At 47.9% G+C, this 1,153,433-nt stretch overlaps 2 protein-coding genes and 1 non-coding gene across 5 annotated transcripts; 1 reads left to right on the plus strand and 2 right to left on the minus strand.

Moving 5' to 3' along the window:
* Window positions 1-73,073: 73,073 nt before the first annotated feature.
* CNOT11 (CCR4-NOT transcription complex subunit 11) lies at window positions 73,074-608,402 on the plus strand. 2 transcript variants are annotated; one of them, XM_069636715.1, is made up of 7 exons: window positions 73,074-73,705; window positions 184,073-184,237; window positions 270,773-270,925; window positions 361,730-361,932; window positions 472,495-472,697; window positions 553,908-554,004; window positions 607,793-608,402. In XM_069636715.1, exons 1-7 carry the CDS (start codon window positions 73,156-73,158, stop codon window positions 607,988-607,990), a joined length of 1,569 nt encoding a protein of 522 aa, XP_069492816.1. In that variant the 5' UTR covers window positions 73,074-73,155; the 3' UTR covers window positions 607,991-608,402. The 2 variants fall into 2 exon arrangements, with proteins under 2 accessions (XP_069492816.1, XP_069492817.1); XM_069636716.1 differs by lacking the exon at window positions 270,773-270,925 and having other exon boundaries at window positions 73,141-73,705.
* A 168,354-nt stretch (window positions 608,403-776,756) lies between these two features.
* LOC138526640 (small nucleolar RNA U3) lies at window positions 776,757-776,972 on the minus strand. The gene has a single exon (XR_011283676.1). It is a non-coding gene; the product is annotated as a small nucleolar RNA U3 (small nucleolar RNA).
* A 144,463-nt stretch (window positions 776,973-921,435) lies between these two features.
* RNF149 (ring finger protein 149) lies at window positions 921,436-1,097,380 on the minus strand. Of its 2 annotated transcripts, XM_069636719.1 has the most exons (8): window positions 1,096,532-1,097,244; window positions 1,033,725-1,033,751; window positions 1,013,690-1,013,940; window positions 1,008,416-1,008,484; window positions 984,832-984,914; window positions 959,045-959,141; window positions 932,778-932,970; window positions 921,436-922,205 (listed from the first exon to the last, which is right to left on the minus strand). In XM_069636719.1, the coding sequence occupies exons 1-8, from the start codon at window positions 1,097,055-1,097,057 to the stop codon at window positions 922,138-922,140; spliced, it is 1,314 nt and encodes a 437-aa protein (XP_069492820.1). In that variant the 5' UTR covers window positions 1,097,058-1,097,244; the 3' UTR covers window positions 921,436-922,137. The 2 variants fall into 2 exon arrangements, with proteins under 2 accessions (XP_069492820.1, XP_069492818.1); XM_069636717.1 differs by lacking the exon at window positions 1,033,725-1,033,751 and having other exon boundaries at window positions 1,096,532-1,097,380.
* Window positions 1,097,381-1,153,433: the final 56,053 nt, after the last annotated feature.

A 1,153,433-nucleotide genomic window follows, 5' to 3' on the forward strand; every position in this document is an offset into this window, starting at 1 on the left:
GGTACAAACGCCTCAGTTTTGGCATGTCCTCAGCTGGCGAAATTTTCTAGGGCGAGATACATAACGTCATAAAACACATCCCTAACTGCCTGAACTACAGTGATGATATCCTAATTTTTGGGCAGGACCAAGAAGAACATGACAACACGCGCATATGCATGGCATTGGAAGAAGCCCATCTCACGCTGAAAAAAGAAAAATGTGACTTCAGAAAGCACACTATCTGATTTTTTTGTACATTTGTTCCCACCGCGCAGGGCATGACCTTAGATCCCAAGAAAGTCACTGCTCTCACTGAGACAAAACCACCCACAAACATCTCGGACCTATGATCCTTCCTAGGGCTTGCCAGATATTTCATCCGATATATTCAAGACTTTGCATCCGTAAACGAACCACTCAGAGCACTCACTAAGCAACAAGCAATCTTTTAGTGGACAGGAGAGTGCCAACAAGCATTTGAGAAAATAAAACAGAGGATAGCAGATGCAAAAACATGGCCTACTTCAACAAGGCACGAGAAACAGAACTGATCGTCGACAAAAGCCCCATAGGTTTGGGCATCATCCTAATACAGATTGACTCAAAAAACAACACTACGCGTCACATTGTTTCCTATTCCAGCAGGAGTTTATCGAAGACAGAATAAGCCTACTTGCAAACAGAAAAAGAGGGCCTCGCAGTGGTGTGGGCTTGTGAGCATTTTCATTTAGCTGTTGACGTCAATGATCATCAATTTTCTACAATCAAAAGGAGACATGTCTGTGTGTGTCATGGGGTTCTTTCATCAATACCACATCATCACTTTCAAATTGAGGGTTTAAAGCTGGTCGATGCATCTCGGCATACAATTTCATGTTGTTTTTATAAGGTGCATCTGTCTACCTGAGAACTTGCGTTTTGTTGAACATGCTGGAATCACATTAGATATGTTGTATGTGCATTTTCACACTTCTCCCAAGCATCTGTTCAGGAAGGAGGGCATCTCTGTGAGGGGTATTGTGATAGTCTCTCAACAAGTGACAAACAGCCTGTGCTATCACTTTTCTTGTGATATGACCATTTTGAAGGATTCTCTTCAACTTACTCATGAATCATTCTATGGATCCATTCGCAAAAGGCCACGATGGAGTCACTTGATGCTGTTGAAAGTCCAGATATTCCAAAAACATTTGGAAGTCTTGCTCACTAAATGGCAGTCCAGCATGACATAGACACCTATATGAAAGGATACAAAAAAAATCAAAGCTTCCTCTTCCCATATATCTGCAGGAGGCAGAGTCATGTGCATATCTAAGGTGATAGTCTGGCATATGTTACGCTTTATACGGTTGTCTCTCTCAGCACGTTCATTTTGGAGGACCACACTTTTTGTCGCAGTAGCCATTTGTGTGAACACCAAACCCTGGTGTCCTTCGAGAGCCAGTGCCACAATCTTCTGGTGCAAAGACATCTTATTTACAATACCCTTACTTTTAAAAAGTAGGGCTGTTTGGGCCACAGACGGTGTCAAAATGAAAACAAATCCTACCTTTGGCCTAGCCCCACATCGGCGACCCCTTGCTAGTCTCCAAATCTACCTCAGTGGGTGTGGACCACTATGCCCCCCTGCTCATATATCTCAGGGCGATTGTGCACTGTGTTACTCCTAAGTTACTATTCTATGGACACACAAACATACCCTATTACCATAACCCTAAGAATAGACACAAAACGAAATAACATGCATGACAAACCAAACACTAAGAAATGACACGAGAAATACGATAACAATGGACACAAATGAAAACACACAAGTCAGTCAATTATAACAATAGAATACATTGGGGGTCGTGGCTACATGGCCGCGTGAGTGGATGTGTTCTCAGAGAGCTCCTGCGGATCCGACATTGATCCTCCAAAATGGAAGTGCTTTACCCTAGCCACGCATGCCTGCAGCACACCTACTGAAGCATAAATATCAGGGGCACAAACTGAGTGTTGTGACAGCTCGATCCGCAGAGGGATGGGAGAGTTGCAGCTGACGGAAGAAGTGAGGTGCCCAGGTCTCAGAGGGGCACAAGATGGCAGACGGCAGACAAAGGGCCATAAACTGACCGCTGCGTCGTGGTAGAGGTGGCAGGCCGGGGCAACGGAGACCGAGCCCTTCGTGTCTGTGTGGGACAGAAAGAGTCCAGCATGTGAGCCGCTACTGGAGGGGGGTCCTGCTGGAGCAGGAGGCTGGGACTGTGGTCCGTAACATGCAGAAGTGCAGCATGGGATCACGATGGCACTGGCTGCGGGACGTTGCGCAAGGTTGGTGAGGATCGTTACCTGACTCGCTGCAGCAGCGGAGCATTGCGCAGCGGTGTAGCTGCCACCCTGTGTTCGGCGCTCTGCTATCAAACTTCGGGGCTCCCAGTGGAACGGAGGCCCCCGCGGCGCCTGGACTTGGAGGGGGTTGGACGTGGCAGGAGGCATCGGCCTCTGGAGGGATCCGGACTGCCGTATGAGGGGTGGCGGCGTCTGCCCTGCATCGGCACAACGGCAACGGATGTGTCGGGCCCAGTAAGTGCTGGAACCGGCCGTGATGGGGCCTGTGGCGCTTGGGACCAACATTGGAGGAGTGTATAAATGCCCGGCGTAAGGGATCTCATCTGGCATGGGGGGGCCCGAACAGAAAGTACCCATGCCCAGAATGTAGTATGTAGCTGGTCTCCTGTCTGGGGTCCAGTGAGCGCGTATGTACGCACGCCTGCAGCTGTGGGCTACACGAGGACACAGGCCCAAAGTACCGCAGCACCCGCAGCAACAGAGCGGCACCCAGCAGTAAGCATTTGCTGAGGGGAAGAGGCCTGAGAGCCAGGACCCATGGACACGAATGGGCTGCACTGGGGCCAGTGACACTGTGCACCAGACGCCAGGACGAAGCCGCGTGCTCAGCCTCCTGTGGGAGGTGATGTGAATGTTCACTACACAGTGCCGGGGCCCCTACACATTAAGTCACGAAAGGCGGGCATGTCAGCAAGCCACTAAAATAGGGCCCCAGTCTTCAGTGGACTAAATAGCCCAAATAACAGGGCGGAACAACACAGCCCATTCCAGGGCCTGCACTGGATGCTTGGGGGCATGCTCGATGTGGCCTGCTCATGAACTGTGCCCAGTGGAAAGCACTATGGATACCACCGCCAGGTGAGAAGCTACGGTGTCTTGTCGGGGCTCAGGGCTGACGCATGTGGGGCCAGCAAATACGCCTGAGGACCCGAACCTGATGGAGCTGTGACTCGAAGCTCATGTGGGCTGAATAAGCCTGCTTCATCACGTGGGAGGACACAGCCCATTCCAGGAGCAGAATAGGCAGACTGCAGATACCCCTGACAAGGTCTGGCTGGGCCCAGATACTAGGAACCATCTTACTTTACTTAGGCCGGTGAGCTATAAGTGGTCGGGCTCGCCCACACTTTATTGGTACAGCACGATGGCCAACAAACCCTTAAGAACAAAGGACAAGCAGCCCACACTGAATGACTACGCCAGAACATCGCTGGGGGCAGAAGGGGCCAGGAGCAAAGACAAAACTCCCGTTGGTGGCACAGACACCATGGGCACGAACCAGGAGATCCTCACCGCAATTACGGACCTGAAAGTGGCCTGGGAGACCAAACTGGGACTAGCCATGAACGAATTGAAGGCGGCACTGGAGCTCAAAGTCGGGGCGGTACAGGAAGAGGTGAACCTTCTTCGGCAGGATGTCAGGACACTGGCGGAGCGCACGGGGGACCTAGAAAAAGAGATGGCCCCGAATACAGCAGACTATGCAGCCCATAAACCGGAACTTCACGCCCTAGTGCAGCGCGTGGACAACCTTGAAAGCAGGGCGGAGGAGGCAGAGGGACGCGCCCGAAGAAATAATATTTGCATCGTGGGATTGCCGGAAGAACTGAGGGGTCTAACTCTACGGAGTATATTGAATCTATGCTGTTGTAGGAGATAACCGGAGGAGTGTTGACCCAGGGGTTTGCGGTGGAAAGATCCTGAATTATCGGGATCAAGAAAAAATTCTTGAATTCTTTTGGAAGGGCGGAACAATAGAAAGTGGGGCGGCAAAGATAACCGCATACTCCGACTACACCTTGCAGGTGCAGCGCAGATGAATGAAGTTTGGGACTGTGAAAAGAAGATTGCGGGAAACAGGCCACAAGTATATGTTGATCTACCTGGCCAGGTTGAAGGTGTACCACAAGAACAGAACTCTGTTTTTTGAAACCCCAGAGGACGCCATGGGGTGGCTGGACATGCAGAGCTGCCCACAAGAATCGGGAATCCAGACAGGAAAAGGAGAAGATAAGTAACATGTGGCTGCGGCACCCAGGGTGACATAGCCTGAGGCACTGGGACTTGAATATAGCATTAGACATGGTTTATGGGAAGGTGCTGCTAGGGCTATATATGCATGTATGATCCGATAGTACCGAGAAACCTTGATAATAGTGCGGGAGCCCTACAGAGCCAACCCTCGTACCCCCACAACGTTAAGTTTAGTTAGGTCATCGGTAGTCCGGTGACACCCTGCCGGGTTCCTGACCTAGGCACTCCGAGGCAGGACCAAACGCGGGGGGGACTGAGATCCAGGGATGGAGCTGGGCACTTGTTGGGGTTGGGCGGGGAGGGGGGAGGGAAGGGGTTGTGTGCAGTGGTTTGAAGTTGGGGAAAGGGGGTAGGGGGAATTTGTTGGGAGGGGAGCGAACCAAACTTTGTGTCATCAGGGGCGGAAATGGGAAACTGGGAGAGGAGGCGAGATATCAAATAAATGGCGTTGGGTAGCCTCAGAGTGGTGACCTGGAATGTGAGGGGCCTCAATAGTTACCTAAAGTGTAATAAAGTAATGATGTATCTAAGAAGGATGAGGATCGATATAGCATTATTACAAGAAACCCACCTCACTAGGGAGAAACTGGAGGTGGTCAAGAAGAAATGGAAGGGGAGCATCACGGGAGCTACATATTCAGCTTATGCAAGGGGAGTCATCATATGGGTGGCACCGCATGTACCGTTTCAGTTGATTCGGTCGACGGTGGACCCGGAACGTAGAATGGTTGTAGCGCAGGGTATGCTGGAAAACCGGGAAGTGAGCATTATAAATGTATACACCCCCAATCAAGATACAGCGCCTTACTTTAGGACTCTATATGGCAAAATTAGCCCCCTGTTGGGTGACGCGATCCTATGGGGAGGTGACTTCAACTGCACTCTGAATCCCAAAATGGACAGATCAGACGGTAAGATAGACAAACCCACCCCGGCTGCTAAGGCGTTACAGGCCCTGCTGACAGACTTTAAACTTGAAGATGTCTGGAGGCGGCTGCACCCAGCAGACAGGCAGTACTCACACTATGCGGCGCCACATGACTTGCACACGAGGCTGGATTATGCGTTTGCCGCTGCTGAGATAGTAGGAGACATGATGGGCGCGGAATATAAAGCCAGGATGCTTTCGGACCATTCCCCCTTGGTCCTGGAGTGGCGACACCAACCCCCTAGGGCGCAGATCCTGACGCGGAGGCTCAGAGCTGAGGCCCTGCAGGATTTGGGATTCCGGGAGGACCTGAGGGAGGCGATCACTGAGTACTTCGACATTAACACCGGCAGCGTGCAATCTGTGGGAACAGTATGGGAGCCATTCAAGTTGGTAGTGCGGGGTGTAGCCATATCGAAATCCAGAGGGCTCCAAGCACGGCAATAGCAGGAAACGGAAAGGGAGTTGGAGGACATGATGCATTAGGGCGGTGCCTCTCGGGAGGATGGGGTAAGGATGAGGTTGCTGCAGCAAGCCAGCAGTGAGCTCTGGGATAGATTATGTAAAATGAACTATAAGAAATATTTGGAAAGGCAGCATGCGGGTGGTGACAAGCCGGGCAGATTGCTGGCCTGGTTATATAAAAATGAGACACCACAACCTGTGATTAGAGAAGTTAGGGGTGAGGAGGGCCAGATCTGGCATACCCAAGAGGGAGTAAATGAAGAGTTCCTCAGATACTATAAATGTCTGCATGAGGACGTGGGGGAAAATATGGATCAAGGGATCCAAGAAACACTAGAAGACATAGGCCTGCCCTCTTTAGACGACTTGGAACGGGCAGACCTGGATGCCCCAATCACCTCAGATGAACTAGAGACAGTGATCCAGCACCTGCCCACATGCAAAGCTCCGGGGACGGACGGACTCCCCAGTGAATTCTATAAAACGTATAAACAAGAATTGCTCCCGCCGCTGCTGGCCATGCTTAATGAGGCTTATGAACCTGGGGGGCTGCCAGAGTCCCTACGGGAGGCGGTGATCATCCCGCTCTTGAAACCAGGCAAGCCAAGCACAGACTGTGGGTCATATAGGCCCCTATCGATGCTCAATCAGAAAAAGTAAAATCCTTACAGCTGTGCTGGCTAATAGCCTTAAGCGAGTCATCGGAAAACTGATATACCCTGACCAAACGGGTTACGTCCCTGGCAGAAACATAACTGACAATCATAGGAGACTTCACCAGATTATTGACCAAGAGAGAGACTACGGCGAGCTGGCTATTGTCTCGCTGGATGCGGTCAAGGCCTTCGATTCAGTGAGGTGGCCATGGTTGATGGCGACCTTGAAAGAATATGGGATGGGGCCGGGGTATCTGAGATGGGTCAAGATGCTATACAGCTCCCTAATTGCAAGGGTTAAAACGGGCTCTATAATTTTAGATAAATGGCAACTTAGCAGGGGAACTAGACAGGGATGCCTATGTTATATATCCTAGCGTTAGAGCCACTGGCAGTCTGCCTTAGGCAACAATATGGGGAGATAGGGATCCGCACAGCAGGAGGTACGCATCTTATATCACTGTAGGCCGATGACATGCTTTTGTATCTGCGCTTCCCGGAGGAGAACCTACAATATGTCCTGGAGGTGATGGAACGTTACGCTACCCTCTCGGGCATAGCAGTGAACCCCAGGAAGTCCAATGTGTTCCCCCTGGGGAGGTATAAAAGCACCCCACTGAGAAACCTGCCCGTTTTGCCAATACCTTGGCGAACCGAGACGTTTCGATACCTAGGTATCGATATATACCACACGACAGTGGCAGAACACAAACACAATACGGAGAAGGCAGTTGAAGGTATTAAAAATAGCATGGGATTTTGGTCCAGATTACCCCTGGTCATGATGGGAAGAGCGGCCTTGCTTTAGATGGTAGTCCTGCCCAGATTGCTACACTTTTTTGTAAACATCCCGTATGTGATCCCCAAATGCTTTTTTGCCAAACTCCATAGCCTGTGCAGGGGTTTCATATGGCACGATTCCAGGAACAGGGTAGCCCTCTGGAAATTACAAAACTCGTGTGATGGGGGGGTATAAACCTGCCGAACTTTGAGTTATATTACTTGGCAGGACAGTTGCAATATGTGGTTAGGTGGTTGTCTGAAGAGGAAACGGCTGAAGCCAGGCTGTTGCGCAGGGATCCTGCTCCCTACTTCCTCAGAGAGACAGTGTGGTTGCCCAAATCAAAGGTACTAGAAATGGTGAGATTGTTGGTGCTTGGCTGGGAGGTGTGGCGTAGAGCATGGCAAACTGTGGGTGACCCAGTCCCGTTCTCCCTGCAGGTGCCATTAGTGGCGTTATGTGGGGGAGACTCCCAACTGATAAAAGGGGTCTGCAGATACTGGGAACCGGTGGGCCTGGCCACCCTTGGAGATATATGGCAAGAGGGGGATGCATTGGACTTTCAGAGATTAATGGGGGACACCGGGGTGCATAAAGGCCAACACATTACTTATTCTAGAATCATTAAACGGGCGAGAGAAAGGTGGCCTGAGGCAGTGCTTGCGGAACAACCTGATGCTACCATAGAGACGAAGTATGATGTCTCGGAGGGTGGGCATGAAATATCTCGTATATATGAGTTACTGGGAACTAGGGCGGGGAAGGAGCTGCTCCAACTGAGGCAAGACTGGGAGGAGGAGGTGGGTGAACCCATGACGGATGGACAATGGGATAGAGCCCAAAGGTATCATAAGAAGGTGTCCCGAAAAGCGAAACTTCAGCAGATCCAATTATGTCACTCATAGAGCATATTTGACCCCTGGCAAAATAGGCAGGTTTGGTGGCCCGGCGATACAGAAATGCCCTAGGTGCGGGGAGGAGGAGGCTGGCTTGCTGTACATGTTCTGGGCTTGTCCGGAGGCGAGTAGGTTTTGGACAGAACTGAAAACACGATTAGCAGACAGAGGGGTTACGCTGGATGTGGAGTCGGCTTGGGCATGCATGCTTGGGGGTTTTACCAGACCACGTAACCTGAGGCACATTAGTAAGATGAAGGACCTGGCTTACATCTTGGCCAAACGGAGAATTGCAATGTGCTGGAAAGCGGCCCATCGGCCTAGAATTCAGATGTGGTGGGCAGACCTTTTGAAATGGGCAGAGGCAGAAACAGCTGCCTGGTATGAAGCAGTCACCGGGGGGGGGAGAAGAGGCGGGTCCCCTAATAGCATGGAGGCAATTGGTGGCCTCAATGGTGGGTCCGTCCCAGGCCGACCACAGTGATGATGACACGTAAGAGATGATAGCAGTAGATACGCCCGAAGATGTAAAGCTGGATGACATGGATACAGTGGCTCAAGTTAGAGGGGGGGGGGGGACCGAAGAGTGCATCCTGCGATGTAATGTTTGAAGCTTAATCATGACCGTTCTAATTGTTTGTAATGTTTGAAGTACTGTTTATAAAATAATTAAAATTATTTTTAATAAAAAACACAAAAAAAAATAGAATACATTTTTTCATACACGACAAGGCATGATGCAAACACTACTATAATGCAAAACCCGAATTTGCACTATTTTCCTCTGGGTGCAAATCTACAATGCAATGCAATAAATGTAAGCCTCACAGGCTTCTAATGCAAGCAATCTAATATCAATTTATCCTGCTGGATCTATAATGCTAATGCAGCCTAATAACAACAAATGCAGCGTAATAACAATTTGCAAGCGTCAGCATTCAGCATTCCTCTCCAATCCACACCACACATCATTCTCTCTCTCTAAGACAATCCCTGTCTGATTTCCCCTTCTATCAAACCAAAAGCTCTGTGTGAGTGTCTGTTGGAATTCCCCATTGGCGCGTGTCTTATTCTCAATCAATCAGCAATACTCCCCTCTGCATGTTCAAGCTTCCCATTCTCGAATGTGTCCCATCTCTCTCCTCTCCAGCTCCCTTGCCAATCTGGTCACTCGAACTGCCTCAAGCCTCTGCAAAGCTCATCTGATCTCCTGCCAACTCTCTGCCAGATAGATCTCATCAGCTCTCATCAGAATGCTTCCACAAGCTTCCAAACTCCCAAAGCCATCCAAATCTGCTGCACCCAAAACGCTTCTCAAAGTACATCTATACCACACCAAACACCTCCAATGCCTTCCCAAACACCTCTCCCAATAATGTCAATTTCAGGCTTCCAGATATACTGTCAAATGACATACTCTTTCTCCATGGTTACATTAAGCAGTCACTCATTTCTGTCAAACAAGCATTTCTCTAGCCAAGTGCCTGAAAATCTGTGTACGCATCTCTTGTACTCAGTTACTGTGTGTTCTGTCATCGTGACATTGTATATCATATCTTGTCTGTGTTACTGACCTTCCTGTCATCCTCCCATTTCTCTTGTTCACTGAAATCCCTCTATCCGTGTCTCTCTGTGCAAAGCTCCTCACTCCCTGCATGCCCCCACCCTCTCGTCTGTCTGCAAACAAGCCAGGGCCTGATAAAAAAGCCAGCTCTTCCATTCTCTACTAAGGCAAAAATCACCTAATATCTGTCTGCCAAGAAAATGTTTACACATTCCTCGTACCAGTGTAACTCAAAACATTCTTCGCTGTGGCGCTGCTCTTCTGTGTGTCTTCAGAATGGCTTAGGAGCCAGCTACATGCTCTCTAGCATTTACTCAACCGCTCGTAACCCAAGCTCTATACCATGGCTCAATGCATACTCCTAAGTGCACACTCATGCGTGTCATCAACGTGTGTCCATCAAAGCATAGCCCAAAACAGAAGTGGTGTTCCAGCTGCAAACGGAACCCAAGTGTGTCCTCGCAAACTGACAATTTTGAGTGACAGATTTCAGAGCCTCACTGCTGCAAGCTCTCTCACAACAGGTGTCAGATGTTTCTTCAGAGCAAACATGCTCACTGCTGCAAGCTTCCATTGGTGCCTCAACTCTCCCCATCTCCAAAGCTATCCCTATCTATCCTCTTGATACCGATGTATCATTCGCGATGGCACTCATTCAGAGTGTTGTAGCAAAACAATGCAGATGGAAACTCTCCAGTGGCAATACAATGGCCCTTCACATAGTGCTCTGAATCTGAATTTTGGCCTATCAGGCTCTCTCCTTCCATGTCATGCCAGGTCATACCATGCCAGTCCCTGATCTTCACATGAGGGACCAGTCAACGTTGGATGCAAGTGCAGATTTCAAAGCACTATGGTGTCAGATCAATGCTCTCTCGTTCACTCCCACAAGAGACAAAGAACTTCACTGCTCTTCAAACGTGGTTTAGCACCGGGAATTCAAATGCTTTCAAGCGTGTCTTCCTGCTCATTTGCATTTCTCTCTTTTTCCCTTGTCCCAAGTTTGTGACTTCTTCTGGTTCACAATGTAAGGCCTTCCAAATGTATTGTCTTCTCGCTGCAGATTACAAAACAGCCCACAAACGGTTTCTCTCCTTTGCTGAACATCTTTCACTTTTTGCACAGAATGCTGCAAGGTGTCAACTTTCAAAACAGTCAGTCAAGATTTTCACTTCCCATGGCACTTCAGTTTTCATGCCAGGAAATCAGGCAGCAAGCAGTCTTCTGAGTACCTTCTCAGAGCACAGCCATTGACAAAGCTACACCCTAAGGCCTCAAATCGGACACATTCCCCAGAAGTGTTGCTGCAAAGCGTAGGAGTCAAATGTGTCACATCGCAAGGTGACATAAGCCAGTGTCTTTCAGTGCTGCCTCAAAACAGCCATGATCCAAATGTCAAAAGGTGTCAGCCATCATGGATCTCGAACAGTCATCAAGGTCTGGTCAGTCTGGTCTGGTATATCTTGCAGTCGTCATGCGCTGCCAGTTCAATCATGGTCTGGTCAATTTGTGCAATGCGATCTGTTCAGTCATCAAGGTCTGGGCATCTCTGCAAGTCTCGGTCTGTTCAAGGTGTCTCTCCAGATATCATGCAAGGAAAACAAAAGTGCAAGTATCAGGTTAAATCAGATTCAGATGTATTCAGCCAAAAACAAAACAGCATTTCTCACTGTGCTTCAGTGCACATAGCTAGTTCTAAACTCCTCATGTCTCTCAAAAGACATCAATGCTAGTTTCTCAGTGTCTGCCCAATATCAGTGTACATGCATCAGTTCCAGTGCATCAGTGCGTCCCTATCTCTGTCTACCCATGCCTGTCTCTCCATGCTGCATGACGCATTACTCCATCCATCTCTGTCTTTCTCAAAGCAAAACAGGACAGCCCATTTCACATAGTTCAGAAAATGCAAATTCGAAAATTTGATCAGCTTGATTTTTATTTCAGAGCATCCTAGTCAAAATCTGTGGATGAGTGGGTGGCCAGTCATCCACAGGTATTGAGCAGTATTTGGTGAAAACATTCATAGTGGTCAGAGAAGAATTAACTTTAGTCTAAATTAGCATACTTCTTGAAAGCAACAGAATGATTGCTTTGCATGCTGCCATTTAATTGACTGGAGTCATTGGATAACCAGTGCTAGTGTAGGATATTGATGTGTCCTGTCCCTTATTTCTGTCAATTGCAGTGATCCTAGTTGTGAATTGTGTACTCAGAAACCCCCTTCAAAGTATTTCAAGATAAACTCCCTTCTTACTCCCAAAAGTATACTGGAAAGGAATCTAAAAGTATTGCCTTAAATAGACTGTATTCCTCTCCAACTACAAATTCTAATGATTTCTCTTTAAATAACTTTAAGGGGATAAAATCTGCCCTTAATAAGCATGGTAGAGGTGCGATCTCGCCTACCTTGGATCTGTTTAGACCACAGGCTACATCTGCTGCTCTTTATAGAGCGGAAATATGGGGGTTTGCAGACCTAAACTCCCTGAGTGATGTGGAGAACAAATTCCATAAGAGTATTTATGGTTACTCAGGGGCATGCCTAATGCTCTTTTACATCTTGAGCTAGTTGTAAGCCCATTCAATCTGTTGGGAGCTTCACAGCCTCTAAGGCAGTGGTCTTCAAACATTTTAGGCCTGGCTCCCCCCGAGCAAAATGTGGACAGGCCGCGCCCCCCAAAAAATGACAAATGGACAGTAAGTCCAAATGGCTATGAACTATCACGTGCCGTCACCGCACCCTACTCCCAGTATAGCCCCTGGGCTCTGCCACGTGCTCCCATCAGTCTCTAGGCTCCTTCATCCTATTCCTACCCAGTCCCTGGGCTCTCCCCACCCCACCACAGACCCTGGGCTCTCCCCACCCTGGTCCCACCACTATCCCATGGCTCCCGCCCCTCCTGCTCCCACCACAGTCCCTGGGCTCCCCCGTCCTCCTCCCAGCACAGTCCCAGAGCCAGTGGCAGCCAGTGAATTCTTTAAGTGGAAGGGCATAAATATTTCCTGTAGATATGCGAAAGCGACTGAGCATAGTGAGGGAGCCCAAAACCATCAAGGAGGGTTCAGGGGGTTCCCGCGGGAATTTATTTTAAATAATGGGTTAAAATTGAGCATTTTAAAGCATACTTAAAAAAACAAATTGGGTAAAAAGCCAAGCAGTTTTCAATTGGCGCTGGGGGGGAAAGGGGGTGGCATGAAATGTTTTACTCGACATCTATGATAGATGGCCAGCAAAAAGATACCACCCCTGTCCCCTGGGCCCCACAGTGCCTGGCACAATTAACATGATTATGTGTGTATGCAAAGTGCTGGGAGGCCCAGGAGGAAAGCATGATATTTTTAATTGGACATCTATGATAGATGTCCAGTAGAATAATTACCATCCCTGTCCCCTGGGCTCCATAGCGCCTCAGGAGCGCTGATTTCGGCAGGTGGGTAGGGGGATTGTGGAACAAAGTTATTTTAAAAATGCCTTTGTTGTACAACGCTCCTACCACCCCCATCCCCACTCGCCAAAATCAGTTCAACTGACCAAAACAAATACACACATTCACACAGCAATCCCTCTATCATTCACACGAGCACCCATCACCATACACTCACTCATAACACAAGCATACACGCATCCATACACATATTTAAATAAAAAATAAATTAACATAAACTTACTTTCTGCCCAGTCCTGAAGTTTTCTCCCCAGCGCTCCAGCTCCGGAATCATGAACTGGATTTGGGAAGCAAGAGCTTCCTGGTTCCTGCACATGCGTACAGGGGCCTGCGCATGGGTGTTGAAATGTCCTACTCAAGGCTGCTCTATCCGTATGTGTGAGGAGACACAGGAGCTCCTCCTCGCAAATACAGACATGCAGTTCCCCGGCCAGCATTTCAGATGAGCTATGCAATGCTGGCGAAGCAAAACACCCCCAGCCTTGCATGGCTCAGTGAGCATGTGCAGTTCAGCTAGATCGGGAACACTCCCTCAGCTGGAAAAAGCAGCTGAGGGAGTGCTCAGTATTTCACTCGGCTGGCTCCTCGCCTCCTCCATAATGGGTGAAGGGGGCACTGGTTAGACGCCCCCTCGCCCATTATGGATGAGCCGCCAGGCAGGCTGGCCTATAGCACTATGCAGCTATTAGTTTTGGCCATTGTTGCTGAATAAATATTCTTTAAATATCACAATTTGCTTACATGTTAACAAAAAACACCCCCTTGTGTAGTATTCAAACAGTCTGTCACTAAAGGAATGAATTGCCATTTGAAACTGTGGGGCACTTGGTGCCCAAGACAGTATTATGTTACAGTCCGCCCCTGTGAGCCGCCCCTGCCCATTTCCTCAATTTTTTAAATATATTTTCGAAAATTTCAGGCTGGGGTCTTGCGCGCCCCACTGCTTGAAGACCTCTGCTCTATGATATTGGCTTCGATTATGGCAGACCCTGGATTTGGGTGCCTTTAGGGAGGACCTGGCTTACCTATTAAAACTTGAGGGGGCCTCGAATTTGCCTTGGCCCATGTTAGAAAAGGGTTTTACGAACCGAAGGACCAGGATGCTTGGCTAAACCCCTCGTTGATCAACAAAGTAAATTCTAATAGCATCAAGAGGAAACTACAAGAAGAGTACTACAAAGAGAACATGGTGACTGCTTGTACAACGCTAAAGTTGGCTCTGAAATATTAATATTTGGACTTAATTGATCCTCCGATTGCTCAAACCTTGTTTATGAACTTTAGGGTTGGCACATTGATGGTGGCAAGGTTCACTATGTCATGGGCTCAGGGGAATGTGGGTAAATGTCCATTATGTAATAACTTTGAGAAATCTGTGACCCATTTTGTGTTCTTTTGCCCCGCAACCCGAGACCTTAGAACTTTATATCTGAAGCCCCTATTGCGATCTTCAGGTGTTCAAACTGGCAGAGAGGAGTTGGAGCTGTGTAAAAGAACTCAAGATCTGGGAAGAGTATATAGAGTAGTAAAGTACATTTCTTGTGCCTGCTCCATAGATTAATGAAAAAACCATTATGCTAAACTGTCTTAGCTTATTTTACTACACCTGCTCCACTTGTCTTAATGAAATACAATGTGTCCTTTGGTGATCAAATTTGTTCTTAATTTTTTAAAATGATATTTATGTATCCTGTGCATTGTTTTAAAATGTATTATGATCTCCTTTTATGGCTTTGTGCTGAATAAAGGTTATTATTGAAAAAAAGCAGAAGTTATTTAAAATAACTATCTTTGTTGTTGGGGGCTATGAGTCCCACAATCCCACAAGTACTGGGATGAGGAAGAGGGCAGAAGAGGCATGTAGTTGCAGTAGTCAGGCAATTAAGCCCAACAGCCCACACCTGAAGGAACCAGTGGGGCATAAAAGGCCCCCTCAGGTGCAGGCAATCAGAAGGCGCTGGAACTGTGACTGGAGTGTGTGTTGTAGCAGTAGAAGCAGAAAGAAGAAGGCAAAAAGCTGACAAACCAAGCAGGATTGGGAGAACCAGAGGGACACTGGAACGTGGATGCAGCAGATTTCATCTGCTTGTTCTGAGAGGGTTGTAAGGACGACAAGCTATCAAGAATAGACAGAAACAAGTGATCACAGTTCAAGGGTGTTTATTAGACTGCATAGATAGGATGGAAAATGTCTAATCTAAACCTAAATCTAAGATGGGAGCAAGCTACGACCATCAAATGAAAAATAAGGCAGTCCTAGTGGCGTCTTGTCAAATAAAAAGGGCCAATACTAAGAAAAACCTATTGCCAATCCTTGCAACTAATACAAAAGGCTATGGGATAAGATTTACAATAAAGAAAGAAGTGTTCACAAATGATAAGTCAGGATGTGGTAGCCAGGGGTCTCCCTTCCCACGTTTTTGAGCACGGGACAAGGCGGGACTCCTGAGCAAAGCACACGCTCGTGCTTTCCAAGCATGAGACAACAGTTCCAGCTTCAGTTATAAGGACATTTGGTGGTTAAGTGTCTTTTCTACAAAAGTCTATTGCCTCGGAGGACTTGATGTGCTCCAAAAATAACAAACAAAAGTTCCTTTCAAAGGTATGTTGGGTCATGGCTTTTCACTCTTGGTTCCCCTCTTCTGGGCTTGGATCCACAAACAATTCCTTTCTATATCAGGACCTCCAGTGGTTGACTTTCTTGTTTCCGAGGGCCTGATAGGTTCAAATATAACAAACAAAAGTTCCTTTCGGATTACACTACGTGAGGATTCTTCCCCCGTGGGTTCCCCTCTTCCCGGCGCAGACCCCTCTCGAATATCAGCCTCCCTTCTGTCGGGTTCACTCCAGCTTATATTCACAATGATTTCTCGATTGCATTCATATGTCATTGGGGTGATGGCTTCTCACCCCTGGATCCCCCTCTTCCGGGCTCGGACCCCTTCAAACATTTGCCTCCCTCTGTCGGTTTCCCTACAACCTTTAGTAAAGATATTCTCACCTTGGCATTCACAAATCTTAATGTCCTTTTACACAGTTCACTGTGGACATCCCTCCATCGGGTTCACTTTTGTCAACACACTGTTCGTTGGGACTTTAGACTTCGCTCCTCTTTATTGCCATCCCTCTGTTGGGTTCACTCTTGCCATTTCACAATTCCTTTTGCTTTCACTTGATATTGGATTCACTTCCCTTGCATTTCTCAATGGTTTTTCCGTCAAAGACTTTCCACTGTATGGGGATTTTGCTAGACCCCTGTATGACGACTTTGAATTTTCCTGGTGGCTCTCCTACGGCCTTCTGGGATCAGTAGTTTCCTTCAAACATGGGATCGACAAGAGTCTCTCGAGTGAGCACCCACTTGGTGCCAGACCTCTATGCAGCTGGTCTTCCCTAAACAATTTACAGTTCTTTGAACTTTCCTCAATGTGGCACTTTGAGACTTTCATTCAACACAGTTCGGTTTGTTTATCGGTTCTCCCCCCGACTCACCGGCTGTGATGAACCGCTTGGCTTTCTTCTTATCCGGAGTCAATGCCGGTACCACGGTAGCAATTGTCACCCTCTGTCCTGCTTATCAGCATAGGCATGCTCTGTGTACCATTGACATCTGCAGCAAAACACTTGGGCTATTGTTCGCAGTCTTAAGATTCCTTCCACAGAGGTCTCGTGGGTCTGGGTCGGAAAGGGCAAGGTGGCTTCTCTCCTTGTCAGCCTTTCGGTTGTCACCGCCTTTCTCCTCCTCTTGAACTGCCGGGTTTGGATAGCTCTCGTCGTGTGGTCTGCCTTGCTCGTCTTGTGCTCTCGTGCTCCCCCTTTTATCCCTGTGGGGAAAGGAAAGGGCCGTCAGGTGTGTGCGGTTCTGGTTAATTGCCTGGCTTTTGGGTTGGGACATGTCAGGTAAACGGCTTTAGTGTTAGTCAATTTTTTGTGTCGGGAGAAAGTTTTCATGTCGGTAGGATGGGGAAGAGGTGTTATATGGAATTATAGCCTTCGTCCTAGGGGGGTGAGTGATTTTGGAAGGGTAAGTTGGGTAGGGTTTGTGAAATGAATGGGGGGATGGTGTTTTATCAAAGCAGATTGTGACTTTGGAAAATAATAATTAGAGGAACGTGGAAAAGAATAATCAGGAGTATATGGCTATGTAACAGATAGACAGGGATCCTGGGAGATGTAGCTTCCCAAAGCACTAGTTTAGGTTCTTAAAGGGTTTACCATAGGGGGATGTTTGTTGGCTTTGGATAAGGGAGATTTATTGGGAGGAAGAGGGGTAGATCTGGAGCAGCCTACAAAAGCTTCATGGACTTCACCCTCCTCACCTTCTTCCATGGTATATTACTGCGTCTCCCCTGGGTTATTTCCCCAAGCACAACCCCGGGCTCCCCTACCCAGGGGATCTTTCCCCGCTCGTCTGCCTGTAGGGTTGGGATAAGAGAGGGCCAGTTCTTTTCTGACCACCTGAATAAGGGATTCCCAGGATCTACTCAGGTTTCTCACAGGGTCCTGTTCCTCCAAACTCTGAAGTGCAGAGGCTGTGCAGTGGAAGACATGCAGGGAGGCTGTCTTTCCCATCTGAACCTGATTGGTGTGGTTGCTGTGCAGAGAACTGATTGTAGACCAAGGCAAGGAGCTGTTGTCAAGCCGTTCATCTCAGGAACGAGAGGGGCTCCTCTAATGAGTGGCTGGACAGGAGACACCTTCTGAAAGGAAGGGTATGGGTCCCTGTGAAGCCAGAGGCAATAGAAGTTGTGGCAGTAGTCATGGAAGCAGCAGTGGTCGAAGTGGGCGGGAGCGGTGCTCCTCTACTTCTTTTAAACAAGTTTTACCGTTTCTATACTTTTATTTTAAAAAGAAACCATTCTGGAACAGTTTCGGTTTAAAATAAAGGTGTAGGAACACGTTGAAACTTGCACTTTCAGTGCACTGCACTGGATTTTCCCTTAAACATCAGGCAAATGTGTTTTGGGGTTTGTATTCTGCATGGGTGGGGGTGCAGGGAGTTGTGCAGGCCAGTAGGGAACATAGTTCCACTACTTATTTTCATACACTTCGACCACTGGGAAGCAGTGATGGCAGCAGCACAAGGTTCACAGAAGCCAGGGAGTGAAACCTTGTGTTTGGATTTCCTGCACGAGCACTGCCGGCAACAGTATCCAGTTTCCTATTCACTCGCGTATAGTCAGAAGAGAGCTTAAGTCATTCGTTGAAGATTTAATAAGGAAACAATGGAAAAGTAGCATTCACATTTATTTGGTAATTCCTTTTACTCACGTGAAGAGCAAACGCTGCAAAGGACCATTGTTAAACCCTTAACACTGTGAACTTTATGAAGTGGTCGCGTGTCTCTTGTTAAGAAGAGCAAACGTTGCGAAGGCCATTGCTGAATATCTAACGCTGACAAGACTATTGTTAAAACCTTTAACCTTTGAAAACTACCTAAAGAAGTGGTCGCATGTGTCTGATTATGCTTTTGGAAGGAAGACTGGACTCTATCCTTTACTTTCACGCGGGTATACATTTCCTATACAAGAAGTTACGCATTTAAGCACTGCATTCATAATTGAAGAGAAGTGCAATGGGCAAAGCAAGCCGGGAGGATAGCTCAGGGGCAACACGCTCGCCTTGGAACCAAGACGACGCAGAGCAACAAAGGTTCGATCCCCGGGTAACAAATTACAATTACAATTGCCCAAGCCAAGAGTCTCCCCATACTAATATTGAAAGCAGCCTTTCTCAGAGCCAAAAAGTTAACCCAAAACAGTTCAGCATTGCCTAAGATAACAGTGTGCAAACATTATCTATAGCCAAGAGAGTGGCACCAAGGGTTCTGGGTAATTACTGAGCTAACAGTTTGCAAAGAGATGAAGGCAATGTCAGGGAAGGGAAACTTGCTGTTGAAGAACATTATTTGAAGTTGTTGTGGCAGACAGACAAGAGAGGCAAAGAAGCTGCCCCTTTTGAAGAGAGCTATTCAGAGGAAGAGTGCCTTGCCTACTTGAAAGTGTTGAAATACTTTAGAGTGAATCTTGTCAAAACTGCCTTGAAATCCAAAGTACTGAAGCTGTGGTAGTAGTCACTGGATTAAACAAAGTGAAGTACTATGAGGCAAAGGAGATTGTTCTCTTGTTAAACTTGAGTAGAAGTAAAGTTGTTAAAGTAGAAGCAGCAATACTGTGATGTCATCCTGATGAACATGCCTACTGTGAATCCTAATCTTGTAACAAATGATATTCTAATTGTTAACCAAGAACTGTGTTTCACTGATAGTCATGGAAGTTGTATTTCTTTTGAACTTGGCAAAATCTTCTTGGATTGCTGTAAGTGGTGGCAAAGCTTCATGGCTGGGAATACCATTTGTGCTGTTCTGAGGAAGCTGAAAGTCTACATTGCATCAAGGAGAAAAGATTGGCTGTTGTTGGAACTTTGGTTAACAAAACCTGATTTTGTCATTGAAACATCAAGAACTGATTTGAGACTATCTTACATACAATGTGTTCCTTATTTGAACAACATTGGAGAAGAGTTCACTTTGAATCCTAGGGAAGGGAATTTACCCAGGCTATTCAAAGGTTAATAGGAAATTGTGAATATGGTTGATAATGTGTGAAGGCATCATGGAGCAAGACACCGACAACCGATTCAAAGTTCAAACAAAAATGTTTTATTAACTTAAATGCTAGGATGTTTGAACGCCTTACTTGCCCTACTCTAAGTTGGGATTTCCCTAACTAAAGAAACTAAGGAAAGTCTGAGTAAGGAATTTCAACTTTAAAGTATGTCTGTGTCTAAAACCTATGCTTGCCCTCACAATTAAAACTAAACAATGTTTAAAGATGTCAATAACGAAAGAAATAGTGCTCCAAATAAAGTTCTGAGCTTCTTCAGCTCTTGGCCTACTTTCCATCTCCCTTTCCCCAAGTTCAAGATAGTTCCACAAAGTCTTAGGGGTTCCCTTCCCTGAGAAGACAACAAAGTTCCAAAAAGACCTGGAGGCTCCCTTCCTCAAGACAGCAACAGAGTTCATAAGGTCTCATGGTTCCCTTCCCCAAGACTTTTTCATTTTAAACCTCTTTTTTATTATTTCCAACAGCAAAGAAACAAAAGAAAAAACACAAAGAAAGGCTGTACAGTGGTATATCTTGCGGCATGGCATGAATTCAAAAAATGACATCATTTCCCATCCATGTCCCTTAACCTATCTTCTGGTAAATGTCCACTATTGTAATATTTGCAACAGGTGCGTGCTTCGGAGCATGCCATCTGCATTTAGTCAAAATCCGGTCCAAGGACCACAACAAAATGAACAATTTTCCAAACTCCTTGCATGCTTAGTCCAGGTTTCCCCTCAACCCCATACCCCCCTGATGCCGCTGATGCCCATCCCAACCTGACACCGTGATCCAGTTGTACCATCGCTCCATCCTACTGACTGTCATGGGGCCCATCTGCCGAGGGTGTAAACATTGTCTGTGTCAGCAGATTCCATGCAGCCACATCATTGCTTACCTCCTCTGCCCTCTGTACACCACGCAGTGCCATATCAACACATCTGCCTCCACTCACTGCTTCAGGTCACCCACCATGCTTCAATCCTGGGTCTTCCAGCTGTCTTCCATGAAATTGCTGTCCTATGCTTTGCCAAAACACATGTAAGGTCTTTCATCCTGGTAAGGTGAGCCTCCTCCCACTTACGTGGAAACATGCCCAATAAGCAATCCTCAGGTGTCCAGTCATGTATGTCTATCCCCCTAACAACAGCTTGTCCGCGAACTTTCCTCTTGCCAGAAAGTCCTGATCACTGGACATGACCAAAATATATGCAGCATACCCACTCGTTCACTCGGACACCTGGGGCATCTCTGCTCCACTGCTCTCGGAAATCGTGAGATTGCTTGTGAGGTCAGCTACACCCTGTGAGTGACATATAATTGCATCATTTTCAGCCCAGCATTACTAGACACCATCCGTGCATATAGCAGCACCCTAGCCCACTCTCCCTCCATGAATGCTCGGCCTACATTTTTTTTTCTTACTGGGACCGTACCCTGAGCTCTGATGTCATGACACTCAGATACCATTTTGAACCACTCGCGACATGCAAGAGGATTCAAACAGGACCGCCGACCTGATTGGGTAAGTTGAGTGCAGAGGTTTGTGAGAAACCTAAGGGTGTTCTCCAGAGTAGAGCCCAGGAATCCCTTCTCCAGGTGGCCAGGACACGACCATCACGGTTAGATCCAGTTCCTGGGGTGGACCAATGGGGGAGGATCACCTGAGATGGGGAGCCCGGGGTTATGCTCAGGGGAATGCCCCAAGTGAAGCACGGTACTCTACCACGGAAGAAGAAGAGAAGGAGGAAATCCAGGTTATCTTCTTTGGTTATTCCACCGCTACCGCCCTTCCTCCCAAAGGAGCTCCCTTAACAAAATCCTGCCACCCAGACAATTCTGATAGACCAATTAGGAACTCTGTTACCCTTGAGAACCACATCTCCCAGAATCCCAATCATTCTTCTTCTCATCCCTCTGATTATAATTTTTTTCCACACTCCCAACATGCTCAGACAATACAGTTCCCACAATCCCCTTGTGTATTTTGCGGTGTCAACTATTCCCGTTTACCCCACAAAACCTATCATTCCCCTCTCTCTGGTTGTCACGTTCTTAACTCCCAGTCGAAAGCGACCAACACATACAGTTCCCAGCATCCCCTATGTTCTGTTTGCAATCTTGGTCATTCTCGTCCATTTCACCAACAATCCCCATCATATCCTGTAGGATATTTAAATTCTTTTACTTCCCCCCTTTCCGACACGAACACCTTTGCACAACGGACTTGTAATAAAGCTGTTTACCTGACATGTCCGAACACAAGGATCAGGCAAAGTCATGCAATTGTCTTAAATCACACACACCCGACGGCCCTTCCTTTTTCCCACAGGGATAAATGGTGGAGCAAGAGAGCACAGTATGGGCAAGGCAAGCACTGCAGACAGCGTGGCAAGCACAGCAGACAGCACGATGAGACGGCTAATCAAGCATGGCAGTTCAGGAGAAGGAGATAGGTGGCAGGAATCGAGAGTGTGGCGAGGAAAGAAGTAACCTTGCTCTTTTCGTCCCAGGCCGGAGAACCTTCGTGCAAGAGAGACTAAGACCGCGAACAATAGCACAAGTGTCTTGCAGCAGATGTCAATGGTACACGGGGCAAGCTTACGCCAATAAGCAGGAGCGAGGGAAGCTCCCACGCCCGTGGTACCGGCCATGACTCTGATGAACAAGAAAAGCCAAGCGGTTCATCACAGCCGGTGAGTTGAAGGGAAAACGATAAGAACCGGGCTATGTTGAGTGAGAATCGCAAAGTGGAAAGTTTTGAAACAAAGTTTGATGAATTATGAAAGAACCGAAGAGGGAAACCGGCACTATGTGGGTGCTAAACTCAAGAGACTCTATTCAATCCCCATCTGAGTGAAACTACAATTATCAGAAGGCTGTAGGAGGGCCAGCGAAATAGGTCAAAGTGGTCATACAGAGGGTCAAGCAAAATACCTGTACAATCGAAAGACTTTGATCTACAAGCACGGTTAAAGAAAGGGAGGTGAATCCCCCAAACATTGAACTGAGTAAAAGAGAACATTGAAAGTAAAGAGGGGTCAGCGCCCAGAAGAGGGGGACCAGGGGTGAGCCACTATCACCCTGATCGAAAGCCACAGTAAACCCAGTAAAGGGAGGCTAAGAATAGAGAGGGGTCAGAGCCCGGCAGGGGGGATCCATGGCTGAAAAAAGTTGTCACCCCAAGATTGAGAAAAGTGAAAGCAAAAGTTAGGAGACGGCAAGAGTGTACCTGAAGGAGGGTTGCCAGAGAAGAAGGGTCTGAGCCCAGCAGAAGGAGATCCAGAGATGAAGCTTTCACCCAAGTACTAGCATTCAAGAGAGGTCCGAGCCCGGCAGAGGGAGATCCAAAGGTGAAGCAATCACCCGAGTACTGACAGTCAAGAGGGGTCTGAGCCTGACCGAGGGAGATCCAAGGGTGAAGGTATCATCCATATTTCAAGTATGAAAATAACTGACATAGAAATTGAGGAATACAAGATGTGAAGGGTCAGCGCTCAGAAGAGGGGGATCCAGGGGTGAAACCACCACCTTATCTGAACCGAGGATTACAATTGAGAACGGTCAGCGCCCTAACAAACTTTTATTTGGTTAAAGGGACTTTTGGTTTTGTTATTGAACACACTCAGGCCCCGAAGGCAAGAGACTCTTAAAGAAAGCGAGACTTGGCCATCAACGGTCCTGAGAACAGTCATTGGAACTGTAACTGTAGTCTTCTGCTGGAGAAGCCCGAGACTCTACGGTGTTCCAAGCTCCCATCTTACCCCGTATTGAAAATGTGGGGAAGGGAGACCCAAGCTACCGCATCCTGACATATAATTTGAGAACACTTCTGTCTTTTCTTGAGAACTATCCCACACCTCTTTTTGTAATAGTTGTAAGGTTTGGCAATACGTTTCTTACTACAGACCGTTTTATTTTGACACAACACCACTAGGACTACCTTATTTTTCATTTGAGGGTTGATGCTTGCTCCCATCTTAGATTTAGGTTTAGATTAGGCATTTTTCCAACCGGCATACAGCATTCACTGTTCAATAAACACCCTTGAACTGTGATCACTTGTGTCTGTCTTACTTGTTGTCACCATGAGTATCTCACAGGTTGCACCAGAATTTTGTGTATTATACTTCCTTTGGGGTTCTAGTACACCCACTACAAGGAATGTTGGATTTAGACACTTTATGTTTTACTGCGTGATACTGATTAACATATTTGACTTTTTGCAGCTGGATTTTCCTCACCTGCCTTTAAGCTTTCAAACTCCATCCTATTGGTGAGTGAACATTCCACTTTTTGCCATAAGTCGTAAGAATAGAGAGTTACACACCTAATCAGAGCCCTTCTTATTTTTATTCGTTTGATATGCAGGGATCACTGATGTGGAATACCCCTCACATTACTTGTATGCAGTAGTTAAAGAGATGCACTCCTTTTCAGATATGCACCACGGTAGTCTAACAGACATTGACAACAATTATGGTGACACAAGAGAGGAAGTAGTAGTCTCTCTTTTGACTCATTTCTTTACTGTTCTATTACTGGAACCAGAGACAGATCGATTTTTTGGATTGTATGATACACAAACCTGTTATAAAAGGTATCTAGAATTCCTGAAATGTGATTGTAATCAAATTATGCCACGCTGGGTTACCTCATAGTAACTCTGTGAATATTTGTGATAGGCATATATTGGATCTCTGAATGAGTCCTGTGAGGTTAATGGACCAGAACACATATACTTGGACCATGCTCTGTCTCCAATCCACCATGACCATTGATGTATTTGTATTTGTATTTATTGATTTATAAAGTGCCTTACGCCAAAGCGCTGATGTCAACCAGGTGATTAGATTTGTAATCCTCTGAGTATGTGCCTTAGAAAACATTTAAATGTAAAACATTTTGAATATATAACAAAGATTGACAGATTGTTCATTCTGTACTTATTCTTTAGATATCGCACACTTATTGAAGAAATAGATTTCGCAAGATGAAATTGCTCCTGAGGAAGGGCCTTGCCCGAAATGAGTCAAGCTCATAATTCTATTTCATTTTATCTTGTGTTGATTAAATCATTTTTCAGTGAAACACTGTTGAAAGAGTATTCTCTATAATCGTATGTCAACGAAAAGTAATGATTGGAGAACTATTGTAAATGACATATAATGCAACAAACATTTGACTGATTCCAGTTAAGAAGGTATGCAGGGGACGGGAATGTCCACCACTTTAGGACACTATTCTTTTGCATGTTATTGGATGTCAGGAAACCTAGTGACTCACACACCCTTCCGTCACATTCCTCCCGGAGTTGGTCTAATAATGCTTCCAAAGTATTCAGACGCCCCCAAGTAAGGCCTTTTGCAAAATGATTTACTGTATTAAAGAATTGTGCGCGGTTTACAGCCCGATGGTGGTTGCCATGGAAACTAGGTTATAAACAATGAAGTATACGTCATCACGCGCACATTCTGTCATGTGACTTCCTGAGTATTTAAACTTCCCATTGACTTTGAATCAGTGCTTCTGATTTTCGCTGAAATATGATACATATCTTGAGAATATCTACGTTTGGTCTATTGGTTTGCTGATCTCTTGCTTTTTTCTTGGACTTCGTTTCTGAATCTTCCTGAATCTGCTCTCCGTGATTCCTACCATTCTTACCTTGTTTTCTTCAGAGTCCTTTTGTTTTCTGCTTTGATCTGCTGTCTTCCACGTTGCCGACCCGGACTGCTCAAAGGACTTCTGTCTCCTCTCGATTTTGGTTTGCTACTGTATTCCACGTTGCCGTCCCGGACTGCTCGAAGGATTTCTGTCTCCGCTCGATTTTTGGATTTGTTCTTGACTCCACATTGTTGACCCGGATTAACGGACTTCTCATTCTTACCTGCACATCCTTGCCGACCCGGAATTTCATCAACTTGCACTTGGATTGGATCCTTACTTGTGATCACTACCTGGTACCCCGGAAGCTCTCACTCCCTTTCACCCCGGTACGGACTAGAGACTTCCTGGTACTTGGAGGGTGTTTTGGGAGCGTCCGCGTTCCATCGGGTCCTTCAAGTGACTTCCTGGCCTCTAGGCATTCCGTTTTCTGCGGGAATAGTTCTGTCCCCTCAGGTTGCTTCCGGATCTACCTAAATAGTGATCACTATTCTACTCTGCACGTCAAGGGCTGATTATCAACAGGAACACGTTAAGGGCACATCTAATACCTATTGCTTTCCTGGTTCCTCTCCTTTTTCAGTTATACCAAATCTCTCTTTGTATCTTTATTTCTTGTCTCGCTCCAGAATTGCATACCTCATTGCTAACCGGTTGATTCCACCCAAGTCGACCATCCAGTGTTGTGTTAGTCTTTCCTAGTAAAAGCTTAATTAAGGTTAGTCCAGTTTGGATACACTGTGTTCTTGCTGATAAGAGAAAAAGGCTATTGTTAACGTGCCTTTTCCTTTCCGGCTCTAGGTCTGCTGTTTGTGTTTGGGTCCATTCTTCCAAATAATGGATCCCTTGGTATGGTGTATGGTGTTTTAAATCCATACACAGGGTTACATTGTTGGGTAGAATTCTTCCGATACACTTCGTGGGCAAGTAATCAGGCTACCCTGACATAGGAAAGGCTTTTAGTGCCAGAGCCGTGTTTTTCTCCCCACACCCATATAACAATTGAACTATTGCACCTTAGCTCTATTTGCAGTTTTAAACACAGAACAAGTGTGCAGGCCACAGCCATCTTTGGATTTTGCTAATTCCCATTCATTTGGAGTGGCACCATCTCTAACCATCACCCACAATATCTAACCCTGCATACTGTCATGAACTACAGAACACGTCCCTTTTGGACTTCCTGGTCCTTGTCACAATGGGGCTTGCACTCCATAATACTCCCAACATGGTCGTCCAGCGTGAAACCCCTTTCTCGCTCCACGCGCTGGATGTAACGTATTCTATTAATAGACCACGACTTCTGCGGCTCTGCGCGTCTCAATGCTATTGCAAAGTAGCGATCCGACGTGTGTCCCGTAGCTCGCTGTATTGTTTCCTTGTACCTGTCTATCTACCCATTCCTTGCCCCTTCCTTTCCTCCTATTTCCTGGACTCGTGTGCTAGTTGCACCTTTCCTAGTTTCCCGGATTCCTGGACCCGCGTCCCGGAAACTGAACGCACTCTGGAGTCGGAAGAGACTCGGGCAGCCTTGTTCAGAACCAGGTCCGTCAGCAAGAAGGCAGTGACCAAGGACTCCAGCAAAGAACGGACCCAGGTGAGAAGGGGGGGAACTCCTTGACACATACGTAGAAGTATGCAATTTTCCAAAATGAATCTGTTAACTAGTAAATATGCAACCACCTTAGCTTTCAGTGAGGAAGAATCTTCTCGGATACTATCACTTGTGAAAGAAACAGAAAGAACCACTCCAGCCACAGAAAACTCAGAGAGATTAGTCAATGATTTGGAAAGACTATTGCAAAAAGAACTCTTGCACAATATTTTAAGGCACATCGCATAACAAGAGGATTGCCCATTTATCTGCAACGTATGGTCTGTAAAGAAAACAATGATTTCGTTACAGGATGGGAATACATTTTAAACCCATGTTCTTTAGATCTCATCTTATTAACAATTGAGGAATTGGCCAAATCATTGTCAAAAATAGACTGTGAACTTACTGAATTGAAAGATCAACTAAGTGCACTGCTGACACAAGAAAAATGACACAAAATACTAGAAGACACCGAAAGCAAGTTAGATTTGTATCAAAAAGATATCGAACAGAAAATTTGAAAATACGGCAGCTTCTTGCAGCCGTATGTGAACAGTTGCACCTTCTTGTCCTGAAGTGCCGGTCTGGGGTTTAGTTTGTTGAATGCGTGAGTGGGCATCACATTGACAGTTGCTCCTGTGTCAATTACCACTTTCATGGGGTTTCCATTGGATATGATTGTGCAGGAGGGCCGCTTCCTCTGTCTTCTGGGTTTTCTTTGCTTTGATGCTCGTGGTTTTATTGCGGATATCATGTGCACCTAATGTTCTTTATTGCTTGACTTTCTCCTCCTTTCCTTGCTGCGTCTTTCTGGTGAGACGCTTGCTTTGCTTTCTTCACTCTCGCTGCTGCTGGGTGATCTTTGTGAGCTGTCGAGCGCTCCTGCCCTTCCTCTTCACCTTGGTTGGCGGGAAGATTCTTGCCGGGTGAAACTCCTCCGGTGTTCGCGCTGTTGCTGGTCCACTTCCTTTGGGTTAGGGGGGATGTAGGAACACTGTCGCCAAGTGGTTTAAGAGCTTGCACTTTTGGCACGTAACGCCCCATGCACTTGCATGTATCATTCAGCCCTTGTGTGTGGGGAGGTCTCGAAAAGTTTGGGTGTTTCTCTTCTCGTTCGCGGTTGGTTCGCCGCCTTTGTATGGCTGCAACTTCCTCGCTCTTGTGGGGGCTACCCAGGGGTAGGCATTGGATTGCCGCTTCTATCACTGCTACTTGGTCGTCCGTTTGTTCTCCGAGCCGTCCCATTTTAAGAAAACCAGGCAGTGAGAGGTTCTCCTCGGACAATATGGCTCTGCGCAGCTTCTCCGACAATCCATTTATGACTTGGAGGCGGATTGCGAATTCCTCGTCGGGGGAATTCACATCCTACGCCCAATTCCCTTAGCCTTGCATGGAAGTTATCCATGGTTTCATTTTCACCTTGCCTGGCCATGCAGAAGTGGAACCTCTCGTAGTCTGGGTTGAGGTCTGGTTTGAATTATCTGGTAAGTGCTAGCTTGGCTGCCTTGTAGTCATCAGCAGTGCCATTGTTTGGGAGCGTGTTAAATAGGAGCAGTGCTGCTGCTCTGATGTTGAGTAGAAGGAAGGTGTGCTTTTTCCTGTCTTCGGTGATACCTCTTGCCTCCAGATGCAATTCAAATTGCTATAGCCATATGCCCCAGCGCAGCGCTGCTCCTGTGGTGAAGGGGTCGAAAGGCCCTATCAGCGTGGTCTGTGTGGCATCATGTGCGTCAGGTCTTTCAGTGTTGTGTTCCCCCCTCTGTATGGGCTGATGTTGGTGCTCCACATGTCTGGCTGCAGGTCTGAACTCGCTGTGGGTGATACGCAAGTCTCTTTTGCTAGTGAAAGCTTTCAGATGCACGTGCGTGCACGTGCTTATTGGGAGCAGTTTGGTAGTTGGGCCTCACCAGGGACTTGCTATCTTTACTGAGGCGCATAAACACTGTGTCTTTGCTTGTTTTAGGGTATGCCTGGTGATCAAAATGCATGCAGATGTCTTTAGTTGCAGTTCATTTAGCCTCCATGTATCCGCAAGTGCTTTCCGTGAACTTACAGTGGGTCTTTGATGTTACGCGAGCCGGAAAGCTTACTGGAACGTTGGGGGGAGTCAGATGGAACGTTCTTGTGTTTCCGACTGAAGTGCGACGTTCGAATCTTTCCCACGGCAGAGTCTTGATGTGGCGGTAACTGGAATGCTTATCGGAATGTTGAGCGGGTCTGATTGAACGTCACACTCCAGTCAGAAGCGCAGGAAAGTTCTATCAGCAACGTTCGTTCCCTCCGTATGGAGCGAGCAGCATGCGTGGCATCCGTGAGGGATATGGTGACTGCTGTGGCTGCGACAGCATTTCTGACTGTGCGGGCAGGCACGCGTGGTCAGGTCCTCGTCACCAGTGTTCTATCTGAGATATTCCAGCCTTGGTGCTTCTGAGGGGTCGGAGTTGTCAGTATGGGGCCCGCACAGGCCTCGGTATGTAGCGCGCAACAGACAACACAACAAGCTTGCTGGATGCATAAACGTGGACTGAACGCCAGTTACGGTGATTTCTTTATTAATAATCCCCGCCCCTGTCATGTGACCCCAGTGTCACAAGTCTCTCCCATTCTCACCTGTTTCTGTTGTGTACTTGCGACCTTCTGGGATTTCTTCTTCTTTACGGTCCGGGATTTGTATAAACCCGAACGCCGCTCTTTGGCATCCAGCGTGAGAGTAGCGGTTCAGTTTCCAGGAGCGTTCACAAAGTCCAGGGTAATTCCAGGAAGTAATTAAGGTATGCTCGGAGGCACGGAGGACCGTGACTCGAGCGTGGAAGGTTTCCCAGGAGATTGGAGAGGGAAGGGAACAGGAGGGGATTCAAGGAACTGGGAACAAGGAATCAAGCGAGAGCCCCGATCGAACTCCAGCTAAACACGTCCGACTACAGGTAGCGGTAGCGTTGAGCCGCACAGAGCCGCGGGGGCATGTCTCTTTTGTAGGATGAGCAGCGTGGAACGCATAGACTGATCCGGAGCATTCCGTTCCAGGCGGCCATGTTGGAAGGATAACTGCATGCAAACCCCTGCGAGTCAGGGACCAGGAGGTCCAGAAAGGACGTAGACGATGGTTCATGACAGTATGCCTCCTCTGGAAACCAGCTCCTCCCGGTTTGCCCGGATGGATCAGATGAAATCGTCGAACCAATCTGGGAGCATTCATGTTTGACACGGGTTCCCAGGTACGCTCACTGGAAGGGTACCCTTTCCACTCAACCAAATATTGTAGTTGACCACATCGATATCTTGAGTCACAAATCCTGGAAACCTCGTATTCCAGTTGATCGTTTACAATAACAGGGGTAGATCTACGAGCTTTTCGGGATGACTGAATGTATGGTTTTAACAGAGAATTGTGAAAGACTGGATGGATTATTTTCCAAGATTCAAGTAACCGAAGTCGAAAGGCCACTGGGTTGATGATTTCTTGTATGGAAAAGGGACTGTAGTATCTGGGAGCCAGTTTATTGGGGCGCAGGTGTCGAGGAAGGAGCTTCGAGGATAACCAAACTTTATCTCCTACTGAATAGGAAGGTCCAGGTCTTCTTTTAGAGTCAGCATAATGTTTGACATCTTCTCGGGCCCGTTCTAGATGTTCCTTAACCTCCTTATGTACTGTGATGAGGTTTTCGATCCAGGAGTCTACTGCAGGTACTGGAGTAGGATGTGGGAGTACGGAGGGCAGGACAGATGGATGGAATCCTTTACTACAGAAGAAGGGACTGGTCTTGATAGCTGAATGACCTGAATTGTTATAGGCGAATTCAGCCATAGGTATTAGGAGTGACCAATCGTCCTGAACTTTGGTGGCGAAACATCGTAGATATTGTTCGAGAGTCTGGTTCACACGGTCCGTGGCTCCATTGGTTTGTGGATGGTAGCCAGAGGATAAGGCACGTTGGATTCCCAGAATTCGACATACTTGTTTCCAAAACTGAGATATGTACTGAGGTCCTCGGTCTGAAATGATCTTGGAAGGCAACCCATGAAGTCGGAATAAGTGTTCCAGGAAAATTCCGGCAAGGTCTGATGAGGAAGGTAGTTTGGATAAGGGTGTAAAATGAGCCATATGAGTAAATAAATCAATAGTGACCATGATTGTTGTGTAGCCTCTAGAGGGTGGTAATTCCACGATAAAATCAGTGGCAACGAATTCCCAGGGTCTTGTTGGTATTGGTGGTTGGAGTAGGAGTCCGGCTGGCTTCTTATTATCGTGTTTGTTCTGATTGCAAACTGCGCATGTTTGGACATGGATCCTAATATCATCCTTCATCTTGGGCCACCAAAACTGTCTTTGTACTAGACGGAGGGTGTTGGTTATCCCACGATGTCCCGAATCTAAGGTATCATGACATAGACTTGTGATCCTTTGTCTCAGTCCAGGAGTGGGAATGACTAAGCGATTATCTTTGAATAGATACCGTCCTTAGCTGTGAGATTCCATCTGTTATTTCTCTTGTGCTCCTTCCAGAGGTCCGAAAGTCGAGTTTGACTTTTGATATTCTCCAGGAGGGTGAGTGCTTGGGCAACAAAGATTGTGTGAGGAAACATCTTTGGAAAGGTCCGATCCTCAGAGTTTTCATAGTCAGGACGTCTGGAAAGGGCATCAGCAATTATGTTTTGTGATCCAGGGACATGATGGATGTGATACTGGGCAAAGAAGAAGGCCCAACGGGCCTGACGACTGTTCCTACACTCCAAAGATTGTAGAACCTGAAGATTCCGATGGTCCGTACGGACCTGGACTGGATGCATAGCTCCCACAAGTAGATGTCGCTATTCTGTGAAGGCTTGGCGGATGGCTAGCAGTTCCTTTTCCAAGACGGAATAATGAGTCTCACTGGGCGTCAGGGTTCGTGAAAAGTAGCAATGGGGTGTTCCAATTTGTCCTCAAATTCCTGTTTTAGTACTGCTCCTATGGCGTAATTGGATGCATCCGTCTCCACTAGGAATGGCCGGTTAATATCGGGTTGGGCCAATATCGGGTTGAGTCTGTCTTTAATCGTTGGAATGCCTTGTCTTGATCTGTAAACCAGAGAAATGGAGCATCTTTCTCCAAGAGAGCAATGATCGGTTGAACAATTTCAGAGAAGGACGGTATGAACTTTCAGTAAACATTGGCAAGTCCCAGGAAAGATTGAATCTGTTTCATGGATGTGGGAGCCGGCCAAGAAAGTATGGCCTTTACCTTTGAAGGATCCATTCCAATTCCTTCTGGGCTAAGGACAAATCCTAGGTAATGAACAGACGTGACGTGAAACAGGCATTTCTCGGGTTTAGCTAGGAGTTTGTGTTCACGTAATCGTTGTAAAACTGCCTTAACATGCTCTTCATGCCTTAGAAGGTCCTTGGAGTAGATCAAGATGTCATCCAGGTAGACGATAACGAAGAGGAACAGCATGTCTGAGAACACCCTATCCATGAAACGTTGAAAAACTGCTGGGGCATCAGCAAGTCCAAAGGGCATGACCAGATATTCAAAATGGCCAAAGGGAGTTCTAAAGGCTGTTTTCCATTCGTCACCTTCCGTTATACGAACGAGATGGTAAGCTCCCCCTAGGTCTAATTTTGTGAAGATTACTGCACCTCTGACTGCTTCCAGGATATCCGAGATGAGGGGTAGAGGATAACGATCCTTGAGAGTGCACCGATTTAGACCACGGTAGTCCAGACATGGTCTGAGTTCTTTGGTATCTTTCTTTGGAACGAAGAACAATGAAGCACTCGCTGGAGATTTGGACGGGCGTATGGTGCCATTTACCAGGTTAGTATCCAGGTATTCTCGGAGAGCCTTCTTTTCAGGTTCAGATAATATAAACATTCTGCCGAAAAGGAATCACAGCTGTGGGTTTGGTATCGATGGCACAATCCTCTGGCCTGTGAGGAGGGAGAGCTTGAAGTATCGCGGTCGAAAAAACATCAGAAAAGGCTTGGTAGGCCCTGGGAATCTGGATGATGTTAGAAACGGTGAGTGGACTTGGTTCTCTTGAAAGTCTCTAGAAGGCTTTGGTAAGGTATCCAGGGATAGGCAGTGAGCCATACAATATTCAGATCCAAGAAACAGTGAGCCGGCTGCCCAGTTGATGTAAGGATTGTGCCTCTGCAGCCAGGGCATTCCAAGAACCATCGGATAATGGGCTGATTTAATGAGGTCAAATTTGATTCTCTCTTGATGGTGATTGATAGAAAGTAGAATCTCTTTAGTCTGAAGGGTAATGGGTCCTGAGGAAAGAGGCCTTACATCAATTGCCTCTACTGGTTGCATTGTAACTCGGCTTTCATGTGGAATGTTATGAGCAGTGACCCAATCTTGATCTAGAAATACGCCCATAGCTCCGCAGTCAACCAATGCCAGGATGGGGTAGGATTCTGTCTTGGAAGGCGATAGTAGGGCCTGAAGAACCATAAGGTTATTTTGTCCAGGAGAGTTCAAGGATGGAATTGATGTGGAGCAAACATTTCTCTCCTGACACTGTGCTCCATCTAGGATCAGGAGCTGGCGTTTCCCGAACGTCGTGGAGGAGCAATGGGACATTCTCTCACAAGATGTTTATCGGAGGCGCAATACATGCACAGACCAGTATGGATTTGTCGCATCCTTTCTTGAGGGGTAATGGGCCCACAAACGGCTCCTAGTTGCATAGGTTCTGGGTCCGGGGTAGAAGGAACAGTAGACTCTGCTCTAGGGGCATGATCCGTGATGTTCTTTTGGAAACTTGCCTTAGACTTCCTCTTCTCTGCTCTTCTTTCCTGGATTCGGAAATCTATCTGTAAGGATAGATCCATAAGAGCCTGGAAGGAGCTTGGGTGGGCCACCCTAGCGAGCTCATCTTTTATTTCTTCGTTCAGCCCCCTTCGGAAGAGTGTAAAACTAGCTTCTGGAGACCAGTTTGCTTCTTTCACAAGTTGTTTGAAATGAGTAACATAGGTGAGCATATCCTGGGACCCTTGATGAAACTCGAGTAGTCTCTCTTGAGTACTATACACCTGCTCTGGGCGATCAAACATTTCCTTAAGGGCTATCACAAAGCCATCATAGTCATCCAGGAGTGCGTCGCTTGTATTAACTAGGGGGGTTGCCCAAGTCAACGCATTTCCAGTGAGGTGTGAGATCATAAAACCCACCTTTGCTCTGGGAGTGGAGAAGTAGTAGGGCTTGAAAGTGAAGTGAACTAAACACGAATCAAGGAAGGTGCGGAGAGTCTTGGAAGAACCGTCATACTTGTCCACTATTCCTCCCAATATTACATTTTCTTTGGTTGCGGATCACGTAATAGAACTAGCTGTTTTAATGCGGAGTTCTCTGCCTTGAGGTTCTGTACCTCCGTTGTTAATTCCTGCATGCCTCGCATGAGGTCTCGAACGGCGGCTTCCATCTCTGAATCTGTATCATTTTTAAGGCGTCTCATCTGTCACAAGTCTCTCCCCTTCTCACCTGTTTCTGTTGTGTACTTGCGAACTTCTGGGATTTCTTCTTCTTTACGGTCTGGAATTTGTATAGACCTGAACGCTGCTCTTCGGCTACCAGTGTGAGAGTAGCAATTCAGTTTCCAGGAGCGTTCACAAAGTCCAGGATAATTCCAGGAAGTAATTAAGGTACTGTCACGCTCACCTGATTCCCACGGAGGCGCAGGTCTGGCTTCGAGTGCAGGACTCTGATGATGGACAGGAAGGGCCCCTCTACTCTGGCTTTTCTGGCTCGCAGGAATATTCCCCTGTGCGTGAAAAGGGAGTATTACCTACTGACGGAATAATGCTCAAGCCTCCCACTCCCTTCCAACCCTCCTCGATACCCTTCCACGATTCCCCGTGAAGTCTCACCTTAGGGTCTGGAAGGATGAGTTCTCCATCCTGCTTCTGATGCAGGGGCGCGTTGAAACCCAGTTACTTCACTGGAATGAGGTTTGATGGGAGTTCAAAATAAGCTTGACTATTCAGGTGAGGCGCTGTAAGAGTTCTGTTGCAAGTTCAAAAGTTCAAGCTTAATAATAATGTTCATTGTCTTATTGCAGCAAGCGCTAATGCTTATGTCTTTTTCCCCTTAGGGGCCGGGGTTCGGAATGCCGGAGATATGGCGCCGACCCGAAGTGTAAGTTCCGGATGAGCGTTCAGGTAATGTCTTTGCATTCGCCCATTCAATGTCTTTGTCTTTTTTCCCCATTGGGGCCGGGGTCCGGAATGCCAGGAAGCGGCAGGACCCGAAATGAAATGGGAATGACCCAACAGGTAAGTCTTAGAAGGAAACTGAGCTTTTCCTATTCCCTTCCTTCTCTCACCTTGTTTTCTTGTCTTTTCTCTCTAGGCTCTGGGAAGTGGGTGCGGATCCGGATGATCGCTGCTGAAGATGGAGGCGCCCAGGAAGGGTGAGTGAAATGCAGCGCTGCAGCGATCGAAGCGAAATGCTTTTAAAATGATGTCTTCCCTTTCAGGATCGTCGGTGTGATGTCTCCGTGATGCAGCTTTAGCAGGTAAGGTCTTCTTTCTCCTTCCAATTCTCTCTTATCTCCCTTTGCAGGCGACCCAGGATGCTGACAGGCGTGGCTGAAGTCCAGATGCAGGAGCTGACACGGTGAGCGTCCAGCTGCGAGGAGCAGAACAACGCGAAGCGCGAGTTGCTGATCGGGCGTGGTTTAAATAGCTTTGGAAGAAGTTCCAGGCATGTATCCTTCCACCGATCAGGTATGTATCCTTCCCCGACCGCACCCAGGTGGAAAGTAGTCCCACAGGTAAAGTAGTTCCATTCAGGCCTCAAGAGGGCCTGGATGTAGCAGCATGGTCTGCATCAGGTAAGTGCACATTAAAACACTTGAACACATGTCTAGCTTTATGAGCCTGGCGCCTAAGGCGCCAGGACAGGGGTCCAACATGAGCCTGGCGCCTAGGGCGCCAGGACTGTGTCCAAAGGGCCCCAGCTTGGGCCTGCTGGCACTTCCCTGGGGGGAATGATGCCTGCCTCTGGGGTTGCTGGGTCAGACCTGGCTCCTTGGAGGTAGGCATCATGACAGTACCCCCCCTCAAGGCCCCTCCCAAGGTTGTTCCCTCCGGGGGTTTTGGCTTGTTCGGAAATCTCCGGTGGAACCTTTGTATTAATCGAGGTGCGTGAACATGGTTACTAGGCTCCCACGATCTCTCCTGAGGTCCATATCCCTTCCAGTCAACAAGATAGAAGAGTTTTGACTTTAACACCTTGGAGTCTAAAATGTCTTTAACTTCGAATTCTAATTCCCTTTCAATTTGGACTGGGTCTGGAGGCTTGGACAGTCGGGTCCCTGGTTGTACTGGCTTCAAAAGTGATGCATGAAAAACTGGATGAATACGCATGTTAGACGGTAAATCCAGTTTAAAGGCCACAGGATTGATTATAGCCTTGATGGGATAAGGTCCTATGAATCTGGGATTGAAGGTTCGCGGGCCCTTGAGGGGTAAATGTTTCGTTGCTAGCCATACCTGGTCTCCTACTTGGTAAGGAGGAGTTTTACTTCGGTGCAAATCAGCATTTTCTTTATACTTTTTCTTGGCTTGCTGTAAATGAGTTGCAGCTTCTTTGAAGGCTCGGGTTATTGTGGAATGCAGATGATTTACTGCGGGCATTTCCAGGGTCAGAGGTGGATCTAGGTCAGAGGTCTGAGGATGGTGACCATACAAAGTATAAAAAGGAGTTTGTCCGGTTCCAGAATGCACTGAATTGTTGTATGCATATTCTGCGATCCAAAGGATGTCTTTCCAATTTAACTCGGATTGGTGTAACATGCACCGAAGATATTGCTCGAGAGTCTGATTGGTTCTCTCGGTTTGTCCGTCGGTCTGGGGGTGGTGGCTGGTGGATAACCGCACATCTATTTGTGCTAGTTGGCAACATTTCTTCCAAAAATGGGAGATAAATTGACTTCCACGATCCGAGACGAATATGGAAAGAAAACCATGTATGCGAACTATATTCTCCAGAAATTCCTTGGCCAAGGTGGAAGCTGAAGGCAAACCTTTTAAAGGGATAAAGTGGGCCATTTTTGAGAATAGATCCACAATTACAAGGATAGTGTTGTAACCAGCACAAGGAGGCAGGTCAGTTATAAAGTCCATTGACAAGGTGTGCCATGGTGCCGGTGGAATATCCAAGGGTTGAAGTAGGCCGGCTGGCCTTTTCTTTTGACCCTTGTTTTGGGCGCAAATTCTGCAAGACAATACGAAAGACTTTATGTCTTTTCTCCAAGAAGGCCACCAGAAGTGGCGTTTGATTTTTTCCTCCGTTTTAGGGATACCAGGGTGTCCTTCCATTAATGATTCATGATGATGGGCAATAACAAGTTCTTGCAATTCTTTACTTGGCAGAAACAACCACTCCTGGAAGTAGGGTAAATCAACCTTAACGGTGTAATGAGGACCCTTTTGACTCCATTCCAGTAAGGCTAAAGAGTCTAGAAGTTGTTTTACTTGCGTTTGGATGTCCTCAATAGTTTGCAATGAAGTTAGGCCTAAGATTCTTTGTTCAGGTATGATTGGCACAGGTTCTAAACTCGAATTGGGTTCTTCCATGCCAATCCGGGATAAGGCGTCCGCTTTACCATTCTTGCAGCCAGGGCGATAGGTAATTACGAAATCAAATTCCGCAAAGAATAGAGCCCATCGGAGTTGTCGTGAAGATTGAGCTTTGGCCGTCTTTAAATATTGTAAATTTCTGTGGTCCGTAATTACGGTGATGGTGTGTCTTGCCCCGAGAAGGTAGTGACGCCAAGCCTTGAAAGCAGATTTAATAGCCAGTAACTCCTTGTCGGTAATTGCGTAGTTGATTTCAGGAGGAGAAAATTTCCTGGACCAAAAGGCCACAGGGTGTAGTTGGTTAGTTTCTGGGTCTCTTTGCGACAGGACAGCTCCCATGGCCGAACTGGATGCGTCGGTTTCCACAATGTAAGGGAGATCTGGGTGCGGGTGCTTCAATACAGGTGCAGAGGTGAATTTGGTTTTCAGGTCCTGAAAGGCTTGTTCGGCCTCAAGAGTCCATTCAAAGCGTTTGTTTTTCTTTAGGAGAGCTGTGATGGGTTGGACTGTTAGGGAAAATTCCGGAATGAATCTTCGATAGAAATTGGCGAAGCCGAGCATGCTCTGAACTCTCTTCACCGAGCTAGGAGATGGCCATTTGAGGATGGCGTCCACCTTTCGCGAGTCCATTCGGACTCCTTGAAGTGTCAGGATGAATCCGAGAAACTCAACTTCTGTGGTATGAAAAATGCATTTTTCGAGCTTTGCAAATAGTCTGTGCTGGCGCAATTTCTCAAGAACTGCCCTAACATGTTTTCTGTGATCGGATTCTGAAGAAGAGTACACCAGGATGTCGTCAATATAAACAATGACACAGACATCGATAAGTTCGCGAAGAACATCATTCATAAAGTACTGAAAGGCGGCAGGTGCATTGCACAAACCGAAGGGCATCACCTGATATTCGAAGAGCCCAAATTTGGTGCGGAATGCAGTCTTCCATTCGTCGCCTTCTTTTATAAGCACCAGGTGATAAGCTCCTCGGAGATCTAACTTGGTGTACACACAAGCGTCTTTCACCTGGTCGATAAGCACAGGGATCAGGGGCAGAGGATAACGATTCTTAATCGTTATTTGATTTAGGGCACGATAGTCTATACATGTTCTAAGGTTGCCCTCTTTTTTCGGCACGAAGAACAGAGCTGAGGAGACAGGAGACTTGGACGGGCGAATAAAACCATTGGCTAGGTACTGATCTAAATACTGACGCAAATGCAGGTTCTCAGGTTCCGTAAGAGCATAAATCCTACTACAAGGTAGTTGAGCATTGGGTACCAGATCGATTTGGCAATCATAAGACCGATGGGGAGGTAACGTGTTAGCACAAAACTATATATTGGATCAGTAGAACGGGTTGACTCTGGCACAATTTAGAACATATCACATTTTATTTCAAATACTTCATTACAAAAAATATATATATTTGATTTCTTAAGTACTCTTAAAAATTCAACAATTCATCTCCTCATTCATATCCCAAAAACACTCCCCAATCTATCTAAAAAAGCACACCATGTTATACCCCACACTCAATTTTTTGCAGAGCATCCACTCTATTATTGTTTTTCATTAGCATATTCAACAATGACCCAGTCCATAATATCAGGTGTCATTATGTGGCTGATATGGTGTTTAACCAGATGTCTTGTTTGTAGAAAAAACGTCGACACGTGTTTCGGTCAGAGACCTTCTTCAGGACGTCGGGCAAGAAGACAGTGCTCCGCCCTATTTTAAGCTTGTATGGGCCAGAATTCAATCTAAAAACAATGAAAAGCCAGAATGTCAACCCTATTTCTTTTAGAAGGTGACACATTATTGTCACATTTATGTCAAAATTAAATAAAGACAACCGTCTTACTCACCCCCAAGATGCAATTCTTAGGATCGTGAAAAGAACCGAAGGGATTAATCCTCCACTGGCCTCGGTAATGAAAAACAATAATAGAGTGGATGCTCTGCAAAAAATTGAGTGTGGGGTATAACATGGTGTGCTTTTTTAGATAGATTGGGGAGTGTTTTTGGGATATGAATGAGGAGATGAATTGTTGAATTTTTAAGAGTACTTAAGAAATCAAATATATATATTTTTTGTAATGTAGTATTTGAAATAAAATGTGATATGTTCTAAATTGTGCCAGAGTCAACCCGTTCTACTGATCCAATATATAGTTTTGTGCTGCATAATACCTGAAGGATCAGGGATTACAACGCAGGTCTACCCCTTTATTTTTCTTTCGGTGAAGTACAGCCCGTGGCTGCAGGGGCACACACTTAGGCAGTGTGAGGAAGTTTTTTGCTTCCTACAATGGATAATGTAAACATCTTCTCGTTTACAGACGACCACTATAAAAAAATGTTAGAGGCACCTTGTCAGGATTAGTCAGGCGAGTACAAAGGCAGCGAATATGGCAAGGGAAATGTGCACCCAGGAACTACGACTCAGGTATGCTAGAACCCAGGAGTGCAAATAGAGTGTGACATCAAAACCAATATACGAAAAGGGATGTGGGGTAAGCACCTGACCGCGAGGAAAGTCGGCAAGCGCCTTACCCCCAATTGCTGTTACAGGTACTGACAGCGCTAAACCCACGTGGAGGGCAAGCAATGACAGGATCTGTGTACTAACACTCTTGATGGTATTACATAAGGGAACTTAAGAACTGTACTCACGAGGACGAGATAAACCTCTTGAATGTCAGCTGGTCCACGAATCCTGTTGAAGAAACTGGGACCCCGAAAGGCTAGAACAGCAATGGAAGGAAAACTAAATACCTGAGTGGGAATAGTGTTTACAAAATAGTGAGGAAAACATAAGCATTCACACAGGAGCTAGCTACTACAGCACACCACACCTAATTCAAAGGGAAAATAAATGCAGAAGTGCAGTGGAAAACATGGAATGGATCCTCTAGAAAGTAAGGATCAGGAGCAGGGAAAAACGAAATAACCTATGCAAACTTCTCCCTACCCCTCCAAGGAAAAGACAGGAAACTAAACTAAGAGGAAGGCTAAGGCAAACGGGTAACAGCAGCAAAGGACAGAGTCAAAGAAATATAGAACACAGACAAACTGGGCTGCATCTAAAAGGGGAAAGCACTGAGAAATGCTGCCTGCAAACAGAGGAAGACAAAAAGGGAAATCAAGGGAGCAGAAATCAATTAGCGCATGAATCTGAAATTCAGGGCGGAGGAAACAAGAAAACAGGAACAAGGAAGTAGGTACAAAGGCAAGGAACCAGGAACCAGGGACTAGTCAAAAACAGGAACACTACAATCGATGACCAGCGCTGGACTGAAGTAAGACTGAGGCTTTTAAAGCTGCTTAACGAGCACACGCCTCGGGTGTGCTGATTGCTGCACCTGCCGCCACAGCTGTTACCTATCCTCCACCCAACCTTGTGTTGCAAGGGTGGAGGTGGAGCAGTGGGCCAGGCATTCTGGGAAGCATAGTCATTTGGTTAAAGAAGCATGCTGGCTGCCAAAAACCTGGAATGGATCCGGAAGGGAAGTAGCTGGGAAAATAGGGATTTAGCGCTCCCAAATCATCACAGCACTGGAGCATAAAGTTCGGAGGAAAAGTCCAGTAGGGAATAAACCCCAAATCATGCCCCCAAATGGTGGGAACGGGAGCGAAGGGAGCGAGTCGTGACACACCTATTGCCCCATTTGGAGAAGGTCTAATAAGAGATAAAGTGGTTGCTACAAATGAAATCGAAATAATTCTACAAAAAATTAAAAAACTAACTCGGACCGATTTACACGGTCAGTTTATGATGCAATACCTAAAGGCCGGGATCATTCCAGAGGGTCTGCAGGTTAGAAATATCCCCAGGATCTTTATCGATAACCCGAAATTCCCAAAAAATTTTAGTGGGGTGGGGAACAAGTGCTCTAGGGATTGGATTATGTTGATTATTGAAACAGCCCAGGAAGAAACAAAGAAACAAGGGGAAGAACTGGAAATTTTGGAAAAGGCTTTCTTAGAAAGCACAACGGTAAATGATGCCAAAAAACAACTGGAAGGGCTAGAAGTAGAAATTAAAAAATTTAAAGATCTGAACCTGGAAAGAAAAATTAATAAATTAAGAAAAGATGTTTCAAATTATAATGAGGAGAAAACTTACCCTTATCTAAGAAAAGGTTTCCTCACTGATCCCCCAGTAGGTGGTTATAACTATCGAAGAAATAATCGGTATTCCAACTTCTCCAACACTTCAGGATCTTCTAGTGGGTCGGACCCATCTCCCAATGGGCAACCTAATATACCTACAGGTACTGACACCGGAGGAAGGGGCCAGAACCAACAGCGGGTTTTTTTCAGAGGGGGGCAGCGAGGAAGGCCCAGACAGCAACAACCCCAATACGGGCAGGGGCAAGGCATGAGAACCAGACAGTGGTTTTCCAACCAGTAGCACAAGGAACCACTGACCAGATGCCCATCTTTAATTTATCGCAATATACCTTAGAGAAATCAGATTTTGACCTATTATCCAAGGGGCTTTCCTACGTTCCAACTATGAGAGCAGATGTCTTTAATATGGAACTAGAGCTACACAGATTCTTCAGAAATGTACGATTGAAACACTTCTTTGAGGTTTATTTGCCTGCTCATCCATACGAAAAGGGATCGCTATCAGATATGGTACCTAACATCAGTGGGCTCAAAATAAGATCTAGCTTCATTCCACCCCCTCACACTGTGCCTCCTGAGATTGTAGCTTTTGAGAATATGGTGACGCGTGAAGTACTAGATGCTATAAGAGTCAAGAACCATAAACCAGATAACTTAACAAAAGACGAAAGACAAAGCCTAAATAGACTATGCAGTGATGAATCGATCACTATAAAACCCGCCGATAAGGGAGGTGGGATTGTTATACTTGACACAGACTTGTATGAAGCAGAGTGTATACGATTACTAGAAGACACAAATTCCTATAAAAAATTAGAGAGGGATCCTACGGCGAGACTACAAGAAGAAATAAAAAGTCTAACCAATCATGCAATAAACGAACGGTGGATTAGTGTGGAAGAAGGACGGTTTCTTAATAAAACTGGATCTAAGAAGGCAGCATTCTACACACTACCTAAAATTCACAAAAATTCTACTAAACCTCCCGGAAGACCTATCGTGTCAGCTATTGACTCCTTATTGAAGCCACTCTCAGTATATGCGGAGGTGTTTCTAAAGCCATTTGTGCAGGCAATGCCGTCATATGTAAAAGACTCTAGTCATATGATCAATATCATTAAAGATATCCAAATTGAAGAGGGAGATATCCTGGTGACCACGGACGTTGAGTCGCTATATACGGCAATTCCTCAGCAAGATTGCCTACATGTCCTTGGTCAGTTTTTGAACAAAAGAATGAGACCGCATTTGCCCCCTACCGAGTTTGTACAGGAATGCATTAGGTTGGCCATGACCGAAAATTTCTTCCTGTTTAAAAAACAACTTTATAAACAAGAGAGAGGGGTGAGTATGGGGGCTACCTTTGCTCCCGATGTCGCCAATCTGTATATGGCTGACTATGAAGAGAAGTTTATTTTGGGGCAACACAATCTACTTACTAGTCACCCTACTTTGAGTGGCTACTTAAACATATGGCATCGATAAATCGATGATGTGTTTTTAATATGGAAAGGGACAGTTACATCTCTAAATGAATTTCATATATGGTTGAATCAATGTGATATACACATAAAATTCACCATCGAATATAGTTATCTACAGGTTAGTTTCCTGGATCTTGTGATCAAAAAAACTGGGAATCACCTTACGACTACCTTGTTCAGAAAACCCACGGACAAGAATACCCTTCTGCATTTCAACAGTTTCCATCCAGCTAGTTTACGACAGAACTTACCTTATGGTCAGTTCTTACGTATTAAAAGAAACTGCTCTGAAAAGGATGAATTCAAGATCCATGCAGAACAACTAAAAGAAAGGTTGCAGAAGAGGGGGTATCCTAGAAGGTTGGTAAAAGACCAACTTAAAAGAGCGGAAAATACAAATCGAGAAATTTGTCTGACCCCGAGAGAAAGACAGAAGAATGAACGCTTAGTGTGTGTTACCACCTTTAACCCAGTGAGTGTTGATGTAAAGAGAATTATTAACAAACACTGGAACCTTGTAAAGCACCCAGGGTCATTATCACAGAAACCGATGTATGCATTTAAACGTAACCAGAACTTAAGACAGAGACTAGTGCACACGTACAGAGAACCAAAGAGGGCCATTACCATCAATAGACAATGGGGGTTGCCTCCCATAATTGGCCACTATAAGTGTGGCAAATGTGTAGCATGCCCTTTAACAGTAACCAAAAAGGAATTCCAATTTGGCCAAAGAGTGTGGAAGATGAATTGCCACACTAATTGCTTGACCAAAAACGTGATCTATATTATCAGCTGCCCCTGTCAACTCCTTTATGTTGGTAAGACCACACGCGAAGTACGACAGCGGATATCAGAACATAGGAGCTGTATTAGGAATGGAGTGGCGGATAAACCGCTTGTTGACCATTTTTTGAAAATGAAACACAAAGACACAGACATGAGATGGTTCGTACTCCAACATATTAAGAGTAATATGAGAGGGGGGGACATCAGTACAATATTACATCACACAGAACAAAAATGGATTCACACTGTGAATACTGTTCAGGAAGGATTGAATGTTTCAGTTGAGTGGAACACTCTTGTTACAAGAAACTAATATTTTTTCCAACTTATATATATATTGCTTACAATGAATAATGTATGTTTTTGACAGGCAATATATGACCAGGTACCATATGAATAATATTGAGTCTAATTTTTGGCCGCACAGATAACTCCTCTGTATAGCTGATGCTTAATAATGGTTCTGGATGGTGGAAAGCATAGATGGAAAGAAACAAACTAAACTGGTGTCTGTTGGCATACACCGAAAGAGGATAGAGAAGCAATGACTTTGTGGCTCTAGTGTATGCTTCTAGTTGGTTTTTCCATTGTGGTCTCCTGAATTTGTTTTTCTAACTCGTTTTTCTAAACCGTTTGCATGATGCCTAAAATATATAGCCCACAGAACGTTATATACACTTTACTAGACATAAAAAGATGGGCTCTGAAGAAATATGTACATCTATGTCAATGGCATGGGTATATTTCGAATGGTGGAGAGGTCCGCTGTAGGACCTGGATATAGATATATTCATGTAACAGGTGTGAGTTGGTAGATGTATGAAGTCATGACCTCAGCAAAGCACCCGGTTCCTAAAATCAGGCTAAGTTGTACAAGGGAAAGAGGCATAGTACGCCAGACCCCCTAGGTAGTGCTTCAAGATTTTTTACGAAGATTTTTTACGTGTATTCACGTTATTTACAATTATTTTTTTTGTTTGTTTAGTTCTGTTTAAACATTGTTGTGGAACCGTGAACAGTATTTGACATGGGGAACCATAGAATGATTCTCTACTTACATCAGTGGATGCACGCGTTCCAATGACCCATTAGAAAGATACATATCTGTTTGCGCAAACACACATTTAATCGTGTCCGTCTTTTCACTTATGAAGGGGTTAGATAGCGCTTTGGTGGATCCAGTCCCTTGTTTGTGTTTCCTAATGAGGATATTAGATTGTCCTCTGTCTATGTCCATCGCTTTCGATATAGTCGGTGGTTACGCGCGAGTTGAACGCCGTCCGGAGTAGTGGATTGCTTGGTCGTGGTTTTTGATCGATTGGACCAAGGTAAGAGATGAATGCATATTAGGAACTATAATAGGTACGATCGCGGTGACGGTAGCACGGTTAGGGCATACGCATTGTTAAGAACACGGAACTCATGTCGTGTCTGCACGTGTGGTATTGAAGAACATTACGAGCAGGCTATGATGTTTATGGTGACGGCACTTGCAGCATAGTGTTGGTAACAGATGGGGTTAGCACTATGGTGATTTTTATGAGAGAACGGAGTGACAACTTGTGATTTATGGGTGATAATTCGGATTTATGTGGTTTTATCTTGTTACAGTTGTCGGGGGTCCATGGAGGATCTAGTGACTCCAGTACATTAGTGTACGTCCTGCTTTTACAAACGTGCAGGTCCCGCATAAATTGCTCTTTTTTTACCATCGGATATATGTAAGTTTTTGTATCACTTCTATTGTTGATATATATATAGTTATAAGCCTTGTCTTGGCCAATGTATTAAGTATTAAGTGTTTCGTTTTGCGGTGTGTTGGTTCCACAGGCTCGATATTAATACTGAGGCCAGTGGAGGATTAATCCCTTCGGTTCTTTTCACGATCCTAAGAATTGCATCTTGGGGGTGAGTAAGACGGTTGTCTTTATTTAATTTTGACATAAATGTGACAATAATGTGTCACCTTCTAAAAGAAATAGGGTTGACATTCTGGCTTTTCATTGTTTTTAGATTGAATTCTGGCCCATACAAGCTTAAAATAGGGCGGAGCACTGTCTTCTTGCCCGACGTCCTGAAGAAGGTCTCTGACCGAAACACGTGTCGACGTTTTTTCTACAAACAAGACATCTGGTTAAACACCATATCAGCCACATAATGACACCTGATATTATGGACTGGGTCATTGTTGAATATGCTAATGAAAAACAATAATAGAGTGGATGCTCTGCAAAAAATTGAGTGTGGGGTATAACATGGTGTGCTTTTTTAGATAGATTGGGGAGTGTTTTTGGGATATGAATGAGGAGATGAATTGTTGAATTTTTAAGAGTACTTAAGAAATCAAATATATATATTTTTTGTAATGAAGTATTTGAAATAAAATGTGATATGTTCTAAATTGTGCCAGAGTCAACCCGTTCTACTGATCCAATATATAGTTTTGTGCTGCATAATACCTGAAGGATCAGGGATTACAACGCAGGTCTACCCCTTTATTTTTCTTTGAGGTAACGTGTTAGCCTGTTCCTTCTGAAAAACGTCTTGGAATTCTTGGTATTCTGACGGTAGCTGTACAGGGGTGGAAGTTGCTGAGGCTAGACCCATAACTGGATTTCTTGGATAACAAGTTGGTTCACAATCAGGAAAACTTACCTTCTTTGCTCGCCAGTCGATTCTGGGATTATGTGTTTCTAACCAAGGAATTCCAAGAATTACTTGAAATTGTGGGGCCTTGATCACATCAAACACGATTGCTTCCCGATGTCCATCCTGACCCACCAGTGTCATTTCAACAGTGGAATGCGTTACAGGCCCTGAGGCTATTTCGGTTCCATCTACTGTAGTAATGACATCTTGGGTTACTTTCTGGCGGAGAGGGAGCTTAATCCTGGAAGCCAATTCACGGTCTATGTAGTTTCCAATAGCTCCACTGTCGATGTATGCTTTTACAGCATGCAACTGCTGAGGCTGTTTTGGGTCCACGAGTACCATTGGCATGACAAAATGCGAGGTCAAAGAGTTTGTTTTCAAGCTCGGCAAGCGGACCCCTACGCTTGTCGGGCTAGGTCGTTTCCCGAATCAGGTGTCAATAAATCGTTATCAGTGGCTCCAACCACCTTCTTAGGTGGTTTAACCGGACAATTTCGAAGAAAGTGACCGGAAGTCCCGCAATACAGACAATGTTGCATTTGCCGCCTTCTCTCTCGTTCCTTCTGCGTTAATGGTCCTTTAACACCGCCGATTTGCATAGGTTCGGATACGTTGGTACTCTTGGAGTTAGCGTGGGTTTTGATCGGTACTCGATTTTCGTACTTGAACCGATCTGCTTTTCTATTTTGAAGTCTGTGATCAAGTTGAACCACCAAGTCTATGTAGTCTGCGCAGACCTGGGGTGGATCCACTATCTGAGCTAGAACATCCTTAAGCTCTCCGCGCAGGCCTCGATGAAACAATGTGATCCTTTTGTTTTCTGGCCATCCAGTTTCCACAACCAGTCTATTAAAGGTGGCAACGTAGGACAGGAGATCCTGATTACCTTGTCGTAAGGATAGCAGTTCGTTATCAAGGGCCTGTCCTTGAGAGTGTCGAGCAAACAATCTTTCCATGCTGGCCTGAAAGCCCTGAAAATCCTGGAGAATGGGATCATCCTGATTTACCAATGGAATAGACCAATCGGCAGCACTGCCACTGAGGTAAGATAGTATAAAGGCTACCTTGGTCTGGTCGTTAGGGAAGGCCCCGGGTCTGCATAGAAAGTGTAAACGACATTGGTTCATAAAGACGGCATATTTCTTGGGATCCCCCGCTAAACGTTCAGGCGGGGCCAAAGGCATGTGTCCAGGTACATTGATTTGTACCGAGTTATTCAAACCCATTGATGTGGAAGTACCTCCGGAATTAGGTAAAGGAGTGTGCCCTGCCTGGGCCTGCAATAACCTTTTGGCCAGGTCATCAGTTCTTTCCTTGGATAGGATCAGTTCTCTTTTGAGAGCGTTAGTCTCCTGGTGGGCTGAGTGCACTTCTGCCCGTAATTCCCCCAAAAGCTGGGCCAGCTGATCTGTCTCGGAAGTCTCCATAGCGCCCGGGTGGGAAATTGTGGGTAGGCTTCGCGTTCTGTCACGCTCACCTGATTCCCACGGAGGCGCAGGTCTGGCTTCGAGTGCTGATGCTTCTTCAATGGTGAAGCGCAGGACTCTGATGATGGACAGGAAGGGCCCCCCTACTCTGGCTTTTCTGGCTCGCAGGAGTATTCCCCTGTGCGTGAAAAGGGAGTCTTACCTACTGACGGAATAATGCTCAAGCCTCCCACTCCCTTCCAACCCTCCTCGATACCCTTCCACGATTCCCCGTGAAGTCTCACCTTAGGGTCTGGAAGGATGAGTTCTCCATCCTGCTTCTGATGCAGGGGCGCGTTGAAACCCAGTTACTTCACTGGATTGAGGTTTGATGGGAGTTCAAAATAAGCTTAACTATTCAGGTGAGGCGCTGTAAGAGTTCTGTTGCAAGTTCAAAAGTTCAAGCTTAATAATAATGTTCATTGTCTTATTGCAGCAAGCGCTAATGCTTATGTCTTTTTCCCCTTAGGGGACGGGGTTCGGAATGCCGGAGATATGGCGCCGACCCGAAGTGTAAGTTCCGGATGAGCGTTCAGGTAATGTCTTTGCATTCGCTCATTCAATGTCTTTGTCTTTTTTCCCCATTGGGGCCAGGGTCCGGAATGCCAGGAAGCGGCAGGACCCGAAATGAAATGCGAATGACCCAACAGGTAAGTCTTAGAAAACTGAGCTTTTCCTATTTCCCTTCCTTCTCTCACCTTGTTTTCTTGTCTTTTCTCTCTAGGCTCTGGGAAGTGGGTGCGGATCCGGATGATCGCTGCTGAAGATGGAGGCGCCCAGGAAAGGTGAATGAAATGCAGCGCTGCAGCGATCGAAGCGAAATGCTTTTAAAATGATGTCTTCCCTTTCAGGATCGTCGGTGTGATGTCTCCGTGATGCAGCTTTAGCAGGTAAGGTCTTCTTTCTCTATCCACTTCTCTCTTATCTCCCTTTGCAGGCGACCCAGGATGCTGACAGGCGTGGCTGAAGTCCAGATGCAGGAGCTGACATGGTGAGCATCCAGCTGCGAGGAGCAGAACAACGCGAAGCGCAAGTTGCTGATCGGGCGTGGTTTAAATAGCTTTGGTCGAAGTTCCAGGCATGTATCCTTCCACCGATCAGGTATGTATCCTTCCCCGACCACACCCAGGTGGAAAGTAGTCCCACAGGTAAAGTAGTTCCATTCAGGCCTCAAGAGGGCCTGGATGTAGCAGCATGGTCTGCATCAGGTAAGTGCACATTAAAACACTTGAACACATGTCTAGCTTTATGAGCCTGGCGCCTAAGGCGCCAGGACAGGGGTCCAACATGAGCCTGGCGCCTAGGGCGCCAGGACTGTGTCCAAAGGGCCCCAGCTTGGGCCCGCTGGCACTTCCCTGGGGGGAATGATGCCTGCCTCTGGGGTTGCTGGGTGCCACCTGGCTCCTTGGAGGTAGGCATCATAACAGGTACGCTCGGAGGCACGGAGGTCCGTGACTCGAGCGCGGAAGGTTTCCCAGGAGATTGGAGAAGGAAGGGAACAGGAGGGGATTCAAGGAACTGGGAACAAGGAATGAAGCGAGAGCCCCGATCGAGCTCCGGCTAAGCACGTCCGACTACAGGTAGCGGTAGCGTTGAGACGCCCAGAGCCGCGGGGGCGTGTCTCTTTTGTAAGATGAGCAGCGTGGAACGCATAGACTGATCCGGAGCATTCGGTTCCGGGTGGCCATGTTGGAAGGATAACTGCATGCAAACCCCTGCGAGTCAGGGACCAGGATGTCCAGAAAGGACGTAGATGACGGTTCATGACACCCAGTCTCCCGTTGTGCATGTGACATCAAATTTACGTAGTGCTCCGGCATCACAATCTAACAGTGAACTCACCAGGTCTGGCGCGTGCGTCCGTTTGCCTCGCTGCCTCCAGGTCTTCTGCTTCTGTTTTCCTGCACAGCCCGGCAACCTCTCCTTCGCTGCTTCCAGCGGCTCGTAGTGTCAATAGAAGAGCTCTCTTGGTTCCCACAGCTCTCTGGTGCTCGCCTGCCACCTGCGCTCATCTGACAATGGGAAAAACTTTCAAATGGTGCACTTTCAGCTGCACAACCTCTGCAGCTGCAATCCTGAGGGGGAAAGCCTCAATCCCAACGCGTCTCTCTGCGCAACCTCTGCAGTAAAGGTCTTGAACATAAGATGCCCTCTCATGACCGGCATCTGTCTTACACACAACGGCAATCCCAGCGCCTCTGATATCATCTAAATTCTGCTGCCACGTGGAGGTGTCATGACTACTCCACACTCTGCTACTGCTCTTCTCTATTGCCTGCACCTGAGGGAGCCTTTTATGCCTCCCAGTCTCCCTCAGGTATGTGTCATTACCATTAATATGCTGCAACTTGCAGTTTCATGCCTCTACAGCCCTCTTCTTCGTCCCTTTACTCTGGGGAAATTATAGGACTTTGAGTTCCCCATGTAAAACTCAATTTTCTTAATGGAATTATCATCACCAAGTTCGTTTAGCTCCTTATATACATTCCTTATAGGAGTATTTTAAGGATTTAATGACTTTTTTGGCTTTACAACAGAATGGGGTTTTTCAGGGTCTAAATTGGTGATATTTAGACTCCTCTTTATTATTTCCCTGGGATTCATGAGAGCTTTCATCTCTATGAATGTTAGTGACTTTACAAGGGGTTTTCTTACTCTCAATGTATTACTGGTTATGATTGTTTTCACCCACATCCCGATAGTTAGCTTGGGAAAATAAAAGCTCTCCCTGACAGCACCCCATTACATATTCCGGTATTAATGATATTCCCTTCCTTGAGGAAGACAAATACTGCGTCTCATCCAACAAAGTCCTCCTGTTCCCCTGGGGGCCCTTTGGCTCAGTGGTGATCCTCCTGGTTTAAACCACCCCCAGGGTCAGGATCAGCAAGCACCTGTCTTTCCCTGGTCACCTGGGAGGAGACTTTAGGAAGGGTCTTTGTGAGGACTCGGCAGGATTTGTCATAATACCCCTCATTAATATCCATGAGATACATTTGCATACAATTATTCTGTTACTCACCACTCCGAAATAGGCCGAAGATGCAGAGAAGTGACCTTGGAGATGATGGTGGTACAAGAATCGATATTCAGCCTTCCATCCCAGCTTCCCTGAGTACAAGACTCAGGCTTCCTCAAAGAGGGGCTCTTTTCCACAATGTACCCCTCTGCTGTTTCAGTTGGGACAGACAGAGGTGTCAATTGAATAAAAGAGCGGGGCGAACACACAGCGCCAATACCAATGCTGCAAAGGAATACAAAGATATTAGACGGAGTTGAGGTAAATGCAAGTGTTTAGAACAGTTGAATTAAATGGGCAACTACTTAGATAGATATTGGAGTGGAATTTCCCCGGGGTGGATCTACAAGGAATAACACAAAAATGAGTGGAAATGGTCTAATTCAATATCGGTCCCAACTATATATATAGAATCGATAACAACTAACCTGAATAAGGATATAATGAGGAAAGGGATCCTGGAACAGAAGACAACGACAGGAGAAAATAACAAACAGGGATGTTAGTATAGGGAAGTAGCCCCGGACGGCACGAGGGTCGCATTAGTGCCGGGTTGGTGCAGTTTTCAGGAGAGCGTTTATATGCACTTGAGGGCAATATCACATGAAAGTCACTCAATGTCCCAGAATCCAACAGAAGACTAATATCCAGACGAATTGTGGAGATAAACAGTTGTGGAAATGGGGATAGCCAATTAAGTCTGTACCTGAGCACACATGTATCCCGAGTAGATGTAGATGAGATCCGGATAGAGTGTAGAGGCGGCAACCAGGAATGAAGTGCCGCAGAAGGGAGCCGGATCCAGTAACGTTCCGAGTCAAAACAACCAGACGAGCACGACAGGAATAAGGGAGGAGACGAGGCAATCCAGTAGTCAGGCAAAAAGTCAACACCAGGTGTACAGATGAGGAATCGTGTGTATGAAGACACGAAGAGGAAATGGACGAAACCGCGAGTAGCTGATAACGCTAATTAGCAGCAACGAGCCCCTTGGAAGACGGTGGTATTATAGTCGTAGGAGGGGCGTGTCTTGCCGTACGCCTTCCACGTACAAGAGTCAGCTGACCCGGAGTCCGTCGAAGTTTGTACAGACGCCATGGTAGCCTGTATCTGGTCCATAGAGGAGCTTGTAAGCAGGAGCAGGTAAAGAAGTCGTACCCTGCAAGGAGGCCCGCGAGGAAGCCTGAAGTGTAACAGATTCTAAATGTATGCATTTTTTCTCATGAATATTAATAAGGGATATCCTGAAAACACATCAGGATTCTGGCACTCGAGGCCTGGAGTTGGTCAACTCTGCTCTAGGGCTATAACCTCTAAAGTTTCTGGTGGGGATTTCTTCCCCAACCATTGGCTAAGGGTGTTTTAGATTAGTCCTGCCAACACTAAGGGGTTTTCGGTCGGGAGCAGTTGGGTATTTTGAAATTTCAACCGAAAAATGTTTTAGTTTGCCCCACCTTTCCTAAAAGGGAAGTTTGTATTGGTTGAAATGAGGTGGCCCCCAGGGATTGACATTCTAGTAAGATAATTGCAATTCTCCTGTCATTAGACGGTCCAAATAGCAAACTTTAAGGGTTTCGTCCCTTTGGAATTGGGCAGCTAACCTTTCAAAATTAGCAAAGAATGTGCTTTGGTCTTCTCCCAGATGGCATGGTTGTAGAACCCCATTTGGGAGGACCCAGTGGTTTTGGCCCACCACTATTTGGTCGAGGCTCTCCTGGTGCCGTTGATCGACCCACGCTGGATTTTTTTCTAGGAGGGCCTCGAACAAGGCCATTTGGATTTTCGTCACTTGGTCCGGGATTTCAGTGTGTCTTGTGGATCTTCTCCTCGTGTCCTCGGGTGAGCGCCTTCATCGAGAGTCCTCCTTTCTATCTCTCTGTTGCCGGGATCTGTGTGGAGATTCTCTCCTTCTACTTGGTAACCTTTGACTTTCTGCTAATGGGGGATCTTGGCTGCCTGGCACGGGAGCTTCTCGCTTCCTACTTTGTACGTTATAGTTTGTGGTCTTTTGAAAATATCTGACATTCTTGAAAACCACAGAAAATATTTCTCACCCCCACATTTGTCACAGGTATGACCGACTGCTGGGCATGGGACAACATGAGGGAAATTGTAGCTGCACCTGTAGCACTTCTTCTGATCTTTATTATTCTCCCGGTCTGACGATCGGACCTGACATATGGGCACCGTGGATGATGTCTGCGTAATTTTGATGTTTCTCAGGGATTGAATCTGCATTGAGAGTGCCATGTCTGCGCTGGCTAGTTGTAATATTTCTTCTAGGGATCTAGTTCTCTGCAATAATTTCATGCGGAACTCAGCTGACTCAGACCGAGCAATTGTTTGCGATTTGAGTGCCTCTTCAGTTGAGTAGTGTTCAAAATAACAATATTTCACTCTTTTACAAAGTCTCATGACAAAATTGTCTAGTGTTTCTCCCCTCTCTTGCGTGGACATGTGAAAGCTGTGGCGTTCATATTCTACATTTCGTAGTGGCGCAAAGTAGTTGTTCAGGGAGTCGATGATGCCTTGAAAAGTGGTGGTGGTGTTATCTAGCATTTCAAAGACAATGTTGCGCACCACTGGACCTAGCGAGTGCATTAGCATTCCTCTGAGGTTGCATCAATGTATATTTGAAGTTCTTGGAGCCATTGGTTCCACCATGGTGCTAAGCTGCTGGTGTTTGTGATATCAAAAGGTGGGACTGCCTATAATTGCAGGGATTCATTGCTCTGTTCTGCCCTGTCAAGTGATGCAGGGACTGGGGGGTGGGGATGCCTGTGTGGATGATCTGCTGACAGCTTCATCCTCCGATATGGTGATGGCACACTGGATGTAAATCTGGGCTTACAAATGAAACTCTTGTCCTCCAGCTGCACTGTCTATGCATTAGTGTGGTGTGGACTGTTAATGTGATGCAGAGAGTGCATGGGGCACAACACGTGTAGTAGAGCACCTGTTATTTCAAAATATGGTGGGCTGGACACAATGTTCCTGGTTTTGGCAGGCCAGGGCTAGGACTGTACTTGTAGAATAGTCCTTACTTGCAGTCACGATGTTGTGGCTGGGAAACACGTGTCTGCCACAAGATGTCGTGTGCGGGTCATTCTAGGCTCTCACTTCAGGCGTGCTGATTGCGGTCCGAGACGCCAGGGAGGGCTGCACAGCAAGGTGTCGGGAAACTTCCACTTGAGGCAGCGTGCTCTGTAATATATTCGCTGCGGCACACGTGGCTTCTAAACCTTTGTCGCCATTGTTATGGTCAGGCAATATAATGAGACAATGTATGCTGCGTAAATAATGCATGGAGACAGGCAGCTTAGATCTATCTTCCTTTAATCTCGTAATACAACGGCTATCACATTTGGCGTTAACCCCGCCTACATATGCGAACGTCGGCGCTCGCCATAGAGACAGGACACGGTTCTTCCCGTACAGTGATTAAATATAAACATGGGACACTACAAGGCCGCTTATAGGAAAAGCCCCTTTCTTCAGAGATGCCAGAATAGATGAGATGCCAGAATAGATTGATAACCACATAGAACATACAATTGTATATGGGTGACTATGACAACCAAGGCCCAGGATAAGTATTCCACCACAGGGTTGAGACGAGAGTGAAGCTCAACATATCTATCAGATGTGACTGCGAACCTCTCGGTAGAATATTTTCATGTAGTTGATAGCCAACTATGTACATTTTAATTTTTTTTGAAGTACGTTTAGATTTCAGCAGTTCTGGCGAGTCCATACACGTAATCATATTATATACCTCCAAATATTCCCATATGTGTATAATATGCTGATCTGCCTTCTGACACCTCCATTTAAGAGAACTGTGTGATTGGGTCCTATGTCCTAGCCCCTACCTATCCTATGTCCTAGCGCCTACTTCCATGTGCTCCCAACAAAACACTCACTGTCATTGCTCTCGTCATGTCCAGAGCAGATTACGCCAACAGCCTATATCTGGGCATGCCAGGACGACTTATAGAAAACTCCAATGCATACAAAATGCGGCAGCCAGACAGCTCCACAAACTCCCTCGAAGAGAACACATCACAAAAGCGCTCAAAACACTACACTGGCTACCAATAAAACAGCAAATCAAGTTCAAATCAATGTGCATAACACACAGGATAATCCACAGCCAAGGCGTGTGTGATGCTGGAAATGCATCGGAGGGACAGGGCCTCCGTATCCTTGTCCTTTACTGTTTTTATTGTGTGTTATGTCGTGTTTTCCGTGCAGGAGTTCAGGTGGGACTCCTGGCGGTGCAGCTCTCTCTCTTTTGGTTTGGTGAACAGACCCGTGGGATACCCTTATGGCACCCATGGGTAGGGGTACAACCCTGTGCCCCTAGTGTATGTTTTTGGGCACCTGTGTGTGACCCACAGAGCAGGGTATGGGCTGGTGGCAGCTCTGTGCTGAAATGAATGGTGCCCCGAGCGTCCTGCATTTTGAGATGCCCAGGCCCTGTCATTGGAATCGGTAGATTCCTGATGGAGACAAAATGGCCCCCATGGCCTCTTGCCTTCCATCACCTGTTACCTTGATCTTCCCGAAGTCCCGGGAAGCCCTGCCTCTGTCCCTTCCCCCTAACTGGCTGTTGGGTGGAAGTTCCGTATATGGTAGTGTGGGGAAGTCCCGACCAGACTGGTTGGAGCCTTCTCAACGACCGCATGTTGTGGGTACGCCTGTGGGTGGGACCTGGGTGAATGGAGTGTGTGACGAATATGCATTCTATGTTGTGGCCGTCCAGTATCTGGTGTTTGACACAATGGTTGAGACAGCCCCGCCCGACACGGGTATGAATGCAGCTTGAGTGTTGAATGGCTCAGTACTTGTCCCAATACACATAACTTGTTGTGAGTGTGTGGGGATGCGCCTCGGCACCCGCAGGGGGTGATGGGCGCACCTGGGATTGGGGGCACCAGGAGCCAAGGCAGCGGACCGGCCCCTCATCTCGCGGCGGTCACCAACGCCGGTAGTGGAGGAGCCCGAGCCGATGCTCGGGGACGTGGCGCGTCACCGCCGCACTCACCTGCCGGAAGGCGGCCCGTTGCTCAGGGACGCGGCACGTCGCTGCCACACTCGCCTGATGGGAGACCCGGACCCAAGGACAGGAGGGGAGCGCAGACCCTCCATGACAAGGAGGGGGGGCGACCAGCCCTTCAGCGTGCCACGGCTCGCGGCTGGAAGACGCCCGTAGCCAGGGCCCGCCCATACCCGACACGACCACGTTTTTGGTCACGTGATCGCCTCAGCAGTTCCCCGCGGCATGGATGGGATCACGCAGACACGGCAGCCTTTATGGGAGGCGGTTCAACACGGCAGCAGCCAATAGGATGTCGGCTGGTCAGGGCTGATGGCGATTGGTGGGGGAATGATTCTGAGGTAGTCCATAAAAGCCCGCCAAAAGAAACTGACAAGGTTCTCTCATTTTACAGGGAAGAGAAGAGGAGGAGGAACGAAGATCAGAGTGGTGGGCCTATCCAGACACCACGATATAGAATAAGCTTGAGGACTGCCTCACCGTATTCTGAAGGGGTCAAACACTGGTGAAGTAAACCAGAGGACAATATACTTTGTTTTGTTAAGGACCCTTATCCATTTGGAATAAATATAATTTCAGCATCTGCCTGTCTCCTGAAGGTTATTTCCCACACTGGCGACGAAGGTGGGATCGACAACGACATGGAGGCACTGATCAAGACCCTATCGGAGGGGCAGCAGCAACTGCAGCAATTGGTACAACTGCAAACCCAACAAGCGGCCGCGGACAGGCAAGCTTTTCAGCAAGCCATCCAGTTACAGGGCTCCCTACAAACCACAGCCCAGGACAAACAACACAAGACCATCACCCGCCTCACGGATGTGGTGGCCAATGCAAGAAACCAACCACTGGTGCCATCTGCTCTGCTCCAGAAATACAAGGAGGGGGGGAAGACCCTGCCTTCTTTTTCACCAGTTTCGAGAGGATCGCCAGGAATGTGCAATGGCCTCCCGACCGTTGGGGACAGTACGTCGCCTCCCTACTTTCTGGGGTGATGCAGGGTGCCTACCAGGCGGTGAACCCCAACGGCAGTATACCTTATGGGGAAATTAAGGCCGCGGTCCTGGATCGTCTAGGCTTAGACGAAGAAGCATACCAAATACAGCTGAGAGAGACCAGACTCAGGGTGGGGGAAAGCCAGCGCCAGTTATATTACCGGATAAAGGACTTGGTCGAGAAATGGCTACTTCCTCCGACCCTAGCGAATCAACCCGTTCTCGACAAAATAATCCTGGAGCAGTTCATCGAAGCCCTACCAGGACAGATGCAGAGGTGGGTCAGACAGCACTACCGACCCACCTTGACTGAGGCGGTGGATATTGCCTCGGCATACCAGAAGGCGGGTCACCATAAGATGCAGCCAACTGCGGTAACAGCCCGGATAGCGATCCCGATGTCCTATCCCCTTGCGTTTAGGGGCGGCAGAACCCTGACCACGAGATGGAGACATCCCCAGAAAGCCTGAAGACAAGAAGACAGGAGTCGAGGAGAAACATCCATTGGCAGCGCCAGGTTATAAGCAACCACAATGCTACGAGTGTAACGAATGGGGGCATATTGCCAGGTTTTGCCCCAGAAGGAGAACAGCCGAACCGATGGACATCGGATACCTGAATCCTGGATCGGAGGAGAGCATCCCGGGGCCCTACATGGTGGACATTAGGGTGGATGGCAGACCATTGCGCGCTCTACTTGACAGCGGCAGCCGACAGACCGCCATTGCACCAACCGTAACACACCATACTTGTCTAATATAACAGTGCCTATTAGATGTATTCACAGGGATGTAAAGTGTTATCCAATGAAGGATGTGGTGGTAGAACTAAACGACACAACCACTCCCTTGAGGGCTGCCATCCTGCCATGTCTGCCTGCCCCGGTGGTGATAGGAACTGACCTACCCGGGTTTGAACAGGCCTTGAAAGCCCTGGAGGATAGGAAGAACCCTCTGCCCGAGCCCAATACCCCAGGGACGGAATCCGCTTCCCGGGGCCCCTTGCAGGGACGGAAAAGGCGAACCCGGATGGAATGGTGTCAGGCTAGCTACATGACCAGACCCATCAACTGGAGTTTGGAGGAGAATGAAGACACCATTAGCGGGGAAACCCTAACCGACCCGACTCTACGGGTGGCACGAGAAAGGGCAACGCAAGAAGGGGAACCAGATCTAGCCAGGGGACCGGGGTTCCTACTACGCCGGGGTCTGCTGTATCGCAGATATAAGGGCGAAGACGGAGTCGTCAAGGAGCAGTTGGTGCTGCCGCAAAAACATTGTGCCATAGTGGTACAACTGGCTCACAACCATCCCTGTGGCGGCCATATGGCTTCCCTCAAGACCCAGCAAAACCTATTGAAGCAGTTCTACTGGCCGGGCATTTACGGGGAAGTGGCCCAGTTCTGTAAAACCTGCCCTACATGCCAGTTGACCAGCGGTGTCCTACCAACGAAGGCGCCGCTGCAGAAAATGCCTCTCATAGCGGTTCCTTTCCAGGGGATCGGCATGGATATCGTCGGTCCTTTGGAACCCGCTAGCAGGGGGTACAAATATCTGTTAGTGATCGTCGACTATGCCACCCGATACCCGGAAGCATTTCCGTTAAAAGGGACATCTGCCAGGGTTCTGTGCGACCAACTTATCCCATTTTTTGCACGGGTGGGGCTGCCTTCGGAAGTAGTCACGGACCAAGGCCCGAATTTCATGTCTGCCCTCTTAAAACAGGTATGCGAACGACTCCAGATCAAACAACTGAGGACCTCCGTATACCATCCCAAGACAGATGGGCTGGTCGAGCGGTATAACCAGACCATCAAGAAAATGCTGAGGAGAGTGACGGGACCGGACGCAAAGAATTGGGATCGGGTGTTGCCTCTGGTGTTGATGGTGTTAAGGGACACACCCCAATGGTCCACTGGTTTCTCCCCCTTCGAACTTCTATTTGGAAGACACCCCAGGACAATACTGGATCTGGTGAAGGAGGAATGGGAAGCCAGCGAGGAGATGTTACTCACTGAGTACACCGAGGAGCTAAAAACCCATCTGACGGCTCTGCGCGCCTTGGCCGAAGCCAACCTCGACCAGGCTCAATCGTCCCAAGAGAAGAACTACAATAAGGGAAGCCGGATGAGCACTTTCAAGCCCGGGGACAGAGTACTGGTACTCTTGCCTACCTCTGCACACAAGTTATTGGCCAGATGGCGAGGTCCATACGAGATCATCGACGTACTCAGCCCAGTGACATATCGGGTGCATCAACCCGATAGGACCACCACCGACAAGGTATACCACATCAACTTGTTGAAGGAGTGGAACGAACCGAGTATGAGTGCGTTCGCAGAACCCAAGGAACCAGGTTCAGAAGAAACCGTGAACACCGTTCCTGATACCCTCTGAGCCATCAATTGGGGCAACGTCATCTCTCCGGACATGAAATCAGACGTCATGGACAAGTTATCTCCCTACGCCGATGCCTTTTCTACGCTACCCAGTCGCACCAGTATGTTAGAACACGGGATCAACACAGTGCCCGGACAGACTATAAGGCTTAGGCCCTATCGGATCCCCGAAGCCAGACGACGGATCATCACTGCCGAAGTAGACAAAATGCTGCGGATGGACATCATAGAGCCATCCAACAGCGTATGGTCATCCCCCATAGCGCTGGTTCCCAAGCCGGACGGATCTGTACGCTTCTATATGGACTACAGACAACTCAACTCTATTTCTCAGTACGAAGCGATTCCGATGTCGCGCATGGACGAGCTCTTGGAAGGCCTCGGAGCGGCCCTCTTTCTAAGCACTTTAGATCTAACCAAGGGATATTGGCAGATTCCCTTGCGTTCCCAGGACAAGGAGAAAACCGCCTTTTCCACGCCGAGGGGACTGTATCATTACAAAGTCCTACCCTTTGGACTACACGGCGCCCCCGCCACGTTCCAAAGGCTAATAGATATCGTCCTACGACCACACGACAGATATGCGGCCGCTTATTTGGACGACATTGTGGTTTACAGCAAATCCTGGGAAGCCCATCTGAGTCATCTGGAAGCAGTAGTGACCGATCTGCACAAGGCGGGTTTACATATAAACCCCAAAAAGAGCACGATCGGAACGCGCAAAACCAAGTATTTGGGACATATAGTAGGTGGGGGTGTCCTGAAACTGCAACTATCCAAGACTCAGGCAATACATGACATTCCGACTACCACCAACAGGAAGCAGATCCGGGCGTTCTTGGGGCTCGTTGGGTATTACAGAAGGTTCATACCTGACTTTTCTTCTGTGGCCGCCCCCTTGACCGATGCTTTGAGGCTCAAGGGTGCTCCAAACCTGACCAACAACAAGGACGCCCTGGCTGCCATCGAACACCTGAAACTTAGGATTTCATCAAACCCTGTTCTTTGTTGCCCAGACTTCCAACAACACTTCTATCTGCAAACGGATGCCTCGAACCAGGTTTTGGGGGCTGTGCTCTCACAAGACCGGGGGGGTGATCTGCGTCCTGTATGCTTCATCAGTCGGAAAACTGCTGCCACATGAGGCTGCATATTCCACCATAGAGAAGGAATGTTTGGCCATTAAGTGGGCCGTCGACTCCCTCAGATACTACCAGTTGGGTCACCGGTTCACCTTGTACACGGACCATGCTCCCTTGCAATGGCTTGCGCGGCATAAGGACACTAATCAGAGAGTGCTCCGCTGGTTTCTGTCTCTCCAACCTTTTGACTTCCTCACGCTTCACAAACCGGCCCGGTTCCAGCTGGTGGCCGATTACCTGTCTAGGTGCGCTTCCCGGCCCGATCGGCCTGGGACTGGGGTGGGTATGTGTGGGGATGCGCCTCGGCACCCGCAGGGGGTAATGGGCGCTCCTGGGATTGGAGGCACCAGGAGCCGAGGCAGCGGACCGGCCCCTCCTCTCGCGGCGGTCACCAAAGCCGGTTGTGGAGGAGCCCGAGCCGATGCTCGGGGACGTGGCGTGTCACTGCCACACTCGCCTGATGGAAGACCCGGACCCAAGGACAGGAGGGGAGCACAGACCCTCCATGACAAGGAGGGGGGCGACCAGCCCTTCAGCGTGCCGCGGATTGCGGCTGGAAGACGCCCAGAGCCAGGGCCCGCCCATTCCCGACGCGACCACGTTTTTGGTCACGTGATTGCCTCAGCAGTTCCCCGCGGCATGGATGGGATCACGCAGGCACGGCAGCCTTTATGGGAGGCGGGTCAACACGGCAGCAGCCAATAGGATGTCGGCTGGTCAGGGCTGATGGCGATTGGTGGGGGCTTGATTCTGAGGTAGTCCATAAAAGCCCGCCAAAAGAAACTGACAAGGTTCTCTCATTTTACAGGGAAGAGAAGAGGAGGAGGAACGAAGACCAGAGTGGTGGGCCTATCCAGATACCACGGTATAGAATAAGCTTGAGGACTGCCTCACCGTATTCTGAAGGGGTCAATCACTGGTGAAGTAAACCAGAGGACAATATACTTTGTTTTGTTAAGGACCCTTATCCATTTGGAATAAATATAATTTCAGCATCTGCCTGTCTCCTGAAGGTTATTTCCCACAGAGTGTCTGGAGAGAAGTGAATGGCCAGAATATCTTGTGTGCCTGATTGGCTGCCTGCCTGCATGAATGCCCGTAGTCGTGATTGGATGCTTGAGTATGACCCAGCGGAACGAATGGGAGATCAACAGTATATCTGGGAACCTCTCACTGCTAGGAATCGTGTTCGGAAGCTGAAGTCCACTACGACGAGTAACTGGAGTAACTGAAGCATAACCTTGAGCCCTGCTGGACAAGAAGAATTGCTGTTGCTCTCCTTCACAATCTGAAAATTGCGGTGCCTCAAGAACTGACCCAGAGAGGACCTGGTAAGGCGCCCTCTACCCGAGCTACGAGGGACCATCGTGTACAGTTGATCTTTGCCTACGCTCCCTGGTAGACAGACCTTTGACAGGCTGCCGACCCAATACGGGGATTGCTGAGGAACTCCAAGGAGAAGCGCCCGGACTGTTGTCCACCACTGTCACCGACCGCCGTCGCCGACTGGAGCCGCCATGCTCCCCTTGCCTAAGAACTTCATTGATCCAAGGACGCTCTCGTCCGCATCGTCGCCGCTGTATCCTGCTGGAGAAGGCCTGACCGTTGACGCGCCGAGGAGCATCCACCGGTGGGTTTCCCGCCACCCAAAGACCACAGAGACGCCGACGACTCAACGCCCTTGCTGGGCCACAGTTCTTCAACTCTTTGCGGTCCAGAACTATCGACACCGAGGAGCCCCGCACGCCTCTTCCTTGCAGGACGTTTACGCTTCCCCGTCAACAAGCACCGCTAGGAACAATGCGGCCACTTCACCGTCGTAGCTTGACCTGTTATCCGTCGGACGTTCGACCCGTGACTCCTGCCTTAAAGGGAGGGCACTCAAGAAGGGTTGTCGATTTCCCCGACGAGGAACGCTACAACGCCAAGGTACTTTGGGGTTTACAGAACTATTGGAAAGGCTAGTCTGAACAATATATGGGCTGGGCTTTTATCTTTCTTCTGCAGGTTGCCCAGGTGGGGGGGGATCTCCACCAAGAACTGAATTTAACGTTAGTTACCAGTATTCTGCCAATTGCTCAACCATCTTGCTTTTCTTCCTCTCTCTACTGCTGGTTTACTCTTTATTTTGATCTGTGTGTCATTCTGACCGTATGCACTTTAATGAGATCTAATAACGTTAGTGGTACCACTTTAGAATTGTACATATTTACCATTGTTGATTTTCGGAGTACAAAGTGAGTTATCGTGATCGTGTATATGACTTTGAATATTAATTATATAAAGACTGTGTTTTAACCGATACAGTGTGTGGACATTCCTTTGTGGGTGCTCGGGGACTACAAGCTAGGCCTTGATTGCTCGTCCATTGCTACCGTAATAGAGAATTTTGGCAGGGGTCTCTGTGTCTCTCCTATACCAAATAGAGAGCGGAAGTACAGACCCCGCCCTCCGGTCTTTACAGCGTGGAGTTCCTAAGAGATAAAATAAGCATACTCCGCCCAATAAGGCCACTCAACTCCATCAGCTACATCCGTTTGGAACCAACACCATACAACATAAGAAAATTTGGAGGATCCTTTCTCTCACCATGCCCCCAAAACCTGGAACGAACTACCAAAGAACATACGCAACACAAGAGATCACCTCCTATTCAGAAAACTCCTCAAATCTTGGCTCTTCACCCCGTAATTAGAAAGAATGCCCATGGGGGCACATACACAGATGAAACATTGCTGAGAGAGGAAACCGATCCTCCCTATCTCCCTAAGCTACCGCCCATCATCTGAAGTAAGGGAAGAACAATCTACGGCTTATCAACTTACCATCTGAAAGATAGAGATGCTAGAATCATACCAAAGAACGATCACACAGAGATCGGGATGGAAGGGTAAGGATGATATGTCAATAATACCTTGCCCTACAAAGTAAACACACGAAAATAAACACACGCAGCCATGGATCACCGACAAGAAATAAATAGGAAGGGAGCAGATGATTGTCAAAATATAGCACGAATACCAGAGTGGGAGACAATGCACGCCTCAACCTGGTGCTCAAAGGTCAAAATAACACAGCTGGGAACTTGCCACACCATCACTCCTAACATTCAGACGGACAGGAAAGAAAAAGAATATGCCTACTCCATAAGACAACCAGATACATAGAATATGAATTATAAGCAATAAGAGACATATAACCCACTAACCCAAAAACTCAATTTCTGCATACTTAAGTCACACTAAAATCCACACAACCACCTTCTCGCACAGCAAACCGCACGCACTTCACCACACCGCAACAACACATAAGTTGCACCAACAGCACAGGAGGACTCTCATCCATCTGATATTCACACCCAAGCTCAGTGCACAGTGAAAACCAAACTGAAGCTGCCAACAGGACATCACCTTTCTTTCTTTTTAGTTTCCTTATTTGTGTTTGGTAAACATGTACCTTTACAAAAGTGATACAATTAAACAACAAAAAACGAATTAAAACGCATCCAACATGTACGTAAATCGCATACCAATACAAATGTTCAGAGAGAATCACAATAAAACAAAACATGATTAAAATAACCAAATTACATAACCAAGTTTCAAATTCTAATACATCATAATCCTCACACAGAAAGTGCACACAATTGATTTTACCATTAGGATATATTGTCCTGATCCGAGTCCACCTCCCCTTTCTCCTCACCTGACTCCTCCGATGTACGTACACAAAGATCGGGTTCAAACTTGCCTGGCTTATCCTTAGTCCTTGGAACCCTGCTTTTCTGTGTTCTGACCTTCTTTTCGTGAAGATAAGGTCTGGCCCCTCCGGAGGCCACCGTGACAGAAGAGTGGACCTATCACCGGGGAACCCCAGGGGGCCAGCCTCAGTTCTAGAGAAAAAGCCCGAAGGCGGAAAAAACCCTAGTCCATAGATGGGTTCGGAAGGTAGGTCCTTTAGATGGTTCAAAACTATAATTTGCAGTTCCAAAATGTCAGGGGTTATGACGTAGAGAGTGAGTTTGAAGGCAGGAATCAAAGATGCAAAAAGCAAGGTACGGAGTAAAGGGGTAGCTGACCCTGAGATAAGGGTATACAGGGAAAGTACAGAAAAGGGAAAAGGGAAACAGTAATTAGAAAGGGTTACTGTACCAAAGTCTCAAGTAGTCTGAAGCAGCGCTAACCCCCTGCGGCGAAGCGGAAAGGAACAACTCGCCAGAGGGTATTACGCCGATAAGGTAGACAAAGGTAGACAAAGGTAGAAAAGTAACAAAGGCTTGAGAAACGCCGCGGCGACCAACACAGCGCTTCCGTGTTTGTAAAAGAAAGAAATACCAGTCAGAAGGGTTGAAGGAACAGCCGATAGCAAGTCCAGTAAGAAAGCTCCTGTTTCCGGACGCGGAAACACAGTGCGAGAAGCACCCTCGCGGCCGGAGTCCCAGGTTGAAGTAAGGTAGGTGGAAGTTTAGAGCAAAGAAAGAAATAGCGAAGCGGAAGGGTACCGCAACGGATGTAACGGCTGCACTCTGTAGCGAATACGGAGATAATAGAAAGGTAAGGAATAGGGTTAAAGTGAAGGAACCAGGGGAAACGAGAACTAGGAGGAATACCCAGGAAGGCGATAATCCAAAGTCGGAGCGTTGAGAGAGAGTGAATAACAGATACAACGTGCCGAAAAGTGGGCGGAGCCGGATTATATACGCTCAGCGTATTGATGGGCGCCATGTTGGGTGAGGACTAGACCGATCACCGGTGGAACCGCCAGCGATACCAATGTTTCCAATCTTGGGTCCTGACAGTATACCCCTTTCCTCTCGGGGTACCCCCCGGCTTGCCCGGGTGAAGGCGATGAAACTTTCTCAAGAGCCTAGGGGCATGAACATGGCTTACTGGTTCCCAAGACCTCTCTTCCAGAGGATAGCCTTTCCAGTGAACCAGGTATTGGAGCCGACCTCTGTGGTATCTGGAGTCCACTAGGTATGCCACTTTGTATTCTTCTGGAATGGAACGTACTTGGGCTCGACTTTTGCGGATGGGTCTAAGGAACGGGTCTACCTTGTACTCCTTGAGCAAAGAGACGTGAAACACCGGGTGAACCCTTTTGAGATAGTCAGGAAGTTTGAGTCGGAAGGCAACCGGGTTGACCTGTTGGAGAATGGAAAATGGACCAAGATAACGGGGAGAGAATTTTCCGGAATGAACCCATCTAGGAAGAAATCTAGTAGATAACCAGACTAGGCGTCCTGGTCCCCATGTAGGATTGGAAGCTCTGCTCCTATCTGCCCATCTCTTCTGTGATTGTTGACTGAGTTGGTGTGCTTTCTTGGCGAGACTATGAACTTCCTGAAGTTCCTGTATCACGCAGTCCAGAGATGGGATCTTAGTGGTTAAAGAGCCAAACCCTGGTAGATGTTTGGGATGGAATCCATAAGTGCACAAAAAAGGACTCATTTGGATAGAAAGGAAACGATGCCATCTCTCTTGTTGTGTGCTGCAGAAACACCTTAAGTACTGTTCCAGGTTTGCGTTTAACCTTTCGGTCTGTCCGTTACTCTGGGGTGGTATCCCGAAGAAAGAGCTCTGTTGATGCCCAGGGCCTGACAAAGCGAAGCCCAGAATTTGGACGTAAACTGAGGTCCCCGGTCAGATACAATGGTCTGTGGTAAACCGTGTAGACGGACTATATCTCGAAGGAAGGTATCAGCTGTCTCCGAAGCAGAAGGGATTTGTTTAAAAGCTGAAAAATGGGCCAGTTTGCTGAATGAATCTATTGTGACCATAATCACTGTCATACCCTCAGAAGGGGGAAGATCGACGATGAAATCTGTGGAGATATGTTCCCAGGGTCGTGACGGTAAGGTATGTTGTTGTAGGAGTCCGAGCGGTTTACCGGTTCGGTATTTGTTAGAGGCACAGATTGAGCAGGAGGTAACATACTGATATACATCAGTCTTTAATTTTGGCCACCAAAAGCCTCTTTGCAAGAGTTCATAGGTCTTTCTGATGCCCGGGTGACCCGACAAGGGGGTATCATGGCACCATGAAAGGACGAGCTTCTGGAGATCCTTGGTGGGAATGAAAAGGGCGTGATCATGATAGTACAGTCCATCCTTGCCTTGAATGACTGTGGCAGGTAAACTTGCACCGGACTGATAATGAGGTATCAGATCTCGGAAAAAAGAGACTGTGGAAGCTATGACCTTGAGATTTGGGAAAATGTGGTCATGTTCACTGTAAGTTCCTGAACTGTCCCCGATACTTCTTGATAAGGCATCTGCCCTCTTGTTTTCTGTGCCCGGAATATAGGTTATTATGAAGTCGAACTGTAGGAAGAAATATGCCCACCGGGCATGTCGGGCATTGGTGCACTCCATTTGTTGTAGAACTCGGAGATTGCTATGGTCAGTTCTGATTACAAAGGGATGGGTTGCGCCTTGTAAGAGTTGTCGCCATTCTTGGCAGGCTAACTTGATGGCTAAGAGTTCTCTCTCTAAGACGGAGTAGTTCCGTTCACTACTGGTGAGGGTCTTCAAGATATACGCCACTGGGTGTTCATAGTCATCAGCTGCCTTCTGTAATAGGATGGCACCTACTGCTCCTATCGAAGCATCCGTCTTCAGGATGTATGGTATGGTCTGATCCGGCTGTATCAAAATGGGAGCGGAGGAGAAACGTTCCTTCAGAGTCTGAATAGCTCTTCTTTGTTCATCTCCCAAAGCAAACTTGACTCCTTTCTTGAGCAGGGATGTGAGAGGAAGCACTAGGTTGGAGAAGGTTGGTATAAATCTTCTATAAAAGTTGGCTAACCCTAAGAAGCTTTGTAGCTCTTTGATAGTGCTGGTTTCTCTCCACTCCATGATAGCCTTAACCTTTGCTGGGTCCATCTCTATGCCTTCACCTGACAAAACGAATCCTAGGTAGGATACGGAAGTGGTCTCGAACTTGCATTTTTCCGGTTTAACCAAAAGCTGATGTTCAAGAAGGCGTTGGAGTACCTTTCTCACCAGTGACCTGTGTTCGTTAGCGACCGAGAGTATACCAGGATATCGTCCAGATATACCACCACCGAGACAAACAACATGTCTGCGAACACCTTATCCATATACCTCTGAAAGACAGCGGGGGCGTTGACCAGGCCGAATGGCATCACCCGGTATTCGAATAATCCGAAAGGAGTGCGAAACGCGATCTTCCACTCGTCGCCTCTTCTTATCCTTAGGAGATGGTAGGCGCCTCTTAGATCCAGTTTGGTAAAATATACGGCTCCTTGCACCGCCTCCAAGATGTCTCGGATTAATGGCATAGGATACCGGTCTCTGATCGTCACCTTGTTAAGCCCTCTATAGTCAATACATGGACGTAGTTCGGAGCTGTCCTTCTTTGGTATAAAGAATAAGGAGGCTCCACAGGCTGATCTCGACTCTTGAATGAGTCCATTCTGGAGATTAGAGTCCAGATATTCTCGTAGGATCTTCCTTTCTGGGAGTGACAAAGGGTACATCCGCCCGAAAGGAATCACTGCTTCAGGTACTAGGTCAATGCCGCAATCTTCTGGTCTGTGAGGGGGAAGATCACGAGGTTGGATGTCTATGAATACCTCAGAGAATTCGTGATATTGAGTTGGAGGAAACCATGTTGCCCATACAATTTGATTTACAAAAGAGTGAGTCGAAGCTCACCTTATTAGCCTTCCAGTCAATGTGGGGATTGTGTTTCCTTAGCCATGGAATACCGATGACCAGAGGGAAATGGGCTGCTCTGATCTGATCAAAGACCAGATATTCCGAGTGATGGCTCATCTCCATTCTCAGTGGTATTGTTTCTGTGGTGATAGGACCGGATGACAGGGTTCGACCGTCTACACCCTCTACCGGAATGGGAGTTATCTTACGTTTGGTAGCTATGTGATGTTCAATAGCCCAGTTAGCATCCATGAAGTTACCTGCAGCTCCACAGTCCAGCATAGCAAGTACCTCAATGGAACTCGAAAGAGACAACCATAACGTGACTTGGAAAACCATCAGGCTGTTTTCCTCAGGGTCATTCATAGTTCTTGAGTGATTGCAAGGGTACTTGGCACTTCCCCCGAGACTTCCCTTGCTGTAGATCGGGGGTTGAAGTTTTCCTTCCTCTGGGGTGGCACTTCAGGACAGTTTCTCAATAAGTGTTTGGCGGAACCACAATACATACATAACCCGGTCTCTCTTCTTCGTTTACGCTCTCCCGGTGTAAGGGGTCCCCTGGTAGTTCCGACTTGCATGGGTTCTTCAGAAGGGGCGTTGGTCCGGGTTGCTGGAGAAGGGTTCGGTAGACTGAGAGACTGAGGATTGTTCCTGAATCGTCTTCTTTCTTGTCGTCTTTCTGTTAATCGGAATTCAATCTGTAATGCTAAGGTCATCAGTTCCTGACAAGATACTGGTCGGGCTACACGAGCTAACTCGTCCTTGAGCTTGTCATGGAGTCCTCTCCGAAATATAGTTTGTTGAGCTGAATCGGGCCAGTCTGCCTTAGCCGCTAGTCTCTGAAAACGGGCGATGTAAGCCTGGACGTCTGTGTTCCCTTGTTCGACATCCAGGATAGCTTCTAAGGAGGAGTATAATACCTCTGGTCTGTCGAATCGTTCCTTGAAGCCCTCTATAAAACGATCATAATCAATCAAAGAAGGGTCGTTTCTGGCAACAAGAGGAGTGGCCCAAGCCAGAGCATTTCCTGGGAGGTTGGCAATGATGAATCCAACCCTAGATCTTGCCGATTCATAGGCATGGGTCCGGAAGGCAAAATACACACCACAGGCATCAAGGAATTCCTTCATTCCTCCCGGGTAACCGTTGTACTTGCCAAAGGAAAGGGGCATCGCAGGTAGATCTCCACGGTCGTCTCTATGTAGGACTACCTGCTGTCGGAGTGCTACGTTTTCTGTCCTCAGAGCCTGGACTTCAACTGTGAGGTTCTGCATTGCCGCCACCAGCTCTTGATATTGTTCCAAGGAAGCCATGTTAGGGTTCGGGCGTTGTATTCTGTCCTGATCCGAGTCCACCTCCCCTTTCTCCTCACCTGACTCCTCCGATGTACGTACACAAAGATCGGGTTCAAACTTGCCTGGCTTCTCCTTAGTCCTTGGAACCCTGCTTTTCTGTGTTCTGACCTTCTTTTCGTGAAGATAAGGTCTGGCCCCTCCGGAGGCCACCGTGACAGAAGAGTGGACCTATCACCGGGGAACCCCAGGGGGCCAGCCTCAGTTCTAGGGAAAAAGCCCGAAGGCGGAAAAAACCCTAGTCCATAGATGGGTTCGGAAGGTAGGTCCTTTAGATGGTTCAAAACTATAATTAGCAGTTCCAAAATGTCAGGGGTTATGACGTAGAGAGTGAGTTTGAAGGCAGGAATCAAAGATGCAAAAAGCAAGGTACGGAGTAAAGGGGTAGCTGACCCTGAGATAAGGGTATACAGGGAAAGTACAGAAAAGGGAAAAGGGAAACAGTAATTAGAAAGGGTTACTGTACCAAAGTCTCAAGTAGTCTGAAGCAGCGCTAACCCCCTGCGGCGAAGCGGAAAGGAACAACTCGCCAGAGGGTATTACGCCGATAAGGTAGACAAAGGTAGACAAAGGTAGAAAAGTAACAAAGGCTTGAGAAACGCCGCGGCGACCAACACAGCGCTTCCGTGTTTGTAAAAGAAAGAAGTACCAGTCAGAAGGGTTGAAGGAACAGCCGATAGCAAGTCCAGTAAGAAAGCTCCTGTTTCCGGACGCGGAAACACAGTGCGAGAAGCACCCTCGCGGCCGGAGTCCCAGGTTGAAGTAAGGTAGGTGGAAGTTTAGAGCAAAGAAAGAAATAGCGAAGAGGAAGGGTACCGCAACGGATGTAACGGCTGCACTCTGTAGCGAATACAGAGATAATAGAAAGGTAAGGAATAGAGTTAAAGTGAAGGAACCAGGGGAAATGAGGACTAGGAGGAATACCCAGGAAGGCGATAATCCAAAGTCGGAGCGTTGAGAGAGAGTGAATAACAGATACAACGCGCCGAAAAGTGGGCGGAGCCGGATTATATACGCTCAGCGTATTGATGGGCGCCATGTTGGGTGAGGACTAGACCGATCACCGGTGGAACCGCCAGCGATACCAATGTTTCCAATCTTGGGTCCTGACATATATTTGATCCATTAGAAGTATGAAGCGGGCTATATATTCATATTAAAATCATACAACCACGAAGTTTCAGAATTGACCATTTGTATAGTACCACCATTGTGCGACTTATCACTTGACCCCAGAGCTGTTTTTTTAGCCTTGCATTTGCTTCACACAACAAGACACAAACTAAAAGAACATTTGCAAGTAACTTCACAATCTTGTGCATTCAGAAACCCCTCAATATGCCGAAGCATGTGCACCATCGCAAATATAATGTTAATACTGCACCCCCCCATACACCGCATCCACAAGTTATCGGAAAAATCAGTGGGTGTGGCATGAATGTGGGGACCAAATAATTACCTTCTCTGTGGTTCAAAGTGTGGACAAACAATCATAAGGTGCTTAAGAGTTTCCTGAACATCCTGTATGCCACAGAAACGACACAACCCATCTGAGATCAGAGAGTTACGGTTCCAGTTTTTCGTACGATGAGGTAGGGCTGACATGGTACTAACGCGTGTCTGAAGTTGGCATATTCTTGAAAAGAGGGATACTGTGCTATTTGGTCTGATGTGGCGGCCCAAGCATTCAAGAAATACCTTCTTTTCATTGCAGATGGACGGTCTCTTAAGTCTTGTGTCGGCATGTTTAAGGACACCAGGATGTGCTCCATGCGTTCATGGAAAAGGGAGCCCTCCAGCCTCCGGTCTTGGAGCACAGCCCCTGTGTTTTTGTCCACTTTTCTGGCAGTGCCTGGGTGCACTACCCGCCTTCTCCTGCCGATTATAGGTGCTCTCCCTGCCCTTTGTAGTGCTATGGTTCCCAGGCCCCTTCACAGTGCAGGGCAGGGATCTGGCGTACTTAGGTACCACAGTATCTCAGCATCCCACCGGGACACAGCACCCAGCTATTCTTCATTAATGCTGTATGCCCATTAAAGCGTTAAGTTCCCCTGCACACCAAGGGCGTTCGTTATGTCGTTTCCATGTGAGTAAGCAGCATTTTTTACTGCAGCCTGACTCGCTTTCCACTCCTGATCTCTGCTCTTTAATCACGTGGGCACGGTATTGCCTCCCAAGCTTCAAATGCGGGGATGTGTCAATGTTTCTTCATCATCTGCTCTAGCCCGGCAGTGTCTTGTGGCTGGGAGCAGTGCGGTCGCATTAATGCTACACAAAATCAATCCCTTTCCCATTCCGACTCCACGTCACCGGCTGCTGTGTGCTCGCTGCAGAGGCGCTCCCAGCGTTCCATGCCGGGCACTTTAAAGCCTCACAGAGCCCTGGACGGCTCTCTCGCTGCTACAATGTAGCCACCGGGGACACCTCGATCCTGCAGCCGCCGCTCACAACCCACTCCGCACGCGAACCCCACGTGCATATGCTTATGTCCTAAAGGCGTGAGGCTCTGCAGTGCGAACGTGTTTCATCCTGCAGCCGGTCGCACTCTTGGCGATCCCTGCCTCCAGTCTTCACCCGCCAACACTCGGGTCTGTGGGCTCGAATCCTTTGTTCGCCGCCATCTTGTGCCGCAGTGTTCTGGTGCGGCCGCCTGCGAGTAAAGTGTCTTTTATGGCAATGAAGCCTCTGTTTCTGTTATAATGTGCAGGTATTATGGAGCACACGTTCTGACGTCCCCGCTTTTATTCTTAGGCGCCGTACATGGTTTTAAGCATGTATATTGTGGGATCGATGCCGGATCCTTAGGAGCAGCACTGCGGGACACGTCCTACTGCATGGCTAGCTGACCACGCCCCCCATGCCATTGCTTTTACTTGATAACAATTTGGCACAATGTCATGGAACACCCATAGATCACGATTGACCAAAGCTATCAGTTGCCTACACACAACAGGGGACCAGTGAACTGAATGAGCAAATCTGTCAATATGGACTAAAGAGAGATTCTGAGAAGTATGAAAATCACTTAGGTTGTAAGGACATCACCTTTCTCCCTCTCCCACTTAACCCTACTAACCTCCCCCTCACCCCATGCCTTCTTGTTTGTAGATCCGCCTGAGCGCCGTAACATTTTTCCGGTCCCTCGACTGATTTCTCTTCCACACTAACATAACTGCTTCTCCACATCCCACCATTCATCCTGCCCTTTACAGTTCGCCCGAATAGCTATTAAGGGCTGCAAAAGAACCGAAAGGCAAAAAGGTACATATGAAAATTAGCCCAAGCACTACTGACGCGTTTTACTTCTGACGTTTCCTGATTTGGAGATGGATGCAGCGGCAGGTCTTAATAGACTCACATGGTTGACTGATTTGTATACTCCGCACCATCAGCTGTGCAGGACGTCTTTCTTTCACGTTTCCTTGTTTGGTACGCGCGCGCGCCCCCCTGCCGTCTCTCCCCCATGTCCACGCGCGACAGCTTCGAGGGCGCGCCTCGCTTTACGGCAGGCAGCGGTCGCGGATGGTACTACGGCTCGGTTTCGGCGGCGCGCCCGGTGGAAAAGAGGGGAAGGGCACGGCGGCTTCGAGCAGAGGCCCCGGACACGGCTTCACCCGGTGGCAGCGCTCCCCGCCCGCTCCCTCCGCTGGAGGCGCGCGGCGGTGCGGAGCCGGTGGTAGACGGCGCCGCAATGAGCCTAGCTCCCAAGGAGCTGTCCAGCCTGCTCGGGCTGCTCTCGGAGGAGGCATGCGCCAGCAGCTTCGAAGCGCTGTCTACCGCTTTCCATCACTGCTTCTTAAAGGCAGAACACTTCCGTGCCGGCTCGGTGTTGGTGATGTTGCTACAGCAGCCCGATCTGCTGCCCAGCTCTGCACAACGGCTTATCGCGCTTTACCTGCTCTGGGAGATGTACCGCACCGAGCCGCTCGCCGCCAATCCGTTTGCCGCCATCTTCGCTCACCTGCTTAATCCGCCTCCTCCCGGGCCAGAGGAGCACGAACGGCCTCTCTCAGGTAAGGCAGGTGGAGGCACACGTTATGGACGTATGGGGGATCAGGACATGCGTAACGCAACCTGGTGGTACACGGCATCGTTGACAACTGGGCCCGTGGCACTCGCCCCATCATACAGTGTTACCCTTTTAGACTTCACCACATTGCTCGCTGAGACTTTTTTGATATGTTCTTTATAACTACTTGACTTAGCTTCCAGCATCCCTTTGGCTTAAGATTCCTGAGCAGGATAGCAGGGGTCGATGATAGGCCCGTTGAACACAAGTTGCACAACACTTTGTGAGTGAACCATAACCTCGTCAAACTGCAGTTGCTGGTGAAATAAACGTTTGCGACGCATTAGCTAAAAGCAGCTGCTGGCTGTGAAGCATCATCACACTGTAAGGAAGAGCTGTCCCATGTGCTAAAATTTGACTTTGAGATGCGACCCAAACTACACCTCTCTTTCTCTTTTCATCTTTGCAACAATCGCTTTTCAATAGATAGTGAGTAATGGGTTATTTCAAATGAAACACATTTTTCCTCAGCGGGGGCATTGGTAAACCATCTAGTCCCGCATCGCAGGTTTCACATTTGCATGCATTGCAATAGTTGAATTTTGAATAAATAGATGATAAACATTCTGGTACACACGCATGCCTACAGCAATAGAGTACCACACGTGCAAGACTGCGCAGCACCCCATATTATGCATAAGTATGTACCTGCAGACAAGCGACCCGTGTGCCACTTTTGCCCAGGTGAAACCTAGGGCAATGCAGTGTTGGAAGTGGAAAAAAGGAACTAGTGGTACTTTGGCTGCATCCAAAAAGGAGTGAGTGGGATGGCCATAGCGGTCGGGAGAGTGGTAAGGAAACGGCAGGGGGAGGGACATGACTGGGACAGGTAGTTTTGACTTTTGGTTTTCAAGCTACAAATGGCACTTGATGTGTCCCTGACAAATATCAAATCATTGCCCCAAATGAGCATGCACATTAAGATACTATAATCTCTTTAGACATTTCTAATCTGTTGATCATCATTTACACTAAAATACACAATTACAAAAATAGCTTAAACGTACTTTGCCATTAAATGTGAGTTGCATAGGGCTGTAACCAGTGTCGGTAGGTAAGTGGCATTTTCCGATATAAATAGTACAGAAAGTTAATGCAGCTTTGACAAGCGACGTTTTATTAATTTTAAAATATTACTATATTCTGTTCTCTTTATAAACACTTGAATGCATACACATTGGTAAGTGAGTAAAACAGAAATTGGATACTTTAGGCAATCCCCTAATTTCAAGGCAATGCACTTTGTAGTTGCCAGCAAGTCTGCAGTCTCTTCACACCAATGCAATCTTTGGCAAAGATAACAGTTTTGGCTTTTGTGTAGGCACGGAGAAGGGGTAGGAGCAGAGCGCACAATGACATTTGCCACAGCATGCGCACATTCTGTTGCATAGCAGATCTGACCAACCTTGCACAAGCTACTAATCTTTTCATTTTTATTTATTTTTAAACAAGATACTTTCGATTTCCAGTAATAAAAAGAAATAAAAATAGGTCGAATTTGGGATAATCTGAACGTGCACTTTTCGATAGCGCTACACAGGCCGGCATTTGGACTGCTTCTCACACTTGTTCAAGCGGGATGCAGTGATTTGCGCAGAATCACACACTTGTTAAAAGGGGAGTCCAGATTCATGCACCTGACTTTACTTTTTCAATGGGATTGCGCTAAATCGGACCCCATGTCTTCTGGTGCAACAGTCAACAATGTGGAGAACCAGTTGCATCTGTGCTTGCGTGAAAATGTAGAGTGGGTTCAACTTTTGATGGCGTGTGATGGGTATACGTGTAACAATGAAATCGGGGAGTCCAGTGCTGTTGTATATCTCGTTCTTCGTGGCTGTGGGAAGAGTGCACGTGAGACTAGAGATTATGGTGAGGGCATGGGACCTAGCAATTGCTTCTGATTTGAAGGTGGGGCACCTTTTCTTGGCTAACAAATGCATCGATACTGGGGGTTAGCCTGCCCTTAAGCCCTACCAGTTTGGATGGCTAGACCTCTGGATAGAGATAAAGAGATGTGCCCACAATCAGTGCTGGTCATTGGGCCGGCTCTAAGCGGATTGTAAGAGGATTCAATTCAACACTACAGCTAAATCAATGCCTAGTCTGGGATACTGAATGGAAACCCTTATTGATATATCTTTATGTCCAGTTCATGCGTTCTGGATGACTACCCCTATATAACACCCCTCTCTTTGAATCCCCCTGACCCCACTGAGCCAAGAAGTAGTTCTGTTTTGCAAGTTAAAAGGTTTATTTTATAATTTAAACAATAGATATATATATCACACTTTATAATAATTTAATAATTGAATATCACACTGAATCTGAGCAGTAATCAATAATGGATAGTCTGGCACTAGCCCACTTGTGAATAGGAACAGAAGAATAAGGTGGTAGAGAATACTTTATATAAGTTCAGATGGATGTAATGTTGAATGAAAAATGCAATACAGAAAATACTCAATATGATTTCAACATAACAATGTAATCACTTTTCTCTGGCAATCCCCTCCCCCCCCCCCTTTATGCAATGCAAGGAAATGGAAGGAAAGCACACAGTTCTCAGAAATGCAATCACATGTAATTCAGTTCACCCCAGCAAGCTTAGATTACAGATCGGAGTTTTAAACACAGGCCCAACATGCTTTTATATGTGCTGGCAATGAAGTGAAAAATATACTAAAAGGCTTTTAATTCCCTCTAGGAGGTTCAGGGTGAGTGGTATCTAGTTAATATTAGTCCAGGCTCACTTTAGCAAGGATCTAGGAGTAACTAGCAGGTTAAACGAATTTTTGGCAAATGAAAGCAAGAAAACTGCTGTTTTCACACGTTAAGAAATTTGCAAATCGCGGCAAAATTCGCGAGTGCGTTTTTCGCGATTGCGGCAAAACTATAGGGGGTAGGAAAGCGGTTCTAGGTTCGTAGAAAAGCCACGATTCCCAGCTTTCAGAGGAAAGTTACTGCAAGTCTCTAGGACAAACGGTCACGCAGATATGAGCGATTAAATAAAGGTCGTTTTTCAGATTTGAAATTTTAAAGTTCAAAAAGACAAGTGACAGCTAGCAACTAGAAAAGGACAAGTGACAGTTAGGAGGCAGTTCTACTTAGATTGAATTATATTATTTTAACTAAGAGATTGGTTCTGCACAGTTCTACTAGGTACTCACACTATATTCTTGAATTAAATGGGCCTCGCCATGGATCTGGTCAGGTTTTAGACTGGACTCTGGTCTGGTCTCTGCACTTCACGGTGATCTGGGTCAGCTCTCTCTGGTTCTGCTAACAGCGATCTGGTCTGGGTCTGCTCTCTCTCTGGATTCTGGAGATTGATGGATTTAAAGTCTGGATCTTTCTGCACAGCTTTCTCTAGAGATTGATGGAGGTAAAGTATGGATTTTCCCGGCAGAGCGTCCCGCAGCAAATGGATTTGAAAGCCTCTATCTGTCCTGACTGTCTGCTTTTATGTGTTTTGAAAATGGGTGGGTGTGCAGCATCACTAGCCAGCCCCTCTCTCAACTGCCCATTGGCCCAATTCTCCCCTCTCCCATGATTGGGGAAGGAACTGTGAGTCAGAGTGATGCTGTAGGTTTTATGGGTCAGAGGATCCTCCCCTGTCAAATTGCACACAATCTATATTTGATAAAAAAAAAACATATTTGCACAGGTACACATTTGTTTAAAATTACACGCACCCATCACATATCACAGGAGGTATACCCTGTCCAAATCTGCTCTTCCTGGGGGCTTGCATTCAGAAATGGCAACATTTGCACTTTTTAACTGATTTTGCAATTTCGGACATTAACCCAAATTTACACACATGTGCGCAAGGAGTATGGACATTACTTGATGAAATGTCAGATTTTTAACATGCATACATTTTAAGTAATACCCTCTTAACTGCTAGCTTGCCCCCAGATCATGCCACCGGTTCTAAAAACCTCTTAAAATGTGGGCAGAAAAATCACAAGAATTATGGTGTCATTTAAATAATTTTCACAAGTCCGTACTATGAGTTATTCATCTTTTTAGAGTTATGTTCTGGCCCCAAAGGGGTGTGGTTTTTTCAGGTCACATGGTACAGAAACCAGTCTTTCCAGTTTCTGCCAAGCTCAGAGACCCTGCCCCTCCCAGCTTCTGCCAAGAGGAAGCTGTTTTACGACATCTGCAATAAACCATCTGCCTGGGTGAAGGGGGTTGCATTGTTCAGAGCTCCTGTATTCTGTGGGGGCTCCCCTTAATTCAATTATCAGAGAGATGGCATATCCTTAGTGTGGCCAGCAGGAAACAGCCAGGCCTGGGAAGTTACTTGTGAATCAAGTTTCACTCCTGATGGGGGTAGTTGCCAGGCAAAATTGGAATCTCTTTAAGCCAGTTTTTAGCCACATGTCATTTCTGTTCCCCAGTTTTCTGCATTCAAATAACTAACAATTTTTTACATGTGCAGCTAGAATGCTGATTCTAAGTTTAAAACTATGACATTTAAACAATTGCAGCCTATGTGACACTCAAAAGTAGGTCACTCATTTCTTTTAAACATTTAGATTTTTAGTGTCTTTCAGTCCAAATTTACTTAAACTGCTGAAATCCACAGCTCAGCCAGTCTTGTTATAAACCTTCAAGTCACTTCAGAATATAACTTTTCATCCTCTTTCCAGATTTTGTATGCCCACAAGACTTTATTCTGCCAGATGTCCGCTGGTGCTCAGTGAGATTTTTGGATGTGTTGCAAATAGGCATTTTGAGCTGGCATTCAGAGAAAAACAAAAGGTGATTTTAAGTGCGGTTTTTCCTTTGGCACACATTTCACTCATGGCACCCCGGCCTATCCTGCTCGCACTGGTGGGTGGCAAGTTAGGCAACCATTTTAGTGTGCACAACTGCGCAGTTTTCATAGATTCTGGCGCACATGTGGGCTTTTTCGGTATTCTTGGATTTCCTAAGCCCACAGCACCAAATGTTGTAGCCTAATAGTCCAAACGTGGGTCAGGACACCCAACAGGATCTGAGATCCAGCACCAGATATGGAGCCGGATCTCGGGATCCGGCCAGTTAGCCGCCCATGCCCACGAACCGTGCTGGAATACTTAAAAAACAAAAAAAGAAAAAAAAGCGCCCGCAACGGCAGCATTGCCTTTTACCGCGGCTTTGGCACTGGTGTGTAATGCACAATGCTTGCTACATGTACAACTGAAAGGAATTGGTCCCACCCGCACACTCCTCCACCACCCCAGCCCTTGTGTTGTGGGATCCCCCCCACCACATTTTTTCCATTTCCACCACTGCCCACAATCTGGCACTGTAGTGGAGCTCGGGGAGTCGAGATTAGATATCAAATCGCCTCGTTCTCCAGTCATAAATGTAGTTTCACCTGCTGGCACGCCCCTCCTCCTTTTTTTGGTCCCTCCCCAGCCACTCTAATTGGCAGGATTGGAACACTTCCTGGTGGTGCTGTGAGGCAGCAGCAAATTCAATAAAGGTAAGTGAGCCCCTTTGTTTCTCTTCCCAGTACCCCTTGTCCTCTTTTGTTGCCCCAACCCCTTTAGCTGCTCCAGACCTATTTAGCCCCTGTTCTAACCCCTTTTAGTCAATTACTTTTCCCCCATTAGTTTATCCCCCTTTAGCCACTTTTTTCACCCAGTCCTTTTATTGCCCCAATCCCTTTCCTTCCCCCGAAACCCCTTTTTTTGACCATGACATGACCCCAAACCCCTCGTTTTGCGCAGCCATTTCCTGGGCCCAGCTTGTGTTTGGCCCTAAGAGCCAGGCCAGATCCCAATGGCCGGCCCTACCCACGAATTCCCTGACTCTCCCGGTCTAAACACATTCACATACAAAACGGGCTCCTCCGTTTTGCTTGTATTATCTAGGTGCATGGTCAAGTACAACCTTGCAGAAACCACACATTTTTTTTTTTAATTTTTTACTTTTAAAGAAGATGCTTTTCATTTACAGAACTTTTATTTTATTTAAAAAAACACTAAGGGATTTGAACTATGTACCTCTGTGCTTCATAGCCGGCTGCACTGCCACTGTACTATCTAACGCATCAGGAATTTTGGAAACATTTTGTTTATACCGTCTTCTAAAAGTATGTAGGTTAGTGGTCCTTTTTTATGTCCATGCATGCCAAGATTTGACATGGGATTAGACCCACATTTGATAAAATATCACCTTGATTTCATCCTTCTCTTTGATTCTAATAATGCTCAACACATGTCCCTGTATCTTCTTTCTTAGTAAATAAGTTGCAATAATTCACTGGTTTAAAGCACATGACACATTCACAACGCGCTCCTCTGTATTGCTTTGTTGTCATGTACAACCTTGCACAAACTACACATCTTTTCATTTAATTTTTAAACCTGATGCTTTTGATTTTCAGATATTTAAATAAGTCTTTTTGGTTTAAACACTGTATCTTGTGCTTCATACCCCGCTGCACTTCCAGGTACATAACAAAGTGGGAGACGGCACTGGATACAACCTTCGCGGTTGAGACAAGGGAAGTTAGATGGCAGGGTCAATGCGAATGAGGGAGAGAGCCTATAAAGTCATGATAGGTTTGTACCTGACCCCCACACGGCTTAAGTTGATATGCCCAGAAGTGTCCGACAGATGTTGGAGGTGCAGGCGGATAGGTGACATGCTCTACATGTGATGGCCATGGCCCAGGCTACAGTTTTACTGGAAAGGGATTCTGAGCTCAGTAAACGCCATTATGGGGAGTACAACACGACTGTGTCTTAAGTGGCTTCTAGTAGGCCAGACGGGGAGACCATATGAGTGCCAGGGCTTGCAAAATATACTATACCCTAATGAATGCTGCAGGCAGCGATGTTAAGGAAGAAAATCCATCCCCCAACATACCTGCACTGGATCCAGAACCTCATGGCCATGGAACAAGTGACATTAATGCTAAGCGCAGACCACTCTGCCTTAATCAAATGATGGTCTCCTATTATTACATTTTTGATGTCAGACCTTCAATGCTCTCAAAGACGTTGTGGGTTGAACCTATTAATCTACCCAAGGACTGGAACTAAGACACCTAGGTTTAAGGATTTGAGTTAAAACAAAAATGACCCTACTGGAACATAGAACTGCTCTGATCTAAATGTGCTTCGCGATTGAGGGGGGAAGTTGGACTAACTGTTCTATACTGATTATTCGTTATGATGTCTTATTGATAAATTGAATACAAATATATTTTTTAAACGAGCTTGGAGCATACCATCATTTATACAAAAAGAATATATGGTCCACCTTAATGGAGCAACATGCACCAAGTTATTACGAAACATTCCTTTTTACCCTTTTCCATCACCACATCTTTCTGTGCCATTTCACCTTTATTCCTGTCCTTTTATCCTCTTTCTACACCTTTTCCTCTGCCGACCAAGGTTTGGGTACCCCATGTGGGGGCATAATATGCCAATTTCCAGTCGGACCAGGCGCACAGAAACCACTACACTGGTGAGTTGCCACAGCATAAAATCCCTGTAACCTAATCTGTTTCAAAGACAAACTTGAATGTGTTTTTTACAGGGCCATGCTGGCATACATTGTGGACCCAGATACGATGAATGTTCTTTACAGTAGCATGTTGGCACATATTTTGGGCACAATCGGGAAGTGTTTTACTGTGGCAATAAAGGAACATATTTGGGTACTGTGAGAATCCTGAGGCTATTCTCACTTTTGAACCCCTTGGATCCTCTGCACAGCTGGCCAGGTAAAGACCCTTGCTATTGGATCCTGATGGGGGGCAGAGAAGCAAGAGAGGATCACCTGGGTTGCATATCCTTGGGAACGAGGTTTGGGGTACCCTTGAGTGAGACATTGTATCCCCCTTTCCCTAGTGACACCCAACCCCTCACCAACCTTTATTGGCTATTATAAACCAGCTCCCCTCATTTTTCCACCATTGACATTTGCCAGTACTGGGACGAAGAATAGGCCACTAAGAGCAAGGAAGACTATGCTCTTTTATCACTCTAGTACTGGGAAGAGGAAGATGCCTACTAGTAGAAGTGAATGTCCCTTTTAATGGGAGTCCTGTAGGATCGAATCATTATTTACACCTGCAGCCTGTCAAGGGGTTGCAGGTGTATAAATGGAGCTCAACCCAGTGGTAGAGGGAATCAATGCAAGAAGGACCAGGATGCTGGTGCATGTAGCAGAGGACTGTTTAGAATGGCGTGGGAGTGAGGACTCTGTGGAGCGGACCAAGAAAGGTGAAGTTATATTTGTCTACCATCAAAGAAAAGGGAATATCTTGCATCGGAATGATCGTGTCTGATGAGAAACGCGCTTTCAAAGTTTTCTGCACATTGAAATATAAATTTAGTTTAAATGAACATTTCTTGTACTCTACATAAAGGGAAAACAAACCCAGACCAGAGTTTAATTATTGAACACCAAATTGAATTAAGACTTAAACAGAAATAAAGTTTTGAAACCAAAAGGTGACCAGAACAGGCAGACAAGGGACACTGCAGCCTGATACAGAGACCATTTCAACCAGTGGGAAAACCACAAAATAATTTAGACAATTTCAACCTGTGGGAAAACTACACACTCGTTTGAACTGTTTCCTTTGGAAATTGTGTTTTGGGACTTGGGTAAGGGTACACTGAGTACTGATTAGAAGCCGTCATTTTGAGTTATTTTGAACTTGGGCAAGGGGATCCCAAGTCCTACCTTGAAGAGACTTCTTTGCATTCTAATTCTAAATAAGGGGATTTTGATAGTTTACTTTGTTGAACTGTTTTATACTTGAGGAAGGGAGCTGAAAGGAAGCTGCGAGCTGGAAGAAGCTCAGGACTTTGTGTTGAACACTGTTTTTGTTGATTGCTGATATCCCCACACATATAGTTCTAGTTGAGGGCAAGCATCAGTTTTGTACACAGACAGATTCCTAAATTGAACTTGGACTCTCCTGAGTTATTTAGGTAGGGAAAGCCCACCTTGGCATAGGGCAAGGTAGGCCTTTTTCTATCCTGGCATTTCATATTTTTGTTTGAATTTGGAATCTGCCTTCTTCATGATGCCTTCACAGTGCATGCAGCAACAAAGAGATTTACAGGACCCTGGTCATATATACATTGAGCACACAGGGATGATAAACCAGTGCTTTACAATGGTAGTGCTTGTATATATTGTGGGTGCAGGCAGCATGGACAGGTTTTTTTCAGGGCAATGCTGGCAAATATGTTCACCAGCATTGCTCACAAGTGTTTTTACAGTGGCAGTGATTGCATATTGTGGGTACCATCATACAAATGTTTCACAGTGGCAATATATAGTGCTTCCAGGCATAATGTCAGGCATTAAGAAAAGATGTGAACACTTCCTGTGTTGTTTTGCTGACCAGATATCTGTCTATTGGGTTTGTTCATTTGTTAACCTATAGCACCGGTTGTAAATTGTATGACTTTGTATCTATTAAATTGATAACGGTTGTAAATTGCACCATTTCAGCACACTGGGGCTCATTGTAACCTTGCTGGTATCGTGGCGGTAAATACGCCAGAATACCAGCAAATGGGATCACTGTTGAAAGCACTTGGTCCAGCAGTGTTACCGCAGGATTATGAGTGCCGGTATGCAGTGTTAGTCCCCATTCCATGGCTTTGCTGGTATTTCAGGTGCCTGTAATACCAATTTTTGACGTTGGGGTGGCACAATTACCTCCACCCCACCGGCAAACTTGTAGTTTTGGACAATTATTTCTTCCAACTAAAGCTGGGAAGATATGTGTTCAAGGGCTTGAGTTGCAGATTCTTCTTAAATGGCAAAACTGGGATTTGATCAAAGATTTAGCTTCTGGGCACGATATTCTTTACCTCACTGTGCCATATCTGCCAAAATTAGAAGTCCCTAGAAGTGATACATGTCGTACTGTCCAGGGCTGGGGAAAAACATAATCATAATATTGATCAATATATAATAATTGTGTACATCTATACATTGATCATCACAAAGCTGGTCTCTTGGCTTACTCCTGGCTACTTATTTTAAAGTAACTGAACACGATACCCTTGAGTATCGACTTATTCAGTGATATCGTTTCTTGTGAAGTCCCTAAAGAAGCGAATTTGGAGACCTCGCACATCTTTTGAAATGCAGGGGCCTGGAAATATCAAACCTTGCCACTGCACTCCCCCGCACCCCCCCACCCCTCCCTTGATCCAGGAACATGCTTCCAATACCCCTGAGGCACCAACACAAACTACACCCACCCCTATCCTCTTTTTGGGTCTAAAGCACACCCCTCTTTTCCCCCATCTTCTGCCCCCTCCCCTTATGTGAACCCCCATGTGACTCCCTTGTACTTTGTGTTCCAAGTGTGCATGCCACTAGAACACCTTTGGCTCTAACTGTACCACTTCATGCCACCCCTGTAACAGGGAAATGATTACAGTGCCCCAGAAGTGCCAAAAACAAGCTTCCCCTTATTGAGGCTAAATTGTTTGCCTCGTTCCCATCACTCATTTGCCCCCTAATCCTCATACCTACAGCAAGTCTTTTAAAAAATACCATAATGCGCGCTGCAACCAGCCGCTGTTAGTGGTTCATCCTGCAATGCCTGGGGATGATGATGCTTTACATTTGATGTGTTGGGAGGGGCGTGGCTATGTTCTGAAGATGTACGGAGGGACCATGACTTAGGTGCACACTCCGAGTGGGCGTGAGTACTCCGAGATAAATGGTTAGAACTCGTGGATGGTGTCGGCACCCTTAAGCCTTCTTTTTCCAATTTTTACTTTGAAAGATGCCTGGAGTTGGGCGGGGGCGGGGGGGGGGTTGGCTATCAACACCCCGTATGCTGGAAAGCAAATGTACTTCTTTAAGTACATGAAACGTTACAGGTTGCCTTTGCTGTCTCCCTCCGGGCTTGCAGTATCCAGCAGCGTTAACACCTTGTTGCCTTTGTACTATTGTTTCGGCACTACTTTAGCATCGACACCCTACTGACTGAGAGCTTACTTGCCTTTTGTAAGTAGACCTGTAGGGGCAGAGTGAAAAATGAATACACAAAATACAGATTTTCCATACTAACTTTTAGAAAGGTCATGATTTTATGAAAGGCAATGAGGCGAAGTATTCTAATCTGCTGGAAACAAGGGAGGTATTACAATTATGTATAAAAATAACCACACTAGAAAGGAATTATGACCACTGTGAAAGTCTGACTGTCCAAAACTTGAAGCATTTGCTGATAGAATGTGCAGCAACAAAACCACAATGAATAAAACACCTAGCAAGATTTGTGGGGAAAGAGGAATGGTTAGAAACAGATGAATAATTCTGGTGGAGAATATCTGCAGGACATTAAACTTTTTGAGCCTAAGTATATTGATGATGCTGAAGCAGCTGGGCTTGATTCAGCTGTGATGCCATTGAGACTGACACAAAAATTAGGTTGGGTTAACCATACTGAGATGTTGACTATTCCTGCCTTTTATCGGATTTGTATGTAATTTTGACTATGTAAATATGTTTTTCATTTTGTATATTTTGAATATTGTGAAGAGGCACATATTGTCTAAAACACAAAAAATATTCTGTTATTATGCTTTACTCTACTCATACACATGTTTAACTAAATCAACAATAACGCCTACAAAACTGTGCGAAAAGAACAGCCTTGTACTTCTAAAACTCAAATGCTCTGACATCCGCCGTAAGTACTCTTCTCCACAATTATTTTCAATGAGCTACATAACTGGCTATCCTACTTTCCTTTGCTGCTGCATGATACACTGAACATTTTATAACTTGCTCTTGACCGTCTCTGTAACCGAAAGCCCTTGTCTGCTTCCTTGCTAATATGACCACCACCTGCAGTGGCAAATAACAGAGAAACCTTTGTGAATCTCAGGCAGATAATCCATGTCTTCACCACAATGTTTCCTCAACTCAGCCTGCTGTTGTTTGTCCATGGCTTTGCTTAAAGTTCTTGCTTTGCTTGTCACTTGGCCTTCAGCGATTTGCGCTGGTGGGACAATATGTCAACCCTGTGTCTTTAATAGAATCATGACTTTCCTTACAGAGTAGTTTGGAAAATCTGTACTTTCGTTCTCATTACCGGAAGCTCGTATTATATTTATTCAAAGACTACGCACCAGTAACAAGGCTACTGGGTCGATCACCATAAAGTAAACATTCTTTAACACCCAATTTGTGAGCCCAGTCTCTGGCTTTCAGGCTATCTTCTTGTGGACGAACACTGAGCCCAAAAACTTTAGAAGCCATTGCTCCCCTCACTGAGTGGGCTCCAAAACAGGTTATATCCTTTCCTGCTTGCTGCACACACTTCACTTGGTGAGCGCCATGATGGTTTAGGGTAAATGTGCGCTATATAAGTTCTGCTAACCTAACATAACTCGCTCATCGAGCTGAGGAGATGGCTCTCAAATGTTTCCATAGGGCATTATGCAGTTTAGTTTCTCTAAGTGACAAAAGCTGCTCCGTTGCTGCCCCATAGGCCTCGAGATTTCGATGGTCTTAATATTAGTCTTAGTTCTCTTGCCGATGTGAAACGTTAATCCATCAGGGGCATAGCTCTTGTGATTGGCTTCAAGAGAGTTCTGACATCGGATAAAAGACGGAAGAGTGTCGTTAGATTGGCCGTCAAGTCTTTGTTATCCGACCATCTCTGGAACAACTGTAGCACTATCTTATAGTTGTGTATACTTGGATGTTGGTGGTCTCAAATATTTTTTTTTAACAACTTTTGAGTTTTGCACAAAAGTTTTTTATCGGAGGTTACAGCAAATTCTTCCACATGAAAACACAAGCGCTAGTATTGCCAGCCTGAGGATTTCGTTCCCTTGCCACACGCACAATTTTCAACTTACCCCTTTGCCATTTACCCCAGATTTTCATATTTCTGTGGACATCCCCTCTGTATACCACTTGGTCCCATTGTTTAATGACATCCATCCCTGTTCTCCACGTACCAATGGTTGGAGTGTCCGGACTAATCAATTTTTCTGCTGTCCCTCATTTGGCCACTATACATGCTGTTTATAAAGCCCGTTTCATTTCTGTCCATTCCTTCTTGAGGTCTCAAATATTAACTCCTTTTAGGCTACCTGCATAACATTTGTTTGCCTATTGCTGATTTACTCACACTCTCGTAGCTGGCCGAGATCGCAGACTGATATATTTACGGTTATGTAGGCTTTGCCTTGTGTGGCTAGTGCTGCCAGGAAATTCACAAAATGGATCACATCCACACTCGTGGGGATGGATGTCCCTTTCCATACACCAGCTGCTCTGTAAGATTTGGTTGTTGCAGGGACACAAGATTCTTTGATAGTGCTCGGCTTCTCCTGGAAAGACCTGGTACCCCTGATATTGAACATTCTATCAACTTCATTGAGTGTTGAATCCACAGTAGGCGTGGGAGTCCCCTGGATCTACTTGCATCTGGGAGGAGAAAGGACATCGCCACAGACATCTCTAGGAGGTGTGGAAACCATGCTTGGCCCTACCAGACTTGTGTGACTACCACTAGCCTTGCATGTGGCTGCCTGGCTTGTGCTAGCGTCTTCGCGATCATCGCAAGCTGTGGAAAGGCAAACTCCATTTAATGACCCCAATTCTGCAGAAAGTCATCTGTCGCTCTTGATCTTGTCTCCAGCTTTAAAACTGGTGAAGCTCTCTGTTCGCGCTCGAGTCAAAAATATCTTTGTGGCATGGGCCTCCGTTACATCTAAAAGAGTGCCCTATCCGCTGCTGGAGATACGGAGAACTATTGAGTTCAGGAGTGCTATTTGATTGGAGAGAAATCGCAGGTACACTACAGTAGCGGTTTTGTCCTTCTCCAGTTATAATTGCTCCTACCCTGCCTTTGCCGATTTGCTGGTTATAGCCAGCGCTGGAATGGTACCAGGTAGGGTCAGGTAACCTGTGTCCCATGGCTGACCGGTCAGGGAGAGGGCACGGGCATCCTGAGCACAGGAGCACCACACAGGGCTGCCCCCCCCCCCTCTCTCCATGTCACTCTTTCATGTCCCCCGCCATACCAACGCCAGCCCAAACAGGAAGAATGAAGGGCAAGGTGGAAGCAACACCTTGCCCTTCCTCCCAAAGAGGTGCTAAGCACCTGAGGCAGGAAACGGGCAGGGACCAACAGAGCTAAGCCCTCCAGGGTGCGGATGCCGTTGGCACCAGCCGGCTGCGGGGCTGGCAACACAGCCCCCTACACAGGCACAACAAAAACCCAGGGCCAGCCCATGGGTCTAATATAAGGAGCTGCTTTTGCAGCAGACATGCCGAATTCAGCTTTGGACTCTGCACGGGGCCCCAAGCAAAAGAGTACTTTGCGCATGCAGAGTGTCTCTGCTCTTTTTCCCAGAACCCTCCAACCCTAGAAAAAGGGAGAGCAGAAAGAGAAAGAAGACAGGACACCGTACAGTGGCCACACTGTCGTGGGACAAGGAGGCCGGCACGGGCCAGAGGGGGCAACCTCAGGACCTGGTGCCCAAAAGTACAGCATATTATGGTTACTGTAATTATCTGTCTGCTTATGGCTCCACTGGTTATTGTTGGATTCAGGCACGCGCAGGGGAGCAGGAGCTCCATGTGGTATTCTAAAGGTCAAGTGCCGCTTCTCTTGTTAGGTGCCGCTTGCAGGTTGGGAGAATTGTTCATCACACTGGGCGTGAGCCGCTCATTTTAGCATGTTGCAGACTTGCTGCCAGCAGCGCGACATGCCATCAACACGCCTGGGGAGACCTCAGTAGGCTCCTTGGGCATGAGCTTAGTACCATATGTGTTCATATTTGTTTTATTGCCCTACAAGTTAAGCAACGTTGGAGCCGCTGACATAGAGACAACTTGGTTATGTACATGCAATATGTCTGAGGGACACCACATATCTTTGTGAAGAACAGGGAAAACTTTCCGACAGACGCCTCGCTCCTGCGGCAAGAGCTACATGTTCTTTGAGTCATCCTGGGAGCTAAGTGGAACCCTGCGTCTGTTGTTTATCTGCCTCTTACATGTTATGTGCATTGCAAGCATTGTGTGTTCAGCACAAGTGTGTGCTACGCTTCCTGTTAATATGTCCTTACCTTCGCTACCATCCACGTTTCATGTCGGTTATGTGTAACTTGTTCTACTTGTTGTTTGTGTGACCTCCATGTTAGGAGGGCTCAGAGTAAAGGGTCATGCAGTGAAACATTTCACCACAGAGCTGCAGACCATACCGTTGAAGTGGGTGTATGGCACATTTCATCTTGGCCTTTTGAGTACTTGTAGCATGTTTTTCCCTAACCTCCCCCAGCACCCCTCTTCCCCCTACCTATCCAGCCACGTTCCCTAATCCTCTTCTGGGTTTTCCTAAACTCCGTTGACACTAGCCACAACCTCTCCCTAACACCCACTCCCACCTTATTATCTGCTTCGTGGTGATTTATTGCATACAATCAGGAACCCGTGCCAATCAAGTTGAGATGGTCGTACTCCATTCGGCTTTGTGGTTAAGGAGTTGTGCAGTTCCTCTGGGCATGCCAGCAGCAGGGCAGGGGTGAACTGGGAACCCAAAGAGGTCCTGGAAATAATTTCTCAATTGGCCCCATATTACACATTTTCGGCAAGCCCAACCCTTTTCCTTTGAGAAAATGTGGAAATATATAGGTTACCAAACCAGGCCCAGGGTTCAGAGGCCTACCGGAACATATTCTATAGGCCAGTCCACCGCTGCTCCTGGGTAAATCATTTCACCGCAAAGTACCCCGCTAGCAGCTCCACAAAATGGATGTGCAGCTTGAGGTCGCCCTTCGACCATCTCCCTCTTAGGATTTCTCTGCGCTGAGCTCCTTAACCTCTTAGACTGGCATTAGACTGGTTAGTAGGACTGCAGAGGAACTGAAAACCACTCTTCCGTTGCACGCTCCCATATGCTGCAACCACCAAGATGATTCCACTCTCACTTCCTGAGATGGCGGTATTCTCTGCTCCTTAGTCAACCCCCCCACCCCATTTCTTTTTTTTTTTATTTTAAGCATATTTGTATTGTACTACTTATGCACGGAAACCACAAGTAGTAAAACAGGTTGCCCCGTTACACCATGAATAGAACAAAAGCATAACATTGGTCAAAACCTGGATATATCCTAGGTAGAGCTTAAAACAATCCCCTTGTTGATGGGGCTCGCGTGTGGGCTCCTTTTGATAGTCCCATTCTTGATGTCGAGGTATTTATAAATTGTCAGGATTGCCTAATAACCTAGCTATTTCTTAGCCAATAGCGTGCCTTAGTATCATAAATTCCCGAATTGGTGATACAGATGGAAGGAGGGAGTGGGGAGGAAAGAGGGAGGGGAGAAAAGAGAATGGAACTAGTGTGGTGTATAGCAAAGTATCGGTAATGGGATAACCAACATGGGTCTTGGCATGCTGCAATAGGGTTGGAATTAATAAGAGTCTAATGAGGCAGTCAGTCAGGTCATTAAAGTCTTCACTGCAGCCTCCGGGGGGCAGGTCCAGGACCAGGATTGTGAGTTGCCATGCGTGCCAGAGGTGGTTCACTCTCCTGGATCCTCTGAGCGACTGTGGCCCAAACCCCTGGGTCTGTTCAAGAATTCCTCTTACAATCTCCATGGTCCTCGGTCGAGCATGCCCTTCTTAGTGAGGCATGCTTCTATACGGTGGACATTGGCTACCTGATTCCGTCAGGCTCCTGTTGAGAGCTTGAATAGGTCCTTCCAGTTCCCCATTATCACTCTATAGGTAATTGCCACCAAGTATCAAATAACTTCTTCTGGTCTCTGCCTCCAGAGAAGTCCGGACCAACGCTGCCACTGATGATGTACAGGACTGAGAAGCTAAAGGGGATCTTGTATATTTGCATAATCCCAAGACCATTTGGTGCTTCAGAATTGGGATGCATATCGGCAAGCAAACCTCATGTGCTTCATTGGCCCTTTTTCCAGCAGTGTGCTTTGGCTGGATGTTGGCCCACTTTCATTAGTTTAGGAGGGCGTGGGGAGGGTGAGAATATGCCCTATTGTACACCATGAATAGGGACTGGGTTATGGATACAGCCCTAGAGGCATGTCTTATTTTTTCCACCATATTTCTGTCCAAAGTGCGCCGAGTTGTGGTCCACACTCTTTTTCCCTAGTGGTTTTCTGTGTTCAGGTTGGTGTGGCTCTGCACCACTGTGTTCAGAATCTTGTATATCTTGGTCTATTTCACAGTGGTGGGGTGATTAGAGTAGAGTAGGCTCCCAAAATATTCTCCTCTTTGAAAGCAATTTGCCAATTAGATGAATCTCGAACTCTCTCACTGGGAGGTTAAATGTTTGTTGTAGTGTTGACCGGAAGGTAGTTCCATATTTTGGGGGCCATAATCGGAAAACTATGTCCCCCTGCCCTGGGGAGTTGGTAGTGAGGGGCAGAGTTGGGAGTTGTTACTGGATCTGAGATCTGTAGTGGTCTTCTTGTGGGCAATGGCATTGTTCAAATATATGGGAGCTGTTTTGTTGAGGCACTGAGTAATACAGAGAGTTTTGAAGATCATTCTGGCTTTGATGGGGAGCCAATGCACTTCCTTTCAGATCATTGAAATGTGGTCAGACGAGATATTACATAGACAGAAGTATCTGGTGAGGTCGGAACTTGGGAGCGCAGTGGCTCAGAGAGTAGCAGTGTTCTAGGGACCAGGGACTCCAGGGTCCGCGACCGCCGACAGATCCTCTCTGCAGCGTTCCGCTTTCTTTCATCCCAAACCATCCATGCTTGCGGTTTACATTGCCTGTTTTTTACGCCGGCCTGTTCCACGTAGTAATCTCCGGCTACAGGTCCCTATGAGGAACGGCCACACCTAGGACCTTGAAATCCTCCAGTGTACTCCTGACACTGCTACTCCCTGAGCCACTGAGCTCCCAAGTTCCGACCTCGCAAGATACTTCTGTCTGGAATATCTCGTCCTGATGAAGGCCACACCATCGGAGCTCATCCCAGCTCACCTTCTGGCCGACACTGTTGTGTTGACTTGTTTTATTGTGTGTGTTGTTGTTGTTCATCCCTACATTGGTTTTATGCATATGTGCTGTTCAAACATGCTATCAACTCACTAAATCCACTGGTCTCCTTCCCAAGGATGTCCTTTCCCCCGGAAATCAACAGAACAGCAATCGGAAGACGCCTGTATGCTGATGATATGATCATTTTGGATCAGACAATGATAGGCCTACAAAGATCCTTAAACTTACTTGAAAAATATGTAGCTGAAAATAAATGCAACAAAATCTGAAATATTAGTCTTCGGTGACAGAAGAGGGAAAAGCAAAAAAAAACTAAAATGGTTTCTAAATGGCAACTATATAGAACCAAGCAGTGAAATAAGATATTTAGGAGTCCAATTGAGTACTGCAAAAAACAAAGACCCATGGAAGAATATGCTGAAAAACAAAGTAAAAAGATTAACAGCACAAGGAAAAACTATAAATAAAAGATACGGGAAGTTTTCTTTACAACCATTGATTATATTTTATAGGCAAAAAGTCATACCTTCACTGACCTATGGTGGAATTCCTGCATATATTTTGGATTTGAGTAGAGATATTTGGTTTGATTTCTTTTTACCTTTTGATAACATTAGATGCACGTTCCTGTTTTCGAAAAAAGGACCTGTACATTTTTTAGGTTTCCCATTTGAGTTACTGTGAACAGTCTACACCCCCATCATTTGTCATCACATTAAGAGAGGATCTACCTCAGTTTGCAATTTTAAATATACCTCACCATCATAAACATTAATTAACAAGACAGAATGTGATTTTCATAGCCAGCTATATTATTTCAGTCTCTGATATAAATTTTACTGCAGTGTATTAGAAACTCTTATTTTGTTATGTGTAAGATAATTTAGCATAGATTCACAACACTTATCAATGTGTTTGTCCCTAAATTACTCCAGTTCAACAATACAATTGATGGCATATTGTGAAGGCATCATGAGTCCGATGCGGCCAACTTTTCACAAGTTTTATTTAATTTAAAAGGTAGGGTGGATGAAAGCCTACGGATAGTCTACATCATCAAGTCCAAAGTAAAACATCTGTCTGTGTCCAAAACCTATAATTGCCCTCACAACTAACTGCATATAATGTGTAGGTATGTTGGCATCAAAAAGGAATAGTGTTCAAAGTAAAGTTCAGAGCTCCTTCTAGCTCTTTGGCTTGTAACCAGCTCCCCTTACCCAAGTTCAAAGTAGTTAATCAAATACAGGGGTAACCTTCCCCAAGAGTTCAAATCTTCCAACTGTCAAAACAACACTTGATTTAAATATCACAACAAGGTCTTTGCGCAACACAAGCTTCTTCGTAGGTGGTTTCAGCGGCTTTTCCATTTTGGGGCACCCGGTCTAGGCGCAGTTGACGGACCACATGGTCCACACATTACACATCACGCAACCGATAGCCTTCTTTGACTGCTTTTCCTTTGACAGCAGTCCACTGATTCTCCTCAGCAGTGAGGTTTGCCTTAGTCACATATGTCACACTCTTGGCACTGTACTGTGGCTTGTTTAACCACTTTGCGCTTGTTACACCTTCTTAGGTTTCCTTAGCTCTTGCCAATGCTTGTTTCCTTATAATATATAGTTCTTAGCACTTTATTGTCTGTGTCCAATGTTGAATTCCTTAGATCCTGCATTCACCTTTGTGCTCACTTGGCTTTGCTTGCATTTGTTTCAGTAAATGCAGTTCATCTTAATGCACTTCAAAATGTTCCTTTCAATAAAGTTCACAATCTCTCTTTCACTCCTTTCAAGATACCAGAGTGTTTCCAACTTACTTTAATTTCATTCAAAATATTTGGCATATGCTTTAACTTGTGTTCGGTGTTGAAAATGCCTTGCTTTCCTTTCCATCACCACCTGCCAGCCCAGTGTTCCCACTCTTTCTGGTTTCACTCACCGGTCGGTCTTCGGCTGTGTCACGGGTTCCTGTTTCTCTATGCGGTCTCTCGCGTCTCCTCCCAGCGGTGGTCGTGTGACTCGCGCACACCCAGCAATGCTTCCACAGCGAAGAGGGATACATGCAACCTCTTTCCCTCGCCCCTGTCGGCCTCCCTCTCCCGGCTTGCCACTGGCCTCCAGCTTCTTGTGCCATCTCTTCACAGATCTCCAGCGCTGTTCCTGCCACACACCGCCACCTCGAAGCGGTCTTCCTGCAAACAGTTGAATGACTCCATTTGTTTGGGGCTTCCAGCATTTAAAGCTCTGGCCTCCATTTTCATTATGAAAAGGGACTAGACCACTCGCAAGCAAAGCCGTAGTTCTGCTTTGCTCTTGTTGTCCTCCTCCACGCCCCAGTACTTGGTTGGGGCTGATAATTGTTTGCTTTCACAAAATGAGGATGTGTTCCTCTAGTTGTCCTCTTCTTCATCCCAATACCATATTGATGCAATTTGGGGAATACTTTAGAGGAATCACAGGGACGGGGCCTACAAAAGCCTATGAGGGTGTGCGGTGCAGTGGTCTACAATGTCGGAGGTGGACTCTGGGATCGGATGCCAAATCGTGCCGGATCTCCTTTTTCCTACACGGGATCTTCTGTCAGCATGCCATACGGAGGGTCAATGAATGCTCACCTTGTTACGGGACTCGCTACTCGTTCCACCCAAGCATCCTGGCTTGCGGCGCGAAACAGAACGCATCCTTACCTGGTGTACATGGGTAAATTGCAGCGGCCCATCGAATGTCGTTTCAGTGTTGGCGGAGGCCAGTCCATGTGTTCCTCAACCAGGGTCGTCATTACTGCTGGGATACGAATGGCGGCTCTGCCAGGGGCTGGGTCCAACGAACCAACCCAATCGGAGAACATCCCAACAAGGAGACTGATTGGCAATCCCATAACCAAGTCGGGATAAGTGGAAACGAAGACGCTGATGGGGGGGGGTAGGGGGGTTCTCTTTTCGCATACAGATCTGCAGAACGCAAGAAGGCAAGGAAGAAGACTGGTGGTCCTATCCGGGCTCGGACGAGTAGGAGAAGATGGCCTGTTGCAACCTCTAGCCACTAAAACTTAAGAAAACCCCTGTGAGTGAAGCAACTTCCAGGGGAACCTGTTCTGTTCTTGTCTAAATCCATTATCAATAAATAACCTCTGAAAAAGCCATGGCAGTAGTCCTTCATTCTTACAGAGGGATGGAGGGTTTGCACTGAAAGGGAAATGGGGTGAGGGGAGGATAGCATGTCTCACCTAAGGACGTCCTCTTCCCCACTCCCCAAGGCTCCTTCACCCAGGTGATTCTCCCTTGCATATCCACCCCGAGGGTTGGGATCCAAAAGCAATGGCCTTTACGTGGCCACCTGAGAAGATACCGGGGGTGGGGAGGAGGTGTGGAAAGAAGTGGCGACGCCCTCGGGTTCCTAACCATGTTCAATTATGTGGAAGGTATTTCATTGCACAAATTTATAATGTAAAAAAGTATTAAAACATTTGCTTTTCTAGCTGTGTTCTTTTTTTTACAAAGTATGTATGTTTTTTCTACATTGCTTTTTAATACAGTTTGCGTTTGTTGAATCAATGTCCATGACCAAAAATGGCTGGAAGGTTTTGAATAAACCTGACTGGCACTGCTCTGGGCAACCTTCCACACGACCGTTCAATTTAATTCAAGAAAGTCTGTATAATGCAGGGTGATAGATATCCAATTACTAACTTTGCAAATTTGTACTGTGGTTGACCTCTCCAAATAGGAAAATAAGGAGGCTGTGTTAATGTGGAATCGTGTTTTTATGCCAGGTTTTACACCATTTGCACAGGTTGGAAGCATGCCATCAACCCTTTCCATTTTACTAATGGCAAATAATTCAATTAACAGTTTTAACTGTTTAAAAAAGTTCATTTGGAATGCAAAGTGTGTTTAACGTGTCTAAACTTGTACAAAAGCAACAAACCACCATATCCTGTTATGCGAGTTTTCTAAAGTGCAGCGAATTACCCAACGGTGTCATGGTGCTATTGAAAAGGCTGTTGCTGCTAGGGTTTGTTCATTACAACGATCAGTTGATGACTCAATTGAGTAAGTATGTTTTAAGGCTTCTCCTGAAGTAGGAGAGAGTGATAGTATTGCGAAGTGGAACTCGCAAGTTTTAAGTTCTAGATACCTGGACCGAGAAAGTGTAGCTCCCATGCCTTTCTTTCTGATAATTATTTATTATTTGTTGCGTTTGTTATACGCCCAAACCCTGGGGTGTCACGGCGTAGGTTACGGTATTACGGATTACTTGCATAAATATCTGGTTACAAAGGAATAACAGTGTTAGACTTACTTACTGGGCTTTCTGGTTACAAGAGAATACATGGTTAGAAGATTTACACAATTACTTACAAAGCTTTCTGTTAAAATAAATGCTGGGGTATCCGAGACACATGATGGCTATTAACGATGCTTTGTTTCTGGGCCAATGGTTATGGGCCAGCAATAGTTGAGCTCATAATACAGATTAGTATTTGTTAAACAACCAAGTTTTTTGAAGTGCATGAAGGAGGGTTCATTGCTTGTTAGGTGGAAGTGAGTTCCAAATTCTGGGAGCTGCAACAGTAAAATTGGAATTGCCTGTTCTAGATTTTCTTGAAGCGGGATATGAGCAGGTTGATGATTTGCGCGTGAGGCATTGGTTGAGGTAGACTGGGGTGTGTGTGTCTGTGTGTGTGTGTGTGTGTGTGTGTGTATATATATATATATATATATATATATATATATATATATATATATATATATATATTCTGGCTTGTATGGGCAGCCAGTGAGCCTCTCTCTTGGACTGTGAGATAAGATCTCTCTTGCTAATTCCGAGGGCTGCTCTCAGTGCTTTGTTTTGCAGTAGTTGCATTTTGATTAGATTTTTCTTAGAGGTACCAAGCAGGAGTGTGTTGCAGTAGTCTAACTTAGACAACCTGAGGGTTCTAGCTAATGTGATGCAATTTTGGGGAGTGAGAAGAGATCGACTAAGGGCAATGAGCTTCGCTGTGTGTGTAGGTAGTGGAGGAAGCAAGTGAATTGATATGTTTACACATGGTGAGACTAGAGTCCAAGTATACTCCCAGGGGGTTTGCATTGTTTTAAGATGGGAATGGGAGTACCATCTATGACAATAGTTAAGTAGTCTTTTCAGATGGGAAGGAGCACCTACGATGAGGATTTCAGTTTTTTCTCCATTGAGACAAAGGCATTTGTTGCCATCCAGTTTTGGATTATGGAGTAGATATTGTGATGATAGTGTCGTGTTCTAGATTGCCTGTGATCGGGATAAGTATCTGCCTATTGTCCGCAAAGTTGGTGTATATTACGCCCATGGTGTCAAGTGCAATGAACAAGAGTTTGGTGTAGGCGCTTTAGAGGGTGGGAGAGAGGCAGGAGCCTTGCGGTACACCTAGCGGGACTGAAATGGGGTCAGCTGCTCCTTCGCCGTTAGCTACTCTGGAGGTATGCTGAGACAAAAATGATTTGATCCAGGTAGTTGTTTCATTCGACAGGTGGACATTTTTGGAGAGTGTGCATCATAATTTGTCATGGTCCACTCAATCAAATACAGCGGACTGATATAGTAGCAGAAGAATGCAGAGGTTCCCTGAGTCTCTAATGGCATGCATCTGATTTTTTTATTGTATTTTTTTAGGTCCAGTAGAGCGGTCTCTGGGGTGTGTTTGGGACAGAATCCGGATTGTCTGTCGTCTAACAAGTGATTGCTCTCTAGGTGGGTTGGAATTTGGGTGTAAGCGATTTTGTCTTTAACTTTGAGGAGGAAGGGGACTGTGGTGATGGGTCTGTGATTGGTCAGGATGGTAGGATCTAGAGAGTTTTTTGAGGGGCATGACCCAAGCTTCTTTGATTTTCGTGGGGATGGAGTTGAATGTGAAGGATGTATTAACAAATTTGGTCTTGAGGTGTTAAGTGTCGGGGAGCTAGTTAGTTTAGCAGGAAAGCTATCTCCTTTTACAATTGGATGGTGTAAGAGCCGCTATAGTCGTGAGAATTTGGTCAAGGGTGACTGGGGTGAAATGGAATTGAGGTACTGTCTCCGAGGTGTCAGTATTTTGGAATAATACGTTTCCTGTACAGTGCTGATCTGAGGGGGACATCTGGGTGTTGAGCAGAGGGTTGTTCATGGTTTTTCAATTACCTGCAAAAATGCTGTTTACTGTTATTAATCTTTAAGGAGTTGGAGTCCTCCACTCTTTAATAGAGACTATGCAGTATTTCTGGATGTGATCTCTTCACTCACTTTTTAAGTCGACCACAATCTGGTTATTGTCTGCATAATTAAAAAGGACACTTTCACTTGCTTCATTACATGATTCTCTTACGTCCGAGTAAAGTGTCTTGGTTGTTTAGTGCTGTATCAATTGTGCTCCCATATAAATGTTGCTTTGTTTTCAATGTTTCAATTTTATTTACCAATTGGTGGTGAGAATGTTCAAGGTTTCTTTGGTGTTAGTGATCCCATTTCATCTCTATATTTCTTACCTTAGATCCAAGCAAATTTATTTCTGCTGTGCACCGTTTCTCAGGTAGAGCACCAGAACCACATCACATCAGCAGCCATGAGAACCATTTATTGGCCCTACACTTTGCAGAGGTCTATGTTCAAAGTCCTGTGCATCAGCAATTGTTCATACCATGGCATAGATACTTTTATCCTTGACAAATTGAAATGCCCAACAGAATCCATATATCCGGTATTGAAGTATTACTAAAACATACATCACAAGAAGAGATTTTTGCTTTCTCAGGTCTAGGTTTCGTGTATATTAAAATAACTTACCGTGTTTTGTCCGCAAATGGTTTAAGTGGAATGAACAGGTTATTATGATTAAGCAAAGTGGACGTGCCAATGGTTTCGATTTGTTGTCTGTGGTTGTAGTTGTGCGCAATTGCAAGGAATTATTTGTCAGTCTGTAGAATTTAAAATAATGCATGTTTCATTGCAAAAACAGAGAACCAGCAAGACCTAGTAGAATCAAGTTGATGAAAATCCATGATTGCTTTTAAATGATGTGAATTGAAAAAAAGAATAAGTATAATGGTTTCAGTACTTGTTGATACTTATCTGTGTCGCATTCCTTTTGTAATTCTCGAAAAACTGGAAGTTTTTTTTTTTTTGATGCACACTACTGGATGTGCTTGTGCATGATAAATAAAGTGTTACCTTTTCAGGATACTTAAGTGTGAAATAATGTTTAAGGGGAGGGATTATTTGTGTGTGAGCCGTGTGAAATCTACCAATAGAATGCAAAACAAAGACTGTGCCCTGTGACGACAAAGATGTATACCTGTAAAAAGTTACCTACTGAAAAGTGTTCATAGTGAGCGTTATCGTTGTACATTTGCAATGTTCAATTACAAATTTAATTTTAAGTAATGTTTACCTATGATTTCTATCATTCCTAGTCCACTTTAACCTGGTGACAGTTTTAAGTGGTGATTGCTACGTTAGTGAATATAACCTTGTATCATCTAAATCACACCCTGCCTTTTTGCCAGGGCTATTCTACGTAATGAGGCGCACACTATGTCAATCGTACTATAGTTATTAAAACACAAAAGCCTGTTCTGTTTAGTGTATATTGAATAGTGGGGATAGAGATGTAGGAATAACAGGAGGATGAAATTAACTTGGTGTGAAGTAGATTTATAAAGTAAATGCTTTTATTACACATGGTTGCGTACGTCTTATCTCCTTCATAAAGGAAGATCCTGCTTCTCCCATCACCAGTGTATAATGCTTCATAAATGTCAACCATTTGAACTGTGTGGTAGGATTGAAAGGTCCTGTAGGAATAAACCCCCTTAAACAATGAAGACTGCAGCCATCGTCCGATTCACGTCTTGCCTATGTTTGATCAGGAATGTTGTGGGGCTACAAGTGGGACTGGTGGCTAATCATTTGTATACAGTGGCTCAGGATTAATACCAAATAGTGTATTAACTGAATCCAAGCAGACTAAGACAGCTCAAAATTCATATATACACAGATAAAATAACATTAACCTGATAAAACCTTTGCTTTCTTAAGGATGTACCAGACCAGCGGTGAAAAAGTGTCAAAATCATGTAAAGCGTAGTGGCAAACTATTCAACTAAATTAGACATTGGGGGCATGATCAACTTGTATGAACTTCAATTATAGAAGTAGACTACACCTTTCTGAAGTATGGCCCCCTGATAAAATGTCAAAGAAAGCCACCTTATTTGCATGGAAATATAGGACATTGGCAGTGCACCGATTATATAAATCAGGATACATTACAGAGTCAAGTGTACTAAAAAGCAGCCGATGGATGTCATGACTGCAGGTAATCCTAAGGCCCCGAAGTAAAGAACATGTGTTGAAGAACTAAAACCCCCTGTCTCTAGGTTGTGAAGTGAAGACAGTAAAATGACACAGATTGAACAAGTTGCATTGGAGGGGGGGGGGGGTGGGGTAATCCCGCGGTGGCGGTTTTAGGCCCGTGCTACTGAGTCCTGCACCCTGCTTAGAGCCCGATATGTGCTGTCCCAGTGTTCGTAGTGCCTCGGGATAACCAGGGGGTGTGCCGGCTCACCTGGAGTGTCGCTGCTTATTCTGCGTCCTACCGCCGTAGTCCAGGCTCCTCGGCGCCAAAGTGCGTTCGGAGGCTGCTGTTCCGGATTGCTGTCTGTGTGCCCCGGGTCTTGCTGCCTGGTGTGCGGCGATGCAGGTACGTTGGTGGGGGTGGGGGTGGGTCCGCCACAGTGTGAGTACCCGCTCTTCTCCACGGGCTGATGCAGGGGTTAATGGCGGCCGGATTCGCCCCTCTGGACCCGCACTCCGCGTGCGGCCCCTTTGGAAGCCGCGCGGCCGTTATGGGCACTCGCAGGAGTGTTGCAGGCCCCCGCGACCGAGATCCCCGGTGCTGTCGGCCACGTCTGGGCAGCACAGGGATAACTTCTCTCGGCCCCGCACCAGTCGGGCAGCATCGGGCATCTCTTTACGCCAGTGAGGGATGGCAGGCCGATATAACTCGCCCGGGGGCGAGCTGCCATCTTGGCCGTGCTCTAGCTCCCTCTTCTGTCACAACGTTGTTCAACTTCAGTTACTGAAGTAAATTCAGGTCAGATCAATGACCCATTTTTGAAACCAGTGTCTCTAGGGACTATGTATTCATGCTTCTAATAATGAACAGCATATGTTCATTTCCTCAGACCAATCATCATGTGTATGTTGTCAACTATATTGAGGTATGGAGAACTATTTCTTCAGAATTTCACAAAGTTTATTCACTACAAACATGTAAAGAAAACATTTCACTTTTTTGTTGGCTTTTATGTGAAGCTGAATAATTGTAAATAGTTAAAGCCAAGAGTAAGAGAAATAATAATGCACGTTTATATAGTGCTTCGTCTTCCCACTTCTAACTGCTGTAATAACCGATGGTAACCCACTTTAATGTACTGGCCTTTTCCAACTTGGAAGTACAATTGACTTGCTCTTGAAGAAGGATTTGCTTGCTAAATGCAATCTCGTCTTGTGGTTAAGGCGGACTTGCATCTCGTGAGCTACCCACCATCGAAGGATAGGATTGTAGGCTGTTTTACATATATGGCTTAAAATGTTTTTAACCATATCACAACACCTGGCAACGGTAGATGACACGGCAAGCTTCATCTTAGAGTAAAAGATTAACTGCAAAGATGAAAGGCAAACGACATCCCAGTATTTCACTTTAGAGACAAAATATCACCAGTATCACCCAGGTGCCCAAATGATCAGAAAATAACCTGCTGTAAAAATACAGGAAATGGTTCTGCTTCATGAAACAAATGTGTGGTCGCACATGACTTCTTTTTACCCAGCTATCGCCTCATGTAAAAATGTTAAGGACGTACTCAAGCTCGTACGGTACCTGTCTGACTTCACATCTCAGTTCTGTACCAGTGGCTTGCAGGACATTTTCTGCAGCTTTCCGTAGGACGCCCTCTCCAGGTGCTCTGCAGGCAGGGCATGTGCGGTTCCCCGGTGCACTGTCCAGGCCAGCAGGCGTGAGCCAGTCAGGTCAGCCCAGCTGCCCAGGCCCTGCCCATCCCTGCTGGGAAGAAACGAAATGCGCAGCCAGTGTGCCTCGGTTGGTGTTGGCAGCGGGCAGGCAGCCAATTCAATGCAGTACACCCATGCAGATTCAAGTGACGCACGTGATCATGGCTAATTTTGTTTCCTTCCACCAAAGGGGCCCTTGCCCAGAGGCCTACCGGGGGATGTCCCAGTGGGGCAGTCCAGCCCTGCTCTTGCATCTTATCCTTGTTAAATCCTCCTCCTTCCAGACTCTTGACCACGAACATCATCCTCCTATCTTTCATCATCTCTTCACACCACTCTTGTTTAGATATTGCTGAATCATATATTTCACAAATCATTTCCTGCTCATCATCCTTGGTGTCCACATTGTTTGTCATTCTTGATAAACAATCTGCTGCATAGTTTCTCACACCTGGGATGTATGTCACTGAAAAATCAAATTCTTGTTGACTGGTACCCATCTCCTTATCCTGCCCAATACCTTGTCTAGACCCTTTGTTGAAAAAACTTCCACCAGCGGTTTGTGACCCATATTTAACTCAAATGTAACTCCCCAGACAAAGTTTCTGAACATGTCTGCAGCCCATCTGATGGCCAGTGCTTCCTGAGAGTCATCCGTACATTGTGGACATTCTTGAACACCTTCTCTAGCCTTCTGTTATGTTCTTCTTCATTCTCAGCATACACCATGATGGAAAGAAGATGACTCCCGCTTCGCCATCCAGAATACGGTACATATTCTTCTGAAACACCAAAGCCGCTGATATTAGTCCAAACGGCATATTGCGATTTTGGAAAAGACTTTCTGGAGTGATGAATGCAGTCGGGTGCCTTGATTCTTTATGTAACTTTACTTGATGATAAACAGCCGTAAGATCAAGTGTAGAGTACTTTTGCCGAACCCATTGTCGAAATCAACTCTTGTATATTTGGTAGCGGCTGTCTTTTTGGAATTATGCACTTATTTAGTTTTCTTAAATCAATGCACACTCTGACCTTCCCTGAACTGTTCCTTACCACAATCGGGGGAAACCCACTCGGATGCATCGATCGCTTTCAATAATCCCTTGTTCATCCAACTTTTTAATTTCCATTTTTACTTCATCTCTCATTGCTAATGGGTCATTACAGTTTCTGCGCCACTGGTTTGGCACCTTGTTTAATGTAATATGCGATGTGTGAACCCTTTCACATAGCCAATGTCATCTTTGAATATTTCAGTTTCTATTTTCTTCATCTCTGGATCTTCGATCAGAAAAACTGCTTCAGCTGCATTTGGATCCAGTCAGACCTTTAACGATCTTTGATGTGTCCAGCTAAGAAGGGGAGATGCCCCTTTCTTTGAGATATATGTGCGTCCTTCAGTCTGTCTATCCTTGAAAACCAAAGTTGCTATAAACTATCCAATCAGTTCAATTCTTGCGCTGCCATAAACCCTTGGTTTGATATCGACTTCATTTAAATATTTTGGTCCAGATTTCTTCCATATTACCTCAGGAATGAGTGTGTATTTGGCTCCTGAATCTACCATGTTAACTTTCGGCTACCATTGACCATGATAGTGATTTTCGGACTATCCACATCTACATCTGCTCCCACTACTGCCGGCACACATTCTTTGCCTTTGTCGCTGTCTTCATTTCCAATTCATGGTAGCATTTCTACTCCAGCATCTAGCCAGGTGTATTCTTCCACTGCAGTTCCTGCAAATGATCCTAAGAGCATGGTAATTCGGACTGTTAGCCCAATGGGAAGCGCTATCACACATGTAGCACGTTCTCGATGTGGCCTGTCCTCTTCCTTGTTGTCCACCTCGACCACGGGGTCGAAATTCAGTGTTAAGACTTCTGTTCATCCCTTTTCTAGCATCTCTGTTCTCACTGTTAAACCTGCCTCCATTATTGAACCTGGAATCTCTATTATCGCTGATTACTCTCCTCCTATTTTGATTACTCACAGTCCCTTCTTCACCGGTGGCTGCACAGTATTCACTGCCGTTGCCCTGACTGCAATTTCCTTCACTCTACTTTCCAATCTTTTCACACACTTCTGTGTGTTCAACCTCCTTCGCCCTCCTTTGCCATCCTGCGTACTCTGTCTAAGGGTGGATCATCTTCTGTTCACAGCTCGTACTTTACTGCTGTTCCATTATAACATTTATTGATCGCTCAATCTTTCTTCCAGTTGTTGGTTGAATTTACACGTTTTGGACAATTTCCTAAGAGGTGCGATGTATTCAACACTCTTCCCCTTCTGCGTGTATTCGTTTCCCCAACTAATATCATTCTAAAATCGTACGTATTTTCTTCTCGGAATGTTTATTCATTTTCTGTATGGACTTTTCATATTCATTCATATCCCCCACACTCATCAGCAACCAGTTCAGGTATATCTTCCAATTTCTCTTGCCTAGCTGGGCCTAAACAATGTAAATATTTTCCTTTCCACACTGTAAGTTGTGCCACATACTATGTTGGCATGGTGTTCGAATGTTTTAAGCCATCTTTTCCATGGCAGTGTAGGCTCCCCAACCTCGGCTAAAGACACTGGAACACTGTGTATTGCTGTGTCTCCTGCACCCCTAAGGGTAGCCGTTCTGATGTGTTCACTGGCGTGGTGGCACACCTGAAGTGTTCGAATTGAATGTGGTTTTCCTTACTTGAGTGGTTTATTATTGATTATTGTATGTTGCCAAATTTCCAGAGGGTTTAATGTACTTGTGAGTTTTATTTTTTCTTTTGTTTTCAAAAGAAATTTGGTTTGCTGCAAATGTTTTTTTTGCTTTCTCTCTCAAAAAGCAAAAAATAAATGATGCAAATGCAATACCGGGACAAGGAAGAGGCTCTGTTGCAGCCTGTTCTGTTGCCCGACTCCTTAAGGTGGCCGTTCGCTGCGTGAGGTGACTAGGGTCATTACTGCTAACTTCCTACTTGACGTTGCTGTGGTCTCTGTGTGTGTGTGTGTGTGTGTATATCTATCTATATCTCAGCCTTGCTGCGTTACTTTCCCTCCTTTTCATGTTTATTTTTTTTGCCGTGGTAGTGGTTGCAATAGCGCTCACCTTGTGGATCCACTGCAGCCTCCGCACCTCTGCTGGTCGCACTGCTGGAGTACCTTGTCGCCACTTGAAGAGTAGACGGGCGCACAGTGTTTTAATAATAAAAAGTTACTAGGTAAAATTGGGATATGAACGTCAGCTCTCTGCAACCTCCAGCTTCTGCCAACTGACTTGCTCATGCCCTTTTCTCCATTCCATTCTGGAATCTCTTCCAGCATTCTCAATTCTCGACAAAACTACACCATGCTAACATGGTAAAATGAGGTGATGGCTAAAAGGGGCAGTGCAGCTCGACCTGCTGGGTCACATCCCTTCTACATGAGACCACAGACATTTTCCGGCGTCAACAGTGAGCAGTGGCTTTGGTCTCTAGGCCCATCAGGCACGGGACCCACTGCTGGGCATATCCATCCCACATGGCACCATGCTGATGGTAAAGATTTTTGAAAACCTGAAGAACCATGGAAAGACCTAAATATTTAGATTGTCTGGTACATTTGTACGTCCCTTTTTTAACCATTACGTGAGTAACCCTGCTACATTACAGAGACCGTGATTTGGGGGTTGCATACACTAATGGTACATGTAAGGGGGAATATAGAAGAGACAGAGGGTGTGGGGCAGTTGGCACACACTGGCTCCAGGTATGAACAGTCGCACAGGCTCATGTCCAGTAATGTGGCATTACACACTGAGGAGTGAAAGCACCACCTGGACTCCCCAATTGCTGACACCTCCCCCAGCCCCTTTGTGAAAGCGATGCTTGGGTGTGTAGTGCAAAGAAGGGTGGGCCCATCCGTAATCACGAGTGTCAGTGTAAGGCAGTGCTAGTTCCATCCTGGGGATGGAGGCGGCAGCCAGTGCAGAGAGCATGGAGTTTGGTGTAGTGTAGAAGCATGATCGCCTTGGCATGGAGAAAAAAAACTGCAAGTCCTTTGAGGGGAGAACCAGAGGTTTGTCTGAGGGCAATGGAGCCACAATATGGGCCAGTACATAGCCTAAAGTGATTATGGCTGTCTGCAGCAGTCTTTACAGATTTATTTAAACTGTGGTTTTAGTAAAGATCTAGTTATATAGCACTTATATGGTTTTCTGTATTCCTGTTGAGGTTGCTCACAAGGTCCTTTAATGACTTGTATTTGGCCTACTGCGTTCACTGGGTTAATACGTGGGCTGTTCAAGTTCACCCTCTTTTAACTTGAGGTGGGCATGGTCTGGGTTCTGAACTGCTCTGGCTTCTTGGCCTAGGGATCCTCTAGTCTGAACAAGGACTGACAAAAACTACGGCAATACAAATTGATTTTTGGGCTATCGTAGACCACTTGTGGTATAAGAATGCTTTCATACCTTGTTAACAGATTCATCATATTATATGTTTGACAAATTGGGGAAAGATACTTCCTTTTCGGCAGTGCAAGATCTACTATCTGCATCATGAGCTTTATAATCTTAGTCCTTTACAGCTGTGACGGATGTGTGGAACATCAACATGGAACTCAGTTTGCACATAAACTAGGGGTGTAACAGTGTTGATAATTTGACGGTTTCATAGCATTCCAATGAATTACTGTATACCGTGGTTATCGCAGTATAGCATACACATGCTTAACCATTGTCTTAAGTCTTCAATATTTTTTGGCTAGGAAAAAGTCACCAAAGCTCACACTACTGACACGGAAGCATCAACAAGTTGTCTGTGAGGGACGCATGGTATCACAAGTAGACACTGATGTGTTGGCGAGTTGGTTAAAGTGTTGGCCACCTGCACAGAAAATGAGCAGTGTGCGGTTTATGGGAGAGCGATACATACCTTCTCAATTTTTAAGTTAGCACACAATTGCAATGAGAAGTTTACGAAACTCGAAAGGCCCCTCCTGTATCACTCATTGATAATTCGCTGATAATTGGCTGAGCTGCAGGCGGAAAGTTTCATTTAAATGGCAACAGCCGATTTTTCAACTGTTCAGCAGTGCCTTTCCGTTGATTAAAGAAAACCTTGTGTACCCTTTGGTCATGCATCTTGTGCTCAAGAAGGTGAGGGGGGATATGTCCTCCTGTAGCCCCCCTACTTATGAAAGTGGCAGATAAATCGTGCACCCACCTCACCCTCTGGTTCCTTTGCCCCAGCCTCAGTGTTATTTGGGCATTTGAGAATGTCAGGAAGGTAATGTATGAACTGAAAATCTTGGTACAGATGAGATTTATGCTGTAGTCTTCATCACATTCTCAACAGTGTTGCACTGTACTGGCTAATCTATTCACAAACACCATTTAGCTGAAAGGAGTCCTTTAAGTCCTAGTTGGGCAGTAATACTGTGCTGAAATTCCCCATTGTTTCTTCAAATGTAAGCTTAGACCAAGCCAATTCATGATGCCATACCTATTTGGGTTTGCCAATGATTGTAGTCGGTCCTCTCATAAAGGCTGCTCTCACATACTCTGTATAGGCTTGAAGCCTATTACTTTTTTTTTCTTCTCAAATTGAAATTGATTGCCCTTTTTTCAACAAGGGAATACAAACCGTATTATACATTATCAATAATTAATGTGAATGAACAACCTTGTAACTAGACCCCGATCACCCTACTCCCCAGCTTATTTCCTTGCACTATAGGCACATTGTATTGTGGGAAACCACTCAACCCACATGGAGAGCTAGCTCAGGGCAATTTATCGGCCATATTTCTGAAAGATGGGTAGCCACAAGCCTTCAATGTTAGACCTTGACTCCTCGAGGAGGTATGAGACAAACTCCATGTCGTACATGACATAAACTTTATGGAGGGGAGCACCTGCTACCTTTTTTGAAATATTTGCAAGGAACTTGGGGTTGGTCACCCTGAGTTACCTGGGGGAACCAGACGTGGACTCCCTGCTCACTGTGCTCAGAGAGGCACAGCTCCACTTCACTGATGAGGCCCAACGAGGCTGAAACACGTGTATGGGGTTGCTGTTGGTACTCTTGTCCAGAACGGAATTGCCATAGCATTTCGGTGCTGGACTGCCCATGTGTGCGGGACAAAGACTGATATGCAAATGGGTATTTCCCATCTGTGAAAAAGAAAAATGTGTTTCCCATTACAGTGAGCAAAAAGCTATGGCAGCAAACTCTCATCTCAAAGTGGGGGGAAAAAAACCACAGAACAGGTTATCATGCCATGTTCTTTCTGGAGAGGAGCGCCTGCTACCTTTTAAAAAAAAAAAAAAAAATATTCAGCCACCCAGTCCCTTTCCATGGGAAAACCTTTGCTCCTTCAAAATTGAGCAATGCAACTTCTGGCTGCCACCAACAAGACATGCACCAAATGCCCCACCTCCCCATCTTCCTCCTCAGCCCTAGCCCCGAACAGGAGCATCCCTGGCGAAACATCTCTGGGGACACCGTCCATCCCTTTGATCAGGGAAAGAACATCCTTCCAGTATTGCTGTACTTAAGGCACCCCCACCACATGTTGCAGTAGTTGCCCTTCACCCGTTGACATTTCCAACACCAGATGGCGTAATCCCTTGTACGTCCTTGGACATTGTGGCCGGCGGGTACTGCCACCTATGGAGCAATTTTATGGCCTGCATCCTGTACTGCAGCAGAATCGTGCTTTGAGAAACAGCCTGCACATCTGTGCCCAAAAGTACCTAGTCTATTTCCCTTCCCAGGTCGTTCCCTCACTGCATTCTGGCTGACAGTGGGTCTCTAGTGTCTGCTAACAGGGTGGCCTGTACAGTTGTGCTACATGTCGTCTGCTAGGCCGCCTGGTGAGTTAGCCTTGGACAGTTGTCTCTTGCCCCCCCACCTCCATCCTTCTGCTCTCTCCTTTCCATGGTGGTCTCCTCTCTCCCATCTATTCCAACTGCTACTCTATCATCTATCCTACCTCTCTCTCGAAGCCTAGAAGGAAACATTTCAAAAGATCTCCTGATCTTCAATCCACACCTGCCCATTTTCAACACCTTTGTCAATGTTTCCTGCAGACAGACTGTCACCAGCATCCTTTGTCGCTCCTTCCCCTGACCTATGGACTAACCATATGGTGTCTGTCTTCTCGCCCATCTCTTTGTCGGCCATTAATGGTGGCACCATACGGGAAGTACTCTTGGCAGGCTTCTCCTCCTCTAGGTGCATCATTAATGTTTGTTAGAATGCCACTGTCATGAACAGGATTCTCAGCCCAACCTTCTTCTTGATGGGCGACTTACTGCTCTCAACTTCCTCCCTTCTCCCTCCACTCCTCCTTCTGCCTCCCCTTTTGCACCTTCTCCACCACGGACGGACATAACCACTTCCCTGTACCCCTCCTCAGAAGACCTTCAAAGGTGGCAACCAGCTGCACTTGGTTACCCTTAACTCTCGCTCTGCTGTTTAACACTCTTTTGATATCTGTCTCCTTCTTGAAGACTTTGACCTTGATGTTCTCGCTCTCACTGAGATGTGGTTCTCTGCCGGCTCTGTCACTGCTTTTGACACTGTCCTGCCTGAGGGCTACTGGAAGCAGAATTGCCTTGACCTTCCCTGATTGGATCCCTGCTACTATCATACCTGCTTTCTGCGAATGCATCGTCTGTACGCTTGGTGTCTCGCCTACCCTCTTGCTGACTCTTGCCACCATCTACAGGACCCCTGGTCCGATCTTCCTCTGAGTAGTCGGACCTCACCTCTTCTTGCCTCCACTTCCACGCGTCTCCTCCTCCTGAGACTTCAATATCCACCTTGATTCACATGAGTTGGCCACTGGACTCTTCCGCAATCTCTGTGACACTCTGTTCCTCACCATTAATCCCTCCGGGCCAACGCATTCTGCCGGACATAACTTGGATGCTCTTATCTCTTTAAGCATAGCCCCATCTCCAACCCTCTCACTAGACCTCTCTTGGTGTGACCATGCTCTCCTGTCTTCTCATCTGGCCCTTAGGCCCACGGCTAAGCCTCTGCCTGCACTGCATATTGCCTCCTGTCATTCGACCAATAAAGTGAGCGTCACTTGCTGCCTTTGCTGCCACCTTCATTCTCCCTCCCACACTGACTCGGCCCTTGCAATCTTCACCTCTCTATCACCAACACCCTTCGCACCCATGTCCCTTCATGAGGAGCCGATTGAAGCCTGCCTCCAAGCGCAACACCTGGTATGACTATATGACTATGACTCTGACTTGGCCTCCCTGAAACGCAAGTGCAGAGTGGCTTAGCAGAAGAGGCGTGCTTCAGGCACATGCTCTGACAGACTGGCCTGCCACCTGCTCCAAAGGCAACACATACACTCCATCTGATTGAAGATCAGGGTCCATATCCAAGCCTGCATCTCGGGGCCATTAACAACACTGGCGAACTGTTGAAAATCTGCAAGGAACTCGCCAATCCTACTGCAGTTTCCACTTCTCCCCTATCATCCCTGACCATCTTTACTTCACTGGCCGCTCACCTCTTAACCAAAACTCAGGACATTCTGTCCTCAGTCTCCTCTACTCCCCTTCCCACCCCAATCCCTCAGGCCTTCCATGGCCTCCCTCTCCCCTTCCCTTCTACTGTTTCTCACCTCTAGTACCGCATGAGGTCTCTAGACCAGTCTGCTCAATGAAAGTCTCCTCCAATGCGCTGCCCTGCTCCTTTTGAACTATCAAGGACAACATTGCCTCCCTTGTTCCATCCCTGGCTGATTTTGTGTAATCGCTCCTTTGCCACTGGCGCCTTCCCGCTACCCCTCAATCACTCCCTTGTGCATCTTCTCCTCTAAAAGCCCTCTTCTGACCCCTTTTGCCTTTATAACTACCGCCCGCTCTCCATCTTCCAATTGATCCAACACACTATCCGTTGGTTGTCTCCATGACCACCAGTCTGGCTTCAGAGCAGCCAGAGGCACAAACTGCTCCACTGAACACCTGTGATGACTTGCTCTCATCTTGATTCCAACTCCCCTTCCGTTCTTATCCTTCTGGATCTCTCCTCTGCCTTAGACACGGTCAATCATGCCACCCTGACCAATCGGCTCCGTGACACCCTTGGCATCATGGAACTTGCACTGTACTGGTTGACCTTCCTCTCCGACTGTCCTTCCCAGGTTCAACAGGGCCCTTTTCTTTCCCGGTCACTTTCTCCACCTGCAGTGTCCCTCCAAGCTCTATTCTTTCGCTGTGGCTTTTCAACATCTACCTTGACCCTTTGGCCCACCTGACCTCCCTCTTCTCTCCCCACTTCGTGTTATGCAGACGACACGCAGCTCTCATTCAAGCTTCCCTCTTCTGCCTCCTCTCTCATCCTTGACCGATTGCTATTCAGTCTGGGTCTGCTTTCAATGATCTCTCTGCCTTAATGCCAGTAGGACTGAGATCTTTCTCATCTGGACCCCGGCTCCCTCCTTGCCTCACACCCTCTGACGGCCTCTTTGGGCTCCACCCCCTCGCCCTCCTGGGCGACCAAAAACCTTATCATCTTTGGGTCTACTATCTTCTCATCTTGCCAAGAAGGCCCACTACCAACAGCACCTCCTCGGAGGCATTCGCCCTTTCCTCACCTTCCCTCAGAAACTCGATGCGCTCTGGTCCTATCTATGCTTGCCTACTGCAGCAGCCACTTCCTCAATCTTCCTTTATTCTCCCTTAGCCCCCTTCAACTAATCCAGAATAGGACTGCGAGTCTCATCCTTGGCCTAAAGCCAAGGGACTACATCTCTCCAGCCCGTATGTCTCTCTGCTGGCTCCCAGGATCAAATTCAAGATCCTTTGGCTTTCTGGGGCCTGTGACCTTGCTACATCCAGCTCCCTCTCCCGAAATACCTCCATGCTAGAGCCCTTAAATCTGCTAACTCCAACACTCCTCTAGGCAGAGAGTAGGGGGGTGGGTAGATTGCTCTCCTCTGCAGCAGCTTCCCTCTGGAACGGTCTCCCTGCCCCCCTCAGGCTTGAGCCGGATCTCCCTAAGTTCCGGAAGCTCCTCTTGATCCTCCTTTTCGCCTCTTCCTTCCGTCTCCCCTGCTAACTCCTCCCTCTGCCTCAGTGACTGGCTGCATGGTTCCCCCTGAGTTCTACAGGGCTCCAGGCCCCCCAGCCCAGTGTAAAGACTGGAGGGGGGGTGTGGGTTTCTGCCCTCTATATGGCAGAGTAGAGGCACAGGGCACCCCAGCCAAGTTTCTCTATATGGTAGCTATGGATGAGCAACCAAGGCTTAAGCTCTCATGAGGTGATGTAGTCTGGTTCCTAAGTACAGTGAGTCCCCAAGCCGTCACAAAGGAATGTCCACACACTAGGTTATGTGCCCACACAGTTCTTTATTTAAAGATGAGGTTCAGCAATCTATACATAATTCATCAATAACTCACTTTGTACTCTGGTAATTCTATAATGGCAAATCTATACAATGCTATGTGGTACCACACTTAACTGTAGATTCCTTTAAAATGCATCAACTGCTGGCAGTTATGACGGAGCATACCAATCTTTCAGTAAGGAATATCAACATAGACAACAAGGAAGGAAGGGAGGTTAAAGTTCAGCAATGGCAGAATGCTTTCTTTGGATATAAATACACAATTCTGAATACCAGACGAACCAAAGAAACTCTTCCTCTTCAGATACATTAGGGTGGTTGAACTTTTTAACCAAGAAGCAGGGCTTATTAACCATTATGGACTGTGCTTGTTAATGCCTTTATTACAGGATACCCCCCGCCGCCCAAACCTGGGCAACCTGTAATAAAGGCATTAACAAGCACAGTCCATAATGGTTAATAAGCCCTGCTTCTTGGTTAAAAAGTTCAACCACCCTAATGTATCTGAAGAGGAAGAGTTTCTTTGGTTCGTCGACCGGATCCTTTTCAGGGATACTCTTTCAAGCAGGAGCCCCTGGGCATTGAACGTCAAGGAAAAGTGAAACACTTTAGGTGATGCTGCAGCTTCGACCTTCGCTATGCTCTTCGACGTTCGATTGTGGAAGTACTGGGAAGATGAGGCGTGCAGTAAACCTCCATGCAAGGTGTTCAGTGGTGCAAATAAGATTCTGTGACTGATGCAGGCCCGGCAGCAGTTGTTGGGAGTTGCTTCAGCGGTCCTCTGGTCTGTCGGTGCTGCAGTCGCAGCACGTAACTTGGGATGGCTCTGGCGATTGGGACTAGACCACGGGCTGGACCTTTGATCTTCTCTGTGTCCTCGGGACGTGTCTGTCAGCTTCTGGTGGCGGGAATCCCACTGGCAGACTTTCCTCGGTAGCCGGTGACCTCAACTTTCTCCGGCAGGACAAAGTGGTCGACTGTGATGTTCTTGGGCGAGTGAAGCTTTCTCGGCTCTGGGCATCAAGCAGCACATCGTCAAGTTGTCCCTGCTTCTGGGCAACATGATTCGACTTGGCTTCCAGCGGTCAGAATTCTTCCGGAACCTGGTTAATGCTAATGGACTTCGAAGGCCTCGCTGTCCAGGTGCTCACGTCAGGATTCTCAGCGGACCCCTTCTCCAGACGTCAGACTCGCAGAACTGACTTCCAGGGTGCCTTAATGAGGAACAGCAGATTTTGCAAGATGGTCCCTCATAGCTCGGGGAGAGGTCTCCTAGCCAGATTCCCTATTAGATCAGTCCTTCAGACTTAACAGCTTTTAGATTACTTTGAAGGAAATGCAGCAGCAAACTTCTTCTTCCAGCTGGGCTTCAAAGGGTTGCCAGACATTTCGTCGAAAAAAATTGGTCGACCAGACAAATGGTCGAACCAATTTGGTCGAAATTTTTTTTTTTTTATTTTAACCCTTTTTTTTTTTTTTTGGGGGGGGTCCCCCCAACCCCCTTTTTTTTCTCTAAAAACCCCTTTTTTAACTAAACGAAAACCCGAAAAATAAATATATAAATAAAAAAAAATTTGACCATTTGGTTTTCGACCAAATTGCAGTCGACCAGTTTTTTTTCGACGAGTTGACTGGACACCCTTCAAAGATGAGCTTCTTCAAGTTTCGACTTCAGCTTCTGAACAAATTGGTTAGTGAGAGGTCCCGAGATATACACACATGTCCCTCCTTCACTCGGGGAGAACCAGGCTCAGTCAGCCAATCGCATAGGGCATTCATTCATTCATGCAGGCAGGCAGCCAATCGGGCTTGCATGCATTCAGGCCATTCACTTGCACCCAGACACCCATAACGAGGAATGTGGATTGGGGCAAGCACCTAGCCTTTCAGCACACCACACTGCATTCATATCCGTTTAAGGTAGGGCTGTCTCATTCATTGTGTCACACACACAGAAACCAATGCATATTGGTCACACACTGTGTACACAAAGGTCCCACCCCAAGGGTGTACCCACAACATAGTCACTGGGAAGGCTCCAGCCAGTCTGGGCCAGACTTCCCCACAATACCATATATGGTTCTTCCACCCAACAGCCAGGCAGGGGAAGGGACAGAGTCAGGGCTTCCCAGGACTTTGGGAAAATGGGAAAATAAGTTAACGGGCAATGGAAACCAAGAAGCCATCTTGCCTTCTATCTGGAATCCACTGATTCCTATCGCAGGGCCTGGGTATCCCAAAATGGAGGATATTCTGAGCTCCTGTCATATCAGCATGAAGCTGCCACCAGCCTATACTCTGCTCTGTGGGTAACGCACAGGTGCCCAAAACATACACTAGTGGTACAGGGTTGCATCCCCACCCATGGGTCCCATTAGGGTATCCCAAGGGTCTCTGTTCACCACAACCAAAAAGAGGAAGAGCTCCACTGTCAGAGTCCCAGCCGTACTCCTGTGCCGAAAACACAGAACACACACAAGGGAGTACTGGAAAAGGGCGTGGAGGCCCTGTCCCTCCAATGCATTTCCAGCATCACACCCAGTCCACCCCACTCCCTTGCACTTAGCATGTGGACTGGCACTTGCCTTCCTGGCCTCCCCTGAGCACTTACTCCTGCTACTCTTTACCCTGCTTTCTCTTACCACCCTAGCACTTTGCTTATTGTGCAGACCCCCTGACCCCCCTCGCACTTGTTCTGCACCTGCACCTGCACAATCCGAATTTCACAAGGTTTAGTGGGAACGTTTTTGTATTTTTCTCCCTTGTTCCCCCTCCCCCTTTTTGTCTTGGGGCGCCTTGAAAGACCATTTGTTGTATAGGTGCCTTACAAATATCCAATAAAATAAGTCCTCTAGATCCTACCTTGTCGAGCAACAGCTGTTCAAAGTCTGTGACCTCTAAGCAGGTTGTCGTCCCCCATTTGCCGTCTGTCCACATCCTTAGATACCAGAAATCAGACATCTTACCAATGTGTAGGTGCTCCTAACATACAAAACGTCACTCTATTAACATGTGACCCTCCCTACTCAGGCCCACCTCACACCCGGGTTGAAACTGTGGTGGCTCTGCCATTTCATCTCTGAGGAGTGCCCATATACATCTTGGGGGTGACTGCCATGTGGAGAGCCACAGAGTATCATTACCTTGCCTCCAGAGAGACTGCAGATCTGCCATGACCGGGTGCTGAATCACTCTCCTTGTAATTCGGGACCGGGGAACCCATAACCACTCCCCAAACAAGACTCTGCCCAATATTGCAACAACCATGAAAACCCACTGCTTTCTGGACTGAGTGTCCAGGTGATCAACCAGTGTATGGAGTTGGGTGCGCTGTAGTAGGTTATCAAGTCTGGTAACCCAGAGAAATTTCAAGAGGGCGCCTTTCACCTTCTCCAGGAAGGCTGATGGGGCCACCACTGGGAGCATTTGAAAAAGAAACAAAAATGTGGGCAAGACTTCCATCTTAATGCAGTTCAGGCATGCCATCCTGGAAAGTGTTCGGGGCCCATCTGCGCAGGTCAGCCTGCACCGCCAACAAAAGCAGTATGTAATTGTCAACAAAGAGCTCACCAGAATTACTTGAGACCTCGATCACCCGATGTCTAAATCCCTCCTCCTGGAATGGCAATATCCCTATATAATTCTTGTCTGTGCTTGAAACTCCTCCTGCCATAAAGGTGGCCGATTTATCTAGGCTAATGTTAAAACCAGACCGTATGCTGTAAAAAGCTTGGCTCTCCAGCAGATGCAAACTGACCGTTTAGGGTTGGTGAGATAGTAGGGCATCGGCAGCGAATGGACTCAATTTATATTCTGTCCCCCCTAGTGCGACTCCTGAGATTCCCGGATCTATTCTCACCTCTATGGCCCAGGGTTCCATGACCAGCAGGTAGAGGAGGGGCGAAAGCCCTGCTGCGTTCCTTTTTCTAGTGGGAACCCCTGGGACTCGCTCCCATCAACCACTACCTTGGCCTTTAGCTTAAAATATAGTCAGAATCCACCCTATCAACTTCAGGTCCATCCCAATAGTCAAGAGAACCCTCTCCCTCTGCCCCCCAGAAAAGCCCATCTAACCCAATCAAAAGTTTAGGGCTAGGAGTCCCTACTCATTGGGTTAGATGGCCCTTCTCTTTTCGCCACCTGCACATTAAGAATATTTAACGTCTTGCACAAGTTGTGGGATCCTTGTCTCTGCAAAATAAAGCCATTCTAGTGCGGATGAATCAGCCTGGGAGAGATGACGCTCGATCTGGGATGCGAGTATTCTAGCAAAGATTTTAGCATCTACATTTAACGGAGAGGTGGGCCTGTATGAGGGACAGTATGCATGGTCCTCTGGTTTTGGGATGACCGCTTTTAGGACGGTCTATGGTATTGTTCCCTCACCACAATTGGAGATCTTGGCTAGGGGTTTCACCAACAAATCCTGGTATTGCTTAGAAAAGTCTGCAGTGTACCCATCCTCCCCAAGAGCCTTACCCATCGTTAGCTACGTTATTGCTGCTGCTGCCTCCAAAAAGGCACCCTCTGTCTCATTAAGTCGCGGGATCAGGAAATCCCTTAGGTACTAGTGTATCTTGTTTCCCGAAGCCTCAGCCGGTTGACTGTACAACTGTCTGTAATAGATTGTGAATTGTGCCGAGATCTCACCTTCCCTGCTACCCACAAGTCCCATCGGCCCCACATATCTAGTCTACCCTCCACCACATCACCCGATTCGCCAGTAGAGTTGCCACAGCGTTTACCATTTCTTAGCACTTCTGCTTGGTGTAGCTTTTTTTTAAACCTCCACCTTGCCTATTAAAACAGAGTGTAGTTCTTGTCTTTTCTCATCTATACTAGGACCTCCTCCCTGTTGTAGTGTCTCTTCGTAAACTGGGATCTCGGGGCCCTTCAAGTATTCCTGTAGCCTGCCCTCTACCAAACTCCTTTCCCTCTTTTTCCTCGCCCTCTCGCCTATAAGTATCCGCCTAAACCTGGCCTTGGCCGCTTCCCACACTGTGGCTACTTCCTTGTCATTTACATCAAAGTACGCCGCTATCTCCATACCCAGGTAGTCCCTGAAGACCTGGTCCCTCAGCAGGGCATCATTACATCTCCATCTAGACACTCGCCTGTGGGGGTCTGGCCACCTTCCATTCCTCTTTAACGAGCTTGCGGTCGGATCATGTAATCCCATCCCCTACCTCAGCTGCTTGTTCCTATGGGACCAGCTGGAGGTCAATCGTTCTAGAAGTCTGGTGTTTGGCAACAAGAACGTGTAGCCCCACTCTCCCCCCGCTTGCTTGAAATTATACCACCAAACATCAACTCAAAAGTGATGCATTAAAAGTTTCACAAAATCACTTTTGTCAGACTGGACCCTTTAGCAGACCCCCAGTTGAGGACTGGGTCGGTGATGTTAAAATCGCCCCCCTGAAGAGTAGTACCTTCAACCCAATTAGCTAACAGTGTAAAGATATGATGCAGGAAGCGTATATGGCCTGCATTGGGTGCATACAATGTGTCCAACATGATCTTGGCCTCTCATGGAGCCCCTTAACCACAAAGAAACATCCCCCAAATCCCCTCTTGACCGGAGTCTGTCATCTGGAAGGATTTCCCCAACAGAATACCCACCTCTTCCTTCTTATGATCCCGGTGCGAAGCCCAAAAGACATTTCCAATGTGTCTGCCTTTTTTATCATAGATTCCAGACCCTCCTTGTGCTTGGTTTCCTGCAAGAAAATGACTGCAAAGCGTTGCTTTCGAAACGTGCTGCTTATCAGAGATCTCTTGTTGTCCTCGCAAATCTACCCATGTGTAGGGGGTCCCCTGGGAGTCTGGATGAAGCACATGATGTTGAGACATGGTGTTCCCCTTTTTCCTTAACCCATCTAACCTCTATCCCTGCTTATTTTATGGGAAACTACAACACCCATAATTGTCTTCACTTCACATTGGCAACACTATTGATCTGAGTAACATTAGGAATGCGCCCAGGAGGATTACCTCTACTGACTTGCAATGGCTCTGTCCCTCTAATGAGATCGGGCAGAGTCAGGCACGTAATATGTATTATGTACACTTGTCACTTGTTAACACTCCCTGTCGGGATAAAAGGTGGCGCGCACAGGCACACTGAGCAAGGCTGGGTGCAATAAGGAACAGCTCTTCCAGGATCGATGCAAACCAGACTATGGAAGTTGGAAGGCCAAGGGGTTGATCGACTGCTGCGGAGAATGAGAGAGAGCCAGGTGAGAATTCCATATTTTTGAGTAGCGTGCCATGACCGAAAAGGAGTGGGCGCAATCAGAGTGCTTCCAGGCGGCCCGCTATCCTCCCGGGTGACCGACTTGAGTTGGCGAGGTGCAGAGGAGGTGCTGGTAACGGACTTGACTGCTATGGGAAAAGCATTGAAGATAGAAGCTGAATTAATACGACTGGTGAGTTATTGAAGACCAACAAAAGCCTGGTTTGTGTTAAGAGTGAAAGGGGCCTATAACACGACTTAAAGGTTGCGCATGTGCCGATAAAACACAAGATGAAGAGAACGAGTGAATGCTGAGAAAAATATACAACGTAACAGAGTGGTCCTGCAAAGTGGAATCGCGCACTCAAGTCTCTGTGAAATGTTCCGAGTAATGGAAAGCAGGAAATTAAGGCAAGAAAGTAACCACAATCCCGACCGAGAGTTGATTGAATGAAAAGTAATCTGTATGAACTGCCACAAGGGCAAAAGCAAAGAGGACACAAATTTTGAAAGATGCCAAGAGGACAAAAGTTACCAAGACGTATTGGTGTTGCATGTGAACTTTGAAAGCTGTTAAGAGGGAACATGGAAAGCGAATAAGGAAACTCCAAATACCAAGTAGCATTGGTGTTGTGAGGATTGTTGATTGTCAAATTGTTGAGGTTGAAGTGGTCATGCAGAAGTCTATGCAAAATCCTTGCAGTTTCGATTTTCCGACAGTGAAAGAGAGACTGACTCGAGCCCGGCAGAGGGAAGCGTGTGTTGAATAGTGGCAAAGTGAAAGCCAAGAGCAGAATTGTACATTTATGGTAAGGTGCACAACATCTAAAGAATTGAGCAGACTGTCAAAGGCTTGAAGCCCAAGCCTGAACTGTTGAATTGTACCAGCAAGCCAGAGTGTGCAAGACCGTTAGAACTGTGCCATCCACCTACCCTTTTTGAGAAACTCTCGAGACCCTGTGCTTCTGAACGTGGGGAAGGGAGTCCTTGCCTAAGCCATTCTGACATTTCTTATAAGGCACTATTTTTCCTTTGTGTATTCCCTTTGTATTGGTCATTTAAGAATGAGGGCAAGGTTAGGTTTTCTTAGTATAGGCCTTTTATTTTGACTAGACTAACTTGGACGTTTGTTTATTTTATGGTCGAGATTACTTCCATTTTAGAGTTGGGGGCAGTTAGGAATTAACCCAACCCCAGTAAACTACAAAATAAAGTTTTTTTGAAACTTGAATCTATTGTCTGTATCTACTGTTGATACCATGCGTCCTTACAATGGGGTATATAGCTGCATTCCAAAGACTGTTTATGTGATCATGGAGGTGGTGTATAAGTATGTGTGCAGCTAGGCCGAATTAATTGAGCGGTATAGCTGCGTTCTATTGTTTGTTGGTGCAGATGATTGAGTTGGCATATTGGTGTGTTTGAGTCGTGTAGATTGGAGGGAGACCCTGTTCCCGATCACCTTGCAGTGCCTTTCGAGGGGATAGCATCTCCTTTAGGGGTTCAGGGATAATTAGGCTGAGGTCATCACTGTGTGTTGTTGGGTCTGCAATTGCTTATCGGCGTACCGCTGAATCAAGTTCTGGTCTATCGGTCCTAGTACTACATCTTAGAAAATGATGGTTGTTTGCAAGCCGGGTCCAGCACCGTCCATGGCCATCCCTTTGTCTTGCTGAGTCTGAAATTGCTTGTTGGTGGGGCCTTCTCACTGTGCAGTTGCATTGTATTGTAAATATTTATATAGCCCCCTTTCCCCATTTGTATGGCCTCAGTGTGCTTTTGTGGTTGCAACGCCCTCAGGGAACAAAGTCCATGTATGGGAGATTCTAAGAGAACTTTTAAGATTCATGTGTGGATTGTGCCAGTTAAGGATTTAGAAGGGCTGGCTAGGCTCCAGTAAGCATCCCCACAGTCAGGCACGTGGGTGGGTGCTGTAGGTGGATTAGGATGGGAGTGCTAGTGCAGGAGAATCGATGTGTGCCCAGCTATACCGACAGTTTTCATAGGTTGTCACTGCATACTTAGGGCAGGGGTGTTGAGGCTTGTCAGGGGTGCAGTGTGGACGGCTATGCGAGCTGCTAGATCGGATTTGCATAGCCATAGTTGCATTCTATAGTGCAGTGATGGGGAGCTGTTCCTGCGGCATGTGTCCAGACGTCGTGCGAGTTACACATACCTTAAACTTGGATGACGTTCAAATTCAAGGTCGTTTTCCTAGGTCCAAATCGATTGTGTGGAGTCCCTTCACTTGAGAGCTTGAGCATTGGAGTGGGGAAGACGCCCAAGACTGGGCCACAGCAAAAGGAAAACCACCCAGATCCGAGACACTGAAGCAGCAGGGCAACACCTACATTTGAGAGTCAACAGTACATGCAGAAATGCCTACATTTTGGACTCGACTGTAAAGGTCTGAAATACCCTCATTTGAGATACATGATGAGAAGCTGATTATTAGTTGACTAACAAGGGTGTGCTATGTTAGGTAGGGTAATAATGGTGGTAGGGCTTTGCTGGAATGCAGTAATTTCTGTACTCCAGACCCAAACCACACTTTGCCGCAGTCAACCAGCAGCAACTGAGAAGCTAACATAGTCAAACAACCATAGGCGTCAGCCAGCTCTCACCTCTCCTCACCAACCTGGACAGCCCTCCTTGGTGCCCTTGTTCTTCCTCCCCAAAGTCCCACCCCTCCTGTTTCAATGCACAATCTTTACCCCTGAAAACCTTTCAAGAAACTATGTGAACCAACTATCCTACCCTCCAACCTCCACGCCCCCATCTTTCGTTTACCTCCCTCCACATCAACAACACGTGTGGAAGTCCGAAAAGTGGACCTAAAAGGGAACTAAGAAAACCAAGGGACCAAGACCACCTCACGTGTCTTTCTCCTTCAGCGAGGGGGTGTTAAGCTGCTTAAATCTCTTCACTTTTGTGTCTGCCAGAGTTGCCCTTCATGTCTTGGGAGTCTCTGTACGGTCTGCTACCCCCTCAGTCTGCTGGCCATTGCATCAGACCTCCCATCAGATCATCCATGGTGCACATGATTTCCCTCTCCGACACCAATTGAAAGTGCCTCCCTCCCATTCAAACACAAGTACAAAAGGGTAACCCCTTAGATATTTCACTCCCTTCTCCTGCAGCTATCCAGTGAGCTGGCAAATGTCTTTTCCCGCAAGTGTGTGGGTTGACGGGTCCTGGAAAATCGCAACCTTCGAGTCCTCATAGTCCATGTTATTCAATCACTTTGCTTTCTCCAGGATCTTCCCTTTGTCCTGGTGCGTCTACACTACTATAGTGACAAAGGGTAGCTCTTTACTCCCCTCTACCTCCCACCCCCCAGCTAGATGCACTCAATCCAGGACCACCCCATACCTTACGTGGTGGTCCGGGCTTTGCTTCTGATCTTCTGAATCCTATGTTCCAGGCCCTCGGGTGACTCCCCCCCCCCGCCCCCCCACCCCCTCTTTTTCCTTGAATCCAAAAAGTGGTTGTTGCACCACTCACTATTTGGAGTGTTGTCGACCTTTGGGTGGAATTCTTCCTCCTGCCTTTTATTGGGGGAAATGTGGTCATTTTGCACCCCCTCACCATTCCTACAGTGAATAGACCATGTGTAAAGCTAAGGATGGGAGACGCCCCGCCCCCATGCCGATCAGCCTAATGAACAAATATCAGCAATCGAATACATAAGTGTTCGCCTATGCCAATCGACTCCATTTTGTAACACACCAGACGCCATCTTCTAATAGGCCTGAGAAATTATCTCTAATCACGGCTCACCCATCCTCAGCGCCTCGCACAAACAGCCCCAGCCACCTCTGCCTCCCGCCAGCTCCACACGAGCCTTGTTCTCACGGAAGTCCAGCCATTCATTGTTGCAATGTTTAGTATCCCTTCGCGCCAGATGGGCTCATTACACTGTGTTCGACTGGAGCATGCTCCAGCTCAAGTGCCCATCCATATCTACTAACCTGCCCATGTTCTCTCGACCCCCACATAGCCAGGCCATGATCTACCCGTCCTTCGCCCCCAGACGCTTAGATGTAGATACACATCTGACCCTGTTGCAGTGACCATTCCAGGACACCCACCATATCCCTAATCCTATGTGCCAATATATCCTCCAAGACTTACACATGTTCATCTGTGTCATGAGGTATCAGGTAGATCAAAACACATAAGAAAGACACCTGGATCTGGGTTACCATGTTTTATGAACCCCCAAGTACAAGGGTTGGAATGCCAATACATCTGTCACTGGGTTCTCCAAGCACCCCCATTTCTGCAATGTTTTTTCATGTGTGCCATTTGTCGCACGCAAACAGTTCCTTTTTTTAGCTTAGATAGTATTGTAGCGCCTCTCTGCCCCGACCTTCACTCCGAGGAGATGAGCCCAGCAGACCCACGTGTGCAGGAGCTACTGGGAGCTACGACCAATTAGCATCCGGCCTCCCATATAGTATCGGTTATGCCACAGGCCTCCCCCAATCAAATGCTAAGATTTGTACTATATATCAAACGTCCCTATTGACGCTGTGTGTCCTTTTAATGTGCTGCCTGTGTATTGTTTGGCAGAGTGCTGTCGGCCAGTAGAGTTCTTTGCTTGCATTTATCTTATATAAATTTGTTTTACTTGCAATTCATCTCATGATCTCATTCCCTGGCGGTGTGTGTCCATTATTTGGTCCATCGGGTATTGCGTATTTCACAAGGAGTATACCTTCACTTTCCACTTCTAGGAGCTGCACATCCATCTGCAACTCTATTACCTCCAGAGGTGTGGTTTTCCTCCAGACCCTCCATCCTTTCCTCCATGGATTCTACCTTTGACGTGAGGTCAGCCACATTCGACCCTATGCTTTTACTCATCCCCCTTATTTCCTCCCAAATTACTTGGATGTTGCTCTTAATTGGGTTTATAGTGATTGCATCGAATGCCAAAGCATCGAATGCCTTAGCATCTAAAAGAAAGCAACGGAAAAAAAGCATTGAATGCATTTTTTTCTCCATTTTTTTTGTTTTTAATGGGGTGTCCCCAAACCCTGTTTTTGTACCCCTTAAACCTATTATAATTAAAATAAAACCTTTACCTTTGAAAGAAATACATTCGATGCAATGACTGGATACCCTTAATTGCACCTATTTCCGTGTTGTACGGGTGGGGGCCCAAGTCTCCTTTTGCCATGTCTCCACTGGAGCGCCTCCTAATTCATCACCAATGTTCTGACCGGCAGCTGGTATTCAATCTGCTTTTCCTTTAAGCTGTGGTCCCTTTATCACTAATTGACCAGGTGGAGTTGTGACCCTGGTAGTCCTGTCCCCTGGTTACTGAGGTATATTCCTGGTGGTCTCCCTATTGCCTACTCCCTTTCACCAGTCGCATGCTCTGGGGTTCTCCTGCCAAGCAACAGTTCACCACCCCCAGCTCACGACCTCGTCCCTGTATTGCTGCTGCCACACACCACCTCCCTTTCTTCGCTACCACCGGTTGGGCCGGCGCTGTCTGGATTCCCTGCGTCCTCATCTGCTCTTTTTCATAGTAAATTCAAAAGCAAGATGCTTTACCCCCAGGACATCTGTTGGGTACGCTAAGGGGAGCAATGGTGCCATTGGCAAACATAAGCATTTGTAAAGGAGGCGGCTTCTTTGCTGAAGACTTAAAACTGGGGCTTTGCAAAATATGTTGGGCCTCCAAGTCGCAGGCCGTGTGCAATCAAGAAGTTACTCAGCCTCCACGCGTTACTCTCCATGCGGCCGCCTTCCTGACACCGTTCATTGAGAGACCTTCACCGCCATCGCGGTAATGCTGCTCCTCTCCTCTCCTGCGTCTCCCCTAGTCTCCCTTGAAGATCAGGTCTAGCCTGCACTGCAGCTGACGCTGCGAGTCCCCTGTTCTCCTGGTACTGTGTCGTACCTCGGTTCTATGGCTGCCACCGAGCCAAATCTCAGGGCACCCAGAACCTATTGTTTGCAGCTGCAGGAATTGCAGCAATTTACGCCCTCCCAAGGGCCTAACCCCACAGTTTTGCCTTGACGCTGGCTCAAGCAGGGCTCTCGTGCACCCTGTGATGGGACGCACTGCACTTTCTCTGCGGGGCACCTTCCAGAGACCCAGTTGTTGAGGGTCCTGAGCGAACAACTCCTCAATGTCACCCTGTACGCATGGCAGGCAGCCATTATGCCTGCGCCCCCTGGTGGCTTCCTTGTTACTTTTGTACATTTTGCGATACTGTGGTATAAAGTTTCAAAATAATAATTTGCGTGAGTGACCTCACAGGAAAATAAAAAACATACATTGTTGACACCATTGAAGCATTCTAAAATGCACAACATGGAAAGATATTCAGATGTTGAAAATGTATAATTCTGAATGGCAAGTTACCAAATTAAATTACCCAATTACATATGTATTCCTGCAGTGCAAGTTGAACACTGAATGACATGGAGACCGATGCCCCCCCCGTTCCTCAGTCTGATAGGTAGATGTTGTGTGATGGTGTTACGCTCTGCCACTTAACTTCACTGGTGACTCACCTAAGAGTGCAGGGCAGAGTCACATAGATGTCGGGTCAGTGGATTTGGTCTGAGCCAAATCAAAGTAATCCCCTACCAGCCCACTGCACAGACAGACTAATGTGTTGCATGCTTTGTCCTCCAGCTCGCCTTAGAGTTACATAAATTACCTGCCACTGTAAAAAGCAGTAGGATCTGTTGCCCAGATCTGTAGGTGGTAGGACTGCTTAAAAAGCAGTAGCCTACTGCCTAAATCAGTAGGGTTGGCAAATATGCGCCTGCCCTAAATTGACACATTCAGAACATTTGCACACCCTAACATTTTCTCAAGTGTCAATGACGCACTTGTATCAGGATTCTGTCAGCCTTCATAAATGGCCAGAAGGACACGACCACATTGATATATGATATGGCATTTATAACGCGCCTATGCACAAGTGTTTCAAGACGCAACGAGGCAAGGGCGGGGAAACAGGGGATGTAAAAGCATATGTATTTAGCAAAGTTGGCCTAAGCACGTACACATTGAATCACGGCCTCCAACGCCATCTTGGCTGTTTCGCTCTCATTTAGTTTTCATTCTGAACGCAGTGAGAACTTGCAAAGTCACTGCTTCGGAAGCTTCTGTAAAACATGCCCCTGCACAGGAATGTTGAAACTGCTGAGCACATTGTTTCTCTGTAACGGAGAGCCTTGAAGCACTGGCATGAACATAGCTAATCTTTAATTTAGGTGCCATCCTATCTTCCTTGACTATCTTGTCTTATTGCAGCTAATTGTGAATGTGCATCCAGACTAAGTGTAGCACAATTTACAGCATATGTTGTTCTGAAGGATCAAGCTACTGAGTAGAACAACACTGACCATTTAGTCTAGCAATAATATGAAGTATCGTGAGAAATGTGGGGGCGTGGCTAACTGGCCATGGAATAGGACGTGCTGCGTGAGGAGCTCCTGATGATCCAACTCTATTTTTGCCAAATTTACCTGCTGAAACTGCAACGAGCGCCTAGAACTTTGAGGGTCAGGTGTCGGAAGCCGCACGCTAAGTGAAGTTCGCTGGAGAAGCTCATAGTCCCCGAGAATCGTGAGATATACATGGTTTTGTCAGTGCGATTGTGTGGCTGCTTCGACACCAAGATGGCGGCTAACAAAGGAAAGTCCTCCGAGGAGAAACAAAACTGATCCCCCGGACTTGCGGGAAGCGGCTGCGGTAAATTGCCTGGAGAAGTAACACAATTGGGTGATATGGCAGAGTGGTTGAATCCATGAGAGCGCTCGGCCTGACACACGCGAATGGAGCCTCGGCGATCTGACCGCAGGAGGAGATGACATTGGATGCTTGGGTGACGAGGCCTACGGAAGTTGCATGGGGAGTGTGAGGCCATAGCCCATCCGCAAGATAATTCGAAGTGCCATCTCGAATGTGCGTTAGGTGACCTGGAAGCCGGACCATTGTCGGACCGAGGACGGTGCGACAGCAGCACTAAAGCGGAGGCGTACAGGAGCAGCGGGAAGCGCCATGTCGCCGAAAGGGTTGAGAGTCAACACCAAGCAACCCACAATGGAGACTTTCACGAGAACGCAACGGACCCCCTCAACATCAGTACAGAGCGCGATCGAGACCCCTGCGGAGGATGCCCCTGAAGGGGATAAGCACCAGATCCTAGAAGCTATAACGGGGCTAAGCGCTAAATGGGACTTGGCAATGGCGGATCTACGCACAGCTCTGGAGAATAAGATCGATGCTGTGGGTACAGAACTCACCCTGCTACGTCAAGATGTTAGGGCACTTGCAGAAAGGACCAGCGGTTTGGAAAGTGGGGTGAAGATTAATACCGATGTTAGCACGATCAATGCGAAGGAGATTTATGTCTTAAAACAACAGGTCGCTGACTTGGAAAATCGTGTGGAAGAGGCGGAAGGAAGGGCGAGGAGAAACATTCGCGTGGTTGGCCTTCCGGAGGGAGAAGAAGGCCAAGATCCCACAAACTATGTTGAAAACATGATCCTGCAAGGGATCGGAGCTGGTAATCTTTCGCAGGGATTTACGGTGGAGAGGGCGCACCGCGCCCTGATGAGGAAACCCCGGCCGGGGGCCCCGCCGAGACCGATCATCGCGAGGATCCTGAATTACAGAGATAGAGAAAAGATCCTCGAATACTTTCGTAAGGGCGGCACGATAGAGAGAGCATCCACCAACATCACAGCATATCCGGACTACACGATGCTCGTACAGAGGCAGAGGTACAGCTACGTAGCCGTCAAAAGGAGGCTGAGGGCAGCAAGAATCAGATATATGCTTCTGTACCCGGCACGATTGAAAGTGCTACATAAGAACAAAGCGCTATTTTTCGATACCCCTGAGGATGTTGTCGCATGGCTGGACCTGCAGGGCTGCCCGGAAAAAGAAGCGGATCGGCAGGATCATACCAAATGAAGATTCAGTAAGGAGAAGGACCCCGATTGTATGGAGAAGCTGTGACTAACTGCACTTTGTACACAATCTGAGCCTGGTGCTCGATTCGGACTGGAATATAGTGAGTGTAACTGTAATCGGTAACGGTTTGGCAATTGATTGTGTAATGTTTTTTTAAAGGAGCAACAGAACGCGGACGACCTACCCCAATAGACTATTAGTTTCAGCGGCCATTAGGGCGGCTTTATCCTAGTGAGCCCTGAGTAGAAGCTTGCGCTCGGCAGGGCTAGATGTGGGGGTGCCTGTGATCCAGGAATGGAACTGGGCAACAGTTGGGGAGGGTATTGTTGGGGGAGGGGTGGGTGGGCAGAAAGCTGGGGGATGGGGAGTTGAGTGTGTGTGTGGTTATGGGGAGTTTAAGTTTTGTTTCGAGGGGAGAATCAGTTTGTGGTACTTGCGGTGCATGAAGGGACGTAATCGATGGAGGATCGGGTGGGTGCTTATTAATGACCTATGGGGGACCTCAGGATAATAACGTGGAACGTCAGGGGCCTTAACAGCTACCTGAAAAGAAACAAGATCATGATGTATCTGAAAAGGCAGAAAATAGACATTGCATTACTACAAGAAACGCACTTGACGCGGGAGAAGTTGGACCTAGTTCAGAGAAAGTGGAAAGGGACTGTAGTGGGCTCGCCATACTCTGCATATGCCCGGGGGGTGCTAATCTGGGTGGCACTGCATGTCCCGTTCAAATTGACACGAGGTGGTTGAAATGGATGGAAGGATGGCTATACTGCGGGGGCTGGTGGAGAGCAGGGAGGTATGCATAGTAAACACGTATGCCCCCAACCAAAACACAGCAGCATATTTCAGAGCCCTGTGTACCAATCTTAGTGTGTTTATGGGGAGCGCGGTGATCTGGGGCGGGGACTTCAATTGTGTGTTGGATCCGGTGGTGGACAGGTCAGATGACAGAGTGGGTAAGCCTAGCCCAGCGGCGAGAGCGTTGCGGACGCTGCTAACTGATTTTGGGTTTTACAGATGCGTGGAGGATGAAACATCCCACTGAGAGGCAATACTCGCACTATTCAGCCCCGCACCAACTGCACAGTAGGCTCGATTACGTCTTTGTCATAGCAGATGTGATGTCTGAGATTACTCAAACCGAATACAAGGCCAGGGTCCTCTCGGATCATTCGCCCCTGATCCTCGGATGGCAATATTGCCCCCCGAGGGCGATAATCCCTACATGGCGCCTCTGAGCGGAGGCGCTCAAAGATCCAATCTTTAGAGAAGATGTAAGAGACGAGATTACTAACTTTCTTGTGGAAAATACTGGAAGTGTTGACTCTGCAGGCACACTATGAGAAGCTTTTAAGGTGGTGATGCGGGGGGCGGCCATTGCTAAGTCAAGAGGGTTACAGCGTGGGGTCTTGGCTGACCTACACAGGGCGGAAACTGAGCTAGAAACAACGTTAAAGAGCGAAGATGTAGACACGGAGCTGGTACTCCAACTACAGCAAAAATGTGCAGGGCACTGGGAAAGACTCTGCAACCTTAATTATAAGAAATATGTTGAGAGGCAGCACGCGGGGGGAGACGAGAAAGGCCGCCTTTTGGCCTGGCTATACAAAAGCGAGACGCCCAAGCCTCCGATTAGGACTATTATTAGGGAGGATGGAGAAGAGGTGGCCACGCAAGAGGGGGTTAACAAAGAATTTGTGGAATATTAGAGTGCTGTATGGAGATGATGAGATGGGCGACCAGCGCACGATAACCAAAACGTTAGAAGACATAGGGCTGCCCAAGATAAGCGACGAAGAGAGGGAGGAGTTAGATGAGCCAATCACGTTGAAGGAATTAGAAGAGGTAGTAAAGCAGCTGCCCACTTGTAAGGCCCCAGGGGCAGATGGGTTCCCCAGCGAATTTTATAAAGTATACAAGGAGGAAATCCTCCGCCCAATGCTGGACATGTTGAATGAAGCGTTTGAGATATGACGGTTGCCTGAGTCACTTAGAGAGGCGATTATAATACCGCTGCCCAAGCCCAATAAACCGGAGCACAGATGTGGTTCCTACAGGCCCCTGTCGATGCTCAATCAAGACAGCAAGATTCTCACAGCTGTCCTTGCAAATCGATTGCGGAAAGTGATTGGCAGAGTCATACATCCTGATCAGACGGGTTATGTCCCGAGCAGGAACATTACACACAACCATAGGCGACTTCATCGGGTGGTCGAATGGGGTAATAAGAACGAGGGTGAGATGGCAATAGTGTCTCTAGATGCAGTCAAGGCTTTTGATTTGGTCAAGTGGTCATGGCTATTGGCTGCTTTGGAAGGATATGGTATGGGGCCGTGCCATATCAGGTGGGCCAAGATGTTGTATAGTGAGCTGCTTGCCAGGGTCCGAACTGGAGCGGTGATATCCGAAAGATGGCAACTTGGCAGAGGCACCAGACAAGGGTGCCCCTGGTCCCCGATGCTTTACATCTTGGCCCTGGAGCCTTTGGCAATATGCCTTAGGGCACAGTATGAGACGATTGGCGTTGAGGTGGGAGGGGAACGACACTTGATATCCTTGTACGCGGACGATCTGTTGCTGTACTTGCAATACCCAGAAGAAAATCTCTTATACATACTTGAAGTGATGGAAAGGTATGCAGAGTTGTCGGGCATCTCGGTGAACCCCCAAAAGTCTGTCATATTCCCATTAGGTAGCTATAAGGGGATCCCTGCAGAAGGACTACCGGTGCTACAGGTACCGTGGGCAACGAGCTCTTTTCGCTGTTTGGGCATAGATATATATCACACGGCGCAAGATGAACACAGACACAATACGGAAGTAGCCGTCGAGAAAATCAGAAACAGCATGCAGTTCTGGGCAAGATTGCCCTTGGCGATGATGGGGTGGGGGGCTATGCTCAAGATGGTAGTTCTTACTTTAGTAATATCCCATACATAATACCCAAGAAGTTTTTTAGTAAATTGAACAGCATGTGTAGGGATTTCTTGTGGCACGGTACCCGAAATAGGGTGGCGTTGTGGAAACTGCAGAACTTTTATGAAAAAGGAGGTATTAGAATGCCCCATTTTGAGGTTTATTATTTGGTGGGACAGTTGCAATATGTGGCTAAGTGGCTTTCCGATGAAGTGACCCCTGAGCACAGGGTGCTTGGGCAGGACTGTGCCCCGTTTTATTTGAAAGAAATGATCTGGCTGTCCGAAACTGAAATGAGGGGGCGCCCTGCGATGTTGAAGCTTGGGCGGAAAATTTGGCATAGGGCTTGTCGCCTAATGGAGGTCCCATACCCGTGCCTCCCGCAGATACCGTTGGTTGCTTTGACAGGAGGGGATGATCAGCTAAGGGCGATTGTTAGGACCTACTGGGAATCGGTGGGGCTGGCAACGCTAGGCGATGTTTGGCAGGAGGGATCCATTAAGGCGTTTACAGAACTCAACGAAGAGGCGGGGCTACACACGGGGCAATATGTCACATACATTAGATTGGTGCGAATGATTAAGAGCACCTGGCCAGAAACAGTTTTGATAGAAGAACCAGATGCAGTTTTGGAAGCAATGTATATGTCTGAAGGGGGTCATGAGATCTCGAGACTGTATGAGATGGTGATGGCTAAGGTGGGTAAAGATTTGACGCATATGAAACTGGACTGGGAGATGGAAGTGGGGGCCCCGATGGAGGACGGGATGTGGGAGCGTGCCCTGGGTTACCACAAAAAAGTATCTAGAAATGCCAGATTAAAACAAATTCAGCTGTATGTAACGCATAGGGCATACATGACCCCCTTGAAGATATCTAAGTTCCGAAACGCTGGCATACAAGTGTGTCCTAAATGTAACCTGGAAAACGCTGACATGACACATATGTTTTGGTCGTGCCCGATTATTAGGTGCTACTGGAGTGATGTAGCGCAGAAACTGGCTGATAAAGGGGTTACTCTTGTCATAGACACGGCTTGGGCCTGCTTACTGGGCGGGTTCCCTAGGCCACGGAAACTCAAACATATTGAAAAACTAAGAAATCTGGCGTATGTGCTTGCGAAACGTAGGATCGCCATGGGGTGGAAGAAATGCCACAAACCTAAGGTGGATGTATGGTGGAAGGACTTACAGAAATGGGCGGAGGCTGAAACGGTGGCATGGCAAGATGCGAGCAGCCGGGCTGATGAGGGGGAGGTGGGCACCCTATTGGCCTGGAAAACCGCTAATAACAGAATTGTTTGGAGTAATATCAAACCCAAAAGACTCCGAAGAGGACGAAACTCGGCCGCATGTGCCAAACACTGAAAGAGATGGACAAATAGGCTCACGGGGGGAGGGAGGGATAATGGGAGCAGTGACTACGGTAACTTGATGTGTAATTGAACCATTATGATTATGCTGCTTGTTTGGTTTTCATTGTTTTGTTTGTATAAAATCAAAAGAAATTTTTAAAAAAGTATCGTGAGAAATGTTACCTTGTGTTCGGAACACGATATACTCCTACACCCCACTCCGCTTCCCAGACAGTAAATTGTCTGAAAGGTGACATTGAGTGTTCTAGCACATGTTGCCATGGTAAAATGCCCACGTCTGTAGGCCACAAGCCATTATCACATGATGAGCTAGCCCAAATTCATCATGGTATTCAAATGTGTATAAAATACATCTACTCCCCCATGTCTTAGCTCACTTTTTCTATGTCGGTATACATTGCAAAACCTGAAACCGCTCAAGTGCGAATAAACTATTCTTTGTATATGTTTTACACCGTGAATGGTGGATCTTCATTTCTTTGCATTAGCCTCATATTTTTGAACTTGAACTAACATAAGGTTTATAGTGATTGCATCGAATGCCAAAGCATCAAATGCCTTAGCATCAAATGCCTTAGCATCTAAAAAAAAGCAATGGGAAAAAAAAGCATCAAATGCATTTTTTTTCCATTTTTTTTTTATGGGGCCCCCCCAACCCCTGTTTTTTACCCCTTAAAAATGCATTTGATGCTTTTTTTTCTCAAAGCTTTGTCATTCAATGCTTTACATTCGATGCAATTGCTGGATACCATAACAGAATGGCGCCAGAATAGGCACGCAGAACGTGTGCTTTTCCAATCAGGTCCCATCGCTTTGCGAGGACGGATTGGCCGGACTGAGATCAGTGAGTATCAGGGGCCCCTGCAACTTGAGACGTGATTCCTTAGCAGACTGCTGCTTACGATCTCCGAATGCCAAGCTTCGCTCAGAGGTCATGCCGGCAAGATACCTGGACTAGAGGCTTTTGGAAAGCCGGCCAGCCACGACGATTAGGCTACTTTTATGAGGGGGGGGGGGAAATCCCTCTGACTGGAATCGGGTGAGTCTGTTTCAAACCGACAGTGCTGTCTGATGTTGTTTTGATTGTAAAATATTTATAGGCGTACACATTTTGGCCTGCTAGAACTGTTTGTTTAGATATGCCAGGTTTTAGTAAGTTGTCATCCTGTTGGGCAACACTTTGTTGTAGGGGAAGACAACTGAATGATTTGCAACATAGTCAACCGGCACCACCCGCAGGGTCGCCGGCGTATGACATGTTCATAGAATATGATATAGGAGCTATAGTATTTGACATCGTCAAACCAGACATGAACCTGAACTTCAGTGGCCGAAGTTGGGGCATTTTGAGATGGCGAGAATTGGGCATTTGGAAACCGTATTGTTGCTAAAGAAACATTTGACGTTGCTGAAGCCACCCAATGTGTCAGAAGCAGAGAGAAAACACATTACCCAGGCTGGTAAAGCCTTAGCACATGACCAGCAAAAAGAAGAGACTATTAGACAGATGGATAGGGGGTTCCAGTCAAAAGACTTGCATGCATCTGATGAATTAATAAATTGTTGAATGAGAGGAGAACTTCTCCTATCGCACCACCTCCATATGTCGCCACAGCCACAAGCACAACCACCATTACTTGCACCAGCTACACATTGATAGTTTTCCTTTGCCTCCTAGTGCACATGACTTACCCCTACTTTCATTACCGACTACTTCTAGCACTCCACTCTTGACAGATGATGCTGATAGCAGTCTGAGAATTGTAACACGTAGCACAATACCTCCTGCACGAAAGAGGGAATTACGAGACTGGGCAGAAAAATAGATAGGAGGGGATGGAGGGGATGAGACGAGGCAGCGACTTCGCATTCTCGATCAGACCATGGGGGTATTCCTGAACAAAAGATACTGATGGAACAAATGGGTTTATATTTATCTGAGATCTGGGGCGATTTGACCTATTCAACGATACCACAGGAATTGCAAGATTTGAATTTCTTGTCTCATACTAGAGCTACCGCACTGAAAGTGCATGACGGTTTATCGAGATTATTTTCCTTCAAGCATGAATTAGATTGTTTGCACCAAATGGCACTAGACGAAGGTGCACGATTACCATTGTATGTGGAGAAAAGATGTTTGCCTCCACTGACATTTAGCGAAGTAATGCGCATATCTTAGATGCCTCCATTTCACCTATTGAAGTTCATGACACGTTTAGCCAATATTCTCTGCCCATGCAGATAAAGGTATTACAAGTTATTGTAGAATATTTGCAGGGTGAATGTTCGAAAAAATGTGTTCACCTGCTGACATTGTAGTTTGCAAACGCGTGTTCTCGGACACCGCCCTAACTTCATTGTCGCTCGATTTGGCTTTACTCCTTAATAAACTTTCAGAATTTCCCAATATACGGTTGTCTATGAGAGAGGTTCCTCCAACTCTTGTTCCGAAGGTAGAGATACCTGCTGTAGGTGGGAGCACCTGCCACAACTATTCCAGCCCATTATATTTCAGTTTGTTCATGTTCTGTTTTCACAACAGGAAGTAAGTACTCTTAAACAGTCTATTCCAGATATTAGAAAGAATCCTACAGGATTCTACAAAGAAATATCCAGTTCTGAATTCGTCGGTTTTAGTGACATCGACTTATTCCCTATAATTTTACTGACCGATTTATGAAAGCAAATTGGGACTATAGACGATCAAGCTGCAATGGGAGATACTTGGGTTGCCCTGGAATTAGCTGATGGATCTAGGAATGCTGGAGAAAATCCGCCACAGAGCATATTAATGTTACCGAACCACATAGTAACTAAACTTAAAACTTTAGTGCCTGAAAAGAGAATTATTTGAGATAAATTAACCATGTGGATGCAAGGAAAAAACAGAGGGAGCAACCACATTTTTCAATAGGTTTGAACAAGTGTTTGCTTGACTTCAGTGGTCAAGACTTACGGAACCTGGGAAAAAATTGTTTGACAAGTTTGTGCAAGGATTATTGCCAGACATTCAGTCGCAGATCACTGCTTCTGAAAGTGCATGGCAGGCAAAATCGTAATCAGAAGTTTTACATATGGCTCAGTACTACGAAAATAGAGTTAATAATGAGAGAAAATAGAGAAGAAAAAGAGATTTAAAGACTAGGGTACTTTTGCAGCAGATTGAAAGAGGATCACAAGGTGGGAATACACAACTGAGAGGCCAGTTCGTACCACAAACGTGGCCTGTTCATATGAATCAATGTGCCTATGGTCGGCAAGAGGGTCACTAGAGGGCACAGTGTCCGCAACTCCAGCAGAGAGCAGCAAATGGAAGGATTGGGAGAAGACCGAGAGCACACCATGGCATGCCCGGTCTCAGTAGGAATCAGTTTGCTCAGAATCAACAAAACAAGCAACAGGACAATAATGCAGGTAATCGCAGAGGTTAGCAACAACATACTAGTAACACAAACACTTTTGACACAAATTTGCACTCCTATTTTTCAGAAGATTTCACATCTGATGACTTATTGATAGTCCGAAGCAGAATCTGGAACCTAGTCCTATTCCGGTAGATCAGAAAGGGCCCTAGGTAGAAATGAAAGTTGGGAATAGAGAGCATGTTTTTCTAGTGGATACTGGAGTACAGAAGTGCTTCATTGACCATCTGCGGGTTCCAGATATCCCACTGTCGGTGCAAAATAATGTTTCCTTAGGTTTCTCTGGTACTCCAGCAGGGAGTCCGGTTTCTCGACTGGTACCATAGCTTTGGGACCATTAACTGACTCATGTCCGTTTTTATTGTCTACGAATTGTGGTGAGAATCTGCTGGGATTAAATTTGTTGAAGAAATTGAATGCAGTGATTTACTGCTCGCAAGACGAGTGTATTTGACCATTTCACCCCAGATGAATTCCCTTCACAATTTATAAATTTGCCTTTACTGAGTGAATTGCAACAAGTGCCTATGCATTTATGAGCAGTAAATAACAATTATGTAGGGATTCTGAATGTTGAACCTATACGCATAGTATTAAAATCCGGTATTGCGTTGCCACGCATTCCACAGTATAAAATATCTGTTGAGTGAACAAGCACTTATTAATTCTGATTTAATGCATCAAGGGGTTATTGAAGAGATTTCTGGTAGTACATGTAATAGTCCAGTTTTGCCCGTTTACAAGAAAGGTGATAATGCATGATCATGCTTTACCCTACTGTTTTGTTATTGATCTCTGCGCGATTAACAAGGTAGTTGCACCACAGTTTCCCTTTGTTCCTGACATTACTACCATTCGGACTATGATTCCTGCTACGGCTACACATTTTTCTGTAATCGATTTGAAGAATGCATTTTTTAGCATACCTATACATCTGGACAGTAGATATTTCTTTGCATTTTCCCTTGGTGGACGCTCTCACTTTCACACGCATAACGCAGGGGTACACCGAAAGTCCTAGCATTTACAGCAGAGCCCTTAAGGAACAGCTTGATATGTTTGAATTGCCTTCCTCTTGCACATTGATACAGTACATTGATGACCTACTTATGGCTGCAGATTGCGATAATGCTTGCAAGGAGGGCACGGTTTTATTATTGAAGCATCTAGCTAAACATGGCCCTAAAGCATCTTTGAAGAAATTCCAATATTGTCAACATGAGGTCGTCTATTTAGGCTATCACCTGTTGAAGGAAGGTAGACGGATTGCACCTGAACGTATACAAAGCCTATCTGGCTTGACTTCCAAATATGCAGAAGGAAGTTATGGCGTTTATCGGTATGGATTACGAATTTTTCACTTTTGATCAAGCCAATGTTGGCATTAACTAGGAAGGATGTAGCTTTACAGTTACCTTGGGATACGGATTGTCAAGAAGCTTTTGATATGCTTAAAACCGTGTTATGTTCGGCACCGGTTCTGGGCACACCAAATTACAGAAAGGAGTTCATTTTATTTGTACATGAGCGAGATCGATGTGCCTTGGCTGTTTTGACACAGGAACATGGGGGGGAAGAAGCAGACAGTGTGTTTATTTTTCCTCCACGTTCGACCCTGTTGCATGCGCTTTGCCAAAATGTCTCGGGGCTGCAGCTGGAGCTGCTGCTGCCTCCCCAGGAAAACAGTGAGGGTATGGTTCTGGGTCACTCAACCGTAATGGTACCTCACTCAGTGGATGTTCCGTTAAATAGAACACAGATTCCGCATATCACATCTGCTAGACTCACGAGGTATGAATTGATTCCATTTGCACCTCACATCAAAATTAACATATGCTGTTCTTTGAATCCGGCTGAACTATTGCCTCCTTTGAATGAGGATTGCACTAATAATGCATCTCATGACTGCCTGTACTTTACTGAACAGGATACAAAAGGCAGGATCGATTTAAGCGATACACCATTGACATCACCAGACGGAGAGCTATTCTGTGATGGCTCTTATTTTAAACTACCTGATGGTACTTCTACTGCTGCCTATGCAATCACCACGTTAGACAACATTACTGAAAGCAAGAGAATCCCACACAACTCTGCCCAGGCTGCAAAAATAGTTTCCTTGACTAGAACTTGTGAGATATCCCATGGGCTTAGCGTTAACGTTTATACTGATAGTCTGCCTTTGGAGTCGATCATAACTTTGGATGGTTATGGGCTGAATAGGGATTTTTAACATCTCATGGTACACAAATTCAGCATGGTTTCCTGATAGTGCAACTGTTATCTGCATGAGTTCTTTACAAACAATTAGCTACACTGAAATGCGCAGCACACCAGAGGGTGACTGACGATATTGGAAGGAAATGCCTTTGCAGGTAAAATAGCTAAACAATCTGCCACTGACCCACACTCACGAATGTATGTTAGATTCTGCTAAATGGGTTGCTGAAACTGGGATGATGGAGGATAGCGTTAGTAGTGTGAAAGATTCAGGCTGAGGCCACAAAGGAAGAGATTGAATCTTGGGCTTCTGGACTTGCAGTGTTGGATAAGGAGGGATGTTGGGTTGATCGGGAAGAACAGAGATGGATGCTGCCCGAAGCATATGTAACACCGATAGTCCCTATGGCACATGGGCCAGCACACATTAGTGCGAAAATCATTTGTAAACACTTAGATGCAGTTTGGTACAACAATAACTTCCCAAAGCTGCAGAACGATGAGTTCAGAACTGTATGATTTGCCCACAACATAACATTGGTAAGGGTACACCAGCATCCAGAGGTAGTTTTGGATGTCTTGCTATGCCATTTGAAGTGATACACTTTGACTTCATCTAGATGTAGCAAAACCAAAACTACAAGTATGTGTTAGTAGTGATATGTGCCTATAGTAAATGGGTTGAAGCTTTCCCTCTGAAGAATAACGCTGCCATGTCAACTGCAAAAGAAATGCCAAGAGTATTTCCCTAGATCTGGATTACCCACAGTAATTTGGTCTGATATGGACCACATTTCATAGCGGCTATCATACTACAGGTTTGCGAGGCGCTACTAATAGATGAGAGATTTCATTCAGAGAGGCATCCAGAGTTCCGGTTTAGTGGAACGTCATAACGGTATCCTTAAGAATAAACTAGCAAGGTGTGTGCACATAGCAAACGGAAATGGCCTGACGCCTTACCATTAGCCTTATTGTCGATGAAGACAGGGGCTCAGTCTAGAACGGGACTTTCTCCGTTCGAGACTGTCACGGCGAGACCTGCTATTATATGGAATACACCCAGACCTAAGAAATTAGGTGAGATAGTACCCGCTATTAACCGATTACTGTGACCAATTGACTCAAAACCTGCATTTGATTCACAAACGGGTTTGAGCTGCTTTGCCTGAGAAATACGAAGGACCCAGTAATCGCATTCGACCTAGGGACTTCGTTTTGGTGAAGGACTTCGAGAGGAAGTCCTGCCTTGCAGCTCGTTGGAAAGGACCATATTGGGTGCTACTGGCTACTCAGACGGCTGTTCAAGTTGAAGGAAAACCCCACTGGATTCATGCAGCGCACCTGAAACGAGTGCCCTTGCCTTTACCCTCCGACAAATGGGTTAAGGAGGAGGTTGATGACCCCGATTGCAAAAATGAGCCTTTGAACACGGGCACCCATTCTGATCTGGCCCAAAATGTTGGGCCCAAACAACTTGAGAATTCTAGACTTTCTTCAGACCCTGTTACATTGTTCACCGACCACACTGTACCTGAAGTTACAAGGTACAACCTTCGACCACGGAAATAGTTGAGGAATGACATTTTGATAATTAGGAAAGTGTAGTTTGTATGCTGCACCCACATGAAACCACAGCCTTCTCTCCAATCCCCCTAAAGACTGTTCGAGGAGCTCCAGAGCGGGGGGGGGCAAGGCAAGAAGACTACAAGCAAGATCGGCCATGTGGTCAAGTGCCACCTACGGATGAATTTATAAAGCCCGTTTCAGTGAGGCTTCTTAACGGACACTGAAAACTATGCCCATCTTTGGGGCACGTAGAAATGAGGACATGGAAAGTATTGCCACCGGGAATCTCAAATTTAGAGGGCTATGGTCCACAAAAGGGAAGTTTATCATAATCACACTTGCAGCTTGTGTTGTTATCATGTTAATACCTGTATTATGGTACTTGGAGAGTTCACATCTGCTTAGTATACTACTGCCAGCACCTCTTTGTATCCACTCTATGTACACTCTCACACTCTTCGTCCACTTGCTCTGAAACCCTGAGATGGTTATCATAATACGCTCATACAGATAATGAATGCAGCACATGCGATCCTGAACAAAACTAACTGCTGGGTATGTTCTCACCTACCACAACACAGTGAGAAAGGTTTGGGATGGTATATCGCCACTTCCACTATAGACGTCTTGCTATGCATCCTTTAGATCCCTATTTCTTTGGTAAGTGCAACTGATAACTTCGATGGGCCACACATCAATTAATTAGATTGACTAGTTTTGCTACCATTAGGATGTTCTGTCTTTGTGAATATGAGTACGACAAATATTGCCTCCACTAGAAATACTGATAAACATGCTAGACCCTACCAATCCATGATCTCATTTAGAATGGCACCAGTAGGATACTGGGAAGCAATTCCTCCATCTTACACAATTAATCATGACCCGGATAAAGTACCATTTTGTTTGAGAAAAGGAGGATCCCAGTATATGGGCACATAAGATAAATGTATAAACATTGCTGTGCTGGTAAACTAGAATAGGCCTTTATACATTGGGGGACCCATTTACTTTGTGGAAGGGAAGCCTATCCATGGTTGCCTAAAGATTGGAAGGGGACTTGTTATCTGGGCCATTGCTGCCAGGAGTTTGTCACATCCACTGCAGACATACTGAAACATCGCCCTAGGATGGGAATAGGTGATGATACCCCCCTCCAGGTATTGGGTGATGTAGTGAAAGCCACGGTTCCTTTTTGGGGCCAAATCATAAACTCACGGGATATTAGGAGACTGGCTAGAATGTTATAGAACACCATCAATGAAACTACTGACATATTGTTTAACATGCCATTGGAACAAAGAGCAATTAGACTAGTGGCTCTTCAGAAAAGAATGGTTTTAGATGTCATGTTAGCTGAACGTGGTGGTATATGCAAAGTGGTCGGGTCCGTGTATTGCGCGTACCTGACTCCTCCCCATGGTGTTCCAGGTGAGTAAACGATTAGTACTGAAGTTCACGTTCCCGAAGGGGATTGGGACAAAGAAACATGGGCCTGCCTGTAATTTGCTCAGAACCTGGGGTTGGAAAATCTTCTCAGCGCTTGCTGTTATCATTGGGGTAATACTATTTTTCTTCTGCTTCATGCAATGTCTGCCCATTCTAGGTTCTGCACTAGGGGACTGTTATTCTAGATCCCTAATTAAACTAAGACCTGGTCCTCCTCTTCCTGTAAATGTAACTAATGCATTGATGATGAAGAAGCCACTATCAAACAGTTTGTCTATCAATATAGATGATAGTGATGACTCTGGTTGTTCTGATGATGACGATGAAACATGGTCACATAATTCTAGCAATGTATTGGCTTAGGCCAAAAGGAGGGTTTGTAAAGGCATATGTATTTAGCATTATAATGTTGGCCTAAGCACGTACACATTGAATCGTGGCCTCCAACGCCATCTTGGCTGTTTCGCTCTCATTTCTTAGTTTTCATTCTGAATGTGGCGAGAACTCGCAAAGTCACCGCTTCAGAAGCTTCTCTAAAACATGCCCCTGCACAGGACTGTTGAAACCGCTGGGCACATTGTTTCTCTGTAACGGAGAGCCTTGAAGCACTGGCACGAACATAGCTAATCTGTAAATTAGGTGCCATTTTGTCTTCCTTGACTCTTGTCTTACTACAGCGAATTGGGAATGTGCATCCAGACAATGAAAGTGAAGCACAATTCACAGCATATGTTCTGAAGGATCGAGCTACTGAGTAGAAATACAGACTGACCTTTTATCCTAGCAATAATATAGATAAAGTAGGGCAAGGAATGTTACCTTGTGTTCAGAGCATGATATACTCCTACACCCCACTCCGCTCTGCTTCCCAGACAGTAAATTGTCTGCGAGGTGACGTCGAGTGTTCTAGCACATGTTGCCATGGTAAAATGCCCACGTCTGGTTCGATAGGTCACAAGCCATTATCATGTGATGAGCTAGCCCAAATTAATCATGGTATTCCAATTGTGTATAAAATTAATCTACTCCCCCATGTCTTAGCTCACTTTTTCAATGCAAGTATACATTGCAAAACACTTGAGTGGGAATAAACTATTGTTTATATATTTGTTCCTGGTGACTGGTGTGTCTTCATTTCTTTGCAGTAGCCTCATATTTTTGGACTTACTGGAAGACGGAAAGCGATTCTACTAGGAAAGGTGACATTAAGATTGCACAAGTGCAGGGGAGGGGAGTGGAAAAGTCCAGGGGGAAGGGGAGGGGCAGTGCAATACATAAGATAACAGTAAAACAAAGATGATAAATAGATAAGTGCAGACACCAGGTGCCAGGTGCTAGTAGGGGCTGTAGGGATACAGAAACAGTCCCCGGGTGACAGGGGGGCAGTGCAGGTGTGCAACTGGCGGTGATGGGAACTGAGCCCAAGATCAGAGGGTAGCCAGGTAAGCAGTGCAGTTTCAGGTTCAACCAGGAGATCAGCAGGGGAGAGGAGGAGAGAACGCCAAAGTAAAGAGGAAGGTCTTTAGGTGCTTCCAGAACCAGAACTGGTTCTCCTCAAGTTTCAGTGAAGCAGGGAGGCTGTTCCATAGGGAGGCCCCAGCAGAAGAAAGAGATCTGCCACCAACTCGCTGCTTGCTGAAGCGACTAACCCTGAGAGAGTTGGAGGCGGATGAGCGAAGAGCTCGAGAAGGAAGATATTTAGGAACAGCAAGTTGATGGTATTGAGGCCCGAGGCCCCAGAAGGCCTTGTGGACAATGCAGAGGGTGATGAACGTAACCCTCGCGCCACTGGGAGCCAGTGCATCAATTTCAGCCCTGGAGAGATACAATCCCTGGGCTTGAGGCCAAGGACTAGTCTCGCAGTCCTGTTTTGGATGAGTTGCAGAGGGTGGAGAGTGGAGGCGGACAGATTTAGAAAGAGGCTGTTGCAGTAGTCCAATCTAGAGGGGAACCAGAGCTCTGGAGACAGTGAGCTTCTGGGGGAAGTAGAGGAAAGGAAGAATACCACTGAGGAGGTGCAGCTGGTAGTGTGACTATTTAGAGACGTTAGATATGAGGATAGAAGGAAAGGGTGGAGTCGAAGATGACCCCTGAGGTTTTTAGCCTCATAGGTGGGAGCAGGAGGAGGGCCAAGAGGCCGGCTAGAGAGTGACAGGAAAGGAGGGAGCAGATGTGCCGATGAGGAGAATCTCGGTCTTACTGGCATTAAGGCAGAGATCATTGGCGGAACACCACTCATGGATGGCGGACAGACCGAGATGAGAAAAGAGATGGCAGAAGAGAGCCTGAAAATGAGTTGTCATCCCCATAGCACTGAAAGTTGGGGCACAAAGTGGCAATGCGGTGGGCAAGAAGAGCCAGGTATTGGGCGAACATCCAGAGAGAGGTTAGACCCATGGGGAACACCACAGGTAGAGATATAGGAGAGGAAGGACCCAAGTTGGAACTGGGAGGGTCGATCGGAGAGGAAGGTCTGCCAAGCCACGGCCTGATCGGTGATACCCAGGTTATCACGGAGACTGTTGAGCAGGATGGCGTTGTTGACTGTGTCAGAGGCAGAAGAGAGATCAAGTAAGCTGAGGACACAGGGAATGTTGGAATAAAGGTTGGATAGCAGGTCTTCCCGATTGTTCAGGAGAGCAGTTTCCGTGCTGCTGGCAGCTCTGAAGACAGACTGATGGTCATGGAGACAACCAACAGATTCAGTGTGAAGATTAAGCTGGGAGATGGCCAGCTTTTCCAGGAGTTTGCCTAGGAAAGGAGTGATGGAGATTGGACGATAGTTAGCCAGGCAGGAAAGGTCGGCAGAGGGTTTCTTAGGAAGAGGGTGCACATGGGAGTGCTTCATGGGGGAGGGGGAAGACTCCAGTGGCGAAGGAGTGGTAGAAATCGGCCAGAGTAGGAGCCAGGGTGTCGTTGTGGTCACCTTGATGGTTTTGGAGGAACAGGGGTGAACCTGTTTTGACGAGACTTTCATAGTTCGGACTTGTTTAGAAACCTTGTTGGAGGAGCACAGGAGAGGTGGCTGAAGAGGGGCCAGAGGAAGATCAGGGAGGAGGGGGAGAGAGAGGGTTTTTAGAGATGAAATTGGAAGCCAAGGCCGTGCAGAGGTCCTCGGAGGGGACAGGAGAGGTAGACTGCTGCAGTATTGGCCAGCTCCTTGCAGATTTTAGAGTTCGGCCGAGTTGTTAGATGCCGCAGAGACGTGGGCTTGGATGTGGGCTCTCTTCTTGGTGTGGACAGAGAGCTGGTATTGCCTTTGGAGCAGGTGACAGGCTAGTTTGTCAGAAGATGAGCAGGAAGTCCTCAATTTCCTCTCAGCCGCCCTACACTTACGTTAAGTGTAGCTAGGTCAGAGTCATACCAAGAGTTGCACTTGGCTTTGGGCTTCAAGCCGATCCTCATGACAGGGGCAAGAACATCAAGAGTATCAGTGATAGCACAGTGGAGCATGGAAAGGGCTGTGTCAGGGTGTGAGTCAGCCAAGGGGGGAGAAAGTGCGGCCAAAGCCTCCACTGACACACGCTTCATGGTTCGCATAACCGAGAAGGTAGGTGGCATTCCTGGGGTTGGCTTGGCATGAGGGGCAGAGAGGGCGAGCTGGGAGGAAAGGAGAAAGTGATCACTCCAGGAGTGAGGAGTGGTTAGATGGATTCAACCAGTCAATAAATATCCCTTGCAGACAACAACAAAATCACTCACTAGCACACACAATTCAACTGTTTTACCAGCTGCACACACGCCTGCAGCTGGGTGGACAAAGATCACAACCAACAATGAAATAAAGCACTGCAGATACACACTCAAATATTTTGGGTCACAACTGGCTGGTCACCAGTACAAAAGGCTAGGATGCATCCATCTGTAAGGTGCAGAGTCCTGCATGCCAACCTAGACAGCTTTGTGAAGCACTCATGAGTGGTGTTCCAGTGCGGCTTAGGGCATGTTGTTGTAGCCAGCTTTCCATTACCCAGCAAGGGATCCAAAGCATTGCTACCACAGCACCAGTGGTTAACACCTGTACACCTGGCAATGATGCCTCCCTCATTTCTTTCTAAGCTCCTTACTGCACCTTCAGATCACAATCCCAGTTTCTTCTGGCTGCCTTTACTCCTTGTGTCATCTCTGTCATCTCATTTCTGCTCTTACTCAATTCTAGCACTTTGGCACATGCTACCTCTAAATATTCTCTCAATTTTCTCACTGCATCTCGTTCATACTCTAAAGATAATTTTCTGTATACCTTTTCAAACTAATTTTGGTTTTCCTTCTCTTTCTTGACTCTTTTCATTGTTTACTGTGTGTTATTTGTACTGCTATGATTAAATGAATACAGCGCTTTGGCGAAAGCGCTTAAGAAGTTAATACAACTGCTCCTGACCCATTTGGGCCAAGTGGACCATGTTCCAACACTATACTCTGCACAAACTGACCCAAGGAATGAGGGAACACTTAATACAACCATACACACTGTCACTGGACACCTCTAGCAGCCATGTCATCTGTGCGCCTAACCTTCACACAACCAGACACCCTTATACCGTGCAGGTACATGGATGGCATGCACCAAACCACTCGTACGTTAGTGAGACGCCAACGGGTGTGCACTACATTACCTAAAAATCTCTAAAAGAAGAGAATCCTCTTAACCTAGTAATGGCTATTTTGAAATACTTGCTATACATTTACTTCGAATGGATTGTGTCCTCCCACGTATTCCTTATCTTTGATAAATCAATTCCAGCTTGCTGGCCTCAGAATTATTTTTCAGTATAGGGCGCTGCACGTTGACATCCCTCGAGTCAGTGTCCTTTCGAAGGAATCCGTATCGGCGCTGACGTCACCATAGGTATAAATAGTCTTGCGCAGCGTCCGTTGCTCAGTTCTGTTTTTCCGCGCTTCGTAAGCTTTGGCAGCGTAACGCTCGGTTCCTCAGAGAATCTAAAAACTTAGAATTTCTGTGAAGAAAATCTTCAATCTACGATGGCATCTTCGTCAGCTTCATCGACGCTCTGATCCAGTTTTTAAAAAATGCTGGGTTAGTGGAAAAAAGATGTCTTTGACCGATCCTCACAGGGTCTGCCTATGGTGCCTGGGCCCAGAGCACCCGTGCTCGGAGTGTGAGGAATGTATGTCTATGACGGCAAAAGCCTTGAGGGAGGGTAGGGAGAAGCTGGAAAAAGTTAAGACCGTTAAATCTTCTACCCCTTCGAAATTGTCCTCGGGTGAGTCGAGACATTCATCTCCTCGTCGGAGGAGAAAACATTCCCGCTCGATCTCGTAGTGGTTCTCACCACTCCTCTAAATTGAGACCCAGCAGGAAGAGACGCCATAGATCGCCCTCTTCTTCATCCTCCAATTCGCCAGAAAGAGTCACCTGCCCCATGAAATGCTGCTCTCCGGTTAAGTGGGAAGAATTTTGCTTGAAAATGTTAAGGGTCTTTGAGAACGCAGCCTTCTCCCCCCCTCCGAGTGCCTAGAGGTGATACCCCGGGTGAAAAATCCAACAAAAATAAGCACCGTGAGTCATCTACCTTGGCAAGGCAAAATCCTCAAGTGTCACAAACCCTCAAGTAGAGACAAGGCCTCTTCAATGCATAAGACATCGACTACACCTTCGAAATCCAAGACTGCGTCATCGAAGTCGACTTCGATAAAAGAAAAGTTATGGAAACCTCACGCCCCGTCTGCGCCACCCGCACCCGAGGCATTGAAGGGCCCTTGGAAGATGGCATCAACGACATTGAGAAAAATACCAATTCCCTCGACAACATCAAGACCATCCTCGAGTACCATTTCGACACCCTTTGCGATTATGTCGAGACCCATGACGTCTACATCGACAACCCTGACTTTCTCAAGCAGTGATGACCAGTATGGCTCCTTCATCACTTGAAATGGGTTTCACACCTCTCCCACGCTCTGATTATTTCAGAGCTTTATCTTCTATTAATGAAGAAGGGGAATACTCTGATTCAAAAAAGACCTTTAGCCTTACAACCCACAAGACCTGCTCTACCAGAAGAGTTGATATCAGAAGAGGTCAGATTGAGAGAGCTGCAAGAGTCTTTACAGGAGGTCAGTGGCATAGATGTCTCTCCAGGGGTAGATTTGAGCAAACCACAGCCTGGTGACCATGCAGAGGTATCTTATAGATCACATATGAGTAGAATAATGGAGTTCATGGGGCGGTAACACCTACACCCACTTTTCAATAGGATGACTTAACAGACATCTTACATAAGGGACCTCAGGAAGACCATGTAGTTGGAACAAGTTACTTACCTGTAACTGTTGTTCTCCAGCATGGGTCTGGCATGGATTCACATGCTCATGAATATTCCCCGTCGTCAGGCTGGGAATCCTCGGTAAAGAAAAAACCAGTATCAGTTTCGTTTCTGATCTGTCTTTCGTAGTAATAACCAATCACTGGTCTCTGCGTCATACTGACCACAGCCAATGACTGCCCTCTACCTAAGCACCGCCTCTGGCAGCCATCTTCAGATTTGGAAGCACGTGAAGTGGCAGTATGACCAAGTGAAGAGCCGCAGAGGGGTAGGCGGGAGGGTTCGCATGTGAATCCATGCCAGACCCATGCTGGAGAACAACAGTTACAGGTAAGTAACTTGTTCCTTCTCCAGCATGGGGTCTGGCATGGATTCACATGCTCATGAATAAAGAATACATAGCAGTACGCACATGCACAACCACGGGAGGTGGCAAAGGCTCAACATTAAGCATCACATAAACTCAACATTAAGCATCTTACCTGCTCACCAGGCTCACCTCAGGCGAACAGGTTGCGCAGCACTGCTTGGCCGACCCTGGACTCCTCCCTGGAATCCCGGTCGACGCAGTAGAATTTCGTGAAGGTGTGCGTCGACCTCCACGTAGCAGCCCTGCATATGTCCAGCAGGGGCACACCAGATAGGAACGCCGTGGTAGCTGCGATCGCTCTGGTGGAATGGGCTCTCGGACGGCCAGGCAGCGGTCGGTTTGCCAACCGATGACAGTACATGATACAGCCGGAGAGCCATCTGGAAATGGAAGCTTTCGAGAGAGCCTTCCCCTGATTGACAGGTCCAAAGTTCACAAAGAGTTGTGACGTCTTCCGAAAACACTTCGTGCGGTCTACGTAGAACTTCAGCGCTCTAGCCACATCCAGCGAGTGCAAAGTCCTCTCAGCCGGCGACGAAGGCGACGGGAAGAACACAGGCAACACCAAGGGTTCGTTGAGATGGAAGTCCGACGGCACCTTGGGCATGAAGGAGGGGTGCGTCCTGAGCACTACCCTTGTGTCGTGGAAAGTCAAGTACGGGGCCTTGCAGGAAAGGGCCTGGATCTCTCCCACTCGTCGTGCGGAGGTGATGGCCACAAGAAAAGCTGTTTTCCACGATAGAAACTTCAACGGGGCCGAGTGCAGAGGCTCGAACGGAGGTCCCATGAGCTTGGTCAGCACCACGTTGAGCTCCCACGCCGGGGCCGGAGCCTTCACCGGCGGGAACGATCTGAACAGTCCCTTCATGAACTCTTTCACCAGACGATGAGACCACAAGGACGTCCGCCCCGTGGTTCTGGTGTATCGGGAGATCGCAGCAAGATGAATCTTGATGGACGCGTGTGCCAGACCAGCTTTGGCCAGCGTCAGCAGGTACGGCAGTACTTGGGGAGCCGTAATCCGTAGAGGGTTAATCTTCTGTGCGTGGCACCAGACAGAGAACCTCTTCCATTTGTGTCCGTAGCATTTAAGAGTCGAGGACGCCCTGGCCTTTGCAAGAACCTCTCTGCAATCGGCCGGTATGTCGGATCCTCCAAACTCTAGCGCTGCAGGAGCCAGGCCTGCAAGTTCAGCGACTTCGGGTCGTGGTGGAGGATGGCGCCTCCTTCCCTGGAGAGTAGATCCGCGTCCGCCGGCAGCTTGATCGGCGGGGACGCTGACAAGTCCAGAAGGTCCGGGAACCATATCTGCCTCGGCCACGCAGGTGCGACGAGGATCATCCTGCACCGTGACCTCTTGAGCTGGTTGACGAGCCGGATTAGCAGAGGCAAGGGAGGGAACGCGTAGAGGAACAGGCCCTCCCAGGGGAACGAGAAAGCATCGCCCATGCTCCTCGTCTGGGGAAACCTGCTGGCGAACCTCCGGCACTTGGTGTTCGTCGCCGTCGCGAACAGGTCGATCTGGGGTGTGCCCCACCGTCGGAAGAGGCGATCCACCAGATCCTGCCGTAGTTCCCACTCGTGGCACGAGCGCAGCTCCCTGCTGAGTGAGTCGGCGATGGTGTTTTTTATCCCTGCCAGATGAAACGGCACCAGAAAAATCCCTTGGGCGACGGCCCAATGCCACAGGTCCTGCGCCTCCTTGGACAGCGCTGGGGACCTGGTTCCGCCCTGTTTCCTGATGTAAAACATGGTGGTGGTGTTGTCGGTGAAGATCCTCACCACCTTGCCCTTGAGGGACGGAAGGAAGGACCTGAGGGCCCAAAACACTGCACGGAGCTCCAGGACGTTGATATGCAGGGACTTCTCCGTCGGGAGCCAGAGTCCCCTTGCGTGCAGATTTTCGGTGTGCGCTCCCCACCCTTCCAGGGAGGCATCCGTGGTCACAGTCTCCTGGTGGGCTGGGGTCTGGAAGTCCATGCCCGCCGTCAGATGCGCGCGGGTGCCCCACCACCGTATCGCTCGTCGGAAACTCTCGTCGAGCTTGATCCTTTCCTCGAAGCTGCCCGTCGTCTGGATCCAGCGCGCATCCAGGAATTCTTGCAACGGGCGCATCCGGAGCCTGCACATGGGAATGAGGTAGATGCAGGAAGACATCATCCCGAGGAGGGACTTGATGGACCTCACCTTGGCCGCGTCGGCCACCAACATCCGTTGCACCTTGCCCAAGATGGTCCTGGTCCTCTCCTCCGACGGGGAGGCCAGAAGGGACACTGTGTCGAGCCTCGCTCCCAGAAACAGTGCGACTTGCGCAGGCACCAGGTGGGATTTGGCGTAGTTCACGGAGAATCCCAGGTCCGTGAGGAGTTGGACGGTCCTTGCCGTGTGGACCACGGCGAGCTCCCTCGTCTTGGCGCGGATGAGCCAGTCGTCCAGGTAGGGGTAGACGTGAATCCCCTCGCGGCGCAGCTGCGCCGCCACCGGTGCGAGGCACTTGGTGAATACCCTGGGTGCCGACCGTAGTCCGAAGGGAAGGGCTTTGAACTGGTAATGACGCCCCTGGACCACGAATCTGAGGAATTTTCGGTGCCCCTTTAGGATGGGAATGTGGAAGTAGGCATCCTCCAAATCCAACGACGATAGGAAGTCTCCTTCCTCCAGCTGACCCAGGACGTGCTGGAGGGTGACCATCCGGAACTTCTGCGCCTTGATGAACTTGTTCAGACGTCGCAGGTCTAGGATGGGGCGCCATCCTCCCGTCTTCTTCTTCACGAGGAAGTATCGCGAGTAGACTCCGGAGCCCCGAAGCCTCTTTGGGACGAGTTCGATGGCGCCCTTTCTGAGCATCGCCTTTACCTCCAGGAGAAGTTGAGGGACGTGAAGTTCTTTCCTGGCCACGGGGGGGACGCGCGGGCACCTTCTTTGAAACTCGAGCGCGTGGCCCCGGGCCAGGGCGTCCAGCACCCAACGGTCGGTGGAGATGGACTCCCACACGCTGACGAAGCCCGCCAGCCGGCCTCCCACCGGGGTGCTTCGGTGGGGGCCCGACCCCACGGCCGGTTCAATCCTGCTTGGACGCGGCCTTACCGCCTTGACCTCCTTGGCGACGACGGCGGGGTCCGCTAGACTTGCCTCGTCCTCTGTAGGCCTCTTGCGACGACGAGCGGGCCGCTTGACGGTAGGAAGCGAAACCGCCGCCGGAACCTTTGGAGGCGCCCTTGCCTCCGCCGCTCCGAAAGGGCGTTCGTCGTTGCTGCAGGACTCCAAGGGCCCTGGCCGTCTCAGTATCCGCCTTGATGGCCTGAAGGGAATCGTCCACTGTCTTCCCAAACAGGTTGTTCCCGTCAAAGGGCATGTCCAGGACTCTGGTCTGGACGTCCTGCCGAAAGTCTGTAGCTTTGAGCCATCCACGACGTCGAAGGCAAACGCCGTTGCCCAGCTGGCGGAACCCAGTGTCGGCGATGTCCGTCGCCACGGTGATGGCGTGGTCCGACGCCACCTCACCTTCCTGCAGGATCTCAAGGGCCTCCGCCCTCTTGTCGTCCGGCAGAAAATCCAGCAGGGGAGCTATCTTGTACCAGAGCTCCCTGTCGTAGCGGGCCACGATAGCCAAGGCGTTGGCCGCTTTAATCGTCGTCGCTGCCGACGAGATGACTCTACGTCCCATAGCATCCAATTTCTTTCCCTCGCCGTCCGGCGGGGAAGTTGATGTGGAGGCCGCACCCCCCCGCTTTCTTCCTGGCTGCCGCGGAGACGACGGAGTCCGGGGTAGGCTGCGCCTGGAGGCATAGGGGGGCCGTGTCCGGGACCCGGTACTTTTTCTCGTACCGGTCTCTTCTAGCTGGCGTCGTGGAAGGGTTCTTGAGGAGGGAAAGGCCCTCATCCCAAATGTCGTCCAACAGAGGCACTGCGAGGACCGTCTTCCTCTTGGCCTCGCGCCGCTGATAAAGGAAGCCTTCCTTTTTCTTCTCCTCAGGGCAGAGTTGGAAAAGCTCGGAAGCCCTGGAGATCATGGAGTGGAAAGATCCGATCTCGTCGGGCGAAGAAGCCCTGGTGGGAGGCAACGACGGAAAATCCTCGTCGTATGCCTCGTCGTCCGTACCCGTCGCTGCCGTGTCAGTCCCCGTATCATCCCCTCGGGTGGACGGGGAGGAGGGCTGGACGGGGCGCGACGGTTGAAAAGGAGGTGGTGGATGGATCCTTCTTTTCTTGGTGGGGGGAACACCAGAAGGTCCCGGTTCTGGATCCCCCGACGGGAGAGGTTCCTCCGTCGGTAACGGTAGCCTCGTCCTTATCTCGGAGCATAAGGACTGTATGGCCAACAAAATGGCCGCCGAGTTGTCTTGCGGCGCTGGCAGAGGGGAATCCGACGGGCGAGCAGGGGCCCCGTCGGTATCCTCGACGATGTCGTCGTCGTCACCTGCGTCGGGGTCCATTCCGACGGGCTGGCCTTCTTCCACGCCTAGGCCGTGGCTTAAGACCTCGATCAGCTCCTCTTCTGAGGTTGAGGCCGAATCTACGACGACGCCCTGCCCCCCCTTCTTCTTCCCCACGGAGGGTTTCACGGGGGTCCTATCGATGGGCACAAAGGAAGACTCCCTCCGCGGAGGCAGGGCGATTCTGGGCCCTGAGGTCGCCACCACTGGTGTAGCCACCACAGGCTGAGCCAGGGCCGCCGCGACCGTTTCGATAGAGGGCTTGGTCGGATGGATCAAGGCCTTCACCACCTTAGGTGCGCTCACCGCCTTATCCTTGAGGGAGGGGGCACTGCCACGCTCCTCCTCTGCCTTAGAGCTCGACCGGGGCCTCTCCAGGAGCTTCGCCGGGTGCTCGGCCTTCCTCTTACCCGACCCAGAGCGTTGGCTCGTGGTTGATGGTGCCGGGGAGGGTGCGCCCTGCCTGGCGCCCGTAGAGCCCGACCGTTCGGCGCTCCCGGTGCCAGCGGACTCGCGGTGCTTGGCCTTATGTTGGGCCCCCGTCGCCGGGGCGCCCTCAAAGGTCTTAGAAGACCGCTCGGATTTTTTCTTCTTCTCGCCAGACGGGCTCTTACCCTCCAGCCAGTTGGCGAGACGTTGATGGCGGTCCTTCATGGTCCGTTCCGACATGTTGCCGCAAAAAGCACAGTCCTTCTCCACGTGCGTCTTGTCCTCATGAAGGCAGTAAAGGCAGAAAGAGTGTTCGTCCTCCTTGAAGACGTTCTGCAGCTGGCATCCAGGGCAGACCCTGAACAGCTTTCCGGGCGTCGAGCTTCCCTTCTCCTGGGCCATCTCCGAGACCGGGCCTGAGAAGCTTCTGGAGTCCTCCGAAGTGTAGCTCGACGAAATCTTCACCCTTGAGGGGCACAGATGAATCCGACACGGGTCCCCGTTGATCGGATGTAGGATCGGTGGAGCTTGAGGCTCTTTTGACCGAAAGAATCGAAGTTTTTTGTGAAAAAGCGCGAAAAATAGCACTAACGCTCGAGAGCAATAGCACGAGGATCCCAACACATGAACGTGCGGTAAAAATCTGAAGATGGCTGCCAGAGGCGGTGCTTAGGTAGAGGGCAGTCATTGGCTGTGGTCAGTATGACGCAGAGACCAGTGATTGGTTATTACTACGAAAGACAGATCAGAAACGAAACTGATACTGGTTTTTTCTTTACCGAGGATTCCCAGCCTGACGACGGGGAATATTCATGAGCATGTGAATCCATGCCAGACCCCATGCTGGAGAACCTTTACATGCAGCATTACAGAAAAAAGTGACTACAAACTGGGAGACTCCGGAGGTAATTCCTGCAGTTAATAAAAAAAACTCTCTGCGAAATACAGAAGGTCGGTTTCAGACCCTCCATATTTATCAAAGCATCAGACTCCAGAGAGTTTAGTAGTCCAGGCTGTGACTTCATCAGGCAGACAATCGGTATACCCCACAATACCGCAGGATCGAGACGTCAAGAAATTTGATGCCATGGCCAAAAAGGTCTTCTCGGCATGCAGCATGGATCTTAAGTCAGTTAACGCCACTTGCACGCTTGCGAGATTCAGCCACACCCTTTGGGAGTGCGCTTCAACAGCAGCTGACCGTCTCCTATAAGGGGAGGAATGAGGCTCATTCTTGAATATCGGGGACAGGAAGGATGCGGTGTGAGTCCCTCCAAACAGGTCTCTACTCTGCTGACAGCATCCGCAGAGCCATGGCGGCCAGTACCACAATCCACAGGTTTGTGTGGTTGCGGATATCTGGTTTTGCCCCCGATGTGCAAGCTACTCTTCTAAATATGCCCTTTTGTCGGCACCTCTCTATTTGGCGAAAAAGCTGCTTACAGTTGATGACAGCTTGGAGAAATTGGAAACCTCCAAAGCGACAGCCAAATCCCTTGGAGCTGCAATTCAGCAAACTCCAAACCGCCCCACAGGTGCGCCCTGGAGGGTAAATCCCTTTCGTTTTTATTCTGCATTCCGAAAAGTCAGAGGGCAGCCAGCTCAAAGGGGCCACAGACGATTCACCCGTAGTGGATGGGGGGAAAAGGTACCAAGTCTGCATCGGCAGGTGCTGCCTTGCCTTCAGCATCTGCGTCAGCTGCTCCAAAAGCCCTCTGAGTTCTTATTACATAAGACACGAGTAGGAGGCAGGTTAACTCCACATCTCACAGAATGGCAGGCTATTACATCAGATGCTTCGTTATTGGAGACAATTGCCCAAGGTCACTGCCTGCCTTTCCTACACACTCCAGAGTCATCCACCGGGGAACAACTCTTTGACGTTTCCAGATCCGCTCCTTATGCAGGAGATTTCAGACCTGCTAGAGAAAGGTGCTATAGAACCGGTACCTGTAGCGGAGAGGAACCAGGATGGTAACCCTTTCTCAGGTCCTTCAGGCCCTCTAACTTCAGGATTGGTTGGTATTTCTGGACCTTCAGGATGCTTAGTTTCATGTGCCAATCCATCTCGAGCACACAGTACCTGAGGTTCACCATTGGCAGCGCTCACTATCAATTTCGGGTTTGCCATTTGGGATAAACCTCCGCCTGATGGTTTTAACCAAGCTAATGGCGGTTGTGGCAACAAGTGTCGAGAGGAGAGGGAGTCATTGCTACCCCTACCTGGACGACTGGTTAATCAGAGCGGTATCCCCGGAACAAGCTTGAGATCATCTGGACTGTTTGCCACCTCCTACACAAGCTGGGCTTCTCCCTCAACTTCAAGAAGTCCCACATGATACATCATAGAAACTCCAATGTATTGGAGCAGTCCTGAACACATCCCTGGGAAAAGCCTCACCACCAGAGGTGAGGGCTCAAGATATTCTACAGATGGTGACAAGATTGCAAAATGCCCAGCATTTGCCAGCCTTCGACTTTTTGAGGTTGCTCGGCCTCATGGCATCCTGCATTTTTCTATTGCCGGAGGCCTGACTGAGAATGATGTCTCTCCAGTGGGCTCTAAGGACCCAATGGTCACAATTCTCAGGAAAGATGTCAGATCTCCTACAAATCCCAAACTGAGTCGCAGGGGACCTTCAGTGGTGGGCCTGTCGGGAGAATATCTTCAAAGGAGAACCATTTTGGCAACCATGGCCGGTGATAACAGTAGTGACTGACACCTCACTCACGGGGTGGGGAGCCCATGCCAACGATTTGACCATCCGTGGTTGTTGGTCTCCATCAGAGTCCAAACTACACATCAACCTATTGAAGCTGAGAGCAATCGGGCTAGCCCTGGAAGCTTTCCTGCCATCAGTACAGGGAAAACATTTTCTGATAATGACGGACAGCACAGTGGCCATGCACTACCTCAACAAAAAAGGAGGCGTATGGTTGCTGCCACTGTGCAGAGAGGCAATGCAGCTCTGGTTCTGGGCAATTCGAGAAGGAATCTGTCGGCAGTTCACCTAGTCAGAGAGAAGAACCCCGCGGCGGACTCTCTGAGCAGGCAGACCAGTCTCCCACGAGTGGGAGATAGCTCAGGAAGTACTTCAAGAGATCTTCGCCCTTTGGGGAACCCCTCAGGTGGATCTGTTTGCAACAGGTCTCAACAAGAAATGCGAACAGTACTGTTCCAGGGAATTTCCCCGAGAGGAGCTCTGGCAGATGCATTTGTGGTGGACTGGGCGTATCCGCTTCTTTATACATTTCCTCCAGTCCCCGTCATTCCTTACGTAATAAGGAGGCTGAGAAGATTCCGGAAAACCATGATCCTAATTGCCCCGGACTGGGCCAGGAGGACATGGTACCGGACCTTATAGACATGTCTATCTGTCCTCCTATTCGTCTTCCACAAAGTGAGGATCTTCTATTGCAAGAGGAGGGTCAGGTTATCCGGATATCAGAACTCTCAACCTTCACGAATGGCTTCTGAAAGGCTGAGATACAAAGATTGCGACCTCCCGGATGACGTAATGGAAGGGTTGCTTTCGGCCAGCAACCAAATCCTTTTCTACAGCATGGGGTCTGGCATGGATTCACATGTTCATGAATATTCCCCGTCATCAGGCCGGGAATCCTCGGTATAGAAAAAATCACTATCAGTCTCGTTTCTGATCTGTCTTTCTTAGTAGTAACCAATCACTGGTCTCTGGGTCATACTGCCCCCAGCCAATGACTGCCCTCTCCCTAAGCCGCACCTCTGGCAGCCATCCTCAGATTTTTACCGCACGTTCAAGTGTTGGGAGTCCTCGTACTGTAGCTCTCAAACTTTTGCTGCGTTTTCGCTCTTTTTCAGGAGATTTTTCTCATTTTTTGGTTAAATTGAGCCTCAAGCTCCACCGTTTCTACATCCGATCAACGGGGACCCGTTTCGGAGTTTTCTACGCCCCTCAAGGGTGAAGATTTCGTCGAGTTGCGCTTTTGGAGGATTCCAGAAGTTCTGAGGCCTAACTGGACATGGCCCAGGAGAAAGGAAGCTCGACGCCCGGGAAGCTGTTCAGGACCTGCCCTGGATGCCAGCTTCAGAATGTGTTCAAGGAGGACGAGCATTCGTTATGCCTCTACTGTCTCCATGAGGACAAGACGCACGTGGAGAAGGACTATGCGTTTTGTGGGAACATGTCGGAGTGGACCTGTCTCGCCAACTGGCTGGAAGGGAAGAGCCCGTCAGGCGAGAAGAAAAAGAAGTCCGAGCGGTCTTCTATGTCCTTTGAGGGCGCCCTGGCGACAGAGGCCCAACAAAAGGCCAAGCACCGCGAGTCCGCGGGCACCGGGAGCACCGAACGGTCGGGCTCCTTGGCTGCCAGGCAGGGCGCATCCTCCCCGGCGCCATCAACCACGAGCCAACGCTCTGGCTCAGGTAAGAGGAAGTCCGAGAACCCGGCAAAGCTTCTGGAGAGGCCCCGGTCGATCTCGAAGATTCCGGCAGAGGGGGAGCGAGGCTCGGACCCTCCCCCCAAGGTGAAGGCCCCAGGCGTACAGAGGGTGACGATGGCCTTAATTCACCCTGCTAAGACCTCGATCGAGGATTTCGCAGCGGCCCTGACTCGGCCTGTGGAGGCTACGTCAGTGGAGGCGACCTCAGGATCCAGAGTCTCCCTGCCACCGCGGAGGGAGTCGTCTTTCAGGCCCATCGAGAAGACCCCCACGAAGTCCCCGTTGGAAAAGGAGGGGGAGGGGAGGGGGCCATCGTGGATACGGACACGACCTCTGAAGAAGAGCTCATCAAAGTCGTGGAGGAGACCCAGCCCATCGGGAGGGATCCCGATGAGGGCGACGACGAGAGCGACGGTGCCGCCGACGCGGTTCCTCCAAGAGCCCTCGCGCCTGTCGTTTCCGGTGCCGCACAACACTTTGGTGGCCATTTTGTCAGCGATTCAGTCCTTATGCTCGGAGATAAGGACAAGGTTGCCCCTCCCCCCCGACGGAGGTACCTGAGCCAGACCAGACGGGGAACCAGAGCCGGGACCTTCGGAAAGTCCACCGCATATGAAGAGGACGACGCATCCTCAGTCACCTCTCCCACCTCTGCGGCCTGCTCTGCCTTAGATGACGGAGGTACAGATGACGACTGAGGCGACAACGGGATGTGTCCCCCGGTCGCCCCCTGCTCGGGCGTCCCCGCCAGACGAGATTGGATCCTTCCATGCCATGATTTCCCAGGTATCCGAGCTCTTCCAGTTCTGCCCCAAAGAGAAGGAAGGGTTCCTTTACCAACGGCGCGAGGCTAAAAGGAAGACGGTCCTCGCCGTACCACTTCTTGATGACATCTGGGATGAGGGGCTCGCCCTCCTCAAGAACCCTGCCACGGCGCCTGCAAAGAGGGACCGGTACGAGAAGTACTGGGTCCCTGACGCTGCCCCCTTGTGCCTTCGGGCGCAACCTACCCCGGATTCGGTCGTCTCGGCGGCGGCAAAGAAGAAAGCTGGGGGGGGGGGCATCAGCCTCGACATCAACTTCCCCGCAGGACGGCGAGGGCAGGAAGGTGGACACGATGGGACGACGGGTCATCTCATCCGCAGCGACGAATATCAAGGCGGCCAACGCCCTGGCTATCGTAGCCCGCTACGACAGGGAGTTGTGGTTCAAAATCGCCCCTCTATTGGACTTCCTTCCGGACGCCAAAAGGGCTGAGGCCCTTGAAATCTTACAGGAAGGAGAGATTGCTTCGGACCACGCCATCACAGTGGCAACGGACATGGCCGACACCAGTTTCCGTCAGTTGGGCAAAGACGACGAGGATGGCTCAAGGGGACGAATTTCCGCCAGGACGTACAAACCAAAGTTTTGGACATGCCCTTCGACGGGAACAACCTGTTTGGGAAGGCGGTTGATGAGTCCCTTCAGGCTATCAAGACAGACACGGAGACTGCCCGGGCACTGGCAGTGCTCCAACGACGGCCGTCCTTTCGGAGCTCCGGAGGCAGACAAGGTGCCTCCAAGGGATCCGGCAGTGGCTCCTCGACGTACCGCCAAGCGGCAAGATCTTCGTCTCAGGAAGCCTACAGGGAATGCGGCAAGTCGGGTGGTGCCCATCGTCGACAGGGAGGTCAAGGAGGCAAGGCGGCCTCCAAACAAGATTGAACTGACCGTGGGGTCGGGTCCCCGCCGAAGCACCCCAGTGGGAGGCCGGCTGACGAGGTTTGTCAGCGTGTGGGAGTCCATCTCCACTGACCGTTGGGTGCTGGACGCCCTGGCCCAGGGGCACGCTCTTGAGTTCCAGAAGAAGTGCCCACGCGTTCCACCCGTGGCCAGGAAGGAAAATCACATCCCTCAACTACTGTTGGAAGTAAGGGCGATGCTCAAGAAAGGTGCCATCGAGCTCGTCCCAAAGAGGCTTCGGGGCTCCAGAGTTTACTCAAGGTACTTCCTCGTAAAGAAGACGGGAGGATGGCGTCCCATCCTGGACCTGCGACGACTGAACAAGTACATCAAGGTACAGAAGTTCCGGATGGTCACCCTCCAGCACGTGCTGGGACAGCTGGAGGAGGGCGATTTCCTGTTGTCGTTGGACTTGGAGGATGCGTACTTCCCCACCCCCATTCTAAAAAGACAACGAAAGTTCCTCAGGTTCGTGGTCCAAGGGCGGCACTACCAGTTCAAGGCCCTCCCGTTCGGATTGAAGTCGGCACCCAGGGTGTTCACCAAGTGCCTCGCACCGGTGGCGGCGCGGCTGCGCCTGCAGGGGATCCAGGTCTACCCCTACCTGGACGACTGGCTCATCCGGGCAAGGACAAGGGAGCTCGCCGTGGAGCACACTGCGAAGACCGTCCAGCTGCTCACGGACCTGGGGTTCTCCATCAACTTTCCAAAATCCCACCAGGTCCCGTCGCAAGTCGCCCTGTTACTGGGAGCCAAGCTCGACACGGTGGCGCGGCTGGCCTCGCCGTCGGAGGAAAGGACCAGGACCATCCTGGGCAAGGTGCAGCGTCTGCTGGCCACGGACATGGCCAGGGTAAGATCTATCAAGTCCCTCCTCGGGATGATGTCGTCCTGCATTTATCTGGTGCGCCTTTGCAGGCTTCGGATGCGCCCCTTATAAGAGTTCCTTGACGCCCGCTGGGTCCAGTCGACGGGCAGCTTCGAGGACAGGATCCCACTCAACAAGACGTTCCGTCAGGCGATCCGGTGGTGGGGTACCTGCTCTGCTCTGTCGGCGTGCATGGACTTTCAGACCCCAGCTCACCAGGTGACGGTGACGACGGATGCCTCCCTGGAAGGTTGGGGAGCGCACTCCGGAGATCTTCACGCGAGAGGCCTTTGGCTCCCGGAGGAGAAGTCACTCCACATCAACATCTTGGAGCTCTGCGCAGTGTTCTGGGCCCTCAGGTCTCCTTCTGTGTCCCTCAAGGGCATGGTGAGTATCTTCACCGACAACACCACCACAATGTTCTACATCCGGAAGCAGGGCGGAACCAGATCCCCTGCCCTATCCAAGGAAGCCCAGGATCTGTGGCATTGGGCCGCCGACGCTCTCAGCAGAGAGCTGCGCTCGTGCCACGAGTGGGAACTACGCCAGGATCAAGTGGATCGACTCTTTCGACGATGGGGCGAACCCCAGATCGATCTCTTCGCGACGGCGACGAACTCCAAGTGGCGGAGGTTCGCCAGCAGGTTCCCCCAGCCGAGGAGCATGTGCGATGCTTTCTCGTTTGTTTGTTTGTTTATTTATTTGGTAATGCGCTCTGAGCCCGTGGGCATCTAGGCGCAGCAGTACAAGAGGACTCGAGACTTAGTTACAGAGCCTGACACAGGCTAACACAGCAAAACAGTGGTCACATACAGTGGGTGGTACAATGCATATAAAATAACAAGGGTTAAGCATATGAGTAACATTTTAGCAGGTTGTGTCGTTTCCGCTAGGGTGAGGGTCGTTGCATGTCATTGTTGTGCAACCATTTGAGAGCGTAGGATCTGAATCTTGTGTAGGGTAAGGGGCATCTAAGGTCAGAAGGGAGTATGTTCCATGCTTGTGCAGCTCTAACTGGGAAGCTAGCACCGCCCGCTGTGGTAAGTTTGAATCTGGGGACTTCCAGTAGGAAGGTGTTGGCAGATCTCGTCAGTCGGTCAGAGGGTCTCCAGTTGATTCTTTCCGCTAGGTAGGAGGGTGCTTGATTGTTGAGGCATTTAGAAGTGAGGGAAATAGTTTTAAGTAAGATTCTGTCCTTTATTTTTAGCCAATGGACTTCTGTCCGGTGTTTGGAGATATGTTCCCTGCATGGGATGTTCAGTGCTGCTCTAAGAGCGTTATTTTGTAATCTCTGGAGTTTGTCAGTGACCGACTTGTTGGCACCTGAGTATAAGGCGTTGCAATAGTCCAGTCTGGACATGACAAGGGCATTGGCCAAGGTGAGGCAGTTGGTACTGGACAGGAAGGGTCTAGCGGCCCGGATGAGTTTACACGTGTAGGTGGTTGAGGAGGCGAGGGAGTTCACTTGCTTTTTGAGGGTGACAGCTGAGTCGAGGTAAAAACCCAGGGTTTTGACCTCACGCATAACCTTGATAGTGTTGTTATCAATGTTAAATGAGGTATAGTCCGGGGTGAGTTTGGATAATTTGTGGTCTGAACCAAGGAGCAGGATTTCAGTTTTATCGTCGTTCAGGCAGAGGCCATGTGTGGCCATCCATGCTTGAATGAGGATGTAAATTTTATTCACCAGAGCCAAGTCCACTTCATAGTTGCCCGAAAGGGGTATGAGGATCTGGGTGTCATCTGCGTAATTAGTGTAGGTGATGCCCAGTCTGTCCAACTTGTCGAACAATGGCTTGGTGAAGATATTGTACATAGTGGGTAAGACACAGGAGCCCTGTGGGACTCCACATGTGATTTGGATAGGGTCAGCCCACGTGGAAGATGAGAACACTCTCATAGTCGTTCCCCTGGGACGGCCTATTTCTTTATGCGTTCCCTCCGTTGCCGTTGCTGCTCCGGCTCATCAACCAGCTGAAGAGGTCCTGGTGCAGAATGATCCTCGTCGCACCAGCGTGGCCGAGACAGATCTGGTTCCCGGACCTTCTGGACTTGTCAGCGTCCACACCAGTCAAGCTGCCGACGGATGCGGATCTTCTCTCCAGAGAAGGCGGCACCATTCTTCATCACAACCCAGAGTTGCTGAACTTGCAGGCCTGTCTCCTGCAGCACTAGGGTTTGGAGAGTATGACATCCCAGCCAACTGCAGAGAGGTTCTTGCAAAGGCCAGGGCGTCCTCAACTCTCAAGTCCTACGGACATAAATGGAAGAGGTTCTCTGTCTGGTGCTGTGCACAGAAGATTAAACCTCTGCGTATTACGGCCCCTCAAGTATTGCCGTACCTACTGTCATTGGCCAAGGCTGGACTAGCTCACGCTTCCATCAAGATGCATCTGGCTGCCATCTCACGATACACCAGGACGACGGGGACGGGCGTCCTTGTGGTCTCATCGGCTGGTGAAGGAATTTATGAAAGGATTGTTCCTATCATTCCCGCCGGTGAAGGCCCCTCCCCTGGCGTGGGAGCTCAACGTGGTGCTGACCGGGCTCATGGGGGCCCCATTTGAGCCTATGCATTTGGCACCGTTGAAGTTTCTGTCTTGGAAGAAAGCTTTTCTCGTGGCCATCACCTCCGCACGACGAGTGGGAGAGATCCAGGCCCTATCTTGCAAGCCACCATACTTGACTTTTCACGACACGAGGGTGGTGCTGAGGACGCACCCCTCCTTCATGCCAAAGGTGCTGTCGGACTTCCACCTCAACAAACCCTTGGTGTTGCCAGTTTTCTTCCCGTCGCCTTCGTCATCGGCTGAGAGGACTCTGCACTCGCTGGACGTAGCTAGAGCGCTGAAGTTCTACGTGGACCGCTCAAAGAGTTTTCGGAAGACATCACAGCTGTTTGTAAACTTTGGACCTGTGAATCAAGGGAAGGCTCTCTAAGGCTTCCATTTCCAGATGGCTCTCTGGCTGCATCATGCACTGTCACCGATTGGAAAATCGACTGCTGCCCGGCCGTCCGAGAGCCCACTCGACCAGAGCGATCACCGTTACCACGGCGTTCCTTTCTGGTGTGTCCCTGCTGGACATCTGCAGGGCTGCGACGTGGAGGTCGACACACCTTCATGAGATTCTACTGCGTCGATCGGGACTCCAGGGAGGAGTCCAGGGTCGGCCAAGCAGTGCTGCGCAACCTCTTCGCTTAAGGTGAGCCCGGTGAGGAGGTAAGAGATGCTTAATGTTGAGTGTTTTGGCATTGCTTAATGTTGAGCCTGTTGCCACCTCCTGTGGTTGTGCATGTGTATACTGCTATGTATTCTTATATTCATGAGCATGTGAATCCATGCCAGACCCCATGCTGGAGAAGTTACTTACCTGTAACTGTTGTTCTCCAGCATGGGTCTGGCATGGATTCACATGCGAACCCTCCCGCCTACCCCTCTGCGGCTCTTCACTTGGTCATACTGCCACTTTACGTGCTACCAAATCTGAGGATGGCTGCCAGAGGCGGGGCTTAGGGAGAGGGCAGTGATTGGCTGGGGCCAGTATGACCCAGAGACCAGTGATTGGTTACAGAAACTGATACTGATTTTTTTCTATACCGAGGATTCCTGGCCTGACGACGGGGAATATTCATGAGCATGTGAATCCATGCCAGACCCATGCTGAAGAACAACAGTTACAGGTAAGTAACTTGTTCCTTACCGTTGCTGTTGGAATAAGTTCTGCAGCTGCTGTAGAGATAAGAATGCTGACCTTTTTTCATGCAATACACCGATGGTGTTATCCTTTCTGTTGCACCTAGCAAATCTGGGACTCCAGATTGGCACGATCAAAGGTTACCTAGCTGATCAGTACTTTAGACAATAGTTTTCAGGAAATATAAGGACATATTGCTTACTACAATTTTGGCACACTCCCTACACATCCTTACAATTAAACATTGCCAGTCGCACTTCACATATTATTCCGTCTTATAAAACGGAAGGATCACTTTCATTGTAACATAGTGGCCACTAACGTGAGTTGGCACACTCAAAAATGTCCACCACGTTTCGCGAACAAGCAATCTTGGTCTTACGAGCCAACTATGCCCGCGCCCCTCCTTCCTGTGACGTACGCGATATCACTCTTGTGCAGCCCGCGTCCGCCGGGCGGACTGGGCTTCCACCCATCGGATCGAGCATACAGCGGCTCACGAGGAGCACCGTGGAATATGTCAAATTGGTAAGCGATCACAAATATACTAGCGCACTTCGCATACCCATACGAATACTTCACAAAATGTAACAACTAACCTTTTCCATAAAAATCTGCTGGTCCGTTTCTTTTTTGCTGAAGAACGGACTGCAGATTGAGCAGATTGTGAAGTTGCCCTTTCTGGCACCACGTCGTCATCCGGGCCCATACTGAGCGCCATTGCGAAACAGGTGGGAGCATTTCACAGTTATAACAGCAAGTGAATAGATTTACATTACAATTTACCTCCTTTTTAAATGCAGCAGATGAACCATCATGCATAGACTGGGCTCACCACCCCCCCTTCCCCTCACCCTCTCACTCACCCTTCCTTGGTTACTAGTGTAAAGGCACCACCACAAAATTATGTGTCTAAGCATATATATGCTAGACGTGATATAAATGTATTCTTTTAGTTTTCTAACAATGTGAGCCAAAAGCTGTTAAAACCAGTTTATACTAAACTATGGGTTCACTAATACCCAGGTTTCTATATTTGTTTGGTCTCCCTCCAGGGGACGGAGCTGCTAGCCCACATTGTCTCACACTGAGGCACGTTGGAAGTTGAAACGCTACAGATAACAATAATGGTCCTGAAGAAGATGGCTTAATCGTACATGCCATTGAAACCGGTTGATCTTCTTGATCATGAGGGGTCTCATGATCACTCTGATATCCCTGACAATTAAGAGGGATACAAAAAGCAGAGGACATCTAAAACTCGCATATCATGAGCCTTTAAAGGTTTCCCATGTATATGGGATTATTTTTATATATTTATTTATTAAACGCAACCAATTGCATGTGGTATACTTGATGCCGAAGGGTGAATAAAGTATCAATAGAAATCCCATGGCAAATAATGGTAATGCCAGCCAATCAGTTGTTTCAACAAGATCCAATAACCAGTCTTGTTGTCTGAAATAGCCAACTGGTTGTGATTTTTTTGGTTGCTCTTTTATGATCCAATATCTTAATGAAATCTGCTACACCCATAAAATTGGTAGTGATGAGGGACAGCTTCCTCTCGATCTATCCCTGTTAGATAGGCGGTGCATCATTTGCCACGTAGGGCCAGGCACTCAGTCTAGGGTCAAGGTGTTCTTCCTCTAGGGATAGCTAGCACATTGGTTCCCCAATTGTTCTTTTATCAACATGCAACAGTTGAGTTTTCATTCACCTTTCTAATCCATGCAATTCAGCGCTGTGAACAGGTCAAAAAGGGTAATCCCAAAAATCGTGGTGCCCCCTGGCATATTCTTTCACAGTGCAATGAAAGAATTTAGGATTGCTCTACTGTGCTCATCTTTCTGTGACGGCAGTATTGTGCTGTTGTCAAAATGTGGGCCGTTTAGCCAATTACAATCGGAATTTGCCTGTTCTCTTCATATTCTGAGCCAAATGGGCCTTTAACAACCGGGTTGAGCCTTTGATCCTTTTTAAAGATGGGATACTATGCATTTGGACCAAGATGATAGTGGCAACCTATTCATGGTTACTTTTTGATCAACGGGGCTCCGATTTTGAAATTCTTTGTAAAAGTCCATAGGAATCCTGTATGGACTAGGTGCTTGCCAGATATCGGAGAGCTTAAAATACTACTTATGCTGTTTTTCCGGGTATTTGTCAATGAGTGACCATTTTTAAGCTGCCAGTTCCCTGATTGGCCCTTGCAGCCCATGATATCTGTTTTGTTCCAGGATTTCCCTGAGAAGCAGTGAGCTTATCTGAGTATCCCAGAAACCTGCAATCTCCACCACTATCTATCTCCCTGATGGAATATGAGCTCAGCTGACCATCCTTGCACTTGGACCACCATTTTGGCTTGCCTTGCACTTGGACCACCATTTTGGCTTGCCTTGCACTTGGACCACCATTTTGGCTTGCCTTTGTTCTTGAGTCGTCATTTTGGAAGCAGAGAACTCCATCATTGGCCCTCCCAGCTCATGTGCATCTACGAAATCCCTGTCCAGAGGTGACCCCCCCACCTCCCAGCTTGTCTACAGCCAATGGCTTCACAAAAAAGGGCAGGTTTTGTTTTCAACTATTAGGACCTGGGTGGTACTAGAGTCCCTTTTTTTCTGCCCATATTACCCTGTCCATCCTTTTTTACCATCAGTCCTGAACTACCACGAGTCCCATTTCCTAAATCTGCGGAATACCCTATGAACTTCGACCAAAACGCGTACCCAACTGCTTCTGGTACACTGCATTTCTTGGTCGTCTAGAGCCAACTGGCCTCCCCATCGCTTTTTGCCTACTGTTCTCCTGCCAACCTTGCTCCGCCTCCTGTTCTCCCTACCCCAGGTGATTCCCGGTTTTGATTTCTCCTCTCAAGCTGTTTCCGTCTCTCCCATCCCACCCACTCCAACCTTCTGTACTCCAGCAACAACTGTTGTCCCCCCAGTTTAAACTCACCCTGAGTGTATGGGATGCCTAATCTCCAATCAGAAAAACTGCCTCCTTTTCTCACAAATCATTTAAAATCCCATTATCCCAAACTCTTCCCAACTGCTATCACGAAACATGGATTCCCTACATCACTGTACCAAACGAGCAGTTCTCTGACTTCTCCCTCTCCTAGTTTCCCCAGAAAAGATGGTGGAGGTGTTCTCCTTATTAGCCAGAACGCAAATCTGCACCTCTTGGCCTCCCTCTTCATTTGAGCAGATCTCGTTCCATCATCTCCCGCTATCTACTAGGCGCTCAACCTCTGTTCTGATTTTTGACCTCTTACTCAACACACTCCCAGCGGATGTACCAGTCATAATAGGTGACTGCAATCACTCAAATATGACCAGCCTCACGCTGAAAACTCACTAGACAAACTACATGATCTTCCAACCCACACCCAAGGCATCTCTCTCAATGTCCTTTCCTATTGTCCACTCTGGATGACTCATCCCACAATTTACCCTTCTGACCATACATTCACTTCACCCTCTCCATCCCCCCTACTGCCCGATTGCCTCCCACCCTTATCTAACAGAAACATACATTCAAGCCTGACTCCATAGTCCTCTGCCTCGACCAATTCCACATTGTTCCAAGCTCTATCTCCTCTCCACTTGTTCTTTCCATTGAACTCGCCTTTATCAAATTTCGTTTTGCAAAATAATGCTCCTATTGAACGGATGTTGTTTCCTCTCTGCTCACACCCCGGCAAACTAAAAATGGCCCACAGACCATTCCCCCCAAAAGATTGTCTCCATTTCCTACCCGGCTGATGACTTTGCCTTCTCCACTAAAATCACAAAATAAAACTCCTTGTGGGCAAATATCCCCCACCTCCATCTTTCTCCCCACCTCCCATCTTCTCCGCACACTCCTTTCTCAATTCTCCCCCACTAACCTTCAAAATAAGGAAGGCATGGCATCAATAGTAAGTCATACACAAATTACCACAGTTCAAGGGTGCTTATTGAACTTTAACAAGGGTGTGATGTACGCCTAGCTAATCCTAAATATACAGATGGGAGCAAGCTATGACCACCAAATAATAATGCACTATTAGTGGATTCTTGTCAAAATAAAAGGGCCTATATTTAAAAAAACTATTGCCAATCCTTACCGCTAAATACAAATTTGGTAATGTTCATGAAAAGAAAGTGTTCACAAAATTATGTCACGATGTTCAGGCCGTTGGCCTCCCCCACGGTTTCAGCAATGCACTAGGCGGTTCACTCAAGCAAGGCACGCTCCTTGGTCTTCTTCGGCATGAGTACATAGTTCCATTACCATTATCAAGGCCGCTTGTGCCCAAGATTTTTAAGTTATCAAAGTCTCTTGATGTAGAGGACCTGATGTACCAAAACAAAGTTCCTTTCCTCTTACAAGCACTCCAGTTTAGGTGATTCTCTCTATACCATGGATCCCTCTCAGCCAGGCTCAGATCCCTTTTTTTATATCACAATCGTTATTTTGGATCCCCTTCTCCAATGTTCAGAGAATATCCTTGCTTGGGTGAATCATGGTTCACCCTATATCCCCCTCAGCCGGGCTCAGAACCTTCCTCTTACACAACCAGTCTCCCTCAGCCGGCCTCTGAGCAATTGTAGTTCGTTTCACCTATCGAAGACTTTCGAATGTGCACAGGATTTAGCTTGACTTGTTGCAGAACCACTTAGATTTCACATTTGCCACCTCCCAGTTGGATACCTAACGGGGACCTTCGAGTGAGCACCCACGTGGTGCTGGACAACTCTGTATATGGTATCTGTCTTGGCTTCAAAAGTTCATACACTCCTTGGATGTTCAATTATATTTGCGTCGCTCATCAAATATGCTTCACGCACTGTTTCTTCAGATTGCTTCATACAAAGTTGCTGCTTGCAACCTTGGTTCTAACACAGACTGGGGTGCTATGAGTCTCCCCGACTCAGTCTGTGCTGACTTACTGGTGCTGCTTTGTTGTAGGAGCCAAGGACCATACCACAGCGACAATCACTCCTCCCCGCTTTGGCTATCGACGTGGGAGAGCTCCGGGTACCTCCGACACACAATGCACCTTTCTTCAGCTTTAAATCCGGGTCTTGTGTTTCTTCTTCTTGAGGGCTCGTGAAAGTAGCATTGTTCATCCGAAAATGTCAAGGGCACTTCCCTCCTTGCAAAAAATTTGAGTCCCTGTGCCACGTACTAGTAGATTGTGAGGGTACCCTGTGTTAAGACGTAAGTATTTTGATAGTATTGTCCATAGCACAAACTAGTTGAGCACAGATGAATTCTGGTGCAGAATGTCACAGGGACAAGAAGTATTGTTAACCTCTGTAGTTTCGAGGGCGCAAAAAGATTTGGGTTACTTTAATCCACTTGATGGGGGCAGGGGAATGGCAGTGTTGAGAATTAGAATACATTGTATGGATAAAAAGATGAAATGTCCATTATTGTTTTGGTTTTTAAGTATAGCATCAATATGATTTTTTCTGTATCAACTGAGATGACTGTTTTATTGCATTTGATATATGTAAATGGTTATTTTTGTTTGTGAAAAGTTGATTTTATTTTGACTAACACATAAGAAAAAACACCAATTTATGAATCCAATATCCACTTCATTCTAAAGACCCATCTCCTTCAATACCACTCTAAAATCCTTCAGAGGGTTTTCTTCAGCCTCCTTATCCACGGCGTCAAGGTAAACCACTTAATAACCCCCTCACATCAGGATACTGGTCCAAACACTCTTTATCCACATTGCCATTTCTTTTACTACTCCCCACTTCTCTCGCCCATCCTCCTACATTCTCATTCTTCTAGACCTTTCAGCTGCCTTTGATGCTTTAGATCCTCCCTCTCTCGTTTAAACTCGTTCACTCCTTAGCTTCAAGGACACTGCCCAACCTTGCAAAATAGCTCTTTACATTCCTGCTACTCTTATGTAATCCAACCATGCTCCCACTACCTCACTGAATGCATCTCTCTGTACTCCCTCTTATCAAATTGTTCATAAGTTATCAGTCTCCCAACTCCCTGGTACCTCCTCCAGCTCATTTTTTTGTAATGCTCACCTGGAATCCACGGGGACGTCACTCGGCCTGTTCTGACCTCTTACGACCTCGGACCCTTCCCTGGAGTCTACTTGACTGGAGACTGGGCCTGAAACACAGGATTGGTAGAGTTTAACTCCCTATTGTCTGTGTGCTTGAACTCCTTCTTCCCCGGGGTCCAACCCTTCCCTTGATCCGCAGCTCACCTTGTTTTCTTGGAAAGTGTGCTCTCCGTCTGTCCTGCTTTCAGCACAGTGGCGCGTTGATTGATGCTACAAAGGTCTCTTGCAGAGCAGCTTCCTGACTCCTATTAATTTATTGCGTTCAGACTGTACCACCATGGAGAAGTCCAGGTAGATGTGTCCCTGCTTGAGCCATACTGTAGTGTGACCACCTCTCTGGCCAGATGTAGAATTCGATCCCTGTCTTTGTAACTTAGCAGCTTTGCTATGATGGCTCTAAGTGCAGCGCCAGTCCTAGGTCTAGGGGGCCCAGTGCATGGTGAGCCCACCGCTCTGCGGAGACTGGGTCGGGTTGTCTGGTATCTTTCAGTAGGCTATTGATAAAGTCCTCCATTTGCACCTTGCTTGCAATCTGTGATTCCCACGATATGCATGTTATTGCACCTAGAGCGTCACTCTAGGTCTTCATGTTTTGGGACAATCTGCGTCACCTGTTTTACAAGTGTTTTAGTTGGAGACTTGACACCAACCATGTCATCTTCCGTGCTGATGATCCTTGACTCTGCCTCTGTTATCATGGCACTTTCTTTGGCCAGTTTAGTGAGTGGTGAGTTTATGCTGGCTGTGATCTCGTCGAGTTTACCATTCACTGAGGCAAACGCGCATTACATGCTGTTGAGGAGTTGCTGCATGCCCTCGGTATCAGTAGTTTGTGGGGATATGATATGGCATTTATAACGCGCCTATACACAAGCGTTTCAAGGCATGACGAGGCAAGGGCGTGGTAAACAGTGGAAGACGGACAGGAATCCTAGTAGGCCAGGGAAAAAGGGAAAGTGCAGTACATGGGATGGAAGAATAATACGCTAAACAAAGACGGCCTGATGGTGGCAAGTGCAAGGTAAGAGCAGACATAAGTGCTGGTAGGGGGGACTGTAGGGATACAGAACCAGTCCCTAAGTACAGGGGGTTTCCAGGGAGGCAGGGCAGGTGTGCAAAAGGCGGGACCTGGCCCCAAGATCAGAAAGGGTGGCCAGGTACCAGTGCAGATTTGGCAGGGAATTTCAGCAGGGGAGAGAGGCAGAGAAAGCAGAAGCAAAGAGGAAGGTTTTGAGGTGTTTCTGTAGATGGTTCTCAAGTTTCAGGGAGGCAGGAAGGCTGTTCCAGAGGGAGGTCCCTGCCGAAGAGGGAGATCGACAACCAACTCGTTGCTTGGAGAAACGGCTAACCCTGAGGGAGTTGGAGGCAGATGAGTGAAGAGCCAGAGAAGGAAGGTATTTAGGAAGAGAGAGTTGAAAGTAATGCTGCCCCAGGCCCCACAAGGCCTTTTGGATAATGCATAGGGTTTTGAACTTAATCCTTGCAGCCACTGGGAGCCAGTGCAGAGATTGCAGTCCTGGAGAGATAAGATCCTTGGGCTTTAGGCCAAGGACAAGTCTCGCAGTCCTGTTTTGGATAGTTGCAGAGGGCGGAGAGTAGAGGCAGGCAGATTTAGATAGAGGCTGTTGCAATAGTCCAGCTAAGAGAGAACCAGGGCTCTGGAGACGATGAGCTTCTGGGGGAAGGAGAGTAAGAATACCTCTGAGGTGCAACTGGTAGTGTGACCTCGTAAAGACGTCGAAATGTGTGGAGGGAAGGAGAGTGTGGAGTCGAAGATGACACTGAGGTTTTTAGCCTTGCAGGTGGGAGCAGGAAGAGGGCCAAGAGGCCGGCCAGAGAGCTGAAGGGAAGGGAAGGAGGGAGATGGTGTGCCGATTAGTAGAATCTCGGTCTTACTGGCATTAAGGCAGAGGTCATTGGCGGCACACCACACCTGGATAGCAGACAGTCAGAGATGAGGCTGCCAAGGGTAGCCTGAAGATGAGCTGGGTATCATCCGCATAGCACTGAAAATTGGGACAGAGAGCAGCAATGGGTGGGCAAGGAGTGCCAGGTATTGGTTTGAACAGCCAAGGAGAAAGGTTAGAACCCTGGGGGACGCCACAGGTAGAGAAAAAGATATCGGAGAGGAAGGACCCAAGTTGGACCTGGGAGGGTCGGTCGGAGAGGAAAGCAGTCAGCCATGCCAGAGCCTGTCCAGTGATACCCAGATTATCACGGAGACGGTTGAGCAGGATGGCGTGGTTGACGGTGTCAAAGGCAGAAGAGAGATCAAGCAAGATAAGGACACACTGGGGGTGTTGGAGTCAAGGTTGGAGAGAAGGTCTTTACGGATTTTCAGGAGAGCAGTTTAGGAGATGACTCTGTGCTTTGGCAGTGGTGTCCCCTCTAGGTTTCGCACCTTGCTTGTCATATGTGCCCATGCTGTCCTGTTTTTTGGTGCTGCCTCCACCTTTAGTCATGGCTATACGGTGTATTGTGTGCCAGAAGGAGACTGTATTGCCAGTACTGTGGTGTCTTCGCTTAGGGTGTTCTGATAGCACTTCTTCTCCCCTAAGTGGTCACGGTGTGGTTTTTTGAGCCACGGAGTGGCGGGCCTGAACACTGCACTTTTCTGCCCCTGTCACTTCTGGCCAGCCGCACCCCACAGCCACCTACGGGAGTCTTGCCAGTAGTTGCACGTCCAATATTATCCTCGACTTTGCCAGAGGTGAGTGTGGGACTGCAAGGAGGCTTGCTAGGATGGCAATTTGGCCCAGTGGTCTCTGTGGTTAAGTTAACGGCGTGCGGTCCCTGGGAGGCACCAAGGAGTAAGTGTATGCACACAGGCGGCAGACCCTTCTTATTTATTGGCTGGCTTCAGCTGGCAGCCTGCCCTTCAAACACTCCGCTCTATGCTCCATGGTCGGCCTGCACTACTTTCAGGCACGATCCGCATCTAGCGCCTCCACCGTCGGGCACAACACAATAACGATGCGCTCCAAGCCACATTGTTGCAGTGGAGACTGGTGGGGTCACCTCCAGCTCTTCCGTAGGAGCCCCACTGTCTGTTGCCGACCAATGCCTCTCAGCACGCCACGGGATACACCCAGGCTCCAATAGGCCCATGGCTGAACCAAAAATGCAAAATTGCTAGTGTGGGCCATTTTTTATTTTTTTTGTTGGTCAAAGTGGTCCACGTTTTGGCCAATGTTGGCCAGTTTGAGCTACTTCACTATGCGGTTAGTAGTTTCGACCATTGCACAATTTACATCACATTTTATTTTAAACTCCCCCTTTGGTACTATTCAAACAGTGTCACAAAAGGAATTAATAAAAACGAAACTGTGAAAGCAGAATGAGGATTAATCTAATGGTTTCGCTAAATAATTCTTTATTCAATTATTCATTATTACTTTAAGAACCACCATAGCTGGCTATATGAAATGTTGGACATACATACATACATACATACATATAACAGGACAATGTCATCAGTTTAAAATTCATCATAAAGTTCATACATCTAGACAATCAAAGTGCAATGTGAAAATGTGCAATCAATCTAATCATGCATTTCCCCACAATCCGACCCTGCGTGTATGTGTGAAATGCACTCCGTGCAATCTTAATACATGCAATTGTTCAAAGATACATTATACAGACTACCTTACACCTAAGTTCTAAAGGTATGACAGTTTTTCAATTGATGTGGAAACAACCATTGTCACAAAAGGAATGAATAGCCATTTGCAACTGTGGGCAACTTTTATATAGGTGGCCCAGTCCGACCCTGGATACACAGTTGTGCTCTCCCTCGTGTACTGCACACGCTGTTGCCTCTGCCCGACATGGTGCCATGGACTCCCCACCGTTTATCTCACCACCCATCACCTCTTTGCAAATGAGGTTGCGCCTTCTTCTTCTGCACCTCCACCACAACCCTGTGATGACCGGCCAGTCAGCTACACACACACAGTTAACATCTGATCTCAGGTTTTATCAGAGCCATCTCACCAGAGCACCATAGTGCGCACCCATCTTGGTCGCTGTCCAACAGCTTCAAGCCCGCCAAACACCTCCCCACAACCCCTATGCCCTCTGCCATGTTCGGGATTGGTCGGTTTCTAAACATTTCTACAGTTCCTTTTTCCCCTATTCTTGCCAGATTACCCAAGATTGTGTTTTGGAATAGTCCCTTTACAACCCTTTTATGTTTGCAGGGGGATCCTACAATCACATTTCTGTGATAATATATTGTGACCTGGTGCCATGATGGCTTGATCTACAATAAGGGGCTAATGGACGCTTTGTACACTTCTCCAGCATTGGATCTTTCATGGATTCACATGCCTTGAATATTCCCCGTCGTTAGGCTGGGAACCTTGGTCACTTTAACCTAGCGTTTTCCTATGGAAAACTTCGACACTTTCGTGTCCCATCAACGTCCTTTTTCGGTGCTTTAGTCCCCACCAATGGGATGTAGGCTATAAATAGTCTTGCCCCCCGCGTCTTCCCTTCAGATTTCAACCGTCTCCAAACTTTTCGGGATCACCTCGTGTTCGTTGTGTTTTTTGCACGTGTGTGTGCTCTTTGCGTATGGAGATGGCTTCTGGTGCTCCGAGGAAGTCTGTTCCAGACCTGTGTGACTTGTGGATTGAAGAAAGTGTATGAGGGTGACAGGCATATGGATTGCCTCTACTGCCTTTACCCCCATCACTCGCAGACTCTTGCGAGATTTGTAGAGGGTTTTCGCAAAAGACTCTTAAGGACCGCAATCAGCGGTTGGTGTGTTGGAATAATAAGGGCACATACCCGCAGCCCCCACGGAACGGGCGAAAAAGGTGGGGTCGGTCCGGAGCTTGTCCTCTGTGCGGCCTGTTCAGTCGGCGGATCATCGCCGGGCGGCGTCGGCCGAGCCTCCGGAAAAGTCGCCCAGAGGTGCATTATACGGTTATCGACATGCCCTGTGAAGGGGAGCATTTGTTTGGTGAGAAGATTGATGAGGCCCACAAAGGGATGAAGGAAGACTCTGAGACTGCCAAATCATTAGTGGCTTTACAGAGTGGGTGCTCTTTTCGCTTGTTCCGTGGGGGCTGCGGGTAATGCCCGGTTTGCTTCCACCAGAGACCCGGGTTACGGTCGGTCAGGTTATTCCTCCCAGGGGTTTCAGAGATCGGCGCAGAAGAGTCAAGACTTTCAGGCCCAGCGGAAAAGTGGTACGCAGCCCTCCTGCTCCTTTAAGGGGAGGAAGGCTAAACCACAGCAATGACTGCATTCAGGACAATGTACTGGGAGGCAGGGTGGCGATGCACGTGGACGAGTGGTGCAAGATTACGTTGGATCGTTGGGTGTTGGACACGGTACGTCTGGGTCACTCTCTGGAGTTCAAGTGTTCCCCGGTTTCCATCCCGCCGGTGTATGCCTTACAACCACACCTTCAGGTCCTGCGGCAGGAGGTCGTTCTTATGCTACAGAAAGGGGCTATAGAATTGGTTCCGGTAGCCGAGAGAGGACAAGGGGTTTATTCCCGCTACTTTGTAGTGAAGAGACCCAACGGCAAGTGGCGACCCATACTTGATCTTCGGGCGTTGAACAAGACTCTGCAATGCCTGAAGTTCAAGATGCTCACTCTTCAGGAAGTCATCCGGTCGGTACAGCCTAACGAGTTTCTGGCGTCTTTGGATTTACAGGACGCATACTTCCACACTCCCATGCGTTGACGGCACCGCAAGTTTCTGCGGTTTGTTGTAGGAGAAGATCATTACCAGTTTCGCGTACTCCCGTTTGGTTTAAAGTCGTGCCCCAGGACGTTTACAAAATGTTTGGCGCCAGTGGCAGCGTGGCTCCGACTGGAGGGTCATCACGTATACCCGTACCTGGACGACTGGCTGGTGCGAGGTTAGTCGCCAGGGGAGGCGCAGGAAAGTCTCGGGGCTACAATGCAGCTGTTGCAATGACTAGGCTTTGCCATAAAGTTCGAGACATCCTTTCTTTTGCCTTCCAAGGACTTGGTGTTTCTGGGGGCAGAGTTTCGGACTCAACTGGGACTTGTGAAGCCTTCGGGTGAGAGGATCCTGAAGCTCCTGCAAAGGGCAGCAGCGTGAAAGAGCGGCGTAAGGGTGTCGGTCTGGACCTACATGTCGCTGCTGAGGGCCATTGCATCATGGATTCCGCTGTTGCCGAACTGTCGTCTCTTCATGAGGCCGGTGCAAGAGTTCCTCGCGGACCGGTGGGCTCGAGTCACGGCTCCTGGTCAGACAGGTTGGTGATCAACGGCGCTCTGGTAGAAGCTCTTCGCTGGTGGCAGTGCTCGGTCAATCTGGTTGGAGGCATGCCTTTGCTGGCGTTCCAATTTATGGTTGTGGCGGATGCCTCTCAGACGGGATGGGGGGGGCGCATCTCGACGACTCACAAGTTCACAGCCTGTGGTCTCGGTTCCACATAAATGTGCTCGAGTTGAGAGCGGTTCATTGGGCCCTCAAATCGTTTCTGCCGCACATACGTGGTTTCGGTGGTGAGGGTGTTGACAGACAATACCACAACAATGTTTTATCTCAGGAAACAGGGAGGCATGCATTCCAGGGTGCTGTCGAAGGAAGCACAGGAACTTTGACATTGGGCTCTGTTGCACGACATTGCCACTGTGGATTTTCATCTGCCGTGAGTGTTGAATGTGCAGGCAGATGCGCTCAACAGGGATGTGGGTCAGTTGCACGAATGGCAGCTAAAGGAGCAACAGATGTCCATGATCTTCAGGAAGTGGGGTCATCCTCCGTTGGATCTCTTTGCCACGATGGAGAACAAACAGTGCAGGGAGTTCGCCAGCAGGTGGGCTCACCCCAAGTCTCTAGGGGATGCATTCCCGTGGACAGGCCAGTTCGCGTATGCATTTCCTCAGTTTCCGCTCATCCGACAGACCCTCCAGTGGATTCAGAGATACCCATGCCGTGTGATTCTGGTGGCTCTGTTCTGGGCCAGGCAGCCGTGGTTCTCTTTTCTTCTTCACCTGTCGGTGGTGGAGCCGATTCGGTTGGAAGCGACGCCGGACCTTCTGTCTCAGGACAAGGGTGCTGTATGGCACCACAATCTGGGATCTCTCAGCCTGACGGCTTGGCTCCTGACTACTCAGAGATTGGCCTGCTGAGGCTTTCCAGTAACTGTCGCCGAATTTTGGAGGCGGCCAGAGCACTGTCCACGAATGTCTCCTATGCATGTAAATGGAAAAGGTTTTGTGTGTTGTAAGGGCCAGTCGGGGGTGGACCTTTTGAACATGTCTCCTGAACAAATTCTCCCCTACCTGTTGCAGTTGGCAGAAAGGGGCCTGGCGTTCTCCTCCATAAAGGTACACTTGGCAGCAATTGCTAGTTTTATTCGGAGGCGATATGCGGCTCCTCTGTTTAGTGATCGCCTAATCAAGCATTTCGAGGGGATTGGTTCCTCCGACGTATTCCTTATCTGACAGGTAATCACCACAGCTGTGCTGCTTTGGAAAATGGTCTGCGTCGATGACGTCGATACGCTGTCCTCGAGGGCCTTCGTCGAGCCGACATCACTGGATGTTATAAGTAGGACACACAACGCCCGTAGCCTCGGTTCTGTTTTTTCCGTGAACGTGTTCGCTTTGGAGATCTCGGCGCGCCTCGATTCTTCTGAGTTATATTCTTTCGGTTCTTCAAACCTGTTCATTTGTGGAGATATCATGTCTTTGTCTTCTACCCCGCGGCCGGGTTTCAAGAAGTGCCGGGACTGCGGTTCCAAGATGTCGCTGATGGACCCGCACAACGCCTGCCTCTGGTGCCTCGGTGAGGACCACGCCACAGATGATTGTGACGATTGCCAGTCGTTAACATCGAAGGCCTTGCGGAAGTGGAAGAAGTTTTTTGTCGGTAGGGTTTCCAAGCCCCGAAAGTCAAAAGCCGCTGGACCTTCGACCGACAGTTCGAGGGGCGACTCTGCGCGTTGTCGGCGTAAATCCAGGGGATCTCGGTCCCAGAGTGGTTCCCGCCATTCCTCTGCCTCTTCGAGGCATTCACGGAAGCGCAGTCACCGGTCGCCTTCCCCGTCCTCATCCGAGGACTCCGCCTTCGGACAAGGTAGATCGCTCTAGTCATGCCCGCTAACCGGTCCCGGTGCTCGACGCCCTTGAGACCGTCGGAGCCTGTGAAGTCTTCGAAGAAGACGTCGATGCCATCGGCGCCATGTCAGTCGAGGGACCCTCTCGAGGCTCCGCCTCTGAGGAAGTCATCAAAGCCATTGGCGCCGAGGCCGTCTAAGGACACGCTCGGGGCTCCGCCTTCGAGGCCTGTGTCGAAGCCATTGGTGCCACCCTCGACGCCTTTCCAGGATGCTTTATTGGAGGTACCCCGTGCTTCGGTGGAAACCCCAAGGAAGGCCCTGAAGAAGTCTGTGAGACCCATCTTTGAGCCTTTTTCTGTGCCCTCCTCCAGGGATTTATTCCAGCCTCGGGATTATATTTCTCAGGTGGAGGAAGGGTCTGAGGAAGGTTTGGTTCCGGATGAGGTTCCTGGCAAGATATTGTCTGGTCATAGCCAGATTGAAGACTTGTGTCAGTCTTTGCACGACGTCAGTGGTCTTGATACCTCCCCGGAGGTTGAGTTTGGCAGGTCTGAGCCTGGTACGCATGCTGACTCTTCGTACAGGCGGCTGATGTCGTGGGTGACGGAGTACTTGGGGTGGTCTGCGCCACCAGTAGATTTTCTGCAGGATGACCTGACATATATCTTGGACCAAGGTCCACCAACTGACCCGGTACTGCCATTCCAGATGGCCTTGCAAAGAAGGGTGGTGGCGCCTTGGACTGCTCCGGAGAGTCTCCCGGCAGTGGGTAAGTCGTTGCCGAAAAAGTACCGCCCAGGCAGTGGCAACCCCAGCTACTTGCATGCACCCTACTCCTAGAGTTTGGTGGTGCAGACGGCTACGGCCCCAGCAAAACGGGCGTCGTACCCTACCATCCCTCCGGATAGGGACGACAAATGTTTTGACTGTTGGGCAAAGAAAGTCTTTCTTCAGGGGGTATGGCTTTGAAGGGACACAACTCCGTGTGTGCCTTAGCACGTTTCGCTCATACTCTGTGGAATTGTTTCATTGGCGGCTGAACATATTCCCGAGGGGGAGGAACGGGATGGCTTTCTTGCTCTGGTACAGGATGGCAAGGATGCCATGTGTGAATCCGTTCAGTCGTGTCTGGACGTGGCAGACTGTCAGCCGGTCCATGGCGGCGAGCACCGTGATGCGCAGATTTGCATGGTTGCGGAAGTCGGGGTTTGCTCCGGATGTACAAGCCCGGCTTCTCAACATGCCCTTGATGGGGACCATTTTTTTTGCAGACCTCCAAAGCTGCAGCGAAGTCGTTGAGCGCTGCAGTTCGCCAACCTCTGCCTTTTTGTCCTAGGGGACAGCAATGGAGGGGAGGTTCCTTTCGATACTAGTCTTCCTTTGGTAGATCGAGGGGAGCTGCAAGTCAAAGGGGCCAACGTAGGAGTACCAGAGGTGGAAGACAAGGTACTCGAGGTTCCAAGGCCGCTCGGGCAGTTGCCTTTTTGCCCTCAGGCACTACCGCAGCCGCTTCAGCTCAGTCATGAGGCCATGTCCCATGGTTCGCCGGTTGGGGGAAGACTGGCGCAGCATCTTGTAGAATGGCGTGCCATTACTTCAGATGTGTGGGTTCTGGAGATCATAGTCCACGGCTACTGTCTTCCTTTCCGGCAGAGGCCTCGCAACAATCCACCAGGGAATCTCTTTGAAGAATCCGGATCCGCTCCTTGCGCAGGAAATCAAATCCCTGCTGGAGAAAGGTGCCATAGAACTGGTGCCTGTAGCGGAGAGGAACAAGGGATGGTATTCCCCTTTTTGATTTCGAAAAAAGACTGGGGATTGAGACCCATCATGGACTTGCGTGGTTTGAACAAGCTCCTCAGGAAGGACAAGTTCAAGATGGTTACTCTCTCTCAAGTCCTCCAGGCCTTTCAACTTCAGGACTGGTTGGTGTCTCTCGACCTCAAGGACGCTTACTTTCACGTGCTGATTCATCCCAAGCACAAGAAGTTACTGAGGTTCGTGGTTGGCGACTCACACTCTGTTTCGGGTCCTGCCATTCTAATTGACATCCGCCCTGAGGGTTTTCACCAAGCTCATGGTGGTGGTGGCAGCGTATCTCAGGAAAGGGGGGGATTCACGTCTACCCCTACCTGGACGATTGGTAAGGCACGCTCTCCTGAGCAAGACCTGGATCATCTGTCGGTCACATGCCACTCCCTTTACAGGCTGGGCTTCTCCTTCAACTTAAAGGAGTCCCATTTGACGCCAGACAAGTGGCTCCAGTACATCGGAGCAGTGCTCGACACATCTCTGGGGCAGTGTTTCCCTCCCCAGGTGAGGGCTCATCACATTCTGTAGGTGGTGCACAAGTTTCAACATGCCCAGAGTCTCCCGGCGTTCGAGTTCTTGAGGTTGCTAGGCCTAATGGCATCCTGCATTCTTCTGGTGCCAGAGGCCAGGCTGCGGATGAGATCTCTGCAGTGGGCTCTCAAGATGCAGTGGTCATAATCCTCTGGCAGGATGTTGGATCCCGTTCAGGTGCTGCCCTCGGTTGCCCAGGATCTTCTGGGGTGGGGCGTCGAAGGCAATCTGATAAAGGGGGCTCCATTTTGGCTACCATGGCGGGTGGTGACAGTCAGCGGTCGTTGGTCTCCGTCGGAGTCCAGACTCCATGTCAATCTGTTGGAGCTGAGGGCCATCAGGCTTGCCCTGAAGGCTTTTCTGCCGACTGTGCGAGGGAAGAATGTCCTGATTCTGATGGACGACACAGTGGCCATGCACTACCTCAGCAAAAAGGGGGGCCAGGGTCACTTCCTCTGTGCAGGGAGGCGATGCAGCTCTGGTTCTGGGCCATCCAGCAGGAAATTTCGATCTCTGCAGTTCATCTGGCCGGAGACGAAAATGAGATGGCAGACGCTCTGAGCAGGGAGAGCGCGAGCTGGCTCAGAGTCTGCTGAAGATATTCGCCCTTTGGGGGACCCCACAAGTGGATCTCTTCGCCTCCAGTGTCAACCGGAAGTGCGAAAGGTTCTGCTCGCAGGAATTTCCTCCAAGAGGAGCCTTAGGGGACGCGTTTGTGGTGGAGTGGTCCTTCCCACTGCTGTACGCGTTTCCTCCAGTCCCCGTCATTCTGCAAGTGCTGCGGAGGTTAGAGGTTCGGTTCCCGGATGATCCTCATTGCTCCGGCTTGGGCCAGGAGAACGTGGTACCCGGACCTTCTCGACTTGTCCATCTGCCCTCCACGCCGTCTTCCCTACCGAGACAATCGGTTCTCACGGGAGGGATGACCGGTTCTCCATCCACAGGTCCGATCCCTCAACCTTCACGCTTGGCTTCTGAAAGGCTGAGATATAAGGATTGGGACGTCCCTGAAGACATGATGGAGGTGGTGCTTTCGGCCAGATGGCCTGCAACAAAGTCCCTGTTCCGTTGCCGTTGGAGGAAGTTCTGCGACTGGTGCAGGGTTCAGAATGTGGATCCTTTTTCATGTGAAATTGCTGTGGTGCTGTCCTTTTTACTTTCCTTAGCCCACAAGGGCCTGCAAGCGGGTACCATTAAAGGTTACCTGGTGGCGCTGTCCATATTTAAGCGCTCGTCTGAGGAGTGTTCTTATTCTAAGATTCCTTTTAATTTCTCAGTTTCTGAAAGGGCTCACTAATGTGTTTGCACCGTCACCTTTCCAGGTGCCCGGTTGGGTTTTTGAACCTGGTTCTAAAATTCCTCATGGGTGCTCCATTTGAGCCTTTACATTCTTGTCTTTTAAGACTTAACCCTTAAACCTGTATTTTTAGTTGCGGTTACTACTGCTCGCAGAGTGAGTCAGTTGCAGGCACTTTCTGTTAAGCCACCCTTCACAGTGTTTTGCATAAGGACAGGGTTGTCCTTAGGGTTCGTCCTTCCTTTCTTCCGAAAGTTGTGTCGGAATTTCATTTAAGCCAGAAGGTCATTCTTCCGGCGTTCTATCCTCTGCATCCTGATAAGGAAGAGGAGAGGCTCCATAGGTTGGATCCTAGGAGAGCTTTGTTTCTACATTTCACGCATGTCCCGGGTCAGAGTGGACGATCAGCTCTTAATAGGATACGCTGGAAGGCGTTTGGGACAAGCTGTTACTAAGCAGACTTTGTCTAGATGGATTATCTTGGCAATTTCTGAATGTTACCGCTTGGCGGGTAAGGACCCTCCTGTAGGCTTACAGGCTCATTCTACTTGCAGTGTGGCTGCCTCTACTGCTCTGCAGAGGGGTGTTCCCATTCATAACATTTGTGAAGCAGCCACATGGGAGTCTGTCATAGATATGGAATACGTCGGAGGAACCAATCCCCTTGAACAAGTTACTTTCTTACCTGGTAACGTTCTTTCGATGGGATGTTCGGACGACGTATTCCATATCGTTCCCTCCCAGCCTGCTCCGCTACAGAATTTCTTATGCGATTGCAGCTTACGTTTCCGCAAGGCTTTCTGTGGTCATACTGGCCTGTAGATTGGTGCCACACGTTCTGGGGGAAAAACTACAACTGAGGCTACGGGCGTCGTGTGTCCTACTTATAACATCAGGTGACGTTGGCTCGACGGAGGCCCTCGAGGGCAGCGTATCGACGCAGACGCCGAAAATTTTCCGAAGCAGCACAGCTGTGGTGATTACATCCCATCGAAAGAACGTTACCAGGTAAGAAAGTAACTTTTTCTTCTTGAAGGGTTTTTTTCGTACTTTTCCTCCGGTCAAGAGGTTTGCGTCGGTGTGGAGCCTTAATGTGTTACTTTCGGGTCTGATGAGACCTCCTTTTGAGCCGCTGTCGACACTCACTCCATTGCAGTTTTTGTTGGGGAAGGTGGCTTTTCTGCTGGCCATTACTTCGGTCAGAAGGATATCAGAGTTGCAAGCATTGGTTGTGGACCCCCCATATTTGAGGTTCTTGAAGGACAAGGTTGTGTTGGCTACCAATCTGCATTTTATCCCTAAAGTGCCAACGACATTTCACACTCTTCTATTGTTGTGCTCTCGTTTTTTGCTGCAGCATCCACTCCTGCAGAACAGGCTCTGCATTTGCTGGACGTAAAGAGGGCCTTGAAGTTTTATTTGAATCGTACTCGTGATTTCAGAAAATCTAAACGGCTATTTGTGGCTTATGGGCCGTCCATCAAGGGACGGGCAATCTATAAGCAAGGACTTTCTCGCTGGGTGTCATCTGCTAGTTCATTCTGCCACGCTAAAACTGGAAAGCCTTTGGGACGGACTCGGAAGGCGAACTCGGCGAGGTCTACAGCTTCGTCGGCGGCATTATGGTCGAGGATTCCGCTGGTGGACATTTGCCAGGTAGCTTTCTAGGCGGTGCTGCATACCTTTACCCGGCATTACGGTCAGGGGCAGCAGCATGGTGATGATGTGCAGGTGGGACAGGTGGTGCCTATTTCAATAAGTTAAGCCCTGCAGCTTCGGGGTGTTTATTTTTGAACTTGATCACTGTATGGGTTTATTTGTCTCATGCATGTGTTTCTGTTTCTGTATTGGTTTGCCTTTACACTCCTCCATGCATGATTGGTACTGCTAGGTAATCTATTCACAGTATGTGAATTCATGGAAGATCCAATGCTGGAGAAGGGAGTAGTTTCTTACCTGTAACTCCATTTCTCCAGCGTTTGTATCTTTCATGGATTCACATGCGCCCTCCGGCCGCCCCTGCAGGCAAACCTGGTTCGGGTTCCCTCTACTTTGGAGGTTAAAATCTGAAAGGAAGCTGCGGGGGCTGGACTATTTATAACGTAAGTCCTATTGGTGCGGACTAAAGCACCCAAAAAGGACGTTGATAGGACACTAAAGTGTCAAAGTTTTCCATAGGAAAACGCTAGGTTAAAGTGACCGAGGTTCTCAGCCTGACGACGGGGAATATTCCCAGCATGTGAATCCATGAAAGATACCAACGCTGGAGAAATGGAGTTGCAGGTAAGAAACTACTCCCTTTCTGCGGATTACAATATCTAGTGAGTCTGTTTCAAAAAATGATCTATTTTGGAACCTTTTCCCTTCAGATCTAGGTGAAATTTGCTGTATTGTGTGTCATTGGTCTATTATTCTTTGACTACTTGGCTCTAAATCGTGTAACTGTTACTTTTTTAAATCTAATTTTCGTGTGGGGAAATTCCTCAGTGTAGTACTTTGTGTTACATCTTCACTCTCATTGTAATCCAAATGTAGCATTTGGGGCATGCCATCTGCACTCGGATTGTAGTGTTGAAATTGTCACCAATAAGAAACACTGGTGCATTTAAGGACCAACACGTTTCAAACAATAGACAGATGATTACTGAAGTTGGGGGGAATACGTTCTGTTATAAAACATACCTTTATGAGAGCACCCAGCGCCAAAACTGTTTTTCTGGTGATCCTGGGTCAGTGCATGTAATCACATAAGATCTCTGGACGGACGGAATTTATTTAAAAATGTGTGTATCTCCTTAACTGCCGTGTTAGCAAGATGGGGAATTGCTGGGAAATAATAACGTTTGTAGGCACCTTAAAATGATTGTCCCTCGTTTTTTAAAAACATTTTTTTTAATCGGTGACCACCCTGCCTGTTCTGTATATTTTTAAAGACATTTAGTGTAGCTCTTGATGGTGCTGCCTACAGTGGTGTGATAGATTGGGTCTAGAGACTTGAGTAGGCCATGATGCAAGCAAATGTGGCTGCTGGGGAAACATTACTTTGTTCTTCAGGTATGTACAACATAGGATCATTTTTCGAATGGTTGCTCTCTGACCAACAAACATGTTTACATATACATTGAAAGGTTCGGATACATGGTGTACATGCCGGGATTTTTTATTTTTTTATTAGGACGTGTTGTCTTTGATTGCCTGCTTTACAATTTGGGTGGAATTCTTACCAAATTATTAGTCTCCTTCTGCAAAATACCCAAGGACTCAGTGTTGTTGCGGCTTGTTTTTTCCCATTAGTTCTAAAACTCCTAAAATCTACAGGATGTTGGTGCTACAGAGCGCACATCTTCGGCAAAAATCGCATACTTAAATATGGGCCATCCACCATCACAAAACAATTTAACTCTTACATCGCGTCCTCCAATAGTAATGTTATCAGCTAAAGAAAGTATTGTTACAAACTGCATATACCAGAAAACTAGGTTGGAAGTATGGTCCATACTGAACGAGCTCTATAGTTTCTTAATTTTAATCTGTGTGCGTCCCAAATAATTTTACTGTGAGAAGTAACATCCTTGAGTTTTGGTTTTATTCTTTAAGTGCTATTATTCTAATACAAGGTCGTGATATGCATTTTCTGGTTTTAAACACTTTTGTTTGGAATTAGTGTGCCAGCCAATAAAATAAAGTTAAACCACTGCAATTGTACACACACACACTAAGTGGCATTGAAACCTAAATTTCATTCTTAATCTTTGCTCAGGATTTTTGCCTCCGATAACACCACCTGAAAGGTTTTTCCTGTCTCAGCTGATGTTGGCACCACCAAGGGAACTATTTAAAAAGACCCCTCGTCAGATTGCTGTAATGGAAGTCCCAAACATGCCCCAATCCGTGGACATTAGTGGACTTCAACTCGCCCTTGCAGGTAAGGAAGTTCTTGTCAACTTTGCTTTATCTAGCTGTAGCTCTTCCCTTGCATTCAACGGAAGTCTGGATTTTTAAGTACATGCTTTGAAGTATGCAGTCAGTGAGAATTAGTTGAGGAATTTGCAGATGTGGAGGTTTAATTGTGTGATTTCACTTTGTAATGCAGAGTTGCAAAGGGTTTACTTTTTTCCCCTTTTTATTTTGTTGCTCCTTGTTTGTCTAGCAGCATGGATTTTCCTTCGTTCTTTCCCTTTTCTTCTTATCCTCCTAAATGTTTCACGATTTCACTTTTCTACACGTCCTAATTTTATTTTCCATTTATTCCTGCATCCTTTGTTCCCATCTAACTTAATCTCCGTTTTGTTTATTTTTCCTCGTTTGGTCCATCTTCCAGTAACCATTCTTTGCTTGTCCACCTTTTTACCTTTGCAGACCTTGTTCTGACAGTTGTAGTTGCTTAGTTGGTTTGGCGGGAAGGATAGGAAACAGTTGATGGCTATGAAAGTTGGACCAAGCCACAGTAGAGTGGAAGTTACGTCTTCCCCATCACCTATTTAGCGGGCAAGAGAAAGTGCTAAGTGGGGGTACTTGCGATATGGTGCACTTGGCTTACACCATGCATTCCATGGTGAAAATGCATGGTTCCTTAGTGTTGGGACAGAATTAAATTTTGGGGATTTTCTAAACCCACAAAGTGGGTCCCCCTGAACATTTTCTTGCTTCCCTTGCTTCTTGACTTTATTTTTGTGCAGAGGGATTCTGCAATCCTCCTGCCACTAGAAACCTTTTTATGATGGTCTGCCCTTGCTCCGCGTATTGCTACCCAGGCAAAGGTGCATTTGAAGCACTGCAATTTTGCACCGCTGGTGCATCTACCACCCTACCAGGTTGTTTGGTAGTAGGTTGGTGGCAGTTGTGCATTAGTTACGACTTCACCAGGTGTGCAGTAATTTTCTTTTTTTGAGAGCACATTAGTAACCCAATGCACCAGTATGGTAAACATTAGGGCACTAAAGTAATATATTTATAGTCTACTCCCCACCACATGCCATTTGATTTGGGCCATCACTTTGTCTATATGAACCACAAGGTATACCTAAAGTGGCTGTCTTGCTGATGTCGACCCAGTCCGGGGCCAAACCCGACAGCCTTTAAAATTGTTTAAACTGGGTTAGCTTGGTATGTCTGCCTTTTGTCTGATTGGTGGGCTGGCTCATGCCAGCCCCTGAGTGTTTATCTACGGAAGACCCAGTATGTCCTTCAGATCAGTAGATTCTTGCCTGAATTGCTGTAGCATTGCCATGAAGATGGGCTGCTGCATTTTAGGAAACCAGCGTTTCCCGGCATAACATATGCCGTTCTAGCGTATCTTAAAGGTCCATATCGGTCAGAAATTTACACGATCACTTCAGTCCCCCTTCTGCCGGTTAGAAGCTCAGCGGGTTGAGCGCTCGCTGCTGCGATCTGAGCGCGATCTGCAGGTCGCAGGTTCGAATCCTGGCAAGGCCAACTCGGCCTTTCATCCTTCCGAGGTCGATAAATGAGTACCAATTTCGGTTGGGTAATATTGTATGTAAATATGTGCTCTGTAAAACGCTTTGGATTAAGGCGCTATATAAATCACACATCATTATCATTAAATATCGGAATCACCACTGATCGTTTCCCGAATGGGGGCGTAGGTTCCTGTGATGTGACTTATTAATGGTCATTGAAAAGGCATAACTTAGATGGAATGAGAGGTATGCGCGGTATGAGAACATATCGAAGTTCAATCGATCACACAGGCCTCTATGATGTCTTTGTAGATGCGTAATTGTCAGTCTTGTTCCATTGCAAAGTCCCTGTGATGGCATAAGATTGCATAATAGCATAATTACAGCACCTACTTTCAGTTTTAGCTTGTGAAGAGGCATTCGTCCTACAGCATTTCGCTCTTTAGAGACTGAAACGTTGAGCCGGTAATTAACGGTAACGGTTCATTGACAATGGAACCGCTGTGCCCTTTGTGAAGAGAAGTGGGGGTGGAAAGAAGTAACTTCTGAATGTTTGCGATAGTGGGAGGTGAAGGACTATCGATAACCTCTCCGACAGTGGTGAAGAAAACGACTGTTGAATAAGACTCCAGTCGACGGAGCCTTTTCGGCCTTGGAGGGCTGCTTCGGCACACAGAGTAGGGAGAGAGGGGGGGAGGGCATTTGAGAATGTATTTACCCCTTTTCACACACTATCTTCGCCTAGCTGCCATTTCATTTAATTAGGGATCGAACCTGGGGGCGAGGGGGCGCTAGAGAGCATAACACCAAGATGGCCGGTTTCGTGTGAGCTCCTGTGGAACTCTGACTGGAGGGGAGGATTAATCTGCTCCCATCGTGCCAGTTACCAGTTTCGGCACCAGCATTGACCGGCGGGCAGGAGGAAGAACCAGAAGCCTGAGTTCTGGGGCACTAGAGCCTCACAGACAGACCTGCACCGGCGAGGAGTGCAACCTGGTCCGCGCCTCATGGAGGGGCCCGGTGCCGACTGGAGGCGGAGACACGTGGTGCGGGTGACCTTGCCGGGTGCCTGGGTGAGCGGGAGTGTAGAGAGGAGTCCCGATCCAGGCCCCGTGGGGGTGAGGGCTGCGAGACAGCGGCATCGGCAGCTGAAGCAAGCAGCCGGCACCAACGGACTCGGGGAGTGGGGACAGAATTCGGCAGACGGCACACTGCTGGTGGACCCCGGTGAGCCACGCAAGTAAGTGGTGAGAATGCAGGGAGTGGAAATGGTCCGGGCTTACCCGGCTCCGACACAAGAGCACCCGGGGCCATTCGGCATCCTAGGCATCCTAGGCGTCGGTGGCGAGGTGGAGCACCGTGCAGCTCTTGCCGCGGTGGGGGAGCCCGGCGGCTGACAGCTGAGGGAGGTCCCGCTCCACAAGTGATTGATCACCCCCCCCCCCCCCCCCCCGGTGGAGCTTATGATAGCAGCCCCCGGCAGTTCATTATGTAAAAAGGGGACTTGCTGGGAAGACTGGGCGGGAGGCCCCTGTGAGATGGGCAAACACAGCAGCCCAGCTAGACAACACATCAAGGGCACCGGAGCGCCATGAGAGAGCAGCAGGAGATAGCTGCGTGGGAGGCGGTCAGTGCCCCAACGGCTCTCCTGTGACCAGGGCGAGCACAGGGAGCCCTGGGCTTGAGGAGGAGGTCTCTGTGCCGCAAAGGGGAAATGGCAGAGGCGGCAGCGAGGGGGTGTGATCCTACAGCGCAGGGGGCTGGAAGTAGAGTCCTGTGATTCCCATGGGGCACATAGCGCCCCTGGAGAGAGGTGAGAGTGGCCCCCCGGGACCCACACACATAGTGGGGGCCACTCTGTGTTTCAGCCAACAGAGGGCCTATTCTCCCCCTCTCCCCCGACTCTTGGCTACTACCAAGGACTGTGGCAGTATGTGAACGGGGGTGCACAGACGATGCAGCTCTAATACAGACCGTACATGTCAATGGGCAACAAGAGGCAGACCCGCCTCCCATTTACACAGCGATACCCAGTCGGCACCCTTTCAGCCCCAAACCATCGCCAGGGGAGGCAGCAGCAGGCCCGAGCAGGGATGCCGTCAGGGAAGCACCAACACCAAGTTAGATGGCCTGACCCATAAAGTGGACAAGATGCAGGAGAGAATTGACAAGGAGAGCAGCAGAATCTCGGAGGTGGAGACCAGGCTCAGCTCCTTTGAAGACACCAGCCAGGAAACTCTGCAGGCGGTCCAAGATTTACGGAGAGAGGTAAAGGCAATAACGGATAAGAATGAGGACTTGGAGGCGAGGTTGCGCAGAAATAACATTAGGGTGGTGGGTATCCCAGAGTCCCGCAGCAGAACATGGAGTTTTTTATGGAAACGTTTATCAAGGAGATGCTGCAGGGCCCAACCATTTCAGCCCAGTTTTTAGTAGAGGGTACACAGGATCTTGCAGGTGGTCCCGAGGCCAGAACCCCAGACCGGTGATTGCGAAGTTACTCAATTATTGGGACCACGCCATCCTGAGGAGGGCGAGGGAGCTTGGGGACCTTACCTTTTGAATACGGCAGGGTGTCCTTCTACCGGGACTTCACTCCCGCCGTCCAGAAGGCCCGAATGTCCTTTGCTGCAGCAAAAAGGGCACTTTGAGACCGGTCACGCCAATATTCGATGCAATATCCTTCCAAGCTAAGAGTGCAGCACAATGGAAGAGCACACTTCTTTACGACCCCCGGCAGCTGTACACGAGTTCATAGAATCGCTCCCGAAATGACCTACTGCACAGCCGTCCTGATGCTGACCGGGATCTCATCACTGGAGGCCAGTTGTGAAGAGGCGCCGGTCCGATTGCTAGGAACAGTTGCAGACTGACCTATCGGATGCACTGGCTCAAAGGGAATAGACAACACCAGCGTTGGACATATAACGAGTCGCGGCAGACGAATAAGAGGAAAGATCAGCTACCCCCCCCTTCTCCAGTCAGTGGAGGACAGAGGGGTCATTTGGATGGCAGCAACCGGCACCTCCGGGCGGTTGCTCATGCTGCTGCCAATGTTGTGGTGTTATCAGGGAAGGGAGGGTGACACTGCAATTTGGGGGAGGGCAGTGTGGGTTGGGGGGTGTTCAGGGGATTTACAGGGGAGGGGGGGTAGTTGGGAGTACACGTAGCCACTATGGCAGAGTTGGGTTAATGCAAAATGGTTCACATCGTCTTAGCCGGATCATGAGCTCATCAGCAGAGGTCAGGGACAAACTGAGAAACCTAGCCTCTTTATGACATCCGAACCCCAGAAATGGCATACAAGGCAATCGGATGGAATGTGAGGGGGCTGAATGACCCAAGAAAGGCTAAAAAAAGTAATGCAATATTGTAAGAGGCATGGGGCAAAGACTGTTATGCTTCAAGAGACCCACCTTAAGGGTAATGGGAATGTGGGAGTGGCCAGAAATTGGGGGAACAGTAAGTTCTACATGACTTATTCAGCATTCTCTGCAGGTGTGATGACATTGATTCACAGGTCATTGGGTTCCGAGTCAGCTATACTGTGGTAGATGCGGGAGGTGAGGGGGAGGTATGTTATAATGTCTGGTTCAATTGGAAACACTTTATTAACCCTGGTCTACTTATATGGACCAAATATAGATGACCCTGAGTTTTTCAACCAGCTGCTTGGGCTCAGCCTTAACTACATGCATACCAACTTACTGTGGGCGGCAGACCTGAACATGGCACTGGACCCTTGCATTGATAGAACGGGTGGGGAGAGAAGAAAGTCTAAGGCAGCAGAGGTAGTGCTGAATACTATGGATATTCTTGAACTGCATGACATCTGGAGACTGATGCATCCGTGGGTTGAGGGCTATACACATCATACTACGGCTCATAACACTTCGTCAAGGCCAGACTATATTTTGGCATGTCTGCGCCTGCTATAATGCACCGGTGACTGCACAGTACTCCCTAGGACACTCGGCTCATGCACCAGTTCTGTGGTCCCTGCACCTGGCAGAGGCGCTGCCTCGCCTCCGCTGGAGGTTTAAACCAGCAGCGCTGCTAGATGTAGCTTTCAAGAGCGATATACACAGTTTAATCCAAAACTACTTTAAGGAGAACCAGGGCACGGTGGCGGGGAAGGCAATGCTGTGAAAAGCCTTCAAGGTGGTGCTACGGGGAGAGTGTCTGTCAACGGAACTGGGGGTACTCAAGCTGATCCGCAGGAAATTAACCGAGGCAGAGCTAGAGATAAAATGTTGGGTTGAGGAGGCTGAGAACGGTGAGAGCGCTTGCTAAATTAAAGGGGGACTAGATCGATTCATGAACTAGCCGAACAGGAGGTGAAGTACTTTGCTCATCCAGTGATGGCGCAGAGGTACGGGGAGAAGGGAAGACCGGGCAGACACTTGGGGACCCTGGTGAGACAAGACCAAAGTCAGGGGGGGGAAATCAAAGCGGTGAGGGCAACAGGGTTGGGGAGTGGGGTGCAGCCCCGCGAGATTGATGAGGTCTTCCGTGGGTTCTACGAAGCCCTGTACTCCTCGCGTGGCACCCTATCAAAAGCATGGCTTACCGAATATATTGAGGAGGTTGCCTCTCCCCAGACTCAGCGCAGATACTGCAGTGGCGGCCCCCCTCACGGTGGAGGACATATTGAGGGCAGAGCAGGATCTCGCGTTGTCCAAGGTCCCGGGCACCAATGGCATAACGGACGAATTTTAGTCAAGATTGGGGCCCGGAGGTGGCATGTCATATGTTGGAAGCTTGGAACAAGGGCTTGGCGGTGGGGCAGCTCCCACCCACCATGAGGGAAGCAGTCGTGACCTTAATACTTAAGCCAGGCAAGGACCCACTAGACTGCGGGTCCTATTGCCCGATATCTCTGCTCAATCTAGATATGAAAATCTTCTCCAAAATCTTAGCAGACCGCCTACTTCTGTATGTCGCGCAGATTGTGCACAGAGACCAATCGGGGTTTATTCCGGGGAGGTCGACCGCTCTGAACTTGAGAAGGCTCTTTGGGTTTCTTGCCTAGATAGACCCATCGAGACATTCCCACCAACACCTCGCCTGCCCTTAGTTACCGCATTGATGCACTTGCCACAGGAGTATTAAAGGAGAATAAGGGGAGCACTGAGAGAGCATGTTAGAGTTGGGGGCCTGAAGAGTAAGGAACCTTATATGCCAGTCAAACCCAGATCTGGACAGAGCTGCATTAGGGGAGACCTCGCAAACCGAGCGCCTCAACTCGGGATAGAAACGCAAACTAACCAACCCTACTAACAATTTCCGTTTCTGCATACACCTCTCAAACTCCAAACCAAACGCAACCTAACCTACAGCACAACAAACCGCACAAACCTCACTACACTGCAACAACAAAACAAAAACACACATAGTCGTGCACAACAGTACACAACGTCTACCGGCCGCAAACACCCCAGGCCCAGCCAACGGACCCACCGGGCTGAGGCTGCCAACAGCACATCATGCTCTCTTGCACTTTTCCTGCTTCGTCCCACTAACTCATCCTCCCCTCCTTTTCAGAACCGCCAGAGCGCCAGGGGACCACTCCGGTGGGGATAGTGCGCGGTACAAATGTCCTTTAACATTAACATTGAAAAAGCATTTGATTCAGTGGAATGGTACTACTTGTTGGAAGTTCTGTCTCTGGTGGGGGCTCCGGTGCCTTTCCTCAGGGCGGTGAGGCTCTTGTATGCAAACTCGTACGCCTCAATCTGCATAGAGAGCGTGCATTCAGACCCATTCAAACTAGGGAGGGGAACCAGACAGGGGTGTCCCCATCTCCTCTCTAACCTTTCCCATTGCAATTGAGGTCTTGGCAGCAGGCTGCGGAAATTCCATGTACATAGAGGCATACCGCTGGTGGGGTCGATCAAACTTATCTCTTTATATGCTGATACCATTTTGTATCTTAAAAACACTGAGGTTAATCTGGCCCCCTTGACGCAGATAATAGCGGAATTTGGAGTGGCCTCCGGACTCAGATTGAATCACGATAAATCCGCGTTATTCCCCCTCAATGCAGCTACTACATGCCGGCCCAATATCGAAAGGTTCGGGTGGGAAGCCGGTCGTCACCTATCCTCGAATCGGGGTCAGCAGGGACGCCTCCTCCCTACTCGGGGATAATCACATGGAATACTCGCAGGCGCTATTCAAAAACGTAGACAAATGGTGCAGGTTCCCGCTTACTCTCATGAGCAGAATAGCCCTGGCCAAAATGGTAGTTGTACCAAAGCTTCTCTATATGTTTAAAACATACCGGTGTGGCCGGGGGTGGGATTCTTCCACAAGGTCCGCACACAACTGATCAAACTGGCGTGGCACCCTAAAACCCCACGCATAGGCTGGGAGAGGTTGGCCCAATCCTGGCAGGAGGGGGGCATCTGTGCGCCAGACATCGAGGCATATTTTTAGCGGCTCAGCTATCTTTTACCCAATACAGGATGCCGAGTGTGAGGTGTGTGCTGCATGTGCGGATAGAGCGGAGATTGGTGAGACCGCACTCCCTACAGGGGGTGCTAATCTCAGGTGAGGTGGCAGATAGGTGTCGGATTGACCCAGTGGCCTGCATGGTAGGTGCATGGAGAAGGGCCTTGAAAAGACTTGGGGTGGGGCACCCGCTTGACCCAGGGATCTACTTGTGGCATATAGAAGCTCTGAAGCCAACATGTGACACGTCCCTAGTTCGGGGGCAGAGAGGGGCTGGGATAGAGCGGATGGAGGACCTGTACCCAGCTGGAGTATTTGTGACACAAGACACTTTTATTGACAAGATGGGGAGGGATCTCCAGCGCAGACTCCAGTATTGGGGATGAAAGCAGCGTTCAAGGATTGGTCCCCTGATTTCCCCAGCATGCCGCACACCACGCCACTGCTTCATTACATTAAAAACTCTCAGGGTTGCAGAGGGGTGCTGTCCTCCATATATAAAATCATTCAGGTGGATACGCACTGCGAGGCCCCCAAATAGAAGAGTGGGTGGGAGGAGGACCTTGGGGATCCTTTCAGCGACAAACAATGGAGGATGCTGTGTGGAGTCGCCCACGCTGGGGCACTTGGCTCCGGGCTGCAATTAATACAACTTAAAACGCTCCACAGGGCATACATGACCCCTGCGCGGTTACATAAATTCGATGCCTCCAAACTGACCTGGTGCCCCAGATGTCACGTGAAGCCCGTGAAGTTGAAACACATGTTGTGGGATTGTGTGAAGTTAAGGCCCTTCTGGGGAAATGCAATGCAGATAATGTCTGAAATGCTTGGTCACAAAGTCCAGTGTACGCTGGCGTGTGGGATGTTTGGGTGGTCCCTGGGGGTGCAGAAGCGCAATTGTAAACTCCTGGAGCCTTGCATGATTGTAACTATACGGTGTATATTAATTAAATGGACGAAGGCCTCCCTGCCAGGAGTGTCCATGTGGCTAAAGAACCTAATCTGCATGAGCAACACGGACAGAGACTATGCCGTCCTATGTGGGCCCCAGAACCAACCAAAGAACATTTGGGAGCCCCTCTCGGCTTACCTAGATTGAGGGGAGTAGTCTGTGAGGGCTTGGGGGGGGGGGAACCAAGGCGGGTGCAGCCCTCACGGCTCCCCAGTGTAGAAATACGCACTCCCAGGTGGGCCGACAATGGTCACCCGAATGCTCTTGTGCAGAATGCTAACCTGATGTGTTGTTGAAGAGGTCTCCTTTTATTTCAAATATGTTGATCCTATGCTTTGATGTGAACTAATCAAGGCCTGTTAAAAAAAAAATAATAATAATAATTATGGATAGCACCCCCTTCAGGTTCTGCCCAAGTTGCAACAAAAAAATCCCCATGTCGACAAGCCCCTGGTGTGCAATCTTTGCCTCGCACGAGATAATGTTGAGGGGAACTGTCGAGCCTGCGGGCTCTTTAAACCTAAGACGTTAAAGGACCATAAAACTAAGCGCTGGGCCCACCACGCCATGCATGTCGAGGCTGCCATGGACATGGAGGCTACATACAGCGATGGCAGCAACGCTGCATTTTCTGAAGGTGACGGGGAGACGCTGGTTTACCAAGCGCAAGCCCCCGACCCCAACAGACAAGCCGGCGGTTCTGTTACGAGGCGACCCCCGGTGGCGTCAGCGCTTACAATGCCCGACCACTAAACGCACAGCCAAGGACCGTGACTTGACGCGTTTGTCGACCAAGAGGCCACACACGTCTAGGGAGAGGTCCACAGAATCCCTGTCCTCTAGGCACTCCAGATCCCGATCGCTGCATGACGGACCCCGACTGTCGAAAGACCGCAAAGACGTTGTGCCTAAATCCGCTCCCAAACGTCGCACGTCGGCAGACGAGACGTCAAGTCACTCCGCACCGAAGTTCGACATGCCTTGTCGAAGACGGCAAAAAGCCCGAAACAAGTCTAGAATAACCCGTCCCTTAGAGCCTACTGAAGGGGAAGGAGTCCAAGGAGCACTCTTCTAAGACCCCTCATAAGGAAAGGTCCCCTACATTACCCAGGGAGAGGGATTCCCATCCACACAGGGAAAAGGATTCACATCCCCAGGAAGAGGTATCCTTATCAGCAGCACTACAAAACAAGGGAAAGCCCTCACCTCGGGTGCCAGTCACACCACAATGTCAGGCTTTTCCACTAGGCCCCATGGCTACCCGTTGCGGGATTTTCCTACGCCCCTCAAGGGTGAAGATTTCGTTGAATCAACTTCTTGGAGGATTCCAGAAGATTCGCGGCCTACTTCGAGATGGCCCAGGATGAGAGTTCGTCACCCGGTCCCAAGCTGTTTCGCAGCGGCCCTGGATGCGGGCTGCAGAATGTGTTTAAGGAAGACGAACATTCGCGATGCCTCTACTGTCTTCATGGGGACAAGACTCATGTAGAGAAGGACTGCCAGTTCTGCAAGAACTTGTCGGAGCGGACCATGAGGGACCGTCGATCCCGTCTCGCAAGCTGGTTGGAGAAGGGCTTGACGGGTGAGAAGAAGAAGAAAGGTTCAGAGCGGGCTTCTAAGTCCTGTGCGGGCGCCCCGGCGACGGGGGCCCAACACCAGGCCAAGCGCCGCGAGTCCGCTGGCTCCGGGAGCGCCGAAAGGTCAGGCTCTTCGGTCGCCAGGCAGGGCGCACCTTCCCCGGCACCGTCAACCACGAGCCAACGCTCCGGTTCGGGGAAGAGGAAGTCCGAGACCCCGGGACAGCTTCGGCAGAGGCCCGTCCGATCTCGGAAGAGGGGGAGCGAGGCGTCACCCCTCCCCCGAAGGAGAGGGCCCGGGACGCACCTAAGGTGGTCAAGGCCCCTACCCAGCAGGCAAAGGCCTCTATCGAGGCTATCGCGGCGACTCTGGCCAAGCCGGCAGAGACACCGCCAGCGGAGACTGCCTCCGGGACTAGAGTTTCCCTGCCGCCAAGGAGGGAATCCTCTTTTCAGCCCATCGTCGTGGCCGCCATGATGGAAGAAGTGAGGGGGGGCACGGTGCCCTCCTCAAGCTCAGAGTCAGCCTCGGAGGAGGAACTGACCGAGGCCGTGAGGAACCTCGAAGTCCAATTCGAGAAGGTTATATCCCGTCAGGAAGATCCTCGGGAGATAACCGAGGAAGACGACGATGGTGAGGAAGAGTGGCCTTCTCTTCCGGCGCAGCCGGATCCTAGGCCTCAGGATGGCTTGGCGGCCATTTTGTCTGCCATCCAGTCCTTGTGCTCTGAGATGGACAAGATTCCCACGGCCCAGGCCGGAGGACCCGCAACCTGGCCCGTCGGGAAGGCCTCAGAACAAACGACTGAGGACCCAACCCTCTCCTCCGCTCGCACCCGTAAGGCCTACAGTTCCCTCCTCATCCTCCCACGAGTCGGGAGATGACTGTGCGTTGGGCTCGACAACGGGTTCTGAGGGCGACGACGACAGAATGGGTCTCCCGTCTCCCGTTGCACGGGCCTCGCTGCCCGACGAGATTGGCTCATTCCACGCCATGATCGCCAGGGCGTCCGAATTGTTCCAGCTCTGCCCGGAGGAGCAGAAAAAGGAAGGTTTCCTCTATCAGCGCCGGGAGGCCAAGAGGAAGACGGTCATCGAGGTGCCCCTAATCGATGACATCTGGGAGGAGGGGCCTGTTGGTTCTCAAGAACCCCTCCACGGCACCAGCCAAACGGGACCGGTACGAGAAGAAGTATTGGGTCCCCGAAACCGCTCCCCTGTGCCTCAGGGCCCAGCCAACGCCAGACTCAGTCGTCTCGGCGGCGGCGAAGAAGAAAGCGGCGGGGTCAGGAGCCTCGACGTCGAATTCCCCGCCGGACGGCGAGGGAAAGAAGTTGGACGCCATGGGGCGGCGGGTCATTTCGTCGGCGGCGACGACGATCAAAGCGGCCAACGCCTTGGCGATCGTGGCCCGTTACGACAGGGAGCTCTGGTTTAAGCTGGCCCCCATATTGGACTTCCTGCCGGACGACAAGAGGTCCGAGGCTCTGGAAATACTGCAAGAGGGCGAGGTGGCGTCGGACCACGCCATAACAGTGGCAACCGATATTGCCGATACCGGGTTCCGCCAGCTGGGCAACGGTGTTTGCCTACGACAACGGGGTTGGCTCCGGGCGACTGACTTCCGTCAGGACGTCCAGACCAGGGTGTTGGACATGCCGTTCGACGGCAGCAACTTGTTCGGGAAGGCGGTGGACGAATCCCTCCAAGCCATAAAAACGGACACGGAGACGGCCCGTGCCCTAGGAGCCCTTCAGCAACGACGGCCCTTTCGGAGCGCCGGAGGCAGACAGGGTGCCTCCAAGGGATCCAGCGGTGGCTCGTCGTCCTACCGCCAGGCGGCACACTCCTCGTCTCAGGAGGCCTACAGGGGTCGCGGCAAGCAGGGAGTGCCTCGCCGCCGTCGGCAAGGTGGCCAGGGCGGCAAGGCCACCACCTCCAAGCAGGACTGAACCGGCTGTGGTCTCGGGCCCCCACCGAAGCACCCCGGTGGGAGGGCCGGCTGACGAATTTCGTCGGCGTGTGGAAGTCCATCTCCACCGACCGTTGGGTGCTGGATACCCTGGCAAGAGGACACTCTATCGAATTCCTGAAGAAGTGCCCTCACGTTCCACCTGTGGCCAGGAAGGAAAAGCACGTCCCGCAACTGCTGTTGGAAGTACGAGCGATGCTCAGGAAAGGCGCCATCGAGCTTGTCCCGAAGAGGCTCCGGGGTGTACTCAAGGTACTTCCTCGTCAGGAAGAAGACGGGCGGCTGGCGCCCCATCCTGGACCTTCGTCGTTTGAACAAATACATCAGATCACAAAAGTTGAGGATGGTCACCCTCCAGCACGTACTGGGACAGCTGGAGGAAGGCGACTTTCTATCGTCGTTGGACCTGGAGGATGCATACTTCCACGTTCCCATCCTCAAAAGTCACTGAAAGTTCCTCAGGTTCGTTGTCCAGGGACGCCACTACCAATTCAAAGCACTGCCGTTCGGATTGAAGTCGGCCCCCAGGGTCTTTACCAAGTGCCTAGCACCAGTGGCGGCGCGGCTGCGCCTACAGGGGATTCACGTCTACCCCTACCTGGACGACTGGCTCATCCGCTCAAGGACGAGACAACTCGCCGTCGAACACACTGCGAGGACCGTCCAGCTACTCACAAACCTGGGATTCGCCATAAACTACCCGAAGTCCCACCTGGTGCCGTCGCAGGTGGCCCTGTTTCTGGGAGCGAAGCTCGATACAGTGAGGCGCCTGGCGGCCCCGTCGGAAGAACGGACGAAGACCATTCTAGGCAAAGTGCAGCGCCTGCTAGCCACGGACGTGGCCAGGGTGAGGTCCATCAAGTCCCTCCTGGGGATGATGTCCTCTTACATCTACCTGGTGCGCCTCGGCAGGCTACAGATGCGCCCTCTTCAAGAATTTCTAGACACCCGTTGGATACAGGCGACGGGCACCTTCAAAGACAGGGTCCCCCTCAACGAGGTGTTCCGGCGGGTGATTCAGTGATGGGGCGTTCGAGCACACCTCACGGCGGGCAAGGATTTTCAGACGCCGGCGTACCAGGAGACGGTGACAACGGACGCCTCCCTGGAAGGTTGGGGCGCTCACACCGGAGGTCTCCACGCAAGAGGCCTCTGGCTCCCGGAGGAGAGGCTCCTGCACATCAACGTCCTGGAACTCCGAGCCGTGTTCTGGGCTCTCAAATCGTTCCTCCCGTCGCTCAAGGGCAAGGTGGTGCGGATCTTCACGGACAGCACCACGACAATGTTTTACATACGGAAGCAGGGAGGCACCAGATCCCCAGCCCTATCCAAGGAGGCACAGGATCTGTGGCACTGGGCGGTCGCCCAGGGGATGTTCCTGGTTCCCTTCCACCTGGCAGGAGAAAGCAACACCATCGCCGACTCGCTGAGCAGGGAGCTGCGCGCGTGTCACGAGTGGGAACTGCGCCAGGATCAGGTGGATCTACTCTTCCGACGATGGGGCAAACCTCAAATCGACCTGTTCGCAACAGCGACGAACTCGAAGTGCAAGAGGTTCGCCAGCAGGTTTCCCCAGCCGAGAAGCATGGGCGATGCGTTCTCGTTCCCCTGGGACGGCCTATACCTGTATACGTTCCTGCCGTTGCTGCTTCGACTCATCAGCCAGCTCAAGAGGTCCCGGTGCAGGATGATCCTCGTCGCACCGGCGTGGCCGAGGCAGATCTGGTTCCCGGACCTTCTGGACTTGTCAACGTCCCCTCCCATCAAGCTGTCGGCGGACGCGGACCTTCTCTCCAGAGAAGGAGGCGCCATCTTCCACCACGACCCGGCGTCGCTGAACCTGCAGGCCTGACTCCTGCAGCGCTAGAGTTTGGAGGCTACGATATACCGGCCGATTGCAGAGAGGTTCTTGCAAAGGCCAGGGCGTCCTCGACTCTCAAATGCTAAGGTCATAAGTGGAAGAGGTTCTCTATCTGGTGCCGAGCACAGAAGATCAACCCCCTACGGATTACGGCCCCTCAAGTGCTGCCGTACCTGCTATCGCTGGCAAAGGCTGGGCTAGCCCATGGCTCCATTAAGATCCATCTGGCGGCGATCTCCAGATATACCAGAACCACAGGACGGACGTCCCTGTGGTCCCATCGACTGGTAAGAGTTTATGAAAGGACTGTTCCGGTCGTTCCTGCCGGTGAAGGCCCCGGCCCCGGCGTGGGAACTTAACGTGGTGCTGACCAGGCTCATGGGGGCCCCCATTCGAGCCGATGCACTCCGCACCTATGAAGTTTGTGTCGTGGAAGACTGCGTTCCTGGTGGCCATTACCTCTGCACGACGAGTGGGAGAGATCCAGGCCCTATCCTGCAAAGCACCGTACTTGACTTTCCTTGCCTCGAGGGTGGTGCTTAGGACGCACCCCTCCTTTATGCCCAAGGTGCCGTCGGACTTCCATCTTAACGAGCCCTTGGTGTTACCTGTTTTCTTCCCGTCTCCTTCGTCGCCGGCCGAGAGGACTTTGCACTACCTGGATGTGGCTAGAGCGCTGAAGTTCTACGTGGACCGCACAAAGAGTTTCTGGAGGACATCACAGCTGTTCGTGAACTTTGGACCTGTGAATCAAGGGAAGGCTCTCTCGAAGTCTTCTATTTCCAGATGGCTCTCCGGCTGCATCATGCACTGTCACCGGTTGGCTAACCGACCGCTGCCAGGCCGTCCGAGAGCCCAATCGACCAGAGCGATTGCTGCTACTACGGCGTTCTTATCTGGTGTGCCCCTGCTGGACATCTGCAGGGCTGCTACGTGGAGGTCGACGCACACCTTCACGAGATTCTACTGCGTCGATCGGGATTCCAGGGAGGGGTCCAGGGTCGGCCAAGCAGTGCTGCGCAACCTGTTTGCTTAAGGTGAGCCTGGTGAGGAGGTTAGGGATGCTTAATGTTGAGTTTTTGGTATTGCTTAATGTTGAGCCTTTTGCCACCTCCCGTGGTTGTGCATGTGTGTACTGCTATTTATTCTTATATTCATGAGCATGTGAATCCATGCCAGACTCCATGCTGGAGAAGGAACAAGTTACGTATCTGTAACTGTTGTTCTCCAGCATGGGTCTGGCATGGATTCACATGCGAACCCTCCCGCCTACCCCTCTGCGGCTCTTTACTTGGTCATAATGCCTCTTCACGTGCTACCAAATCTGAAGATGGCTGCCAGAGGTGGGACTTAGGTAGAGGGCAGTCATTGGCTGTGGTCAGTATGACGCAGAGATCAGTGATTGGTTACTACTAGAAAAGACAGATCAGAAACGAAACTGATACTGATTTTTTCTTTACCGAGGATTCCCAGCCTGACGACGGGGAATATTCATGAGCATGTGAATCCATGCCAGACCCATGCTGGAGAACAACCGTTACAGGTAAGTAACTTGTTCCTTCCAAAGCTTTCAAACCACCCCTCTCACTGCAGCTGCCTCTAGTTCTCAAACCCCTGCAGATGCCCCTACTTCTAAACCCCCTCCTAAGAGGTCTTGTCTTGATACCCTGGCTATTCCATCCCAGCAGGACCCACCCTTCATTGATCTTTATGACCCAGATACCGACACTCAAGACGCTTATACAGCTCAGGAGGGCGGAGAGCAGGACTATGGCGAGGACGATGAAGATATGTATAACATCGCCTCTCCCGTCATCCTAGACCCCCCAATGGCATATTCGCCAATAGACAACCAGCCACTACAAAACGACATGCTCATCAAGGCAGTTGAGCACTTTCAGATAAAAACGTAGGAAACTCAAGACAAAGTCTTTGTTATATTTTAGGGGATAAGAAAGCCGTCACACAGTTCATTATCATCCTGGAATCTATCCAGCGGAGGATCCAGCCTTCTTTGGAGACCCCTAACCAGACGTGGGCAGTTAGAGCAGGTACACCCTTAGTCTCTTCGGAGGCACCACCGGACTAAGAAAGTAAGAAACTATACATTATGGGGCGGAAAGTAGCCTCTTCAGCTGCCTTTCAGGCGAGAATCGCTTACAAGACCACACTTCTGGTGAATTATAACTGCCATAAGTGGGATGAGGTGTCTGCATTATTGTCCTCAGCTCCTGAACCCCTTAAACAATTGGCCCTGGTTGTGCAGCAGAAGGCAGAGCAGTTTCTAGCTGCATCCTGAAGAGTAATCTAGACGCCGCTGACAATGCATACAGAATTATTGCAGAAGGAACAATTGAGCACCATGCGTGGCTACGCCAATCCGGCTTCAAGCAAGAGACTCAAGCTATGCTTCTTAATATGCCTATTGAGCCCAATGTCCTCTTCGGAAAGACCTTTGAAGAAGCCTTAAAATTCCACCAAGGATGAATTCGACACCTTTAGAGTCCTTGGGCCAGCTTACTAATCAACCCACAGGCCAAAGAGGTAATAATACATTTTGTCGCTTTGGTGGACAAAATTCACAGAGGGGTTCAGGCTACAGTCAGAATCAGGAATCGTCCTGGGCTAACTATCGAGGCCAGGCCTCACAAGGTTACCAAAGGGGATAGGGCCAATCTCGGGGCCGGGGTAGGTCCTCCACTTCCAGAGGTGGAGCCACACCTCCAAAACAGTAACTACCTGCTTCAGGTGCCCTCCCATGCCTCTCCAGTAAGAGGGCGTATTTCAAACTTCAGCCAAGCATGGAAGGGAATCACCTCAGACAAATGGGTGCTAGCCACCGTGGCGGGAGGTTATTGTGTGGAACTAATTCAGCGACCCCAGAACCATCCGCTGCATCCAAAGACACACTCTAAGGAAGAACGCATCCTTCTCGAGGAAATCGCAACACTGCTTCAAAAGGACGCCATAGAAGTCGTCCCATCGAGCCAGGTAAACCAGGGTATTTATTCAACCTGCTTCCTTGTGCCAAAAAAATCTAACAATTTGCCCAGTATTAGACCTATGTCAAGCCACAAAAGTTCTGCATGACTATGCTACAAGAAGTATTCACCCTGCTGAAGTGGGGGGACTACATGGCAACATTGGATATGAAAGATCCTTATTTTCATATTCAATGTTACCACCGCACCAAAGATTCTTGCTGTTCAAGATAGAAAACCAGTACTTCCAATTCAAGGTGTAACCCTTCGGAATAGCTTCCGCACAAAGGGTATTCACAAAGGTACTGGCTATGGTGGCAGTGCATCTGCGCAGGGAGACAATCCCAGTGTGCCCTTACCTGGACGACTGGCTGATTACAGGGGGACTCCCAGGACCCCCTTGTTAATTTGCATATTTAAGTAACTTTGGGTCTCACTCTGTTACTAGGGGAATCCAGACGTGGACCCCTTGCTCACTATTCTTAGAGAGGCACAGATCCACCCTACTGATGAGGTCCAACCAGACCTGTTGGTACTCTTGTTCAGAGGAGAATTGCCTAGCATTTCGGTGCTGGACTGCCCCAGGGCAGGACAAAGACTGATATGTTTGGGATATTTCTTCTTTGTGAAAGATAGTGAGCTAAAGACTCTGGGGAAGTCTCTCGTAACCAGGACTAATCTCTGGCAGAGGGACTCCCAGGACCCCCCTTGTTAATTTGATTACAAGGGAGACTCTCCAAATTTGCAGGCAAAACATTCAATTGGGCTTCTCAACAAATGAGAAACAAATCATGCCTAGTGCCAAGCATAACCAAACAGTTCCTAGGAGCTATAATAGACACAAAGGAAGGGCTAGTCTTCCCCGTCAGAGGAAAGAGTCCAAAATATGTTACTGCAAATACCTCATTATCAGGCCAGCCGCTAGATAAGCGTACAGCAAAGCTATGCGTTTGCTAGGCATGATGGCATCTTGCATTTACTTGGTACCGCACACAAGCCTGTGCCCCATGCAGGAATGGTTGGCTAAACAGTGGTCTGAGGCAAGCGGTCAGTGGGACGATCTAGTGGTCGTTTCACCAACACTGGTACAAAACCTTTGTTGGTGGACAAGGGAAAATCTGTTGAAGGGGAAACCCTTCCACGATCCAGAAGTACAGGCGATAGTTACGACAGACGCGCGTCACTTGCCAGGGGGCTCCTCACCTTCATCACAAAGCACAAGGTCTGTGGACTCGTGCCAAAGCGCAGAACCACATCAATCTGCTGGAACTACTGGCGGTATTCAAGGCCCTTCAGGCATTCGAGATATACCTAGCAAACCAGTCTGTACAAGTCCTCACCAACAGCACTACAGCAATGGTTTAGATCAACAAACGGGGGGGGGGGGAGTGGTCCACACATTCTCTGTCCAAACTAGCTCAACAAATTTGGAAATGGGCACTGAAACGGAAGATATTCCTACCTATCCTTGCAACATGTTCGGGGGAACGCAACTCACTAGCCGACTCACTGAGCAGAGATCCCCCTACCAGAGGCAACTAGACATGGGTCGTAGACTACCTCTTCTCTTCCCCACCCCCCATTCCCCCCGACTCCTCTTATGAACAAGGTGGTAAACAAGATTCACAAGGAAGAAGTGACAATTCTCCTAGTTGCTCCTACGTGGGCAAGACAGCCATGGTATCCACATCTGCGCTAACTGCCAATGTGCAATCCCATCAAACTCCCGTACCAGGCCAATGTACTCGCTCAACAAGGGGGATTAACAGTGCACCCTCAACCTCACTCTATGAACTTGGCAGCGTGGCTCCTGAAGTCATAGTTCGGACACCTTAACTTACCACAGAGGTGTATGGATAGCCTCAAGGAGGCACAAAAGCCAAACACTAGACACTGTTATTTCGACAAGTGGTGGATATTTGTAATTGGGTGCCAGTCTAAATAAACCCCATAGAATGTACCCCATCCCACATTCTAAATTATATGCTCCACTTGCTAGACTCTGGGTTAGTATTCAACTCGACAAAGGTCCACCTGGTGGCCTTATCGGCTTAACCCACCACCCACAATAAAGTATTGTGGTGGAAGGTGCCGGTCATCAACGCTTTCATGAAGGGAGTATAGAGACCCCACCCTCCAATTTCAAACCCACCACCAGGATGAGTTCTCAATGTAGTACTCGCAAAGCTCATGGGGCCCCCATTCAAGCCGATGCACAAGTCAAGTCTTAAACTGTCACCTGAATCAGTTATAGCCTCGTCGGAAAAAGTGGACTCCGAATTTCCTCCCTCCCCTAGCTCCTCACCTTCGTCCTCCTTCCTGGAACCCTTTCTCCCCTTTCTTCTGGTACTCTCCTTTTTTTTTTTTGTGGAGATGAGGACGCTCACGGAAGGAAGCCACTGTGCCACTAGATGAGGTGACCAAAGGCCCCCCCCCCTCTCCCGGGAGCACTGAGGGGGGAAAAAGCCCAAAGGCACAAAAAACCCCTGAGAGACCTTGGTGTCAGCTGGAGAGATGCGCAGGCGGAACACACTTGTGACGAATGCAGGGCAAGGAGAAACCAATCCAAGGAGAGATGGCGGTTAAAATCCTGGAGGGGTGAAGTCAGAGAGGCAACTTTGACCCAGTACACGGGGTAGCAGGCAACCAGCAAGTAGAACTTGCAGAATAAAACAATCCAATAGGCAGGTCGGGATCTGGTAGACGTGTGAGCAGTAACAGAGAAAAGAAAACCCACGAGAAGTAGAAAGAAAAATCTAAAGTGGGCGAAGGCAGAAAAAAGGAGGACAGGGAGAAAAGACAGGAAGAGAGGTAAGGCAAGAAGAAAGGAAAGGAAGAGAGGTCAATAAAGGAAAGCAAGTGAAGATGAACCGAAACAAAGCAGGAACAAGAGAAAATGCACTGAAAACCAAGTCGGCGGGCTGGACGGGAAACACAGGGAGCGATGGCAACAAGCCGAGTAACCGGAAGAGGTGGAATAAATACTCTGGGCTGCGCCTACGTGCAACAACTAGACCGGTGATAGAAGATTGTGACGGGTAGGCAGTCATGGCGCGACAGGAAGAAGATCATCTCCCGCTCCGCCAGCGGCTCCACAAGCACCAACCGCCTTGTGGCATGACATAAACGCCTGACTTACAAGACTGCCCTCTTAGTGGCTATTACTTCGATAAGAAGAGTTAGTGAGTTGCAAGCATTGTCAGTGCAGGAGCCTTTCTTTGTCATACACAAAGACAAACTGGTTTTACGTACACATCCTAGGTCCTCTCCTAAGTTCATCTCAAAATTTCATGTGAACCAGTCCTTTGAGCTACTGGCTTTTTTCCAGAGACCCAAGAGCTCAGCTGAGGTAAACCTCCACACACTTACTTTATCTCCCCCTTGTTAATCTCACTCCACTCCCCGCCCACCCCACTCTCCTTCCCCTTTTCTCCTTCCCACCTACCCCTCTCTCTCTCCCAGTCCCACTGCGCTACTCTCCCTATTCCCTTCAGATTAATTGCTCTTCTTACTGTTTTGTTGATTGATTCATTACTGTAATTTGCTTCTACTGTTACATTGTTTTATGTTTTTCATGTATCAAGTTGTTCAATTGCGCAGCGCTTTGGTGTAAAGCGCTATATAAACCAATAAATACAAATACAAGAAGGGCGGTCCTTTACTATGTAAACAAGACCAGACCGCTAAGTAAAACATGTCTCCGTAGCCCCAGGCAGAGAAGGAGACCGCATTTCCAAGAATGGAATCCCCAGATGGATAGTCGGATGTATACAACTGTGCTATTCTCTGTCAAACAAAACACTGCCTTTCACGCCATGAGCTCACTCCATAAGGAGCACAGGAGCTACTCTGGCTTTGATTGCAAATATCCCCTTAAACAGCATTTGCAAAGCAGCTACATGGAGCTCAATGTACACTTTCACTCAGCACTACTGCATTGACACCCATTCCAAAGCAGATACAAGGTGGGACAAGTGGTTCTAAAACATGTTTGCCAATGAACCTTCTCGCAACCCACCACCTTCTCCTAACTCTGCTCACTAATCTATGCACAGCAAGTGATCTAAGCAGATTCGCCAAGCCCCCGAAGGGCTACATTACTCACCGTAATTGTATTTCTGATGCTTGTATCTGCTTAGATTCACTTGTGCCCACCCTTCCTCCCCTTGGAGAGAAGGTGCATGGATGCTTTATGAGCTTGCCTGATACATATCTGCTTGGAAACACCTGTACTCATGCTACACTTCATGCTACCTCATGTCAGAAACAAAACAATCTGAGGGACCTCAACGTGTGAAGGTCCATGGGTACCGTGGAAATCACACTAGGGATAGTATTACTGGCACGTCTTGTCGACATCCCTTTTAGCGAATTTCGAAAAACTGTAATACTCTGCAGCTTCCACTAGATGTCTGCCTATGCACAGCATGTGAATCTAAGCAGATACAAGCATCAGAAATATGATTACGGTGAGTAATGCATCTGTGTGTATGAAAATATATATTCTGAGGCTTGTGGAATATGCTTAGATCACATGCTATGCATAGGCCGACATCTAGTGGAAGCTGCAGAGTATCCGTTGTTTTCGAAACTCAAAAAGGGACGTTGATAGGGTGTGCCAGTCCCTATGGCGACGTCTACTGTACCCATGGTGCTTCACACGTCGAGGTCCCTCAGATTGTTTTTTTTCCATCATCATTGTCTGTCGTTTATAGCCGAGTTCCTTCTGGCTATCGACTTTACGTACAAAAATTAAATCTGGTATATTCTTTCGATCCTTTGTTAGCCGTTCTCCCGCAAGATCTTCGGCAATGGCAGCAAGGACGAACTACTTCATCGATGACTACAAAAACTCGTCTCAACAAACCTTTCATATGGCCTCGGAAGGCCTCAACGGGCCTTGCCCCTCTCGGTAGGGAGAGTGGGGGGGGTGGAGGCAGGTTTCATTCTTTAGTCTCTAAGAGACTGCATATTCCCTTCTCTACCCACTTATTTCACCAGGCTGTATTCCCCATACGCAATGCTGAATACACCTTTTAGTTTTGCCCATCCTGTAACCTTAAATTCCCTTGGAAAGACTTGCACCGGGTGTGCAATTTTTGTCTCCCAAGAGATCATAACGAAGGACGGTGCAAATCGTGCAAGCTGTTCAAACCCAAAACACTTAAGGACCGCAAAACAGAGCGCTGGGCCCAACATGCCATGCAGGCTGAGGCTGCCGTGGACATTGAGGGAGCCTCCAGTGACACTGAGGGCGAACACGATCCGTCGGATGGCCGCGTGCAAGCCTCCGACCCCAACAGGCAGGCCGGCGGTTCTGCAACAGGGACGACACCCGACGGCACCAGTACGACCAAAACGCAACTCCCATGGCCGAAAGTCGACCTATATGCCGACCAGAAAGCCACGCACGGCATCAAGGGGGAGGTCCAACAGTTCCCTGTCCTCTGAGCCCTCACGGTCACCTCACAACAGGCCCCTGAAACAGACTGACAAGTCCGTTTCTGACGCTGTCAAAAATCATGAAGTCCTCACACGCCGACGTCCAAACGTCGAAAGACACATCGACTGCTCCGACGCATGCTGAAAAAACGACCATCGAAGGACACGTTGACCGCCACGGCAAAAAAGTACACAGAGCTTGAAAATGAGTGAGCTAATTAAGTCCCAGACACGCTTTTGAAGAGCGTCAGACGTTGAAGAACCAGAAGTCTTCAAAACACATGAAAAGGGCTCTAGTTTAGGGAGTATAATCCAGGGTGAAGGCACCATTTCAGGGGCTATGCGACATAAAAAAGAAACTGCACCAGCGACCACCCCACCTGCCCCCCCCCCCCTCCCCCCAGTAATCCCAAGTTCATCTCAATGGGCAACAGAAATAATTGATAGTCATGAGACGGATGTCTTACCCAGCATATTTGTTCTGATGACCACCTTGAGGTCTTGGTAAACCTTCAGGGTGCCCCTCACAGCGGGCCAGTTACTACTCAGAGCTGGTCTGCAGTTACCCAGCTCCCACTAAGAGAGCCTGCACAGAACTTACGCAATCCCCCACCTCGCAGCAGGACTCTGGACAGCTTGCTTATTGTGACACCATGCAAGACTTCAGGACATTGAAATTTGCACTGATGCAGAAGACCAAGGGAACATGGGTGATGTCGACCATTTTAAGTCATAGTCGCCAGATCACTCAGACACACCGGTGGCAGACAATGTCCTGCTCCTAAAAGCGGCAGAACATTTTAAAATCGATACACAAGAGACAGAGGTGGACAAGGAATTTGTTGAGGACATACTGGGTGATAGTCTGCTACCCAATTCATCCCCCTACTTCAATCAGTACAAAGACGCATCCAGCTTTCTCTAGTTACTCCAAATTTAAGACAGGCTGTTAACCTGCACATTGCGAGTCTTCCGGCCAGCTCCCTCAGACCCACTTTACATTGGGGCACAGTTAAAACAAGACTCGTTAGTGGTTACTACTACTAGGAAAGAGCAGGAACACCTCTATCCTCCTCCGAAGCCCCTTCCAAATAAGAAGAGTAAAAATATGTATACTTTTGGAAGGAAGGTAGCCTCTTTGACAGCTTACCAGGCTAGAATCGCTAAAACCACCACATTGCAGAAGGTAAACAAATTGCAAACTGCATCCTCAAGAACAACTTAGATGCAGCAGACGATGCAGGGAGAATAGCAGAGGGCACATTTATCAAACTCCACGCGTGGCTACTCCGGTCTGGCTTGAAGCTCGAGACTTGGGTTACCCTTCTTAATATGCCCATAGAGCAAAACATATTGTTCGTCAAAGTGGTGGAAGACGATCTAAAGATCGCAAAAGAATAATACGATACCATAAAATCATTAGGGCATCTCGCCAATAAACCCTGACGGAGGGGGCTACAATTTTCGCTGTTTTCGAGGGCAAAACTCTCAACGTGCATATGTGTACAATCCAGGTCAAAGCTCTTCTTGGGGCTCTTCACAGGGCCAGTTCTTGCAACAAAGGTTTCAGAGGCCAAAGAAGGTCTCGCAGCAGGGGTAGATACTCCTCCTCAGACAGCTCAACAGCCCCCTCCCATGCCACTCCATAAGGAGGCAGCATTTCATACTTTACCTACGCACGGGAGGGAATCACCTCGGACAAATGGGTCATTTTCATCCATGGTGTGTGGTTATTGTTTAGAACTGCTACAGCAACCCACCAACCATCCACCAAGCCAAAGGAACCCCTCCAAGGAAGAACAGCGTATCCTGCTGGAAGAGGTGACAGCGCTACTCTTAAAGGACGCTGTAAAAATGGTCCCAGCGAACCAGGTAAACCAGGTTATTTATTCAGTGTACTTCCTTGTGCCAAAACAGGACCTCACGATGAGCCTGATCTTAGATCTGCGCCCTGCAAACACCTATGTCAAGCCAGAGAAATTCTGCGCTACAGGAAGTAATCCTACTGCTGAAGCGGGGGGTTGGGGTGGAATACATGGAGAACATTAGATATGAAAGATGCATACTTTCATATTTCAATGTTCCCAGCACACAGGAGAGTCTTGCGTTTCAAAATAGCCAACCGACACTACTTATTCAAGGTGCTACCCTTTGGCACAGCATCCTCTCCAAGGGTGTTAACCAAGGTACCGGCAGTGGTGACGGCGCATCTATGCAGGGAATCAATCCCGGTGTACCCTTACCTGGACCACTGGCTGATCACAGGGCAAAATTCACAAGCAAGCAAAATGGCCAAAGAACGATCAATCTACTTTTTCAGTTGGGTTTCTCAATCAATGAGAAAGAAGAGCCTTGTACCAAACAAGACCAAACAGTTCTTAGGAGATGTCATAAAAACAGAAGAGGGTCTAGTCCTGCCATCAAACGAAAGAGTAAAAAACATACTGCTGCAAATACCACATCTAGCGGGTTGCCAGATAACTGTACGCAAAGCAATGCGCCTGCTCGGATGATGCCATTATGCATTTACCTGGTCCCACAAGCACGATTGCGCATGCGCCCAATGCAAGTGTCGTTAGTGAAACAGTGGTCTCAGGCAAACGGTTAGTGGGATGATCTAGTGGGCGTTTCGCCAACCCTTATACAAAATCTACGCTGGTGGACAAATGAAAACCTGTTGAAGGGAAAACCCTGACCCGGCGGTGCAAGCGGTTCTCACAAGACGCATGACTCACCGGGTGGGGGGCCCATTACCTTCATCTCAGAGCGCATGGCCTGTGGATGTGGACTCCAATCACAGCCCAGAATCACATCAACCTTTTGGAACTTCTAGCAGTGCTCAAGGCATTACAAGCCTTCCAAGCACACCCGACAAATTAAACAGTACAAATACTCAGACTGCACCATTCAATGTTTTACATAAACAAGCGGGGGTGGGGAGGCGGGCACACATTCTCCAAGTCTGTCCAAGCTAGCGTAAAAAATATGGACGTGGGCACTCAAGTGGGGCATGTTCCTAACATCGCTACATGTTCCAGCGGAACTCAATTCTCCAGCGGACTCACTAAGCAGAGATCCTCTACCAGAAGAGCAGGAGTGGCAACTCGACAACAATATCTTGGACTACATTTTCACACAATGGGGCTACCCCCGTTAGACTTGTTCGCTTCCCAGACTTGGCATCCAGGTTACCCCAATACGACTCCAGGGGAACGACCTGTGGATGAACTGGTCAGGGAAATGTGACCAAGTTGCCCCCCCCCGTCCCCAAACTCCTCTAATGAGCAAAGTTGTTAACAAGTAACGAGACAAACCTGGCATCCACATCTTTGCAAACTGGCGATGTGTGACGCAATCACACTCCCGTCCCCCAAACTCCCATGCCCATTCAACATTCTCACACAGCAAAGGGGGACGACATAACATCCTCCACCTCAGTCTATGAACTTGGCAGCTTGGTTCCTGAAGTCAGAGTTTGGCCATTTAAATCTTCCTCAAAGGTGTATTGAAATCCTTAAAGAGGCATGTAAACCAAACACTAGACGTTATTTTAACAAGTGGCAGAGATTTGTAATTTGCTGTCAGTCAAAACAAATAAACCCAATAGAATGTACTCCATCACACATTCTTCATTATGTGCTCCACTTATTAGACTCAGGGCTAGTATTTAACTCGATCACAGTTCACCTAGCGGCTCTATCCGCCTACACCACTTCTCAAAGTAAGGTGTCCTGGTGGAAAGTCCCGATCATTAAGGCATTCGTGTAGGGAGTAAAAAGACTCCACCCTCCTACTTCAAACCTGCCACCAGGGTGGGACCTAAATGTAGTTGTTGCAAAGCTTATAGCCCCCCCCCCTTTGAGCCTATGCATAAGTCCAGCCTTTAACACCTCACATAGAAGACAGCTTTTCTGGTGGCTATCACCTCCAGTCGGTGAACGGCAAGCTTTCAGTGCAAAACCCTTTATTTGTTATCCACAAGGACAAATTAGTATTAAGAACGCACCCTGGTTTTTCACCTAAGTTCATTTCAAAGTTCCATGTCAATCAGGCCATCGAACTAACGGCTTTCTTCCAAAATCCATCAAGCTCAGCTGAGAAAACTCCATACACTAGATGCAAGGAGGGCGGTCCTTAACTATGTAAACAAGACCAGACCGCTACGGAGAACAGACCAACTGTTTGTCTCCATAGCGCCAGGCAGGGAAGCGGACTGCGTTTCCAAAAACACCATCTCCAGATGGATAGTCGGATGAAGACAACTCTGCTACTCTCTATCAAATAGAGCACTGCCTTTTACACCAAGAGCTCACTCCACCAGGGGTACAGGAGCTACCTTGGCTTTTATCGCAAACGTCCCGCTGGATGCCATTCGCAAAGCAGCTGCATGGAGCTCTATCCACACTTTTACTCAGCACTACTGCATTGACACTCACTCCTAAAGCAGATTCTCAGGTGGGACAAGCGGTGCTAAAAACTCTATTTGCCGCTGTACCCTCTCACAACCCACCACCTTCTCCAAACACTGCTTGCTAATCTATGCATAGCAAGAGGCCATCTTCCAAGCGAAAAAAGATGCCTACAATAAGCATTTCTTGCTAGCCGAATCTAACACTAGAGAGATACTCAAAATTCTGAAAGTGCTTGAATCCCCAGTAACGCCTCCTGATACATGCACCAAAGACAACACTTGGTGCGCAAATAATCAAAAAAGTGCTACTTGGCAAAATCGCGACACTCCAAGCTAAAATAAGTTCCCTTCAGACACACCACTTGAGCAAGCACCCCGTAAATACAGACACCTTCACCTCCCACACTCGCAAACCTTTGACCTTCTCACCCCTAACCATTACAGAAGTTGAGAACATCAATAAACTCAAACGCTCTTAATTGCCAATGTGACACTTGTCCAGCCCCGATTATTAAGACGGCTGTACACGAACTAACCCCCGTTATTACTGCCTTCATAAACTCATTCAGTTCAGGCAAAGTCCCGGACAACCTTAAGGACGCGTGGGTCATCCCCCTCCTTAAAAAATCCACCCTTGACCAGGCAAACCCACCAATTACCGTCCCATCACAACAGTAAAATTTCTGCTTAAAATAGTGGACCGTGCCGCTTATTTATAGATTCTGGAGTATTTTGAATCTAATAAACTCCATGGCCTTAGGCAATCTGGCTTCCGCCCTAGGCACGGCACTGAAACCGCCCTTATTGACTTGAAAACCCAAATTGAAGACCTGAAAGATAAGGGGAAACTAACAGTCCTACTATTATTAGACTTATCATCAGCCTTCGATTAGTTAACCACCAAATTCTCTGCCAGCATCTTAAATCAGCTAGTCACTTTTCGGACTCTGCCACATCCTGGATCAGATCCTTCCTTGACAATAGATCAATGCAGGTCTTCTCCCCTTCAGCTTCTGCTGAACCTGCAGCACCCATTCTTTGTAGTGTCCCCCAAGGATCCTGTGTCTCGCTGACACTATACAATGTGTTTACAAAACCCCTTTTCGATATCCTTGACTATCTGGGTGTCACCTACACTAATTACGCCAATGACACCCAGGTACTCATTCCCATCACCGGAAACCACAGAGCAGACACTGAATCCCTGAATGATGCTTATCTGGCCATTCGGGCTTGGATGGCACAACATGAGTTGTGCCTCAGTGACGATAAGACCAAGCTTCTCATTCTGGGCGCCCATTATTGTCTCAATAAACTTGATCCCGCATTCAAGTCATTCACCATCGATGGCAACACCAAGGTCGGGAATGACACTAAAACTCATCTACCATGATTCGACCCTATCACTTTTCAGACAAAACCAACGTTGTTAGCTCAGCCTCCGCCTACATGTGCAAACTTATTATTGCCTGCCATCCCTTCCTCACTACTGCCAATTGTACCATCCTAGCTAGAACACTCATTATGTCTAAGATTGACTACTCTAATGCCCTCTATCTAGGGACGAGTCAACGAAACCTAAATGAACTCCAAGTCACTCAGAACAACGCCATCAGGGCTGCCTTTAAATATTCCTAGGAATCGGCACATATCCGAAACCAGACATAATCTTCGCTGTCTCTCTGTAGCTCAAAGAATCTCCTTGAAAACACTCGCTCTTACCCACAAATGTCTGTCCAAGCAGGCTCCCATCTACTTGGCCAGCTGCTTCACACCACTTGCCCCTACACGACCTCTAAGATCTGCACAAGCCCACTGCCTCTCCCTCCCCAGGTTTAAACTCCAGAAAGCTGGTGGGACTAGCTTCCCGGTCCTAGCTACCAAACCGTGGAACACCCTGCCCAATCCGCTTAGGTCTGAACTTTCCTTCCTATCTTTCAAAACTAAAACTAAACTGTTGCTATTTGCCTCAGACAACCCTCCAACTGCATGATTCTCCAGCGCTTTGCTGCCACTGCCATGCTCACACCTGGCTACATTGTATATACAACTTGTATTTTATTGAATTATCACTGTATATTTACTCTGCACCATCTCACTGTATATTTTTGTATACCTTTTAATGTACTTATATTCTGTCCTATGTACCTGATCTGATTTTTGCTGTAATCTGTATTATATGCCATTGTAACCTTATGATAAGCGCCCAGATGCCTTTGGGCCAGGCGCGCTATACAAATAAAGAAATACAAATTTGATCTAAGCAGATTCCACAAGCCTCAGAAGGCATTCTTTACTCACCATAATGGTATTTCTGATGCTTGTATCTGCTTGGATTCACATGTGCCCACCCTTCCTCCCATTGGATAGAGGATGCATAGATGTTTTCTGGGATTATATGATACATAATCTGTTTTACTACACCTGTACTCGTGCTACACTTTATGCAACCTCATATTGGATACAAAACGATCTGAGGGACCTCGACGTGTGAAGCTCAATGGGTACAGTAGACGTCACACTAGGGATAGTATTACTGGGGGAGTTTGTGCACAGAGTTTAGTCTGCAGCAGTCGCTACTGGTGAGAGGAGCTGCAGCTACAGTGTGGTGGGCTTGGTTTTGTGCCTTTGATTGCTGTGCCTTTAAGCAATTCAAGCCCATCTTCCCTTAAAAACCTCAGGAAGCGTGTAGCACGTGCGCAGAGTTCAGTCTGCAGCAGTCAGCAGTTGACAATAGGTAAGAACTAATCCATGGCGGAAAATGGGCCGTTGACGCGTTTGAAATTAAGCCCTGAAAAGTCAGGACTGCCATGTATATGAAAATACTCTGACAACGGACACTGAAGCGTCTGCCTCATTATGTGACCTGAGGGGGTATGACTGGTCGAGTGACCGGCATGAGGTCTCTCTGACTGCCTCCATACCAGTTTCAGTTAACCCCACATGTCCGTCCCTGAAGCAATTGGCATCGGATAGAATTCCAGCATGGCAGCGTCTATCGCGGCAAAAATGTTCTGTAGTCTGGGATGTGACTGTAAATGCTTCGGCCGTGTGCAAATCCATTACTGATAGTCAACTTACACGGCATGATGCTGTTAAAGATGGAGATGTAAGTCACGCCGAAGTATGCATTAGGTCCGTATGCATGCCTGCATTTCCCAATGAAGAGTGGGGTGTGATTGAAGTAAATGCTGGTGCATTTCAATTCCCCTTTGACGTGACTTACTCTGAGTTGCTTGAACTCGAAGTGCCAAGCAGGTGTCTTGACACGAATCTCCTTAAATTTACGTTTCCTCAAGTGCCTGATGGTGGCACAAATCCGCACTCTGACATGTATATAAAGGGAAACACGGTGCGGGAAAATAACGTTGCTGGTACACCTCCAATACAAACACCATCGCATTGTAAAGCAACGGAAATAAATGCAAAAAGTGAGACATTACTCGCCATTAGGACCAGTGATCCCTGCAGTGAAAATATCAGTTTGCAGTCACCGTCGATTTCAGCAGTCACTCCGAACGTGGGATTTGACTTAGCAGGACGAGAGGCCAGACAGACTGAGACTAAAAGCGGACTTTGAATTGATGAAAGGAAAGCTGTCGGAGAACTTCCTTAAACTGAAGGATGGCAAAAATAAACGCCTGAGTGCTATGAAACATACAGCTCTTCAACAAACACTTGATACAGACCCATATTTACATACCCTCAATGTGGGCCCTTCCTCAAAGAGATCCACAGATGGCTGTCTGAGCGCGGCGGTCTCTGGTGCAGTCATGACACATTTGCATGGAGTCGATGCGGGCTCACAAACTGTGGCACCTCGGCAAAGGGGAAAGAGGCTGTCAAGTTGCTCTATGCCCATGACGCCGAGTTTGCAAGGCGTATCCGCTCAGGGGCCAAGCAGTTCCCCAGTCTGTGGAGTCCATGACATAAGAAACACAAGTAATGTCAGCCCTTGCAGCTCCACTGTGAAAGAAGCAGACATAAAATCAAATCTGTCCATAGCTGCGGCCATTCAGATACATAATAACGTGCTGGCTGCATCCTCGCTGGCTCTAATTCCATTTATAAAACTGTACGAAAATCTAAATGAGGCAACATAAAACAATGTAGCAGTTTTGGGCCACATTAATGAAAAAATAATCAAACTGGAAAGTTTATGTATGGCTCTTTATTCACAACTAGAGTTGGAAACCGGACGTCAAGAAGCCATATTAAACAGACTGTTTAATTCAATAGTGAAAGAAAACAAGGAAAAAACCGGCTCATTGGAGTCTGTTTCTGGTCTTTTGAAACAAATGTTTGTGATCAATGTGACACTACCAATGGCATAATCGAGTATGGTGCCGCTTGGAACTCCTGTCGGCACACAATGTGGCGGTGACGCAGATGTGATGAAAACGAGGGTTGCCAACAGTTTGACTGTTCCCGCCAACACTGCTGGCAGAAAATTTGCGGCTGCAAAGTGCACCAGACTCCATGAGTAAAGATGTCACTGTGAATAAAACGTCAACTGGATCGGTGTTGGTTGTGCCTGCCAGGATACCGTTGGATACAGAAAGAAGCCCTCAAGTGGTACCTGGACCTTCAAACAAGGAGCACGTGACCATAATTTCTGTGGAAAAATCATCTGATTTACAACAGTGCTCCCCCGCTAAAGTGTTTTAGGGATATTTCGTGGTCCTGCAAAGAACTTAATCCCCAAAGAAACTATTATGAAAACACAAGCTGTGGCGGCTGCTCAAGAAAAAAAGAAAAACATAGATAAACCTATGAAACAGACCAGCAGATTAAGAAAATTTCATAAGGAACTTGACGACACCTTCCAAACCAAAGCTATTTTCGAGAGAGAGAATCGACTTAACTAAGAATGGCAAATATATGGAAAGCTCTTCAAAAACCTGTTGATGCTTCTATAAAACCAAGCGCAGGAAATCCAAGAAAGAATGCGAATTGATTCGGATACAAACTCCACTCTTTCAGTGGCTTCATCTGTGGACTTGTGCAATTTGTCTACTTATTCTGATTACTTTGCCCAGGACTGCAGTCCGGTGTCTCAAGCGGCGCTCTACAATGAGTAAGTCGGTCCCTTGGAGATCGCAAGACGGATTTCAGACGGGGACCAGCAGTTGCCCAAACTGCTACGGAAGAAAAATGTGAAAGATGTTCTACTTATAAGAAATGTAGTACCGTCTGAGGCTCGACAAGAAATCTCATCCAGGCAAACAAAAAATGACCTTGACGGGAACCGTAAGCCTCCTGTGTCTTTGAATCCGAAACACACAGCAGCTTACCAAATGAAAAAATCACACCCAGCTGATATTTTCCAAGGCGGCTCCACTCCCTTTATACGGAAAATCCGGATTGAAAACGTGATCATTGATGATAATGTTAATTTAAACAGAGGCAATGTCATTGGGCTATTGCACTCTGTGCCGGCTTTAACCCTTTAAGTGCCATGGGTATTTCTCCCCAGTGCCAGGGCCTTTTTTGGTGATTTCGGTATGTGGCCATTCAATGACTTGTAACTTTTTTGTTGCATGAGATATCTCGGCCAAATTTGGCTCCTTTTTTTCCCACATGTAGGCGGTCGTAACGCCACCCAGGAATCCTAGGTTGCTGTAGGGGGGTGAGAGAAAATAACCAAAAAGGGGGAACATTTTGGGTTTTTTCACAAAATGCCAATAAAATGATGTACAAAGAAGCCTGTGTTTTTTTCCTTGTAAGAGCTAGGAACGAATGGTTTGCTGTGCTGAATTCCCCAATTTCCTGGCTTTCAAGAACCGGTTGAGTGGAATCGAAAATAAATTATTTTGATGTGGTTATCAACCGTTTTGTGAGAGGTAGGCGATTTTGGCAATTTTTGCCAATTGGACATGCATGGACGGAATGGAAGAAAAGGGTAGGAAAGCCGAATTGGAGGACAGAAAGGCATATATTTCTGAAAAGTAGACAAAATTCTAAGTTTAGGAAGGGGTGATTTGCGTAGGTCAGGCAACAACTAGGTAGGGGAAACTGCCATAGATGGGGGGGGGGGGGAAGCGGGAAAATGACCGAAAAAAAAGGTATGTGTTGGACATGGTTGGCTTGGTACGGCAACGGCTTCTATGAATTCTGAGAAAAGTAGTGCTCCGCTACATTCCCCCGACTCTTGCAGTTAGGAGAGCACACATTTTTTGTAGTGTTTTACAAAACAAGCAATACCACAAGCCAAACACTGAGCCATGGTACACAGGAGTTTTACGGTCACGGCCTGAACAGAAGCACTTAGCATGTGTAAATCGGGAAAACCAATGTTGTGAGTAACGGCAAGCATACATTTTTTGAAAGAGCACAGGCAGACCTTTTCAAGGGTAGGTGACTTGTGCAGGTTACAAAAGTGTATGGTGCCAAAAGCAGCGACTAAATGTAGGTCAATGTAGGTCACATTTGGGAAATGAAAGGGTTGTGTGACAAAGGGCACCAGCAAATGGGTCAAAACGTTATGAAAACCACACAAACACAACACATGGCCTACCGTCCCGCATTCCCACAGGTGTCTCGATGAAAACAGTACCTTGCATGTGTGGGTGCACCTACCTGGCCGTCAAGGGGAAAGCCTACTAGTAAACCCAAGTCTGTTTTCAGACCAGAATTTCAGATTCTCTGCTGACCGGCACACCATACAGATATGGGCCTCGGGTGTCCAAGCCACCAAGGAAAACGGGGAACCCCATGCATTTCCGAAAAGAGGACACCCGTGGAAATCCAGAGGTTTTATTTGCGCAAATCGGCTCAGAATTTATTACCCAGACACCCCCGCTCGGCTCACCCATCGAAACACGCCCCCAACACCACATGGCCTACCGTCCCACGTTCCCACAGGTGTCCCGATGAACCGTACCTCACGTGTGGGTGCACCTACCTGGGCGCGAAGGAATAAGGCTAAACCACTGCCATCCCCCCAAAGGGTTTGGGGAGCCAACCTACAGATTTAGGCCTGGGGTGTTGCAGCCACCAAGAAAAACGGGGACCCCCATGCATTTCTGAAAAGACATCCATGGGAATCCACAGAGGTATGACTTGTGCCAATCGGGCCAGAATTTATTACCCACAATCCCCGGCTAAATCTGAAATTTAGCAAAAAAAACATTTTCAGACATTTCCCTTTGGTCACCCACTGAAACACGTCGCCAGCACCACATGGCCTACTGTCCCGCGTACCCACAGGTGTCCCAATGAAAGGCAGACCTAGTATGCGTGGGTGTTGTACCTGAGTGAGAATGGGTACATCATTTGCACAGCAAGTGGTCTTTAGTGCTCCCAGTACAGAGGAAAGTGCTGTCAGTAAGCCCCTTCACATGCACCTTTGCTCACACTTCATACATTCACGTCACAATGCAGTCGGACAAGCAAGGTGGGATTTAGCACATGGACGAGCCTCTGTGCTTAGCACAAGGAGGACCGTCCTTGTGAGTAGTGATGCCACGGCAAGGCACCCACCGTATCACTGGCCATTCATACAACTTTCGTTTCTGCAGTCAGTGGGCATCCATGTCAGCAGTCGAGCCTCTACCAAATCACTTGCGCCAGAGCAAGCATATCTGCACACTTGTACCATGTGTCCGTGTGCACACAATGCAACTGTGTCTCCAGGCAACATCTTCCACATCATTTTCCAGCAATTGCTCATCAACTGTCTGCGTTCAAATGGCATGTGCCAACAATCGTATCTGCACACTGATAGCAAGTGCACATTGGCTCCCTTGGCTACCTGGCCTACAGGCGCTGTTTCTCACACCAACTTCAAGTATGTCCATAGCAAGATTTTTACAGCACTCATATGTGCAACCTTACCCACACTAAGCTAACGCCCTCTAACATGCTACTCATTTCTGCAGTGCTGCAAAAGTTCATTCACAGAAATGACATCTGCATGTTCCATGTTGCTATACCTCACTCACACACCAATCGTATCCAAGTCATTCCTACAGAAGACATTTCAGCTACACCACACATACCACAAGTTACGGTAAAACAATAAAGAGGGCAGGGTGATACGAGGTACGCAAGACACTGCCGCAATGTAGGTGTCCAAGTACCACTTTCATGACACTTCGACCTCAAGGGAGGGAGCCAAAGTGGCGTGTACTATTTCTAAAATACACCCCTTGAGTGGAGGGAACTGGAATGGTGTTCCCATCTTCACCAACGCACCCCTCGAGTGGAGGGAGTGGGATTAGAGTTTGTTTGCATGGCAAGCCTTAGGTGGAAGGTGCAGAAAAAGCCTTCCATTCCACTGTACGCCTGAAGCGGAGGGAGCTTCACTGATGTTTTTTCCTAAGGCAGGCCTCAAGTGGAGCGAGCTGCACTAGCATGCCTTGCAAAGACACCCCAAAGGGGACAGAACCATAGTGGTTTTCTCTACTTCCCCAAACAACGCCTCAAGTGGAGGGAGCTGAAGTGGCATGCCTTTCCAAGATACGCCTCCAGTGAAAGGAGCTTGAATTGCATTCCTTTGCAAGTCACAGCTCGCGCAGAGGGCGCTAGACTGAGCCTTTCCATCTACAGCAGGCCTCAAGTGGAAGGTATCGGAGTGGTGTGCCTTCCCCAAGGCAGCCCTTATGTGGAGGGAGCAGGGCTAGCATTGCGTGCCAAAGCACACCAAAGGGGAGTTAACCACAATGGGGTTCCATTCTTGTGCATGGCACGCCTCGAGTGCAGGGATCCATACTGAATTGTCTATCGCAGGCACGCCTCTAATTGAACAGAGCCTGAATCGCATTCCTTTGCAAGTCATGCCTTGAGCTGAGGGAGCTGGACTGTTTATTTCTAAGGCAGGCCTCAAGGGAAAGGTATGGGAGTGGTGTGCCTTTTCAAGGCAGGCCTCCAGTGGAGGGAGCAGCACTAGCAATGCTTGTGAAGGCACGCTGAATGAAGTGACGTGAGGTGAAATGCTGTTGCATTTTCATTGATGGTACACCTCCAGTGCAGGGAGCAGGAGTGCCATTCCTTTGTAAGAGGTGCACAAAATCAGAGTCCAAGGGTTCCTTTCAAGGGATGATGGCCATTTCCGGAAATCAGTCCATCTCCCAATACTTTTCCTTTGTATGATACAAAAGTAAACAAGGCGGTAGGCAGAGGCCTGGATTGGAAGGGCATTGGGGACAGTACACCCGAGTATCCTTCCTCACTCCTTGTTTACTACGCACCTTACATCTTCTGTAAGGGTGTGTCTTCATTGCTGTGGCAGGAACAAAATCAGCAAAGTGTCGATCTTGCAATCTGGCCACATCTTCTACCTCTGGAACGGAAGGAATTTCTACATGGACCATAGTCAGCGATTGAACAATTTCTGTTTCAAAGTTCAATAAGGACAGTTTGTTTTGTGGAGTAGCTGCACGGTACACCACATTAGCATTGTACGTTGCTATATGCATAATGCGCGTGGCCAACTTTTTGTACCAGAAGCGCAACTTGCGTTCAGCCTTGTATGACTTTAGCACTTGGTCGGCTTTATCTACTCCACCCATGTACTTGTTGTAGTCCAGAATGCATTTGGGCATCCACACTTGCTGAGTCTGCCCGGGCTCAATGACTGTTGAAGTACTTTCATCATGAATAGTACTCAGCATGTACACATCCCTTTTGTGGCAGAATTTTACTGCCAGCAGTTCATGCTGCAGCAATGCCATACAACGCATTGTACCGCATGCCAGTGTGTCCACATTGAACAATTCCCTGAACAGTGGAATTCATGTGTAGAAATTGTCCACATACAAATGGTGACCCTTGTGGAGCCATGGTGTGAGAAGATCCCAAACAATCTTCCCAGTTGTCCCTAAATGGGCTGGGCATCCCTGAGGGTTTAGGGTAGAGTCTTTCGGAGTGTAGACTCTCATGTTGCAGACATACCCAGTGGTACTTTCACACAACATGTAAAACCTGATCCCATATCATGCTCTCTTGCTAGGAATGATTTGCTTGAACACTAGCCGGCCTTTGTACAATATCAATGACTCATCAATGGATATGTTCTGGCTAGGAACATAAACCTCCGCAAATCGCTGAGTCAAGTGCTTCAGAAATGGCTGAAGTTTGAACAGCCTATCAAAGTTTGGGTCGGTTGTGGGTAATGCTGCCGAGTTGTCAGTGAAATGCAACATACGTAGCAGTGCTTGAAAGCAATTCCTCCTCATTGTAGCTGGAAAAAACGGGGTTGAATGAACTGCTACAGTAGACCAGTACATTGAGACAGACTGCTTCGGCAATATTCCCATGAGCAGAATGAGACCCCAAAATGTTCTCATCTCAAGATCGGTTGTTGGAACCCAAGCTTGTGCTCTGGAATGGGGTGTCAGAGTGGGACCCCTTGACCTCAACTGTGCAGCGTACAAATTGGTTTGCTGAACCATATCTGCAATTAACCCATCAACAAAAAGGTTGAAAAAGTCAATAGGCTGAAACCCATCTGTATTTACTGTGCACCCTGATATTCCAGTGAAAGGGGGCACAACAGGCTGAGCCATTACTGGAGGCACCCACTGCGACTCATCATCCATGACAGAAACTGGCACATGCCTTGCACGTCCTGCTTGTCCCCTCCCCCTTACAGGTCTCCTGCGTGTGGGAAGGGTGGGAATAGGTGCATGTACTCTTTCCACCTCTTCGTCATCACATGATGAGCAGGAAGAACTACCATCCACGGAGAAATCACTTCCCCAATCACTTTCATGCTGACCCTCAGAAGCAGTATCTGATTCAGATTCCATATCCACCTCTGTGCCATGCTCTGAGCCAGATTCCATCAGGGCAGCTAACGCCTGTGCACCAGACGGTGATCGTCGGCGAGAAGCCATGACTACTGTCGCTATGGAACCCTTCACTGCCCAAAGAAGAGAGAAAGACTTAAACAATAACTGTCTGCTTCTCAAAGTATGGAACCTGTAGAGTAAGAGCTATGCAATGCCACAAACCTACACCACACAGTGCTGCCAAAATGTCCAAACTCTACTCACAAAGTGTAGCAGCCCTCTGCAATACGACTTTCTCTGAGCACGCTACAAAAAGTGGAGTACAATTTTGCAAACACTCACGTGAAATGCTAAGGACCAGCTCACTGCTTACTTACAAGTGGGAAGACAGCTACAACACACCTGCACTTAAAACGAAGACAAGAAAAAAATCTAAGGAAGATGTCCTCTTCCACTGTACATTACAGAAATACAAGTGTGGAGACAAAGATTGCACCCACAGTACCAATTCAGAGACCGCCAACGTGCGTTGCACCCTCCCCTCCTCCATGAAATGCTGATGCATGGGAAATGGCGTTGAGAAGCAACCATGTAACGTATTAGTGATTGGGTGAGTTGAAAAGGCAGAGGCGATCAAGACTCAGACAGGGAACAAAAGGAAAGTACATGCCAGACCCTTCAGACAATTGCTGGCACACTTTTCACAAAAGACCCTGCTCATTCACGTAGGGTTCAGTGTTGGAAGGGGAAAGATCACAAGGACGGAACTACTGCAAGGGTAAGCAAGTGCAATTATGCTGTTGAAAGTGGTGATGGTTAGCAAACAAATGAGCAACACCGACATACTGAATACATTCACATGCCATGAACACAAAGCAATTGCTAGGAAGTTGGAGTCTCACTGTCAACAAATGTACTTACATGTTTATTACACTTACACAGTTGAGTAAGTCCATCCGTTATTGGCCTCCCCCCGCAACATATCGTCTGGGCAAAGGTGAGGATGTCCGCAATAAACGGCTCCATGCCTCTTTTAGAAAGGTGCACCCTGTCTCGGTGAAGCATCACTTCATCTTTTATGAATTCATGATTGATTGTTTTAATTCTGTCATTCCCCTTTGTCAGTCTTGCCAGCTCCCCATTCAGTTTCCTCACCGAGGAGTTGATGGCCCTTGCATTCCCTGGAGTTCTCCAATCCCTCCTGGGAATCATCTGGGACCAGGCCACCACAGTGTTTGGAAAACACTGCAATTCATTCGAGTTCCGCCATGAGCAACTCCCGTACCCCTTTCCGTCCCACAGACGCCAATTCATTTCCTCCCAGGTGCACCACTATAAGGTCGGGGGGGGGGGTGGTGGGCATCTCCTTTTGCCTGGGCATCGCTGATGGCTCCTCTGAGTTGGTGAAGGCGCATCTCTCCAACCCCAAACCAATGGACATCGAGGCCATCCCTTCCTCCAGCCCCAGATGCGGTTGGCCCTCGGAAAAGTCGGGCAGCCCTTTTGATGAAAGAGTGGCCGATAATCCACACAACCCTCATCCTCACTAGGAAATGGAAACGGGAAAACCCCCATAAATATGGCCATACATACAGTTCACCAATAAGCACAACTATTGCTTGAACACATGGCTCTTGCAACAATCCCAGACACACACTTCCCCCAATCTGACATGCACTTCTCATGTGAGATTACAGTAGGTGCTTACAGAATTGGCACATTCTTCTTTGGGAAAGAGGTGAAGAACACTCTGTCACTGTGTGCCAATGACACAGTTCTGCTGTCACAATGGCAATCAGTGAAAGTTCCTGTGGGCCACCGATTGGACTGCATGGTGGTAAGGTGACTTGCACATGCTGCAACGTTTACTTTGCCAGGGTGACTATTCTGACAGAGGAAATGAACTCCACAGCTTGTGTGCTTTGTATGCACTCTAAATATAGGCACCCTGACAGAATGTGCGCCATTCATCACAAATGGATGCCATTTTGGACAGTTTCATTGTGAGAGCTTCGGCCACAGCTCCAGCACCACTGGTGAACTTGGGGGCAGTCGGCCAATAAGGCAGAGGCGCGCCCAGAGTCACACACATCAACCACAACCATCCTACATCTCTGCTTGGCCAATGCTAGAGCTTTCCCCTCCAGGAAGGGATGGGGGACCCTGCCGGGGCTCCCTGCAACCACTGCTGAACTTGGAGGACAAAAGACCCACATGGGAGACGTGCACCCAAGGCCAGTGACATCACCCGCTGACTGTCCTGCCCCTCTGGCTACCCTGCGCTACAGCTTTGCCCCCTGTGAAAGGATGGGGACTCTGGCGGGGCACACTTGGACCACTCCTGGACTTGGACGACAGAAGTGGTGACCATTGCAATAAAAGGAATGAGCTCCGTACCACGTGGGCATTGCACGGTCTGAAGAAATGACCATCTGCATTACTACTGCAAACATTTTTGTGAAACTGCTGCTAGTTATCGTTACCACATTTGTATTTCTGCAAAGCAACCACCTTCCTCTATGCAAGACATAACCATCACTGCCCCCAGGACCTCCCCACTACCACCCATACCACTGACACTTCAGCCCCAGTTCCTCCCTCCACAGTAACCATCCACCTCCACATTACAATGGATATCTACAAAAGTAATATATGCAGTACTTACATCAGTCAGTGAAAGCTTTCCAGGAGCTACAACTGCAAAGGAAACAAAAAATAATTACATTCATACTTAGCCTACCAATAACACATCTAAACTGTCTTGGGGGTTTCTGCTAACTTTTCGATTTCTACCACCCGATACATGGTACATCCCAGTCATCTGCCACCACGGAAGGCTACATTGCACACTGATAGGAAATGGAATTAAGACCAATAGGCGTATGGCTACCCCCAGCACACAAAAAAAAACTTGTACAGATAGCTACGTGGCAAACTGCCCTCCCAATGGAACAGCACTGTTCAGCTGCTCTGGGGGGAAATTTGTGACCTACCACGGCAACTGTCCCTGGCCACCCCAATACCTTCCCAGAGCACCCAATCCTGTTCACACCACCAACAATACAGGCCCAGTTCCCATCCACCCGAGTAGCAATCCGCTCCCCGAGTAATATATACAATGTTCCTATAACCAAAAGTCAATACTTGCATAACAAGGGAGAAGCTTGAACTGCACAAGACCTGTAAAGGGAACAAAGGAACACATAAATTATCTGTATCAGCCCAGCCAAACGCCAAACCACCCAGACAGGCCCCCCATTGCATGGGGCAGTAGTGTTTACCCACCTTGGGGGAGGATGGGCACACTAATTTGCCCATCTGCGCCAAGCGAAGTTGGGTAAACAAAGAAAATAATAGAAAATCATAGGCTGCATTTTAGGGGGGAGGGGATGAGGGCCACCCTAAATTGGCAGCGAATGTTGTACTGCAACAGGGGGTGGCACTCACCCACCCCCACCCCAAATGGAGGGCCCCACCTCATGCAACCCTCCCTGGGGGCAGATATCTGCTCTTACAAAGGGGCTTCTGACCCCAGGGAGGGATGCATGAAGTCGGGGGCGCCCTTATCTGACGCCAGGGAGGAATGCATGAGCTGGGGACCACCATTTGGGGTGGGGGTGTGAGGGCCACCCCCCGTTCCAGTAGAACATTACGCCAAAAGTCAATGGTAACCATCTTTGCTGTACAACGTATGCCGATGACCTGGTCCTGGTTGACCGAACACAGATAGGGCTACAGTGACTCCTTCATGAATTACAAAACTACATGGATGGAAATGACTTGTAGATAAATGTGAAAAAACTAAAATCATGAAGTTTGGTCCCTCAAAAGGAATTAAAAATAAGAATCCTTAACAAATTTATTAACGGAATGTCCATCACTCAATGACCTGAGTTCACTAAATCTGAATAAATTTGCACCCAAAACTGAGAACATGGAAGACTTATGGATCTGCATTTTGAGTGGGAGCTCGGTGCATCTAACTTGCTCAGTAGTAAACGTTTTAGTTAGAATTATGGATTGATGTGAGAATAGTTGAGTGAATAATTGAAGATTTTTTACTGGTGTGTTGTAATAAGTTTGTAATAAACTATATGTTAAAATAAAAAAAATTACTGGCACGCCCTGTCAACCTCCCTTTCGAGTTTCGAAAACAAAACTGTAATACTCTGCAGCTTCCACTAAATGTCGGCCTATGCATAGCATGTGAATCTAAGCAGATACAAGCATCAGAAATAAGATTACGGTGAGTATTGTATTATATATATATATATATATATATATGTGTTTTTTGCTAGATCCTGGTTTCTTCTTAAGGTTGCTAGAAGTACTTCCTGGGCTTTCATCTCGGCACTCCTCTGGGTCTGCTTTGCTGGCTGGACTGGATGTTCCAAGCTGGGACTGTCTGGGTTCTTGTCGTACTTCTTCCCAGACCATGCACCTCGAAGTATAGCGTCTGTGGCCTCGAAGAATGGTAGGTTGCCACATACATTCAGTCTTCAGCTAGCCTGGAGTGTGTCCATCCGTTAGCCCATTGCGTGACTCTTCTTTGTTCGCTGGCTGCATGCACTATCTTGCTGCTTGAGCTCCCCCATTTCCCTTGGTCATGTTCCTCCAACTTCCTGGTGCATCTCACTGCTTCTGGCTTGTGCATTACTCGCCTCTCCTTGGACCACAGATTATTATTCTAATCATCTGTCTGGGTAATGACTGTTCTGTTCAAGTCTGTGAGTACTGGATCCTTGTCCCCTCTTTGTAAAAGAAGCCATGCCCTTAATAGGTTCTCGTGCATTTTCCGATCCAAATTCTCTGTGACTGGTGCCGTAAGGACTTGGCTGCAGGTCCTGAGGTCCTGATGTGGTCCTTGGAATCTTCAGGAATCCTCCATGGATTGCGATTAGTGGGTTTTTCCACTCCACTGCCAACCCGCCTCACCCCCCCCCCCCCTCCGTTCACTCTTGGCAGATCGACATTGGTTCCAATCTTGCTGTGCAACCATCCCTCTGTGGCCGGCCTGGTTGTGAACCTAGAGCTGCAGTCCCATATTGTTAGTGTTCATGGGGTTGGTTGTGTATATGGCTGCAACTCTGGGCAGAACTAATACTTATTTAGCTTTAACTCCTAAGTGCAGCTTTCACATGGGATTTTGGTCAGGGAGGTTTTCCTTAATTTATGTGGTCTGTGTCTTTGGGTTTGTCTTTACTCCTAAGGTACCAAGGTATAAAACCTGGTGCAACTTAACAGGACCCTAATCACAAAAGAATCCCATCAAGTTGCACCAGGCTTTCTAAGTGGTAGAATGGCCGAGAAACACTGGCATAACTCTTAAGAGGTGAGGAGTGTTTGACGGTTACAGTACTCAATTTAAAAAAATGTCCATGTGCTCTATTCTTACAAAAATATATAATTTTATGTAGAAAATACAACATATTAAACACAACACTAATAGATGGTAAACTTTACAAAACAAATGTCAACACTTGATCGGGTAAGTAGCTAGTTTTCATGAGTTCAGCGCAAGATCCTTGAGAAAGCAGTAGTCCCTCAACTCCAACTCATTGATGCCAACAACTTCTTCAGTGCTACCATCAAGGTGATCAATTATTCCCTAACATCCTCACGTGTGGCCCTCCCTCCCTGCCTCCTCTTTCTCCTTGACCGATCAGCCGCGTTTTACATGGTATACCACCACAGACTGTCGCTGACATTCTACATCGCCATGAGGAGGGGAACAGAGAGCTGTCCTCGGCTGGTTCAAATCTTAATGATCTAACTGCCATCAATGTGTCAAATGGATTCCTCTAGATCGCCAGCTAATCATCTGTAAAGTTGGGCAAGGAAATAAAGACAAAACAAATGATCGAGACCTAAAAGGTGGACATAACTAATAGATGTTACTGACCTGAGTTATTCATAAAGATATGGAGTTGGGGCTGCACAGTTTTATGTGTTGTGTATGAAGACACTTTGTTTAATTTTGATATTACCACGGTTTCTCATGAATTGAGTATTGAAATAAATGTTTATCTTTTTGATTAACTCTGGCCAGTTGCATCTATTAGTTCTGTCCACCTTTTAGGTCTCGGTCATTTGTTTTATCTTTATTTACCAATCACCTGGGGGATCGAGACTGTACCATGTACCCTTAGTATAGTATATAGGTACCCTAGTATAGTATATAGAGTTGGGCAAGGATCCAGCCTCTTCTCCTGATCTTCAACTTTTACATGGAATCACTCAGGTCTCTGCTCCTTACATCTTCATACACCCATATGCAGATGAGACACAGATCTACCTCAATCGCTTCATTGAAGACATCCACAGGCTGAAGGCCTGCTTCACATTGATCCAGAACCTGGATGGGCAGTGCTTGCCTAAAGCTCAGCACCCCCAAGAGTGAATTCCTACTGTGGACGATCGCCACCAAACACCCCGACATACAGACCTGGCTCTCTGATATGAACTGTGAGGCTTTGCACCCCAGCTGACCACCTGCGCCAAGTCTCTGTTTTTTCTCAACTGACACCTCTCATTCAAGGAGCACATGGCAAGGAAGCCTAAAACTGCTTTGTCCCAACTTTCCGTCCTGTGCGAAATCAAGCCCTTAATATTGGCAAACCAGTTCTGCTGTTCAAGCCTTGGTCCTCCCCACCTGGATAGTGGCAATGCCTCCAGGAAGGCCTTCCTGCGACAACCAAGGCATACCTTGGATGTGTCCTACATACTTCAGCAAGACTACTCAAATAATTCCACATCACCCAGAATGTTCTCAAACTGCAAGCAGAGATCACCTTTAAAATCATGCTGCATCATCTACAAGACTGTTGTCCTCAAGTTCCCAAGCTGTGTTGCTGAGAAGCTCAACATTTCTGGAGGCCTTCGGTCCATCAGAAACCAGGACACGTGCTGCCAAAACCCTTCAGTGCAGGAATGAAAAAACAAATTACAGTCGTCCTCTCTACGCCCCCAGACTTGGAACCTTCTCTTCTTCAACCACAGATTCGCCCCCTCGCTTTCACATATTGTAAGAGAGCTCAAGACCTGTCATGACCCTTGCCCCTGGCCATCACTGGCAAGTCAGCCTTCCAGTTCGGGCCAGGTCAAAGGCCTTAAAACCTCATCCTGGACTCTCTTTGGCGCCAGGCTCATAACTATCATGAAGACCAACATTAGAATGGGACTATTTACTTGGGACTATTTAACTTGGGGGTGGGTGGGCGGGGTTCAGCCAACATGAAGGCTGTCATGATGCCTACCCCCAAGGAGCCAGGTCCGACCCAGCAACCCCAGAGGCAGGCATCATTTCCCCCAGGGGAGTGCCAGCGGGCCCAAGCTGGGGCCCTTTGGACGCAGTCCTGGCGCCTTAGGTGCCAGGCTCATGTTGGACCCCTGTCCTGGCGCCTTAGGCGCCAGGCTCATAAAGCTAGACATGTGTTCAAGTGTTTTAATGTGCACTTACCTGATGCAGACCATGCTGCTACATCCAGGCCCTCTTGAGGCCTGAATGGAACTACTTTACCTGTGGGACTACTTTCCACCCGGGTGTGGTCGTGGAAGGATACACACTGGGAACTTCTTCCAAAGCTATTTAAACCACACCCGATCAGCAACTCACGCTTCGCGTTGTTCTGCTCCTCGCAGCTGGACGCTCACCGTGTCAGCTCCTGCATCTGGACCTCAGCCACGCCTGTCAGTATCCTGGGTCACCTGCAAAGGGAGACAAAAGACCTTACCTGCTAAATCAGCACCACGGAGACATCACACCGACGATCCTGAAAAGGAAGACATCATTTTAAAAGCATTTCGCTACGATCGCTGCAGCGCTGCATTTCACTCACCTATCCTGGACTCCTCCATCTTCAGCAGCGATCATCCGGATCCACAGCCACTTCCCAGAGCCTAGAGAGAAAAAGACCAGAACAAGGTGAGAGAAGGAAAGGAATAGGAAAAGCTCAGTTTCCTTCTCAGACTTACCTGTTGGGTCATTCCCATTTCATTTCGGGTCTTGGCGCTTTCAGGCATTTTCCGGACCCCGGCCCCTATGGGGGAAAAAAGACAAAGACATTGAATGAGCGAATGCAAAGACATTACCCGAGCGCTCATCCGGAACTTACCGGTCATTTACTGGAACTGCACGTTTCACTTCGGGTCGGCGCCATATCTCCGGCATTCTGCAACAAGACAATGAACATTATTTTTAAGCTTGGACTTAAGAACTTGCAGCAGAACTTTTACAGCGCCTTACCTGAATAGTCAAGCTTACCTGAACTCCCATCAATCTTCAATCCAGTGAAGTAACTGGGTTTCAACGCGCCCCTGCATCAGAAGCAGGATGGAGAGCTCATCCTTCTTGACCCTAAGGTGGGACTTCACAGGGAATCGTGGAAGGGTATCGTGGAGGGCTGGAGGAGAGTGGGAGGCTTGAGCATAACTCAGTCAGTAGGTAATACTCCCTTTTCACGCACAGGGGAATATTCCTGCAAGCCAGAGTAGAGGGGCCCTTCCTGTCCATCTTCAGGGTCCTGCGCTTCACCATTGAAGAAGCACCAGCACTCGAAGCCAGACCTGCGCCTCCGTGGGAATCAGGTGAGCGTTACAAAGGCACACACATAGCTCAGTTACAAGGAACTGAGCTATGCGGTCTAGTCTTTTGGGTGTGGCAGGCCTGGGACTACTTTACCTGGACTACTTTGGGTGTGGCAGGCCTGGGACTATTTTACCTGGACTACTTTACCTGAGACTATTTAAACCGCACCCAAACAGCAGAACATGCTTTGCGTTATTCTGCTGTGGGCAACGTAACGCTCACCGTGTCCAGTTCTTTGATGCCAGCTTACCTGAAACCAAGGACCTGCAGAGAGAGAAAGAACACTACGAAACTTACCTGGAACAGTATCCTGTCTTCAATCCATCGCTGACTTCATTTCCACTCACCTGAAGGTACCAACTCCATCATCCGGCACCGCATGCATCCTGGAATACAATGACCCGGAAAGATGAGAAGGAAAGACAGCATTATGAGAAAGAAAGACAGCATTAGTAAGCGTTTACTCACGTTTCCTCCCAAATGAAGAAAGCCACACAATTCTTACCTGGGTAGTCATCTTCTGGTCAGTATCATTGCTGGAACATTACGGCACTCGGCGAGGAACATTGCAACCTGCAAGGAGAGAATAGACACAGGTTAGCAATATAAAAGACGAAACAGTGCAGCACATCGCGCATTACTCACCGGACCGCATCGCGCACACCGCCCTTTCGCCTACCGGCCCATGCTCATCTTCACACTGCTTGACAACACCAAAATAACTTTCCATTCCTAAAAGGAAAGAAGTAAGACCATATTATTCGAACTAAGAGGAACATAAGAACTGCATATAAAGACTGTAAAGCAGCAAATCTACAGAGTCGCAGCAGGCCTGGAGTCCCACAGGGGGGCTTGCACCAGTGAAGTAACTTGGTCGCTGCTCGCCCCCCCCACCCCCATCTACGCGCCCCTGCCACAAGGAGCAGGACAGAGAATCCACCTTTTACAATATTAAGGTGAGGAGAGGGCCCAAGAGGGAGGAAGGAGTTGAGGCCAAGGGAGGTGGGAAAACAAAGACAATCTGGTATTGAATCCAGCTCTCCTATATTGCAGACCCATCTTAAACCAGAGGCCTTACCAAGGGACCGGGAGAGGGTTCGAGAGTGCAAATCATCCAACCAGGGCTGGGTGGTGTCCCCGTGGATACCAGGTGAGCGTGACAAGGCCCTCCTTTTCAAGGAATAGCTCCTCCCTAAAACCTACGCCCACACACACACTTACCAACTAACCTGAGACAGGATGACCTACACAACTGCAGCTGCCCTCTCCAGCCCCCCCAGTTTCCTTGCATGGTTGCTTGTAGCTGGTAAATTGCCCATGCTCCCCCGTTGTTAGCTCCCAGTTCCCTTGTATTGATCCATTTGGACTTTTTTCACTCGCCATTAACTTTTCCCTATGGCTTCGAAGCTCTTTGGCTGCCTGATGCTAGGTCCATCTATGCTATTCTATGGACCCCCAAACCTTTTTGCTTTTGATCCTGTCCTGACTACTTCCCTGGCCTTGTACTTATTTTGTCATGGAGAAATTGATCAGTCCTTCAGACTATCCGTACTATCTTTTTGCCTTTTACGCAACCATTTATTATTATTGTATTTAATGAGTGCAGTCCAAGCTTCGAGAAGCAACAGAGCGCTTTACAGAATCATACAACAGTACAATTGCATAACTGAGTGCTTTTCTGTGGTGAGCGCAGAACAGAAATACAGTGAGGGGGGGGGGGTGGTAAGATACTGAGGGGCATAGAGGGAAGGGTATAGCTGTACCTGGTGGCAGTGAGGGGCGATCAGTGTCTAGCGAGTTTGGTGGTGCGGGGGGGGGGGTTGACGTGATGGACTAGGTGTTGAGGAGGAGAGACTCCTTGAAGAGGTGGGTCTTGAGTTATATGCTTCCTTTTTTGTTGGCCCTCCCTACCTCCACGCTCCAATTGGGTGGCGGGCCCTTTAAATCGGCCACCTAAGGCACCCCATACCGTGGCAGCCTCCTCGGCCAAGGACGGGAGGCTAAGGACCGCTCCAGTGGTATCTGCCGGTTTCTGCTGTGGTAGCGCCTAGCCCGCAGCCGTCGACCTGCTCCGACTGATTGTGTAAGTTGAATATGTGTGTGTTGTATTGTGCTGTGCTCAAATACTTAGCCCACAACTTGGCGTGCACAACTTGACCGCGTGGGCTCCCTTGCTTGTCTAGCCGCGTGCGCTCCCTGGCTTCTCTAGATGCGTGCACTCCCTCACATCATAGGTCCCCGCATCCTGTTGCGTCCCAGCACCCCATCTCCTGTATTTCCCTTCCTTCCCCTCGTATCTCAGTCCTTCCCTCTTCGATCTATTGTGTACTTTCTGACATTGTCTTGTGCTCCATTGTTTTTCTGGCATTCCTTTGCATTGCCTGCATTCTTCTTCTAGGTTCCTGTTGTGTTCTGTGTCTTGTTGACTGTATTGACTGAGTTAGCTCTCTACGTTTCTTGATATTGTGTTGCTATCCACGGTTTGTGGCAGCACATTGCAATTGCCTGCATTCTTCACTTCTAGGTTCCCTGCTGACATCTGTGTTTTTGCTTTTGGCCCTGTATTGCATCTGCATTCTCTACTTCTGGGTTCCCTGTTGTGCTCTTTTCTTTCAGATGGTTCTGTACTGCATCTGATTTGTAGGTCTGTTCTTGTTCTTTGTTGTGCCCCCCTCCCTTGTATGTCCCCCTGTGCCTCCCTTCTGTCTGCCCCCCCTGCAAGCCCCCACCCCCTGCTTGACCCCCTCTACGCCCCCCTGCCTGGGCTCCCCTCTCCCTAATGCCCCTTTCCTCCCTGCACCCCTATGGTGGTCTCTGTCTCACCTATCTTCACTAACTGCTTTTCTATCGACTATCCTAATCCTCTCACTAAGTCTGGCAGGAAGAAGCTCAAACGGGACATCCTGGTCTCCATCCCAGGCCTCCCTATTGCTGATGCCTATCCAGACAAACCCTTACCGACATACTCTTCGTCGTTCCCTATCCAGGCCTATCGACCCCCATATGGTCTCTGTTCTCGCTTCTTTTTCCTCCTCTCCCATTAATGGTGGCACCCGGTGGGAGGCCCTCCTGGCCCCATTTCACTCCGTCATCAATGTCTACTTAAATGGCACCGTCTTGGTTCAGGGCCTGCTCTCCTCCCCTTTGATAGACACTTCCTGCGCCTTAACTTCCTTTCCTCTTCTGCTATCCCTTCTCAACCCTCTCTGGCTCCTCTGCCGCCTCTTCGGCACCCCAAGCTGCTTCTCTGGCCACCCTGTTGCTTGCCTCCTCTACCACCCCTCTGGCACTCTCTTCTCCCTCACTGACTACCCTGCCTTCTCTTACTTCCTCCTCTGCCCATCCTTGGGCACCCCCAACACTTCCGCAGGGTGTACCTCTGGCCTGTACCCCTCCCCGGAAGTCCTTCAAATGTGGCAACCTGCTCCACATCACTACTCAACTCTTGTTCAGCTGTCACACTCCTCTGACATCTGCCGTCTCCTGGAAGAGCTTGATTTGGATGTACTCTGTCTCACCGAGACTTTGCTCATGGCCAGCTCTGTCACGTGTTTTGACACTATCCTTCCCGATGGCTACAAGATCCTCTCCGCACCCAGAATCAACTGCACCGTTGGGGGTGTAGCCTTGATTTTCCCAGAGTGGATCTTTGCTTCTATCATTACAATGCAGCACTACTCCTTTGAATGCCTGGTCTGCAGGCTCTATATCGCTCCTGGCCTCTGCATCACTGTGGCCACTATCTACACTATCCACCTGGCCAGGTCGCCCTCTTCCTCTGAGTAGGTTGACCTCACCTCCTTGCTCCGTTATTCTACCTCTCAACTTCTCCTCCTCAGAGACTTGAACATCCACCTGGATGCTACCAGCTGTTCTTCAGGATTCGCTCTTCTTCCCTCTGGCCCGACTCACTCTGCAGGGCCCACCCTGGATGTTCTGATCTCCTCAGACCTCACCTTCTCTAACCCTCTCACCACTCCTCTCTTGGAGTGATCACTTTCTCCTTTCTTCCCACCTCTCTTCCCCGCAGGTCAAGCCATCTCCAGCACTGCCACCTACCTTCTCGGTCATCCGACTCATGAAGTGTGTCTCAGTTGAGGTTTTCGCTGCTACTTCATCTCGTCCTCCTGCATATTTGGCTGACTCACACCCTGACACAACCCTCTCTAACCTTTATCTCTCTATCTTGAACACTCTGGATGTCCTTGCCTCTGTCATGAGAATCCGCTTGAAGCCCAAATCTAAGTGCAACTCTTGGTATGATTCCTCCCTCGCCGTCCTTAAATGCAAGTGTAGGGTGGCGGAGAGGAACTGGAGGGCATTGGGCGCACTGCACCCACTGACAAACCTACCTGCTCCAAAGGTAGTACAGACTATGCGCTCTCTAAGAAGAGAGCCTACATCCAAGCCTGCATCTCTGCAGCATCTAACAACACGGCCAAACCTTTCAAAATCTGCAAGGAACGGGCAAATCCTTCTGCGGTCTCAACCTCTCCTGTTCCCTCCCAGGCCTTCTGTACAGCCTTGGCCTCTCATTTCACTACTAAAACTCGGGACATCCTGTCCACCCTCTCTTCCTCTACCTCCTCTACCACTCCTGGCCCATCCCTCTTCCTTTCTCCTCCTTTTCCCTGTTCACCCCTGACAATGTTTCTCGACAAGTCCGATCTATGAAAGTCTCATCAAAGCAGGGTCTCCTCTGCTCATCCAGAACCATCAAGGACCACATCGACACTCTTGCTCCAGCCTTGATAGATTTCTGCAATCACTCCTTTGCCACTGGAACTTCCCCTGCCCCCTTCAGCACTCTCTTGTGTACCCCCTTCTAAAGAAGCCCTCGGCCGATCCTTCCTCTCAGCTAACCATCGCTCGATCTCCGTCACTCCTTTCCTGGGCAAATTCCTGGAAAAACTGGCCATCTCCCAGCTTAATCTAATATTGAATCTGTTGGTTGCCTCCATGACCACCAGTCTGGTTTCAGAGTTGCCAGAAGCACGGAAACTGCTCTTCTGAACACCTCTGAAGACTTGTTCTCCAATCTTGACTTTATTCTCCCTTCTGTCCTCATTTTCCTCAATCTATTCTCTGCTTTTGACAGTAAACCATGCCGTGCTGCCCAATCGCCTCCGCGACAACCTTGGTATTACTGATCCGGGCCATGGACTGGTTGAACTCCTTTCTCACTGACCCTCTCGGGTCCAACTGGGGTCTTTCCTCTATCTCTCCCTCTACTTGTGGTGTTCCCCAGGGGTCTAACCTCTCTCCCTGTCTCTTCAACCACTACCTGGCACCTCTTGCCCACCACATTGCTACTTTTGAATGGTATGTGTCCTCCCACATACCATACTCATCTTTAAAATTCTATATCCACCTTCAGCAAAAGAATTCAGCAGAGGGTGATGTGCGTCGATGGCGTCGACTGGATGTCCCTCCAAGGACTCCGTCTCGAGGATGTCATCGAAGGCATATATAGCATGCGCAGCGCCCGTTGGCTTCAGTTCTGTTTTTCCGCGAATACCATTGCTTCGAGAAATACGGCACGCTTCTTCACTTAGTGACGACTTCATTACTTTGAGAAAGACCGGGTTCAAAAGTGTTGTGATTTTGGGTCAAAAATGTCATTGGCCGATACTCATTGTATATATTTGTGGTGCCTCGGGGTAGACAATAACACCTCGGACTGCTCCAAGTGTCAGTCGATGACAGGCAAGGCCTTGAAGGAAAGAAAGGGGAAATTGACTGTCGGTCGAAACCCCAAATCTCCTACACCGACCTATAAACCTTCAACCGACGAGAGAATGTTAAGCGGTCGAGTTATAGGAGTGGCTCCCACCACTCAACTTCGTTGTTGAAGTCTTTAGACGAGGCACCATAGGTCTCCTTTTTCGACATCGTCTGACGCGTCCCCTGAGAGGCTATCCTGCCCAACTAAAAAACCCACTCTGGCCGAGTGGGAGGCCTTCAGAGCAGAGATGTTCAAGAAATTTGAAAAACAAAAGCCTCTAAGCCATGCTCCTGCAGAGCCTTCGAAAGAAGCCGAGAAGGATAGGGCTCGACCTAAATCCTGTGCGCCATCCTGCCCGGGACACAGGATTGATCCGATGACGAAACATCGGAGGATCCGTCGAGTCAAAAGCCTAAGTCGAGGTCGTTGACACCTTAGACGCCAGCCAAACTCAACGCCAGCTGCGCCATCGACGCTGAGCGCCCCACCAAAGCCTATGGTGCCAATAAAAAAAGTTTTGATGGCTCCTCCAGCGTCAAATCCATTGTTAATAAAACCCCTTATACCTGAGAAGACTTCAAGAAAAGAATATTTTAAGTCCCTTACTTCGATATAAGAGGAGAATGAGCCCTTGGATAACGAGGCTCCATTTGCCTCCAATTTGGTTATTAGAAGGTGACTGTGCACAGTACTTTGGACGCTATCCTGTGGTGCACCAACCCAGTATCTAGCGTGAGCCTCGTGCCAGAAAGTTTTTTTATCTCGGAGGGGTCAAGTTTGAGAGACCTTTATGACTACTTGCAGACTGCCAGTGGGGTTAGACACCTCACCTGAGTTGGAGTTTGGGAGACCAGAGGCTGGGGAGCATGCTGATGCGTCTTACAGACAACTCATGTCCAAAGTAGTGGACTACATGGGGTGGAGTAGGCCTCCATTGCCATTCGAACAGTATGATCTGACGGACATCCTGGATAAGGGTCCTCAGTCAGATCCTATATTACCTTTTTCCCATTGCTCTGTAAAAAAGAATGGTGACAAATTGGGAAACGCCGGAAACCAATCGGATTGTAAATAAAAACTTGACCAAGAAGTGCTGCCCTTTCAGTAGTGACCCGGCCTACCTGTCAAAACACCCCACTCCAGAGAGCCTGGTGGTACAGGCAGCTACTGCAACTTCTAAGCAAGCGGCTTACGTTACCATCCCCCCATATAGGTGCGACAAAAGAGTAGATGGATGGGCAAGGAAGGTATTTTCTGCAGGGAATATGGCCCTCAAACCGGCCAGCTCCACATGTGCCCTTGCAAAATGTACGTTCACTCTATGGGACTGCATTTCCATGGCGGCAGAGGTCATTCTGGAAGGGGATGGAAGAGACTGGTTCTTAGCCATAGTTAGAGATGGCAAAGAAGCCATGTTTGAGTCTCTTCAGTCCAGTCTGGTTTCTGCTGGCAGCAGAAACATGGCTACTAGCACCATTATGCGCAGATTTGTGTGGTTGAGGAAGTCTGGTTTTTCACCGGATGTGCAATCCAGACTTCTCAACATGCCCTTTGACAGGACTCACCTTTTTGGCAACAAGGCTGACGAAAGTCTTGCGAAGTTGCATACCTCGAAGGCGGCAGCCAAGTCTTTAGGTCTGCTATTAGGCAACCTCAGCTGTTTCGCCTTGTGGACAACATTGGAGCGGGTAGATATTTTCGCTATTACTCCTCAGTTGTAAGGGCGAGAGGAATGGCTGGTCAAAGGGGCCAAAGAAAATTCTCTCGTGGTGGACGAGTTAGGGGTGTGAAGCCATCTTAGACAGGGGCATCTTTACCGTCTGCCACTGCATCAGCCACCTCAAAACCTCTGAGGTCTTGAGTCACAGTTGACCAGTGGGGGGGGCCAGACTGTCTCAGCATCTGTGAGAATGGCAAAACTTTACTTTTTTTATATATTTGGTTTACTGAGCATTTAAACCTTTACAAAAATGTTTTTTCTTCATTAACTTCCTATATATTAAAATTAAGAATATATAAATAAAATACGTTTCCAGATAACAACAATAAAATTCAATCCATCATTGCTGCCCAGTACACTAGTTTAGGAGGCTGAGAGCCCTCATTACTTCCACCACTGCCATGGTGAGAAGGGTTTCATGTCCCACTATCAGTCTATTTCACAAATGCTCTTATGTTATTCTTTCCTTGTTCATGACAAATCTCCCTAATTTTCTCTTGCCTCAGAGTCGAGGTCTCTTCGCACTCCATTAATAGATGAGAGGGTCTGATTTCGTGGGCTGGCGCAGATTTTACAAAATGAGACATTGTCATTCTGGCGTCGAGCTTCCGAAAGTTCCCCTGTTGGCAATATGTTCAGTCTGATCCTTAGGAAGCTATGCCTAACCTTATAGTCTGGGTACTTCTCCAGGTATCTTGGTAAGAAACCTCATTTCTTGTCCACTGCTAGAAAGGTGTTTTTTTGGGGTTGAGTCCCGAACTTTTGAAATTGTCTCAATCCATACAATTCCAAGTCGCTTTATTTTTAGTGGGTTGGAAGCAAGGGTCTCTAGATCTAATGCCATTCTTGCCAGGATAGTTTTTACTTTTGTTTCTAATCTACCCATAAGTCTGGATTTGGAGTTGGTTACCATTTTTTTTGATGTCTTCATATAGAGATTTTGATCTGGGAGTTATAATTTCTCTGTATAGCGATACCTACTTACACTCAGCCCAGCCTTCTAGCGATTTGAGGCCCAGTTCAAAACGCAGATTCCACCCGGGAGTACTTGATGGTAAATGCAGAGCCTCTTTCCATAACCTGCCTTCAATTTTGGACCAATTTTGGTTCCATAGGTGTGGTTTGGCTTTCCCGGCCATAGAGCAGGATAGGGACCACTTTCATTGTGTAATACTCAGCAAAACCGAGAATTTACAGTATTTGCTCTTGATTTTTTTCTTATGTGGGACCAATTTTTGCATCTTGTTTAGAGTATCCAACTCCAGTTTGGATTCCGTGGGATATGCAAAGATCTTCTACCCCAGGTATATTAATTCCTCCACTCTGGGGATACTCTGACAATTCAATACTCAATTTTATTATTTGTTTTCTTCATTGGGTGCTTAAAGACCAAGATCTTTGATTACCCGGGGTTAAATTATCAGCCCATTCAGGGTAGTGTATTCTCCTAGTTTTGTAAAGAGTCTTTGCAGCCCTATTGCCATCTTGTCCAGAAGACATTACTTCGGATGCTTGGGCCTTGGAAACAATAGCCCACACTTACTGCCTACGTTTTAAACTGAGAACTTGGAGCAATCCACTGGGGAACCACTCTGAGAATTCCAAATCCGCTCCTTGTGCAGGACATTTGAACCCAGCTAGAGAAAGGCGGTATAGAACCGGTGCTTGTAGCGGAGAGGAACAAGGGTTAGTATCCCCCTTTATTTCCTAATGCCCAAAAACGAAGGAGGACCGAGACTCATCTTGGACTTGAGATAGTTGAACAAGTTCCTCAGGAAGGACAAGTTCAGGATGGGCACACTTTCTCAGATCCTGCAAGCTCCCCAACTCCAAGATTGGACAGTGTATTTGGACCTGCAGGATGCTTATTTTCATGTGCCAATCCATCTCGAGCACAGAAAATACCTGAGGTTCGCAGTTAGCAGTTCTCAATATCAATTTCGAGTTCTGCCATACGGGCTGACCTCCGCCCGAGGGTTTTCACCAAAGTGATGGCGGTAGTGGCAGAGAGTCTCAAGAGAGGGGGATTCACATCTAACCTTACCTGGACGATTGGTTGATCAGGGCGCGTTCTCGTGAACAAGTCCTGGATCATCTTAATGTCACCTGCCACGCCCTTCACAGACTGGGCGTCTCCCTGAATTACAAGAAGTCGCATATGACACCTTCTCAGAAACTCCAGTTCACCAGAGCTGTTCTAGATACATCCATAGGAAACAGCTTGCCACCCAAGGTGAGGGCTGAAGCCATTCCACAGATGGTAACAACATTTTTAACTGGTCAGTGTCTCCCAGCCTTAGATTTCTTTTTCTCCTTTTTTAAAATTTTTTTTCTTTTTGTTGGGTTGCTCAGCCTCATGGCATCCTGCATTTTTCTGGTGCCAGAAGCTCGACTAAGAATGCGGTCCCGTCAATTAACTCTCAGAACTCGATGGTCCCAGTTGTCAGGGAAGATGTCAGCTACTTCGGGTTGCAAGCAAGGTAGCATAGGATCTTCTGTGGTGGGCCTGCGAGGAAAACCTTCTGAACGGAGAACCCTTTTGGCAACCAAGGCCGGAGATAACAGTTCTGACGGACTCCTCAATCACGGGATGGTGAGCCCACACAAACGATCAGCCAGTCAACGATCAGAGGTTGTTGGTCTCCATCAGAGTCGAAACTGCATATCAATCTTTTGGAGTTTAGAGCGATCGGACTAGCGCTGAAGGCCTTTCTGCCCTCTGTACGGGGGAAACGATGTCCTGATAATGATGGACAACACAGTGGCCATGTACTACCTAAACAAGAGAGGGGTACGGTCACTACTGCTGTGCGGAGAGGCAATGCAGCTCTGGTACTGGGCAATTCAAGAAGGAATCTCTCTATCGGCCGGTCGCCTAGCCTGAGAGGAGAACATGAGTAGTCAGAGCACAGTCTCCCATGAGTGGGAACTATCTCAGGAAGTCCTTCAAGAGATCTTCACTCTTTGGGGGTACCCCTCAAGTGGATCTGTTCGCGACTGGTGTCAACCGGAGGTGTGAACTGTACTGCTGCAGGGAATTTCCCCCCAAGAGGAACTCTAGCAGATGTGTTTGTGATGGACTTGGAATTTCCATTCCTGTATGAGTTTCCTCCAGTCTCCGTCATTCCTCAAGTGATCAGGAGGTTGAGAAAGTTTGGGAAACACATGATCCTAATTGCCCTGGATTGGGCCAGGAGGACGTGGTACCTCGACCTTCTAGACACGTCCCACAAAGAGAGGACCTCTCGCTAGAGGAGGTTTGGGTTCTTCACCCAAAGGTCAAAACACTCAACCTTCACGCTCAGTTTCTGAAAGGCTGAGATACAAGGATTTGGACCTCCCGGATGACGTAACGGAGATTTTGCTTTCGGTCAGAAGGCCAGCAAAAAAGTCTTTGTACCGCTGCCGTTGGAATCAATTCTGCGACTGGTGCAGAGAAAGGAATGTAGATGTTTTATCCTCTCCACTGTCTTTAGCTAATCTGTGGCTCCAGATTCGTACTATTAAAGGCTCTTTGGCGGTGCTGTCCATCTTTAAGCGCTCGTCAGAGGAATGTTCATAATTCAAAATTCATAATTCAAAATTCCACTTGTGACACCATTTCTAAAGGGGATCGTCCATGTGTCCCCATACCCCCGCCCCCCTGACTATATTGTTTCTAGGTTCCAGTTTGGGACCTTAATCTGGTTCTAAAATTCCTAATGTATGCACTTTTTGAACCTTTACAATCGTGTCCTTTAAGGTTGCTAACCTTTAAAACCATTCTATTGGTAGCTCTAACATCAGCCTGTAGAGTGAGCGAGTTGCAGGCACTTTCGTCCAAGCCACACTTTACTATATTTCATAAGGATAGGTTTGTTCTGAGGGTTAAACTTTCATTATTACCCAAAATCATTTTTTTTTATGTAGGGCAGAACATTTTTACCTTCTTTCTATCCTCCACCTCATCCTAGCAAGGAGGAGGAGAGGTTACATAGGTTGGACTCTCGCAGAGCTTTATGCTTTTATATATCTAGACTGTCGAAACTCTGTATTGATGATCAACTTTTCATTGGCTATACAGGCCACAAACTGGGTCAGGCTGTTACTAAACAGACCTTGTCCGGATGGATAATTACGGCTATCTCAGAATGTTACAGGCTGGCAGGGAACGATCCTCCTGAAGGTTTAAGGGCCCTTTCCACCAGGGGTATTGCTACCTCTACAGCCCTGCAAAGGGGTGTACCGATGAAATGTATTTGAAGCAGCAACTTGGTCTACTATTCACATGTTCACAAATCATTACTGCCTGGAATCTTCCCTCAGTCAGGATGAGAGCTTTGGCAAAGCAGTCCTACACTCGGTTCTTGAAAACAATTAAAATCAAAATTTGACTCCTTCCACCAGGGGTGTTGCTAGGTCTGGAAAAGATCTGGGGCTACACTAATGTCAGGACTGTCGAGACTCAGGGCTTGCTAGTCTTTTGGTTGTAGCTCCTGAGCTTCTATCCGGGGCTACAACCAAAAGACCTGTGGCTATAGACCCCTGAGCTCCCCCCTAGCAACGCCTCTACCCTCCACCAAATCAAACCCTGCTTTGGGAGTCTATAAATGAGGAATACATGGGAGGGCATAATCCATTTGAAGAACAAGTTTTTTACCCCTGGTAACGTTCTTTCGTCTGGATGTTCCTTCCACGTATTCCTCATTTCCCTCCCAACCTACCCCACAGTAGAATTTCCCATGCTTTTACAGCTTTCGTCCCTTCAAGGCAGAGTAAGGTCATTCCCGTGGTTGTGGGTATTTCTACAGTAAGAATAAACAGACCTGAAGCCAACGGGCGCTGCGCCTGCTATATATGCCTTCGATGACTTCATCCTCGGGCTGGAGGCCTTTGAGGGACATCGATGCACAGTGCCCTCTGCCAATATTTGTTTTCTGAAGCTGGATATCGAATATCGAACATAAGGAATACGTGAGAGGAACATCCAGTCGAAAGAACGTTATCAGGGGTAAGTAACTTGTTCTTCTGATCCAATTTTCAATGTTATGCGGATGACACTCAGCTCTTTCAGTCTCCCCTCAGCCACCTCTGCTTCTTCTCTCATACCAGACTGTCTGGTCCCAATTCAGGAATGGTGTGCCACCAATGATCTCTACCTTAATGCCACTAAGACTGAGATCCTCCTCATTGGGACACCCGCTCCCCCCTTTCCTCTCTGGCCGCCCTCTCTGGGCACTCTTCCTTCTCCTACCTGTGAGTCTAAGAACCTTGGTGTCATGTTTGACTCCACCCTCTCCTTCTCTCCTCATCTCTGACTTCTCCTAAGAAGTCAAACTATCCGCTGCACCTCCTCGGAAGTATTCTTCCTTTTTTCACTTTCCGCCAGAAACTCACCGTCTCCAGAGCTCTGCTCCTCTCTTGGCTGGACTTTCTAAATCTTCCTGCCTCTACTCTTTGACCTTTACAACTTATCCAGAACAGGACTGCGAGACTTGTCCTTGGCCTCAAGCCCAGGGATTGTATCTCTCCAGCTCTGAAATCTCTTCACTGGATCTCCGTGCCTGCAAGGATCAAGTTCAAGACCCTCTGCATCGTCCACAAGACTTTCTGGGGCCTTGGACCGCTCTACCTCCAACTTTCTCTTCCAAAACCTCTTCCTTCTCGAGCTCTCCGCTCATCCAGATCCAACTCTGAGGGTCAGAAGCTTCTCCAAGCAGAGAGTTGAGGGGGCGGGGGGCACATCTATCTCCTCAGCTGGGACCTCCCTCTGGAACAGCCTCGCTGCCTCTCTCAAACTTGAACAGAACCACCTCTGGTTCCGGAAGCAACTCAGACCTTCCTTTTTGCTTCCACTTCCTCTCTTCCTCTCCCCTACTGATGCACCTGACTGATCCGTGCACTGGGCACCTGGTCAACCTCTGAACTCTGGCCCTAGACCCCTGCATGCCCAGTTGCCCTTGCACTGCCTCCTGGCTCGCCAGCACATAAGGGTTTGTATCTGCAACCCTTCAGTTCCTTATGTCTGCACTTATGAGCCACCCGTTGACTGCACTTGAGTTAACTGCACTTTCCCCTTCCCCTCCCCCTGGCACTTCTTCCCTTCCCTCTTCCCCGCACATGCTTAATCTGAATGACACAAGGCCTATAAGATTGTTATTTTGTCCTCCCTTTGTTTCCCCCTCCTTGTCTTGTCGCGCCTAGAATCACTTGTGTGCAGGCGCATTATGAATGCCACATCATATTTATCGTGTGTCCTGGCCTCTGGTGGTGTCAGATACTGAGTTTCTCTGCGAGTTAGCTGGGTGACTTAAGGACTGCCGCCGTCTGAATGATGCAGCAAGAATTGAAGGTGACTTTTGCATGAAGTGGTAGCCAGTGAGGATCGATGAGGGCTGGGGTGATGTGGTCGTATCTGTGGAGACCCTTGATGAGGCTTGCAGCCATGTGTAGAATACTTCTCAGGGGCATAAGGGAGGACTGGAGGCCTTCAAGGAGGGCATTGCCCCTATCTTGGTGGGATTGGACCAGTGATTCAATGGTGGATCTCAAGCTGTCCACTGTCATGCATGGAAGGCAACTTGCCTCGGGACCTGGAACACTGTCTTCACACAGAACTGGTTATGCCCATAGAACTGCCAAGTCTTTCTATTCTAAATGGAGGTTGTTTGATATCTGGCCTGGAAAACGACGTTTGCATTATTCACGTTGTTGAATTCACGTGATTAGGGATTGTCACGTGTGTTACTGCATTACGGTCATAAGCATCGTGGGGACGTCGCTCACTGCTTCTGATTGAACCAACATGGCGTCTTGTAGCTGAAACTTTTATCTGCATCCTCGCATCTCTTCAGCAACTTCTTTGGCTTTCCTCGTGCGTGTTGCTTCCACACGCAAACTCCTGTAGCTGCTTTCAAGAAGTTATGGCAGCTTCCCTTGTTCGTGTGTATCTTTCTACACGCTACCGTCAGCAGCCGTCTACAAGAAGACCAACGGACGGCTTTTCCTGCACACGCAAGTTCTGGCAGTTCCGTCTGCGTGTACTCTGGTCGCGTGTAAAACCCCACGCGGTTTCCTGAACTCTTCAAGCGCGGCTTTCCTGGCTGCGTGTACTTTTGTCGTGTGTAAAAACACATGCGGGTTCCTGAATTTCTAACATGCTGTTCCTGGCTGTGTATCATTGTACGTGTAATTCCACACGCAAGTGCTGCTACGCTTTAGATTTAAACCCTGGCACCTGTGATGAGATAACAGGTGGATTTCTACTCCTTATTTCTGTTCTAAGTGGGAAAGGAAGTACTGCCGACAACTGTTATTAGAAGGTGACTGTGCACAGTACTTTGGACGCTATCCTGTGGTGCACCAACCCAGTATCTAGCGTGAGCCTCGTGCCGTTCGGGATAAGTTTTCCCTTGCTAACATTCCCTCCTTTTATCGTTGTTTCCTTATTTGGATTACTTCAGACACTTGTTGGCAGAGCCCCAGTTATCAGAATCTACAGGTTAGTGTTGTACTAGTTGCTATTGCTGTGCTATTAGTGAGCGATTATGTTGGGACACTTACTCCTACTTTATTGTATCCTATGTTGACTTCCAATGATTCTCCCACGCCTTTTCCAGTGATCCCTCTCTGCCTGTTTTATTAGTCAGAGAGTTGTATCATTTGGAAGGTCTATTTTGACTTCACTACTTTCAAGCCGTTTGCCTCATCAAGGATCCGGAAGAGCCCTACCAAGTGTATCCTTTATGGTTATACCTGTAGCCTTTTACATAAGATACTTGGGTGATTTATGACATCCACAGGGAGGAAGGGCTTGATGTTCCGCTGAACGGAGAGCTGATGCCAAGATGTCTGAATTTTCTTAGCTGTGTCTGTTGTGGTGAAGGCATTGTATCAATAGTAGACACAGACACAATGGATACACGTTTCGAAAACCTTTATTTATACCTTTGATTGGGAAGGTAGAATTCCTAACTGGCCCTAATTCTTGAAAGGGTGTAATCCCAACCATTAAAAAATAACAAATATGTCCAAGTGAGTCTGGTCAAAATGCCAAGAGTCTGGCCTATACTAAGAAAACCTAATCTTGCTCTCCTTCTTAGGATAACAAACGTGTTGAGGGAATACAAAATGATAATAGTGTCTCAAAAGGAAATGTCAGAATGGCTTCAGCACAAACTCGCTTTCCCAGGCTCAACCTCAAGGGGTCTAGAGTTTCTCAAAAAACAAAGGATGGGTGGATGGCACAATTCTGTCAGTCTTGCACACTTTGGCTTACTGGTACAATTGAACAGTTCAATCTGAGGCTTTCAACTTCTGGTAACGTTATCACTTATTTAGGCTTCGCCCACCTTGCCATCAAAATTCAGTTAATTTATTCTCAAATTTCTCACAGTTCTGCACAGGCATCCCTCTGCTGGGCTCGAGCCTGTCTCTCCTTCGTAGGGGGATCCTTCCCCACATTTTTATCTCGTATATCTTTTCCACTGTCAAACTTTCGAGATTGCAAGGAATTTGCATAGACATCTGCATGACCACTTAGACTTCCATTTCAACAATCCTTCAATCTGCAATCAAGCACATCTTATGGCACCAATACTTCTTGGTCCTCATGATTCTCACTCTTTAGTCTGCCAACTTGGCCTTCTTAAATGTTCTTGTGTAATATCAAGGCCTCATTTCTTTAGTTCTTACTCTTTGGCCTTTCTTTTCTTTTTTTTTCAATTTAATCTATTGTGCATTAGCCATCATTTTTGACTTTTTACACATATTCTATAAAAAGAAAACACACTATTAAAATTCATACATTTACATCAAATTCCACAAAACGGAAAGCGCAAAAAGAGAATCGGGAATGGAAAAGAGAAATACAATTACATCTATCGGCCAAGTTCTTTTCTCAGTGACCATCTAATTTTAGATCTCGTAACAATCTTACAGTTTCTGCAGTTAGGAAAATTTCATGTCCGGATGAAGCTCTGGACCAAAATTCCTCTGTATCTAACCAGTTAATATCATGGACAAATATTAACCTGGCGAGACTCCAAGTCCCTTGTGCCTGTACATTTAGAAATCAGATGTTTCAGTGTTTGTGTTTCATTGATCTCGCAATTCAAATATCTATCAAGTGAAACTATACCTCTGGCTGATTGAATTTCCCTAGTCGGGAGTAAATTAAGCCTGAACCTTAAAAATAGGTCCCTCGAGCTTGGATCTGGGTATTTTCTTAGATATGTGGGCAAAATCGTTTTTTTTCTCCCCAAAATAGAGAAAGATTGTGACAATTTTGTCATCTTCATTTTATCTCCTGTGTTCGCCCAATCCCACATTTTTAGCCGCTCCTTCACTTTCATCAGATTTTGGAACAACATGTCCAATGTACAATCTGCATTATCCAACAGTTACACACATTTTTGTGTAAATGTTCCCAAAAACCTGTTTGACTTGCATAAGAGTAGAGCAGACACATCCTTGTACAGGGAACCTGTAACAGGAACTAGAAGGGACCTGTACAAGGAGATCCATTTCCACTCAAGCCAGGGTCTTAAGGACGAGAGATCCAACTCCCATCTTTAAGCAACAATGGGTACACAATTTGGAAGGGACAACATTTTTTTTTCCAGAGTTTTGATTCCATCGCATCCCAGTTAACCTCCATTGCAAGGGGATTTGTGTCCATACTGAAAAGAATTGTTGGAACCACCTTTCCTAGATAGAATTTTACCATTGGTAATGTAGAGAATTTACAATGTTTCATTTTTATCCTCTTCATCTGGGCCCCCCAATTTAATAGTTTTTAAATGGAGAGTTTCTAATAGGTGGATTTTTGTTGGAAATTATTTAATAATCGATCCTAAATAAGTGAGCTCGGACACAATTTCTATACTTCGATAGTCCATTTCCCATGAACAGTTACTCACTATTTTTTTTTGATCTTTGAAAATAATCCTCGATCTGGATTAATCTTGAAATTGTTTTTTTGGGCATACTTTTCCAAAGTACTCAGCAGTCTCTGCAGGCCCACCTGGGAATGATCCAGAATCACCACATCATCGGCGTAAGCCAACCAGTTGTATTTAGTTAGGCCGAGGCGCGGTGTAGCTAAACCAGTGTCCTTCAAGTCTATTGCCAGGTCGGCCATGAGGAGTATGAACAGAAGCATTGCCATCATGCAACCCTGATGTACCCCTCTGCTCACCTCTATTGGCTGTTAAAAAGCCTGCTTTAGAGTCTAACTCTCATCTTGGTATTTTGGTGTAATTCAATCAGGATTGAGAGTAGATTTGAAGGCACTCCCCATGTATATAGTTTTTTTTTTCATAGAAGACCCCTATTGACATATCAAAAGCTTGTGTGAGATCAATCCAGTCCCCAAAAAGGGGTGACCATTTTTCTTTACCTGATCTCACGCCAAGCAGCTCAAGACCAGACTATTTAGGGACATAGATAGTCCCTTTCTGAAACCCGTTTGTTTTGGGATTATATTCATTAAACTCGCCCAGTCTTCCAACTCTTAAAATCAAGCCAACAAAGATTTTACTGTCAGCATCTAATAGTGAGATTGGTCTGTAGTTCACTGCTAGGAGTCTATCTCCTTTCTTGAAGATCGGTATAGTAATCGAGATTTTCCAAGATTCTGGGAGGCATTTAAATGTGATTATTTGATCAAACAATAACTTAAGTATATAGGCCCATTGTTGGATTTGTTTTTAGGGTCCAATTACTCAAGCCATTCGGGCCCGCCGCTCTGGAGCTAGATGATCGTTTGATTAGTGACTCAATGTCCGCCTCAGTATATGTGAGGGACCATTGAGAGGTATCCCAGTCTTCCAGAGCCGATGGACCCACTGGACCATAAACCTGGGAGAAATGATCCATCCAAGTTTGTTCTTGAATAAGGACATTGTCCATTTGTGGTTCTTGTTTGCCTCCCAAAATTGCCCAGAAATTTCTCGAATTTCTCTGGCCTAGAGAGTTTAACATACGTTCCCCATCCTGTTGATACAAAGATGACTTAATCAATCTCTTCCAATTTCTTTGACGATTATTAATGAGGGCAAGCCCTGTCTTATATGAATCACTATCCAAATTAGCTCTTCTTAAATCTGATTTCTGCAATCTAAACTTCCTCTTCTGTTCCATAAAATGTTGATTGTAAGAGTGCCTATGTGACAATTTACATATTTGGGTATTCTGTTTTTGACGATCCAAATCCAGCAATAGCAGATGAAAATTAGATGGATAACAAGATTCATATATTTGGTCTTCAGGGACGCTAGCCACCCAATTTTGCAATTTCATAGTTAAGCCTTCCCCTCCCCTATTAATTTTTTTAATGCGGTTACCCGCAATATTCACAGAGTTAACATGTATACGAGGAAACAGATGAGGCCAGTTTGACATTAATTATTAATTTAGGCATTGCATGGTCATCCACATTCCCTTCTTCTATAGTCAACATCCTGCAGTTTTTCACGATTTCCCCAGAGGCAAAGAAATAGTCAATCGTGGATGATGACACTCCCCCATGCCATGTTGGATTACTCGGGATATCTCCCCTGATATTTCCATTCAGCATCCACAAATCCCATCCCTTCTTGAAATGTGTCCATTTTAGAACATTTTGTGTTAACTGGCGTAATATCCCTGTTACTTGATCTTTGGACACCACACATTGGGAAATTATATCTCCTGCTATTAACACTGCGTCCGTAGGATAGAGGGAAAGTAAATCCACCAGCAAATCTGACAATTTTGATAGAAATTTCAAGAGTCCCCCCCTCCCTCCTGAGAATTCCAATACAGATTGATCAAGATCCAGCTATGACCAATGTTAGGTGCTTTAAACTGCAATCTCACTATCAGGATACCTTGAGTCTCATTCGATAGTAGTCTGGAATCATACATGGGACTATTTTTACACACAGTCAACAGTCCCCCTGAGGGTCTACCTCCTTCCGACCCCACTGCCAGTAGCTGGACCATGGTGAATTCATTTATTCCAATCAGGGATGTTAACCATGTTTCCTGTAATAGGATCAAATAAAATGTTCCAAAGATGTAAGATTTTCTTGGCTCTAAGCAGAAGGAATTATAGCCCCTTGAATTCCATGACAATGGTGAGTTGATTTTTTACTAGAGGTTCTGCTGTTGTATACCCATCCTAAGGAGTACTTGTGTGACTATTTCTGGCACCATCTCCCAGGCGGGCTTTGAGACAGGGCCCACACTATGTGCCTCGGTTTGGGGCAAATTATGATGTTGATTTCCTGAGGCCTGAGATTGTGTATTTGTTTGCAATGGGCATGTTGTAGATAACTTAAAGCCCCACTCTTCCCAGTCTTCAGTTTCCCCCAGAACCAGATCTAGACCCAGATTTGATTTTAGTAAAAGTTCCACAGTATTTGTATCTGGGAAAAAAAGGGAATTTTATCATGTCAATATCCTCTGAGGAAAAATATTTTAAACCCGGGATTGATTTAATTTCTTGTAAGATCTTTGATCGATTCAGTGGTTCTCCAACTTGCTGCCTTGCTGACGATCTTGACACACAAACTCTTAAATCTGTATTCCGTTTTAAGTTCTTCTGACTTTTATTGCCCAGATCTAGCTTAATCTCCGTCTTTGACTGTATCAGAGTATTTTTTTTAAGTCAAGAACCTCACCCACCAGACCTGTGATTTTGACTGAGTCTTTCGTACAGCCTGATTGTAGGATGTTAACAGGCAGCATCTGAGAGCCTCCCTCGACTCCTGACGGCCGGCTTTTACCGGCCATGTCTGAGCCCCTGTCTCCGAGTCCCACGTCTTGAGACTGCTTTTTTAACAAGAAGATTGGGGCAATCTTAATTGTCGGGTTCATCACCTTTGCTTTTTTCCAAAGAATAAAAAAAAATTGGCGCAATTGTTTTTGGTGGTTCGATTACATCTGTTTGAATGCCCACAGTTATTTTCTTTAAATCATCCTCGGGCATCTCCTTTGATTTTTCTTTTCTTTTTCTTTGATCTGTTTTTTCTGGTTTTTTCCCTTTCCACTCTCCGATACAGACTTTCTTCTCTTAATGCCTGTCCTGCTTTCGCCTTGAGACTCTTCACAAAGCAATTTGTTTCTGCGGTCAGATGTTTCTTCTTTGCTTTACATTTTCCTTTTGCCTCCCCTTGTACTTTTGCCACCTCCTCAAAGCCATTTTTTTGCTTTTTCTTTCTTGCTTTCCCGGACAATTTCTTTTTTTCCCCTTTTTCCAAATCTTCAGCATTGGTAGATGCATTAGCCGGAGCCTCCAATATAATATCTTTAGATGTTACATCTAAATCAATGGCCTGTGCCATACGCAAGAATTCCTCCATCACTGACGCTGACAAGGGAGTCATCTAACGTTATCTCCGGTATTATAGTGGGTTGCTCTGGACTAGATGTTTTCTCCATTACCTTCTCAGGAGGTTTAGAGTTTTCCACCAGTTTGTCTATATCCTTTTTTAACATACCACACTGGATCGATATTTGGTCAAATTTCAATAATTGATCTTTTGATATTTCCTGGAATTGTCTTTGAAGTTGTCCCATTCCTTCATTGACAGCTTTTTTCATTGCAGTCATCACGATATCATTTAATTCCAATTCCTTTGACATTTTCAATAGTATGCCCGTGTTTTGTTGGACCTCTAGCTTGATTGCTTCAAACACCTTCACGAGTGAACTTAACACAATTTAGTGCGGTGATTGTTGGAGGAATTAGGGTGGAATTTGTCTCCCTCCACCCCTCGCGGGTGGTTATTTGCGTCGCCTTCAACTAGCCTCCTAGGTGAAGAGAATGAAGCCTCATTGCTCAAGTCACTGTGTTGTATTTCCGGTATTTTATTTAAGTCATACGATACATTCCCCGGTATTTGTCTTTCCAACTCCAACAGTTCTTCATCGCCTAAAACGGACCCGGTTATCTGACCTTGAGCGGTTACATTGCTTTGGTCTTGCAATGATGGCCCTGTTGGGCACGTAGTTGTTAACTTTGCAACCTGAATAAAGTGAGTGGAAATTGCATTTTTCATTGTTGTAGTCCTCCAGGTATAGTCTAGGTTAGCAGTGAAAAAGTCCCGTATTATCTGAATCACCGGCGTTAATATACCCTGTTCCTGACCTTGGAGGGATCCGAGGTCCACAGATGAATTTAGGAAACCCGAGGTTGAGGGTAGTTGATTGTCTAAAAGGAAAACGCTGGGGGATGACGAAAAACCCCACCACCTGCCTTTTACCGTTTTAAGAAAGATTTACCTTGAGTACCTCGTGTCCCTTCATTTTGGACTTTACCCATGGGCCCCTTAGCAGATTTCTTAGCAACAATTTCCTCAGGGTTGTCTGAGCTCCGTAAGTTATACATTCCCACTTATCTCTCACTTCTTCGTATAACCGGCCCAACACCCCTCTCTTGGGTCAAAGGCTCTATGGCCCGCAGTCCCCAAGGAATTAGTCCGGGAGGAGAAAACACAGTATGCAAGGTGCAGCCCTGAGGTCAAAGATTCAACACCCACAGTCCCTGAGAAGAACCTAGCAAATACTGAGTGGCAGATTAGGCAGCTATAAGTTCACAATATCTCCTCGCAGGGCTTTGTGTGGGCCGGCCCCTAGACAACAATAGTCAATTCACCAGTACCTTATAGCTTCTTCACGAGTGTGGCGCTTTATTGCACCCGTTCTCGTCCAATCCGTAACTTCTCCCTCAGTCCGCGTCCCGCGCACAGCAAACAGCCAGAAGAAAGTCCACGCCCTTTACTCTGCGGGCTTGACGCCACAAGGGCGACGGATTGGCAATTAAATTCACTTCCTGGTCGAGTCTAGGTGGGCGGGGCTTGGGTTCCCAGTTGGATTTTAAAGGAGCCATCACAGTTGGAGCTCAAGTAAAGCTCATTGGCAAAAAAGAAAAAATACAAAAGTCAACACAATTCACTCCGGCATGGCATGGCTCCAAGCGAAGGACAAATGAGAAAAAAATAAAAATAAAACCAGATTCGAGCACTGCAATGTCCGCAGTAGGAGAGCGTCCCAGTGTCTCAATAAACGCACAACAGCCAGAAGAATGTCCGCGCCCTTTACACTCTTTGGCCTTTCTCCACAGTTCTTGTAGTTTACTGTTACCCACTTGACATATTTCACAGTTCACAAAACTTTACTCTTATTCAACCTTCTTTCCTTATTGCTGTTTCCTTTGACCTCTGCTTGCAATATCTTTCAAATTCCAAACATTTCAGAGACTTTCGAATGTGTGATTTTTCTCTCGCAGGGCCACTCTGCTACTTTGTATCCTTGTCTTTTAACAATGGTTCTCTTCATGCAACTTTTAAATTACAGTCACTTTCCCTTTAACATAAACTAGACTTTTGTTTCCCTCGATAACTCACTGGCTATGTTATGGATTGATTTCATCTCTTTTCTGCAGCTCAAGGCCGTTAGCAATGCCTCTTCTGCCCCTCCCCAACTCTGCCATTCATCCGGGTGGTTCATGAGCCCCCTTTTGGCAACTTGCAGATTTCTTTCCTCTGCTCGCACAGATTTGCTTTGCGAATGCTTACGGCCTCCCAAAAGCATGGAAATCTTGCCTGGTCTTCTCTTAAGCCACTCCACTGTCGATCAGCCCGTTGGCTGGTCACAGCCTGGTTTGCAACAGGCTCGTACCCAGCCTCGCTCTTAGTGTGCTTGTGTGCGCACCACCATTTATCTTCACAGGGAGTGCAAATAAGTGTCAGGTGTTTATTGTTGGAGTTAAATGCTTGACTCTGCCTGGCCTCATAACAGGAACCGGGCCCATGCAAATCAGGGGAGGTAATCCTTCTAACCTCAGTCCTAGTTTCGAAGGGATTGTGTCCTCCGACGTATTCCACATGTAATGTCCACAGCTGTGCACTTCGGAAACTTTTCAGCAGAGGGTGTCTTGCATCGATGGCGTCAATCCAATGTCCCTCGAGGGCATCTGTCGAGGGTCGACGTCACCGGATGTTATATATAGGAGGCACAGCGCCTGTTGCCTCAGTTCCGTTTTTTCCAACAGCAAACGTGTATAGCTTTATGAAACTCGGCGTGCCTCGTGTGTATCATCGACCTTTATGATGTCTATTTCTTCGACCCCTCCGACTCCAAGGTCCGGGTTCAAGACTTGCTGGGACGGCAAGTCCAAGAGGTCGTTGACCGACCCGCACCGTATTTGTTTATGGTGTCTGGGTGAGTTGCACGACACCGATGACTGCTCGAAATGCCAGTCTCTAACTGCCAAGGCCTTGCGTGAAAGGAAGGGGAAGCTCAAGGTAGGTAGGGGGCCCTCGAAGTCCCATAAGCGGATCGAAGTCTAGGATTTCCACCGACGACTCAATGGGCGACTCTCTGCGTCAGGAGGAGGCTCGAGGTTCTCGGTCCCGGAGTGGTTCCCACCATTCCTCGCGGCACTCTAGGAAGCGCCGGCACCAGTCGCCTTCCCCGTCCTCCTCGGAGGATGGCGCAGTGCGTAAGGTAAGGTAACCTGTCCCACGAAGTCCTCGACTCTGGAGGAGTGGGCGGCTTTTAAAGAGCAAATGATGGCGATTTTCCAGTCGCATGGCACGGTTCTGTCGCGCCTGCTCACGAAGCCGGTAGAGAACGCCCTCGAACCGTGGCTCGTGCGCCTTCGGGCTTGGGCTCGTGCCGTGACTCTCGCAGGGAGCTCTCGAGGTCCCATGTAGACAAGAGCAGTCGCAAGAGACGTGCTTCCAGGTCTCGGTCCTCGTCCCCAGCGAGAACTTTCCTGCCTGTGGAGGTAGCGACGCTGGCGTCGACTCGTTCCGTGCCGGGCCAGTTGGACTCAAACAATGCTGTACCGTCTTATCAGCCCACGCCAGTAGCAGCGTCGATGCCGAAGGTCTCTGCGTTGACACCCATGGCGCAGTATCCGGCGTAGAAGCCCTCAGCGGTCTCGACATCGATGTTCTTGATGCCGAGGCCCTCCGCGCCCTCAGCATTTTTTGGGTGTAATGTGTCTGAGGAGTTTCCTGAGGATGTGGTTATGCCTAAAAAGGCTTCCTCTAAGTAGGGGAGATTGGTATTGGGAACCAGGCCCTCGTCTGTCACTTTGGCTGGGTTTTCCAGACCTTTGGATGACATTTTTGAAGAGGAGGAAAGGTTGGAGATTGAAGACCCTGCTTCTCAGGATGAGGCTCCGGGATTGTTGGGTGACAGTCCCTTGGAGTTGAGGCAGAACCTCCATGATGCCAGTGGCCTGGACACTTCTCTGTAAGTTTTGGTAAGCATGAGCCGTAGGCTCATGCAGACTCTTCCCTGGCGGCTCATGTCTAGGGTCTCTGAATACCTGGGGTGGTCCAGTCCTCCTGAGGCTTTTATTCAGGATGACCTTACTGACATCTTGGACCAAGGTCCCCCTCTGACCCAGTATTGCCCTTTCATCTTACATTGGCTTGGCAGGCTCTGGAATCGCTTCCGGCGGTCAATGAGAATTTGTCGAAAAAGTACCGTCCATCTGTTAGCGACCCCAGCTATTTGTCTACTCAACCCACTCCTGAGAGTTTGGTGGTTCTGACGGCTACGGCCACCTCAAGGCAGCAGGCGTTCCCTACAATCCCTCCGGATAGGCGCTTTGACGGATGGGCTCGGAAGGAGAGCGTGGTATCCGGGCCTTCTCAACATGTCCGTCTGCCCTCCATGCCGTCTTCCCTACCGAGACGGTCTGCTCCCACAGGAGGGGGTAGGTCCGGTTCTCCATCCAGAGGTCAGGTCTCTCAACCTTCATGCTTGGTATCTGAAAGGTTGAGATACAAGGATTGGGACCATCCGGATGATGTGATGGAGGTGTTGCTTTCGGCCAGGTGGCCCGCAACAAAATCCCTGTACCGTTGCCAGAAGTTCTGTGACTGGTGCAGGGGACAGAATATGGATACTTTCCAATGTTCCATTCCTATGCTGTTGTCTTTTCTGCTTTCTTTAGCTCACGATGATCTTCAAGTCCGTACCGATAAGGGTTACCTGGCGGCACTGTCCATATTTAAGCGCTCGTCTGAAGAGTGTTCTTACTTAAAGATTCCTTTGATTTCACAGTTTCTGAAAGGACTGTCTAATGTGTGTCCACCATCCCTGGATTCCCTGGATTCCATCCATGGGCAGGATTTGGCCTTTGGTAAGACGCTCCTCTATTCGGCCATTTGATTGGGTAATCGAAATTCACTTTCTAAATTCTTTCCCTCCATAGTCTGGTACTGCTTTGGAAGTCTGTCATAGATGTCGAATATGTCGAAGGATACAATCCCTTCGAAGAACAAGTTACCAAACTGGTAACGTTCTTTCGATGGGATGTTCCTCCGACGTATTCCACATCGCTCTCCCAGCCTGCCCCTTTGGAGAATTTCCTCTCTGATTGCAACTTTCATTTTCGCAAGGCTGTAAGCAGTTATACTGGCAGGAGACTGGTGCCACATGTTCTGGGGGGGAAAAAACTAAACTGAGGCAACGGGCACCGTGCGTCCTATATATAACATCTTGTGATGTCGACCCTCGACGGAGGACCTCGAGGGACATCGGATCGACGCAAGACGCCCTCTGCTGAAAAGTTTCCGAAGTGCACAGCTGTGGACATTACATGTCATAGATATGGAATACATCGGAGGAACATCCCATCGAAAGAACGTTACCAGTTTGGTAAGTAACTTGTTCTTCGCATGAAATAAGCGGGTTTATGGTTTAGATGGGTTGTGGAAAAAGGGGTATACCAATCCAAAAGTGATGACCTTCCCTGTGCCACCTGAGTAGGGGATCCCTGGGTACTAAGGTGTGAAACACCCTCTGGATTTTCAGTGTTTTGAAGGAGAGGTGTTTGTCGATGTGGAACCCCTGGGACACAGGAGGTGAGCTCGGGTGTGAAACCCTCAGGGTTGATAGCCAGGTCTGTATGTCTGCATTTGCAGTGGTGTTGATGAGGAGTAGGAATTTAGTCTTGGAGGGGTTGAGCTTCAAGTATGCACTGTACAGTCAAGACTGGATCAGCGAGAGGCAGGTTTTGAGCCTGTGGATGTCCTTGATGGCGTTTATCTTGAGGTATAGCTTTGTGTCTGCGTATTGATGGATGTGAATGTTTTGTGTGGCTAGGAGTGCTCCCAACGGCTCTATGTATAGATTGAAGATCACTGGGTAGAGGATGGAACCCTGTGGGACTCAACAGGCGAAGGGTAGCATTGGCGATCTAGAGGAGTCTATCTGAACACACTGCTGGCAGTTGGCGAGATAGGACTTGAACCAGCATAGGACAAGGTTGCTGATCGATCCCCATTCGCCGAAGTATGGTGTCAGTGTGTGCCTGGTGGTCTACTGTGTTGAAAGAAGTTGATTTGAACCAGCAGGCTGGGGTGACCGTCCTCAAGGATGTTGAGGGAGTTGTTGACCACCTGTATGGTTTGCCGTCTCTGTGCTGCATCTGGGTTTGTACCCGGATTGGTAGGTTTGGAGGAGATTGTTGGTGTTGATGTGTTGCTGCAGTTACATGGCTACCGCTTTCTCGATCTTAACTAGGATGGGAAGATGGGTGATGGGGCGAGAGTTACCTAGGTTTTCGGGATACAGAGTTAGCTTCTGTAGTACAGGGAGGATTTGTCCTGTCTTTAGGGTCGATGGGAGGGTGCTTTGAGTTAGGGAGTTGTTGATGATCTCCAGGTAGGGAAGGAGAGCTTCTGGAGGGAGGCTATTGAGTGTGGATGCTGGGACGATGTTGCCTGAAACGATATGGCTTTGAGGGCAGCCAGAGTTTCTACCAGGTCCTCTGCAGAGTGTCTTGAAAGTTGTCCAGGGTGTGGCGATTTCATGAGGAGCGAACTGAGGTGGGCCTGTGGATGCAGAGCTAGTGTCAATGTGCTGGCGAATCTTGCAGATTTTGTCTATACAGGTGTTGATGGTGGTGGATTTTTTGATTGAGTGTGGTATGGCAGGGTCGGGTAGTGAGTTGACTTGGTGCCTGACTGCTTTGAAGAGGGTTCTGCTTTTGTCTGTTTCTGCTATGGTGTTCTGATGGTAGGGGGTCTTGGCTGTGTTGACTAGTTGTCGGCGGGTTGCTCGGAGCTGACTGTTTCGGTTTGTAGGTGGATTGTTCAGAAGCAAGTTTCGGTTGATCGAGGCTGAGAGGGTGGCGTTGAGTGCTTCCCGTAGTCAGTTTGGTTGGGGGTGTACCGTCCATGTGAGGTGGCGTTTGGCAAAGTCTTCCGTGAGGGATCCCACCAGGAAGTTTGTCTGGTTTTCTGCTGGGAGTGCTTGATTGGGGTGGTGTGCAGGATGTGTAAAGGCACGGCTCGGTGGTTGGACCAGACAAGCGGGAGAGGAGAGCTGTAGTGAAGGGAATGCAGTGCAGTGATGATTCGCTAGACTATGGTATCTTTCTTGTGCGTTGTGGCTTTTGTGCACTGTGTGAGGCCGAGGTGTCAAAGGCAGAGGCAAGCTTCCGTCATCAGTTTTTTGGTCTTGTTCCCTGGTAGGTTGAAGTGCCCAAGAAGCTGTTGACGTGCGTGAGGTACATGGTGGTGACCAGGTCCGTGAATTCTCTGATGAAAGCTGTGTTGGGTTTTGGTGGAAGGTGACCATTCCGTCTGCGAGAGCAGGAAGTGGCAGGAGAGAACTTTGAAGGAGCCTATGTTGACAACCTAGTCTGGTGCAGGGCCACAAGGTTTTGTGGATCATTGAGGCCTCTGCCGGTCTTGGTTCAGCTGTCTGTGTTGTATGCTGTATCCGTCTGGGACAAGGATGTTTAGGATGTGGGTGAAGGTGGGTGTCTGCTAGGTTTTGGTGATGAAGATGGCATCAAGGTTGTGTGTAGTAATGAGGTTGGCAATGTGTGCTGCATGGGTAATAAATGAGCGGAATTTGGCGAGCAGTAACATCCGTGTTGTGGGCAGTGAAGGGGTGCTGATGGGCTTGAGGCTGATGTGGGTGAAGTTGCTGCATTGCAGAGTCCATGCCTTAGAGGAGGGGTGATGTTTACGTTGTTGTTGCCTGAGGATGGTGGAGAAGGCCTGTTCGGACGGAGGGAGAAAACACAGGTTGGCGCATGCTTAACCTGTTGTCTGAGCAGGGGTTCAGGCACTGTGTCCTTGTCCAAACAGGAATTACTCTTTTCTTGGTCTACCCTTCACTTTGGACACTCGGGCGATGGACGCCCTTCACCTAAGAATTAAGGGGAGAAAGAGGCAGGGCTAAGAAGGTAGGTGGGGCTTGGGCCACATGACCTAGACCCACTTGAACCTGCTCAACTGCAAAGGAAAAGAGGCTGAAGTGCTGAATTTTGACAACACATACATCATCTTACAAAAGTATCCCCTTTGCACTGCATTGCATCTCCCGAGTCTCTTACACTTTGGATTGTTGGTTATTTCTGTGTGTGCCTAAAGACCAGCTGGTGGCAGCAGATACCTTTTTGTACCATGTTTGCATTATCTGGCTACTAAACTTGGCTAGTGCCCTAAAATGGCCCTGCCACAAGATTTTTTTCGCTTGTTCTTTGGCCATCTTATTTGACTTTCTTCCTGCCTTCTCAGGTTAGGAAATCCCTTATATGGTTATGCACCCGCTTGGGAAAATTGCTTTTGCGGGCTACTGCTGGCCTAGTGTATGTGGAACCAGGATGTGGGTAGGGGATTGTCTGGTTCCACTCCACATTTGGGGGACCTGATTGGACCACTGTTGGCTGTTTGAATGGTGCCATTGATGTGCTTGCTTCCAGCGAGGATTTAGCATAAGAGGATTCCTGCAGGCTGCAATGATGATCTGAAGAAATGCCAAGTATCCTGTGTAGACAAGCAGGCGACTGAAGATCTGTGGATGATTCTGAAGAGACCCAGCATCCTTTCCTGTCATTGGCCCGATGAAGACCTGCTGGACTACCTGATCTGCCCTGATTGGTGCTTCATCTCTTGGACTGGTGGGACCAACCAGTCTCAAGGCATTCTGGAGGATCTAGCCATGTTGAGCCTTCGGAAGTGTCCCTGTACCACCCGTTGGTCTAACCAGCTCTTCAGTGGGGTACGTCTGTAGAATTGTCACATTTCTGTGTTCGTCCATCGTCGATACTTCAGTGTTTGCCAGCTCATGCCTCAAGTTGCCTTCCTGCCAAGTCTCTGCTTCTCAGCGTCAAGGGTTCCTTCTCTGGTAGTACTTCTTCTTTGACCGCAACTGGAGAGACACCTGTCCTCGTTGCTGTGCGGTGACAGTCCGTGAGAGTCGCTTCCCTTTTGTCCTGTGAGCTGTCCAGAAGAGGCCTGCATTAATGAATCCTGCTCGACTTCTTTGCCAGGTGTTTATCCTGCACCAGCAGCCGACCAGAGAAATCCTCAGACCTGCAACCCATAGACATCCTGCACCGGAACAAATGGTGGGAAAACCTAGCTCAAGCATCCCCTCACCCCTGGATAAACTTTGGTTATTCGACTGCATTGCATTTTGATTATCTGACCTAAAAAGCTTGTATCTAAAAGATAGGAATATCATTTTACTGACCTCTAACATTGTTGATAATCTTCTGGAACATTTCACCACCACAATAACTCTTCCTACATCAGTCCCCTCTCCTAAGAAGCAGCTTTGTGACTTTTGGGCACAATACCCCATACATCATAGGATTGTACTTCTGAAGTTAGGGCATCATTCTTGTTAACTGGTTTCATTCGGCTGCATTACATCTGACCTTCTTTTAGCCAAGACCACCTTGGTATCTAGTTTGGATCTTCAGAAGGAAGCAACAGTTGCTTGCACAGCTTGCCAAACAGCAGGATCCAATTCATAGAAGGGAACATGCTTAACCATCTATTATAGTTGGTGTTTCCTCTGGCTCCTCCGTCCCCAAGGGAGGAACTGGGATTTCTGATACCACCTTCCATTGTACTAAAGTTAATGATTGGAAACTCGCCCACTTGAATACACGGTCCTTAATCATGCATGCTATGGTAGTCGCTGACGTGATTAGCACAATAGACCTGGACATTATTTGTCTGAGACCTTTCTACATGACACCACCAACCATGCGGCTATGTTAGCTATTCCAACTGGTTTAAGGATCTTTATAGTAAATCCTATTTGGACTGGTGGGGGATAAGGGGGTGGGGGGGTTGTTGCCATTCTTGCTAGAGACTCTGAGTATGCATGTACTTGGCACTACTATGTTGGATAGTTGTGAGCATATCTTAGTGAAGCTGAGTATTACTCCTAAAACAACGATCACATTTGTGGTACTATATAGGCCTCCACTAGTAACCCCCCCTCCTTTGAGGAGCAGTTGCTTTCTCTATTAGGCGACTCACTAAAATCAACTACTCATGTTGATTTTGGGTGATTTCAATCTTTGGGCACATAGTGAATCTAATCAGGAAGCCATCACATTGTCAGCTTTTAATGTTATGGGGCTTACCCTGCATGTTGCCTGTCCTACCCATCGGGAGGGCAACATTCTTGACTTGGTATTATCCCATAACGTCTTATTGTCATCTCCTATCATTGCTACCTGCCCCTGGACTGATCCCCATTTAATATCCTTTGATCTCTACCTCCCTGCTATTCACTGCTGGGTGAATACTAACCCAAGATTGGAGCAGAGGGTTATAAACCTGAGGAAGGCCACTCATGAGGCCTTCTCTGATCTTGCTACACCCTTGCTTGTTTTATTTCAAAATTAGTTTATTGAAATATCTGTTATGATCACAGACCTACAAAGGCTTCATACTATATACTATGGCGTCCAAGACATTCAATGAACAACTCAAGGTGCACTGGGAGCCTATCTGTAGTACCACCAGAGATTATAGAACAATAACCAAACAAACACAACAGAGGCATCAATCAATGCTATACATACTGTTCTGAGAGCAGGGGCATTGGGGCTACCAAACACAAGTCCCAATATATAGCATTCTCCACAAATATACCAACACAAAGGGCACAACCTCCCCTTCGACCGGGGGGGGGGGGGAGCATAGTGTACTTGATATTTTTGAGAAATACCCTTGTGCAAAGAAATATAGTTGTCCATAGGTGACATACTTAGAATCACTGGGGCTTATCATCTGAAGGCCTAAACATCACCTCCAAAAGGGCACACTATGCCCAGATGTTCTCTACAGGTTCTAAGGCATTCGCTTTAAGGGCCCTATGTCAAGCCGTAGTTTCTGCCGTGCTCCATTTTACGAAGTCGCTGTACTATGTTGCATATTTTGGTCACCTGTTGTCCTTCCAGGACATCGCTATATGCTTCTTGGCCAATAAGCAAAACAGGTCAATAAATTTGGTGGCATGTCTATATTTTTGGGTCTGGGATATACTCCCTGCAGGCAGTCCAGTGCAGCCCAATTTAAGTGCTGTCACCTTGATGCAAGCTACCTGGATCTGGTGCCAAAAGGATTGCACTTGTGGGCAGGTCCAAAACATATGCATGGCTCCTGCCCCTACCCCACCCCCCCTCCCCGCCCCCTCGGCAATCTGAGGTCCAAGTCGGATCAAATATGCAGCTATTTGGAGTGGGGTCATGTACGTTCTATAAAAAAGATTAATTTGCAATAGATTGAACTGCGCATTGCGGCAAACCTTTTTGATTAAAAGCCGGGCATTGTTCCACGGGTTGTCATTCACCCCCACAATCTTTTTCCCACTTCACTTTCAGGCCTGCATTACGTGTACTCATCAATGTCTGCATGCAATCATAAATCCAAGATAAAGGGTTTCACCCATCTTGCAGCTCATACAACAGTGGGCACAATGCTGGTTCCCCAGGCCAGGTCGAGCATTTATTATTCCCCACTGCTGTCAGCCTACAGTACCCCAAGAACTGGCCCCTGGGTAGTCCCTCAGTGTAAAGCAAGTCTGTGAGCTTTCATAACCTCCCTTCTTGTACATATCTCCCCATGTGCTTAGCCAGAAGTCCTCCCATTTCCTGCCACAGCCAGATCTTCAACTCCCTTACATACCTGGGGCGCTGTGGCGGTCTGTGGGGATTATGGGTTGCGCATCTTTAACGATATAATCGGTCTCTTCCAGACCTTTCGTCCCACCACATCCAGGAGTATCTTGCCACTCATCAACCACCCACTCGTCCATAGGGCTTCCTTCAATAAGACTGGCCTAATCTGTGCCTGCAGTAATTCCAACTCAGTTGCAACGTCGTCAGACAGCCATTACGTCTCGCATTGTAATTGCGCGGCAAGGAAGTATGCTTCAGAACGCGGCAACTGCACGCCACCATCCCTGTACCACATACAAAGCGACTTCAGAGCGATCTTCTCAAATGTGCTAATTTTGGTCTCAGCGGCCCAAGAAAAGCAGGTGCCAAGTGATTGGGGCTGTACGTATTCACATACATACTTCCTGGCTGCCTATGTGCCCATATACAATCGCATACCTTCCCTCGCTATACATTTTGGTGCTTATAAGCTTAAATGGGACCTGCCCATCCAACCATATCAACACCCCTCTAGCGAACCTGAAGTAAGTGGAGCCATAGCCTTTGCTGCCCCATCTAGCCAGCAGTGTGTCCTGGTTTTCCTTGAGGTGTCTCATGTAGCAATGCTTTCGTGATCTTTTTACTGTCCAGGAAGGACTTCACCAGATTCCTGCGCATATATGTCCTTAACCCGCTGACATTCCATGTTGGAATCCTAATCGAAGCCATCTGTGCGTAGTATCTTTGCTCCCTCCATACATCCTTAGCACCAGTGATTAGGCTCCCATTCCTCTCCTAATACTCTCCAATTGCCCAGAGCAACTTTAACAAAGCGTCTCTAAACAGGGGATAACAACATTGTCCAACAGCCTCCTGCCGCTCGGCCATTTCATACTGTCGCAACCACAAGACCACTTCGGCATTGGCAAGTGTACAAACAAAATGGTACCAGGAGAATCTTCCACTTGGGGGTGCCTGTTGATCCCTGTTACTGCACCCCTGCCATTTAGCAGCTGTCTCTGGCTGTTAAAGTTCCATCACGTGTGACTAGGATGAACAATGTTCATTCTATATTATGCGTCTATCCCAGTGGTCTTCAAACTTGTTTGGCCTGGGCCCCCCTGAGCAAAATTTGGGCAGGCCGGGCTCCCGCAAAAGTGCCAGATGGACAGTATGTAGAAATGGCTATGAACTTGTGCGTGCTGTCACTGCATTCTACTCCCAGTACAGACCCTGGGCTCTTCCCACCCTGCTCCCACCATTATCCCAGTGCTCCCGCCCATCCTGCTCCCACCACAGTCCCATAACACAAGCATACATGCATCCATACACATATTTAAATAAAAAATAAATCACCATAAACGTACCTTCTGCAGGGGCCTGCGCATGGTTGCTAAAATGCCCCACTACAGGTTGCTCTGCCAATTTGTGCGAGGAGGCGCAGGAGCACCCCCTCGTACGTACATACATGCAGTGCCCCAGTCAGCATTTCCAATGAGCTATGCAAGGCTGGTGAAGCAAAACGCCCCCAGCGTTGCATGGCTCAGTGATCATGTGCAGCTGGGGAACTGAACTATCAAAGGCAAACATTGTTTCCCTTTGACAGTTCAGCCAGCCCAGGAGCACTACCCAGCTGGAAAAAGCAGCTGAGGCAGTGCTCCGTGTTTCACTGGGCTGGCTCCTCAGCAATGGGTGAGGGGGCCAGTGAGTGGACTCGCCCATTATGGATGAGCCGCCAGGCTTGGACTGGCCTATAGGGCAATAGGGCAATGACCGTACCAAAAATGCAAAATGCTAGGGTAGGCCAGTCAAAATGAGCCACTTTTTTGGCCAATGGGGGCCAGTTTGAGGAGCTACTTCACTATGCAGCTAGTAGTTTTGGGCATTGTTGCTGAATAAATATTCTTTAAATATCACAATTTGTTTACATTTAAACAAAAAACACCCCCTTGGGTACTAAAACAGTCTGCGACTAAAAGACTGAATATCCATTTGCAACTGCTGGCCACTTTTTCATTGGTGCCTAAGACCGTTTTATGGCCCAGTCTGACCATGTTAGCTGCCCGTGCCCATTTCCTCCAATCTAAAAAAAAAAAGTTTTTTTTCTTTACATTTCATGCTGGGCTTTCGCGCCCCCCCTGGGATGCGGCTGCGCCCCCCTGGGGGGGGGAGCGCACCACAGTTTGAAGACCTCTGGTCTATCCCTTAACATCCACCAAGGTCTCCACACGCTTGTCTTGCAGTCCTTTGTGGTCCATCCACATGTTAACGGCTTCCGGCGTTTCACACGTGCGCCTTCCTGTATCACCTTCAGTCTCACCAGATAAATGAGTATATATTTCAAGCCTAGCCGAAAAAGCTGTTCTTTTTTGGGAACAATCGTGTTGCGTTTCCTTTGAACCAGTAGTGTGCACAATCTTGCTGCATCCCCTCTGCATCAATCCTCCTTCCCTCCAACATTTCAGAGACTTGGAATTAATATTCCAATAAAGTACTCTTGCTATAATTGGTCTATGATTAGATTGTGACAAATTATTACTTTTGTAGCGATCGATGTGCCCTTTCAATTGTGAATCCCTGGGACCGCTTTCCAGGGCCCACCTCTTGCAATATTAGATTTTCAACGTATGATATGTGGTCACTACCTTCACTCCCCTCCGTTATGCTGAGCACTCTGATGTTGTTCCAGCATGATCACCCCTCATCATCCTCTACACAGTCTTCCAATATGGCATTTTAGCTTGCAAAGCTTTCATTCTTTGCATCAGATCTGCTGTGGAAGACATGGTTTCTTGCAGTAGCGACTCTGCCATGGTGACATGTTCCGCGAGAGCCCAGACATCTTGTCGCAGAAGGTGTACATCAACCTTAACTTCGACTAACTTACATTCTGGGGTGGACTGCAGGGCAGCAATGGGCTCCAGTATCCTGTTGGTCTGAGACTCCGACTGGGCCGTTTGTGAGTGATGCTGGCATGATTCATCGCTCTTACCTTATTATTCCTTGGTCCTCCCGCGTGCTCTCCAGTGAATGAACACAGCATCCATCCACTGACTTATCACGGTTTATGGTCTTTCCATCGAATATTTACCATCAAAGGTAAGTACTATCAAATTTTAACCAACAAAAAATGTTTCATCGAATTCCCATACATAAAGTGCAAAGTGTTTATGCATTGAAACCCTTTCATCGAATAGGGTTTCGTTATATAAACACTTAACATTTTTTTGCATGGTAATTCGATGAAACATAACGTTACAGGGAGCTGTCCAATTGCTGAAATCTATAATTTTAACACTGGACAGCTCTGTGTAACTTGGTGCATTCATTGGAGGAAAGAACCTCAAACCGCAGGGGTCCTCTCCTCCCAACCCCCCCCCAAAACCCCACTTTAAAAATGTAACCCTTGTCCAGTGCTGAAATCATTAATATTTCAGCACTGGACAGCTCCCTATAACTTCTGATATTTATTTTTTGAGTGGCCCCAACCCCCATGGGGCCTCCCCCATATACCCCTCAAACCCCATTTTCAAACATTACAAATTATCCCTTTCCTTAACCCATCATCGGAATTCATTCAATGAATATGCATTTCGATGGCAATGCATTTCAATGGATAATTTTCATTGGATTGGAATTTGATGAAACATTTTTCGATGGCAAGACTGTATACCACTTAATCGCACACCATGCAACCTTCAAAGAGCAAGGTGGTCAGCTACTTCCGTTTTGTGACTGGAGAAGTTGGTCGAAATGGAACCCAGCCAAGTAAAATGTCTTGCATGAAGGCAATAGCTGCCACCACCCCAGCATGCGACTAGACGAGGGCAGGGTTTTGACACTTTGGTGCACCCCTGCCTTAGAAGTTTTAAGGACTCTTCAAACACAGCACTAAAAACAGAGCCAGTCGATTAGACTTTGGTTTATGACTCCCATTTTTTCTCTTAGACAGTCTTAATCCAAATACTCTTCCATAAAGATGAGGGGAACCATCAAGCCAGAGTTGCAGTTTTGGGGAACTTTTGCTTAACAAATTGACACTGTTTGATATGGATCTACGTTATAAAACCAAATCCCAAAAGCTTGAATTAAAACAATTCCAAAGCCCACTTGATGGCATTTTGTAATTTAAGATTTTGGTTTTGTTCCCTGCTGGGCATTTAATGTATGCGGGGGCACCCCTGCAGCCCATAATACTGAACTAGGGCAGCAGGGGACACCCCCGCCACCCTTCGGTATTATGGACTTCAGTCTTTTTGTACCAGGCTGAATGTGTACTGAATGTGCATTCAGCCTTTTTCCAGTTTTTTGAGTTAAACCCTTTCATATAGACACAATTTTTATAAACCTTGGAACTCTTGCGAACTATTGAAAATGGTGGCTTACTTGGACTTGTTTCTTTTTGGCTCTCCTTGGGACTTGAGAAGGTAACCATTATTTAGTAGGGATTCTGATAAAATAAACCACAGCAGTTCACTTTTACCTGTAGGATGTAATTGGACACATATAAAAATAATAAAAGAAAAAATGAAATTGTCTAGGGCTGAACGTCGACCTGGATAGTGCCAGCAGTTGTTATCTGATTTGGACTGCATTGTTTGTAGCGGTTTCATTGCTTGGTGTTTATTTGTTAGTAGGTGATAACTAATGTGTAGTTTACCACCAGGTACAGGTTTTACGTTAGTTTAAGAGTGGGAAGAGTCTATCCTAAGACCCTTTTACACGTTTTTTGTATTTTTTTTTGTTTACACAGTTTGATTAATCCAAAACAGTTACTTGAACAGATATGTTCGTTATGTGTAATTCAGTTAGTGTGTATGTTTTTCAGTATATCTGTTGTGTGTATTCTCTTGGGTTATGTATCAGGACTAACTACTATGAGGGGTCAGAAATGAGAGACAGACACAACGTGGTAGTGTTTTCAACATCAGACATCTTTATTAAAAGAAAAGGGTTGAACAAAGGGATCTCTGTTCCCATCCTAATGAGTTTCCCTGCCTAGGAAACTAAAACTAAAGACCAGTCTGTGTCTTGTCGTAAAAATTATATAAACTGTCCTTGTGTCCAAAACATATCTGCCCTTCACACTAAAATGAACTAAAACGTCTAAGGAAAAAGTTTTTCTGACTTATGTTTAACCAAAATTTTCAAAAGTGAAACAAATAAATCCAACTAAAATGGTTTCTCTGAAAGAGAAGTCCTTGTAACCAGAGGGTAGATCCCTTACCTGGATTATTTGAGGAAGGATAGCAAAAATGTCTTTACGCAAATAATGTTTTCTTAAGGACGACAAGAATGTCTCTTCCAATTAGTTTTTCAAAGCTAGGAAAGGTGTTTATTTTATACAACTGCTTCACTGATAGCAGTGTCTTCTTTACACGACTGTTCCAGGGATGGCAGTGTCTTTTACCCAGTTGCTTCAAAGGTCGCAAAGGGTCTCTTTTACACAACTGCTTTATAGATGATTTCCTGGCATACTCCCTTACCAGGAATTCTTAAATAGTTTCCTCGGATCCCCTGTTATGCTCTCCTACTAGGTATCCCATTCTAGGATCTATCGATCACCTGGTGTACTCTCCGGTTGGGTGTCTTTCCCCCAAACGGCTCACTGTCTGATTATATCCCATTTATCAGGTCTTCTTTCAATGTTTACTTTATTTCCTAGTATAGCACAATTGTATCCCTGTACTCTCTATACTTCACTGATTCTGGATTTAACTTGTCCCAAGCTTTCCCAGGTTGACCTCCCACTTAAGAAGACTGTTTCTGTTTCTTTACTTATCCATTTGCTTATTGCAATGCTTGCTCCAACTTTCCCCATATGAACTTCTCATATATGGAGACTTGCGCAAATCTTGTCTTTCAGCTTCTTCATTAACATTCATCTGCTTATAATATCATTTGCTCTAGCTTTCCCATGTTGACATTTCAGGCATGAGGCATTGTGCAAATTCAGTCTTTTTAATTTACGTGTTAAGTATTCAAAATACTCTTTCAATTGTCTATGTACATGTCGGTATGTCCCGCGGTTCCCACCATATCTGGGCCAACTCACCAGTGTTTCATGGCGTTCCGACCTCCTGCACGCCGCTGCAGTGAAGTCACAATGCAGGAATGGTGTCCCGCACTTGACGGACCCGCTTTCAGCTCTTCCCTCGGTCTTGTTTTCACTCGCCGGTAAAGTGGCTACTTTTTGGTTCAACCGCTTCCTGTACAGCTTCTCTTCTGCTGTAGGTCCCCTTACAGCTTTTCCTTGGAGCCCGTCGCACTCCTATGGGTCTCAAGCAACTCTGGTGTGAATTGCTGACACCTGCCTGCTTCAGCCCGGTCTGTTCTCGAGCGTTTGCCTTCACCAGCGTTTCTGCCTCTCGCTTTGCCCAAGCTTTGTCTCCTCTCTCCAACTTCTGATTACCAGTGAAAACCATCTTCAATGTCCCACGCAGCTGATTCACCTTGCAACTAGTCTGCACATTTTGCTTAAGGTTTCTTTCAATCCACATTAACTCCTTCTCCCTCGTCTCAGTACCTAAGGCACTATGGGAGTTTGAGTCCATAGGATTAACAGGACTTCTAGGAGATTTTCTTTGGGAATTTACCTAGTGCAACTTCATTAGAGATGGATGTGTTTTGTGTGTTATGTACATATGAGGTAGGAATGGCATTCAATCTCGAATGGTTGTTGGGGAAGGTTTGAGTTTTATAGCTGGAGGTATTTGTATAGTGACAGCATGCCATCAGGATTTTAGTAATTATAGGGTCCTCATTTAAAAGGGGAGAATACTGCACTTCTCCCGGTGGAGTCGCCACATCTCTCCGACAGCCATCTCATTCCATGTGATGCTGCCTCATACCACCCCCAGCATCAGGTAGCGGCTGCCGTCCCATGGCCACATGCGAAGAGATCGTAGCCTGGGCATCAGTGATGACTCCACAGAATTCAACCCACTAATAACACAGCAGCCTTCTCCCCACCATTGAGTGAAGCCAAGACTGCTCTGGCGTTTCTTACCCATATTGATTTTGCTCTATATTTTGAGTGTTACTCTTTGGATAGAGAGATTTGCGGCCTTTTGATGGCTATGGGAAAATCTTCTAAATCCACAGCTAGAATAATGATTTGCCATTGGATGCAAGTGGGTCATTATCTTCAGTCTGCGTTTCGTACAATTGGAACCACTGCATGCTTGGTTTATAGGGCTCATGTTTTTGAAGTGGTCCAGTTCAAAACCTTGTTTGTGCACACAACCACTTACTATCTGTAACCGAAAATATATTTTGTTGGAGGGTCGGGCAATGTTCAGCATATTCAATTACTATAGCTATTTGACTGAGGTAAATCTTAATCCAGCCCATAGTTTCTCTGAATATCCTCTCCTGCATTTGTCTGTGTCTCCCAAGTATACAGCTGAACTGCTCATGGTAACTTGTTATACTTTAGTTCATGGTCAGTCTACTTCATCACTTATAAAGTCAAGTGCCCTCAATGCTCCTAGTATGAGTTGTTCGGTGCCTACAACTGGCCAACAGTTAGGAGTGCAAACGCCTAATGATTTCCTTCGGCTAAGAATGTTCTTGATCTCTGACCAAGTGTTGAAGTCTTTAATTCTATGTCCCTGCAATAGGAGCTTCCAGCTTGTAAATTGTGTGAGGAAGAAAGTTTACATTTTTTGTGTAATGTTTTGATAGTAATGCAGTTGTTAATCTTGTTTTCAGAACGCCAGTCTGAGCTTCCAACGCAGAGTAAGGCAAGCTTTCCCAGCATTCTCAGTGACCCCGATCCTGACTCCTCAAATTCTGGATTTGATAGCTCGGTTGCCTCTCAGATTACAGAATCGTTAGTCAGTGGACCAAAGCCACCAATAGAAAGTATGTACAGTCATTTGAATTTCTCTGCGTTTGTGATTTGTACTGTTATCAATGTTTGATTAAATTGGGTGTTTGGGGCAGGATTGTTTAAATAGCCTCTTTATGTCCTTTGGTATGTTGGAAATAGCTGTGGCAATGCATAGAAGCTTATTTGCCATAGTTTAACAATTTCTAGCATTTGCATTATACAGTAACCGCATGTTCTTTAATGTTATCCCCACCCCCCTCTATAGTACTCATCCCTCGGTCTCATGCATTAACAGAGCGCACTTTTCACAAAACATGCTCCTAGCAACAATATTTTCTTCAGCTCATCTGTTCTGCAGAAGGAGAGTCTTTTTATGACAAAAGAAAAACTGAGCTCCATGGCAATTGAAACTCCTGGCTAGTCGGATGTAGCCCATCTCGTCACAGCAGCAGTTTACCTGTGGTTTATTTATTTTGTATTTAGTTGGCAGCATTATGTTATTGTATGCACCCCATGCTTCCTCATTACCATAAAAATCATTTTTAGCTATACACAACCCACCCACTGTAAAAAAGAAATGCGCTGAAACGGCTGCGTCGAGGTGAGCGGGTCTGTGGCAGTCAACCGTCGGTTACATCCAATTTCTTGGAAAAATGTCTGATAGATTTGGCAGTGGCTTGTTGCGGTCTTCAGCGACTTACCTACCAAATGTGTTTAAATCTAACTTCTTGACCGTCTATCAAATCCCTATGCTCTTCATGTTTAGAATCTTGTACTCTCTGCCCCCAATTGTGCTTTTCCACATGCCTTTTTTGTCTTCCCCCTCAACCCCACATTTCATTTAAATGAATGCAGAGGCCAAGGCTTTTCAACTAGAAGCTAGTATAGTAAGTCTGTGCAGGCAAAGGTGGGTGTTGACCCTCGCTGCCTGTCTGTATTGGGGAGATGTCTGCACACCACAGCCCTCACCAGTGGGTTGTGCAAATAAGACTTCCCATGTGACTACTAATGCTGTAACTGCTGTCTTTAAGCCAGTTGATTTGAACTCTGTTTACTGTTGCTTATGTGCTTTACCTATTGAAAGAGATTTGAGTTTTAATAATCCTATATTTTGTTATATTCCTCTCCCATGTGGGGTTAATAGGTGAACCTAGTTCATACCTGGTTGGATCCCATTGGTTTGCTCTGGCTGTTTTGGATCTTGACTGTGTCTGAACTGCCTGCTTTGAGTCGCATGTGCTGCCCATTCTATGGTTTCCTTCGAGCTGGCGAGTTTGTAGCTATGGTGCTAATCTAACTTTTGCTTCTATAGACCATATCATACTGTGCCTTTTGGCCTTTACACAACCTCCTAAATCTTGTCTGGAAATCCCTTGCTTTAAATATCACATTAAATTATAGTAACTGAAGGGAAATCCAAAAGTGTATATTGTACTTAAATCAGTGGTAAAAAAAGTGAAACCAGGTTCACTGCCATTAGCTTGTCCTAGGCATATCACCAAGACATAAATCTGCATTGGCGAAGTCTAAAGTATGGACTTTTGTTTAGGCATTTGCTGGGAACTGTCGTAATACTACCTGGCCATCAGATGTAACCGGTGATTACTTGTGCATGTGGTAGCAGTGACTGGCTACTGTGGGCACGCAGGCCACAACTGTTGCCATTACTTTTTAATGGGACTTGAATACAAAAACAGCTATAAATCAAATGGCCAAAGGCACACTTGATTAAGACATTTATTAAACTTGTAGCACGTTTACAGCTGAAATTAAGCCATTAACTCTCAGTAGACTGCTTAATAAATAACATTGGCAGGCTTAACTTTAATGCTTTTGCTTGATCGAGCTAGCCCAAAGAGATCTCAGAAGGATGTCTTGGGGTGGGGTGGGGAGGATAGTGGGCAGGAATGGACTTGGGGATTAGTAGGACCATGCACAGTCAATAAGGGGAGGGGTAATTAACAAAACAGCCTTCAAGCTGTGTCCTTCCTCACATGTCCGCTCTATCCTGGATTTACTCCAGTTGTTTCGGCTTAGAGGTGGCACTTAAGTGCCATCTAGTAGCCAAAACGCAAATGTTGCAAAACAAAAGGTATAAAATGCTCCTCCAACATTTAATCTATGGTGGTGGTAGTTGGAGAAGCACAGGAAACAAGTCTTGCTGCCCTAGCAGTCTTGGAGGGTGGGCGGCTGACCAGTGCCCCAAAATACATCCGTGTAGCAGGTAAGTCAAGTGAAAACGAGGTTTATTTACCTAGGGTCAGGCAGGATTCCAGCATAAACGCTAGTTGTCCCTTGGAACCGATGGTGGCAAGTTGTAAAAAGAATGTTCTTAACTTGCCTCATTTTTACTCTCCCCCGCCCCACCTCCCGGCCCCTCAAAGTCTACCTCTTGCTTCCTACCAATAACCTCTAGGGTGTGCACTATTGCTTGCCATTTTGGTTTGTGGTTTGTAAATGGTGGTGTGAAATGTAACCCCACAATTTTGGGAGGGTAATTGCTCACCAAAGACATTCTGAAGGATGTGAGAAATTCTTCACAAGTTACGCTGCAATATCACTGGATGTGTAATTTGATGGGGCAGTTGCCAGCTCTCTCCTCCCCAGCCCCCCCCCCCACACCACCTTTGACTTTTAGACTAGTGCAGACAGTTGCCATTCTGTTTTCAAGCTTTAAGATATTGGTACTCTGCCTGTAGCTTGCACAATCAATCATTTGGATCTTTCCCGGGTTTCACTATCCAAGTTGTCGTAGAGGGACCCATATCGCTCAGGATCATCCGAGTTTCCCTCATCTTACTGAATAGTTTTGTTAAGGGTTGAATTCGTGTATTTCGGAATGTTATAATAAGCGTTCCCAAAGACCGTCTGGGCCCGCTGTCTTATTACCCAGGAGGGATCCGATGGCTAAACCCACCTCCTCCACAGTGATTGGCGTTTCCTAAAGCTGCCAGTCTTTCTGCGATATTCGAGGCAGTTAGTCTCCTCAGGACATCTCGTTGGGTGTTAGTCTCGGACTTCCTCTTTTAAAAGTTGGGTATGAAAGAAAAGACGGAATATCTCCAGTCTTTCCATTTCTTAAGTCTCTTGCTGGGTGTCCAAGTCATGTTATAATGTTTCTGGCCCTCTGCTGCCTTAATTATGCCACCAAAAAATGATTCGCTTTACCGCTTCTCAGATAGGGTTTGGTCTGCATGAGTAGCTGTGCCGATTTATCTGTTAGGTGCGCTTCTAACTTCGATCTAGCCTTCATCAGTGGCCGCAATGTTTTTAGGGACCCGGAGGATTTATGTATTCCCTCAGCCTCTCTCTTACAGGTTGTTCCAGGGCGACACATTGGTGTTCTCTTTCCCTTGAGAAGGCTGCAGCCTGGGTAATAAATTCCCTTAACATTACGGCCTTACTAGCGTCACAAACCATTCTCCAGTCAACATCCTCTGTATCGTTTTCTTGGAAATAATTGTGCATTGCTGTTTCCATGTGCGCCCTCAGTGCTACATCTTGGAGTAACAGCTCATTCAGCCTCCAACGCTTGCATGCACTCGACAGAGCTTCATTTGGTTCCGCCCGAAGGATGACAGGTGTTGGGAAGGAGCCCTAGTTCTTTTCTTAATTCCCAAGTGCTTTAGAATTAGGCAAGACTTCTGTTAACTGATTTCTAAGCACTACAATAGTCCAGGCGGGAGGAGGGTCACTAAATAAAGATTGTTATGATTGAAATATAAGGTGCAAATAACTATTTAGATGAATATATTTATAAAACTGTTAGAATTGTAGTTAGCTTTGCTCAAAGCACACAGTAAATGCAGATTGTGCTAAAAGTAGACTACAGGCATTGCGTCACCGAGACTAGCTCTTGCAGAGCACACAGTGGCTGAGCAGCTGTTTCTGTCCATCAAAAGTCCATGCAGACCAAGAATAGGAGAATGTACTTGCTCATGCACACAGCGCAACAATATGTAAAAACAAGGGTTTTTATCAGAATTACTGGAACCGATAAAATATAAATGTATTGAGTGTTGCATGGCAGGAAGATGTGTTTATGTATGAATGTTTATAACATAGCAAATGATGCTAAACAAGAGCTACAATATATGCCTGCAGAGGCAGCAGTATGTTGAGCAGGATTCGTCTAAATGTAAACCTTGCCATGCAACACTGGTGACTGCAGCATCCCTTGTATGACCAGAAGAGTTTTGGATGAGCTCTACCAGTATCCAGTAACCAAGTCAAGAGTATTTAAGTTCCATGCCCAGCACCAGTCTTCATGACCTGGGAGCGTTTGAGGGACATAATATACCGCTCTGGAGCAGTCCTTTGCCCATCCTCACTTCTGTAAAGATTAAATGTATCTTTTGCAAGATAGACTGTTGGCCTTAATTCCCTAGAGGGGTGTAGTGATTCTGGTGTGAGCATAATTAAAGGGACTCCCTTTTACGGGTGCGTGGTCTGTAAGGTATTGATACCCTATTTCTATGTCTGGAGCTGTACCTAGGCCTCCACGGCTTCTCCCATTAGGGTGCGAGGGGCCCAACCTCCATCTCTCCATTTTAGGCAACGGAGGGGTTTCAGTGGAGCGCAATCCCTATGGTCTTCCATCAAGTCTGCTGCTTCTTCCACTTTGGAGATATTATAGGACTGGCCATGCCATTCAAAGCCTAGACTGCATTGAAATGTCCAACGATGGTGGATTTCTTTTGTCTTTAAACAGCTGGTGACCATTCGCAGCCTTTTCTGTTTGCCCAGTGTTGCCTGGGCCAGGTTTTTTTACTTGGAAAAAGGTGGACCTAGCAAGGACATCCGGAATCAGGTTCCGGCTCATTTTGGGGGAGGAATAGACGCAATGTGTTCTGTCCAACACAACCTCTTCATTATTTGGGAATCGTAGGTGACGGAATAGTGCTGCTACGTATCCTGGTAGGTGTGCATCAGACACAGATGTGGGGATCCCTCGGATACGAATATTGTTTCGCCGTGATTTTGTTTTCAGCGTCTTCCGGTTTATTGAGGACCACTTCATCTGTTATTTGATAGTGCCTATTCTTTTTGACAGTTCCTCTAGCCCCTGCTCACATAAAGCAGACTACTTAATCCACCCTTTTTTCCACTGCTAAAAGTTAATTATAGAGGTCCGGAATCTTTTTATTCAGGCCAGCTGCGCTGTCCTTTTTTTAGGCTCGGCCAACATAGCCAACAAATCTGCCCTCCTCATTCGGCTGGCCATAGGTTTCCATCTGAGGCGGAGGGGGCAACTGCACTTGGGCAGCTGTTAATTGTTTGGTGCGCTTCGTGGTGCGTGGGCACTGAATCTTTGCCTTTATGTCCCCGGAGAGGGCTCCCTTCTTTGCCGTTTGTTTGGACATTGTGTTGCAGATTGCCACTGCTGGCTATAGACCTTGTTAGGTACAATGCTTTTTCTTTGCCGCAGTCACTCAAGCTCACCACACAGGTATTTCTGTGTTACAGGATCTACAAACCCTCCAGTATCCCCACTTTTCTTAAAAGCTGTGAAAAGTACCATTCTTTAGAAGTCGGCCTCTTATGTCTCCACTGACCCTTGTTGCTTAATAAGGCAATGAGCTCCCAGCTCTTAACCCTTCTGGTGTCATGTTTCCAAGCTGGGCTCTGTCGCTATAACTTCCCAATGGTCTGAGATGGTCCCCCACGTTCCATATGGGTTCTTTCCAGTGCCTACTCTTTGAATCTGCAGCACTGTTGCTTCATGTACAGCATAGACCGCTATGCTCTGTCCCTTCTCGCCCTGTATGGGGGTTGGCCGCCACCCACCATGGGGACCGGCGCTTAGGTCTTTCTTCTCCAAGTACACAGTTAGTATTATGCGGGGCAGCTCCGCACCCAAGCAGGTCCTCCGTCGCACAGCGTACAAGACTCTCGCCACCTGCCGGCAGGCCGCCTGCTTGGATACGCCAGGGGTCAAAATCGCCAGCACCACCGCCAGTTCACAACAGTGCTGTGTCGTGATTGAGTACACCGCCAGTAGCCGCCATGATGGATTTGTGTGGTGGAGGGGGTAGAAGAGTCGCCTTCATATGGTGATTTCTCACCACCTTGTGCTCAGATCCCTGCCACTTTGGGACCCTCACTACAGGTTCTGACGCTTCCTGTGGGTTTTTGGGATGGACTCCGTCATTTTGTGGTGGTTAGGGGCCTATGGAACAGATGTGGCCTCTGGAGCTCTCCCCAGAGGCATCTGTCAGTGTCCTCTGCTAGCCACGCCCCCCGAAGGGCTACTTTTTGGTGTTGTGAAGAAGTTGGTTGATTTGGGGGGATTGTAGTATTCAGACCAAATGTTGGTGGTTGTAGTTTTTAAGCTTGGAATTGATGGGGTACAAGGGTACTTTTCTAACCTTATACAATTTTTAATAGACACTCTGTACTCTTTCAAATAGTGGTCAGTTTTGAACAAATTGCTTTGTTCACATTGGAAGATGTTCGAATATGTTTGTTCTGTAAAATAAACGCAGGGACTTGTCTTCTGAGATTGTATATTTTTTACCCATTAATTTCTTACTTCACATGATAGTGAGGGTCGCCCTCCGGTTTTCTGTTTCTTTAAGCCCTTCCTCGTATATAGCTGGAGCATCATCGGCTTTGCTTTCAGTTCCTGGAACATTACCACTCCTGGCCTTCGCGCACCTCGTATTGCTCACTTGCCGCTAAACTTCAGGCTTTGTTGGCACAGTGAAAAGAGCTGTTTAGGCATTCTACAGTGTCAGTGTAAGTTTTTTGCCACACAGAAAACAGTAAGCATATCGTGCCCCATGTTTGCCTATGCACCTCAGACTTGTGGCACATTTCCACGCACCTGTACCAGGGAGGGACTCTAGTAGTCTTAGGATGCTCTCACTTGACTGCCATATTGGGGTCATACAGACATGTAGGACAGTTTCAACACCAAGGCACGTACTAGGAGTCCTGTTGGAGGCACCCAACTGCTGTTCACATAGAGATGCCCACATGACCTTAATCTGCTGGCTGCCAATATCCATGGTGCTTGCACGAAGGTGCTGAAAAAAAGCCAAAGGACAGTGAAACCCTAGATCTACTTGTGCTTGCGCTGGTGTTCTCAAGATGTTGTCCTGAAAGGACACTGATAAGAGTTAGAAAAAGTGCTGATGTGGTGTCGGGTGACCCTAAGCACTACTGAGAGGACTGTTTTTCACTCCTGCAAGTGTAATCTTGTGGGCTGGCTTGACCAAAACTTTCTACACAGGTCCCCAAGTTTCGCCCATTGCATCACAATACCTGGCTACTAGCAGGGGCATAAGGTATTTCCTTCTGTGCTATAGGTCCTTTGATTTCCGCCTTCGCTAAGTGTTTTGTGGCCAGTGAGAGCAGGCATAGCCCTCCACGCTGTAGCCCACTCTGGTTTGAACAAAGGTTTTCCTAGTACACCATTGTATTTTTTTATGAGCAAGTCTGCAGGCAAACCTCCTTGGTCTGGACCAGCATTTAGTCTACAACACCTTGGCACCAATCTGCTCCACAAATCTAAAAAGGGCATTTCCAGGGGATTGGGTCCTCCGACATATTCCATATCTATGACATGTAATCACCACAGCTGTGCTGCTTCGGAAACTTTTTCCTGCGCCGTCGTCGAGGACCACGTCCGACGTCATCCGATGTGATAAGTAGGACGCACGACACCCGTAGCCTCAGTTCCGTTTTTTCTGCGAACGTGTTGCTTCGTGAATCTCGGTTAACGCCTCGACTCTGTTCTTCTTGGTTCTTCGAACTTGTTCGTTTTTGTGAGAAAATCCTTCGTGTGAAGATGTCTTCTACTTCGTCTTCGACCCCGCATCCGGGCTTCAAGAAGTGCGGGGAGTGTGGGTCCAAGATGTCGGTGACGGACTCGCACGACGCCTGCCTCTGGTGCCTCGGGGAGGCCCACGACACGGATGACTATCGACTGCCAGTCGCTCACGTCCAAAGCCTTACGTGAACGTAAGAAGTTGTTGTGGGTAGGTCGGGTGTCCAAGCCCTGGAAATCCAAGTCTGCGGGGCTTTCGACGGATGAGGGAGAGGAGACTCTACGTGTCATCGTCGGAAGTCTTGTGGGTCTCCTTCTAGGAGTCGGTCTCGCCACTCCTCGGCCTCTTCGAGGCATTCTTGGAAGCACCGACGGCGGTCGTCTTCCAGGTCCTCTTCGGAGGACTCTGCCCGGCACGTCGCTTACCCCACCAGCTGTGCGACGCCGGAGGAATGGGCTTCCTTCGGAAGAAAATGCTGGCGATGCTCGAGTCGCAGGGTACTAAGCCTTCTGCGCCCCCGAGTGGGGTCGGTCGTGAGAGGTCGAGAGACACCGCTCGCAAGAGTGGTCGGCACGAGTCACGGGAGAGGTCCCGTTCGGACAAGGGGACTCGTTCTCGACGTAACCGTTCCAGGTCCCGGTCCTCGACGCGTTCGAGACCGTGTGCACCTGTGATGTCTTCGAGGAAGACATCGACGTCTGAGGCGTCGACAGGCTTTCTCGAGGCTCCGGCTCCGAGGAAGTCGTCGAAGCCGTCGACGCTCACGTCGTCGAAGGACACGTTCGGAGCTCCGGCTTCGAGGACTGTTGACACCGCCGATGCTGGCGGCGCTGCATCTGACGTTGACGCCGATTTACTCTACGTCGACCCTCTCGGCGCCGATGCCTGTTCCCTCGATGCCGGCGCCGATTCACTCGACGCCCTCGACGCCTTTCGAGGCCGGGGTGTCGGAGGTATCCCGTGGCACAGGGGAACCCCCTAGGAAGGCTCTGGTTAAGAGCAAGCACTCTCGGGTGCCTTCTTTCCGCCACCTGGAATATATTTCGGAGGTGGATGAGGATTCTGATGGCCTGGTTCCTAGTCAGTTCCAGATGAAATTATCTCGGGCCATAGTCAGTTTGACGATTTGAGGCAGTCACTGCATGATGCCAGTGGACTGGACACCTCTCCGGAGGTGGAGTTTTGTAGGCCTGAGCCTGGCTCTCATGCCGATTCCTCGTACCGACGCCTTATGGCTAGGGTTTCCGAGTACTTGGGATGGTCTGCTCCCCCAGGGGAGTTTGTGTAGGATGATATCACGGACATCCTTGATGTTGGTCCCCCAACTGACCCGGTACTGCCGTTCCATATGGCTTTATAGAGAAGGGTGGCAGCAGCTTGGACTGCTCCGGAGAGTCTCCCGGCGGTGGGCAGGTCCTTGTCGCGAAAATACCGTCCAGCCAGTAGCGACCCCTGCTACTTGACCAGGCACCCCACTCTGGAGAGTTTGGTGGTGCAGGCGGCCACGGCCCCGGCAAAGCAGGCGTTGTACCCTACCATCCCTCCTGATAGGGACGACAAACGTTTTGATGGCTGGGCGAAGAAAGTGTTTTCTTCTGGTGGTATGGCGCTTCAGACGGCCAACTCCATTTGTGCCTTGTCTCGTTTCACACACACACTCTGTGGAACTGTGTTGCGTTAGCGGCTGAACATATTCCCGAAGGGGACGAACGGGATGGTTTCCTTGCTATGGTCCAAGATGGTAAGGATGCCATGTGCGAGTTAGTTCAGTCGGGTTTGCACTTGGCTGAAAGCGTCAGCAGGTCCATGGCGGCGAGCACCGTGATACGCAGGTTTGCGTGGTTGCGGAAGTCGGGGTTTGCTCCTGATATGCAGTCCCGGCTCCTCAACATGCCCTTTGACGGTGAACACCTTTTTGGCAGCAAGGCTGACGAGATCCTTGAGAGGTTGCAGACCTCAAAAGCAGCAGCAAAGTCGTTGGGCGCTGCAGTTCGCCAACCTCCGCCTTTTCGTCCTAGGGGACAGCAGTGGAGGGGTGGTTCCTTTCGCTATTACTCGTCCTTCAGTAAAGCGAGAGGAGCTGGCAGTCAGAGGCCAACGCAGGGGTACCAGAGGTAAACGACAGGGTACCCGTGGTGCCAAGGCCGCTCGGGCAGTTGCCTCTTTGCCCTCAGGTAACGCTGCAGCCACTAACACTGTCATGAGGCCATGTCCCATGGTTCGCCGGTTGGGGGAAGGCTGGCGCAGCATCTTGTAGAGTGGCGTGCCATTACTTCAGATGTGTGGGTTCTGGAGATCATAACCCACGGCTACTGTCTTCCCTTTCGGCACAGCCCTCGCGACAATCCACCGGGGAACCTCTCTTTGCAGAGTCCGGATCCGCTCCTTGCGCAGGAAATTCAAGCCCTGCTTGGCGCCATAGAACTGGTGCCTGTAGCGGAGAGGAACAAGGGATGGTATTCCCCTTATTTTTTGATTTCGAAGAAAGACGGGGGATTGAGACCCATCATGGACTTGCACGGTTTGAAAAAACTCCTAAGGAAGGACAAGTTCAAGATGGATACTCTTAAGTCCTCCAGGCCCTTCAGTTTCAGGACTGGTTGGTGTCTCTAGACCTCAAGGATGCTTACTTCCATGTGCGGATCGATCCCAAGCACAAGAAGTACCTGAGGTTCGCGGTTGGCGACTCGCACTTTCAGTTTCGGGTCCTGCCGTTCAGATTGACCTCCGCCCCGAGGGTTTTCACCAAGCTCATGGTGGTGGTGGCAGCGCATCTCAGGCAAGGGGGGATTCACGTCTACCCCTACCTGGACGATTGGTTGATCAGGGGGAGCTCTCCCGAGCAAGTCCTGGATCATCTGTCCGTCACCTGCCACTCCCTTCACAGGCTGGGCTTCTCCCTCAATTGAAAGAAGTCCCATTTGACGCCAACACAGCGGCTCCAGTACATCGGAGCAGTGCTCGACACTTCCCTGGGGCAGTGTTTTCCTCCCCAGGTGAGGGCTCTTCACATTCAGCAGATGGTGCACAAGTTTCAGCATGCCCAGACTCTCCCAGCGTTCGAGTTCTTGAGGTTGCTCGGCCTCATGGCATCCTGCATTCTTCTGGTGCCAGAGGCTCGCCTGCGGATGAGATCTTTGCAGTGGGCACTCAAGATGCAATGGTCGCAGTCCTCCGGCAGGATGTCGGACCCGGTTCAGGTGCCGCCCGGGACCTTCTGTGGTGGGCCGTCGAAGGCAACTTGATGAAGGGGGCTCCATTTTGGCTTCCCTGGCCGGAGGTGACGATTGTGACGGATGCATCCCTCACGGGATGGGGGGAGCTCATGCCAACGGGCTGACAGTCAGCGGTCGTTGGTCTCAGTCGGAGTCCAGACTCCATATCAATCTGTTGGAGCTGAGGGCCGTCTGGTTAGCCCTGAAGGCTTTTCTGCCGACTGTGCGAGGAAAGTATGTCCTGATCCTGACGGACAACACAGTGGCCATGCACTACCTCAACAAAAAGGGGGGAGGGTCACTTCCTCTGTCCAGGGAGGCGATGCAGCTCGAGTTCTGGGCCATCCAGCAGGAAGTTTCGATCTCGGCAGTTCATCTGGCCGGAGACGAAAACGTGACGGCGGACGCTCTGAACAGGTAGAGCATGATCTCTCACGAGTGGGAGTTGGCTCAGGAGATTCTCCTGGAGATCTTCGCCCTTTGGGGGACCCCTCAAGTGGATCTCTTCGCCTCCAGTGTCAACCGGAAGTGCGAGAGGTTCTGCTCGCGGGAATTTCCTCCAAAAGGAGCCTTAGGAGACGCGTTCGTGGTGGAGTGGTCATTCCCGCTGCTGTACGTGTTTCCTCCAGTACCCGTCATCCCGCAAGTGCTGCGGAGGTTACGGAAGTTCGGTTCCCGGATGATCCTCATTGCTCCGGCGTGGGCTCGGAGGACGTGGTACCTGGACCTTCTCGACTTGTCCATCTGCCCTCCACGTCGTCTTCCCTACCGAGACGATCTGCTCTCACGGGAGGGGGGTCAGGTTCTCCATCCAGAGGTCAGATCCCTCAACCTTCCTATAGGTGTTCCTATTCGCAACATCTGTGATGCAGCCACCTGGGCTTCAGTACATACATTTGTACGTCACTATTCCTTTGATTCCATCCGAGGACAGGATCTGGCCTTTGGCAAGGCGGTCCTTTGCTCTGATATTTGATTGGCAATTCTAAATTTTGATTCTAAATTCTTTCCCTCCTCCTTGCTCTGGTACTGCTTTGGGAGTCTGTCATAGATATGGAATACGTCAGAGGACCCAATCCACTCGAAGAACAAGTTACTTTCTTACCTGGTAACGTTCTTTCCATGGGATGGTCCGACGACGTATTCCATATCGCTCCCTCCCTGCCTTCCCCGCTGCAGAATTTCTTTTGCGATTGCAGCTTACGTTCCGCAAGGCTTGGTGTCTGACTGGCAGTTGACTAATGTCACACGTTCTGGGGGGAAAAAACTACAACTGAGGCTACGGGTGTCGTGCGTCCTACTTATCACATCGGATGACGTCGGAGGAGGTCCTCGACGACGGCGCATCGACGCAGGACGCAGACACCGAAAAAAGTTTCCGAATCAGCACAGCTGTGGTGATTACATGTCATAGATATGGAATATGTCGTCGGACCATCCCATTGAAAGAACATTACCAGGTAAGAAAGTAACTTGTTCTTTTGGCAGCTTTAGGCAGCTATTGGCTATATTCCCCCTGGCCGTGTCTATTTTTTAATCTGTTCATACCTGGCTACTTTCAACTGGTCAACTGGCCTCTGCCCGTGGCAGCCTCACGGCTAAGGGCCCTAAGGCAAAGGGCAGCTCCTAATAGTGCCTGCATGCATCAGCAGGGGAAGCAGGCAGACACTAATCCACATTCATCAGCCCCATATCTCAAATTCAAGGCTTACCCACTACCCGTGGGTTGATGCCTCTCCTTGTCACTTTAAGCTCAAGCTATAGGGGAGTGGTGTTTTTGTAACTAGTGCCCTCACCAGGTGAGGCAAGCTCATTCGTACCCCTTCCAAGCCACAGCCCCCTGCGCTTCCCCCATTACCCGTCCTGGTGGTTGCCAAGGCGTAATCCCACCCCCAGCCATGACTGGCCCAGAGCCCCTACAAGACTCATTGTGCTAGGACATCCCTCTGTCCGTTGCGGCCCGTTCGGTGGAAGACGCCATGCAGGCGACTGCTCCGGTAGCGGCTGCTCCAAAATGGTGTATGCAGATGTCGGAAGAGGAAGCAGGCAGATATCAACCAGCATCAACTAAGAAGGTAGGCACAATACCAACAGCGAAGACATCCTCCATCCCATCTTATTACACCAACCTCCCACAGCGAAGACGCAAGACATCCTTCTGGAAAGTGACTCTACATCCAATCTCATTTCACCAACTACTGTACTGTGAAACCTAGGCCTTTTTCCTCACTCTCCAGGAAACTCAAATCTAGGTGTTTTTAATGGACTGCCATGTTGTGAAACCTAGCCCTTTTTTCCCACTAAACCGGAAACTTCCAGTAACCCAGTGAAAACAACTGACTGATCACTAACTGGGTAGCTCTCCCTGCAGAGGCTGGAATCTGACACCACCCTGCTTAGGCCCACCGTCCACAGGAAAGGAAAACGTCAAGTTTCAAACCCACAACTTGGTCAGCCCCCTTACACCCTCAGCAAATTACCCACACACTCATAATCGTATCAAGCTGGCCCCCCAAGTCCCCCTACCAGCTCGAATTCACTCCTAATACAGAATATTGACACCCAAGTTAATCCCCCAACAGCAGCCTCTTCACTCAGCCCCCCCCCTGCCTCGATCATCACCTCCTCCCGATTATAACCCAGGTACAAAAGTCAGAAGGCCACTGAGAGCACTTCGTTAAACCTATAATCGCAACACAAGAAGACAAGAACCACCACAATTCCAACCCTGTGAGGACCTACAGGAGGGCTACTGCCCCTGTGACCCCCCCCCCAACTGAAAACCTCCAAACCAACTTGCTACTAAGAACCACAACATGCCACGACACAGAAAAGGACGATGCCAAAGAATAACGAAACAAGGAACAATCCAAATGGAACCACACCCTCTCCCAGTAGAAACCGCCACAAATACAGAGCACACACCTACAAACACTGCAGCCAACAGAACAAACATCCTGAAAAGAGAAATGTCATTATATGTAACACTGTACCTCGCAACCGACCAAGAACATCGCTAGACGTGACAAGCACATACTGGAACCATGCAGAAAGACTATTTCAACGACGAGGCAAACCCCTCGGAGCACCCTTATCCTGACAGCAACATGGAAGTAGAACAGAACAATCAATATTTCAAATTAAAAAAAAACACACTGAAAGGATCCACTACAACCTAAGGCAAGAGCAATTTCTAAACATGCCACAGAGATTTACGCCCTACTTTGCTACGGAGGAATCAACATCCTATTCGGTACAGAAACCTGGCAAGCTGACCACTACAAAGTCACACTACACAACTGCCTCCCTGACAACTTTAAGTGCTCACCTACAAATAGGAAACGCAATTGGAGGAGGACTTGCAATATCATACAAGGAACAAACCTCAAAACATCAAAAACTGCAAATCCCTAATCCGCCCCCTGACTGAACCCAAAAACGGACCTTAAATTTGTTCTGGTTTACAGAACACCGACATATGATGCAACTTTCGTGGACACCCTCACAGAAGCCATCACCAATTTAGCGATCAAGCAGGAACACCCGATCATCCTCTGGGACGGTTTGGAGAAGAAACCTCTGACTCACAAAAATTACTAGCCAGACAACTGAAGACAATGGAACTACATCAGTTGGTCAAAGGAGCAACACACACGGCGGGACACACTCTACACAATCTTTGCTAACAAAAACATCACAGCACCACCAATACAGATCCTCTGGAGGGACCACCTGGGAATGCTGAAACGCCTACTAAAGAAACAACAACATATCCCAAACGTAGCAGCCCAAATCCTGCTCAGACTAACACGAAGGTAACTCATCACCCCTGTGCTAAAAATGCTACATTGGCTGCCCATCAAACAATGAATAAGGTTCAAAACAATGTGCATACTGCACAGAGCAATCCACGGCCAAGAAAATAAGCATCTACCTTCCAGCAAGCCCTCTTGGATTAAGCAACTGCATTCGCCCAAAACCATACAATAAGAGCAGATTCAGGGATGGTTGTCTTTCTCCCACCTGGCAGGAAAAACTGGGAACTGCCTTCCAAAAAACAATCGCAATACAAAGGATCACCTAAAATTCAGAAAACCTTTTTTTTTTTTTTTTTTGACTTTTTATTATTTGAAGAAAAGGAAAAACTCATACATACACCACACTACATACATGCACTTTCGAAGGGATTGTATCCTCAGACGTATTCCTTATCTTTGATATACGTTTCCAGCTTGTTGGCCTTGGACATTTTTTCTGTAGAGGGCGCTGCGCGTCGACGTCCGCCGAGTCGATGTCCTCGACGGCCACGGTATCGGCGCCAACGTCACCATGCCCATAAATAGACACGCGTTGCGTCCGTTGCTCAGTTCCGTTTTTCCGCGCTTCGTTGGGCCTCGGAACGTCGTTGCTCAGTTCAGTCAGGTTTATCTAAATCTATTTCGACGAATATTCCTTATCGTTCTCGATGGCTTCTTCATCAGAACCGACGCCACCGCGATCCGGCTTCAAGAAATGTCGAGACTGCGGTAAAAAAAATGTCAACGGATCCACACAGGGCCTGTTTAAGGTGCTTGGGGTCCGAGCACCATTGTTCAGAGTGTGAGGACTGCATGTCCATGACGACGAAAGCCCTGAAGGAGCAAAAGGGGAAGCTCGAGAGAGGTAAATCGGCCAAATCCTCCTCAAAGGTTTCGTCGGCCGGGTCGAAGCATTAGTCTCCTCGCCGTCGAAAACACTCCCATTCCAGATCTCAAAGCAGCTCCCACCATTCGTCGAGATCTAGACACTCAAAAAAGAGACGTCGAAGGTCCCACTCCTCGACTTCGGTGTCCCCAGAAAGAGTTTCCTGTCCCACCAAACACAGTTCTCAAGCTGAGTGGGAGGAATTCAGAAAGAAAATGTTAAGCGTCTTCGAGAACGCGGCCTCGACCCCCTTGAAGACAGCTGAGGGTGATGCCCCGGGTGAAAAACCCAAAAAATCAAAAACGCCGTGAGCCGCAGCACCCGGCGAAACATTCAACCCGAGAGCGCCATGAGCCATCGGGTAAGACGGCACCGTCTTCGACGCCATTGTCGAAGATTCCTTCGACGCACGGGTCGGCACCATCGACGCCGTTGTCGAAGGGTTCCTCGACGCATCGGTCGATCGACTCGACGCCATCGTCGACTCCGATGAGAGGACCAAGGCTCCACAGCCAACGGTGTTTTCAAGGGCCTTCGGCACGACGCCGAGATCGGCGTCGATGCCCTCGAGTAGGATCCCGATCCTCTCAAATTCTTCGAGGCCCCTTCCAGTTTTTTCGACGCCATTTTCGGCGCCTTCGAGGCCGGTTACATCGGCGTCGACGACTTCGACATTTTCTCGTCCAGTAACGACCAGTTTGGCTCCTTCAGCCCTAGAAATGGGCTTTACTCCATTTCAGAGATCAGAATACCCGGGTCTTTCTTCAATTTATGAAGAAAGAGAAGACTCTGACCAAGAAACATTTGGTTTACAGAGATCCTCATTGCCTGCTGCAGAGGATTTCACCTCTGAAGAAAGGAGGCTGAAGGAGCTACAGGACTCACTTCATGAGGCCAGTGGACTTGACCCTTCCCCAGAAGTGGAATTTGTAAAGCCAGACCCAGGGGAACATGCCGAAACACCATATAGAACCCTGATTGAAAACAGGTGAAGGCGCAGACCAGCCCATAAACTCAATTATTCTTGCCAACAGGATGACCTAACGGATATATTGGACAAAGGCCCACCGGAGGACCCGGTGGTCCCCTTCCATGTAGCCCTACAAAGAAAAATTGCATCCAATTGGGAGACTCCTGAAGTCATCCCAGCAGTCAATAAAAGACTGTCGACAAAGTATAGGGTAGCGGCTGCTGACCCCGAATACCTGTCAAAACATCCGACCCCAGAGAGCCTGGTGGTTCAAGCGGCAACTTCATCCAGCAGTAGGACTGCTTACCCTACTGTCCCACAGGACAGGGATGACAAGTGGTACGACTCTATGGCAAAGAAAGTCTTCTCTGCCTGTAGTATGGCGTTGAAGTCCATCAACGCCACCTGTACGCTCGCCAGGTTCAGTCACACATTATGGGAGTGTGCTTCATCAGCGGCTGACTGCATACCCGATGGAGAGGAGAAGGAAGCCTTCCTTAACATCATTCAAGATGGCAAAGATGCCATGTGCGAGTCTCTTCAAACTGGCATTGATTCCGCTGACAGTATCAGCAGGGCCATGGCTGCTAGTACAACAATCCGCAGGCATGCGTGGTTGCGAAAGTCTGGCTTTGCTCCAGATGTACAGGCCAGACTTTTGAATATGCCCTTTGACGGCTCTTCGTTATTCGGAAAAAAGGCTGATGACAGTCTGGAAAAGTTACAGACTTCCAAGGCAGCAGCAAAATCTTTAGGAGCTGCTATCCGCCAGACTCCTTTTCGCCCCTCAGGAACTTCTGGGAGAGGAAAGTCCTTTCGCTATTATTCCGCATTCGGAAAAGGCAGAGGACAGCCGGCTCAAGGAGGCCAAAGAAGATCCACCCGAGGTGGACGGGTCAAAGGTACTAAGACCGCAGCAGGTGCCTCTTTACCCTCTGCATCAGCCGCCCCCAAACCACTCTGAGGCCTTCGCACACAAGACACCTGTGGGGGGCAGGTTAACTCACCATCTGACGGAATGGCAGGCTATAACGTCAGATGCTTGGGCGTTGGAGACAGTTACCCAAGGTTACTGCCTACCTTTTCTACGCATCCCTCAGTCATCCACCGGGGAACAGCTCCCGAAAAGTTCCCGATCCGCTCCTCTTGCAGGAAATTATGGACCTGCTAGAGAAAGGTGCCATAGAACCTGTACCTGTAGCGGACTGGAACAAGGGCTGGTACTTCCGACCCCCCCCCCCCCCGTCCTCCCTACTTTCTCATACCAAAGAAGGACGGAGGACTGAGACCCATCCCGGACGTACGAGAATTGAACAAGTTCCTCAGGAAGAACAAGTTCAAGATGGTATCTCTCTCTCTCTCTCTCTCTCTCTCTCTCTCTCTCTCTCTCTCTCTCTCAGATCCTTCAGGCTCTCCGGCTCCAGGACTGGCTGGTATCTCGGGACCTTCAGGATGCTTATTTCCATGTGCCAATCCATCTCAAGCACAGGAAATACCTGAGGTTCGCAATTGGCAACTCTCGTTATCAATTTCGAGTTCTGCCATTTGGGCTGACCTCCGCCCCGAGGGTCTTCACCAAGCTGATGTCGGTAGTGGCGGCGAGTCGAAGGAGGGAAGGGATCCACGTCTCTCCCTACCTGGACGATTGGCTGATCAGGGCCGTATCTTCGGAACAGGCCCGGACCCAGCTAGATTATGTCTGCCTCTTCCTTCACAGACTGGGCTTCTCCCTCAATTTAAAGAAGTCACAGATGATACCATCTCAGAGACTCCAGTTCATTGGAGCGGTCCTGGACACTTCCCTGGGAAAATCCTCGCCACCAGAGTTGAGGGCTCAAGATATTCTACAGATGGTCACCAAGTTTCAAAATGCCCAACGTCTCCCAGCCTTCGACTTTTTGAGGTTGCTAGGCCTCATGGCATCCTGCATCTTTCTTGTGCCAGAGGCTCGCCTGAGAATGAGATCTCTTCAATGGGCACTGAGAAGTCAGTGGTCACAATACTCAGGGAGCATGTCAAACCTCCTCCGGATTCCGGACAAGGTAGCCCACGACATTCAATGGTCGGCCTATCCAGAGAACATCTTGAAAGGAGAACTGTTTTGGCAACCATGGCCGGAGATAACAGTAGTCACAGACTCCTCGCTCACAGGGTGCGGAGCCCATGCCAACGACTTGACCATCAGCGGTCGTTGGTCTCCATCGGAGTCCAGACTACATATCAACCTATTAGAGCTGAGAGCGATCAGACTAGCGCTGAAAGCTTTCCTGCCATCAGTACAGGGGAGAAATGTCCTGATAATGACGGACAACACGGTGGCCATGCACTACCTCAACAAAGAGGAGGCGTAGGATCACTGCCACTGTGCAGAGAGGCAATGCAGCTCTGGTTTTGGGCAATTCAGGAAGGAATCTCTTTACCGGCAGTCCATCTAGCCGGAGAGAAGAATTTGACAGCGGACGCTCTGAGCAGGCAGAGCACAGTCTCCCACGAATGGGAGCTAGCTCAGGAAGTCCTTCAAGAGATCTTCGCCCTTTGGGGAACCCCTCAGGTGGATCTGTTCGCCACAAGCACCAACAGGAAGTGCGATCTGTTATGTTCAAGGGAATTTCCCCCGAGAAGAGCTCTGGGAGACGCGTTCGTAGTGGACTGGGAGTTTCCGCTCCTCTACGCGTTTCCACCAGTCCCTGTTATTCCTTAAATGATCAGGAGGTTGAGAAGATTCAGGAAAACCATGATCCTAATTGCCCCGGACTGGGCCAGGAGGACGTGGTACCCAGACCTTCTAGATATGTCCATCTGTCCTCCAATCCGTCTCCCACTCAAAGAGAATCTTCTCTCGCAGAAGGGAGGTCAGGTTCTCCATCCAGACATCAGAACCCTCAACCTTGGCTTCTGAAAGGTTGAGGTACAAGGATTGGGATCTCCCTGATGACGTCATAGAGGTGTTGCTTTCCGCAGAACAGCAACAAAGTCTTTATACCTCTGCCGTTGGAACAAGGTTTGCAGCTGGTGTAGGGAAGAGAATATCGACTCTTTTTCATGTGATACACCAACGGTGCTATCGTTTCTACTCTACTTGGCAAACTCAGGCCTTCAAATTGGCACTGTAAAAGGCTATCTCGCAGCGCTTTCTATCTTCAAGCGCACTGCGGAGGAACCATCGTATTTCAAAATTCCTCTAGTGGTACAATTTCTCAAGGGTCTGACTAATGTTTACCCTCCAAAACCATTCCAGGTTCCATTATGGGACTTAAATTTAGTCTTAAACTTCCTAATGGGCACTCCATTCGAGCCACTTCACTCTTGCGCATTAAGATTTCTCACACTTAACTGTCCTACTTGTAGCACTAACATCGGATAGGAGGGTGAGTGAGCTACAAGCTCTCTCCTGTAAACCCCCGCATACAATCTTCCACAAGGACAAGGTTGTCCTCCAGGTGAAGCCTAATTTTCTCCCAAAGGTGGTTTTTGAATTCCATATTACTCAGAAAATTACCTTGCCTTCATTCTACCCTCCTCCCCATCCGGGGAAAGAGGAGGAAAGGCTACACAGGCTGGACCCTAGGCGAGCTCTCAGCTTTTACATCAGCAGAATGGCTAGAATCAGTCAAGCAGACCAGCTGTTTGTAGGATACTCGGGTCACAAGTTGGGACTACCCATAACAAAACAAACCATCTCCAGGTGGATTATCTTGGCCATCCTGGAATGTTATAGACTAGCAGGGAAAGAGCCACCACAAAACCTCAGGGCTCATTCAACCAGGGGTATCGCAGCTTCTTCGGCTCTCCAGAGAGGGGTACCGGTCTGGGACATATGTGCGGCTGCCACATGGTCGTCCGCACATACATTCACAAAATTTTACAATCTGGATTCCTCCACTGCTCAAGAGACCAGATTTGGCAAAGCCGTATTACACTCGGTCCATCCCTAAAGGGAAACATAACACTATCACTCCCTCCTCCAATTACATACCACTGCTATGGGAGTCTATCAAAGATAAGGAATAAGTCAGATGACACAATCCCTTCGAAGAACAAGTTACTTTCTTACCTGGTAACGTTCTTCCGACGGGATGTTCGTTCCTCCGGCGTATTCCTTATCGCACCTCCCATCCATCCCCGCAGTGATAACTTCCCTTGTGGTTGCAGCTTTCGCTCCTTCAAGGTTACTAACCAATTCAGGCATGTCTTTCTTATAATACAAAATGGAACTGAGCAACGGACGCAGCGCGTGTATATTTATGGGCATGGTGACGTCGGCGCCGATACGGTGGCCGTCGAGGGACATCGACTCGGCGGACGTCGACGCGCAGTGCCCTCTACAGAAAAAATTTCCGAGGCCAGCAAGCTGGAAACGTATATCAAAGATAAGGAATACGACGGAGGAACATCCCGTCGAAAGAACGTTACCAGGTAAGAAAGTAACCTGTTCTTCTTACAGTTAACAACCGTGTCCACGAGTTCAAATTCAATGATGCATTGCAACAGCTAGATATTGTCAATTCAGTCCGGGCGGTGGGCTCTCCTCACCAATAATCCTGTCAGTTACCTTCCTCCCATTTTCCCCACACATTTGCGGCTTTTTGTGGGCAGCCACGTGCTGTATATATGCAGTGTTCCACTGTAGCACACGTGTCCATATCTGCAATCCACTGGGCCAGTACTGGTTTCTCCGGTGAGCCCCACAGGTGGGCAATGTTCCACTTAATCAGTCCTGCTGCCATGAACACAAACAGCTTTTCCCATTTGTTAGTGGCCTGTACATCAGGAATGCCCAGCAGTAATAGCTTAGGGTCCAATGGAACCTCCCTCCCTAGTGTCTCAAAGTTTGGTGCGGCATTGTCGCCAGTACCCTTGAATTCGGGGACATTCCCACAGGATATGTATGAAGGTTGATTCCCCTGCGCGGCACCTTAAACAGTTCGGATTGGAAGCCCGGTCCCATCTGTACAGTGCCACCCTAGGATAGTACACTCTATGCAGTATCTTCAATTGGCCAGGCAGATTCTGGAAGTGATCGCGATTTCCCTTGGGTGCATCAATGCTAATGTCCAGTGCTCCGGATCGATAGGGCCCACATCCACTTCCCATTTCTGTTTCAGGGAGACCAGTTCGGGAGTGGCGAAAGCCGCTATGGCATTATATAGGGTGCACATGACCTTGGCAGGCAAACATTCTATTCTATTAGGAGATTGCACTCTATGGGGGTACATTCTGGCGAATTTGTGAGTGAGGGAATGTTCCTACGCAGAGCGTGGGAGACTTGTGTGTAGTGATAATTTTCTGTTTGTGGTCGACTGTATTTCAGCCGAAGCGACTCGAAAGAGATGAGGTCGCCCCCGGCGAGGACATCGCCGACCCTTGTTATCTGGGCCACGGCCCATCAAGGCCACATCGGTAACTTGTCCATCTCCGCCAGGTTACTGTTGTTCCACAAGGGGTGCATCTGGGACACATTCTGCCCCAACTGATGTGTTTGTGTGCTCTGTCCCTTATGCTAGCAATGTGTTGCAGTTGTCTGCGGGGGGTGGGAGGGATTTTGCGAGGGGTTAGTAAAGCAGCGCTCTGGGCGAGATGTCTAGTTGCCCGATTACCATGGAGCATTTCATTCATTAGACATTTGGCTTGCCCAGTAATACGTTAGAAGGTGCGCCAGACCTATGCCACCCTAACAGACTGATATTTGGAGCGTCCTAAGGGCGATACGTGGGTGATCCCCACCCCATAAAAGTTTCCTGAGAAGGCAGTCAATCTGATGGAACTTCGGATCTGGAATTCAGAGTGGAGCGTTCTGGAGAGCGTATATAAATTGTGGGAGTGTTAGCATCTTGAATAAGGCCACCCTGCCCAATAGTGACAGGGGGAGGTGCATCCAGTGCCAGACATCATCTGCAAATCGCTCAACAACTGGGTGAAGGTTACGAGGGACATGCTGTTTGTGATCCCCTAGGATCTGAATGCCCAGGTAGCTAAAGCATTCACGTTCAATCAGATATGGGCAGTCAGGCGGTATAGCATGGCCTCCGCTAAATGTACCATAGCTTGCCAGCATTTGTGTAACCACTGGACAGGACTACGCCGGGTCGCTCAGATATATCAAAAGATCGTCTGCATGTAGAGAGTTTGTCCTGCACCCCTTCAGGCCAGCAAGAGCACTTCATGTCTGTAAAGACTGGAGGGGGGTGTTTGTACTTCTGCTCTCTATATGGTAGAGGACAGGCACAGAGGACCCCAGCCAAATTTCTCTATTATTGGTACGTGGTCGAGCAATCAAGGCCTAGCTTCTCAGGAGGTGATGCAGGCAGGTTCTTAAGTACAGTGTAGTCCCCAAGCCCCCACAAAGGAATGTCCACACACTGTATTGGTTGTAACACAGTCTTTATATAATTAATATTGAAGGTTATGTACACTATCACAATAACTCACTTTGTGCTCAGAAAATCAACAATGGTAAATATATACAGTTCTAAGTAGTATCACAATTATTAGCAGATCTCATTAAAGTTCATCAACTGTACTCAGGTTAAATGTCACACGGATCAAATTAATAAGGAAACCAACAATAGAAAATAGGAGGAAACCAGTTGGTTGGAACAATTGGCAGAAGACTGACCCCGATACCTAGACACAGTTCTGTGTGGAGATCCTCCCCCCCCCACTTGGGCAACCTGTAGTCCATATATTGTTCAATGAGTCTTATTTCCCTCTACAATAGTTCTACAGCCCCAATGTACCTGGAATTGTAGCGTTCAACAACGGGAAACCGACGGCTCTTCTTGAGTGCTCTCCCTTTAAGGCGTGAGTCGCAGTCGTCGAATGTCCGACAGAGAACAGGGTGAACTACGGCGGTGAAATGGCAGCTTCGTTCCTAGCGGTGCTCGTCGGCAGCAGAGCGTTGGCATCCTGCAAGGAAGAGGCGTGCGGGGCACCTCGGTGGCGATAGTTCTGGACCGCAAAGAGATTATTAAGAACCATGGCCCAGCAAGGGCGTCGAGTCGTTGGTGTCTCTGTGGTCTTTAGGTGGCGGGAAACCCACCTGTGGATGCTCCTCGGCGCGTCGACGGTCAGGCCTTCTCCAGCGGGATATAGCGGGCGGCGATGCAGATGAGTCTGTGGATCAAATGAAGTTCTTAGGCAAACTGGAGCACGGCGGCTCCAGTTGGCGGCGGCGGTCATCGACGGGGGTGGACAACAATCCGGGCGCTTCTCTTTGGGATTCCGCGGCAGTCCCCATCTCCGGTCGGCAGCCTGTCGTAGGTCTGTCTACCAGGGAGCTTTGCCAATGATCAGCCGGTGCACGATGGTCTCTCGTAGCTTGGGAAGAGGGTGCATTACCAGGTCCTGTCTGGGTCAGTTCTTGGAGACACAGCGGCTTTCAGATTGTGAAGGAGAGCAACAGCAATTCTTAGTTTCCAGCAGGGCTTCAAGGTCAAGCTTCAGTTACTCCAGTTACTTGTCGTAGTGGACTTCCGCTTCTGAACACGAATTCTAGCAGTGAGAGGCCCCCAGATATACTAGTTGAGCTCCCATTCATTCTGCTGGGTCACACTCAGGCAACCAATCGGTCAGAAGGGCATTCATGCAGGCAGGCAGCCAATCGCTGCATAGTGCATTCAGGCCATTCACTTATCTCCAGACACTCGTCCCAATACACATGACTTGTTGCAAGTACCCAGCCATTCAAAACTCCACACTGCATTTATGCAGGTTTCGGGCAGGGCTGTCTGTCATTGTGTCAACCACCAGATACTAGACACCCACAACACAGAATGCATATCCGTCACACTCCATTCACCCAGCTCCACCCACAGGGTGTACCCACAACATACAGTCACTCGGAAGGCTCCAGCCAGTCTGGCCTGGACTTCACAACAACGCTATAAATGGAACTTCCACCCAACAGCCGGACAGGGGGGAAGGGACAGCGTCAGGGCTTCCCAGGACTTTGGGAAAACAAGTTAACGGGCAATAGAAAGCAAGAGGCCACGGAGGCCATCTTGTTTCTTATCAGGAATCGACTAATAACAATGGCAGGGCCTGGATTTCCCAAAATGGAGGATACTCAGAGCACCTGTAAAATTCAGCAAACACAAAAAACATACACTAGGGGCACAGGGTTATACCCACACCCATGAGTGCCATGAGGGTATCCCATGGGTCTGTACACCAAACCAAAAGAGCTGCACCGCCAGGAGTCCCACATGAACTCCTGCGTGGAAAACGCAACCGAACACACAGTAAAAAGCAGTAAAGGATAAGGATACGGAGGCCCTGTCCCTCCGATGCATTTCCAGCATCACAATGTTGTAGTTTGCCGAAGCCATAAGGCTAAAGGTTCAATCGCCAACACGAATAATAAAGGGGACAGGGGACATCCCTGCCGAGTACCCCTCACCAGCGGAAAGGGTTTTAATGACCAGCCGTTGACCCTGACCTCTGCTTGCGGCGATTCATACAACAGCCTCACCCAACCCAAGAATGTTTCACCAAATCCCATCCGACGCTGAATCTCCTAAAGACTCTCCCAAACAACTGCGTTGAACGCCTACTCAAAATCGATGGCCAACAAGGCGAGGGGAGTGTTAAGGACTGGGGATCTCTTGAGGAGCAGATGAAGGCGCCTCAGGTTCATACGCTTTGATTTGTTTGGCATGAAGCCACACTGGTCTGGGTGGATCAATGAGAGGATAACCATCTGCAGCCGTGTCGAAAGCACCTTAGCCAGAATTTTGGCCTCCCCATTAATAAGTGAGCTCGGCCTATACGAACTACAGAGCTGCGCAAGCTTTCCTGGTTTGGGGATGACCACAACACTTGCACTACACAGGTCTGGAGGGAGACTACCTTGATCCCTACAGTGAAGAAAGAGCCTGTGTAGGTGGGTCGCCATTGCCGTCCTGCCCAGTCTCTTCCACGTTGTTAGGCAAAGTTTGAATGCAGTACCCTCTGGGAACACTACAAGCAACTATGACTACAGGTATAGGCAACCCAACATTTTGTATAAGCTTGTACTACAGTTTTGGTAGCGTGTTGAGCAGCCAGGCTTATCTCAAGTGGGGAAATGTGAGCAGTAGTGGCGTTTGTTAGGGAGAATTCTCTGTTTAGGCTGCATTTCCTAACCTAGTGAGTCCCCCAACAGCTTTGCTGGATTTTTGGGGTTTATTTTCTTCTCCTGCCAAGAGTGAGACTCTTTTACCCTCACGCTTGGGCATGATTTGAGTGTGTTTCTTTGACTCTAGATGTGTTTAATGGGCTATGGGGTCTTTTACTCCATAGGGCTTCATGTGTTTTTGTGATGTGTGTTACACAGCACCCTCAGTGCAGTAACACAGGGGTGTCATAGTGACCCCCCAGTATAGACTCCATACCCTGGGACTGACTACTGTCTCCCAGGGCATGTAAAGTCACCATTGACTTTACTAGTCTTGAATTCTGAACAGAACCAGTACAAAACATCATATTGTGGATGTACTGGCTGGGGCAATTCGATTGCCCCGGGGTCTGTTAGTCGAGGGGGCACGTCTCCGTCCCCCCTGATCGAGTTTTGGCTGGTGGCAGTGGATACTACTTTTTATATTCAACCGCAAATATTTCCCTATGGGATTTTCCCATTGTTCGAGGCTAATATCTTTATTTATTTAATTACGATAGCCTCGACCATACCGCCGGTTTATTTATTTAATATTAATTCTCCGGTTGGTATTTTTTTCCAAAACTCGGTTCTAAAATGGCGTTTGTGTTCTCTTCTGTGACTCCAACCCAAGTCGAGCTCTTTGTTCCACTTTTTGGCGGGCTTCTCCACAGAAGCCCTCCAAAGTGGTGTCACTCTGTCTGGGGTACTTAGGAGAGGTGGAGGGGGATTTAGGCACCCTGGACTGAGTTGCCTAGGCAACTCAATTCGTACTCCGTCCTGATTGGCCCAAGTGGTGAGCCGGCCGGCTCACCACTTAGCATGTTTGAGTGACAGCTAGGCTGAGTGAATGGGGGTTTTCTGCATGAAAGCAGGGCTTTGGGGACTGGAACTTCAGAAGTCGCCACAGGACCTAAGAATCCGACGAGGGAGAAGATGAGCCGACCTGCCACGACGACACCACCGGTGGAGCCCTGCTGGACCGTCTCACCACTTTTCCCAACGACAGAGGAGATCTCCTGCCGGAGAGTCTTCTTCCTTTGACTGGTGGGGATAACCAGTTTCAACGTCTTTTCACCTTCCCGACGTATCTTGTGGCCGCCTTGCCTGTGCCAAGCACCCCGGGAACCGGGATACCACATTTTACCACGACCGCGAATTAAAGGGTAATACCTTTAACCGGAAAACTCAGCGGCTGGTTTGTTCCCTGGCAGTGCAACAACCTTCATCTTTCCTCCAAGTCGAGATCTTCTCTTCCCCTGGACGACGAGACTTGCACCCACTGCCAGGAACAACTGCCACCCCTGGAGGATCCTTCTCACTTAAGGTACCGTGTCCCGCCCGGCTTCCCTTGCCACTGACTGTACGTGGTAGATTTAGCCCCCGGCTTTTGAACCTGGGTTAGCATGGGACACCCTGGCTAAACTTTTCTGAGCCTCTCTAAACTCTTTTCGAAACCCTCTGCAAGAATTTCTAAGCCTAGTGTAACTGTGTGATCTTGGGTGCATTTGTGCTCTGCTCTCTGTAAGAGTGGGCCCAGCCTATGGATTTTGGCTCACAAGTGACTCTTGCTCTTCTGCCTTGCTAAAAGTGTTCCTAAATCTTAGAGTGGTGTATCTTCACATATTCTGTCTTTTTCCCTCCCTTCTTCATGAACTTTATTGGAGTGCCATCTATAGTTAAGCGCTCACCTCTGTATGAAAATAAGTGGTGTTAACTAAGACTTACCGAATAAGGAATAAGGGTTGTATATATTATAATAGTAACTGTGTTTAGAGTGTTTTACAATAAGAGTGCTGGAGTGTTTCAAACAGTGTTTTTAAATAAATAATTATATACTTTGATACCAAAGCTCTGGTCAGTGTTTGCTTGTATTGTTGTATCTGAGTGCCTATTGTGTTTACTTTGCATGCTGCCTAACTCTTCTTGAGGGAAGTCTGACTGCTCAGCCACAGCTACCTGGTAAATCTGGGTGGTACAGACTGCTACCAAGTGGGTTTACTGCCAACACCTGTAGTCCTAAATCTTTTGCAGTGTTCCCAAAGGGAACTGCACAGGTTTCTGCCTAACAGCGTTGCACAAATATTCAGTTACAGGTATTCAAATAAACTTACACTCAAGGTTTCTTGCATAAACAATTATTAATGTATCTGTCAGTTATAAAGCCTTCTTTAGAAGGGAGCACTATACTAGTAACACACAAATACACTTCAATACTTTACACTCTGAGTTTCTGAATCAGACAAGACCCTTTTGGGATGGGCCACAGACACAACCTACATCCACAGGTGACTTCAGTAAAAAGTGTGCTGGGGACATTAATATCTTACTGTTGGCATTCAGAACACTCTTAAAAAGTTGGTATAAGGCAAAGATTATTAGAACACAAGAGATCCTCAATTTCCTAAGCAGGGCAAATACTTTCAGATGCAATGGAAGAGTCATTCAATTCAATGGGCTAAGCCAAAGTCAATAGGCAAGTAAATGGAAAAGTCTTTGCACAAGTTTTTAGGAGTCTTTGATAAAAAGGAGAATCAAATGTAGGGCCACAAGCTGATTAGACTTGTAAGTTGCAGAAGTTACAAGCACTTCCACAGTAAGAGGTAAGTTCTCTTAGACTTGTTTTACAGTACCTTGGTATAGAAGAAAAGGTGCAGCTGATGACTACAATTCCTGTGCAGCTCTGCGGATTTCACTGTTCCTGGGCCTCAGTCTTGTGGACAAGAGGGGGAACTTCGGGGAACTTCTGCACCGTCAAAACTGGCAAACTTTACTTTCAGTGGCTGTTTCGCGTTTCAGCTCCTTGCGGTACAGCAAATGTCAATAAGTTTGGTTCCTGGCTGACAAGATGGAGTGTCCTTCCTTCTGGGGTGCCGCACTATGCAGAGGGGGCTCAGGCTTGGTGTGTCCTACATCGTGGGAGTCTGGGGGACTTTGCCAGCTTAAAAGTAACGCACACAATTTGGTGTCCCTCTCCCTGGATATACAGATCCTGCAGCAACTCTGAGGAAATTCAACCAGCTCAGAGATGTGTGTCCAGGTGGCTTACTTTGGAGTTGATTGGTCCCACCATCTCAAAGGGAGAAGTCGTCCTTGCAGGGGCTTCTCTGTCGATGTGAACTTTGCGATTCGGACCTGCAGCAGGGCTTCACCGGGAAAACCAATGGTTCCGGAGTTGCAGCAACCGTCCTCTTCAAGCTAATCTTCAGTTCCTTCATCCAGTTGTCGACTCTGCCTTCCAAGCCAACAGACTCTCCTTTTATTCAGTTCTCTCCCATTCATTCCAGCCTAGCTGTCACTCACCCAGCAGGGTGGCTGTCCTTGCCGGACAGTCAGCCAGCCAATCTCCACAAAGTGCATTCAGGTCTCCTAGGAGACTAAGCACAGGGGGTTTTGGGCACCTCCCTCACTTCCTGCCTTCCCCAGACACTCTGGAGCCAGAGGCGGGTTTCACTCCTGAAACCCGCCAAAGGCGAATGAACAAAGAGAGCAAACCTCGTTTGGCGCGCAGAGAAACTCTCTAGAAGGACCTTCCCACAAAGACCTGGCGAAAAAAGACTGGGCACCATTTTTGCAAAGATGGCTCCCGCGGTTACCCTACAGGAGCCGCGAACAGTGCGACACAACTCTAAAACATGTTGCCTCTGGAGTTGGTTAGACTCCATAACCAAAAGAAACAGAGGTAAAATTCACATTTGAATACATGAGTGTGGGAAAAAGGGTCACACTCTCTCCAAGTTAAAAAATCAAGTCCTCAAAATCCAGCAAAGTTGCTTGGGGTCTCTATGGTGGTGGGAATTAGCACATTTTTGAGAATTCTCCCTAACGCGTGTCCACCGGGAATCCATTAGGACCCGGTGCTTTCCCAGAGCGCAATTGGGTAATGGCCTCTGCTATTTCGGGTTCCGTAAGATCTGTTTCTAGCTGCGCACATTGGGAGTGAGTCAGTTGGGGAAGTTCCTGGTGCACCCGCTCGTTTCGGCTATTTATAATTTCCCTGACATGTTGGTGTCCTTCTTCCCTCTTCTTCAACCAGGCCAGCAGTTTGCCTGCTTTGTCCCCATATTCATAGACCCGCGTTGTCTTGACCAAGTGCGCCTGCTTTGCATTATCAAGTGCAATATTCCGGAGGCACTCTTTGGCCATCAGAAGGGAACGGTGTACCTGGGGGATACTATTTTGTATATTTGGCTTCCCACTCTTCGGCCTCCCTCTCAGCCCCTGCCACCCTGCTAGTGTGCTCCTTCCTCTTTGCTGACGTCCAGGAGATCACCTCACCACGGAGCACTGTTTTATAGGCCTCCTAGACCATTATTGGCTTATCGACCGAGGAGGAATTCAACTCAAAGTATTCCACGGGTTTCTCATGGATATGATCCACGAAGTCGGGATATCCGAGGTAGTAGATGTTCAGTCGCCACCTTTTTGGGGGGGACGGGGCATTGACTTTCATGTCTCATCAGAGGAGAGTGATCCGAAATGCCTCTTGGGATATGTGATGCCGCAGTGACCCTATAAGCATCCGGGATCGGAAGGAAAAAATAGTCTAACCTGGACAGTGAAGCGTGTGCCCCCTGAATGGAATGAGAATCCGCTCTCCAGCGGGTGAAGTTCCCTCCATACGTCACACAGACCCAGCGCAGCTCCAAATGTACTAAGGCTAGTTGGGTTGTCGGGATTCCGGCCTCTAAGATGGGTGCAATCATGATTGTTATTCATAACATCATTCAAATCACCACTAGGACCCATGTGTCCGGATGGTACTTCGCCATTGTATTCCCTTTGTCTATCAAAAGCTCTTTTGCGAGTTTGGGTGGGGCATAGGCAGCCAGGATACCAACGGTCTCATTCCACAACATGCCTTGTATCATAACAAATCTGCCCCTGGGGTCCTGCACAGAAACCAGTGTAAGTGGGAGAAATGTATGCATCGGGACAAGAACACCGCGGGAGTCCATGGTGAAACCTGCGTGTAGAGCAGTGTGATAGTTTTTCCTCCGGAAGAGATTGCATGTTGTGCCTGCCAAATGAGATTCAGTAATAAGGGCAATGTCGGGAGAATGCCTGTTGAGGAACTGGGCGACCAAACTTCTTTTGATCCCAGATCCCAGACCCTAGTCCATTGACGTTCCAGGTAAGGAGCCGAAGGGACCTATCCGGTTTTATGCTCCTTAGCGTGTTTCGGGGGGGAGGGGGCTGCCATAAGGAGTCACAGATGTGTCGCCGCATGTGGGCAGTGTTCTGCATATGTCTATGATGAATCACGTAAGTGCAAGCAGTGTGGTGGTCATACAATCGTCTAACAAACATTAAACAATGACGAACCCCTCCCTATACTCCACCCCAACCTGAAGTATCTGTCGCCCGAACATTAGCCAGGAAGCAACTAGAACCCACTCCCGACCACAACCAGTGAACTTCCTATTCCTGCTGGAAGCTCTGAGTTCTGGGTGGTGGCCATAGTGGCCGCCGCCGCTTTAGTAGCAACTGATGAAAAGGAACTATGAGCCAGCGTGCGTCTCAGTCAATGTCCGACTCCCATTTAAGCTCTCATCTCTTCTCTTCCTTTGCCATACGGAGGATATTAACTTCATGGGTCCGCTGCACGTCCCGGATCATTCTGCTCCAAACGGAGAGGTTGCCGAGCAGGTGGGCCCGGAGTGACCAGGCCCAGGGTCGTCCCCTGGGGTTCAGGTCGCCCTCTCACCAATTTCCAAAATGGCCACAGGCTCTGGACCGTTGTGTCAAGCGCGGCTTCTGTAACACAGAAGAGTTCCTTTTCTGGAGATAGGCCCCGGAGATCGTGGGCGCTGCCCACATCCTATCTGAACACCTCTGTTTTCTTGGACCAGGCCAAACCACAGCTATCAACACCTTGAGCCGCCCGGACTGCTTCAGCTTGGGTTAGTACCCCCACCTCTGTCTCCGTTCTCGAGTCCGCCACTTCATGGGTTGCTGTATGCGTGGAATCGTATGGCTCATGTATCCGCACAGTAGGTCTGTGTGCTCTGCAAAGAATTCTTTTACCGTACCAAGACCCACAGGTTGGGCAAAGGTGCAGCCCATAGAAAATAAATTTAACCAAACCCTATGGAAAAAGGATTAGTTTAGTTATACCTATCCATATAGGGAATTAAGGGAATCTAACTAGTAAAGAACTCCCTACATACTCGGGGGTAACTACTGCATTTGAGTTTCCCCAAAGCTTGTTTGTTGTATGTTTTTCTTTCCTCTGTAATTTGCGTTGGATTGCACTTAGTAGTACACCTGTTGCAATTTTAACTCATGTTTGTTAAGTTGTCTTTATGCTTCAAAACAATTTACATATGTTTTCTTTTATATCTTCACACAATGATCCATGTTGTGTATTCATGTACTATACTTTGAAGAAATCAATATAAAGTTTTCTAAAAAATGCACAAATGTTTTAGAGGAAATAATTTTTCCGAATGAGTATTTCTTCTGATTTTGAATTGCTCAATGACTATAGGTCAACATATGACTGTTGTTCTTTTCCCTCCAACCAGCTCAACTTCACTAAAACAAGGACAAAGGCCAGTATTGGTGAATTGAGACAATTTATAGCAATCTCGAAAAGAAATTGCTGTTTGTTTGCTCTCCTAGAACTCACTTCTAATTAGACTGCACTAAGAGGGTAGACCTATGTTTTATGGATTTCTGCATAGAGTTGGGACCATCAGACCATGAAAATAAGTTGAGTAGGCGACTCGCTCACCTCTGATTTTATCTCCTGTCTGGCTGCCACAGTCGTTACCACCTGAATTATCCCTGGTGTGGGGCACTGCACCCTGTCCACAGGGTTGCACCGCTGTATCAGAATGTGGGCAGCGCCTGGTGCTCTTGCATTGTTCCCTTCCTTGACTGGCTGAAGGTGCATCAAGGCAGCCCCCAGCACCACCACTGTGTCCCGCGGATCAGCCGCATGCGTATCTCGCCTCAGGGCCGTGGGGGCCAGGTCAGGGGCCCCTCACCTTGATGGCGATATTGTCCACAATGTCCCCCATGCTCTTTATGTGGGGATACAGCCGCAACCTCTGAGAATATGTAGATGTGCTCTTGGATTGCTACTGCAATGTCCGCTCATATAAGTGTGGAACTGAATTGGGGCCAGGGCGGGGGTGGGGGCGGGGGGGTAGTCCATTCCCCAAGTTAAGTGCCGGTGCTGGCTATCTAACGAGTACCACCATTGCCGCTGTTCAGCCTTCACTGTGTCCGCTGCCTCAGTACTTATTTGCGCTGTGCGCTGATCCAAGAAAGTAATGATCCACACACCTTTGCCGCCCACCTCAGCCACACCAAGGGTGGGGGGTGGGGGAGGAGGGGATTGGTGGGTCCCGGCTAAATAATTGCCAAGCAGTCTCGGACGGTGCTATGCGCTGAAATTGGAAGCAGGGTGGCGCAGATCAGATTCAGAGCCGAGCTATTCACCCAGTGTGGTTGTGCCCAGAGGTCGCCCGCGCAGCTCCCAGCACGGCAGCCGTATTGCCCCTATTCTTGATGGCCGTGCCTTCTCACCTCCAAGTCTGTGACGCGGAAAGCAATGATGTCCTTGAAACGGGCGGGGGGCTCCAGCAGATCACGCCGGCCTAACCCCCAGCCAGCAGCCCTCGGGCTCTGCTCCTCCTGGACTTGTCAGCATTGGCACGGGCACCCAGCTCATCCCGCCGTGCTCAGAGTGGGGCCGATGTGCACCCGGTACGCTCCGCCACATCAGGATTGCTCCGTGCCCACAGCCAGCTTCACACGGTCCGAACTGCCTTCTCTTCGGGTTGGGCGCAGCTGTGCTGGGAGGTAGAAATCAGGCTCCACCAGACCAGCAATCGTCCCGTTCAGACACACGGGTTCACCTCTGTACCTCACCCGCTGCCGATCTCGCAGTCTGTGTTGCCGTCTGCTCCTCTCAGGCCGCCATTTTGTAGGATTGCATTGTCAGGCGGGGACTTAACACGGCCAGATCGCCTTCTGCAAATAAGTTCTCACCGTTTCGGCACCGCTATCCTCTTCACTACTCGTTGCCCTTTCGGTTCATTCGCTCCTTTCCGTTCTTGATGCCACAAAGTCAGGATAATGGTCAGGATATAGTTGGCAGTCACGGGAACTCAGACTTCACGTCCGCATTGCCCGCGCCACCCAGAAAACTTCTTAAGACTTGGTTCTTTACATCAGAATCATAAGGGAACAACTATGAAAAAAAAGACTCAGCTGTAAACAGAGATCACCACAAAATGTGGATGGAAAAAACAAGCCAGGGAGAAAGCCGAAGAAAGAACTATGCCCTACAACACCCCACTCTAATCAATACCCTGGAAACAGGACACCCAGACACGGATGGGGGGAGCATCAGCCAATACTGCCAACCCCCGTTGGGTAGGGATCCCGCACAAGCTACACTCAGAGGCACCCAAAAACCCTTAACTTAACCATCTCTAGCCAAGGGGTGGGAGGAGACAATCACAACCTCTAATGCACACCAATCGCAAGAAACCTATAGAAGAAAGCCACAACCGGTGCCTGTCAAACTGCCAGATAATTGCCAACATGTACGATGGACAGAGATAAGCACAGTAGTCCAAAGCAACGAGGTAAGGAAAATTCCCAAAAACCGAACTCCAAAAACCTAATTTTCCGCATACATTTCACGAACGCAAACGCACACAACCACATCTGCACAGCAGTCTGCGCGCACTTCACCACAACTTCAAACAAACGCATAGTCCTGCACAACAGCACATGGGAATTGTACCGACCTGAAAATCTCAAAAAGCTGTGCAAACTGAGGCTGTCAAAAGGACATCACAACCCTCCCTCTACCTATTCCTGCTATACCCTAACTGTTCTTTCCACACACCCCCCGCCCCCACACTCTCCTTTCAGATCCGCCAGGCAACCAGTCCAATGGTGATGGTGTGCGGTACAATCGAGAGTTGAGCTTCTGGAAAAAGCACCTTCTTAGGGATCCGGAGGGGGGAGATACTTGGACCTTAAGGGTTGGATCACGGGGCAGATATATACAATCATAGCATTATACGTCCGCAATGAGAAACAAAACACATACATAAGTGGTATTCTGCGGAAATTGGGAGGGTGGTGCGAAGGACAGGTAGTAATAGGCAGGGACTTTAACTGCGTAATGGACCCATCGCTCGATAAAACGCTGCCACCAACAGTAGCGGATGGGGAAAAATAGACAAGCGCTGGGAAAACCTTTTCGGTACTTGGTGGGGGGGTGGGGGGACTATGGGTTATAGAGACATTGAGGTTCTTTGAAGATGAACGCAGGGAATAAACTCACTACTCGGCAGTACATGGAGGCTATTCTAGAATTGACATGATCCTGGTGTCAGCGACCCTAATCCCACAAGTGACAAAAGTCGAAATAGGGGTACAATACCTCATGGACCATGCACCAGTGATAATGACCATCGACGTGGGATGGACCACGAGGGGAGGGCAGCCTCGGTGGAGGCAAAATTAGTTGATACTTAAGGATATTGCAATTAGAGCACACATGGAAGAGGTGATTGACAACTATTTTAAAGAGATTGATAACTGGGAGACCGACTATAGAATAGTGTGGGATGCTGGGAAAGCGGTGGTGCATGTGGAGTTTATCTCTCAGGCGGTGACATACAAAAGAGAGAGGGCCCTAGTCGCACAAAAGCTGGAGAAGGAACTAAAAGAAGCTAAACATCAGAACAAAACCAGACAGACGTAGAAAACACTTACGGTACTCTGGAAAATTAGAGCCCAATTGGAAGCCCACACGGCTGACCGTGTAGCACAAACATTCCTACACACAACAATCATCATGTACATGGAGGGAAGGCGAGCAAATTCCTTGTGGCAAAATTAAAGAAACAAAAGTCCTGCAATTACATTACTCCGCTTAAGAATACTCTGGGTATGGGGAAGTCTACAACACTACTAGTCCTGAAACTGGGGAAAGATCCATCCGAGTGTGCTAATTACCGCCCCATTGCGCTCCTAGACTCGGATGCCAGGATACTTGCAGCTAGGCTGGGGTAGATCAAACTGGGTTAATTGCTGGGAGACACACTCAGGATAACGTGCGAAGAGCGTTAAAACCTCATCAACCTAGGAACTAGAACGGGCCAGCGATTCTCGGTGGCGGCACTAGATGCCAAACAAGCTTTCGATAGCCTGGACTGGGAATATTTGAAATGGGTATTCGAGGGTTTCGGATGTGGGCAGGATTTTACCAAAATGGTGTTAGCGAATTTCCAGATCCCCTCCACGTGCTTCCTGATTAACGGACAAAGCTCGGGCCAAATTGATATAAGGCGAGGCACACGTCCGGCTGTCCCCTATCCCCACTGATTTTTGCTATGGCTATGGAGTCATTTGCAGTACAAATCAGACAAGATCCGGGCAATAAAGGGGTTAACAGTAGGGAATGCGTACATAAAATTGCATTGAACGCATATGATGTAATGCTATTTAGGAGCGACTCCCGAAACACTTTGCCCCGGCAATGCTAAAACTACAAGAGTTCGCCATAGTCTCAGGAGTCACAATAAATTACGCTAAGTCAAAAGCCTTAAACATAGAGTAAGAAAAAGAAATTATTATTGAACTGGGGGTGGGGAGGGGAAGACATATCGATTAGTGTGGTAAAAAGAGTACTTGGACTATTTGGGAGTCCGACTTACTAAGGATTCGGGAAAACTGTACGAGGCGAACATCAAACCTCTCTGGAAACAGCTCCAGGATCATCTGCTTAGATGGGATAATCAGGAACTGTCCTGGTTCTCCAGAATGGCTGCGATAAAGATGACCCTCCTCCCCCGCCTACCATACGTAGTCAGTTCGATTCCAGTAGAGATACCAACCTGCATGTCCAAAATCCTGCACACGGCAATATTCACCTTTTATATGGCAAGGGAAAGGCATTGTTTTCAAAAGAAACTCATGATGCGCCCTCCCCTCCTCGGTGGCCTGAGCGTCCCTGATATAGAAAGATCTATCCTAGCAGCACACAACACCCATGCTGCAATGGACTGCAGGTCAGAGCAAGAAGGCAGGATGGTGTCCGCTAGAGCAAGAGGTCACTCCTACACCCTTGAAAGCACTACGCACTCTCAACTCTGAGTCGTGAAAGGGGGGAGGTCAACTTTTGGGAACCACTAAGTTGGCCCTTGGTAGCTGGGACAAAGCACTGGGGGGGGGACAAATCTGGCAGGGGCTGTGCCCTCAATCCCCAATAGCATACAATCCTGAATTCACCCCAAGGCTACAAAAGAGATTCTGGGAGGGATGGACAGATGCAGAACATTTGACCCTAGCAGACATGTACCACGGGGTGGAACCACTAACATTTGAGGAATGTAAACAGAAATTTGGCATTGGGGAGAAAGAGAGGTACAGATGCACACAAATCAGACATTGGATTTCTCATCCTACGGTAAAAAGGGCGTATACTAGAACCTTCATAGGCCTTGAACTCACTTTGCAGGAAGGGTGCACTGTGAGAGGGGTTTCGAGAATCTACAAGCTACTGGACAAGGCCCAGATGGGAGATAAACTCCTGTATAAAACAAACTGGGAAAAGGATGAAGGAGAAACAATCACTGTAGAGGAATGGGGGCAGATATAGGCGAGGGCACACAAATCCTCGAAATGCACCGCGGTCAAGGAAGCAGCATACAAACTGTTACCGGTGGTAAATGCCTCCCTACCGCCTACACAAGATAAACCCCAAATACCCTCTGGACTGCTGGAGGAAATGCGTGGTAAAGACGGACCTTTTATCATATTTGGTGGTCTTGTCCAAAAGCGGTGTTATTCTGGAAAGAGGTCCTGGGACATATAAAGGAAATGACAGGAGTGACCCTGCCATATGAACCAAAAGTAATCTTGATTGGAACGGTGGTCAAGAACATATACGCAGCATCGTGGAATACTGCTGCGCTTATCACACATTTATTGTCCGCAGCAAGAATAACACTGGCGCAAGGATGGAAAACTGAACTGGGCCCGATAATAGCTTAGTGGTGGGTAAAAATTTGGGGGATTATGGCAATGGAAAAAATATGCGCCCTTCAATCTGGCAAATACTTAAGATTCCTGGCTATATGGGACCCTTTTAGAGAACTTGTGTAGGACAGAGTAGCTTACTTCCACAGGCCCAAGATACTTAGAGATGCCCATGTCTGCTGAAACTCTGAAGATAGTCAAAACCAAACGACAGGATACAGCTGCAAGTTCCGCTCAAAGGACGGATTCGGACAGTGTGCAAGTTGGGGGATCGGTAGAGGGAGGGGGGTTATTGGGGACAGGAGTTTTGGGTTAAGGAACTTTTTAAAAAACCGCAGAACCTGCAGAGTCACCTGGATATGTAATCAGACGAAGAAAGACTACTATGTAATGCATGTAACTTTGTGAATAAGAGTTCTAACTGTTGTAAACTCTGTATACTTCTGTGGAATAAATAAACCTTGTAAAAAAAAGCTTCTTATTGGGGTTGCCTTCCCTCAGGCTTTAACTCCTTTAGTATCACAAACCAATAAGTATTCAACTTTGTCAGGCCTCTTATGGTTCCCTTCTCCAAGCTGAGGCCCTTTCCAGTTCCAAACACCAGTTCAATCTGTCGTGATGTACCTTTTTCTTTTATGTACAGTTCTTTCATACAGAATTCACTTGTGGGGTACAATCAGACTTTCAAAACCCTTAGGTTCTTTGCTCATCCTATGTGTGACCACTCTGATCAGTAACCCCTCTTGCTCTGGCTTTCCTTTTCCCTTTATCTTCAGGTGCTTCCTCCACCCCTTTATGATCTCTTACTTTACTGTGCACACTTGCAATGTCTCTTGCTTTCTTTACACCTTTACATGCTCCTGGCACCTTCCTTTTACTTCCCTTGCCTCGTTCACGCTTGTCTTGACCTTTTGGTGCTCACTCGCACCCTCATTTTACTCTACGGGTCACTAGCACCCTTTTTGTACACCTTTCTGTCCTTCTGGTGTTCATTCTCACCTTTCCATTTCTTTTGGGTCTCTTGCAACCTTCTAATTCACTTTTCATTCGCTCCCGCTCTTAGCGCTTCTCTTTGGCTTTCCACTCTTCCTCCTATTTTCTTACTTGCTTTCTGTTTAATGCCTCTTTACAATCTGTCACTTGCTTTTTTCTCAGTGCTGCTTTACCGTCTGTCTTTCTCCTGCTCCGCTGCAGTCACACGCACACTCCTGAGTTTCTCTTTCATTGACTTACATGAAACTCACCGGGCAGCGTCGCGTTGACAGGTGGTCCCTTCAGGAAACACAGGTTAAAGGTCAGGATCTCAACAACTGCCCCTCAGACGCCCTTGGAGCCAGCACAGGTCCTAAGGGAACAAGCACTCCACTGAACGCCACCTGCAGGATGCAGGCAGCCTCACTCCGGCTCCTTGGAGGCACAGCTCCCTCACCACGCTGTAGCCCCTCAGACATGGGGCCAGTGTATCAGCACACCATTCTCCTCCAACCATCAGCTCCTGCTACGCTCTGCTCCTTGGCTTCTCTGGTCCGGACAGCATCCCCAGCTCGCTCAATCTTTGGAGAAAGACCACACCTTTTATAGTTGTGAAAATAGTCAAGCGGTGTCGGGTGTGAAGGATAGTCGGGCATTTACTAATTATCAGTGGGACAGTTTGAGTTCTTTCTATAGCTATTTTCCCTTACATTTCCCATGTTTTCCTATGGGAAATCTTCACTACTCCTGATTGCTTATTCCTCGTCCCAGTATTAGCTGTAAATGGGGAGGGAGAGATGGCATGGGTTTGGAAATACCCTATGAAAGCTGAGGGAGAGGGTTTTGAGGTGAAATGGGAACAGGGAGAATAGCATGTCTCGCCCTTGGGTGTTCTCCTCCCAGTCCCCTGTGACCATCCACTCGGGTGATCCTCCCTTGCTTGTCCACCCCCAAGGTTGTGATACAAAAGCGATGGCTCTTCCTTGGCCACCTGAATAGAGGATCCCAGGGGAGTAGGTGGGAGAACACCATTGGGTTTCTCACAGAGCCCAATGTTGGTGTATCATTTCTTGAATGGTTTTCTCCTTCATATATAGGGCTTTTTCCATCTCTCTAAAGTTTGTTCACCTTTTCTGTTTTCTTTCTGTCCCTTAAGATGCCTGTTCAACGACCTGTTTGTGAAATAGCTTATGGGTTGTTTAACTTCACATACTTCGCTCACTTGTGGTATAGCTTTTATATTAGTTTTTCCACATGTTTTACTTGGTTTACTGATTGCTTCTTTGAAGTAGCCCACACTTTCAGGTAACCGTCTCTGCTTCCCTGGGCTTACCAGCTGCTCAGAGTCTCTCTCGCGCCTCTCTGCTTCTGTTCTCGTCTGATTGTGGGCTCGGAGTGTGACCTGTGACCTGTCACCTGCTGGGCTGGTTTTCAGTTTCTGCTTCCTTTCCCTCTCGGGCAGGGCATACTCTGCACTGCGGTTCCTTCTTCTGCTGTGCGGATTAGCTTTGGCAGTGTTTGCCGCAGCGGCTCCTCCCCCAACTTTCCAGCCGGTGCTAGTGCAGGTAACCGTGCATTTCAGCGTTTCTAGCTCTTGCTCGTTGTTGCTGGCTTTGTAGGTTTTTAATCTCCCGGTCTCAGTGAGTTTCCAAACACTGGACCACAACGTAGGCTTCTTGGCCTTGGTGATAATCTTTACTGTTCTTTCTCTTCTTCGTCTCATTATTTAATGGGTGATTGTGTTGAGGAAGCTGGTATGGGTTTCTTTCACGAGTAATCATTACTACTCCCTGCTTTTTCCTCGTCTCAGTAATTCATGTCTTGCGCTGGTTATCGTTTTGGGGAATATTAATTCAAATGGATTGTGTCCTCCAACGTATTCCACTTCTTTGACATGTAATGTCCACAGCTGTGCACTTCGGGTTTTTTTTCGGCAGAGGGCCTCCTGCGTCGAGGATGTCGCCACCGGATGTTATAAATGGGACGCACGACGGCCATAGCCTCAGTTCTGTTTTTTCTGCAAACGTTTTGCTTCGTGTTAAATAATAATAAATAATAATAATTTGGCATTTATGTAGCGCTACGAACCCTCAGGTATCTGAGCGCTGCTTATTATTACCCACGGTGTGTGGTGCTCATTTATCGACCTCGGAAGGATGAAAGGCTGAGTTTGGCCCCGCCGGGATACGAACCTGCGTTAGCAGGCTCTGCACGGATGTCCAAGTGAGCGCTCTACTCGCTGTGCCACTTCACCGGCTCAGCACGCCTCGTGTTCATCATTACAATGTCTTTCTCTTCGACCCATCCGACTCCGCGGTCTGGCTTCAAGACCTGCCGGGACTGCAAGTCCAAGTTGTCACTCGCCGACCCGCACTGCATTTGTTTGTGGTGCCTGGGTGAGTCGCATGACACAGACGACTGCTCGAAATGTCAGTCGCTGGCTGCCAAGGCTTTGTGAAAGGAGAAACTTCAGGAAGGTAGGGGCTCTAAGCCTATTAGGTCCCGAAAATCAAAGTCCAAGGGGGTTTCCACTGACGACTTGTGTGGCGACTCTCCGCTTTGGAAGGAGTCCCGGGGATCTCGTCCCAGAGTGGTTGCTGCCATTCTTCTTCCTTGTCCCGGGACTCTAGGAAGCGCTGTGACTGGTCGCCTTCCCCGTCCTCCTCGGAGGATGGTGCCTCGAGGAAGGTAGCATGCCCTACTAAGTCCTCAACTCCAGAGGAATGGGCAGCGTTTAAAGAAAAAATTTTAGCGAATTTTCAATCGCGGGGCATGGGTCTGGTCGCGCCTTCTAACGAAGCTGGCCAAGATCGGTCTCGTACCGTCGCTCGCACGCCTTCGGCTCGGGTCTGCGACATGACTTGCATCGGGCGCCTTCGAGGTCCCGTACGGACAAGGATTTGAAAAGTCACAAGAGACATGTCTCTAGGTCTCGGTCCTCGTCCCCTGCGAGACCGCAGTTACCTATGGGAGGGCTAGATGCCGGCGTCGACTCAGTTGGCGCTGTGTCCGTCCAACTCGGATATCGGCGCTTTACCATCATACCAGCACATGGCGCCGTCGGCAACTACGTCACCGCCGAAGCCTTCGGTGCTCACAATGTTGAGGTTGTCGACGCTCTTGGCGTCGAAGCCTTCGGCACCATCAGCGCCTTCAGGGATTTTTTGTCGAAATTTGCCTTTGGAGTAACCGGATCTCATGGATCCTCCAAGGAAGGCAACTGGGAAGTCTGTGCGTCCTGTTTTGGATGACATTTGTGAAGAGGAATAAAGGTCTAGTTTGAGGACCCAGGTGAACTTGATGAAGCTCCACTTTTTTCTGGAGACAGTCAGTTGGAGAAGTTGAGGCAGACCCTCCATGATGCCAGTGGGTTGGACACTTCCCCGGAAGTGGAATTTGGTAAGCCTGAGCCTGGGGCTCATGCAGAGTCGTCTTACAGGAGGCTCATGGCGAGGGTCTCGGAGTATCTGGGCTGGTCCAGTCGTCCTGAAGACTTTGTGCAGGATGATCTTATGGACATCTTGTATCAAGGTCCGTCCTCTGAACCGGTTTTACCATTTCATCTTGCTTTGCAGAAAAGGGTGGCCGCTGCTTGGCAGTCCCCGGAATCTCTTCCGGCTGTTAATAAATCTTTGACAAAGAAATACTGCCCTTCCGCTAGCAACCCCAGCTATTTATCTACTCGCCCCATTTCCGAGATTTTGGTGGTTCTGGCGGCTAAAGCCACCCCGAGGCAGGTGGCGTACCCTACTATCCCTCCGGATAGGGACGACAAGTGCTTTTACGGTTGGGCCCTGGAGGTATTTTATGCTGGGAGCATGGCATTGAAATCGGCCAACTCCACTTGTGCCTTGGCAAGGTTCTTGCACACTCTGTGGAACTGTTACGTTAGCGGCTGAGCATATTCCCGAGGGGAAATAAAGGAATGGGTGTAACGCTCACCTGATTCCCACGGAGGCGCTGGTCTAGGCAGGAAGGTGTCTGTGACTCGAAAGGTGATGTGCAGGACTCGGTTGGCTTCTGGGGCTGAGCCTCTTCGCACTGTGTCGAACTCGAAGGGTGAGATTTCTGCAGGTGAGAGAATATGGGGGTTAATGATCTGGGCAGCTGAGTGTCTCTCTCTCTTTCTTTCTCTCTCTCTCTCTCTCTCTCTCTCTCTCTCTCTCTCTCTCTCTCTCTCTCTCTCTCTCTCTCTCTCCCTCTCTCTCTTCCTCTCTCTCTTCCTCTCTCTCTTCCTCTCTCTCTTCCTCTCTCTCTTCCTCTCTCTCTTCCTCTCTCTCTTCCTCTCTCTCTTCCTCTCTCTCTTCCTCTCTCTCTTCCTCTCTCTTCCTCTCTCTTCCTCTCTCTTCCTCTCTCTCTCTCTCTCTCTCTCTCTCTCTCTCTCTTCCCGACTTCCCTGTATAATCCCCCAGGTCAACGTGCTCACCTTAGATAGGTGAATGCTGGGCTCTCCATCTGCGTCAGGTGCAGGGTGCCGTTGCCAGTTCCTTCACTGGGTAAAACGTAGGCCTCTTAAAATCAGAGGATCGCTACCGCCGCTAACTGCACGAGCGGTGAGTTTCCGGACACCTTTTGTCCTTAAAGTCTTTAGGTGCAAGGGCACTTTTATGTAGATCAGGGTTTGGTATAATGCTTTCTCCTATTTGTTTTGCAGGGCTCTGGAGATAGAAGAAGGTGTGCAGGGAGCCGAAGCTGGAGCCAGAGCCTTGGAATGGGAATGAAGCGCTTGGAAATGCGTGAGTAAATGCAAGCGCTCTGTTTCTTTTCTCTTACAGCTGCGGGTTCGTGCTGAAGAGATGCTGGAAAACGTCAGAGTATTTGCAGGCGTCCTACTATGGCGAGCGCGATGGGCGTAAGTAAATACCTGTCTAATGTCTCTCCTTTTGTCTTTCAGGTGCAGGATTGCAGCGTGGGAGACCCAGAATGCCGGTAAGAAATAACTATGCCTTTGTTTTCACAGGCGGAGATGCAGCGTGATGAAATGGACGCTGCCGATGGATCAGGTGAGTAATGCGCTTCGTATGAAGGTTGCCGTGCTAACCTGTAGTTTCTTATTTTGCAGGTGCTGCTGAAGACTGGATGCAGGAATGATGAGTATTGTTCTTGCGGGTTCGGGCCCGGATAGAAGAAAAGCTGGAACAGACTCTGTGAGCGTTCTGCTGCAGATGCAGAATAACGCGAAGCACGTTTCATCAATCGGGTGTGGTTTAAATAGCCTTGGAGTGCTGAGGCGTCTTCCTCCACGGCCCCGCCTAGGTAAGAAAAGAGTTCCTGTTCCAGAAGAGTTCCAGTGTTGTATCCAGGGAGTGGAGCTTGCCCCACCCAGGTAAGAAAGTAGTTCCGGCTTACTGAGGATTCCTATGCAGCTGGTAAGTAAGCAGCATGGTCTGCTGCAGGTAAGTCCACCCAAGCATCTTCATATAGATTATGAGCCTGGCGCCACCGGTGCCAGGACAAGGTCCAAAAGGTCCCAGTGGGGACCGGCTGGTGCCTAGGATTAAGGTTAGGGGCCTGCTTCCAAGGACGTTGGGCTGGTCCTGGCTCCTTGGAAGCAGTGATCATGACAATGGGTTCCTTGCTCTCGTGCAGGACAGCCAGGATGCCATGTGCGAATCCCTTCAGTCGGGTTTGGATGCGGCCGGCAGTGTTAGCCGATCCATGGCTGCGAGCACCGTTATACGCAGATTTGCGTGGTTGCGGAAGTCTGGTTTTGCTCCGAATGTGCAGGCCAGTCTTCTCAATATGCCCTTTGATGGCGCACATTTGTTTGGCAGCAAGGCTGACGAGAGCCTTGAGAGGTTGCAGACTTCGAAAGCTGCGGCTAAATCTTTGAGCGTAGCTGTGCGTCAACCTCTGCCTTTTCATCCTAGGGGAATGCAATGGAGGAGTGTGTTATGTTGATGTCTTTTCTATTATATGTTAATGTGTTATCTGATTCCCATTCCTTGTTTTACTGATGGAATCCTAGCTATTGAAGACATCAGAGCAATCCTGAGCTTTTTGTTAGAATGTTATTTTTTGAGGAGTCAGTCTACTTGTGCAGATGGTTGGGGTCTCTACTACCCAGCTTATCCCTACAAGCAATCAACCATTTGTTCAACTTGTTGTGCCCAGTCTATTGCTTTACATTGGCAACGAGGATGGGATGTGCTGCAAGAGGAAAGCAGCAGCTGGAGTGGGAGTAGTTATCCGGAGCTGAGGAGCTGGAGCCGGACTATAACCTCCAACCACCAGGCCTACGGGTGAGGAGCTGCCCCCCCTCCCCCCTGACCTGGCCTACGACGTTGGACTGAAGGGAAAGTGCGCTGAACTTTCTCTGAGCTTACCTTCTGGAGACCTGCAAGCAATATTGCGCATGTTTGGTTTTGATATCACATGGTGGAATTGTTAAGAGGAGAGCAGTGTTTTTACAGGAGGTGAGCGCTTATATTTTGAAACATTGGCTGCAGGTGGCAAGTGAGTGACATTCTGTTTTTCGCTTTTGGTGGATTGCTAGCTGATTTCGGAGAGCACTACAGACTTGGATTGGCACCATGGCTTTATCCGGAATCCCAGGTCCTCAGATGTTTTAACCCACCCCGGGCCCCCCCGAGAATTAAATGGGGGCCCTGGAAAAAAGGTTTTCTCCATTATGTGAAAGCCACATGTGGCAATGGCATGTCAGTAGAAAGAAAGTTGGCTATGCTTATGCATCTTCGGGGGTATGAGGGGCAACGCATTTTTGAAACTTTACCTGAGCTAACTGGATGTTGAGGAAGGTATGAATGACTTTGATGCAGCATTGGCAAAACTGGATAAACATTTTGAACTAAAGATAAGTACTGTGTTGGAAAGCTATCACTTTGGTATGAGATCTCAGCATGAGGGTGAAACTGTAGAGGAATACATCACTGCGCTTAGGCATTTATCGCTGAACTGCAAATTTGGTGTAAGTCTGGATGAACATATTAGAGATCAGTTCATGTTACATTGTGCCAATGACAGGATCGGAGAGGAAGTGTGGCTAAAAGATGACCCTTGCTTAGATGAAGTAATTGGGATTGCAAAAAGAATTGAGCATACTTTGAAATGTGTGGCAAAACTTGCTGTGAAAGAATCCAAAGCTGTCCAACAGGTTGAGATCTTGAAAGTAGGTGACAAGAGGAAAGAAACCGCAAAAGACCAAAAGAAAAAGAATGGCAAACGGCCAAATCGACTGACATGTATCAAAGCAAGGGTGGTAATGGTAACCAAATAGCAAATAAATCTGTGCAAAAAGAAAATGTACAAGTGGGAAAAAGGAGACAGGAGCGCCTGTGTTTTAAGTGTGGGAGTGCCCGCCACCTATCTAATTCTCCGATCTGCCCTGGAAGAAGAGCTATATGTAATATCTGTAAAAGATGGGGACATTTTGCAAATTGTTGTGCCAATTACAGTGTCGGTGCTGGGAGGAGCGTTATGTTGGTTGAGGAGCCAGATGTGCCATCCTCAGATGAATATGAAGGTTCAGAAAATGAAATTGTTACTGTGAATATGGTTCAATGTTCCGGAATGGATGAATGCAAGCATCCTTCAGCTTGGGTGGAAGTGAATGGTTGCCAAGTTAAAATGCTAGCGGAATCATGTTCCAAAATCACGTTGATGTCAAAGGCGGTGTATGAAAATGTGCTGGGAGGTAGGATGGACGATTTAAGCCCGTCAGACAAGACACCTGGGGGCTATAGTGGCAGTAGGATCAATGTGGTAGGATGTTGTCCTGCAACTTTTAAATTTAAAGACAGGGTTACGCGCGGAAAAATATATATCACCAAGAAGGATGAGACGCTGTTGGGACGGAGAGAACAAAGGGGACTATGTATTAAATTAGATCCCAATAGTACAGAACAAGTGTTAAATGTAGAAAAACTATCCATGGACTGTAGTTTGGATGATAGTTCTAAAAGTTTCATTGCCAAGTATCCAGATGTGTTTAATAATAGTGTTGGGTATTTGAAAGGGATGATTCACAAAATTGTGCTGAAGGAGGGTTCCAGGCCTGTGGCGGCAAAACTTAGACCGTTACCAATGTCATTGCGCGATGCTGTGAGAGTGGAGTTGGAGAAACTGGAGAAAGCTGGCATTATTGAACCAGCGAAGGCGGTTGAATGGATTTCCCCCGTGGTTGTTGTGAAAAAGTCCAGTGGGGATTTGAGAGTATGCATAGATCTAAGAGAATTGAATCGATGTGTGGTTGCTGACCGCCATCCCCTTCCAAATATGGGAGAACTTCTGTCTAGGATGGGAAATGCCAAATAATTTGCCAAATTGGATATGGCGAGCGCCTATCATCAGATTAACCTTGATGCCGAGTCACGAAAACTGACGGCTTTTATCACATACGAAGGCATTTACCAGTTTCGGCGCATGCCTTTCGGATTAATATGAGCTTCATCAGTTTTCCAAAAAGTCATGGATGGATTATTCAAAGGTATTAACAATGTTTGGTGCTTCCAGGATGATGTGTTGGTTTGTGGCAGTACTGAAGAATATTTAAAAAGGAAACTCAAAAAGGTTTTAGAAATTTTCAGAACACAAGGTATTACCTTACGAAGTGAGAAATGTCTTTTCTACCCAAGTATTAGAGTGTTTAGGACACGAAATATCGGAGGAAGGTTTAAGGCTTAAAAAAGTGTTGGTAGATGGAATTAAAAGAATGGAGTCTCCAAAGAATAAGGCAGTTACATTCATTTTTGGGGACAATAGAGTTTTACCATTGTTTCATTGAAAAATATGCGGATAAGGTTACCTTGCTCAGAGCATTGTTGAGAAAAGGAGTGGAATTTGTTTGGAATGCAGAGTGTGAAAAGGAATTTGTTGAGATTAATTCTGAGATTGATATGGCAAAACCCTTAGCCATATATGATACTAAAAAAAGGACAATCTTGTCTGTTGATGCGAGTGAAACTGGTATTGGAGTAGTTATGTCGCAAGTGGGAATGGATGGTGCAGAATCCGTGGTGTTACATGCCTCGTGCATGTTGAGAGGTCCTGAATTGAACTACTCAGTTTTGGAAAAAGAGGCTTTGGCATGCCATTGGGGTATAGAAAAACTGAAAAACTTTGTGTGGAGTCAGGAATTTGTGTTAAGAACAGACCACAAGCCACTGAAGGCTATATTTGAAAGCAAAGGGTTGGACAAAGTTTCAAGGAGAGTTGCCTGTTGGGTGACAAGATTGCAATGTCACAAGTTTAACATTGAAGTGGTAGCCGGTAAGGACAATGTGCAGGCCGATCATGCATCTGGAGTAAGGATTAGTGATGAGGAAGATGAGAAGGAGTCTGTTGAAGTTGAAAGTATGGTATTTGCTACGGTGGAAGGTGTACTTCACAAAGAAGAAGGGGTTGAAGCATTGTTGTCTGATGAAATGTGGAGGCGGATAACCAATTTTATCAAGGATGGTTGGCCAGAGAAAAGATTATCTGGAGAAGAGCGGGCTTTGTGGGAGGTGAGAGGAATTATCTGTGAAGAATGGTCTAATGTATCGATGGGATAAGCGTGTTGCTCCAGTGTGTTTTAGAAAAAAAGTCATTGCTATTGCGCATCAAGGCCATATTGGTACGTATAAAACCAAGGGAGTAATTAAGGCCGATTATTGGTGGCCGGGTATGGACCACGAGATTGAGAAAACAGTGGGAGGATGTGTAGACTGCATAAAGTCAGGGAAGAGCATAGCTGCTGTAGTGCAACCTGTGAAATTAGTTGAAGGTCCGAAGGGTGTGTGGCAAGACCTTGCCATGGATATCTTAGGCCCAGTGGGTATGGGCAGAGGTCGTGGTAGGTTTGTGTTGGCCATAGTAGATATGTTTTGAAGGTGGACGGAGTTCAAAATATTGAGAGAAGTCACGGGTCAATCTATTGTAGCATTTCTGGAAGAGATATTTGAGAGAGAGGGCTTGCCAAGAAGTGTGTTGACGGACAACGGTCCACAGTTTACTGGAGGTTTCTTTCAAGAGTACATGTACAGATGTGGAATCGAGCATAAAAAGACTGCATTGTATTACCCTCAAGCCAATGGTATGATCGAGAGGGTCAACCGCTGTATAATGGAAGGTATTAGGAATGCCAATGCGTGTGGGTTGGACAGGAAAGTTGCGGTAAAGGAACGAATGTATGTGTTGCGGATGGCTCCTAATGCCGAAACAAGAGTGAGTCCATTTGAATTAATGAGAGGATGAAGGAGTAACACGATGTTATCCCCAGCTTGGTTAGGCCGGGCCAGAGAAACGGATGAGGTGGTGGATGAAGTGAAAAGGAATATGGATGAACGAAAGAGTAAGTGTGCTGAGAAAGTTAATGAGAAATTTCCAAGAAAGAAGACTATAGTTGAAGTGGGCGATCTAGTTAGAATAAGGAACGCTGTTATAAAGAAAAAAGGTGATCCATTGTATTCGGATCCGGTTAAGGTTGCACAAGTTTTTGACCGTCTGTGAAATTGCAGATTGGACAGGTCTGGAGCCTGTCAAGGGTTGCGAAGGTGAGGAGGTAAAATTGCTGAGCAAACAGACGCCTTTTTCTCTATACAATGTCATCCTTCGAATTACATGCATTATAAATTGTTTTGTGTAACTAGAAATTTGGTGTTCAGATAAGGGAGGGGGGGTGTTATGTTGATGTCTTTTCTATTATATGTTAATGTGTTATCTGATTCCCATTCCTTGTTCTACTAATGGAATCCTAGCTATTGTTGACATCAGAGCAATCCTGAGCTTTGTTAGAATGTTATTCTTTGAGGAGTCAGTCTACTTGTGCAGATGGTTGGGGGTCTCTACTACCCAGCTTATCCCTACAAGCAATAAACCATTTGTTCAACTTGTTGTGCCCAGTCTATTGCTTTACAGAGAGGTTCTTTTCGTTACTACTCCCCCTTTGCTAGAACGAGAGGGGCCGCCAGTCAAAGGGGTCAGCGAAAAAAAAGGACCTTTGGTGGTCGGGGGAAATCGTGCTGCCAAATCCGCTCGGGCAGCTGCCTCTTTGCCTTCAGGCACTGCCGCAGCCGCTTCCAAACAGTCATGAGGCCATGTCCCATGGTTCGCCGGTTGGAGGCAGACTGTCTCAGCATCTCAAGAGTGACGAGCCATTACTTCAGATGCGTGAGTTCTGGATACGATGGCCCACGACTACTGCCTTCCCTTCCTTCAGCTGCCTCACTACAGTTCACTGGGGAAACTCTTTGAAGCTTCCGCATCCGCTCCTTGTGCAGGAAATCTTGTCCCTGCTGGTGAAAGGCGCTATAGAACTGGTGCCTGTAGCGGAGAGGAACAAGGGTTGGTATTCCCCTTATTTTTTGATCCCAAAGAAAGATTGGGGATGTAGACCCATCATGGACTTGCGTTGGTTGAACAAACTTCTCCGGAAGGACAAGTTCAAGATGGTCGCTCTTTCTCAAGTCCTCCAGGCCCTTCAACTTAAGGATTGGTTGTTGTCTCTGGACCTCAAGGATGCTTACTTTCATGTGCTGATTCATCCCAAGCACAGGAAGTACCTGAGGTTTGCGGCTGGCGACTCGCCCTTTCAGTTTTGGGTTCTGCCGTTCGGATTGACCTCCGCCCAAGGGTCTTCACCAAGCTAATGGTGGTGGTGGCAGCGTACCTCAGTCAGGGGTCTGGGGGGGAAGCAAGTCTACCCCTACTGGACAACTGGCTGATCCGGGGGGCGCTCTCCCATTGGAGTCCAAACTCCACATCAATCTGTTAGAGCTGAGGGCCATCAGGCTAGCCCTGAAGGCTTTTCTTCCTTCTGTACAGGGAAACAGTGTCCTGATCATGACGGACAGCTCAGTGACCATGCATTACCTCAGCAAAAAAGGGTGGGTAGGGTTACTCCCGTTGTGCAGAGGCAATGCAGCTGTTTCTGGGCCACCCAGCAGGAAATTTCGATCTCTGCAGTTTTCTGGCCAGACACGAAAATGCTGCGGCAGACGCTCTGAGCAAGCGGAGCATGATCTCTCACGAGTGGGAGTTGGCTCAGGAAGTCCTTCAGGAGATCTTTGCCTTTTGGGGAACCCCGCAAGTGGATCTCTTTGCCACCAGTGTCAACCGGAAGTGCGAGAGATTCTGCTCAAGGGAATTTCCTCCAAGAGGAGCTTTAGGAGACACGTTTGTGGTGGATTGGTCATTCCCACTGTTGTACGCATTTCCTCCAGTCTCCGTCATTCCTCAAGTGTTGCAGAGGTTACGGCGGTTCAGTTCCCACATGATCCTCATTGCTCCAGATTGGGCCAGGAGAGCGCGGTACCCGGACCTTCTAGAAATGTCCATCTGCCCTCCACGCCATCTTCCCTACCAAGAGGAACTGCTCTCGCGAGGGGGAGGGGCAGATGTGGGGGCTTGGGGTCAGGGGGGGTCAGGTTCTCCATCCAGAGGTCAAGACTCTCAACCTTCATGCTTGATATCTGAAAGGTTGAGGTATAAGGATTGGGACCTCCCAGATGACGTGATGGAGGTGTTGCTTTCGGCCAGGTGGCCTGCAACAAAATCCCTGTACTTTGACGCAAGTTCTGCGACTGGTGCAGAGATCACAATGTTGATCCTTTTCAGTGCTCCATTCCTATGGTTTTGTCTTTCTTACTTTCTGTGGCCCACAGGGGCTTTCAAGTGGGTACCTATTAAAGGTTACCTGGCAGCGCTGTCTATCTTTAAGCTCTCGTCCGAAGAATGTTCTTACTTTAAGATTCCTTTGATTTCTCAGTTTCTTAAAAGACTGACTAATGTATTCCCGCCGTCACCTTTCCCGGTGCCAGTCTGTGATTTGAATTTGGTTTTGAAATTTCTCATGGGTGCTCCGTTTGAACCTTTGCACTCTTGTCCTTTGAGATTACTGTCCTTCAAGACTGTGTTCTAGGTTGCGGTTACTTCCGCTTGTAAAGTGAGTGAATTGCAGGCACTTTCATCTAAGCCACCCTTTACTGTGTTTCACAAGGGCAGGGTTGTACTGCGAGTACGTCCTTCTTTTCTACCTAAGGTAGTATCTGAATATCATTCGAGTCAAAAGGTAGTTCTTCCATCTTTCTATCCTCCTCCTCTTCCTGGTAAGGCAGAATAGCGACTCCATTGGTTGGATCGTAGGAGAGCTCTGAGCTTTTACATTTGTAGGATATCCAAGGTCAGAGTGGACGATCAACTCTTTGTGGGATATGCTGGACACCATTTGGGCTAGGCTGTTAACAAACCGACCTTGTCCAGGTGGATTATCCTCACCATTACGGAGTGTTACCGATTGGCGGGTAAGGACCCTCCTGAAGGGTTGCAAGCTCATTCCACTAGGGACCTGGCTACTTCTACCGCCCTCCGGCGGGGTAGTCCTATTAGGAATATTTGTGATGCCGCTACATGGGCTTCAATCCACGCCTTTGATAAACATTATTCCCTGGATACAATCCATGGTCTGTCGGTGGCCTTTGGGAAGGCGGTTCTTTATTCTGCAATCTAATTGGGTACTCTAAATTCTTTTCCCTCCTCCATTTACTGGTACTGCTTTGGGAGTCTGTCAAAGATGTGGAATACTTTGGAGGACACAATCCATTTGAAGAACAAGTTACTTACCAACTGGTAACGTTCTTTCAACTGGATGTTCCTCCAATTTATTGCACATCGCCCTCCCAGCCTGCCCCTCAGGAGAATTTCTATGTGATTGCAGGTTCCGTTTCGGCAAAGCTAAGTGCAGTCAAGCAGGCGTGAGACTGGTGCCACACGTTCTGAGGGAAACAACTTAAACTGAGACTACAGGCGCCGTGCATCCTATTTATAACATCCATTGATGTCGCCCTTGACTGAGGCCTTTGAGGGACATCGACCTGATGCCATCGTTGCAGGATGCCCTCTGCCGAAAGTTTCCGAGGTGCACAGCTGTGGCCATTACATGTCAAAGATGTGGAATACGTTGGAGGAACATCCAGTCGAAAGAACATTACCAGTTGGTAAGTAACTTGTTCTACTGGATTCAGTACATGGATAAAGATACGTGGTGCAATAAGCCGTTAAGGCCTGAGGAATGGGAGGGGCCCAGGGGACACCCCCAAGAGGGAACGGGGCAGGGGGGGCTATGTGATGGATCAGTTAGTGGCTGCCGTCCCCTGGCCACATAGGGAGAGACTACCTCAGGGAAACGAGCGAGGACTTAATTAGATTCATCACACTTCCTTCACTGGATAGGGAGCTCGCATGATTAATCTGATGAGTGGTGTTAGGAAAGATCTCCTTTAGGCATCTTTCCCTCCATATTCTATGGACCCCCAAACGTGTTGCTTTTGTTTTTTAACCAGCCCTGTCATTTTACAGTGAAGTGAAGCCTTGAGCTTCACTTCCTTGGCCTTTTGTTCATTTGTCATGGGGAAACTGATCAGTCCTTCAGACTGTCAGTACTGGGGAAACTGTTTCCCTTTTGCCTTTGTACTTGTTTGGGTAACTTTTTAACCATGCACACAGCATCTTTCAATGCAGCACAGTCGGGATACTTTTCCATCACCCTAGACATTCATACCCTGGGGATTTTTGGTTACTTTTATATGTGCCTAAAGACAAGCTGGTGGCAGCAGATATCTTTTGTACCTTTTTTGTATTATTGTTAGTGTGCACATTTGCTTTAACGCTTCTGGCTACTAAAATGTGCCCTAAAATGGCCCTGCCACAAGAATTTGTTTGTTCTTTGGTTTGTTCTTTGGCCATATTGTTTGGCCTTCTTCCTGCCTTCTCAGGACAAGAAATCCCTTACATGGTCATGCCCTCGCCCGGGAAAGCTGCTGTTTTCGCATGCTATTTTTGTGGACCCAGGATGTGGGTGAGAATAGCTAGTCCTACTCAACATGCCTGATTCTGGGGGGTGGGAGTGGTTTGCATTAGTGAAACCCTTAATGGTGTCTGAATTGACCACTGCTGGCTGTTTGAACAGTGCAGATCCTTCCCATTGGTGGGCTTCGACTTGCTCCTAGCTAGGACTTGGAGGTTTTCTGTAGCCATTTCTTCAGAGCAACATTGGAGCCAAGTATCCTGTTTAGAAGAGCAGACTGAAGATGTGTGGACGACTCCCGAAGAGACCTGGTAACCCTTTCTGCATTTGCCCTGGTGAAGCCCTGCTGGACTGCCTGATCTGAGTAGGCCCTCTGCAGTGCTTCGACCCTTGGACTGGTGGGACCAGCCAGTCTTGACGCCTTCTCGAGGTCTAGCTGTCCTGAGCCCTTGGCATCGTCCCTGGATCACCTGCTGGACTGACCAGCTCCTCAGTGGTGTCGCCGTTACACATTTTTGCTCTGAACTTTGGTAGTCGATAGCTCACGCAGAAAGTCTCCTCCCTGCCAAGTTTCAGCTTCCCAGCATCGATGGATCCTGTCCTGAAAGGTCTTCTTCGATCGCGACTCGAGAGCTGCCTGCTGTCGCCCATGTGGGACTACTGTCATTGGAACCAGCTTTCCTCTGGCTCGTAATGTCCTGAAGAGGCCTCATCCGTGCCTGCTGCTTTTCTTCGCCGGAAAGGGTTGCACTCCGCTCCTGGACTTCACTGGAATTTTCTCTGAACCCGCAGCTCCTGGGCACCTTCTACTAGATCCAACAGCGGGAAAACCTACCTCCAGCGACTCCCAATCTACCTGCCTAGTCACTTGGGAAAATCGGAGTCGAGAGGGTGAGTACTCACAATACAATCAGCCACCCCAATCTCCTCTATAATAAACCTTAGAATAAACTTTGGTTTATTCCATTACATCACCTTTCAAACGTTTGCTCTAAAAGGATCCGAAAATAATCTTACCTGTAAAATAGTTGACAAGGTTTCTGGAACATTTTTCACCACCACAAGAACTCTTCCTATCTGTACCCTCTCCTAGAACAAGCTTTGTGACTCTTGGGCACAAGGCACCATTCAGCATAGGGAGTGAACTGGTTTTTCCTTACTGCATCATTACTTACCTTTGTTTTGTTCTATAAGTGAATTATTTGTATTTCTACAAACCAAAGGTCTCTGCATATATGCTTGATAACGTGAGTGTTGTGGGTTTCAAGCCAAAACTATTGTCGGCAAAATAGGAGCTTCAAATATGGGCTTTGAATGCGGTTCTGTAATGCTTTCCATTGGAGATGACATTTGAGGAGGGATACAGTTTTTCGGTTATTGAGTCCCTCCCTGTCCCTTGACGTGCTAAACCCACGTACTCCTGCCCATGTCAGAATTCTTTGAGCTCTGAGCTCTTCAATGGAGGCAGCGATCTTGGGTGAATGTCTCTAAGGAAGCTATCTGGAAACCAGCCAAAACTGTCTGCTGTCTTTGAATGGTAACGATAGCATGCATCCTCCAATGGGAACCAAATTCCTTTCGCAATGTCAGTTAAGCTCGGTTAGAGATTCATAATTTTTCAAACGCATGCTGTAAAATGTTGTAATTTCTAAATATTTTTAATAAATGGATAAAAAAGTTTGTTTTCCGTTATGGCCTTTGTAATTTTTACTCCCCTATACAAAAATGCTTTGCTTTCAGTAAAATGATGTAAAGAAAAAGCAAAACTGGGTTAACTGTCCAATCTGACAAGAGTCCATCTGAAAACTGCTAATCTGGAAGCAAAGGTTGGCACCCTAGTCCCTCCCACCCCCGGTCCTCCCACAGTTCCTGGGTCCCCACCACGAGATCCCATGGCTACTAATGCACGCATTATAATATCAGGCATGGTAAGGTAAAGGAGTGGGTACAAGTACTATATCTAAATGGGAAGGCCTGTGTGTTTACAACATGTAGCCGCCACATGCACATTTCAGAGCTGCACGGATGGTGGCAATGGCGCTGTGACTTGCACTGATGAGGTGTGGAAGCAAATGTCAAAACTAGAAAAATCTTCAACGATGCCAGTACAAGAGTTGGGAAACATCTTGCACGGATAAAGGTGATGAGCAGCACTCACATTACAGGCCGTGAGATATTGGCATGCATGTACATAATGGTATGCTAGCAGCTCTAACAATCTCATTGGCTCCATGTCTTAAAATGTACGAACATTTGCATGCAAGTATGAAAGTCCAGGAGTCGCTCATAGCAACATTACAATCAAAGATCTGTTCAATGGAACCACTGATGGACAACATTCAAATAAGATGACAACAATGTGTGATTTGGCTGTAACTGAGAACACAAATAAAATAATTATGATGGATACCCTCCTGGAAAACATAAAATGAGGTCACAAGTTGAAAAGGATGAAACAATCATTGGTGCCGTGGTAAATAATACTCAGACATTGAAACAGAAAATGATCTAACAAGAGGAGGAATGGATGTGAATATTGTGAAGGATTTGCACAATAATAAAGCAGTACTACAAGTAACAGAAGGAGTAAAACCTAAATGTAATAAAACGATGCAAACCAGAAGGCAAAATGAGTACAAGTACACAAACGGCTAGAAAGGTGACAACAAGTGAGCCAAAAAAAAGTATTGCTACACACGAAGTGGCAACAACTAAAACATTTGGAAAAAACTCTGCCGAGCGGCACAACATGGAGTGCCAGGCAACCGAGCAGGAGATTCAATAGCTAGTCTTAATGTAAATAATAACTTCAATGAGATGATAATAAATAGAAACATGGCGGATGATGTGTAAATTAAAGGGGTGATGGGGGGCGGGGGGTGTAACAATCTATGAAATATTTAAAAATACAAAATGACCCCAGAGGGTGGACAAGCAGCTAGTATCCGATAACATTGTAACCAAGGTAGAACAATACAAATGTAGAGGAAAGAAAGCAGTGAAGCAAACACGACCCAAAACAAACGGTTCAAGAGCCTTCCTTCGAAATCTTCATTTGTCGGAACCAGAACAAAGTCAAAATAAGCAGGTTAATGCAAACAAGCAGGCAAAAGCAAAGTCGGAAGAGGAACGTCTAGTTAAACTATCTATAAGATTACAAACGAAGGCCAAAAACAAGATGTGTTAATTTGGCCCAAGTTTTGATTTTGAGGGCCCAGAGAATGACAAGTATTGAGACTGAGTAGGATCCCTTGGACAATCTTTCTGAATTATTAGAAGATAATTAATCTAGTTCATAGTAGTTCATTGCTCGAAGTACTAGATAGAGCAAAGTACTTCATCGGGGGCTGATAAACAGCACCTGGTGATTAAGAAAGTCCATAGAAGGGAGAAGCTTAGTCAGGAGGTCAAGTCACCATATGTGACCTCATCAGCAAAGAGTAATCTGCTACAAACTCACTGTAGACCGGAAACATTTGTTCCAGATTTGAATGGTGAGCAATTACTTGCAGTAAAATTGAATCCAAATAAACCACAATCAGCAATAGCTGGAAGAAAACCAGCATTGAGACAACAGAATTATCTCGACTGTACCGAGCCGAAATGAATAGAGAAGGTGATTATCGAGAACATATTGAAAAAAATGAGATAAACTTGAACAGAAGGAATGTGATGCAGTTGTTTATCTGTGTCCCCCGACTAAAATCGGAAGGGGTGATGAGATAGCTATTATTGAATACATGAGTGAATTGAGGCTAGATTGGGTATGCATCCATTTTAAAATCTAAGACTTAAAACAACGCTATTACAAGCAAGAGAGGCATTTCTTCCACTTGGCTTTGAGGTGATGCATTTAACGATCCCCAGGATTCAGTACAAGAGGAAAATCAATGGAATGATAGCTCAAACACCTTGCATGGAACTAAAGAATGAACGTCAATTTTCAATCGCCATTAAAACTAATCCATCTAGTATAATAATAACACAAGGAGCACCTCAAATGAGAAATAAAGGGCAAGAAGATGAAAATTGGAGTTGGTTGCCCTGTGCACTAACGGTGGAAAGACAAAACTAACCTAAGGAAATAGGAGATGTATCAAGAGGATCCCTAATCTCTTGGAATACCAGAGTATTCCAGCATTTGTATAAACTGAGTATGTTAGACTTTTATAATATTACTGTGATTTGCCTATAAGAGGCATGGCTTTGTGAGGTGCCAGAGAGGAAAGGTTATGTGACCTTCATAAATCCTGTATTGAAAGGCTTAAGAGGAAAACCCTCTGCTGGACTATTAACAAGCATCACAATCAGTTCTGGGTTTAAAATGGAGGAATCGTTTAATTTGAACCCATATATCCAGGTCCCGATACTCCTTCAAAAACAAATGACAATGGAATTACCGGAAATCGCAGTGAGTATAAACATCTACTGTAATTCCAAAATGATGACGACAAGAGTGTTTATAGCACAAATCAACAAGGTGGTTCATAAATTGCAATATTGAAAATCGCAATCCCCACATAATCATGTATGTGGACTTGAATATACACTGTTTGGATTTAGAAGGTGTTCCATTTGATTTTATTCCAAGTCAGAAAAACATTGAAGGAGCAACACAACTCTGTTTGGTCATGTACCATAAATGATTTAAACTGCTGTATGTTAAATGGACAGACAGCTGGTGATATCCCTGGGAAAACAACATGGGCAAGTCAAAATAAAAGTTCTACAACTGATTATATATGGTGTTCACGTAACTATCTACATCCGATAGAACGTCTTGACATTTTAGATAAAACGGAGAGTGACCATAACGTGTTAAGAATGACATGGAAATATGTGAAACTCCAAATCAAATTCACCTACTTGGTCAGATGACTGTAAATCAAGGAAAGAATCGACTTAAAATAGATAAAATGAATGTAGAAAATGTAACTGTACATTTTCAACAGCTGATACAAGAGAGTGAGGCGAATGTGAACTACACACCATTGTTGTCAATTTACTAAAATTTAATCTGGTGGAGTCTACCTCAATAGACAACACAAATATCATACACGGGGCAAAGAAATAACTGAAAATAGATCTTAAAAGAATTGGAAAAAGGCAATCCAAAGAAAAAGAAATTAAGCAGAGGAAACAACGCTATAGAAATTAGCAGAAAAGCCAATGGATAATAAGAGCGCAAGAACAAGGCGAGCAGATGTTAAAAGCTAGCCTAGGGAAAACTACTACTGAAATATGGGAGTTAATATATAAAACAATATTCAACCAAGACGCATGTTTAAGTAGTCGAGTGTCGGAAGAAACCTGGATAGCCCATTATACTACTGTCTTTAGTTGCAATAGGACACACAAATCCAACAGAAGGAGGCCCGGACAACTTAATGGGAAATGGACTGCAATCAAAATGATATACTGGAAGCAGTCATTAAACTAAAAACCTCAAATGCTGCTGGCCCAGATGGGTTAACAAACCATATACTTTAAAAAATCCTGAATCCTGGAGTAAGTTTATTGAGGTATTATTCACACAAATAAGTAAAATCAAAAAGATCCCTGAGTCATGGTCTAAAGCGATCATAGTTCCGATTTTTAAACAAGGAGCAAAAGATGATCCAAAAAAGTATAGACCAATAGCACTGTCGGACGTAATAGGGAAGTTGTTTGCATCTCAGCTGTAAAAAGGTTTGGTAAAATGGGCAGAAATAGCAAAGATATTTGATCAAAGGTGTAGACTGGCCTCACCAAAGCTGTAGGGACAGAATTAGACCGGTTTATATTAAACATCTTGAAAATGCAAAGGCAGAAAACAAAAGGAAATCTATAGGAATTTCTCTCGATTTACAGGTAGCATTCGATACTATAGACAGAGAAACCCTTTGGGATAAATTAACGAAATGGAGCTGTCCGAATAATCTATTAGAGCCAATATAAGCCTTGTTTTCAACTACATCAATTCAAGTTAGACTGGACAATCATGGGACCTTATCCACTAAGATAAAGATGGAAAGGGGTGTGAAACAAGGGTGCCCCTTGGCTGCAACATTATTTAACTTGTACGTCGCAGATATACCATTTGCAATGAAAGCGTTGAAAGACTTTCCACCAAAAATAACCAGCAAGTAGCATGGCTCATCTATGCAGATGACTTAGTCTTATTAGACCAGCCTCAAATTGGTCTTCAATGGAAATTAGACAAGTTACAAAAATACATGCTCAAAAATAGTTTAAGAATCAACATTAGAAAGTCTAAACCTAATGCAAAGGAAAGAAAGATAAAAAAAAACAACTTTAAGTGGACCATTGGTAATGAAAAACTTGACAAAGTGGAGACAGATACCTAGGTATACAATTCTCTAACTCAATTATGAAATGCCGTGGATAAACAAACTGAAAGCACAAATAAAGATCTTGGCATCACAAGGCTCGATAATACATGCCCGCTATGTTAATGTTAAAGGATATTTGTACTGCGCACTGTCACCACCGGAGTGGTACCCTTGCGCTCTGGCGGCTCTGAAAGAGGGAGGGGGCGGGGTGGGTTAGTGGGAATGAGCTGGAAATGTGCAAGATAGCAGTGATGTGCTGTTGGCAGCCTCAGCCCGGTGGGTCCACTGGCTGGGCTTGGGGTGTTTTGCGGTCGGTAGTCATTGTGTGCTGTTGTGCAAGTCTGTGTGGTTTGTTTTGTTGTTGCATTGTAGTGAAGTTTGTGCGGATTGCTGCATTTTAGGCTTGTGGTTGTGCTTGGTTAGAGTTTGAGAGGTGTATGCAGAGGGAAGAAACTGTTAGTGGATTGGTTGGTTGTCCTGGCTGTCCTTGCAATTATGTCCAGGTGTGATGCTTGCTGCCATTCACTATTCCATTGGAGTGTGCTGGTTGCTAATTGTAATTTTCTGTCTAGATGTGAGGCAGGCCAGTGATCACGATTCCATTCAAGTGCTGCACTTGTCATCATTCAGTTTCATTTAAGTGTTATTGCATTCGGATTTCTATCTAGATGCGACGCAAGCGAAGGACAAGAATTCCATCCCAGTGTGGCACATGCTAACATTCACATTTCTGTCTAGAAGTGACGCAAGCTAAGGTCAAGAATTCCATCTAAGTGTGGCACTATGGAAAATTTACTTTTATCGCAATAGTAACCTTCTACAGACAGAAGATAATACCAGCTGTGGCTTATGGCAGTGAAACAGGCCTGATGATTAAAAGTAGTATCTGGAAATCACTTGAGGGTATGTTCTGGAAGAAAGTACTCCATTTACCAAAAGGAGTGCTCAAAGCAGCAGTAAGATGCAAATTAGGACTTCATTACATTCGGTGCTATTGTGGAAAATCCTAGCACTGTTTAGGAAAACCTTAATATATGAAGCTGCAAAACCATATAAGATATTACATTACAAAGGATCAGGAATTCAAACAAAACCTCTGGAAGAGTGGGCAGGGGCCATGCTGGTATACACTTATAGAGCTGGACACTTCTCCTGAGTTGTTGATAACTCACCCAATTGCTGTAAAAACGAAAGTAAAAGAGAACTACTGGATTGACATACAAACATCAGGAATCGTTAGAAGTCGTTGGATCTTTTACCATGGTCACCAAGAGCCTTAAATAAACTGCAAACTATGTTGTGAAATGCCCGAGCACTTACATTGAGACCAATTCCTATGTTTGAAATTAAACCTCTATCAAACGAAAGAATGCAAACCAGATTGAGTTAGTAAAACATCAAATGACCACTTGTAAAGTTTTAATAAGGGTAAGGACGAACTACTTGGCAAAATATGTAAACAATGCTCCATTAGTATCGGCAGATGAATTGTGGTCTTTGTATTTACAAGGGAGAAACCCGGCATATCTATGTGCAGGAATAGATTTTTTGGATAAAGTGCGCTGGAATACCCTTGATGTATTGTGAACCTTGAAGGAAACGTGACATTCATTTAAAGAGGGCGATTTGACTAGTTTTGATCGCATGAGAGAAGCAGTAGATACTGGAAGTAACACGGTCAATATTAAATGAAGTCGCTTAAGGTCAATAAATGATATCTGATGTATGAATTTTAAGAAGTGAAGTTGTAAAAAAGTTTTTCTTTTAAAAATATAATACAATAAAAAGAAAAAAAAATAGAAAGTCATCAGAAAATATATTTCGAAGGAATTGTGTCCTCCGACGTATTCCTTATCTTAATAGATCATCTCCAGCTTGCTGGCCTCGGAAGTTTTTTGTCAGTAGAGGGCGCTGCCCCTCGACAGCCTCCGTATCGGCGCCAACGTCATCATGCATATAAATAGACTCGCGCAGCGTCTGTTGCTCAGTTCCGTTTTTCCGCGCTTCGTGGGCCTCGGAATCGCGTTGCTCAGTTTGTTAGTCAGAAAATATATTCTTCATTATTCCTCGAATACCAACTCTTACTCGATGGTTTCCTCATCCGAACCGACGACTCCACGGTCCGGCTTCAAAAAATGTCAAGACTGTGGAAAGAAATGTCGTTGACAGATCCTCACAGGATCTGTTTGTGGTGCCTGGGATCGGAGAACCAATGTTCGGAGTGCAAGGACTACATGTCCATGACGGCGAAAGCCTTGAAGGAGCGTAAGGGGAAGCTTGAGAGAGGTAAAACAGTGTTAACTCCTTCAAAGGTTTCCTCGGCAGAGTCGAGACATTCGTCTCCTAGCCGACACAGGAAACATTCTCGTTCTAGGTCTCGAAGCAGTTCCCACCACTCTTCGAGATCCAAGCATTCAAGTAAGGGACGTCGAAGATCCCCTTCCTCGTCGTCTTCTATTTCTCCGGAAAGAGTCACCTGCCCCATAAAACATAGCTCTCAGGCTGAGTGGGAGGAATTCCGTAAAAGGATGCTAGCGTCTTCGAGAAAGCGGCCTCGACTCCCTCGAAGACAGCTGAGGGTGATACCCTGGGTGAAAGACCCGAAAAATCGAAACGCCGCGAGTCGTTGCACCCGGCGAAAGAAACTACTCGAGAGCGTCACAAACCCTCGAGCAAAGGCACTGTGCCATCGACGCCATTGTCGAAAGTCCCTTCGACGCATAAATCTGCGTCATAGACGCCATTATCGAAGGGCTCATTGACGCATAGGTTGGTCGAAAAAGAACAAACCCACGGCCGTCACTACCTCACAGCCAGTGGTCCTACACAGGGCCTCTAACACGACTTCGAGAATGTCATCGACAACCTCGAGTAGGATTCCGATCCTCTCGAGTTCTTCGAGGCCTCTTCCAATCTTCTCAACACCTTTTTCGGGGTTTTTGAAGCCTTTAACGTCCGTGTCTGTTTTCTCAACCAATTATGACAAATTTAGCCCCTTCTGCTCTGGAAATGGGATTTAAGCCATTTCCAAGGTCTGATCATTTCAGACCTTTGTCTTCAATTTATGAGGAAGGGGAGGATTCGGATCAAGAAAGACCCTTTGGGTTGCAGAGATCTGCAACACCTGAACCAGAGGAATTTACCTCTGAGGAAAATAGGTTAAAGGATCTTCGAGAATCCGTACATGAGGCAAGTGGGTTAGATACTTCCCCAGAAATAGAATTTGCCAAACCAGACGCAGGGGAACATGCCGAGACCCCTTACAGAATTTTAATGGCAAGAATTATAGAATTCATGGGTTGGTCTACACCTTCACCTGCATTCCAACAGGATGACCTTAGACATTTTAGTTGAAGGCCCACAGGAGGATCCTGTGGTTCTGTTTCACGCTGCATTACAAAGAAAAATATTGGCCAACTGGGAAACTCCTGAGGTTATCCCGGCGGTTAACAAAAAGTTATCAGCCAAATATAGGGTATCTACTACTGACCCTGAATTTTTGTCTAAACATCCAACTCCAGAGAGTCTGGTTGTTCAAGCAGCAACTGCATCAGGCAGTAGATCGGCATACCCTACTGTTCCACAGGACAGGGATAACAAAAGATATGACTCTATGGCTAAGAAAGTTTTTTTTTCTGCATGTAGCATGGCGTTGAAATCTATTAACGCTACTTGTCTGCTCGCAAGGTTCAGCCATACACTTTGGGAGTGTGCTTCATCAGCGGCTGACTGCCTCCCAGAGGGAGAAGAAAGGGAAGCGTTTCTAAACATTAAGGATGGTAAAGACGCTATGTGCGAATCCCTTCAAACTGGCATTGATTCTGCTGACAGCATCAGTAGGGCCATGGCGGCAAGTACTACAACCCACAGATTTGCGTGGTTGCGAAAGTCTGGGTTTGCTTCAGATTTACAAGCCAGACTTTTAAATATGCCCTTTGACGGCTCTTATTTGTTTGGTAACAAGGCGGATGACAGCCTAGAAAAGTTAGACATCCAAAGCAGCAGCAAATCCGTCAAATGCCATATCGCCCCTCAGGAACCTCTTGGAGAGGTAAGTCCTTTCGCTATTATTCCGCATTCGGAAAAGGCAGAAGACAGTCGGTTCAAAGAGGTAAAAAAAGTTCACCCGAGGTGGATGGGGTAAAAATACAAAAGTCGCAGCAGCAGGTGCCTCTTTACCCTCAGCTCCTGCATCAGCTGCCTCTAAATCACTCTGAGGACTCTCCTCACAAGACACCAGTAGGGGGCAGGCTAACTCAACATCTGACGGAATGGCAGGCTATTACGTCAGATGCTTGGGCATTGGAGACAGTTGCCCAAGGTTACTGCCTGCCTTTTCTACGCATTCCTCAGTCATCCACCGGGGAACAGCTCTCGGAAAGTTCCAGATCCGCTCCTCTTGCAGGAAATTGTAGACCTGCTGGAGAAAGGTGTCATAGAACCGGTACCTGTAGCGGAGAGGAACAAGGGCTGGTACTCCCCCTACTTCCTAATACCGAAGAAAGTCAGAGGACTGAGACCTATCTTGGACATAGGAGAATTGAGCAAGTTCCTCTGGATGGACAAGTTCAAGAGGGTAGCTCTCTCTCAGATCCTTCAGGCCCTCCAGCTCCAGGACTGGCTGGTATCTCTGAACCTTCAGGATGCTTATTTCCATGTGCCAATCCATCTCAAACACAGGAAATACCTGAGGTTCGCAATTGGCGGCTCTCATTATCAATTTTGAGTTCTGCCATTTGGGCTGACCTCCGCCCCGAGGGTCTTCACCAAGCTAAGGGTCTTCACCAAGCTAATGTCGGTAGTGGCTGCAAGTCTGAGGGAAGGGATTCACGTCTGCCCCTACCTGGACGATTGGCTGATCAGAGCTGTATCTCCGGAACAAGCTCGGATCCAGCTAGATTATGTCTGCCACTTCCTTCACAAACTGGGCTTCTCCCTCAATTTAAAGAAGCCACAGATGATACCATCACAGAGACTCCAGTTCATTGGAGCGGTCCTGGACACTTCCCTGGGAAAAGCCTTGCCACCAGAGGTGTGAGGGCTTAAGATATTCTGCAGATGGTCACCAAGTTTCAAAATGCCCAACGTCTCCCAGCCTTCGACTTTTTGAAGTTGCTAGGCCTCGTGGCATCCTGCATCTTCTTTGTGCCAGAGGCTCGCCTGAGAATGAGATCTCTTCAGTGGGCACTAAGAACTCAGTGGTCGCAATTCTCAGGGAGAATGACAGATCTCATTCAGGGTCCGGACAAGGTGGCTCGAGACCTTCAGTGGTGGGCCTGCCAGGAGAACATCTTGAAAGGAGAACTGTTTTGGCAGCCATGGCCGGAGATGACAGTAGTCGCAGATGTCTCACTCACAGGGTGGGGAGCCCATGCCAACGACTAGAGCATCAGCGGTCGTTGGTCTCCATCGGAGTCCAGACTACATATCAACCTGTTAGAGCTGAGAGCAATCAGACTAACGCTGAAGGCTTTTCTGCCATCTGTACAGGGGAAAAATGTCCCGATAATGACCGACAACACAGTGGCCATGCACTACCTCAACAAAAGAGGAGGCGTAGGATCCCTGCCTCTGTGCAGAGAGGCGATTCAGCTCTAGTTTTGCGCAATCCAAAAAGGAATCTCTCTATCGGCAGTTCACTTAGCCGGAGAGAAAAACTTGACGGCGGACGCTCTGAGCAGGCAGAGCAGTCTCCCACGAGTGGGAACTAGCTCAGGAAGTCCTTCAACAGATCTTCACCCTTTGGGGAACCGCTCAAGTGGATCTGTTCGCCACCAACATCAACAGCAAGTGCGATCATTTTTGTTCAAGGGAATTTCCCGCGAGAGGAGCTCTAGGGGATGCGTTCGTAGTGGACTGGGAGTTTCCACTTCTGTACGCGTTTCCTCCAGTCCCTGTCATTCCTCAAGTTATCAGGAGGTTGAGAAGGTTCCGGAAAGCCATGATCCTAATTGCCCCGGACTGGGCCAGGAGAACGTGGTACCCGGACCTTGGGCACATGTCCATCTGCCCTCCAATTCGTCTTCCACTCAAGGAGAATCTTCTCTCGCAGAAGGGAGGTCAGGTTCTCCATCCAGACATCAGAACCCTCAACCTTCACGCTTGGTATCTGAAAGGTTGAGATACAAGGATTGGGACCTCCCAGATGACGTCATGGAGGTGTTGCTTTCGGCAAGAAGGCCAGCAACAAAGACTTTATACCGCTGCCGTTGGAACAAATTTTGCAGCTGGTGTAGAGAAAAGAATATCGACCCCTTTTCATGTGGTACACCAACAGTGTTATCTTTTCTACTCTATTTGGCAAATTCGGGTCTTCAGGTTGGCACTATCGAGGGCTATCTCGGAGCGCTCTAGATCTTCAAGCGCACTGCAGAGGAACCATCGTATTTCAAGTTACCCTTAGTAATACAATTTCTGAAGGGATTAACCAATGTCTATCCTCAAGACCATTCCAAGTTCCCTTATGGGACTTAAATTTAGTCTTAAATTTCCTGATGGGTACTCCTTTTGAACCACTCCACTCTTGTTCGCTAATGTTTCTCACCCTTAAAACTGTCTTATTAGTGGCATTGACATCTGCTAGGAGGGTGAGCGAATTACAAGCTCTATCTTGTAAACCCCCCTCATACAATTTTTCATAAAGACAAAGTTGTCCTACAAGTGAAGCCTAATTTCCTCCCAAAGGTGGTTTCTGAATTCCACATCACTCAGAAGATTACCTTACCTTCATTTTATCCCCCTCCCCATCCGGGGAAAGAGGAAGAAAAGCTACATAGGCTGGACCCAAGGCGGGCTTTGAGCTTTTACATCAGCACACTTGCTAGGATTAGGCAAGCAGACCAACTGTTCATAGGTTACTCAGGGCACAAATTGGGATTACTGATAACAAAACGGACCATTTCCAGATGGATTATTTTGGCCATTCTGGAATGTTACAAACTGGCAGGGAAAGAGCCTCCTCAAAATCTTAGGGCTCATTCAACCAGGGGTATCACATCCTCTTCGGCCCTCCAAAGAGAGGTACCGATTTGAGAAATATGTGCGGCTGCCACATTGTCGTCTGCACATGCCTTCACAAGATTTTACAACCTGGATTCCTCCTCTAGCCAAGAGACTAGATTTGGCAAAGCTGTGTTGCACTCTGTTCATTCTTGAAGGGAAACGTGGCAATTTTACTCCCACCTCCAGTTACACACCACTGCTATGGGAGTCTATCAAGATAAGGAATTACGTTGGAGGACACAATCCCTTCGGAGAACAAGTTACTTCTTACCTGGTAACGTTCTTTCAATGGGATGTTCCTCCGACGTATTCCTTATCGCCTTTCCCACCCATCCCCTCAGTAAAACTTCCCTTGTGGTTACAGCTTACGCTCCTTCTGGGTCAAAAACAAATTCATGTAAAACAACTGTTAACGTCAAAACGGAACTGAGCAACGGACGCTGCGTGAGCCTATTTATACGCATGATGACTTCGGCGCCGATACGGAGGCTGTCGAGGGACATCGGCTCGAGGGACGTCGACGCGCAGCGCCCTCTACTGAACAAAATGTTCCGAGGCCAGCAAGCTGGAGATGATCTATCAAGATAAGGAATACGTCGGAGGAACATCCCATCGAAAGAACGTTACCAGGTAAGCAGTAACTTGTTCTACTGTAATATGCAAAGGCTTTATAGCCATCACAATGATGTTACCCCAGAGGACATGTTAAAGGATCAATTTATTCTCGAAAAGCTGTCGTGTTTGGCAAGTGTTTTACCATTGTTTTCCCAGGGGCGTGGGCGGTACTTTATATGGACAGCAATGTGTTATGTTATTCAATGTTTATACTGTGCCCATCGATCACCGTACTGGTTTTAATACACCTAACATTGTCAGAGAAAGTGGCGTATTGTAGCCCTGCCAGGGTTTCGTCCGACATTGATCTATGGATTTGGGAGAGAGGAGATGATCGGAACATGAGATTAGGCTGTGGACAAGCAAATTAGTGGATGGACAAAAAAGGTGGTGATTAGGGATAAAGGTTGCGTGAGACTAAATCGCCAAGACCCCCTGTGTTGTGCACAATATATGAATAGAAACATCTGATGGCAAGGTTCAAAGGACAGTCAACTGCTCGATGAGCTGCTATATGCCTGATCATCCTGAAACCAGAACACACAATGACAGTACAATAAGCTAAATCTTGCTTTCTATGAATGTTATGCAAAACTGAACAGTGCCAGGTGGAAGATTTTCAATGCATCTGAACCAATGTAATTGCTCGGGGCCACCCTCAAAACTCTAGTTTTCACCCATCATTTCTTTAGAAAGTGGAATACCACATGAAAATCAGGCTTGTTTCCACTGCAAAAGGGGGGAGTGCAGTCTGAATGATGGATCACAATCCTTCTGCGAGTGACCATACGCAATCCAAGGCAATGGTTTCCATCACAAAGCCAATAGTTAATAATTATAAACTCTCGGTTTAACGGGGGAGACAAACATTTGCCTGTATTGAATGCTGTGACCAAGCATACTGAGGGAGCATGAACAAATCAGCAGGTTGGGGGCACTAGAACATTTTTAGTTTGGGCTATTACGTGGCGCTTGTGACACTTATAAGCTGATACCATTAGAGTACAGATGGAGAGGAATGGCATATGAGGGACACACAGCCTGTATGCGTTGTTTGCTTATGTTCCCACCCCTTGACTGCCCATGGCCATGCTAATCCATATGGCCATTCCCACCCAGTTCTTGCCCCTCCCGACCCAAAACACCTCCTCATGGGAACTCTTTGAGCTCACTTTAATCAAACTTTACCATCAAACTTTGAACTCCAGTGCATGCCAGGTTTTTTCAAAGCATTCTTGAGTTAATTACTTAATTGGAGTTGGAAACCCGCTACTGGTTACGTTTGCCCTCAGCCACTGGATTTATTAGCACTCTGTGTTCCTTTCACTATAGACCTGTTAACAAAAAGCATTGGCAAATCCAACAGTTTTGTCAAAGGCCCAAACTTTTGGCATTGCCAATGCTTGTTTTAGTGTGTTTTTTGATGATCCTTTTGTGCTTACCTGTCTAACTAGAATCATTGTGTATTTTACTGTGGACTCATTGTGGACCCCTGCCCACACTCACTGACTCCTGATTTTAAGCCTTGACCACTCTCCACACTTACCTTGATTGGGTTTGGCTAAACTCTGAGTTCCTGTGTTCACTAGAACTAGGGTGGCATCCTGAAATCTGTCCGTTAGGACAGATTTTAGAAATCAGTCTTAACTAGCAGACTTTGGTCCCCGTCGTAATCAAGACTACTGTAAGGGTGCAGAAGGTATTGACACAGAGTGGTCCTTGTGGTTGGCATAAACTTGTTTTCCAATGATAAAAAGTAAACAAAACCCTATCTTGCCCTAACTGTAAGGGGGATTTCCCTTCCTCGACCAAAATTGCTAATGTCAGTCAGGATGTGAAAACAAGAGATCCCTCTCACTCTCTTAAACTAAATTGAAAGGATGCCTTTAAGGGATCAAGGGTAAAAAACAGTGGCATGTGTGTTTTGTACTATAGACTTTTATTTCTCAAAACAATAAGAGGGTTGGGGGAAATACTATCTATCGCTAACCTAAGAGGGGTTTCCCTGCCTCAACAAAGCTAAGCAACGTCTGCGTCAGGATGTTAAACAAGAGCGTCCTCCGTTGTGTGTCCAAAAAAAATACCTAATCTGATCCTTACACTCGCACCTGCACAATGGGATTTCTATAGACTATGCATTTGTAGCTTTCTTTCAGTGTTCCAAAAAAATTAAGTTTAAGGCGCAGAAAAAGTAAAGTTCCACTAGGACGATCCAGGCTTTGGCAAAAAATGCTTTCTCTGGGTATCCCTCGTAAGTTGGTTCAGCTGATTGCTCTACTGCACTCTAAAACTTCTATTTGTGTTTGCTTGTCTGAGGATGGTGTTCTCTCTTCAGAGATGCTTAGCTTTACAGGTGTGAAACCGGGGTGTACCCTGACACCTACACTCTTCAGCCTTTACAAGTGCAATGCTGAGGGACTGTGGCAGGGTCCCTCCATTGCACCGGCAAGGTTGGGGAGTGTTAGGTTGGAGTGGATGGCCTATGCGGACGATTTCATACTGTTAAACGAGAGGTCATAGAGCTAAGATGCAGCTTTTCTTTGAATATGCCCACGAAAATAATCTGTTGCCCAATTCATCAAAGTCTACTGTCCTGGTTCTTTCTCGTAGAACCAAGGACATACAATATGCTTGGACTATGGGACCTGAGAGTGTGGAGCAGGTCAAGACATTAATCTATTTGGGATACCATTTGGCTAACGGGGTCAGTATTGAATACTGGAAATCCATCTTGAATGATAAAGCAAAGAAACCTACTGCTCAAATGAAGTTCTTAAAGCAGCGAGTGTACATTTTCTATGCTTCCCCTGAGATGCTACTACCTAGCCAAATTTGAAGCGATCATCCTGTATGGTCTTGACCTTTGCTCCCACAACCTGGGTGACATTTTGAATATTATTCAGGGAAGACTGTGGAAGGACGTTCTTGGCCTTTCTATGGCTATTCCGAATGCAATTATTAGACACAAGTTGTGTCTCGTGTCATTAAAGGTCAGGTACGTCTGGAGACCGCTTTCCTTCTTCAGAGGATTAATTGCTCCTCCTAAGAATTCCCTTTGAGAGTCTCAAGGCAGCTATGCTTGCCGGCTCTGTTCCGTTCCTGAGAGAATTCACTGATCGGATGTGTTCTGTGCCGGTGTGCATTAGTGCCTCTGAAGACGATCTGGTTCTAAGACCAGGGCACATTAAAACGATTCTGTTTAGGCTAGAGTGGGCTAAGACAGTGGATTGGATCTACTCGTATACCAGCTTTGTGGAATACTCAGTTTGTACATGCAAGGGAATGTCTTCCACTATACCTTCAGAAATTCCCATGCCCTGTAATATGTATGAGCTATATGCGTTTCAGGTTCAATCAACTACCTGTTTATGAGAAAATTAGGCATTGGAACAGCTGGAATACCTTGGCTGATTTAAATGCACTCGAGAGGGAATGTAGGTTCTGTGGTGTAAACCACTCTAGTGAAACCTTGACACACTTGGTTTGTTCCATATCAAAAAACGTACACACAAAAACCAAGTTCTTCAAGGATAAGATAATTGGTAGCTCAGAGTTGTCCAGGAACCTGTTATGGTGTCATATATGGGGCACTGCTTTTTCTTTGGTCTTAGTCTTGAATCTGTTTCTTATATTTCTTGGTTCTGAATTGGATAAAATGTAGTACTGGAAAGAAAATGTACATCTGCGGCTCCTGTCTGTTTCGTCGTGGAACTCGTAGTTGCACTACACGGTCCTGCAGTGCCACACTGCTTGTGCTCTCTTCAGCCAGCCTTTTTGTTCTCTGGCCGTGCCCCTCGGACACTGTGCTTCTCGCTGTTCCTCATCCTGGTCTTCCCCGGCTGCTCTCCGTGGTGAGCATTCGCCGTTTGTTCAGTTCCTCCAGGAAGGATATGAAAGGCAGGTAAGTCTCAGTTTTTATGTCAGTATTCAGGACAGTATGTAGTTGAACACTAGACCGTTCAGGTAGTTTCCTTTGTGTGATCCTTGCAGGTCCACACTTTTTCGCCAGTCCCTTGGCCTGGATCTTCATGGCAACTACCTCCACTCTTTTCGTCTGTCCTTTCTACTTCCTGAGTTCTACAGAAGTATGCTGGATAGGATGGTATGGGGGGAGGGAGAAGAGGGGGAGAAGAAAAAAACACAGAAGCCACTGGGCCCATAGGGGGCTTCCCCTCATGAGATCCACCAGCTTGGTACCATCCCCAGGGGGACTATCTGGTAGCAGCCTAACCTCCTTGGCCTCATGGGAAAGGGGCTCCTCCAGTGATGACATCCTGGGATTACACTACACAAAAACCTGTTAGAGCCGAGGGCCTTTTTGGAGTCAATACAGGGGGAAAAACATCCTGGTAATGACTGACAACACAGTGGCCATGCATTACCGAAACAAAACTGGTGGTGTAGGGTCAGTACCACTGTGCAGGGAGGCAATGCAATTCTGGTTTCGGCCTCCCCTGTCCCTGTCATTCCTCATGTCATCAGGAAGTTGATGAAGTTCAGGAAATCCATGATCCTAATTGGGTCAGGAGGATGCGCTACCCGAACTGTGTACACATGTGCATCTGCCCTAAGTTCCGTCTTTGCCAGAGAGTGGATCTACCCTTGCAAGAGGGAGGCTGTCTTCATCCAGGAATCAGAACACAGAACCTTAACATCTGGTTTCTAAGAGGCTACGATGCAAAGATTGGTAGCTCCTGGAAGACATTATGGAGGTGTTGCTTTCGGCTAGAAGACCAGCAACAAAAGCACTATGCTGCTGCCGTTGGAACGAGTTTTAGATATATACCCTTTCTCTTGCAACAGGTTAGGCCAAGCCATGACCAAACGAACTCTCACCGTGGATCATGCTATGCATTTCAGAGTGCTACTCCATTGCTGGAAAAGATGTCCCTGAAAATCTAAGAGCCAGGGAAGTGGCAACCACTTTGCCTCTCCAAAGAGGTGTGTATCAGTGCAGGACATTTGCAATGCCGTAGGTTGGTCCTCGCTCCATACTTTCTCAAAGCATCATTGCTTAGGCGCACTGTCTGGACAGGACGCTTGCTTTGGAAGAGCGGTTCTGCACAGTATTACAGGCTAATCAAAATTGTACAAAAATCCAATTGTCCCAATTTCACCTCATCTACAAAACTGCTGTGGGAGTCTATCTAAGATTAGGAATCCCGGGGAGGACGCAATCCATTAGAAGAACAAATTACTTACTCCTGGTAATGTTCTTTCTCACGGATGTTCCTCCCACGGAATCCTCATTACCAGCTGTGCACCCATTCAGCAGCCCACCGTACAACAGGTCCACATCCAACTGCCTAAACTAGCCCAAACGAGTAATCAGGAACGCACTAGGCACAACCAACCCTCGGCGCCCAAACCCGTTGGGTAAGTCACCGTCTAGGCCTGGAGAGGAGGTGAGATTGGCTGACACACAACAACTGAGAATGTTGGTAGTTGCCATCAAGCGGCAACCAAAGACTCCTACCAGTGGCATCGTCAAACTAACTGATTTACTAACCTAATTTTCCCCTTCCTGCTTCTCCAACACAAACTACGCCACTATACATGGCTAGGGGCTAGCTTCACTATATACACAGACACACAGACACACACCTAATGTAATGCTCGCACCCTACCAACTCAGACTCTGGAAACCTCATTAGAGGGAACACCACTGCACATAGTCCATAAATCCATCAACGCTACACAAACACACACCCCAACACAATACTTTTCAAACACCTAACAGTCACCCGCGACTCTGGACCCTTCTGGATACAATTGACTTGTTTGCACGACTGCAAGCCCCAACCTAATATCACCCGACACATGCACCCAACACAAACACTAGCACACATCAGAGGCGCTGAGTCTTACCCATTCGGTTCCAATGCACTGGTCCTCCCGACCAACTCCCACACGCAAGACACCGCTCACAGATGCCAGTTGCTCCTGGTTCTGAACCTATCCTATCATCCTATCCTATTAACACTCCCAACCCTCTTCTCTTGCAGATCTACGTGACCACATGGATACTGCCCTTAGGGGCGGGTAGCGGTGCGTGGTTTAAATCAACAAAACACTTGCTAGGTCATGCTCTACCTTAGACCACCCCCCCATTTACTCATATCCCTTCTGTTGTCTACTTATGCTCTACTAACTCCTTAATCTTCTTCTACTTTCCTGCCTTCTCACTTCACCTCTTGTGTTCCTTCTGTTCTCTGCCTTCTCTTTCATGCTTTGCAGCACTTTCCCTCTATCTGCTGCGCTCTGTCGCTCTCTACCTACCTCTAGCCTTTCCTTCTCCACTCACTCTTCGTTCCCTGCCACTCTCACCCACTCTTCACTTTCTACACTCTCACACTACCCCTCTACCATACTCTTATCCTCTCCCCCTCCTACCTTGCCATTCATTCACCCACACACAGCAGCACTCTTTCGAAGGGATTGTGTCGTCCGACGTATTCCTTATCCTTGATGTTACCCATTTCAGCTTGCTGGCCTCGGACATTTTTTCAGTAGATGGCGCTGCACGTCGACATCTCTCGACAGCCTCTGTATCAGCGCCGACATCACCATGCGTATAAATAGACTCGCGCAGCGTCCGTTGCTCGGTTCCGTTTTTCTGCGCTTCGTGGGCCTCGGAAACGTGACGCTCAGTCCCTTTCTTCAGGAAAAATCTTTTTATTCTTCAAAGATTGTCTTAATACGATGGCTTCTTTATCCGAACCATCAACTCCACGGTCCGGTTTCAAAAAATGGTGTGACTGTGGGAAGAAAATGATGTTAACGGATCCTCACAGAATCTGTGGTGCCTGGGGTGGGAGCATCCCTGTTGGGAATGCAAGGACTGTGTCCATGACGGCGAAAGCCTTGAAGGAGCGTAAGGGGAAGTTAGATAGAGATAAGAGTTTTAAATCTTCTACTTCCTCGAAAGTTTCTTCGGCTGAGTCGAGACATTCGTCTCCTCGTCGACAAAAGAAACATTCCCGTTCAAGATCTCGAAGCGGTTCTCATCAGTCTTCGAGATCAAAACACTCTTAAGAAGAGGCGTCGTAGTTCTTCTCCTTCTCGTCCTTCTCCTTCTCCTTCAACACAGCTCTCCAGCTAAGTGGGAGGAATTCCGTAAAAGAATGCTTAGCGTCTTCGAGAAAGCAGCCTCGACCCCCTCAGAGGCATCTAAAGGTGATATCCTGGGTGAAAGACCCGAAATATCATAACACCACGAGTCGTTGAACCTGGCGAAAGAAACTACTCGAGAGCGTCATGAACCCTCGAGTAAAAAGAGTAAGACTGCGTCATTGATGTCATCGAAGGTTGCTTCGACGCCACTGTCGATGCCGATGAAAGACAAGCCTACAACTCTCACTACGACACAGACAGTAGAGGTGTCGAGAGCTTCGACCATGACGTCGAGGATGCCATCGACATTCTCGACGACGCCGAGTAGGATTCCGATCCTCTCGAGTACATCGAGGTCCGTTCAAACTGTCTCGACGCCTTTTTCATGATTGTCGAAGCCATTTACTTCCACGTCAACAACCTCAACGTTATCTCAACCTGTGGCAACCAATTTGGCTCCCTCTGCTCTAGAAATGGGTTTTAAACTATGTCCTAGATCTGACTACATTAGACCCTTGTCCTCTATATATGAGGAAGGGGAGGATTCTGACCATGAGAGACCCTTTGGTTTACAAAGGACTACAATACCCATGCCAGAGGAATGAATCTCTAGAGAACCGGTTAAAGGACCTTCAGGATTCTCTGCATGAGGCAAGTGGTTAAGATACTTCCCCAGAAGTAGAGTTTGCTAAACCAGACCAGAGAGCATGCTGAGACCCCTTATAGGATTCTGATGGCCAAATTAATTGAATTCATTGTGTGATCTACACCTACACCTGCTTTTCAGCAGGGTGACCTTACTGATCTTTTAGATAAAGGTCCACAGGAGGATCCTGTTCCCTTTCATACTGCTCTACAAAGAAACATTTCTGCAGATTGGGAAACTCCTGAGGTTATCCCAGCAGTAAATAAAAAACGTTCTGCTACATACAGGGTATCGGCTTCAGATCCTGAATATCTGAGCAAGCATGCAACTCCAGACAGTTTAGTTGTACAGCCAGCAACTTCATCTAACAGTAAGTCAGCATACCCTACTATTCCACAGGATAGGGATGATAAATGATTTGATGCCATGTCAAAAAAAAGTATTTTTGGCATATAGCATGGCGCTTAAGTCGATTAACACCACTTGCATGCTAGCAAGATTCAGCCACACACTTGGGGAGTGTGCTTCATCGGCGGCTGATTGTCTTCCAGAAGGAGAAGAAAGGGATGCATTCTTAAACATCATCAGGGATGGAAAGGATGCAATGTGCGAGTCCCTCCAAACAGGCATTGATTCTGCTGACAGCATCAGCAGGGGCCATGGCAGCGAGTACCACAATACGTAGATTTGTGTGGTTGCGGAAGGCTGGTTTTGCTCCAGACATACAGGCCAGACTTCTGAACATGCCCTTAGATGGCACTTCTTTATTTTCTTTATTTGGGAAGAAGGCTGATGACAGCCTGGAGAGATTAGACATCCAAGGCAGCTGCGAAATCCCTTGGGCCTGCAATCCGGCAGACTCCAAATCGTCCTGCAGGAGCTTCCTGGAGGCGTAGGTCCTTTTGCTTTTACTCCGCATTCAGAAAAGGCAGAGGACAGCCAGCTCAAAGGGGCCAGGGACGATTCACCCGTGGTGGACAGGGGAAAGGTACAAAAACCGCAGCAGCAGTAGGCGCTACTTTACCCTCGGCATCTGCGTCAGCCGCTTCTAAACCCCTCTGAGGTCTCTCCTCACAAGACACCAGTAGGGGGCAGGTTAACTCAACATCTGGCAGAATGGAGGGCTATTACGTCAGATGCTTGGGCATTGGAGAAAGTTGCCCAAGGTTACTGCCTGCCTTTTCTACGCATTCCTCAGTCATCCACCGGGGAACAGCTCTCGGAAAGTTCCAGATCCGCTCCTCTTGCAGGAAATTGTAGACCTGCTGGAGAAAGGTGTCATAGAACTGGTACCTGTAGCGGAGAGGAACAAGGGCTGGTACTCCCCCCTACTTCCTAATACCGAAGAAGGACGGAGGACTGAGACCTATCTTGGACTTACGAGAATTGAGCAAGTTCCTCAGGAAGGACAAGTTCAAGATGGTAACTCTCTCTCAGATCCTTCAGGCGCTCCAGGACTGGCTGGTATCTCTGGACCTTCAGGATGCTTATTTCCATGTGCCAATCCATCTCAAACACAGGAAATACCTGAGGGTCGCAATTGGCGGCTCTCATTATCAATTTTGAGTTCTGCCATTTGGGCTGACCTCCGCCCCGAGGGTCTTCACCAAGCTAATGTCTGTAGTGGCTGCACGTCTAAGGAGGGAAGGGATTCATGTCTACCCCTACCTGGACGACAGGTTGATCAGAGCAGTATCTTCGGAACAAGCTCAGATCCAGCTAGATTATGTCTGCCACTTCCTTCACAAGCTGGGCTTCTCCCTCAATTTAAAGAAGTCACAGATGATACCATCACAGAGACTCCAGTTCATTGGAGAAGTCCTGGACACTTGCCTGGGAAAAGCCTCCCCACCAGAGGTGAGGGCTCAAGATATTCTACAGATGGTCACCAAGTTTCCAAATGCCCAATGTCTACCAGCCTTCGACTTTTTGAGGTTGCTAGGCCTCATGGCATCCTGCATCTTCCTAGTGCCAGAGGCACGCCTGAGAATGAGATCCCTCCAGTGGGCACTAAGAACCCAATGGTTGCAGTTCTCAGGAAGAATGTCAGATCTCCTTCAAGGCCCGGACAGAGTAGCCCGAGACCTTCAATGGTGGGCTTGTCGGGAAAAAATCTTGAAAGGAGAACAGTTTTAGCAACTATGGCCAGCGATGACAGTCACGGATGCTTCACTCACGGGGTGGGGAGCCCATGCAAACGACTTGACCATCAGCGTTCGTTGGTCTCCATCGGAGTTCAGACTACACATCAACCTGTTAGAGCTGAGAGCAATCAGACTAGCGCTGAAAGCTTTTCTGCCATCAGTGCAGGGAAAGAATGTCTTGATAATGACTGACAACACAGTGGCCATGCACTACCTCAACAAAAGAGGCGTAGGGTCACTGCCACTGTGCAAAGAGGCAATGCAACTCTGGTTTTGGCCAGTTCAAGAGGGAATCTCCATCGGCTGTTCATCTAGCCGGAGAGAAGAACTTGACGGCGGACGCTCTGAGCAGGCAGAGTACAGTTTCCCACGAGTGGGAGCTACCTCAGGAAGTCCTTCAAGAGATCTTCGCCCTTTGGGGAACTCATCAAGTGGATCTGTTCGCCACCAGCATCAACAGGAAGTGCGATCAGGTTTGTTCAAGGGAATTTCCCCCGAGAGGAGCTCTAGTGGATGCGTTCGTAGTGGACTGGAAGTTTCCACTTCTGTACATGTTTCCTCCATTCCCTGTCATTCCTCAAATGATCAGGAGGTTGAGAAGGTTCCGGAAAGCAATGATCCCAATTGCCCCGGATTGGGCCAGGAGAACGTGGTACCCGGACCTTCTGGACATGTCCATCTGCCCTCCAATTCGTCTTCCGCAAAGAGAGGACCTTCTCTCACAGAAGGGATGTCAGGTTCTCCATCCAGACATCAGAACCCTCAATCTTCATGCTTGGTTTCTGAAAGGTTGAGATACAAGGATTGGGATCTCCCGGATGACGTCATGGAGGTGTTGCTTTCGGCCAGAAGGCCAGCAACAAAAACTTTATACCGCTGCCGTTGGAACCCATTTTGCACCTGGTGTAGAGAAAAGAATATTGAACCCTTGTCATGCAATACACGAATGGTGTTATCGTTCTTGCTTTACTTAGCAAATTCAGGTCTTCAAATTGGTACAATCAAGGGCTATCTCGCAGCGCTGTCGATCTTTAAGCATACTGCTGAGGAGCCTTCATATTTCAAATGACCCTTGATAATCCAATTTCTGAAGGGGTTAACTAATGTTTATCCCCCAAAGCCTTTTCAAGTTCCATTGTGGGACCTAAATCTAGTCTTAAAATGTCTGATGGGTACTCCTTTTGAACCACTCCATTCCTGTTCATTAAGATTTCTCACTCTTAAAACAGTCTTTCTAGTGGCTCTAACATCTGCCAGAAGAGTGAGCGAATTACAAGCTCTATCTTGCAAACCTCCTCATACAATCTTTCATAAATACAAGGATGTTTTACAAGTGAAGCCTAATTTTCTCCCAAAGGTTGTCTCTGAATTCCACATTACTCAGAAAATGACCTTACCTTCGTTCTATCCTTCTCCCCATCCAGGGAAAGAGGAAGAGAGGTTAAACAGGCTGGATCCAAGGCATGCCTTGAGTTTTTATATTAGCAGTCTTACTAGGATAAGGCAAGCAGACCAATTGTTTGTAGGATACACAGGGCACAAAATAGGATTGCCAATCACAAAACTGACCATTTCAAGGTGGATCATTTTAACCATTTTAGAATGCTACAAATTAGCAGGAAAAGAGCCCCCTCAACATTTTAGGGCTCATTCAACCAGGGGTATTGCAGCATCTTCGGCTCTCCAAAGAGGGGTTCCAATTAGAGACATATGTGCGGCTGCCACATGGTCGTCCGCACATACCTTTACTAAATTTTACAGCCTGGATTCCTCAGCTAGTCAGGAAACAAGATTTGGGAAAGCTGTGTTGCATTCTGTGCATTCTTAAAGGGAAATATTTCATGTTTTTACTCCCACCTCCTTCAAAGATAAGGAATACGTTGGAGGACACAGTCCCTTCGAAGAACAAGTTACTTTCTTACCTTGTAACGTTCTTTCGATGGGATGTTCCTCCGACGTATTCCTTACCGCCCCTCCCATCCATTCCTGCAGTAAAACTTTCCTTGTAGTTGCAGCTTACGCGCCTTCACGGTTAATAACCAATTCTTGCAAAGCAATTTTACGCTTCAAAATGGAACTGATCAACGGACGCTGCATGAGTCTATTTATGCGCATGGTGACGTCGGCGCCGATACGGAGGCTGTTGAGGGACACAGACTCGAAGTACGTCGACGCGCAGCGCCCTCTACTGAAAACATTTTCTGAGGCCAGCAAGCTGGAATGGGTAACATCAAAGATGAGGAATACGTCGGAGGAACATCCCATCGAAAGAACTTTACAAGGTAAGAAAGTAACTTGTTCTACTAGGTATCACGCGCATGTAATGCCTCATCCGCACTCCTATCCAGCTGCTCCAGACTCCTCAGCAATCTGCTTCACCTTCCTTCGTCATTCTGGTCTCGGGTTCACCTACACACCTGACCTCATCCAAAAAACCCAGACACTGCTATTGCACCAGGCATTTAATACCTGTTGTGTCCACACCGCCCACCCCCCACCGCCACTTACGTCCCATTGCCTACGCGCTCCAGCAGGTCTTGCTGATTCTGAGGCTCAATCTGTGGCTCTTTTCTTCTGCTGTGGATGAGTTGCTTTCTTACAGAGGCACCAAGTCTTCATGGGGCCCCCTCAGCCCCTTTTTTGCTGCAAAGTAGATTTAACCGTCTCAACGAAGGTGTCCGCACTTTGCTGGTTCCAGGCATGGTGTAAAGGGTCTTTCTCTTGTCTGGTGCCTTGTTGCCGTCAGCCTGGAAGCGGTTAGTATTGCTCTGTGCCCACTGAGCTCATTTGTAAAAGTAGTGATTTCTGGTCTTCGTAGTTTTGAAAAGAAACCAAAAAATGCCGGAATGGATGTGCATGGTACCATTTTAAGCGCATTCAAGGCATTTCAGGGAATGAAACTCCCCCTCTGCCAACTTCCTCAGCCCTCCTCTGTGGTAGGACAAGTTCTGGCATTCACCCTGCTATGGCTCCTACCCCAGGCTTGCAGGGGTTCCCAGTTACTCCCAGTTAGGGTCAAGCCCCTTACCCTATCACACTGCCTTTTCAAATGTCATGCTTGTGATGGCATTGGCAACTATACAAATAACAGGATTTACAAAAGGGTTGGGAGCCCCTCTATTGAGAGTGAGCATGGTTCAAATAACCTGTTCCATGGGATACATCCCACAAAGAAGGGTCAACACCATGTTGTGTAGCTCACTGGTCTCTTCGCGGAGAACTATCCATTTTGCAGATTGGTCTGGTCCAACCCACAAGGGCATCCAACACTGAAATGCTAGACAATTCTACTCTGAACAAGAGTACCATCAGCAATGCCAGACACTTGTTTCGGCCTTGTTGAGTTAATCAGTGGGGTGAAGCTAAGCCACTCTAAAGCACAGTGAACAAGAGTTCCAGGCCTGGATTACCCTTGGTGAGTGAGGGAAACACTCCACCCCCTTCAGGTTTTACCAAATTGAAGCTCCGTTTTACTTCACTGATGAGGCCCAACCAGGCTGAAACATGGGTCTCGGGTTGTAGGCATCTGTTGTAAGGATGCCTCCAGTGGCTTGCCAGTGATCGGTCTTATTTTTGAATACAGTGTCTTAAATGAGGGAAGTGGTTTAAAAACCGATGTATCAGCAGTGGCTTCTGCTGCGGAATGTGAGGAAAAGGATTCCTCCTCCCAGACTCTTTCATGGTTCTTTTTCTAAGCACTGGTTCAAATAAGGTCTCAAGACTCTGATCTTTAGAATCTATTTACACGTAGGTACGGAGAGCTAGTATTCTGGACTGCATTAACTGCTTGTATGTTATTTTTCTAGCCCATCCTTTTATCTAGTGCTGACTATCCTAATTTGCTTTGGTGGAGTTCTAGATGGTGTCTTTACGATCAGTGCCAACCTGTTATGCACATATCACTAGAATTAAAAGCAGGATCCTAGGAGTTAGAAAATGACCATAGAAGAGAACATCTCCCACCTAAAGGGGATACGGCAGGATCTGAAGGAAGAGATCTGCAGCATGGCTGCTGCAATCTTTCCTCATTTCTGGCCATAACTGTGTAAGCCACTGCGATTACATGGAAAAGGGTGCACAGATTGGGCCCCCCTGCACTCTTCTCCGTGCAGAGACTCTGCAGTGGGCCCAAGAGATTAACTGTTTTGATGTGCACAAAGTGGTCTCTGCTGGACATGTGTGGCTGCAAATACCTTTGATTTGCCTTAAACAGGAGATGTATATATCGTTTCTTATCAAGCTGTTCCCTGGCTGTCAATTCCAGAGGGGGGCCCAGTGGTACACTTGTTGGGGATGCCTTGTAAAGAAATATTTCAGATGGCTCTCTGTTCCATTGATCTAATGACTTCCTCATGGCTGCATGTCTTTCGATAGTCCTTCACCAGAGAAGCAACAAAATACCTGATGAATTGGGAGGGTATAAAAGAATTATGGTCGAAGTTATATTTTCTACAAAAGAGGTTTTTGATGTCATTTTTGCTGTTTGGGGGACTTATTTGGACCATCTATATAGTCATAGCAGGCTTCATCTGACTCCCCCGACTAAGGGTTATGGGCCTTATGAATACCTTTGAACATACACAATTGAGCCAACAGTAATCAACATCCGCCAAAGTGAAGAATTGTAATATAACAATATAGTCTTGGTGATATAGGTAGGGATGGACATGCTTTTTTAAAATAAGAACTACTCTTGCTCAATGGGGGAGAAGGGGTGATTTGCCCACCATAGAGAGGTGGGGTCTCTTTGTTATGGTTACAATATGAAAATTCAATACAATTTGCAAACAAATCTTTCATACACTGGGGAGTGTACCTTCTTTTCCCCCTGTGGCTATCCTTTGCATATCTTGCAAGGAAGGCTTTCTTCTGCTGCATGTAACTCTCCACCAAAGGTGGGGAAAGAAGTGCACACACAAGAGCATGGCTCTGTATTCTGTAGGGACCTCCAAGCACAGGATCTGGGTCTGCTGCAGGGATATGAACTAATCTCTGGCACTGGTTCCCTTGGATTGCGCATGCCTCATTCATGGTTCCTGTTAGGACTGGATTTCTAAACTCTCACCTGGTGAACAGATGTATAGGAGGCCAACCTAGTTTAGTGACGGACAACTCTGGGAGCTCTAGCCAAGCCAGTTCAAGGTAGGTAGGCAAGTGTTCAATGCAAAGTTCCAGGAAGGCTGAACCTGGTAAGGGGGTCCTGAATGAGTACACACAGCGAAAAGTCAAGGAGCACACTTGGACAGTTATGAAAATATTTATTTATGGTCGTATAACACTAAGAAAAATGACTACTAGCTTGTAGTGTTATCACACAATCTAAATAAATGTTACATACATACAATCACTGGAGTACGGCAAAATGCATTAGAAACCAAGCACTACAGGTCCACAGAGATTCAACACTAATTTTAAAAGTCCATCCCTAAAATGTATGGGGCCTTGTGCCCAAATTTTCACCAAAGTTTCTCAGTTTTGTGAGACAGGGAAAAGTAAGTGGCCGGCTTCTGGGGTCCAATGAAGAGTTCCAAGGGGTAGAGGACAAGTTGTTCTAGTAAATAACTTTTGGATTGCTTGCGCGAGCAAGCAATGGCAAAGCCAAACTGTACTTTTCTAAAAGTTAACAAACTTTTAAAGGGGAGATATGGGGTTCAGGTAAGTACTGTTACAACTCACCCTCCCGCCCCCATATTCCGATTCTTCATAGGTCTTGGCCAGTCTTCAGAAGAGGGTCCAAGGTCGCTTTTCCCGCCATCAGCTACGGCCATTGATGCCCAGGGGTTGCAGTTTCGAAGACTTCTCCGGTAGGCGACAAATGCTGGTGCAAGGTCTTCAAGTTGGAGAATGATGCAACAACTCGATGCACGGCCACTCTTAGCACAGGACTGGATGCAGGAAAGCTGTTTTGGACGACCACCAATGCACGGCGACGCAGAGAAACACAACTGTTGTGGTCTGACTTTGCATCCCATCTTGAGTCCCCTTGAGGCTGGAACCACAAAATTCTTCAGGGACGAATACAGTGGCTCAATCTGCAGATCCCCAAAGTTCTGGGCCTCAACACGGAACAGCATTGGCTGCAGCACGGTAGCCCAACTCTGAGCTGGCAAGCCCCAGATTGGCTCAGGGACTCTTCCGAAGGCTCTTCTTCACAGGGTACTGGGCAGACGTTGGAAATTAATGGTCCCTCCACTCAAAGGGTCGAAGATCCCTCCCAAGTCTTCTTGAGATCACCTGCAAGCGGGCTCTTCCAGGACAGCAGCAGAAGTTGGTTGCCAGGCCTTGGTTTCCTTACATGTCTTGCAGTTGACCAGGACACTTGGCTCCTTTAGGTTTCTTCCAGGATCTTTCTGGAACGGGTGCAGGGGTCCTCTTCTTATCCAAAAGCCAGGTAAGATCTGATACTCCTACTAGCCAATCTAAGATCTCGCACACTCTCTCACTCTCTCACCATTAGTCCCACTCCACAAACTGTTTTCAGTGTGTCTTAGACCCACTTCCTGGCAGCAAACCTACATGGCCCTGCAGCAGGCCATGAAAATACTCTGCTTCCAGGGCACTGGAAGTCCATATAAGGATTTTCCTTTCCTATTCGGTCTGGAAGAAGGGGTAGTGGCAAGATGGCCAAGGGACGAAAGACTTGTGGCTAAATAAAAATACACTGAAAAATAGCAAAAAATAACTGCTGCCACCAGTTTGTCCCTTAGGCACACCTAAAGTAACCAAACATCTGAGTGTTAGTCTAGGGCAAAACAAAGTGTACCCCATTGTACTTCATTTTACAATGATGAAGTTACAAAGGTGGCAACTAAGTAACAAAGACTAAGGGAAACAATGTTTCTGAGTACTGCCTGAAGGGCATGTCACTTTCCCCATGATAAATGAGCAAAGGTCAGTGCAGTGAAGCTAAAGGCTTCACTGCACTGTAAAAAGTTCATATCATATTCAAAAATAAAAAGCAAAAAACTTGGAGGTCCATGGAGGGAAAGGTGCTGTAAAGAGAAATATTTCCCAACATCCCCCAATTATTGGACTTTGAAGGTGACCTGTGCAGTGTTGACAGATGATGGGGATTAATGTAGACGTTAATCTTCCCTCCCCAACCTGCATCAGAATGTTTAAGTGAACGGGCAAATATCTTTCTCCAGTATGGGGTCTAGCATGGATTCACATGCTCATAAATATTCCACGTCCGGCTGGGAATCCTCCGTAAAAGGAAAAATCTCTAAACCAATCACTGTCCTTTGGGTCATACTGCCCCCATCCAATGACGGTCCTCTCCCTTAGCTCCACCCCTGGTGGCCATTTTCAGATTGTTATCACAAGTTTGAATGTTGGGTGTCCTCTTCTTGCTTTCTGAGCTATTTTTGTGTTTTTGATAGAATTTTGCCTTTTTTGTCTGATTTTTGCTTAATCGTTCGACCCAAACTTCTATTACTGGCAGCGGGGAGCCGCTGGCAGCGAAGATAACCTACATCAGATCTTTGATCAAAGTTTCAAAAAGGCCTCGGCTTGGGCCTATTTCACGCCTTTACAACATGGCTGAGGAGAAGAGATGCCTCTTCAAATTCTGCGAAAATTTGTTTGAAGAATGTGACCATAAATGCCTATATTACTTGTATCCGGACCATGATGAAGACGAGTGCTGTTTTTTTAAGTTTCTTTTTTTTTTTTAAAAAAGACCAAGAAGGATTGCTACAGCAGGCTGGACGCCATGGCTAAAATTGTGTAAGGCCTCTGACTCCTGCTTCTTCATGGACCGGCCAGTCTTAAGAGCGAACTCCCTCAGAGACCAGGTCCTTTGAGGATGCCCCTACCGCTGGGGTGCAAAAGAAGGCAAAGCCACTTGCATCAGATCTACTGGGTTTGCAGTTGCTGCCGATCCCGACGTGGGTAGGTCAAGGTTGCCATCACCAGCCACATCCATGGCTAGCCCACCAATTGGGGGCACTCCCTCGAAGAGAGTCTTCGACCCTTTCTATGCTCTGCTTGCTGTTGACGGATAAAATGACGGACAGATCCAAGGTCAGCCTTTTACTGCCTCCCTCGGCGACGGCATCAGCGTCTCAATCTGCAAAGAAGGCACCTTCAACATCTTCATTGAGGGCCATGTCTGAATTGACTATTGTTACCACCCTGTTAACAACCCCGTCAATGGCCCCTATTTCGGCGTGAGAGCAGACCATGAATACGGTGCCCAAAGTACCAACGTCTGCTCTGGGGGTGGCACTTGCCAGTGCGGCCTGAGGTGACTGTCGCGATTCGGCAAAGGCCCCTGGAACTGGACAGCAGCTGTTCCCCCTCCAGAAGTCGCAGGATAGGGAAAGTAGTGAGTTTTCTACTACCCCTGCAGGGGTGCAGAACAAGGGGCTGAGCCAAGTGTATCGGTGCTTGAATATGCTAGCTCTGAGGAGTACGAGGACCTACCTGAGGGCTACTATTCGGGCCATGAAGGAGGTCAGGGACACTTGTCTGAAGGTGCTTCACTGTGAGGTGAACTTTATACTCTGTCTCTCCAGAGGAGGCATACCGGCCCGTAACCTCCCGCTCTCACCCCTCGAATGCCCTAGCCTGATGACGTGTTGGACATGCCGGTCAGACCGCCGACACATAATGTGTGTTTCTCCAGACAACAATGCTAATAACCAACCCTACTAAAAAAAATCACCTTCCTCTCACATCTCTCAAGCCCTTAGTAAACACAACCAAACCTCTTAAACCACATCAACCCGGATGTAATTCACCACACTGCAACAACAAATGCAACACACAGAGCCTTGTACAACAGCACACAACGGACTCCAACCAGATACCACACCAAAAGCTCAGCAAATGGTGTTAACCAAACTGAAGCTGCCAGCAGCACATCACAGCTCCCTTGCTCTTTCTCAAAACTTTGTCCTACTCACACTACGGTGGTGATAGTGCGCGTTATAAATATCCTTTAACATTAACATTTTGACCATGCTTCACATGCTGGTATCAGAAATCCAGCAGAGACTGCTACCTACACAGGCCCCTGCTCCGACCAGTAGCCCTCCAAGACCGCTTCCCGGAAACCCTTCTAGGCGCAGATGCAAGTCAAAGGACCCTGCAGGTCCAAGGCACCAGGCAACACCGCCATCCCCACCACAGGAACTAACTCCAACGGGGGAATCCTGCCACGCACACAGACACAGCTACGCGACTGACACCAGTGAGGTTGGTTCCTTCCATTCCGATATCCCGGGACTGTGATCTTTTTTCAACTGATGCCTGAGGAGATGAAAAATAATTTTTCCTTTTATCAACGTCGCAAGTTTAGGAAGAAGACCATCATGTCCGTACCCTTGTTGGACAATATCTCTGATAAAGACCTAGTGCTGCTGAAGAATCTGAGCACCACCCCACCAAAGCAGGACAGGCTTGAGAAGAAAATAAGTCCCAAACTCCGCCCCATGTGCCTTAGGTCCCAGCCATCACCAGAACGGTGGTCTCTGCCACTGCCAGGAAACACGCGGCTACCCCATAGTCTGTGGTCATTGTGCCCCTGGACCAAGAGGGAAAGAAGCTTGAAACTATGGGGGAAAGGATTATATATACGGCTGCCGGCACCATTAAAGCTGCAAATGCCCTGGCCATTTTAGCCTGCTACCAGCAGGAACTGTGGTACAAGCTGGGCCCTATACTGGACTTCCTGACGACAAGAAGCTCTTGAGCTGTTCCAGGTGGGAGAGGTGACCTGCGACCACGCTATCACAGTGATGTTGTCGACACCGGATTCCGTCAGATGGGAAAATGAGTGCTTCTTTGTCGACTGGGATGCTCAAAGCCACCAACTACAGACCGGACTTTCAGTCGAAGGTGTTGGACATGCCATTAGACGGGGAAAACCTGTTTGGAAAGACAGTCAGAGTCTCTCCAGATCATCAAGACTGACTGAGATGGCATGTTTGCTCTGTACCCTGTAGCAATGTCGGTCGTTCTCCTTTCGTTCCTCAAGGGGAAAGCCTGGCAGATTCTCCAAGGGCTACAACACCTCTTATCGGCAGCCCTCACACTACACAATGCAAGACGCATACAGAGGTCGCACACAGGCATCCGGCAGCAGAGGACAAAGTTAGGGCTGCCCGCAGGTCAGAGCCCCGACACCGAAAAACGTCCTGAACCAGCTGTGGACTCGTCCCCAACTTGTGCACCCCAGTGGGAGGCTGACTGATGAGGTTTGTCATTGTGTTGAAGACCATCACCACCGACAAATGGGTGCTGGACGTTCTCTGACAGGGGCTCACCTTGGAGTTCCAACACAGGTGTCCTCGTATCCCCATTGTGGCTCGTCAAGAACAGCACATTGCACAGCTGCTGCAGGTGGTCAATGCCATTTTGAAAAAAGGGGTGATGTCCCCAGCACCTCCGGAGCGTACTACAGATACTTTCTGGTCCGAAAGAAAACAGGAGGGTGGAGACCAATCCTGGAGCCAAGTACTTGAAGTCTCAGAAGTTCAGGATAATCGTGTTGCAGCACGTGCTGGGCCAACTGAAGGAGGAAGGTGACTTCCTGGCATCTAGGGACCTGGAGGACGCCTACCTCCACATCCCCATCTATCGGAAGCACCGCAAGTTCCTGTGGTTCGTGGTCCTGAGACAACCCGATCTGTTAAAGGCACTCCCCTTCGGCCTGAAAATCAGCCCTGACTGTCTTCACGAAGTGTTTGGCTCTGGTGGCGGCGCATCTTAGTCTGGAAGGCATCCACGTCTACCCTTACCTGGATGATTGGCTAGTTCGATCCCGCTGCCATGCTCTGGTAAGTCAGCACACAGCGAGGACCATCGTCTGCTAACGGATCTAGGATTCTCCATAAATTACCCAAAATCCTGCTTGGAGCCATCGCAGGACGATCCGGTTCTGGCAGCCCGACTCAACAGTGACTTGCCTGGCATCTCCCTCGGAAGAGAGGCTGGTAGCCATCCTGGGGGAAGGTGCAGCGCTTATCTTCGGGTCGGTTGGCTACTGTACGAGCTGTCAAGTTGCTGTTGGGCATGATGTTCTCCTGCATCAACCTCGTCCTCCTTTGCAGACTACAGATGAGGCTTCTCCAGGAGTTTCTGGATGTGAGGTGGCTGCAAGTCTCTGGATACTGGACGGACAAGATCACCCTCAACGAGGAGTTCCGACGAGCAATACAGTGGTTGGGTGTGCACTCATCTCACGCAAGGGGCCCCATTCAAATTCCCTACTTACCAGGAGACAGTCACCACAGACACTTCTCTGGAAGGTTGGGGAGCTCACACCTGACAGTTGCACACCAAAGGCCTCTGGTTGCCAGAAGAAAAGGCACTTCACATTAATGTCCCCGAGCTCCTAGCCGTCTTCTGGGCCCTCAAGTCTTTCCTGCCATCGTTGGGAGGCAAGGTGGTGAGGATCTTAACAGACAACACAATGTTCTACATCCAGAAGCAGGGCGGGAAGAACTCTCCAATGCTCTTTAGGAGGCCCAGGATCAGTGGCACTGGGCCATTCGTCGAGACATGTCTCTCCCTTTTAACCTGGCGGGACCAAGAACACCTTTGCAGAGTTGCTCAGCAGGGAACTAGGACCAGGTGAAGCTTCTATTCATGAATGGGGTCAACCCCATATCGACCTCTTTGTTCGCCAGCAGGTTCCTGCAGCTGAGCAGCATGGGGGATGCTTTCTCGTTCCTGCGGAAGGGACCTTTCCTGTATTTTTTTCCCTCCCCTCCCACTTCTACTAAGATAGCTCAATACACTCAAACTATGTCACTGCAAGATGATACTCATCGCTCCGGCATCGCCGCAACAAATCTGATACCCAGACCTTCTACATCTGTCAGCGGCCCCACCCTCCAGTCTGCCACTACTTCACAATCCTATCGCCAGAGAGGGAGGGGCCATGCTGCATCATGATCCAGCGTTGCTGAACCTCCGGGCCTGTCTCTTGCAGCCCTCTAATTTGAACATTACTCTTTACCTGCGGAATGTAAGGACCTCAAGGCCAAGGCCAGAGCCTCTTCAACATTGACTTGCATATCTGACTTGCATAGATACAGCCATATCTGGAAGCGTTTATCTGTGTGGTGCCGGGCTCAGAACATTAATCCTATGTGTGTAACAGCCCCGCAGTTCCTACCATACCTGCTTTCCTTGACCAAGACTGGTCTGGCTCACGCATCCATCAAGGGTCACTTGGCCGCTATTTCTAGTTACAGCAGGACTCCTGGTAGGCCTTCCCTGTGGTTACGCAGGCTTATCAAGGAGTTCCTCAAGGGCCTCTTCAGGACCTTTCCTCTGGTGAAGGCTCCTGCTTTGGCTTGGGAACTTAATGTGGTCTTGGGGGCTTTCATTGTATCGGGTCCTGCTCAAGTTTCTCTCATGGAAGACTGCGTTCCTCGTGGCAATCACTTCGGCCAGGCAGGTCGGAGAGATCGAGGCACTATCCTGCAAACAGCCATACTTGTCCTTCCACGCTAGTAGAGTAGTACTGCGTACACACCCCACCTTCAAGCCTAAGGTACCATCAGAGTTCCACTTCAACAAGCCTTTGGTGTTGCCCGTCTGCTTCCCGAAGCTGTCATCACCAGCGGAAAGGACCTTGCATTCGCTGGACGTTGCTCGTGCCTTGAAGGTTTACGTGGCATGCACAAAGAGTTTTTGTGAGACTTCTCAGTTGTTAACTTTGGACCTGTGAATCACGCTCCCGGTGGCTCTCTGGCTGCATCATGCACTGTCATCGTCTGGCTAACAGACCTCTTCCTGGTTGGCCGAGAGCCCACTCTACCATAGCCATCGCTGCAACAACAGTGTTCCAATCTGCTGTGCCCCGGCTCGACATCTGCTGGGCTGCTACGTGGAGGTCCACGCACACCATCACAAGGTTTTACTGCGTCGACAGGCCTTCAATTGAGGAGTCCTCGGACATCCAAGCGTTGCTAAGCAACCTGTTCACTGGAGTTGTCTGTTCCAGGGGTAAGTGTTGCTGCTTCTGTTGAGCCTTGCAACCTCTTGTGGTTGTGTAATTGTACTGCTGTTTAATCTTTCTTCATGAGCATGTGAATCCATGCCAGACCCATGCTTGAGAACAATAGTTACAGGTAAGTAACTTACAGGTAAGTAACTTAAACCCTCCTTGGCTTTTTTTGCTAGAATTTTCCTTGTTTACCTGCAGAAGCTTTTGTACGCAGATCTGATGAATGCAGAATGGAGACCATAGTCTTACGAAGTGCACTTATATCATAATAATCTTTCCTAGGTCAACAACTAGATAATTCACTATTTTAAATTGCTCATAGTGAAATGCTGTGGGAATATTGCATTACAACGGAAAATTGATGATTTCTCAACATTGTCATTTTGATTTAACATGGTTTCTTTGCTATTTGACTGGTCTAATTTTTAAACATGTTTTGGATTCACATGAGAAGGCTGTACTCAGTAGCACCTATTGCCACTCTGTAGTTTTAATGATTTTTCTTGCTCTTTCCCAGGCCACTTTCGACCAGAGTTCATCCGGCCTCCTCCTCCACTTCACATTTGTGAGGACGAACTGGCTTGGCTAAACCCCATCGAGCCAGATCATGCCATCCAGTGGGACAAGTCAATGTGTGTGAAGAATAGTACCGGTGTGGAGATCAAACGAATCATGGCAAAGGCCTTCAAAAGTCCTTTATCTTCCTTACAACAATCACAGGTAAATATTGCCTTCTGCTTAGCTTAATGAAACCGAAGTTTCTGATGTGTGTTAATCTGCTTAGAATCACATGCTCTGCATATAGTCCGACATCCAGTGGTAACCGCAGAGTATTGCATCTTGTCTTTCGGGGAACGAAAGGGGACGTCGGCATAGGCGTGTCTGTAACGCTATCCCTATCGTGAAGTGTGTAGTACCCAAACTCCCCTCATGTGCCGAGGTCCCTCCGATTGTATTTTTCCGCCCAGATAACTGGTCGCCCTATAGCGGAGCTCTTACTAGAGACATTGTTTATCTTTACCGAATTGTCGTTTTTTTCCCCGTTAAGTCACTTCGCCTAACAAGAACATCTTCAACGAAGACTACGGGGAATCGTCTACAGCTGTAGATTTCGGCACCTAAGATCCGGCGACCGTATTTTCCACGTGGTCGGTCCCCTGGCCAACCTATACAGTAGGAAAAGTGGGGTCGGGGTGGCCATATTGTTTAGGATGTCTTTCCTCCTTTCCCCTATTTTCCCCTGTTGGTCTTTTGCTATGGAAAGGACTCCTTTTATATTCTGCCTTAAGTGTAGGGTCAGATATCCTTGGAAGGACGAACACAGGACGTGTAACGCCTGTATCCCCCTAGAGCACGACGAGATGCGGCGTGCAACTCCTTCGGCCCAAGACCCTTAAGGAGCGCTGTGTAAAGCGGTGGGCCGCGTACGGTATGTCACGCGTGGAGCCCACCGCCACGCCAGCTGAAAGTGATGGGGGTACTTCGAAAGACCAAACGTCCAATGCAGATGTTATAGACCTTGAGGCGGACGCTTCTAGGTCCGCCACGCCCGTTCCAGACCCTTCCAGGCTCGACTCTGGTCTTGCTACAGGGACTACACCTGGCGACAGGGGCGTACAAGCGCATCGCACTAAGCACACAACCCCTCTGCCAATTTTGACGCCTTTGTCGAAAAAGGCGAAAGCGCCAATGGGGCTGCCAAAAACTTCGCCGGTTCCCTTGGATCGTTCAGATCCAAAGCCTTCCCCACATCCGCAGCAGCGTCTTGCGACTGGGCAATCGAAACAAACTAAGGGCGCTACTCCGAAATCTACAAGCGTCGAAGTGCAGGAGCACGACGCTTTGACGATTTCCAAGGCCTCAGTAGGCCCGAAAACTACAGCTAGGCCTCTACCCGGAGGTTCCCGATTCTGATTCGGCTTACGAAGATAGTCGAGAGCCTCTTTCGGACACCGAGATGTTCCTTTCGATGCTGCAGTGCGGAGAACGTAGTTTCTCCTCGCACAGGCCCGTTTGGGTCCTCTAAATGGACTACAGAAAAATTTAAGGGTTGTATGGATCGGCTGGAGCAGATGATCAGTTCTTCTGATCATCCTCGCCCGAAAAGGGCTTGGGTAGACCCTAACCTCCACATTCAGGAAGATCAGTCTCACGTCTTCCAACAGGAAGACGTGGTCCAGATGGACACATATAGAGACATCTATAATGAAGAAGAGGCTTCTTTTCTCAAACTAGGAGGAAGATCAATAGGATACTACGGACAACTGGGAAGAAACCCAGCAGGAAGGTCAAGACCCTTGGACACACCAAGATCAGGACTCTGATGTTTTGTGCCTAGACTCTCCTTCGTCCATCCCCCCCCGCCAGGTCTCCCCTGTGGATGACCAAATGGCATTCAACTCCATGTTGAAGAAAGCAGCTGAATACTTCAAAATTGCCACTCAAGAGGCGGTATCTGAGCAGGATTCCGTGGAGGATATTAAGGAAAAACCTCTGGTGAGTCAATCCATGCCCCTCCTTAACTTTTAAGAGACTGGTAGCTCCCTCATTGGTCTCACCTGCTCAGACACGGGCAGTGAACCCAAGAGTGGAAAAATTATTTCGACCTGCTCCTTCCAACCCACTATATCTCGGGGCACGCCATCCCAGACTCACTAGTAGTGACTACCACTCAAAAGAGGGCAGGGGTAGCTCTTGGCAAGGAAGAATCACCACCGGACAAGGAGTCTAAGCGGCTGTATGCCCTGGGCAAACGTGTCACGTCAGGCGCATACACCATTCGGTTTGCTAATAATACTACTCTATTAACAAGCTATGCTGATGCCCAATGACATTTTCTCCAGGAAAGCCTCCAAGAGGTTCCTGAACCCGCCAGATCAAAGCTTCTCGCCATTGTTTCGAAGGGAAGACTGGTTAACCAGAATGTGGTGAGGGACACGCTGAACACTGCGGAAACTGCAGGCAGGTCTCTTGCGCAAGGGACTCTACTAAAAAGACACGCATGATCGGCCACCAGGGGGCGCACGGACGATGTCAGCCTCCGTGTGAGCTCCCAAACCACGGGCCCCCAAAAGTGAATTGAGCCCCCACTTTGGCCCCCCCGAACCCAACAACGACAGACTGACCCACAAGAAACGCCCCCCCACCCCCTGAGCGAAAACCCGATCGAAATCGGACCCCTGGTCCCCGAGAAAACCACGAGAGGAATCGACCTCCCCCCGCCGGTGGAGACGCGGACACGGGAGAAGGCCGCGGCCAGCGGCGCTGGACTCCGCCCCCGGTCACCATCGAGGAATACCAGCGCGAGACCCGGGCTCCGGGGAGGGAGGCAGCGGTCCGCTCCGGATCGCGTGGGGGTCGGCCCCCCCCCCCCCCCGCGCTGCCGAAGAGCGGACCCTTCAAGCAACCGGCCCCACGCCACAAGGAATCGAAATCGCGGAGGTAGGTGCCCAGCTGGGAGTGGGGGCCTCGGTCTGCGCCACCCCAGCGGGGGCTCGCTCCGCCCCCCCGGCCTGGAATAACCGAGTCACCAGGACTCCCCCCGCACCAGCAGGGGACCCGAATCTCCTGCAAACAAAGGAGACCTCCCAGGAGCCTGCCCCCCACGGCGCCCCCCCCTGACTGGAGCACAAAATCACCCGGAGGCCCTGGGTTGGTGGGGGTGCCGCAACCCCGGCGCCGCTCCCGCCGGCCGCACCAGCAGGCGAGAAAGGAAACTCCTGACACGCTGGGTGACCCATAACCGCAATCTACGGTCTCCCCCCACGCAGCGAATTTACTAAGCACCCGAAAGGGGAGGCGGAAGGTTGGGCCCCCACTCCTGGGGCGTGTGCCCTCTTCTGAAAAGGCCACAAGCAGAACGGAGACAGAACAAGAGGCCCCACAATTTGAGGACAGTGCAGTACACAGTGACCCGCGGCCCCCCTCCAAGCATCTGCGTCTTAAACCCTCGTCCTGAGACCTGCGCCCACACACCTCCAGCAGGGCCTGGCTACAGGACGCTATCGACACCTAATACCCCCCGAAAAGGCGTTGAATCCGACGAAGGACATAAGTGCGGAGGGTAGAGCCCCTGGAGACAGGGCGTGTGCCTCCTCCCACTCCCGCCAAAAGAACCCCCGCCACGAGGACAACCCCCCACGGACTCTTCAACACACTGGTTCCGAGGGTAAGGCCCCCGATCCAGGGGCGTGTGCCTCCTCGTTGGATACCCATCCATGAACATACCGAACAAGCTTGCCAAATACGCCTACAAACCAGCAGCTCTAGCTCCTGACCCTGGATCAACAATGTCGATAGAAACCACCGAAACGGGTGCAACTGCCACCAAGGGAGATATCGCCGCCCTTTTAGCCGAAATCCGAAATATGGGCGCCAATCTCGGTGGCAAAATGGATAAGATGACCCAAAGGATTGACAACATCGAGGAGAGACTGGAAGGGGTTGAGACTAACCAAGCCTCCATCGACACTCTAGAGGCCCAAATGGAGCTCAGAATACGAAACATAGAAAAGAAGGAGGATGAGATTCGCCTGAAGATAGACGATTTGGAAAATAGAGAGAGAAGAAATAACCTACGGTTTTTTGGAATACCGGAGAAAGAAGGGGAGACAGAGGAAGACCTCAAGCAGACTATACGCGACATCGTCAAAATCCTAACTGCGGACGAGGACATCGATGAGCTCAGGACCGAGAGAATTCATAGAGCCGGTGGCCCCCCAGGAGGCCCGAGATCGGTCCTTGCCAGATTCCATAGGTATCAGGACAGAACAAAGATACTCGCCAAGGCCAGGTCTGGAGGCACTCTTACCCTCGGGGGAGCCCAGATTACTATTTACCAGGACCTCTCATCACTAACACTGGCATTGCGTCGCTTATGCGGCCCCCTCACGAGATGGCTAAAAGAGCAGGGCACGAGATACAGGTGGGGATACCCCTTCTCCCTCGCGTTTGAACATGGAACCAGAAAGTTCCTACTACGATCTGAAGAGGAAATTCGAGAATGTATTGCCGACCTCCTCGGACAGACCCCGGAGGGGGGCACTCAGGGAACACTAACGCAGGACAGATCACGCTGGGAACTTCAGGGCCAGAGAAGAAAACGGGTGAAAGGCTCCAGAAAGTACAGGCGGCCCAACGACACACCTGAACACAACTAATGACATAGTCGCTTCAATCTCTATATTCTGTCGACTCAGGATTTCATGATCCTGGCAGGGAACCCACTTACACAATGGATCATGGCACCCCCTAGTCCGCGGTTCCACCACACGAGATGGGAACTGCCAGTCCACCAAAAGGAGATACCGAGGAAGGATCATTCCCGAAACCGCATGTATCATAAAATATGTTACCTTGAAGTGGGAATCCTTGTTGTTTGACACACTGTTGTTTGATAAGTGATTTAACGAGCAGGGGGGCGGGGGCTCAAAAATGTTACCTTGATACTATTAGTTTACGGGGTCGTACGGTTACGACCCTCACTGGTGGTCCGACAGAAGACTGGTTGCTCACATCCGGTCCAACTCGGACGCCACCACGGACAATCACAAACCCTCATCACAGAATTAAAGATCGACGCGATAGTCTAGAGGGTGATGGGTATGTAGTCTAATACCCTATGGGGATGGGAGGGGGGAGGGAAACGGGGAATGACACAGTCTCAGATCAAGCCTCTGTCAGTTAGAGGCACACACAATGCTACTTCCAATATGGCAATTTCGTATAATGGGCTCCACGACGTTGCGAAGAAACCCCACGGACGCACTGATGTCACACAGACATGACAAACCAAATGACACGCAGGGTAACCTCAAAATTGGCACGCTCAATGTTAAGGGCCTTAATTCCCCCACCAAAAGGTCACTCGTGCTGAGAGAATTCAAGAGGGCTGAACTAGACATTCTTTTCTTACAAGAAACTCGATATAGCAGAGGGGAGGAGAGGAAGATTCTCTACGCTAAGCTAGGATCGGAACATTGGGGCTCTGGACCGCTGAAGAAGGCAGGAGTTGGCGTGCTAATCAACAGAAAAATCCAATTTGAACTCTTAAAGTCGTGGATGGACGTCAGTGGTAGAGCAATAGCCCTGGTGGGCAGCATACAGGGCACGGTTGTTACCCTTGTGGCAATATACGCCCCCAATACAGGCCAAGATAGATTCCTCCAGAGGATAATACCCAAAATCATGTGCGAAGCAGAAGGCGAAGTAATTATTGGAGGTGATCTAAACATGTGGATGGACCCGGAACAAGATAGACAATCAGGCCGCCTCACTACATCTCCACTCCCTGGTCCCAGACGCCCACTAGCTGCAGACATGATGACTGCCTACAACCTCACCGATGCATGGAGACATGCCAACCCCAACCGTACTGGCTTTACCTTTTTCTCAGCACCACATGCAACCTTCTCCAGAATAGACTATGTGTACCTGACCACAGACCTCATCACGGCGATGACTGAAGCTGTCATAAACCCGGTCTCCTGGTCGGACCATGATATGGTCACGGTCACTCTCGACCAAATGGCCCTGCCCCGAAGATGCTCCAAATGGCGCTGTAATGAAACCCTCTTTAAGGATCCCACCTTTCGTGAGGAACTGGAACAGGACATTACCCGATACTTTGAGATCAACAATACAGGGGAAACTTCTATGAACACAGTTTGGGAGGCAGGCAAGGCAACCTGGAGCGGACTACTTATCCGAGAAGGAGCAGCCAAAAAAAGAGAGAGACAACTAATTGAGAACAAGATCCGGAATGAAATCACACAACTGGACCACATGGCACAAACGGCAGATCAGGATAGACCACAAAAGATTAGAGAGGCCAACGATAAGAGAGAGGAATTAAGACAACTAGAGGCGGGAAGCGTAGCGCGTAAACTACAGCACCTGAAGCAGAAGCATTATGAACATGGGGACAAAGCGGGCGCCCTCCTCGCCGCAAGACTACGAGGCCAACGCCAAGAGAGGTGGGTCCCCACGATTCAAACAGAAAAGAACTCTGACGAGCCAACTTCTCCCAATGTCCCGGAAGCTTTTGCCGAATTTTACGAAAAATTATATTCAGCGCGCCCCCCCTTGCACACGGAAGCCATAAATGAATACCTAGAGCGAGCACCCTTGCCCACCCTCCCAACGGATAGCGCACTCACACTGGAAGCCCCCATAACAGGAGAGGAAATTGAAGAAGCTATCAAAAGGCTCCCAACAGGGAAAGCCCCCGGAAACGATGGATACACGGCAGGGTTCTATAAAACTTTTAAAGATGCCCTTCTCCCATTCATGGTTCTCCTATTCAACAACATCCTAAACTCCGGAGAGGCACCCGACTCCTTCTCCGAGGCGCTGATAACAGTCATCCCCAAGGAGGGTAAGGACCCGAAACTGTGCGCCTCCTACCTCCCTATATCCCTATTAAACATTGACGCCAAAATCTACACGAGAATCCTGGCTGCAAGACTGGAATCATACATGCCGGCAATAATCCACAATGACCAGGTAGGCTTCATTTTAGGCAGACAAGGAGCAGACTCCACCCGGAAAACCCTACACTTAATCCATGAGGCCCAAACGTCACAGAACAATCCAACGCTGCTCTCAATTGATGCCGAGAAGGCATTCGATAGAGTAGACTGGCACTTCCTCGAGGCCACATTGCAAAAGATAGGCATAGGCCCCACACTCCGACGAGGAATTAAGGCAATCTATAAGTCTTCAAGAGCATCGGTCTCGGCGAACGCCCAATTTTCCCGATGGTTCCCCCTCAACAGGGGTACAAGACAAGGTTGCCCCCTATCGGCGATACTGTTCGCACTGTCCTTGGAACCTCTCGCCGTGATGCTACGAGCTGACCCCACAGTGGAGGGAATCCGGGTGAATGGTAAAGAATATAAACTAGCCTTATATGCGGACGACATTCTGCTCCACCTGTTGAACCCAACGTCTTCCGTTCCGAGAGCGATCCAGCTAATAGAGGAGTACGGCGCGCTCTCAGGATTTAAAATCAACAAATCCAAATCTACTCTTTTTCCACTCCATGAACCATCGGCGGAACACCGGAACACCCTGGCGCAACTCGGGCTGATCGTCGGAGGCCCGACATTAAGATACTTGGGAATCAACTTGACACGACACCTCGACGGCCTCTACGAAGCCAACTTTCCTCACCTCCTCGAGGCTCTCAAGGCCGATCTTAAGAAATGGAAATCGCTAACGATATCCTGGATGGGACGCCTGAATGCGATCAAAATGGTGTCCCTCCCACGGTTTCTCTACCCCTTTCAGGTCCTGCCTATCACAATTCCGGATCACTTTTTCAAGCAAGTCAGAAAAGCCATCCTACACTTCTTGTGGAACGGAAAGAAACCCAGAATCTCCTATGAGGTCCTAATACTACCAAAAGAGCTAGGCGGGGTTGGCTTACCGGACATAGAACGCTATTATCAGGCCACACAGCTCAGGATCTTAATCCCACATCTCAGAGAAAGGAAAGACCTCCAATGGGTCCACCTAGACAACAACGTTCTATACAACGTGACTCTGGCAGAGTGGTTGTGGGTCCCCAGATCGAAGCTATCGAGGAAACTGCGCAACCACCCAATACTGAGCACGTTGTGGAACATATGGAGGAAGGGAAGAGCAATGTCAGGAGTTACCACGTGGCCTTCACCACTAAGCCATCTTTGGTCCCCTGGAATCAGAGAGGAAATCCCGGAACATGCCAGATACCAATCTTGGTTTGATGCCGGCCTTGAGAGGGTCGGACAGCTGTGGAGAAAGGGGAAATTCATTTCGATAACGGAACTCGAGGAGGCCCTCCAAATCCGCCCGATACCAGTTTTCCTGTATCTACGTCTGAAAGGCGTCATATCCAGAAAAGAATGGAAGGAAACCACGCAGAGAGAACTAACACCCTTTGAGGCGATCCTAGACACAACTACTACCTCCAAATGCCTCATAGCGAGGATGTACAGAGCCCTAATTACCAAAGACAATGCACCCAACCATCGGCTAAAAGCAAAATGGGAACGAGACTTTGCTAGAGAGTTCGACCAGCAAGCCTGGAATAAAATATGTGAAACACCATCCAAAATATCAATTGCGGCCCAATATAAACTGCACGCCATAAAATTACTACATAGATGGCAATACGACCCACAAAGACTGTCCAAAATGTTCCAGACCTCCAGCCCGCGATGCTGGCGACAATGTGGGATGAACGCCGATTATTGGCACATGTGGTGGGCCTGCCCCAAGGTCCGCATCTACTGGCAGGAGGTCCTGGGATGGATCAAACAGCTGGAAGGCATAGAGAGAGAACTGTCGCCCCTCCTGATCCTGTTTAGCCTCGAAGAAGAAGACGAAATGACAAGAGTGAAAGGTCTGATATCCCCCCTCTTGCTTGCGGCAAGAGCTGCCCTTGTGATAAAATGGAAAGCTCCCCGCCTACCCAATAAGAGGGACTGGATACAGATCGCTAAAAACATTTACACTATGGAGAAAATAACAGCAATATTACATAACAGGGCTGTGCGACAGGAAGAACTCTGGTTCGATTTCATAACTAAATACATCTCGAGCCCGACCATGGAAAACTCAACTCAGCAGGGAAACTCCTCCCGATCCATGCTACCAACCACTGAAAGACCCCATGCTGACAACCCTTGCGTGTCATAAACCACACAGGAGAACAATGATCGTTGGATGCTCCAAGAAGCGCGTCACGTAGCCCACTACGACTTAGAATGCCAATGCCCTGAAGGAAGCGGACATGAGACATGGGGATAGAGAGAGGGGTGGGAAGGGGGGAGGGGAGGGGGGTTTTTCTTTTCTCTTCTTTATTCTCTTTTTCTTTCTTTTTTCTGCCTTCTCCTGGAATATGGAACGTTAATGTTGATAACTGTTGTTAAGATGGACATGGAGTTTCTACTGAAGTAGTTTGCTATGCACAATGTATATCCACCTGTATGTTCATATTCATTGTTAAAAACAATAAAAGCCAAATTTAAAAAAAAAAAAAAAAAAAAGACACGCATGGCTGCGGACATCAGAATTTAGACCCGAGACTTGGGCATCCCTCATTAATAAACCCTTTAAGGAGACTAACCTCTTAGGGAAAGCAGTGGATGAAGCGTTGGAGACAGCCAAGAAGGAGCATGAGACTATAAGGTCTCTGCACCAAATTACACAGAAGCCCTCCTCTCAGAGGGGTAATGACTCTCAGCGGTCCTTTCGAGGGAAAGCCTGTGCTGGTCAAAACAACTATCGCTCGGGTAACTTCAACACAAATCAAACATCTGGAAGCCTCACTTACTACCCCTCAAGGGGTCAGAAACGCGGCAAAGGTAGGGGCAGAGGCCCCAATCCCAGAGGAGCCACAGCCTCTGGTCAGAAATGGCCACCAAGTCCAGGTCCCCTCCCATGTCACCCCGGTCGGGGGGCGATTAACATCTTTCCTCAAAGCATGGGAGGGGATAACTTCTGACCAGTGGATCTTAAAGACGGTCACCCCCAGTTATTGCGTGGAATTCACCCGACCTCCACAGTTCAGACCGCCGCGCTCACGGCGCCTTTCACCGGAACATCTGAAGATCGTGATTCAAGAGGTGGAAGCACTGTTGGGAAAGAACGCCATATACGCCGTCCCTATTCTTCAGGTAAACAAGGTTATTTATTCAGTGTACTTCCTTGTACCCAAAAATGATCTCGCATGCGTCCTGTTCTAGATCTGCGCCCAGCGCACAAGTTTATAAAACCCCAGAAGTTTTGCATTGTTACACTGCAGGAGGTGATCCATTTCTGAAAAAAGGGGACTTCATGGCAACGTTCGACATGAAAGATGCATACTTTTTATATTTCAATGTTGCCAGCGCACAGGAAATACCTAAGGTTCACGATCCAGGACAGGCACTACCAATTCAAGGTACTCCCCTTCGGCATCGCCTCAGCACCAAGGGTGTTTACCAAAGTCCTGGCAGTGGCAGCAGCACACCTGCGCAGACTGTCAGTCCCAGTTTACCCTTACCTCGACGACTGGCTCATTACGGGGGACTCGTTCAACGCTTGTTTTTCGAACACCCAAAAAACAGTACATCTCCTCTTCAGCCTGGGTTTTTCAATCAACGAAAAGAAATCCAGCTCAGTCCCCAGCCAAGTAAAACATTTTCTGGGAGCGCTACTTTGGACGGAAGACGGTCTTGTCTTCCCCTCCAGCGAAAGGGTTCAGAACATGCTCTCTCAAATTCCTCAGTATGTAGCCAGTCGGGAGGTGACATTACGCAAGGCCATGCGTTTGCTAGGGATGATGGTGTCATTTATATACTTGGTTCACCACGTGCGGCTGCGCATGCGTCCCATGCAAGAGTGGCTCAAGAGTGGAAAGAACTAAAACACTAAGGAAAACTAAACCATTCTTCGTTTCAGTGGCAGCTGGTAGAGAAGGGGGTCCTGTCTCTAAATCGGCTATCTCAAGGTGGATTGTCAAATGCATCACGCTGTTACACTCTTGCGAAGAGAGAACTGCCCTTCAAGCCTAGAGCACACTTGTCATGATGCCTACCCCCGGGAACCCAGACCAGGTCCAGCAACCCCGGAAGCAGACATCAAGTTATTTTAGGCTAGCCCAAAAACACCCCTGCTAGGGGCTGTTTGGGTGCGGTCTTGGCGCCTATGGCGCCAGGCTCATATGGAGTCAGTCCTGGCCGCCATAGGCGCCAGGCTCATAGAGTAGAATTTACCTCATGCAGACCATGCTGCAAGAGCTCCAAGCCAAATGAGGCTTGGAAGGGACTATTTTACCTAGGGACTATTTTTTTACTCGGGCAGGGCTGGGGAGGAATATTTACCTGGGACTACTTTGGAGGCTATTTAAACCACGCCCGAAGAGCAGCACACGCTTTGTGTTATTTTGCATCCTGCAGCGTAACGCTCACCATGCCTGCAAGTCTGCATCCAGTCTTCTGCCACGCCCGCCTCGAGTTTGGAGCTCCGAGAAAAAGGGAGAAAGAAGGAGAAAAGGTTCGAACAAGAGCAATACCTTTGATCCTTACCTGAATTCCCGATCCATCGCGCCTTCGAGCTGGAAGAAAGAAGTTATTTTATGCGCGTCGCCTCGCCTGCTGCAGCGCCGCGCTGAACTCACCTGCCTTCGCTGCATCTTCACATTCCACCGCATCCTCCTGCATGTTCCTGCCGCATTCCGGCACCTAAGGAGTAGACGAGAACAGAAAGGTGAGCCAAGGGAATACACAGAGGAATATTAGCAACCCTCCCTCCCCCATAGACTTACCTGATTTTACCATCGGTGGTACTATTCCTCTTCACGGGTCGGCGCAGCTTCCACTGCATCTTTGCCAAACCCCGGCCCCCAAGGGGAAAGAAAAGGACAGCAAGGTGAAACAAAGGGACTATCAAGGGGAACCCTCCTCACCACAATAGACTTACCTGATTTTACCGCCGGAGGTATTATTCCCCGAGACTTCATACTTTCTCTCAGTGCCTGAATAAGGGAGAAAGCAACAGGTTACATATTGACATTTATTTATCGAACTGTTGGAAATACAAATCCTTACCCGAATATTACTGGTTGGCACGAGGAACTCTTCACTAGGGTCAAGCTGCAATCTGCAAGTAATCTGACAAGAGTGAAAGTCAGGCATTTGAACTCTGACGAACTACATACTTTTCGGAGTCAATATTGTTCTGGAACTCACCAATTCCTTCGAGCCAGTGAAGCAACTGGTTATCAACGCGCCCCTGCGCTCAATGCAGGATGGAGAGCTCATCTTTTCAAACCATCAGGTGAGACTATAAAAGGGGACATCAAAGGTGATCCGTGGGGAGAACAGTGGGGGTGGGGGAATTTACACTCAACTCCACGGGTGGGTAATTCCCTTTCCATTTGCAAAAGAATATTCCTACGGGCCAAGCAAACAAAGCTAGGTGAGCCAGTCCAGTCCGTCATCTCGGCCCTACGCGTCACATTGGTGGAGACCGCAGCTGTTCAGTTCAGATCGACGCCTCTGTGGGAGCCAGGTGAGCGTAACAACTCTACTCGAGGCACTGGGGCATCCACAGCATTCATTGCAAATGTTCCTCTTGAGTCCATTTGCAAAGCGGCAACCTGGAGTTCTGTACACACCTTTACCAAACGCTATTCCCTAGACACTCATTTTAGGTCTAATTTTCAGGTGGGACAAGCAGTACTAAGACATCTTTTCTCTAATGTTCCTTCTCACAACCCACACCCAACTACGGGTACTGCTCGCTAGTCTATGCACAGCATGTGATTCTAAGCAGATTAACAAACATCAGAAGACATGTATTACTTACCGTAATAGCATTTCTGATGATTGTATCTGCTTAGATTCACATGCGCCCTCCCTACCTCCCCGCACGGGGTGGAAGGAACATAATGTCTTACTACTTTCTCTCTTTATGTACTCACTCACTATAGCCTTGGGCTCCCTCATGGCAGAAAAAATACAATCGGAGTGACCTCGGCGCGTTAGGGATTTTGAGTACTACACACGTCACGATAGGGATAGTGTTAAAGACACGCCTATGCCGATGTCCCCTTTCGGTCCCCAAAAGACAAGATGCAATACTCTGCGGTTACCACTGGATGTCTGACCCTATGCACAGCATGTGAATCTAAGCAGATACAATCATCAGAAATGCTATTACGGTAAGTAATGCATGTCATATAGTGGGGCAAACGCGTTGGATCATAAAAAGCTTCTGGTGGTGTCAGGAAGTGATTTTCACTTGTCTGTTATACAGCTTTGTAGCAGTCTTTAATATATTTATTTAAATTACTGGCTTCAATACCTGTCTCATAAGTCCCCAACGAAAATAGTTTTTGCGTGTTTTCTTTTGACTTTTGTTGTGAAATATGAATCTCCTATAACTATAGGGAATTTAAGGACTGTGCTAAATCAGAATCGGTAGATGGTCAACTCATTTTTGTTAGACTTTTATTTTGGTGCAAATGCCTGCTCTAAATCTATTTCTCTAGTCCCTATACTAAAGGAAAGTCCAAAGAGTGCGTATCAGGACGTCATACAGAAAGTAAAGCTGCCCTCTATCTAGAAACCCATATAGCCAGATCATAATCCTATCTCTACAAAGTAACAGAACTATAAATAAAATGGTTCATGCCTTCCTGCCCGGTTGGCTGGCATCGGACCAGCACTGGATTGTCCAAATGTATTTTCAGGTAGTGCTTCGGAGGCTATAGCCCTGAAGTCCAACATAGATGGGTTCCCAAGGTTTCTGCCCATGGAAAAATCAAAAACCAAGATCTCCAAAGTATTTGGGCCTGTATTTCAGTTCTGTCTCAAGCAGTCTTTCGGTGATCAGGTCTCTCCCGGTTTGGTGTGGAACCCCTTTGGTTCCCTCTCTCTAGGGTCTCAAATTTTGTCACCTTCTGGGGTCATTGTTAGCCAAGATTGTATGCAATTCCCTGTGGAAGACTACACCAGCCTTATCTTGCCAATAGTTAAAGGAATGGTTCGCCCAAAAATTTTTATTGCAAAAAAAGATGGCCAATATTAAAAAAAATCGATTGCCACTTTTTTTTTTTAAGTCCCTATGTAAAATTTGGAGAAAATGAAGCTCAAAATTTTAAAAAGGAAGCACATGGGGGCATCTATTTTGTGAAATGGATGCCCGCCTGTGCTTGCTTTTGCGGCACTAATGAAGGAAAAGCCAGCCAGCTGTAGTAAACAAAAGCTACCACTGGGTGGCTTTTCTTTCATTGGTGCCGGGACTCAGAGGACGCAGACCGGAGACTACAGGCAGAAAAGCTGCAGCTGCATCTCGGTAAGTGCTATTTATTTTTTAAAAAATAATTATTAGCTGCGTTTTTTTTCCTAAGTTTTCCGGGCTGGAGGAGCCCGGAAAACTTAGAAATAAAACCGCAGCTTTAAAAACGTATTCATGCTTGTGGTAGCTTTTGAAGCTACGGCACACATAAATACAACGTTATTGTGTTTGAAAACGCTGCGGTTTTTCTTTCCAAGTTTATCCGGCTCCTCCGGCTCGGAGGAGCCTGAGAAACTTGGAAAAAAAAAACGCAGCATTTTCAAACACAACCGCGTTGTGTTTCTGCCTAAAGCTGCTTTCCCATTTGGGGCTTTCGGGCTCCCCTGGTGGAGCACCGGAGACCCAAAGTGATAGCCACGGCAGCAGAAACAGAACGCGGTTGTGTTTCAAAAATGCTGCGGTTTTTCTTTCCAAGTTTCTCAGGCTCCTCCCGACCCGGAGGAGCCTGAGAAACTTGGAAAGAAAAACCACAGCATTTTCAAACACAGTAACGTTGTATTTGTGTGCGGTAGCTTGAAAAGCTACCGCAAACATAAATACGTTTTTAAAGTTGGGGTTTTATTTGCAAGTTTTCCGGGATCCTCCAGCTCGGAAAACTTAGGAAAAAAAAATGCAGCTAGTGTTTATTTTTATTAAAAAAAATAGCACTTACCGAGTGTAACGCTCACCTGATTCCCACAGAGGCGCAGGTCTGGCTTCGAGTGCTGATGCTTCTTCAATGGTGAAGCGCAGGACTCTGAAGATGGACAGGAAGGGCCCAATACTCAGGCTTCTCCGGCTCGCAGGAATATTCCCCTGTGCGTGAAAAGGGAGTATTACCTACTGACTGAGTTATGCTCAAGCCTCCCACTCTCTTCCAACCCTCCACGATACCCTTCCACGATTCCCCGTGAAGTCTCACCTTAAGGTCAGGAAGGATGAGCTTTCCATCCTGCTTCAGGTGTGCATTGAAACCCAGTTACTTCACTGGATTGATGGGAGTTCAGGTAAGCTTGACTATTCAGGTAAGGCTCTGTAAAAGTTCTGTTGCAAGTTCAAAAGTCCAAGCTTAATAATAATGTTCATTGTCTTTTTGCAGCAAGCGCTAATGCTTGTCTTTTTTCCCTATAGGGGCCGGGGTCCGGAAAATGCCTGGAAGCGGCAAGACCCGAAATGAAATGGGAATGACCCAACAGGTAAGTCTTATTCCCTTCCTTCTCTCACCTCTTATTCTTGTCTTTTTCTCTAGGCTCTGGGAAGTGGCTGTGTATCCGGATGATCGCTGCTGAAGATGGAGGAACCCAGGAAAGGTGAGTGAAATGCAGCGCTGCAGCGATCGTAACGAAATGCTTTTAAAAATAATGTCTTCCCTTTCAGGATCGTCGGTGATGTCTCCGTGGTGCAGATTTAGCTGGTAAGGTCTCTTGTCTCCCTTTGCAGGTGACCCAGGATGCTGACAGGCGTGGCTGAAGTCCAGATGCAGGAGCTGACACGGTGAGCGTCCAGCTGCGAGGAGCAGAACAACGCGAAGCGTGAGTTGCTGATCGGGCGTGGTTTAAATAGCTTTGGAAGAAGTCCCAAGTGTGTATCCTTCCTCCGATCAGGTATGTATCCTTCCCCGACCACACCTGGGAGGAAAGTAGTCCCACAGGTAAAGTAGTTCCATTCAGGCCTTAAGAGGGCCTGGATGAGGCAGCATGGTCTGCATCAGGTAAGTGCACATTAAAACACTTGAACACATGTCTAGCTTTATGAGCCTGGCGCCTAAGGCGCCAGGACAGAGGTCCAACATGAGCCTGGCGCCTAAGGCGCCAGGACTGCGTCCAAAGGGCCCCAGCTTGGGCCCGCTGGCAAACCCCTGGGGGAAATGATGCCTGCCTCTGGGGTTGCTGGGTCGGACCTGGCTCCTTGGAGGTAGGCATCATGACACCGAGATGCAGCTGCAGCTTTTCTGCCTGTAGTCTCCGTCCTCCGAGTCCCGGCACCAATGAAGGAAAAGCCACCCAGTGGTAGCTTTTGTTTACTACAGCTGGCTGACTTTTCCTTCATTAGTGCCGCAAAAGCCAAAGCAAGCACAGCGGCGGGCATCCATTTCACAAAATGGATACCCCCATGTGCTTCCCTTTGAGCTTCGATGGGCAATAATTTAAAAAAAGGTGTCAATCTTTTTTTTGCAATGAAATGTTTTGCCCGAACCATTCCTTTAACCCAACATTTGGTATGAGCATGTACCACACAAGTTGGTAGAGTTACTGAGCGGCCAGGCTTATCTCAAGAGGGGTCAATGTGAGCTGTAGGGTTGTGACACAGTTTCACAGTGACGCATATCCAAATAAACTCTTTACACTCAAGGGTTCTTGATAAACCATTATTTATTTAACAGTCAGTTTGAATAAGCCTTCTTTAGAAGGGAGCAATATATGTAACACAAAATATACTTCAAAAATGCACACTCTCAGTTTCAATTAATCAATAGATACCCATTTGGGATGTCACACACACTTCCTACACCCTGTGGTGACTTAAATAACTAGGACACTGAGGACATTGATATCACTGGTTTATTTAGAGCAATACTGAGTTTGGTGTCAAAAGGAAAAGGTTCGAGGTAGAAACAATGGTTAACAAGCTTCTCAAACAGGTAAGCACTTTTGAACCCCCAATGCAATGTAAATTAACCCTTTCCCAGCTGTAAAAGTATGTATGAATGATTTTTGGAGGGACAGGTCGAAACACAAAGTCAGAGGTTAGAAGAGTAGGACATCCAATGTCAATTGACCGAATTCTAGGAGAGCTGAAGTTCTTCTTGAAGGTAAGTAAAAAGTCTTGCACAGTGTTGGAGAGTTTTTGTTGAAAAAGAAATCACTGTTGGGGCACAAGCTGGAAGGCTTGTGATGGGCAAAGCTGCAAGCAAATCTGCAAAAGATAACAAAAGCAAGTCTCAACTGAGAGCTAGCAAGTTACACAGCAAGAGGTAAGTACCCCTTAGTTTATAGTACCTTAGGTCTGAAGAAATTGGTTCCAGCTGGCTTCTGTTCCTGTTGTAGTATGGCAGATCCTGTTGTTTCTGGGCCTCCGTCATGAGGACAAGAGGGAGGACGTCTGGGGACTCCTGCATTATGATTTGAAAGACGGCAGCAGCAATGGGCCAACTTCAGATCAGCAGCACTTTGCGGTTTCAGCCTCTTGCAAATAGCACCAGCGCGGTTCTCTGACACTTGGTAGACTTTCCTTGCTTCTGGGGTCCAGCACTCTGTTGCGGGGGCTCAGGCTTGGTTAGTCCTGCTTCATGGGAGTCCAGAGGATCTTCCTGGAGCTTGGGTCCGACTTTAATGGCATTAACCAACAGTTCAAAGAAATTAGCTGGTCTTTTGCCTCTCTATAGTGGTAGAGAGTTCCACACAACTACTTGTTGGCAACAAAAAGTTTGTTATGTTGGGGAAATTAATACAGCGCAGCATACACCAGAAAGGGCACCAAGGCACTAAGCAGAGGAAGTTGGAAGCAGCAGCAGGCAAGACCACAGACTGATCAAGAGGCAACAAGCAGAGTCTTTAGTCTGCGACGGAAGGTGAGATGATCCTTTACCAAGAGTAAAGGAAGAGGAAGGACGTTCAATAGTCGAGCAGCACACATGCTTCCACAGTGCATCAAAGTTTACAAAAATATGTCTGTCAGTATGATTCTGCAACAATTCGTAATGCACTCATCAACAGCGTTGATTAGTCAAGATAATTCCATAATGATCAATCGTGAGCTTTGATAGTCTAACCACTTCTTGAACACTTTTAATAATACCACAGTTCTTCAATCATTTTCACCTGATCTACTCTCTTGCCAGGACAATATGAAACTACTACTACCACAAGTGCCTCTGTGATACAATTCTGCATCGGGTACAACCTATAAAGTCTTTGACTTTCCACAACCTCCGTGTTGAATTCTTCTTTTGGGGCGAACATGAGACACATTGATGCTGTTTGTTTCGCACTTTTGATTGCATGTGGCAATGCAGGTTGTGCTTCTCTCCCCCTGAACACATGTCTGATGGGCAGCCTTCCCACCACTCTTGTTCTCCCACTCTGGTTTTAGCCAAGTGCTGATACTGGGTTTCTCCCACTCCTGCTCTTGTTTGTCTTAGGTAATTCGTATTCAGGTAATTTTTTTTTATTGCCTCTTCTTCTTTTTACGATAGGGTCCATGTACAGCTGGTTGATTAACTGCCCCCTTTTGACTTTGGCGATATTGGTTCTCTACAATTATATTCGCTATTGCCCTCTTTTGGCTTTGAAAATAGTTGTTTTCTTCAGTTTTTAGTAATAGTGCCAGTGCCCCAGAGTGGTGTTGGCAGTTATTCTGACCTTAAATACACAATGTCTCTGCAACATTGTCCCCTTTGTATCAGCGTGACATTCAAAATAGTTATCTGTCCGCTTTACACCAGTTTGATGCACATAGTATTTACTTTTCTACCACTTTGCTTCTTTCTCATAAATTCAGCATTCAAAATACCTGCGTTCGGCTAAAGGGTAGTCACGGAGCGCTCTAGGGGTCACAATATTTAAGTGAAATCACCGGCTTTGGCTTGCACGTCCACTAGCTCTGCTGCCGTCGGGTTCACTGCTTCTGCTGCGGGCGGACTGGAAAACTGCTTCACTCGGTTTTCTTAGTTCAGTGCTTTTCAGAAGTGGAGCGTTTCTTGCTCCACATGCTTTCAGGTGCTTGCCTGCCATCCAGGCCTTTTTCTTGCCTTTGGGGAAAGCGTTCCCACTTCACGCTTCCTGCTGCACGATCCCTGCGAACATGATCTGCGGTGGAGTGGGGGGGGGGCGGACAAGAAGCGCTTTTACATAAAAAGCTTCCCGCTGTGCGACCTCTTCAGTAAGAGTACCTGAAGAGAGAGACCCTCGCAAAACTGGCATCCATATGCCAAAACGTTGGCTGTTCCGGCGTCTGCTTTCCTTCAGCTGCAATCTTGATGTGGAGACTTTGTTTCTACCCGTAAGCCCCTTTTGGTGCTTTTTGGTAGTGTAAGCCACCAAATATAGCCAAAATATTGCAATAAAAAAAATGGGCCACAAGAAGCAGTCTGGTCGTGTCAACTGGAAATGGTGTGACATACAATGCCCAAAGCGTTTCTTTCTCTTGTATTACGCGGATGTAATCCAATAGTGGCTTGTTTAATGTATTTTCTCCCAATAAGGAGTACTGTCACGTGTCTGTGACTTTTGCTGGACCTGCTGAGTGATCAGATTTGGACACGACTGAGGCCTTGAATACTTGTGTACGATTGGCTGCTTTCCATTTGAAGTGCCTGGTTACAAGTGAAATGTACTGTGTGGCCATTGTTTTGCCTTTCCACTGGTAGCAGTGAAGTCAGAGCATCGGTTTGCCCGTCTCTAAGGGATGTATTTTTATTTTCCAGGATCCCGCGAGTATACATAGGGAAGTTTAACTACCGGGTACGTGAAAAGGACATCCAGCGCTGCTTCGGCAGTTACTAGGCCACCACGGTGATCGAAAGCAGCATGCGTTTGGGTTGTTTCACCCCCCAATAAATCCCTAGCATCGGAAACAAATTACCTGTAAGACCATGGGATGGATTTCAGGGTTTAAATGAAGTGCACTAAGTTTATATGCTTTAATCCCAGCAGGCAGTGTTCTTTTTTTGGGTCAAGTTTGTTCTTCTTTTTTTCAATTTGTTTTATTTGATTGAATTGTAGAAAACAATTTTTACAAAAAGAAAAATGACAAAGGGACCCCAAGAAGGAGCCCCTCCCTGGACCTGAAGTCTTTCAACCAACTCCGAATATTAGTTTCATCAAAAGTCCCCTTTATCGTCTATATTTCCAGACCAGAGTCTGTCTCTATGAATCTCTACATTGCTGTGTGAGGTCCTTCTCATTTGGGCCATCAAAGCCAATTTGTCTGAAGAAGCCCACTATTGCTATTACCCATTGAATTATTTCGCCGCTAATTAAGCAAGCCCACCATTATTATTCACAATAAGCATGAAGATCCTTGACGAGGTGTCCTAGCCAGGTACTTCGCTCTTCAGATACTGCTGAGCAGAATAGGAGGAGGTGTTTTATGGTCTCCACCTGATTTGAGTTCTTGCAGAAGCGACAGTTGTTCGAAGTCGCTAAGCCTCTCATTGCCCGAATTTCATTTGTGCTAATCAGGTTTAGCCGAATCCTAAGAAAGCTGTGACGAATTCGTTGGTCGGGAAATTTGGCTAAATATGATGGAACCTTGTTCAGTTTTTTGTCTTGCTGGGAGGTCTTTACTGAGAGCATAACTGGCGGCTTCCTCCTGTGTTTCAATCCAGTCAAATTCAAGTAGCTTTTGCTGACTTTTAAAGGATTTTGTATCGGCTCTTCCACTGAGCTTCCTATTCTATCCAGGAGCAGTCTATTTTTACTCCTCCAAGCTGTTGGCATTACATTTTGCTCTCCCTCCATTTAATTTCTATTGATTTCAAAGAGAAGCTTTGGTGAGGGTAGAATATTTTTTTCTGTAAAGCATTAGACCATTTCGCTCCACTGTTGCTTTGACAGAAGTCACACAAAGTTCACGACGAATTAGAGCAATCGGAGTTGACTGTGGCAAGACAAGGACTCGCCTCCAAAAACGACCTTCCAGTTTCTTCCACACTGAAGTTGGTATTGCAGGAATGGCCTCGGCTCCATAGGTTAGGGTGGGTGCGACTTTGGCTTTAAAGAAGTCCAATATGAGTTGTAAGGAAAAGCGGACAAACCTTCTGTTGACCGCCTTTGTTTGAGCTACCAATGATTTTTTTTTAAAAAACTTTCTTTATTGGTTTTTAACAAACCATAATCATTATCATATGCAGCATGTATAACACACATCAACAGTTCTTCCCCTTCCCACCCTCCTCCCTCCTATCCCCCAAGACCACAGTCAACTCGACTTTCCTTATCAAACCGGTTTGTGGGCTAGGGCTGTTCAAGCCATCTGAGGTATCGTCTGACGCTCTAGGGTGAAGCAATGGCACGGTCAGCGCCAGCCAGCGGTGTAGTTCCTCACTGGAGTCCAACTGTTCATGGATTGCAGTTTCCCATGCTCCAGTCTCAGCAGCTATCCACTTCGTAAGGTCTCCCCACCACTGCGCTTCGATCGGGCTTCTGGGGCTCTTCCATCCCATGGCTATGCGTCTTTTCGCAGTTATATAAATTAAGTCTTTGAGTCTGTTTAGAGGCTTGTTTTTATAGTTGCGCTTGTATCTTCCCAGAATACCGGCTGCTGGGTTGTGCACTTCCACTTCATTGTCTGCATTTGCCACCCTTCCCTGTGTCCAAAAACTGCGTATCACTGGACAGCCCCAGAACATGCGAGTCATTCCCGCCCTCGGTTCGTTGCATTTGGGGCACACCTGGATTTCGGCACCCTTGAATTTTGATATAGCTTCAGGTGTTAGGTATGCCCGGTTGGTGATGTACAGTTGGATGAGTTGTAAGCGGGCGTTTCTGGAGATTTTTTTGTGATAGTGGGTTATCTCCTCCCATTCTCTATCCTCGAAGTCTAGGCCTAGTTTGTTTTCCCACTTTCCTCTGCTTCTGAGCTCGTTCCTGGTTGTACCTTGCATTAAGGCTTCATAGAGTTGCGAGGTTTCATGGCCTCCTTCGACAGTGTTTAACATTGTTTCTATGACCTTGTTTTCCGTTACTAGGATGGCAGCCACATGCCATCTGTCCTTCATAGCCTGTATTACTGCTCTGTGGAGTAAAAATTGTCCTGCTGCTAGCTCCGTGGTCTTGTTGAGGTTGGAGAATGTTAGGATCTCTTGGTCCTGAACCAGGTCTCCTAGTGTAGCCACCCCACAGGGTTCCCACTGGGCACGCGTTTCCAGTTGGCCCCATGGGTGATTGGCCATGATTGCCACTATGGGGATTTGTGGGGAATATGGATCTACTGACCCCACTGTTTTGCAAGCCCTTTTCCAAAGCTGGGTTCCAAGCTTGGCCAGTTATGGGTAGCGCCTTAGGGCTCCCTCCTCAACCCAGAGTAGGTCCCCGAGTAAAAGTCTGGGTAGAGCTGGTTGGAGGAGTCTGGTCTCTGTAGTGATCTTGTCTGCCATCCATCGCATCACGTGTCTTAGCTGGTTTGCAAGGTAGTACAGTTCGAAGTTGGGAACTTTCATTCCTCCCCTCTCAAAGGGTCTTTGGAGTGTCTCCAGTGCCACCCTGTGCCTGCCGCCCTGCCAGAGGAACCATCTGCATAGTTTATTAATATCTCTAAAGAAAGAGGGGGGGGGTTGAAGGGGACGTTCGTGAAATTGTGTAATAGGCGGGGGAGTGCTACCATCTTGAGGAGACCCGCCCTCCCGGCCATCCTAAGCGAAAGCTTTCCCCAGAAATCCATGGATTTTTCCAGGGTGTCTTTAGCTCTAACCGTATTGAGGATGTGTTCTGTATATGGGTTTCGATGTATAGTGATTCCCAGGTATTTAAAGGAGGTCACCTGCCATTGTAGATCTAAGGGGGGCAGGGATCTGAGGTCTTCTCTATATAGTGCAGCTAGTGGGTAGAGGCAGGACTTGTCCTTTTTGATCTGGATTCCCGCGTGTTTATAGAATCCTTCTAGGGTCTCTAGGATGTAGGGCAGGAGATGTTCGGGGTTGTGGAAGTACAATAGGTTATCGTCGGCGTACATGGAGACAAGGTGGGGGTGCCCCCATTTCCGTATTCCTGTCTAAGGTAAGCGGCCACGGGTTTGGTGGCGATGATATATAACATAGGGGACAGTGGGCATCCCTGAAGGGTGCCTCTATGGAGGGACCACTTATCAGAGTGTCTTGTTTGTTCGCACCCTGGCGGTTGGGTTGGTGTAAATCAATTGGGTCCATTTTAAAAAAAACTGGTCCTATCCCCATTTTTACCATGGTGGCATATAGCCACTCATCGCACTGAGTCGAAGGCTTTATTGGCGTTCAGTGATGCGACCGCATATTTCTGAGGCCTCTGTTCCGTACTGTATATGACGTGGTGCAACCTGCACAGGTTCTTGGTTATGGAGCGCCCGGGTACATAGCCCGTTTGGTCCTGGTGGATCAGCTGGGGGATTACTTTACGCAGTCTGTTCGCTAGCAGGGAGGTTAGGATCTTACTATCAATGTTTAGCATGGAGAGAGGCCTATAGGAGCCGCAGTCTGTTCCGTCCTTTGCAGGCTTAAGGAGGGGGATGATTATGGCTTCCCTCATGGAGTCAGGGAGGTTACCGCGCTCATAAGCTTCATTAAACACCTGTGCCAGCAGTGGGGCTAGGGTCTCCTCGTAAGACTTATAAAACTCCCCGGGGAGGCCATCAGTACCTGGGGATTTTTCCGGATGGAAGGGATCTAATGATTACCTTTATTTCATCGGGAGTGATGGGCTCGTCTAGGGTTTCTGCCATCTGTGAGTCCAATTTGGGCAGCTCAATTATGTCCAGGACATCCTCAATCCCGGTATCGGCTACGGGCAGGGTCTCGGAGTACAGGTTGTAATAAAAATCTGAAAAAAATAAGTTGATTCCTTTTTGGGTATGTGCGGTGGTGCCGTATGGCTTGAGTATTTGGCAAATGGGTGTCTGGGGGGGGGGCTATGGGGAGAAGATCTCCCTTTTATACAGCCAGGCTAGGAGTTTCCCAGGTTTGTCTCCCAGGGCGTGGGTTCTTTCAGTGTGTTTAGAGTAACTCAATTTCCCCAGGGATTCCCAGTGTGTTAAACAGGTTTGCTTTAGTTCGGTTATTTTTTGTAGGAGTTCTGGGGTTGAGTCTGCCCTGCTCTCCAATTCTCCCAGCTCCTTCTCAGAGCGTTCTAGAGAGGATGTGATGGATCTGTGGGTACCGCCTATGGCCGCGATCATCTCAACCCGCATGACCACCTTGTATGCCTCCAACGCAGTGCCTATATATTTAACGCTATTCAGATTTCTTTCCCAGTAATCCTCAGTACTATCTTGTATGTGTTCCTGGAAAGCCGTATCGTGAAGGGTCTCGGCTCTAAGCGTCCAGGTGGGGTCCGAGGGGGGGGTCTAGGCGGGGATACTTCCCAGGTGACCAGCAGTGGGGAGTGGTCGGACAGGACTCGGGGCAGGTAATGAGCGTCGCTAAACATGGCTTGTTGCTCTTGACTTACAAAAAAAGAATTCACGTTGCTCTGGGTGTTGCTCTCTCCACAAGTCTCAGAGTAGTAGCTGATGTGTCAGTTTGGATAATATTTTGGCTGGAGGGGATGGGCGGGTATGTTTGTTATCTGATCTATCCTTTACGGGGGTCTAAGGTGCAGTTGTGGTCGAGCCCCAAATCTTAACGCTATCTCTGTAAGGGCTGAGTCGTGAGTATAGGGAGTGGGAAAAAAAACTGTTGCGTCGTGGTTAGGTGCATAGGTGCTGATTAGGCATATCTCTCTGCCTTTAATGGCGCTGCACACCAGTGCCATCCTACCCTCCTCATCCGTTTTTGTGCTTATTAGTCTGAAGGGGATGGTCGGGTCAACCCAAATCAAGACTCCCCGGGGTAAGAGGAGTAGGAGGATCCTATCGGGGTCCCCCGCCAAGTCTTGGCCAATGCCTTCAGTTTGTCCGCAGTTGGGTGCGTTTCTTGGAGCATGGCTATCCCGGCTTTGCATCTTTTCAAGTAAGCATGGATGCAGCGTTGCTTTACGAAGCTATTCATGCCTCTGACATTCCACGTCATGATTTTTATTGTGTCAACCATGGGTATCAGGAGGTCTACCGTCCGTTTCTGGCCTGTCTTGAGGTCTTGTTAGTGACGAGTGAGGAGTTTTTCCGTGGTCTTGGTGTTTTTTTGGTTGAAGTTCCCAACTTTAATGCCACCGCCCCATGTCCCTCCTCACAATAACTGTAAACTCCCCAAGCGTACGGGCAGTGTTTTTTCCATGCTCTATATAGCGGTTGTTGGTTGTCTTGGTGTTTCCCCCTTCCGGCACCTAACGTGCCAACTCCCATTTCTCCCCGCCCCTCCCCCGCCTCCCCCAATAACTTTGAACACCCCAAACTTAAAACAGGTCGAGCAAGGTCTCCCTCGTTGTGACTATCCCATTTCCGCTCCGTTAGACCGTACATCGGTCGCCTGGTGCCCTACGGGCGGGTATGTATATACCCCAAAAAACTTCCGGGGGTGGAAGAATGTTCGTCTCTGGTGTCTCGCTGTAAAGAATCATTCCAGCTGTGTTGTGCTTGGCCATTACGTGAAAGGGCCCCTGTAGGTCATTGGACCTGAATGTTTCCTTTATGGGGTGTGGTTCAGCGTGGCTGTCGTCCCTTTTCTTCAATGTCGGGGATCTGTTCCCTGTCCATCCAGTCCCGGGCTTCTGTCGGTGTGTCGAATAGGTTTGCTTTGTTACGTATTACCTTCAATCTGGAGGGAAAAAGGAGCATGTAACGCAGCCCGGCAGTTTTCAATCTGGCTTTGGTATGTATGAATTGTGCCCTCTTCATTTGGACCTGGAAGGTCTAGTCCGGGTAGATGGATATTTTGGCAGAGTCTCTATGGATCTGGCTGCTTGACCGTGAGTAGGCCAGGATGGTCTCCCGGTCCCTGTAATTAAGTACCTTCGCTATCATTGGTCTGGGCGGGGTGCCAGGGGGAGGTTTTTTTGGGCCCTTTCAATCGTGAAACCTTGGGAGAGTTTCTCAGCGCCCATCTCCTGTAGTAAGAGGTTCTCCACTTAGTTCTTGGGGTCAGATCCCTCTATGCCCTCCAGCAGGCCCAGGAGGCGGATGTTGTTCCGGTGTGCCTGCCCTTCTGCCTCCTCCGCCCTGTCCTCCAAGTTCTTCACTCTTTGCTGTAGCGCGTCAACATCTTTGAGGAGCAAAGTTTTGGCTTCAAAGTTTTTGCGAACCTGGGCTTCCAGTGTGTTAGTCATGTTGGCCAAGGAGCGGACGTCTTGGCGTAGGAGGCCCAGGTCTATGGCCACTGCGTCAATTTTGTGCTCCATAGTTGTCTGGAACAGTTTAATGGCTTTGAGGATCTGGGTGTTGCTAGGTTCAGTTGCTGCCACGGGGGGGGGGGTCTGGCTACACTTCTGTGATTGTCCCATTCATGGTTTCGGAAACTGTGGCCCCCTGCCGTGAAGGTGTCAATGGTGGTTTGGCGCTGCTTGGACCTTGCCCCTTTTGAGGACATATCGGCCAGTCTGCCGGCGCTCTGCCGTCTTGGCGTGGACTTGGGGTGGCGAGGCTAAGTAGCCGTATGGTCTCTTATGTGACCGTTATTGGTTGGGCTTCTTTGTGCAGCGTGTCCAGTACGCGTGATCGTGTTGGGGGCTTTGGGTGAGGTCCGTGGTATGAGCCCGTGGTACGCCCTGTGGGCCCTCCGTGCCTCGTGGTTGGCCGCTCCACTAGTATCCGGTCTGATGACGGACCCGCAGGATGGGCCGCTTATATGCAGGGGCCAGGCCGTGTCACAAGGGGCTGCTCCTCGGGGTACCAGGTATACAGTTTATTAGGTGGATTTTGCACGTGTTGCGCCTTTCAGCTCTGTCCCTTTGGGGCTCCCAGTCCTGGAGGTCCCAGTGATTATGCTAGGCGTGGGGGCGTCTGGCGCAGCACCTGTGATAACCACCGGTGCACCAGCTGTTATGGGCTTCCCCCCCCCCCTGCTCACCTTGTGGGTATTGCGGCGCCTGGGCTCTCCGCTCTTCGTCTCGGCAGCAGCTCCTCCGTCGGGGCCCCCGTCCCTCTGAGGGCTCCACTAGCAGCAGGCTGGGCGCTGCGTCTCGGCTGCTCCTCCTCTCGTCTGCGCACCCAGCCGCGTGAGTCCTCCGCTGGCCCCCCGTTCAGGTCGGATTGGACCGCAGGTACTGTTGGGCCACCGTGTATGAGCGTGGGTGTCTGATCTGCTCAGCCGGCTCGGCACTGCGGCCCGGGTGCAGCTCTAGTGCTCGGGCTGCCGCGCAGGATGGTGTGGGGGAGCCGCCATTTTGGCTCAGGTCCGTAGTATCTTGCTGTGCAGTCTTTCAGTCAAAGCAGGTCACTCTAGGACGCGGGAAGCAGCCTGGAAGTGCTGGATGGGATCCGCGTTCGAGGTTCACGGGCTTCAGGGGTTCGTAAATTATATAGAAAAGCAGCTTTTGTTGGTCGCATCGATCAGAGCGCACCAAGAGTATGTCTTCTTCACATGGCGGTTAGCCACGCCCCCTGAACTACCAATGATGTGATCTTGTCGTCTAGATGTTTTTGCATAGGGTGCTCAATTTTACTGTTTAAGATAATTCCAAGATATTTAAAAATCTTCACCCTCTCCAGCTGGCTCCCATCAGCAAAGAGTTTTAAAGTTTTCTTAGTATTCCCGTTCTTGCCACAACCTTTGTTTCTGCTTTGTTCAGCTGCAAGTTGTTTACTTTCAAATAGGCAATCCAATTATTCAGCTGCCTTTGGAGGCCCACCGGTGTCTGGTCAATTATGTCGCCTGCATATAGTAGTCTAGGAAGTTTTGAGTTTCCTAGCATAGGAGGGAAATCTCTAATCTTCGCCTGCAAGTCCATAAAGTCTGCTATATAAGAATTCTACAGCGCCAGTGCCAATGGGCACCCCTGCTTAACTCCTCGTGCCATTGATATCTCCTTAGAGGCACGCTTTATTCGGTCTCACTCTCATTGTTGTAGAAGAATATAATGCCTTGATGGGAGCCAGGATGGAATCTCGACAATATTTCTGGGTTAGTTTCTTCCAAAGTAATCCCCTATTGACGTGGTCAAATGCTTGGACCAGGTCAACGAACACTAAATAAACAAGTGGTCTTCCCTTCAGTACTTTAGCTTTCAGGGAATTGAGCAGTAGAATGTTAGCCGTGGTGCTCATGCGGTCCTGGTAATCGGATTTAATTAGCCATGCCTGTAGATTATTGGCAAACTTTTTGGGTCTTTTGCTTTAGATGGAGTCCAATAGTGCGATGGACCGCTAATGGCGGAGGTTGTCCTTGGCACCTTTTCTAAAGATGGGGACTACATGGGCTTTCCTCCATGATGGCGGAATTTCTCTAATATTGATACAATTTCGAAAGACTGTTAACGAAAGCTGCCCAGGCTTCCGGATGTTTTTTCAGATCAAAATTGGTAATCCCGCCTGGGCCTGTGGTTTAACTTCCTGATTTTTTTAAAAATAATTTGCTCTGTCTTAGTGGAAATTTCCCAGCCCAACTCGGTGCATGGCAAAGTGGGTGGCGGTTCATTTGCAGGTTTCTTGTATAATTCAGTAAAATGGGATATCCAAGTATGTTCGGCCACGTTATTTTGCAAGGCCGTATTTGTCTCCATAGGGCTTGATCCAATCAAAGTCCAGAAGTCCCTAGATCTCTTCCCACTCAGAGTACGTAGCATCGCTTCCGAATCAGACTGGTAAAGTTTATATCGTCTATGTCGCAACCATGTTTTATACATTTTTTCCATGGCCTTCGCTTTGTCAGTTAGTTTTGGTTTGCTTGATTGCTTGGCCATCCTCCAAGCTTGCCTCACCTTCCGTCTCTTCTCTACCAGGGTTTTATTATAAACGTGAAGATTGAACCTTGTCAGGTTTGAATGCTGAATCTTCTTCGTTTTATAGACCAAAAGTAATGGATTATAGTCTATTTCATTCCACCTATCCGTATTAACGTAGCTGGATATCGTCTGGTATTTCTCTGTGAGAAACTTCACAGCTTTTTCATTTAGTCTGAGGCGGCCAATCCCGTTGCAGCTTTAAACGTCTGCCGTCATAAACGATGATGTAGAGGCGATACATTTCCAAGCTGTAACCTAAATATTGTGGTCACCATTTATGGTTCTGACCAACTTAAAGTTCTCAATTTGGGCCAGAAGCTCGCGTGAAACAAAAGTATGGTCCAATGTCAGGCCTGTTCAATTTTGCTCCGATGTGGGGCATAAGGGCCCTGCTCCATCTCTCATTTTATGTAGGTTATGGAGATCATTAGCGTCCATCAAAAGATTCCAATTGTTCCCTCTTATTTGTGATGGTTGACTGATGTCATAGAGACTTAATTTTGGACCGTCTTCAATGCACACAACATTTAAGTCAACGGTGATAATTATGTGGTCGACTTTGTCGGCGTCTTGAGCTTCTTCTCTGCTTTATATAACTTGCAGTGGAAATTGCAGCTGGATTCCAATATATATTTATCAAAAGTATCGACTCTTCTTGTAACAGTTCGTTTGGCTTCTTTGGAATCTCCCTGGTGATTAGGGTTGCTTGAGTTAACTCTGATGTTACTATAATGCTCTTTAGATGAAGACCGCTACCATATCGTATGGCTGTAAGCAGACCCGTGGAAGGGCAGCCTTTTGGACCTTTCGTGGCAGGGGAAAAGGCCAGTCCATAGCCATCTAGGCTTGGTTCAAATAGCAACCAAGTCTCTTGTAGACATAAAAACCGCCCTTTTCCGGCAGTTACTTGGTGGCTGATTCGTTTTTTTAATCAAATGAACTCTCGAAGTCCATCAATTTTTTATTTGTTCCTTATCGATGGATTTTGCTTGGTGTTCCGAAGTCCTGTTACTCTGAGTCACATTTTTGCCTTCAAGTATATCCTGTTTAAAAGTTATTTCGAAGTGAGGAAGGGGGCCTTTTGGATATCTGGCAAATTCACTATTGCTAATATCAAGAGCTTCATCCTCCGTTGAATAGTGTCACCGTCTTGTCCTCACGGACGAGTGTTGCTCTCTGGATAGAGGCCCATTCTTCTGGCTGGTTTTTGAGAAAAGCACTTTTCGATGCTCTTGCTCGTGGACTCTAGAATCTAACCCATTTGGACCCCTTAAAAGTTTTACAGGCTGGCTTCTTTGCTTTACGGGGTGAGATCTGAGTACCTCCTTTCAGAGTCATTATTGACTCTACTTTTCGAGTGATTAGTAGAGTCCTCTAGAGATATTTCTTTGAGGTCGTAACCCAATGATCTGAAATTCTCTGTGGCTTTTTTCAATAAGAATTTTACTTTTGATGAAGCAATATGGAGGAAAGAAGCATCTTTGCGATCTTCATACACTGGCTCTACTATTTTTATGTCGTCCGAATGTAGACATCTTCAACATGGAATATGAGCACAGTGTCAGCAGGGGGCAGCGATTTAGGATTAAATTGTCCTTCTTATTCGAAAGTTCTTTCAAGCTTGAATGTTCTAGTCTCTTGTATTTTCCTCACACAGCCTTTTTGCTCACTAGCACATTGTGTCTTGCGTCCACCTTCTGATCTACACTTGAAGTTTGATTAGAGCTGTATCTATGGCACTTACTCCCTTCCCCAGCCTCCGTATTGTTGGGAAAGATTTAATAATTGTATGTAATTTTTCCTCTGTGTGTCAACCCCCAAACTTTTTGCTGCTGTTTTACACTCTGATCTAGACTTTGCCAGAGAAGCACAGCCCTCAGCTGCACTTCTCTGGGCTTTCATTCACTTTTATGGGGAAACTGACATGCCCTTAAGACAGTCAGTACTGGGAGACTTTGTTTCCCTTAGTCCTTTCCTCATGTTGCAGCTTTTGTGCAACATGTAACAAGAGTGCAATGTAACTTACTTTACAGCACCCTTGGGTCTCTAGTCTTTCCTAAGGCCCTAGAAACTCTCGCTGGACTTTTTATGAACTGTGCAGATGTGTCATAGGCAGGACTGGTGGCAGCTATCGTTTTCATGTATTTTTAACCCTTTCTTGCCATGTTAACTGTGCTTACCGCGATTGGCACAAATAGGTGGCCTGGCTCCAAAATGGCCATGCCACGAAGTTCTTTGTCCTGTCCTGTGACCATCTTGCCCCTTCACCTTCCCCAGGTCTAGCCGACTCGGGTAAGTCCTTATTTGGTCATGCACTTTCCCGCAAAACCCAAAGCTTTTGTGGGCTTCTGCATGCCTTGTGTGTGTGCCTCCAGGATGTGGGCTGGGATGTCTGGTCCCAATACACATCCTGGGTGCCAGAGAGTCTGGAGTGTCCCGAGTGCCTGGGACCACCGTGGTCCGTGATTGGTCCACGTATGGTGTGCGTCTTTGTGAGCAGATCTCCCATTGGGTCCTCTGTTTTGGCGCGAAGGGAACTTTGGATAAGAAGAGGCTGGAAACACCACTACCATGTCGATCTCCTGAGTTGACACGAACAAAGGATAAGGAGCCAAGTATCCTGCAACAAGAAGCCGAGTCGAGGAACCGCTGGTGACCCGCTGGAAGGTTTGGCACCCTGAGCCCGCTGTCGTCCCGTGGGACCCCTCTGCATCTGATCATCCATGAAGGTCTGTGAAGACGCTTCAACCCATTGGAATAGTGGGATCAACTATTCTCGGCACCTTAAACAAACCCTGCAAGTAAGCCTCTTCGGAAGTGTCCCTGGGCCAACCAGTGGGCTGACAGGACATTTGCTCTGATGCCGCCGCTGTTTCGAGGAGGCCCTCGAAACTTGGTATATTTTGTTTTTCGTAGTCGAAAAGGGGACGTCGACAAGGCGTGTCTGAAACACTATCCCTATAGTGACGTGCGTTGTACCCACAATCCCTCACGCGTCGAGGTCCCTCAGATTGTTTTTTTCCGCCCAGCTTCTGGTCGCCTTCACGCGGAGCTCCTCGAGAGACATTGCAACTCCTCGACCTTTGGTCGTTTTTTCTCTAATATTAATCCCTCCCTCGACGCAGTTGTAAGCTGTTCTCCGCCGAAAAGAATCTTCGACGGAGGGTCGAGCGGAAGAAATCCTTCGGCGCTGCCGAACACGTGGCCTGGCCTCGCAGGCCATATACAGTAGGGAGAGTGGGGTCGTGGGACATCTCTGGGTCTTTTCTGAGAATGCCTTTCCCTTTCCCCTTCCTTTCCCTTGGGGTGTTTATCGCGATTTATTGCCTCGGCTATGGAGAGGACACCGTTTAGGTTTTGCCCACTTTGTAAAGGCAAATTCACTTGGAAGGACAAGCACTCACGGTGCAACCGCTGCTTGCCCCTCGATCACAAGGAGGAAAGGTGCGCGGCTTGTCGGCTTCTTAAGCCTAAAACTCTAAAAGACCGAAGGGTTAAAAGGTGGGCGGCCTACGCGATGTCGAAGGCCGAAGGTTCACCCGCCGCTGCTACCACCGACAGTGACGAGGAACGCGATAACACGACCTCCGCTACGGAAGTCGAAACCCCCTCTAAGGAGCGCTTACGCGCTTCGTCGTCTGTCCCCGGCCCCGACGGGCTCGGCTCACGCCCTGCTTATGGGGATGAACACCCCGGCGACACAGACGCACACAAAGATCCACATAAACACACAACCCACGGCTCTTCTTCGACAAAGTCGAAAAGACCTTCGGCGCCCAAGGAGACGCAGGTTCCACCGGCGGCCTCCTCGGACCGTTCGGGTTCGAAGCCCCTCTCGCAACCGCAGCCGCGACCTGCGACTGGGCTTTCGGCAAACAAGGGCGCTGCCACCAAACCATCGGCCGGTGCGCATCAACAGAAAGCGCAGACCGCCGTAGAGCGTTCGATACCCATAGCGTCGAAAACTCAAGCTTCCGCCGACAAACGAGTCGCCGACAAGCGAGTCGCCGATAGCTTAGCAAGGATCGCTGTAGCCGACGACCAAAAGCGTACGCCGAATATTACGTCGAGCGTTACGCATAAGTTAAAGGATACGCCGAAAAAGCCCGAAGGGAAGCAGGGACTACCCCCTTCAGTCAGGGAGTCTCCCGACACACCTGAAGGTTTTTCGGAGGGCGACGGGACACTTTCCCGCCATGAAACAATGGAAAGACTCCACCTCTGTATGGAGAGGATGGAAAGGTTCATGAGCACCCAGGCCTCTCAAACTCACAAGAGGACCAGAGAAGGGCCTTAGGAGGACCCCAGGGCCAAAAATCCGAGGCTAGTCGATCCCCAGCAGGACACAGCCTCAGACTTCCAAGATGTATATGACCTCACTGGGGAGGAACAAGACTTCGAGGAAGAAGATGATTTCATGGACAATGAAGAACAGAACCAGGAGGAATGTCTAGAAGACAGAACAGACATTATAGAAGAAGGCTTCGGGGTTAACCCAGAAGAGGGACCTTCACACCCCTGGCAATCACCATCAGTGTATTCCGACACTGATGTCCTAAACCTAACTCCTCCGGACAATTCTCCAGTTAGGAACACGTCTCCAATTGACGATCAGCCCACGTTCAATGCACTGTTGCGCAGAGCAGCAGCGCATTTCGAACTCGACACCGGGGAACTCTCTCCAGAATTGGACTTTGTAGAAAGAGTGATTAAAGAAAAACCCCCGGTCAGCCAGACCATTCCACTCCTCGCTTCAGTGAAGAGAAGGATCATACCTTCGCTGTCCACTCCCGCAATGATCAGAGGGGTCAATCCACGGATTGAAAAACTTTTCACTCCTTCACCCTCAGACCCCCTCTACATTAGGGGACATTCCATTCCGGATTCCCTAGTGGTATCTAATACTAGAAAGAGGGCAGGGGTACCACTTTCCACCAGTGAGGCACCCCCTGACAAGGAGGGCAAGAGGCTTTATGCCCTTGCAAAAAGAGTTACTTCCTCGGCTGCCTTCTCTGCAAGAATTGCCAACAACAATTCCTTGCTTGCAAGCTACGCAGACGCGCAGTGGGCCAAACTGCGAAAAGACGCCGAGGAAGCACCGGAGCCTTTACGTACGCGCCTACTGTCAACTATTGGCGAAGGAACCCAAGTGAACCAGAGCATTGTTAAAAACTCTCTGGACGCGGCAGAAACAGCAGGACGTTCCTTGGTACAAGGAATACTCCTAAAGCGCCATGTATGGCTGCGCAACTCAGGCTTTAAACCAGAGACACAGGCGTCTTTGATAAATAAACCTGTCGAGGACGCTAACCTCTTCGGAAAAGCGGTAGATGAAGCCCTAGCTAAAAAAGAGTTCGACACTATCAAGACTCTTGACCAAATCTCTAAGCCCACTACCAGGCGCGGCTATGGCAACAAACGCCTTTTTCGTGGCCAACGCCAACACCAACAACAAAATCAACATCAGCAATACCCTGCCACCAATTACCAAACCAATAGTGGGCAGTACAGCCAAAGAGGCCAACGCCGGGGCAAAGGGAGGGGTCGGGGATCCACCCCCAGAGGCTCCCAAGCCCCCAACAACTCCAAATGACGCGAATATTCGCGTCCCCTCCCATGCAACACCGGTCGGGGGCCGGATAACATCCTTTCTTCCTGCATGGGAGGAGATAACGTCAGACCGTTGGGTACTGTCCACCGTAGCCCACGGATACTGTATCGAATTCAACAGTTCCCCATCCTACAGACCCCCGAGGGGACGTCGCATGACACCGGAACATCTTGCCATCCTTCTCCAAGAAGTACAACAACTGCTGGAAAAAGGAGCCATAGAGGTCGTGCCTCTATCTCAGGTAACGGAAGGTATTTATTCAGTGTACTTCCTTGTACCCAAAAAGGATCTAACCATGCGCCCTGTATTAGATCTGCGCCCAGCGAACAAATTTATCAAACCCCAAAAGTTTCGTATGGTAACCTTACAGGAAGTAATCCCACTGCTTTCTCAGGGAGATTACATGACAACATTGGACATGAAAGATGCATACTTTCATATTTTAATGTTGCCAGCGCACAGAAAATACCTCAGGTTCATGATAGAGGGCAAACACTACCAGTTCAAAGTGCTACCCTTCGGCATAGCATCAGCACCAAGGGTATTCACGAAGGTGCTGGCAGTGGCAGCGGCCCACCTGCGCAGGTTGTCCATCCCAGTTTACCCTTACCTCGACGACTGGCTCATAACAGGGGATTCTTACGAAACATGCTTCTCCAATACCCAAAAGACAGTAGACCTTTTGTTCCAGTTGGGCTTCTCCATCAACGAAAAGAAGTCCAGTTTAGACCCCAGTCAAATCAAGCAATTCCTAGGGGCTCTAATTCAAACAAAGGACGGCCTCGTCTTCCCCTCCAAAGAGAGGGTCCAAAACATGCTGTTTCAAATCCCTCAATATGTAACCGGTCGAGAGGTGACGGTACGCAAAGCAATGCGCTTGCTAGGAATGATGGCGTCATGTATTTATTTGGTACCTCACGCGCGCCTGCGCATGCGCCCAATGCAAGAGTGGCTCAACAGCCAGTGGTGTCAGGCCAGCGGACTATGGGAGGATCTAGTTGTGGTCTCGCAGGCCTTAGTTCTCTCGCTACGGTGGTGGACAAAGGAAAACATGGAAAAAGGGAAACCCTTTGCCACACCCGCGGCGGAAGCCACTCTAACCACAGACGCATCCCTCACAGGATGGGGGGCGCACCTATCCCATCAGACTGCTCACGGAGTGTGGACTCCGAACGTAGCATCCAAACACATAAATCTACTGGAGCTACTAGCTGTGTTCAAGGCGCTAAGAGCCTTCCAGGAACACCTACAAGGCAAAACAGTAATGGTCCTTACAGACAGCACCACAGCCATGTACTACATCAACAAGCAAGGGGGCACCCACTCTCCAGGCCTGTCCAAGCTGGCACAGAATATATGGAAGTGGGCTCTCAAACAGGACATGTTCCTACTATCACTACATGTACCCGGGGAACTCAATCTGCTAGCAGACAGTCTCAGCAGAGATTTCCCCCTGCCCAAAGAGTACGAATGGCGCCTGCACGAAGACATCGTCTTCGACGTCTTCACACAATGGGGATTCCCAGAAATAGACCTGTTCGCAACCCTGGAAAACTCACAATGCCTAAGTTACGCCTCCAGGTACCCCCAGAACCAATCCAAGGGGAACGGTCTGTCGATGCAATGGTCAGGGAAATTTGTTTACGCTTTTCCCCCGACTCCCCTTCTCAACAAAGTGGTGCACAAGATGCACCAGGAACAAGTGACCATGATACTAGTGGCCCCAATGTGGGCACGACAACCATGGTTCGCTCACTTGATGGAGATGTCTCTATCCCCCCCAGTAAAACTCCCCTGCCCGTACAACATGCTGTCTCAGGACAAAGGCAGGACTCTGCATCCATGCCCCCAGAACATGAACTTAGCAGCTTGGCTCCTGAGATCATAGAGTTCGGACATCTACAACTCCCGCAAAGATGCATGGACATCCTCAAGGAAGCCCGGAAACCGAACACTCGCCACTGCTATTCTAGCAAGTGGAAAAGATTTGTCATCTGGTGCAGGAGCAAAAGCATCAACCCTATTGACTGCTCTCCCACACATGTGGTCCTATACCTGACCCACCTATTGGATTCAGGTCTAGTGTTTAACTCCATTAAAGTCCACCTAGCTGCACTTTCTGCATACACCACTTCCCAACTCAAAGTGTCGTGGTGGAGGATCCCTGTTATAAAAGCCTTCATGGAGGGAGTAAAGAGAATACACCCCCCGATAGCTGACCCATCTCCCGGATGGGACCTTAATGTGGTACTTACCAGACTCATGGGCTCTCCATTCGAACCCATGCACAAAGCATCTCTTAAACACCTCACGCTTAAGACTGCTTTTTTAATAGCTATCACCTCCATCAGGAGAGTAAGTGAACTTCAGGCTCTTTCTATTCTAGACCCCTTCGTTACAGTTCACAAAGATAAAGTGGTTCTACGCACTCACCCTAGGTTTGCTCCGAAATTTATTTCTAAATTCCACGTAAACCAATCTATAGAACTACCAACGTTCTTTCAAAATCCTTCCAATTTGGGAGAAAGGACTCTGCACACACTAGATGTACGCAGAGCGGTCATGTTCTACATGGAAAGAACCAGACCACTGAGGAAGACTAATCAGTTCTTCGTCTCGGTGGCAGCAGGAAGAGAAGGAGATGCAGTTTCAAAATCCACTATTTCTAGATGGATTGTTCAATGCATCACTCTCTGCTATACTCTTGCTAAGAGAGAACTGCCCTTTAGGCCAAGAGCACACTCTACTCGAGGCACGGGGGCATCCATAGCATTCATTGCAAATGTTCCCCTTGAGTCCATCTGCAAAGCGGCTACCTGGAGTTCTGTGCACACCTTTACAAAACACTACTGTCTAGATACACACTCTAGATCTGACTCCCAGGTGGGACAGGCAGTATTACGACACCTTTTCTCTACTGTTCCTTCTCATAACCCACCGCCAACTCCGGGTACTGCTCGCTAGTCTATGCACAGCATGTGATTCTAAGCAGATTAACAAACATCAGAAGAGAATGCATTACTTACCGTAAAAGCATTTCTGATGATTGTATCTGCTTAGATTCACATGCGCCCGCCCTTCCTCCCCGCTCGGATGGAAGGAACATAGACTTCCTTTATATATCTCTCTCTTTTCTGTACTCACTCACGTCTAGAAGGCTCCCTCAGGGCAGAAAAATACAAACAGAGGGACCTCGACGCGTGAGGGATTGTGGGTACAACGCACGTCACTATAGGGATAGTGTTTCAGACACGCCTTGTCGACGTCCCCTTTTCGACTACGAAAAACAAAATGCAATACTCTGCAGTGACCACTGGATGTCGGACCTATGCACAGCATGTGAATCTAAGCAGATACAATCATCAGAAATGCTTTTACGGTAAGTAATGCATTCTCATACTGCTGGCTCTGTGTCCACGGCACCCTCACACTGAATTTCGTACACTTGGCATTCCCAGGTCTGAGGTGAGACGAGTGCGCCCGGACCGGAGTAACCACGGTTACCGTGTTGCCCTGCTGTGGCAACGACCTGTGCAAGTTCGCTGCATTTGTGATCCCCTTCTCCCTTGAAGCCTGCTGCAGTGAAACTGGTCAGATTCCTCCTCCCAGAGCGGAGAAATCGCCACTGTCCCGTTTGGGAATCATCGCTGTATCCGAGTCTAAACGGTGTCGAGACGTCCTGATTGTCGCATTCGAACCTGCCAGCGAAGTGGACTGTACTGGCAAAGTTTGGGTCTGCCTGCGTCGGGGACCGGGGAGTAATCCTTACCCCAACCGGTGGCCCCTAGCGCAGGAGCCCATTTTTACACACGAAGTGCCCCCTAGGGCCCCTTTCCTTTCCACAGCTATTGTGAAATAGCAACTCCATCCCGCACTCTTAAGACCTCCACTTGAGGGCAGAGGCAGTTTATTTGAATAGTGGGAACTTGTTCTTCATCGCCTCATCCACCTTCCTGAGCTGCTAGCGACCCTTGAAGAGACCCTATTTTGTCAATTGGCACAAGCGCGTGCATGTACTATTGAGCATAAGGCTCCTCTCTTCGTAGGGCTTGGACTGCCTCTTAGGTGTATTTCTGATGTCGAACTGGGTGTAAAGATTACCTGCACTGCCTGTTTTCCTCCTCAGCTAGGTGGTTTACATATTCTGTGCTTATAATCCCTTACACCCCTATGGTCTTTTATATATATTGTGTTGGTTGTGATGTATTGGTTTACTTTATTACTGTGATTCTTTGCTATGGTTCTATGTTACAAAGGCCTTGTAATAAATGTGTATATATTTTTAATATAACACCTGTCTGGAGTAATTTGTAAGTGTCCTTGCTTTGTGTGCTCATTGAGGTCTTTCCGTCACCCTCACCCCTCTTGACTTAGTTTTGACCGCCTGCCATAGCTACCCTGATTGGTCTGGCTTGTCCAGAGGTTACCCTGTTCCAAGAAACTAGGTTGGCCTTCTGAACCTCTGCCCCTGCTGGTCAGAGTTCAGAAATCCTTCTTAACACGTATCTCTCCACTTCGATCGATTATCAGGGCAGTCATTTAAGGATTTTTTCTCGCTCACGTGAGACTTTCTGGCCCTGGGACTGTGGGCCTCTCCATTCCAACCACGTCGCTGGTCCCAGCTATAGTCAACCTTGGGCGGGTGTCGACGTTCAACAATCCTCGGTCTATGTTTTGCTGAGCAAGCAAGGTGTGATCCCCATGTACCAAATAACATTTTTCGGCCACAGCCAAGAAAGGAGGAGAATGAGGGGCCCGGACAGCAATTTTCTTTGAGTGTGCTTCGCAGACCTCAGCGATCATCTGAGACTCTGCTTTTCTTTTCTTTTGGGGCTGTGCCATCAACTCTGATTCAGAGTTCTCTATCATGTATAGACACATGTTCATGAGGTCAACTGATTCTTTGTCGTCATCCGACGTCACAGCTATTTTTTCTTTCTTTCCCTTAGACCTCGAGTCTAAAGCTGTTTTTGACTTATTTGTACTTCCCTTCTAGACACGTTTAGCACCACAGAAGGATCACTATTTTTTTTAATTTTTTTTTTTTAATTATTTTCATTTAGTTTATACAAACTTTAGAAAATCTTTTTATATCAAAACTTATACATTATACAATATACAATGTCCAATTGCCTCCTCAGCTCTATCCGAGGCTCAAATTTTTCACTTAAAATTTCTCTATTTATAATGCTTCGTCCTCATTTCTCAATGTCTCGTTTATCAAACATTTGATCGACGCCGCAGTCTCTTGGAGAATCCATACTCAGTGGTTCTTTTGTATACGAATTATGTCTGTGTTTGTTCCTCCATTTTTCCCCACATGATTTCTATTTGTTTCAAGAACAGTGTGAGTGCCACCGCCAGTTTTTTGTTGTTACTGCAGTGTAGCCTTCCCCACCATTCTTCCTCACTATACGTGGAGACTAATTTTCTTTCCGTTGCCAGGTATTTTGTTCTTAATTCCTTGAGTTCGCTGCAATAAAGTATCAAATGTTTTAGTGATTCTGACTCTATTCGACAGAAACGGCATGTTGTCTCTTCGTTTGGCCATTTCCTGTTATAGATTTGGGCTTCTTTAGTTTCATATAGATTCAATCTGAATCGCAGATATGCCCTCCTTAGGACTTTACATGGAAACAATTCAAGGTATTGTGTTAGCTGCATTCTCCCTTTTGCTTCTCCAGGATGGTTCTTCATACATTTGTGTGAATTTCTTTTTTCTATTGTTTTAATCCAGTCAAGATCCATTAGTTTTTTTTTCACTATTTTTTAGGATCACTATTAAGTCCCTATGCTATGTTACCTTTTTTATGGTCCATCTTAGAATTATTGACTGTTTCTTTCCTTGTCGAGTCACCTTGGGTGCCACAAAATCTCTTTGAGAAGATTCCATATGAGGAGGTGGAGTCACCCACTTTAACCTCTCCACGCAAATCTCAGAGGTTCTAGGGGGGAAAGTCGAGTTATATCACAATGGCTGGATGAAGCGTACACTACTGTGCCATTGGTCTTGGCTTTCTTCGCCAGAGAGGTTCCAGAAGAATGGCGTTCAGGATCTTTCTCTTTGTACATCTTGGCTTTGCAGCTTCATGTTGTCTGTCGTATCTTTCGCTAAGTGGATGAGCTGAACTTTGCTTGGTCGGTATTGTTGGGGCCACTTCCGCCAGGGCCGGACCTGACACCCTCAATTCATCCGTTTGAGTAGCCACTGTTACCTTAGGCACTAGGGAGGCAATTGGAGCCTCATACTCAGTTTGAACGTCCTTTCTTAAGAGAGGTATTATGTCTCTAAACTGATTTTATTTTCACCCTTTTTTGTCAACACACAGCCTTCAAGATGAGAATTTTGTGTGCATTAAAGCCGTGAGTGAAGTATGATCTTTCAATGTATCATTCTGCGAGTCATGCAGCTTACAGAAGGGTGCCAAGGCTATCGTAACCGTTGACATTATTGACATAAGATCTGGCTTTTTAGAGGGTGTTTCTCTCGTTATAGGTTTAGCTATCTCGCTTAGACGTCTATTGAGAGGGGTGCTCAGATTTGGTGTCTCTCTAGGCAGGGTAAAGTCCAAACCTTTCCTCTTAAGAAGCTCTCTTGCTTGTTGATCCATATTCTCCTTCCTCGATCTATTTGGTAAGCAGGGGCTAACCCCCAGTGGGGTAGACTTACAATAAGTATGTGTTGGTCTTCATGTGTTGTCAAACTCAATTTCAATAGGAGAATTGTCCCCCTCGCTAGGGCAAGGAGCTTTTTTGAGTCTTGGTTCACCATTAGGTGGTTGTTCACTTGCGCCTTTGTCGTCGGGCGTTAGTATAGCTCTCGCCGGTACCGATTCTGTAGGGGCTCCTGCTCCGATAAAGGAAGTGTTTTAGATGCTGCCTCTTTCTTCCTCTGGTCTTTAGTACAGGGTTTACCAAAGTGCCATCTCTGCACTTGGAGTTTTTTCCAGAGGGCCCATCTCACTCCCCATCTCATCGTGTTTAGCCCGTGGTTATCTACAGTAAGCTCTACTTTTTGTTAATTTCAAAAGCATCACAATTTAAGGGCAATACGTTGGACGATATAGATGCGTTCGTGATTTCCTTCAATCAGTTACTCATCAGTAATTTCGTTGTTCTGTGCATCAACTGCCGTCAGCTTTTTTTAAAATAAGTTTTGCAGTGTATTTGATATCGCTTGCTTCTGCTACTCTGAGCAGAGATTCAATATATTCAAGTGACTCTTTGCTCGTTTGGGAGCATTTCTCATTTTTTTCCAAGCTTTTTCCCTTTTCGTTGCTGAGCAGTGTACTATTTGTGACCTTCCCCATCGATCTTCACTTTCTTTTGATGCGGACCGTCGTGCTCACTTATAGGGGAGGGTCGTTCGAACTCCTCGAGGGGTTTCTTTGCCAAACGCGTCTTATGTTCAACAGGGTTCCCCTTTCCCTGTAAGTTGTTTTTCAGAGGCGTCTTCCTCACCATCTACGTCCACCCGGGAGCAGTCACTTCGTGGGGATAGCAGGTCCTAGATTTCCAGACTCGGATGCGCTTCGATGTTTGTCTGACTTGCTAAAGGAACGGGTGCTTATGCAAAGTTTAGGGGAAGTTGCTGTAAAGCATTAGCGGGTTGTTCAAGTCCAGGTCTAGGTCAACCGCTGCAGAAGTCCAGGGGCTGATTAAGGTTTGATGGATGTACACACAACGGCTGATCGTCAGCTGTGCTCTTTTCGCCAGCCCCGGACTTTAAACCCATGCTCTTACCTGGGTTCGGCGTGCTGGGCTCTACAGGCGCGTTCTTCCACAGCTGTTTAGTCAATAGCAGGTGTTCATCACTTTTAACACCGTGTGTGCGGCCGCTCCTGAGCAGCCGCGTTTCGTCCTCCATACCGGACAGCCACAGACTGCCGCTCCGCGGTGAAAGTCAGTATTAGTAGAAAAGTGGGCCCGCCCACTCACACGATGAATACTGCAGACAGACTCACACTCTAACAGCGACACATAGTCACTGCCAAAGACTGCAGACCACTCAGCAGTCCACTCTGTTCGTGTTTTACCAATTTTAACGAAAAATATATTGGCACTACGGGTCGCATTCATTTAGGCTATCGGTTGCTGCGCACAATATTTCACCTTCCATTTAAGCACCGTGTCGCTACGAAAGACAAGTTTCCCGTGGATCCAGTGCATATCACTTGACGACTTAATTTAGTGGCCAAGCAGGGATGGCTCTTTGTTGGTCAATTTGGATGGTATTTTCAGCAGTAATACACTGAAATGTAAGAGCACAGCAATTTTGAGCGTGTTATAGCAGGATTAAGCATACATGTAAACGCGCTGGAAATTTTGCTCATGTTGTAGTAGTACTAACTGGAAATATAGAAGCACTGCAGATAGCATTCATTAAGCGATTGGTTGCATCGCACAATACTTTGCCCAACATTTAATGTGGTCTCTAGGAAACCTGTGTTTCCCGCAGATTGAGCCCAGCAGAGAGTGTTCTTTATGGGGCAAGTTCGATTGTTTTATGCATAACTAACGAGAAATAAAATGTACAAGCGCAGCAATTATTTTTTTTTACTTTTATTGATAGTCCACACACATCATCATTGACAAGATGCAATGGAAAAATGCATTTATAAAGACACAGTACAATCAGGTCATACACAATCAAGGCATTGGCACAGAAAAGGTTTAATCATCGGATACCATGTCGCATAAGTATATTCTAAAAGGGGCTCAAATGTCTTTAGGACGACTTGTTCTGGGTAGTGTCATCACATACTGTTCCTCGCATTCGTTAACATACGTCAGTTCTCTGAGAAAGTGCTCCACATGTGGCTTTTCCAGTTTTGGAGTATACATTTTTTCGCTATCATGCAAGACACATTAAACGGTCTTTTTGTGTTCTCTGCTACTTTGCTGATGTTCCCAAACAGATATTTCTGGGTGGTGAGACACGCCGGAATCTGCGTCATCTCCTCAATGATCTCGGTCACCTCCCTCCAGAACTCAGTAATCAGTGGGCAGGCCCAGTACATATGGGATGAATCAGTATTTTGGTCCCCACTTTTCTGACAGTCACCACTACAGTTTTCGCAGAACTTGGCCATCTTGGCCAGTTTGTAATGTAATTTATTTAGAATCTTAACTTAAACTGGGTCAGGCGGAGGCCAGCGTTTTTATGATACGGCCTTGGTCACTTGACAGTATTTGAGCCACTTCGCCACCGCGATCGTCACCCCCATGTCTGCCTCCCAGGTTGCTTTAACAATATTTGAGGAAGGGGAGTGTGTTTGTATCATAGCATACAGTGTGGATATGCCAGGTCCAGTCCCAGAGGTCATGGCCCGAATGCATTCATGGGGGCGGTTAGTCTGGGAACAGCGGCCATCTAGTGCTGAACGCTGCATTCATGCAATGGTATTCTGAGTTGACCCCCACCGTCTGTGTTAACGAAGTCATCAAGGGTCACATATTTCCCATTCCATACAAACGAGGTGGCTATGGGCTGGAGTCTAGCAAAGAATGCCCTTCCCGGCCAGATTGGGATATTTCCAAGGAGATTTAGGCATTTGGGAAGAACCACCATCTTCAGAACTGCGATCCGGCCGTATAAGGAGATGGGAAGCCTAGCCCATATCTGCAGTTTAACAGCAAGTGATTGCAAGAGTTGGTCATGGTTGTCTGTGTATGACATTCTATACCTGGATACAATTATACCCAGATACCGTATATGTGCAGGAGACCATTTCAGTCCATGGGTGTTGGCTGGACACACTGTGGCAGGTGTAAGTGGGAATATTCTGGACTGTTAATACTATAGCCCGAGTATTCAGCCAACTTGTGTATGTCAGTCATGATGGGGCCCAGGTTTTTTTCAGGGTCTCGAATATAAAGGAGTTTCATCCTTGTATATACTGGGTTGGGCCTGTCGTTCTAATTCCCCTATGCCCGTGATTCTCCAGCATGGGGCCTGGCATGGATTCACATGCTCATGAATATTCCCCGTCGTCAGGCCGGGAATCCTCGGTATAGAAAAAATCAGTATCAGTTTCATTTCTGATCTGTCTTTCTCAGTAGTAACCAATCACTGGTCTCTGGGTCATACTTCCCCCAGCCAGTGACTGCCCTCTCCCTAGGCCCCGCCCCTGGCAGCCATCCTCAGATTTTTACCGCACGTTCAAGTGTTGGGAGTCCTCGTGCTGTAGCTCTCGAGCTTTTGCTGTGTTTTCGCGCTTTTTTCAGGAGATTTTCTTATTTTTTCGGTTAAATAGAGCCTCAAGCTCCACCGTTTCTACATCCGATCAACGGGGATCCGTTTTGGAGTTTCTACGCCCCTCAAGGGTGAAGATTTCATCGAGTTATGCTTTTGGAGGTTTCCAGAAGTTCCAAGGCCTACCCGCACATGGCCCAGGAGAAAGGGAGCTCGACGCCCGGGAAGCTGTTCAGGACCTGCCCTGGATGCCAGCTTCAGAACATTTTCAAGGAGGACGAGCATTCGTTATGTCTTACTGTCTCCATGAGGACAAGACGCACAAGGAAAAGGACTGCACGTTTTGTGGGAACATGTCGGAGCGGACCATGAAGGATCGCCACCTCCGTCTCGCCAACTGGCTGGAAGGTAAGAGCCCGCCAGGCGAGAAGAAGAAAAAAGTACGAGCGGTCTTCTAAGTCCTGTGAGGGTGCCCCGGCGATGGGGGCCCACAAAAGGCTAAGCACTGCGAGTCCGCGGGCACCGGGAGCGCCGAACGGTCGGGCTCCTTGGCTGCCAGGCAGGGCGCATCCTCCCCGGCGCCATCAACCACGAGCCAACGCTCTGGCTCGGGTAAGATGAAGTCCGAGAACCCGGCGAAGCTTCTGGAGTGGCCCCGGTCGATCTCAAAGATTCCGGCAGAGGGGGAGCGAGGCTCGGACCCTCCCCCCAAGGTGAAGGCCCCAGGCGTACAGAAGGTGACGTTGGCCTTAATTCACCCTGCTAAGACCTCGATTGAGGATGTCGCCACGGCCCTGGCTCAGCCTGTGGAGGCTACACCAGAGGAGGCGCCCTCAGGTACCAGAGTCTCCCTGCCACCGCGGAGGGAGTCGTCTTTCAGGCCCATCGAGAAGACCCCCACGAAGTCCTCGTTGGAAAGGATGGGGGAGGGACTGGTGGCCCTCGTAGATACGGACACGACCTCTGAAGAGGAGCTCATCCAAGTCGTGGAGGAGGCCCAGCCCATCGGGAGGGACCCCGACGAGGGCGAAGACGAGGGCGACTGTCGCAGACGAGGCTCCTCAAGAGCCCTCGCCCCCGTCGTTTCCAGCGCTGCAGGACACCTTGGCAGCCATTTTGTCAGCCATCCAGTCCCCCAACAGAGGTACCTGAGCCAGGCCCGACGGGGGAACCGGAGTCAGGACCTTCGGAGAGCCCACCACATAAGAGGAGGAGGACGCATCCTAGGCCTCCTCTCCCACCTCTGCGGCCTTCTCTGCCTTCCCCCCGGTCCACTACCCAGGGGGATGATACAGGCATGGACACGACTACGATGGGTACGGATGACGACGGGGGCGACGATGGGACGTGTCCCCTGTCGCCCCCGCCCGACGAGATTGGATCCTTCCACGCTATGATTTCCAGGGCATCCGAGCTCTTCCAGCTCTGCCCCGAAGAAAAGGAGGAGGAAGGGTTCCTTTACCAACGGCGCAAGGCTAAAAGGAAGACGGTCCTCGCCGTACCGCTTCTTGATGACATCTGGGATGAGGGGCTCGCCCTCCTCAAGAACCCTGCCACGGCTCCTGCGAAGAGGGACCAGTACGAGAAGAAGTACCGGGTCCCCGATGCTGCCCCCTTGTGCCTTAGGGCGCAACCTTCCCCGGATTTGGTCGTTTCGGCCGCGGCCAAGAAGAAAGCGGGGGGGGGGCATCGGCCTCGACTTCAACCTCCCCGCCGGACGGCGAGGGTAGGAAGCTGGATGCGATGGGACGACCATCAAGGCGGCCAACGCCCTGGCCATCGTAGCCCGCTACGACAGGGAGTTGTGGTTCAAGATCGCCCCTCTGTTGGACTTCCTTCCGGACGCCAAGAGGGCTGAGGCCCTGGAAATCTTACAGGAAGGTGAGATTGCCTCAGACCACGCCATTACGGTGGCTACGGACATCGCCAACACCACTTTCCGTCAGTTGGGCAACGGCGTCTACCTGAGACAACGAGGATGGCTCAAGGCGACGGATTTCCGCCAGGACGTACAGACCAAGGTTTTGGACATGCCCTTCGATGGGAACAACCTTTTTGGCAAGGCAGTTGATGAGTCCCTTCAGGCGATCAAGACGGAGACGGCCCGTGCACTGGGTGTGCTCCAACAGCGACGGCCGTCCTTTCGGAGCTCCGGAGGCAGACAGGGTGCCTCCAAGGGAGCCGGCAGCAGCTCCTCTACGTACCGTCAAGCAGTAAGATCTTCGTCGCAGGAGGCCTACAGGGGACTCGGCAAGTCAGGTGGATCCCGCCGTCATCGCCAAGGTGGTCAAGGAGGCAAAGCGGCCTCCAAGCAAGATTGAACCGACTGTCGGGTCGGGCCCCCGCCGAAGCACCCCAGTGGGAGGCCGGCTGACAAAGTTCGTCGGCGTGTGGGAGTCCATCTCCACCGACCGTTGGGTGCTGGACGCCCTGGGGCACGCCCTCGAGTTCCAGAAGAGGTGCCCCCGCATTCCTCCCGTGGCCAGGAAGGAAAATCACGTCCCTCAACTGCTGTTGGAAGTAAGGGCGATGCTCAGGAAAGGTGCCATCGAGCTCGTCCCAAAGAGGCTTCGGGGCTCCGGAGTTTACTCAAGATACTTCCTCGTAAAGAAGAAGACAGGAGGATGGCGTCCCATCCTGGACCTGCGACGACTGAACAAGTACATCAAGGCACAGAAGTTCTGGATGGTCACCCTCCAGCACGTGCTAGGAAAGCTGGAGGAGGGCGATTTCCTGTCGTCGTTGGACTTGGAGGATGCATACTTCCACATCCCTATTCTAAAGAGACACCGTAAGTTCCTCAGGTTCGTGGTCAAAGGGCGGCACTACCAGTTCAAGGCCCTCCCGTTCGGATTAAAATCTGCGCCCAGGGTGTTCACCAAGTGCCTAGCACCGGTGGCGGAGCGGCTGCGCCTGCAGGGGATCCACGTCTACCCCTACTTGGACGACCGGCTCATACGGGCAAGGACAAGGGAGCTCGCCGTGGAACACACTGCGAAGACCGTCCAGCTGCTCACGGACCTGGGGTTCTCCATCAACTTTCCAAAATCCCACCTGGTCCCGTCGCAAGTCGCCCTGTTTCTGGGAGCACAGCTCGACACAGTGGCGCGGCGGGCCTCACCGTTGGAGGAAAGGATAAGGACCATCCTAGGAAAGGTGCAACGTCTGCTGGCCACGGACGTGGCCAGAGTGAGGTCTATCTGGTCCCTCCTCGGAATGATGTCCTCCTGCATTTATCTGGTGCGCCACTGCAGACTACGGATGCGGCCCTTGCAAGAATTCCTCGACGCCCACTGGATCCAGATGACTGGCAGCTTCGAGGACAGGATCCCGCTCGACGAAGCGTTCCATCAGGAGATACGATGGTGGGGTGTCCCCTCTCATCTGACGGCGGGAACAGGTTTCCTAGCCCCGGCCCACCAGGTGACGGTGACGACGGATGCCTCCCTGGAAGGTTGGGGGAGCGCACACCGGGGGTCTCCACGCGAGAGGCCTTTTGCTCCCGGAGGAGAAGACTCTCCACATCAACATCTTGGAGCTCCGTGCAGTGTTCTGGGCCCTCAGGTCCTTCCTTCCGTCCCTCAAGGGCAAGGTGGTGGTGATCTTCACCGACAACACCACCACGATGTTTTACATTCGGAAGCAGGGCGGAACCAGATCCCCTGCCTTATCCAAGGAAGCCCAGGATCTGTGGCATTGAGCCGTCGCCCAAGGGATGTTTCTGGTACCCTTTCATCTGGCAGGGATAAAAAAAACACCATCGCCGAAGCTCTCAGCAGAGAGCTGCGCTTGTGCCACGAGTGGGAAATGCGCCAGGATCAAGTGGACCGACTCTTCCGACGATGGGGCGAACCCCAGATCGATCTCTTCGCGACGGCGGCGAACTCCAAGTGCCGGAGGTTCGCCAGCAGGTTTCCCCAACCGAGGAGCATGGGCGATGCTTTCTCGTTCCCCTGGGACGGCCTATTCCTTTATGCATTCCCGCCGTTGCTACTCCGGCTTGTCAACCAGCTCAAGAGGTCCCAGTGCAGGATGATCCTCGTCGCACCGGCGTGGCCGAGGCAGATCTGGTTCCCAGACCTTCTGGACTTGTCAGCGTCCACACCAGTCAAGCTGCCGACGGACGCGGATCTTCTCTCCAGAGAAGGAGGCGCCATTCTCCAGCATTGGATCTCTCATGGATTCACATGCTTAGAATATTCCCCGTCGTCAGACTGGGACCCTTGGTACACATATATAGCCCTTTCCTATAGGAAAACTTCCGACACTTTTGTGTCCTATCTACGTCCTTTTAGGACCCGCCTACGCACGCTCCGTAGGCCGTCCCAGTATAAGAGGCCCGCCCCCGCTGCTCCCCTTCAGATTTCAACCGTCTCCAAAGTAGTGGGATCTCCTCGCGTCGTCTTACTATTTTGTACAAGGGTGTGTACCTGGAGTTGGAGTTCGAGGAAATTTTTCCTCCATGTCAGGAAAAGCGCTGTTCCGTCCATGCACGACGTGCGGCTTGAAAAAAGTTTACGAGGGGGACGGACATATGGATTGTATATACTGCCTCCACCCTCATCATTCGACTGATAACTGCGACATATGCAAAGGGTTTTCACAAAGACCGAAATCAACGGCTGGTGGCATGGCTGAATGATGGAGCGGGGGCATACCCCCCTTCGGAGGTAGGCTCCAGACGAGGAAAGGCCGAAATCCTCCTCGGGCGATCACCATAGATCGACTTCGAGTCGAGTAAAGGTAGGCCAAGTGTGGAAAAGGCGGGACCGCCTAAACCACCTGCTAAGTCACCGTCGTCGACGGCGGTCCAGTCATCGGCCTCCACCCTGCCACTGACGCATGTGGTATCCACCATCCCACCGACAATGACTGCGACAGTGGCCTCGTCAACGGGGGTTCTACAGGAAGCCTGGAGGCCTGAAGTTTTTGATCCGATCCCCCCCGGATACTTTACTGCAAGAACAGGCTGTGTCGCTGTCCTCCGGGGAGGACGAGAGCGGGAGAATAGCTGGCCCGGCAGACCTAGGGCTACGAGTGGTTGACAAGTCGTCGACGAGGGGATCCGGTATACTGGTATCTGCCCCTCTTCTCAATCCTCAATCTGTTTTGTCGTTGGAAATTCTGTCCACACTTCAGTCTTTGGTACAGTCGTTGGACCAGAGACTACCTCAGGCAAACCTGCCACAGTCACCCGTCAACGAGCCGGGCCCGTCCCGTCCACTGACGCACTTACGCACGCCAATCTCAGCACTGGCACCCCAAGAGGAAGGTGAGCTGCCAGATTCGGAGTCTGACAGAGGAGCCATGTCGGATATCTCATCATCCCCCTCCAGGGATCCAACCTGGGAGTCAGAGGTGGAGTTAGAAACCCCAAGAAGCCCAGCTCACCCGTCCCCTCCGGACGACATTGCATCATTCCATTCTATGATGAAGAAGGCGTGTAAGGAATTTGGTTTGTCCCAGGAAGAACAGAAAAAGGACTGTTTTTTGTTCGACCACATGGGTAAGAGAAGGAGGTCTGTGTTCTCAATACCAATACTAGACCACGTGTGGAAGAAGGGGTTGCAGACAATGCGTCACCCCTTTTCGGAGCCGGCAGTGAAAGGACGCCTCGAGAAAAAGTTTAAGGCTCCAGAGTCTACCACCAAGTGTTTATCCTCCCAACCAACGCCAGAATCGGTGGTGTCAGCGGCAGCGGCGAGGAAGGCGAAGGCCCAGCACAAGTGCACGACTCCGCCTGAAAACGAAGCAAGACGCCAGGATGCCTTTGGCAAAAAAGTGCTATCCGTGGGAGCAACCACAGTAAAGGCCGCAAACTCTCTGGCTATTGTAGCCAGATACGACAGAGATGTGGCACAGGCTAGCGCTGTTGCTGGATCATCTTCCGGAGGAGCATAGGAAGGCAGCGATGTTACTTGTCCGAGAGGGTGAGGAAGCCTCCAATCACGCAATAAACATTGCGGTGGACCTCGCTGAGTCAGGCTTCAAGCAAGTCAATAATGGGGTCGTATTACGACGACAGTCATGGCTTAAGTGTACCTACTTCAGACCAGAGGTACAATACAAGGTATTAGATATGCCTTTTGAGGGAGACCTTCTATTCGGAGAGAAGGTAGACGAGGCCCTAAAGGGAATGAAAGAGGACTCGGACACGGCACGTTCATTGGGTGCCCTCCAGAGTGGCCGAAGCTACAAGTCTTTTCGTCCCTTTAGAGGGGCTTCAGGTAATTCCAGATTCTCTGGTCTGGAGACAGATCCTTTGGCAGGTCGGCTTACCCCTCCCAGGGATACAGGCGTGCTTCCCAAACGGCAAACCGACGCCGGAACTTCCAGACGTCCAGGAAGAGACCATCCTATCCGTCGTCGAGAGCCGAGCAAAATAAAGATCAGCAGTGACAGACAACACACCGTTCTGGGGGGAAGAGTGTCAGCATATGTCGACGAATGGGAACGAATAACGACGGATCAATGGGTCCTGGACACTATAAGGAACGGGCACTCTCTACAATTCAAGCACAACCCTCCGCACATTCCACCTGCGTTCACTGCTCATTCCCATCTGAGGATACTGCAACAAGAGGTAACACTCATGTTAGCAAAGGGCGTGATAGAATTAGTTCCAACATCACAGAGAGGTCAAGGAGTCTACTCAAGATACTTCGTCGTAAAAAAGCCGAACGGCAAATGGCGTCCCATTTTAGACTTACGCGATCCCAACAAGTCTTTAAAGAGCCTAAAATTCAAAATGCTCAGGAAGTGATCCGCGCCGTTCAAGAAGGGGATTTTCTAGCGTCCCTGGATTTACAGGACGCGTACTTCCATATTCCTATGTGTCGGAAACACAGGAAATTCCTGAGATTTGTAATAGGGCGGACTCACTACCAGTTCACGGTTCTTCCCTTTGGGCTCAAGACCTCCCCCAGAACGTTCACAAAATGCCTGGCCCCAGTAGCGGCCTGGCTAAGGAAGCAAGGCCACCAGGTATACCCATACCTCGACGACTGGCTGGTTAGGGGATCCTCCCCAGCGTCGACCAACACAAGTTTGCAAGCCACCATGCAGCTTCTACAACAGCTGGGATTTGCCATAAACTTCGAAAAGTCCTCTCTGCGGCCATCGAAAACGTTGGTGTTCCTGGGGGCACAGTTCGAGACCCAGTTAGGGCTAGTGAAGCCTTCTCTCGACAGAACGTCAAAACTCAATCAGCTGGCGAGCCGACTACGACAAACCTCCAGGCTCTCAGTGAGGAAATAAGTTTCGGTCCTAGGGGCCATGGCATCCTGCATCCATCTGGTGGCAAACTGTTGCCTATTCATGAGGCCAGTCCAGGAATTCCTCGCGGACCGATGGACGCAGGCCCAAGGATCGTGGTCAGACAAGATAACCGTCGACAACGACAAGCTGCTTCGACCCTTCAGTGGTGGCAGAGTTTCCACAATCTGAACAGCAGTGTACCCCTACAGGAACTGGAGTTTCAGCGAACCATAGTCACGGATGCATCCCTAACCGGATTGGGAGCTCACATGGGTACTCTTCAAACGCAAGGTCGCTGGTCTCCAACGGAGTCACTCCTACACATAAACGTGTTAGAGCTCAGAGCAGTACGATGGGCCTTAAAGGCATTCCTACCACACATCAAGGGATCGCGAGTACGAGTACTGACCGACAATACGACGGCCATGTTTTATTTGAGAAAACAAGGAGGGACGCGATCAAGAACTCTTTCCATAGAGGCCCAGAAAACATGGCATTGGGCATTCAAGCACGAGATTTCCATCGTGGCTCACCATCTCCCTGGAGTGAGGAATTCGCAAGCAGATTCCCTCAGCAGAAGCATGGCCCAGATACACGAATGGGAACTGGACACAGTTCAGCTGATGAAAGTGTTCGAGAAATGGGGTCACCCCCCTCTGGACGCTTTCGCAACCAAGGACAACAAGAAATGCGACCAATTTGCAAGCAGATTGCCTCAGGAGGGTTCCATGGGGGAGGCATTCTCCTTCCTATGGACGGACATGTTCCTTTATGCTTTTCCTCCGTTCCCCCTCATACGGAGGACAGTACAGTGGATACGCAGATACAGTTGGCGGGTAATTCTAGTGGCACCGTACTGGCCGCGGCAACCCTGGTTCTCCGACCTGCTTCACCTGTCGCTGGAACATCCAATAGCGTTTCCGAGAGTCCCGAACCTACTATCCCGGGACAAAGGCAACCGTGTGGCATCACAACCCGGACAGTCTCAACCTTGCAGCCTGGCTCCTGACTTTTCGGAGTTCGGTGCTTTAGACGGTTCGGAGGATTGTCAAAAAATTCTGCAGGCGGCTCGAGCCCCTTCTACCAACAAATCTTACACCTATAAGTGGCGGAGGTTCTGTGAATGGTGTCGAGGACAGCAAGGCCTACAACCGTTGACGGTGACGCTGGAACAAGTTCTACCTTACCTGCTTCTCTTGGCGGAGAGGGGCTTATCCTTCACATCGATAAAGGTGCACCTGGCGGCCATCTCGAGGTTCACGAGGAAGAGACAGTCGTCTCCTCTATTCAGCGACAGACTTGTGAAACGCTTCATGAGGGGTTTATTTCGAACTTTTCCCCCGGTAAAACGTTTCCCTCCAACTTGGAGTCTCAACACAGTGTTGGCAGGCTTAATGAAACCGCCCTTTGAGCCTATGGCCACGTTGGACATGAAATTCGTATCGTGGAAGTTGGCATTCTTAATTGCTATCACATCAGCTAGGAGAATCTCGGAACTGCAAGCGCTGGTCGTAGACCCGCCATACTTAAGATTCTTTAAGGACAAGGTGGTCCTGGCAACTAATCCTACGTTCGTACCAAAAGTACGACAGTGTATCACAAACACTCGTCCATTGTTCTCCCTACTTTCTTCGCGACCCCATCATCGGCAGCAGAAAAAGCTCTTCATACCTTGGACGTTAAGAGGGCTCTGAAATTTTACCTACATCGTACACAGGAACTCGGGTCTACTCGACAACTGTTCATCGCATATAGTCCATCGACGAGGGGAAAAGCAATCTCTAAACGAGGATTGGCTCGATGGGTCTCATCGACGATTGCCTTTTGCCACTCCAAGGCCGGAAGGCCGCTGCAAGGGCATCCTAGAGCCCATTCTACAAGATCAACATCCTCCTCAGCAGCATAATGGGCAGGAATTCCGCTAACAGACATATGCCAGGCTGCGGCATGGTCAGTGCCCCACACGTTTACCCGCCACTACTGCCTTGCCAGGCAGCATGCGGACGAGGTGCAGATGGGAAGAGCTGTCCTGCGCCATCTGTTTCAGTAAGGTAAGCTCCACGCTGTGGAGAGTCTGTTTTCTACCTTTTGATGACAGTATACTTTGTGGGTAAGGTTATATGAGTAAACTTATTCCTGCTGTACATATGCATTGTGTATTATGGTGAGGGTATATTACATTACATTCTCACCGCCGTTTCAGGTGTTACTGCTATACAATCTATTCTAAGCATGTGAATCCATGAAAGATCCAATGCTGGAGAAGGGAATAGTTTCTTACCTGTAACTCCATTTCTCCAGCATTGGTATCTTTCATGGATTCACATGCGCCCGCCAGCCTCCCCGGAATGCAATGTATTTGCTTGATAGGTTTAACCCTTCCTACTTTGGAGGGGCCGAAATCTGAAGGGGAGCCGCGGGGGGCGGGCCTCTTATACTGGGACGGCCTATGGAGCGTGCGTAGGCGGGTCCTAAAAGGACGTAGATAGGACACAAAAGTGTCGGACGTTTTCCTATAGGAAAAGGCTATATATGTGTACCGAGGGTCCCAGTCTGACGGGGAATATTCTAAGCATGTGAATCCATGAAAGATACCAATGCTGGAGAAATGGAGTTACAGGTAACAAACTATTCCCTTCTTCATCACGAACCAGAGTGGCTGAACTTGCAGGCCTGGCTCCTGCAGCACTAGAGTTTGGAGGATACGACATCCCGGCCGACTGCAGAGAGGTTCTCGCGAAGGCCAGGGCATCCTCAACTCTCAAGTGCTACGGACACAAATGGAAGAGGTTCTCTGTCTGGTGCTGTGCACAGAAGATTAACCCTCTGCGGATTACGGCCCCTCAAGTATTGCCGTACCTATTGTCCTTGGCCAAGGCTGGCCTATCTCACGCTTCCATCAAGGTACATCTGGCTGCCGTCTGAAGTTACACCAGAACTTCAGGACTGGCGTCCTTGTGGTCTCATCGACTGGTGAAGGAATTTATGAAAGGACTGTTCCGATCATTCCCGGCGGTGAAGGCCCCTGCCCTGGCGTGGGAGCTCAACGTGGTGCTGATTAGGCTCATGGGGGCCCCATTCGAGCCTATGCATTCAGTGGTGTTGAAGTTTCTGTCGTGGAAGACAGCATTCCTCGTGGCCATCACCTCTGCACGACGAGTGGGAGAGATCCAGGCCCTGTCTTGCAAGCCTCCATACTTGACTTTTCACGACACAAGGGTGGTGCTGAGGACGCACCCCTCCTTCATGCCCAAGGTGCCGTCGGACTTCCACCTCAACGAGCCCTTGGTGTTGCCAGTTTTCTTCCCGTCGCCTTCGTCGCCGGCTGAGAGGACTCTGCACTCGCTGGATGTAGCTAGAGCGCTGAAGTTCTACGTGGACCGCACAAAGAGTTTTTGGAAGACATCACAGCTGTTTGTGAACTTTGGACCTGTGAATCAAGGGAAGGCTCTCTCGAAGACTTCCATTTCAAGATGGCTCTCTGGCTGCATCATGCACTGTCACCGGTTGGCAAACCGACCGTTGCCGGGCCGTCCGAGGGCCCATTCGACCAGAGCGATCTCTGCTACTACGGCGTTCCTGTCTGGTGTGCCCCTGCTCGACATCTGCAGGGCTGCTACGTGGAGGTCGACGCACACCTTCACGAGATTGTACTGCGTCGACCGGGATTCCAGGGACGAGTCCAGAGTCGGCCAGGCAGTGCTGCGCAACCTGTTCGCCTAAGGTGATCCTGATGATGAATTAAGAGTTGCTTAATGTTGAGTTGTATTGCTTGATATTGAGCCTTTTGCCACCTCCCGTGGTTGTGCATGTGTATACTGCTATGTATACTTATATTCATGACAATGTGAATCCATGCTAGACCCCATGCTGGAGAAGGAACAAGTTACTTACCTATAACTGTTGTTCTCCAGCATGGGAGCTGGCATGGATTCACATGCGAACCCTCCCGCCTACCCCTCTGCGGCTCTTCACTTGGTCATACTGCCACTTCACGTGCTACCAAATCTGAGGATGGCTGACAGGAACGGGGCTTAGGGAGAGGGCAGTCATTGGCTGGGGGCAGTATGACCCAGAGACCAGTGATTGGTTACTACTGAGAAAGACCGATCAGAAACTAAACTGATACTGATTTTTTTCTATACAAAGGATTCCCGGCCTGACGACGGGGAATATTCATGAGCATGTGAATCCATGCCAGACCCATGCTGGAGAACAGTTACAGGTAAGTAACTTGTTCCTTCTGCCGCACAAATGCTGCCATTGGTTAGATTGTCAAGGCAAATGGTATGGGGGAGAACGGACAGCCCTGTCTGGTACCCCTGCCTAGTAAGAAAATTTTGAAGAGGGTGCAATTAGTAAGGACATTAGCTCCGGGTTCAGTATATAACAGCCGGACACATTTAAGAAAATAGCCCATCCTGAAGTTATTAAGCACTGCGAACAAATATTCCCAAGATACGGAATCAAAAGCCTTTTCGGCATCTAAGGAAATTACAGCTGCCCACACCCCAGGATCGATCTGTGCCATAACCCCAAATAATCTTCGGAGATTCAGAGCAGTGGACCGTGTCGGAATGAAGCCACATTGGTCCGGGTACACCAGTCAAGGCATGTTAGGAAAAAGCTTAGTGGCTAGGTCCTTAGCGAATATTTTCACGTCCAAATTGATTAATGAAAGAGGTCTATACGACGACATGTCATAGGTGGACGCCTAGGCTTCAACAGCACTGTAATTACGGCTTCCCTCATAGACTCAGGTAGGATGCCCCGGTCCATTGCCTCTTCCCATACCTTTAACAGAGCAGAGGCGAGTTCAGCATGTTATTCCTTATATAGCTCCATGCCTAAGCTGTCTGATCCTGACGCTTTCCCGGGTGTTAGGGATTTGTATTGCTTCTATTATTTCTTCACAGGTGATCAGCTGTTCTAGGGCTAGTTTGTCTTCAAGCAGGAGTTTAGGAAGCTGTAATGCATTTAAATAGTCATTTGTTTCCACACTAGATCTTAGATCTAGATTTAAATAAAGTTCTGTATAGAAACAAGTGAATTCTTGGTTGATACTCAAACCCCCCCCCCCCCTCCCTCATCTGTGATTACCATGCCACATATTGTGTGTATACTGGCAATGGGGCTGTGATGTCGTTCAGCCTTCAGTAGATTAGCTAGCGAGCGTCCTGCCTTATTACCTTCCCCGTATCTACGTGCTTTTATAGGGGCGATCATGCATTGCATTTCCCTGGCCGCCAGTTTGTGGAAATCCTGCAACAATCTATTAATGTCAGCAAGTGTTTTTTTTTTTCATAGGTATCACTGTATTTGAGTTCCAGGTCACGTAAACGTGCCTCCACATCTGCCAATTCCGACCTAGTGGATTTCAGTAGCCCAGTGGTTTTGGACATGAGGACCCCCCCTCACCAAGACCTTAAAAGTCTGAGTTGCATAGCGGTCAACGGACCCCTCATTTACAGTGAAGAATTACCCAATTTTCGCATGTAGGGCTTCCGCTACGTTGGGGTCCTTCAGGATATCCGATGGCATCCTTCATTGCCTGGCTGGTGGCCTAATCTCATGTAGTACTATTTTAGGGACACCGGGGAGTGATCTGATAATGTACAGGGATGTATATTGCAGCTTATCAACGTGTTCGAGAGGCATGAGGAGAGGAGCCAGTAATCAATATGGGATTCCGAATCGAGTACTGAGAAATAGTATGAGTATTGCCTGTCGAATGGATGAAGTGTTCTTCATGCATCAATCAGGGGGATCTGTAGTAATATGTGGTTTAAGGCAGTGGCTTCCTTGGTGAGTACCCGGTGTGTACCTTAAGACCTGTCGAGAGAATTGTCTAGGATCGTGTTGAAGTCGTCCCCTCATATTACCCAAGCATCATCTGATGGGGCAAGCATATCCAAAAATGTTATATAAAAGTCAGGATTATCTATATTGGGTCCATAAGTGTTAACTAGCACAGTTGATTTCTCAGCTATGCTGCCCCAGACCAATACATATCACTCCTGGGGGTTGATATTGCTACCTGTGAATTGGAACCCTATAGACAAGTGTATTAATGTGAGCACCCCCCTAGCCTGAGTGGAGTTCTCCATGTAATACCTTTGTGGGCCCCAGTGTGCAAGGAGGTCGATGTTCACTTTTTTAAGTGCATGTGTTTCTTGCAACATTAATATATGTGGATGGTGCCTGGCAATATGTCCCAATTTTTCTGGATTTAATTGGGTTATTGAGCCCACAAACATTCCAGGACAGCAGTTTAATTTTTAGCCCCGTCCCCATGGGATTCTTGTGCGCCATTTGTGTCTGTCACAATTATCCTTAATTGTGTCTGTCGCTTCTAAAGAAGTACTACATGTAGCGGCATGACCCTATATTTTAGTACATTTAACTACCACAACAAGGCCTAGACTCTGCACTTTAATCCACTCCTCCACAGGTGCCTTAGAGAATGATCAACTCTCTCGCACCCCCTCCCGCCCCAATCTCATACCTGCATCATCACCCCAACCCGATGATGTATCCCTTCAAACTTGTGGATCTTTCCTGAGGCGAGCTCATTGCAGCTACATGGCTGCCGTCCTCATGCACCCTCGATCTAGGTTCAACAAGCAATTATCGGAGCCACCCTTTATCGTAAGTTTTTAACCATTACAAAGGATATCAACACATTTAGCCTTCAGTCTGCAGGATCCTGTCTCTCGCCTGGTCTAGGTCTTACGTTGCGATCAGCTCCATGTTCTCTGGTGGGGTCGAGAGATGTGGGTCTCAACATACGCCATGGCTGCAGCAGGAGTTTCGAAGAAGTGTGCCCTGCCTCCATGCTGGATCCTCATTTTAGCCGGGAAGATCCGTTCATAATGGACTTGGCGCAGGCAGAGTTGTTGCTTCAGACTCGTACAACTTCATTTGTGCTTGTACACTTGCTGCAAAGTCCGGGTAGATTGTTCTCCTCATAGTGTAGCATACCTTTTTCTCTGGCAAGTTTAAGGATCATGTCTCGATCTCTGTAATTGAGGAGACGTGCGATTATTGTGCGGGGAGGCGCTCCATATTTGGGCACCGGAGCAAGGATGCGGTGAGCTCTTTCCACCAGAAAGTGCTCTGAAAAGGATTCTGTGCCAAATAGGGATTTCAAGAGGGTTTCCACATGTCCTTCCATTGGAACCTTGCAGAAGGATTCGAGACTCCAATAATGCGCATGTTGTTTCTCCTAGATCTGGATTAGAGATCCTCGCACTTGCCCTGCATCTTGGCTAAATTCTCTTTAAGCTGTGTTATGTCTCGGCCATTTTGGTTGATCGTGTCCTCATTTGTGCGGATCCTGCCCTCTGCTTGGGTGATACGGGCACTTTCCTTGTCCACCCTCGCTTTGAAAGAGCCAATGGTTGCAACTATATGGTCTAATTTGACGTTTACAGCAAGGAACCCATTCTGCACGATGGTTGTCAGGCGGTCTTCCCTTGGGTCGTCGGGCATCTCCGTCTGGGTATCGACAGCAATTCACTTACTCGCTGTAGACCATTGGGACTGTGAATTTGTGAAGGATTCCATTGGGCCTGTCTTTTTAGCGCTCAAAACATTCTTCTTGTGTCGGCCCATATATTGTGATCAGTACCAAGGAGTAGACTTCGTGTTCCCACGGCGTATAACAAGGACTCTGTTGTACCCAGGCTGCCCTGCGGAGTCCTAGGGCCTCAACACTCTAGTATTTCAGTTACATGGTATTGCCGGTTATATGGGCTATATTGTCGCCCTTTCGCAGTGATATGTCGTTCAGTAAAGCGCTCTGGGCCTCAGATGGGCGTTGGCGATAACAGCGTTGTGGGTTATAATTCCATATGTATGGACTTCACCCACATTGGTCCCTCTTGCAGGGCCATTCTCCCACAGACTACGGATGGCAGGCCAGAGCACAGACCATGAACCAGTTTGTGTTCCCAGCATTTTCTTCCCACCGCAATATTCAAGTTACTTCCTTGCGGGTCTTCCTTAAATGTTGCTGTAGAATATAATCTAAAGTAAGGGTTTGTACTGGGGAATTACACCTCACTGCAGGTATGGCTGGTATGCACTCCGAGCCTCTTCCCCTCTGGTGTTTGTAATGGATAGTAATGCAAGGTGCACAAGTGTAGCCCGTGCTTTGCGGATCGTGGTAGAGAGTGGACTGTGTTCTTCCATGTCTTGGGCTAGGTAATTTGTTCCTGTGGTTCCCAGTGAAGCCCTAGGGTCTTGACAACACATTTCTGCAGTTACATAGTATTGTTTACCTTAGCGGATGTATCGCCGCCACTTGTTGGCTGTGTGGTTTATTGTGCAAGTATTTGGACTCTCTGGCGCTTGTATGTTGCGTCGGTGCCTTGGGTAGACTTTCGTGTTAACAGGACTGGTCTTCCACAATATCTTATGTGGGGCCTTAACCTTCAAATGCAGGCATTTCTTCAAGGTGCTGAGTGTGCACTGATGTTAGTTTCTCCCCGTTCCCACCTCCCCTAAATTTTCATGGTATTGTGTGTCGGATGATCTTTGCTGTGCAGCAGGTCGATATGCAGAGTGCATTCCAGGTTTGTGCCGTGCCAATGGATGGTGGGTCTCCTGGCCTAATCTGGCCGCAGTCGTAACGCGCCACTCGGGCTCTAGCCCCGGATTGTCCCCAGATGGCACTGGTTCCGTTCAATTAGGCTCACTTGCGATCTAGGAGCACTGAGTCCGAGGCGTTCTACATGTACATATGTCACCATTAGGTGCATATTGTCCTCCAGGTTGTCTCAGCAATGGAGGCTACTTCCATGTATTTATTCCTCCTCGATCCCGCCAGAGTAGCACTCTTGTCTGTGTCCGCAGGATTGAGTTGCAGGGTTTCATACAGGCAATATCGGATGTCGGAGGCCCAGCTCAGTGCGGTCTAGTTGAGGGCCGATACCAACGCCGGGTTAGTGTGGGGTCAGGGCACCCACGCCAGCGGCCGGGCTGGCTCTAGCCCTCAAACAGTTCTATCTCCTCACGTCGTCAGGGGCCCGTGGTGGCTCTGCCCGGTTCACTCCAGCCCCTCAGAAGGATCTGCAGCTTTTTTATGTTTGTTTGTTTAACATTTGTATAGCGCACCAGGTACCCGAAAGCTTAAGGCGCTTCAAAACGAAACAGTCACAAAAAAACAAACACACAAAAGACGGACAGGAGAGACGAACCAAGTTAGACGCAAGAGGGTTCATAAGCGGGGCCAGTAATCATGAGGCGAATCTAACCTATGAGAAAAGCGCAGTTTTAAGCCCTTTTTTTAAAAATGTCTACCGAAGTGGTGTTCCTCATTGTAACAGACAGTGAATTCCAGTTGAGGGGAGCTGCTGAGAAGAACGCTGAATCTCTGGATTTTTTAGTTTTTACCCGTGGGATGGCCAACATGTTTGTTTCATCAGAGCGAAGGCTACGGGTGTTATTTTTTACTGAAACTAGTTCTTTTAGATATAATGGCATAACTCCATGTATGCATTTCTTGGTAATAAGAAGCAATCTAAACAGAATTCTAGCCTTAACCGGCTGCCAATGGAGGCTGCGCCGGGCCTCCGATACATGGTCTCTTCTTGCTAGGCCTTTCACTACCCTAACTGCTCCATTCTGAATGACTTGCAACCGGTGGATGTCAGATACCGGTAGCCCTATGAGAAGGCTGCAGCAGTAGTCGATCTTAGAGCTGATTATGGCCCTTGCCAATGTTTCTGCGCTGGCTTCTGATATAAAAGGTCTCAAACATCGAAACAATTTGAGAAAATAGGAAGCGGAAGAGACCAAGTTATTCACTTGGGCGTGCATGCTAAGGTTTTTGTCCAAGTAAATTCCTAAGGTTTTTACCTTGCTCATGACCTCAATGCGGCAGTCATCAATGATGAGCGATTTATAGTTAGACCCTAGTTTGTCTAATTTGGCCTCTGAGCCAATGATTAGAAGCTCGGTCTTAGCGCTATTCAAAGCTAGGCCATTGAGTACCATCCAGTCCTGAATTTTCTTACAAATATTGTTAATTCTTGCCTCATCTTCATCAAGGGAACCAGATATGGGGATGACGCATTGAGTGTCATCTGCATAATTTGCAAATACAATCCCCTCGTTCTGGAGCATCTGGAAAAAGGGAATCATAAATATATTATAGAAGCAAGGCGACACGCAAGCCCCTTGAGGGACCCCATACATAAGTATGTTTGGTTCTGCTTCTGCAATGTCGCTGGCCACTCTTTTTTAGCCTATTCTTCAAAAAAGATATGACCCAATTAACTGCTTCATCCGAGAAATTGGCATTCTGTCTTAGCCTGGTGGACAGAATGTCATGGTCCACCAGGTCAAAGGCAGCCGACCAATCTAATATCATGAGAAGGGAAATATGACCACCATCCATTCTCTGTGAGAGATGAGACTTGAGTGCCAATAGAGCTGTTTCTGTTCCGTGATTCAAACGGAACCCTGATTGAGATTTATGATACATTTCTTTTTGTTCCAGATAGCTAGCAATTTGGTTATAGGCCCCCCTATCCAAGATTTTTAACAGGAACGGAGTGTTCGTAATAGGCCTGTAGTTGGAGGCGGTGAGAGGGCAAAGGTTGTTTTTTTTTTTTTAGCAATGGAGTAATCTAAGCTTTTTTTTATGTTATCCGGGACTTTATTAGCTGCTAAGGATGCATTGACGAACTTGGTTAGGGCTGGAATGAGGACCGGAGAACATTTTTATTATGATTGAGGAGCAGGGATCCCCTTTACAGCTTGTGGAGTTTAGATTGGAAATTATCTTGGACAAGTCTTGCTCTGAAATAGGTTGGAAGCAAAACGCAGCTTGCTCCACTGGTTTACTAATAGGGACCTGGGGGCTGTTCTCTGATAACTGAGTCGAAAGACTGAGTTTCTTAACCTCAATACCGTCTCTAATTTTGATCAATTTATTGGGTGGGCGGATTGTATCTCTGTACACCATGCCTCATCTTTACTGAAGGTGGCTTGAGTAGGGCTAGGTGCATGAGCCTGTTCTTTTAGGATTTTAAACAGTTCACGGCTATAAGATTTAGCCTTTGCAATCCTGGTGTCAAAGCATTCCTTCTTGGCAGAGTAGATTGCTGTTTTGTATGCCTTGGCAGCTTTTTTATAAGCGACCAGGTCTATGCCGTTTTTTATTTTTTCGCCAGATATGAAGGAGTTTAATTTTCTTTAATTTAAGTAACTGAAGCTCCTTGCTAAACCATGCATTACGTACCTCTGCGGGTACCAATTTGGTTTTCAGTGGTGCTAAGGTCTCTGTTATAGAACCCAGCGCTTCAGAGAAGGTGAGAGACATTTCGTCTAGATTATCCGTGCTGCTAATCTGCTCATTAAGAGAGACAGCCCATTCTGCCATGTGTGTGAGGTTAAGCTTCCTATGGTTGCGAGACAAGATGGGAATTTTGAGAGGGGGAGCTCTCTTTTCATAATAGTTCATCTGAATTGAAAAATAAATGCAAGAATGATCTGACCAGGGGCATGCAAGCGCCTCTTGATCAATAAGACTGAGATTCAGAGTCGAAACACAATACAGGGTGTGTCCCTTGATATGAGTTGGAACTCGAATATGTTGAGACATTTCTAGAGATTCGAGGATCGTTGACATATTCTTGGCTGACACATCTGTAGCGCATCCTAACCACAAATTAAAGTCACCCACTAGAAGTAATTTCGTTTTTGGTTTAAGAAAAGCCAATCGAGAGCTATTAAGAGATGCAGCAAAATTGGAATCGGTCGAGGGAGCTCTATATAATAACACAACATTCATGGTTGTTTCGGCATTGATGGACACTTTAACCCTTAGGAGTTCAGCACCCTGTACAGGGTCAATCTTACATTCCCATGTTTTAAAGTGCGATTTAATAATAAGTGCAACCCCTCCCCCCCCTGCTCGAAGTCCTGTCCAATCTAACGATATGGTACCCTGCAGGGGTAGCCAATTCCAATATGGGATCTGCTGCGGCATGCCCCCAGGTCTCAGTGAGGGCGCAGATGTCCAGATCTGAGTCTTGGATCAAGGCCGCTACCTGAGTCGCATGTTTTACGAGGGATCTCGTATTAAGCAGCATGCATTTAAGAGAACAAATGCTTGTATTGCGGAGATTCACACATGGTTGGTCCTTTTTTTTTAATGGTAGGGTTAGCCAAGTTAGACGCGGTTACATGAGTGGCTGTCTCCAGTACTGAAGAATCTTGGGGGGTTATGGTGTGCAAAGGGATGGGGTAGGTATTAATGGTAGGATTGGCCAAGTTAGACGAGGTTACATGAGTTACTGTCTCCAGTACTGGAGAATCTTGGGAGGTTATGGTGCGCAAAGGGATGGGGGGGTTCTGGATGTGGGGGCTGTGGTCTGAACTAAAACTATTCAATCCCATCTTTAAGGGTATGGGAGGTGACTGACAAAAACGTGGGATGTAAACCCTGTTATTAGATGTCTGGCACAAGGGGCTGGTTTTAATCCTGGACGCCCACTCCGCGCTCAGAGCGTCCATACGATCTCTGGCTTGTTGTATGGCCTCCAGAGCTTCTTTTACCCCCATATCGCAAGAAATAAGAAGTGACAGCTATAGAACACTTACTTCAAGAACTCGGTGAGTAGGCTAGTTCCTAGTTTCTGTGGTGAACCGGGGTAAACCGGCTTAGACGCGCTGACGCGCCCGACGTGTCTATAAGAGCGTGCACTGGACTACAAGGATGATGGGAATTGTATTCCAGAGCAACGCTACGCGCCCAAGATGAAAACAAAGCCCTTAAGATACCCTCGTTCAGGCTGGGACAACGGACCGATCGGGTCCCTGGGCAGCCAGCATTGGTAGCATCTTCAGGAATCTGCAGCGTTATGAAGTTTTCCGCTGTCAGATTAGTTGATTGGAAGTAGGCGCGCGGCAGGTCGCAGGGTCGAGGAGGGCCGTCTTGAGTCCCGACATCACCCCGCCAGTTGTCTTCGTTTTCTGCTGCCCACGGCCCTAAAGTACCAAGTATGTGTACTCTCGATGCAGGGTCACCTAAATGCAAGCCAAGTGAGAACAGGAGCCCTGCAGTGCGAGGGAAACGGGCGTAACACCGCAGGCCACAGCTCCTCCCTCTGCACGGGACGCAGCTGAGTTTCACTCCTCGGTCTCTGGTGGGTGATGTCTGGCGGCCTGCGTCACGCGGTGTTCCCGGGGAAGACTACAGCTCAGATATCTTAGCCGTGTTTGAGCGATTTTTGGCCAGATTTTCAGATCTTGTTCTCCAAGTTGGCATCTACCAGCGCACGTATATATTCTGTACATGGGTGTCTCCAACACGGATTAATTCTGTTCAGGATTTGGCACGGGTTGGAGCTCCTGGTACAGGCAGTCATCTTTCACGTGCGTAACAGCGCCGCAGCAATTTTTATAAAGGGGTCTGCAACCTTTGACGCTCCTGGTGTTTTGAACTACATTTCTGTGAGGAAGGTGTGATGGAGCACAAGGGACTGGAAGTTGCGACCTCCCCAAATGTTAACGGGAGCCAGGAGCATAATCTGCACCAAGCTGGCAAGGCCAGGGTTAAGCCCGAGGAAGGTGTGCGAGACTGGTGTGGTCTGTGAGAAAGAGCCTGATTAACCAGGTGTGAAATTGGGTGCAGTGCTAGCCGGGGGGATTTAATGAGCGTGTTTATTTTCTCTGGTGGTGTCGGTTGCAGGAGGACGTTGTCTTGGAGCAAGGAGCAGGGCTGTCTGAAGCTGAGGGCGCATACATAGCGTTTGTGTGGGCCTAGTAACCAGAGAATACTTCAGGCTTGGTGAGAGGGAGAGAGCTACAAAACGCGGAACGGCGCCACTGTGGGATGTGAGCTGGTGAGAGAGTTGACTTTGTGGGACACTTGTTAATGTGGAACTCCGCCACCGTGGGAGAAGAACTGGGGCACATGGTTGTTTTGGGTAACAGTTTGGGTCAACATGAACAGACCGGAAGGTCTCAGGTCAGTTGGGAAGGGGCCCGCCTTTGACACTGCAGAACACCGCCCACACGGGAGTCAACAGAGGTGAAGGAACCCCTGCGAGAAAACTAGGCCAGAGCTTGCTAAAATATCTACTGTTGTGAATAAAGCTTGCGTTCGAACCCACCTTTGTGTCTGTAAAGTTTGTCCACAACAGCAAGTGGTGATGTGGCAGTGGTGGGATAGAGGGAACATCATTGAGGCCATACTAAAAGTGCTGATGGAGGAACAACAGCAAATGTAATAGGCAATCCAAAACCAACAGGCCCAGGTGGATTAGCAAACCTTCCAGCAAGCCTGGCAGGTTCAACAGGCCCAAATATTGCACATCGCTAACATGAGGACACAGACACAGGCCACGGTTTTGCAGATGTATGTACCAGGAGAGGATCCGGCACACTTTTTTGTGCACTTTGAACAAGTAGCCAGGAATGCCCAGTGGCCACCGGAACGAAGGAGCCCCTATGTGTCCCCCTTAATGACAGGGGGAAATGCAGAGCGCATACCAGGCGGCCAACCCCAGTCGGCACACGACCTACGGGATATAAAAAAGGTCATTTTGGAAAGACTCAGCCATGACGAAGAAACCTATCGGATAAAATTCAGAGACACAAAGTTGTTGCCTCAGGAGATGCCACAGCATCTGAAAGAATTGGCGGATAAATGGCTACAGCCCATAACCACCCCTACCCAAGAAATGTCTGACCAATCTGGGCCTAGCAGGGATGTCCACACCGTCTCGTCGCCCGGAACTAGGGAGGGGAATGGAATGCCCTTTCCCTGGAAAATTAAGCCGCGGGAGGAAACCTGGATCCGGCCAATGCCCTAAACCCCAGAAGCCCACAGTGCTACAAATGCGGGGAATGGGGCCCATTTGCCCGGCTTTGCCCCAAAGGGAACAATACAGAACCTATGGACATTGGAATATTCGACGCAACCCGGGTGCAGATTTACCCGGAGGAGCAGCAACTCGCGGAAAGACTGCGGTATACCTTTGTCTGTGAAGTGGAAGTAGAGTGGGTTTCTACAAGAGCCCTACTGGACTCAAGAAGTATACAAATTGCATTCAGTGCACAAATTGGTAGGTGGCATGAAAGCAGGGGGAGAACCTATTTCGATCCAGGGTGTGCATGCTGATGTGAAGGCATATCCTTCTCGGGATATCAGTGTTAATTTGGCTGGGGAACAGTTGAAAGTAAGAGCAGCCGTGTTACCTGTGCTCCCTGAACCTCTGATGGTAGGGTCCCATGTGGCAATAATGCCCAAAATTCTAACGTCTCGGGGAACATTAGTTGGCCACCTCTCCCTTTCAAAGTGAAGACCTAGACGGTCCACCCGGTCAGTCTGGCAGTAGTCTGGCCGGGAAAAGAGCAATGGAGAAGCAGTGGCATGAGAATGCCATGATGCCGGTGCCCATGGATTGGAAGATAGATGAGAAGAGCTTACTGATTAGCACAAGAATTAGATTACAAATTACGTAATGCCTGGGTGGCTACCCACGAGGATAGCAAAGGCCAAGGGCCTCACTTTACTCAAGAAAAAGGACTGTACTACCGAGTGGCTCCTCAACCCGCGTAAGAGCCCCTCAAACAGCTGCTGGTGCCTGCCAATTTTAGCTTACGGTGCTCGAGGTAGTTCACGTTCAAGTAGTGGAAGGCCATTTGGGGACTGCCTGTTTTCTTCTGGCCAGCGGTTACGGACAGACTTACTGATTCTGCCAACAGTGGGACGAATCTCAGAGACAAAACAGAGCCAACTTCCCGAAAGTTCTGATGCAGACGATGTCCCTAATTCTGGAACCATTCCATTGGATAGGGATAGACATTGTGGGGCCTGTCGATCCCACCAGTAGATGCCATAAATATTTGTTAGTGATTGTGGACTGTGCCACCTGGTACCCTGAAGCGTTTCCTCTACGGAGCATCACGACGCAACAAGTATGTGATGCCCTCATGCCTCTTATTGCCAGAGTGGGATCCCCAAAGAGATAATTACCGATCGAGGTACTAACTTTGTCAGTCATTCTGAAGCAGGTATGTCATACCCTGCACATAGAGCACCTGAAAAACTGTCTACCACCCTCAAACCGATGGTGTGGAAGAGAGGTATAACCAGACCATCAAACAGATCCTGAAGAAGACCGTGGCGGTTGGCAATAAGGACTGAGATTGGCTGGTACCGTGGATCCTTATGACTCTTCGAAATACGCTGCAGTCCTCCATGGGGTTCGCACCCTTTTGAACTCTTATTTGGCTGACAGGTGAGGACCCTATTGTCAATACTGAAGGAGGAATGGGAGGAGCAACCAAAGCAATACGTATCTTTGACCGAATATGCCACTAAATTGACAAAGGATCGAGAAGCTGCACAATATTGCTCACACCCATCTACAGCAAGCACAACGGATACAGGAAACTCAGTCCAACAAAGGGCCAAGACTTGGAGCTTCCAGATGGGAGACCCGTTACTGGTATTAGTCCCAACATCGGAGAACAAAATGTTGGCGTCCTGACAGCCCCATATCCGATAGAGTGAATCCTAGATCCTGTTACCTACAAAGTCCGGCAGAACGATAAAGAGGTTCCCGACACAAACCAATCATGTCAACCTTCCGAAGAAGTGGGTAGAGCCAACCCCCACGATAGCCCTAATCCGTACGGAGACCACAACCTTCTCCGAGATGCATTTTGGCTGGCACCGTCTTGGGATGGAAGCTTTATGGGTCAGCCCGGACCTAGGGAAACCGGAAAGAGGACAACTGGACAAGCTGCTTCAAGAGTTCCGATCGATCTTCTCGTCCCTAGCAAGACGAACTACGAAAGCCTATTGTGAGATAAACACCACCCTAGGAACCACAAGTCAATCAGGAAATACGGGCCATGTTGGAAATGGGAGTGATAATTTCCCTCACACAGCCAATGGTGCTCCCCCATAGTATTGATGCTGAAATCATATGGAAGCATCAGATGCTGAAACCAGATGGAAGCATCAGATTCTATATGGATTTTCGGAAATTGAATTTTCCAAATTTGATGTCTATCCGATGCCTCGCATTGAAGACCTTCTGGATAAGCTAGGGGAAAGGCTTGTACCTCACGACCATCGATCTGGCCAAGGGTTATTGCCAAATTCCCCTCCAGTCGGCCAACCGGGAAAAGACCGCTTTTGCCACCCCATCCTGCTTCTACCAGTTCACGGTGCTGCCATTTGGCCTGCATGTGGCTCTGGCGACTTTCCAACGGCTCATGAACTCTATTCGGGGGGGGACAAAAAACATGCAGGGGCATACCTCATTATTACCTTGATGACCTCATTATCTACAGCACTACCTGGAGTGTGCATCTGCAACATCTCTAGGCCGTATTTGAGACACTAAGAAGTGCTGGGCTTAACGTTAATCCCAAAAAGACTTCCATGGCATTTACCCTTACCAAATACCTCGGCTACTATGTCGGACAGGGCACCATCCAGCTTCAACAAGACAACCCAAAGGCTATGAATCGGCTTCCCTTCCCTGCTAATGCCAGGCAAATCAGCCTTTTTAAGTTTCGTGGGCTACTACGAAGATTTATCTTGCACTTCTCGACACTAGCAGCACCGTTGACAGATCGGCTGCAGACAGCTAGGTCCCAGAGGACGGTGGAGGATCAGAGGGTGGCGGAGCAGGCGTTACAGGATCTGAAGAAGGCTTTGGCAGACAACGCCGTTTGACATTGTCCGGATTATTCAGCACCCTTCTTACATATGGATGCCTCGGGAGTGGGGATCGGGGCACTGTTACAGAACAAGATGAGGAGGAACGCCCCATCTTGTTTATCAGCCGTGAACTATTGCCACATGAACAAGCGTATGCGACCATTGGAAAGAAGTGTATGGTGGTCAAGTGGGCCATTGAGCCACTACGGTATTATCTTCTGGGGCGAAATTCCACCCTGGTGCCTGATCATGCGATGTTGGTTTGGATGGCGTGGAATAAGTAGTCTAACCCTCGGATTCTATGCTGGTTTCTGGCATTACAGCCTTTTCCCTTTGGAACGGTCCATCGGCTAGGTAAATTGATGACGCAGGCAGATTTTCTTCCCAGGGCTCATGCCCTGCCCGAACGTCAGGGCTTGGTGAGAGGGTAATGTGGGGAAGGTGAGATGGAGCACAAGGACTCGTAGGCTGCGACCTCCCCAAAAGTAACCGAGCGATGGAGCATAGTCTGCTGCAAGCTGGGAAGGCAAGTGTTAAGCATGAGGAGGGTGTGCGAGACTGGTGAGCTCCGTGAGAAAGAGAGCCATTACCCAGTGTGGAATCGGGTGCTGCGCAAGGCAGGGGGATTTAATGTGCGTGTTTTTTCTCCCTGCGGCTGTCAGTTACAGGAGAACGATGTCACGGAGCGGGGCCATCTGAAGCTGAAGCTGCAGGTGCAGATGAGTTGTTTGTGTGGGCCTGCTAACCAGAGAAGTGAGAATACTTTGAGCGACCTGCTTGGTGAAAGGGAGAGCGCTACAGAACGCAGAACACTGCCACTGTGGGATAAGAGCTGGTGAGAGGGTTGATTTTGTGGGACACGTGTTAATGCAGAACGCTGCCACCGTGGAATAAGGACTGGGGGACAGGGTTCTTTTGGGGAGCACAGTTTGGGTCACCGTGAACAGACCGGAAGGTCTCTGGTCAGATGGGGAGGGGCCTGCCCTTTACACTGCGGAATGCCGCCCATGCGTGAGCCGACAGAGTTGAAGTAACCCCTGTGAGGAAACGAGTACCGAGCTTGCTAAAACATCTACTGTTAAGAAAAAAGCTTGTGTTCAAACCCACCTTTATGTGCCTGTAAAGTGTGTCCACAACACCAAGGTGTGACTATCTCGCACCAGCCTTAGCCAGCAAAGTCGATGGTAAGGGATCATGGGAGTTGTAGCCCCAACCACCTGGAGAGCCACAGGTTGCAGACCACACGGATAGCAGAAGTAACCAGAAAGGTAAAAGCGCTGTAATTGAATTGTGTGTTAACAGTATTAACCAGTAAATTTAAAAGCGCAGCTATTTTGTTAGTTTTTAACATTAGTAACCAGAATGCTAAAACGTTGCAGGTCGCATTCATTTAAGTGAGCGTCTGCACTATACAAAATTCAACCAGCAATTAACGAGGGGCTATAAACTGCATGTTTCCTGCATTCTCAGCTCCCACCATTTCATTCGGGCGTTCAAAAGAACTGAGTGGCGCCACAGTACAGTAATTCCCCCTGCATTTAACAGCACTAGGAGCTTGACGCGGATAATGCTATTTGTTTTTAAGAGATTGGGCAGCATGGCACAGCCAGACCCCAATCAACTCTTACCCAACTGTTGAGTCGTCCCATCAGGCGAACCTGCCCCCCCCCTTTTTATTAAACCTTCCACTTGCAGACAGCAAAAGGAGTGGTGGAGTCGCCAGTTCTGGAGTAACGGGAAGGTGGGGAAGTGGGCCTTTCTGCATGTCCACGACACCATCTGAATTAAGGATTTTCCAGAGATTGGAGATGAGAATTGTGTAGAGCGCCCAATGTTGGCAAAGTGCATCGGTCCAATATTGAACACATGCTGCTCATCAGTGGCACCTTCTATCAATGGCTTCCTCCCTTGCTCTGTTTCCCTTGTCATTCTGCACCTCTTATTGTATCCTCCTTTGAAACTTTGCACTCTCATCCTTGCACCCAGGTGCCTATAAATGCAACATGCAGATATCATTAAGCGCCCAAACTATTGGCATTGCCATTGCTTGTTAAAAGCAGTATTGGAAGGTTTTACTGAATGGTTTTGCGCTCTCTGGAAATTATGACTTCCAGAATCTAATATGGTAATATTCAAAGATTCATCTTTCATATTCCCCTGTTTGACATGGGAGCTTTCACCTCTACAATCATCCTTCACCTTGGGCAGATGATACAGGATTGTTCAATACAGTTTTTACCAACAACCGGTTAATGCTTTTGGAAAAAAAAGCTGCTTCTGGCCACAAGCCATTATTGACTCACCCTCCTCAGAGGAACAAAAATACTGTGTTGCTCCCAACAGACGCCTCCTGCCACCTTGTGGACCTTCTCCCAGGTGATCCACCCCCCCCCCCTTGTTAACACCACCCGCAGGGTCGGGATCAGGTAGCGGCTGCCTTCCCCTGGCAAACTGGGAGGAAACTTTATGTAGGGTTTTTGTGAGGATTTAGCAGGATTAATCACACTACCTTTTTTGCATTGGTCTTTTCCTCGGGCAACTTTTATCCTACTTTTTGTGATTAGGTGACACTGAGTTTCTGCATTGCATATTTATGGAATGCAAACATATTAAAGTCTTATTTTTCTTATTTCCATATGCCTGTCCTTTTTTGTAACTTTCAGTTTGCTTGTTTTGTCAGAATGATAGGGAGCATGTAACAGGAGCGTGGCTGACGTCCCAGATAGCTGTACAAGAAGTAATCGGCCAGAGAGATTACTTCGGACTTCTTCTAGCAAGCTTTGTACCCCAACACCTTCCCCCTGCCTGTCTTCACAAGTATCCGTGCAATCAATTTACAATTGCAGCCTTCCTTGGACAGTGACAAAAAGGGGTTTGCCTGCAACATCCTGTGTCATTGTTGGTTAAGAATTTGTAGAGTCCAACTGGTGTGAGACTACAAGACTTCTCTATTGGTATTGGGTAACCCTGCTTTTAATATAGACCTGTACTATACAAGTTGGTAGTGATTGAGCAGCCAGGCTTATATTAAGAGGGGTAATGTAAGCTGTAGAGCTGCACAATGAAATTAGTAAATACAGGTAGCCAAGTAAACACTTAGACACTTAAAGTTATTATATATTTATTTTTCTGGAGCTTGTGGATCTGCTTAGATCACATGCTCTGCATAGTCTGAAATCTGGTTGAAGTCGCAGAGTATTACAAGATTTGTTTTTGAAACTCAAATGGATGTCGACAGGGCGTGTTTAGTAATACTATCCCTAGTGTGACGTGTACTGTACCCTTCGCAAGTTGATGTCACTCTGATTGTTTTTTTCCACCATCGCAAATGCAGAGTTCTCTTCTAGGCTGATGCTTAACTAAGAATTGGCGGATGAAACGATGGGCCGTTAAGCCATGCAGGTCGAGGCCTCTATAGACGTGACAGAAGACTCCAGCAAGGGCAGTATCGGGGTCATGAGTAACACTGAAGGTGAACCGGGTCTGTCGGAACCCAAGTGCAAGCCCCTGACTCCAAGAGCATGCTGGCAGTCCTGTGATGGAGAAGAGCCCCGGCGGCCAGGGCACACGCAAACACACTAAGGACATACCCCACTGCCGACTGACTGTCTGCGAGACTGTCTAGGCCCATGCAGTGACCGGGGATAAAGCCTCAGGTTCCTCATTGTCCTCTGGGCCATCGTGCAGTGCCCAAAAACCTAAAGCGAAGGTCTGTTCAGACACTGCATATAGAAAGGCCTTCCTTTCGCTTGCCAAAGAACAGGCGGCGAAAGGCATTTGGGCGTCCTTGTTAGGCAGAAACCTGTGCAGTTCCCTCTGGGACCACTGCAAAAGATTTAGGACTACAGGTGTTTGGCAGTAAACCCACTTGGTAGCAGTCTGTACCACACAGATTCACTTGGTAGCTGTGGCTGAGCAGTCAGACTTCCCTCAAGAAGAGTTGGGCAGTATACAGAGTATTCACAATAGGTCAAGAGAACACAATAGAACAAGTAAACACTGACCAGGGCTTGGTGTAAAAGAGATATCATTATTTATTTAAAACCACATCTAGAAAAACACACAGGCACTAATAGTAAGCAATTCACAAACACGGTCACTAAAAGATATACACTCCCTTAAAAGAATATTAGACAAGTCTTAAGTAAAGCCCCACTTATTTTCAGACAGCATTGAGCGCTTAACGTAGATGGCACTCTAATAATTCGTTTTTAAAAAGGGAGAGAAAAGCAGAGAATAAATTGAAACAGATCCCAAAACGTTTTCACGAACACAACAAGAGAGGAAGGCAAAGTAACATCGTGAATTCGGAGTCAGTAGTCCGGATCCGCTTTAAGAGGATCAAAACGAAATGTGTCCAAGGTCACACGGTTGCCGTGCACAAAAGTCTTGTAACGGTTCAAAAAGGAGTTGGACCAAAGAAGGGGACCAGTTAGAGGGTCAAGGCGGCCAGCTCAGTCCAGAAGGTTAAGGGGTTATTACCTTGTAGCAATCTTTAGAAAGGGAGGCCTGGCGGACACGGTACCTTAAAGTGGTGAGAGCACTCCAGCGGGGGCAGTTGTTCCTGGCAGCAGATGCAAGTCGGTGCTTCGTCCGAGGGAAGTGAGGATCTCGTCGGGGAGGAAGACAGGAGTCCGTTGCACTGCCAGGGAAGAAACCAGCCGCGGAGTTTCTCTGGTACAAGGAGCGGTCCGTTGATTAGCGGTTCAGTGGTAAGTGGCTATCCGGCCGCCGGGGTGCTTGGCACGGGCAGTTTGACCACAAACCGGTCTGGGATGCGAAGAAAAGAAGATAAACTGATTGTGCCCACCAGTCAGGGGGAAGAAGCCTCTCCAGCCGGGAGATCTTCTCTGTCGTCGGGAAGTGGTGAGTCGGTTCCGCAGGGCTCCACTGGTGGTGTCGTCGTAGCAGGTCGGCTCAGCTTCTCCCTCGTCGGATTCTCAGGTCCTGTGGCGACTTCTGAATTTCCAGTCCCCAAAGCCCTGCTTTTATGCAGAAAACCCCCATTCACTCAGCCTAGCTGTCAATCAAACATGCTAAGTGGTGAGCCGGTCGGCCAATCACACAAGAGTGCGACTTGAGTTACCAAGGTAACTCAGTCCAGGGTGCCTAAACCCCCTCCCACACCCCCTGTGGTACCCAGACAGAGCGGCACCACTTTTGGAGGCTTCTGTGGAGAAGCCCGCCAAAAAGTGGAACAAAGGGCTCGACTTGGGTTGGGGTCACAGAAGAGAACACAAACGCCATTTTAGAATCGAGTCCTGGAAAAAAATACCAACCGGAGAATTAATATTAATTAAATAAACCGGCGGTATGTTTGAGGCTATGAGAATTAAATAATTAAAGTTGGTAGCCTCGAACAATGGGAAAATCCCATAGGGAAATATTTGCGGTCAAATATAAAAAGTAGTATCCACTGCCACCAGCCAAAACTCGATCAGGGGGGACGGAGACGTGCCCCCTCGACTAACAGACCCCGGGTCAATCGAATTGCCCCGACCAGTACGTCTACAATATGATTTGTACTGGTTTCTGTTCATAATTTGGGACTAGTAAAGCCAATGGTGACTTTACATGCCCTGGGAGACAGTAGTCAGTCCTAGGGTATGGAGTCTATGGTGGGGTGTCACTATGACACCCCTGTGTTACTGCACGGAGGGTGCTGTGTAACACGCATAGGAAAAACACGAGACCCTATGGAGTAAAGGACCCCATAGCCCAGAAAACACATTAACAGTCAAAGGAACACCATAAATCATGTCCAAGAGTGGGAGAAAAAGAGTCTCGCTCTTGGCAGGAGAAAAAAACAAACTCCAGAAATCCAGCAAAGCTGCTGGGGGGACTCACTAGGTTAGGAAATTCAGCCTAAAGAGAGAATTCTCCCTAACAGTCCTCAAAGAAAACACCGAAAATACAAGCATTAATTAAGAAGCACATCCGTGCTTCACTACTTTAGGCGAGGTTGCTGATAAAACACAGAATTTTTACACCTTTAACCCCAAAAGACACCCAGACAGAATCTACCTACATAGACTCTCTGGGGTTATGCGCCATAAAGATAGCACTCTCTCCCGGGCCCCTGTCATTTCAGGCTTCCCACCCTCATGCCATTTTACTCCAGAACAATTTATTGTGGACTTTATGGATAGACACCCCGACCAACTGACTGCTCTAAGAGATGCCTCACAGCCAGGGGCATCCTCGGAGCCACCCCCTGCCAAGAAGTCTCGCCTTGAGCCACAGCCAAGCACTTTAGCTCTAGGCACTCCGGCCTTGGCATCCCAAGACAACTATCCATAGCAAGACCTGTCTCGGGACTCATATTATGATGACCAAGCAGAGTCCCATGGGGACCTCTATGGCCAAGACCAGTTTTACGACGATGATGACCTTTACATACTTCAGTCGCTAGACCATCGGGACCGGCCGGTAGCAGATTCACTGGTTGACCACCAACTCAAGTATAACAAACTGCTACTAAATGCAGCACAACATTTCAATATCGACACTCAGGAGACAAAGGTCGACAAGGACTTTGTGGAAGATATCCTGGAGGACAAGAAGTCTGCCACTCAGTTTAAACCTCTCCTGCAGTCAGTCCAGAGACGTAACCAACCATCCCTACTAACGCCTAATCTTATGAGGGCGGTCAACCCAAGGATAGAAAAGCTATTCAGACCTCTGCCCACTGATCCCTTGTATATTAGGGGCCAGCTTAGACCAGATTCTCTAGTGGTCACTACCACTAGAAAGAGGTCAGGCACTCTCCTTGTGTGGGCAGAAGCCCCGCCAGACGAGGAGAGCAAGAAGATATATACGTTTGGAAGAAAGGTCGCCTCCTGTGCAGCATACCAGACAAAGATTGCTACCAATACTACACTGTTCGCTAGATACGTCTGCCACAAATGGGATGAGCTGGAACAACAAATAGAAAACGTCCCAGAACCTCTAAAAGCTCAACTGCTTAAGACTGTCTCAGAGGGCAAACAAATCTCAAACTGCATCTTAAAGCACAATCTTGATGCGGTGGATAACACAGGGTGCATCATAGCGAAGGGAACGCTCATTAAGCGGCATGCCTGGCTTAGGCAGTCGGGGTTTAAGCTAGAGACTCAAGCAACCATCCTAAACATGCCAATAGAGCCATATGTATTATTGGGGAAGGCCCTAGATGACGCCCTCAAGAGTGCCAAGGACGCGTACGACACTCCTAAATCCCTTGGGCAGTTAACTAACAGACCTTATTCCCAACGGGGTCCCCAAACTCTTAAAGGCAGGGTCTAGTAAAAAATGTTATTTAAAAAATAGATGGGCAACATAAAAAAATAATACTAGCATTCTCTTTTTTAAAACTTCCTATGTAAAAGTTTGAGCTATTCAAGCTCAAAATTCGCAAAAGCAAGCACATGGGCGCATCCATTTTGTGAAATGGAGCCCCTCCTGTGCTGGCTTTTGCTTTTGCGTCACTAATGAAGGAAAAGCCAGCCAGCTGTAGTAAACAAAAGCTACCGCTGGGTGGCTTTCCCTTCATTAGTGCTGTACGCGGAGGACGGGGACCGGAGACCAGAGCAGGAAAGCTGCAGCTGAATCTCGGTAAGTGCTGTTTATTATTTTTAAAAAATAAGCACTAGCTGGGGTTTTTTTCTAAGTTTTCCGGGCTGGAGGAGCCCGGAAAACTTAGAAATAAAACTGCAGCTTTAAAAACGTTGTATTTATGTTTGCGGTCGCTTTTGAAGCAACCGCAAACATAAATACAACGTTATTGTGTTGGAAAACGCTGCGGTTTTTCTTTCCAAGTTTCTCATGCTCCTCCGGATCGGAGGAGCCTGAGAAACTCGGAAAGAAAACCCCCAGCGTTTTCCAACACAACCGTGTTGTGTTTCTGCCTTCTGTGGCTATCACTTTGGATCTCCGGTGCTCCCAGTGGAGCACCGGAGACCCAAAGTGAAAGCCACAGCAGGTAGAAACACAACACGGTTATGTTTACATGCCGCATAGTGTTTCTACCTACAGCTGATATCCCATTTGGGGCTCTCGGGCTCCCTGTGGGGAGCCCGAGAGACCCAAATGGGAAATGCTAAATGCTGCGTTGTTTCTGCCTGAATCTGCTTTCCCATTTGGGGCTCTCGGGCTCCTGGGGAGCCCGAGAGCCCCAAATGGGAAAGCAGATTCAGGCAGAAACAATGCGGTTGTTTTCCGCAATGCCGCGTTGTTTCTGCCTGAATCTGCTTTCCCATTTGGGGCTCTCGGGCTCCCCGTAGGTAGCCCGAGAGCCCCAAATGGGAAAGCAGATTCAGGCAGAAACAACGCGGTTGTGTTGGAAAACGCTGCGGTTTTTCTTTCCAAGTTTCTCATGCTCCTCCGGATCGGAGGAGCCTGAGAAACTCGGAAAGAAAACCCCCAGCGTTTTCCAACACAACCGTGTTGTGTTTCTGCCTTCTGTGACTATCACTTTGGATCTCGGAGACCCAAAGTGAAAGCCACAGCAGGCAGAAACACAACGCGGTTATGTTTACATGCCGCATAGTGTTTCTACCTACAGCTGATATCCCATTTGGGGCTCTCGGGCTCCCTGTGGGGAGCCCGAGAGACCCAAATGGGAAATGCTAAATGCTGCGTTGTTTCTGCCTGAATCTGCTTTCCCATTTGGGGCACTCGGGCTCCCGGGGAGCCCGAGAGCCCCAAATGGGAAAGCAGATTCAGGCAGAAACAACGCGGTTGTGTTGGAAAACGCTGCGGTTTTTCTTTCCGAGTGTCTCAGGCTCCAGCCTGAGAAACTTGGAAAGAAAAACTGCAGCGTTTTCCAACACAATAATGCTGTATTTATGTTTGCGGTCGCTTCAAAAGCGACCGCAAACATAAATACAACGTTTTTAAAGCTGCGGTTTTATTTCTAAGTTTTCCGGGCTCCTCCAGCCCGGAAAACTTAGAAAAAAAACCCACAGCTAGTGCTTATTTAAAAAAAAAAAAATAAACAGCACTTACCGAGATTCAGCTGCAGCTTTCCTGCTCTGGTCTCTGGTCCCCATCCTCCACGTACAGCACTAATGAAGGGAAAGCCACCCAGCGGTATCTTTTGTTTACTACAGCTGGCTGGCTTTTCCTTCATTAGTGCCGCAAAAGCCAGCACAGGAGGGCCTCCATTTCACAAAATGGATGCGCCCATGTGCTTGCTTTTGCGAATTTTGAGCTTGAATAGCTAAAAATTTTACATAGGAAGTTTTTAAAAAAGAGAATGCTAGTATTTCTTTTTTTTTATGTTGCCTATCTATTTTTTTAAATATTTTTTACTAGACCATGCCTTTAAGAGATTTTGGTGTCAGTATGTGCAACTCTCCTAAGGCTACTCTCCGGGGGGACAGACCTGATCCTGGGGCCAGTTACCAGGCCAAGGTCCCTAGTCTAACTTTCAAAGAGGGAATAAAAGAAGCAGAGGTAGAGGCAGAACCTCACTGGGTAGATGCTCAGCTCATCCCAAACAATGACACCCTGTTTCAGGTCCCCTCCTATGCCACTCCAGTAGGAGGCCGAATCACTCAATTCACCCATGCATGGCAAAGGATAACATCGGACAAGTGGGTGTTGTCTACTGTGGCAGGCGGCTATTTTATCGAGCTGGTACAAAGACCACCCTACCGCCCGCCAAGACAGAAGATGACTGCAGAAGAACACACCATACTGCTGGAGGAAATAAAGGCGCTACTCGACAAGGAAGCCATAGAGATCATCCCTTCAAACTAGGCAAACCAGGGTATTTATTCAACGTACTTCCTTGTGCCAAAGAAAGACCTTACCATGTGCCCAGTAGTAGATCTGCTCGCTGCAAACAAATACGGCAAACCACAAACATTTCGCTTGACCACGCTCCAGGAGGCGATTCCACTCCTGAAACAGGGAGACTACATGGCGACATTGGACATGGAAGATGCATACTTTCATATTTCAATGCACCCTGTGCAGAGAAAATACCTTTGTTCAGCATTGTGGGAGTACACTACCAGTTCAAGGTACTCTCATTCGGCATCACCTCGGCACCAAGAGTATTCACCAAGGTGCTTGCAGTAGCAGCGGCACACCTGTGCAGAATGTCCATCCCAGTATACCCTTATCTGGACAACTGGCTAATCACCAGTGAATCTCCTCAAATGTGCAAGTTAAATACACAAAAGACAAACCTTCACTTGAATCTGGGTTTTCCATCAATGAGAAAAAATACAAGGGAGGAGCTTGCATTCCCCTCAAACGAGAGAGTACAAAATATGCTGTTGCAGGTACCTCAATACAAGGTTGATCGCCAGATAACTGTATGCAAAGCAATGCGTTTTCTCGGGATGATGGCCTCTTGCATTCGTTTAGTTTCTCAGGCGCTCCTGCGCATGCGTCCAATGCAGGAATGGTTAGCGAAACAGTGGTCTCAGGCAAGTAGACAGTGGGACGATCTAGTGGTTGTTTCGCTAACCCTTGTTCAGGCTCTTCGCTGGTGGTCCAAGGGCAACCTGTTAAAAGGAAAACCTTTTCGCACTCCACCAGCACAAGGGATCCTAACTATAGACGCCTCACTTGCCGGATGGGGTACACACTTCCTCCACCACACAGCCCACAGACAGTGGACACATGCTTCTCTCCAAAGACCGATCAACTTCCTGGAACTCTTGGCGGTCCTCAAGGCTCTTCGAGCCTTTTGACATCTCAAGAGTCAAACAGTGCATGTCCTCACAGACTGCAACATAGCCATGTTCTATCTGGACAAGCAGGGAGGCACACACTCTCTAAGTCTGTCCAAGCTATCCCCAGAATTATGGAAGTGGGCACTCAAGCGGAACAGGTTCCCAACTTCTCAACATGTTCCAGGGGAACTCCATTCTCTGGCAGACACTCTAAGCAGACACCATCTATCAGAAGATCAGGAGTGGCAGGCAATTCAACAGAAATCCTAGACAAAATATTCTCACTATGGGGGTCACCCCCCGCTAGATTTGTTCGCCACAAGGCTAAACGCACAATGCCCAGACTTATAGTCCAGGTTTACCCAGCCAGGGTCAAAGGGGAACGCCCTGTGGATGAACTGGTCAGGGAAATATGCTTATGCGTCTCCCCCGCCCCCCGACACCACTCTTGAGCAGGATAGTGCACAAGATGCACCAGGAACAAGTAACCCTAATCCTGGTTGCTCCTATGTGGGCGAGACTTGGTTTCTACATCTGCTCAAGCTGGCGATGTGCGACCCCCATCAAGCTCCCGTGCCCATACAACATGTTGACACAACACAAAGGGGCATCCCCCCACCCACAATCAATGAACTTGGCAGCTTGTCTCCTGAAGTCAGAGTTTGGCCACTTGAACCTTTAACAAATTTGTATGGACATCTTCAAAGAGGCACGAAAACCCAATACCAGAGACTGCTACTCTAATAAGTGGAAAAGATTTGCGACATGATGCACATCACAATCAATGAGCCCTTGTGCTAATATTCTACACTACATGCTTTACTTACTAAACTCCAGCCTAGTATTTAATTCCCTAAAGGTGCGTCTGGCGGCCCTATCTGCTTAACCACGTCACAGAACAAGATGTCCTGGTGAAAATTCCCTGTCATTAAGGTATTCATAGAAGGGGTAAAGATATATCCCCCTATTTCCAACCCTCCCCTGGTTGGGATCTCAGTGTTGTGCTCTCCAAGCTCATAGGGCCAACCTTTGAGCCTATGCACAAGGCCAGCCTAAAGAATCTTACCTATAAAACTGCCTTCCTGGTAGCTTTCGTCTCCTTAAGGAGTCTGTGAGCTACAGGATTTATCTGTACAATACCCTCTTTTCATTATACACAAGGACATGGTTGTCCTAACACATCCTAGGTTCTCAACTAAGGTCATTTCAAAGTTCCATGTAAACCAATCCATAGAACTTCCTACCTTCTTTCAAAATCCTTCAAACTCAGTAGAAAGAAGCCTCCATACACTTGATGTACGGAGGGCGGTATGGTACTATGAACAAAATCAAACCCCTGAGGTAAACGGACCAACTCTGTTTCCATAGCGCCAGGTAGAGAAGGCGATCAAAGGGCCATCTCCAGGTGGATAATAATTATTATTATTATTAATAATAATTTAGCATTTATATAGCTCTACAAACCCTCAGGTAGCTGAGCGCTGCTTATTATTACCCACAGGGTGTGGTGCTCGTTTATCGACCTCGGAAGGATGAAAGGTTGAGTTTGGCCCTGCTGGGATTCAAACCTGGGTCAGCATGCTCTGCGCAGATGTCAAAGTGAGCGCTCTACTCGCTGTGCTATCGGACAGTCAAATGCATACAACTCTGCTATTCCCTATCCAAGAAAGTTCTACCTTTCACACCTAGAGCACACACTACCAGAGGTACAGGTGGGTGCTACCTTGGCTTTCATTGCAAACGTCCCTCTGGATGCCATCTGCAAAGCTGCAACATGGAGCTCCGCCCATACATTCACACAGCATTATTGCATTGATGCACTCTAAAGCAGATTCACAGGTGGGACAAACGGTCCTAAAACATCTTTGCCTCTGCACCTTCTAACTTCCCACCTCCTACTCCAGATACTGCTCGCTAATCTATGCAGGGCATGTGATGTAAGCAGATCCACAAACTCCAGAAGGGATACATTACTCACCGTAATTGTATTTCTGGTGCTTGTATCTGCTTACATTCACATGCGCCCACCCTTTTTCCCTTACTGGAGTAGAAGGCGATAGATGTATTCTGGGTTATCACTGTTTCTGCTTTATCACATCTGTACACACACTATGCTTCATGCAACCTCATGTCAGAAACAAACTGAGGGACCACGCCGCGTGAAGGTCCATGGGTACAGTACACTTAGACTACCTTTATTTGCTTTCCTCAGCAGTTTGAATCGTAGCGCCACCATCACGCTTTAAGCCTCGTATTTCATAAAGCAGACCGATTCAAAATGGCTGGCGCGATTCACTGCCCAAACTGAGGCTGTGTATCAGCAACTGGCTTCATTTTTGCCCAATCCGATTCCCTCAACGAAGGCCTGAGAAAAAGGCCCTGTCTGCCCTTTGTCCGCGTAATGGCCGTGTAGCAGTGTTCCCCTTCCTCGAAATGGTCTGATGTGACTGACACCATACCTGCTTGTTAAAGGTAAGCCGTACATAACTATACGCCTCACCCACACTCCTCATTGCTATCCGACCTGGCTGTACATCTTGCAGTACTACTTTATAAACACTACCAGTCCCGAGACTACGGAACAATAATCAAGTATGAGACTTTTTCTCTTTGTTGTACCACCCACGACCTTCATTAATTCAGCTTACTTCGCAGCGACACCCTAGGCCCGTAGGCCAGTCTTTTGAACGAAGTTACGTACTCTGCCAAATTTTGCATATCGCACCTGATCGAGCGACGGATATAACTGTATAGCCTCTCCTATTTTCTTGTCCAACCTTCCTTTATGCTTATAAAGTCACTCAATGATTATAATTGTCTTAAGTACAGCTATATGCATCGGCGCATAACCTCCGTTATGTTTTCCATTTTGATACAAGTTGAATGTACCTCCACCCCTCACTCTGCATCTCTGCCAAAACCATGCAACTATTATTTACTAGATTGACATGAAGTTACAAGGATTTTCCTTTGCAGTAGTCTAGCTGTTTGTTCCACAAACAACCTACCTTGTAGCATCTAGTGCTATGCTCACGTGTCATGTCAAATCTCAGAAGCCTAATTGTATGCTTTTATAGTAGCCTATTTAGACTCCTGCACCGTATTGCCATGCAAATTCACCAAATTAAAAGTTTCTACTCTGTAGCAACGGTTAGCGTCCATGTTTTAACTTTTGTTTTTTTTTTTTTAACAAGTCACACGAATAACATGTACTACTTAACACGTGCCACTTACCCTAGCAATGTGCTTGTTGCATTTACTCCTGCTGCTAGTTTGCTGTTTTTGCAATTGTTTGCCTTCGGCCGTACCTCAAATTACCTAATCTGCCTTGGCCAGAGATTGCCGCTTGCCTGAACTAGCTGTTGTCTAGTCGATTCGGCCTACCTTAGTGTCATGATGCCCGCTCCCGGGGAGCCGGTTCAAGCCCAGCGTCCCCGAAAGCAGACATCCAGTCCCCAAGGAAGGACCCAGCAACACCATATCGGGGCCCTTTGGACAGTGTCCTGGCGCCTATGGCGCCAGGCTCATAAAAGACATCAGTCCTGGCGCCATAGGCGCCAGGCTCATTATGGGAATGCTTGGGTGCACTTACCTGATGCAGACCATGCTGCAGGATCCCGGCCTCCTTGAGGCCTGAAAGGAACTAATTTACCTGTGGGACTAATTTACCATCCGGGCGTGGTCGGGGAAGGATACATACCTGATTGAAGGAAGGATACATACCTGGAACTTCTTCCAAGGCTATTTAAACCCCACCCGAACAGCCACACGTGCTTAGCGTTGTTCTGTATCTAGCAGCTGGACGCTCACCGTGTCTGCTCCTGCATCCTGACTTCTGCCATGCCTGCCAGCATCCTGGATCACCTGCAAAGGAAGAGAAGAAGAGAACAGAAGAAGGAAAAGTCCTTACCTGCTAAATCCGCATCCCGGAGACATCTCGCCGACAATCCTGAAAAGGAAGATTTTAATTTAAAAGCTCATCGCGTCGATCGCTGCAGCGCCGCATTCCACTCACCTTTACAGGGCGTCTCCATGTTCAGCAGCGATCATCCGGATTCGCAGTCACGCCCCAGCGCTTAGGGAGAAAAAGACCAGAACAAAAGGTGTGAGAGAGAAGGGAATAAGGAAAGCTAAATCTCCATGTTAAGACTTACCTGTTGATTCATTCCCTCTTCATTTCGGGTCCGCGCTGCATCCTGGCATTTCCGGACCCCGGCCCCTAAGGGGAAAAAGAGACATCAGCGTTAATGAGCGAATGAAAAGACATTACCAAAAAACACTCATTAAAGACTTACCTGATTTCTACAAGGATTTCATCTCTCATCTCGGGGCCTGTTCCCCAGCATTCCGTACCCCGGCCCCTATGGGGAAAAAGACACTAGCATAAGTACATTAATACATGGACACAAGGGGAACCTCTTATAAAAAAAAAACTTACCTGGAAGCCAAGCAAGTTTGGTTCTCACCAATCCGAAAATCCAGTGAAGTAACTGGATACCGACGCCCCCCTGCATCAGAAGCAGGATGGAGAGCTCGTCCTTCCAGACCCTAATGTGAGACGCTACGGGAAATCACAGAAGGGTTTCGAGGAGGGTGAGAGGGGAAAGTGGGAGGCCGATTGCATTACCCTGCAGACAGTTAATCCCCTATTTTTCGCCTACAGAAGGATACTTCTGCGAGCCAGACAAGCCAGATTTGGGGGCCCGGTCCAGTCCATCTTCCAAACCCTGCGCATCACCTTAGAAGAGGTCACAGCAGCGTGAACCAGGCCAGCGCCTCCGTGGGAGTCAGGTGAGCGTAACACTTAGCACGCCTTATTGGCACATAGTCTTCCCTCGCAGGTCAGAGTCCACATCAGCATCTGGACATCTAAAACTACACCACAACTATATGCCAGCTCCCTGCGCTGGGCACGTGAACATCTTTCCACATTGTTTTTGTCATATTAAGAATGTGTTCTAACTACTAGTTTGTCTGCGCCGTAACATCTTTGCATTTGTTACACTAGTCCTTTGTGCATGCCATTTAATGCTCTGATCTATACCGCATTCCTGTAGACTTTATTCACCCCTACACTCCCTGACTGTCCTACGTCCAACACCAGTTGACCCCTTTCTCCCTAACATGAGTGCCACCACCTGCCTGATCGCTAGACTTCTGATTTCTCTCCTGCATGTCAGCTCCTCTGCCACAGCTGTAGATAACATGCGTGCAGTGAGCCTGATCTTAACCGTGACCACTCCTACCACACTACCCCTATGGATAAAGCCAACTAAATTCTTGCCACCTCTTAAGCAAATGCCTCAGCCTATAACCACCAGACCTACTAAATTCCTTCCGCAGTTAAATCTTGGAGCTAATCACCCCAAAACAGGTGTTGCCCCTTCGGTTGGAGCGCACTGTACCTTAACTCCTAACCATTGGATTAAGCGCTTTGCTACTAGACCGGTACCGAACATACCATGCTCCACCTTGGTAAGAAACAACAGGCTTGGTTTGAGATTTAACAAAACCTACTCTCTATATACTAGCCTCCCCCTCAAACCTAGTCTAATCCCTCCACAGAAGAATTCGACATCAAAGATCAACAATACCAAAAAAAAAGTCGGTCAGAGGAATGCTCCCCCTAACCCCACTAGTATTACACCACCGTTAATCAAAAGTGGCATGATCAATGCAAGATCCTTGGTAGAACACGCTACGGACATAGCTGATCTGATCACTTCCAATCAATTAGACCTCTTGGTAATAACTGAGATGTGGCTCCGCGCAGCCGCTGGTCCTTCCCTCTTACTTTCTATACCTGATAACTACATTATCTTGAGATTAGATGGAGAAACGCCAGAGGCGGCTTCATTGCCAAGTCTAATCCGGGATTCAGAGTAGCCATACAATCTCATGTCACGTAATGCGAACTGCTCACATTGAAACTACCCCTCACAAACTCGCTTACCCTTAACCTTGCACCTGATATATAGACCTCCTTGTCCAATTGGCTCCTTCGAGGAAGACATTACAATTATACTATCTGCAAATACTAAACCCACCTCGCAAATTCTAGGGCTAGGAGATTTCAACCTTGGTCTCAACGACCCTAATTATCAGCCTGCCCTGGCACTGACCAACACCCTCGTAGAAGTAGGCCTTACGCAAAGGGTCAATCAGCCCACTCGCGTAAAAGGCAGAACCTTAGACTGGGTGGCGGATCTCAATTGCGAACAATAATTGTCTATTTAACCTCAAACTTTGACAGACCATCTACTGACCTTCACCATCCAAGCTAGCCTATTACCTATCAAAACTAACCTGCTAGCTCCTCCACTCCTCACCACGAAGTAACGGAACATCACAGTAGACAAGCTAATGCCTCATCTATGTCATCTTAAACCCTCTGCCTGCCATCTCAGACCCAGCAATGCTAGTAGACTTGTACACCTCTATCACACAAGCTATAGACAATATTGCACCGCTCAAACTGTGCAAAGCCAAACCTAGAGCCCACCTGAATTCTTGGTTTACACCTCAACTCCAAGCCCTTCGAGCAGTTGAAAGGAAAGTTGAAGCTTTGTGGAAAACTTCCCTACAGTGGATAACAAAGATACCTTACTGAAAATGACAGCTAGATACAAAGCTGAAATACTACAAACCAAACGCGATACATACAATGACTGGATCAACAAAGCTAGCTCTAGCACTAGAGAACTCTTTGTCATTGTTAGGCAGAGCTTGTATACAGTACCCTTTGGAACCACTACACACAACTGACTACAGGTGTATGCAAAACCAACCTTTGGTATAAGTCTACTACACAGTTTTTGGTAGCAGAGCTGAGCAGCCAGGCTTATCTCATGAGGGAATGTGAGCTGTAAGGATGTTACACAGAGGTCTACAATCACATGTATTCAACTAAACTCTTACTCTCAAGGTTTCTTGGTTAAAGTTATTAATTTATTCAACAGTCGGTTATAAAACATTCACTACAAGGAGGCAATCTATATCACAGAAAAATATACTTCAGTACGTTACACGGTACAGGTCTGAGACATTTAAACTACTTTGAAGTCGGAGCAAAAAGTCTTAAGTTAATAAAGCGAATATTACAGTTACTCTTAGACATTCCTCTTGTCCGCCTCCTTCTCTCCCACTACCATGCTAACCTTACTCTCCGCTCTACCATTCTCGCCCTCCTTTTCCACACAGCTTTGCTGACTAGTTGCCGGGTGTACCTCAGTCTCACAGGTCCCTGGCATCCTCACCAATCATCTCGCACTGCCTCCAGCCTGCACTTGCCTCATTGCTACTGCACTTGGTCAATGACCCATGAGAGGGACATCTCCCAGCACTTAACCCAGTTTCTGACTGACTGGGCAAACTTTGACACCCCCCCCCCCGTACTGGTCCCCCCGCATCCCCTCTCCTGCACCGTCTGTGCACTTGCACGATGTGAGCGTACCTTGCCTCCAAGATCACACATCTGTCTTTCCCTGTCTCCCCTCCTTCCATGGTTGGGCCTCAATGCACTTGGAAAAACTGTAGAATCGTCGACGGACCTATTTTCTGTTATCTACACTCTACATTGTATTTTATACACTTACTCTGCCTGTGCTGACTTGTATCGTTCAGGAATTCTAGGGCTATGAATTAATGTTTTGTTTCCCCTTGTTCCCTTCCTCCTTGAGCGCTTTGAAACACTTTCCTTGTGTATAGGCGCTTTACAAATAAACATTCCCATACCAAAAGTAGATGTACCCTAAGCCCCACAGTACTTGTGAATTGAAGAATTGGTTGCAGCTGAATGCCTTCCTGTTGCTGTGTAGCAGACCCTTGTTCCTTGGTTGTGGTGATGTAAGGGAGGACGTCTGGCAGGCTTCTGCAGCATCACTCGAGAGAGGGACTTTGCAGCAATGGATTCTCCTTGATTCAGCTGCCTTTTGTGGTTTTGGTTCCTTTTTCTAAGTGCCATGAAGAATAAACAGCTCCTGGTTGGAAGTTACTTGATCCCTTGGTGCTGGACTCTGGTGAGGGGATTCTGGGTCAAGATTTCCTGCTTCTGTAGGGTCCTCTGAATGCCCACAAAGTTTTGGCCGGATTCGCCCTTCCGTAGACAACGCATTCGGTGATGGTCAGCGGTCCCCGGCCATTGACATTCTGCAGCCTTGGAAAGTTACAGCAAGTCGGGGTTGCACCAAAACGAAGCTTGTTTCAAGGCTAGTTTTGTCCTACCAGCCAAAGTGAGAAAATCATCCCTGGCGTGTCTACCCAGTCGAATCGAAAACTGGATTAGCACAGCTGCAAGGCTTCACTGAGCATTTTGCGGTCCAGGATTGTGCTGCTGGCGTCTCTTCACGTCTTCTTCATCAGATGTTGTCCTCCAGTTGTCGACTATGCCTCTAGTCCCAAAAACCTTGCCTTTCAAGCACGTTCCCATTCATTCACAGCGCTAGGCTGTCAATCACCCAAATGGGTGGCTGAAGCCCGGACAGCCAGCTGGCCAATCGGAACTGGTTTCATTCTGGCACACCAGGGTGCAGCGAGTAATTGCAGTTAAGGTGATCATCTGGGTAGGTGTCAGGGAGTGGGCTTAGAGGGGCATGTAGGGAGAGAGTTTGGATAGTGTGTGGGTGGGCTTGGGTGTATTGGGCAGCCATGGTCTTCGTGCTCTGGGGGCAGTGCCCCACATTCCAGTGCACAGAAAGAAAGGGAGTGGTGGGCGGGAATGCTATGCGAGGACTGGGGGGGTAACTCTCCCCTACCTACCTCCCATTAGTGAGGAGAGTGTGATAAGTCAAGTTAGGAGACGGAAAAGGTGGCATCTTGATAATAGGTTTCTTTTACTGAAAGAATGATCGTTAGGATGCCTTGAAACTTAACTCAAGCCTGCTGGCCAAATGCCTATTTTGGCTTGACTTTTGTCCCGACCACTTCATACAAATAAGAGAAGCGCATCAAAGATACAATGCCCACACAAAGGATTGTTGGCTGGTTTCTGAACCTACCAAAATGTCTCTTGTTCAAAAGACCAGGGTTTCATTGTTCTGGTCATAACACCAGGTTTCTCCAATGTTTGTCCCCTTTGGGGCTTCATTCTCGGGCCTGTCTTTCCTTTGGAATATCCAAACGCTCTGTCACAGTCTCTGGCTTGTTTTGGCATTCGGGTGTGTCCATGCCGGGTACTTTCTCTGGACTTTCTGCTCAAAAGCCTTGATACTCACTCCTCCTAGTCCTTTCCTGCTTGTTACCTCTCCCTGGGGTCTCTGGCTCTGCACCCTGTCTTGTGGACTCTTTCATGCCACCTGGGGGTCTGTTTACTTTTGCTCTGCCTTGAGGCTGGCTTTTCACACCTGCTTAGGGGTCTCTCACCCCGCCCCAGGGTTGGTTTGCTTTCACACACTCTTGAGGTCAGTCTGCCCACCAGCCGGTTCCCTGGTTCCTTTGGCTTCTTTGCGCTGCTCCTCAAGGCAGGCGTGTGACATGGCTTTGGATCCCGGCTTTCTCTTCGGGTTACACGTTGCTTGGCCCCTTCGCTCCCTTTTCTGCTACCGTTTGGTCGGGCGCCTGCGTCTCTTCCTCGACAAAACAGCTTGTCCCAGTTTGGGTGTCGTCCTGCCCTCGAGGCTTTCTGAGACTGTCCCTTTCTGGTCTCTTTCCCAGCACGGCTGTCCTTTATTCCGTAAGCTTCTCCATGCCCTCCTTTAGCTTGCTGGGTGTGCGCTTCCTGTCTCTTGCTATGCCTCCCAGGAGGAGTCCCCCCTCTCCCCGCCGCCCCGGCCTGTGCCTGTTCAGCGAGCAGATATTTTACTCTTCGTTACAGCCGATTGGATCTTTATTTTCCCTGCAGCAAGGGGAGGGGCAATTCCCTGGTCCGTCTCAAGTGTGTATGGTGCCTGAGAGGGTCCAGAAACCACACCAGTCATTCCTGTATACATTTGCTGTTTCATGGAGGTTACCTCGCATATAACCAACAAATCTGTTGGTTCCTGTGGGCAAGGGAGGATAACCTTACATCCCTGTCTTGGGATTGGCTGTCCTAAAAGGGGTGGGGGTGGTCACCCCAGTGGAATCCCACTTGCCATATCCCTTAGGGGTTGTTAAGCTTAGAGAGTCATCGCTCTAGTCCCAAAGGGGTTGGCTCCCCCTTCGGAAGAAGGGACAGAATCCCTGGATTCGTCCCAAGAGCCCGGGAATTGGCACCGGAGGGGTCAACCAAAAGGGATTTGGTGGGTGGTACCACTGGAGAGAGATTAGCTGGGTGCGGGTTTTGGGGAGTGAGCACATAGAACCCATATTAAACGTATTCCACCACAACGTGTGATTGCTCTGACATTTGTGATAGAAGGGCTTGCACTTTGCTGGTACACACCTAAAGGGGTAGGCGTCCTATGTTATAACATGTACATTTGAAAACATATCCTACGATTTAGCCATAGATATCTATGGTAGCAATGTATATTAATCTTAATACACTATTCCCACTTATTGTAAAGTTCACTTGCATATCAAACAATTGGATGAATGTTTGTTCTAATTTTCTACAAATTATAAAAGACTAGATTTTCCATTAATTTGTTTTTTTTAGTGTCAATATGTCTCATAGCAAAAGTCTCATATCTGACACGTGTTTCGAACTATAAGTTCTTCAGGGCTGTTTCGTACTGATTACAATTTTAGTAAATAATAGATGCATCGCCATAATTAGTCAATAGTATTAATCATATTAAAACCAAACGTAAACAAATTCAAGCAATGAGGAAAATAAAGACCAGAGCAAATAAAAAAATAAATAAGTAAAAAATGTTAGTTTCGCCAATCCGCCCACCTATGTGGTATGCAAACACTTCTGGCACTGGTTTATCCACCTGCACATGTAACACTTAAACAATTTACATTATTTAAGATTGCCTAGTTATTTCTGATTATCATTTTCAGCTGGTTCCTTAATTATGATCTACAGTACCATACAAGGCTCTGAGAGTATCTGAAGTTTGTTATAGCAAACATATTACATAATTAATTCCAATGAAGGACCATTAGTTCTGATTTAATAAATGCTCCTGTTGCCTACATTATAGCCAATGTCCTGATCATCCCCAAGATTTACCTGTACTAATTCAATTGTGTGATAATCTAGATCCCCTGCATTTACGATTTATGCTTAAACGTCATTTGTAGTGAAGTGTACCACAATACTGTAACTAGTGTGTTAGCATCAATAAGATTTCCTATGTTCTTAGTAAACCTATATAGATACTTGGTCAGTTGTCTGTTTTATCTGGAAAGACCTGCGTTTCGTATCTTTTATGTTTTAAGATTAAAGCTAAGTGCACTGGTTTTCAAAATTGCATAATATAAGGCACTGTTCTCCATTGGCAGTAGATATAAATATGTTCTTACTCATATTGGTTACCTGTTCATGAGATGGTTTTTCCTCATAATGTACTATTAGTTTCCAGTGTACGGTAATACTCTCGGGTTTCCCGTTAATGGAACAAGTAAAGTGTACCTTAATTGGTTCGGGGGTCACCACAAATGCGTGTGTGAGTGAAATGAAGGAGGCAAATCCTCTACTCTAACAAACTTGTTAATTTCACCAGTTTACTTCTGTCTTTTAAGAATCGTTGGATCCATTTCTTCAATGCACCGTGCCATTTGTGAAGTTGCGCTTGGGTGCCTTCTTCGATCTAATACTTGTCTTTAGAGACAGAAAAAGGACGATTACTAATGCCACACGTAATCTGGCTTTCATGCGCCATCTTGTGTGATACACTTATTTGTGGAAACGGAAAATGCATGAATTTTGTGGAACTGCTGGCTCTGGATGCCATCTTTCGATAAGACCTGATCCTGTTCCAGAATCTGGACTTGCTCTGTTCACAATGAACGCCATCTTTGAAGTGTTATGCATAATGATGACATTTGAATATATCTAATATAATGTGTTTTTTTTTTTTTTTTTTTTTTTTTTTTTTTTTTGGTCACTGTAAGGACACTTTAAAATGGATACTGCTGTTCCTCGAAGTAGTATTTTTTTCTGTTTTTCTTGTAAAGCAGTTTTGAAGTTCATTGAAAACTCAGGACATGCGCGTTTCTCTTTACCGCTAGTTGAATGCTCACTTGGATCGCTGTCTGTGGTCACAGAATCACTACAAGTTGCCATTCCAGTCTTTTACAATCTATGAAATCTCGTATTAATATATGGTTATAAGTTGATATCATGCCAATTTAGACATTGAATTGTTACATGCTTTATTATTGCATTTACCACTGTTTCTCCATGATTTGTCCGACTGTGTGCCAATTAAAACATTAATTTCATTATCTCTGTTCAGACCATTATTTTCTCAAAAAAGTTTGAAGATTAATCTAGCTTATCTCATTTCACTTCTGTCCCCTACTCTTATAATTCTGTCTTCTTAAATCCAAATAAACAAATCCCATCAATGTCACCACCACTTCGTTCATCTATTCAACGTTGTGAAAGTGGGTGCTGTTGTTTGTGCAGATTACATATAGGTGCTCTTCTTCGTCTCAATTCTCTGTTGGTGCTTGCCACAAGACTTTTTGCAGAAGCAGATTGTTTAATATATCACATAGGTAGCCTTGCAATCGATCCATTTCTAACAATTTTTGATTTGTTGCGGTGGTACATTTGCCACATTTGAAGATAACTGTTGCATTGGTTATTAACCATCTATTTTCACTGTTGGTATTATGTAACTGATATTTTGCTTAATGATGCGCCCCTCTCCTGAATACTATCTTGGGGTCTGTCTCTTATAACATTTCATGTATCACTGCCAGGAGTAAAATGTCCAAATGTTTGGTCAGGATTTTATGCATTATTAGGCTGAGTGCTTCGTTATGAACCAAACTAGTTGATTATAGACTCAGCAGTTCTGTTCTCTTACATCTCCTTGCATTCTCTGATGCTATCATTATGTCTTTGATAGTCAAACCTCTTCCCAATAGTAATGACCTCTTTTTCCCTACCATTCCTCCTGGCTCTTAGCTCCCCTTTTGTTATGTTTCTAATTGTACTCCTTCTGTGTCCACTGGTGGCATGAAGGACAGAATTAACCCTGGTCTATTTTTGCTACAGTTTTGTCAGTATTCTATTACGTATAAGGATCTAATTTCTTGCTTGATGCGTTTTGCACCAGAGTATCTTCAGGTATATGTATTGTAACAATATAAATATTCAATAATCTATTTACAAGTGAAATATTACAGAAGAGTAGATGTCGCAATGTTCCCTTGATGGAATCTTGCACTCATACAGAGGGCGCAAATGAATAGGCTGGTAAGGTATACCTCCTGGTTCTCCAAGGATACAAGGGGAAATACAAATGTTACTTTTGGTGGAGGGAACGTAAACTCCCCCACCCCCAATCCTAATGTGCCCAAGATAATCCTATCTGTATGTTGTGTGCAGATGGGCACACCCCACCTGTGAAATGCTCTGAAAAAAAGAAGCTTCGCAGTGTTCAGAAGGAACACAACCCAAACACTTCTACAGGTCTGGAGAAGTGTTGGTGCCTGTGGACACCAAGCCTGTGGCCAGGCAAAAATGGAGTCAGGAGTAAATGTTCCAACACGTGCATACAAACCAGGACAATCCATTTAATCTTTTCCAGAAAACGCAATCCAAGGTAGTTGCAAGAGCCCATCAAAACCAATCCAAAAGGGAGATTAAAAGGTTGTTCCAGAGACTGGTCCAAGATCAGTCTTTAAGTCAACCAAAATTGTACAATCCAGACTGGGGCAAACCAAGACAATTGAGCACTGTCAAAACTAGTTAATCCAAATCCTGTCGTAGCACTTCCCACAAAAGTGTTCACTTCCCTGCATCCTTTGTACCAGGATTTGCGGGCTTCAGCAATGACTGACATCAGCACGTTCTGCCGTGCTTGGCTGATGACGTCATTGCGCCAGATGTTATGGGCACACAGCCGCCTGTGGATGATGGTGCAGAGACAATTGTTTTCCAAGTCTCCATGGCAACCACCATCCGTCGGCAGCGGTATTCCACTGCTTAACAGGGCGCCTGCCATTGCCAGGCTAGGTCCTGATGGACTACTCCCAGGGCAGATTTGCCTTGTTGTCTTCATGAACTGGAAGATGTTGTAGCAGCTGCATTCCAACACTGGCTAAAGTGGAAATTCTATGTGGTCGAAAGGAATTTACTTTTGTGGGTTTTCACATTATCTTTTTGTTCAGTGAGTTTTCCGAACCTGCTTTGCTCGGGATTTCTGAGAAGCCAACCTAAAGGTGCAACCGGTTTCACGCTAAAGTCTTTGACCAAACTCTCAAGGATGGAGCAGCCAAACGCTTGGGCTTGGGCACAGGAGCAGGTGGGCTTGGTTTGATGTTTAGTCAACAAGAGCAGAGTCTGCTAAGGAACCAAGGTCCCAGTGCTGCAGAGAGGATTTTGAGGTGGGAATATTTTATTTGCTAATTTATGAATTTGAGAGTAGATTCAAATTAAAGAGTAAAAAGGAGTTTTCTCCCTTGCAAGGGAGTAAGCAGTATCAGAGATCCATTCAATGTATTGTGAAGACATCATAAAGGAGGACACAGACCACAGATTCCAGATTCAAAACAATACATTTTATTAACTTAAATGTCAGGATAAAAAAAGGCCTAATTTTCCCTATGCTAAGGTGGGATTTACCAACCTAAATAAAACTAAGGAAGGTTTGAGTCAAAGAGTTCAATTTAGGAATCTGTCTGTGTCCAAACCCTATACTTGCCCTCACAACTATACATGTAAAATGTGGAGGGATGTCAAAAACCAAATTAACAAGGGGTGGGGCTGGGGGTGAGGGAGGGCATACTGGGAGTCCATCTGCCAGACATTAGTCCTGGTTACGAGCGCCTTGCCCAGATTCTTTAGCTCACTATCTTTCACAGAGAAGAAATATCCAAAACATATGTCTTTGACCTGCCCTTGGGCAGTCCAGCACCAAAATGCTAGGCAATTCTCCTCTGAACAAGAGTACCAACAGCAACCCCAGACACGTGTTTCGGTCTGGTTGGACCTCATCAATAGGGTGGAGCTGTGCCTCTCTAAGAATAGTGATCAAGGGATCCACGTCCGGATTACCCTAGTACCTTAGGGTGAGACCCAAAGTTACTTAAAATAGAACCCACCCTTGTTTTTTGCATATTTAAGTAACTTTGGGTCTCCTTCAGTTACTAGGGCAATCCAGACGTGGGCCCCTTGTTCACTATTCTTAGAGAGGCACGGCTCCACCCTACTGATGAGGTCCAACCAAACAAACAAGTGTTTGGGGTTGCTCTTGGTACTCTTGTTCAGAGGGGAATTGCCTAGCATTTCGGTGCTGGACTGCCCTACGGCAGGACAAAGACCGATATGTGTTGGATAGGTCTCCTCTGTGAAAGATAGTGAGCTCAAGACTCGGGGTAAGTCTCTCGTAATGGGGACTAATGCCCAGGCAGGGGGACTCCGCGAAACCCCCCTTGTTTTTGGCAACCAATATAAAAACCGTGTTTAAGTTCTGAGCTTCTACCAGCTCCCAGCTTCTTTTCGGCTCCCTTCCCCAAGTTTGAAACAGTTCCCCAAAGAAAAGTCTCAGTTTCCTTTCTTAGATTTATGATGCAATCGTATGATTCAGGTCTTGGGGTTCCCTTCCACAAGATTCAAGTGATACAGTTCAAATCGAATACAAAGTATCCTGGTCTCCACAGTTCAATAAATGTTGGTTTTGATTGTAGCCTACATACAGATTGACAATTCCACTTTTCTCCAGCATGGGGTCTGGCATGGATTCACATGCTCATGAATATTCCCCGTCGTCAGGCTGGGAATCCTCGGTAAAGAAAAAATCAGTTTCACTTCTGAACTGTCTTTCTCTTAACAACCATTCACTGGTCTCTGGGTCATACTGCCTCCAGCTAATGACTGCCCTCTACCTAAGCCCCTCCTCTGGCAGCCATCTTCAGATGTTTACTGCACGTTCACGTGTTGGGAGTCCTCGTGCTATAGCTCTCGAGCTTTTACTGCGTTTTGCGATTTTTCTAAGAGTTTACTGTATATTTTCGGTCAATTGAGCCTCAAGCTCCATAGATTAACCTTTTCGATCAATGGGGACCCGTTTTTGGATTCTTCAGCGCCCCCTCAAGGGTGGATTTTCGTACAGTTTCTTCTTGGACGATTCCAGAAGCTTCTCCATGGCCTACACCGCGTGGATATGACAGAGGAGAAGGACTCAGCGCCTCTCGTCAAGGTTTGCCCCGGCTGTAATCTACGTAATGTCTTTTCGGACGATGGACAGTCCCTGTGCCTCTACTGCCTGCATTCGGACCAGATGCATGTGGCCGACGACTGCATGGCCTGTCGGGAAATGGTGCCGCGCACGCAGGCCGATGAACGCAAGTGCCTTAACGAGTGGCTGCAGGCCAAGGCCCCTGCTCTGGGTGAGTCCCGGCGTCATGCCTCCCCTGCCCAGAAGAAGAAAGCGGGGCAGTCTTTTAAGACCTTTGAGGGCACCCCTGCCGCGGGGCTCAACATAAGGCGGAGCACCGCAAGTCCACTGCCTCTGGGAGCAGCGTTGCAACAGGCTCCTCAGCGGCAGGGCGAGTTCAGCGTCTCCAGCCCCTTCGACCACGAGCCAACGCTCAGGTTCTTTAAAGGGGAAGTCGGACTATCCGGGCAAATTTTTGGAGAAGACCCAAGCCGGACCGATGGAGAAGGCAAAGGGGGAGCAGGGTCACGACCCTCCCCTTAAGGTGAAGGCCGCAGATGCGGTCAAGACCACGAAGGTCCAGGTGCACCAGGCTAAGACCCACACTTCCATTGAAGTAGTAGCAGCGTCCCTCGCGAAGGCTGCTGGGGGCGGATTTGCAGGGCACAGCACCTAAGGTGAGGGTATCCCTGCCTGCCAGGAGGGAGTTCTCTTTCCAGCACATTGAGGATTCCGGAGAAGGTGATGCCCATCATTTCACCGAAACAGTCTCCCCTGGTTGCAGAGAAGGTGTGGGGGGGCACAGTAGTCCTCCAGGGCATGGGAATTTCCTCAGAGGAAGAGCTCACCAGCCTCCCGGTCCTCAAGGAGGGGAGATACGTCGAGAGCAGGCGCTACGGGGTGATCCCAACGAGGGTGATGACGAAGGTGGTGATGACGAAGGTGGTGATGACGAAGGTGGTGATGACGAAGGTGGTGATGACGAGGAGGAGACGGACTAGGAGCAACAGGGCGGGGACGACAGAGCAGATGCTAAGCCGCCAACGCCCCGGTCCCCGTCGCTTCCACCCCAGCAGCCACCTGGGGATATCTCTGTGGACATTCTGACGGCTCTGCATAACCTGTGCTCGGAAATCCAGACAAGGATGCCTCTGGCACCGACGGCCCTGCCTGTGGCCATCGGAGGAACCACCACCCGAAAGGAGGAGAGTTCACCCCCTCTGCCTTTTCACCCCTTGCCTCCCTCTCATACACAGAGGGATGACACGGAACCGGACATGACGACGACTGACACTGGTACGGACAACAACGGCAGCCTGGGGGAATCTCCTGTCTCCGCCGGCCAGATCTTAACTGCCCGACAAGATTGGCTCTTTCCACGCCATGATCTCCAGGGCCTCTGAGCTGTTCCCACTCGTCCCGGAGGAGAAGAGGGCTTCCTTTAACAGCGCCGGGAGGTGAAGAGGAAGACCGTACTTTCAATCCCGTTATTGGATGACATTTGGGACGAGGGTTTGTCCCTCATGAAGAACCCTTCAATCAGCTCTGGCAAAGAGGGATCACTACGAGAAGAAATACAGGGTGCCGGACTCTGCGCCCAAGTGCTTACTGTCCCAGCCGTCTCCAGACTCTGTGGTTTTGTTGGCGGCCAAGAAGTCATCTTTGGGCTGATCCTCGTCAGTGGCCTCTTCACAACACATCCCCGCACGCCTCCCCGACAGTGAGGGGAAGAAGTTGGATGCCATGGGATGAAGAGTGATCTCGTCGGCAGCAACGACCATCAAGGCCACTACCGCCCTCGCAGCCCGCTACAACAGGGTACTTTGGTTCAACATGGTCCCCCTCCTGGACTTCCTGACGACAAGCAGCTGAGGCGTTTGAGATTCTACAGGAAGGCTAAGTGGCTTCGGACCATGCCATTACAGTGACCACCGACATTGCCAACATGAGATTCTGCCAAATGGGCAATAGCGTTTGCCTTTGTTGGCGAGGCTGGCTGAGGGCCACAAATTTCAGCCAGGATGTTCAGTCAAAGGTGTTGGACATGCCCTTCGACAGGGACAATTGGTTTAGAAAGACTGTGGGTGAGTCTCTCAATGCCATCAAATCAGACAGTGAGACGGCTCGTGCCCAGGGCACGCTTCACCTGCAGTGGCCGTCCTTTTGCAATTCTGGAGGGAAATCCCAAGGTTCCTCTAAAGGATTCCGATTTCATGATCCCAGCACAGAAATACAGATCCCATTCAGAAACACTTGAGAGGCAGGGAACTTAATTTCTATCAGTGGGTCAACAGTGACTTCAAGCTTGACTCACGAGGCATGTGCCTAAAACTTAGCATTGTACCCATAGGCTCATTACACTTACATTATCTTCCCTATCTTCATCCATCATGGTCGCCGCTAATCCCATAAGGTAACTCGCAGTGCATGCTACACCTGTAGCAGAGGGAGCTACTTAAGCCTCGCCTCTGCCGAAGCTCTCGCTTTGCGTCTTCTCCGCTGACAGCGGATAACGCTTCCAGCGATCTCCTGACAGAACCTGTCAACAGAAGAAAACGAATCAAACATATTCGTTCCATAGCAAAATCAACAGAATAGCAGAAAAACTGTAAAGACTTACTGAACCGAAGTTTTCCAAGAATTTTCCTCGGTCCGCAGTGATATATTGAAGTCTCTGCATCTCCTGTCAGAAGCTCCGTCGCAGCCGCAGTATTTTTTCTCTCGGCAGCCTTCGTCCGCGGCCGCAGCGTTTTCTTCTGAAAGTTTCCACAGCAATTCCCTGCATCGTCCGAAGGCATTTTCTTCCACAGTTTCTCCAAAGACCTTCAAAACAAAGGTATTTAATGAATTAACTTGTTAAAAGTAAATGAAGTATCATATGTGCTTACCTGAAGTCTCAGCAAGGCTTTTCTTCGCTTATTTTTACTGCGCTTGTTTCTGAAGGCAGCTACTACTCAGTTTTTTCAACAAACTGACGTCATTTAATGTTTCTTTAAAAAAACGAGTATAGCTGCAGCTTTTCCACATCTGAAGCGCTTGTTAGGGAACCACGAACCTGCAAAGGATAAAAGGAAATTCTAGCAAGAGAGATCTCTCCAACGTAGGGACCATTTCTAATTTGATTAACTATAAACAATTATTATTCTTACCAAGAGACTTGCCCTTGATACTTTAAAAGAAGTTTTGGACGCTATTCAGATGAGTCTTTCAACGCCATTACCCCCTCATAATAAGTCACCTACCCAACGACCCCCTGTAGAATACAGGATGGAGAGATCCACAAAACAAAAGCGCAGGTGAGAAGGGAGGGTCATTTTCAAGGTACACTGTATCACCGTTATCAGTTTGTGAATGGAGATTACAATAGTGGTTTTGTTATAATTGGTGTTTCCACAGAACTAGTGCCCATAACACAGGTCCTCAGCTGAAAAGGCATTACGCTCTCACGGAGACTTAAGGTAAGCGTTACATCGCAGGAGGTGTCTCTTTCTACCGTCAGCCCACCCCCCCCCCCCCCGCTCATCGGACCAGGAGACCTACAGGGGCAGTGCTGAGTCTGGAGGTGGACATTGTAGTTGCCAAGGCCCCCAAGCCAGCGCTTCTTCGCCGAAGCAAGATTGAACCGGCCGTGGAGTCGGGCCCCCACCCATGCACCCCGGTGGTAGGCCGGCTGGCGAACTTCGTCAGCATGTGGAAGACCATCTCCACCGGCCGTTGGGTGCTGGACGCTCTCGCCCACGGAGACACCCTAGAGTTCCAACGGAAGTGTCCACGGATGCCACCAGTGGCCCGTCAGGAAAGCCTGCTGCTGGAGGTACGGGCCATGATCAGAAAAGGGGCGATTGAGCTTGTCCCGAAGAGGCTTTGGGGCATACTCTCATTATTTCCTCATCAGAAAGAAGACCGGCGGTTGGAGGCCCATTCTGGACCTCTGCCGTCTGAAGGAGTACATAAATTCCCAAGAGTTTCGGGTGGTGACTCTTCAGCACGTGCTAGGACAGCTGGAAGAGGGGGATTTTCTATCGTCGCTGGACTTGGAAGATGCCCATTTTCACATCCCCTTACACAAGGGACACCACAAGTACCTACGTTTTGTGGTTCAAGGACAACACTACCAGTTCCAGGCCTTTCCCTTCGGGTTGAAGTCAGCACCACAAGTGCTCACCAAGTGCCTGGCCCCGGGGGCGGCTCAGCTACGTCTACAAGGGATCCACGTGTACCTGTACCTGTAAAACTGGCTCATCCACTTGAACTCAAAGGACATCACTGTTGACCACAAGACGAAGACAGTCCAACTCCTGACGGACCTGTGGTTCTCGATAAACTTTGCAAAGTCCTGCTTGACTCCATCGCAGGACGTGCGGTTTCTGGGAGCCTGACTCAACAGTATCGTGCCTGGCGTCTCCATCTCCAGAGGACAGGATTGTGGCCATCTTGGGCAAGGTACAATGGCTGTTGGCCCTGAAGGTCGCAAAGGTGAGGTCTATCAAGTCCCTACTCGGCATGATGTAGTCATGCATATACCTCATTCCGCTGTGCAGGTTGCGGATGCGTCTGCTGCAGGAGTTCCTCGAGGCCTGTTTGATTCAAGTGGCGGGGAGCTTCGAGGACAAGATCACACTCGACAGCGTTTCCGTCGAGCGATACGGTGGTGGAGAGTGCATGCACATCTGTTTTGCAGGCATGGATTTCCAGACCCCACCTCATCAGGAGATGGTCACGACGGACACCTCCGTAGAAGGATGGGGAGCACACTCTTGAAGTTTTCATGAAAGAGGCATGTGGCTACCAGAGAAGTAGTTGCACATCAACGTGTTGGAGCTGCGGGCAGTGTTTTGGGCCCTCAAGGGCAAAGTGGTAAGGGTCTTCACAGACACAACACCACCACAATGTTCTACATTTGGAAGCAGGGGGTAACCAGATCCTCGGCGCTCTCCAAAGAGGCGCAGGACCTTTGGCACTGGGCCGTAGCCCAGGGGATTTTCCTCATCCTGTTTCATCTAGCAGGAATGAAGAACACCATCGCCGACTCTCTCAGTAGGGAGCTGCGCTCTTGTCACGAGTGGTCACCTGTTCCACAGATGGGGCATTCCCTAGATCGATCTGTTTGCGACGGTGACAAACACCAAGTGCCAGAGGTTCGCCAGCAGGTTTCCCCAGCTGGTGAGCATGGGCGACGCATTCTCTTTCCCCTGTGACTGCCTGTTTCTGTATGCGTTCCCTCCGTTGCTGTTGCTTCTTCGACTAGTCAATGAACTCAGACTGTCCTGGTGCAGGATGATCCTTGTTGCACCGGCGTGGCCGAGACAGATATGGTACCCAGACCTTCTGGACATGACAGCGTCCCCTCCAGTCAAGCTTCCAGCGGAGGCTGATATTATTGCCAGAGAAGGAGATGTGATTCTGCACCACGACCCAGGATCGCTGAACCTGAAGGCCTGGCTCCTGAACCACTAGAGTTTGGGGGCTACTATCTCCCAGCGGATTGTAAGTAGTTGCTCGCCAAGGCCAGAGCTTCATCTACTCTCAAATGCTACGGGCACAAGTGGAAGAGGTTTGCAGTTTGGTGCTGTACTCAGAAGATCAACCCTTTACGAGTCACTGCTCCGCAGGTGCTCCCGTATTTGTTGTTGTTGGCCAAGGCAGGACTAGCCCATGCTTCCATCAAAGTTCATGTGGCGGCTATTTCCCGCTACATCAGTTCTCCTGGACGATCATCCTTGGTCGCATCGTTTGGTCAAGGAGTTCATCAAATTACCATTTCGCATGTTCCTGCCGGTGAAGGCTCTGGCCCCGGCGTGGGGGCTCAATGTGGTGCTTACTAGGCTCATGGGTCCCCCATTCGAGCCTATGCATTCGGCGCCATTGAAGTTTGTCGTGGAAAACAGATTTTCTTGTGGCCAACACCTCCGCACGACGAGAGGGATAGATCCAGGCTCTCTTGTAAAACCACCTTATTTGACATTCCACGAGAGGAGGGTGGTGCAACGGATGCATCACTCCTTCATGCCCAAGGTGCTGTCGGACTTTCATCTAAAGAAGCCCTTGGTGTTACCTGTATTCTTTCCAACGCCTTCATTGCTGGCTGAGAGGACTTTGCACTCGCTGGATGTGGCTATAGCGCTGAAGTTCTATGTGGACCGCACAAACAGTTTCCAGAAGCCGTTGCAACTTTTTGTGAACGTTGGCCCTGTGAACCATGGGAAGGCCCTCTCCAAAGCTTCAATTTTTTAAGGTGGCTCTCCGGCTGCATCACCCATTGTCACTGGTTGGCAAACGGACTGTTACCTGGCTGTCCGAGAGCCCATTCGACGAGAGCGATTGCTGCAACTACGGCATTCCTTTCTGGTGTGCCCCTGCTTGACATCTGCAGGGCTGCTACGTGGAGGTCGATGCACACCTTCACCAAGTTCTACTGCATCGACAGGGATTCCAGGGAGGAGTCCAGAGTCGGCTAAGTAGTGCTACGCAACCTTTTCGCTTGAATGTGAGCCTGGTGAAGGAAGTAATAGATGCTTAATGTTGAGATGCTTAAAGTTGAGCCTTGCCGTCTCCCGTGTATTCTTTATTCATGAGCATGTGAATCCATGCCAGACCCAATGCTGGAGAAGGAACAAGTTACTTATCTGTAACTGTTCTTCAGCATGGGTCTGGCATGGATTCACATGCGAACCCTCCCTCCTACCCCTCTGCAGCTCTTCTCTTGGTTCTATTGCCACTTTACGTGCTACCAAATCTGAAGATGGCTGCCGGAGGAGGGGCTTAGGTAGAGGGCAGTCATTGGCTGGGGGCAGTATGACCCAGAGACCAGTAATTGGTTGCTAGGAGAGAGTTCAGAAGTGAAACAAACTGATTTCTTTTCTTTACCGAGGATTCCCAGCCTGACCGGGAATATTCATGAGCATGTGAATCCATGCCAGACCCATGCTGGAGAACAACAGTTACAAGTAAGTAACTTGTTCCTTCTCGCATGGGCAGTTTTATGTGTCCTGTTCCAGAGTGAGCTCACTTAACTCTCTAGTGGTTCTCCCTTCAGGTGCTAGGATTACTAATGTAGTTTACAAAGAGGTACTCCTAGTTTTTTTTTTTTTTTTTTATAGTTTGCAGATGCCAAAGAAGTCTTTTATTTTTTTAGCTCTCTGTTTGTAATTACAACACACTTTTCTGGACGCACATCAATGGAACAACTATCCAATATGCCCCAACTAACGTCTGCAATAAACATTGCTTATTACGTTAAGACATTAACCTTTAAATTATATTTCGTACAGTTTGAACAAAAAACTTCTTTTAAAAACAATTGTACCAAATCCTTATGTGCAACGAATATAGATATATAGATATATAGATATAGATATTGGGGGTTGGCTCTAGCCCCATAACAGTTGGTGGGCTGACATTGTTGCCCAAGGTCAGCATACCAGTCTGGGGTGTGCTGGCGATAGTGAAATTTTACCAACCCCACCAATTCGCCCCGCAAAGGGTGAGGTGCGTGCCTGTGCTATCAGTATGGGTGATTTTGTGAGATTGCCGATTTTGCGATTTTTCAAAAATAGGAAGTTGGGACACGTTACATACACAGGGCTATAGCATACCCCCGCATGCAGGTCAGCTACAGACCTGGGCAACGCTGGGTGGGTACTGTTAGTACACACTATTCGAGGGGATTGGGTCCTCCGACGTATTCCATATCTATGACAGTAATCACCACAGCTGTGCTGCTTCGGAAAATCATTCGGCGTCTGCGTCCTGCGTCGATACGCTGTCCTCGAGGGCCTCCGTCGAGCCAACGTCACCAGATGTTATAAGTAGGACGCCCGAAGCCTCAGTTCCGTTTTTTCCGCGAATGTGTTCGCTTCGGAGATCTCGGCGCACCTCGATTCTACTGAATCCTGTTTTTTTGGTTCTTCAAACCTGTTTCTTGGTTGCTACTTGTGAGCATGTCGTCTTCGGCTTCTTCCATCCCACGGTCCGGGCTTAAGAAGTGTCGGGTGTGCGGGTCCAAGATGTCGCTAACAGATGCGCACGACGCTTGCCTCTGGTGCCTCGGGGAGGACCAAGATACGGACGACTGTGTCGACTGCCAATCGCTCACATCGAAGGCCTTGCAGGAGCGTAAGAAGAAGCTGTCGTTCGGTAAGGTGGCCAAGCCCTGGAAGTCGCGTTCCACTGGTCTTTCGACGGGCGATTCGAGGGGTGACTCTGCGCATCGTCGTCGTGAGTCCGGGGGTTCTCGGTCTGGGAGTCGGTCCCGCCATTCCTCTGCCTCGTCGAGGCACTCCAGGAAGCGCCGTCACAGGTCGCCTTCCCCGTCCTCTTCGGAAGACTCTACCCGTCGGCAGGTTGCTTGTCCCAACAAGCCTTCCACTCCTGAGGAATGGGATTCCTTCCGAAAGGAGATGTTGGCGATTTTTCAATCGCAGGGCTTCGGTGCATCCGCGCCGTCTGAGGACGCCGGTCGTGGCCGTGCTAGAGACACCGCTCATCCGCCTTCGGGCTCGAGCAGTCGTTGCAACCACCGGGCGCCTTCGAGGTCCCAGTCGGACAAGGATGGTCGCTCTAGGCATGCCTGTTCCAGGTCCCGGCCCTCGAGACCGCGAGAACCTGTGCAGTCTTCGAGGAAGACGTTGACGCCGGCGGCACCAAGGTCGTCAGCGGACTCTCTCGAGGTCCCGCCTCCATGGAAGTCGTCGACGCCATCGGCGCCCAGGCTGTCGAGAGACACGCTCGGGGCTCTGCCCTCGCTGCCTGTGTCGAAGCTGTCGGCGCCACGCTAGACGCCGATTCCATCGACGCCCTCGACTCCTTTCGAGGCAGCTTTGTCGGGGATGCCTCGTGGTACGGGGGAACCCCCAGAAAGGCTCTGGCTAAGGCAAAACATGTCTTTGTTCCTTTTTCAGTTCCCTCTTTCCAGCCTCTAGATTATATTTCTGAGGTGGATGAGGGGTCTGAGGAAGGTGAGGTTCCTGCAGAGGTTCCTGATGGCCTCCTTTCTGGTCATAGCCAGCTTGAGGACCTGCGCCAGTCATTGCATGACGCCAGTGGGCTCGACACCTCTCTGGAGGTGGAATTTGGTAGGCCTCAGCGTGGCACGCATGCCGACTCCTCTTTTCGGTGCCTGATGTCGAGGGTCAAGGATTACCTGGGGTGGTCTGCCCCCTCTGGGGATTTTCAGCAGGATGACTTGACTTATATCCTCAACCAAGGTCCCCCAACTGACCCGGTACTGCCTTTCCATATGGCCTTGCAGAGAAGGGTGGCTGCGGCTTGGACTTCTCTGGAGAGTGTCCCGGGAGTGAGCAAGTCCTTGCCGAAGAAATATCGCCCAGCAAGTGGCGACCCCTGCTGCTTGACAGGGCACCCTACTCCAGAGAGTTTGGTGGTGCAGACGGCTATGGCCCCAGCAAAGCAGGCGTCCTACCCTACCATCCCTCTTGATAGGGACGACAAACGTTTTGACGGCTGGGCGAAGAAGGTGTTTTCGTCTGGGGGTATGGCGCTTTAGGCTGCCAACTCCGTTTGTGCCTTGTCCCGTTTCACGCACACTCTGTGGAACTGTATTTCCCTAGTGGCTGATCATATTCCCAAAGGGGAGGAACGGGGTGTTTTCCTTGCTATTGTGCAGGATGGCAAGGATGCCATGTGTGAGTCTCTTCAGTCGGATCTGGACATGGTTGATTGCGTCAGCCGGTCCATGGCGGCGAGCACCACGATACGCAGGTTTGCGCGGTTGCGGAAGTCGGGGTTTGCTCCTGATGTGCAACATTCCCTTTGATGGTGACCATCTTTTTGGCAGCAAGGCTGACTAGAGCCTTGAGAGGTTGCAGACCTCCAAAGCTGCAGCAAAGTCGTTGGGCGCTGCAGTTCGCCAACCTCCGCCTTTTTGTCCTAGGGGACAGCAATGGAGGGAAGGTTCCTTTTGATATTACTCGTCCTTTAGTAAATGGAGAGGGGCTGCAAGTCAAAGGGGCAACCGTAGGTGTGCCAGAGGTGGAAAACAAGGTACTCTAGCTGCCAAGGCCGCGCAAGCAGTTGCCTCTTTGCCCTCAGGCACTGCCGCAGCCGCTTCAGCTCATTCATGAGGCCCATGCTTCTCCGGTGGGGGAAGGCTGGCACAGCATCTTGTGGAATGGCGTGCCATTACTTCAGATATGTGGGTTCTGGAGATCATAGCCCACGGCTACTGTCTTCCTTTCCGGAAGGGGCCTCACAACAGTCCACCAGGGAATCTCTCTTTGAAGAGTCCGGATCCGCTCCTTGCGCAGGAAATTCAATCCCTGCTGGAGAAAGGCACCATAGAACTGGTGCCTGTAGCGGAGAGGAACAAGGGATGGTATTCCCCTTATTTTTTATTTCTAAGAAAGACGGTGGATTGAGACCCATCATGGACTTGCGCGGTTTGAAAAAGCTCCTCAGGAAGGACAACTTCTAGATGGTTACTCTCTCAAGTCCTCCAGGCCCTTCAACTTCAGGACTGGTTGGTGTCTCTCGACCTCCAGGACACTTATTTTCATGTGCCGATCCATCCAAAGCACAAGAAGTACCTGAGGTTCGCGGTTGGCGACTCGCACTTTCAGTTTCGGGTCCTGCCGTTCGGATTGACCTCCGCCCCGAGGGTCTTCACCAAGCTCATGGTGGTGGTGGTGGCAGCGCATCTCAGGAAAGGGGGGGATTCACGTCTACCCCTACCTGGACGATTGGTTGATCAGGGCGCGCTCTCCCGAGCAAGTCCTGGTTCATCTGTCCGTCACCTGCCACGCCCTCCACAAGCTGGGCGTCTCCCTCAACTTAAAGAAGTCCCACTTAACGCCAACACAGCGGCTCCAGTACATCGGAGCGGTGCTCGACACATCCCTGGGGCAGTGTTTCCCTCCCCAGGTAAGGGCTCTTCACGTTCAGCAGATGGTGCACAAGTTTCAACTTGCCCAGACACTACCGGCGTTAGAGTTCTTGAGGTTGCTCGGCCTCATGGCATCCTGCCTTCTTCTGGTGCCAGAGGCCAGGTTGCAGAGGAGATCTCTGCAATGGGCCCTCAAGCTTCAGTGGTCAGTCCTCCGGCAGGTTGTCGACCCCGTTCAGGTGCCGCCCTCGGTCGCCCAGGACCTTCTGTGGTCGGCCGTCAAAGGCAATCTGATGAGGGGGGGGGCTCCATTTTGGCTGCCCTGGCCGGAGGTGACGATCGTGACGGATGCATCCCTCACGGGATGGGGAGCACATGCCAACGAGCTGACAGCGGTCGTTGGTCTCCGTCGGAGTCCAGACTCCATATCAATCTGTTGGAGCTGAGGGCCGCCAGGCTTGCCCTGAAGGCTTTTCTGCCGACTGCGAGGGAAGAATGTCCTGATTCTGACGGACAACACAGTGGCCATGCACTACCTCAACAAAAGGGGGGGGCAGGGTCACTTCCTCCGTGCAGGGAGGAGATGCAGCTCTGGTTCTGGGCCATCTAGCAGGAAATTTCGATCTCGGCAGTTAATCTGGCCGGAGATGAAAAAGAGACGGCCTACGCTCTGAGCAGGCAGAGCACGATCTCTCACGAGTGGGAGTTGGATCAGGAGATTCTCCTGGAGATTTTCGCCCTTTGGGGGGACCCCTCAAGTGGATCGCATCGCCTCCAGAGTCAACCGGAAGTGTGAAAGATTCTGCTCGCGGGAATTTCCTCCAAGAGGAGCCTTAGGAGACACGTTTGTTGTGGATTGGTCCTTCCCACTGCTCTACTTCCAGTCCCCGTCATCCGGCAAGTGCTGCGGAGGCTATGGAGGTTCGGTTCCCGGATGATCCTCATTGCTCCGGCATGGGCCCGGTGGACGTGCTACCCGGACCTTCTCGACTTGTCCATCTGCCCTCCACGCGTCTTCCCTACCGAGACGATCTGCTCTCACGGGAGGGGGGGGGTCAGGTTCTCCATCCAGAGGTCAGATCCCTCAACCTTCACGCTTGGCTTCTGAAAGGTTGAGGTACAAGGATTGGGACCTCCCTGAAGACGTGATGGAGGTGTTGCTTTCGGCCAGACGGCTAGCAACAAAGTCCCTGTACCGTTGCCGTTGGAGAAAGTTCTGCGACTGGTGCAGGGTTAAGAATGTGGATCCTTTTTCATGTGACATTCCTGTGGTTCTGTCTTTTTTGCTTTCTTTAGCCCACAGGGGCTTGAAAGCGGGTACCGTTAAGGGTTACCTGGCGGCGCTGTCCATATTTAAGCGCTCGTCTGAGGAGTGTTCTTATTTTAAAATTCCTTTGATTTCTCACTTTCTGAAAGGGCTCACTAATGTGTTCCCTCAGTCACCTTTCCAGGTGCCCGGTTGGGATTTGAACCTTGTTCTGAAATTCTTTATGGGTGCTCCGTTTGAGCCTTTGCATTCTTGTCCTTTGAGGCTGTTGACCCTGAAAACTGTTTTTTAGGTTGCGGTTACTTCCGCTCGCAGAGTGAGTAAGTTACAGGCACTTTCAGTTAAGCCACCCTTCACTGTGTTTCATAAGGACAGGGTTGTCCTTCGAGTTAATCATCCTTCTTTTCTTCCGAAGGTGGTGTCGGAATTTCATTAAAGCCAGAAGGTTATTCTTCCGGCATTTTATCCTACTCCGCATCCTGATAAGGAAGAGGAGAGGCTCCATAGGCTGGATCCTAGGAGAGCTTTGAGTTTCTACATTTCACGCATGTTTCGGGTCAGAGTGGACGATCAGCTCTTTATTGGTTACACTGGAAGGCGTTTGGGACAAGCTGTGACTAAGCAGACTGTCTAGATGGATTATCTTGCTAATTTCTGAATGCTACTGTCTGGCGGGTAAGGACCCTCCGGTAGGCTTACGGGCCCATTCTACTAGGGGTATGGCTGCCTCTACCACCCTGCAGAGGGGTGTTCCTATTCGTACCATCTGTGATGCAGCCACATGGGCTTCGGTCCATACTTTTGTACGTCACTACTCCCTAGATTCGATCCATGGGCAGGATCTGGCGTTTGGCAAGGCGGTCCTTTACTCTGCAATTTGATTGGGCATTCTAAATTTGTATATTCTAAATTCTTTTCCCTCCTCCTGACGTTGGTACTGCTTTGGGAGTCTGTCATAGATCTACAATACGTCAGAGGACCCAATCCCCTCGAAGAACAAGTTACTCTCTCTTACCTGGTAACGTTCTTTTGATGGGATGGACTGACAACGTATTCCATAGCTCTCCCTCCCTGAATACCCCGCTACAGAATTTCTTATGCGACTGCAGCTTACGTTTCCGCAAGGCTTTCTGTGATCATACTGGCAGAAGATTGGTGCCACACGTTCTGGGGAAAAAACTACAACTGAGGCTACGGGCATCGTGCGTCCTACTTATAACATCCGGTGATGTTGGCTCGACGGAGGCCCTCGAGGACAGCGTATCGACGTCATCGACGCAGGACGCAGATGCCGAAAGATTTTCCGAAGCAGCACAGCTGTGATAGATATGTCATAGATATGTCATAGATATGGAATACGTCGTCGGACCATCCCATCGAAAGAACGTTACCAGGTAAGAGAGTAACTTGTTCTATCGGAGCACCTTGTCGTGTAGCCGTCCAAGACCAATTATTATTGTATTTGGGAGATGCAACAATAAAATGTATATTGGCAGTAAATTTGTCTATTTGCTCTGTTCATGTTGTAATAGGTGCAGCTTTCCTGGTTATTGAATCAATGCAAAATATGCCAAATGACTGATCCGGGTAAAAATATGTAGGTGCCAGTATATGATGTCTCAAATGCAGTGACTACCTTTCACCATGTAGCTTTAGCAGACATAGATGCAGTAAGAGTGAACATATTCATGATTGAGAGCTCTCTTGGCAATCTGAGGGCATTCTGCATCAAATTTCACAAGTACACAAGTAAAAATGCCTTTTTAGTGAAGGAACAGTGTCTCTCATGGAGGTAGGAACCAAACACAGACTTGGTAAACAATGTATGGGTTGTCATTGCTCCCTGTAATGTAGCTTCATTCCTTCCAAGGTACGAGGTACATAAATTAAATGTCATGCAAGCTCTGTTGTATTGGGGTTTCATGAATCAAAACCAACTGTTACTTTCCACTTTATTGCGCAGATTTGGAATACAAGTATTTTTTTTTCGAGATGTCATTTTCCAACCCAGTTGTAACTGTCCACCTATAGAAGTGTTCTTATTGTTAGCAACAGACCTCTATTTTTCAGAAGTTGAGATTTCTATTGTTTCAGCAAATAATTTTGTTTCTCACTCCTAAACTTCTGTACTCCTTTTCACTGACTGGAGCAAGCAAAGCGAAACTTGCCGACCGAATGGTACATTTTATGTTTGTACATGCACCCGATTTAATTTTTCTGCCTTTCCTCTCTCTAGCTGCTTGGAGAATTGGAAAAAGACCCCAAATTGGTGTACCACATTGGCCTCACTCCTGCAAAGCTGCCTGATCTAGTGGAGAATAATCCATTAGTGGCTATTGAAATGTTGCTGAAATTGATGCAGTCTAGTCAAATCACAGAGTACTTTTCTGTCTTGGTCAATATGGACATGTCCTTGCATTCAATGGAAGTTGTCAATCGGTAAGTACATATTAATGGCAGTGTTTTTTGTTGAATCATAGTCTTCCTTTCTTCAATATGCGATGTAGTTAGCAATCTGTGGCTAGACTTAGCTAAACTGGCACAAGGTCTTGTTGCCTGTTGTGTTCAACTCTGTCTAATAAGCAGCAATTATTTATATTCTGGGGATATTAATGCAGGCCAGTTTGATAGCTAGTGTGTTGAATGTGAAATTACTGTTAATCTTGCTTCTCATTTTTAAACACAGCAGTCAGATGACGCACACACCAGCTATTTTGTATAGTTTGGTATGAAACCTATGTTGGCCCATAATTTGTCTTTGGAGACGAGAGACCACATTATAAGTTGTTTTGCAAATAAGAAGTCTCCAACTGCAAAACAAATTGCATTGTTTAAAGTTAATTTGCTGAAAAATCTAGTTCTCATACTAATTGAAACAATTGGGTGACCATCTTCCTCCTCAGACTATTGCTTTCATATTAACCTTCCGCACAGGATTTACTAAAGCGCTGCTTTTCAGTTTTAGAGAAATGTGTTTAAACATATTTATTGCATTAGAAAGGTCACAGATTGTGAACAAGCTCCCTTTAGAAAGATGACGTCTGTAGATTGTAGAGCAAGCATTCTGGCTACCTTGTCAAAACCTGCCGTTTTCCCTCTGCCCACTCCAAAACCGATTCTTCTAAAATAAATGTCAATGGTTCTGCTAAAGGTAGCAGTTAAGCTTGTTCCTGCACTGGAAGTTGAGAAATGCTGTCATTCCCTTTTATTCCTAATTCTAAAGGATTGAAGGCTCAGACCTATCCTACTTGTGAAACTCTTCAATCGCCTCTGAATTGGCTGCTTCAGGATGGCTGCTTTAGCGCAGTTTCTCCAGAGTTTGGGGCTGCACAAATGGCTCATATCTTGATATGGCCGGATGCATATTTTTGTTTTTTCTATTTAATTTCATAACTGCATGCCGTTAAGACAGCATACTATTAGCAAACGCATGCATGATTCCAATCTACATGCGAAGTTACATTTATCATATGGGCATGATGGAAAAATAACTAATATATAAGGAAAAGGAAAGCAATACGGGCCAGAAAGCACAATCACACCACCAGTCATTTATTTGTTCCCTTGTAGATCTCCGTACACTCTTCTAAACCAGCATCATCAAGCTTGCAGGTAAAGCACAAAGGCATATCTGATAACTTTAATGAATTTGGGTGGGGCAGTTGCCTAAAAAGGCCTGCAGGTGCTTAGCTAGGCTAATTTCTTAAACAAGGTGGTCTTCGAAGAAGAGATGAGGGGTGCATTCAGTTCAAGGCAATTTGTTTTTGCGCTCCTAAGAAACCTAAGTTAACCAAACTACCCTTAAGAGGAATCCCCAAGAGCCAGGGAAGTGGGTCAAGCGGAACATTTCAATCTATGATCACAAGCCATCTATTCTTAGCCTTGAACAAGAAACTGTTCACTTAAGGGCATGACCAAGCAAGATGCAAATAATCTATGTCCTCTTGCATCTTGGATAAGCCCCATGGGCAGTTGGAGCAAGTTCATGAATTTTCGAAAGGTGTGTACACCAGTCTGTACTTATGGTTCCTTGAAACACGCTTTGCCTTAATGAATGCCACCATTCATTCTGTCCTCCAGCGGCACCATGAGTGCAAACTCCCAACATCGTCTGGATGCAATAGAACTCCTGCCCCCTAACTGTAGACGAGGGCACTATCTTGTACATCATTCATATTTTATGTGGATGAGGCGGGGGGGGGGGGCAAGAATTCAAGTTACAGGGTACTAGCCAGCCACAAATGTCCTTGCCACATCAATTCTATACATGCACACAGCACACCATTTCTCACTCGCCAAGAGTCCAATGTCACTAGGCAGTGGCTAGTGCAAATTTTGAACCCGGAATGAGGACCAAGTTTTGTAGTCTAGGCCAAAATAGGGTTTACCACAAGTGATCTGGTAAACATAGGAAATGTAGCCATAATTTCTCCTTTTATTTTATGATATATGACGCAAACTAACCAACCCTACTAACAATTTCCCTTTCTGCATACACCTCTCAAACTCCAAACCAAACGCAACCAAAACCTACAGCACAACAAACCGCACAAACTTCAGTACATTGCAACAACAAAACAAAAAAACATACTCTTGCACAACAGTACACAACGACTACCGGCCGCAAACACCCCAGGCCCAGCCAACGGACCCACCGGGCTGAGACCGCCAACAGCACATCACTGCTCTCTTGCACTTTTCCTGCTTCCTCCCACTAACTCAACCTCCCCTCCTCTTTCAGAGCCGCCAGGGGACCACTCCGGTGGTGATAGTACGCGGTACAAATGCCCTTTAACATTAACATAACATTAACGAATAATAATGAGTAATTAGATGAAGAAGCTCTGTGTTCATGGAATTTTCACAGCAATAGGAAAGTATCGTTGATGTATAGCTATTTATACATGCAACAAAACTTAATTGCAGTCAATTAGTCTTAACATTCCATACTTTTTATATTCATAGTTTACTAAACATTAAGATTAAAAATCTAATTTAGTTTACTTCAGCTACATTTAGTAAACATTTTGTATACATTCCTTATTCGATATCTTTTGCCAAAAGCACACTATTGCTAAGATTAGACTTATTTGTAAGCAATTCATGCAGTGCTTCCATAATTATTTGTAGATGCTGGAATTGTTTACACTTTTTCCAAAGAGATTTACTCTGACATTTTAAAAGTGAACATTCTATTTACAAATTCTCTAAGGTTTCCATTATATTCTTTAACTTTTAAAAGCCGCAACATCTTGACTGTTCGAATGAGGAAAATCCCAGAACAAAAGCCTGAAGAGTTTCCAAGTGATTAATCCTATATTTCATAACTGCATCTAGCATCTCTATCTAGGAATATCTTTAGATTTGTATTCTCATATATTTAGGGAAAATCTGCAGTACTATTCAAATAGCTTTAACTATGTTAGCTGGTTTTAATTTTGCCTCCAGTGCCAAAACTTTACTTTTAAAATGAGCAATCCTCACCATCCGTGGATCAGTCATATTCCAGCGGAAGTCAGCAGCTTTAAAGAAAAGAAATCTCATTAATCTCACAGAAATCCCTCAAGATGTTCTTTTCATGGTCCAATGCTTATCTTAAAGATTTGCAGAGTCTCACCCTCTGTCTTATTTTTAGTTAAGACTCCTCTGTGTATATCAGTGTTAGATTAGAATTCCTTCATACGTGAAATTCTCTCAACCTGCGAGTCCCCCAGCACTTTATTTCTGGACTCTTGGTTTTTTATGTGATTCTGCTGAGTGAGTGGGACCTTATTCCACATTCTCTCAGGCTTTCACTCTATATCTAGGAACCTTTTGGATACTCATTATGGCAACTGTAATTTCTTTCTGTGCAGTGTTGCTGGGAAGCTCCTTCAGCTTCCCTTTTTATAACATTCTGTTATTAGTATATGGGGATCCTTTCCATCTACCCTGACCTCTATTTTGTGGAATCGGCACACCCACCTCATGTGGAGTGCTGAAGGGACACAATGTATCCCATTTTTCATTTATCCTGTAACTTTTTGGTTACAGTGGCAAGTTATATGAGTGGGTGGTGGCAGTTGATATTTTTCTACCAACTTTTGTGAACTTGTGTTGCAGGCTGTTTGTGTGGTCTTAAGTCAAATAATTTTCTAAAAGACAGATTTAGAAAGACTGTTCTGTCACCGCACAGAGTGGTCTTTCTAAATTGTACTGTTACGCCCCTGCCACACACAAGTGCGCGCAAGGGCTGACGGGCAAGCCAGGACCCGTCGGGGGAGAACAGGTAAGTGTTTGTGGGTTTGCCTCTTTGTGGGTTTGCCTCTTTGTGGGTTTGCCTCTTTGTGGGTTTGCCTCTTTGTGGGTTTGCCTCTGTGGGTTTGCCTCTGTGGGTTTGCCTCTGTGGGTTTGCCTCTGTGGGTTTGCCTCTTTGTGCTTTTGCGTCTTTGTGCTTTTGCGTCTTTGTGCTTTTGCGTCTTTGTGCTTTTGCGTCTTTGTGCTTTTGCGTCTTTGTGCTTTTGCGTCTTTGTGCTTTTGCGTCTTTGTGCTTTTGCGTCTTTGTGCTTTTGCGTCTTTGTGCTTTTGCGTCTTTGTGCTTTTGCGTCTTTGATTATTGGGGAGACTTGGGCAGGGAGGAAGGAAATGGGGTCTGAAGGAGGGGGTGGCACGGGGCTAACCATTATTTTTTTCAATTTTTGTAGGCTGCCGGAAATTGGCCGAAAATAAATATATTTTTGTTAGGCGACCTATAAAAATTGAAAAAAAGTGACAACAGTTTAAGCAGCTGCAACAGAACACAGGGTCCACCATTACCTTAAAATGGTGGCTGTACTTTTTTCTCGCCATCTCTTGATGATTTGTCCTTTGTAGGCCTTCTAGCTAGCTGGGTGGGGGTGGTCTCAATGAGTGTCTTGTCTTTTCCCTTGGAAAGCCCGCCATGGCTCTGTGTGCCTGAAAGGTGCCTGAAAGAACAGGAAGTGGGGAAGGAGTCAGAAACTTCCCTGTTCTTTGTTCTAGTGTGCCTGCTTGAAACCAGTTCCAACTTGGGGGGAGACAGGAGGGCAGGATGCCTGTCCTCTCTCTCATTATGAGAAGCTTGTGGTACGATTGTTGGGCTTAGCCAGTTCACCATAAAAGGCGAGGGTCTTGGAACTAAATCCAATGAGAGAAAGAAGATTCTACCTAGGAATCCTCCCGTCCCCTGCACACTTTCAATTGTTTCGACTCAAAGTCCACTACTGCAATTAGTCTGAAAGGTCTGGTACAGTGTTATACACATTAAATCTATTAGAATGAAAAAGAACTACTTAACAAAAGGTAGTTTTTATAAAACAGTATATTGTTGAATATCAAATTCAAGAGCAACAATTTTAGTTTTGCAAAGAAAACTATACAGCATCATAGTGTACATAAAGAAAATAATACAGTAAGTAAAAAGGAGTGAGGTCCGTAATAGTCGGCGACGCGTTTCGAGGGGACTTTCCTCTTCATTTGGCCAATATGGATTCTTTAAAGGAAGGAAAAAATAGTATAAAGGTTTTGCATTAAAAAAATTCCACTGTTTTATACGATTTAACATGTCTATTCTAATAGAAATTCATTAAGTACTCTAGATGCTACCCATAAATGAACGGTCAAAGTTCAAATGAAGTTCCGGGATTATCACAGAATCCCAATGTTTCAAATAAAAGATTTGTTTTGGTGTAGGTACTAAAGAGAAATTCTGTTCTTGATATAATGTAGTAAAGTAAAACATAGAGAGAGAAAGGGCTAGACTCTCAGCAGTTCAGTAGGTACTCTAGTTGATCTAGGGTTAGGAATATAAAAACTCCTCAAGTAGGGATACCGAGAATATTAACCAATAGAGGTCCGTGCTGGAAGGCATGGTCTGAATTAAAAATAGAATGCCAGTCTTGATTAGAGAAACTATCTCAGTCATGGATATCATACTGGAGAGATATAAATTCGCCACGAGGGAACAGAATAGTGGTGAAAGCATTGAAGGTTTTGTTACGGCTCTGAGGGGTTTGGCGGTGAAATGCAAGTTTACTCACTGTCAGGATGAGCACCTAAGAGATCAATTAATGATCAAGTGTTCCAATGACAGTATCAGGAAAGAGCTATGGAAAAAGAAGAACCCCACTTTGGATCGAGCAATTGAGATAGCGAAAATGGTGGAACACACTGATAAATGCATTAAAGTGCTTCAGACAGATACTGGTAACAATGGGTGGCCCAAGTTGGAAGAGAGCGAAGGGGCAATACAAAAAGTGTCAAAAGTTGTTCAGAGACAGAATACAGGGAACCCAAGGCGTCCCATGCAGTCTGGGAAGAGAATTGAGGAAAATAAGCCGGCAACTGGCAGAGGGTAGAATCGACAATGGGTTCCCACAAAGGACAGCAGAGGAATGACCAGAGAATTGAGTTCTTATAAGACTGCTAAGGATTCTGGAACTCCAAGGGGTTTTCCAGGGAGATGGTGTTTTAGATGTGTTAGTTTATCACATATATCGTCTGATAAGGAATGTTTTGCTATACATATTATATGCAATGAATGTGGTGTAAGAGGACACATTGCTCAGTGTTGTAGAAACTTCAATTCTGGGACAAACGATGTGCATGAAATAAGTGCAAGTTATGAAGATTAATCATATTGTGAGGATGATAGAGAAGTGGTATTCACAGTGAATGCCATCGACGGCAGGGTGAAGAAGCAGAAGCCCTATGCTGATGTTCTAATTCGGGGTGTACCCATACGATTGCTCATGGATAGTGGGGCTGATTACACATTAATAAGTGTGCAGGTGTGGAAAGATAAGTTCAATTCTTGTACCTTGTGGGAGAATACTGTCAGAGCAAATGCATATGGTGATGTTCCCATAGACATTATAGGATGTTTTGATGCTGAATTACAATTTAAGGATAGAAAGTCCACAGGGTATGTATGTTACAAAAAAAGGGGGAGAGTTGCTATCATGGAGTGATCAGGCCGATTTGAAGATAAGGATTGAGGCAGGGCACCCTGAGCAGGTACTGTCTGTGGTGGATGGAGACGCCACAGAGGTGCAAGCAAATTCATCTGGGAAATTGGGGTGTTTGAAAGGGTTTGTTCATGTGATTCGTCTAAAGAGGGGTGCGGTACCAAAAATTGCAAAACTGCGAACCATTCCTCTTCCCCTTAGACAGGATGTAGATGAAGAACTCAAAAGAATGGAAAGTGATGGAGTTATTGAAAGGATAGATGTATCAGAGTGGGTTAGCCCCATAGTGGTGGTCAGCAAGGGTAATGGATCTCTGAGACTTTGCATTGACCTTAGGCATTTGAATAGTATGGTTGTGGCAGATAGGTTCCCTCTGCCCAGAATAGATGATTTGATGGTGGGGGTTTCCGGCTCTAAGATATTTTCTATGTTAGATTTGAAGTCGGCCTACCATCAGGTTCTGTTACATCCCAATTCCAGAGACCTTACTGCCTTCATCACTCCACTTGGTTTGTTCAGGTGTGTGCGTATGACGTTTGGGCTAGTCTCAGCGGCAAGTGTGTTTCAAAGCATAATGCACAGATCACTTGGGGGAGAGAAAGGGGTGATGTGTTATCAGGATGATTCCCCTTGTGTGTGGGAGTGATGAGAAGGAACATGACCATCGGTTGAAGAGAGTGTTAGATATATTGAAAGAAGCAGGACTTACTGTGGCCATGGAAAAATGTACTTTCAAAGCTAACAAAGTAGTTTATTTAGGCCACGAGATCACAGGCGAGCCCAAAGAGGAGGCCATTGAGGCCATAAAAAGAATGGAGGAGCCCAAGTCTAAGGGGGACATACTGTTATTTTTGGGACTAGTTGAGTTCTATGGCAAATTTGTCGGAGGATTATCAGAAATGTCAAGGAACATGAGATTGCTTACTCGCAAGGGTGTGACCTTTAAGTGGGATGACCATTGTAGGAAATAATTTAAAATGATAAAAGAAGCCATTGTCAATGCAGCCATATTGAAGATATTTGAAGAAGGTAGGCCTACTTTGCTTTTTGTTGATGCCAGTGATTATGGTGTTGGGGCGGTTCTGATGCAAGAGGATCAAGCGGGTTTGCATACCGTGGCATTTGCATCCAGGTCTTTAAAGGGACCAGAATCTAGATATTCCGTGGTTGAGAAGGAGGCCCTGGCGTGTGTTTGGGGAGTTGAAAAGTTTAAAAGGTTTTTGTGGGGAAGGAAATTCATCATTTGCACGAACCATTAACCTTTGGTTGGAATTTTCACAAAGGGTGGTTTGGAGGGAGTGTCAAGGCGCATTATGAAATGGGTCACAGCATTACAAGGTTTACAATATACCATGCTCCATGTCAAGGGGGAGGTCAATATAGTTGCAGATGCATTGTCTAGATCGGTTAAGAGAGAATTGTCAAATGGTAATGGTGAGGATCACTCGGGTCCAGGGGAGAGTGCAGAGATATTCCAAGTACATGAAACGCTCAGGAAGAATGATTGGGACATTGCTTGCAGTGAAGACGAAGTTTATCAGAGGTTGCTTACACTGGTGATGGAAGGCAAAATAAGGGATTACAGAGGTGAGATGAGTGGTTTTGCCAAGGTAAAGGAAGAGCTGTGGGCTCAGGATGGCTATTTGCACAAAGCACATTAAATGGTTGTTACAGTTGGAATGAGGAAATCTGTTTTGGATTTGGCCCATGTTGGGCCTTTAGGTCTTTCAAGAACAACGGGTTTGGTGAGATCTGACTTCTGGTGGCCTGGTATTGATAAGGACACTGAGGAACAAGTCAAAGAATGTGCGGAATGTATTCAAGGGAACAAAGGGTTGAGAATACAGAAGGTTCCCATGATAGTGAGGGATTGTCCGCGCGTTCCTTGAGATGAGATTGCTTTTGGACCTTTTAGGTCCATTTAACATTGGTGGTGGAAGGGATAGCTACATATTGGTGGTGATGGATTTATTGTCAAAATGGCCAGAGGTTTGTGTACTTAATGACATTTCCAGCAGTAGCATAATGAAATTCATGTAACAACTGTTCTGGAGACAAGGGTTTCCAAGGAAATGTTTGTCTGACAATGGTTTGCAATTTGTTTCTAGAGAATTCAGAGAATTCTTGGATAGGCATGGAATAGAACGAGTGAATACTTCCTTATATCATCCCCAGAGTAATGGATGTGTAGAACGGTTTAACAGGACTTTAATGGAAGCGATCAGAATTGCGGTAGCTACTGGAGGGGATTGGGTGAGGACGGTAATGGAACGAACTTTCCAGTATAGGTTAACTCCCCACAGTGTCACAGGTGTGACTCCTTTTGAGATTTTGAGAGGAAGGAAGCCAAATTCTCACTTGTGTCCAGGGTGGATGGGCAAATCAAAAATGGTTGGTGTGGATATAGAGAGTGTGAAAAGGAAAATGTTTGATTCTGGAGTTAAATCTAAGGAGAGGTATGATCAAAAAAAATTGTTGTAGGAAGCTCAAAGTTGAGGAGGGTGACTGGATTAAAGTCAAGCTTCCTACCAAAGTTCACAAGGGAGCATCTTTGTTTTCTGAACCCAAACAGGTCAGGATTTGGGTTTGTCAGTATTAGTCAGGGGAGGAGGTATTTGGAATAAAGAAAGGGTGGCTCGTTTCAGTCAACCAGGATGAGGGGAGAGGAGTAGCATGGGCCCAGGTGAAGGTTCTCACTTCTCACTTGCCGCCCATCAAATATATCTCTCTCGGCTCTTCTTACAGCCAATTTTTATTCATCGGTTTCTAATCAAGTTATGGTGGTTGCATGTTTATCTGTATTTTTTCCTTGCAGGTTTTAAATTATTGGGCAACTACCCACAGCAGTTAGTTGTTCATGTTTGAGGAGAGGTTTTAGGATAGGCAGCTCTGTGTATATTTCACTCTTACAGCCTGTTCTAGGTATTTACATGTCATGAGTGTCAGCCTTTGTAGTGCTAGTAATTACATCACATTGCCTTCTGTCACCCATAGCTACATCAGAACTGTATTGCATGGTGAGGGTTCTGGTGTGTGGGGAGATGAGAAGGTTGACTAAAGGAGGACGGTTGTAAGCCTCCTGCTGGGGGTCGTCTTATGTATCCGGCTTTACCTTCTTAATAAAGGTCTTAGTGGTAAAGCAACAAGTGTTGGCAGTCTACTTGGCATCATAACAACCTCCAAGGGTGGTCATAAAATATTTCCATAGGCAAGGACCAGCCTTAAAGAAAATAGAACAATATGTTTAGAAAGATGTTGTTGACAAAGAAAAGGGATGAGATCTAGCTTAGAATCACCTGCTATTTATCTACGTGCGTAGACAATCCCAATTGGTATCGCAATAATGGTGGAAATCCACGCGTTCAAATTGTCTGAATTAGGTGTTTATTTCCAAAACCATGTTATCCACAATAGGTGGTTAAATCCATGTCATCTAAACCAATTTTGAAAAATAAGGTGCGGCCATTTATATATAGTGGAGTGAAGTCCCATATATACCTATATCATGTATAGATATTATAGACACTTTCTACATACCTAAAAAAAAATGAAGTGAATTGGTGGGCAAGCCGATGAGAATAGCGAGTCTCGTTGTATTCAGGAGTCTAGCTGAAACAGCGTCAGGCGTGGAAGCGCGCTGTGTTAGAGAATGTTCTAAAAAGATACAGGTAAAGTAGATAAGCGTCACGTAGTTTACAGAGGGCCCCTAGAGGGTGGGACATATTCGCACGTACCTTCTGCTAGAGAGAACGTTGTGTGTCGGGTTGGGTTCAGGCAGTCGGCATCTGTGGAAGTTGCCAAGGAGACACCGCCTGCCATTTTACTGGCTGTTAAGTAGTGCCTGGCTATTAGCGATAGAAAGGGGACTTGTGGTTGAAATACGAATAACCCTCCATATTGGAATAACTTCAACAAAGTGTGTACCATTAGCCTTATATAGAGGAAGAAAAATGTATGTACATCTCGTGGCTTCAAGTCTGCCATTTTGAAGAGGCCCCAACACGAGGCTAGTACATAGAGAAAGGGAAATATATAACATAGCTGCGAGTAAAGTATTTAGGTGGTGCCTCAAAACGAGGCTAATAATAATAATGATGATACCGCTATAGAAGAGCTGAATCAAAAGACCATATAGTGGACAGTATAGCACGTACAATCACGTGTCTGTTCTCACAAAATGTGTCTAGAGGAATGTGTATAAAGCATACACAGGTATGTCCGTATCCACGTTATTCTGGTGGGTCAGAAAAAAAATTCACCGTTACTCGTGTAGAGTGCTGAAAACATCATGTATTTGACATGCATAGGAACAGATAAAAAGAAGTAGGAAATAATCAAGGGGGCAATCTCATCTTGCTGGAGTATGGTTTTTAGACTCATAGAATATCATAGAAAATTGATATAACTCAGCATATAGTGTTAAGTCGGTAGGGAATTAAGTCACGAGCTGTGATTCAGATAAAGTATGAAAATAGCCTTATATTACCAAGATTGTCAAATACAATTCAAAATTCAATTGAATGTCATACCGGAAATTCAGATGAAGGCTCTTGAATGATGAACCGGATATTTGAAGCACTTAATTTACATGTTAATGTACATAAAAGGGGGAAAAAAACGTTCATTCTCATTCAATAACAGTGTTGGACTATGGTGTTTTACATGTTGATGTCCAAAAGAGGGAAAAACATACATTCACATTCAATAACGATGTTAAACCGTGGTGTATTTGTAAAGGGACACCAATCAATGTCAAGTTCCCGAGTGCTAGAACAAGTGGTATACTCATAGGGACAAGGGGGCACATTATTTGGCAGGGTGATTCACAAAAGGTTTCCTAGTATTAGATCAAATGGTCTACTCATATGATCAAGTGAGCACATTTTGTAGAACAGTAACAAGATTATAGGTAACAATTCAGCGAATAATCTTCATTTAAACCCCATGGGTGTAGGGAATCCATTGTGTCAATCCAAAAGGCTTCCCTTTGTAGTAGGAGTGACTGAAAGTCTCCTCCTCTTGATGGACGTTTCACTACTTCGAGAATCTGGAATTTTAGTTGTACAACAGTGTGTTTTTGTAGGTTGAAGTGTTGTGCCACTGGTGAATGTTGGTTATTACACCTTATATTTGACTTGTGTTCACTTAACCTCAATTTGACTGGTCTTTTCGTTTGTCCAACATGAACTTTGCCACAGGGGCATTTTTTGAGGTAGATTACTCCTGATGACATGCATGTGGAGTAATCCGAGTTTGATTTTTTTTGCCCGTCCTTGGGTGAGTTACAACATTACCTTTTGATGACATTGTTACAATGTGTACATCCTAGGCAAGGACAAGTTCCCAATTTCCTAGTGGATAAAAATTGTTGTGTATCTTTAGGGATCCTCTCTGCCTTGACTAATTTGTCCCTAATATTCTTGCCCCTTTTAAAGCACATCATAGGGGGTTTAGGGAATAACTTCAACAAAGTTGGATCGTTGTGCAAAATATTCCAATGCTTCTTAATGCTTTTGGAAATTTGAAAACTTTGTCTAGAGAATTTAGATATAAACAGAAGTGGAGTGTCTTTTGTCTTTATTTTGGATTTAAGTAAATCTGTGTGTGATATTGATGTAGCTCTGTTAGTGGCTTGTTCTAGAATCTGTTGGATAACCTCTCTCCTGAAATTTGCTGACCAGATCTTTACATTCCGCACTAAGTTTTTCTGGGTCGGATGTGATTCTCCTCAGTCTTAGGATCTGACTATATGGTAAACTTTGAAACATTTCTCTAGGGTGGAAGCTTGTGAAGTGCAATAAGTTATTGGCATCAGTTGGCTTGTGGTAAACAGATGTACCGCTTTTGTATTGGTGAGTTTTAGATTGACTGTCATGATGCATACCCCCGGGCATCCAGACCACGTCCATCAGCCCCGGGAGCAGGCATCATGTTGCCTTGAGAAAACCCAGCAACCCCTGCTAGGGTCTGTCTGGGTTCAGTCCTGGCACCTATGGCGCCAGGCTCATATGGGACATCAGTCCTGGCGCCAGGCTCATAGGTGCACACTTACCTGATGCAGACCATGCTGCAAGAAGATCCAAGCCCATGTGAGGCCTGGAAGGGACTACTTTACCTTAGGGACTATTTTGTCACTCTGTTGTGGTCGGGGAGGAATACCTACCTGGGACTACTTTAGAGGCTATTTAAGCCACGCCCGAAGAGCAGCACACGCTTTGCGTTATTCTGCATCCAGCAGCGTAACGCTCACCGTGCCAGCAGCAGCATCCAGCCTTCTGCCACGCCCGCCTCGAACCTGGAGCACCTAGAAAGAAGGAAAGAAGCAAAGGTTAGAACAAGAGTATTACCTGATTTCTTTCCTTATTCCGGATTCATCGCATCTTAAAACCAGAGGAAAGACTTGGTTTTAAACGCGTCGCATCACCAGCAGCAGCGCCGCACCGCCGCACCCAACTTACTGTTCCACTCAGCATCTCTTCGATCCGGTGCTGTCTCCATCTTTACATCGCCGAATCCCGGCACCTAAGGGGGACAAGAAACAACAAGGTGAGCAGAGAGAACAGACAGAGACAATCTCTTTAGCCGCCATATGCTTACCTGATTTTACCGCCGGAGGTATAATTCTTCAGCACGCCACATCTTCTAATGCCGCACCTGTAAGATAAGGGAAAAGCTGCAAGTTTAACCCTTGGCATTATTTAACAGACAGTTTTGGGTAACAGACTTTTACCGGAGCGTTTCAGCTGTCAATCTTCTTATTGGGTCAAAGTTGCAAGATAAAAGAGGAATTGGACAGGAGTGAATTCCAGACATTTTGAACTCTTACGAACTATATACTTGCGGCTCTTCGCCAGGACCTTTTGGAGTCAGCATTCGTCTACAACTCTTCCAATATCTTCAGGCCAGTGAAGTAACTGGTCATCAACGCGCCCTTGCGTGCTGCGCAGGATGGAGAGCTCATCCTTCAAGAATATAAGGTGAGATTGCTGAGAGGGCGCTTCAGAGGTGATTAGTGGAGAGGACAGTGGGGGTGCTTCACTTGAATCCACAAGTGGCTAAATCTATCTCTCCACTTGTAGGAGAATATTTCTATGGGCAAAGCAGGCAAGATTAGGAGGGCAGATCCAGTCAGTCATCGCTGCACTACGCATCACGTGGGTGGAGGCGGCTGCAGTCCGGGTCCGACCGACGCCCCTGTGGGAGCCAGGTGAGCTTAACATTGACATCTAAGAAGTCTAATGAAGGGTTAACAATCTCCATGGTAAACTTAATGCGTGGATGTAACTGGTTCAAATATTCAAAAAATGAGCATAAATCCTCCTTCGTGCCACACCATATTCCAAAGATATCGTCGATAAATCTTTTCCATGAGAGAATATATGCTGACCATACTGGGTGTTCTAAAACATGCTGGCTTTCAAATTGATACATAAAGGTATTTGCATACACTGGGGCCATAGAAGACCCCATTGAAGTACCTGAGATCTGCAAGTAGTATTTACCCTGGAACCTGAAATAGCTATTGTAAAGAATCAAGTTAAGTAATTCCAAGACAAATTGTGCATTCCCTTTCAAACCAGGATTGTTCAAGAGTTGCCATTCAACTGACTCCCCTCATTGTGAGGGATGGACGTGTATAAACTGCATACATCAAGACTGAATAATATGCAGTCTGAGCTGAGTGCTGTAAAGTCTTTCAAACCATTCAAAAAATCAGTGTTATCTTTTAGATAGGTTGACGTTGACTGTATAAGTGGTTGAATTAGTCTATCAATGTATACTGCCAAGGGGTCAAAAATACTTTGTCCCCCCACAAGAGAAAGACCAGGACAGGCAAGAAAACAGCCCACAAAAAAGAACAAGGGTTAATAATCTGGTTGTAAACCTCTCTAGCAAATTGCTCTCCACTGAACAACTAAATATACTTAATAAGGGACTGTCTTTTGTCCCTACATGCAATACCTCTTTTTCAAGAAAAAAATCTGTTTGCACAGATTGCTAAGAAAACTTAGGCTCAAAATATTTTTCGATTCACAAATAGAGATGGAACCAAATACAACCGAAGATGACACATTAGAAATGCGACCAAAAAGTGTGTTCGACCCACACGTCCAGAATTCTGTTGAACTTATTAGAAAAGAGTGTGTTGAACGACCTGAACAGAATTGATTACAAAAGGAAAACACCAGTCAACATCAAGAATTGCCAGCTTGATTTAGTTGACAATTTAGCAAAAAGTGAAGCAATTACTATTAAACCTGCAGATAAGGGAGGAGCCATAATAGTTATGGACACGTCCCTCTTCCTGAGTAAATGCTCTGATCTTCTCAACGATACCTACACTATCCTTGATAGAGAGCCATTACCTGAGATTAGATGTTTGATCAACAAAATACTGGATAAGGCAAAAGAAAACAAGTGGATTAGTGAGAAGATCCATCAGTTCCTAACCAATCGTCATCCCATTACGCCTGTATTTTATGGTCTCCCAAAAATTCACAAGGATAAACATAACCCTCTTTTAAGATCTATTGTTGCAGGGACAGAAAATATTTTTGACCCCTTGGCAGTATACATTGATAGACTGATATAACCACTTATACAGTCAACCTATCTAAAAGATACTACTGGTTTTTTGAATGGTTTGAAAGACTTTACAGCACTCGGCTCAGACTGCATATTATTCAGTCTTGATGTATGCAGCTTATACACGTCCATCCCTCACAATGAGGGGATTGAGTCAGTTGAATGGCTACTCTTGAACAATCCTGGTTTGAAAGGGAATGCACAGTTTGTCTTGGAATTACTTAACTTGATTCTTTACAATAGCTATTTCAGATTCCAGGGTAAATACTACTTGCAGATCTCAGGTACTTCAATGGGGTCTTCTATGGCCCCAGTGTATGCAAATACCTCTATGTATCAATTTGAAAGCCAGCATGTTTTAGAACACCCAGTATGGTCAGCATACATTCTCACAAGGAAAAGATTTATCGACGATATCTGTGGAATCTGGTGTGGCACGAAGGAGTATTTACGTTCATTTTTTGAATATTTGAACCTGTTACATCCACGCATTAAGTTTACCATGGAGATTGGTAATCCTTCATTAGACTTATTAGATGTTACTCTAAAAATCACCAATAACAAAATCAGTACATCTGTTTACCACAAGCTAACTGATACCATTTAACTTATTGCACTTCACAAGGTTCCACCCTAGAGCAATGCTTCAAGGTTTACTATGTAGTCGGATCCTAGGACTGAAGAGAATCACATCCGACCCAGAAGAACTTGGTGCGGAATGTGAAGATCTGGTCAGCAAATTTCAGGAGAGAGGTTATCCCACAGAGACTCTAGAACAAGCCACAAACAGAGCTACATCAATATCACGCACAGATTTACTTAAATCCAAAATAAAGACAAAAGACACTCCACTTCTGTTTATATCTAAATTCTCTAGACAAAGTTTTCAAATTTCCAAAAGCATTAAGAAGCAGTGGAATATTTTGCACAACGATCCAACTTTGTTTAAGGTTATTCCCTAGACCCCCTATGATGTGCTTTAAAAGGGGTAAGCTAGTCAAGGCAGAGAGGATCCCTAAAGATACACAACAATTTTTATCCACTAGGAAATTGGGAACTTGTCCTTGCCTAGGATGTACACATTGTAACAATGTCATCAAAAGGTAATGTTGTAACTCACTCAAGGACGGGCAAAAAAATCAAACTCGGAGATTACTCCACATGCATGTCATCAGGAGTAATCTACCTCATAAAATGCCCATTTGCCAAAGTTTATGTTGGACAAACAAAAAAGGCCAGTCAAATTGAAGTTAAGTGAACACAAGTCAAATATAAGGTGTAATAATGTTACAGACTTGATGGTCGTGCAGAGTAAGGATACCTCCGTCCCCAAGTACCGCACAGACAACACCAGAAATACTGCCTGTGTGGTCTTTGAGGCCACAGGTGAAGTGGTTCGTAGGCCTGGATTCGGGAAACAGCCAGAAAAGGACCCTTCGAACGCTGTAAGGCAATAGGTTATAGGATAAGCACAGAGCAGTTGGCAAGAGTAGAACCCCAGGGAAGTGATCCTAAATGGCTTACCTAATGTGTTGGCAAAGATGTTCAATGACAGCAGAGAGGCGTTGGGAGTTCCCCCAAGTGGTGGAGGGCAGATGGTGGGTATGCAGACAGGCAAGCGCCCAGCGTGAAGGCCAGAGGCCAAGAATCCAGGGCAAGAAACAAAATTCGTAAGGCAAACCAGGGACAGTCCAAGGGTCAGGCAGCGAGAAAACAGTTCCAAAACGAGGTAACAAGAGGCAAAGACACTAGGAATCCAATGTAGCAAAGGTAGTCCGGCAACTGGTGATCCAATGTCAATACTTGGGCAAGGCAAAGGCAATCCGTGGTACAGAAAACGTGGTCGAGAAAATCCGTAGAGTCAGCAACAGAACGAGCGTCACGGAATCCAGGTGGAAACAGCTGTGAAGCAACGCTCATTGACTTCCGGACTCTTTTATCCAATGACGGCGTATCACGTGATGGGGAATGACAGAAATCACGTGATACGGAAGTATTGCTGCACTGGAGAGTCACGTGACGCGCGGATCCTCCGAGGTCCATTCAGGGCACCCTGGTGACATGGAAGCCTCCAGTGTAGCTGCCAGGAGCGGGAGGGAAGGTAAGTGGCAGGTGTATGAGTAAACCCCCGGGTATGATGACTGAATGGGCGCCTGAACTTGCGTGCAATCGGATGTGTATGTGAGCGAGTGGGACGGCAAGAGGCTGAGGGTGGGGGCGTGGCACCCGCAGAGGGGTTGTTAGGTGTAGGAGACGTAACAAATAACCAACATTCACCAGTGGCACGACACTTCAACCTACAAAAACACACTGTTGCACAACTAAAATTCCAGATTCCCGAAGTAGTGAAACGTCCATCAAGAGGAGGAGACTTTGTCACTCCTCCTACAAAGGGAAGCCTTTTGGATTGACAAAATGGATTCCCTACACCCATGGGGTTTAAATGAAGATTATTCGCTGAATTGTTACCTATAATCTTGTTACTGTTCTACAAAATGTGCTCACTTGATCATATGAGTAGACCATTTGATCCAATACTAGGAAACCTTTTGTGAATCACCCTGCCAAATAATGTGCCCTCTTGTCCCTATGAGTATAACACTTGTTCTAGCACTCGGGAACTTTTGTGAATTAACTCAGACACCGATTGGTGTCCCTTTACAAATACACCACAGTTTAACACTGTTATTGAATGTGAATGAAAGTTTTTTTTTTTCTGCTTTTATTTTCATTAACATGTAAAATAAGTGCTTCAAATATCCGGTTTATCAGTCAAGAGCCTTCATTTGAATTTCCGGTATGACATTCAATTGAATTTTGAATTGTATTTGATAATCTGGGTACTATAAGGCTATTTTCATACTTTATCTGAATCACATCTTGTGACTTCATTCCCTACCGACTTAACACTATATGCAGAGTTGTATCCATTTTCTATGATATTCAATGAGTCTAATATCTATACTCCATCAAGATGAGATTGCCCCTTTGGTCATTTTCTACTTCTTTTTTATCTGTTCCTATGCATGTCAAATACATGTTTTTAGCACTCTACATGAGTAAAGTTTAATTTTTTTCTGACCCACCGGAATAACGTGGCTATTGACATACCTGTGTATGCTTTATACACATTCCTCTAGTCACACTTTGCGATAACAGACACATGATTTTATGCGCTATACTGTCCACTACAGGGTCTTTTGATTCCGCTCTTCTATAGCTGTTTATTATTATTATTAGCCTCGTTTTGAGGCACCATCTAAATACTTTGCTCGAAGCTACGTTATATATTTCTCTTTCTCCAGCATGGATTCACATGCTCATGAATATTCCCCGTCGTCAGGCTGGGAATCCTCGGTAAAGAAAAAACCAGTATCAGTTTCGTTTCTGATCTCTTTCGTAGTAATAACCAATCACTGGTCTCTGCGTCATACTGACCACAGCCAATGACTGCCCTCTACCTAAGCACCGCCTCTGGCAGCCATCTTCAGATTTTTACAGCACGTTCATGTGTTGGGATCCTCGTGCTATTGCTCTCGAGCGTTAGTGCTATTTTTTCACGTTTTTTGCTCAAAAACTTAGTTTTTTCGGTCAAAAGAGCCTCAAGCTCCACCGACTCTCCATCCGATCAACGGGGACCCGTGTCGGATTCGTCTGCGCCCCTCAAGGGTGAAGATTTCATCGAGCTACGCTTTGGAGGACTCCAGAAGCTTCTCAGGCCCGGGCATGGCCCAGGAGAAGGGAAGCTTGACGCCCGGAAAGTTGTTCAGGGTCTGCCCTGGATGCCAGCTGCAGAACGTCTTTAAGGAGGACGAACACTCCTTTTGTCTCTACTGCTTACATGAGGACAAGACGCACGTGGAGAAGGACTGTGCGTCTTGCGGCAATATGTCGGAGCGGACCATGAAGGACCGCCATCAACGTCCCGCCAACTGGCTGGAAGGGAAGAGCCCGTCAGGCGAGAAGAGGAAGAAATCCGAGCGGTCTTCTAAGACCTTTGAGGACGCCCCGGCGACGGGGGTCCAACACAAGGCCAAGCACCGCGAGTCCGCTGGCACCGGGAGCGCCGAACGGTCGGGCTCTACAGGCGCCAAGCAGGGCGCACCCTCCCCGGCACCTTCAACTACGAGCCAACGCTCTGGGTCGGGTAAGAGGAAGGGCGAGCACCCGGCGAAGCTCCTGGAGAGGCCCCGGTCGAGCTCAATGGCCCCATCGGAGGGGGAGCGAGGCAGTGTCCCCCCCTCAAGGATAAGGCGGTGAGCGCACCTAAGGTGGTGAAGGCCTTAATCCATCCGGCCAAGCCCTCTATCGATACTGTCGCGGCGACCCTGGCTTAGCCTGTGGAGGCTACACCAGTGGTGGCGACCTCGGGGCTCAGTCTCCCTGCCACCTCGGAGGGAGTCCTCTTTTGTGCCCATCGATAGGACCCCTGTGAAATCCCCGGCGGGGAAGAAAAAGGGGGGGGCAGGGCGTCGTCGTAGATTCGGCTTCAACCTCGGAGGAAGAGCTGATTGAGGTCTTAAGCCACGGCCTTGGCGTGGAAGAAGACCGGCCCGTCGGGATGGATCCCGACGCGGGTGACGACGACGTCGTCGAGGGTGCCGACGGGGCCACTGATCGCCCGTCGGATTCCCCTCTGCCAGCGCCGCAAGACAACTCGGCGGCCATTTTGTTGGCTTTACAGTCCTTATGCACAGAGATAAGGACGAGACTACCGTTGCTGACGGAGGAACCTCTCCAGTCGGGGGATCCTGAACCGGGACCTTCTGGCGTTCCCCCGCCCAAGAAAAGAAGGATTCACCCTCCACCTCCTTTTCAGCCGTCGCGCACTGTCCAACCCTCCTCCCCGTCCACCCGAGGGGATGATACAGGGACTGACACGGCAGCGACGGGTACGGACGACGAGGTATACGACGAGGATCTACCGTCGTCACCTCCCACCAGGGCTTCTCCGCCCGACGAGATTGGTTCGTTCCACTCCATGATCACCAGGGCATCCGAGCTTTTCCAACTCTGCCCTGAGGAGAAGAAAAAGGAAGGATTCCTTTATCAACGGCGCAAGGCCAAGAGGAAGACGGTCCTCGCGGTGCCTCTACTGGACGACATTTGGGATGAGGGCCTCGCCCTCCTCAAGAACCCTTCCACTACGCCAGCTAGAAGAGACCGGTACGAGAAGAAGTACCGGGTCCCGGACGCGGCCCCCCTGTGCTTCCAGGCGCAGCCTACCCCGGACTCGTCCTCTCCGCGGCGGCCAGGAAGAAAGCGCGGGGGGTGCGGCCTCCACATCGACTTCCCCACCGGACGGCGAGGGAAAGAAATTGGACACTATGGGACACAGGGTCATCTCGTCTGCAGCGACGACGATTAAAGCGGCCAACGCCTTGGCTATCGTGGCCCGCTACGACAGGGAGCTATGGTACAAACTGGCTCCCCTGCCTGACTTCCTACCGGACGACAAGAGGGCGGATGCCCTGGAGATCCTACAGGAAGGTGAGGTGGCGTCGGACCACGCCATCACTATTGCGACGGACATCGCCGACACTGGGTTTCGCCAGTTGGGCAACGGCGTGTGCCTTAGGCGGTGTGGTTGGCTCAAGGCTACGGACTTCCGTCAAGACGTACAGACCAGAGTCCTGGACATGCCATTCGATGGGAACAACCTGTTTGGGAAAACAGTGGACGATTCCCTTCAGGCCATTAAAGCGGACACTGAGACGGCCCAGGCCCTTGGGGTTCTGCAGCAACGACGGACGCCCTTTCGGAGCAGCGGAGGCAAGGGCGCCTCCAAAGGTTCCGGCGGCGGTTTCTCCACCTACCGTCAAGCGGCCCGCTCGTCGTCTCAGGAGGCCTACAGAGGACGAGGCAAGTCTGGCGGACCCCGCCGTCGTCGCCAAGGAGGTCAAGGCGGCAAAGCCTCGTCGAAACAGAATTGAACCGACCGTGGGGTCGGGCCCCCACCGATGCACCCCGGTGGGAGGCCGGCTGGCGAGCTTAGTCAGCGTGTGGGAGTCCATCTTCACCGACCGTTGGGTGCTGGACGCCTTAGCCCGGGGCCACGCGCTCGAGTTTCAAAGAAGGTACCCGCGCGTCCCCCCCGTGGCCAGAAAAGAGCTTCACGTCCCTCAGCTTCTCCTGGAGGTAAGGGCGATGCTCAGGAAGGGCGCCATCGAACTCGTCCCAAAGAGGCTTCGGGGCTCCGGAGTTTACTCGAGATACTTCCTCGTGAAGAAGAAGACGGGAGGATGGCGCCCCATCCTAGACCTGCGACGTCTGAACAAATTCATCAAGGCGCAGAAGTTCCGGATGGTCACCCTCCAGCACGTCCTGGGTCAGCTGGAGGAAGGAGACTTCCTTTCGTCGTCGGATTTGGAGGATGCCTACTTCCATATTCCCATCCTAAAGGGGCACCGAAAATTCCTCAGGTTTGTGGTCCAAGGGCGTCACTACCAGTTCAAAGCCCTCCCCTTCGGACTACGGTCGGCACCCAGGGTATTCACCAAGTGCCTTGCACCGGTGGCGGCGCAGCTGCGCCGCGAGGGGATCCACGTCTACCCCTACCTGGACGATTGGCTCATCCGGGCCAAGACGAGGGAGCTCGCCGTGGAGCACACAGCAAGGACCGTCCAACTTCTCACAGACCTGGGATTCTCCGTGAACTACGCCAAGTCCCACCTGGTAACCGCGCAAAACGCACTGTTTCTGGGAGCGAAGCTCGACAGTGTTCCTTCGGGCCTCCCCGTCGGAGGAAAGGACCAGGTCCATCCTGGGCAAGGTACAGCGGATGTTGGCTTCCGACACGGCCAAGGTGAGGTCCATCAAGTCCCTCCTCGGAATGATGTCTTCTTGCATCTACCTCATTCCCATGTGCAGGCTCCGGATGCGCCCGTTGCAGGAGTTCCTGGACGCGCGCTGGATCCAAACGACGGGCGGCTTCGAGGAGAGGATCACACTCGAGAGTTTACGCCGCGCGGTCCGGTGGTGGGGCACCCGCGCGCATCTGACGGCGGGCATGGACTTCCAGACCCCAGACCACCAGGAGACAGTGACCACAGATGCCTCCCTGGAAGGGTGGGGAGCGCACACCGAAAATCTACACGCGAGGGGCCTTTGGCTCCCGACGGAGAAGTCCCTCCATATCAACGTCCTGGAGCTCCGTGCAGTGTTCTGGGCCCTCAGGTCCTTCCTTCCGTCCCTCAAGGGCAAGGTGGTGAGGATCTTCACCGACAACACCACCACCATGTTTTACATCAGGAAACAGGGCGGAACCAGGTCCCCAGCACTGTCCAAGGAGGCGCAGGACCTGTGGCATTGGGCCGTCGCCCAAAGGATGTTTCTGGTGCCGTTTCATCTGGCAGGGATAAAAAACACCATCGCCGACTCACTCAGCAGGGAGCTGCGCTCGTGCCATGAGTGGGAACTACGGCAGGATCTAGTGGATCGCCTCTTCAGACGGTGGGGCACACCCCAGGTCGACCTGACGGCGACGAACTCCAAGTGCCGGAGGTTCGCCAGCAGGTTTCCCCAGGCGAGGAGCATGGGCGATGCTTTCTCGTTCCCCTGGGAGGGCCTGTTCCTCTACGCGTTCCCTCCTTTGCCACTGCTAATCCGGCTCGTCAACCAGCTCAAGAGGTCACGGTGCAGGATGATCCTCGTAGCACCTGCGTGGCCGAGGCAGATATGGTTCCCGGACCTTCTGGACTTGTCAACGTCCCCGCAAATCAAGCTGCCAGTGGACGCGGATCTACTCTCCAGGGAAGGAGGTGCCATCCTCCACCACGACCCGAAATCGCTGAACTTGCCGGCCTGGCTCCTGCAGCGCTAGAGTTTGGAGGATACGACATACCGGCCGATTGCAGAGAGGTTCTTGCAAAGGCCAGGGCGTCCTCGACTCTTAAATGCTACGGACACAAATGGAAGAGGTTCTCTGTCTGGTGCCACGCACAGAAGATTAACCCTCTACGGATTACGGCTCCCCAGGTACTGCCGTACCTGCTGACGCTGGCCAAAGCTGGACTGGCACACGCGTCCATCAAGATTCATCTTGCTGCGATCTCCCGATACACCAGAACCACGGGGCGGACGTCCTTGTGGTCTCATCGTCTGGTGAAAGAGTTCATGAAGGGACTGTTCAGATCGTTCCCGCCGGTGAAGGCTCCGGCCCCGCCGTGGGAGCTCAACGTGGTGCTGACCAAGCTCATGGGACCTCCGTTCGAGCCTCTGCACTCGGCCCCGTTGAAGTTTCTGTCGTGGAAAACAGCGTTTCTTGTGGCCATCACCTCCGCACGACGGGTGGGAGAGATCCAGGCCCTTTCCTGCAAGGCCCCGTACTTGACTTTTCACGTTCACGAGGGTAGTGTTCAGGATGCACCCCTCCTTCATGCCCAAGGTACCGTCGGACTTCCATCTCAACGAACCCTTGGTGTTGCCTGGGTTCTTCCCGTCGCCTTCGTCGCCGGCTGAGAGGACTTTGCACTCGCTGGATGTGGCTAGAGCGCTGAAGTTCTACGTGGACCGCACAAAGTGTTTTCGGAAGACGTCACAACTCTTTGTGAACTTTGGACCTGTCAATCAGGGGAAGGCTCTCTCGAAGGCTTCCATTTCCAGATGGCTCTCCGGCTGCATCATGTACTGTCATCGGTTGGCAAACCGACCGCTGCCTGGCCGTCCGAGAGCCCATTCCACCAGAGCGATCGCAGCTACCACGGCGTTCCTTTCTGGTGTGCCCCTGCTGGACATATGTAGGGCTGCTACGTGGAGGTCGACCCACACCTTCACGAAATTCTACTGCGTCGATCGGGATTCCAGGGAGGAGTCCAGGGTCGGCCAAGCAGTGCTGCGCAACCTGTTCGCCTGAGGTGAGCCTGGTGAGGAGGTAAGATGCTTAATGTTGAGTTTGATGTAATGCTTAATGTTGAGCCTTTGCCACCTCCCGTGGTTGTGCATGTGTGTACTGCTATGTATTCTTTATTCATGAGCATGTGAATCCATGCCAGACCCCATGCTGGAGAAGGAACAAGTTACTTACCTGTAGCTGTTGTTCTCCAGCATGGGTCTGGCATGGATTCACATGCGAACCCTCCCGCCTACCCCTCTGCGGCTCTTCACTTGGTCATACTGCCACTTCACGTGCTTCCAAATCTGAAGATGGCTGCCAGAGGCGGTGCTTAGGTAGAGGGCAGTCATTGGCTGTGGTCCGTATGACGCAGAGACCAGTGATTGGTTACTACTACGAAAGACAGATCAGAAACGAAACTGATACTGGTTTTTTCTTTACCGAGGATTGCCAGCCTGACGACGGGGAATATTCATGAGCATGTGAATCCATGCCAGACCCATGCTGGAGAACAACAGTTACAGGTAAGTAACTTGTTCCTTCTCTATGTACTAGCCTCGTTTTGGGGCCTCTTCAAAATTTCAGAATTGAAGCCACGAGATGTACATACATTTTTCTTCCTCTTTATACGGCTTATGGTACACACTTTGTTGAAGTTATTCCAATATGGAGGCTTATCCGTATTTCAACCACAAGTCCCCTTTCTATCGCTAATAGCCACGTACTACTTAACAGCCAATAAAATGGCGGGCAGTGTCTCCTTGGCAACTTCCACGGATGCCGACTGCCTGAACCCAACCCGACACACAACGTTCGCTCTAGCAGAAGGTACGTGCGAATATGTCCCACCCTCTAGGGACCCTCTGTAAACTAGGTGACGCTTATCTACTTTACCTGTATCTTTTTAGAACATTCTCTAACACGGCGCGCTTCCACGCCTGACGCTGTTTGAGCTAGACTCCTGAATACGATACTCGCTATTCTCATCGGCTTGCCCACCAATTAAAATCATTTTTTTAGGTATGTAGAAAGTGTCTATAATATCTATACATGATATAGGTATATATGGGACTTCACTCCACTATATATGAATGACCACACCTTATTTTTCAAAATTGTTTTAGATTACATGAATTTACCCACCTATTGTGGCTAACATGGTTTTGGAAATAAACACCTAATTCAGACGATTTGAACGCTTGGATTTCCACCATTATTGTGATACCAATTGGGATTGTCTACGCACGTAGATAAGTAGCAGGTGATTCTAAACTAGATCTCATCCCTGTTTAGTTCTTAGTCAACATCCTTCTAAACATAGTGTTCTATTTTCTTTAAGGCTGGACCTTGCCTATGGAAATATCTTATGACCACTCTTGGAGGTATTCTATCCACGACTGAGCTCTTTTCTCTAATCAAGACTGGCATTCTATATTTAATTCAGAACGTGCCTTCCAGCACGGACCTCTACTGGTAAATATTCTCGGTATCCCTACTTGAGGAGTTTTTATATTCCTAACCCTAGATCAACTAGAGTACCTACTGATCTTCTGCGAGTCTAGCCTTTTCTCTCTCTCTGTTTTACTGGACTACATTATATCAAGAACAGAATTTCTCTTTAGTACCTACACCAAAAAAAATCTTTTATTTGAAACATTGGAATTCTGTGATAATCCTGGAACTTCATTTGAACTTTGACCGTTCATTTAAGGGTAGCATCTAGAGTACTAAATGAATTTCTATTAGAATAGGCATGTTAAATCGTATAAAAAAGAGTGGAATTTTTTGAATGCAAAACCTTTATACTATTGTTTCCTTCCTTTTAAAGAGTCTGTATTGGCCAATTGAAGAAGAGGCAAGTCACCTCGTAACGCGTCGCCGACTATTACTGACCTCACTCCTTTTTACTTATTATATTTTCTTTATGTACACTATGATGCTGTATTGTTTTCTTCTTTGCAAAACTAAAATTGTTGCTCTTGAATTTGATATTCAACAATATACTTTTCTATGAAAACTACCTTTTGTTAAGTAGTTGTTTTCATTCTAATAGATTTAAAGTGTATAACACTGTATCAGACCTTTCAGACTAATTGCAGTAGTGGACTTTGAGTCCAAACAATTGAAAGTGTGCAGGGGACGGGAGGATTCCTAGGTAGAATCTTCTTTCTCTCATTGTCGTTTGTCGGGATTTTGTGCCAAGATCCCAGTTCCTCCCCCGCACCTAAAGCATATAATTAGTTTTACATTAAATATATCCATTAAGACTTTATTTATCATAGGTGTCCAAATAGTCTCTGAACTAAATCTCCAGAGTTGACCACTGGACTTCAAAGCAGAAGGACGCCTGCAGCCACCTAAAGCGACCACCAGCTGAGTAACCGCTGCATCCCAATATCAACTTCTGGACGACAGGGAAGACCCAGAAAGGATGCCTTCCTCCTTCTCCCCCCCGCCACTCCCCCTCCCTGGACGGTGGGATCAACTAGTCCCAAGACTAACTTCAATTTGAGCCATCACTAGAAGAACTGTAACCCCCACCCTCCACAGCCTGCAGTTCACGAATACTCAGGGTCTTGTGCCATTTTGCAGTGCAACGTCTGCTGAAGGTCTGTTTTGTCTGGAACTTGGTAGGCATCCTTCTGGACCTCCAGTGACTGGATCCTGTTCCGGAAAGCCCTCTGAGACGAGGACCGGGAAAGGGTGCAAACTCCACCGCACGCTAAACCATCTACATCCAGAGCCTGTGAAAGGCGGCAACACACCAATGTCGTGAAAATGCACTGCTGGGCGTCCCACTGCTCAAGTGCATCCGGCTCCTCCCTCCAAAGGACCCTCACTTTCCATGCCAAGAACCTGAACCAGGACAGCTGTTGCCTCACCTGGTAGCCTGACCTGCAGCAAATTCTCCCCTCAAAAGGCACTGTCAAGCCCTTGGTACCTAGCTTGGTTTTGCTGTGTGATTTTAGTGCACCGGGAGGGCTGCAGTTAAGCTGTTGTTTGCACCCCTCTGAAGGGCACCATAGGTCCCCTTGGGGTGTGCAACTTATTGGGCCTAGTTTTCTAAAACTATTGTGCTTACTAGCAAACACTTTGCTCTACCAACTACTCTGCTGCTTCTTTCTTCCTTGTCCTTGGACCCCCCAGTCCCCCCTTGAATCTGTGTATAGCATCTAGTATAGGGTTGGACTTCTGAAGCCTGGTCAAGCAGGATTTAATTTTTCAGAGTGTTCGAAACGTTAGCTTAACTGTTACAAGAGTTTTAACATTGTTTTTATCCTACTTTGATTCACAGGATACAATGTTTTATTTTGATTGAAAGGATACAATATTTTATTCTACGGTTATTTGATTGATTTTACTGGGAATAGCACTTAACTTGCTTAACAGCCTTAACATTAGTTTATATATATATATACAATAAATGTTATTTTTATATGAACTCTTGGTGTCTGTTTCTTTGAACCACCTTGTGTGCTCCAAGTCCTATGTGCTTACCTACAGCCCTCTTCCCTCCTAGACTAAGCATGGCTGCTCAGCCATTGCTACCAGACCTTTTATTTATTTATTTATTTATTTACATTTATAGAGCGCACTGCAGCCCATAGACATCGAGGCGCTATTACATGAAGGCGTAAGCAGCAAGATTGTGTAAACATAGGAAACAAAAGGTACTTAGTTACAGAGAGAGGAGCGGAACATAGTTACAAATGACGTTCGTGAGCCTGTAGATATAAAGGCAGGAAGGTTTAGACAAACAGCCTGGTTTTTAAGGCTTTTCGGAAGGCTAGGTGAGAGTCAATCCCCCTGAGGAGCGAAGGTAGGGCGTTCCAATGTGAGGCTGCTAGGGCTGAGAAGCTCGAACCGCCCGCACGTACTCTACAAGTCTTGGGAGTAGAAATCAGGTTGGTGTAGGCAGATCTGGTGGGCCTGGCCGAGGAGGGTCGTGAAATTCTCTGGGCAAGGTAGGGGGGAGCAAGGTCATGGAGGCATTTATGGGTGAGGGAGAGGATTTTAAAGATGATCCTCTGCCTAATGGGCAGCCAGTGGACCTGCCTCCTAAGGTCAGAAATGTGGTCTTTCCTGGAAAAACCTGTAGCGGCCCTGAGGGCGTTGTTCTGGGCAAGCTGGAGTTTGGCGATGTTTTTTCCGGAGGTCCCACCAAGGAGTGCGTTGCAGTAGTCCAACCTAGATCCTATGATGGCCCTAGCAATAGTGAGGCCATTTTGTGAGGATAGGAAGGGTCTTGCTGCGTAGATGAGTTTGGAGTAGTATGCTGAAGAGGAGGCTATGGCATTGACATGCTTATCCATGGTGAGATTAGAGTCGAGGTAGACTCCAAGAGTCTTGACTGATTGGGATACCGCAATCGGTATGTTGTCGATGGTAAAAGAGGTGTATTGTTTGTCAAGGTTGCCTAAAATGGTTGGTGACCCAATAAGTAAAAGCTCGGTCTTCTCGCTATTGAGACAAAGCCAATTGTCAGCCATCCAGGCTTGGATGGTGGCGTAGATGGAGTTGAGGGTGTTTTTGTCCAGCTCATAGTCACCTGTAAGCGGGATGAGTACTTGGGTGTCATCCGCATAATTCGTGTATGAGATGCCCATAGAATCAAGGAGATTGAAGAGAGGACGTGTGAACAGGTTGTAGAGGGTGGGTGCTATGCAGGAACCCTGGGGCACCCCACATTTGATGTGACTAGGAGATGCACATGCTGAGTCCGAGAAGACTTTCATGGCCCTTTCCTGTAGGAATGAGGTGATCCATGCGCATGCTTTTGGGGAGAAGTTGGCTGCTATAGAGAGATGGTGGCAGAGTGTGTTGTGATCAACGAGGTCGAATGCTGCTGATAGATCAAGGGGGAGCAGGAGTGCTGGTTTGCCAGCGTCACGAATGTCATCCATTTGATTTTTTTAGGTCAAGTAGGGCTGTTTCCGTCCCATGACGAGGTCTGAAACCAGACTGTCGAAGGCCGAGAAGGCGGTGCTCTTCGATGAATTTTTGGACTTGATGGTAGGCCGCTTTGTCCAAAATTTTCAATAGAAAGGGGACAGTAGTGATGGGTCTGTAGTTCCCTGGTACTGATGGGTCAAGTGAGGGCTTTTTGAGGAGCGGACGGACCCAGGCTTCCTTAAGGTCAGTTGGAACATGGCCAGACTGAAAGGATGCATTTATGAAGGCTGTGAGGAAGGGGGCCAGGGTGGGACCGCAGTCTTTGACTAGCTGTGCAGGGCATACATCGCCTTTACAGTTAGATGTTTTGATGGTCTTTAAGAGCGTGATGACCTCAGATTCAGTGATGTCTTTGAAGTCGAAAGGCGGGCAGGAGTGGGCTTTGGTCTCTTTGCTGGTGTTAGTGTTCTGGTTGGCGATAAGGAGGGTCATAGCTTTTTGGTGTGCCTGAATTTTAGTTTGCAGGGTATTTAGTTTATTAAACATGGCGGTTTGGATGTCATTACACCATTTTTCATCTTTCTGGATGGTGGATGGTGAGGTGGATGGAGTTTCAAGTTCCCTGAAGATGGTGAAGATTTCTTTGGTAGTAGATTTGGCGTTGGCAATCCCATTGTTGAAGGAGTTAGCTTTAGCGAAAATAATAGCTGTTTTGTAGTCCTTGGAAATAGTCTTAAAGGAGGATTTGGTAGCATCGTTAGGTTTATTTCTCCAGGCTGAGAGGGCAGCTCGTTTCTTGGACCGAAGCTGAAGAAGCTCTTGGGAGAACCATGTGTTGGTATGCTTGGCTTTCTTCGATTTTCTGAGAGTGAGAGGGGCGACGGCGTCAACCGCATTGGTGATTGTCAGTTTGAAGGCGTTGGCAAGGGTGTCAGGGTCAGTTGAAAAGGGGGCTTGGAGAGCCGGTACCTCAAGGAAGGGCGTGATCCTTTCTACAGTTAGTAAGCGGGAGCTTCTTGCGAGAGCTGCGGGAAGTGGGATGGTGGGTTTAGGGGGCCCTTTAGAAGTGTCCAGGTCAAATTGGATGTGATGGTGGTCTGTCCACGGGACAGGAGAGTTACCAGTGATTAGCACTGGGCAGTTGTGGTGGCCAACCCAATCCAGGGTGCGCCCTTTGAGGTGGGTAGGATTCGCGATCGTTTGTGAGAACCCGAGAGTGGCGAGGGCTTTATTAAGGCCGGCCGCATGGGCGTCATTGGGGTCGTTGAGGCCTAGGTTAAGGTCACCTGTGAGAAGGACTTTGGAATTTTTCTTTAGGTTGGCAGAGAGTGCTTGGATGAGGGATTCCTGGAATTCGGCAATGGGACCTGGAGGTCGATAAACAATATGAAGGGTCAGGGTGAGGTTGGGGGAAAGATAGATTCTAAGGGGAAGGTAGTCACAGCCCCCAAGTTCCCCTTCGATCCTCCTAATGGTGAGGTTGTCTTTGGCGATGAGGGCTACTCCCCCGCCTCTAAGAAGGTCTCGGTCTTGCCTGTAAATGCAGTATCCGTCTGGGATGGCCAGGGAGAGGGCAGGCCCTGATGAGTCATTCAACCAGGTTTCGGTGATAATAAGGAGGTCAGTGTTGTTTTTGAGAATTAAGTCATGAATGTCTAGAGCATGTGCTGGGACAGAGCGGGCATTAATTAGGGCACACTTAAGGGTGGAGGTAGGAAAGGCCGTGGCTGAGATGGCCATGGGGTCATGCGTAGGCAGGATAGTTGTGTCAAGGGCAACAGGCACCGGTGTGTTCAATACAGTGGGTGCAGCAGACCCAGCGGGCAGGTTCAATACAGTGGGGGCAGCAGGCGCGGCAGGCAAATTCAATACAGGCAGGTTCAATACAGTGGGGGCAGCAGGCACGGCAGGCAAATTCAATACAGGCAGGTTCAAAACAGTGGGGGCAGCAGGCGCGGCAGGCAAATTCAATACAGGCAGGTTCAATACAGTGGGGGCAGCAGGCGCGGCAGGCAAATTCAATACAGGCAGGTTCAATACAGTGGGGGCAGCAGGCGCGGCAGGCAAATTCAATACAGGCAGGTGCAATACAGTGGGGGCAGCAGGCACGGCAGGCAAATTCAATACAGTGGGGGCAGCAGGCATGGCAGGCAAATTCAATACAGGCAGGTTCAATACAGTGGGGGCAGCAGGCACGGCAGGCAAATTCAATACAGGCAGGTTCAATACAGTGGGGGCAGCAGGCGCGGCAGGCAAATTCAATACAGGCAGGTTCAATACAGTGGGGGCAGCAGGCACGGCAGGCAAATTCAATACAGGCAGGTTCAATACAGTGGGGGCAGCAGGCACGGCAGGCAAATTCAATACAGGCAGGTTCAATACAGTGGGGGCAGCAGGCACAGCGGGCCAGTGTGCATCATTGGGTCCTCGTGTGGGAGCTAGTGGGTGGTTAGATTCATGGCAAGCAGTGCCAGTGAGGCAGAGGGTGGTATTGGCCGGAGAGGTATCACACCAGCATCTACTGCCGAGACGCTTATTGCGAGAGTTTGTACTTTGAGTGCGAGTCCGTTGGGTAATTATAGTACGTGTGTTAAGTCGTGCATTACGGGCAGTGCAAGTTAGGGTGTAGAGAAATGTGGATTGGAGGCAGCTGGATGGCTTACCTAGATGATGGAGTCTGGGATCTCCGTCCCGCGACGTCGAGCAGCGGAGAGCTGCAGAGAGAGGCAAAGGCCTTTTCCATAGGCCTTTGCCAAGTGGCGGCTTTGCCTGGCGGCGGGCCTCCTCTCCCTTTAAAGCGGGAGAGGAGGGGCTGCAGGCCGCGGCGCGCGAGTCAGCTGACTCCGCTCCTCCTTTGTTGTGCTCCGTTCCCATGGAGCCCAGACACGGCTCCGGCTGGATGTTGATTGCGGCGGAGGCCGCGTGGGTGTTGATGGCGGCGAGGACCGGGCTGGTTCCTGCTGTTGGGGGCAGTGGTCCTGGATTCGTAGCTCGCAGCGGAGCTGCAGAGAGAGGCAAAGGCCTTTTCCATAGGCCTTTGCCAAGTGGCGGCTTTGCCTGGCGGCGGGCCTCCTCTCCCTTTAAAGCGGGAGAGGAGGGGCTGCAGGCCGCGGCGCGCGAGTCAGCTGACTCCGCTCCTCCTTTGTTGTGCTCCGTTCCCATGGAGCCCAGACACGGCTCCAGCTGGATGTTGATTGCGGCGGAGGCCGCGTGGGTGTTGATGGCGGCGAGGACCGGGCTGGTTCCTGCTGTTGGGGGCAGTGGTCCTGGATTCGTAGCTCGCAGCGGAGCTGCAGAGAGAGGCAAAGGCCTTTTCCATAGGCCTTTGCCAAGTGGCGGCTTTGCCTGGCGGCGGGCCTCCTCTCCCTTTAAAGCGGGAGAGGAGGGGCTGCAGGCCGCGGCGCGCGAGTCAGCTGACTCCGCTCCTCCTTTGTTGTGCTCCGTTCCCATGGAGCCCAGACACGGCTCCAGCTGGATGTTGATTGCGGCGGAGGCCGCGTGGGTGTTGATGGCGGCGAGGACCGGGCTGGTTCCTGCTGTTGGGGGCAGTGGTCCTGGATTCGTAGCTCGCAGCGGAGCTGCAGAGAGAGGCAAAGGCCTTTTCCATAGGCCTTTGCCAAGTGGCGGCTTTGCCTGGCGGCGGGCCTCCTCTCCCTTTAAAGCGGGAGAGGAGGGGCTGCAGGCCGCGGCGCGCGAGTCAGCTGACTCCGCTCCTCCTTTGTTGTGCTCCGTTCCCATGGAGCCCAGACACGGCTCCAGCTGGATGTTGATTGCGGCGGAGGCCGCGTGGGTGTTGATGGCGGCGAGGACCGGGCTGGTTCCTGCTGTTGGGGGCAGTGGTCCTGGATTCGTAGCTCGCAGCGGAGCTGCAGAGAGAGGCAAAGGCCTTTTCCATAGGCCTTTGCCAAGTGGCGGCTTTGCCTGGCGGCGGGCCTCCTCTCCCTTTAAAGCGGGAGAGGAGGGGCTGCAGGCCGCGGCGCGCGAGTCAGCTGACTCCGCTCCTCCTTTGTTGTGCTCCGTTCCCATGGAGCCCAGACACGGCTCCAGCTGGATGTTGATTGCGGCGGAGGCCGCGTGGGTGTTGATGGCGGCGAGGACCGGGCTGGTTCCTGCTGTTGGGGGCAGTGGTCCTGGATTCGTAGCTCGCAGCGGAGCTGCAGAGAGAGGCAAAGGCCTTTTCCATAGGCAAATCTAAGAATTGGAAACCTGTAGATCTAAGAGTGAATCTTCTCTAGTCTTAAAATGGTGGACTTTTGTAAAACTCCCTAACATTCAGCCATTGTGCTCAATGAGGCAAGACCTAGTTTGCATATGAAAATGGACATCTGGGTCCCTCCTGGGACACCTAGTGACTTCCTCTAAAATCTACCTTCCAGTTGATTAAGATATTAGGCAATATTGGTTTCCAGCCCATATAATATGGTTGGAATAAACTTTGATTTATATTAGATCAACATGGGCTCCAAGGAGAAACCGCCCAACTTCCTATGTAGTATTCTTGGACTGCTCACTAGTGCCACCGCCATTTTCAGTGACTGTAGTATCCTATCCGATGCTACATTATTAAATTACATTGCCCAGATATGTATGTTGTACACTACTTCTAATGGAGTGTTTCCCATAATCTATTCTTGCCTTAGTTTTGCCTTTTTTTTAATGCATACGTGATTTTAGATTTAGTCAAATGAATGATTAAATGGTTGATATTTGCAAAATCAGTTCAAAGCATTTTGTGCAGCCTGAAGGTTCCTTTCTGTGTGGTGGACAAGGACTATATTGTCCGAATACTTTAGCGATTACAGATGGCCCTTAACCAATTTGGGTGGCACCCTTCTTGCTGTATTTAAATAAAGGCCTAAATCTACTGTATAGGTGTTTTTAAAAGTAAAGGGGCTGGCATGAAAGCTTGTTTCAATCGTTTGTGTTAATGGATTCTGAAAAATGATTGGTGTCATTAGACGGATGTTAACCAAAGTCTCATGTCCAAACCAAAGCCTCCATTTGCAGCCACACACGCCATAGGGTCTGAGTAAATTGCCTTGATTCCCTGTAAGAATGTGTCCCCAAAACAAAACTTGAGGAGGACTGTCCTAAGAAAACCCCATTCAACTTTGTTGAAGGCTTTTTCTGCATTCACCGACAGGAGTGGGGAGTCACCTCCCTTGTCTCGGATACCATTGATCAAATGCAAGGATTCCCTCATGGTGTCTGCTCCTTGGTGTCCCTTTATAAAGCCCACCTGGTCTGGGTTGACCAACCGTGGCATGTACACCTCTAACCAGGCAAGACACGGGTAAATAACTTTGCATCGATATTGAGGAGCGACATCAGGCAATAGGCACCTCAAACCCGGGGTTCTATATCCTCTTTTTATGTATTGTGTTGTATGTATGTATTTTTGTATTTGTAACGCGCGTATACAACAGGAACCAAGCAATAAAAATTGCATCTGGGCGCAGGTGGAATAAAGAATGAGAATCAAAGAGCCAATGTCTGCTAAATATTTCAAAAAGATGGTGTCCAACTTTTTCCTGAATTCGAAAAGAGACTTGATTTTCCAAAGGTCATAAGGTAGGGCATTCCACACTCTTGGTCCTGAATAGTCAAAGCGTCTATCACCCCAGGTCACAGATATTGATGGAGGAACCACCAGTAAATGCTCTCCAGAGGATTGAAGAGCGTGGTCTGGGTGATAGGTAGACACTCTGTTCTACTGGTAACCAATGAAGGTTCCGCCGGTATCTAGAGATGTGAGCACCTCGTGACAGTGAGACAATCAGTCTAAATGCCGAATTTTGTGCAACCTGAAGGCACTGAATTTGTGGTTTTGGAATTCACTTAAAGAGGGCATTGCAATAATCTAACCTGGAATTAACCAGTGCACCAACAACCAGAGGGCGATCTTTGTGCGAGATCACTGGCAGCAGAGGTTTTAGCAGTTTAGGCTGATTGTATACAGATTTTACCATATTGTTTACGTGTATGCTACAGCCTAAATTTGCCGGCCAAATGCATCCTAGGTTCGTCACTTTCGTAGAGAATGATATGGGGACCTCAAAGATTTCTGGACAAAGCATGTGTTGCAGGGTTTTAGCCAATGTTGTCTTCGGTCCGAGCAGAATAATCTGTTTTACTTGGATTTAACTGGAGCTTGTTAGCCACCATTGAGCTCTTTATTTTACTGGCACATGCTAATACTCTTTCAGTTGCTTCGCTAGGTTCATTTTACTGTACATAAATCTGTGTATCATCGGCGTAGGAATGATAATGTAGGCAGAGTTCTGGGAAGATATCCATCAAGGGGCTAATATAAATGTTGAATAACTTTGGCGACAGCGATGACCCTGCGGCACTCCGCATTCAGCTGGTTAGGTGTCTGAAATAAAGCTCCCCGTTTTAACTTGCTGGGTTCGGTTATTCAGAAAAGAGGTAAACCACTGTAGTGACTCCTTAGATACCTCCACCACTGTAGAGAGTCTTGAAATGAGGATCTGTAAGTCCACTGTATTGCAGAAATAAGTGCCCGGGCAAGCGATTTTGGCGTCTGTCTGGTCTTCAAGATGTTAAACAATTCAACCAGGAACGGAAGTAGCGCACTTGCAACGATTTAAAAACCTGAACTGAATCCATCTTCCCCCAGCAAAAGTGCTTCAACCCTTTGAAGTGGTGGGGCCAATCATTCTCGCCGCCTCCTTGTGGCCCTGCAGAAGAGCTTGTTTGGAAGTGTTCCTCGGCCATCCAGTGGACTGTACAGCTCGAACCTTGGCACCCATGCCGGAGCGTGGTCATCAAGTTTTGCCTCAGACTTTGGGGAATGCTAGCTTGCACTGCAAAGTTGGAGCTGGCTAACTCTGCTGCAGTCTCTACCACGCCTGTTCCCTCCCAGACCCTCTGCAGGGCCTTGGCTTCTCATTTCATCACTAAAACTCGACATCCTGTCCACTCTTCTTCTTCTTCCTCTTCCTCCTCTTCCACTCCTGGCCTGACTGTGGCCTCCTCTCCTCCTCCCTTCTCTTCCTTTCCCTTGTTGACACCTGACATTTCTCAACAAGTCCAGTCTATGAATGTCTCGTCAAAACGGTTTCTTCCCTGTTCTTCCAGAACCATCAAGGACCACATTGACACCCTTGCTCCAGCCCTGGCCGATTTCTGCAGTCACTAGTTTGCCACTGTAACCTTCCCTTTTCCCCTTAAGCACTCCCTTGTGCACCCCTCTTTAAGAAGCCCTCTACTAATCCTTCCTCTCCAGCTAATTATCGACCGATCTCTACCACTCCTTTCCTGGGTAATCTCTTGGAAAAGCTGGCCATCTCCCAGCTTTATCTTCACACCAAATCTGTTGGTTGTCTCCACGACCACCAGTCTGGCTTCAGAGCAGCCATAAGCACGGAAACTGCTCTCTTGAACATCTGTGAAGTCATGATCTCTAAGCTCTTGATCCTAACCTTCCTTCTGTCCTCATTCTTCTCTATCTTCTGCTTTTGATACGGTCAATCATGTCATCCTGCTCAACCGCCTCTGATAACCTGGGTGTCACTGATCAGGCTCTGGCCTAGCAAACCTCCTTTCTCACTGATCGACCCTCCCAGGTCCAGCTGGGGTCATCCCTCTCTTCTTTCTCTCTCTCTACCTGTGGTGTACCCCAGGAGTCTAACCTTGCTCCCTGGCTGTGCAACCAATACCTTGCACCTCTTACCCACTGCATCACTACTCTGCTCCAACTGTCTGTGATATGCGGATGACACCCAGCTCTTTCAGGCTCCCCTCAGCTTCCTCTACTCCTTCTCTCATTCCCGACTGTCTGTCCACAATCCAGGAGTGGTGTGCCACCAATGATCTCTGCCGTAATGCCAGTAAGACGGAGATCCTCCTCATCGGAACACTGTCTCCCTGTCTGTCTCCCTGTCTGTCTCCCTGCCCCCCCGACCCTCTTCCTTCTCCCACCTTTGAGGCTAAGAACCTCAGGGTCCTCCTCGACTCCACCCGCTCCTTCTCTCCCCACATCTCTGAAGTCTATAAGAAGTCAAACTATCAGCTTCACCTCCTTTGAGGTATTCTTCCTTTCCTCACTTCCCCCAGAAGCTCACTGTCTCCAGAGCTCTGGTCCTCTCTAGGCTGGACTATTGCTACTGCCTCTTTCTAAATCTTCCTGCCTCTACTCTTTCCTCTCCAACTTACCCAGAACAGGACTGCAAGACTTGTCCTTGGCCTCAAGCCCAGAGATCGTATCTCTCCAGCACTGAAATCTCTTCACTGGCTCCCAGTGGCAGCAAGGATTAAGTTCAAGACCCTTTGCATCATCCACAAGGCTTTCTGGGGCCTAGAACCACGCTACCTCCAATACTCTCCTCCGAAACACCTCCCCTCTCGAGCTCTCTGCTCATCCATCTCCAACTCTTAGGGTCAGTCGCTTTTTCAAGCAGAGAGTAGGGGGCATGATCTTTCTTCGGGCTGGGCCTCCCTCTGGAACAACCTCCTTGCCTCTCTCAAACTTGAGCAACTCAAGACCTTCCTCTTTACCTCCGCTTTCTCTCACATGCTGATTCCAGTCTGCTCCACGCACTGGTCTCCTGTCCAACCTCTGAACTTGGTCCCAGGTCCTTGCATGTCCAGCTGCACCTACCTTGCACTGCTACCTGATCCCAAAGCACTTGTGGTCTGTATCTGTAACCCTACATACTCCTACGTCCCGTCCCCTTTCGTCCATACTTGTGGGGCATTCAATCCTTTGCGACAGGACCAGAGCACTTTAAGGCATCAAAAGATTTACTTTGTTGCCCTTTTATTTTTATGCTGGGCCATCGCACGTGACCGAAGCCCGCCTTCCTGAGCTCTGCCCCACGTATGACCCTTCAGTCCTTTTCGCCACGCTGTCTGGGTTGGACACACTTGCATCACAGGGAATAGTTTTTTTTGTTCCCTTATCCTTCATTCCTGCTCCGGTTCCACTGTCATCTTTTCCTCGGTCTGTGCCAGAGCGTCTGGGATTCGTGTCCTGTTCATCCTGCGAATGTCGTTTCCTGAGGAAGGATCCCCACTCTCTTTGCCTGGAGTGCTTATGCCCGGAACACCGTTGGGACTCGTGCTTCTACTGCGACTGCCTCTCCGTCTGGGGACTCCAGCGTCGGCTTGTCAGGTGGGAGGTGGTGTTTCAGCACATTCCTCCACCACATTTACAGCAGTTCATTGAAGAAAAAGGGAACTGCTGGTAAGTTTGTTCCTTTTTAGGGCACCCAGGCCAGGGGACTCCTTCTGGGTCCGGGAGGGGCTCAAGTGGCTCTATTACCAGGGATCTCCCTGAGGTGTCCCGAAAGGGATCGAACTGGCTCTCCAGAGTTTCCTCTGAGGACCCCTGCAAAGGAGCTGCCAAAACCAGACCTTCCAAGGTTCCCCATTTGGGGGGCTAATACTACGCCCAGTATTTCTACGGCTGTTGTCACCGGGGTAAGCCCTGAGGTTTCCACATCAGGAACTAAGTGTACCGAGTCTTGGCTCAAGGTCCCTCTCAAGGAACGTACCAGGGTTGTCCCCGAGGTTCCCCTTCCTGGGGCTATATCTAAGACCAGCTGGATTGAGGGCCCTCCTTTGGGTGTTCGGGCTTCAGGGGGTGACTTTAAGCCTTCCCACACTTAGACCCGTGGTAGAACAGATCCTGCTGAAAGGGCAAAGAAGCTGGTTAAACGCCTTAAGCAGAGGCATTGCTGGGGGGGGCTAAGGGGGCTATAGCCCCTGGTCTTTTGGTTGTAGCCCCGGATAGAATCTCAGGAGCTACAACCAAAAGGCTAGCTAGCCCCCAGTCCGAACATTACTGTAGCCCCTGATCTTTTCCAGACCTAGCAACACCCCCGGCCTTAAGTCTTAGAGTACCGGCTCTGCCGAGGTTCCCTCGCTTGGGGCTAATTCATCAGCAGTCTTTACAGTGTCTCAGAAACACTCTAGATCTGCTAGGACTGACTCTGCCGAGGTTCCATGGCTCAAGGCTAAAATTGAAAATAAGACCTCTGTCTCCCCTGGGGTGACTGCAGCCTCACTTACACCTGTGACGCAGTTTGCCTCAGGCATTGACAAAATGGCAGTCCACGGTGGCCATTTTGACTACCTCGCTTACACCATCGTTCACCAGGACTGGTGCTGAGGGGGCCTGTTTTTAGCACAGAGCAGCCTTTTTCACGCTTTGTGAATAATAACCCGTTCTGCCCTCCAATGGCTTGCAGTGCTCGTACTCAGCTGCCGCATACAGTCTCGCTTCCTCCTACATCTGCGCCTTTGATACGTGTGGAACAAGTTGGTGAGGGGACCATCCTGGCAACCATCCTCTTGGCGATCCTGGGGTATGATCTTTTCGAGTGACCCCTGCCCACTCCAGCGCCTAGACCTTCGTCTGAGGATGTTGTTTGGGCAAGTTTCAGATGCTTATGCATTCTGATCCCATCAAGATGTAATTTAAGGATTTATGTAAGGAAATGTATCCTAAACTGCCCGAACTGGACTCTGCTCTGGCAATACCTATGCAGGTTCCGGTAGTGCCACCTCCTCCACCCCCTGTGGGGCCTCCTCCTCCACTGCCTCCTCTTTCCCGTGTCGAAAAGACTCTGGTTGCTCTGTCATCCACTCCTTCGGGCATGAGGCGCCACGTGCGGCAGGTCAGACTTCTGCTCCCGCCTCATTGGATGAGGACCAGGACGGCGATGACGCGCCCCGCTCTATTAGAGCTTTTCATGACCGGGTGCTGGATATGATGGCATTGCTGGACATCACAATACCTGAGCCCCCAGCTCCACAAGAGGGGGGTTCTTTCTAGAGCCTTCACCCTGTCGACACAGGAGCGCGCCTGCCTGTTACTTCAGAAGGACGTCCTGGCCGAGGCCCGTAAAGTCTTGGAAATGTCAAACTGTGGAAGGAGCTTGCTGTGTTTCAGGAATGTATTCCTTCCAATAGGCTTGAAGACTTCAAGGGCGGCTTATTTGATGCCGGAGTTCTGGCGCAGGATCTACTTGAGGCTGCAGCCCATCACGTGGACACTTTCATTCTGGGCCTTATGGTCGGAGTAGCTATCTTCCGCCAAGCGTGGCTGCATGCTATGAAGTTTTCAAAGGAAGTTCAGGATGAGGTGCTTGATCTCCCCTTCGAGGGTAAAGAAATGTTCCACTCCTCTACGGAGGAGGAACTCACGAAGACTAAGGCAAGTAATCAAACTACCAAGTCATTGTCGGTCTTTGCGAAAACCCCAGCAAAGGCACCTTATACTCAGAGGTCGGGGTCTCAAACAAGGTCCTTCTCTGGTTTCAGTGGCTTTCAGGACCGCCATGCATGTCACGCTGAAGCTCCAGCTGGCGGCCCGCCGTAAACCATGACGACTATGTGGCCGGTTTTTCTCTCGGCCAACAGCCTCCTCTTCAACGGGTGGTCTCCACCGATAAGACATCTAAATGATATTTTCCATCGGTTGCAGGAGACTCCAGTGGGAGGACAAATTTCATCTCATCCGGAGGCGTGGCAGACCATCACAGAAGACTGATGGGTTTTGTCTGTTGCTCGGGCAGGCTTCTGCTTGGCCCTCCCCCTTTCCCCACCCTCTCACCCTCCTCTAGCAGACTGGGTCGAACTCGCTCAGAGCCGAGGTACAGAAACTTCTAGACCTCAGAGCAGTGGAACCTGTTCTCTCGAGGGAGCAAGGGGTGTCCTATTACTCCCACACTATCCTCGACCTCTCCAAGTGCAATCTTTCTACCCCAAGAGAAATTCAAGATGATTACGCCCTGCCAGATAAAGTCCTCTCTCCGGAAGGGCAATTGGATCAGCGTGGTAGATCTTCAGGATGCATATTCTGGTCTGGAGTCCGCATCAGAATTATCTGTGGTTTTCCTTCCAGTATAGTGTGCTTCTGTTTGGGCTCAGCTCGGCACTGCATGTCTTCACGAAGATGTCAGTCATTGCAGCATTCTTCCGAATGCAGGGGGTTCATGTATATCCATACTTGGATGATTGGCTTTTGCACAGTCCTTGCCCACAGGCCGCTACAGCCAATCTTCAGTCACTCCTTCAGCTCCTGTTTGATCTTGGGCTGTCAGTGAATTGGCAGAAAACGTCAATGACGGTCGCTCAAGACTGATATTTCTGGGTTTCCGTTGGGATACCATCAGTACCAGAGTGTTCCTGAGGGAGGACAGGATTGCAGACCTTTCGACCACGTGCCGGCTCTTCCTGCAGTCATCCCATATATTGGCCTGGTGTTTCCAGAGACTCTTGGGCCTCATGGCCTCTTGCGTGTTGGCTCTATCTCTTGCACGCATGAAAATGAGGCGCACTCAGCTTGCTCTCCGAAGCTGCTGGTCCCAGGCTACGGAACCGGATTCCAAGATGATTCCAGTCCCATCCTGCATGATAGCGATCTTCAATGGTGGTTATCCGCCAGCAACCTTTCAGTGGGGACCTCCTTCTAGGAGCCCTGCCCACAACTAACGGTTACTACAGACTCCTTGTTGGGTACGACACTGCGTCATCTCGAGGTGTATGACTTGTGGACGCCTCAAGACTGCCTGGAGCTTGTGATAGTTTTTCTGGCGCTCAAGGCTTTTCATCCCTCTATCACCAACAGTGTGGTTCGAAGTTTCATACAGACCATACAGACCATTCCGTAGCGATGTTGTACATCAACAAACAGGGGGGACCTTGCTATCCAAATTTGGAATTAGCCCATCCAACACAATGCCTGGCTCTAAACTGTGCCCATTCCGGGTCACATCAATGTGACTGCAGACTCCTTCGGCCACCAGTCTGTGACGAGTTGCGAGTGGGAGATGAACACAGATGTTCTCACCAAGATCTTCCAGTAATGAGGTACTCCAGAGGTGGACCTCTTTGCAACATCATGGAACAGGAAACTTCCTCTTTATGCTCCCAGGGACGGGCTTGGAGTGTCTTCCTTGGGGGACGCCCTTGGGATCCCGTGGGACAACATGAGTGCTTATGCTTTCCCTCCTTTGCCACTGATTCATTGGTCACTTTTGAAACTCGAAAGTGTGTCGGACTGCACTTTCCTCTTCATAGCACCTTGGGTGGCAAGCCAGGTTCTGGATTTTGGAACTGCACCACCTCGGATCAGGTTGCTGCAGATTCCTGTCATCCTTCACCAGAGCCATCACCAGTTGTGGCACCCCTCCCCACAATTGTTCAGCTTGGCGGCCTGGTGACTGAAATTCTGATAATTAGCGCAGTTTAACCTCTGAGGCCAACATGCGTATAATTGAAGCGGCACAAAAGCCCTCTACGAGAGCTCAATACAGGAGCAAGATGCTCAGTTTTTGTCAGTGTCTAGCCAAAGAGCTTGATCCCAGGCATGCTTCTATTGACACTGTTTTGTATTTTGTATCTGATCTTACAGCCTCTTGCATACATGTCTTATCGTGCAGGACTTATTTACCCGCCATTGCGGCTTACCTGTCTACAGACAGTTGCTCTTTTTCATTGGCTAATCCAGTCATCAAGAGACACTTTGCAGGTCTTCATCTTTTTCCGCCTGTTCGGACCCCTCGCCCAAAATGGGATCTGAACGTGGTGCTCACCACTTTGTCGTAAGCCTTTTGAACCCATGGCCACTATCAAACACAAATACCATTCCTGGAAGGTGGCCTTTTTGATTGCAGTGACATCTGCAAGGCAAATAAGTGAGCTTCAAGCTCTTTCTGTGGAACATCCGTTCCTAAATTTCCTTGAGGATAAGGTTATGCTTCACACTCGCCCCTCCTTCTTTCCTAAAGTGGTTTCTGAATTCCATTTGAACCAGTCTATATCTTTGCTGGTCTTCTTCCCAAACCCTTTCAGAGGCCTAGAGGGTTCTACACAACCTTGACTTTAGACGAGCGCTAAAATTCTACCTCGATGGAAGGAGTGAACTCAGAAGCTCTTCACAACTCTGTTCTGTTTGGTGACCACGGGGGAAAAGAGCCTCAAAAGCATCCATCTCCTGTTGGATAGCTTAATGTATTTGAGGTCTACAAGGTTCAAGCCTTCAACCACCAAAGGGCATTCATGCACATCTGGTCCGTGGCAAAGCGGCTGCTGTTGCATTCCAGAAGTACATCCCTTGGGAGTACATTGCCAAGGCGGCTACGTGGGCCTCCCCATCAGCTTTTTGCAGACATTACTGTCTTGACCTGAGCTCCCGGTCCGATGGCCAATTTAGCCAGGCAGCTCTTAAGAATTTGTTCCAATAAGGGTCATTTCCATCCACCCGTAATACTTGTGGGAGATTCCCAAGCACTGACCAGAAGTATGGAGGAAAGGGGACGGGACGTAGGAGTATGACAGTTACTCACCGTAGTGACTACCTTACGCCTAATCCATAGTCCCCTTTCCTCCATACGCCCGACCGCCGTCCCCTCTAATAAGTGTCCTCTATTGTTGCTAAATGGTCCTAGACCTGGCGATAGAAAAGGTATGAAGGGCGATGCGCGGGGCGGAGCTCAGGAAGCTCGTGGCTTGGGCCTTGCCCACCAGGTGTGCACGATTCATGTCCCTCTGAGCATTTTTAGTTCTCAGTCTTTTTTGCATGGGGTTTCCCATCACTCATGGCTACAGTTTGGATTTCTGCCTTCCCAGGGGAATTATGCTTTCAGCCGCCACTTCTGGCGGGTCTGTGCGGAGCTCTTTCGGTTTGCTTCTGCCATGTTTGGCAGTTAATCATTGCCCCCCCCCCCCTTTTGTGTTTTAATGTCATCTAGAAACACCACATGTTTTATGCCCCGCAGATAATTTAATGAGGACCATTAGCACAGAGAGATCGTTATTGACGACCTCTCAACCAATAAGAATGTTCGGAGCGCAGCCCAACTACTGGTATTGACTGCGTTCTGAACGTTCTGACTTGAAAAGCAGACTGGAAACCACAATGCAATTTGCAGGAAAGGTTTCTTAAAACAAGACACATTTCTCAATTTCTGAGCACCTTTTCTTTCCCTGCAACACACCAGAGAGAAAGCTAAAACATGGAAATATGCTTTATCTTTGATATAGATGATCAGTTTACTTTTGCATGATGCCTTTTGCATGCTCATGTCAAACCCACTCCAGTTGAACTAAGTTTGCAATTAAAATACTTAACATATGAAGAAAACTTTTTATTTCAACACTACAAAATAAACCACATGTTTGTCGATTTACTTTACTCACTTATTAAGTAAAGTTTTTAATGCACCACCAAAACTCCCAACTATGTATTGCTACTACTACTTATGTGCTAACTGCCTTATAGACCATGGGAGGTGGCATTATCGCTTACGATAGTGACCCTTCCCCCAATTTATGGCCCTTTGCTTCACCTCAGGCCATGACTTGGTGGCTGGTCATTATCCTGTGGGAATGACTCCAGCCTCAGCCTGCAAGGCTATTTTCCTCCTCCCCACACCCCAACCAGGGGCATCAGCATTCAACAGTTTATTCATATTTTTTGTTCCTGTGACAATGGAAAACCTCAAAATAGAATGGTTCTATAAACTTTGAGTGTGCATATCTATGGTCCCTCCCAATAAGTTATCACTCTGGGTCAACAATATAATTTTGTGAGGTGTTGAAATCTTAAAATAATTCCCCTTAGGATGACCCCATAAGACCTATATTGCAAACTCCTGAAAATGTGCAGATATGTCTAATTAAAAGGCATTGGTAGCCCATACTTCAAGTAAGCAAATTATAGCCTGCTCAGAAAAAAGTTTTGAGGTACAAAAATGGGCATGGTCGTGCGTGTTCCAGATGAGTGTGATTACAATTTTAATCTGTCAGGGCCTTGGAATTAAAATAGATTACAGCAGAGCTTGAAGCCAATCCCGCATAGATTTTACCAGAATGCCAAGGGTGCGCAAACCAATCTGAGTCTCTCACATCTAATGTGTCTAGTTATCGTCAAGTTCTACAAAGGGGCAGAAATGTGAGACACAAAACTTTGTGAAGGTTTTTCCAAAGATGCCATTTTATTAAACTCATAAGGGTTCGATAAACTCCTCACTATCCTATCCCTAACTGAACGAGGATTTCCCTACCTATAAAATACGCTAAAGGAAACGCTCTTAACAAAAGGATTCTGTCCCTCACACTTGTACATACAGTAAACTCAACAAGGTAATGCATAGCAGCTTAAACATGACAAAATGAACAGCAAATGTTGGCAAGACTTGGTAATTGTTCCCTTTTGTAATCTTGGTGAATTCCCCTTCTCCAGATTCAATCCGGATTTCAATCAACAGTTCAAAAGAGTACGGAAATCCGGTATTATAAGAAAGTTTAGATGAAGTTCCTCTTTTGCCAGTAAATCTTCCACTTGGGATTAGCCAACAGTTCAAAATGTTCAACAAGTCTTTTGCTTCTCCACTAGTAGAGTTCAACACAACTACTTTATGGTAATGAAAAGGTATACTTCCACAGTGCATCAAAGTCAACTAATACTTCTGTCAGGATGATTCTGCAACAGTTCATAATGCACTCATCAACAATGTTGATTAGTCAAGATAATGCCACAACGATTAATCATGAGGTTTTGATAAGCTTACCACTTCAACACTTTTAATTTTCGCCTGGTCTACTCGCCTGCCAGGCCTATACTACAAGATCCCTTATACCAGCGTACTCGCCTGGCAGGACAATATGAAACTAACAGTACAAGTGCTTCTGTGGTACAATTCTGCTTCGTACTATTTAAAAAGTCTTTGACTTTCCACAACCTCAGTGTTGACTACTTTGTCTGGGTGAACATGAGACACATTGGTTCTGTTTGTTCCATACTTTTGATTGCCACATGTAATGCAGGTTATGCGTCTCTCCTCCTGAACACCTGTCAGAATAGTAGCCTTCCTGCCACTCTTGTTCTCTGATATCTCTTCACTGGCTCCCTGTGGCTGCAAGGATCAAGTTCAAGACCCTTTGCATCGTCCACAAGGCTTTCTGGGGCCTGGGACCGCACTACCTCCAACTTTTTCTTCCTAAACATCTTCCTTCTCAAGCTCTCCACTCCTCCAACTCTGAGGGTCAGACATTTCTCCAAGCAGAGAGTTGGGGGCAGATCTCTCTCCTCGGCTTGGGCCTCCCTCTGGCACAGCCTCCCTACCTCTTACTTTAGCAGAACCACCTCTGCTTCCGGAACCAACGCAACACCTTGCTTTTCGCTTCCGCTTTCTCGCTTCCTCTCTCCTGCTGTTCCGCACACTGGTCACCTGGCCACCCACTGAACTCGTGCCCAGGTTCATGCATGTCCAGTTGCCCTCACACTGTTCCGGGCTCCCCTGCACTTAAGGGTCTGTATCTGCAACCCTACAGTCCCTTCTCTCTGCACTTATGAGCAACCCTCTGGCAGCACTTATTGGGTTACCTGCACTTTACCCCTGCCCCAGCACTTCTCCCTCCTTCTTCCCCACACTTGCGCGATCTGAATGACACAAGGTCTAGTAAGATTGTTTTGTACTCCTTCTGTTTCCCCCTCCTTGTCTTGTCGCACCTAAAAACACTTGTGTACAGGCGCGTTATAAATGACTCGTATATCATATCACTCTGGTTTTAGTCGGGTGCTGATACTGGGTTTCTCCCACTCATGCTCTTGTTTGGTTTAGGTCATGATTATTCAAGTCATTTCTTTCTATTGCCTCTTTTCCACTTTTACAATAGGGTTCATACACAGCTAGTTAATTAACTGCCCTCTTGACTTTGGCAATATTGGCTCTCCCACTGTATTTGCGATCGCCCTCTTTTTGCTTTGGCAATAGTTGTTTGCTTCAGTTTTCAGGAATAGTCCCCTTGAGTAGTGTTGGCAATTATTCTGACCTTTAAATACACAATGCCACTTTCTCCCCTTCGCATCAGCGTGACATTCAAAATAATTCTCTCAGCCTTACACCAGTTTGATACACATAGTATTTACTTTTCTGACACTTTGCTTCTTTCTCATTAGTTCAGCATTCAAAATACCCTTGTTTGACAAGCGGGTGGTCACGGAGCGCTAGGTGGCTAATGTATTCAAGTGAACTCGATGACTTTGCCTGGCATGTCTCCTGCTGACGGGTTCTCGCCTTCTGCTGTGGGCGAACTGGAAAACCTTTTATCTCAGTTCACTTCTTTCCGTCCTTTTTCAACATTGTAGCGTTTCTTGATCCACAGGCTTTCAGGTGCTCGCCCGCCATCCCAGCCTTTTTTGCCATGGGGAAAGCGTTCCCACTTCACGATCTTTGGAAACCTGATCCTCAGGGGGAATGTTTTTACATAAAATGATTGCCGCTATGCGACCTATGCAAACGGAGACCCTGAAGGAAGAGACCCTTGCAGAAACGGCATCCGTATGCCAAACGTCAGCGGTTCCGATGTCTCTGCTTTCCTTCAACTGCATGATGTGGAGTTACGACGAGCACTCCACCTTCCACTACTACTGCTGCTACTACTGCTGCTACTCTCTATGGCCTGCACCTGAGGGAGCCTTTTTTATGCCTCTGTCTCCCTCAGGTGGGGGTAATTAACCTTAATGGTCTGCAACCTGCAGTTCTAAGCCGCTGCATCACTCTTCCTTCCCAGTACTTTTGGCATTGTGTGACTTGTTTTCCCCAATATTCAATGAATTCCTTTTAAGGGAATAATTGTTACAGACTTCGTTTCTATCCTTAAGTACCTTTTTAAAAGGAGTATTGTAAGGTTTTACTGAATGCTTTTGATTTCTAGGGAAATTATGACTTCTAGTATCTAATATGGGAATATAAAAAGATACATCTTTTATATTCCCCTGTTGAACATGGGAGCTTTCACTTCTATAAATATGCTTAACCTTGGGGAGATGATTCCTACTTCCAATACAGGGTTGATCACAACAGTTTTTACCACCATTATAATTTTCTTCGGAAAAGAAAAGCTTCTTCTGGCAACTACTCGTTATATCCTGCTACCTGATCCCAGGTCCATGATCAGGTAGCGGCTGCCTTCCCCATGCCACCTGGGAGGAGACTTTATGTAGGGTTTTTGTGAAGACGCTGCAGGATTCATCACAGTTCCCGGTCTATGCATTGCTGGAGCGGATAACTATTAGTAGTCCTAGATCGGCTACCGTGAAATCTGCAGGGTTTGTATGGGACCAGAACATCTACTACCATTCTCCTCAAAACATCTCCATATTCTAAACCAGCAACCAAAATCTAAGTTCTGCAAAAGGTAGTGAGGTCTGAACTAAATTCTATATAATCGGTGTCGGAGCTCTGTAGTACTCAAGTTGAACCATAGTAAAGGAATTGCGATGGCACCCTTTATGGGATGGCTCTTTTGTCCCTCATGGGAATGCATTGGCCATAATTACTGCTTTTTCACTACGTTGGTCTGCGTCTGGAGCGAAGTTGCATATTGATTTTGTGCAATTGTTATAACTAGGTTGTTGAAGCAGAAAGTTAGGATATATTACACTACCATGCAAGATTTTTTTTTAGATGTTTTGGTCCACCACTATTCTCCTCCCATTATGACCAACCTCTGGTTGGACAGAAGATGGAGGAGGACCAAGTTCACCATTATTGGCATCACTAATATACTATTTGCAGTTTTCCATTAAATCTTGGTTATGCGGCTACTCTTGTAAACCTATTTGTGATGAAAAACATAAGGTGCACAGACCCCACAGGTGTCTTAAGCAAAAGGTACAACTTGTAACTGCTTTTTAAAGATTTGCTTTTGGGTTATTGGGTCAAAGTGCTGCCACTGTTGGTACACAACAAAACATCCTTTTATCCATAGTTTATGCCAACAAGTCAGTTTGTTAGAGGCACTTTTTTCCGAGGTGTCAGGGAAGGCTTTTTTGCTTTCTCTAGAGTCGGACTTGTTTTCTTGTCCATGTGATTGGAGTTGCCCCTTTGTATAGCGGCTTCCTGTGCTACAGCAGTAGGAGCCAGTTTTTTGTCCTCGCCAAATAATTGGTGTGCAACACTTAGCAGCCGGAAAATAGGTTCCTGTCACACTGTCCCCATCTGCGTAATGGTAAGTGCCATGATCCCTCATGCATTGATTAACTCAGATTGATTATTTTTTTTTTTCTGATGTCGGTTGACAGCAAAGTTTGTTGTGGAGAGAAGATTCCAACATCACACACTTTGTTGCCAACTTCGACAGTGAAGTAGAGGCTGACAAAAGAAAGTTTTGACTTGACAAGACTACGAGGCATACTGTACGGAGAGTGGGGGACACACAATGCTTTGATACACACCTACAGGCCTAGTGAATGTCTATATCCCTTTGCATTATTAAAACTAGTGATTCGTCAATTTTTTGAGGCCCCCAATGGTGAATACCCCATTTAAATTCTGCCGAAGGTGCAATTAAAAATTTCCCTGAAGAAGACACACAAGGTGTGTAACAGTTGTCTCCCAAGGGGCCACTGCCGGGTGTTCCAAAATGTTAATGAAGACTCTTCGGGAGCACAGACACAAACACTGAGATTCATACAAATCTGAAGGGGCACGGTCCAATGCTCTGATGATGAAACTTGGAACCAAAGAAGGAGGCACTTTCTAAAGAAGGCCTAATGACAGATTCTCGGTTCAACCTCAAGGCAGGTTTTGAAGACGTCCCCTATTGATAGAGAAGCCATTAAAATTCACAAACTTGGGCACCAACCCAGGGTAGCCGAGAAAGGTGCAGAAGGCTAAAGATAAACCGCCCTGGGCTTTGAGCAGAGCCTCCACCAACTAAGGAACAGACAAGAGCATGGCATAGGGCCCAAGAAAACATAAAAACTGAGAAGGGGAATTGAAAACAGACTACACCTTCCACACCAACACTTACAGCGTCGGTGCAACAGAGAATGAAAAGCTGCTCACTGTAGCGATTAAACCAGATTCTGGTACATGTCTCAGACACAGAGTATGGGGAGGGGGACAACATGGCAGACAGGACACCAATGCCGACATTTTAGTCTCAAGCCTGAGACCTAACTAGACAGCCTCACAACCAACACCTCGACGCCCAAAAGAATGGGTGATGTAGGAATTTCTAGAGACCATGTCAAAAATTGTATCTTTCATGGAAAGACATGGGACAACCTCCAAAAGAAAAATAAGGATATCAGATGGGGCATACACCAATATCCTTTCTCTGACCAGGATCATTTATCAAGAACACTCTAGCATGACTAAGGGGGCTTATATTTCAAGCCATAATCTGGCAACTCTGCTAGACAAACCTATAGAGGAGGCATTTCTTTTTGGTAGGACGTAACCCTGGAAAGGGCCAAACAAGACTTTCATACACTAAAGACCCTGGGACAGATGTCGGGGAAATCTTTTTAACCTAGAGGAGCAGAGGCGAACTGCTGTTCCTTTTGATCCAACACAACAACTAGCAGCCTAATGTCAACAAACTCAGGGCAGTTGCTGGTAGACAGGTAATCCGCAACAACACTCCTATTCATACCCCTCGTAGAGGAAAGCCCAGGGGAAGGAGACAAACCCCCAGATGGGGTTTCACACCTCTGAAAAATGACTCCAGCATTGGGGTTCTCCCCCTAGGTCATCCCTGTAGTGGGGGCGGGGGGGGTCACATTACATAATTTGCTTGCGCATGGGAGGGAGTAACATCAGACCAGTGAGGTGCTAGACAGGCATGAGAGAATATTGTATAGAGTTAGTAGTAGCTCCTTGCAACCTGTCACTATGCAACAGAACACTGCCGCAGGACCATCGGGGATCTCCTACAGAAGGAAATAGAGGCTCTACTACAAAAGGGCGTCCTTTTTACAGTCAATCCAAAACGGGTTAACAGGGTCATTTGCTCTTACTTCTTGGTACCCAAAACGTCCAGTGTTTGATTTCAGGCCACAAACCCAATACGTAAAAAACCCAAAAATTCAGAATGACTACTCTATAGGAGATCGGTCTACTTCTAACCAAAGGGTTTTTCATGGCGACAATAGGCATGAAAGTTGCATACTTTCATATTTCATTGTTCCCCGCTCACAGAAAATACCTAAGGTTCAAGGTACTAAAGTGCTTGCCGTGGTTGTTAGGGAGAATTTTCAGTTTCTGTGCTAATTCCCTTTAACCTTAGAGACCCTCGGCTCTTTTGCTAGAATTTGGCATCTTTTTGATTTTTAACCTCTTGAGTTGAATGAGTAGTACTTTTTGCTACGCACGCATGTTTTTGTCTGACTTGGATTTTTCACTTTTTAATGGAGTCTGGTAAACTCCATAGGCATCTGCTTATTGCATAGTAACACACAGCACCCACTCTGCAGTGCCACTGACAAGTCCCTTGGACTTCTCCAAATGTTTAAATGCATTTTCTTGTGTGAACTACAGTTCCCAAGAATATTGAGCTTTTATATTTCTTACCTTTTCCTTTGTGGGTCCAGCACATACATGGGGTTTAGATAGTAACTCCTTCTCCCATTCTCATGTAACCTTTTGTCACACTAACTTGAATGACTAGTGATGGTGGTTACTTTTACTACCTTTTGTGCAGGGTACTGACAGGCTGATTGCTCAGCTGCAGTACAGCACCCATGGGTGACCAATTTTCCTGTCTTCTTTTTTTGCTATTGTTTGTTGGTTCCTTCTGGGCTTTTACTCAGTGGTTTAAGCTAGGTTTGAGTCCTTTGTGTTTTTTTGCCTTTGGCAGGCTTGAGCCTTGAAGCCTGCCCAGGCTCTGGTGTGCCTGGGAAGGCAGGAAGTGAGAGAGGCCCCGAAACTTCACTGGCCTTTGTTTGTAGGCATGCCTGACTGTAACTAATTCCAACTTGGCTGGTGGCTATTCTAGAGGACGACCGCCCCCCCGTATGTGTTTGACAGCTGTAGGGCTGTGAATGAATGGGACTTCGCATAAAAGGCAAGGCTTTTGGGACTACAGGCAGAGTCAACCACTGGAACATCATATCCGACAAAGAGGACGAGCAGAGCCGTCAGCAGCACCTTCCAGAACCGCAGAGGCACCAGTGAAGCCTTGAAGTTGTGCTGACCCCGTTTTCGTTTAGACTGGGAAGATCTGTGCAGAATGACTTCCTCCCTTAGGCTGGCGGGTCCAACCAGCCTCGAGAGCTGCTTCATTTTGGCTCATCCCCTGACTTGCTGTGGCTTTCCTAGTCTGCAGAATACTAATACCCGGGTACCCCTGACCATTATCGAGTGCATCGACCGGCCAAAACTTCGTGGGCACCTTCAAGGACCCCCAGAAGCAGAAAAGCTTCATCCAGAGTCCAGGACCGAAGAGACTCCAACCTGAGCTATTCGTTTCTCTTTGGCGCTGAAAAAAAGGTGCCAAAACCACAAAGCTGCTGATATCTTGTAGAATCCATTGCTGCAGGTTCCCTCTCCTGCCTCAGAAGCCCGCCAGACATCCTCCCTTTCGTCACCACGACCAAGGACCAGGAACAAGGGTCTGTATCACTGCATCAGGAAGGCATCCAGCTGGAACCTCTTCTTCAATTCTAAGGAACTGTGGGGCTTGGGGGGAATAACAACCTTTTGCCATTTGTAGTGCTCCCCTGGCTTGGGAAGTACCATTTTGACCCCCCTAGAGTTGACCTCAACTCACCTGTGCAGGCCTTCCAGCTTGTGCTCCATGAAGTGTGCTCCCCTGGAGCTCCTGTGATTTTTCAAAGAAGTCCCAACTAACATTTTTCTAAGAAAAGCTGCATCAGAACTGGAACTGTCCCATTGACTTTGGCTGGCCTGGTTTCCTAAAAGCTCCTCTGCTGAACCCCATTGGCTTTGGCAGTGCTTGTTCCCTTGCCGTTTTAAATTGTTGACACTATTATTGATCAAAGACTACCTACACCCCTCTGGGGAACACTAACTATTGATTCTCTTGAAAGTGCGTTCCACTTTAACTCTAACCATTTTCCCTCCTCAACCGAAATATACATAAATAATTTAATTTCTGATGTTTGTTAATCTGCTTAGAAACACATGCTGTGCATAGGTCCTACATCCAGTGGTCACTGTGGAGTATTGCATTTTGTTTTTCGTAGTCGAAAAAGGGGACGTCGACAAGGCGTGTCTGTAACACTATCCCTATAGTGACGTGCTTTGTACCCACAATCCCTCACACGTCGAGGTCCCTCAGATTACGCGGAGCTCCTAGAGAGACATTGCAAATACTTACTACGGACCTCGGCCCTTAATATTATATTGTTAAAGATCCCTCCCCTCGACGTTAGCTGTGAAGCTGTTTCTCCGCCGAGCAAGTTTTCGACGGAGGGGAAGAGACGGAGGAGATCCTTCGGCGCTGCCGAACACGTGGCCTGGCCTCGCCGGCCAACATACAGTAGGGAGAGTGGGGGTTCGAACTTTTATCTTCTCTTTGAGAATGTCTTTCTTTCCCTTGGGGTTGTTCTCACCAGTTATTATTGCCTCAGCTATGGAGAGGACACCTTTTAAGTTTTGCCCACGCTGTAGGGGCAAATACACTTGGAAGGACAAACACAAGCTCTGTAATCGTTGCTTGCCCCTCGATCATAAGGAGGACAGCTGCGCGGCCTGTAAGCTCTTGAAACCAAGAACTCTTAAAGAACGAAAAGTTAAGAGGTGGGCAGACTACGCTATGTCGAAGTCAGTTTCCTCACCCGCCGCCGCTGTTACAGAAAGTGACGAGGAGGGTGATAACTCGACGTCCGTTACGGAAGTCATTAACCCCCAGAAGGAGCGCTCGCGCTCCTCGACGTCCGTCCCCGGCCCCGACGGGCTCGGCTCACGCCCTGCTTATGGGGATGAACGCCCCGGCGACAAGGACGCACATAGACCCCATAGGCCTAAGCACACAACCCACGGCTCTTCTTCGTCGAAGACGAAGGATCCATCAGCGCCGAAGGGGACGCAGGGCACTCCGGCGTCTACCTCAGACCGTAAGGGTCTCAAGCCCCACCCGCAAACGCTGCCGCGACCAGCGATTGGGCTTTCATCAAACACGGGCGCTACCTCAAAATCATCCGACGTAACGCTCCATAGAGCGGCCGTTGAGGAACAACGCGTAACGCAGGCAACGTCGACACCAGAGCCCTCTACTGACAAACTCGTTGTTGAGAGCCTGGCGAGAATTGTTTCCGAAGACAAACGTAAGCGGACGACGAAACAAACGTCGAATACCGTACAAAAAACTATGGAAACGCCGAAAAAGCGCAAGAGTAGCCAGGAACTGCCCCCTTCATCTAAGGGCACTTCTGAACTACCGGAAGGCTTTTCAGAGGGGGACGGAAACCTTTCTTCGACGTTGTGGGAGCGTTCTAAGCGTTTTGAAGGTGAAGACACTGATTTCCCCCCCTAGACTATTCAGGGGTCCCCCATGAGACCCTTGAAAGACTCCATTCTTGTATGGAGAAAATGTAAAGGTTTTTGGGAAGCCAAAACCCACCCACACCCAAAAGACCAAGAGAATGGCCCCAGGATGACCCTAGGGTCAAGATTCCTAGGCTGTTTCCCCCTTCTACAGACGTATATGACTTCACTGAAGAGGAGCAATACCTCCAGGAAGATGAGGAGTGTTTGGGTGGAGAGGAAGAACATGAGGAAGAGGGGTTTGAAGATCCTTACACTAGTGCAGGGGCTTTTGAAGAAGATACAGCTACCTCGCAGCCCTGGCAATCCCCATCAGTGCAGCCTTCGCAATCCCCATCAGTGCAGTCAGACCCTGATGTCTTTCACCCTTCTCCTCCCAAGGATTCACCTATTGGAAACACCTCTCCCATAGATGACCAACCTTCACTTAATGCACTATTGCACAAGGCAGCAGCGCATTTTGAAATAGACACAGGGGAGACTCTTCCTGACATAGACTTTGTAGAGAAAGTTATTAAAGAAAAAGCCCCTGTTAGTCTATTCCGCTCCTGGCTTCTATAAAGAGAAGAATAACTCCTTCCCTTCCTTTTCCAATCCTGCCTTAGTCAGAGTGGTCAACCCTCGGATAGAAAAGCTCTTCAGCCCTTTGTCCTCTGACCCTTTGTACATCAGAGGACATTCTATTCCGGACTCCCTCGTAGTTACTAATACAAGAAAAAGAGCGGGGGTACCACTATCCACTAGTGAGGCACCACCTGACAAAGAGGGCAAGAAGCTCTATGCACTTGGGAAGAGAATCACAACCTCCCCCGCCTTCTCAACTAGGATTGCAAATAACAATTCCCTACTAGCTAGCTACGCAGATGCACAGTGGAGCAAGCTGCGCAGCGAAGCAGAGGACGCACCAGAACCCCTGCGTTCACGCCTGTTAGCTATAATCTCAGAGGGAACTCTTGTAAACCAGGGCATCGTAAAGAACTCCTTAGATGCCGCAGAGACGGCTGGCCGTTCCCTGGTTCAGGGAATACTTCTCAAACGCCATGTCTGGCTGCGCTATTCGGGATTTAAGACGGAAATCCAGGCTTCACTGATAAATAAGCCCATAGAACAAACACATCTGTTTGGGAAAGCAGTTGATGAGGCCCTAGAACATGCGAAGAAAGAGTTTGATACCATCAAGACTCTTGACCAAATTTCTAGGCCCCCTAACAGACGCAGCTATGGCAATAGACGCTCCTTTCGTGGCCAACACCAGCAGCAAAACCAACAGCAATTTTACTCTGCTACCAACTGGCCCTCTAACCAGGGTAACACCCAGTTCAGTCAAAGAGGCCAATGCCGTGGCAAAGGAAGAGGTTGCGGCTCCAGCCCCAAAGGTTCCACGCCCAATACCAACAAATGACCCGAAGATTCGGGTCCCCTCCCATGCATCACCGGTCGGGGGCCGGCTAACATCGTTCCTTTCAGCATGGGAGGGAATATCGTCAGACCGCTGGGTATTATCCACCATAGCCCACGGATACTGCATCGAATTCAACGGTTCCCCGAAGTACAGACCCCCACGGAACCGACGCATGACACCGGAACACCTCACCATTCTTCTTCAAGAAGTAGAAGAGCTACTGAAAAAAGAGGCTATAGAGGCTGTCCCCCTATCTCAGGTAACAGAAGGTATTTATTCAGTGTACTTCCTTGTACCCAAAAAGGACTTAACCATGCGCCCTGTATTAGATCTGCGCCCAGCCAACAAGTTTGTCAAACCCCAAAAGTTTCGTATGGTGACCTTGCAGGAAGTAATCCCACTGTTATCACAAGGGGATTACATGACAACACTAGACATGAAAGATGCATACTTTCATATATTAATGTTGCCAGCGCACAGAAAATACCTCAGGTTCAAGATAGAGAACAAACACTACCAGTTCAGAGTACTACCCTTCGGGATAGCATCTGCACCAAGGGTATTCACGAAAGTACTGGCAGTGGCAGCGGCCCACCTGCGCAGGTTATCCATCCCGGTATACCCTTACCTCGACGACTGGCTCATAACAGGGGATTCTTACGAAACATGCTTCTCCAATACCCAAAAGACCGTAGACCTTTTGTCACAACTGGGCTTCTCCATCAACGAAAAGAAGTCCAGCTTATACCCCAGCCAAATCAAACAATTCCTAGGGGCTCTAATTCGAACAAAGGACGGCCTCGTCCTCCCCTCCAACGGGAGGGTCCAAAACATGCTGTTTCAGATCCCCCATTATGTGGCAGGTCGAGAGGTGACGGTACGCCAAGCAATGCGCTTGCTAGGGATGATGGCGTCATGTATTTATTTGGTAGCTCACGCGCGCCTGCGCCCAATGCAAGAGTGGCTCTACAGCCAGTGGTGTCAGGCCAGCGGACAATGGGACGATCTAGTGGTGGTCTTGCAGGCCTTGGTTCTCTCGCTACGGTGGTGGACAAAAGAAAACCTGTTATTAGGGAAAACTTTTGCCACACCCGCAGTGGAAGCCACTCTAACCACACACGCATCCCTTACAGGATGGGGGGCTCACCTATCCCATCAGACTGCTCACGGAGCGTGGACTCCGAGCTTAGCATCCAAGCATATAAACCTGCTGGAACTACTAGCGGTGTTCAAAGCACTGAAAGCCTTTCAGGAACACCTACAAGGAAAGACAGCGATGGTCCTCACAGACGGCACCACAGCCATGTACTACCTCAACAAGCAAGGGGGCACTCACTCTCCAGGACTGTCCAAGCTGTCCCAGAATATATGGAAGTGGGCTCTCAAACACAACATGTTCCTACTATCACAACATGTACCAGGGGAACTCAATCTGCTAGCAGACAAACTCAGCAGAGACTTCATCCTGCCCGAAGAGTACAAATGGCAATTGCACGAAGACATCGTCTTAGACGTCTTCACGCAATGGGGGTTCCCGGAAATAGACCGGTTCGCAACTCTGGAGAACTCGCAATGCCAAAGTTACGCCTCCAGGTACCCCCAGAACCAGTCCAAGGGGAACGGTCTGTCGATTCAATGGTCAGGGAAATTTGTTTACGCCTTTCCCCCCGACTCCCCTTCTCAACAAAGTGGTGCACAAGATGCACCAGGATCAGGTTACCATGATACTAGTGGCCCCAATGTGGGCCCGGCAGCCATGGTTCGCTCACTTGATGGAGATGTCCCTATCTCCCCCAGTGAAACTTCCCTGCCCGTACAACATGCTGTCACAGGACAAGGGCAGGACACTGCATCCATGCCCTCAGACCATGAACTTAGCAGCCTGGCTCCTGAGATCATAGAATTTGGACATTTACAATTCCTGCTGATATGTATGGACATCCTCAGGGAAGCCAGAAAACCTAATACTCGCCACTGCTATTCTAGCAAGTGGAAAAGATTTGTCATCTGGTGTAGAGGTAAGAGCATCAACCCGGTTGACTGCTCTCCCACTAACATTGTTCTGTACTTGACCCATTTACTGGATTCAGGTCTAGTCTTCAATTCCATTAAAGTCCACCTAGCGGCACTTTCTGCATACACCACTTCCCAACTTAAAGTGTCGTGGTGGAAGATACCAGTTATCAAGGCCTTCATGGAGGGGGTAAAGAGAATAAACCCTCCGATAGCTAACCCAGCTCCCGGATGGGACTTAAATGTGGTACTTTCTAGACTCATGGGCCCTCCTTTCGAACCCATGCACAAAGCAACTCTTAAAGACCTCACTCTTAAGACTGCTTTCCTAATAGCTATCACCTCCATTAGGAGAGTAAGTGAACTACAGGCTCTTTCTGTACTAGACCCCTTCGTAACAGTTCAGAAGGATAAGGTGGTTCTACGCACACACCCAAGGTTTGCACCAAAATTCATCTCGAAGTTTCATGTAAACCAGTCAATAGAACTACCAACGTTCTTTCAAAACCCTTCCAGCTTGGGAGAAAAAAGTCTGCATACACTAGATGTACGCAGAGCTGTCATGTTCTACATGGAAAGAACCAGACCACTGAGAAAGACTAATCAGTTCTTTGTCTCTGTGGCAGCAGGAAGAGAAGGAGATGCAGTTTCAAAGTCCTCTATATCTAGATGGATTGTTCAATGCATCACTCTCTGTTACACTCTTGCTAAGAGAGAACTACCCTTCAAACCAAGAGCACATTCCACTCGAAGCACTGGGGCTTCCATAGCGTTCATTGCCAATGTTCCCCTTGAGTCCATCTGCAAAGCGGCTACCTGGAGTTCTGTGCACACCTTTACAAAACACTACTGTCCAGATGCACACTCTAGATCTGACTCCCAGGTGGGACAGGCAGTATTAAGACATCTTTTCTCTACTGTTCCTTCTCATAACCCACCACCAACTCCGGGTACTGCTCGCTAGTCTATGCACAGCATGTGATTCTAAGCAGATTAACAAACATCAGAAGACGATGCATTACTTACCGTAAAAGCATTTCTGATGGTTGTATCTGCTTAGATTCACATGCGCCCACCCTTCCTCCCCGCTCGGATGGAAGGAACATAGACATCCTTTTCTATATTTCTCACTTTTCTGTACTCACTCACGTCTAGAAGGCTCCCTCAGGGCAGAAAAATACAAACAGAGGGACCTCGACGCGTGAGGGATTGTGGGTACAATGCACGTCACTATAGGGATAGTGTTACAGACACGGCTTGTCGACGTCCACTTTTTCGACTACGAAAAACAAAATGCAATACTCCGCAGTGACCACTGGATGTCGGACCTATGCACAGCATGTGAATCTAAGCAGATACAACCATCAGAAATGCTTTTACGGTAAGTAATGCATTGTCATAACTTCAAGTGTGTAAGTGTTTACGGATTTCATGGTGCTACTCTACAGCTCGCATTACCTCTCCTAAGATAAGCCTGGCTGCTCACCCGCTCTACCAACTTGTATAGTACAGGCCTATATTAAGATTGTGGGTCTGCCTAATACCAGTAGATAAGCCTTGTGAAGTCCCACACCAGTTGGACTTTAGAACATCTTAACTAACAGTGGTGGCAGCACACTTACGCAGGGAAAATATCCATGTCTACCATTATCTGGACGACTCGCTCATAACCGGGGAGTCACAGGGAGACTGTCTTTACAACATACAGAGGACCCTGGACCTACGTTTCAGACTGGGTTTTACCAGAAGTAAAGTCTGGTACAATAATTGCTCTCAGTAACTTTTTTTTTTATAGATTCAGAACAAGCAATCGCTTACACCTCCACAGAAAGGGTGCCAGCAGTCCTTCATCTAATACCTTGCTTCCGGACTGGTTCACAGCTAATGTTAAGAAAGGTCCTGAAAACTAATACAAATACAAGTACAAGGGATGATGGCATCATGCATCTAAATAGTGCCACGTGTACATCCAAACATGAGAAGAATCCAACAATGACTATCGGAACAATGACCCCAAATATCAGGCCATTGGGACGATCTAGTGGTGGTAATAAGAGGTACGAAGTGCTGTGCAGTGGTGGACAAAAGAAAATCTTTTAAAAGGCAGGCCTTTCAAACTTCCTACAATCCAGGTGTCAATCGCAACAGACGCCTCAATGCTATGTTGGGGAGATGGGGTGGGCATTGTGAGGACCTCAATGCACAGGGTACGTGGACTTTAAACAAACCACACAGCACATGGTCCTCTGCCTGCTCCCACCTGCAAGGCTAAAAACCTTGGTCATCTTCGACTCCACACTTCTTCTCTCCCCACATCTGACGTCTCTAAGAAGTCACAATACTAGCTGCACCTCCTCAGAGGTATTCTTACGTTCCTCTCCTTCCCCCAGAAGCTCACTGTCTCCAGAGCTCTGGTTCTCTCTAAGCTGGACTATTGCAACAGCCTCTTTCTAAATCTGCCTGCTTCTACTCTCCGCAACTTATCCAGAACAGGCCTGTGAGACTTGTCCTTGGCCTCAATCCCAGGGATCGTATCTCTCCAGGACTGAAATCTCTGCACTGGCTACCAGTGGCTGCGAGCATTTAAGTTCAAAACACTCTGCATCGACCGCAAGGCCTTCTGGGGCCTTGGGCCTCAATACCTTCACTCTCTCTTCCCAAATATTATCCTTCTCGAGCTCTTCGCTCATCCACCTCCAACTCCATCAGGGCCAGCCGCTTCTCCAAGCAACGAGTTGGTGGTAGATCTTTCTTCGACTGGGGCCTCCCTCTGGAACAGCCTCCCTGCCTCCCTTTAAACTTGAGGAGAACCATCTCTGGTTCCAGAAGCACCTCAAAACCTTTTTCTTTGCTTCTGCTTTTTCTCCTCCTCTTCTCTGCTGACCACCTGGCTGTAACCGGTACTGCACTGGCTACCTGGACACACCCTGATCGCAGGCCCAGGTCACTCCCCTGCCAAGCAAGCACACACCTGCACTGTCGTCCTGGCAACCCACGCACTTGGGGACTGTTTTTGCATCCCTACAGTCCCCCTTCCAGCTCTTCACACCTGATGTCTGCATTTACCCATGCACTTGCCACATGCTGGCACTTGTTATTATTATTCCCTGTACTGCACTGTCCCTGCCCCCTCCCCCTCCCACGCACTTGCGTGATCTGAATGACACCTTGCCTATTAGGATCGTTGTCAGTCATACCTTTGTTTCCCTCCCTTGCCTTGTCGCGCCTTAAAACGCGTGTATAGGTGCGTTATAAATGCCATATCATCATATCGTATCATAAACCTGCTAGAACTGTTAGCAGTAAAAATAGCACTGCTATCATTTCAAACAAGAATTTGCCACACAAGTGTGCTGATCAAGACCGACAACCACAGTTATGGGATACAAAACAAGCAGGGAGCAACACACTTAAAAACACTGTCAATTCTAGCCGAGGAAATATGGCATTTGTGCATCAACAGATATCTATATACTGGCGCAACGTGTCCCGGGCGATCACAATCACCTGCAGTCATCCTATTTAGGGTTTTCCAATGGAACCACGAATGGGAAGAGACACATTCACTTGAACACATTTTCTATATATGGGGTTGCAACAGTGCATATGTTTGCAACAGCACAGAACAAAAACTGTCAAAGCTTTATATCCAGGTAGCCACAGAAGGGGTTGTTGGGAAATGCACTATTTATGAATCGGTCAGGTACATTTGCTTGCGTTTTTCGTTCAACACCATTACTCTGTAAAGTGGTCCACAGCTACTATAAGAGTGTGATACATAAGTACTAATTTCACCAATGTGGGCTAGATTTGGTATTCTCACTTTCTTAAAAGAAAAAATTAAAAACATTTTAAAGTTCATTCAACCCATTACAAACTACACCCATTTTCGCAACCTGCTAACACAAAAACAAGGCAAACAAACTCATCCATGCCCACAGACACCGAACTTTGCAGACTGGCTCCTGAACTAATACAGTTATGCCATTTAAAATTACCGCCAAGATGTATGGAAATGCTAAAGTATCCCAGAAAATCTAATCCAATATATGGTTATTTAAAGTGGAAACAACTTGTTATCTGGTGCAAACAGAACAATGTTGACCTCATTGAATGTGCAGCTATGCACATTGTGACCTACCTTATTTTCACACTGATCTCTGGACAAGTCTAAAGCTCAATTAAAGTAAACCTGGCAGCTTATACTTCATCTCAACAGAAGGTATGCTGGTGGAGAGTCCCAGTGGTTAAAGCCTTCGTCAAAGGGGTAAAAAGGATAAATCTCCCTGTTGCACATCCACCTCTTGGGTGGGATTTAAACAGCGTTACAAAGGCACATGGTAGCATTTTTTCGAACTATGCACAAAGCATAATTGAGGGACCTCCCTTATAAGGTGACTTTTCTACTAGACGTATCTACTAGGAGAGTTGGCGCGTTACAAGTATTTTCTGTTTTGGAGCCTTTCGTCTCCATATATAAACGCAAAGTAGTGCTTCATACACACCCACGCTTCTCTCTTAAATACATTTCAAAATGTCATGTGACCCAGTCCATAGAACCATCATCTTTTTTCCCTAACTGACAAATTGCAGAGGAAAAAGCACTGTACAAACTAGTCATGCATAGAGCAGTCCTGCTCTATTTACACATGACAAAATTATTACTCAGAACAATCCTATTCTTTGTCTCTTTTGCTACTGGTTGAGAGGGTGAGCCAGTTACCAAATATACGATTGCTAGATGGATTGCCCAGTGTATACATCCGTTATTCACTGGCTAAGAAGACATTGCATTTCAAACCCAGAGCACATTACACACGCAGCACGGGAGCCATCCTAGCCTTTATTGGCAATTTGTCAGTGGAGGAAATTGTGCAAGGCTGCAACTTGTAGCACAGCGCACACCTCACTACTGTGTTGATGCACAGGCAAGATCAGATTCACAAGTGGGATAGGTAGTACTTTTTTCCACTGTCGCTGGTCGCTCACCACCTGTCTCGGGTACTACTTGCTAATCTATGCAATGCATGTGGATCTAGGCAGATTCTCAGTGCCAAAAGACGAGTATTACTTAATATTATTCCTCCTTTTAAGGCTTGTATCTGCCCTGTCTCCTCGCTACACAGCAGGAGGACAGTTACAAAATGTTTTTAAACAAAGCAGCATTGCACACACTACCTTACTCTTACGTCCTGTCCCCTTTCCTCCATACTGTATGGGTGACCCTTCCAAGGGACGGGAGACGGAACCTCTTTCACTAGAAAAAACCTTCTTCCCCTTTAAATTTAGAGGTGCGTGGGGGCGCAGCTCAGTGAGCATGCGCTGCCCTGACTCTGCCCTCTGGCACCACACCCCAGTCCCCTTTTCCGCGTCGATGAGAACTGGCCGAAATCGCCAGTGCTCCTGGGTTTGGCTTCGGCTATGTAATTCCACGCGTGGATACTTTGTCTTTTTTTTGTTTTATCTATCATTCAGGTACTCGGTCCTCCAGCGTCATGCTCCTCCCCGGCGCATGTTGACTTCTACAGGGTTCAGCAGGTGTCCATCCTGCAACGGGCTCTTCCCAACTTCAGACCCCCACGCCCTCTGCCTGCGTTGCCTTGGCCCAGACCACAGTTGGCAATCAGGTTCGGCGTGTGACTCTCTGTCCTCGAAGGTGCTGAAGAACAGACTAGCCAAGTGGAGGGTGCTCTTCCAGAGTTCGCCTCCAGAGGATCTTAAGAACTTCGTGAAGCATCGATCCAGGCCCAAGGTAGGGCCAATATTTTCCAGCGCACCCCGCAAGGGAGACTCCTTCCCAGGGACTCTCCCGCGTGGGAGCGACCGGCCAGGTCCTTCTACCGGCACGTGCCCCGAGGCTGCGGCAGCTACCGGCCTTCATGGTCGAAGGTTCCTTGGATCCTCCCGGGCGCAGTGTCGAGGGACCGGAAGGTTCTTGTACCGGGTCTACACCCGAGGGGCTACGCCCTTTTACCGGCACAATGGCCGAGGGGCTATGCCCTAATACCGGCAATACATAGGGCCCCTAAATGCAGTTCTACCGACCCCCGGGTCGAGGGTCCTACACATACCGGCCTGAGGAGCTGGGTAGGCCTTGTGATCCACACGCAAGAGTCTTGGACGAGGCAGGGCTGACCAACACGTCGTAGGCACGTGGCAGGCAGCTTGTCAAAATGGCCGCTGCACCAGAAAGGGGCACCCGTCCAATGCCATTCCACAAATTTTGCGAAGAACGAGTGTCAAGGTGGGACTGGCCTCAACCAGGTACGTGGCCTACAGTCTACCCTTCATTTGTGCAGGGCAGCTTTCCTTTGCGTTCATATGGACAGGGTATGCAGTGGTTGCAGCTACCCAGTCGGTACCCCCTGCCACCTTTTTGGCCAGTGAGGAGGTGCTCTTTGAGAAGTTTCTCGGCCCCATGAGGTCTCCTCAGATGGGCGTTATCATCAAAGACTAAGTCAGGGAATGTCATGACCCTTGCCCTTGGCCCTCACTGGCAAGTCAGCCTTCCAGTTGGGGCCAGGTCAAAGGCCTTAAGACCTCATCCAAGACTCTCTTGAAGTCAGTCCTGGCGCCAAGCTCATAACCATCATGAAGACCAACATTAGAATGGGACTATTTACTTGGGACTATTTAACTTGGGGGGGGGGGGGCAGGGGGGGGTTCATTCAAAATTTCTAGTCTTTTGGGTGTGGCAGGCCTGGCACTACTTTACCTGGACTACTTTACCTGAGACTATTTAACCGCACCCAAACAGCAGAACATGCTTTGTGTTATTTTGCTGTGGGCAGCGTAACACTCACCATGTCCAGTTCTTTGATGCCAGCTTACCTGAAAACAAGGACCTGCAGAGAGAGAAAGAACACTATGAAACTTACCTGGAACAGTATCCTGTCTTCAATCCATCGCCAACTTCAGTTCCACTCACCTGAAGGTACGAGCTCCATCATCCGGCACTGCATGCATCCTGGAATACCATAACCTGGAAAGAAGAGAAAGAAGGACAGCATTAGTAAACGTTTACTCACGTTTCCTCCCGAATGAAGAAAGCCACACAATTCTTACCTGGGTAGTCATCTCCTGGTTGGTATCATTGCTGGAACATTACGGCGCTCGGCGAGGAACATCGCAACCTGCAAGGAGAGAAAAAAACACAGGTTAGCAATATAAAAGGCAAAACAGCATTGCGCATTACTCACCGGACAGCATCGCACACACCGCGCTTTCGCCTACCGGCCCATGCTCATCTTCAAACTGCATGACAACACCAAAATACCTTTCCATACCTAAAAAAGGAAAGAAGCAAGACATTATTATTCGAACTAAGAGGAACATAAGAACTGAATATAAAGACTGTACAGCAGCAAACCTACGGAGTTGCAGCAGGCCTGGATTCCCACAGGGGGGGGCTTGCACCAGTGAAGTAACTTGGTTGCTGCTCGCCCCCCACATCTACGCGCCCCTGCCACGAGGAGCAGGAAGGATGATCCACCTTTTACAATATTAAGGTGAGGAGAGGGCCCAAGAGGGAGGAAGGAGTTGAGGCCAAGGGAGGTCGGAAAACATAAAGACAATCTGGTATTGAATCCAGCTCTCCTATATTGCAGACCCATCTTTAACCAGAGGCCTTACCAAGGGACCGGGAGAGGGTTTGAGAGTGCAAATCATCCAACCAGGGCTGTGTGGCGTCCCCGTGGATACCAGGTGAGCGTAACATGGATGTCCTCCCCGCCATGCTAGAGGAACCACAGACTCCTTCATCGGGCCCCCAATCCCTGGTGCAGCCGCCTCCTCCGGCCCCATAGCCAACTCCGCTACCTACGCCGCTCCTCAGCCTCCGGCTGCGGTCCCTGTACCCCAGCCTTCGGCGCCATCTACCTCTCCTCCTCCACAAGATCCTCCAGATCTGCAGGATATGGACGAGGAGGAGGATCCGGACACGCCATCCTCAGCCAGGGCCTTCCATGAACATCTTGCTGCCCTGGCAGAGTACCCAAGCCTCCCCAACCCAAGGTCGAACAGCCGGCAGAGGGGGTTCTGGCTGAAGTCCTCACAAGACGCCCTTCTGCCAACACGGGGATTCCACTGCAAACCGATGTAGTCTCCCTGGCCAGGAAGGGTTGGCTCAAGCTCCACTCAATCCAGCCGGTCAACCTACGCCTGGACGCCAAGTACAGTCAGATGGAGCGGGATACACTCTTGCTCTCGACCCATCCTCAGCCACACTCCTCAGTGATCGCTGTGGCATCACTATACTCCAAGCCTCAGTCGTCCTCCGCCTCCTGCTCTGCGGTGCTGCTAGGCAAGGAGAAGATCTTGCAGGCGTACGACAAGAAGATCTACTCCAACGCCTCCCTGCACCTACGTCAGGCCAACGCGGATGCCATACTGGCTGCCACCAAGCAACAGTTATGGAGGGAAATTGCGGACTTCCTCTCTGAACTCCCCACCCAATGCCAATCACGCTTTAAGGCGGGGCTAGCGGAAGCCAAGCTGGTGGCGCATGACCTCATGAAATCCAGTGTCTCATATCGATACCTCAGGCCGTGCCATCGGCATTGCCTCGGACATGAGAACAACCTGGCTTGGGGCATCGAAATTCAACCCTGATGTCCAGGAACGCTTTCTAGATCTACCATTCAAGGGGGGGACCTCTTCCACTCCTCTACGGACAAAGAGCTGTACAAAAAGAACAGCTTACAAACGGCAAAGTCTTTATCCATTCTTACAAAGACCACGCCCAAATTGTAAACCCAATCTCAGCGGCGCTCAGAGAAGGTTCGTACATATGGAGGGTTCAGCGGCTTCCAGGAATGCAGATCCAGGCAGCTGGACCACTCGCTGTCTCAGAACCATCGCAAACAACAAAAGGGGGGGCAGTAAGGGCTTTTTCTAGTCCCCCTACTCATCCTCCGAGGGAAAGAAGGCATGACGCACCCCTTTGTGTCCACATGTCTCTGGTGGGGGGGCAGGCTTGCTCTCCATGCACAATTCTGGCGCCAGAATTTCGCAGACCCCTGGATCTTCTCCGTAGTATCCATGGGGTACAGCCTTCCTATCCCAGCCTCTTCTCCCCTCCACTCCCACAGGTTGGGACAGCAACTCTTTTGGTGGAGATCCGATCGCTCGTGAAGAGCCAAGCAGTGGAGGAAGTCCCAGCATCCCAGCGAGGCTTTGGCTTCTACTCCAGGATTTTTGCCATTCAGAAGAACCAGGCGGGCCTGACAGTTGTGCTGGACCTTTACATCCTCAACCTCTCCTTACCCCTGCAAAAATTCAAGATTGTTACGCCAGCTTTTATAGCGTAGACATTGGACAAGGGAGACTGGATGTGCTCCCTGGACCTGAAGGACACGTACCTACACATCCCGATTAGGCAGCCCCATCGTTTTTTCCTACGGTTCAGGATCATGGGCTACCATTTCCAATACAAAGTCCTTGTGCTTGCCCTCAACCCGGCCCCCTGGTCTTTAACAGACACATGAACGCTGTAGCGGCCCTCCTCAGAGCGCAGGGCCTCCACATCTACCCATACCTCGACGACTGGCTTTCCAGGGCTACATCTCCGGAAGCGGTTCACTCTTCCCATGCCCTTATGAACACACTGCACGACCTGGGCATCTCGCTCGACCTCAAGAAGTCACAGCTGCTCCCTACGCAGACTCCGACATTCCTGGGTCTCATTTGGGATGCGTGCTCCGAGAAGCAGCATGGTGGAAGACAAAATCTGGGCCATCAAGAGGGCTTCCTCCCACTTCCTCAGCAGGTAGGGGACGTCAGCATGGTGGTACCAACATCTCCTGGGTCTACTGGTGGTGGTCGTCCTGTTAACCATGCAGCACACAAGACTAAGGATGAGAAGGATTCAGCTGCACTTCGCGGCCTCATGGAATCAGGAGCGGGACTCGCAATCCGAGATGATCAACATTCCTCCATCCCTCCACTCGGACCTAACTTGGTGGTCCATGGACTGCAACCTACGGACGGACAAGCCCTTTCGGCCACCCCCTCCGCAGGCCACCATCACCACAGACTTCTCGCTCGAGGGCTGGGGAGCTAGCCTGGACGATCTCTCAGTCCACAGCACCTGGACTCGACAGGAGCAGGAATACCACATCAATTGGCTGGAGCTGAACGCCATCTGGCTAGTGCTCAGAGCAGTCCCACCACTTCTCAAGGGAAAGGTTGTCCTCATCCAGACAGACCACTCTACCAGCATGTGCTACGCCAACAAGCAGGGAGGCACCAGATCCCCTCCTCTGTGCAGGCTGGCGATCAGCATGTGGGAATGGGCCATGGAATTTGACATTTCCCTCTTGGCAGTCCACCTCCCGGGGAAATCCAACCTGGAGGCGGACAGGCTCAGCAGGCTGAGAGCGGACAATTACGAGTGGCAGCTAAACTACCTCATTATTCAGGAGATCAGCAGGTGGGGGTAATCCCCAGGTGGATCGCTTTGCCACCTGGCACAATAAGCGGTGCCACAAGTTCGCATCCTGGCAGGGTAAGAGCCCCAGTGAACCGGCCTTTCCGCCTACCCCACTTAACCACAGGGTAATTTGCAAGCTCAAGGAGTCTCACCGATTCCGCATCATTCTAATAGCTCCGTGGTGGCCAGCCAGGCCATGGTTTTCAGAGCTACTCAGCCTTTAGGAGGTGCCCCCGATACACTTTCCGACGGGCCCCGCACATCTTCTGGCGCAGTAGAGGGCAGGATCATCAACCCCACGCCAGTGAAACTAGCCCTCACAGCGTGGTACCTGAGCAGGTAGCGCTGCGGCACCTTAGACTTTCATGGGCCAATCTGGAGATCATACAGGGCGCCAGGAGCAAGGCCACCAGGGCCAAGTACAAAAGCAAATGGACCAGATTCTGCCACTGGCCAGACTCAAGAGGAATCGACCCCTTGGCGTGCACTTTGGACGACATGCTCTCCTTTTCGGTGCACCTCGCTCATACGGGTGTACAGGTGGACACCTGCCGCACATACCTTGCAGCCACTGGGGCTTATAGGAACTCGGAGGAGGGCATCTTTTCCATCTGGCTGGTCTCGCTAGGCTCTACCCGCCCGTCAAACAGCACCTGGTGTGGGAACTTAACATAGTCTTGGAGGCCCTGGCGCACAAATCATTCGAGCCAATGGTGTCCGTGGACATCAGGCTGGTCACCATCAAGGCGGCCTTACCAGTTGGTCACCGAGATCCAGGCGTTGGTCGCCTCTGAACCATATCCCACCTTTCACAAGGACAAGGTAGTCCTGCGGACGCACCCGGCATTTCTGCCCAAGGCTCCATCTGCATTTCACTTGAACGAAGAAATAGTCCTTCCTACATTCTTTCCCGGTCCCAAGGATGAAGCACAGAGAGTGCTGCACTGCCTGGATGTCAGGCGTGCTGTAAAAATTCGACTTGGACAGGACCAAAGGCTTCCGCAGGTCGGACGATCTTTGTCACTTTCGGAGGCTCGAGGCCAGGCTATCAGGCCTCTAAGGCCTCCATACACCGGTGGATTATCTCTGCCATCAAGGAAACGTACGAGGGCCAGCACAAGCCGCTCCTGGCCAACATGCATGCCCACGCAGTCAGGGCCAAGGCAACGACTATCGCATTCCAGCGCCATGTCTCTTGGCAAGTCATAAGCAGGGCGGCCACTTGGGCCTCTCCCTCGGCTTTCTGCAAGCATTAAAGTTTGGATGCCGGCTCTAGATCTGATGCAATTTTCGGACAGGCGGTTTTCAGGAACTTGTTTGCTTAAGGAGGGTCTTCTCTCCACCCTAGGGCTAAAATCAGTTGTAATCGCCCATACAGCATGGAGGAAAGGGGACGGGACGTAAGAGTAATTCTAAGTTACCGTAGTGACTAATGTACTGTACTAAGTCCCTTTTCCTCCATATGTCCCACCAACCTCCCCCCTAATAATACCGGTGTCATTAGGCAATGTTAAATCGATTGTCGATGCGTCAGTGTGGACAGACGTGTGGCGCCGGAGGGCGGAGTCAGGGCAGCGTATGCTCCGCGCGCCTGTGCTCCTCTAAATTTAAAGGGGAAGAAGGTTTTTTTCTGGTGAAAAAGGTTGTCTCCCGTCCCATACAGTATGGAGGAAAGGGGACTATGGACTAAGAGTAAGTTAGTCACTACGGTGAGTAACTTATAATTTATAAACGACAGGCTAGAAGAAAAAAACATCAGAGGATCTCGATACGTGCGGTATCCTGGATACCTGTACACGTATGATAGGAATAGCGTAGCCGGAACGCCCCTCTTGATTCCCTATTTTTCAACTTCAAAAAAGTAAATGTTATTCTGTAAGCCAACCACTAGATGGCAGACTATGCAAAGCGTATGATTTTAAGCAGCTACAAGCCTCCGATACTGGTAAGTAATAATCTCTTAGTAGCTGGTAAATCAATTCTGCCTTCAGCTTGTCCCAGAGAATAAATATATTTAATATGTAATCTGATGAACAGATCTGCGAGGCACTGGGGGAAGATGGGGCTCAAATTAGGAGCTAACCTCCCAGACATTGTAAATTCAAAATGGTAGAATGGGGTATTGCTTTTTTACCCAGTCAGAGGGGGTAAAAAGGCTGTAATTTTACCCTACTTTTGGAGGCGGAGGAGTGAGGGGATGGGACAGCACCCCTGACTTAGCAGATTTGCCCAAAACCCAAGTCTTGGTGTGTTGGGTATAGGGTGGTGCAGGGGTCACATAACCTGTTGTAAGGGAGCTGATCCCACCATGATCGGTTATCGGCAACGAATGCACAACTCTTAATAGTCTTTTTCCCTTGAGGAATTCCACATTCAATGGACAGGGCATGTCCAATTGACCAAAGAGGGCAGCCTGAATCCGACCCTTCCTTGCTGTCCGGCCTCTCTGAATCAGGGTGAGATATTGAACTCCCAAGTTGCTGAAATCTGTTTTTCAACTTGGTCTGATAAATGAAAGCCAACCTTTCACAAGGGTCCATTCATAATGTAGTCAGGCCAAGAGATCTTTCTTGCTTCACTGGGAGCCGGATATGGCAACGCTCAAGAGTATCAAGATGTAGCATAACAAAAATGTATTTGGGCATAACTACTCTTTCTCCAACAACTCCATAGCGCTCCTTCACTGCTCCAACTAGCCACACTTGCTGCTGTTCAAATCTATTAATTTTCAATATCAAATTGTTTGTTTATTTGCCGGAAGAGGTAATGGAAACAATTCCCTTCTCATTGTAGTCCTGCCACTAAATCCAGTTCAACATTACATTCACTGCTGGATGCCATGATAGTGGCTTTGGCCCTTCTGCACGTCCTCCGGTAGTTATTCTGGGTTGTATCTTCGTATTGTCTTTTTTTTAATGGGATATTTAGAAGGTGCTTATACAAGACAGTTTCAAAGCTCCACAAGACACAAGGGAGCAAATAAAAAATTAAAATGACAATGAATAACTAGAAACGACAAGCGGTCCTACTACGCCTTGTGACATTCAGTGCGTGTAAGTGCAGTGAAAAGAACAAGGAAATTAGGGTCCCCTAGGTGAGGCAGTGCTAGAGATTCCCTTTGGGGAGGCAACAGGTAAGTGCATTGTTGGATGCATCCCAGGCGAAGAGCGAGGTCTACCGCCCAACAGGTAAGTGCAGGGCAGAGACAAACCACCCGCCAGACGGCTGCAGGCCCAGAGGGCAGTGCAGGGGGTGGTTGGGCAGAATGCCAGGACCCTATTGGACTCTTGAGGGACCAGGCTGACAATCTCAGGGACGGAGGGGATGGTTAGCACGGGAGAGGGAAGGAGTAGGAGAAGAGAAAGGTCTTGAGTTGTTTGCAGAATTTGATGTAGTCCGTTTCAAGACAGAGAGAGACTGGTCCACAGGAGGGAGCCAGCTGAGAAGAGAGATCTGCCCCAGCTCTCTGATTGGAAAAGCGTTTCATCAGCAGAGAGTTGGTGCCAGAAGATCAAGGGGATCTAGACGGAGAGTGTTTAGTAAGAGTGTTGCAGCTAGTGGCGTCGTAGGCCCCCGACAGCCTTGGGGATGATGCAAAGGGTCTTGAATTTGATCTTTGCAGCAACCGGGAGCAAGTAGAGGGATTTTAGAGCTGGAGAGATACAGTCCCAGGGCTTGAGGCCAAGGATAAGTCTTGCAACCCTAATCTGGATTAGTTGAAGAGGATGGAGCAAATGAAGAGGTGGGTTGAGAAAGAGGCTATTGCAGTTCTCTAGCCTGGCGAGGACCAGAGCTTGAAATGTTGAGCTTCTGGCGGGAAGGGTGAGGAAAGGGAGCTGCCTCTAAGGAGGTGAAGTTGAAAGTGAGCTTTATTGGCAAGGTCCAAGATGTGAGGAGTAAAGGAGAGAGAGGAGCCAAAGATGACCCCAGGGTGTCTGGCCTCAGTGGATGGAGAGGGAAGTGAGCCAATAGAGGGCAGCCCGAATGCAGGAGGGAAACGGGGAGCAGATGTCCCGATAGAAAGGATCTCTGTTTTAGTGGCATTAAGACAGATCATTGGAGGTTCACCAAGACTGAATAGCAGACAGGCAGTCAGGAATGATAGAGGAGGAGGAAGAGGGGAGCTTAAACCAGCTCAAACCAGTTTGAATATTGGCACACTTTGGATTACATTTTTCGATTGGGACTAATGCAGTTCCTAGAGGGATTGGTGAATTATTTTCCACCCAAAACGTTTGTCCCATTTTCAGTTTTGAATCTTAAATTCGCTAGTTTGATGACTGGTTCCCTCTAAGCTTTAAATTCTTGTCCTTTGCTGCTCAATTTTAGTTTTCTTGATTGCAATCACATCATTCAGGCAACTGAGTGAGCTGTCGGATTTGCGCCCCCTGCATTTTCTAGTATTCTGTAAAGCAGCTCACCCTTAAGGCCACCTGTCTTTATTTATTTATATCTGCAACAGAAAATACAAATGCCTGTGTTAGTTCACTTTCTCACCATTCTTAAGTGAATGAATGTTCACCTCATTAGCCATAATCGAGCTCAATTTTTGCGTTGTCCTAACTAGGGAGGTTATGGTCTTCGACCAGCTTCTTGTTTGGTTTAGCTTGGCCTTGAAAAGGTAAAGGAGATAAAGCAGTTAATTCTCAATGTATAGTCCTGTGAATTAAGAGCTGCTTGGACTAGTTCAGGTGGATTTGGGTTGTTTGACCGTGGTAGAATTGGTTGCGGCGGACTTGAGTGAAGACCATGTCGCAGCGAATATGATTTTACTGCGGCTGAACAAACAAAACCCATGTCCCCCCAGTACACCCCACCCCCCCTACTTACCTTTTTCTCTGTCCGATGCAGCAGGGTCCCCTTTTTCTTTTTTTTCTTTTGTTTTTGTCCCCTTCTGAACATGGGGAGCGGGGTCACCCACGCTCTTTCGGGATTTTGAAAAATCGATCAAATGGTACTGGCGGAAATCGGTCGAATGTACCATTTAGATTGATTTTTTTTTCTTTTAATTTGGCTAATTCCATTCAGGTGAATGTGTCTCCAGAACGTAAAGCTCATTCTGCCTGGAGACATGCAGTTGTTTTTATATCTTAAGAAAAAAATGCTCATACGCTTTGAAACAGAATGTATTTGCTGTATAAACCCCTAACAAGCAAACAATTAATAAATAAATGCTAGATATTTGTCTGGCAACTTCTTGGTCTTATTTGTATATATTTGCAGTCCCATATGGCTTTGTCGAAATCAGTTTTGCAACTCCTATTGTGCGGTGCTCTTGTGCTACCAGATTTGCAAAATGCATTCATTTGTCCGATGTCCCCACTATCTGCCCACTCCTATCCCAACTTCCCTTATCTGAGGAACACCACCCAGAACCTTCACCCATACCCCTTCACTGACGCACTGTTAACGTAATCCAGGGGATACCTCTTCAAGTCTTTCCAACTCCACTGCTCCCCCTTAATCTCCCCACAATTCTCCCCTCCTTCCATAATACACCCTCCCCCACCCCCACGCTCCCCTCCAACTTCCTCCAATTCTCCCCATTTCCATCTCTACACACATGGCTCCTGCACAGTCCTTAGCCTTCCCCTTTTTGGAATGGATTTTCGCACAACAGTTTTTCAGACTATCCCAAGGGGCCATAATTGCAAAACTTAGCTGCTTGGAATCTCATCGGGGTGGATGATTGCTTGGGTGGTCTGCTCTTCGGTTATTCCTTTAAGTTCTGCATTCTCATTCTTTCGTCCAGCCACGGGAAATTGTTTGGGTTGCTTTGAATTAGAAGACAAACATAACTTATTCTTGCAAAGCCCCTTGATGGGAGGAAGGAGGGACAGTACTCGGATAACTCAACACAACTCCACCCTCTCAGAATCCCTTTATTCAGATTGCTCATAACCTTTAATGGCAGTTGTACTATAACTCTGCATTTATGTGTTGGAGACAGTTGGAACGGAAGTAGTGGAGCTCTTGCAATTGCACTTGTGTAGTATAGACGTCATGACGAGTATATCTGATGCTTTAACAGTCGTTAGAGCCGCATTTGTCCCCAGGTGGTAGAAGAATTGTCCAGTCTGCACATTGAGATCTTTCAAGATATCAGGAATGTCTGCCATGAGGACTGTAATTATCAAAAGGCACCTTACTGAAAGTAACTAATATAGCTTTATAGACCTGCAGCGAGGGCCTGAAGACTGAGTTAATGGCCCGAGAGAAGCGAGGGCCTTTAACGAGGTATGAGGGACCATAACGCCTAAGCTGCAGGTCTATAAACTATTAGAACACCCTCGGTCTTTTATTAAATGAGACAAGACTCATGACTAATAAATGCACACAATTATTATTGGGAAAAGGGTTAGAGGATGGAAAGTGTAGTATTGTAAAAATAATTTCGAGGGGATTGGGTCCTCCGACGTATTCCATATCTATGACAGTAATCACCACAGCTGTGCTGCTTCGGAAACTTTTTCGGCGTCTGCGTCCTGCGTCGATGACGTCGATGCGCCGCCGTCGAGGACCTCCTCCGACGTCCGACGTCATCCGATGTGATAAGTAGGACGCACGACGCCAGTAGCCTCAGTTCCGTTTTTTCCGCGAACGTGTTGCTTCGTGTTTCTCGGTTCTAGCCTCGACTCTTTGGAGTTCTGTTCTTTCTGGTTCTTCGAGCCTGTTCGTTTGTGAATATTCCTTCGCAGCGATGTCTTCCACTTCGTCTTCAACCCCGCGTCCGGGCTTCAAGAAGTGCGGGGTGTGTGGGTCCAAGATGTCGGTGACTGACTCGCACGACGCCTGCCTCTGGTGCCTCGGGGAGGCCCACGACACGGATGACTGTGTCGACTGCCTGTCGCTCACTTCCAAGGCCTTACGCGAACGTAAGAAGAAATTGTCGGTAGGTCGGGTGTCCAAGCCCCGGAAGTCGAAGTCGGCGGGGCTTTCGACGGATGATTCGAGGGGTGACTCTCCGCGTCATCGTCGGAGGTCTCGTCGGTCTTCTTCTAGGAGTCGGTCTCGCCACTCCTCTGCCTCTTCGAGGCGTTCTCGGAAGCGCCGTCACCGGTCGCCTTCCAGGTCCTCTTCCGAGGACTCTGCCCGGCACGTCGGTTATCCCACCAGCCGTGCGACGCCGGAGGAATGGGCTTCCTTCGGGAAGAAAATGTTGGCGATTCTTGAGTCGCAGGGTACTCAACCGTCCGCGCCCCCGAGTGGGGTCGGCCGTGTGAGGTCGAGAGACGCCGCTCGCAAGAGTGGTCGGCACGAGTCACGGGAGAGGTCCCGTTCGGACAAGGAGGCTCGTTCTCGCCGTACCCGTTCCAGGTCCCGGTCCTCGACGCGATCGAGACCGTGTGCACCTGTGATGTCTTCGAGGAAGACATCGACGTCTGAGGCGTCGAGGGCGTCGACAGGCTTTCTCGAAGCTCCGGCTCCGAGGAAGTCGTCGTAGCCGTCGACGTTCAGGTCGTCGAGGGACACGCTCGGGGCTCCGGCTTCGAGGGCTGTGTCGACGCCGCCGATATTGGAGGCGCTGCATCTGACGTCGACGCCGATTTCCTCGACGTCGACGCCGATCCTCTCGGCGCCGTTGCCGGTTTTCTCGACGGCGGCGCCGATTCGCTCGACGCCATCGACGCCTTTCGTGTCGGAGGTGCCCCGTGTCTCGGGTGTACCCCCTAGGAAGGCTCTGGCTAAGAGCAGGCACTCTCAGGTGCCTTTCCACCACTTGGATTATATTTCGGAGGCGGATGAGGATTCGGTTGGCCTGGTTCCTGATCAGGTGCCGGATGACATTGTCTCGGGCCATAGTCAATTTGACGATTTGAGGCAGTCGCTGCATGATGCTAGTGGTCTGGACACCTCTCCGGAGGTGGAATTTGGTCGGCCTGAGCCTGGCTCCCATGCCGATTCCTCATACCGGCGCCTTATGGCTAGGGTGTCTGAGTATCTGGGATGGTCTGCTCCCCCAGGGGAGTTTGTGCAGGATGATCTGACGGACATCCTTGATGTTGGTCCCCCATCTGACCCGGTTCTGCCATTCCATATGGCTTTACAGCGTAGGGTGGCGGCGGCTTGGACTGCTCCGGAGAGTCTCCCGGCAGTGGGCAGATCCTTGTCGCGGAAATACCGTCCAGCCAGTGGCGACCCCTGCTACTTGACCAGGCACCCCACTCCGGAAAGTTTGGTGGTGCAGGCGGCCACGGCCCCGGCAAAGCAGGCGTCGTACCCTACCATCCCTCCTGATAGGGACGACAAACGTTTTGATGGCTGGGCGAAGAAGGTGTTTTCTTCTGGTGGTATGGCGCTTCAGGCGGCCAACTCCATTTGTGCCTTGTCACGTTTCACGCACACTCTGTGGAACTGTGTTGCGTTAGCGGCTGAACATATTCCCGAAGGGGACGAACGGGATGGTTTCCTTGCTTTGGTCCAGGATGGTAAGGATGCCATGTGTGAGTCCGTTCAGTCGGGTTTGGACTTAGCTGAATGCGTCAGTAGGTCCATGGCGGCGAGCACCGTGATACGCAGGTTTGCGTGGTTGCGGAAGTCGGGGTTTGCTCCTGATGTGCAGTCCCGGCTCCTCAACATGCCCTTTGATGGTGAACATCTTTTTGGCAGCAAGGCTGACGAGAGCCTTGAGAGGTTGCAGACCTCAAAAGCTGCAGCGAAGTCGTTGGGCGCTGCAGTTCGCCAACCTCCTCCTTTTCGTCCTAGGGGACAGCAGTGGAGGGGTGGCTCCTTTCGCTATTACTCGTCCTTTGGTAGAGCGAGAGGAGCTGGCAGTCAAAGGGGCCAACGCAGGGGTACCAGAGGTGGACGACAGGGTACCCGTGGTGCCAAGGCCGCTCGGGCAGTTGCCTCTTTGCCCTCAGGTAACGCCGCAGCCGCTCCTACTCAGTCATGAGGCCTTGTCCCATGGTTCGCCGGTTGGGGGAAGGCTGGCGCAGCATCTTGTAGAGTGGCGTGCCATTACTTCGGATGTGTGGGTTCTGGAGATCATAACCCACGGCTACTGTCTTCCCTTTCGGCACAGGCCTCGCGACAATCCACCGGGGAACCTCTCTTTGAAGTGTCCGGATCCGCTCCTTGCGCAGGAAATTCGAGCCCTGCTGGAGAAAGGCGCCATAGAACTGGTGCCTGTAGCGGAGAGGAACAAGGGATGGTATTCCCCTTATTTTTTGATTTCCAAGAAAGACGGGGGATTGAGACCCATCATGGACTTGCGCGGTTTGAACAAACTCCTCAGGAAGGACAAGTTCAAGATGGTTACTCTCTCTCAAGTCCTCCAGGCCCTTCAGCTTCAGGACTGGTTGGTGTCACTCGACCTCAAGGATGCTTACTTCCATGTGCCGATCCATCCCAAGCACAAGAAGTACCTGAGGTTCGCGGTTGGCGACTCGCACTTTCAGTTTCGGGTCCTGCCGTTCGGTTTGACCTCCGCCCCGAGGGTTTTCACCAAGCTCATGGTGGTGGTGGCAGCGCATCTCAGGCAAGGGGGGATTCACGTCTACCCCTACCTGGACGATTGGTTGATCAGGGGGAGCTCTCCCGAGCAGGTCCTGGATCATCTGTCCGTCGCCTGCCACTCCCTTCACAGGCTGGGCTTCTCCCTCAATTTAAAGAAGTCCCATTTGACGCCAACGCAGAGGCTCCAGTACATCGGAGCAGTGCTCGACACTTCCCTGGGGCAGTGTTTTCCTCCCCAGGTGAGGGCTCTTCACATTCAGCAGATGGTGCGCAAGTTTCAGCATGCCCAGACGCTCCCAGCGTTCGAGTTCTTGAGGTTGCTCGGCCTCATGGCATCCTGCATTCTTCTGGTGCCAGAGGCTCGCCTGCGAATGAGATCTTTGCAGTGGGCACTCAAGATGCAATGGTCGCAGTCCTCCGGCAGGATGTCGGACCCGATTCAGGTGCCGCCCTCGGTCGCCCGGGACCTTCTGTGGTGGGCCGTCGAAGGCAACTTGATGAAGGGGGCTCCGTTTTGGCTTCCCTGGCCGGAGGTGACGATCGTGTCGGATGCATCCCTCACGGGATGGGGAGCTCATGCCAACGGGCTGACAGTCAGCGGTCGTTGGTCTCCGTCGGAGTCCAGACTCCATATCAATCTGTTGGAGCTGAGGGCCGTCAGGCTAGCCCTGAGGGCTTTTCTGCCGACTGTGCGAGGGAAGAATGTCCTGATCCTGACGGACAACACAGTGGCCATGCACTACCTCAACAAAAAGGGGGGGCAGGGTCACTTCCTCTGTGCAGGGAGGCGATGCAGCTCGAGTTCTGGGCCATCCAGCAGGAAGTTTCGATCTCGGCAGTTCATCTGGCCGGAGTCGAGAACGTGACGGCGGACGCTCTGAGCAGGCAGAGCACGATCTCTCACGAGTGGGAGTTGGCTCAGGAGATTCTCCTGGAGATCTTCGCCCTTTGGGGGACCCCTCAAGTGGATCTCTTTGCCTCCAGTGTCAACCGGAAGTGCGAAAGGTTTTGCTCGCGGGAATTTCCTCCAAAAAGAGCCTTAGGAGACGCGTTCGTGGTGGAGTGGTCGTTCCCGCTGCTGTACGCGTTTCCTCCGGTCCCCGTCATCCCGCAAGTGCTGCGGAGGTTACGGAAGTTCGGTTCCCGGATGATCCTCATTGCTCCGGCGTGGGCTCGGAGGACGTGGTACCCGGACCTTCTCGACTTGTCCATCTGCCCTCCACGTCGTCTTCCCTACCGAGACGATCTGCTCTCACGGGAGGGGGGTCAGGTTCTCCATCCAGAGGTCGGATCCCTCAACCTTCACGCTTGGCTTCTGAAAGGTTGAGGTATAAGGATTGGGACCTCCCTGAAGACGTGATGGAGGTGTTGCTTTCGGCCCGAAGGCCCGCAACTAAGTCTCTGTACCGTTGCCGTTGGCGTAAGTTCTGCGACTGGTGCAGAGTTCAGAATGTGGATCCTTTTGCATGTGACATCCCCATGGTTCTGTCCTTTTTGCTTTCTTTGGCCCACAGGGGCTTGCAAGTGGGTACCGTTAAGGGTTACCTGGCGGCGCTGTCCATCTTTAAGCGCTCATCTGAAGAATGTTCTTACTTTAAAATCCCTTTAATTTCACAGTTTCTGAAAGGGCTCACTAATGTGTTCCCTCCGTCGCCTTTCCTGGTGCCCGGTTGGGATTTGAACCTTGTTCTTAGGTTTCTTATGGGTGCTCCGTTTGAGCCGTTACATTCTTGCCCTTTGAGGCTGTTGACTTTGAAAACTGTGTTTTTAGTTGCGGTTACTTCCGCTCGCAGAGTGAGTGAGTTACAGGCACTTTCTGTTAAGCCACCCTTCACTGTATTTCACAAGGACAGGGTTGTCCTTCGAGTTCGTCCTTCTTTTCTTCCGAAGGTAGTGACGGAATTTCATTTGGCCCAGAAGATTGTTCTTCCGGCATTCTATCCTCCTCCGCATCCTGGTAAGGAAGAGGAGAGGCTCCATAGGCTTGATCCTAGGTGAGCTTTGAGCTTTTATGTTTCTCGCATGTCCCGGGTCAGAGTGGACGATCAACTCTTTATTGGTTACGCTGGTAAGCGCTTGGGGCAAGCTGTGACGAAACAGACTTTGTCCCGCTGGATTATTTTGGCCATCTCGGAGTGTTACCGCTTGGCGGGCAAGGACCCTCCGGCTGGCTTGCGGGCCCATTCTACCAGGGGCTTGGCTGCATCTACTGCCCTGCAGAGGGGTGTTCCTATTCGCAACATCTGTGATGCTGCCACCTGGGCTTCAGTGCATACATTTGTGCGGCATTATTCCCTCGATTCCATCAGAGGGCAGGATCTGGCCTTTGGCAAGGCGGTCCTTTGCTCTGCTATTTGATTGGCTATTCTAAATTTTGTTTCTAAATTCTTTCCCTCCTCCTTGATTTGGTACTGCTTTGGGAGTCTGTCATAGATATGGAATACGTCGGAGGACCCAATCCCCTCGAAGAACAAGTTACTTTCTTACCTGGTAACGTTCTTTCGATGGGATGGTCCGACGACGTATTCCATATCGCTCCCGCCCTGCCTTCCCCGCTGCAGAATTTCTGTTGCGTTTGCAGCTTACGTTCCGCAAGGCTTTGTGTCGGACTGGCAGTTGACTATTGTCACACGTTCTGGGGGAAAAAACTACAACTGAGGCTACTGGCGTCGTGCGTCCTACTTATCACATCGGATGACGTCGGACGTCGGAGGAGGTCCTCGACGGCGGCGCATCGACGTCATCGACGCAGGACGCAGACGCCGAAAAAGTTTCCGAAGCAGCACAGCTGTGGTGATTACTGTCATAGATATGGAATACGTCGTCGGACCATCCCATCGAAAGAACGTTACCAGGTAAGAAAGTAACTTGTTCATCTACACACAGTGTTGGAGTAGAAAGTGGAAGCTGCTATGCTACAGGCATTTTCCCGGTTGTGACTTCTTGTGCAGGGTTGTGGGCTCTCATTAGCAGTGGGGGAGGGGAGAGAGAGTATTTAATAGGTGAAAGCAACTGCAGGTGTGAGCAGTTATTTATTTCTATCAGACAGGGTAATGTACGGGGCAAAGTTAGTAGTTACAAATGTAAATATAATATTGATCCATTTAAACCACAAACACAAGTGTATTAAAAACATACAGGAGGTGGGAAATGGATAATGTTCACATACTTTTGTTTGTAGATGTTCCTGTTTCTTTGTGTTGCAGCGTTTGTTTTTCATTGTTATGGATCCCGAAAGAAGGCTTTCATTCTGTTAGCTTCTGAGAGGGGGCTGGGTCACGTTAGGTATGGTCATACGGTAATTAGACATATAAGCTATTGTCGGTACGGAATGGGACGCGGGCACATGGGGAAAGCAGCGAAGGAAAAGAAAGCATTTGTTTGCATAGGTTCCGTGAGGGGACAGCGCCAAGTCAGTCACGCTCGCATAGCAGCGCTGAAGATGAACAATTGGCGGTGTGGAATGGCACACGAGCAGATGATTTAGGAGGTAGCAACTTCTTTTCCATGCTGTAATTGGTGGCGGAGGTATGCAGCTCCAAATTTTCCAGGCTGTAATGTATCTGCGGGATATACCAGTTTGTATAGCCCACAGATTAACCGATCAGGTTTCTGGAAACACCACTAGGGTGTTCTAATTCCTTTAAGGATATGTTTGAATCTTCAAAACTGATCAGCGAGTAAGGTTTCAATTTATGCTGGGGCTTAAAAAGAGACCTTGGAGCTCCTTTTTTTTTTTTTTTTTTTTAGTAAAGTAAAGGGTTATTTTTAATGTGTTTTTCTTACTTTCTTTATAGGCTTACTACAGCAGTGGACCTTCCTCCGGAATTTATTCACCTTTATATTTCAAATTGTATCTCTACTTGTGAACAAATTAAAGATAAATATATGCAGGTGGGTAATCTTAAACTAAAAACATGTTATTTGTGTGCATTAAAACAATTAAGTACAGAAACCTGTAACGTTGTTGTAATCAATTGCACAATGGGGAACACTCCAGTCATTGGACAATTGCTTTTCTTCCTTGCACTTGGTCAACTTTGAATACCTTTTTGGCTTTATTGTAAGGTTATTTATGCTTCAGCATGATTGTTTTTTTTTTAAAAAAGTGATTTGTGCCCCTCAAATTATTTGTGCCCCTCAAATTGTGTGGTCCAATAAAAATCTGGAGATTTGTGGGTCTGTCAACAGCCTGACCGTTGTAGTGGTTTGTCTCTGGTGCTTTTTCCTGTTCAGAAAACCGATTTTGCTTTCAAAAACAAAGTGCACTTGCTGTTTATTAACAGCCCCTGCTTCAAATAGTTTATTTACTATGGCTTCCCATGTTGCCCTATTTAAGTACAGCTATTTTGCATATTCATGCTCCTAAATTAAGTCTAGTAAAAAAGGATAGCCATTTTCTAAAACAGTGAAACATTAGCATGCAGCTATGTTAACAAAATAAAAGACTGCCTCTTAATCCTTCAGATCCATTTCTTCTCTTTGCCCCATTTCTCTGCGTCGATTTAGTTTCATCTTTCTCTAGTCACCCCAAATCTTGGGCTTTTGCAGTCTGTATTGCGGTGTTTGACAAAAATGCAGCGCTTCAAAGCCCAAATCCCTGCCAAAATAAACAAAAGTCTGAATTCTAGTCCGCACCTAGATAAAGCACGAACATTTATAACAGAATAAACGCGTCTAACTTGTTAGTTTATTTGAGGGAATTAAGCAGTTACTGGAAGAATCACTGTTATATTCAAGCTACATGTATCCAATATTTAATATCTACCATTTACGTTTTTTGGAACGTACTGGAAGTATACCCCACCCCTGCAAAAAAATTATTTAGAAAAGGTGGAATTTTAATTTTCAAAAAACGAAGCTAGTGTGGGAGAATTTGCATCACATTTTAGGGTGCATGACCCAAGAGAATGTATTGCAAAAATGTTAACCCCATGTATGTGGAAACCTGGGAATTGGAGGCTTAGAATTAGTTTCCATCTGATGAGCAGATGCCAACATGGTGCACACCAGTGTCCAAAGTGACACATGAAATACCTTTCAAATGATTAATCCGATGTTTGCTTCCTCTGGATATCAGTTAAGGGAAGAGTTAGATGATATGAAGTGTCCATAAGAGATTGTGAACAGTGTTTTGAGAGACTTTTGAACATGATTGGTTACTTTCAAATCTTTCACCAGGTTACATTGATTTACTTGATGCAGCAGTGTGCCACCAAGTTCAATTAGTCTTAGAATACCATAATCAAAAGACTTGGAATCCACGCCTTGTAATTTGTAAATATATGCACAGGCCTCAATTTGTGGCTCACCACTAGCCATTGTCAAGTGGTAATTGACTCTTGATGAGTAATGTGCATTTGGAGCTTGCAACGTCAAATTTTAAATGCAGGTATGTGTTTTATCTTTAGTGGAGATGATGTTCTTCGCCCTTTCATTCCCACCAAATGTATACTTCGTTTAGCAATCAGCTCCAACAAATCTTAATCTAGTTTCTTTGGTGTTAGTACATCTGCGTAAAGAGTCTGCCTTTCTACACTGCCAGGGGGGAATTGCATTCTGCAGTCCACAGCCTGGCATTTTGACTGCTTTACATGGAAGAGGATTGTGCTTCTCTGCGTCTGTATTATAGCCCCTCTCAAAACCTCCAGTTTACAAACGTATTATGGGGGGGGGGGTTCCCTGAAAGGGAAGATTGTTTGACTTCTTGGTGTGCCCTGTGTTTATTAACTTTTTATTGAGGCTTGAATGATTTGTTATAATGCATTATAATTATCAATCTACCATGCACCTCCGTTAAATAAGAGGCGAGGGAGCACACTACTTTAAATAAAGTTTATCCATCCAAATTAGGAGCAAGAGTCTGTTGTTTTGCTGTTAATTTTGATCATCAGCAAAGGCTAGTTCAACATTTAAAAGCTCCCTGTCAGCTGTAAGTTAACCCCCAAATACGCCACACATCTGTCTCAATATGCCTGTTCTAGGGCATTGGATCTGTCACATATTTCCATGCTATAATAATTCTCCATCATGTTGGAAATACTTGTTGAATGCATAATTGCACAGCAGTGAGCTAAGACCTAACTTAAAGCCCATCTACCGCCTGGTCATTGGGTTAGTTGGACCCCTTGACCAACCAGGGAGGGAGCCATGTTCTATTCATTCACTGCATCGTGTGCATGGAGTCCTCCAGCATAGCCCCCTTTTCTACTCTTTACAGCTTTTGAGAAGAAAATTGTACTTTTGGCTACTTCATTCGACAAGGTCACCTGATGTGCAACTACTTGTGCTGTGCCAACCCGCTCAAGGTCATATTTTCCTTTTTCTTTGAAGCCCAGTTTTCACACCTCAAGCTGATGGGGAGTGTGGATCTGGGGTCCTGGAGTGGGGAAATCCCTTTTCAATGACTGTTTCTTATGAAAATAAAGTTACTCATTATAGGGACTACTGTACTAGTAGTCAAGTGGAAGTTCGCATTCGCGGGTAATGGACCAGAGCAATTTGTTGTACAGCAAAAGCATTCTCTCGAGTTTCATGGGGCGTGAATACATATGCAGTCATGCCCTCCCCAGCGCCGCCTCTACCCTCGCCCTGTCAGTTTGCTTCGCCCATACCAATCCTGAATACTAGATTAGGGTGGAAGGTGGTAGGACATATGGAGTGGAGGGAGGGCGGGAGGGAGGGGGGAACAATGCATTAGGAGTACAGTAGCCGATAAATTAAGTAACCTTTTCTTACGCCTTCATTCTGTCCCCCTTCATTGTCAGGAAAGATATTTTAGCTGCTTTCCTCCATAGACTTCAGTGGGACACCGTTTTATTGCTGTTGTCTGCAGCCTGACCTGAATTATGAGGTAAGTAAAGCCCTCCAGTGTATTTTCCTTGCATTTGCTCACTTTTTATGAAGAGACCGATTAGTCCCCAAGTCTATCAGTACAGGGAGACCATGTCTCCCTTTCTGGAATTCTTGTAATTTTTAAACTGCACACACCTTACCGTGAAGTGCAGTTGGGACACTGTGCTCTAACTTTTTCTTTCTTTTGTAGCGTTGGTGTTAGCATCCTGGATGGGCTGTTGGCAGCAAATCTTTTTGTACTTTTCTTTTTTACATATGCAGTAAAATGCAAAAGTGCACAATCCATGTACTAAAATGACAATGCCACAAGATTTTCACCTATCCTTTGGCCATTTTGTGCCTTGACCTTGTTCCTGCCCTCTCTGATCCAGAATTGCCATATATGGAATGCCCTTTTCTGTTTTGTGTCTCTGTGGACTAGGCCTGTCTGGACCTGATCCACATCCAAAACAGTGTGTCTGTTATTGAGCATATGTTTTTGCCAGGGTATATCCATGATTGATAAAGTGGTCTTGGAGCCCCTCTACCGAGAAAACACAACCAGATGACCTGTTCTCTAAGAAGGTGCCCACTTAGCAGGGTCTACAACCATGTTTTAGCTCACTGTGCCTTTCACAGAGGAGAAATATCCATTTGCATGTCAGCCTGCTCCCACCCACTTGTAATTCTTTTTCTGATGCTTGTTAATCTGCTTAGAATCGCATGCTGTCAACATCTATTTTTGCACAGCACACACCTAATGGTTCAATAACTTGGTATTTGAAGGAAAATTTGTGGGGTGCCGGGGAGAAAAACAACCTTGACACTGGGTTGTGTGAATCTATGAAAAACCAACAGGTGTCCATACACTTATGGAACACTCCTGTCCCCTGCACACCCTTTCAATTGTAAATACAATCAATATTTTTTACATTTATCATTATTATTCGAAACGAAAAAACTTTGGAAACCAGTATTTTAGTAAAAAATTGTGTATTTCTAATTGATTGTTGCTGTAATCCATTAACAGTTCAATTCACACCAATTCATCAAAACATTCACTTCCGTATTAAAGGCATACTAGAAATAATGCAGTTTGTGATATTTTGTACAATTTCCTTTCTTGAACCTCTTGGTCCTCATGGGTAAACAAATGTGCATAGCATTAACTCGACGCGTTTCGGGGTTTAGGTTGATCCCCTTCTTCAGGAGTTGTTCACCCGCTTTCACACTCTTTCTTTATCTTTTTTCTCAATCACCTATAACATATAATGCTACAATTGGATTCTGTATTTTTGTAGTAAATTACTCTGTCATGTTATCATAATCCCTTTTTGCAGTAATGATCGTTTAGATGATCACTTATCTCTAGGAGGTCTCATTATAATCAGTGGTCTGGTGTTTAGTTAACACAGAGTGTCAATCGCCTTAACTTGTAAAATATCTAAGACCAATTTAAAAAGACGAGCTAACTGTTTTTAATAAAAGGAAGGATATGTATAGGTATAGATCTCTTATTATAAGAAACAACGAATAAACCGTGATCTGTTGTTCCACAGTCTATCACTCACTATGAATATATCTAGGTAGCAATTACCTCAAGGTCTCCGGTCTATGCCTCAACTTCGGCGGTGGGGAGTTCAAATTGTAGACCATATTTACATTGTACAGGAGTTCCAATCTGTATCAAAATACAGGTTTTATCAGCAGCCTCTGATGGTGTTTGTTCCACAAAAGGGAATTCCGCTTAGGTGCATGTCTCTAGTGGGAGTTATAGAAAATAATGATGAGTCAAACTTACGTTTAAATGTACGGTTATAAAGTCCTTTTAGTAGCGGCTATAATTCAATCAGTGCATCCCCATGGATTTGTTTCCACGCAACTCTTGGAGTCAATGTGCACCTTTAAATGAAACGCCATTCAGCTTCTCGCGGTGTTCGTGCTGAGAAGATAAAATGGCCGTTATTTTATAGTATGACGTCATCACACCATGGTGTGATGACGTCACGGTCACTACACGTCAGCGTGTGGCATCATGACGTCCGCGCATGACGGTAACATTTGTCCGAATATACGCTTGTTATGATCAACATAATTGACAACGGTAGAATGTCCCATGTCTTTTTGGAGATTGTGTCACCACTCAATTAAAACATATGTGATGTCAAGAAGAAATGATAATGTGTTCATGTGTTTATGCAATCTTCAAAAACCTTTTTGGAAAAGGAAGCATAATAATCACGAGGGGCAATGGTAATAGCCCCCTAGTTCTAATGTGTTCAGAAAGGCATTAAAATGAAGCATCTAAACGTTCATTACTGGACTATGGCAACATGCTCACATTCTGAGTTGTACATTCTTCAGTCATTAAGTTTGTGTCCCACGTGTGCCACATTGTTGTATATTGGTAACAAGATATAAAAATATACATTGTATTAGTTTCTTGTCATAACAGATCTGATTAAGTCTCTATAATCCTTATTTGTAACACTGTATTGCAGTGATGCCAAGATATAAAATTGTATATTTCATCGTTGGGAGAAAAAACTTAGGGTTAACGTAAGGTTAGTAATACTGATGGTTTTGTGCTGAAGATTGACACCTCCTGTGCCTCTGAAATCTCATATCATATCTATGGATGGTTTTTTGGCTAAAGGTCTAATCCTCTTGTGTCACTAAAGTCTCATTTATTTCATAAACTTAATTAGTGCTTAGGCTTGGTAGGAGGTCCCCAAAAGTCCCTTTTCTTTGGTTATTTATAGAAAGCAGGCCAAACTGTACTCCTCATTCATTCCATTCGGTACGTGACTGTTAGTTTATCTATCCAAAAGATTTCTCTTAGGTCCATCAATTTCGACCGCAGTGATTTCGACGGAGGCGATCCTTCGGTGCTGCCGAACACGTGGCCCGCCCTCGCCGGCCTATACAGTAGGGAGAGTGGGGGTCGTGGGACACTTCTGTTTTCTTTCTAAGAATGCCTTTCTCTTTCACCCCCCTTTCCTTCGGGATCGTTGTAGCTTATAACTGTATGCTCAGCTATGGAGAGGACTCCTTTTAGATTTTGCCCGCGCTGTAATGGCAAATTCACATGGAAGGATAAGCATAAGCGCGGTAACCGCTGCTTACCCCTCGACCACAACGAGGACGGCTGTGCGGCCTGTAAACCTCTTCGCCCAAAGACTTTAAAGGACCGCAGGGTCAAGAGGTGGGCAGCCTACACTATGTCTAGAGCTTATTCCTCACCCGCCGCCGCCGAATGTGACGAGGGGGACAGTGATAACACTACCTCCGTTTCGAAGGTTGTTGACCTCTCTAAGGAGCATTCCCGCTCCTCAGCATCTGGCCCAGACAAATTAAGCTCACGCCCTACTTATGGAGATGTACACCCCGGCGACGCTGACGCACATAAGAAACATAAAGATAAACACACAACCTACGCCACTCCTTCGTCTAAGTCGAAGAAGGCCCTAGCGCCAACGGAGACGCCGGGCCTACCGGCAGCCTCCGCCGACCATAAGGGTCACAAGCCCTCTGCGCAACCGCATAAGCGACTAGCGACTGGGCCACCCACAAATAAGGGCGCTACCACCAAAATGCCAGACGCGCCTCGTAAGAGAGCGCCCGTCGGCGAAGAGGTCTCGGCACCGCCTAACACTGTGCAAGATAAACCCTCGACGGAGAGTTTAGTCGTCGAGAGCTTGGCACGAATAGTCTTCTGACGCTCAGAGACAGATGGCGAAAGAGCCGCCGAGCCTCACTCACAAGGCCAGGGAGACGCCGAAGCAGACGGAAGTAAGGCAGCAACCTCTCACTCTGTCGAAAGAAGGACCTAGCCCACGAGAACATTTCTCAGGGGCGAAGGGAGTATATCCTCCACGCTATCGGAGGGATCTCGACAGCTACAGGCGGAAGAGCTTCCCTTTACGCCTCCAAACCGTTCTGGGTTACCCCAGTGGACTTTAGAAAGAAACTAGATAGATTTATGTCCACTCCTGAACAGGTAACACCCAAAAGATCAAGAGAGTTATTTCAGGAACACCCCAGGTCCAAATACCCAAGACTATTTAACCCACTTCAAGAGGAGGCTAATACATATGACCTCACTGAAGAAGACTCTCACTTTCAGGAGGATGAAGAGTTCCTAAATATTGAGGATCAACAAAACCCTGAAGGTTTTGAGGAATACCCTGACATGGGTGGAAGGGGCTTCGAAGAAGAGCCAGACGGAGGTGGCTCACAGCCTTGGCAGTCTCCAGGAACGTCAACAGACCCTGGCGCTCTGGATCTGTCCTCTCCGCAAACCACACCAGTCAGAAACCCATCACCTATAGACGACCAACCCACTTTCAATGCGCTACTACGTAAAGCAGCTGCACATTTTGAAATTGATACAGGAGAAATTATTCCAGAAATAGACTTTGCAGAGAAAATCATTAAGGAGAAACCACCTACTAGCCAAGCCATTCCCCTTCTCGCCTCAGTTAAGAGACAACTTATTCCATCTTCATCAACACCTGCGTTGGTTAGAGGGGTCAACCCGAGAATTGAGAAACTTTAGTCCCTCACCCTCAGACCATTATACATTAAGGGTTACTCAATACCTGATTCCTTGCTAGTAACCACCACAAGGAAAAGGGCAGGGGTTCTGCTATCCACTAGCGAAGCACCCCCAGACAAGGAGGGAAAGAAGCTTTACGCCCTGGGAAAGAAGATTACAGCCTCGGCAGCTTTCTCCACCAGAATTGCCAATAACAATACCTTACTAGCAAGTTACGCTGATGCCCAATGGGGAAGGTTACGCCAAGACCTCGAAGTCCCTGAGCCCTTACGAACTCGCTTGTTAGCCACTGTAACAGAAGATACGCTGGTTAACCAGAGCATCATTAAGAACACGCTAGATGCTGCGGAGACGGCTGGCCGGTCTTTAGTTCAGGGGGTACTTCTCATGCCTCATGTCTGGCTCCGGAACTCAGGTTTTAAGCCAGAGACCCAGGCGTCACTCATCAACAAACCAATTGAGAACTCAAACCTGTTTGGTAAGGCGGTGGATGACACACTGGAGACAGCTAAGGATTTCGGTACCCTAAAGACTCTAGACCAGATCTCGAGTCCTCCCAATAAGCGAGGTTACGGCAACAGACGCTTTTTTCGTGGCCAACGACAAAGCCAGCAACAGTACTCCTCAGCAGGCAACTGGTCCTCCACTCAAGGAACCAGCGGACAATATGCTCAAAGAGGACAACGTCATGGCAAGGGAAGAGGTCGGGGCCCCACTCCTAGAGGTTCCCCAGCTACCAACACCAAATTAATCGGGGGCCGATTAACATCTATTCTACCAGCATGGGAGGGAATAACAGACCGCTGGGTATTGTCAATCATAGCCTGCGGTTACTGCATACAATTCAGTCGGTCACCTAAGTTCAGACCCCCAAGGGGAAGATGCCTATCACCAGAGCACCTCACCATCCTTTTCAAGAAGTCGAACTGCTACTAGAAAAAGGAGCAATAGAGGTCATTCCTCTATTACAGGTAACGGAGGGTATTTATTCAGTGTACTTCCTTGTACCCAAAAAGGATTTAACCATGCAAACAAATTTGTCAAACCTCAAAAATGTTGTGTGGGGACTTTGCTGGAAGTGATCCCCCTGCTATCACAAGGAGATTACATGACAACACTGGACATGAAAGATGCATACTTTCATATTTTAATGTTGCCAGTGCACAGAAAATACCTCAGGTTCATGATAGAGGGCAAACACTACCAGTTCAGAGTGCTACCCTTCGGGATAGCATCAGCACCGAGGGTATTCACAAAAGTACTAGCAGTGGCAGCGGCCCACCTGCGCAGGTTGTCTATCCCAGTATACCCTTACCTCGACGATTGGCTCATAACAGGGGATTCTTACAAAACATGCTTCTCAAATACCCAACAGACTGTAGACCTTTTGTTCCAACTGGGCTTCTCCATCAATGTGAAGAAGTCCAGCCTAGACCCCAGCCAAGTCAAGCAATTCCTAGGGGCTCTAATTCGAACAAAGGACGGCCTCGTCTTCCCCTCCAACGAGTGGGTCCAAAACGTGCTGTTTCAGATCCCTCAATGTGTGGCAGGTCGAGAGGTAACAGTACGCAAAGCAATGCGCTTACTAGGAATGATGGCGTCATGTATTTATTTGGTACCCCACGCGCGCCTGCGCATGCGCCCATTGCAAGAGTGGCTCAACAGCCAGTGGTGTCAGGCCAGCGGACAATCGGACGATCTAGTGGTGGTGTCGCAGGCCTTGTTTCTCTCGCTACGGTGGTGGTCGAAGGAAAACCTGGTAATAGGAAAACCATTCGCCACCCCCGCAGTGAAAGCCACTCTAACCACAGACGCATCCCCCACAGGATGGGGGGCCTCACCTATCCCATCAGACTGCAGACAGAGTTTGGACTCCGAGTGTAGCGTCCAAACACATAAATTTGCTGGCACTACTGGCGGTCTTCAAGGCACTGAAGGCTTTCCAGGCACACCTTCAAGGGAAGACAGTGCTGGTCCTCACAGACAGCACCACAGCCATGTACTACCTGAACAAGCAAGGGGGCACTCACTGTCCAAGCTGTCCCAAAACATTTGGAAGCGGGCTCTCAGACACATGTTCCTGTTATCACAACATGTACCAGGGGAACTCAATCTGCTGGCAGACGAACTCAGCAGAGACTTCCCTCTTCCCGCAGAGTACGAATGGCGATTACGAGAAGACCTCGTCTTAGACGTTTTCGCACAATGGGGCCTCCCATAAATAGATCTGTTCGCAACTCTGAACACCCAATGCCAAGACTATGCCTCCAGGTACCCCCAGAACGGCTCCAAGGGGGAACGGTCTCTGGATAACATGGTCGGGGAACTTTGTTTACGCTCGCACCCCAAAAATTCCATGTCAACCAGTCAATAGAACTACCAACGTTCTTTCAAAACCCATCAAACTTGGGATAAAAAAGCCTGCGTACACTTGGATGTGCGCAGAGAGGTCCTGTTTTATATGGAAAGAACTAGACCACTGAGAAAGACTAATCCGTTCTTTTTCTCGGTGGCAGCAGGAAGAGAAGGAGATGCAGTTTCAAAATCCACTATATCTAGATGGATTGTCCAATGCATCACTCTCTGTTACACTCTTGCTAAGAGAGAACTACCCTTCAAGGCAAGAGCACATTCTACTCGAGGCACTGGGGCTTCCATAGCATTCATTGCAAATGTCCCTCTTGAGTCCATGTGCAAAGCGGCAACCTGGAGTTCTGTACACACCTTTACAAAACACTACTGTCTAGATGCCCATTCTAGATCTGATTCCTAGGTGGGACAAGCAGTATTAAGACATCTTTTCGAGGGGGTTGGGTCCTCGGACGTATTCCATAGCTATGACAGATAGTGTCCACAGCTGTGCTGCTTTGGAAAATCTTTGGCATCTGCGTCGATGCACCGTCCCCGAGGACCTCCTCCGACGGCCGACGTCACCCGATGTGATAAGTAGGACGCACGACGCCCATAGCCTCAGTTCTGTTTTTTCCACGAACGTGTTCGCTTCGTGAATCTCGGTACACCTCGACTCGTTGGAGTTTGCTGTTTTCAATTCTCGGTTCGTTGAACCGGTTTGGTTTGTTGTGAAGACCTGTTCGTGGCGATGTCTTTCTCATCTTCAACCCAGCGTCCGGGCTTCATGAACTGCGGGGACTGTGGGTCCAAGATGTCGGTCACAGACTCGGACAACGCCTGCCTCTGGTGCCTCAGGGAGGCCCACGATACGGACGACTGTCGACTGCCAGTCGCTCACGGCAACGGCCTTGCGGGAACGCAAAAAGAAGCTGTCGGTAGGCCCTATGTCTACGCCCCGGAAGTCTAGGTCTGCAGGGCTTTCGACGGATGACTCGAGGGGCGACTCTCCGCGTCATCGTCGGAAGTCCAGTGGGTCTCCTTCCAGGAGGCGGTCTTGCCACTCCTCCGCCTCTTCGAGGCATTCCAGGAAGCGCCGGCATAGGTCGCCTTCCCCGTCCTCTTCCGAGGACTCCGCCCGTCGGCGGGTCGCTTATCCCTCCATGCAAGCGACACCGGAGGAATGGGCTTCCTTCGGGAAGCAGATGCGAGCGATTCTGGAATCGCAGGGCACCGGTCCGTCCGCGCCTCCGAGTGGGGTCGGTCGGCACCGGTCGAGAGACAGCGCTCCTACGCCTTCGGGCTCGAGTGGTCAGCACAGCTCGCGGGAGAGGTCCCGCTCGGACAAGGGTAGCCGTTCTCGCCATGCCCGTGCCAGGTCCCGGTCCTCGACGCGCTCGAGACCGTGTGATCCTGTGCCGTCTTCGAAGAAGACGTCGACGCCTGTGGCGCCGAGGTCGTCAATTTCTCTCGAGGCTCTGCCTCCGAGGAGGTCGTCGATGCCGTCGGCGCCTAGGTTGTCAAGAGACACGCTCGGAGCTCCGGCTTCGAGGACTGTGTCGACGCCGCCGATGCTGGCGGCGCTGCAGCTGACGTTGATGCCGATTCGCTCGACGCCGATTCGTTCGACATCGACACCCTCTTATGTTGATGCCGGCGCCGACTCGTTCGGCGCCCTCGACGCCTTTCGAGGCGGTGGTGTCGGAGGGGCCCTGTGGCACGGGTTCTGCCCCTAGAAAGGCTATGGCTAAAGCCCGGCACTGCTTTGGTCCACAGAGGTCTTCTTCTCCCCGCCTGGAGTACATTTCAGAGGGTGATGAAGGCTCTGATGGCGGCCTGGTTCCGGTTACGGTTCCAGATGACCTTATCTCGGGCCATAGCCAGTTTGATGACCTGAGGCAGTAGCTGCATGATGCCAGTGGACTGGACACCTCTCCGGAGGTGGAGTTTTGTCGGCCGGAGCCTGGCACTCATGCCGATTCTACATATCGGTGCCTTATGTCTCGGGTTACTGAGTACTTGGGTTGGTCAGCTCCCCCAGGGGAGTTAGTTCCGGATGATCTCAAGGACATCCTTGATCTCGGTCCACCCACTGACCCGGTTTTGCCTTTTCATATGGCTCTACAGAGAAGGGTGGCGGCAGCTTGGACTGCTCCGGAGAGTCTCCCGGCAGTGGGCAAGTCTTTGTCGTGAAAATACCATCCAGCCAGTAGCGACCCCTGCTACTTGTCTAGGCACCCCACCCCAGAGAGTTTGGTGGTGCAGGCGGCTACGGCCCCGGCAAAGCAGGCGTCGTATCCTACCATCCCTCTGGATATGGACGACAAACGTTTTGACGGCTGGGCGAAGAAAGTGTTTTCTTCCGGGGGTATGGCGCTTCAGGCGGCCAACTCCATATGTGCCTTGTCTCGTTTCACACACACTCTGTGGAACTGTGTTGCATTAGCGGCTGATCATATTCCCGAAGGGGACGAACGGGATGGTTTCCTTGCTATGGTTCAGGATGGCAAGGATGCTATGTGTGAGGCCGTTCAGTCGGGTTTGGACTTGGCGGATTGTGTCAGCCGGTCCATGGCGGCGAGCACCGTAATGAGCAGGTTTGCGTGGTTGCGGAAGTCTGGGTTCGCTCCTGATGTGCGTGCTCAACATGGCTCCTCAACATGCCTTTTGACGGTGAACACCTTTTTGGCAGCAAGGCTGACGAGAGCCTTGAGAGGTTGCAGACCTCCAAAGCTGCAGCAAAGTCGTTGGGTGCTGCAGTTCGCCAACCTCCGCCTTTTCGTCCTAGGGGACAGCAATGGAGGGGAGGTTCCTTTCGCTATTACTCGTCCTTCAGTAAAGCGAGGGGAGCTAGCAGTCAGAGGCCATTGTAAGAGTGCCAGAGGTGGAAACAAAGGTACTCGAGGTGCCAAGGCCGCTTGGGCTGTTGCCTCTTTGCCCTCGGGCAACGCCGCAGCCGCTACCACTCAGTCATGAGGCCAGGTCCCATGGTTCGCCGGTTGGGGGAAGGCTGGCGCAGCATCTTGTAGAGTGGCAAGCCATTACTTCGGATGTGTGTGTTCTGGAGATCATAACCCACGGCTACTGTCTTACTTTTCAGCAGAGGCCTCACGACAATCCACCAGGGAACCTCTCTTTGAAGAGTCCAGATCCGCTCCTTGCGCAGGAAATTCAAGCCCTGCTGGAGAAAGGCGCCATAGAACTGGTGCCTGTAGCGGAGAGGAACAAGGGATGGTATTCCCCTTATTTTTTGATTTTGAAGAAAGACGGGGGATTGAGACCCATCATGGACTTGCGCGGTTTGAACAAGCTCCTCAGGAAGGACAAGTTCAAGATGGTTACTCTTTCTCAAGTCCTCCAGGCCCTTCAACTTCAGGACTGGTTGGTGTCTCTCGACCTCAAGGATGCTTACTTCCATGTGCCGATCCATCCCAAGCACAAGAGGTGCCTGAGGTTCGCGGTTGGCGACTCGCACTTTCAGTTTCGGGTCCTGCCGTTCGGATTGACCTCCGCCCCAAGGGTTTTCACCAAGCTCATGGTGGTGGTGGCAGCGCATCTCAGGAAAGGGGGGGATTCACGTCTACCCCTACCTGGACGATTGGTTGATCAGGGGGAGCTCTCCCGAGCAAGTCCTGGATCATGCGTCCGTCACCTGCCACTCCCTTCACAGGCTGGGCTTCTCCTCAATTTAAAGTCCCATTTGACACCAACGCAGCGGCCCCAGTACATCGGAGCAGTGCTCGACACGTCCCTGGGGCAGTGTTTTCCTCCTCAGGTGAGGGCTCTTCACATTCAGCAGATGGTGCACAAGTTTCAGCTTGCCCAGAATCTCCCAGCGTCCGAATTCTTGAGACTGCTCAGCCTCATGGCAGCCTGCATTCTTCTGGTGCCAGAGGCTCGTCTGCGGATGAGATCTTTGCAGTGGGCACTCAAGCTCCAGTGGTCTCAGTCCTCCGGCAGGCTGTCGGACCCTGTTCAGGTGCCGCCTTCGGTAGAACGGGACCTTCTGTGGTGGGCCGTCGAGGACAATTTGATGAAGGGGGCCCCATTTTGGTTGCCCTGGCCGGAGGTGACGATCGTGACGGACGCATCCCTCACGGGATGGGGAGCTCATGCCAACGAGTTGACAGTCAGCGGTCATTGGTCTCCTCCGGAGTCCAGACTCCATATCAATCTGTTGGAGCTGAGGGCCGTCAGGCTAGCCCTGAAGGCTTTTCTGCCGACTGTGCGCGGAAAGAGTGTCCTGATTCTAACGGGCAACACGGTGGCCATGCACTACCTCGACAAAAAGGGGGGGCAGGGTCACTTCTGCTGTGCAGGCCATCCAGCAGGAAGTTTCGATCTCGGCGGTTCATCTGGCCGGAGACGACAACGAGACGGCGGACGCTCTGAGCAGGCAGAGCACGATCTCTCACGAGTGGGAGCTGGCTCAGGAGATTCTCCTGGAGAGCTTCGCCCTTTGGGGGACCCCTCAAGTGGATCTCTCCGCCTCCAGTGTCAACCAGAAGTGCGAAAGGTTCTGCTCGCGGGAATTTCCTCCAAAAGGAGCCTTAGGAGACGCGTTTGTGGTGGAGTGGTCATTCCCACTGCTGTACGCGTTTCCTCCAGTCCCCGTCATCCCGCAAGTGCTGCGGAGGTTACGGAGGTTTGGTTCCCGGATGATCCTCATTGCTCCGGCGTGGGCCCGGAGGACGTGGAACCCGGACCTTCTCGACTTGTCCATCTGCCCTCCACGTCGTCTTCCCTACCGAGACGATCTGCTCTCACGGGAGGGAGGTCAGGTTCTCCATCCAGAGGTCAGATCCCTCAATCTTCACGCTTGGCTTCTGAAAGGTTGAGGTATAAGGATTGGGACCTCCCTGAAGACGTGATGGAGGTGTTGCTCTCGGCCAGGCGGCCGGCAACTAAGTCTCTGTACCGTTGCCGTTGGAGAAAGTTCTGCGACTGGTGCAGAGTTCTGAATGTGGATCCTTTTGAATGTGACATTCCCATGGTTCTGTCTTTTTTGCTTTCTTTGGCCCACAGGGGCTTGCAAGTGGGGACCATTAAGGGTTACCTGGCGGCGCTGTCCGTATTTAAGCGCTCGTCTGAAGAGTGTTCCTATTTTAAAATTCCTTTCATTTCGCAGTTTCTGAAAGGGCTCACTAATGTGTTCCCTCGTCACCTTTTCTGTTGCCAGGCTGGGATTTGAACCTTGTTAAGTTTCTTATGGGTGCTCCGTTTGAGCCTTTACATTTTTGCCCCTTGAGGCTGTTAACTCTAAAAACTGTTTTTGGTTGCGGTTACTTCCGCTCGCAGAGTGAGTGAGTTGCAGGCACTTTCAGTTAAGCCACCTTTCACTGTGTTTCACAAGGACAGAGTTGTCCTTAGAGTTCGTCCTTCTTTTCTTCCAAAGGTGGTTTCGGAATTTCATTTGAGCCAGAAGGGTGTTCTTCCGGCGTTCTATCCTCCTCCACATCCTGGTAAGGAAGAGGAGAGGCTCCATAGGCTTGATCCTAGGAGAGCGTTGAGCTTTTATATTTCGTGCGTGTCCCGGGTCAGAGTGGACAATCAACTTTTCATTGGTTACGCTGGAAAGCGTTTGGGACAAGCTGTGACGAAACAGACTTTGTCTCGTTGGATTATTTTAGCTATCTCTGAGTGTTACCGCTTGGCGGGTAAGGACCCTCCGGCTGGCTTGCGGGCCCATTCTACCAGAGGAGTGGCTGCGTCTACTGCCCTGCAGAGGGGAGTTCCTATTCGTCACATCTGTGATGCAGCCACCTGGGCTTCGGTACATACTTTTGTACATCACTATTCCCTTGATTCCATCAGATGACAAGATCTGGCCTTTGGCAAGGCAGTTCTCTATTTCGCAATTTGATTGGGCATGCTAAATTTGTATTCTAAATTCTTTCCCACCTCCTTGCTTGGTACTGCTTTGGGAGTCTGTCATAGATGTGGAATACGTCGGAGGACCCAATTTCCTCGAAGAACGAGTTACTTTCTTACCTGGTAACATTCTTTCCATGGGATGGTCCGACGACGTATTCCATATCGCTCCCTCCCTGCCTTCCCCGCTGCAGAATTTCTTTTGCGATTGCAACTTGCGTTCCGCAAGGCCTTGTGTCTGACTGGCAGAAAACTGGTGGCACACGTTCTGGGAAAACACTATAACTGAGGCTATGGGCGTCGTGCGTCCTACTTATCACATCGGGTGACGGCCGTCGGAGGAGGTCCTCGGGGACGGCGCATCGACGCAGGACGCAGACGCCAAAGATTTTCCGAAGCAGCATAGCTGTGGACATTTTCTGTCATGGATATGGAATACGTCGTCGGACCATCCCATCGAAAGAAGATTACCAGGTAAGAAAGTAACTTGTTCTTCTCTACTGTTCCTTCTCACAACCCACCTCCAACTCCGGGTACTGCTCGCTAGTCTATGCACAGCATGTGATTCTAAGCAGATTAACAAGCATTAGAAGACATGCATTACTTAACGTAAAAGCATTTCTGATGATTGTATCTGCTTAGATTCACATGCGCCCACCCTTCCTCCCTGGTCGGATGGAAGGAACATAGACATCTTATTACTTTCTCCCTTTTCTGTACTCTCATGTCTAAAAAGGCTCCCTCAGGGCAGAAAAAATACAGAGGGATCTCGACACGTGAGGGATTTTGGGTACACTGCATGTCACTATATGAATAGTATTAGACATGCCTATGTCGACGTCCCCTTTTCGACTACGAAAAACAAAATGCAATACTCCGCAGTGACCACTGGATGTCGGACTATGCACAGCATGTGAATCTAAGCAGATAGTCATCAGAAATGCTTTTACAGTAAGTAATGCATTTCATTTGTAAGCGCTTATACACAAGTGAAGTGCTTCAAAGCGGTAAGGAAACAAGGGAATGGGGTATGCCGGCGGGGGGGAGAGAATACAGAACAATAAACTAATGTGCTAGGACTGTCGACAGTTCAGATTGATTGGTGGTTGGTCATCACTAATACGCCTATCACAAGTGTTTTAAGCGCAACCCAGCTAGGGAGGGGAAACAGAGGGACAAACCATCTCGCTAGTCCTAGTACATTCAATGTCCTGCAAGTGCGCAGACAGGAAGGGAGGGGGAAGGGGGGGGACAAGTGAACCCAGGCCAGCAGGGGCCAGGGTAAGTGCAAAGAGGTTGCCCCTCTTATAGAACAAATTCAGAGTGCAGTAGTGTCAAGCAGAGTGCGGAGGCCCAGAGGCAAGTGCAGGACTGGCCGGGGAGCCTAGGACCTGTGAGACTGGAGGTGCACCAGGTGATCAGTCACCGTAACTGAGCAAGTTGTGGATGTGAGTGGAGGAGAGAAGATAAAGGAGGTTAGCAGGGGGAGAGGGAGGGAGGGAGAAATAGGAAGAGAAGAGGAAGGTCTTGAGGAGTTTCCAGAACTTAAGGAGGTCTGAGTCAAGACGGAGTGCGGCAGGGATGCTGTTCCAGAGGGAGGCACCTGCAGAGGATCAGGATCTACTCCCAAATCTGTTTGGAAAAGCGGATCACCCGCAGAGAGTTGGAGGCGGCAGAGCGGAGGACTCTAGAAGGTGAGTATTTTGGAAGAGTGTGTTGTAGATAGTGCAGGCCCTGGCCCCTGAAAGCCTTTGCGGACTATGCAGAGGGACATGAACTTGATCGTTGCAGCAACAGAGAGCCAATGGAGGGATTTCGCCGCCCGAGAGATGCAGTCCCTGGGCTTGAGGCAGAGGATAAGTCTTGTGGTTCTGTTCTGGATAAATTGAAGAGGTCGGAGAGTGGAAGTAGGAAGATTGAGAAAGAGACTGTTGCAGTAGTGGAGAGAACCAGAGCTCTGGAGACGGTGAGCCTCTGGGGGAAAGTGAGAAAATGTAGAATACCTTTGAGGTGGTGAAGCTAGTCATGGGACTTTTTGGAGATGTCCGAGATGTGAGGAGAGAGTGGAGTTGAACATGATCCCCAGATTTTTTGCTTCACTGTTGGGTGAGGGCGCAGGACCAAGGGAGAGCCTACTAGGGCATGTGGGCAGTCCAGCGCCAAAATGCTAGGCAGGTCCACCTGTCTCGGGAGGATAGCTCAGCGGCAACGTGCTCGCCTTGGAAGCAAGACACGGAGCAACACAGGTTCGATCCCCGGGTCCGTGCTTAACGACCTTGGGTTATTAGGTGGGTTATAAATAACCTATCATTATCATATCACCTGCTGAACAAGGCACCAGTGGCAAAACCTTATCCATTTCCCTTTTTATATCGCGCTCTCGTAAAGGAACAAGCGGCAGCCATGACCTCCATGTTCTGCCTGGACTGCCCCAGATGAACCTATGTCACTGGAGTGTCTGGTTTCATGCTGGGCCTTTGGTACCGCTGTCTCTATATCCATCATATTCCCACGTCCCGACCCCTTTCCCCCATGCTGTATGGGCGTCCCTCGCTAGTGACAGGAACGGAACCTTTTTCACCAGAAAAAATTTATTTTCCCTTTGAATTCAGTTAGGTGTGGGGGCGCGGCCCCAGGAGCATGCGCTCCCTTCAATCCGCCCACTGGCGCAACACCCCAGTCCTCATTTCTGCATCGACTGGAACGGACCTACCTCACCAACGCAGTGGTTGAGGGCTGTGGGTTGCTCGTAATTCCATGCATGCAAAGTCTTCCCTAGGGATATTTGTCCCCATAATTTTAATCTTCTTTATTTTTCCCATACAAATCTTGTTTTTTTAACACTATCCATCGTTGCCTCGCCCCACCCTGGCGCATGTCGGCCGCGGCAGGTTTTAGTTGGTTCCCAGCCTTAGATGAATCTTCCCCTACGTCCGATCTGTATGCGCTCCACCTCCAGTGCCTAGGCCTAGACCACGGCTGGGAAGGTTGTTCCACGTGACCATGCAGCAGGTCACATGGTGCACTTTCTACCCAACCTCATCGGGCCTGATGTGCTACACTAAACTGGGCTAAGCCCAGGCAGGCACAGCGCAGGGAGAAAAACCGTACGCAGCGGTCACTTCGGCCGTATCGGTACAGGAGCGTTCCTTGCCAGCGTGTGAAGGCTTTTGATAAATTCCTCACGCTCATGTAATCGTCACAAACGGGGAACATCCTCAAGGGAATCATTGAAGATCTGATCCCGTCAATGCGCTCACAGCCTCCAGCTCCAGCGCAGTCACTGGCTCCAGTACAATCGCCAACTCCAAGCACTGTTGTGACCTTGCCACAGCTTGCGTAGGCCCCCGACCCAAGCTCGGTCTAGCAGCATGGCCATGTCTCAGCCTCTTGCGGCCCCCCAGCATGCAGCTACCCTAAGTACGCCACCTGCAGATGCTACAGACCCACAGAACACAGCGGACCAGGCAGACGCAGATGAGGACAAGGAACAGGACACCTCTTCCTCCGCAAGGGCTTTCCATGACAGACTGACCGGTCTGGCAGAATACCTGGGCATTCCTCAGCCACAGAAGGAGTAGCCAGAAGAGGGGGACCTTGCGGAAATATTGACCATCCGCTCATCTACCAGATCAGGTATCCCACTCCAAAAGGATGTGGAGAAACTGGCGAAAAAGGGCTGTACAAAACCCCATTCTATGCAAGCAACCAGCGAGCAGCTGGATGCAAAATACAGGCAGGCAGAGGGCGATTCCTTCCTCCTGTCGGTTCATTTGCAGCCGCATTCGTCGGTCATTGCGGTGGCGTCCATGTACGTAAATCCTCAGACATCCACCACATCCGTGCGCACCTCGGCCCACTTCGTCAAGGAGGAAAAGGTTGTGTAGGCCTACGGGTAAAATGTGTACTCTAGCGCCACTCTCCACCTACGGCAAGCCAATGCAGCTGCCATGCTAGCTGCTGCAAATCAGAGACTATGGAGGGAGACTGCCCCATTCCTATTGGACCTGCCCACTCACAGGCAGGCTAGTTTCAAGGCTGGCCGGGCAGAGGCCAAAATGGTGGCACAAGACTTGGAGTCCTTGGTGGCACATAGTGATATGGCCGGTAGGGCCATCTGTGTGGCTGCAGATATGAGGCAGACAGTGTGGCTTAGGGTCACCAGATTCAATCCCATTTGAAGGAGGGGACTTGTTCCACTCTTAGACCGATGAAGAGTTGGACAAGAAAAGGAACAGCTCTCAGACAGCCAAATCACTGTCTATACTTGCAAAGCCGGTATCTAAGAGCTTTGGACAGGGACAATCTCGGTCAGACAGGATCGTGACTTTGGTAGGTTTAGAGGTTTCTAAGACCGCTGTACTAGACATCCTGACGGGTCCCCCAGCCAACATCGGTGCAAACAGCAGAAAACACACAAGGTGGTCTTCCAGTCTCCCTCCCAGGCACCAGCCTTCGGGGGAAAAAAGCAGTGACATGGTCATCAAGATCCATAGTTCTCCGGTGGGGGGCAGGCTTCCTCTCCATGTTCAGTCCTGGTGGACACGGTTCGCAGATCCTTGGATACTCAGTGGTGTATCAGGGCTTCCGCCTTCCCATACCATAAGCCCCCCTGTCTCCCCTCCCCTCCCACAGATCGGGATGCCATCTCTCCTCCTTATGGAGATCCGCTCTCTGGTAGCAAGCAAGGCAGTAGACGAAGTCTCCCTCTCAGAGAGGAACAGTTTACCCTTGCATCTTAGCAATACAGAAGAAAAATAAGGCAGGCCTGCAAGTGGTCCTAGGTCTGTCCTCCTTAAACCTCTACTTATCCCTCCAAAAGTTCAAGATGGTTATGCCAGCTCTGATCGCGGAATCTCTGTGCGTGGGGAGACTGGACGTGCTCCTTGGATCTGAAGGATGCATTCTTACATGTCCCAATATGGCAGCCCCACCGCTCCTTCCTACGGTTTCGGGTCATGGACTCTCACTTCAATACAAGGTCCTCCCGTTTGGGCTCAATTCAGCCCCAAGAGTGTTTACAAGACACATGAACGCAGTGGCAACGCTATTGAGGTCGGAGACCCACCATGTGTACCCATACCTCGACGACTGGTTGGTTCACGCGAAGTCACCTGTGGAGGTCGAGAATACAGCATCCAGGCTGAATACTCTCTACGAACTGGGGTTCTCCATCAGCCTCAAGAAGTTGCAGCTCCAGCCTACACAGTCCTTGACCTTATTGGGTCTCAAGTGGGATTCAAAAGCACAGATGATATTAACCACCGCAGAGAAGGTTGCAGCGATGAAAACGGCAACGGGGCATTTCCTCAGTATGCCGTTTACCTCTGAGTGATGGTACCAGCACCTGCTAGGGATTATGGCAGCATTAATCGCCATCCAACGCATCTACACCAGGACCTGCTTTGTTGGAGGATGGGCACCAATATTATGCTGGGAAACCATTCAGGCGGCCCCAGCCGGCATACCCCATTAAGATAGACACCACATTGTGCCATGGTCTATGGTTGAGAGAAGACCAGGGCAGTCGCATCAATAGGCTAGGAATAATGGCCATATGGCTGGCTCCAAAAGCTTTCTTTCCATTTATCAGCAACAGCCCAGTCTGCATTCAGACAGTTCTACCTGCATGTACTACCTCAACTAACGGGGGGCACTAGGTCACTGTCCCTGTGCAAGCTCACCATCAAAATATGTGAATGGGCCACAGCCCACAACATAGGACTCTCCGTGATCCATCTTCCGGAGATGTCCAACTTGGAGGCGGACAGACTCAGCAACTGGGGGTCGACAACTGAGTGGCAGCAGAACAAGGGGGTCCTAAGGTATCCAGTAGGTGGGGGCAACCCCACATAGATCAATTTGCCACAAAGCATAACAGGAGGTGTCTACAGTTTTGTGTCCTGGATGGGACAGGGAAAGGGCTTGCTGGGGGATGCCCTGCTGCTCCAGTGGGACAGGATGTGGACTTAAGCATTCCCCCCAACTCTGCTGATCCACAAGGTCATCCGCAAGGTTAGAGAGGCAAATCAACTATGCCTCGTTTTGATAGCGCCACCATGGCCTGCCAGACCATGGTTCTCAGAACTCCTGCGACTGTCAAATTAACCACCTGTTCCCCTCTCGATGGGGCAGATCCGCTCTTACCTCAGCAGGGGGTGGGAGACGGTAGTGTCCCCTTTCCGGAGAGATTAGCCCTAGCCGCCTGGTTCCTGAGCACACAATGCTGCAACCCCTCCAGGTAGGGGGTTCGGGTTGATACATGCCGGGCCTACCTGGCGGCCATAGGTGCATACAGAAATTCCGCCGATACCGGTTTCTCCACTTCAACCCCTGTGGTCAAAAGGTATCTGGCGGATTTAACCAGGTTGTACCCACCTGTCGGATGCCCTCAATCTGCTTGGGAGCTCAACGTGGTTCTGGGCACCCTGGCGCATAAATCAATCGAGCCCATGGCATTGATGGACATCAGACTGGTCACAATCAAGACAGCGCTCCTGGTTGGCCTTCCCTCAGGCGCACAGGATCAGCGAAATTGAAGCCCTTGTGGCATCAGAACCATATACTACTTTCCATCGGAACAAGGTGGTGCTCCGGACACACCCTTAGTTTCTCCCAAAGGGGTTGTCGTTGTTTTATCTCAACGAAGAAATTGTCCTTCCAACTTTCCTTCCAAATCTGAAAGAGGAGGCAGAAAATGTGTTGCACTGTCTCGACGTAAGGAGAGCTCTGAAATTGTACATGGACACGACAAAGGGCTCCCACAAGTCGGATGCCTTGTATGTAACTTTAGGCGGTTCAAAACCAGGCTGCCAGGCCTTGAAGGCCTCAATAACTAGGTGGATTGTAATGGCCAACCAAGAAGCCTACAATGGACAGCACATGAAGGTGCCAGCGAACATGCACGCGCATGCGGTCAGAGTCAAAGCAACAGCGATAGCATTCCAAAGGCAGGCATCATGGCAAAGAAAATCAACAGGGTGGCCACTTGGGCTACCCCCTCGACTTACTGCAAGCATTATTGCTTAGACGCCAGTGCTAGATCAGATGCAGCCTTCCGTCAACTGGTCCTAAATAACTGATTTTCTTAGGCACTGCAACGTCTCTCCTCCCAGGGGCTTCAATCAGTGGTAATCGCCCATACAGTATGAATGAAAGGGGACGGGACATAGGAGTAATTACAAGTACTCCTACGTCCTGTCCCCTCCATACTGCACGGGCGTCCCTCGCTAGGCACGGGAGACAGAACCTTTTAAACCAGAAAAAAACCTTCCGCCATGGCATAAGAAATCGGGTGGCCTTGGGAGCATGCATTCCCCTTTTTCGCCCACCGGTGCCACTCCCCAGTCGCCTTTTCCGTGACAGGAACGGACCGCTATCACCAGCGCGCCTGGGTTTGGCTTCGGCCTTCTAATACCACGCGCTCTTCCCCGGATACTTTCTTCTGTCTTTTGGTTTTAATCAGGTACTCGGTCCTCTGGTGCCACACTCCTCCCCGGCGCATGTGGTCAGCGGGCTTCAGCAGGTGTCCAGCCTGTGAAGGGCTCTACCCTTCTTCCGATCCCCCATGTTCTTTGCCTCTGCTTCCTTGGCCCCGATCACGGCTGGGAGGGTTGTACCGCGTGTGACGCACTTACACTGCGCGCTCTGACGAACAGGTTAGTTTGGTGGAGGGAGCTCTTTGAGAAGTCGCCTCCAGAGGACTTCAAGGACTTCTTCAGACACAAGTCAAGGCCCAAGGTAGAGCCGCTTTTTTCCATCGCACCCTGCAACGCCTGAGCGGGAGGAACCAGTCAGATTCTTGCTCCAGCACATGTACCGAGGCTACTTCAGCTACCGGCCGTCAGGCTGAGGGGTCATTATATCCTTCCGGGGACAGTACTGAGGGACCGAAGGTTGTTTTACCCGGTCTCTACCCAAGGGGCCGCACCCTAGTACCGGGGGCACCTGTATGCAGCACTACCAGCGATTCAGCCAAGGGCAACGTGCCTCCCAGGCCCCGTCCTGAGGTGCAGGGTAGGTCTCATGCTCCACCACCAAGAGTCCTGGAGGAGGCTGGGCCCAGCGAGGCGGGCACCATGACTTTGGCACGTGGCATGCAGCCCGAAAAAATGACTGCCGTGCCAGACTAGGTGGCTGCTTGTCTGATACTGCACCCTGGTCACCATTAAAACAGCTCTCTTGGTCGGTCTTGCGTCCGCATGTAGAGTTAGAGAAATCCAGACACTATTGGCTTCAGAACCATACACTACCTTTCACAGAGAAAAGGTGGTCCTGAGACCGTACCCTGAGTTATTGCCTAAAGTAGTCTCTCTTCTTTCCAAACGAATGAGGAGATAGTTTTACCTACTTTCTTTGCGGACCCTAAGTACGATGCTCAGAGGGTCCTACACTGTTGAGATGTCAGACACACTCTGAAATTTTATCTGGACAGGACTACGAGCTTCTGCAAGTCGGATGCTCACTTTATCACCTTCGGGTGGGTCAAGACCGGATTATCAGGCTTGCAAGGCCTCCATAGCAAGGTGGATGGTCTCGGCCATCAAGGAGGCCTATGAGGGGCAGCACAAATCTCTTCCGGCTAACATGCATGCCCACGCTGTTGGAGCCAAGGCCACGGCGGTCACATTCCAGACACACATCCTGTGGCAGGTCATCAGCAGGCAGCCACATGGGCCACTCCTTCGGCCTTCTGCAAGCACTTCTGTCTGGATGCTGGCTCTAGATCAGACACGGCTTTCGGACAGGCAGTATTAAGGAACTTGTTTTCTTAAGGAGGGTCACCTCTCCACCATGGGGCTACCTTCAGTTGTAATCGCCCATGCAGTATGGAGGAAAGGGGACGGGACATAGGAGTTATTATAAGTTACTCACGTAGTGACTAACGTACGCATAGTCCATCGTCCCTTTTCCTCCATACGTCCCACCATCCTCCACCTCCGCCACCCTAATAAAACTGATGTCATTAGGCAATGGTAATATTGTTGATGCGTCTATGGAGACTGAGGAGTGGCGCCGGTGGGCAGAGTCAGGGGAGCGCATGCTCCCAGGGCTGTACCTCAATATTTAAAGGGGAAGAAGGTTTTTTTTCTGGTGAAAATGGTTCCCACTCCCGTTCCTAGGGAGGGACGAATGTGCAGTATATGGAGGAAAGGGGACTATGCATTAGGAGTAAGTTAGTCACTACGGTGAGTAATTAATAATTTGCTCACCATAGTGACTGCTCCTAGTCCATAGTCCCGTTTTCTCCATTTGACCCCCCCCCCCCCCATTAATAAGCAACATTTTTTTGGCAAGTGTAATATAGCCGACGCGTCAAAGGGGACTGAGATGTGGTGCCGGTGGGCGGAGTCAAAGGAGTGCTTGCTCCTAGGGCAGCGCCTCCGTGCGCAACTAAACTTAAAGGGGAAAGATGTTTTTTCTGATGAAAAAGGTTCTGCTCCATCCCTAGCGAGGGACACCCATACAGTACACAGGAAAGGGGACTATGGACTAGGAGCAAGTTAGTCACTTCGGTGAGTAACTTGTAAGGTCTCTGTGCTGACCTGGTCTGTATTCAGACATCCTGTTCCCTTTCCTCCAGACTGATGAGCCCACCCCATTTTTTTTAAAAAATGTTTTAAACCACCGGAAAAGGCTGACTCCACCCTCAAATCAGTTTTTCTGCTCGACAGGACTGGGCGCCTTTGCACCTGCTTTGACATTTTTATTTCTTTTTCGTTTTTCCGACTTTCCAATTTCTTATTGATTTGCTTGTACGCCACCCTTCAGGCATATGACTGTGATAACCGGTTTTGCTTTCTGTGCATGGGAATGTTCTTCGTCCGACACCCACAACCTCTAAAGTGTTTGGGGCCCACACATTAATAGGATTCTTGTACCGCTTGCAGCATGCTAGATTCCTGGGCTTTACAGTGTTTGAGCCGGTAGAAGGATCTCTTCAGCAAGTGTCGTCCTCCCCGCATGAAGGATTTTGCAAAGGTATGCAGGGCTAGAGCGCTGCACTGCCCTCTGTTAATTCCTTTTCTTTTTCAGGCACCCCGTCGGGGTGACTCCTTCCCAGCGACTGCCTCGGTCGGGGGTGGTCCATTGGATCCTTCTACACCAGTGGTCTGCAATTTGCGGCTTTCAATTCTTGGCTCTCCAGATGTTTTGTACTAGAACTCCTATTAGCCGCATAGCTGATAAGGGATCATGGGAGTTCTAGTACAAAACATCTGGAGAGCCACCAGTTGCAGACCCTTTCCTAGCTTTTACCACCTAAGGGTCGAGTCTGAGGGGGCATGAGTTACCAGTGACCTTGTCACTGAGGGTACACCAGTACCTCCCTGGTGAATGCCAGACTCTCCCAGAGCTCCTTTTACTGGGTCCCCACCTGCGAGCCTCCACGACCTGTAACCTCAGACTCCACACCAGCAGGAAAAAGCCTTTGTGTCCCACACAACTAGAGCCACACTGATGAACATAAAATGTCCAAAGCCACGCCATGCTGTAAAATCCCAAATGGCCATCCCCAAGAAAATGGCGACCAAAGAATGAGACAAGCCCACAGCCAGAGAACAATCCTCGACTACTGCTAGGCCATGGCACAGGAAAGAGGACCCCTGAAGGATGGTCACCCTCTTCACCTTCCCCGGCCGAGCTGGCTGCCGGATCCACCAGGGGTCAAGATTTGCTAATTTCCTTGTTTCCTACAGACCCCTGCAATGCATTAATTCCATAGGCCAACTGGAGCACGTCACAATGGAGCGTGATAAATCCATCCTGCTCCTCTGCGCCATCGTCTTCATGGGCTATCTGCCCCGTCATCCACACTAGGTGCCAGCTCTGCTAGCAGTGACTTAAACATTGGACCCCCCACAGTGTCTTCCTCCACTGCGGGACATTCTGAAGTACACAGAGCAGGCTCTTTGATAGGTTGCAGAACCTGATGAGGTCTAGGACAATGGCTGATTTTAAAGGAGCAATAAAAGCTTTTCTGATGTTTGTTAATCTGCTTAGAATTACATGCTGTGCATAGTCCGACATCCAGTGGTCACTGCAGAGTATTGCATTTTGTTTTTCGTAGTCGAAAAAAGGGGACGTCGACAAGGCGTGTCTGTAACACTATCCCTATGGTGACGTGCGGTGTACCCACAATCACTCACGCGTCGAGGTCCCTCAGATTGTTTTTTTCCGCCCAGATATTGGTCGCCTTTACGTGGAGCTCCTCGAGAGACATTGCAAATTCATTTACTCGACCTTTGGTCGTTACTTATTAATATCTATTACATAGCTCCCTCCCTCGACGTAGCTGCGAAGCTGTTTCTCCGCCGAGTAAGAACTTCGACGGCGGGGACGAGGCGGAGGAGATCCTTCGGCACTGCGAACACGTGGCCTGGCCTCGCCGGCCAAAAGACAGTAGGGAGAGTGGGTTTGTGGGACATTTCTTGTTTCTCTCTGAGAATGCCTTTCCTTTCCCCTCCCTTTCCCTCAGGGTTGTTATCACAGTGAAATAGTTCCTCAGCTATGGAGAGGACACCCTTTAGGTTTTGCCCGCGTTGCAAGGGCAAGTTCACCTGGAAAGACTAGCATAAACTGTGTAACCGTTGCTTGCCCCTCGACCACAAGTAAGACGGCTGCGCGGCTTGTCAGCTTCTTAAGCCTAAGACTTTAAAGGACCGCGGGGTCAAAAGGTGGGCGCCATGTCGAGGTCCGATTCCGCACCAACCGCCGCCGCAGAAAGTGACGAGGAATGTGATAACCCGACATCCGTTTCGGAAGTCGTAGACCTCTCTAAGGAGCGCTCGCGCTCCTAGTCTGTCCCCGGCCCCGACAAGCTCAGCTCACGCCCTGCTTATGGGGATGAACACCCCGGCAACACTGACGCACACAAGAAACACTCCCATAAACACATAACCCATCGCTCTTTGTCGAAGACGAAGAAACCATCAGCGCCAACGGAGACGCAGGTTCCACCGGCGTCGTCCTCAGACCGTAAGAGTCTTAAGCCCCCCTCGCAACCGCAGACGCAACCAGCGACTGGGCTTCCCCCAAATAAGGGCGCTACCCCCAAACCACCAGACGAAGAGCTCCGTCAGAGAGCACCCGTCGCTGTAGAACACGCGACGCCCGTAACGTCAATACCAGAGCCCTCCACAGACAGATTAGTCGTTGAGAGCCTGGCGAGGATCGTTTCCGCCGATAGCCAGAGGCGGACGGCGAAAGATACGTTGAATACCGCTCAGAAGGCTAGAGAAACGCCGAAAAGGCCGGAAGGAAGGCAGGAACTGCCCCCTTCATCTAAAGGGACTCCTAGCCCGCCAGAAGGTTTTTCAGAGGGCGACTGAAAACTTTCTTCGACGTTATGGGAGAGGTCAAACCGTTTTCAGGCCCAAAACCCTATTTTTCCCCCCCAGACCGCTCAGGGGTACCTCATGAGACCCTGGAGAGACTCCAGTTCTGTATGGAGAAGATGGAGAGGTTTATGGAGACTCAAAACCTACCACCATCCAAAAGGGCAAGAGAGGGTCCTGAGGTGGACCCCAGGGCTAAATTCCCTAGGCTCTTTAATCCCTCCCAAGTGGATGTAGATTTATATGACCTCACTGAAGAGGACCCCCACTTTCAGGAGGAGGACTAATTTTTAGGCAACGAAGAGGAACAAAACCTAGAGGAGGGTTTTGAAGGTAATCCAGATATAGGTGGGGGGGGCTTCGGAGAAGACCCAGAGGAATGTGCTTCACAGCCCTGGCAGTTCCCATCAGCTTTTTCGGACCCTGATGCACTAAACCTGTCCCCTCACCTATAGACGATCAACCTACATTTAATGCACTACTACGCAAGGCAGCAGCGCATTTTGAAATAGACACTGGGGAGATTTCTCCTGACATTGACTTTGTGGAGAAGGTAATCAAGGAGAAACCCCCTGTCGGCCAAACCATTCCCCTCCTCGCCTCAGTAAGGAGACGAATTATCCCTTCACTATCTACACCCGCGTTGGTCAGAGGGGTCAACCCGAGGATAGAAAAACCTTTCAGTCCCTCTCCTTCAGACCCGTTGTACGTCAGGGGCCACTCTGTACCAGACAACCTAGTGGTGACAAATACAAGGAAAAGAGCAGGGGTCCCGCTGTCTACCAGCCAAGCACCACCAGATAGAGGGTAAAAAATGGTATGCCTTAGGGAAGAGGATCACAGCCTCCGCTGCTTTTTTCGCAAGAATTGCAAACAACAACTCCTTGCTAGCAAGTTACGCAGATGCACATTGGAGCAAGCTACGTAAGGACGCCGAGGAGGTACCAGAACCCCTACGTACATGGCTTCTGGCCATGATTACTGAAGGGACCCTAGTCAACCAAAGCATCGTGAAAAACACTCTGGATGCTGCAGAAACGGCTGGCCGTTCCCTAGTCCAAGGAAAGCTCCTCAAACGCCATGTCTGGCTGCGTAATTCGGGGTTTAAACCTGAAACACAAGCATCTCATCAACAAGCCTATAGAAGATGCCAACTTCTTTGGAAAGGTGGTTGATGAGGCACTAGAAACGGCAAAGAAAGAGTTTGACACCATCAAAACCCTAGACCAGATTTCTAGGCCTTCTAACAAACGTGGCTATGGCAATATGCGCTTTTTTCGAGGCCAACGCAAGCAGCAAAATCAGCAGCAGCAATACTCTGCAAACAACTGGTCCTCTAACCAAGGCACCAGTGGGCAATACAACCAGAGAGGACAACACCGTGGCAAAGGGAGAGGTTGGGGTTCCACCCCTAGAGGTTCCCAAGCCACCAACACCAAATGACTCGAAGATTCGGGTCCCCTCCCATGCATCGCCGGTCGGGGGCCGGTTAACATCCTTTCTTCCAGCATGGGAGGGAATAACATCAGACCGCTGGGTACTATCAACCATAGCCCGTGGCTACTGTATAGAATTCAACAGTTCCCCAACGTACAGACCCCCAAGGGGACGACGCATGACACCAGAACACCTCGCCATGCTTCTGCAAGAAGTGGACCAGCTACTGGAAAAAGGAGCTATAGAGGTTGTGCCTCTATCTCAGGTAACGGAAGGTATTTATTCAGTGTACTTCCTTGTACCCAAAAATGACTTGACCATGCGCCCTGTATTAGATCTGCGCCCAGCGAACAAATTTATCAAACCTCAACAGTTTCGTATGGTGACCTTACAGGAAGTGATCCCCCTGCTATCACAAGGAGATTACATGACAACACTGGACATGAAAGATGCATACTTTCATATTTTAATGTTGCCAGCGCACAGAAAATACCTCAGGTTCATGATAGAGGGCAAACACTACCAGTTCAGAGTGCTACCCTTCGGGATAGCATCAGCACCGAGGGTATTCACAAAAGTACTGGCAGCGGCCCACCTGCGCAGGTTGTCCATCCCAGTATACCCTTACCTCGACGATTGGCTCATAACAGGGGATTCTTACAAAACATGCTTCTCAAATACCCAACAGACTGTAGACCTTTTGTTCCAACTGGGCTTCATCAACGAGAAGAAGTCCAGCCTAGACCCCAGCCAAGTCAAGCAATTCCTAGGGGCTCTAATTCGAACAAAGGACGGCCTCGTCTTCCCCTCCAACGAGAGGGTCCAAAATATGCTGTTTCAGATCCCTCAATGTGTGGCAGGTCGAGAGGTAACAGTACGCAAAGCAATGCGCTTGCTAGGAATGATGGTGTCATGTATTTATTTGGTACCCCACGTGCGCCTGCACATGCGCCCAATGCAAGAGTGGCACAACAGCCAGTGGTGTCAGGCCAGCTGACAATGGGACGATCTAGTGGTGGTCTCGCAGGCCTTGGTTCTCTCGCTACGGTGGTGGTCAAAGGGAAACCTGGTAATAGGAAAACCATTCACCACCCCCGCAGTGGAAGCCACTCTAACCACAGACGCATCCCTCACAGGATGGGGGGCTCATCTATCCCATCAGACTGCTCATGGAGTTTGGACTCCGAGCGTAGCATCCAAGCACATAAACTTACTGGAGCTACTGGCTGTGTTCAAGGCACTAAAAGCCTTCCAGGCACACCTACAAGGGAAGACCGTGATGGTCCTCACGGACAGCACCACAGCCATGTACTACCTCAACAAACAAGGGGGTACTCACTCTCGAGGACTGTCCAAGCTGGCCCAGAACATCTGGAAGTGGGCTATCAGACACATATTCTTACTGTCACAACATGTACCAGGGGAACTCAATCTGCTAGCAGACGAACTCAGCAGAGACTTCCCTCTGCCCTCGGAGTACGAATGGCGTTTACACGAAGACATCGTCTTCGACGTCTTCACACAATGGGTATTCCCAGAAATAGACCTGTTCGCAACTCTGGAGAACTCGCAATGCCAAGATTACGCCTCCAGGTACCCCCAGAACCAATCCAAGGGGAACAGTCTATCGATTCCATGGTCAGGGAAATTTGTTTACGCTTCCCCCCCCCCCCCCCCCCCCCCGACTCCCCTTCTCAACAAGATTGTGCACAAGATGCACCAGGAACAAGTTACCATGATACTAGTGGCCCCTATGTGGGCCCGGCAGCCATGGTTCGCTCACCTGATGGAGATGTCTCTATCTCCTCCAGTGAAACTTCCCTGCCCGTACAACATGCTGTCACAGGACAAGGGCAGGACACTGCATCCATGCCCTCAGACCATGAACTTTGCAGCCTGGCTCCTGAGATCATAGAATTTGGACATTTACAACTACTGCAGCGATGCATGGACATCCTCAGGGAGGCTAGAAAGCCTAACACTCGTCACTGTTATTCTAGCAAATGGAAGAGATTTGTCATCTGGTGTAGCGGAAGAAACATCAACCATGTTGACTGCTCTCCCACACAAATTGTTCTGTTCCTGACCCATTTACTGGACTCGGGTCTAGTATTCAATTCTATTAAAGTCCACCTAGCGGCACTTTCTGCATACACCACTTCCCAACTTAGTGTCATGGTGGAAAGTCCCAGTTATTAAAGCCTTTATGGAGGGGGTAAAGAGACTACACCCTCAGATAGCAAACCCAGCCTCCCGGCTGGGACCTAAATGTGGTACTTACCAGGCTCATGGGCTCACCCTTTGTACCCATGCACAAGGCAACTCTTACAGTCCTCACTCTTAAGACTGCCTTCCTAATAGCTATCACCTCCATTAGGAGAGTAAGTGAACTACAGGCTGTTTCTGTTCTAGACCCCTTTGTAACGGTTCACAAAGATAAGGTGGTTCTACGCACACAGCCGAGGTTTGCACCGAAATTCATCTCGTAATTCCATGTCAACCAGTCAATAGAACTACCAACGTTCTTTCAAAACCCTTCAAATTTGGGAGAAAAAAGCCTGCATACACTTGATGTGCGCAGAGCTGTCATGTTTTATATGGAAAGAACTAGACCACTGAGAAAGACTTATCAGTTCTTTGTCTCGGTGGCAGCAGGAAGAGGAGGAGATGCAGTCTCAAAGTCCACTATATCTAGATGGATTGTTCTGTTACACTCTTGCTAAGAGAGAACTACCCTTCAAGCTAAGAGCACACTTTACTCGAGGCACTGGGGCATCCATAGCATTCATTGCAAATGTTCCCCTTGAGTCCATTTGCCAAGCGGCAACCTGGAGTTCTGTACACACCTTTACAAAACACTACTGTCTAGATGCCCACTCTACATCTGATTCCCAGGTGGGAAAAGCAGTATTAAGACCTCTTTTCTCTACTGTTCCTTCTCACAACCCACCTCCAACTCCGGGTACTGCTTGCTAGTCTATGCACAGCATGTGATTCTAAGCAGATTAACAAACATCAGAAGACAATGCATTACTTTCCGTAAAAGCATTTCTGATGGTTGTATCAGCTTAGATTCACATGCGCCCACCCTACCTCCCCGCTCGGATGGAAGGAACATAGACATCTTTTTATATCTCTCTTTTCTGTACTCCCTCACGTCTAGAAGGCTCCTCGGGGCAGAAAAAATACAAAGAGGGACCTCGACCCGTGACTGATTGTGGGTACACCACACGTCACTATAGGGATAGTGTTACAGACACGCCTTGTCGACGTCCCCTTTTCGACTATGAAAAACAAAATGCAATACTCCGCAGTGACCACTGGATGTTGGACTATGCACAGCATGTGAATCTAAGCAGATACAACCATCAGAAATGCTTTTACGGTAAGTAATGCATTGTCATACTCCACTCCAATGTCTGCAACTCAGCTGTTGCCACAGGTGCCTCTAGATCCACAGCCAACAGATCCACAGGTTCTGCATCCTTCTCCAGTATCAGCCCTCCATAGCCAGTGCACCGATCATCAAATTATTATTTATTATTAATAGTGCCAACAGTTCCTCCACCGGTACTGCCTCCCACAGAGCTGGTTACTACTACAGCGTAAGAGATTCCTTCGCCCGCTCCCCAACCCAGCGAGGTGACGTCCAATAAACCAGGTCTGTCGTCGTTGAAGAAGCCAGTCTCAAGACACACACCAAGAATCCATGAGTGATACTGCAAAGGATGTCCCATTGTCCTCCAGAGCTTTCCACAACTGCATTAACAGCATGGCAGACTGACTTCTATAGCCTACAAATAGAAATCTGGACACTAGGTACAAACCCCTACCATTTGTAAAGCTTAGACTTCTCACCCAGAACCCCATTTAGTGGCGGTAGCCTTGGCTTCCCTTTCCAATAAAACCCCCGGATCCAGAATCTCCTCTTTCTACGGCTCTTCTCAATGAGGAGGATGAAATCCTGAGTTGGGTGGCTGCAAAGTGTATACTAATGCCTCGCTGCACTTTTGCCAGGCCAGTGCACCCCTAGCAGACTGGAATCAAGGGCTGTGAAGATAATTGGGTGATTATCTCCACTTTTTGCCTGTGGACAAACAGGCTTTGAAGTCAGGATTGGCAGAGGCTAAGCAGATAATTGCACACAACGCCTCGAAGCATTGGTGCATCATATTGTCACAGCCAGTTTATACAAGCGGTCCAACATCACATTGTAGACCTTTCATTTGACAGCCATGACCTCTTCCACTCCTCTACCGACTGAGCTCAATGGACTCATGACATCCACCCAGACAGCTACAAAATTGGGCCAGCAGCCTTTATATCAGCTGGCTTGCTCTAGGGTACCAAGGAAGAAAAGCAAGAAACCCTGATCGCTCACCCAAATGCACACAGGTGGAAGCAAGCAAGAACCTCCTCCAAGGGCGGCTTCTCTGGCCATTCTCCAACGCGGAGGCAAAAAAAAACGATGACATACAGCGGCAGGTCCACCTGACTATAGCCTGCTACAGGTTCTCACTTCCTCACAACAGCTGTGAAGCCATTTCACAGGACCCCTGGGTCCGATCTGTAGTGTTATATTCAGTCTCAGCATTCTGTCTCTCCGTACCCTTCCCTGCTTTGCCTCTGCTTACACTGGGTTCCACACCCCCTGTTGCACAAATTACATATTCGAGGGGATTGGGTCCTCCGACGTATTCCATATCTATGACAGGTAATGTCCACAGCTGTGCACTTCGGCGTCTGCGTCCTGCGTTGATGACGTCAATGCGGCGTCCCCGAGGACCTCCTCCGGCGGCCGACGTCACCCGATGTGATAAGTAGGACGCACGATGGCCATATCCTCAGTTCCGTTTTTTCCGCGAACGTGTTCGCTTCGTTAATCTCGGTACGCCTCGACTCTTTGGAGTTTGCTGTTTTCTTCTCGGTTCGTTGAACCGGTTCGGTTTTTTGTGAAGACCTGTTCGTGGCGATGTCGACTTCGTCTTCAACCCCGCGTCCGGGCTTCAAGAAATGCGGGGACTGTGGGTCCAAGATGTCGGTCACGGACTCGCACGACGCCTGCCTCTGGTGCCTCGAGGAGGCCCACGATGCGGACGACTGTGTCGTCTGCCATTCGCTCACGGCCAAGGCCTTGTGGGAACGCAAGAAGAAGCTGTCGGTAGGTCGGGTGTCTAAGCCCCAGAAGTCGCAGTCTACGGGGCTTTCGACGGATGACTCGAGAGGCGACTCTCCGTGTCATCGTCGGAAGTCCAGTGGGTCTCCTTCCAGGAGTCGGTCTCGCCACTCCTCCGCCTCTTCGAGGCATTCCCAGAAGCGCCGGCATGGGTTGCCTTCCCCGTCCTCTTCTGAGGACTCCGCCCATCGGCGGATCGCTTATCCCACCATGCAAGCGACGCCGGAGGAATGGGCTTCCTTCGGGAAGCGGATGCTAGCGATTCTTGAATCGCAGGGCACCGGTCCGTCCGCGCCTTAGAGTGGGGTCGGTCGGCACCGATCGAGAGACACCGCTCGTACACCTTCGGGCTCAGGTGGTTGGCACGGCTTGCGGGAGAGGTCCCGCTCGGACAAGGGTAGCCGTTCTCGCCATGCCCGTTCCAGGTCCCGGTCCTCGATGCGCTCGAGACGCGTGATACTGTGCCGTCTTCATAGAAGACGTTGACGATTTCTCTCGAGGCTCCGTCTCCGAGGGGTTCGTCTACGCTGTCGGTGCCTAGGTCGTCGAGAGACACGCTCGGAGCTCCACCTTCGAGGCCTGTGTTGACGCCGTCGATGCTGGCGGCGCTGCAGCTGACGACGCCGATTCGCTCGACGCAGACTCGTTCGGCGCCCTCGACGCCTTTCGAGGCGGTGGTGTCGGAGGGGCACCGTGGCAGGGGGTTAGCCCCTAGAAAGGCTCTGGCTAAGGTCGGGCACAGCTTTGGTCCCCAGATGTCTTCCTCTCACCGCCTGGAGTACATTTCAGAGAGTGATGAAGGCTCTGATGAAGGCTTGGTTCCGGTTACGGTACCAGATGAGCTTATCTTGGGCCATAGCCAGTTTGATGACCTGAGGCAGTCACTGCATGATGCCAGTGGACTGGACACCTCTCCGGAGGGGGAGTTTTGTAGGCCGGAGCCTGGCACTCATGCCGATTCTTCATATCAGTGCCTTATGTCCCGGGTCACCGAGTACTTGGGTTGGTCGGCTCACCCAGGGGAGTTCGTTCAGGATGATCTCACGGACATCCTTGATCTTGGTCCCCCCCCCCCCCCCCTGACCCGGTATTGCCGTTTCATATGGCTCTGCAGAGAAGGGTGGCGGCGGCTTGGACTGCTCCGGAGAGTCTCCCGGCAGTGGGCAAGTCTTTGTCATGAAAATACCGTCCAGCCAGTAGCAACCCCTGCTTCTTGTCCAGGCACCCCACCCCAGAGAGTTTGGTGGTGGAAGGCGGCTACGGCCCCGGCAAAGCAGGCGTCGTATCCTACCATCCCTCCGGATAGGGACAACAATCGTTTTGACGGCTGGGCGAAGAAAGTGTTTTCTTCAGGGGGTGGTGCTTCAGGCGGCCAACTCCATATGTGCCTTGTCTCGTTTCACACACACTCTGTGGAACTGTGTTGCATTAGCGGCTGAACATATTCCCGGAGGGGACGGTTTCCTTGCTATGGTTCAGGATGGCAAGGATGCCATGTTTGAGGCCGTTCAGTCAGGTTTGGACATGGCAGATTGTGTCCGCCGGTCCATGGCGGCGAGCACCATAATGCGCAGGTTTGCGTGGTTGCGGAAGTCTGGGTTCGCTCCTGATGTGCAGTCCTGGCTCCTCAACATGCCCTTTGACGGTGAACATCTTTTTGGCAGCAAGGCTGACGAGAGCCTTGAGAGGTTGCAGACCTCCAAAGCTGCAGCGAAGTCATTGGGCGCTGCAGTTCGACAACCTCCGCCTTTTCGTCCTAGGGGACAGCAATGGAGGGGAGGTTCCTTTCGCTATTACTCGTCCTTCAGTAAAGCGAGAGGAGCTAGCAGTCAAAGAGGCCACCGTAAGAGTGCCAGAGGTGGAAACAAGGGTACTTGAGGTGCCAAGGCCGCTCGGGCAGTTGCCTCTTTGCCCTCAGGCAACACCACAGCGGCTACTACTCGGTCATGAGGCCAGGTCCCATGGTTCGCCGGTTGGGGGGAAGGCTGGCGCAGCATCTTGTAGAGTGGCGAGCCATTACTTCAGATGTGTGGGTTCTGAAGATCATAACCCACGGCTACTGTCTTCCCTTTTGGCAGAGGCCTCACGACAAGCCACCTGGGAACCTCTTTTTGAAGAGTCCGGATCCGCTCTTTGCGCAGGAAATTCAAGCCCTGCTGGAGAAAGGCGCCATAGAACTGGTGCCTGTACCGGAGAGGAACAAGGGATGGTATTCCCCTTATTTTTTGATTTTGAAGAAAGACGGGGGATTGAGACCCATCATGGACTTGCGCGGTTTGAACAAACTCCTCCGGAAGGACAAGTTCAAGATGGTTACTCTCTCTCAAGTCCTCCAGGCCCTTCAATTCCAGGACTGGTTGGTGTCTCTCGACCTCAAGGACGCTTACTTCCATGTGCCGATCCATCCCAAGCACAAGAAGTACCTGAGGTTCGCGGTTGGCGACTCGCACTTTCAGTTTCGGGTCCTGCCGTTCGGATTGACCTCTGCCCAAGGGTTTTTCACCAAGCTCATGGTGGTGGTGGCAGCGCATCTCAGGAAAGGGGGATTCACATCTACCCCTACCTGGACGATTGGTTGATCAGGGGGAGCTCTCCCGAGCAAGTTCTGGATCATCTGTCCGTCACCTGCCACTCCCTTCACAAACTGGGCTTCTCCCTCAATTTAAAGAAGTCCCATTTGACACCAACGCAGCGGCTCCAGTACATCGGAGCAGTGCTCGACACATCCCTGGGGCAGTGTTGTCCTCCCCAGGTGAGGGCTCTTCACATTCAGCAGATGGTGCACAAGTTTCAACTTGCCCAGAATCTCTCAGCGTCCGAGTTCTTGAGACTGCTCGGCCTCATGGCATCCTGCATTCTTCTGGTGCCAGAGGCTTGTCTGCGGATGAGATCTTTGCAGTGGGCACTCAAGCTCCAGTGGTCTCAGTCCACCGGCAGGCTGTCGGACCCTGTTCAGGTGCCGCCCTCGGTCGCCCAGGAGCTTCTGTGGTGGGCCGTCGAAGGCAATCTGATGAAGGGGGCCCCATTTTGGCTGCCCTGGCCGGAGGTGACAATCGTGACGGACACATCCCTCACGGGATGGGGAGCTCATGCTAACGAGTTGACAGTCAGCGGTCGTTGGTCTCCTCCGGAGTCCAGACTCCATATCAATCTGTTGGAGCTGAGGGCCGTCAGGCTTGCCCTGAAGGCTTTTCTGCCGACTGTGTGAGGAAAGAGTGTCCTGATTCTAACGGACAACACGGTGGCCATGCACTACCTCAACAAAAATGGGGGAGGGAGGCAGGGTCACTTCCTCTGTGCAGGGAGGCGATGCAGCTCGAGTTCTGGGCCATCCAGCAGGAAGTTTCGATCTCGGCTGTTCATCTGGCCGGAGACGACAACGAGACGGCGGACACTCTGAGCAGGCAGAGCACGATCTCTCACGAGTGGGAGCTGGCTCAGGAGATTCCCCTGGAGATCTTTGACCTTTGGGGGACCACTCAAGTGGATCTCTTCACCTCCAGTGTCAACCGAAAGTGCGAAAGGTTCTGCTTGCGGGAATTTCCTCCAAAAGGAGCCTTAGGAGACACGTTTGTGGTGGAGTGGTCATTCCCACTGCTGTACGCGTTTCCTCCAGTCCCCGTCATTCCTCAAGTACTGCGGAGGTTATGGAAGTTCGGTTCCCGGCTGCTCCTCATTGCTCCGGCATGGGCCCGGAGGACGTAGTACCCGGACCTTCTCGACTTGTCCATCTGCCCTCCACGTCGTCTTCCCTACCGAGACTATCTGCTCTCACGGGAGGGTGGTCTGGTTCTCCATCCAGAGGTCAGATCCCTCAACCTTCACGCTTGGCTTCTGAAAGGTTGAGGTATAAGGATTGGGACCTCCCTGAAGACGTGATGGAGGTGTTGCTCTCGGCCAGGCGGCCGGCAACAAAGTCTCTGTACCGTTGCCGTTGGAGAAAGTTCTGCGACTGGTGCAGAGTTAAGAATGTGGATCCTTTTGAATGTGACATTCCCATGGTTCTGTCTTTTTTGCTTTCCTTGGCCCACAGGGGCTTGCAAGTGGGGACCATTAAAGGTTACCTGGCGGCGCTGTCCATATTTAAGGGCTCGTCTGAAGAATGTTCCTATTTTAAGATTCCTTTAATTTCTCAGTTTTTGAAAGGGCTCACTAATGTGTTCCCTCCGTCACCTTTTCTGGTGCCCGGTTGGGATTTGAACCTTGTTCTTACGTTTCTTATGGGTAATCCGTTTGAGTCTTTGCATTCTTGCCCTTTGAGACTGTTAACTGTGAAAAGTGTGTTTTTGGTTGCGGTTACTTCCGCTCGCAGAGTGAGTGAGTTACAGGCACTTTCAGTTAAGCCACCCTTCACTGTGTTTCATAAGGACAGGGTTGTCCTTATAGTGCGTCCTTCTTTTCATCCGAAGGTGGTTTCGGAATTTCATTTGAGCCAGAAGGTTGTTCTTCCGGCGTTCTATCCTCCTCCACATCCTTGTAAGGAAGAGGAGAGGTTCCATAGGCTTGATCCTAGGAGAGCGTTGAGCTTTTATATTTCGCGCATGTCCCGGGTCAGAGTGGACGATCAACTTTTCATTGGTTACGCTGGAAAGCGTTTGGGACAAGCTGTGACGAAACAGACTTTGCCTCGTTGGATTATTTTAGCTATCTCCGAGTTTTACCGCTTGCCGGGTAAGGACCCTCCGGTTGGCTTGCGGGCCCATTCTACCAGGGGAGTGGCTGCGTCTACTGCCCTGCAGAGGGGTGTTCCTATTCGTCACATCTATGATGCAGCCACCTGGGCTTCAGTACATACTTTTGTATGGCACTACTCCCTCGATTCCATCCGAGGGCAGGATCTGGCCTTTGACAATGCAGTCCTTTTATTCCGCAATTTGATTGGGTATTTGGGTATACTAAATGTGTGTTCTAAAATCTTTTCCCACCTCCTTGCTTGGTACTGCTTTGGGAGTCTGTCATAGATATGGAATACGTCGGAGGAACCAATCCCCTCGAAGAACAAGTTACTTTCTTACCTGGTAACGTTCTTTCGATGGGATGGTCCGACGACGTATTCCATATCGCTCACTCCCTACCTTCCCCGCTGCAGAATTTCTTTTGCGATTGCAGCTTGCGTTCCGCAAGGCCTTGTGTGTCTGACTGGCAGAAAACTGGTGGCACACGTTTTGGGGGAAAAAACTACAACTGAGGCTATGGGCGTCGTGCGTCCTACTTATCACATCAGGTGACGTCCGCCTTCAGAGGAGGTCCTCGGGGACAGCGCATCGACGCAGACTCCGAAAAATTTTCCGAAGCATCACAGCTGTGGACATTAGCTGTCATAGATATGGAAAACATTGTCGCATCATCCCATCGAAAGAATGTTACCAGGTAAGAAAGTAACTTGTTCATCTGCGCCATATGCAGACCTTAGAAATTGCATCCCTCAGCCTGGAGAATCTTCTTACCCAGGAAGGACGAGGCAGGCCTGCGGGCAATTCTGGACCTCTCCAATTTCAACCCCTATATCCTTAATGACAGGTTCAAGATGATCACTCTTGCCAAAATGCCTGGCTATGTTCATAGGTACTGGTTTTGTGCAGTCGACCTCAAGGACACCTATTTACATGTACCGATCTCTGAGCCACCCCCAGTTATTTGTTTTTTGTGGTGAAGTACGTGTGGTTTGCTGTGCAGATAAGTGGTTGTCTGGGTGTTTGTGTGACAGATGTATGCGGAAAGTGTTTTTTTTTGGTTAGGCGGTTTTTGCCTCTTAGTCTTTGCATTTCTTTGTTACACGTCTCTGTCCTATGGAGTTGGTATTGTAGTTTGTCTAGTTGTTTGGTGTGATGGTTTGACAAGTTTCCATCTGAGCTATTTCGGAGGTTTGTTTGCCTGGTTGAGGCACACGTTTTCCTCCGCTCTGGTATTGGTGCTGTATATTTTACATGCATCAGCTCCCTTCCTACCATTTCCCTGTTGGTGATCCATAGCTGCCTATGTTTGCTCTATCAACTAAACGTATTCATATTAAGTCCTTAGTGTGATCTTAACGTATCTGTTTCAATTTGATAGTGATATGGCGTAAACTGTTCTTCCCTCTCCCTCTGTTTATGGGAGCAAACTTAGGGAGATGAAGAGGGAACCCATCCTCTGAGTGTTTCCACTGCGTATGTGTCCCCATAGGTGTTCCTTATAGTTATGGGGAGAAGAGCCAGGTTTGAGCAGTTTTCTAAATAGAAGGTGATCTCTCGTGTTACTTATGTTTTTGGTAGGTCATTCCAGGTTTTTGGTGCAAGGTGAGACAACAAGGATCCTCCCAATGTTCTTTTGTTGTGTGGTTTTGGTTCCAAACTGATGTCGCTGCTAGATCGGAGTGGTCTTGTTGGGCGGTAGATGTTTATTTTCTCTCTTAGGAACTCGGTTCCTTGGCCGTGGCTGCTCTGTGCGTTATGCACATTGATTTGAACTTTATTCACTGTTTTATTGGTAGCCAGTCTAGCGTTTTCAGAGATGGTGTGATGTGTGAAGAAAATGAGCCTCTAAGGTGTATAAAACAAATACCATCACTCGCGACTCGTTCATTTCCCACTATATTATAACTCGACACAAGCAGTGTGCTTCAACGCAGAGGCGGCTTGAAGCCTTTTCTCAGAGGAGAAAAGGCTGCTCTGTACTGCCACTCACTTTCCACAAGGGAAAAGAGCAAATATTGTAATTCGTGACCTCATCTTAGTGAGAAAATAAATGTGCGTGACAAAAGCCATCACTAAAAAGCGGATTGCTATGAAGATGAATGAGGCCGGCCGCCTCCTGCCGCTCCTGTCGCAGCCGCCATCTTCTTGACCACCAATGCGCAGGTGTGAGCGCACGTCAGATCGACTTAATGGCACTCCTGCAGTTTCTTCCAGCCTTCGGCGAGTATCATGTTACGCATGGGTAATAGCTTTCAACTTATTAAAGTATGGTCGAAAACGGCAAAAGCACAGCTCTCCTTGGAGGGGTGGGGGGGGGGGGGTAGGAAGTCCAAGCTGGTGTTTCAGCCATTTAATCGCCAAGTGTCAGCAAGTTGCCATCCCAATGACAAGACTGCTCCCAAACTCCCCTTCTTTCATTTTCACAGTATCTGTGTTTTGGTCATAAGTGGCGCTAGCGCCAACAAATGAGCCAACCCAAATATGGAGATATGCCGAGAAATGGCTGATGAATGACTAAGGCCCTGGAAGTAAGCTTCCCACTTGCTCGTGAATACGCTGTTCAGCTTGGGTTTTTCAGTCCACTTCGACAAGTCTTTGCTTACCCCTACTCTGAGACTGACGTTCCTGTGGTTCGAATGGGACTCGATCGCAGGCAGAGACACTCTTTTGAAGGCAGTATGCGCCATTCTATGCAGTCGACACACCATGTTGAAGAAGAGACCACTTCAGCTGCATTTAGCCAGCGCATAGAATCAAGCCACGGACAATCACTGCGCATATCCGTGGCAGTGTCTTTGGACCAGGATCATCTTTAGTGCTCCAAACAGTCTTTCGCAAGGGGGCCCCGTCAGGAAGCTTGCCATTGAAGAGTGCATCACCAGACTCCTCACTCAGTGGCTGGAGAGACACGGTAAGGGGTCTGAAAGTTCATGTCCTGTGATCCAGCCAGGAGAAAAACACAGCCTATCGGTATCCTGGAGCTACAGGTTATCTCCGTTGCCCTACAAGCATTTCTACCAAACATCTGCAGGAAGGCTGTTCTAGTCCAGACTCCTCTGCAGTGTTCTACATAAACAAGCAGGGAGGTACCAGGTCGCTACCGCATGTCATCTGGCAATCGTCATATGGGAATGGGCACTGCTCCACAACATTGTGCTCAGGGCAGTCCATCTTTCAGGAGTACTAAACACAGAAGCAGGGTACAGCACTCTAGCCATCGGTGGGAAATCAAACACTGTGATACAACCAATTGTTTAGGTTTGGGATAATTCCCTAGGAGACCTCTTAGCGATACTCCAAAACAAAGTGTCCTCTCTTCGCCTACTGTGGCAGGATAGGAATGGGGGTCATTGGGGGACACTTTGGCCATTTCATGGGTTGCAGCATTCCTCTATGCGTTCCCACCTGTCCAACTGATTCCCAGGGTCCTGGCTAAATTGAAGACCTTTGTGAACACCAAACTCTTACTAATAGCCGGACATTGGCCAGCCTGCTTTTGAGCTGGTGCGGTTTCGCGGGTTAGGTCCCATTTCCCCTCCTGAATTGCCATAATCTGTTACACTAACAGAAGGACAAGGTTCATCCCTGCCCTCAATTGCTCAACTTAGCAGCCTGGTACCTGAGGGCCGAACATTGGGCTTTGCAACTCTCCTCAGAAAACATGAGGATTATCCAGGCTGCAAAGAAGGAATCAACGCATTCTCAGTATAAAGGTAAGTGCCTCTGATTTTGCCACTGGGCCGTCCCTAAGTAAACCCACTAGTGAGTACTGTAGACGATATGCTGTCTTTTATTTCACACCTCCCTTCCGAGGTCTCGAGTGATTCATGCCGTACCTATTTGGTGGCCTTCGGCGCTTACTGGAACGTAGCGATTAATCCTTCCGTGCTGCAAATCCTATTGTGTGGACACAGCTGCAGGGCCTCCTATGATTGCATCTGCCAGTTAAGAGGCCACACCGACTCTTACTTTAATATTTTTTTTAAACTGCCCTGGCCCATAATCCATTTGAGCCCATGTCATCTTCTGATCTGATTCCTCTCCTGGAAGGTCACTCTGCTGGTAGCCCTCACTTGTGCTAGAAGGGTAGGCGAGATGCAAGCTTTTTTCGGTATCTGAGCTTGATAACTTTTTTCTTAAAGACATAATTATCCTCCCTACACACATGGCCTTTTTGGCAAAAGTAGTTTCCTATTTTCAGCTCCATGAAGAAATGTTGCTTACAACCTTTTTTCCGGACCCTTCAATTCTCTCACTGTCTTGCATGGTCTTGATGTTCTCGGGGCTCTCAAAATCTATATTCAAAGGACAAAACATTTCAGAAAGACTGACGCCCGCTTTTGTTAAATTTGGAGGTATAAATCCTGGAACTGAAGCATCCAATGCTAAGCAAAGGGTATTCACACATTCAGTAAGGGCTAAAGCTACTGTGATCACCTTTTAGCGACATTTACCATTGGACGTCATCAGCAAGACTGAAATGTGGGCCACGCTGTCCGCTTTCTGCAAGCATTGTCTATACCAGCTTGAGGGATGTTGCCAGGTTTGGCCATGCAGTTCTGTGCACTTTATTTGCTGCTGCATAGACCGCCTCCTCTCTTGAATTTCTTGTGCTACGGAATCTTCCATCAGTTTGGAGAAAAGGACATAGGCGTAAGAAATAGGTGCTCACCGAACTTCTCGTCCACTGCCCGCTTTCCTCATACGTCGCTCCATCCCCGCAAATTTGTTAAACTTGAACTTGACAATTAGTAGCTGGGCAGAGTCGGCGTGAGTGGCCATGCCCCGGACGCCCTTGCATGTTCTAAATTAAAGTGATTTTTTTTGCAAAAAAGGCTCTTGTCCCATCCCCATGAGACTGGCTCCCATCAGTATGGAGGAAATAAAGACTAGGGACTTGGAGTACAGTAGTCACAACAGGGAGTTGTGTTCCTTCTGTTTCAGAGCATGTGAACTGCAGCAAGCACTTGAGCCTTTGGAAGCCTATCAGGAATCATGGGACCAGGAAAGAAATAACTGCTGAAGGGAAACTCTTACCTCAACCAGCATGCACTTGGATGCAACCGACAAAATCGGTCCATGAGCCAGAAAAATGGGTCCTGCTCCAAAATGGAAATATGCTGCAGTCTTACATCACAAAACTAAAGGAGACACCAAACACCCATGCAAAGAACTCCAGACGGACCAAAGGGGAACAGTGAGGCACCAGCAGGATGACTGACTGGCAAGAGACTGCAGGGGGGAACAGGGGAGACCCAGGAACACTTTGCAAACCCTCTTTGAAGAAAAACTCAACCAGGAGTGAAGAAAATTCAGGAACAAACTACCACTCCGAAAATGTGGCTGTCAAGGGGAGAATGGAGACTGAAAAGTGGGCAGGGCTAGAAGACTTGACACATTTCCAGGGAAAATCCTGGCCCCCAGGGGAGTAGCTCAGGTAGATTGGCCTAGGAAGGCAGCTGACTTAAAGAGCCTTGGGGAACACCCAAGTAGGAAGGGCTGGCCTACAAAAGGCCAACCATTTCAGTAGGGGGGGGGGGATGAAAGTTGTTCAGGTGAAGTCTGGAGCAGAGGAGATGGACCAAGAGACCAGCGAGAAGGCTGTATTAGGTTAAGAAGTTGGGAGGAGACGGTTGAGTATGAGGAAAGAGTGAAGGTAAGGTGTTGGGTCTGGGAGGGCAGTACCAATTGGGTTGTGTGCAGGCACAGATAGGGCAATAGGGCAATGCCTGAGCCAAAAAATGCTAGTGTGGGCCTGTTTTGTTGGTCAAAGTGGCCCGTTTTTTGACCAATGTGGTCCAGTTTTATGAGTTACTTCACTATGTGGCTAGTAGTTTTCACCATTGTTGCTGAATAAATATTCTTTAAATTGCACAATTTGCATAACATTTTATCAAACTCCCCCTTGGGTACTATTCAGTCTATCAAAAAAAGGAATGAATTGCAATTTGCAACTTTGGGCCACTTTTTTATTGGTGCCCGAGACAATTTCATGGTCCAGTCTGACCCTTATGTAGAGTAAAAAGGAGGTAAATTGACTAGTTGGGAAAGAGGCTGGGCGTAAGTATCCGTGTGGGTGAAAGAGAGGGGGAAGGGAAAGGCGTGAGAATAGAGGTGTTGGGGTAGTGTTGGAAACCAAAGATCCCGAAGGTAGTTTAAGGGTGAAGAGAGCGAAAGACTGGTTAGACCAGGGGACAGGTGTGGAGAGAGGGATGGAGATGGAGGTGAGGTCCGGAAGCACAATAGAGGGAGATAGAAGAGAACAGTTGGAGGGGGAGACAGGAGATGTAGAACGGAGCAGTAAGACCAGCAGGTGGAGTGTGGCGAGACCAGGAGAGAGGGTGGTCTGTGCGAGCAAAGAGCACACAGGCGATTGAGAATTTGAAGAGGCTGGCATCTGGAGAGAAGCGACACATAAACTACCCTGTTGGGTCCCTAGGAAGTCGGAGAATACTATGGTCTTTAGGCCGCCCCAGGGTGAAGAAAAGACCTAGCTAGTAGGGATGCCCTGATTGTAGCCAACTGATCTTGGGGAGTATTTGGGTGAAATAGGGAGTCGGGGCTAGGGAGGTGGGAACCCTGTGAGGGGTCAGAAATGGGAGGCGGACAACATTTGGATGATTTCTTATTAAATTATAAGTTTTATCAAACGCCTCACTATCCCTACTCTGACGAGGATTTCCCTGCCTAACAAAACCTAAAGGAAACACTTGAACAAGGGATATCTGACCCTCACAATTAAGCATAAAATATACTCAAGAAAATATATGGCAATTCACAACAAATATCAATAATGGTATTTCCAATATATTCAGTCTCTTTGTAACTTGGGTGAAATTCCCTTCCACAGGTTTCAGGGTAGGTTCAGTTCCAACGTTTAACCAAAAGAAACTAGGAAATCCAGGTTTGCAAGAAAGTTCAAATTCAGTTCTTGACTCCTTCACTTTGTCAAAAGAAAGTTCTGTTAACCAATGTTCAACCAACAAAACTATTCCTCTTCTTCCTAGAGTAATAATGTCCACTTCATCAAATAGCATCAATGATGTTCTCGGTCAAGATGCTTTGCCACAACTTAGGAATGTCAAAAAGGAAATACAATTCCCAGGCAGATTCAAAGTAACACATGTCTGGCCAGGTAAAAGAAACTGTGCTTCCTCAAGTCTCTCTTTATAGCATTATGAATCCGTGTATATCTTTGTCAGGATGACTTCAGAGCACCACTACTTCTTCCTGGGTAACTCTCATATCAGGTTAACTTCTGCAAGGATTCACCAATCGGGTCTGCTCGCCTACCCCATAGTGTCTGACATTCAACTGGGCTTTTGAAGTTTTAAATCTACTGACAACCACACGTTTGATCACATCTTCAAATGACTACAACATTATGATTAGCAACTTTCCAGAATAGACAATATCCACAACCGTGTTCCACAACACCTTCATGTAGGCAAGGCACTCTTACTCTGAACATTCACCTTTCAGAACTCTGAACATTCACCTTTCAGAAGGGCAGCCTCTTACCCACTCTAGTCTTTCTGCTGCATTAACAACCGTCATTGCCCTTAATTCTACCTTTCTTCCTTATGTCTTTGGCAATGTGAGTTATACCAATTTTGGGGGAACAATTCCAATCAGCAGGCTTCACCTTTTAACCAGCTTGCATTCACCTTTTTGCTGTCTGCCCACCAAAGCAGCTTACCTGGATGTCTGGTTTAGTCTCTTTTGGCTGAAGACAATGCTTGCACAACTCTTGGCTTGGTCACTGCTTGTATCCCTCTTGGCCTAGGTCAATGCTTGCACCATTCTTGGCTTTGGGAAAGTGCTTGTTTCCCCCGTGGGTTGGGCAATGCTGGTTTTCCTCAAACTCCCAATTCAATGTTCAGTCACTTCTCCAGCATGGGGTCTGGCATGGATTCACATGCTAATGAATATTCCCCGTCGTCAGGCTGGGAATCCTCGGTAAAGAAAAATATCAGTTTAAGTTTCGTTTCTGAACTGCCTTTCTACTAGTAATCAATCAGTGGTCTCTGGGTCATACTGCACCCAGCCAATGACTGCCCTTTACCCAACCCTCTCCTCTGGCAGCCATCTTCAGATGTGTACCCACACGTTCAAGTGTTGGGAGTCCTCGTGCTATAGCTCTCGAGCTTTTACTGCGTTTTGCGATTATTTTTTTGTCTTTTTTGTCTTTTTTTTCCCCAAAGAGTTTAATCTCATTTTTTTCGGTCAATCGAGCCTCAAGCTCCACCGATTCTACTTCCGATCAACGGGGACCCGTTTTGGAATTTCTACGCCCCTCAAGGGCGAAGTTTTCATCGAGTTTCGCTTCTTGAAGGATTCCGGAAGATCTTTGGGGCCTACCCCGCGTGAACATGGCCCAGGATAAAGGAAACACGACGCCCGGATCCAAGCTTTTTTAGGAGCTGCCCTAGATGCGGATTACAAAATGTCTTCAAGGAGGATGAGCATTCTCGATGCCTCTGCTGCCTTCACGAAGACAAAACGCACGTGGAGAAGGACTGTGCGTTTTGCAAGAACATGTCCGAACGGACTATGAAGGATCGTCGTACCCGCCTCACCAACTGGCTGGAAGGGAAGAGCCCAGCAGCAGGTGAGAAGAAAAGGAAGTCTGAGCAGTCTTCTAAGACCTTTGAGGGCGCCCCGGCGACGGGGCCCCAACAAAAGGCAAAGCACCGCAAGTCAGTGGGCACGGTGCTTACAGGGATAATGCCTTCCTTTCTTTAAAAAGTCCTCCCACGACCCACACACAGTGCCTTTGCCTCTTCCAGAACTTAATCTTGTCGCAGAACTTGCTGTGCTCCTGAAGAGAGCAGTAGTGCTAGCTCCTACAGTGGAAGTATGGAAAGGCTAGTTTTCTTGCTACTTACTACTTCCAAAGAAGGATGGTGGATTCTTGGGCCCCAGACTCTGCAACAAAACTCTGAATGGACAGATTGAAGATGGTCACTTTTTGGGGCAAGTCCTGCAGGCCTTGGAACATCAGGACTAGCTGGAGTCTCTGGACTTTCAGGACACTTGCTTTCACATCCCTATTCACCCAAACACCGAAAGTACCTTTCTTGTGTAGTGGGAAGTACTCGTTACCAGTGCGCAATCTCTCATTTCACCTCACTTTGACCCTGAAAGCATTCACAAAGATCATGACGCTAATCGTGGCATGTATACATATGAAGAAGATGCACTTTTTCCCGTTTAACGGCTGGCTCCTCAGGCCCTGATCAGAAGAAGGTGCATTGAAGGACTTGGAGACAAAGTGCAATTTCCTTCACACGTTATGGTTCTCTATCAACCTAAAGTCGTTTCTGACCACCTCCAAACGTTTGCAATTTATAGGTGGCAGCTCTGGATACGGAGAGTGACAAGTATTCGGACCACAATTGCGCTTTCCAGCTGAAGGGGGGGGTGAGGGGTGGAGAGAGTCCCAGAAGGGATTTTCATTAGTGCTCATGGCGTCCTGCACCCTGATATTCCCAGAAGCAAGACGGCTGATTCAGTCTCTTCAGTGATCCCTGAGAAGCTGGTGATCCCAGTTCAGCAGATATGAGGGACATTACCCAGGGCACCCCAGGTCTACCGAGACCTGCTTTGGTGGGCATCCACGACAACCTCCAAGGGGGTCCAATTCCTGCATGCGTGGCCCTCACACCATTGTCGCAGATGCATCTTAGATGGGATTGGAAGCTTATCTGCAGGATCTTTGATTGAGGGATAAGTGAAAAGTGTTGGCAAAGTCCTTTCACATCAGCTTACTGGAACTCTGTGGAGTGCATCTGGCTTTGCAATCCATCCTTCCATCGATGATTGATGGTTTTTCTGCCCCTTTTTCCATATAAGGTGAAAGAATTTTAATGCCATCATGGGATTTAGTATGTAACCTTTCTTTTTATCTGGGGCAAAAGACTTCAGAGTAGATGACCAACTGCTCATAGGCTACGCTCACCCTAACAAAGAAAAGCCTGTTTCTAAAAGGACTATTTTGCGTTGGTTGATTCCCTGCATCACTTCATGCTGTGTTTTCGGAAGACAAATGCCTTGGAGCATTGGTGCTCACTCCAAAAGGCGTGTCGTGTCGTAACATGTGCACTTCAAAGGAAAGTTCTGATTTCAAATATCTGCCATGCAGCAACTTGTCGTCCTCCATTAATTTTCAAAACTTTTGCTAGAATCTATATTTAAGGATGATGCATTCTGTAGGGAAATCAGTCCTTCAAAGTATGTTGGTTTAAATGAATAGTTTAATTTCCCTTTGGCTTTGGATATTGAACAGCTTTGGGAGTCTTTCAGAAGCGGAATCTGTAGGAGAAGCGTGTCCATTAGAAGAACTAATTACTTACCTTTGTTAATGTTTTTTGTGGTGGACACCCGTAGTCCTCCCTTAGTTTCCTCATTGCCCTTCCACTTGCTCATAGGACAAAACTATCCTTTTATGAATATAGATTTTTGGAACAAAATGACATGTCGCCAGATTTAAATTAGATATCTGCCATTGTTTGCCTTGCTGGTTTGGGAAAAGGCAGAAGTGAGGATAAGTCTGGCTCCTTGCATGCACACTGATGGGATGGGAGACAGTTGACAATATGAATGAGCCGAGGACGGAGCTGGCCGGCACCACCTACTGTCTGAAACGGTTCCAGTGCTGATATCGACTGGATATTTCAGGAGATTAGGAATCTGTGGGAGATATTAGTGTGCCGCAGAAAGAACATTATTTTGTATTTGTATTTATTAGGCTTCTATAGCGCTTTAGACCAAAGCGCTGCACATATAACAGGATACAATTAACGTAATAACATTAACAATAGAAGCATTACTAACATGAATCAGTCAACAAAACAGTATGAAGAGCAATTAGATGGAGGGAAGGGGAGAGAAGTGGAGTAGATCTATGTGAAAGAGGGAGGGAGGTGGGAGGAGGAAAGGGAGGGGAGGGGAGAGGATGTGAAGGGGGGGAATGGAGGGAGAGGCATGAAGAGGGAAGGGTGGGAGAAGGGGGGGAGGAAGAGAAGGGGGAGCGGGTTCATGCCGGGGAATGGAGAAAGAGAGACTTAAGAGACGTGCGTAAAGAGGAATAGGTAGGGATAGAGCGGATTGCGAGAGGTAAGGATTTCCAGTGGAGGGGGGCCAGGAGTTGGAAGGATCGGAACCGGGAGGAGGCACAAGGGGTGGGAGGAGCAGTGAGGAGGAAGTGGTCGGCGGAACAAAGGGAGCGAGAGGGAGCGTAGAAAGAGAGAAGGGAAGAGAAATAAGGGGGAGCAAGATCATGGAGAGATTTAAAGACTAGGCAGAGAAAATGAAATTTCAGTTGAGAATGAAATGGGAGCCAGCCAAAGGAGGATAGGGAAGCAGAGGTGGAGTCACGAGGGGAGAGGAGACGGAGGGTACGGATGGCAGAGTGATAGATAGATTTGAGGGGGGCAAGTTGTGATGCAGGTAGACCAAAAAGTAAGGAGGAGCAGTAGAAGAGGCGAGAGAAGATAAGGGAGGAGATTGAAAGTTTAGCATGGAATGTAAGGGAGGAGCGAATTTTGCGAATATTGTAGAGGTGGAAGCGACAGGCGCGAGAGGTAAGGGAGATGTGATGGGGGAAAAAGTGAGAGAAGAGTCGAAGTGAAAGCCTAAGTTACGGGCGTCGGGGGAGAAAGTAAGATTAGAGGGAGGAAAATGGATGAAAGGAGCATGGGAGGGAGAAGGGATTTGGAAGGGAAGAAAACTACTTCCGTTTTGTCAGAGTTAAGGGAAAAGAAAGCGAGAGGACATCCAGTTCTTAATAGCAGTAAGACCAGAGGAAAGTTTGAGGTAGAGATCGGGAGAGAAGGAAGAAAAGGAAAGAAAGAGCTGCGTGTCATCGGCATAGAAATGGTGAGAAATGCCAAATGAGGAGATAACAGGGGCAATGAGGGAGGCATAAAGAGAGAATAGGAAAGGACCCAGCACTGAGCCTTGGGGAACTCTGTATTCTAGAGGGTGGGAGGGAGAAGAGCGGCCTCCCCAGGAAAGAGTAAAAGAGCGGGAGGAGAGGTAAGAGGATAGCCAGTTGAGAACAGAACCTTTGAAACCAAAGGAGGAGAGAGTGTTGAGAAGAAGTGGGTGATCAAAAGTGTCGCAGGCAGCAGAGAGATCAAGAATAATGACAGAGGAATGCTTAGCGTGACGGGCAGAGAGGAGAGAGTTAAGAATGTAAGTGAGGGCAGTTTCAGGGGAGTGTTTATCGAAGGTATGTAATTTGTTCTTCTGCTGCAGGTTTGTGACAGAATGTCATATGGTGAATGGCAGGCTAATCCTAGGTTTAAAAAATAAATTGTATATGTATAAAATGAGAAGGATAGTTCTGCCTCTGAAAGATAGGTTTCTTAGTGGCGAAGGAAGTATACCCGTTGGGCTGTCACATTCACCTTTGATTGGCATCACTTCTGGTTTTGTAGTAGTGTGTGACGGAGTAGGCATTGTAGACTATACTCGTCCCTGTAATCCTGCAGAGTATTAGGCGTGTCATTGCACAGTTACCTGCTGTTTAGATGAATTTGGCATAATGTTGTTTTTTGTCCTTTAAGATTGCTGCTTTGTAGTGTTGCTTCCATACTTGTTCCAGTATCCAGTTATTTTTTTCAGGGTTGGGGAGTTGACCACCCTCCTGCTTTTTCTCTGATGTGTTGAGGTGTAGGGATGTTTGGGGTGTAGGTCGAGGGCAGTAGCCCGAGCCATGTTAGCTCAATAAAGACAAGTTCAAGAGAACCAGCTGGTGGGAGAGCTTGCCAGAAGGTCCGACTTGATCAAGATGAGCGACAGTAGTCTGCTTGAACGTTTTACTTTGTGTAGTGTATTCCTGGGCAAGAGGCTGCAGGTGGACAGATGGTGTAGTGGACGCGAGTGTTCAGAGGGTGTGGGTTCATAGCACATGAGTGAAAGAGGAGATACAGCGAGTTGCCATGGGCGTGGGGAAGAAGGCTGTGTAGCAATCAGTCAAGTTGACTAACATTACGAGGGCCCAGAACAGCTGAAGCCGAGGTTACTCATCTTGACAGCCATGACAGTATCTGGTGAGTTTTGAGCAGAAGGCTGAGATCTGATAAGCGATTGAGGGTGCCCAATGTGGGGGAGGGGTGGAGTGGGTATGTGTTTGTAAAAGAAGAGGGCTTAAAGACAAATGGGTGAAGTGGAGTGAAGAGTGTAACCTCGTTTCTTGGCTGTGGAGTGGAGTTGAGGGAAGGACCTGCGAGTTTGGTGGGGGGTGCAGGAGGCTGTACATAGAATGTGGTGGCACTGGAGGCAGACCAGTGAGGTGGTGAGGTTAGAATGGGTAGGGTCTAAGAGGAACAACCAGTGTGTCGTTTGAGGGATGTATTAGGATTGGACGAGAGGGAATGGGTAGAGGTTGTTTGGTGGGACGGTTGGTAGGAGTATGCAAAAGGTAGAGAGGAAGACTATGAATCGTTTAGGAGGGAAATATGTAGGAGCAGATTTTTTTCCCTGTTTTTTGTCCCTAGTATATGTCCCACTTTTATTAACACTCCTAAACTGGTTCACAATTGTTCGCATCTTTGTGCTATTGTACAGGCACACTTGGTGGGTCTGTAAATGTAGCATTGCAAGTCATTTCTGATGGAAATGGACATCCTTGTTCTTCAAATAACTACAAATGAAAAACAGAGTTGATATAGAGGCAAACTTTAAGTGTGTGATACCAGAGGCGAACGGAGATGTGGTGTAGTGTGTGATGCTCACTGGATGTGTGGCTCTTACAGGGCAATTCAGGCGCTGCCCTTAGTCGAATTTTGCAGCAACTTCCAGCGTGTGGGACCTTGCAAGTTTATACTGGGAGGCTTAGGATATGAAAAGTCGCGTGGCTGGCAGCCCCAGTCGCTCTGGATCTCAGATGGCAGCTATCTCGCCAGATTTCCAGTACATTGGATTGCAATAAGGAACGTTTGAGGGGGGTCAAAGGAAGACCGTGGATATTGAGGATACCGGTTTGCTGCAGCTATTCAGTCTTTGTATGCAGTTGATCTATTTGAGGAACACGTGAAGTCACGCAAAATGCAAGAACAGCGCAAGTGCATGTATAAAAATGGCTGACGCCTACCTAACATCACTACACAGCAAGAACTTCACATTTGACGTAGTCTTACCCTCTGTCGGGTACTGCAAGCGAAGGTTCAAGTATATACAACAAGAATTGATTGAATTGGCTGCATTAATCTAGTGTCCAATGGAACACCTCAATATATTTACTATGTTGGCAAAAATCATCTTAACTGCTCCGTTAGCTTTTTCCACTTGTCTGAAGTCTGCTGCAACCCCATCTCCTGCTTGCATGTACTTCAGTATCTTATGCAAAGTCGACCACTTAGTCTTGTCTCTGCAAAATATTCTTTTGTAAACATTTGAATTTGGTGTTATGAATAATGTCATTTTCTTTGTTTTTCAGAACCGTCTGGTGCGTCTCGTTTGTGTTTTTCTCCAGTCATTAATCCGAAATAAAATTATTAATGTACAGGACTTATTTATAGAGGTGCAGGCATTTTGTATCGAGTTCAGCCGGATACGAGAAGCAGCTGGACTTTTCAGATTGTTGAAGACCTTGGACACTGGGGATACCCCACCGGAAACTAAGCCTTCCAAATAAATTACTTTTCTGGATTTCCCTGCAGAAAAAAATCACCATCAGTGGATGGAGTTTTGTAAATCACGTTGTATTTCTTTTGTATATTTTAATTTTAAAAACTATTGTTTGGAACGTAGTCTGATACAGTGTAAACTGCATTTTATGCACTTGTTAGGAAACAAAGCAATAAATATTGCTTTTTTGAATACAAGAACATTTTAAGGCTAATCAAGTTTTTAATCTCGTTCAGCATTGATAATCTGATTATTTCTTGTTTTAAGTGAGTGACGCATATGCTCTAACGTTCAGCCCTTTAACTTGCTATTAGCTAGCGAGGATGTTAACCCCATGTAAAGAACTGCAAAGTAGGGCTCCTTTATCTGGAAAATATTGTACACATTGTAGACAAATATATATTTATATTTTTGGGTGACCTGTTTCAATATGTTTTGTAACTGATAAAGTGAAGAAACCTGAACCACAGTAATAAAGCATGTAAATAACGTTTGAAAGAAATACGATTGCAAATGGGAATAGGAATATTTGTCAACTTTTAAATTTCTTGGTCCCATTGAGGAACTGCGTGGTTCAGGTGAGCATGCACACCAAATGTTAAGCGCCTCTAGTTCAAGGGTTCACCAAGTTGTCAAGAGGGAGCTTGTTATTGACTGAAGAACTGCCACTGTCCCAAAGTAAGTAATATTCAGGAAAGTTGCATCAGGAAAAATTATGTGAAATAATCTTCTTACAACCAGAGTTCTTTCAAATGCTATATTGATAGCAATGATCCTAGCATGTGGCTGGATTAGAGTGGTACTCATATGTCACGTCTCCTTTCCCCCCCATCCTTGCGGGTGTCCACCAACATGGGGATGGTACTGGAACCTTTGGCAGAGAAAAATGGAGGTTCCCCTTTACATTTAGTACGTGTCGGAACGCCCCGCCATCCGACGCCTCACCTCAGTCCCTTTTTTCACACGGCCGGTCTCAGAACTGGCAGCCAGCAAGAATACTTTTTAGCTTTCCGATTGCTCCCCTGTTTTTTCAATCTTCAACTTCCTTTTGGTGCCTTTCCTCCCCCCACGCATGTCAGCTGCAGGAGGATTCATGAGATGTGCCTCATGCGACCGCTCATTCCAGGACTTGGACCCCCATGCTCTGTCTTGAATGCCTGGGGCCTGACCACTGCTGGGATCCATGTTCGACTTGCAGCGCTCTCGGTTATAGGGCACTGAAGAGTCGGTTGTCATGGTGGAGTGAGAACATCCACGCCTCTCCACCTTAAGGGCTTCGTCTCCAGGACCTCTCGATAAGGCAAGGCCCTCTGTTCAGCGCTGCAACTCCTTCCGTTTAGTTCCTACAGAGAGGGGTTGCTCAGCATCAGGTTCTGGTAGGCCCTAGGCCTCTATGGCTACCGGCTCCCAAGCTGAGGGGCCCAGGGGGCTATTCCAGGCGCTCCGGGGGCAGACTTGAGGGTTCCTAGGCTATCGACTCCCAAGCCAATGGGCTCAGGGGCCCTACTAGGCTGTCCTCGGAAGGGTGATCAAGAGCGTCCTCTTCACCCCCCAAGGGGTGAGAGATCATTGAACGCCCCCTCCAAGAGTCTCTTAGGCACAATCCAGCATGGCTCCTGGCACAGATGCCAAGGGCGTCCAGCCTACCGGAGCTCGCTCCAAAGTCATGTGTCAGGGTGTTTCGACTACCAGCCGTACGGCCGAGGGCTCAGCGCCTACCAGAGCGGTCTCTGAGGGCTATGCCGCTGCTACCGGGTGTAACACCCAAAATGTATCCTCCCATGCAGAGACCTCTCCTCGCTCCAGTCCTTCGCGCCCAGGTTGTGGCATAAGACTTCAAAACAGCGGTCTGTGACTAGCGGGGCCTGCCAGGCTGGCGGCCATCTTGGGTCCTACTTGCGGCCCGCCCATGCTTTCGCCCATCGAATGGGTTTTGCAGGACGATCCCAGTTCCTTTTCCTCTGGGAAGTGGCAGCAGACCTTATGGTACAGGCTTCTGGTTCCCTCAAGGGTACATCTTCCCATCGCAGCCTTAAGGTTACACGCCACAGGCTCACCAGCGCTTTGACCAGGAGCGGAGACCAGGCACTTTGGGGGGTTGGGTCCCTAGGGAACCGGCTGCTAGGGCTTCCTCTTCCTCATGCTTTCCCCTCAGATGAAGTGGCTCCTTAAGAATATAGTGGTCATCCCACAGGTGGTGCCTTCTCGGCCCCCTCCTCTGGGTACTCCTCCCACTTCTCTGGCGCTGCCGGTTCTAGTGCCGGTCCCTCCTCTAACCCAGGCCCTACCAGTCATTCGGACCCGTGTCCTGTACCACCACCAACACCACCTCCTTAACAGCCGCTGGCCCTGTCTTCGGCAAATCTCAGGGGGATTTAGTGAGAGGACCGTTGGCACCTGTGTCCCAGGGCCCAGACTTCCCTCTATCTGGAAAAACGGGAGGGTGGGCAGTGGTGCAATGACGCCCAAGACGATGAACCCTCTGCATCCGTTAAGACATTTCATGACTTCCTTCAGGGCCTGGCGGAACTCCTGGGGGTCCCTCTGTGTGAGGAAGTCCCCCAGGAGTTGGGAGTGCTAGCAGAGGTCTTCGGTGAGCGCACCACGATCTGGTCTGGTATCTCTCTGCAGAGGGAGGCCCTGCAGGTGGCACGTAGGATCTGGGAGAAGCCCATGGCCAATGCCCAGATGAACAAAAGTTGGACAGCAGGTTCAGGCTGATGGACGGGTTGCCAATCCTCCTGTCCTCCAACCTGCAGCCTTATTCTTCGGTGGTGGCTGCGGCCTCATATTCTAAACCATTGTCTTCCTCTACTGGAGCCACCTCCTTGTCTTTCCAAGGAGGATGAGGTCCTAGTTTTTGGGAAAGCGCTGTTATTCCATCTCCGGACTGCAACTGTGGCAGGCCATCGCAGATGCCCTCTTGGCAGCAGCTAACCAGAAATTGTGGCGAGAGCTTGGGGAATTCCTGCCTGACCTCGCTCCGGACAAGCAGGCCTCCTTCAAGGCTGGGCTGGCAGATGCCCGGGCCATTGTGCAGGACCACATGGAGTCTTCGGCCTCCCATATCTACACAACCAGCTGAGGGCTGTGCCTTGGTGTCGAGATGTGGACGGTGTGGATGCACGCCACTAAGTTTTCATCTGACGTGCAGGAGCGGATCCTGGATCTACCCTTCGAGGGTGTGGACCTTTTGCATTGGTCAGCCTATGACGAGTTGACAAAGAAGAAAACCTCCACTCAAACCACCAAGTCCTTGGCCATCCTGACAACCTGAACAGAAATCCTTCCCTCAGTCCCAGGGCAGGACAGAGTTCAAACCCCCATGCTTTCTCTGGCTTCAAGGGATTCCGGCACTGCGGTGTACAGAGGCCCGATGGGTCGTCCAGCAACAAAAGGAGGAAGCAGCAGAGGACTTTGCTGTTTTTTCCGCTACCCCCTCCTGTGGCCAAGAAGCAGTGATGTAAATGTCAGGGAACACAGCTCGTCTGTGGGGGGCCATTTGGTTCTTTTCCAGGACACCTGGAAGCGTCTTTTCAGCAACTCATGGATCCGATCGGTAGGCTCCGTGGGCTGGCTTCAGACTTCCTTTTTTTATTTTTTTTTCCTCTGCCTTCCTCTCCTCTGGGTCCCTGGCCCTTTTACAGGGGGGTGGGGGGGTACTTTTCTCTCTTGGAGATGCAGGCGATGGAACCGATTCCTCTTGCAGACAGGGGCTCTGGTTACTATTCCAGGACTTTTGCGGTACCCAACAACAACCAGGCTGGCTTGAGGGTCGTCCTGGACCTGTCATTTCTGAATCTCTTTACCGCTGCAACGCTTCAAGATGATTAGTCCCGCACACATAGCTGAGGCTGTGTGCACGGGACTGGAAGTGTTCCCTGGACCTCAAAGATGCGTAACGGGATATGCCCATCTACCAACGGCATCAGAACTTTGTGGTTCATGACTGTCGTACCACTTTCACTACAAGGTGCTGCCCTTCGGCCTGAACTCAGCCCCTTGAGTCTATACAAAGTTGATGAACGCAGTGGTGGGCCTTCTCCGCTTAGAGAGCCATCATCTGTACCCTTATTTGGATGACTGGCTGGTGACGGCAAGGTCACCCATGGAGGTGTTCAATCCTGCCAGAGATTAGCAGACACCCTTCATCCGCAGGGGGTTCTACCTCTCCAGAAGAATTCACAGTTGGGCCCATCACATGATCTGGTCTTCCTGGGGGTGCGTTGGAACACCACTGTTCAGCGGATGTTCCCCATGCCCGAGGGGCTCCAGTCACTCTGCAAGGCAGTGGGACACTTTCTGGCCAACTCGACAACCTCGGCATGGTTGTTCCAGCACATTCTGGTCTTGATGGCCTCCTGCTTGCTAACTGTACAGCATGCTTGCCTCAAGACGAGGCCCCTTCCAGCTCCCCATCGTGGCCAATTGGGATCAGGAGTCAGGGTCTCAGTCGGACAGGATCTCCATACCACTGCTCCTACTGCCGATCTTCGCTGAAGGATAATGAACTACATCTCAGTGGGAGCTCCCATCTGGAGCCTACCCTGGTGGTGACGACTGACTCCTCTTTTGGGCTGGTAGGGCTACTTTGGAGGGCTACGCGATTCATGGTGCTTGGACAAGGACGGAAGTCCTTGTCTTTCAATCTGCTCAATCTAAGGGCATTGGGACTGGCCCTAAAGGTATTCTTGCCCCTTATTAGGGACAGGGCTGTTCTGGTCAGGATGGACAATTCTACTGCGATATTTTACCTGATCAAGCAGGGTGGCACCCGTTCCCCTCCCATTGCCCCACCCCAAACCCCCTTCCTCCCTCTCTCCTCTGCATGCAGGCAGTGTCTATCTGGGAATGGGCCCTGGTAGAGGGAGTTTGGATTTCACCGATCCACCTCCCTGGGGACAGCAATGCAGAAGCGGACCAGCTGGGCCGACTGGGATTCAACATCTACGAGTGGGAGTTGCACACAGACTCCTTGTTGCCCATGTTTCAGTGTTGGGGGTTTGCAGACTTGGACTTGTTTGCATCTCCCCAGAATGCCAAGTGCCCCCAGTTTGTTTCTCAGGCAGGTCGGAGGAGTGGGTCGCTGGGCGACACCTTCCAGATCTGTTGGCATGGCTGCAGGTGTCATGCGTTCCCGCTCACCCCTCTGCTCCAACGGCCCCTCCGTAAGTTCTGGCTATCGGTGGGCTGCAACCTTATTCCGATTGCCCCCCACTGGCCTTCAATACCCTGGTTTTCTGATCTGCTGCAGTTGTGCTCGCAGGGTCCTGTCCACCTTCTGGTCTCCAGCAGAGGATTCCCGACACAGCAGGGATGGGCAGTGGAACACCTGGACCCGGGCAAGCTAGCGCTGGCGACCTGGTTCCTGACCAGATTATGCTCCATTTTCAGATGGCAACTGGGACATCATTCAGCAGGCCAGGTGGCCCTAGACTTGGTCCCAGTATAAGAGCAAATGGACTAGGTTCTGCCTTTTGGGTGCGGGATAAGGGTCTAGACTCTGTCACCTGTCCTGGATGATGTACCTGCATTTTCAGCACACTTGGCTTGTTCTGGAGTAGAAGTGAATACATGCCGCAACTATTTGGCGACCATTGGGGCTTACAAGAATTCCCCAGGGCATGAGTTTTCTGCGGCCAGCCCGGTGGTTAAGGCCCACCTCAAGGGGTTGTCTAGGCTTTTTTCTTCAGGTACACAGGCCGCACCTAGTCTGGGACCTCAAAGTGGTTGTTACAGCGCAAGCATTCCGAGATGATAGTCTCTGGACACCCGCTTGTTGACTCTGAAGAAAGTTTTACTGGTGGCTCTCACCTCTGCGTGCAGGGTTAGTGAGCTGCAGGCGTTGTCCTCGTACAAGCCCTTCACTACATTTTACAACGACAAGGTCATCTTGCGCACTCACCCAAACTTCTTGCCCAAGGTGGTCTCTCAATTTCATCTGAGAGATCTGCCTGCCAGTGTTCTTCCCAAACCCGCAGTCAGAGGCAGAGAGAGCCCTGCATCCCTTGGCCCTCAAGAGGGTCCTCAAGTTTTCGCTCCCAGGTGAAATCTTTCTGGAAGTCAGAGGCTTGCTTTGTTACTTTTGGGGGATTTGCCCATGGCTCTCAGACCTCCATTGCCCGATGTAGGGTTCAGGTCATTTTGGTGCCATATACAGCCATGGGTAAACCTGTCCCTGAGCTGATTCATTCCCATGCGGTCAGAGCCAACGCCACGGCTGCTGCGTTTCTGAGACATGCTTCCTGGGATGTCATCAGCAAGGCGTCTACCGGGGCCACTCCGTCGGTCTTCTGTAAGCACTTCTCACTGGACACCAGTTCCAGTCGCGATGCAGAGTTTGGCCAGGTGGTTCTAAAGAACCTTTTTGCTTCGTCCTAGAAATGAGGCAAGTTATCGCTGCTCCACCCCATTTTCTTGTTCAGTGGAATCACCCACAAGGATGGAAGAAAGGGGAATGGACATATGAGTAATTAAAGTTACTAACTGTAGTCACTAGAGTACTCGTAGTCCCCTTTCCACCATATATCCCACCCACCTTTCCCTGCTAGTATGCCAATGACTCATAGGTAATAAGCGTAGCCAGGTATCTAAACGGCCAATGTGTTTAAAGGGGTCCGCCGTAAGGTGCTGTAGCGTTGGGCCCCTAGCGGGGTGTTCCTGCGTCCGGGGCAACGCCCCTGCGCACTATACTAGGTTCTGGTACCATCCCCATTTTGGGGGACGCCCACAAGGTAGGAGGAAAGGGGGCTATGGACTGGGTACTCTAGTCACTACAGTGAGTAACTTTAATTTTTCCTGCTAGAAATGTAATAGTATTTTCTTGTGGGGCAAATGTAGCTCTCATATTTTCAATGTAATGCTTTGTCCACCTTGGACACATTTAAAATGCTTTAATATTTGTTATAGTCATTGGGCTAGTGTATCCCTTGATGGTGGCATTATGGCAGAGGTGAGACAGTGCAAGTGTTTAGAACATAAAATCATTTCTGGGATTTGGGCACTTGTAAATCAAGTGTTTTTTGGCTTGTGTGGCGTTGCACCATATTGACCATGATTAATGGAAAGTTCTCCAGCATGGGGTCTGGCATGGATTCTCATGCTCATGAATATTCCCCGTCAGGCTGGGAATCCTCGGTAAAGAAATGAATCATTTTCGTTTCTGAATTGTCTTTCTACTAGTAACCAATCACTGGTCTCTGGGGCATACTGCCCCCAGCCAATGACTGCCCTCTACCTAAGCCCCTCCTCTGGCAGCCATCTTCAGATTTTTACCGCACGTTCAAGTGTTGGGAGTCCTTGTGCTGTAGCTCTCAAGCTTTTACTGCGTGTTGTTTTTTTTTTAAAGAGTTTACTCTTATTTTTTTGGTCAATTCGAGCCTCAGGCTCCACCTATTCTTCTGATCAACGGGGACCCGTTTTGGAATTTTCTACGCCCCAAGGGTGAATTTCATCGAATTGCACTTCTTGGAGGATTCCGAAAGACCTTTGAGGCCTACCCCAATTCGGACATGGCCCAGGACAAAGGAGATTCGACGCCTACTGGATCCAAACTGTTTAGGGACTGCCCAGGATGTGGACTGCAGAACGTCTTTAAGGAGGACGAGCACTCCCGGTGTGTCTACTGCCGACAAGTCGCATGTGGAGGAGGACAATGCGTTCTGCAAGAATATGTCCGCCCGGACCAGGAAGGACTGTCGTAAACAACTCGCTGACTGGCTGGAGGCAAAGAGCCCAGCAACGGGTGACAAGAAGTCTGAGCGGTCTTCTAAGACATTTGAGGGTGCTCCAGCGATATGGGCCCAACAAAAGGCAAAGCACTGCGAGTCCGCGGGCACAGGGAGCGCTGTTGGTTCGGGCTCCACGGCTGCCAGGCAGGGCGCGATGTGACAAACGTCATCATCCACGAGCCAATGCTCTGGCTCTGTGGAAAGGAAGTCTGAGAACCCGGGTAAGCTTCGGGAGAAGCCCCGGTCGATCTCGATGGAGAAAGCCAAGGGGGATAGGGGGGGGGGGCGAGGCGGTGCCCCTCCCCCTAAGGTGAAGGCCTCAGACGCGCCCAATGCCGTGAAGGCCCTTATTCACCCAGCGAAGGCCTCGATTGAAGGAGTCGTGGCGGCCCTGGCGAAGCCTGCAGTGGCTACCCCAGTGGAGACTACTTCCGGGCCTAGAGTTTCCCTGCTGCCCCGGAGGGAAACATCTTTCCTGCCTATTGAGAAGACCCAAGTGAAACCCTGGGATGAGAAAGAGGGGGGTGGGGGGCACAGTAGCCCTAACGGACACAGATACCACCTCCGAGGATGAACTGGCTGGCGTCAAAGCTATCCTGGACAAGAAGTTTGAGGAGGTCAGGACCTACAGGAAGGATCCCGACGTAGAGAGCAACGGTGGAACCGATGAGGACACGGGGCCGTGGAGGAAACGGAGGATCCCGCGCATCAGCCATCGCAACCGATGCCTACACCACAGGACAATTCAGGAGCTATCTTGATGGCTTTGCAGACCCTTTGGATGGAGATAAGGACAAGGTTGCCCTTACCCCCAGCGGACGATCCAGCGGCGCCTGGACTGTTGGGGAGCCCACCAAGCAAGCGGAGGAGAGTCCATCCTCCCACTCCCTTCTAGCCTTCACCCCCGTCCCCTCCTCTCCGAGGGACGAGACTGAGACCGGGACGGCAACGACAGGGACTGACGACGGTGGCGATGACTGAATGGATCTCCTGTCGCCTCCTGCCTGGGCTCCCCCCACCCAACGAAATTGGCTCCTTTCACACCATGATCGCCAGGGCCTTGGAGCTTTTCCAGCTGTGCCCCGAGGAACAAAAGAAAGAGGGATTTCTTTACCAACGACAGGAAGCCAAGAGGAAAACCATACTTTCCGTCCTGCTGTTGGACGACATATGGGACAAGGTTCTGTCCCTTCTGAAGAACCCTTCCACGGCCCGTGCGAAGAGAGACCGGTACGAGAAGAAGTACCGGGTCCCGGATTCCACTCTTATGTGCCTCAGGGCACAGCCTACCCCAGATTCCGTAGTCTCTGCGGCAGCCAAGAAGAAAGCGGCAGGGGCGATCGTGTCATCTACTTCTCTGCCGGACAGCGAGGGAAAGAAGCTAGACGCCATGGGATGTCGAGTCATCTCGACGGCATTGACTACCATTAAGGTGGCCAACGCCCTCGCGATCGTGGCCCGCTATGATAGGGAGCTGTGGTTCAGGATCGCCCCTATCCTGGACTTCCTCCGGAATGACAAGATGGCAGAAGCCCAGGAAATCCTGCAAGAAGGCGAGGTTGGGCAACAGCGTTTGCCTGTGCCGACGCGGTTTGCTCAGGGCCCCTGACTTCCGTCAGGATGTGCAGACCAGGGTACTGGACATGCCCTTCGACGGAAACGACCGGTTCGGGAAAGTGGTGGACGAGTCGCTACAGGCCATCAAAGCGGACACCAAGAAGGCCCGTGCCCTGGGCATACTACATCAACGGCGGTTGTCATTTCAGACCTCCGGAGGCAAATCTCAGGGTGCCTCCAAAGGATTCGGTGGAAGTTCATAGTCGTGCTGCCTGTTCCTCGTCGCAGGAAGCTTACAGAGGCCGCAGCAAGGCCGGTGGATACTGTCATCGTCGCCAAGGTGCCCAGGGTGGCAAGGCCTCGGCTAAACAGGACTGAACCGGCCATGACATCGGGGCCCCCCCCACCTAAGGACCCAGGTGGGAGGTCGGCTGGCAGACTTAGTCGGCGTGTGGGAGTTCATCTCCACCGACAGTTGGGTGCTGGATGCCTTAGCCCACGGGCACACTCAGAAGTTCCAAAGAAGGTGTCCCCATTTCCGACCTGTGTCCAGGAAACAAAAACACGTTCCACAGCTGCTTCTGGAGGTATGAGCCATGCTGAGAAAGGGTGCGATGGAACTCGTCCCAAAGAGGCTCTGGAGTATACTTGCAGTAATTCCTCGTTTGAAAGAAGACCGGCGGCTGGCAGCCCATCCTGAACCTTCGGCGCCTCAACAAATACATCAAAGCCCAGAAGTTCTGGATGGTTACCCTTCAGCATGTGGTGGGGCAGCTGGAGGAATGCGACTTCCTATCGTCGCTGAACTTGGAGAATGCTTACTTTCACATTCCCATACACAAAGGACATCCAAAGTTCCTACGTTTCGTAGTCCAAGGGCGGCACTACCAGTTCAAGGTTCTGGCCTTCGGGTTGAAGGCGGCTCCAAGGGTCTTTAGCAAGTGCCTGGCACCGGTGGTGGCGCGGCTGCGCCTGCAGGGATCCATGTATACCCCTACCTGGACGATTGGCTAATCCGAGCAAAGTCAAGAGAACTCGCTGTTGACCATACAGCGAAGACAGTCCGCCTGCTCACGGAACTGGATTCTCGATCAATTTTGCGAAGTCCCACTTGATACCATCGCAGGATGCCCTGTTCCTGGGAGCCAGAGTTGACACAGTAGCGCAGTTGGCCTCACCGTCGAGAGGAAAGGACGAGGGCCATCCTGGGCAAGGTGGAACAGCTGTTGACCATGGAAGTGGCCAGGGTGAGGGCCATCAAGTCTCTGCTTGGCATGATGTCATTGTGCATCTACCTAATTTGCTGTGCAGGTTGCGGATGCGGCCACTGCAGGAGTTCCTCGACACCCGTTGGATGCAAGCGGCAGAAAGCTTTGAAGACCAGATCCCACTCAATGAGACTTTCCGTCAGGCGATCCGGTGGTGGGGCACCTGCACGCATCTTGCAGCAGGCATGGACTTCCAGACCCCAGCGCACCACGAAACGGTGACGATGGACACCTCCCTGGAGGGATGGGAAGCGCACACCGGAGATCTCCATGCAAGAGGCCTTTGGCTCCCGGAGGAGAGGTCCTTGCACATCAACGTCCTGGAGCTCCGGGCCATGTTCTGGGCCCTCGGGTCTTTCCTTCCATTCCTCAAGGGCAAAGTGGTGCGGATCTTTACCGACAACACCACCACGATGTTCTACATCCGAAAGCAGGGGGCACCAGATCCCCAGCCCTATCCAAGGAAGCACAGGATCTGTGGCACTGGGCCGTCGCCCAGGTGATGTTCCTGGTACCCTTCCACCTGGCATGAGTAAAGAATACCGTTGCTGACTCACTCAGCAGGGAGCTGTGCTCGTGCCACTAGTGGGAACTCCGGCAAGATCAAGCGGATCTACTATTCCGACGATGGGGCAATCCCCAGATAGAGCTCTTCGAAACGGCAATGAACACCAAGTGCCGGAGGTTCGCCAGCAGGTTTCCCCAGCCGGTGAGCATGGGCGATGCATTCTCCTTCCCCCTGGGACGGCCTGTTCCTGTATGCGTTCCCTCCGTTGCCTCTGCGACTCATTAGTCAACTCAGACGGTCCCGGTGCAGGATGATCCTTGTCGCACCGGCGTGGCCGAGGCAGATATGGTTCCCGGACCTTCTGGACTTGTCAGCGTCAGGGAAGGAGGCGCCATCCTACATCATGACCCAGGATCACTGAACCTACAAGCCTGGCTCTTGCCGCGCTAGAGTTTGGAGGCTACGATAACCCGGCGGACTGCAAGGAGGTCCTTGCAAAGGCCAGGGCGTCCTTGACTCTTAAGTGCTATGGACATAAATGGAAGAGGTTCTCTGTCTGGTGCTGTCCACAGAAGATCAACCCTCTACGGATTACGGCACCTCAAGTGCTGCTGTACTTGCTGTCGTTGGACAAGGCGGGACTGGCACACGCCTCCAACAAGATCCATCTGGTGGTGATCTCCTGCTACACCAGAACTCCGGGGCAGTTGTTCCTTTGGTCTCACTGCCTGGTGAAGGAGTTCATGAAAGGACTTTTCTGCTCGTTCCCGCTGGTGAAGGCCCCGGCGTGGGAGCTCAACGTGGTGCTGACCAAGCTCATGGGTCCCCCATTCGAGCCCTTGCATTCGGCACTGCTGAAGTTCCTATTGTGAAAGACAGCATTTCTTGTGGCCATCACCTCCGCACGACGAGTGAGAGAGATCCAGGCCCTATCCTGTAAACCTACATACCTGACATTCCACGAGACGAAGGTAGTGATGAGGACGAACCCCTCCTTCATGCCCGGGTGCCATTGGACTTCCATCTCAACGAGCCCTTGGTGTTACCCGTTTTCTTCCCGTCGCCGGCTGAGAGGACTTTGCACTCACTGGATGTAGCTAGAGCGCTGAAGTTCTACATGGACCGCACAAAGAGTTTTCGGAAGACATCACAGCTGTTTCTGAACTTTGGACCTGAACCAAGGGAAGGCCCTCTCGAAAGCTTCCATTTCCAGATAGCTCTCCGGCTGCATCATGCACTGTCACCGGTTGGCTAACCGACTGTTGCCACGGCCTTCTGAGAGCCCATTCAACCAGAGCCATCGCTGCTAATACGGTGTTCCTGTCTGATGTGCCCCTGCTAGACATCTGCAGGGCTGCTATGTGGAGGTTGACGCACACCTTCACGAGATTCTACCGCGTCGACCGGGATTCCAGGGAGGAGTCCAGAGTCGGCCATGCAGTGCTGTGCAACCTGTTCGCTTGAAGGTGAGCCTGGTGAGGAGGTAAGAGATGCTTAATGTTGAGTTGTTGAAATGCTTAATGTTGAGCCTTTCCACCTCCCGTGGTTGTGCATGTGTGTACTGTTATGTATTCATGAGCATGTGAATCCATGCCAGACCCCATGCTGGAGAGGAACAAGTTACTTTCCTGTAACTTGTTCTCCAACATGGGTCTGGCATGGATTCACATATGAACCCTCCCTCCAACCCCTCTGCGGCTCTTCTCTTGGTCGTACTGCCACTTTACATGATACCAAATCTGAAGATGGCTGCCAGAGGAGGGGCTTAGGTAGAGGGCAGTATGACCCAGAGACTAGTATTTGGTTACTAGTAGAAAGACAGTTCAGAAACTGTTTTTTTTTTTCTTTACTGAGGATTCCCAGCCTGACGACAGGGAATATTCATGAGCATGTGAATCTGTGCCAGACCCTTGCTGGAGAACAAGTTACAGGTAAGTAACTTGTTCCTTACTGCACAACGAACACAAAACTCCCCATGAACCCAATTACTCCACCTTTTGCAGCATTTAAACAACCTGTTCATTCTATGGTTAAAAAAAATCTCCATGCCTTCACTATGCTGCTAGTTTATAGGCCTAAAGAAAAAGCCTCACCAAAAAGGTATTTTAAGTGGGGTTTGCTTTCATTTGAGGCTGCATGCCCCCGCCTAAGATTTCTTTGCGTAACCTTTTATAGTTCCATGTCGAGAAATGGGAGCGTATTTTTTTGGCTTGATGCTGCAGCCATTCGCAGTACCAATTTGTAAGAATGCATTTTCATGCCATGTGTTAAGACCAACTCGTTGTAGAACTTCATTTAAGTTTTTCCTAGTTGATGTTGCCATTTGATTGATCCAGAAGATTTTCCTCTTCTATCATGGCAAAATAGACCCGCATGTTTAAAATGGAGCCTTTATTTGAGTTAATATGGACTGTGACAACACGTTTCACGCCTACGGTGCTGTTCTGAGGCCTAATCTAAGAGAGCAAAGTGATTACTTGAGCAAGTGGAGAGAAAGGTCCATTAATTTCAATAACAGGATTCTGGTGCTGGCTGTATTTTCTTGAATGGCTGCAACCTTACCCCTTGGAACACCACAGCTAGGAAGAGATGTCCAAGTCCCCTGAAATAGAGGAAGAGCTTAACTATAGACACGCATGACGCTCTACAGCCGAAAGCAGAATTTTGTTTTATACGCTCATTTGGGCTTTGATTATGGGGTGTGAAAAGGCAGTCTTCCAAATTGGCATTTAAAGTATCCACCATTTTAAATAAAAAAAGGAAATGCTCTTTAATTCTTTATCCTTTTCCTTGAATGTCCTAACTAACTGAAGAATGTTCTTCCTTTGTAGCCCCCCCCACCCAATGCTCTGTAGCCCTACATCAAGCATGTTATGCCCAAATATATGTGCGAGCGAAGTAAAACACGTGTGGGTGAGAGTACAAGTAAGGCTTGGCAAGCCTGTGACACCTAAGTCTAGTGTTGCTGCCCTCATTCCATTCCGAAATCTATACTCTCACAAAGCCCAGCCATTATTGTAGGCGGGTAAGGTGCACGTGTGCCCACTCTCCCCTGCATTTCTGCACTCGTCTTGACTGTTCTTTCTGTGATCAAATTTGTAAACCCTTTCGTTGAAGACGGTGTAGGTCTAACATCTTACTCTAGTTTCAAAGAATGTAAATGCAGCATCAGTCTTTTTTGCTCCCATCTGGGCAGGGCAGTGCCGTCTTAACAGATGCCGAGGCAGAAACTGAGATAAATAAATGGGGCAAGGTTTCTCCTGATGCACATCGGGAATAAACTACCAATTCCTGCCAGGCATGTGCCCCACGCTCCTATCCTTCAGGAAGGAATTGATGACAATTCTATTACGAACACCTTGGCCTGGCTTCCCAATTCCCTCCCAACCCTCCTCCCTAGCTCAACACTGCCCTGTCACCCAGGTCTTTTACATCATTTCATGACTAGGTAGCTTTGACATTTATACAGGGGTCAAGTCCTAACAAAATTGGGGGTGGGTGCTCACTAACCTACCAATTAAATGTGGCATCACCATAAATGTGCATATTAAGGTACCTTCAGCGTGTACCCTCGACTTGAGCCCTGTATTTATAAATCCTTACATAACCCTGTTTAGTCCCCCTTGAGATTACTATTCTGCCCGTGACCTCACCATTTATAGCTAGCCTATTACTAGGGGAACTATAAGTCGTCTTAATCATTGCTATGTATCTGTCCCTGAACACCATGCTTTTTAGTATCTTAAATAGCAGTGACCATTCTACCCGGTCAAATGCTTTCTCAGCGTCTATCGCTAACAAGACTGCCTGTGTGTTTGTGATGCCTATTTTTTCCACTAGATGAGAGATCCGCCTGATAGTATCAAAATATTGGTCATTTTTCTTCAGATCGGCAAAATGTGATGCTGACAATGTGAAGCCACGTGCCTGTATTCCATGCTGTGTTCATCAGAGGCAGAAAATCGGCATGGGATCCTGTTTCTTGGGACTCACCCTCTCGAATCCCTTGGAGGGAGATTGGAAGTTTATGCCAGAGCTAGACATCTCTGCATGGCAAATGTTTTTACTGTCTTCTTCCTCCCCCCCCCCCCACCCCCTCCCACCCACCCTAGGTGACACATCAGATGTTGTACTACAGTGTATCTAGTGAACATAGGCATTAAGTAGGTGGGCCCTGTGATGGTCAACTTCGTTGTTCTGGGGAGGAATGGTGGGGAGCCATAGGCACAGAGTCCTGCTGCCCCCCTAAGCACTGCTGGGCCTGGAGGACGATGCAAGAAGGATCCCCTTGCTCAGTTGATGCTTTTGCCGTGTCTTGTCATATGGACTCTACTTGGGCTTTTGTCTGTTTAAGGAACCATGGAGCTGTAGAATTAGCTGTGCACCCATCTCTGGTGCAGATTACTTGAAGCAACCCACTTCGGTCCATGGCAGGCTGGGACTGAAAGAGATAAACCAACTGTAATCTGCGTGTGCTCACAGGAAACCGTTCATGAGCTGGAGAACGCAAGGTTTGAGTTCAACATCAGGGAGGCCTGTTTTAATTGCTTGGTGTGCAGGGGCATGTACAAGGAGGTTGGCCAAGAATGCAGTGGAAAGGCTTTGCTTCGATAAAATGCACCCAGTCATATTGCAGAGAGGAAAAGCGTGCACTCCTGATTCAGGTTATTCAACGCTATCTCTTGAGGCAGGGTTAGACACTTAATCCCTGGGGTCTGACTGAAAGGTGTGTATGTTTGGGGAGAGTAGAAGAGCAGAGAACAATGCTGTAGAGGGAGAAGACAAGAGGAAAGTTGGGGAGGATAAGGTGGGGGAAGGATAACAAAGGATTTTGGAGAATTACAGTGAAAGTGACTAATAAGAAGGACCACGTCAATGAGAACATTCTGGTGTTGGTGGAGAAGATAGTATAGAGTAAGAAGGAGCGAAATAAAGACATGGTGGGTGCAAAGGAGACTAGGAGTGGAGAAATTACAAGTTTATCCCTCCAGAGGAAGGAAGGTGAGACCAGAGAGGGGAATCAGCCACACCCTGAGCGAGAAGTGAGGCATAGCAGAGCATCAAGGTAGTGGTGGAGAGAAACAAGTCAAGCAGAGGTAAGAAACAAGGAGATCCCCTTTAGGAATGGTCATCCCTGTACATTGAGGAGCCATAGGAAAGTAGTGTGGTGGATAGCAGATAGTGGCTTCCTAAAGAAAGGAAAGAGTTAAAGTACTGCAAGCAGCCTCTGAAGCTGCATATATGGTCACAAGCCTTGTCAGCAACTGTAGTGCTTGCCTGGTAGCTGCTCGATATCCTCTTGCTGCTTTTTATGTCTATGGTTCAGACAAAACATTAACCTAGGACCAAGCTTCAAATCCTCTCAAGAACCAGATAAGCAGCATAAGATGCTGACTTTGAACAAGGAGTCCAAGAACCAATAAAAGAGCAGGGCCACTTAAACCTCCCCAGCCTATAACTACAAATACTATCTGACAGGACTTCGGAGAGAGATTTATTTTTAACAAGAGATCATTCATTTGCACCCAGAGATTTTATTGGAAGCTACAGGGAAGCTGCCCTGTGGGGTGTCTTCTTTCTTTGAATCACAGCACCAGGAGAACTTTCATTATACCCGAGACTTTTGTTTTTTTTATTTTGGGTTATTAGGTGTCGCTTGTGATACCTATAAGCCTAAACTATTGAATTAGAGCACAGATAGGTAGAACTACCATATGAGGGATGCACAGCAAAAGTGGCTGAAAGTTTTCAGTTCGTTTAAACTGCTCTGTGACAGCATGTGCATCTATGAAAGATACCAATGCTGGAGAACTGGAGTTACAGGCAAGTGACATATTCCTTATTCATGTCAATAAAGTCGTTGAGGTGACCAATGCTAGATGGACAGTTTTGTTCATGGATAAAGCTTGCAACGTTTGTGGGATTGAGGTTCTGCAGACACTTCACACACACACTCCTTTTAAACTAGGATTACATTTGCAGCCTTTGCAAGGCATGGCCCTGTTTTGCAGATTGGCCTTGATTTTTGTACATATTCATTGGATGCATCTTCTGAAAGCGTTGTTTCTTATGGCCAAGAAGTTGTTTGCAACTTGTTTGCGCAGCGCCTGTTTGGTATATGTGACCAGCTACCTCCAGAGCCATTGTCATGATTTTGTAGTCTGGTTCCAACCTGTTTCGATGGAGGGGAGAGCAGGATGACAGAGAAATGAAAAACTCACTAATCTGAGATTTGTGGACAATTTGAAACCTTACATACTAAGAGTTAATTTTGTTTTCGCTGTAACATGGCTTCCACTCTAGGCTTGGCTACACCTTTTGTCTCCAGAAACTAAGTCTAACCTATCATCTCTCCCCTGATAGAAGCTATGTGTATCACAGATCACTTAGCCACTACGCTAAACTGAACCACCACTGATGCAAACTGTCGAACCCACGGTTGGTGCATGGACACCGAGCTTGCCCTTGAAAATAAAAACGCAAATACCTAGTCTAAAACCATCTTCAACTTTAAAATAAAACATCTTGATACTGCCATACATGCAAAATTTTGAGATGTATTTAATATCTGTGCCAGAGCAACAACCAACGCTAAATGGTAACTAAAATAAAATATATTGCTGCCACTGAGTGGCTTTGTAAAGTTTTTTTTTATTTTTTATTTTTTAAAATGCTTATCAGCAAATACTCCAGAATTAGGACTTGGATATAGTTTTCTGTCGACCAAAAGACCATGTGTCTAAATTAGAGATGCTCTAACTGTTGTGGAGGCGAACAAAGTAGACAGAAACTCTCGCTGGCCAGCTACGAAATAGGGACAATAAAGACCTCCAAAGAAAATGGTCACCAAAGTTTCTATCCTATACAAAACACTGTAGAGGATCCCCTGCAAGACAAAAGATGCAATAGAAACATTTCTTCAGAACTCTATAAAGAAGCATCATCCTCCCTAGAAGCCCCAATACAGCTAACTGAAAGGAGATCAGCCACTCATACGTTTAATGCTTCAGGTCCTGACTGCATACCTGCAGCCATTGACTGGTTATTGACATTTCTATCGAACCGCCAAGCCAGAGTCCATTGGGGCAGCAACTTCTCTGATCCCTGCAACATCCTCTTCGGAGTGCCCCAAGGGGCCAGTCTGTCACCAATGCTGTTTAACATATACATGCGCACTCTGTGCAGCATTTTGGCGAAAGCTGGTGTGTCGTTTACGAATTACGCAGACGACACCCAGCTTATTTTGGAACTGGGGGGTAGCCATCACGCCGCTGACAGCAAAATGATTGTAAGGGTTTATAAGACAATAGACGACTGGATGCAAGCTAATTGGATGTGCCTGAATGATTCAAAAACCGAACTGATGCTGTTTGGTTCCAGTCGTCAGTTGGCTAATCTAGGGGCAGAGTATAAATCTTTCCATATTAAGAAAGCCATCATTTCGGTGCCCCCTAAAGTGAAAACCTTGGGCATGATGGTTAACTCTGCGGTTGATTCTCATGCCCAGACCAGCTATCTCCAAAAAAATACGGCTTATTATCTTAGGCTAATGAGATATATCAAGCCTTTCCTTAATGAATGCAACCTGGCCACCAGAGCCATTATACTGTCACGGCTCGACTATGGCAATGCATTGTTGTTAGGGACCTCGTCTAAGGACTTATCTAGATGTCAGGTGATTCAGAATAATGCGGTTAGGCTAGTCAAAAATCTGAAGAAGAAAGAACATGTCACCTCTGATAGGATTTCCCTTCATTGGCTTAGAGTAGAGGAACGTATAAAGTTCAAGGCCCTCTCCTTGGTCCACAAGTGCCTTTATGGTAAAGCACCAGAGTATTTGAAAAACATCCTAGTCCTCTACACACCCAGGAGAAGACTACGCTCGGAAGGAAAGTGTCTGCTGGTTGTACCCAAGTTCAAGCTGAAATCTGGGTTGGGTAGATCTTTTCTGGTGCTGGCACCCAAATTGTGGAATAGCCTCTCTGATTCTCTGAGGTCAGAAGCAAACCACCTTGTATTTAGGAAACGGACGAAAACACACCTCTTCAGATAAGATTGGGGGTGCTAGTGGCTGTTGGGTCTTCCGAGCCAACAGCTTGTGTCATATTATGCCTGTCCTCTTTATTCTATGTTGTAATGTTCAAGCGCCCTGATGCCCTCGGGCTACCGGCGGTATACAAAAATAAATACATACATACATACAGAGTTCTACAAATCCTTTTCTGAATCATTAGCAACCTAAATCCTAAAACTTAATCTACACATTGTCTGATCAAGTGAGATGTCTGGTTCTCTTAGATGCTATGATCATAGCGATTCCAAAGGCAGATAATCTCACTCTACGGACAAACCATAACGGATTAAGATATTTTGACAATTCCCACTGACTGCCTCTCCAACCACATATGTCCTCTACTTAAAGCTGACCAGTCTGGCTTTCTAAAGTGGAGATCACTGTCTGATGATACTAGATCAGTAGGCTACGCTGTTATTAACAATTCTAGTGTAGCTGTTCCATAAGACCTCATAAAACACGATGCTGAGAAGGCTTTTGGCCTTCCATGTTCAAATCACTGGAAGCCTTCAACTTTGACCCTTTCTTTACTCCGCAATATCACAGTTCTAGGGCCTCTCTTTTCTTTCACTATAGTGTCGCACCCTATTTGAACTTCCATGGCACTAGACAAGGGTGCCTCTTGTGTCCCCTTTTGTTTCATCCTGGAAACTGTACTAGCCATCTTTATAAGGATCCCTGTTGTTCTTGGCGTTCCGGTCAACCAAGTAGAGATGAAACTCAACCTAAGGGGATGACATTCTTCTAAGTCATTCACAGGGAAAACACTTTCCGTTACGTCGGGAGGATAGCTCAGCGGCAACGTGCTTGCCTTGGAAGCAAGATGACATGGAGCCAGACAGGTTTGATACCCAGGTCTGTGCTTAGAAACCTCTGGGTATTAAACGCGTTATAAATAACCTATCATATATATGTTTCTGAGGCTTGTGGCATCTGCTTAGATTCACAAGCTGTGCATAGGCCGACAACTAGTGGAAACTATTACAATTGTTGTTTTCGAAACTCGAAAAGGGACGTCGACAGGGTGTGCCAGTAATACTATCCCTAGTGTGACGTCCACTGTACCCATGGTCCTTCAGGCGTTGAGGTCCCTCAGATTGTTATTTTTATGACATGAGGTAGCATGAAGTGTAGCGAACTCCATCCCACATTCTTACTTATATGCTCCACTTGCTAGATTCGGGGTTAGTGTTCAACACCTTAAATGTCCTTAACCATAATGTCCCTTTGACAATGTTTTTTGTTAGTGAATTTCATAGGTTTTTAGTAGGGCACTGTAACCGGAATGTTGCTTTAGCATAGTGTTTTCAGTAAAGGTGATAGGTTTTTGGTACCGCAACTGAACCATAACATCCCGTTACCAACGTTTTGTCACTGATTCTGTGGTTGCCCTCATGACAAACTTCTTGGAAGCCCAAATGCCCCTGTGTATGTATCCATTTGTGCTACCCCTTCCCTAATGTTGTCGGTGTATCTTAGAAATGAAAGCTGTACATGTTAAGTGTTGGTGAGTGGTTTCTGTTTTTGTGTTAACGTTGCATGGTGAGTCTGTGCTGCACATTACTGTCTGAGATGACTGCAGGTAAGCAATATGGCGGTTTCCTAGGGAGACTGCACCTGGCGGGCGTATGTGCAATCACAATGCAGGTATCCGTAGGACTCCAATACTGGCCACATCTTCTAATTAACTTTTAATTAGTTGTGGGAGTGCATGGCTTTCTGTTGCACAGCTATGCGTAGGGCTTTCTCTGTGTGCTGGTAACACCGCCCCTGTCGCCAGTCCTACGGATTCATAAGGTAGGCTACCGCATTTCAAGTATTTGTGACGACCGCGTGGGTTGCTGTGCAAACCTACGAATTTATGGCTGCAGCACGCCTGGCTGTATGAGGCCCACTGGAAAACGAACCATGAACAGCAACCGCCAGTGTACGATATGCGTGTTAAATGTTGCATTCATTTGATTGATGTGCTGCTTGCCTTTCCATGACCCATGAAACAGATACACTGTCTCTGCACTGAGCACTGTGATGGAAAGTGTCAAGGGTTCGCCTGCGGTTCGTAGAGTTGGAGAAAACATTTAACTGCAGGTGTGACAGTTTGCAGGGAGTCTGCAAAATGGCAAAGCTGGTGCGGCTTGGTCACTCATGTACTAGTGCATGTGAAGAGAAGTAAGCAAACAGCAGATTCTTCGGAGCCCAATGAATATCAGTGGGGGTTAAAAAAGTACTGTAGCTCGCTGAATAATTTTCTTCCTGCTCCATGTAATGAAGCTGCTTTTTTTGTTCTTGTAAGCATTCTTGTATTTCAGAATTTATTAATCTCCGTGAATGTTGGTCCAACGGCTAATGCTGTACCATGAAGTGTCCGTACTGCATGTGACGAGAATTGAAATCGAAGCACAAGGAACCAGTGGGCAGGGTACTGCCCTTGCAACAATGCAGTAGGGTATTTTCATGTACATATTGAAAACATCCTTGCAGACGATATGCTGCGCTACAGCCCCTTACCTGGCAAAGAGCATTGTATTGTGCATGTACTGCAACGCGCTAATCTACAGTGGGAAGCTACTTGGAAGTGCTTGGGAAGAGTCGGTCCGGGAGCATGACAATGACTGGCGCCTATTTAAGTAAGGGCCACCCAATATTTCCTGCTCTTTGGACGTCACCTATGTAACCCCTGCAGGTGCTGCCCTTTCCGTACCGGCCCTTGCTTTCCGTTCCTTCTGTGTTGTGTGTGGCAAGAACAAAATAAATGGTAATCAACTGGAAAAGGAAAAAAGTTAAATAAAACTCCTTTCCGAGTTGAACAATGGAATTGCCAATGAATGGATGCAAGGCGCCGCGCACTGTATACGCTCCACAGAATGTGCGCTAAATAAAGGGAGGCGTGGCACTGTGGAAAATATTGTAGTGTAATGGGGTAGAAAGGGCTCGCTGTAAAAAGATGTTTTTGTTACGTTTTGCAGTGCGTTTTGAAGAGATTAAGTGCGCAGCACCTACTACAAAAATTATTCCTGTATGTCCAAGAAGGGCAGCAAGGCATTTTGGATAGGGGGTGCAGAAATCGGAATGGCAGGAATAGTAAGATGAACGCTATTTGTGGTAAAAACTGTTTGTGCTGTGAAACGTCATATTCCCATTTTTGAAGTACGACATTGGCAATCGTAAAAAGGCACAAATACACTTCTTCACAATGTACTGTGCTTTCTCCATTTCCGGACCAAATGAAAAATAACGCAGCCGCATCTGTGACTGCATAATGCTATAAAAAGAATTATGCAGGAGATCAGAAACAGATGCATGACCTGGGCAAGTGCCTGCTTCATTGCAAATGGCACTGAAACTTGTGTAACATGTTGTGAAATGTTCCCTCCACAATGAAGAACAGTAATGTTGGCATGATCGTGCGTCACCAAAGTGTCTCGAGGCCAAACCAAAATCAGTCATTTCATTGTAGGTACTCCATAGCAGTACAAATCCACATGATAGAATCCAAAATGTGCAGCCACTGCAGTTTCCCATTCACTTTCAATCAAAGTATTCAGAACTCCCCCAAAAACCGTATGCTGTGGCTCGTGAAACACACAACCATAACTGACCTTCTGCATTTCTGTCGACAAGTACACCGTGTACCACAGTCTGTGCTTACAAACCACACCTAGAAACCTTATTGGGCAATCTCGTAGCCTCCACAGGCCCATTTCTATGGCCGCCGTCTGCAAAAGGGCTGTATGTGACACGTGCAACCCTCGCAATGTCTACAGACTTTTCGTGCTGTGCGCGCACGGGAGTGGGGGATACATTTCAACCATGGAAGGGGACTTCGTTAGTAATGCTGGCTTTGAAAACAGCCTTTTTTTATTTTTTAAAGGTGCTTCCATAGAAACAGTTTTTCTGTTTTTTTTTTTTTGAAGTGTTTTTGTGTTTTGTAGGTCAGATCACATTCTTACAATAAGGTCTTCAGTGCAGCCTGTAGATTGTAAAGCAAAATATCTATGTTACTGGTCAACAAAGAAATGCCATTTGCATTGAAATGGTGCATATATCGAGAACCAATGTTGTCATTCTTACAGGAGAACATCCCAGCAGCACTCAAGAAGTCACACGTGCTTCTGTTGATAAGACCCCTTCTGACCTCTGACCTCTGACTGGTGACAACAATCATTGGAATAGTCCCATACTGTTCTTGGTGGTATATATGGGAAAAGCACCTTGGCAGTGGGAAAAATGCGCTTCACTGCTTTCATAAACTTCTTCAGTTGACTGTACACACGGTAACAAGTCATGGAACCCAAATGCAATGCTCCATAGTACACGACCACACCATGTTAAGTCGCGAAAGTGGCCATTCGTCGACATTCTGCAAGCACAACACTGAAACAGCACACATCGCCACAGCACCACCAAGCCTCCACTCCCTCCAAATCGAAATTGCCATAAAAGCCTTTTCCGACTGCATACTGGAACAGATTTTCCACAAAGGCATCACTGACTATCAAAACAGTGCCTCTCTCTGTCTCTGCCTGCCACCCTCACTACACAGAGTAATGAAAAAAAATATTGCTGCCCTTTCCTGTGACGCACACCCGGAGCACCAGATTGGACAATCCCCACAGTCCTATTTCCATTGGCCAGCATGGTGAGAAGCGTAGAATGTGGCATGGGTGCTTCCCCAAGTACCGCGAGGGCTGCTCCCCAGTAAAGCAGGAGCAGTCCTTCCCACAATTTTTTTTTTGTCCATCGCTACCTCATTGGGTACTGTTTAATAGTCACACACGCATCCACCAATGGTTTCCAAGACGTTAACATTTAACACTGTCACTTCTGTACAACACTTCATATGTACCGTTGCACATTAAGCCTCCAAGTGTCGTGTCGTTGAAAAGCATGTCCAGTAGAAAGTTCAGTAAAAGAATGCAAGAACTGTGCATTAACGTTCTTCCACATGAGCACCCATAACCACAAAGTGGAGGTATGAAAACCTTTTCTGCAGTATGTTTAAAACTCTGTTATAAGTGCCTGTGCACACGGTATCCGCCAGTGAGCGTCCATTACATTCTTAAAAAGGTTACGTTTTTTTCTCCCATCTGCTACCGTCAAGTGGCACTTCAATTGTATATGCTAGCAATGTTTCCATTTACCCATATCACCCATTGCAATATCGAAACAGGAGCTCTCTCCTTTCCTTCCAACAATACTACAAATTATTTTCCCCACTAACGCATCTCCAGAGCGTAAAAATATGGCACCAAAACCAGCACTGAATGAATGTTACCAACCTAAAGCAACGTCCGAAAAGCTCACGGTCTGCACAGCTGTGGATCTCTCTAGGCTAGACTATTGGAACAACCTTGTTCTAAATCTGCCTGCTTGTACTCTCTGCAACTCATCCAAAAGAAGACTGTGCGCCTTGTGCTTGGCCTCAAGCCCAGGGATCGTATCTCTCCGGGACAGAAATGTCTGCATTGGCTCCCAGTAGCTGCGAAGAATAAGGTCAACACCCTCTGCAGTATACACAAGGCCTTCTGGAGCCTCAATACCTGCAACTCTCACTTCCTAAATATCTCCGTGCTCGATCTCTTTGTCACGACCCTTGCCCAAAACCCCCTCTGGCAAACCCATTGGCCAGGTGGAGTCAGGACTTGGTCCTATAGAGCCTGGCATCCTCTTCAAAAGCCCTCATGGGGCCAGTCCTGGCGCCTATGGCGCCAGGCTCATACACCATGAAAAACAATGTGCTTGGGAGCTACTTTATTGTATTGTCAGCCAACATGGATGCATCCACATAGCTTGGTTCCTAAGAACCAATCTATGCGGTCTAGTGTTTTGGGTGTGGTAGCCTAGGGACTACTTTACCTGGACTATTTTGTTGGGGCTATTTAAACCACACCCAAGCAAGACAACACGCTTTGCGTTACTTTGCAGCTTGCAACGTGACGCTCACCGTGTCCAGCTATTCCCTCGAGCCTCGGAGAAGCAGAACCTCCAAGGATACAAAAGGAACAGCATTAGCAGCAGCATTTTACCTGCAGTCTTCATCTTTAAACACTCGCAGCTACTGAGAACAGCTTCCTCGAATCTGCACGCTTCCCGGACAGAACGACCTGAAAGAGGAAGATAGAGGCTACATTAAAGACAGCAGTAGAGACATTTACAAATTATGAACTGCTCAAAAGGCTTACCTGGCTGGTCTCCTCTCGGCTGGCACCACTCCGGACATTCCACTCGCGCTGAAGAACACTGCGACCTACAAGGAAGAAAACACAGGTTAGCAAAGGCAAGCCTTCGCAGCGCTGCACATAGCGCTTACTTACCGCATCATAGCGCTCTTAATGCGCCATCATTTACCAGCGGGGCTCAACCAAGCCAGTTCGCCGCGCTGAAGCTCCGCATACCTAAGGGAGAAAAAAGACATTTTAAACAAAGAAAGGCATGCAGGATAGCAACAAAACTAAAGACAGCAATAAGACCTACCTGAACAATATCAAACGGACCGGTGTCAGTGAAGTAACTGGACTGTACTCGCCCATGAAAGACAACGCGCCCCTGCAAAGAAGGCAAGACGGAGAGCACGCCTAATTCTACCACAAGGTGAGGAGAGGGCGCCAGAGGAACTGAAATCATACAGGGGTGGAGGGAGGATACTTACCCCAGTCGGTCAGTCTTGAACACAGTCCTCCTGTATTTTCAGGCAGGACCTTCCCTGCAGACCACATCAGGGCAAAGCTGAGAAGAAAACGGGCTGGGTGGCGTCCCTGTGGATACCAGGTGAGCGTAACACTCTTCCCTCATCCGCCTCCAACTCCCTCAGGATCACTCACTTCAGCAAGCAACCAGTTGGTGGTAGACGGCTTTCTTCGGTTGGGGTCTCCCTTTGCAACAGCCTCCCTGAAACTTGAGGAGAACCATCGCCGGTTCCGGAAGCACCTCAAAACCTTTCTCTTTGCGTCTGCTTTTTCTCCTCTTATCCCCTGCTTACTTCCTGGCTGAAACTGATTCTGCACTGGCTATCTGGCCACCCTCTGATCTCAGACCCAGACAACCTCCCCCCGCCAGTCGCACCCCTGCACTTCCTTTCTGGCATACCCCGCACTTAGGGACTGTTTTCTGTCAGTTCCACCACCACCTGATGTCTGCACTTATCCTTGCACTTGCCACCATCGGTCTGTATTTTTACTTATTGTCATTGTTTCTTCTTCCCTTGTACTACAATATCTCCTCCCCATCCCCATGCACTTGGGTGATCTGAGTGGCACCTGGCCTAGTAGGTTTGTTGTCTCTGTCCCCCCCCTCCCTTGCCTTGGCACGCCTTCAAAAACATGTGTGTATGTGCAGTATTATAATAATAATGGCATATCATATGATATTATACACACATTGCATGCATACAAACAGGATGCCTGCCCCTTAGCTTGCACACTTCCACCATAGTCTTCTGCATTTCTCTGTACAAAGGGACCTTTTGCCACAGTTTATGCATACACACCACAACCAGAAACCTAATCCCTTTGCCTCCACAGTCCCATTTCCATGGCTACCATCCTGAAAAGGCCCGGATGTGGCATGTTTAATCCTGAAACTACTGTGGAATCTGCAGATGTTATCGTGCTAGGAAGGAGAGAGGGGTTGGGGGAAGAAGTGTGAAACAGGGTAGGGAATTGGGTCTTTATTGGTCCCTCGGAATGCCATTTGTATGGAACCAGTGCAAATTTAGCTCATTAATGATGTCCTAGTCGGTGGAGAACATCCCAGCAGTGGGCATAAATTGACACATGCTTCTGTTAATGAAACACCTTCGACCTCTGGCTGGGGACAAATTACACCAGCATGGTCCCATGCTCCTCTTGGTTGTGTGCTTGAGAAAACCACCTTGGCAGTGGGAAAAATCTGCATCACTTCCATCAACTTCTTTAGGCGACGGAGCAAACGTCCACATGACATGTACCCCAAATGTAGAGCTCCATAATGCAGTATGACAGCATCAATAGTACTGACAAAGGCCACACATATGCAAAGGTCAGCCTTACCCCCGAACCTGCCCTCATAGACAGTGCCCCAGAAAGCCTCCACTCCTTCCATCGCAAAATTAGCAGCCATGTCTTTCTGCACGGCATACCTGTACAGACCTTGCACAAAGGTATCACCCACTGTTAGGGCTCTGCATCTCTCCATCGCTGCCTGCCACCCTCACTACACAGATGGATGGGGAAAAATAGTACTGGCCCTACCTAGGAGCTACACCCTTTACACCTGATTGGCTAATTACCACAGTTCCATTTCCATGCCCACCATGCTTAAAATGGCAGGATGTGGCACATGCGCTTTCCCAGCTACGGTGAGGGCCGCGCCCCAGTAAAGCACGGACAGTCTGTCCTCCCTTTCCACTCCAGCCATGCATCTAAGGCGCTAGGCTCTCACCACAGAGAACACACCATAGTACACCCTATGTTTAAAAGCTCATGGCATGTGCAATGCACTCCCCATCTGCAATTGAACCTGCCAGCTTTCACCCTGGCCACATATTTGCAAGCATGGCTGCAAAACATTGCATCAGGTGTGCTGAATGGTATGTAGGAGCCTGTGTACATTGCCCATATTTTACATGTGTGCTGCTGAGCACTTCCTTTCATGCCGCAATATCTTAAAACACTTCCTAAAGCAAGAGTCTTATAAGGACCTAACCATAGCAAACACAAATGGTCACATGTGGCTCCCTATTGTGCAACAGGTGCAATGAGCTACACCATATGGTAATCTAAGCATAGCATTTCACATCTGCTGTTCTACCAAGTCTACAATGTCCTCCACAACCATTGTGTAAAAGTCACCAACTTGAAATACATGCAGACTTACAACTGCATGCCTGCATTGTGTTGTGGTGGCTGTGGTGAAGGGCTTGACTTTTTGGTGCATGGTCTACAGCCTTTGGCCATGCATCCAACAGTCTAGGCCTTGGCCACACCCACCACAACATAACATAGGCATGCAGGCGAAGATGTCGCCAGGTTCCAGAATTCACAAAGGCAACATAGGCACCAGCACTTCTACCCAACTGCTGTCCTATAATACTGCAATGCATGCAAACATGTTCCAGTTACCATAATCCACAAACATACCACACTGGTTGGCACCCCTACCCACTTCCATTCACAAACCATTCTATTACTGTCAACCAAACAACAAAATCTTGACACCATTGGTCCTGCTCCCAACACTCTAGTAATGTATAGACCCAATACTGCATAGTGCATGACAACACTTACTAATCTGCACAATGCAGACTACCCAAGCACATACAAGAACCAGTTCAACCGTACCCTGTTCTATATGGACACTATTCCAACACTGCATCCAGTGGGCAAGCTGCAGCACTGCTCACTGCTGCATCTCCACCCATGCAGCAACAACCGTAGGAAGTAACCGCATGCAAGCAATAGTGCAGAGTGCAGTACAACATTTACTAATCTGCTGAATGCAAAGTACCCAAGCACATATTGCATCCTCTTAACCGTACCGTCTTCTATACGGACAGCATTCCAACACTGGACATGCTACAGCACTGCTCACTGCAGCATCTCCAGCCATGCACCAACAACTGTAAGATGTTCTAACAATCACCACACCCATGGAACCAACAATGTATGCAATGCCGCCAAACTGCACACACAAAGCAACCAATGTCAAACCTACTTGAAACCAGTGGACATACTTGTCGGTGCAAGGGCTCCAGCCATGCATCCAGCACATCATTTGAAGGGTCTTTTAAAGGGCAAACCCTAGGAAACGGAAATGGTCACATGTGACTCCCTAATGTGCGACACGTACAATGACCTACACATATGCTAATGAACGCATAGCAGCTCACTTCTGCTTTTTTACCAAGTCTACAATGTCCTCCACAACCATTGTGTAAAGGTCCCCACCTTTGAAGACATGCAGAGTTACAACTACATTGCTGCATTATGTTGTGAAGACCTAGGGTTAGACTGTTGGGTGCATGGCCTACAGCCTTCGGCCAATGCACCCAACAGTCAAGGCCTTGGCCACACCCACCACAACATTACGTAGCCATGTGGCAGAATTCACAAAGGCAACATAGGGACCAGTTCTTCTACCCAAACACGGCACCATAAAGCAGGCATGCAAGCACACATGTTCCATTTACCATAATGCACAAACATACCACAGTGTTTGGCACCACTACCCACTTCCATTCAGAAACCATTGTATTGGGGGGTGCTGTTGAGCAGCCTGCAAGATGGCTGCCTAGCTAGGAAGCTATGTGTGATACCGACACCAGGCCGACAACAGCGGTGGATTCTCCATTTACTGAGCCCTATAACTGCCTATACATGTTGCCAAGAGTGCAAGGGACACTGATCTCCAACATCGAAGAGAATCGGAGGCCCGCGACTGTGACATAGCCACCCGAACTTGAGGACAGCTGAGCCGGCGGCGGGCGTGCCGGCTAGGCTGCGTGGAGCTGCGCGGCCCTGGCCCTGCATCGAGCTCCCCTGTCTCGCTGGGCGCGCACGCCGTATCCCCCTGAGTGACCGTGCTGAGTGCGGTGGGCGGCCTGCGATAGGCTGCAAACCCCTGCTACTGGCCTGGAACACCTAGTCTGGACCCCTGCATGCCGAAACGGCCCGACCTGATCTCAAGTAAGTGCGACAGTGGGGTGAGGGGAGCGACGCTGCTGCTGGGCTTTGCGGGGCCCCGGTGGCCGCCGGCACCTCGTTCACAGCTGGACGGCCCCCCACCTGCACCTCCCCAGAACACAGCTACGGTGGGGAACTGTCGCAGTCGCCCCCGTGGCTGGAACACACTGAAAAGTCGTAGCTGCATACCCATCCCCCTGCTGTTGGCGAGGCCCAGCTTTCGCTCCTCTTGACTCAGCCAGCCTCTGGGGCTCTGTCTATCTGGAACACTGTGGCTGCTGGCACTGGCCCACATCCCTGCCACACATGCTTGCCTCTTTCCAACCTGGGACCTGCTGCTACGGAGCCCACCACACCCTGAGCAAAACTCGAACGGGGTGGCCTGAGGGCCACATCACTGGAGCCCCCTCCATCTCATTGCGCATTCTCCTTATGACCTGGCTGGACACAATACTGCATGCCATCCTGCTGCCTCTCCAAACCACCACAGAAACACAGAACAATGACCTATGCCCTCATCCACGTTTCATTGCTCATGTCTTCAGGAATCTAATCACACAGTGGTGTGGCAGTACACTTATACTGTATCTGCAGCTACTACTTCGGCGGCCTGACTAGAAAACCCGCAATATTGCCGCACAACTAGCCACTACCCCTCAATTGCACGACTGGCCCCCTGCAAATGCATGACAATCCCCCTGGCCTCTACCTGGCGTCTTCTCTTACGCAGAAACGGAACACAGCTGGCCCGTTCACCTCAGTGGTGTCAGACGCAGGCGCTGAGTATCGGATAGAGGACATAGTCCTCCCTTGTTCCCTCTGCAGCATTCTGCCTTATTTCCCTGGTTCTCCTGGCCCCTCTGGTGGAACCTAGGGAGAGCCACAGGGTCCCTCTGATGGCCCAGACTACACTAGTGGCTCACTGGGATCCTCCAAGAAGACGCAGGGCTATATGTTGTGCAACCATCTACAACGCTGATACCATACTGCCTTGTCACCTGAGTTTGTAGCCCCGGGAGCTACAGTGCAGGGCATCCCAAAGGTGCAAACAGGACACTTGACCGCCCCAGGGTGCACAACCACCCACCCCTACAATGTCTAATAGATCTCGGGGTGCCAACAAGGTCGGAGCTATGGATAAGTTTGCCAAGGCGGCGCCAATGCCTGAGCAAGGGGGCCCTTCCACAGGTCAGGAAGATGTGGTCATACCATCAGATCCTCCCCACCCTGACTTAGTAGCAATGATGGAGTCCATGGCCAATAATTTTGCATCCTTCCATGAAAAATCAGACAACATAAATGCAAACGTAGCATCCCTTAAAACCAGGCTTGACCAACACGGAGCCAGGATCACAGAGTGGAAACCAGGATTGGTGTTAATGAAGATGGGATTCATGCACTGCAGAACACAGTGACAGAGCTCGCCCACAACATGAAATTTGTCAAAGCCAAGTGCGACGACTTAGAATCCAGATCACGCAGAAACAGCATTTGCATCGTGGGCATTCCAGAATCTGCACACAAAGGGCGCATGGAACTTGCAACCGAAAACCTCCTCAGGGACCTACTCGACAATCCTGAGGTTTCCCTGTTCTTCGCTGTTGAGCGCACACACCGTGCACTAGCTCCTCGCCCCAAACCGGGAGACTTCTCAGGGCCAATAATTGCAAAGATCCTGAGTTACAGGGATAGGGATCACATACTCCGACTGGCACGTGAAAAAGGAGAACTAAGGCTAGACTCGTAGATTATCAGGATCTTCCGGGACTTCTCTACAGGGGTGCAAATGGAGCGACGGCAATTCAATGGAGTGAATAAAATGCTCAGAGAATGGAAAATTGATTATGCAGTGCTTTTTCCCGCTCGCCTACAATTTACCCACCGCAACAAACTCTTCTTCTTCTTCACAGTCCCAGATGGAAGCAGTGAAATTCATACAGGCACATATCCCACTTAGAGATCCAGCGGACGACCTAGTGGACAATGACTGAGGGTGATCTCACCTGCCATTTGTTGCTGGGCCTCCCCTGGTGGAACTCTGCCCTCCGGCTCGCAGCTCGCCCTTACCCTGGATGCACATCACCCTTGGATGTCCGAGCCCCAACAATGTTATCCTTATTCCACCTACACTCTGGCTGGTGGACATCCCCAACCCTGATCGCCATCCCTGCACAGGCCGGGGCGGCGCCACCGTCTAAATGGAACAACCGTCGGCCCCAAAGTTTGTATCACAACTGTTATGGTTTTCTATTATGCACTCTGTGGCTTCTCTTGTAACTCAGAGCACCAACTGCCGTTGTGAGAACTATGATGTCTCTCACATTGAGTCATTAGTAAAAGTTGGTCACATGGCAGCGACGACCCTCGCTGCGGCTGCAATGTTTACTCTTGCGAAATTGTTGAGTTTCTGCCCAGTTGGGCTTGCGGACTGGCTGTGCTGAGTTGGGGATGGCACGCTGAGGTCCGCTCTATGGGGGGGAGACATTACACTGCTGGTCAGGGATTGGCAGAAAGGGTCGGGGGTGGCAAAGTTGGGTAATGTTACAAGAAAAATAGCGGGAAAGTGGTGGCTTGGTTTGGGGTGTGTCACAGGCACGCCACACACTCAGTGCTGAAGGGAGACAGATCCTACTGCTGGGATGTTCGATAATGCCACAACATGGCCATTAGACTGATGACCTGGAACATTCGGGGGTTAAGTAATTTTACAAAGGCCCGCAGAATCACTGCATACGCTCCGAGACACAGAATCAAAATACTCCTACTGCAGGAGACACATGCCCTGGGGCACCTTGCATCATGTCTGCCACCATTCTGGGAGTCACGTAGACCTTGAGGGCAGATATGTTGTCCTCCACTGTACGATATCCACTGAGGAATATTTGCTTGTAAACACATATGGTCCGAATATTGACGCCCCCAATTTTTTGACGAGGTGACCTCCCTACTCATGGGGTATATTGGAGTCCCTATTATATGGGGAGGGGGGAGACATGAACTTGATACTGGACAGCGATCTCGACAGGACAGGGGTAACCCGTAGATCTATGTCCCCAGCTGCCCGCCGATTGCACCACACATGATGTCATTGGGCATACGCGATACTTGGAGGACACTTCACCCACACATAAAGGAATACACCTATCATTCATCAGTGCACGACAGCTCCTCCAGAATTGACCTGTTTCTACTATCGGGTGGACTGATGGGCAAGGTCATAGACATCCAGATACTGGCTCGTACACTCTCAGACCACTCCCTGGTGATGGTGCAGATTAAGCTAGGGACGGACTCACCCACCTGCTCTGCCTGGCGCTTCAAATCAGAGGCACTACGCGATATTGTGTTTAAAGCTGAGATTCTATCTGATATAAACACCTTCTTTGACTGCAATAAATGGCATGACACAACTGAGGGAATTCGCTGGGAGGCCTTTAAGGTTTACATCAGAGGCTTGTGTATCTCAAGGGAAGAGAGAATACTAAAGGTCATAAAACACGATTTACACCGCTCTGAATCTAGACTCAAGGGGCAAGAGCGCGAATGTGCCACATCGTCTACCCCAGCAAAGTTGGCACAGATAAGATTGAAGCTGGAAACCTCTGAATCCCATGCCATGAGAGAGGTGCGGTATTGCACGCGCGCACTAGCAGCACGGAAATATGAAGAGGGGAACAGACCAGTGAGAACCCGGTCCAGGCTGGTGCACATCGCAGGGGGCAGGCCCCAGATTGATAGCATCATAGATGCGAGAGGCACGCAACACTGATCTGACCAGAAAATCCTTGACACCTTCTCGGAATTCTACGCTGCCTTATATGCACCCCAACATGAACACACCGCCCAAGACATAAGTGAACTATTGGACCAAATCCCTATGACCTATAGCTCCCAAACCACTAGAAAACAACTTGACACCCAGATCACTCTTGATGAGATAGTTAAAGCCATCACAGATCTCCCAAAGGGCAAAGCCCCAGGGCCGGACGGGCTCACCTCAGAATTTTATCTGGAACATGTAGCCCTCCTAGCGCCGAAACTACTTGAAGTTTGGGCTGAATCACTCCGCCTATCCACTCTGCCCCAATCCCTACGGGAGGCTCTCATAACGGTTCTTCCCAAGCCGGGTGAACCCTGCAATGAGTGTGGGTCCTACAGGCCCCTATCACTTATAAACACAGACACCAAAATATTCGTTAAGGTAGTAGCAAGCAGATTCCTTCCAATCATGCCACATCTCGTCCATGAAGACCAAAGCGGCTTTGTCCCTGGTCGCTCAACAGCCCTCAATATCCGCTGGCTCTTCAATGTAATGTCCAGGATTGATCAAAAAAGCTGACGCGGTTGTGGTCACACTGGACGCCCAGAAGGCATTTGACATGGTTTCCTGGCAATATATGTGGGCAGTCTCGGAGAAAATGGGGGTTGGCCCAAATATGATATCCTAAATTAAACTATTATACACAGGTCCTGTAGCTAAGGTTCTGGTCAATTCCCTAACGTCCTCATCCTTCACTCTGCACAGGGGCACTCGTCAGGGCTGCCCATTCTCCCCTATTCTATTTGCGCTGACCATCGAGCCAATGGCCGATAATGTCAGATGCTCGCCAAGCCCGCAGTGGCATACACCGACAAGATACACTAGAGATAATATCGCTACATGCTGATGATGTACTGCTCTTCATCAGGAACCCATCCATTCATCTAGACCCTATTATCCGCGACATAACGAAAATAGGCACATTCTCGGGCTTCACCATCAACTACTCTAAATCGAGATATTCCCACTCACATCTGCAACTGAACAGCCGACATGTGAATACCCGCTCTGCTGGTCCCCATGCGGTATCAAATATCTGTGGGTTCAAGTGTCACTATCTAGATCCTCCTTGCTGGCTGACAACTATACTGCTCATAGAATCAAAAATAGCAAGATGGTGCAATCTCCCACTCTCTTTAGCGGGCAAACTCTCACTAATAAAGTTGGTAGTGGTCCACAAACTCCTTTACATCTTCGCTAATGTCCCAATTTGGCCGGGGAAGCAAGACTTTGAAAATCTGCATTCCACGTGCGCCCAATTTTTTTGGCATTCTGGCGCGGTCCATAAGAAATGGCAATATATGACCCTCCCCTATGAGTAAGGGGGCTTCACGGCCCCTGATCTAACTCGATACTCAATTGCCGCACAAGCCCAAAACGCTACACACTGGTAGAAGAATCTAACTGCACCTCCTCATGTTAAGCTTGAAAAACTAGCAGTCGAGGGAGTAAATGTCATGTCCCTAATTCTCCACTGTACATACCGCACAGATGCCCCATCAGACCCCGTGGCTACCACAATTATGGCATGGAACCACTTACTACACTCCCAGCTTGAGCACAGTCCGTACTACAGATGGCTACGCATCTGGCAATTCCTGGGTCTCACCCCCACTCACGACAAACTCCTTTCGCGGCACTAGCTAGACCTGGGATACAAGGCACTGACAGACCTATACCCCGAAGGTAAATTCATTACCCCTCAGACATGGCGCCTCGGCCACTCGGGATCAGCACTAAAGCTGTTGCAATATTTCAGATTAAGAGCTGCAGTCCGGGATATGTGGCCATCTTACCCGAACGAGCCCCCGGGTTCGCCCGAGATTCAGTATATAGCCAACCCAGCTAACACCTGGGGCATAACCTCCTCTCTATACAAGATATTGCTGGAAAAATCCAAGGACGCACCCTCCACCCCATGCGACGAGTGGGCGGAGGAGCTGGGGCTGGAAATCACTGATGGTACATGGAGGAAAATAAGTCTACACACACGTAAGGTCTCCCTTAACTTTAGATTCTGCTGCATGAAATACAAACTCCTCATCCAACTGTACTACACACCATACAAGGTGGCGAAATTCACACACAATCAGATAAACACTTACCCTAGATGCAGATCCGAAAACGCTGACCACATACACATGTTCTGGTCCTGCAATGCGCTCGGCGCGTTCTGGAAGCAGTGATTGATGCCCTCTCAGAAATTGTCGGGACCACAGTGGGCCCAGATCTGTTAGCCATACTGTTTGGGATGTGGAACGGGGATGAAGTGAAGAAAATGTCTACATTTTTTAATGCGAGTGCCATGGTGGCCAAAAAATGCATATTGCAATGTTGGAAATGCCGCTTCCCTCCTACATTTGAGATGTGGTTGAATGCTCTCACATGGATGCAGACTTGTGAAGAGGAATATATCAATTCCCTACCAGCGCATTCCTGCCCTAAAAATGTGTGGACAGACAACAACAAAGAAGATATAGAACCGGACTCCCCTCACTCGTCAGGTGTACAAGACAAACCTTGACCCCGTACTGTGGAAAATACACCAGGCTAACAGCCCATCCCACTAAATACTTATCAAACGTACTGTAAGATATGAATATAAGATTGTAACTGTTTATGTACTGTGTTGTGTACCTGCCGCTACTACTTGCCAATAAAGAAAAGTTTAAAAAAACAAAAAAAAAGAAACCATTCTATTAATGCCAACCAATCAACAAAATCTTCTCAACATTGGTCCTGCTGCCAACACTGGAGTATGTGCATAGAACCAATACTGCATAGTGCACTACAACACTTACTAATCTGCGCAATGCGGACTACCCAAGCACATAAAAGAACCAGTTTAACCGTACCCTCTTCTCTATGGACACTATTCCAACACTGCACCCAGTGGACACACTGCAGGACTGCTCACTGCAGCATCTCCACCTATACACCAACAACTGTATGATGTTCTAACAAACACCTCACCCATGCAACCAACAATGTGTGCAATGCAGCCAAACCACACACACAAAGCAACAATGTGACACCTGCTTGCAACCAGTGGACATACCTTTCTGTGCAAGGGCTCCAGCCATGCATCAAAGGGGCTACAGACTTACCAATCACAACACAATATAGTACACGCTATGTTTAAATGTTCATCTCCTGTGGAATGCACTGCCCTTCTGCAATTCAGCTTGCCACCCCTCATCACAGAAAGAGATCGCTGCTGGAGCTGTCATGCCATAACGAAGGCTGCCTGCAATCACCACAAAAGGTTGTTGCCCGTTGAGGTAACCGTGAATTGGCGTAGTATGCACGGATACCGCTGTCATACCACCGTCTTCTTATGAGATATATCAGATAAAGCGCTTCTCACTCTCCCACCCTTTCCATCCCTTCTTCCTGCCACCAGATGCCATCAAGTATGTTTTCCAGGCTCTTTCGCCGCCGCATTGTCCTCGGATACAACATGCCGGTGTTATCGAAAACTTATGATGCACATCACTTCACTGCACACTGCAACGGAATCACATTTTTGACAGCTCAGCGATCAGGGAAATGAGACGCTGGAGCGGAGCCAGATATGACTAATTTTACTGGCCACACTGTTACGTAAAAGAGCCCCAGCCATGCACACAATGCCTTAGGGACTTGGCACACACACCACAACACTATCCTCCGATACACCATGGCAGCATTTCCTAAAAACTTCGACGCACTGCACTCTTCACTCCAGCCAACCACCGGCCGTGTCTTATTGCTTGCCAATGAGCCTTCTGTCCGCGGAGCAAAAATGGGTCAGTGGAGCAGAGCCAGATATCACTAATTTTTTTAGACATACACCAACTTTGCAAAAAGAATTCAGAGCGGCCAATACACTTTTTTTGCAAAGTCTGGTGAGGATTCCTGCAGGGGGAGCTAAGTTATGAGCTGCCGAAAAAGTGGTCTTCCTATGGGTTTAGCAACTTAACCATAACTACACAGCCGCTACTGCGGGCCATGTAATTTATATATCTTTTTGTACACAATTAAAGACACATTTTCCCAGTAAAATATATCCCATACAAATACAATAAGTAATCATCTACACAAGCTTATTTCAGCAGTTCATCATTCTAATACCAAAATTGAATTAAATGAAAGATCACATTAATATCATTGACCAACATAAAATGTCCCCACAACTGATCTATAGTAATCGTTCGAGTGCCAAAATTGCCATACGATCTTGAGCAATTCTTGCGCAGCAAGTGTAGGTCATACGTCTAAAAAAAGATGTCGAACACTCGACACTTTGTTGCCCAAACATACGCAAGTCCTGAATGTTGCATGGATTTTGCTCCATGCCCCGAAGATCTCCATAACGTTCATAGATTAATTTGTAGCTGCATTTAGTCACGTCTCATGTGTGTTCGGAACTTCTGATAATTGTCTGGGCACTGAAAACAGCCTCTGGCATACAAAAGATGCTCCCTGTTATGTATTTTAGTGCCAGGATCTACAAAATATATTCATGGGCTAACTGACTATTTTTCTTTCTTTTTATTTTAATGAGCAACCTTGCAATGGCTGTGTCCTGTATGGACATTGAAGCAGTTGCTCCAATGGCATTCATCCACTAATAGCTGTTTGACAGTCCATACCCTTGTAGCACCTGTACACAGCCCGATGACTGAACAATATCATTCATCAAGCTGTTGGGGATAGCCTTGGTCACGTTTCAATATAAGTTAAGCCGATGATGAATGATGATATGGTAAACATAGACATATCCTAACTCAGCATGCCTGTATTGGACTGGTAGACCCTTAGACAGAGGACGAGATCAACCGCTGACAGAACAGAGCTGTGACTGTTTCCTGTGATGAAACAAGGTTAAACGGGTTGTTAAGGAAACAACGGCCGGAGTGAACGAAAAACAGTTGCTTGACTTGAAACTGATTTTTTAGATTACCTGGCTACAAAAGCAATTGGGGTGCATTGAACAGCCATTGCAAAACTCTCCTTTTTGTCTTCTTTGGCAGCACTGTTTAGAGTGCTGTGGCCCTGAAGAAAGTGGTTTCATCCCTATACCACTGAAACCGCTAGGCCAAATAAGACCTTTTTTAAACAAAAGACCAGGCCCAAAGGTCTACGCAAGTGGATAGCGCAACACTTGCTAAAGAGATGTGACAATTTGAGAACATCATTACACGTAGTGTCATGCTGGGGAAGTGTCGACGCATGGTTCACTAACCAATGAGAGTTGTTTCAATCATAATTTTGTATTTGTTTTTCTTTTTAAATTGCCAAGCAAGGGGAAAAGAATAAAGCAATTAGATTTCACCTGCAAGGCGCTGAGCACACAAGTTTGGTTCAAAAACATAAAGATGTGCCTTTTATATAATCAAAGTAGTGACTGTGATACAATAGCTATAGGGCAAGTCTCTTATGTATCCCATAACCCCAGAGAAGCGGCTCACCAGCGTTGTCTAGAGCTAGACACCTCACTACGGTATAGAGAGAATGGTTGCAGGGCAAGTAATGTTAAAGTTACACAGAAGAACAAGTTACTTACCCCTGGTAACGTTCTTTCGACTGGATGTTCCTCCAACATATTCCTCATCTTTGACATGTAATGTCCAGCTTCAGCTGCTTTGGAAAACCTTTTCGGCAGAGGGTGCTGTGCGTTGATGGCATTGAGTCGATGTCCCTCGAAGGCATCCATCGAGGGTGACATCATTGGAGATCATATATAGCATGCGTGGCACCTGTTGGCCTCGTTCTGTTTTTCCTCCTCCTCATGCAGCAGAGATGCCCATAAATACAGGCATGAGAGTACTCAACCTTCGTGGAGCGGAAGCTGTAATAGCATGGGAAATTCTACAGAGGGGTAGGATGGGAGGGCGATGAGGAACAGGTTGGAGGAACATTCAGTTGAAATAACGTTACCAGGGGTAAGTAACTTGTTCTTCAAATGGATTGTGTCCTCCAACGTATTCCTCATCTTTGACGGACTCCCAAAGCAGTGTTTATAATTGGAGGAGGAAGTACAATTCTACATATTATACCTTTTCCAGGGCACAGCAAAGTACTGCCTTGCCAAAAGCAAGATCTTGAGAATGGCAAGCATCCAGGGCATAATGTTTTGTGAATGTGTGTATTCTTGACCATGTTGCAGTGTCACAAATATTTCTAATGGGAACTACCCTTTGCAGGGCTGTAGATGTGGTTATGCCCCTAGTGTAATGAGCTTACAAGCCTTAAGGGGGGTCTTTCCCTGCAAGTCTATAGCACTCAGAAATTGCCAAAATGATCCACCTAGATAAGGTCTGTTTGGTAACAGCCGACCTAGTTTGTGTCCCGTATATACTATGAATAACTGATCGTCAAACTGAATTTTGGATGTTCTTGAAATGTAAAATCTTAATGCTCTTCTAGGATCTAACCTATGAAGTCTTTATTTCTCCTTACCAGGATGAGGTGGAGGGTAGAAGGAAGGCAGGAACATTTTCTGGTTCAAATGAAAATCTGAAATGATTTTCGGTAAGAATGAAGGTTTGACCTTCAAGACAACCTTGTCCTTGTAGAAGACTGTAAAGGGTGGCTATACCGGCACTGCCTGCAACTTGTCCACTCTGCATGCTGATGTGAGAGCAACCAATAACATGGTTTTAAAGGTTAACAATGTTATAGGACACATGTGCAAGGGTTCAAAGGGTGCACACATTAAGAATTTTAAAACCAAATTAATGTCCCCAAACGGAACCTTGAAGGAAGATGGAGGATACACATTAGTGAGTCCTTTTAGAAATGGAGTCACTAGAGGGATTTTGAAATAAGAACATTACTCTGACGAGCGCTTAAAAATGGATAACGCCGTCAGATAGCCAATTTGGGACCTCAGATTGGTACCATTAAAGTCCAAGCTTAGAAGAAAAGACATCATGCTTAAGATGATCAATTACCCACCAACGTAAGCCATCAGCCGAATGATGCTTAGCTGAATGATGTAAGACGAGGGGGTGGACTGCATCCTATTCCGTATCATCGATCTGTGTTCTGTGATGCTATCCCGAACTTACCACAAGTCATGCCCACCTACATAAGGTCACATTGACATTTGATAATGTAAATAACATTTTTGGATTTAGAGTTCGTGAAGTGTTTCAGTTGCCAAGTGAAGTCTTGATGTGAAAAAACAGTCCTTTCGGCCGTGAACGGACAAACCGTGCACATGCCACAGGGGAAATGTCCCTGTACTGGGCTGAGTGCATGTGCCCAAGCTGCTTGTAGGCTATTCTGCACTGAATCAAGACATGGATTAGACATGCAGGAGTGAACCAATTTATCAATTTATCTCGAATGTTGTTACCCCTTTTCAAAGCAAACGGAGGAGGGCCTGTTGTACATGCAGTGCTGGTAACTAAATTCCAGTGTTTACGAATCCATTTTTTGAGTGGAATGGTGTGTTTGGAAAAAGTTGTGACACTGTCAAGCTCACCTGGGTCTCTGCGGGAGCAATGGATTCCTCTGGCCTCTTCCTTTCGTTACCCCTGGGCTGGAAAGCTGACCTGCCAAGAGAATGGGTGTTTTAGTGGGTTTTCTGTGAGGAAGGTGCTCCAATCCTCCCTGCGGCCTCCCTGTGTCCCAAGTGCGGTGTATACCGATATTTTGGCCGTGGCTCACCTTTTGATTTAGTGTAGCGCGCTCTTCATCCTGCATCTACAGGTGCGCAGTAGTCTGGGGGTCTGGTGCTAGTTGCTTCATTAGTTTCAGGTTGATGGTGTCCTTCCGATGTAACACGCTCTTTGCAGTATTTGCCCAGTTACTGCACTGGGAATTGTTTGTAAGTTCTAGCCACAGGCTTGATTCCTGAAGACCATGTAGCAGGAGCAGTTGCAGGTAAGTTCAACTGTGAGTGGAAGGTAAGTTCTATGATGGCCAGTTACTTCACTGGCTATGCGTGCGTGGCATTAATGAAAGTTCTTTGTCTTTGCAGGTCTCCGAATGGAGCAGCTATTGGATGCGGCCGCGGTGAGGAGAACTCTGCTCAGCTCGCACACGGAGGTAGGTTAGAATGGATGCATCTTTGGTTGCGCGGGAGACAGAGGCATTAGTAGCGTGCACATGCCTACTGACTCTAACTTGTTCCTTCTCTTTTGCAGGTCGGGTCCGGAGTTGGTGTGACGCGTAGATGAGAAGCTTGCTCGATCGCGAAGAACAAACAGGATGAGGAATCCACTGGGAGTCCGGGCTGCGGTGAAGTGGAGAACAAGTAAGGATCTGATGGAAGTCCAGGTTGCCGTGAAGCGGGAAACAGGTAAGGAGCAATGGAAGTCCAGGCTGCAGTGAATGTGTGCTCAAGGCTACAGAGTGCGCACGAAGCAAGAGCTAGTTCTTGGACGTGGCTTATATAGGCAGCCACGCCCAGACACTAGAGTGTGCTACACAGTTCCACCAAGTTCCTGGATGGTACACCGGCATCCATGTTGGAGGTACAGGAAGTAGCTGGATAATAAAGGCTATGCTAAAACAAGGCTATGTGAGTGAAGTGCGCTCTATGACCGCCTCAGTGAGTGTTTTGCTTGCCAGGCCTTTATCCATTTAGACCCCTTTTGTGCTTTCCGCCTTCCCCCATGTGTTTGTGCTAGCGAGGAGTGGGCCCCTATGCAAGTTCCCATGACAGACACACACGATGCAATCCACCTCTTGTCTAATTTTGGGTGCCAAAATGGATTCCTTGTTGGTATATCTTGCTCTTTTAGCTGACCTTTTAATCAGTTTCCTGGGGTATCCCCTGGTTGACAATGTTTCACTCAACATTGAGGTGTGGGTCTCAAAATCCTGTACAGTTGAGCAAATTCACCTAATGTGCAGAAATTGTCCATACGGTAGGTTAGACCGTAGGTATCTGGGATGCTGGCTGGAATATAGCAGCAAGGTGTTGCGATCCATTTCTTTTCGAAATAGAGAAGTATAAATAGATCCCATTTTATGACAGATCAATAGGTCAAGGAAGGACAATGACTGTCTGTCACTGTGACTGGTGAAGGCTAGATTCGGGTTGCAAGAATTAAGCCACAGCAGAAATTGATCCAACTTTTCTTTGGTGTCCTGCCATATGAAGAAGACACCATCAATGTAACGCCGCCAGCTTACAATTGATGCTTGATATGGATTGTTATGAAAGATGAACTGATCTTCAAAGTAGGCCATATATAAATTGGCCAGGCTAGGCGCAAAAGCTGCTCCCATGGCGGTGCCATGTTTCTGAAGGTACAGTTGGTTCGAAAAATCAAAGAAATTGTTACACAATGTAATCTGCAGAAGTGCCATAATTAAATGAGTCGACATGGCGTGTGGACTTACTCCACCTTCAAGCTTGCGTTGGACAATATTGCATGCCTCATTCTGACGACTATTGACATAAACAGTTGATATATCGAGCGTTACCAGATAGTGGTTGGCTGCATCAAACGGCAAGCCTTCGAAGGCGTTGATGGCTGATGTGGTGCCTTTAAGAAAGGCTGGTGAGTTCTCAGCCAGATCGTGTATTGCCAGCTCTATATATTGACCACAAGGTTCCAGTATAGAGCAACAAAGTGAAACTATGGGTCGCCCCGGTGGATTTACAGGATGTTTGTGGATCTTGGGTAGGGCATACCTTGTGGGTGTACAACAATCTTGTGGGGTCAGAAAACGTGCCTCCTTGCCAGTTAGAAAGCCTTCTACAATGGCTGATTTTCACCTTTGGAAAGATTGAAGTGTATAGGGCCTTGAGAATTGTCATGTAGAAATGAGGGCAAAGACTGCATGATCATGTTTTCAAAAACCACAATCTCTGCTGGGACTGTGCTGTCCCCAGGTGTGAACGAGGATTTAGGTTGCAACATCAGATCCTCCAATCTAGCCTCACCACAGGCACCAAACATACAACCATTAGTAGGCCCTCTGAGTTGGTTGAATTGTTCACCTCAGGGTATTTTTACTATTGCCAATATGATCGCTGGGCACAGGATTAAACCCACGTAATGAGCCAGGCATTCTGCTTTAAGAGTCAGCTAAATATGTCCAGATCTCTGCCACGCTCCAATCTGCTGCTGAAAACTCAAATTTTCCACTGACACCTACCAAACTTGAAAACACCCGCCTGAAGCCTCTTAAGATCTGCCCATTTTGCTTCTAAACCTTACAAGTTCATTAGAGACATGACCTACTCCTTGCCATCCAATGGTTGACTACCAACTAACTCGTACAAGGGGTACCTGAATGGTATGCTCCATGGGGCACTAATGGCATCAAAATCGGCCTTAAACCAATGTGTGCTCCATGGACCTCAGATCCTCTCCCATATGTACGCTCTGCCAAGACTCTGATGGCGACCTGCAACACTTGTTCAACTGCGTAAAAATGAATTCCTTTTGGGCAGAAATGGGGAAAGCCACGAAGCGCAGTCTGCCTTTACAAGGTGCCAGCTTTTAATTTGAAATTCCTTCAATCAGCCATATACCAATATCAGCTTGTACCAAACAATAAAAATCGCGTACATTTCATATTATCTGTAACTCTCAATACAATATCCTTCAACTGGAACGGTTCCAGCGCAGTCGCTTTTCACTCAGGGTGGTCCTGGACCGTTTTCCTACATGGAGGATACAAACTGACAATTGAAAAAGATACAAAACTATTATTGACAAAGACATCGTATGGGACCCCATCTGGAACTATTTCACTGAAGAGGGATCCGGAGCCTGGTTTACTATCTAACCAATCGTGTAACGAGTTCCTGTGTTTATATGCATCAAAATGTGTACCTGCCACATCCCTGTTGGTTGTGTTCGCCACACCCCCCTCTCATGAATGGGCCTCCACTTTAACCGTGCTAGCAATGCTTTTTTTCTATCCATTTTTAAATCCGTAAACCAAGGAATGCTGCTCGTAGTGTCATAGTTGTCATTGGTAGGCTGCTTTGGCTTGACCTCATTTCCTGTTGATTACTTTCAGTTGTGGTGTCTCCTTTTGGAGGCTTGTTTTTGCCCATTGGAATGAATTGCTTCCGGGGACCAGTGTGTCTGTATAGTTAGTTTAGCATCTGAGTCTGCACAGTGTGCATTTCTTCCTCGGTGTGGGAGGGGTAGCACGAGGCCGAGTCTGGTTTCATGTCCCTCTAGGTCGAGGGTTTTCTGTCTGCTCTTGCTTTTCTTCTTGTAACACTTGCTGTGGTGGTGAGAGAGCTTAGGGGTGTTTTGCATCATACCTGAGTGATAGCCCAAGCCTCTTTGGAGCAATGTGATAGAACTTAGCTTGTGGTCTCACTGCATTAGAAGTCTTATGCCATTGCTTTGGCCCCTTGTTTTTGAGGTGGTTTCCGGAGGTATAAACATTGAACTTTGCTTGGGCCCTCAATTTGTCAGGCCCAGTCTGCCTTGTTTACAATTGCGGGGAGCCCGCCCTGCGGTGGGAAAGTACTTACATTGGATAGGTCTGTGGTTATTTTGCTTGCTCACTTTATCAGACACAAGTTCAAGATGTTCTGTATGGCACTCTCACATGTATTTCTTATTTGTGGTGTTCTTTTCAGTAGGCAATAATGATTGTGTAGGAGCTGCTTTCACCTTCTACAGGTGCTGTGAAAGACAATAACATTAGTTGTATAATACTTAGTATTTGTTAACTGTCTCTTGAAGGAAGCAACACTTGACTCCTGGGGCAGTTTTGTCCCGGAAGCAGATCACAGACTGGAATAGATATAATCCACTTGCCATTTATGACCTTTTTTGATTTTTCCATTCGTCGTCGTTGTGTGCACTATGTGATATTTTGGTTTTGCCCAACTCTACTCTTGGTACCGTGGAAGGAACAGATAATGCAATATTAATGATGATCTGGGGTGAAAGATGAGCTTTACAGTGGAATGGAAGAGCTTTTGGTATGCAAGGTAGTCTGTGTTCAAGGGGGGCGGGGTATGGTGGCCGAAAGGATGGAGTCAGTTGCAGGACAATGAGGGGAAGTCTGTGGTGGAGCTGAAGTGGGTGGTGGCAAAGGGGGTGGATGCTGCCCCCACCCAGCACGGGCTCACACCCTATTTCCTGCATCCCACATAGCCATGCTTGCAGTAGGTGGATGGCGCAAGGGCGTTTGCTGGTAGAGTCGCCAATCATTAGAGCAAGTATGGGCCTGGAAATGTGTGACGCATCACTAGGCCCTTCTCCTTACATGACGTGTGGTCTGTGGCACATAGGATGTCTCGTTCTCACGTGGGAATAGGAAGGCCGGCGCCTACACGAGCATGGTGCTGGACTGAGATAGCGGACGGGACACCAAAACATCATGGAAAGGGAAGTAGGATGGCCAACCATCTCGTATTTTTGGGGGGTAATGTCCCATTTCATCGGCTGTGTCCGCCGTCCCACACCCAGCCTGTCCAGGAGAGGGCAACGTCACGACTTTGCTTCTCTGCAGTAGTATTACGGCCCAAAGCCTTCCCAGCCCGAGTTCACACATTCTGAGCCCAGGGAAGCACATTCTCTTCAGCGAGGGCCTGCCTTGACTCAACAAAGCATTCCTTAGGAGAGATTGAAGGTCGATCGATGGCCGAAACACAGACCTGAATGGTCCCTTGGGAAGGACTATTCTCCCCTTAAAGGTACGAATGGTGGGTAATAATTAATGGGGGTTTGGGGGTTTGGGGGGGGTGGTCAGTACACAGCAGGCTGAGTGAAAACCATGACTTCAGCTGATGATCTTTTGGTGCATTTTCTTTCATTCTGGATACAGTTTTACAACCCAAATGACATGTGTTTAGGCTTGCATTACTTTTCAAGTCACTACTGTTATCTTCCACTCAGTGTGGCGAATAGAAAGCTAAGCCCATAATAGTTTTGCTTGACATGTTTCCATAGCAACTTATATAATGTCAGGTTGGTTTCTTATGTGATTTGTGTACTTTTTAAGGCATTGCTGTAAAACTAATGATAATGTAAGCTCTTGAAACCCATACAGTAACAGCGACTTATGTGAAAGTATAACTGGGAAGATTATGTGTAAGTACTTAAATAGCAAACTGGGCCCAAATCCGTGTTTTACCACCTAAGCAAAGTATGGGATCCTGGGCAAATCCTTTAGTCTCACTTTGCCATTATCTGCCAACATTGGGAGCCCCCTAGAAGGGAACATGGTTGCAACGTTTGCTATTGAGAAATCCGTTCTCATGGTTTAATACACTCTAGAGTGTTTCCATATTAATAATAGTGACCGATCATGCACTGCACACCAAAGTTGTCTCTTGACTTGCACATGGACCATTATTTCAATGTCCCTCGCAATAATGTCCTAAAGTATCAAAGACTTACGAGACTCCTTGTAATGTTTCTCTCGGTGATCTTACTTCGCATGATGTCCAAACATGCGCGTTAGCATGTCTTGCATGTCTTTGGCTACACAGGGCCTGGGAAAGCTAACAGGACAGCGTCCTGCATGCACAACAGTCCTGCGTTCTTGTTTCTTTGTAGGTGTCAAAAGGTTTTCTGTCAATAATGTTATCATGAATGTGGATGTGGGGGCACGTGCAGTGGCGTCACTAGCAATCGGTATTAGAGGGGGCAAACCCGGGGGCACAAACACAAGGGGAGGCGGGGAGATGGCGTATCAAATAAGGGTCAACAGGCCAAACTGGTTTAAGTATACCGATATTTTACCAAGCTGGTTAATAAAATGGGACATTACGCATGTTCAGAGTTGGTTTGAGACAAACCGTTGCATGAAGTTAATATACACCCTACAAAGTTAATTCATTTTCAACAGTTGCAACAACAAAAAAATGCCCTATGCACTCGGCAAGAGGCTGCATTCTTTTAACTGAAGCAGACTTGCAGCACAGTTTCAAAGAATGGGTCATTCGAGGTGGCATCTAGCAGAAGAGACATTGCTTCCAATTTAGCTTTAAATAAAATCAATGTAACAAATTAACAGAATACCTGAGTTTCAAATGATAGACAAGGACAGTCTGTTTAACAGCCGAACTATCACATACAGGCGCTGAGTACAGGGGGGAAAGGAGGCACCTGCTCCCTTGGTTCCTTAGCAATGGTTGCAGGAATCCTACTTTGAACATTGTAAACCGTTCTATGGGGCAGTTTCTGGCTGTACATGCCAGTGGCGGCTGGTGACTTGTTTAATTGGAGGGGTGTAGATATTTCCCCCCATGAGCGACTAGGGCGTAGCGAGGGAGCACAAAGCAATCAAGAGAGGGCGGGGCGTTCTCAATGTTCAACAATTGCTTCACATGGTGCATTTTAGAGCACACATTTCTTGACAAATTGGGTAAAAAGCTAAACAGTTTGCAATTGGTTTTGTAGGGTAACTCATGAAAAAATCCATTAGACGCAAGTCACCAACATTGCACCAGAGCATTCCCCCAACACATTTTCATGCCTTTGCCCACAATATATGCCAGTATAAAACATCTTCACACTGGCTATGCCCATACATTTCCATGCCGGCTGCACCAATATATGCGAGTATTCCCATATAAGAGCATACTTATGTTTGCTTTGAGCATAATAAGATGGAGGTATAGAAGCACCAGGGGGAGGAGAAAACAGGCAATACAACAGGGTGAAAACTCGCCTACAGAACAAAAGAACTTGGAAATCAATTTATGGTAGATACATTTATACAGAGCAGAAGCCGCAGTTCTAATTTCTTTTTTTTAAACTTGTTTTTAATGATTTAAGGTTAGAGACACCAACACATAAATGCAAAAAGGCAAAACACCTGGTAGGGTACAACAGCCTGGAACTCTTACCTCCCAACCCCAGCCCTCTCCGTGAGGAGCCTTAGGAGCGAGGTCATCTGGCACATCACCTCTCTGAACAGGCCAGCTCCAAGGTTGCTCTGTTGGATTGCCCAGCGTGCCGGGAGACGGCTCTGGTTCACTTAAGTTGTGGGGGCATAAGGCCTTCATAGACTAGGGCCCGGCCCACAATAACCCTGGCTACACCTCTCTACAGCCCTGAGGCAATGGTGGGCTCGTACATTTGGGACGGGGGGAATGTTGGAGAGGTGTTTCTTTTCCCGTTTAGGTTGGCTGGTGGGGGGGGGGGGTTCATTTGCCATTTAAATATTCTAATTGTTGAGTGCTTAGGGAAGCTAGATGGGTCAAACATTGGCTACGGGGGAGTGATCGGATTCTACTATCATTGACTCTATGGTGGGAGAAGCTCTGTTTAAGGTAGCAACGTTTAACTTGCAGTGCCTAAACTCCCCAGTTAGGAGGAGGTGGATGCTGAAGAGGCTCCAGATGTCGGAGATAGCCATAGCTAGGCTACAGGAAGACTCAATTGCTTCCAGCAGACAAGTTTTGTATGAAGTACAGGGCCTTTCCTAGGGAATAGGCCCCAAAGACGGGGGTGGCCATATTGATCGCCAGGGAGGTTCCATTTCTCCAGGGAGAAGTCCTCAGAGATCCAGACGGAAGATACCTTCTGGTGAAGGGGTCGCTGATGAATCTCACAGTGACTCTGGCCTTGCTGTATCTCCCCAACGATAATCAGCATGACTAATTGGTTTACCTGCTTCCAATTCTGGCAGAATTCACAGTATTGTTGTTGGGGATGAGGGGGTGATTTTAATTTGGCTCCAGACCGGGCTATGGATAAGTCATTACCCCCTGCTCCTCCGGGGCATTAGAGACGTTCTCTGGCTTTGAGGTTCCTACGAAAGCTGGATGTGGTGGACGTCTGGAGGCTTTTCCATGAGGGGGAGGAGGAATCTACAGTTTATCCACATGTCCATAAGGGGTCCTCTCACATCGAGCTTCAGTGCATTGCAGCCTCAATAGTTTCATACGCTTCTAATGCCGTTAAGGCAGCAACGCTACCTAGGTTGTTTTCTGATTATTCTCTGGTCTCACTTGACTAACGGGTTCCTGGGCCTCAATCCTCGGCTAGGCGAGAATGGCGACTTTATGATCCGCTCCTTCAGGATATACTGACGCAGGGAGAAATGGCAGGAGTAATAACAAACTACTTTAGGGAGAATGACTGGGATGGGCAGGCACCAGGGATGATGTGGAATACGGTGGTGAGGGGGGAGTTCATTAGCTCCTCAACTGCACATTTTGCAGCCAGGACTTGGAACAGGAAGTTATTGGGAGCCCCAGTGAGGGATTGTGAGGTGGAGCATGCTCGTGATAAATCGTCGGTGTCACTGAGAGAATTAAGGTTGGCCAGATCCAATTTGGAAGCCTTTGTGGCCTCAGAGATTGACAACTCTCCAATTCACACAAGACAGTCATATTATTCCCAATCAAACAAAGCTAATGGGTTCTTAGCGCACAACTTAAAGAACCTGAACGCTAGGAACACTATCCAAGTGGCCAGGGATTGGAATGAGGTGCTCAAACACTCAGACAGAGAAGCTTGAGATATTAGCTGAGTACTATAATCATTCTTTACATCTGAGGGACTGGTTTCGGGAGGCAGACCTCTTTTTATAGCCATGGCCTCATTCTCTGGACTCTCAGAGGTGCATTGTGCCTCACTGGGAGGTCCCATAATGCAGGAAAAGGTGGAGAGCACCATTAGCTCAGTGGGCTCCTCTCACCTCCCTGTTTAACTCGTTCCTCGGGTTGAAAGTAGTCACACAATCAATGGGTGAATCATACCTTTGGTACTCTTACGTCCCGTCCCCTTTCCTCCATACTGCATGGGCTTCGAGGGACTAGTGACGGAACCTTTTTCACCAGAAAAATCTACTTCCCTCTAAATTTAGAGGTGCGCAGAGACGTGGCCCTGGGAACATGCGCTGCCATGACTCTGCCCTCCGGCGCCACACCTCAGTCCCCTTTTCCGCACCGACGGGAACGGGCCGAATTCACCAGCGCTCCTGGGTTTGGCTTCGACCATGTAATTCCACGCGTGGATTCTTCCTCTATATCTTCTTTTGTCTTTTTGTTCAATAGGTACTTGGTCCTCAGACACCACAGCTCATCCCCTGCACATGTCTACTTCGACAGGGTTCAGCAGGTGTCCATCCTGCAATGGGCCTTTTGCAACTTCAGACCCCCACGCCCTCTGCCTATGTTGCCTTGGCCCAGACCATGGTTGGCAAGCCTGTTCGGCATGTGGCTCGCTGTTCTCGAAAGCGCTGAAGAACAGACTAGGCAGGTGGAGGGAGCTCTTTCAGCGGTCTTCTTCTGAGGACCTCAAGAGTTTCGTAAGATGTTCCAGGCCAGAGGTAGGGCCTATATTTTCATCCGCACCTCGCAAGGGAGACTCCTTTCCGGGGACTCTCCTAAGCGGAAGGGACCGGTCAGGTCCTTTTACCAACTCGCGCACCAAGGCTGTCACATACTGGCCTTCGGGCTAAGGGGTCCTCGGATCCTCCCGGTGCCAGGGGTGAGGGGCCGCTAGGCTCTATTAGCGGGCTTGTGCCCGAGGAGCTCCGCCCTTGTACCAGCATCATGACCGAGGGGCTATGCCCTGTAACCGGCAGTACATTTGAGGGGACGCCTTAACGCAGCTCTAACGACCCCCGGGTCGAGGTTGGTACACACACCGGGCACGTGCCCAAGGAGCGGGGCAAGTCATGTGCCTCACACATAAGAGACTTGCAGAGGCTGGCCCAAGCGAGCCGAGCAACACGTTGCAGCCACGTGGTAGGCAGTTCAACAAAATGGCCGACGTGCCAGAAAAGGACACCCGTTCGACGCCTTGCATGACTTCGGCGAAGAACAAGTATGAAAATGGGACTGGCATCAACCATGTACATGGCCTATGGCCTACCCTTGTTATGCACAAGGCTGTTTTCCTTTGCGTCCGTATGTACAGGGTCGGCAGCGGCCTGAGTTGCCTCTAGTAACCCCCTCAGTGCCCTCCTCCTCTTCGGCCAGCGAGGACCGGATCTTTGAGAGGTTCCTCGGCCTCATGATGTCTCCAGATATGGGGGGCTATCATCAAGGACACAGTCAGGGAAGTCCTTCCCACTATGCTAGCGGCACCACAGACGACTCTGCCGACACCTCTGGCCCTGGCGCAGCCACCTCCTCTGGCTCCTCAGCCTACTCCACAGGCAGTTCCATACCAGCCTCTGCCTCTTCCTCAGCCTCTGGCGGTGGTCCCTGTGCCCCAGCCTCCGGATACTCCTCCTCCTCCTGCTCCTCCACAGGATCCCCCAGACCCTCAGGATACTGATGAGGAGGAGAATCCTGAAGCACCATCATTTGCCAGGGCCTTCCACGAACGTATGGCGGGCCTGCCGAAATACCTGGGCCTCCCACAGCCCCAGGTCGAACAGCCGACAGAGGGCATCCTCGCTGAAGTCCTCACGAGGCGCCCTTCTGCCAGAACGGGAATTCCACTGCAAACCGATGTAGTCTCCCTCGCCAAGAAGGGCTGGCTCAAACCACACTCTGGCCAGCCAGTGAACTGCTGCCTGGATGCCAAGTACAGGCAGATGGAGGGGGATACACTCTTGCTCTCCTCCCATGCTCAGCCACTCTCCTCAGTGATCGCTGCGGCATCACTGTACTCCAAACCTCAGTCGTCCTCGTCTTCTTCATTGACAGCGCTGTTAGGCAAGGAGGAGAAAACCTTGGAGGCATACGGTAAGAAGCTGTATTCCAATGCTTCCATGCACCAGCGACAGGCCAATGCAGATGCCATGCTGGCAGCCGCTAACCAGAGATTATGGCGGGAAATTGCTGACTTCCTCCCGGAACTCCCCACCACAGCCAATCTCGTTTCAAGGCTGGGCTAGCCGAGGCCAAGTTTGTGGCGCAGGATATCATGGAGTCCATGCTGGCACACATCAATACCTCTGGACATGCCATCTGTATTGCCACGGACATGAGAAGGATGGCCTGGCTCCGGGCAACCAAGTTCAACCCGGATGTCCAGGAACGTATTCTAGATCTGCCCTTCGAGGGCAGTGACCTCATCCACTCCAGCACAGACGAAGAGCTGGACAAGAAGAAGAATAGCTCTCAGACGGCTAAGTCTTTATCCATTCTGACAAAGGCCATGCCCAAAGCATACTCCCAGTCTCAGCAACGCTCGGATAAGGGTCACTCATCTGGAGGCTTCTGTGGCTTCCAGGAACGGAGGTCTAGGGAGCCGGAAAGCTCGCCGACCCCTAGTCGGCGCAATCATCAAAAAGGTCAGGGGGGGGGGCAAGGGCTTTTCGCAGTCCCCCTCCTTCGCCTCTGAGTGTAAAAAGTCATGACAGACCCACTCGGGTCCACGTGTCGCCAGTGGGGGGCAGGCGTGCTCTTCATGCACACTTCTGGCGACAGAACTTCACGGACCCCTGGACCCTGTCAGTAGTATCCTCGGGGTACCGCCTACCTATTCCTGCCTCTGCTCCCTCCTCTCCCCCTCTTCCGCAAGTTGGGACAGCAACTCTTTTGGCAGAGATTCGGTCGCTCGTCCTGAGCCAGGTCGTACAGGAAGTCCCAGCCTCCAAGCGGGGATCGGGCTGCTACTCCAGGATCTTTGCCATTCAGAAAAAGAACCAGGGTGGCCTGAGAGTTGTACTGGACCTTTCCACTCTCAACCTCTCCTTAACTCTCCAGAGGTTCAAGATGGTGACGCCAGCTTTTATTGCGGAGACACTATTCAGGGGAGACTGGATGTGCTCCCTGGATCTGAAGGACACCTATCTGCATGTCCCGATTTGGCAACCCCATCGGTCTTTCCTCCGGTTCAGGATCATGGGGTGCCATTTTCAGTACAAGATCCTCCCTTTTGGCCTCAACTTGGCCCCCAGGGTCTTTACCAGACTCATGAATGCGGTGGCAGCCCTCCTCCGGGCACAGGGTCTCCATATATACCCCTACCTAGACGACTGGCTTGTTAGGGCTACATCTCAGGAAGCAGTTCACCACTCCTCCCATGCACTGATGAACACGGTACACGACCTGGGCTTTTCGCTCAATCTCAAGAAGTCACAACTGCAACCCACACAGTCATTGACCTTCCTGGGCCTCATCTGGGACATGCGCTCCGAGAGGGTCTTCCCCTCGGAGGACAAGATCTCGGCCATCGGGAGGGCTACGTCCCACTTCCTCAGCCAGGGCTCTACTTTGGCTTGGTGGTACCAACATCTGCTGAGCCTCTTTGCAGCGGTACTGTTGGCCATCCCCCACACAAGACTCATGGTGAGGAGGATTCAGCTACACATAGCAGCATCATGGAACCAGGAGAGGGGCTCTCAGGCAGAAATTATCAGGATCCCCTTCTCTCTCCACCCGGACCTCACATGGTGGTCCAGAGACTGCAACCTGCGAAGGGGCAAGCCCTTCTGGTCCCCCATCCCTCAGGTGACGATTACCACAGACTCCTCCCTAGAGGGCTGAGGAGCCCCCTGGAGGACCTATCGATCCATGGCACGTGGACCCAGCAAGAACAAGAATACCACATCAATTGGCTGGAACTGAACGCCATCTGGCGCTCAGAGCCTTCCTCCCACGTATCAAGGGAAGAGTGGTCCTCATCCAGACAGACAACTCGACCGGTATGTGCTACATCAACAAGCAAGGGGGGGACCAGGTCCCCTTCCCTGTGCAGACTGGTGATCAGCCTGTGGGTATGGGCCTTGTAGAACGACATCTACCTCATGGCAGTACACCTTCCAGGGGAATCCAACCTGGAAGCGCAAAGGCTCAGCAGGTTGGGAGCAGACAACTACGAGTGGCAGCTGAACGACCTCGTTGCACGGGAGATCTTCCACTGTTGGGGCATCCCTCAGGTGGATCTCTTTGCCACCAGGCACAACAAGAAGTGCCCCCAGTTTGCCTCTTGGCAGGGGCAGGGCCTAGGCTCCCTGGGCGACGCCTTATGGATCCAATGGAACGGCATGTCAGCATACGCCTGCCCACCCACTCCACTGATTCACAGAGTACTTTGCAAGTTCAGGGAGTCTCGCCAGCTCAACCTCATTCTGATAGCTCTGTGGTGGCCAGCACGGCCATGGTTCTCGGAGCTGCTCAGCCTCTCAGCGGTCCTGCCAATCCACCTCCTGACGGGCCCAACACACCGCCTGACACAGCAAGGGGGCAGGGTCGTCCACCCCACCCCCCAGAAGCTGGCCCTCACAGCGTGGTTCCTGAGCAGGTGACGCTCAGCCACCTCCACCTATCCCAAGCCAAACTTGGAAATCATGCAGTGGGCTAGGAGCAAGGCTACCAGGGCCCAGTATAAGAGTAAATGGACCAGGTTCTGCCACTGGGCTCACTCCAAGGACATCGACCTGCTGGCTTGCTCATTGGACGACGTGCTGTCATTCTCAGCTCACCTCGCCAACACTGGCATGCAGATGGACACCTGCCGCACATACCTCTCAGCCATTGGGGCCTAGAGGAACTCGGAGGAAGGGGTCTTCTCCTCCTCCAATCTGATCGTCAGGAGGCATTAAGCCGGGCTCGCTAGGCTCTACCCGCCCATCAAGAAGCCACAATCTGTGTGGGATTTGAATCTGGTCTTGGGTGCCCTCGCGCACAAGCCTTTTGAGCCTATGGCGATGGCAGACATCAAGCTGGTCACCATCAAGACGGCCCTGTTAGTCGGCCTCACATTGGCGCGCAGGGTCAGCGAGATCCAGGCCCTAGTCGCCTCAGAGCCGTACACCACCTTTCACAAGGACAAGGTGGTCCTGCGGACCCATCCAGCATTTTTACCTAAGGTGCTATCAGCCTTTCACTTAAACGAGGAGATCGTCCTTCCTACATTCTTTGCGGACCCAAAGAACGAGCCTCAGAGAGTTCTGCACTGCCTGGATGTCAGGCGTGCCCTGAAATTCTACCTGGACAGGACCAAGGGCTTCCGCAAGTCAGATGCCCTATTTATAACCTTGGGAGGCGCCAGGCCAGGCTATTAGGCCTCCAAAGCCTCCATCTACCACTGGATGGTCTCAGCCATCAAGGAAGCGTACGAGGGCCAGCATAGACCCCTTCCGGCGAACATGCATGCCCACGCGGTCAGGGCCAAGGCAACGGCCACCACCTTTCAGCGCCATGTCCCCTGGCAGGTCATTAGCAGGGCGGCCACATGGGCCTCTCCCTCGGCTTTCTGCAAGCATTACTGTTTGGATGCCGGCTCCAGATCAGATGCGGCTTTCGGACAGGCGGTTCTCCGGAACCTGTTTGCTTAAGGAGGGTCTCCTTTCCACCCTGGGGCTACATTCAGTTGTAATGGCCCATGCAGTATGGAGGAAAGGGGACGGGATGTAAGAGTAATTATAAGTTACTCACCGTAGTGACTAACGTACTCTTAGTCCATAGTCTCCTTTCCTCCATACGTCCCACCATCCTCCCCCCAATACTGTGGTGTCATTAGGCAATGGTAATTCTATTGTCGATGCGTCTTTGGGGACTGAGGTGTGGCGCCGGAGGGTGTAGTCAGGATAGCGCATGCTCCCAGGGCCGCGCCTCCGCACGCCTTGAAATTTAGAGCGAAGTAGATTTTTCTGATGAAAAAGGTTCCATCTCCCGTCCCTCGCGGGGGACGCCCATGCAGTGTGGAGGAAAGGGGATTATGGACTAAGTACGTTAGTCACTACGGTGAGTAACTTATAATTTATTGCTCATGCCAGGTAAGGAGGCTGCCATTTGCAGATCTTACCATCCTATCTCCCTCCTCAACACGGACGTAAAATATACGCGAAGGTCTCAGCCACGCACTTGATGGGGTTTCTTCCCTCTTTGATCACCTAGATCAGTCTGGGATAATTGTGAGACGGAGCGCACACGATAACATCAGGAAGGCTTGATGGGGTTCCTTCCCTCTTTGATCACCTTGATCAGTCTGGGTTTATTGTGAGACGGAGCGCACATGATAATATCAGGAAGGCCATAAATGCTATATAGCTGGGGAGAGTGAGTGTGCCTTTGACTGGGTGGATTGGCGTTTTATTAAGCTCACCCTGCAAAGCTTTGGTTTTTGCCCAGTTTTGTCAGTATGGTGATCGACTGCTATGGCTCTTAGGACCAGAATTACCATTAAGGGTTGTTACTCGTGCTTTATTTCTATCTCAAGAGGAACACACCAAGACTGTCACCTGTCTCCTCTAATTTTCGTGCTTTTGATGGAATCCCTGGTCACTTGAATTCACTAAACTCCACGTAGAGGCATTTTCTCTGGAAGGTCAGTGCATAAAGAGGCTTTGTATGGGGATGATAAACTGTTACTCATGTCTCATATGCGGGAATCCATTTGGGCCGTTCTAGGGGTGTTGGAAGACTTCAAGACCGTTTTGGGTTTCACTGTCAATGTGGGGAAATCTAAGGGTCTGAGCATATCGGAGTCAAGTGGCAAGAAGTCTCATCAAGCAGGAATTTTGATTCTGGTGGAGTAATACAGAACTTGATTACCGGGGGATAGAGCTGACCCCCACATTCGCACACTTCTGTAGGGTAAATTTTGTGCTTTTGTTCAGATCTATGTCAGGGATTTGTCTAGGTGGGGTTCACAGGAGATATCCTGGCTGGTGTGGTGAACTGCTATCAAAATGAACAGCTTACTATGCACCGCTACAGGCACTAGACCAGAATGTAATGAAATCCATTTGTGTGGAGTCACAAACCTTGGGTCAGCAGGCACGCGCTACACGCAAATAAATAATTCAGGGGCCTGGGGCTCCCGATCCTTCTGAACTATATAGATGTAGCCAACATATCCAGGATCCTTTCTTGTGGTGAGGAGGAGGGGGGACACCCTTTGGGTGGGTATGGAACAGTCCATGACGAGCCTCTCTCTGGAGGATCTTCTGCATATGACTGCTAAAGATAGATTGTTCAGAGGCACTCTCGTGCCATCTACTAGGGCTTCTCTGTCATACTGGGACAAGGCAATCAGGCAGTAGGGAGCACTGGGAGGGTTGGGTTCCCTATCCTTGGTTTTGGGTAATCCTCACTTTGCCCCAAGAGTGGAGGCAGGTGCTTTTTCACAATGGAGGGAGGCCTGTTCCATTTGAGTCAATTATACATGGATGGGTCTCCCTTGACATTTGAGGAGCACAAGATCTCGTTTCGACTCTCTGAGGTGGAATGCTTTTGATATTGTCAGCCCTCACTGGATCACTAACCCTGGGACGTGGGTGTGGGTTGGGTGTGGTAAGAGACCCCTTCTGGCGTTGGAACTCACCCTGCAGGTGGGCAGTCCGTCTAGGAAAATATCCACGATTTACAAACTGTCAGATAGATCCGATCCTTCCTCTAGGTTTGCTATTATGAATAAATGGGAGCAGGATTTGGGATGACCCATTCCTGAGGAGGCATGGGGGCGGATATGGCAGAGGGCTTTGACCTTGTCTTGCTATGTCACCAACAAAGAAAACACTGACAAGGTGTTATAACGCTGTTACTTCTACCCCACTGACTTCATAAGATCGATGCCTCAATCTCGCCCTCTATTGGAGAGGGTGTGGTCAGAATGGAGACTACATCCATATGTGGTGGTCTTGTAAGAAAGCTCAGGGCTTCTGGCAGGAGGTGGTGGCCCCCATAAGGGAAATAACAGGTTTGGTACTACCTATGTAGCTGGTTGTAATACTCTGCAGTGACCCTGTGGAGTCAGTCTATCCTCGGAGTGGTCCCAAGGCGCCCTTAATTACTCAATTATGCTGCTCGCTGCTCGCATAGCTCTGGCCAAGAACTGGAAAACCAAAGAGGGACGACAGGTGAGCGTCTGGTGGTATAAGATCTGGGAGGTCATAGCTGCAGGAAAGGTGGGGACGGTGGTCCAAGGTAGATCAGACAGGCATGTCTCCATTTGGCTCCTTTTACATGAATGTTGTGAGAAATGCCCAGCATGCTCTGTCAAGCCGCAAATGTCACGCCAGTTTTCTCTGATTTAGAAGGTACAAGTCTGTGGTCTCTCGGCGGGATTCAGGTTGGGGGGAAAAAGGGGTCACAAATGCTGTGTGGTTTTATCCCCTATCCTAGTGTATTGCACGGGACCTGCGTGAAATGACCGAATGCAAAAGTTTGACTACCAAAATCGGACATTTCTTTCTTCTAATTTTTCCGCAAATATATATATGTGGGGAGAGACCCCCACCTTACCCCTATACATTTTTAGTAACTTTACTCCCCCCACATATATATATCTGTGGAAAAATGGGGGTCAGACATTTGGGGGTTGGACTTTTTTGCATTCAGTAATTTCGTAAAATACCATTATCTACTCTACGTACCTCCTCTGTTGCACTCTTTATACTAAGTTTGTTGTGTATTGTTTTGCTTCATTATTATTTGTAAAACTGATAAAGCCTTTTAAAAAATAAATTAAAAAAAGATGGGCAGCCACATTTAGCTCAGGTCTAGAAGCCATAGCCTTTGAGGGCACCACAGCTGGACATATTCCTGCTTTAGGCAAGTCAAAACCTTAGCCCAATCTTGCCTAAAAGATCCTAGGTCATTTTGGAGCGAGTATGACATCCACTCCAGGGCCACAAACTCCCAGATCTTTCGTACCCAGTTGTGACAAATAGGTATGGGGTTGCTCTTCCAATTTTTACCAGTGAGGAGCCAAGCAGCGGCAAGAAGGATCCCTACAACTTTCCTATCCACCTTAGGGAGTTATGGTTGCTCCGGGAGCCATACGGCTAGCAGGTAAAAGGTAATCGTGTTCGGTAACGGGAAAACAAACACCCTTTGCATTGTGATTTTCAGCGTTTACCAGAACTCCTGAATCCTCTGGCAGGTCCACCAAACATCCCCCACATCCCCTCCAGCAACTAGGAGTTGTACTGGCATACATGTTTTGGAGCCTAGTGGGCATGTAGTGCCATTGCAACACCATCTTATACCACATTTCTCGGATTTGGATGGCCTTTGCAAATTTCGGAATGCTGATCCATAACTCCTCCCATTGCTCCCTAGTGACCCCCCGTCCATAGAAATGGATTCCCATTTACTAGTATACTGTAACTGTACTTCCGAAGATGCCTCAAGTATTACATTATAGAGAGATGAGATGAAAGGAAATGTTTGATACCTGAATGGGTTAAAATATGTCTCTAGCGGGGTGAATTCCCTGCTCGCTGCTGCCTTGATTTCTGGGTGGGTTACCCAGTGCCTGGGCTGATTATACATATGTTGCTCTTCTTCGAATAATTGGAAGGCTTCTTTGCATTCCATTAAAGAACATATAGAGGGACAATTAAAGAGATCCTGCATCCGCTTGCATCCAACCCTCTCCTATCTGGCAAAAGCCTATTCTTCCAGGCCTGGAGTGAATTGTGGATTCCCAAACAAGGGTGTGAATGGAGAGGGAAAAGTAGATATGTGATGTTATCCCAAATATTCCCTACCAACCCAGTTTTCTGACCGAGATACATTTTCTGTGGTCTGTCCTCCTTGGGGAGACACAGAACCCCACCAAGAGGAAACCCTGTTACCGCCCTATCCATTTTAGCCCAGATTTTAGTGGTAGTAGAAGAGAGCCATTTCCTGATAACCCGGATTTGGGCAGCATCATAGTGCGCTTTAAAATTACAGAAGGACACACCCTCTTTGCTTCTGGGTGTCATTAACACTGTACAAGAAATCCTAGTCCTTCTATTTCTCCACACAGTCACCAGTTAATTTGAATAATTCCATGAAAAACAAGGAAGGTAGTGGAATTGGAAGGGCCTGGAAATAGTAAAGAAGCCTAGGAAGAATCAACATCTTGATGGTCACTATTCTTCCGAGCAAGGAGATATTCAGGGGTGCCATCTATGGAGGTCCTTCTCTAAATCCCGGATGAATGAGGGATATTTGGCAGCACAGAGAGATAAATATGGTCTTCGTCAAAATAATTCTTATGTACCTGATTTCCCCCCCACACCCCCTCAGGCAATTTAAAGGGAGAACTCTCCATCGCCTCTTGTCGTATTGTCCAGAGTATTTCTGACTTGTCGAAGTTTATTAGGCCTGCCACCTCCTCAAATCTGTCTAGGACCGCCCTATAGGAAGAAGGTGGGTCTGTTAGAGCATGAAACATGTCGTCTGCCGGGGCCGACGTGGAGACCTAATTGGCCGATATAATTTATAAGAATCCCTTCCCAAACCCCCTTACTCCCTAGTGTTGCGAATGACCATTCGACCCGTCAAATGCTTTCTCAGTGTCGAGCGAGCAGAAACGCTGAGATATTTGTTTTGCAGGATTTTTTCTATGCAGTGGGACACTCTACAAATATTATCAAACATTTGAAGCCTGCTCACAAAACCCGACTGGCCCTCCGCTATAAGGCTTGGTAATAGACCATCAACTCTGTTAGCCAGGAATTTAGTATTCAGTTTAGCATCAATGTTAATCAGTGCTAAAGGACAGTACAATCCACATTTGGTTGTATCCTTTCGTCGTTTGGGAATCAATATCATTTTGGCTTCTTCCATTGAGGTATGATATGTTCCTGTGTGTGAAAGGAGTTGAAGAGGTTGGCCAGAATGTGGGCAAGGGTTGTTTTAAAGGTTTTATAAAACAGGGCCCTAATCTCCTTTTCCCTCTGCGACCTTAGGGAGCTCAGCTCTCCCATGATACCCGCCTTTAAGGTGTCCCACGTAATACTTTCTGAAGTTAGGCAGGGGTGTTGTCTTCAAAATAGGTTTTCTCTCTTATCTCCCCTGTTAGAAGAGTATCTTTGAGAAGTTCCCCCGGAAAGCTCAATTTCCATAGCCGCCTACCCCTGGCTGGGATGTCTAAAGTGGCACAGGCAGGAATGTGGTACGATACAGCGATGCTCCCTATATCAGTTGTGAATACTCTGCCCATTAAGATAGGGGTCATCCAGATACAATCGATTCTAGAGAAAGTGTGGTGGACCCTGGAGAAGAAAGTGTACTCTTGCTCCTGCCTGTGGGTCAAACACCAACTATCCCTGAGATTTGGCCTGTGCATTGCTGTGGCCAGGCATTTTGTCACTGTCCCAGTGCCTCCTGATCTAGTCCCACCTCTATCAAGGATTGTGTCCCTCATGAGAATCACTTCCCCGTCTGCGAAATCTCGCAACTTGCCGAATACACCTATGCCGATGACACACAGATTTTATCCTGCTTCAATGCCCTGGCAGTGGAACCCCCCTCCCGCTCTAAGCCGAGGAACTGCTTGGTCTGGTTTATGGTTTTGTAGCTGGTGTTCTACCATTTTCCACATAATGGGGGAGTTTAGGCACCTAATGTTTTGTGTCAAGACCTGCAACTTTAAACTGCAGCTAAAGACATTCTCTGCACCTGTGTCCACCCTCATACCACCTTTCCATAACCTCTGAGGCTCTGCCCCTCTCTTCGGCAAGAACAAATACATTCCTAATGTGCGGTTACTCACATAGAATCCTTGGTCCTGTCCCCTTACTCCGCCTCCCCAATCCCAACACAAACCCCCAACAAATCCAATTTGCTAGCAAGCAACTGTCAAGTCATGGTTTAACCACTTAGGGTCCCTGATAAACTAAAGATCAGAGAAAACCAAGTGACCAGGTAGACAAACGTTAGTGTGCACCCTAAAGCCCATCTTTGGATTACAAACGAAAGTCCGACTCCAAACCCTGAGCTGCCACAGAGAGGTACTATGTTTACACATGGTTCCCTCTTAACCCCTCCAGGGGTGAAATGCCAAACCTTCAAACCTCACAAGACAACAGCCCCCTGCCTTCCCTCTTTGTACTGCCTGCGCACAAGGAAACTAGTCCCCCCTACCTGATCAACATGCATCTTGAGGCTTGCCCCCTCAATGAACCCTGTGCACACCCACCCCGAGGTTCCTTAGGTTTCTGCGACCATTTCCATGGTTAGGACTTGTGCTTCCTCTGTGTTTTAGCATCTGTGATTGAGTCCAAGTAATCTTCCTCTAAGTGTAGCAGTGTCGGCACCTTCTTCGCAGTAGTAATGTGGTGTTGAACGCCATTGAGATGGAAGAGCAATCCAAATGGCAAAGTCCATCGATATCTTATCTCTCTTCTGGTATGCTCTTTGATTACGGGGCCCAGTTCCCTGCTTTTTTGAAGAGTGACCAGGGCTCAGTCTTGATAGAGCTGGATTTCCACACCTTTTATCAGGATAGGGCCTTTCTGTCTTACAGAGGCCAGTATTGCTTCCTTTTGAATTTCTCATCAGGGCAGGGACAACATCCCTAAGTCTGGGGCTAGGCCCTCTTCTCGTTGGGCCTATGCAGTACACCCTGTCTATCTTGATTGCGTCTGCTCCAGTATCCCCAGAACGTCACTCAAATATTCTGGCTGCACCGTCTGAGATCACCATCCCCCACCTTCTCAGACATATTTCATATGTGCATGTTGGAGCGCTTCGAGCGATTCTGAAGGTATTCACATTACAGCTCCAGATTTGTAGTTGATCCCCATTAGACCCGACAACATCCTGAATAGCCCTTTCAATTATGCCAATTCTTTGCCCCAGTTGGGTTAAGTCACCCTTAATCTCCCTGATGGATTGCTGGAGTTCATCCTTAAGAGAGCCAAATTGATCTTGAAAGGACTTCATAAATTTCTCTTGAAAGGTAGTTAGACATTGTTGTAGATCTGCTTTATTCAGGGTATCTGTGTTTTCCGTTCTTGCGATATGCTCCACTGACTCAATGAAGCCACACTGCGGCAAAGTTCCCTAGCTCAAGAAATGATGCAAGCTTCCCTTGCCCACTGGGATCTGTGCCCATGGGAGAGCAACACTCTCCCTTGTTTTAGGGTTAGGCATGCGGAGGCCTCCCAGTTCTATTTTCAGTGTTGAACAGTAGTCTCATCTCTCCAGGGCCGCTCCCTTCTCCGGATATCTACTGGGCCCGAGCTACAGATAGAGCTCCCCCTGATGATGGTGCTATTGGGGGGGAGGATTTAATCTGGCTCTGGCTCCTCCCCTGGTAGGTGCCCAGTCCTTGGTGAACCTTACAACTCCCGGGTGGGCCTCTGCCACCACAGTGCTGGGCCCCAACAGTTTCTCCGCCTGAACACTGTGATGGCCACTGGAGAGGGCGGGAGAGAAAATCTGCTCCCTCCTCCTTCCTGCAGCACTGCCCTCTCCGCTGTCATTCCCTCTAATGGGCTGCATCCGGCCCACCTCAGTTTGCTCCAGGAAAGTAGGGACCCGCCCTTCACGGCCGATTATCCGGCTGGACCTCCGGCCGCTCCATCCGCCAGATGAACAAACCAACTCTTAATGGATTATTTTACACCAATGTATGCCCTTCCGCTCCAGGGGAGGGAGTCCGACAGCATAGCACAGGCTTAATGGGGAAGGAGAGAAGCCCTATTGTAGCTGTTCCCTCTGCAGATCTTCTCAGACTACATCTGCTCCGGATTTGGTACCATTTTTAATCCCCAGTTTAATTTATTTAACACTAAAATTGACCAGTATAGGTTTAAATCCAAACTCCAGTTACATTTCTTTTTTTCGCTGAACTGCCTGGTGAGATACTTTTCTGTAAAGTCTTATGATATGGAGTATACTGAATTCAGACCTAAAAGTAGGTTTATTCTTCCCATTAATGTACCATCCAGTGATATTTTTGAGAGAACAGTCTTAAAAGACCTTTCTAAAATCTCATTTAATAGACCCAAATATCAGAATTTACAGAAATCTGAAACTGTCTTTCTTAAATCATTGTATAGTGACAGGAACATTACGATTAGACTACCTGACAAAGGGGGAGCCCTAGCCATCCTTAACTACACTGATTACCACCTGGAATGTACTAGACATCTTAACGATTCTAACACATATATGACATTAGACTCGGATCCTACTATGGACATTTTTTCCAGTCTGAAAGGAATATTGACAATAGCATAATACAATGGCTGGATCAACGATAACACTAAAAGTTTCTTCTCAACACACCCCCTAAAGTACCTAAATTTTACCCACCTCCAAATACCTCCAAAAACACATAAACGGTTGGCAAATCCACCCAGAAGACCAATAGAAACACCAACTGAGAGTACAATACAAACATTAGCGATTTACATTGATTTCTTTCCCCAACCGCTCATACAGAAATCAGCTACCATTATCAAAGACCCAACCCATTTTCTTAACATTATTAGTCTACATTCCATACAGACAGCTGACATTTTATCTAACATTGATATCAACAGTTTGTATACTTCGATTACGCACAAAATGGGACTAGAAGCGGTTGAATGGATTTTGCTGAAACAGGAAGAAGGCAGTGGTGAATCCAAAGAATGTATTCTTACATTACTCGGTTTCATTTCCCAGAATTCCTATTTTAGAGATGGAAAACTGTTTTATTTCCAGATAGCAGGAACATCCATGGGAGAATGATGGCTCCCTCATACGCTAACTGATTTATGTTAAAGGTTGAAACTGAATCTGTACTTGAATATCCAGTTTGGCATAAATATCTGAGCTATCGGGGAAGCTTTGTGTCGATATCTTTGGTACCTGGAATAGCCCCTTAGTTGATCTTCATCATTTCTTTAACTAACTTAACATGATAGACCAACGTATTCAATTGACATCAGAAGTGAAAATCCAGGAATACATTCCCTAGATGTAGACATTTTTCTGAATGAGCAAGGACTTACATCTTCCATCTTCTGAAAACCAACAGACAGAAACAACTTACTACATAGGTTGAGCTTTCGTCTGCCAAGCCTGATTAAACAGAAACATCTCCCTTATAACCAACTGTTGAGGGTTAAACGGATTGTCAACAACAATGACAAATGTCTTAAAGTATGAGCTCAATGGCTCCGAGATTTCAAAACAGAGGCTATTCCTTAGATTAAGTTGAGACCACAATGGTAAAAGTTGAGGCTGTGCCTCGAGAGTCTTTGCTTAAAAAAAAAATTAAAAAACAGAACAAACCACTTGTTTTTGTATCCAGGTTTCCACACAGTCAGATCACCGCATCAAGGAAAGGTGGGGAAAAAAAATCAAACGTGACAATAGAGATTAAGATTTATCTCCAAAATGTCCATTTTTTTGCACACAAGGTTCTAATTTATGTGATACATTTGGTTGTAACAAATTATGTACTATGTGAAGTCAAGAAACCTAAAAGGCCACAGACTTTTCCATGTCCACATTGCTCAAATTGTTATGATGTTGTAAAAGGTGATGTCATTTTTCATCCATGTTCGGAAGAAAAGATCAAACTAAATTGTTTTGCTATCTGTGACACTGCTAATATTTTATATGTGATAAAATGCCCATGTAGTATGTAACATCGGACAATCCACTGGACCAGCAAATAAAAAGTGCAATGAACATTGATCGAAAATACGTACCAATAATCAAAATTCTGCCATGGCAGGGCACTTCAATGAATTTCACCATCAGATCACCCAAATCAGGTTGAAAATTGTGGAAGTGGTTACTACAAGGGCACATGGTGATGTGAACATTTTCTAGATCAAAGAGAATCCTTTTGGATTGATAGACTTGACTCATTAACCCCTGGGGGCATGAATTAAGAATTGAACCTATCGTTTTTCCTGTAAAAGATCTATATTGTTTACCCTTATTTTGTTCAAAGTGACTGTTTCTACTAGATATTCACAATAAACATGGATGTTGTTCTGCTATATCTGCCAATTGGTCCAATGCAACTTTTCTCGTCTTCGTTATCATTGAAGTTGTCCAACCACATCATTCATTTTACTTTGCTGAACCTTATAGAACTATTTTTCCTCTTATTAGAACTCCTGCATGTATCTTATATATGTTTTATGTTTGCATTTTGTGTCTGTTATCATGAAACCAGGATGGGATGACTGCACATGTAATGTGATATGATCATTGAAGTTGTTTATCCACATCATTCCTTTATTTGACTTTATAGAACTATTTCTCCGTTTATTATGTTTGCAACTTTTTGATCTGCTATCATGAGACCAGGAAGTGATGGCATCACGTAATAGGTATATGTGTGCTTACTTTTTTCAAACCCAAATTGTTCAGTACATGTAGATTTGTACTTTAATTTGTACACCTTTTTAAAATCTATTTTTGCTTCATTTACCGTCATGCACGCTAACTCTAATAATGCATGGTGATGACGTCCTGACTGTTAGGGTTTCAGTTCTTCTGCTCCCGAATCCTCACACAGCAGGGGTTCAGGCACGGCAGCGTCCACTCCCCCATGCAGCAAGTCTGTTTTTATGGGGTTCCCGAGACCCCTTTTGCTTAACGGCGTCCAGGGGGCTCCATGGCAATGAGCATCAAGGGAGATACGTCCGGTGCTTGCTCGTGATGCATGCTCGGAGCGTGACCACGTGGTAGGGTGCTTTACTCTAACCACAAGGTCATGCTCGTACCTATCATCAGCAGAAGAAGCCTATATTAGGCTCAGGACGTCGTTACTCTGACATTATCGCAATGGTCGAAATCATGGATCCAAGCAGCAGGTTAGTGTTAGGGAAATAGGTAATAAGATTATTTAGTTAGGATTTGATCCTGCCGCTTTGCATTCCATGCAGAAGATTAGGCTAAAGGAGGACTGCAGACTATCTACAGGTACTGAAGGGGAGTTATCCAGTTTGGGACTCTTTATTCTATCTTATATAGTATGATGGCATGTTAGCAATACATTCCTTGTGTAACCTTGCTTCAGCTCAAGTCCAGAAGTGGGAACTAGGGGGTGTGTCAAGTAGTACTCCCGCCTGGCAGGACCTTCCCCACACTGTAGCATGTTGTTTTACCTATGGGTGAGTTCCTGCTGGGTGTGCAGTGTATTGCCTCTGCAAGGTTCCTGAGAAATCCTGGAAAAACTTCCAGAGCCTGTTTAATACAGGACCTAGCGGCAGCAGTGCATACATTGCAGGGTGAAGTTGACACATCTCACCAGGAAAATGTAGTACTATTTCAATCTATGTCTGTCTTACAAAAGTCGGTGGAAAGTTTGGTTAAAAGGCGTGTCTCAGGTAGCAACCCTTGGGGATCTGGGGTCGGACAAGCCACTTCTTCTGGTTCAGTCGGGAACATGTCCCGAACTGATAGTAGACCCAGCCTTGCTCCCGGTACCCTGCCTGGCCCGCACCCAAAATTCCATCTCTGCCTACAAAATACAGGGGGAAATACAAAGGAGTTTAAGCCCTTTTTCACTACCTAAATAAAACACCTTCATTATGCTTCTGATCAAGCTAAGGTAGCCTTTGTTTTGTTCAATCTAGAGAAGAGAGCAATCTCCTAGGTGACCCTGCTTATCAACACCAACAGTCCCTTACTAACCAATTATGATCTCTTTCTGGAAGCCTTGCAAACTATGTTTGACAGACACTATGCAGCCCAATACATCAGTCAGGAATTATTAGAGATAAGGCAAGGTAATAGGGATTTATTAGCTCATTCATTTTTGTGGTTTAGTTTCCCAAATGGAATGGCCCGAAGATGCACTACTTACGGTCTTTCATGAAGGGCTCAGAGAAGAGTTGAAATACGCCTTCTGCCAAGTTGTCACTCTTCCAGAAAATCGTATGGATTACATAACTCAAGTCATCCGTCTAGAACAGCGTACTAATGATCGCATGGGTGAAAGAAGAAGATTGGAAGCACGTAGACCCTTGTTTTACCGAGATAAGGAAGTGCCCTCTGTCAATGATACTGAGCCTATGCAATTAGGTAGCACTAGAGATCCCATTTCACTGAACGAACAGGAGAGAAGATGAAAAGTAAGACTCTGCTTTTATTGTGGTGATGCTGGACATGCTGTCCAAGTCTGTCCATGCAGACCTTCTCAGGCCATGGGAAACGATTCCAGCCGTACTTAATAGGGAATCTTGGGCCAAGTGATCCACTACAGAATTCCCAAAAGATTGGAATACCATTGAACCCTAGTCATGCTAGCCATTTCTTTGTTTCTGTGGATTTATTCCTGGAACAAAAGAGATGGGAAGGGGTTGGACCCTTGATAGACAGCGGTGCCACAGGGAACGTTATTGACATTGCATTTGCACATAGACGACAGCTACCTTTGACACCCAAAGACAGAGATGAACCCATCATGTCTTTAGATGGTTCACTTTTAATCTCCGAACCACTTACATTACAGACCAAAACCCTCTTAATGGTATTTGCTACACACCACCATGAGTATTTGTCCTTTGATGCTATTGCTGCACACCATTTTCAGGTTATACTTTGGATTCCCTGGATGAGCCACCACAATCCCTTGATTAAATGGAAAGACCAGAAACTCACGTTCCAAGGAGGTCAGTACCCATCCTCTTGTTACAAATCTCTCAATCCATATGTTCCCCTATGTGAGAAACCTCAAGGTGGCTCACCCGCTAGTCCCCGGGATATGTCATCCAGGTGGCCAGGACACAACCATCACTATTGGATCTAGTTCCTGGGGTTGGACCAGTATGGGAGCATCACTTGGATGGGGGGGGTCTTCGGGAAGTGGAAGTCAGACACCAGATGGTGAGACGTGGTATCCCCTTCCCTATAACACCTTTACCCCCTCCTACCCGGTAGGATACTTAGGAATTCAAACCCTGCCCCCTTTTCCAACACAAACACTTTCCCATGGACCACTCACTGCAAACGAAAATGGACTAACACCTGAGCTGTATACCTGACGTGCCCCACTACAATGGTCCGGCATGATCAGGCAATTACTGATCATTACACACACCTGACTTCCATCACACTTCCCCACATGGATAAAAGTCAGAGCACAAAAGCACACTCTGAGCAAGGCAAAGCACACGAGGAAGCAGCAGTTACAAGATGGCAGTTTAATACAAGGCAGAAGATGGCAAGACTGAAGAGGATTGCTCGGAGGGGGAAGTGCCCTTTCACAGAGAGCCAGTATTTTTCATGAGAATAGGAAACGTAAGACCTGGAATCAAAGCTGAAGCATCCTCCATTGTGTGTCGGAGGTACCCAGGGATCTCCTGCATCGACAGTCAAGGCGGGGAGAATCAATTGCAGCCATGGCACTCTCCTTGGCTCCCATAACAAAGCAGCATCAGTGAAGTCAGCACAGCTGGTGAGTTGATAACACTGATACCAAACCGGTCTGTTTGTAAACCAAGGTTGCAAGTGGCAACATTGTATAAAGATTATTTACGAGAACAGTGCATGAAACGTATGTGGCGCGAGCAATGCAAATATAATCAAAACAGCCGATGAGTGATGAAACTTTGAAGCTAAGATACAAGACCATAGGAGGAGTGGTCTGGCACCACGTGGGTGCTCATTTGAAAGTCTCTGTTAGGCATCCAACGCAAAGGTGGCACATGTCAAAAACAAGAGGAATTGTGAAATCGAAGTAGTCCTGCAACGTGTCAAGCCAAATCCTGTGCACATCCGAAAGTCTTTGATATTTGAAGTTAATTGAGATTGGTCCGAGTCTGGCTGATGGAGACTAATTGTAGAAAAGGGATCTGAGCCCAGCTGATGGGGATCCGGGGTTAACCGTGAGTCGCCCGAATAAAGAATATGCTACGATCTTTTTGTAAAGGGATCTGAGCCGGGCTGAGGGGGATCAGGGTGAATAGAGAATCACCCGAAGTGAATACTTGTGCAAATAGAAGGAAGAAAAGGACTTGTTCTTTAGCTAATTGCATCAGGCCCTCTGAGCGAATAGACTTTTAAAAGCAAGGAAACTTGTGCATCCGAAGGCCCCAATGCTAATGATTTGAACTGTATCCTTGTGCTAAAGAAGCCACAGACTGTGCTACGCTCCAGTGATCCGCCTTGTCCTGACTGAAAACGTGGGGAAGGGAGGCCAACGGCCTGAACAACCCGACATTTAATTTTTAACACTTCTTTCTTTTCATAGCATTGTTTCCCACACTATTTGTATTTAGAGGTAAGGATTGGCAATAGTTTTTTTTAGTATAGACATTTTATTTTGACAAAGACACCACTAGGACTGTGTTATTATTATTTGATGGTTGTAGCTTGCTCCCATCAGTAGATTTAGGCTTAGATAGGCATTTATCAAACCCTTTTTGAAGTTCAATAAACACCCTCGAACTGTGGTCACTTGTGTCTGTCTTACTGTTTATCCCATGCCTTCCTTACATCTATTAACAATAGATCCTTGAAATCCTGGCGTCTCTGCTTCTTCTCAACAAGCATTAGTCATCCCTTCTCAATTACATTCATAATACCATGATGTTACTGATGTATTTGACCCTAAAGAAGCAGAAAGATTGCCTTCACATAGGTAGTATGACAGCCGAATAGAACTTTGTCCAGATTTTTTCCGAATTACACATGGACAAACGTATGCTCTCTCTGAGAAAGAAAACCTTGTGTTAAAGCAATACATTGAGAAAAGGATGTATTCGTCACTCCACATCCCCTAAAGTGGCCCCTTTGTTTTTTATCCCCAAGAAAAATGAGACAGAGCTCTGACCTTGTATTGACTATAGGCAACTAAATGCAATTACTCTTAGATCAGGCCAAGGCTAGCAGCATTTATACAGAGCTAGATTTGAAGGGAACATAGAACCTGGTTTGAATGGCAGAAGGAGACAGGTGGAAGACAGCCTTTCGAACCAGTTTTGTGCAGTATGAGTACTACTTTGTAATGCCCTTCAGGCTTTGTAACACCCCTGCTGTTTTCTAACACTTCCTTAACAATATATTTTTGGCCTATTGGACATTTTTGTTGTCATTTATTTAGATGACATACTTATATTTTCCCCTTCTCATGAACAACATGTAAAACATGTGAGAGAAATGCTTTACAGACTACCTAGCCACCAGCTATATGACAAGATTATGAAATGTGAATTCCAAAAATCACGAAACACCTACTTGGGTTAGGTATTGACACCTGGATGTAGCGGAATTGCTCCATCCTTTTACAGAAAGACCCAACACTGCTTTTTCACACCCTCTTGCCTATTACTCCAGGACCTTGAATCTGGCAGAGAGGAATTGCACAGTTTTTGGAAAGGAACTATTAGCCATAAAAGATGCATTCCTGAATTGGAGACACTTATTGGAGGGAGCCAGGCACACCATAATGTCTATACGGATCACCGTAACCTTTTTTTTAAAAAAAAAACAACTCAGACAATGAACCAATGTCAGAACCGTTGGATACACCTCTTTTCAAGGTTCAATGTTCTTGTCACATTTAAACGAAGTAGCCAAAATACCTAATAACTGTTGTCAGCAGAGTAGAAGCATTTATTTGTGATGAAGCAGTTTGACAAGCATATAATATCTTTAGAAATATATACTGTGATAAAACACAAAGGAAGGGGGCACAAAAATCATAGTGTATTTGTGTGGTAGTTTGATACAAAAAACACTTTTGAACTAGTGAATGTAAGTTTAAGAAGAGTGTTTCAATTTGGATTTGTCTTTTTTGCTTGTCTCTATGCAAGTGTAAGCTGCACATTTGGTAAAACAAAAGTGTGACCAGCATGTAGGAAGCCTGCTTTTAATATTAATGCCCCCTCCCCAGGTTTATGCAAAACAGAGGCAGAAAACACGCAAATGACAACTGTCCTGTTTTTACTTTGAATTCTGGGACTTGTGGTTTTCCTAATTTCAAATGGGAAAGAAAAAACTACAAGCTCCAGAATCCAAAGGGGGCGGGGGTTAGTTAACAGTACTGGGTGACCTTCCCACCATTGCCACGTGATTGAGCTCTGGCAATTCTAGCCGTATTAACGTAACATGCTGCCATGGGATGTGTGAAACTGTGATAGGGGGATATAGTTGTGCTCATTAGACAGCGATTAGTGGAGTGTGCTGCGGGTGGTACCGTGGTGGAGTTAGCTTGGGTTCCAACTCATTGTGGTGTCTTGGGTAATGAGTTGGTGTATCGGGCTGTGCAGGGGGCCACGCTGAGAGGGGAGGTGGATGTGGCAGTCCCATTGAGTGTGGCTGAGGTACAGGTGATGGTGCGTAGCACGAATAAGGATATGTGGCAGGATCGGTGGGCTATGAGTTTGAAGGGGCAGCAGTTGTGTGCAGAGAGGTGCAGGTTCGGGTGTTTGAGGGGGGTGTAGAGTTGGCACGGAGGAAGGAGACTATTTTGAATCGCCTTAGTGTGGGTCATGCAGGGTTGGTGGGGTGGAAGTGTATGATGGGTAGAGCTGCATCGGGAGCGTGTGAGGCTTGCGGTTGCCCGGAGACGGTGTTTCATTATATGCTGGACAGTTTGAGGTTTCGTGTGCAGAGGGAATTGCTCAGAGTTAGGATGTGTGGCATTGGGGTCGTTGTGTGGGAGTTACCAGATTTCTTCTTTTGGAAAAGAGGGGTAGAGGATAAACCGTGTAGGTTCCTGCTTCAGTTTGTGCGGGAGACAGGGAAGTGGGAAGAGATCGAGTGGTGATGGTTAACTGATTGGTGCATATTTTGTCAGACACCATCTGGAAAATGGAAATCACCGGCTCTGGGTTTCTGGAGTCACCCTAACAAGAAGAAGAAGAAGGGATGGGTGGAGCAGGGAGAGCACCGAGTGCGGAACTCGAGCTCATGTACTGCGGGTGCACATCAGTCAACTTTTTTTAAAAAAATATTTTTTGGCTGCTTTTTTGTTTTCAGCTTGCAGTTTGTTTCCCTAAAGACAGTACACTCACTACCTGTGCTTCAGGAAAGGAAGCTATATCCTTGGGGGGCAGGTTACGCAGCCATGGGCTTGGAAGTTCTGCAGCCCGCCCATGCAGAGTGTGTTTAAACAATCCGTAATCATTAACAGGCTGCAGCACAGGTGGAAGAGGACAGATGCCTGCCCCGCCCCTGTAAATATACTCCTGTGATGCGCCCGAAGCTCTCCTCGTGATATGTAGATTGTTCACAACTGCTACAAAATAACAGCTCTGTGAAAGTAAATATCATCCCGCCCACCGCCACCTTGGACCAAGTGTGACTAATTGTCCCTTAGAGACAGGGGCCAAAAAATGACGTATTGTGGGAGTAGGGGTAAAAATAAAAGGGGTCGGAGTAGATAAAGGCCAATAGTCGCAACAAACAAGAATGAAAAGCAGGGTAGTCACCCAGCACTGGGGCGTAGGTTGATGGAGGGGAGGGAATGCGCGGACAGCTGGAGGGCTACTGGGGACACACATACCATATTTTGCCTTGTATTTGTTACTGGCTTAATTAAACGGGCGAGTCCAGAGACTGCATGAAGGGAAGGAGGGTGAGGGGGGCGGGAGGAGAGGGGGGGGGGGGTAAGGCGGAAGTAGTGGGCCAAAGGAAGGCATAATGTGAAGACAGGACATCATTCCATTAATGCAAGGTCTTGAAGTGGATCACCAGGCTCATGTCCTAGCAGGTTCGCTTTTTTTTTTTAACAAGTGTTTCCTTGTCTTTGGAACACCACCTATCCAAGTCCCAAAATGCATTGTTTTCTTTTATGAAAGTGCGTTACTGGAAAGCTGGTGTCTTGGTGATATGAGTCACCTTGGCACCCTATGCCGTTAACTGGGAGCCAGAAAAAAAGATTGTTTGCAAAATGAGGGGAAAAGGCAATATTTATACCTATGTTCAGGGACGTTATTTCACCAAAATGCCAGGGGTAGCGGAAGTGACATCACACGACCCTTGACCTCAGATGACATCATACAAAGAGATGTCATTTGACCCCACCCCCAAGTGCCATTACAGGAATTGATGGCCCACAACCTTTCACCCCTTGCCAAAACAGCATGTGACATCACATAGAATTGTTCCTCAGTACACTAAGAAAAATATGGTTACGATATCACTGTAATATGATATACATTTCATAAAAGAATGGATGATCATATGTAGCGTTAATATCAGTGTGTATAGGCTCATATTACGAAATGACTGTGAATGTAAGCAGACGTCCAACACAATAACTTGGACTATAATACATCACTCCGGCTGAACTGTAAACAGACAGAGAATCTTGGAGAGGCCTAAACCCCAAAGCACAGACATCCAGCGCCTGCCAACTATCTGGCCACAGACTGGAAACAGCAACTGACCAACACAAGTCCAACCAGAAAATCAATGGTCTGGAGGGTTGCCTATAGCTGTGCCAGTGGCTATGAATGATTTGAAACCTTCCAGCCATCACCTTTCTGTTTTGCTTATCTGGTAAGTAACCCAGTGTTTTTTTTGTTAGATGGGAGATAGAAGTTGCAAGCCCCAGTAATTGCAGTTTTTTTAATTTAAAATGTAAACAGCAGCAGCAGGTCCATGACATCACCCCTAGAAAAGGCTGATTTTATTATTTTCTTTGGTCCTTTATATCTTGCTTATATAGCCAGCTTCTAAGCACCGGAACAGGAACTGAAGCCACGTTGCACTGCATCCTCTGGTTTCCAAAGCAAGTATGTTACCCCTGAACTATCCTTTCAAATATATATATATATATTTTGCTTGAGGAAGCAATAGATGGTTAATTCAAACGCGGAGGGCAACTTCATGTGAATTAATTATCTCACCATGTGTCTATCTACAGTGTTCCTGTGATGCAGATCTGGTACATCTGGGTGAGGTCACACAGTGCCCAGGCAGGATTGGTGGCAGAAGCCACTGGGGCACAACCCTCTCACCACAGGCCCAATGGCTCGCTGGATGTGCAAAGCAGACAGCGAGAAACACTGATGATCTGCATTTATGTTGTGCTGTCACTGAGTACTGCAGGCTGCTCTTACCTATTTACAACTAGCTAGACCTAGCCTCCAAACCCTTCATGTTGCTACAGCACTGGATATGAGTTGCACAGCCAGCCCCACCTCTGAATCCAACTGTTCAGGCATTGAGCACTAATGGGTGCCAACCTGTTAGTGATGGCAGCTTCAAGATGTTTCCTGCATCCCTGTTATTTCTTCAGCTAACATCTAGATTCCAGGTGAAAAAAGCTGTGACACGTGTAGCTACATTTCCAGCCATCTTTTTCAGGTGCAACACAGACATATTGCAATTTTAGCTTTGTCAGATACAATTACAATAATGCATCTGCTTGCCTTTGCTGTGCACACGTGTTGACACACATGTGTTTTCCTGCCATCTAAAATTGTGTGTGCACATTGATTTGGAGATCTTCAGACCCATTGGCCAGCATTGCATCAGACATTGACTACTCTAAGATGGCTGCATGCTTTTCTCAGTGTCTCTCTTTAGCTGGGACTGGCCCCCTACCCATTGGCTTATAAGTCCTTCATCCTCTGATTGGCTGAACCGGGAGCTGGCCCTTTGTTTCTAAGGCCCCTGTCTGCTCCCTGTCCTCTATCGGGACGATACACAAGGCCACCTCCTCCCGACCCTTCACTTATCCATGATAGTGGACTACCAAGACTCTTGAACCCCCCTTTCCATGGGTTAGTTTCCCCCTCAATGACCACTATTCTTCTCTCTGCCTATTCCTATTGGTCTCCCTGGTTGTTCTCAAACGCTCCCTTCTAACTCATATCTCATTTCCCTCACCTATGTTCCCCTATTACTGCTTTATGTAAGTCAAATCTGAGTGTGTTTTGAAAGTCACATTTGGATTGTCTCTGTAACTGAAATTTCGGTGTGTTTTGAAAGTCAAATTTGGGCTGTCTCTGTACCTGAAATTTGGGATGTGTTTTGAACGTCAAATTTAGGTTGTCTCTGTAACTGAAATTTAGGGTACGTTTTGAAAGTCAAATTTAGATTGTCTCTGTAACTGAAATTTAGGGTTGTTTTGAAATTTAAATTTGAACTGTTCTTCTCATTACCTTGGCCCTCATTTGTACCTGCTGGCCCAGTGACTGTTCCATACCAATGTACTTGCATAATTCTCTACGTCTGCCTCCTCTCTTTACTTGCCCATGGCACTATCTATTTCTCCTACCTACTCCAATTGCTTCTCTATTAACTATCCTTCCCGTCTCACCAAGTCTGGGAAGAAGAAATTCAGAAAGGATATCCTGGCCTCCAACCCAGGCCTCCCCATCACTGATACCTATTCCAATACTTCTGCCAGACAAACCCTCTGTGACATTCTCTTTTCCGTTCCTTCACCAGATCTATGGACCCCTCATATGATCTCTGTGCTCTCTCCTGTCACCTCTTCTCCCATTAATGGTGGCACACGCTGGGAAGTCCTCATGGCTTTCCTTGACTCCTCCAGAGTCATCATTAATGTCTACCTGAATGGAACTGTCATGGTGCAAGGCCCTCAGGTAAATCTCCTTCTCTGTGATAGACGGTACCCCCGCCTCATCAACTTCCTCTCATCTCCAGCTATCCCCCATCCTCCTCCCATCACTACCCTGCCCTCCACTCCTTCCGCCTCTGTCCCATCTCAAGCTCCATCCACACCTCCGCAGGGCGTACCTCTGATTTGTACCCCTCCCCGGAAGTTCTTTAAGGCTGGCAACCTTGTTCATCTTGCCACTCTCAACTCTCGCTCTGCTGTCAAACACTCCACTGACACATGCCACCTCATCCTAGAACTTGAACTTGATGTCCTGGGTCTTACCGAGACTTGGCTCATGACTGGCTCGGTCACGAGTTTTGACACTCTCCTCCCTGATGGCTACAAGATCCTGTCCGCCCCCAGATCCAACCTGCCTGGTGGTGTGTAGCCCTGGTCTTCCCTGAGTGGTTTCCTGCCTCTATCATCCCCACTCAAACTTACTCCTCTTTCGAATGCCTTGTCTGCAGGCTCTCCCTCTCACCTCACCACTCTCTCACTATTGCTACTCTCTACCGGCCCCCTGGCCAAATTACCTCTTTTCTTTCCAAGTGGGAAGACCTCTCCTCCTCCCTCCTAGCCTCAACCACTCAACTCATCCTCCTTGGTGACCTCAACAGTGTCTGGAGGATAGCTCAGGGTAAACATGCTTGCCTTAGAAGCAACATGACACGGAGCAACACAGGTTTGATCCCTGGGTCAGCGCTCCGAAACCTCTGGGTATTAAGCGTGTTATAAATAACCTATCATATCATATCATATATCTTGATTCTCCCTGTTCCTCAACTGCTCTCTTTCATGACCTCTGCGATTCACTCTCCCTCTCCATCCTCCCATTAGGCCCTACTCATTCTGCCGGTCACACACTTGATGTCTTGATTTCCACTGGCCTCCCCCTCTCTATTCCCCTGACCACTCCTCTCTCCTGGAGTTATCACTGCCTCCTCTCAGCTTTCCATCCCCCCCACGCCAAGCCTATCCCTAGACTGCCACCCACCTTCTCGGACATCCAACCTATGAAGCGTGTGTCAATCGAAGCTTTCGCTGCCACATTCACCCTCCCTCCTCCACCTCATGCTGACTCACACCCTGACACAGCCCTGTCCCTGCTCTATTCCTCTATCTCTGCTACCCTTGATGTTCTCTCCCCCGTCATGAGGATCCGTTTGAAGTCCAAAGCCAAGTGTAATTCCTGGTATGACTCTGACCTAGCTACACTTAAACGTAAGTGTAGGGCGGCTGAAAGGAAATGCAGGGCTTCTTGCTCATCATCAGACAGACTGGCTTGCTGCCTGCTCCAAATGCAAAACTGTCTCACTGTTTGCTCTAAGAAGAGAGGCCACATTCAAGCCTGCGTCTCTGTGGCATCCAACAACTCGGCCAAACTCTTTAAAATCTGCAAGGAACTGGCCAACCCTGCTGCAGTCTCCACTCCTCCTCTGGCCTCTCAGGCCCTTTGCAACTCTCTTGCCTCTCACTTTAATTCCAAAACTCAGGACATCTGGTCATCCCTCTCCTCCACCCCTCTTCCTCTCTCCTCTCCTTCCCAGCTCGCTGACCCTCCCTTAGACCCCCCTTCTTTCTCCTCCTTTCCTTTTTTCTCCATGGATGAGGTTGCTAGACAAGTCTGATCTATGAAAGCCTCATCAAAACAGGTTCATCCCTGTTCCTCTAAAACCATTAAGGACCACACTGACACCCTTGCTCCGTCCCTGGCCGATTTCTGCAACCATTCCTTTCCCTCTGGATCTTTCCCGTCCCCTCTCAAGCACTTCCTTGTGCATCCTCTCCTCAAGAAACCTTCAGCGGATCCCTCCTGTCCTAATAACTATCACCCAATTTCCATTGCTCCCTTTCTGGGGAAGCTCCTCCACCCCTCTTCCTCTCTCCTCTCCTTCCCAGCTCGCTGACCCTCCCTTAGACCCCCCTTCTTTCTCCTCCTTTCCTTTTTTCTCCATGGATGAGGTTGCTAGACAAGTCTGATCTATGAAAGCCTCATCAAAACAGGTTCATCCCTGTTCCTCTAAAACCATTAAGGACCACACTGACACCCTTGCTCCGTCCCTGGCCGATTTCTGCAACCATTCCTTTCCCTCTGGATCTTTCCCGTCCCCTCTCAAGCACTTCCTTGTGCATCCTCTCCTCAAGAAACCTTCAGCGGATCCCTCCTGCCTAATAACTATCACCCAATTTCCATTGCTCCCTTTCTGGGGAAGCTCCTGGAAACGCTGGCCATCTCGCAGCTTAATCTTCATTCCGACTGTTGGCTCTCTCCATGACCACCAATCTGGTTTCAGAGCTGCCAGAAGCACTGAAACTGCTTTCCTGAACATCCGTGAAGACCTGCTTTCCAACCTTGACTCTAACATTCCCTCTGTCCTCATCCTACTGATCTCTCTTCTGCTTTTGACACGGTCAACCATACCATCCTGCTCAACCATCTCCGTGACAACCTCGGTATCACCGATCAGGCTCTGGCCTGGCTGACCTCTTTCCTTTCTGATTGACCCTCCCAGGATCAACTTGGGTTCTTCCTCTCCTCTATCTCGCTCTCTATCTGTGGTGTTCCCCAGGGGTCTGACCTCTCGCCCTGGCTTTCCAACCAATACCTGGCTACTCTCACCTACTGCATCTCCACTTTCTGCTCAAACTTCCAGTGCTATGCTGATGACACCCAACTCATTTTCAGGCTCCCCTCTGACATCACCTCTCCCATCTCTGATTGCCTGGTCGCCATTCAGAATTGCCGTGCCACCAATGATCTTTGTCTAAATGCCAACAAGACTGAGATCCTCCTCATCGGGAAAACCCTCACCACCCTTTCCCCTTCTTTCTGGCCTGCCTCCCTTGGTGCTCCTCCTACCCCTACCTGCGAGGCTAAGAATCTTGGGGTCATCTTTGACTCCACACTTTCCTTCTCTGCACACATCTCTGACGTTGCTAAAAAGTCAAACTTCCTACTGCACCTCCTTAGAGGTACTCTAACTTTCCTCTCCTTCCCCCAGAAACTCACTGTCTCCCAAACTCTGGTCCTCTCTAGGTTGTACTATTGTAACAGCCTCTTTCTAAATCTACCTGCCTTCACTCGCTGCCCTTTACAACTAATCCAGAACAGGACTGTGAGACTTGTCCTTGGCCTCAAGCCCTGGGATTGTATCTCCAGCACTGAAATCCCTTCATTGGCTCCCAGTGGATGCAAGCATTACATTTAAAACCTTCTGTATTGTCCACAAGGCTTTCTGGGGCCTGGGTCCAAAATACCTTCAGCTATCCCTCCGTAAATGCCTCCCCTCTCAAGCACTTCTAACTCCCTCAGGGTCAGTCATTTTTCAAAGAAACGAGCCGGGTGTAGATCTCTGTCCTCGGCGGGGGCCTCCCTTTGGAACAGCCTCCTGGCCACCTTAAAACTTGAGGAGAACCATTTCCGGTTCCGGAAGCACCTTAAGACCTTCCTCTTTGCATCTGCCTTTGCCCGCCCCTCCCGATCTGTTTCTTTTTCTCTCTTGTCACCTTGCCCCTAGCCACCCTTTGTCCCCTGGGCCCAGGTGCCTGCTCACCCTCCTGCACTGCCTCTTGAGCCACCCCTTGCACTGGGAACTGTATCTGTACTCATACAGTCCCCCATTTTTCTTCTGCACTTATCAGATTTACCCTATCCGACAAACTACGCACTTGCCAATGCCTGTATTTATATTATTTATTATTCCTTTATTTGTGGTGTCCAGTCAAAGGGTTGAATACATTGATTCGAATAACAATACTTTTGAGTCAAAAGGACTGAAAAAAAAAGGTTGAATGCCTTTTTTAAATGTATTTTTATTTTTTGGCTTCCTTATAGGAAAAAAGAGTGTTTTTTTACACCAAAAACAGGGGTGTGTGGGGGGACCCCCACCCCAAAAAAACCAAAAAAAAACATTCAACCTTTTTTTTCGGTCCTTTTGACTCGAAACTATTGCATTCGAATCAATTGCAGTCGACCCTTTCACCTACAACCTTATTTGTTTATTGCATTTATTATTTATATTGTTCTCTCCTTGTGCCGCACTCTCCACTCCCCCCCCTTCCCCGCACGTTCCCCCTTTTTCCCTTTTCCATGCACTTGCGCGTTCTTAATGTCACTGGGCCTAGTAAGATCGTTGTTTTTATTCTCCCTTGTTCCCCTCCCTTGCTTGGTTGCGCTCTGAAACACTTGTGTATTGAGCGCGATATAAATAAAATATCTCATATCTGCTCTTGGCACTGCCTCTTTGTCCAGTGACCCAGGGATAGCAAGGGAAGGTCTAGGGGTACACAGGGGAAGCCTGGCGTAGCAGTTGCTACCCCTGGCTACCCCAAATGTCGTCCCTGCCTATGTTTGTTGAAAAATGGGAGAGTAATGGTTGAGAGCAGACTGAGGTTGGAACATTGAGAGGGTTGTCATTAGGGCACTAGTAGAAGTGTACCGAAAAAAGTAGTGGAACTGTGATCTCAGCGGGGGCAGGGTGGGCAGAAGCACAGTGCAACATGGGACAAGTGTTGCAGCATTACAATAGTCTAAGTGACTAGTAACTAAGGCTCCTATTACAACTTTACACTTGCACAGGGGTGTGAAGGGACACATCCTCTATATTGAATGGTGAATATGGGCGTAAAAAGTAGAGGAATGGTAAACAGAAAAGTAAAAAGTAGTGGATCACTGCTCCCGACCGTTCCCGCTCACTTCGATCACTGCGATAACTGCCATTGTCTGGTGTTGTAGGTGTCCAGGTTTTTTTTTCGTGTGTGTGTTTGTGTGTACATACTGTCTATGTGCACAGGTAGGAAACAACCTGAAACAGTCAATGTTTGACTCGTGCATAGTGAAAACGTGTTCTCTTTTGCCACAATTTGCCCAGTGTTGTGATTGCATACCCAGGTTCCCGCCATAGTCACTCACGTGATCAGTAAAGCAACCCACTCTCATCCTTGCCAGATACTCACATGTAATTGGCAGCTTTTGCCATCAGACTTAAGCAACTCACAGTTTGATAGGTATTTTGATAATTTGCCGTATACACGCATCATATGATAGGCATAGCCACCATTAGCCAGTACTCATACCATTATACAGCTATATTGCAATTGTATGCTTTGATGCTCTTGCCCTTTTCCAGATATTGGCATTAAATACACCTTTACTCTTACTGTATGCCAGCTTTTGTGATGACAGATCTGGTTACAATTTACCCAAGTACTCAGGTGAGCTGTGGCTGTTTGCAATTTGTAACGTGCAAACCTCGCTGGGAAGCAACAGAGTGCGGCAAATAGTCCACACGCGCAAAGAGCTGGAGGTATTGTGGAGGGGTAAGCAGAGTATACGTGAGTATGTTAAAATGCAGAGTATACATTGTGGTGGTTCCCTTTAGAGCTGCTGTGGCTTTTTAGACTACCAAATTATGCAGCAAAATGTAGTGGCTTGCCCCTATATTTTCGAAATGTTTTTACGATAATGTTATTTTGGGTGTTGTTTTTCCAGCACTCACGGGGCGGGCTGTGGGTGCCTCATGCGCATTGTAAGGAATTGGACCCCGACAGTGGTAAGCTCTGAGGTTCCCCCACCCTCAACCTTTTTATTGTTGCTGTGATTAGTCCTGTCACTTCGTGTCTTTGTCCATGCATGAGTGCGGGGGTTGTTGCGTCAACTACATGGTGGCCTCGCCTATTCCTATTCCAGCTGTAGTCTCCACAGCCTCCCTTTCCACCACAATAATGTCCTGAACATGAGCGTTTCTCTTGCTGCCCTTTATGTCCTCACAGTCACTAGAGTATGAAATCTTTCAACTTGCCTGGCATTCTTCTCTGCACTGGTCAGCCGACACGTGTTTCGACCTCGTGGTTCTTTATCAAGGCTAATGGTAGTTATATCTTGTCCCGTGTGGGGTCCTGTATCAGATGAGGGTCAGTCCTGTATGTTACAGCTGGGCTCCCGTTGGACCTCTAAAACCAAATGAGTATGGGAACTGTTTGAAGGACGGCGTTTATCAATTGGTACAGTAGGGGGGATTTTCCTCGACACCTCCCGTTTTGTTATTTTTGAAATAAATCGATTTTCCACAGTGTTTGCGTTTAGTGATAAGTGCCGGATGTATTCATCAATTGTGGTGCGGGCTCATGGTCCCAATTGTGGTCAGCCAACACATGCTCAGCATTGTGGCCGAGAACTGATAAACGCAGTCCTTCAAACAGTTCCCAAACTCATTTGGTTTTATTATCCTTGATAAAGACCCACAAGGTCAAAACACGTGTCAGCTAACCACAATTGGGACCATGAGTCCGCACCACAATTGTTGAATAAATCCTGCACTTATCACTAAATGCAAACAGCGTGGAAAATCGTTTAGTTCAAAAATAACAAAACGCAAGGTATCCAGGAATACCCCCCCCGGACCCCCCCCTGTATTAAGTATAGGCTGTTCAGTTGTTGCCGAGAGGCTTCTGTGCAGTATCACTGAGCTTCAGGGAAGCCTTTCCATTAATTTCTGGCACGCCGTGCTGGTTGCAGCAGATCTAGGCATTCGTCCCTTTCAGTGGCCATCGGGATATCTTCCATATTCAATGCTCTACACGTTGCTCCAGCGAGTACAAGGTTTACATGCTGTTTCCCACAGAAGGCTGCTTTTTCTTCTCAATTAGCCGCTTCTTTTGGGATGGCGTGAGAGGAAATCTGACGGATTGTTTGCGCCAGGATGGCACTGCAGGGTTTGAAATTTGCAGGATCTGGGAGCTATTTAGCGCCTGGTTACAGCCACGGGGAGCCTGCTTAGCCTGCAACCAACAGCTACCGGGAGCTACAGTTGACTCCTCGGGCAAGTGGTGCCAAACGCACATAGCTATTTGATCTAATTGTGTAGTTTTGGGAATGTGTTTACAGGAGAATTAAGGACACGCCTAAGGGACATTTAAAACATTTTATAATATGCAAATGGTCAATAAGTTGACGTTTGCTTCTTGAGCTCATGATACATTTGCTGCGTGCTATGGGCTGACTCCTGGTTCCCCAGAGGTAGCTCCTGCCCAACGGGTGATGTCTGATAACCAGGAGCTGCTATTTGCTCCTGTTCAACAAATCCCAATTTCTATCTCCGCACTGTATGTTGAAGTCTTCCTCCTGACGGATCAATTTTTATTTGATCCTAGGAGCCAGATGGAAAGGCGAGCCATTAAAAATTGTGAGGAGGGGTTTGTGATAATTTTTGACTTGGACTGGTGGCCATATCGACAAACCTATCTGTGGTTGCCTTTTTCTCAATATGGGAGTATCTGGTTTTGGGGGAGGTGAGAGCTCTGCTCGCAAAAGCGACAGGAAGAAGTCTCCCGCAGGTGTGGATTACGTAGGAAATGCTCCAAGGCTATGAGGGCTGGCGTCCACAACAAGTTCAGTTTGCGTCTTAGGGTCAAAGTAGGCCATTGTGCTATTGGCGGCCAGAGCATTCTTGGTTGCCTGGAATTACACTGCCTGCTCATCGGTGTCCAGTCAAAGGATCGAAAACAAAGGATCGAATGCCCTTTTGTTCGAAACCAAAAGGACCGAAAAAAAAAATTCAAATGCTTTTATATTTATGTATATCTTTTTTAGTTTAGAATGCATAAAAAAAAGTTTTTTTTAAAAGGAAAACAGGGTTTGGGGGGGAACCCCCCATAAAAAAAAACTTTAAAAAAGCATTTGAAACTTTTTTTTCAGGCACTTTTGGTGTATTCATCCTTTTCTTTTAGATCTTTTCACCTACAACCCTGCTCATCATATCATCCATTCCCATGTTTCTCATGCTCTGCCATGGTTGCTCTGTGAGGGAGGCAAGGTTGGGGATAAACCTTTAAATTTGCCCTGTAGAGGGAGCTCCGGGTTTCTGACTGGCTTTGAGGAACTGGCACTGATGTCATCTCCCTTGATGAGGCTCTTCAGAAACACTATCCCTTTAAAACACAAACCTGAAGAATTGCGGTTTGCCTTTGTTGAACTCACGCTTCCTCTGGTTGAGGCATGAGTCTGTTAGCCTCTACTAGTCTCTTAGTTGATGACGTTGATCAGCAGGTTTGACAAACTTGAGGATGGCAACACTCGAGTTGATAGTTCCTTGGGTTTTCTGCTATGACTCCTCTGATGGTGCCCTGGAAGACTTCGGCCGCAGATGACACGCTGAAACTAAGGTGCTCGTAGCTGTGTAGACACATGTGCGATGAGAAGCGTTTTATAGAATGGGAGTCCTAATGCAACGGGATGTGGTGATAACCCTCATTGAGATCAGGCCTGTATGTCAGCATTCAGGTTCTCCATTGTAGGCGTATCGTGTCTTTCATGCTTCACTGCATTGTTTGGGAGACACACGTCTATGTAAATATTCCCTTGGCTTGGCTGCTTGGGTTTTCGCATCACTATGATTGGAGACACCTAGGGCGTTGGCCCTTTCACCTTTTCAGTGACGCTTGCGTTCGCAAGCCTACTGTAGCTCTTCTACTTTGGGGCTCAGGTAGTGATATGCATCTTTTTCAGGGTGACTGGCTGCAAAGTCTCATCAATATGTTTGTTCACCTCATGACTCTTCCGACAACCTATGTCATGGAATAACTCAAAGGATGTTGTCCAGTGCTTCCTTGTAAATATTGAACGTAAATTGTATTAGCTGCAGATCCTTGGCTGTGTTCCAACTGGGGAGGATGGTGGAGTCTGCTGGTGGAACACAGACATTCTGGCTACTTTCAGCCGGCCAGAGGCGTTGCTGTGGGGGGGCTGAGGGGGCTATAGCCCCGGGTCTTTTGGTTGTAGCCTGGGATAGAAGCTCAGGTGCTACAACCAAAATGCTAGGTAGCCCCGAGTCCCAGCAGTCCCAACATTAGCTTAGCCCCTGATCTTTTCCAGACCTAGCAACACCGCTGCCGCTGGCAATGCTGGTAATTAATGAGAGCTACAGCCACCAGGGGAATCAGTGTGCCCCCACTGTAGGCAAGAATCTTGGACTCAGTAGGTTTGAGCTGCGGCTTTGGTCTTGTGAGGGCTTCATTACATTTACAGATGCACCAGTATCGATGAGTACAGGAGTCTCTGAAATCCATATTCTGCGGCGAGGCTGGCGATGCACTGTTGACTTGAGGCTTAACGCATACATTGGGAACACTTTGCGCTCATCTTCTGAGCTATCTGTGCCCATCTATGAGAAATGCTGCAACTTGTCATGCCTTCTGGATGTAGGTATCCGCCCCTCTCATTGGGGCAGGATTGCTTGTAGACCGGCAAACCTTGGCAAAATGGTTCAGGCTTCCAGACTTGGAGCACTTTGCTCCCCTGGTCAGGCACCGACCGTTACAAAGAATAGTCCTGCCACAAGAGTAACAGACCTGACGCTCTTGAAGCGAAGGGTTTGACTTTGCTATGGTTTGATGTTACTGCTTCTCCGCTTCTTCCATGGCCGCTTTCTCACTGCTGCTTGTAGTTCGGCCACCTCCATGTTTTAGGATGCCGCTTCCATGCGTCTAGGTTTCAACCAGTTTGTGGGACTGAACTAGCTCTAGTATGCGTTGAAGAGGTTGACCCGTCTTTGAGTAGTCTTTGAGTAGTTGTCATTGCACCCTGTTTGAGTATCCGCTGAGCTCTTCATCCTTCTCCTCTACAAGCGTGCAAGACCAGAGGAGGTGCCTGTCTGGCATGGAAGGCCTCTCTGGGCCCATGAACCGCTTGGTGGAGCTGGAATCCTTGCAAGTTTGCATTGGCCTGTGGGCTGAAATAGTCTGCCAGTATATATTGGGTGTCAGCATTTTGAAAATGTTGTGGATGCGACTCCTGCATAGAACAGCATGGATGATTTTTTAGCTTTGTCATCTGTTTCTTTTGAAAATACGTTTTGAAACATTCTACCCAAAAAGCCAATGTTGGGACGAATCATGAAGGAGCCCTCAGTACCTTGAACTCTTACATGGGGGCTGTCATGGTTGGTGTCCTGGTCGCTGATCTAAATGGCTGTGGCAGCAGGTGTGGGAGAGGTGTTGCAAGATCTCCTGCTTCCTCCACCGTTTGCCAATTGTGGACTTGTGTATTCCATCCCTCGCCTCCACCACAGTAAGCTGTGGTTAAGTTGGAGCATTCTTGTTGGCTCATTGCAAGAACGGGCCTGCGTTATGCTCCACCTACCTCAAAGTCCACAATTCATCATTGAACTAACAGTTCTTACATGTGTAGGGGAGGAATGGCCACGAGGCCCTCCTCACCTACAGCTCCCTCCCCAGGTGAGGACCATGGCTCGGTGGGAGCACCCTCATGCCACCCGGGCCCAGGTGGAGGGGGGTTCACCCGCCGACGACATTGCCCACACGCACCCTGTCTTTGCATTTACCGAAACTTAAGTTAGGCCTAGACGCCATCTTGCACAGCAAACATGGTGTGAGTTCAGCACACTGTAACGAGGCCCCCACCTTTGGAGGGCCTTTCATGCATCTCTGCCGCCTCAGCAGCCCTGGCAGATCCGCTGCGAGCGCGTTCCCATGAGAAAGTCGGAGATGAGCTAAACCCGAGATGCCAACACGGCAACATTATATTAGTAACAATGTGATATTGCACCCCGTATGACCCGGACCGCAAGGCCGGGGCAACGGGGAAAAAAGCTGAAGCATCACTATCTGAAGAAGGTAGAAAATAGTTCAAGTATTGGTATTAATGAACTACCTCTGTTTAAAATGTGAACGAACCATAAAAATGTAACGTTATATGATATCCCTCCAGGTCTGGACTAATGCTGCTATAACCACGGAGAAAGATGTTGACCAAACGTGTAACCTCTATTTGTAAAAGTGTTTTTCAATAGTATGTAGAAACTTGAACTCATATATGTTTTGAATCACCCAAAGCGGCGAGCATCAATCTCTGTAGGCCATAACCTAGATATCCCTCGTATAACGTCTAATGTACATACAATACGCACACAATGTAGTGAACATAATGTTAGGTAATGAAAAGGTACTGGAACCGACTGTATTAAAGAAATGTGTAACGAAAATGAAATATATATATATATATATGTGTGTCTGAATAACGTTAAAATAAGGCAGAACAGTATAAAACTTCTGCATTCACTGATCAGCAACGCACGAGGAAAATACCTTTGTGAGTATATGCAAGGTCATTCCCTCTCCCACCCCACCAAGCCTGCCAGATAAAAAAGCTAAGACTTGTGCTGCGCTCCCTCACCTCCCCCAACCAAGCTGGCGTTACTTCAGAGAGTCAGAGGCCCCGGCGCCGCAACCAAGGCCACAGCCCGCCACCTGTGTTATTTACAGCACGGTAATAAACCCACGGATGAACCCACTGATCTACCAGCACCCTCTCATAAATCCCCACGAACCCCCCCAAGAATCCTGACCCCGTGTAAGGACGACCCCCATCATTGGGACAAGACACAGAGACCCATCTATATAATAACTTCTAACGCAGCAGACAGACATGTATCACTCGGCCCAGGTCCCAGAGCCCCGTCCCGTGACCTAAAATACCGGTCAATAAGACACAGGTAAATCTCACCCCAACCGACAACCACCAGACCTCTCACGAGGTGCATTCCTCATGTGTTGTGTTTATTTTATAAGATAAGCTGGTGAAGCGATTTATTAATGAACGTAAATGTCATTTTCTGAATAACTGTAGTGTGCATGGCCTAGGGCAAATGAGACAGGAAAGGTATTCGTTATTGTCACAGGCTGCCCCAGCACATCAACACCGCATGGATGACCTCAAGCCGGCCTGCCAGGCCCAACCCAACCCACGAGGCTGACCAGTGACGTCGTCCCGCCAAGACCAACCCCGCGCCAGCAACACCTATAGTTAGTCGACACCACCCAATCCCAATTGACTTGTGCCCCCTATAGTGTTTAGGTGTTGATGACGTTTTTTGTATTAGAAATACGCCTGTCTTTGCTATTGTCAGGCAGAGCGCTCTCGTAGGTTGCAGAGTTCTTTGCATGCCTTATCCTTGGATAAACTCCCACTTACGCTCACCCGCACTCTGTCTTGGTCTTATTCCCACTACGGGAGAGTCCCTTATTGTCTCTCATTGCGGGGAGGATCGTGCTGAATTGGGGGCGCTTCCTTTCAGTGGTGACCCCGATAGCGTGATATCTCCAAACTATTTTTCCTAACTCCTTCTTAAACGACCCCCTTGTGGCACGAGAATCTCCGGTCGAGAAGGGATACGCACGGTGAGCCGTCTCCGGGAGGCCGCCCGCCAACGGCGACCGGCACAATAAGAAGTGCGCACTCAATGAGAAAGGGTACGGGATCCCGATTGGAAAAAAATCCCCTTTGAGTGCCGCTCGCCGGAGCCAGGGGCTGACCGTTGAGTTACCGGTGACGCCGCCTGGACGGACCCAGTTTCGGAGAGTATCGGTTCAAGACGGGCACGTGAGTACCGAGTGCGAGTGATCGTCAAGGGGAAAAGAAAGGGAATTGGGAATAACAGAACGGGGACAGGTAGAGGAGAAGAATATCGGGGGTCTACTACAGACGGGTCTTGAAATTTTCTTTATTCTTTCTTTTGCATATGGCCATTAGGAGTAAGAAATAAGTGACGTGGTAGAAGTGACGGAAACCTAGCTCCGAGAGGGGGTGGAAGGCGGCGCCGCATAGTGCTATCTAGACTAGTACTGGGAATATATGAAGAAGTGAGAAATAAGTTATTGGTGTCTAGCAAAAGGAGACACCGGGAATATTTTTTAGTGATTGTGCTCTCTCTCTCTATTTCTTCTTTTTCCATTTCCACGGGGTAGGGGGCGAAAATGAGAAGGGTATAAAGAAGTTAGAACATCTTAAAAAGCGGGGACTCAGTAGTGGCACGTACAGACGTGAACACAGTAACCTTAGCAGGAAAACAGGGACAGCTGGTTAGGGAGGAAAGGGAGGAGAAAGACAAAGAGTGTGAGTGGAAAGCATTGTGAAGGGTGCGCGCACCGTACGAGTGTGAGAGACGAACGGGTGGCCGCGAGGTGGTGTCAGAGAGTGTGGCCATAACCAGTACTTGATCAATTACAAGTGAGATCACATAAGAGTGCCTGGGAATGGGAAGGAGATGAGATATGGTGAGTGAGAAGAGATTTGTGCAGTGAATAACGGTGGGTGATAATTTTAAGAGGTCCGCTCTTGTCTGTGCCATAAAGGAATACATACGCATATTTACAGCTAATAAAAGGTAACGAAAGCGAACGTGGTAGCGCTAGCGATTTAAAGGATGGGGGCTGAAACTCCCTTGTCACACATTTGCAAGAGCTTGCCGGGATATGCTGAACGCATAAATAAATATCATGATCAATGGTTAACAGAATTGAAAGGGGAGGGGTTGCCCCAGATTTGGCCAGAAGGAGGGTCTTTTGACAAAAGCGTTCTTGATATGGTATGTACATGTATTCGCCTCAAGTATAAGGGAAAACAATGGCAGAACAGGAAGGAGATATTAGATCTTTGGAGATTGTTTGAGGAAGTACCCCCACCCAAAGCTCCAGCTCCAAATATTGATTTACCCTCCACCACAGACAATCCACTAATGATCCCGCGAGAGGAAAAGGAACAGTTAAGTACAGAACAGCCTGCGGAAGTGGTTATGTTGTACCCAATATTACCTAAACCAGCCCCTGCAGCAGGATATAGCGACCCGATTTATGTGCCTCCCCCTTCAACCAGCACGCCACAAAGACCAACTGCACCCCCACCATACGAAAACACCAGAGAGCGCACCCAGGGAGGCACACAGAGAGTGGACATAGAGAAGTTAACGAGTGACTTAGAGTCGAGGCTTACAGTGGCACGAGATGAGCTCTCAAGAATAAAAGACATATGTGAACGCACAGCGTGCGCCCCCACACAATCTGGACGCACGTCTAGAGCGTCGAGCGAAAGTAGACAAATTGAGGAAGGATGGAAAAAGGGGGAAATACTGTTCAGAATTGAGGAAGAACCGACCAGGATAATAGAAGTAGGGACAGCAGAAGGAAGCATTGGTGATGTCTCGCGAGAGAGAGGGATCAGAGAGGATTTGTTATGTGATGTCAGAGGAGGGGGGGATGAGAGTGATAGATTGAGCATGGCAGTAGGAGGAGAAGGCGAGGAGCTAGATGGGGCATGTTCACTGGGGACTATAGAGGATGAATGGATAGGACGACTAAGAAATAGGGTGGGGAAGATGGCGTCATTAGAGTCAGCAGTGACTAAGGAAAAGGAAGCTGCAACGGCAAAAGGGAAATTACAACTACCATTACTCCACAGGGGAGGTGGGAGGCCGAACTATATACCGTGGGCTCAGATGGACAAGGCTAACTTAATGAAATTACTACCACAGCTGTCAGGAGGGGCAAGCAAGTGGATATATGCATTTGAGAAACATACCGCGGGTATACCGCTGGCAGTAGGCGATGTGAAAAGCCTACTAGTGTCCGCAGTAGGGGATCAGGCAGACAGAGTGTGGGCTAAAGCGGGTTTTCCAGCTGTAACTTTGGAGTGTGATCGCCATGATGGGGCTTCTTTTAACACCGTGCGAGCAAGGGTGTGGGACGCACTGCGGGAAACCTTCCCAGATACCCCTGATCTGCAGTCAGTAATGCAATGTACCATGAATGATGGGGAGGACGCTATGGATTACATTCTCCGGGTGCAGGAGATGTGGAGAGCGGAAACGGGTACGCCCTGGCACCAATCCACGTCTCTATTTTACTTCATCATTAAAAGAGGGCTCCCAAAGGAAGTGCAAAAGGCACTAGATAAAATAGCAGGTGTTGAGGCAAAAGGCTGGCCGGAGATCCAAAGCATAATAGTACACCATTGTAAACGGATCAAAGAAAGAGAGAGGGAAGTAGCACAGAAAAGGTTGGCGGACGAGGCGAAGTTGGTGCAATCAAAATTGGTGAAGGTCGCAGCAGCGGTAGCGGGACTCCCACTCATACGGGAGGGAGAGGAAGGAGAGGAGGGGCAAATAGCAATACAAGGAAGAATAGCAGCGAATTGGGCAGGACAAGGGCAACGACAGTGGACAGAGCAGGAGCAGAACGGAGGTCCAACGTGGCAAGAGTGGGCCCCAAGAGGAGGAAGAGGTGGGTACAGGGGGCGAAGAGGAGGACAAGGGTATGGAGGAATGGGAGGAAATGGGTGGCAGGGTCCCAGAGGTCCACAGGGGAGCTGTTGGAATTGTGGGAGATGGGGGCATTACTCAAGGGAATGTAGGAGCAGACAAAACAACGGTTTCCAAGAGATAGAACAGTACGGACACCCCCATCCAGGAAGCCCCTACGGCCTCCCCATGGGACAATACCAGCAACCAGACAATGTAGTACAAAGGAGTAACGCACAACTACACGGACATCAATACCGAACACAAACCAGCCCACAGAATAATGACAATGTGCACTACACGCCTGGTAATACTTTCGCCACAGGAGCTAATGGGGCACCAGCCCCCGCACCTTACAGTGGAGTGTCAGTAGTTTCGGGGAACATTTTCGATCAAGGGGGGGCAATGAGACACCCCGCATAGGACAGCCCACAGAGAGCACTTGCGTGTCCAGTACTGTCTACGACCCACAATGCATCAGAGGAACCATTGATAGGAGCGCAGATAGGAGACAAGCAATTCATATTCATGGTGGATTCGGGAGCGGAGAAATCATGCATTAGAGAGGGCCGGTTCCCGTTATCTAATAGAACGTTAGAGACGCAGGGGTTCTCTGGGGCTGTAATTGAAGTTCCTTACACAGAGGTATTGGATGTGACAGTGGGGGGTAAAACAGTGAAAGCACCCTTACTGTACTATGAAAACTCTCCCATCAACTTACTGGGGAGAGATCTCTTGAGCAAACTAAACATGACCATATCATTCACAGGGAGCGGCATCGTATGTTCAACGCCAGGCATATGCCCCCTCCGTATATTAGCAGTAATACACGGCCACACAATAATAAAAGAGATCAGAGGGGTACCAAGAAATGAGGAGATGTTTGTTGAAGGCATGAGAACATTGGCTCTCATAGTACCAGAACTAAAAAGGGTGGAGTGGAGAATACCAGCAGAATTCCTTTTTCGTCCCATAGCAAGCCCTGACACTGCTCTTGGGGAAGTACTATCATTGGATTTGCATGCAATACATGTATCAGCAAACAGAATATGCGTGATTGGTATTGACATGGAAGGGTGTGAGTGGCGGACAGTATTGTGTACAAATGCAAATATCCCCCTGAGAGAGCTCTCGGACGAGGAGCTATTTTCTGACACTGAGGGAGATGGTGAAGTAGTGATGGAACTGGCAATGCCCTGCGACATCGTAGTTACAGCCAGACAAACTAAAGTTGAACTAATGGCGGTAGTAGGAGCACCGCATACATTTTTTGATGAAGACATGAGTTCAGTACCCGCTAACTTATGGACTAATGGCCCCCACGATGTAGGGTTGCTACATGAAGTTCAGCCTGTGGTGATAAAAGTAAAACAAGGAGCAATACTACCCCGGGTGAAACAATATCCACTGTCGCGAGAAGCAGAAGAAGGGATCAGAGAGACAATAGAAGCACTGCTAGCACAGGGTATAATAGTGCCCTCAAACTCCCCATGCAACACATGCATTTACCCAATCAAAAAAGCGAAGGGGGGTTCATGGAGGATGATACAAGATTTACGCCCATTGAACGATGTGGTAATGAAGGAGTTCCCTTTAGTCCCGAACCCGGCGACAATACTGTGCAACATTCCAAAAATAGCATCACACTTCACAGTAATTGACTTAAAAAATGCATTCTTTTCGATTCCCTTGGCAGAAGAGAGCAGGTACTTGACAGCATTTACATTGGGAGGAAGGAGGTTCGAACACTGCAGACTACCACAAGGATATTGCGAGAGCCCAAGCATATTTAACAGGGTACTACATGAAGATCTGGGGAATTTGTCTGTAGAAAGCACAGTGATTCAGTACGTTGATGATTTATTGGTTTGTGCACAGGCTGAGGAAGAATGCAGACAGGACTCGATAACACTCTTGACATTATTGGCAAATAAGGGGTACAAGGTGGACAAGGGGAAGTTACAATACTGTCTGACGGAGGTCCTATACTTGGGTCAGTTGATATCAAAGGATGGCAAGCGAATTATACCAGACAGGGCACAGGCGATTAGAACAATTGGGGAGCCCAAAACAGTAAAAGAGATGCAGAAATTTCTGGGTATGTGTAACTATTGCCGAGCATGGATATTGGACTATGCGGCGTACACAAGGCCCCTGCTACAGGCACTGAAAGAAGCACAACAAGAACACAAACACATAGAATGGACAGAGGTGATGAACACAGCATTTAACTCACTAAAAGAGCTGATATCAAGCGCTCCAGTACTAGCAAACCCAGATTATGGGCGCGAATTCTTCTTATTTTCACACTGCAAAGGAACATTGATGACAGCAGTACTGACACAGAAAACATCCTTAGGGCACAAACCACTAGCTTACTACAGCGGCACCCTAGACGCAGTAATGCAAGGTCATTTCGCCTGCGAGCAATCCCTAGCTGCAGCCGCGTTCGCAATTGAAAAAAGTGCCACGATAGTAATGGGCTGCCCGGTGACACTGTTTGTGGAACACTCACTTTTTGCAATATTAGAGCGAACAAAGAGCACATTGACAACACAACGCGCCACAGCATATGAGATAATACTGTCCAGCGCTAACATCCATATAGTAAGATGTAAAACAGTGAACCCAGCCACATTCATCACAGAGGCATGCACCATAGAGGACATGCAAAACCACAACTGCGCCACGTACACAGGTGACGAAAGTAAGGATACAGTGATTTTTGAAAATGCCCTGACCGAGGGTGAGGTGTATTTTGTGGACGGGTCAGCATCAATCGACATGGAGACAGGAGAAAAGCATGTGGGTATGGCAGTGGTACGATTAGAGGAAGATGAATATGAGATACTAGTACAACACCGCCTCCCATCACACTATTCAGCGCAAGCAGCAGAACTAATAGCGCTAATAAAAGCATTGCATGCCGCCAAGGGGTGCGCAGTGACCATATATACAGACTCAGCATACATGACAACAACAGTTCACGGCGGGTTGGCCCGGTGGGGGCGGAGAGGGTTTCGGCGAGCAGACGGAACGCCAGTCCAGCATGCAGAATTATTGAAAGAACTGATTGAGGCCCTGCAAGACCCCACGGCAGTGGCCATCGTAAAATGTCAAGCTCATACCGCAAATACAGATTTTATATCTTTGGGGAACGCGGCAGCAGACGCCGCTGCCAAAGCAGCTTCATATCTACAAAAAGGTGAAATAGGAGAGTACATGTTGCACCACACAGCAAGCCAAGAAGTCCCCACAGGATACAACATGATGTCCACACAGGAGATAATAGAGCTGCAAGAGGGAGCTAGTGCAGAGGAAAAATTGCTGTGGACTAAGAGAGGATGCAGCAAATCACCGACTGATTTATTGTGGCGACAAGAGAGTTCAGGAAAAGTGGTAATGCCAATCACGCTGTTAGAAATAGCATTTCAACAACTACACTTTCCTGCACACAACACAAAGAAACACATAATGGCAGAGATACAAGAAGATTGGTTTACACCTTGCCTCCAGGAACACGTCACAAGGTTAGCTCTAGAATGCACGACATGTCAAATTTACAACTCAGGTATGACATTGCGTACACTAAGGGGTACGATACCAAAACCAAGTGGCCCATTCAGAGAGCTCCACATTGATTATGTAGACATGGGAGAAAGGTGTAACGGGGCTCGATACATGATTGTGGTTGTATGTCCATTTTCGAGGTGGGTGGAGGCAGGCCCTTGTGCCCGCCCTGACGCGAAGGGCGCCGCGAAGTTCCTAGTGCGGGAAGTGTTTCCGCGCTGGGGAATTTGCGACGTTATTCGCTCAGATAACGGGACGCATTTTGTTAATGAACTCTTTAAAGAAGTGACTACATTATTGGGAATAAAGCACAAATTATGTTCGATTTATCATCCTCAAAGTAATGGCGTCGTAGAAAAGATAAACGGCCTGTTAAAAAGCAGATTATCAAAACTTTGTTTTTCCCTTAAAAAGACTTGGATGTACTGCCTGCCTTTGGCCTTGTTTGAACTACGAAACCAGCCAAGTAAGGATCACCATTTGTCCCCGCACGAGATCGTCACGGGAAGAAGAATGCACACAGCGCATTCGCCTCTCCGTGAGCGTTCTGATGCACACAGAAGCGCAGCTATATTGGGGGAGGAGTTCACAGAATACCTGCGAAAATTGACACGGGCAGCGCGCGTAATTTCAAAGCAACTAGCCCCCCCCTCGACAAGAGAGGAGGGGAACGCGACTGAACCAAACGGTTTGCCTGAAAAACCACTACAGCTAATGCCTGGTGACCTTATATATGTTAGAAGTTTTGTGCGGAGGTGGAACGCACCACGCTTCCATGGCCCCTATGAGGTAGTGTTTTGCACGCCTACAGCAGTAAAGGTTAAGGGCCTGCGATATTGGGTGCATTTGACAGATGTACGTAAAGCTTACAGCGCTGCGGAGAGTGAGGTGCAGGATGAGGCACAGGCAACAGCGGACGATGAAGTTGTGCGGAATGAATGATTGGAATTTTGTGTGCTTCATGAGATGAACAGTGAACACAATTAGCGCGCAACAAATGTCCTGGACTAAAACATGTACACATGTATATGTAAATTTTCTTTTTACAATTTTTGAAAGTTTTGCGTGGGGTTCTTTTTTCCCTTCCTGTACTCTTTAAGATGTTTTTTATTATTGTTGTTTTTAAAATGTCATGTTTTTTATTATTTATATATATATATAGTAAGGTACGAATAATATTGACTGAAAGCTACCTTGTCTGTCAACAAACCCCCTTCCTCACCCAACCCTATATTTTATCACCGAAACGTTACAATGTGGAAATGCTTACATGTTTGTATTTAATGAACTTTTGTGTCTCAAACAGGATTTATCATGGCATCGAATGGGCAGCCTGCAACTAATAGATATGTTAGATTTAGAGAAATGTTAGTGGCTAGATTAACATATTCATTTGAATGTGGTTTATCAATGTGTGCTATCGTGTTCTTCATCTCAATGTTTTGTCTGGTGTTACACTGGATTATAGCGTTCATCTCTACCGAGATGAACGAGGGGGGAGGGGGGAACAACACCACCCTTGCTCCTGGAACGAAAACAATTCCGACTGTAGGTATCAAAGAAGGTGATTTCTTGATCTGGGATGGATCACACTTTGTGTGGGGATACTATACTACACCACCCACTGCTGTCCTCTCACAATGGAGAACCAAAAATGTAGATAATGACACAATGTCCCAACCTGGAACATACAACAACCACACGATCCCTCCCGCCCCAATTTCAAACAACGATCTCTTGTTTATTAATGAGGATGGAAAAGTGATTATGATGACAGAACACAAGTCCCTATATGAAGAATTAGAAAAGGGGGGTGGGAGGGAGGAAGGGGGGCCTGGTTCTTCACCTCCTATAACGAGAAGGTACAGAAGAAGGGAGAAAAGTAGGCGGAGAAGAGAGACTGGTGGAAAAGGGTATGATGAGTATTATGGGCTAGGGTTAGACAAAATGGAAGACCCACGACACCCTCACCAAGCAAATAAATGGTATGCAGATATGAGCACAACAGCTAAACAAACAACCAATGAGAGCTGTTATGTCTGCTCACTTATCCCCCATGCATCAGGCACACCTAAAGTATTGTTGCCACGAGAATTGCCCATTGTGGATGCCCAATGTCTCCTTCATCTCACGCTGTGTAGAATAAAGAACACTTTCCAAGCACACGATGTCTCTTTCAGAATGGTACAGAACAACAAAACGTGCTATTCGCAAGCGTCTGGAGTGATCTGCCTTAAAGAACCTTTCTTTGCAATACAAGGGACACTGTTTTCCGAAAGCAAATGGAAAGACGAAGAAGTGCTGTGCAAGGCAGAAGCACTGAAGGGTGTTCAACCGGAAAAGTTGCGGTGGATGGAAAGAACGTGCTTGCCAATATGGAAAGAACACATCCCTAAATTAACATGGGTAACAGCGATGGAAAAACCCTTTAAGCTACAAAGTGAAATACAAAACGAACTATGTTTCAAGGGAGAAGGAAAAATGGCAATAGGAACGAACAAGAACTGTAACAAAACTCTCACCATCCCAGATATGAAAAAAGGAACAGCAGCACTAATGGACACCTACTGGGTATGCGGGAACAAGGCGTACCTGCACCTTCCCCAATCATGGAGTGGTAGCTGCTCAATGGCCACTTTGCATTCAACACTAATGGTGATTCCCGAAAGCCATATTGACAGAAGTAACACGATGAACGAAGGCTTGAACCAGAATGCAGCGTCTCCAACTACACAAGCGCACCTTTATGTCCTGTCCTCCGGAGGGAAAGGAGAAGAGCTCTCAAGGAACAAGCGAGCCTCGAACTACATATCACAAGCATCATCTGATTTATTGGCACAGATCCCAGACAAGTATCGCCTGTTCAGCTCCGTGGAAACATTCTTTGCTTCACTAGTATCAAGTGTCCAAGCAAGAGCAAATGCAAAATGGCTCCAGATCACACGGTGGGAACTGATCCAGTTGGCCAATGACACTGAAGAAGGGTTTAACATAATAAAGGTGGAACTACGAGCTCTGCGATTAATGACCATGCAAAACAGGTATGTTCTAGACCTGTTAACAGCAATCGATGGAGGTGTTTGCCGAAAAATAGGAAGTGCATGCTGCACGTTCGTACCTTCCGAAGACGCAGAAAATGGGTCCCTGTCCCACGTTATTGAAGCAGTACATAACCTGGGCGAGAAGATGAAAATGGAAGGTGGAGCTGAGGATAGCTCGTGGTTCGACAATATCTTCTCTTGGGTTCCCTCATGGCTTGGAGTGACAATGAAGTTCCTGATACCAATAGTGGTGATCATCCTTGTGATGTTCTGCCTGTGCCAGGTGGGCCTCCGATGTTGTGCTAATGCAGTCCCTAACGGTGCAATGATGATGGTGACAATGGGCAACTCCGGTGGTACAATTAAAGCAACACAAGAAGTACATGTGCAGACAGGAACAGACAACACCCCCAGGTACCAGTTAGTGCCTATGTGCCGTGACAAGTACATAGTAGATAAGCTATGGCACACCACGATTAAAGAACCACGAGACGTAGAACTGGAATGGTATGAGGAGGTCTGGGTAGATCTGGAAGAGACCGGCGACTGTATATATTTGACATGTACACCAGACGAGTATGCTAGGAGAGGTGAGAGCTTAAGGGGGGTGTGCAGAGCATGGATGCCTATAAAAGGAACCCCTGCATGGGATGGTGCAGTGTTAGAAGAACAAGAATGTAGAAGATTAGAAGAGCTAAAGAAATTCGTTACTTTAAGTAACGAAAGGGGGGAAATGTAGGGGAGGAATGGCCACGAGGCCCTCCTCACCTACAGCTCCCTCCCCAGGTGAGGACCATGGCTCGGTGGGAGCACCCTCATGCCACCCGGGCCCAGGTGGAGGGGGGTTCACCCGCCGACGACATTGCCCACACGCACCCTGTCTTTGCATTTACCGAAACTTAAGTTAGGCCTAGACGCCATCTTGCACAGCAAACATGGTGTGAGTTCAGCACACTGTAACGAGGCCCCCACCTTTGGAGGGCCTTTCATGCATCTCTGCCGCCTCAGCAGCCCTGGCAGATCCGCTGCGAGCGCGTTCCCATGAGAAAGTCGGAGATGAGCTAAACCCGAGATGCCAACACGGCAACATTATATTAGTAACAATGTGATATTGCACCCCGTATGACCCGGACCGCAAGGCCGGGGCAACGGGGAAAAAAGCTGAAGCATCACTATCTGAAGAAGGTAGAAAATAGTTCAAGTATTGGTATTAATGAACTACCTCTGTTTAAAATGTGAACGAACCATAAAAATGTAACGTTATATGATATCCCTCCAGGTCTGGACTAATGCTGCTATAACCACGGAGAAAGATGTTGACCAAACGTGTAACCTCTATTTGTAAAAGTGTTTTTCAATAGTATGTAGAAACTTGAACTCATATATGTTTTGAATCACCCAAAGCGGCGAGCATCAATCTCTGTAGGCCATAACCTAGATATCCCTCGTATAACGTCTAATGTACATACAATACGCACACAATGTAGTGAACATAATGTTAGGTAATGAAAAGGTACTGGAACCGACTGTATTAAAGAAATGTGTAACGAAAATGAAATATATATATATATATATGTGTGTCTGAATAACGTTAAAATAAGGCAGAACAGTATAAAACTTCTGCATTCACTGATCAGCAACGCACGAGGAAAATACCTTTGTGAGTATATGCAAGGTCATTCCCTCTCCCACCCCACCAAGCCTGCCAGATAAAAAAGCTAAGACTTGTGCTGCGCTCCCTCACCTCCCCCAACCAAGCTGGTGTTACTTCAGAGAGTCAGAGGCCCCGGCGCCGCAACCAAGGCCACAGCCCGCCACCTGTGTTATTTACAGCACGGTAATAAACCCACGGATGAACCCACTGATCTACCAGCACCCTCTCATAAATCCCCACGAACCCCCCCAAGAATCCTGACCCCGTGTAAGGACGACCCCCATCATTGGGACAAGACACAGAGACCCATCTATATAATAACTTCTAACGCAGCAGACAGACATGTATCACTCGGCCCAGGTCCCAGAGCCCCGTCCCGTGACCTAAAATACCGGTCAATAAGACACAGGTAAATCTCACCCCAACCGACAACCACCAGACCTCTCACGAGGTGCATTCCTCATGTGTTGTGTTTATTTTATAAGATAAGCTGGTGAAGCGATTTATTAATGAACGTAAATGTCATTTTCTGAATAACTGTAGTGTGCATGGCCTAGGGCAAATGAGACAGGAAAGGTATTCGTTATTGTCACAGGCTGCCCCAGCACATCAACACCGCATGGATGACCTCAAGCCGGCCTGCCAGGCCCAACCCAACCCACGAGGCTGACCAGTGACGTCGTCCCGCCAAGACCAACCCCGCGCCAGCAACACCTATAGTTAGTCGACACCACCCAATCCCAATTGACTTGTGCCCCCTATAGTGTTTAGGTGTTGATGACGTTTTTTGTATTAGAAATACGCCTGTCTTTGCTATTGTCAGGCAGAGCGCTCTCGTAGGTTGCAGAGTTCTTTGCATGCCTTATCCTTGGATAAACTCCCACTTACGCTCACCCGCACTCTGTCTTGGTCTTATTCCCACTACGGGAGAGTCCCTTATTGTCTCTCATTGCGGGGAGGATCGTGCTGAATTGGGGGCGCTTCCTTTCACATGGTATCCAGTAAAGTGGCCCCTTTGTTTTTTATCCCCAAGAAAAATGAGACAGAGCTCTGACCTTGTATTGACTATAGGCAACTAAATGCAATTACTCTTAGATCAGGCCAAGGCTAGCAGCATTTATACAGAGCTAGATTTGAAGGGAACATAGAACCTGGTTTGAATGGCAGAAGGAGACAGGTGGAAGACAGCCTTTCGAACCAGTTTTGTGCAGTATGAGTACTACTTTGTAATGCCCTTCAGGCTTTGTAACCCCCCTGCTGTTTTCTAACACTTCGTTAACAATATATTTTTTGGCCTATTGGACATTTTTGTTGTCATTTATTTAGATGACATACTTATATTTTCCCCTTCTCATGAACAACATGTAAAACATGTGAGAGAAATGCTTTACAGACTACCTAGCCACCAGCTATATGACAAGATTATGAAATGTGAATTCCACAAATCACGAAACACCTACTTGGGTTAGGTATTGACACCTGGATGTAGCGGAATTGCTCCATCCTTTTACAGAAAGACCCAACACTGCTTTTTCACACCCTCTTGCCTATTACTCCAGGACCTTGAATCTGGCGGAGAGGAATTGCACAGTTTTTGAGAAGGAACTATTAGCCATAAAAGATGCATTCCTGAATTGGAGACACTTATTGGAGGGAGCCAGGCACACCATAATGTCTATACGGATCACTGTAACCTGTTTTTTTTTAAAAAAACAACTCAGACAATGAACCAATGTCAGAACCGTTGGATACACCTCTTTTCAAGGTTCAATGTTCTTGTCACATTTAAACGAAGTAGCCAAAATACCTAATAACTGTTGTCAGCAGAGTAGAAGCATTTATTTGTGATGAAGCAGTTTGACAAGCATATAATATCTTTAGAAATATATACTGTGATAAAACACAAAGGAAGGGGCACAAAAATCATAGGGTATTTGTGTGGTAGTTTGACACAAAAACACTTTTGAACTAGTGAATGTAAGTTTAAGAAGAGTGTTTCAATTTGGATTTGTCTTTTTTGTTTGTCTCTATGCAAGTGTAAGCTGCACATTTGGAAAACAAAAGTGTGACCAGCATGTAGGAAGCCTGCTTTTAATATTAATGCCCCCTCCCCAGGTTTATGCAAAACAGAGGCAGAAAACACGCAAATGACAACTGTCCTGTTTTTACTTTGAATTCTGGGACTTGTGGTTTTCCTAATTTCAAATGGGAAAGAAAAAACTACAAGCTCCAGAATCCAAAGGGGGCGGGGGTTAGTTAACAGTACTGGGTGACCTTCCCACCATTGCCACGTGATTGAGCTCTGGCAATTCTAGCCGTATTAACGTAACATGCTGCCATGGGATGTGTGAAACTGTGATAGGGGGATATAGTTGTGCTCATTAGACAGCGATTAGTGGAGTGTGCTGCGGGTGGTACCGTGGTGGAGTTAGCTTGGGTTCCAACTCTTTGTGGTGTCTTGGGTAATGAGTTGGTGTATCGGGCTGTGCAGGGGGCCACGCTGAGAGGGGAGGTGGATGTGGCAGTCCCATTGAGTGTGGCTGAGGTACAGGTGATGGTGCGTAGCACGAATAAGGATATGTGGCAGGATCGGTGGGCTATGAGTTTGAAGGGGCAGCAGTTGTGTGCAGAGACGTGCAGGTTTGGGTGTTTGAGGGGGGTGTAGAGTTGGCACGGAGGAAGGAGACTATTTTGAATCGCCTTAGTGTGGGTCATGCAGGGTTGGTGGGGTGGAAGTGTATGATGGGTAGAGCTGCATCAGGAGCGTGTGAGGCTTGCGGTTGCCCGGAGACGGTGTTTCATTATATGCTCGACAGTTTGAGGTTTCGTGTGCAGAGGGAATTGCTCAGAGTTAGGATGTGTGGCATTGGGGTCGTTGTGTGGGAGTTACCAGATTTCTTCTTTTGGAAAAGAGGGGTAGAGGATAAACCGTGTAGGTTCCTGCTTCAGTTTGTGCGGGAGACAGGGAAGTGGGAAGAGATCGAGTGGTGATGGTTAACTGATTGGTGCATATTTTGTCAGACACCATCTAGTTAGATGGAAATCACCGGCTCTGGGTTTCTGGAGTCACCCTAACAAGAAGAAGAAGAAGGGATGGGTGGAGCAGGGAGAGCACCGAGTGCGGAACTCGAGCTCATGTACTGCGGGTGCACATCAGTCAACTTTTTTTAAAAAAATATTTTTTGGCTGCTTTTTTGTTTTCAGCTTGCAGTTTGTTTCCCTAAATGCAGTACACTCACTACCTGTGATTCAGGAAAGGAAGCTATATCCTTTGGGGGCAGGTTACGCAGCCATGGGCTTGGAAGTTCTGCAGCCCGCCTATGCAGAGTGTGTTTAAACAATCCGTAATCATTAACAGGCAGCGGCACAGGTGGAAGAGGACAGATGCCTGCCCCGCCCCTGTAAATATACTCCTGTGATGCGCCCGAAGCTCTCCTCGTGATATGTAGATGGTTCACAACTGCTACAAAATAACAGCTCTGTGAAAGTAAATATCATCCCGCCCACCGCCACCTTGGACCAAGTGTGACTAATTGTCCCTTAGAGACAGGGGCCAAAAAATGACGTATTGTGGGAGTAGGGGTAAAAATAAAAGGGGTCGGAGTAGATAAAGGCCAATAGTCGCAACAAACAAGAATGAAAAGCAGGGTAGGCACCCAGCACCGGGGCGTAGGTTGATGGAGGGGAGGGAATGCGCGGACATCTGGAGGGCTACTGGGGACACACATACCATATTTTGCCTTGTATTTGTTACTGGCTTAATTAAACGGGAGAGTCCAGAGACTGCATGAAGGGAAGGAGGGTGATGGGGGCGGGAGGAGAGGGGGGGGGGGGGGGTAAGGCGGAAGTAGAGGGCCAAAGGAAGGCATAATGTGAAGACAGGACATCATTCCATTAATGCAAGGTCTTGAAGTGGATCACCAGGCTCATGTCCTAGCAGGTTCGCTTTTTTTTTTAACAAGTGTTTCCTTGTCTTTGGAACACCACCTATCCAAGTCCCAAAATGCATTGTTTTCTTTTATGAAAGTGCGTTACTGGAAAGCTGGTGTCTTGGTGATATGAGTCACCTTGGCACCCTATGCCGTTAACTGGGAGCCAGAAAAAAAGATTGTTTGCAAAATGAGGGGAAAAGGCAATATTTATACCTATGTTCAGGGACGTTATTTCACCAAAATGCCAGGGGTAGCGGAAGTGACATCACACGACCCTTGACCTCAGATGACATCATACAAAGAGATGTCATTTGACCCCACCCCCAAGTGCCATTACAGGAAGTGATGGCCCACAACCTTTCACCCCTTGCCAAAACAGCATGTGGCATCACATAGAATTGTTCCTCAGTACACTAAGAAAAATATGGTTACGATATCACTGTAATATGATATACATTTCATAAAAGAATGGATGATCATATGTAGCGTTAATATCAGTGTGTATAGGCTCATATTACGAAATGACTGTGAATGTAAGCAGACGTCCAACACAATAACTTGGACTATAATACATCACTCCGGCTGAACTGTAAACAGACAGAGAATCTTGGAGAGGCCTAAACCCCAAAGCACAGACATCCAGCGCCTGCCAACTATCTGGCCACAGACTGGAAACAGCAACTGACCAACACAAGTCCAACCAGAAAATCAATGGTCTGGAGGGTTGCCTATAGCTGTGCCAGTGGCTATGAATGATTTGAAACCTTCCAGCCATCACCTTTCTGTTTTGCTTATCTGGTAAGTACCCAGTGTTTTTTTTGTTAGATGGGAGATAGAAGTTGCAAGTCCCAGTAATTGCAGTTTTTTTAATTTAAAATGTAAACAGCAGCAGTAGGTCCATTACATCACCCCTAGAAAAGGCTGATTTTATTATTTTCTTTGGTCCTTTATATCTTGCTTATATAGCCAGCTTCTAAGCACCGGAACAGGAACTGAACCCACGTTGCACTGCATCCTCTTGTTTCCAAAGCAAGTATGTTACCCCTGAGCTATCCTTTCAAATATATATATATATATTTTGCTTGAGGAAGCAATAGATGGTTTACTTCAAACACGGAGGGCAACTTCATGTGAATTAATTATCTCACCATGTGTCTATCTACAGTGTTCCTGTGATGCAGATCTGGTACATCTGGATGAGGTCACACAGTGCCCAGGCAGGATTGGTGGCAGAAGCCACTGGGGCACAACCCTCTCACCACAGGCCCAATGGCTCGCTGGATGTGCAAAGCAGACAGCGAGAAACACTGATGATCTGCATTTATGTTGTGCTGTCACTGAGTACTGCAGGCTGCTCTTACCTATTTACAACTAGCTAGACCTAGCCCCAAACCCTTCATGTTGCTACAGCACTGGGTATGAGTTGCACAGACAGCCCCACCTCTGAATCCAACTGTTCAGGCATTGAGCACTAATGGGTGCCAACCTGTTAGTGATGGCAGCTTCAAGATGTTTCCTGCATCCCTGTTATTTCTTCAGCTAACATCTAGATTCCAGGTGAAAAAAGCTGTGACACATGTAGCTGCATTTCCAACCATCTTTTTCAGGTGCAACACAGACATATTGCAATTTTAGCTTTGTCAGATACAATTACAATAATGCATCTGCTTGCCTTTGCTGTGCACACGTGTTGACACACATGTGTTTTCCTGCCATCTAAAATTGTGTGTGCACATTGATTTGGAGATCTTCAGACCCATTGGCCAGCATTGCACCAGACATTGACTACTCTAAGATGGCTGCATGCTTTTCTCAGTGTCTCTCTTTAGCTGGGACTGGCCCCCTACCCATTGGCTTATAAGCCCTTCATCCTCTGATTGGCTGAACCGGGAGCTGGCCCTTTGTTTCTAAGGCCCCTGTCTGCTCCCTGTCCTCTATCGGGACGATACACAAGGCCACCTCCTCCCGACCCTTCACTTATCCATGATAGTGGACTACCAAGACTCTTGAACCCCCCTTTCCATGGGTTAGTTTCCCCCTCAATGACCACTATTCTTCTCTCTGCCTATTCCTATTGGTCTCCCTGGTTGTTCTCAAACGCTCCCTTCTCAGCACCTGCCTCTAACTCATATCTCATTTCCCTCACCTATGTTCCCCTATTACTGCTTTATGTAAGTCAAATCTGAGTGTGTTTTGAAAGTCACATTTGGATTGTCTCTGTAACTGAAATTTCGGTGTGTTTTCAAAGTCAAATTTGGGTTGTCTCTGTACCTGAAATTTCGGATGTGTTTTGAACGTCAAATTTAGGTTGTCTCTGTAACTGAAATTTAGGGTACGTTTTGAAAGTCAAATTTAGGTTGTCTCTGTAACTGAAATTTCGGGTGTGTTTTGAAAGTCAAATGTAGGTTGTCTCTGTAACTGAAATTTAGGGTTGTTTTGAAATTTAAATTTGAACTGTTCTTCTCATTACCTTGGCCCTCATTTGTACCTGCTGGCCCAGTGACTGTTCCATACCAATGTACTTGCATAATTCTCTACGTCTGCCTCCTCTCTTTACTTGCCCATGGCGCTATCTATTTCTCCTACCTACTCCAATTGCTTCTCTATTAACTATCCTTCCCGTCTCACCAAGTCTGGCAAGAAGAAATTCAGAAAGGATATCCTGGCCTCCAACCCAGGCCTCCCCATCACTGATACCTATTCCAATACTTCTGCCAGACAAACCCTCTGTGACATTCTCTTTTCCGTTCCTTCACCAGATCTATGGACCCCTCATATGATCTCTGTGCTCTCTCCTGTCACCTCTTCTCCCATTAATGGTGGCACACGCTGGGAAGTCCTCATGGCTTTCCTTGACTCCTCCAGAGTCATCATTAATGTCTACCTGAATGGAACTGTCATGGTGCAAGGCCCTCAGGTAAATCTCCTTCTCTGTGATAGACGGTACCCCCGCCTCATCAACTTCCTCTCATCTCCAGCTATCCCCCATCCTCCTCCCATCACTACCCTGCCCTCCACTCCTTCCGCCTCTGTCCCATCTCAAGCTCCATCCACACCTCCGCAGGGCATACCTCTCATTTGTACCCCTCCCCGGAAGTTCTTTAAGGCTGGCAACCTTGTTCATCTTGCCACTCTCAACTCTCGCTCTGCTGTCAAACACTCCACTGACACATGCCACCTCATCCTAGAACTTGAACTTGATGTCCTGGGTCTTACTGAGACTTGGTTCACGACTGGCTCGGTCACGAGTTTTGACACTCTCCTCCCTGATGGCTACAAGATCCTGTCCGCCCCCAGATCCAACCTGCCTGGTGGTGTGTAGCCCTGGTCTTCCCTGAGTGGTTTCCTGCCTCTATCATCCCCACTCAAACTTACTCCTCTTTCGAATGCCTTGTCTGCAGGCTCTACCTCTCACCTCACCACTCTCTCACTATTGCTACTCTCTACCGGCCCCCTGGCCAAATTACCTATTTTCTTTCCAAGTGGGAAGACCTCTCCTCCTCCCTCCTAGCCTCAACCACTCAACTCATCCTCCTTGGTGACCTCAACAGTGTCTGGAGGATAGCTCAGGGTAAACGTGCTTGCCTTAGAAGCAACATGACACGGAGCAACACAGGTTTGATCCCTGGGTCAGCGCTCCGAAACCTCTGGGTATTAAGCGTGTTATAAATAACCTATCATATCATATCATATATCTTGATTCTCCCTGTTCCTCAACTGCTCTCTTTCGTGACCTCTGCGATTCACTCTCCCTCTCCATCCTCCCATCAGGCCCTACTCATTCTGCCGGTCACACACTCGATGTCTTGATTTCCACTGGCCTCCCCCTCTCTATTCCCCTGACCACTCCTCTCTCCTGGAGTGATCACTGCCTCCTCTCAGCTTTCCATCCCCCCCAAGCCAAGCCTATCCCTAGACTGCCACCCACCTTCTCGGACATCCAACCTATGAAGCGTGTGTCAATCGAGGCTTTCGCTGCCACATTCTCCCTCCCTCCTCCACCACCTCAGGCTGACTCACACCCTGACACAGCCCTGTCCCTGCTCTATTCCTCTATCTCTGCTACCCTTGATGTTCTCTCCCCCGTCATGAGGATCCGTTTGAAGTCCAAAGCCAAGTGTAATTCCTGGTATGACTCTGACCTAGCTACACTTAAACGTAAGTGTAGGGCGGCTGAAAGGAAATGCAGGGCTTCTTGCTCATCATCAGACAGACTGGCTTGCTGCCTGCTCCAAATGCAAAACTGTCTTGCTGTTTGCTCTAAGAAGAGAGGCCACATTCAAGCCTGCGTCTCTGTGGCATCCAACAACTCGGCCAAACTCTTTAAAATCTGCAAGGAACTGGCCAACCCTGCTGCAGTCTCCACTCCTCCTCTGGCCTCTCAGGCCCTTTGCAACCCTCTTGCCTCTCACTTTAATTCCAAAACTCAGGACATCTGGTCATCCCTCTCCTCCACCCCTCTTCCTCTCTCCTCTCCTTCCCAGCTCGCTGACCCTCCCTTAGACCCCCCTTCTTTCTCCTCCTTTCCTTTTTTCTCCATGGATGAGGTTGCTAGACAAGTCTGATCTATGAAAGCCTCATCAAAACAGGTTCATCCCTGTTCCTCTAAAACCATTAAGGACCACACTGACACCCTTGCTCCGTCCCTGGCCAATTTCTGCAACCATTCCTTTCCCTCTGGATCTTTCCCGTCCCCTCTCAAGCACTTCCTTGTGCATCCTCTCCTCAAGAAACCTTCAGCGGATCCCTCCTGTCCTAATAACTATCACCCAATTTCCATTGCTCCCTTTCTGGGGAAGCTCCTGGAAACGCTGGCCATCTCGCAGCTTAATCTTCATTCCGACTGTTGGCTCTCTCCATGACCACCAATCTGGTTTCAGAGCTGCCAGAAGCACTGAAACTGCTTTCCTGAACATCCGTGAAGACCTGCTTTCCAACCTTGACTCTAACATTCCCTCTGTCCTCATCCTACTGATCTCTCTTCTGCTTTTGACACGGTCAACCATACCATCCTGCTCAACCATCTCTGTGACAACCTCGGTATCACCGATCAGTCTCTGGCCTGGCTGACCTCTTTCCTTTCTGATTGACCCTCCCAGGATCAACTTGGGTTCTTCCTCTCCTCTATCTCGCTCTCTAACTGTGGTGTTCCCCAGGGGTCTGACCTCTCGCCCTGGCTTTCCAACCAATACCTGGCTACTCTCGCCTACTGCATCTCCACTTTCTGCTCAAACTTCCAGTGCTATGCTGATGACACCCAACTCATTTTCAGGCTCCCCTCTGACATCACCTCTCCCATCTCTGATTGCCTGGTCGCCATTCAGAATTGCCGTGCCACCAATGATCTTTGTCTAAATGCCAACAAGACTGAGATCCTCCTCATCGGGAAAACCCTCACCACCCTTTCCCCTCACTCTCTGGCCTGCCTCCCTTGGTGCTCCTCCTACCCCTACCTGCGAGGCTAAGAATCTTGGGGTCATCTTTGACTCCACACTTTCCTTCTCTGCACACATCTCTGACGTCGCTAAAAAGTCAAACTTCCTACTGCAACTCCTTAGAGGTACTCTAACTTTCCTCTCCTTCCCCCAGAAACTCACTGTCTCCCAAGCTCTGGTCCTCTCTAGGTTGTACTATTGTAACAGCCTCTTTCTAAATCTACCTGCCTTCACTCGCTGCCCTTTACAACTAATCCAGAACAGGACTGTGAGACTTGTCCTTGGCCTCAAGCCCTGGGATTGTATCTCCAGCACTGAAATCCCTTCATTGGCTCCCAGTGGATGCAAGCATTACATTTCAAACCTTCTGTATTGTCCACAAGGCTTTCTGGGGCCTGGGTCCAAAATACCTTCAGCTATCCCTCCGTAAATGCCTCCCCTCTCAAGCACTTCTAACTCCCTCACGGTCAGTCATTTTTCAAAGAAACGAGCCGAGTGTAGATCTCTGTCCTCGGCGGGGGCCTCCCTTTGGAACAGCCTCCTGGCCACCTTAAAACTTGAGGAGAACCATTTCCGGTTCCGGAAGCACCTTAAGACCTTCCTCTTTGCATCTGCCTTTGCCCGCCCCTCCCGATATGTTTCTTTTTCTCTCTTGTCACCTTGCCCCTAGCCACCCTTTGTCCCCTGGGCCCAGGTGCCTGCTCACCCTCCTGCACTGCCTCCTGAGCCACCCCTTGCACTGGGAACTGTATCTGTACTCATACAGCCCCCCATTTTTCTTCTGCACTTATCAGATTTACCCTATCCGACAAACTACGCACTTGCCAATGCCTGTATTTATATTATTTATTATTCCTTTATTTGTGGTGTCCAGTCAAAGGGTTGAATACATTGATTCGAATAACAATACTTCTGAGTCAAAAGGACTGAAAAAAAAAAGGTTGAATGCCTTTTTTTAAATGTATTTTTATTTTTTGGCTTCCTTATAGGAAAAAAGAGTGTTTTTTTACACCAAAAACAGGGGTTTGTGGGGGACCCCCCCCAAAAAAACCCCAAAAAAAACATTCAACCTTTTTTTCGGTCCTTTTGACTCGAAACTATTGCATTCGAATCAATTGCAGTCGACCCTTTCACCTACAACCTTATTTGTTTATTGCATTTATTATTTATATTGTTCTCTCCTTGTGCCGCACTCTCCACTCCCCCCCCTTCCCCGCACGTTCCCCCTTTTTCCCTTTTCCATGCACTTGCGCGTTCTTAATGTCACTGGGCCTAGTAAGATCGTTATTTTGATTCTCCCTTGTTCCCCTCCCTTGCTTGGTTGCGCTCTGAAACACTTGTGTATTGAGCGCGATATAAATAAAATATCTCATATCTGCTCTTGGCACTGCCTCTTTGTCCAGTGACCCAGGGATAGCAAGGGCAGGTCTAGGGGTACACAGGGGAAGCCTGGGGTAGCAGTTGCTACCCCTGGCTACCCCAAATGTCGTCCCTGCCTATGTTTGTTGAAAAATGGGAGAGTAATGGTTGAGAGCAGACTGAGGTTGGAACATTGAGAGGGTTGTCATTAGGGCACTAGTAGAAGTGTACCGAAAAAAGTAGTGGAACTGTGATCTCAGCGGGGGCAGGGTGGGCAGAAGCACAGTGCAACATGGGACAAGTGTTGCAGCATTACAATCGTCTAAGTGACTAGTAACTAAGGCTCCTATTACAACTTTACACTTGCACAGGGGCGTGAAGGGACACATCCTCTATATTGAATGGTGAATATGGGCGTAAAAAGTAGAGGAATGGTAAACAGAAAAGTAAAAAGTAGTGGATCACTGCTCCCGACCGTTCCCGCTCACTTCGATCACTGCGATAACTGCCATTGTCTGGTGTTGTAGGTGTCCAGGTTTTTTTTTCGTGTGTGTGTTTGTGTGTACATACTGTCTACGTGCATAGGTAGGAAACAACCTGAAACAGTCAATGTTTGACTCGTGCATAGTGAAAACGTGTTCTCTTTTGCCACAATTTGCCCAGTGTTGTGATTGCATACCCAGGTTCCCGCCATAGTCACTCACGTGATCAGTAAAGCAACCCACTCTCATCCTTGCCAGATACTCACATGTAATTGGCAGCTTTTGCCATCAGACTTAAGCAACTCACAGTTTGATAGGTATTTTGATAATTTGCCGTATACACGCATCATATGATATGCATAGCCACCATTAGCCAGTACTCATACCATTATACAGCTATATTGCAATTGTATGCTTTGATGCTCTTGCCCTTTTCCAGATATTGGCATTAAATACACCTTTACTCTTACTGTATGCCAGCTTTTGTGATGACAGATCTGGTTACAATTTACCCAAGTACTCAGGTGAGCTGTGGCTGTTTGCAATTTGTAACGTGCAAACCTCGCTGGGAAGCAACAGAGTGCGGCAAATAGTCCACACGCGCAAAGAGCTGGAGGTATTGTGGAGGGGTAAGCAGAGTATACGTGAGTATGTTAAAATGCAGAGTATACATTGTGGTGGTTCCCTTTAGAGCTGCTGTGGCTTTTTAGACTACCAAATTATGCAGCAAAATGTAGTGGCTTGCCCCTATATTTTCGAAATGTTTTTACGATAATGTTATTTTAGGTGTTGTTTTTCCAGCACTCACGGGGCGGGCTGTGGGTGCCTCATGCGCATTGTAAGGAATTGGACCCCGACAGTGGTAAGCTCTGAGGTTCCCCCACCCTCAACCTTATTATTGTTGCTGTGATTAGTCCTGTCACTTCGTGTCTTTGTCCATGCATGAGTGCGGGGGTTGTTGCGTCAACTACACGGTGGCCTCGCCTATTCCTATTCCAGCTGTAGTCTCCACAGCCTCCCTTTCCACCACAATAATGTCCTGAACATGAGCGTTTCTCTTGCTGCCCTTTATGTCCTCACAGTCACTAGAGTATGAAATCGTTCAACTTGCCTGGCATTCTTCTCTGCACTGGTCAGCCGACACGTGTTTCGACCTTGTGGGTCTTTATCAAGGCTAATGGTAGTTATATCTTGTCCCGTGTGGGGTCCTGTATCAGATGAGGGTCAGTCCTGTATGTTACAGCTGGGCTCCCGTTGGGCCTCTAAAACCAAATGAGTATGGGAACTGTTTGAAGGACGGCATTTATCAATTGGGACAGTAGGGGGGGATTTTCCTCGACACCTCCCGTTTTGTTATTTTTGAAATAAATCGATTTTCCACACTGTTTGCGTTTAGTGATAAGTGCAGGATGTATTCATCAATTGTGGTGCGGGCTCATGGTCCCAATTGTGGTCAGCCAACACATGCTCAGCATTGTGGCCGAGAACTGATAAACGCAGTCCTTCAAACAGTTCCCAAACTCATTTGGTTTTATTATCCTTGATAAAGACCCACAAGGTCAAAACACGTGTCAGCTAACCACAATTGGGACCATGAGTCTGCACCACAATTGTTGAATAAATCCTGCACTTATCAATAAATGCAAACAGCATGGAAAATCGTTTTGTTAAAAAATAACAAAACGCAAGGTATCCAGGAATACCCCCCCGCCCCCCCCCCTGTATTAAGTATAGGCTGTTCAGTTGTTGCCGAGAGGCTTCTGTGCAGTATCACTGAGCTTCAGGGAAGCCTTTCCATTAATTTCTGGCACGCCGTGCTGGTTGCAGCAGATCTAGGCATTCGTCCCTTTCAGTGGCCATCGGGATATCTTCCATATTCGATGCTCTACACGTTGCTCCAGCGAGTACAAGGTTTACATGCTGTTTCCCACAGAAGGCTGCTTTTTCTTCTCAATTAGCCGCTTCTTTTGGGATGGCGTGAGAGGAAATCTGACGGATTGTTTGCGCCAGGATGGCACTGCAGGGTTTGAAATTTGCAGGATCTGGGAGCTATTTAGCGCCTGGTTATAGCCACGGGGAGCCTGCTTAGCCTGCAACCAACAGCTACCGGGAGCTACAGTTGACTCCTCGGGCAAGTGGTGCCAAACGCACATAGCTATTTGATATTAATTGTGTAGTTTTGGGAATGTGTTTACAGGAGAATTAAGGACACGCCTAAGGGACATTTAAAACATTTTATAATATGCAAATGGTCAATAAGTTGACGTTTGCTTCTTGAGCTCATGATACATTTGCTGCGTGCTATGGGCTGACTCCTGGTTCCCCAGAGGTAGCTACTGCCCAACGGGTGATGTCTGATAACCAGGAGCTGCTATTTGCTCCTGTTCAACAAATCCCAATTTCTATCTCTGCACTGTATGTTGAAGTCTTCCTCCTGACGGATCAATTTTTATTTGATCCGAGGAGCCAGATGGAAAGGCGAGCCATTAAAAATTGTGAGGAGGGGTTTGTGATAATTTTTGACTTTGACTGGTGGCCATATCGACAAACCTATCTGTGGTTGCCTTTTTCTCAATATGGGAGTATCTGGTTTTGGGGGAGGTGAGAGCTCGGCTCGCAAAAGCGACAGGAAGAAGTCTCCCGCAGGTGTGGATTACGTAGGAAATGCTCCAAGGCTATGAGGGCTGGCGTCCACAACAAGTTCAGTTTGCGTCTTAGGGTCAAAGTAGGCCATTGTGCTATTGGCGGCCAGAGCATTCTTGGTTGCCTGGAATTACACTGCCTGCTCATCGGTGTCCAGTCAAAGGATCGAAAACAAAGGATCGAATGCCCTTTTGTTCGAAACCAAAAGGACCGAAAAAAAAAAATTCAAATGCTTTTATATTTATTTATATCTTTTTTAGTTTAGAATGCATAAAAAAAATTTTTTTAAAAGGAAAACAGGGTTTGGGGGGGAACCCCCCATAAAAAAAAACTTTAAAAAAGCATTTGAAACTTTTTTTTCCGGCACTTTTGGTGTATTCGATCCTTTTGTTTTGGATCTTTTCACCTACAACCCTGCTCATCATATCATCCATTCCCATGTTTCTCATGCTCTGCCATGGTTGCTCTGTGAGGGAGGCAAGGTTGGGGATAAACCTTTAAATTTGCCCTGTAGAGGGAGCTCCGGGTTTCTGACTGGCTTTGAGGAACTGGCACTGATGTCATCTCACTTGATGAGGCTCTTCAGAAACACTATCCCTTTAAAACACAAACCTGAAGAATTGCGGTTTGCCTTTGTTGAACTCACGCTTCCTCTGGTTGAGGCATGAGTCTGTTAGCCTCTACTAGTCTCTTAGTTGATGACGTTGATCAGCAGGTTTGACAAACTTGAGGATGGCAACACTCGAGTTGATAGTTCCTTGGGTTTTCTGCTATGACTCCTCTGATGGTGCCCTGGAAGACTTCGGCCGCAGATGACACGCTGAAACTAAGGTGCTCGTAGCTGTGTAGACACATGTGCGATGAGAAGCGTTTTATAGAATGGGAGTCCTAATGCAACAGGATGTGGTGATAACCCTCATTGAGATCAGGCCTGTATGTCAGCATTCAGGTTCTCCATTGTAGGCGTATCGTGTCTTTCATGCTTCACTGCATTGTTTGGGAGACACACGTCGATGTAAATATTCCCTTGGCTTGGCTGCTTGGGTTTTCGCATCACTATGATTGGAGACACCTAGGGCGTTGGCCCTTTCACCTTTTCAGTGACGCTTGCGTTCGCAAGCCTACTGTAGCTCTTCTACTTTGGGGCTCAGGTAGTGATATGCATCTTTTTCAGGGTGACTGGCTGCAAAGTCTCATCAATATGTTTGTTCACCTCATGACTCTTCCGACAACCTATGTCATGGAATAACTCAAAGGATGTTGTCCAGTGCTTCCTTGTAAATATTGAACGTAAATTGTATTAGCTGCAGATCCTTGGCTGTGTTCCAACTGGGGAGGATGGTGGAGTCTGCTGGTGGAACACAGACATTCTGGCTACTTTCAGCCGGCCAGAGGCGTTGCTGGGGGGGGGGGCTGAGGGGGCTATAGCCCCGGGTCTTTTGGTTGTAGCCTGGGATAGAAGCTCAGGTGCTACAACCAAAATGCTAGGTAGCCCCGAGTCCCAGCAGTCCCAACATTAGCTTAGCCCCTGATCTTTTCCAGACCTAGCAACACCGCTGCCGCTGGCAATGCTGGTAATTAATGAGAGCTACAGCCACCAGGGGAATCAGTGTGCCCCCACTGTAGGCAAGAATCTTGGACTCAGTAGGTTTGAGCTGCGGCTTTGGTCTTGTGAGGGCTTCATTACATTTACAGATGCACCAGTATCGATGAGTACAGGAGTCTCTGAAATCCATATTCTGCGGCGAGGCTGGCGATGCACTGTTGACTTGAGGCATAACGCATACATTGGGAACACTTTGCGCTCATCTTCTGAGCTATCTGTGCCCATCTATGAGAAATGCTGCAACTTGTCATGCCTTCTGGATGTAGGTATCCGCCCCTCTCATTGGGGCAGGATTGCTTGTAGACCGGCACACCTTGGCAAAATGGTTCAGGCTTCCAGACTTGGAGCACTCTGCTCCCGTAGTCAGGCACCGACCGTTACAAAGAATAGTCCTGCCACAAGAGTAACAGACCTGATGCTCTTGAAGCGAAGGGTTTGACTTTGCTATGGTTTGATGTTACTGCTTCTCCGCTTCTTCCATGGCCGCTTTCTCACTGCTGCTTGTAGTTCGGCCACCTCCATGTTTTAGGATGCCGCTTCCATGCGTCTAGGTTTCAACCAGTTTGTGGGACTGAACTAGCTCTAGTATGCGTTGAAGAGGTTGACCCGTCTTTGAGTAGTCTTTGAGTAGTTGTCATTGCACCCTGTTTGAGTATCCGCTGAGCTCTTCATCCTTCTCCTCTACAAGCGTGCAAGACCAGAGGAGGTGCCTGTCTGGCATGGAAGGCCTCTCTGGGCCCATGAACCGCTTGGTGGAGCTGGAATCCTTGCAAGTTTGCATTGGCCTGTGGGCTGAAATAGTCTGCCAGTATATATTGGGTGTCAGCATTTTGAAAATGTTGTGGATGCGACTCCTGCAAAGAACAGCATGGATGCTTTTTTAGCTTTGTCATCTGTTTCTTTTGAAAATACGTTTTGAAACATTCTACCCAAAAAGCCAATGTTGGGACGAATCATGAAGGAGCCCTCAGTACCTTGAACTCTTACATGGGGGCTGTCATGGTTGGTGTCCTGGTCGCTGATCTAAATGGCTGTGGCAGCAGGTGTGGGAGAGGTGTTGCAAGATCTCCTGCTTCCTCCACCGTTTGCCAATTGTGGACTTGTGTATTCCATCCCTCGCCTCCACCACAGTAAGCTGTGGTTAAGTTGGAGCATTCTTGCTGGCTCATTGCAAGAACGGGTCTGCGTTATGCCCCACCTACCTCAAAGTCCACAATTCATCATTGAACTAACAGTTCTTACATGGTATCCAGTAAAAATGGCGAGAATTTTTTTTGAATGCAATAATGTCGAAAAAAATTATGGCGAAAAAATGATTTTTCAAATGTTTTTTTTTATTTCTATGTTTTTTTTGGTTTAGCTAGTAAAAATAAATTGTAAAAAAAAAAGAAATAAAACGGGGGTTGGGGGAACCCCCCATTAAAAAAAATAAAAATATCCAAATAATTTTTTTCGAATTTTTTTTTACATTATGGCATTCGAAAAAATGTCATTCGACATATTCACTATAAACCGTCTTATCAGGTTTCACACCTGCGACTTGCAGGTTACCTGAGAAATACTGGTTTTCCCTCAGAAGAGAGAAGGTGGACTAGGTTCTTGTTTTCTACGTGTAGCCCTTAGCCTCGCTGAAGAGATTGGTAGGAACCAGTTGGAGGGGTGAAGCAACGGCCATCTTAGATGTGTAGAAACCAGTATTTCTCAGCTAACCTGAAAGTCGCAGGTGTGAAACCTGATAAGACCACCCGGTGTGTTGATGCACCTGCTGCAGGAATCCATCTGCAACCTCCAGGCACACAGAGTTCCTGGAAGGATATGCACGCATGCTTGCTATTCTGCAGCCACTGACCTGTGCTACACTTATGTTCCTGGGTGTTTCTCAGGTCATTTGGGAGGAGACGCAGATGCATACCAAGGTCGGAGTGCACACATTGATGCAAATGTGCATTTTTAAACAAAGGCATCAATGACAGTGGACATGCGGGCACTAAGGGAGGCGTTGAGTATATGGTGAGAACCAGTGGACTTTTAAAACTGTCTTGCAGACCACTCCCCCTCTACCCCCAATCATTTTAAGGCTGCCCTCATCCCTGTTTGGGTGCCTTGTAAAGGTTCCTTGTTTATTCTGATGTGCAGCGCTATCCTGCGTTGTGCCTCTACGTGCCACAGGCCTCAGAAAGCAGACATAGCTCAGAGGTTGGTTTTAAATTGGTTGCTTTCACTTACATCCCATGCTTTCTGGTGGCCTCTTTGATTGAAAGCATGGGTTTTAAACTGCAGCATGTTCTCCCTGCAGCCACTGAAGTTTAGAGTACATCTGCGTCTGCATCATTTTGAAAGCAACTACAAGTGATATGATTGGATATGATAGGTTATTTATAACGCACTTAATACCCAGAGGTTTCTAAGCGCGGACCGGGGATCGTAACTGTGTTGCTTCGTGTCGTCTTGCTTCCAAGGTGAGCACGTTGCCGCTGAGCTATCCTCCCAAAGTGTAGTGCAGTATAGATAAATATATATTTTTGTCTGAATTGGCGAAATGTAGTTTACAAAAAGGTGTGAGGTCCGAATAGACAGATGTCATTTAAACTTTCCAGAGAAATGCACCCTGTAACTCATGTCACATGATTTATAAGCAATTCCAGTGTGTGTATTTTAAATGCAGAGCGTTCCGGCAACTTTAAATTGATCTGGCCTGTTCATTGTCATTAACAAAAATAGCACATAAAACTTTCTAAGATGATGACAATTTGAAGGTCCAAAAATGAGTCATTCACTGCTAGGGAAGCGCACCGACCGATAAGGAATGACACTTTTAATCTGTTGTTTGGAGAAGTCCAGAATCTGCGTAAGCAATGAGGGGGTGGAGTTATAGAAATACCAACTCCCTCCAACAAGTCAAAGGGGGTCATTCCGAGTTTGAGTAGTCGGAATGGGGACTTACCGGGACATTCTGACCTATGCGGACCCAGCAAGTCCCCATTTCGAAAACCATTCCCCATTCGCAAATTGCGGGCCCGTTATTAGCTCCAATGTCCCTTAACGGGTCCCGTTAAGGGCAGCTGGTAAAACCAGCCGGCCCTAGTGGGACCCGCTAAGGGACCTCAGAATGCAGTGATAGGGGGTTAACGGCACCGGCATCCTTACCGGTGCCGTTAACCCCCTACCGCCATACTCGGAATTACCCCCAAAGTATATTCGACACTGCGAAAATGCACACCATATCCCCTGACTTGTCGGTGGCGAGGGTAAATTACATCAATGGCATTAATCTTACATGGGGGGTTCTAAAATGCCAAGCTAAGGTGCATATCTCAATGTGTGTTTTGCATATGTCAAGTCAAGTAGGGTACAATGAGACATGCTTAAGATTTCTGCGATCTTCTTAGAAATAACCACAGTTTTAAGCCATTTTTTGATTATGTCTATCCCCGTCGCTTTGGGAGGTGTACCTGGCCGGTAGCGCTCGGGCCTCGGTGCGGGCAGTCGGCCATTACCAGCCATTGTACGCCCCCTGAGAAGGGAGTGATTGGTTTTCGCACCACAGGACTTTTGGCGGGGTGCAAATATGTTTTGTTTACATGGGAGAACTGGACTCTGCAGGTACTGTGCAAGCCCAATTTCCCATGGGAAAAACCCAAGATGGCCCCCACCACAGTAAATAGAAAAGGGACCTAGTACACTTTCTATTTCCATGGCAGGCACCGAGGACGGCAGGGAGCACTGAGACCAGAGCACTAAGCCCTGGTCCAGCATGTAAGTGGGAAGGAAGGGAGAATTTGAGGTTGAAGGATGTGGGATGTCTCAGAGGGGTTAGAGGAGTGTGGGGAGGCAACCGGGAGAGGCTCGCAATCACAATTAAGATGGTGCCATTCAGAGAAGTGCCTCAGGTGGCTGGAAAATGCAGGCAGTACACTGTGTGTTCAGACCCGCATTTCCAGCCACCTGAAAGGCTGAGCGGCCTTCCCTGGGTTTGAATATTGTAAAATGACAAGGCAATAAAAAGGTCCCACATGGCCAAAACATATGTAATTTCATAGCTTTTGAAGCGAGTTTCAAAACTATGCAAATACAATGCCGACAGTGCTTTTAAAAATCATACCAGATTGTGTACAAGTTTACGCACTTGAGTAAAAATTGCAGTCACGACACGGCCTTATTCCATAAACCCAGGCCCCTCTGCTCCTTTTCTTGTAGTTCAAATAGCTGTTGCTAGGTGAGTCTGCGCCTTCCTGACTCCAGGGCACTGCCTGCGGAGACATCATTCAGTTGAAAGCACAACGTTGTACTGTACAAGAGAAACTTAAGTAAAGGAATACATATTGTGCGAAGAGACTACAAGCTAAGGCAACTGATTTTCCAGGCTCTGATCAGTAATAAAGACAAGCAATTGTTCATATTGTTTCTCGCGGGAGGTCGATCAGTCCACTTGTTGAGGTATGTGGGAGAATCGCCAGCACCGAAAAGCTATGCAAATCCCCTCTGAAGAAGAATACCATCAGCAACTCCAGGCACGTGTTTCAGCCTATTCGGGCCTCATCAGTGAGGTGAAGCTGAGCCTCTCTAAGACACAGTGAGCAAGGGGTCCACTTCTGAATTACCCTGGGTTACTTAGGGTGAAACTCCAAGTTTTACAAAGTTACAAACGAGTGTGGGAGCCCCTCTACTGAGAACGAAAATGGGTCAAATAGCCTGTTCTATGATATGATATGATAGGTTATTTATAACACGCTTAATACCCAGAGGTTTCTAAGCACGGACCCGGGGATCGAACCTGTGTTGCTCCATGTCGCCTTGCTTCCATGGTGAGCATGTTGCCCCTGAGCTATCCTCCCGAGTACAGTGTAATTTCTTCCACTCAGGAATCTTCAACCACGTTTTAGCGGTTGTAGGTCATTTGGTCAAAAACCAAATGATCGAATGCCATTTGATCGAGTCAAATGGTAGAAAAAATGGTCGATTTTTATTTTTTTTATTTTTATTTTTTTATGGGGGGGTTCCCCCCCTGAAACCCTCCTTTTTCTATATTAATTTTTTTTTTACCAAACAAAACTAAATATATATATAAATAAATAAAAAAATCGACCATTTTTTTTTTCGACCATTTGACTTTCGATCAAATGGTCATTCGATCTTTTATTTTCGACCATTTGACCGGACAGCGTTTTAGCTCAAGTTAGATAGGAGGGGTTGTCAAGAGTATGTTCCCAAACACTAAATAGATTCAAGACTTGCATCCCGCGGGCTCTTAGAAGAGGCTTATCGGGTATAAGAGGAGGAGTGGCAGGGCAGTGTGTTGGGAAATTCATGTTCAATACTAATCTGCACCTTTTCTCTTTAAATCTTACAGATCGCTCAACCAAGAAGAGCGTCTGATTTCCGTTATTTGGTCCCAATCCCTTTTCTCTTCAGGGTGTCATGTGAGAGTAGCTAATACAGAGTAGCTGCTCACTGGACACTCTGGGGGGTCTGTGGGGTGAGTAGTGGCTCCTGCAGACATTGGGGAAGCCTGAGCCATGACAGGCCTGGAGCTTGCATATATCAGGCAGCCTGTTTCCTGAGCCTAAGGTTTCTTTCTCACATAACCCTAAATAGTCAGCTTGTGGTAATGAGTGGAGTCACCAGACTTCCCCCTCCCCTCAGATCACTGTTGCCACATTTCCAGATCATTGATGTACACAGGACACAAAGTATGAATTTGAGTGAGAGAATTGACAGGGCAAAGTAAGAAAGTGAAATGAAAGCTGTCTGCAGAGGCTTGCAGTAGGAGAGCAAGTTGCTTTGCCATATTATGCCTTTGCGCGCTTTGGCACGACTTCTAATGCTTAATGTCTGGTCATTTCCCCTATCATGCCTTGTTAGGCCATGTTAAGCCTTTCCACATCTGGCTTGATTGTTTGTGCATCTCTCTAACCTGCTCAACATTCTGGCTCATACTTGACTTCTCCCAGTTGCCCCACTGTGATTCTGCCTGCTGGGGTTTGCCCTCATATGTCCCAGTGTAATTATGCTCCTGTGTGTCCCACTGTGATTTATCCCCTTGCCCCAACCCGAGGATTTGCTCCATGGTGTCCCATTCTGATTTTGCCCCCTGGTTCTGAATGCAATTAGTGCCCCATAATTGTATCTGATGTCCAATGTAATCAATCTGTGTGTCGGGCCTTGAGATGTTACACCTTGGCCTCTTAATATGCTTAATATGCAGGTCTCTGTCCTCTTTGGAATACCTACTGCGAAGTTCACTCGCAAACTATGTTCACCAACTCTCTACTTTATACCCAGTGCTGCATGCTCCCTTTGTCTTCCTCACCTCCCCGTGTTCCGCAGTCATTCTGGACAAGCCGCTGCAAGAGCTACCATAGCTCTTAAACATACATTAGGACATATCCTCTTAAGTACCTTACCCGAAGGGCACCGTAACCTATTTATTTATTTTCTCCCAAGAACGTTTATTTAAATTAACATGTTGTGGGTGAAGAAACGAAAATAATGACAGGTTCAGTACAGCCAATTCCAATGACAAGGGACCCTCTAAAGCAACTGAAATCTATTATAAGACAAAACCCAGTCCAATCACCCGCCCTCCTTTCCCCCAACATAGTGTCAACCAAAATACCCTTCAGGGGACTGAGTAGTTTCAGAGGGAGGAAAAGAGCGGCAACAAAGAGGGGCTTGGCCACAATCGCAGGGTAATTCTCTGCAAAGTCAATGAATGGTGTCCGGACCGAGACATATTTGGCATAACGTCCTTCACACAATGCTATAATTTTGTCAGCAACCAAAACGTCCCATATCTTGACCCACCACATCTGGGCCACCGGGCCATCTGCAGATTTCCAGATTTGTGCAATGATCAGTTTCGCTGCCAGTGGAAAGTGCCCAATTATGGTGGCCAGTGGGCCAGTGAAGGGAAATATTCCAGCCCCTGTACACCCCAAAACTACCACTCGTGGGTCCATGGGGAGTGACAATCCTGTAGTGTCCTTTATTTTAGAGAGCACCTCCTTCCAGAGGAGGCCCATCCTAAGACACAACCACACCATGTGAATAGAGAACCCACAGCATCACAACCCCGCCAGCAGTTAGCAGAATAATTCCTAACAATGTGATGCAACCTTTCCAGAGTGAGATACCACCTATAGCAAAACTTATAGGAACATTCTGTAACGTTATCTTTATAGAGCTGTTGTAGGTTCACCACGCCACCCTCTATCCACTTCCCAAAGCCCCCTTGGTCACGGCAGGGCTGAAAACACAGGGTGCCCCATGTAGATGTAAGGGCTGCAACTCCATTGACACCCCCCACCTGCAAAGAGCCCTCCCCATGTAATAAAGCGTATATTCGGTTGTTGCTAGCAGAGAGAAACTCCACTCCTGCCCCAGATATCTCCTGTGCATATAAGGTAGCTGAGGCAAATGTACCGCTGAGCTTGTTCAATTAATTTCCACTTTGGCAGCAAAGTGGGCTCCCCCAGGTAAAAGCGCAAGAGAGCTGCGCGGAAGGTTATAGCAGAAAACATCAGGGACCCCCAGGCCTCCCACTCTGACTGGCCTCAACATGACTTTCCTGGATATCCTAGCACGCTAGTTCAGGGACGTCATTTAACCAAAATGCCAAGGGTAGCGGAAGTGACATTACACGGCCGTTGACCGCTGATGACATCACAGGAAGGGATGTAATTTGACCCGACCCCCAAAGTGACATCACAGGAAGCGATGGAGCACAACCTTTCACCCCTTAACAAAACAGGAAGTGGCATCACATAGCATTGTTCCTAACACTACGAAAAATATGGTTATGATATCACTGTAATGTGATATACATTTCATACAAGTATGGATCACCATATGTATCATTAAGTATTAATGAAGTAATAGATTGTGAATAGCCACCCCTAATGAAGTAATAGATTGTGAATAGCCCTACCAAATGAAGTAAGAGTGTGAATAGCCCTCCCTAATGAAGTAAGAGTGTGAATAGCCCTCCCTAATGAAGTAAGAGTGTGAATAGCAGCCCCAATGAAATAATAGATTCTGAATAGCAGCCCCTAATGAAGTAATAGATTCTGAATAGCAGCCCCTAATGAAGAAATAGATTGTGAATAGCCACCCCTAATGAAGAAATAGATTGTGAATAGTCACCCCTAATGAAGTAAGAGTGTGAATAGCTGCCGCCAATGAAGTAATAGAGTGTGAATAGCCACCTCTAATGAAGTAATAGATTATGACTAGCCACCCCAATGAAGTAATAGAATGTGAATAGCTGTCCCTAATGAAGTAATAGATTGTGAATAGCCCTCCCAAATGAAGTAAGAGTGTGAATAGCTGCCGCCAATGAAGTAATAGAGTGTGAATAGCCGCCCCTAATGAAGTAATAGATTGTGAATAGCCGCCCCTAATGCAGTAATAGATTGTGAATAGCCGCCCCTAATGCAGTAATAGATTGTGAATAGCCACCCCTAATGAAGTAATAGATTGTGAATAGCCACCCCTAATGAAGTAATAGAGTGTGAATAGCCCTCCCAAATGAAGTAAGAGTGTGAATAGCTGCCGCCAATGAAGTAATAGAGTGTGAATAGCTGCCGCCAATGAAGTAATAGAGTGTGAATAGCCGCCCCTAATGAAGTAATAGATTGTGAATAGCAGCCCCAATGAAGTAAGAGTGTGAATAGCCGCCTCTAATGAAGTAATAGATTATGACTAGCCGCCCCAATGAAGTAATAGAATGTGAATAGCTGTCCCTAATGAAGTAATAGATTGTGAATAGCCCTCCCAAATGAAGTAAGAGTGTGAATAGCTGCCGCCAATGAAGTAATAGAGTGTGAATAGCTGCCGCCAATGAAGTAATAGAGTGTGAATAGCTGCCGCCAATGAAGTAATAGAGTGTGAATAGCTGCTCCTAATGAAGTAATAGATTGTGAATAGCCACCCCTAATGGAGTAATAGATTGTGAATAGCCACCCCTAATGAAGTAATAGATTGTGAATAGCCACCCCTAATGAAGTAATAGATTGTGAATAGCCACCCCTAATGAAGTAATAGATTGTGAATAGCCGCCCCTAATGAAGTAATAGATTGTGAATAGCCGCCCCTAATGAAGTAATAGATTGTGAATAGCCACCCCTAATGAAGTAATAGATTGTGAATAGCCACCCCTAATGAAGTAATAGATTGTGAATAGCCCTCCCTAATGAAGTAAGAGTGTGAATAGCCCTCCCTAATGAAGTAAGAGTGTGAATAGCAGCCGCAATGAAATAATAGATTCTGAATAGCAGCCCCTAATGAAGTAATAGATTGTGAATAGCCACCCCTAATGAAGTAATAGATTGTGAATAGCCACCCCTAATGAAGTAAAAGATTGTGAATAGCCGCCCCTAATGAAGTAATAGATTGTGAATAGCCACCCCTAATGAAGTAATAGATTGTGAATAGCCACCCCTAATGAAGTAATAGATTGTGAATAGCCCTACCAAATAAAGTAAGAGTGTGAATAGCCCTCCTTAATGAAGTAAGAGTGTGAATAGCCCTCCCTAATGAAGTAAGAGTGTGAATAGCAGCCCCAATGAAATAATAGATTCTGAATAGCAGCCCCTAATGAAGTAATAGATTGTGAATAGCCACCCCTAATGAAGTAATAGATTGTGAATAGCCCTCCCTAATGAAGTAAGAGTGTGAATAGCCCTCCCTAATGAAGTAAGAGTGTGAATAGCAGCCGCAATGAAATAATAGATTCTGAATAGCAGCCCCTAATGAAGTAATAGATTGTGAATAGCCGCTCCTAATGAAGTAATAGATTGTGAATAGCCACCCCTAATGAAGTAATAGATTGTGAATAGCCGCCCCTAATGAAGTAATAGATTGTGAATAGCCGCCCCTAATGAAGTAATAGATTGTGAATAGCCACCCCTAATGAAGTAATAGAGTGTGAATAGCCCTCCCAAATGAAGTAAGAGTGTGAATAGCTGCCGCCAATGAAGTAATAGAGTGTGAATAGCTGCCGCCAATGAAGTAATAGAGTGTGAATAGCAGCCCCAATGAAGTAAGAGTGTGAATAGCCGCCTCTAATGAAGTAATAGATTATGACTAGCCGCCCCAATGAAGTAATAGAATGTGAATAGCTGTCCCTAATGAAGTAATAGATTGTGAATAGCCCTCCCAAATGAAGTAAGAGTGTGAATAGCCCTCCCAAATAAAGTAAGAGTGTGAATAGCTGCCACCAATGAAGTAATAGAGTGTGAATAGCTGCCGCCAATGAAGTAATAGAGTGTGAATAGCTGCCGTCAATGAAGTAATAGAGTGTGAATAGCCGCTCCTAATGAAGTAATAGATTGTGAATAGCCACCCCTAATGGAGTAATAGAGTGTGAATAGCCGCCTCTAATGAAGTAATAGATTATGACTAGCCACCCCAATGAAGTAATAGAATGTGAATAGCTGTCCCTAATGAAGTAATAGATTGTGAATAGCCCTCCCAAATGAAGTAAGAGTGTGAATAGCTGCCGCCAATGAAGTAATAGAGTGTGAATAGCTGCCGCCAATGAAGTAATAGAGTGTGAATAGCCACCCCTAATGAAGTAATAGAGTGTGAATAGCCCTCCCAAATGAAGTAAGAGTGTGAATAGCTGCCACCAATGAAGTAATAGAGTGTGAATAGCCGCCCCTAATGAAGTAATAGATTGTGAATAGCCGCCCCTAATGAAGTAATAGATTGTAAATAGCCACCCCTAATGAAGTAATAGAGTGTGAATATCCACCCCTAATGAAGTAAGAGTGTGAATAGCTGCCGCCAATGAAGTAATAGAGTGTGAATAGCCACCCCTAATGAAGTAATAGAGTGTGAATAGCCCTCCCAAATGAAGTAAGAGTGTGAATAGCTGCCACCAATGAAGTAATAGAGTGTGAATAGCCGCCCCTAATGAAGTAATAGATTGTGAATAGCCGCCCCTAATGAAGTAATAGATTGTAAATAGCCACCCCTAATGAAGTAATAGAGTGTGAATATCCACCCCTAATGAAGTAAGAGTGTGAATAGCTGCCGCCAATGAAGTAATAGAGTGTGAATAGACACCCCTAATGAAGTAATAGAGTGTGAATAGCCCTCCCAAATGAAGTAAGAGTGTGAATAGCTGCCACCAATGAAGTAATAGAGTGTGAATAGCCGCCCCTAATGAAGTAATAGATTGTGAATAGCCGCCCCTAATGAAGTAATAGATTGTAAATAGCCACCCCTAATGAAGTAATAGAGTGTGAATATCCACCCCTAATGAAGTAAGAGTGTGAATAGCTGCCGCCAATGAAGTAATAGAGTGTGAATAGCCACCCCATATGAAGTAATAGAGTGTGAATAGCCCTCCCAAATGAAGTAAGAGTGTGAATAGCCCTCCCAAATGAAGTAAGAGTGTGAATAGCCCTCCCAAATGAAGTAAGAGTGTGAATAGCTGTCCCTAATGAAGTAAGAGTGTGAATAGCAGCCCCAATGAAATAATAGAGTGTGAATAGCTGCCGCCAATGAAGTAATAGAGTGTGAATAGCCACCCCTAATGAAGTAATATATTGTGAATAGCCACCCCTAATGAAGTAATAGAGTGTGAATAGCCCTCCCAAATGAAGTAAGAGTGTGAATAGCCACCCCAATGAAGTAATAGAGTGTGAATAGCTGCCGCCAATGAAGTAATAGAGTGTGAATGGCCGCCCCGAATGAAGTAACAGAATGTGAATAGCTGCCCCTAATGAAATAATAGATTTTGAGTAGCTGCCCCTATGAACTAATGAAGTAATAGATTGTGAACGGCTGCCCCTAATGAAGTATTAGATTCTCTCGATGTTCTGTACAAGTTCAGGGCGTGGGAGATATGAAGGATCTGAATTTTGGCTAAAGTGTCATGTTGGTGTCTGCTTTTCTGTACATTTCCTGCAGTTGCTGCTATTAGACTAGAACTTCCGATTTAGTTGACATTAGTCAGTAAATGTTTGAGTGTTTCCTCATCAAAAGGGTGCTGCATGACTTGGGGGCGAGCACCCTAGAGACTGCTGCTTATGGACCTCAGCACGACAGCCCCCAGGCCCGGAAATGAGAGTAAGAGATTTGTATTAATAGGGATTTCGGTGAGGGGCACGTCTGAGCACAGGGGGCCCATTTGTCATCTAGAAGGGAGTTTTGTTATGGAGAGGGATGTTCAGTAAATATTTAAGATTGAAGTATTATGTGTCTCTCTTGTATATTAAATATGACTCTGGTAACTGGTATTCTGGATTGATTAATAAGAGTAATCTGTTCAAAAAACAGCCTTGCTTCTGGTAAACATAAAAACAGCCAGGTGTCGAAAAAGCAAGACTGTATGTTCAAGCACTTTACATCCGTGCATAACATTAAGAGGGTTACATTGTCAGTGCAGGAAGGTAGTCAGTGCTCCTGTGGGAATGACTGTATGAATGATTTTTGAACGAATGCCCAAAATATAACGGTCCGTGATATAATATGATACGATGTGGCATTTATAGCACAATTCCAACCTGACAGATAACCTCACGAGCCTTCGGCAAGTGCCAAAGGACGGTACAACTTGGAGTGCAGCATGCAAACAGGGCCAGTGTCAGAGAATGCTGCACGGGTGCAGACAACTGACTGTGTGCAGGAGTTAGTTTGTTGTCTGTCGACCCATCCCCCACCCAATTCCTTTGTGCCACCACAGGCCCATTGCCTTGGCAAGGTTGGCTTTGGTGAAGACTTTTGTTTCTGCTCTTCCTATCCTAGAAACAAAACGGCTCAGGCTCTCAGCACATCCTACTGTGCATGGACCCCAGAAGCTGATCGTGACAGGGGAGAAACAGCATTTTGCCACCGGTGTGTAAAGTGCGGTTTGTTCAAAGTTCACATGTGCCATGTCTGGTCTGGTGGTATCTCAGCGCTATTGCATGGGGCCTTATGATGGGTTATTTATAACGCGCTTAATACCCAGAGGTTTCTAAGCGCGGACCCAGGGATCGAACCTGTGGTGCTCCGTATCGTCTTGCTTCCAAGGCGAGCACGTTGCCTACTGAGCTATCCTCCCGAGACTTACAAAAGCCTTACAAAAGAGTGGCACAGGTTTTCGCAGCAAGGTATTCCTTGCCTTGCCCTGTGAGAATGGGATCAAGTAGATGAAAGCAAGTGCCACTTTCCCCTAAGAGCAATTCAGCAGATTGCATTTTTAAACAGTACTCGCCCAATACATTTCAGGATACATGGCACTATTACACTTGCAGTGACCCCCAACAAGCAGTTCCCTCAGGCTGGTACATTTGACCTGGAATGAATTATTTACCTCTGAGGCACCCTAGAAATCTGGGGGTTGAAAGTTCACCAAGAGCGGGATTGCTTCCTTGACTGGTACTTGGCGGCAACTAAACAGCCATCCGAGTTAAAGACTGGAGCTCTGAGCGATGCCCAAGAGGAGCAAGTTTGAAGAGCAGTTAAAAGAATTGAAAGCTAATTTGGCTATCCCTAAAAATTAAAAAGCAGTGTGGACTGGCAAGCAGCTACTGGTCGTGGATCGAAGAAGCATGCAATGTTCGGGATGGGGCATTGCTAGACTGCTTCGCACCATCCTGGAAACCCGACCCAAGAAGCGGACTGGACTAAGATCAATGCATGCATGCAGGCTAAAGTAGAGAAACCCTGCTGACTAGCTTGAAAAACTGAAGAGATGTTTTGATCAGCTTTCAAGGATACTAAATGCAGTGATTATGGCACTGTAAGCTGTGGTTTCAGAATGTGTTATAGGGCTATAGCCCAAGATTGCTGAAGGAATTAAATGAGTACTCATTAGTTGGGGAGGCACGAATTTGACTGAACTATTGGTGACTGTACAACATTTTAATGAAAAGGCCGAGAGGCAGAATGAACACTCGGAGGCTAAGTTAATGGAATTGCAAATTCAGTAGATCCAGCCTGTGGAGGGAAAGGTGGGGGCACCGAGCGGGTGCTAACTTCAGAGGAAGAGGATGAGGCAGACGGATGGGGGGAGCCCTGGCTAATGGGAGTCCAGGTGGATTAAAGGATAGACTATGAATGTGTTCAATGATCAATGCAATTACTGTAAAGAGTTTGGGCATGGGAAGTCCAAGTGCCTGCATCGCCTGGCTCAGCAGTTGGGGCAATTCTCTCCTTCAGTCTAAAAATCCCTTCCACCGCCTTCACTGCCTAATGTGATTAATACACAATATGACAGCCCAGGGGCCAGTAAGATTGTTGCACCATTGATACCACTTGATCCTTCTGCTTCTTATGCTATGTTAGCTATGTATGGGAAGAATGTTTCCTGTCTTGTGGATACTGGATGCCCATGCACTATGTTAAGAGCCTCTGAGTTCCAACGTGCACCTTGTTCAGATGAAGTGGTAAATGCTTTAGGAATCTGGGTTGACCAATATACCATCCAGTTACTCAACCTGTGTCTGGCTCTGGGTCCTATCTCTGAGGACCATGCTTTTATCCTGAGCCCTTCTATACCTGTGCATTTATTGGGTTTGAATGTGTTGTGTAAAATGGAGTGGACTATCTATTGCTCCCCCGATGGGCTTTATCTGGATGTCACAGTACACCGGGATTGGAATTTTTGGGTGGGTAAAAAGAATCTCAAAAAGATACTCCCTTGTTGCAACAGAGTCTGTTTGACCAGGTTTCACAACATTGATGGCCCATGCATGCAAATGAAGCTGAATGAATGTTGAAACAGTACGTATTACTCTCAAACCAGCCAAACGTTTATTGTGCATCTTGCAGTACCCCATCTCTAAAGTAGCTGAAGGAGGTATAAAACCTATAATTGAATCTTTGTTTCAACAGAGAATATTTGTGCCCACCTTTAGTTGTTGTAATACTCCGATTGTGCCTATCAAAAAGCCTGGGAAATACACATATAGATTTGTCATAGATTTATGTGATATTAATGCTGCAGTTCTGCCCACCTTTCCTGTTGTTCGTAATACTACTACCATTCTATCTTGTATTCCAGCCACGGCTCTGCTCTGCATTCTTTTCTGTACCTGTGCAAACTCCCAGTAATTATTTTATTCTCATAAAAATCTTCACTATGGTTTTGCAAGAATGCCCCACGGATAAGTGGAAAATCTGCCTCTTCACAGATTTTTTTAAAGTGATCTTGACTGGCTATTGTTCAAAGGGCAGGAGTCGACACGCTTGTATTGGTGTCTCGCTCACTGAAAGTTTACAAGCAAGAATCAATCTCTCAATCTGTTGATGACTCTTGCATTAAAGGGGCACAACGCCTCTGAAGGAAAGGACCAATTATGGTAAACCAGTCTGTATTGTCTTGCTCATAATATCTCTGCTGGAGAGAGACACCAGTCTAAAGATTGTATTAATGTGATTTCACAAGTTACCAGACCCAAAACTATAAAGCAAATTAGATGGTTTCTTGGTCGGGGTGGTTACTGCTGCAGATGGTCTTGAGTAATGCTTCACTTATTAAATCTCTTCAAAATCTTACCTTTGCTTTGGTTCCTGAACTGCTGCCTTGGTCATCTGAAGCAAAAGAGACTTTTGTTAACATTAAACAAGAACTGTCAAAAGGTCCATCATTGAGCCTGCCTGATTATCAGAAGTCCTTAACCTTGTTGTGTGATGAGTGTGAAGGTGTTGCTCAATGTGGGTTAACTCAAATGGAAGTTGATAAGTACTACCCCATTGCACATCACAGCGTGGCAGTGGACCGTGCCTGCTGGGTTACCTTTCTATTTATGTGCTGTGGCAGCTACTGCATTGTTATTTGAGAAAGCTGATCCTTTGGTTCAGGCACCTACAGTCACTGTTGCAGTACAGCATGCTATTTTGGTATTACTTCTGAAGGGCAAGAGCTAGCATATTTCAATTCCTGATTGACTAAGTATGAGAAGCTGCTAATTTAAGCAGAACATGTAACCATCAGCAGATGCTTAACCTCCCTCTGTTCAACTCCCTCAAATGGTGAGCCCCATGATTGCAGAGTGGTGGCCAAGACCCTCATGGCCCCGAGAGCTAACTTGAAAGAGGTGCCTTGGCATAGCCCTCAGATGGTTCTGGTCATTGATGCTTCTTGTCTACATGATATTGGCAGAGTTCTAGTGGGTTATGCAATATGTAGACCTCATGAGGTCCTCGAAGCTTATCAGCTGCCTAATGTTCATTCTGTCCAGGTAGCCGAATTGGTAGCACTCACCGGTGCTTGCATCCTGCTAAAGGTAACACTGCTACAGTTTAATTAATTAATGGTACCCCTGTGGTGTGGGGTGTCAACAGTGCTATCTGCACCCTCAACTTAGCCACGAAAGATGCATGTACACATCCCTCCCACCTTGGTTGGCATGAGATGCCCACTTTTGACACACAGGCCACCTCAAGGCACCCAATGGGGGGAAGAGGGTTAGGAAGAGGTAGAGAACAGGAAGGGGAAGCAAGGGTAAATGCAAATATCCAGACTAGCACACAAACTCACTGCTCCATAGACCCGGTCACCCAACCTGTTATATCACTCAGCTCCTGACACTGCTATGCCAACTCATGTGAACCTATTATGGCCCCACTCAGTTCCCAAGCGCCCTGCTTCATGCCCTGTCACTCCTCACCGCTGCTCCCTGCGTGTACACCGCTTCTTGTTGCCTATGCATGTGAGCACACTTCCAAAAGCATTGTCTCCAACCTGAATATTACCCCACCAGTAGTCCTCTTAGTCATATACATTTCCACCCTTCATTATAAACACGTGTTACCGCTGTTAATCATAGACCGTGGATCAATCTTGTACATTCCTTAATTGCCTTGATTCACTTCTCACCATATACTCAGCCCAACACTTGTACACATTTGTTTCCTGCAACGTCTTCATGTGCGCATTCATATTTGCCAGACTCAAAGGTTCCCGAGTCCCCAGTCCAGTAATGTCATGGTAAATGTCCCCCTTTATTCTCAAGGAGGAATTGGAGTACAGTCACTGCAATGTCCCTCTTTTGTCTCAAAGAGAAAATTAGAGCACAAGACTGTTGCTGTGCGTTCTGGGCAACTGCAAATCAAAACCCAGAATGGTTGGTACACTGTTATTCGTATCACTTTTAACACCACCATGCACCTTATACCCTTATGGTTCACACCAAACACTTATCTGTGGCCTCTAAGACCACGCACAAGCTCAGAGGCAGTTGGTAGTGTGCGTTCCCTCTGCCACACCCAGTGTCTGGAACGGGCGGTGCCGACTCTAAGCAAGCCCTGTCTCACTGCTGCTACCCAGAACTCCTGCAATCTGTTCACCGCTGCAGCTGGGCTCTCGAGTCTCTTGGTACCTCACTGCCGTGGCCAGGAACCGCTAACAAAAAGGGACAACACGCACGTGGCTTCAGCTTGCTCCGAGTTCTCCTCCAGGCGCACGTGCCTTCCGGTGCGAATCAGAAGCACCTGGAAAGGCATGCCGCCTGGATTTAATCCTAGTATGCGCCACACCTGTCCCACAGCCTTCTGGGGATTGCAGCCACGTAGCGATATTGCATTTCCCCGGCGCGTGCTACTCCCCCCTTTTAACACCCAATCCTCACACGGGGTATGATTTTGGCTACTCGGAAGCAGAAGTGGTATTTGAGTTCTGATGGTACTCCTATACATAATGTTGAATGCCCACCTGCTCCACTCTATTTTAACCATAGTAAAGTCTCATGGTCATGATATATAATGAATTATGATGGCTGTTGACAATGATCTGGATGACAATTCAGCTCAAACTGCGGCCCTAAAATGCCCCCTGGCTCTTAACAATATCCTTGTCCGTGTTCCAGTGGAACAATCATCAATTGCAACTCCTTCCAGTCTGGCTGTGCTGCAAGATATGCCATCCGAGTCTGAGAAGGAGCTGTGGTCCAAAAAACATTGTCTGGTGCTTCGTGACTTTCTGTGGATCTCGCTGGGTGGCCACCTAGTAGTGCCTAGACTGCTTCTTCGTTATTGCGTCAGATTGGTCCATTCTATAGCACCCTCTGGGAAAGGTAGCTATTGTGAACGGTGATTGGGGAGCTCTTTACTTCTCGACTGTAGCCCAGAATGTCGGTAACAACCGCTCTGTCTAGCTAGCCCATAATGGGGGTAAAGCTGTAAAGACTTTACCTTCAGCACACCCTGCCTTGAAAGGCCCTTTTCTGAATGTGCAGATGGATTTTATGCTGCTCCCCACATTTCCTAACTTTGAGTTTTGTTTGGTCATTATAGATTTGCTTACTGGGTGGGTTGAGAGTTACCCTTGCAGAAAAGCGGATTCTATCACTGTAGCTAAGATGCTCCTCGCAGAGTTCATACCCAGATTTGGTCGTCTTGCTATTATTGATAGTGATAGAGGCTCCCGCTTCACTGGGCAGGAGGTTGGGGACATTGTAGGTCACTTACTTTTCTCAGCAATTGAAATGCGCATTCCACCTCCAATCTAAATACTGTAATGGGGACATTAAAAACTGCCTTTCAAGTCTGTGTCAAGAGACTACACTCAGATGGCTTTAGGCCCTACCACTCGTACTGTTACACATGCAAAATAATCTTAACAAAAGACATGGGCGGTCACCTCATGAAATCCTTACGGGGTACCCTCTGGATATGGGTACAACCCCATCCAGTGGCAGAGAATTGTTTGAACATTCAGTTGGAGGATGAAAGTGTTTGTGAATTTCTGTAAGCCTGTTGTGCAGGCTATCTGTTCCCTCCATTTGCATTTTAAGGAAACACTGCATGAGCTAGCTGCCAGACTCTGCCATTGCCTACAACCGGGCAACTTTGTACATCTACGGTTGCACCAGAGCAAATCAGTGCTGCCAGAGTTGTATCAAGTCCTGCATACCACCAGACGGCCATAAAGTGTCAGGGGCATCCGTATTGGGCCCCTGCCTCCATTTGCCAGCGAGACCACCTACGCTGGAAGTATATGGCGTTACTCCAATATCTTCCATGTCCAATCCTACGCTCGATACTGGAGAGGAGACGCCAGACAACGGCTCCATATTTGAGCACATATGCAGTGATCCTGGGACGAGGCCCACACCTATTCCATCCCTTCAGAATAATTGTGATGCTCCGGCAGAGACTTTGCAGGCAGTTCTAGCAAGTGATGGACTCCCACCTGTTTAACAACAGTAGGGCCCTCATTACGACCTTGGCGGAGGACCATGGTGCACTTTGCACCATGGTCCATGGCGCTAAGCTGCCAACTCCGCCATGGGGGTTGGCGGACTTACCGCCCCATTCCGAGGTTGGCGGGGCGGTAAGTCCCCAATCCCCATTTACCCTTCCCCATTCCCATTCCTGGCCCCATAGGGCATAATGGGAGTGGGGAAGGCGTTAATTACGCCACCGTAAATTACGGTGGCGTAATTAACAACAAGGTCCCTTAGCGCCATGGATTTTAACGCCTGCAAAAAGCAGGCGTTAAAATCACCATGGCGCTAGGGGAACTCGTACTCAGGCGGTAAGGTACGCCATGGTTTACGCCGGCGTAAACCCCTTTCCGCCAGGGTCGTAATGAGGGCCCAGGAAAACTGCCTCCGCCTGGTTCTGCTCCCCAAGGTCCTGATTCACCAGTGCATGTTGGATGCCATCTCTGTGCGTGCAAAGGAAGACACTGAGGGAAGGGAACTAAATGGGTTTTGCCGAGATGTCTACCTGTTTGGAGCGTTAGGACTCCTCGAAACTTTGGGGAAGTTGGAGAAGACATTCAGAGGAGCTTCAAAGATATTTTTGTTCAAAACCTTTTGGGTTTGTTTCCATAACTGTGTTTCTATTTGTGTTTGGGTTTAGTCTTCTTGTCCCGTTTCAAATGTTTGGCCAGCTGTGCTAAGCCAGACCCAGCTGATCATTCAGTTCAATTGCACTCTGATCCAATTAATAACTGGTGTGGCATTCTTGCCTTGCTGTTTCTTTTACTTCTATCCTTATATTCGTATGCCAGTTTTTTGAGAACTTGTAAGAACTGAATGAACCCTGACCTTTACTTGGCATCTAATATCCTGCCAGGTTTGTGCTGAGATGTTGAGTGTTTCAATAATTTTCTAACAATGATGCTTCCACACCTTCTGATGTTGTCTTTTACAATCAGTGTCTACCTTTAATACTACCTATTATGAATCCCAAGCCCCTAATGCACAACCTTGGATTGTAAAAAACTACACCTACACTGAGAATGTTTCTGACTGTTGGGCCTGCACTCACCTTATACATGAGCTGGCTCCAGGCTTCCCTGCAGCTCCTGCTCCTTTTAACAGGGGCAATATCTGTAGTGACATTAGACTGGTCTCTGGAACAAGAAGTCCTCAGCCCTGCTTCGGTCATTACTCTCAGATGGGATTTTCAGGTCCACCAAACTTTCACCTTTCAGACGAGGTTGAGAAGAAATGTGTTGCAATAGATCTATCCTCTTCTGCTGCAGGCCTTCTCTGCTACAATAGATCTATCCTCTCCTGCTGCAAGCCTTCTCTGCTACAACAGATCTATCCTCTCCTGCTGCAAGCCTTCTCTGCTACAATAGATCTATCCTCTCCTGCTGCAAGCCTTCTCTGCTACAATAGAGCTATCCTCTCCTGCTGCAAGCCTTCTCTGCTACAATAGATCTATCCTCTCCTGCTGCAAGCCTTCTCTGCTACAATAGATCTATCCTCTCCTGCTGAAAGCCTTCTCTGCTACAATAGACCTGTCCTCTCCTGCTGGAAGCCTTCTCTGCTACAATAGATCTATACTCTCCTGCTGCAAGCCTTCTCTGCTACAATAGATCTGCCCTCTCCTGCTGCAAGCCTTCTCTGCTACAATAGATCTATCCTCTCCTGCTGCAAGCCTTCTCTGCTACAATAGATCTGCCCTCTCCTGCTGCAAGCCTTCTCTGCTACAATAGATGTATCCTCTCCTGCTGGAAGCCTTCTCTGCTACACTGATTGGATGTCGTTGTATATTGGCATGCGCCAATGCAGATACTCCCTATCCACTAGCAGTAGTGTAGTTATAAGCAATGTTACCTTTTCCTTTGGAAAAGGGCTCTCATTTGTGGGATGCCACTTACCACAGAACCTATTCAATCTGCAGAACCAATTTTTATACCTGTTTACCTATGGAGTGAAGTAGTAGTTGCTACATGGGATCATTTTTGCCTGCCATCAGACACTCATCTAAATGACCATCCCCAAGAATAGGGAATCTGTTAGGAGACTTGCATTGATAGCATGGGATAAATAATGCCTGGGGTAGGTGTTAAAGTGGACCATGATACATTCTGGAATTATGCCTACTGCCGGAGAGTAGCAAATGGCACCACAATGTCACTTTCACTCATTACACATGAGTAAGTGGCTATACGCACCATGGTACTGTAACATCGAATGGTCCTAGACCCCATATTGGCCTCTAAGTGCAGTGGTTTTGCCCTCCTGGCATCAGAATGCTGTACGTGCATCTCGAATTATGGAGACAAACCCACTGACATCACTCACATTAGAAAGTCTGTGGCCGTACTACACAAAGCCAATACATAAACTAGGTGGTCCCTACGGTCCTGTTTGATCAGTTCAATTGGCTCGCTCTGAGCTTCCATATTCGATAGGCTATCGCTGATGTTTGCAGTTCTGTTGGGATTATATTATCTTTCCCCCAAATGTCCATGCACATGTCTGATGTTGGATCAACCGCCGCGCTCCATCCGTCCCACTAGCCTGCCCAAGTGCATAAATGCATTTGGCACAGTTGCCCACATTTAAATTGTTTGTTGCCTACAGGATGGGCCTTCCCTTCCTTAACACCAACAACCCTCTCACAAGCCCACATACCCCTCTTCCAGTGCACCAAGGTACATGGCAGAGTTGCCCTCAGTTATCACAGACTCCTCTGCAGAGGCCTCCTGTGATTTTCTCCCACCAGTCTCACTAGATTAGGGGGTCTGTAGCCGTTATATCCCCTTGTGTTTTGGTCCACAACACCCAAGACCCCTAGCCGGCATAGACAAGGGCGTGGGATAATGAGAGAGTAGTCCAAAACATCCCCAAAGATTCTTATTCTGTTACTCTGACACACCTACTCCAGCTTCATCAAGTATGTTGTTTTTTGTATTCCTTGTGTCTTCTCAACTCACCCTAAAGATGTAAATTCGGCTTTGGCGTTGCATATGTGCGTGTCCAATGGCTCTGTATTCCTTGCCACCTTTCCCACAACCTCTTTACAGTACTCAAGGGCCAAAGCGTTGGACCATGAATGGAGGCTAGCACAGGGGCAATGTGCTGGTCTTGGAAGCAAGACCACGCAGAGCAACAGAGGTTTGAATGCCAGATCCACGCTTAGAAACCGAACTCAGGTACAGTATTAGGTGCGTTATAAAAAAAAACAAATAAATAAATGAAAGCCGACAGAGAGATTTATTAGTGTTCATTGCCTAATCAACTGCACCAAAAAGCTTGCCAAGTTCCTTCACTTCTCCGGATCATAAAAGTACACAGAGCACATAAAACAAGTGCGGCCATCTCTGAGATAACTCCAGTCCTAGTATAGACATATGGACAATAACCAGCTTGATTTATTTTAGAGGGAAATGACAATGCAGTAGAAATCTATCTAACTCCAGTCCTAGTATAGACATATGGACAGTAACTAGCTTGATTTCTTTTAGAGGGAAATGACAATGCAGTAGAAATCTATCTAACTCCAGTCCTATTACAGACATATGGACAGTAACCTGCTTGATTTCTTTTAGAGGGAAATGAGAATGCAGTAGAAATCTATCTAACTACAGTCCTATTACAGACATATGGACAGTAACCAGCTTGATTTCTTTTAGAGGGAAATGACAATGCAGTAGAAATCTATCTAACTCCAGTCCTAGTATAGACATATGGACAGTAACCAGCTTGATTTCTTTTAGAGGGAAATGACAATGCAGTAGAAATCTATCTAACTACAGTCCTATTACAGACATATGGACAGTAACCAGCTTGATTTCTTTTATAGGGAAATGACAATGCAGTAGAAATCTATCTAACTCCAGTCCTAGTATAGACATATGGACAGTAACCAGCTTGATTTCTTTTATAGGGAAATGACAATGCAGTAGAAATCTATCTAACTCCAGTCCTAGTACAGACATATGGACAGTCACCAGCTTGATTTCTTTTAGAGGGAAATGACAATGCAGTAGAAATCTATCTAACTCCAGTCCTAGTATAGACATATGGACAGTAACCAGCTTGATTTCTTTTATAGGGAAATGACAATGCAGTAGAAATCTATCTAACTCCAGTCCTAGTATAGACATATGGACAGTAACCAGCTTGATTTCTTTTATAGGGAAATGACAATGCAGTAGAAATCTATCTAACTCCAGTCCTAGTACAGACATATGGACAGTCACCAGCTTGATTTCTTTTAGAGGGAAATGACAATGCAGTAGAAATCTATCTAACTCCAGTCCTAGTACAGACATATGGACAGTCACCAGCTTGATTTCTTTTAGAGGGAAATGACAATGCAGTAGAAATCTATCTAACTCCAGTCCTAGTATAGACATATGGACAGTAACCAGCTTGATTTCTTTTAGAGGGAAATGACAATGCAGTAGATATCTATCTAACTCCAGTCCTAGTATAGACATATGGACAGTAACCAGCTTGATTTCTTTTAGAGGGAAATGACATTGCAGTAGAAATATATCTGAGATATACATCACTGGAAACTGTGCACGGCTGTAAAGAAGTTGGTGGAAACCAAACATGACATGCCGATGCTCATGCAGGGCGGTTGGTTGCTTGGAAATTTGCTAGACATGCCATGTCAATTTCTGAACGACATCACACACAATAAATTTGGCCAAGGCAATGCACAGTTAACAGTATGTTGTTTTCAACATTTCTTGGACTCACTTTCACACTTTCCCACCCGGTGTTCTGCCATTAATGCCAATAAAATTGTTAATCAGAAACACCTTCATTTTAGAGGTATATGCTGTATCAACAGACGCCAAGATGCCTCTACTGTTTCAGGTGCAGTGCGTTTTTTCCTAAGCCGAGACAACATATATTGCTTATGCACTATTGAGAAGATACCTTTTCTGCTAATTTCTTAACATGATAAAAAACGCACAAAATAGGACGAATATTATTGGTGTTCTGTTGAATCAGATTTGCTTTATTTAGGGTCTCTAAGGTGCTTCATTCTGCGGCAAGTGGAGAACAAGGCGAACTCCCGGAGAGCTCTTCAGTCCAGAGAAATAGAAATGGTCCTAGAGCCTGAGCTCTGCAGGCAAGAAGGCTTGTCCCTGGAGAGACCGGTAGTGATGGGGAAAGTCTCGGCGGCAATCACTGGTGGGCTCCATCGGCGGCAGGCAGATTTGGGCTGATCTTTAGCATGTTGCCGGTGGGACGAGGCTTGCTTGGCTTGCTTGTCTTGCTTGTATGCTTATGGAGATTAAGGGCTGGTATTTTCCTGGATCCGTTCGTAGTGCTGGGCTCAAGTTTGGAACCACATCCTGTTCCATCCGTCCACTGATGTTCAGGTTGTTCCCGGATTTACATTTTGCAGGAACCTCCTAGTTCACCCCTTTCTTCACTCCTTTGTTATAGCTTAGTTTTTCGTTACATTTTGTTATTAGATTGTTTAAACATGTGTGTGTCTCTTTTGTCATGTTATCTAATCAGAACACTCCTTTTTTTAAGTGACAATAGTTTTTCATTACATTTTTTATTAGATTGTTTCAACATGTGTCTCTTTTGTGATGTTGTCTACTCGAAACACTCATTTTTGTAGGTGACAACCACGGTTATTTGTTGGTGCAAGACTTAGTACATTCGTATGCCAGCATGCCGATGATATAAACACTGGGACCATTTCTGGTTTTATAATTTGGTTCCAAAATTGCTTATTTTGTTGTGCTTTCCAGGCTCTCGTAAAACCGAACCTCAACAAGCAAAATGTGTCCCTCAAATGTCTGGAATCTGGACACACCATTTCAGCATAACTGGGGCAATTTTATTTTGCCGTGGGCTCCCAGCACAGAATTTTCTTTGTCTCATGGACAGTTTCTCGTGCCCATTACTAGAAGTGTGCATTCGTGGGGAGAAACACCAGAACATTACATTCATAGTAATGTGCAATCCCAGGGAGAATGAAAATAAATGTAATCGAGACCTGCAATTCTAAATATAAATATTGTGCTAGAAAAATATGGGAAAACACATTGGGCAGGGTTAGTCAATGGTTTGATTGATGCCTTGATGTCTGCAACCTTTGATTCTCCAGATGCTTTGGACTACAACTCTCATGATCCCTCACTATTGGCTATTCTTGCTATGGCTGATGGGAGTTTTGTAGTTCATGATCCCTCACTATTGGCTATTCTTGCTATGGCTGATGGGAGTTTTGTAGTCCAAATCTCCGAGAGCACCAGCCGTTGCAGACCCTTGATTTAAGGCCTTCAGTGGGCTTCACAGGGAACACACCTCGGTTCTTCTCTTGCAGAATCAAAAGGCAAGGTAGGGACTTTCTCCTGCAGACCAAGGCACGATGCAGGTAGAAAGGCCAGACGGTGTAAAAATCCTTGAAATATAGCAAATCCCTCTCCCTCCTTAGCCTGTATCACCTCTTGAATCCCTCTCCCTCCGTGGCTTGTATCACCTCTTGTATCCCTAGCCCTCGTTGGCCTGTATCACCCCTTGAATCCCTCTCCCTTGTTGGCCTGTATCACCTCTTGAATCTCTCTCCCGCCGTGTCTTGTAACACCTCTTGAATCCCTCTGCCTCCTTGGCTCGTATCACCATCCCTCTCCCTCCTTGGCCTGTATCACCTCTTGAATCCCTCTCCCTCCTTGTCTTGTATGACCTCTTGAATCCCTTTCCTTCCGGTACACCGTCCTTTCCTTGTAGGATAAAAGGACGCTGGGTTTTTCACTGTTGTCATTTCAACGTGAAAACTCATTGAATTTTGTATGGGGTTCAAAAAATATATAGATGGGGTGGGGGTGTTCGGGAATAGTTAAATAATTAAAGGGGTGGGTGTTGGGGTGGATCCCCCCCAAAAATAAAAATAAAATAAAAAATGAGTTTTCGCATTGAAATATCAACAGAGAAAAACCCATTGTTGTTTCATCCCGTGATGAAATGACATGGAAGCCTCCTTCCTTGGCTTGTAACACCTCTTGTATCCCTCTCCCTTCTTGGCCTCTAACACCTCTTGAACCCCTCCTTGGCCTGTATCACCTCTGGAATCCCTCCCCCGTTTGGCCTGGCTTGTAACACCGCTTGTGTCCCTCTCCCTCCTTGCCCCCTAACACCTCTTGTATCTCTCTCTCCATCCTTGGTTTGTATCACCTCTTGTATCCCTCTCCATCCTTGGTTTGTATCACCTCTTGTATCCCTCTCCATCCTGGGTTCGTATCACCTCTTGAATCCCTCTCCCTCCTTGGCCTGTATTGCCTGTTACCGCTCACTCCATATAATTCAATTATTTCGCTGAAACACTTTACCCGTCTAATTGTGTCCATAGACTTGTACCCTATTACAAAACCAGAACTAACATACATGGGTAGCCAACATTAATAGGTGTTCATATATAACGTACTGCACTTAGGAAGTAATGCTCTATTTGAATGTATCGCTGCAGTATGGTGGAATCACTGGTTATGGAGCACTACTCTTTGGTGATTTTAGAGATATTATCCCAAGGCCCTCTTATACTTTATAATTCTAAATATCAAGCTATTCTTCTAATTACATCAGCAGTATTGTCCCCTACCACTGTGTCCCCTTGCACAGTGCCCAATAACCCCAGCACATCCATACATGATACCCAAAAAGCAAAGGTTTTCATAGGTAGTGTACATAGGCACTTTAACGCTGCAGTATGGGGGAATCACTGGTTATGGAGCACTGCGTGTAAAACCTTATACTTTCTAATTTTACACAAAAAACAGCCATTTATCGGTGGGGGAGGGGCCTTCCTCATGTTACCTCCCATGAAAGACTGTGGAAAATTGATATTTTGTGCATAAAATGAGCATAAGGTTGTTGTTTCAACTCTTCCTCCCTTGCACAGGAGCATACATGGGGGAACCTGGTCCCCATACAGCATGCATTGTTTGTGTTCAATTGTATTCTTTTTTATATAGCGCCTATACACATGAAAGTGTTTCAAAGCACTCAAGAAGGGTGGGCACAAAGGAAAAAAAACAACAGTCGCTCAGAACCCTTGAAATTCTGAGACGATATTAGTCTGCACAGGCAGAGTAAGTGCGTAAAATACATTTAACAATTGGGGCACAGCAAATAGGCCTGACGGCGGTTCTGCAGTTTTACCAGTGCAATTAAGGGGAGAGGACAGGGAGAACAGACAGACGATCATCAGGCACGTTGCATTTGGGTCGTGCAAGTGCATAGAAGGTCCAGGGGAGGTCCAAGTACACCCAGTCGGTGGAGACTGGGAAAGTGCAGAGAGAGCCACTCTAGGGTTATTCTAAGTGCATTGAAGGTAGGTGGGAGTAGGGCCCTGAGGCAAGTGCGAGAGAGGACTGGCGGGGTGCCCAGGACCGGTGAGACTCTGGGGTACACCAGGCAGCCAGTCAGCAAGCTGTAAGGAAGAGGAAGGAGAGATGGAGAGAGCAGAGGGCTAGGTTAGGAGGATAGAGGGAGAGCGAAGGAAGAGGAGAAGAGGAAGGTCTTGAGGAGTTTCCAGAACTTAAGAAGGTCAGGCTCTAGATGAAGGGTAGCAGGGAGGCTATTCCAATGGGTTTGGGATTTTCACAGCTGCTACATCTCATGCAGTGCAGAGGAGAAATTTCACAGTTTAACACCACATTTCAAGTCGCCTTAGGTGGCCAACATGAAGCTTGTGTGCCCATGGACCGGGCTGGAGAGGCTGTGGTAAAAATGGTATTAATCAGTGCACCACGAGGAGCTCTTTGCCCCAGCACCAAACATGCTACCATGTGACATCGTATACTCTTTTATTCTTACATCCTAGGGAAAGTCTACCAGAGGGTGGACAGACCTGACGCCTCTGGGCGGTCTCATAGAAAGTTAGAATCCATGACATTCTAAAAAAGATGACACCACAGACACTCCCACTATTTCTTTTTCTTTCTCTTTTGCTATTTCTCACTCTCTTCCTCTCCTTTTATGTTATGCTCTGTCCCCTATCTTTCTCATCCACTCTTTTTCTCTCTTTCACTCTCTTGCTCCCTCACTATCCTTTTCATCCACTCTCTATCACTTTCTCTCACTCTTTTAGCTTTCTCACACTTTGGGCCTGATTCACAAAGCGTTTTCTGATGGGATTGCGCCATTATACAAGGCTCCTGTTTCAGAACTTGTCATCACCCCACTAGAAGCCAATCTAACAGACATCTCTCACTCTCACCTGGCCCTCGAACATAAGAGCTGAATCAGAGACCTCAACACTGATAAAAAAGAAATCTGGGAATTCTCACGGACAGTACTCGGTTTCACTCTGGAGCAACAAATCAATGAAGAAAAGAAAATGATTTTACCACCTTCGAACAATGAGAGGGATCCTATCATCTACTTGGTGTTATCAAAAATAGACTATGCAAATAATCTCTACCTAAGAATGCCTGAACGCCTCACCAAAAAACTACAACGCATCCAAAATACTGAGGTAAGACTACTCCTGAGACTAAACAAAAGCGAGGACATTGCGCCAGTACTGAGAAGTCTGCACTGGCTACCAGTAAAGAAACATATCAACTTCAAAGCCCTCTGCATTGTCCATAAATCATTACATGGACAAAGAGCCGAATTCCACCCAGCAAAATTACCCAATATCAACCCAGATGAACTTAAGATCCAAATAGAAACAAGACACAACACGAAAACAAAATTCTACCTGATAGCCAAACCATGCAACTTGATCCCGAAGGAAATCAGAATGACCAAAGGCCACCTAACTATTAAGATGCGGCTAAAAACCTGACTATTTCACTCACAGAGACCAACTATACAACAACCATCTCCATGAGCATACCACCCAACCACAAACAAGGCCCAAACCTCATCTACAAACTGAAAGCCCGCAAAAGAAACCGCAAGATAAATGTCTGCAAAAAGAAACATGAACACAGCGACAATGCCCAGAGACCACCCCAAACCCACTAACAATCTTTCCTTTGTCTTCCACACCATCATACATCTCACTTACCACACATGCCCAGAGGGCTAGCGAAGCAACCTACCAAAACACACAACCCTCACATCACTCTCTAACCAAGTTCAAACCCAATAACCCCAGATACCAAACAACACAAACACCTCACGCTGCCCATCCGGACACAAGCCTCAGTGACGAAAACAAAGCACACCCATAAAGCACAGACTCCCAGATGTCATTTCCTCTTGGTTATGCACACATCAATAGATGAGCACACCATCTATCCTGGCCCTCTCCCCCTCACTAACCAATCCAACCCCCTTTACCTTGCAGAGCCACATGAGTGTCTGGAGACCATGAAAATGATGGCATTGTGTGATTTAAAACAACTTAACATAGCATAAAATAACCCTCCCCACTTTATGGCTTTCTCTCCGCTTATCTCACATCCACTCTTTCTGTCTTTCTCTTTCTGTTTTGCTCTATCACTCTCTTCTTTTTTCTCATCCAATCTTTCTCTCGTTGAAAATGATGGCAGTGTGCGGTTAAATCAACTTAACATAACTTAAAATGACTCTCCCCACTTCATGGCTTTCTCTCCCCCTTAGCTGTCATCCACTCTTTCTGTCTTTCTCTTTGGCTCTATCACTGCTTCTTTCTATCTCTCAACACTCATTATCACTTTCTTTTTTGCTCCCGGTCTCCTTATGGTGCTTAAATACGCCCATGCTGCATGGCATAACATAGCTACACATAACATAGCTACACCAGTTTGTTTCATACACTGAAGCTTCTAAGGGTCCCTTCTGCCAGAATTATAGAAGAAAAATCATATTCTGTTTGCCTCCCACAACAGCATATTTGTTGGAAGTTGTTGTGGAGCGTCTTGACCATCACTGGTGCAAGCCATGGGCAGCAGGCAGAGTTTGGCTGTTCTTGAGAGCCTGTTCGGTTGGATGGCTGAGCTTGCGGCGTACAGAGTTCTGGAGTAGATCCGCATGGACTATTCCCTTGTTTGATTCATACATGCGCCATCTCTTCATCAGCAGGTTCTCAAGTCTGGAACTGCCGCCTGTTCTGTCAGTTCTCCGATGTTCTTCCTGGATTTGCATTTTACAGCAACCTCCTACTGTTAAATAATCCTTTTACTGCCAGGGGTGTTTGTGTACTTCTGTGTTATGGTTTAGTGTTTTATTTTTTTTATTTTTACCCATATAGATATTAGTTCTTGCAACAATTTACCACTTCTGTCATATTCTCTACTCGACTGTTATTGTTTCGTTTTTTGTTTTTTTTAAGAAACAATCAGGGTTAATGGTAGGTGCAAGACCTTCTCAAGTCTGGAAATGCCGCCTGTTCTGAAGGTTCTCCGATGTTCTTCCTGGATTTGCATTTTACAACAACCTCCTACTGTTAAATAATCCTTTTACTGCCAGAAGTGTTTCCGTACTTCTGTATTATGGTTTACTGGTTTTTTTTTCACCCATATAGATATTAGTTCTTTCAGAAATGTACCACTTCTGTCATATTCTCTTCTCGACTGCTATAGTTTAGGTTCATTTTTTTAAAGAAACAACCAGTGTTAATGGTAGGTGCAAGACCTACATTAATGTCTCCACCCTGATCGTATAACCTTACCAACCAAAATGTAATCATTGGTGCCATGAGTCTGGCTATACCATTTGACCAGAACTACTGGGCACCTACTATTCATTTACTGGACCCCCAGGACAGTAATTGCTTCTGTGTTTGGATATTTTGTCTCCGAGTCGAAATGAGTGAGTGTAATGAGAAGTGTGCAATCATGGAGAGAAATACTAAACATTTCAATTCAGAGCTGCATTTGGGTTGGGTAGTTTGGTGCCCTACGCTGTACTCAGGGCACACATGGGACACATGGGAACTACCCCTGTTTCCCCACATGCATCTGTAGAAGGCAAGGCAGAGAATTATGCAGACCCTAAGACTGAATATTGCAGTTGGCAAGGTCAAGTGGTGTGAAATATAGCTACAACGGGAAAGATCAAGACTCTGGCTTTCCCTCCTTAGTGCGCATCCCCCCTTCCAGTACAACTCTCTAACACCCTCCTCCCTCTATGTAGGAGGATAGCTCAGGGGTAACACGCTCGTCTTGGAAGCAAGACGATGCAGAGCAACACAGGTTCGATCCCCAGATCCGCGCTTACAAACCTCTCGGTATTAAGCGTGTTATAAATAACCAATTACAATTATATATGTCCTTTAGATTGTACCTATAATAACCTTATCCTCCTCATTCTACCCATATTATTGTACCATTTCACTGCCACCCCTTGAGGAACATACTTCATTGCGTCACAGCATGGTTAGCGATTGACAAAGCCAGCACATACATACATGGATACCCAATAAGACTAGGTTTTGTTAGATAGTGTAGTGTACATAGGTACTAACTGAGCATATCGCTGAAGCTCACTGGTGGTAGTGCACTGCTCCTATGGGCGATTCACCTATGGACCACAGGGAAAATCGGAAAACGATATACCTTCTAATTCTACACATCTTCAGGAAGCATTTTAGTGGAAGATGTCCATTCTGGTTGTCTGCCCAGGAAAGCGTGTGGAATGTGGCTTTTATTTTAAATGACATGATGGAATAGGTGCTGTTTCTCTTCTTCCGCTCTCTTCGCACAGGAACATGTCTAAGAGGAACCTGGATCCAGGTGTCATATGGATTGCTTGTGTTCTCCCATGTGTGGGCATGTGTTCAGTGAGGTTTGGACTGCAACAGTCACCAAGCTGTTTGCCATGGGGGCAAGCAGTTTTACAGTGAAATCTAATAGGAAGGCCATTTTGGTGATCCTCTCTTAGAGGGCTGAAATTGATCCAAGCTCGTTGATGAACTTTTCCCCTATCCGGGCACCAAAACCTGCCACCATCTGACCTCATATTTTCTTAAATTCTGCACATCCTATAGAGTCTTTCTGTGGGTGGCAGATTGTATCCTCTAAGTTAACTGTTTCACACACACACACTTTTATCTCCATGGAGTGCCCTAACACAACCAAGTTACATGGGAAAACACAGCGAAACCAATTTTTCCCAATACTCTAGACCTTTGAAGGAGCCCTTCAACCAATAGAAGACCTCTGTGCTCACGATTGGCCCACCAGAACTTGGTCGTTTAGAGAATGTTAAAGATAAAAAACACATTTTGCCTGCCTCACACACAGAACATGTTGGTTGGGAGACGAACTTGCATGTTTCCCTTGGTCTCAATAGTTTTGAGGTATCAGACGGGAACATATTTTGCATGGGTTTTGGGCTCCCACAGGAACCAAATCAGACACATTGTAGGTGTAAATTTCCAGATGCTTTGCAGAAATTCTGTTTTAGAGACCCCTCATTTGGTGATCGATAAACCCTTGAACCACCATTGAACCATGTGAAACAGAAAATTCCTACATCTTCACATTATCCAAATCCAAAATCTGCACTCATCAGACACTTATCACCCTTTTTGTTTGGCCAAAAGACCTCCAAAAATTACCCTTGAAAACAAGCATGACACTTTCCAAGGAGGAGAATTTTCTTTTGCCTCCCCAATATGTCGGTGGGGCAGACGAGCCTCATCTGGATCTCGGGATACCTGACGTATGTAGACGCACACAGGTTTTTAGGTCTCCACCTGCCTATGACCAATGCTTTCTTGTGATATTCTTTTGGATTATGTCAGGTCCTACCCCACTGTGTCTTTGAGAACCAACCTCAGGACAGGGAAAAGTGAGCAAAGCCGTATGATTTGTGATTGTATGCACCCCAAGGAACCTATTGGTGCATACCAGACCTCAGTGCTCCTTATTGGCCTGTCAGGAGACAATGTTGAAAATGTTGTTTGTGTTCTCGCTTGTAGTGCCCATAGAGTTGACGTCTTTGCCTACATAGGAAAGTGCATGCTCATAAAGTGGGACAGATCTACAGCCTGCCCCCCGCACCTCCCGAGTCTCCAAAGTGTGTAACTATTAAAATATGTGCAAGATGTCCTGGGGCTTCTAACATCTAGAAGCGCCAGTGTGGGGTATAACATTTCAGCATAACAATACTGTCTGTCATTCATGATGGATGTCAACCACAGGCTTCTGGACAAACATTTGAATCGAGGTTGTGAGCTGGATGGAACCGGTCGGTCGGTGGGAGGCCTTCTTCTCTCCTCCTGACCAGCTGGACAAGAAGCCTAAGTGAAAACAGAGCTTCTGTGAGTTTGGCACTGTTCATTCAGAGTTGATGCTGCAATCCCAATTCTCTGACACAGAGATAGTTTAAGGAGTCACAGATACTAATTTGTCCCCATGGTCACTCGATAGTTTAGCTATGCTGGGGTCTTGGAAGGTATACACTCAGGTGTTACAATCTGAATATATTCACAAATGCATCCCGGGCACTCACCAGACTGCTCCACACCATATTTTGGAACCAATATCTACTGTGCAATGTCAGCCAAAGAAGCTAGCCCAAGGTTTTCTTACCCCAAAGGATCTTAGGACTCACTGGTTTGTGCCATGCCTCATTGTAGATCAGTGGGCAGGAGGGATTACCGAAGGGAACAGAGGAGTTTGTCAGGATGGCCCCTTCTTTTGAATCCAGTAACGCTAATAACATCATTATCTGTCTGCACGTATCCTAGGTACCTGTAGGCACAGTTCACCCACCATACTGGTCTTGCTATGCAGGGCGTTTGCACACTAGATAGGAACCAATGGAAATGTTTGTGCAAGTACATTGCTTCTGGACACCGGTTTGTTGCCCCTCCCCCTATACTTTTCACCTTTATCTATAAATAACCAATCATAATTATATCTTAACTAGGCTAGTAGCCAAAGAAGCAAATCTGATATTTTCTTACTGCTATCAACCTTAGGATTCCCAGAAGGGTGCCCGGCATCAGTGTTGAGTGCCGGGTAGGATAGACCTGATGGAACACAAATGGTTCTACTAGACTGCCATTATATCATGAAAAAGGTGACTCGCTTTCAAACTTTCTAACACATCAAAACTGCTAGAGGACCAGACATTTCCAGATCAGTCTTTAAAGGAAACTGCCAACCACTTAGAGCCTAGGGGTCCATATCAAGCTTGGAGCTTGTGGCACTGCAATACAAGCTGAGGAGGTAGTTTTGCAAGTGTGTGAACAAGTAAGAAAACCACAGCTAACACTAACTATCCCGGTGAGCTAACTCAGTCTCCAACACACCCTTGGCTGCAAAAATCATTGGACGGTTAATGTACCCATAACTCTGGGATAACTCTGGGATCACATGAAAACCAACATCATACATGAAACAAAACTCGGATTCAGACCTGTGAGGGTCATGGAATTTGTCCTCTCATCCACATGGAACACACTAGGAAATGCTAAAGCAAACATGCCAAGTGTACTTATCCTTCTGGGCTGCTCTGTGCCCATTGACGCTATCAGCCACTGCTAAAAAGGCTCCTGGACATCGCACTAGAGGTAACATTGATAGGTTGGATCTTGTCTTTCTTTTCATACAGGACAGAGACTACCCATATGCTTCCTTTCGGGTCATGACCCGGCAACATCACCATCAACATGCATAGTACCCCAAGGATCCAGCGTATCTACGCTACTTTTCAAAATCTATATGACCCCCCTTTCAAGGAAATCAACAACTCGGGCATCATATGCTACAACTGTGCAGATGATAAACCGCCCAGCGCAATAATCCCTAATGTGAATGTCTAAAGCCCTCCTGAGGGTCATGGCCATTATGAGGTTGCATCTGGGCAGGGCAGGAGCCCTTTCAGAGCAAAGGAGGCCATTATGAGGTTGCATCTGGGCAGGGCAGGAGCCCTTTCAGAGCAAAGGAGCAGAACCTAGCCTCTTGTTTTGAATCAAATGACATTCCTTTCTGTCTTCCCCTTTTTTAAAAAAAAGGCCTAGCTATATATAACGAGAAGGCCCTTTCCCACCACAATGTGCACCAAGGCCCGTGCTCCCACTAACCATGCATAGGATGTGGGTTCTTAAAAGGCATATGAAAAATACACAAATACTCCCAAAGCAATATTTCCATATTGTGAATGATCAAAGTGTCTAGTTTCAGGGCGTTGGTCTGAATAGGAGAGGAGCCCAAGTAGATCAAAGGAATGTCTTAAATTGGTCTCTTGTTTGGAAAAAATGTTTTTTTAGGGTACATATTAAAAGAATGCTATGTTTTGTCCAGCATATCTGCAGATCCTCCACCAGTATCCATGGAGGCTGTGGGTTCTTGACGAGTCCCAGAGACTCGTCTACACGTGCAGTCAATGACGGGACCTCTAAAGCAATGAAAACGGTTTTGTTAAATTTATCTCTAGTGAGTGCTGTGGTTAGTCTCACTTTACGTGCCCAATATCTACCCCAGGATGTTAGAGAAAGCCCAACAAATCCTTACCGTGAACTAGCGTAGGACTCCATGGAGACTGGCCTGCCTCAGTCTTAAGTGACACTCATGACAGCAGCCCTATGGGTACAAAGGAGTTTCTGTTAGGTTGAAACCAGTTGTTATCAACCTTCTTCTCGTGTGAACCTGTCTGGTGGCCAGCCCTTACCAGATCTGCCTTACTGTGTGCCGACCCAAGTTCAAAAGGGAACCATGCAACGGTTAGGCCAGTGCTCGACCTCATGCACATAGCTGCACATTCTACTTCTGGTAACTGATAGCAACCCATGGGTGAAACGCAATAGAGTCATGGAAATGTTTCTGTACCATTAATGACCCAAGGCTTCACTTGGAACGGACCTGTTGGCACAGCTCCACCCCACTGACGAGGCCCAACCAGGCCGAAACACGTGTCTGGGGTTGCTAATTGCCAGGCATTTCGGTGCTGGACTGCCCGTGCGTAGGACAAAGACTGATATGTAGGGGAAATGTCTCTTCTGTGAAAGGATGGTGAGCTAAAAACTCTGGTTGAGACTCTAACCCAGGATATAGGCCAGTAGTAGAGAATCTCCAAGAACCCCCCGTTGTTTTGGCAAGTAGTATTACAGCAGGAGATGAGCACTGTGGGAACAGAGGAGCTTCTGTAAAATTGACCTCCTGTTTTTCCAAGTATATGCTATTTCTCCATCTTTCCTATTTAGGAAATGCATGAGACCCTAGCTGTATCCAGCATTTCCCCTCCCCAGTGTTCTTTCAGGTCAAGGGTGACAGACCATTTAATCAAAGGAAGGGGTACGTGGTCTCTGGAGGCATCCAGAGGGAGGATAGTACAATATGTCTCCTAGGCACTGTGCGCCTTCCACTTTTGGTGTCCCAATTGTTACCCTCGGATGATAACGGTACAAACCCAGTATTTCCTTGCCGAGAACCACTGTAGGACTCTCTTGAAGGTGGTAAATTATGGTGCTGAGTGCAGACAGGACAGCAGCCCTACAGGAGCATATACATGTTATTTTGGCCTTGTGTCTTTATCTCTTTAACATCCCCAGCCGCGAGAGGTAGGACCTCAGCTCTCTATCGGCTCTTGGACAGGTCAGACCCCTCTAAAAAAGAAAGGTAAATGCTTGAATGGGAGAAAGACTTGGGCTGGGAAATAGATGTTGAGGAGTGGGAGAAAATCTGGACGAGACCGCATAAGAGCACTCAGTGCATCACGAACAGGGAAGGGGGTACAAACTCTGCTGCAGGTATTATGTCACGCCAGCTCAACTAAACAAGGCCCACCCGGACATCTCCGCATCCTGCTGGCGCGGATGCCCATCCCTCGGCACTCTGTTCCACATGGTCTGGGCCTGCCCGAAAGCAGAGGCATACTGGAAACAGGTAACAAACCATATCAAGGAAATCCCCGGATTATCCATCCCCTGGGACCCTGGCATAATCCTCTTGGGCGAAACAGGGGGAGGGGCGCTCCCGATTTCGGGCCCTATCCCTCGCCTGTGCACGCACCACCTCCTGGCAGCAAAAGTCGCGATGGCCCGGCTATGGAAAAACGCAGACGGCCCCTCAGTAGCACTATGGTGGTCCAAATGTTGGGACATAGCCGTCCCCGAAAAGGTCACGGCAATCCGGACAGGCTTCCTGAACACAGCCCTAAACATCTGGGCCCCATTTATGGACTACGCAGCAAAGTAGCCAGCCCTTACTAGAAGACCTCCACTAACCAGATGGCTCCAAGGTAGCGTGCTTTACTAAGCCAAAGAAGCAGGAAGGGAGATCCGAGGGCTCGTGGGCCCGCCCTTGGCATTGTGAAAAGGCACGGACATGGACAAATATGAACCGTGCCCCAGCCATCTAAATAAGCTTATCCCCTGGCGTAAACTGCATTACTGTATTGGTACTACTACTGAATATTGCAATGCTGTTGATGTTGTGTATACTTGTCAAACCTAATAAAATGTTGTTATGAAAAAAAAAAAATAAGATATTTGTTTTTGGCCTTCCTCATTCAAGATGCTGTCAGGTATCTAGTTGCACCCAAACATAGTGTACCTCTTGCCAAGCCTCCAGGACTAGGGCCAATCATATGTTTAGCCTTGGGTGGGTTTGAGATTTTCAGCGGCACATTCGCTAGCAGAGTACATGCAAAGGTGTAGGCAAATGCATTTCTTTCAAGAGTTGAATCCAAGTTTTGGTGACTAAAAGTAATAAAAGAGTGATACCCCACAGGTTCAAGGCAATATTTGTATACTGTGCATGAGTTCCCTCTCCACAACCTGGCCAGAATGTCACTCTAACTCACCCCTTTGAAAGATGCTCACTGCGTCCCATCAAATCTGATTTCATATCTATTATAAGTTCTTTTGTGATCCGAAGAGCATTGTTCCTCCCTGTACATAAATAAACAAAATAAAATACATTTTAAAAACATGTTTTTAAAAGGCTCATGGGTTTATTTATTTATTTATTTATTGGGCATGTGTAAGGTGTCTATATACAGGTTATCTTGGGTCGGGCTGTTAGGGCTAAATCCAAGAGCAAGAGAAGTTCTACAGGATCAGATAAGCTTCCTTTAGGTTTACCTTTCCTTCTGAAACAGATGACATTTCTTTTCAGTCCCAACCATTTAAGGCACCCAGTTATACCCACTATGTTCCTTGATGCCCAGAATCCCAGATTGGTCTAGATATGTAGGGGTTTTGGGATCTTAAGAGGTGATGGACAGGAGATCCTGGGAACATTTTTGCAAGTACATTTCTCGGGCACACTGGCCTGGTGCCCTACACGGTGCTACGTGATCCGACCGCGGCAGATTTTGCCGCGGACGGAACGTTTTCATGAGAAAGGTGCGAACCACCAAAAGTTTGCACCTTTCTCATGCGAACAGATGTACATTCCCACACCCACAACACACCCATGAAAAACCCTCAACACACCCCCACCCATACCCCCAACATAAACAAACAAACCCCACTTACCTTTTTCTTCACGCTGAGTCCCTGCATCGCCAGCTCACTTTCACTTCCGTGATCGGGAACCGGCACCGCAGGGTCCTTTTTTTTCTTTTACGGGTGCTGCATGGGTTTCCCGACAACACCCCGCTCACTATACTGTAAAGTATAGTGAGCGGGGTGTTGCGGGGGACACCCCCGCAGCCCCCATTTTTTTCATTTTCTTTTTCACGGGTGTGCTGCGAGGGTGTCCCCCGCAACACCCCGCTCACTATATCACAGAGTATTGTGAGTGGGGTGTTGCGGGGGTCACCCCCGCAGCCCATGCAGTCTTTTTTTTTTTTTTACTTACCTACAATGCTACCACCAAAGGTTCGAACCTTTGGTGTTCAAACCTTTGGTGTTAGCATTTTTAGAACTTTTTGTTCATGCGACCGTTGAGATACGGTCTTTTTGTACAATACCCCTTACACAACTGTGATCATTGTCTACAGTGGGATGACAGCCAAAGAAGAAAAGCAAATGTTTTCTTACCGTGATCCACTGTGGGTGTCCCTGGCTTTAGCGTTGTGGTCGCAGGCAGGACAGCATCCCTAGGGAAACAAAGAACTTTCTTAGGTTGGCTAATGTCATGAAACAGATCCTGTTGCACCCACATCTGTGTTCACCAGTGGCCCCCATAAGCCCTGGTCCATGATTTGTCTAGCTATGCAGGTGGCTTGGGGCCTTCAGAGGTGAGTGTCCAGAGAAGGCCCTGAAAAGGCATGGACCAGTGCATTAAATGTTAGCACCAGATCTCTGTCCTCCAGTTTTGCCGACTAATAGCAACCAATGGATGGTAGCTGGCAGAGTAAATGAGCAACAATGTCTGTAATGCTAGGGCTTTTGTCAAGCTGCAAATGGATAGGGGAGGAGTGCTATGGAAAAAAGGGGCTTTTAATAGGTTTGCCAATTGTTCTTTAAAAATGTTATATTTCTGTTCAGTTTCCCATGTAAAAAAAAAACCAAAGAGGCATAGGCCTACCTGACCTCTGTCCTTCTTGCACACATTGCCCCTGAGGCCCAGGGTACAAATGAGGTTTTTCAATGCACGGGGCTTGGGTTTTCAACATCTGCACACAAAGTAGGCTATATTTTCCGAGCTCTCTTCTGCACCCCACTTTGTAGTCCAATATGTACTCTGGAATGAAAGACAAAGGATCAAATGCAATATTTTCTTACTGTGAACTATTGTGAACTGAAAGCTGCCTGGCTTCAGTGCCCATTGACGGTCAGGACAGCAGCCCTAAGTACACAAAGGGGCGGGCTTCTGTTAGGTGGGCCTTGCATCTCAGAACACATGACATTCGTTTTTGACCTTCCTCATGTTGGAACCAGGCTGGTGCCCAACAGTTCCCAGTTCTGTTATTGTTTGCACGCCTCCTAGAGACAAAGCCCCAGACATGGTTAACTATGGTGTGGGTTTGGGACCTTGATAGGTGCATGCCCAGCAGGAGCCTGTGAATAGGTTTACCCAAGTCATCAGTTTGGATCATCAGGTGGCTGCACCCCACTTTTGGCATTTCATGGTATCCTCAGGACAACACCGACCAACTCAAAATAATATTTCAATACAGTGTTTGGCCAAAGTTATCCCTAGGGTAAGGGCTGTTGTCAGGTTCCATACAGGCAGGAGTGGAGCTCTCTGAGCCCAAAGGAACATTCTTTAGGTTGGTATCTTCTTCTGAAACATATCTCCCTTGGGCACTGAGCTGAAACCACCTTTTGGTGTCCAGTATGTGCCTTAGGATTACAGACAAATAATTAAACCCAATGTACCCTTTACTGTTGGAGTGGTGGTCAGGACAGCAGCCCTCGGGAAACAAATGTGTTGCATTGGTATCATCGGGGTACTCCATTTTGGATAATGTTCAGGGCCTATCTGTAAGAAACACTTCTCCTCCCCCAAGTTCCCTCCCTTCTAGGGCACCAGACCAGCCAATCGATGCAAAGAGGGTTGTGGTGTCGAGAGGCACTCACAGAGAAGGAGACAATATGGCTCATGGGCACTGTGTGCTTCTCTCATGTTGGTGACCATTTTCTGCCCCTGGATAAGAAAGAAGTAAACCTACTCTTTTCTTACCTTGACTCACTGGAATACTCCCTTGGAGGTGGGTAGTTTGTAGTGGTGAGTGGAAAGCAGGACGGCCTCCCCATGGGAGCACAGGAATTTGTGTTATGTTGTCCTCAGGTCGTTACAAAAAATGACAATTGTTTTCAGCCTTCCTCCTCTCGGAACCTGTGAGAGGGATTGTGGGAACCAGTCCTGTGTTCCTTGGTGACCCCTCAGGACCAGAGCCTCACACATGTCTATCCATGCAGGGATGCAGAGCCTTGATTGGTGATAACCCAGGAGGATCCAGGAGGAGCCCGGGAAAGGTTTGGTAAAGTTCATCCACACCCCATTTTTGGTGTTACCTCCAGGACAGCAGCCATAAGAATACAAAGCAATATCTCCATCCCGAGATTGACTGATGACTTCATTCAGGTATTTAATCAGGTCGCATCCAGGCAAAAAAGTACTGGGCGTTAAGTTGGCCTATTGTTTTGTAAAGGCGACATTTCTTTTCTGTCTTTTCCCATTTAAAGGACATTAGCTACATCCAGCTGCCCCTTCTTTGCTTTCTCTAAGGTCTGCCAAAGTGCAGGATTCCAGACCAATCTTTGACGAGAACTGGCGTGTTGCTTCCAGCTTTTGGTCATACAGCAGGTTGACAGCCAAATAATTCTGGGTTGTGTCAGGGTGTTCTGTTGAGTGCATTCAGGTCTGCAAAACTAAGGAAACAAAGGAGTTTGTGTTAGGTTGGACCTTTCTGTTTACATAGATGTCTGTGTTCTGTCATCCTGTCCCAGAAACATGGTGGGCTTGCAGTTTCACCCAGATCAGCCTTCCTTGATACCCCATCCTAGAGCTTAAGTGTCAGACAAGTCAAGTCATAACAGCGTTTGGGGCCTTGAGTGGGGCATGCCCAGGTGCAACCCAAGTAATGATTTAGTTAAGCACACCACCCCCGGATCACTAGGATGCAGTGCCCACATTTTGGTTTCCAATAGTGATAATAGAACAATACCCACATGACCCGTACTGCAGGGGACTGAAGGAGTCCCGGGTTCAAGGCTGGTGACAGGTTGCACCTTTTCCTACCTATATGCAGCACACACTCGTCTTGTGAGCCCTATGATACCAGCGAGCCCTATGATACCAGTCTCACTCCGGAGGGTCCTGGAGACAAGTGCATGTAAGTGGGTTCACATCTCTTTGGTGCACAAAGGGGATGTTCGAAACCTCTGGTGCTCTTTATCCGCAACAGGATCGGAACCAAAGAAGCAAACACAATATTTCTTTTGCGTGACTATCTTGAATGTTGAAGGATTCAGCCTTGTGTATCTTGTGCAGCCCTAAAGGAACAAAGGAAAGTTCATAGTTTGGCTTCCTCTTTAAAACAATTGATATTTCTTTCCATAGTCCCTATTTTTAAAACATTGCCTGTTCTAATTGTACTTCCGACTGCCTCCCCTACATCGCCATGTACCCCAAAGTCCAGTCTAGCAGAAAAGTAGATTTGAGTAGGTCATACACAGGAGAACAGGCAAATATTTGTCATGCATATCCCTACACTAGGATGAAAGCCAAAGAAGCAAACCCAGATGGCTCATATTGTGAACGACTGTAGGATTTGGAAGGTGGCAAGCAACGGAGGCGGTTGAGTAGCAGCCTTGACAGTAGCCCTAATCAGATTGGCCAAAAGGTGGCATTCGTGTTCAACTATTTTCATACAGGAATCTACCATGTGGCCGGCTATAACTAGAGCTATCTTCCCCAGAGCTCTCTTGAGGGCATGTCCTATGACTTAGCAATGCAGTACATTTATGTTCTCCAGAATCTCTTGCTGAGGCAGGGCACCTGCAAAGCTTTAAGTAAGTACATTATATAGCAAAGAACTGTGCTACACCACACTTTTGGTGCTGTCCATTATTTACCCTAGGATAGGCAAAACAGCAAACTCCATATTCTTCTTATTTGTGGGAATGTGGTGTCAGTGATGAGAGGACGAATGCAGGCTTTCACATGCCTAAATGCACACAACAAAGCTCATGTTCACCTTCTCAACACCTATCACCCCCTCTTCACCCCTTAGGAAATCACAGACATGCCAAGCTTTTCAAGCTCTCCCCATGCACAAGCATCCATAGACATTCTACAATCTTCACACAGTCCAAAAGAGGTGAGTAGTGCATAAAAGGCCAATTGGCAACATGCTGTAGGACACTCTGAATGTAGTTAAGCAACTTTATTTCTGTACAAAACACCAGGGTGGTCTTGGAGTAATGCTTAAACGTGTAGGAGAATGCTGAGAGAACGTATTGCCTCTTTGGATCTGCTTGTCAATCTCTTGGACAGGACTCCTGGGCCTTCTGACCTACTTCTCGTACAAACAATAGGAGGTGATGAAAGCCTACAGTGCCCTTGTGGTTCCAACTATAGCCAAGGAGGGAGTAACTATATGTAAAGTGACAGGATGGAGAAATTATTTGGAGAAAGTACCTATTTTGTATTCCTAGTGTGAGCCTGCATTTCTCTCCTCTAAGGTACACTCTTTCATATACAGAAACCGGTAGGGTGTAGTATGAGGACAAGTGAATCTGCGATGAGCGGGAAAGTAAGCAAAGGTAATCTCTGGTGACATCTTTTTATTTTATTTTTAATTTTTTAAATTTATTAAGCATTTGGTTTTACAATCATTAAAAACCTTAAGCTTATATCAAAATTAGAATTTGAAAAAAAAGAGAAGAAGAGAGAGAAAAAAAAGAGAAAGAAACAACGTCATCATCTTGCTCAGCCCACGTTAAGACGCTCCATATATTAATTGCGTAGTGAAGGAGCAGTTCCCAAGGGCGCCCTGCAACTAGTTCGAGCAAAATGTTCATTACTTGTCTCAGCGGGCTCCCCCTTCTTATCTATCTCGGAACAAATTTCTTTCAAGAAACCAAGAACAGACAAAACCAATCCCCTTGTAGAATCGCAGACCACCAATGATCTGATGATCTTGTTGCAAATTTCACAAGAAATCTGTCCATCAGCCTGTTTCTTATTCAGACCGGGGCGCAGCATAATCAAGTGGCGCAAGGTCTCCTTTTGCTCTTCGAACCACCTGCAGGTGTAGTCCCTCAGAGTCTTATTGTTCCTAGCTTCCAAGGTTTCTTTTGTAGGCATAAGGTTCATCCGAAGTCTCATAAACTCCATTCTCCGTAATCTACAGGGGAATTTTCTCAGATATTGTTGAGGTTTTCAACTTTTCCTAGGGGCTGAGCCTTTCTGACCGTAGAGCCTGAGTGCACTTACGTTTTCTTTTGTGTAAATCCAGTCTAAATCTAAGAGTTTTTGTTTAACTTTAGTGGGATTAGACTTTAATATGGCTTCTGAGGAGTTTAGTTCAGCTAGAATATCCAAACAGTGCTTTTTCCAGGTGTTTAAATTATGCTCAGATTCTTCGCATAGAACATAGTTCAATAGTTTGAAGCCTCCTTTCAAGTTGTTTAGAAGACATTTATAGCAAAACGCAAGTGTTTTCCATTGTACTATTGCGAGTAAAGAGGTAAGACCCAACTCTTCACGTATGAGATCAATAAGAGTACATGGAGGGAGACCCAGTATCTTTCACCAATATGACCCCTCTAACTTCGGCCAAAGTTCCTTAGAAAGCAGGAATGTAGATTCCGAGCCATCGGTTATGATGGGAAACTATCTTCATGTTGTAAAAATCTATTGCAGGTTGCAGTGTGAATTTGCAATGTTTTCTGGAGATAATTATTCCCTGCAAAGTGAGATTTCTCATCTTTGATCTTAGGCTGAGCTCCTGTGGTGCCTCTATTTTACTATTACTGATCGTGATCCCCAAGTAAAACAGACTCGTTACTTCAGGGATAATTTCTCCCTTCAAATTTTTTTTTCCTTTCCTGAAATTTTTTGGGCTGCTTTTCCAACCAATGTCAGGATTTTAGACTTGGAGACATTTACCCTTAGTTCGTTTTCATCTAGGTATTTGGAGACAGCATCCAGCTGTCGTTTCAGGGCCACTTTAGTTTGATCAAGCAGAATTAGGTCATCTGCATATAGTAGATAACCCAATGCCGTACCAGCCAGCCTTGGTGGAAATGATCTAATTTTTTCAAAGGCCAGCGGTATGTCCGATATGAACTGATTGAAAATGATTGGAGCTAGTGTACAGCCATGTTTTAATCCTTTTGTTGTGAGTATTGGGTTAGTATAATTGTCTTCTTTATCCAGCTTAACCCGCATGCTAGTATTTGTGTGCAGGGCCATTAAGGCTTCTCGTATATCTGACGGGAAGTTCCATTTGTGCAGCTTTCCCCATAGTTTGGGTCTTTCAATTACATCAAACGCCTGGGAAAGATCTATTGATGCTAGATGTACCTTCTTCATAGGGTTCGACTTGACGATGACTTTGATGTAGTTAATCAGGAATAGGTTTAGGGCAGTCCCTATGCCCTTCTCAAACCCAGCATGCCATTCGTCCAAATGACCCATTGTATATCTCCAGTTGGTGAAGGCTCTCAGAATCAGAGCACCAAAGATATTTCCCATAACGTCAAGAAGGGCGATAGGCCGATAATTAGATGGCTCTGGCCTATCGCCCTTCTTGAAAATGGGAACCACGATCGACGTGCACCAAGAAGCAGGTATTTTCTTTGTTCTTTTAATCTCTTCAAACAGCCTATGCATCACTTCCGTCCAACCGTCCGGGTCCTCCTTCAACTTGCAATTTGTCAAGCCGTCTGGCCCTGGTGCTCTTGATTTGCTTGCTGACAAGATCAATGCCTTGATATCCGTTTTTTTCTGTGGAGAATAACCAGACAGTGTTAGTTGGGAAGTGTTCAGCCCTTACTTCTTCATTTGACTTGAGTGCTTCGAAGTAATTCTGCCAGATTTATGCTGTTACTCCGTTAGCCAACACGGAGTTGTGTGGTGTACTTAGATTATTCAGAATTTTCCAGATTCATGAGGTGTTTTTGGTTCAAATTAGTCGTAGCATCTCTTCTGCGTCTCTTTGATGCAACAGCCATTTGTGATTTTTCACCCAGTTCTTGTAGCACATTTTCAGTTTTTTTATGACAGTCAATTCACATCCCTCCTTTCTGGCCTTAGTCAGTTTGCGCCTTAAAGCCTTTTTCCTCCTCATGACTTCAACGTTAAAGACATGGTCCCTCTTGAAACCACACTTTGCATGGCTCTCGTTCATTTCTTTAAAGGACTCCAGCTTGCGGTTCCCTAGTTTGTTGGAGTGTTTTCTTTTGGCAATACTAAGTCTATTTCTTCCTAGCTGAACATATAGGTCCAACATTGTTGTGTTTTGTACTACATAGGACCAATTGCCAAAGGATGTAGTAAGGATCTCATGGTCGCTCTTATCTGATGGTTTAATTAAGAGATCTTGTAAGTGTCCAAAAGTGATCTCTGATACAAATAAGTAATCTAGGATTTGATGTTCAACTCCTCTCTTCAATGAGGCTTTAGCTGGTATGTCCCCCTGGGTATGACCATTGGCCATAAGGATGTTCCTTTCTGCCATCTCCTCTCTCCAGAGAAGTCCCCTGGCAACTTGCTGTGAGGAGTTTATGTGTCGATTTAATATTATTTTTGCATCCTTGTCGAAACAGTGCATATTGAGGTCACCACAGATTACAATTTCAAGGTCAAATGTTAGTTCCCTTGCACTGTCCATGATGTCCAGTATTGTTCTGACAAAGGCTTCATCTGAGATCCCCAGTTTGCTCCAGTAGAGATTGAAAAGTAGCATGCTTCTCATCTGTTTAATAATCCTTGGACCTGTTGTGATCAATAAGGCCTGAATCCAAGGCGACTGACACAATTCTTTGATCACTTAAGAGTTAATGTTATTTTTCAGTGCAATCAACAGGGCAGCCATTGGGCAACCCTTTTTCCCCTTTACTGCTGGGTTGATATGTATCTTGTAGCCTTCTAACAGTGGTGAATCGCGCACCCACGTCTCTTGTAGGCATATTTCATAAGGATCACATTTTAGACCACCCGGGCTAAAAAGATGGGTGAAGCCACAGGTGTTCCGAGTTGCCAAAGAGACGAATTTCCTCCGATCTTGCAGCTCGTCATTCACCATCCCGTCTTCAAGCTATGAGGTAGTATTGCCAGCTAGCGCTCCTGCCAACCATCAGTTTTAGCTCTCAAGAAGGGGGACCTCACTTTTGTCGTGTAATTAGATGTTCTATTTGCTACTGTTCTTGTTGGATGCCCTTTGTAAGTGTGACAGGCTCAGTCAGCATTCCTGCTCTCTCTGTAGTCAAGCTCAGTGTTTCATTTATTTTGTCGGTAACGTTCTGAAGTTATCGATGTTCTGTGTGAATATTCCATTGGGCTTTCTCCTTCTAGTTCATCGTTATCATACTCTAATATCTTGAAGCCCATAGGCAAGAATTTCCCTGCGGCTCTCATGATGTTGATCATTTTGTCTTTGAAGGCAACATAAATTATTTCTTCTTCAGGAAATTCAATCAACTGGAGGTTGCTCGAAGCAATGCTTCTAAGTGTGGGAATACAGTGCAACAAGTGCAGAATGTTAAATCGGTTGAGCACGACTTCCTTCTTTCTTCTGTGAAAGTTCTCTATTAAGAGGCGATGAATACTCGTGTCCCTTAGTTTTTGGTCCGAAGAAGTACTACGAATTGTACTCTCAGTTCTAAACTGATTTCTCAGCCGCTTTAGTATCTTTGTGGAAGTTATTAATATTCACTTTTTTCCTCCATCGTGGTGAATATTGGTGCAGTTCTTTTTATGCACCCTTTCAGTTTTATCTGTATGAATTTTAAGGGTGGTTCTTCATCCGAGTCTGAGGCACTCAGTACATGTCTCCTTTTAGGTGCCTGTACCCTGGGCGTCTCGGAGTTAGATGCTTGGGTATATCAGTCAGGGGCTCTTCGCCCTGCTCTGTTTCCTAAAGGTTCGGTCTCCTTATAACCGAGAGAACCTTTCAAGGATGATTACTGTCTCCCCCTTTCTGTCTCTTGCTAATATTAAAAGTCACATTTCTCATGGGGCTGTGGGCCTCAGGGTCGACCACCTCTGGACTCTTCCTTATCGTATTCTCCTCTCGGGCCCTCGCTGGGGAATAGCGATGCTCAGCATGGGGGCTCTTCTTGTCATCCAAAGTTCAAGACAACCTTTCCGTTAAAGTCAATGCCGGAAGGGCTTCGTTATTAGAGTTGTTATCTAGGCCCGTAGTCACTTCTATTCGGACAAACTTCCCTGTGTGTAGACGTTTAGAAGGTTCTTCGTCTGTGTTCGCCTCATTCCCCTCCGAGAAGGTATACGTGGACAAATTCAGCAGTGACTCGATTGATTCCAGATCGTTGGGAAACAACTGAGAGTCCTCCCGTCTGGACATGTCCTTCGCTTGCTTTTTTAGTTGTAGTGCTTTTGCTGCTGTGGTGGATGGGGACTTTATCCCTGCTCCAGCAATCTCAGTTGTCTCCTTTCTTATTTTCCTGTGTACAGCCTTCACAAAGTGCAATTGATTTCTGCTTGTCTTAATTCTGTTCACTTAGTTGTCAATTTCAGACTGTTGCTTTTGATCTTTTTTCTGTTTCATCAAAGCGGTTTTTAGAAGTTACCTTTTTGAGTTTGGGGATCAGAGATTTTGCTCCACTTTGTTTCGTTTTGTGAATATGTCGTATTTTCTCTTTTTTAGGCGGCCAAGATCTGGTTCCTCCACAGCTTTTATTACACTGCTGCTATCGATCTTTGGTATACAGTCACTTTTTCTGCTGGTGGCAGTCGCCCTGGACATTCTTCAACTCTCTCCAAAGCGACTTCTGACGTTCCTGATGTACCTTTAATCTGCATCGACAGTGCCCCCTTTTCATTTGATTCTGATTTGATTACTAGAAGTTCAGCACAAGATCTCTCCGTTCATTTTGTAGTTTCGTCTGGTTCCACACAGCTTTTGCCCTCTTTATTCGGGAGACTAGGCAGTACGGGAGGAACGACTTGTGCATCTCTAGGCACATGGCCCTTGCAAGGACAAGCTTGATCAGCTTTCCTTTTGTGTTTTTCCTGTGTAGCGGAATCGATTATATTGTGCAGTATAGTCCTTATTTGTTCAGTGTTCTTATCTAGGTTGGCTTGGATGGCGCTCACGTAACCCTCAATGAATAATAGCTTGGAATGGAACATTGCTATTAGGGTTGATTGATCCCTTATCTGATTGTTGAGCGGTTTGTGTAGCTTCATAAAAGGAGACAGTGTTAGCGTCAGTACGGCAATTAAATCAGGATTCATTGCTGACTTGTTTTTTTTCAGCGAGACGTCCTGCCCTTCACCTTAGGTGCGACCAAAAGGTAATTGTCCATAGGGGAAATTTCCTCTAGTTGTTTGTTTTGTATTCCACACCGTGAAGACTCAAAAGGAGTCTGTGTCTCTGTCTTTTTACTACACGGGGGACTTTCAGGTTCGTTAGAGCTGGCAACCTGATTGTTGTTGTTGAGTTACCCCCGCTTCCCATGTTAGAGACCCCGGATTGGGTTTTTTTTCCTTTATTTGTGGATTTTTAGTCTTTGCCAGGGTAGTATGACTCGGGAACATGGGCTCATTCTCTATATGTATGGGCTCCATGTTCCCGTTCGTTTCTTTATCCTGTGTCCGAAAAATGAAGAACCTTTGTTTTGATAACAGCATGTCTGTAGTTGATGAAGCTGGTTTCCATGTGTTCTCGCCGTCCCTTTCGTCCCTTTCACGGGAGATCCCGTGCTGGAGTTTCTTCTTCCGAATTTATATACAGTTGGGAAAGAGACACCTGAAAAGGATAGGCACAGTTCATCAGAAGGAGAACCCCAGCCCGCAATCACATTACTAGCCTCGTTACCGTTGAGAGCGGGAGTTGAGGTGGATTCAGAAGCCCCTAAGTCCGGCTCACTCATGTTTTTTTTCCCTTAATCGGGCCGATAAAAGTGATATTGTTGTTGTTGATTTGCTCAGGAGGGGAAAAAGGCTGTAGAATGTTTTCCACTGACTTAGTAAATCCACCTATCTGGACCCTAATGTCAATGGGGCATCCCAGATCGTCATTCATTTCACCCACATCGGCGCCTAAGGACTCAGCTGATTCGCCCAAGGGACCTGGGGTGCCATTTAGTTCCAGCTCTCCCCCCCACAAGCTTTGTTGATCTTCATTCTCAGGCCTGTCAGGACTGATGTCAGGTTCTGTCATTTCTGTGACGTTTGAGTAGGGTCAGTGAAATCTATTTGGTTGTTTGTCAGGCATGTCCCTCTAATAATTACCAGGCAGGTCCAATCAGGTTTTCACACCTGCAGCCTGTCCAGGGGCTGCCGGTCTATAAAGGGAGACTCACCCAGCAGCAAGGAGAGAAGGAGCAACAGGGAGACCTGGGTGCGGAGGAGCAGCAGGAGACCCATGTGAGGAAGCAGCCGTGGAGGTCCAGGAGGAAGAAACAGGACGCCAGCAAAAGACCCAGAGGACTTGTGGGACTCAAGGTGAATGGGCTTTGTAATTTCCCCAAGCCTGAGATCCTCCAAAGCTCGGCACACGCACCAGGAGCTGCTGGCGAACGCGGAACCCTGAGGATGCGGTCTGCATCTGAAAACAAGCATCAGAGGTGCTGGCACGAAGGAGAAACTATGCAACGAGCGAGTAAGCTCGCACTGGTGGGTTTCCCGGCTACTGTAGCTGAAAGCTGCAGGAACCATCAGACGAACACAAAGGAGGCTGGTGATTGTCAGAGAGATGCTCCAGCATCAGGAAGCTGCTAAAGGGCCTCCAGTGAGTAACGGTCTGTGACATTTAACAATTGAGTGCATATTGAATATCGAACTATATGAAAATTTTACTTTGAAAGAAAACCAATATATCTTGAATGCCAAACTAGATGAAAATGTAACATTGAGGCAAACAAACCTATTGAATATTCAACTCCCTCATAGTTCGGCTTTGAAGCAACCACGTGTACAGTTCTAACCGAATATAATGAAGCAACATAAAACCACTTTTGAACTCTGAACTGAAATTCAACCATAGTGAACATATGTTGCACAGCGAGCCACATTTAACCTGAACATTGAATATATTAAAGGCTGAAGGAAGCCTAAACAATTAACTGTACTGAATGAGTGAATGAGTGCAGTGTGGCAAAGCTACAACTTGACAAGGGGTGTATACATGGTGGCAGAGCCACCAGACAACCAAGGAGAAGCCAGAGGAATATAAGAGTACCCCTATAAGAATACCCCTAGAGCCAAGAAGCCAATACAAGGAGTCAGGTGAAGGTGACTTGGTGCACAGGAGCAACTGCCAAGAAACCTACGTGTGGGCTAAGGAACCCAGGGATCCTGGTTGCATGTCCTGTGATGGGTGGACCGTGCGGTCTGACAACTGCGCCAAGAGAAGAGACCCCTGAATGGTGACAATTAAAGGACACCACGAAGCAAGCCAAACAAAAACCACTGCAACACTTTTGAAAAGACTGAAGCAAGTGAAGTCTTGGGGGGAAGTGAATCCTGAGGCTGGTTTTCTTGGGAACGAAGTCCCGCAATCCTTTTTGTTTGGATTGTGCAACTTAAAGCTTGGGGAAGGGAACCCCAAGAATTGGTTTTGAACTGTATCACCTTGAACTGGAGAAGGTAAACTTTGAGACTTTTTTGTTAATGGAACTTTTATATACTTATGGAGAACTTTCATATGCTTGGGGAAGGGGAGCTGAAAGAAAGCTGTGATCTGGAAGGAGCTTATAACTTTGCATTAAGCACTGTTTCTTTTGACTTTGATATCCCTACACATTTATTGGTTCTAGTTGTGAGGGCAAGGATAGGTTTTGGACACAGATGACCTATTAAGTTGAACTCTGCTACTCAGACTTTCCTTAGTTTTGTTAAGGTAGGGAAATCCCACCATAGCATAGGGCTAGTTAGGCTTTCAACCATCCTGCCATTTAAGTGAATAAATATCTTTTGGATGGCGACCACCAGGAGGTGGAGGCGACATGGTAGCCTGATCTGTTGCCTCCCAGGCACGATGGCGAACAATGGCTGACAACAAGCGATAAACTCATCCATAGTAACTCAGAAGCGAGGCAAACGGTTGATGTTGGTGTTGGGACACCGTGGGGTGAATAAGCAGCTCCTGTTAAGCTCTGCCAGCAAGTTTATTTCTAATTCCTTGACAGAGGACTGCAGGCCATGGACAAATCAAAATGTCACCCACCTGACACGACAGCCATGGCGTAGTGGCTTACCGCCCGCCAGCACAACAGAGGGCCTCTGCCCCTGGCGATCGAACATCACTGCATGTGCCCAGGAGCAGTGAAAGGACTGAAGGCGTTGTCCTGGCCTCTCCCCACCCCCGGTGGCTGCGGACTGTTACTCCGGCGGTCTGCCCGGGGAGTGCATCGGACTGACACGGAACATAGTGCCCGCTCTGGGGCTCTGAAGACTGATACAATTTGGGGAACTCTGAAGTTTGAAAAGCTAAGTGCTAGAGCGTCCAACCCCTTAGTGGCCACTAAAGGCTCTATTGGGTTTGATATCTGTAGTAGTGGGGATTAAATAATTCCTCTGGGTGAAAGAAGACTAACGCCCACTGACATGATATTAATTCCACCCCCTGATACATACATCAGACTGGCACCTACATCAGCGTTAACATGGAGATTTGGAATTGATGTATTAACGGGAGTGACAGAACCAGATTTCAGAGGTGATGGTAAGGTCTCGTTATAAAATCATGGAAAGGATCCATTTCAGATTAACCAATGGGATAAGGTGGCTGAAGAGGTCCTAGAAAAATATGGGGAGGGAAACACCAACAGGGGAAGTCAAGGCTTTTGAGAGGCTGATGAGACATCTGATGGATCTGCCAAAGTTGAACTCAGAAAAGCTACAGAGGAAGAGCTTGACATCCTTCCCGATTTAGCTTTTGATCAAAGAAATTACCTGTTATTAGCTGAAATATTTTTGCAAGTGATAACGGAGCCAGAGGGCTGTGGAAAAGGAGGGACCTTTTTTCTTTTTGAAACATGGGGTTCTTTATAGAGGGACCTTTTTTCTTTTTGAAACATGGGGTTCTTTATAGAGGCAATCCCATGTCGGAATGGCTAATGAAAACCCAAGTAATGATCCCTAAGAGTCAAAAGCGGGCAGTCCTAGAGATAAGCCCATTCACATCTAACAGGAGGCCATCTAGGGCAGTCCAAGGCCCAAGCACATACAACGAATAAATACTATTGGCCCGGAATTCACGCTGATATAAAACCTTTATTTAAGCCTGCGCAGTTTGCCAGAAATCTAGCACACATACCACTACTAGTCCACTTGAATCCATTGCCAATAATTTAAGTTCCATTTTCCCGGATTTGGGATGGATATTGTAGGACCCCTGGAAGCCTCTAAACTGGGAAATAAATACATCTTAGTTATTGTAGATAATTCACACGTTATCCAGAGGGCTTCCCATTGGGAGCCAATACCACACAGCAGATCTTGAAACACCTGCTTCCCTTTTTCTCTTGAGTAGGGTTTCCAAACGAGATATTGACTGATCAGGGTTCTACTTTTATGAGCAATCTTATGGGGGAAATGGAAGAACTATTGCATATCGTCACTCTTAGAACATCAGTGTACCATCCTCAGACAGATGGCCTAGTGAAAAGATTTAATAAGATTTAAAAGATTTAATAAAACTTTTTTTTTTTTGTTTTTTTCACTGAGTTTGTGTTCCCTTCCTCCAGCCCTCCTGAAAGGGAGAGAGGAACGGTCATCAATAGCAGACAGCAGCTGCATAAATGCAACACTGTCCACTTGCTTCACGCTCAGAAGAGAACACTTCAACTCTTCCCCATGGTTAGCAAAGACCAGACACTTTCGAACACATTTCCTCAGTTAAGAACTATAGAAATGATCCCTAAAAGTATAGTCTTATTTAATAAAACTCTTAAGACCATAATCCGGAAGTTAGTTGAACATGATGGGAAAACTGGGAATCAAATGATGCCCTGGGCCTTGTTTGCAGTTAGGAAAACCCCTCAGGCCTCAACAGGATTCTCCCTTTTTGAACTCTTGTATAGACATGAACGACGGGAATGTCCTGGATATGTTGAGGGAAACCTGGGAAGAGAGAGAAACCCAATGGAAGTTGGAGATTCTGTATACATTTTCATAAATTGAATGCCATCTCTGCCTTTGACACTTACTAAATGCCCCATATTGACAATCTGATAAATTGATTGGGTAATGCTGTCTACCTTTCCACCCCCGATCTCACAAAGGGATGTTGGCAAGTTCCTTTACATTGTTTCCATTTAAAGTCCTACCTTTTCGGTTGCGCGGTGCTGCTGCAACATTCCAAAGGCTTATGGCTTATGGATAAGATCTTACAACCATACTCAGAATTCTACAGAGCCTATATAGATGACATCATAATACACAGTAAAACCTGGGAAGACCATTTGTACCACCTCTACATCATCATGAGGGTAGTAAGAAAAGCAGGGTTAACCGCTAATCCCAGAAAGCTGGCCCAATAAGTAGTACAATATCTGGTGTTTTTTGTGGATATGGCACAGTCCAACCACAAACGTAGAAGGTGGGAGCCGTTCTGGATACACCCCACTGATAAACAAAGAAAGATCTAATGGCCTTTTTGGGACTAATCGGGTATTACCACAGATGTATTCAAATCTTTTCTAGCAAGATATTCCGACTGGCAAACTTAAAAATGCTGAGCCCCAAAAGATCAGGTGAGAAGAAGAGGATTAAATCTGCTATACAACCTTAAAGCAAGCTCTATCCCAGAGCCCCGTTTTAGGTGTATCCGACTTCTCGAAAGAATTCATCCTTCAGATCGATGCTTCCTTAACAGGATTAGGAGCTGTTCTATCACAAAATCATGAGGGATTTGAACATCCCATCCTATAGATTAGCAGAAAGCTCTTCCCCAGAGAGAAAAACTATTCAAGTCACTGAGCTAGAGACACTTGCAATCAAATGGGTGATTATACACCTAAAGTATTACCTCTTAGGTTGTAGATTTCGCTTAGTGACATACCACTCTTGTCTAGTCTGGATTAGTCAGAGGAAGGAGTCCAATCCTTGGGTAATGCAGTGATTCTTGGACCTTCAGCCATATTGCTTCAAAATTGAACACCGGAAAGGCCGAGAGCAAGGTAATGTGGACTTCCTCTCCCGGTTTCCCTGTGAATCACCTTGGTCTAACCTGCATTGGGGAAAGGTATGTGAGGGACCTGAGAGTATTCTCACTCCTACTCTCCTTGGATCCTCTGCGCAAGTGGCCAGGGAAAGGCCATCGCTCTTGGATCCTGACCCTGGGGGAGGAAAAGTGAGGTAGGATCATCTGGATGAAAGGTCCTTGAGGATTGGGAGTGGGTACCTTTGGGTGAGACATGGTATCCCCCTTTCTCTTGTGACAGTCAACCTAACTCTCCCCCAACTTTTATGGGCTATTACAAACCAGGTGTTCCCCCATTTTTCCACACACAACACCTGACAGTACTGAGATGAAGAGGCAACTAACTGAGAGTGATGACGACTACCTCTTTTCACCACTTTGGTACTGGGACGAAGAAGATGCATGCAAGGAACTGTGAGGATTAGGCATGTCCCTGTAATAATGGTCAGGCAGGGCCAATCAGGTTTTCACACCTGCAGCCTGTCAAAGGGCTGCAGGTGTATAAGGGAGACTCACCCAGCAGCAAGGAGAGAAAGAGCAACAGGGAGGCCTGAGTGCAGCGAAGCAGCAGGAGACCCATGTGAGAAGGCTGTGGTGGTGGTCCAGGAGGAGAAACCAAGACACCGGTAAAAGACCCAGAGGTCTTCTGGGACCCGGGGTGAATAGGCTTTGTAATTTCCCTGAGCCTCCAAAGCTCGGCACACGCAGCAGGAGCTGCTGGGGAAAGCAGAACTCAGAATGCAGGGTTTGTGTCTGAAAACAATCGGCAGAGGTGCTGGCACGAAGGAGAAACTATGCAGCATGCGAGTGAAGCTCGCACCGGTGGGTTTCCCGGCTTCTGGAGCTGAAAGAAAGCCACAGGACCCATTGGATGAACACAAAGGAGGCTGGTGAGTGTCAGTGAGATGCTCCAGCATCGGGAAGCTCGATAAAGGACCTCCAGTGAGTAACAGTCCGTGAACTTTAACAATTAAGTGCATATTGAATATTAAACTATATGAAAATTTAACTTTGAAAGAAAACCAATATATCTTGAATGCTGAACTATATGAAAACTTAAAATTGTGGCAAACAAACCTATTGAATATCGAACTCACTCATAGTTTGGCTTTGAAGCAAACAAGTGTAAAGTTCAAACTGAATATAATGAAGCAACATAAAACCACTTTTGAACTCTGAACTGAAATCCAACCATAATGTTGCATAATGAGTTACATTTAACCTGGAAGTTGAATATATTAAAGGCTGGAGGAAGCCTAAACAATGAACTGTGATGACTGAGTGCCGTCTGGCAAAGCTACAACTTAACAAGGGATGTATGATACATGGAGGCAGAGCCACGAGACAACCAAGGAGAATCCAGAGGAATTTAAGAGTATCCCTAGAGCCAACAGACCAATACAAGGAGTCAGATGAAGGTGACTTGATGCTCAGGAGCCAGTGCCAAGAAACCTATGTGTGGGCAAAGGAACCCAGGGATTCTGGTTGTGCGACCTGTGCTCGGTGGGCAGTGTGGTCTGACATCTGTGCCTACAGTAGAGAGCCCTGAATGGATGGTGAGAACTGAAGGATAGCATGAAGCAAGTCCACCAAAATTCACTGCAATGCTTTTGAAAAGACTGAAGAAAGTGAAGTCTTGGGGAAGGAAATCTTGAGGCTGGAGGTAATACACTTTTTCTCTTGGTAACGAAGTCCCGAGATTCTTTTTGTTTGGATTGTGCAACCTAAAGCTTGGGGAAGGGAACCCCAAGGAATGGTTTTGAACTATATCACCTTGAACTGGAGAAGGTAAACTTTGAGACCTTTTTGTTAATGGAACTTTCATATGCTTGGGGAAGGGGAGCTGAAAGAAAGCTGTGAGCTGGAAGAAGCTCAGAACCTTGCGTTAAACACTGTTTCTTTTGGTTTTGATATCCCTACACATTTATTGGTTCTAGATTTGAGGGCACGGATAGGTTTTGAACACAGACGGACTATTAAGTTGAACTCTTTGACTCAGACTTTCCTTACTTTTGTTCAGGTAGGGAAGTCGCACCACAGCATAAGGCAAGTTAGGCTTTCAGCCATCCTGGCATTTAAATTAATACATATCTTTAGTTTGAATTTTAAGTCTGTTGTCTGTGTCCTTCTTCATGATGTCTTCACAATCCTCAAAGCTTCTTTGACCACCTGGGCCCCAATTTACCTTGCAGAGCATAATGCCATGGCAGTCCTATCAAATATGTCAGAAGCCCTGAAACAGAGCCAGAATTCAGGATGAACTCTGGTAATAGCTTATTATACTTATGAAGGCCCTCATCTCCTGGGTGTGAGACAGAGGCAAAGTCATCATGACTTCCATCGTCTCTTGTGCAGGGTTCAAGTGCCCTTGACTCATCATATATTCCTTTCAGGTGGCATTTGTTTCTGTGAAACTGACAATTCTATTCCTCGATTGTCAGCCCGGTTTCATTTATCTGGTAAAACACACTCATGAGGTGTTCCAGATGGGACCTTGAGTGCAGGATGAATATGGCAATGTCTTTGAGATAAGCCCGGTCATATGATTCCAGCAAAGACCATTTGGATTTCTGGAGCTGGAGGTTTGCTCTGAAGACCATGCTGTGATGGGTCGAGGGCTAAAGGCTATTTACAAGGTTGCATGGCTATTAGCCTCAGCCCAACAGGAACTATTCTGATTTACCCACGATAACAGAACAGTGATTAATATCACCCTGCATCTCCAGACTTTTCTCTGCTGACCCAACACATGCTGCATGAGTAGCATCAGGTCTTTGTTGGTGTTAGACCTGCAGGCTGTGCTGTGATTGGATGAGGGTAAAAGGTGGAAGCAACCAAAGCTAGAGGGCCCTTCAGGTGCTACTAATAGGCCAGCAGGAATGTTAGCAGCTTGCAATAATACAGAACAACAGTCAACCATGCTCCGAGTTTCTACAGTTCTCTCAGCTCACCAAACAGTCCTACAGATGCATTTATGATATCCGGGCATTTACATAACCCTATGGTATAGAGCAGAGGCAAATGATCCAGGAAACCTCAAGTTCTGAAAGGAGGTGTTATGTTGTCATCTTGTATATAGCCCTTTTGACCTTTTAATGCAAAAAGACCTCCCAATGTAAACCCCTGTCTGGTTTGGTGTCTTTTAGTGTCTTTCTTCCACCATTTGCCTTTTCCCCTGGGACTATTGATTACAGTATTGTTCAACAGTTCCTTTTGGGAATATGAACTGTCCCAAAAACCAATGCTTTCTTTCTTTGAAATCGCAAGGTTAACATGTGTGTCCCTAATCTAATAAAATGTAACAAATGAAGTCTCACTCTCCAAAACTAACTGCTCCAAAAACAAATCCTTTTCCACAAGGTTTTTAGGTTCCTGAAGATTGCCCTACTCATTCATTAGTCTTGATGCCAATTGTTTCTTTGCTCCTCTTCAGAACGGGGACTCCTCCAGTGGGGTATGGCCAACTCCAAGGCAGTTATAGGCAGCTCGGGTGGCGTTGGGCCCTGGCAAGCATAGGGAGATCCATGGAGTTTATCTCCTATTGCAAAGTGGGGTTAATCAGGTTTACTCCTGTCAGGTGATGCTAGCAGGCGTGTGATGGTTCTGCACCTTCATGACTAAGGGCCCTGGCTTCCCACCACTTCCAGGTGTCTTGGGAACTGCTTTTCTGCTGCTCCTCTTCAATGCCACAGCCTATTTCTGTTCCTTCTCCCACCATGGGTTCCACCCTTTCAGATCTGGGTTTCTCCCAGATTCCTTGCGTTAGATCTGCCCTCTCAAACCTTCCTGCACTTGCTAGCTACCATCTTGACAGTCTTCTGTACCTTCTTCCATTGACTAACTCCACCTTCCCATCGCCCTAATCCTGAACCATAACTCCCTCCTCAGATATTCCTAAACCTCCATCTCCTGATGCTCAACTCCAAATCCAACCAACCCTTTATTTTCAAGCCCAACTTCAACCCCCTCCTGATGTTCCTTACCACCTCCTGCTGATACTCATTCTCTCACTCTCACCTCAAGCCTACTGCACGCCAAGCTCCCTTCAATATCTCCTGTCTGCACTGCAAATTCCCTCCAAACCTCGGCTGCAGCCTTTGATTCCAAACACCCACATCACTATTTCCTGGGCCGGGCCTTTCATGCTGTGGTGTCCCTTCCCATGTGCCTGGTTCTGGGGAATACCCTGCAGGTGTGCTTATCATTAATGGTGGCTATTGATTGGTTCTTAGAAATTGCTCACTTTGTCTCAGGCGTGCGGGACATGGGTTAAGCTTCCTCCCACCAGTGTGGCTGGAGGCTATACAAGCCCAGTCTACCATCCTGTAATGGCAGATCTCGTTCAGGCAAATGCACCTGACTGCTGCATTGCCATATCGGAAGCCACATCCTTGTGACTGCGTTGTCCTATCTTCTGCTCTGATTATGTAAATGTTGGGCAATTGTTTGTTCACCCATGGTGTCCACAACACAGGTTATCTGCATAGTGGGTCTATTTAAAGGGCCAGTCATTGTGTGCTGCATGTAAATGTCCTCTACCTGTTGATGAGGGTTAAGTGAGGGTGACCATTGGATCTTCCCATCACCTCCCCCAGGTCCATCATCTACTCTTTTGGGAGGGCACCCACTATATATTCCCAGAGTTAGGAAGGAGGGGATTTTGCCACAATCCATTTGTCAGGATTCAGATCTTCCTCCCCCTCCTCCTCACCTGATTCTTCAGAGGTGAACCCCTTAGGAACAGCTTCCGTCTTTCTACGGTCCTTCTTCTTTTTAGGAGCCTTGTCCTTGGGTGTCCGGACTTTCCGTTCGTATAAATAGGGTCTGTCCCCTCTGGAGGCCACCTTGGCAGAGATGGAACCCTGTCCGCGGGGACCCCCAGGGGGCCAGCCCTGATTCCAGGGAAAAAGCACAAAGGCAGAAAAAACCCTAGTTTCCAGATGGGTTCAAAAGGGTGAGAGTCTGTTTCCAGCTCAAATGGGTAAAGTCTGTTCCAACTCTGTATTTCCAAAAAAGATGTTTGGGATTCCAAAGTACAAGAAATATGGGAAATCCCACAGCAAAACGTCCTTTGAAAAAGGTATCACGAGGATGTCCTGAAAGGCTTGGGACCAATTAGGAATAAAGATACGAGTGAACAGAGGAGTAAAAAAAGATGACCGACAGGAAAAAGTAGGAATGGAGAAATAGGCAGAACCATAAGTTGTCAGTTTGAGGAGAAAAAGGAGTAAGGAACAAGGAAACAGAAATCCTGAACACGTTTAAAGATAAAAAGAAAACTAAGCAATAGAAAGAAAGGCAAATATGCTCACAAAGCGAGAGAATACTCTGCAAGCGTACGAAGCGGTGGGCGCTGAATAGCAGGAAACTAAAAGGCGCCATAGACTCTGAATGCCGCTCGTAACAGACAGACAACAACAAAGGACAGAAAACCAGAAAGGAGATAGTGTAACTACTCCAAGGAAAATAAAGGCACAAAGCAAGGTAAGTGGAAAGGTAGAAGAACAGTTAACAGTGAGAACAATATGAGAATAGCACACCGCGGACTGGAAGCGGATGCCTTTATACAGATGATCAGTAGACAGAGGAGTAGCAACGTAAACACTGGTGAAGAAGTACACGGTAGACAGCAGGGGAAGAAGGACAAGAAAGGAACACTAGGAAGGCAAGAAAAACAGTACAGGGAAGGCCAGAATGGTATAAGAAACGGACGTGGCAACCACACGATCTGGAGCGTTGAAGTCGTAGAAAAATACAGATACAACGCGTCGGGTGGTGGGAGGAGTCAGCCTTTAAAGAAACGTTGGGTGAGGACTAGAATGCACACTGGGCAATTCAATGCCTCCAGCGATTCCAGATCTTCCATTCACCGTTCCCGACACCATTAATCTCATGATAAATGCACACACAAGTACATTGATGAGTTCCCCCAAGTGAATCATGGAATGTTTGGCATGGGGTGTGGAATATGCTATTGCACTACTTGTACCACGTGATTTTTTTAAATTCATACAATACAATTAAAAGCTAAGTATGCATCACTCTTCTAGTACACCCTTGTCTTTGAAACATGTATGTGTGGGTAAACATTAACAGCTTATCTGTGACAGTGCAGCTTATAAGTGGGTGGGGCTTTATTCTTGGCTATTGACAAAGGGTCTATAACTATGTTCTTATGGTGCTAGGATTAAAGATGCCTGGAGTATATGTTTGTTGTCTTATATTTATGAGCATGGCAGTTGTGCAAGCATGAAGGAGCAAGTTAGGTAATAGTTTGTCCTTTCACAGTGAGAGAACATTCAGTGTTCTTCTCAGGGTATCTTCACTTGGTGGCTCTGTCTCCACCTTTCATGCTGGTGGCTCTGTCTCCACCTTTCATGCTCCCTACCAAAACTTTGGGAAGGAAATCTTGTTTACTTGAGGGGGAGGCGGGGCTCTCGGATGACCAATAGGGCTAAGACACATTGTTGCATATAGGCTTCCCTTGAACTCATCCAGCCAATTGCAATACCCTTTTATATGACTGGTTGCCCCTATCCCTCTTCTACTCCTGATGCTCGGGTGCTGTATTACGGACCCAGAGGAAAAAGGCCGGGCCTAATCGAGCTTGCAGCTCAATCTTTGAAAGACCTATGTAGGATATCCAGGGCCACCACCGCTTTACTGAACCGCTGTATCAACCAGATCCCACGTCTCATATTCACACACTGGGGTTGGTTTACAAAGGATCTGAGATGTTTCTTAACACCCCCCAAACTCCACCCCATCAAAGCTAGTAATGCTGCAAGCAGACATAAGCAAGACCAGAAGGGGCAGAGGCTGGGCCTCCCGGCCAGCCTTTATACCGGAAGAGCTGGATCAGCAAGCAGGTTCCCGGTGCAGTGGTACTATATTGCTGAAGGTGCAATACAAGCGAGGTGGAGCAACTAACCACCAACAAAGTCAAGAAAGCAGCCAGAGACTGATCATGAGTGGCAGGACCATGTAATGCAATCTTTTTGTAGAGGTAAACTCTAAGGGTGAGACTGAAATGGTAAACCAAGCAAAGGCAAGAATAATACTGAGAGACCGGATACTGGACATGTGCCACGCCACAATCCTGCAGGCTTCGTTGTGTCTTCATAACAAAAAGCACCATGATATGGGTTCTCCTTGATTCAAATAATCGCGAACACAAGTACAGTTGTGCACATTTCTTACGAAGGTGCTTTGTCCCTGTTTTCAGGCTTCCGCAGAGCAGTTCCCACCATAAAATCCTCTCAGCCAGCTTTTGGCAGGATGCTTCTGAGGTGTTTATTTCAGGGCTCCAGATTAAGAGTTCTAATGGCATAGACCAGCCAAAAACCTGGTTCAAAATTCTTTAGATGTATTGTGTATTTTAGAGATAATTGTGATCCTTTTAAACTTGTACACATTTTGGATTGCGTTTTCAGTTTCCCTGTATCGCTAATATGTTTCTATCTTTCACCTAGCCCTGCCTGATCCCATCAAGTTAGGTATGCTTAATCCAATGTCTCACGCGCTTGCAGTTTAAGAATTGATGCTTAACCTCACTGACATTCTGAAGCGGAAGGTTGTAGCTTTGTGATACATAATCAATATCAAGGTAGTGGGGATGCTGTAACCTTACTAAAACCTCACTCCATTAAGTCTATAAGTGTTATTCAAATAATATTGAATTGTTGACTTTTGGAAGGAGTATCCAGAGGCACTGTGTTGAGTGCCTTTGGTGGTCCCCCTTGAATGTCCTCCACCCACAGAGGGTCGTGTGGTCAGGTGTTGTGGGGTCTCAGAAATGCAATGCAACACTTTATTTTATTGAATAAGCAAATGTACACATGCTGTTAACAAACATGGAATGCTTTATTGGTAATTGGGTAAGTACAGTGAACATATACAAGAGCAGGTAAGTAGTTATGTTGAATAATTAAATGAATTGCGTAGAGATGGCCTTTAGCTCAGCGCAGGTTAACGCAGGTTTACAGGCAACAAAGAGACTTCATCTAAAACATTACAGAGTGGTACATTTCACTGCGGACAATTACAACGGAAACATTAAATAAATATATAAAGGGTAATAAGGTAAGGGGTTAGAATGGGTCGCGATGAGGTTGTGGTGGCGTTATGAGGGTGGAAAATCTGAGGGATTGAAGAGGGGGAGGGGCAAAGAAAAAAAATCTGTTTTTTTCAGTGTTTTGCCAGCGATGAAATGTACCGCTCTGTAAGATCACAACTACCCCAAGAAAAGCATTAAAAAACACAGGCCTCCTATTCAGGATTTACTTCAAAGCTGCAGGTTGCTCATATCATAAATGGAGTTAGCTTTCTGGTCTCCAACAGACCTTGTATTCCTTCAGTCTTCACTAAATAGCAGCAATCGTTTGAAGGGATTTACCGGTTGGCACTTTTAGGGGTGACGTGACTGGTTATCCTTTAGTGTGGGCAATCTGTGCTTTACCACAGGAAATGCATGCAGTGACAAGCCTTTGTTCAGTCCTTTAACGCTAGTCACTAGGGGGTCTTCTTCAGCAAACAGCTCATTGTTATTCCGTTGAACCTGCGGTTCAGGTTCTTGTGCAGTTTTGAGACTGAGCCTTTGAATAATCCAGCACACATTGTAGCAGTCCAGCGTTCCGGTGAATGCTTTATGGTCCAAGTCAGCGGAGGGAGGGGAAGTTCTTCCACAAATGTCAAATTCAAGAGTTTGGCTGATTCTGCTTGTAATGGCCCCACACTTGCCTTTTCTTTTTAGATCTCTCGACTAGGTTCAGTCGTTCACATGCCTCTCAACCTTTTGAGTTGGGTGAAAACAAAGGATTTGTTTTTGATGGGTTAGAGCCCACTTAAGTCTATAGATGGGAGGGTACACTAATTCCATTGGGGTTGGCACCCGCAAATTAATCATGTGAGTTGAGAGGTATATGTTCTTATCACTGCAGTAGGTGTCTTTTACACCTTGGAAATGATGTAGGAGCGGGTCACCTTCCCAATTCAAAGTGACCTTGCCTTCTGTTAGCACCATCCTTACAAGCGAATCGGAAAACCGATGACTCTACCAAACATGTAACTATTTCCACCGTAAATTACCCACCACATTACAATTAGAGCCCTAATGAGCAATGCGAAGGATCAGCATGAAGCATGTGTCTGCTCATTTAATTACTTTCCAATGTCATGCTTATCGAGTTATTTTTATTTATTTATTTATTTATTTCATTTGTTACACACCCAGACCCTGGGGTATCACAGCGTGGTTACAGACATCTTAATAATTGGTCTTACAAGAAAGGAAAGGCTTGTAGAGGGAAAACAGGAAGCATATCAAGACAACGTATTTATTTATTTATTTATTTCATTTGTAACACGCCCAGACCCTGGGATATCCCAAGTTCTTTCAGAAAGGGCGTTTGAGGATTACCGGCACTCGCTGCGGCTATTTCAGCAGTTACCCAAATCCCTGGTTGCCCTTCAATGCTGGACCGGTTTACAGGACAAATGGGGTCTTGGTAGTCCCTTTCAAAATACTTGTCACAACCACAGATCAGACTCTGATGGGACTTGTTGCTCTCTGGGTCCTGATGATGATACCTTTTCGGGGTCACATACCATTCCGGGGTACCAGCCAAGCATCTCCGGGTAGAGGATCTGCAGAGCTTGGAAATCATCTGGGCTCACCAGGTCATGGGATGAGAGAATATTGTCACGTCTCTCTTGTATGAAGAAGACTAGTGAGGGCACACACTGCCAGACCTTTGCCACATCAAGGACTCTTTGAAGGTTGCAGACCAGCTGAGCTACTGTCCCGTTCCTATGTCCAGTTTTCTTTGTGTTCCTAGTCTCTTTATTGCACCCTGATGCTTGCGGGCAACCGGCGCGGTATAAATAAATAAAGAAAAATAATTAATAAAAAATAAATACTCTTGAGTCAGCTTCTTCTTCGGTGACACGGCCTGTCCCCCGGTTGTGGCTGTTGATACCCTTACAGAAGAGTGCCAACTCTGGTTCCCATCAAATGGTTGCATTTATTCAAACTTCTGATGGCCACTTAATCACTGGAGGTTGCAACCTTCAAAGATCCATGGGCACAATTTAAAACTTAAAACTCCATTGTTGATTCCAACAAGGATTAAAAAAGCATTATTCAGTTATCTGTCCAGGTCTGGTCATGCCTCTTCACCCCCAACTCTTGGGATGCAGGCAGCCATAACCGTATATTCCAACATGTCTGCTTGCCTCAGCACTGGATTTTGCACATGGGTTCCCAGTAGGGCTACCCACACAGTACAGCAGTCTGTCCCCTTCTCGATGAACAGAAAATACGTCTGCCACCAACCAGTGGAGGTTACAGACCCTATAAATCCCAGCAGAAGACACACAAGGAACAGGGGTCGAGGGATCTAGGGGTTATCGGGGTTAACATTCAGGACAAAATGCAAATATGTAGGGATTTCTCGACAAGCTGCAGTTTAAGTCTTGTCAGGTCCCATCTCGTGGATTCCTGTAGGCTCTCAGTATGAGGCCGGTTAAGGCGCCCTGAAGTGGTTCATAAGGTGGTCGGTCTGGGTAGGAAGTAAGTGGTTTCTGATATTGAATTGGTAGATTGGTTAGAGATTGTGTGTGAGTAATTGGTTCAGCTTTCTTGTTGACCAAGTCTCCACAGGAAGTTAGACCCTTCCCAATTCAATATGATGGAAGAACGTGGAATGTTAAGAGATTGGAATTCTTAGGCATGATAAAGAACCGACTAGCAGCCTATAACTTTCTTTCATGGGGCTACTTTCAATGAGGCAGGTATCCTTGTCAGCAGCTGCTCCCACTGGGGCCTAGCTGAGTTCAGAAACCCCAGTTCACACAAATTCCCTTCCTATCTACGTGGATCAGACTCTGGTTTGTCATGGTTGGGCTGAGTGTTACAGCAGCAACAGAAGCAACATAAAGACTCACATCTCGTCACTTGACCTTAGAGTGTACTTTTAACCACTCTTGCACTGGCAGATCTGTGTTTACGGTTTTCTCTTTGTAAGTGGAATTCTTGTTCTTCGCTGGCAAAGCACGGAAGAGATTAAAGCCTGGCCTCAATCTCTTTTAACATGAGCTATAACGAGGAACGGCATCAGCCTGAAGAAGACGTTACATTTCAGAAGAGTAGCATCCCTCCTTTCTAATCAGAACGCCACTCAGGTGAGACACTACCAAGGTCATGGGTCGGAACTAAAAGTAGTGCCTCTTCCGTGCGGTCATTGATTTTATCCTCGGAGTGCTAATCCCAGCAGCGCCTCAATTGTGGAGTTCAGAGATTATGTAAAAAGGTTTCAGAAAGAGCCCAATTCCACTATCTGCTGAAGCAAACATGAGGAAGTCCTAGCTCTTGCAAATTTAAACAGTACGGAAAACTTGCGTTCTACATAAAAGTACTGGCCGGGCAGTGAAATAAATTAAAGTCATAAATAAACTGTTCTCTCTACGAGACTTAGATCTGCAGGCCTTCTCCTTGGCTGTGCCACAGGCAGTCGTGGTTCTCCTATGTCTTTGGTGTGTTTTGTGTTTTCCCGACCTCAGTCACAGTTTCTGTTGCTTTTCTTTTGCCATCTTCCCTAAACAAGTCTAATGTATTCCCGTCGGTGGGCTTACCAGTCCCATCAGACTCCATACTATGGCTCCTGCTAATGATCTCCTTTTCTCCATCTCTGATCACAAGCAAATCATGGATCTTGTCTTTGCTGGACTTGACAGTCCCACCAGACTCCGACTCTTGGCTTGCCTTTCGCATCTCTTAGACTTTGGTTCTTCAGGTTTTATTCCCACCAGTCTCTAGTTCCAAGACCACATGGCTCTCATTTGCGCTAGCCCCGATTATCGTAGCTGTACCCCAGATCTGGCCGCACCCTTAATTTCTCAGCACCCCCCCTAAACTGTTGGTCTTTTCTGCTTGGTCAATGCTGGCTTGTAATTCTGGACTGGTCTTGTCCACTGCCACCACCATCCTTAGCTTTGTCTCCTCCCTTTTGACATCCCCCTCATTTCCCCTCCGCAGAGCTCTCGTATACAGCAGAGACACGCTCCATTGCTTTGAGGGGAAACACAAGTCCACCTTCTGGAGACGACACATGAGGTACTCCAAGCATCAGGCAGATACGAAGGAAAAACCACTCAGCAACCTCATGTACTAATAAGATCCCCCTCTCACTCAGCCGAACAGCAAATTGGAGAACTTCACCTGCTCCATTCAGCAGCCATGCTTGCACATACAAAACACTTGTATGGCCCTACAAGCTCACTGGAAACCCTAACTCGAAACTCCCAAGGATAAGGGTAGAGAACAGCATCCATACATTTGAAATCCTTCAGCCTTGTAAAGAAAGCAGGGAGCTAGGGAGAGAAGGAAAGAAGATGCTCAGCAAATAAAAGCCCAAAGCACAAGTCATGAATTCAAAATGGCTACCTTTTTTGTATTGTTTATTTCTTTAGAATTAAGAAGGGAATGTAAAAAAAGAAAGGGGAGTCATTGTACTCCGACCCCATGAAGGTTATGGCTGTTATGCCTGGTGCGGTTCGAGTGGTAGGTGGTCAAGTCTGGAACAAGGATAGGGTGGCAGTGGTGAAGAGGAGTTGAGGAATTTTGTGCAGAATAAACAGAGGGAGATGTGTTATAGTGTTAAGCTTTATAAGTTTATGCTGGCCTGGCTGGAATGTTGTGATGTCAGTGGGCTTCAGCATGAGTGAATATTCTATGTTGTGATGTAAGAGTGTTTACATTCACATGGGGTTCTATGTTTGGGCAGTTGATGGCCAGCAAGTCTTGTTGAAGCTGCGCCTGTGTTACTGGGGGTCCTTTAGTGTTAGTCAAGCTTAATAAAGCTCATTAACTTATGACACGTCTCCCTGGTGTCTGTAGGTTAACATTGATATCTTGTATTTTAAAGTCCTACCCTCCTAGATTTGAATTACAAAGACACAGCCCCAATCAGATTTCTGCAGATAACGTTCAGGTAGAATGCAGAGCTTTCAATGCGCTATACCTCAGATACTGGGAGAACCCAGATCATGTTGAGAGAAACAATACAGATCTTGTTGGGACCTTTAACCGAGACTGTGAATAAAGTAAAGAAGTGACTGGGTGCTATAACCCTGTGACTGTGTTGTGCCTTAGAGATCCTGGGGAAGACCTTTATCCCGATGATAGGAATACCACTACCAATGTCTTTTTCACCTATGCTTACACTATTGAGCGATGCCGCTCCCATGGAGGCAATCCCTTTTATGTTATAGAAAGCCTCTTCCTTTTTGTGGACTGGAGGCAAGGGTCATGCCAGGCAGTATACTCCAGAGACTGGTCAATAGACTGAACAACTTGAGGGAGACCAGTATCCCTATTAGATTGGAGCCCCAAACCTTATGGGTTATCCCATCATACACTGTTTACTTCGATGGTTTTCAAAGGAAAACCTTTAGGGGTTAAAGGACCCCTTTTCCCTCAAAGGAGTTCACCCAAACCCCATTCTGACAAAATCATTAAATGTTCTGAAAAATACTTTTGTGTCAAGTGTTAGTTCGATTTGCCAGAAGGGATATAGCTCATTGATTTATTTTTTAATTTGTAATGCGCATATCCCAGAAGAGAACCTGGCAGCAAACTGCATCTAGGCGCCGATGGATTTATAAGGAGCTGGCAACTTAACTATGCCTCATCGATGCCAAGCATGTCATTGGGAGTGAACCCCGTGTCCTCAGACCACAAAGGTCAAAGTATCAGTTCCCATGGTGCTAGTAGCAAAAGTAAGTTAACAATGCACCAAGCACACAGTGTGCAGAGCATTACCTCAGTATTATTACATCATGATGGAGTGTCCATATTTATAGTTTATAGGATAATCTGTTGAACTAAAAGAAATGACCACCCTCAGCACCTCAAAGCAGTACCAGGAACTCCCAAAGGCACTAATCACAAACATATCCTACAAAAAACAAAAGCATTGGGCACTTGTGAACTTCATGACAAAAGTGATAGCAATAACTTTCTTCAACCTCATCAATGAAGACTGGCGTAGATTTATGTCACGACTCCAGCAACTCTCTTCTGTGAGTTCTTGATAGGTCCGTAATAGCATCTGCGAGGCAGTAAATCACACACCCCATTCAGCCTCGATAAATAATGATCCACTAGTCATCTCTCTACCAATCAACAGTCCACAGCGATGGATTGTAGACCCAGACAGTTAAGCATAATCACGATGGCCGGACATGGCTAGTATAGCTCAGTGCCAACGCGCTCGTCTTGGAAGCAAGACAACGCAGAGCAACACAGGTTCCAATCCTGGATCCGCACTTTCAAACCTCTTCGGTATTAAGCACGTTATAAAAAGACAATTGTAATTATAAATGTTGGATCAAATTTGAAACACTTTGCACAGTGATAAGTCACCAACCAACCCCAGAAAATGGTTACAAGTTGGAATCAAACAATGAATACAATCTCCACGTTACTAGTAAGGACTTGTCACTAGAAAGACGCATCATTGATAATGTGTACTCTGTGGTTTTGCTTCTGAATGCTCAGAAGGTGCCTTCAGGAAACGTCCGGACATAGCTAAGCTTCTAAGCTTAAAAGTCAAACTATGAGCTCCTTTGCCAGAGCACCAGATGAAAGAAATCCTCCATAATTCAGATTCTTCTCTGTGGGGGTAAAGAATCAGCATTTTATTATTCACAGAGTCTAGGATTATGAGAACCTCTAGTTCTTCTGATCCTCAGCAGCACATTGAGCATAAGAACTGAAAACATCATTCTGGCCACATAAGTGATGATTTCATAAACCAAGCAGGGAATATAAGAAGACATCAGCGAGTCCCACATGGGGACAACACCACCGATGTAACTAATGTCTTGCTCTTCTTCCCTACTCCCACTCTGTATGCCCTGACCTAATTGTTATATGTTTCCCCCACCACTTCCCACACTGTGCCACTCTTGCACATACTTACCTGTTTGGTCAACCCCTTCTTAGTTTTTATTGAAAGTATGTATCACACCTGCCATTGGGCACACACTTGGGATGACACATATATGGGTGATACTTGCAATGATTGTACTGCTTTATAATGACCAGCCTGTGTCAGCAAATCTAAATAAACACATGTTAACATTCACAAATCTAAATCTTGGAACCTTATGAGAGAGAACCTTTCTCCCGACATTTTCTAGTGTCTAGCGCTAATGGGGCAGGTCTCAAACAACATTTCACATTTTCAGCCAGGGACAATGGGGCACTGTCCTTAGTAGACCAGTATCACACGCAGCAGGACACGCAACAATCTCTAGTGTTCCCAATTATCATTAAATGGACATTAACATCTATTAATGCAGTGCTTAGAAGTAGGAGGACTCAACCAGAAGGCAGATTATAAAAACTTGATGTTAATATTTGGGTTGCTGGACGCCAGCCTCGGACTGGCGTATAGGACAATAGGGCAATGCCTGAAATGAAGGACCAACATGGTAGTGTGGGAAGATTTTTGGGTCAAAGTGGGCCAGTTTGTTGGCCAAAATGAGCCAATTTGGTGAGTTGCTTCCCTATGAAATTATTAGTTTTAACCAGTGTGACTGAAACATTTTTCTTTAAAATGTGCAATTTGCAACACATTTTACCCCAAATTTCCCTCCTTTGTATTACTCAGTCTGACATAAAATGAATGAATTGCCATTTGCGACTGCAAGCTACTTTTTAGTTGGGGCCCAAACTTATTTTATGCGCAGTTTGACTGTGCTTGCTTTGCTGGACAGCCCAATAATTTTACAGGACCTGGAAAAAGCTGGGACAGTTAACAAGTGTCTGAGGAGTCTTGCCACCCAAAAATAGACAAGATCTAAAGCCAAAAATTGCAAAGCTCATACCAGTTGGAGATTACACGTTTCAGAGACCCAGTGTTCACCACAAAAACAGAAAGAGTCTCCTGCACAAGCATCTGGGAGGGCTTCCGAAATTGACCACAGGAAGTGGGGGACTGAGATTGCTCTACGGGTAAGTCTGCAACCCTTAAATTGTGGCATCAAAAAAATGTCATCCAGATGGATTCTCAGCCAAAATATCCTATGCGTGTGTTTGATGTTGACAGTTGGTCATCCTTGACTCCTAAAGAATTCTCTGTTTGGGGAATAAACTCAGGTAGTTAAAGAGCGTTGCAGCCAAAAGTGTAGGCAAGACCAAAAAAGGCATGGCTAGCATTTGACCATGGACAAGTTATCAGCCTTTACGAGATTCAACCCTCTCAAATAAAATGATTCTTAGCTCCTAAAAGCCTTGTGATGTCACTCTGCCCCATCTGAAAGAATTGTAGGCACTTGCATATTTGGTCATTCCCTTCATGATTGCTAGACTAAACATTGTCACTTGATTTATCTGGGACGATCTAAAGACAAATGCACTCTGAGACAAGCTCAGCTCTGAATCCTTTGGGCCTCTCTGCAGCATTCGACACAGTCAACCATGACATCCCTCATCAAAAGACTGGAAGGATAGGAATCACTGACCGTGTACTAGTCTGGATCAAATCATTCCTAACAGAAATGGATTAAAACGTTTTAATGCTACTCCAGGGGAAATCCCCTGTGGAGTACCACAAGGATCGTCCTTATCTCAGGTGCTCTTCAGCATCTATCTTACCCCACTAATCAAGCCCATTAACAGACATGGCTTCACATGCTACAACTACGCACATGACACACATATTGTCTACAAAATACAAGACACCCATGAAGAAAACACAACGCTGGAAGACTGTCTACAAGAACTCTGTGGCTCGATGGACACAAACAACCTCAACCCAGGCAAAACAGAAATAATGGTTATAACCAAAAACAGGGAAAACAACCACTACATCCCATGGCCGACAGAACTAAGAACAGCACAGATGCCGTGGACAACAGTAAAAAATCTTACAGTCCTGATGGACAACGAACTAACACTAAAAAGTAAAAGCAATAATAAAGAAATGTTTCTTCCCCTGCACACGATAAAAAGGATCCTACCGGTCCTTTCCTTCACCCATACAACATTCGCCATCATCTCCCTCATCCCGTCCAGAATAGACTATGTCAACAGCCTATACTGTGGAATGCCGAAATGTCTACTGTAGAAACTACAACGTATCCAAAACGCAGCGGCCAGACTCCTGTTCAGACTACCATCAATGGAATACATCACCCCAGCGCTACAAATGCCACATTGGCTGCCCATCAAACACTGAATAAGGTTCAAAACAATGTGCATAACGCACAGAGCAATCCATGTCCAAGGAGCAGAATTCCTACAAAAGAAAATAAGCATCTACCTTCCGGGCAAGACCACTCAGATCAAACAACGCTGTTTCCCTAAAACCTTATGATAAGAGAAGATTTCGAGGGCCGTCATTCTCCCACATGGCAGCAAAAACTTGGAACTGCCAACCAAAAAAACATAAGAAATATAAAGAATCACCTGAAATTCAGAAAACTAACTTACAACTTGGCTCTTCACATCAGAATCAGAAGGGAACGACTAGGAAAAGCAAAGACTGCTGGAAACAGTGCTCACCCCAAAAGAATGTACATGGAAAAAACAAGCCAGCGAGAAATCCGAAGAAAGAACTACGCCCTACAACACCCTACTCACGGGACACCTGGACACAGACCGGGAGAGCATCAACCAATACTGCCCACCCAAGAGGGCTCAGGGCACCCACCCCCGGCAGGCAGGGATCCCGCACAAGAAACCCAGGGAGGCACCCAAAACCCCTAACTTAATAATCTCTAGCCAGGGGGCAGAGGGAGGCCATCACAACTCTCTCATGCCCACAAACCGCAAGAAAGCTACAGAGGAAAGCCACCACCCTACGCAGTGCCTGTCGATTAAACTGCCAGATAATAGCAAACATACAGGACGGACAGAGATGATGAGGACAGTAGTCCAAAGCAACGAGGTAAGAATAATTCCCAATAACCGAACTCTAAAACCCAACTCTAAAAACCTAAATTTCTGCATACAATTCGCTAACACAAACACACACAACCACATCTCTGCACAGCAGTCCGCATGCACTTCACCACACTGCAACTTCAAAACAAACAGAACATAGTCATGCACAGCAGCAATTGGGAATTGTACCGACCCGAAAATTGCACCAAAGCTCAGCGAAAACTGAGGCTGTCAACAGGACATCACAACTCTCACTCTACCTATTCCCGCTATACACTACTAAATATATCCCTCCACGCTCTCCTTTCAGATCCGCCATAGCACCAGGGGAACATTCTGATTGTGATAGTGCGCGGTACAAGTGCCCTTTAACATTAACATTGACGTGTGGAAACAAAGCTGGCTCCATCGTGGACAACTTTGCAAGTTTTGCATCCATTTTGAGAAGGTTTCCCCCATGTTTTAAATGGCGATGTTGTTCATTGGTATTGCCCTGAAATCAAAGGGCCCTTTTCACTCAACCTCTCATCAGCATTCGGTCCATTGGAGGTTCAGAAATGTAATCCTGCACGATATAAAACCCCTGGATCAGGGTACTCATACTTAATAGGAGATCTTGGCACATGTCAAGGGAACATTTTATTTTTGTTGTGAATACTGCTTCCTCTACTCTGAAATTGGTGCGCTCGAGGCCCAGGAGGGCTGGTGTGAGCTTTGAAGGTTTTTAGCTTCAGTAACAGTGTCCCTCTCTCGGTTGGCAAAACGCCACAGACAAATGTCGTTGACTATCTAGACCTTTTTGTAGGTCCATTCTGGGCTGAGGCACAAAGGCAAAGACTTCAGTATCCAATTCATGGTTCACCAGGATCCCATTAGAGAAACATGCAACAGCAGAAGTCCCCCTATCACTGAACATAGGCGGCCGCCTACAACTCCAGCGCGACAGGGCACTTTATCCGGTTTATCCTCCACTGGAGGCCTGGCCCCAAAGACTGGGCCCATATGATTCAGGTCCTGCACATCTGATTTTAGTCTAAACTGGAAAACCAATACATAGGGCATTCTCTTTCCCTGTTGAGCGCAGAAATGTCCCCGTCCGTTAAAGGTTTGTGGTAGCGGAGCTATCATCTATGGCTCCAACTCCTGTGTCCCTTGTATACCCCTGGCACGGGCGAGAAGAGGGGGCGGTTTCCAGCCTGGTACTTTGTGGTCCCTCCCCACCCCCATGTGCTTCCTCCTCCAATCATTGAGGCCAAAGTACTCAACAACCACAGGCCACATCTAAACAGTGATGCCACATTTGGTTTCAGGAATATTTCTATAAACAATGCTGATTACACTGTTTTTTTACATTGGGTTTTCCCTAGATCAATAAAAAAACAGCCTTTCAAGAAGCTGTATTTTTTTCTTCTTTCTGCTTTGGCGCTCAAATGGAATGCAAACAAATGTAGTTGAAGTCAAGTTCAAAGGCTAGTTACATATATGCCATTTGTGTTGCCATCTGTGGCGCCACAACCAGGGCATAGTGGTAGCTGAGTTATGGTTGTTCTACAATGGTGGCACAGTCAGGGCTGCTGTAGAAACCCTATCACATTCTGGGTCTTTTATTGTCTTGCACTGCTAGCATAACCAACATTCATTTAAGAAGGTTTTGTAAGGGAAACCGAAGCTTAAAATCAGTAGTTATTCCCTGAATTTCAATGTTTTTAAAAAATGATATACTGCATCTTATGTACAGTAAGCAACAGGCATGGCCACAATGGAACTTTAGGGTGGGGGTGTGCGGCAGAAAAATCGGTCATATTAGTACAGCACATGTTTCATTTCATTTCTTTTAGTTATAAAGATGTAAAATCATATTATTATGTCAGAATCAAAGTCAAAAGCAAAAATGAATTACCCACTATTGACATAATAAAATAAGACAATCGTACATAAACCTAATATGTCGATTGTGCTTAAGCATACCAGTCATACATATCAACCAACATCTATATCTAATAATACAATTTAAAAAAATAGACACACATTTACAATGTAACACTTGAACAAATCGAACAAACCTTCTGTTCAAAAGTCAGGATTCCCAGTTAATTGCCGGACCCTGCAATCATCCAGTCCCCAGAGTGGAACTTTGACCATGGAAGTGCTTTTGGCTCTCTCCTGGGACTCCAAAGTCACCCAATGGGCCCACTCGGGTTGGCTGCAGTAACTTCTTTGATCATGGCGCGGACTTATGCCTGTCCCTGGAACCCTAGAACCAACTGATGTTCCCACAAAGCATGGCCATGGCGTGGCCTCTTTGCTTGTTGCTATGCCCAGGGCCTACTCTGACTGGGCCAGGACCTGTGTGAGGTCACTGACTATGTCCAGTGGCTACTGGCTTTTGCCACTGGAGGGTGGTGCTTCCATGCTCACTGGCCACTGCCGGTAAGAGGACAAGTGGGGTCAGTGCCATGCCCAGTGGACTCAATGGGTGGCTCAGGAGTTTCCCGGGGTAAGGACAAAGGTACTGTCCTAGTCAAAGGAGGGACTGGGCATGGTTCCAGGCCATGCCAAGTAAGCCTATTGGGGGATCAGAGTGGGAGTTTAATACGTGGGGCAGGGCCAAAGGCTCTTTCTCAAATAAACTATCCACTGGTCATGACCTCTGAAAGTTTGGCATGGATCCGTCCAGAGGGTCTGGCTGCAGGGGAGAGCAAACCTATGTATATGGAGAAAGAATAGGAAAACGAACGCTTAAGTTTTGCGCCTCCCTAAATCGTTTCCTGAAGTGATGAAGCGATATAGTCATTTGCCCAAAAAGGCAGTCAATTCTTGATTTAATTAACATGCTTTCTCCAGATTCATGGAAAGGCACCAAAGTAGTAGGGCCAAAAAGGGGCATTACCATAGAGAGTACAACTTAACCATAACAGAATCCCCCATTGCAGACTACATATACTCAATCAGCTAAGGCTACAATCTATAAAAGTGAATTCTAAAAACCCGAGGAATGGCAATTCTTAAGGTAGCGATACTCAGCACAAATGAAGTATACAAACAAAATCCATCACATAAATGAAAGATGAAGACACACTACACCACTGCTTCACAAGACTTTACCATAGCATGGATGTCGCCTACCCACTATTTAAACCAAACGTTGTGAAGTAGTGTTGTCATCTGAGCGTGTGTCTGCCAGGGCTCAAGTCGAGGGTACACGCGGGTGGACGGAGTCCCCCCACTTTTTTCAGTAGGCCTCCCACTTTTTTCAGATGGCACCCAGATATGCTCATTTCTGGTGATGCCAGATTCAATTGGTATGGGTTCGCCTGGTGAAAATCCTACCAGCCTTTCATTTTAATGTTACGCAAAGGTGGGCAAAATCCTGTTTTACACGCCTTGGGGTTCAGGGGAAGTTTCTGCAGGTCCACAGGGCTGGTTTGCAAAGTCCTGATTGGCCACTTCTCCTTCGTGGATGCAATTTACGTCTGCCAATGGGTAAACCCTATAGGCTAGTGAAAAGACTGCCATTGTGATTCATCTGGGCACCAAAACGCTTTGTAAGTGGTCATATTTGTGGCCCACGGATTTTTGCGAGGTCCTGCAAAAAGTAAAACGGGGCAAATTGTAGCCCACTGGCATTGCCCCCCCCACCCTCCGAAAATCAGAGGGATGGATGGAACCTGGGCCCCGTTGAAAAAAAATGCCTTCTTGTCCTCGTCCATATTGACCCCTCCCCTTTGAAGCGAGGGCCCCGAGCAACGTGTCTCTTGGAGGCCAGGGCCTGCGAAAAGGGTCCACAGAGTGTGGCTGATGGCCATCGGCCACAGTGGGAGGTTGGGGGGAAGAGGGCTCTCTTTGAGGCCCGGCTCTCTTTGAGGCCCAATGAAGCCTGCACTTTTTTCCGTACATTAGAGAATGTTTTTGGAAACCTGAAATCTCTACCCACTTTGTGTGTTGTGCTGCTTCTTTATTTATTTATTTTGTTTTATTATAGTGTTCACGGTTAAACCAAAACCTTTTAAACACTGTACATCCATCAATAATTAATACATCATTAGCAAAAAGAACACAAAAAGGAAAAACCATGTAGCAATATCGAATCAATTAAGAACACCATACAATCTCTGAATGCACATTATAATCTTTTAAAATCCATCATAGCTCACCAAGTCATACCATCATTTTCTGCCACATATAATATCAATTAAAGTTCATTTAAAATGATTCCCTGAGTATACACATTTCCCAACTTTGGTCTGAACCATAGTTTGTGAAATCATGATTAAAATGTACTCTATATCCTTTAATACGAAGCTCTCTCAGAATGACACTTGGTTAGTAAATGTCTTGCAGTCTCCACCTCCATTTTACCTAAGCGACATGCCTTTTGGGAGAAATCTTTTCTTGTCTTGTCCGAGATGGGCCTCCTAAAAACGTGGCCGTGCAAGCAGAGCTAGAGGAAAAGAGCGCTAGGGGTTAGGAGAGGCATGGAAGACGTGAACCGTGACTATGGGGGAGCCTCGTGGGTGGAGCAAGTGTAGGTGGCATCGATGGAGTGAACGGAGGTAGTTTCCGAGAATTATTTGGGCGTGGGGCAGGGGAAAGCAATGCAGGCAAGGTTGGTATCGCAAAAGGAAATATCGTAGCAGTAGAAGGGGTTTCGGGATAAAGAGACTGTGAGCCAAGCAGGAGGGTGTTAGAAATTGGTGGGGGTGACGGGAAGGGCTGCGAAGATGGGCCGTAAGGGTAGCAGGCGTGGAGGGTTGTGACAAAGTTGTATGATTGTAATCGTAATGGGTTATTTTTAACGTGCCTAATACCCAGAGATTTCTAAGCGCAGACCCGGGGATCGAACCTGTGTTGTTCCCGTCTTGCTCCCAAGGCGAGCATGTTGCCCCTGAGCTATCTGTTGTGAGAGTTGAGGGAGGGATTGTTGACGGGGGGGGGGGGTCAGAGTGTTGGTGAGTTGACAGGTGCCAGGTGCAGAAAGCTGCCCGGTGGCACTTGCGGAAAGGTAAAGGGTACAGGACAACTGATCATTCACAGGAAGAGAACCTCAGATCAGGAACTGCAGTAGTGAGAAAGAACAGTGCATTGCTGGGTAATACAGCAAGCAGAGTGGGTTCTAGGCAAGCATTAGCAAGGAAAGAACCCCACTAAGCACTGGATGTGGACATAAGGGGTAGGTGCAGAGCTTGAGTGGGCAACTCTGACCTACTGAAAGAGAAACTGTATATCACAGGAGGTTGAGAAGAGAGACTACTTCTGGGTAGCTGTTCACAGTGCTCATGGACATCCCGGGCACCTGGAGACCGCCGATCCTCAGTGAGGGCTCCTCGAGACCGCCAATCCTCGATGGATCCTCGAATGTGACTTTGTCACAGAGGATGGCACTAAAGGTGGAAGCAGAAGGGTTGGGATTAGGTGGCACAAGATAATGGCTCTATGGAGGGGTGGAGGTGTGGGGGGTTTGAGACAAGATATGGAGTACATTTGTACGTGAGGTTTGCCACGGGGCAAGATGTAACAGAAGAGCGGTGGGGTTAAGTAAGGGCGGGGTGTCTGGGTAGCTGTGGCAATTGATGGTAGAAGGATGGTGGTTTTGGGATTTACAAACGATAATGATGCAAAGGAATCCTGGGAACGGTGGAAGGTGGGCAGAACATGAATAAGGAGATGGTGTGAGGGTGGGTGGAGACTGGGCTGGGTCAAAGGGTAGCAGGGGCTGCACGGCAGGAAGTGAAGAGTTCTGGTGGGAGAGGAGGAGAGTTGAGAGTTAGGGCAAAGGTTGTTGTAGGGAAACACTAGGTGAGTATGGCAGTGGAGGGATGAGGGAGTGCCAACCCATGCAGGGTATGGTAGACCGATAAAATCTGTGGGTGGTGGTGGTTGGAAGACTGGATGAAAGGGGATTGTGAAAGTGGAGGCAACTTTGGAGACTACAGAGGGAGCCAATGCTGTCTTGACAGCGCAGGCCTTAAGAGAGTGGGAGTTGTGGGTTAAAGGGCAGGGAGGTGGTTGAAGGCAGGTGGGAGATGAGAGGTAGTTTGAAATGAGATTTGATAAAGTTGGGTTGTGGACGGGGAGAACTAATGGGTGTGGCCAAAGAATGGTTTTTAGGGAGAGAAGGGTGGGTGATTTCAGAAAGAGAGCAATGGGGCTTTGAATGTTCTTGTTTTGGGATGTGAGTGAGTGGATACATGTTGTGGGAGGCTGGGTTAAAGTTAGGAATGGTAGGGAGGTGCTTGCGCCCTGGCGGGAGATGATATGCAGTTGACGTGGCATCACAAGAAAGAGACAAAGTAAAGGCTAGCGGTGGTGTTGTGTCATGCAAGGCATGTAGGGGAATGGGCAAGAGAAGAAAATAGCAGAGGGCAAGGAAAGCAGTGTTTTGGATTAGCAGTTGTTGCCTGTAAAATTAGCTCAGCAGGTTGAGCACTCGCTCCTGTGATATGAGTGTGGTCTGCAAGTCGCAGGTTCGAATCCCAGCAAGGCCAACTCAGCCTTTAATCCTTCCGATGTCGATAAATGAATACCAACTTCGTTTGAGAGAAAATTGTACGTAAACATGTTCTCTGCACAGCGCTATATAAATAAAAAAATCATTATCATATCTAGTGTGGGGATGTCCAGTGTGAGGGGGCTGTAATAATGGCAGCGTGGGTAATGGAAGTGTGAGTGCCAGTATGCAAAAGGGAACAACAGCCCCACAGCCATGATTAGAGCGTCAGAGCCATGCATGAACGTAATTAATTGGCAAGCATCAGGAAGCCCATCAGGCAGTGCGACTGTGACATTAGTCTCTGCTCCGCACCAGGTACACCCAGTGATGTGTGACCTACCACATTCTGAGGGTGTGCTATTCTTGCCCGAGAACTCAAATAGGGGGTATGTGGGTTCCAGTCACGTATGATGGAGAGATCCATCTGCAGGTGGAAATCTTGTCACGTGTCTAGTGTGGTGGTTGTCCATGATTATTTTGAATCCGAAAATTATGAATTAGAAATTTTCGAACAGGAAATAATCACAAACATCACCCCCACACCAAAATGCACCCTCTGTGACCGCGCTCCCCCCACCCCCTTACCTATGGTGGCCACACTTCACTGGTGTAAAACAGGAGTACAGCAAATAATCTGTGGAAATGATATGTCTCTTGCTGACACTTAATAAAACAGTTTAGGGCAGTACAGTGCGTCAAAAAGCCACCCTTCAAAGAAATCGCACTAAAATACATAATTGGATAGCCTTGCCCAAAACGAAGAAGAGGGTATAACAATACAATGCAATGCAATTCATCACACTTTTGAAGAATTAGGTGGCTGATTTAAAATCCCACGCTGTTAAAATGGATTTCTAAAACCGACTAGGGGGTGAATTTTGGGAGGCCAACCTACTATGGTGAACAGGAAGACACTGAAGCCAAAACCAATCAAGGTAGGGCAGCAGAATGGCAAGGCTTAAACTCAGGAGGGGCGTGAGAGCGATCTACGGCTACACAGAGCAACACAACAATACCAGGTAGCCAGGTAAGTTCAAAAACATACAATGATCTACTACGCCTTTAAAATACACACTTAGCAAATTAGACCTTTAGGCCAATATTGTCACACACTTACTATGAAATACATATATGGATTTAACCTTAGGAGAAGATAGAAATAGCATATGATTCAAAACCAGTGTAAAAGAGTTAAGTAGATAGATGCTTAAAATATAGTAGGAGCACTTTAAATTAACACTAAAACAGTTTCTTAAACCTTTAGCAAGTCCAGCCCTAAAATGGTTTGGGGCCTTGTGCCATAAACGCCAGAAGTTTAAAAGCTATACTTTTCAGGAAGGTTTAGTATGTGATTCGACAATGATAGTAAGTTTCTACTCCAAGTTTCACTAAGTAACTTTTACAATCCTGCTATACTTGGATAGGCCTAGGAGTGCATCCTTAACCAGATCAACACGATCTAAGTCAGGATCACCACGATCTAAGTCGGGAAAGGGAACAATAGGGACAGGACTTTACGCCCTTGTAACCCTATGGAGGACAGTGGGGAAAAGAAACAGCTGTGTTAACTTAACTCCTGACTCCAATTCCACCAGCCACCACTGCTGAGGTTCCAGACTCTGTTGGGCACACAACTTCAGAACTTGGTCCAGTTGAGGGAGGCCCAGGGGTCATGGGTGAAAAAGTCACTGGTTAGTCCAGGGGCACTTCTGAAGGCTCAGAAGTCAAGGATTCTCAAGCAAAGGTCGAGACTGGTTGTTCCCACTGGTTCAGGGTTGAGGCACCAAGAGGGTCTTCTTGAAATCACGCAGAGGAGTATAGTTTCACGGAGACTTCACTGAAGTTGGTGCTGGTCGGCTGCATGAGTCGTCCTCAGGCCGTCAGTTGGATGGACTTCTTTGTAGGAGTCTTGACTCCAACGATGATCTGTCGAATGGCTGCAAGAGTCCTGCTTTTATCAAAGATGTGGATGGGAAGCTCGCCCAGGTCCACCAATGTTAAGGTACTGCATCATTGCAACTATCAGTGGCTATCCAATCATGGCTAGCCACTAGCCGCAACATCTGCCCAGCAAAAGATATTCAGGTACCTGGATATGGACTGGGACCAGACAGCCTGGGCCCCAACATCCGGGCTCACATAAAAACTGCCACTTTGCCCGGGAAAGCAGCAGCCTTCCCCAGGAAGTTGCTTCCTGTATATGACAAGTTCGGACCCGAGAGGGTAGGAGAAAGGCCAAAGAACAATATGGCCAAAGGTCAGGTAAAAATCTCAAGGCACAGCCATCTAAAGAGTGCTAGCTGCTCTTAGTAGCCATTTGTGGTGAATGCAAAGGTGCACGAGTAAAATGTTGAAAATACGGTACTGCTGAGGTTCCAGACTCCGTTGGGCACACAATCTTCAGAAGGTGTTCCAGTTGAGGGAGGCCCAGGGGTCATGGGTGCAAAAGTCACTTTCCGACACAGGATTTAGTTTCGGTCACAGTGCTTGAATCTTGTTCCAGGCACCTACCAGCTGAACACCCTTGGAAGGAAAAGATGAAGCCTTCTGCAGAGCATGGAGCTTCAGGACTCCTCCAGGGAGAAAAGACAGACTACAACTGCAGCCACCACAATCAGGTGGCGACAGGGGATCTTGAATGAACAAACAAAGGAGCCGGGCCCTGCACGGCTTCTGTTGATGCAAGAAGGCTGAAAATGCAGGAGTGGGCATTGTGTAGCACAAGCTAAGGATCCTCCAAGTTACAAAGAAGCACTCCGAGCGGCTGCTGCTAGGTAGCCCAGAAGAGAGATGGTCAGTCTGGTCAGTACACTGGTTGGTCCAGGGGCACTTCTGCAGGCTGCAAAGTCAAGAATTCTCAAGCAGGGGTCGAGACTGGTCGTTCCCACTGGTCCAGGGGTCGAGGCACCAAGAGGGTCTTCTTGAAATCACGCAGAGGAGTAGAGCTTCACAGAGACTTCACTGAAGTTGGTGCTGGTCAGCTGCAAGAGTCATCCTCAGGCTGTCAGTTGGATGGACTTCTTTGTAGGAGTCTTGGCTCCAACGATGATCTGTCGAATGGCTGCAAGAGTCTTGCTTTTGTCCAAGATGTGGATGGGAAGCTCGCCCAGGTCCACCAATGGTAAGGATCTGCACCATTGCAACTATCAGTGGCTATCCAATCATGGCTACCCACTGGCCACAACATCTGCCCAGCAAAAGATACTCAGGTACCTGGATGTGGACTGGGACCAGACAGTCTGAGCCCCAACATCCGGGCTCACACACAAACTGCCACTTTACCGGGGAAAGCAGCAGCCTTCCCCAGGAAGTTGCCTCCTGTATATGACAAGTTCGGAGCCGAGAGGGTAGGAGGAAGGCCAAAGAATAATATGGCCAAAGGTCAGGTAAAAATCTCAAGGCACAGCCATCTTAAGAGTGCTAGCTGCTCTTAGTAGCCATTTGTGGTCAATACAAAGGTGCACAAGTAAAACATTCAAAATACGGTAGAAAAACATCCACTGCCACCAGCCCATCCTGGACATATCATAAAAAGCCACAAAATAAAAAGACAAAAGGATTCAAAGTACCTTAACTGCACTTCACTTTAAGGTGATGTGTGGAGTTGTAAAAATACAAGCAATCCATAAAGGCACAGTCTCTCAGTGCTGATAGTCTTATGGACTGATCAGTTTCCCCATGTTACATCTGGATGCTTTTTGGGAAATGTTCTTAGAGGGTGATGATGTAAGAAAAATGCATATCCGAAACAAACATGACGATGAATAATCAATGCGGCTGTAATACCCTGGAGGAGCATTTTGACATAAAAATTGTTTTCTATGATATCTATAAATAATTAATGTTTAAGTGATTTTATTAAATGATTCATGTTAGATGGCTGTTTAATCAGGTATAACGAATTTTAGGTGAGAGATGTATTTTTTGGGGGACATTTGTATGAAGCCTATACAAATGTGTTTTCAGGCGCCATAAGACAAGAGCGGTGGCCAGGAGGAGTGGGGGGAGGCATGGGAAACTTAAGAAAAACAAGAACAAAGAGACGGTTATATTGGCCTTGAGACAATCCTACCATGCAAGTGCATGACAAAGTGATAAGTGCAGGGGGGATGGAGGGATAAGTGCAAGAGTGGGGGGGGGGCACTGCTATTCAGGCCAAGGCTGCTAGTGACAGGGGAAAGAGAGGGGTAGGGGAGGAAAAGTGCAGTGGACAGGGGGACTGGGTTGGGATAGTCCGGGAAAGGGAGCTCAAGGGCAAGGGCTGGCAAGGATGCTGGAAGGGACTCATAGGGGGGGTGGTCTGGTCCCTATAGAACTCTGAGGGACCTGGCCCGTCACAGCAGCAGGTGGAGAGTTTAGCTTAGGAGGGGTAGAGGGAAGCAAGAGGAGAAAAGGAAGGTCTTGAGAAGTTTCTGGAACTTAAGAAGATCTGGCTCAAATATGAGGGGGCGGAGAAAGGCTATTCCAGAGGGAGGCAGCAGCGGAGGAGAGGGGTCTACTGTGTGTATTATTACAGAGGCGTTGCTGGGGGGGTGGCTTAGGCGGCTATAGCCCTGTCTCTTTTGGTTGTAGGCCCTGATAGAATTGTCATGGGCTACAGCCAAAAGGCTAGCTTGCCCCAAGTCCCGGCAGCACCAACATTAGCGTAGCCCCGGATCTATTCCAGACCTAGCAACACCCCTGTGTGTATATATCATCATCCCTCGTCCTTTTAACTGTCCCAATGCAACATCCTTCACTTTCCATGCGGGTATGACCCGCAACATTGCTCTCTCTGCTGCGAATGAGATTTCCATAAATTCACCCATTATAGGAGAACACTGTGACTCACGTGCAGGCCTGGGAAAGGCTGTGTGGGGGAGAGGGGGGGGCTCAACACTGCACCTTTAACATAGCATTTTACTTTAGTCACTGTTTGGTACTCTGTATGGGGGAGGTGGAGAGGGCGTCCAATGAGAACCATGCAGCGAGTACTACCCATCTTGGCTGGTTCCGGGGAGCTGAAAGCCCTGGCAGAGAGGGGCAGGTGAGTGCCCCCCCTCTGGCACAACCTTTGCAGCTGGTGGGGCGATTCTTCCAGGGCCAAGGCCATCCTTTTGTAGGGAGTGGAGTGCATGCAGGCCTACTTAAATATGAAATAGATTGGGTCACCAGTTACAGTCCCTCCTGTGTCTATCCCTGGAGATGGGCGCAGAGGTTGTCTAACACATGCGATCACTGCTCTGCGACATGCAAAGTGCTCGGGTCGGGTGACATAGTATGGAGCTATATTTTAAACAGTATTTGGTGCTGATTTAGCTGCAAAGAGGCTTGCGTTGCAGGCAACTGTGGGGCGCGGCGCCATATGGTTGAGCGGCTGAGCAGAGAGAAGGAGCGTGCCCAGAGCAAAGACACTTTAAAGTAAAGTAATGTCTTCCATTTACGTGTTCTTGGGAAACCAGAGAGTCATGTTATGTGACAGGCCCTTGAAGGCTCTCCTCCATGCTTTGCATATATGTAGAATTGATGAGGCACTAGACGCGTGTAGACAATCTGAGAACCTTAATATTGTACAGCTTGTTGTTAAAATATCTTCACTGCGCATGCTTAAGAAGGAGCTACTTGTTGAAACAGGTAGATTGTTGGTAGACCATCCTTCATTATAATATTAGGATCACGTGTCGATCGCTTCCAGTCACGTGGGCATGAGTTTAACTCGGATCGTAGGCAGGGGTGCAGCCTGGGCCTCTTCTGTGTAGTAACCGATTTTATTTCCAAATGTTCTCCTAGGAAAAGGGTTGGGCTTGCTGACAGTGTGTACATTATTTCCAGGGCCTCTTGTGGTCCTAGTCCACCCCTGATCGTATGCCCTACATTGATTATTGGAGAACAGGCTGGGGCGGGGTTACTAGCATGGCTGGTGCTTACTGCTACCCTGACCTTGTAAGGTAGCGCGCATTTTTGTATCATCACCTGTTATTTATTGAGTTGGGCTCTGTTTCCATCGATGTTTTACTGTGATTATGTTTTATAGCATAGGTTTTAGGGGGGTGTAGGCTGCTAACCATATAGGGGGTCCACTATCCTGTTTTGATTGCATATGCTGTATTCTAGGGTCCTCCATCCTGTATTTTTATGTTTTTATTGTTTTTATCATGAAATGGGAGTAGATTTGATTTTAATTTGTATTTTATTGTTGTTGTGATGTGTTTTGATGCAACTTTTAAGGCGGTATGCCGATAAATAAAGTACTTGGCGGAGTAATTTCTTCTACACCACTAAATTATCCAGCCATGAACCTAAATAGAAAATCCTATCCCCTCAAAATTCCTGTACGTGCTTAAAAAAACCCTCATTTCTTTTCGTCCTTGTTCAAGGAGTTGAATGATGTCACAATGCAGCAGCTGTGACATCATCAGTGTGCTCTACGCCCAGAATTCCATCTCTGGGGGGGGGTTCTGCTAGGCATGGATGTAGACTGAATGATGTCACTATGCAGCAGCTGTGACATCATCAGTGTGCTCCACACCCATTTCATTTCTCCTCGGGGGGGCGGGGGGGGGCTTCCTCCAGGCATGGATGTTGACGTAGTTATGTCAATTTCCCTCACAAAGATTGCCACACAACATACATTTATAGGATGAAAAGATGGATTGTAACATCCAGCTGTATCACAAGAAATCAAGCAGAGCATTATTTTATATACATAGAATTAGCAATACTCCTAGATCCCTTTAGTTTAAAGGTCATCATGACCTTGCCAGTGGAAGGCTTGCCATACCAAAAATGAGGCAAAGGATGGAAAGAGAGCCGCTGCCCTGGAGTATCGTGAACAAGGACATGGTGGTGTGTGTGTGTGAGGGTTAAGTGGGACGGTTGGCGTAGGTGGGGAAGGTAGGGCTCAAGGAGTTCCAGGATTTTGATACGGTGGAGTGGTGAGTGGAATAGGCAGTCTATGGTGGGAAGAATGGTGGAAAGTGGCTGGCTTGAGGGAGGTGTTTTATGGGCCCAGTGATCCGCGAGCTCCAGTGTTAGCCGCAATTGAGGAAAGTGGAGTAGAGATGGAAAGCGGCCAGCTCCACAGACACATGTTAAGAAGTAGGGCTTTAGCAGCAAGGGACAGCTGGAAGAGGGATGGATGGAGGTCAGGATAAGTGAGACTAAGTGCACTGGGAGTTAGTATTTCGGACGTGCTAGCAGTGAGGGAGAAGGTGAGTTGAGGGAGCAGAGGTAGTTTGGGCAAAGGGGATTGATTTTGTGGTAAAAGTTAGTGTTGGAAGATAAGATTTCGAAGGGAGGATGGTCTGGATAAGGTGTGTTCGAAGCTAGGGTTGAGCAGGCGATACAGGCAAAGAAAACAAAGGGGAGATTAGGGGCTGTTTGATGTAACCTCTGATGAGGTTGGCCCAGGAGAGGCAGAGAACGAACTTGATTGAGGTACATTATGGTGTTTGTGGGGAAGGGGGTTCAACTTTGGGAAAAGAAAACAATTCATTTGGGGATGGGTGGGTGGGGAGAGCTAAAGCACGTAGAAAAGAGAAGACGAAGGGAGAAATGGCCAGTGAGGTAAGCAGAGTCAGGCTACAGCTGGAAAAGGGGTTTCAGTGGGTGAAAGGGGGGTAACTTGGGGTTATGAGGGTAATGACTGGGAGGAAGAGCGGGGTAGGAGTGGAGGAGCGCTAGCATTCATTTCAGCAGAGAATACTGAATAAGTCTTGCAGTGCCGCAAGGGAGAACGCGGACTGAGTATGGGCACACCTGATAAGGGCATCGTTTTATGGGAGAGCGGATTGAAATGGACCTACAACAGGGCAGCATTTGTGAAAAAGAGGTGGCTGGGGGGAAAAGAGCGATATTTGGGAGAAAGGTCTTTGAAGAGGTAGATTGGTGGACGGTGGAATGAAGGTGGTTGAGGCAAGAAGGGGGTTTGGAGTAGGGTTGGTTTACAAGGGAGATGTGAGAGGCCGGGGTAAATCAGAGGGGGGCATCAATTCTCTTCACTCACCTGCTTCCCTTAAAACGCCCCCCATTGCCAGGCTCATGCCAGCAGCTGCGAGCCTTTGCTGGGCCTTCAGCCTCTAGCGGTGGTCTGGCCAGGCCGGAGCCCACGCCGAGACTAGGCCTCCAATACCGCAGCTCCTTGATGGTCGACCTTTTATACCGCAGGTGTGTCACAATGGCGACCTCAGTGCTCGTCATCGTGATGGCAACACAATGCTGGGAGTTTCAGATCGGGATACATCGCACACTCTTTAGGTGCCTGTTGCCCTTGTGTGGGGACTTTGTGCGGATGGCGCCGCTATATTTGGTTATGTGGCGGCATCAGTCCTGAAAATAGATTACTGCCGCGGGATAAACAAGAGGCCCAAATGACGCGGACGGGTTCAAAGGGAGCTCATTGGTTTGGGCGAGAGAGGGAGGGCAACGGTTTGGAGGCAGGTGGCGGAAGAGCAGTGCGGTCAGAGCTGTGAGATGGAGTTTGGCAGTGTGGGAAGCCAGGCAGTGCCGAGGCTCGAGCGTCCTCTGTGTGAGTGGCGGCGAGAATTCCGCCCGCCAGAGGTTGTGTTCAGTGTTAAGAGGGTGAATATTGCAGAATATGGGACGAGGGGTGGCACGTGTGCATTGCGGGGCAAAACAGCGGGAACATGGAAAGGGGAGTGTGGACTGTGCATGCGTGATTTCGTTGGCAGCGGCAGAGGGGCAGATAAAGTGGATTAAAACGTTCTAGATTGCAGGATCCTAGACAATAATCTCATTTGAGACTCACGGCACACAGTGCACAGTTACAAATGATTCAAAAACGAGCCATTTGTTATGTTGTCATGCATTTGTACAGCGCCTCCTGCCATAGGTTATGGCGTTGCAGCGCTCTTGCCTGTCCGATAAAATGCGCAGGAAGGCATGAGAAGGTGCAGGAGCTATGCAACTACAGGAACTCCAACGCATAATGGAAAACTCCATTCAACATTTCAACAATACCTCACTACCTTTTGTGTTAATGAAGGCCCTCCATCATGGAGGCTTTCTTACTGCTGACATTATTAAACAAGCCCATACTGCTTATAAAGTGAGTGGCTGAAGGCAGACCAGATCAAGACATTTATAATGACACCAGTAGAGGGTTTACAACTCCAATTAAGTCATTAACTCTTTGGAGACGGCTTTGAAAAAACAATGAAAGGCACTTCAAGTGCACAGCTTGATGGCAAAGCTTGAATAAAGCGAGCTCAAAGAGTTCCCATGAGGATGTGGTTCGGGTGGGGTAGGAATGGCCATAGGGATAAGCATGGGCAATCAATGGGTGGGTAAATACCTCTACGTCCTCTGCTGTCGCCAGATTGTTTGGCTATCTATAAAACAAAGGGCTAAGTAGAAACTTCTCATCATCAAAACTATCCATGGACGCGCCTCATCCGCTCATCTCTCTCCCTACTCTCCTCACTCATTAATATCTTCCTCAGCTCACCTCCTGGTCACCACTCAAGTCCCCTCTGCTCCCTCTCGTTCCTGCTCGCTCTCTACCGTCCCCTACTCTGGAATGCTCTTCCTCTCCTTCTCCGTACTACTCCCACTCTACCACTATTCAAATCCAACCTCAAAGCTCTCCTTTTTGTTTTTTTGATTTTGTTTAATAATTCTTTTTGATTGTTTAATAATTTATTTATTTATTATTTGATTTGTTTTGGTTATACAAAATAACCTTTGTAGTGGAATTTTAAGCTAGGAGGGAATGTTTTGTAATGATGTATTGGTTTGATATGAAATGTGCTTAACGTTTTAAATGAATGAAACTAACTGCACAATAAAAAAATATAAAAATAACCTTTACAAAACAGAAATGCAAAACTTAAGATACAGATTTAAAAATGTCAAATAGATTAATAAACAAAGAGTAGAAAAGAAAATGATAATGAATCTTGCACTACATAACTTCAGTCAAGACCAAGTACATAATCACAAGAAAATCTGTGAAATATATACAGACGAGATATAAGCATTGATCAACTTACTAAAATAGTTTACATGATAATAAAACTTACACTAAGTTAATTTCAGCCAAAACTAAGTATGTAAATACAAGACAATCTGTGAAATATATATATAAACGAAATGTTCACATTTATCAAATTTCTAAAATAGTTTACAGACCTCAGAGAGATAACATAAAACAGCTACCTTTATCGAGACTGATCTGCTGTGGAGCATATCCCGCCACAGAACATCCACATAGGCCCGGTCTAAGTTTACTACAACATTTTTAAAACAGTCAATCCGCTCCTTCTTGAGTGCGGAGCACTGTATTAGCAGATGCAGGAGTGTTTCCTTATCACTAACACACTTACAAAATATGAAAAAGGACATTTCAATATTCAACTCACCCCTTATTACCAAGATCTCTCTAGTCCTCAAAACATTGAATCCAAACCTCATGAAATTGTGTCGCCGAATCTTGTCTGGAAATCTCACGAGGGTTCCAAACAGCCCATTTTCTTTTGGTGATGCACCAGTTGAGAATATAATTTCGAGGCCAGTACCACGACCACGTCCACTGTTCTGGCCCAATCATTATATTGCAGGAATCTTTTTACCCTTCATGGTTGCAATATAAGGGTTTCTATTGACCAGCCCAATTTTGCTAGGGACTGAACGCTTTCTTCCTTTAACACTGATATAAAACCAATCTCTGGGACACCTTGCCGCAACCCCTTGCCTAATAATGCGTATACGGTCTTACTCGGAGTAGTGTATATTTCCGACATAGAGATAGCCTTTGCCATTCTACCAAACCTTTGATGGATTGCAGTCCCAGCTCATACCCAATTGCTGCAATGGGGGTGGATTTTGGTAGGCAAAACAGAATAGAGCGCTAAATCAGGGCTTCCACTTTATTCAACTCAGCCCTAGCCCATGTTGGGAATAATTCCAGGCCATAGACAAGCTGAGGAATGATCTAGGCTGGATAAAACGCGCATCAGTGGCACCAATGAGTATTTACCATATTTGTTGTCAATTTTTTCATTTGCGCTATTTGTTTGAGTGCTTTCTCATGTAGATAGTTAAGATAGTAGAACTTCTTGGGTTTATCAAAAATAGGGTATCCTATATATGTCATGGCAGTCCTAATCGCAAGTTTTTCTTGATTCAGAAACAAGGCATAACCTATTGGTTGGGAACGTTTACTTAGCCGCATCACTATGGCTTTCTTCTAATTAACGTTCAGGCTATTGGAGACAATATAATCATTAAATTCAGTTATTAGATGTTGTAAGCCCCTTGGGGTATGGTCCAACAAAATAAAATCGTCCATCTCTTTGTTTATTAATCTATTTGAAATTTTTAAATCTGTATCTTAAATTTTGTATTTCTGTTTTGTAAAGGTTATTTTATAACCAAAACAAATAAAACAAATAATAGTAATAATAAAATGAATAGTAATAACAGTGAAACAAATGATTAGATCAATCTATTGGTTGGTTTAACATGAATAAGTGAAATTACCAGTAATGAGGGTATAACAACAATGTAATACAAATAAAGGTGTCAGGAAGACAGATGATCTAATCTGCATCTGATAATTATGAATGGACGAAGAAGGGGAGGACGTACAAGAACAAAAAGGGAACGGAGGGAGAAGGGGGGGTGTTCAGAGTATACAAAATGGGGTATAGGTGATAGGTAGACATGTAATCAAATAGGTTTTCTAGCACTCTATGCTACTGCATCACCCTGTTTTCCTCTCTCCCTACCCTTTATGGACAATCCTACAGCACCTATCTGTCAAGCCTCTATTCTTAATTCAGCAGTTCCTCCACCATTCCGTTCCGATGTCATTCTGTCCTGTCCTCGTCCCTGGTTTATATTTTCACCTTCTCCTGCAACTTCTAGTCTTCAACTCACATTCTCTCTCCCCGTTGTAAAGGACCCTTGTCCTCTGCTCTGTTATCAATGGTACGTTCTATACGCGTTTTTTGTGCCAACATTGAATTGCTTTCCCTGTGATTTTTATAAATGAAGGATAAAAATATCCAAACAACACCTACAAGCTGCGTGCCCATCCTCGTATGCCATTTCGCCTTATCTGCACTCTATGCAATCCTTTCAGCTCATAGGTGTCGCAAGTGACACCCAATAGCCAAAACTAAAAAAGGTGTCAACCCCGCGTCATGCTCCAATTAGCATCCTATCCTCTTCACAAAGATCAATGTATTCGAAAGATGCAAACTTTTAATCTGGTTTGAATTTCCAGTAGAGCAAAACACATCCATGTAAGATGTTTGCATCACGATTATTTTGTTATCTGTTCTTTTATCAACATAGGATTTAAATGAGTATCATCCGGGAGCAGACTTTAGTCAGGTTTTTTCAGTTCATGCTTTGCCGTCAAGGCGTTTCGATCTAAGACATCTACTGTGCAGAGGACAAATGTGCATGTGCAGGACAGAAAAACAGTCATGTTTAAACATACATTTAATAACAAGCATTGGCAATGCCAACAGTTTTGGCTTTTGTGTAGGCATGGGAAAGGCATTTGCCAGGCATTGCCCTAGTGGTATCAACTGGCCATCGATGGTAGCAGCTACAGAAATGGTTTGAGTACCCGGGCATATAACAGCAGTGTACACACATAGTGCTTATGAATGGAATGGCTGAAGGCAGACTTGGTTAAGGCATTTTTATTACACCTGTAGCAGATATATAGTTCCAATTCAGTCATTAAGTCTCAGAAGACTACTTTGAAGAAACACTAGCAGGCACTTTGAGCACAACATTGGATGGTAAGGCTTGATAAAGCTAGCTCAAATAGATCCCTGGAGGATGTGTTTTGGGAGGTGCAGGCCTTGGGTTGGAAGGTCCATAGGGATTAGCATGGCCATGGGCAGCGCATGTGTGAGTAAACAACACCTACAAGATTTGTGTTCAACCTCATATGCCATTTATCCATAGTGTGTCTCTAATGCAATAGTTTCGGCTAATAGGAGTTGCTTTAGCGCCACCGATAGCTAAAACTAAACATTTAAGGAATTTCTGGTGCAAGAGATGAAGAAATTGGATTTGTTGCACTTGCAAAAGCATTAAAGGTTGTCAAACTTTCTGAACCTGAGTCACTGGGCACCCTGGCCGTGTGTGCTCTTGTAATGGAGATGCAAAACCTTCGATTTAGCAATGGGCTCAGCAAAGCTCTCTGCCATGCCTTTGTGTTTCAACACATCTCTGAAGCCATTTGTGGTGTACAAATTGGGAAACACTTTCGGGCCTGTTTCCAAACGAGTGGAGTGTAAAATGAAAGCGTAAATGCACATTCCCAGCTCATTTTCTTGCATTCTTGAAGGATTGGAAAGGGACAAAGTGGGGTTTGCACCTCGGCTTTGCTTTCCCACGTCTTGGAAGAGCACCATGTTTTATGATGCACGAGATCTTTTCCTGCCGGTGCAAAAGCAACGGATTCCTATGTAATCCGCTTTGCATTTGCACCTGCTAACGAGAGGACGGATTCCAGGGGAATCCATTAGTAAACCCCACCTGCAAAGCGTATTTTAAGGTGGTGTTTACTTTTTTAAGAAAGTGGAGAGTAAAAGGTAAGAGTAAAGGCAATTTTGTCTCGTTTTACTCTTCACAATTAGACTCCACTTTGTAAAGTTTAAAATTGCATGCAGGGTACCCAACAGCGCATCATTTGGATTGAATTTATGATGACCACGTTTGGGCCTCTTTGGATGATGTACGTTTTATTTGTTGTTGTTTGCAGAGCTCCCAAGCAAGCCAGAGACCCCTGGAGTCTGGGAGCAAGGCTGGGACTGGGAAGGGGTAGCGGGAGGAGGAAGGGGCTGGGCTGCTAGGAATTAAGGCACATAAGGCTGGCAAAGGCTGGTTTATTGTCGGAGTTGAGATAACAAGTAGAGTAGTGCCATAGGTTGCGAGTTTTGACTGCAAACCCTCCCCCTAGCCCTCTGCTTTGGCAATGTTGAGAAGGGCAGGGTTTGATCTGAGGGGTCTTTTGTGGCATATAGTTCTTGATATGAGTACCAGGTGTTTGCGTCACACCAACAAAAGCAGCAACCTCATGAACTAGGACAACATTGACACTGGACCTTTCTATGATGGTGTCAATGCTACGTGCAACACACCTACACGCAATGCCTAATCAAGGACACCTGGGGATCGAACTCTGTCCCCCTAACTTTTTCTCCTCATTGCTCTCAAAACTCTGTCGGCACCCCACGATTATGATGCAAGAGAACCCGAAACAGTGACAACACCACATCCCGATGAAATATGACGGGACCTTGGTTGTGTCATCAAAAGGGCGACTCGCTTACTGGTTCAGCGTAGTCTTTAATCTCCGACAAGAGGACTCCACAAGAGTCCTCAGCCACACTCCCTTTTCCAACTAATCGATTCACCCCGTCCCTTACTCCTGGTGTCAGGGTGTTATGTTATGTTAGTGGAATTTCTTGAGCGCACGGTCACCATAAGGCATCATGGCGCTAGAGAGCGGGCAGACGTCCGTCCTAACCAGGAGCCAAAAAAATACCTGCCTAAAACGGGAATGTCTTTATCGCCTTTCTAAAGGCCAAGTGGTTGGGCAATTCTTTTATGGGTAACGGAAGCTCATTCCATAGTACAGCTGCTGCTATGGAAAAGTCACGTCCTCCAATCGGCTCACGTCCTTACACCCGTAACACCCCACACAGAGCAGCTTTATGCCGACGCCACCATGCCCACCACAATAGCCTTGGTGAATCCACTGCAAATCGTGTGCATCCTTGGCTCTACCCTATGCCCCTCTCATACAGGACAGCAGCACTGTGTGGGGTTTTGTGGGTGTAATACAACACTGACATTGCTCTGTCAGCAAACAGCAACGAAGAAATGGTACCCGCCTCTCCCGCTCTTCCATTAACTAGCCCCAGAGGTGGCTGAGGGCGCTATAGCCCTGGGTCTTTTGGTTGTAACCCCGGATAGAAACTCAGGAGCTACAACCAAAAGTCTATAGCTAGCCCCGAATCCCGCCAGTCCCGACATTAGTGTAGCCCCGGATCTTTTCCAGACCTAGCAACACCCTTGACCAGCCCCGCTCTTCATACATTTCCTTTGACACAGCACCAACCACTTTACATGACATGTCCTCACATTTGATTTTTCTTGTTTCATTTGAGTAGATGAATTGCTGCAGGACGGCCTCACTTGTTAGACTTGTGGGGACCAATGGCGATAAGTCTGTGTTCGTTACTGGCCATTCCGACCGCCATAGTGGAAAGGTGGTCTGGTGGTGAAGGTGTTTACTTTGTAACATGGAGATTTAGGTTCTTAGCATGACTTTGCCAGGTGATCAGAAAAACGTGTTATGTTGACCAAATCGCTATCTCTCTGTGCCAACATTGTAGACATGTAAAAAAAACAGTATTGTCCAACTAACAAGATCCCCCCATCACATTCGATTTTCAGCACATTACCTCCACGTCCCTGTTCCTTATCACAGTACTTGCCTTTGAGGCCCCACCTCCACTATAGGAACCATTTATTCTTTCTTGAGAGGTATAATCCATCCGATTTAACCATAATCCCTTAGTTTAAAACGTGTCCTGTTCTCCGACGAGGATCCAACATCTTTCCGGTCGAAGTTGCTCTGGAGCAGGGGTGTTGGCCTGCTGGGCATCTCCTTCAGCTGGGCGGCAGAGTTTTACGAGGATGGGCAAGGCTCATGGATTTCCTGCGGTGCATGGGGTTCATTTGACCATCCGTGGTCTCCTGTTAAGTCCCTCGGTTTCTCTGCAGGGCAAGCAGAGCCGATGGAGGGCCCACCATCAGCCTAGCCCCGGGATAAGGAACGCAGGGCCCACAGGTAAGAGGCTCGGGTGCCAAGCTGGCCCAATAGGGTTTGGCCTGTTCTTCGACATTGTTTGCATCTGCGGAGTCAGTAGCGGTTGGGGGCAGGGGGCAGTTAGGTAGCCAGTTATCATGGATGTTGGGTTACCGTGCCCCAAAAAAGAAGTCTTTCCGCCATCCTCTGAACCTAATTGGCAACGCTAATTTAAGGAGATGTGACCTGCTTGTCATGGTTACTGGTTGCCACGTCTCTGGTGTATCCTCAGTGTGTTTGTGCTGATCTCTGTTTAAAGCATTACAAACAAAGCCCCTTTTGGCTTTCAGACTCCCTTGGCAAGAATGTGCCAACACAAGGGGAAAAAGAAGCACCTTGAGCGGACTGCATGGTCTTCCAGCCCAGAGAAAAGGTCTAAAAAGAAGAAAGCAGCCAAAAAGACGATGGAGCTAAAATTCTCCCTCACTCAAAAGGAGATGAAGAATATTATGAAACAGGCTCTGCAAGAGCATGAAGGAAGACAAAAGGGTCCCTTCTAGCTCCTCTTCACCCTCCTACTCTTTAACGTCAGACCCAGCGTTATCTTCCTCATCTGGGCTCTCAGATGATAAAACTGAGTAGAAATGTCTGGACAGAGAAGAGTTGGAGACCGTGGTCATCCAGGTATGGGATAACATGGCGTTTTCTGAAGCTAGGACCCAGAGAGGATCTGCAGGTCAAACAGTACAAACACACTCCCAAGCTGGATCTTCCTTTGATTTCTGAAGTAAAAGATACGATCCTGAAATAATAGGAGGATTCGGAGCACATGTTGATGACTGGCTTCATGGCAAAATTATACCCACTGAAGGGCACAGAATCCTTTCTCCCGGAAACAGCCGACTTTGAGGACATCTTGGCCAGTCTGGTGGGAAGGTCATCAATGGCATCTGAAGAATAGGTGGTTCAGGACCAACTTGACCAGAAGGCAAATACAGCTGCAAAGAAGGTCCACTAAGGCAGACTGCATACCCACTAAAGGTGCCCATCTAGCCCTGGGTCCTACATTGCGGAAACTGTCCTGGGAGGCTTCAAGAGATTATGCAAATCTATGGAAGAAGGATCCGATTGTGCACCTATTCTGACATAAATTCAGAAACAGGTGGAGTTTCTTTCAGACCTATCTTATGATAGTGTTCGGGGGAATGGCTAGGCAATGGCAGTAGGCATCTCAACTGGACGCTACCTTCATCTAAGAGACAGAAAAACATAACGCTTTCAGAAACATAGGGCCTTGATTTCTCTGCATTCCTTTTGAAGGAAATAAAAGTTTCAGAGATCCCTTAGAGGACAAGGTCTGCAAAGATTTGCTGATAAGCTAAGAAGATAGAACGCTGTCTTGACCTCCAGCTGCGAGTCATCAGGCTTCAAGTCCCAGGCTGATTAATCTGGGAACAGATCCAGGTCTTTTTGGAGAAAGAAAGGGGTTTCGGTCAAGGTTGGTAACGATGAAACCTACCAAACAAACCCAGAAGTCCTCACAACTAAATCAAGGTTTACGGATCTATGACTCTGGCACTTTTTCCAGGTTTGGGACAGGTGGTCTTCAGATGCTGGGCTCTCCAGATGGGTTATCAAATAACATTTCTAGCTGCTCATAACTCCTATTCCAAAGAGCAGGATCAAGACAAAAGCCATGTCCAGCACCATCTGGGAGTTGCTGGAAAAGAGGGCAATCTCAGGGGTTCCTCAGGCACAACACAGTCAGGGGCTCTACTCAAGGGTGTTCTTGGTCCCAACCCTCGGGCAAATTCAGACATAGGGGCCGATTCATGGAACAAACGTGCGCCGAAAATCCATGCGCAAGCAGGCGCAAGGGAGCGCAAGCCTGAGAAACGAAGCGCACGCGCACGCGTGTGATTCAAGGAAGACGCTGCACGTGTTTCTCGCTGTCCGTGCTCCCAATCCAGCCATGGCGCACGCAGGCATACACGGCGTGCGCTACGCGCACAGCAAAAGCGCACATAGCGTGGCGCACACAACCAAAGTGGGCTGAACAGTGGGCGTAACACGCGGAATGGGGAACAACGCGTGAAAAAGAAGGCGTAACTGGGGAAGTACTGCAGGGAACTACACGGAACGCCCACACGCACGCGAACAACCCGTATTCATGGATCCGAATACGGGAAAACCACGCACGGCAAAAGACGCACACAGGCGTCAACGCGTCCGCCACACGAAGGCAGGCGGAAGCATCCCCACGCACAGTACAAAAGTGCGCGCAAACAACAAACACGTACATACAGTTACGATGAATGCCCCATTTGTCGCAGCACTGATCGTGGGACACCGCAGGAGGAGGAGAATAGCCAGGGCACGCATTTTCGCACCACAGACAAGCCTTTTTGGGATGCCTGACGACAGGTCTATGGCAGGTATAGGTTTCCACCCCACATCATCCTAGACCTGGTCAGGGAGTGGGAAGATGACCTTACATCCCCCACCCTTTGCTCCCAAGCATGGAGCCCCTTGGAGAAGGTGCTCAATGTCCTGCATTTTTTGGCCACTGGGTCATTTCAGCGGACTACTGCTATAGTGGGGGGGTCTCACAGGCCACGCAGTCACGCTGCCTACACCAGGTACTGGCAATCATGACAGCGCGCCCCTCAGTCCGCAGGCACATATACATGCCCAGAACACCCGCAGAAAGGCAGGCCGTTGTCCTGGATTTTTTCAGGGTGGCACACTTCCCCAAAGTGCTCGGTGCCATAGATTGCACCCATGTGGCCCTACGTCCACCTAGGGCCACTGAGCACATCTACCGAAACCGCAAGCACTGGCATTCCATCAATGTACAGGTGGTATGCGATGCAAAGAGAATCATCACCTCTGTCTACGCAAACTACCCTGGCTCCACCCATGACAGTTTCATATACAGAATGTCCGCCCTGAGCCGGGCCCTGGAAGCTGGGCAACATGGTGACACATGGCTCCTAGGTGAGTACAAATGCCCTTGCACATGCATGCAAGTCACACACAGACAAATACCCAAACCCTAATAATCTCAACTATTATCACCTCCCCAGGGGACAGTGCCTACCCTCTGAGCAACCACATGATGACGCCAATCCGGAACCGCACCACACCACCCCAGGTAAGATACAACGCCGCCCATATTGCAACCAGGGCCATAGTGGAGCGCACATTCGGAGTGCTCAAGTCACGTTTCCGCTCCCTTGACCGCTCTGGCGGGCAACTACTGTATGCACCACCAGTAGTGTGCAGGATCATTGTGGCAGCATGTGTCCTGCACAATGTTGCAACACGGCAGGGCGTCCCGGTGGACATGGTGGTGCCCCCACATCCCCAACCACAGGCACAGGCGCTGCCCATGGGAGGGGACAGGGCACGTGGCGAGGAAGCCCGGACCCAGCTTGTGGCCACATTTTTCACCTAAACTCCCACCCCTGTGGAGTGCACACAGGCCTGGCACATACCAGGTGACAATCGATGATGACAAAGAGACAGTCAACTGTCACAACCCTACCACCCTGAGATAGTTGCCATGGAAGTGCCACATTGTCTGCATCCCTAGCTACTCAAACACAAGCTATCCTGTGTGACCAAAAGGCACACATATGACATATGAAATGATATGGCCTATACATAAGTATTTCAAGGTGCAATGAGGCAGGGAGGGGGGAACAAGGGAAGACAGACAATGGTACTACTAGGCCAGGTGTCATTTAGATTGTGCAAGTGCAGGGGTAGGGGGAAGGGAAAGGTGAAAGGGGAAGGGGAGGGGGGGGGAGTGCAGTACAGGGGAAGTAGACCAAAAAACAAATACATAGGTCAGCTGGTGGCAACTGCAAAGGTAAGTACAGACAAGTGCTGGGAAGGGGGGGCTGTAGGGATAGAGAGACAGTACTGCAGTGCAGGGGTTGCCAGGGAGGCAGTGCAAGTGGAGAGTGGCTGGGCCAGGGACCGAGGTTGGTGAGAGTGGCCCAGTTGCAGATCCAGTGCAGTTCCAGTGAAGAATTCCACAAGGGAGAGGCAGAGAGAAAGCAGAAGCAAAGAGGAAGGTCTTGAGGTGCTTCCCGAACCGGAGATGGTTACCCTCAAGTTCAAGTGAGGCAGGAAGGCTGTTCCAGAGGGAGGGCCCTGCCGCGGAGAGAGATCTACCCCCAGCTAGTTGCTCTGAGAAGCGGATGACCCTGACATGCAAGGTGTGCATTACACACCCCTGCAAAACAGGCCATGGCCATCACTGTTATGTCACTCAAACCCTCCCAAACCACAACATGACATGGCAAGCAATACCCATACACCAACACAGTAACAATAAGGTACACATTGCCATGTCCAATATGTACAGTGGCATCAGACAATGATGCCTGACCTGGAATCAGATGAAATGACAGACCAACAACCTCCCACCCAAAATAAGTCATTTCCAAATGCATTACAAGAGTTGTAGACGTAACATAACAATGAATGCCTGTCTACATGCACATTGTGCATTGCAAAATCAACACTGCAGCTTCTGTGTGCTGTGTCCTACTCCTGCAACACACTGCTCAGCGCACAGCACAGTGAACAGCCATTGTGTGTGATGCACACCCTGAGCATCACATCTAAGCGACAGACCACATCAAAAAGCAAATTAGGCATGTACAGGCTCCATAATTGGTCACAGAACATGTGCTGCAGGGACACAGTGGGCACCAGAAGGCAAACAGTGTACACGTGGATAGGCAAGGGTGGGAGTACATGTAGTGCATCAGAGTGCAAGTGTGTGAGTCTGCAAGGACATGCACTCAACATATGCATGTGCACTCAAGTGACCATCAGTGTTCTCTACACATCACATGTGAACATTCACCATGTGTACACCCCAGCATGTCAAACCACAACTATCCCCTCGCACCTGAAAGGTAAACACAACACATGAACAGGCATTGATCAGCAGAACACAACATGTACATAGGATACCACCATTACAATGTCAGAGTTCCCATCACACTGCAGGGCAAGGCAACTATCAACAACAACCCCCCCTCCCTCACAAATGACCATGACCCACTGGACAACTGCACCTGGGTCATGGAGCCTTAAACCCTCAATTCCACCTGGCCACAGGATCACCTTTACCCTTCGTCACCATCTCCCACTTTGTGTGTAAAAAGGTGCCTGCACCCTCAGAATCCACACTCATTTCCAAAATCACAAAATCCAAGGCATAAAAACGAACCAGAACACCCTCCAGTAGATGACTTGGCGTAGCAGTACCTCACAAAGGCCAAGTACTACCACAATGATGCAACAACCAAGGTAGCACAGTAAAACAATGTCACAACAGGATGTGAACCATGTGTGGTACATAACATAGGATGATGCACCATGAACGGATGTGTACTGTCACAGGTCCCGTGTACAGGCTCGGGAGTGTCACGAAACAACCACCCCCACCGTGTCCCGGGTGCCTGCAAGGTCAAACTCACACAGGCCCCTGAGACCCTGGTGGGGAAGGAGGTTCAGGGATATGCAGTGGGACAGGTGTTGGCACACTGGATAACTGGAATGAGTGGCAGGAGAGGGGAGGAGGAATGACACATGAAAGTAGGGAATGCACGAAAATGTACCACCTGCATGAACACATACACAATCCAAACAAACTTGGACATCATTGTCATGGCCTTCTGTAGTCCAGGCTTAGGAGTGGTACAAACCAACCACCCCCTCTAGGGTTTTGGCGCCTGCAAGTTCGGGGCTTACACAGGCATCCGCAACCCCAGCGGGGAAAGAGGGTTAGGGAACGTTGCTTGGATAGGTACGGGAAGCAGGAACACCGGGTCGAGGGTACAGGGTTCAAAAATGCATAGGATTCCGGGTGATTAGGGGAAAAAACATACCAAATTGAATCACACATACATCCATGCATTAGTGCACCCCCCAGCAAGCCTATGCAGAGCAGTTTGAAAGAAAAACAACAAGACACTTAGCTCTGGTTTTGAGTGCTGGCCTCCTGCCTGCGCACTCTCAGGTCCGGTTACAGGAGCACTGCAATGCTGCAAAGAGAGCCACAGTCAACAACCTGAACGTGCCAATTACACAAAAACACACCACCAAACATGCCCCACAGCAACAAACTACTCTACAAACAGACAATCGGGTGTAGATGCTTCGTACCCATATATACCATTACCTCTGTGACGGGTCATACACAGTCAATGCAGTAAGTCAGCCGCCGGTGGGTGCGTGGCAAATGGAACACCAATGTGTCACAATTCACACAACATGCAATGTTCCCTGGGTAAGCAGACAGACCCATATAGCAAGCCATGACTTCAGAGCAAGTTGCGTACCACCATGACCGAAACAAAGTTGGCAGTGCATTTATCATAAAGTACATGGAAATGAAATGCACTGCACCCGAGTATGTCCCTTGCTGTATGTCCCTGTGAGCTGCCCCTTTCCATGTCTCGGAAGGCTACATGGTTGATACAAGTGCCTCAATGGACCTTGGTGTACCGGAGGGTATGTGCCACTGCCCCTGCAGGTGTCCCAGACAACCTTACAATCAACAGCCATCAGTCCACCAACACATCTCAGCTGCATTGTGTGCTTCAACACCAATATTCGTCCAAGCTCACCCTCAGTGCTGTGACTAAGCCTGCATGTGCAACTCGCCTGGTGCAAGCTTTGCTGTGTTGTGGCCCCCCTGTGCTGCTCACCTTGCCTGGAGTACCTTGGAACACGTCAGCAGTTCTAGGATGTAGGTCTGCAATCCCTGTGCCTCTGCTTGTGCACACATGTGCATGTGGGCACCAACAAACGTGTCCAGAATTCCGTCGCCCAATGGCCCATGTCTGCTGGCAAAGGTGCTCTGGATGCTCATCTCCCTGCAGAAAGGGCATGAAACACATGATTAATGCTTCAAAGTCATCTGTGTGTGTCTCTTCAGGCATCTCATTACTTGACCATGTCAGAGAGTCACATCATAAATCACACCATCAGTCCGTCTTTCACATCCAAAGTGTGGAACACTATCTAAAGCATGAATTGCAACAAGCACGTGTACAGTAAAGATAAGAAACATACTACACAATGCATAGCAATTAATGTACACATTAATCATGAAACACCCCATCTAGCAAAAGCTGAACAGTGGACAATAACACCAAAATCATCCCCACTAGGGGTGTAAACACAAGTCACACAGCACCAGACATGCCACAGATATGACAGTCCAAAGCCCTTGTGTAAAAGTTTGTGACACCGACCCATCCTTGCGAGCCCATGGATAAGGGAGGCAGGAGTGGCATATGTGAGTCAAGGACCCCAAGCAGCAAACACATACACAAGACAAGCCTGAAGGGCCCAGCTGGAACAGACAGTGGATGCCTTCAAAAGCCACAAAGCACCGCACCGTCACGTGAAAGCACAATAGACAAGCAATTTTAAACTATATTAACTATTAACTAATTACACTAACTATGGAAAACCTACACTACCTAATTAAACTAACTATCAAACAGAAACTTAACTAACTAAACTAAAAGAAAAATAAAAAATGGCCACATACGACCCAGGGGGAGGGGAGGCACCCAGGAGGAGGGGGTACAGGGTGCTGCTCAACATCCACATGCGATGATGCTGAGCCAAAAAAAAAACCTCCATTGGCTCAACGCCTGCACAACCCGACCTATGTGGGAGATAGATGATCGTCCGAGTCTGGCTCATCCTGTAAAGGAGGACGTGGCACAGTAGCCTGGCCACGCCTAGCTGCAGCTTGCCCCTCGTCGGCAGCAAGTCTGCCGGACGGGTGAGCCTGGTTCTGTGTGGCGATGTGACGTAGGTCTGCATGCAGAACCTCACGTGATACACGTGCTTCCTCTTGCAAGGTAGCACGTGTAACACGGAGTTCCTCCTGCAAGGCCTGGCTGGACAACCGCTGCACCTCCTGGCAAGCCTGTAGCTCAGCCGAGATGGTACGCTCAAGCTGTGCAAACCTCTCCTCTGCCTGCTGCCTCTGGGACATCATAAGGACACCCAGAGTGGATCTGAGGGAAGCATACTCCTCCCTCAGGGCATCCATGTGCGCCTCTGCGTGAGCAGCAATTGCTTGACACAGAGACGATATTTCAGCCTGGCGTGCCCTGTCTGAGGCTGCCATGCCCAGCCTGAGCGAGCAGGCAGTAGACGTGCCACCTGCTGCTGGAGAAGGGGGGAGCACAGATCGGGCCACACGCTCCATGCTCTCAGCGATGTTCTCCATTGCTGCCCCCTGCCGTTCTGAATTGGCAGTCATGTCTTGCTCCCACTCAGTATACTGCGGTTGCGCGCGGCGACCGCGTTGCCGGGCTTGACCCCTGCGGGACCCAAGGACCGGGGTCCTCGCTGTGTTGCCACCGCCCGCAGCTGCACGACTACATGCCCCGTCGACGTGATGTCCCAGGCACATCAGTGACTGGTGTGGAGGGTGACCCTGCGTCCCGATCCACCACGGGCGGAGGAACCAAGACTGTCTGATCCCTCAGTGCAGGTGTCGCAGACAGAGGAGTGTCCACATCAGAATCACTCACCCCTGACACATGGACTTGATGCTCATCCAACTCAACATGGACGTCAGAGTCGTCATCAAGGCTGGACTCACAGGCAGCCAGAGACAAGATGGACTGTAGCACTTGGGGGTTTTCGTGGCCTACCACCCCACGACCCCCACTAGTGCCGGGTTGATGTAGTGGTAACAACCCTGTGTCTGGCATGACAACACCATCCTCCGCCTCCATTGCGTCATCACCTGAAAAATAGAGAGAAAAAAGGTCACTACACATGTCAGAAGCACACACACACACACCGACAGCAAACGCATCAGGCAGACATGTGACACACAACATATAACCTGGCATGCATGCTGGGTCAACTTTGAATTGCTTCTGTGATCAGACCTGTTGAAAGGTGGCAGTTTCCATGGAAGTGGGTCTATGCAGTGCAGAAAATGTGTACACCACTCACTACCTACATGTACAAGGACTCCATGGTGTGTGCCAGGAAATGTGAAGGCAGTGCAATGTCAAATTCAGACATCACGTGCATTGTGCATTCAATGTGTACCATATCTAGAAGCCAAGCACCCCTCCACCCCAGTACCAAAGCAGGGATGCCTAGCATGGTATCAAAAGGCTGACCATACACCTGTGTATTGACAGGCAGTGTTGACTGGCATCAACAGCTTAATGTGATTCAAGTGACAACACTGCAAATGATGCTGGGACAGTAAGCAGGACACATGATGAAAACTCTGGATTCCGCCCATGTGTGAAGAAGACACAACAACAGTTGGACAGAGTCATTGGCCATTGAACAGGCTGAGGCCTGTGAGCCACACAGATTGTCAGACCCTAAACATGTGTGCAACGCAGGACTGAGCCACAGTTGACATGGGAAGGCTGATGAGATGGCAGGCAATGTATGTAACCAAGGACTTGTATTACAGTGATCATCCAGTCAAGGACACATAGGGGCATGCGTGCAATGCACATGGAGCATGAATGGGCACTCATGTCCCTGCGGGACATCTGACCTATGCACAGTACAAGTGAGATACCCTGCATCAAGTACTAAGGCTGTACCACACGGCATATGTTTGGCAGATTCTACGCTGGAAGTTAGCATCTACACAGGACGCATGAACAAGAAAGTACACATTGGCAAGATTGAAGAACACCAGTGCAAAGGTGGAACTGGGGTGCAGAGTGGCAGAGGAGGGGCAAGGGAGCATGCCTACATGGAGTCCCCGCATGCAGGCAGAGGAGACATGCATGACGGAAGCATTGCATTACTTACACATCAGAACCATGTACACGTCACATGTAGCGGCAATCATGCACAACACATCCCACAAGTGAAACACACACGTCCTCAACAAACACGCATCAACACTCACTGGACTGGGCATCAAAGTCCAGCATCTCTCCCACTCCTTCGACCAATTCAGGTGGTATGAACTCCGCAACGAGTGCCTCATGCGGAGTGAGCTCTTCCTCCTCAGGTGCAGGCCCACCGCCAGTCACCAGAGTCAAGTTGTAATTAGAGGCACGCTTAGCCTTAGTGCTGCGTTTGATGTCATTCCAACGCTTTTTGCACTCTTGCGCCGTGCGCACCTCATGGCCGAATTAACTGACATGTTCCGCAACATGCTTCCAGTGGGTGTCACGTTGGGCAGCCGTAGTCTGACTATTGGCACCCACTAGCATGTCACGGCTGTGGCCCCGCACGTAGTCCACAAGGAAGTCCAGTTCCTGCTTACAGAAAGGCTTCTTCCTCGACGTGCAGGAGGTTGTGGCTGTGTGTGGGGTCCCAGCCTGTGCTGCAGGTGCAACCTTCCTCCTCTTGGACTGTGGCGCAGACCCTGGCTGGCTAATGCCGCCCTGACCAGTATGGCCAGTGGGTTCGGTGGATTGAGCCAAGGGAGTGGCAGGTGGAGGGATGACCAAAGGCCTGATTTATGTCAGTGGCAGCTGGGTGCCCACAAATGGACCCTGCGCAGCAACATCAGCTGTGGCAGGGTCATTGACCGCAACGGTCCTGGTTGGCAGACTCAAAACCGGGGTGCTGTTAGATGCATCTGCCCCTGCACTTGCCAAAACCCGGCTGTTCGGGGCAGCAGATGACATGACTGCCCCAGGGACACGTGTCTTGGTCTGAGCAGCCCGGCCTGCCCCTATGGTTTGCCCCTTGGCCTGTTGGAGATCTACCAAGGGCTCTTCAAGTGCCAATGCAGCCTGCGCTGGCAGACCCCGAGCCTGGGTGGCGGTCTCCACAGCTGCACTTACAGCTACCACTACCCTTCGGCCCATGGCAGTCGATGGAACGGACTGCCGGGTCACAGGGGCGCCAGTGCCAGATGCAGACGCTGCATCCCCCGGAACCACAGGGGGTGGTGGCATGACTGCACCGACACATGGCACAACATTGTGCTCAAGTGGCGCACCCCTGCCTCTTCCCCCTCTGTGGCCGCCCTGGACACCCTGGAGTCCCCCTACTCCCTGGTCACCACGGCCACGTCCCCGACCACGCCCGCCACGAGGAGGACGCCCAGCTGAGACGCCCCTCACCTTTGGTGGCCTCCCAACCATGGCACAGATGTAGTAGTGCCGGCACAGATGGAGTGGTGCCAGTGGGAGGTGTACACCACAATTTACCTGGGCAATTGGGGTGAAGGGGGTGGGAAGCAAGATGTTAACAGCCCCCCTGCACCTGCAAGGCTGTATGTGACCCCGGTGATGTAGTGACGGGTCACGCAACGCTCAGGCACCCCAAAACTGCAGTAAAACCGTGCACGCAACCCTGCAGCCTACGTGCGTGGATTCAACCTCCCACAGTATGCGGTGGCACCCAGTAACACGAATAACGCGTACGCGTGGGACACACAGTCTACTATGACATCGAAAATGGGTGCGATACACAGGGGCACCCGCAGTGGGAAAAAGAGCGTGTGCGACTCACCGCCTGACTAGCGCGATGCAGAAAAACACGCATATCCAATACCCCCGCCAAAAGAAGAGATACGTCCTTGATAGCTGTGAAGTTGTGATGGCGCGCAAAACAACAGGAAGCAGCAACACACGTCGGTCTCCACGAAAGGCGCGTACAGCGAACTGCTGGGCCCGCTCACCTTTAACCCGTGCTGAGGGAAACGCACGCGCGTGTCACGTCACTTACGCGCATGGGCCCTATCCTCGTATTACACGCGGACGTGCAGTTTTTCACGCGCGCTGAAATGCCCATGCACGCCTGTGCGCGTCACGTCACAGGGGCGCTTGCGCTTGAGGGGCCTTCTGTCCAATGAAATTGCGTATGCGTGCAGACGCGCTTACGCACTAAGGGCCTTTCCTCGAATTACACGCTGACGTGCCGAATTTTCACGTGCCAAATCACTCCGTATCAAGCTGGCCACGCGTAAGCACACGGAAGACCACGCTCCTGCACAGAAGGCCGAACTACTGCCCCCCAGAGCCCTGAGCACGCTCCCACCTGCCATCTGCTGCTGCCTGACTGCCTGCTGCCCACGTGCCCTGCCATTTGCTGCCTGCACATCAGCCAGGGGTGCTGTTGCTGTGACCACCCCTGCTGGAACCGAAGACTCCCGACTGGGATTCCATCGCTCCACAGCCCAGCCCCAGGACCCAGTTGCCCACCCACTCCTGCCTCTGGGGTTGTCATGTCGGGCAATGCAACATCTGGCACCACTGACAACCCCCGGCCGGAGAGGCAGAGGGGCACCAGCTTCAGTGCCAGGGAAGTTGGTGTCCTGGTGGAGCAAGTCCTGGGGCAATATGATGCCCTCTTCGGAAGTTCCCGCGCCGACAAGGAAGGACGGACTCGGATCTGGACTGACATTGTGACTGCCATCAACGCGGAGGGGGTGGCAGTCCGCGACTTCCAACATGTCAAGAAGCGTTGGGAGGACTTCAGGTCCAGGACCCTGAACAAGGCCAGGCGCCTCTTGAAGGCAGCGGATGCCAAGGGGCGCCGGGGCCACTTGTCGGAAGATCAGATGAGGGTCCTGGAACGCATATCCCCAGCGCTCCACGTCCAGGTCCTTGAGAGGCAGACCCGTCTGGAGTCGAGCGGTAAGTGTACATGCATCCTGATTGTGAGCTGTGCGTGTGGTGATGTTTCAGTAGTGTGCAGGTTGCACATCTGTTTGTATGGGGTCGAGTATGGGTGGGGGTGTACAGGGCCGTGAAGCTAACACATGCGAGGGCTGTAATGTGTGAGACATGGATGGTGCTTGTGTGTGTAGGCTTGCATGCCAAATGCAGTTGTGTGGGCACACATGTTTGGATGAATGTGTATGTAAGTAGACATGTTCGTGATGTCACGCATGTATGTTGTTTTCAGCTGCATGTATCAGCACTGTGTACATGTGCATTTGTGTGTATTTGACAAGGATGCAACAGTGAGGCAACATGGATGCATGTGACAGCGGGATGTGGAAGCCTGATTGGCAGATGTGACATGGATGCCCATCTGAACACTGCGACACTTGGCAGAGGTGTACACATGCATGCAAGTGTGGTGGTGTGTGTACATGTGTGGTGCACTTCCTGTGTTGCATTTGATGTCTGGCTTAGCTTTGCCTGCTCATGCTGTTGTATGTGTATGGATGGTGCTGGCAGTTGCGATATGGCTGTGGTATGGCTCATGTGTGCGAGTTGAAATGACATGTGTGTTGGGGATTGTGATGGCATGTCTGAGGTTTGCCAATGCCACTCATGTACAACTGTCATGTGTGTATGTGTCCATTGTACAGTGCCCTGATGCCTGTGTTTTATTTCTCCCTGTCTGCAGCGTCAACTGATGAAGAGGGTGGAGAAGGTGCTGTGGAGCACAGCGGCGGGGATCCCACCGCCAGCCGGAGACGCAAAGCCCAGCGCTGCTCCCATGTTGTCATCTCGTCGGGGAGTGAGGAGTCCGGTGCCGTGTCCCAGGCCGCAGCTGCCGGGGGGAGGTCCAAGAGGCGGAGGTTGGAGTTGGACTCCTCGTCAGCAGAAGGGGCAGCTGGGACCCCACAGGGCCCAACAGGGGAAGATGGCACGGAGTCATCCAGGTTGGTGGGGGTTTGGTGGAGGAGGAGGCCGTGCAAGCAACAGAGACGGGGTCTGGAGGTGGGGATCCCACTGGTGCTAGTGGTGCAGTGCAGGACCAGGGACAGGAGGCAGCACAGGCCGCCGCGGAGGTGCCTGTGTGCAATCCTGTCCCTGATCCTGTCCCTGCATCATCTTGCACCAGCAAGGATGCCTAGGTCCAGACCCGTTTTCAGGCAGGGGATGAGCGAACGACAACTGGCCTTCCTCTGCCTGCGGACGTGGCTATCCGGGTCTGGGTTGAGCCTGTCCTGACTGGTGTGGCGTTGCGTCAACGGGCCATGCGAGGTGACCTGCAGTCTTTTCATGAGGAGACTGCACGTCATCTCAAATGGCTCGTTGACCACGTCAGCCTACTGGGACAGGTCACCCAGGCCGGATTAATCCGTTTGATGGGGCTTGCTACGACCCCCTCCTCAACTGAACCCCCTACGCGCCAGTCGTCCTCCGTGCCATCTTCCCACCCATCAGTCACCTGGGTGCCTTGTGGAGCTGCCTCTGACGGTGCGACCTGGCTGGTGGAGGAGGCACCCTGCCACAGTCGGGAGTCGGACGTCCAGCAGGGGTGGCCACATCAACGACTGCACCCCAGCCGGCGGAGCATGTGCAGGCAGCAGGAGGCAGTGCACGGGCAGAGGCACAGCAGCAGCAGCAACGTGGTGGGAGCCATGAAGGCTCGGGGCCTTCAACATCGGAGGGGCAGGCATCGGCCGGAGGGCAGGAGGACCCAGGACAGAGAGTGTCTTCCGTGTGGCAGCGGTTGGGCCACGCCATAGATGCGGAGCGGCAGCGGGCGGAAGAGGCACGGCTCACAATGGTCAGGGCGGAGAACTCCATGCGGAGGGCCCTGAGGCGGGCCGAGTGCCTCGAGGCAATCCGCAGGGGGTTGGAGGTGGACACGTCGACGGCCCTGCGGACCCTCAGGGCCATGGAGGAGGACCGCCTCCGGGACATTGAGCAGGAGGTCGATGATGCCCTTGAGCCGTCAGACTAGCCCGCTGCCCTTGTACATAGTTATGTAGTTAGTGTTAGGTTTCCTTTGTTTTTGGATTTATTTTGGACCTTTTGGACATTGGCCACATTTTTTAATATAGTTTATTTTATTAGTTAGTGTTGTTAGATAGGTTTCATTTCTTTTGTTGGGATAATGGATCCTGGCTTGTTCGTCTGTACATAGTTCACTGTTGGATTTTATTTTTCTTTCACAATTTACCCATGGAGCAATGGCTTTCAATTATTATTTCCCATTGGATTTTCTTTTGTGGACTGTGACTTTGGACACCATTCCTTTGGATTATGATTTTTGGTTTTGCTTTTTTTCACGGACATGCATCTTTTCATTTCAGTACATTCCCTTTTCTGTTTCTTTATTTTTGAATCTATTTATGTTTCATTTAATACATATTTTTTGATCGAACTTCAATGTGTAGTATCATCTCATTGGTTTCATGCATTTCATGATATGGGTTTTGAGATTCACTGACACCCATTGGGTGTATGTGAGGGACATGTGTTTGTTTCGAAACTTGCAATTGGTGTTCTGTCATGTAATTGCCATTTCTGAGTGGGTGGATGCAATACTCGGGTGGGTGTTTTGCATTTGGAGGCTGACCATAGGGACCAGGGATCTAGATTGTGATGACATGTTGGCTGGGGAACATGAGTTGGGGCCTGCTGGCAGGTGCCCCACAGTGCTGGGGGGTGGGGGTGGTGGGGAACATGAGTTGGACATGGGTGGGGGCCTGCTGGCAGGTGCCCCACAGTGCTGGGGAGTGGGGGTGGTGGGGAACATGAGTTGGACATGGGTGGGGGCCTGGTGGCAGGTGCCCCACAGTGCAGGGGGTGGGGGTGGTGGGGACATGAGTTGGACATGGGTGGGGGCCTGGTGGAGGCTGCCCCTGCACTGCTGGGGGGTGGGGGTGGTGGGGAACATGAGTTGGACATGGGTGGGGGGCTGCTGGCAGGTGCCCCACAGTGCTCGGGGGTGGGGGTGGTGGGGAACATGAGTTGGACATGGGTGGGGGCCTGGTGGAGGCTGTCCCTGCACTGCTGGTGGGTGGGGGTGGTGGGGAACATGAGTTGGACATGGGTCGGGGCCTGGTGGCAGGTGCCCCACAGTGCTGGGGGGTGGGGGTGGTGGGGACATGAGTTGGACATGGGTGGGGGCCTGGTGGAGGCTGCCCCTGCACTGCTGGGGGGTGGGGGTGGTGGGGAACATGAGTTGGACATGGGTGGGGGCCTGGTGGCAGGTGCCCCACAGTGCTGGGGGGTGGGGGTGGTGGGGACATGAGTTGGACATGGGTGGGGGCCTGGTGGAGGCTGCCCCTGCACTGCTGGGGGGTGGGGATGGTGGGGAACATGAGTTGGACATGGGTAGGGGCCTGCTGGCAGGTGCCCTACAGTGCTGGGCGGTGGAGGTGGTGGGGAACATGAATTGGACATGGGTGGGGGCCTGCTGGCAGGTGCCCCACAGTGCTGGGGGGTGGGGTTGGTGGGGACATGAGTTGGACATGGGTGGGGGCCTGGTGGCAGGTGCCTCACAGTGCTGGGGGGTGGGGGTGGTGGGGACATGAGTTGGACATGGGTGGGGGCCTGGTGGAAGCAGCCCCTGCACTGCTGGGGGGTGGGGGTGGTGGGGAACATGAGTTGGACATGGATGGGGGCCTGCTGGCAGGTGCCCCCACAGTGCTGGGGGGTGGGGGTGGTGGGGAACATGAGTTGGACATGGGTAGGGGCATGGTGGAGGCTGCCCCTGCACTGCTGGGGGGTGGGGGTGGTGGGGAACATGAGTTGGACATGGGTGGGGGCCTACTGGCAGGTGCCCCACAGTGCTGGGGGGTGGGGGTGGTGGGGACATGAGTTGGACATGGGTGGGGGCCTGGTGGAGGCTGCCCCTGAACTGCTGGGGGGTGGGGGGGAGAACATGAGTTGGACATGGGTGGGGGCCTGCTGGCAGGTGCCCCACAGTGCTGGGGGGTGGGGGTGGTGGGGAACATGAGTTGGACATGGGTGGGGGCCTGGTGGAGGCTGCCCCTGCACTGCTGGGGGGTGGGGGTGGTGGGGAACATGAGTTGGACATGGGTGGGGGCCTGCTGGCAGGTGCCCCACAGTGCTGGGGGTGGGGGTGGTGGGGAACATGAGTTGGACATGGGGGGGGCCTGGTGGCAGGTGCCCCACAGTGCTGGGGGGTGGGGGGGGGGTGGGGACATGAGTTGGACATGGGTGGGGGCCTGGTGGAGGCTGCCCCTGCACTGCTGGGGGGTGGGGGTGGTGGGGAACATGCGTTGGACATGGGTGGGGGCCTGCTGGCAGGTGCCCCACAGTGCTGGGGGGTGGGGGTGGTGGGGAACATGAGTTGGACATGGGTGGGGGCCTGCTGGCAGGTGCCCCACAGTGCTGGGGGGTGGGGGTGGTGGGGACATGAGTTGGACATGGGTGGGGGCCTGGTGGAGGCTGCCCCTGCACTGTTGGGGTGGGGATGGTGGGGAACATGAGTTGGACATGGGTGGGGGCCTGCTGGCAGGTGCCCCACAGTGCTGGGGGGTGGTGGGGAACATGAGTTGGACATGGGTGGGGGCCTGCTGGCAGGTGCCCCACAGTGCTGGGGGGTGGGGGTTGTGGGGAACATGAGTTGGACATGGGTGGGGGCCTGGTCGCAGGTGCCCCACAGTGCTGGGGGGTGGGGGTGGTGGGGACATGAGTTGGACATGGGTGGGGGCCTGGTGGAGGCTGCCCCTGCACTGCTGGGGGGTGAGGGTGGTGGGGAACATGAGTTGGACATGGGTGGGGGCCTGCTGGCAGGTGCCCCACAGTGCTGGGGGGTGGGGGTGGTGGGGAACATGAGTTGGACATGGGTGGGGGCCTGCTGGCAGGTGCCCCACAGTGCTGGGGGGTGGGGGTGGTGGGGAACATGAGTTGGACATGGGTGGGGGCCTGGTGGCAGGTGCCCCACAGTGCTGGGGGGTGGGGGTGGTGGGGAACATGAGTTGGACATGGGTGGGGGCCTGGTGGCAGGTGCCCCACAGTGCTGGGGGGTGGGGGTGGTGGGGACATGAGTTGGACATGGGTAGGGGCCTGGTGGAGGCTGCCCCTGCACTGCTGGGGGGTGGGGATGGTGGGGAACATGAGTTGGACATGGGTGGGGGCCTGCTGGCAGGTGCCCCACAGTGCTGGGGGGTGGGGGTGGTGGGGAACATGAATTGGACATGGGTGGGGGCCTGCTGGCAGGTGCCCCACAGTGCTGGGGGGTGGGGGTGGTGGGGACATGAGTTGGACATGGGTGGGGGCCTGGTGGAGGCTGCCCCTGAACTGCTGGGGGGTGGGGGGGGGGAACATGAGTTGGACATGGGTGGGGGCCTGCTGGCAGGTGCCCCACAGTGCTGGGGGGGTGAGGGTGGTGGGGAACATGAGTTGGACATGGGTGGGGGCCTGGTGGAGGCTGCCCCTGCACTGCTGGGGGGTGGGGGTGGTGGGGAACATGAGTTGGACATGGGTGGGGGCCTGCTGGCAGGTGCCCCACAGTGCTGGGGGTGGGGGTGGTGGGGAACATGAGTTGGACATGGGGGGGGGCCTGGTGGCAGGTGCCCCACAGTGCTGGGGGGTGGGAGGGTGGAGACATGAGTTGGACATGGGTGGGGGCCTGGTGGAGGCTGCCCCTGCACTGCTGGGGGGTGGGGGTGGTGGGGAACATGAGTTGGACATGGGTGGGGGCCTGCTGGCAGGTGCCCCACAGTGCTGGGGGGTGGGGGTGGTGGGGAACATGAGTTGGACATGGGTGGGGGCCTGCTGGCAGGTGCCCCACAGTGCTGGGGTGTGGGGGTGGTGGGGACATGAGTTGGACATGGGTGGGGGCCTGGTGGAGGCTGCCCCTGCACTACTGTGGGGTGGGGGTGATAGGGGACATGAGTGGGGGCCTGGTGGAGGCTGCCCCTGCACTGTTGGGGGGTGGGGATGGTGGGGAACATGAGTTGGACATGGGTGGGGGCCTGCTGGCAGGTGCCCCCCAGTGCTGGGGGGTGGTGGGGAACATGAGTTGGACATGGGTGGGGGCCTGCTGGCAGGTGCCCCACAGTGCTGGGGGGTGGGGGTTGTGGGGAACATGAGTTGGACATGGGTGGGGGCCTGGTCGCAGGTGCCCCACAGTGCTGGGGGGTGGGGGTGGTGGGGACATGAGTTGGACATGGGTGGGGGCCTGGTGGAGGCTGCCCCTGCACTGCTGGGGGGTGAGGGTGGTGGGGAACATGAGTTGGACATGGGTGGGGGCCTGCTGGCAGGTGCCCTACAGTGCTGGGCGGTGGAGGTGGTGGGGAACATGAATTGGACATGGGTGGGGGCCTGCTGGCAGGTGCCCCACAGTGCTGGGGGGTGGGGTTGGTGGTGAACATGAGTTGGACATGGGTGGGGGCCTGGTGGCAGGTGCCTCACAGTGCTGGGGGGTGGGGGTGGTGGGGACATGAGTTGGACATGGGTGGGGGCCTGGTGGAAGCAGCCCCTGCACTGCTGGGGGGTGGGGGTGGTGGGGAACATGAGTTGGACATGGATGGGGGCCTGCTGGCAGGTGCCCCACAGTGCTGGGGGGTGGGGGTGGTGGGGAACATGAGTTGGACATGGGTAGGGGCCTGGTGGAGGCTGCCCCTGCACTGCTGGGGGGTGGGGGTGGTGGGGAACATGAGTTGGACATGGGTCGGGGCCTGCTGGCAGGTGCCCCACAGTGCTGGGGGGTGGGGGTGGTGGGGAACATGAGTTGGACATGGGTAGGGGCCTGGTGGAGGCTGCCCCTGCACTGCTGGGGGTGGGGATGGTGGGGAACATGAGTTGGACATGGGTGGGGGCCTGCTGGCAGGTGCCCCACAGTGCTGGGGGGTGGGGGTGGTGGGGACATGAGTTGGACATGGGTGGGGGCCTGGTGGAGGCTGCCCCTGAACTGCTGGGGGGTGGGGGGGGGGAACATGAGTTGGACATGGGTGGGGGCCTGCTGGCAGGTGCCCCACAGTGCTGGGGGGTGGGGGTGGTGGGGAACATGAGTTGGACATGGGTGGGGGCCTGGTGGAGGCTGCCCCTGCACTGCTGGGGGGTGGGGGTGGTGGGGAACATGAGTTGGACATGGGTGGGGGCCTGCTGGCAGGTGCCCCACAGTGCTGGGGGTGGGGGTGGTGGGGAACATGAGTTGGACATGGGGGGGGCCTGGTGGCAGGTGCCCCACAGTGCTGGGGGGTGGGGGGGTGGGGAACATGAGTTGGACATGGGTGGGGGCCTGGTGGAGGCTGCCCCTGCACTGCTGGGGGGTGGGGTGGTGGGGACATGAGTTGGACATGGGTGGGGGCCTGGTGGAGGCTGCCCCTGAACTGCTGGGGGGTGGGGGGGGGGAACATGAGTTGGACATGGGTGGGGGCCTGCTGGCAGGTGCCCCACAGTGCTGGGGGGTGGGGGTGGTGGGGAACATGAGTTGGACATGGGTGGGGGCCTGGTGGAGGCTGCCCCTGCACTGCTGGGGGGTGGGGTTGGTGGGGAACATGAGTTGGACATGGGTGGGGGCCTGCTGGCAGGTGCCCCACAGTGCTGGGGGTGGGGGTGGTGGGGAACATGAGTTGGACATGGGGGGGGGCCTGGTGGCAGGTGCCCCACAGTGCTGGGGGGTGGGAGGGTGGAAACATGAGTTGGACATGGGTGGGGGCCTGGTGGAGGCTGCCCCTGCACTGCTGGGGGGTGGGGGTGGTGGGGAACATGAGTTGGACATGGGTGGGGGCCTGCTGGCAGGTGCCCCACAGTGCTGGGGGGTGGGGGTGGTGGGGAACATGAGTTGGACATGGGTGGGGGCCTGCTGGCAGGTGCCCCACAGTGCTGGGGTGTGGGGGGTGGTGGGGACATGAGTTGGACATGGGTGGGGGCCTGGTGGAGGCTGCCCCTGCACTACTGTGGGGTGGGGGTGATAGGGGACATGAGTGGGGGCCTGGTGGAGGCTGCCCCTGCACTGTTGGGGGGTGGGGATGGTGGGGAACATGAGTTGGACATGGGTGGGGGCCTGCTGGCAGGTGCCCCCCAGTGCTGGAGGGTGGTGGGGAACATGAGTTGGACATGGGTGGGGGCCTGCTGGCAGGTGCCCCACAGTGCTGGGGGGTGGGGGTTGTGGGGAACATGAGTTGGACATGGGTGGGGGCCTGGTCGCAGGTGCCCCACAGTGCTGGGGGTGGGGGTGGTGGGGACATGAGTTGGACATGGGTGGGGGCCTGGTGGAGGCTGCCCCTGCACTGCTGGGGGGTGAGGGTGGTGGGGAACATGAGTTGGACATGGGTGGGGGCCTGCTGGCAGGTGCCCCACAGTGCTGGGGGTGGGGGTGGTGGGGAACATGATTTGGACATGGGTGGGGGCCTGGTGGAGGCTGCCCCTGCACTGCTGGTTGGTGGGGGTGGTGGGGAACATGAGTTGGACATGGGTGGGGGCCTGCTGGCAGGTGCCCCACAGTGCTGGGGGTGGGGGTGGTGGGGACATGAGTTGGACATGGGTGGGGGCCTGGTGGAGTCTGCCCCTGCACTGCTAGGGGGTGGGGGTGGTGGGGAACATGAGTTGGACATGGGTGGGGGCCTGCTGGCAGGTGCCCCACAGTGCTGGGGGGTGGGGGTGGTGGGGAACATGAGTTGGACATGGGTGGGGACCTGGTGGAGGCTGCCCCTGCACTGCTGGGGGGTGGGGGTGGTGGGGAACATGAGTTGGACATGGGTGGGGGCCTGCTGGCAGGTGCCCCACAGTGCTGGGGGGTGGGGGTGGTGGGGAACATGAGTTGGACATGGGTGGGGGCCTGCTGGCAGGTGCCCCCACAGTGCTGGGGGGTGGGGGTGGTGGGGACATGAGTTGGACATGGGTGGGGGCCTGGTGGAGGCTGCCGCTGCACTGCTGGGGGGTGGGGGTGGTGTGAGACATGGGTGGGGGCCTGGTGGAGGCTGCTCCTGCACTGCTGGGGGGTGGGGGTGTTGGGAGACATGGGTGGGGGCCTGGCGGAGGGTGCCCCTGCACTGCTGGGGGTGGTGGGGAACATGAGTTGGACATGGATGGGGGCCTGCTGGCAGGTGCCCCACAGTGCTGGGGGGTGTGGGTGGTGGGGAACATGAGTTGGACATGGGTGGGGGCCTGCTGGCAGGTGCCCCACAATGCTGGGGGGTGGGGCTGGTGGGGACATGAGTTGGACATGGGTGGGGGCCTGGTGGAGGCTGCCCCTGCACTGCTGGGGGGTGGGCGTGGTGGGGAACATGAGTTGGACATGGGTGGGGGCCTGCTGGCAGGTGCCCCACAGTGCTGGGGGGTGGGGATGGTGGGGAACATGAGTTGGACATGGGTGGGGGCCTGCTGGCAGGTGCCCCACAGTGCTCGGGGGTGGGGGCGGTGGGGAACATGAGTTGGACATGGGTGGGGGCCTGGTGGAGGCTGCCCCTGCACTGCTGGTGGGTGGGGGTGGTGGGGAACATGAGTTGGACATGGGTCGGGGCCTCCTGGCAGGTGCCCCACAGTGCTGGGGGTGGGGGTGGTGGGGAACATGAGTTGGACATGGGTGGGGGCCTGGTGGTAGGTGCCCTACAGTGCTGGGGGGTGGGGGTGGTGGGGACATGAGTTGGACATGGGTGGGGGCCTGGTGGAGGCTGCCCCTGCACTGCTGGGGGGTGGGGATGGTGGGGAACATGAGTTGGACATGGGTGGGGGCCTGCTGGCAGGTGCCCCACAGTGCTGGGGGGTGGGGGTGGTGGGGAACATGAATTGGACATGGGTGGGGGCCTGCTGGCAGGTGCCCCACAGTGCTGGGGGGTGGGGGTGGTGGGGAACATGAGTTGGACATGGGTGGGGGCCTGGTGGCAGGTGCCCCACAGTGCTGGGGGGTGGGGGTGCTGGGGACAGGAGTTGGACATGGGTGGGGGCCTGGTGGAGGCTGCCCCTGCACTGCTGGGGGGTGGGGGTGGTGGGGAACATGAGTTGGACATGGGTGGGGGCCTGCTGGCAGGTGCCCCACAGTGCTGGGGGGTGGGGGTGGTGGGGAACATGAGTTGGACATGGGTGGGGGCCTGGTGGCAGGTGCCCCACAGTGCTGGGGGGTGGGGGTGGTGGGGACATGAGTTGGACATGGGTGGGGGCCTGGTGGAGGCTGCCCCTGCACTGCTGGGGGGTGGGGATGGGTGGGGAACATGAGTTGGACATGGGTGGGGGCCTGCTGGCAGGTGCCCCACAGTGCTGGGGGGTGGGGGTGGTGGGGAACATGAATTGGACATGGGTGGGGGCCTGCTGGCAGGTGCCCCACAATGCTGGCGGGTGGGGGTGGTGGGGAACATGAGTTGGACATGGGTGGGGGCCTGCTGGCAGGTGCCCCACAGTGCTGGGGGTGGGGGTGGTGGGGAACATGAGTTGGACATGGGGGGCCTAGTGGCAGGTGCTCCACAGTGCTGGGGTGGGGACATGAGTTGGACATGGGTGGGGGCCTGGTGGAGGCTGCCCCTGCACTGCTGGGGGGTGGGGGTGGTGGGGAACATGAGTTGGACATGGGTGGGGGCCTGCTGGCAGGTGCCCCACAGTGCTGGGGGGTGGGGGTGGTGGGGAACATGAGTTGGACATGGGTGGGGGCCTGCTGGCAGGTGCCCCACAGTGCTGGGGGGTGGGGGGTGGTGGGGACATGAGTTGGACATGGGTGGGGGCCTGGTGGAGGCTGCCCCTGCACTACTGGGGGGTGGGGGTGATAGGGGACATGAGTGGGGCCTGGTGGAGGCTGCCCCTGCACTGCTGGGGGTGGGGGTGGTGGGGAACATGAGTTGGACATGGGTGGGGGCCTGCTGGCAGGTGCCCCAAAGTGCTGGGGGGTGGGGGTGGTGGGGAACATGAGTTGGACATGGGTGGGGGCCTGCTGGAAGGTGCCCTACAGTGCTGGGGGGTGGGGGTGGTGGGGAACATGAGTTGGACATGGGTGGGGGCCTGCTGGCAGGTGCCCCACAGTGCTGGGGGGTGGGGGTTGTGGGGAACATGAGTTGGACATGAGTGGGGGCCTGGTGTGGGCTGCCCCTGCACCTGCTGGGGGTGGGGGCCTGGTGGAGGCTGCCCCTGCACTGCTGGTGGGTGGGGGGTGGTGGGGAACATGAGTTGGACATGGGTGGGGGCCGCTGGCAGGTTCCCCACAGTGCTGGGGGTGGGGGTGGTGGGGAACATGAGTTGGACATGGGTGGGGGCCTGGTGGAGGCTGCCCTGCACTGCTGGGGGGTGGGGTGGTGGGGAACATGAGTTGGACATGGGTGGGGGCCTGCTGGCAGGTGCCCCACAGTGCTGGGGGGTGGGGGGGTGGGGAACATGAGTTGGACATGGGTGGGGACCTGGTGGAGGCTGCCCCTGCACTGCTGGGGGGTGGGGGTGGTGGGGAACATGAGTTGGACATGGGTGGGGGCCTGCTGGCAGGTGCCCCACAGTGCTGGGTGGTGGGGAACATGAGTTGGACATGGGTGGGGGCCTGCTGGCAGGTGCCCCACAGTGCTGGGGGGTGGGGGTGGTGGGGACATGAGTTGGACATGGGTGGGGGCCTGGTGGAGGCTGCCGCTGCACTGCTGGGGGGTGGGGGTGGTGTGAGACATGGGTGGGGGCCTGGTGGAGGCTGCTCCTGCACTGCTGGGGGGTGGGGGTGTTGGGAGACATGGGTGGGGGCCTGGCGGAGGGTGCCCCTGCACTGCTGGGGGTGGTGGGGAACATGAGTTGGACATGGATGGGGGCCTGCTGGCAGGTGCCCCACAGTGCTGGGGGGTGTGGGTGGTGGGGAACATGAGTTGGACATGGGTGGGGGCCTGCTGGCAGGTGCCCCACAGTGCTGGGGGGTGGGGCTGGTGGGGACATGAGTTGGACATGGGTGGGGGCCCTGGTGGAGGCTGCCCCTGCACTGCTGGGGGGTGGGCGTGGTGGGGAACATGAGTTGGACATGGGTGGGGGCCTGCTGGCAGGTGCCCCACAGTGCTGGGGGGTGGGGATGGTGGGGAACATGAGTTGGACATGGGTGGGGGCCTGCTGGCAGGTGCCCCACAGTGCTCGGGGGTGGGGGCGGTGGGGAACATGAGTTGGACATGGGTGGGGGCCTGGTGGAGGCTGCCCCTGCACTGCTGGTGGGTGGGGGTGGTGGGGAACATGAGTTGGACATGGGTCGGGGCCTCCTGGCAGGTGCCCCACGGTGCTGGGGGTGGGGGGTGGTGGGGAACATGAGTTGGACATGGGTGGGGGCCTGGTGGTAGGTGCCCTACAGTGCTGGGGGGTGGGGGTGGTGGGGACATGAGTTGGACATGGGTGGGGGCCTGGTGGAGGCTGCCCCTGCACTGCTGGGGGGTGGGGATGGTGGGGAACATGAGTTGGACATGGGTGGGGGCCTGCTGGCAGGTGCCCCACAGTGCTGGGGGGTGGGGGTGGTGGGGAACATGAATTGGACATGGGTGGGGGCCTGCTGGCAGGTGCCCCACAGTGCTGGGGGGTGGGGGTGGTGGGGAACATGAGTTGGACATGGGTGGGGGCCTGGTGGCAGGTGCCCCACAGTGCTGGGGGGTGGGGGTGCTGGGGACAGGAGTTGGACATGGGTGGGGGCCTGGTGGAGGCTGCCCCTGCACTGCTGGGGGGTGGGGGTGGTGGGGAACATGAGTTGGACATGGGTGGGGGCCTGCTGGCAGGTGCCCCACAGTGCTGGGGGGTGGGGGTGGTGGGGAACATGAGTTGGACATGGGTGGGGGCCTGGTGGCAGGTGCCCCACAGTGCTGGGGGGTGGGGGTGGTGGGGACATGAGTTGGACATGGGTGGGGGCCTGGTGGAGGCTGCCCCTGCACTGCTGGGGGGTGGGGATGGTGGGGAACATGAGTTGGACATGGGTGGGGGCCTGCTGGGAGGTGCCCCACAGTGCTGGGGGGTGGGGGTGGTGGGTAACATGAATTGGACATGGGTGGGGGCCTGCTGGCAGGTGCCCCACAATGCTGGCGGGTGGGGGTGGTGGGGAACATGAGTTGGACATGGGTGGGGGCCTGCTGGCAGGTGCCCCACAGTGCTGGGGGGTGGGGGTGGTGGGGAACATGAGTTGGACATGGGGGGGCCTAGTGGCAGGTGCTCCACAGTGCTGGGGGTGGGGACATGAGTTGGACATGGGTGGGGGCCTGGTGGAGGCTGCCCCTGCACTGCTGGGGGGTGGGGGTGGTGGGGAACATGAGTTGGACATGGGTGGGGGCCTGCTGGCAGGTGCCCCACAGTGCTGGGGGGTGGGGGTGGTGGGGAACATGAGTTGGACATGGGTGGGGGCCTGCTGGCAGGTGCCCTACAGTGCTGGGGGGTGGGGGTGGTGGGGAACATGAGTTGGACATGGGTGGGGGCCTGCTGGCAGGTGCCCCACAGTGCTGGGGGGTGGGGGTTGTGGGGAACATGAGTTGGACATGAGTGGGGGCCTGGTGTGGGCTGCCCCTGCACTGCTGGGGGGTGGGGGCCTGGTGGAGGCTGCCCCTGCACTGCTGGTGGGTGGGGGTGGTGGGGAACATGAGTTGGACATGGGTGGGGGCCGCTGGCAGGTTCCCCACAGTGCTGGGGGTGGGGGTGGTGGGGAACATGAGTTGGACATGGGTGGGGGCCTGGTGGAGGCTGCCCCTGCACTGCTGGGGGGTGGGGTGGTGGGGAACATGAGTTGGACATGGGTGGGGGCCTGCTGGCAGGTGCCCCACAGTGCTGGGGGGTGGGGGTGGTGGGGAACATGAGTTGGACATGGGTGGGGGCCTGGTGGAGGCTGCCCCTGCACTGCTGGGGGTGGGGTGGTGAGGAACATGAGTTGGACATGGGTGGGGGCCTGCTGGCAATTGCCCCACAGGGCTGTGGGGTGGGGGTGGTGGGGAACATGAGTTGGACATGGGTGGGGGCCTGGTGGAGGCTGCCCCTGCACTGCTGGGGGGTGGGGGTGGTGGGGAACATGAGTAGGACATGGGGTGGGGGCCTGCTGGCAGGTGCCCCACAGTGCTGGGGGGTGGGGGTGGTGGGGAACATGAGTTGGACATGGGTGGGGGCCTGCTGGCAGGTGCCCCACAGTGTTTGGGGGTGGGGGTGGTGGGGACATGAGTTGGACATGGGTGGGGGCCTGGTGGAGGCTGCCCCTGCACTGCTGGGGGGTGGGGGTGGTGGCATACATGGGTGGGGGCCTGGTGGAGGCTGCTCCTGCACTGCTGGGGGTGGGGGTGTTGGGGAACATGAATTGGACATGGGTGGGGGCCTGCTGGCAGGTGCCCCACAGTGCTGGGGGGTGGGGGTGGTGGGGAACATGAGTTGGACATGGGTGGGGGCCTGGTGGCAGGTGCCCCACAGTGCTGGGGGGTGGGGGTGGTGGGGAACATGAGTTGGACATGGGTGGGGGCCTGGTGGCAGGTGCCCCACAGTGCTGGGGGGTGGGGGTGCTGGGGACAGGAGTTGGACATGGGTGGGGGCCTGGTGGAGGCTGCCCCTGCACTGATGGGGGGTGGGGTGGTGGGGAACATGAGTTGGACATGGGTGGGGGCCTGCTGGCAGGTGCCCCACAGTGCTGGGGGGTGGGGGTGGTGGGGAACATGAGTTGGACATGGGTGGGGGCCTGGTGGCAGGTGCCCCACAGTGCTGGGGGGTGGGGGTGGTGGGGACATGAGTTGGACATGGGTGGGGGCCTGGTGGAGGCTGCCCCTGCACTGCTGGGGGGTGGGGATGGTGGGGAACATGAGTTGGACATGGGTGAGGGCCTGCTGGCAGGTGCCCCACAGTGCTGGGGGGTGGGGGTGGTGGGGAACATGAATTGGACATGGGTGGGGGCCTGCTGGCAGGTGCCCCACAATGCTGGCGGGTGGGGGTGGTGGGGAACATGAGTTGGAAATGGGTGGGGGCCTGCTGGCAGGTGCCCCACAGTGCTGGGGGGTGGGGGTGGTGGGGAACATGAGTTGGACATGGGGGGGCCTAGTGGCAGGTGCTCCACAGTGCTCGGGGTGGGGACATGAGTTGGACATGGGTGGGGGCCTGGTGGAGGCTGCCCCTGCACTGCTGGGGGGTGGGGGTGGTGGGGAACATGAGTTGGACATGGGTGGGGGCCTGCTGGCAGGTGCCCCACAGTGCTGGGGGGTGGGGGTGGTGGGGAACATGAGTTGGACATGGGTGGGGGCCTGCTGGCAGGTGCCCCACAGTGCTGGGGGGTGGGGGTGGTGGGGACATGAGTTGGACATGGGTGGGGGCCTGGTGGAGGCTGCCCCTGCACTACTGGGGGGTGGGGGTGATAGGGGACATGAGTGGGGGCCTGGTGGAGGCTGCCCCTGCACTGCTGGGGGGTGGGGGTGGTGGGGAACATGAGTTGGACATGGGTGGGGGCCTGCTGGCAGGTGCCCCACAGTGCTGGGGGGTGGGGGTGGTGGGGAACATGAGTTGGACATGGGTGGGGGCCTGCTGGCAGGTGCCCTACAGTGCTGGGGGGTGGGGGTGGTGGGGAACATGAGTTGGACATGGGTGGGGGCCTGCTGGCAGGTGCCCCACAGTGCTGGGGGGTGGGGGTTGTGGGGAACATGAGTTGGACATGAGTGGGGGCCTGGTGTGGGCTGCCCCTGCACTGCTGGGGGTGGGGGCCTGGTGGAGGCTGCCCCTGCACTGCTGGTGGGTGGGGGTGGTGGGGAACATGAGTTGGACATGGGTGGGGGCCTGCTGGCAGGTGCCCCACAGTGCTGGGGGGTGGGGGTGGTGGGGAACATGAGTTGGACATGGGTGGGGGCCTGGTGGAGGCTGCCCCTGCACTGCTGGGGGGTGGGGTGGTGGGGAACATGAGTTGGACATGGGTGGGGGCCTGCTGGCAGGTGCCCCACAGTGCTGGGGGGTGGGGGTGGTGGGGAACATGAGTTGGACATGGGTGGGGGCCTGGTGGAGGCTGCCCCTGCACTGCTGGGGGGTGGGGTGGTGAGGAACATGAGTTGGACATGGGTGGGGGCCTGCTGGCAATTGCCCCACAGGGCTGTGGGGTGGGGGTGGTGGGGAACATGAGTTGGACATGGGTGGGGGCCTGGTGGAGGCTGCCCCTGCACTGCTGGGGGGTGGGGGTGGTGGGGAACATGAGTTGGACATGGGTGGGGGCCTGCTGGCAGGTGCCCCACAGTGCTGGGGGGTGGGGGTGGTGGGGAACATGAGTTGGACATGGGTGGGGGCCTGGTGGCAGGTGCCCCACAGTGTTTGGGGGTGGGGGTGGTGGGGACATGAGTTGGACATGGGTGGGGGCCTGGTGGAGGCTGCCCCTGCACTGCTGGGGGGTGGGGGTGGTGGCATACATGGGTGGGGGCCTGGTGGAGGCTGCTCCTGCACTGCTGGGGGGTGGGGGTGTTGGGAGACGTGGGTGGGGGCCTGGTGGAGGTGCCCCTGCACTGCTGGGGGGTGGGGGTGGTGGGGAACATGAGTTGGACATGGATGGGGGCCTGCTGGAAGGTGCCCCACAGTGCTGGGGGGTGGGGGTGGTGGGGACATGAGTTGGACATGGATGGGGGCCTGGTGGAGGCTGCTCCTGCACTGCTCGGGGGTGGGGGTGATAGGGGACATTAGTGGGGGCCTGGTGGAGGCTGCCCCTGCACTGCTGGGGGGTGGGGGTGGTGGGGAACATGAGTTGGACATGGGTGGGGGCCTGCTGGCAGGTGCCCCACAGTGCTGGGGGGTGGGGGGTGGTGGGGAACATGAATTGGACATGGGTGGGGGCCTGCTGGCAGGTGCCCCACGGTGCTGGGGGTGGGGGTGGTGGGGAACATGAGATGGACATGGGTGGGGGCCTGGTGGCAGGTGCCCCACAGTGCTCGGGGGTGGGGGTGGTGGGGACATGAGTTGGACATGGGTGGGGGCCTGTTGGAGGCTGCCCCTGCACTGCTGGGGAATGGGGGTGATGGGAGACATGGGTGGGGGCCTGGTGGAGGCTGCTCCTGCACTGCTGGGGGGTGGGGGTGGTGGGAGACATGCGTTGGTGGGCAGTAATGCAAGTTGACATGTGGGTTGGCTGGGGGGCATGGCCATGGTGGATGGGTTGCCTGCAGGACATGTGCAGGGTAGGCCCCTGTGGTGTGAGCCACCTGCAGGGGCTGTGGAGGGTGTAGAGGGAACACCTGGAAGGACCCACACGTGCAATTCACGTGTGGTGCTCCCCGCGCACCCCTGTAGTACACGTACCCTGATGGAATCGCGTGTGATACTTTCCGCGCACCCCTGATATACACGTACCCTGCTGATATCGCGTGTGAAACTTCCCGCGCACCCCGAAATACACGTAGCCAGGACATTCGCGTGTGGAACTTCCCACGCACCCCTGATATACATGTACCCTGCTGACTTCGCCTGTGAAACTTCCCACGCACCCCAAGATACACGTAGCCAGGAGATTAGCGTGTGTAACTACCCGCGCACCCCGAAATACACGTAGCCAGGAGATTCGCGTGTGGAACTTCCCATGCACCCCGAAATACACGTAGCCAGGACATTCGCGTGTGGAACTTCCCGCGCACCCCTGGAATACACGTACCCTGCTGATATCGCGTGTGGAACTTCCCGTGCACCCCTGATATACACGTACCCTGCTGAATTCACGTGTGAAAATTCCTGCGCACCCCTGATGTACACGTACCCTGATGGAATCGCGTGTGGAACTTCAAGCGCACCCCTGTAATACACGTACCCTGCTGAAATCGCGTGTGGAACTTCCCGCGCACCCCTGAAATACACGTACCCTGCTGAAATCGCGTGTGGAACTTCCCGCGCACCCCTGAAATACACGTTCCCTGATGGAATCGCGTGTGAAACTTCCCGCGCACCCCTGAAATACACGTACCCAGCTGAAATGACGTGAGGTACTTCCCGCGCACCCCAGTGATACACGTAGCCCGCTTGCCGTGCTGGTACAGGGTTAGCGCAGACCTTTGCGCTGGATTGGGGATTTTGATGGCTTTTCCCTGCGCGAGAGGCGTTCTTGGGGGCGTAACTGGCGCTGCTGCAGGGTCGCTGCGCCACCGTGCGCCACGGCTGGTTTTGGTAGCTGGAATCCATGAATATACTGTACGCGGAAATGGGTTTTGGCGCACGCGGCTGGCGCAGGGATTCGCAAGCGCACACTGTGCGCCAGCCGCGTGCGCCACTTGTGCGCTGAATTCTATGAATTACCCCCTTAATCTAGATCTGAAACCCCTGACCAATCAATGATTTCTTCTTATTCATAGAACACGTTGGCCAAAGTGCTGTACATAGGACATTTACATACAGTTATCAACCAACTTAAGCTGGTACTCATTTATTGACCTAAGAAGAATGAAAGAGTTGGAATTGCTGGAATTCGAACATGCAATCTGAAGATCACACACAGGTCACAACAGCGAGCACTCAACCAGCTGAGCTGCATTACAGTCATATATGTCAATGGCGAACGATTCAAGAGGGAAACCCTTAAAAAATCATTCCCCTGATAGTGAGGAGGGACTGGTTGGTGTCCCTAAACACTGTGCCCTAATAACGTGTGGCGATATAACCCATCACAGCAGAAATATCTAAGATCTGCAGTGACGGGCAGTCTTTATTAATTCCTGGGTTTTTTGGGGGGGGTAAAGATAGCTCCAAGAGACTTTACAAAGCTGGTAGTTCCTCTGGTGGCACGCCTTCATCTGCAAGGGACACTGATTTTTCCATATTTCGATGATTGGCTAATCAAGGCAGACCACAGTAGTACAGTACATGCTCATCTTCTTCCAATCCAGCTGGTACCTTCTCAAAATTTGATTTTCATAGAGGCTCAGTCTTGTACCAGACAGGGGAAAGATTTTCTCCCTCAGGAAAGAGTGTTTTGTCTCCAGACCAAAGTCCTGAGGAAGGATTGCATTTGCTCATGAGAGCACCTGGTGGTGCAGGGCCATGTGACTGTGTCTTCCTAGTCCCATGGGATCGTCTCCGCCTCAGACGCTGGGGTGCACATCACCTAAGGCATTTTGTTGCTGCTTCAAAGTCCTACAAATCTCGGAATCATGGGCCTTAAGGAAGGCTCTGGCCTAGTGGTTAGGCCTAGAAAATGTAGCAAGGCCAATTGATTTGGAACACCCCAATAGAACCATTCTTACCACAGATGCCAGCAGCTTAGAGTGGGGCCACACTGGGTTCCATGGCAGTACACAAGAAATGGAATTAGGAGGATTTTCTCAAGTCTTTGAATTGGAGGGAACTGTCGCTCATTTACAAGGTTTTGCCGAAGTTCCCTTAGTGCATCTAGGACTGGGCTGTAATCGTCAAGACAGACAACCTCATGGCTAAGGTATATGTACATCGGTGGGGGTGTCACGGTAGATGTTCCTGAATGCCCTGGCATGGAAGATGAGGTGCTGGGCAGAAACTCACTTACATTTTCTGGAGGCAGTTCACATCCGGGGATGTAGAACCTTGAGGCAGACCAACTCAACAGGAGATTCACAAATTCTCAGGGTGGGGTCCTATCAGACAGGATCTTCTCTGAGAACAGTCAGAGTATCAGGACCCGTCTTCTTAATCCGTAGGAGCTGCTAGCCCCCAGTTCCCCTAAGAGCGTTCACCCTCCAGATTACTAAAACTCTAGATGTATGACACTCCAAGGGGAAATGGGATAAGGATAAAATGAAAAAACACAGGTTCACCTTCTCGCTTCCTGTATCCGATAACCTGCAGTTTGGCAAAAACATGATGCAGTTTGGTAAAAACAAGAACATAGAATCAACATTAAGTTCTACTCATTATATTTACTTCTATGCGTCTTTTTCTCCCATTCCCAAAACCTCTCACTTTACCGGTTTCCTTCTCTGCAAAGCTCTGAGAAATGTAAGCCCTTAATCTGCTCCTTTTGCCTTTTTAGGCTTCCGTTTGATTTCTTTTTCCCTGAGTAAGTTAATAACTATGTATAAATAGCTCTTTCACCATCAGCAGTCTAAAGGGTTCTTATTGTATTATTTCTTAATTTCTACTAATACAAAGGATTTTCTCTCATGAGGGTCAGCTGAGCCCTTAATAAATGCCACTTTCTGGCATTACACTCCGTGTTACTTTTCGGTAAACAAAATACTTCTAAATTGAGGCACGCTCCCTGCTGGCCGTTACATGAATAACAGCACCGGATGTGAGCTGCAGATAATGGGCCTCATTACGACCCTGGCGGAGTGGGTTTACGCCAGCGTTATTCGCGGCGGACCCGTCCGCCCTACTACGAGTTCCCGTAGCGCCATGGAACGTTTTCCGCCTGGTTTTTCCGGGCGGAGAAATCCATGGCGCTACGGGACCTTGATGTTAATTACGCCACCGTATTTTGCGGTGGCGCAATTAACGCCTTCCCCACTCCCATTATACCCTATGGGGCAAAAATGGGAATGGGGAAGGGTAAAATGGGGGATGGGGATTTACCGCCCCGCCAAGGTCGGCATGGGGCGGAAAATCCGCCATCCTCCATGGCGCTATCGGCAGCTTTCCGCCGTGCTCCGCGGTGCATTTAGCACCGCGATTTCCGCCAGGGTCGTAATGAGGGCCAATGTCATGTCACGTTCCCAATCGATCGTGCGCTGCTTCCGGGACCCTCAATCACCCAAAGAAGCATGACACTCCATCGACATGAGGTAAATGGTCCTGGAGTACCTTTATAGAACTGAATGTTTTAGGAAAACTGCCAATCTCTGGGTGACTTTTGGATCAACAGGGTCGGGCAAGAAGGCCTCTGTGATATGAACTAGTCGGTGGGTCCAGACTGATATTTCCATGGCCTATGTGACATCGGGTTTGCCCATTCCTGAACATGTGCAAGATCGCTTCACTAAAGTATTGACTTCCTTCTGGGTGGACGCGCAGTGGGTTTCCCTACAGGTGATATATAGGGAAACCACCTGAACAGATCACAGCATGTTTGTTCAACATTATAGGCTTCAGGGTTGGAGTGCTTTCAGTGAGCAGTGTCTGATTGATTTGGTGTGGTAATAAAGTTGGTGATGGGATGCAGCAGCACTTGTCATATTGTGCCTCATTGGGACCTTTCCACAGATCAGTGCTTGGGTACACCTAAAAGGTGAAGTACTGGGATGAGGAAGAGGGACATGGCGTAGTGATCTTTATTAATTGGAATTTCTCCATTAAACCACAAACCATATTGATACAATATATCAATCCCATGATAGAAGATTGCTCTTTTACAGCATATGACTCATTAAAAGGAAAATATGCCAAACAATCAGTCCTCACACCGAGAAAGATACAACGAAAAAGAACACCATGAGATTGAAATACACATAAAGGTAATGAAATCGAAGTAACAGACAGATAAATTACAGGGGGCAACTTCTAGCTAAAACGTCCCATTGAAGAATTGCTGCCCTTACATAGTCAAATAAGTTAAAAAATAAAACTCTTATCACTATAATTCATTATTAAAAGAAATTCTTCTTGGTAGGACCATCTTAAAATGGGGTTTCGGCCACTTCTTCCATAAATCACTAGAATTCTCACAGATTATCAGAAACTGCCCCAGATCTTCATCGTCTCCCCTTCCACAATGACATTTTGGAGATGAAACCACCTCTTTCCCATGGCCACATATATTTAATGGGAGCACGTTGAACCTAACCATCAGCCTACTTATCCTGCAGTCATATGATTTCATCTTACATCTTTCTCCCCCTACACCAAGAGGCAACCGAGTGGCTTTGTACAACTTAAGTGAGGGTAGGGTACCCAACTTTACCCTATCCATTTCCCTATCGTAACAGAGGGCTGTCAGAGACAGCTTCTTTCAAATCTTTCTAAAATCTGGTTGAAGTAATTCTTAACTTTGTGGTACCCCACCTAGATAAAAGATTGCAGTCTTCGTTGTACTAGGTATATTTTATTTTCAATTCCAAGTTGACTATCTAGGCCAGAGCATTTTGTATAATTGGGTTTTTTAAACCTAGAACATGCGTCTTCAAAAAGAATGTGCCCAACCTCAAGTTCGCCACAGTGGCTGTATTTGGCACCCCCCAATTCCAACCTAATTGCACTGTTAGGCACACCCAGTGCAAAGCCTGTAAGTTTTTTCAACATTTTGTTCTGAGCCACCACCAATTGTTGGCAATTACCATACCCCCCAAATCTTGCTTCCATACAATAGCATTGCCCCCACTTTAGTTCTGTAGACATCTAAGAACGTCTCTAAAATGCTGGTGCCAAATTTGTAATTAAACCTCAACAATCCTCCCATCCTGGCTGTTTCTCTCACGGCAGAACTAATGTAACACCTCTATTTTTTTACCTTTCAAATTCAAATCATTTTTCGCTTTCCCAAAAACCAGAATTTTTGTTTTTTCTATATTCGGATTTAGACAATTTCTGCAAAAGTAGCATTCAGCGTACTCCAGACTCCTTTGAAGCCACCCTCCCACACATCCCCCCCCCCCGGTATTAAATCTACGAGGGCTGTGTCGTCTGCAAACAAGTGATCCATAAAACACATTATGGGGGGAGCATTTTATACCCACTCAATATAGGATTAATATCTGATAAAAATAAGATAAATAAAATTGTTTCTAAGCAAATGTCATTGCTTGATCGGAGTGGTCTTGCCGGACATAGAAAGTTATTTTCTTCTTTAACAACTCTACTCCTTGACCGTGTATTGTTCTGTGCGTGATGCACATTGTTTGAACTTTATTCACTGTTTTATTGATAACCAGTGTAGCATTTTCAGCGCTGGGGTAATGTGTTCTCTTCATGCTAGTTTGAGCAGGAGTCTGGCCACAGCGTTCTGGATGCACTGAAGTTTCTTTAATAGTCGTTCTGGCCTTCCTAGGTATAGGCTGTTGGCGTATTGTACTCTGGACATGAGTGCGATGATGGCAAGTGTTTTGTGGGTGAAGGAAAGGAATGGTAGGATCCTTTTTACTGCGTGTAGGAGGAAGAAACATTTCTTGATTATGGCATTTACTTGTGGCTCAAGAGTTAGTTTGTTGTCCATTAAGACCCCAAGGTTTTGTACTATCGTCGATGGAGTGGGTGCTGTTCCAAGTTCCGTCGGGATGTAGTGGTTGTTTTCTCTACTTTTGGATATGATCATTATTTCTTGTTTTGCCCAAGTTGAGTTTGAGGCTGTTGGTGTTCATCCATCCATAGAGTTCTTGTAGGTAGTCTACCAGCATTGTGTTTCCTTCCTGTGTATCTTGTATTTTGTAGACGATCTGTGTATCATCAGCGTAGTTGTAGGATGAAAGGCTGTGCTTTTATAATGAGCTTGATTGGTGGTGTCAGGTATATGTTGAAAAACAATGGGGATAAGAAGGATCCTTGTGGTACTCCACAGGTGGATTCTCTAGGCGTTCATTTGAAAGGTTTGATCCATACAGTTTCTGTTCTGTTAGTTAGGAAGGATTTAATCCATCGTATGGCTAGGTCGGTGATTCCTATTTCTTCCAATCTCCCGATTAGGATGTCCTGGTTGACTGTGTCAAATGCTGCGGAGAGATCCAGGAGTATTAGAGCTGGGCTTTTGTCGGAGTCTGCATTAGTCTTTAGGTCATCCCAGATTGAGAGAAGTGCCGTTTCAGTTTCTCTCACTGGTCTGAAGCATACTTGTGCTTGATCCAACAGTAGGTGTTCTTTTATGAATTCTTGTGTTATTCTGTAGACGTATGTTTCGAGTAGTTTTGCTGGGTATTGGGTTCGTGAGATGGGTCTGTAGTTGGAGAGGTCCTTCACATTTCCTACTGTGTCCTTGAGGAGTGGCTTGATGTATGCCGATTTGAATGATCTTGTTACTTTCCCTGTTGAGAGCGATTGGTTGAAGAGGTTTCTGTAGTATTCCATGGGTGTTCCTTGTGTAAGGACTGATTTGTGTATATCTGGAGGACAGGGGTGCATGGTGGAGCGAGCTTTGTTGCTGTTGCATACCAGCCTGACAAATGTCTCCACTGATATTTGGGGGAAGCTTCAGAGTTTGTTCTGGATATACTCAGAAGGCTGGGTAGGTTGCATGTTGCAGTTGCTTGGTCTGCTTTGGATGATTTGTTGGATGGTGCAGATTTTGTTTCTGAAGTGGTCTGCACGGTTGTTGCATAATTTCAGTGAAGGTATTGGGGTGTTGCTGCAGCCAGGGGGGGGGGTTTCTCCTGCCATTTATGATTTTAAACAATTCTTTTTCGGTGTTGGCGGCTTTGGTGATTCTGTTGTCTTAGTATTTCTTTTTGCCCTTCAGGAATTGCTTTTTGTATCAGTGGATGTGCCGCTGGAATTGTAGTTTCTTCACTAGGTCTTTTTTTTTCACCATTCTAGTTCAAGCTTCCTGTTTTTTCTTTTCATGGTGCTGAGTAGCAGGTTGAACCCTTTTGATGTTGCTCTTTTGCGCGATGGAGCGAAAGGTTTTTCCTTGGAGATTTTGTTTATTGTTCTCGTGATCCATTTGTGCAGTAGTTCTGTTTTTCTGTCAAGCTCAGCTGCTTCCAGAGTCGTTGCTGGTGGGTTGCTTGTTTCCAGTGGGTCTACTAGGTTGCTATTTTTATTGGTCCGCCAGTTTCTTTTCATGATAGTCGGGTTGTTTGGTTATTGTTGTGGCAACCGTGATCACGAAAGGGATGATGGGGTGGTCGCTCCAGAGGATCTGTATTGGCGCACCGTGGTGATGAGTTTTTCTTGGGCAAATATTGCATCCAATTGTATGTCCTGCCGCGTGAGTGGCTACTTTAACTAGCTGATGCAGTTTCATTGTCCTCAGTTATTTGGCTAGTTATTTTTCTGTGTTAGCGGTTTCTTTGTCAAACCAGATGTTGAAGTCTCTGAGGATTATCAGGTGTTCCTGCTCTATGGCTAGGTTGGTGATTGCTTCAGTACAGGCATCCACAAAGGTAGCATCGTATGTCAGTGGTCTGTATACCAGGATGAATTTGAGGTTTGTCTTTGGGTTTGTTATTAGCCAGAGGACTAAGGTTTCGCAGTTTTCAATGATTTTTAGGTGTTCCCTGTATGCTATTGCCAGTCCTCCTTCCCTTTTGTTTTTCCTGTTTCCTTGTGAGCACTTGAAGTTGTCGGGGAGGCCGTTATGGAGTGTGATTTTGTAGCTGTTATCTAGCCATGTTTCGTTTATGAATAAGATGTTGATACTACCGTCGCACAGGAGGTTATACATTTCTGTGGCATGTTTGCACATTGATCTGGTATTTATTAGACTGCAATGGATCTTTTTGGTGTGGTTAGGTTTGTTATTTGCTCCTTGTTTGATGTGGTTAGGTTTGTTATTTGCTCCTTGTTTGTCTTACGGTTGCTTAGTTGGAGCGCTTCTGTGTTGTCGTAGATCGGTTGGTGATCCGTGTAGTCGGCTTTGTCGTTAAGGCGGTCTATTAGGTTGATGGTTGCATTGATGAATTTTTCGTTTCATCGTCTTCTATGTTTTGATGGAGTTGCTGGCGGTGACGTATGGAGTGAGAAAGGGAGCAATGACTTTTGTTTCGTAACTTTCTCTTCTGGGGTCAATTCTTCTTTTTTTGTGGGGTTCCAGTTGGTAGTCCGCGTGTTTTGATCTGTTGGTGTCGTTGGACTGTTGAGGTTGTTGAGAGATATGGTGTAAGATATAACGATTTTTCCTTTCTCGTGTTATTTGTTCTGTTGACTGTAGTGTTTGTTGGAGTGTGTTGTGTATTCGAGGCCGTTTCTACTGGAGGGGGGCAAGGGTGTGGATTTGTTTGGTTTGTTCCTTGTTCAGATTCTCTTTGGCGGCGTCCAGTTCTGTGTCAGGGCATTTTGTGGTGTTTGGTGGTAGGATTGTTAGGGTTTTGAGGTTACTGGGGGGGTTGCCCGCCTGTAGGGTCTTGTGGTGTTTGGTTATTCTCTTAAGATGTGATAGCTGGATGTCCTCTATGGGTAGTTGTCCAAATTGTGGGTTAGGTTCTGGTGTTCCTCTATCTATGGATGATGGTTTAGGTGGGGCTCTGGCGGGGTACTATGCGTTGTAAGTGTGGAGCACAGTTGGATATGTGCAGAGGGTTACTGGTTCCTAATTAACTTGGGCAATGACCTGGCTATCGGTACTTTGCTTTCAGTGGTTGCTGCGCCTTCCTTGGTGAAAGACTGGCCTAGCTTTCGCATATGGCAGTCAATTGAAAGGCCACACACCCAGATATGAGATTCCTAGATAGTGGGAAAGGCCCAGGTTTCACAAAATGGCAGACATGAGAAAAAAAACCTGGATTTAAGAGTCTTGGATAGTGGGAAAAGGCTTTGGTTTCGCAATATGGCAGACACGAGAAAACGCACCTATATTTGGGATTCATAGACAGTGGGAGAAGGCCCAGGTTTCACAAAATGGCAGACATGAGAAAACACACCTAGATTTGAGATTTCTAGATAGTTGGAAAAGGCCTAGGTTTCACCAAATGGCAGACATGCGAAAACACACCTAGACTTGAGATTCCTAGACAATGGGAAAAAAGGGCCTATGTTTGACAGTTTAACCAACATATAAATATAATTAGTTAGGTCTGAATTCACACTGGAATACCTAGAGTTCCTGGGTGTGTATAGTTCGTGATTGGTGTAATTATTGCAGATGTTTGCGTTTTAGGATGGGGTGAACGATAATGTATTTATTGGTACCAGTAGTTGTCCCTACCTTGTTCGTTGATGCTGGTTGACAGCTGTCTGGTCCCCTATAAGCATGTGTGGATACTGTTTGGCACTGCTTCTGCTGTTCATGGGTGGTATTATGCCTTGGCTGCCGCTCAGATGCGTGGACGTGGGAGCAAGGTAGCTCGTTAGCTGCTGCTTGAGGGGATAGGCGGGACTGCCACTGCAACCAGGTACTAGGTGCTTGGCACTGCTTTCCGGCTGCTTGAGCTCAGCGCATAGTGGAGTCCAGGCAGTGGGGCACAGTGGGTTGATTAGGTAGAATATGTATATGAGGATTGGGGGTTAGGTGGCAGTGGTGGCTGTTATTATTGTTAGATGATGTCTGCCTGCTTCTCCTGCTGACACAATCTGGAGCTGCTTCTGTGGGAGCTGCCCTTTACCACAGAGCCATTAGCCAAGGGCTGTCCAGGGCATAGGCTGCCATAGTGAGGTGTCTGAAATGGGGCAGAGGGACCAATCAGTTGGTAGGGGGCAGGCTTAGGGCCTCAGCTGGATCCATGGACCAATCACAGGGAGAGGGTGAGGGGGCGTGCAGGGAGGCGTGTGCAGGGAGGCGTGGGCAGGGAGGGCTAGACAGGAAGGGGGACACTTGCATGCTAGTGCATGGGGGGCCCTGGAGGCCAAATACACCTTGGGAAACATACTTCTAAGGGCCCAGAGGCTGCAGTGGTGATTGCCTGTGAGCCGGAGCGAAAGCAGGCTCACTGCAGGTTTCGGGTTTTACGGACCTCGATGGCTAACTAACACAGGCAGAAAGGACCAATCACAGGGGGAGGGTGTGGGCGGGGAGGCGGGAGCACGGAGGGCTAAACAGGAAGGGAGACGCTTGCACGCTAGTGCACAGTGGTGCCCTGGAGGCCAAATACACCCCAGGGAACGTACTTCTAAGGGCCCAGAGGCCGCAGTCGTGATTGCCTGCGAGCCAGAGTGAAAGGAGGCTCACTGCAGGTTTCGGGTCTTACGGATATCAATGGCTAACTAACACGGGCAGAACGGATCAATCACAGGGGGAGGGGGCGGGTGGGGAGGCGGGAGCAGGGAGGGCTAAACACGAAGTGAAACGCTTGCACGCTAGTGCATAGAGGCCAAAATACACTGCAGGAAACATGCTTCTAAGGGCCCAGAGACCATGGTGGTGATTGCCTGGTAGCCACCCCTGGGTTTAAAAAAATCTTTTGGAAGTGTTTGGTCCATTTATCTGGGTTTATAATCCCTCCAGTGGACCTACCTAGGTCCTCAAAATATTCTGTCACTAATTTCCCGAATTGTGTTACATCTTTTTGTAGAACCGACTTCTCATAATATCCCATTGACTAATTATATACAATCTGTTTTTCCCCCTTAGGAGTGTTTTATATTGTTTTTAAGCCTGGGCAGGCCCCCCTGTATGTCCTCCCACTTCTTATAGCCATATATTGCTGGATTTCTCATGCTCTACATTCTGCGTCATAACAGGGGGTATCCCTTCACCCTCCTGGATGTAGTTGGCCCCTGAGTAACAGAAATTGAAGAGCACTTCTCCCTTAAGACTTCCATAAGGGATTCATATTCATCAAGTACTATTTGTCCATGGTAATTGTATCTCTGAATTGTTACCAATCTAGACCTAATCTCTGGGAGATTGATTATATATTAAAATAGGACTTGTTCTACTTTTTGAAGTGCAAGGCATCTAGAGTGGCAGTAGCTAGGCATCCAAAGGCACCATTGCTTGAAATTTTACCAAAACGTTGAGGAAAATAGTCGCTATCTGGTCGGCTGACCACTGCAAAGTCTTGTACCCTCGAAAAAAGGTAGCAATCCACCATGCAATAATCTATGATGGATGTACTATCCACCCGCTTGAAGGTACATGCGGGTGGTTTGTCGCCTTCACAGCAGCCATTAAGCTCCACTAGGTCATATGCAACCATAAAAGTATCAAGCACAGTAACCCTGTAGATTTAGTGCTTGGGTACACCTCAAAGGTAAGTACTGCGATGAGGAAGAGGGACATGAAGGTACTGCCCTGAATACTTACAGGTAATCCTCATTACTCCTAGTCCCACTCTTCCTCATCACAGTATGGACGACCTGCCCTCAGTGCGGACGGTTCCATGATCCGACTTGGCAAGTGAGGGATTAGGGGCAAGTAGGTATTATACCTTTCAAGGAAATAAAAAGGGTTCCTCTAGTGGACCCGGGGTCTCAAAGATAAGTACTGTGATGAGGAAGAGTAGGACTAGGAGTAATTAAGATTACCAGTAAGTAATCAGGGTATCATACTCTTCTATGCACAGCCCCTCATGTTTTAGATGTGCTCCACAATAATTGCAAAACAAAGGGGGGGGTCTGGGTGTCTCTCTGCCAGCACAGTGAGCCAAAGACTTGGTTGAGACTCTCCCAGGGGCCATCCACCCAAGAACAGGTCAATGGGCCATGTTCGTGCTGGTAAAGAGACTCCCAGAGCCCCCTTTGTTTTGCATATTAAGTAACTTTGGGTCTCACCCTAAGTTACCAGGGGAATGCAGACGTGGACCCCTTGCTCACTGTTCCCAGAGAGGCACAGCTCCACCTCACTGATGATGCCCAACAAGGCTGATGCACGTGTATGGGGTTGCTGTTGGTACTCTTGTTCAGATGAGAATTGCCTAGCATTTCGGTGCTGGACTGCCCCTGGGCAGGACAAAGACTGATATGCAGGGATATTTCTCCTCTTTGAAAGGGGCAGTGAGCTTAAGACTTGGTTGAGACTCTCCCAGGGCCCATCCACCCAAGAACAGGTCAATGGGCCATGTTTGTGCTGGTAGAGAGACTCCCAGACCCCCCTTTGTTTTGCTCCTCTGTAAACTGTTCGCCTGCTCCTTGGAGCAAGGTGTTTTCTTTATCAAAATACCTAAAAAAAAATGTGTGGATCTGTATAATCAAATCGGTTACAAAACACAAACCCTATTCTGAATCTTGCATCTCACTCCACCAACAGGGGGATGGATATTATAGAAAAATAAGGAGTCAGGTGAATACTGTCTACACTCACACCTCATCAACCAGGAATAGCAACTCTGCTTGATCACCCGGCACTCTAAGTCCTGAAAAAATGGACTGTGTGCATCAATTACAAACACCTTTACATCAAAATATATTTATTCAAATTCAATTCGAGTATCTAAAACATAAGACAACCCTAACATAACACAGTGGAGATTGTAACAAGAAAACTGAATTTAAAACAACATGACAACAACAAATAAGTATATAAACAGGACACAAAAGATATCACATCACAACGTACAACATTCTCAATGTGTCAGTAAAATATCGATCCCAACATGTTTCTGTTCATCAAAGCCCAATATAGGTAGAACATTCTTCAGGGGACTATTTATAAAATTGATACATTTCTTCAACACCGTGTCGAGGGGGTCGTTTCTGGCACCACCAATGGAGAAAACCAGTGCCTTGAATGGTATCTCTCTGGCAGGCGTCTTCTGATAGAACAATGCTTCGTGTCCCGCCAATGGGGCACTTATAATTTTCTGGGGCGTCTCTGTAAGCCAGGGTATAGTGAGGTCCTTCACAGAAATGAAGGATGGTGCCTATCCAAGATGACAAACGGCAGAAACAAATTCAAAATCTTTCACAGTTCCTAACCTGCATCTATCTGCTAGAAAGAGGGACTGCCTGCACCCGATATCCGCACTCGCTGTAGCGGCAGGTGTCCATTACCAACCGGATTGGGGATCACCCTCTAAATATAGATTACTGTAGGCATGTTTTATGTGGGTAGCGTGAGCAATGTACAAGAAAATAATGAACTATAAGGATAGCTGCCAAGTTTCCCAGTCCAATGCGGAATCTTTCAGCCAGTTATGTGTTTTTTTCCCCGCTGCATGCTAAGACTTGTAGGCCCATCCTTGCAGAGAAAAACGAATCTACAAGTTCCAGCACGCAATTGGAAGCAAAAAGTAGGACTGGCTGGAGGTGTTAGGCATGGAACTGGGAAACTTGACAGGGAGGGTCAGGTGGCCCATGCATGTACGTCGGCTGCTGGGCACTCATGGCTGGGGAAAGGGGGTTGCAGCAGATGGGAGCGGGGTATGGGGTAGATGTCTAGGGTGCCAGAGAGCAGGGGCATCCCTCCGGCCAGTCGGGCACCTTAGAGCTTTTGCCTCTGGAGGGGGCCAGGGCCACCGCCGGGGTGCGCAGGACCCTTACCCATGGCTGGGTGGGTGTGGGCAAATGCTCAGACTCGGTCTTGCAGGGTGCGACCCTTGGACGCCCCAGCCAGTCTCGGGCAGCTCTGGCCAGGACACACCACGACTGCCTTCCCATATGCCTGGGTGTCCAGCTGCTATGTTTGGTGGTACTTTCATTGTGCTCTGGCCCTCTGGGGCCAGTCAGTGGAGGCTCTGTGCAATGGGATGCCAACACAGGGGGCGTCGGACTGCCTTGTAGAGCCCTGGTAGCTCTCCCCTGGGGCTGCCGTTGCACTGGGGCACCCTGGCTTCCTCTTGGGGATTGGCTCACCGTCTTTCAAGGACACCTGTCTGGGTGCAGAGGAGGCATCCGCCAAATGTGCCACACAACCGCCCCTACAAAGTGGCAGCTTGTGGAGCCCGGCCAGAGACATATGTAGGAGTCAGCCGGGCCAACCTCGACTCGGGCCATCTTTTCCGACCACCCCAGCTAGATGGCCAGTCAGGCCCAGCTGAAGAACCAGACAGTCCACCGCGGCCAGATGGCTAGGTCAGCCATGAAGTCATGCCTGCCTTAAGGTAACTATCCAGGGTCCCTGGCTTAAGTCGCCACTTCCGTGCCCTGGAGGTGGGGCTTAAGTGGGCATCTGCAGCCAAGGCCCAGCCTCTCTTCCCTGACTCCTAAGGGCTGGGTCCTGCCCCTCTGCCGTCAGCTGGACCAAGACCATCTACTCTGCTAGGGGGACCGGAAAGGGAGATCAGCACTCCCCGGGCCAGCCCGACTGCACCCCCATGGGTGAACCCAGGGTGGGTAGGAGTTTCCTGTATGCCCTGCAGTGCAGCAGGAAGGAAGGAGACCCTTGTGGCACCACCACCACAGCTCTGCCTTTGACAAAAGCTTGGCTCATAGAATGATTTTGAATAGATCTTGCTGCACTGCTACTTATGAAACCCTGACCCAGAATCAGGTAGTCTACGAATGATTTAGCACCAGGTTCCCCACAAACGTGCATTGCCCTACTGGAGAGAGAGGCGGCCCCCTCTGTCCACACGAGTCGATAGGCGAGCGGCTCTACGCAGCGGCCCAGTGGTGGGTTATCCTAGCCAACCAAGGCTCCATTAGTGCAGCAGTATCGTTACGGTTTGGGGGGCATTCTGATTTGGAGCCGTTCAGTCAAAATCCCATTGATGGTAGCTTCGCCCCATTGGCACCTCAGCCAAGCACATACAACAAATGTTTGAACCTGCAGTTTCTCTCGCACTGAGCAGGATTACTACTGCCAGAGCACATCATCAGTAGGGTACAACTAACCTGTCTCAAGACAGGTCTAAACCCTGCTCACGATCCCTATTAGTGGGTGAATTATCCAATGCTTGTTGAATTCTGCTTCACAATGATAGGAGGAGCCGACATCAAAGAATCCAAAATCGACACTGCTATGAAAGCTTAGCTGGCACAAGCTAGTTATCCCTGTGGTAACTTTTCTGACATCTCCTGCTTGAAACCCAGAAAGCCAGAAGGATTGTGAGGCCTCGCTTTCACGATCTGTATTCATACTGAAAATCGAGATCAAGCAAGCTTTTGCCCTTTTGCTCCGCAGGAGATTTCTGTCCTCCCTGAGCTTGCGTTGGGCACCTGTGTTATCGTTTGACAGGTATACTGCCCCAGTCAAACTCCCCACCTGCCACTGTCCCCAGAGTGGGTCATGCCCGGCAGGTGCCAGGTGCTTGGAGCCAGAAGTGAGAGCCGCGAGTAAGTGAAAAAAATGATAAGGACAGTGGTATTTCGGGACAAACCAAGCAGGCTGCTAGCATGGTCATATAAAAATAATGAAAGAAGAACACCAACACACTCATTCCAAACGGTAGGATGCAGCATAAGTAACACCAAGGTAGGGGTGAACAAAGCTTTCTGCGAATACTATAGGGGGCTGTATGGACACACTGAGGGAGGGCATTAGAACTAATAATGTTACAGCACCTTGTGGAACAGGAAACAAATATGCTAGATGACTTTATAACGTCAGAGGAAGTGACGGCTATAATAAGGGCTCTACCCTCAGGCAAGGCCCCAGGCACAGACGGTTTGCCAGACGAATACTACAAAAAATACGCAGACAGCCTGGCGCCGGTCCTGACGAAAGTATATAATGAGGTTTTTGAGGCAGGAATCCTCCCAGATAGTATGAGGGAAGCAGTGATAATACCACTCCCTAAATCCAACAATAAAACAGAGGATTGTGGCTCCTATAGGCCAGTGTCCCTAGTATACCAGGACTTCAAAATCCTAATGGCACTATTAGCAAGTAGGCTCAGGAGAGTAATAGAAGACCTGATCCACCCTGATCAGAGAGGATACGTTCCAGACAGGAATATTTCTTGGAACCTATGGAGGTTACACCACATCATAAGCAGCACAGAAGGAAGGAAAGGGCACTGTGCGGTAGCCTCGCTGGATGCAACGAAGGCATTTGATCCGGTGCACTGGGACTGGCTGTACTCGACAATGGGAAAACTAGGCTTTGGGCCAAATTACAAGAGATGGGTCAAATTACTGTATACTAAGCCTATGATGAGGGTAAGAACGGGGGGCACCTTTTCAGACAGATGGGAATTAAAGAAGGGCACCAGACAGGGTTGCCCGTTATCCCTGATGCTTTACATCATAGCAATGGAACCCATAGTGGCCTTCCTACAGATGACATGTTATTATATGTACAGGAACCGGAGGAGAATTTACAACATGTATTAGATGTCCTAGACATCGTCAGCAAGATGTCAGGAATCAAAATTAATAAGACAAAATCCTGTTTATTCCTGCTATCTACACTACTCCACTAGCTGAGGGAAACAGCGCTAGGCTGCCATCCCTTGCTTTCCCATGGGTTAAAAACACTTTCTGGTATCTGCCACGCTATCCAGCCGTCCAACAGGAGACCGAAGATTGGCTATGCAGCAAGCGGACCAGACCCTAATGGGATGACCGCAGAATTCCTAATCAGCATTAGAGTCACCATCAATTGTCTGCCTTGATAAAGACTGCAGTCGAAACACGCGTCAGCTTTTTTATTTCACCTTACATGGCATATCATGCAATACATTGACACATGCTCATAATTTCATTAAAGAACTCATATGAAAATGAAACAGGGGTGATGAGTCTACTGCTTACTCTCTGTTCTCTCCTCCCCTGCCCTCTCCCTTTTCCTATCTCCTCCCCTCCTCCCCTTACTTTCTTCTATGCACTTACTCTATCAGAATTGTCCCTGGGCCTAGTATGATAGCAACCTCGTCTGTCGCTACCCCATCCCCTTACTGCCCCCCCCCCTCCCTCCGGTACTATCTGAAATGTCAGGCCTAGTACGATAGTAGCTTGTTTTGTTCCTCCCCTCCCTTCCTGCATCCCTCTCCCTTACATTTTGTTTTTCTCCGGCTCTACCAGAAATGTCGTCAGGCCTAGTACGGTAGTCGCCTGTCTGTTTCCATTTCCTTCCCACTCTCCCCCTCCCTTCCTTATCTATGTCTGAGCTCTTGCACTATCTGCAATGTCGTCAGGCTCAGTACGATAGTTAATTTCACATCCTTACTGTTCATGGCCTGTAAGAATGTCTTTGTATTTTCCCTTGTTCTCTCCCTTGAAGCGCTTTGAAACACATTGTGTATAGGCACTATATAAATAAACTATCATATCATATCATATGATTACAACAAACTGGGAAAATCCAGTACTAGGAAAAATCTCCTAGAGTTTGGACAACTACCAACTGCCAGCGCCCATACTCAGACAAAGTTTTGTCACCTCACCTAACTACAAAAATATTTAACATTACATTCTGGGTATGTGACCCCCATGTACGGTGTAGCACATATAGATAGACAGATATTTAGCGCAGGCATAATGGGCAAGCCTTACTCATCTAACCTGAGAACATTGGATAGGATAGCCCTACAAAAATCCTTAACAAAATGTTTTAAGTGTATCAAGAGGTACCACTAAGACAGGCAGGAGGGAGCAGTTTTGGTGGGGAGCAAATTAAGAACGAGCAATGAACAAGCGTCTTATGGGATATCGGCCGATACGCAGCATATTGTTTCTATGAGCGTAGACAAGGCGAATTCCAGGACATTATAGAACTTCTGGAGTGCTACCAATTTATAATCTGTGGAGCTGGACATTATATCTTATTAGCCTTTGCCCTTTTTGATTCTGTCAAGGTACTCTTCTGCAAGCCCAGTGTTGCTGCAGTGTCGAATAGTCTTTTGGAAGAGGTGTCGTGTAATGATGCTAGGGTGATACTAGCCGTCTAGCACCTATTAGTTTATAGAATGTAAGAGGTTCGTGTATGGGAAATATTACACAAACTGCGCTCCAGATCATCGTCAAATATTTGTGTAAATGGTGTGCATCAAGGTGTCAGGTGGCTTCTCGCAAAACCAGCAGAAATGATTGGGCCTCATTTTCGCTTTCTAGAACTTGTCCAGGGTCCTCTGCTGCCTAGCCAGTTACTTGATTGCGTGGCATTGGTGGAGGCAGAGGAGATCTATGTAGCTACCTGAATATGCAGAAAGGAGATGAAACATGGCAGGCAATTCATAAGGCTGTCTGGTCCTCAACCATAGCAGTACAATACAAAATGCACAATTCCAGGCTCTTGCGGAGATGGCAGTTGACACCACAAAGGCTCTCCAAAATGTACGCAGGAGGGAGCCCCGATGTTGGAGGGGATCTAATAATACGAGTACCTATTGGCATATCTGGTGGGAGTGTCTACTTGTCCAACTGTATTGGGAAGAGGTCCTAGCATGGGGGAAGGACATTGACGGGATTTAGCGACGGGTATCCTTATTTGTATTGTTATTCAGGCTTGAGAACACAGAGGACGGGTATGTAGGGTTATCTCATATTACGAGATACCTATTTCTGGAGAGTGGGCAAGTAAAGCCCATGAAATGTACGTGATGGAAAGCAGGACAGTCATCCTGGTGGAAACTCACACCAACTTAGACTCGGAAATGGTTACCTATAGATCTTTACAATCATAACTGGAAAGTACAATAAAAGGCAAATGACATTGAATGGACACAATTGAATGGGGACCACAGGAATGTGATACTGTCCCAAAATGGAACGAGGACATTTCGCAAGTTACCGACGCACTCACAAGCGGCTACTTATAGACCGCCCCAACACTGCTAAAGGTAGTATCCTGTAGATATCCCCCGCACACATAGTTCCTAGGGCCAAGGGAGGATGGGTGGGAAGGGTGCAAGAGGGGGTGGTGGGAGGGTGGATAAGGAGATCCATAGAATTTAGCTTGTTTTACGAGACATTCCAGATCATGATGTACCGATGTTCCTTGGGATTGTCTATTTTATGGAAATGTATTGGGCACTTAAACACACTTGCTTGTAAATTAATGCAGTTCATCTTTGAAAATTCAAAAATGACTACATTTAAAAAATAAAATTAAAACATGGTACATTTCTCAAGGCTCTATCGAAAGTGCTCAAGACAGGGATCCACCTGCAACATTGTTGCAAACTGAACATTCGAGCTGCCTGCCAGGAAAGGCTCCGAGGATACATCCCTGTTGATGAGATAGTGGCTGACTGACAAGGAGTATTAGGGTTCTGGGAAGCTCTCTGAGGCTTAGACCCCTCTCCAGCACTCCCTAAATGAGGTATATGCAGTCTACCAGCCAGCCCCACCTTCTACTAGTCCCCCAGGCTGCCCTTTTTAGGTTCCATTACAGAGACATACTATTTGCATGATTGCACCCCCTTATTTGCATTGGCTGGGCTGGTGGTGATTTGCCAGAGAGACCAACAGTGGGCGAACTAGCACCCAGATCGAAGATACCCTCAGCCCTGGCACCAGAGCAGCCTTGCTGTGTCTCATCGTGCAACCTGAAGATTGGGGAAACTCAGCAGTCTGGCGAAGTTCAGCCATGCTGCGGCCCTGCTGCCATGCTCAGCCATGCTGCAGCCCTGCTGCCATGCTCGGCCATGCTGCGGCCCTGCTGCCATGGCTCAGCCATGCTGCGGCCCTGCTGCCATGCTGCGGCCCTGCTGCCATGCTCAGCCATGCTGCGGCCCTCATGCCATGCTCAGCCATGCTGCGGCCCTGCTGCCATGCTCGGCCATGCTGCGGCCCACTCCTCTCAGGTGTGTGAAGCACCTTGTGTGCATGAGCCACTTTAAGGCACCTGATTTGAGAAGACCTGGAGCAGGAGAGTCCGGGTCAAACTGTAAATAAGCAAAGCTGAGAAAGATTTTCATAACGTTTTAAAATGTGCACCATCTATCTTTCTTTTTACATTGCCGCAGGGGTGTTACTGGGTCTGGAAAAGGTCCGGGTCTACGCTAATGTTGGGACTGTCGGGACTCTGGGCTAGCTAGCCTTTTGGTTCTAAGCCCTGACCTTCCCTTAGCCCCCCTAGCAATGCCTCTGCATTGCCCGGTAAACATTAGCTACGTATGTGGCAGCAGCAAGACCACATTGTTTTAGGGCACAGACTTCACCTTTTTCTTTTCCTTAAATGTTTTCTACCTCAGTTGCTGTCTTGAGCAAGACAGTCTCCCCTGCGCTAAGAACACTGTCCTAACACCTTACGTGTTCAAAGACGCTGGAAGGAACTGTGGGAGCTGTGGTTTTTGGAAAGGGTGAAGGGAAAATCTGTGAGGGACATGAACGGGTGAAGGTGCGATTTATGCAGTGCCACCATAATCCTCTGGGGAACCGGAAGGTATTTATATAATAGTTATGTTCTTTCATTTCGTCTTTCTGAATTTTATATAAAATCAGAAGGAAAGATTTCGAGTCACCATTCTGTGCAAGTGTATTTGTGAACCACAGTTACGTTGCCCGATAGGAAATATTTTCTTTTTGCAATTTTCTCTCCATAGTTTTCTATGGAACCTCATTGTTCTTGCTCTGTTTTGGATCCTTCTGACTTTTTGAAGGGAAGTAGAGCCTCTAGCTTCACTTCGCTTGCCTTTTGCTCATTTATTATGGGGAAACTGACTACCCCTTCAGACTGTCAGTACTGGGAAACTGTTCCCCTTTTGAATTCTTGTTTTTTTCATTGCAATGGGGATACGTATGCATCGCCTTAACCTTTTACACTTGGGTTTTTTGGCTACTTTTATATGTGCCTAAAGACAGGCTGGTGGCAGCAGTTACATATTTACGGTATTGCATAGATTTTTCATGAGCACATTCACATTTACCACATATAACTACTAAATGTGACTAGTGCCCTAAACTGGCTGTGACACAAGATTTTCACTTGTACTCTGGCCTTCTTCCTGCCTCCCCAGGTCAGGGAATCCCATGTAAGCTCATGTACTTGCCCAAGAAAGCTGCTGCTTTTGCGGGCTAGTGGGCCTTTGTGTTTGTGTGACCCAGCAACGGGGCTGGGACTGTCTAGTCCGAGTCCACATTCCTGGTGCCAGAAAGTCTGCTACTGGGGCGGAGGTTAAACCCGTAGTTGTCCCAGATTGGACAATTACTGGCTGTTTGAATGGTGCAGATCCTTTCCATTGGTGGGCTTGGGCTTGCTTTCAGCTTCGGTTTTGTATATGTGGAGGACTCCTGCAGCCATTCTTCAGATCTACATTGGAGCCAAGAATCCTTAGAAGAAAAGCAGCCTGTTGAGGGCCTAAGGATGATTTGCACAGATGACCACCATTTCCTCTAGTGATTGGCCCAGTGAAACCCTGCTCCTCTGCCTGATCTCTGAAGACCCTTGTCGGTGCTTCAGCTCTTGGACTAGTGAGACCAACAAGTCAATGTCTTCGAGGTTGCATGCCCCAAGAGCCTTCAGAAGTGTCCCTGGCCTGCCCAGTGGACTGACCAGCTCGGTTGTGCGCTACTTTGCCAGAATATTCACTGATCCACGTTCAAGCCCAGAACATGGGTAATCGCCAGCTTGGGCCACAAGTCAGCCTTCTCCCGAATGTTCAGCTTCCCATCGTCAAGGTAACCTGTCCTGGAGCTGCTTCTTTGGCTGCAATTGAGAGGATGTCTGTCGTTGCCTGCAAACTGATCGTCGCTGGAACTTGCCTTCCTCCACCTCGTGAAGTGTCCTGAAGAGGTCTTCATCGTCAAAGTTTGCATTTGTTCATCGACTGTGCTTGCATCTTGCAATTGCATTCAAACCTGCAATCCCTGGGCACCTCTCACACAAACAAAAGACAGAAGACTGCGTTCCCAGCAACCCCCAGATGGATCACCATCATGACCCCTAGGAAAATCAGAAACAGGAGGGGTAAGTAAGCATACCTGTAGCTGCCCCCTCTGTCTTCATAAAATAACATTGGGCGCAAAGCTCTCTTTGTATACCATCTCTATCTTACTTACCACTGGTCGTCAAACCTGAGTCAAGTATCCTGCCCTTGGGTTAGCCTTGAGTCTAGAAGAGAGTGGAGCACTTACCTGTCTTCTGACAAATTGTTGCTTGCTGAACTTTCAAATAGTTTGGAACTATTTTGAAGCACCACCACAAGTATATTGCATCCCTTTAGAGCTCACCTTTCTGTGAGAAACGTTCTGTTGGAACCTGTGAGATCTGGGCACTAGGCCGCTATACATCTTATGGGTTGGATTTCTAAAGTAAGGGAATTGCACTTGTGACTGGTTCACACATGTTTATCTATATCCAAGCCCCTGGGCACTCCAAGTGGAGACTCCCCATTCTATCACCTTGGCGTTTTTGATACATGCGAGGATCCAGGTGGTATACTATTATTGGTAATGACAGCCCCTCGCCTGTGCAAATGCAGTGCCACAGCACATCTCAGTTACCGTCTAGGCATACAAGGGAACGTGGCACATTCAAATAACACACTGAACGTTTTGATGGTGTTAGTTATGAAGTGAATGAGCAATATTGCCAAACTGCATTTGAAAACTGATGGGCCTCATTACGAGTGTGCTCAGAGCTGGAGGTAAATGCACTACCCTACTGGCAAACTTGGAGTGTGCCGGTGCGGTAATAACATGCCAGTATTACCTCATTCCGCATGTTACCGCACCGGCACAATCCATGTTTGCCGGTAGAGTGGTGGATTTACCTCCAGCTCGAAGCTGGAGGTAGATCTGTCACCATACCAGCAGAAAACCGCCGTTATTGCCAGCCTGCTAATACTGGTGCCAGAAATACCAGCAAATACCCCCATGGAGTGGTGTGGGACCACATGGAATGGGGATTTGCCGGCGTTTCCTCCACATGCAATCTGCCGGTGATTCCAGCAGACCAAATTGCAGAAATGGTATTACAGTTTGCTGTGTCCCGCCGGTAATACTGGCAGGATACCGGGAAACATGTAATGAGGCCATATGTCCCAACATCATACCAACCAGGGGACATAGTGAATTGTGGATTCCAAAACTGGACAGGCATCTGTTCTCTGTGAGAAATCTGAGACAACCATTTCTCCAGCAGCTACTAAGGATCTATTATCTGCTCTGAATGATGCTACTGCAGACCTGTGCACAAGCTATCAGTCGCCTGAAGAAACGTAGGTGTGAGCAATTACCACAGAATGTTTTTTAGGCCCTCACCAAATACAGGAGGAGACTCAAAAGTTTGTGTAGGGCCTGTCACAAAGTATAAAGCACGAAAATACGTGTTCAAATGTGCCTTCAGCAGCACAGAGCCAGGAAAAAGTGACAATAGCACAACTAATGATACCAAACCACAGCCAGAGGAAAATAAAAACTGGGATGCAGACACTGGGATGAGTTGTATTATAATGAGTTATGTTTGCTAATATTTCATATTCGGTGTGCAAGTTAAAATCATCCTTGGGAAAGATGGGGGCCTTAGTGGGGAGGGATATTAAGACGAGGTCCAAGTCAGGGAAAAAAGAACTGAGCGTGCTTATGGGGAAGCTGAGCAGCAATGTGGATGAAAGACAAACTTAGACATGGCTAAAAGGGAAATATAAGCAGGCCCTATGGACGCTGAGGATTACTCCCGATGCTGTCTCTCTTGTGAAGAAGAGTGGAAGAAAGTGATAAAGTCTGAGTGGAGACCTGCAAGTGCTGCAGTGCTGTGAGGGTGATTTAAGTCCCATCATTTCCAACAATGTTGAACTAGGGGTGATACAAGTCAAAGCAGTCATTGAGGAGGGCTGTTTAGTTGCAATGTAGCTGGGTATTCCATAGCCCATGGAAAATATTAGTCAGTATGTTGAAGGTGGTGCGGGGGGGGGGGGCTGCTGGGAAAGGCAGAGGGGGTAGATAAGGCTAGAGCAGGTAACGTTGGCAGAGTGACTTTTTTGCGAGTACATAGGAAGTTGGGAATGAGGAGGGAGGAAGGGATGAGAAAAAGCAATGGGGGTTCCAAGCAGGCAAGTACTTGGAATACCAATCGAAAGGGTAAGGTGAGTGCAGTGAACAGGGGAGTTTGGGTGTAAATGTGCACTCTGTAGGCTTTTCAGTGGGCATGTAATGTAACATAATATACAGTGGTCTTATAGAGCGGCCTTCTGCCAATAATGTTGGCCTCGCTGTGCATGGCTCTTTAAGAAAGGAAGGCAGGGTGTGTTTGGCAGATAGCTGGAATGTAGATGCAGAAACCTTTGGTGTTGATGGATGCAGGTCGGAAGTGCCCATCCCCTGTGTGGCGATATGAAAATCTCCATGTTGTCTGCGGTTGGTACCAACCAGGCAGGTAGCCATATGGGCAGCTCTCGGATTATGGAGTGCAAAAACTTGCAGCATGGTTGTTGATAGAAGAGCGATAGGGTCTGAATCTGTTAAGTTGACTAGGCCTGGAGGTCATCTAAAGGAGTGTGATGGATGCAAGATTTTAGTAGTGAGGAGTTAGTTAAAGGATGAGGGGGGCAGAGAGCATTGAGGGCAGGAGGAGTGAGAGGGTGTTGTTGCTTCCTGGCTCTTGGTTGTAGATTTCATTGAGATTGCAGTTTGGACAAGTGTCATGCAGCAGAGGCTCCATGAATTCAATTGGTTTTCCCACAGATGGTAGTGCCAAGAGTTTTGAAAATGGCTTTTTGTAAATTAGCCCAAGTTTCTAGTGCACAGTTTTTAGTCAGTTGCTATTATTTTTTAATTTCTATTAAATCTCAGGAAATGGGCTGTTAGCAGCCAGCAAGTAAGTATAATGAACCATTATGACTGAAGGAAATTCACACACAGTGGTAAAAGGGAATACATGCCATTGCATGCTGGTGACAACCAATGAAGTCAAAGGTCAGGCCAGTAGTGACCAAGAAAGTACAGCAAAAGCTCACAGCAGCCAAGAAATTAAATGATAAGCTGGAAGCAACCAATGAATTACAACACAGCACAAACGGGTCCGTCTGTTTAATTAATGGACCAATAGTGGTCAATGTTTGCCGTATGCACAGTGATGGGTCAAGGCATGGAGGGTAGGCAAAGCACCACAGCAGTACTCCTCTAGAGAGCTGAGGAAAGAGGATTTCCCCAGCTGCTAAAGCATTTTCCTTAACCCTCAGGATCTCATCATTAAATTCCTCATAATTCGAAACAATCACACGCATGTTCGTCATCTGTCAGTGGTTCCGCTACAAACATGGCAGGATTCATTATTCTACATCTGACTATTTTGACCGCTGGATTCAATATGACCACCTCATGGGTAGAAGCCCTTTGATATGTCAAAGTACCCTTAGGTTTTTCCAAAATATCAAACATAGCATGTTCAACAAATAACGTCATGGAACACCCTATCACCATTCTGGCAGCTTTCTTAATGGCGAACGCTGCAGCTGCCAAAGATTGTTCGCAAGGGAAGTGGCCCCTCATTACTGGTTCCAAAATCCCACTGTAGTATTCTAAAGGCTTGTACACAAACATAGTCCTCTGCGTGAGCACTGCTGTCATGACTGTACCCTTCGTGTGTGAAAATAAGAAGAATTCCTCAGCATAATTGGGAATCCCTAACACTGGAGCTGTGCAAATTGCTTTTCTTTTTTTTTACAACTCATCAAACTCTTCCTCGATTTCCTCAGTCCAGACAATTTTTTCCCAACTTTCTTGTGCCTTTTTCAGAGCCTGTAACAAAGGTCTCATATATGAACTATGATCGAATATCCATGCTCTAACATCATTGCATAGTCCCAAAAGTCTTTGCATGTGCTTTATCATATGCAGCTTTGCTGTTTTCAAAATAGCCTCAGCCCTTTCAGGTGTAACTCTTTTTCCTTCATGTGAGATTAACTGCCCCATGTATAACACCTCTTCTTGACAATACTGCAATTTCTCCTTGTCCACTTTATATCCTTTCTTTGCTAGAATAATCATTAGCTGGACTGAATCTCGTCTGCAGTCTTCCTCTGAGGTGCTGAAAACTAAAATGTCATCCACGTATTGCAGTACAACACTTTGCAAATCAAGATTGCTCAAGTCCATCTGCAGGACTCTATTGAAAATCGATGAGGACTCACAGTACCCCTGAGGTAATCTCATGCTTTTTAACTTAGTCTGTCTGAACGTAAATGATGCCAGATCTTCAGAATCTTCATGCAATGGGATTGAGAAAAACACATTTTTCAAGTTAATCACAGTGAAATATCGTGCCTCAACAGGGATACGACACAAGATCTTCGCCAGGTAAGAAACTGGAGGGAACTCAGCCTCTACAATCTGATTCATTGGGTGCATGTCCGGAATTAAACGCCACGACCCACCTTTACATTTTTTTTTAATCGGATACACTGCAGTATTGCATGGCGACTCTGACATCACTAAGATGCCTTGATCCATCATGGCGGATATCGTCTTAAAAATACCCTCATCTGCCTCTTGAGACATGGGATACTGTTGTGCCCGAGGCAAAATTGCTTCTGGCTTCAGTTTAATCTTAACTTCTCCAACTTTTGTCAATAGGCCTACATCATTAGGGCCTGTAGTCCATAATGAAACTGGCACTTTTGCCATGTCTTCATCAAAAAATACAGGATGTAGCCGTGCTATCATCTTCTGAGGAACCTCACGTCTTATTTCCCTCACCCAATAAGTGATACTCATTTCAAATACTACTTCGTCATCCGACGGGTGGTCGCTAAACATATCCTCATCAGAGACGTCAGTCAATCTGTAAACCTCTCAAATGGCAATCACTGTGCTCCATCGTCTGCCTTCATTATCAACTCCATCAAGCATAGCTATTTCTCCCCGCACTATAGTTGCTTGTAACTCTAAGGGAAAGACTTGCCCCCCCTTCATCCATAAGTATCCTTGGCCTAAATTAAACCTCATCAGGTAGGCCCCCAGTCTTACCCACTAAACCAGGTAGCCATGTTAACAAAACGCGTACCCCATTGTGAAAGACCTCTGATTCCAACGGTACTCCTTGTATGGCCATTTGCCCTGTAAATGCCACGATAAATTCACTCACGTTTAAATAATGCATTCCTGGCATTGAACACACTATGCCTTCATCAGTAAACGAAATCGTCATGTTTAACTTTGTCATTAAATCTCGACCTAGTATATTAACTGGTGTCTGCCTTGAATACAATAAGGGCACAGACATATCACATTCTCCTATAGAGACTGGCAATCTCTCAGTGAAAGGAACTCTACTTGTAGCTCCTGTGAAACCTTGAGCATTCATGGCATTTCCAGATAATGCGAATTTCCCCTCTCGTATACATGACCGTGTTGCACCCATGTCTACCAAAAAAGAATAAGATTTGCCTCCTATAGTGACGTCAACCCTTGGTTCCTCTTGAGGATTGGGAGTCACAGATAGCAGTGAACACATCTATTGTGGGCACATGCTTATTCCCGTGCCTGTGAAAGGATTCCCTCCCTCGACGGTGACACCCCATCCTAGGAGTCATTAACTGTCCCATGTTTGAACCCTGCTGTATTTGCATGGGTGCATGCTGTGACTGCCCTTGCAGCGGATTCAATGGTGTCTGATGTGGTTGCAAAGCCTGTTGCATTCTCGGCACTTGTGCTTGTTGCACGATCTGATTTTGGGCAAACCCGTCCTGACTTTGTTGGCTATATGCAGGCAGATAAGTGGTCCCACCTCTTGAGAACTGCCCAGTTTTGCACAAACCCTTAGCTCCCACACAGGCGCATTTTGTGCCCTGCCATTCCACATATCTAACATACAGGAAGAAGCTTCCTAATTTGCCCTCCCTGCATACCTTTGCTATCATTTTGTGTATACTGAAGCCCACCTTGATTATTCTGTAAATGTCCCTGATTATTCTGGAAGCCTCCTTGATTATTCTGGAAGCATCTTCCTCGAAAACCTCCCCTACCTTGTGGTACAAACCCATTATTTCCTTGATCAAACTGCCTTTGGTTATTCATCTGCGGCATGCCTGCTGCTTGCTGCGAACTTGGCCCTTCTCCGCTAGTCAATATCGCCCCTTTTATGGCATATTTTGAAATTTTCTTCTACACTAATTTTGCTTCTTCACCTTTCCTACCATCATCTTTCCTTCGATTTTTCTCCTGCAGCAGTCGGCAATAATGTGCAATGGTCAGCTGTATTTCTGATCATGGTTTTACCTCCATACCCACCAATTTCTTGAGCTGTTTCTGCACTTGATCTGGCAGCCCTTGGCATAATATATGGTAGAATACAGGTATGTTTATGTTTATTGAATTTATATAGCGCTTTACGCCAAAGCGCTTTACAGATTAACAACAAGATACAACATTTTGAGAAGCTTATTACAAACGTGAAACAAACCAGAAGTACAGTATATGGAACAATTTACTCAAGGGGAGGGGAGGAGGACGGAGAGGGTGGGGGAGGGGGAAGGTTGACGGTATGAGAATCGGGATCGATGCTAGCAGGGTGGGAGACGGGGGGAGCAGAGGGGGAGAGTCCCAGGTGGCCTCTTGCCCTCTAGGTGGCAGTGTCCAGTGAGGTCAGTGGGAGGAGAGGGGAGGTGAGTGGAGGGGGGGTAGGGGTTTGGGGAGGCGAGAGGGGGGTAAGGAGAGGGTCAGGGAGGGGAGTGGAGAAGAAGGGATTTCAGGGAGGAGCGGAAATATAGGTATAGATAGGTGTAGGTATAGATGTCCCCTACAGTTCCTGTGTTTCCAAACTCCATTCCTCCTGAAAATTCTGAATGTAAATGAGAGGATCTTCCCCTTCTTTCATCTTTCGGCCATTATAGCTCCCATATCTGATGTATCTGGATATTGCTGTCAAGGAGTTCCGCCCTTCTCACCTGGGTCCGTTCTTTGCTGGAGTCCTTGGTCGCTGCCTTCTTGCAGACAGACCTGGTTTTAAACAAGGCTGCCGAGTCTCTTCCGACTCCAGAGTGCGTTCAGTTTCTGGGACGCGGATCCAGGAATCCGGGAAACTGGAAGAGTGCAACTAGCACACGAGTCCAGGAGATAGGAGGAAAGGAAGGGGCAAGGAACGGGTAGATAGACAGGTACAAGGAAACAATACCGCGAGCTACGGGACACACGTCGGATCGCTACTTTGCAATAGCATTGAGACGCGCAGAGCCGCGGAAGGCGTGGTCTATTAATAGAATACGTTACGTCCAGCGCGTGGAGCGAGAAAGGGGTTTCACGCTGAACGACCATGTTGGGAGTATTATGGAGTGCAAGCCCCATTTTGACAAGGACCAGGAAGTCCAATGGTCGGCTTATGTCGTGTTGGGCTAAGATAGGAGCTGTCTTGCTGTGTGGACCAGATAAAAGGGGTGTCCTTCTTTAAGAGACCAACGATCGGTTGAACAATCTCGGAAAAGGTGGATATGAACTTCCGGTAGAAATTGGCAAGCCCCAGGAAGGATTGGCCTTTACCTTTGAAGGGTCCATACCGATTCTCTCTGGGCTAAGGATAAATCCTAGGTAGTGAACAGAGGTAACGCGAAACAAGCATTTTTCGGGTTTGGCTAAGAGTTGGTGTTCACAGAGTCTTTGTAGTACTGCCTTTACATGTTCTTCATGCTTTTGAGGGTCTTTGGAAAAGATCAATATGTCATCCAGATATACAATGATGAAGAGGAACAACATATCGGAGAACACCCTATCCATAAAAAGTTGGAAGAATGCCGGGGCATTAGCTAGTCCAAAGGGCACAACCAGGTATTCGTAATGGCCAAAGGGTGTTCTAAAGGCGGTTTTCCACTTGCCTCCTTCCCGGATACGGATCAAATGATAGGCACCCCGGAGATCCAACTTGGTGAATATTACCGCACCTCTTACGGCTTCCAGGATATCCGAAATCAAGGGTAGTGGGTATCGGTCTTTGAGGGTGCATTGATTTAGGCCACGATAATCGAGGCAGGGTCTGAGTTGCTGGGTATCCTTTTTGGGAACAAAGAATAACGAAGCACCTGCTGGAGATTTTGAAGGTCTTATGGTGCCGTTTTCAAGGTTGGTATCCAGGTATTCTTTGAGGGCCTTTTTCTCGGGTTCAGAAAGGATGAACATCCTGCTGAAGGGTATCACTGCTGAGGGTTCCGTTTCTATTGCGCAGTCTTCAGAGCTGTGTGGGGGTAAGGCCTGGACTGTGGCAGTTGAAAACACATCAGCGTAACCTTGGTAGGCCTCAGGGACTTGTATGATATTGGAAACCATGAGTGGTATTTCTTGGTCTTTATGCGGTTCCTTAGGGGGTGTTAATGAAGGTTCCAGGAATAGACAGTGAGACATACAAAACTCTGAGCCTAGGAATAGTGTTCCTGCTGTCCAGTTGATACACGGATTGTGTTTTTGTAACCAGGGCATACCCAATACCATGGGGTAGTGGGCTGACTTAATGATGTCGAACCTAATCAGCTCTTGATGGCGATTTATTGAAAGCTGAATCTCCTAGGTCTGCAGGCTTGTGGGCCCTGAAGGGAGGGGTCTTCTGTCGATGGCTTCCACAGGCTGCAAGGTACTTCGTGTCTCGTACAGAATCTGGTGACTAGCAACCCAATCATGATCAATGAAGATCCCCATAGCTCCGCAGTCTACCAAGGCCAAAATGGGATAGGTTTTGCTCTTGGAGGGTGATAGAAATGCCTGTAGTATGACCAATTTGTTCTGTCCAGGAGAGTTCAAGAATGGAATTGATGTGGAGCAAACATCTCTCTCCCGAAGCTCTGCTCCATCTAGGATCGGGGGCTGGCGTTTCCTGAACACCGAGAGGGGGCTAGAGGATATTCCCTAACCAAATGTTTGTCCGAAGCACAATACATTATGAATCCTTCTCATCCTTTCTTGCGGGGATATGGGTCCACGGAAGGCTCCTATGTGCATGGGTTCTGGTTCTGTGGCTGAGCCGGAGTTTGTGTCCGTTCTGACGGTGTTCTCAAAGGATACCTTGGAAGGATTTCCCCTGGATTTCTTCTTTTCAGCCTTTCTTTCCTGGATACGGAAGTCTATTTGCATGGCAAGGTCCATTAGTGCCTGGAATGAGTTTGGTCGAGCCGCTCTGGCCAACTCATCCTTAATCTCATCATTTAGTCCTCTCCTGAACAGGGTGAAACTCGCCTCAGAGGACCAATTAGCTTCTTTGGCCAATTGCTTGAATCGGGTCACATAAGTGAGCATATCCTGGGATCCCTGCTGAAAGTCTAACAGACGTTCTTGGGCACTATAGACCTGCTCAGGGCGATCAAACATGTTTTTAAGGGCCTGTATGAACCCATCATAGTCATCTAGGAGGGCCTCGCCGGAGTTAACGAGGGGTGTAGCTCAGGTTAAGGCATTCCCGGAAAGGTGGGAAATTATGAAACCCACCTTAGCCCTGGGAGTCCAAAAGTAATAAGGCTTAAATGTAAAGTGGACCAAACATGAATCCAGGAATCCACGAAGGGTTTTTGCGGACCCATCGTATTTGTCATCAATGCCGCCCAACAAGACGCTTTCTTTTGTGGCCGAATCCCGGGATAGGACCAATTGTTTGAGTGCAGCGTTTTCCGCCTTTAGATTTTGGACCTTGGTTGATAGTTCTTGCATGCGACGCATCAGGTCCTGAACGGCGGCTTCCATGTCCTATCGAGTTCGGTCGGGTGGTGCCTCAAACTGTCAAGGAGTTCCCCCCCTTCTGACCTGGGTCCGTTCTTTGGTGGAGTCCTTGGTCGCTGCCTTCTTGCGGACGGACCTGGTTTTAAACACGGCTGCCCGAGTCTCTTCCGACTCCAGAGTGCATTCAGTTTCCGGGACGTGGATCCAGGAATCCGGGAAACTGGAAGAGCACACGAGTCCAGGAGACAGGAGGAAAGGAAGGGGCAAGGAACTGGTAGATAGACAGGTACAAGGAAACAATACCGCGAGCTACGGGACACACGTTGGATCGCTACTTTGCAATAGCATTGAGACGCGCGGAGCCGCAGAAGGCGTGGTCTATTAATAGAATACGTTACGTCCAGCGCGTGGAGCGAGAAAGGGGTTTCACGCTGGACGACCATGTTGGGAGCATTATGGAGTGCAAGCCCCGTTGTGACAAGGACCAGGAAGTCCAAAAGGGACGTGTTCTGTAGTTCATGACATATTGCATTCTAAGCGCTTTCCAGACTGCCGCTCTACAGTTATTAAACAGCGCGCCGTCATGAGTCGTGTTCGGTGCGGTAACGGGAGTACCCGGCTCGCGACCAAATTTCGTCAGCTCTCTCCCAATGGACAGTGGCTAGAAGACCAGACCTTTAATGTCTAATATAGCTAACGTGTTTCCTCCTGTCATTTTCTCCAACTCATGTATCCATTTCCCAGCACCGGAAGTTAAACTCAGAAGGTTACACGTTAAATTATCATTGTCCATCTGTGGCCATGGTATATAGTGTGGTCTGGCCCCTCCTTTTTCAAACAATGGAAACTGAGATCTCAAACTCACATGCATCCCCCATTGCCTGTCTGTCCATAACAGGAACAATGGTTCCATACCGCCTTCTTGCTGGTAGCGATCCTAACCTGCTCACATAAGGTCCTGAGTGCCCCTCTCACTATCTGATCGCCCTCTGGGTCGATCTAGCCTTGCAAGAGATTCTGGGGTCTGAGATTTAGGTAGGTCTAGAGCTGACTATCTTACTTATCTGTCCATTGGAGAACATCCTTCAGGACCACATGCGTCATCTCCCTTCTCCCCACGGAAGGTTTCTCTGTCCTTGTTTGACATACTTTCCTCCTTCTTGTCTCTATTCAGAGTTAGCCTGTCCAAAGAAAACGCTCAATGCTCCAGATTGTGCAAACTTCCCTACTTGCTGTGCAACTGCGCACGTTCAAGTCGATCGACTTTTCCCTTTCCTTTCGCCTCTTTCTTAGCCTTCATCTCATGATAGACCTTATCGATTTTGTCCCCAATGCTTCTTATATCAAACTCATACTCTAGATTTGCTCTAGACGGACCTTGTATTGGCTCATGTGTCGGGAAGAATTCTTCTATGTCTTCCCATGCTACTACTGGATTAGGCTCCATTCATTATTTCTCTATGTGATCAATGTCGTGTGCCCTTTGCCTTCTTTTGCATTCTATTTCTTCATCAAGTTCTCTTTGTTTCCTTGATTCTCCTCTTTCCCTTTCCTCTTCCTGTCTTTTCACCTCTCTTCTCTCGTTTGCCCTGTGTATCTCTTTGCCTGTACGTCTTTACATTTTTTTTATCTCTTAATTTCTGCTCTTCCTCTTTCTTTCTATCTTATGCTGTTCTTTAATTGCTCTCTGCTTGTTATCATATTTCCTTTGCTCCTCTGCTCTTTCCTTTTTTTAGCTGCTCATCTTGATACTTGTTCCTGTCTTTGTCTATCCTTTCTTTTAGCCTTATCTCCTTTCAATCGTTCCTCTCGTTCTATCTTTTTTTATCTTGTTCATCTCGATCTTCCCTTTGCCTTACTTCCTCAATGCTCTTTCCATCAAGTGTGAGCAACATCTGACCACCCATCCATTCGTTCTGTACGAGTGCTATCTTGTCAGCCTTATCTTTCTCTCCTTTCCATCTCTTTATTTCCCGCCCTATATCTAAGCATGTACTTGGTCGATCACTTCTCTCCTTGTCCCTTGGGACTTTAGGAATAACATCCCTTTCTGAAGTATTTTCTGGAGTTGCATTGCTTCTATGCGGAGGGGACTCATATGCCGGATTGCCGTACCCTAGTGCTGCCTAAAGCTCTCTTAATGGGTACAGTCCATCATCCTTCGTACTATCACCATTTATATCAGGCGCTGCTGGGGAGCACAAGGCTCCTCACCCTCCTCTTTGCACTGGTTAAGCATCCAGTCTTCAGGAGGTGGATCTTCCCTTTCCTCCTGGTACATTTTCCAGAGCTCTAAGCTCGCTAACCTCTTTTCTAACTTTTTTCCTGTGTATGCTGTGTGCAAATAGGTCATGTGTTGCAAAACTGCCTTTGTATAGGGATCCTCCTTGTGGCCATGGCATGAACATGAACATCTATGTGGCAAACTACAAAAACTTGTTGGAGAAAGTGATTAAGTCTAAGGAAACATCTAGGTAGAAGTTTCATACTGGTCTAAGAAAGTGATCGGGTTTCCAGTATCAGGTGGGGCAACTAAGCCCTCCCCTCAAACAGGTCACTATGAACTTTATCAAATACACAACATCCCATTGGTTACACAAACTATAGGCCCCTTTACTACGTGGCCCTCTATAATTGGTTGGCACCCTTACATCCGTCAGTTCTTTTCCACATATGTCAGCAGCACGCATGCTGGCCTCCAGGTGCTGGTGGGTTGGTCTTGACCATAGCGTCCCACCTATTAGCCTACTATCTATCACCACCCTGCTGTCAGTCAATTAGCCCTTTGAAGATTGGCCTTGAGTTTGTTCTTCATGCCTGAGAATAAAAGGGAGTATAGCATGTGAATGATGGTTTAAACAGATTTATATGCATCTCTCTATAGATACTTCTGGCAGAGTCTATTAATTAGCTTCTCCAAAGATCTTCCAATTAATTGGATATTCTCGTTCCATCTCGCCCACTAACATTATCAGGTAATTCTATCCTAGATACTAGTTAAATAGTCATCTTTGACTAGAATACTATAATCAGAGCATTTACAGCTCACTCTATTATTTGTTTCTAACAGTTCGAAGAATCTTTGCTGATACAGTTGAAAGAAAGGAAGACTTAGACTGCACTTTCTAATAGCCCATGTGGCTACTACAACTTCTCCTGATGAATGTTCCCGACCTATAACAGTGAACAGAAACATGTGGACAGTGAACAGAAACATGTTTCGAGCTTATACCTTGTATAAGATTGTGATACTAGCTTATAAAAAGAAAAGTTGTATACTTTTACAACCAGAACAAAAAAGAAAACCTTGTTTTTCTTTTTTTTTTCTTTATCAATTAACCATCAGCAGGATGTAGACAGTCACATACTATTTTTTACAATAGTTTTTATCTGAATGAATGTATTAACAATTGTCTTATGACTCATTCATTTGTATTTTTTATAAATGTGTTTAATACATTTTGCTACACTTTTCTAATTGCATATAGATTCCTTAGACTGTTTTTCTCGATCCAACAACCTTACTATATACTTAAATACTCTCTTGACTACCCATTCGTGGCATCTTCTACACATGACTTGGATCATGGAAAGATCGGGAGTCGGTAAAAGAGGAGTGTGTGTAGTTGACATTGTTGTTGAAGTTGATGCTTCATTTGCACTTGGTGATGTTGTTGCACTGGTGGATGGAGGGCGTGCAGGTGGCGGTGATCTCTGTCTATGCAAGGAATGCGCCCCATGCATTTTTCTATTGCGATGTTCATGTGCTTTTCGATAGTTGTCATCCACCTCATTTCAATCGACTTGCATTGGATAGTTTATTGATGTTCGTAGGCTTTGAGATGGAATAACAGGACCACCACGTAGAGTTTTGTTGCAGAATGTGCAAAGTATGTCCTCCGCATCTTTTCTGGAACAGTGTTTTTTTACTTGAAAGAAGTGAAAACTGAGCAGTGGATTTCATTCTGGATGTCAATGGATTTGGAACACAAATGATGACATTATCACTGCTGCTATTCAAAAAGTGTGTTTTCTATCCCTTGTTCTCCAGGTTTACCTATCCTACCCTATTCTGTCTTGTTATCCAAGTTTACGTAACCTTCCCCTTCCTTTGTCCTGCAACCAGGAAGTAGAAGGTTGGTGGCAGCACCTTCAATGTGTGGTGGTTGATTTTGTACAGCCTCCGCTCACAGTTCCAGTGACGAGGGAAGAAGACATGTAAGCATAATGTGTTCATGTTTGATGGCCAGTATCATCAACTAGGTGGAACTGCGCTGGGCACTTCCTTTGCTCCAACTTACACCAATTTATTCATAGGCAAGCATGCGTAAGAGGTCATCCATTCCCCCATATTACAATATACAAAGTCATATTGTGGTGTTGTTTTATGGAGGACTTTTTTATCTGGGATCGGGAGCTATCTGAGCTTTGTGAGTTTACATCCATACTCAATGAGAATGAGACATCCATACTCAATGAGAATGAGTAGAAGCTTACATTTACTGCTTCACATAGCAAGGAAGAGATAATGTATCTAGGCATTACATTCACAGTCTGCATGGACTGTCTCAAACGTGAGTTGTATAGAATGGAAACTAGTACGAATTCTGTCCTCTATGCCAGAAGATCCCATAACAGGAATTTGAAATGGAGCATTCCACTGGGCGAGTTCATTCAGACTAGGAGAAATTGTAGAGGTTGCAGATTTCCACAGACATTCTAGGGATCTGGCCTCGCGATTAACTGCTTGCCAGTATCCTAAAGAGGTTATAAATATGGCGTATTACAAAGTTAGCTTATTGGATCATAAGAGTGTGATGGAGGGAGAATCCAGCACCCAGAAAACCAAGCAGGCTGGGCTGGAGGGGGTGGGGGAGGTGGCAGTGGGGGGGCCGACTGTCGACAGGTTTATTACTAGCTTTGGTAATAAAGCTAACAGCATTAGGCATATCCTGGACAAGCATTGATGCTTGATAACTAATAATGAGGATTTTAAGGGGAGTCTAGAGGATCATGTGGCCATGACTTTTGGGAAGTCTCCTTCACTACGAGCGTTAATTTCAGCTAGTCGCTTTACCAAATAATCTAGTCAGGATGGCACTGGGAGAAACGGAAGGGGTTCATGAAGTGTAAATGCAAAGCATGTAACTATGGTTCTAATGTCAAGGAATATTTGAATGCCAGAAAAGGGAAGATTGGTATATGATATGATTGTTTATTTATAACGTGCTTAATACCCAGAGGTTTCTAAGCGCGGACCCGGGATCGAACCTGTGTTGCTCCGTGTCGTCTGGCTTCCAAGGCGAGCATGTTGCCCCTGAGCTATCCTCCCGTTGACGGTTAAGAAAAGGATTACCTGTAACAGCAAGTTTGTAGTATATGTGTTGCAGCGTGCTTGTAACAAGGTTCCTATTCTTCAGCACAGAGCCCTTAAAAAATAAAAAAAACAACCCAGCTACCCCGTGGCCAAGCATTTGAGGAGGTGCATGGGGGCGCTTTTAGTTCCTTTTCCTATTTGTGTATTGATTGTGTCTCCGAGAGGTGGTGTGGCGGCAACTGTAAGAAGTGTTTAAGCCATATGGAAGCTAGGTATATCATTGCATATGGTACAGAAGAACTGTGTACTTTTGTGGGGGGAATGAAATAATGTACCCCTATGCTGTAGTGATTTGGCACTTTTCTCTTTTGCCTTTGGCCAGGTGATTATTTCAGGGTCTTTTTCTTTCTTTCCTCCTCATTTTTCTCCTCCTCGGATACCCAGTACTCTCGTCCTCCCTTAAGAAATGCTTGTTTTGTGTGAATAATAGCTTGTTCTGCTTGCACCTTAACTCGGATTTTGAGGCATTGGTTTTCATATTCATCACGTAGAATGTGCGAAGCACAGATGTGTGTGTGTCTATTACTATGTGACATTAGTCCAGAAGTCTACCAGAGTAAGGCTTCAATGCACTAGCGCTTCACTATTTTATGTATGCCGTATTATTGTATGCTGCCAGATCCAATTGATCCTGCCTATGCACTTTGCGCAAGCTGCGTTTCGTTCTACAAAATGTTGCTGCTGGTCAATTGGGACCAGGACATATGCTCATTAGATCTAGGTTAGGTTTTACTTATACGCTGTGATTTGCACATGTTTGTTATGAACTATAGGGGTCAAGTGATGCACTTGCACTTTAGAGCAGCTATGGAGTAGCACCGTTAGCCTTGTTGGTAATTTTAGACATCAGTCCATCAGCCTTGCATTTGCACTTTACAATGTCTGTTGGTTTTGTAGGTTGAGACAAGCCTCCCGTATTACAATTTTATTTCATCCGGTGGTCTTTTCAGTTCAGGGCTTAGTTCCCCACAAGATTTTGTGTGCACTTGCACCTTACGAACTTTACAGGCCTAGTGCAATGTTTTATATGTTGGCACCCTCTTTTGATTATAAATGAGGGGATATTGATATTCGACCTGCTGCCACGCTATTCATCTTAAGGCGGATTGTCAATTAAGGCAATTGCACTTTCCAATGACAATATTGTACAGTCTAATTTTAATGAATAATTTTGGACACTGGCCCTGTGATTTTTTGGAGCCTTGTATATGCATTTGCTGTGCTTTATTATGACATCAGCCTACTACATGTTGTCAGTGCATACATGCATGTGATCTTGATTTAAGTGCTTACAGATGTATACACACGTGGTGTTAGTATACGTCTGTTTTTCATTTTTTTTTAACATAATAATGAATGGTGCGGTTCCCATTCCTTTCTTATGCTTTTATACAAAAGTATGAGAATGCATTTACACTTTGTTCGGTTCACTACGTGTGTTGCATCTATGACACTACTGTGCGTAGCCACCATTCGAAGATGGCCCCATGCTCTGCATTTATGATGCATCTGAGTAAATGTGAAATGGACACTGTGAAAGGACTTTCCAGGGTTATAATCAATGGGTGTGTACGGTTTTAGTTTGACTTCGACGAAACCCATGCAGGGTGAAATGTGTCATCAGCGAGGGACGTCCCTCTCATGGTTGTATCTTGAGAGATATATATATAAAGGATACATTACTCACGTAATCATATTTCTGATGCTTATATCTTCTTAGATTCACATGCTATGCATAGGCCGACATCTAGTGGTAGCCGCAAAGTATTACATTTTTTGTTTTCGATACTTGAAAAGGGACGTCAACAGGGCGTGCCAGTAATACTATACCTAGTGGGCCGTCCGCTGTACACATGGTCCTTCACACGTCAAGGTCCCTCAGATTGGTTTGTTTGTGACATGAGGTTGCATGAAGTGTAGCGTGAGTACAGATGTGATAAAGCAGCTAAGAGTAGATAAGCCAGAAAACATCTATGCACCTTCTACTCCACAGGGGAGGAAGGGAGGGAGGGCGCATGTGAATCTAAGCAGATACAAGCATCCGAAATACGATTACGTTGAGTAATGTATACCTTCTGGGGCTTGTGGATCTGCTCAGATCACATGCTATGCATAGACTAGCGAGCAGTGTCTGGAGAAGGTGGTGGGTCGTGAGAAGGTACAGCAGCAATTAGATGTTTTAGCACCGCTAGTCTGACCGGTGAATCTGCTTTACAATGTTTCAATGCAGTAATGCTGAGTAAAAGTATGTACAGAGCCCCATGTAGCTGCTTTGCAAATGGCATCCACGGGACGTTTGCAATAAAGGACAAAGTAGCTCCTGTACCCATGGTAGAATGAGCTATTGGTTTGAAAGACAGAGTTTTGGTTGATAGAGAGAAGCAGAGCTGTATGTATTTCACTATCCATTTGGGGATGACGTTCTTTGAAACGTGTTCACCTTCTCTGCCAGGTGCTATGGAGACACACAGTTGGTCTGTTTTTCGTAGCGGTTTTGTTTTGTTAACATAGTAATGAACCGCCCTCTTTGCATCCAGTATATGGAGGTTTTTCTTAACTGAGCTTGAAGGGTTTTGAAAGAAAGCAGGTAGTTCAATGGACTGGTTAACATTGAACTTGCATATGAACTTAGGTGAAAATATGTGTGCGTTCTTAGTACCAACTTGTCTTTGTGGATAACAAAGAAAGGGTCTTGCACTTGGAAAAATCATTTTATATGTTAGGTGTTTAAGGCTGAATTTGTGCACAGGCTCAAAGGGGGACCTATGAGCTTTGCGAGTACCACATTTAGATTCCACCCTGGAGGCAGGTTTGAAATGGGCAGGGGTAAAGCCTTTTTACTCCTTTTACGAATGCCTTAATGACCGGGACTTTCCACCAGGACACCTTGCTTTGAGAAGTGGTGCACGCAGATAGAGCCACTAAGTGCACCTTGATGGAGTTGAATACTAGACCAGAATCTAGTAAGTGGAGCATGTAATGAATAATGTGTGATGGAGTACATTCGATTGGGTTTACACTTTTTGACTGCCACCATATTTCAAATCCTTTCCATTTGTTAAAGTAACAGTGTCTGGTGTTTGGTTTATGTGCCTCCTTGAGGATTTCCATACACCTTTGAGGTAGTTTTGAATGACCAAATTCTAGGACTTCCATAGCTAAGCTGCCAATAATCGATTGAGGATGTGGGAGTAACGTCCCCAATGTTGGGTGAGCATGTTGAAGGGGCATGGGAGTTTGATTGGATCACACATCGCCAGTTTGCACGGATGTGGAAACCAAGGTTGCCCCACAAACATAGGAGCAACCTGGATTAGTTACTTGTTCCTGGTGCATTTTGTTCACTATACTGCTCGGTAGCGGTGTTTGTTGGGGGAAGCTCATCCACAGGGCGTTCCTCTTGGGTCCGGGTTGGGGAAATCTGGAGGCAAAGTCTGGGTAGTGTGTGTTTAGGCTTGTGGCAAACGGGTCTAATGGATGATAGCCCCAGAGGGAAAAGATATTGTATGAATTTTCTTTTTTGCCGAGCTTCCACTCGCTCTCTCTTCAGGTAGAGGATCTCTGCTTAGTGAGTCTGCCAGAGAATTCAGCTCCCCAGTAACGTGTGGAGACTCTAGGAACATGTTCCGCTTGAGTGCCCACTTGCAATTTTTTGGGCTAGCCTGGACAGACATGGAGAGTATGTGCCTCCCTGCTTGTTTATGTACAACATGACAGTGGTGCAGTCTGTGTGGACTTGTACTGTTTGGCCTGATAGGTGCACCTGAAAAGCTTGCAGGGCTTTGAGCACTGCTAGTAGCTCTAAAAGGTTTGTGTGATTTTGGCCTGTGATAGGGGTCCACATGCCATGCGCTATGTGGTGAAGGTAATGGGCTCCCCACCCGGTGAGTGACGCGTCTGTTGCGACAATCGCTTGCACTGTAGGGTTGTGAAAGGGTTTTCCTGTCAACAGATTCTCCTTTGTCCACCAGCAAAGCGCTTGAACTAGGGCTAGCAAAACAACCACTAGATCGTCCCATTCCTTAACTGAGACCACGGTTTCGCTAACCACTCTTGCATTGGGTGCATGCGCAACCGTGCGTGCAGAACCAGATGAATGCATGAAGCCATCATCCTGAGCAAGCACATTGCTTTGCGTACGGTTATTTGGCTTCTGGCTAGATACTGAGGTATTTGCAGCAGTAGGTTTTACACTTGTTCGTTTGAAGGGAAGACTAGTCCCTCTTCTGTCTTTGTGATCGCTCTTAACTGTTTTATTTTGCATGGAACAAGACGACTTGATTTTTTCTCATTGATTGAGAATCCCAATTGGAACAGGAGATGGATTGTTCTTTGGGTATTTTGCTTCCAAATTTGGGGGGATTCCCCCGTTACTAGCCAGTCATCCAGATAAGGGTACACTGGGATTGATTCTCCGCATAGGTGCGCTGCCACTACCGCTAGTATCTTGGTGAATACCCTTGGAGCGGAGGCTATGCCGAAGGGGAGCACCTTGAATTGGTAGTGTTGATTCATCATCTTGAAGCGCAGGAATCGTCTGTGCGCTGGGAACATTGAAATATGAAAGTAAGCATCTTTTATGTCCATGGTTGCCCTGTAGTTACCCTGTTTTAACAGTGGGATTACTTCCTGTAGCATTGTCATGCAGAATTTTTGTAACTTGACATAGGTGTTTGCAGGGCGCAGGTCTAGGTCAGGGTGCATTTTTAAGTCTTTCTCGGCACAAGGAAGTACATTAAATAAATACCCTCGTTTACCTCGTTTGCTGGGACAATTTCTATGGTGTCCTTTAGTAGCAGTGCCTTGACCTCTTCTAGCAGTATGTGTTGTTCTTTCTGTGTAGTTTGTGTTTGTCTTGGCTGCTGGTTGGCTGGTGTTTGTATTAGCTCTATGCAATAGACTCCCACCACAGTGGAAAGTACCCACTTGTTCGACATGATCCCCCCTCCCATGCGTGGGTAAAGTGAGAAATAAGACCTCCTACTGGAGAGGCATGGGAGTGAACCTGTAGCGGGTGGTCATTGCTTACGAGGGGTGGAGACCCTCTTGAGGTGGAGGATCTGTCCCTACCTCTGGACCTTCTGTGGCCCCTTTGAAAGTTCTGTTAGGAGGACTGCCCTGGTCAAGAACCCCAGGATGAACTCTGCCCACCCTGATTGTAATTGGGGGACCACTGGGAGTTTTGTCCTCTAATGCAGCATGTATTTGAACTTCCTCTTTGCACAAAGGTTTTGTTTGCAAGTTGTCCCCAGGATTTGAGAGAGTCATTCCTCCTTCGCACGCTTCATTGCATCTTCGACCGCTTTGCCGAATAATACTTTTGGCTTGGTGGGTATTTTTAAAATGGTAGCCTGGGTCTCCAATTTGAAACCCAATTGACAAAGCTATGCACGGCGTTTGATGAGGGTACGTACCTTCTGCCACAATTCACCCCGCATTGAATGCTGCGTCTAAGTAATTTTTTTTAAATGCGGCTTGATACTTGTCTCCCTTCAGCAAGAGCTCATAAGAGCTGTGTCTTTAAGGGTTCTGATACCGAGTCTATTTGCTGTGTGACCCACTTGTGGCAATTATAGCGGGACAATAGCATAGTGTTGTTGGATATTCTCTATTGACAGGCAGCCAAGGAAGCTACTTTCCTGCCCAGGGTATAGATCTTCTTACTCTCCTTGTCAGGAGGTGCTTCGGCAGAGGCTAAATATGTTCCTGCTCTCTTCCTTGTGGTGGCAACTACTAGAGAGTCCGGCTTTAGCTGCCCCCTAATGTACAATGGGTCTGATAGGGCTGGTCTAAACATTTTCTCAATGTGTGGGTTGACTGCCCTTGTCAGATTGGGGATAGGTAGAGAAGGCTGTATACGCCTCTGGTAAGATTGAACCAGTGGAATGAACTGTGCTACAGATCTCTTATCCCCAAGGATGTCCTTTACAAAGTCTTGATCGACTTGAGCTTCCTGGGCATATATCTTAAAGTGAATCTGCAGTCTTTAAGAGCAGGTAATTGTACTGCAGTTGGTTGTCCACCGGGGAATCAGCCACTGGTTGGTCGGTCAGTATGGTCTGGGGATTGGATGATGTATACCTCATCGTCGTCATAGTATTACCTATGTCCCCATGTCTCCTTGGACTTCTGGGTCTGTACATGAACCAGGGTCCTGAGCCACGTCTTGATATAATGAGGTATTAGTTTGTGCTGCATCCAGGCGGGCTCTCTTTTGGCGTTGTGCTGCTTGCTAGCCGCTTCGCCTTGAAGGGGCCCCTGAAGGCTGGGAAGTTGATCTGGGTGTTGATCAAAGAAATTAACAAAACTAGGAAATCGCCTCATGAACCTATCAAATTTTTCCGGGGTAAATTGGGAGGGGCTTGGCAACACCGAGGGAACAGGTGTAGGCAGAGGCACTGGAGTAGGGGGTGATTTGTGTCCCTAGGGTTAGAATAATCCCTACTCTTTGAACCTTGTGATTTTGCATCTTGGGGCATTGCAGATTTTGAGTTGTCCAACATCTTTGCCTTGAGCATGTTGTCAGAGATGTGTTTTTTTTTTAAATGAAATCACCAACTTTTGAGCTTTTTGCAGGGGCCGTCGACATGTGGTCGCTGGAACTCGAGGACTTTCCAGGTTTGGTCATGGTGTCAGAAACAGACTTTGGTGTCTGCTTTGGGGGCGTGTCATGTGGTGATCGCGACAGCGATGGCCCAGAGGACAGGGATTGTTCGGACCTTCCCTTCGACACTGCGTGTGGCCTATTGGTCAACAACATGGTCGACTGTCGGCCATGGGGGCTGTGCTTGGTGTGGCGTGCAATGGATGTGCTTTAGCGGCCGGGTGTATGTCTCCGTAGCAGAACCGCCGGCCTGCCTGTTGGAGTCGGGCTTGCATGCGGTAATGCATCAGGTCCAAATCGCCCTCTGTGTCACTTAGGACGCAGACTCTGCCATCGCTGGAAGCCCCCTCGATGTCCATGGCTGCCTCGGCCTGCATGGCGTGATGGGCCCAGAGTTTAGTCTTTCAGCCCTTTAAAGTTTTTGGCCTAAACAGTTTGAAGGACTTGCACTGTTTTTCGGCGTGGTCCTTAGGGAGGGAAAGGTTACACACGATGTGAATCCTTCCAAGAAAACTTCCTGTCAAAGGAAGGACAGAATTTAAAAGGAGTATTTTCCATAGTATGTAAAGATGGCAGCTTTGCAGAATACAAGTATAGGGGAATATGCATTCTCTAAGTGAGAAGGAATATGAACCTCCCCCCACTGTACAGGGCCAAGGCAGGCCGCAGACAAAGTTTGTCAAGACAGGAGTCGTCGAGTGGTCTTGTCCTCGAAAGCCATCAATGGAGATGTTATTGTCTACGGTTGTCGAAAGGACAGAAAGAAAGTCTAACTTTAGACTCTCTAAGTAATGGCATCCAACTACAATGGCGGAATAAAACCATCTGAGGGACGTCGATGCGTGAAGGACCATGGGTACAGTGGACGTCACTAGGGATAGTATTACTGGCATGCCCCATCGATGTCCCTTTGAGTCTCAAAAACAAAGAAAGTAATACTCTGTGGCTACCACTAGATGCTGGCCTATGCATAGCATGTGATCTAAACAGATCCACAAGCCTCAGAAATATGTATATCCTACACTACTTACTGTAAGGAACAAGTTACTTACCTGTAACTGTTGTTCTCCAGAATGGGTCTGGCATGGATTCACATGCTCATGAATATTCCCCGTCGTCAGGCTGGGAATCCTCGGTACAGAAAAAAAATCAGTATCAGTTTCGTTTCTGATCTGTCTTTCCTAGTAGTAACCAATCACTAATCTCTGGGTCATACTGCCCACAGCCAATGACTGCCCTCTCCCTAAGTCCCGCCTTCCAGGCACCTGGTTGCAGTGTCCTTAAAGGGCTATGCAGCCGTTTCTTGGCACTGCTTGCACGCCTGTACATGACAATGAGACCCCTCATGATCAAGAAGGTCAACCGGTTTCAATGGCATGTACGATTAGGCCATCTTCTTCAGGACCATTATTGTTATCTGTAGCATTTCAACTTCTAACGTGCCTCAGTGTGAGACAATGTGGGCTAGCAGCTCCATCCCCTGTAGGGAGACCAAACAAATATCGAAACCTGGGTATTAGTGAACCCATAGTTTAGTATAAACTGGTTTTTAACAGCTTTTGGCTCACATTGTTAGAAAACTAAAAGAATACATTTATATCACGTCTAGCATATATATATACATATATATATATATATATATATGCTTAGTAACCAAGGAAGGGTGAGTGAGACGGTGAGGGGAAAGGGGGGTGGAGGGGTGAGCCCAGTCTATGCATAATGGTTCATCTGCTGCATTTAAAAAGGAGGTAGATTGTAATGTAAATCTATTCACTTGCTGTTATAACTGTGAAATGCTCCCACCTGTTTCGCAATGGCGCTCAGTATGGGCCCGGATGACGAAGTGGTGCCAGAAAGGGCAACTTCACAATCTGCTCAATCTGCAGTCCGTTCTTCAGCAAAAAAGAAACGGACCAGCAGATTTTTATGGAAAAGGTTAGTTGTTAAATTTTGTGAAATATTCGTATGGGTATGCGAAGTGCGCTAGTATATTTGTGATCGCTTACCAATTTGACATATTCCACGGTGCTCCTCGTGAGCCGCTGTATGCTCGATCCGATGGGTGGAAGCCGAGTCCGCCCGGCGGACGCGGGCTGCACAAGAGTGATATCGCGTACGTCACAGGAAGGAGGGGCGGGGGCATAGTTGGCTCATCAGACCAAGATTGCTTGTTCGCGAAACGTGGTGCCCATTTTTGAGTGTGCCAACTGACGTTAGTGGCCACTATGTTACAATGAAAGTGATCCTTCCGTTTTATAAAACGGAATAATCTGTGAAGTGCGACTGGCAATGTTTAATTGCAAGGATGTGTAGGGAGTGTGCCAAAATTGTAGTAAGCAATATGTCCTTATAATTCCTGAAAACTATTGTCTAAAGTACTGATCAGCTAGGTAACCTTTGATCGTGCCAATCTGGAGTCCCAGATTTTCTAGGTGCAACTGAAAGGATAACACCATCGGTGTATTGCATGAAAAAAGGTCAGCATTCTTATCTCTACAGCAGCTGCAGAACTTATTCCAACAGCAACGGTAAGGAACAAGTTACTTACCTGTAACTGTTGTTCTCCAGCATGGGTCTGGCATGGATTCATATGCTCATGAATATTCCCCGTTGTCCGGCCGGGAATCCTCGGTATAGAAAAAATCAGTATCAGTTTCTGTAACCAATCACTGGTCTCTGGGTCATACTGCCCCAAGCCAATCACTGCCCTCTCCCTAAGCTCCGCCTCTGGCAGCCATCCTCAGATTTGGTAGCACGTAAAGTGGCAGTATGACCAAGTGAAGAGCCGCACAGGGGTATGCGGGAGGGTTTGCATGTGAATCCATGCCTGACCCATGCTGGAGAACAACAGTTACAGGTAAGTAACTTGTTCCTTCTCCAGCATGGGTCTGGCATGGATTCACATGCTCATGAATATAAGATTACATAGCAGTACACACATGCACAACCACGGGAGGTGGCAAAAGGCTCAACATTAAGCAATACAAAACTCAACATTAAGCAACTCTTACCTCCTCACCAGGCCCTTCAGGCGAACAGGTTGCGCAGCACTGCTTGGCCGACCCTGGACTCCTCCCTGGAATCCCGAGCGACGCAGTAGAATTTCGTGAAGGTGTGCAACGACCTCCACGTAGCAGACCTGCAGATGTCCAGCAGGGACACACCAGACAAGAACGCCGTGGTAGCAGCGATCGCTCTGGTCGAATGGGCTCTCGGACGGCCGGGCAGCGGTCGGTTTGCCAACCGATGACAGTGCATGATACAGCCAGAGAGCCATCTGGAAATGGAAGCCTTCGAGAGAGCCTTCTCTTAATTCACAGGTCCAAAGTTCACAAAAAGCTGTGACGTCTTCCGAAAACTCTGTGCGGTCCACGTAGAACTTCAGCGCTCTAGCCACATCCAGCGAGTGCAAAGTCCTCTCGGCAGGCGACGGGAAGAACACTGGTAACACCAAGGGCTTGTTGAGGTGGAAGTCCGACGGCACCTTGGGCATGAAGGAGGGGTGCGTCCTGAGCACCACCCTTGTGTCGTGAAAAGTCAAGTATGGAAGCTTGCAAGACAGGGCCTGAATCTCTCCCACGCGCCGTGCGGAGGTGATGGCCACAAGAAAAGCCGTTTTCCACGATAGGAACTTCAACGGTGCCGTATGCATAGGCTCGAACGGGGTCCCCATGAGCCTAGTCAGCACCACAGTGAGCTCCCACGCAGGGGCTGGGGCCTTCACTGGCGGAACGAGCGGAATAGTCCCTTCATAAATTCCTTCACCAGGCGATGAGACCACAAGGACGCCCGTCCTGTTGTCCTGATGTATCTGGAGATGGCAGCCAGATGCATCTTGATTGAGGCGTGAGCTAGTCCAGCCTTGGCCAACGACAGTAGGTACGGCAGTACTTGAGGGGCCGTAATCCGTAGAGGGTTAATCTTCTGTGCCCGGCCCCAGACAGAGAACCTCTTCCATTTGTGTCCGTAACACGAGAGTTGAGGACGCCCTGGCCTTTGCAAGAACCTCTCTGCAGTCGGCCGGTATATCGTATCCCACAAACTCTAGTGCTGCAGGAGCCAGGCCTGCAAGTTCAGCGACTTCGGGTCGTGATGAAGAATGGCGCCTCCTTCTCTGGAGAGAAGATCCGCGTCCACAGGCAGTTTGACTGGTGGTGACGCTGATAAGTCCAGAAGGTCTGGGAACCAGATCTGTCTCGGCCACGCCGGCGCGACGAGGATCATCCTGCACCGGGACCTCTTGAGCTGGTTGACGAGCTGGAGTAGCAGTGGCAACGGCGGGAAAGCATAGAGGAACAGGTTGTCCCAGGGGAACGAGAAAGCATCGCCCATACTCCTCGGTTGGGGGAGCCTGCTGGCGGACCTCTGGCACTTGGGAGTTCGTCACCGTCGCGAAGAGATCGACCTGGGGTCTGCCCCACAGCCTGAAGAGTCAATCCACTTGATCCTGGCATAGCTCCCACTCGTGGCACGAGCGCAGCTCCCTGCTGAGTGAGTCGGCGATGGTGTTCTTTATCCCTGCCAGATGAAAAGGTACCAGAAACATCCCCTGGTCGACGGCCCAGTGCCACTGATCCTGGGATTCCTTGGACAGGGCTCGGATCTGGTTCCACCCTGCTTCCTGATGCAGAACCTCGTGGTGGTGTTGTCGGTGAAGATTCTCACCACCTTGCCCTTGAGGGACGGAAGAAAGGACCTGAGGGCTCAAAACACTGCGCGGAGCTCCAAAATGTTTATATGAAGTTGTTTTTCCTCCGGGAGCCAAAGGCCTCTCGCGTGGAGGTTTCCGGTATGCGCTCCCCACCCTTCCAGGGAAGCATCCGTCGTCACCGTTACCTGGTGAGCTGGGGTATGAAAGTCTGCACCCGCCGTCAGATGAGTGCGGGTGGCCTACCACCGGATCGCTCGTCGGAAGGTCTCGTTGAGCCGTATCCTGTCCTCGAAGCTGCCCGTAGCTTGGATCCAGCGTGCGTCAAGGAACTCCTGCAGTGGACGCATCCGAAGTCTGCACAGGCGTACCAGATAGATGCAGGAGGACATCATCCCGAGAAGGGATTTGATGGATCTTTCCCTGGCTACGTCTGTGGCTAGCAGGATGGCTTTCGTCCTTTCGTTGGACAGCGAGGCCAGCCGTGCCACTGTGTCGAGCTTGGCTCCCAGAAACAGGGCGACCTGCGAAGGGACCAGGTGGGATTTGGGGAAGTTGATGGAGAACCCCAGGTCTGTGAGTAGCTGAACGGTCTTCACTGTGTGTTCTACGGCGAGCTCCCTTGTCCTTGCTCGGATGAGCCAGTCATCCAGGTAGGGATAGACGTGAATCCCTTGCAGGCACTTGGTGAATACCCTGGGTGCCGACTTTAATCCGAACGGGAGGGCCTTGAACTGGTAGTGCCGTCCTTGGACCACGAACCTGAGGCACTTCCGGTGTCCTTTTAGAATGGGGATGTGGAAGTAGGCATCCTCCAAGTCCAACGACGACAGGAAATCGTCCTCCTCCAGCTGTCCCAGCATGTGCTGGAGGGTGACCATCCGGAACTTCTGAGCCTTGATGTGCTTGTTCAGTCGCCGCGGGTCCAGGATGGGACGCCAACCTCCTGTCTTCTTCTTTATGAGAAAGTATCTTGAGTAGACCCCGGAGCCCCGAAGTCTCTTTGGGACGAGCTTGATGGCACCTTTCTTGAGCATCGCCCTTACCTCCAGCAGCAGCTGGGGTACGTGGTTTTCCTTCCTGGCCACGGGTGGCATGCAAGGGAACTTCTTTAGAAACTTGAGGGCGTGCCCCTGGGCCAGGATATCCAGCACCCAACGGTCGGTGGAGATGGACTCCCACACGCTGACGAACTTCGCCATCCGGCCTCCCACCGGGGTGCTTCGGTGGGGGCCCCACGCCACGTTTGGTTCAGTCCTGTTTCGAGGCCGCCTTGCCGCCTTGACCTCCCTGGCGACAACGGCTGGAACCTCCAGACTTGCCCCGTCCTCTATAGGCCTCCTGCAATGAGAAACGGGCCGCTTGACGGTAGGTAGAGGAGCCGCTGCTGGAACCTTTGGAGGCCCCTTGCTCGCCTGCGGAAATCTGAAAGGACGGGCGTCGTTGCTGGAGAACTCCCAGAGCCCGGGCTGTCTCCTTGTCTGTTTTGATGGCTTGCAGGGACTCATTGACTGTCTTCCCACCAGGTTGTTCCCGTCGAAGGGCATGTCCAACACCTTGGCTTGTACGTCCTGGCAGAAATCTGTCGTCTTCAGCCATCCGCTCTGTCTGAGGCAAACACCGTTGCCCAACTGGCGGAAACCGGTGTCAGCGATATCCGTCACGACCGTTATGGCATGGTCTTACGCCACCTTGCCTTCTTGCAGGATTTCCACGGCTTCTTCCCTCTTGTCCGGCAGGAAGTCCATAAAGGGAGGGATTTTATACCAAAGTTCCCTGTCGTAACGGGCAACGATAGCCAGGGCGTTGGCCGCCTTAATCGTCGTCGCCGCCGACGTGATGACTCGTCGTCCCATTGCATCGAGCTTCTTTCCGTCGCCGTCCGGCGGTGAAGTCGATGTCAATTCCCCCCCTCCTTCTTCCTGGCCGCCACCGAGATGACTGAATCCGGGGTCGGCTGTGCTCCAAGGCATAGAGGGGCCGCGTCGGGGACCTGGTACTTTTCGTATCGGTCCCTTTTGCCGGCGTCGTGGACGGGTTCTCGAGGAGGGAGAGCCCCTCGTCCCAGTTGTCATCCAGTAGAGGTACCGCGAGGACAGTCTTCCTCTTGGTCTCTCGACATTGATAGAGGAACCCCTCCTTTTCTTCGGGGCAGAGCTAGAAAAGCTCGGATGCCCTGGTGATCATCGCATGGAAGGATCCAATCTCATCAGGCGGGGAAGCCCGGGGAGAGGGGGGGGTGGGACGACGGGAGGTCCACCCCGCCGTCGCCGCCCTCGTCGTCCGTGCCCGTCGTGGCCGTGTCCGTGCCCATGTTATCCCCACGGACCGTGGACTGTGAGGAGGGTTGAGCAGGCCTCGAGGGCTGGAAGGGTGCAGGAGGATGTGTTCTTCTCCTCTTAGGTGGTGGACATCCCGACGGCCCTGCCTCTGGCTCCTCTGTCGGGCCTGCTTCCAGCTCCCCCGTCGGGGGTAAAGGCAATCGAGTCCTTATTTCAGAGCATAAGGATTGAATTGCCATCAAAATGGCCACCGTCTGGGGTCCCGTCGGCGCCGCTTCCGTCGTCCCCCTCGTCGGGATGCCTCTCGACGGGCTGGTCCTCCTCCATGCCCGCGTCGTGGCTCTCAGGGGCTTTGACAAGTTCCTCCTCGGAGGTTGTGTCTGAATCCACAACGGCCACTGCCCCCCCCTCTTTCTCCGCCGGGGCTTTTGTGGGGGTTCTTTCGATAGGCTTGAAAGATGCCTCCCTCCGAGGTGGCAGGGAGATTCTGGGCCCCGAGGCCGCTACCACAGGTGTAACCTCCGCAGGCTGTGCCAGGGTTGCCGCGACCTCCTCGATAGAGGCCTTAGCTGGGTGAATCAAGGCCTTAGTTACAGACTGCGTGCTTGTGGCCTTCACCTTGGGGGAGGGCTCCCCGGCTCGCAACCCCTCAGCCGAAATTTTCGAGATCGACCGGGGCCTCTCCAGAAGCTTGGCTGGGTTCTCGGATTTCCTCTTACCCGAGCCAGAGCGTTGGCTCGTGGTCAATGGCGCCGGGGAGGATGCGCCCTGCCTGGCAGCCGAGGAGCCCGACCATTCGGTGCTCCCGGACTGACGGTGCTTAGCCTTCTGTTGGACCCCCGTCGCCGGGGCGCCCTCACAGGACTTAGAAGACCGCTCGGATTTCTTCTTTTTCCTCTCACCCGACAGGCTCTTTCCCTCCAGCCACTTGGCGAGACGAAGATGGCAGTCCCTCATGGTCCGCTCCGACATGTTCCCGCAAAACGCACAGTCCTCCTCCACGTGCGTTTTGTCCTCTTGAAGACAGTAGAGGCATAAGGAATGCTTGTCTTCCTTGAACACGTTCTGCAGCTGGCATCCAGGGCACGCCCTGAACAGCTTCCCGGACGTCGAGCTCCCTTTCTCCTGGGCCATATCCGGGGTAGGCCTCAAACTTCTGGAATCCTCCAAAAGCGTCGTTCGACGAAATCTTCGCCCTTGAAGGGCGTAGAAACTTCTGAAACGGGTCCCCGTTGATCGGATGTAAAGACGGTGGAGCTTGAGTCTCAATGTAACCGAAAAATTAGAAATTCTCTTTGAAAAAGCGCGAAAACGCAGTAAAGCTCGAGAGCTACAGCACGAGGACTCCCAACACTTGAACGTGCGGTAAAAATCTGAGGATGGCTGCCGGAGGCGGGGCTTAGGGAGGGGGCAGTCATTGTCTGTGGGCAGTATGACCCAGAGATCAGTGATTGGTTACTACTAGGAAAGACAGATCAGAAACTAAACCGATACTGATTTTTTTCTGTACCGAGGATTCCCAGCCTGACGACGGGGAATATTCATGGGCATGGAAATCCATGCTAGACCACATGCTGGAGAATCATATTTCTGATGCTTCTATCTGCTTAGATTCACATGCTTTGCATAGGCCGACATCTAGTGGTAGGTGTGGATTATTGCACATGTTTTTGAAGTTCGAAAACAGACGTCAACTTGGCGTTTTTGTAATATTTGTAGTGTGAGGTCTACCGTACCCATGACCGCTCACGCGACGAGGTCGCTCAGATGGTTTTGTTTCTGACCTGAGGGAATATGGAATGTATGCATCGAGAATAGGTAAGTTGTGATGCGGTGTGAAAAATATATTATTTGCCCTTGAACCTTCAACTTCAAGAGGGGAGGAAGGGTGGGTGCATGTGAATCTAAGCAGATGCAAGCATCAGAAACACAATTACGGTAAGTAATGTATGCCTTCTGAGGCTTGTGGATCTGCTTTGAATCACATGCTTTGCATAGATTAGCAAGCAGCACTTGGAGAAGGTGGTGGGTTGTTTGAAGGTAGAGCAGCAAAAAGATGTTTGAACACCACCTGACCCACCCGTGTGGCACCCCAACAATGTTTATCTAAGCAGTAGTGCTGTGTGAAGGTATGAACAGAACTCCAAGTGGCAGCTTTGCAAATAGCATCTAAGGGGACATTTGCAAAGAAAGCTAGAGTAGCCACTGTGCTCAGAGTTGATTGTACTATGGACTTGAAGGGTAATGTTCTCTTGGCAAGAGAATAACAAAGTTGAATGCATCCGACAATCCATTTTAAGATAGCCGATTTAGAGATGGGAACCCCCCCTCGCTTTCTGCTGCTAGAGACACAAAACAAAGGGTCTGCTTTTCTGAGTGGTTTAGTCTTTTTAAAAGGTAATACACGACAGCCCTTCTGGCATCTAAGGTATGTAGACTTCTTTCTGCCGCATACTTTGGATTTCTAGAAGAAAACAGGAAGTTCTATGGATTGATTTACAGGGAACTTTGAGATGGATTTTGGAGAATAATGACAAAGGGATCTTGCACTGAAAGGGCTTGTAATTCACTTACTCTCCTTATTGAAGTGATAGTGATAAGGAAAGCAGTTTTATATGCAAGATGCTAAAGACTGGCTTTGTGCATTGGCTCAAAGCCCACCTCCCCCTCCCCCCATGAGCTTTGTAAGCACAACATTCGTGTCAGCCTGGAGCTGGATTTGAAACTGGTGGGTATAGTTTTTTTAACACCATCCACAAATGCTTTCACCACAGGCACTTTCAACCAGGAAACTTTACTTGTGGTGTGGTGTAGGCTGAGAGAGCCGCTAGGTGAGCTTGTAGGGAATTAAAGACTAACCCTGTGTCTAAGAGATATAGTAAATAGTGTGCTTACTATATGTGAAGGTGAACAGTCAACACGGTTGATGTTACTTGCTTTACAAAATAAGACAAAGCATTTCCATTTGTTAAAATAGCGGTCACTTAGGTTTGCGTGTTTCCTTTAAAATGTCCATACACCTTTGGTTTAGGTTTAAATGACCAAACTACGACCTCAGGAGACAAGCTGCTAAATTCAGCGTCTGAGGGCATGGGTGGAGTGTTGTCCCTCGGTTCTGTGACATGTTGTATTGGAACGCCAGTTTCATTGGAGGACAAAGACATCAGCAGGTGTGACACTCTTGTTTGACGCACCCACATAGGAGCTATCAGGATAAATGCTCCTGGTATAGCTTTCTGACTATTATGTTTAGAAGTGTAGTTTGGGGTAGGAGTGTGGGGGGGGGGTGAAGCATGCCCAAATCTCCCTGACCAGTAATTAACAGTGCATTGCCCTTGGATTTTGTCTGGGGAAATCAGGATGCGTAACCATGTCATTGTACATTCTCTTGTGTAGCAAGAGATCTATGTCTGGAAAACCCCAGTTTGCGAAAAGGTTGTGTAGGATGTTGAAATTCAACTGCCAGTCGTGTTTTGACAAACATCCAAATGTTCTGGGCTAGTTTGGACAGGCTTGGAGAGTGTGCTCCTGCCCGCATGTTTATGTAGAACATGGCTATGGTGCGATCTGTTAGTATGAACACTGTCTTCTGTACTAGCAGTTCTATGTGGTCGATATGCTTTCTAGTTAATGCTTGTGTCCGCACCTTGTGTAAAGTCTGATGGAGAAAATGAGCTCCCCAACCGGTTAGGGATGAGTCTGCAGTTATTTGATAGCTGGGGTGTTGAACGGTTTGCACTTTAAAAGGTTTTCCTTTGTCCACCACTGCAGAGATCGAACCAGAGGACGCAAAACCACCACTATATCGTCTCACAGACCTCTTGCTTGCGACCATCGTTTTGTTAGCCCCTCTTGCATAGAAATTGTTTTACTGGACTGGACTTCTTTTCGTTGATGAAGAAGCCAAATTGAAACAGCACATTGAGTATTTTGCTGACAACTGAGGTGTATCTCCTTTTATTAGCCAGTCTTCTAGGAAAGGGTACACTGGAACGGACTGTCTCCGTAGGTGTGCGGACACGACCACAAGGACCTTTGTAAACACTTGCGGTGCTAAGGCTATGCCGAATTGTAGCACTTTGAATTTGTAGTGCTTGTTTCCCTTTATGAACCTTGGGTATTTTCTGGGCACTCGCAATATTGAAATATAAAAGTATGCATCTTTCATGTCCAATGTTGCCATGTAATCCTGCCGTTTTAATAGAGGAATTACTTCCTGCAGCATTGTCATCCTGAATTGGTGTGACTTGACATACGTGTTTGCAGGGCGCAGGTCTAAGACTGGGCGCATTGTTCGATCTTTCCTTGGAACAAGGAAGTACACTAATTATATACCGTGGTTTTCTTCCAGAGGTGGAACTAGCTCCATCGCTCCCTTTTGTAGTAGTGTTAAAGCTACTTGTAAAATCAAGTGATGTTCTGGCAACATTTTTAATCGAGGAGGATGGTGAGGATGCGTTTCTAGGAATTCTACTGAATACCTTTATCCACGATGTTAGCACCCAGCGATCTGACATTATCCCCTCCCATGTGTGGGTGAAAGAGGTTATGCAACCCCCTTACTGGGAAAGCATGGGAGGGTACGTGTACTGGAGCGTCATTTGTTGGAGGGGGGGCAGTAGAGCCTCTAGAGGCTGCAACTGTGCCCGACCTTTACCTCTCCTAAGCCCTCTTTATTGACTGCTTTGAAAAGAGGATTGGCTTTGGGGATTGTACCAAGAAGAGGAAGCTCCAAAGCCAGACTGTGAAGCCCTTGAGAAACACTGGCTCCGAATTGAATGCAATAAAGTAGGGGTGCCAAAGTGCACCCCTGCTTGACCCCCACGCTGGTAAAGACAGGTGCCGAAAGTCCCCCCTCGTCATCCTACCTAACATGTACCAATGTCACGTAGTGAAGGCCTTTAATAACGTTAAGCAGCCACCCTGGGCATCACCAACACTGCATCTTGGCCCAGAGTTTTTGCCTGCTCACCCGGTCAAAGACCACCCAGAAATCCACAAATATGGAATAAAGGGTCTTCCCATCCGTAGCTGTAGCTTCCCTATACAATGAGTCCAATACAATAAGGTTATGGGCAGTGCTACACATCCAGGTCTAAAACCTGTATGTGCAAAATTCAAAATATTAGAGTCATCAACCCATTTTCGTAGGGCTGCAAGAACAAATGACCCAAATATTATTCCTGTTGAATTCAACAGGGATAAGAGCCTGAAATCCTCTGGAGAAGTATGCACACCTTTTTTTGTAAACAGGAACTAACAGCGTTTGTTGCCAGGATCTTGTTCCTTCTCCAGCATGCGGTCTGGCATGGATTCACATGCTCATGAATATAACAATAAATAGCAGTACACACATGTACAACCACGGGAGGTGGCAAAAGGCTCAACATTAAGCAATACAAAAAACTCAACAATAAGCATCTCTTACCTCCTCACCAGGCTCACCTTAGGCGAACAGGTTGCGCAGCACTGCTTGGCCGACCCTGGAATCCTCCCTGGAATCCCAATCGACGCAGTAGAATCTCGTGAAGGTGTGCGTCGACCTCCACATAGCAGCCCTGCAGATGTCCAGCAGGGGCACACCAGATAAGAACGCCGTAGTAGCAGCGATCGCTCTGGTCGAATGGGCTCTCGGACGGCCTGCCACCGGTCGGTTAGCCAACCGGTGGCAGTGCATGATGCAGCCGGAGAGCCATCTGGAACTAGAAGACTTCGAGAGAGCCTTCCCTTGATTCACAGGTCCAAAGTTCACAAACAGCTGTGATGTCCTCCGGAAACTCTTTGTGCGGTCCACGTAGAACTTCAGCGCTCTAGCCACATTCAGCGAGTGCAAAGTCCTCTCGGCCGGCGACGAAGGAGACGGGAAGAAAACAGGTAACACCAAGGGCTCGTTAAGATGGAAGTCCGACGGCACCTTGGGCGTAAAGGAGGGGTGCGTCCTAAGCACCACCCTCGAGGCATGGAAAGTCAAGTACAGTGCTTTGCAGGATAGGGCCTGGATCTCTCCCACTTGTCGTGCGGAGGTAATGGCCACCAGGAATGCAGTCTTCCACGACACAAACTTCATCGGTGCGGAGTGCATCGGCTCGAATGGGGGCCCCCATGAGCCTGGTCAGCACCACGTTAAGTTCCCACGCTGGGGCCGGGGCCTTCACCGGCGGGAACGACCGGAACAGTCCTTTCATAAACTCTTTTACCAGTCGATGGGACCACAGGGACATCCGTCCTGTGGTTCTGGTATATATGGAGATAGCCGCCAGATGAATCTTAATGGAGGCATGGGCTAGCCCAGCCTTTGCCAGCGATAGCAGGTACGGCAGCACTTGAGGGGCCGTAATCCGTAGGGGGTTGATCTTCTGTGCTCGGCACCAGATGGAGAACCTCTTCCACTTATGACCGTAGCATTTGAGAGTTGAGGACGCCCTGGCCTTTGCAAGAACCTCTCTGCAATCGGCCGGTATATCGTAGCCTCCAAACTCTAGCGCTTCAGGAGCCAAGCCTGCAGGTTCAGCCACGCCGGGTCATGGTGGAAGATGGCGCCTCCTTCTCTGGAGAGAAGGTCCGCCGACAGCTTGATGGGAGGGGACGTTGACAAGTCCAGAAGGTCCGGGAACCAGATCTGCCTCGGCCACGCCAGTGCGACGAGGATCATCCTGCACCGGGACCTCTTGAGCTGGCTGATGAGTCAAAGCAGCAACGGCAACGGAGGGAAGGCATACAGGTATAGGCCGTCCCAGGGGAACGAGAACGCATCGCCCATGCTTCTCGGCTGGGGAAACCTGCTGGCGAACCTCTTGCACTTCGAGTTCGTCGCTGTTGCGAACAGGTCGATTTGGGGTTTGCCCCATCGTCGGAAGAGTTGATCCACCTGATCCTGGCGCAGTTCCCACTCGTGACACGCGCGCAGCTCCCTGCTGAGCGAGTCAGCGATGGTGTTGCTTTCTCCTGCCAGGTGGAAGGGAACCAGGAACATCCCCTGGGCGACCGCCCAGTGCCACAGATCCTGTGCCTCCTTGGATAGGGCTGGGGATCTGGTGCCTCCCTGCTTCCTTATGTAAAACATTGTCGTGGTGTTGTCTGTGAAGATCCGCACCACCTTGCCCTTGAGCGATGGGAGGAACGATTTGAGAGCCCAGAACACGGCTCGGAGTTCGAGGACGTTGATGTGCAGGAGCCTCTCCTCCGGGAGCCAGAGGCCTCTTGAGTGGAGATCTCCGGTGTGGGCGCCCCAACCTTCCAGGGAGGCGTCCGTCGTCACCGTCTCCTGGTACGCCGGCATCTGAAAGTCCTTGCCTGCCATGAGGTGAGCTTGAACGCCCCACCACTGAATCGCCCGCCGGAACACCTCGTTGAGGAGGACCCTGTCTTCGAAGATGCCCTTCGCCTGCATCCAACGGGCGTCGCGAAATTCTTGAAGAGGGCGCATCCGTAGTCTGCAGAGGCGCACCAGGTAGATGCAGGAGGACATCATCCCCAGGAGTTACTTGATGGACCTCACCCTGGCCACGTCCGTGGCTAGCAGGCGCTGCACTTTGCCTAGAATGGTCTTCGTCTTATCTTCCGACGGGGCCGCCAGGCGCCTCACTGTATCGAGCTTCGCTCCCAGAAACAGGGCCACCTGCGACGGCGCCAGGTGGGACTTTGGGTAGTTTATGGCGAATCCCAGGTCTGTGAGTAGCTGGACGGTAGTGGCGTCCTTGGACGACGAACCTGAGGAATCTTCGGTGACTTTTGAGGATGGGAATGTGGAAGTATGCATCCTCCAGGTCCAACGACGATAGAAAGTCGCCTTCCTCCAGCTGTCCCAGTACGTGCTGGAGGGTGACCATCCTGAACTTTTGTGATCTGATGTATTTGTTCAAAAGACTAAGGTCCAGGATGGGGCGCTAGCCGCCCGTCTTCTTCCTGACGAGGAAGTACCTTGAGTACACCACGGAGCCTCTTCGGGACAAGCTCGATGGCGCCTTTCCTGAGCATCGCCCGTACTTCCAACAGCAGTTGCGAGACGTGATTTTCCTTCCTGGCCACAGGTGGAACGTGAGGGCACTTCTTCAGGAATTCGATAGAGTGTCCTCTTTCCAGGGTATCCAGCACCCAACGGTCGGTGGAGATGGACTTCCACACGCCGACGAAATTCGTCAGCCGGCCTCCCACCGGGGTGCTTCAGTGGGGGCCTGAGACCACGGCCGGTTCAGTCCTGCTTGGAGGTGATGGCCTTGCCGCCCTGGCCACCTTGCCGACGGCGGCGAGGCGCTCCCTGCTTGCCGCGACCCCTGTAGGCCTCCTGAGACGAGGAGCGTGCCGCCTGGCGGTAGGACGACGAGCCACCGCTGGATCCCTTGGAGGCACCCTGTCTGCCTCCGGAGCTCCGAAAGGGCTGTCGTTGATGAAGGGCTCTTAGGGCGCGGGCCGTCTCCGTGTCCGTTTTTATGGCTTGGAGGGATTCGTCCACCGCCTTCCTGAACAAGTTGCTGCCGTCGAACGGCATGTCCAACACCCCGGTCTGGACGTCCTGACGGAAGTCAGTCGCCCGGAGCCAACCCCGTCGTCGTAGGCAAACACTGTTGCCCAGCTGGCGGAACCCGGTATCGGCAATATCGGTTGCCACCGTTATGGCGTGGTCCGACGCCACCACGCCCTCTTGTAGTATTTCCAGGGCCTTGGACCTCTTGTCGTCCGGCAGGAAGTCCAATATGGGGGCCAGCTTAAACCAGAGCTCCCTGTCGTAACGGGCCACAATCGCCAGGGCGTTGGCCGCTTTGATCGTCGTCGCCGCCGACGAAATGACCCGCCGCCCCATGGCGTCCAACTTCTTTCCCTCGCCGTCCGGCGGGGATTTCGACGTCGAGGCTCCTGACCCCGCTGCTTTCTTCTTCGCCGCCGCCGAGACGACCGAGTCTGGCGTTGGCTGGGCCCTGAGGCACAGGGGAGCGGTTTCGGGGACCCGGTACTTCTTCTCGTACCGGTCCTGTTTGGCTGGTGCCGTGGAGGGGTTTTTGAGAACCGACAGGCCCTCCTCCCAGATGTCATCGATTAGAGGCACCGCGATGACAGTCTTCCTCTTGGCCTCCTGGCGCTGATAGAGGAAACCTTCCTTTTTCTGCTCCTCCGGGCAGAGCTGGAACAATTCGGACGCCCTGGCGATCATGGCGTGGAATGAGCCAATCTCGTCGGGCGGCGTGGCCCGTGCGACGGGAGACCCGTTCCGTCGCCGTCGCCCTCAGAACCCGTTGTCGAGCCCAACACACCGTCATCTCCCGACTCGTGGGAGGATGAGAAGGGAACTGTAGGCCTTACGGGGGCGAGCGGAGGAGAGGGTTGGGTCCTCCGTCGTTTGTTCTGAGGACTTCCCGACGGGCCAGGCTGCAGGTCCTCCGGCCTGGGCCGTGGGAACCTCGTCCATCTCAGAGCATAAGGACTGGATCGCAGACAAAATGGCCGCCGAGCCATCCTGAGGCCTAGGTTCCTGACGCGCCGGAAGGGAAGGCTGCTCTTCCTCGCCATCGTCATCTTCCTCGGTTATCTCCCGAGGATCTTCCTTACGGGATCGAACATTCTCGAATTGGACTTCGAGGTTCCTCACGGCCTCGGTCAGTTCCTCCTCCGAGGCTGACTCCGAGCTCGAGGAGGCTACCGTGACCCCCCTCGCTTCTTCCATCATGGCGGCCACGACGATGGGCTGAAAAGAGGATTCCCTCCTTGGCGGCAGGGAAACTCTAGTCCCGGAGGCAGTCTCCGCTGGCAGGGTCTCTGCTGGCTTGGCCAGAGTCGCCGCAATCGCCTCGATAGAGGCCTTTGCCTGCTGGGTAGGGGCCTTCACCAGCTTAGGTGCGTCCCGGGCCTTCTACTTCGGGGGAGGGGTGACGCCTCGCTCCCCCTCTTTCGAGATCGGACGGGGCTTCTCCCGAAGCTTACCCGGGGTCTCGGACTTCCTCTTCCCCAAACCGCAGCGCTGGCTCGTGGTTGACGGTGCCGGGGAAGGTGCGCCCTGCCTGGCGACCGAAGAGCCCGACCTTTCGGCGCTCCCGGAGCCAGCGGACTCGCGGCGCTTGGCCTGGTGTTGGGCCCCCTTCGCCGGGGCGCCCGCACAGGACTTAGAAGCCCGCTCGGACCCTTTCTTCTTCTTCTCACCCGTTGAGCCCTTCTCCAACCAGCTGGCGAGACAGGATTGACGGTCCCTCATGGTCCGCTCCGACAAGTTCTTGCAGAACTGGCAGTCCTTCTCTACATGAGTCTTGTCCCCATGAAGACAGTAGAGGCATCGCGAATGTTCGTCTTCCTTAAACACATTCTGCAGCCCGCATCCAGGGCAGCCGCGAAACAGCTTGGGTCCGGGCAACGAACTCGCATCCTGGGCCATCTCTAAGTAGGCCGCGAATCTTCTGGAATCCTCCAAGAAGTTGATTCGACGAAATCTTCACCCTTGAGGGGCGTAGGAAAATCCCGCAAGGGGTAGCCGTTAACGGGAGTAGAACGGTGGAGCTTGAGGCTCGATTAACCGAAAAAATGTGAAAATTCACCTGAAAAAGCGCGAAACACGCAGTAAAAGCTCGAGAGCTAAGCACGAGGACTCCCAACACTTGAACGTGCGGTAAAAATCTGAAGATGGCTGCCAGAGGCGGGGCTTAGGTAGAAGGCAGTCATTGACTGTGGTCAGTATGATGCAGAGATCAGCGATTGGTTACTACTACGAAAGACAGATCAGAAACGAAACCGATACTGATTTTTTCTTTACCAAGGATTCCCAGCCTGAAGACGGGGAATATTCATGAGCATGTGAATCCATGCCAGACTCCATGCTGGAGAACCTTGACTCAAATAAGCTGGTCGATCTATATAATGCTACACTTGAATCAGCTTTAGACATCTCTGCACCTCTCAAACTAAGAAAAGCAAAACCAATCGCCCATCTCAACAAGTGGTTCGCGCCAGAGTTAAAAATCCTAAGGAACACCAAAAGGACTGCTGAAACCATATGGCATAAATCACCTACCAGCCATAACAAAATGTTGTTCACCTCAGCAGCTGCAACCTATAAAGCGGCTATCCTATCCACTAAGAAAGAAGCATGCAACACCAGAATCCACAACGCCAAATCAAGCACTAAAGAGCTCGTAGTATCCTAAAAGAGCTTGAATCCCCACCACCTCCTTCCGAAGACTGTACTAAGGATACAGCCTGGTGCACAACAATCCAGCAAGCACTAGCTGACAAAATCACCTTATTACAAAATAAGATTGAATCTAAAAAGACTAGCCTGTTGAGCTGCCATCGCCCTAAACCTGCACTAGAGAAAAGTCACCCGCAATGCACACCTTTCACGTTCTCTCAAGTAACATCAAAGGAAGTGGAAGACATTATTACAAGTCTAAAACCTTCTTATTGTCAAGGTGACATCTGTCCAGCTTCCATCATTAAGGAAGGAGCTAAAGATCTGTCCCCTTTCATTGCCAAATTGATAAACTCATCCTTCAAGTGCAATCAAGTGCCCAACAATCTCAAGGAAGCCTGGGTTATGGCTCTCCTGAATAAAACCCAACCTAGACCCAAACATTCCAACAAATTACAGGCCCATTACTACCGTCCCTTTCCTTTTAAAAATACTGGACCGTGTTGCACATCTGCAAATTCAAAAACACTTGGAAAACGACTTATTAGGCCTCAGACAATCCGGCTAGCTCCTATTCGATCGCCTGGACAACTTGGGTGTCATCTACACCAACTACGCAGATGACACCCAAGTCCACATCCCCCTCACTGGTTGCTACGATCAAGACTAAGCTACTGAACGATGTCTACCTAGAAATCCAGGCCTGGATGGCTACCAACAGTTTATGCCTTAACAACAATAAGACCGAGCTCCTGATTTTCGGCACTCAGGCACGTTTGAACAAAATTGACCAAGGGTACACATCCTTCGACATTGACGGTAACGCGATCAAAGTCTCCAAGGAAATAAAAACACTGGGGGTCTATCTTGACTTAACACTGTCCCTTAAGAAACAAGTCAGCTCTTTGGCGGCCTCCACAGCCTACACCAATAAGGTAATCTACAATTGTAAAACCTACCCGTCTACCAGCAGTTGCCTAACGCTAGCCAGAGCATTAGCACTCAAAAATGGACTACTGCATCACACACTTTCTAGGTTCCTCTGAACTCAACCTAAACAGGCTTTAGGTCCTTCAAAATAATTGAGAGCAGCACTCAACCTGCCCAGATGCCACATTTCAACTCTTAGGTGCAATGCCAACTGGCAGTTCTTGACAGGATCACTCTCCGCACCTTGGTAATCACGCACAAGTGCCTCGCGAACACAGCCCCCAAATATTTGTCAGATAAATTCTGTAAGCACCAATCATCTCGCACCACCAGATCTGCCCTATCCCACTGCCTTGCAGTACCTAAGTTTAACCTAAAAACTGCGGGAGGTGCCAGCTTCCCAGTCCAAGCAGCCAAACGCTGGAACTCCATATCCCTCTCTTACAGACAAGAACCCTCCTTCCTGACATTGAAGTCTGGAATAAAAAAACTGGTTGGGTAACAAGCCTCTCCAATAAGGTCCCTTCATCTGTCTCTTGCTACCGGTCCGAACCTCCATCATATGCTTTGCCTAATGCACTTATACTTACTCTATAAATGCTTCTGGACTTCAGACCTATCTGTAACCATTGGTCCTCTTAACTTACTGTATTTTTGCTTTTTATCCTGTATGTAAGTTTTTTCAGCACCCAGCTACCTCAGGGTTCGGTGCACGATACAAATAATAAACAAATACAAAATTGTAAAGGATATATAATACTTTTGCCCACATCCCCGGGATTATGTTTAAGTACGATGTTAGCAAGACCATTAGGTCCGGGTGCCCTAGAATTGTTTAATCTCAAAATCTTCTCCTCTATCATACCCTCACTTATCTTCAGCTGCCATCCTTGCAAGCCGAAACTAGGCGGGGTGAATAAACGCCCACCCTGTTGGTTTTAACATAATCTAGCCATACCCTTTCCTGAATGGGTTTAAGGGTCTTCACTTCATTAGCAATCTTAGCTGTATTCAGCTGACCCCATGTTTCCTTATGATTTCTCTTACTAAGGGCCCCGATCATTTTTTGCCAGTGTTGGTTATTGAGGGAACATTTCCACCATTTGCACCATCCCCTATAGGCAATCTTAACCATACTTTTTTAGTTTTCTTTTCCTCCCTGGACAGGGTTGAAACATTAATCCTTTTTATATCCATACGCATGACACGCTTAACGTCACAAACAGCAGGATCAAAGGCGTGGTTACTTTTGGGCATAGTGCATATTGCCTAGTACAGCTTTTCCCAATAAAGGTGGTCAATTGCATAATCCAATCTTCAGTGACATCCCCACCCAAAACCCCCAAACACTCCACTTCATTAGAGTCAAGACAATCTACCATACTCCCAATCCTAACCAGATTCCTTTCATTCCATGTAATGAGATTTCCTGAATGATTGGACTGCATACCAAAGCACCCTGGCCGACATTCCTGTTTTTCCAACCCCTGTGAGACTTCCAGTGACAGGCTTAATAGATGGTCACTAAAGCCCAGGTCAGTGACAAGTAGCTTTCTAGTTGCCAGCAGACAATCGTTATTTCCAAACAGGTAATCCAGCGTAGCAATGGAAGTAAGACACTTCCAAGCATATTGGCCAGGTACATCGTCCTTTGTGCGTCCATTAAACATTCTAATATCCCACTGTCTAAGGAACCCAACCAGTTGCTTAACCTCTACAATTGTCAACTTCATGTCAATACACCGTCCATTAAAATCAACACCCAGTAAAATGAATCCATCATTCCATTTACTTTCCGGTTCTCTGCCAAACACTCCTCCAAATTACCAATAGTGCTACTGATCTCTGCCCCAAGAGCAAAGCCAGCCTCCTGGGTGCGCCACACTTCACGTGAACACAGCCTCTGACTAACACCTAATACAAGCCCGCAGCGGGCTGCCCTCTTTTGCCTTTAGTGGCAAAGAACATGTTACTTTCTAACCTGGTAATGTTCTTTCGATGTGATTGTTCCTCTGACGCATTCCACATCTCTGACAGTAATGTCCACAGCTGTGCTGCTTCGGAAAATCTTTCGGTGTCGGGGTCCTACGCCAATGACGTCGATACGCTGTCCCTCGAGGGCCTCCGTTGAGAGCCGACGTCACCGGATGTTATATGTAGGACGCATGACGCCCGTAGCCTCAGTTGTCGTTTTTCCCAGAACGTGTGGCACCAATCTTCTGCCAGTATGACTACAGAAAGCCTTGCGGAAACGTAAGCTGCAATCGCATAAGAATTTCTGTAGAGGTGCAGGCTGGGAGGGTTTGATGTGGAATATGTCGGAGGAACATCCCATCGAATATGTCCTTCGACATATTCCACATCTCTGACAGACTCCCAAAGCAGTACCACGGTATGGAGGTGGGAAAAGAATTTAGAATGCCCAATCAAATTGCAGAATAGAGGACCGCCTTACCAAAGGCCAAATCTTGCCCATGGATAGAATCCAGGAAGTAGTGTTTTACAAAAGTATGGACAGAGGCCCATGTGGCTGCTTCACAAATGCTACGAATGGGAACACCCCTCTGCAGAGCAGTAGAGGCAGCGACACCCCTAGGAGAATGGGCCCGTAAGCCTACCGGAGGGTCCTTACCCGCCAAACGGTAACATTCAGGGATCATTAAAATGATCCATCGGGACAAGGTCTGCTTGGTAACAGCTTGACCTAAACGCCTTCCAGCGTATCCTACAAATAGCTGATCGTCCACTCTGACCCGGGACATCCGTGAGAGATAGAAGCTCAAAGCTCTCCTCGGATCCAACCTATGGAGCCTCTCCTCTTCCTTACTAGGATGCGGAGGAGGATAGAATGCCGGAAGAATTACCTTCTGGCTCAAATGAAATTCCGACACAACCTTCGGAAGAAAAGAAGGACGAACCCTAAGGACATCCCTGTCCTTATGGAACACCGGTTTGGCGGATAGTGCCTCCAACTCACTCACTCTGCGAGCAGAAGTAACCGCAACCAAAAATACAGTCTTAAAGGCCAACAGTCTCAAAGGACAAGAATGTAAGGGCTCAAACGGAGCTCTCATTAGATATTTCAGAACCAAGTTCAAACCCATCCTGGCACCTGGAACGGGGACGATGGAAACACATTAGTTAGCCCTTTTAGAAAATGAAAAATCAAAGGAATCTTAAAATAAGCACACTCCTCAGACGAGCGCTTAAATATGGACAGCGCCGCCAGGTAACCCTTTAATGGTACCCACTTGCAGGCCCTTGTGGGCTAATGAAAGCTAAAAAGACAGAACCACAGGAATTGAACACTGAAAAGGATCCACATTCTGAATCCTGCACCAGTCGCAGAACTTTCTCCAACGGCAACAGTACAGGGATTTTGTTGCTTGTCTTCTGGCCGAAAGCAACACCTCCATCACGTCTTCAGGGAGGTCCCAATCGTCATACCTCAACCTTTCAGAAACAAAGCATGAAGGTTGAGAGACTTGACCCCTGGATGGAGAACACGACTCCCCTCCCGTGACAGCAGATCGTCTCGATAGGGAAGACGGCGTGGGGGCAGATGGACATGTCGAGAAGGTCCGGGTACCATGCTCTCCTGGCCCAGGATCATTCGGGAACCGAACCTCCATAACCTCCGCAACACTTGCGGAATGACGGGGACTGGAAGAAACACGTACAGCAGTAGAAACACGTACAGCAGTGGGAAGGACCACTCCACTACGAACAAGTCCCATAAGGCTCCTTTTCGAGGAAATTCCTGCAAGCAGAATCTTTCGCACTTCCGGTTGACACTGGTGGCGAAGAGATCCACTTGTGGGGTCCCCCAAAGGGCGAACATCTCCAAAAGAACTTCCTGAGCCAGCTCCCACTCGAGAGAGATCGTACTCTGCCTGCTCAGATCGTCCGCCGCCGTGTTTTCGTCTCCGGTCAGATGAACTGCCGAGATCGAAATTTTCTGCTGGATGGCCCAGAACCAGAGCTGCATCGCCTCTCTGCACAGTGGGAGTGACCCTGCCCCCCCCTTTTATGTTGAGGTAGTGCATTGTCACTGTATTGTCCGTCTTAATCAGGACATTCTTCCCCCATACAGACGGCAGAAAAGCCTTCAGGACTAGCCTGAGAGCCTGCAGCTCTAACAGATTGATGTGGAGTCTTGACTCCGACGGCAACCAACGACCACGGACTGTCAACTCGTTGTCATGAGCTCTCCATCTGTCACGATCGTCACCTCTGGCCAGGGAAGCCAAAATGGCGCTACTTTCAGATTGCCTTCGTCGGCCCACCACAGAAGATCTTGTGCGACCAAGGGCAGCACCTGAACGGGATCCGACATCCTGTCGGAGGACTGCGACCACTGCATCTTGAGAGCCCACTGCAGAGATCTCATCCGCAGCCTGGCCTCCGGCACCAGTAGAATGCAGGATGCCATGAGGCCGAGCAACCTCAACTCGAATGCCGGGGAGACTCTGGCCACGTTGAAACTGGTCCACCATCTGCAGAATGTGGTTAGCCCTCACCTGGGGAGGTGAACACTGCCCCAGGGACGTGTCGAGCACTGCTCAGAATTACTGGAGCCGCTGGGTAGGTGTCAAATGAGACTTCAAGTTGAGGGAGAAGCCCAGCTTGTGAAGGGAGTGGAAGGTGGCGGAAAGATGATCCAGGACTTGCTCGGGAGAGCGTACCCTGATCAACCAATCGTCCATGTAGGGGTAGACGTGAATCCCCCCTTTCCTGAGATACGCTGCCACCACCACCACCATGAGCTTGGTGAAGACCCTCGGGGCGGAGGTCAATCCGAATGGCAGGACCTGAAACTGAAAATGCGAGTCGCCAACCGCAAACCTCAGGTACTTTCTGTGCTTGGGATGAATTGGCACATGAAAGTAAGCATCCTTGAGGTCTAGAGACACCAGCCAGTCCTGAAGTTGAAGGGCCTAGAGGTCTTGAGAAAGAGTTACCATCTTGAACTTGTCCTTCCCGAGGAGCTTGTTCAAACCACGTAAGTCCAGGATGGGTCTCAATCCCCCATCTTTTTCGGGATCAAAAAAATATGGGGAATACCATCCCTTGTTTCTCTCCACAACAGGAACCAGTTCTATGGCGCCTTTCTCCAGCAGGGATTTGATTTCCTGCACAAGGACGGATTCTTCAAAGAGCATCCCCGGTGGATTGTAGTGAGGCCTCTGCCGGAAAGGAAGACAGTAGCCGTGGGCTATGACCTCCAGAACACACACATCTGAAGTAATGGCACGCCATTCTACAAGATGCTGCGCCAGCCTTCCCCCAACCAGCGAACCATGGGACATGGCCTCATGACTGAGCGGGAGCGGCTGCAGAAGTGCCTGAGGGCAAAGAGGCAACTGCCCGCATGTCTTTGGCACCTCGAGTACCTTGTTTTCCACCTCTGGTACTCCTACGTTGGCCCCTTTGGCTGCAGCTCCCCTCGATCTACCAAAGGAAGAGTAGTATCAAAAGGAACCTCCTCTCCATTGCTGTCCCCTAGGACGAAAAGGCAGAAGTTGACGTACTGTAGCGCTCAACGACTTCGCTTCAGCTTTGGAGGTCTGCAACCTCTCAAGGCTCTTGTCAGCATTGCTGCCAAAAAGATGAACACCATCAAAGGGCATGTTGCGAAGCAGGGATTGTACATCAGGAGCAAACCCCGACTTCTGCAACCACGCAAACCTGCGCATCACGGTGCTGGCTGCCATGGACCGGCTGACAGTGCCACGTCCAGACCCAACTGAACAGATTCACATATGGCATCCTTGCCATCCTGAACGAGGGCAAGAAAAACATCCTGTTCCTCCCCTTCAGGAATATGTTCAGCCGCCAAAGATACACAATTCCAGAGAGTGTGAGTGAATCTTGCCAAGGCACAAATGGAGTTGGCTGCCTTTAAAGTCATACCCCCAGATGAAAATACTTTCTTCGCCCAACCGTCAAAGTACTCGTCGTGCTTATCCGGAGGGATGGTAGGGTACGCAGCCTGCTTTGCTGGGGCCGTAGCCGCCTGCACCACCAAATTCTCCGGAGTGGGGTGCATAGACAAGTAGCAGGGGTCGCCACTGGCTGGACGGTATTTTTTTGGTAATGACTTATTCACTGCCGGGAGACTCTCGCAGCAGTCCAAGCCACCGCCACCCTTCTTTGTAAGGCCATATGAAATGGCAGCACCGGGTCAGTGGGTGGACCTTGGTCCAATATATCGGTCAGGTCATCCTTCAGAAAATCCACAGGTGGAGCAGACCACCCCAAATACTCACCCTCGACATGAGACGCCTGTATGAGGACTCAGCATGTGTACCAGGCTCAGACCTGCCAAACTCAACCTCCAGAGAGGTATCCAGACCACTGGGGTCATGTAAGGACTGACGTAGGTCTTGCATCTGGCTGTGACCAGATAACAGGTCATCAGGAACCTCAAGAGGTACAATCCCCTCATCTGACCCTTCTTCCATATCTGAGATGTAATCCAAAGGCTGGAATAAATCCCTGGATTAAGGTACAGAAAAAGGCTCAAACACAGGCCTCACTGATTTACTCAGGGCCTTCCTCAGGAGGTTCCACGGCCCTCCAGGGCACCTCCGGTAAAGCCTCCTCAAAAGGCTTTGAGGGCGTTGATGGAATCACTGTCGACGTCGAGCGAGGCGCCGACACTTGAGGCCAGAGCCCCGACTGTGTCCTTAGACGGCCTCGGTGCCGGTGACTTCCTCGGAGCCTCGAGAGAGTCCCTCGACAGACATGGCGCCGATGCCTTCTTAGAAGGCATCACAGGCTACGATGTTCGAGGGTGTCGAGGACCGGGACCTGGAACGGCTATGGTGATCAACCTTGTTCGATCGGGTCCTCGACAGCCCCAGATGATCGCGCGGACCGCTGGAGCCCGAAGGTGTGCGAGCGGTGGCCCTAGCGCGTTCTTTGCCGGCTTCTCTCGAAGGCGCGGATGGAACAGTGCCCTGCGATTCGAAAATCGCCATCATCCCCGTGCGAAATGCGTCCCATTCCGCCAGTGATGAATCCTTATTGGGACAAGCTACCTGGCGCAGTCCTCGGACGAGGAAGGCGACCGGTGACGGTGCTTCCGAGAGTGCCTAGAAGATGCAGAGGAATGGCGGGACCCACTCCGAGAACGAGACCCCCTGGACTTACGCCAACGCGGAGAGTCGCCCCTCAAATAGTCGGTCGAAAGCCCAGTGGATTTTGACTTACAGGGTTTGGAAACCCTACCGACAGACAACTTCTTCTGCTCCTGCAAGGCCTTCAACGGCAAGGACTGGCATTCATCGGTGGCGTGGCTCTCGCAAAGGCACCAAAGGCAGACGTTGTGTGGGTTCATAAGGGACATCTTGGAACCGCAGTCCCGGCACTTCTTGAAGCCCGACCGCGGGGTAGAATACGAAGACATATTTACAATATCCAATGGTAGACAAACCGATTCAACAGGAGAAGATCCGAGGAGTGCCGAGATTCCGAAGCAAACACGTTTGTGGAAAAAACAGAACTGAGGCTACAGGCATTGTGCGTCCTACATATAACATCCGGTGACGTTGGCACTCGACGGAGGCGCTCGAGCGACAGCGTATCGACGTTGGACCCAGATACCGAAAAATGTTCCAAAGCAGCACAGCTGTGGACATTACTGTCAGAGATGTGTAATACGTCAGAGGACACAATCCCTGCGAACAGATGGTACAAATGGAAGCCCTCAAAATATACTGTGCAATCCAGCCAAGTCTCCAGAAGCATAAATATGTCAGAGCCCAGCAATGAGTTTAACGATCCGTCTTTATAAAACAGATGCCTGTGCCCACGAGTATTCCAGTTAATTACATCAATAGATCAGCACCTATCTATATTGTCCTGAGAGAAGGGTGTGGTCCCCGTATACATACCACATTCACATGTGCAGGTACAAGGGAGCCTAATGCCCCAAAGATGTTAAATATACCTTGAGTACCCAGCTTCACCCCTAGTTCTCCATTCACTGCTACACTACTTACCAATAGTCCAAGACCCAACGCTTCTGAGGTGTCAACATTGGCACACCATAGGGCAGCCACCGCAGGGTTAGTCACCCGCATCAATACCCAATTCGTAGGACTATCCCATTTAGGTAGTGCCAGACTATCAGCAGATCTAATGGAGCTCAACCATGGCACCAAAGCCAGCAGCCGCAATAGATTAGTCCTATTTAGGAAGGGGGCTAGCTGCTGTGTTATTCTTTTCGACCAACTTCACCATACACCCAGGTCTAATTGTTGTCATAGTCTTATCATCTGCGTTAACTTTAAAGTTAATACAGGGTTCTACCACCTCACCTACTTTTGAAGTGGAGAACAAAGCATCTTCATCAGACAACCCTTGCACAAACTTAACCCCGGGAGGTTGTCTTATTTTTGAAGTACTCCTCAAATGGGGGAACCCCCTTCCAACATCCTGCGTAGGATGTTGTCCATGCTGAACTACATTATCGGGGATAGGTTGAAGCCAAGGTAGTCCCACAGCCTTGGCCTAAACACTGGCACAACAGGTTCTCCAGCCACGTGCCGTAGGAGAGTCAACTGGTCCAGAGGGCCTTGTAAAATCACACTTCTACTAGACCCATCAGCCAAAGTGCGAGTTACTCTCAATTTGTGCAGGGCCAGGTGTCCTTTTAACTACTGACATTGCAGGTTTCCCAGTGTCTTCCTGGTTAGTTAATAACCCGTTTGATTTTTCCAACGGTTTAACCTGTTTATCTTTTACCAGGTCTTCAGGTCGCAGCTCAGATAGAGGGTTCAGATCTTCCCATCAATTAATTTTCAGCGCATAAAGCCTCATGCGCATCATCTTCGTTAGCAGCTGCAATGTTAACTGAATCTTCTGTTCTCCAGGTGTTCCCAGTGTCATCAAGTGAGATATAATTATTTCTATCTACATGCTCTTCAGACATCTCAAGCACCCTGTCCTGGTCAGTTGCAGCAATCATATCTGCGGCTTCACCTGTCTGGTATTTCTTCAGGGGACAGGTCGTACACATATCCTCACCTATGTGCACAGGGAAAGTTGGCCGCAATCCAAGGGCTTTGATCACAAAGTCCAATGGTTTTCGAGTTCTGAGCTGATGTTTCACCAGATTAGAACAGATCCCGAGTACATCATCCAATCTTTCTGATATAGATTTGTACTCCTACACACACCCTGTTTGTGAGTTCCCTCCTCACAGACTTCCTGTATTGCCACCAACACTCTCAGTATGTGAGCTTACCTCCTCTCACACTCCTTGTTCTGTTCCTCTCTGTAGTTGCAGTTTCATGCTTTATTCCAAGACTTCAGGCTCTGGTTTTGGTCGTCTCCCTTTAGTGCACCACGTTCCTCAGAATTAAAAGTATTTGCTGAGTTGGCAGTAACCATCTTGCTTTGACATTCCGGATACTCCCAGAAACATAGGATTCATAGTTTTTGTGCCGGCTCCTTTGCTAGTCCCCGATATCGGTGGAGATTCGTGGTTCCAGATTTGCTCCATTCTGTATTCCTATGTTCCCTATATGGTAGTGCTTGTCAGACTTCAATCTCCTGCCTCTCTTTTAGGTTTGTGCACGTTCAAGGTTTTCTTCTTTCCTGTATTGGGTTATTTCTATTAACTCTGTTTTTTCCACCTTCATTGCAGATTGGTCTACTCTTGTGCCTCAGCTTCATAGCCGTACACAGGGTAATCACAGTTGTGATCAGATAAGTTAAAGACTCCTGCTGCCTTTGTCTAGTCCGTGGGAGTATTACCCCTCACAGAATATGATCTCCAGCTTTACCCTCAAATTGAATTCAACCATCTCTTCAGCTAGTCCAACCCTTGATGCCGCTGTAGGAATGTTAACAGTAAACTTCTGACATGAATCCAAAGGGCTTGCCCTAATCTCTCTGGAGATACCCCATAATCCAGTACATCCCTTACTTTGATCAATCCCCGATACCTGAAAAATTGCTTGCCTGTCCTGTTTCTTTGCCTCTTTTGCTTACAGCAAGCTCCTGCCCTGCGATTACCCCTCTAAACATAGACCAATCTGGTATGTACTCTGCTTCTGCTATATAGTGTTGCCTCACAAATCCTGTGTTCCCCGATGCTCCCATGAAAGCTTGCCAGAGGTAATTTGTTCTACCCATTCTCAAATACCATAATAACCTTACCAATTCCCCTTTCCTAGTTTGTAACACCACAATCCAGCCCTCCTTTACTCTAAAAGTTCCTTGAAGTGGTTTGCTGCAGTAACACATAAACTGAGTATCAGTATATTGCAGTAACAAATAACTACATGCTATGAGGGACCAGTGTCCTGCCTTGTACTTTAAAATATTCAGAATGTGAAACTGAGAACCATTGAGGCCTCTGCGCGATTTGGCACATTAAGAATTAAAATAAAGATTCCTAAGCTAAAACAAAACAAGCATAACAAATAAATACCAATTCTCATGCTGCCATATTTCAAGAAACCATTACCAGTAAGAGTGAAACATGACAATCATGAATCATGCTGAACTTGATACGAACTGGTGTTAAATCATGCAGCTGTCGGACAACGAACCTGGGTCTTTTTACCCATCCAATGCCTGCAAATACACATTTAGCTTTTGACACATTTAAACTGCAACACGTTCAAAATATTAATTTTATTTTTATATACAATAAATGTTTTTTAATGTGTTTTCAGCTTTAAATACATGCTACATATAAACATAAAAACAAGATGTGACCTCATGGGGCTAGCCCAGTCAGAATCAATATTGCCTTGGAATACCTTTCCAGCTTAAGGTAAGCGGATCCCCTGCTAGATCAAAGGCAGCTTCTTGCTGCCTTAGTGTGCTTGATACAGGCTCCTGATTGAGAAGATGTGCAGCCTGAGTTCCTGTGTTCAAGCCCAAAGTATCTTTCTTCCACTAGATCACCACACCTCATAAGCAGCACGTTTTCCTTTATTTTGCTGGAACTTTCGCAGCGAAAAAGGCAAGTTTCAAGGGTCCACAGTCTAAGTCTATTCCCAGTTTCCAAAGGACTTCTGTTCTTCATCATACTGCACCACTATCACGGTGATTTCATAAGCCACAGAAGGTAAATTTTCATACAAACAAGATGGCCAAGCAGCATGAAGTGATGGGTGATGAAGTTTGTTTTTTAAATTTAAAATCTCATTAATAGTTAGCACTTTGAAACAGGAACTAGAAAAAAGTTCAAAAGATACAAATTTCCATAATTTGTGTTTGTTCAGACCACTCAAAAATTAATGTAGGCAAATAAAATAAAAAAATAAAATTGCTGTTGCAAAGTCAATTTCAAATGTCTTATTTTAAGGAAGCTGATCAGCGCGAGCTGAAACTGCCAACGGATGCCACATGTTCTGCATGCCGGCTAGTGCTGCCATCATCACCTAAAGAAATAAAAAAGGAAATGTTCACATTTGGAAACAACATTTAGACCAATTTCTAAATTGAAGCATCAAAAAGGACTGTGCCATCAAATTATCATTTTTGGAGCTGTAAGAGAACATCAAATTAGAGGGAACCGCTCGGTTCCTTTTATGGTGTAAACACAGAAACCAAGTGAACCTTTGTGTGCCTCACTAACACACCAAAGTAAACTTTTTGTATAGAAACACAGTAGGCAGAAGCATGTGTTAATGGAGGACATGAAAATGAACCGATTTATGACCACATACAGAGAAGGAAACCTGAAAGAAAAGAGAAAGCCGGTCATGCATCCTTTACTTAAGATAAACCTCAGCCAGTTGGCAATCCTCTCCTTGAAATTTTCTTCAGGGCTACATGTGTTGCTCAAGAACTGTAGAGCTAATGATTTGTAATTTAATTACTCATGTTAGGAACTTTAAGGGGTCAGAAGCAAGAGGCGGACACAAACGTGTTATGTATTTGGGTAAAGACGTATTAAACAAACAATAAAAGGGTTGGAAAAGGCTGTCTAGTAAGGTTGTCCCTACAGCAAAATAAACAAATGAAATTGTCATGTAGTCCACAACTATAGCGTTAGCCACTGTTGGGTCCGTAAACTCTACTTCTGTCCCTACAACCTATTAAGATAAATGTGCAAGGAACATTGTTCTCAAAATCTACAGTGTTCATAGTATTTTCACTAAACAGAAATGTTCAGCGTCGCTGGTATTAAAGTATGAAAATAATGTTCCAAAATACAAAGTTCCAAGGCTAGAGTGGTGTTCCTTTTCCCTAGGCTACTCATTCTCCTTTAGTAGTGTATGAAGGATTGGCCTTGAGCTCCCTCTTTGCATCCTACCACCTTAAGGTGGTCTTCTAAAAGTGGACTATTTTATTTCTCAGTCTAAAGAGTCAGATCTAGTTTTTGGTCTCTTGTATGGGCAGAGCACAGACTTACAAAAGGTGGTTTTGGTTCTTCCTCTTTCTCTCGTCTCGCTCTCCGCTCCCCAGCTTGCCGCTGAAGCTGAGCCTGAACACCTTTGAAACTCCAGAGAAGGATAATGATACTGCTTTAGGCCAATAACCGGACTTCGAAGACTAGACCGCTCATTCTGTTTCTCAAGCATAATCTTTGTAATCGCAGTTGTCCTCTTCGTCACAGTAGTAGTGTTGCAAAGCTCCAGGTTCAACGTTGCCAAGGAGGGCACACGCATCAACTGCGCAAGTAACATGGTGACGTTAAGAGCGACATGGCCAGTGGCATTGGGAATGGGGACATCCTTGAACGCAGTGCATTGTTCATAGGGGAACACAGAAGCAGGCGCAGGATGAAAGAACCCATGGTGGAACGCAAGGAAGGGTGGGTGATTTGGTGTAGCAGTGGGCTAGTTTGCACAGCTTGGGTACGGGGTGGGGTGCAGGGTGCCAAAGGCAGTTTTATGGTAGGGGGCTTTGAGCAATCAAGTGAATAAAGAGAAGCCATTTTATTTTATACCTACATTAGGAAAGCCTTTTCACACACAGCTCATGATAAAAGGACAGGCTGTTATGACAGCAGTGTGCTTTTTTGAATAGTTGGAAACAGTGCAAGGCTAAGTTTCCAGGAAAACGCAGTCCCCGCAAAGTTGCTCCAAGAGAAACTTTCGAGGCCAACGAGTTAGGCACATGAGTGCGTGAGAAGAATTGGCAGAGAAATAGAAATTAAATCTAGTTAATTAAAATCCAGCCAGTGTGGCATCATTTTATCTGACTACAATTGGCAGCATGGCGTGACAAGGGAGCTAGGGGCAGAGCAATGGGGTAGGGGTTGTGGGCGCGCGACAGGTAGCCAAATCGGGGGAGAGAATTTTTGGTGTCCTTCGGGTGCAACATTGTGAAGGTTTCCTTGCCGATGTCTGCGGGGACATCATTGGTCAGGCTTGGTGTGAATGTCTCGCCCCTTGCCCTCTCAAGATGTTCTCTCCAATTAGTATGGAGCAGTTTATCCCTTTGTATATTGGGCATTGCCAACAAATGGCAAACAAGTGTTCTGGCAGATCAGCAACATCACGTAATTGTGGGTGGTGTGTAAAGGTTTGTGATTTCACGAGGGGTGTTAATGTAATTTTGGCCGAAATGTATATTGCCCAATCAGCATCACTTAACATATATTTTTATATTGGGGATTGACGTAGACCCACCAATCAGCTGCAGTGACTTGCCTTGCAAATGTAACTAAAAGGTTTTATGATCATTTTGCAGATTTGCGTATAAAATGTATAGCAGCAGTGGGCGGCATTGAGAGCTCATTACATTCAGTTCAGTTCCACTGGGCTGTCTGAACCGTGTTTCCCAGCTGTTTGGGTCCAATACAACTTCTCGCTTGGTCTACGCTCCTTTTTTGGATTTGTTTTTTTGTTCCTGTGATTTTCTATCAGAAGACGAAATGCAGGCTGCGGGGAAGACTCAGCGCCGACAGTACTCTAGGATCTCAAAAGCACGCGAGTGGACCCTAGCACGATCATGCAGCGCCATGCACGAGCACACGCAGAGTTTTTTTTATGGTGTATAGGACGTATCCTACAAGGGGGGGGAGAGGACGATCGGCCGTAGTAGTTGCAGATATTAAATAGTTCCACCCCTCTGATAAGGGGGGGGGGGGGTGTGTGTGTGTGTGGTAGAACAGTGGAGTGTGTAGACGGTGGCAGTCTTTCATTAGATGGAGTGCTGCGTAGTGCAAGCAATTGTATAGTTACGCAATTTTTTTCTTTTGGGGAATTGGAAGACAAGATTGTGGAGATTAGCGCTGATTTGTGTTGCACGCGCAGTAGAATGGAACTATTGAGGTATCTTGTGCTGGCCAAGGTGGAAGGGCTGACGTAAAGGTGTTGCTGTAATTAATACTGATTGTTTAAGTTGTTTGGAGGCCCGAGGAGGGCCCAGGTAGAATAGAATGGACTCATTGGTAGATAGAATTGTGTGGGCCTGGGGAGAGAGTGATTGAGTGTTTTGGTGCGATTGATGTGGATGGAAGGTGTGAATGTGTGAGAGGAGTGGAGTGTTGCGTGATGATATATGGGGGGTGTGCACTGTTCATCATACTGCAACACTATCACAGTGATTTCATAAGCCACAGAAGGTACATTTTCTGGGTTTGTTTTATTACATTATTTGAGACTTGTACAAGTGAAAACATTTGTGATTGGCCTTTTTTTATAAATATATACATATAAACTGGGAGAGAAGCTAAATTGCATGAGGGTAAGGAGGGAGGAACTGTGGTAAGTGAGTCAGAGTTAACTAGAGGGCGGAGGATGTTTAGTGGGAATATGGATGCACCCCTGGACCACTTATGTAATAAATTCCCAAGTAGCAAGATATTTAAAAATACCACTTTCAGTTGGTGCAGAACCCTACAGGGCAGTGTTAAAGAATGGCCAGGCGAAGGAACGCTCGACAGCGACACCATAGAGAACATGTAGGTTTTCCTATTTATTAGGGCATTAAATTGAAAAGTAGGCAAACTATCTCAGGCCTATGGAAGTTACATGAAGAGAAAAAAAAGAGGAACCCACAAAAGAGGCGGGGAAAGGTAGTGACACAGCGGTGCTGCCAACCGTACTGCCTTCTCCCTATGGGTTGTACCTACGCTGAAGCCTGCAGCAGGGTACGCAAAGCCACGATGTCTGTCCCCAAATAGGCAAGACAAGACAGAAACCGTTAAGGGGAAGCCAGAGGCTAGGAGCACTACCATAGAGAGAACAGCGGCAAGAAGTATTTAGCCAGCATAGAAACAATGTTCACACCAGCAGTGTGAAACTGTGTTCAAAACAGCAGAGAACGCAATAGAGGAGGTGCTACGGAAAAAGGAGGAGGAGCAAGGGGCAACAGGAACACCAGGTGGCTGGACGTCTGGGAAAATTAGGAAGAGGGCTCTGCGGGGTCCGAAGTGGACCCCGAGGACACAAAGGAGGACAGAAAAGCAGGGTCCGACAAAGGGAGGATGTGGGACGAAGGGGAATTGGACAAAGACTGAGGAAAGGAAAGGCAAGAAGAGCGAAGGCAAAGGAGAGAAAGGTAAGGGAGGAGATTGCTTGGGGAAGCAGTAGGAACTGGTCCCAAACCCTCTGAAACAGGACAGTAAGGATGGCAGTAGCGAGCACTGCAATGGGCGAGGCTACCCCGTTGCTGTGTAAACAACTGCTCCTATAACAGAAAGGCACGGGAGGAGCACAGTACATACCATGGCAGAGCATTTATTGAGACAATTTGATGTATAGCCTGCCATCCCTCACCGCGGGGGCAGGAAAATGTATATATACTCTTGCAGGGATTACCCTGACGATTGGTGATATTAAGAGCTTATTCACAGCTACATTTGGCGAACAAGGTACCAAAATCTGGGAACAGGCAGGATATGACGGAGTGAAATTGAGTAGCAACAGCCACAACGCTGCACCCTTTAACTGCCACACACACGTAAAGTATTAAGGACTATGTACCCAGACACATCAGACATGGGGCCCATTCTGGCCCGCAGAATATATACAACAAATGCAGGAGATGTGAATATTAGAGGCATGACAAGTGAACATACCAATATTTTACCACATACGGATACAAGGCCTCCCCCCTCAGATGTGCAGGCATCTCTTGAGAAGGTAGTTGGGATTGAGGTTAAGGGATGGTCAGAATTACACATATGCAAAAAAAAAACTGGAAAGGGAGAAACCCACAGCAGATAATGCAATTAAGGCAGAGGCAAAATGGTGCAAAAGAAATTACCGAAGATATCTATGGAAGGGGCTGTACTTAGAAACATTGTCCCAGTGCAGCTTGCTTGAAGTAGCACCCTCTCAACAAGGGGGTTTCCCGCAGGCTATGTGCCTCAGGGAGGAGTTTATCCACAGCAGGAATGGGGATTCCAATAGCAGGGAGGTACACCCAACAGGGAATGTATCACTTTGCACGGATGTGCCCACATGGATAAAAGCAGCAGTATAGCCAGGGGGGTTCCCAGGTATATGCAATAGTCAATATGCGTATTGGCGAGCCACTGATGCCCGGTTAGTAGTGGATAGGTAGGGTTTGATTTGCTTCATAAGTTTGGTTACGTAGGCACAATAAGCTTTTCCCTGCAATATGTGTTTTTTTCATATCAAGCCCAGAATCAAGAAGGACTCCGTTTTCAAATGGGAGCAGACTTGAATAGAATAGTAGACTATTCTCAGATGACTATATTTTACAGCAATTATTTTTTCTGATCTTTATCTGTACCTACGAACATCAGCTCAGTTTTGTCATTAAGGGTGAACGAATTAACAATCATCCAATTTTGGATGAGATCGTATAGTCGGTTGACATTAGCGGTATCAAATTCATAGTCGCCTGTAAGTTCAAAGACGAGCCAAGTGTCGTCAGCATGGTTAATGTATTTAAAGCAAACATCATCCTGCAGGTCAAATAGTGGGCGTGTGCAAACATTAAAAAGTGTAGGTGCAAGGAATGTGCCTTGGGGAACACTGCATCCCAGTATCTCGGGTTGGGCCTGGAAACCCCTACTGGTGAACCTAGCTGATCTTGGACTCCGAAAAGAATTCATCCATGCAATGGTTTGATCAGAGCAATTTTTGAGTCTGCCCAGCCTCTCAAGCAGCAACAAATGATCAACTAAATTGAAAGCTGATGAGGGCTCTAACAGCATAAGCAATGTGACTCTACCCTTTTCAACAAATTCAACCAAAGTGTCTCTCAAGTTCAGCATTGCAGTCTCGGTGCCATGCATTGCATGAAAACAGGACTGATGTACACCCAACAGGTTGTCGTTAATATGTTTTTGTAGTTGTAGGTAAACAGCACTATGAATAACCTTCAGTAAGAAAGGAACAGTCATGATGGGGCGGCAGTTCTCCACAACCTCTGGGTCAAGGGTAGCTTTCTTGAGCATTGGTGGAATCGCACCTCATTTAGGCATTGAGAAACTACAGTGGTGGAAAGAGGGGGCAGGGCAGTGTATAGACTCCTTAATGATGGTGGCCGGGCACGCATCACTGGCACAGACCGTAGGTTTTAGCCCAATGACATTACTGATAAGTTAATCTTCGGTAAGGGGGTTGAGGGGAAAAAAATGTGAACTGTGTCAGAGATACCGATTGAACAGTGTTTCAGAAGCAACACCCTACACTTGCAGAGCAATTTAACACATGACCTATTGTCGAAGTGATGGAGTTACAGGAGAGCGAGGGTATCCAAACAAGAACAGTAATTAAGGAAAAACATGGGGTGCTCGCTGTCCCCCACGGATCTGGTGTGAAGATAGAACTGTATAGGGAAACCGGTAATGCCCCATGGGCTGCTAAAACAGCCCTGGACCAGCTGCATTACCCAGCACATGTATGAAAGGAGCATATTGCTGCAGAGATTAACAAACAATAGTTTGTGCCTAATTTACAAGAATTGTTAACTGAGTTTGTAAACAATTTAATAACCTGCCAAAGGTTTACCGCAGGTCACACACTCAAAACAGTTAAGGTGTCATTACCATGCAAGATGGGGCCCTTTCCGGCATTTGCATACTGACTATGTCAATATGAAAGATCGATGTAGGTCTTACATTATTGGTTTCGAAATGTTCACTATAAACCTATAGGGTGGTCAGTCATTTTTTCGAAAAAATGTCGAAAAAAAAGTCAAATTCCATTTTTTTAAATTATATATTTATTTTGGGGTTTGGGATAAAAAAATGGGTAAAACAAAAAAAAAATTTAAAAAAGGGGGGTTGAGGCGGAACCCCCCATTTCGAAAAAAAAATGCATTAAAAAAAACACTTTTTTTTCGAAAAAATGACTTTCGACATTATTGGTTTCGAAATTTCCACTATAAACCCTCTTATAGATATATGATTGTTGTAGTATGTCCTTTCTAATGTTGGCTTGAAGCTGGCCCATGTGCTCATAATAATGCAAAATATGCTGTTAAATTATTGGTACGTGAAGTATTCCTAAGGTGGGGGATATGTGATGTGTTGGTCTGACAACGGACAACCCTTGGCCAACAATCTTTCTAAAAGGAAGCAACGTCCTTACTTGGCATCAATCACAAATTGTGCTCTGCATACAATTCCCAAGCCAACAGACTTGTTAAGCCTTTCAATGGCCTGCTTAAACAGCACATTGCCAAGCTGTCAGAATGCATGTGCCTCTGTCCTTCACATACAATTTCAGATGCAAACAGCACTGCCAAACTCCTGGAAGATGAATTCAAAGTATCTGTGAGCGCTCACAAAATCTCTCGCCTACATTTCGCACCATATTCAACCACACCAAGGCAGGCATGCCGACCTAACATCAAGCACAAGACACACAGCACAACACCCCTTTTATATAAGTATTTGTCTGCAACTTCACAAGGACTTGGAAAGAGCTGCGCTTTATGTTATTTGGCATTTATATAGCGCTCTATGCATCATTGGTATGACCTCAAAGCGCTTGTAGGTTGAACGCCCTCGGGCACCATAGTCCAAGTCTGTTGAAAGAGTAGGGTGTTGAAGGGTGCTTGGGTGCACCAGTGAAATTAGCAGCTGATGTAATTGCTTGATGGTGGCTGCATTCTAGCATTAGATGTGGTGGTATTGGTATCGGTTCAATGTGTGCAGTCTGGCGGGTGGACACCAAGACTGGAGGCATAGGCCCCATGGGACGCTTATGTGTGCAGCTAGGCCGGTTTTTCGTGGGGTATAGCTGTGTTTTATTAGAATGATGAGGTGTTCGTATTTGACCAGCTAGGCCGAATTGATCGAGGGGTGTAGCTGCACTGGTCTGTTGTGTTCGGCGCCTGGTGTCCCTTGAGGTGCTTGGATGGGCCTCTTCATTGTCAGATGATGTGCCTGAGGGAGTCAGAGAGGCAGGTTGTCAGGGATGTGTAGATTGATGAGGCAGATTCATGGGTCATCTTTTTTGTGACGGTGCTGTGTGAGGGATATGGAGGGGGGACATGTCATGGTGCACACATGCTTGTGTCATGTGTACTGTGCGGGTGGATGTGCGAGGTCCTTACATGGTAAGGTGGTGTGCCAAAGATACCATCGTGGTGTACCAACAATTGCTGGGTAGGGTGTTAGGGGTGTGGCCAACACGCTGTGTGATTTTGGGTTGGGGATGGGTGTGCCATGGATGGGGTGGCCATGTGCCTGCTGCCTGTAGCACTTACAGGGATAGGTGGCAATTTCTGCTCCTGGGTCGGTCTGGCTGGGACGAGAGAGTCACATGTTTCCTTGGTGTGGGACGCTGGTCATTTGTGGGTGGTGAAGGGGCTTGGCACTGATGGACACGCACATTTTGCTGTGGCAGGTGGATGAGGCAGCAGAAGCATGTTCCTTTGGCAGTACAGGGTGCCTGTGCTGTGTTCTAGGTGTATTAGTGTTATGACTGAGGTTTTGGGGGAGGGTATACGTTGGTGTGTGCACCCAGGGCAGGCAGGGCTTTATTGGCGTTGTGCATGATGCACTTGACATTCATGTCATATTTTGCTGCAGTAGTGGGTGCATAGTGGACAGGAAGGTTGATGTTACAATGGGGTTACATGTACTCCCTAGCCTCCTCAGGTGACCTGTCTCCGGCCTCCGCAGCACAAACCCTTCTCTTGCCTCGAGGTGCAGCACACTACTGCAAGTCTCCTCCCAGGGCAGCAGGTGGATTAGGGATGCGCTCCTGCCACCTGTGGCCATGCCCGGTCTGTGCTGTGCCGAGAGGAGGTTGCACACCCTCAAGTGCAGGTCGTCCCACTTCTTGTGCCAGTCTCGCACAATGCGGGGGGGTTGTGTCAACTGCTGAGACTTTGTGGGCAGCCTCCTCCCAGATGGTCTTCTGCAGTTGGGCCTGCCTGCGCTGATCCTTTGCAAAAAGCTCATCAGCATGCTGGACTATGGTGTCCGACAACATGTTCAGCTCCGACTCGCTGAAGTGTGGCTTGCGCCTCAGGGTCAGGATTGTGGTATGTCGCCTGTGCTGTCAGTATTGCAATGGATTGTGCTTCAGTGACGGCCGCCGGACAATTTCCTGTTTCGAACACTATTTCCGGTAACTGTTAACGGCACTGTTACAGCTGGCTCCGGAACCGTGTTGCCGGATTCAGAGTCACTGGCACAGAGGACAACAGTGTTGGCATTTTGGGGGAAGGGTTTTGTTGGTATTTCCGGCATGCCAGTGGCACCGTTTCCGGCATGCCGGAAAGTGCGTGCACGGCCACACAGTTTCCAGAATCACAGGTTGCCGGACATGGTGGCACCAGCATGCTGGAAAATCAAATTTCATACCGGTAACCTTGTAATGGAGGCCCATTGTCTTTTCTTTTTATTAGATTATAATGTGACAGTATTAGCACTACTTTGAATTTAATCACCACATGACATTTAAGTAAGGGCTGTAATGTAGTTGATGGAATACTATTGAAAGAGGAGAAACAAGAAACTCCTAAGTATAACCAGTGAAGGGCATATCAACAGGCCTCGTTCGTTCCTTTCGCCAATAAACGACAACTATACTACCAAGACCCATTTCCCATGCAAATAGAGTGTCCCAATTGCAAGAAATGTTAGCAGCTGCTCTCTGGACATATTCTAACTACTTTATTCATTCTTTTGTTTCATATTTGCTGTAAAGAAAGTGTGTTTCATGGGCTGTTACGCTTTGGTCTTATATTCATTAGATTGTGTTGCGTTTTGATGACACTTTCATAAAAGCTGAGAAGTAGGCTAACACTTCTGTATTTTCGTATACCACTTTATAGAATCTTTGTTCAATTTATCTTCCTTCACATTTAGATAAAATTCTGTTTGGGGCCTTGCCTGCTCTGTGGGACTCGCTAAACGTTTTCCATTTTGACGTAGACACTGCTTTAGGTTATTATAGCAATAATCACCCTCTGCGCGGACTTCACTGGCGGGTAACAGCCAGTGGCACAAGTTATAGGGCCAAGAGAGCCACAACCCTGGGCCCCTGCCCAGTTACCAGCGGGTGACTCCCAGAGGAGAGGTGGTTATTGCTATAACATCCCTGAGTTTCGGCAGGGGTGGTGACAGCAATGTATTTGTATGAAATAGTGGGTTGTGGTTATCGCTCGACCCGTTGTTTCCCTCAAATACCAAACATGGCCACCATGACGAGGATCTGGGTGGAGCATCTCTTCCATTACCAATGGCGGCCTGAGGGTTTGTAAGGATCGGTGCAGAGAGGTAAGTGGGATCTGGGGAGCAGGAGCCAGTAGGAAGAGGGCGGGAAGATTGATGTGGGTGTAAGCAGTGCACAGCTTTCTCTGGACCCAGGCTTAGGCTGTTAGATTCAGACTGGATTTGGAGCAATCCAATTGGCTGCTGCACCCATCCAGGATGCTTTCTACCACTCGTTTAAAGTTCTATTCACCCCTTCCACTAAATCACATTTGGCCACCCTTCTTTTTTCTATAGATAATCTTTTATTAATTGAAGATTTGAGGTTAGGAAACGTATATGCTTTATGCAAGGATTTCTTCAGTACAAATTATTATCGGTCAGAGTAAATGGTCTATGAATTGTTTACCAAGTAAGGCAGCGGTTTCCCCAGCATCTTCCTTTGGACTGTTGCACTGCTCTACGGATTCCTCAGCAGACGAAGAGGACAAGTTGTTTATGTCGCTCCTGTTATCTTCTTGTGTGATACTTATACTGGCAGCTGACATGCTGCCAGCCATGGAATCCGGCACCGCAATGTCAATTGTGTCTTCAGCGTCCACCTTAAAAATGGTTAAAAGGGATTAATTACCACTGTTCCAATTATCACAGTATTCTCAGCCATCAGGTGCACACCCACCTAGATGAAAATGTCATGCAATGTGACATTTTTAACAGATCAATGGATACAATTATGAATATACAGCCAGCAAAAGAACACAACTGATCAGTTTGAGAGTTAAGTCAGCAGAGGCAGACCAGGTAACCATACTTCATACAGCTGGCTTTGCGAGGGAGGTAGAATCATTTAGTTGACTGGTGTAAAGGTGATCTAAAGTCCACGTAACCCAATTTTCTTCTCGCAAATAAAAAAGGCAAAGAAATACTTAGAATACATACATATTCACATTGTTATTTGGACAAAAAATGTAAAATACTCGTATGCTATAACATCACTATGCAGCCGGCAGTGCAATTCTTCCACAGAAGGTCTGAGTTCTCAAACATTTGCTTATTCTTGCTGCGCGCACCTAACACCTTTGATTAGCATGCGCAGTTATTTCCAATAATTAAGTGAGCTGAACAAATAACGTCTCTCCCACCCCAGACACTAACAGACCCGCACCTCTCCTCTAGATGTACTGTTGGAGAAACAAAGCGCAATGGCAAACCTCCACGGTGCAAACCAATATTTAGAAACCAAGCCTTTCAAGACAGTGCACAAAACAGACACGCCCACTTAGAAAATCAAAAGCATCTATTTAAAAGGGTAATGTGTAGATTGCTGGTATTTGCTACAGAATACGAAGAGTGTGCTTGGATGAACCCTGAAGCCTGGCTGAGAAGGATCTCTTACCACGCTTCCATTGTCAGCAAACTAGTCCGCACCACAGATTATCCTCGTGGCACACTGGCCGGCCATAAGAACAGCACCTTAACAAAGGATCACTGCTGTGGCTATCTTCTGTAGGGCTGAACGCTGGTTAGAATAGCCTGCACCGGCAGTATGCAACCCCCTTAACACTCCAAACAAATGTTCATTCAGTAGTGAAAAGATCACTAAGAAAGAAGCGTGAATAGACGACACAACCGGTAGAAGGAACCCATGAATGATCTTCCACTGAAAGAGGATTTTAGTAACAAGCTGCTCCAATGGTGCTTCTGGCTGAGCAAAATGTCCACAGAGGAAAATGGAACCAAAGCCAAAGGAGGAGTTAGAGTACTCAGGGAATTGTATAGGACTGACGATGTCCCTAATACAATGAGAAACAAGATGGCCCAGCGAAAGGAGAAATGTAGAACAAGCAGCTACTTAACACAGAACAATCTTAATGTGAAGCATGATGTACAATGTGTGTCCATATTCCAATAGTAGTAATAGGGGTAGCTGAAAGCTATTTATTTAGTTCTTGCTTGTAACTTAGAAGAGACTGCATGGCTTAATACCAACAGCCAAGAAGAGCTACTGTCTTACCCCCCAGGCAAACTGGGGGATAAGACATTAATTAGGAGTTTGTGAATGTGTGAAGAGCGCATGGGCACATCTATAAGACATTTAAAGCATAAAGAGGCACATATAATGACCCCAAATCTAAAGTTCACATCTCATGTGAACATTGGATTTGTGGCATATCTACTAGCTCTTTGTTCTCCAGAGTTAGTTCTTTCTTACTGGGTGATGCTAGATATCCAGATGCTTTTAGCTTCCGATTATACATTAAACATTTGGTTACACATGTAATAATTGATGTCACAGCACCAAATAGTGGTTCTCATTCCCTAACTCAAAAAGGGTACTTCAAGCAACATTGGAAGGTTGAGAAAGTGAGTCTGCCCTGATGCAATTCAATGACAGGATCTGAAAGCATCTGCGTGACCGCTCCGCTCACTGACCAGCTATGAAGCGAATATCCCAATTAATAGCAAATGAAAAAAATGCGGTCTATTAGGAAATAGCTTCTTTTCTCAGCTTTCCGATCTACTTCAATGGAAACCCCAGCATACCTAGAGAGAAGGTTTGTGTAATCCAAGACCTGTTTTGGGGAGTTCGGTATTGTTGAACCCCACTCCCTGCTTAACTTGCTTGTTTTGGTGCCACTGCTCAGTCCTTAAGGCAACCAGTGCAGGAGGGTGTCTGCCCCAGATTTAAATCCTTTTGGGGTAGCTTTACTACCTCTCTTATGGAGAGTAGGGCAGGGAAAACATTTTCCTCCTATATTTTCTTTTTAGTGTAATTGTTACACTTTTCAGTGCACCTCTGGGTTTGTGTGTGCTGTGGCGTGTGTGTACCAGGAGGAAGCCATTTTACCACTATTGAGGACCTTCAATTGGCTGAACCACTTGAGCTGTGAGACCGGCCTTTGGTGTTCTGTTCTTGTTGGCCTTCACCCTAGCCAATGTGATCAAGGGCATATATGGCCATGCATACTCGCTGGCTTCATTCAAGAATCCCAGCGAAAGCTCCATTTGTTGGACCTGGCTACATCGGGGCAAAGGGGCGGTCTGGCCCCAATACACAGTCCATTCAGAGTGATGTCACGGTTACTAGGTAGTTGCTGGGGGAGCAGATTGCTTAAGAATGGGCTTCCACTCTGTTTGAATTGTGAAGGTCCTGCTGTTGGTCGGCCAGGATTTAACATATTAAGAGGGGACCTGGAGCAATTTGACAGTCAACCCCTAGAGCCAAGATTCCAAAGAAGAGTCTTGAGGAGGGACCGCCAGGGTATTGACAGAGAAAACCTGTACTTGGTGCCTCCCTCCTTATGACTAGTGGACCTAGCCAGTCTGAAGTCCTGCTCTGCTGTCCTTGTCCTCGGGAGATCTGAAGAGTCAGTGGACCTGTACATGGCAGGCATCTATGGAGTGGCTACTCCTCCAATGTAGTAGCACAGTCTATTCTCTGAGCTGGACATTTCACATTCGTCCTTACCGTGAGATTGGGACCTAGTCACCTTGCTGCTCATTGATGAAAAGGGCATGCCTGGAGCTAGAGGAAATCCATCCTGCTGTATCATGCCTGCTGCCCGCATGTGGGTACCCACCTGCTGCATCTCCTAGATCCAAACTCCTATGGGCGTTGAAGAAGATGGTCTTGGTCTTAATTGAAATATTGAAGTCCTGCCTGGGGTTATCCGAAAAGACGAATGCTGCTTAGCCAGACCTAAACCAGACACAAAGTGAACCCTGCATGTGCGACAGAGTGACCAAATGGGCAACGATGGGAACAATTCTCACAATGTCCCTCACTTACCTGGAGGGCAATGATTTCTTGATTTAGAGTTCGAGGGGCTGAGATGCATGCCTCTTTTGGAGTGCCCCTGGTCAAAGTTATTCTGTATGGACATGAAGCCTATTCTTGCAACTACATAGGCCTGACCTTTGGTGGTGAAACTGAAACTGGGTGTTCCATATGGGTCTCCCTGGATGATTAGGACAGGTAGCTCCTCTTCTCTACCCGGGAAAAAGAATTTACATGTTATGCCTATTGTGTCAACTCCAAGAGAACTCACTGCATCAAGCCTTTTATTAGCTAATGGAGAACTGGAAGTACTATTGCAAAGTATCTTGGACATTGGTGAATGTTTGTTCCTAGGATGGGGATTCGACTGCTAAAGCTTAGTGTCCAGGCGTTGAAGCACTTCATTGCCGTATAAGGCATGCAGACGATTTGCAACCTCTTTCATCCACTTAAAACTATTCTTTCAGCGTACGGTTTGAACTGATACTTTGAGTGAGTTGTGTGTTCCGATTGATACACACACCGGTGGGTTTATTTATGTGTAGCTACTACTTTACTATCTTCTAAAATATTTTATTTAATGTCTGCGAGTTGATAAACCAAAGTATTTTTCCTGACCTGTGTGGACATTCTTTTTCCCCATTAAGAAATACTAGACGATCTTTAGTACTATGGAACTGAGGAAATGTAAGCTACACAATTGTTGTATTTTTGTTCTTCTGAGGCCTTATCTGTAATGTTATTGTGATTTATACACGACCCACTGCCATTTGCAGGGGTTTCAAGGCCCTTATGTTGCAAGTGAATCTTGAATGCAAATTATAATAAACATTGCTGAAAAAATCGAATGCACATTTCAATATCAGCACAAATACACAAGCCTAGCTGAAACAATTTCTAAAATGGCACTGCACACCTTACGCTTCCATCAGCATTGATTTTTGCCATGCGCAAAATGTATTTTTAAACCAAGATGCTGGCATGAGCTTCAGTGCCTTCCATCTTGCTATTAATCGTATATAGTATTACATTTCAGTATAGTTTATTATATTTAATAACATATTTGCATGTTGCCATGGTTAGCGGTTTACCTGCCCATTAACCTGAAATTCACCATTTCAGCATGTGTCGAGCATATACTAAAGCCTGCAATTTGGAAGTGCAGTGAATAACAACTCATTACTAGAGAAGGTAGTAATATAATGGAGAACTGACTGTCAGAATGAAACCGGAAAAAAACCCATAAATGGAAGTATCATTTAATGCTCCATGTAAGGAACAAGGCCGGCGGTTGACAGCTAGCAGAAGGAAGATCACAATGTTCAATAAAGGGGTTCCGAGGGTTTGTGACTTCATAGAAGGATGGAATTAATTGTTCCTGCCACAGAGGTACTCTAAAAAGGTGTGCAAATAAAGGATAGCACTCGTTTTATTTATTTCATTTGTATAGCGCGCACAAGTCCTCATTAAAGCAGTGCAGGCTTTTTAAGCCTTTGTACGAGCGGGGTGAAAAGTAGGACAGACTAGGTAAACTCAAGCCGAGAATATGCAGAAAAGAGACCGATGAGTCGCAAGTTAAAATGTTTTTAAACCTTATTTATTATTTTCCATTAACAAAATACAGAAACAATTAAGTGGTTCAGATACAAATATGAATGACTATCAAATCATAATCCCTCAACATAAAATAATCAGTTGTCACCCCCCCACCCCGAATAAGTGCCACACCCCGCAAACACCCACCAATCCCCCCCCCCAAGCAATCTAATAGCTCAGCACCATCGTAAACTATGCATGTCCTACAGGTGATCCATCACAAACGACCATTTCAATATTCTGATCGTCCACCGTATCCCCTTGATCATCCGTTTCCATAGTCCTTTAGGTTCTCAGAGGAGCCCAAAATTATACTGGTCTGCTCCTGCTAGGTATCGTTAATGCATACTGAATTTTACAGCTCTCACAATTATTCAAACAGTTCAACCATTCTTGATGGCTACATGCTCCGTTTCCCCCATGCCCTGGCGATCAATGATCGTGCTATGGATGGGAGCCACACCCAGCAACTTTTTAGCATCTCGGTTGCCAGTCTCAAACAGTGATAGTAACCACGTCTGGGGTGAATCAGGGACGCAAAGAGAACATCTGACCCATGACCAAACCCAAAAGGGGCGTATATTGGTATCCCACAGTACATGCATGAAATCAGCTGGATCCTGGGGACATCAGTAACATTTAGTGGACCTATCGGGGATAATATTTCTGCAGCTGAGCAGGGGTCTAACAAACCTGATTCAGGAACTTCAAATAAATCGAAATCAGTTGCTCAGAGACAGCCTTCGAGTTTGCATAGACACTTGTTTTCACCGCAGATCCGACAATTCCCTCCCCAATGATACATTCCATTTCTCTCTGAACTTTATCTTCTTGTCAACTTTGTGTAGTTTTATTATCTTGTATAACGAGGATATTCATTTTGTGTACCTGGAAGGTGGGGGGGGGGGGGGTGGCATCTATAACAAATTGAGCAAGCAGGGATATCGCCAGCGGCTCCGGATAACTGGGCCACATAGCTTGTAAGACTTCTCTAAATCTATAGTACAATAACAGTTACCACATACCATTCCCCCCTTTCCTACAATTGATCACAAGTAATACATTTCCCTTCTTCCATCATATCTCCCAGAAAATGTATGCATACTTTTTCAAAATGCAGTCGGACCACCTTTTCATGTGTAGCATCCACCCCGTGTACCTTATAAATAGAGAAACCTGGTGCATACATATCCCCTGTTCCCACCAAAGATAGCACCCTCTCCCAGGCTTTGCATGTGGTGTCCACTGGCTGTACCTCCTTCCTCCGGCTTACTCTTTTTCCCTATAGCGTCTTCAATTCATCAGAGGAATCGTGTCTTTTCCCGTAAATGAACATCAGGAAGGTCCGGGTAGAGGGGCCACCACCAAACTCCATACTGTATCTGCGCAGCTAGATAAATGGCGAACATGTTTGGGTATTCCAAGCCGCCTCTTTTAAATGGTTCGGTCAGGGTGTGAAATGAGATCCTAGATTGTTTACCAGTCCAAACGAACAGTCCTCATACTACCAGACATGCCCAAAAACCGATTGGAGGTATTATCGGAACATTATTAAAAATATACAAACGTTTGGAAACTAGGAAAATCCTGGCAGCTTGTGACAATGGGAGGAGAATCCAGGCTTCCACTCTGTGTTGCAGATGTGCAAAAGTCTTTAAATAGTTCAGTATAGAGGAAGTACCGTGCCAACATTACCATTATGTCCAAGTGCTTAATACCATGAGGACATCATCTGCATGCCTCGCCTAAATCTCCTCATACACCGGGTATCAAAGGCAGCACCTCTCATTTATCCCAGTTAATCTTTAGCCCCGAAAGTTCACTGAAGTACTGTATCTCCTGCACCATGGGATGTAGGCTGTGTTTGGTATTCTTGACATATAGTAACATATCGTCTGCATAGAGTGTGCTAGTTCAGACAGTGAGAAAGTTGAAACATTAGATTACATTTTAACTGCCCTGTGGGCATGATAAGTCGCTTATGCAGCAGGCTAATAGCTCTACAGTCAGGGTGAAAAGAATTGGAGATACGGGGGCATCCTTGATGGTATCTCTTGTCGGTATTACATTAGCCAAAACCACCTGATTGGTTAGCACTCCAGCCTTAGGGGAAGTGCAAATTGGCCCACTGGGGAAACACCAGCTCCAGCCCAGAAGTATGCAGTACCTTGAATAGGAAAGGCCACTCCACGGAGTCAAAGGCCTTCTCTGTATCAAGTAAGACCACAATAATTGGAGACTCAACATCAACATTATGCATCAGGAAAAACAGGCATTGTACATAGTTCTGGGTCGAACTTCCGGGAATAAATCCAGCGTGGTGCGGAAGGACCAATGCCGGCATGTGTGGCAGCAATCTGTCCATTAGCAGTTTAGCAATTATTTTGTCATCAGTATTTACTAAAGACAAAGGCCTACAAGGAGGCACATTTACTGGGGTCTTTATTGGCCCTCAGCACAACCTTAACCAGGGCGGTTCTAGTGGACTGTGGTAGCAAGCCCGAAGCTAGCAAGGTTTCACACATTCAGCAGGTGAGGTATAAGCAGTTCTGCATATTCTTTATACATCTCGGCCGTAATGTCATTTAACCCCAGAGCCTTACCATTGGGAAAGATTAAGTCACACAGTGTAGTTCTTCCTCAGATGGAGGTTCATTTAGAATACCAGCCAGCTCAGAGTGAAGCCACCCGAGCGCTACCCCATCTAGACATTTCTCAAGCTCAAAAGACAGAATTAATGTATCACCTGCAGATCACCAACTGTCGTCCCAGTTGTATTCTCAACCTTCAGAATAGACAGTGGTTGCCTTTCACGCTTTATCGCCCATGTAAGGGTTCAAATGGGCCTGCCTCCCTCCCCATGCTGCCGCCACCACTGATCATCTAGAAATTTCTCCTCCCCGCCGGCCATAGTAGCAAATTCTTCCCTCTCTGTCCGTAACTTAGACCCAATATTTATGTCATCTTTTTGCAATTGTTCCAGACACTTAATTTCACCCTCTAAAAGGTGCCAATATCTCCAAATTGCTCTCAGAACCCCCCGTACTGCTCTGGAAATACAGCACGATCTTATAGATGCCTTGAACATTTTGCATACTACTCCGAATCCTGTACGAGCCCACATCGGTGTGAAAAAAGTCTTATATCTCGCTCAACTTCATCCCTAAATACTGGATCTTCTAATGCACAACCCCTAAATCTCCATCTCCAGGGGGCCTGTGCGGGTTTTGAAAACGAGACTACCACTGATGAGTGACTGGATAATGTTGGGGGGGGGGGGGAGGGAAGTATTGGTTACCGTAAGGGACCTGGCAAAATCCAATGTCACCATAACCAGCCCTGCAGATAACGTGCGTAACAAGACTTTTTATGCATTTAATTATGGCAAATACACATGATTTAATTTTCTACTGCGTACCGTGTACGCTTTGATTTATTAATTAAAACAAACATACTTTCCACCACTAGATGGCACTGTAGCGTTTCTTTTGTCAGCAGCATAGCCTTTCTTACACATGAAGGTGAATTTCCAACTGAAAGTCCAAATCTGTAAAGCGAGCAACACAAAGCATGCACCCTTTTAAAATGTGTTCATACCCATAACATCTAATAGCTTGATATGCTAAAAAAGAAAAGTTTGCTTTGATGTCCTAAATTGAATATTCTTTAATAACCATACATAACAGTGACGAATCTCCAAACCTAAGTGAGTTTACGGCACAACTTATTTTTTGGGGTGATTTTAAAGCACTGTAAATGAAGTGGGTAAATCCAGGATGTTTTGCCCTTTGCATCTTCTAGTTTTCCATGCAGGATGTGGAAAATAAGGTACAGTGATATTATTTTGGCACAAAATGCTGCTATTAGGATTTACATGTTATGATGCTTTACTATGCAAGTGAACTCTATAGGACATTATTATTGTAGGTCTTGACACCCAAAACTAAAAGTTTTGTTCCAAGTAAAGCGTGGAAGAAGGTGGCCATGTCCACATTGAAAGAGCGGGTTAACAGTGTGTGATGCTGGGCAAATAATGTAATCTCATTCTGACTTAAATGCACTCCAATTTTTGCAATTGAAGTTTACACCATTACAAAAGGACAGTTTTAATAAGTGTAGGGACACATTGGTGTATAGTGGTGCTCCTCTGCTAGTGGCGCTCCTCTGCTAGTGGCTCCAATACTGCTGCATATAATTGCATTATGGCTGCACTGGCCCTCCCCCATTCTTGTAACACTGGATTTGACAGGCAGACAGTGTCACCAGCCAGTCAGTGCACCAGAGATTCCAGTATAGCGGACTGTGGTAGAACCAACATTACATTTTCTCCCCTGTTGCTCCCAGCCACTGAAGGTGCTTGGGCCATCCAGAGTACTGCCCCACACTCTGCAATGCCCTGTTATGCTAGGATATGGAGTCTTTCATTGCACAGCATCTGCCATTTTCACACTTTCTAGGACCTTCAGGCTATGCAAGAAGTGGTTGTTTCAAACTCAAAGGAGAGAGCAGTTAACTGATTGTAACATTGAAGCTGCACTAGAATATTCCTATTACAATGAGTAATGAAGTTAGATGCCCCTACACAAGTAAGTTTGCCATTCCTCCACAGTCTCTGAAGTTAGCGACTCTCCCAACATTTGAAGGGTTAGCCTCAGCCTCCATTTTAGCCTAGGTGCACCCCTGGATGTGCGCACTTGCATTTTGATAGGCAGGGAGGTGAGGGAAGTCTTTCGCCCAAACTGGCGGTGTTAAAGTTTTACTGTGTGTGCTCAGAAAAATGTACTTGAACAAACGCAGTAAAACTTTAAAGCTGTTACTTTCAAGAAAGTCTTCCATCACCTCTCTGCATATTGCGCTTTAAAATATACTATTCAGTCGTTGTTCCCCACACCAGACCATGGGAGGAGTTGGGTAGAACAGTGGGGGCAGAGCCTCCAAGTTTGCCCTGCCTATTTTCTGAAGTGTCCCCTCCCATCACAACTTAATTCTCCCTCCTGCCCCCCGAAATGTAGGTTTTGTTGTGCCCCTGCATGGGAGAGGGGTCAGGTAGGTCGGCTTACTCCTCCTTACAAGCCACCGGCCACCTCTCCCCTCAAAGTGCTGAAATAAAGGGGCCAACACATCTGCAATTATTCCTTTACTTGCTGCCTGTTGTAAACCTGCTCTGTAATGTATAATTTATAAAGTTATGCTGGCTGTAGTAAGACGTGCGCTTGCTGTTGGGCTATACCATGTGGAATGGGCCATTACCCCATGCAGGGATGAACGGTTCCAATAGCCTGAACTGAATATATTTGCCAATAGCACATGCAGGGAGGCCATGTGCCACTGGCGCATGCAGAAAAGAGATGCTCAGTTAGCATGTGCAGAGAGGAGATGTGCTGCTGCGTATGCCAATAACAGGTCGAAAGGGAGTATGTGTTCTTACATAGCGCTTTTAGCCAAAGTCCTTCTGCTTTTAAGCACTGTGGGAACGGTTATTATCCCATTTCGAATGGTACTTCATTTATTACAGCAAAACAGAGCAGAATGCCAGGGGAGCACTGTTGGGCATTGTGGTGGGGGCTTGCGAGGACATGTTCGAGTCAGGCTGAATAAGGAAAGGGGAGGGGGAAATCGGGTATTTTTGGCCCCAGTACATTTTGGCAATTTCCAGCACTGATAGTAACTTGTGTGAACGGTCATTCTTCATTATTGCATTTCTTGTAAGAAAGAAGCGACTCCTCTGCGGCCTTCCCTCTGTGCCACACCCATTAAAGGCTGTGTCACGTAATTGGAACTTGGGAAGTGCAGGCTGCCCTCCTGCCTAACATCTTTCCACCCTTTCTTTGGAAGCAACGTTTTAGCCTGTGCAGAAGGGAACCCTGCCGTTAAGACTGGCAGAGAGGAGATGTGCTGTTATAGCATGGGCAGAGGAGATGCCACGTTAGCACTCACAGAGAAGAAATGTGCCCATAGTATGTACTTAGTAAAGATGGGTCATTTGCACGTGCCATGGAACAGAAGGGCAATTAGCATGCAGAGCCGTGATGTGCCGTTAGCATGCAGAGCCGAGATGTGCTGTTAGCATCTGCATAGACAGTATGTGGAGTTTGCACATGCTAACTGCACATTCCGTCGCTGCACAGGATGTGCAGTTAGTACGTGCAGGGATGGAATGTGCAGTTAGCATGTGCAGAGGATACGTCCCATTAGCATGTGCATAGAAGGCATGTCGTTAGCATGCACATCTCTGTGCACATGCGCGCAGTTATCACATGTACAGAGTGTTGTCCCACTAGTATGTGCTCAGAGAAGATGCACCATTAGCAGACGAGAAGAGATGTGCCAATAGCATGCGCAGAGAAGAGATTGGAGGTCACTATAGGTAGAGATATGTCCTGTCAACGTGTACAAATATCAGGCTTGCTAAACAGAACATGTTCTATCAATATGTGAAAACAATGTCTGCCATTAGCATATGCATAGAGATGTGCTGTTAGCAAGCGCACAGTGTAAAGGTGCAATTTAGACATGCAAATGACACAAATTTGCTCTTCAAATGCTAACAGCACATCTCTGAAAATGCTGAAAGATGTGCCTTTACCATGTGTACAGAGTGCGTGGCGTACTCGTTAGTATGTGTCAAGAGGAGATGCGTAGCTAGCATGTTCAGGGAGGATATATGCCATTATCAAGGGGAGTGATGTGCTGTTATTATGTGCCCAGACGGGATGTGCCGTTTGCATGTGGAGTGAAGGGCTCTGCACAAGCTAGACAACTTTGATCTACAATGCTTTTGGTCTATGGGTCTGATTTTACGTATGCACTGGGTGTATGTGTTGAATAAGTTTTACTCTCTTGCAGAGGAGAAAACTCATTTGTACTCTCTTGAAATTGCATTTACTCTCTAATTTGAAAAATCATGCGTAAAATACTCCCACCTCAAAATATTATCTGGAGCACTGACCATAACGTAGTTTATCCTAGATTCGCTATTGTATACTCCAGAGTAAAAGGACTATTCCCTCGCTTTGGGATTTCTGAATTGCCAGGCATCCACCAGACTGATATTCTGCAATATTACCCCACGTGGCGGCAGCCTTAGGAAATGTTTGGTGTACTGTGGTTGGCCTATCTAGATCCAGTGACATGAAAATATTAAAATTCCCTGCCCAAACAATCTCGTATGCCGCAAAATTATGAAGAAATGTGCACACGTGTCGGAGGGGTGGCGGGGAGAAAATCAGGAGAATCAATGTTGGGGCATATATATTAACGGGATAGTGCTATCAAACATTTTATTGGCTAGAAAGATGGCCCATAATCAAAAACATATATACAAAATAATTTTAAACAAAGTTCCTCAAACACAAAAATTTCAAGCACTAGGAGGCATCCATTTTGTGAAATGGATGAGCCTCCTGCTTGTGTTAATTTCTGTCCTTGCAGCACTAATGAAGCAAAAGCCAGCCAGCTGTAATACACAAAAGCTATCATAAGGTGGCTTTTTCTTCATTATTGCCGGAGAGCAGAGATTAACACAACATGCTGCTGGTAAGTGCTTTACATTTAATTCGTTTCTGAAAGCACTGCAAAATAAATGCTGTGGTTTTCTTTCTAACTTAGAAAGAAAACCGTAGAATTTATAAAGTTGCATTTATGTATAAATACAATGTTGTTGTATTAAAATATGCTGCAGTTTTTTTTCTACGTTTCCCAGAGCCCGAGAAACGTAGAAAGAAAACTGCAGCATTTAGAAATACAAAAAAAAAAGTTTTTTTATTTTTGACTGCGGCTGCTTCAGCGTTGAGTCTCCTGCGCTCCCGGGAGACTGAAAGCTGAAGCCACAGCAAACCTAAATACAACGTTATCGTATTTAAAAATGCTGCGTTTTTCTTTCTACATTTCCCGGAACCCGAGAAACATATAAAGAAAACCACAGCATTTAGAAATACAACAACGTATTTCTTACTGCGGTGGCTTTCGCTTGGAGTCTCCTGGACTCCTGACTTGGGGGAGCCCAGGAGATTCCAAGCGAAAGCCGCCGCAGTCAGAAATACAAAGTTGTTGTATTTGTGATTGCCGTGGTTTTCCAACCACGGCAATCAAATACAACAACGTTGTATTTATAATTGCTGCGCCTTTGCTTTTTTCACTTTACGTTTTCTGTGCTTCCCTGGGCTTGTGGAGCACCGAAAACGTAAAATGAAAAGTGAAGGCAGCCGCCGAACCTCCTGCACAGCTCTGCTCTGGCTGCAGTAAGCAAAGGCTCCCAGTAGGGGGCTTTTGCAGCTTGTTCAGTGCCGCCAGGGCAGAGCTTAACATGGGCTGTGGAGGCTTCCTAAAATGGCAAAAGGGATGCTCCCATATAAACTTTTAGCCTCGTTTGCTCAAAAGTTTTCAAAGGAACTTTCATTAAAATTATGTTTAATGCATGTTTTTCATTATTGCCCATCTGTTAGGGCAATAATATTTTTGAGCGCACTATTGCTTTAATTTATAGAATCCACAACCCCAGGCATTCACCAGCTAGAATAAAATAGTCTCTCCAAATCAATAATTTGTTCATGAAGTCTAAAATCAAGTGACCTGTGTATATGTAGCTATGCTCCTGGAGTGTGACGAGAAGAGGAGCCATATCTGTGCCCCCCCATGCTCCTGCACTCTTGGGCCCCCAAGAAGCATACTACCTAAACCCAAATATGTCTTCTGAAGGAACAGATTTTAACTTCATGTATTTTCACCTGGTTTATCATCAACCAACTTTTTTTATTGTTGGTAAACCCGCGAACATTCCATGTCATCACAGGTTCACCATCAGTGTATGAGATATACAATGTGAAATTATTCAACCCTAACACTCACCCACATATAAACCAATAAGGTACCTGCGCATGACTGTCTTTTCCAGCTAATCGAGGGTCTCACAGAGAGACTACGATGATCATAAAATGTGCCATTAGGAGTACTGTGCTTAACCAAATCCAAACACCACCCCCGCAAGAAACACAAACATACAGGCTATCACCCCCTACCATCTCCCCAAACAAGTAACCAAAATCACACAAACCCCAGCAGTTACTGCGAAATTGGGGAGCCTGTCGGCATCCCCAGCTCCTTGTGCTAAACCGCATCTCATGTATTTTCTTCCCTCTGGGGTAATTTGACCCCGCTATGTTGTCTTTTATTTTGCAGTTCCCTCCGGGCTGTGCCCATTATGGAATACCAATGCCCACAGGGCCCATTTCATCAATGGAGTGATCTCGGCTGTGAACTTCCTGACCCGGGCAAACCTTTCCTGTGCCTTTGGGTCCGTGAAGAACGATGCTTTCCAGTCATGTATAATTCTCATTTTTCCCCGGGTAGATCAGGGCGCATGGGATTTCCTTCCTGCGCAGGATGTTCTTGACCTCTTGAAACGTCTTTCTTTGCTCTTACACCGGAGAGCTGAAATCTGGAATGATTCTCATCATTGACAATCTGAATTTCATATTGCCTTCCTCTCTTGCAGCCCTCAGTAGCACATCCCTGTCAGGGTAGCAAAATATTCTGGCTATGATGGACCGTTCAGGTGCCCCTGGAGGAGGCTTTGTCACCGAAGAGCGGTGCGCCCTCTTCCCCACAAACAGACAACACCACCGGCACCCCCATGATGCGCAGGTTATTCTGTCTGGATGCCCCCTCCCCCCTTCCAGGCCATCATTCTTAGCAACCACATTTTATTTACAGTTTGCTGGAGCTAAACAAGCTTATCTTCCCCCTCCCTGATCCTTTGCTTAGTCTCTGTCATTCGGCCACACAGTTTCTCTACCTGTACTGCAGAGATGCCAACTTTGGTGGAGAGAGTGTCTATGTTTATGCCCAGTGTATCAGTACTCTCATTCAACACCAGATGTGTTGCTTTAATAGGGAGACATCCATAGAGCTTGTTTTGGCGAACAGCGTCGGCTCCCGCAGGTTTTGACCAGTCCTCTCAAATTGATCCACCTTGGCCCGTTTCTTAGGGTTAACTTTGCCAGCACTATTTTGTGAAAGCTCCAATGTCCACCCGGAAGAAGGTATCTCTGTACCCGTGCAGGGGGCCCCACAATGACAATCTGGTGCCCATTCTGGTGCCCATTCCTTTTGCAAGCCTATTCGGGCAGAGACCCAGTGACGCACGTGCCGTGGACAATGTGCTGTCACGCTTCCTTAGATTTGATCCCCCAGTGTTCCAATGCTGTCCCACTTTCCACACCGTAGTCTGCCGGTACAGGGCCCACCTCCTTCCAGCCCTCAGGATGCCTCACAGGGAGCGAGTGTCGCAGTCTGTCGCCTCGCGTCCACATTCGCCCCCTCACAGGTGAACATGGGCCAAGTCAGGCCTTCCAGTAGAACCCAATCCAGCACAGAGATATCTAGGAGCAGTTAGATAGCACAGCTTTCCCTCCAGGCTCCATGTGCAGCTGCCCCAGCCATTCTCTGTGGTTCTGCTCCAGTGTGCCTTGTATGTACCTCACTCACATTGCGAGGCACCAACAGCATCCCCTCATCCACGTTCCTGGTGAGTGCGGGGTCCAACAGAGACAGCCCTGCCGTTATATAGGAGCTTGCTCCATCTCGTGGCTGCACCAATGCGCTCAGTGAGCTCCTCCACGCCAGACTGCCACTCTCCACGCTGAACGTTCGTCCACTCACGTTGTGGCGGGCCCCACAGTGGTGAACCGCTGCAAGGCCGTTCTGGAATGGGATCTCGGTGCCTCTGCTGTCAGAAACTGTCTTTGGGTCGCTCCAGTGAAGCAGGAAAAGGGATCTTTTAGGAGGATATCCGTACTGTCAGAATGAGCTCTCAGGCCATGGCCATCTTGTAGGCGCGCAACAGCGCCGAAGCCTCCCTCCCGCCATAAGTTAAAGTGTTGACAATGGGCCAGGCACGGATGTGTGTATAGATGGTCACTGGACACCCAATAGGGACATTTGAGGTTTCCCAGGTGGGGCTTCTGTCCTTTGCCAGTTTGGGCCAGAAAAGGACCCTGGTGATGCAGACTAGATTGCAGTTTTTAAATGAAAGCCAGTTGAGGTGACTGATGTTGCAATAGGAGATAGTCATGCAAAACACTCTGGATCTTTTTTGAAGGCAGACCCATTAAGATAAAAACAAGACAGAAATATTATGCAAGCGGTCTAGCATACTGCACTTCTGCCACTATTGGTGGCCTTGCTACTAGTGGCATGAAAGGCAATTTGAGTGATTGTTTATATAAGGAGTTTGCTTTCTCTCAAATCACAGTCTGGCTAGGAGTGGTTGGTAATACAGACTTCCAAGTTCCAAAACAACTAAACAACTTGGTGTTCTGAACTCAAGTGCTAACACGCTTATGTACACGTTAAAAAGGCTGCGAGGGGCAATCTCTTGGGAGATTGCTGTTTCTCCACAGATTGTAACGTAGTGGATTTTGACTTTGCCTCACTGGAACGTGCCCAAAAGAGTTGCATCCTTGAATCACTATCAGACATATATGTCAAATCGGTGGTCATTCTTATGTTCTCAAAATGTACTTTGATTATATCCATAACAGCCAGCATTCAACAGCCAGGGCATCCCACATTAAACTACACCTGGCACTCAGCCCCACCCACATCACTCTGGCTAATGCCTCCAACCTCCTTGTCCCCCAGAAAGAAACTCAGCCAGTTAATTATCCAATACCTTCTTTGTAGTGAGGAGGAGTACTTCTACAATTCTGGGCAATGCATTTTAAAAAGAACAAGTAGAAGTAAACCACCACTGGGTGCAATGGGAATGTCTGCCTGCCAGACTCATGCAGCCTCTACTCCACATGTGCGTTTGTGAAGCTCTCTCCTTGTTAGCAGAGTTCCCCCCCTGAAAGTGTGCGAGAACAGAATTGCACTCCTCACCATTTCTGCAAATTATGATTACAAAATGAAAGGGCCTGTAAAGTGGGAGTTGGGTTGTGTCTGAGCTGGGACACACGCGTTGCTGAGCCTCCGGTCAGCATATTGCTCTCCTAGCGAAAAAGGTGGAGGAGCGGGTCCAGCCAAGCGGCAATGAGGAGATGGTACAAGTGGGGGCAACCCAGGAATCAAAACTTACACCGGTGAACCCAGGACACTGCTAGGAGTGGAGCCAAGGGATTTTAGGCTCAAGATCACTAGTGGCAGCACTGCAAGGAGCCAAGGGATTTTAGGCTCAAGATCACTAGTGGCAGCACTGCAAGGTAGTGAATAGAGCACTATACAGCAATTTGAGTGTCTGTAGTTACTTTTGCAGGATAAGACGCTTGCACAGGATAATCTGGTCGAATGGCAGATTTGTATGCTGGTACAGTCACTATCAACATTAGAAAGAGATGGAGTTCCATCATTATCCAAGTCTTCCAAATTCATTCTGGATCTTGTGCATCACTTTGGTGTAGTCTGAAAACACTGACAGTTGCATTGATCCCCATGAAATTCTACACTTTTCCAGGTTAATCGCAGAATGGTCAACTTATTTCGGTAAATCCAAAACTTGGCAATGAGCCCTAATGGGAGCTTGAGAAGCAGAGGCTTTTCTAAAGATCTGTGCACTTGTTCTGCCGTGAAGACCAGAAACATGAGCAGCACCCATAGCCTTCTGCACAAGTCAAGGAATGCTCTGTGATCGCATCCCACCTCTCCCTTTGCAAGGCCTAAAACCAGAAGATTGCTACGTCAAGAACAACCCTCGGCATCCTTGGCTGTCCTCAAATAATTGCATGGCAGTTCTGTGACTTCAGTTAACTGTGCCTAACATGGAGAGCATACTCTCCACCATAGTTACCCAGTTTTAAGCACCAGTGCAACATTTTTGCAGATCCGCCGTAAGAGCAAGATTTCAACCCCAATGTCACCCATTTTCCACTCCAGGGGCATTAGGGTCCTCGATTACCGCAGGAATTTTTTGCACCAGAGTGGGGATTGTGCAAGCCAGGGGGAACAAGCAGTGGCTACGTTGAAAACAGTGTCAGCTGTGCAAGGCTCCATGAAGTTATCTCTTTGCTTGCTTAGGGCTCTGGTGCAGGCATTCTGTAGTCATGTCCAGCCCTCCCCACTAATCATACCGATTAAGGGGTCATGCGATTGGTCAATTACAAAGTGCTCACACTCGACTTCAAGCCCTACCGGACCATCGTCCCCAGCATGAGAGAGACACCAGCGGTATCCTGGCAAGATGCATTCCCTCAATTGCACAAGCAGCCCATACAACACATGGTGGGTAGGCCTCTACTCACCCATCATGTGGGAGATTCCCCAGGATACTGGGCAGAGTCCCAGAGCTTCAGAGTCCATTCATTCAACCACTTGTCCCACAACCACCTATTCAGGCGCATAGTTTGCCATGCTCCACCAAGTCATTAGTGAAGTGGTAAATCGAAAGAGGAGGGGCCAAAGCAGCAAATTGTCTCAGTCGTCTAGCCTGGATTGGTGCCATCTACTACATTTAAGATGCCACTCATCAGTGCCAGCACACTAGTGTTCACTGTCCCCTCCTCTGGCTTCCTGGTGGCCATGGCCACCAGAGCCCCAACTGGGTTGCAAATCACCTCTTTTCTCTCCGAGTGGGCCTCCGTCTCCTCCTTCCTCCTGGCCTCAACCACTCAACTCCTCCTTGGTGACTTCAACATTCACCTCGATTCTCACTGTCCCTCATCGCTGCTCTTTCACAACCTCTGCGATACCCTCTCCCTCTCTATCCTCCCCTCTGGCCAGACACACTCTGCAGGAGACACACTTGATGTCTTGATCTCCTCTGGCCTCCCCATCTCTATTCCTCTGACCACTCCTCTCTCCTGGAGTGACCACTACCTCCTCTCCTCCCATCTGTCACTCTCTCCCCTCCCTCCCCCAAGCCAACCACACCCCAAAACTTCCACTTACCTTCTCGGACATCCGACCTATGAAGCGTGTGTCAGCTGAGACTTTCGCTGCCACCTTCTCTCCCCTCCTCCACCTCTGGCTGACTCACACCCCGACACAACCCTGTCCCTTCTCTACTCTTCTATCCCTGATACTCTTGATTCTCTTAATTCTCTTGCCCCTGTCATGAGGATCCGCTTGAAGTCCAAAGCCAAGTGCAAATCCTGGTATGATTCCGACCTAGCTACACTTAAACGTAAGTGTAGGGCAGCTGAGAGGAAATGGCGGTCTTCTTGCTCATCCTCTGACAAACTGGCCTGTCGCCTGCTCCAAAGGCATAACTGAATCTCTGTCCGCACTAAGAAGAGAGCCCACATTCAAGCCCGTGTCTCTGCTGCATCCAACAACTCGGCCAAACACTTTAAAATCTGCAAGGAGCTTGCCAACCCTGCTGCAGTCTCCGCCCCTCCTCTTGCCTCCCAGGCCCTCTACAAAACCCCTGCCTCGCACGTTATCTCTAAAACCCAGGACTTCCTGTCCACCCTCGCCTCCCCTCCCCTCCTATTCCCTCTTAGTCTGTGTTTGCATGCAGACTCCCCCCTTTAACTAGCCCCCCCGCCATCCTTCTCTTCCTTTCCTATTTTCTCCCCTGATGAGGTTGCTAGACAAGTCCGATCTATGAAAGCCTCGTCAAAACAGGTTCATCCCTGTTCCTCCAAAACCATCAAGGACCACATTGACACCCTCGCACCTGCCCTTGCTGATTTTTGCAACCACTTGTTTGCCTCAGGATCCTTCCCCTCCCCTCTGAAGCACTCCCTTGTGCATCCTCTTCTCAAGAAACCCACAGCTGATCCTTCCTGTCCAGCAAACTATCGCCCAATTTCCATTACCCGCTTTCTGGGCAAACTCCTGGAAAAGCTGGCCATCTCTCAGCTTAACCTTCATTCAGATTCTGTTGGTTGTCTCCATGACCACCAGTCTGGCTTCAGAGCGGCCAGGAGCACGGAAACTGCTCTCCTCAATATCCGTGAAGATCTGCTCTCCAACCTTGATTTTAACATTCCCTCTGTCCTCATCCTTCTTGATCCCTCTTCTGCCTTCGACACGGTCAACCACACCATTCTGCTCAACCGTCTTCGTGATAATCTGGGTATCACGGATCAGGCTCTGGCCTGGCTGACCTCTTCCCTCTGATCGACCCTCCCAGGTCCAACTGAGGTCTTTCCTATCATCTATCTTCCTCTCCACCTGTGGGGTTCCCCAGGGTTCTAACCTCTCACCCTGGCTTTTCAACCATTACCTGGCAACTCTCGCTCACTGCATTGCCATTTTCTGCTCAAATTTCCAGTGCTACGCTGATGACACTCAACTCATTTTCCGGCTGCCCTCGGCCACCTCCTCTCCCTCTCTCATCTCCGACTGCCTAACTGCCATTCAAGATTGGTGTGCCGCCAATGATTTGTCTGAATGCCAGCAAGACGGAGATCCTCCTCATCGGCACACCATCTCCATTCTTTTCCCCTCACTCTCTGGCCAGCCTCCCTTGGCCCTCCTCCTACTGCTACCTGCGAGGCTAAGAACCTTGGCGCCATCTTTGACTCCACACTTTCCTTCTCGGCCCATATCTCTGAGGTCTCTAAAAAGTAAAACTTCCTACTGCCCCTCCTCAGAGGTATTCTTCCTTTCCTCTCCTTCCTTCAGAAGCTCACTGTCGCCCAAGCTCTGGTTCTCTCTCGGTTGGACTTTTGTAACAGCCTCTTTCTAAATCTAACTGCCTCTACTCTCCGCCCTCTACAACTTATCCAGAACAGGACTGCAAGACTTGACCTTGGCCTCAAGCCCTGGGATTGTATCTCTCCAGCTCTGAAATCTCTCCACTGGCTCCCAGTGGATGCAAGGATTAAATGCAAAACCCTCTGCATTGTCCACAAGGCTTTCTGGGGCCTGTGTCCAAAATACCTCCCCTCTCGAGCTCTTCGCTCCTCTACCTCCAACTCCCTCCGGGTCAATCATTTTTCAAATAAACGAGCTGGGGGTAGATCTCCATCTTCGGCTGGGGCCTCCCTCTGGAACAGCCTCCATGCCACTCTAAAACTTGAGGAGAACTATCTCTGGTTCCGGAAGCACCTCAAAACCCTCATCTTTGCTTCTGCCTTTGCTCCCCTTCTCCCCTGCTGATCCGCTCTCTTGGCACTGTGCACCTGGCCACCCTCTGTCCCCTGGGCCCAGGTACCTGCTCACCCTGCCACCTTCCTGCACTGCCTCCTGGCCACCCCTTGCACTGGGGACTGTATCTGTACCCATACAGCCCCTCCAGCCCCCATTTTTCTTCTTTTTCTGCACTTATTCAGACTTACCCAGTCTGCTGCCTTAAACACAGCACCTGCCACTTGCTGGCTGCACTACCACAGTTTGCCTCCATTTTCTATTTATTTTTATTTATTTTATTTATCTGCGCTCCTCGGCTCTGCACTTTCCACTCTCCCCCTTCCATGCACTTTTTCCCTTTTCCCTTTCCCATGCACTTGCGCGTTCTCAATGTCACTGGGCCTAGTAAGATCGTTTTTATGTTGTGTTCTCCCTTGTTCCCCTGCCTTGCCTAGTTGCGCTCTGAAACACTTGTGTACGAGCGCGATACAAATACAATATATCATATAACTGAGAACAGGGTGCCTCAGGAAAGTAAGCCAGACACATTTTTAAAACGAATGGATCATAAACAGATGAGGTCACATCACAAGGAGAGTCGGAGACCAATTTTGAGGGAGTGTTTTCGGAATGTGGACTTGGGACTGAGAGAAGTGCAGTTTGCCAATGGCCCGGGCTGATACGGGACCATATAACCTGTTTCAGCATCAAAATTGCGAATTACAGAAATCATGCAACTTTTCTCAATAAGGATTCATCCAGGTAGGTTGTTTTAGACGGTCTCAGAATTCTTGAAAGAATATGCTGCACTTCCTGTGTTTTGCAACAGCGCACAGGCCCAGTTTCAAAGCAATAGCATGTAATATCACATGCAGCCACCCAGAGGGATCCACTCTCTCAGCCCTTCGCCAACATTTACCTGGGTCACCTTTTTTACTGTATCAGCAAACAAGGAATTCCCTATTAAAACCATACAGCTTAGACACAAAATTACCCACAAATTAAAGAGACTTAACAAATCAGCAACCAGCCTGAGCCAAAACGAAGGGCGGATGGATGATTAAAAACAGATTCAAACTCAACACAGGCATAACAAAAATAATGATCTGCCCAACAAAGAAAATAAACCCCACCACTATCCAAAGACCAGTAGAAATGGCAGCCTGCACTTTACCCGGCACAGAAAAAAATATATATCAGGATTATAAAAAACAGACAACTCCCTTTCCCTGGTACCTCAGCCAAATGACTGGTGAAACTGCTTTTTAAACCCATGCTATTTTTGTTGTTCCTACATAGAACTCTTTTGACCCACCCACCCACCCACCCACACACACATTATTCCTGTCCCTTTAGACCATGCACTGGCTACTGATCAAACGCCCGATTCAATTAAAAACCCACTGCATAGCTCAATGGGCCATCCATAGATGGCATGGCACTTTCTATGATGCGAGGCTCTTTTAACAACAGTACCTCCATATAATAGACAACGCAAGGAGGGGTTGCCTGCGCTGTGATGGCCACCAACATGTGGAATGCCATACCCAGATATTTTTCATACAGGGCAATCTCTGACTTTTTGAAAATGCACAAAACCAGGTTCTTTTTAAAGCCATAAGAAGGAAATGCACAACGAATGGCATCTCACGAAAAATGTCATGAGCCAGATGTTCCACCAGACTCCCACCATAAGCAGGAGCTGCAGCCATACAACTGACAATACTCAAGCATGAATACCAAGGTATTGCCTACTCAAAGCGGCATGAACGCATGCAAGCAAGACCCTTTGATAATATTCCAGCATGATGAGACAATCCTGCACTCCACACATACACCAGGGAACTCCACTCTAGATTGCAAAATAAGCAAGTAGCCTAAGTACTTCTAATGTAACCAGACGCACCTGAACAAATTTCCTTTCAGAACATCCCCACACTTTGTCCCTTCACCAAAAGGAAACACAGTGGGTAGACCTTACTCGAATCAGATAAAGTCCAAAAAACGAAATAAGGGATTCGTTGGGAGTACCTACCAACTCGCATGCCACAAATAAATATTGGCGGATGCCACAAATATGTTCCATAGAAAGGAGATAAAACATTAATGTCAACCACAAAAATGCAGGGTGGTGTCTTGTCTTTACAGAATATTACATGTTCTCAATGAACTAGCACCCAGACATGATCTCAAATAACCAACCTACCCACTAACAAATTCACCTGTCCCAACCAACTCACCAAAAATCTGTGGCACACAGAACAGGTACTTCCGAATCGCATGTAAAGTTTTTTTCACCGAGCCTTTACCTCTTCTCCCACGAACCACACAACCCCAGCAAACTTGCAAAATAGAGTACAAAAAGGCTGACAAAATAGGAGAAGTTGCACGACACAAGACCAAGTTACATTATACTACAAAGCATCAGGGTGACCAACTACAATTAGACTGAGCATTCAGCTCTTTTGTGTGGTCAACATGGATAAAAGGATTTCATTAATCGTAGCCCTTCCATGATGATCCTATGTAAGAGTGACGTGAAAAAGCACAGCGCCCATTTCGTCAACGCAGCGATCTCTGCTGCAAACCTCCTGACCTGGGCGAACCTTTCAGCCGCCTTAGGGTCCGTGAAGAATGATGCTTTCCCGTCACGTACAATTCTCATTTTACCCCAGGTAAATCATGGCATATGGGATTTCCTTCCTGCGCAGGATGTTCTTGACCTCTTGAAACGTCTTTGCTCTTATACCAGAGGGCGGAAATCTGGAATGATTCTCATCATTGACGATCCGAATTTCAGATCTCCTTTCTATCTTACAGCCATCAGTACAGGGTATCAGAATATTCTGGCTATGATGGAGCATAAAATCAACCCAATTAGGAAAGTTAAAACCAAGTGCCTATAGCAAATTTGAATAACGTTTTTGTGATAAACATGTTAAACCATATTCCTGAAAATTTCAAATTAAACTGAAAAATTAAGGGCTTAGTTGCCCTTTCAATGGAAGCCCTTCCATGATGATCCTGTGTAAGAGTGATGTGAAAAAAATCTGCCAACATAGGGCATGCGAAAGATGAGAAATGTACTGATGCTGGCAGCCATTGGGCCCGATTCATGGAAGTGTTTTATAATGGCGCAATCCCATAGGAAAACGTTCCATGAATCAGGCCCAGAGTCTTAGTTTCCAAAGAATGCATCTAGGAGAGGTAAACAATAGCATAGCAAAGTCCTTCAGAACTAGATAGTATCTGATGTATTGTAGACAAAAAAAACAAAACAGAAAGTCAAGCAACCCAAGCAGAGTACTTCCCTCCACTGTAGTCATATCATATTGAAAGAACTCTCCTCCCTTCTTTTCCTTCCCTGCTACTCATTGTTACTCTACGCATAGGTTTTTCTTCTTTAAACATTTAAGGCAAAATAAAAAAGGTTTTACCTCTCAGAAGTTTAGACAAATGCCCATGGAGCAGAACCTTTGTCTCGTATGGCAGGCAGAGCAGCAGACCATAACGACTCACTGCTGCGCTTCATAACGGGGAACAAAACGATTTTAGGAAGATTGCAGCAAACTAAAATTCAAATCAAATTACGTTTTGCTTTGTCCTAGATTTTGGACCACTTCAGGAAATGCAACTATTTCCTGTTATTGCACAACGAGGAACACTGATGGGTGTTTGTGTAAAATGTAGAGAAAAGGGCAGGATGGAGCAATTGGCAGGAAGCACATGCGCATATCCTTTGTGCAACACACAAAATTACTTAAGCCGTTCTCACGGGTTGTGAAGGGGAGGGGGCCAAGCCACGGAGTACATATATGTCGAAATGAAGCAGCAATGGTTGTGGGATAAGATGGGCCTTGCCTCTCTAAAGACCCAGAAGTTAATTATTTGCTTCACTTTATTTACTTTTCTTTAGGCAGTTAAAAAAAAAGTAGACCTTTTCAAGAAACGAACTTTCCCGGAATTCCTATGAACTAGAGTCTTGTAAACAGTGAGGTAGCCACTAGCCCGTATAACCTCAAGTCCCATTATGACCACTTCCTCTTTCTTTGCAACTCTTTCACCAAGTGGCTTTTGGTTTGGGCTCAGCTGATCAACAGTTTCATTGTGTGTTGCATATTGCATACTTTGTATAAAGGATGTAGTCATTGCTTTTTCTTTCAGGTAGCATGCCTCTGCATGCTCACATGAGCTACCGTATGACAATGTGGCTTGCGTTGGTAAAGCATGCCTGCCCGTGACTCGGCCTTTCTAAAGTGAATGCCACGTACACACAAGAGCCCAGATAAAAGCTCGGGGGGTACAACCAAAAGGCCTGCTAGCCCCGGGTCGAGACACTTCCAACATTAGTGTAGCCCCGGATCTTTTCCAGATGTAGCAACATCCCAGGGTTCAGGTGCCACTTGGAGGGCTACCAAGCAGCATGAACTTGACTCGGGTATACCATAGTTTCATGACAGTCATTTTTACGACTGCCTTTTTTACGAGTAAAGAATTACGAACAAGGTCATTGAAATTTTGTGGGAGGGGTGGGAAAAGGCAGATAAGGTGTTTGGTGGGGGGGTGGAGGGTAGGGAATAGTTAAAAATAGGTGGGGGGGGGGGGAGTGGGGTTTTTGGGAGGGAAATTGGAGTGCCAGACATGCTGAAATCAGTCCAACAAAGACTATCCTGTGGAAAGCCATAGTTATCGAACAGGGCCTTGCATGCAGCCCTGGAGTGGGTCTTTCTAGGAAAGGCTGGCGTGTCCCGCCGAACCAGGCAGAGGATTCCCAAAGGGCCAATTAACAGTGAGGTGCCAAGGTCTGGAAGACACCTGCCTCTTCCTTCTCTCAGGCACACTATGCTTATAGAAGAAACCTCTCCCAGGCCAAGTCCATCTTGGGAAGTCTCAAAGTAGCCCAAGAATGAACAGGGGTGAAAACACTCTCGCTTCTCGATGCTAAAAAGGAGATGGGCCAACCAAAACACTCAAGTCATCTGCCACATCACAGTACAGAGGCAGGCACAATTCTAAAGCCATCCTTAACTAGGAGAAAATAAACACTGGAGGTATCAGCATGCCCTATATTAATCACCATTTGGTTTATTTTACTTTCCCAAAGGGTTAATAACTAGCTACTAGCACGCAAATAGTGAAATATGCAGCTCCATAGATAAAATTTTAAGAAAATAAGGGTCTTTCACCTGACTTGTGATAAGAGTAGAAATAAGCACCTTTACAGACCCAATAATTTATCATGCAGATCTTTTAGCCACAGCGTTAAAAATGAGTCAGCCACTTCCACTTACCCAATATCCAAGAGCTTTGATAACATCCAATTTGCACATTGGGCAGGTCCTGTGTTCAAGCAGCCATGGGTCAATGCATGTGCGATGAAATATATGCCTTGAAAAAAATAAAACGATGTTAAAAAAAAATGTTAAGTGCAAAAACGTGCATTTCGCTTGATCGAAAACTGTCAATATATTGTTTATCGGTAACAAAAATGTTTGACTGCTCAGACCAATGTACCAAGAAGGCTCGAAGCCTGTGTTTTCTCCAAAAATCAAACCGGATGTAGTGCATGCAATCCTGCACCTTTACAGTACCAACGTTATGTGATTTTATGAAAGAGGAAAGAAGTTAAGACTACTGTAGAAGAAATCCATTTTGAGCAAGGCACGACTGATTTCTAGGTAAAGTCCAATCATGTTCACCTAAGGATGTAAACCCAGATGCTTTGATAGAATGGGCAGCAAAGCATGCTGGATCATTGCATCCGGCTGTCGCTAGGGTGACACAACCCACATGTCGGAGGTTTAAATCCAAACAGGTTTAACTTATCAGATTCCCCCATGAAGTTGAAAAAAAAGATCTTTTTTTTTAAACGCATACAAAAAAGTACCTAAAGTATAGTGGCTACACATTGTACATTAATTTTAAAAAAACTAGTAGCATGCGTGGTTCATAATTTATCAACTTTTATTGATGAAAGTGCAGATCTAGCTCGAAAACAGCCGCGCACTGTACAAGGTTTGAGTAACCAGAGTTTGGGATGGCATCTTTTAACAGTAGCCCAGTACTGCGAGATACGTTCCATGCGTTCACTGGGATTAGTCCACCTTCAAGTGGTGTAGAATAAGCCACGGTTTGAGAGTTTTGTTAAATTGATATGATATGGCATAACGCACCTATACACAAGTATCACAACTGTTTCAATTGGCGAATTATGGGGGTGTACAAGTCTACGTTGGAGGAGTGCCAGAGGGATGTGACATGAGAAGGATGGTTTGCTGTCCTCTAATTGTGGACTAGTTGTGATACAAGCTAGTTGGTTGATTTGCTGTTAAAGGAGCACGTGCCACCAGCTATGTGGAGCTTAGCTGTTGGGTACACTGGTGTACTACTCGTGACTGCTTTGTAGATGATACATACAACATTGAACATTATTCTGGTCTCGAGAAGAAGCCAATGTAGTTTGCGTAGGACTGGGGCGATTTGGTCCCATTTCTGCACGCCCATAGTAAGATATGCTGCAGCTTGGTGGACTGCTTTTAGGGGAGCCAAGTGAGCAGCTGGGAACTCGATCAGGAGGGCATTTCCCCTTACCCCCTCATCAATCTGCAAGACCACAAGGGCCTGCACTATGGTCCGGATGTAGGGTTTGATTTTGCAAAGGGTGGAGATTTGGAGCAAAGCTGTTTGGGCCTTCTTGGCTATGTGTTTCTGGAAGGACAGGCTACTGGCAATGGTGAAGCATGCACATTTTGCTGCATCTGAGAGTTGCGGATTAAATCCTTCGGGTTGCATATCACTGAACCATTGTTGGACAAGTTGTTCATTAGGGGGTGGGGAGAGCGATGAGGACGAACTGGGTCTTGGCTAGGTGAAGTTAGGGGTATGCAGCCGACATCCAGTTCTAGATGATGGCTAGGTAATCAAAGAGATGACTGATGTCCTTTGGGATTTTCATTCTGGTGCACATGAGTATAGTCCACGTATTGGTGGATGGCTCTCTTACATTGCACCCTCAACGTTCAAACAGCGACCAAAAAGGTCCAGAGCTGGAAAATACCTACTCTGCAGGACTGCTACAGTTAATATTGTAGCAACAGGAAGGTTAGGCTGTATGAAACAATGTTTTCTTAATGTATATTCAATTGCCCAACTCTGTTGTTCCCAAATAGGATTAGGGATCTTTGACTGTGCATCTCAATGCATGTTGAGCCATGTATTGCAGTACTTGGGTAATATCGCCAATCTGGTATAAGATTAGAGGTACATACTTCTGGTGTGGGACTTGATGGCCATGCATAGTTTGGTGTTATACCCTAGGGTTCGCTAGGACAAATCCTTAAGAGGATCAGAGGCCATCAATAGTTTGTTGTATACAAATTATGGCTGTAAATGCAGAGGCCCAAATACCTGCAACACTTTAAAAGGTCATATCAAATTTGGATTTGATCAAAGATCATCACTAGTACAAAGTGCATTATTTGGAGCTTCCTCGTCTTGCCCAAAGACCTTTCCAGTGAATAGTGTCCATGTCAAAATGTGCATAAACGACTATGGATGGACCAATGATTCAATGTCAAACAAGAGAGCATGCAAACCTTTAACTTTCCTCAGGTTGAAAAGGCCTGTTTGGCCAATCGACCATGCATGATTAGACCCGTGAACTCAAAAAAAGAAAAAAAAGGTGGTGTACTTTCGGCTTAAGGGAAAAGTTTTTTTTTTATTTTTTTTATTTTGATACAGCTGAATTTAATCAACTTTTCAAAAAAAGAAATAAGTAAAAATACAAGAAAGATACATTAAAATGAATAATAAAAGAGAACAAACAATACAAATGAATTAAGATGGGCAACTATACAATCTCATTTCTCAGATGTACAATTAGTTCTATTCGCTTTAAAATTAGTAACAATAAATGATTACATATTAATTTCAGAAGGTAAAATTGCATCAAGGAAATGAACTATTGCTTTGATGATGGAGAACTTAGTTCCAGCAAAAAGTAAATTCCAAATCGGATTTCATCATATTGATTATACAGATTTAGTACATGAGCAAAATGTTTAATTCGTAACTCTTGCAAATTGGTACGGGAGATGATTAGATGTTGCAAAGTCTCCTTTTCTGTAGACAACTCGCAGAAACGACAATATTTCAAATTATGAGGAATTATATGACGCCTACTAAGCACTTCTCTAGTTAAATACAGATTTAATCTAAAACGTAGGAAGTTGTTTCTTATAACTGGTGCAGGACATTTCAGCAAATTGCTCGCCACTTGGCCGAGCTTTTTATGACCAAAGTTATCTCTAGTGAAGTCTTTGAATTTCAGACAAATTTCAGAATTTAGTGTCCAGGCATAATGATAAAACTTAGTTTTGGCCTGTGCTGGTCTTTCAAGCAGGAGCGTAATAGTTTTGTCTGCATCAGACAAAATAGTCAATACCTGGTTTCGCCATGTGAGTGGAAAGGGATGTTTCGATTTAGTTAGATGGTGAGCTACCATACTCAAAATGTTATTTTCCAACCCCAATAAACATTTGCGAAAGAAAGCACACATTCGCCACTTGACTCTAGATGCTAACAAGTTCAAACCCAACTCAAACCGTAAAATAGGCATGGGTGTACAATTCGGAAGGTGTAATACTTTTCTCCAGAGGCAGGCTTCTAGTTTGTTCCACATTTCATCACTGGAGTGCAATTTTGATTCCGCCGCATAGATCAACATTGGTACTACCTTTTGCTCATAAAAAAGTAGGATGTGTTTCAGCGTAAATTTACCATACTTATAATGCAAAATTTTTGCTTGCGAGATCAAATTCAAGAGTTTGACCTGCAAGTTAGTCTGATACAGATAATCAATTCTTGTATTCGGCACCATAAGCCCCAAATATTTATACTCCGATACAGTTTTCAATAGCACATTACAAATCGACCATGGATAGTTAAATATTCTGTTTTTGCGGTGTGATTTACAAATCATAATTTGTGATTTGTCAAAGTTCACAATTAAATGATTATTCTTCACATAAGTCGTAAGGGCACCCAGTAAATTTTGGAGACCACTAGGGGTCTGGAATATTAAAACCAGATCGTCAGCATACAAAAGGCATGCTATGCGCTGTCCCCCCAGCTCAGGAGCATCAGATGTAACTTGCCTAAAAAATGTACCCATGTCTAAAATAAATAAATTGAACAAAAAAAGACGTCAATATACAGCCTTGCTTAAGACCCACATATGTATTGAACGATGAGGACAAAAGGCCTTCCATAGTTAACCTAATACGCATAGTGGTGTCAGTATGGAGATTAATTATCAAGGCTAATAATGAAGTAGGGCAGCCTAGCAGATCTAGTTTTTGAAACAAAAAAAATCACGATTTACTGAGTCAAATGGAGAACGGAAGTCAATAAAAGCGCAATATAAAGATTGCTTCCGCTCTGCATACTGGTCCTTTAGCATGTTAATGGTTATAATGTTGGGAAGTGTACCCAGCCCACTAATAAATCCTGATTGAAAGGGATCCCTTTTGAAGTTGTTCTTGGACCAAGTGTTCAAATCTCTCAATATTAGGCGGCAAAAGATTTTCCCAGGCACATCTAATAAGGAGATTGGTCTATAGCTGGCCGGATTGGACCGATCACCTTTCTTATAAATGGGTACAACAATGGCTTATTTCCAAGTGTGAGCTGCGTGTCAATAATATTCATATTATATATGGGCTGATATACTATATTCCATATAGTATATCAGCCCAGATTGTCGGATGTTGTTTAAGATGCATATTTGACAACCCGTCTGGGCCAGGAGCTCTTGAGCCACTAGCTTGGTTGATGAAAAATAATATGTCCTCCCTATCAAATTTGAGATCAAACATGAAATGATGCAAAGGTTTAACAGTCTTCACAGTATCAGATGATGGAGCATAAAGGTTAGAATAAAACTGAACCCATGTGTCTTCATTCACATCATTTGTCTGAATGGATACTTGATGTCCTGCTGTGGCTTGATTAATTAGTCTCCATGATTCTGCCGAATTCTTACTGGCTAGAGTTCTTAACATGGTACTCCCGTCATTTTGGTACAATTTAGCCTGCCTACCTCTCACCCAATTCCTGTATCTTGTTTTGATTTGAGCGAGTATCGTTGCTCTCTCATCACGAGGGAGTTTATAGGCCTCTCTTTTTTCAGCACGAACTATCGATTTCATCGCTTTCAATTCCTGATCGAATATATGTAAATGTGGAATTTGTTTTAGATTATGTGTGATGGAAGTTGGCTGAAACAACTGCATTAGATCATGATAAATTACAGTTGAGCATCTTTCGCTATGGTTCTGGCACTTTAATTGGGCCTCATAACAAGCTCTAAATGCTTCTAAGGATTCTTGCGACCAGGTTAACCTATTCCTGGCTGTGTTTACAAAAGTAGAATCTCTTAGATATTGCAAAGTTTCTTGGGTCTCATTTTGATGGCAGACCCAGGTCATTTTGAGCATGTTATGGTCGCTAGCGTCCATGTCAATAACTTGAAATGTTTTTACTTTACTTAGCATGATGGGGTTGACATAGATGTAATCAATTATCGCCTCGCTAGTTGCACGATGCCATGTTGCTCTAGGTGGAATATCCATAGCAGTCAAACCATTTAACATGAATACATTTCTGGAGTCCGCAAGGCTCAACCATTTGTCAAGGCGACCCATATCAGATTTACTTTTAGGACCCAGACAATGGAGATTAAAGTCTCCAGCTATAATGATGGTATCCACTTGGCAATCAAGTAAAATAAGCTACATAGAGTCCAAAAACCCATCGTCTGAGATACTCAAAGGATTCCAATATACATTAATAAGTGCACAATGCATACTGTGTCCAGTCAGTCTGGTCATTTGTAAATGGGAATTTGGAAAAAACCATGATTGGATTTTTAAGGCAGAACTTTGCCTAACAGCCGTTAGCAAGCCAGAGGCAGGACGACCTAATTTCCCCTTGACAGCTGGAGAGTGTACAATATTATGATTATCCCATGTTGGAGTACGTAGCAACCAGGATTATTGTATTAAAAAAATATCGTAATTTAGTAATGAGATATCTTGGTTGTTCATTAAGTGCTTATGTCCTCTGGAATTCCAGCTAATCAAGGAGAAAGTGGTGTCATGTCCATTTAAATGCCAACGTTGCAAATCTTTGTGGTTGCAATGACATTTAGCTATGCGAGCATTTTGATTTCTATTCGATTGCTGATGTATATTTGGTTTGGTGATATCCAATGCGCTGCAGTCTATGGGTTCCAAACCTGTTAAGACTATAAATCCCAGGTCGAAAAGCTGGGTCTTTGCGGCCCAAATGGCATTAACCACCACTCTAGAATTTATCCATAAATTCACAGCTGCCCACTTTATTCGATCCGTAAATTCCACCTGTACGATGTCAATAGATCCAATATCATCAAGCTCTGTCAACTCGCTAAATATAGATAGAACAGCTGCTCGATTCAAGTAATATTGCGGAGCCGGTGCTGGTCGACATCTAAAAGATAGCGAGTGCACAGCCAGGCGTTTGAAGCATAGGGCAACATTTTTCTGGGTATCGACTTTACAAGGGGCTGATATTTTTGCATTTAGCTTAGAGGCAGATTTAGCTTCATTTCCGTTCGGTTCAGTTTGGGAAACCAAGATTTTGGATAGCGTGATTTTAATCAATTCTTCAATGTTTGCGCAAGGAACCATCACTTGCTGTGCAACATTGTTATTATTGTTATGCAAGACCCATGCTGGAGAACAAGAGTTACAGGTAAGCAATGTGTCCCTTCTTCAGCAGTGGGTCCAGCATGTATTCACATTCTCATGAATACAATTATGCAGCAGTACATAGACAACTACAGGAGGTGGCAAGGCTCAGCGAAGCAACACACAACAATGGAACGGACTCACCTCAAACAGGTTGCATAGCACTCCTCCCTGGAATCCCTGTTCATGCAGTAGAATCTCGTGAAGTTGTGGGTAGACCTCCACGTAGCAACCCTGCAGAAGTTGAGCAGGGGAACACCATAGACAAACGCCAGATTTGCTACAAGCATGTGTTGCAATGTGACGATACTGAACTTTTGGGACTTCAGGTACTTGTTTAGGTGTTGCAAATCTAGGATCGGTCACCACCCCTCTGACTTCTTCCTTACCAGAAAGTATCTGGAGTACACTCAGAGCCGCGGAGGTGCAGATGGACCGGCACTATTGCTGCTTTTCTCAACATGGCCTGAACCTCCTGTAGCAGTGGGCATGGGAAGTTCTTGATGTGCGACAGGAGGAATGCTGGGCACCAGTCTTGGAATTCTAAAGTGTGCCCCTGCTGAAGAACATCCAGAACCCATTGTCCATGGTAATCTTTCTCCACTGCTTGACAAAGTCTGATAGCCTCCCACTGGAGTGTGAAAATGGGGGCGTAGGCCCACAGCAAGTTCAAGCCTGCTTCGGTGTCTGCGTCCTGAACTGAGGATGACTACTATGTTGGCCTCCACGGCCTTAGGGCTGGGAGCAACCCCTGTAGGCTTCCTGGGTGGAGGCAGGAGGAGGGGGGTGGGTGGTGTCGGTAGGGGTAGAATACCCCTTGGAAGACCTAGAAACTCTTCCCCCTCTGGAACATAAGGGCAACCTACTTTGCTGCAGGGTCCCCAGAGAGGATGCGGTCTCTGTCAGTCTTTAGAGCCAGGAGAGTCATTTACTGCTTTCCAGAACAACATTGTCTCAAAGGACATGTCCACCACCTTGAACTGCATGTCAAACTTGAGGGCCACCCCCACCCCCCCCATCTGGTGGAACCCAGAGTCTGCAATGTCAAACGCGACTGTAATGGCGTGATCCAAAGCCACCTCTCCTTCCTGAAATGGGGCCAGGGGTTGGGCCTTCTTGTCATCAAGAAGGATATCCAGGATAGGCCCGAGCTTATACCAAAGCTTCCCGTCGTAACGGGACAGGATGGCAAAGGCGCTGGTGGCTTTGATGGTAGAAGCAGCCATGTAAATGATACGCTTGCCAGTTGCATCCAGCTTCTTCCCATACCAGAGTCACCATGGACGAAGAGTTGGAAGACAGTTTCCTGGTGGCAGCAGACCCCCACCGAGTCTGGATAAGGCTGCAACTAAAGATAGCTTGGACCTGGATCCAGGACCAGGTATTTCTTCTTCAGCCTGTCTCGCTTCAATGGCATGGTATTTTGAGTATTCATAATGGCCAATCCGTCATTGAACAATGGGACCCACACAGCGGTCTTCCTTGAGGCCCATTGAAAAAGGAAACCTTCCTCTCTTCTGGCACCAGATTGAAGTGTTTGGGCGGGTTGGTGATGGTGTATAAAGAGGCAATTTTGTCAGGTGGTGAGGCACTGGCAGGCCCGTCAACATCTGGAGGTTCCCAGTCAGTGAGATTATGATCTTAATACCCATCAGTGTCAGTAATCATGGTATTGGTGTGAACTGGCTCCTTTGCCACAGTGGTCAAGGACCCATGCCCAGATACAGATGCGCCCGGTGTCCTATGGGGCGGTGTCAGCAGATGCCTGGAAGGGATCCTGGCTGATGGCCTGGGAGGACTTCGGCCAGTCCAGGCACACGAGCAGTAGGTAACCGTTGCTCAATCTCAGCCACCAAAGAATGCAGGGTGGTCAGTAATTCCGGTGACTTATCCCTTGGTGCACGAGTGGGTGCAAACAGTGCAGTCGGGGCAGGGGCCGGGCTGAGGCCCCATACAGGGTAAACGGCTGGTACCCTACAGAGAACCCCCCTGGGACATGGGTCTCTGGCCCCCTTCATGCTCAGACTAAAAATCCTCCAGCAGGTCCTCATCAGAAATGGTATAGATGTGAAGAGATCTCCTTGGCAATCCCACAGGAGCTGGAGGAGATGCCCTTGGCAGAAACCCTGACGGTTTCAGCAAATCCCTCATTTTACCAGAGTTCTTCAGGAAGGAGGCGACGATGGGAATCTGCAGAATGAGAGCCGCCGACAAGGGGCCTTGCAGGTAAAGAGACCCTTGGATTAGTCGTCATGAACATTGAAACAATTTGGCGACTAGGGAATATCCAATTTCGTCGACTGGGTCATCAACGAAAGCATGTTGACCAAACTATAGTCGACGGTGCAGTGGTCTTGGCCAACGACAACGTGGTCCTGGTCGTTGACGAGGAGGCTGTCAACGAGGTAGTGGTCATAGTAGATTGTTGTTGACGGGCTTGTGTCGCAGATGAAGATGGAGATGCCACTGACGGCTCACCAGAAGGTCTGCCCATCGAAGACTTGTGCTTAGAAGGGGATCAGAACTTCCTCGCAGACGGAGGGAAACCATCAGCCAGTAGTCTACCTGTCGACGGAGCCGGCAACGGAGAACGGCCCCTTCCCGAACTTGATCCTGCAGCCGGTGTGACCTTCAACAGAGCAGATGGAGCGTGACGTTTGGCCTTCTTTTGGTTCTCCCAGGGCGAGCATCCTCAAAGGACCTCGACCTCTTCTCACGAGTACACGCTTATGGGACAAGCCGGTCCTGGACGAAGCATGACTAAACCCAGGCCGCCTCCTGCTTGACCCAAGCCACTAACCTCCAGCAGTGGGCCAGGCGATGACAAATGCACTAAGGTGCCGATGCTCAATGAAAATGTTCTTCAGGACTCTTCTACGCCACATCAGACATGATTGAGATGAGATGTAGGCCCAAGCCCTGGCCTTGTCGAAGTCACAGAAAGAAGATCCAATGACGAAAAAAGACTCTTGCCACCGACAACGGATCCCCGCTGATGGTAGTCACTGCTTGACGGTTGACGAAGAAGAGATGGAAGAAAACCATCAAAAATATTCTCAAAACAGCAACAAGATGGCCACCAGGGGTGGAGCTTAGGCGGACAAGCGTCATTGGCTGGGGGCAGTATGACAGTTTTCAGTCTTAAGCTAAACTGCTTTCGTTATACCGAGGATTCCCAGCCTGATGATGGGGAATATTCATGAGCATATGAATCCATGCAAGACCACATGCTGGAGAATTTGTAGAGAAATAACACTAATTGATGGCAGCTCAAACCTCAGAACCACACTCATCACTACCACCTTAATATGGGTAAACTTAAACCGTTTTCTCCCCATCCGGCTAAGCAGGTGGTCTCCAGATTCTTTGTAATCAGTAGTAGATCTGTGCATCATCAGGATACTAAAGATACTGCAATCCATGTCTCCAAATTAGATCACTGAGTGGCCCAACATGCACAATTTATAGAAGGTGCAAATACACATAATCTGAGAAAACTTCCATGGCATCCCCTGGCTCATGTGGAACACAAATGAACTTGTGGCCGCCTACTGAGTCCCACCAAAAGATTAAGTATTGCATTTCTATATGCCTCTCCCTGAATACTTGCCAGGTGTGTGGGTGCCCCTCCCTGGCCCCCTCACTCAGCCCCTTCATCAATGGTATAAACGGCTGCTGGCATGTTCAACATATGGGAACAGATAAGGGCTCAATTCACATTGATTTGCACAGGAGCAAGGTAGGAGAAGCTCGTTAGCATCACAGATTTGCACCTACTTCCTTATAACTTATTCACAAATACATCAATTGGAGCCAATCTGGAAATCCTATACGCATCTCTGCGATGGCCTGAAAAACTCTAAAACGCATGAGCATCTGCTTTGCTCCAGCTGAAGGATTTCGGAATACAGTAGACGGTGCAGGTGAAAACCCCAAAATCTCACTTGCTCCTCTGCCAAACCTTTGTGAAATGGGCTCAATGCAGTCAGAAATGGCCTTAACGAAGGCTTGCCACATAGACCAGCAAAGACTCCATTCCCATTGGTATTGTGTGCTAGATTGAGCTATAAGAGTTACAAATCACTGTCTAAGACCACCACTTCTAGTACTGTGCCTGGTTAAGGAAGTTATAATTAAGGAGTGCAAGGAATCCGAGGGCGTCCTCACTTCATTCCCCAATATAGCCTCCTCACAGATGGACAGGGAGCCTGACGCTGGGGGTGGATATGCGATGAAGGATCACCTGCGTGGAGGAGACTTGGGGAGTGGTGATGAGGCACGCTTGGGTGAGACACGGAATGCCCCCATTTCCTTTTTATACAGAGTCAAATATCCACCAGGCCTTTATAGGGTGTTACCAATCTCACAATTTTTCCAGTAAACACTCTCAGAATGCACACCAGTCAAGTACTGAGACGAGGAAGAGACAACCCAGTGTCCAGCATCCTCTCTTTATTAACTCAGACATACAAAAACACCACTAATACTGGGGCGAGGAAGAGGGATGCGGAGTACCAAGATTTATGCAGTCAAGGAATATTGCCTGCACCTGGCGCCCAAGGGGCGGTATAAATGGCTCACTCCGGTGAGGCTAATGAGATGGCTTGTCAAACGCTTGCAGGAGAAGCCAAAGGTGAGACCAGGGAGACGTGTGGCCGAAGCGCCTAGGAGCTGCAGTGTTGTTTGCAGCCATAGCAGAATGTGGCAGGAGCATTAGAAAGGTCTCCGATAGAAGAGTTGGTCTGCATTCCCCTCAGAGTCGGACAGACTCCCTCTCCGTAAAACTAAGGCGGTGGAGATCCTGGAAGAGGGGCGTGCTGAGCAGGGAGCAGCAACAGTCACAGAAAGCCTGCTGACGCGGAGAACAGCACCTGGAGACAGCGTACCCGGCGATTCAAAGGAGCCTGAATGACTCTGGGACACTGTGGGGTGAACCATGTGGTTTCTGCATGTCAGATCGCTCGTGAGTGAGGGAGGATGGGAGGGAGGGAGTGAGGGGCCGTTTGGGCAATCTGAATGCTGGTCCAGTATAAAATAAAGTCTTTTTGACAGTACCATAACCTGAAGGCTGAGAAAACGGAATGAAAGTGTGAATATCTAAGTGTAAACAAAATGACATTGATAAGGCCAAGAAAGGGCCAGGGAAACAGAGGTTTTTGAACTTGCGAAAACGCCTGTGAACAGGGTGCAAATTCCCAGTAGAAGAGTAAAGTGGGAATTTGATGCTGCTTTATTCAATGTGAATGAAAGGAATGAACTGAAACCTTTTTTTTTTTTTTTAAATACTGAACCGAAAGAAAGTAGTTGGTGAAATGGCCTGATATAAAGAAATTGTTAACTGTATAAACTGAAGAGAACAAGCACTGGCAAGTGCCATAAGAAAATAAGGAACTGTGTACATTGAATGAGTAAGGAGTGGCAACAGCTCTGAGAATATTTGAAAGCATACTAAGTGAATGGTGGCAAAGCAAGTATTGAGAAAGCTCCATCCAAGAGGAAAAATCCAATACCCCTATGAAGCTGAAACAGTGGCAGTGTAACTGAAGCAGCAAGGTGTATCTGTTGCGTGACCAGTAATGGGTGGGCCGTGCAGTCTGACAACTGTGCCTAGACAGAGTACACCCACCCAAAGAAAAAGCCATTTAACTCACCTAGAAGCTTGTGATTGAAGATTAAGGAAAGCTTGTGTGATCTAATATTAAATTAACTGAACTCTGTTACTGGTGAAATTGGTGAAAGGCAATTCTGCCAGAAAAACTCGTAGGTATCCCAAAGAATTGTGTTATTTTGGAACATTGAGAGACTTGAAAGCTTGTGGAAGGGAAATCTTTCGTTTTGACCAAGTGAACTATCGCAATCTTGGGGAAGGCAAAACCCCTTTTCCAACCAAGAGCTGGAAGAAGCTATGAACTTTTATTTGAACACTTCTCGTTTTGTTGCCAACATCCCTACACATCACATACAAGTAGATGTGATGGCAAGTATAGGTTTTGGACACAGACATTTTACTTCCTGACACAGACTATCATTAGTTTCAGTTAGGTAGTGAAATCTCACCTTAGCATCGGGCAAGTTAAGCCTTTTGCCACCCTCTTTGTAACCCAAGCTTTACTCAGTTGTCTGTGTCTACTTCCTGATGCCGTCAAAGGAGGCAAGCTATTAAATGCATCATAATGCAGACACCCGAGTGCCTGTTTCAAGGACCTCATCAAGAGGAAGACATGGTGATCTACACCAAACATGGGGCCATGTTTGGTCGAATTTCTTAAAGGCACCACAAAAGACTTGTATACAAGTCAACAATAATTCAACTGATGTCTGTAGTAAGTGTGAGGGGTGTAGGGATGGAAAAGATCCGGATTTCTTGAAATATTGGCCAGTGGAATGTACAAGGGGCCAGGATCCATGTGGCAAATTGATGGAAGCATTGATAGAAGAAACCAATAAAAATGTACATCATTTAAACACAATCCGTTACTTTTCCATTGCACTAAGTGACAACGGATGCACAGATCTACAATGCCATGCGTATTCACAAAGCTCTTCTCCTTGAAGGCTGCCACCTTATAATGCCCATTGAGAGTATGTAGTCATCAGGATCATATTAATTGCCTTACTGCGTGTATGTGCTACAGCACAGTACTACACATCTACAAGTTCTGCTAAACCATGTTTGTTCACTTACAAATTAGCACTTAAGATAGGCTTGGTCATCAGATAGTTAACTTTTTGACGGAAGGGGAAAAATCAACAGAGCCGTTTCCTTCATTACAGTTTAGTCTCACTATGAAAAAGCAGTGGGCCTGAGAAAGCACCTGGTTTTAACTAAGGATTTGCTTTTGAATAACTCCCACCACACCCAGTATCGCTGGGTTAAATGTTTGGGTTTTGCATTTAAGTAGAGTACACAAAGTGCTCCAGGATGCTTCATTACAAATCACAAGAAGGCCTTACAAATCTCCAAAAGATATGTGTTTGGGTATGCTAGAACTGCAACCTTTCCACCGGTGTATCCTTCAACACCTTCAAACATGGGGTTTTCATTGAAACTAACCCATGTTGAAATCTAACTGCCAGTTTTAGTGCCTACTTTCCTGGAGACTTCAAAGGAAGCCAAAGAGGTACCTTCTGTGCACAGTAGCTGCAATGACCATTAGCAAGAACCCAAAGTAAAAAAATTGATAAATACTCTTGCTCCGATCAGAAATTGAACACTGATTAGGAGGGATATATAAGTCAGAATGATGACATTTACAATCTGACAAACTAGCCAAAATGGGCCTTTGATGAAATATTTGTATGAATTTCTATTTCCTCATATTGGATTCCGAAATTCAGGGGGTTTTCTCCCACACCCCACTCAGTTTTCTCCTTTCCCTTCTATGGAGCTTGCTTTACAATCTAGCATAAATTGCCCGCAGGGGGCCGCATATGTTTGTACTTTCATCCCATGGGGTTAAGGGTGTTGGGATGAAACGAATGCTGCATCATTTTCTCACTTCGTCCTCTCATTCCACATTATTTCCAAATGTTGTCCGCATGACATTTCAACCTTTTAAAGCTACAGTAAGCAAAGGAAGCGAGAACGCCCGAGCGAGCATCCATGATCATCATGTAAACCAAGCCAATGAAGTGGTGAAAACAAAAAGGGAAGGTGGCATGTGTCGGCGAGGGTTACCCCTTATAAAACGTACAAAAAGGGACTGCTGCCGTGGTGGATTCCTGAAAAGCCAATAATTGCTCAATGGTTGGAATTTAAATATGATTTAGCCAAGCATCCCTTTAAACTAATAAAATGATGTGACTTGGTTAAATAAAAATACACCTATTCATAACGGATCGCTCCTGCTTCTAAGTGGAGTAATAGTCATCACCCAATTTATTGGCCACAATGTCAAAAACGAGCACTTAACACAAGATACAATAAATGTTTTTTATACTGCGCCAAATCCCCATCTTAGTAGTGTCAGAGCACTTAGGCTTGCACCTGTAGAGGCATCAAACTCCAACATATACACTTTTTGTCTGTGATTTTGCCAACAAAAGGAGGTTTACTTTATAGCGAGCTGCAACTTCACCAAGTTCATTGCTGACGTGCATGTGTTTGCCGATAAGTTATTGCAAATGTACAAAAACTAAATTCAAGACCCTACATTTAAAAGTTAAAAATCTTAACGGTAAAGCTTGGTAGTATGTTGCAAAATGCCTATTTTGCGCTCGACTCTCTGTCTGATTTCTGTTGTACGTCTACATTTCCGCTGAGGCTGTGTTTGGAATATGGCCACACCCTACTTTCCAAAACAATGTTTTCACAAAACTGTCCTATTGCGGCAAAGTCTCCTTTTCTTTTCAGGGTACATTACACGGTTGTTTTGGAAGCTTTGTTGATCACCCCAAACAAAGTTCGGGACAACAAAATCCTGTTTAGATCAGATAAAAAACAAAGCACAGTAACTTCTCACCGCCCCCTGAAGAGCTCCATCATTACTGCTCAGATTAGTGCAGGCCCAGAGTGGTGAAACGGGCCTGGGGCTGCCTCACTGGCAGCCTAGACACTAAACCTTTCTCTAAAGACGTGCCAATGGTTACGTGAATCAAACCTGTGACCAGCAGGTTCAATCTAGAACTCAGCACCTGGTGCTTAAGGCGTTGAACCTCAGCACCTGGTGCTTAAGGCGTTGAACTATCAACTGGCCTGGGTGGTGGACAGGTCACAGCGGGTGGGTACTAGGAGCTATTCTTTTCAATGCCTTTATACACAATGAAAAGTGCATAGAATATACTTCTCGAAACGAATACATGTGGAAAATAAATGTGGTTTTGCAAATCAAAAGGAAAATTCATTGAAAAGAAATTAAGCGATGGGCAAGTTTAAGTTTCTAACAGCTTACCCAACATGAAAAAAGCCTTCTCACGTGAACCTAAACTGTGGCAGGACAGCTGGAGGCTGGAGAATTTTCTATTTTTTTATTCCATTTTTAAAACTTTATTTAGTACTCCGCATCACAGACAGGAGGCAAATAAACACAATTACCAAAATATACAAAGCAAGAAATTTTGGGACATAGCATATGTGCATAGTTTCTTGAAAAGGAGTGAAAGTTACCAGCATACCCAACCATACTTCCAGGCAAGCCCTCTAGACATCCAAAGTGTATACATGCATTGGGGGATTGATCAGCAAGTATAATGTGAAGTCAAGCCAAACGTCAATGGGTGTATTGGTTAATGGGGACAGACTACCAGGCTTCTTCCATATTCTTGGATCATATTACATCCCTTGGCCAGTGTTCCTTATTAGGAGCCCCTTGATGCGGCCAGCGCAATAAAATGCATCTTTCTGCTAGCAGGAAACTCAAATTTAACAATTGCGCATGGGCCTTCAATACCGTTCATATTGGCCGGACAAACATGTAAGGGGCAAGGCTTGCAGGTGCATTGCAGTGATATTTTCAAGTGCAGTACAGACATTTTCTCAGTATGTGACCAGATTGGGACAGGACCATAACATATGTTTTTCATGTAGCGCTTTAATCTAAAGCACTTTACATAGGACATATTTACATACATTACTATACGTATTTACTATAGTTATGTAGGTTGAGTCATCTGTTTAGTTTATTTGCTTATATAGCGCACTTAACCCAAGGGTATCTGGGCACTTTTGCTTATATATCACCCACACACACCACACACACCACACACACACCACACACACACACAGGTTCAATATTTTAAACTCGATAAGACAAAGCAGGCATTACAAGATACTATCAGTTCGCACATAGCCTGCCACATGTCGCCTGTAATGTCAACGTTGGGGTCTCTGGCCCATTTGGTCCGAGTATTGCGGAGGCTAGCGGCACCCTAATATGAGTTTGTAAAGGGTAGATAGCACAAGGCTGCATTCCCAGGCATTTGTTATGTATGAGAGGCAAGCTTCATTGACCGGTTCTTCAGGAAAGTTCGGCTGTTTGGATTGGAAGGTTGCGTGCAGCCTACAGTCCTGTAGCAACCTCAGAGGGTTCCGACGCACATCGGATATGGCCTCAGCGATGGTAAGGAAACAGCTTTCCACACACAGATCACCTAGTGTATCATATTGCAGTCTGGCCCAGGTTTCAGCGACTTCCGCTCAGGGTGGAAGAGCCTGGCAATCCCAGAGGTGTGTCGCTACAGTATGGCTGCTGCACATTCTTAAATTGAAATACCCGTCTCCACGCCATGACAGTGGCTCCAACCGGGTCGAACTGACAGTCAGTGGTATATTTAGGGGCGAGTATTAAAGACCGGATATCCCCTGGGCCACCAGCCTTTCTTTCCATTTGTAAATGCGGGTTAGTGGCGTCTAACGCAATCCACTGGGCCGCATGTTGAGATTGTGCTACAATACTACAGAAGCCTGGAGCCATGAATCCCATTCATCTTAAGGTTTGGTGAACACAGACCACGTCAGGCGGACTGCCCCAGAGTGCCACATGAATGAGTCCAATTCTTTAAAGAATGACTGACTAGGCCAGATTGGAACGTTTGCAGAAAAAAATAAAATACAAGCGCTTTGGAAGCATGATCATTTTCAGTAATGCGATCTTGCCCACCACAGTGAGAGGTATGGTAAGCCACCTCTGCACTTCCTTCGCCAAATGGTTCAGGTTTGTGCCATGATTATGTTTATACAGGAAATTCCACGCGTTGGAGATCCTGGTCCCCAAGTAAAATAAGGAAATGTGGCTCCAGGCGAAATCACCCGCACAAGTTGGTCTGGCTGTGGATGAACATGTCTGATTTAGTATCGTTTACATGGAGGCCCGAGGAGCCAAATTCAGCCACATCCTGCATAATCGGTTGCAGATTCCAAATCTGGTGTCGAACGTAAATAAGACATTCTCCGCGTGTAGAGAGATGATATTGGTCACCCCACGGATTCAGATCGCCTGGCGTGCATGTCCGAGTCTAACCATGTCTTCCAGTGGTTCCATAATAATTGCAAACTATATAGTAGATGAAAGACCTCTATGTCTGGTGCCTCTTCCTATACGTATAGGGTGAGATAGTATGCCACTAGTAAAGACCTCGGCAGTGGGTGCTGTGTATAATAGACGAACATGGGATACAAACTGGGGGCCGAATCCACAGTGATGCAACACTCCATATAAACACTGTCAGGTTTGTTGAATGATCGGGAATGAACTCGGATTGATCCAGATGTATCATCTAGTTGATAAGGGCCACAGTGCTGTGCTCTGGGATCGCCATGTTAGAAGCACGATTTGGTGTGCCAGATCCTCCTCCAGCTATGCTGTTCTCTTTTTCAAAACAAGCACCAAATAAAATGTTTTAAAAAACATAAATGAAAACAGTCCCACCACATATGCGCGCTATGCATGGTCATAGTAGGAGTCCAAACCCTCTGTTGTCAGGTCCTCCAAAGTGATGTCCCATTTGGTGTGGCTCATCAGAGGTGGCCTGGGAGGGGAGGAAAAAAGCGCAACAATGGCTATTCCGTTTAGATACCTGCCAGTAGAGTCTGAACGAAGAAATCCAATGTTTTAAAAAATATTTTGTTATTTGGTTGTTGTTTTGAAAAAGCGAACAACATTGCCGATAGAACCACTTTCTGGTGTGCCAGATACTCCATCATGGACCTCACAGAGCACAGCAGTGTGGCCCTTCTCACACAGGACCACAGGCTTCGCATAGTAAAGCACACGTTGTTATGAGGATGCCATTGATTGTGTGAGGAAACGAGTCTACACACTAAATGGGGTGTCACAAGATCTGGTCCCCAATTATGGCGGCCTACTGAATAATTCTAAATATTCATGTAAATCACTACAGAAGGCTCAGCTATTTTGCACGATTATACTATGTCATAGGCTGACAACTTGCCGAGTAGTCAGGCAGAATGGGCACCAATGATAATCATAACTATCCTAAAATGGCCCCCGCTCCGTCCAGCGTCCACATGAGGCACACTGGAGGAGTTTGGAAGGCACATGACCGTGCGCATTACTTAGCAACCTTCAACAATATTCATTTCAATACACAGATGCGAACCAGGTCCCGTCTTACGGAATGGAATAATTACATTGGAAGGTGAGTGCTCTGGGAGCCCATAGCCTCCCTCTCCTGGCCCTTCCCAGAAAAGCCCCGACCTAACCTAGTGTGTTTTAACACAACACTGGGTGCCTGGGATTACAGGCACCAACCTCCCTCTTTTGCTTTTCTCTACAGTCAGGCGTTTTACACACAAGAGACAGCCTACTGCCGTTCTCAACCAGAGTATCCTACTGAGCCAGCATCAATTGAAAGGTGTAAGGTAGATAGGCGCGCGCGTGTGTGTGAGCGTGCGTGCGTGCAGGGGTCTGGAACCCCTGGCCATTGTGGTTTGTACTTTGCCCACAAATACCGCATTGAAACATACCCCTTAATTCTAATTCCCAACTTCAAAACTCAACCAAAACGTTGTTGATTCTGGGCACATCATTGGCTCATCAAGCCTAAACTACAAATTTGTAGCGAAATAAGCCACAACGTAGCGGATTCGTCTTTGAGCTCTCTCATTTAGGAGGAATAATGCATACCATGAGACCTTAATTGAGACCTCTAAACATTTTAGAACAGCAGTCGCATACCACAGGTTTACATTATGAAGTACAAGTACCTATCAACACCAGGCAGAATGTTATCCCCGAAGATGAACTGTTAGTCCGAAATGCATTGGATGATTCAGTTTCAATTTATTCTGCCTGTAATTTAACCAATTCTACTGATTGCATTGTATTTTGGTGAACCATTTAAAAAATATACACACATAGCGCCCCCGCGCCTTCCCCCCACAGCCCCCCAGCTCCTCATCCCGCCGCGGTAGCTCCTGGTCACTGGTTAATAACCAGGTTACTCACTGTAGTGACCACCTTACTCCTAGTCCATAGTCCCCTTTCCTCCATACTTCTGGGACATTCCTCCGTCCTGTGGGACGGGACCGGAGCACTTTGTAAAAGCATTAAAAAAAAATGTGCAAACATTTTAAGTCCCTCCTCTCTTTCTACGTGAGGTACCGCACGTGGCCATAACCCCGCCCATCTTAGCTCCGCCCAGCACATCATCCATCAGTCCTTTTCTATCGCCAGGTCACAGACCTTTAAGCAATAATAGAGGAACCTTATTAGAGGGGACGGCAGGCGGGTGTATGGAGGAAGGGGACTATGGACTAGGAGTAAGGTGGTCACTACGGTGAGTAACCTGGGTTATACTCCTACGTCCCGTCCGTTTTCCTCCATACTTATGGGAGATTCCCAAGCACTCCTTACAGGAAAGACGGGTGGATGGGAAAACCCCTATTGAAAAAGGTTCTTCAGCATAGCCTGGCCAAACTGAGCATCAGATCTGGAGCTCAAGTCTAGACAATGACAATAATGTTAACAAAAAGCCGATGGGGAGGCCCGGTAGCTGCTTTTGCGATGGTCTCCCTGGGGACATATTTTTGAAAGGCAACTGCGGCTGCCTTGCCCCGCACCAGGCGTGCATGAATACCTTTAGGAGGCTGCAGTCCTTGGACAGTGTAAGACTCCATAATACAGGCAGCGATCCATCTGGAGATAGTCGCCTTAGAGGCTGGTTTACCTTGTGGATTACCAAAGGTCACCAACATTTGAGAAGAGTTCCTAAATTCAGATATTCTGTCTAGATAGAACTTAAGAGACCTTCTCACATCCAAACAATGCAGAACCCTTTCCGCTTCTGAAGCAGGGTTTGGAAAGAAGACCGGTAGGGAGATCGATTGGTTTAGATGGAAATCTGAAACTACTTTCGGCAGGAAAGAATGATTTGTCTCTAGGACCACCTTATCCTTGTGGAAAACCAAAAAGGGATGCTCCACCGATAAAGCTTGGAGTTCACTCACATGCCTTGCTGAAGTAACAGCAACCAAAAAAGACACCTTCCGTGAAAGGTGCTTGAGGTCCACCGTGGCCATTGGTTCGAAAGGTTTATGGCACAGCGCCGCAAGGACCACATTCAGATCCCACGCCGGGTGCGGTTTGCGAACCGGGGGCTAAAGGCGTGTCAAACCCGCGAAATGTCTCCTAACCACTGGATTAGAGAGAGTAAGAGCATTGATCCGTGGATAGGTAAGCGGATACCGACGAAAAATAAGTTCTGCAAGACAGAACGTGAATGCCCGACTCTGCTAGGTGAGACACGAAAGACAGCAGAGTGTCAATCGTCGCCGCCCTTGGTCCAGCTGTTTGTCCAAGCACCAATGACAGAACCTAAGCCATTTGCTTTTATACCGAGACCTTGTCGAGGGTTTCCTGGCTGCCTTAATAATGCGCATGTTATCAGCAGACAGGTTGAGATGTTCTAATGACTTGAACTCAGGCACCATGCCGCCAAACTGAACGATTGTGGGGGGGAATGCCATAGCTGTTGACCCTGATGAAGCAGGTTGGGACTCACCGGTAGCCCGATCGGTGGATACACCGACAGGTGTTGAAGTTCTGAGAACCAAAACCTGGCGGGCCACCATGGGGCTATGTGCAGAAGGGAACAGTTCACCATGTTCTTCAGCTTGCAAATGGTCCGATGAATCATAGGCAGAGGCGGGAAAGCATAGGCCCTCATGTGCCATGGAATCTCGAGAGCATCCCCCAGGGAGGAGACTCCCCGCCCGTTTCTGGAGGCATACGGGGGAAGTTTGTTTGCCGCTAGCGCAGGAAAATCCATGAGAGGATCTCCGCCTTCTAATTCCCACTCGTAGCTGACCATCGTCCGCCGACTGAGGGCATCTGCCGTGACATTCAGCTGGCCCGGAATGTGCACTGCAACTAGCCAGATACCATGACGAACCGCCCACTCCCAAATCTGGATGGACAGGTCCACGAGAGGGGGGAAGACTTGGTGCCCCCCTGCTTGTTGATGTAATACATTGACACCACATTGTCCGTACGGATACGGACCACTTTGTTGGCAATGATCGGTCTGAATGCCTTAAGCGCTAGGAAGATCGCCAGAAGCTCCAGATGATTTATGTGGAGGAACTTGTCCTGAGGACACCAAAGATCCTAGACCTGAAGAAGATCCAGCGTCCCACCCCACCCCAGAAGGGAGGAGTCTGTCCTGACCGTTACCATAGGGGCTGGCTCCTGAAAACCCACACCCACTGACAGGTTGCTGAGAGACTACCACCACTCCAGGTCCACTCTCCTGGAAGCCGGAATCAGTATCAACTTGGGAGTCCGGATCCACAGCCTGACGCCAACAACTCCAAAGAGCCACCTTAGTCCGCCTCATCTTGAGACGAGCAAGAGGAAGAGCCAATACGCATGAGGCCCAGAGCCTCTGGACCACTAGGCCGACATGCTCTCCGACTGCGCAAACATCTGACACGTGGCCAACAGATCCGCCATTCTGTCCCCGGTCAGGTACACTCTGCAGTCGATCGTGTTCCAGCGAAAACCCAGGAAAATCAAGTCCTGAGAGACCGTCATGGAAGATTTTCGCCAGTTCACCGACAGCCCAAAATGGAACAGGAGCTGAAGGAGAGACTGAAGAATGCACGAGGCTTCAACGGGCAAGGGCTGCGTAAGAGCCAGTCGTCCAAATACGGATACACATGGATACCCTGCAGACGAAAATAGGCTGCAATCATTGACATCTTCGTGAAGACACACGGCGCCGAGCTGAGGCCCAAAGAAAGCACTCTAAACTGGAAGTGCTCCTCTGCCACAGAGAAACAGAGATATCTCCTGTGTGGATTCCAGATCAGAATATGCATGTACGCATCCTGAAGGTCCACCACGCTGAGCCAATCGCCCATCTGCAAAGAGGATTGCATCTGGCCAGGCGTGATCATCTTGAATTTCTCTTGGGTAGGAAAAGATTGAACTGGAAAAGGTCTGGGATGGTGCGCAGGCCAGCCTGGTTGGGTTTGGGCACTGTAAATAGCCGAGAGTAGAAGCCCTCCTCTCGTTCCCCAAGGGGAACAGGTTCCACAGCTCTGAGGTCCAGCAGTTTCTGAACCTTGGCTTTTAGAGAGGGCGACCCGGACTGCTGGAAAGGAGGGTTGAAGGGTGGGGTAGGAGATGAGGGTAAGCGGAAGCCCGCCCGAGCGACCCACCGGTCCTCGGTGATGGTCTGCCATGCCTTCCAATGAGACGCAATGGGTCCTCCCACCGGGGTCTCGTGCGAGCATGCAGAACCCTCATTTGGCAGGCTTTTCAGTGGTGTTAACACCTGAGGAGGAGGCTGAGGAGCGTGAGAAAAACCGAGTCCGTTGCTGTCTCCGGCAGTTATTACCCGAAGGGGTATCCACTCTGCGGGATTTCCGATCTAGAAACCCTCTGAAGCCAGAGGAGAGCTGGCTTTGCGACAACGGTCTCTGGGTTCTAGAGGGAGTTTTAACCAGGACGGAAAAGGACTTAGCTGTCTGGGTGCTGTCCTTCGTTTTGAGCAGCTCCACGTCCATTGTGGAATGGAAAAGCTCCTTACCGTCAAACGGCAGGTCCAACACCTTGTCCTGCACCTCCTTTGAGAACTCCCAGCATAAGGCCCCGAGACGAAGTGTCGACGTGATGAGCCACGGCCTCCAGCAGATCCTGGGCCAAGACCCTGGCATCGGACAATCCCGCCTTAAAGTCCTCCAGCTTGTCGACCGGAATGAATTACTCGAACTCTGACAGACCCTTCCAGATTTTCATATCATATTCGCCCCCGCCAACACCAGTTCTGCATTGGCCTGCCGGAGCTGCAGGGCTGAGTTAGCAAAAATCTCCCTCCCAAGGGAGTCGAGGAGCTGGTCCTCTTTCCCCAGGACCTGAGTAGCCGTCGTAGAAGAGGATGCTGCAGTCCTTGACTGTAAAGTGGCCGCAGCCACCACCATGGAGGAGGGGTGCGGACAAGACGCTAGGGCCACCTCTTCCGAAGAATGCAGCCTGTATCGCGCATCAATTTTCTTATTGACGAAAAGTCCAGAGTGTGGCTTCTCCCAGACTCTGGAGACCTTGGCCAAAACGTTCTTCTGCAAGAACAGGCCAGTACGCTCCGAAGGAGATAAGGTGAACATCCCCGAAAGCACACACTCCTGTGAAGCGGGTGACTCGGGCACTGGAACATCCAATAGACACAATGTCCAGCACCCGGTCGTGGAAAGCTTGAATAGAGCGGGGCTGGTCTTCGCTGTTCTAATCGCATCATCCGACAGGTCAGGGTCTTGCTGAACTACGTCGGGCACCGCCTTGTCCACCGGGGACAACGGGGGCAAGGGCGGCAGGGTAGGGGGAGGCACCGCAGGCAAAGGCAGCGCCGGCGGAACCACCGGTGGCGGGGGTTGAGCCAGAGGCACAGGCGGGCATATCTCCCTAAAAAGACCCTTGAAATACTCCCTCATGGGGGTCGGTACGCATGAGCGTCTGAAACTTGCTGAAAAAGGCATCCTCCTGAGAAGGCTTTGGAGCTGCCGGAGGAGGCCTCTCATAATGAGGATAATTCCAGGGACGCAGAGGGGAGGGTTGCCAAACAGGCCCATATCCAGGTGTCCACATATATCAAAGGTGCCGAACCCACAGACAGCGAGATGTTGTGCAGAAGAGGCATCCGAGCGTTCCAGTCGTAAACTGGAAGAAAGGGATGCGCACAAGGAACCTTATGTTCACCCACAGAACCAATCCCTACACCTGAGGCTGATGGCGTAGTTTTAGGGGAAGCGCCCAAAATGGCCACCGTGGTCATGGTGGGAACGGCCGCCATTTTGCCATCACCTGAGGGGAACTGCGGCACGTGTGGAAGTTAAGCAGGGGTCCCCATCGATGGATCAGGGGTCTTCACTTTAGCCTTTACACAAGGAACCTCGGCCAAGCCGGTACTATGCAGCCTGGAATGTTTCTGCGACATACCAATAGTCAAACTAGCCTTCACAGGAAGGACCTCTGCACTGCCGGTAAAGGAGGAACTTAGATTCAAAAGCTCACCCCGTGCCCCCTCAACGGTTCTGGTGTCCCCACAAGAGCGGGACCGGTGAGGAAAACCTTTCACCGATAAGGTCTTCTCAGGCCTCTCAGAACTGTTGGCTACCTTAGCCTCTGTACGAGGGACCTCGGACCCCGAGTCCGGTAGAAGCCTCTTCACAGCTGGCCTCGAACATACGTTCGGTCTTACCAAGCCCAGCCGAGGCCTCGGGGCGCACCCCAGTACTTTTGAGGGAAGCCGCTCGGAGCGAGCTCCGGTACCCCACGACTCGGTAGAACTAGGTCTACACGCAGCCCCCACAGGAGGGGCCTCGGAATGTACTCCGGTGTCCAAAGGCCCCTTATAGAGACCCTCAGAGAAAACTCTAGTACACTTTGTAGGCCCAGAAGGCACCTCAGGGCAATCCCTGTTGACAGAGCGGTCAACGCTCCTCCCGGCCCGGGAAGACCCCGGGAAGGAGTACCCCGGCCGGGTTGCTCTAAAAAGTAAAGTACTCACCGGGCATTTCTTTTCATCAATGAAGGATTGAAAATGCAAAAGAGGAGTGCGCTGAAACACCTCCTCCCACCAATCTAACCAACGTTGAAGGGCGCGGACCAAAAGGGAATCATAATAGAAACAGGAGTCCCAACGGTGATCGGGACTCAAGCACTCTAAACAAAGAGGGGATGGGGGTCCGCCCTCGCGAAGCACCGCTGACACGAGCTACAATTTGGAAAGTCTAGTTTAAACGATAGACTACTACGCGATCGCTAGCGAGAGCCAGAGAGGAGGAAAAAAGGAAGAAATTCTTCTGCAGATGCAAGTGCGTCCAGTCCCGAACGAGCGGAGAAAAGGACTGATGGGCGATGCGTGGGGTGGAGCTAATATGGGCAGGGTTGCGGCCGCATGCCGTACCCCGCGTAGAAAGAGGAAGGACAAAAAATGTTTGCTAATTTTTTTTAATGCTTTTACAAAGTGCTCCGGTCCCCTCCCACAGGACAGAGGAATCTCCCATAAGTATGGAGGAAAGGGGACGGGACGTAAGAGTATGATGTAAACCCAGCAGCTACGTTTACCTCATGCTTATCCCATCTCAATTTCAAGCCCTGAAAATAGCAAAAAAGATGTCCTGCCTACAACGGTTATTCAAGGCCGTTAAAGGCGTGACTGCCTCCTGGGTCTCAGAAATTGGTTGAGAAATTAAACAAACTTAGATCCTCACGCATTTGAGGGTTACAGAACAATCAAGGCTTGAGATGACTGAGGCAGGTCACAAAATACATTTCTGTTACACTGATGAAGTAAAACAAAATCTAATGCAGCAGTGAAATGCAACGTACTTGCATGGCAGAATTCGAACAACATCTTTAGGCTTGTAGTTTTCGATGCACACAGCACAATTTTCGGCCTCCACATCGATCCCCTATGAGAAAAGGATACAGTAAACAACAAAATGAATAACATCCTATATAAAGCAAGTGCACCACTGTTTAAAAATGCAGGTCACGGGTCACATCATGCGCCACCCTGCACCAAGGGGTGATGTAACCCAATCTTAAGAGCTCACTCAGGGGGCCTGGTGGATTACCAGGTCTTATAAAACAAAACACTTCCTTGCATGTGGAAGCCTATTCTCAAACATTCTGATATGTTTAGTGCTGCAATAACGCATTGCTACAGCATGCTAGCTTCGCAAAGGCAACCAATGCAACATGCTTCTGGTGCAGCAGCTCAACCGGTGCAAGCTACACTCAAAATCACTTACTCTCAGTGCACGAGTAGCTCTCAGGACTCGATTTAGATGTACAGTGTCGAGAAAAATGTAGTGAACCCCATAGGATTGGCACATATTGCGAAACTAAAATGTTATTCAATTTCAATCCAAGTCCTAATAACAGAAAAAATAGCCAGATTAAGAAATTACAAAAACATTGTTTAACAGCCGTCTACCACTAATTCAACAGGCAGTAATAATGTGTGGAAGTATAGAGCCAGTATCTGGTTGCACCCCCCATAATCTGCAAAGACTTCAAATAAATATTTACCCTAAATGTTGGTCAGAGGCGAGTAGACGCTTGAGGAATTCTGGCACATCCCTCTACGGAATTGCTTCAACTCAGTGGCATTTGAGGGCTTCCTTCGATGGACAGCTTGTTTCAGGTCCTGCCACGACCTTCCAATGGCCTTTATGCCTCGAATCTGACCAGGTGTGGTATTCTACCTTTACCTATCTGCTCTGCTATACATGGATGTGATGGTACGAGTGTTCCTGGGGTATAATGTTGTGTAAGTCCTCTGCTGGGTGTTCCTGAGGCAACAGTTTGAGAGAGGCTGGCTGGCGAGGGATGGTGGATGAGTCCCTTATGTACTCGTGTTCCTCTTCCTACTGCCTGAACCTACTTACCTGTAACTAATAAAGAAGGCACCTGCTATTTGTATCAACCCACCTTGCCACAATGGCACGAGTTGTACCTGCGCTGCGCATGGAAGGTCTTGCGCTGTGCTGGGGGGACAGCTTAGCCTTGGTAAGAGGACATCCATCGCCCCCCCAAACCCTGGAAGATGAACCGCTCACGAATGGGGGCAAGCCTCCCACAGAAGATCAAGGAAGTTCTTTGTATGGCCAGGGTAGGGTAGGCCACTGAAGTTCAAAAACTGGCTGTTGTGGGAGTAAGCACTTCAAATTCAAATACAGTTTGGGCAGCTACCACGTGAGACTTACTGCGAGTGTAATGACTGTAGTCCCGGTGCTGATGTGGTGCTTCTGAGGTGGCATTGGGGCTGGCGGCACATCACGGAAGGTCCAATTGGTCTCTGGGCGTTAGAGCTGTTGTGGGAAGCACCGAGCTACAACTCTGTGAGGGGCTCTGCGCACAGAGGTGTGCCCAGGGACGTGTTGAGGCTGGCACTCCTGAGGGCACGATGTCCGGCTGAGGAAGTTCAGCCCCGTGCCTGGGGCAGGAATGATGGTGGGTAGAGTGCGTGGCTGGAGGCCTGTAGAGGAGGAGCAGAAGGGCTCCATGCTCATCGGGGCTTGTAGGGGAATAAATGGTACAGGCAGTGTGGCGATGCCAGTGTGTTCACTGAAGGGTCGTGGGAGCGTTGGCAGAGGTCCGTCCTGTGAGACATCACCAGTGCTAATGCCAATGCCCGAGAATGCCACGGATGATTGTGTTACACAGCCATCACACTGTCCTGGCCCCAAGCAACATGAGCGCATGTCTCGTAAGACGTATGAACTCTATTATGAGAAAAGAACCTTTCAACGCATTGTGTATGTGTCACACAGAGATCCTGCTACCTTGCTACAGGAACAGAGACTATGCCAAGGATGGCGCTGCACCGTGGGACCAGAAGGAGAACAGTGTTGCACCGGTTTCAGTTGCTGTTGGGAGAACGCACTTGTGAGGAGGTCATGCTGCGTTCCTATGAAGTACTTTGGGCTTGCAGCACTGACTTGGAGACATGCAACCAGGGAGTTCCAACAGTTACTGTATGCCGGGATGTTGACACTGGAAGCCACTGCAAAGGTGGAGCTCTGTATCAAGAGGGAGTGTACTCAAAAATGCAGCGCTGAGTATCATTAATTCAAAGCAATAAGGGGATTGTGTTCCGAGGCCTGTAAGGGTATACCAAGTACTTATGGGTGAGCATGCACAGACTATGCTGTGGTCTCCATCTAGGGATTTAAAAAGGTAGAGAACGGCTTTTGCCCAATGAAATGTATTACATACTATGTTTTTTCTCCACAGAGGCAATCAACGTCTGCAGACATTGAGCGTAGGGCATGGACTTGTCAAGATTAGCATAGGTCTTCATTTAATGTGCTCCATATTAGCATACTTGCTGCGGGCTGCAGTGCTGGAGATAAATGTAGGTCTTGTGATGCCTAGGTCACTGGGGTCATGGCTTAGCAACCCAAAGGTCCAGTTGGGGGCAGCTGTATGTTGCGTCTTGTAGGTGTGGCTTGCGTGTAGTTTGAAGATTTGTTTTGTGGCTACGCGCTGCCTATGGGTTGTGAGACACCCATATTATACGAGTGTTGGATGTTCCCAATATTGGTGGGGTGTCGGACCCTTCCCTTATTGGAGGAAGTGTGCGACACCTATTGTTTTTGCCTAGTGTGGTGTGAGGCACCATGTCGGCTGTACAGTGGTTGAAGACGCTTTGCAGTCTTGCATTTGACACAGAAGATTGGTCTTGTGTTTGATGTTTCGAGGATTCGTCAGAGTGAGGGTTGGTGTCTCCACTGGTGGTGCTCTTGGAAATTGCGTGATTTCGCGCTGAAAATTTTGTTTCTCCTGTTATTTTACTGTCCTAAACTGATGGACAGTATAATTTTGTTTTGATGGTGTTTGAGGGGTCGGTTGATGTATAATTTTTGCCTAGTTATATCCTTTTTTGCCTATTTGAAGTGGTCACCACTCATTTATTTTGCGGGGTGAACTGGGTTTTATGTCCCACCCTTCAGGTGTACATGTGCTTGGTTTGCAGACAAGGACGGTTGTCTGGTTTTGGATGCAGAGAGGATTTGGTACTGAAGATCTGTAATGATGGAATGGGAAAGTCAGCTCGGAGAGAAGTGTGGTTTCTTTGGTGCTTGGGGCTTTGTGTTTCTCTTTTAATGGGCTAATTTTCCTGTTTCACTAAAGGGAGAGGGGATAAACTACCTTTACCCATCTTCTACGTATGGATGTGACAGTATGAGTATTCCTTAGGGTAGAATGTATGAGTTCTATGCTGGGGTTCCTTCAGTGACAGTTGGAGAGGATGGCCAGTGGATGTGTGTCCTTATGAGCAGTGTTCGGTTCCTACTGCATGAGCCTACTTACCTAACTAATAAAGAGGACTCCTTTTATAAAGAAGGCTCCTTGTATATGTGGATCAACCCACCTTACTACACCAGGTCACTGTAAAAGACAGAAACACATACTTCTGCAGCCAATTTTTGGAAAACATGCTTTTCGCAGACAGTTAGGTTAATTCTCTTGCTGTGTGACCAGCCAGCTTCAGTCGGACAGATGGCACAACATTCTCCTGTAGAATCTCTTAATGCAATATAAAATGCATTGTTGCATCCAGGTCCCGAGACAGCACAGCAGCCCAAAACCCTCACATTGGGTTCTACTGTGCAAATGCAGTGTTCGGTTTTTGTTAAACAGGATTTCTCCTCCAGGCCAAATATGTCTACCATTGTCTAATCCGTCCAGAGAACAGTGCTCCAGAGGGCTTGTGCATTACTGAAGTGCTATCTGGCCACATCAGACAGGCAGCAATCCTGGAAGAGTCACACTTTAGTCTCAAACTTTATACAGTTGTAGATGTTCTGTCTGAAGGAGAGTTGGTGCTACACTTAATACTTTGTTTTCTAGCCTTTTCTAGATTGATGGGCATCGCTTTATCAGGGGCCATCAAGATATTTTATTGGCACAATGCGTTTCCACACACACACCTTTATGGTGAAGACCAAAAAGTACAGTATTTCAGATAATAAATGGGGCGGAGAATGTCACAGTCACCCCAAAGAGCCATCCAATTGGCTGAACACCAGATTCTAAGAGTCCACTATACATGAAATAATAAAACCAAGATTTAACTTACTTTTGAGGATACACTAAATTACTAGTCATTGGACTAAATCATAACTCAACTTCTTTCAAAAGATATGGAATTGACAAACCCAATGGTCATTTAATAAAAATACTGGCTGCAACTCAAAAAAAGCCATCATGGTAGAGGTTCCATGATGATCATTGGGGCTCACAAACCTTTTCTGAACACTATGTACAACCTTCGTGCAAATTGCTGAAGTAATGAAAACTGATCTTCCAAAGCAGTACAACATGGGTCTTATTTTCAAGTGCAACGAAGGTAGTGTACCAACTCATTTAATACACTTTTGCAGAACATAGCTTCGTTTGCATATTCCATGTCAAGACCGGAGGCGAGAATTATGCTTCAACTTCTTTAATTCTTGCACTCCAGCAGTTTCAAAACGTATCCTTTTAAATATGTGTCCAACAACAATTCCAACAAAAAAGAACTACAAATCCCAACAAATCCTTTCAGTCCTGTAGTTCTCTCAACCGACCCCCTACGTTCTACTCAGTATGCGTCACTTCCTGTGTAGGCCCCTTCCTCTTCTTTTTCTGCGCTTCAGCCAGATAAGTTCCCTTCAGGCTAAAGAGCTTGTTAATATAAGGGATTTATGCTGTTTCATGGTTTAATATGTTCTAATATGCTGAGAATGTGATGTATTAAGCATGGATATAGTCTGTATATTTTGGCTCGAACGACCGCAGCAATATACAAGTCGGGAGAGCGAGCAGAGTCCATGAGTAACTCAGCTCACACCCTGGACGCCTGTTCACCCTGTAGGTGTGCGTTTAGAGGCGTGAATACAGTAGTTCAAAGGGGATAGCGTGGTCATGAAAGACACGTGGGTGCTCCAGAGCGCATGTGCGGGGAGCGACACAGACAGAGTTGGGACAAGCGAACACAGCAGCAATTATGAAATTAACAGACATTGGCACAGAGTGCCAGTAACTCGCACAGCCGCATTCACGGTTGCCAAGCAACCCGAGAGCAGCGATCAGTTAAACGAAGTACACAGCTGACAATTTACTGAGCAGCACGCTGAGAAAAGCATGCCACAGCAGAAACAGCCTTTCAGCTTTGTGAAAGAGTACAGCTTTAGCCGGATACCATCTATAGTTGGCAGCCTCCCAGTCACCCACCATTATTGCCTAGATCTGAGAAGTCCCAGCAGACGTGTGCTTCAGCCTGCAGGTTCAGGTAATTGGCACACAGCTAGCTAGCAGAGAGCCTTAGGACACAGCTCCTATAGGAGGAGGATGGCTGGAGCGAAGGCGGTATTGAAGAAATTAGCATTAAAGAGCACAGACATGTCTGTGCTAGGGGACACACTCGTAGAGGCGGTGGCTCAAGGGGTAAGAGCACTACAGGAGAGGCTAGAGTCACTTATTGGGGGCGGCATGAAGAATAATGACAAGCTATCACTACATAGCACGTCCACAGAGCGCACCCGAGATGGGGTGAGCAAGCAGGGAAGTACCAAGACCCAGAAGAGAAAGCACTTTCTACTCCCAGATTAAAGAGGGTAATAAAAAGACCCCAGAGGCTGCTGATGCAGTCGGGAAGCTACACAAGGCTTTCCTGCAGAGATCAGCCATGCCAAGTTTCTTACCCCCTTCCCTGGGGGAAGAAAATATTGGAGACACAGATACCTTCCCTGGCAGTGATCAGTCCATTGATAAGCGCCACTGAAGACTCGGCACTCAAGCCAGTGCAACGGAAAAAGAGCAAGGAACGAAAAGCACCTGCAGGAACAGGCAGTGGAGAGGTCTGACATGTTCGACCCAGGTACGATCAGACATCCCAGATCCATGGACTGGCAACCCTCTAGAGTAGACCTATACATGGCACAGAGGTTACGGAAACCGCTAGAGAAAGCAACAAGGCTCAGAATGAGGTCAGAATGCCCACAACCAGAGTTGGCAGACAAAGTGGCAAACATGCCGGAACTGGATAGTAGGATGATAACATTCGTCACAAAGGCGTCTAGAGGTTCTTAAGGGCATGGACAGAGTGTTATCGGGTCTCATCGTCAATATTATGGACCTGGCAGAAAGGGTAAAGGACAACAGAGAGCCTGTGAATGGGACCACTACTCTAGGCAGTTGGGAAAAATGGGCAGTATGCCTTTGGTAGGAAAGCCCATTCCAGACGCTGAGACGCTCGCACCATAAAACAAAAATACAACCCGCTAGGAAAAAAAGGCCCAATACTCCTCTTGCAAGGCGAACACTTATTTCCACACAAAAATGGAAAGTGCCAACAAAGAAATCTGCTGTCGCAGAATGTTCTGCCAAAATCTGCATGAGCACATTATGAAGGTACACATCGTCATCAGTGACATCACATACAGTAAAAACCTGCGCGGCTGGTTGGCGAGACCCTATGCATAGACAGCCTGCACCATAGCAGATGCCAGGCCATTGGTCACAGTCCTGTCCGTCCATGTTCTCCCACGTGGGTGATGTTGCATTCGTCATCGGTCCCAAGCCGGATAATTGTCAATTATTTGCAAACGAAACACCAGATCTCCATCTATGCGTCAGGGCACCTAGTACGAGCAGACAGGAGCCTGGGAGGGTGGGGGTTGGGGGTTGGGGGGTGGGGGGTGGTGGAGGAATACCGAGGTCACACCAACTCTCACGCTTCACTCGCTCCCAGACAGGCCGGCACCTCTCCAACATCTTCCACCCTTATTCTGGGCTATAATTCCATCCCTCCCTGCACCTCGCAGCATAAATCACATGACCTAGAAGGGACGGCAGGAAAGCCCTGCTTTCTGATCGATCAGGGGTCTAACAGGTTTATGTTCAGTGGTCTGGCTGGTACCTTGGAATTCAGGGGTCTAAAGCTAGGGCATTTGGGTGCTATAACTTAGAATTGGGACTGGTGAGGGTCGGAGGCCCGTGCCCTCCTTCTCGTGGGATCATATTGTACAAAAGATACTCAGCCCTGCTACCATAGCCTTGAAGGGTACATTCTTCCCAGGGCGCGAAGGCTGGCAACTTTTTAGACAATTAAGGGTTTATGGAGCTCTAGCCTTTCAGTGCCCGGGATACAACCTATTCCTTTGCTCATGATCGTGGCCTAGGCCTTGGATGCTGACTGCTGCGCTGTGTTTAAGCTTTGTGTTCCAATGTGGCTGCTAATGAGTAAAACGGCTGCTATTTCTGCATGCGCACTACATCAACAAAGCATTCAATAATGTTATCGTATACAAGCCCTTAAGGTCCCCCTCCTCCCCTCTGGTCTCTTACATTACTTGTCACGGTCTTGCCTTATTCTGAAGCGCTTGGGGTGTGAAAAGATTGTGTCCCCTTTCCAACACTTTTGGGTAACACAAACTGCGCCCTTTCATCAGAAATAAGAAAGAGCCTATTACATAAAATAGACAGTAAGCTAGGGGCCCTAGCATCATAAAGCAGGAGAAGCGGCACAAGGCCTCCTATTTGGCAAGTCTTTCGCAAAATAAATAAATAAATGGCCAATTAGTTGGTACCTACACTGCGCTAGAGAAAGCACAGTCATTGATTAAAATGTTTCCCAATATAGTTTTTGCTGGGACTGGCCAATACAGAGGCCAGTCAGTTGACATAACTTGCAACACAGACCTCAGGGGCCGAGGGCCCAATACTGGGAGTCCTGCCTTTTCCCGTCGAGAGGAAAATTGACCAGAGGGCGCAGAGGGAGAAGCTACAGCTGATATCAAGGAGCCCAAACAGGTGAGAGCACAGACAGTATGCTGCCCTCTGGTGGGAGGGAGAACTGTACTTTTGTAGAGAATTGGTGAAGTTTATCCACCAATTTTTTGGGTCTGGCAGACCGACAGGATTCCATCTACAATGTGTGGGGAATCCAGGTAAAGATATCCTCCGCCTTGACTGAGACGAACTCAGGAAGAGGAGCGGATTATGGAGATAGCACTCCGAAAACTCAAAAAGGGGCTATTAGAGCCGAGCGGGGCACGCTTCCTCAGCAACATGTTCTTAGTCCACAGAAAGGACAAAGTGCAGCCAGTGATGTATCTGAAGAAGCTCAAAGGGTATACTGTATACAGACACTTCACGATGGAGGGCATACATCTACTCAGGGACATCCTCGGGAAGGATGATTGGCTCGCACAGATCGACCTAAAAAGGCACATACATCACAGTGCCAGAGAACATCTGCCCATTCCTCAGCTTCAGGAGGGAGACAGAGATATGGCAATTTGACTTTGCCGTTTGGGGTCTCCTCTGCGCCTTGAGCCTTTACGATGCTTGTGAAGCCTGTCGCCACAGCCATAAGAGAGGAATAAGGATGATAATGTACCTAGACAACACACTGATCCTAGCTTCAAGGGAAGAGGTGCTACAGGAACAGATATACTGTTTCAGAGATGTTTTAATATCTCTTGGATTCCTTATCAACCAGGAGAAGTCAGCGTTGACTCTCAGGAAAAGGATGGAATTTCTGGGGTTTGCAGATAACAAGAAAACTACCCTGGAGCTTTCCAACCACAAAATTAAATGCATCAAGAAAGAACTCAAGAGTAGGGGCCTCATTACGAGAACGGCGGTAGCCATGGAGCTTTTAGCTCCATGGCTGCCACCATTCCGGGCTCCATTACCGGGTTACTCGGAGAGAGGAGGACCCGATAATTCCTCAATGCAGGAACCCATTCCCATTTGAGCCCCCATAGGGCTCAATGGGAATGGGGAGGGAGAACGGGCAGATTACATCTGGCCCGTTATTGCCTCCCTCTTGCCCTCGCAGAACCCGGAAAGCACGCCTGGTTTTACCAGGCTTGCGATCTGGGTTCCGCGATGGGAAGCTTGTAATCGGCGCTCCCGGAATGAAGGGGGCCGGTGTTGTACCGGCCTCCTTCATTCCGGGACCGCAAGCCTTATAATGAGGCCCTAGGTCTCAAAAAGATAGTGATTTCCCTCTAGAGCCTAGCGAGAATAGTCCGGCTCCTAGCAGCCTCCATTCAAGCCACATTTCCAGTGCCGTTGCACTACAGCACACTAAAAGGGCTGATCAGACATCTGCAGCAGGGACTCTGGTATCACCAGATGGTTCCCTTAGACCCGGAGAGAAGGACGGAGTTGCAATGGTGGCTCCAGAACATGGCGGCATGGAACGGCTGTGCCATTTTCTGAGACATTCCAGAGAGAATTATAGAGTCAGGCGCCAGCAGGTCGGGCTGAGGCCCAAGATGCAGAGCTGGAAAAGGACCGCAGCAGAATTAGAGCTACATATCAATTGTCTCGAACTATTAGCTGAGTCTTTCACAATCAAGACGTTCACATGAAACAAAGTGCATTCTCCTGAAAATGGACAGTCAGTCAGCTGCGAGATACATGAATCACCAAAGGGGCACCAGATCCCGGGTACTAGCGGAGCTAGCGAATGATTTCTGGCATTATTGCGTAGGGAGGAAGATTTTACTCACAGCAGAGTATCTAACGGAACAGAACGTAGTGGCAGACTGGAACTCCCGGCATCTCACCAACTCCAGCGATTGGATGCTAGACAGACAAATCTTCGGAGGACAGAGAATTTATGGGGTCCATTGGACACTGACCTATTCGCCTCCAGGTTGAACAGACAGACTGCCAAGTTCTTCAGCTCGAGGTTAGATCCGGATACACTGGGGGCAGACGCCTTTCTCCACAGCTGGAAAGGAGCAATTCAGCATGCTTTCCCGTCATTTGCAATGTTTACCAGAGTGTTGACGAAGATTTGCAGGGAACAGGTGGAAGCAGTGATAATTGCCCCGGCTTGGAAATCTCAAGCTTGGTTTCCAGTTCTGAAGGAACTTTCTTCAAATTTCCCAAAGGACTCTTCCACAGAATTCCGAACTCCTGATGGACCAGGCAGGGAGATACCATACAATGAAGATAGCAGGGAACCTCCTGCTTCTAGTTTGCAGGGGGTCGGGAGCAAGTGGAGCCTGAGAGAAATTTCGGGACAGGCTGCCCAGCTCATCAAGGAGTCATAGGTACCTTCTACACTCAGAAGCTATAACACTGTGTAGCAAGTGGGAGGGCTGGCGTCACACAAGGTTCATCACTTTTCAGCCCCTGTAGTAAAGGTGCTCAATTTCTTGGCTTCATTAGCGACAACAGGAAAGGCATTCAAGACTTTGGTGGTTTACAGGTCAGCTATTTCAGCGGGCCACACCTCAGTAGGTGGAAAGCCGATAGAACATCAAGCAGTAGTCTGTTTAATTAAGGGTGCAGTGGATGTGCAAAGTGCGTATTCCCTTGTAATGTATTTTTCTTGCCGTTCAGAATATTACCAGGAGACTGTCTAGGACGAGTGTGGCAGCAAGAAAAGAGAAGACTCACAGAGAAGAGATAGATCTCTGGTGAAAGGACGCGGAGTAGGTTTGCAGTCGCAGGTTCATTAAGTTCTTTGGCAAGAATCTCAGTTGCTGAAAGACAGTTACGAGTTATTCGACAGCCCAGAGCATCAAAAGAAGAGAAGGATCCTACTCAGGAAGTGACTGACTAGAAGGGAAGGAGTCCGTACAGGACAAAGGATTTGTGGGGAGCTACAGTTCGTTTTAGTTGGAGAAGAAAAAAAAAAGAAAGTTCAGTTGTACACACATTTAAAAAGATACGTTTTGAACTGCTTGAAAGCAAGAATTAAAGAAGATGAAGCATAATCCTCACCTCTGTGTCCTTAATAGAATCACGACTCCCTAAACTGTAAGCTGGGGTACTCTGCATGGTCCATGACAAAGCTTCATGCTAGGCCTGGCTACAGTAGGAAACTAAATGCAGCTCACTTTTAAAAATAAATGAACGTTTGCACTGCTGGTTGTTGTCCAACTGTACTTTCCCCCACGTTTTAGAAAACGGTGCTTTTGTATGGTTGCCTGTGCAGGAGGACATCATGGATCAAAGTGGAGTACGTTGCTGCAGTGCTATTTTGGGGTAATCGGCAAGACATTATTAAGGTTGGCAATGCAGTAATTAAATTTTGTAGGGCACTGAGAATTAGAGCAGCAGGGTACAACAATACATTTACAGGACATTGGAAATAAAAAAAAAAACGTTTCTCCAATTGAAAAACAAAAAAGGCTTGCTTTAATGCCTACCTTCGTGCACCCAAAAGGCATACTGCATCAAAACAAATACAAAGAAAAGGGGTTAACTAGTTGCTTCTGTTGTCCCACTTGAACTTTGGATCGGGTTTTAGCACGCACAGCACTTTTCTGTTTAATGAAAGTACTCCGACGCAGCTTTTGAGAGACTAACAGGTGCAAAGAGGGCCAACACGGACAGCTGTGCTGAACTACGTCAGTGTGAAAACACGACAGAAATAAGGTGCCAACGACGATCGAGGCACACGTGCCTTTGAGACAATTGTCAGATTATATAAATGAACCGGCATATCTTTGATTGTTAAATTAGATTTGGGCCCGGAAGGAGAAGAGTTGGTTTTGGGTGTGCTTCTGAATGTCCTTAAACTTGCGGTTGATAGAGTTTTTTTTCGCACCAAGATTGTTAGATCTGCCAGCATGGTTCACATCATAGGCCATGAAATTTCAGTAAGTCAACCACAACACATTTATCAATGAGCTCACCGTGAGTTGGGCAATTTCTGTCAAAACTAAAGACACCATTGCGTTTATGGAAACTGGAAACCATATGGCACGCTGAAACAACTCAATCACTCTCTTTGATGACACATTAGTGGTACCCATGACCTCTCCCACATTGTTAGTAGGTTGAACCAAACCATATGTAGCTTGCCCACCACTGTGCATAGGTACAACAATGTCGAAACCAACTTTATCCTATGGTAGTTTCGGAATATCGGGCATTACCTTCAGACGTTTGTGACCCCACACAACACTTCTTACTCAAATAGCAAAAGATACATTCCCTCACAGCTTTTTTCTCTTAGCAGTCAAAACCGGGCCACCAATAGTCACTTCTGATATGTTGTTTGGTCTTTGTGATCCCTTGATAACCTACCTGAGCCATGCTTCTTATGGAACCTCACAATTTCCTTGGTGGCATGATCCCCTCACCTCTCGTAACCAAATCACCTTCTTGGTACAGTTCATCACTAGCTTGCCATTTGGCCTCCAAACCAGCTTATTTCACCTTTGTTTTATTCCAGTTGCCTTTGTGTAACATTTCCTTTAACTTTGTCAATTCCTTAACTGCTATGGCATCATGACAAACGTGCTCTGGTATCATGTTCTGTAATCATCATGATTTGGTCTCCTTGCTCTTCGTTTTGTTACTCCCCATTTGTCAATCGTGACAGAATCAAATGCGCAATTCTTTTTGTCAGGTAAATATTTTGTTACCATGGCATGCTCTTGCAATTCAACTACCCATCTTCTAATACTGTTCGATACTTTGAAAAAGACTATTCAACTACCCCATTCACAAACACAAAATCACCACACACCAGTAATAGAAACCTCTCCCCCATTCACAAAGGAGGAGAGCAATCAAATCTCTTCCTCACAAGTAGTGAACACCCACTCAGACATCAGCGGCACACGCACATAACTTGAGGACCCAGTACGATCCCCAAGAATACTCATGCAGCACACCCATTGTGAACACACACACACACACACACACACACACACACACACACACACACACACACACACTCCCTGCAGTGCAAGCCTAGAGAGATCTGGCAGGGAAACTGCAGTAAATTCAAACGTTATTGTATCTTGCTTAGATCTCCGGGTAAAACACCTGCACGGACCAGGCAGGCACAGTCCATAAACTGTATGCTCCAGATGCAGGGCAGGCATGGAAAGAGGCATCCAAAATGGCAGGTTGGTCTTTTAAAAGCGCAGTCCAACACTAAACCCCGAAACCATACTGCGGTAAACCAATAAATGGCAGTCAGAGGCTCACATACCATCCACAAGTGCAGCCCCTTAGAGGAACTGCAAATCCAGGAGTTGAGGGTGGTCAAAGGTCTAAAGAAGCCCAACCTTTCAGTCAAGCAGTGTGGGTGTTTGATATAGCAGCTGGTGGTAGGAGTTAAGAGAAGGCTGGAAAGTTGAGTGAAGAGAGTTTGGAAGAGATTGGAGAACGAGAAAAAGGGCATGGAAGAGATCGGAGGGGAGATCAGGAAGGAGGAAGGTGGAGATAGACTTGGGGGCAGTTTTAAACAAATATCAGTTGGATAGTGAAGCTCTAGCTAGAAAGGTGAACCAGGCAGGAACGGGTAGGTACTGTGGGCAGAGAGAGCTATGGGAGAAACTGATATGAAGAGGCTAAAACCGCAGTGGGAGGAAGAACGAACACATGGCATAGCACAGAGGAGGGGCATGGCTGGAGTACGGGTACAGGAGGTGCTAAAGAGGGAAGCCAAGACGCTAGGAGGAAGAGGTGAGCAGATTTTCTCAAGTCTGCGTGTGCAAACTGAGGAAGCCAGTTCAGGTGGCTCAGCTTCAACTTGGCAGAGCAGCTCACCACGCCCAAGAGGAAAACTAATCCCAAGAATGAGTGGTGGGAAGACCCCAAACCTTGAAAACCTTTTTTGAAAGTTAGCCTGTCCCTGTTGGAAATTTATGTCAAATTGGTAGTGCATCGGATTCCTGTTTTCAAACATAAACATACTTTAAAATGTTTTTTTTTTAAAAGGAATACACATAAAAAAAAAAAGTCTACCTTACTCTGAGTTTTCTAGTTGGAGTCTGACCCAAAATCGGTTTTAACCTCAGAAACGGTGCTCAGCATCTTCGTGGATCCCACCAACTATTATTTTCATTCTTAGACCTAAAGCACAAACGTGGCTTATTTTAAAGTTAAAATAGGGCTACGCTAATGAAATAAATCTTGTTCTCAAAGCCCAGTTTTGAATTTGAATGTAGGCCAGGGGCTACTTTCATTTGGAATAGGAGCTTCATGCTCCTGTTCAATGTACTGGACTGAATACACTGACATACTGCCATATTCATGGCAGATTAAAATTAAACAGCCATGGGCATGCAGTGTGGCGCGAAGGCGAGAAGAGCCCGACGACAAGACAGATTTGAAGAGGTGGGTGAGCTATTTCTGGTGGGATGGGTGGAGGGAGTGGACAATGAGGCAAAGACTGAGTGTTTGATGAGCATAGGACACACGAATATAAAACACTTGCAAACAGACACGTTTTGAGTCTGAACCCAGGCTGCAGTCTAAACAAATTAGGGTTGGCAGCACTCCAGACTGGAAACATGACATTGGCATGTTGTTCGGCCAGCTCAATGACAGATGCAATCGTTGATCTCCTTCCTTTCGTTCTGCCAATCACAGACTCATTACAGACCACCCCCTCCACCCCCCACGCCACATGCCTACAGAATCAACCAAGTGTAAGGCAGCGCCTTCTCCGTCAAAGTTGAAGGCCTTTGAAACTCCCACCACACGTGTGACTTGTGATAATCACTTTCTGGTCCGAGGCAAACTGATGACCTGTTTTACAAGCTTAATTGACATAACACCCACCATCGCACATGACGGACCGTTCGTTACAAATTCAAACAAATCAAACAAACTGCAAAAATATCAAAATCACACCAATGGAAGGAAAACAAAACGTGATTGCTCAAAAATAATCCCTGGGGAAAAACAGACGCACACCCAACCAATCCCTATTAAAACACAGAATCTGCGTAACTGAGACCAGGCATAACAAACGCATGCAAATACGATTAAAATCATGCTGCATTTGGAACGCACTTAAAGAAGTGGTATGTTAACAGTTGGGTTTTATGTCCAAAAAGCTGGCGAAGACTGCTCAACTGCGCCACACTACTCCAGCATAGGGTCTTTTGCTCACGAGGCCTTAACCAAAAAAACAATTGTCCCCATCAAAGTGATATAAAAAGGACATGTACACTGCTAAACATCTACACCTTCTGCACTTTAGCAGGAAGGCACATACCAAGAAGATGGGTCGGCATTTTGTTGAAGGGTTGCACCGATGTTCAATTAATAAGAGACAGGCTCTTAAACGGCAAAATGATTAACATTGGTCAGTCCATTTTTTGCAAAGTCAGTATTCCGGAAATACTGTACAAATGTATTTTGATAGATTCGAACAAATGGATCATTGACAGGTCTGTTGGCTGTACAAATTCTTACTTTGGTTTTCTGTAGGGTGACCAGATGCAAAAAAAATGTTTTTTAAAAATTCAAAAAAATAGACAGGCCATAGACCTAGAAGTAGGACCAAAGTAAAAAATAAAACGGCAGTCCTACTTCTATGTCGCTAGCCTGTTGCACGGGCCGGGTGTGCTCACAAAAGCATTTCACACCCCATTCGCGCAGGCAGAGTCGTGCTGGGCCCAATTTTGGGATTCCTAAAATCGGGTCCCAGCAAAAACCGGGACCATAGCCCCCCCCCACCCTTGCAAAACCCAGGACAAGGTTTATACAATTAAACTCCCAGGACCCTGGGCGATTTGCCAGGACTGCCCCGGGAAAACCAGGAAGTCTAGTCACCCTACTTTTCTGGCATTTGGAAAATGTTTTAGTAGGTTGGGGTAAACGTGCAGCAATGTGAGTTCCTCAGAAATACGATAAAGCCGAGTTTACCTAATATTTCTTTTAGAACTCAAAGCACTTGCAGAGGAGTATGAATTAGACGCATTTGTTAAGATATCCATCCATGTCCTGGTAAAACTCTGAATGCCAGTGGTTTTGAGCCAGATACAGTGATTGGGGGAGAAGAAAAAAAAAAAGCAAAAAATACATTGGACCAGGTTTTTTTACGCTACAATTTAAGAAAGATGTAATGGAAGTGTTGATCCCCTCTGAAACCCCACATTGTATTTATTTTTGGCAAACTATTTTCACCAGATTCCAATAAATTCTGGAAATAATGGTAATGTGGAAAATACTGCAAAATACCCCATTAAATTAAAAGTATTGAAAAATGTTTGCCTTGTTACCCAGCATAGAATGTGTCAAACACTGGAATCACACTGTGGGAGTTTGGGTCCAGTAAACTGCAGAAACAGGAAAGGGGACACCAGGAAATGGCAGATGTGTTCCATTAGTGTGAATTTTGGGGCCCGTTAAAAGAAGCACATTGCTCCCCTTTCATAAACAGTCAGAATGTTCAAAGGAATCAACTTTTTATAAGCAAGAAAAACAAATGGTGAGTGGAAGGTGGGATTAATTATGCCCAAAAGCAGGAACAAGAATCTTAGTAGCTCCAAGCAACGGTGTGAACTATGTTGCTCCCTGTCGAACCCCAGGCTATGTAATTGACAATTCTACTTCAAAATAAACTTTGTGGGTAAATTGGAGATGCAAACAACACTGACGTTTCAAGGAATATTTCAATGGGCAGAGCAATGAGCTTGCCCAGATTATGATTGCATGAAAAAGTGCTCAAATCGGACACCTCCATATGTCCCCAGCCCAAAAAGGCATATATTGACAGTCTCAGAAAAAGTGCACGATCTGACATACTCGAAAAAAACATCTCATGACTAAACAGAACCTTACTGCCCAAGGAAGAGCAATTAGAACGCACCAGGCAATCAAGGAAATCATAATAACCTGCAGACAAGGATTGAGCTGTTGTAGTCATGATATCCAGAAATATAAAGCAAAGGCACACAGACAACCTCTTCACCCAGAAGGAACTGGGTGATGACACTACCATAGAGTACCAAAACTCTGTGGAACAAATCATCAATTCCATACTAATCAGTGTGTAAGAACATCTCCAACATAGGACACCAAACAATCAGATTCTTGGGGCATTCAATATGAACAACATTATTAACTACCTACAATCGCTATTTAACAGAGATGAGGATCTGAGCGACGTCTTCAAGAAAACCCCTTTTATTGCATACAAACTCTCAAAAATCTTGCACGGTTCCTCACCAGAAGCACATTTCTACCAGATCAAGAACAAACGACTGGGAACATGCCCATGCAATGGTTGGGAGATGCAAAACCTGCCAACTCCTCTGCACCGAATCAGCTTCACAGAACCAAACATTACAGATAAAGGATAATACAATTACAAACCATCCAACGTGTCATACCTTATCAAATGCAAGAAATGTCCACAAGGAAAGCATGTTTGCGAGACTTGCAACTACGTCAAAGAATGAACCTGCATAGACATCTTAAACCATAAAACTAACACCAGTTGGTCAACATTTCAGAAAAGATGGCTGCATGATCTGTCAATGATGGTACTGAAAGGTGACCTCTCTGATACTACACAAAGAACATTCAAGCTCAAGTACTTAAAGATTCTCAACCTGAAAAATGCTGGTCCGAACATAGACAAACGATTGAGACAGGACTGCCTACTTTGCCTTGAAGGTCCCAGAAGATGACCTGCCGTGGTATCCAGTAATTTTTTCTAAGCCTAAAGTTTCAAATGTAAATCCTGAGAATAAATCTTTTCGAAAAGCCATTCTTTCGAAAAAGACATTCTTCCGAAAAAAATCGAATATTGTATCTAAAGAAGGTAAGTATTAGTGCAGGGCTGGGGCCAGGGTTAGAGTTAGGGTTAGGGTTGGGGCTTGGGTTACTTTAAGGGTTACATTGGGGGGTTAAATTAGGGTTAGGTTTGGGGTGGGGTTAATTTAAGTGTTAAAATAGGGTTAAGTGCTTGGGTTAGTTTGGGGGTTAAATTTGTGTTAGGGTTGGCGATCGGGTTAGTTTAAGTGTTAACATGGGGTTAGGGTTGGGGTTTGGGTTAGTTTAAGTGTTAACATGTGGTGAGGGTTGGGGCTAGGGTTGGCGTGCGAGTTGGGGGGTTGCTGGGGGGGAAGCCCCCAATATGCACAAAAACTTTAAAACGTAACAAGGGCTGGCCAGTGCTAAACTTTCAGCACTGGACAGCTCCATGTAACATTTTAAAGTTACAAAAAAAGCATTGAAATGTTACTTTTAACATGTAAAAGTGCATTTCTATTGAAACCAGTCTATTGTCGACGGAATGGTTTCGATAGAAATGCACTTTTGCATGTTAAACATTGGAACAATGGTGAAGTATTTGTGCATTTGCTACTTTGTATGCGTGTCATTAAGGTGCTTTCAAATATGAGGCACAACTAGGATAAATTCGGACATAGCACCTTGGAAGCTTACAAATATTTCTGTATTAGTTCCACCATCTGCATACAACTAGGCCTAAGTAATTCAGGTCAAGTTATTGTACCACCCTAGCACCACATGGAGGCTGCAGAAACAGGACAATGTTTTAGTCCCAACAAAATCATTGCAAGCAATAATTTGTCTGCGACTGCCAGCAAGATGCTCAACGCATTGTTGTTGGAAAAACATGAGTCTGCTTAGAACATATGGAAATGAAAGCCAGTGCAAATGTGAAAAACCTTACTGCACACGTAGTGTGTGAAAAAGCATATCCTTTGCTTCTCAACCCGTGTGCCTTTGAATTGAAAGTTTTGGAATTTCTCTACAAGGGCAGACTAACTCTGCAAGGCAGCAGCCTCACCCACATCAGCATCCCCCTCACCGTCCACAAGACGGAAGTTGATGCTCAGCAACGTCCGCTCAGCCATCACCCATACAGCAGGCATTGCCGACTTCATCACTACACGACCTGGACGCCATCTTCATCACCCAGACCTGGCTGACATCCACCTAAACCCACATCCTAGATGCCCTTGTCCCAGACCGCTACAGCATCCAACACAGAGACCCGCAAAACAAGACAGGCGGAGGCCTGGCAGTCATCCAGAAGACCTTGTGGTCCTGCATCGGACTGGACATCAACAACATTGGCGCCTTTAAAGTCTGCTCCTTCAAAGTCTTCTCCTTCCACTTCCCGCTCTCCGACTGACAGTCACCTTCCATCTCATCTACAGACCACCCAAACCCAACACTGCCTTCATCAGAGACTTCACCGAACTGGTCACCACCATGTCCCCACATACGCCAATAACATCTTCCTAGGGGACTTCAATCTCCCAGGCAACAAGGCCATCAAACAGACGAATGTAGTTCTCCTCGACAGCCTCAGCCTCACACAGCACACGAAAGACCCAACGCACCAGAAAGGTAACATCCTCGAACTAATCATCACTCCGCTGCCTTCCCACCACTACAGTTCTCCTCTCCCCGCTTGACAGGTCTTACCACCTCACCTGGCTGTGCCTTTCAACATCCTGCACACCACCCATTCAAGAACTTCCAGTAGAAATCCATATGACAAACCTTCAGGTCCTTTAAGAACTTCCTGGTGGAAGCCCTCACGGAAGACCTCACCAACCTCAACCTTACATGGACCGAAGACCCCCAACCGAACTATGACTCTACTGAAAGCACTCAACGCCACCCTGTCATTCTCCAACGACCGACACATGCCTATGAAACAGCACACTGGTACACGTAAGAACTCAACCTCTGCAAAAGAGTAATCAGGAAACAAGAGAAAGTCTGGCACCGCTCCAGGACTGTAAGCGACCTGGAGCTCCTCAAGAAACTGAGCAACCCGCCGACAACTAATGAACACAGCCAAGGCCTCCTACTATAATTAGCAGAAGCCAACAACAAAAGCAGAGCCCGCATCAAAGCCATCAAGCACTGCATTAACCCGCTACTCGACCCTGCCATTCCACACTCACTTGAAAAATCCACTGCCCTCAACACCTTTATCATCGACTACATCAGCTAAATTCACCAGCACAGACACCAGCTCTGCATCCACAAACCCAACTCGCAGCCCTCCTCGCGAAATCTCAAATCCCTGGACAACATTTAAGACACTCTCTACATAGGACCTGGTATAAACCCTGGCCGCCCTCAATGCCACATTGTATACAGACAACATCCTCCCAGCATCCATCCTCAAGCCTCTCCCCACAGAAGCGCCCCTTCACTACCTTGAGACCATCAACAGCTGCCTAAATCAAGGCACCTTCCCCATCAACCCTAAAGACAGGACAAATCCTCCCTTTACTAAAGAAACCCACTCTGGATCCTGACAACCTAGGTAACCATCACCCCATCACCCATCTTCCCCTCCTATTTAAGATCCAAAAAGCGGTTGCAGTGCAACTGCAGCAACAGATCGATATCTACCAATCCGGGTTAAGACCCAGATGCAGCACGGAGACGGCAACCATACAGGTGGTCGACAAAGCCCAAACATCCAAGATTACGGCCACCCTGGCCTCCTGGTTCTACTCGACCTCTCAGCCACTTTTAGAGCACCTGGCGCTCACAGACACCGTACATCGGCGCATGGGGATCAGTGACCTTGTCCTACACAGGTTCAAGTCCTATCCCGCCAACCACCAGCAGTTTGTTCAGATGGACTCCTCTAGATTGCCAATGCTACCCATTACGTGTGGAGTCCCACAGGGTTCCATCCTCTCCCCAGTGATCTTCAATCTAAATATAGGGCTGATGGGAGCCCTCCTAGCAACACACACAACATCCACCAATACGCTCACGACACACATCTATACCTCAAGATGGACTCCATCAAGGACATCCACAAGCCTCCAACAACACTAAACAACCAGACATACAGGCCTGGCTATCGACCATGAACCCTGAGGGCTTCACACCCAAGCTCACCTCCTGCGCCAAGTCCCTTGGGTTCCACATCGACAACACCTCTCCTTCAACACACACATAGCTAAGAACTCAAGACAGCTTGGTATCAGCTCTCCCTCCTGCGGAAAGACGAACCCTTCCTCCCTTCGACAGCTTTAGAGACATCATTCGAGCACTGGTCCTATCACACCTCGATGGGGCAAGGCCCTCCTCATAGGCCTTCTGTTGTCCTCCCTTGTGCCCCCGAGAAGTGTCCTACATACGGCCACACACCTAATCAAGGATCTACGCAGATACCCTTCACTGCAGGCACTAATCAACTTCAAGTCTTGTTGCATCATCTATAAGGCAGTCACCCTCAAGTCACCCACCTAGCTTGTGGAGAAACTTAGCATCTCCAGCGGACAGCGCACCACCAGAAGCAAGGAAATGTGCAGACTTGAAATCCGTCGCTGCAAAAAGGAAAGGACCAGAAAACAAGCCTTTCTCTGCCTACGCACCAGGAAAATCGTACCTCCTCCCAGTCAGCATCAGACTCGCCCCCATGCTCGTACAATTAATAAAAACTCACAAACCACCTCTTCAAGGTGTCTCTCCTCCTCAAAACCTAGGCAATCATGTCGGCGCCCGCGCCACCTGCCCCGCTAGACGCCAATTCCCCCTCATCTCCCTGTACAGCTGTACCCTTGCTCTGTGCGCATGTGTGTCCTACCCCTTGCTGCATATCTGTTGTATACCTCTGAAAAGCACTCCGTTAGGCATCTGTACTGTTGCATACATCTGTAAAGCGCTCTGTTGCGACACCGCTCCCAATACAAAAGAGAATAGCAAAGGGGTAGAAAATACAAGTCAGCCACAATGTGTAGGACGGCAAACCGGCATAGCAGGAGAGGACTGTGTTGCTGAAGATCAGGGGACCTAAAATTCCAAGGCCCAGAAGCTACTGAGAAAACTATTGTACTACAGCACCCAGCATGCTTGGCAGAATGGAGGAAACAGCAGGTGCTCTGACCATTTCAAAGCAGTGTTTAGTGGGCACCAACTAGTAGAACAGTTTTCGGCTTTGTTACTTCTCAGTGGAGTGGCTCTCGCATTTGGGGTGAATGTTGAAACGCTTAGCTGCCTCGCCTGAGAAACACCTCACTGATGACACTCAAGGCAGAAAAGTGCATTGGTACTATTGGTCAAAGGAGAATTAGCTGACATTTCGGTGCTGGACTTTGCTTGTGAGCGGGATGAGACTGCTATTCTGGCATTGTATAAGTGCCAAAATGGGATTGTAGACACTCCTGTTCTATTGGGGTGGGAGGGAGAAGGGTGCCCTCACAGATTTAGCTTTGTTTGCTCTCAGTAGATGGCTCAATTTTTTGTAAATTGAGGAGAGGAAGCTTGGTGGCAGGTAGAAGTATTCAGTTCCATAAGCTTTTAAACGCAATGCTCGAAGTGTGCAGACGTGACATGTCAGCGCTTCACAAATACGAGAAATATTCAATCATTCAGTGGGGATTACTTTGATGCACTAGGTATGCTGCTTCCGTGCACAAAGGTCAGAGCGATAGAGGGTTTTAGCAGGAAGTGTTGATTCAACAGGTACTTCCAAATAAACACTCACTTTATTGCCCAGTGTTCATTATATTCGTAGCCCCTTGGGGGATTGTAATGGCCTGGCACAAAAACAAAGCTTGAAGTTATTTTATCACCGCAAAAGGTCCCACTGATGCCGCAGCATTTGGTTTGAATCTGCATGCTTCTGGACCAAATACTACACAGATTCTGCCCCAAACCTATCAATTGGATGCACCATGCATTAGTTTGCCATACTGGATGTTAAGCATTCTTGCCTAAGCTAATCAAGCAGTAGCACTTCTGCATTGCACCAATAAAGCAGGAGTATTCTTTCCACGTAGTCAGACCATTCTGCATGGTTCGAAGGTCAATTTTCTGAATGTAGCAAAGTCTGTCATCTGCAGAAATTGTAAAGTAGTCGGGTCCTACTAAGTGGGTACATTAGTTGGAGGAATAGGTTAAGTGGGGAGTGCTCCGCCTTGAGGAAAGCGGCAGGTTACCTCTGGGGTTTTGGACAAGGAACCTTCATTGGTGTGGCCAGCCTACAATCCTACTGCAGTAACAGTTCAAGGGCAGAATGTAAAACTCAAGAGTAAACAGAAAACCTATAGAAATAGATGCAGGGAAAGTCAAGTAGTATCAAGGACAGTGGTCGATTGTTATGCAAGAACCCCAAATGATCGAATCTAAACAGTTACCCCTCTCTCACGCCCAGGAAGCACAAATCCTGATCGCTGGTCACGCAATAAAACTAATTCCTCACCTGAATGCTGTGGTTATGGGGCAATAGTAAGAGAAATAAATAGGCATCTGCATGAAACCAGTTTAAAATAACCAATTCAACAAAAAAATTGAACGTCCTTGCCCAAGAGAGATTCTGGTTAAAGGCAAAGTTGCGCAATTATAACACATTTTTCTGTTTTGTGACCTTCAATAAGTCATGTTATGTGACATTTACATACAGCCAAACTGCGACTTGCATGGGTTGTCTGGGTATTCGGTAGACCATGTTCTGAACATTATATGCAGAAAAAACCTATAACCATCCATTAACTTAAGGCACTAGGCTATCCCAACTTCACTCTTGTTTTGTGAGACTGCAAATACTTAAGAGGCTCTGAAGAGCAATGACTTCAGTCATACACTATAGTGCAACTATTACTGCCTTATCCAACAAGACGGCTGGGGAGGAGAAGCCATATTGGGCAAAACGCAACATAGGAAGCAAAGCAGTAACACGTACCTTTTCTCCTTTCTTTACAGTGTGAAGCTGAAGCTGGCTTATTGCTTTCTTTGTTTCTTTCCGGTTATTCTTTAAACATAGAAAAGGTAATAAAAATAATGCTTTCATGAGGCGGTTCAGAAAAACAGACTTAAAAAGATTAATTTTTGGAACAGCATGCCAATTTTAAGACGATGGCACGTAATAAATGAATGTCATGCTTCGGATGACAAAAAAAAACAAATCACTAAAACAATCCACTATATGTTATACATGGCAGCATATATAAAGATTGGAGATTAAAATGCATACAAATATGGATAATAATTAGACTTAAAATTGGATATTGAATTAAATTAAAAAGGGCAGTCACTGAAAAAAAGAATTGAAAAATCCAACAACTTTAGCTTTTCTATATGCAGGCATTTACCTTGTATTACAAAAGAACGAACCTACAAAAGCTGCAACCGGCACAGTGTGTATGGAGACATTGTGTAAGGCTGTGTCCGGGGAAGCGACACCCCACTCACCTCTTGCCATAGAGCCTGGATGAAATTCCCTGGTGGCTCCTCTGGAGAGTCGACCGGGGAACGTAAAAGCCGTGCACTATGGCAGGAAGGGTCCTTTCCTCGGGTGCAAGGGCAGCACAGTGCATGACGCCGTTGAGTCAGAGCGACTGTAGCCCTTAAGAGGAAGCGAGATGCATCACAATGCGTTCTCGCAATCAAACAACTTCCTGTTTTACGTACGAAGAGCTAGCACATATTTTTCTAGGTAATTGGTGTTACTATTTCATGTTTTGTTGGATGACCACTACCCAAAGCCTTGCCCACCCAGTCTACCACCATCAGATTGATTTTCCGGTTTAATAGAGGATTTATACGAACAATTACTCATTTGCTCAGTTCTCCAAATGTCAGATGCAAGGATTCTATCCTGCTTTCCCTGCTGTCTTCCTCCTGCTTACAGGTAACATTCAGTTTGATGGGAAGGGGAGGTAAAGATCCGTCTACTATTCAGTTTCTAATCTGGCCCCGTTTTTCCCTACATAGTTCCTAGAGAAGTCAGAAAACCCTCAAGAAGGGGTGTGTCAAGTAGCACTCCTGCCTTGAGGGAACTGTGCCAGAGTTGTATTTATTCTGATTGTGTTGCTTTTCCATTTGGGTTGGAGCGTTTTCTCTGTGGTTCTCGAGAGGCTCGCCAAGCTGTCCTTGTGCCGACACATTGGGAGCCACAACACCATGCCCAAAGGTACTGCATTCCTGAGCACGGAATCTCTGCCCACAATGCATCCATTCATATTGTGCCAACTGCAGGCTTTTGTATCTTGCTTTTAGATGTTTTTTGTAAACTAGTGCCCAACACTATATATGCTGGTGTGACGTAGAAATCAAGCAGAAGCATGAAACCAAGCCATTTTAACAGTCGCTTTGCAGGCAGAACTGGCCATTTTAAAATCAACATAATGATGAATGACCTAATTTTCTCTTCCTTCTCTCTCACCTCTAGTCCCAAATTGCTTAGATTGCGGACTGACAGCCGTCCTTCCAGATCCCAGAATAACCACTGCCCCCTCTCCCTCAAAGAAATCTTCACCTCTACCTGCGCTGGCAACACCAATCCTAAACTCTTCCCCAACCTCGGGCATCTTCCCAGCAGCGTTCAAAATATCACACGTTAAACCCCTGCACTAGACCCCCCTCCTGCCTGCAATCTACAGATCAATTTCAGCACTGCCTACTCACCAGCTCAGTGCACCCAGGGGATGACGAGGTGGCAGCCAACCACCTCCTCAACGCAACCCAATCCAGTTTCTGACCCCTTCATGGTACTGAATCTCAAATGGGATGACCTCAAAAACACTGCAGACACAGGGCTGTGCCGCGCTCATCGTTCTTGACCTCTGCAGCCTTCAGCAACCTCAACCAGAGCAGCCTCACTGACTGACTCTCCCTCCTTGGCGTAAGGGACACAGCACTCTTATGGCGATTTGTCAGTTGTATGATTAATCCCCTCTCCTTGTGAGAATCCCAACACTTTCTGCTTAACTTCTGGGCCGTTTTCTTCTCCTGAATGAGGGGAGCCTCCCCCCCCCCCCCCCCGCATTCATTCTTTCTTGCTTTGATCATGGTTTTGTATTGGACTTTATTTTATGAATCATGCTTTCCTCCATACCTTCAACAAAACCATTTTATTGAGCATTATCACCTTATTAACAGCAATATGATTCACACACATATGCAGACACATGGACGTGGGTGGGCATCAGTGGTGGGGGTTAATCATTAGTTCAGGGTTTGACAGGGTTCCGTTTTATTTGGGGCCGGGCCTCCTTCCCAAGTAGTCTACCAGACTTTATTAAGTTCATTGTGTCCATACGGGTTCTGATATTCTGGGAGTTTCCACATGTCCAGTGATAAGTCCAGGAATGCGGCCCATGTGCTATGAAATTTGTTCGAACTTTCCAGGTAGATGGCTGTGATTTTTTTCGGCCACCACTATGTCCCAGCATTTCACCCACCACATGGGGAGGGCCGGGCCTTCAGGGTGCTGCCACAGACAAGCTATAGTGATTTTGGCAGCAGTGAGTAATTGAGTGCAAAGCTTTGCAATGTGTCCTATGAGTGTGAAAGTTCCTCCTTTGGTGTCTCCCAGTAGGACTATGCCCGGATCCCATGGAATGCTTAGACCCGTGATTAAACAAATGTGTTCCAGCACCTCTACCAGAATTGCAAAACGTTCGGGCAGGCTCCGAGTAGGTGAAATGAGGACCCGGTAGATAGGCAACCATCCAAAATTGAGGCGAGATTGACGGATCACTTTTATTTAGTAGCTCCGGGGTCATAAACCACCTGAAGCAGACTTCATCCCACCTTCCTTATTAGTGACACATTTAGAGCTCTTGTGCATACAGGCCCAAATACGATCCCAATCTTCTCGCTCTAATACTCGTCCCAGGTCCCTTTCCCAGTTGCACATGTATTTTTCTTGTTTATCAGGGTCGGATTTGTCAAGAAGGTGGTATAGGGATGAGCCTTTGCTCTTGTATACTCCAAAGCTGACAGGTCCCTCCCTCCATTAGCCTGAATATGACTTTGTGATAGCCAATGCCTTGTGTCTAATGAAATCTTTCAGCCTCCGTCACCAGGAATTTTGCTTTGCATTCTTCAAATGTTAAGTGTGATCCATTTACCAGGAAGTCTGAAACCCGTGTTAGGCCCCTCTCCCTCCATCAGGCGAATCCTTGTGGGTGCAAGACAGGAGATAATTCGGGGTTGTTCCATATTGGGGCTACAGGCCTGAGAATGCCTTTGCACCCACATTTACGGGCCGCATTCCTCCAGCTTTTAATGGTGTTCTTGGTAGAGTTTCATGGTCCGGAGCCAGGGGAGGTTCGGTGTGCTGTGAGGTGTGCAAGCGCTGTTAAAAGGCGCAGAGCTCCACCTCCATACCTTTCTTAAAAGGCATCTGTGTTTCACTTTTGCAGCACACAGCACCCGATGTGGAGTCTTGCTGGGAGCCCATTGGGCGATCCTTTTTATTATTTATTAATTCCTTGGGAACTACTGTTCAAGGTTAGGGGGATACTTTTGATCCTGCTTAGCTTTTCCTTTTGAGAGATCAGAACCCACCACCTTATGTGGAGTGCTGAGGGTTTACCTAGTATACCCTTTCTCTAAGCTCCTGTAAAATTTGTGTTACAGCAACAACCTTAAAGGTATGGTTGGTGTCAGTGGACATGTTCTACCGACTTGTGCCATTTATGGCCGCAGGCTGTATCACAGCTGCGGCTATGCACTTGTGGGTCACCTTTGTTCCAAAATGGTGGCTCCTTTCTTAGTTTTTGCCATTTCTTGAGCGATTGTTCTTTCTTGGTCCTTCTTCCATCCTGGGAGGCGGCGGTCCTGGTTGGAGTTTTGTCTTGTGGGAACCATGTGTGTAGCCCCGCCATCGCTCTAGTGGGTCTGTGAGGACAGGATGTATGGGAGGATCCAGACTCTCTGCCATCCTTTGTCTTATGGTGTGCTTGAAAGGAACCATTTCCCACTGGGGGGGGCTGGCTGTCCCGATAATGTGACAAGGGTTTAGATGTCAAAATGGATGTATACACCTCCACAAATGGCAGAATAAAAATGCCAAACCCAATATTTTAAATTTTTTATTAGGTGTCCAGATGTGGTGTAAATCTAGTTTCAAGGAGCAGCAGAGTGCTCCATTCATAGCACAAAATGGTGTTTGGTTGAAACCAAATTACAGAAATTGGGATGTATTGGGCAGGGCCAAGGTGGAACACTGCTCAAAAGCCACAATGTCCATTTAGTTTACATATTTACATCACATTACACATGTTGGGGGAAACAAGGAAAATGTCATCTACCCATAATCACAACATATTTAGTCAAGTGCTAGAACAAGGACTAGAATTCAGGCAGCAATTTTGTGACTAGACAACACCTTGCTTAATGCTAGTAGGATGGGTAGATTGGGACTCAGATGATGGATCTCAGATTTTTTCTCTTCATGAAAACTTCCATTTCATAAGCGGGAGAGTTGGAATGAGTAGGCATTTACACGTATGATGTTTGAGTGATGAAAAGCACCCAAACAGTGTTTACTGGAAACTATTCTGTGTTGCAAGCCCAGCGGAAGGTCTGAGGCAGTCTTATCCTAGGTCAAGAAAGTAATGGAAAGTGTAGGACTGGAGTGCAGCCGAGTGATGTGGGGGCGGACAAATAGGTTCGCTCTTAATGAAATCATAAATACATTTTTTGAGAGACAGCAAAAATAGTTGTCTTGGCCTAACATTAAATGCATTGCAAATAGTTTCTTCTTGTCCCTTTAGTGGGCACTTATTCGTTTTAAAAATATTTTAAATGTGTTTTGGTTTGCATCCCTGCAATACATATGTGGACTCATATCTCATTCCCTATCAGGAATGACAAAGGAAAATCTGTAAATGGTGCTAAGTGCAAGCCTGTGGCTCAGTAAAAAGTAACACAATTCGCTCACCTTCGTCGATGGGTGAGTATGATTTTTTTGCAGGGTTTGGGAAGATCCTCTCTTTTTTGCAGGAGTGTGAAGCTGGATTCCTGCTCAAAAGGGGCACTTTATTTGAAAAAGATTACAGGAGGTAGGACTTGTAGGGCTTGCAATGATCTATTGTTCTTAAATATAGCAGGCCAGTGCACTGTCCTTCTCCAAATACATCTCAAAACAGTGGCCAGGTTCAACAGCCTCACTGAAGGGAAACACAAAAATGCCCATAAAAGAAAACCAAAAAGGATCAAGGCTTACCTGGTTTCCATACTGCGCTCCGGTGTAGAGGAAACGCTGGATGTAGTAGAATATCAGCCAGGCCAGAGAGATGATCATCATTGTGATGAAGGCTATTGCTACAAAAACCACAGACTGACCACTGATGAACTCCTGGACATGGCGCGTCCCGACTGTGATCATCATATTCACTGGAATTCTGCTGCGCACAGGTTCAAAGATTTCCATCCCTTTTGGATATCCAACCATAATCACCACTGTGCTTCCTGTCCCTGGAAGAAGAAAAAAAGAAAAGTGAAAAAAAGAACAAATTTCAAGAAAAGGGTTGAAATAATTCTTTCGGTGTTCCAGTTTTTCAAATCCCTCAAAAAGTAACATTTTATAAAGCAGGCAATGAGACTAGCACTTCAATTGCTTTGTCAACATTTCCATACTCAGTAGCTTCTGCGCACTTTTAATCCACAAGTCCATTAGGGATTACTAACCAGTGGAAATACTGCAACAAGGAGACCAGGCAAGTATGTCCCTACTGCAAGGTCCCTGGTTCAAATTCACCACCATCCTCAGTTCCAGCTATCTGAGGAAATCTACAACCAAAACATAGTTGGGATGGTAGTTTGGCATTGGTGTTAAAATGTACACAATTTACTCAATAAAACATTTATTTCTAAAGCAGATTCAGTCTTCAATCTAACCTAGAGGGAATGGAGCAGAGCAAGCCTACGTAGAAATGACCTAGATTTGCGTATAATAAGTGCTGCACCGCTGCTACAGTAAGGCACCTATAGGCGACTGTAGGGCATCATTAGTAGATGGGCAGTAGGGAGCACCATTGTAGCCCTAAAACAGCAAATCTGCCCCCAACGAATGGGAGATGGGGGAATCAAAAATAGAACATTGAATGGCGTTCTATAAATACCATTGAACGTGCCTGCATAAGTAATGGTCCAGAGGAAAGCAATCTGTAATGTGAACTATAAACAGGAATCTTTGTCAGTGTGAAAACGCTGGCATTGCGAGAGCCTTACCTCTATCTCCATGAAGTAGCTCACCTATTCACTCATTCTTGTTCATGTACAGTATGCTTGTGTGGATCACAGGAGACATAACCATTAGAGGGTGTTCTATGAGGATGGCACTGGCTAGCAATTTTGCAGCTTGATGGGCACCAGTGAGGCCTTGCCTCAATGACAGTCTGGAGTTATGCAGTAGCTCAGGCTCCTTAATACCCAGCAAGCGAGAGGGGGCAGTCTGTGCCTACTGCAGCCAACCTGACACCAAGCCTATCTCAGCAACTGGCTCCCTGCAATCTGATGTGAGATGTGTGCATGCACAATATTCTTACACAGAGAAGAAACTCGGCAATTGCAAGTGGTGAATGTTTTAATAAAACCGGACACCAAATTTGCAAATACAAGCTTAAAAGTATTTGTATTTTAATTATTTGTAAAGCGGGCCGGGCCCGAGGGCATCTGGGCGCATAATCCTATAGGACACAGTTACAGTTACATACAGTAGCGATGGAGCATGGCTCAACCGGTTTACAGACACGTACCGGTATGAGCCAGCTAACAATATGACAGCATAAGTAAGGTACAATTTGATATATACAATAAGACAAAAAATGCAAGTAAGTCGTGAAAGTACTGAAAGTGAAAGTACTTTTTGTTGCAGGACTACACAACAATTCCCTAAATTGATTCTCTAAGCTACAATGGTTGCTAGAACATACATTCAGATATCAACATTGAGCCAGTCTCTGCTAAGAAGTGACTAAAAGGGGCTCTTGCTTTGTTCAGAGAAGATTGTTCCTTGTTTCCCGGGCTAACATACACAATTTACACTGATGACAGATAAATCTCGTTAAGGTTGTCAGGTAATTATGTTGAAGATTCTGCAAATGTCAATTTTATTTTTGATCTTATTCACAGATGAATGGCACATAATGGTTTGGGCTTCAAGGAGACAAACAGAATTACTCTCATTTGGGACACAAAGATAGGACAAACTTCCTGAGTCTTACCGACTGGGGTTGATCTTGATTCAACTTGGTCTATGAAAGATAATGTAAATTTTGTTAGATTCTCTTCGGCCAAGTATCTGAGATTGCTGGGCCTGATTCGGCCCTTCATTTCATAGAATAATGATGCCACTCTGGTTTATCCAATTGCTGGTGCCAGGATAGATTACAGTGCGAGTCTTCTGGTTGGTACCTCAGAACAATCTTACGAAGCTTCAAGTAATCCAGAACAACGCAGTAAGATTCGTGGCTGGCTTAAGGGGCAGAGAACATGTCACTGAGGCCAGAAGATCGCTGCACTGGGTCCCGGTTAGGGACTGGATAAAGTTCAGACTGCTTACCATCACACACAGATGTCTGTTTGGCAGCAGTCCTGCTTATCATAAGAAGGGATTGTGATTTAAACAAAATGGTTGCATGCTCAGATCAAGTCAGGTTATCTGTGCCACGGCATTAATTGGAAAGAGCAGGCAAACACTCCTTCAATTTTTTTGGCCCCTTACCTTTGGAATGGACTGCCGGTGTATTTAAGAAAATGCTCCAAACTTTTTACTTTACTAAAGCAGCAGTTTTAAATATGTTTTTACTTGCTCTGCGTCTATACATTTGCTATTTTTAGCTTTGACTTGATTGTTTTTATATTTAGTGTTTCTACTCCTGCTGCTGTCTTTTATCCTTTGCAATGTGTGCATTTACATTTGTTGATTTTACTTTGTTTCATTGGTTTTAGGAGCCCATTTTGCTTTTCTTGTATTTTAGGCTTTCCTGTTTTTATAGTTTATATTTAATTTGCTGATAGCGCCCAGACCCAACGAAATGTGGTCTGTATACTTCATACCCCATGCAATCCGAAGGGTGATATTTTGGATAAGTTGAAGCTTGCTTATGTTTTTGGTAGAGGTGTCAGAGAGAATGGTGTTACAGTAATCCAGCTTGCTTCCAAAGATAGCTATGGGTAGTGTGGGGCAGTTGTCTTAAGACAGAAACTTTAGACTGAGGTTAATGAGCTTGGTGGTGTATGCTGCTGATGAGGCGAGGGCCTTGATATATTTATGCATGTATAGCTCAGGATCTAGGTATACGCCCAGGGTTTTCACCTGGCTGAGACCTTGGTAATGTTTCCATCAGTGGTAAAGGATGTGAAGGCCGGGTCCAGATGTTTTACCCAATGCGTGGAGCTTACAATTAGGATTTCTATTTTATCATCATTCAAGCATAGATGGCGGTCTGCCATCCAGGCTTGAATTATGCTATAGACAATGTTGTCGGAGTCAGTTGTGTGTTTACCAGTGAGTTTGAGTAGGACTTTGGTGTCAACGGCAAAGTTGGTGTAATGGATTTCCAGGTTGTCAAGGTGGTCGAAGAGGGGCTTAGTACACATGTTGTAGAGTGTGGGTGATAGGCACAAGCATTGCGGTTCCCCCATAGGAGACAGGGATGGGGTCAGCTGCTTCAGATGCAGCAAAGATCCTAGAGGTGCGTTCACAGAGAAAGGCGTTAACTCAGCTAGCAGTTGCTCCAGAAAGGATGAATTTAGAGGAGAGGGGCTGGCACAGGATATTGTGGTCAAGTAGAAGGATGGCAAGTTGTCCGGCATCGCAAATATTGTTAAGCTGGATCTTGAGATCCAGCGGGGGCAGCCTTGGTGCTGTGCCTGGGTTTAAAGCCAGATTGGCACAAACCAAGGAGGTTTTGGGTCTCCAGGTGGGATTGGAGTTTGGTGTTGTCGGTGCGATCGAGGATTTTAAGGAAGAAATTTACAGTAGTGATGGGGAGATAGTTGGTAGGGAGGGTGTGGTCCAGGGAGGGTTTTTTGAGGAGGGGTATAACCAAACCGTATTGGATTGCTTTCAGGACAGAGCACGAAGCAAAGGAGGCGTTGATGAATTTAGCAATAATGGGGGAAAGGGGGTCAACGCACATCTTGATAATGTGGGAAAGGTAGATGTCTCCTTTGCAATTGGAAGGTTTGAGGTACTGGATGATGGTTTAGGGATTGAGGTGGTTGTGGTAGTGCAGGCTTGGTGGGGGGGCGTAACGTTAGTGGAGAGCGTGGTTTATTTGTGGATGGTTTTGTCTCAGAGTGTGTGTTTTGTTTGATGGGGCAGATTGGACGAGTGAGCACCAGGCCTCGTATTTGCAGAAGCTTGGAATTAAGTTCCTTGAATATTGTTAAGAGATCCCTCGTGTTGGAGCTTGCTTTGCCAATTCTGGCGTTACAAATGCCCGATTTAGTGGTGAGGTTTTGTCACTTTATAGGGCTTACCTGCGGAGAGGAAGGCCTCTGAGTGGTGTGGAAGGGTTCTTCCTCCATACCTCCTCCTGAGCCCCTTTGTGTCTGTGAAGGGTGAGTAGTTCCTCAGTGAACCAATTATTTTAGGTGTTTTCTTTCTGTAGTGTAGTTTTTAGGGGAGCATGGTGGTCAAGTGTGTGTAGGAGCGTGGCATTGTAGGCAGCGAAGACGATTTTGGGATCAATGCTGTCCGGAAATTATCCAAGGGATGCCTCAATGGTGGATGTGAGCCTCTCCTTTGCGAGTTTGCGGGCATCTCTCGCTGTGATGGGGAGGTGGTTCTTTCTTAGCTTACAGCACCCATTTGCCTCTCGGCCTAAGGTGCTTTAGAAGTGTTTAAATAAATAGCACGCAACCACTTCCATTCTAATTTCAATCAGGTTAAGCTTTCAAGCTCAGCCAAGTAACGGCAGTGCAAAATGTTTGACCACTTTTGAAACTAGTTATGTCCCATGGATAACGCAGAGAATTATTTCCTGACAATCAATATAGATCCAGCTATCAAAATAGACGAATCCATGCTGGTCTTGGGTGCTGTAAAGAGCAAACGTTCATGAAACATTGAATTCCTTCATGCCCATGGGAGAGGGAGAATACAAACAGGAATTTCCTGGAGTTATGAGAGAGGCATCCCTGAGGAATCCTGACCATTGCCAATACATTCAGAATAGTGAATGGCAACAGCAATCAATCTGGTGAAGATACCATGTGCTGAATACTTCGAAAATGGACCGAGGTTTCCATGTGTACAGGATATGGTCACATGCTCACACTGTCTCTGCATGCTCCAACGCGGGAGCACACCCCCTAGTTTGTTCAAATAGAGTATGGTAGTTGTGTTGTCTAGGCTAAATCAGAATGCCCCCGCACCCAGATAAATGTTGTTGGGATCATAAAGGTTAACTTTGAGCTCTAGAAAGAGAATGCCAAGAACTAAGTAATCTTCTGACCAAGACCCTCATTTGCATGTATGTTTGAAAGGTTTCTGTGCAAAGAAGCTTAACTCGGGTCACTGGTGATAGATGTCTGAGGAGTAAAGATCACGGGGGCTGGGAGGGTTACTGTTGATACATCCAAATAGTCACCTGCATTATCTTCCATCCTTAATCTGCTTTGAGGGGCTACATAATTGTCATACATCGGCACTTAATTGTAAAAACCATTGGCTTTGAGCACAACGGTTGAATGTTTTCTAGGAGCTAAGAAGGGGCCAACCATAACCACATTAGGGGAGGAAAGGGGTTGGAGAAGTGGGGTGTACACCATTTTTGGTATACAAATGTACAAAGTTTGTGGACCCGAGATACGAAAGTTCAAGGAATAAGTCCATACCACTACAATACTACAGTGTTGGCAGTATTAGGACTATAGTCCCTCAGGTTTTCCCACCATGGCACTGCTGCACTAGTATGTAACACTTCAGAGCTCAAAGAAATAATGCATGCATGCATGCATGTTTGTGTGAATTATTTGGCTATATGGTTCATAACAGCATAAGCCTTTGCACATCATATCACGGACACAGCGCTATACAGTCTGACGTCCACAGATCCTGGCATCTATCAAACCACTATCACAGTGGACAAGGTTTGTCTGCTTATTTCCAAAACATCCAACTGACATACAAGCAAGCAATGCATGATTTGGTGTACTTGGCAAAACTACACAAGAAAAGCAGAAAACTTGAGAACACAAAGAATCTGTTATTCAACATAAGCTTGCTTGCTGAGGCCACAATTGCTCTCCGCCTCTGAAACAGGCTACTTTCACCCCCTACCAAAATAGTCTTTTAGGAACAGTCTAGAGTAAGGCCCACCAGGAGTATGAAAATCCTTCGCTGAAGACATTTTAAATGCATGTGACACGAATCAACCTGCAGCTCAGATTCTACTTTGTGGCTTATGTTACTAATGCTACACTTCGAGGATGCCGCAATCAGCTCATCCTGGGTTTACAATTAAATGCGCTCAAATTGCTTTCTTCCAACTTGACTGCCAATATTAACTTGGTCGGTTGGGTCAATTTATTGTTTGCTGCGGAACAGCAGCATTGCAGATTCCAACAATGATCCCCCATCTTCTTGGCTATTGTAGCTTTACTTGAAACTGTTGGCCTCGCTGATTGAAACCCCAGACCGGCCTTATACTGAGGACTTTCAGACGATTATCTAATTGGCAACAACAGCAACAACTGACCATGCCTCGCAAGGATTCAAAATTGCATGACACCAGTTTTTGCATTAATGGATCCAAAACAGATCTTCCTTTTCAGCACTCCATTCCAGAGACTATACCTACTCCACAATTGCATGTGAAGGCACTGCCCAGATTAAACATCACCAAATTAGCCAAGATCAGTGGGCTACCTAAAGACACAGTCCAGGGGGTAGGGGGGGGGGGGGGTTCTGCAAACTCTGGCTCTACAGATGTGTTACACTGGGACTATCATGATCCTTCACCATTGATCAAACTGACTGTGTGTGATGGGAGTTGTAGTTCAGCATAACTGGCGGCCCAAAAGTTGCAGACCCATGACCTAGTCGAAAAAGTTAGCAATCTTTGGCATAACCTCCAATGCCAACCTCTCTTTCAGATTTCAAATCCAAGCATGAATTAACAAATGCAACTGTGTCCTTAAGAACATTCTTCCTTTGAAGACGTGGATCACAAGACTTGTATTGTTAATGTTTATACAGACTATTGAAATAGGGCCTATGTTCCAACTCAACCTAAACAGAGGATTGCTTGTTCCTAGGCCTCAGCAAAATGTACATACTTCCAGGACCCAGCAAGGCATGGTTTTCTAGACATGCATTATACACAGAACTGTCTAGAAGATAGGCTAAAAAGGGCCTACACCCAGTCAGAGAACCTGTGATCTGCAAATAGGCTCTTACAACTTCCTCCCTACAAGAAAAATGAAGTGGAAAGTCAATTGCTGTTAAGTGTGCCGAACTTTGGAATAAACTACTTTGACTGGACAATTTCAACATTTAGGAATGCCCTAAAAAATGTCTACAAAGACCTTCGAGTTGGCCAATTCTCACTCATTAACGTAATATAAAAGGGTCTTGTATAGCACCCTTCTTCCGTCTTGATGGCCTATTTGCACATCGCCCTGTAAGAAAAGGTTTTTTTTTTTATTGATATTTTATTTCCATTGCGCTCGTACACAAGTTCAGAGCGCGACAAGGCAAGGGAGGGGGGGGTAGACAGGGGAGAACAAAACAGCAATCTTACTAGGCCCAGTGACATTGAGAACGCGCAAGTGCATGGGAGAGCGGGGGAGGGGAAAAGTGCATGGAAGGGGGGGGAGAGGTGGAAAGTGCGAAGCAGAGGAGAAACAGATAAATAACAAATAACTAATAAAGGCAACAAACAGTGGTAATGCAGCCAGCAATTTGCAAGTGCTAAGTTTAAGGCAGCAGACAGGGTAGGTCTGATAAGTGCAGGAAGACAAAGGGGGGGGGCTGTATGGGTACAGATACAGACCCCAGTGCAAGGGGTAGCCCGGAGGTAGTGCGGGAGAGTGGCAGGATGAGAAGGCACCTGGGCCCAAAAGACAGAGGGTGGCCAGGTGCACGGTGCCAAGAGAGAACAGATCAGCAGGGGAGAGGGGGAGCGAAGGCAGAAGAAAAGAGGAAGGTCTTAAGGTGCTTCCGGAACCGGAGATGGTTCTCCTCAAGTTTTAGAGTGGCAGGGAGGCTGTTCCAGGGGGAGGCCCCAACTGAAGACAGATCTACCCCCAGCTAATTTCTTAGAAAAACGTCTGACCCTGATTGAGTTGGAGGTGGAGGAGCGAAGAGCTCAAGAGGGGAGGTATTTGCGGAGGGATAGCTTAAGGTATTTTGGACACAGGCCCCAGAAACCCTTTTGGACAATGCAGAGGGTTTTGAATTTAATCCTTGCATCTACTGGGAGCCAGTGGAGAGATTTCAGAGCTGGAGAGATACGATCCCAGGGCTTGAGGCCAAGGACAAGTCTCGCAGTCCTGTTCTGGATTAGTTGCAGAGGGCGGAGAGTAGAGGCAGGTAGATTTAGAAAGAGGCAGTTACAATAGTCCAAGCTAGAGAGAACCAGAGCTTGAAATACCATGAGCTTCTGGGGGAAGGAGAGGAAAGGCAGAGTACCTCTGAGGAGGTGCAGTCGGAAATTTGACTTTTTAGAGACCCAACGACCTTGGTGGTCGTGAGTGAGAAGCAGATGCAAAACCTGGGGCGTTAATGGGTGCAGGCGAGAAGCAGCCACATCCTCTGTGCCACTCTGGTTCTATAGGTTTGGTGGTGACACTGCTATGAGAAAGTTACAGCACTGTATGTCTGGGTAGGCAAGTAACCGGAGGGTTTGCGATTAGGCTAAAGGAGGGAGCTTGGTCAGCTGTCCATTAATTTTGAAGTGGTAACTGGTACGCACAAAGTTGGAGTGTACAGGAGGATGTCTGCATGTTAAGTGTAGGGTGGTACATAAAGAAGAGTTACATGTAGTGGGAGGGGGAGAACATCAATGCATCGGGTGCCATCTGGGATAGAGAGAGTCTGGCACCACCTAGTGACATCATCAGAGTGGTTTGATTCCAGTTAGGCCACGTGGTGCTCCAATAGAATGAGTGTTCTCCAATAGTAGTACTTTGATGAGTTGCATGTGGGTATCTTTGTAACATATGGGTTGATTCCATTAAAGTCACATGGAGCCCAACCCAAAGAAATATCTTCAATTGTTGTTTGCTGATGAGTTGCGTGTGGATTTGTGGTAGGTTTGTACAACTTGGGAGCAGGGGCTGCAAGTGGTATAAGTTACTGTATGTGGGCATCTGGTGGTTGAGGTTTTGGAGTGGATATCTTGTTGGGGTTAATTAAATAGCAAGGTTTTAAGCTTTTTTTCTCAAGTTTCGGTTGGGGTCTTCTCTGCAAAGGTGTTTTGGGCAGACTTCCAGAGAGATCAGTTGAAATAATCAAGAAGGAGGATCCTCTATGGCATTTCTGGCTGAAGCTCGACACCTTAGTTGGGCATTGATGTTTTATCAAAGCACTCTTTATGATTGGCAGTGTATGAATTTCCTTGTAATGGATTTTGAGCCGATGTCATTGAAGGTGCGGAGGGTGGACAATTAACAGATATTTTAAGTGAACCCTCCATTTGATTGGGAGCCAGTGGAGTGTTGTGGGGGTTAGGGCGATGTGCAAAAGTCACAGAAGTCGTTTTGGAGGCACCACTTGGAATCTTTCTAACTTGTTGAGTCAGTATCCCGGGAGCCAAGTTAAAAAGCTATCAGCATAATCTAGTCTTCGGCGTATTGGTGTAATAACCACCATGGTTGTGTGCGTGAAGATCAGGTAGGGCACGATGGTCCAAGTCTTCTGAGCAAGCAGCAATGTCTTTAATCTGTGGTTTCAGTGGTAAGGTTGTTCATCACGCGGCTGAGGTTTCTGATTAACAGACAAAGGGTAGGTTTCCATTAGGTAAGGTGAGGTGAATGGGTGGGATGTGGTGGTGTGGTGGCACAAATCATAAGCTCAGTTTCGGTTGGGTTGAGTTTCTTTACAGTCATTCGGGTTTCCACATATTCATGGAATGTGATGAAACAAGGTAAACTGTAGTTTTTGAACTTTGTGACGAGTCAAGTGAATTCACCCCTTCTGCCCAAGGGGGAGCCGCCTCCCCCAACCACCCTGTGAGGCTAGGAGGGTGAACCCGCTTCGCAACATCCTCCATAGGAGTCAAGGCAAGTGAGGCCTCTCCAGGAGAGACTCCATCCAACCCCTTCCCCTCCCGAATTCCACACAATGCCATACATGGGACTCTCTAAAATACCAATGCTTTACAAGTCCCATAGTAGGGGGATTCGTCACATGTGAAAAAAAGCCAATCTATATCATTATCAAGCAGAAAGAAAACATGTCCCTTTAAATGCAAGTCTCCAATCAACTGAGACGAGTATGTTAAATAGAGAGTACATGCCGAAACTTGTCCCAGAACAAGTAAAGAATTGTTGAATATGAAACTGATGAAATTAAATTGCTTTGATGTAAGAGTCACTGAGAGGGAGTGAAAACAACCATGTATATCACTATCCTGGGAAAAGGGGAAAAGTACCCAAACCTTGACTACAAAAAGAAGGGAACATAAGAGAAAGACTGGTATTAAATCGACATTCAGATAAATCCTTAGGAACAATATTAATGTGAGAAAGAAACTCAGCAATCCCTAAGAGGGAGAACAAGGAAATTTGGATATTAATACCCTGTCAAGAGGAAAAGCAGACAAGCTATTCAAGACAGGAAGTAAGGAACATAAGAGAAAGCGAGTCTTAAATTGAAGCTCAGAGAAACCATCAATGTAAACAATATACAAACCAGAAAATGTCAGTAAGGTGAACCACAATTGTCCAGAAGGACAGACTAACAGATTATATTGTACATTTCCAGGTTGTTCAGAGTCCCTTAAAAGGATCAAAGAAAGTATAAATGGTCAAGGAGGAGAGAAAAACCAACAGTCGCATGAAGGCGCTGTGTGAACTGATACTGCAACCAAATAGGGACTATCTGAAGATGATCTTTTAACAAGAAATCCAAAGTCTAGTACAAGAAGTATCCTTAGGAAAAAAAGGAGCCACTCCCCTGAACTTAATAGTGGTAGGGCCAGTAAGATTAGTTTGAAAGCAGACTTATTCATTCATTTGGACATATGACTGACTAGCACCGTAGTTAGATAGGGATAGGATGGAAAGATCGAACCCCTTTACTACGAACCCGAAATATGAGGAGGGCTTTTGTGGAATTTTTGCACTTTTTCCACACAAATATAGATGTTGGGTAAGGATATTAATTGGGTATGGAGAGTTCAGCGGGCTGTGGGTCTCTGACTTTAATTATTCGTGTGAAAAAGTGGAAAAAAAATGATGAGGTGAGGGGGGGACCAGAGGGCGGTGTAGTCAGGATTTTCAGGATTTGCTGTAAAGGATTCAGGATGTTCACATAGATCTGTTCGATATATAGGTAGGGAATATCCCATAACGATAGGGAAAGTTAGGCCTTATGCTTACATATAAAACATTTGGACAATGTCCTCAGAGTGTCTGCGTCCTCCTTCTGACCCTTCGCAACTTCTAGATAATTTGGGCATCAGCTGAATATTTGAAGGATTTGGGGTCTAGTCCCAAGAGAGGAGTCCTGACGGATTGCGCGGAAAGGCCATGTCTGTTAGTTTAGCCCTCTCGGTCAGGAATGAGGTGATCAAACGTAGAGTGATTTAATTTTGCGCCAATGTCCTCCGTATTCAAGGTGTTTTTTCAGGGGGATAGTGTCAAAATATTTAAATAGCATACTATGTGGCACCTGGCCTGGTGGTTAGTGACACTAAAATGCTTTGAGAGATGTGTGGCATTTTAAATCTCTTTTCAAATCTGCGCAGACCCCATCTTTGTACTCCTCATCTGCAAGACCAGAATGCCTACCTCTTAGGTTTTGCACATTCTCCTGTAAAATTAAACCTCACTCTACCTCTTTCGCTCCCTACACAGCCTACCAACTGAAATCTGAAACACCAAATCATCATCTGACTGCAGGTGGTTGCATTTTCGCTCGTGCTAAAAACCATGAGCAATATTCCCACTGTCCATATGCAACAAACATCTGTGTGCCATATTTAGTTAATTTAGGATGCTAGGCGCACATAGTTGATTTTATAGGGCAAGGACTTTTTATGCTTTTGACAATACCTTATCCCAAAAAAAATTCCCCTAGTTATGCAGTGCATAGTTACAGTTTATTTTACCATTGTTTATAATGGGATCCATAAGAAACCATATACAACCAGTGCTGGGAACTGATCAAATTTACTGTGGGAACCCACACTCCCTTTCTGGTGGCAGAGCTGGATTGACAGTGATGTGGGTGGGGCTGAGTGGACAAGTCTGATGCTGGCTGCTTTTGATAAAAGTGCTTCTTGGGAACATAAGAACGACCACCGATTTGACAAATCCATCTGTGATGTTAATTCAAGCATGCAATTCCGCTGTGCATGTAATGCACACTGGGTGTGATGCACACTCATTGTAATCCTCAACCCAATAGTAAATTGTCTGCGAAGTACGAGCCATATATACGTCTTTGGACCATTTCTCCATCTGGGCGGGGGCTGTACCGCTGAGCAAAGGATTATTTTTCAATGCAGCTTGTAAATCATTTGCATATCACCACATAACATAAAATACCCACCCTCCCTTTATCTCCTCCCTCTGCCCTGTCACACCTGAGGTCTCTAGACAAATCCGGTCCATGAAAGCCTCCTACAAACAGGTAGACCCTTGCCCTCCTAAATCCATCAAGGACAACAGATTCTCTTGCTCCTGCCTTGGCCAACCTCTGCAACCTCTCCTTTGCCACAGGAGTTTTCCCCACTTCTCTCAAGCACTCTAGTGTACCCTCTGCTCAAAAAACCCTCTGCTGACCGTTCTATCCCAGCAAACTATCGCCTGATCTCTATCACTCCTTTCCTGGGCCAACTCCTGGAGAAATTAGCTATCTCACAGCTTACCCTCCACACTGAATCTGTTGGTTGTCCCTGTGACCATCAGTCTGGCTTTAGAGCATCCAGCGCACACCTGTGAAGACCTGCACTCAAATCTTGACTAACTCCTCTTCGGTCCTCATTCTTCTTGATCTCTCTTCTGCCTTCTACACAGTAAACCACAACATCCTGATCTCCAGTCTCAGTGATACCCTGGACGTCACAGATCGGGCCCTGGCGTGGCTTGCCTCCTTTCTCTCCGACGGTCCTTCCCAGGTGGAACTTGGGGCCTTTCTCTCCTCCATCACTTCTACTTGCAGTGTCCCCCAGGGATCTAAACTATCCCCATGGTCCTTCAATGTCTACATGGCCCCTTTGGCTCACAGACTCTCTACTTTTACCTCTACCTTTCAGTGTTATGCAGATGACACGCAGCACTTTTTCAGGCTATCCTCAGCCTTTTCTCCTCCTCCTCGCTCATTCCGGACTGTCTTTCCGCAATTCAGTCTCAATGCCGCAGAGGGAGGCCACAAAACCTCACGCCTATACGAGGCCTTGTTGCTAGGCATGACGAGAAAAACTCAAATGTAGGGTCAGATGGGAGAGGGAGCTGGACCTCGCATTTGAAGATAGTGAATGGGAGAAGATAACCCATTACCACAAGAGGATCTCTAGGTATGCCCGCCTACAACTCATTCAACTGTATATCACTAACAGGGCCTACCTCACGCCAGAAGCTATCTCAAGATTTAAGAATGCTGGAACTCAGGTGTGCCCCAAATGCAATGAACCCAAGGCCGGAATGACCCATATGTTCTGGGGCTGCCCGGTAATAATGGGCTTCTGGACCCAAATAAAAGATAGTGGCCGAAGCGGACGTCGAAGTTCAAGTCCTTGACCCAGCGGTTTGTATATTAGGCAACTACAGACGCAGCAGCAAAAACAAACCTCTTAATAAACTTAAAGATCTGATATATATCACTGCGAAAAGACGCATAGCCATGGGTTGGAAGAGCCCTAAATGCCCAAGCGAAGCTCAATGGTGGGGAGATCTCTGTAAATGGATAACTGCCGAGACCGGAGCATGGGAAACCGCAATCCACGAACAGAGACTAGACTCCAGCGAAGAACTACAGCATTGGGTAGCACTAACGGTACCGCTGCTTCACCCCAGGGCACCGGACAACGCCTCAGACAGAAGTAATAGCCCTGGCTTGTAAGCGGACATGAAGGCCACCTTGGCCTGCCCGTGGTCTCGGGGAGGGGTGGGAGGGGTAGGTGTGAAGGGAGGGTGGTTAGACAATCCATCCTTATTTGATTATGACCTATTGATCATTATTGTGTCTTGTTATTTTGTTACAAAAAACCAATAAAGATAAGTTAAAAAAAAAAGTGTGCTGCTAGGGATCTCTGCCTCAATGCCAGTAAGACAGATTGTCCCAATTGGGACCCCTTGCTCCTGCTTTCCAAATTTCTCACTGGTCAGCCTCCCTTGACCCTGCGCCGCCACCTACTAGTGAGGCAAAAAATCTGGGGCTCATCTTCAACCCCACTCTCTCGTTCTCTTCTCACATCTCGGACCTCTCCAAAAGTCTCCGTACCAGCTGCACCTCCTCAGAGGTATTACACCTTTTCTCACTTTGCCCCCAAAAGCTCACTGTCTCCAGAGCCTTGGTACTCACAGGCTAGACTACTGTAACAGCCTCTTTCTCAATCTTCCTACTTCTATTCTCTGTCTGCTACAACTCATCCAAAACAGAACCGCAAGACTTATCCTTGGCCTCAAGCCCAGGGACTGCATCTCTCCAGCACTGAAATCCCTTCACTGGCTCCCCATGGCTGCTAGGATCAAGTTCAAGACCCTCTGCATAGTCCACAAAGCTTTCTGAGGCCGGGGCCCACACCATCTACAATGCTCTCTTCCTAAATCCTCTCCTTCTAGAGCGCTCCCATCGTCCCCCTTCAACTCTTTGCGGGTGATCTGTTTTTCTAAGCAAAGATTTGGCGGTAGATCTTGATCCTCTGCAGGTGCTTCCCTCTGGAACAGTCTTCCTGCCTCTCTCCACCTTGAGCCGGAGCTCCTTAAGTTCCGGAACCTCAAGACCTTCCTCTTCGCTTCCTCCTTCTCTATCCCACTCCCCTGCTAACCTCCTCTTCGCCCTCGTTCCCCACTCCTCCTTCCCTTCCTAACTCTGTTCAGTTTTACCAACTGATAGCCTAGTTCACCTTCACAGCCTCTCAGGTCTCAGGCCCCGTCGCCAGTCTTGCATTTGCCTCCGGGCCTCTGGACTATGTTCAGACTTCTGCACTTTCAGCATACGCTCAATGAGAGGTGTAACCACTCTGCACACAACACAGGGACCTACTGGACTGGGCGCTCTTACTTCCCCCCACCCCACCCTCGCACGTCCGTCTGTACACTGCTTGACGGGAATTTACTAGGGCTTGTAAGGTTCAGTTTTCCCCCCGTTTCCCTCCCTGTCGCCCCTCCCTAGTTCGGTTTCACCTGAAACTTCATGCACTTGCACTAGGAAAATTGCTGTCAGGCCTAGTATGCTAGTTACATTTTTTGTAACATTTTTGATCATTCGAAAACTTCAAGGCCCAAGAATGACTACTGTTCTTCCTTGCTCCCTTCCCGCCTTGAAGCGCTTTGAAGCTCTTCTCTTTAAGTGCTGTACAAATAAACAAACAAACCACGAGTCGCCTGGAGTGTGCATTTAAACAGTGTACTGGATTCATTGCTGACAGATAGCTTCCTTGACATGGGATTTGGAGGTTTAGGCTTCGGGCTAACAGAAGTTGACAACCCTAGTGTAGAAGTTCACGTATTTGGATAAATAAAGTGATTTGTATTAACAATATGATTTCATGGAAAACTTGGCAGAAGGCAGAAATGGAGACTAGGACAAATCCTAGATGGCAACGATCTGTTAGATTTCGACTTCCTTAGTATAAGCTAAAGCCTAGGGAAAAGTGTTATTGTCTACTTCAAGATTTATTTGCGGTCCTCCTCTCACCTATGAATGCAAAAATACACCATCTGTGTTAATTCAGCTCTCAAATATGTCAAATCCTTCTGCAGCTACTGTGTACAAGCTTCTTAATTCTAGCGTGATAGATACAGCGCCAGAGCAGAGTAAGTTAACCTCAGAAAAGGAATTGGGTAGGGAGTTAACCTAATCAGACTAGAACTGGATCTGTACTGGTCTCAAACACTGGAAAGTGGACTTTGATTTGCGCTATACGCAACAAAGAATCATTCACTATCTGTACCGCCCCCCCCCCCCTAAAAATGTGGCAAAGTAAACTACTTTCTGATAATTTATGCTGGGGCTGTAAGAAGGAAATTGGATCCACGATTCATTTGTTCGGGTACTGTGATAGAGTTAAAGATTATTGGGAAGATATCAGCTAGACCCACCAGATCGATCTACTCACATCGCCTGAGCATCCCTAGGTTTAACCTAAAAACCACTGGAGGAGCCAGCTTCCCAGTTCAAGCTGCCAAATGTTGGAATTCTCTCTCGATCAGAACCAAACAATCTTTCTGGCCCTCCCAAACCAAAGTAAAGAACTGGCTTACAGACAAGGCTATTTAACAGCCTATGCCATCTGCCTGCACTGTCATACAATTTTCACATCCGCTATTTTCTAGCACTTACCTGTATTCACGTGTACACCGACTACTCTGAGTCGGCGTGTCTTTTTTTCTTACCTGTATTTCACAGCAGTTTTGTTTTTTGTAACCATATATCAAGTTTCATGCGCCCAGTTACCTGATGGTTAGGTGCGCTTTACAAATTAAACTAATGTCCCTTTCCCCTTTGTTCCCCTCCCTTCCTAGTGTCCTCTTCTATTTTTGTTTCCTAGTTTCCCTTTTTCCATTTTTGTACTATGCTTAAGTGTTTTTCATTTCATTGGAAAAATTAATAAAAACTTTGTTAAAAAAAAAATAAAAAGTTTTAAAAAAGATTGCAGGAGTTCAGTTGTGATGTCCCGCCTTCCAATCGTATTCCCACTCCTGCCTCGAAAAACAGACTTGTTGTAATAACTCTGTGCTCAGTGGCAGCACATCAATCATGGACTGGGGACAACTTGCTGCAGTGCTTCATTTCAGTGCTTCGATCTGCAGTCCAGCCTAGGCTGTTCACTGTAAGGCTGGTCTCCTTGCCCACTCTGCGGCATCCTACAGCCTTGCGCCTCCGCCCCCTGTCCAATCACCTCTTTATTCGTGTGTACGGTTTCAACACTTGACATCGCTTACCAGGGCGCTGCACACAGAGGGCTAAATCATTCTGAATGCTTGAGGGTGGGTTGTTGGTACTAGCAGTCCTGCTTTTTTCCCCTCCCCACCCACACCTGGGGAACCCCCGTCAGAAACCTATTTTAACAGCCCCTCTTCAACCTTTATTTTCCAAGCCCCTTTTCTCCAACTATTTCCAACAGGCCATGTCACATTTGGCATGCATGTAAAACGTCGGCCACGTGGTAACCTCAGTGGGGGCATGAAGTGGTGACACAGTAACAGGAGGAAAGATCATGGTGTGTTCGGTAGAAATGAGAAAGGCACACGAAGTAGATCGGTGTCAAGACGACAGGTAAATTTAGTACATTTGGCTGTGGGCACATGGAGGAAAATCCTGAAGGTGGAGGGTGGCAGGAAAATACCAAACCAGCAGGGCTCAACATTTCAAGTTAGTAGCCAGGCATGAAGTGTCACTCACTACTTCAATTCTCCACATGCACACAAGTACAAAATGTTGTACTCGCCAAGAGTCAAGAGAGTACATTTTACGGCCTGAAACCTGCATCGGTTTACTGAATACTTGGGGAATATGGGTCCCCCCACGATGCCTCAATTTTTCCCCCTGCATAGTTTTGCACCAAGCAGTTATTAGGCATCAAATAGAGATCAAGGAGGGTACACAATCATCCCCACAGAGATATACAACAATTTTTACTCCCAAAAATAGGCAAATGAGCAACAACAAAAAAATTAAATATAAATACATCCAACACCCCCTCCCCCCCCCCCCGCCGCCCCCACCACCACCACCCCTCCGTCTCTACGCACAAATCTTCATGGAAACATTCTTATCAGTGGAACCAGCAGAGAAGTGACAAGGGAAGAAACTTACTGGCTGAACTTAAAGCTAAAACGCATTATTGAATCGAAATGACTTACTAGGTATGATAAGCACCACACACCATGGGTAATAATAAGCAGCGCTCAGATGCCCGAGCGTTCATAGCGCTATATAAATACAAAATTATTATTATTATAAAGTAAGGCTAACAAAAAGAGATCCGTTGGTTCAGGTATATTATATTGAGATTTGTATTTGCTTAAAAACACCCAAACTCAATGTACTGCTCACTTGGAGAAACGGGGTGCGAAATACTCCAATGTTAAAGTCTTACCAGGAGCATTGTACAGTCAATTGTTGTTTCCACCATCTACTTGGAAGTGGCATCCAACTGATGTCACTCGTTGGCGGCCACCATAGTCATGGTGGCTACTTGCACACCAACGGCTGCTTGTGTTCTCACCTGTGGTCATCAAGGGCACACAATAGCATCATTGTGCCAAACATGGCGCCCACGTCCTAAAAAAATATTTAATGCCGAAAGCCCCGAGAGATCACCTTGCAAGGCATAATTTAGAGGACGTAGAACCTGCTGACACTTACAAAGACGGATGCAAATTGAACATGCCCAGATCCCTGCGCGTTTCGTTTTTGTTACACAAGCGATACTATCCTTTTGCAGGGCTTGCGTTTATTCACAAAAAAAAAATGTAATTTATGATTTACGCAGCAATGTCCCCTGACGTACAACCGAATAAGAAGGTGGAAATGTGCAGTATTAGGGAAACAAGGCAATTCTATGAAAATACCACACAAACGCAAACGTAACAGTCCCACTGGGCAGTGAGCTATTCTCAAATTGCCAAGTCGAGGCTTCTGGAAAAAGCGCCTCGTCTTTTTCTTTGCACGACAGAAAATTATACAGAAGCTTTTGACCCGGCACATTCATGTTTTCATACATCAGTGCAAGGCCTGTGTACAAAGACAAGGGTCTATTACAAATGGTGAGTAAGTATGGCCTTCGTGCACAGGCAGGATTTGAAGGGATGTACTTAATTATACTTTGAGCCCACGCACTGGGTGAGGGGGGGTTAATACGTTGCAAATCCCTGGCAAAGAAAAGATTGTGACAGCACAATTATACCCCTCAGCCCACTTGATACAGTGGTTTACATTTAAATTGTTGCTCTGCAGGCGCATAAAAACAGATCAACAGAAATCAGCTATTTGCAGGACTACACTACTGTGCTTGCAAGGGTCACTTCCCACAAAGGGAGAAGATTTAGTCTAAAGTCGTCAACAGTGCCACTTGTAGGTTTTGATTTCCAGTCCCAGCTACTTGACTAAATTGTGTAAACTTGGGCAAATCCCTTAACACAACTCATGTGCCTAATTTGTGGGTGCATAAGGCTTACAAGTACTGGTTGTTTAGCATGAAATCAAGAGTACAGTTCCATTACAATAATGTGGTAACAAAGTTTCTCATAGACTAAGGTCTAGCGACAGCATGGCGTGGTCACAATACACCACCTCTCAGGCAAGCGTTTAAGACCACTATGGTGGCGATGGAAGTAGTACAAATATTTGATAACGTAACAAAATAGGTGAAAGGTTGCTCATCTACAAACACGTCCTCATCAACAAAATCAGTGAAGGTGAACAAACATCATCCTGCGTATTTTACGTTACAATTCCAGTCAAATACGGGGTGGGTTCACAATACAAATGTATTTTCATAAGATAATACAATAAATATTTAAATATTTCCAGCAAATGACATGCATCAGGTAACACTTAAAAAGGCCCCTACAGGTTACCAGTCAGTGGGAACATTTGGGGAACACACACAGTGAGGTTTCTATTAGCTGATCAGCATCCCACACACAGACTTAAACATTGCTGTGCAGCAAGAAATTAGCTAGTTGTACTGATGGTTTGCGCTTTGCCAATAATTAAGATGAATATCGTATATATATATCAAATTCTTCTATACAGTTCTATTTCAAAATATACGATTTATTGTGAGCCAGAAATAGTTTCTGTTTACAGCCGACACGTGTTTCGACAGTCTTTTTCAAGGCTGTCGTTACAAAGCTCTGAAGAAATAAAGTGTAACAATGTCAAAAAAGAAAATAAGATTACATACCATAATCATAAAGGCAGGCAGTTGACACTGTAAAAACAAACAAAAACATAAGACAAGCAAAAGTAAGGATTCAGAATAAGACTTATTGTCTAGCTAACATGTGCTATGTAAGCCTTGTGGGCCCTCCTTTGGTACTAAAAGTGATCATTATGAGGCAATCAAATTGCTGATATAGATGAGGCAATCAAATTTCTGATATGGATTGAGTGAAGCACCTGAAATCCCTGCACTTGTGCAATCAAGATAATGTGCTATAAACATGCATTAGTCCCACGCATTTCACTATATAATCGTTACAGCTGTTGGTAAAAAATTAGTTATCAATGTGACCAAATGCTATTGGCCAATGTGTCCCTCTCAGGATTCTGATTGCGTATCCGTTACAGGGTGAGTAATGACATCACTCACCAATTGCTGCTTAATGATCTTGCCTAAAAGAAAATGATCAAGTATTGGTGAGTCACATTAGCACGAGTATCTCTAGTTGGTCACTTACCCATTAGATCGCCAGTAAATTGCTTAATATTGCAATAATGGGCTGTTGTCCTGAAGGTAGCTCCTCTGTAGTAGCTGTAGATGTGGCACCATCATCCTCAAAATGCTGCTTACCTCTTTAGGAAAGCTAAAAATGGAGTGGAATGATTCCAGGCACCTCGCACGTGGGCGCCATATTGCTCGTTTATGTACCGGGCGTACGCGTGACGTCACATGCACGTTGCGTGTGATGTCACAGCAATCTATTGTAAATAATAACTAGAACTAGGTATGCTGGCTGTGCAGCGCTCATTCTTTGCAGTTCTTTAACAAGTGTATATAAAAGGCAATTATTCTTTGGTATGTCGGTGTCACCTAGCCCGATTAAAAAACTGAAGATGAAAAGAAAAATTAGATGATCACCCTGGAAATGGATGGTGAGGTCTTAATAGTCGTGTAAATATAGTCCGACCCAATTGGAGTTTTTCCAATTGCAAAAAATGAAATAAAGGCAACACATTGGTTTTTGTGAGATACCAATTTGGTTTTTGTGAGATACCAATAAATTGATCAAGTTTGCTTGAAATAACCATAGTTATTTGTTTCAAGGTCTCATTTATTTTGTCATAGGGCCGCATCATGGGCAATGTTATATAATATGCTCAACTTGAGCGAGACTGATCTTGATAAGTTCTCAGAGTGGTGTGAGACACCCAAATGTCTCACCCGATAGTCCCAAGGGATCTATCATCCAGATGACCAGGACACGGCCATTGCTTTTGGATCCAGTTCCTGGGAGGTGGACCACTGCGGGAGGATCACCTGGGTGAGGGGTCTTTGTGGAGTCGGACACCGGATGGCGAGACGCTGTATCCCTCCCCCTGTAACACCTTTACCCCATCCTACCAGGTAGAATATGTGGGAACTTTACCCCCACCGCTCCTTCCTTTCTCAAACACTTTCACACGGACTGCCCACTCTGCGGGTAAACATTTTCAGGTTTGATCAGGTAATTACTGACAATCCATTACACCCGACTTCCATCAAACTTCCCCATACGGATAGAAGGCGGAGCATGAGAGCACACTGAGCGAGGCAAAGCACACAAGGAACAGTTTCGAGTCATCAGCTGAACGAGGGGAGAAAGACTGCAAACCAATAAGTGTTTGCAAGGAGGGAAATACCCTTGACCTTTTCTGCAAGAAACCATTATGCTCAAGAAACCTTTGAGTCATAAAGCGTCCAGACTGAAGAATCCTGCATTGTGTGTCGGAGATACCGAAGGCCCGCCCGCATAACCGACCAAGGTGGGGAGGAGCAGCAGCCGCTGGGATCCTCCTTGGCTCCAAGAACCAAGAAACGCCAGAGAGAAATCAACCCAGCCGGTGAGTTGGGGAGACAGATGCAAGACCGGTCTGTGTTGAAATCAAATAAGTACAAGATGTTCCCCCTCAGACTGGTCTTCTGCTGGCGACTTGAAAGTTTAACAGATATTCTTATGCAATTGACACTATTGATTGTAGATGTGATTGAGAACTAGTGTTGCGTCTCCCTGGAGTAAGTGGAGGGAATATGCGGGAAAGCCATAAACCACCTTAATATGCACAAAACTAAAGCAAGAACCTCCCGGAGACTTGCGCCACATTGAGGTAGCTGGTCAAATTGTTTGTCAAATAACCGACTGCTCTTTCTGATGACACGCGTTTCGGCTGGTTAGCCTTTCTCAAATCAGGGCAAATTAACATTCGTCCATAAATGATTGCCAAAAGAAGTTCAAATGGTCAAGTCATGGGTTCCATCCCCATGCAACGTGTTAACTGGAGAAAATCTGCGCTGCTCAGCAGTAAGCATTTGAAACGTTTACGCAATACTTCGATCTTAAGCCTAAATATTTTTTTTAGGAGGGCGCCCACTATCCGGAACACATTTTGTCCTTAATTTCTTGATAGTAGCCGTTGCAATACAAGAAGTTGCAGTGACTGGTTGTACATGCTGACAGGTTGGTACCTGCAGCATGTGCAGGTGTGCACATGTGGACTGTGACAAATACACTTACAAAGAAGCCACAGGGCGAAGGCCCAGGGCGAAGGCCCAGGGAAAAGGCCCAGGGAAAAGGCCACATTCAGAGCTCTCGTCTGCTCTGCTGCGAGAGAAGAATCAGCTGCTGCCCCGAGGATCCCCCCCACCAGCATCCGAATTCGCACCGGAGTGCATCCGCCCATACAGCCGTGCATCAGCACCCACGGCATCTGCTGCAAACCACGAGGAGCTCGGCCCCTCCAAAATGGCCGCCTACGCTGCCATAGCAACCACCATCAACAACAGAGATGGCCGCCGCATCATCACCGCCGCGGCCCGAGCATCCAATAGGCCCGTGGAGCCTACCAGCCCCTCCCCTACTGCTTTAAAAGTAGGCGGAGGCGACCGACAGGCAAAGCCACAGGGCGAAGGCCCAGGGAAAAGGCCACATCCAGAGCTCTCGTCTGCTCTGCTGCGAGAGAAGGATCAGCTGCTGCCCCGAGGATCCCCCCCACCAGCATCCGAATTCGCACCGGAGTGCATCCGCCCATACAGCCGTGCATCAGCACCCACGGCATCTGCTGCAAACCACGAGGAGCTCGGCCCCTCCAAAATGGCCGCCTACGCTGCCATAGCAACCACCATCAACAACAGAGATGGCCGCCGCATCATCACCGCCGCGGCCCGAGCATCCAATAGGCCCGTGGAGCCTACCAGCCCCTCCCCTACTGCTTTAAAAGTAGGCGGAGGCGACCGACAGGCGAAGCCACAGGGCGAAGGCCCAGGGAAAAGGCCACATCCAGAGCTCTCGTCTGCTCTGCTGCGAGAGAAGGATCAGCTGCTGCCCCGAGGATCCCCCCCACCAGCATCCGAATTCGCACCGGAGTGCATCCGCCCATACAGCCGTGCATCAGCACCCACGGCATCTGCTGCAAACCACGAGGAGCTCGGCCCCTCCAAAATGGCCGCCTACGCTGCCATAGCAACCACCATCAACAACAGAGATGGCCGCCGCATCATCACCGCCGCGGCCCGAGCATCCAATAGGCCCGTGGAGCCTACCAGCCCCTCCCCTACTGCTTTAAAAGTAGGCGGAGGCGACCGACAGGCGAAGCCACAGGGCGAAGGCCCAGGGAAAAGGCCACATCCAGAGCTCTCGTCTGCTCTCTGCTGCTCGAAGGTGCGGATACCGACCAAAGGTAAGACCCCCCCCTTTAATTGGTCCCCCGCACCGCTAATAAGCAGGCTATCACGCCTACGAGCCCGCACAGCAGCCCCGCACGCCTGCATGGTCCCCCTCTCCTATCTCTGCAGAAACGACCGCCTCTGCACGAGGATATCTCTCCCTTCAGCCGCACTGCATGTCCCAATCACCCTCTGGTCACCGCCCCGGTACTGCCAGCCTGTCTCTTCCGCTGTGCACGCAATGCAATACAGGCATCAACCATGCCCCCCTGCAGGTCGCCGGTTTTCAGAAGCAACCCCCATCACGAAACCCACTACCCCCATCCGGGCCAAAACTGTACCTGCCATCAAGACCACCGCCGCTGTATCTACAGGTGCAATTTGCGATATGAACGCAAAGCACGCCTCATGTACTGCCTCCATTGAATGTAACTCGAGGCGTGATGCATACACCAACACTCTTGATATGTATGTTACAGCCATGGCCACTGATGCTACTGTGATTCCACTTGTTATGTGTGATTTAGGTGCGCCCAGCACGGCCTCTGCAGCTGCCACTGTTGCTACTGTGATGTGTGATTTAGGTGCGCCCAGCACTGCCTCTGCTGCTGCCACTGTTGCTACTGTGATGTGTGATTTAGGTGCGCCCAGCACTGCCTCTGCTGCTGCCACTGTTGCTACTGTGATGTGTGATTTAGGTGCGCCCAGCACGGCCTCTGCAGCTGCCACTGTTGCTACTGTGATGTGTGATTTAGGTGCGCCCAGCACTGCCTCTGCTGCTGCCACTGTTGCTACTGTGATGTGTGATTTAGGTGCGCCCAGCACTGTCTCTACTGCTGCCACTGACGATATTGGTAAACCACTTGGTATGTTCGCCCCCACCACTGCTAGCGTATCGACCCTAAGCAAACCATCAATACTCAAATGCGCCCTCATCAATGCGCGCTCCCTCCCGGCACACGCCCTAGATATCCACGACCTCATATGCAACTCCAACCTTGATCTACTATTTATCTGCGAAACATGGCTCCATGAAGCCGCAGGCCCTGCTCTAGCCATTGCCCTACCCGATGGTTATACAACTTTCAGGCAAGACCGCAATACACAAAAAGGAGGGGGGGGGGTCGCACTGATAGCCAAACAATCCATCCCTATCAGAAAAATACTAGGAGACCCCTCACACAGTTGTGACTACATGCTCGTCAAAATCAACCCCTCACCTAGCTGCACCATCACCGCCCACCTCACATACCGCCCACCAGGACCAGCGGGAGAATTCCAAGAAGCGCTCTTACACACCATCAGCAACAACCTCAAGAAAACCACCATGTCCATCCTCCTGGGTGACATGAACCTCGGGCTCAATGACCCCTCAGACAGGAATGCCACCTCGTTCAACAACGCCCTCACAACACTTGGATTCAAACAAGAGGTGTTAAGACCAACACACAACAAAGGCCGCATACTGTATTGGATCACCCAACACAACTGTCAGATATCGACGCCCATCATTGACCCCATTCCCTGGTCGGACCACTCCATCATCCACTTCAATATCAACTATTCTAGAACTCCACCTACCGCTCACCAAGCTCTGCTGCCTGCCCTCACGAGGAGCACCAAGCAACTAACCAAGGAAAGACTATCTCCCCATCTCCTGGTTCCCGAACTCAAACACCCTTTCACCAACAACCCAGACACTCTCGCCGAAACCTACAACGCCATTATCACCAAGGCCATAGATACCATTGCTCCCTTGGCACTGAGGAAAGCTAAACCCACCAAAAAAAACTAACTCTTGGTTCACTCAGGATCTCCTGAAATTACGCTCACAAAAAAGACTAGCTCTCAAAGCCTGGCAAACGAACCCCACTGAGATCACTAAACAAGCCTTTAAAGACACCGCCAAACAATACAAATCCACCATCATTGCTGCCAAAGCCAACTCCTTCAATACCAGGATCGCCAACGCTAAATCCGGATCCAGAGAAATCTTCGCTATCTTCAGAGAATTGGAGTCCCCTAATCCCCCCCCTAACCCCTTGAATAAAGACAAAGATTGGTGCAATGACATCCAAGAAGCCATGCTCAACAAACTGAATACTCTGCAAGATAAAATCATCACTCACCAAAAAGCCTTATCGCAACAACTATCCAACCTACACCAGAACACCGCCCCTTCCGGAATCCCATCCTTCTCGTTCCGGGAGATGACAGAAGAGGAAGTCCGAACCATACTCAACGCCATCAAACCCTCCAACTGTAAAGGCGACTCATGTCCTGCCCAGCTCATCAAGGATAGCGCACCTTCACTAGTACCGTTCTTCACAGCCTTCATCAATGCCTGGTTCAGATCCAACCAAGTGCCATCCTGCCTCAAAGAAGCTTGGGTCCGCCCATTACTGAAAAAACACACACTAGACCCCAAGGTACCAGGGAACTACAGGCCCATCACAACAGTTCCATTCCTTCTCAAAATCCTGGATAAAGCTGCATACATCCAAGTTCAAAACTACCTAGAAACGCATCACCTACTTGGTCTCCGGCAATCTGGCTTCCGGCCAAACCATGGCACAGAAACAGCACTACTGGACCTCAAGAACCAAATCGATGACCTAAGAGACGTAGGCAAACCAGCTCTCCTACTTCTACTAGACCTTTCGGCGGCATTCGACCTGGTCAATCATGACACCCTCTGCCACCACCTCTCTACAGCGGGCAACTTCTCACCAGAAGCCACCGCCTGGATAGCATCCTTCCTCAAGGGCAGAGAAATGAAAGTCTTCTCGGACACAGCCTGCGCCCAGTCACATCTCATTAAATGCGGTGTCCCGCAGGGATCCTGCATATCTCCTACTCTTTACAACCTTTTCACAAGGGCACTATTTAAATACCTCGATGCAATGGGCATCACATACACAAACTACGCGGACGACACACAAGTCCTCATCCCTCTCACCGGAGACTATGAAGCCGACCAAAAAACCCTCATCTCCATCTACACCACCATCCAAACCTGGATGGCTGAGAATTGGCTCTGCCTCAACAGCGAAAAAACAGAGTTACTCATCATCGGATCACCTGCCACAATCAATAAAATGGGGTCCCAATATGACTCCATCATCGACAACTGCTGCATCTCGGTCTCCAAAACAGTCAAAACCCTTGGGGTCTACCTGGACTCCAACCTCACCATGGACAGACAGGTCAACGCAATCTCTTCAGCAGCAGCCTACCACTCAAAACTTATCACCGCAGCAAGGCCCTTCCTTTCGCAGGAAAACTCCCTCACCATCGCAAGAGCTATCATAGGATCCCGCCTAGACTACTGCAATGCACTCCTACTAGGCACTTCAGCCAAAAACATTAAAAAACTTCAAACGGTGCAGAACAATGCCCTCAGAGCAGCAACAGGAATCTCGAAAAGAGACCACATTTCAGCCACCAGAAAATCCGTCCACTGGCTTCCAGTTAAGGAACGAATCCTTTTTAAATCACTGGCACTCACCCACAAATGCCGACAGGACACAGCGCCACGCTACCTTGCGCAGAGATTCTCCGATCCCCCCTCCAACAGACCAACTAGATCTAGCCACACCAACCGCCTAGCAATTCCAAAAAGCTTCAGAACCAGAGCAGGTGGCACTAGCTTCCCAGTCCTCGCCGCCACCAACTGGAGCTTATTACCCGCCGAGATTAGAGGTATCAAATCCCACTTGTGCTTCAGGAAAGCAATAAAAACGATGCTGTTTGTATAAAACCCTGGGCCATGTCAACTGTATAACCAATGTAATGTCAAACGTCCTTTTTTTTCCCAGGCTAGGGGTAGATACGATCTCGCTGTAACCTCTATCTACCCCTCCTTGTACTGAAACTAAGTCATTATCTTGCAACAGCGCCCCGATGCCTCTGGGCTGTGTGGCGCTTTACAAATGTAAAAATAAAATAAAATAAAGAAAGTACTGAGATCAGGATTAAGGATTTTTTTAACTGCAGAATAACCTTTGTAGTATATGCAATAATTTTTGTTTGCAAGAAATTGTACATTGGCAGTACAATTAGGCAGTTACGGGTACGAATTACAGAGCATCTGGCCAGCCTTAGCCGTCAAGACCCTTAATTACCACTGCAGTTCACTGGCAAGAACACCATGAGATGCACAAGAAGAGTGATCTACGGTTAATTGGTCTTATGAGGGCCCAATGTGGCAAAAGTGGGGGCGGCCAGAAACTGAAACTCAAGCGTATGGAATCGAAATGTATTTATAACCTACGCGGCGTTACGGAAGGTCTCAAACAGAACATGAGATGCATGCGTTTTTGTGAAAATACATTTTGCTGCAAGTGTTGATTTGATATAATGTATACCGATGTGCTTAATATGCGATTGGGATGGGAAGCAATACAGGCTGTTTGTTTAATTGTGCTTCCCGTGAATATCTTTCAAAAACATAGGCGCGGATCCAAGTGCTCTTATACTTGAAACACAGAATACGAGATGTATGTGTTTTTATAAAAATTGATTTTTTGTAAAGTATTGATTTGCTATAAGTATACCGATGTGCACAGTATATGTTTGGGATAGGAGTCAATACAGGTTGTTTGCCTCATAATTTTCGCGATTACCATTCAAATGTAGGAGCGGACAATAGTGCTCTTATAACTGGTGTTAACAGTTGAAGAAAGGCATAAATATATGCATGTGTGTCAAAAAATTTGAATTCAATGCGACCGAACGAATGGTTGTATGAAGCACTTAAAAAGCCTGTGCTAGGCTCGCTGTTAAAATACTTTGAGAAGTAACCACTCTGAGAACTTATCAAGATCAGTCTCGCTCAAGTTGAGCATATTATATAAAACATTCCCCATGATGAGGCCCTATGACAAAATAAATGAGACCCTGAAACAAATAACTTTATGGTTATTTCAAGCAAACTTGCTCAGTATATTGGTATCTCTGTACAGAGTACACAAAAACGTATTACGCATTACCTTTATTTCATTTTTTGCAATTGGCATACTGCAATTGGGTCAGACTATATTTACGACTATTTAGACCTTATTATCCTTTTCCAGGGAGATCGTTTCATCTCATTTTCAGTTTATTTTAATCAGGCTAGCTGACACTGACATATCGAAGAATAATTGCCTTTTAAATACTGTTAACTGCAAAGAAAGAGCACAGCACAGCCAGCATACCTAGTTCTTATTATTTACAAAAGATTGCTGTGACGTCACACATACGACCCGGTACATAAATAAGCAATATGGTGGCTGCGTGCTCCACACGGGCCAGGTGTCTGGAATCATTCCACTCCATTTTTCGTTTTCTTGAAGAGTCAAGCAGCATTTCGAGGATGCTGGTGCCACATCAGTAATATTTGTCTATTATACAATTCCAAAAATCATATCATTTTGGGAATGATGTAGACAGCAAATGTGCCAAGTACTGGGCACTTGGACTCAGAACTTACTCCTAATTTAATTTTATTGGCTTTCTTGAAATCATGTAACTGATACTATGATAATTCTGCATATTTTGCACTATCCTGATGCAAAACCCATTACAAATTGCATTGCTCAGCCATATATGACTAATGCGTCGAGGAGGATACTATATAGTTTCCAGTAATATTATTCATTACACAGGGCTCTCTGCTAGTTGCAGTGTTTTCTAAAGAAATCACGAGCGTGTTTAAATATACTGCATTACTCATGCTCTCCTGCAGGACTACATAAAGGACCAGAGGATACTACTCCAATACCCATTTATGTTACCCACCTTGAATTACACAGCATTTAAAAGGTAAGACTTAGATGCCTCATTCTTTTATTTAGTCAACAGACCCAGTGGACACTTCTTAACTGGTTCAGTCTATTAACCTTTTAGCTACTACAGAGGAGCTACCTTCAGGACAACAGCCCATTATTGCAATATTTAAGGTATTTACTGCAGTCTAATGGGTAAGTGACCAACCAACTAGAGATACTAATGCCACTAAACCATATGGGCTTCCTAGAGAACTCTGACTCACCGATACTTGATAGTTTTCTTTTAGGCAAGCTGCAATTGGGGAGCAATACGACTACTCACCCTATAACGGATATGCAATGGGAATCCTGAGAGGGCCACATTGGCCAATAGCATTTGTCATATTGATAACTCACTTTCTTTAGCACCAGCTATAACGATAATATAGTGAAATGCATGGGAATAATGCATGTTTGCAGCACACCATCTTGGTCATTAGATCCAACTTTAATCGCATGATTGCAGGATTGCAGGTGCTTCACTCAATCCATATCAGGAATTATGATTGCCTGATAATGATCACTTCTTACCAAAGGAGGGCACACAAGGCTTACATAACACAAGTTAAATAGACAATTCTTATACTGAATGCTTAACTTTTGCTTGTCCTATGTTTGCTTGTTTTTAGCGTCTCACCTGCCTGCCTTTATGATTATGGTATGTAATCTTATTTTCTTTATGGACATTGTTATACTTCGTATTATTTCTTTGTAACTGACAGCCTTGAAAAAGTCTCGAAATACGTGTCGGCTGTAAACAGGAACTATTTCTGGATCACAATAAATCCTAATTTTGCAAAACAACTGTATAGAAGAAATTTGATATATACAATATTTCAATATTCATCTGTTATTAATCATTGGCAAAGAGCAAACCATCAGTACAACTAGCTAATTTCTGTACAATACATGAGGTCTGGGGAAAAACACAGCTTGCCACACCTTACTTATTCGGGCCCGAGCACATCCACTAGCAATTATATCCCCACAAATAGTTTTGATGTGCAGCAAGAGCGTGTACATATTCTAAAAACTGCTATAGTACAGTACTACATTTCCTTGAACTGGGGGAAGTTACCAGATCCACAAAGTGGAAACCAAGAAGGAATTATCTTGGCAGAGAACATATACCACATTGAGAAGTTCCATTTGGAAGGACCTTCAAGAGAGGATTATTCTCATCATAAGACTCACTCAGAACACCACCATGCTTTCTTCAAAATTTACCATGCTCGAGGCCATTGCAGTGCAATCAGCAAAGGGCTTTGGTTTCCATCGAACAGTGCCTGGATTCTCCTCTGTACTGCTGTGCATACGCTCCAGTATCAGGGGGCAAGTGCTATGGCAGGGAGAAGAGGAACAGAACACAGGTGTGGGGGCCTGGAGAACATCTACCATTTCAGAGACGACATAAAAGATAGCCTCTGAAGAATACTAATCTCACAGCAAAGCCAATAAGAAAATCTCATTGTCAAGCCAAGGTCTGTGGGCGGAGGCGAGAAAGTAGTACAGACTCTGGATATTGGCAAATGTCACCTCTAAAGTAGTATGCGATTGCTCCATTGAAAAAACCATTGCAAAAAACCAATAGCTTGGACTGATGCATAGCCATTGTGTCCAGTTGCAGGCTCTGGTATTGCCATTAGATACTTTTGGCCGGATTGCAAATCTAACCAGGGTCAAGACCTTTTGAAAGACTACACTAGTTGTGAACTGTGTAAAGACTCCATTGAATGGCGGAAGAGTCAGACACAGATAGATAATGAGTGGACAAGTGGTTCCCATGGCAAAATTATGCGACCATGTGGAAGTAGCTGCAGCTTTATAATAAAGCTTGTGTCTGAGAATAAAACATATTACATTCCAGTAGTTCATTTGTTCCTTAAAGTTATTTTCTGAAAATAGGCGGGAAGTAAAAGTATTTTCCCACAGTATGGGCTACCAAAGCATAAGTACTTGCACCTTTTCTAGGTTGTTCTATTCAACGCAAAAGGCAATCGCAATGATGGTGACTATTTTTATCAAAACCCAAGGTAACTGTAGCATTGGCATCCAAAGCACAAAACACCAGCATGAAGAAACTACCCAGTTAACACACTAATAGTAATTGTCCACTTAAAGCAAATGTGCTAGATTCCACGACGACTAGCAGGCAGAGTAATGCCAATTTCCCTTGGTCACATTCGCACAGCATTTTTTTTTAGAAGTCCAATTAGCACAGTAAAGGCAGAATCCATTGGTCAAATTTCGGTTTTGTGAGTTTACCCTGCCCATTCGGGGCCACTCGCAAAAATATACCACCATTTTTGGACCACCTTGGAGCAGCCTTCAACAGGCTGGATTTTGCCACCATCACGGGTTCCAGCCCAGAAACCCATAATGCAATCCTGGAGGTTTGGTGGGTCATTTGGCCCTGCATTTCTAGACATTACACCTAAGGTTAAACTCCTGATTGTTAATTCTGGGACTGACAAGACTGACTTGTTACGACCAGACTGTGTATAAACGTGAATGTTGTTGGTAATGGAAGATAACGGAATGGAGAGGTCAAACTAATATCAAATTGAAAAAGGATGATGTCAAAAAAATGTAAGAGTTTGTCTTCTACCATGTCTGGTGAGACAGATTGGTTCCTTATTTGGGAGTAGACCATCAAAGTATACTAATACATACTCATCAATAGCAAGAAAATATATCCCCCAGATCCTAAACCGTGACAGATGGATTTGGACGTATGACAATGGCGGTACATCGGGAGAAAAGGGCCAGATGTCTGCCCTTCTGTTTGTAGCAACAGTCTGGCACTGTTGTGTGTGAAATGATTATGCAGGTATTTGGATCACGGCTGGTCAGTCTTAAAAGCCTTCTACAACAGCAATGTCATTATGAGCCCGGCTGTGCTGGAATAATGCACTAGGAAACAGGAGGAAAAAAAACACAGTCTACTTGCCCCCCACGCTCCAAACTGCATAGGTTCTATAGACCGGAAAGCTAAGAGTAACTATGTGCACATTTAAAAGAGGGTAGGTTTTGAAAACTGGCTCATCTAAGAGTAAAGTCCTGGACCTGGGCGTTCTTGAAATTCTTGAGACCCCCTCTAAGAAATTAATGTGGATTGCAGGATCCCAACTCGACTGAAGGTGGGTTTTTGTTTTATTTTCTCTTCTCAACTATAGGCTGCACGGGCAACATGCTGGTCTTGGAAGCAAGAGCAACAGAGTTTTGAATCCCAGATCCGCGCTTAGAAACCAAATTCTGGTATTACGAGCGTTATAAAAAAAAAACCATTAAAAAAAATAAATAATAGAGGGCATCAGGGGTCTTCGTTCCAACAGGGGTGCAGAGTCCACTTACCAGCTTTCATTTGCAGTCTTAATAAAAAGGTGTTATTAGCCTTTTTCCTAAACCGAGTGCTGCTCAGCTGTACGGTTTACTTATTTGGGTGTTTTGTGGAGCGCTACCTGCCACCTTATGGCTGCTTCAAAGCAGCCCAACCTCCTCACTGGTAGGGATAACGTTATCCTTTCATAAGGAACACAAATTGAGCATCCCAGTGCATTAAGTGGGTTTAAAAGCATAAACATTAAAGAACAATGAGGCCCACGTTCCACAGCCAGAGTACGCGTTATGTTAATTCTCTCTCATTCTCCCCGGTTTATTCCGATCAATATCAGTTTGACTTTGGTGCAGGCATGGATTTCAAAGTTTCACGTGCATAATGGACTGGGTTTGAAAAACAGATCCAACCCTCCCTCCTTCCCTCCCTCTTCTCGGAAAATACACACGCTATTGAAATAACAAAACGGAAACATTTCTGTCGTCTACTTAAACCACATTTAGTCGTCTACTTAAACCACATTTAAAAACATTTGCAGCAGTTTTGCTTCCCACAACACGTGACTTAGAACATTAAGCTACCTACAGGGTTTCGGTAGGGAGGGGGCATTGCATAACGAGATCAGATACGCTTTAATAGCAACAAGGTTCATTCTCCACAGACCTGGGAACTCCCTGGCTGTGTTGCCCTGCGGCCAGAGCAGTAGCACGCCAGCGCTAGCTTCCAATGCAGGATATGCGCAATCACCACATGCACAGGCCATCGCACCTGGCTCGACAAAGCTTACCAAACGGTATGGTCTGGGAAAGGACAGATCCAGGCATAGACATTTTTGAAGTCACGGGGGGGGGGGAGCATTCTGTCGCCCTCCACTTCAGGAAATGCGGCCAAACTGCCAGTAAAAGATCGGCAGGATAACAAGCGGAGGGCACTTTGTTATTCCTCTCACAATCGTACATCGAGAATCCTTTTAAAAGTACTTAAAATCCCTCTTCAAAAAATGTAAAGACGAGTCAACGATGGGCAGGGAGGGCATGTTTTGCTTCAACCATATTTTTAACGGGGAAAAAAGTGTTCGAAGAAAAAAAAAATGTGAGAACGAAAATCGGCTGTACAAAAATGAAACCCTTCATTCGGTATCATAGTGGACAAGGGCAGCAGGGTGTCCCCCGCACCCTTGTTCACATAATGGCACCAGGGATTGCGGGGGTGTCCCCTGCTCCCTATTAAATATTGTTTAAAAAGAAAAAAAGAAAGACCCTGCAGCGCCGGTTCGCATTCACGTAATTGAAGGGGACGGAGGTAACCTGCACAGAGGTAAGTAAGGAGATGGGGGAAGCTGGTTACCACAAATGTTCGGGGGAGTGAAAAACGAAAGTCACTTTTGTTCAAATTACTCATTTTTTTTTCTCCCTTAAATATTTCTTATTTAATCTATTCATGACAACCACAAGGTGTGTGGGTGTCAAACATCCATTGGTGTGAGGTAATGTCACTGAGAGTTGTGTTGCAAATTAGGAATTAGACCATGTAGAAATTCAGCATGAGAATTTTGTGCAATGCCTCTAGAGACCAATGACCTGTGTGGGGTATCCTCCCTTGAGAAAAATACCATGGGCAACCGGCGGTAGGGTCTTGAAACGCACCCAGTCCAATACTCCTTCAGCTCGCTAGAAGGCTCTCGCGGATTAGAGTACTAGACAAGCAAATCCCCTCAAGGCTCTTCCTGACAGAAGAGGTGCATTTGCAGTTTCTTCCTCAAAGTCACACGTTTGCCTGGAAGTGAGGGTCAGCAGAGACCATGTTCAACAATAGGTAGCACAAGCGTGGAGAGCTGGCCTCCCTCTTCACAACCACACTGTTCTGGGGATATGAACCACACTGGCTGGCTGGTTTAGCCGAGGGAAAATACTGGACTATCGCATAGTTATTTGATTTCTATCTTCTATGGGTGCCTTTGTGGTTCGTGAAGGAAACTTTGGCGTTCATTGGAAGCCGATGGTGTGTCCGCAGAGGCTGATCAGTTCACATGGTTTTTGCTTCAAGAGATCAGTCTGATTGCGACATGGTTAAAAGTGTGCGATTGTTTCCTACAATAACTGCAATTGTTTCCTACAATAACTGGTATTCTAAGTGTTTGGGAAAGAGTAGCAGGAGCAATGACTATCGAACCAAGATCTACAAAGTGGGAAGAAAGTTGTTGTGCTGACACAATCGTTTATCCAACGAGAGGTAGCGGAGCAAGGGCCATTCTTTAATTTTGAGCTACAGAACTGTGGTTCCGTTTCCGGCCATGTGAACAATCCACTTTTAAAGACTGGGGATGCAGTTTCTCCAAGGATTTAATGGTTTCCTCTGGTGCGGCGTAGGACGAGCATCATCTGCAGAGACTTGCCCACATTTGCAAAACAAAAGCCCTGAGATTTAGGTTACTCAGTGCCACGCCCCCACAGGTATTCCTGACTCCACCCACATGTTAAAAAAAAACTTCAAAAGCAGGCTGGGGAAATGTACCATGTTCTTGCCATTATGTGCACGATCGGACTCCTCGTCGTTGCACTTCCAAGGCCCCCAGCGTTTGCCTCCATTCCCCATGGACAGATAAACAGCAGCTAGCATATGAGCAATTATACGCCTACAAATGCTGCTAAATATACAGATTGCATTATTTTGCTACAAACCATACCAAATGCCCATCCATAAATAAGAAAATACATGCAAACTCTTGCCATATAAAATTAAAAATGGTGTAGGAATGCTTCCAAGACGTTACCGTTTAAATCCACGTGCTTTCATGTGTGCGGCTTTAATGTTTGGATCCTCTGCCCTGAGCCTTTACCATACGGCGCGCCTCTGTGCTCTTGTAATGCTCATGTTAACAATCACAAACGGTAGTCTTCGGGTAGAATAAAAGCAGGGGGCCCGTCATCGCTCAAGGAAGGGCTACATTCCCCAGGTTAAAAAGCAGATTTTGATGCTGTTGTGAATCACCTATATAGTCTTCAATTTACGGGTCACACCCGCAAGTGAAGCCAGTTTGTAGCCGTGCATTACTGCCCCTCTCTACCTTGGAACACTGGAGGTTTCCAACTCTTACCCAGAAATCCGGAGAAGGCACGTTAAACCCCAGAGGATCTGAGGTACTCCCGGAGAGTAAGCAGGCCTGCATATGCACAGTAGCTACCACAGAGCTTATGGGCGCCGATCTTGAACAGGTGAAGCAGGAACCCCATTAACATAATCGATACCCCACAAGACACAATTTACGTTCAGGCACTGCTTTCCTGGAGAAAGAAAACATGTGCACCAGATACCCCAGTGCAGATGCAGGGAGGCGCAGCCCGCTCAACAAACACCGCTCCCAAGTTCCAATCGCCACCCCAAGAAGTCTCCAAACGTTCTGCTTTCTCAGTTCCACTAATAAGTGTTCCGCCAGGGCTGGCATGAGGGAACACCAAGTTGCCATAGGTAATCTTAAGGGTGACATATTTAATGTACCATAGCAACTATACAAAGGAGGACCAGAAGTATTGGATATGCAGAGACTGCTCCGGAATTGGGCACTCTGTCCCCCAGACTGAGGTTTTTCTTTATCTGGATTTTAGGGAGAGGGTCGGGTGACTTCTTGTAGAACTCAAGCTGCAAACGCAACAAGAGTGTACATCTTCACAAAAGTGTCTGCCCTGCCAGCAGAAGAGCGGAACAAATCCACATAATGCTTATAAACCAAATACATGTTATGAGAGTTTGGTGATTTACCAGTAACGATTAAAGCCAGAACCCTGCAACCCATGGGCAGACTCCAACCACCAAGCCTTCAGTTAACAGCACCCTACATGAACTGATTATGCCACAGAGACCGGTCAAACATGGTTTCTCAGCAAAGCCTAGAATTGCAATGAAAGCAAAAACTCCTGTGTTCAGCATGCTTAGAGTCACAGCCAAACCTGCACAATTTATATCCAGGGGAATGCCTGTATCCACCCACCTCTACTTCCATTACTGAAGTGTAATCCTGGCAGCCACTGTCAAATTGTAATCCTACTTATGTTGATGGCTGGTGCAGGCTTTTTATATTTAGAAAATCTGGTCAACCCAACCATGCAACATGATCCAATGTGACTAACTAGGATGGTGATGGGGCAAACGACCAGGCGTATGGGATAAGCGGAGGAGGCGGCCGCCGGCTGAGTGTTTTGGGGGCCCAGGTAACCAGGCATATGGGGTCAGGGGGGTTATGGGTTGCACGGGGGGGGGGGGGAGGAAAAAGCAGCGGGAAACTGGTGCCTCGAGGGAAAAGTCAACAGGAGCATAGCCTCCGGTTTATCACGAGCACAACGTTATACAGCGCCATAATGAAACTTGTATAAAGTGGACAACTCCGGGATAAAACTTCCATTCACCTCTGTCGCAGCCACTTGAACACGAAAAATTAAAGCAACTTCTTCAGACAGTGGTTTATGTCATGCAGAGCTTGCACGTACTACTAGAACATACCAAACAAAGATGCATACTGCAAGGACCATTTGCAAAGACTCGTGCACACAAATAGAACATTCTTTGAAACCGTGCACGAACTGCATGTTTCGCGAAAAAAGCCCAAAATGACATTTTTTGTAGAAAAATAAAAAAATAGAAAATCGACAAGTGAAAATCAACGAAGAATCGTAAAGGAAAAGTCTGCAACGGCGCACTTCCGGTTCCTACGCAGAGCTGACTGCAGACAGTGGTGCTGCAGCAAAGCCCATCTGACGCAGGTTGTCTTCATCTATCAGCTATCATTGCCCGTTTGTTCACCACATCCAGGCCAACCTCGCCCTTTTTGCGCCCCCACCTCAAACTCCCTGATCTAGAGTGAAGGGATGAAATTAGCAAAGTGCATGGCCGCAGCGGGTGCTTTTGCTGCAGAGCTCCACATCTGTTACACTTAGTGGTGGAAATGAGAAAAAAATGGTGGGGGATCCCACAAGAGCTGGGGTGGGGGCGTAGTTTGGTAGGGACGTTGCCCGAGGAGGCAGGGTTTAGGGGGGCAGAGCCGTCAGTTGACTCCTATCAAAGGAAATGTCCAAAATAATAGTTTAAAACGGCGCCATTTCTTTCATGCTGCTTCTTTTCCAAACTATATATTAATTCCACTTTAAACCACTTCCATGGCACTGGTGAGCAGTTACTTCACTATGCAGATAATAGTTTTGACCAGTGTTGCTGAGCAAATATTCTTTAAAATGCACAATGTGCATCCAATGTTTTTTTTTTTAAACTCCCCCTTGGGTACTATTCAAACAGAGTGATCTCTGTTCGCCATATGCAACCTTTTCTTTTACTTGAACCACACCCAGCACAGCTCCTGCAGCTCCTCTCTGAAAGCAGTTGGGTGGCTGGGTAGCTGCATCGTGTGTGATAGTCGGATACCTGTATATTTATTTATGCAATGTTTGTCGGATACATGCCGGGTCCATGTATCCGACAAACATTGCAAAAATAAATAAACCGGGTCGTTGCGGAGGACCGGGTTGTTGCCGAGGACTGTAACTTCCTCTTGTGACCCCTTGCACAGGCTCACCAGAGAAAATGAGTTTGCTTGCTGGTGCTCACACCCACCCCCCCAGCACGGGCTCTGGCCGGATACCGAGATTCGGCTACACATCTGGTGCCGGATCTCAGATCTGGCGACAGCTGGCTAAATCGCCAGCGCTGGTTATACTTGCAACATCCGTTACCTCCATACCCCACGCACAGCTGTGCACGTAAAAACTTGAGGCAAAACGTGTATTGGGAATCCGTCATCTCTTGGTCTAACTTCTTTCTGGCTTTTTCAAATGCCCTCATGTGCTTTAACGTGCTGCCTTGCATAGTCTTGTGCTGCCCTGTGCACCCATATGAACCTGGTCCTCCCCGCCAGTCAAGTGTTTTTCAGTGGGCCCGCCTTTGCTCGTTTACCATAAGCACTACCATCAAAACAAGCAATACAATTAGGGCAGCACCCTCTAACAACTTTCAAGCACCTCTGCTCCAAATTATACCTGGGGGGGACACAGTACTTCTTAACTATACATGATGCTAGAGTTCACGACTGATCACACTTGATTGGTGTACGCTGGAGAGGACTAGGACAGCAAGTAAGGACTAGGACAGCAAGGGTCAGAAGCCATGGGAGAACCAGGAAGATCAACAGAAATCTGAAAACAATTTCCGATGGACGCAACAGGTGCAAAGGACTACATTCAAGGATGGTCACATCATATTATCTGTGGGCAAGATTATCAGTGCAGAGCTTTAAGTACTAGCCAGTGCCTGCTTGATAAGAATGAGCTCTCTAAACAAGCCACGATGCTGGCAGCTAGGAGTCTCACTCCCCCACCACCCCACCAACAGAAAATTCCATCCAGCAAGAGCCACTCACAATGATAAGGGAAGGAAAGAAATCTTGACAGGCATGACTTTCTTCAATTTGCAATTCATCAACAGTCCTGGGAACGAACGTGGAGGAAGCAAGTAAATATCTATTACTGTTCAACATTCCAAGCAAAATCCTCTCAGGATGGTACCCGACACCTGACCGCACCAAGAATTTCACAGCAGATAAAGCCAGGACTTTTTCGTGGCAAGTGTGTACATACCCCCATATATGGTGGTCCTGTCTCAAGCGTACGATATATTGGGTAAAGGTAAGCTCAAAGTTAAACACTGCAGGCACATCATTACGGCAATTTCTCACATTATGGCCAGTGGAGAGGCACACAAAGAACATCACATATGCCTAGTATGGACAACCAAGTCATTGAGAAAGCACTAGCAATTGGCAGACTTACTACAGCCTCATACTGGAAATCACACGTGCCTAAATTAATTCACCTTATATAAAACACGATTAATACCGTCTTAGAGCAGGACTGGGATTTGAACAAGGGTTGCCCTGTGTTGTCTTGTTTCCAAGTCAAACGCTTTGCCCCCGTACCATCCTCCGGGTCTACGTTCAATGTGCGGCTTAATAAAACGTGGAACATTCCTATATGCGAATACATGGTCTTTGTTACAAGACAAATATCCACTTTTTTGCTGTATGGGTTCTGTTCTTGGACGTCTATTACAAGTAGGACTTTGGCCAATGCTTGATCAATTATTAACATTATGCGATTTGGACTGGTGCGTGAAAGATGGAGGGAAAAGAGGCCTAGTCCTACTAAATTGTATGTTTTGTCACGTTTTAAAGGGCAAAACTGATATTTGCTAGGGTTCGCTTTATTTTATTTTAGTGAACATTTACTAAACATGCCTTTACAAAACAAAGTTCAGAGAGTAGGGGAATGAGTGGAAATTATGTTGGGAAATCGCAAGTTGTAGTCACAGTCCAACATGGAACCAACCAAAGACAACAGATTTACAGTGTGAATACACAGCAATTCAACACAAAGAAGAAAGAAAACACAAAAGTGCAACAGACATACAAAGAAATGCCAGTATCCCAGCCTTTCGAACAAGAACTGCCAGCGGATGACTGATTCCGTCCCAAGACAGTAGGAAGTGGATAAAGCCCAGATACATAGCGGTAAGGCACGCCCAGGAAACTAAATCTAGCAGGAATGATTGGTTGCTTAGGTCAAGCCGACAACCTGGAGAAAAATGGTACTTCTGCTTAGTGAGTCCATCCAATACATTACAAAGGATATGGCTAGCTTCCTCTACAGAATGCAGCAAATATAACAAAAAAGGAAAAGCCATCTAAATAAATAAATAAAAAATAATAATCTGAAGGAAAAGGCACACACACCGGTAGAACAGGAAAGCATTAGGCGTAAAAAAGAAGCAACGCCAAAGCACCAATTGTTTTTCATTTCTTAAAGGGATGGTCTAGTAAAAAATTTTATTTAAAAAAATAGATAGGCAACATAAAAAAAAAAATACCAGCATTCTCCGTTTTAAAACTTCCTATGTAAAATTTTGAGCTATTCAAGCTCAAAATTCGCAAAAGCAAGCACATGGGCGCATCCATTTTGTGAAATGGAGGCCCTCCTGTGCTGGCTTTTGCTTTTGCAGCACTAATGAAGGAAAAGCCAGCCAGCTGTAGTAAACAAAGGCTACCGCTGGGTGGCTTTCCCTTCATTAGTGCTGTAGGCGGAGGACGGGGACCGGAGACCAGAGCAGGAAAGCTGCAGCTGAATCTCGGTAAGTCCCATTTATTTTTTTAAAAAAAATAAGCACTAGCTGTGTTTTTTTTTCTAAGTTTTCCGGGCTGGAGGAGCCCGGAAAACTTAGAAATAAAACCGCAGCTTTAACAACGTTGTATTTATGTTTGCGGTCGCTTTTGAAGCGACCGCAAACATAAATACAACGTTATTGTGTTGTAAAACGCTGCGAGCCGGAGGAGCCCGAGAAACTTGTAAAGAAAACCGCAGCGTTTTACAACACAACCGCGTGTGTTTCTGCCTGCTGTGGCTATGACTCTGGGTCTCCGGTGCTCCCAGGGGAGCACCGGAGACCCAAAGTGAAAGCCACAGCAGGCAGAAACACACGCGGTTATGTTTACATGCCGTGTAGTGTTTCTACCTGCAGCTGATTTCCCATTTGGGGCTCTCGGGCTCCCCGTGGGGAGCCCGAGAGCCCCAAATGGGAAAGCAGATTCAGGCAGAAACAACGCGGTTGTGTTGGAAAACGCTGCGGTTTTTCTTTCCGAGTTTCTCAGGCTCCTCCGAGCCAGAGGAGCCTGAGAAACTTGGAAAGAAAAACCGCAGCGTTTTCCTACACAACGTTGTATTTATGTTTGCGGTCGCTTCAAAAGCGACCACAAACATAAATACAACGTTTTTAAAGCTGTGGTTTTATTTCTAAGTTTTCCGGGCTCCTCCAGCCCGGAAAACTCAGACAAAAAAAAAAAAAACACAGCTAGTGCTCATTTAAAAAAATAAATAAATAAATAGCACTTACCGAGATTCAGCTGCATCTTTCCTGCTCTGGTCTCCGGTCCCCGTCCTCCACCTACAGCACTAATCAAGGGAAAGCCACCCAGCGGTAGCCTTTGTTTACTACAGCTGGCTGGCTTTTCCCTCATTAGTGCCGCAAAAGCAAAAGCCAGCACAGGAGGGCCTCCATTTCACAAAATGGATGCGCCCATGTGCTTGCTTTTGCGAATTCTGAGCTTGAATAGCTCAAAATTTTACATAGGAAGTTTTAAAACGGAGAATGCTAGTATTTTTTTTTTTATGTTGCCTATCTATTTTTTAAATAAAAATTTTTACTAGACCATCCCTTTAAGAACTCAAGGCAGGTCTATTAATTGATGGTTCAAAAGAGACTAATGAAAAACAGACTCTCAAAGGCCGCCAACCATAAAAGAGAAGCAGGAAAGCCAAAAACATCCATACCCACAAGTTCACCATCAAACTCCCCTCCAAACCCAGGCGCAGAACTGCGGATTAAAGAACGCATAAGCACTGTTGGAAAACAAACCGTGCAAAGCAAGTGGAAATGTACCAAAACCAAACTTTAGTGCTTTTGCCTAATAATTAGCGGGAGTGCGTAACTAACAATATGGTATCCAGAGCGTCCCTGGCTGAGGTGACAGCAGAAGCAAGCAGCCAGAATGATTACCGACGTCCAACTTGCTATTTTTGCTAACATGCTGGGAGTCTCCCTCTTCATCTTAGTGGTCTTTTATCACTATGTGGCAGTAAACAATCCCAAGAGGCTGTAGTAAAGGCTGCGGAAGGCAGGTTTTGTCAGTGGGACGTCCTTTCCATGGGCAGATGAAAAGGAGAATATTTACAGCCACATGCTGATATCATGGAGATTTCATACAACACCACTGTACTGAAGTAAATGTTTTGAGAAAGAAAAATAAAATTGCCTGAACCCCACCAGATTATTTACTTTCAATTCTAAGCCTTCTGTTTTGTCCATCTGCACAATATTATGCCCAACTAGGTTGTACTTGCTTGAAATTAATCAGACCACTCCACAAATCCCAACCTTTTCCATAGCTGCTTGAACATATGCCTGTGCTTGCTAGTGATCGGTTTCAAATCCCCCGACTGCCTAGCTTTCATCATCTATGTATTTTATACTGTATTATTAATGTTTGTAGTTAATTGTTAGACACATTTTTTTGGTTGGCCCGCATTCTCCCGTATAATTTGCAAACGCTTGCAATGCCCAGACAGGCTGAACGGAAGTGGCATTGCAGGAAGACCCCCACACCAATAGCAGGTTGCAGAACCACACAGGCTTCCTAAAACATAGAAAATGGGCAGAGGAAAGCAGTTAGATCAGGGAATGTAGCTAGCCTACAACAAAAACAAAACAAACCGAAAAAAAACAAACAAAAAAACTGACCAACTTCAAGACTAGGTTGAGGGAAAGCTGAAGCTAATTCCAACCAATCAACGTATTCAAATCATGGGACAAAAGACCTGGAAAATGTAGATCCCAAATGCGGTTGGATCCCAAATGCTGAAACCGCATTAACAAAAAGGTCAAACATCTCCTACTCTTCCATACAGAGTACTGGGTAACATCGAAAAAAGTACTGACATGCGAAGAGCATGCACACCACATGATTTAAATAAAACAGGAAGGCGTTTTCACGACCCTCAATGTGAGCAGAAAAAAACAATGCATAGGGTGGTGAGAATGAAAACGTTGAAGAAGAACTAGGCGATGGAGTTATCCAGTGGTCCCAGTACTATGACCTGGATTTTATATCATCTGAACAGTTTCAATTTCGAAGCCCACCCCCCAAAGTCCACAAGCTACCTCAATGAAACTCGGCATCTCCGGAGGCCTACGAAGCACCAGAAGTACAGACACGTGCAGACTTGAACTCTTCCGATGCAGGATGGAAAGAAACAGAAGACAGGCCTTTTCTGTGTACGGCCAAGACTCTGGAACCTCCTCCCCATTAACCCCAGACTCGCTCTATCGCTTCTACAATAGAGGAAGGAGCGCTAGACCTTTCTAGTCAAGGAATGGCTCCTCCCCAACACCTAGGTCTCCCGACACTCCACCCTACCTGGTACTGGCTGATCTGCTCCCTACTCTTTCTTCCCCAAGTTGCTTGTAACCTCGTTGCTCGTTTTGCCAAATTGCCCGCCTTCCGAATCCCAGTTAGCTCCCTGCTCCCTTGTTTCTCCGTTTCCCTCAGTGTGTTCTTACCCCATGATTGTAAAGCACTCCATTGCTTCCCGAAGCCAGGTCTGTGTTCAATAAATACCCTAATGATAAAACAAGCATTGGCAATGGCAACAGTTTGGGCTTTTGTGAAAGCACTGCCATAGTGGTATTAACTGACGATTGATGAAGCAGCTGCTAAATTGTGCGAGCACCTGGGCAGTGCTTGGCAAATGCCTATATAAGCCACAACTGTTGCTTGTTTACCACATATAACTAATGCAAAAGATTAATAAAACAAATACCTTCTCAAGAGACGACATAATGAAAAGCCATATAATCCTTCGGCATTTAATAAAATAGGGACTGCAGTACGGCAGTTATTTTCCTTCTGCTACTGGACTTCCATCAAATCAGGTGCAGCCAGTGCCTTAAAGCATGTGTACATAAACACGAAGAGTCCTTTATTGAAGCCTGGAGGGCTCAGATACTGCAGCAAGGTAAGAGCTGTCATTATTCAAACGATTACTTGAATCATTCGCTGTGGATACTGCCGCGATACATATGCAAATATTCAAAAACAATATAATTTCACTGCAACGCTAGAGAATGAGTTAGGACAAAAACCGGTTCACAAACGCCACGGGCCAGCATGCATCAGTCCTTGATCATAAAGGAGTGACCAACGAGTATAAACAGCATCCAGGGTACATATTTGTAAACCCCTTTCTTTTTAATAAACCTCCGCACAGGGGTGTGGGTAGAAAAACTGACCTTTACTGTGAACGGTTTCAGAGGAAAACGAGGACTGAACAGTTCAGAATACATACTTTGAAAGTACAGAAAAGAGCTATAAAGCTAAATGTTTGGATTGATTTGTGCAGATAAAAACAGAAAAAACACACAATGAATCTCATATGGTCACCCTAAAGAAAAATTCTCAAGTACCGACCGATATTACTTTACCGCACTGTGTAAAAGCTTGAATTATAACACCTTCAATGCGCTTCAAATCATAAGTCTACTTGCCTCGCGTTCCCAAGCCCACATTACCCATGAAGATTGGGTAGCTAAAACCATCGAAAAGGATTACCCTTATATTAAACTAAGAGTCCTAGTTTGAAGTTTATTCAATGAACGAATTTAGATGATGTTGCATGGTTTTTTGCGTTACCCAAATAACAATGCGTGAAAGGTGACCACGCGCGGTTCCTTATGTTGAGTTGGATTTGTTCCAGCAGCCCCTTCCGACTATTACCGTGTTTGAGAATTGTATTGTATGGAGAGTTTCATTTGTACCAGCCGGCCCCTTTTGCCTACTGCCATAATTGGTGTACTATTATCCCCAAACCAATGCTCTTTGTAGACCGTATTGCTAGTCTTACCTGTAGGAGTCCGTGTGAACACATTGTCTTTGTTTCTAACTTGGAGCATGCCACATAAAGCGGACCATGAGAAAACCATGAATCCCGCAAATCGATTCCAGCTACTTTGAGTTGGAGCGTTGGGTGCGCGGCAAAATCTATAGCCGAGGCAGCACCAACCTCAACACAAGTGATGTATGTGTAGGGCTGATGCGTGTAAGCTTGGGAGTGCCGTACCCATACATGTGCAGCAGAAGCATGTAAGTTTCTTACTGTTAAGATGGCATACAGTCATCAACTTCCGTGGGAAATGAAGTTCCTGTAATGATCATGAGAGATTTGCCACGACGTGACTGACAACGTCATTGCGAACACTATTGAAGAGACATGCACCGTTTCCAGTCACCCGCATTACTACAAAGCATTGTTTACTAAAAAAGCAACATTTTGTGTGACCTGCAATTCTGATAGAGTGGAATGGTTAGGAACAATGAACTGCTCAAGTTTGCATAGAACTACGGCGCAAAGGGCCATATGGCAGGGGTAAGCAATGCAGAACGTTTAAACTTAAATTTTTAAAATTTGAACATTTTGGGTTTTATTCTTTACATTGTCTACATCAAGGAACATTCAGGTTTGTAGCATGTTGGGGAGCATGCTGAACATTTCGAACACAAGTTGGTTGTTAATTATTCAAACATAGGAATGTTGACAGTGTCATACAAGACAATACAGTGGCAGTGGGCTATAATGTCTAGTTTAAGTCTTGTGTCCCAACATTCCTATGTTTTTCCCCTTGTATTTTTTCTATTTTAAAACCGAAAAAACGACCCTCATTGGGTGGTGTAATGTTCTCATTTAGAACATTACACCACCCCATGAGGGTACTTTTACTAGTTTTACAGACCTGAAGAGAGGGATGCACCCGGCATTCTGGTATGTGTCACCTTGCAAAAGGTCTTTGCTTCACTCTGGCTTTTAACAGTTTTGCGGGCCCATATTGCCTGGAACTGCCTGTGCTGCTTGCTTGTATAAAAAGCTATAATGAAGCACCCAAACAAAGTGAAGTGTGACGTCCAAAGCGCTAAAAACTGATTACAAGACAGCGACTAGTATTTTATTGGTGAAAGCTTCAGAGTACACATGAAAAGAAGGATCTGTATTAGTAGTTACCTTTATCGACTATACACTTAAGAGTTCCTCAAATCTGTATATGACTTCAAATGTTTTTATAGTGCAGCAATCGCTCTCCTATACACACCACGTCATCAGCATAGGCTAGACAAGGGAAAACATTGTCTACAGATTAAGCAAAAGAGGGAAATACAACAGCCCTGCTGCACTCTCTGGTTAATCAGAAAATTGGTTGTGCATTTGCCAGATTAACCAAACCTAACAAACGCTTTAGTGTGCGAGTATAATTTACTCAATATACTTAGCAAGTCAGGGTTAATACCTAGTCTTGATAAGTACTTTCAGAATAAGGCTCTATCCACAATCAAAAGTCAAGGATAAACCCATGAATGCTAAAAAATAAAATTCCCTTTTTGCCCCCATGGTAATTTTCAATTAAAAGCAACACATTTAAACATTGCTCCTCAGTCCACAAACCTGGGCAAAAACCTAACTGCGACTTTGGAAGTAACTTAGCATCTGTGACCCTATAAAGCAATTTTGAGTAAATGAGTTTGCCCATGATCTTCAAAGAGAGATTACTTGGGGATATTGGGCGATAGCAACTAGGTAGATCTCTTAAGCCTTTCTGAAATATCGGTATAATAGAGCCTAAATGCTAAGTATCTGGTAATTTACATGACATCAGAAAAGCTCTAATCACATTTTGAACACGTGGGGCTCAAACTACCATGTGAGCTATACAGAGGTCCCCTGGAACCCCCCACCTGGCCCTGGAGATTTTGCAGAACCTAAATAGTTTGACTTTAGAGGTTCAGCGTTCTGTGTGATGTCTGCTGGGAAGATTATTCAGATGCTGTGCCTAAATAGCTTAGTTGGTATGTGTACAATGTGAGCGTAGAGGTTGGGGAGGTTACTGGAGGGACAGGTGGGAAACTTGGAACATCCATCGGGTGTGGCCATGGCGACAACCCGTCCGGGTATCCCTTGGGCAACGACTGTGGTGGTACCCTTCAAGTAGTATACTTGTGGGATGTCATCCCCAAGGCACCCTAAAGTGGGCTACTATCTCTGAGTGGACAGTGTGCAGTGACTGGTCCTAGAGACTGATGGAACACAGTGAAGAATGGCAGGCATAGGGAACATGCAGCAGTGGGTGCTAATAGACAGTGGGTGAGAATACATCTTGAGGGAAGATTAGAGCAGGGATTTCAGACAGAGCAAAGTCCTAATTATGTCCCGAAGAACCACTAAGCATGCTGGGGAGGTCAAGGTTATGTTATTATGATTTACACCACGAAATGCTGCCATTTTCATGGTCTCCAGGCGCTCTGGTGGATCTGAAAAGGAACGAGGGCTTAGTTAGTGGGATTGAGAGGGAAAGCGCAAGAGAGCTTCAATGTGCTGTTGGTAGCTTCAGTTCGAAGAAAAAAAACTCACTCTGTGCAGGTTTAGTTGGTAGACATTGTGGGGTTAGGTTTGTGTATGGGGTGGTGTGTGTGCAATTGGTTTAGTTTCTTGTTAGGTGTTGCGTAGTGTGTGCAGTTGTGGTTTTCGTTTTTGCTGCAGTAGAGGTAGGAGTGTGTTCTGTTCTGCGTGTGAGGATTAGTATGCAGGATACTGGAGTTTTTAGTAGGGTTAGTGGACAGTTGTATCACAAATTCAATACACTGGCTGTACTTAACATTCATCCAACTTCACAGTGGCTGTGCGCTGGATTCAGCTACCTTCAATAGAGTGCCTGCATTCAAAGAAGCACCTAAATGTAACCCACTGGCTGTATCTAGGATGCACCTAAATTCAAGGACGTAGCTAACTTGGAACGCATCAAGATTCAACATAATGGTAAGATTTGAGTGGTAGGAATAAAAGTAATAGGTGCTAGCAGGATTTCAGAAGTACAGCACTGGCTGTGCTCCCAATTCCTTACCTTGTTGTTGTAGTAGATGGCTTTGTACAGCAAAGAGGCAAACAGGTGATTGAGGTGCCAGAGGAGATGCCCTTTTGCTTAGGCCCTTAGCCGACTGGTCAGGCAAAGCTGCTGTGATATCTAGGTGCCAGTCATGTGAACTACCCCAGAAAGCAAAACACAGTAGGGCCGGGAGGATAGTTCAGGGGCAACGCGTTTGTCTTGGAAGCAAGACAACGCAGAGCAACACAGGTTCGAATCCCGGAGCCACGCTTAGAGACTGGTCTCCGGTATTAAGCGCGTTATAAAAGATCACACTAGACAACAGGAGCAACATTACAGCGTGACACAAAAGCAAAATTACAGAGTGATAACAAGGGCAAATCCCAGCAGGCAAAATCAGAGTAGGGCACCGGGGAAGAGTATGGGAATTGGTAGAAAGTAGAATGTTGAGCAATTTAGAGAGGAGCACATGAACAATCAAGCCACATAAAGCAAAGCATACCATGGATTAGCAATGCATAAGGGCATCACATGGCATAAAGCATTTAAAGTAGTGGCAAAGCATGAAATGTCCTAACAAGGCAAAACAGCCGGATCTCTTCCCAGCACTACCGCTGGCCTCTACAGATCACTCCCATTTCACTTTCCCACAGTCAGTGCAACAAGCATTTGGGCACTGGCAGTTGAGGTGGCTAATGTCCTTCCCTTCAGGTGCCCCACAGGCTAGTAGGTTTGTCCCATTCTGAAAGCATAATTTTAATGATGAAACCACTTTTAATGATACCGGTTCGCAAATCAGCTCTCATGTGGTTTACAGGCCTATCTGTGACCACATTCCAAATGGAATACGGGGCTTCTGGAATTAAGAGCATTTACATGCTTTCAGGGGAAGGGTTTTCCTGGAAGAAAATATTGTGATCAGCCCTTCGGTTTTCATATAATAACATTACCCTCTTTAGGTAAACTTGCAGCATGGGTTAACTAGTCTAGCTTTCCCGGACAACAGGAAATCCCCAAAAGTATATTTAAGCGTGGTATGGAATCTGCAGATATATGAACTTGTGGAAGTGTTGGAAACGAAATCCGTGAGGTTTGACCTAGTATCCTACAATATTACTGGACCAATATATGTACCGCCTCGCTCACCTGGCAACCTCAGCAGAGCACCATGGATTTAATGCTGGATTAGGAAGTGGCAGACTAATAAGGAACCTTGCACCGCGGCTAATGATTTGGGTAACTAGCGTTCTAACTCGGGCCCCTGTCACACACGTTATACTCCTATCTTGAGCAATTTAGTTTTGGTTACATAAAATTGACGAATAAATAGGTTTGGTCTTTATGAAGGCATTGGCTAAGCACGAACCAAGTGCTCACGCCATTTGCTACCTGCTGCCACCTTATGAGCAGGCAATATCATGATCTGTCAATTAAGGCCATGTTATGCTGAGTTACACACCTCTGATGGCACATCATATGGCATGTAGAGCTATTATATACCAGGTTCTACCATCACATGTTCAATTCCGTATCTATTTGCCAGCAAGTACCATTGAAATTCAGGTACTCTCACCCACACTTAGGTGAAACCTGAATGTTAGCATGTCCACACTTAGATAAAATTGTGAACATTAGCCTACATCGCATCTGAATAGGATTGTGAATGTTTACATGCCCACACCTAGACAGATTTCTAAACACTAGCCTGTGCCACATCTAGATAGGATTGTGAAGGTCAACAAGTGCCACACCTAGACAAAACTGATATTAGTGGGTCAGGTAACCCACTAACCAATATAAGCTCAAACTCTGCATACTTATCTCATTAAAAAAACTCACACAACCATCTCTCGCACAACTGGCCGCACGCACTTCACAACACTGCAACACATAAGCCGGAGCAACAGCACACGCAGACTGACACCGATCCAAAACCCGCACCAAAGCTCAGCTCCCGGTGTATACAGAGTTGAAGCTGCCAACAGAACACCACCCCTCTCACTATCCTACTCCCTCTTCACCTTAGTAACCCATCCCACCTCATTGTTTGCAGATCCGCCAGAGCGCCTTGGGACCAATTCCGTTGGTGACGGTGCGCGGTACAAATACATTTAACATTCTAAACAGAACGACAGAGGGAGAGTTTATGTGAAACAGTGCCTTCTTAGGGCTATAGAATAACATCCATCTTTGTATACAGGGTTGGTCCTCAATTCCTCATTAATGGGTGCATTACATGCACCAAATACACAACTAGGCATTTTATATTTGCACAAGGGCTCAAATGAATGCTCGCCATAGCCAAATGGAAGGCAGGCCTTCCAAGAATGGTTATGCATCAAAATATTCTGGAACTGGTTACCAAGGATAGCCATCTGATTTCTTAAAGACATGAATAATTCCAAATAAAAACAACTCCCATAAGAGTTTGACGAGGAGTCTACTGAAGCCCACACTGCTCGTAGAAGTTGCTTTTTGGAATCCAGAGTGATTCTTCCCATACACCATTGTCACTCTAAATGACGACACCAAGTTATCAACCAAGAAGCACCCTTTGATTTGGAGTTTAATATACAAACCTTGATCCTGTGGAGGCCAGTATCTTTTACTGAACCTGTACAGATCTCTACACAAGCTTTCAAGTGCAGACCGAATAGAACCTACTTCGTACAACCTATTCTTGCAAACTGCCACTGGTTTCAGACCATTTCTCGCTGCCTGCATGATACAAACTGTACTGTAGGCACCAGACAGACAACTACCCTCTAAAATGTGGGGGCTGTTTGCAAGATGCCAACCGTCTAGGCAGTTGGTGCAATGGGCTATCTTGCTTGCCGTAATACGTGTTGTAGGTTTCAATTAATGCGAATATGCCAGATCCACCAGGGCTTCAAACTAACATTTTAACTAAGGAGCCATTGGCTCCCAAAGCAAAGCGCCAAATCAAATTCTGGGAAAAATGATCGTCAAACTCAAAATGATATCACATGAAAACATGCACACCAGGTCTTCTTTAATTGGATTACAAAATCAAGGCAGTTGCCACCGGAAAAGCAGACGGTCATCTAGGGCAAAAAAGAACCTCTGATGCTCTGTGCTTTTAAAGATGTGCAAATAAGCAAGTTTAAGTTCCAAGTTACCCCATTTTTATTATTGCTTTTACAGGAAGCTTTCGGTTGTGCGTAGAACAATTATGTATACACAGTAACCGGTGCGGGTTCAACTCGTTTTAAATCTATTGTTCTTGCCATCAAAGTTCAGCGTCGAGATCCAAGAAGTAAGGGTCAGTGCTGCCAAAAACTGGAAAAACCCTGCCATCTTGAACTGCTGGCCAGGTTGCTTGGCTACTGTTTTCATTTCACTTTTGTCAAAGGGGTAGTTCCCTCAAAAATGGTATGGTTTAAAAAGATGGGCCAGAATGAAAAACATATATAAAAAAATATATGGGAAATGAGTTTCGAAAGTTTACACAAGGGGACATCCATTTTGTGAAATGAAGCAGCATCTTCTGTTAATGTTAAACTCTGCTCTTGCGGCACTCATCAAGCAAAAGCCCCCTAGCTAGAGCTTTTGCTTACTGCTGCGGCAGAGCTTAACATGAACAGAGGAGGCCGCCACAATATTCGTAATTGACGACTTTCTTTTTAGGTTTCCCTGGTCTAGGGGATCTGAGAAAACGTAACGTAAAATGAAAGTCACAGCAATTATGAATACTCTACCGGCGAAATATAATTGCTGTGACTTTTGTTTTACGTTTTCAGAGCACAGGAAACTTAAAAACAAAAGTACCAGCATTTAAGAAGACGCTGCCACCCGCCGACTGTGGCTGGTGCAGTATTATAATTGCCGGTTCTTTCCTTTTAAGTTTTCGGGTGAGTCCGGGAATAATAAAATTACCGGAAATGACTACTACGCCGCCAGCTCTGAGAACCCGAGTTCATGAATATAGCATTGCGGCAGGCAGGGTGAAATGGAATAATGAATGTAAAGGCAGCATTTACCAGAAGCATGTCCTCCAGATGCAACCTGCCAGCATACTCTGCTCTCCGGCAGCAATAAGCAAAAGCTCCTAAGTAGGGGGCTTTTGCTTGATCAGTGCCACGAGAGCAGAGCTTAACATGAACAGAGGGGGCTGTTTCATTTCATGAAATGGAAGCCCCCTAGTGCTTTAAAATCCAGACTTTGAGGCTCATTTCTAACAATTGTTACTTTTAATAAAAAAAAAAGATTTTTTATATATTTTTTGTTGTGGGCCATCTTTTTAAAAATCAAACCTTTTGGGTGAACTACCCTTTTAAAGAGAAAACACGCCATCTTTCAGCACTGCTTCCTTTGTACAAGTGTTGGTTCTGGATTTCAAGACAGTTATGGCAAAAGCCTTTGAACATGCTCGCAAGAACAAGTTCTCAATTAAATGAGCCAATGAGAACTATAATTTACCACAGACGTCTGAAGGAGGAGGCCTAGAGCACTTAAGAACATCCATCTAACTAAAAGATCAATTTCTGTTATCCACGATCCAAGTGGAATTATAAAATAAGGCTGCTTGGTACCTGCATAGATCCAGGAAAGATAAGTAAAATCAATAGAAAGTGTACAACTAGTTACCACTCTCCAATGGATCAAGAAAACTACAGAGAAATACCAGAAAAGAACTAAACAACCATATTCCTTAGCGGTGTTAGAGAAGACTAATTTAATGTTCACATGTAGACCCTTCCAGTATGTCCGACTGTAGCAAAAGATTGATGGGGAGGATTGTGGGGAGTGTGAGTGTTCTCTCACCATAGACAGGAGGTCGATAGTCCATAAATATAGTATTTTTTTCAAACTACTCAAGATTGCAGCTTAACATATAAGTTGTGGATGGATAACTATCAACTACGTGCATACATTCCACCAAGCGGGTTCTATGCTCATTCATCGCCCTTTTTGTTTTGGTTGCACTTTTTGGCAAAAATGTTTTTTATTTTTATTTGGGTGGGTCCGCCCCAACCCTCCCTGCCCTATTATTTATTCCCTATACACCACCGCACCATACCCCTTATATGCCCCCCACCCATATTTTTCTGTGTTTTCTTTGAGCAAAAAGCGCCAGAAAAAAAAAAAAAAAAAAAAAAAAAAAACGGCCGCTGAATGAATGTCGTACCCTGATAAGACAACAAGAGCAATGCTTGAATGGTCTATAATGTCTGTCTGAGCTACGAGGAGCCACGCACCCTGCATCTTAAGGGCACTGAGCTATAGTTTATGTTGTGCATGCCACCCTTGCATAACGTTTTTTCCGCCTGCTCAGTCCCATATGGGTCAGAGTCATAGGGAGTGAAGGCATGAGAGGACTATATATAACAAAGAATGCCACATTCTTGCTCTCGTCAGCAACCCAAAAAGGACAACACATACCTAGCAGAGAAAATGCTGTATCCCCCTGCAATACTGTCACTGATTCTGAATTCCATTACAAGATGCAGGAGAATACAGTATTCAGAAATAGTTGATAATGGCTTCCTATGGAAGCCATGTATGTCAGGTTTATAATTAAAGCAAAATATCTGCTGGACAACTCTCAATCCACAATACACACCCCTTCATCAAAAAGGCACGAGGAGATGCATGAATGGCACACAGTGCACTAAACCCAAAGGACTGGGGCCAATGCAAAGAGCCATTCTTTCACAGCATGCTGATATTTAGTGGGGGGTATGCCAATAAAAAAAAATAAACAAATCAGTGACATGTTTCAGTGGCAAACGATAAATTAGAGAAATACATTTTAAAAAAATATGGCGGAGCCTGTGCACATGGGGCTCCTTCATCTGCTGCGGGAAGCGAGGCTCTGGAGGGTCGTCAGAGCTCAGAGAGCAGCTCTGCATCAGGGGCGGCCCCTGCCGATTCCCGGAGTTCTGGGGGCAGGACAGAAGAAAGGATCCGGTAGGGGCCAGTCACCCCTCGCCATTATGGTAAGGAGAGGGCAGAGGCCTGGAAGAGCAGGCGTCCGACGGTAAAGGAGACTGAGGGGAGGAGATTATGTTTGCCCCAGGTCCTTCAAATCCAGCAGCTAGACTTCATCGTCCCAGTCTTGGCTGGGGGGTGGGTCTTAGGTCAGCATTTGGAGCTCACGTTTCAAGAATGTACAGCATGATTTGGGGTAGATCAAAGGAATGGTTCAGATATTGCTAATGAGACACTGGGTGAGTAATGCGGAAGTACGGAAGGTGGACGCTCAGGACTACACAGCATTAGAGAGCTTGATGTTCCCGTTGTCTGCATCCATGGGCCTGATCTCGAAAATCTAGGACATCCTCATCACCAAAACTCGGCTCATGAAGCTTCACACATAAGAGAATGGCACAGAGACTTGGGCAGGTCTTTACATCCTAAGAAGTGGGGGCATATTTGGAAAAGGATTAATTTGATCACAACCAGCGCTCAACACAGAGAGCAAGTTAAAAAAATATTCTATACATGGTACAGGACCCCGGTTGAAATGAGCAAATACCACAAAGGGGAAAACAGTGGAGCAGGCCCATATATGCACACTTGCCGGAAATGGCTGAAACGTACAGCCTACTGGGAGGATGTCGTCCGGGAAATAAGCATCATATCACTATGCCGAAAAGCCAATTAATGGGCTTATTGGGAACCCTGTTGGACGATCACAGACCTCGGGTCGTTTGACTTTTTGGGTAAAGCCTTCTTAGTCGCCAGGTGCGCTACCGCTCAGCAATAAAAAGATTTCACAGAAAGAAAAAAAAAGGGAGCAATGATATAAACTGTGCGCAATGAGTAAAGTTGGAATACAGCAGACGAGAAGTAGGAGTGGCTGGCCGGGTCGTATTTATAATATGCAATTGTTGAGTGCAAAGGGCTCCGAATGACCGGACAAAAAAAAGATTTATGAAGGTAAAAAGAGTATTTCAATTCCCAATAATCGGAAATGCAGACAAGGTCCTGCAAACAGCTAACGCCAGTCCCTAGTAATGTGTGATTTTAATCCACCGACCCAACGTTGACGTTACTTCCGAGTAACGGCATTGTTAATATTTGTATATGCCCGCAAGCAGCCGTAATTATATCTGCTTGAGGAGAAATGTAAATGTATATCTTGTTGGTAATGCAATTCTATTCAGACAGTCTGATTAAATTGCGACTCCCAATTGGCAAAAGGTGTACATGTCGCATAACCTCTCCTATCTTGGTGCAGTGTTACTTTATGTGCATGCATAACCAATGGGGGCGCGAGAACAAGCATTTGCAAGCCACGTAGAGGGGAGGGGCGTGCAACCTTTAGTTTGTTAGGTTGCCTCAACGTAGATGATTAACTCTCGTTTACTCATCGGGATTTTGCTAAACCCCTTTTACTTGCAAGCTTGGAGCCGAAAGGGGAAGGGTGTCTCGCTCTGGCATGCCCTGCAATTTGTGATCAGGGACGGAAACGCCTTGGGCCCTGAAGCACATATTTTCCAGTGTATAAAATAAAAACATGTAAATGGATGCCCATTCTGCACTATCCAAGCGGCCGTCGGCACTTTTGTTTGACTGTTTTTTTCCGTTGGAACAGAACGTTTGAGTCGAAACTGCAGTTAAAAGAAAAAAAAACAAGGCAAGCATACACGAATCATCAAAGATCCATTGCAGGAACATGTGGACGACCGATCCTTAGTAACACATTATCGCATCAATTTCCAAACACTCCAGCCACTTTCAAGGCCCTGCTAAAAAAAAAAACTTCTGGCTCCAAAGGAACATTATTTAAAGGGCTACATCACTACTCGGATCGCCAATTACATTCTGGTGAAGATTAACACATCTCAACGACACATGCTGCATTTGTTCTTTGTGGGGCTCATCGCCCATACACAATCTTTTGGCGCGAAGCTTCCTGCGCCGGCCGTTTCTGCAGGGCTCTTCCAGCGCCTGGCTTTGGCACAGGTCTCCTTTCGGCGCACCCTGTTGGTCGCGACAAGTAGGCTACAAAGACCAAACACCCATCAGAGCTGTAGGTTTCCTTAAATATACTGCCATCCTAAACACTTAAAAAGGCAGCGTTTTAGATGAAGGTGTATTCAAGGAATGCACGGCCAGCACACAAGTGACGCTGTATGCTGTGCTGGCCGCAATCAACAGGAAGTGCCGAATGGGGACCTGTGCTGAATGCGCCATGGTGAACAGCCGGCTCTGAAAGGGCCGCACCAAAATGTCCTGCTTTGTCATGACCTGCTCTACCATAGCCACACCACAGATGACACAAGGACCAGCAACTGTTGCATCTGACTGGGTCTTAACCTGTTAGGGGGCTCGCCTTAACTTTCTTCTAGCAGAGACTTAAACACTTGGCAGCCAAAGGTTGGTTAAGGGTCGCACTTACGTGACTTCCCACCTGCCTCCTCATAAAATTAAGTGGCCACGACCATCCAAGTACTCTGATCTCCTCTTTCTAAAACCACCACCATCCAGCCTACACACTTAAAAAAATAAATAGTTTTGGACTCCAGCCTACAAACTAACCATGGACAATTCATAGAGCCAAACTGAGCCGTTGCTGGATCGACTGAACTAGGGAGCAAAGTGGTTTTGTGCATTGCTAGCTTTGCAAGCAGTTAAAACGGTCAAATTATATGTTATACGAGTTAGCTGGTCATTGAGACATGATGCTCTTTTACCAGTGTAGTCATCTTGGGTTATGCAAAATGCGCTGTAAAGAAAAAAAAAATAATAATAAAAATAAAAAAAGAAGTGTACTGTCCACTTGCATGCCACACAAGAAAACATGGTATTCTCGGAGGATAGCTCAGGGGCAACGTGCTCGCCTTGGAAACAAGACGACACGGAGCAACACAGGTTTGATGCCTGGGTCCGCGCTTAGAAACCTCTGGATATTAAGCATGTTATAAATAACCTATCATATCAGATATCATTATGCTCCCCCTTGATATGGTTTCCTGCATTACCTGTGTCTTCAGATCTTCCAACCCTCATCGCTTTATGCATCATTGGCTTTAAGATTTGAAATACAGGAACATATTCTCCCAAGGAATGTACCTGAATCAGAAAGGACAGACCCGAACGGTCAACCATTTTCCTTTCTTTTAAATGTTGAGATAGCGTGCCTCCTCTTCTACAGCACATCTTGGCCACTCTTCATGACGAACAGAGCAGGAAATAAACTTTGTATGTAGCATTTTCTGGTGTAAATTAAATTGCCTGTTATGAATAGGTGGACATCATCTGCCACTTGTTCTTCAGCACTGTCCAATGTTATTTATTTGAAGAGTGTGCAGTGCCATTGTTCTCAGAATGTTAATGAGGTGGACTTTCAACTGCAGACCTGCAGGGCTGGGAGCATCGAGTTCAACTGCCCTCTGAAGAACCTGAGCTCGACAAATATTTCAAACGTAAAATGATTTTCTTTGTCCTCATTTGTTTATTTATGTAATTGTTTCGTTTCAAACCAAAATATTACCTTGCCGCCATTTGGTAGAGCTCGGGAGTGTGCTTGCTGGAAATCGGGTGTGGGACCTGAATTAAGGGCTGGAAGTGAGGCAAGCCCTGCAGTCTCTTGTGGCTGGTTTTCGCCAACATGGTTTTGGCAAAACTTGTGCGCAGTCAATGATGCTCCGTTACTTCTCAAAAGGTAGGTTCCTCAGATGGAGATTCCGGCAGTCCCAAAGTGAAGGGCCCAACACTTTTAGATATACATCATGCCATGCCCCCATGCTGCTTGCAGTTTATGCCGATTTGGGATCTAGTTTAGCACTGGTTGATCTGAACATTCTATTACTACATAGATGCAGACACTTCCATTTAACATACCTGCATACTTACAATCTTATCTACCGTTTAGTAGAACTTCGCCAACAGAGAGAAGGTCTGGTATGACTTATTTTTGTTGAAGCAAGAACCAAAGACATTTTTTTTTTCAGACATCCTGACGAGCATCATTTTGTTATTTTTTTTTTTTTAAGTTAGGGAGCCATCGGCATAACTATAGGGTTATCAGAGTTCCATTTTTGTTAATGAACTCCTTTGAACCATGTCCTCTTGTCCGTCTCCTATATCGGACTTACCACAAGCCCTAATAGAGGTACTTTATCCATTCCCTACACCTTTTGCTTATATTGTTCAGAGATAATATTTTTTCCTTTAAACACCCTTGCCCCCCCCATTAGCGGTTTACGCCAATACCCATCCTGATAACAATACTATAAAGTAGTGTTGAACCAAATATTACTTGCATGATTTGTTAGTCATGTGGTAGACCAGAGAAAGGGCACAGACAACAGGGCTTTTTTCAAACTCAATTTTATTACAGTAAAAGGAAAGCCCACATTACCGAACATTACCATAATACAGGCCTTCAAGACTGCTCTTAGAAAGCACCCCCTGTCCAGGGAAAGGGAACCAGAGTCCTACAGTGACATCATCCTGCCCCCCGCCCCCACTATCCCAATACTTGCTCTCCAAGGTGCATCATTTAATGTACTGTAAATGCAAAGATGTTGCAGTCAATCGGTGGTGACCCTTGCCCACGTTTCTGCTTTTATCTTCCTTATCAACCACATGGACCACATTCTACTCTCTAATCAATATCAATTATTGTAAAGCATCCTACAAAGGGAATCACACAACTCAATGGATTTCTGGGTGTTCAAATACAGCATTTCTGATCCAAGCAGTGTATCAGGGTGTGGTGCAGAGCTGGGCGCCTACTTGAATGCAGTACTCAAAAAGGTGCTATACTAAGCCAATCTACTTTCTTTGACCAAATTCTAGTTCACCTACACATGACAGACTGCCCAGGGGTTTGTGGACTGCGGGGGGAAAGGGGATATGGGGCAATTGTTTTCTAGTACACATTGAATGTGAGAACGTGGGTTAAAGTACGACATTTTTATCTTTCTAGAAGTTTGTGGCTTGGGCAAACAAAACGTTAAATTAATTCAAAACCAACAAAAGAATTAACTTTTAAGAATAAAACATGATTCAGGCCAAAGAAAAGGCTGAATTGTAATTAAGTGTGTTGCAACTATGGCAAGCGTGACCTTTCATCCATATTAAGACAAAGCCCTTCACGCAGCCAAATCTGTAAACAAGATTTCAGACTCCTGAAAACTAGGAGGAATGAAAGTTATCCATTCTGGAAACAATGGGCTATTAATCCACCGTCTGCCCCCTACCCCCTGGGACCGCCCCCACCCCAAAAATACTTAAATACTTTGCGCTGACCTTTCTTCAACTATGTAACCCACACACACACACACACACACTCTCAAACGACGGGCTCCCGCGCCCTACGAAGGAGGGGCCCCCCCTTTAGTGACGACTGCCTCACAAGGCACGGTGGCGCGAGGAGTCAGGGGGGAGGGTGAGGGGAGGGTGGTGAGGGGGGTAGTGTGCCCGGCATCACTCCACCCTGGAGAGGGAGTGGAGGGGCGGGTGACGTCATCACCCGCGCGCCCATTCGGCGCTTAAATACACCCGGTCAGAAGACGCAGGGTCTCACTTTGCCGGCTTCCCTCCTACGTTGCCCTCCCGCCCTCCCTCTTTACAATGTTGTACTGATGTGTGTCGTTTTTCTTGCAGACAAGCCCAGCGGATGTTACCTGGTGTTCCCGTTAGAAAGTACTGTCGGATACCACAAGGGAAACTGCACAGCCATCAGTTTATTAAGAACGGCGCCCAGGAGTATTAGACTCAGGGGAGGCCCACGTTAATGGGGAGGGTTAGGGGGCTTGGAAGACCTTTCCTACTCCAAAAGTGGGTGGGGGAAATGGGAAGTGCATCGTTGGAAACTGGAAATTGCAAAGCAACAATGAAGTCAGCAAGGGGGGGGGGTGAATTGAAAAGTTTGCACCGTAAACGGGGCTCCGGCAAGTACGTTGGTAACTGAGGGGAAGGGGGGCCCCTGGGAGATTGGGGGACGAAAGGGGGGGCTCAAGAGAAGGGGGGCCTTTGGGATTGGCAGCTTGAGGAGATCAAAAGAAACCTGCGGGGGCCCTTGGAGTGCGGGGGTTAGGGGCCAGGAGGAGCAGGGGGGTTAGTTGGGGTGGACCCCCCCTCAGCGAAAGGCAGGGTAGGGGGGGTAAGAAGGACGCTGGGGCTCTGGGGGATAGGTATGCGCTTGATGGATGGGGCTCTCTAGAACAGGAGGGTGCGATGGGGGCAGGAGGGGATGGGACAACGAAGGCGGCAGGGAGAGCTAGGGCTGATCGGGGTCTTGGCTGAAAGGGGGAGAGGGGCTCCCTGGCAGGATGGGCTGTAGGAAGACCTGTTTGGGGAGAGAAAGAACTATGATTAATAAGCCAACCCAGGGAAACAGGAAGAGGGAATCCAGGGAAAGGGAACAAGAAGGGGAAAAGGAGACCGGGACGCATCCTTTAGAAGGAGCCTAAGCGGAAATGGAGAATGGGAAGAAAGTAAGCACGAAATAAAAAATTGCACTTAAATAGCGTTGGGGAAAGAAAATGAAAAGAAAAAATTGCAAAATAAAGAAATGGCCAAAGGGTAGAGAGGGACTGCTGAGGAAGGGACTGGGCGCCCGCGTCGGGTCCCCCAAGGACCCCAGGGGGCAGGAGGAGTTGCTAGCTCTCAGAGCAGAAAATCCTGAGCGTGAACGGAACACCTGTAAGCTAACTCCTGACTTTATGTGTAATAAAGTTTGCTGTGGCAATTTTTCTCCCACTCATCCTACTGGTCTCTGCCTATCCTTTGGGTGGATGGGGGTTGGGTTGCTTTGGGAGGAGGGTAGCTGGGTTAGAGTGAGAGTCGGAATGTGGAATGAGAGCTAGGGGGCGGGGGGGTTATTGGGAGCAGCATGGGCTGCCACCGTGCCGCCCCACTGAGGGTGTCGGCGCTAAGGCTCTTTTTTCAACTCCTTTCTTTACAAGACTCGGATTCAAATCTTGCGCCGTCTACACCAGGACAACAAAACCGATAATAATCTTTTGCAAGATAACAGCAGTGCTTCCAGTATTGGGGCGTCAGATGCCGTCATTAACTGCCGGGAACACTGGTTTCCCTTCAACACTCCCAGAGACCCACTACCGTGTCCAGACCGCATAACAACGGCTGGTTTGCTTCCACTGCTCCTTCCCTCAGACTTGAAAAACAGGAGGGAGGAGTGGGAGGGAATTGTGGCCGATAACTCACCTAACTGATGACAGTCCTTTTTTCAGGGGAAGCAATGCTCTCTCCATGTTGTCGACAGGTATCTACATTTTCGAATAAAACAGAACGACTTCCAAATGAATTTAGTAGTCCTCGTCCCAAAAAGTTGACTATACCTGGATATAGGCGTATTTTGCTACAATATCGCAGCATACACGAAACCTATTAAAAGTTGCAAAGAAAATATCAATAGGTTCACCAATGACAAGGGCAAAGTGGTAAGCATTTACAAAAAAGTAAAAGCAGAGTTGAATGGCGAGTTTTTTTTCCCCACTGGATTTATGCCGACCACCACAGCCATTGCGCAGGTTCAAGGGGCTCTGGTAGTTCCGAGGGCTGGGGGGAGGGCAAAATGCAAGACAGCTATGGTGCTAATGCATGTAGATTGGAGGTGCGCATGCACGTCTGTTTCCAAGTGTTCAGTCTTGAGGATAGAGGCATGTTGGTCCAGAGCGGAGCCGCATATGCCCATGATGTTAGGATGTATTGGCTGGGACAGGGATATCCAAGTTGATTGTACAGGTGTATCATTAGGTTCAATGTCTGTTGGGAGAGGTATTCAACTGCCACGTGCAAGGAGCTTACTGGAAAGTATGTTTGATCGGAGAGTTAGAGAATGGTCGTGTGGGGAGGTTAATGGAAGACCCAGTGGGCAACCTAAAGCACCTATCCGGGGTGGTAATAGCAACGTCTCGTGTCTCATACCCCTAGCCTAGGGCGACCTCTCAGTAGGGATCTTCTTTGACTAAATTACTTGTGAGGCAATGCCCCGAGGCCTGCTGTGGGAGTCTGGTGTCTGCGACAGAGAACAGCGTGCAGCAGTTGGACCTGGATGAGAGTGGGGGAGAAGTGGAAGACATAGGGAGCATCCAGCCGTAGAGAGCACAACACTGGGTGACAATAGTTCCAAAGGAGAGTTCAGAGTAGAGGTTGCAGAAAGTGCAGTCTCTTTCTGGTCCCTAGGAAACACTACCAGGGCCATGTACAATATCTCTGCGCCAGAAACTCGAATTACATTGGAGCAAAACTAGGACATTGCGTTTATTGCATTGGGAACAAGGGTTTAACATTTTTTTTACAAAATAAAAAATAAAAATCAGTGGGACGGCCAGGAGCAAAAAAGATGGGAGGGTCAAAATGACAGTGGGGAAACCTGTGAGCAGAATACGAATAGGTAAAAAAGTATAAAGGCGAGCAGGTTAGCAAAGGACACAGAAACACATATAGCAAGGCATAAACACAATCACCCATCCCATGCTCAACGTACAAACACCCACGCATCTAGGCAACGCCAACCCTCTCACCTGCAATCTATCTAGACGGTTCAATGGTTATTGGTTATTGCACTCCCATAGGGATTATAACCAACCTAAAAACCAGAGCCATAGGCTGCCACACCACAGCAATCACTGTATGCAATGCTCACCTCACAGGCGACCTCGCCGCAATTTAGACACAGCAACAACTTCATCATAGCCACTTTAGATGAACTCTCCATACCCACTTTACCATTGCAAATTCCCAAATAGAAGCAATCATGCATCTAGACAGCAGACGCGGACTATTGGGCACCTTAGCTGTTCATCAAACTCACCTTCGGACAGATCACACACAAAACACAGCACACAATACCAATGCCAGCTGGCTGCCATACAAAACACCTTTGAAATTAGAAACCATTGATGCTGTTCCTCAATAACTCAATGTAGTGCATTCACCATTTTCATTCAAGTAAAACGCGCGTTTTATTTTTGCCAATACAATTAAATTCATTTGCTACATCCAAACGAATAAAACTTTTCACACCTTCTTATGCCTTTTCAAGTATGTTTTTCCCCATTGGTAATCACATATTCCAAACGCAATGAGCGTGTTTAACTCGATCCAAGAATTTGTTTGGTTTCTCCATTCAGCAGTAGTGGACTCAAACGGGTGTTGTAGGTTTTCTTTCACGTGTTTTCATTTCCAGGGCAAGCACCATGCCGTGGACATCTCGTTAGGGAAACCTTTCATCCTCATCCATGCCCAAGGCCAGGAGCATGGGGTTGCCACAACAACTTCACAGAACAATACCACATCACCCAATGTTCTGTTTACTTTAACATTCATGTACAAGAGAGATTACAATATTTTCGTTTCTCTTTTGCTATGCCATAGGTTCCAAGACACCGATGAACCACACGGATGAACTGTTCAATTTTTCCTTTTTACTAGTCCGATGCCTGATAACGGGGGACCCGTTGGTCTAGCTATTTGGTGCTAGACAGTTAGTGGTCAATATAGGCATATGCACCGATTTATTAATTGGTCACTTAATGAAAAGAAAAGGCTTTTTGACAAATTAAGATGAAAAGCATTTCACCTTCATTTGTAGGGTGTCCCATGCAGCCCTTCCCTGAACTGCGGTTAGCACAATACCAGCCTGCCGAAACGTCCCAGGGACCATTCATCAGGCCCTTTAATTTCAACACCTAACTCAAGCTACATGCGCACCGACTAAGTGGGGATGTAGGCAATAGTTCATTAAGACATGGACACTGGCTATTTAGATATTCAATCTGTGTAGTAGGACATAAGAGACAACTAGTTCACACGCCTAGCCCCTACTTCATTCAGAGTCATCACTTGAATCTATTTAGATTTATATCCAGCAGGTTATAAATTACAGTAGAGAAGAATTCTAATTGTCCAGCACACTGGTACCTTTTTCTTTTCCTGCTCCCACTCTTACTTTTTTTTCCTGACTTGGAGGCACACATCACTATTTATCATAATTGGGGATCACACGTTGGCTTTTAAATCAGGAACTTACTGCAGCCAACCTTGTAATAGGCCACACTGGTTAATCAGTCCATTTTGCCTCATTCATTAAACAAAATGAAAAATTACTGAAAAATGAAAGTAGGTATTCTGAATAAATGCCTTTTAAAAATGAATCTGTGTGGAAATGCCGTTTCATAAATTGAAACGTAGGCATGTCTCAATTATTTTGACCATAAATGACAGGTCCAAGTCCAAGTGTATGCCAGGGGCACATTTTGTAGTATTGTTTTCGAAAGCACGAAGGGACACATACCCTGACACACCAGACATAAATACCAAAATGGCCCCCACAATATGGGCATATAAAGACCCTGCACTTTATATTCACCAGGTTCAGGAGATGTGGAGATGAGACAGGGGGAAGGATGGGACAAGAATATAGCTGTCTTATCTCATGTTGTGCAGGGGTCTCCCTGCAGAAGTGCAAACTGATTTAGATAAAAGTAGTTGGTATGGAGTGCATTTTTTGTAGAAGAAAAGAAAAGAAGAAACAGTTGAACAAGCACAGAAGGCAGAGGCTAAGTTGGTCCAGAAAAAGTTTGCTAAATTCAGCATGGAAGGGCAGTGATAGCAACACAACAGAAGGGCAGCGGGTATGAAACGGCCATCAGGGATGGACGGAAGGGCCAGGAGATGACTGGAAGGTTCTGCAGGGGGAAGGGCAATTACCAGAGGAGCAGAGGGAGCAGATGGGGAGGAATGAGACCCAGGTTTGGAGGGCAGTGTTGTTGGTATTGTGAGAAAATTGGGCTTTTTGCACGAGAATGCAGAAGCATGCTACCTTTTTCTTACAACAATCCTAGCAGCCCAGTGATTCCGCTCACATACCACCCACTGTCTCAAATGCAGCCCCCAGTTAGCCCATTTGCCCCAGGTGCCATGCAGTCACAGCCAATCCAATACCTTGCACCAAATGCTATATAGACGCAAATGCAGCAGTCGGCACGCAGACGCCTAGACAGCCATTGGTTAAAAATCCCCTGCCACATGGCACAGTAATGTATTCCAAAGGAGAAAGTATTTCAGGGGGCAAGCCCTTTCCGCTTCCAGACACAAATGCCTTTCCCCAAAGAGGACAGTGCAGGGAGTGCCTTTACATGAAGATCTGTTTTTTTTATGGGTTAACCGTCCCATTAGAACTGGTGCCCGGGATTTGGGACAAGACACTGCATACCTGCTGAATTTATGTTCAGACCAGCAGTTCTCAGGAAAAGGGCACCAGGAGCCATTATCACATTAGATGTAGAAGCAGTGATCACAATGTCAGAAAAAGATAATACTATCTGGTACAAATGAAGATAGGGGAGAATGGTGCACAGACCCAACACAGCCACAGAGAGGTGTCTGATGAACAGTTGTTTGAAAACGCTGATAACACAGGAGAGATGGGGTTTGAAATTTGCATACCCTGTCAGATAGCAATAGAACATGGAGAAACACCACAAGCCCATTGCCATCACACTTGGATAGAGATCAGAAGAAGGTGCAGAGTCACTTATGGACCACCAACCCCCACGACATAGCACTGAGTTAAGCTGGTTATGACTTGCCACCTCTGCTGAACTTCAAGGGTTTTGTTGCCTTAAATCTGCACAACTTAAATGCCCCTTAACTAAGGGTTTTTCTGTGAATTTCAGGGGTTTTGTTACCATTGCGGCCGTGTCCACTGAACATGTTCCTTTTGGACCCACTAAGTGGCCATGGAGCACTAGCCAGAGCCTTCAACCCTGGCCAGTGAGCATGGCCTTCACCAAAGCCCACAGTATCTTTCAAAACACTTCCTTTCTTTCCAGCTCACTAGCCATGCCCTTCGTCCATGACCACTGGCCCCGGCCTTTGTCCGTGGTCCCTTTACACGTAGCCCCAATAGCTTTCTTCAGTCCCACTAGACATGGACCTTGGCCTTGGCCAGTCTAAATATTGCCCCCCACCCCACTGTAGCTTTAATATTCCACTTTTTTTGTATTAATCTCATTTTTAAACTCTTTCATTTTCCAATCATTGCGGTTTGTTTAACCCTGATAATAGTAACGTACTACAAATAACCACAACTATCTGTAAAATAAGCTTGGTTATTTGTGTGATGCACTTTCATTCTCGGTCCTGTTTTCTACTATAACTCTTATGCGAATTTGAGCTCTGAACTTGTTCCCCCAGTCACCCCTCTGCCTCAGCTCCCCAATGGTATCCTCTTTCCCCCTGCCCACCTCTAACTTGATGCCATTTCATCCTTTTACCTCCTCCAAATGGCATTTGGTCCAATTTTCATTTTGGGCTAACTCCGATTATTCTGATAATAACTGTGGTTATCTCTTGCATTGAGCAAAAAAATAAAAATAAAAACATTGCTTTTTAATTTTTGAAAATCCTCTCTGATGCAAAGCACTATGGGAGATATAGCTATAATTTTGGAAGAAGGGGGCACCGCCTTCACCCATCAAATATTTTAACCACTGAATGGAATAATCCCAGACTCCTCCTGGATATCGAGTCAATGGTTCATGCTAAAGTTGTTTTGTACCTGGTCCAATTCCGGTCAGCAGTTGTTGCTGTGCACTGCGCAGAAACTTACTTTTTCTCTACGGGGCAATTTCTCTATGGTGAAATGAATGGGAGTAGGCCGAAATCCATGTTTCTTGCTTCAGTTTTTAACAAATCGTTTCCAAAATGTGCTGTCTGGCATGCACCATGATAAACATAATGTTTGCAAAATATCAGCCAGATCCAGTAATTACATTTTCAGGTTTACAAACTTGATACTCAACTATAATTAATAATATATACATTAAAAAAAAAAGTTTTAATTGCACTAAAGTACAACACTAAGTAACCCACCAAAGCAAAGAAATACACAGGATATGCAGATTTTGGGGGGGGGGGGAAGACGGTATCAACAATAGGGTATGTAGGCAATGGTAGAGAAGTTCTAATTCAAATGAGGTTTTTTTGATTTTATTTTTAAGGTGTGGCGTGAGGTTTTGTTAATAGGGCTCCAACAACCAGGCCTTGGTGACAGAACAACTATGTAAACATTGAATTCCTCTTCTGGGGCTCGCCAACATCATGCTGTGCTTCTAGGCACTTTCTGCTGGGTCAAATCAGTTTGATAGGAGGCAAGCAGGGTGCTCTTCAACCAGTGGCAAGCGGTTAGAGAATCGAAGTAAGCTTGAAAACAGGCGATGGGTAAAAGCTTGCGTTTAGACGGCTCAAAAGGTGTTTGATGAGTTGACGCCACTGCAGAGGTGAGCTGTTTCTACTTGGTCACACGACGCTATGCAGTACTGCAGCTGTTGGCTCTAAAAACTTGGAAAATAGGAAGGTGGCGGTCGAGTCAGGGGCTTGAAAATTCTCAGAGCGGTATGATAGCATAAAATGCCAAAAGCAGCACCATTGGGTCTTGAAGCAGCTGCAAAACAACTCAAGAATTGCTGAGTCAGCTTGAAATCGTATTGAAGTGGTGAAACAGAGCCTATGGCTGCTCCTTTTGATTCTGTATGTTGTGGGATCCTCTCCAGGTTCTCAGATGAAAAAGGTAAGTCTTTCTTCTGCCCTTCCAAGCCAGCAAGGTTACCAGAGAACTTGCAGGCACTTCCATTACGCAGAGCCCTTCGGCAGAAGACCATCCTTTTCCAACACCAGGCCGCTCCAAATGTTTCCCTGAATTGGTTGGGGGCTGGAGGGGGCGGGGGAGGGTCTTGCTCCTTTTTTGGAAATCCTTAATGTCACTCCAATGGTAGGGCACAGGGTACTTGGAGCAGGTAGATTCCCCAGTACTGCTCCAATTAAATTCCTCAAGTCCAAAGATGATTCAGCTAAGGGGGTGTGATCCCACCACCTTATGGAGTCCTTTCTCCCTACAAATTGGTCTATTTTAAGCCTCCTGTAAGGGATAAACATAGACTGTTGTAACACGTGTTTGCCCTGATGCCGGTTGGCTCCCCGAGTGGCTTGTCTGCAGGGAGTTGGGAGGAGGGACATGAAGACCGAGGCATTTTCAAAATGGTGGAACTTCTCTCTTGGTACCACTCTATACTCTTTCCTCCCCTCTGTCTGCCTAAGATCAAAGGGACTCAAATTATTATCCACCTTTGTGACTTTCCTATTGTGCTGATAAAACTTTCGAGCACTGGCCCACACCCTACCAGGTATATCCTGTTCCACTGGGAAGGTGTCAAGCCTTCCTAGGCACAGAACATAGGGAGTCTTCAGGGCTTAGCCTAGCAACTATGTGTGTGAACCCCAGCACTAGACAAAAGCTTGGACAACCGTAGGAAACAAAAGGAAACCAGTTGATGATACAATGACATGGTATAACTATATTTTTATAGGGCGCTATTTCAAACCAGATATAACTATGCTTAACCATGCTACCACCAAACCTTGGGGATAAACAGTTATAATTTCAATCATGAATGCCTGCTATTAAAGGCAGCCTATGATATTGAACTAGCTTGGATTTCTGCGTGCTATGTCAGAAATGTACACGTTACTCTGGGGCTGCCATGTTGCCAAACCACGTGGCAGTTGCTGGTATGCCAGTAAAGTGGATCCAGCAAAGAGAACCCATGCGTACTATACTTTTGTGGTAGGGAGCATTTGGAAAGCAAGGCCCGATTAGCAGGGCTCACTATATACGAAAAAAAGTTATAAACAGGTTTGAGCTTGAACACCATTGCAGATGGCATTACTTTACAAAATTCCCCGTACACTGACCACCCTTTCTAAAACTGAGCCTTCTCACCACAAGTCTCCTATTATATGCCGACTGTTATCTTAAACAACTTTCGGTCAGCATACAAGACGATCCCTGCCCATAGGAATTTCCTCAATTCTGCTCATGTGCTCCCCAATCATCACAATATCCATTAGGAACCTACATGGTGTGTAGTTTTAGCTCTACCGCCTGGGTATTGTATTGGAGTTAATAGGGACACCTGCAGTAGTGGGAGCACAATGGATTTTTTTTTTTTTTTAAATTAAAGCTATTGAAAAGGGGTGAACCCTTCCAAGAAGGGCAACTTAGCAGGCCCATCATGGACACCATTTGCACTTTGTAACTGCAAGCCCTGTAACTTAATTGCTACTCCTTATGCTCTCTGCTTTCGAACAAGCAATCTCTCCGTGTATATAGGTGTGGGAGCTTTTGTACACAACACCGTTGATTAAGGAGGCAGCAATAAAAATCAACAATTATTACTAGATATTATGTGGCACCCATCATCTGTAGGTAGGGGGCTTAAACGGTGGTCACTGGGACTCTGAAAATTCCCCCTAGAATCTCATATGGCTGTCTTTCAGCTGCTTCATTTACTTAATAGGATTTGCATTTATGGGACTTTTTGATCGGTTTCCTCCAATTTCATTATGGTCAAAGGTCAGGTGATGTTTCCTTTGATTTTTAGTGGGAGAGATGAAAGGATGCAATGCCATTTGCATTACATCCATTATTTTGGTCAACAGGACAGTGACATGGCTCATTAACACCTTTTCTGTCACTCAGGTACACAACACCATGGCTGCAATGGTGTGTTTAAAAGATGCAAGAAAGCAACCCTTGTAACACAGACCGAGCGATAGGAATAGGTTTGAAATTGCCTGGAGCTGCAAGCTATTTTTCTCCTGGTTGTGGCCTAGAAAGCATGGTTAGCTTGGCAGCTACCAGGAGCTACGTTTGGCTCCCCAGACCAACTTCTGCATAGAAACATACCTATCTGACATAACATTTTGGATGTTGGGAAGAAGGCTAAATGAGCATTAGGACACATCTAGAAGACATTTAAAATATGTTAGAACCAGGGGGAGAGGGGAATCCATCCTCCGAGCCAATCGAGGGGCTCGCCGTGTGGGCTTTAACTCATGGTAAAACCCATGTCCCGAACCCCCGGAGCAGGATGAGGCTTTGATTTTGCACACTGGGAAGTAGGTAAGGCCCACACACATCCCCCTCCTAAATGAAGCTGCTTGGTCCCTTGCTGGAAAACACTGTTTTCCAGTGCTCGCCCCCCTCTGTGACAATGGACCACCATAGACAAGAAGGGACTATGTGTAGTTACGTTCTCCCGTGACCATGGCAGCCATCTTGGTTTTTTTTAAAGTTGGGAAACATCAACAGTGCCCTTTCTCAACTTAAAAAAATAATAATGATTTAGCATCCCAGAAAAACATGCTGGGATGCTATTAGCCCCCTGCCTATGGGCAGTGGGCGGGGATTTACCGGGTCTGGCAATGCTGGGGATAACGTTAAGGCCCCTGCGATCTGATAAAGCCCCCGCCTATCAGGGTTTGTTGCTTAAATTGGTCATAATGGACAAAAGGATATAGTAAGCCGCTCATGTGGAAGTTAGATTTGCTACTCGTTATGTACTAGCTCTTGTTCCACAGCAATAGCTCCTCCTTACGGGAGATGATGCCAGATTCCCAGGAGCTGTTTTTAGCTCCCGCTCAACTAATCCTTACTTCGATACTCGCAGCATCGTGACCTCCTCAATCCATAGCCAAGAACTTCAGGGATGTGTGCTGGAATGCTGTGTTGATTATAAATAGGGTGATTAACCCATTACCGCTCAGAAGTCTACTTTTCCTGGTGAGAAATGATTTTTCTAAACAACCTTAATGTGCCAATGATTATAACAGAAAATGAGCTACCGGTGATGGGCCCCGACCTACGGATCCCTACACAAATGCTGAAAAATAGTGCCGTGCCAAGATATAGTCACCCCTGGTGACATCGACAATACTAGGTTCCCAATCAATCTACAGCTGGGGCAGGTTTTGTCTCTGTGCCAACACAGTACCAAAAAAAGAGCAGGCTTGAGGGAAGCGTTTGAGTAGACATCTAAGACATTAAGATTGATGTTGCCTGGACCTAGTTAACGGCGACTAACAAAATTATGATCATGAAAAACGAAAGATATGTTTGTGACGCAATCCGGACAGTTGTCCTTTGTACTTTTCGTTGGGGGTGAGCAAACCAAGAGGGAGTGTGGAGTAATGGTCAATTTAATGCTGAACAGTGGGGGGATAAGCACATGCAGTCTGTGGGTAGCAGAATGCCACTTCAGTGGAGTAATGAGACACTCCCCTTTCTCCCCTCGCACACAACAGAGTGAACGCACTGCTACCTATATAGGAGGTCAAAGATGTAGTGTTGCTTGTGTTTAGGGGTTGAGGCCGTGTTTTAGTGCCCCTATATGTGGCTCTATTCTTTGGGTTCAGTGGTGTCAGTCTATGCTAGGTGGCCTGGGCAGGCTGTGTGAAGGGTAGGGGCATGCTGTGAACGTGTCTTCTGTGGGGTCGATGTGCGTTTAGAAGGGGTTTGGAAAAGATATGTTGATCCATTACCAATGCATGTGGAACAGTTATGGTATGGTGAGGGCACAGGTGCCATGCGGCAGCATGGCCTTTGACCCTTCTCAATGTATGCTTGGCCCCCTTAATTGGAGCTCTACCACCCCCCCACCCAATGAAGAACACTTCAACATTCGTTAAATTGCTCCTTTGACCAGCAGTTATCACAGCCTCTGTTTGCTTAGTCTTTTCCGTTCGGCGGGCCTGAAGCAGACTCAACAGGAGAAAATGGGTGCCATGTATATCAATTGGTGGGGCGGGGACTATCAATTGGGGGGAATCTAAAGCAGACTTCCGGCATAATGGCCACCCAGTTTGCTATATGTGCTGCTGACAATTTAACTTAAAGCAAACGGTTTATTTAATTTATGTTTTTTAGCCTGAATTCGCCCACAACTATCCTGCCGTTATGTGCCCCTACCTTTTAATATTTTAAACCAGGATATCATTCTAGGGTCGATATTGGCCTCTCAAAGCGGCGCAAATGAAATGATTTCTATTAATCTATCAGCAATCATTTGAAAAAAATAACGGTTTATTGGGGGCAGGCGTTTGAATTTGCCTTTGAGGGTAGGACCCTGACCATGAACATGAGGAAGGAACCGGCCCTGCCCAGTCTAACATTTTTTTTTATATGCAAAACAGGAGGGGTGGGGGTTATGGGAGTCACTCTACCGGCACAAACACGGCCCATTGACCTGTTCTTGGATGGATGGCCCCCAGATGGACAAAGACTGAAAGAAGAAAAAAACGTGAACCCCTTGCTCACTGTTCTTTGAGAGGCACAGCTCCACCTGACCGATGAAGCCCGACTAGGCCGAAACACGTAGCTGTTGGTACTCTTGTTCAGAGGAGAATTGCCTAGCATTTCGGTGGTGGACTGCCCCTGGGGCAGGACAAAGGCTGATATGCAGGGATATTTCTCCTCCGTGAAAGGGACATTGAGCTAAAGACTTGGTTGAGACTCACCCGGGGGCCATCCACCCAAGAACAGGTCAATGGGCTGTGTTTGTGCCGGAGGGACTCCCAGAACCCTCCTCGTTTAACATTTTTTATAACTAACAAAAGCAATAGGATTTACAAGCTGCTTTAATAACATCTCTGCAACAGTCATTAAACCTCTTCAGCTACCTAGGTAGCTTTCTACTTTCGGACGTGTCAACACTGGATGTAGCTCCCTGCTTGTGCTCATTGTCATTTCATTACCAAGAGTTCAGTTCACAAACAGGACTTTAAAAGACAATAGCATTTAGCTTTAGCTACATGGACACGGGCCCAGCATCATGAAGCATAGTATAGTCAAAATGAAAACATCTCTATGGAGGCAAAGTGAGACTCCTGCCCCTCCCCCACTGCTAAAGAACTACAGTAGCGGTTGCTTCCTTTACACCTCCCTTCTGTCTAATGGATTTAAGTAATGAAGAACATTTAAATGGAACATTGTTATGGATTATCTTTTAAAATCACTGAGTGGGTACTTTATGGAAGACCTTTGAAGACTTCTAATATGTGCTTGGCAGGGGTGAAATTCAGGGTGACCTTCAAAGAACCTTATGAAGGGGAAGAGGGGGCGATTGCAGACTTCATTTCTTTAGTTATGTTTTTGTTCATTAAATGACTTACAGTTACAGCATCAAAAGATGATACAATGTATTCAATTATAACACTATGAGCAAATGATATTGGAAGATTTGTTTGGTTTCCATTCTACAACCATGGAATACAAGTAACCTTTTCTTTTCTCAACTTGCATAATGTCAGATTTTTAAGAACTACAAACATCGTGGTAAAATATAGGTTTACTGAAACCAGTTTGTCCTGTGACTTTTTTCGTGCTCCCACATCCCGTGTTTTATGTGTACCCCTTGGCCGTTGTCCCCCTCCCCCCAGTGTTGATTTATACAGAGGCCAGTGTGTGTGGTTGACGGAGGAAGCGGTACTTCCTGTCAACCTTGGAGTACAAAAATCAATTAAAAGTTCTGAGAACTGCTGAAGACACACCTGATTCGATCAGAGGTGCTCAGTCATCTTTTTTTTAATATCTGGATTGTTTCAATTCATGCGCTTGTTTAGAACTTCCTACTACATGCTCAGCTCATGGCCTACGCGCTTCTAGGTAATGTGGCACATTATAAAAAAACAATAAAATAAAAAAAGCAAATTCTCCTTGTAGTGATATGCGTCGCACGGGTATTGCACTCGGGTGTTGGGAGAAGCCGGGTTCAGACTGTTTTTGAGCTGCCTCTGTATTGCACTGTGTATGACGGGAAAGCCAATAGTAGGTAGCGAGGTTGGGTGGGTGCACCTCCTCAATATGGGACATGGACAATTTGCGCCTGGCTCTATGCTGAGACTCCTCCGGCTGCACCACACGGATGATGGCGACCAAGCTTAAACAAGTCTGGGGTTGCTGGAAATCCAGTACAGACTAAACATGGGAACAACAGACTAGCTGGCTTGCTCCCATTAGGGGCAGCAACAAGACAGATTGCATATGCCTTTAATCGCGCAGACAAGATAAACAGTGGAATTGAATGTGCTCAGAACAAGCCCAGTGGTTGTGGCAAAGGGGGGTCCGGGGGGAACGCGAAGCGTTTCCCCCGGGGAGTTTTTGGCGCTGCACACGGCCAGCGAGTGGACGTGGGGGTGCAGAGCGCCTCCCTGGGGGGTATTTAAGGGCTCAGGGAAGGTTCGGGAGGCAGGCGACGGTTAGGACTTGGTGATTGTCAAGTCCTGTTGCCTGCTCCCGAGCCTTCCCTGTAGTACCTGGGCCTAGGTGTGCGAGATAGAGCAGGTGAGGTAGGGTAGTCTTAGTAGAGCGGGCGGTTAGGTAATTTGTTAGTTTATAAAAAAAAATAATAATAATAATAAAAAAAAATAATAAAATTAATATATATACACACGTTGTGTGCATTTGTAAGAGGGGTGCGGTAGATAAGACACCCCTCGCTGCTTACCGTTGGGTCCCCGTGTCTCCTGGTGTGAGTCGTGGTGGTATTACAGGTAGTTGGGGGCATGAGGGCTCTGGGGTGCCGTTAGGGAGTTTTTGTTGCACATCCTTCCTCCGTTCGTGTGCCGGCGGGGTGTGGGGTTAGGAGAAGGATTGGGAGCACAGGGTTAGCGGCTTTCCCGCAGCTCCTCAGTGGAATTCCCACTTAGTTCGGCAGTGTTTGTCTCCCGGCGCCTGCGTGTGTGTGGGCGCGGTATCAGCTCCGTGTAGGAAGGGGGCAGTGCAGCTCCATTAAAGGGACCGCGTTGCTTTGCTGAGGGAGTGGTGCGGTGCTGCTTGTGCACCGCTAGGTGGCAGTGTGCACGGCAGTTATCTAGCACTATTTTGTGCCTTTGCTGGTGGTTTGGGGCTCCCTTTGCTTCGGGGATTTCACCTAGGTAGAGGGGAGGGGGTGCTTACAAGGGTAGAATATTGAAATAGGGTTTAAAAAAAAAAATTAAAAAAAATATATATATATACACAAAATAATATAAATAAAATAATAATAGCGATAATACTAGTAATAAATAGGTAAGCATAATTTTGGGGAGTAGTTTTCTGTTATTAATAATTAATACTATTTAGGTTAGTTTATTGTTTAGCACCCCGTGTGTTTTTTGTTTCTGGGGGTTTTAATTTTCTTGTTCAGGTTGCACAGTGCCAGGGGTACTGGTCCACGGGTAGGTACTGGCTCGGGGGCTTAGAGTACCTAGTTTAGCTTCAAGGGGCATATTTTTAGTGCACACTCGGATTATTGTGCACAATGCAGGCCAGGGAGCAAGCAAGAAGGGGCTGGTGGATGCTGGGGCTCTGAGGAAGGCCCTGGAAATCATTAGCAGGGCATCTAAGGCCCAATTGGAAGGGGCGGTAGGGGAAGTAACGGGATAAGGGGAGGTAAGTGGGGGGCGTAGAGCTGCGGCAGACGGGGCTCTTGCGGCAGTGGTGGCTTGCACCCCTACGGCGGGGAGAGGGGAGGTTTGGGAATCCAGGGGCAGGAAAATGAGGAGGGAGATAGACAGGAGGGCGGGCGGGGGAGAAATGATGTCGGGTGGGCAGCCAGGGAGGGAGGAAGGGATTGATAGCCCTAGGGAAGCTGGGAATGATCAAAAGGGAGGGGCTCGAGGGAACAACAGTAGGGGCAGGGATGGGGCACAGAAGGGGGTGTCAGGGCAGAGGGGAAGAGGGGGTAAATACCTGCAGAAGAGTGCAGGCGGGAGAAGGAGGGAGAGGTCCCCATCAATTGAGGAGGGTAGAGTGGGGCACGGAACGGCCCCCCCGGGTAGGAGGAGTGAGGGCGGAGGGCGCTGCGCAGCCCCCGCTGGTCAGGTGGAGGTTGAGGGTTTCAGTACGGCCCCTCCTCGGTCAACGCAAGGAGAGCCTAGAGGGCGCAGCACAGCCCCTAGCAATGAGGATTCCAGGGTGGAGGTCGGAACGCCTCGCCCGAGAGAAGAGGACCAGGCAGGGGTTTCTACAACCCCGCCGAGAAGACGTCAAAGGAGTGGCGGGGCGGACGCCCCGGGCTCGCAAGAAGATCATCAACTCATCTCGGGCATGAACTTGCATCCGCAATGGTATTTAAGGGGTGATGAAGTTGGATGGGAGGAATGGTGGTCAGTCAAAATCTCGAAAACAAAATCTCGAATGACAAAAAGCCCGAAACAAAAATCTCGAAAAAAAAAATATCACATTTTTTATTTATTTATTTATATATGTTTTTGGGGTCAGGTAAGTAAAAAAAAGGGGTAAAATAAAAAAAAATGAAAAAAGGGGGTTTGGGGGGGAACCCCCCCCATTTTGGAAAAAACACATTGAAAAAAAATTCGACATTTTTTTTTTCGGCCTTTTGTATTCGAGATTTTTGTTTTCGAGATTTTTTGATTCGGTATTATCACTATGAACCGGGAGGAATATGTGGGGCAATTGGAATTGGAAGATTACAGGGCGGAAAGGGGGGAGGAGAGAAGAAGTTCAAGGTGGGATAGGGAAAGGGAAGTGCAGGGTGGATGGGGTGAAAGGGGTCAAGGGAACTATTGGCTGGGTGAGTGTGCCGACATGTTTTGTCCCCGCAGTAGGAGCCCTCTAAGAAAGGAGAGGAGGAGCATCGGTGTAGACGTCAGACCACAGGCGGCAGGTGTGGAAGGAGGTGAGCGGGAAAGGGAATGGTCATCTGCATGGCAGAGAGGGGTCACAAATAGGGGGACAGGGGATGAACGGTCTGGTCTTCAAGGTGTAAGGAAAGAAGTTGGTGTGCAGGCCATTGGAGCCGAGGGGGTTGAGAAGAGCATTTGCTCAGTGGAGGTCCAAACGGACAAAGTGGTGGAGCCAGTGGGGCTCGAAGTGCAAGCTGGTAAAGATAAGGAGGTGGAAGTGAAAGGAAAGGAGAAAAAATTGCCATACATGGGGATAACAAAACCATTGGGGGCGCACTTGATGGCAGCGACCAGGGAGAAGATTCAGGCGGGGGAATTTGTGGATGTCTTCAAATTGCTCCATAGGGAAGTGAGAGCGAAGGAGGGGTCTAAGGAGGAAGAGAGGGAACTGGCTTCACGCCCGAGGGTCCCGGTGACCATTGAGAATTGGACGTCAGCGTTTATCATTTATGCCAGTGTGTATTGCGAAAAATTCCTGGAGCGTTGCGTGGCCCTGCTTAAATATATGGATGTAATAAGGAAGGCTTTCACGAGCTTTGGGGGCTTTGTCTGGGTAAGGTATGATGAGGAATTTAGAGCGAGAATGGCAGAGGACAGTCAGGCGGTCTGGGGGGAGATAGATATGGATCTCTGGCCGCAATGGATGGCCCCAACGAGGCCTGCCCCGACATTACACACAGCAAGTGGGCTGCCTGTGCCTTTCCGGCCCTTTCTTGGTCGCCCCGCCCATGAGGGGGTGGGGGGAGGAGGTAGGGGTCAGTCCTCAGCAGCGTGCTGGGGGTACAATAAGGATAGCTGCGCAAGGACCCTGTGTAGGTTCACCACAAGTGTAGCAAGTGTGGTGGAAAACACCCTCTCACGCAGTGTTTCCAACAGGGAGACAGGGGGAGGGGGAGAGGTTCAGGAAAAGGGGTTGGGGGGGAAAAGCTTTTACTCCAATTAAAGTGGGTGTGTTGGAAAAATGGTTGCAATTTTATCCAGATAGGGAAGGGGCTAAGATTTTGAGTGAGGGGTTTTGTCAGGGGTTCAGATTAGGTTACCAGGGTGCGTCGGTGGGCTGAAAATTTGAAGTCGGCGAGAGAGAATGTTGAGGTGGTAAGACAAAAATTGAACAAGGAAATAGCGGCAGGAAGGATAGTGGGCCCATTTGATGACGTGCCGGGTGACTTAGTGATATCCCCATTGGGGGTGGTGCCCAAGAAAGCTCCGGGGGAGTTCAGACTGATTCATCATTTGTCATGGCCGGAGGGTATGTCAGTTAATGATTTCATTGCCCCGGAAGAATGTGGGGTTGTGTATGCAAGTGTTGACCAGGCGGTTGAGCTGATAAGGAAGGAAGGGCGAGGGGCCTTCATGGCCAAGTGCGATATCAAGGCGGCTTTTAGGTTATTGCCGGTGCACCCGGAGGATTTTTGGTTGTTGGGTTTGCAGTTTGAGGACCGCATATACATAGACAAAGCATTGCCAATGGGGTGCGCAATTTCCTGTGCTTTGTTTGAATGGTTCAGCTCTTTTCTACAGTGGGTTTTCTCATTCAGCTCGGGGTGGGAGAGTGTGCTGCACTATCTGGGTGATTTTCTGTTCATTAGCGGGGCAAAAAGAGAGGAGGATTGCAGAGAAATGCTATGGTTGTTTCTGGAATTGATGGAGGAGCTGGGTGTACCATTAGCCGAAGACAAAACAGAAGGGCCGGCAGTGGTGTTAACATTTCTAGGAATTGAACTGGATTCAGTGGCCATGACCTCACGCTTGCCGCACGACAAGGTGAGCAAATTGGTGGTACTGTTGGAGAAAGCGGTGGGGGCCAAGAAAATGATGCTGGTGGAGATGCAGAGATTGGTTGGGCATCTGAATTTTGCATGTAAGGTGGTGGCCCCAGGGTGGACGTTTTGCAGGAACATGGCAAGGGCCATAGCGGGAGCAAAGTGCCCACATCATCGGATAAAAGTATCGGGGGCAGTGAGGGAGGATTGCAGAATTTGGCTGCGCTTCTTGGAGAGTTTCAATGGAGTGTCAATGTGGTTGCAGGGAGACCCGGTGACATGGGAAGTTCAGATACTCTCGGATGCAGCGGGGGCCGGTGGTTTTGGAGTGTTTTGGGGGGGAAAATGGTGTGCGGAAAAGTGGCCAGCGAGGTGGTTGAAGGAAGGGAGGAGTATAGCATTTCTTGAATTTTTTCCATTACTAGTGGCATTGGGGTTGTGAGGGAAGGAGTTGCAAAACAAGAAGGTGAACTTCAATGTCGACAACGAATGCGTGGTCCATGTCGTGAACAAACAGTCAGCTAGGGATCAGAGGGTGGCAAGACTCAGAGAGTTTGTGATGCGCTGCATGGAATGGAATGTGGTGTTTAAGGCAACACATGTGCCAGGGAAGGATAATGGCATCGCTGATGCATTATCTTGTTTTCAATGGCAGAGATTCCGTGGATTGGCTCCAGATGCAGATCAGGAGGGGCAGCAGATTCCGGAGGAGCTGTGTAAGATAGGAAGCTGACAGCGCTTGCTCTGGTGGAGGGTTCCTTGGCCGCGGCATCTAAGAAGTCATACAGGAGGGCCTGGGAGGATTTTATTAGAGGAGGAGCTTGTAGTTGGAAGGGTAGATGGGATGCGGAAGAGGGATGATGTCACGAATTTCCTTCTGATGTGCATGGACAGGGGCTGGTCAAGGGCAACGATAGCAGGAAAGCTAGCAGGGATTGCCTTTTACGGGAAATGGTTTTGGGGTTTTCAACCAAGTGGGGGGGGAGATGGCGAGTAGGATGTTGGAAGGATGGGCAAGGGAGAGTAAGAGGGACAAGGATAAGAGGAGGCCGATATCGGCTGAATTGCTGCAGAGGTTGATTGAGGTGGTGGGGGGAGTTTGCTGGTCGGTATGGGAAGGGGAACTGTTTGCGACTTGTTTTACATGGTTATTCTTTGGGGCTTTCAGGGTTTCTGAGTTGGTCGGGGGAAAAGGGGGGTAGGGGGACTGCAATGGGAAGATGTTCAAATTACAGAAGAAGGTTTAGACATCAAGATTAAAAGGTCCAAGACGGATCAAAAGGGAAGGGGCTCTTGGGTTCTGCTGGGTCGAGGGAGCGAGGTTTTATGCCCAGTTCAGGCAGGCAAGGTGTGGAAGGAGCGCTGTGGGGGTAAGTCAGGCTTGGTTTTTCAGCATGCGGATGGATCGCTGGTTTCAGCGGCACAGGTGCTAGGGGTATTGCGGAAGGCACTGGTGACGGTGGGTGAAAGGGCTGAGGATTTCGGGACTCATTCTTTTAGGATGGGCGCAGCATCTGAGGGTACCAGACTGGGTTTTTCGGAAGACAAGGTGAAAAGATTGGGGCGTTGGAGGTCGGGGAAATACAAGGGGTACGTCAGGGATTTTGGAAAAGGGGAATGTTGAAGAAAGGTGGAGGAGGACTTTGTGGGCAAAATGTTGTTGTTGTATTATTTTTGACTCGTCAGTATTTTTTGTAATTTCTGTTTCAGATGCTGCGCAAAAGAAGGGGGAGTTGGCGCAAGTTTGTATTGTTGGCCATTCAATTGTGAAGTGGGCTGGGAAAAAGGCGGAGAAAAGGGTGTTTGGAAGGCAGTTGTGGTGCAGTTACAAGGAAGTGGTGGTGAGATGGCACGGTTTGGGGGGCCTGCGGTGGGATCAGCTCCTGCCCATATTGGCAGGGATGAGGGAACGCTATGGGGTTCCAAGGGTGGTGATGCTGCATGCTTGGGAGAATGACTTGGTGAGAGATACGGGGGTGGCTCTGCTAAAGAAAATGAAGAGGGACTTAGTGTGGGTGCGGGATATGTGGCCTCAAGCGGTGGTGGTGTGGACTAAGTTGTTGCCGCGAACAGTTTGGACGGGAGCGAGAAGTGAGGGAGCAATAGAGCGGGCCAGGAAGGGGATAAACAGGGAAATGGTAAAATGTTGTGCCTCGGTGGCGGTGCAGGTCATGGACCATAAGGAAATAACATATGAGGGTTTCCTTATCTTTAGAGAGGATGGGGTACACTTGTCCGTGTATGGGAATAATCACTACCTGGCGGACTTGGGTTCTTGGCTGGGAGACTGGGTAAAAAGTTTGAGGTAGAAAAATTTGGGGGCGGGGGTTGGGGCAGAAAGAACTCCTCGGGGAGGGTTTCTCTGGTGCCGGAGGCAGGGCCCCTTTTGATGTGGGGGGAGGGAAGCACAATGGGGTAATGACACGGGAAAGGAGGGGGTGGCCTGTCACATTAAAGCGACCTTTTCCACTTTTAAATGAGTCTGGGTATTTGTGCAGTAAGCCAAAAGGGGGGCACCCGGGGGGAACGCGAAGCGTTTGCCCCTTGGAAGTTTTTGGCGCTGCACACGGCCAGCGAGTGGCCGTGGGGGTGCAGAGCGCCTCCCTGGGGGGTATTTAAGGGCTCAGGGAAGGTTAGGGAGGCAGGCGACGGTTAGGACTTGGTGATTGTCCCGCCCTCCCACCCCTTCATTTTGGCTTTAGGGTAATGTCAGTTATGGAATAGGGGGGGGTCCATTGTTCATGGGATTATGCGGGGGGTTTCTAGATGTCATGGGGAGTTTTTTATGAGTTTTTGGGGTCTGTTATGAGGGTAGGGTTTGGTATTTTTGTGTGACAGGTCGGGGCATTGTGAAAGTTTGTGTGTAATATATGTTGCTGATGTGGCAGGTCACGCTGGCTGCAGGTCATAGGAAGGGGGAGTTTGGTGTAGAGGGGAGTTTAAAAGGGGTTGAAGTGGGTTGGGGCGCCGGGGGCATGGCCCCTTTTGATGTGGGGGGAGGGAAGCACAATGGGGGAATGACACGGGAAAGGAGGGGGTGGTGCTGTTTGCACAAGCAGGTTACCCCGGGGGAACAGGTATTGAGCCTGGAGGGGCATGGCCCCTGGGAGAAAGCGGACGCCTGGAAAAGGGGCAAGGAGACGGTAGGATCCAAGGGATCATTAGGGAGGAAATTGGTTATTTAATTATTTAATTGTTGGGGGAAAATGAAAATGTTTAAGTTATTTAATTGATTGTTCAAATATCTCTTTAGTTTGTTAGGCCATGGAGACAGTTAAGCGTTTTGATTATAAGCTTTGGCCTATCACATTAAAGCGACTTTTTCCACTTTTAAATGAGTCTGGTTTTTGTGCAGCAAGCCAAAAGCAAAAGCTTTTCTTTCATCACTTTTGGGGGTCTGTTATTGCTAGGAGAGGGAAGCGGTGTGGTATCGTCTTTGGAGCAAGGATTTGGTATGTCGAGTTTAGGAGCGTGAGTGTAAGTGTCAGAATGAAGATGGGGTTAAGGCTATGCTTGCCGATGTGGGACAGAGACTTCTATTTTAAGCGGGTGCGCATGTTTCAGGTAAACAGTGAGTCAATTGTGAGGGTACTGTGTGCGCTTCGTTAACAGTCAGTGCCTCCCAGTGACATGGACACGTTATTTGCAGGAGATGCCTGTGTGGCGGACTCTTTGGGTAGGATGTATACTGGTTCTTGGAGCTTGGATGGGAACAAATAAACAGTGGTATTGTCGGGAGGGACTGTTTGTGGAGCGGTGTATTTAAGTAAGGGTGGGGCTGATCCATTGCTTACTAAAATTAATTATGGGTGCTTTTATTGTGAAGTACCCCTTGGGGTCCGTATGTGGTAATGTGCATACGTATGCTATGGGGGCCTGCCACTTAATGATCCAAGAAGTTAACACAGAGCTATTGCAGGGGGTACAAATACTAGGATGTGTGGTGCTGCATGGGGGGGTTATGCATTTTTTGGTGTGTATGTGGAGGGGGTGCCATTGAGTGGTGTCTTAGCGAGTAAGGCGCAATTAGTGTGTGGGGTGTGTGCAATGGGCTCTTTAGAAGCGTGGTGCGATTTTAAGCATCGTGTTAGTCGGTGGATGAGTCAAATCTGTTCTTGGCTTGCCCATGTTATTTATGGTCACAAAGGTATTGTCAGCAGGCTGCCGGTGTGCGAAGACTGGTGTGACATCGGACCGTTACAATATTCGGTTGCGTGGGCATTTTCTTACCTGCGTGAGACATGGGCACGGTAGCGTTGCCAGCTTTGGGCTCATTGTAGATGACCACAGCGGCGGCATTCCTTCGAGCGGCATTGATAACCTTCTCCTTGAAGGTGCAACCACCCCGGGCCACCAGTGCAATCCACGGCTCGGCAGTGTCTTCCTCGCCTGGAGGTTGCGGCCAGGATGCGGACCCCGGCACGTAGTAGTCGGTGTCAACAGCACAACCCTCCAGGGCCTCGGGCGGTGCTTCGGGGGCAAGCGCCGCTATGGGAACCCCCACCAGCCCCTGGACGCTTTCCTTGGGCGAGCTGTCGCCGTAGCGGCCGCTCTCCGTGCTACCCAGCACCGTCAGGTTGCTAGCCGGGTCCGTGTATGCTGTACTCACCAGGGCCGTGTACCACTCCTGAGACCGGCCCCAGCTCTGCGTCGTACAGCCCAACACCAGCAACAGGAGGGTCAGGGTCGGCCGCATCCTTACCACCCAGAAAAGCGGGCCGGGTGGTCTGGCTAGGGACGAGGTAACTCCGACCATGCAAGGAGAAAAGGTAGTAGACAGGAGCAGCAGGGGAAACAGATGGGTCTTGCCTAAGGATACAAGCTCACGTCCACAGAAATGGGGGCAATAAGAGCCGGGTACACAGAGCGAGAAGACACCGGCAGCCACAGCAAGCTTCCTGCTGTCAAGAGCAAACACAGCAAAGGGGAGGAGACATGCATGTGATGCGAAAGGGTGGACCTGCCGCCGAAGTGGAGGCGGGGCGAAGCCGACAAGAAAAGGAGCTCAGAGAGGAGGCGGTGTCGACGGGGAGGCGTGAAAGGGGATTTTCCAAAAGGAACAAAAGCTTTAATTTATGTGGGTTTTGATTATTAGAAATGCTGCAATGTACTCGAAATATGTGACGTCATGGAATACAAATTGCAGACATGCTATACATTGTATAAAGGAAACACATATATTATAGAAGCTGGCAATGAGTGCCTGATAAAACTGGAGCTCTGCGCACTTCCCAAAGTTTTTGTTGGAAACGACTTGGGACACGAGAGATTAGCAATCAAATGCAGATTTGTTGTTTTTGAGATGTGAGGAGGTGTCGAGTTTGTGAGGGGTGTGAACACGGGAGTAATGTGGTGGATGTATCAGAGGCTTGTGAGTTCATCTAGTTTATTACATACGTATAACTCGGCGGCCATGTTGGAAAATACATTGTCCTTTCTACGACAGCAAAGCATAGTGACAGGACAAAAATCACTTCTGAAATCGCCAACTTGTATGCCTTAGTTTCAATAGAAATATATATATTTAAACTACATCATAATATCGCAAAGAAAGGTTTTTAAATAACGTTTCACTTTTCGCACAGAAGCTGTGTGCGAAGTGCTAATTTGTTCAGTAAAACCGAATATGATGAATTTCCGTTAAAGAGGTGGATCCTTGATTAGTTTACTTCCAAACAGTAGGCGCGCCTGGCGTAATGGTGTGCATGCATTCTGCTCCCTTTTCTAAGAGGGTGGGTCACTGCCTGCAAGGGTTCAGCCGCAGGTCAGGCAGGCTCTTTGTTCCCTTGTTTGCCGCTGTTGCTAGCGCGTGTGGCTCTTTGTTGCAGGCTCGTGTGCGGCCTCCATCTGTCACATATCTGGACTTCATTACCCCCACAGCCTCGGGCTCAGCCCAAATGCCCTTGCAAGCTGCTGGTCGAGCTGCGCCTACGCTCCCGATGCCATCCCGAGGGGAGTTGGACTGTGGGGACATCTGGCATCCTCTAATCGTAACCCCCTCTACTCCAACACAGAAAGACAGAACCAGAAAGCCATATGTGGCCTTTGGATCGCGCCCAAGAGTTACATTCTCAATGTACACACCGACACTCCCACTGCTACATGCCCGCACATCATGCTAGAGTAGCGTGCACTCTTCTCCTCACAACCGCTTCACGAGACAACAGACACAAGAACTACCTTTGCCAATTGAAATAACGCTGATTTACCGCACTGTTTAGGGTTTGTATTTTTCCCCATTATGGTGTTGCATGGGGTTAGGCGAAATACTACATGCACTAATTTTGCCTGGACTGTTACCAAAGCTTGTTAAAGCTGTGTTACTCGCCTCCACAGGGGTGTAGCCATTCTCAACATTTTTGGGGGTTGGAAGGATCCTGAAGGACAGTTTTAAAAAGCAGGTTGCGGGGGTGCTGTTGAGCAGCCAACGAGATGGAGCTGGGAGCTCCAGCCCTGTCATTTCCTTAGCAAGGGCATCCCATTGCCGCGCCTCCCCCTCCTCCCACTCCTTGCCCCTGTCCGGCCTGCCCCATTCATGCCGCCCCCTTCCCCCCCCAGTGATGCATTAATGGAAATAATAAACCAAACCCAATTTTTAAAGTTGGAAATCTTAATGCCACAGCAGCTTTATTTGCATAAAGTCAAGGAGTTATTTTACAGGCGATCCGTGTATTCACCACACCACAGGTTCTTCTACGCTGTGTGGGGCTTCTTGGGTATACCCCCCCTGCCGTCCGCGTATGGTGGCCGCTTCCGATGGAGCCCGGCCCTCGCTACCAGTTTCTCTCTACCCATGGCCATTCGTTGCTTGTATTGTACTTTTTCCGACATTTCCCCGTTGATCTATTGTACCCGTTTCTAAATCACAGACGCAACTTTTCCGGTGTCCAAATATGACAGTTTCTAACTTACAGACACAACCTTTCCGGTGTCCAAATATCACAGTTTCTAGCTATACAGACACAACCTTTCTGGCGCCCAAATATCACAGTTACTACCCATATAGACATAACTTTTCCTGTGTCCAAATATCACAGTACACATTTCTACTCTACTCTGAACGCCCGTCCCCTTTTGGGCTAACTCTTACTCTGAGGGCGTTGGGTTCCCTTACCCTACCTCTTCTACCCAAAGTATTCCCATATCGCCCTACTGTCCCAAAGGGCTGCACTTCGCCTAAGTTTCCTTCTTCCCGTTTCCTCACCCTAGGCCCTCCTCAGTTATCTTACCCATGGTGTCGCCCCAAGTTACGTAATCCCTAGTCCTTCCCCTCCATCCCCCCGGCGCGCTCCTCCTCTCCCTTCTGGTTCAATTCCCTTGCGTCCGCCCCTAACCTTTTCATCCACATACAGTTCCCTGTGATCCATTCTCCCCCAAACTACCGTCCCCGCTGACCTCGATGTGTCGTTCTCTCAGTTTCCCCAATTACCGCCGTCGCTTCGTCCCCAGCCTTGCGCTTGCCCCCCCTTCACCAACTTGGACCTTGCGCCCCCCCGGTTCCCTCTTGTCACCCCTCGAGCCCATTTTTCGTCACCCCACTTCCCCCTCTGCCTATCCTTCCTTCCGTTATCCCTTCCCCCCCACCTGCTTCTTTGGCAACCCTCCTGTGCCACCATACCATTGTCTTGCTCCCCCCAATTTCCCTTGTTGACCTTTGTTTTCACCTTGTTTTCCATTTTTTCTTTCCACCCCTGTGCATTTTGGGGTTGGAATGGCTTACAAGGCTACTAAACCCTCCCCTTCTTCCCCCAGGGCCTCCCATGAGTCTGTTACTCTTGGGCGCTGTAGGATCTAAGCTGTTGGCTAAGCAGTCCCCTATGGGCCTGCCAGTGCTTTGCTAAAGGGATCGACCTGTGATGCCTCCAAAACTCTCTGCTGTTTGCCGGCGGCAGAGAGTTCCCCCTGCCCGGAGAACAGGTCGCTCCTTAGCCGCCCATTCTGCTGTACCATGCTCGCCATCGCTCATTCACTCTTAAAAGTATGGGGGGGTTGTTGGGGGTGAAGGGGCTAAATCCCCCACCCCTCCGACCTGTCAACATTTTGTTTGCAACCTCACGTGCAACCTGAATTTGTCAATGCGTCCCTCCACTCCATTGTCATGAGCGCAGTGCCTACGTGCGACAGATGGGTCCTATCCCCTCCAAAATAACCAGGTACTTTCAGGGTGATGAGTGGGTGACGGACCCCTCCCATCCCTCTGCTTTTTAAGAAACCCCCCATCCTTGAGTTTGCCTTTCTTCTTGCCACCTCTATCGCCCCATGGCACAATGCGCCCCTCTATTCTTGCCTGGCGGTCATTTCTGACCACAAAACTCAGTGCCCCGAAAGGCCCCCCCAATCCTCGTGAGGAACGTCCGCAACGGTTCTGTTAATTCCCTTCTACCTTTAGCCACCAGGTCGTTGCCCCCAATGTGGAGCAACAAGATGTCGGGTGATGGGTGATGCTGTGCCACCTGTTCCAATGTACCCCATAGCTGGTTGCTCTGTAGGCCAGCCTTTGAGATCCAACAAATCTGGATGTTTTGGAGGCCCATGTTGCCGTCCCTAAACGCCGTCCTCGCTCTTTCTGCTGCTCTGGATACGAAAGAATGTCCCACGACCCATACCCGGGTGGCCTCTGTGAAAACAGGAGAGGTTGTTAGACTATTTCAAGGTGGGTGGGGTGCCCTCCCTGCACCCTTGTTCTCCCCCTCCGCCGTGCCCACGGCGTCGACCTATCTGACATAAAGCTTGAACTTATCCGAATCCCATCTCCCAATCATTTTTACTATGTCGTCCCCAGACCCTCCCTGTGCGCTGTTGTTGCCGCCCCTATGCGGAATGAATGCATGGACTAGTTGGACGGATCAGCGCCAGCATTTGCCAGGGTCGCGGCTAGTACCTTTCTGAATTGGAACTGCGTGAGGGGCGTACCATCCTTGTGCATGAACAAGTAGGCTGGCCCCCTACCCCTAGCCGCTAGGTAGGCTGCCATGGTCGCAACTGGGCAAAAGGTCTCCTGGCCTAATTTGGCCAATACCATCTCGCATCCTTTGGCACCATGGTCTGTTTTTGAAATCCTTAAATTGACATGCAGTGCCTCATTCCTTATTGACACATCGCCTGCCAGTAGGGCCCTATAGTCGTGGTCTCACTTGGCTCAGGCCACCAGTTCGCTAACCCGTAACGCCCCGGAGAAGGCTTAAGCGAAGCATGCTTTGAACATTGTGCTTTCGTACCATGAGTGACAAACTACTCCTGTTTCTAGCATGACCTTTTTTAGGAGGTCGAAGTCAATGGGTCTCCTCTCTGCCCTTGCTTGAGGTGGCCCCCTGTCCCATCCTTTTAGTGCCGCCCTTACCAGAAATCCCTTGGTTGGATCGTTGCTTCCCGCTAGCTGGCTGTGAAATGCAACTGCGCTGAAGTGCCCCACGAGCCAAGATCTTGATTTCCCCGTCCCCTTAGCCCATAGCACGAAAGAGTCCACCTTATTCTCCTCGCTAGCCTCCCCCAAGTTTTTGGTGATCTCTAGGAATGTGTTAAAATTGGCATTGTATCTGACTCTTGTGCTTCCCGCCAGTGACCTTGAAGCTAGCTGTCTCATTCCTTCTCCTAACTCACTAGTTGCCATAGTTGGTCGTTGAACGGAGTCATGGTTGGCAAAGCTTGTGCGTGTGCTTTCCGGAATCGTGCCATCTGCGAACGATAAAGAGCGTCAGCGGCTGTGTTATAAATCCCAGGGATGTGGCACGCTTTCACTGCTGTGTTCATAGTTAAGCATTTTCGTGCCAAGTGGCGCAACAAACACAGTGTGGCAGGGCACCGCGCTGAGTGGGTGTTGACCGCCTGGACTACTGCCATATTGTCCGACCAAACCACTAAGCGTTTGTTCGCCAGTCCGCTTGACCAGATATGCAAGGCTAATATTACTGGAAATAATTCCAAAACATTTATGTTTTTACTCAGCCCATTCCTGTTCCATGCATTCGGCCAATCGCCCCTACACCATTCCCTCCCCAAAATATCCCCAAACCCCACATGGCCCGCTGCGTCAACGTCACAGTTGCAGTTGTGAGCATGCTATCCAGGGTGACTGCCACACGCACACCCCGTTGAAGTCCCTAAAAAATGTGCTCCAAACCCTCAGATCCTGCTTCAAACCTGTGCTCATGCGTACCTTTAGCCACCCTTTCGATGCCCCCCCCCAGTTGCTGCTGCTAATTGCCTTGCAAAAACTCTTCCTGCCGGGATGACCCCACTAGAGACTGGATGATTTTAACGGTCGTCCTGTTGCTTGATAACGCTGCATTGATGTTGGCAATGCATTCAACTATCTTTTCCGTGGGCAGGCGGCAGGTCCCTGATTACGTGTCTATTTCAATCCCTAGGTATGTTAATCCTGTGCAGGGGCCTTGCGTTTATTCCCCCGCTAGTGGTACCCCAAGTTCTTCAGCCAGTGCAATAAATTTGTGTAACAATGAGATGCATACATCAGAGTCTCGATTACCCACGAATAAGAAATCATCTAAGTAATGAGTTTTCCCTCCCCTGTTCGCCAACTCATTCAGTGCCCATTCCAGGAAGGAGCTGAAAGCCTTGAAGTACGCGCCTGAAATGCTGCACCCCATCGGCATGCATTTGTCCACATACACTTGTCCCTGGAAATGAAACCCCAGTAAGAAAAAGCTCTCCAGGTGCACGGGGAATAGCCTGAAAGCTGCCTCGATGTCCACCTTTGCCAGTAACGGCCACCTTCCCGCTATTCTGGCGAGGCACACCGCCTGGTCAAATGACGCGTATGACACAGAGCAGCCCGCCTCATCCAACCAATCATTCACTGAGCCCCCTTTTGGATGAGAAATGTTGTGTATGAGGCGGAATGTACCTTTTTCTTTTTTAGGTACTATCCCTAATGGTGATATTATTAGGTCCTTCAGCTGTGCCGTCTGGTATGGGCCCGCCACCCTGCCCAATGCCAGCTCTTTCATAATTTTGTCCAGGACCACTTCAGGCCCCTCATTAGTTGATTTCAAATTGTTTGCTGTTCTGGCTCCCCTGGGGCCTTTGTAGGGAATGTGAAACCCCAGGCCAAGAGATCTCTTTCCTGAGTCCAGGGGTATCGGGATAGCCAAGGGAGCAGTTTGTCCACCCTGATTGGTGAAAGACCTTTTTTGCAAAGTTCGTTTGACCCCCCCCCACCCCCTGTCCGCCAACACCCCGCTCCCTGGCGATCTGGTACTACCATTGTGACTTTGCTCGTGTGTCCCAACTGGCATCTGTGCCCTTGACCAGTCTCTTCCTGAAGCACCAGATACGTAGCCACCTTGAAGAAAATAACGTTTATTTTAGTTTAACAGCCGAATTGACTTTGACATTTACATCGTTATGGCCATACTGCCATGTGACCCCCACTGGCGAGGTCTTATGGTGTCTGCTTCCTTCGTTCGTTCGCCGTACCCCCACCCTGCAACTCATTGCTGGGTGGCCAAATGCCCCACACATAGAGCATGCATGCCTGAATCTGCAGTTTTGGCCCCAATTGCATTGCCCTTCGTTGTAAAACCTGCAAGTGAGCTGGACCCTGCGGTTGGAGTGATTCCCTAACCCCACTCTAGCGCCCCTTGTGGTTGCCTGGCCCCAGGTGCCGCCGTCGTTGGTGCTATGTCTGGTCCCCCTAGTTGTGGCATGGAGTTCCCGCTGCCCCATGCGGTTGCCTCGCCCTTCACTTCTCTTGCCGCCCCCAGCTTTGGATCCGTGAATGCCGTGGTGGACCCTGCCCCCCTATCGGGAAACCCCCACCGCCCTCCAAGTGCGCAGTGTCATTAGTGCGCCCTCCAGCTAAAATGATCCTGCCGTCCGGCTGCTCTATGGTGCCCCTGGTGGATTCCAGCCAGTCCTCCACTTATTTGTGATCCCACGGTAGGTCTGGATCGTGTTCCATCCTTAAACGAAAGCGCTGGTCCCTCAGCAGCCATTCATTGCCTCCTAGCTGATAATGTCCTGAATCACGCATGCTCTGTAACTCATTAGTGCTGGCCCTAGGGTCGGATCCTTTTGTCGGATGGTCTGGGCCAGTATTTTAAACGCTGCCAACCAGTTGGCCAGTGTTTCCGCCGGTCTCACCCTTTTCCTGACCTCTACTGTCTCCCTCCCCCCGTCTCCTGCAAGGTGTCCTGGCCCTTCGTTTCGTGCTCAAGATAGTATGTCTTTAAATTTCCCCAACCATATTTGGTTCTTCACCCATTCCAGGAGGAGCCAGGTGGAATAGTTGTCCCGGTTGCAGCAGGAAGTTTGGTGATCTTTCATGGGCCGCCTGCCTCCTTCTCTAAGTTCCCCTGCGCGCCCACCATGTTCCCTAGCGCTGCGCTGTTTGGCCGCCTTGCTGTTGCTCACCCCCTGGTCCATCCCCCGCCATACATTGCTTGCCCTGCCAGTGACTGGCCCCATGTTGGCAGTCACCGGGGGCACCGGCATAGCCTTCGCTTCCTGCAGCGCCATCACAGCCCTTGCAATCTTCTGAATTATGTCCAACTCACCATCCTTGTTCGTGGCCATGATGGTTGGGCCCGCCTCTCCCTCTCTGTTCGGGGGGATGACCAAATTGGCAGGTTGTTTGGCAATGAGGGTATGAGGCTGCGCCGGGATGAGCTGGCCCTTTGTGTTGCTGGCAGGGCCCGGGGGCGGCGCCCCCATGCGTACTTTTAATGCGGCCAGCTCTTCCTCCAGGTCCCTTTTTGTCCTCTTCTGGTGCGGGCCCCCACTTGTCTTTGCCGTTCTTTTGCGAGCAGTGATCACTTCGTGCCCACCCTCTGGTGGCAGCAATTCTACCCCACTAGCTGTCACGCCGCGCACTCGCTCGCGGGCGCCACTTACCTGTCCTGGGGTCCCTGGTCCACGGCCGCAGCGGTCTCCTCCTTCATGGAGGCTGTACCCGCGGTGGCGTCTCTCCTCACGCCGACCCGCGGTCCGGATGGGCTCCGTGGATGCCGCCATCTTGCGAGGATCTGCGCATGCGCGGATCGTCAGTATTCGACGTCCCGCGCATGCGCAGTGTCGGAACATGCGTTCCAAGCCTCGCTTTGACCCCGGGCCTTAAAAGAGCACCGCATACACAGGGACAACGCGGTTGTTACTGTGTATGCGCTGCTGGAGTCCTGGCGCCCGTGCCTCAGCCCTCCAGTTCCCTGCTCTGCCTTATCCTGCCTAGCCCTGCCTCTTTTCCTTGTCCTCTTCTTGCTCCTTGGTCCTCCTAATCCTTGCTTCCCTGTTTTGCTGGGCCCTTGCCTGCCTCCTGGTTTAGGGTGTTTTGCTGGGTCCTTGCCTGCCTCCTGGTTTAGGGTGTTTTGCTGGGTCCTTGCCTGCCTCCTGGTTTAGGGTAGGGGAGGTCCTGTCTGGGTTCCTAGAATACTTCTCTTCTTCTAGGAAGTGGGATTCCCCTGTCTGTCCAGCTTGTCCTTGCAGTCCGTTCTCCTTTGCCTGTCTTGTGCCCTGCCGGTACCTGTGCCTTGCTGCCTTCTTGGATGTTCCTGAGTTCAGCTTCCGCTATCATCGGTGTCTTCATCAAGCCTTCTCAGCCAGTGGAAACACTGTCCCGACGTCACGCAAATACTGAGAAGTGCCACCCGTGGCGTTGGGAGTTGGTTCAGTGCCATCCTGTCTTATATCGTCAGGAGGGGATTGGGCTAATTTCTCGCGCTACCCATTCATCGGCAATAGATACACCGACATACTGGCAACCTCAACTCCACGGTCTACAGGAAGAAAAGGTAACCAGCAATCTCGTGAAGACTCGTTTAACAGATTGAGACACCTCTCCCCCAGTCTCGACATGGACGACATGCAGGAACTGCGCGAAGAAATGCGTGCCATGCGTCTTGAAATGACCACCCTCCGCCAGGAGAACAACACCCTCAGACAAGCGTTGGTCCGGAGTTTGGCTAATCCCACACAACCAGCTACACCACCTGAGAACTCCATGGCTTACACTACTCCGATGAAGTATGATGGTGACCCGCGTCGAGTGGCAGAGTTCTGTGCACACTGTCGGATCCATTTCCAAGTCAGGTCAAGTCATTTTGGTCATGACAAGGCTAAGTTCGGGTATATCCTTGGAAACCTAACCGGCAATGCACTTGCTTGGGCCGCACCTTTGGTCTCTACCAACAGTCCTCTGTTGGGTGATTTCGCTGCCTTCGAGAAAGCCTTTTTGGACGTCTTTAAACCGCCCAATTTGGCAGCCATGGCCCAGAATCAATTAATGGAGATCAAACAAGGGTCAGGTGACATAATCCACTACATCAGTCGGTTTCGACAATTAGCAACCGATTCACAATGGCCCGAAATCACTCAAAAAACCTTGTTTCGTCGGGGACTACGAGAAGAGTACAAAGACGAATTGCTGCACATTCCGGAGCCAGAAACGTTGCCTGCATTGGTGGAACAAGTCTTACGCATTGACCACAGGTTAACTGAACGACGGAGTGAACGTCGCAGATTTGACAGGTATCAACCGGTCCTTCCAGTACTGAACCCCGGACCAGCTGTCCCTACCGATGTGGGTCCAGAACCCATGCAGTTGGGTGCCATCCGAGGCCTGTTGTCCGAGACCGAAAAGAAAAGAAGACGACAGAAAAGCTTGTGCTTGTATTGCGGTGGTTCTGGCCATTTTCTAGGCACCTGTCCGCTACGCCCTCTGAAGAAACAGGAAAACTAACAGGCCCGTTGTTTGAGGCGAAGGCAGCAGCGGGCCGCCTTTCTGAATCTGACCTTCCTCCTATGAACCCGGTACCCTTGTTGATCCTGAAAGTCGGCGTTGCCTGGCTAGGGAAGTGTATGAAAACCTGGGCCCTTCTGGATTGCGGAGCATCCGCCAACTACATCGATGCCTCGTTTGCGATTGCCAATGGGATCCGTTTACATTACAAAGAACGACCAACAGTGGTCGAGGTGATCGATGGTTCTGCTTTGTCTTCTGGTCCAGTCTGCCAACAGTCCGATCCCTTGTGGCTCTCTGTGGAAGGGCATCTCGAACGGATCTCATTGGATGTCATCAAGTCTCCCTCTTTTCCGGTGGTGCTGGGCTTACATTGGCTGTTATATCACAATCCTCAGGTCGACTGGACCGCTCGTTCCCTGGTGTTCTCTTCGACACGTTGTCCTCGGGACTGTCGACTTCACGAAACCTTTCCTGCAATTTTGGAGTCCCTCAATCCTGCTGAAGTATCTGCCCGTTTATGTGCCACTCAGTTGGTACCTCAAGAATATGCTGGATACCACAAGGCGTTCTCCAAGCCTGAGGACATACCATTACCACCCCATCGGCACTTTGATTGTTCCATTGACGTCCTGCCTGGTGCGGTCATTCCCCACGGCAAGATCTATTCGTTGACTCAACTCGAGAAAGGCGTCCTACAGGAGTACATTACGGATTGCCTCAACAAGGGCTACATAGTGCCGTCCAAGTCCCCCGCAGGATTCCCGTTATTCTTCGTCAAGAAGAAAGAGGGCACTTTGCGCCCTTGTATCGACTATCGTCAACTGAATGAGATCACGAGGAAAGACAGGTACCCATTACCACTCATCCGGGACATCATCGAATCCCTGAAATCCGCACAAATCTTCACCAAGCTGGATCTAAGAGGGGCCTATCACCTGGTGCGGATTAAGAAGGGAGATGAGTGGAAGACGGCCTTCAAAACACCTATTGGTCACTACGAGTACAGGGTAATGCCGTTTGGACTCTGCAACGCCCCGGCCGTCTTCCAGCGGTTCATGGACGATGTCTTTTCGGACCTTATTGGAATCTCTGTATGGGTATACCTTGATGACATTCTGGTTTTTTCTGACACTCGTACTGCACACGTTGCGCATGTTCAGGAAGTTCTCCGTAGACTAACAGATAACGGCCTGTATGCCAAAGTAGAAAAATGCCAATTTCATAGGGAAAGCATGGAATTTCTGGGCTATGTGATCAGCAGCACAGGAGTGCAGATGGATCCCGCAAAACTGCAAGCTATACGAGAATGGAAACCGCCACATGGCGTGAAGTCACTTCAAAGGTTCTTGGGCTTCGCCAACTTTTATCGACGCTTCATTCCACGCTTTTCTCAACTTGCCAACAGCCTAACCCGCCTGACCAGTACCAAGGTGCCGTTTCTCTGGGACACGCAGGCCGAGGAGGCATTTCTGGGATTGAAAAGATCTTTCATGTCGGCTCCTGTTCTTAGACATCCAGATGATGAAAAGCCGTTTGTGGTTGAAACAGACGCTTCGGACTACGCAATTGGTGCGGTCTTACTACAGCAAGATGCAATCACGGGAACAGAGCACCCGGTGGCTTACTACTCAAGGAAATTGTCAGTGAGCGAGAGAAACTATGCGGTGATAGAAAAGGAATAACTGGCGATAAAAGCAGCTTTCGAGGAGTGGCGACATCACTTGCTGGGTGGGAGGTACCCGGTGGTGGTTCGCACAGATCACCGTAATCTACAGTTCCTGCGCTCTTTGCAATGCAGAACCTCCCGTCATGCTCGTTGGGCCTTTTTCTTTTCGCAGTTTGATTTTACCGTCACGTACATTCCTTGTTCCCAGAATACTAAGGCTGATGCCCTGTCTCGGTCTCTGGAAAACAACGTCGAAGGTGCCAAGGAACCGGAGCCTCTGATAGCGTCAAAACATTTTCTATCGATGGTGACTCCCCAGCTCCAACAGTTGATAGAGGCCACACGAACGGATCCCTCAAAATCACAGATACTACAACACGCTGACATCAGAGAACGTGACGGCTTGTTGTTCTTCAAGGATCGTCTGTACGTTCCCACCTTGGAGCTCCAGAAAATAGTTCTACAGAATTGCCATGATTCCGTCGTTTGTGGTCACCGTGGAGTCCGCACAACACAAGAACTGGTTGCACGGCAGTACTGGTGGCCTGGATGGGCCACACTGGTAAAGCACTACGTGGACTCCTGCCCTGTATGTGCCCAGACCAAGATTCCTCGCAAAAGGCCCATTGGTCTCCTGAAACCCACGCCTACGCCTCCGTACCCTTGGCATACCATCGCCACGGATTTCATCGTTGACCTGCCCCTGTCTGGTGGTTTCACGTGTATAATGGTGGTGGTGGACTGTTTCACCAAGACTGCTCATTTCTTGCCCTTTTCTAAGCTGCCCACTGCCTCCCAGATGGCACGACGTTTTCTACACGAGGTGTATCGTCTTCATGGTCTTCCGGTGAAGATTCTCTCAGACCGGGGGTCTCAATACATCTCGTCTTTTTGGGACCAACTGTGTCGGCATTTGGACATTCAGCGAGCCCAGAGTTCCGGCTATCATCCGCAGACTAATGGGCAGACGGAACGCACCAATCAGACCCTTGAGCAAAACCTACGTTGTTATGCCAATGCCACCCAAGACAACTGGTCGGAATGGTTGGACACCGCGGAAGCAGCTTACAACAACGCTGTTCATTCTGCTACCAGACTCGGCCCCTTTTTCTGCTCCTCCGGTCTTCATCCCAGACTGCTGCCAGTTCGTCCTACATCTTCCAGTGCCGTACCATCTGCAGATGCCCTGGTGTCCCTGATCCGCGATCAACATCGTCTGGCGGCCGGTACCTTGGCAGTGGCACAAGCACATATGAAGGAGCGGGCTGACAAGAGACGGAGCCCTGAGCCTGTCCTTCATGTTGGGGACAGGGTATGGCTGTCCTCCAAGAATCTACCGGTACGCAACTTACCTGTGAAACTAGCTCCCCGCTTTTTTGGTCCCTTTCGCATCATTGGGCGTATTTCGTCTGTTGCCTTTCGTTTGTCTCTGCCTCGTTCTTGGAGGGTCCATCCTGTCTTTCACGTCTCCCTTTTGAAGCCCTATGTGCCCGATGTTATGGGTCGTACCTGTTCCCGTCCTGCCCCGGTTTTGGTTCGGGGGGTCCCTGAATTTGAGGTGCAGGAGATATGTGATTCACGGATTTGGCGGGGTGCTCTGCAGCTCCTGGTCAGCTGGAAGGGTTATCCTGCTTGTGACCGCACTTGGGAACCGCGCTCCTTCGTGCATGCACCGCGCCTGGTTCGGGACTTCTATCTCCGCTATCCTTGGAAACCCGGTGCTCCGGGGTTGTCCGGGAGGGGGTATGGTGTCACGCCGCGCGCTCGCTCGCGGGCGCCACTTACCTGTCCTGGGGTCCCTGGTCCACAGCCGCAGCGGTCTCCTCCTTCATGGAGGCTGTACCCGCGGTGGCGTCTCTCCTCACGGCGACCCGCGGTCCGGATGGGCTCCGTGGACGTCGCCATCTTGCGAGGGTCTGCGCATGCGCGGATCGTCAGTATTCGACGTCCCGCGCATGCGCAGTGTCGGAACATGCGTTCCAAGCCTCGCTTTGACCCCGGGCCTTAAAAGAGCACCGCATACACAGGGACAACGCGTCTCAACGCGGTTGTTACTGTGTATGCGCTGCTGGAGTCCTGGCGCCCGTGCCTCAGCCCTCCAGTTCCCTGCTCTGCCTTATCCTGCCTAGCCCTGCCTCTTTTCCTTGTCCTCTTCTTGCTCCTTGGTCCTCCTAATTCTTGCTTCCCTGTTTTGCTGGGCCCTTGCCTGCCTCCTGGTTTAGGGTGTTTTGCTGGGTCCTTGCCTGCCTCCTGGTTTAGGGTAGGGGAGGTCCTGTCTGGGTTCCTAGAATACTTCTCTTCTTCTAGGAAGTGGGATTCCCCTGTCTGTCCAGCTTGTCCTTGCAGTCCGTTCTCCTTTGCCTGTCTTGTGCCCTGCCGGTACCTGTGCCTTGCTGCCTTCTTGGATGTTCCTGAGTTCAGCTTCCGCTATCATCGGTGTCTTCATCAAGCCTTCTCAGCCAGTGGAAACACTGTCCCGATGTCACGCAAATACTGAGAAGTGCCACCCGTGGCGTTGGGAGTTGGTTCAGTGCCATCCTGTCTTATATCGTCAGGAGGGGATTGGGCTAATTTCTCTCGCTACCCATTCATCGGCAATAGATACACCGACATACTGGCAACCTCAACTCCACGGTCTACAGGAAGAAAAGGTAACCAGCAATCTCGTGAAGACTCGTTTAACACTAGCAAGCTTGTGGCGTGGTGATTCTTTGGAGTCACTGGTTGCCTTGTCCGCTTCCGGATTGGCCCCCGGTGATCTGTTCACGTTAGCCAGTGATGGCCCCCCCCCATCCTGGTCATTGCCGCTTGCCACCCAATGACTTCTGCTAGAGCGGCATATTCTACCCACGTTTGGGCATCCATGAAACGCCCTGTTGATGAAGATCCTGCGACTTCCTCATCTGCTAGCCCATCCTCTACTACTACGAGCTCTACGACGTCCAGCCCTGGGTTGCCTGCATTTGCCTAAAGCGACATGGTGACCTGGTTGGAAACAAACATTTTTGTGTCACTAAATTGTCGCTGCTGCCCTCATTCGTCATCGCCTGTTGGTATAAGCATTGCACTTTGTTCTGGTTCGCTCGCGGCTAGCTTTGCCACGCTGCGGCCCACCCCAGCGCCAATCAGACTCACTTGTGTAAATGCGCATTATAAATTCAAAGTACACTGATGCCCACGAAGAAAGAAAACTTGCGTCGCCAGTGCCGCCATCACATTGCCTCGCTCTCTCCTCTCCGCGCCCTATTCAGACCCCATTTTGTTCTGTGATGCATTGCCTTGAGTGTTTGGGGTGCTTTGCGCCTGGTTAATCACGCAAAACACACTTTGCAGAATGCAGTTCTGGGGGAAAGGGGCTGTTTAGCAAATTCGTTGGGCCATTTATCGGGGCCTGTGCATGCTTGGGAGCTCGTCCTGGGAGTGGAAGTAGGCAGGGCTGGACAATAGAGGCGGAGGGGTGTGTGGGGGGGGCGGCCTGGCAGCTGAGGGCGCGCGGTCACAACATCGCTTGTGAACTGGTGCCCAAGTCTCTATATACATACAAAGTTCCCTGTCCGGTCGGGCCTGGTCCCCGCACTGCACGCCATTAATGGTGTTGTAAATACAAACAAGATCGAACAATATGCATTCCCACACCCTGCCCTTCAAATTTGCCACTCCCCAAGCCCCAGCACCTTCAAACTGTGTCCAGAGCAAGCGACAATCAACAACCACCACAGCACACACGGCGGACCTTCCCATCCCTGTCCTACAAAACCCTTCCATTACAAAATCTGCCTGGCAACATTACCCCCACTGCAGCACTCAACCCCCGCAAGAACGACCCCAAATCGGAGACATTGCAAATGTATATCGGAGCCATTCCAAATGTATTTCGGGACATGCGGACCCAGCATGAACGCGAGTGCAAAATCACAACGCCCGTGCCGCCACCCCCCCCCCCCCTCCACCACCAATCCTTCTCCGCTCACCATTCAAACCCCGTCGCAGAAACCAGCCACGCATACATTGGAGTCACCAAAGCACTGACAATGATGCCATGGCAACAGCAAACCACATCAGCCCTTAACGAAGGGGCCCATGCCGCCGACCAACAAGAAAACAATCACCATATTTTGAGCCCTCGCACCCACGCTGCACCAAGTGCTGGTTTGCCCAATTTGGAAGCCAAAAAGAAAACACATTCATGCATTCCAACCTACGGAAATTAAACCCCACCCGCACTGCTGTTCCCGACCTTCAAAGGAAAACGCGATGCAAGATTCGCTCATGAAGACGATCCCCACACCGCGGCCCTGGTCCCTCCAAGCTCACAAACATGGTGCCTGTGAACTGCCACCAACCACGCCCCAAAGGCCTGCCCCCGCACCGTGGATCAACCCGTTCGAAAGCAATGCCAGATTACCTCCCGAAACAAAATCACTGTGCCCCTCAATTGCCTCTCAATCCCCACTCGTTCCTTGGCCCTTCTGCTGGCCCGCCCCGAGGGTAGTACATTAAGTATACATACCCCATAGCACATGTCAAGGTCCCATACCTCACGACCTATGGTCCCCGATAAATCCCGCACAGTGTGACGTTTAAACATAGGCACTTTCCTTCAAACCATGAAAACGTGTGTCTTTGGGAATTAATTCTCATTTTGAAAACCTTTCTATCAGCATACGCCACTAACTAAGTTGGCCAAAAGTTGGGAGCGCGCAGTATGGCAGCCACCTGAAAACCTATGGCCTACCCCTATGCCTGGACCATCCCTTGGCGCCCGCTCTAATGCAAAATATCTGTACATGCTGTGGGTGCTATTTGCTAATTCCTTGGCATAACTTCCCAAAATGGCCGATGGCAGTTGTTTGGCCACTTCCTCAAACAACATTTCTTTACCCCAGCACCCGCCCTCTAATTGGCCCAAGATCAACCGTGTGGCGCGGCAGCTCTGCACCCCCGCAGCTCCCAACAAATTGCTTCTTTATAATGGCAGACAAGTCACACTCCCCAACGCACCCGAGGTGCTCCATGTCAACAACTGCATGCTACCTGTTCTGTTGGCGGTAATATTGCATAAATAGTTCAGATCCCAGCACGGTTCCTGGAAACGTAGGGTTCCTCAACTATCTGTTAAACGCACCTTTCCCCGAGCGCAGGCGCAACCCAGTCTGTGCCGCTGCAACTTCCCGCGCCCCTCCCTTTCCCCCCTGCCAACACTACCTCCTGGGCCTTGCTGTGTGCTAGTTAGTTTTTGCTGTTTCAATGTAAAGCAAGCGAATGCGACGGATTACTTAACTGTTGCATTACCCTTAAATTGGCCCTACATGCTTCACCCTGCCTTTTTCCCCCGCCCCCTTCGTAGTAGCACTGTTGCCCGGAACGACCTTCGCCGCCACCACGCACACGGCCACCATCTTGTCCCAATTGAACTCTTCCAACTCCTACCAGCGAATGGACCCCCCCCCTTATCTAGACAGCAGCACGGGTCAGACAGTTCCTAGTCCACTTCGACTATACACATAGCAGGCAAATGCATTTTGTTCCCTCCTCGTAACTATCTCGGACCCCCATCGTGATTATCTTATTTCGGCCATATATATAAAAAAAGGCTCTATGTGCGTGGTGTGCACTCCTTGCCATGTGCTTCGACCACTAAAATTCCTCCCTTAACTGCGTGATCGTGCCCTTATTCCTCTCCCATCCATTTCCCGGCAACTCCACTGAGGTTCCACACACTTCTTGGGCAAGGAGCCCATTACCCACCGCACCTAACTCCTACCTTCCTGCTGCGCCATACAGGTGCGCAGACTGTTCCTTTACCCCAGCTACCGAAATGCCCGGAGTGCACTGCTGCCTGAACAGTGCCCCCCCTTTTCCCGCGCTCCGACGCCCCTAACCCGCCCACGCTAAACAACAACTATGGCAAAGCCCCCCTTGCTGCTAAGCATTATGCTACCTTTAAAAACAGCCGCCGGCCGCTTAAATAAACATGGCTGACAAACACATGTTCCCGGCACTAAGTTTCCATACCTTTCCTTTCCGGCTGGAACCGAAATCCGCTGCCGCTGGAACTCCCGAATCACCAATGCCCGAACTTCTATGCCACCCATAGAACAGCGACGTCGACGAAAACAGGAGGCAGGAGAATTCCAAAAACAGTTCTCCGGAGGGAAGCAGGATACCGAGAGACAGAATTACCCGCTCGAGTGGCCTTTATAGGCCCTTCCTCTCTCTCTGTTCCTTGCCCAGTCCTCCTTCCGGTGCTGGTCCCTCCCATTTTCGGGAGCGGGCCCTTCCTTCCTTCTGGCCCGCCACACGCTTCTGAGGAGGGGGAGGAGGTTGGCTAGGCAACCCCCACTAAGGGGTGGCGCCCGCCATGCCTCCTGTGTCGGCACGTTCGCCCGCCATTTTCTTCATAAACCCTGTTTCATACCATCGATTTGGCACCAAAATAATTCCACATATAGCAGATCGCATTGAGAACCTGCAGCTCCATCGTTCAAAACCGCTCATTGGTATCAGAGTGGCGCATTGCTGAAGACTGCGCCGGTGGCGTGGGGAGCGGTGCCCGACTTGAACATCCAGGTGAACTGGCAGCTAAAGGCATGTAGATTGGATACGGGAACCCTCCTTATTACTACACACAACAGGCGATAAGCTGGGTGTGTGACTGGAACTCTGCCCGTCGCGCCGCCTGGGATGCTCCACTGCTGGATCACAGTGGCACAGCCCGGTGAGTGCTCTGTACGCCTGAGCCCAACCATAACATGAAGGCATATACCCTGCAGCACAGTCCCCAGATCACCCCTTAGCGGTCACTAGTTGACGGGTACAATACACTACGAGGCCACTTGGAACTCGGTTTGCCTCCTGACTATCTCACTACTCTCCAAACTACTGCACGGCCCGACCTCCACCCATTCTAGCGTTACTCGGATCTATCCGAGCTAGGTGGCTTACCATCTTTACCTGCCCGGGAGCACTGATACACGTCGATAGAGCCCGTACACCAGCGTGGCCCATCGGACAAGGTTGCCCATTGATGCCCCAACTTCGATCCTCCGCAAAGAAGACGCAGGATCCAGAGACCTTGTTGCACGCCACCGGCATATTGATTTGAGGTGGGCCCCGCGCAGGTTGTGACCCACATCAAGATCTACCAGCGCCAACACCACATCTCTAAAGTACTGAGGATTAGCCCGGCCCCGCGACACACGACTGTTGTGGACGCGGATCACCCCCTTCATTATGCACCAACATCGGAGTAGAGGTGCCGAGGCGTCATTGATCACCTGTATCCCGCAAACCCACAGCCTGAACAACCACTGGGGCCGGTCGCCTTCCGGCGCCTAACCATACCCTACATCTAACTCTTTCATCAGGAATAAACAAAGTGCGCCTCCAGTCCGCCTGCCTACCACTTGTGCTCCGAAGTCCAGGTTCTGGTGGGGACAGAGTGAGCAGGCCTCTGACCGCTGGTCCTCTCAACAACACCCCTCATGTGCACTATATGCTGTCACCGACATTGGAGTAGACGCGCCGACACGTCATTACTCCCCTGCAGCCCGCAAGTGCACAACTTGAATAATCACTGGGACCGAGCAACAACCTACGCCTAATCATACCCTACACCTCACTCTATCATCTGGATCAAACAAAGCACAGTCTCGGTCTTCCCGCCTCCCAGTTATGCTCTGAGGGCCAGGATCCTGAGGGGACATAGTTTGCAATCTTCTGACCACAGTCCCTCTGCAACTTCACCCTTCCTTGCCCGACACCCTCCTTATCCGCCCATAGATCCTCCCAAACGGGTATTCCCACAAAGTATCACACAACCCAGTACCATTAGAAGATATCATGATGAAGGGGTCCGGTGGGAAGAATATAGGACTAATGGACTCATTCGCTAAGACCCCCACCAAGGGCATGGGTGCAACAGATCCGGCAACTAACAGTGAACCCGCTTAGACTTCTGGGGATACTTGCAAGGACCATTTATTGGCGGCAATGCAAAGTGGTTTCATGGCTCTCCACATGAAGCTCAATGATATTGTGTCCACCATCGGCTCTCTAAAATTTAAGGAGAAAGAAAGCACCTGTATAAATGAGGCAGAAACAAGGATCCGTGACACAGAGGACATGGTCGACAAGCATGACCGCGACATTTCACAATTGAAACTGGAGATCAGCAAAATCTGTAAAAAATGCGAGGACCTGGAGTCATGCTATCGACGTAACAATATTCGCATAATTGGGATACCCGAGGAGGCTTGCAAGGATTCCATGGAAACATTTGTCAAAAATGTGTTAAAAACTTTGTTCGACTGCACAAAATTTTCCACGCAATTCTTGGTTAAGCACGTGCACCGCGTACTGGCTGCTGTCCCTAAGCCAGGGGCCCCTCTACGCACTACGTTGGCAGGATTGCTGAATTACTGAGACAGTGACCTAATTCTGCCGTTAGCTAGGGAGAAAGGCACATTTTGTTACAAGGCTTCAGAAATCCATATTTACCCAGACTTCTCTACTAATGTGCAAGTCCTCCAGAAATCATACGACGCTGTGAAGAAACAATTGCGAATCAGACAGATCTCGTATGCATTCATGTTTCCTGCCCAACTACGTATCCAACATGGGGGCCGCGCACATTTCTTTGAGAACCCAACTGAGGCTACGACATATAGTGGCGACAATCCCTATTCCCCTCCCAAAGCGAGACCCCGACCGCAGCCATAGCCTGCGCCCATGCAACAACAAATTGGATAATATGGACAATGACTGATCAATGCCGAAATCGACCAAACTCTCCTGTTTCAGGAATGATGTATTTGGGCACGACCGCAGTCACTGCAACCAGATGGCACGATAGCAGTCGCTGTTCGCAGTGCACCCAAGGAAATTCCCACCGTTTTTTTTTAAGGCTACATCGTCAAGTTGGGGGGCGATGATTGGGATGTCTGTCGTGTTGGGGTTAATGATGTGCATTTACACCAATGGTAATTGGGGTTGAAAACGTTTGTAGTTGTATTTATATGCTCTTTTAAAAAAAAAAGTGCAGGCTGTTTGTTAGTAGAGGTGTGTGTTGGATTCCTACAATAGAAACCCCTGAGGTCCAGAAACAGCATTGTCGATTCGCTAACTTCTCATTTAACATACATGCATGCACACATAACAGTGAAAAAGAACACAAAACAACTCCACTACGTAGACGTCCATCATATAAAAGAGGAAGACTCAATTTCCCACGAGCGCTCGAGATCGTCACGTAGCACGCGATCCGACACACACTCTTCATACGTTGCTTAGCAATGGGCTCGCGTTCAGTGCAGCAGGAGAGATCGGAACATGAAGATATGACCACTGTGTGGGTCGGGTAAGCAAAAATAAAGTTTTTACATATATTTGCCTAACAGCAGAGACAGAATGGGCAGATTGTCATACATATTACCTCTCACTTCTAGCACATGACGATCCAGAACGAACAATCATGTTTCCTGCCCAACTACGTATCCAACTTGGGGGCCGTGCACATTTCTTTGAGAACCCAACTGAGGCTATGGCATATATAGAGGCGACACAATCCCTATTCCCCTCCGACAGCGAGACCCCGACCGGAGCCACAGCCTGCGCCCATGCAACAACAAATTGGATAATATGGACAATGACTGATTGATGCCGAAATCGACCAAAACTCTCCTATTTCAAGAATGATGTATTTGGGCACGACCGCAGTCACTGCAACCAGATGGCACGATAGCAGTCGCTGTTCACAGTGCACCCAAGGAAATTCCCACCGTTTTTTTTAAGGCTACATCGTCAAGTTGGGGGGGGCGATGATTGAGATGTCTGTCGTGTTGGGGCTAATGATGTGCATTTACACCAATGGTAATTGGGGTGGAAAATGTTTGAAGTTGTATTTATATACTCTTTTAAAAAAAAAGTGCAGACTGTTTGTTAGTAGAAGTGTGTATTGGATTCCTACAATAGAGACCCCTGAGGTCCAGAAACAGCATTGTCGATTCGCAAACTTCTCATTTAACATACATGCATGCACACATAACAGTGAAAAAGAACACAAAACAACTCCACTACGTAGACTTGCATCATATAAAAGAGGAAGATTCAATTTCCCACGAGCGCTCGAGATCGTCACGTAGTACGCGATCCGACACACACTCTTAATACGTTGCTTAGCAACGGGCTTGCGTTTAGTACAGCAGGAGAAATCGGGACATGAAGATATGATCACTGTGTGGGTCGGGTAAGCAAAAATAAAGTTTTTACATATATTTACCTAACAGCAGAGACAGAATGGGCAGATTGTCGTACATATTATCTCTCACTTCTAGCACATGACGATCCAGAACGAACAATCATGTTTCCTGCCCAACTACGTATCCAACATGGGGGCCGCGCACATTTCTTTGAAAACCCAACTGAGGCTACGGCATATATAGAGGCGACAATCCCTATTCCCCTCCCACAGCGAGACCCCCCGACCACAGCCACAGCCTGCGCCCATGCAACAACAAATTGGATAATATGGACAATGACTGATCGAAGCTGAAATCGACCAAAACTCTCCTATTTCAAGAATGATGTATTTGGGCACGACCGCAGTCACTGCAACCAGATGGCACGATAGCAGTCGCTGTTCACAGTGCACCCAAGGAAATTCCCACCGTTTTTTCTTTTTAAGGCTGCATCGTCAAGTTGGGGGGGGGGCGATGATTGGAATGTCTGTCGTGTTGGAGTTAATGACGTGCATTTACACCAATGGTTAATGGGTTTGAAAACGTTTGTAGTTGTATTTATATGCTCTATGCTCTTTTAAAAAAAAAGAGCAGACTGTTTGTTAGTAGAGGTATGTGTTGGATTCCTACAATAGAAACCGCTGAGGTCCAGAAACAGCATTGTCGATTCGCTAACTTCTCATTTAACATACATGCATGCACACATAACAGTGAAAAAGAACACAAAACAACTCCACTACATAGACTTCCATCATATAAAAGAGGAAGACTCAATTTCCCACGAGCGCTCGAGATCATCACGTAGCAAGCGATCCGACGCACACTCTTAATATGTTGCTTAGCAACGGGCTCGCGTTCAGTGCAGCAGGAGAGATCGGGACATGAAGATATGATCACTGTGTGGGTCGGGTAAGTGAAAATAAAGCTTTTACATATATTTACCTAACAGCAGAGACAGAATGGTCAGGTTGTCATACATATTACCTCTCACTTCTAGCACATGATGATCCAGAACGAACAAGAGAGCAATTGGATCTGTAATACATTTCCCTCCACCAGGTGCACTTATTATCCTTGCAGGTAAATTTGAATAAACCCACACGCTTCTATTTAAGTGGAAACTGTATAATATAGTGTTCTAATGGGAACTATATCACTCATACAGATAATACAGACTATTATTCCTGCCTAACATCACGGGCATGTTGAACAGTATTGGACCATCACATCAGGTAACAAATCACTCGACCACAATTCTCTTAACTGATGTAACTACCATATTTACTGATAAATCCCATGGTCTAAAACTATTTTCTTGAGCTTATGTTGTAGGTAAATACACAAATCTCCATTTATACTGAGGATAAGTTACCACTGCAGATTGCTGTTTAAACCCGCCATATTGAACACAAGGACTGCTATCGTCTGCATGAAGCTGCTTCCTAGAAGGAGGATATTTGTGAAATTACATTTGAAGATGTTGTGTGTCGAGTACTTTTTGTATATAAATTTCCACTCCTGATGAAGAGAGTTACCTCTCGAAACGCATAGAGTTACTAACATTGAGGACATTTCCAAGTGTATAAAGTTGTCTTTTGGAACAAATATCAGATGTGAATTTTGTGATATTATCTGGTGACACTAAACCAGGCATATGTAATATGATTTAACCCCAAACTGTGTAATGATGAAAAGATGAGCTCTGACTTCAAATCTTTTTGTTTTTCTAAATATTGAATGAATAAATATTGCTTAAATTAAGCAACAACAAAAATTGGGTAACAATCCTTGTGTTAAAGTTTTAGTAAAATCTAAAGAGACTGTTTGGAGATTCAGTCTCGACAAATTCTGACTGAGGATTTCTCCTCAGTACTGAGAGGTGTGCAGGGGACGGGAGTACCCATTAGAGAATGGGTATTCTAATCCTTGTCTATTGTTAGTTCTGACTTGTGATACCAGAGTCAGCCTTTTCTCCCCTGCTCCCTTTACTTTCAAACAATTTGATTGGGGTCATCACCGAATCCTGAGTGGTAGAATTTTCATTACATTGCATACATTGCAACAGGTGTCATTGTACTCTATCAGTCTTTTCAGTTCCATTCCTTCTTTACTCATTCCTAAAATCTATCCGCTTCTGGCACCTTTCTTGCCTCTTTTTTTAACATCTGTCTCTCCACTTCGACTTTTCCATCTGCTTTGAAACATGCAATAATTATTCCTATCCTCAAGAAACCTACAGCTAATCCCCTTCTTGTTTCAAACTTTCGTCTTATATCTCTATTACCTTTTTTTATCTAAGTTTCTTGAGCGTCTTGTTTACTCACACATTTATACATTCATGTCTGGTCTATCTCTTCTTTCTCCTACTCAGTCTAGCTTTCGTCCCCATCACTCCACTGAAACAGCCCTGACTTGCGTGCTTAACTCTCTTCTTACGGCTTGTTATTCTAAACACTCTTGTGTTATTATTCTTCTCGACCTATCTACTGCTTTTGACACTGTGGATCATTCTTTGCTTCTGAATTCTCTCTCCTCCTTTGGCCTTCGTGGTTCTGTTCTATCGTGTTTTTCATTCTACTTATCTAACCGTACTTTTGCTTTCTCCTGGGGTGGTAACACGTCTCCTTCTTTTCCCCCTGATCATGGTGTTCCTCAAGGGTCAGTCCCTGGTCCTTTTCTATTCTCTTTAAATACTTCTCTTCTTGCCCCTATAATTTCTTCTTTTGGACTATCGCACCATTTCTATGCTGATGAAACTCAGCTCTTTCTATCCTTTTCATCCTTTACACCTGATATTCATCACACCCTATCAACCTGCCTCTCTGCCATCAAATCTTGGATGACCTCTCATTTCCTTACTTTAAGTGCCGGAAAGACTGAAATCCTATTCTTTCCCGCTAACACTCTCTTGCCTCAGTCTCCTCCCTTCTCTATTTCATTTACTCCCTCCAGACTATCTATCTACCCCACTGCTCATAATCCTGGTCCTTACTTTGATTCTAATCTTTCCTTCCCCCTTCTCAATCTGGTTTCCGTCCTAAACACTCCTCTGAGACCGCTCTCACTCATGTTCCTAACTCCCTCTTAACCGCTCTCTATTCGAAGCAAACCTCAGTCCTCATCCTCCTCGATCTCTCTGCCGCCTTTGATGCTGTAGATCACCCCTTACTTCTCAATACTCTTTCCTCCTTTGGTTTCAAGGGCGCTGTCCTCAACTGGCTCTCCTCTTACCTCTCCCACCGCTCTTTTGCTGTCTCTTGGGGTGGTTGAACCTCCCCTACTTTCCCTCTGGACTATGGCGTTCTCCAAGGCTCTGTCCTTGGACCCTTCTTATTCTCTCTTTACACCTTGTCCCTACCATCTCGTCCTTTGGGATTTCTCAACATTTCTACGCTGATGACACCAGCTTTTCCTCTCCTTTTCTTCCTTCACCCCTGACTTACATCTAAATCTCTCTTCATGTCTTACCACCATTAAAAACTGGATGTCATCTCACTTTCTCTCTCTTAACACTGACAAGATTGAATTCTTATTCTTTCCTTATAGCACACTTCCTCCTCCCTCTCCCCCTTTTCCCTCTTCTAATCTTCCCATTTCCACCCAAGCTTGTAATCTAGGCATTCACTTTGACTTTTCCCACTCCTTTGCCCAACACAATTCCCTCACTTCTCGCGCATGTCGTTACCACCTCTTCAATATTCGTAAAGTACGCTCTTCTCTTACCTTCCGTGCTACCAAACTCTTAATCTCCTCCCTAATCTTTTCTCACCTCGTCTATTGTTCTTCTCTCTTCTTCGGACTCCCCGCTTCCCATCTCGCCCCACTCGAATCCCTCTACCACTCTGCCATCTGTATCCTCTGTCTTCTCTCTCCTCATGACTCCATCTCCAACTCACTCTCTTACCTAGGCTGGCTTCCCTTCCAATCCCATCTTAAATGTAACGTTCTCTGTCTTGTCTTTAAATCTCTTCATGATCTTGCCCCTCCATATCTTTCCCCTCTTCTCTCATTTTACACCCCCTTTCGCTCTCTTCGATCTGCTGACCTCTTCTTACTTTCTGTTCCCCTTACCCCTTGGGCTGCTTCTCGTTTACGCTCCTTTCAGCTCCTCGCTCCCCTACACTGGAATTCCCTACCTCTTTCTATCCGCTCCATCCCTACCTATTCCTCCTTGAAATCACTCCTTCTTCATTCCCCTCCCTGACACCTTTCCCCCTTTCACCTGTCTCCCCTTCCTCTCTTGTACCCCTGTCTTAATTCTCTTTACCTTCCCTCTTCTCTCCCAACCCTTCCCTTCTTCCTACTGAATCACTCTACTCCCTTCACCTGCTCCCTCTTCCTTGCCTTCCCCACCTCCACCTCTCTTCTTCATCCTCATATGCAAATTGTTCTACATGCTGTTTTACTGGTTTGATTCATATATATTGTTATTGCTTCTACTGTTTCATGTTCTATGTATTCTTGTTGTTAAACTGTAAAGCGCTTTGGATTAAAGTGCTCTAAAAAACAATAAATATAAATATATCTCCCTTACATCTTGCGCCTGTCAACTTCATCCCTACAATATTCGCAGAGTCTGCCCTTTTCTCACTTTTCACGCCATTAAACTTCTTACCTCCTTGTTAATTTTCTCTCGACTATTCTATTGTTCTGTCACGTTCTTTGGCCTTCCTTGTTCACGTCTCACTCCTCTTAAATCAATCTACCATTCCTCTATTCACTCACTCTGCCTTCTCTCTTATCGGGACTCGATCTCTTCTTCTCATGCCTCACTAGGCTGGCTGTCTTTTTATTCCCAGCTTTAATATAACTCTTTGCCTAGTTTTCAAATGCCTTTACAGACTTTCCCCTGACTATCTTGCATCTCTCGTTTCATTTTATTCTCCTTCTAGTTCTCTCCGTTCTTCTGGTCTTTTTAGACTGACTGTTCCCCGTCCCCCCTGTGCTCAATCCCGCTTTCATTCTTTTCAGCTCCTCGCTGCTCTTCATTGGAACTTGCTCCCTCTGTCTCTTCGTTCCATTACTTCTTACTCTTTGTTCCGTTCCTCTCTAAAAACTTGCTTGCTTCAGTCCTCTGATTGATAGCTACGACAGTATTTTAACGCTGACTTGCATTGCTGATTTTATGTACCATTGACTTTCTTATGTAAAGCGCTTTGGCCAAAGTCGCCATATAAAGCACAATAAAAATACAAAATATTTCTAGGCATAGACTGCCTGAAAAACCATGGGCAACCTCATTAGGTTATCTATGTGTGTAAAGAATGCACTGAATGGTATTATTTTGGAGAGGCATGGTGTCATCCCATAGGGGTATATGTGTGTTTACTGACATGGTGTGTTCTTGTGTAACCTGGATGGTATTGTGTTGGGGATGCAGCGTGGCATCCCATAGGGGTATAAGTGTGCGAGAGGGATGGGTGGTGTGATCCCTGACGCATGTCATAGTCCGTAACTGAAGTGTTCTAAATTAAAGACGGGTTATGTTAAGAAGGGAACATGTATTGCTCATGCTCAAGACCATGGCATATCTAATGCAAGGCATTGAATGCCTGGAAAGCCATGGGCTACCTCATTTGGGAATGCTAGGGTATATGACTGGCTTTACAACCATGGGGTGTTGTCGGGCCAGGTGGGGCCTGTTAGACCAGTTGTCATGGATTACTTAAGAATAGTGTGGATCGGTTACAAGTTAGGCGGAGGCCACATTACTTTATGGGGACTCGTATTTTGATCACATGATTGGTCCTAGTGGCGTGCATTGTATTTAGAAAAATGTACCCTTCCAGTTGCTTACAATACATTCAGTATGAACCAACAATACAGAGCCATTTATAGAAAGACATTCAATTCATGTTCCGTGTGGAGACCATGCTCAACATTCCTTGTTCTGCATCAGTCTTGCTTCATGTTGCAGTAGTTTGAGCGCTCTATTTCCTCCTTGCGAATCACATTTCACAACTTCAAGCCCCACAAATTTAATATCTTCCTGAGTGTCCATTTGGTGCTGTTCTTGCCAATGGATTGACGGTGGGTATCTGGCGTCTGTAGCTCTCAGCGTGGTCATGTGTTCCCTTATCCATGTTCTTAGTTCACGGATGGTGCTCCCAATATATTTCAGTCCACACACACCAGATATGATTGCATAAGTGACATATTTCGATCAGCAGTTTATGAATTGCTCAATGTTTTTCTTATAGATCGTGCTAAATTGGACATTATTCATGATTAGTGCGTGTGGACTCATGGAACAAGTCCCACATTTATGGAAACCAGCTTTTGCTTGTTTGTATAGCCAATTGGTCGCTGCGGGTGCATGTGGTGCCATAAATGAGCGACTGAGCATGTGTTTAAGAGTTGGTGCTCTGCAATATGACAGTTGTGGTTTGTCAGAAATCCAGTTTTGAATATCCCTGTCAATGGACAGGATGTGCCAGTGTTTCTTTAAAATTCTCTGGTATTTGTAAATGTCTTGGTTGTATTGGGTTACAAATCTGATGCAATCCTCCATGTGTAGTTGTTTGTCCTTTTTTTGGGTTGAAGTAAACTAACCCTCGGGGTAGCACTTGCTTTGGTTATGGCAGAGTCAATGTTCGTCAGTTTGAAGCCTCTATCCAAAAAATGTCCTTTCAATAGACTGCACTCTTCTTAGTAGGTTGCATTGGTGCTACAGTTCCTTTTTGCCCAAATGAACTCTCTGTTGGGAATGTTCTCAATAACATTCTTCTTGTGGGGAATAAGACAGTTAACTTCTGTCGGTTTTCTATATGTCCTGGTTTCTATGCTGCTAGTGTTTGCTGAGATTCTAATGTTAAGGAAATCTATGGTATGTTCACTTTCTGTCCCAAATAGCTCATTCCCAAAGCTATTGTTGTTCAAATATTTCTTGTAGGACTCGAGTTAGCTGCTGGTTCCAGTCCAAATCAGTAGGATATCATCTATGAATCAATACCATTAATAAATGCGTGCGTTGAAGTTCTCATTGCTGAAAGCATGTATCTGTTCATAACGATTCATGAACAGATTTGCAATAGCCGGGTAATATGTAGCCCCCATCACTATGCCCTTCCTCTATTTATAGTAGGTCCCATCAAAGATGAATATGCTGCTTTTTTTCCACGATGGCCGCCGGCAGGAGAAGTCGTGTTTGAGCCGCGCTCCCGCCGGCCTGCCAACAAAAAGCACTTTTTATGCAGAAATCCGACCGGATTTAATTAAGGTCCTCTCCCGTCACACATAAGCGGGGGCGGGCGCACCAGCGACCGGACTCCGGACAATCAGAATCCCCCAAGGGGGAGAGAACGAACTGAGAGGTGTGTCTGCCCATCCCCCCGCCGAAGCAGACTCCGCTGCGCCGACGAGGGAGGTCGCGAGGACTGGTGGAGAAGGTGCCAGGACGAGGAGGGGGGCGTCGGCCGGGGGCCTCCCTGCGCCCTCCGGGCACACACCGCAGAGTGCAACATAATCGCGCCGGGACCTGCGGGCGGTGCCCGGCGGGGGCAGCCCGTGTCCCGAGGACTCGGCGCGGTGAGCGCGGTGCGGCCCCTCCCCCCCTCCGGCGGACTGAAAGAGATTCCCCGCAGCCCTCCAGCAAACAGCCGCTTCACTCGGCGACACCAACGCCCGGGCCCGCTCCCAGCCGGAGACATTGGGCGCGCCCCAAAAACAAGGGCCACGACACCGAGAGGAGGAGAGGAGACCATGAGAAGAGGTGAGAGCGCCTGCATGTCAGCCCTCAGCCGCGTGCCACGGTAAGAGACCTTGTGGGCACAGCACCATTCCAGGTGCGGGTCGTGGAGCGCCCCCCCCTCCCCCCCCCATCTCTACTCCCTCAGCTCAGTGGGGGAGGGCAGGGGGGGCAGCGATCCCGGGGGTGGTGGACTAAATCCACTCTCAGGGAACTGATCACAATATACCCAGAGAAGGCAAGACCCCCGGGGGGGCCCCTCCGGATTCCGCGGAGTGCGTTTCTGGCTCCCTCACCACAGACCTCTGGGAGGTACCCAGAATCACGACTGGACCCCACATAAAAGAAAGATGTCGAGAGCGAAGGGGAAAGGGGGTGCTTCACAACCAACGCCGCAACCTCCCTCTCAGGACACAAACTTGCTCAAAATGTGGTCAGCAGAGGCGCCGACAACAGCGAAGGACAGGGTTGGAGAAGAGCATGCAAAGCACAGCACCCCCCAACCCTAGACCTCCTCTCTGCTAACTAAAGACGACATGAGGGAGTGGTTCGTGGAGCTACAAGACAAGTTTATGTCCACGGGTTCAGGAACAGTTTAATACAATGAGGAATGAAATGAAGCAGGCCGTCCAAGAACTGCATATAGATGTGGCAAAACTGGAGGAAAGGACAGATACCCTCGAAAGAACAGTGCAAAATGTGGAAGAGGAACTGACTCAGAATAGTGAAACACAGGATCAGCTGGTTCGACTAACCCATAACCTTGAAATCCAGAGTGAAGACTTGGAAAACCGCTCCCGAAGATCAAATATCCGCATTAAATATATGCCAGAATCGGTGACAGATAAAGACCTAAAGAGTGCAGTGCAGGAAGTCGTCAGAGATATAATAGAAGAACAAGATGCGGAGAGCATTAGGATTGATAGAGTCCACAGGGTGGGTCCGAAAATAACAGGGGCACCAGGGGAAAGACCGAGAGATGTACTGGCGGCCCTCTCAGCATATCCACAAAAGGAGCAGATTCTTAGGAAGGCGAGACAACTAGACCATATAAGAATGAATGGGGTAGAAATCCAATTATATCAGGACCTGGCCTCAGCGACTTTATTAAAAAGAAGGCAGATGGCGCCCCTGGTGAAAGAACTGGTGGCTAAAGAAATAAGATACAAATGGATGTTTCCATTTGGGCTACTATTTGAGTGGGAAGGCAAACAGAGGAGAGTGACCACCAGTGAGGAAGGTCTCCATATAATGGGCCAGCAAGCTGAGGAGGAGCACACCGATGGGACCAGGGCATGGGGAGATGCACACAAGAGACCGAGGGGGTGGGAGGATGTGGGGAAAAGGAAAAAACATACCGGTGGGGGGACGGCGGGACACCCACTAAGGAAATAGGAGTAAATATTCATGCTTCAATGTTGGTTCGCTATCAGACTTGAGCAGGCGGGAGAAAGGGAAACACAGGACAGTCGGATAATCAGAAGCTGGCGGCCAGGTGGGAATGTACCCAAGGCCAGAGGAAAATGTGGGGTTTAGGACCCCCCGCAAAGTTTACCCCGAGTCCAGTGAGGGCAAGGAGCGATAGGCGCAACGCCCTAGCAACCTTAGGTGCCTGGGCCCTCCTCGGGATCAAAGTTGTATTACTGTTAACTGTTGGGGGAAGATGGGGAATGTTGGGGGAAATAGGGAGGGGAAACTCTGGAAGAGGGGAAGGAACACAGAAATCAGGGGAATTCAAGCAAAGTCAGTAAACTAGAGCGATGGGAAAACTCACAATATTCTCTTTGAACGTTAGGGGGGCTGAACTCCCCGGTGAAGAGGAAGAAGCTAGAAGCCTTGGTAAAAAGGGAACAGGCGCACATTCTGCTCCTCCAGGAGACTCATATTAAGGCCCCGGATAGGCAAAAGGCTCGCCTGAGAGGGTACACGATCTGGGCACAGGCGAATGCGGGCAATAAAAGAGCGGGGGTGATGATTGCAGTTAAAGGTGGGTTGGAGGCGACCCTCATAGACTCGCTGGCTGACAGGGAAGGGAGATATGCATTTGCAAACTGTGCAATTGAGGGTTTCCGACTCACCCTGGCGGTAATATACTCTCCGAACTCTGGGCAAGACGGATTTCTCAGAGACACGCTGGGGAAACTAGAAGGATTCGCGAAGGGAGAGATAATACTGGGGGGAGATCTAAACCTGGCCTGGCAACCAAAGCTGGACAGAAGCACAGGGGGGACACACGGCCAGGGGCCCCCTTCAAAACATCTTAAACTAAAGATAGAGCAGATGGTGCTGCAGGATGTCTGGAGGGTAAAGAGGGGGCAAGCAAATGGATTCACGTATTACTCGGACGTGCATAACACGATGTCGAGAATAGATTACTTCTGGGCGTCGGTGGGACTGGTGGGGATGATCCAGGGAATAGATATGGGGGCTATAGCACTGTCAGATCATGCCCCGCTCCAGCTGGATATCCAGTTACCAGGAAAGGGTAGAGGCCTCTGGAAATGGAAATTACCGCCTGACATTTTAAAGGATCAGATGATGGGAGAGGCACTAGGAGACAAAATTAAAGAATACTTCGAGCAAAATGACAATGGGGAAGTTCCCCTAGGGACAGTGTGGGAAGCCTTCAAGGCAGTAGCACGGGGGCACAGTATAGCACTAAAGGCAGCCAAAGATAAGCAGCAACATGAATGGGAAAGGACTCTGGAAAAGAAAATTACAGACATTCAAGGGGAGATAGTAGCCCATCCCACGAGAACTCTCAAGAAGGCATTGAAACATGTGCAAGGGCAGTTAGACATGCTGCGCAATAAGAAGGCAGAGAGGTCCCTGCTATATCTCAAGCAACGATACTACATCATGGCCAACAAGGCAGACAAATTCCTAGCAAGACAGCTTAGAGAAAACCAGAAATCAAGGACGATCCTGCACATCAAAGACACTCACGGGAACACACAAACATGCAACAGGAACATTGGGGAGGTATTCAAGGCTTTCTATCAAGATCTGTATGCGACAGAACACCCGGACGAGGACCAGCAAGACAAGTTTCTACAATCACTACACCTTCAAACCATCTCTGAGGAGGACAAACAGGCACTAGACTCCTGCATCACGGAACAAGAAGTCCGTAAGGCAATAGCTGATCTCCCGTCCACAAAGGCACCAGGTCCTGATGGGTTTACGGCCCCCTTTTACAAAAAATACTCCGACGCACTCGCACCTTTTTTGACAAGACTACTAAACACTTTCAAGGACCAGGGAAACATAACTCCAACTATGAACGAGGCAAAAGTCCTGGTTTTCCATAAAGCAGGTAAAAACCCTACTCTCCCGGGCTCGTACCGCCCTATTGCTCTGATTAATTTGGACGCAAAAATATACACCAGGATACTGGCGGCCAGACTCTCCCCCCTCCTCCCGACCCTCATAGACCCAGATCAATCTGGCTTCATCCCCGGCAGGCAAACACACGACAACCTAAGAAGAATAGTCCATCTGGTAGAAAAAATAGGTATTACTCACACACCAGCTGCATTGCTTTCCCTCGATGCCGAGAAGGCTTTCGACCGGGTAGAATGGTCTATGTTGTTTAAGACACTGAAGCATATGGGGTTTGGCGATCACTATATAAATATGGTTAAAGCAAACTATAAGTCCCCTTCGATGAGGATTGCACTCAACAGGGAAGTCACGGAGAGGGTATATATCTCAAGAGGCACGAAACAGGGTTGCCCTCTCTCCCCGCTCCTGTATGCCATCTTCCTAGAGCCACTCCTAGCTAGGATCAGGGACTCGGTAGGGTTTAAGGGGACAGAGATGGCGGGCAAGCAACATAAAGTTGTTGCATATGCAGATGATATGCTGTTGGCTTTGGCAGATCCTGGGAGATCGATACCCCACTCCCTGAGAGAACTGGAGGAATTTGGGGTAATCTCAGGCCTTAAAATTAATAGGGACAAATCAGAGACTTTACTCCTGGAGGGAGGTAAGAGGACAGTTGCAGAATTGGCGGGCTCTCAGGGGCTAAAGGTAGCAGAGGAGGGAATTAAATATCTAGGGGTGACCCTCACACATAAGACCGACCTGTTATATAAGAATAATTATCCACACTTACTGGCAAGGGTGAAGAAGGAACTAGACAGATGGTGTCCACTTAGGGTCTCATGGTGGGGAAGAATCCAGTCAGTCAAAATGAACATACTCCCCAAGGTCCTCTACCTTTTTCACGCCCTCCCAGTAACAGTCCCTGATTCCTTTTTTAAAGCATTGTCCAAGACCATATCGAGATATGTGTGGAACAAAAAACCACCTAGGGTAGCCAGAGCTATCCTCACAGCCCCGATCAAGGAGGGGGGTCTAGCACTCCCACACTTTAAGAAATATTATTATGCGGCGCAGCTATGGGTTCTGAAGGAATGGTTGGGTGAAGACCAAAGGACAATATGGGCACTACAAGATAGGGCGGTTGCTAGGACCCCTCTGGAGGACCTCCTGTGGAAACACAAACAATATAGACACCCCAATCTCAGAATCAGCGAGGTTATGAGAACAACTCTTAGCGCCTGGGATGCCCAAACTAAGAAAGGGTTTATGACCACCCCATTGGCCCCATTTACACCCATCTGTCGGAACCCGCAGTTCCCCCCCGCATTAGAGCCCGGGGCGTATGAGAATTGGGAAACAGCAGGGTGCAGGAAAATCAGGGAGATGTTCCAGGACAATGCATTAAGGACTTTTGCGGAATGTAAAAGAATGTGGAACCTAAAGGACGTCGAAAGGTATAAATATGAGCAACTGAAACATTGGTTGTCCACTACCGAGGTATACCAGGCGGCCACGAGAGACCTAACACCCTTCGAAAACTATATAATAACCAACCCAGGAGACAAAAAACTGGTGTCATCACTATATCGATTCATCAACATGACAGAAGAAGAAATCAAATGGGCATACATGAAGAGATGGGAAGGTACACTGGGGAAAGGTATAACCAGGAAGCATTGGGAAGAACTATGGGGGAGAATCCCAAAACTCACCAGAGCGGTTCAAACAAGGGAAATGTGGCTCAAAATAGTCATGCAATGGCACTACACCCCTGAGAGGCTTAAATCCATGTACCTGCAACTGTCGGATCAATGCTGGAGAGGGTGTCGGGAACCGGGCACCTGGAGACATATCTGGTGGGACTGTGATGTGGTGAAGGGCTTCTGGAGTGAGGTGCAGGCGGAAATGGCCAAAATCTTTCCAGAGGCGGGCCACATGGATGAACGGGTGTGGCTGTGCGGACTCATAGACCCACAGGCAAAAAAACTCCACAAAGCCCAATGGAGAAGCTTCATGGGCCTAGTCATTGCGGCATGGGCGACTATAGCCCAGAACTGGAAAAAACAAGACACGCCTTTAGTATTCTCCTGGTTACATAAGGTCTGGTCGCAAGTGACCATGGAAAAAATAACGCATCAGCTTCAGGATCAGAAGACCCTCTTCATGAAAGAATGGGGGCCGGTGCTGGAGTATCTAAGGTCGGACTACATGGAACAATGGTGCCCGCACAATATTAGAATGTCAGACATTTGTGGTTCATAAGTTATCCCCCGAAACAGAACCGAAACGGACCCTCACTTCCAGAGGCGAGGGTGGGGGGGGTTTGAGAAATGTGTGTATTGTGTTGATGTTAATACATGAAAATAATAAAAATATGTTTAAAAAAAAAAGATGAATATGCTGTTTGATGGTGAGAACTCCAGTATTTCCTTTGTCATAGCTGGATGAGAATAGTATGATGCCGATGTTTGGGCAAAGGCATAGTCAATTGCATCAAGAGCCTGCATGTGCTCGATAGCCATGTAAAGGGCTTTGACATCCAATGTTACAAGCATATACCTGGTTCCCATTTCACTTCCTGCAGAACTGCCAGTGCATGCATAGTATTCCTTAGGTAAATTGGGATCTTTGGTACTTCGTTCTCGATAACATTATTCACATATTTGGCTATTAGCTCAGTGACCCATCCAATAACACTTACAATTGGTCTTCCTTCTGGTATGTTGAGGTATGGCTTTGCACTTTAGGGATGAAGTATATAGTCGGAATTCTGGGGTGATCCATCCTGAGATATTTAGATTCATCATCAGTTAGTAGTCCTCTTTTGTGCCACTTGTTAATAAAAATCGATTCTTGCTCCTTGACCCGGGCTGTAGGGTTAGACGGCAGGGTTTCGTAGCAACCTGGTGTTTTCAGGTGTGTTAAAGCCATTTGTATGTAGTCTTCCCTGTTCATAATCACTATATTTCCTCCCTTGTCAGCTTCTTTAATGATTACTTCTGGGTTACCTTTGATTGTTCTTAGTGCCTGGAGTTCCTGGGCATTCAGGTTTGTATGTCCTCTCTTCTTTTTTCTTGGGTTGAAATCTTCCAATTTCTCAAGGTCTCTGGCCATTTCCTTTGCAAAAATGTCAATGGCATTGTCGCCTTGGAGATTTGAGGTGAAAGTAGATTTCCTTTTGAGTTCCTTGGTGTTTAAGGAGCATTCCTCAATATCAAGTTCTTAGTGATGCTCTTGTTTGTTCTTCTTCCGGTGTTGCGCATGGTAGATTCACCAAAGTGTGGGTCTGTTCCAGGTTGTTAATTGTGACAATACTGATTAGTGGTTTGGTGACGTGGTTTGTTTCCACTGGACTTTTTCGGCAAAGAATTTCTTTCATTTCATCTTTCTGGTGAATTTAAAGAGGTCAATGTGGGCATCACTATAATTCAGAGTACTTGTCGGTGCAAATGATAATCCTTTGTTCAGCATAGTAGTGTCAGATTTGATTAGAATATGTCAGGATAGATTCATCACTAGGTTCACCGCCTCTGTTCCCTTTGTTGCAGTTGTGTCCTTGACCTATTTGATCTGAGTATTCCTTCGTTCACTGCTGTATGGCTTCTTTCGTACACCTCTCTTACCTCTAGGTTTGATGTTGCCATCGAGGTGTTTTCCTCTAAGGGGTCCTGGAACCGCACACGCTTGGTATTTGTGGGTTTGTTCCCTTTTTGTATTTTCTGATTTGGTCTAAATATGGTATCCTTAACGTGCACTCGCTGTCATCATTGTCATTGTCTCTTCGGTCGTTGTCCTAGTTCCACTTGTTGTTGGTTGACCGATACAAAATCCCTGTTAGTCATGTGAGTGAGATATATTCATTTAGCACAGCGAACAAGATACTATAAGTGACAAGATCTCCTTTCTGACATGGAATGTCCACGGCCTGAATTATATTTAGAAAAACATACCCTTCCAGTTGCTTACGATACATTCAGTATGAACCAACAATACAGAGCCATTTATAGAATGACATTCAATTCATATTCCGTGTGGAGACCATGCTGAACATTCCTTGTTCTGCATATCAGTCTTGCTTCATGTTGCCGCAGCTTGAGCACTCTATTTCCTCCTTGCTAATCACATTTCACAACTTCAAACCCCACAAATTTAATATCTTTCTGAGTGTCCCATTTGGTGCTGTTCTTGCCAACCCTGAATAACCCTATTAAAGCAAGGAAAATATTAGCATACATTAATCTCCAAGGTGACACTAAACGAGAGATTTGCAACTAGCGGAACCAGCGGGGCTATACCGATTACTCTTCCCAGTCCAGGGGAGTGATGATTCTGATACACCGCTCACTTCCCTTCCAGGAAAACAAACGCTGCATAGACTCCGAGGGAAGATATGTGATTCTATGGGGCAAGCTATTCGGTACAAATATAGCATTAGTCAATACATATGACCCTAACATAGACAACCCCGAATTATATGGGCAAGTAATGGAAATCGTAATCGGATGCCCCCACTCCCTGATTATATGGGGAGGTGACTTTAACACAATCCTGGACTGTGCAGTGGACCGTTCGAGAGATACCCTACGGGATCTGACAAATACGGCCGCATGATAAAGCAAATTATGCAGCAAACAGAATTGGTTAATGCATGGAGGGTCCGCTACCATGGCTTGCGTGAATACACCTTCTATTCATCGTGCATGACGCACAATCCAGGATTGATTACTGGTTGGTCCCAATAGCGATGAGGGTATGTGTACAGGATTGTAGGATACATCCCGGAACCATTTCTGATCATTCACCGGTTTCACTGAAAATAGTATGGGATGGCCACGGTGCCCCCACCCACCTTGGAGAATGCCTCCTTCGTGTCTACTAGATTCAATGTTTCTGGCAACATTACGGGACGGAGTCGTCGACTTCTTCCCGAGAAATGAGGAATCTTTTCCCCACTATTCCACGGACTGGGAAACATCTAAGGTATGGCTGAGGGTCGAGATGATTTCAGTTTCTACAAGCAGTCTAAAGGAAACGAGAGGGGAATTTGGCAAGACAGAGTCAGACTTGAGACAACTTGAAAAGGAATACAGTACAACACACAATAGAGCACTGCTGGGCCTCATTAAGGGTAACCTGCTAAAATGTTCAGAGCTAGCGGATAGAGAAGTCCGATTGATGAATCAGCCCACCAAGGCAAGGCGATATGGTGAGGCTGATAGACCAGGCTGCTTCCTTTCAAACGCAATCCGATCAGAGATGGGGACACAACACATCAATGGGATCATAGGGCAGACAGCTAACATGCTAACCACGCAAGAAGAAATCAGTAACAAGTTTCATCAATGCTATAAATCCCTATACACAAATTGCAATATTTTTACTGACATAGATTTGACTAGTTTCCCAAACGAGATTCCACTCCGATCTCCATCACATGAAACACAGTTAGTACCTAACCCGGCCACTCGCACTCAATGAAGTTATCAATGCCATAATGGCTCTCCCGTCGAGGAAGGCCCCCGGCCCGTTGGTATAGGAATCAAACTATGCAAAGAGCTCCGACAGATCCTGGCGCCCAAGCTTCTGAAGCTCTGAGAGGAGTCCCTGCAGTCTGGTCGCTTGCCACCTGCACTTTCCGATGCCGTAATTATTGTGGTGTTGAAACCAAACAGATCAGCTTCCAAAATGGCCTCATACAGATCATTGTCTTTAATTTATACTGATACCAACTTTTTTGCCACAATCTTATCTGCCCGTCTCCTTCCCTTTCTGTCAATGTTTGTTCACCCAGACCAATCCGGATTAAACCCGGGATGTTCGACTGCGTTTAATCTGCGTAGACTCTTCAGTATTATGGCCCAAATAGATCCAAAGGCCGAGGCAGTTGCTGCCTCACTTGACGCAGAGAAGGCCTTCGACTCTGTCTCTTGGCGGTTTCTCTTTGCGGTTCTCAAACAGATGCAACTGGGGAATCACTTAATTAAATTCATAAATCTGCTGTATGCCAACCCAACTGCCAGAGTGCGCACCAGTGGCATGCTCTCACCCTCCTTTCAAAAGGGTTGTGGTACGAGGCAGGGATGCCAATTATCACCATTGGTCTTCGCTTTGATGATTGAGCCACTTGCCTGTATAATAAGACATAGGGCACAGCCACAGGGGTCTACATATAGCAGGCCCACCACAAATTATTTCCCTTTATCCCGACGACACATTGTTATATATCCGCAACCCAGAACTAAACATGGCTCTGTTAGTGGAGGAGATCTGCAAATTCAGAAAACATTCTAGATACCGCATTAATGAGGCTAAATCAAACTGTTCCCATTAACCAATGGTACACATATCCCGACAGATTTAATGGGATTCAGATGGGTCCAACATAAACTTAAATACCTGGGTATTCTGGTCTCCCGATCACACCGCTCTCTACTTGCAGATAACCGTGAGACTTTTAGACACATAGGCCACCAAGCTGCAGCTATGGGCAAAATTCCTTATATCATTATACAGCAGACTCTAGATACTTAAAATGATCGTAGTTCCCAATTATTGTATTACGTTTGCAATATACCGGTATGGCCGGGCCGTTCTTTCTTTGATAAACTGCACTCCCTAGCAATGAAATGCAAATGGGGAACAGAAGCTCTGCGAATGAAATGGGACGTGTTGACCGAACCATTTGAACAGGGTGACCTGATGGCACCTGACTTTGAGCTCTACTACATTGTCTCACAGGCACAATATGCAGGTTAATGGTACACCTCGCACGATACCCCAATACGCGTAGCCCTTGAAACATATAGTGCTTTGCCCTCAAACTTAAAATCAATTATCCTGCAGATCAATGCTCTGACTCATGTTCATTCGATCCAGTCCGCACAACAGTAAACGCCTGGTTGAGACTTTTTAAGAGACTAGGGGTGGGGACACCATACTGCAGATTGGTTCCCTTGTGGAGATGCCCGAGACTCCCCCCGACATACAAGAAAGATATCCAAAGATGTGGGACGCTGGAGAGGAGCTGTCACTACATGACCTCTTCCTTGACGGGACATTTGTCACACTCGAAGATTTCAGAGCCAAGCTAGGCAATAACCCAATTAGATCACTCCAATACTTCAGAATGCAGATGGCAGTCCGACGCCGGTGGCCCTCATTACCTCAAGAACCAATCCCCTGCACACTGTTAGAAATGTAAGTGACCAGTAAAGATTCTAGAAGACTTGTATCCAGACTATATAAATTGTGCCAGGCTAATCAATCAACCATCAATAGAGCCAAAAGGAAATGGGAAAGAGATTTAGGTATGACAATACACGAGGAGCAGTGGCTGCGCTGTTGCCGATTGACAAAATAGATCTCCCTAAATGCCCGTTTTAGGCGAATACAATTCATGATACTCAATCAATTGCACTACACGCCTGCACGTATCTCCAAATTTGCACCATCGACTAGCGATCAATGTGCAAAATATAACGCAGCAGCCGCAGACTCCTGCATATGTTTTGGAGTTGTCCATGATTGCCCAGTTCTGGCTGTCAGTTGCTGATGTCCTATACGACATTACAGAAATACCCCTTACACTTTAACCCCCTAAATATTTCCTGGGGGATATTGGGAAGGTTCCTGTGAAAATCCGCAGACTTTCAATTTGGGTTGCTTAATCGCTAAAAAAAGCATTTTGAAATACTGTAAATCCAGTGCAACCCCCAGTGTCAATGAATGGCTTAAGGAATTGACATATACTAATGAAAGGGAAGAGTGCTCTATTTCGTTGACTGTGTCCAGCTGTAGACGCAAGGACATATGGGGCCCATTGCGTAGCTTCCTACAGAAAACGAACGTTTGAACTGTAAAATGTGTTGTGATATATTATAACCAAGGCTGTGACACTGCTCCTCTGAAACTTAAACGGACAACTTGTGCTAGTGTAATACGATGTTGTAATTCTCTTGCTTAGGTATGTGTTTTGTGGTTACACATCTGTCACTGTATTAAATAACATTTTCTTTAAAAAAAAAAGCAGGTTACGAGAGAGGCCATTAGTGATCACCTGATAAACCCATGCCCCTTGTTGGGGTGGTCAGGAATGGTCCCAACAATAAAAAAGCATTCATGTTGCGTGCGCCATATTGGTGTCTGGAAGGTGGCAAAGTTAGCGCATGGTTGCAATTTTGTATGTTAATGTTAAAGATCATTTATACTGTGCACTATCACCACCGGAGTAGTCCCCTGGCGCTCTGGCAGATCTGAAAAGGATGGAGTGTGGGGTGGGTTAGCATGGCATAGTGGGAAGAAGTAGAGTGAGAGTTGTGATGTCCTATTGACACCTACAGTTCGATTTGCACTGTTCGCTGAGCTTGAGTAGCGATTTACGGCTCGGTAGATTCCCATGTGCTTTTGTGCAGGAATATGTGTGGTTTGTTTTTTTGTTGTAGTGACGTGCATGCGGATTGCTGTGCACAAAAGTTATTGTGTTTATTAGTGTTTAAGATGTGTATGTGGAACCTGAGGTTTTAGGGTTGGGTTAGTGGGACTTTTCTTAGCTCGTCCTGGCAAGTACCTCTCTGTTTTTTTTGGCGTGGGTGTGACAGTAGCTTGATGTAATATGACGCTGATGAGATCAGGCTTCTGACCTGTGCCTTCATGTTCAAATTACAGTCAACATAGACCTCAAGGGTCTTAAACTTATTTTTTGTTTTAATCTCACAGCCATCAATTTGGAACTGTGCATATTCCCTCTCCAGCTTGCAAGTCTTTGCTTCTGTGCCCACCAGCATCAGTTCTGTTTTGCTGGTATTGAGTGTGAGCCCGTTATTGCACTTCCAGCATTGAATCAGCCCGTACATTCTGTTAATCATGATTTCATCCTCCCCAAAGTTGCCTGAGAAGGGGACGACACATTGTGTGTCGTTGGCATAGTTTGTAAACTAAATTTTATTCTCTTCCAAAAAGTCTAAGGGCCTCATTACAAGCCTACTGGTCCGGAAACAACGGTGGCAATAAACCCGCCGCCACCGTTGTCTCCGGACCGGCAGACTACGAGTTCTGCAGGCGGTTGGTATCACTCCCGCCAGGTCTGACGTGGCGGGAGTAACCAACCCGCCTGCAGACGGAAATGTAAACACCAGCACCGTTATTTACGGTGCCAGTGTTTCCATTGTCCCCATCACCATGGAGTGGGGAATGGGGATTAACGGAATTACGCCTCTGGAATTACCGGGTCACCACGGTTGTAATGCCCTGGTGATTCCGGCAATCATGGAGGCGGTAATTCGTTCCGGGTCCGGCGGCAGCCTGTCGGTTTTTCCGGCACAGCTACCGCTGGACTCGTAATGAGGCCCAAAGAATGGAATGGTGAAGATGTTATGAAAAACTGGAGACAGGCAAGCCCCTCGTGGGACTCACTGCATAAGTTCAATGGGTGCTGCATCTGCCACTGCACTGCTTACTCGGCATTGGCGCTTGCTAAGGCAGGACTCAACCCAATATGCTGCTGACTTTGAGAATCCTGCCACCTCCTCAAACCTGGGTACCAATAATGCATGGTCCACCAGGTCGAAGGCGGCGGAGAGGTCAAGAAGCATGAGCATGACCGTTTGACCATTGTCCATATGCTGCAGCAGTCTGGACTTAAGGTCCAGCAGCGCTGTCTCTGTGCCGTGGCTTTCTCTGAAACCCACTGCCATTTATTCTGAATATTATTTGATCTAAGATACGCTGACACCTGTATATAGGCAACTCGATGCAGAATCTTGAGCAGAAATGGAGAGTTGGCTATAGGACGATAGTTTAATGGATCAAGTGGGCATAGGATATACAAAAACATACAATCAGGGTGAGAGGTCACGCCGCTCCAACATTCTAAATATATAACACAGTCATTGGAAATACATTTTTCTTCACACAAATGTGTTTTAATGGCATCTAGATAAGACTAATAGGGATAGAGCACCCAGGGGTGTTTGAAAATACAATACAAATAAGTATGATCCAGTGGACAGAATTGGATCTTAATGCAAAAGAACAGCAACAGCAAAATGCTACTCTTGGTCAATCATAACACTTGTGCAGTCACAGGGAAGAACATAAACCCAATTTCATGAACATATATACAAAGGGTCACAAAGAACAATAACAATGCTAAAATTGCGCACTGTTCGGGTAGTATTTAACGTCGACACAAAGGTGTTTCGGCCTAAAGGAGCTGTGAAGTGCAGCTTGGTGGGCAGGCCTTCATCAGGACGTGTGATGAAACAAATGGTAGTCCCGGGATCTCTATCCAAGATTTATCCTGTGCAAGGGTAAGCCAGAGAATCCATCATGAGTTTAGATGTCTGAATGGCAATGAATGAGCCGTGAAGGAACAAGACCAAGCCGTGAAGGAACGTCAGCGTTCAGAGCAGACACTGCCATTTCCAGCCCAGACCAAGATTTCTAATCACAGAAGTTCTGTAACTTTGAGACAATCTGGTCTACAGACACCTACTGTAAGAGGCGTTTTCACCGCCACCAACCTAGAAGCCATTACTTACCATTTTGAGGTACATTCTTGTTCCTTCACGGCTCATTCATTGCCATTCAGACATCTAAACTCATGATGGATTCTCTGGCTTACCCTTGCACAGGATAAATCTTGGATAGAGATCCCGGGACTACCATTTGTTTCATCACACGTCCTGATGAAGGCCTGCCCACCAAGCTGCACTTCACAGCTCCTTTAGGCCGCAACACCTTTGTGTCGACGTTAAATACTACCCGAACAGTGCACAATTTTAGCATTGCCATTGTTCTTTGTGACCCTTTGTATATATGTTCATGAAATTGAGTTTATGTTCTTCCCTGTGACTGCACAAGTGTTATGATTGACCAAGAGTAGCATTTTGCTGTTGCTGTTCTTTTGCATTAAGATCCAGTTCTCTCCACTGGATCATACTTATTTGTCTTGTATTTACAAACACCCCTGGGTGCTCTATCCCTATTAGTCTTATCTAGATGCCATTAAAACACATTTGTGTGAAGAAAAATTTATTTCCAATGATTGTGCTATATATTTAGAATGTTGGAGCGGCGTGACCTCTCACCCTGATTGTTTGTTTTTGTATATCCTAGTATACCCACCTGGGTTTTGTATATCCTAGTATACCCACCTGGGTTTTTCAGGGTTTTGCCAGGTGCCCTAATATTTAACCTAATCAAGGTTTAACCTAACCTACACGAGGTACCCTTTCCAAGATGGCCGCAGCTTTTAGGCTTGTCTCACCCTGTGCCTTACCAGGCACACAGCAGTAGTCTTGGCCTTGCCTGATTGGCCACTCTGACTACATCCCCTGCCATTGGGCGCCGGCAGGCGAAGCCGGCCCTCTCCCTCCAAGGCCCTCGGAAACAAGGTTGGTGCCTGTTCTCAGTCTGCTATCTGCCAGTACTGCCGTCTGCCAGACCCCCTGGACTCCTAACTCCTAGTGATTCAAGGTAAAATTCCGGGCTCGGCTGTAATTTACCTTGTTCACATAAAACTCGTGTCTGTACTCTTCTCATGTCCCTCATGGACACTAGCGCCATACTGCTCGCATGGGGGATATCTCCATGCCAGATTTCCTTGTCCCCTGTACTGGCCAACAAATCATTCCCCTCCGAGGCGTATTTCCAAAGTGGCCACTACGCTTATACTATTACTTTGGCTTGAAGCACTACCTCTTCTTCTATTGTTCATATGCATGCCGCACTGCACTTTCATGATCACCACTTACATAACTGTGATGTCTACCTACCTACCTGTAACCTGCTGCATTCATCTTCTTGACCTAGCCAAACTACTGCCTTGAATGATTGATTGTACTTTTGGTCCTGTACCTTACTAGTCAGCATAGCTGAACCTTTGTTGCTGAGACCTTGCTTGCATTTGATTCTGTACTTGCCTAGTCGGCCCAGCCTCTGAGTCATAGTTTATACTTGCACATGTACTTTCTTTGCCAGCATAGTTAAACCTCTGCCTCTGAGACCCTGATTGTATTTGCTCCTGTACCTACCTAGTCGGTCAGCCTCTGAGCCACTGATCACATTTTTGCTCCTGTACTTACCTAGCCGGTATAGTTGAATCATTGCTATTGAGTCATTGACTACATATATCATATTAGCACTTAGTATCTAGGTGTCTCTTACTACCAAATCGCTCCTACATGCTAATACCTCTAGCATACCTTGTGCTTTGTACTTGTTACCAACGGCTCCCACCGACTACTAATGTGGTACGCTAGATAGGCCTCCTTATATAACTATGTACCTACCAGCTATTTACACAATCCTACTGAGGACTATCCTACATCTACTCATCATGCTAGATGTTGACCTACCTAACACCCTGCCTCCTTTGACATCGGTAATACATCTGACCTGTAACTCTCCAGGCCAATACCTATATCCTAGCCATGGATCCCTTGAGACAGCCTCCTCTGTATCACGTCCATGTGATACACTTAGCAGAAACATTAGACTCCGCGCCAGGCTAACTAAACTGCATGAACCTCCCCGTAGGTCTCTTCCCCCTACCAACATCAAAACTAACCTCCAGCAGATCTGTAATCCTCGCTATATTAGACCACCTCCTTCACCCAATTCCAATACCTGCCCAACTCAAACAATAAGCCCACTACACCTAACACACCTACTATTCCATCCCCCCAAGCCACAGAGGTCTCCAAGACCCCAACTATCGTTGGAGCACTCCTGAAAGCGAGATCGCTTGTCGCCCATGCCCTAGACATTGCCGACCGAATCTCAGAAGGCAACCTTGACTTTCTCGCTATTACAGAGACGTGGCTACACAATGCAGCAGGACCCTCACTCATGCTAGCCATCCCGGATGGCTATACGATAATCAGAAATGACCGAGAAGGTGCAAGAGGTGGCGGCATCGCCATAATCTCCAAAATGGGCCTCTCACTCAGACTAGTACCCACCCAATCGATCCAATCTTGCGAGACCTTATCTGCTAAACTCCAGATAAATAATAATCAAACTCTCACCATCCACCTTTTATATAGACCCCCAGGCCCCATTGGCACCTTTGAAGAGGATCTCCACAACCTTCTTACCAATAACCTCAAACCTTGTTCTCAAATAATCCTCCTTGGGGACTTTAACCTAGGCTTCCATGACACCACGGATACTAATGCTACAGTGGTAACCAACACTATTCACGCACTAGGCCTAACTCAAAGAGTTGACAAGCCTACGCACCTGAAGGGAAGAACGCTAGATTGGATAGCCGACTGTAACTGCTCAGCCACTATCCTATCCATAAAACCCCTACCTTGGACAGACCATTCTTTAGTGTCCTTTAACCTAGCCACCTCCAGACCTAACCCCACAGTCCTTCCAATAGCACCGCCATGCTTAATCAGAAATAAAAAATGCATTACGGTAGAGAAAGTGATCCCAGCTATATTACCGACCCTCAATGCATTATCAGCTAATCTAAGCCCCAGCACCCTAGTACAAGAATTCAATAATATCATGCTTGTCACCCTAGATAAACTGGCACCTCTCAAATTCAGATCAAGCAAACCAAAAGCTCACCTAAACAAATGGTTTACTCCACAGCTAAGAGACTTACGCATCCTGAAAAGAAAAAGTGAAACTACCTGGAGGCTCTGCCCTTCAGTCGATAACAAAGCCAAACTAACCTCCCTCTCCTCACTCTACAAAAAAGAAGTTTGCCAGGCAAAACGTAGCTCGTATGATGACCGCATAGCCAACACTAATTCCAGCATGAAAGAGCTCTTTTCTGTTCTAAAGGAACTTGAGTCTCCTATCGCCACACCAGACCCCTGTACCAAGGACAAACCTTGGTGCACAGATATCCAGCAAGCCCTAACAAATAAAATGATTACCCTCCAAAATAAAATCCAGCAAAAAAAAGAAGTACTTAAAATTCAGGATTCGCCTAAAATGCCCAACACTAATAATCCATTGGCGTACAGTGATTCCTTCCACTTCTCTAAAATGACCACCTTGGAAGTAGAAAAAATTATCCTGTCGCTTAAACCATCTAACTGTAAAGGTGACCTTTGCCCAGCACAGTTAATAAAAGACGCTGCCAGAGAACTATCGCCCTTTATCACCAAACTGATTAACGCCTCCTTTGCCTCAGCCACCATCCCTGCCAACCTTAAACAGTCCTGGGTACTCCCCCTACTTAAAAAGCAGACATTAGACCCCCTCATCTCTACTAATTACCGCCCTATTAGTACGGTACCGTTTCTTCTCAAGATTCTGGACACAGCCGCTTATAACCAAATTCAAAAGCATCTATAACTACACAACCTCCTAGGAGAGAGACAATCGGGCTTCCGTCCCCTACATGGAACAGAAACTGCCCTTATTGACTTAAAATCCCAAATTGACGAGCTACGAGACAAAGGGAGAACAGTACTTCTGCTACTCCTTGACCTCTCAGCCGTCTTTGATTTGGTGGATCATAAAGTCCTCTGTAGTCACCTGGATTCCGCCGCCCATTTCTCCCCGGAAGCCATCAGATGCATTGAGTCATTTCTGAGTGAAAGAACGATGAGAGTCTTCGCAGTTTCCACCCCTATCTCATGCGGTGTCCCCCAGGGCTCCTGCGTCTCCCCAACTCTATACAACATCTTCACCAAGCCCTTGTTTGATGATTTGGACCATCTCAGTATCACCTACACTAATTATGCAGATGATACACAGATCCTCCTCCCGCTTTCTGGGGATCATGCGAAAGATACGGAATTGGTGAACAAGGTATATCTTATCATCCAGGCATGGATGGCCACTCATGGCCTCTGCCTGAACGATGATAAGACAGAGTTGATTATCCTGGGCACTCAAACCAATATCAAAAAACTAGGTCAGGAATTCTCCTCATTTAACATAGACGGGAACATCATCCAAGTATCCAAGGACGTAAAAACCCTGGGATTCTATCTTGATTCCACCCTATCTCTTGACAAACAGCTAAAATCCCTTGCCTCCTCCACGCCTTAAACGTGCAAATTGATAAGAGCCGGTAAACCTTTCCTTTCCAATAAGAGCTGCTTAATCTTGGCTAGAGCCTTAATACTCTCTAGGATTGACTACTGCAACACTCTCTATTCCGGAGTGAATAAAACTATAACGCAAAGACTACAAATACTACAGAAGAATGCCCTGAGAGCAGCACTAGGCATAAACAAAAGATCCCACATCTCTGCCGCCAGACGCCATCACAACGGTTGACCACTGAGAACAAAATAACACTTAAGATGTTATCCCTGACCCACAAAACCCTTAATAACTCTGCCCCCAAATACCTGATTGACAAATTCCACAGGAGAACATCCCTCAGACCGACTAGAGCTGTCAATTCCAATTGCCTGACAATACCGAACTTTAGACTTAAGACGATCGGAGGTAACAGCTTTCAGGTAAAGGCTGCAAAGACCTAGATCTCACTACCACAAGACTTGAGAGTGGATTTACCCTACCCCCGCTTTAGAAAAAATGTCATCCAACTCCTCACCTTGACTGACCTCAGCTGACCTCACATGACCTAGGTCACCTACAACCCTGATCGCCCTCTCTTGAACCTTTGTATATTTGTAATTATCTGTGTCCCATGGCCTCACGGTATTTTCTACTGTACATTCTGCCTTGATGTAACCTGCAACTTGATTGACCTTTCTCGAATTTTGCATACTCTGTAATCACTGTATTTCATATTGTATGCCATGCTTTGATGTAACCTGTAAGCTTTGCATTTTTCTTGCCACTGCGCCCTGCTACCCTTGGGTCTGGCGCGCATAAAAAGTGAATAAACAAACAAACAAGTGGGCATAGGCCATTTTCTTTAGGCGGGGTGTAATCCAGGTGTTCTGGATAGTGTTGGGAACACAACCCTCGCCAAAAGAGGCATTAACAAATTTACACAACGCGGGAATAAGTATTGGAGAGCAAGCTTTATTGGCCAGTGCCGGTCAGACATCCCCTTTACAGCTAGTGGGTTTAAGTTTTTCCAATATCAATGTCAGTTTGGGTTCGCTCACTGGTTTAAAAGAGAACTGTTCCTCTGGTTTCCATGTTTTTTAAGTGGTGCTAAGAGTTTCAGTATTCATGGGAATTATCACCTTCTTGGTGATTTCAATCTTGTTTATGATAATGTTAAGTTTGTTAAACATAGAGTCTTGAATTTAGGTACACCAGTCAGTGCCTTTAATGACGTCAATTATGTTATCTTGGGTAGGATGTTCCAGGTCTTTCAAGATCTTAAAAAGTTTGACAAAAAGAATAAAACTACACACACTTTTAAGATAATAATAGTCAGGAATTTACCAAGTTATATTTTTTAATTCAAGTTAAAAATAGAAGATTACATCCAAGGAAACATTGACAACTTTTGTGTATATAATGATTGCAAGAAAACTTTGTTTACTACAAAGCACAGTTCCAAGATTTAGTTTGAATATTATTTATTTATTTTATTTTTTAAATATATAAAGCGCACTAACAGCCCGGGGGCATCGAGGCGCTGTTGCAGGAAAGTGTCTTAGTTACAACAAAGAAAGGCTTTGCTCATGGTTACAGAGAACGTAAAGCCTACCAGGGTGAGGTGAAACTCAGACATAGGGCCTCATTATAACTCAGGCGGTCCGGAAATAACCGGGGCGGTAAACCCACCGCCACCGTTGTTTCCGGACCGCCTGATCCCGACTCCTGCAGGCGGGAGGTGATGTTCCCGCCAGGTCTGACCTGGCGGGTTTAACACCGCCCGCCTGCAGGCGGACGAGGAAACACCGGCAGCATTACGAGATGCTGCCGGTGTTTCCATGATCCCCATTCCCATCGAGTCCCATAGGACTCGATGGGAATGGGGATTAACACCATTCCGCCTCCGTGATTCCCGGAAAACCGGGGTTGTAATGCCCCGGTAATTCCGGGAATCATGGAGGCGGAATGGTAAGACGAGTCCGGCGGTAACCAGGCGGTTTTACCACTGCGGTTACCGCCGGACTCGTAATGAGGCCCATAGTATTTTACGTATGTCATACATTAGCAGTCTAGGTTACAAGGAATGGAGATAAGTAGAATATAGTACTGGGAAAGCTACAAGGCCAGTGAGGCCCCGTTTATACAAACAATAGTGTTTTATAGCTTTCCAGAAGGCTATGTGCGAGTCAATGCATCGAAGGTGTGGTGGTAGGGAATTCCAGTGGGTGGCGGCTATGACAGGGAAGCTAGATCCTCCTCCGCGAGTCCTCAAGGTCATGGGAATCGTGATTCTGTTGGTGTAGGCGGTTCTGGTGGGTCTGTCTGTGGTAGGTTTAGCAATCCTCTGTGAAGGGTATAGGGGGGCAGTGTTGTGGATACATTTATGCGTGAAGGCGAGTGTTTTGAAAATTATGGGTTCCTTGATGGGGAGCCATTGGGCTAGTTCCCTATCACATTCTATCAAATCTTACAGAATGCCTTCATTAATCTATAAATCCCTATACTTGAATTGTGAAGTCAAAGTTCCATGTGGTAAAATCGAATGCAATTGTGTTCCATTTTTGATTTAGTATCAAAGCATATAGCATTCCATTTATGAGAACAAAGATCCTTTCACGTCGAAATGCAACACTTTACCATCCGGATGTCTTCGTACCATAAATGCTGACATGTTGTTCTGTACCACTGGCAGTGCAAATGGGCAAACTGGTGCCTCAGGATCATCCCTGAATATGGTTATTACTGTTCTGTTACTGATGGTTATCTTCCAGTTTGGGTTAAAGAACTCATCCATGGGAAGATTGTATCCATGGCACAGGCACATCCGAACGTTGCGTTATTTAAATTTGGGTAGGCAATAATATATATTAGTATCCAATTTAAAAAATAATTTACGATGTACACTTTTTGCTTCAACTTAAATATCAATTCAGCACATTGTTAATCATGAAGCATACAATTGCATAAATATATAAAAGTTTACTTGCGTTGTCTGCTGATTTTCCATACTATCAATGTAAAATTGAATGACCGTCTCGCTCAAAAGCTCTTATGTATAGAAACGTAACTTTCGTACGTTATGTTTCATTATAGTTAACCTTATCATTTCTTTGTGGTTACTCGCCACATTGTGTCCTTGAAAATGTTAGTACAAGGGATTCCGTGACAAATAACCAAGAAACCGTATATTGTGTGGTCACATTGCCAAAGGAAGGTTTCTTTTTCAGGAACAAATACCACAAAAATGAACAATATTATCCTCCGGTTTCAATTGGAAGCTGTGCAGTGAAAAATGTCCGCCTGCAAAGACAATTACGTTGCCGTCCTAGCAGGAGCCCACCAGAAACCGGTGTCCATGTTATGATACCACTGACATTTTAATGTTTTCCAGGCATCCTGTTCCACCCTACTCTGGCCAACTGCAGCCTGGAGCAGTGCAGGACATGAACACCACACAGTGCTGTGTGCTCAGGGCATGGGCAGTCTGTGCAGGTGACCAGTGCCTGTGGCCATAAGGGCCCCACAGGCATCTGCTGCCTGCCTGCCTGCTTACTGTGGCATGACAGTTCTGGGCATGTAGGATAATGTTTGTCATAGATGCCCAGAAGAGAGGCCAGTGGGTGAGGGGATGGTGGGCTGTTTGCTTAAGGTCCGGGCCTGGCTAGGTTGTGACTTGTTCCATGCTTTGTTTTGCATGGTTTGGCGTTGTTGCTTGGGAAAGTGCAGTTTGTGGCTGCCGGTTCAGCACTTTCTTGTTGTGTCTTGATTGCTTCTCTTTTGGGCATCCTGTCTGGGACAGCAGTGTTGCCAGGTGTTCTTGCTCGACCAGGCGGCCTGTAGAAAGGTGGCCTGGGCAGGACATAGCAGTGTGGCCTTATTGTGAGGGGTCAGAAATGTGAGATGGACACACAGGTATAGTTTTCTCACAATTTTCTATTTTATTAAATAAAAAGGGGTGAGCCAAACACCTATCTTTCCCTAACCTAACAAGGATATCCCTACCTAACAAACTAAGGTGATATAAAAATGACCTAGTGTCCAAAAAGTATCTGACCCTCACACTAATATACACAACTAGATTATACAAGGTTTGTTTGGCTGTTTCAAATTACACAAAATATATCAAGTCACACTCAAAATTTGTAAATGGTAATCCTTGTGACCAGGGTTGGATTTCCTTCCCCAGGATCAATTTAGGAATAAATGGAACAAAGTTCAGTTTCAAGAAAGTTCTAGGCAATAAGAAATTTCCATTCAATATAGCATACATGCAGGCCGATTCATGGAATTCCTCACAAAAGTGTCGCACGCGGCTGGCGCAGAGTGTGCCCGTGCGAATGTCTGCGCCTGCCGCGTGCGATAAAATCAATTTCCGCGCACAGCGTATTCATGGATTCTCGCCTCCAAAAGCAGACGTGGCGCAGAGTGGCGCAGCGACCCTGCAGCAGCACCAGTTATGCCCCCAAGGACGCCCTTGCGCAAGGAAAAGCCATCAAGATCGCAAAACCATCGCAAAGGCCTGCGCCAACCCTGTACCAGTTTACCAGACTGGCAAACAGCAAACGCAAAGTGGGGAACGTGTATTACGGGTTTCGGGAACACGCGTGCGTGAGAAGTCTCACACGCGATCATGGGCATGCCCCCCAGCAAAGGCACATGTCTCCTTGCACTACTGATCACCAACTCATGTCCCCTTGCACCCCCACGCCCAGCATTGCGGGGCACCTGCCAGCAGGCCCCCACTCATGTCCCACTCATGTCCCCCTGCACCCCCATCCCCCAGCATTGCGGGGCACCTGCCAGCAGGCCCCCACTCATGTCCCACTCATGTCCCCCTGCACCACCACCCCCCAGCATTGCGGGGCACCTGCCAGCAGGCCCCCACTCATGTCCCACTCACGTCCCCCTGCACCCCCACCCCCCAGCATTGCGGGGCACCTGCCAGCAGGCCCCCACACATGTCCCCCAGCCAACATGTCATCACAATCTAGATTCCTGTCCCTTATGGTCAGCCTCCAAATGCAAAACACCCACTCGAGTATTGCATCCACCCACTTAGAAATGGCAATGACATGATAGAACCCCAATAGCAAGTTTGGAAATGAACACATGGCCCTCACATACACCCAATGGGTGTCAGTGAATCTCAAAACCCATATCATGATATGCATGATACCAATGAGATGATACTACAAATTGAAGTTTGATGAAAAAAATGTATTAAAAACAGCATAAATGGAATTAAAAATAAACAAATGACAATGGGAATCAAAAGCCAAAAGCAGCATGTCCGTAAAATAATGAAAAACGACAAATCATAATCCAAAGGAAAGGTGTCCAAAGTCACAGTTCAAGAAAGTAAATCCAAGGTAAAAACAAAACCGAAAACCATTGCTCCATGGGTAAATCAAAAAAATAAAATAAAATCCAACAGTCAACTATATACAGATAAATAAACCAGGGTCCATGATCCCAACTGAAGAAATGAAACCTACATAAAAATACTACCTAATAAAATAAAACTATATACAAAAATGTGGCCCATTGTCCAAAAGGTCCAAAATAAATAAAAAAGCAAAGGAAACCTAACACTAACTACATAACTATTTACAAGGGCAGCGGGCTAGTCCGACGGCTCACTGGTTGTTGTCATGGGCCAGGGCATCATCAAACTCCTGTTCAATGGCTTGGAGGCGGGCATGTTCCCTGGCCCTGAGGTCCCGCAGGGATAATGCAGTGTCCAGCTCCAACTCCCTGCGAAGACCCTCGAGGCACTCAGCCCGCCTCAGCACCCTCCGCATGGAGTTCTCCGCCCTGACCATTGTGAGCCGTTCCTCCTCTGCCCGCTGCTGCTCCGCACCTATCTGCTGGCCCAACCACTCCCACACGGAAGCCACTCACATTCCAGGGTTCTCCTGCCCTCCGGCCGATGCCTGCACCCCTGATGTTGATGGCCCTGAGCCATGATGCCTCCCACGTCGAGCCTGCCGCTGCCTCCGACGCAACTGCCTGTGCCAGCACGACGGCATCCAGGCTGATGGAAACCACCAACGCCGTCGTGCACGTGCCCTGCCCGATGATGCCGTCACATCCTCCATCTGCTGGGGTCCAGTTGCTGGTGTGTCCACCCCTGCTGGACCTCCGACTCCCGACTGTGGCAGGGATGGGATCCCCACCGAGGTGGCTGCATTGGTCGAGGCAGGTCCACAGGGGGCCCTGGTGGCATCTGGGCCGGAAGACGGCATGGAGTACGACTGGCGCATAGCCTCCACAGAGGAGGAGAGGGTCGCCAGAGTGCCCGACACATGTACGAGACCCCCGACCATGACCGCTCCCAACTGGGCCACGTTGGCACGGTGCTCTTCATGATGACGTGCGTGCTCCCCCCGGGAAGCACGCACCTCATCACGAATGACAGCCGTGCGCAACGCGACACCAATTAGGTCCTTCTCCATACGGCCAGGGGTCTCCTCATCCGCAGGTGAAGGGGAGTCAGACATGGACATCCCCCCTACCTGCGGACGCGCCTGGGATGGGGCATCCCTGCTGGTGCATGGTGGTGCAGTCACAGTGACATGCACAGGCACCTCCACGGCGACCTGTGCTGCCTCCTGCCCCTGCCCCTGGACTGCACCACTTGCACCAGCAGGGATGCCCCCACCAGGCCCCATGTGCGGCTCAGTAGCGGCCTCCTCCTCCTCTGTGGAAACCACCAACCTGGATGGCTCCACACCGTCTTCCGCCGTTGCAAGCCCCTGTGGGGGCTCACCCACCCCTTCCGCTGCAGACGTGGGGGCATCCCCGCCGCTTTGCTCCACAGCGCCGTCTCCGCCCTCTTCTTCACTTTGCGCTGTGTAGAGGGAGACATAGAACACAAGCATCAGGGTACTGTACAATGGTCCCCTAGACAGGAAGCAATAGCAGATGAGTGGCACTGTCAAAGATCACTTCCATCATGTCCCTCCACAACACATGGGTCAGTGCAGGCAAAACACATGCAGTAACAGGCATGGCACATGCTAAGGACATAAGCAAACATGTCCAAGGGACTCTTGAAGCATACAATGTTGTTTTTGGACTCACATGCATCATGGGTCATGCCTATTACATGCACACACTTCAACGTACTTTCATCCATCTGGACTCGTACACCCCAGACACAGTGGATGCAAGGATAACTAGGCTGCATCAGTGAATCTGAACATTGTCACAGACATGTGTCATGCATCCATGGCATCCACAAGCCACAGACACGCAGGTCAGAAACACAGACATGGACACCATACATGTACATGGCATAAGCACCCATCCCTCACCCACACCCATGTCCAGGAACAGAGACTGGCATGCTCTCATGCGTCCATTCCGCATAGGGCTCCCCATGTTACATTTAAACACATACACCAACCGTGTGCTTCACACATTACTGGTCTCACATGCATGACCATGATGTCCCTGCACACACACACGCGTACATGGCCTATGTCACACATACAGGCAAGTATCAGACAACCAGCACGCTGCAACATGCCCAGTCTCACACAGCAATGCTTGGCCACTTACCGCTCGACTCCAAACGGGTCTGCCTCTCAAGGATCTGGGCATGGAGCGCTGGGCGTACGCGTTCCAGGACCCTGAGCTGGATGGAACTCATGCTGCCCCGGCCCCCGTCCACGAGGTGCCGGGCCTTTATGAGGGTCCTCGACCTGAAGTCCTCCCAGCGTTACTTGACTTGCTTGATGTTGAGGGTTGCCACCCCCTCCGTGTTGATGGCAACCACAAAGTCGTCCCAGATCCTGTCCCGTCCTTCCTTGTCGGCGCGTGGTGATCCGAAGAGGGCATCATAATGCCCCAGGACAAGCTCCACCAGGACACCAACTTCCTTCTGACTGAAGCTGGTGGCCCTCTGCCCCTCTGGCTGGGGGTCGCCAGTGGTCTCGGATGGTGTTTGCCCCGACATGGTGACCCCCGAGGCAGGTGTGGGTGGGCAACTGGGTCCTAGGGCTGGGCTGTGGAGCGATGGTATCCCAGTCGGGAGTGTTCTGTTCCAGCAGGGGTGGACACAGCAACTGGACCCCTGCAGATGGCTGATGTGCAGGCACCAAATGGCAGGGCACGGTGGCAGCAGGCAGGCAGCAGCAGATGGCTCGTGGGAGGCTGCTCAGGGCTCTGGGGGGCAGTAATTCGGCCTTTTGGGCAGGAGCGTGGTCTTCCGTGTGCTTACGCGTGGCCAGCTTGATACGGAGTGATTTGGCACGTGAAAATTCTGCACGTCAGCGTGTGAATCGAGGAAAGGCCCTTAGCGCGTAAGCTCGTCAGCACGCATACGCAATTCCATTGGACCAAAGGCCCTTAGCGCGTATGCGTGTCTGTGACGTATCGCGCACGGGCGTTGCTTTTCGTGGGGTGCGGTGCGTGTGTTTTGCAGGTGTTGGGGTTCACACGCTATTACTTCACAGAGGGTGGGTGTTGGCTATGCTTTCTTCTACACACAAGGCAGACGGTGAGTGGTACCCTGC

This window comes from Ambystoma mexicanum, chromosome 7p, assembly GCF_040938575.1.
Source record: "Ambystoma mexicanum isolate Mex_15411 chromosome 7p, UKY_AmexF1_1, whole genome shotgun sequence".
Classification (NCBI taxonomy): domain Eukaryota; kingdom Metazoa; phylum Chordata; class Amphibia; order Caudata; family Ambystomatidae; genus Ambystoma; species Ambystoma mexicanum.

What these genes read in the sequence shown, in the direction of transcription:
- CNOT11 (XM_069636715.1), top strand. Translation starts at nt 73,156, where the DNA reads ATGTCCACGCGCGACAGCTTCGAGGGCGCGCCTCGCTTTACGGCAGGC. An exon ending in CTTCCTTACAACAATCACAG is followed by an intron (nt 361,933 to 472,494) that starts GTAAATATTGCC and finishes TCCTCTCTCTAG; the next exon opens with CTGCTTGGAGAATTGGAAAA. An exon ending in TCAATGGAAGTTGTCAATCG is followed by an intron (nt 472,698 to 553,907) that starts GTAAGTACATAT and finishes CTTTCTTTATAG; the next exon opens with GCTTACTACAGCAGTGGACC.
- RNF149 (XM_069636719.1), bottom strand. Translation starts at nt 1,097,057, where the DNA reads ATGGTCGGAGTTACCTCGTCCCTAGCCAGACCACCCGGCCCGCTTTTC. An exon ending in CGTGCCCATGTCTCACGCAG is followed by an intron (nt 1,033,752 to 1,096,531) that starts GTAAGAAAATGC and finishes TTGTTTTTACAG; the next exon opens with TGTCAACTGCCTGCCTTTAT. An exon ending in TCAAAGCTCTTGGATATTGG is followed by an intron (nt 932,971 to 959,044) that starts GTAAGTGGAAGT and finishes ACCATTTTTAAG; the next exon opens with GTGGACGCTGAAGACACAAT.